Below are 1,136,307 nucleotides of genomic sequence, written 5' to 3'. Positions count from 1 at the left end.
GTGCAGGGGCTTTTAAATTGATCAAAAGCAAAATAACTCTTTTCTTAGTATTGAGGGTGGCTGCTTTTCTAATGGATTTCTAAATGAAATATCAATGATAGCGAGGGTGAGTGATGACAAAGACGTTGAAATGCCTTGGTGGCATACCATCTCTGTGGAAGCACTGACTTCAGTGAAGATCCTCGAGACTAGTTTTTTAGCAAGCAAACTACTTACTAAGGTTGTTCTCCCCTGCCTACTTATGCTAGGACATCTGAAAGCGTGCTGTCAGCTAGCTCTCCTACCACCATAGGGGTGTTAACTTCAACTAGCACAAACATTACCAGGTGAAAAGAGCTGAGTGCACGCGCTTTACTTGGGTGAGGGAATTGGATCATCTTACCTTGTAATCGGACAAGGACCAGAGTCAGCAACTGTAGAGGAGAGCGCAGCCAGCCCTCCTTTCTCCTGGTGGCAGCAGGCTGCCAGCTCGGCTGTGTAACAATACATAACCTGAGGGAGAGGTTACACAAGAGGTGAAGGTGTCATCTCCTCTTCTTCCCTCCCTACCCAACACTACACTGGGTGTTAGCTCTGATGGGTAATCAACCTGCCAGGCCCATTAGTCACCTGACTAGCCCAGCACCATGGGTGAGACAGACTACCCCGGCCAGCCGTTTGTGGTTCTTTTTCCACATGCATGGCTGTGTTGTACTGCTGTCTCTGTACCGTCTTTCCCCCCGGCAATAAAAATCACTAATGGACAACAGTTTGAGTGTTACACCTGGAATAGTCTGTGCTGTTTCTAGTCACTTTCCTCAAATTACTTGCACCCTGATCGTACTAACTTAATTTGCAAAATTGTGCCAATTTACGTTGGGCATGAGCGTGCTAAGTGCTTTAGTTGCCATAGAGATGGTCATTCTTCAGCTTTTGGATGGGGTGTGTTGTTTGAGGGTTGTTTTTTTTTTGGTGCGGCCTGTACTGAACTTTCCGAAGCAAACCCTTGCTTGAGCAGTTGCCTTGCAAAGAAGTACTAAGACACAGCAGCCAGCGGTAAGTGTGGTGCTGTGATCAGCAGAAGAACCCTGCAAAATCTGTCATGTCTGCAAGGACTTTATAGGGTTGTCCTAAGGGCCGAAGTGCTGTGAATCAGCCTTTTTCGCTGGAAGTTCTTCACAGAGCTTTTGCTATGAAATGAAAATACTTTTCCTTGGTTCAGCATTCCGGCTGTTACGTTAATGCAGTAGCCTGAGCATTTCTTCAGCCAGAAATCGCTCTTGCAGCACTTGGTTTTTAAAATTGGACCAAAAAAAAGCATTCCAACAAATTCTTAAATAAAAAGTGTTTTTATCTTCATAAAAACTACCACATAGAGTGGTTACTGAAATTTATTTGCATTTTTTTTAAATTGAGTTGGAATACCTGTAATGAAAAACTAATTTTTAAGTACCTGCAGTGGAACAAGGACCTGGGATTAGATTATGTCCTAATTAACAGTTACCTGCTTAACAGTATAAGTTCTTTAAAGATATCAGCAAGGAGCCATTTAGACTTAGCAGAGGGAAGCGCTTGAGGGCAGGACTTGTTTTCCATCCTACGCTGCTTCAGGTAGAGGTGAGAGGCACCTGGTGTCCAGCCTTTATAACATCATTTCACTTCCAAAAAAAGCCAACCCCAAACCCAAAAAAAGCCCGTTGTGTAAAAATGAGGGGAAACCCAGTTGTGCATCGGCCAGCCACAGTTCAAAGGTTAAAGTACCTATCCAGGACCCTGGCGGTACGGTTTGAACGTCCTCTGCCTGCGGAGAGCTGTAAAAAGAGAACTGAAGGCCTAGGAGAGGCTGCGATCTCAGCTTCTTGGGGAGGGCATTAAGGCACTCCCTCTTTTTGATGCCTTTCTTTTTGAAAGCTATTAAAAAGTAATTCATACCCAAAGAAAAATCGTGGCTGTTCCCTCGCTAGAGTGGGCATTTGAACCTTTTCTCGCAGCCCCAGTGATTTCTTTAGCAATGCAACTCAATTGTGACATAGTGTCCAGAAGGAAATCTTGAGCCATGTTTTAAAATAAAACCAGCGGTGCCCGTTGCACTGTATTTGTCATACGCGTTTCCAGCGCACACGTCCCTCTTCAAAACTTCCAAAAGCTTACACATGAGAATGCTCAATTTCCGGGCTCTGACAAAAATAAGGTGTAAAGGTTGTTTGAACAATCAAGACTTGTTTCAAGGTACGTACAAGAGAACTTTGAAGTTTCATAGAGGGTTGGGTTTTTTTTTAAAAGAACAAACTAACAAAAAAAACCAACGAACCACAAACCCTGAATTTCCTGCAGAGCTCAAGCACCTCGAGAATGGGGTTGCAGTCCCAGTTCCCAATTCCCAATTCCCTATTCCATTTCAGATCGAAGTGGGTGCGTTCAAAGCTCCCCAGGGTTGCTGTGCAATGGCTACTTGAGCGAGAGGGACCTGAAGCCACCAAGCCCATTTTGGGTAGGTGAGGTCCCCTACCACTGAACCATCTGCTGTGGTGCTTTTGCAGAAGCATCTTAGGTCTCGGCAGGTCTCTTCTTACTCATCGAAGCCTCACCAGGCTGCACAAAGCCAGCGTTCCAGCCAGGATCCCGAAGCATCCCTGTTCACTCAAGGCAGGATACGCACCCTGCAGGTCAGAACAGTCACCTGGGTTACAAGGAATTTAATCCCCTCTCTAGTCAAAGAAAGGGATAAAAACTTTTCCCTTACTTCTTTGATGAATTCTTTAACCACCATCTGGAGATCTGTAGGAAGAGACAATTTTTATTTCCCCTTTTTTCGATTTTTTCAATTTGTTTCCTTAAATAACTGCAACAAGAGTTGGACCGCAGCAAGGCTGCAGCTGCCTCTAGAGCTTTGGGGTTCTGCCTCGGGAGTCTTGTAGCGGCCTTAGGCGCATCCTGATCTTTCTTCCGTACGGGAATGACGATGGCTGTGAAACATCAGTTCAATGACTGGGAGCTGGGAGCTTTCTGCAGGACTTTTACTGCCTGAAGAGAATGCCCTGAATGTAAAGACCTGAGACTTGGAGAAGACAAATTTGTTGTTCCGCATGGAAGGTAAAATTCAAAACTTCTTGAAGAAGGAATTAAGATGTATCGGTGAAACAGCTTTTCTCTCTCTCTCCCCTCCCAATGACAGCTGTCATCACCAGTAGGAGGATATCTCGATAGGAAAACCGTACAGCAAACAAGTTGCCAAAAGCTCCACAGATTCTTGGGAATATCAAGCATCAAGCTCAAGGTTTTTCAAGGACAGAGCTTTTCACAGCAAAGAACAGGTCGCCTTCCACAGGGACTTCGAGCCTCCGGGCTAACCGGGATTTCATCCTTCAGGGCGATGAGCAGATCTGATAGACCAGCACGGGGAAGAGGATGGGCTGGGGCAGCCCCAGCAAGTAGCCCTCAGTCAGAGCTAAGTAAAGTCTGACAGAATAGGAAAGGATAAAAAAACAAAAACAAAAACAAACCAAAAAAAAAAAAAAAGAGGAAAAAAAAAAGAACAAAAGGAAAAAAAGAAACCCCCAAAACAACCCCCACCACCTTCCAGCCCGCTTTGCCGAGCACCTCATACAGCTCTTGGTGCTGATAAATGCATTCCTAGCTGACAGAGCAGAAAGCACAAATAGATGATATAATGGAGTAGTTTAAGATGCCAAGCTCCCGAGAATTTCTATTTGGATTGGAAAGTGACTGTATTTGTCTTAATATAGCACAGCTCCCTGTCCCCCGTTTCCCATGACATCATTTCCCTCCTCTGACACACAAACATCCAGTAAATGCCCGGCTTCCGAGCTAGTACAGGTTCATACACAGCCCGCTTTAAAAGTTATTTCCAGTATCGGACACTCTTCCGTCTCATTTACCAAACAAAATAAAACCCCTCAACCAGAAGTATAAAGAGTTCTTTACCAACTTTTTTCTCGCTAACGTTCAAAACGCTTTGTCCCAGAGAGCTCGCCACATCCCCAGGGGCGCTCCTGACGGCGTTTAAGCTACATGGCTTGGACTATCACCCCCGCAATCATGCCTTTAAAACCAAAATCCTGCTGTTGGCCTTTGCTTGTGAAAGCAGTTGCAGTCATTAGCAGCCAGGAAAGTGTAACTTCACCAAAATCAAGGCCCAAATCTTAACTGAACTCTTTATCTTCGACCGTCCCTTCCAACCCCCACCATTCTGTGATTTATTTTACTTTGTTTTGGTAAAGGCTTTAGAATAACTCACATACTAGCATCTGCAGCTTTTTGTTGTTGTAAAAAAGCACATAAATGAGGTGGTGATGGACACATTTCAGTAAGGTACAAAGCGGCAGAGACGCCGTAATCCTTAAACAGATCTCTCATGTCCCCTCACTAAGTGCAACAACCTTCCTGTTGGAAAAATCCAGCAGTAAACAGCCAGGTTTATCATAGAATGGTTCAGGTCAGAAGGGACCTTAAAGATCATCTAGTTCTAAGCCCCCGCCATGGCTGGGGGGGTGTTCAGTTCCTACAGCCTCGAGCAACATTTGAGTCTGGCCGAGGCTCTCGCGGGGTTCAGAGCAAACACCTCTCCCTACTGATGTTCTACCATCACTCCAAGTTCCACAGCCACCCCCACCAACATAATCTCACAACCATCTTTGCATATTGTCCTGCAAGAAACTCAGGACCAGTAAAAAGCCCACAGAGAGAAAATTTGCTAGAAAGAGCGCGATGAAGTTGGTATATTTCCCCACCAAAGCCTTTCCAAAAGAAAAATCCTGTTAGAAAGCTGCTTCTGAACCTGAAGGTCATTGGTTCTCACCCAGGGCATCAAGTCATTACAGGAAATGCTGTTGGTGAGAGTAATTAAGGTGAAGAGACTGGAGGTGAACATCAATCACAAATTAAGAACTTCAGCAAGACTTCTAGCCACAATTTGGCAAAACTGGGAATGATTCCTTGCCAGAAAGATTTGAAGAACGCACATCACTTCTGGGCAGATACTTCTCATTAAAGCGACTCCAGTTCCTCATGTTGAAGTTTATGACATTTCTCCTATTAACACACACATATATCCAATTTATTGTATCCCTGCTTACTGATCACTGATCTTTCGAGACACATCTACTTTTGTTCTCACATCAAGAACGTGTCCACGTCAGCCTGTCAGTTGTAGGATTCAACAGGGAAGGTGCAATCCCATAAATGAGGTGCCCCAGCGCTCACCTGGGGCAGGGGACGTCCTTACGTCGCGACAGAGAAATGAGAGGTTGACAATTTCCCTGACTGCTGCTCATCAGCAGATAAGACTTATCATTAATGGCGTTGTACCTTTCCCTTTTTCCCTTTCACTCAAGCCTAGATAACTTGCGTTCTGCTCAGGCTAAATTGCATCAATTGTTAACTTACGTTATTATAACGAAGTTGATCAAGCTTGGTCCTTAGCCTGTTGCTGTTTTATCATCCGAAATCTAAAGAACGCTTGTTGTGTGACATGGCGGGGGCAGGGGGGAAATAGTTTAAAAAAAAAAATAATCAAAAGAATAAGGCAGTACTCCCCGAACTGCAAAGGCTACGTACAAAGCCTAGCCTCTTGGCGGTATTTTACTGCAAGGCCTATGCCAACATTCAGGCGAGCTGCTGGTTCTGCCCCATTCTGCACAAAGCAACACAATCTGGCCCACAAAGCCACCACTTGAAAAAATTCCAACTTAAAAATCCTCTTTTAAAAAAAAAAAAAAAAAAAAAATCTTTCCTCCCCGTTCTTAATTTCCTGTCATTCCTAACAGCACCTGCCATCATCGTGTGTAAGTTACTGGAGAGCAGCGCCAACGATCACTCTTAACGCAGCATGTGCTCACCACAGGAACTTTTTGTTGCTGTTGTTGTTTAAGTGAAGTTTTCTTTTACATGGTTTACAATTCCAGAAGTAGAACTCACGTATGCACAGGACGGTGCAAGCCAACTGATGCTTTCTCATCTGCAGTTTTACGAAAAACTCATGGGAACATATAAAACCACCCAGAAGCCACATCTTCCAATAGACTAGGGAATACTCAATTTGAAAAATCAAAGCTCTTGGCAAGAAAACAAAAAAAAAAAAAGAAATTACCCACCAGAGTGTTTGGGTATTTCAAGCCTGGCTACAGGGACTTTTCGCTGACAAAAAGAAAATAAACAATAAAATCCTGTCAGCTGTATTCTTACTCTTAAGAAGATCTTGGTGATACAGTGTCCTCAAACCAGGACACACAAAGATTAAGTTTCTAAGGTTGTAACGCACTGATGTGGAGAACCAGGGGATCCCCTTTCTTCTTCTATTACGCAAATAAAGCTTTCCAAATATTAATCCAGGACTTTATTCACACAATAAAGGGGAAATTTCCCCTAGATAGATGCCCGCATTAAAAACCATCCAGCAGACTTTGGGGTGCCTGCAATATCTCAAGCCTTAAACTCCAGAAGAAAACAAGGCCAGAGCGCGCAATGAGCGAGTCAGTGAAACGAACAAGTGTTCTGCAAGAACAGTTTCCCACAACTTTAACTGAAGTTTTGTGAAATGCAAGCTTCATACCTGAAACTACCTTAATTTAAAGTAGATACAAAAGCAGGACACCAGCAAAAAAACTTGTCTGACCAATAATCAGTCTGAAACAGTTACTGCAGGAGAAGCAGATAAAGTACATACCGGTTACCTCCTGAAGTGCCCACAACCTTGCTGTAGGTTAAACGGTTGCTTCTGGCTTTACTTAAGATCCCAGAATAGAAGCGCAGGGAAAATGAAAGTGATTTTTAGTTTCCGATAAAGTTAAAAATATTACAAACTTTTAGCTTTTATTGAAAATTAAATATATTAGCAAAAGCAAGATTTAAGAAATATTTTACAAATGATTTACATACAAGAAAGCCAGTATCAGACATATTCACAAATATGCAAACCTTTAATTACAAAAAGTACCTAATTGGCAGCATGACGCTAACCTTGCCACTGCAGTGTGCTCTACTATTGATATGAATAAGGCATAGAACTCACATTTGCACCAACTCAAAAAAAGTTCAAATAAAACTTTAAGCTTTTAAATCCTGGATGCACAATCCCCAATACACACACGCACGCTCTAAGATTTCTTCTTCTAAGCTCTACAAACTAAGTGTGTGCCCTGGAAGAACAGCCAGCCTGAAAAGCCCAGGAGAAATGTAACTGGTACTAGCATTTAGTTTTCAGTTTCCTCTTTAACATGTACAGGCCTAGGTATGTAAACCATATTCACAGTTTAAGTATTTTTAGACAGAAGTACCTTTTTTTTTTTTTTTTTGCATTTGTTCCTTAAGATTGGCTCTCAGTTCAGCATACAGTTCATAATGTCACCTGTTTCGTGATGCACACATTTACAAGATAACTTAAAAACCTGTGCCGTATTCATGGTCAAGATAATTCAACAAGAGTAGTAATATCCAACAGTGACATTCAATACTATAATTTCAAATATTTGTGCAAACAGCAAAAGAACAGTTGTATGAGGCAAACGTTTGCAAAACCTTTAACACCTCCTCAGTGTTGTAAACTTGGACTGTCAGCCTTAAGTCCTGCACTTCCCACAGCTTTAAAAAGTCAGTGGCTAAAGTTATCAAGTCTTAAAAGTGTTCTCTTCTACATAGTGCAAATTGTAATGTAGATAATGTGAAAAACATATCCAGCTGGATTGACTCTGTGCAATCGTCAGTGGTCTTCTCTCATCGTCGAGGAAAATGTGCATTCAAAGAACCAGGCGGTTCAGGAAGTCGGGAGGGTGGGGAGGAGAGAGAAAAAGCAGTTCCATTACACTTCTCAAACCAGCGCTAGATGTGCAAAGGCAGCAAAAATTCCAGCTGCTACTACAACCAGAACAGAGTAACTTTTCAGGAAGACCCAGGCGGTTAGTCACTTGGACTGGTCTCTAGAAAAATACGTGAGTATATGTTGGATTTTTATCAGACGGTCTTTTAAAGACATCATGGAGAGAACCGACAGCTGATATCTGGGGTCTACTGGGAGAACAGCCAGAAGCCACCAACACCAAGCAGGACCATTGGGCATTGCCTAAAAATAAAAGATAAGTCGGTTACTCACAACCAGTTCAGTACAGTTGACTAACACGAAGACACTGAAAGACAAAGTTGTCAGTGACAACAGCTAGTTTAAAGTTTGATACTAACTACAGAATTCCACATCCATGAGATCAGAAGGGTTATGAAAGGAAGTATTCTGATCCCTCCCCAACTGAGAAGTAAAAGTAAACTTACACTAAGCTTGATAAAGGAATTATTTTTAAGACAAAGCAAGCTCATAGCTTCTTTGGTAAAAGCTGGCTAAGTATAGGACAATCGCCTAATAACAAGCCTCCCTGATAAAAACTAAATCCAACACCTGTCATGCTGTTCTTGAGGCCTGAATATTCGTGAAGCCTAGTGTTTTCACTACAATTGTCTTTGTTATATTTGAAGGACTCCAACATCATCTCCCAGTTTCACTCCCTTCTCTCATTACCTCCTCGACAGAGCCAGACTACTTAATCAGTATCTTCTAAGCTGATAGAACGTACTACGTAATTTTCCCGTCCTTTATTCAATTCTCTACACCAAGCCTTAGATGTCATGCCCAGAACTGGACAGAATACCCATCAGTAGAGGCCGTATCGTTGCAGAGAAAATTCATTACCTCTACTGACTTGCAAAAATATTACTGGCAGTGGTACAGTCCAGGATGATATTTCCTCCCTTGCATCTGTATCACACAGCTGACACAGCTGTGTTCCATTATAAATCTCAGGTACATACCCACAGTATCGCTGTCCTGCTAGTTAGCCAGGTTTTGCACACTTATTCCTCTTTCCTAGTATATTGTTTTATTATTTTTTTAATTAAGTTGTTCTAAAATAACTTCTGAATTCATGCACTGGCCTCCACAGCATTTATAGTCCTCCCAGATCGGTTAATATAGTTTCACAAAAGTACATAGTGGATGGGTGAGGAACAGGCTTTCGTAAAATCCCACTTTGTATATAGAATCATAGCATGGTTCGGGTTGGAAGGGACCTTAAAGATCACCTAGATCCAACCCCCTGCCCTGGGCAGGGACACCTCCCACTAGACCAGGCTGCTCAAAGCCCCATCCAGCCTGGCCTTGAACACCTCCAGGGATGGGGCAGCCACAGCTTCTCTGGGCAACCCCTTCCAGTGTCTCACCGCCCTCACAGTAAAGAATTTCTTCCTAATATCCCATCTAAATCTACCGTCCTTCAGTGTGAAACCGTTACCCCTTGTCCTATCACTACACTCCCTGAGAAAAAGTCCCTCCCCATCTTTCCTGTAGCCCCCTTCAGGTATCGTAAGGCTGCTGTAAGGTCTCCCCGGAGCTTTCTCTTTTCTTCCACTTCGAAAGCCAGACTTTATGTACTTTTGAATATTGCTTTTCTCCAGCCTCCACTCTCTCAGGATCTCACCAACTTTTACTAATTGTTTACAATAACCATTAGAATAGATTGCTGCAGCTAGTTTCTTAAGAAAGTTGTCAAATCCTAGCAGCTGCAGCAGTTTATGGCACTAGCTCAGGAAAGAGGAAAGTGTTATTGGTGATTACCTCTTTGCCAAAGATTACTGCCTGTACGTGTCTCAGGGAAGAAAATACAGGGTTTTTTTCCATCTGAATTCTAACAGCTTTACACAAGCTAACAGTTCAAAACACTACTGGAACCTAGTGTTCTCAGTGTACTAGTTTTATCTCCACAAGAGTGTATTACCCTTTCCTGCAAAAACTGTTGAACAGTGACAGAATTGCCTTTTGTTGCTCACCATAAGAGAAACAAGATGCAAGCCTTAATGCCTTCAAAGTTGGGAAAAAAGTCTTTTTTTTTTTTTTTCCTTTTAATGCTTAGCAGTTGTTAACAGCGATTTCATTTTTAGAAATAAGCACCTAGTAATTCGTATTAAATGATGTCTCACCTGTATATTTTCCTCCCTGTCAGGCATTGGCCCAAAGTGCTGAAGAATCTGAGTGCGAAATTTGTTTCTTAAGTTTTGGAACCAACTGCAGGCCTGACTGTAAACAAAATTGTGAAGTTCTCTCAGTTTCTTTAGTTCTTCTTCATCAGCAACCTATAGGAGGAATGTTATGAAAATATCATTAGAGATAAAGAAACAATTAAGGTGTTTAAGCTGAAATCAAAACTCATTCAATTTGAACTATATTCAGATACATTTCTTGCATCCTCCTAAACCTTGATTGCTAATGACTGAATAGTAAAGTAAGTAAAGAAGTCCTGTGATATTTTAGAAAGTTATAGCTTCAAACAATTGTTCAAATAAAAACCACAATATTTTTTTTTGCTTTATAATAATAAAAAATTAAGCTAGCTTCCATTTCTTCCACGTGCTGGCACTGAGTCTTCCAGTAGTCTAGGGACCTAAAAATTTGAAACAGCTCTCAAGAACAAATCAAGGAAAAATCTTGACATATTAACACTATTAAGTATTTAGACAGCATTGCGAATACCTTAACATCTTCCAAATATTCGATGTCTGCAGTGCAATAACCATCTTTCATCCCTCTCCGTAAAACTCTAAATCTCTTTCCACCAACTGTATCAACAACAGACCGTCCATCAGGTAAAAAATGAACGTTCCTGATTTGCAGCATGCATCCATAATCTGCAAAACTAGGAAAGAGACCTTGTCAGTAATGCAATTACACACTTCTGAAAGGACACTTTTTATAATTAAAAGACATAAGTGACGAGGAGCTTACAATTAGGAAGCAAACCTACCCATTTTGAGAATCACTTATACACATCCCGAACTGTTTAGTCCCAGTTTCCATACTTCTGCGAATCATTAGTCGGTATCTTGGCTCAAACACGTGTAGAGGGCAAGGCACAGTAGGATATGCCATAGTGCAAACAAACATTGGAACATTCTTGGTCAAGCTTTGAGAGAACATCAAAAGAAATTGGTGGCTTAAAAATCTCATCACTGAACTTTGCCAAGACAATACGCTTTTTCAGTATGTTTGCTATATTTGAGGTCATAAAGCAAAGTTTTTCAAAGTTTAATAATAAGCAGATTGTAATAACTTTCCTAAACAATAAAAACACTAAAAACACAGGGACTGAATACCTATGTACTGATTTGAATACATACTGCACAGTAAGCTTCACAGTTATCTAGTTAGTGAGTATCTAGTCAGTAAAGGAAGCGCTTTGTTACAGGGAAAGAAGTGTTGGTTATTTTTTTTCTTTTTTTTTTGTTTTAGTTTGAGCCATAAAAGTCATTATGCCCTCAGAGTCACAGGTTTCCTGCAACTAAAAAGATGTAGCAGTAACCGCAAGGTAGCTAGGTCACCATTTAGATTATTTTCAATGATGGACTCCAGATCACAAGATGCAATCCAGGGTGTAATTTTTACCTTGCAATATGCCTCAGCAGGCCTAATTGAAAAACAAAGTATTTTTTTCATGCTGTTTTATCAAGCATGTACAGTTGATACAAACAAGTTAGCATTAAAACATTACCTGAAGCATGGATCAGACTATAAAACGTACTTCTAACGTATGGATTCTGTTATGTAAGTTGCGTGGGCTACAGTTTTAAACAGCTTTCCAACATTCATACCTACAATACATGATGCTTTATATAGCTAAAGAACTCTACTAGAGATAAACATCAAGACTACCAAAAACTTCCAACAATTTCTTTTAATCAAATCTATCAATACAACTAATGTCTATCATCAAATGTTTTGAAAGAAATCTGCAGCCAACTCAAGAGGACAATTCCATTAACAGCAGCAAAGCTAAAACTGAAGCTCCACGACGGTGGACGCAGAAGAGAAACAGAAGGCCAAATGTATATCATGGAGGACTTAACAGCCTCACATTGCTACTATCAAAGTGTGATTTTTATTTTTTTTATTTCCACAGTAGTTAAAAGACTGTTAATTTTCTGACATACCCATTTAAGACACCAAATTAACACGTCTTTATACTCTCCTTGCATCCATAACACGCCATTATTAACAATCACAAAAATGATAACAAATTTCTAAAAAGGACTTCCATACTAATCTCTCAAGTTTTCCAGATAAAAGGCACCAAGCTTACTTTGAGTGTTCAGCGGTTTCTTCAGCATGAATTCTTTTTCTCTCATATAATTCATCAGACAAATATTTCATTATTAATTCCTCCAGCAGTTCTGTGATGCTGTATTTTCTGCTTGCAAGGTACTGTAAGCAATTTAAAAAAATACATTAATATTTCTTTTCATATATATTAAAAAAGACTCAAGAAAATGCAATTTTTATTTAAAACCATGATACAGGAAACGTGTCATAAATTAGATTGAAACCCATTAAAACTTACAGCTCTGAAGTTCTTATATGTCATTATTTAACGCTTAATGTTACTCTAATATTTGAAAATTAGATTCTCTATTTTAGTTCTTAGTGTCTGACAACTCAATTGTCTAACTCAGGTTGTATTGCTATGCTTACCAAAGACAGAATTAATTTCCCAGGTTATAGAGCCATACAAATAGCGAAAGCAAACAGAAATCCCACAGAGGTTTTACTGAGCAGTTACCAAAGTTTACAAACAGTATTTAATTACACCAATAAAGTAGCTGGTCACAGAAACAGAAAACTTGAAGACCCTGAGGCAAACCTAAGCAACTTGTATGGACAAAGTTCATCTGAAGTTTTTCCCCTTTCTAGCAGCAATCCACAGCCCAAGTGAAATGAAGTTTTTGGGTTTAAGTGAAACAGCCTTCAAAAATGATACAATATCTGTATTTGTGAGTTCTACTGAGAAACAGTACCTCTTTCAAACTCTCCTTGCAGAGCGGACACTGAGGAGCATGGTCTAAACACCGTTCCAAGCAACCTTTGCAAAAAGTATGTCCACAAGGGGTTGTCACTGGCTCAAAGAATAGCCTGAAACAAAGTTGTTAGAAGTTAGATACCATGGCAAGGGTGTGTTCTGCTAAGAAAAGTCAGTGATCAACCTCTTTAATTTTTAAGACCATAAGAAAGCAATTAATCCCATATCTCCTTATTCTACCTTTTCCCCTATCCTGCAGTTTGTTACCATTTACCACCACACTACACATTTTTTTGTTTTCTGATGAATCTGAACACGTTTCACAACACTGTAATATCTAAACATTTATCCCAATGTACAAAGATTTTGGTCTTACTACATAGAGATTCAGAATACACAAAATTAAGTGATTCTTTGAGGAGCTAAGTTGTTTTAATAGCAGTATTACTTACTGGTAACATCACTATGGACAGTTTAGTATACACCATATGTTTTAAGGTATTTATTCTGAAAACCAAGATGACCCAATAAGAACTTTCAAATACAACAGCTACACTTAGGTAGCCTAATAGTATGAAGTATCTACATTTCCTAGACAAATATAAGGTTCACAGGCAATACTTCCAAGCGTTATCCTTCCCAAAATAATAAGTTAAATAGTTCTATTGACCGAAAAAGACCCTAACATTTAACAACAAAAGATCCGGTCCTTTTTAGGTTATCAGTTAACAATGCCAAGTTTAATTTAAAAGGGAGCTTGATTAAAATAATGCTGAATTATATAGCAAATGACACATTTAAATAAGCATTTAACTGCAAGGATTGAGGAAGGCTGAAAATTATTGCCTGATAACAGAACTCATCACTCATCACTCAGTTTATATGTGGAACAGGTATGTGGCTAAGATTCTGTAACGGAAATACTGAATTAAGGAGGAAATCTTACCTCATACATAGAGAGCACTCGAAATCTGATACATCAATCAAATCCCCTGGAATTGTTCCAAAAGGCAGTGTCATGTCCCTTTTTGTACTTTCTAAGGAAAAGCAAGACAAAATACTCAGAGGAAGGCACAAAACAGTAGACACTTTGAACTTCAAAGTAAATGACTGTTTACCTCCTTGCTTTTTGTGTTTGTTTCTTCCATCTTCACATACAACTGTATCCTGTTCTGAAAAGGAAAGCTTTCTTTTCAACAAAGCACCTTTTTCTTGGCCAGAGAGAAGGGGTTCGGAAGACACTCTCTTTAAGCCATCTTCCTTGGCAAGGTCTTTTGTTGAGTTAAGAGCATGGGCAGACCGTGCACGATTCAAGCTTCCACTGACAGGCTCTGGTACCTCTGACCCTCCTAAACTCTGTAATAGTAAGATGAACTGAGCTGTACTTAAAGAGTAACACAAATCTTAGTATGTAAGACGTGAACATGCAAAGATATATAAGCCAAACTGATACCCACGGCTAGTTGATCAGTTAACGAGAGGAATTTGATAAGACAGTACTCCAATTTCCTTAGCATTAACAATTTAAAAATCTTCACCTGCTTCAAAGAGAAGGGAAAACTGTATTTCTTTTACTTTGGAGTCACTAATATCAAATCTCAGTATCTTCTAATAAGTAGTTCTAACACTCCAAATAAAAACACATCACTCCCAAATCACAATTCTATTCTTCCAATTTAGCCAATTACAGAAAGTCAGCATTTAGGCTGGAAAGTAAGTATGACAAAGATATCAGAATGTCTGATGCTTGCGTATCAGCCAAAAAGAAAAGCTATCCTATAGGTTTTGTTACCTGCTCAGGACAAAGCTGTAAATTGCAGTCAGACTCAGTCACCTCAGAACCAAGTATAAAAGGTTTATTTCGAGTATGTGGTGAATTCCATGCAGGTTCCTTCAGAAGACTCTCTCCTAACTTCTCTGGTGACAGCACATCGCACAATGTCTAGAAAACAAACAGCTAAATGTTTGTAATAATGAAAAAGGATCTAGACACAGCTTTATTATAAAACTACATACCAAAAATAAGAATTTAAACTATACAAAGTTATCCTCATAAATAGAGCTTTATTTAAGCAGTAACTGGGAAAGAACAGTTGAGAACAAGCTGAAACCTACGTACCTACATTACTAAAAAGAAATTTATACAGAAATCTTCTACAAGTGAGTTCTTCACACAGAGTTAAGACATCATCAATTCAGTATCATGCGGCTTTTTCAATGTAAACTTTTATTATCGAAGAAAAACTGTTGTGCTCTGGGCACAACAAAAGAGTTCAGCTTACAATATTTAACTTGCTGCGTGTTTTCTGGTTTTCTAGATTTCCATTTAATAACTTCAAAAGCACTCTGAAATGTGTACTTAACACTTGTACATTAGGACTATCTCTTCAACATAGCGTGATGTATCTTGAAAGGAACTAGTATGTCACCTGAACCTTCTCTATACGTATCAAGATTTTTAGATGCTCAAAGTCTACCACAATGGGAGCTTAATAAAGGAATCAAGTCAGAGACAGTAATACAGTTTCATAAATAAAATTACCCTTTCTACTTCTAGCTTGGCTGGAAGAAAGTCCTCATCAAGGGCTAAGCACTGTAGAAACAGTTGTAAGGCATCACCTACAAAGCCAGAGTCTTGCAGCACTTTTCCTTTCTGGAAGTAGACCTGAAAAACAGATACCACAGACATTTCTAGAGAGTATGTAGAACTGCAGTACTCATCTTACAGGCATTACAACAGAATTAGAACCCTCTATGACAAAAAGAGTGTAGCTCTTCAATAAACTCCAGCTATGCACAGGGTGGATGATCCGTATGCCCGGTCTAACATACATCCCCTACAGTGTTTGAAAAAGAGTCACAGGATAGGCTGCTGTTAATCTCCTGCCAGTAATTTGTTTTGGCTTACATGAAGGGTTAAAAACCTGACCAGCGCTGAATTCACAAAAGGCCTTAATTTCCCCCTTCAGTGAGCCTTTGGAGGGGAAGAAGAGGGGGACACAATGCAAATCAATACATAACCTCATACAAACAGCTTACAGGATACTCTTTTTGTCCTCTGTTTCATTAAAAGCCTGCAGGAGAAGGGTAACTACAAACAAAACCATCCACACAACCATGCATCCCTTACATGCATATGTAATCTGTATGTATATACATATGTAATCTATATTCTTAACACAAAACAATGCACTTTTGGAATTGCTTCCTCCAACTATATTTATTCTTGAACACTAGACAGCAGCTAGGGGAAAAAAAAAAAATCGGTTTACTATTTTCTCTAAAAGAAAAAAAAGGGAGAAAAGACTATTGCATTTTGCTGAACCTACCTATATGACACTGCAACTACGTCATCCCTTATCCAACTTATCTCAATTTTCAAAAGTTGCATTTGCAGTAATATAAATACAAGATGGATAAAAACAACAGTTATCTAACAAAAGTTAGATAAAACAACATCTAGTTGTATATGAGATTTCGGGTAACGGGCCAGAAAACAGAATTTAAAAAAAAAAAAAAAGAAACCCCTCAAACCCCTTCCCCCCCCCCAATGTAGTTTCTACAGAATGACTGCCAGTATTAACAGTAAAGTCTGTTAAACAAGGCTGTCAGATGAGGGCATGCATCATCCTTGATGGATTTGGGCAGTTTCATTAAGATGTGTCCTGAAGAAGGAAAGTATGCTAATCTTCCTCTTACAGACAGTTTCTTTTCCTACAGAGATAATAACTGTTAGAGAAATCCATCAAACCAATCTCAGTTAAGTGAGGAGAGGTTTCTTTCCAAACACATAGAAAAAAAAAAGTAGACAGTACTACCAACGCTGAGAAGCAAAAAGTGGGATGCTCTCTGAGTTTGCAGTAGCCACGGAATTGCTGAACACAGGAGGGACCAAGGCAGCAGCAGTTACCTCCCCTTGTGCGGCATGGTCGTGACGCTCCTGCTGTGCTCAGGGTTTAGACATGGCTGCAAAATGCAGGATCTCACAGTTCTGAAGGCCAGTGACTCCCCAGCTGCCTGCACTATTGGCAAAGCTCAGTTCCCACTGAGTTTTTGAAGAAAAGCTTTCCAAGCTAAACCAGCAAAGTGTCCTTCTCTTAATAAAAATTAACAAATAAAACAAACCCCAAGTCCCAGCTGTTACAGGTTACATCATCATAAACTATTCCAACTCCAAGTATTGGAGCCACTAAAAAGGGCCCCAAAACATGCTTACGTTTTTTTTACCCAATACTATTGCAAAAGAATTTATTGCTTTTGCTAAATATTTTTTGACTCTTTGGTAGCATTTGGAAAAGAAAACTGTGTTGTCCTATTTATACAGCAAACTATTTTACCAATAAAACTCAAAAAATATGAGAGAAATGTTGACTTAACACAGAGCCAAGAATCCTAGTCCTGACTGGCAACAGCGATCGCTCATCTCGTGATATTCTCAAGAACAGATAATGCTTAAAATTCTCTGACTTTGGGAAACAGAATCAAAGTGTAAACACGCAGAGCTTTAAAAGGACTAACTTGTACATAGCATAAGAAATTTTAAAACTCAATTACATCAACCTACAGAACGTTCAGGCCTCAGAAGTTCTGCTTTCAATCAATTAAAGCTGGCTGCACGATTTCAGCCAACCATCCATTCACATAGCATTAAGCTGAAGTTAAGTTTGTAAATATTTAAAACCTTCTTTTAAAGAACATAAAAAAGTGTTCTTATAAAGAAATAAAATAATCGATAACAAGTAACTACAGACATCAAAAAAGTACTTCATAATACTGCCCAAGAAGTCAGTTCTACTGCACTTAACCCTTCGTCCAAAGACACCATCTCACGTTGGGATATGAAATAAAAATACCCGAAGTTTCTGATGAAGGCTAAATTAACAGTTCCAAGTAGATTCGTCAATCAACTCTAACCTGCCATACTCATCAGTAGCCTGTCTCATATAAGTAACTATTTTAAGATACCTTTTAGCATTTTGCATGTCTTCAAGATAAAGTTTAAAGTAGATGACGTAAGTTCTTGATGCAAGTAAAATTTAGAATTCATTGATTTTAAAGATAAAAACAGATTTTGAAAAAAAAAAAAAAAGAAGAGTTCATATCAACTTACCTCTGGCCAATTTGGCATTTTAGAAATAACAAAATTTAGATCTTCTATGGCTGTTTTATATTCTTGGAGGCCAACATATGACTCAGCTCTGTAAATTCTTAGCATCAAGTCACTGGAATCTGAAGACAAAAATAAAGTAACATTTTTAATAATCCAAAAATTTGTAATTTTTAATTAGATATCCTTTCATAGTGATATGTCAGAACCACACTTTTTCGTACCGTATTTTCAAAATTACTGGAGTACATTCTCCCCCGCCCCCCCCCAGTGCCTGGACAGTAAAAGTGGCAGTAATTCCAGGCTCCTGTCTTTCAAGCTAAAGATCAAATTTTGGATCCTCTAATGTACGTTGCAGCAAGAAAAAAATATATTTTAAAAGATCTAACATTGAGAGTGACAGAATACAAGTATACCTCAGTACTGCCGTGTCAACAAAAGTTGAGGACTAAGTAGACTTTAGCTTTACAGTCCACCCATTCAAAAATCACAGAAATCTGGGAATTCACCACATTTGTATTACAAAGCCTAAGTATTACACAGTTTGCTTTCAAGTGTTCAAGTTTTTCTTTAAACTGTCATTTGTTTGTGTAATGCCCAAGCCCTTGCAACTATGGCTGGAGATAGAGATGTCACTTTCACAATGATACCCACTTGGTAAGTACCAGCAATAGACTTTATCTCCATGAGGTTTGAAAAGAGATAGCCAGTATCAGACAGCCTTTAACACCAGCCAGCAGCCCTGTTGTAAGGAGTTGCACTGGAGGAACTTCTGTGATGCAAAAACATTACTATGTGTTCAGTAAAGACAAGTTCCCATGTCCAATATACAGCATTTTGTACTTTTAGTAAAGCACCCTCGAAACGGGAAGCACGCCCGTCTCCATGTCACTAAAACTATGGGTTTCATAACACAACTAACTGTAGTTGTTGCTTGGAAAAAATGCCAGCACACTGCTTTGTTCTTGGCTATTTATTTTTTTTACTACACCTGTGGTTTTCATTGAATGAGGTAAGTCACACATTGGTCTACTGTAAATAATACTAAATTAAATAGTTCTTTAAGTTTCTTTCAAGAATATTTTCTTGAGAGGGGATGATTTAAATTCGATATTCTACCTTAGTCTATTCTAAATGTCTAGTTTAAATTTTCATAATTTCCAACATTAGCTTGTTTTACATTTAAAAGCCAGACTGGTCAATGTTCCCATATATTCCAACACATTGCTTTGTATTTAGATCCACAATGCTACATGTAAAAAGACCTTAATGGAAAAGAAAGGGTTAAGAAAAATCAAAACTGACACAAGATTTCACAGCTGAAACTGAAGTGTCTTTCTGATTTGTTTTTCTTTTGAGTTGACAGTTTCCCTTCAAATACAAATATTCCCAAACCTGGTTTGTTTTTTATTTAGTTTTAGACATAATAAAATGTTTGTATTAACAGAAGTTTGGGAAATTGTCTAACTTAAACAGGCAATTCTGCAGGCAGAACTCTGAAGCCTGCTTTCCTGGGGCTTTGTGTTTTGTGACTGTTACAGCCCAGTAAGGCAGGAGCTTAGATCAAACTCTTCAGACCCTTTTTTCTGTTGTATTTGACTCTTTGCTGTCCAGCAGACCTAGTATCAAACCAAATTCTTTTCTTCAGAGGTAGCAGTAAGTGCGGGTCTTTGATAAGGTACCTATTTGCACATAGTCAGAGGGAGCTCATGTTCTTCAAACTTTCAAGTGTAGAAGATTTAATTTCTAGGCTTTGTAATTGTGAAAACACCAGTTTTGCAATGTTTCAGCACACATGTTAATGTTTGCCACCTAAAGGGAGGATGCAAAACTAATTCAAACTCTTAGACCAAAGATTAGCAGAGCAGAAACACAACTTGTGCTTGCATTTTCAATTTCAGCAACCCAATCTATTGTAAATACAGAAATCACTCACTTCTAGCATACCCAAAGACAAAGGACTTTAATAAAAAAGCCACCAAGTACTTTCAGTGCAGAACTGTGTGTACCTACCAGCTGTTGTTGCATTAATAGGAAAGTATACAAAGGTGTACACAGAAAAACCCACTCAAGGGGTTTTTTTTATACCACTTCCAAAGCATCTGCTCCTGGCTACTGTCAGCGTAAGCATACCAATAAATGGACCATCTCTGGTCTGATCCTGCATGCTTTTTATATGGTTCTTAAAAACATACCAAATTCTTCAAAATAAAAGACATGCACATCACAGCCACTATATGGAAAAGCTTTAGGACACAGTATTTATTAGTACAGTACTACAGGGTCACCCCAACGGTCAGGGGTTGGAACATGCAACTCATGAGAAGAGGCTGAGAGAACCAGGCTCATTTAATGGAAAACAATTCCTGAAAGCCTTGGGAGAACCCAGCAGCCTTCCAGAATCCAAAAGGATGCTACCTAGAAGACTCTTCACTGAAGCGCGTGGTGCAAAAACAAGAGACAACAGTTATAAACTGAAACAAGGGCAGTTCTGACTTGAAATAAGGAGAAAATTTCTCACTATGAAGACAATTAACGTTTGAGCGGGTTGCCCGGAGAGGCTGCGGAATCTTCACCCTTGTAGGTTTTCATGATCCAGATGGACAAAACCTTAAGTAAACTGCTCTGAACTCAGTGTTTATTCTGCTTTGAACAGGAGATTGATTGGGCAACACACCTTCTTGAGGGCCACTCCAGCGGGAACAGGTCTGTGATTCAGACCAAACCCAAGCCTATTAGCTGTGTGTTTCAGGATACTTGATTAAAGACAAGCTGCGCTTGGATTTTAATCCAATAGATTTCCTTTAAATAAACCATTTCATTTCAACTCCTGCAAGGGATATATTAACCATATGAATGTTAACATTCCTCATATTTTTCAAAAGTCACTTTTGCACCATGACAAATATTTCTCTTTCAGATGTTTCAAGAAACATAAGTAAGTTACGAAAAGATGCCATTTGAGTAAAGGTTTAGCGCCAATGCCTTACTTAGGACATCAGATTTATGTTTATCACAATTTTTTAACTCTCCACCTGCATTAAAAATAAACAAAGATGAACTAGCAGTCGGGAAACACTGAAACTGAATGTGAATTATTTTAAACATGAATCAATTTCTTATGCAACGTCTTTTCCACCTCTAAGGGTTTTCAAGAACTCATGTTCTGGAGGAAGATAGAAAGTGTAACGGCTCCTATTAATTAGCTCTCTATTGGCCTGAAATCACCTTCAATTTGCAGCTGTGAGCCCAGAGCTCTAAACTGACATTTAATGTACGTTTGCATTCTGATTCATGAAGTTCTTTAGTAGCTTCGCCAGAATGCTTGCAGTACACTTGGAATATTGAGAGTTCTCAGGACTGGAAACACAGGAATCACTTCTACAAAGGCTTGTAAACTGACCTTCTAGCACTTAATTCTAGCACATGTACTAAATTTGTATTATAAAACTGGGGATAAGCTTCCCAGCTGATAACTATTCCCAAATTTTAAAGCAAAAATTTAGGATGTAACTTCACAATAAAAGGAATCAAAATTCTTTCCCCACAGATATCTAAATGGTATTGCTAAATCCATAAAAGAAAGATTAACTAGAGCCTGTAGAATTAGTTTTGTCTGTTACTCTTTAAAAACAATCTTGAAACACGAAATGAGATCCCCGTAAACCTTTGTGATCAATAACGGAGTCATCACTTTGCACCCTGAAAGCCACTGAGTTTTGACTCCATTTCTTTGTGACTTCTACGAATCAACGCTGCTGTTCAGAACACATAAAGGAAAAAAAAAAAGAACCAACAGTCTGCTTCTTACAGTTCTAAGATTGAAAATAGATCAGATGCTTTCTCAGGTCACATCTATACCATATCCTACACTTTGGAAACACCTTAGCAAATAAGGTAGAACTGAAAGCCACAACTGAACCTCTTCAAATTAGATTGCCAAACAGCGCAGAAAAATATATGGGAGATTTAATCCCACCTACACTGAAAACAGTTTATTCTGGAACTAGATCTAACGTATCTCCCCAGAACAGATTGGAAGGATTAGACTTATGCAAGCTTTTGGGGCTGTTTTTCATTCCGCTGCAGACAACTGTACAAACGTAATCTGTAAAAATTTCTTGAATTTCTGAAGAGAAATAAAGCAGCACAAATGACGAGGGAACTCCACCCCCGCCCCAGGTGTTAAAACCCACGGCGGAGTAAAAACACTACAGGAATCCCTGAGTGGAGCCATCTGGGTGCACCGATCACACCGGCCCGGGACCCCGGCTCTACCTCCCGCCCCACCATTAGAACTCCCCGGCCACACCCACCCGTGACGCCACCGCCATTACACAACCTGTCCCCCTCCGTGCCTCCCGCTTATGCAACCGGGCCCGGCCTGCGGCGAACTTGTCTCAGTGACACTTAAAAAAAGACGGTGAAAATAGGTCTCTGGCGGGAAACAGGGCTAAACGCGGCCGCAGAAGTTCTCCCGCCCGCGGCCGAACACCGAGCACAACAAGCCCCACCAACTCCTCTGTAGACGATCCTATGAAAGCATAGGGAGGGTGAAAAAAAACCAAAACAAAACAAACAACAAAAAAAGACGTGAATAAGACCCGTGTCGGCCGCTCTGGAGCGCGCCCCGCTGCCAGGCTTGACGCTCGCTGAGGTGCGCGTCCCGCCTCCGCTCCACCGGCCCCTCTCGGCAAACTCCAGGAAACTTCTTTACATTCTGTATGGGCCCGCTCCCACCCCGGACAGCCTCAACGGGGCCGAAGGGCGGGAAGGAGACGCACCTCACCACCCCTCCAGCCCCCCGAGCCCGGCTACCAGGCGGGACGAGGGTGGGCAGCGAGGCGGCCCTCAGGCCCTCTCCACCCCACACACCAGCCTCACCTGCTCGCAGCGCCTGGCTGGCGGCAGCTAGAGCCTCTCGGAAGCGTCCCTGGGCCAGCAGCTCCTCCAGCCGGCTCCCGGTCCTCGCCTTCTCGCACTCGCCCGGGAACCACTTCTCCGCCAGCTGGTTGAGGACGACGCTGGTCCGCAGCGGGGGCAGCGGCCGGGCTGGTGCCCCCCGCCGGCAGCAGCCGGTCCCGGCAGCGGCGGCAGCGGGCCCGCAGCTCCCTGCGGAGGCAGCGGCGGCAGTAGGTGTGCCCGCACGGGACGGTGACCGGCTCGCCCAGGAACCGGCCGCAGCCGCAGCAGCGCAGCGGGCCCTGGGTCTCGGCCCCACCGTCCCGGCTCCAGCCTAGCCCCTGCCGCAAGCGGTAGTTCAGCACCAGGCAATCCACCAGCGTCCCGAGGCGCTGGGGGCCGGCGAGGGGCCCGAGGCACAGAGAGGCCAGCGAGGCGCCCACCACTTCCTTCAGGCGGCTGCCGGGCACCAGCCCCTCGCCCGGCCGCGGTGGCGGCGGTAGCTCCCGCTCTCCATCCGCCTCTTCGCCGGGGCTGCCGCTCGGCTCCGGCGACACCTCCGAGCCCACGGGCGAGAACGCCATCAGCTTCACGGCTACCAGGAGGAGGAGGGGGCTGTGGGGGGGTGTGGCAGGCTCCCCGCTCCGGCCGCCGGGCTGGGGCTCGTCGCAGGACGCTGAGGCACTGGCGGGGCAGGAGGGAGGAGGGAGCAAGATGGAAGGAGGTTACAAAACACCGCTCCACGCCGAGCGCCGTCACGGGGCGGGAGGCGGGGACGGCGCCGGGGAGTGAGTCAGTCAGGCCGGGGCGGGGGGGGGACGACAATGGCGGGCGTCATTCCCTCAGCGCCCCTCACAGCCCGCACGGGGCTGAGAGGGAGTGCGGGGCGGCGGGGAGGGCGTCCGCCCTCCCCGCCGCCCCGCACTCCCTCTCAGCCCCGCTGGTTTGCCGGGGAAGAGGGGACAGGCCTGCGGGTTCCTGAGGGAGCGGCCGCTGTGGTGAGGGCGGCGGTGCCGTTGGGGCTGGGTGGCGGCGCGGGGGGAAGCCGGGGAGGGCGAAGGGATGAAGCCCGACCGGGCTGGGAGAGGGGACTCCAGCCGGTCTCCGAGCCCCTCAGGTAGGGGGACTGGGGTCGGTAGGTGCCATGGCCTCGAAAGCTTCACCTGGTGGGTGCGCTCCCCGTGGGTGATGCTCAACACTCCCATCAGTTTGGGTTGGCCCCTTTTCCTTCCGATAGGAAAAAGTGACAAAATTAAGAAAAAATCTCTTTGTCGTTAGGATTTATGTATTTCTCCCTCTTTTCTTGAATGTTTCCAGCGCTAACATGCCCATAAGGATGGAGTCCAGTGCTTTCGTTCGTTAGACTTGCTATGCATGTGCTGCAGCAGCCGGCTGGTGCAGGAAGCTTTATGTTTTTCACGAATGGAAAATAGTAAGTCAAGCGCTTTTGGGGAAGTACCAGATCCGCTTTACCTAAGTAGTAGTCACAGTGCATTTTTGTGAGGAGATACTTAGAGCATCCAGGTGTATGTCAGCCTCTAATGGAAGCTTAAAGTCTATTGATGATGAAAGATGATCAAAGGACCGGGAAGCCTGCCATACGAGAACAGGCTGACAGAAAAGAAGTCCGGCCTTGAGAAAAGAAGGCTTAGGGGAGACCTTATCCCCGCATTCCAGTATTTAAAGGGTGGCCACAAAGAAGATGGAGACTCCTTTTTTACAACAAGTCACATGGGAGAGGCAAAGGGTAATGTGTACATTACTCCTGGGTAAATTCCAGTTGGACACAAGAGGAAAAATTTTCACAATGAGCAAAATTAGTCATTGGAATAATCTCTGCAGGGAAGTGGTGGATTCCCCATCGTTGGACACTGTTAAGATTCAGCTGTACAGGGTGCTGGGCCATCTTGTCTAGACCATGCTTTTGCTAAGAAAGGTTGGGCCGGATGATCCGTAAGGTCCCTTCCAGCCTGGTTGGTATTCTGTGATTTGTTTTCAGCTGTATTTCACATGTGACAGGCTGGAGGATGATCCTGAAGGTTGTTAAGAGGGCTGTAGCAAAGATGCCACGACTGGAAATAACCAGACACATCTGGACTTACATCCCGATGTTTTGTCTGAACTCATCCACCTTTCGCCTTTACGGTGTCTTTCAAGTTCCTAAAGTTAAAGTAAAAAGATGTTATGGTAATTGAAATATGGGGAAGAACATGGGTATGTTTTAAACATGAAGAGCTAGGAAAGATAGTCTTTTAGGGTAATTAATTAAAAAATGGCATGAGTTAGGAAGTGACAGTCAAAGTAAAGATCAAAGTAAAAGAGATGCCTGTAGTGTGAACTTGAATGGTGGTGGGATGAAGTAAAATGCTTTGAATTATGGATGGTTTGAATGGGTTATGGATTCTGTTTTAGACATGTCAAGTGTGAGCTGACCCTTCACAAAGTATCAAGGAGATAAGCAGAGAATTTGGACAGAAGTAAAACTCTGTAAGAAGTGCTATGGGCCATCATTAAAGAGAACAGTAGTTTATTTTGTATTTCAGATTAGATCACCTATGGAAATGGAGAAGAAAAATAAAACAGGACAAAGTTCAGGGGTTTGTGGAACTTCCTTAAAAAGCTGGAGTTTGGATAGTTAGCTTGTCCTCTGCAGGAACAATTAAAAACAAGTAGAAATGAAAACCTGTTTCTTTGCACCATTGCTGTTCCTAATGATTCTTATAAAAGTTCTTATGTTAGCATTCGTACTGATGATTCAAGCAGTTAGCCACAATCAGCTATTTTTCATAATTCCCAATGTACAGAAACAAAATACTTGTGGAGTCTTGGAGCAGAAGAGTTGAGGTTTTTCCCATCATCCTTCACTTCAAAACAATTAAAAACTGCGGAAGAAGGGAGTTGGGCTAGCATGGATGCATAGATGGGATAGGGAGCCTGCCATTTTACACTGCTTCCACCAGTTTTAGAAATCTATCTTTAATTAGTACTTTTCTTCAGAGCTTGCTCCGTCTGCTAGCGATGCTTACTGTCACTGTAACCCCTTACTGTCTCCTAATGTTGGTGACCCGTGCTATTCTCTACATACAGTTGCCCTTATTTTCTTAAGTTTCTCTTGGGAACTTCCATGCGTCAAAGGGAAAAAAATTGTCTAGGTTCATATAGACAAAAGATTGATTTTTGCTTAAGTTGGTTCTGTGTGGTTGTAGAAAAAAGTTGAAGCAGTTCATTAGATTAAAGATACAGACTTCAAATTTGTTCTTAAATACATGCCAGCAGTATGCTGCAAGAATACGGGGATTCCTCTGGATATCGAGTGGTTTTTGGAGCCTGGCATACTATGGTTAGGTTCAAGACGAGTTTAGAGAAGTTCATAGAAAAGAATCCTTTACGTAAAAGTAATCACTTTTGTATCAGGAAATCCCTAACACACAGATCTCTAGAATATGGGAGATGATTTTGGGGGAAATCTGACTGTGTATTCACCTCATCCTTATTCTCTAGACGTTCACCTTTGATCACTGTTGTAAATGGGATACTGAGCCTAGTTGGACCTTAGTGTGTTCATTCTTACATCTTTAAGGTATGGTTTGGGTTTTGGTGCATTATTTCAACTTTGGCATATATAACTAAAGAAAAACACTCAAATTTTCTAATCTCTCTCTGTCTTACCATCAGAGTATGATAGTTATGTAAGAAAGGGGGGAAAAAAAAAAGACATGCAGCTTTTTACTAGATTAGATAATGCACACAGCTCCTTCACCACTCCATTAAAAATAGCACACACACAAAAATCTGGTTTTTTTTCCTCTTGTAGGGTCAGATAAATGATACTTTAAAAAAACCAAAATAAACCCATGCCATTGCACAGTTCACGTGGGCCATTCTAAGAAAGATTCCAGGGATTGTCTTTTCCCTTCCAACTGTAGAGCAGTGTTTTACAACTGCTTATGTAAGTCTTCGTTGTCCTTGTTTGGAAAGGGACCTACGAAGTATTATGCCTTCAGTACAGTGAGGTATAAGCACATTCCTTTCTCATGCCGTTTAAGCCATTGATTGGACGTTTCTATAAGCAATTCCTTGTACAAATAGTGTGTGCAACCCAATTAAACATAAGATGATAATAAAATAGTGTTTTAAATTTGATTTGACCCCACGTTAGATAAATGATACACAATTATTGTGATTTAAGATCTTCAGAAATCAACAGCAGTATAAACAAAATGAAGCAAAACGAACCCAGGCTAAGGGAACAGGCAGTGGCAGGCAGTGGACCTAACAATTAATACCTGCATACTGGAGACGTGGAGCTGAGCCCCATTTTTACAATCTCTCTTGGCATATCTCCCAAGAAAAAGTAGTTAACCCAAAGAAGGTAGTTATATTCTAAAAGAAATGTGGTAATGCCTTTCTGGCTGTTTCCCCCTCTGTTTCTTTAAAGGTAGCTAGCTAGCTATCCAGCTGGTGTAGCTTTTTGCCAAGATATGTGTAGCAACGGCAAAATAAAACTAATTAGAGAAAGATTAGGCAAATTAAGAGTCATACTCTTTAAAAAAAAAAAAAAGAAAAAAGAAACATAATGTTCCTGAGAATTAATTGTTCTACCAGGAAACTATTACCACCTTTTCTTCTAGGAAAAACAACTAAACATAAAACCAAAAATCTCAAACCATATTTTGAAAAAGCAATTTTTGAATGGCGTAGCTTTTGAAGACCTTAGCCAGTGATGTTCGAGTCATTTCAGCTGTGGCTAAGGAATAATGAATCCTCAGAACCAACTAGGTTTTGTTTTGTTTCAGTTTGTTGCTTAGTAGGCTATTGGGGCTTTAGTGACATAGTTCCGGCAGGCGGACTTTTAAATGGAAAAAATGCTCAGCATCGCTGCAGTAAAACAAATGCTAACCTTTGTGCAACACAATGTTGGGCAGAAGTTGGCTTTGAGTAAATTTTTTTAGATACGAGAGTCTACAAAAAGCCGCGTTTGCAGCTGGGGCTCAGAAGTTAAAAGTGAGCTGAACAGGGCTAGGCTACTACCACTGTCTCTGGCATTTCTGTACAGAATGAGTTTTCCAAGGGATCTTAATTCCCTTTGAGAAAATCGGTGCTGTGGGTTCTCAGTACTTCTGAAATAAGGCCCTTAGTAAATTATTTAATTACACTTAGTAATTACGTATGCACTAGTGAGTATAAAAAAAATCATCTACACATAGGATAAGCAGTTAACTACATGTTAGAATGATAAGGAGCTCATTAAAAATAAAAGGGGAGGCAAAACATAATAGGATCTAAAATACTTAACCAGGTAGAGTAAAGACAGAGAGAGAGAGAGTTTATTGGCTAGATTCAATAAAGGACTTCAGTACCTAAAGCAGGATTTAGGGAGAATTCAGGTGCCTAAGTCCAAAAATGCAATCTGAGAAATCTCACGCAGCTGCTGCCTAACCCAGGAGATGCCTGAAATCAGAAGGCTCTTCATTGATTTTAATTTCTGTCTCTGCTGTGCACATTCGGTGTGCGGCAGCTAGAGCGGTTTAGCACCTGTTTCCCATTCAGCCATTTACAATCCTCAGCTTCAGTGTCCCGGGGCTCTATTTTGTCAGTATTCTCAGGCCACAGCAAGCGCACATTCATATTAAGAGCCTCTTGGTTTGGTGCAGCTGCTTGCTTTAACACGAAGGATGGGGAGATTGAATAACGTTGTATTTAACAACCTGTCTGCTAGATTACTGATCTAAGATTTGGAAGATTCGCTTTGGTTCTGTCGGAGAGTGTTCAAACTGTGTGCTGCGCAGTACTGCGTGCCACTCTGGAGTCCTCAGCACAAGAAGGACGTGGACCTGTTGGAGTGGGTCCAGCGGAGGGCCATGAAGATCATCAGAGGGCTGGAGCACCTCTGCCATGGGGACAGGCTGGGAGGGTTGGGGTTGTTCAGCCTGAAGAGAAGGCTCCGAGGAGACCTTATAGCGGCCTTCCTGTACCTAAAGGGGCTACAGGAAAGATGGTGAGGGACTTTTTACAGGGGCATGTAGTGATGGGATGAGGGGTAATGGCTTCAAACTGGAAGAGGGGAGATTTAGATTGGATATCAGGAAGAAATTCTTTACTGTGAGGGTGGTGAGGCACTGGAAGAGGTTGCCCAGAGAAGTTGTGGCTGCCCCATCCCTGGAGGTGTTCAAGGCCAGGCTGGATGGGGCTTTGATCAGCCTGGTCTAGTGGGAGGTGTCCCTGCCCATGGCAGGGGGCTGGAACTAGGTGATCTTTAAGGTCCCTTCCAACTCTAACCGTTCTATGATTCTGTGAAACCCGTCTCCTCCCTCCAGGTAATCTATCTTAAAGAGTGACTGCATGAACTGAAATTGTCTTGGGAGGATGAATTAGAGATGAGGATGTGTCACTCTCTGCTAAATGCCCTGTTCCTTGGGATAAATCTCACACATCATTTCTGTTCCTACAGACTACAGAATTCTTTACTTCACAATGGCACAGCTTTTAACAGGAATAGAGCAGAGTCATCTGTGTTTTCAATAGCCCTGTCTCTTGCTGGGTAGGATCACTTTTCTGCCGTATGGTGACTTGAATATTTTTGGTTAATGGGGATACACAGTAACAATAGGTTGTTATATGGGAGGCGTTTGTTTTCTCACTTCCTTCTGTTATCCTGGCTGTGATTTAACAGAATACAATAAGCCCTGCTCCATTTTTTTTTAACAGAATGGTTGGATCCTACAGTTAAGAGAGGACTTTAGGCTGTGAATTGTAAGCACACTAAGGTGCCTGTATCTCCATCTGAGCTAAGTTTCTAAGGAGTTGCAGTTAACGCTGCTGCATTTCTTGCAGACTAGCGTTAAACCGCTGTGATGCCTCAGGACTGTACCAGACTTCATCATACGTACTGTATAGCATACGCAGGTATTTCATCTGGAGTTCTAGATTCTTTGTTGGGAAAGGAAAAAGGGAAAACTGAAAAGCAGTTTGCAATCGCATAATTTTAAGCGTCCAGTTACCTCATTCCTTTGCTCATACCAGGACTGAATGTATCCCCTTCTCTAATGCTACGTAGTTCTCACTATTGGCATGTTTGGGTATATATGGATGTGCTTGTATGGGTATTCATGTCAACTGCCATTAATGAGTGGGGCTTGGTAACTCTGAACATTATACTTTGAAACTGTGGAAAAACATTGACTACCCTGGAAACACCAGTGAGTGGAGTCACTCATTTCCCTGTTCTCGTGTTCATTGTCTTTTTTCTTTTCTCCATATATGATGTTGTGCGTTTCAAGAGATATGAATGTTTCTACATGTGCAGGACAATAAACATAAAAATGTGATCAAGAAGGTTTTACTTTAAATTTCTCCAGTTTAAAAAAGTAATTTAACTCCTGATATGATATGAGTCATGTTTGTCTTTTCTTTAGGAAGAGAATCCTTGGACTGATTGGACTCCTTCCTTCTGCCATTGTTGTCCGGTAGGAGAGTCACATATAATCAAAATATTTATAAAATAGCTAAATATTAAGTGGAACATTTGCTCCTGTTAATGTATGTTGTAATTATTCAAATAGTAATGCACTTACAGCATGAATACTAAACTTAGAAAGATACAGAGCTCTGAGTAATCAGTTATTTATTCTTGAAGTTCAAGCTCTTAGTGCAGGACTGTGACTGAATAATGAACAAAAAGCAGAATAACAGCTAAGGAAGTACTAAAAAGACTTATTAAAGAAGGTGTTGTTTTTAATAAGAATTGCTCATTAAGGAAGTGTGCAAATAGCAAATAAGTCAGCATTTTTTCTGTTTATCAGGATGTTTTTCTTCATCTGAAAGTTGCTGGATGACAGTTCTGTTGCATGTACTAAAATATTTTTTCCGTGTGTTAATGGATTCACATTAAAGAAAAAGTACAAGCTGGTTATTTTTAAAAGAACGTGTATCAAAAGTAAAAGATAGTGATTGGGATATGTGTTCTGTGTTATAATTTGATATTTAAAGAACAATTTATTTTGGTATCTGTTTATATATTCACTAATATTTTCTAATATGCCCCCTGATATATATATATATTCTCTAATATATCACTTGCTGTCAAGTTGGATGTTTTGCATCTACTTGGGATCATCCTCTGAGATAAATTATATTCAGATATATTTAGTTTTGAATATATTTTGCCAAACAGGAGGGTTCTCTCTTAACTTCTAATAATTATTGCTGTTCGTTCTTATACAATTAAAAAAAAGGGGTAATAATTACAGTCATTACATTATATTTGCATTAAAAGTATGCCTGTATTGTAAAACTAAATCTTATGCCAAGGGAAAAGGAAGAAAGCTTATTATGCTTCATATCTAGCCTCTTGAGAAAAAAAAAATGCTCTTTTCTGGGTAGTAAATAATAAATGTCAGAAATTACTCTCTGAGGTGTTTGGTTTTTTTTTTTGGTACCAGGCTTACCTTGATAAAAATGGTGAGTGGAATACTCTGATGTTTACAGTACTACTGCCTGGGGGCTAACAGACTCTCAGAATTCTTGAGTTCTGCAACATCATTAACAAAATTAATAGCCAGGCCAGTAATTGATTCCAGGCTTAAATGCAGGTTACGCTGATTGTAGGGCTGATTCATATCTTAGGCAGGGTAGCTGAGTTAAGTAAACTGTTATGGTTAAATAAACAATAATACATCAGAATGAAAGGTTTCCAAGTAAGCTATATGCCAATAGATTACAGCATATCAGAGCCTGCGTGTCAAGAATGGTGAAATGTGAGCAAAGAAGGTGGCAGCCTGTATTCTAATTTATCCAGATGGCATTCTCATTGAAAAAAGGCTTACATTGTAAGAGAAATACCAGGTATTTGAAGAGGGGAAATTTAGGTAGAATAAATAATTGTTGGGAAGGAGGTGGAAGCAAAAGGAAAGGTAGTTCACTTATGTTTTTGAAAGACATACTGCAAATCTCTTTGATTATATTTACACTAGTGTGACTGAGCTGTCCCTCTCGTCACTGAAATCACCTCTTTCCAGAGGGCAGCAAGCTGGCAAGTCATGGATGTGGCTACTTTCTGACTTTCTGGTGTCACCTAGAGCAAAATACAGGTTGTGTTCAGATTGTACCATAGCTCAGATTTCCCTGTGTCCACAGCGTTTTGAGAGCACAGTGATATCTGGAAGAAACCTCTGATCTTTCCTTTACTGCCCCAAACAGAAGAATGTGAATGATAACATGCGCCAGTAAATCTGAAACAAGTCTTCGGTCTTGATACTACTTCACTTTAAGACGATGACTATCTTTCCATAGATCTCATTAGAAAGCCATAAAGCTTTTATAAATTCTTACTGCAAATAACAGTTTCTTCCCGGAATGATTGTTTTAAGATATCATTAAAATAATCATTTTTAAGGTGATTTATGTAAGAAATACAAAGTCTGCTGAATGATTGATCATTGTTTTTTAACATCTTAGATGTTCTAGTCAGTTGATTTTTTGGAAAATTTTGGGTTTCAGAGTACTGAGTTTTACCTTAGATTCTGTTATTGTTTCCACTGCATACTTCACTCCTACAATTCTCATGGCATTATCCTCACTATTAAAATATGTACATGCAATTAAATATATATACCTGTGAACAAAGTGTCTACGACCCTTTTAAAAACAGTTTGCATTAGCTTCTTCAAGTAAGGCTTGGTGTTTTCTGAAACAAAAATTAAGTACCGTTTCAAATGAAGAGAGTAACAAGTGCTATTAAATGTTAAAAAAAAATTTACTACTTTTGTCCTGGTTTATATTTCTGTTTGTAAAAGTGATAGTGTGCTTTTCTGCATTCCAGAAATTTCAGTAGTTTATCTTCTCTGTGATCAGCGTGCAAGAAAATGATCTTTTGAACTGTTTATAACATGTACGAGCTTCCCTCCAAAGAAATCCACATTTGTGTCATTAGTAAGCCTCAGCTGTGCGTGCCTGTATTCCTGCTTTAGCCCATATTACAAACTGCCAGGCACCACCCTACCAAAATGTACATTCTGCCTCAAGAAGCCACTTTTTCTCCAGCAGCAGAGACATTCTCCTGTAGTTCACTGCTTGGCTCTTGGAGTTAGGAGCAGGCCCTACGAAAACAGTCTCTGAAGATGCTCAAGAGCAATTAAAAATAAATTGTGATGGAAACGCATGATACTTATCAAAAATTCTATTGTTACTTATGGAAGGTGTTAGATAGTGCTGAATGAAATTAGGAAGGTGTGGGTTTTTTTCTAAAGCAGTGTCCTATTTTTTTTCTTTCATTCCAGATACAAGTTAATTTTTAATTTTTGCCCACTCAGTCAAGATACAGACAGACGCACAAATGTGCATCCCTAAAATGGGAATTTTTTTTATTTTTTAACAACTGACCTAAGATGCTTCATTTAATTTCATTTCATTTTCCATTTTTGGTCAGTATCACACAGGAATTTTAGAGGGGTTTGATGTGCCTGTTCTGCTGTAAAGGATAGATTCTCTGGCCAGAATGTACTTCTCACAATGCAGAAGAAATTTCACAGATCTCCATGAAGATGTTGTTTTCCTGCAGGCTTGGCCCTTAGAAGGAATGGAAGTTTGAATTCCTGCTTAACTTGGTAAATGTGCTGCATTGGAGATAGATTCAGTGTTTAATAAACTATTCGGGAACAAGTTTCAGATGAGATGGGGAAAACAAAATATCATAGTTTGAAATTTTCTTTAGTTTTCCCACTAGAAAATTGGCAGTTAACAATTGCATTATTTGTCAAAAAATCTTTCAAGCAAGAAACTGGAGTCAGCTCTATTTGCATGATGGTTTAAGAGTTTAAGCAATTTTCTGATTACTTGCTGTCATACATAATGCATCCCAGAAACAAAATATGTTTGGATGTAAAAGAACCGCGCTTTTAGGAAACCAAAGATAATGACAAAAATACAGATTGTTGCCAACCTTTCAAATAATTGCTTAGTATAATAAGTTCGATAGTGAACTTTTAAAAGCTACAGGTTTTTCTGAAGGAGATTTTTTTCAGCGGAATAGTGCAGTTATTGAAAACAACAAAAAGAATAAACTATTTTTTTAGTAACAGGGAACAACAGATTCTTTTTTAAGTGTTTTCATTCCATTGTGCATAACTGTTTCAATTAGGAAATTTAATAAATAACTGCAACTTTATATTTAATTCCTTTTGGTTTGTCGCCAAGAGTTTGAATTTCATGAGTACCACGGGACAGTTTCCATACTTGATCTTCATAATCCCCATGGAAGGCAGCTGAGTTCTGGGTTACCAAAGCTTCATTCGTATTAGAGATTGTGAGAGTTTCAGGCGTTAGGTGAGACTATGGAATCCCTTATGTTCACCCAGCCGAGTATTCCTGGGGTTGTACGTGCTTTTAAGCCACTGACTTGTCCTCACACCCTCCATCCTTTGGTGGCCTCCAGTTGTATTGCGTCAGAGCAGAGTGGGACGAGGTAGCACTAGGAGTCCCTGTGCCCTGTTTTGTTCCTTTTGCTCTCCCCTTACCTCAGCCGTTGTATCTACACCAGTGCTAGAACGATGAAATGCCTGGTGAAGCTGCAAACTACCAGTTGGTTTTGCACTAGAGAAATTCCCACGGAATGCTGGTTTTGGGCATAGGCACAGGAAGCACATGCCAAGGGTATTGGGCTGCTGGGAGCATTTGCTGCCTGTTTGATCTGTGCCAGAGCTGCAGCACTGTGGACAGACACCCTGTAGTCCCTTCCCCTTGCTGCTCTGCTGACTGTTGTGGTTTGAGAAACCCGTAACAATTTATTGTCGTTTAGACAATTATTCTATCACCCAGTGACCCCTCTCCACCCGGGAAAGGGGAAAAACAAAGAAACAAGAGTGTTGAAATATAAATAGATTTAATAGGATAAGACTATGAATAATTAGCATTAATAATACTAAAGAAGCAATACTGATCCCAATACCAATATAAAATATCCAAGGATTATACTCAGCCCATTCCATCAGCAGGAAGCCCTGCACTCCCAGCAGGGGACAGCAAATGTGGGACACTGGGAGCGCTGCGGCTTCGGGAGGAAGGGAATGGCTCAGGGCTCCAGCACCGGGGCAAGGAGTTCTCTGGACCGCAGCCATCGAGGGAAAGAGAGAGAGAACTACGCAGCAAACTTTCTAATTGATACTGAATGTGACGTTCATGGTATGAAATAATCCTGTTGGCAGCTTGGGTCAAGTGCCCAGGTCTTGCTCCTCCTCATCCCTGCACCTGGCAAGGCTCAAAAACACTGAGACCTTGATTCCCACATAGCCTAGCTGGCTATAACGTAAATATTTTCACCAATTCAGACACTAATGTCTTCTAAAAGTGCAGTTTTCCCAAGCAGTAGAAGAGAAATTAGTCCTGTGTTGCTCAAACCAGGACACTGACGTTAAGGTAGGAAAGTGTCGGAAAGCGCAGAATGGCTGTTGCAGCAGAGTCGTCAGTGGCTCTTCCCAGCCATTAATTTCATGCTCTCCTCCTTTTTCCTCCTACTTTATGGATCATGCTGCCACAGAAGTAAAACTTTTTTTATAAGAATTTGCTCTGACTTTCTAGGCACAGCTCATCTCTTCACCCACCCTCGTCCCCTTTTGTACGAAAAGCCCTTTCTGGTTTCTGCAGCCTCAAACAGTATAGAAGTGTCGTATGAAAAATCTGGCTTTTAGGGAAAAACTGCTTGCAGGAGTAATAGTAGGAAGTGCTTATGTAGGAGTATGGTGGGAATTTAAATTTGCTTTGACACACTAGTGATTGACAGTGAATGATGTTTTGAGTGGTCTTTTGTACAGCTGAAGTAGAGTTACGCTGGTGGTTTTGCAACAGTGGAGGTTTCCAAATAATCCCCCAATATACGTACATCTAACAAAGCGACACCACTGCAAAGAAGTGACAGGACAAGAGGCAGTGAGCACAAACTGAAATCCTTAAGAAAAATATTTTTTACTGTGAGGGTGGTCAAACTCTGGAACAGGTTGCCCAGAGAGCTTGTGGAGTTGCCATCCTTGGAAGTACTAAAAACTTGGGTGGACGTGGCCTGAACAACCTGATTTAGTTCACCCTCCTTTGAGCAGAGGGTGGACCAAAGACCTCCAGCAGTGCCTTCCAGTCTGAACCAGTCTGTTACTCTGTTGTTGTAAGAAAAGCCTGCAATAATCCTTTTCAAAACAAACTGGTAATTCCCTGGAGTATTGTTCTGGCTAACAACAGTTTGTGGTTCAGAGACTTCCTAATACGTTCTGTTGTCACTTTAGCAACCTTTAATTATTACAAAGGATGTAAGTGAAAATTACACATGCAAAAAACCAGACACCAAAATCATTGTTAATGAATAGCTCCAGTTGTGTAGTCATTAATTAGAAACATTTTGAGTAATAATGAGACAGATTTTGGTTTCTTTGAAGTCTGTAGTTAAAACTTTCATTGACTTCATGGGGCTAGGGATTTGACCCATTACATTTTGTATCTGACATAAAACATGAACTAAGGCAAAGCGAAGAGGTTAGTTATGTATTGAAACATTCAATAAAAGCAAAACCTGTGATAATAGGAAGTTCAAGTTACTTCTGCCTCCAACCATCAGGCAGCTCTCTCTGGTCCGGTCTTTGCACAGCCTCAGAATTGCTGTGCTCCAGGCTCTGTGCATTAACTGCTGGCATGATGATTTGTTTGGTAGGAAGGAAGAGCTGGGAGGCTTCACTGTTTCGTAGAAAGGCTTTTAAACATGTAGAAGCAGCCAGGGAGTGCACAGTTGAGGAATGGGCCTTTTTTATATGACAAGTCACGCTGTACGTTGCTGTGCAAAGAAAACTCTTGATTTCTGATGTTTGAGAGTGGAAAATTATCCTTCTGTTTGATAAATGAAACTGTTTGCCTCCAAAGCAAGCATATAAGTAATAGAATAAACATATTTGCTCACCAACGGGATAGTTTCAGGAAAAGAGGATTAAAATTCTTGGAAAATCAGCGAGGCAGCTACAAGTGTCAGGTGATTATATGGCCTTATGTAAGTGCAGTGTTTGGTGTCCAGCCAAGTATTTCTAAAACTTATAGGGCAACTTCTGTTCACATTCAGGCCAGCGTAAATCTGAAAGAGCTTCAAAAAAAATCGAAGAGCAGTGTTTGCTCTTACGTTAGAGCTTTTTTTGAAAAGAAAAAAGGTCTGTATCAAAAGAAACTTCTTTACTACAGGGAATTTCTAAAGGGAATGATGTGGTTAAAACAGAGGCTTGCAAGAATTGAATTTTATTCCTGCCTTTCTTGTAGATCTCCTGTACTGTACGGGGCAAGCTATCTTTGTGGCTTAATTTCTGTCTTAACCGTAGTAAATGTATTGTGTTTGTGTATATCTGATATTTAGATAATATAGTGGGGGGTGGGCTGGTAAGTACATTATCTATTTGTTGTATGGCAGTGTATTAAAATAATTTTGTTCATTATTGTTTCTGTTTCATGCAGAAAAACTCTAGTTGGAACTAACTGGGAGAAAACATTTTTAATTCTTTTTTTTTTATTTTACTCCCGTTTAGGCAGGTGGTCCAGGTGGTAATAAACTGCTTCTGAAGTGAACCCATTTTAAATAATCCATTTATTTGTATTGTTTGGTAGATTTTTTGAATGTGTAATAATCTTTCAAAGGCTGTTTTTTCCAAGATAGCATACGGAATGCAAATTGTGTTCCCTAATGTTATTTTTCTTGCACATCCACTCTTTTTTATCTCATGGTTAGTTTTTGTACCATTTGTATCACATTACTTTTTCGCTTCAGCTTTGAAATATCTTTAAACTTGGTGAGAGACATAATACCATTGAATAATTCTCTTTGAGTCATGCAAACCTTCAGGTATTTAGAATTAGGAAAGCGAGATCTTACATTGGTAGAACATTGCTTGAAGTGCTGAAGATGACTGGCTAAATCTGGTGAGTACTAATTAGGTAGCATTTGTCAGTCTGTCAATCAGTCAATCTTACAGATTTTCCTGATCACATACTGAACGTACACAAAGCAAGAGAACAGATACAGTGAGTTCAAGAATTGTCTTCGGAATGATCCTTTTTTCAAAAGAGATACATGAACTGATGTTCAAACAGAAGCATAAAATGTTTCCAGATGACAACAGAATGAAAGATGTCACAGACGTCTCAGGAAAGGAAGTCAGAAGAGGCAAGAATGTCTTTGGAAATGTGTTGGCTTTTACTGAAAGTGCGAATTTGGACATCAGAGAAGTACTGGAATGCCTGCCAGGCTGTATTCTCTGTCCCCACTAGGCTTTTAGCACTGTAGTTGCCCACCAGGCAGCATCAGATGAATCATCATGAAGACCAAAGAAGACAACTTTACTTGAGAGAGAGAATATGGAATACGAACCCTTGCTGAGACAATCCAATTGCCATCTGTATGTTTTTCTGATGAATGGCATTATCATATCTTTTTGTGCCAAATGAGTAAGCTATTTTCACCACACAAATATGATCTACTCCAGCACATATTACATGCTAACTACCAAGCACAAATTTCAGGATGATCTTTGCAATGTGAATTCACTCTGCCAGTTGGAAACCTATCCGATGAGTTCTGGTTAGAAAACTAATGCCAAAAGAAGTACAGGCCTGTGATTAATGGCTGGGTCATCAAAACCCCACAGCTTTCCAGGAGCTTATAAAATGCAACTGCATCCATCACTGCCAAGTTAGTGAGTAAGTACATATTAGCAACCAGTTGACTCAGTTAGAGAGATGTACGAGCTGAAAATGTATAACAAAGAAGAGAATGATGGCAAATAGGAAGATGGTATGCAGGAGCATTTCGGTGAAGAATTGGAAGAGAATAAGGAGAAGAATTGAGATGTTGAGGTATTCTCTAGTGCTTTACAGGAACCTTACAGTATATCTAACCTGGTTTCAATAAGAAAAATAACATTACTGGTTTACAATCAGTTTAAGTAATATGAATATGTATTCCATACTTGTAGTAAGAAGTCTTTTTAATCAATACCTAATCTTTATAAAACAAACATTTTTTTTCATAATAAAATAGTTACCATAGCTAAACTATCCCTCAGAGAAGGTTTTCATATTAGCAAAGCCTAGAGTCAGAAAGCATTCACTGGCTCAGATGTAGCAACTTTTAAGATCTTAAATTTTGCGTCATTGAGTGGTGTTTCTTTGTGCAGTCTGTCTTCTCATATAATAAAGCCTACTCACAGATTTCCCAAAGCTTCTGTGCAAATCCACAATTTCTGGCAGCTCACGTTTATACCAGGATAATGTGGTGTCAGCGCAATAACGTTAGTAACAGACCAATGGTTGCCTGAGCGAAGCTCTGTGGAAAGAGAAAAGTCACAGAAAAACTTCAAGTTTTCATATCAATTAGAGGAAACTAATTTACAGCAACAGCATATAAATACAGTCAGAGTTCACATTATAAGATGAGTATATAAGGGAAACAATGTGACGTGTTTGACAGGTGTCCTTCCTGGTCTTGGTGCTGTTCGGTGTTTCTTGTTCTGTCTTACACAGCACTGATTAGTATTTGATGCTTTCAAAAACAGAGGATATCAAATGCTGTTGGCACATTCCCTCTTCATAACACTGGTAAGTGTAGCATTGAAAAATGCTGCCATTACAGGGCAGTAAAAGTGAGATTTACCACGAAGAATACCTCCATTATACAGCTTTCAGCGGTAGTGCAAAAGGGCTTTCTGGAATTGTGTTGGTATGACCTCAGTCTTTGAAGAGACAGCTCGGATTTTGGGTACGCTTGTCACAGTACATACTGCAAACTGTTGACAAAAAGTTACACTTCTTTTTATTATTCCTTTGTTGAAGATGTGTATTTATCTTGCATTCTGTGTGTACCTTCATCTCAAGATGCATTTAGTAAATCATTTATGAAGCACTGGAGGTTTTTTGTCCCCACTTTTGAGTGGAACAAACTGCTGTACGTCAGCAGTACGGCTTGTGAGGACAAGAAATAAAGCCCAATGTCTAGTTGATATCGCAGTGCAAAGATGTGAGAAACAAAAAATACACCTTTACAGAAGATTCACCTCTTGACATCAGAATGGGCATCTCTGCTCTCCCAAAAACTCATTAAAACTTAAAAAAGTTGTTCTGAAGACCATCTGAAAAAACATCTGAAGAATGCTGCTTTCTGAAATACTATTTTAGTAGAAATACCACGCTCTGACACTGATCGAGTAGAGAATCAGAGATTACCTAATGAATTACGTATGTCATTTCCTGCCGCACCTTAGTTTTACACGCCAGCTCTTCAAGTTGGGTATGCGATCGACTGTTTAACTTTGAGAAAAATAAATAAGAAAACAAGAAGATTACACGATGTAAATTTAAAATGTACAAAAAGTTTGAACAACTTGGAATTTAATCAAATTTGGAATATTTCACCTTCATAACAAATAAAGCTAACACAAATAATTTTTTAGTATCTCAGACTCATAATGTGGTGATCTGGGGGGAGAGAGGCTTTTTTTTAAGCATTTCCTGATATTATCTGCCAAACTCTGTTAAATGATTTACTGAGTGGTTTCAGGGCTCAGTTATTGTACAGTTCTTCAGTGTTAATATATCACTCTTTCAACTGTAATGGAATTACCAAGAAAATTATTTCTCTTGATATTTTCTTGGAAGCAGTAATCGTTTTTTGTGTCTCATGATATTTGAATTCCATGATGATTATTTAAATGTGTTTAATTTTTTGAAGATCTTTAATCGTTTCCACATAATTTCTTTGTTTGTCTTTCACAAGAACCTCTAATATTACCAGTAGCTGTACTGTTTCTCTATGTCATTCTTTGCTCTATTAATTATTTGGCTCTTCCTTGCCATGGGGGAATCACATTTTTCTTTCAAATTGCCAATTTTTAAAAATAAAAGAACCAGTGGTTCTGTAACAGTTGATTCTGTTTCTGTGTTAAAGCTGGGAGATGAGTGGGAGCTCACATCCAGAAACTCTCTGCTATATAGTCGTGGAAGACAGAATGGGTCTTCTTCGAGCCCCACAGTCCCTGTCTCTGCCACACAAGGCTGCGCTCCTGTGCTCTCCATAGAGTTGGAGTTCAGCTTTTGAGCTTTAAATGCCCCAGAATGACAGTTTCAGTCAGTTTCCTTGAGAAACCCTCCCTTAGCAGAAGTCCAAACATGTGAGAAGCTTTTTCCTGTTTCTCAGACTAAGTATTATCTACCTTATTTTTATTGAATTCTTCTAGTTATTTTCCTGCCGACAATTCTAAACGGTATCTCTGCAAGCAGGTATGACCCTGCTAGTTGTTGCTTAGCCAGCTGCCTTCTGAGAGCATATTTGATGTCCAAAACAGTCAAAGGAAAGAGCATATTGCATTAGTTATTCTGGTTTTGCAAGTCATTTTCTGAAACAACTTTTGGTGAAAAATCTTTCAAAAGAGAAACTTTCTGTAAGGCGTAAAAGTCAGCAATAAGAATTCGTATTTTTAGTTTGTTGTAACTTCTCCAAAATGTCTACCCCGTTGTTGACTCAGAGAAGCTTTCAGAGTAGGAGAACTGGATCTCAGCCATCATACTTACATAAGAAAATTTTTTTTAAAATAAGCAATTTGTTGATCTTCAGTCCTCTGACTGCCCAGATTATCCTCATGATAACCTTTGTAACCTTTGATTAAAACGTGCTACACAGAAGAAATTCTACCTGTTAATGAAGCTTAGTTTACTTGTGCTGGAAATTAAAAATGTGGCTGATAATTTTTCAAACCAGCTTAGTGAATTGTGGTACAGCACTGAGAAGGTTGATACACAACAGTAAACCAAAGCAGGACAAATAGAGAATAAATAAGAAATTTCGAAACTCAGATTAAGTTATGATACATGGTAGCTTTGTTAATTCATCAGAAAAGAATGTTATTCTTTTTGAACTTAATGAGCACATGAGTCTGTTTATCACATGCCTCTATAAATAAGTGTCTTTGCAGATGTTTTCTCTTTGTTGAAAATACTTGTTTCTCCCCTCAGGGCATGCTGCACTATTAAATTATACTATGAATTTCCTTGCATATTACAGAGACGCTTAGAACACTGTGGCAGGCATAGCACTGGCATAACTTTTTAATATCAGTTTCAAAAACTATTTACAGATTATTTCAGTAGTATAGCACAGATATATTTTATCTGGCAAAACTTCGTAATATAAATTTTAAGAACCATTTACACATTGTGTCAGTAGTTCATTGATGCTGTGTAATCAAAAATGATTGGCTAATTTCATTGATGGTGATATCTCTTTTAATACAATAAGTACCATGAATTTCACTGACAGTTAAATGGTCTGGGTCACGTAGGATAATTTTCTTACCCTAATTAAGTAATAATTATTTGTCCACCATATCCATACTTCCTATATCTGCAACCCCCCATTCCTTTCATAGTGTGGTTCATATTTACAATTACTGTCTAATTTCAAATGTCGTGTTGTCAGCGTTACCTCAACAAACCCATCTGTTAATGACTGGACAGTTTCTTCAACAGACAGAATAAATGCAATCACAAAACTATTTCTGAAGAGACTTTATAAAACTCCAAAGAGGGAAAGATGAATGAAAAATCAGGAATTACTATGTAGTTTAGGAAAAAATGAATTCTAAATAACAATATACTTGGATGTGCTCCCATTTATTTTATATTTCAACTCGAGAGAATTCATTATTACTGTCTTTTACAGTGAAATACTGGGATTACTTGGAAATGTAATGGTAAAGAATAATCATAGCTTTCATTTGCATGCTCTGTTTAAATGTGGTACCAGATGACTTCTCAGCAGTGAAATTTTATTTTTTTAAGCGAAAGTGTTCAAGTCTGGGTCCGCTGACAGAGCTCATACCTGGAGAGTTAAATGCTACAAACCTAAAATGCCTTTGCTTTCCAGTCAAGGTTGGCCTGTACCGATGCTCACAAAGTTAAGCACTTGTCACATTCTTTAAATACAGCTGTCTTGACTGGGCATAAGAAACATTCAGCACAGTTTGCATTCACTGTAAATTACTTTGGGCTCTTTCTAAAGAAAAGTTCCTTGGCATAGTTTCTAAGACACGTTTCCCTCATTAGAAGAACAGTGTAGGGAAATTAGGTGCAAAAACACAAGGGGTGATAAAGAGCTGTAAAATTAGCTTTATATTTTGTGATAATGTCTGTGAAATCCTTCTTCTGGTGATACAGAGTGGACATGATGTGAAAATGCATTTTTAAAGGAGCTGAGGCTATACAGAACCATAACAGAAGTCCTGACAGGGCAGAGTTCTAGCACTTCATTGTACAGTGGCCAAGGATATAGACACCTTTTGCAAAAGCGTGCAATGTCGTCACGTAACATTCAGTGCCAGTAGATGGCCTTAGCCTGAATCAGCCACCAACAGAAGAAAAGGAAGGAATGTTGGGTATGTGTTTAGTTGTGATAAGTTATTAGTGTTCATTCAACACTAGCATCCATCAGGCACTCTGAAGGAATGGAATGCAGTGGTTCTGCTGTGAGGATGTGTTTATGTTGGATTAGCCTGTGCTAATGCCGACTGTGATTTTCACCATTTTAATCATGCCACCACAATATCCCTTGTGGCTGAGCCACTTTACAACCTTACTGCTGTGGGCTGTGACTCGAGCACTTCTCACATGTGGAAATGCTTTGCTTTCTGTGTATGTATAGTAACTAACTGCTGACATTTTCACTAAGTGCTGTGCATAGGCTGATGTATGACTGTTATTATTATCTGCTTTATAACTTATGCCAGAAGGCAATGTAGTATGTAGTACCTAAATTAGCTTGAAATAAAACAGTTCATGATCTGAAGTCCTCCAGCTGTGGCAGCGAAGATACTTATGAAGTTTAATTGGCCCTACCAGAAATAACCTTTAGTATGTATAGAGAGACCCTTGGACATTATAATTTAACTTTCTTGATCTGAGTACAGATAAACTACAGTGGCTGAGTCGGCTATAATGCCCCCAGCTCCCATCGTTTCCTTGACTGGTAGACATGCGTTTTAGTTGGTGATACAGTAGTGGGTAGGTGAATTTGTATTTTCTTCAAAACATTGCTTTTGATAAAATGTCTCATCTTATCACTGGTGTCTAGCTCTGCTGAAGTGTTTCTTTTCAACTCATAAACATTCCTTTGCACAAAGTGTAGTGGCAGTTCCACATGGTGAAGGATTACTCAATGACAGCGTCTTATCTTACCTTTGTGTGGAAGCCCAGAGGTTTTATGATTGGGAAATTCCATGTTGAACAGAGTTTCTTAATGATGAACCTAAAGAAATTAGTTTGAAAGCAAAGCTACAGGTAAAGAAATCATCTGGAAGCAAAATCATGACATGGTATTTCATGGGGCAATTAGTGATACGGCAATCAATATTACTTTGTTGATAACTTTGCACCTTTTCAAGTGAAAGTAATTATGAAGAAAACCTGCCTCCCCATGTTTCTTGTCACCTCTCTGTCACCATTTTACAACATGTATTTTTCCATTATAGCCTATTTCTTAGTAGGTAACGTGAGCATGGAGTAGCATGTTGCAGAGTACTCGGTGCATACATTAAGTTCCATCCTGTTTCTTCTAGCATGTGTTGTGTATGTAGAGAGCTGTCATGACCTAAAATGTGTTGTTGCCTTAGAAGCAGACAACGTGAGAAGACTCCTTGTATCCTGTGAATCTGAAGTCAAAGTGGAATTCACGTTACATCACTTTGTGAACGCTGTGGTTTTAAAACTGTGGTTGACAGCTTGTTCTGATATTGGCATTCCATAATAACATTAAATGAGTGTTTGAGAACAGGGCAGTATGTTCTCTGCCATGCTGAAAGTGAAAAATGTGGCTCCAGATAACTGGAAGTTCCTGCCAGACTACACAGTTTGTATTAATTTATCCAACCCTTATGTTGATACTTTGCTGCAATGGTCCTTTGCTCTGCTCTGCCCTTTGTAGAGATGTTTAACAAAGATTTGTCCTTGCAAGAGAAAGTAAGTAGGCTAAACACAGTCATGCTGATTTATTGCTGTAACATCAAGGCACTGTAAAATCTCCAAACAAAGCAGACGGGAGAGGAATCTACGGCTTTCCTAATCCATTTATATAATTTTCAGCTTTTCAGCTCCGTTTTAATGTAGCAAGAGAGCACCTCATCCACTTGTACATACAATCTCTTACCTTTCCCATGCACATCACTTTTGAAGTGTCAGGATTCCTTCACATCTCTAAATATATTAATTATGAAATCCCATTTGACTGGTTGAAATTAACCTCCTCCAGAATGTCCACAATTAATGATGGTTGTTGGCTGATTTTTTTCATCATTGTTGATAAAACAGCAAATGATGAATGATCAGACAAGTATTGCAATATTCGGCAGTAATTATTTGTTTACTTAAATTATAAGTGATAAACTAGGGTATGGGCTTATCATACATTAGCTGCGCTGCTGTAAAGACCGCCTGTCCTGGTAAGTCTCAGTTTGTAACACCTTACTGGGTGCAAAATTCCTTAAATTCTGTTCAATATGGGGTAAGAGTTGCATAACATGTAACAGCTGGCCTTTTATAAATTCATATTCTAGATTACACAGTGATAACGTTTTGGAGTTAAATATCACGCGTTTGTCTGGGTTTTTTCAGTCTTGCCAAAACCCACAGTATCAAAGTCATAGTTCTCAAAGGCTTGGAAAAGAAGTTGGGTATGATTTTAAACCCTGCTGCCTTGCTGACAAGGCATAAGCATAAAGCAAAGAGACAAGGTAATACCAATCAGCAAATTAGCAGCTCCTGGCTCCTCCCAAGTTTCAGCTGTGTTCCTACCAGACCTGTGAAGCAAGCTGTAAGAATTATCTTCCTCTAGGCGCTAGGCAGCAGTTTCCAAGTCAGCTTGCTCCACAATGCCTGCAGAAACTTGGTGGAAACAGCAGATTTTATCTTGCCTGGGGATTGCAGTCTGCTGCCTAAAAAGATGGTGGTGACAGTCTGTTGCCTATTAAAAATGCAGTAGTACAGTGTACAACTTACATAATCATCCACTATGAGGACTGTAATAGAACTCTCCAAAGCATGTCCTCACCAATCGCCTCTCCACATAAGCAACAACAATAGCCCTGGGGTTTATCTGAATACATCTGAAGAACAAATGCTGCTTTTAGGATATCCTTGGCTCATCAATTTTGCTTATTCATTCGCGTCCGTACCTCAAATATGCAGGTTGAAAAGTCTTTATTGTGGCAACCGATCCCTTTGTACTAGAGCCTGCATTGCCTTGCACTTGCAAAAAACTGTTTCTAGTCTTATTGGATATCAAGAGAATCACAGAAACATTTCATTTGGAAGGGAACTCTTGAGATCATCTAGAACAACCCCCATGCTCAGGCAGGGTCAGCTAGAACTGGTTACCCATGGCCATCAGATTTTGAGTATCTCCACAGATGGAGATTCCACAGCTTCTCTGGGCAACCTGTGACAGTGTTTTACTGCCTTCACAGTAAAAAAGTGTTATCTTGTGTTGAGATTGACTCTTCAGTGTTTTAATTTGTGCCCATTGCCTCTTGACCTATTGCTGAGCACTACTGGAAAGTCTGGCTCCCTCATCCTTGTTCCCTCCCATCAGGTATTTGTACCCATTGATGAAGTCCCCTCTGAGCCTTCTCTTCTCCAGGCTGAAGAGTCCCAGCTCTCTCAGCCTCTCCTCATATGATAGATGCTCCAGTCCCTTAATCAACTTTGTGCTGGACTCACTCCATTAAGTCCATGTCTCTGTTGTACTGGGGAGTCCAGACCTGGCCATGCAGTGTTCAGGTGTGGCCTCACCAGTGCTGAGTACAGGGGAAGGGTCACCTCCTTTGACCTGTGGGCAATACTCTTCATAGTACAGCCCAGAATGGCTTTGGCCTTCTTTGCTGTGAAGGTGCATTGCTGGGTCATGGTCAGCTTGTTGTCCACCAGGACCCCAAGGGCCTTCTCTGCAGAGCTGCTTTCCAGCAAGTGGGCCCCCAGTGTGTATGGTGCCTGAGTTTATTCCTCTTCAAAGTCCTCTTCAGGAGTTTGCATTTCCCCTTAATAAACTTAATGAGGTTCCTCTTCACCCAGTTCTCTACCTTATCAAGGTCCCACTGAATGGTAGCACAACCATGTGGTGTTTCAGCCATTCCTCCCAGTTTTGTATCATCTGTGAACTTGCTGAGGTGCACTATGTCACATCATCCAGGTCATTAATGAAGCTGTTAAACAGTATTAGCCCCAGTAATGACCCCTGGGTTACACCACTTGTGATATCCCTCCAATTGGACTTTGTGCTGCTGATCACCACCCTCCAAGCCTGGCTATTCAGTCAATTTTCAGTCTATCTCACTGTGTAATTATCTAGCCTTTAATTTGTCAGCTTGTTTATGAGGATGTTACAGAGTCAGCCTTACTAAAGTTGAGGTAAACAGCATCAGCTCTCCCCTCATCCAACAGGCTAGTCATTTCGTTGTAGAAGGCTATCAGATTGGGAAAGGCATGATTTCCCCTTTGCAAACCCATGCCGACTGCACACAATCACCTTCTTTCCCTCATGTGTTTGGAGATGGTTTGCAGGATGATTTTCTCCATCACCTTCCCATGGATAGAAATTTTGCTACGTTGTTTGGCTGTGGTTGCACAGGTTAGGTAATAGATTTTAGAAACTCCTAAATTCTGAAATCTTTAGGTCCTGGATTTTTCAAAATGTCTGTGAATTATCTCATGGAGATTAAACTGAACTTTATCTTGCAGCCAGTGAATGGGAGGAGGTGTGGAAGAGGAGTTAGTAGAAATCCCGTAGAGCACTGAAGACTGTAAGGCTTGGAGGGACTGAGGGGAGAGTTTGGGATGTGTGGACAAAACATTGTGCTTGCAATGAATGCAAGACTGCCTCGTTTTCCTGTTTTCATAGTCTTCTCCTGTTAGAGCAATGCTACATCACAATTGACTTGATTTTAAAAAAAGGTTTGGGTAGATTGCATAAAACTTTGTCCCTCAAAATTATTTACTTCTATTTTGGATTTTCAAGATTGTGGATAGACCACCAGGAATGCGTGAGGCCAGTTCTCTTCAGTTGGATATCGCCTCACCAGGAGTGGATCTGGAGGTCATACTGGTGGTTTTCTGTGGGCAGGTGAGACGTTGCCTACCAAGCTAATCGTGACAGAGTAAGGGAGAGAGAAATTGGAAATCTGTCTGAAGATGCCTCAAAGCAATTAATATTCTGATAGCTAATTTTCATTTGCTTGCTAACTAAGGAGGACAAACTCATTCCTGCTACTCAGACAGTGTTGTTTTTCTCTTTAGTCTTTCCATCAAATGTCAGTCTTCCTTCTCTTTTTAGATGTGGCAAAATCAGACAAGAATCTAGGTGGAAAGGCAGCCAGGCAAAATGAAAATACGAGGCTTTATAAATAATTCTGATTTGTTTTATTGTTTTTATCTACTGAATATACTCAGAGAAGTTGTGTGATTGGATGTGGCATATGTAAAATCAAAGGTCTAAGAGAAAAATTGAAGACTGGCAAAAGCTTTTTGCTCTTGTGATCGAAGAGTTGAAAAAAATGAGCTTCATTATCAGCACCTCATTATCAACAGTGTTGAAAGCTTGATTACTGCAGCAATTAAAAAAAATAATTATGAAAATTAGCTGTGCTAGCCAAATCGCTAGAAAATAAATTTTTACTTCTTATCGTGGCCTGTCTGAGTCCATGCTAGTAAGAATTCAAAAAGAGCAAAAACATCAAACCTCCTAATTCTTTTTTACTTTTTTTGGTATTTAGGTTCCTCCTTCCAGTTTAGAATTTGGTCAGTGAACTGACCCATGTATTTTCAAAACTGGTTCTGAAATTTCTTTATCCTATTCTGATCATTATTTCTGTCCTGCCTTTTTTGGCTCAGTATTCCATCTAGTCTTACCTTTTAATATTATTTTTTTTTGTAAGCATTTGTCTGTACTATGAAAATAATATAAGTAATGAATATATCATGTTTTCCTTTTCGGTTGCACCTCTGGCAGGGTGTCCGCGGTGACAGAGGTGGAGAATTTATCGTCCACGATGAGCTTCTTTTGAGACAAATAAACAACTGAGAGCTGAAAGCTCATCTGTTATCAAAATAGTTTATCTCATGTTATGAGTCACTTAGGATTTTGAATATGGAAGAGTGACTGGTAGTTCAAGGTCAATCCCTATATGAAATGCAGTGCCTGCCAGAAAACGCCTGAAACAGGCAAGTCTGGTTTAACTGCTTTTTCTATTTGTGCTCAGTGCTGCTCTGTTTTGAAGAGTGTTGTTAAGGCATACACTACTACACTAGAAAATATGCAAAGTTTGTAGTGTGAGGAATCTACTGAAATTGCACTGATGGATTCTTTCATTTTGTTCTAATAAATTCAGAACTGGTATAAAGTGCAGGCATTGCTTGATGTTTCTGAAAGCCTGGCTATCTTTGATTCAATACAGTCCTGAATCTTACAATTTGCTGTTGTGACTGCTACCGTGCTTGAATATCCTTAATTTAATTTACCTCTTAAGAAACTTAGTCTGTCTGTTTCCTGTGGATAGCTTCTGTTTTCATTCTAGCGGTAGAAGAAAGAAAAGAAAGAATTGTGGTGTTCTGATGACAGGACAAAAGGTGTTGCTTTAATTCTTCCTCTATTGTCCACAGACCTAAGGGTAATTTTGGAAATCTCCTCCTGGTTTAAGAGTTAGTCCACTGATTCTCCAATTTTGATTCTTTAATATCCGGGTAAAGCAGAGTATATATGGATCTCTTGGGATATAATGTTCTCTCCCAACGGTAGAATGTCCACATTTGTAATTTCAAACTTAATGGATACAGTCAGTTTCACTGTGTGCTTTAGCTTGGAAGAATTGGTGCTTTTATTTTCCTGTGGAAAGATTCTGATCTCACAGTTCTACAATCAATTTTGTTTTGGCATCTAGTTCCTATTTTCCCAAGAGATGTAGTTAGTTCTTGCTCATCACGCCTCATGGCTGAAGGAAAATGCAATGTACATTTTGAGACTTGTTCCTGAAAAGCAGCTTCTGTGGGGTGCTTACACAAGCAGACTGCAGCATACCCTATTTTTAAAAAGTATTTCTGGTATGGCGTGTCTTATGGTTTGAGAAACCCACAACAATTTGTCGTTTAGACAATTATTCTATCACCCAATAACCCCTCCACCACCCAGGAAGGGGGATCTGGGAAAAAAACAAAGAAACCCTGAGGGTTGAAATATAAATAGACTTAATAAAATAAGACTAGATAATTAACATTAATAACACTAAAGAACCAGTATTGATCCCAATACCAATATAAAATATCCAAGGATTATACTCAGCCCATTCCATCAGCAGGAAGCCCTGCACTCCCAGCAGGGGACAGCAAATGTGGGACACTGGGAGTGCTGCGGCTTCGGGAGGAAGGGAATGGCTCAGGGCTCCAGCACCGGGGCAAGGAGTTCTCTGGACCGCAGCCATCGAGGAAGAGAGAGAGAGAACTACGCAGCAAACTTTCTAATTGATACTGAATGTGACATTCATGGTATGAAATAATCCTGTTGGCAGCTTGGGTCAAGTGCCCGGGGTTTCGCATCTCCTCGTCCCCACACCTGGCAAGTCTCAAAAACATTGAGAACTTGAAACCCACATGGCCTAGCTGGATATGAAGTAAATATTTTCACAAATTGAGACACTAGTGTCCCTAAAAGTGCAGTTTTCCCAAGCGTTAGATGAGAAATTAGTCCTGCATTGCTCAAACCAGGACAGGGTGTCATTTGCTGGACAAAACCATTAGCTGTCACTGTTTGTAATAGTATTGGGATTTTGCTCTTCTATTTCTTTTCTTCATTCCATGTTACAGTCTCCTTTCTGGATCCCTTTGTGTTTGTACTGGTTTAGGGAGTGTCACGGTTTTGTTTGGGATGGGGTTGACTTTCTCACTAGCAGCTGGTGTAGTGCCGTGTTTTGGGTTTGGGATGGGAACACTGTTGGCAGCGCCCTGATGGTTTTGGTTGTTGCTGAGCACTCAAGGCCTGTTTTGCTCCTCACACCGCCCCACCAGCGAGTGGGCTGGGGGTGCACAAAAAGTTGGGAGGAGACACAGCTGTGACAGCTGACCCCAGCTGACCAAAGGGATATTCCATGCCATGTGACATCATGCTCAGTGTATAAAGCTGGGGGAAGATGAAGGAAGGGGGCGACGTTCGGACTCATGGCATTTGTCTTCCCAAGTAACTGTTATGTGTGATGGAGCCCTGCTGTCCTGGCGATGGCTGAACACCTGCCTGCCCATGGGAAGCAGTGAATCAATTCCTTGTTTTACTTTGCTTGTGTGTGCGCTTTTGCTTTACTTATTAAACTGTCTTTATCTCAACCCACGAGTTGTCTCACTTGTACTCTTCTGATTCTGATTCTCTGATCCTGCCATGGGGGGAGTGAGTGAGCAGCTGTGTGTCCTAGTTGCTGACTGGGGTTAAACAGTCCTTTTTGGAGATAAAGACAGTTTAATAGAACAATAATGGAAAAAGAAAATAACAATAATAATAATAACAATGGTATAAGAATATACAAGACACAATTCACTCTCACCACGCTGTGAATAGGTTGCCCATCCTGAGCCGAGATCACTGATCTCACCCCGGCCAACCTCCATTATATCGAGCATGACATCCATGGTGCAGAATATTCCATTGTCCATTCAATTGTTCTGTCTGTGCTCCTTCTTGGCTTCTATGGGAAGCTGAAAAAAAGACCTTGACTAGTATAAACATCACCTAGCAACAACTAAACCAATATGCATTATTGACAATCCTTTCATACCAAATCTGAAAACGCAGCAACCACTAGAAAGACAAAGAACTCTATCTTAGCTGAAACCAGGACAGGGAGATACTGTTTCTAGATATTCTGGAATATTTTTCCACTTGGATCTGGGCATCCTCAGAAGATGGTGTTTCTTTATATAGTGTTTTTGGAGAACCATGTTCCTAACTGTCTCTAGCATACTGGATCATTTAGGAATTTTTCTAATAATTGCTTATCTCTCAGCCCCATGTGCTCTCTTGTTTCTGTTAATACTTTTTTCATTTTCCCATAATGACAGTGCAGGATTAGACTGTACAGGGCTGGTTTGAAAGTATTTGCTGATTCACCTTTATTTTGCTGTGTGAGGGAGATTGTGCCTTCTCAAAAATCCCACTGTGGTGTGGCATGAAACTTTTTTTATTGAATAGTTTTATGTAAGCAGTTGTAAGCCTTCTGGAATGGATTATATCCTCTCATGCACACCCCATTAGATACACAAGAGTATTCCTTTGTCTCTTGTTGTTGATCTAAACCAGATGTAATCTGTAGGATCTGCTTATCCAGCATGATCATCACTGAAGAGAGAGGTTAGCTAACATGTGGCCATTTCTGTTGTTGCTGCCTTTGGCCAAATTGTTGCCACTCTTCAAGGAATCAGACTGATGCTTACTGCTGTCTGGCCTTAACAACATGCCTACGCTCACTGCTTGTTGCATGCTTGAGTCACTACAGTGCTTTTTCTTTGAGCTTTCTGTTTTTTTAGGCTTGTTGTGCTTCTATTACTGTGTAAGATCTAGGGCTATTGTAGCAAAGTTGGCGCTCTGTCTTGCCTGTTTTTTTCTCCTATTTCTTTTTGCTAGAAAGCCTTGTAGATCTTAGATCCTTATCTAATCTGATTTCTAACACCACATGAAGATTAGAGACTCAATTTATTGGAGTTAGAATGAATACAAGAGCATTTCCCCCTCATTAATGCTCTCTAATGTTCGCCCTGGACAGTGCAGTCTTCACAAGTGATGTATTTAATTTTTCTTTGGAAGTCTGATTGGTAAACAACTTGGATTAAAAACACATATGACAAAAAAGATTTTTTGTCTCTTTTAAAGCATGTGTACACAACTTATTCACAAGGACTCTGAAGGAACTAGGACCTTGCAAAGCCAACGTACAGACAGTGGAAAATGCGTCAATTTCATTGATTTCACACCCATGTTTGGAGGTTTCTTCCTCTCCTCTCTCCTTTTAATCTGCCTTTGAATCTGCCATGGCCACTGCTGTTGTTTTTTTGTGAAGGGAGCCCTGCCTTTGATATTGATAGAGTTATGATTTTATCCCAAGGATTTCAGAAAAACAAGCTCAGCAAGTGCACTTTGCCTTACCGTCAGATTATTTCTTTGAAAACCTTTCTATTTAAATGGAAAAACAGATGCATAATTTGTCCAGCTGCTCAACCTTGTCATCAGGGACATGCTCCAGGGATAAGCAGGATTTAGCAGAGGTTAAGGGGGAACATTTGTACAAGAGCTACTTGTTAATATATTAGTGACGTATCACAGGAAGATTCACTTTGGGCAGGAGCTAAGTGTGGGCTTGATTCAGCTGATCTCTGACGATAAGCTCCAATCCAAACTAGATCTCTCTCTCTTTCAAGGTTCGTCACTTTACAGAACAGTATTTACTGCTTTTGAAATGTTTGAGTAAATACTTATACTGATAAAGATTTAATGGAAGAAATCCAGTATTCATAGTCTTTTTTTTGACCTCAGGCAAGGCGTAGTTGAACTTGACAGCTTCTTCAGAAATATGCTTTCTTTGGCATAAGCACTTAACACATAACCTGTGTCGGTTATGTCTTGCATATTAACTGCTGACGCAGGATGTGATATAATGAAACCCAGAGCATATCTGAATTAAATTTGGCATTGCTGCAGGAAAGAGCCAGTTAATGTCCTTGTGTAATGCTTATGTAATAGATTAGATTCTCTGCCTGACTATTCTAGTTGTCTCTGGTGGTATATAAAAAGCTTGCCACCTTGCTAGTACTCAATTAGCTCATTCGCCACGAGTAAACTAGTTTTCTAGCTTATAGGAGGAAAGCACTTCCAATCCTCTAATTGGTTTATGCATATAATCTTTTCCACACACCAACAAGTGCAAAAGTTGACTAGCTAATAGAATCAGAGAATAAAGTGAGAAGGGGAAAAGAGATAAAGAAAGATCTAAACTCAAGCTATATGGACAACTTGTACAGTAATAGCACCACAATAACAAAATATGGACACTTGTACAGTAATAACTGAAGTCCCTTCAGTTCTTTTTTGTTACTGGAGACACCAGGTAAATCTTCATATAGATAAAAAGAGATCATAGTCACCTAATAGATAAAAATGATTGGGGTTTTTTTTTTTCAGATATACAGTTGCTGTCAAACTCTCAAACCAGATTTGTAGTGCATATATTATATTAATGTTCTAAATATTTTCTTTATAATGTTTTAAAAGCATGCAAATGGGCTTTAGTTGTTCCGTGTTATCAGTTTTTAATAGGAAGTTGTACATTTTATAAAACTTAGATTATAAATCTGGTAAAAAAGGGAATTCTATCTTCAGATAGCACATTTGGAGATGCCGTAACAATCGGTTCGGTTCGGGGTCGTTGAGAAATTATGCTGTGTAGCCTCTTTTATGGTGTGGAAGATGACCTTTTAGGGTTTTTATCTGGAAAAGATAATAATCTCAAGATGATATTTTTAGTGGTCCTGCTGAGCAGGGGCTCTTGAAACAGACTTTCTTCAAGCCTTTAATTGTGGTCATTATCAGGACAGAACCAAAAAAGTGCTGGGCCTTTGTTAGTTGCCGGGTTCCTCACAGGGCAGGAGCTGTGAATGTCAGAGGCAGAAGCACTGTGTCTGACAAGAAACGTTATCCTGAGATTGGAGATTGGATTCCAGGCCTCAGCTGCTTCTCCAGCCTTTCTTACAAGTTTATGACAGCAAAAAATATGCAGCAATGCTTCCTACAGAGTTAACCCAGACTATGGTGATGCTCCACTTTTTAAATTTTGTTATGCAGCCCCTTGCCTGACTTCCCACCCATTAAGAGTCCTACCATGAATAAAACTTCAGAAATTATTGCTCTAAAGTATTAACCCTTCATTACTAAGGAAAACACAGATGTATGGAAAGATGTCAGTAATATCTACTTCATGTTCTGCTTTATTTACTTTAAACAGTTCTTAAAACAGCATAATCTTCTTTGGAGATGGTGAGATGTTTTATAGATATTTTGCATCTAAATATACATTTTCTAGCCTGCTAATCTCATAACTGTTACATATTCAGAATCTATTTTACATATGAGCATAGCAAATCATATAGTTTTTAGTTTAAGAACCTATTTGAGAGTAAATATTAATTGAAAGCTTAATTCTTCTACCAGAGTTTAAGCAGCTCCTTGCCATATGCAGAAGAGCAAATAATTTCCCTGAATACTTTTGATGGTCTTTCTTCTTTTATAAGGTGCAATTGAAAACTGAAAATTTACCAAGGTGCAAATGAAAAGCTTTAGGTAAGAAATCAGGGGCATGGTTTCACTTGACCTACGATTTTAGCTCCTATTAAACTTCAAGAGAATAGCTCAGAAAATAGGTTGAATAATTAAAAAAAAATGCCTCATCAAAGAAAAGATGTAGTTGACTGGGTACACTTGCGTTCTGCCCTGTGCCAGTGAACCTCCTCTGTTCATTGGGCCATGTCTTTTCCACATGGGCAATTTATCTAACTGCTTCCCAAGACAGCCAGTGTAACTCTGTGAAAGAACAGCACCTCCTGAGTATTCTCAGGCTGGACACCTGGTTCTGCCTTTTACTTGGTAAGAATGAAATGTCTTATTGTTTGCCTGTTCCTCTGAACCTCTTTGGTCCCTTATAACCCCAGAAACATTTATCAGAGAAGCTGGATGTGTTGCTTCTCCCCAAGCACAGTGAGTCTCTGAGACAGAAAAGAATGGCACTCGTAGGGTCTCCTTCTCTGGAATCTCTGAGAGCTTCTATTTTCTCTCAAAATGTAGCTGTAGATACTATCTTTTCCACAGAATTAGATGGTGACTGAAAATGGTGACGACCTTAGTAGCAGTCTTCTGGCTATGCTCTGTTGCTGAGGCTCTTCCCCTGTGCTGTGACTCAGGGTGGGGATATTCCGCAGACGGGAGCAACAAGGCTGGTATGTGTAAGCATAGGGAAAGGGAGTGGGGCTGACCTATACTATACCAGAGAGTTGAGAAATTTGCAGTCTTCAAAAAAACCCAAACAACCCTAAAATAGCTGGCCAAAGTGGGTTTTCTAGGTATGGAAAGGATTTGAAGGTTGATTGGAAAAAGCATGTTGGATTCACAGTGGACTGCTATTGTAATTTTTCTTCAGTATGGTGTTACAGCCTCAGAAGAGCACTCGTCTATGGAGGTGGAAATACATTCCAAGTTGCAAAATGCTAAATCAGTGGTTTTGTACAAATATCTTACTTCACCAATACTTATTTGCAGTTCAAATCTCAGAGAAGTTGCCCATTGGGTTTCACTTCAGTCAAGAAAACACACATCCAATTTTCATATTTTATTTTGCTGTAGAAGAGCAACTTGGACATTTTACATATCATCCACCCAACTATAAACCCAGGCCACATAGCTGGACCTAGGTCTCTATAGAAAGTTGTCGTCCTACATAAATTTATGATTAGTTTGTCGTAGGGTCTCAATTAACATAAGTGTCAGAGAGCAGCAAGGGCCAGCAGTGGAAGGTGAGCCAGAAGCTGAGCATAGTTACAAGGTGTTACGGTTTGAGAAACCTGTAACAATTTATTGTCGTTTAGACAATTATTCTATCACCCGATGACCCCTCCCCACCTGGGAAGGGGAATCCGGGAAAAACAAAGAAACACAAGGATCGAAATATAAATAGATTTAATAGGATAAGACTATGAATAATTAGCATTAATAATACTAAAGAAGCAATACTGATCCCAATACCAATATAAAATATCCAAGGATTATACTCAGCCCATTCCATCAGCAGGAAGCCCTGCACTCCCAGCAGGGGACAGCAAATGTGGGACACTGGGAGCGCTGCGGCTTCGGGAGGAAGGGAATGGCTCAGGGCTCCAGCACCGGGGCAAGGAGTTCTCTGGACCGCAGCCATCGAGGGAGAGAGAGAGAGAACTACGCAGCAAACTTTCTAATTGATACTGAATGTGACGTTCATGGTATGAAATAATCCTGTTGGCAGCTTGGGTCAAGTGCCCAGGTCTTGCTCCTCCTCATCCCTGCACCTGGCAAGGCTCAAAAACACTGAGACCTTGATTCCCACATAGCCTAGCTGGCTATAACGTAAATATTTTCACCAATTCAGACACTAATGTCTTCTAAAAGTGCAGTTTTCCCAAGCAGTAGAAGAGAAATTAGTCCTGTGTTGCTCAAACCAGGATGCGAGGCCGGCAGAGGGAAGTGCCTGGTCCTACCCAGGACGCAGGACTGGGGTGCCCAGGCAAGGCGAGCAGGGCAGGTCTGGTCAGGCCACCCAGGGCAAGGCGCAGCCCAGCAGTCACCAGGCAAGTCCACAGGGACGAGGCAGGGCTGAGGCCAGGCCAGAAAGTCATCCTGCACGTCAGGGTGTGGGCATGAGTCAACAAGGCTGATGGCCAGGCCTGGGCATGGCTGACATGCAGCGGGATTCATAGCTCATGTGGGAGCAAGGGGTAGTGGCTCAGCTTAAAAGCAGTTTGCGTGGGAAAGCAGGGTCAGCCCTGGCAGAGGCCTCCCCGCCACGCTGTCTGGAGGGCTCTGTCCCAAGGTCTGCCGCAGAAGGGGGACCTCCCTCAACTGCACTATCTCTGAGCTGGCCCCAAGCCCACGCAGCCAAACCTCTGGGAAGGGGAATGCTCTCAGGACCCATACAGAAGGATATAAATGCATCTCTAGTAGGACATTTCCAGTAATGGATGTGTCTTTCTGTCCAGTGTCCAAACGTCATCTCTGTTTATCAGTTTCCAGCACTGATTCCATGCTCAGCTCATAAGCCTGCCAAAGGCTCAGGTAGCTTTCTGGCTGTGACAGAGTATGTCTGCCACTGTGGCAGAATGCTTAGGAGAAAAATAAACTCTTGGGTGATTAGGAGTTCGTTTCTGCTGATAGATATGGAAGAAGCTATTTGACAGACAGGTTCCGTTTTCTGCAACTGTTAGTTCAAAGCTGTCTGCAGAATCTGAAGTATTTGCAACTGAAGAGCTTGCTAGAAATGATCCACCATTATGCAGTCATTTATATCCAGTAGTATGGAAAGGTTAAATATTCTGCTACAGTGCAAAAGTGAATCATGAGGCTTGCTTTAAGGTCATGCATTACTTTATCTGATACTACTGCACAATATATTGGACACAGGATTGATCCTAAAACACATTCATCTTTCGTAATGCTTGTCATAAGGAAGAGGTCAGATGGATTTTATGAGCCTGTATTCTGCCGAGCATTGTGAAGATCCCTCAAAGTTGACAGAAGCTTTTTTGGACTGCCAGATCTTTTTGGAAGGTTCCACATCTTCTCGTATTGTCATAGTTAATCTCCATTTATCGTAGTTCAGCAGATACACTTTCAAGAATGCATGGTGTAGAATTTAACAAGAAAAAGTGTTAAAATACACTAAATTATATTTAAATATTCCATTTAAATCATTCCTAGCAAAAAATCAAAATAAGTTTGCAAGTTTATAATGCAGAGAATTCTGCGATGCTCTTATATGGTACAGAAAACAATGACAAGAGCTTTCTGGTTTTTGATCCTACATTATCATTACCGCTGTCATTTACAGACATTTGTTTGGGTGTAATTCTAAATAAAAAGACCGGGCTGTCCTTTGTTTAGTGTCTGTGCCCTGAAGAAAGGGGTCGGCATCTGTGAAATTTTTCAGAGACTCCTGAGAAGGAAAACCTTTTATGAAGAGAAGACGACATCTCTGGTTTGCTCAAGAGCAGAATAGTTGGGCCAGCAGCGTCCATTCCATTGCATCTGCATTTCCATTTCTTTGGGTGACATAAACTTGAGGGTAAAAGATGTGATCAACTTCCAGCCAAATCGTTTTCATCACACCTCCATTAAGAGGAGCTCATTACTATCAGTCATGAATTTCTGATTCTTTCCCCCCTTCTCTTTTGGTTGTTAGTGTTGAATTAGTTTACTAGTTGTTTAATTAGATATTTGTAGACCTGTAAGGCCCTCTGCAGTCTTGGTGTTCTGCAGCTAAAGGATCAAATCAAGTGGATTACTTTTCTAATGTAAATAGTTTAATTGATTTTCCCTTTAACACATATTTATGGTTTATCTTAATTAACAGAAAATCTGTAGACATACCAGTAGATTATAACTATGGCAACAAGTCCAGACAAGATGGAACAATTTCTTTTCAGGATGTAACAGGCAAATAAGTCTCGGGGTTGGTTTTTTTCCGCTACCAGTACTCTATTCACAAGTCAGAACTGTTAACGTGTGATATCTGCAACATGTGGCAGTTTCATCACTATGAAATTAATACAATGGGGAAGAAAATGATTAACAGTGGATGTTAGTCAAGTTTGTGATTTGAAGAAATAGCCTACAGAAGATTTGGTGAAATCGGTGTAATCACAGAGGACAGCTCCTTGTTGTGTGTGTGGTTGAGAAACAATGAAAACAAACAATTAAACTGGTGCCAGATTAAGCTTTTACAGCATGGAAGTAATTATATTTTTCATAGAAATTAGCAATGAAATATTCATGAATTCCAAGTTATTTTAATAATAATTATAACAATGTGTATACACTTTCCACTGCATCCAACAGAAAAGTCCATCTTCAAAAAAAATCAGTTTCTCATTGAATTGCTCTACTGAGGCTGATGAAGTTTCAAGCCCTTTATTTCTTCTCAAAATTAAAAACTGTGTCAATGACTGTTGTCACTATTTATGATGGTTGTGGTCTCCTCTTTTAGAGGCGTTTTTCCACCACTGAAATGTATGTTCTGTACGACCTGGGTCTCTCCCTCTCCGTGCCCTGCCCTCTGCCACACGCGTAGGTGCTCTGGAAGCTGTGCATGAGTTCTCCACTCCACCAGGAGAGCCTGGTTGCGAGGGTCCATTGGCAGTCCAGCGATGCCGGGTTCAATGAATCATCATGGAGGAGAAGGAACCCACAGTTCTGTCTGCTGGTCACAAACACTGGAAATGCTTTGGCATTTCAAGACAGTTTTGCTCTCACTGTCAAACGAAATACTTCTTCCATTTACTTCTCTGTGACAGTTATTTCTTTTTTCCCTTTTTTTATTACTGAGAAAACAAATGCCTCACTTTAGGGCCTGACAGCTCTTCTGTAGCTACTGCCCTTGGTGGTCTGTGTTGTGACTTCTTAGAAGAGTCATAAGGATCAGGCCAGGGTCCAGGTCAGTGGATTGAACACATCCTCCCACCAGAGGAGAGAAAGCCCAGTGTCTCACGTGGAGAGATTCCACTCTCTCGTAACTGCTGCCTCTGAGCACTCCCTGTGCGATCAGCCCTTGCCAGCTCAGAGCATGAGCCTGAGCTTACCCGAGGCTCAGGGAAAAGTAGGACCACTGAAGGTTTTCCATTCACAGCTGGTGCTATGCTGGAACAGCTCCTTCTCCCCAGTAACTTCTGCCAGCCAGCTAGCATTGCCACCAGGGCCGAGGGAGACAACTTTACTACAGGAAGCAGAGAAGGGCTGACCACCACCTTGTAGAAGCAGTAAGCTTAATTAATCAGCTGAGCAGTATCAAGGGTCAAGAATAGGTTTATGATGATTTGTCCTCACTCAGCTGAAGAGGATCATGGAAATCCTATGAGAAACTAACCCTTCTGAAAAGAGTAAATCACCTCTTTTTAGCAACTGAGCTTCTGTTCAGACCGTTCGTGGTGTTGGAGGCTAAGCCCATCATCATTGAGCATGCAGCAGTGGGACAGAAGGATGTTACCATCTCAACTGTGGAGTAGAGATGGAGGAGGCAAGGGGAGGCCTGCAGAAAGGCTTAGAGGCAAAAGATAATTTAACATCTCCTACAGAACTGGTAGTTGAGAAGAAGGTGGGGATGCAGGTCTCCCACAGGAGATCCAACAGTCACAAGCAGTAGCTTTTCTTTTTGCCACAAGTCTTGAGCCTGTTTGCAGCCTCTGATGTTAGGATTCCTGGGATGAACATGTGCAATCCCAACGTGGCATCCTGGGGAACAGAACCTATTTGCTTCAGGACACACACAGCGGTCAGGTGGAGGGCTGAGTATTTCTGCACTTGTTTCCAAACACAATGTGTCCGAAGGTGAGTTAAAGCAGGTAGACCTCTCTTTCTTCTCAGGCTGTTCCTCTGAATGATGAGTGCCATAAGGCCCAGAAACACGCTGGGCTCAACTTTTCTGTCCTCCTTATTTGAGTTTGTGTCTCAGTGCGTTCACCGAGGTCTGCTCTCCAACTCCTGCCTGGTCTGCCAACCCTGCCATGTTTAGTCAAGTCTTCATGTTCTTCCCAATAGTCCCGCTGTGTTTCACTACTGGAATTTAGGACCTTATCTGTGTTTAAACTCAGAAGCCTGCACCTAGCTAATGGTTTTGCCTGTTTGTTAGCCCTGTGGCCAGGGTGAGCATGTAAAGGACTGTAGCTTTCATACTTGTGGGTGAGCCCTATTTCTGTTTTAAGGACTTGGGTTAAGATCTGCTTTCTGGAGTACCTGTTGCCTCCTTTGACTGGGCAGGCTTGCTTACGAATTAGAGGAATGAGTAAAAACAGTGTTTGAGAAGAGGATCAATAGCTAAAACAGAGGGGGGATAAATGTGCCAGGTGTGATGGAGGGAGCTTGGCCTTCAGGCTTTTTTTTGTTTTGCTGAATTTTTCAGTAGGGCTCTTGGCTGCGCGTCCAGCATACATTCAAATAAATAACTTGCAAGTCAAGTTTTTTATATAATTGCTCAATTTTTAGTCTGATGCAATGAATTTGTGGTGCTTATATAATAAAATAGCTCTAATCACACATTGAAAAGAAATCAGGTTTAAATTCAGCAGTTCAGATATTTATAGAAGGGCCAGGACAGGTTTGCAGTGCAATAGAAGAGTTCCTCTTAAGGTGGTTTAGCTTGATAGTGATTAAAGGATTACAGATGCATAGAAATGTGTACAAATGACACGTGTTTCTTGTCTATTTCAAAATTATTCTAAATTAAAAATGTGTGTGTATTTATATATATAGGGGCTTCCTGGAATTTGAACAATTAATGTTTCATTTTGTGCTTTTTTATGTATCTATGCTGAAACAAGATCTGCTATGTATTTAACTGATACCATTACATTTAAAATAATGGCTACTGAGTGTGCTGAACCTCCTGAGAAATCCGTGTGTTGCTCCAGCTTTCCCGAAGCCTTCCCTCTCGGCAAATCTGGCTCCATTTCTTATGGAGAAGTCCTGACTTGTATCTTTTGTTTGCAGAGCGCGTAGCGACGCGATACCTCTCATGCAATTAGAAGACATTTTTTGGAGCCGTGTCCTTTTTCTCGGCAGATGTTGTCTTGTAATTGAAAACGTGACTTTGGTCGTGATACCCGGCGTAGTGATACTTTATGGTTGTGCCTGATCATTTCGAGGTTGGCGTTCTTAGCCGAGGAAAAAATTATTAAAGCTTGCAATTAATCAGTCTGCACACTCATGCATATTACGTGTTTCCCGTTGGGACTGCAGAAAGAGGATATAATCAAAGGGAAGGAGGGAGGCTTGTAATGAACCTTAATACGTGTTAATTATGGCAATTAGTCCAGAAGCGGGGTAAGGCTTGCCGTGCCGCCGGCCCTCCCGGCCCTGCGCTGGCTGGGAAGGAAGGTGCTGCCACCCGCTGGCGCCGGGACGGGGATGCCCACGGTCCCCGGGCGGGTCCCCGCTGTCCCCGGGCGGGTCCCCGGCCTCACCGGTCCCACGCCGGCACCAGCAAATCTCGTCAGGATGAAGCTCCGGTTTCCAATTCTGCTTTTGATTGACATGAAGAGGGGCGATAAGTGTTTTCCAGGCTTGAGGCAACGCGAAGCGGTTGAGATGCAGGGGGTTTTTCTGGAGTTGTGCAGGAAATCGGTATAATTTTTCTGAAGAACTCTGGGACTCTTTAACATCGATGGTCTTGTCTGACAACTGCCACATTAATACAGCTCTAAGAAGTGTTTAGATTGATATTTTCTTGTTAGTTTTTTGTTTCTTTTCTCTTTTCATATTTTTTTTTGTTCTTTTTGTTGTTGCAATGACTGCATTTTTGAGAGTGATATATATTAGGGCTAGTGATATTTCATTGGCAAAAGGCTTCTTTTTGGAATGTGCCCATTTTAGTTATGTACCAAATATAAAATACCACCTGTCTGTATAAAAAGACTATCAGGTAATACCTGTTTTAAACAGTAGCAAGAAGTTCACCCTAGAGAAAAAGAATACCCGTCAGACCTGAGAAGGTTATTTCCACTGTTACAGAGACCTTCGTCTCCCCTCCAATTCACCCAGATGCCTCAGTCCCTCTAAACTCCAGAGCGAACAGATGAGCCTGAAAGCATGTTGTGAAGGTCAACATGTTTTGAACCTCTCCGGTGAAAGTATTGCAAGAATAAGGCATGTTGGTATGGAGCATTCTGCCAGGATCTCCTCTTATTTGTAAACAGAGTAAAATACCGGCCTCATTGCAGCACAGTGTCACTTAAAAACATTTTAGGCCTTAATTGCTCTTTAGAATGCTCTTAATTAGGATGTCTATGGTCTAATACAAAGATGCACATCTCTCTAGCCTCAGCATGTGTGTGAGCTTTGTGTCCCTTTATTGCTTGTCACCCGTTTTAAGGGTAAGCTAGAATACAAACTACACAAATATGAAGTATATTAACAGCCAGGTTTTGATTAGCAACCTTAAGCTATCATCTACTTTATTGCATGAAATATTTCAGCTGTCTCAAATTTCTCAGTCTCGGTGTCTCTCTCAAATTTCACAGTCGCATCCCCTAGCCTGGGCATGGCCTTGGGTTACAAGCGTCCAGGAATCTGTCTTGTTATATGAGTTGTTATGGGAGGAGACAGGTATGAAGACGAACAGTAGATTTTTCTGGGAACTAGGAAGGAATATTTCCATACAGGTAAAGATTGGGAAATCTAATTACTTGCAGAGTGACTCTATTTTCTGTGAAGCTTTGATCTAGTAAAGAGTAAAACGACAGTAGAATGCAGCATAGATATCTTGGTGAGTGAATCATTTTCGTCTTTAAGTAGCTCACTGTAAGATTGAGGTTACTCTCCTTTATCTTCATTTCTGGAAGCTAACTAAAGCAAAGGTGAAGGGAAGCGGACAAATTGCTGAATTTTTCATTTAATGGAAATAATATTTTCCATTTCTACTGAAATGATCTTTTTGGCATCATTTCGGTTCGTCATAGGCAGGGAGAGTTTAAAATTCTCTCAGCATCTGAGTAGGAGAGTTCAGGATGGAACCGACGTGGGAGGTGACCTACTACTCTCCAAAATAAATAGATCAGGGTCTGGGTGTGGTAACCTGTTACATCTCGGTATAAAAGGTTTGATCTTCTGTACCCACACCGAGTGCTACTGCCATCAGCAGGACTTCTTACGCTGTTTTACAGCGTGTCCTGGGCTGACTGGTGTAGAGAGGTGATAGAAAGGGGTACTGGAGGGCTTTGCAGCCTCCCAGTCCTCGCATTATCACATCTGTGATGTCAAAAGAATACGGTTAAGAACTTACATAAGCGCTTTGTATAAAATTGTAATACAACTTTGACTGAATTTTAGCTGAACTCCTGAAATTAAAACCTAATTGGGCCTTTTGGACCTGGACTAGATGTAGAAACGACTGAACCTCATTGTGTCCTTCCACGTCCACCTGGACTAGGTGTAGAAACAATTAACCGAAACTTAGATCAAAGAAATTGAGTCGTTGAAGGATTACCACAGATATTACCTTTACATATCAATAGTTTGTTGAAGGCCAACAAGGCCCCCGGAAGGAGTATGCTCCTGGTCTCTGATCTCAGTATGGGGTGACAAGATGTATAGTCTTTGGAATGGAGCCTAGATATGAGTGTGTCCGAGAGGAGATTTAGGAGATCATAATACTAAAACACACACCTTCTTGTGAATAATGAGCATGCTAATTAAGCGGATCTCCTGAACTGTTTAAAACATTAACTTGAACGCACATGTATGAGGAGGGATGGTAAAGGAGCTGCGGCTCACCGTCAGCTGTATCTTGTCACTATAGATATTGGACTGTCAGAAATGGGTGCTGTGCTGGCTGTTGTTAAATGCCCAGCACCCGATTCTGCAGAATTGAAATAAAGACAAATATCTTGACTCAATGTGGTGATTAGTTTTTGCACGCTAGGTGAAGAACCCTTAATTAGGGACAACACGTGGGAGTCCATATCACACCAGGCTGTGCCAATGGAGGGGAAAAAGGCAACCAAGGTGCCCCTGCTGTGTTTGGGTATGGTTCTGGGGATGGTGGGTCTTGCAAACCCCACGGCGCGGGCAACAGATGCTGTGGTTGGAAGGCAGAGATTGGTAAGGAGGCTGTTTTGAACCAATATGTTTTGAATAAATGTAGTCTTTTCTTGTTGTTGTTGTTTAAAAAGCGGTGGAAGAAGCCACTCACAAGGAAATAATTAGGAAGGAGCCGTAAACGCTCGGAGGAACGACAAGCTAATAGTTTCGCGCTTGAGTTTGCCGGTGGAAAGATGCAATATTGCATTTCTGCCACGGCGTGGTGCTGAGGGAAGCTGCAGATCGGCAGGGGCCGGGGATGGCTGCGGCGTCCCTCCTGCCCTGCCGGGGGGGTGACTCTGCGACGGGTTTGCAAGAGCGTCGTCTCCCCCGGACCGAAGAGCAGGTCGATGTTTGTTGCTGTGATATCCTGGGAGAGGGAGGGAAGAGGCTTTGCAGCTTCTTTCTTTCTCTGTTTTTTGGCCTATTCATAGGCTGTATTATCAGACACGGAGGAAATGATTTGCTATAAATAGGATGAATGGATTAACTCTTCAATCATTCTTTCACTTGAGCTTTCCTTCTTGGTAGTAGATTATTCTATTACATTACGCATCCTTGGGAAAAGGACACTAGCGGCAACTAGGGCAAGACACTGGTGTGTTGGGTTTTTTTTTTATTGATAATATACATCAGTATAAGCAGTAAATCTAGACTCAAAGGAGTGACTTTTAAAAGTTGTGGGATACTGACTCGACTCCTTCTGACAATTTTGTCGCGTTACGATTTTGTTTTTCTGGTTTTCTTTTCTTCCGTTCAATGGCTGGTCTTTGTTGTTTGATTTCTTGTTTGGTTTCTGTCAGTTTAAGACTGTGGCTTCACAATTAATTTTAGTAGTGGCTGATCCGCATACCAACTCTGGTCCCCTCCCAACTATGCATGGTCACCTCCTTGTTGGCAGTTACCACCCCAACTGTTTATTCTGCTACAGTAGCCGTTTACTTGATTGTTCTATCTGCTAAAGTTTTGTAATAACAAAATTTCATTTTATGATGGGGATTTTAACCTACAGACCTCATGCTACTCTTCTATTTTTAAATTTAGGATAATTTCACAGGTTTGTTCAAGAGAGTGGTGAAACAAATATTAGTATTGGGCAGAACTGAGCTAAATGTAACTTCAGCAGCAGGTGGAAAGGTTAATTATGGGATAATAGGAGACAAATGTACATTTCTGTTCCCTGTATATGAACCTATATATTCCCTACGAGTGAAAGGGGTTTTTTGGTTTGTTTTTTTTTTGTCAATAACAGTACTATGTTCTAGTTCAAGGCCAAATTTTGGCAAAGACCTTACAGCCCTTTACAGGAATTTGCTCACTGTCAGAAATGGCATTTGTTCATTGTCAGAGCCTGCCGTCCACACGGGGGACACTGTGGTCTTGTCCCCATCTTTTAAGCCTTGTGGGCAAGATACTTGAATTGTTTTTGTGTCTGCAGACAGGAGACAGCCTTTCTAAGCATGTTGCACTTACACTGGTATTGTTTTACAGGAACAATGAGATATCATTACAAGTTTCACTGATTGAAACTCTGTGTTAGGGATTAGTATGAAATCAGATTTATGACAAATATATACGTGTATTGTCAGCATTAAGTACTTATCATGAGCAGTGAATAACAAGGTATTCTTATGGACTTTTTATCCAAATAACATTGACTATGGTTAGGATAAAGTAGGGTTGAAGCAAGATTTCAAATTATGCCTTTTACAGATATCTAAATCATCACTTTTTATTTTGGTTGTGCACCTGTGACACTTCCAAATTAGACCTGTTGATAATTAATTTTTCATAAAACTGGGGTTTTTCTTCAGCTCCAAATTAAGAAGACCATGCAATGATTCCTAGGGCAAACATATGAATGGAGATTATGTATATTTTCTCTGAATTGCTGACTACAGGAATCAGTTACATAATTTATTTTGTATTGGCTCTCATCAAATAGTAAAGAAATTTCTAAAATATGGAATGTGATGGATTTTTCCTTCTTTCAGTCTCAGTGTTCCTGAAATGGATTTGCTGCTTTCCTAAATCGTTTTTTTAGCATGAGCGAGCTCCATTCCAGATAGTGGAAAACATGGAGAGTCATTTCTATCTAATATTTTTCCAATGTTTTTCTTTCTTCTCAAAGTGCATAAGCTTTGAAGTTCATTTAATGAAATCTTAGTTGGGTTTTTTTATTGTTTGCTGGTATACTAGAGCTGTTTTATTAACAGAACTGAGCAAGGTGGAAGTTCTCCTGGTCTCTCCTTTAAAAATAAAGACAATAATTTGTATTCTAAACTGAAAGAATTAGTAAGAATGTACATGAATCTATATTGGTTAATTAAGATGCCGTACAGAAGTGCTGAAGCTAACACATCTTCATGTTGAAAGCAGGGCACTCTGGGTTTCTGTTCGTTAAATCCTTTTTTAAGAAAAAGAGATGAAATTAACGTGAAGCTGAAATTTCAGATACATGTGATTCCTGAAAACTGAATCTTAAGACAAGCTTCACGTTTCTCTGAATGTATCAAATATAATGATAATACCTACACAGCCCAATCTGTTGAAATCAGGGAATAAGCCGTTCCCTCATTCTGAAATGCATCTATCTGCTGTTTTACATTCTTCCTGTTATTTGGACAACACTGACAGGGACTACTATTTGCAGCTTTGTAAGGAATAATAATTTTTCCTTCCGTGCATGCAACAAACAGAATTTGAAGAGTGACTGCTGGTGTTTCATAATCAAAAGTTCTCTACTTCAGTGGGTGAAAATAAGCTTCCCAGAAGACATGGAAAAATAGACTACACCAAGAGCAGTTACGTGGCGCAGTACAATATTTGTTCCCTTCTCTGCACTGCACTTGTCTCTAATATCCTTTTTCCAATCTCATAAATTTTCTTGGAAATAGTAGTAGCAGTGCTAGTCCGCATAACGATTTATAACTTGTTTGTAGTCCTTTCTACCTACTTTCCAGATCTTGGCTCATGGATAACTGAAATGTTTGCCTCAGTTTACATTACATTCTCAGAGCATTACACCAATATTCTGAACGGACTCTAGAAACCTCTTTACATATCCAGATTAGTTTTTTTCGTTTGAGAGCATGCTTACTGCATGGACTATTGCTTCTGGGAATCCAAAAGAGTATTACAGAAAAAATTAAAATTAATTTAGAGGTCAATCCAAGTATGATTACTGGATCCTGTAAAACAGAAGTGCCTTTCTGGTAAAACTTGATTTATGAGATCTGTCTCATTGATTATCTTTCAGCCAGTAGACATTTCAATTTTATTGGTAGCATTACAATGGTCTAACTACATTGCAGGTTACAAGTGTACTTTATCCACAGTTATTTGTCTAAAATTATTTAGGAGCTTTGCCTTAGGCAGAAATATTACCAGGTTAACTATTTTCCAAGGATTTTATCTTTTTGTAAATTTATTTTTATCAGACTTACTTTCTGACTGATTTATACTTTTTTTTTTTTTTTTTAGCTATAAAAACATGCAGGTCTTCAAGATCGCATGAAAGTACTGACTCTTCTCTATCCTATCACTGACAAATGTATTACTGCCCAAAATAGCAAGCGCTTGTAGCTGCATCTGGTATTCAGCATAAACTTCAAAAGAACTCAACTATCAGAATACCACAGAACAGCAGTTGCCAATTTTTATTGCTTTCTACTGTTTTCCTTAAATCTCCTTTAAATATTTGACTTATGATCTCTGTTGTTCCAGAGCTCAGTACAGTTGCTGTAATGGGAATGGGTTAGCTCCTGATCTGGTTGCCGCTACAATATTTGGAAGTGGCTTGACCACTAAAGCAGTTTCAGAAATTTTCATGCTTCTTTGATGGTCACAGAGAATAACATTTTGCTTCATGCTTTGCCGTTCCCCAGCTTTTTCATATTAGTTCCAAAAAGCATCTAACCTGCTGTGGGCTTTTGTCATTTATTGTTTGCTTTTTGTTTTTTAAGTAAATGCATTTTTTAGTAAATTAGATTTTTCAGCCAACGAGGTCACATAGTGCATTGGATCTATACTTCTAGCTGATGCGTTAACAGGGGAGGCAAAATTGCTGCTGATCAAAAAGTAGAAATTCTGTAAATGCTTTGTGAGTTTAATAATAATCTGAAAGTAATTCCACTTGCTCTTTTGGCACTTGAGTTGCTTTGGAATCCAGCCAGCATTTCAGAGCTTCAATGACTGCGAGCGATTCAGTGCTGCAGGCCATTTTTAGAAGTTAGCAATTAGTGTGGGTGGCTGATCTTTGTGTGCATATTCAAGGGATATACCACGTCCCAAACGTTTTCCTTCAGGAACGTAAAGACTAGAAACATCAACAGCAACATTTTAACACTGATTAAATTAATGTGAATGGTCTAAGCAAAAGGTTTTCTCTGCTAGATTAGAACCACTACCAAAACATTCCTTGGTCAGTCTGTCTTTCTGCAGATGTATTTCCCATTAAAGATTATATTTCATCAGTAATTACCTTAATTTTTTTACCCACTGCTTGTGTTGTCCCCAAAATTTGATACCAGGTAGCTCTCCATCTTGAAGGCTCTTTGGAAGTACAAGTTGGATCAGGGCATGGCGAGTTTAAGCCAATCAACTAATTAAATATATCCAATGGGAAAGAGTAAGTGAGAAAGCAAACACATTTGTTTGTGGTAGATTGTGTTGGTCTTCCACTGAAATATAGAAACTCTTGTAACAGGAACACTGATGACATTGGTACATGATTGTTTCCTGTTTCAATTAAAACCAATTTCTGATGACAGGAAAAATCCCTTTTTCAATTGAACGCCTTTCTTGACATACCTTACTATTAATTTCCATTCAGCTCTTTCTAGGATATTTATACAAAGACTTATTAATGCTGGCATCATTAGGAATAAAATTGCTATTATATTTACCAAGCCCTTTCAGGAATCTGTGTAAAGGGGCACTAAAAGAAGGAGGAACCTTTTGGACTTCATTTACCTTCTCCTGGTTAGGCACCTGGCTGCTTACAGCCAAGTGAATAAATACACCGTGGCTGTGAATAATGGCTGTGTTGCACTTAGAACGGAGTCATATAATTTTTCCAGTTCTGGAGTTGCAAATACAGCTTCAGTTCAGATGTGTGCACTATGCTTCTATTTTTGGCATGGTTACATAGCACTGAACCAGCTCAGGAGCAGATATATATATATAAAATATAGAAAAAACAGAGCTGCTTCTATTATTCCCTTTGAAATTATCCATATAAGAAGTTTTTGTATTTGGTTTTTTTTTTTTTTATGTATAGCTTTACTGATTATGCTCTGCCTGAAGTTATTTTACAGAATATATTGAAAAAATAATCAATACAGCTATTCGTTAAAGGTGATGCAGAACTGCTTTTGCACTGGTGAAATGTTGAAGACCATCTCTCATAGCTAAAGTGCATTTAGGTATAGGTTCTAATTCATAAAACACACTATGCTGTGAGGCAAGAATTTAAAATAGCCAAAAAACCAAAACACAACCGTTTCCTTACTCGCAAGAAGATAAATTCATTTTTTAGGATTTCAAGAATTTCAGTCAATCCTTAAAGTAAAAAAAAAAATCCTATGAGATCCTGTGAGATCACAGTTTTACAGGATCATTGGTGGGAAAGCCCTTTCGAAGGTTCTTGCCCTTCTGCACAACTGCCCGCCCTCTCAGGTTGTGCGTTTTGAAGCCATGCTGTGTACGTAACAAAGATGCAGATAGGAATGAGCGGCTGGGGGCAGCAGAAACAAGGCAGGAATGCTTTTAGCATGGAATTACAGCCTGAATGCTTTTCTAACTGCATTTTGATGTTACCTTTCCTTTATACCCCTGGAGTTTTGTTCTTCTTTTTCTGTCTCCTCATTGAAACAATATCCAGAAAAGCCCACCTTATTTTAATGATGTTGAATGTAACCTACCTGTCTTCTTCTATACAAGACCTGTCCCTCTCACTTAATGTTAGAATTACTACCGCCTTTTGCAGGAAATGCCCTATTTCCCAGTAGGGACTACAGTCTTCCAGTAGCTGCTGTTCAAACTCTCATCTGCCAGAACAGAGTGTCTTTCATTCCCACCTGTACCTGCAAAATCACATTCTTTATAAGAGAGGAGGAAAATTCAGGTTTTGAATAGATAACGTGATGACAGATGAGTAAAGGTTGTTTCCTCTGGAAGGAATCACATGTCCTCCAACCTCAGACCAGTGAAGTTTATTGTTAATGGCTGTTTCCATCAGACAGGACTATCCACAACCACGTAGAATATTCACCCTGGATCTCACTGGCTGCATCTGGTATCCCCCTGGGGACATAAATTTTTAGCTCATGCTTTTTCTGCTGAAATGTCCGCAGTCATGTAAGAGTTGTGTCGTGGCTGCTAGAGTGGCGTTTTTGTAAGAGGATACCAGGGTTGTGTACTGCATGCGTGGAGCACGATATGCGAGGGTAGTAGAGACAGGTCTGAGAGTACTGGTCTATTGAAATAGTGTTGGGGGACTGTGTAAGGAGGAGAGAGCCAGCCCTGGTGTCATCTTGTCTGTACTACGCTTAGGTCGAAGTCCTCGGGGGGAAAAAATTACCTCTGGACTGCACCAAAGCTTTGTCTTAGAATAGAACCATAGAATTGTTTTGGTTGGAAGAGACCTTTAAGATCATCAAGGCCAACTGTTAACGTAGCACTGCCAAGTCACCACTAAACCATTTCCCTCAGCACTACATCTTTTAAATACCCCCAGGGATGGTGACTCAACCACTTCCCTGGGCAGCCTGTTCCGATGCTTCACAACCCTTTTTGTGAAGAAATTCCTAGAGGAACTACTCAGTTTGCTCCAAATGAGAGCCTAAGCAGAACTCAGAAGCATGCAGTATGTGTAATCAAGGGACCGAGATCTTGGAAAGAGCTGAGAGCTTGCATCATTTGATGATATAAATTAATTCCACGTACACCTCCGATTATCCATTATGCATATATTTCAGCCATGAGAAATGTCTCTAGTCTTTTCTTTATCTGTGGGTGCAAGGACTGATTAAAAAGAACATCCGACAAAGTAACAGAGGATATTCAAAGAAAAATGTATCTGGGGAATATTCAGAAAGATCAAAAGCTTGTTTTCTTCATAATGCTATTAGGCACTGGAAGTAAAACAATAAATTTTGCATCAAAGTACTACACTGTCTCATTGCAGCATGAATAAAAACCAGTCTGACTTACAGCAAGGTTACTGAACTGCTGGCCTGTGAACTGCCTGGCCTGAGGGGTGAATCTCTCTCAGGTCTGTGTAATTTTCATGCACTTACGCTGAGCACCTAGTTCTGCAAACTACTCTAGGAAATGATAAATTTGATGTTTGTAGGAGTCTTAAAACTCATACCAAGCCACAGTTCTTAAAATGCTCGGCAGCCCTGATTTAGAAAATAAGCTATTTCATTGTAAGAATGTAGCAACTGCTTTTTCTTTCAAATGAAAATAATATCAAAATGAAATACTGGACTATTTGGTATGTTATGATCTAATATGACAGCTTGACATAATATAAACCATATTATGCATTGACAACATCCAATAACATATAAAGTGTGTACCTGTAATAGAATAAGATAAAAATAAAAAATACAAGCATGAAACAAATCAGTTTTAACACAGCATTTTAATTGTATTTCATAGGAAATATTGAGAGTACTCAGATTTGTTCTGAATTGGAATGAGGTCAGACTTTGAAATGCCTTTGTTGCTCGTGAAGTGGAAATTTGAAGTGCTGATCAGCCCTATTTTTAGGGGAACTTTGTAACTGAGTAGACCTCAGACTAATTAGTAGATCTTGTTTTCAAAAATCCAGAAAAGGAAGCTTTGAGTTCCTGGAATTAGTTTCTGTATGTGTGGTGCAGTATGTACATCTCTGTAGTCAATCTACTTTAAAGTCAATCATCTGTATGCGTATGTAAATTTGTCTTTGTTGATATTCTTTTTTCCCCAATCATCAATAATAGATATATGAAACATTGCTTTCTTCGTTACTTTTCCACTTACCGTCTGTAGAGGAGAAACCATGCTAAAACTGGAGTTCTTAGGGAGGTCAGAATCCTGAACTATTAGGCTGTAGTTACACTGGATGTCAGTGTAATGTACAAGAGTCTACATGATTAACTGAAAATTATTCTGCTAAAACCTGTTCTGACTGATTTACCTGATTAGCCTGCACACGATTTTCAAGGTTTGACCTTTCAGCTTCAGCTTAGATAATTACATTGACAAAGATTGTTAGAGCTGCTACTCTGCAGTTCCTTATTATAGACAGTTGGGATTAGTTGAGATTCATGTTTATACGCTTTGAAATTCTGTTTAAATAAAATGTAAATCTCGAAACTTTCAATCAGTATTTCAAGTTATAATTTATCTTTACCTATAGCATGGCAATATAACAGCACCTCAAACTAGTAAAGCCCAGGCATGTCTTGTGGGCATTTTTGCATTAGTTCATCAGCACACCTCCGCTGATCGTTTTATTGCTATTACACTGGAAAAGAAACAACAGATCCCAAAGAGACTCTGCGTGAAATATAGCTAATGGAATTGGAACTTGGAAACACTTGCATGGTATTTTATAAAAAAATGCCAACGTGCTGAGGATTCATTAACTGCCACATGTTGCCAACAGAGGAATTGCACCTTTTCCACTCCTCCACGCACAAAGGCCACCCCTGTGTCTTCATGTGACGTGTCCAGGCTCTAAAATAATCTATGGTAACGTGTTTTACTTAACAAAGACAGCCTCATGAAAAATCCTGCCAGTTTTTCAATCTCAAGATCCACGCCGTATCTTCATCCTTTGAATTCTTGTAGAGAAACATAAAGAATGTGTCGGTTAGTTAACAATTTGGAAGTGCGTCAAGTACATCCATTTTTCATACAGAGCGAACTCTTGCCAGGAAAATTTAATAAAGTAATTTGCTGAAGCAGAAGAACGTTGATAATGTTGGATGCACTCAGCATATCTAGCCAGCATACTACAATACTGGCACCTAGTTCTTTTTCTAGATAAACAGAGAAACTTAGACCTGAATGTTTAAGTGATTCATATGTGCTTACATTTAAAAAAACCGACATGTAGGAGATCATCACCTGCTGATTAAAAAGAAACTGATCCCCATTGTATCTGACAAAGCATCTTAGACGATTTTCTGTTTGTATTCCCACCATTCCAGATTTTAATCCGCAACGGCAGAACTGTGTTACAGAAAATTCCTGTCAAATAGAATTCTGTGGCAAATGCTTTATCATTAGATAATATTAATTCATAAGAACCAAAGGCTTTTTCTGAAGAGGATGGTTCTGCCAAGTTGTTTTCTCAACTTGTTTAATTTTCAGTTTCCTTACAATATTGCTGTTTTGAAAAGTGATTTTATTTAAATTATAATGAAAAATGATCAAGACTCAGAAGACCTGATTAAATTCTCAGTTTAAAATTTTGGTTGAACTAATCCAATTGCCTATTTTGGAGGCTTGGAAAAAGAGGAAAGAGGGAGGGATTTCTAATTTGATTTTTGCTCTTTACTTTTAGATTTTTCATCCCATTGTAGTTTGGGGGTTTATTTTGGCATCAAAAATACCTTCAGGACTTGGTTGAGGTTTCCAAATGGTCTGACAGATCTAGCTATGTAGATTGCTGGCCATTGAAACTGTCAATGAAACTATTGCCGTTTTTCTGTGGTGGCCTTAGTTCTTGATCTCTGCAGTGGTGAGCCCATTGAGGAATGGCAAATGTGAACATTTTGCATGAAACCGTGTTGTGCTGGTCCAGTGGAATCATGGCAGTTAGGACACATAAGGGCCACGAACAATGAAGAGGCGTAAGTTTAGATCTACTGAACTTTCACAACTGATGTAAGGGCCAGATCTTCAGGTGATATTAATGAGGAGCTATGTTGACTTACTTGGAACTGTGTTTACGCTATAGGAAGATCTCAGAGGATAACGGTATTTTAAAATTCTATCATTGTTGCGACAAACAACTGATAAACAGCTTTTTGTGATTTAAAATCAGTTTACTAAGGAAGCAGCATCAAAACTGAGATAGTGATTTCAAATAATATTGGCATATGTCAGTATACTTATGGGCAGAATGGGAAATCAGGATAAAAAATTATATAGCTATACATGTATTGTGATTACAAAATAGGAATGTGCAAAAGTAGATAAATATGAGAGTTTTCAAGTATTTGTTTTTCCATCATATGTCTATGGGAGAAACCTATGCCAAAGGAAAAAAAAAGCATAAATGGTGATTTTATATTTTCCTTCTTGTGCTGGCATGCGTAAAGCCCAGACTAGAAGTCAGTTGTTATAAATTAGACTTAGCTGATGTAATAAATGGCAAATCAATATGCTGTATCCAGAATTTACTAATGTAATAATCTGTGTATTCTTAATGAGTATTTTCATATAGCTATTTGTTTTAAAAAGCTGTGGCAATCAAACTATTTTCTTAACCAACTTAACCCATGGTCTTTCAGGTAATTTGATGCATTTTTATGGCCCCCCTTTCTTTTTTTTCTTGTGGATTGTTCTCTTTCAAATGAATTTTGATATTATTACTGGAAGTTCTAATCCATTCAAGTTCATTTAATTTTTCATAGAATCATAGAATCGTTAGGGTTGGAAGGGACCTTAAAGATCATCTAGTTCCAACCCCCTGCCATGGGCAGGGACACCTCCCACTAGATCGGGTTGCTCAGAGCCCCATCCAGCCTGGCCTTGAACACCTCCAGGGATGGGGCTTCCACCACCTCTCTGGGCAACCTGTTCCAGTGTCTCACCACCCTCATGGTGAAGAACTTCTCCCTAACGTCCAGTCTGAATCAACCCATCTCTAGTTTTAATCCATTCCCTCTAGTCCTACCATTACCCGACATCCTAAAAAGTCCTTCACCAGCTTTCCTGTAGGCCCCCTTAAGATACTGGTAGGCCACTATAAGGTCTCCTCGGAGCCTTCTTTTCTGCAGACTGAACAACACCAAGTCTCTCAGTCTGTCCTCACAGGAGAGGTGCTCCAGCCCTCTGATCATCCTCGTGGCCCTTCTCTGGACACATTCGAGCACGTCCATATCTTTCTTGTAGTAGGGGCTCCGGAATTGGATGCAGTACTCCAGGTGGGGTCTCACAAGAGTGGAGTAGAGGGGGAGAATCACCTTCCACGACCTGCTGGCCACGCTTCTCCTGATGCAGCCCAGGATACGATTGGCTTTCTGGGCCGCTAGTGCACACTGATGGCTCATGTTGAGCCTCTCGTCCACCAGTGCCCCCAAGTCCTTTTCTTCAGGGCTTCTCTCAAGCCAGTCACTGCCCAGCCTACATCGGTGCTTGGGATTGCCCCGACCCAGATGGAGGACCTTGCACTTGGTCTTGTTGAACTTCATGAGGTTGGCATGGGCCCACCTCTCCAGCCTGTCGAGGTCCCTCTGGATGGCATCCCTTCCCTCCAGCGTGTCAGACGCCCCACGCAGCTTGGTGTCGTCAGCACCAAGCTTTTATTGTGACACCAATTTTCTTGTGCAATTTATCTATATAATAACGAGATGGTTTAAATTGTAATCCTTTACATGCTGGGACAGCAGGCCAACAAGTATAAATCTTTTCTAAGGCAGGAAGATGAGACAGATTTTTCCCCAGTCAAGGGAAACAAAGAGAAACAGCCTTAGGAAAAGCTCCCGGAGGGAAGCTGCTAAACTTCTGCTTTATTCGACTTTGTTCTCTCCTGCTTTGTCAGATTGTACGTACAGTAGACTTACAGGTATATGCCTAATTAAATTGTGTCAGACTAATTATCATAAAAGCCTTATCTTGGCATTTTAAATCTGTAATCTTCACCTATTTTAGATTGGATGGTAACTTGGTGAGATGCCTAGTAATTTGGCAGGTTAGTGGTTTAAGTGTTAACTTGGTAATATTCAGACTAATAAAATATTTCCTTTCCCATAATCAAATAACCTTGATAGATTTAAGTAACCTTTAAATAGCTTGTCAAGCTGGCAACTTTAATTGCTCAGCAAGTGGTTGGATAGATATGGAGGCACACTGTGCAAGTTTTCAGAAAAGGCTGATTTCATTGACATAATTTCTCACTCCTTCAGCTGCTGGGATCTGGTGCGCGCAGTGAGGTGAGCCCTTGTTTGAGCAGCTGCTGCCAATAATGTGGTTGTCTGAACGCTGTGCGAGCTGCTGGAAGTTCTGTAATCATATTACCACAGTGTGTGCTTTTCTTTGGAGGTGAGGAAGCTGTCAAGCCTTAAACCCTGGCTCAACTGGTATTCTACATGCCGTCGAGAACAGGCTTTGGCCAGGCTAAGTTCATTGTAGGAGTTGTTTAGAAAGGAGAACGTGGCATGGTATTTTCACCACATCCTTTCAGATCTGAAATAGGTTCAGAAATGGGTCTCAGCTCTGCGGTCATTGTCTATGCAAGAGAAATTCAGAGTTGCCTGTTGACATCACCCAAACTGTGAGTGACTCTAATCCACCATAAGGTGCTTAAATCTGGCTATTGCCTACTTCACTGTTCTGGAACATTAACACAATTTCTGGCTCAGACCTTTTGCCTAACCTTTTGCTCCTCTTTGGGAGACAAACTGTAACCAACTCCATGTGCAAAGTCCTCTGGAGCGAGGTTGGAGTCCTTTCCAGCCGCAGGAGCCCCAGTCTCACGCATGCTCTTTCAGAGTTCTTGTTCAACCCTCAGAAAGACAGTCTAGTAGTAAATAAAAATAACTCCTCAGCTACAGCTGCTTTCCTCTCTAAGGACAGGAAAATCTCAAAAGAAAAATAATTTCCGGTCTGATACTAGTCCTTTTGGATCGGTCTGCAGGTTTTTCATAGGCAGGATCATTTCCTAATGGCAATTACATACAGCTTAATTGGCTTGTTCAGTGGAAAAAACCCACACCGTAGATAACATATTCTCCCTCTTCTTACAGAAGTAGTGATAGTTTATGTGACAGCAAAAAGTTAGTCCAGGTGCAACCTTATGCTGCATCTAAGCTAGCTGGGTGTCTCTGCTCCAGTCTGCTCTGCGCGTGTATCCTGGAATGGATGTGGGAAAGCAAAGGCCCGTGAGGTTGACTGCAAACTGTGATACATCTAGAGTAAGAAAAAGAATTGCTGTTTCAGATTTCTTACTTATGTGGTCCTGTTGTTTCACAGGCTTGAAAGAGGAGAGGAAATGGTCAAACTCTTGGCATTTGATAAAAATTATTTTGTAGTTGTGCCAGTAGACTCTTAACTGAAACAAGAGCTATGCTGTCATAGGTGCTATGATAGCTCACCTCTACCTCTAAACTGTCTTAACATCCAGATAAGAAGATCTAACGGGGTTAGAAAGAAGCAGCTTTAGAGAGGTGAAATTACTTTCCTTAATTTGTAGATCGAGATTCTCCCACTGAATTAAACTCTTCTTTCAAGACAGTAGCTGTATCTGTTCTCTTTAATTTTTCCAGCCGTGTGTTCCTTGGGTAATTAAGACTAAGTGAAGTTTGGGGACGGAGTTTTTAGGTATCTCTGGGAAAGATATAAAGGCCTGATTATGCAAAACAGAAAAGAAGATTTTCCACTTTGCAAATGCCAGTTAGCTTTTTCAGTGGCTCAGTGTAGGAGTTCAGCGTGATTTCCATATTTTGAAAACAAGAATTGCTGAGAGATTAGAACCAACATGGATTACGAAAACCCAGGTATCATGTTCTAGAAGTTATTGTCTTCCCTTCACAGTTTTGAGTTAACACAATTTTGAGTTAACAGAGTGTATCAGAAATGGTGTTATATGAGTGTTTCATTAAAGAAAATAGAATTGCGAGTACAGCCTGCTTTTTTTCTCACTTGGAAAACTTGCTCATTTTTCAGTTTTGTTTTGATTGAAATATTTTTCTTCATGAGCATGTCAGATGGAAATGAACAAGTCAGCAGCGCTTTACTTTTCACTTAATTTCATGTCCACTATATCTCAAGTTAAACCCACCTTGCATTTTTTTACTATTCATTCGCAAAACCTGCTGCATTCATAATTTATGTTTCCCAAAGTGTAGCCAATGAAAGGAGGTTTTACAGCGTGAAATACTTCTACGCTGATGTGAAAACATGAGCTGAACTCAGAACTTCTGGCGTAGATTGAATTTAAATATAACTCAGCATGATTGAAAATCTTCTCAGTGTCCTAGATTCGCACTTTAGGTTTCAATTTATACTAGGCGTGAGTAAGTGTTGTTAGCTGCATGAATAATGCATCGTTTCCTTCAGCTCAGCTCATTCCCTTCACATGTTTATTCATTTGTGCTGTTTAAATGAACAGAAATGCTCGTTTCAGTATTCACTGGTGTTCTGACAAGCTGCAGGATAGATCAGTTTCCTTGGGCTTAAAAAAAGCACAGAACTACTTGCTGAAGAGACCATCTTTTCAAATGATCATTTGTATTTAGTTGTTATCTGCATTCAATGACAGAAGCGCCCTTTCGTGCTTTTATAACATTATCTTGACTCAAATGCTTGTAAATTTCTATATATCTTTCTAATGTATTTCTGGTGTCAGGAATATTAATTGAAGAAAACAGAAGTAGCTTTACAACAGAACCCAAATACACCCAGGGTTTGAGACCGGGGTGGGGTGTGTTTCCCTTAGACACATAATACCACCATCAATCCACACCTTTTCAGAGCTCAGGGAGTCCAGAAACAGGGATTGGATCAACAGGCGGAGGAAAACTGGGCTGCATTTGTCATGTTTCGTTGTTAGACGAGCTGCACGGGTCTGTTCCTGTCAGCTCTCAAAAAAGAACTTGGGCAGAAAAGCAGCTCTATAGACTAATATTATCTAGTTTCAGATTAATAGAGACTAATTTTATCACTTCATTGGCGATTTATGTTTTATCATTCTGTAGTCTAAATGTCAAAACCTTAGTTTGTATGTAATGTCATTCATTCAAACTTGCATAGGATACATAGTTTATTACTGTCTTTGTGCAGATAATTAGTATATTTCTTTTATATAATGATAGGTTTAGTAATATTTCTTATTGTGCTCCAAGCATAAATTTAATCTGCAAAAGCAGCTTTTTAAAGACATTAGTGATAGGTATGTGTCACACAGCCATCAGCCTCTACGGCTTTTTCCTCAACTTCTTACAGTCATTAATATATTTTCCTCATCCCAGTGCTTGTGTTGTTTGTTACGCACTAGGTACTAAGAAAGGTAAATAACTTGCACACAGTCACAGAAGAAAATCTGCGATAGAAAGGGAACTTAATTTGTATTACTTGAATCTAGTTATTGCCTGGGTTCTATTGCCTGGATACTACAGTACCACCCATCATTTTTATATAGTTGTGTCTTTGAAAATAATCTCTAAATTAAGACTTACTAGCTTTTGGAATTACTCGAATGAAAAAGATGAGATGAGTCTGCTTCTTACTTAATCTCACTCTCACTTCCCGCTTTCTGTAACTGGTATCCCACAAAGACTGATGTTTCTTTGGAAAAAAAAAAAAAAAAAAAAAAAAAAAGAAAAAGAATAAGAATTCAGCAAAATTGGTTTTATGTTTATTTGTGGTGCTGGGTAGAATTTAGAATCATAGAACGTGTTGGGTTGGAAGGGACCTCTAAAGGCCATCTAGTCCAACCCCCCTGCAATCAGCAGGGACACCTTCAACTAGATCAGGTTGCTCAGAGCCTCATCAAGCCTGGCCTTGAATGTCTCCAGGGATGGGGCCTCCACCACCTCTCTGGGCAGCCTGTGCCAGTGTCTCACCACCCTCAGTGTAAAGAACTTCTTCCCAATGTCTAATCTAAACCTGCCCTGCTCTAGTTTAAAGCCATTGCCTCTCGTCCTATCGCTACATGCCCTTGCAAACAGCCCCTCCCTCCTAAAATTTAGATTTTATGTATTATAGCAAATGTGGCAACTTTGCAAAATTTTGCCATGGTGAAGTGAGACAAACCTAGAAAGTTTTAAAATTTAATTCAGAATAAAAATAGGAATAATTCTTTCAGTTTCTGAAGCAGAATTTCTTCGAAATGACACAACTAACTTCTGATAACATGTGAAATTTTTTCCAAAGAAGAATTCCTGATTAGCTTCATATATTGTCTCTCCATCTTCCTGAGACCCATGTACCATTCTTTAATCAGTTATACAAACAAGCAGCTATTCCATATTTAAGAAATAGTAAGGCTACATGAAATAGTATGGCAGTGAGGTATTGGGAACTGTTACTGTCTGTCAGTTTAATAAGACTTTCTCAGAAATGAACAGATTTTCTACCAGTGCAGAATATAGATTTTTCCATCAGCCCAGTACAAATAGAAGTACAGGGAATTTTCAGAGTAAAATGTATTTAAAATACAAAATGAAATAATACAGTGGTCATTAAGGCTCATGTACAATTCAGTGAAATGACCTTAAAGAAAGATAGGTCCGGGAGCTAGAATCCCGTAAAACTTTCCCCTGTTTTTCACGTCTTAGCTCTCTTGTGTCAGTCAACTTAGACTTTAGAACACATTTCTGATGTTTTTCCTAGTTCTTCTCCGAGATGATCAAAAGGGGCCCGTTAGGCCAGTGTGGCAGCATTCTGCATGAATGGGATCCCAGCACTTTGGAGGTAACTCACCTCTACTCAGTGCCTTGCCGTATCTGGATTGTGGAAGAGCCATTGGGTGGCAATAACTTCTAGCTGCGCTTCGCCAGAGTTGGATCCGCACCAAATGTTTTTAGAAAAGTCTGCTTCACTAAGCTGCCTACATAAACTGTGCTATTCGTTAGTTTCATTAGCAGTCTCAGACGTCGGAAGTATTCCTTTGCTCCTTCCTCCACACACGTGCTGCCTTTTTATCAGCATTGGCACACGCTGCATAGAGTGTAGGAGAAAGCAGCTGCCTGAGATAACTGGCAGTATAATAAATGGGAATTAACTGACACTGAAATAGGAATGCTGGACAAGCAAATCCATGAAAATGAAGGGAGACAGGCCTTCATGAAATAGTAACAATGTGAAAATACGACTTCTATTTAGCAAAATGGTTCTCATTTTGCATCTGGAACAGGCTGCCCAGGGAGGTTGTGGAGTCCCCTTCTCTGGAGATTTTCAAGACCCGCCTGGATGCAGCCCTGAGGGATGTGCTTTAGGCAATCCTGCTCTAGCAGGGGAGTTGGACTAGATGATCTCTAGAGGTCCCTTCCAACTCTGAAGATTCCGTGATTCCGTGATTCATGGTTATTTGCCCTGATGGAAACTTACAGGAATGGAATTTATTTCTAGTAAACGAGGTGTGCAACTACCCTGTTCCTTAGGGATATAGCCCTGTCAGTGCTTTTAAGGCCAAGTTCCCCAGCTCTCCAAATTCATTAGTCACATGAACATCTTTAGTTTTTCCATAAGAGCGCCCACCTGATAGTCCTTCAAGTGTTTCTAGTCCTTAACGCGCCTTCTAGGGCCCGTATAGGTGTGGTACCGATGATCTGCATTCATAAATGCCTCCACCTAGAATGCCAAGTCTTCTAGCACCGATCTCTGTTGCCCATGAAACATAGCTGAAAACACCGTTACCTGCACCAGGGCCCTTATTCTCTCACCCACGGGATGCTTCTTTGTTACTGGGGAAGAACAGGAGCATGCGGCAGTGATATCCAGCAAGGAAAGAAACTGTGACTATGTGCTATATATATAATGATTTTTAACAGCTTATGTAGACTGTGATGCGTAAGTATGAGAACTCAAGCATGGCAGTAGCAGATACAATTATGTCTTAGCAATATTTAACTATGCGATACTTAAGGGAGAACAAATGAGATAATTGTGAGATTACTATGGTAGTGGCATTGGATAACTCTAACGATTTATGAAATAACTACGAAAATGGCAGTGGATAGCTGTAACAGATATTAGCAGCATTAGTCTTTGAGCCATGAGCAGCACAGTGTTACAGTTATGGCAGCAAATCCCTGAGTTGTTGCAATCCACTAAGGTTCTCAATACCTCTCTCTTGGCCCTCAGAGCCCACACTCCTGGCACAAGAGTCCCCGGGATGTCCCACCTCTTATGTTGAGAGAGCCTGGGTGGCTGTTCATCATCGTAACCGTTGATGGGATCTTCAACACTGATCCTTTTCTGCAAATCCTAACGTGATAGTCTTTGAGTTGTCTCTTTATGCCCTCAAGGTGCCACAACCTATGACCTTCTGTACTTCTCAGTGTGTACTTCTGTGCATCCTCAGAGAGATTATTCATTACTTCTGTTGAGTCAGTTCAATCTAAAGACAACTGGTCACTGCAGCTGTTTCTCTGCAGTGCTGATTCCATGAAACCATCCCTCTGCCCTCATTCTGCAGCTGTCTTAACTGCACCACTACTACAATATTTTCCTTTATTTTATTAATGGCCTACAATCAGCAATTGGTTAAATTGATTTATTTTAGTCCAGCATTTCCTCTGGTGGTTTTGTAGATATACTAAGGTCTCACACTTGTGACCAGCCATTTGGTTCGTCCTTGCCAGAAACCCCATGGCCTGGAACCTGCTGTTTGTGGCATAAATGAATATTTGTGGAGTTGGCCCTGGCTTGCACCCACACAGCCCCTCACTTCAACGCACACACACCCAGTCCAGGGAGAAAATGGAAAGGACAGAAGCAAGAAGACTTGTGGGTAGAAGTAAAGACAGGAAAATTGCTTACCAAGTACTATCATGGACAAAACAGACTTGACATGGGAAATTTAACTTAATTTGTTACCAGTTAACATAAATATTTAATTCCTGATTCAGGTATTAGGAAACAAAAACCAGGTCTCAACCAGGTGCCTATCTCCTGATCTCAAAGGTCCTTTCCAACCATGAAGATTCTATGATTCCTGAGCACACTTTTGACTTCTTCCCATTTCTAAATCACCATTGGACATCAGGCCAAGTCCGTGATCGGCCTTTATGTAACTGAGGATCATCATTTGGGATGATTAGCTATGATTCTATAAATTAATCCCAGACGATGCCAATGATGGCCAGGAGGCAGAGCGCAACTGAGAAAGGAAGGATCTGCAAGTGTTTTATTGCCCTCATCATGAATTATTTTTCCTGTATATCTAGCCACCAGTTCCCCCGCTGCAACTTGTGCCTACTGACTTTTGTCCTTTCACTGTGCATCTCTGGGAAAAGTCTGTCTCTGTCTTCTCTAAAACCCCCATTACGCAGTTGAGTACAGCAATGAGATCTCCCCTTAGTTGTCTCTCTGTCTCTCCTTGTACGTCATGTACTCCAGCCACCTAACTATTTTTGTTGGGCCCATTGCTGGGCTCCCTCCAGGTTGTCAATGTCTTTATTGTACCAGACATCCCAAATTAGATGCGTTACTTCAGGTGCAATCTTACAAGTGACAAATAGCAGAGAATAATTATTTCCCTTAACTTGCTGGCCACGCCATTATAGCACACTTATGTTATTAGCATTCCTTGCTGCAAGGGCATGCTGCTCATTTCTATTCAATGTCTTGTCCACCAGGATGCCCAGGTCTTTTTCTGCAAAGCTGCCTTCGAGCCAGCTGGCCCCTGGGCTGTATTTCTGCATGTGATACTTCTCTGCAGATGAGGAACTTTCCATTTGTCTTTGGTGAACTACATTAGGTATTGCCAGACCCTTTCTCCAACCTGTCAAGATCCCCCTGAAGAGCAGCCAAAATTTCCAGCATATTGACTGCTCTCCTCACTTTCTCTTTCCAAACTGCTGCTTTTTTTTTTTTTTTTTTTCCCATTTTGTCCATTTTCTTACAGTTTTGGAGGGTAGGAGACATTAGTAATAGAGGGTCATTCAGTGCCCGTTGGCCTTTATGTCAGGGAACAGTCAAGGGTAGCTTTAATTTACTAGTCCAGAGAACGGCAACAAAGCTGGTGAAGGGTCTAGAGAACGAGTCTTGTGAGGAGCGGCTGAGGGAGCTGGGGGTGTTCAGCCTGGAGAAAAGGAGGCTGAGGGGAGACCTTATCACTCTCTGCAACTGCCTGAATGGAGGCTGTAGCCAGGTGTGGATCGGTCTCTTCTTCCGAGTAACAGGCTATAGGACAAGAGGAAGCGGCCTCAAGTTGCACCAGGGGAGGTTTAGATTGGATATTAGGAAAGATTTCTTCACCAAAAGGGTTATCAAACAATGGAACAGGCTGCCCAGGGAAGTGGTTGAGTCACCATCCCTGGAGGTATTTAAAAGACGCGTAGATGTGGTGCTGAGGGACATGGTTTAGTGGTGGTTTTGGCAGTGTCAGGTTGATGGTTGGACTCGATGATCTAAAAGGTCCCTACCAACGTAGACAATTCTATGGTTCTATATGCCTCAGTTCTGGGGTGAAAGAGCAGCACAGCTAGATAGTGCTCAGAGCTGCAGTGCTAGATGGTAATGTGTGCTCTGGAAGAACATATGCGTGTGGTGTTGGATGTCACCTTCCATCATCAGAGCCGCAACCGCTGAGTCTGTGCTCCAGTGTTGGGTGCTGGCCTGTGGGCAAGCCCACCGGAGACCTGGGAGGGTGGCTTTGGAAGCACTTGGACAAGGAGCTCCTGTACTGTACTCCAGTGGTTAGTGAGGCCATGGGAAATAGCGGGAGCATTACTCTCTGTGATTACGATAACTGAAGCCCCCTTCCAGGGAACACCAGATTGGAAATGTATCTCCTTGATGATCTTGATATATTTAGGCAAATAATTTGGCCTGAAGGCTCTGATATTTGGGACCCCAGAGAAGGTGTACATACCCAGATGGTATATTACTTCCCACAGCTCCACTGCGATGATCCTGGCAGCGGATTTACTGACACAAAGCTGTTTGTACCGTGGATTCAGGTGGGAGGTGTAATATTTCCCGGCATCAAAAATATAAAGTGATTAATTATAAAATATCAATGTTGAATGGGTTATTATTACATATACACAGCATATGAATTATTTTAAGATGATGAAATCTTGAAGATCTTATTATTTTTAAATCAAATCATTGCAGGTTTGCTAATCAAGGAAAAATGCAAGTTTCTGGCTTTTTCCAGTGAGGAGAACAATCTTAAAAATAGTTTAGAAATCCCACTACCCTCCTTAGAGAACTAGCTTATTCATCGGAAGTTATTAAGAGATGCATTTCACCTTTTGAGAGCCTAAAAAAGTGAAAGTGATGTTTAAATAATCTAGAAACTGGACATTTATTGAAGAAGTAAATTCTTAATCTTGCAGCCAGCAAGAGTGAATACTGAGGAAGTGTTTAGGTACTGCAGTTGGTGTATTGTATATAATACAGATTCATAGATCTGTTGAAGAATGCAATTCATCTTAACGCTTATTTTATATAAAACAAGTGAGCTGACCAAAGTGAAAAATAACCCAACAAATAAAAAACCCCAAACCTTTAAAACCTGGATTAGTTCATTGATCTGATTTGTCACCTCAGCCCACAAATGGTTGTTCTGGTGTAGTGATTTGGGCAATGTGAGGTCACCCTAAGTCTGCGCTAATGGAAAGAAAGAGGTATATGGAACTAGCTGGCATTTATGGATTAATTTGTTGATTTATTGATATAATACAATTAAGATCCTGGTTCAGCAAAGCACTTAAGACACGTGTTTTACTTTTCACTAATGTCACAAAGTAGTCACTTTGGGTTCCTTGCACTTTTATGTATATAAATATCTTCCCAGTGTGCTCTCTCTGTTTTGATGAAAATATCTTAAATAAACTTATTATTCTGCTGTCATGCTTTACACAGAATAGCATTGCGCCAAAGCAAAAATGTGATTAAACTGTTTCTTTTTTGAAGAAAAAGAAACTAATATTACATAGGACAAAAAGCACATTCGGTTTTCAAATGGTTCTGTTTTAACAACTGATGGCAGCTAAAGGAGCAGATGTGAGTATTTTGCAATCTTTTAATGTACCAGTAATAATTTGTAAACATTGGGCTATACCTTCCTTTTGTCAACGCTCTTCAAGCATCTCTCATTTTTTAGCTTACACATGCCTCAGAACACGATGTGTTTGTTCTGTGCCCAGATCACAAAAGGGCTCTTGATCTTAATTGGGCCCTTTGGCTTCTATGGTAATTGGATCTATTAGGGAACAATAGCCTACAAGATTGTTAGGAGTATCAGCAAAGACGTTTAGAAATGCCATTAATGTCAGTTAATGTTCATGTATCATGTGAAAGGCCATTATTACTATGAAGTTAAAAACAGCAAGACGTTATTAAGCTTATAAAATTTACTTTGCCTTTGTGGTCTATGATTTTAATACCAGCAAGTTACTTGTTTACAGTCTGGATTCTTCTGATAATATATTGGATGGTGACTCGGTAGAAGTCTGTGGCCGTCTAATGTCACTTCTGTTTATCCTTTCCATCATCAGTGACCTGCAAACTCCAAACATACGATCCTTTAGGGGATTCACATTTCAGAATGAAATAATGCTTCCTATATGGAATCACAATGATGCTTTCTTAGACATTTCAGTGTTCTTTTGCTGTCATAGTGGTAAAATTTCTCAGGTTGAGAATGGTAATAGTCTGTCTGGTTCTTCTTGTGAAGAACAGAAAGTCATCAAAATTTGGTTTCCTTAATAATAACCAAATAAGAATTATTTTTTGTTACTACCTCCTCTTCCAGTTTAGAGACTTAATGTGGCTTTATATAAAAATCAATCTCGATATAAACAAAAAGTATGTAATCACAATTCTAAGAAGAATTGTAAGTTCAGAATGGCCGGGGTGATACGTGTAGCAGGAAACTGAACAATGAAATTGCTCGTGTGTTTTTAGCATCTTTTGCACCACATAATTTACTTTTTTTTTTGGTCCAGAGTAGAGTGGAAGGAAATACTATATTTGTGCAATTGTCAGATTGCTTACCAAGACTGACCTACGCAGATTCGGTAAGGTTTGCATGAGGTCCCTGCTTGCCTGCTATAGCCATTGTCCAGCCTTCAGCTGGCAGCTAAGGATGGAGTCAACCAACCTGGGGAGGCTTGATAGCAGGTGGAGTTTGAGCTGTCACCCATCTTCTGCTTTTTAAGGCTGTGTCTAGTGTTTTAGGAACTGCCATTCAGACAAAGGCAAAACGTTGTCCTTCCGCTGAGATGAGCAGCCAGATGCCATGCTGTTAGGGTCTCATCCTGTGTGCTCTGTTTCTTCTTCTTTAGTCACAGGAAATCTCTGAGATCGTAGGCATTGTGATGGAAAATTCAATTTGGGATGGGCAGCACAGCATTCATAAAGATCAGAAAAAGGAAGCAAATATATATTAATTAAAAGCTAATGATAATAAATAAGCAACAATGGTAAAAAGATTGTCTATAAATAACAGTTAATGAAATATCGTTGTATATGCATATGTCATTCTGTGTCCTTACTGTCGCAAGCTGTTGATTCTATGACTGTGTCCCTTTTTTAAGGTCTTGTCTACATTAAAACACTCTCAGTATTGTTTAAAAGACTCCAGCTGGGCTGTACAAAGCAGTTTGTTGGCTTAGGCTAATACACGCTCACCTTACCTAAAAATCTGTAAGTCTCCCAACAACCTTCTTGTTGTTTTTCTGGCCGGGTAAATAAGTTCTCATATTGCTGACTTAACTTGAGCACTGCAGTGCGAAACACCATGGGATGTCCCCATAGCGAAGAAACAGTGAGGCTACAATTATTTGTGCAGGGACTTAAAATGGGGAATCTGTTGCAGGCTGGGCAGATCCTGGGGCTTGGACGAAGCCGTGCTCTCCGGTGTAGATATAATCCCTACTCTCATCAGGGCAACCACATAGAACTGAATTTCCTCATAGCTGGGGGGCTTATTCCATCTCCTTTTTTAGTGATCTTGGCTTTGTATCTCCTGGTATGCTGTCTTTAATCCTTCAAAGAGTTTTCCTCCAACTTCCTTTCCAAGTTTTTCTCACGTCTCTTCACCCTCAAATCCCCCTTGAAGTGTCACTTGCCCGGGGATCGTATCTTCTTGTGAGAACTCACTTTGAGCTCTCACTTTCAGTAGCCAATATTCGTTTCTTTTTTAAAGCATTCTCTTTTTTTTTTCTTTTCCCCCCCCAACGTTGACTATTTTCTTTTGTAAGGAGAAAATGCAGTTAGTTGGAGAATACAATGTAAATATGTGATACTACAGACAGACCTGGATTTATGAGAAAATTCAGCTATTTGTGCGCACTTCTATGCGATGTGACAGCAGGTGATTGTGCAGCCCTCCATTTCCCCCCCTCTACTCCCTGTTTTACTTTCAAGGATATTGTGACTGTGCTCAGCGTCAGCATAACTGCTTTTCTGTGATGGTTGTAGCTTGTGAAGTTAGTGTGCCCATTCAATAGGAAGAAACTTCCAGACTCAGACCTGCTCAGTGACAGCAAACTAATACAATGAAGGCCAAATTTATGGCCAGGCACCCGTTCTCCAGTTTAAAAGGGGCACTGCCTTGTGCAATGTAGCTCATCTCAGTGCTTGATTTATTTCAACTGGCTTAATGAGGAATGTCCTGTGAAGAATAATGCCATACTTCTTGTCCTTGTTTTGTTAGATGCATCACCTGGAGGCATATTCAGAAGTCATGTAAATTTGATGACAAGGAATTGGCTGGGTTTTTTTCTCCTCGGTGCTCCAGATAAAACAGCTGTGAGCATAGCGTTGTTATTTCTAATGCACGAAATGAAGAATTTTGTCTTTAATGATAAGCTAGCCTAAAAGGAATGTAATATTATTTAACTAGAGGTTTAGGCAGAGCTCATAACTGTAGTATCTGAATATCTGTTTAACAATGAAGGCTGTCTTGAAAATGGATGATCCTCTTATAATGATTTACAGGGTAATAAATGAGTTGTTAAAATGAGACCCCAGCATTATAAGCCTGCACGTACCTGGGCACAGCAGGCTAGCTTGAACGTTGTGGTGCCCTTACATACACAGGTTGTGTTCCTGTTGGAATATTGACCTGGAGACTAAATAACAGAAAGTGTTAACTTACTTAAAATTACTTAAAATGCCGTTGCATGAGGTAGTTTCCACTGTTTAGCGTACTCCAAGGTAATCTACATGGAAAAGTTACAACAGAATGGCGAAGTGGGATCTGAAGGTTAACTCCCCAAGCAGATGGACCTTTAGGACACCCAACACATTCCCCACCCTTTCTACAGCAGTCTGAAATTAATGCAGTGACTTTCCTGATCTAATCAGCTTCCTCAAGATTTGTTCTTTAACATCAAATTTAAAGAATTGGATCATTAATTACCTTACTCCTCGAAATAGCTCTAACCTTTAGAAGTATTGATGTCATATCCTCAGATTTAGTTCATAAGAATATCTGGCACGATTTTCAGAAGGCTGTCAGTATGTCACTAAGATTTACTCAACATCATTTACAAACAAGGGGTCTATATCCTGAGAGAGAGGCATCATCCTATCAAGCTGACGTTTCAGGCATCACATTACTATGATTAATGATAAAAGACTAATTAATTTTATGTATATTAGGGAAATTGTAGTTGTTGCCTTCTTTTACGTAAATTCATGTCAACATGGTGCAGCTCGGGTAGCAGGAAAGAGAAACAAGCTCTGTCCAATCTATTAGAGCTCATCTCATCTGAACAACTAAAATTTTTTAAAGAAAAAAAGTATTCTTGCAGGTTCAGCTTTTGTTTTCATTCATAAAGAGATGGAAAACAGAAGAAGCTTTCAAAGCACTGTTTCTTGTCTTAAGGATACAAGTGACAGCCCGGCTTTTGCTATGATTATTTAGGGGGACTACAGGAGATATTTCCAAGCATTCAGTGGAAGGTCTTAAACTGGAGACCTGACATCAGTCATTGAATTTTTGACTCTGAAACAGAGAGCCAGTAACTGCCAGGTGAATGCAGTATTTCAGCTTACATGGGATGGTCCAAGTGTGGAAGGACATCGAGACTAAATGCCAGAATCTCCTTAACACATACTTTTCTCAGCTGGGTGTTGAGAGGAGCAATTACTGCATGATACTTGCCTAGAAGAGGGGAAGATGCCATATGCGCCAAGTTTGATGTTTCCCATAATTGGAATTTTCTTGTCAAAAATACTCCTTTAGCAGCTTTTGGTTTGGTTTACAGAAGTTAGTGTATTTCTCCTGTCTGTATTCTTCGAAAAAAAAAAAAAAAAGATGGAGTTCCTTTCCTTTGGGACTGATACTGGATGATGGGGTTTGTAGATCAAGTCTAGTGAGTTCTTTTGAGGCAGTGTAGCAACAAGCAAGGTCACAGGGATGCTGGATTGCGTCGTTGATTAGCAATGACAATTTTTAAGGCACAAAATGGCAGTGCTGTTCAAGACTAATAGAGCATCCTTACAGGAAAGAAATAAAGAGAAGAAACCCAGTATATTTTCAGCTGCCTGTAACAAACGCACTGAAGTCCCTAGAGACTGCTTTTTTTTCTCAGCAGAGTTCACACCAGCTGTCAATATGTCTGAGGAATGATTTTCTATTACGCACACTGAAGTCTGTGAACCAGAGGTGTCCTTTTAATATTTATACAGAAATGAGTTCATTGTTTCCAAGGCGATTTCCTCTAAATCTCTGTTCAGTCTTCAGGGCTATGCCCTGTAGGATGCTTGGAAAATCCTAAGAGCAAGTCTAATTTCTTGGTTCCACAAATTCTTTCTTGGGCAAAATCTGTCCTGCTTTAAGAAAAGATGTAATGCCATCTTTTAGGGGCATACAATGTAAAATAATAGTAATAATAAGATGTTTTGAGAATACAGAAGTTGTTCGTGGAAATTTCTCAAGATAGAGAGAAGCAATGGATTTTCACAGAATTAAATTAGAGAGGTGATGTATTTCTCTTGGAACAAAAACGAAGCATGCTGGCTGAGGGAATTGAGAGGTGAATTGGCAATAGTTACGCGCCTGCTGCAGGATAAATAAATAAATAAATAATGTATAAACATGCAATTAAAAAAATCCCTCCTGATTTGGGGCTAGTACTATATTGCTCTTGAAAAGCCAATAGAACAGCTGTCCTGGGAAGAGCCCCAAGAAAGAAAGGACTGGCGAGGAGCCAGCTGACTAACACATGTAATGTTTGTAGTGTTTGTGATGAAAGACAAACTCTCTTTTGGGCATAAATCCTAAAGCAGCTGTTACCTTGACAACTGCAGGTAATGGATGGCTGTAGTGTTCATCTCTCCAGATTCACTTTTAACTACTAATAAAAAATTAGAACAGCTTGTCTTTTAAATGGCTTCATGTGGCTCTCCAAAGATTTGGCGCTCAAGTGATTAATCTGTTTCTGTGAGTGGCAATTTTGCAAATAGAAGTGAATTTGGGGAACCTGACACATAGCAAAGACAAACGGTTTTATGCGAGGTCATCTAACTTTGTGGCTGCCTTAGGGGGAAAGTCTTCATATTAGGGAAATAAAGCACAAAGTTTCTATGCTGTATTTTAAATGCAGGTCCTCAGCCTGTGTCTGAGCTCCGGCTCACTTTCTGTCATATTATCTGAACACAGGAAAACTGCTGGTGAGCTCACCAGTATGGATGGGCTCGTATGTGCCTCTCTGTGGTACGGACGCAATCTGGCCGTGCCTCTCTGCTCAGGTATTTCATTGCATCCCTCATACTGCAGAGTGGTAACGTGCCATGGCCATGCTGGCTGGGGTCCCTGGTGGAAGAAGGCAAGCTCAGATAGCAGTGCAGCAGATTTATCTCACAGCATAGTCATGTTGCTGTCACTAAATGCTTGGAAATACCTCATGTAGTCCCCCTAAATGCACCAAGAAGTATGTCATATTTTACGTCGTCCTCAGCAGCCGAGCTCTCAATCACCTTCTTTTACTGGCTATTCTAGGTCAGCATGGTCTGGCTGGTGTACTGCTGCCTCTCCCTCCAAGGAGATAAAATCATAGAATGGTTTGGGTTGGAAGGGACCTTAAAGATCACCTAGTTCCAACCCTGTGCCATGGGCAGGGACACCTCCCACTAGACCAGGCTGCTCAAAGCCCCATCCAGCCTGGCCTTGGACACCTCCAGGGATGGGGCAGCCACAGCTTCTCTGGGCAACCTCTTCCAGTGTCTCACCACCCTCAGAGCAAAAAATTTCTTCCTAATTACCTAGTCTAAATCTCCCCTCTTCCAGTTTGAAGCCATTAGCCTTCATCCTATCGTTACATGCCCTTGTAAAAAGTCCCTCCCCGTCTTTCCTGTAGGCCCCCTTCAGATACTGGAAGGCCGCTATAAGGTCTTCCCGGAGTCTTCTCCAGGCTGAACAACCCCAACTTGGGAATGGCCATTTTGGCGTTTTATGCTACCCTAACAACTGACTGCCTCCTCCTGCTCCTGCTCGTAGCCCAGCAATTAGAATACAAGCCTGTGCGCGTTTCTGACCTGGCTTGTGTCGATGGATGTGCAGCCTCACCCAGACCTGGATAATGCCTTTCTGCACTGGGAAGGGAGTCTCTAAACTGGAATTCGGGCCATCCATATGATGTACTTAATCAAGTAACAATGGCTTTATCTTATAAATATTCTCAATTGTGCTTAATTATGATACTGTTAAAGTAAATATAATATTAAGGCTTCAAATTCTCTGTGTGCAAACTTATCCTTGAAGCTGTCCTCAGCGCTCCAGATTAGATTCCCGGGGAATTCATCAAGGTTAGCAAGACTACAATTCCCTACTCACTTTTCAAACTAATATTTTTAGGTATACTGAAGTTTATAGCCACTATGTAGGCCCCTAAAAAGAATTGGGTTTTCAAAGACACTCAGGATTTGTATGTGTTTTGTCAGTTCATTTGTTTACTGCGAAAGCAAAGGAAGCTCAGCAATAGCGACTGGGTTTTGATAATGAACTCGTGATGGCAAGTTATGCAAATATCCTTCTGGGCCTGTTAGAAGATTTTCCTTTATGGAAAATATTTGTTAAATCATATACTTAGTTCTGTCACACTCTGATATGTATTTTGATGTTTATCTTCTCTAGCACAGAGGCGTTATGTTTTCAGATGATGTACATCCAGTTACTTAGCAATAGAATTTAATGTCTTTTATATTAATAGCGTTGTTGGAAAGTGCGAACAGTCCTTTGACAGAGCTATTAAGTCAGCCCTGGGAGCTACTGCTATTTTTATACATGAAAGATAAACAGCGAAAAGTTTAATATTGATACTGAGGATTTTATTCTGATCCGTAACACCTTATCTCTGGCTGCTGTGATATATGGCACAGCCTCAGGGTATGAGCTCTACAGACCTGTTCTCAGAAAACTGTGTAACTGCTTGCTCAGTTCCGGTAATTCTGGCTTTTCTCCAGGGTATATTAACTTCTTTGTTTTTTGTGCATTTTGAGCATGTGCGTATGTGTGTGCATGTTTTAAATTTTTGCTGTAGAAGAACTTTGGCAATTCCCCTCTCTTTACCAACACAAGAAAAATATTCCAGGTGCAGCCCTGTGAGATTATTAAAAACCCACAAGTCTTATTCTTGGCAGTGAAACAAAATTATGTAACTAAACACTCCTGAGACATTCATCCGTTTGATTTGTTCTGTAAGATTTTGTAGAACAGCAGAAAGGCTTCGATATCCTTTGCCTATTTCATACTGCAGCTGTTACTGGTACAGGAGACGATGACACAGAGCGTTATCCAAAATGACCAACCAAAAATCCATCAATGTTTCGAAAGCACGCTCAAGAGAATCAGCAGGGAAGCTGCTTCTCTCTTTCTGCCCTCCTCCTCCTCTCCTGGGCCCATCTGCCTGCCGTCACCATCAGCTTTGTCTGGCCATCCAGGTCTACTAGAGATCTGATGTGCTTTCTTACCAATAGGTTGGAGATTCTCATCAGTTGGGTGGCATCGACATCTATGGGTACTGAATAAAGAAAACCCAGACATATATTGAATGCCAGTTTGAAGGCAAGTGGGATAGAAAACAGCAAGGCTTATCCTGTGCTGTAGCAGGTGTTGATAAGCTTGATACAGTTAGGAATATATGCAATTAGAGATATTACATCACATCATTTGATGCAGAGCCAGAGGAGGAAGAGATCTTCCTCTGTGTTACAATACAGTAGAAATTGTGTAACACTTTTAGCAGTTTCCTTTGCAAGGAAAAAATAATTGGGGAAGTAGTTACAGTATTTCCACTGGCCTTAATTCAAGATGGAAATAAAGAGAATTAGCATCACCTACTCTGTCAGGTCACTGCAGAAGGCTCTTTGGCACTCTAGCGAGAGCAGTTTGGTTGCCAGGAGACGATAAGTTAATTTTGGAAGGTAATGCCCTCCGAGCAAGTAATGCCATCGTTCTAGATCAGAGTAAAATCTAATGCTGTATAGTGACAAGCTTGCCTTTTAAAAGGATTTACCTCTCTACCTTACTGAGAATAAACAAAGTGTGCTGCTGCATTGTCTATTGCTGGCAGAATAAAATCCTGAAGAGTAAAATCTTAGGGTGCTGTTAAACAGTCAGCATAAAAATAATGCTCCAGCAGGCTCATCTAGGTTAGGCCATCTGCTAACTATGCTGGTACGTATGTCAAATGACAGATTGCCAAAACTATTTTTCATGACCTTAAAATAAGAGGGAGACCAATGAAATCTTAACAAGGACAAATTCAAGACAAGTCTTCAGCTGTGTGCCATTAATTTCACAGTATGAGAAATGGTAGCTGAGGGCTTTTGGGATACTAAACGTTTACTGATGCTGTTAAAGCCCATAAACGAAACTGTACAGACACCTGGGAACGCAAATGGCAGCAGAGCAATGTAAAAGTAGGAAACGCAAGAAGCTGTATTTCTGACCCCAGTGTCGACTGGTGCAATGCAGGAAGCATTTCTCTTCAGACTAGCTGCAAATCTGAATCCTTCCTATGTTCAAATTCAGAGTTGTCAGGGTTGCGGGGAACACACAGAAGACAAGGGTTTGAGACAGGAATCACTCACGAAATCGTCTGAGCTTTTCTGGGTGGAGAGGGGATACATAATCTTAGGGGTTGGTCTGAACTGAAAATCTGTCGATCACTGAAGAGCTTGGAAAAATGGGGAAACAGGCATATGGACTGTGGAGGTCAGCACACGGTCAGCTCTGACGTTGCATGGTTTTGACACATTCTGCTTAAAAAAAACCCAAAACTGCATAGAAAATATATTGTAGAATGTATGTACTTATTACTCGTTTTCTAAAGCAATTCTGTGCCTTCTTATCTGTTTCTAAGGATGAGTGGGAAAACGACAGGATTTTATGGCAGCCCTGAAAATGAACAAAATTGTTTGCTTGTGTGTGAATGTGTTTCTTTTCTTTAATCTACTCTTGCTTCATTCTGGACTGGTACGCAAATTGGTTGTAGAGGAAGGGAGATCTAGAGAATACATACGTTACTGCTTTTTTATAAATATGGTGCTTTTAATCTGAAAGTTCACCAAAGAGAGGAAGTACTCTCGTACAGATTTTACAGATGGGGAAACTGATGCACGGACCAGTTACTATGAGTTGACAAGTGACATAGCACACAAGTGGCCCGGTAATGCAGCTCCCCTTCCAGAGTATCAATCCAGTGTTCCCATTGATATTTTCCCCAGATGTAGAAGGATTTCTGAAGAAAAAAAATGCCCCCAGCCCTAAGAAAACCTCAGACTGTAGCACACAAGCAAGGAATTTAAAACAGTTTGAACTAAAGTAGTAGAGTCATGCAGCCTTCCATTCAGCATTTGGGATAACCTTGAAAAACTTTTTGCTGTGCTAAACCCCAGCTCTAAGCAAACAAAGACAATTACAAGAGTAAAAGTGCTTCAGAAAATGACTTTTGAAGAGACTTTGGGGAAAGGCGAAAGAAGGATGTAATCAGAAACTTGGATGATGGGCATCAGTGATTGGTTTTTACCGTTCTTGCAGTCGTCTTGCAATGTATCGCATACTCAAGCCTTGCCATGATCATGAGATGTATGGGAGAGGAAGGTCCCTGCTTGTGCTGCAGTGTAGGAGAAGAAGATGGAAGAAGGAAAGAATGTGAGGATAATGGGAGAAGAAGATGGTGGCAGAAAAAAAGGCAAAAGAGTGCTAAATAGAAACTGGAGAAGGACTTAAAGGGTAGAGATTAAGAGACAAGGAAAGTGGAGAGTAGTGGAACAGGGAAAAAGTATCTTTTGAAATGGAAGTACAAGTCCAAAATCATTACTTTCCTTAATTGCCTACGAGCTTTTCAGGAGAACAGAGACTAACGTCTCCTCCTGCTTATCTGCACTCCGTGTTTTCCATTTTGTGTATCAGTGCTCTTAGCGAAATAGAGAGCTTGTAATTCAGCCTTACCCCATTTTCTTAAAGTTTGCTAAAAGCCTAGGGCAAGAAAATCTAAAGGTAGTCTGCTTTTCGTGCTATTCCTGCTTTTATACAATGTGACAAAGCTGTATATTTTACAAAATACCTTTCAGAACATGTCTATTCAAAGCTATTTTGTCCAATCTTATTAGTCTATCCTCATACATCTTTTGTTCAAAAGAAAAGGTTTTTGGAATTCATTGGCAGTATATAATTTCGTACTGTCTTTTCAGCCTGATGTGTGGGGCAGAAATGGATCTGTTGTGACTTGTGAATCAAAACATTATCATCTGTGATGAGTTCATAAGTCCATAAATCAGTAGAATAGACTGAAATAAATTTTCATTGTTTGTTGGTGCGAAAAACATTTATTTTTTTTATTTTTAATTCTAGCCATTGCTATGTTCTCTGATGGGAAATTTTGTAGAGTTTCTGGCAAAACCCAAACAGGAGTGAGACCATTTTGACAGAAAAACAGTGACCTTGGAGGTCATTGCACTAAAAGGGAGTAAACTGGAAAAGCATCTTCATGACGTAAAACTCAAAATGCAGTGATAATTGTGTTAGCTATCATTTACAAATAGGAATTTTTAGGTTATTTGGCTAATGGCTAATCACATTATACAGGAAAACACAGTAAGGATGGGGGAAACGATGATGGGTGGAGGAACACTGCAACGCTGGTAAGTGGAAACAGAGCATCCTGCATCAGCTAACTCTGAAAAACCATCAAGGGAGAGCAATTTCCCATTGACCTCAGCCTGAAGCCCATGCAGAGGAATCAATCAAAAACTCTTTTCCTGAAAAGCAATGCAGGCTGAACAGAGCGATTGCTCAAGTATGGGACCTGCTGTGGGACAAAGGGGGAGAGAATTTAGGGACTAAGTAAGACGACTGCAGAAATGTGTCAAACTTCCTAAGGGTCGTTTAGAGGAAGGACCGAAGGCAGGAGAAGGGAGCGATCAAGGTGGCCTGGAGATGAAAAAATACAGGAAGATAGTGGGAAAATGAGATAAAAGGGTCCGGTCAAGTGGGCAGCTGCATGGTGGACTTACCTGACTGAGCCTTGGACCTGATCACCTCAGTCTGTCCTAACTTCTTATTAATCTTATTCCTGACTTTCTCCTGTGTGTGTGCACTCTCTGTTCTGAGCCTGTGTGTGTGGGCACTGGCGAGCTTCAGGTTGGACCAGCCGGTGAGTAGGAGGAAGGGTCTCACTGCCTCCGGGGTCTGTAGGTCCAGATGCCAACAGCTGGGGGCCCGAAGGCCAACACATGCACAGTCTGAGTGTCTGGGGCTGGTGTCTGAAGAGACCTGCACTGTGCGCGTATGTGAGTGCTGGTGAACTTGATGGAATCATAGAATCGACTTCAATCCTGATCAGCAGCAGGGAAATAACAGGACGAGGCCGCCGGTGCTGTTCAGGTCTAGGTGAACACCCTCTGTGCTTATGTGGGTGCTGGTGAGGGCACTGCTCTCTGTTGGTCCATGGGGTCGGTTGTGTGCCTGTAGTTTGTTTCTGCGTGTATATGTGCCTGCCGGGCATACCTGCTCAGCCTGGCCAGCAGCTGGACTTTGGGACACGGGACTGCAGCAGCATCCTCACATCTATTGGGCTGGGATAGGAGAAATCCCCTGAATCATGAAGCTCACTGGATTCAGCTACCTTTCACAGCAATCATTACTAAATGAGTTTTTTCCCATTGTGTTTCCTTAAGGGTAGGTAATAGACTACTCAATGTTATCACCAATGATCCAGAAATCAGTGCTGATGAACGTCGCAGATATTACAATAATTGATATAGAAGAGTCTGAATTATTTTCTCAAGTGGGCTATTCGAGAAAAATAAATGTTTAATACAAAAAAACCGCAAGATCTTATCTCCAGGTACAAATAGTACAGGCCTTCTCTAGAGTACGGCAGTGTGAAAAATAGTAAAACATAAAAAGATGTAGTAGATGAGCAATACAATGAATGCTCCGGTTCTGATGCTGTGAAAAAGACTAGTGGAAGTTTTGAAATAGTAAACTAGTAAGTAGGAATAGAAAGGTCACATATGACTTCTGTATGTGCCATTTATTACTTCCCACAGAAGGGAGGGCGATTCAAATTTTGTATAATGAGTCTTGGTCATGAATGCTTCTTGCTGAAGAGTACTCATAGCGAAGCACTTGTATCTAGCCTGTCTTCCACCTTCTTAATGTTGCTGACTTGTGTGTACTCCTAATATCCCTTTGCACTTGATCAACTGCATGTACATTTATTTTGTTTCTCTGCTACAAATTTTTGCTATTTCAGATTAGTTCAGGACAGTTTCGCAGTCAGGGGCTCATGCAGTACGTGAGAAAGTTCAAGTATGTAAAGTCAGCAAGTCTACCTGACTGGTAAAATGATTGTAAACTGACAATGGAATTATAGAGTTTAGACAGAAAAAAAATAGTGAAGCCCTAGAGAACTGCAACAATTATTTGAAAATTAGAGAAAATGTCTTATAATGGCGTAATTAAGGAGTATAAGATAACTGAAAGGTGACTTGATTATGGCACATAAGTTCCAGGAAAATATCATCAGGTAGTAATATTCTCTTTCAGTCCAAAAAAAAAACCAACATTAAAAAAGCAATATCTGGGAACAAAACCCAAGCAAACCTGTAATCAGATGTAAAATCGTGTTTTTACCATGTGGATGATAAACCATTGCCACAAACCGGATGTTTTATGAAGTATTAGATTTGGTGAAACACAGGGAAGGGGCTTGTTAGAGAAGGAGATAGAATTATTTAGCCTGGGATGTCCAGAAGGGTGTGATCAGATTACTTCTGGGGGTCTCTAAACACTGTGTCATCATAGATTTTTAAAGGTGTTTGTGCTGCTGTTGAGAAATGATAATGGTCCCCACATCCAGAAAGGATGAAAAGTGACAGGATGCTAAAGAAAGCCAAGTTTATGGTGATGTAATAAAAGATATTAAAAAAATGGGAAACTACAGTTGTGTCTATATATCATAATTTTAATATATAGTCTAAAATATCCATTTTAACTTCTAAATACTGAAGTCTGAATGTAGTAACTATATTTTCCCTCTTAAAAAATGATTAAAAATTAATAAATAATTGACAGGTTATGCTGCGTGGTGACTTTGGGCATTAAGTACTATGCCGTTATTTAAGCTTCTGTTCTGAGGTGTGTCTTGTGCTTCAAACAATAAAATAATTAAATTTCTATTTTTAATAGACTTGTGATTTTTCACCGTATGATTTTTGAACTAGTGTAACCATGGTGGTTATTCCTACATGAAAAAGAATAAATTTGTGATTCTTGTTATTAAAATGCCTTAGTCCAGCTGAGACTTTTCGCCTAGAAATTCCCAGTTCGAGGCAAAGATTGCTACAGCAGCAAAACTGACAGCTTTGATAGAACAGGTGGGGTTGGATAGATAACAATGAAGTTTTTGTAATGGGGTCATTAGGTCTGATGGATAAAATAGGACATAGGACTCTCCTGAATTATTTCCTGTTTGAACTGGTCTATATCCTTGGAGGGGCAGTTTGTATGTGTGAAATCCTGTTACGAAGGTGGACTACAACCTACGGTGAATATAAGTGATTACTATCCAGCAATTCTTTATGGTGTGAGGAATCTGAGCATAACCACTTTTGGGCCTAGACAGATGTGTTATTTTACCGCAACCATCCAACCACCATGTTACGGGGCGTACCAACAAAGCATTGCTTGGATGCTCTGTTTTAATCTTGAATGTACATTTTGTGTGACCGCTTACACAAGAGTTGGAAGCCCAGGAGGTTTTTAGGAGACACAAGGAGTCTAATAACCATTGCATTCCCAATCAAACCAAAACCAGTTTCCTTAACTTCAACTTCAGAGTCTTCCCACTGTGAAACTTAAGGGTAAATTGTTATTGAATAGACAAGCAATGTCTTTGTTCTTCCATAAGGAGAACTTATTTAGGTGAGCTGATAGAGGAAACTAAAATTCCATGAAACTCTTATGTTTGAACAAGAGTTGACTTACATGGACTTATAGGTCATTTGCAAAGGATTTTGTTTTGAAATTGAGCTTATCCCCTTTTTAGGCTTTTAAGTTCAGAAAAGGAAATCAGGCTGTGAATGGTGTTACAAATTATGCTCTTTTTGAACAATCTAATGTGAGGCTGCTGGTACAGTCTCTTGGCTAGCTCAGCCATCATCAACTCTCACACTTGAACAGAAGCCCAGGACTTACAATGCTATAACAAAATACCCATGATGTTCTGATGTTAAATGGATATTAGCTAACCACCACCCCCCCCCTCAGTTTTTCAGCTCTTTCCACGCTTGTGTCTTCATTATTTTTCCAACTGTTGTGGTTCTTACAGGCTGAATGTGTTTTGTAGTTGTAATGCCAAAGGCAAATCTCCCTGTGTGTTTTAGTACATTTTAGACCATTTCCTAATGTTAAATAAACCTAATAAGGCATAATTCCATCTTCACTTTGAAGTCACTTTAAGGCTTCTAAGTGTTAGATTTATTTGGTCTTGCCTTCCCTTTAGGGTGTTCCATCCATAATCATTTTGAGCCTGTTCCCTCTCTTTTTCTCACTCACTTCCTACAAACTGCTGCAGAACCAAAAATATTGTTGAACATTCAGCGCTAGTATTATTTATTATCTGTGATTATTTTAAATGATAAATTCATATATAAAAGCATATTAGTGAGACCAAATTGACTTTGAGTGTAAGTGTTCCCTAATGATTATTGGAGATAATATTTCTGTTCTCTAATTGTAGCGGAGAGGAATTACTTGCCATGTCCTCTGTGTTGAGCTAAAATCCGTCTCCTTTAAAGTCAAAAGAAGTTTACATTTTACTTCAGTGCAGGCAAGATCTCACTCATTAATTACTGAAAATTAAATATTTAAAAGTTACCTTTTCCTTAGGCATCTAGGACCCCTCAGAAACCTGCAATGGAAAATAGGTGACAGAATGAGACTGGAATATAAAACATGTTGTGGGTACTAAGATTTAGAAGTGCAAAATTCTCTCCTCCACTCTAATACTGCATGATAATCTAATCTAAAATAAAATAAGAAATTAGACTCTTCCTGTTAGCATGTGGGTTTCTAATGAAAAGTTATGTAAAATAACTAAAGATATATATATATAATCTTGAAAATTTGAAGCAACTTTATTAGTAGTACCTGAGTCACCCCAACATAGTATGGGGCATGAGAGTAGTTTTGCAATGGGATAGTTTCAGGAATTTTTGATTAGCCGAAGTTCCCGGTAGAACAGTCCTGAATACTTGTAGAAAGGATTATTTCATTATGATCTGCTAGATTTAAATTCTTTGATTTGTATGGATTTAAATTTCCACTTGATGGTAATTTAGTTCGAGTATTATCCAACATATTTAAATTAATGTAAAGAATTAGTTGCATCTCAGCCTGTCAGAAGAAAATAAATATCACTATCTGCAATACTTTAGGCAGCGAACCAAGTCTTCCTCAGCTAGAATGAAAGAATGTTAGTTTGTCATTGCTTGCTAATTTCTTTACATCCATGTGACATAAAAATTGCATATTAAACAAGAAGATGATAGATAATGTGCAATGACCTGTTAGCACTACATAGTATGTCTGCTACGGCTGATGTTTCAAGTAGCAATAATAAAATTAATGAGGAATTTTTTTCTCATATTAACGTACTTAAAGCCATTTCTCCTGCTGATCTACAGCCTTGTGCCAATCACAGTTCATCCGGGTAAAAGAATTCAGCCTTTGCAAAGTGCAAGTAGAAGATTTAAGAGACAAATCAGCTCGGCTTTGGCTTCCACAAAACGGTGCTTGCTGTGCCTCGTGCACAGTGCTGGGTACGGGCACGGGAGACACGCTTTGCGTTTGCCAGGTAATGCCAAGCCTCCAAGCTAAAATAATTTACAGTGCTTATTTATATTTGAAACAATTTCCAGCGCTGTTGTTCAAAACGCATTTAGAGACATTGTTGACGCCAGTGTCAGATTTGTGCAATCTGAGAGTAATTTGACCCAAATGTAAGCTGATGTAGAGAAATTGTGTGAGCCTGACAAGTGTTGGGAAAGTCCTGATCCCCAAATTCCAGCCTGGTCATGGAACAACTAGTTTTATGCCAGCCAAGGAGCTGCAATAGCAATGAGTGATTTAAACTGGCATTTGTTGCAGTGTTTGGAAGTATTCTGTTCATTAAACTCCTGTGAAGTCTCCTCAGAAGTCTATTGAAAATGAACCCGTTCTTTAACCTGTTTGCAAAAATTATACTTTACTCTGGGTCTTACCTGATGATTTCCATATTTATGGATTTCATCAATATTTTCATCACATACGTATGAAAAATAAAAATAGAGAAGCCTTGAGGGTTTCGAGGATTTGTTGTGATTATTGAAGATTCTTACGTACATCAATGAAAAGAACTGAATCATTTTGCCAGTAGAGGAACTGAAGACAATTAACGTGCTGTCAGCTGCACTATATAGAAACTGGCGTGCAAAGGATAACTCTCTTGATGTTTTTTTTTTTTTTGCCATGGAACTATGGATCTTTTAAAGTGGCAGCAGCTCAGCAACAGCAACATTTATTCAGCCACAGCTCAAGACGCGTGTTTGCGTAAATTGCGTTAGGTATTATGGCAAAGGCAAAACGCCTGCGGATCAGACACATAGTCTTTTTAATCGGAAGGTAAATTCTTAACCTCGCCGATGGGGCAGAAGCGGTGGAAGGTGATATTCTGGCCCCGCGGTTCTCAGTGCGGTTCTCTGGTTTACAGTGGGATAGGTAGGGATACAGGATCAACTCACGGGAACGTCAGACATTAGGCCTTATTTCTTCTCAGTATTTTGGGGCCTAAGGGAACCGTGTTGGTATAATGAGAACGAAGACCCTAGATAATTTTGAGGTGCTTGAATATCTGTATTCCAGAAGATTTATTTGTTTTTATTGAAGTCGATACAATATGCAATTTAGTTGATAATAACAGCATGGAGCCCTGAAATGAAGCAGCACAGCTAAGGGAGAGCTATGAGGCAAAACATTTTTTGTAAGTACAGACTTCAAAAAACCTCCTCTTCCCTTGAAATCTCTTAAAGATTGCCATCTAAAAGGGAATTTGGTATAACTAAGTAGAACACCGAGTATTTTCAAAACTTGTGTGGGAGAATCACACTCATGTAAGAACCAGTAACTTTAAGATTCTTACAGTTTTAATTATTCTGCAAGAATCACCTTTTTCCCCAGGAAGGCAGCAGTAATCACGATGCACTCTCAAGAAATATATCCAAGTGTCTCTCCGTGCGTATCACCTGCAACTCTAAGTCTAATGACTCATTTTCACAATGTTTTTACCATCTCCTTGTAATATCATTTCTGTTTTGCGGAACACCGAAGGCAACTCATGGAGGAATTGTCCTCCAATCACGCTAACAGCCATTCTCACAGCTGCTTAGAAGGATTTCAACAGGCGATGCTTATTCACTAGGATGTCTCACTGAATAAATTGTGATTCTGCAAAATGTACACACGTGAAAATCTTCATGCACGTGAGCTGCTTCACTGGGATGAAAGGAACTGTGAGTTGAACAGTGACTGTCATTCAACAGTTAGAGGGCGTAACTCGGAAACTTTTTAGTCCTTTAAAATCGACGGTTATTTCTTTAGCGTCGGTAGTTACGACTTCAAGGGATTTGAAGAGGAACAGAAAGTAAATCTCAACTTTCAAAGTTTAATTCTACTCCTTCCTTAATGCTTTCAGATACAAAAATTAGCAAAATTTTTGCTAATGTGTTGATTTTGGTGTGTTTTGACTTTGGAATACAGTCTTTTCCTCTTATCGCTAAGTGTGTCCCCGTGTCCACACTGTAGGACTGCAGAGCGTTTGTCAGGAGTGTAGCGTGACGTCTCAGAGAAGCAGCGGGGAGGAACCGGCTGCCTCCTGCCCACTTCTTCAATGAAGGCGTTCTGAAGCCTGATACAGTATTTCGTTTGAATTTGTGAGTTCCCTCACTTTGACTGGGAGGTTTTTCTTGGATCTGTGGGAGGAAACAGACATTTTGTGACATACACATTTCTGAGAGGCCAAGAGAGTCTACTGCTGACTGACTGACTGAAATGGGACCTGAATCCCGTAAGGTAGCCTGAGGCCAATTTTTTTTTTTAAAGCATGTATATGTCAGAAACACGTGACAATAGGGAGCTGGGATGAAGCGGTGCGTTACGGTTGCCTGTGTTATTCAGCGGCGGGTTGGCGTGCAGCGTGTCGGTGCGAGCGCTTTAGCTGAGACGACTGTCACGGGGTAGAGCTGCTCAGCTGCGAGGGACGGCTCATCGGCAGCAGAACAGATGCTTTGAGCTGGAGCAGAGCCTGAGCCGGGAGGCACAGCTGGATGCTGGCTGGCTCCTTGCCGGTCAAACATCTTCTCAAAGCCAGGTATACTGGGAGGCGCAACACAGCGACACCCAGATGTCTCTGAACGAGCTTAACGTGGCTCCAACTTGGAGTCTTAGCCAGAGTTCAGGGCTGGCCCTTGTAGACCTGCCAACAGTGCTCAGTAGTGACAGTCCTGAAGCTCAGAAGGGGACAAGAACAAAGTGGCGGTGGTTCCTGTACCCTTGGAGGGAAGGGAGATGACACTCTGTTTTTTCTATAGTTTGCTTTTTAGCTTAGACAGTTACGTGTTAACGCACAGAACAGGCTTGAAGCAGCGCTGTGGCCCCAGTTGGTGTGCTGGGAAATATAAAGCGGGGATGCCCGAGCGACCCTGCAGCACTGGCCTGGTGCGTTACTCATGCACATCTCTGCCACATCCTGAGCTGCTGAAACTACCCAGGCAATTTCCTATGTAGGTAAGAAATAAAAGATTATTAAAAAGGCACTAATAGTACAGCAACTGAGTTAAAGGGTTTGCTGGTTGTATTGGCTGCGGTCAGGATAGAAGATAAAAGTTTTTTAGTACTAAAATATTTTAGAATAAATGTGTTAATTTCCTTTTTAAGCACGGTGTGTTAAGTCTGAGAAGGCAAAGTTGGCTTCTGTGTAGAGGTTGTGTGGGCGATCTTTTCTTCTCATAGATCTAGCCACTGAAATCAATGGTATTGGATGCTGTTGAGACCCCATTAGCATTGGGTTTGCTTACATTTTTGGAGACTAGAGAAGGTGCAGATAAGGTACCAGATAAGCACTGAGGCTCTGTAATATGTAGCTGTTATATGTTTGCCTTGCTGCTTAGCTTCAGCACTGCCAAAGTTTCTTTCAGGACTTTCAGTAAACCCCCAGGATATGTTATAAAAAACTTTTATAAGAACCTGTTAGTAATTGCCATACGACATCCAATGAAAGAGAACCATAGGATTTCTTAAAATTAAAACAGTGCACAGAGAATAGGCTGAAATACTGTAAAAAGCACATTTGGAATACTGTCAAGAACTTTACGACGTAAACCACAGCCAAACCGACATCTTTCTTTCTTACTATGTCATATTTTCATGAATTTAATATAATATGTAAATTTGGTCCTTTATTGTACCTTTGAAGGGAAGGAGCCTGTTGTAGTCTGCACTGCTAGCAGGATTCCAGCAGATCCTCGGCTGCCAGAAAACAGGAACATATAGCTCATACCTGAGGTATGATATAGATATTGAGACCTACCTCCCTGTAGAGTTCAGTTTTCCACCAGTCAGCTGCAGCATGCTCGTTGCCTGCCGTATTTATAACCATTGCTCCTTTGCTCTCTAACTCTCTCAGGTCCAGAGGATTTTGGGGGTATAACCTGTTGAGGCCCTTTCCCTCAGTTTCAGAAACAACTGCTGCATATATCTAGCAATTGTCACATTTCTTGTCCAAAAGTTTTTGGGTGTCTCTAAAAAAGGCTATCCTGCTCATTGCTTATGTGCAAAGACCTCTTCACCGCTTCTCTCCTGTGAAAAATGCTGTGGATGCAGCAGAAGGGCTATCAAGGAAAATTAGTCAGATTAGCAATTCTGTCTGCTTGGGTTGAGACAGGGCAAAGAAATATTGGCTTGAATGGCCGATGATGTATAAGATATGATTTCTTCTTTTGTTTAAGGAAAAATAAATCTGAGTCCCATAAGTGCATCAGTTCCAGGCAAGTCTCATAAAAAGGTCCAAGGACTGTTCTGCAGCAAATTACATATTTATGTTGAAATCTATTGGACATTATAAAAACAAAATGATTTGTCAGGAATGTCAGTTTCTGCTCAAGACAACCTCGTCACAGTAGTTACAATTCTATCACTCTCCTGCATGCCAAATCAATCAGAAAAGCTTGAAAAAATAATCAGATACACATTTTAGAAAGATTATTCTTTGTTTGAATTAGCCCGCAAGATTCTTTAAATAGCAAACCCCACGTTAGGGTTTTTCTAAGCTTCTGTTCATGCCGCCCAATTACGTTAGATTTAAATAGGCTACATACAATAGCCTTTTATTCTTGTAAAGTACCATCAGACCAGTCAGAACCAGACAATATAATTAGCATTTCTTATTCCCTGGACAGTCCCAGCAAGGCTTACTAACTTTGATAACATCATGGAGAATGACTCAGACACACTGGTAGGTAATTTTCCATTGTAATTAGGTGCGGAATTTCTATGATGAAACAAGGCAGATTATTAATGCCTCATATTTTGTTTAAAATATTTAAATCTTATTAACCTTTTCAGATACTTTTACAGAAATGATAAAATGAGACTGAAGTGTAAAACTCTAATCGCTGGATATAAATTATAAAAAGATATATCTTTCACTAAGATGCTAAACTAAGTTTTAAAAGGAAGCATACGTAATGGGGCAGGACAGGAAATTTAGACTAATACCCTGGCAGAGCACAGTGTGAAACCAAGACAGAAGGCAATGCCCCTTAATAAAGGGACTTTGGCTAAGAATATAGAGGAGTTTCTTCTTTGAGGCAGATGTAGGTGTCATAGGGCTCATCGTTGAAAGCCCTGCTCTTCAGACGTTCATCTGTCCTATGGCACCAACAGTTTGGCATCTGCCAGAGCTCATCCATATGGTGAGATTTAAGCACATAAGGATGGCATTCATGGAAGAGCGCACATGAATCTTGTCCTCAGCTAGCTGCTAGAAGACGGGAATAATGGATTGTGTGGTTTTAGGAAAAAAATCTACCTTTCCCTAGGAGTTAGATTTCAAAATTTGAACTATTTGGCTCTTTATCCACAGATAATTTCCTGGAAAAGCCTAATCCCTTTACTTCAAAAATTCAGCCTCAGATTTAGGGATTCAATAAAGCTGATTTTCAATGCTCTCGTCTGTCACAGAGAGCCAAAACCAAAACACTGTGGCTGTGTCTGTAGTGCTGGCTGAGGTTCAGTGCGAAGTCCCCTAGACTAGGATTCAAGTGAGCTAGCTCAAGTGTTGAATGTGGTCTACCTATGAGTGTGGATCTCTTTGGTAGGTAAATTAAGCCCTGTGTGTTGAAATTCTGCTTGAGATGGTGAACAACGAGGTTAGATACTGATGTCAGAGCCAGTAGGGACTTGCAAATGTATTTGACAGGCAGACAACGCAAAAACAAATTACTTGGATCCCAAGAGCAAGGCCCATTCCTGAAAATGCAACCTTGCCCATTTGTGGTAGGAAGCATGGGTTGAAAAAAGCAGCCCAAGACTGTAGGAGAAGAGGTTGTCCCTCAGAAACCACCAGAGAAAAGGGAAGTTTTAACTTTTGACAGAACTGCATTTTTATAGGCATTTTTATCTGCAGCTACAATTGAAGTTGCTGCTCTTTCCAGAAACGTTGCTGAAAACTTCTACAGAAATGTGGGAACTTGCTAGAAGATGAGAAGACACACAGTTTCTCTTGTTTCTTTGTTTGCCACGGATGCCTTTATGCTTAGTGAACATAGCTGTCTGCAATGAAATTACTTATGCATCTGTAGATAGCCTTGTCGGTGACATCTTTCTGATTAAACGACTTTGAATGGTAATGACCAAAGAATGCGATATTTCCCTATGTTTCTGTTCTTCACAAACAGCAAAATTTGTTGGTCACATTTCCTTTTTCTTTCCAACAAAAGAATAGAGTAAACTTGCCACAGCAACAGTAATGCCAGCAAAGATCGCACCTTAGGTCAGGCAGCAGCATCCTTCTTATGGTCAAGGAAAATAGCCTCCTCTGTCTAGCCTTTACGGTTGTTATATTTTCTTTTGTGAGATGGTCCTTCCTAAGAAGTATATACATACCACTTCCCCTTTTTCCTTGGCTGCAAGTCTATGTAAGTTTTTCTTCCAGGGGAGAGCCAGCTCTTCTGGACCTCTAAAGAGGCGTATTTTACAAAGGCGTATATTTTAACTTATCTCAAAGTTCCGAAAGGATTTATTTTTTTTTACCTGAGGGATGAATCAGTCAGAGATGGCAAAGAGTGCCTTCATGCGTTATTGTACATGATTTATGACACCCAAGTTTTCATGGCATGTTAAAAATTCATGTGAAGATTAGATTGAAAATTTAAGTATCTGAACTAGCTGAAGCACTTCTTCAGGCTTGTAATCAGGCAGATACATAGCACTATACACAGCAAGGGAGACTTGGGACTCGTGTCCAGATCGTCAGATGTGATATGTCGCCAGCTCTCTCATTGACAAACAGTCTGAATTTCATCCTTGGATAAACGCCTTGGTCTCTCCCTTTAATCATCCAAAGACAGAACATGTCAGTAATATATGTTCACTCTTGAACAGCCGGATTTTGCTTAATTTAAGATTAATTTCTTTAGGCAGGTTTGGATTGGTAGCCAGGAACAACTTCTTCAACTAGAAAGTGATGATACTGAATGTGAGTGGTGACAGTGACATCTGACCTTGCATTTCCTCATTGATGTATTTCTGGGCTTGGAAGAGGTTTAAAACAGTAATCTTGCCCTTGATTGCCTTTTTTTAGTCAAATCACGTAGCTTTGTTGGGGCTATATTCCTCCTGCTTGAACATAGCCGTCTAAACATTAATCAAGTGCTGCAATTTAGTGGATAAATAAGAATAAAATAGGAATCTATAAGGTCCTACTTTTGTATAATAACAAAATATTGGCAAATAAACTACTAAGGAAAGAGTCTGCTAGTATTCTCTTAAATTCTTAACAAATTAAAATGATTGACAATGGAAGTAAACAGAATGCTCCATTCATCATTTAAAACTTTTACCAAGATGGCAAATCAAATATCTTTTGATTTGGGCTTATGGGATTTAATTTGCTAAAATCACTTCTCTGAAATTCCTGGAATGAGAAGGCTAATAAACTGAGATGCTTCAACGTTGCCAAATGGAACAGCTCTTTAAACATTAGGCTTGAGAATTTGTGTGGGATGGAGAAAAACTCATTGTCCTCATTGTATTTAAATTTGAAATTCTAGGGAGACAGTCTTCTGATATAGAGGTGTTATAGTTTTGAAAGAACTGAGCTAAAGGAGAATGAAAATATTTACAAATAAAGCCTTCTTACCTAAGAGAGAGAAAGCAATAACTGATATGTGTCATGGAAACGTTTCTATTTCAGATGTTCTCTGCCAGACTTTGTAAAAAATATCAAATATTCAAAGATATTTTAACTAATCATTTACCTGACTACGGATGGTATAGAGTTGCTTCCTGTAAGTATGTGCATAAGTGGAAAGGCATGCCTCCAGTTCTGTAATATAATTTTCTTGGCTTCGAGGCATCTCCTGCTAAGAAGGGGCTTCTTGTGTAAGAATAAACTGCAGAGAGATGGAAGTATCAGATATTGTACCTTGGCTCTCAGAGAAGGGGCTCTGGTTGTCACAGGAATGGCAGTTCTCCTCCTCTTGACTGATGATCTTGTGCTTTTTTGATGTTGTCTTCGTCTCCATGGAGCCTTGTTATCTCTGACAGGAAGCTCAGCTAGATATGAGAACTTGCACTTAAATTTCCTTTGTGGGAGCAAGGGTAATCAGTGGAGCAGCACAACAGTGGCATATTACTGACCAAACTGGGACCAGGTGGGTGAAACTTCCCAGCAGCTAGAATCAAAATTTGCTAGCTGTGGCTTCCTTTACGAAGAAGTCGATTAGAAGGGCCTCTCCATGGGTGAAAATCTTGTCCCTGTCTCTCCTTATCTTTCAATAAGCAGTGGCAGCCTTGGATTGAGAATGTACAGTCTGCTCTCTGGAGATCAGGGATCTCCTGTCAGGATGATGGTCACTAAGAGTGGAGAGTGTTGCATGAAGAACATGCCCACCTCCGTCCAACAAGTGGTTTGTGTTTCAGACCAATAATTTTTCTTTGAGTGAAGCAAGTTCTTTCAAAACTTGCCATCTCTCCTACTCAGAGCAGACAAACAGATGACCATTGCTGAAATATCGTTTTTTCTGCAGAGCTCTGAAAACCCTCAGAAGTAAAACAGAAATAAAATCTAACTTCTGGGGCTCAGAGGTGTAATGCAGGAACCTGTTTCTGTTTCCCTGCGTAGAGACACCTCAGGAATGTATGTTGCCTTCATTGGGACCAGCCAGCCAGTCAGTCATTTTTGATTTAGGGCTGCACATAGCAGAATGTACAATTTGCATCCACTTAGGGTGATCCTTTGATCTGGACAACTGAATGCATACCAGCACAAGTTCTGGAAGGGTTTGTTCACATGATCTTCCTCCACAAGAGAACCACTTTCTCGCAAGACTCCCGAATAAGGTCACCCACGCTCATGGAAAGTTTTTAGAGATTTTAGGATATGCTTAAAAGGTGTGACACACCATACCTTCCTGCCATAGTGCTGAATTCAGCTGCTACGTCCTGGTGTAGAGGGCCTTTTGGGCTGGGGTGTCCTCTGAACTCATCTCTACCTTCAGATAGTAAGTTGGGGTGCAAGGGCAGAGCTAAATAGGCATGGCAGAGTTGTGGGACTGCTGTGATGCTGTACCCTTCACGCTACTCATACGCTTGAAAAGTGATTCACATGCTTAGATGATGAGTAGAGGTTGAGTCTCTTTAGAACACGAAAATACAGCAAAACAAACAAGTGAGACACATATGCAAAGCAAAACCATTTTATTTGTAACAATACCAAACAGAAACTAGGCAAAATATTATGAGTCTTGGAGAAGAGCACTGAAAATTTCTGATGGATATTTGTTTCTATTATTATAATATGGTATACATATACATATGGTATAAAGCAAACTGTACAGTAATGCAAGAGAACTACTAATGTTGCAGGAAAGGTGGCTAAAATTGTATTAAAACCCAAGAAGTGACATGCTCCCACAAATATGTGAAGTTAATCTGTATGTAGTACACTGAAGAAGGCAAGTCAAGTTTCTAGTTGGGCTGCTTGTAAGCATTTATTAAAGCAGCGCAAGAATCAAAACGGGCACCTCACATTAGCAGCATGTGCAAATTTGGGGACAGAGTCTGGTCTTGTGATTCTTTCTCTGAATCAGCCAAAAAGAACATATATTTTTGGAAAGGTTAGGACTCATAAATCCAAGCATCCCTATGTTTTGCCATCTGATCTGCTCTCCGAACTCCAGCTGAATAGGTCTGAGTAGATCTCATATTGCCTAAAGGGATCTTAGATACTCACTCAAATGAAGATACTGGGGCTTCGTTCAGTGGTCTAAGTATAGACTTCAGTGTCATTTTTGATGACCTAGGGGATCCTGCCAGGCCTCCACAAACTGCTACAGAAGGGCGTAGGTCTTGTACAGCTCCTGCATGGTATTTTTCAGCCTTGTGTGGCTATTTCAGGTCCACAGACCCCTCTCTGCAGCCATCTGAACTGAGTCATCTTCATCTATGAGGAAACGCTCAGATTCTGAAGATACCTAACTGAAGATATCTTCAAACAGATGGCTCAGCAGCACTCATTTGTTTGATTTAGGGAGAATTGTGTACGTTGCTGGAGTATAAGTGTCAGGATGTCCTTATCAGGCTCTAAGAATCTTCACTGTGGATGCAGAACTAGCGCACGGCTACGTGACAAGTGTGATCGGTAGTGGTTAAACTGGTAGACCCAAAACAACTTACTATGTAGGCATATCCAGAGAAGGTAAAGGCTGCATTATGGTATGAAGATAGTCATGAGATACCTGTAAGGATCGTGAATGATACGCGATCATAATGCTAGAGAAGCAGAAACACATTTTCTGTCTGTAGAAAATAGGAAAATAGAGCTGGAACGTTCATCTTGCCACACTGTTCTTTTAGGCACACAGCAATAGCTTTAATCCACCACCATTTCCTCCTCCTGGTTTTCATCTAACTCATTGCTTTCCACGAGCGGGCAGCTTTCAGAGCTTGTCATCCCTTGTTAAGGCCATGAGCAATTTGCCTGAGTGGCATCTGGAAAGAAAAACCTGTTTTACGGCATGTCTTACACGGCTTTTTTTTGTGAGGGGTGGGCACGCCTGAGCTGAAGCCGAATCAAAGGAGCCACTGCCCATGATAGAAGGGCATAGGACTCCTGTCAGGTAAAGAGGACCTAGGTCTGCATCTATACTGGCAAGGATTAATAAAACCCATTAGGGTCTTGGGCTCAACCACTGTGCTCCAGCTGTCCAAACTGTTTAGCTGTTAGCATGCTTCCTGCAGTATTTTGGCAGCTGCCAGTTGGGATTTCTCCAGACAGTTCCTGAGCTTGTCCCAGAAGATGGCAGAGGGCGGGGATTTTTCCTAAAAGGCAGTCCCCCACTGCCCGTCCCATGCAATAGCGCTCAGCATCATGGTCGGGGCATAGGGGGACCGTGGCCTGTTTGGTTCATCGGTTTGAATGTGGCGTAGAATACCTCAGTCCTGGTACAGATCAGCCACTTCCCTTCAGATCTTTGGAGATGGGAACCTAATGTCTACTAATGCTCAAGAAGGACATTTTGCACATCTTTTTGATTTAAAGGTGGGGTTTTTTTTGGGGGGGGGGCTACATTTTAACCACATCTTTCTGCTCCTCATGTCAGGTGCTTTTCCTGCCAGTGGTCACTCTCTCAAGGCCTCAAAGCTCCAAGTGAGATCAACAGAGAAACATGTTAACTTCTCCTCCCCACCGGTGGCATTGAGTATAACAGCTGGCTTCCAAAGCAGAAATCTGAAAGTCCTGGGAAAGTGAGCTGTGTGGGTAAGTCTAAAATGGTTACCCATTTCAAAGTCTATGTGACGGTTCTGTTAGGCATTTTGGGTGATCTCACGGGTATTAGGATCTCGCTTCAGACACACAAGAAAAGTGAACCTACAGCTTTAGTAAATTAAAGGAAGTGCGTTTTCAAGATGAGAAGTGACATTCAGGAAGAGGATTTGTTCTAAAAAAAGAAAACAAAAATGTTTTCAACAAGTGGAAACCTCTAGTAAAGACCCAGCTGGACATTACAGGCAATTGCCTTCAAAATCCAGTTAGTTCCATAAGTCCCCCTCCCAGTACTAAACCCACCACCCGAGAAAGGTGTAGCCACCAGGAAGGCAACTCAGTGCTTACTTGTCCCTGCGACTGCAGTGAGTCCCCCCGTTTGACACGGGTTTTCTCAGGAAGGAAGGCTGTGAGGGAGCTGCTGCCTCGAATGAAGAAATTTCTGAGCGAGGTTGTGTTCTTTTCTTCCTAAACCTGCAAGGGGCTGGAGTAGCAGTTCAGCAGTTTGTTAGGATTTTCCCCAAGATTTTTCTCCTTCCTGGACAGCATATTGAAAAGTTTCAGATATGGAAAGAGAATAAGATTCCTGGGACCTAATAACTGACTGAATTCCTATCAAGAGCACAGCCTGGGGCTGCCTTCATACACCTGCACGTCTGCAATTCTATGGGCTGGGGAGGAGGCACAGGGCAGGAGGGACAGGGATTTACGAGAGTAGATTTTGGGTAGAACATGATACACTGTCTGTTCTTCTACCCCTCCAAAGCTCTAAAAGGCAATATCCCTAGTCTAGGAAAACTAGTAGAATCAGTAGTTACACAATTTTTGAAGGCTCTCTGATCTCTTAGTCAGACAACTATCACAGCACTGGCTGGAGACCCTCTTTTGTGAACAAAATATTATTTGAAGGTAGAGATGGCCTTCAAGCGTCACAACGTTGTTCTTCAACGCTCACTTCCATTTGCACTTGCATTGCTGGATCTCAGTTTCCTCTTGTTTATAGGAAGGTTCAGGAAGGTAGATTCTGGAATGAAGTGGTCAAGGGAGAAGTTTTTGGTGAGACGGTGATATACATGGGTAGAGATTTGCCCATCCCGTCTCCCTGTTGGGGGGCCTGTAACAACAATAGGACTTTTTTCCCAGATCTTAAGAAGCTCCTACTTAATTTTAGGTTAATTGTTATGGGGGTAAGAAAAAGGCACGTTTTTGAGTAAGTCTCTTGTTCCAGACTGAGAGGACTTTTAAAGACCTGCTCTTTGCTTGGATTTATTTTTAGTAAGGTTCTCTTCATTTCTTTGTTCATTTTTTTTTCCAAATATCTTCTCATAAAACTCAATTAAACTTTCAAATAAGGGAGAGAAAAGAAGAAGAAACCCCTGCTATACACGTATGCAGCCAACACAAGACTCTTTTCCTAACTTTGATGCTGTTTGGACAGGAGGGTCTAACTGGAGTGCATGGCATATATTTTCTCCTCCTTGGTGATCAGAAGGAATTAAATTAGACTAAGCTTCCTGCCACCCCCTAACCCCTAAGAAATGTGTTGATGGGTGAGAAAACAGCCCTGTGCGCTGGCTCGAGATGAGTGCTTTTGTTTATTTGGTCCTGACAGTTATAGGATGTGGGTCCATACGGGAACAATAGGTGCCCCAGGGACAAAGGAGAAAAGACAGAGGACTCTACAGCCCCAGGACAATGGTTTCTGATGGGAGCTCAGGGCACCAGAATTCAGACATATTCCTATTCATAGTTCAGCAGAGAAAGACAATATTTAAGGCTCAACGTATTCTGAACTCATCTGCCATCTGAATAAAGAAAAAGATGAAGATGATGCACTTGGTCTTCTTGTGATGGATCTTGGTCCGCTGTGAACATGGGGAGGCTGTGGACCCACGTGGGTACTGCCAGCGCGACACACATGCACTGCCTTTTAGTGGTGGTGCGTGATCCATTGCATGGAGGGATGATGGGATGCTCGCTTACTACATTTCTTTCTGTCCTCTACACCAGCTACTGGTTGTAAGTAACATTCAGAAACATTTGTTGATGGTTCCGTTTTTACAGTGTTTTGGTCTTGCTCAATATACTAAAATCACAGGAAAACTGAGCCACATACACTTATTTCCAAACTGCGTGTGTCATGGTCTGCGCGGTACATGAAATTGATAGCAGTCATTGTATCTTTCAAGCGCAATAACTCAGCCATCACAAGACTCAGACGTATCTTTTTTTCAAATTCTAACTAGATTTGTAATGCACCTGGTAAATATCTGCCCTTTCAGAAACACAATTTCCCTTCTGCCAAAATAAGCATTAAGAACACTAATGCAGGTCAAGTAGTTTACTGTTCGTATGAGCAACAGCACAAGTAACCCATAATTTGAATCTAAAATGAATAATGAGTAGCTGCCATTGTATGATTTAAGACTCTCTAAACGAAACAGAAGGCAGTAAGGAAATCCAAGAAAAAGGTTCCTGAAAAGACAAAAGAAAAGAACACTACAGCTAAGTTGCTTTTCTTGCTTTAGCTGCGACACCGAGGTGGGAGAGCAACTGCGGAGGTGAGTGGAGGTTCAGATAAAGGATTGGAAAACCTATAAAACCTGACGAGAACAAAGAAGCCCTGAATCTCTGCATGAACAGAGCTGAAGGAGCTGAGTCTGAATGAAGCATACTCCTCCAGTTTCCCACATCTCCTGGGACAGCTGGTGAAAAGACTGGTAAGACCCTGTTAACAAAGTGCATAGAGTCACATTTGCCATCATGTGTAGGCAAATCTTTCCTCTGAACAACGTACACCGCGCTGTTCTGGTCTATTTTAAGCTGTTTCTAAGTGGAATGGCTACAGCAGTCTGGGGCAGGGATCAGTGTCTAGAAAGCTGAGCTCTGGCTTTTTCACGGACTCTATGTGTGTTTTGGGACAAATAATTTGACACAATGATTGTTAGTAATGGAGGAAGTAAAGTTGACGCTTTCCAAAGAGAATTAGCAGCATTAGAGGCCTGCAGCTTCCTTGACCCAGGAAAGGACAAGGATCTGTGTTTACTGTACAAGTGCACTATTGAGTCTTGTCTCTCAACCTGAATTTCATTTCATGCTGGAGACATTCAGCGAAGTGCATTTTTATTATATGCTTCAATTCAGATCAAAATGTCAAAACACTATAGGAAAGTAATCTTTATTCTTAGCCACCAAGAAGAAATGCATATACTTGAAAAGTACATCCTTGCATATCCTTGTGAAATGTCTGCAGCACCTTCGCGGAGGCAAGAACTTTAAGTACTATGTGCTTTGTCCTGCAAAGAGACTGCCATTGAATAATAATTAGTCCTTGTAAGGTAAATAAATCCAACTCTCCTTCCCTGCATGGCAAATAGGGTCTTAACGGCCTCAGGATGCTGGGATGCCGCTCAGGGTCTGACAAGGTGCTGCCCTGACATCTATGGTGCGTGCATGTCAGCAGTCCTGAAACGCTTGTGTTCCTCTCTCTCCAACATAGTTAGGCACAAAATTATGTCATGGTGTTTCTGTTCGGCATTGTTACGGTTCTGTCCTTCTGCTACCACAAAACCCCCCAACAACTACTTCTGCTGCTGAAAACTGACGTTACGAAACAAAGGAGAGGAAGGTTGGTACCAAAATGAAACTCAACGAAGAAACTGTATCCAGTTCTCAGTCTGATTGATAAAGACAACGGTCTCGCTGCGTTAATCTTTCTTCCAAAATTTTGACTTAAATGATTTTTAATTGATTTTAAGTCAAAACTAAAATTGGTATGAAGTACAACTTAGAAGTGTACAGATTTTACCCATCCTTACTGTGACTTGGCAACATTTTCAGCTGATATAATTGATGTATTTGGTCCACCTATGGATTTGGGGTTTGGAGTTGTACTCCATGGAGGATAGTCAGTGGATCTACTTGCGTGTAATAGGACAGAGATTAAGTAAGGATGGCAGAACTGGCACCTTAAGGATCATTTCATTGTTATGTGAATTTCTTGGATCTACTATTGTGCTTCAGAATAATTATTTTTCAAATAAATCTTCTGCAACACTATTACAGTTGTATCTCACTTTAGCCTCTAGTAGTGGAACAAGAAAAGCATTTCACTCTCCTCTGGTCCGTTCTGCTTGCTTTACCTCTTGCAACAACCGTATTGAAACCACAGACTGGTACTAGTGAGGTGAACATGATTTGTCCTGTAAAGCTTGGTTTATAATACTTAAGTATTAAATAATAGTGCTTAGCACTTACGCAACTTAATGCCTTATAATCTTCAAAGCACTTTACAAATCTTAACTGGTTAATCCCCACAGCAGCTCTGCGTGGTAGGTTATGAAGGCCACACATTAAAAATCTCCCACAAGATGAGCCTGCCTGCCTGCCTGCCTGCACATAGGCGTACTGAGCCTGTGTGAAAAAATATCTGCACAGTTATGGCCCTGCAGTCATGGGTGTTGAATTTTACTGGACTGCATCATGCCTTGCCTTCAATAAATCAGTTCTGCTTTCTTATCCCATTCAAGGTAAATCCGTTATACCCTGCAGCAGGGCTCAGCACACGGTATTATCACAATTTTGAGGATGTCTTTTATTATTAAAACTCCTCGAAGCAAATAAGAAGCAGAGACTCTTAATTTGATTTAAGAAATCAAGTTTCCAGTGCAAATGATTGGGAAGAAAGTGTATGGGAAAGGGTCAGAAAGTCTCTAAATTTAGACTGAAGCACTCAGGAGAGTAACTAACATTTTTAGACACTTCTTTTGAAAATGTGAGTTTTGTGATATTGAGATGGACTGGCAAACAAAATATGCCTATACTCAGTTTCACTGGGGAACTCAAGTCTTCAGAGACCTCACTTCATTTAGGAAATAGTATGCTTTTCTAGCTCAATTTTTTTTTTAAATTTTCATGTTCCAGAAAAACAGAATATTGAATCATTATTGCTTTAGCATGTTTCAGGTCTAAAATGTCCCATGAAGTGGAAATAGTGCTTTTAGTCCACTGCAATAACGCCAACTTACTGCTAATGTCGCAAACACCACTGGTTCCAGTTTTTGTTAGTTCTGCTGGAAAACTTTTTAAAACAACATTACAGTTTGAAGGTAACATTAAAATTCTCTGTGAAGACCAGATTCACCAACCAAAGATGTAAATTAGCTCATGGTTATATCTCAAGCATCTCCATAGAAAATAATCCTCTGAAAAGTATTTTTTTTTTGTAATACCTAGAATAGAGAGGATACAACAGCTTTGACTGGTGAGGCCTTCTTCCAAGAGAAGCAAGTAAAAGGTAGATATTTTTGTCACAAATTAAAAAAAAAAAATCATAATTTTTCCAGAATATCTACTGAGATAGCACAGCATTATTTATAAATACAGTATGATCCTTCCCCTCCAAGACATCAGGCAACTTAATGCCTGCCTTCTGCTTTCATCTACAACTGCCTCTCTCTGTAAAGCTTGTAATTTGAGAGCTGATCCTTTGGATGTGATATCATGAAGACTGACCTCAATTCCTTATTTCCCTTCTGCTTCAACCTGGAAACTTTTGTTTCCTTGTTTTTCTTCCCGACTTTGTTTTCCTTCCTTTTCTTTTCATTTTTTCCTCACCTTTGGAGAAAAACTGCCAATGACCTTTAAGGAGTAATTGGCCATCTCTGTGACCCTATGGTAAAAACCTTTACCTGATTCACTACTAAAAGGACTTTCAGACAGACCAGGGAAAGAGAAATTTCCACATGAGAGGTGACAGGGGACGAGCAGAAAAGAGACCCTAGAAAGTAAAGGAATAAATGGATGGGAACACAGGAGGAAACATAATTAGCCACTCTCACACGCTTGCCACTACATAATTTCACATGTTCCAAATGGAGCCTGGTGTTCTGCAGAACAAGCTCATAATTAAGTACAGGATTGCAATGCACATGCACAAGAGGTCTGAATTAAGGTTTCATGGGTAGCCTTCTGGCTTTCCCAACCTTCAGTCACTTAATTTAGTGACCTAAATCCTTTTTAATATGGAGAAAAAATTGATTTTGATGAGGTCTTTTAATTGTTTAGGGAGGAGGGGTTGTTAAGGACTGCAATTCGTTATGTAATTGTAGATGCATAGTACTTCAAAGGAAAAAGTATTCTATTTTTATTCTGTATAAATTTGTATACCATGCTAAGACCTTAATACCAGTGGTTTTTTCCCTAAAGTGCATTAAGCTACGTGACTAACATCTATTTTAAATGCATCAGAAGCAGGAAGTCTGCCAGAGAACCTATAGGGCCGGTAGATAATCATGGTTTTAAAGAGCATCCAGAAAAGATGAGGTTGTAAGGTTGAAAGGCTGCGTGAACTCACCACGGGGGAGTTTTAAGAGTCTACATCAGAATCCTTTTCCAAGAAATCTCAATTTGAGGCAGTTGTTTCAAACTGAAGAGCTTTTAAAACAGGTCAATAATTATGTCAACAAACCACGTGGACCAGATGGTGTCCACACTTAAGAAATATTTAGGAAACTCAGGTACAAAGTCACTGCAGATGCCGAACTATGAAATGTTATATGTAGCCTTTTGCTGAAATCAGCTTGGGACCTGGAGGCAGAATGGGGCAAATACGATGGCATCTGAGGTCTCTGGGAGAATCTGGGAATGGCAGACCCTAATTCCTCTGCACCAGTCAGTTTGGCTGACGCTGCATTCCAGAGTGAAATTAGCAGACGTACGTGGAAGTACGGAGTAGCAGGGACAAGCCAACACAGTGTTTGTAAAGGACAGTTATGTCTTACAGTTACTCCATGCCTTTGGTACTTTTAATAGGATATTAGGTTCATATGTCTTCAGTGCAGTTTTTTCTCTGCTTGTTTTTATAATCCTCCTGTGTCACTGTTGGCTTTTTGTTGTTTGGTTTTTGTTTTTTTTTTTAGTTCAGGTGAGATTTTCAAAATAAAAGGAATGCATGTTCCTCAGTCATTCAGGCAGTTTTGAAAATCCCAGCAATACACAGTCATGTTCCCACTATTTTCCCATAATCCTGTCTCCAGGTACCTTCAAATCTGATTTAAGCAAAAGGCTAGGCTTAGCAGTACATAGTTCAGTACCTTCTGTACTTTGTGCAATGCTGTGCTGAGTTCCCTGCCTGTCATACTGGCTCGTATTGATTCATCGCATTCTTCTCCATCTGTAATCTCTTATATGTTATGTATAAGGTCTTGCGACAGGACTATCTCTTTAGCTCATGTTTATGTAGTGCTAATACGATCGGGGTCCTCCTGGCGCATGGCTGGAGTTCTGTGTACTTGTCTAATAAACACTTGTAAATATCATGGAATCATAGGATAGTTTGGGTTGGAAGGGACCTTTAAAGGCCATCTAGTCCCACCCCCCTGCAATGAGCAGGGACATCTTCAACTAGATCAGGTTGCTCAGAGCCCCGTCCAATGTGACCTGGAATGTTTCCAGGGATGGGGCATCTACCACCTCTCTGGGCAACCTGGGCCAGTGTTTCGCCACCATCTTCATAAAGAATTTCTTCCTTATACCTAGTCTGAATCTACCCTCTTTTAGTTTAAAACCATTACCCCTTGTCCCATCACAACAGGCCCTCCTAAAAAAAATATATGAAAGTATAGAAACAATCTGCCATTTTTAGACTGCTTTAATAGGAATCGATGCTGGAGGGGGGGGTGGTGTGTGTTGAATATTCACCCCCAGCCCCCTGGGGATGGGAAGCCTGGCGGACAGGACTGAGTCACAAAGGTTAGCTTTGAGCTTAACCTTTAAATGAGCAAAGGCTAATCTTAACCTTTAAATGAGCAAAGGCTAATCCTCCTTGGCCACTTTTATGACCAGCAGAGACAGGACGGCTCGGTTTAGGGGAGCTCGGGGACCCTGCTGCTCCTCCCCACCTTGAGGGAGCATCCCACCACCATCTCCACCAGCATCACCCTGGCAGAAGATGCCCATGGGACGAGACAAGGGTTAACCGGGGGAATTGATAACCCGGCCTTTTTTTTTTTTCTTTCTTTTTTTTTTTTTTTTTTCTTTTTTTCCCCGCCTCCTCCTCCTCCTCCTCCTGCCGGCGGGGAAGGACGGGCTGGTGGTGGTGGTGGTGGTGGTGGTGGTGGTGGGGACCGGGACCCACCGATCGGGGGTGTTCCCCGGCGGGGAGGGCTCCGCCGGCCCCCCCCCCGCGGCCCGGCCCGGGGCGGCGCGGCCGAAGCACCGCCTCCGCGGCGGGATGCAGCCGCCGCCGCCCCGCGGGTGCAGGTAAGGAGCGGGGAAAGGATGGGGGGGGGGGGGCGGGGCGGGGGGAGAGATGCTGAGGCCACCCCCCTACCCCCCTTCACCTCGAGCTCGCCTTAGGGGGGGGAAAAAGGTGGGGAGGAAATGTAGAAAGAAATGTTAAAAAACCTTAAACCAGCCCCAAAAAGCGCCTGGCGGCGGGGGATATTTTTTTTTTTTTTTTCTTTTTTTTTTGGCAAATTGAGATGATCCTCTGCAAAACGCCGAACCGGGAGTAGCCCCTCGGGCGCCGACCCACCCCGGGACGGAAGGATTTCGAGATTTAACTAATATTTGACATTCCCCCCCCGCCTTCCCCTCCACCCCGTTGCAATGGGCTGGAGCGGCGGCTGGCAGCCCCCGGAGGCGGCGGGGATGCTGGCGCGGGATTTGGCGTTAGCAGTTGGGAACGGTAGTTTTTTAAGAGACGTGTATGTGTGTGTGTGTGTGGGGGGGGGGTGGGGTGGGGGTGGGGTGGGGTGTGGGAGGGTGGAATTTGCAACAGAAATAATAAGTTTTTCCGTGGTCGCCTGGTTAATTGAAAAGGAAGCACGCGCTGTGCCTTGGCACAGCCCTAGGCAATGATCTGGAGCAATCCTGCGCCGTTAAGAGTTAATAACGGTTTGTCTGGGTTTTGGTTTTTTTTTTTTTTTTTTAAATCCTTTCCTAGAAAAATTCGAAATACCCAAGTATTGCCTTCGTAAATCGACATAGAGCCCCCCCCCCCCCCCCGCCCCGCGCTGCAGAGCGTTCGCTTAATGAATGTTTGCAGAGGGATTTTTCGCTCCCGCTGGGTGCCGGGGGAGCAGCCGGCGCTGGGGCGGGCAGGTCACCCGCTCCCCGGCTTCTGCAAAGGCGAGAAGGGGCAGCATCGCTTCAGCCGCGCCGCCGTGCCGGTGGGGTGCGCGGCGTGGCGTTCCCTGCCCATAGAGTTGTTCAGGTGAAGCCTGCTTCTGGAGTTCACGATTTGAGGCGTGAAACTCGAGAAACGGATAAAAAGGAAAAAAAAAAAAAAACCACCTCCGTGCGGCAGTCTCTCCACGAACAACAGAAAAAGTCCTCTCGGGACTTTTAAATGCCCCATAATGGACCCCAGGGGGGGGCTGGGTTTCATTTTTGTAACTTGTTTTCAGTCCAGTATATCAATACGTTTGTTTCAGTTATATATGATATTTATAGAGCGTGTCTTCGAACCAGTGCATTTTTATTTACTGATTTCCTTCTCACATTGTGTGTTTGTAATGGATTGCATGCTGAGATAGTTCAGTGATGCTGCTATTGTTTAATTTACGGAGATGTGCATTTTGGGCGAATTAAATACACGTAGGTAACTGTGGCTGTGCATCTTAATACCGCCTCTGGCGAGATCTTCAAAGGCATAAAATGTTTTCAGACGTATATAAAATGCTAAACTGAACTTGGTTGAGAAGAAAAAATACAAGTGACTCTTCCTCATTTTCTGCACTTTCTAAGGTAAAACAGTCATAAATCCACAACTGAAGTTACAAAGCAAATTCAGAGTTTGAAATCAGCCCTGCGTCAGGGGATAAACACTTGCTATGCAAACGCTGGGATTTGCAGGTCTTCTGCCATCCGTTCTGGATGGAGGAATCAGAATATGGGATGGTACAAACAGCATAAGGCTCCGTCCTGAAAAAAGTTATGTGCAAATTCCTGCCTTTAGTTAGTATTAATAGGCCACCTGAGATGAGTGAGATGATTTACAGTGCATAAAGTTAAGCAGATGTCCAGGTCTTTGCAGTACCAGGGTTTACATGGTCGTGTTTATAAGTGATAATAGATACGGAATAATCCTGTGTGGCAGAAAACCACGGTTTGAGGGCTGCGCGTGTCTTTAATTTATAAAGAATACAGAGATCGAAAAAATACTTTGGACTTTTATAAACTTATGAAATAATTTAAAAATCACTTTAAAATTAAATATTAACTGCTTTTGTTTATAAGTGCTTAACAGTAAAGACGCTGGTCCTTCAAAAGTTATGTATGTACCTTCATAAATGGAAATAGAAGTATCAACTGAATTACTGGGAGAGAAAAAGTCTAACTATTGAAAAATAAAATAAATATTTGTGTCTTAGCCAGGCTTTATATACTTGACTGCAACTCATGTGACACAGTCTCCTGACTGATTTTTTTTTTCCTGAGAAAAGTTTAGACATAACACAGTTGGACCAAAGGCACTGTATGTTTTGGTTTGTGTTTTGCTGTTAAAAAATCCATTTTGAAGAAAACTTTACATTCAGATCTACATGTTGTAGAGCAATCTCATCTGAGGCTCCGAGCAATCTGATCTAGTTGAAGATGTCCCTGCTTCCTGCAGGGGGGTTGGGCTGGATGGCCTTTAAAGGTCCCTTCCAACCCAACACGTTCTATGATTCTGTGATTTCAGAAAAATGAATTACTTGGGAGCCAAAGTTCTAAGAAGATATTTCTGTTGATGCTCCAGATACAGATTTTTGTAGCTATCAACTCTTGTTCCCCATGATACAATAATTTCCTGGACAATATTGATTTTAAGAAAAAAAAAAATTCCATCTAAAAAGGCCATGGTATTAAAATATTTTCCAAATGGAGAACTTCTGTGGTGTTTATATGAAATTTCAGCTCCCTCAGGGAGGTTTTCCTTTCCGTGCTGAATAATTGCTTCGTGTAAAGGCCTTTCCCTTAAAATAGAGAGCTTAGAAAGATCAAGTTATGTAAAAAAGCTATCACTTATACTATAAAGCATTTAAAATGAAACAGTCTTTTGATTGTTATTTATGGAAATGAAGGATCTTTTCTAGGGATTTGTACAGGGATGCTGAGCCTCCCCACTGCTCAGTCTGCTACAGCTGCGGCTGGAAGAACCCGTGTCTGTGACAGCAGCCAGAGACTTCATGGAGGGTTATACCTCGACCTTTGAGTAACAGCATAATGCAATTTTTCTGGGTCTAAGTCTAACTCTGAATCCTGATAGGATTACTGTTGTATCGTCAGCTGCCTTTCTCAGCTGCGTAAGCACCCAGTTACTACCAGACAGTTCTTAAGACAACCTTCTGTCTTTGACCACTAACCTCAAAGACACGAAGACACCTTTTCTGCTTCCATGACTAACAATTACAAAAAAATAAAAGCTAATCAGCCAGATTTTTGAGTTTTGTAGGGTGATAAGAATGTAGTACTGTCTTTGCTCTCCTTCTGATGGTCATCTGCTGAGGTTGACTTAATGCCTAGTGCTGTCTGCCACAAGAGCGGTTCTTTTGAAACTGTGTCTGGAGAGTATGCTGAACGCTGAATACGTTTGTATACTGGAAACAAATATGAATATTTTAAGATAGGAAATTATATATTCAGTTATAATAAACATGTTGTAATCAAGAGTAGTTTCTAAAAGGTATCAAGAGAATCCACTTAGTAGTTCTGTAATTACTGTAATGGATTGTATGATATTTTGTATTTAATCTTGGGATCAAAGGTAACCGTTGACAGCCTTAATTTGGGATCCTATTTAATGAGGTGCTGCTTATCTTTCTGCCACTAAGATATTAAGTTTCAGCAGAAGACGTATTTTCAAGTAATTGAATGTCTTACTTAAGTCGGTTTGTAAATTTTTTTAATTGGGGAGGCTTTGCATATAGCACCAAGTACAATGCAAGTACCAACAGTGATGAGCATTATGGGCGCAAAAAAAAAGGAGAATTATACTGCTTAAATTAAAACTAATCTGCCTGGAAATAGTATTCTAAATGCAATCCCAGAGTGTGGGGAAACAGAAGGAATTTAGCTATAAGTCCAGAATTGTAGGATGACACTGAGAAATCAAGTATTCCTGTGACTATAGCTTGGCAGGAAGAACGCAGACACATGGAGAGGATGCAGAGAATGACAACAGTACTTGTAAAAGACCACCTAGATCGATTCATCGGGGAGGAAGAGAAGTACTAAATATTTAATGCTTGGTGAACTGCTGGTAAATAAGGAGAGAAGACAAGATAACTGTTTGCAAGTATTGGAGGGATACAGCGATCAAGGAGGGAAAACAGCTACATTTAAAGCTGATGAGTAGCGTAGCATGGCCGGGGGGGTTGAGATGCTGGTGCGGGGCTCTTAGGAAACAAACCAACCTGCTGAAACTCAGGAGGAAATTAATTTAGCATCTGTACTAATTTAGCTGCAGAAACAACCCCTGTGTTAAAAAGTAATAAATATTGTGAAGCAACCTTTCAGCCTTTCGTTTTTCTACAGTGGGTCACTGAAATCTTTCTTATAACTTGAAAAATTGGAGTTTTATTCTTCATAGACACACAGAGTCACGAGGGTGGAGGTTGGGGCACCATCTCCCTCCCTAAAGCTGCATCAATTACATCAGTGTGTTTCCTGACAGGTGCTTAACTAACTTAAGTTTTTAGGACCCCAATGACGGAGGCTCCATGACCCACCTACTCCAGAATTGTTTCCAATGTTTTTCTGTCCTTCTTGTTTTTAAAATGCCTCACCTGTGTCTTCCTTGCTATAGTTTGACCCCACTATTTTTTGTTCTACCCTTCATTTTGGAGAACAGATTATTCCTTCCTTCTTTGCAACAGCCCTTCTTATATGAGAAGATGGTCCCCTCTTGTCCTGAGAGGACAAGATCCATCCAAGGAACTAACATCTTTCCCAGAGGTTTACTTGATTTCTTATGTCCTATGGATTTACAGTAATCTCTGATTGGTGTTGTTCTCTAATGTAATATTTGCAGTGGATCTACACAGTTCTTGCTTGAAATCAGACATATACTCAAACTGATACAGGGGGCCTACAAGAAAGCTGGTGAGGGACTTCTTAGGATGTCGGATAATGGTAGGACTAGAGGGAAAGGATTAAAACTAGAGATGGGTCGATGCAGACTGGACGTTAGGAAGAAATTCTTTACTGTGAGGGTGGTGAGGCACTGGAACAGGTTGCCCAGAGAAGCTGTGGCTGCCCCATCCCTGGAGGTGTTCAAGGCCAGGCTGGATGGGGCTCTGAGCAGCCTGGTCTAGTGGGAGGTGTCCCTGCCCAGGGCAGGGGGTTGGAACTAGGTGAGCTTTAAGGTCCCTTCCAACCCTAACAACTCTATGATTCTATGACTCTATGATATATCAGCAGTGCCGAATGTAGCAGAAGGACAGTTTTACGTAACTTGCAAGTATCTGCCCTATTTCTGTGTGCTGGTGTTTGTTTTTTTTGCAACAGTGTGTTGCAAAACCCACCATAACACCATAGCAGGTATGGTGTTAAATCTGTGAAGTGTTATAGATTCTGGAGAACTGCTGCCAGTCATCCCATCCCGCCTCCCTCAGCCTTGTGCAGTTGCTTATTCATATCTAAATTACTTGTGCAGTTGGTTATTCTTATCTGAATTAAATACTTTGCTTTTGTCTTCTTCAATCTGTCAAAACGCTTGAATTCAAATACCATCATCCAGCGCGTTTGAACCCTTGTCAGTTTGGTCCATCTGCAGATACAATGCTACTCTCTAAGCCATCTTGCAAAGAAATCTCTGAGAAGTGTCCAAAAAGACTCCTGAACAACTTTTCTCAAGGTGTCCTTCCAGCGTGACAGGGAATTGTTGATAATGACACTGAACATTCTCCTCCCAACAGTACCAACTTGTACTGCAATTTCATCTAAACCAACTGTCCCTAATTTGTTTATGAGAATATCATGAGTTTGGGGACCGTACCTGTTGCCCACAGCTTCTCAGATTTCGTTTCTCTTTAGTTTGTCTCTAATTTCTGGTGGATCTGAGACTGGCTAATCTGAGGCTGGTTCCTTACGTACTGTTTATTAGTCTGATTGTTTTGAAAACCCTGACCTTATTTAAAAAGCCCCAACCTACTCTTTCCCATTCCATCCGTTTTCTCTTTGTCACTGATGTATCGGCTGCCTGGTGACAATTAACATGAACAGCGGAAAAGAACAAGAAATTGAAAAAAAAATAGACACTTTGGTCTCTTCAGCACAACTTATTATTGGAGTTTTCTTTCTGCTCAGCAGCCCAAATTTTTCCTGGTTTCCCCTTCTTTTCTGATGTCTGTACAGAGTGTTTCTGGACAGGACCCGAAGACGCAGAGCCGTGCACATCCAGCAGCAGGGATTCTTGACGGTGTGGGACCCCAGTAGGAAGGGAGTTCGGAGTTTTGATGTGATAGTAAAGATGAACAGACAATTAAAGGCAATGTGCCACTTCGGCGTGAGTTCGCTCCTTTCTGTGGTTTTTAATGTCAAAAGGTCTGTGTTTGTGCCTTGTCATCTTAGCACAATGTTACCTATCTACAGAATGGAGTTCATGTACTTAGTGAAATAAATCTGTTTACAGTGCAGCCTTTCAGCCACGCAGACTGTGACCCGAAATGCAAAACAGCAAGGGGAATATTAAATGATGACCTGATCCAAGAATGTGCAGTGAATAGTACTAGGTTTTGCCTGGACTGGAAAATAGAGGTACCAAAATGAATGGGGTGGTGAATGGTTGTCATTTTGAGTAACTAGAGCTTGAACCATAAACTTGTTTAGTCCAAGACCTTGAAAGAACAGTCTCAGCGCTTTCAATCTTTCATTAGGGCAAGGTTCTCTCTGGTTTTTCAGTAAGAAAAAAATACAATAATAGTGACTTTATTTCAAACAGTGAAATTACTTTAAAATGCCAGGCTCACAGCGAGCGTTTCAGCTAACAGTGATTCTTGTCAAACGTGTCTCAGCTCTTTGTTTTTCACTTCAGAATTTCCCAGATTTTACTGGAGGAAGGGTCCTGAATCAGGACTTCAGCTCAGTAAGTTTGTAGATACGCTGCACAGAGGTCCCCTCGCTCCGATTCAGGCTGTGTGTTTTTTCATGGGATTATAACAGTTCATGCGTGGGTGAAATTAATTACCAGAGTTGTTAGCCTTATGTAAGCAAATCGTCTCATCTTGCTAAACTTTCATTGCAGCTAGTTTAAGTATTCACAGCAGGATTCTTATTATTTTGTTTCATTATCCTTTATTTACTAATAAAGCTGTTTTACGTAATGATTCATATCTGGAAGCAATTTAGTGTGTCATCATGCTCCTGTTTTGTTGCCCTCGTTAATGAAATGAGAAAACAGTGTCAATCAGAATGGAGGTTGTTACTATGATTTATAAACTCGGTCCCAAGGGTGAGCAAAGTTCTGATAAAGAAATCCTAGGTCTGTTTTTGAGAAGGGCTGCAATGAGGTTTTGCGGTTGGAGATTAATTGGATTTTTGTATTTGCTCGGAAGAAAGGACTCTGGCTTATAGATGATCATTAGGGCTTCCATGGCTGCTTCTGTTTGAGTGAAAAGACTGCTCAGTCTGAAGCAAGCTGGAAGTAACCTGGAAGTATAGCTCGCTGTACGGATCGTTCTCCCCGTTCTGTAGGTGAAAGGAGAGAATGCAAATTGGAGTACCGCCCGTTTTACCTCGCCCTCAGCATCAGCTACAGCTGCAGATGCTCCTGCTGGAGAGCAGGGTATGGTGGGACGTAGACCTGGCCCTTGTGGTTTATACTGTTCGATTGAAGGCCAGTGATTAATTAGGCTGTTGCATCCATAGCTGGAGTTGCATGCGTAACCAAGATTGATGTTGCTGTAGCAACCCGGAGAGACACAACTGTGCTGAATTTCCTAGGTCTTTGAAGCAGGAGTTCTCCTAATCCAAAATGGGATTGAGAATTCCCATCAGCGCGTGAGGAGAGTAACTAAGAGGGGCCCTCATTAACAGGCTGACATGTTGCATATCTGACTCATGAACTGAGTTGAGTAAATTCCTGCTGCTCTTCAAAAGGTTAGAGAAAACAGGCAGCTGCAAGAGGGAGGACAAGAGGAAAGCCTGTGGCTCAAATTAATGGAGAGCAATTGATTTGAAGACAAATAGGAGCAGTGCAGGATTTGATGACTACCGTGAAAATCACAGGGCGCTTCCAAGAGGCCATTGACAAAAAGTTTGGAATGTGCTCCAGGTATTGTGGCTGGCCTGGAAATAGAGGCAAGGAGGAACTGAACGTGAGCCCGGTCAAGACTTCGTGGTATTGTACGTCAAATTAAAACAGAGGTGGTGACAGAGCACGTGCAAAGGTAGATGGAGGAAGATGAGAAAATCTCGGGTGGATGGGAGGGATAACTCGAGGCGGATGAGGAGGGCTGCAAGGGACTCAGAAGAACTGCAGGAAGGTGTGGAAAGCTTTGGGTAAGCTGTGGTAGAGGCAGAGTTTTTGGACTGAACGCTGCCTCCTGCACCTCGATGGTAGGGCACCCCTTGCATTTGGGAGCCAGCAACTGTTCTGTAGATTTGAGGATCAAGTATTTAATACAGTTAGTCAAAATTGCAAGTCAGACGCTTTCAAAAATAAAACAAAACAAAACCCCTGGGTAAAAAATACATAATCCTGACTTTTTAAAGTATTGGGAACTGGGATTATTATTTTTTGGTTGTTGTCATTTCAAGGTCACATGTTTAAATGTATTTATTACTTCAGCAGCGATAGCAAATGTCCAAGCAACATGACTTTCCTTAAAGCAGTATCCTTGAAAAGTTAATTATCTAGAAGGCTTCAAAATGTTAATGGAAAAGGAAGAAATTAGATTGCCGTGGAGGGAGGGGACTTTTAGTGCGATGTGTGGCTGTGATAATATATGATATCACGTGTTCGTACAATTCCTTTTACCTCCTGGAAGGCTGTAATATTTTGGTTTATTTTTTATTTTGCCTTTTTTTTTTTTTTTTTTTTTTTAACAAAGCAGCAATGTAGGAAAGAGTCAATGGGCTATAACCTATTTACTTGATCGTGTTCCACAGTTAGCTGTGGTGGACTGGTGATCCATTGCCCTGCACGTTCCACAGAAATAACACTATGACTTTCGTCCTGTTTTCCCACTTTGTGGATCAGCTGCAACAAGGGCCTGTTTTAGTCTCATTAATGGACCTCGACGACCAGGAAGCACTGAAAGGGAAGAGGATCCCTTCATTTGCTCTTTCTTTGTCATCCAAAGTGCTTGTTTGCGGGACTCTCACCTTTCTTACGCCGCGTCCGCGTTTCGGGGACTTGCCAGGGCTTGCTGCAGAGCCGCCAAACAGCTGGGTGACAATTTACTGCGCGCTCCCTGTTCTGCGCCGAGTCTCTGCCTGAGCCCTTTGACAGGAGCACGAGCTGCCACGCGGGAAAAGGAGAATTGAGGATGGGGAGCGTATGTCCGTAATTACCACCTTCTGCTCTTCTCCTTGCTGGCTTACCGGACAGCTTCCAGGTGGCTTAAATGAGAAGTGGAGCAGATGCTGAAGCAGTGGGATTTCTGGACATCTTGGATTTTCATTACCTCCTTTGCAAAACATGCTTTGCAATTATCCTGCAAGTTACAATCCAGAAGTCGGATGAACTGAACATTTTCTGCAGTTCCCGCGCAACAGAGACACTGTCTGGTACTTTCAAGGCAAAAAAAAAAAAAAAAAAGTTGTAACGATTGTTTTTCTTTATGAAGAGAAATAGAAGTATTGAGTTTGGGTTGTAAAGTCTCTAAGTTTCTGATGTTTTTGGTGACATTAGACTTGCGTGGAACTGGTCCAGCTGCAGCCCAGGAGCCCAGGTCAGACGCTGTGGGTTTCTTGCCTTTCGTAAACATTGAAATGCAGAGGTTTATTGCTGGGACATCTCGCTGCCGTGCTGCAAAGTAAAACCTGGTAGCGTTAAGAATCTCGACTGGAAAGTCAAATTGGCAGGTCTAATTTCATCATGGGACTTAATTACCTACAAAATATAAACAATCAGCAGGAATGGAAATTGTGATGAAGTGGTAAATGAAATAATTTTCTTTTTTTAGTAGACTACTGTTATTCTAAGATTATAACCACATTATTATCTTGATAATGATTATTAAGCATATCTAAAAATAATAACCTCTAATGCAGTGTTGTAATACATGTAGTCTCTCGCGTGTCCTGCGTAGCAGAAGACTCAGTGTCAGTCCCAGTGAATGAGAAAGTTAGAGGAAAAACTTAATGGTCTTTTGAGTCAGTAGGAAACTAAGCCAAATCTCAGCCTACATTGGAGTTCAATAAAGACATTTCAGGAAAAGTATAATATAACATTGTATCAATGGGAGAATTCTTACCATCTTCTAAGTCAAGTCCAGGTCGGCTTTTGTGTTTATTTAAAATATTCAAATTAACCGTCAGTTCAGACAGCTACTTCCGTAGTTCACATAAACTGGAATTTCTGTAGCATTTGGAATTCTGTGTGAATGATTGAAAACATTCTCCTTTTTTTTTTTTTTTTTTTTTTTTTGCCTTAAGAGCTGCAAAGATTGAACAAAGAGCTTCAAGTGGAAAGATAAAGAACGCTTGGAAACACTGAACCGCGTAGTAACCAAACATGAAATATAAACTAGAGCAAGGAGCGTATCAGTTGGCAAAAGAAAATAAATGATTGTTAGCCTTTGGAATTTCTACTTCTAAATAGAGGATCTCTAGGCAATTGAACAACAAAATAGAGTGTGTTTTGAGGCAGAGAAGAAAGACAGCTGCAGACATGAAACATCCAGTTTGTTTTATTTAAGGGTCAAATAAGAAAAAAAAAAGAACGGGCTTTTGACTTCAAGGAATAGTTATTTGAAATTACTGTAACTAACCCATCTTATTTGACAACATAATTTGAAACGGCATTCTAAGAAAAGTTCTGATTGAGTAACTTCTGGCACATGTAACGTAATTTCAGGTCTGTGTTTCAGTACTGTCTGCTTCTGTTGTTCAGTCTCTTACAGTTGTCTGCTCTGCAAGATGACACTGAAAATGTGCCTACTGGGAATTTACTATACTGCGACTGAATTTATATATATATATATTTTTTATATATATATATTTATATATATTCAGCTACTAAAGGGTGACCTAATGCATCATAAAGGAAAATTGTGAATCATGCCAGAAAACAAGAAAGTAAGGATTGTGAAAGCAATGAAGTGGATCAAGTCTTACATACTATTCTTGTAGGCACTCACTCACGCTTAACTTGGAATACATTAGTTGTTTTTTTGTTTGCAGTCATTGGGATTAACTCCCGTTTTCTAAATTAAAAAGATTGTGCTTGTAGGACAGGTGTTTTGAAGAGCTCATACCATTATTTATTATTATATGCAATATTTTATTTTAAATCTTTCCTCATAATAGCGTATTTCAAGAGTAAAAGTGACAGAAAGAAATACTGCTTATTATGATTTGAAAATATGTATTATTTGAAAATCAAGGAAAACAAAAGAACTTGTGTGTTTAAAGTCTTTGCTTCTGACATTTTCAAATGCAGCCAAAGGAGTCACTTTTGTAATTTCATCTTGAGAATATATTGCTTAGTTTCTTGAAAGAAGTTTGGAAACAGGCTTTAATCTCTGCTGAGTACTTGGACAATTAAATAAGTTCTGTCTTAATAATGGAAAGGAGTATTTCCTGACTAAACAGGCAGTTTGAATTAGTTTGAAGAATGCCTTTACACTTCGAAAAGCAATCTCATCGGCCTCCATCAGGTATTAAAGTCTGACCCCGTTGGCACTTAGATGAGGGGAAATCTTAAGGAAGACGTAAGATTCTCCGTAAAGGGATTCAGTGTCCGCATCTACTTGGTGTTTTACAGGGGCTTAGGAGTAGTGTTAAAAGTCTAAGAAGATACCACTTTTCAAATGAATCATGAAACTGAAATACTTTGCTAAGAAATTAAGGTAACGGAGTGGGAGCAGGGAAATCATGGTTTTATTGCTGAAAAATTTCACCCAACTCATCCCATCCAGAGGGTAGATAAACCACAAATAATTTAGGTGTGATTTAGGGGCTTTAGTTTCAGGGTCCAGGCTATATTTCAAATAGCATACTAATAGTTTGCCTACCTACTCGCCTTAGCTGCAACTGGAAAGTCTATTCTTAGCTTCCTGTTCTTCATAATTTTGCATTCCGGCTGAATCCAGGCTCCGTTTTGCGCCTGATAAGCTTTTACTATATTGGGGAAGTTGTTTAGGAATATACATGTTATTGAATAGACCCCTGCAGTTATACAGCGCTCCTCAGGCAAGGTGATACATTCATGTTTCTTGACTTTTCGTGAAATAGAATCAGATCCTTTGAGTAAAGACCATTTTATAAATAGGATGACTGTTAGGTGGGTGCAATGATTTTATGAAGGCGAACGTAGACGGTCCTGAATGACGCACGTCTGTAGAATGTAAAGCCTCCGCTGTGTGGTGGTGTACGTGATCTTTCTTCATTACCTTTTCAGGATGGAACATGAGGCTGCCCAGCTAGAAAAGCAGCACGTGCATAGCGTGTATGAAAATACAGCTGCCTACTTTAATGATCTGCAGAGCAAAGCGTGGCCTCGTGTTCGGAACTTTCTGCTGGAGCAGAAGCCTGGCAGTCTCGTCGCTGACATAGGTGAGCCATTCCTTGGGGCGGTGGGAGAGATTGCCTGTAGGCTTTAGTACTTCGTATGTTAATCATCTGTATCCTTCAGAGCAATTGTTTTCAAAACTCATTTGAATTGGTTTTAAAGATTGTTTTAAAATTGTTTTTAACCTCATATGAGATGCCATGTACCGCTTGGTTTGTTTCCTTATCGGGTAACCAGTAAATGGGATTTTTGCCTTGTTTTGATTGAGCTAAGCCGTAACCTACCAGTTTCCCCACAGACTTGGTGGTCTGTCATTCCCCTGGAGCCCTTGTAAAAAGATGGTGTTAACGGCTCAATTATTTCCTATTTCAGTTTCTTTGCATCTCTTGGTGATCTGCAATTTAATGCTTTTCATTCGTTCTAAAACTCCTCCTATCAAGGCTTTAACATAAGAGAAATCTGATGCGATCACTGTTAAAAAAAAAAAATTGTGATCTGAGAATCTCCCTGTGATCGTTAATACAGGCACCAAAACCTCATTTTCCTGCTATGGCCTTGTCTTCCCTACACGTTGAATTTACATCTTGATTTTCTGTTGCATCTCCAGACGTTTTTAGGGGTTTCCAGATCCTGGTGTGTTTGCTTTGTGTTTGTGCTATGACTTCCGTGCTATACAGCACATCACTGCAAACAAGACGTGCCTTTGCACCACTGGATTTTCCTCACTGTTTAGACTGATACAGTGTTTTTACATAGTAAAGTGTAATAAAAGTACGCCATAGATTATGCATCTGCCTTATCCTATCAGAGAAAACCATTCTTTGAAGATCTTGTAGGCCACAGTCAAAAGACAATATACAATTCTCCAGCTGCTGTTGAGCAGTACCCCCAAAATACCTGAAGCTACCAAATGATGAGGGAAGTGGAACACCTCTCTTATGAAGAAAGGCTGAGGGATTTGGGTCTCTTCAGTCTGGAAAAAAGGCGGCTGAGGGGGGACCTTATCAACACTTATAAATACTTAAAGGGTGCGTGTCAGGAGGATGGGGCCAGGCTCTTTTCAGTGGTGCCCGGCGACAGGACAAGAGGTAACGGGCACAAACTTGAGCATAGGAAGTTCCACCTAAACATGAGGAGGAACTTCTTTACTTTGAGGGTGACAGAGCCCTGGCACAGGCTGCCCAGAGAGGTGGTGGAGTCTCCGTCTCTGGAGACATTCCAAACCCACCTGGACGCGTTCCTGTGCAACCTGCTCTGGGTGACCCTGCTCTGGCAGGGGGGTTGGACTAGATGATCTCCAGAGGTCCCTTCCAACCCTATGACTGATTCTATGATTCTATGAATATGTATTTTCTTTTACATGTCTGCACCGTTTGCACTAATAATTGCAGGAAACATCCTATGGCATACACTCATTCAACAGCCAGCTTCACGTGATATTTCTCAGCCAAAATTTTTTGTCACCTCAATAGAAGTCATTTGAAGCTCAGCTGAAATTCTTTGAGGGTTTATCAGCAGGCATCACACTGGTTGGCCAAAGCTTAAGATCACCCTGGTTTAGTAGCAGCTGAAGTAATTTAAATGCATGTGATACATCTGGAGAGGAGGTAGATGCTTACAGTTGCCCGTAAGAATATTCCCATCAAGGTACACAAGGTACCTCCTTTGATGAGATTTAGTAAGATTTACAAGAATCTGACTGTTGTGTTTATTTATGGTGTGTATTTTGGGAGGAGGGCTGCTTAGCGGCACCAAAATTTTCAAAATGAGATGTTCAATTGGTAATTTCCTTTTCTGTTTAATACGACCTTTTATTAAAATATTTTTGTTTGCTAGCTTTAAACGAAGCATGGCAATGGTAACAGAATACAGCATCATTTTGTCTAATTGCCTTATTATTGTTCATTCATCAAAATAAATGACAATGGCATGGCTATTGCTAACAGCTTCATGAAGGCATCCACCTCCTGATGACTCATTTAAAAGCGAATCTCCTGCAAGTGTAGATTTTTAGAGGCACTGAGAGTATTGCCATTATTTAGCTTCATTCCAGAGAGGACCCTATACTTCCAGAAACTCACTGTGATTAAAAAGCACTCCACCAAAAGCCATGTATTAAGTAGCCGAGTCATCTAAATTATTGTACGTTTGACTAAATGCGTTCTTTCTGCAAACACAGTAGCCAATAACACTTTATACTAATTTTAAAACCTACACTTTCTAGCGTGCAGAGCTTCAGCTTCGTGTTTTATTGCATACATTCCTTGAACTGTATTAACAATATTAATCTTTTCCACTTCTCTCAAGCGTTACTTCAAAGAATAGTGCTTGCTTTTTCCTTAGAAAAACGCTCTTTTTTTCCCCACTGAAGCGTCGTGCTGTTCTCCAGCAGTTCCTGTGCTGTCTCTCTAGATAATGGTGCACATTAACATCGACGGGAGCAGCAGCGCTGTAAGAAGCAGTGATGTTTCTAAAGATAACTCCAGGCCTTTAAATTGAATTACCAACACTGAGATGGTTCTCTTTGCCAAGCTGCTGCCCCGTTGCTTGGCTGTCAACTTTCAGAAATTATTCTTCACTACTGACCCATAACTGCAGTGAATGTTTCCTAATTTAATCTTGAAAAGTGCCTGTTACGCATACGGTCTTGAGGAACGCTCTGAAAGATTTCAATTTAGTACAGCAGAGTCCTTGAGAAGACATACTTTTAGGTGGGAGACATTCTGGAACGGTTCATTACATTTACATGCATTATAACGCGTTGGCACGAAGACAGAAGGAGGACGTGCCTGCGACATGGCAGGAACTTTTGTGGTTCACGGTTATTTCCGAGTCTGTATCTGAAGTTAAAATTGTCCCCTCTGACTTGTGTCAGTGACAGCTGTGGTTTAGGACTCGGGGAGAAATGGGGCGCACTGGAGAGGTTTAGCAAACGCTGGGGAAGTGTTTGGAAGAGAGATCTTTTGCAGGTCACTAAAAAGACTGAACACGCTGGCTTCAGGAAAACCCCTGAGCAGAAGGCAGTTGGGAGGGTGTTGAGGAAAAGGGCCATAATGCGTATCCGGTTTGGGGTGCCCGTTTATGCTCGTCGTTGGCAGGGGGACACCAGGCTATATAAAGGCTCAGTGTGAAGCAGCATGGTAGGTTTTTTGCTCGACAATACGCAATAGTGGCTGCAGAGGGCCCCTCCTTCCTCCTCCCACCCCCACTTACCCTTCTTCCCCCCCCAAAATACACATAACCTGCTATTACGCAGGGCAGCGTAATGAGTATTTTTGTTGGTGATGTTGGTACTGTTACACTCCTAATGGTGTGAACACGTAATTTCAAACAGTCCAAACAAACCCAGCAGCAGTTAGGCTAGCAGGAGCAACCCCTCTCATTTTGTTTTCCAGGAAACATTAGAATTAGGAAAGCCTTCCCATTTATTTTCACTGCTTCGGGAGGGATAGCGAGTATTTGCAGCATACAGCTTCTGATGTATTATTCTCTTCTTTAGGTTGTGGAACTGGAAAGTATCTCAGCGTCAACACTCAGGTGTATAATCTCGGCTGTGATTACTGTGGACCGTTGGTAGAGATTGCAAGGAAGAGAGACGATGAAGTTCTGGTATGTGACAACCTTAACCTTCCCTTCAGGGACCAGTGCTTCAATGCAGTCATTTCCATCGGAGGTAAGGCAACAAACATGCATTCTGGCCCACAGCAAGTATGAAGTTTTTTGGATCCTTTTCTTCCCACGTGTCTTCATTTCAGTTAAATTTGGTTTGAAACAATTCTCTGAGAATCGCAGCAGATATTACTGTAATTAATGTAGTAAACACAAAAAAAAAAAGTGACTTCCATTGCACAGAGGCACTGTTGACCAGGGAAGTATTTGGATCGTTTGTTTGTTTATACGTGGTGTTGTTTACCCTGTGCAGAAAAGATTGCCTTCCAGCATGCATTATAAACAAGTAAAAACTAATATAAACATGGCTGCTGGCAGTTTAAACAAATTAGGTGGTCAAGATAAACTCTGGGTTCCTCCTTAGGATCTGTTTTGACCAGCAAAATGCACTGAAATGAAAACTTGCTTTCTCTACAGCAGGACTTGAATCATGTTAACTATTACGTGTTACGAGTACAAATTTCTCTTAGAATGGTCATGAAATAAGAACTTGGAGCTGTACAAGTGCCTGTTGTCTAAAATGAGTGAAGCATCTCTGCATCTTAGGTCCTCTGACCTCTCCTTTTGGAAATATTACTCATAATTTGAGAAGTATAAACTGGAAGAGGGTAGATGAGGAACAGTTGGAGTACCCAGTTACACTCTACATTTTTAGCTCTACTCTTGCTTGAACTTATTTCAGGCTGTTTCTCTCTATCAGCAAAAATACAAACCATGATAATTATTATTGGTAGCAAGCAACAAACTAATTGAAATATGATAGAAATGTATTTTTAAATGATAACTATTATTGGTAGCAATCAACAAACTACTCGAACTATGATAGAAATGGATTTTAAAATGTGTTTTTCATATACGCAGGGTAAAAGAAAAGGTGACTAATACGCAGGCAGTATCTATATTATTTTGCTTTCATGTTGGCTATTTGACCAGTGAGTCCTATCCACATTTCAGGTCTTGTAGCATAATTTCAGTGCTATCAGATCAGCTGCCTTTGAAGGATAGCACACCTACTGTATATTGGTATAAACACCTGTTTATACCAGTTACAGGCCTGACAAGATTAAAAGTTGGTATTTCCATACATTTAACAATAATGGATTTTAATCTCTCTTGAATAGAGACGTGGTATGCCTGTGCTCTAAAGAAAGTGTTTTACGTCCCGTTCCAAAGGATAGCAAGTGTTTATGTACATAGTCAAATACTCTTCTTAGTTTGCTAATATGATCCAGTTTATAGGATTTATATTTCTTGCAGAACCACCAGAGCGATCATATAATTTTAATGATGAAGAATATTTAATCCATTAAATGAATTGCTTAGATAGAGCTTGCACAGATTCTGTTGGTTGATTGTCACTTCTTTCTGGTGAACTAAGCTGGAAGAGGGGAGATTTACATTAGAGATTAGGAAGAAATTCTTTACTGTGAGGGTGGTGAGGCACTGGAAGGGGTTGCCCAGTGAAGCTGTGGCTGCCCCATCCCTGGAGGTGTCCAAGGCCAGGCTGGATGGGGCTTTGAGCAGCCTGGTCTGGTGGGAGGTGTCCCTGCCCAGGGCAGGGTGGTGGAACTGGGTGATCATTAAGGTCCCTTCCAACCCAAACCATTCTGTGATGCTGTGAATCTCACACGCTTCTACTGTGTGTGTCAGTTTTGATATTACTTTACAGGAGGTTGTGTGATGATGTATGGCCTAACTCCAGGATGAGATAAAATATCAGTTCCTTTCTCCCCATCTTGTTAAAGAAATTGAAATAGTAATTTTATAATTTTTTTTTTTGCAAAGTTCATGAAAATATTGATAAGCGTTAGGAGTATTTGGAAATAAACACTGGCCATATAGACCAGGGGACTCTTCTCAGGGTTTGCTATCTTGTGTTCTCAGCTGCTTGTGAGGGCCTAGTTAATACCAATTGCCAAGAATGCTTTTCTTGGCTTGTGGTAAAAAAGCTACATTTTTTTCCCCTTGGTAATTGAATCATTGTTTTGAATGGAGTCGGTGCTAGTTGGACACGCTTGTCATAACTGCAGTGTTGAAATAACACTATTTCTACAAGTAGAATTGGCTACTGTCAAGTGGCACATATAAAGATAATCTTATTTGTCTGAAGGAATGGAGATGTCTTCAGCTAAGAACATATGCTATTACTGTATGTCGTTATATGGGGAGATTGAATGTTTTGCATGTAGAAGTGTCTGGCTCCAAGTCCACTTGAAAAAAATTATGGAATCAGTCCTCTTTACATCATTGATTTGAATCAGATCCAGTACTGATAATACATGTAGAACAACACGACCAACACAACCAACCTCAGTACAAGTTAGTGGTTTTGAGAGTTTAGGGAGCAAAAGCTGCCTTAACTATTCATTGTCTGTTAAAATTGGTTTCTTTGGGTGAGTAGGAAGATATAAACAGTGTGGAAATTTTGAAAAATAGCTTCATTTCACATTGCAGTGAAATTTCAAAATGGGGATATTATCCTGGAAAGAAAATTCAAATTTAGTGATCAATAGCCTTATTTTTCCTTTGTCTTTTTATTTTTTTAATACCATTATATAATGTAACAAAAAATCATCATTCGCAGACATGTGGGTGTAGACCGAGATACTTTTTTTTCATTTTTTTTTCCTCCAAAACAAACATCTATAAAGGCAACACCTTTCTACAAAATTAATGCAATGGAAAATATTTCTGTCTAAACTTTCTCACTAGCTCTTTTGAAAGTGCACTGCTATAAAAATGCAGAGAATCTTTTTCGTGATATTACTTTTTGCTGTATTTGTTACACGGTGAAAAGATTTTCTGTTTCCAGTAAGGTAAGTCTGAAATGTGGCCCAAATCGAAAATCAAACTTAATCTTACCTAATTCACCTAAAGGCCAGGCATCTCAGTGAAAGCCAGTCATGCTGTGATCTTTTATGGGTGATGTAGAGAAACAGAAACCTCCAGCTTATATGCCTGAGTTATTTTGAAATTAAATTCATTTCCTTCTTTGGGATGTGCCTGGTTTTGTCCGTTGAACAGAAATGTAAAAGAGAGCATTCTGGGATAAATTTGCACTGTCGTACCAGTACATTCAGCACTGGTGCTGACTTGCAGTGAGTGATATTTGTGATATGGCGACTAAAATGATCGGACACGTAGAACAGGTTGAAGACGGAAATGCCATGTCCTTAATAATATTCAATACATAATGCCTTTCCTTTTTCACAGTGATCCATCATTTCTCAACTAAACATAGAAGAATCAAAGCAATAAAGGAAATGGCAAGGGTATTGATACCCGGAGGGCAGATGATGATTTATGTTTGGGCTATGGAACAAAAGAACCGTCGCTTTGAGAAACAAGACGTATTTGTTCCTTGGAACAAGGCCTTGTGCTCACGGCATTTCTCAGAATCGAATCAGTCTGGAGATAAGGCTGAGTTTGTGCACGCTGTAAAAACCCGAGACGTAGACCCGGCCCAGCTAGTCATCTCTGATTGCAGCTACCAAACCAGTCTGCAGCCAGAAACCGATCCAAAACATGCCCGCAACACGGACCACTGCTTATCCAGAGCCTGCTGCATGAAAATTTCTGAAGAAGAAAACCGATTTTACACTGCTCTGGGAAGATCTTTCCGCTCATGGTTTTTCTCCAGGTCACTTGATGAATCAGCCCTGAGAAAGCAAACTGACAAAACGAAGCCCCCGAAGAATGTCGGAGAATGGGCTGACAGCACCCTGCCCATTCAGCACTCGCGCCACTGCAGTTTGGATTTGGGTCACCACGGGGCACTGCTAAAAGAACAAAGTTTAGATGACGATGACGTGTTCGTGGAAAGCCTGCCTCTCAAAAAACCACCGTGGTCACCAGCCGTAGATGCACTGAAGGATTTGAGTTTAAATGGAGGACACCAAAGCGTAGCTGGGGGCAAGAGTGAAGAAGCTTCATTTACGAACGGCCCGGTGGAAGACAGGGACTACAGCTGCGGTTGCAATAAAGATGGTGCTGGTAAGTCTAATGCCAGCAAGTTTCTCAAAAGAACTTCAACAGCTGACTCCACTGACTCCGCTCTGGATTCAGCAGTGTCTGTTGGGGACCAAACTGATGCCACGTTGGATGCAAAAGCCTTCATGCGTTATTACCATGTATTTCGGGAAGGGGAGCTGTGCTCCCTGGTAGAAGAGAACGTGCCTGAGCTTCGGATACTTTCTTCCTGCTACGACCATGGGAACTGGTGCATTATTGCAGAGAAAAGAGGAACGTAGCTGGGAAGAGAACAAAGCAGAGTTCAGTGACTGAGGATTTTGAGCTGCTCCTGGTGTTCCTGTGGTTGTGCGGTGTGACCTGGAGTTTGAATCTCATGTAGTCGTGTGCCATTCGTTTCTGAGTCATTATCTCCCTGCCTATTTAACTATCTAATGCAAGGTCTGTATATAGGAATCTAAGTGATAAACAATATTTATGTTTTGTTAAACTTTTATGAAGTTAAAACTGGAGAGTTTTATACTGCTTTTAGCAAATAATTGTGTTTTTAAATATACTTTTCTATTGAGAAATAAAACCTTTTTATAAGACAAGGATCAGGGCATCTTTTGTGAGAATATATCCTCTCGGTTGGAAGTTCAGGCTGTGTTCTTCAAACGCTGAAAACGTGCGACGTCGCTCCCCGTTCTTGAAGCCCTACAAATAGAGACGCAGGGACGTCGGAAAGTCGTACTTGCCTGTACGCTGCTGGAGCGCACGCTGCAGAACGGGGAGCAAGCGTGGTCCCCGCGCTGCGTCGTTTGGGGTAGGGTTGTTCATGGGCAACGTCTGTGGACAAAACCAAGCTCTGCATATTCTGTCATTTGAGGTTTGTATTTGGCAGCAAATGACAGAACGGATTTTGAGCAATATTTTGGACTTCTGTTTTAGAAAGAATCTAGCGTGTGTCTCAGGTGCAGGTTAAGTTTTCTACGTTAGCTCCCACAAATACTTTATCTTAATTTCCGCTGCTGTAGTTTTTCGTTGGTTACGTGTACAGGGAAGTCGGAGGGATTTGTGAGAGTATCAGTATTATGTAAAGGTTACAAAATATCAAATATTTGAGATACATATATCTTTTTTGATAAGTCCAGGAAGCTAAGATAAAATTAATAAAGTTCCAGTGCATATCTGGTCAGCTGGCATATTTGCTCTCCTCGTTCACTGACATGAGAATATATATTAAACGGTGTCTTAAATAACATAGATAGGAAGAGAATACAAGTCCAGTTTGTGTATAAAATACAAAATTCCTGTCTTCTGCAGTTTAAATGAATCTTTTGAGACCTAAATGATAATAGATTGCTTAATCAGCTTTCCCATAAGACGTAAGTTTTGCTGAACATGGTGCCCCATCATCATCCAGTTGTACTAGATCGTAGCAGTTACCCTCATATTGTTCTTTACACCCAAATACTCTCAGCCCTTTTGGTGGGAATCTTACAATGTGAAGCTGTATCTGCTGTGGATGAAATCCAGCTGGCTTTTGAAGATCAGTAGTGATACTGTAATTGTTACCAGCTGAAACAGGGCTGGGCTGGGCTAATTGCCTCGTTAGCACAAAGTTACTCCATTTTTAGGCTTTATTTACAGTCAGTGGTCTTCGTGCAGGGCACAGCTTCAGCTGGTGTTGATTTTGTGACCTTTAATGGAGCTGCACAGATTCACCCCAGAGATCAACCCTTTTGATACAGGGGTTTGAGAGACCCACGTAATTAAGGTGTCTGCCCTATCAGTGAGCAAATAACTTTGATTACAAAGCAACAGGAGTGAAATACCAAACTTTTACAGTCTATGCTGTGTAAGTAGATGGATTTGGGGTTGTTCAGTAGAAAGCCCTGATGGTGCTGAGTAATTTTTGGTGTAGCTGCCCAGGAGAACTCCCACGTGGCAATGTATTATAGATTTATCTATTGGAGCGATGCCTGTAGAACAATCATCTTTGTCTTCCTCATAGTCTGGGGTCCCTGGGGTGCAGTCAAGCAGGTTGATGAAATCTGGGGTAAACTGAGAAAGAAAAGGCTTCCGTTCTCTTCACAACAGAGGCTTACCGTCCCTGTAAGAGGCTGGATCTGTGTTTCAGGCTCTAGTAAAAACTTTCTGCTCTAGCAGCTGTATGAAAAGACCCGTCAGCTCAAAGCCACTGAGGTACTTTAAACTGTTTGTGTGTTTCTAGACGATCCTTGCATTGTTTGATTAGAGATTCTTGCCTGGAGATGCTTTTCAAAATTATTTATTTCTGTATTGGATTATCTGTTGTTTTGAGCTGATGCCGTTAAGTTGCGCCACATACAAATTTGAATTGTATTGTTATAAATTCCTGGGGGAAGGAAAAGGAAGGTTTGGTAAACTGCTTTCTTTTCAAATATTCAGCCTTCTGACTGACCGGGCGTCAGTCAGCTGGGGTCATGAACGTGAGGTCGTGCAGACCTCAATTCTTTATTCCCGTATCCAGTCTCCCATCTGTCTGTGGAGGCTGCCCAGGTCTGTAACAGCTTTATCATTTCATAAGAAGCCAGATGACCTCACTCGGAGCATGGCAAACGTCTCTCTTGATTGGTTTCTCTTTTGATGAGGCTCATCTTAGGCAGAATGTAATTTCCAGAAGAATCCATGTGATCCCAATCTTTAATAGCTTACAGGCATACTTAACGTGCTCAGAGAAGTGGGTATATCATTGAAAAATCTATAGTCTATATAAATAAATAAAACCCAGTTGTCCTCGCATGCTAAGACTCTCAGCAATATCCAGACCGCAAGATCTGACTGTTATAAAGCAAGAGGTAATTATGTCCTTGCGTTTATTGTCTGACAGATGGGCAATATTCTCACCCCTTATGCCAGTAACAAACCTGCTTCTGACTGCAGTGGGCTAGGATTGCTCCTGAGCTGCTCATCCAGCTTTAAGTGGCATGTGGAGAAGTCTTGGTTGCACGAGAAAAGATTTCCTGGGTTTTTTTTTTTACAGTTTAATTTACTGGTACCATCGTCAGTCTGAACTGGCTGAAGAAAAGCTGCCACCTTATTACTCTGACATCCAAATGGACAACTGCAGTAAAAAAGATACAGTTGAACACAGTTATTTTTGAAGGATTAATACAATTGCAATCTTTGATAAATGACATTTTGTCGTCTTTTTTTTTAATGCATGAAAATATTTATATTGGAAATGAAGAAATATAGGTTTGGGGGTTTTTTGTACTAATGGTGCCTAATTTACTTTCTTCCAGGCTTATGATGTAGGAATTTTAAAAGCACAGGTGAGGAACGAAACCTATAAATATTCTAGCAGATTTTTTTTCTGGTAGATGTTTATGTACAAGTTACTTATGTGCACGGTTTAAAATGCCGAGTGAAGAGCTGCGGGTGTTCCACCAGCAGAACGTTGTTACTGAACCTCCTGGGTAGGTTCTGAATAGAAATAATGGCTCTGATCCCGTGTCCTCCCTGCAATGTCGTGTCTCCATCAGATGCATTCATATCCCGGTTGGGTTGCGTTAGTATCGGCATTGTGCTGGATCTGCTGGTCTACCCGCTGTCTCGCTCAGCACTTTCACAGGGTTTGTGGCTACTTTAGTGCGCCAGGAAAATGAAGTGTGTCAGTGTTAAATATATACAACTGTATATCTCTTTCATGAATTCAGCATTTCTTATTCTTACAGTACATGAACTTTGGCAGCTGCCGTTGAGTTTATCTTCCAATCTTCTGGTTAAAACCATGCTTAGGTACTGCTCGTAGTCAATTCTTTGTCCATACCTGCAACTTATTCTCTAGTATTTGACAGAAGATGAATCCTACTTGGTTAAAATAGTATTTCCTACAGAAATCCTGTGCTTTCAGATTAGTTAATAAATACGTTGGCCACTGGAAACTCTGTGTCTGGGGACGTTCTTAATGAATTTTTAATTTGAGAAGACTCTGGTAGTGCTATTTGCTCCATCAGTTAGACCTCATGGACATGATACAGAGCAGATAAGCACAGTGATTTGCTGTGAAGCCAAGGAGTCTGTCTTTACTTTAGACAGCCATAGTCAACCTAGCTATAAACGTGATTATTTGAACTAGGTAAATAAAGGTGATGAAATGTGTTTTGTGACCATGTCAGTACTATACGTCCCATTGATGATCAAAAAGCTGGATGGCCAGCAGAATTAATTGCTACAGAGCTACATTTCCTGCTCCCTCTCATCTATTTACAGTCATCTGGGACTAAGCTTCGTGGTATAAGATAACATTGAAGTATTTCTTTGGGATTGTCAACGTTCTTTTTGCACCGATTTAAATCAGAGAAGAAAAAAAAGAATGTAATTAGAACTAGGCAATTGCCTGTTGAGGTTACAGTTATACTGTGTTGAAAGTGTTTTTACAGTTGCAATGATCATTTATTATGTTTGTACAATTACAGTGATCACTTATTCTACTGATATGTTATAGTAATGACTAAGGAATTAGTAGTAATTAAGCACTATCCAGATGAATATTAATACATGCCCAGTAGCACAGAGTGTGTAACCTAATAGTATTTAGATTATGGGAAAGTAGTATGAGCACAGGCTGGACATAGGGTGGTAAGAAATATAATTTCAGGGGGATATGGAAATGGTCTTCATGAAGAGGGAAGATACAGCGTTGAGAAAGGCTAAGGAAAAAGAGTAAAGATAGGAAGCATCCAGAGAAATGAAGGAGAATGGCGAAGATGGGAAATCGCAGCGGAGAAAGCACAGTTGGCACTGCTGGATATTCTTAGGATATGCAGAGGTCCCAGTTTTGGCTGCTCTTATTTTCTGGAGGATCCAGTTGAAATCTGCCAGCTGTCTTACTTCAACAGCTTGCGCAGAGGGAGGAACGCACCTTTTTCCCCCCACTTGGAGCTCAACACCAAGTGTTGAGTGTACAGTTCCTTACACTTCCAAGGCTAGGCATACGCAGAGGAAGATTGGTTAGGGATTACAATTTTTCCTTCCTTTATATCTCCATCACTTTGTGGCAGCACGTTCTGTTTTGATTCCTTTGATTCTTGCCGAGTGCTTCAGTTGGCCCGGGTTGGTTTGACGTTCCTCAGCCATGCCCACAATCTGGGGTTGCATTTGTTTGACCGAGTCACCTCTTCTACCAATCTAGTTGCACTGGTACAAGCTTTGCACGTAGAAAGGGTTGTAGGGACAGATTAAATGAGTATTAAGGCACAAAAAGGTGCATATTTTCAGGAGCTAATGGGTACCAGAGTAAAGAAAGGATTGCCTCTGTGACTTCGCCTTAACGCATTAGGTATGTAGATGCTGTAGAAGACTGTACCAGGCATATACCTGCATCTTTGATACTTGGAGAGTTTTCCAAGTTTCACTCACTGCCTTGAGTGAACTACTAGATATTTGGTTTCCTTCTATAGTTGTAAATATATTTAGCATTTTGCATTCAAACGAATGTGATTGCGCAGCCTCTCTTTGCTTGACTAATAACTGAGGGCTCCACTATTTCTATTTCGTTTCTATTTCTAATTTCATTTGGTTTCTTCTTTCTGCGTATTTCCTTCCAAAGAAGGAAGCCCGCTTTTTTTCTATTCAGAGAGATACATCCAAACAACAAATACAGCAGTAGCACCTCAGATAGCCACAAATAGGTATGCATTTCTCATTTTTACCTTTAAATCGTCACTTGTGATGATGCTTCCAGGCTGTTTTCATGCTTCTACCTCGGACAGCTGAAGATGAAAGTGGAAGAAAACCCACCTTAATACCTTAAAGCATCATAGCAAAACGATGACCAATTTAGGGGATTATGGGCACTTTAACTCTCTAATAGTGCAAAACGTAATGGTATCATCTATACATAATTCTCTTTTTCCTCCTTTTTTTTTTTTTCCTCCGCTGTTATTTATTCATCATTGTCTTCACTTGGGTACCTTTTGAGCTCTTTAAGCTATGCCTACATCGTCGCAGAGCTTGGGGTGCTTGAGGGCAGCAGATGCTTCTGTTGCTGTGGTGGCAATTCAGCACCTGCGCCGGCTGCTTTTCCCTAGAAAAGATGTCTAGTCCCTAGACTAGATGATCTCTAGAGGTCCCTTCCAACTCTGAAGATTCCGTGATTCCATGATTCCGTGCTCAACAGAGAAAAGTCCTCTTAAATAGAATCCAAATAACCTGATTTAAAAAAAAAACCCAAACAACTAACCAGCCTCCCCCAAACTAACAACAACAAAAATAACCCTAGTAGGAGGCGCTGCAGCAGTTGTGATCGTATCCAAACTGAAACGGAAGCACAGGAGAAGAAAGAAAATACGGATGTTATGAGTGGTGCTCTGAGCTTTGAAAAGATTCTTGGATATCAGTTCTCCATCCCCTTTGGCCCTGTTGACTCTGCTTTCATGAGGGGTATGTGTATGGGACAGTGGATGTAGGAACAGTGAGACGGTATTAGGTTGCCCTCTTCTGTTGGTTGATTTTTGCAGAAAATTAACTGCTTCTTGTTGCTGTTTGTACAGCATCTCAAATTCTCTTCCCTGAACGAAGAGAGGTTTGCTCCGCGGCTCTCAGTCATTTGGAACTGTCACAAGTAAAAGAGACAAAGATAAAGAAGGTGGGCGTAAACAAGCAGATCTTCACCCTGTAGCTGAAAATATCACCTCTTACCGATGTGCTAACAAAGAAGTCTGTGTGTGCGCAGTCAGATTGAAAGCTGATGTTTCCTCTTGCATGGGGTAAAAATAAAAGTCATTTGTGGGAGGCTTTTTGGTGAGGCAACATCATGTTCTTTTCCGTGTCTCTCTTCTGGCTCTTTATAGCAGAGGCTCTGCCACGTGTCAGAATTACTGAGAATAAATTGACCCTTGACAGATCCGCTTCCTTACCGCAGGACTGACAGGACGGTCAGAGTTAGTTCGGAACATTTGGAATGGGTAAAATAAAGTGTTTCCTGTGAAAGGTGGAATTCACCACTTGGACAGAACAAATGCTCTAGTGCAGAGAAAGCAGAGCCATTCAATACCAGGTTAAACCTTTCTACTTAAAAAGAGGGAAGACAGACTGTTTTGTGGCTCATGGGCCAAAGCCGCTTTCCAGTGTGTCCGAGAGAACGCCAGAGGTGAGACGGTGATGAAATAAATAGAGAGCAAGTCACACAGCCATCTCCAGGCTGCCTTAAATTGATGTTTTATTCAATGACGGAGCCTGGCGGAGGTCGTTGCCGGCACTGAGCAGCAGCGGCTCCCGTCAGCATCAGCAACGGTCAAGAGCAGCCACTGCCTCTTGGGACCTGGCCCTCTCCATTGTATGAAGGCTGGCCGTTCCGTCGTTGACCACTGGACCATTTAAAAAGGTTACTCTAACTCCTGTTTTAAATAACGAACAGACACGTATACATGTATATACGTTTTTGTTTGGTTTTCTTTTTTTTTTTTTTTTTTTCCTTCTGCACGTATTAAAGCTTTTACTTACATTACAATACAATGGTAACTCGAGCTTGGCGCAATTTCTGGAAGGTAAACAAACCGTTTGATAATGAGGAAGAAAGGACTAGGCCGTCGGTAGGAATGAGCTGCCAGCCAGGGCATGTTTGGAAGGAGGTGGTGGGGAAGGAAGGGAAGGGTGCCAGGAGAACCGCATTGTGAGAGGAAAAGAAAACTGCTCAAACCTGCAAAGTCTGACCTGATTTGGGGAGTAATTACATCAAAATCTGATTCAAAGTCATCCCTTGACTTCCCTCATCTTTGTATCGGTTGTTCTCAGAAATGCCTCTTTACCCCGGGATTTTCCTTTCTTTGATTCAGAGGAGAAACAAAGCGCCCTGGGCGGTTTATTTTATGCTTAAATATCCAGTGGACCACTCAGTTGAATAGTGGAACAAAGCTTTGACCACAGTTGCCCGGGAGTGTTTCCATAGTCCCTTGAGGAGTGAGCCACGGGCAGACCCAACCCCCTTCCTCTTTCCAGCCTTTACCTGAGATTCACGGGAAAATAAAAATAAAAATCCGAGCGTGAAGAGCAGACTGGGGCTGCGACAGGTCCTCACCTGCTCCTTAAGCTGGACATTCAAAGCACCAAAAGCTTGCATCTGCATTCTTGGCTACCGTGAAAAATCCCAAAGCCTCAGCCAGGTGATGCACCAAATTACGGAGTAAAAGGAAACTTTTCAAATTTACCTGTGCAAAAAATATGATTCGGTACCTGAATTTGCTTTGAGTTACACCCACTGACTTTGCCAGTGTTTGGATCAAGCTCCTAAATGGGAATTTTGGCACAGGGAGCGCATACCTGCTATCGGGATGCGGGCTTTTTTTGGGCCAGCGCAGGGAAATGTCTATGCGCAGGCCTGCGTGTCCCAAGATTCACCTCTGCCTTTCGCATAAAAGACTTTACAGGAAACATGAAGTGATTTAGTGCTGTGCAAAGAAGCCTTTCAAATGGGAGCTGAATTTGTAATTGACATCTCTATGAAATATTAAACAAACCATTAGCGTTTCTGAGCAGGTTGCCCACATGAGGCCTTCAGCCTGTGCTGGATCATGTCTCAGCGGCAACATATGAGGCTCTGGCTTATTGAGAGTAAAGAAGCATAAATGAGAACTCACTGGAGACGGAGTATCGAAAACCACGTTTAAGTGGATAAATACCAAAGAGAGATTTAATACAGCGTCTACATAAACAGTTTCAACGTTCTGACGTTGAAGTTTGAAATAAAGACAAAGTCTTGTGCAGCGACAGCCACTCGATGATAATAAATATGGAGACTTCAGGGATGATGGCATGGAAATGGACCGTTGGCAGATAAAGCAGAAGCAGGAAAAGTTTATATCTTTGTGCGCTTGGGTCAGAAGGGTTGTTGCCTATATGGAACAGGCTATAGGATGCCTGTGTGAAATTATGGAATGGAAGGAGGGTTGAACAAGGGGGAGATGAATGCACATTCCCAAACTTCTAAACTTGACCCACTGGATGTCACTGGAGAGATGCCCCTCTCGGTGAATGGTGCAGGTCTGAGACACTCATGGTCCCCCCCTCACACAGGAGTGACCTGTGAATGACGATGATGTTCAACCATTGGCGTGGCCCATATCTGAGCTGCATCCTTGTTGAGTGGTGTTTGGTAGGGTGAGCTTCTCCGAGATGTTAGTTCGCTAAAGGCCACGTTGGTTACATTGAGTCGACAGTATGAAAATTATTGCTGCAGCCTCTAATATCTGTAGACCCGTGTTCTTTCTTAAATGCCGGAGGTTCATAGAGAAAGGTAACGTACTCAAGGATCAGTTGACTAGATGATCTGAAAGGTCCCTTCCAACCTAGGCGGTTCTATGATTCCATAAATACCAGCGCAAGACCTGGGGCTGTGTTTCAGCTGGTTTGATCCCTGCACCTCGTATGTACCAAAGCTGGCTGTTCCTGGGTTGGTTGGGTGTGTGCGGAGAAAGACGTGAAGTGACATTTTCCTGCTGAGGCCAAGGTCATTGCTAACGACGTCATAACGGTCTCCTGCGTTCGTGTGCCAGCTTCCCCTCAGAACAAGTGCAGAGGTTTGAAGGAATAAGCCGGAAGGATTCAGAAATGGAAGAAAGACAGAGAAAGAGGATGGAAAAGCAGTAACTAGGATTATTCCTAACACTGCTGCAGAATGGCACAATTAAGAAAGACATATTAAAGTAGTTAAAAATATTAAGGAAATGGAACAAAAAATAGGAACATGAAATATAAAGCAGTGTTTTTCTCACATAAACTGGCCAAGAGTCTATACAAGGGACCGCAGGAAGTTTCTCAACTTTTTTTTTTTTTGTTTTTAATTGAGAACTAAAAGCTCAACAAATAAATGTAGTTTCACTGAAGTCTAGACTAAAGACACTACGCTGCCTGAGGGGATTAAGTGGATAATCAAAAACATTTTGTGGTTTCTGCTGTTCCCAGAGACCAAAAGCAGGGAGAGAGGAAAATGAGAGATGGTCAATGAGCCAAACTGAAAAAAACCCAAAACCCTGCAAAAAAAAAGATGATTTTTCCCATATCCTGCTAGAGGCCGACTGAAAGTAGCTAAGTGTTATGAAAGACAATACAAACACAGGATCTACAGCTGTGATCTAAAGTCTATTCCTTTGTAGGAATATAAATAGTCAGAGTTTAATGGTCATTTAAGCGACTATTAGATTTTTAACATTTGACTCAGTACGACTCTTTGAATTTATTAAAATTGCATATGACAAATCGGAATGAGAACACAGAGACTAACGGATTCTATAACGTAATGTGATTATTTAATTATTTTGGTAGGCAAAATTAGAAGTAAGACCTAGATCTCTGCATGGTTGGAGTGCAGGAGCTTTTATGGGGTCATTAGTCTGGGATTTTATGGAGGCAAATTAACTTTTGGGTAGCACCGCCTTAAACAGGCTTGGCTTGTGAATAGCTTCTCAGGACCTACTTATATATTAAAGTGACTATTCAGATCAAGTTGTGTAATTTTTTTGCGTTGCTTCCCTCTAGATCATCGTTGTCAAACCCAACATTCAGATCTCCGGGATTTGGGTGTGAGTGGCACTGCTGGTGGTATCAAGTTTTATTCTCAGCTGCTTACTATACGATCTAGTCTTCATCAAAAATTACGTATCAGATTACCTCTAGACACCCCCATCCCACCCTGTCGAGAGAGAGGAGCAAGGCAGAGGAATGTGGATTTTCAGAGTCAGGATCTGACAGTTTAGACAACTTATTTTTGCAGACTGAGGTACTGGGAAGGAACGGACGTGCTGCCCTGGGGGAGTGAATACAAAAGCTTCTCACTACCAGGGAATTGTGTTTAGAGATTTTTGTCTGCAAGAGAATCCCCTCTGTTTAATTCTTCTCCAGCTGGACCTTGTGAAGTGCTTTCTCAGCAAGGCTTGTAAAGCACAGCATCGCACCAGTATCATCGCGTCTATTAGTCACAAGCACATACGGGTGATGGTACCTACATCAGGCTGTGGGAACTCTGCAGCCAGCTAAGCTATGTTTGGCATTTGTCTCGCATTGCAAAATCCCTTCCCAGATGCTGAACATCAGGCGACTACTGAGACAAGCGTCTCAAGCATCTACAAATCCTCATGACAGAGCAAAATGTTCTTCGTATTCTTTAGTCAGACAAAGTGATACCATATGATGAACTTCTCCAAGGCCAATAAAAATTTAGGAGAAAATTTACTTTTCAGTTCTTAGATATTTATGCATAAGTCATTAATAAGGGGATCAATGATTCTGGTTCAGTAGAAACAATGACTCCAGAAGACTGTCAGTTTTCAGAAGAAATTTATGTATTTATTTACTTAATTAATTTATTAACACTTTAGGGTCTCCCAGGGCTATGCGTTTGCCCGATGTGAAGAAGGGATGAACTGTGATCTAATGCCAGACTTCTTCATTAACTAAAGAATCTGTGTATATTTAAAATGAATTGTTGTTGGTTGTCCTGGCTGTGATTATACTGGATATTTGTATACACTAACAAAATAGAGATTAAAATGCAGGCGATCTGGTAATAATATTGTTTTCTACAATAATGTTAATGTGTACTAAGTGGATTTAAATACTGCCTAAAACGTTCCACTGAGAAGAATGAGAGACAAAAAAGCTTCAGTTTTCCACTAGGTGTCAGTCGATCTATTTCTTTGGCTAAATAGAACCTATGCAGAAAATCGAGAGCAAAATGCAGATGCAGAGCTACTCTAAAAATAGTTATTTTCTGTGATTGCCAACCAGAGACCAAATGGATATTTTAATTGTGCCTCCATGTTTTCTTGTTTGCTTTCCCTTTAACAGCAGTCAAGAAAAACTTCAAGCCTGATACAGCTGATCCATGAACAAGCAATTCCGGGGAAAGCAGAAAGCGGGAAGCAAAGGAGGGGACAGGGTGGCCTTGCCTACGGACACACCACTTGGTTATTTCATGTCAGTCCTGAGCCAGCAGCAGCAGGATTTGACCCTTCCAAGGGGAGAGTGCCCCAGATACCTCTCCTTGCAATGGAAAGCAGAATCCAGCACTTTCCAAGGAAGCTCCAAAGCATTGAGCCTTTGAACTGCTATGGCATTAATAAAACCCAGCACCTTTCATGGTGCAAGGCATGGAAAGGACTTTGGGAAAGATCTTGAGAGTGCAAGAAGAGTGCAGAAACATAAACTGGGAAATCATAGAATAGAATCATCTAGGTTGGAAGAGACCTTTAAGATCATCGAGTTCAACCATCAACCTAACACTACCAAAATCTCCACTAAACCGTGTTGCTAAGCACCACGTCTACCCGTCTTTTAAACACCTCCAGGGATGGTGACTCAACCACTTCCCTGGGCAGCCTGTTCCAATGCCTGACAACCCTTTCAGTGAAGAAATGTTTCCTAATATCCAATCTAAACCTCCCCTGGTGCAACTTGAGGCTGTTTCCTCTTGTCCTGTCGCCTGTTACTTGGGAGAAAAGACCTACACCCACCTGGCTACAGCCTCCTTTCAGGCAGTTGTAGATTGATTGTCATTGTTGTTCATGATTGTCAGAGGGAGGAGAGAAGAAAAGCAGGTACGGAGGGAGGAGTGTGTCAATATGGATTTGAAAAAGGCAGCCAGACATAACTCTCCCTAGTGGTAGCCTTGGCCCCGTGTCACTGGCCATATGGCAATTGAAGGTGATTACTCCTTGCATCAGACTCGGCCAGACCAGAGCTGCCGTGGGGAGGGCAGCAGCCGAAGGGGCTATGGGAAAGGAAAGAAAAATGATGGTACACAGCACAACCCGCCGATTGGACAAAGTGAGCCAGAGGATGCTACAGAAAGCACAAGAGGAAAGAAAGCAAACAGAGCATTTTCAGCCTGGCTTCGTAAAAACTGAACAGCCCGTCTCTTGTGTGAGTCTGTCCCAGATACACCACTTCCAGCAACGTTTCACATGTGCAGCTGCTCTGAACAGGTCATTCTTACACGGGCTACAGCTTCTGACCTTGCCTACTGTGCCAGGTGGATGCATTAGCATATGTTAATCAAGACTGTTAATCCCTGGGGCTCTGTAAAACCATTGCTCTGGGAGCTGCAGGGTCCTTCTCCACCCCAGCTCAGTAAAGACTGGCAGGGTACCTATGGGAACAAGGATCTGAGGAAATCCGATCAAGGCCCATGATGCAAAAGTCAGAGGTACCTATCAAAAGAGAGCAGCATTTTGGTGATAACAGTTCAGTTCACCAGGAAAATGGTTAAAGACTAATTGTGCTCCGGCAAGATGAAGCCCTTGCTGGAGGAACTGGTGAGCAAAGCCCATGAAGGTGGCAGGGAGAGGGACTGGCTGCCCAAAGAGCTGTTTGTTTGGCCTTTTGCTTTTGGTCTGCAGCTGCTGGGCTGTGTGATCTGGCCAAGCAGAGACCCAAAAGGAACCACCAGTGTGGTATTTTATCCTACAGCCTGTATTTTCTACACGGGCATCAGCGTCAGTCTTGTCTTTGTGATCCCTGGCTCTGCTCCTCAGAGAGAGAACTTTTTTGCTTGCTGCTAACAACTTTTTCTGTAATCCACAGAGGTCTCTTGCCCCAGCAGGATCCAGGTGGCAGAAAATCCCTTCTTTGACATGCTCTTCAGTTCTGGTCTTCATTTACTGGTGTACTATTTGCCAGGTTACTACTCTTGTGTGCTGGGCTGACTCTCTCCAACTCTGTGCAGCTCTCCCATTCCCCTAGCTGTTGGGTCTCTCCCAGTGGTCATTACAGTGATGGGAATGTTATTAAAATAATCTGGTAGAGGAATTATAAAGACAGATTTTAACACAACCCCTTCCCCAATCTAAAGGTCAGGTTATGATATTTGTTATTGCTCTTCTTTGCTGTTTAAGTGTTGGTTTGGGGGGCTGGCCATGTACGGTGGAGAAAGAACAGAATATTTTTGTGGGTCTGTTTGTGCAGCTTTGCAAGATGCAGAGAACGGACAGAGTCAATGGCAGCTACAAAAATCCTGCGGGCTTCTTGGTTGCTCTTCTTCCCTCTGCAATATCCAGAGCCATATCTCATTTTAGGAAACAAAAGATGGATGTGCCAGAGGAGGGACAGTCATCGCTCCATGTTCTTGCCTGTCAGTGGTGGGGCTGGCGGAGGGGTCGGGCACAGCACGACCTGGAGCTGGAGGTCCTGGAAGCAGTGGCAAGGCTTTGCAAGAGGACCTGGAAGCCAGGAGTTCAGTGGCTGTGTGCTGTGCTTCAGCAACTCCCTTCACCCATCTTCACCCCGGGGAGACCTTATCGCGGCCTTCCAGTACTTAAAAGGGGTTTGTAAGAAAGATGGGGACAAACTTTTTAGCAGGGCCCATTGCGATAGGGCAAGGGGTAATGGCTTTAAACTAAAAGAGGGTAGATTCAGGCTAGGTAGAAGGAAGAAATTCTTTACAGTGAGGGTGGTGAGACACTGGCCCAGGTTGCCCAGAGAGGTGGTAGTTGCCCCATTCCTGGAAGCATTCCAGGTCAGGTTGGATGGGGCCCTGAGCAACCTGATCTAGTTGAAGATGTCCCTGCTCATTGCAGGGGGTTGGACTAGATGACCTTGAAAAGTCCCTTCCAACCCAAACTCTTCTATGATTCTATCTTCATTCATCTCAGCTTCCCTGCTTGTAAAATGAGAATAAAAGCAGCGTCTATCTTCATAGAGCGCTTTCAACCCCCAACACCAGGAGCCTTATAGTGTAACTTCAGGCAGTTGATAAAAAATGCTAAAATTGTCTCTTTTTGCCCATGGTAAACAGTGAGTTTCCCCACTGGATCAGACACGGGAAGATTCTTCCCAGAAACATGCTGATTTGGAAGGTGTTTTTCTTTGGTTGCCAAGGAACATGTTCAGGTACGGTTGTTAATAGCACACCTGCGCTAGCAATTTTTAAAGCCATTTATCTTGCAGAGACTGTGCTTTGGAGGTCACCAGGAGCTGGCTTCTGCCATCCTTCCACCAAGATGTGAGTCTCTGAATAGCTCAACTGCAAGCCAATAGGAGATTTATTTATTTTTTTTCCTGGCAAGGTAAATGTGGGAGGTTTGGGACCTTCGTGTCACATGTGTCTTGGGGAGACTCTTCTGTATGAGCTGGAGGCTCTAGTTCAGCACTACCTTCCCCTGTGTCCCTCAGTTATTTAGTTATTTAGCTGTTGTTTAGCTCTTGCATGCCTCTTCTTCAAGTCTTAGACTTTTCTTCCTTTAGTCCGATGTGTTTCAAATCAAGCCCATACAAATTTTTCAGCCGAAAGGTTCTTAGAGCTTATTTCTGTAGGGGTATTGGTTTGTGACAGTGCTGGAGGAAGGAGCTCTCAGGATGAGCCAGGAGTGCCCATGGCGGGGGGGGGGACACACTTGACCTATAACAAACCTACAGGAACCGAAACCCAACAAAATGAGCTGATGGTGTTAAAATTGCAATTCTGCTCGAGGCTGATGTCTTCAGTGCTGGGATGGGTGCTGCTCTTACGCTGCGCTCTCTCCCTGCTGTCCTCAAACATCCACGATTTCTTGCTCGGCTGTGTTTTCTTCCCAGTTGACAGAAACCTTGGCTGTGAAGTGTGGGAATAAAACTTGGGATCCGCCGCAGTCAAGTTTTGTTTCGCTGTTGAAATTCTCACCTCTTGTAAAACCATTCCAAAAAAAAAAAAAAAATGTTTTTATTTATGATGTTCTATTTATTTGCTATTTCTGTGACACGTACTTCAGAAATTTAAGAACCCTCCTTTGTTTTCCTGTGTGTTTCCAGCTCGTTCCCAAGAAACGGTGTGGCTGCATACTTGTGTGAGATGATGGAGGCGCGAGGGAAGCGCTGGCTCCCAGCGCCGGCCCCCACTTTAACAGATGGGAGCCGCGGCTTTCCGTGTGCGTCCGCGGAGCCATGTAAGTAAAACTGTTCCCTATAGAGGACTTCAGGGCAACCGCTTTCTCCTGCCGAGATGCCGAAATGGAAGCGCTTTGCTGGCTGCTTTCCTTTGAGGCTGGTGCTCTCTTGTCGTACGGCGCAGCTTTCTAATAGCTGACTCCCAGTGAGCCTCCGAAATGCTGAGCGGCTGAAAACCCATCGTGTGTCTCTCACTGTAGGGAATATTGGCCGCTGGACAGAATTACCCATCCTTAATTACTCTGTCAGTGCAGACACTGATCTGCCTGGAGCCATAGTCAGATATAAAGAGGCTCTGAAATAAATCTATAGACTGAGTTCTATATTTATGTGAAGCCCTGACAATTGAGAAGGCACGCCAGCACAAGTTATTAATGCCACCATATTTTTATCATGTGGATATGGCTGCGTAGTTAGCGATAGTCGGGGTTTCTGGACGCGGCATTGCAGCCGCACAAACAAGGAGTTGTTTCAGCTAGCCGGTTGCGTTTGGGAGCGAATTTCATACTTGCAATTCTGTGGTGAAAGGAACTCCCTCTACTTGAGGAGAAGGAGAAAGAAGCAGCTTTTCTCAGGTTCTTTTTGGAACCACTGCACTGATTTGGAGACTGTAATTCCCCGAGGAAGCCGTGTCTTGGCTATAAATGCCCTCTGAGCCAGCTCAGCAGGTTTATCTGGACTGGGATTAATTTATAGGTGTTGCGTTTGACTCTCCCAGGGGGCATAGTTCTTATTCTCTGTGGAGCACTGATGAGGAAAAATGAGCAAGGGAGAGTCTGGGATATCTTTTAATGACCAGCTTCCCCCAGTGCTATTCTGTACACCTCGGTGAGCCTCCCACCTCTCCCAGAGCGAACGGCTAGAGGACAGTCGGCCTCTGGAGGCAAAGCGTGTGTCTCCAGGGAGAGCAGAAGATGAAATAACAGCTAATAATGTTCCTTTGTCAGTGTATGTGCCTGGTTTTAAATAATAAATCTTTTTAGAAGTTAAGTCTAGAGTGAAGCTGCCCATGATCGCCAACCCCACCGTCCGTGCCATTGCAAAGTGGAAGGGGGCACCTGGTAGCAGTGGATCTGCTTTTAGCTGGAGCCAACTTATAGAATAGAAACCTCTATGTTTCCTACATCAGAAGAGAGCAGGGCAGTAGGGCAAAATATGGAATTGGCATGCGTACATACCAGTCTGATTAAAGAAAGTTAGAAATATCGCTGTGAGCGGCAGAAAACAAGTTAAACTTAATGTAAGGTTGGCTCTTGCAGAGTATTTCCCCAGAGGAGAGCAGCTGGCGCAGAATATCCTCTCCTGTGTTTCCCCTCTCATTTTAAAGGTGACAGGATTGAATCCTAAGATGCTGCGGTATTAGAACATGTGAGAAGGGTGTTACATTTAGCCATTGAAAAAGCCTGATGAGGGGATTGGTATTGATGCTGTTCTTCTGAGGCCACTGTTTTTGGCCTTGGGGAAATTGATAGGTGACTACAAAAACCACAGGATGAGTCAATTTGGAAAAGGGTGCCACATCCACACGTGTTCATGTTTGCTAAGAAAGAAAGTAGGTACTTTGCCCCCCATCATAGCAGCATTACGGGAAATACGACAGTCAAAAAGCTGACTCGGAAAGCCAAATTCATTTTTACCAGGCCCATAAATACCATAGTTTGGGTTCAAAGGGACCTTAAAGATCACCTAGTTCCAACCCCCTGCCATGGGCAGGGACACCTCCCACTAGGCCAGGCTGCTGAAAGCCCCATCCAGCCTGGCCTTGAACACCTCCAGGGATGGGGCAGCCACAACTTCTCTGGGCAACCTGTTCCTGTGTCTCACCACCCTCACAGTAAAGAATTTCTTCCTGATATCCACTCTAAATCTCCCCTCTTTCAGTTTAAAACCGTTACCCCTCATCCTATCACTCCACTCCCTGATCCAGAGTCCCTCCCCAGCTTTCCTTTAGGCCCCCTTTAGGTACTGGAAGGGGCTATAAGGTCTCCCCGGAGCCTTCTCTTCTCCAGGCTGAACCACCCCAACTCTCTCAGCCTGTCCTCACAGCAGAGGTGCTCCAGCCCTCTGATCATCTTTGTGGCCCTCCGCTGGACCCGCTCCAACAGATCCATGTCCTTGTGTTGAGAACTCCAGAGCTGCACGTCACATAATATAAATATTATAACGTAATAACCTTTTGATGATCCTGAGCTTGTGGGTGCCTTGTTTAGTAACTTAATTCTGTACTTGAAAATAGCTAGCAAGGCTTATTCATCTTTTCTGATCAAGTTCTGATCAAATTCTCCTCTTGTCCCAGCTGGGGAAACTTCTGGACCATCGTTCCTCTTGCATAGACGTCGCTCCTCATGCATTTTAGGGGAAAGGCTGGTTGTTCAGAACTCGAGCTCTCCAAGAGGGTGATGACAGGCCCCTCACCTCCAAGCGCTGCTAAACATGACGCAATCTATAGGCAAAATAGACCACCTCACCGGAGCTGTGGATGCGTCTGTGAAAGGTTTTGCATGAGATCAGGGCGGGCAAAGGGAGAAGGAAATGAGATAGCAAGGACCGAGCCTGACCTGGCTGCAGTGCTGGCTCTGGCAGGATGGAGCAACCATCGCGACTAGACAAAACACACAAGAAAGGGAGGACTGCCCCAAAAAGAGAGCTTGCAGGCTGTAACGGGAGGTTTGCAGAACAGAAAGAAGGGCTGCCATGGCCGGGAATGGTTTCAGGAGCTCTTGTTGCTCGTCCATGGCTGGCTGCTCCTGCAACGTTCTACAGAGAGCAACTGGAACACCTTAGCGGTGACTGGGAAGCATTTGCGGGGATTTTTGGTGCTTTTGCGAAATGAATTGTAAGCTGAAGGAAGTTTAAGGTAAAGAAGGAAAACAGTATTTTTAGTGGTGAGCCCTAAGGAGCAGCACCCTAGGAAACATTTCCTTACAAAGAGTGTCTTGCAGGCTCTTCTGTTTCATGGCTTGAAACAACTGCAGTAAATATGTATTTTTTTTATCCCATTTTTATGACCCCCTGGAGCATGATAATGGGTATGAAACAGTAATCTGATTTGTTTAAAAATATTAATCCAATTTTTTTGGTTAACGATACAAATCCGGGCACAACAGATAACAAGAACTTACAGGGTCTTATCTCTTTAAGGAGATAGCTAAATGTGATGCCATTCATCACGGTGATAGGTAGTTCCTCAGGCACAAATATGCACATATCGCAGTCCGTGCATGATGGCGACCAGATCCAGCTCTGCTTTCTGTCTGCTCTCCTGCGGGCCGCGATCGGCAAAGAGCGAAGAGCAAGGGCAAAGCAACGCTCTTGACAAATCCTTGGCAAGTGGTTGGGTCGCTCTCCTATGCGCTCCGCTGGCAGATTTTAAACAAAGTCTGGGAACCCGTGTCAGCCACAGAGGGCCAGTGCAGACTGCAAATAAGGCTGCTTTCTTGCAATCAGTCCAGCGTTTTGTTTGAAGTTGGATTTTCCCATCTTTTGGTTAGGCTAAAGCCGATGGCTAGGCAAAAGTGGTCCCAGGGTTCGATGGGTTGAGAAGAGCCGGGGCGAGCAGAGGACATCTGCAGCAGCCCGAGGGATGCGCGGGGGACGCGGTGCTTGTGCTGAGTCACGGTCCTATGGCAAAGCCACCTCTCTGTCACCCAGCGCTGACTTCTCAGTAACTTCTTTAAGGTAAGTATGAGGGTGGTGAGATACTGGCACAGGTTGCCCAGAGAGGTGGTGGAGGCCCCATCCCTAGAGACATTCAAGGCCAGGCTTGATGAGGCTCTGAGCAACCTGATCTAGTTGACGATGTCCCTGCTTACTGCAGGGGGCTTGGACTAGATGACCTTTAGAGGTCCCTTCCAACCCAACACATTTTATGATTCTATGAAATATCCTGAAGAGAGGTGGTAGATGCCCCGTCCCATCTGTAGTTTCATCAAGATGGGACTACTATAAATGGATGCCACCAGAGAAATGTGGAAATACTTTAAAAGTCATCCTCATAATCTTTTAAATTACTGTGTTTTCTTTCTTTTCCAGTTATCTAAGCATTCTTTCAACCAGGTTTATCAGCTCTGATATGTCAGAACTTGTTACTGTGGTTAGCCTACAACATTGCGGTTGATTTTTCGAATATTCTAGTTGCATCTCTAGGTCCAAAATTGTTTATGCTCTAGATCCCCATCATGAAATGGGGTTACTAGCACATCTGTTTCATCTCTCATCTATCAAAAGTTGTTTGATTTAGAAATTCTTTGGAGTTGTGTATAGCCAAGCAGCACCTCAAAGGTAAACTTGTTCTCAGCCTGGCCTCTAGGTGGTTTTGTTTCAGCTTTTTGCAAAACTCGCACTTCCAATTTATGATTACTGGAGCAGAAAAATCATATTTTTTTTCCCCTTGAAATTCTGGGGAAGTCTAACTAGGGAAACTGAGGCACAGAGGGCACGAGGTGGGAAACCAGACTGAGGGACGGGCTTAAGCCATGCAAAGAGCCTGGGCCGAGTTCCCATTTATGCCAAAGGTTTGGGATTATTCATTCATGTCAGAGGCTGGGGCAAAACCTGGCAGGGCGGTGGGGACAGAGGAGGTGGGGAACCGAGTCCTGCACGACCCGGGATACACTCTTGCCCCAACTACGGCTTCTGGGTCCGGTCCCTGTCAGAATTAGGCAGAAGACGAGGGCAGAGCAGAGCGAGCTTGTTTGTTTAGACACACAATGTTTGCCTTTATTTCCCTCTATCTTTTCTAAGGGCCGTGACGGCGCTTCCTTCCTAGTTCATTTGTGCAGCTGCCTGAAAGGGATATGTCTAAATAGGGGTCAGAGCGACTGCAGGGCAGTTTGCTTGTTTGTTAAACAATATGGGAAGAAAACAGAGGCCATGAAGAATACTTCCCTCCCCTCTGTGCCCCGGGGAACATTCTTTATAAAATTTGGCAGCAGCTCTTTCAGCAGAAACCAGCAAACCACTGCAGAGAGCGGCCGGCCCTGGAAACTTTTTTAGCCATTTAACAAGAGAGGAAGAGGAGGCACAGGAAAGAAGCTTTAAAAAAGAAAAAAAAAGAAAAAAAAGTTGTATAAAGTGTCATAGAAAATCTCTAACTCAGTTAAGACAGAGTGTTTAGAGAGTAAAAAAATATATGTGGTAGTTTTCAAGGAATTAAAAAAGAAAAGCGTGTTGGGCTCACCTTTCTGCACAGGGCACTGTCAACGGGAGCACGGTAAGTATCACGTCGTGTCCCCGATGGTGCTGCTGAGCCATTTAATGGAATGCTCTCTCTCTCTCTCCCTGACAGTGACCGTTATGAGGCTGTTCAGAAAAACAGCGCCAGAAACTTCCTGCAGGGTCTTGTGAAAAAAATACGTCCAGAGGTAAGCCCAGGTGGCTAGGGCAGAACTTGGAGCAGGAGAAAAAATAACAGGAACTTCTGTAAATATATTTGTCTCCAAGCTCTGCAAAAAAAACCCCACCTCTGAAGCCTAGCAGTGAATTCCAAATGTTACTGGTATACTGAAAATAATTACTGCTGTAACAGAGCTGATGGTGCCAGAAATCGGCTTGTTTCGCCTCCATTCCTCAGACAACTTGGTGCAATTTTGAACCGGTGATTCTGGGCTCTGTTTCTAGCAGTGAGCTTGGGGATATGGGTCTATCCAAGCCTAAAATTTTAGCCACTTAAACCTCTCCGAGGTCTGCCAGTTGCTTAGGTTTTTTGTTGTTTTTTTTTTTTTTTTATCAGATACATGCCTAACAGTCTGTTATCCATGACTGGCCTGCTAAAAACTCTGTGCTCCTCGGCGGCAGGGCCTCTGAGCTCCAGCACTGCTCCTGACGGGTCACTCATTCCCTCATCCATCTTGCCTTCTCCAGTAGGATGCTCGGGGCACAGCCTTTCCTCCTTCCCCAGTCCAGTAAGTCTGATGAATTGAACCTAGTTGGATAACTATTCTGCCTAATCTTGTTTGCAACCAGCGTCACAAGAGGAGTGGTTTACCTACGAGGTTATGTGCTATTTTTATTATACAGAAGCATTTATTCTTGTCGTAGTCTGGAAAGGGGAAGAAAGCAAATGTGAAAGTATTTTATTTTTTTTTTTTAGGCTATGGTTCAGGCATTAGCTAGAAAATCTCTACCTTTCTCCTTGCTCAAGGTCATTCTTAAAAGGCCTCCAAACACAATTTAATGTGTTTTCGGAGGCCTCCAAAGCCAAATCAGGGAGCTTGCAGACCAAGTGCTGTGCTGTGTTAGTGCTGCTGAGTGCACTGTTACGCTCCTGGACTTCACGAGTGGTTACGACCTCTTCTAGACATGGTTTGTTTCCACTTTAATAGAATACTTGCCCCACGTTATTATGAATACGGGCTTCTATGCTGCATGTACCATTTGATCCAAGGAGGAGCAGGGTGTGGAGATGGGGTGTCCTTGAGGGAAGAGAATCACCGTTAGCTCTCACCGCGTGAGACCCGGCATCCTCTGATTTCTGAGGATTTACAGGAGGCAGCACCAGAATTTCGCAGTTTCGGTATTCTCTATGCGCTTCTCCCAGTCTTAGATACCGGAGCATAGTGTCGATGTAGAGGGAGGTCAGGTGCTGTTTTCCAGACACATTACCTTAATGGACCTTCCTTTTTTTTCTTAAGAAGGTCTAGCAAGGCTTTCACAACTGCTTTTCTATGCATCACAAAGCAATTTTCGTTGTTACCTGCTGGTGAATGAAATTGTTCATGGGTAGTAAAGTCTTACCATTTTCTTGCTTTTACTTAAGTACTGACTTTTAGTGTATTTCTAGCTTTGTAGCCAAGTCACTGAGGTGGGATATTCAAAATCAACTTGGATTATTATTTGTATTATCCTTACTGAATGCTTTATTACTTGTTGTATGCTTTAGAAGCCCCAGTTGATAAATACTGTAGGTGACAAGGGCTTCAATAAGCATTTTTATCCTGTGGGCAGTGGTAGTAAGGACTGGACATTTTAGAAACGTTAAGGGCAAAGATTAAAAAATTCCCTAAGGCCTTTTTATGGTCCAACAACAACAACAAAAAAAAGGCATTCCTAAAGGCCAAGGAAAAGCCCCATGTGTGCTCTTCAGACGTGCTGCTGTGGTGCTGGCGGGTATTTAGAGAAATGAAAAGAGTATAGACTGCTGGGGCCCAAATGAGGGAGTTAAAACAAATATTTTGGTTCCTTTTCAAATGTTCAAATGGACTAGGTAAAACATGCTCTATTGTACAACTTTCCTCACTGGTAGGGGTAAAAAAAAGTGGCCTATAGGAACTGCGCTAACCATACCGTCAGTGTTTCTATGAACTTGAATTATAGCCTAGCTGAAGATTCCATGTTTAACCAGCTCCCAACAATGCCTTGACCAAAATTTGTTTTCTTTTAACTGTTTTTGAAACAAAGGAGAATTCTTACCAGATGACCCGTTTGTTTTGAATAGGTATTTCAGGCTGCTATGACACTAAACACGTCAGAAGTGTTTGGCCAACTGGGTCCTCTTCTTCCTTTTAGAAGAACCCTTCCTCTCTTACCCACACCTTGCACACCACCTTAGTCTGGGCTCTGTGATAACGTGATCTACTTCCGCTACTAGCTGGCTTATTTAAAAAAAAAAAAAAAAAGACAGTTCTCTAAAATGACACTCAAGTGATTTAATTGAGCGCACTCTTTCTTGAAATTCCCATTTCATTTGCTGGCAGTCTTCCAGCTTCTCTAATAAATGAGGCACAAACCCCCGCAAACCAGAGCCATCCCCACTGTACTGTCCCGCCTTTGTGCTTTTAACAGGCTTATCTCATCATATCATGGAAAACGCTATTTCGTTTCGCTCCCTGGAACACACACGTAAGTGCACTGGCACTTTTAACACTCTATCTTTTGAATGTTTGATTTTTGGAATAGTAATATTCTTTCCTTCACTGAGAATTCTGTTCCTAAGGGGCTTTTCTGTTTTTAGTGTTATAAAGCCTTAAGAACTGTCTGCGTGGGTCAGGAGCAGGTGTGACGGCAAGAACCACCACATCACCCTTTTATTACTTGAGCTAATGAAGTGACTAGTAGAAGGCTGGTACCTGGAGAAGTATACAAGCACACTCCTTCTAGGAGCAAAAGAAAAAAAAATTGAGCCTGTGGAAAAATGGATTTGATTCCCAGTATGACAGGGAAATTGTGCGTATCAGTTCTAGATCTTTCTGCGGTTTGAGTAAATGTTAGAAAAGCAGAAGACTCTCCCAGTTGTCTGGTAACCTCCCCGTGCTGATCTTCACGCTCTTGGCCCATAGCGGCGAGGCAGGCACAGCATCTTCCCATTTAAATGAATGTCCACTTCGACAAAACATAAGCAAACTGCACTCCACGACCCCCAATGTAATTCTTAGAGAAAGACTTGCTCATTAGCAACTTCCAAAATAATTGAGTTACTTAATTGTAACTTTATTTTTGGCACCATATTGTTTCTTACTCAGCAAGGCAGCATTACCTGACACTTACAGGTGAAAACTGGTGGCCTTTAAGTCCTGTAATAGTGTCAAATAATGAAAAGAGGATCTTTTTTAGGTTTCCATGATGCTTTATGGAAGCTAGTGCAGAAATGATTCCAGGGTTTGATCCTATGCAGTTTTAAATGACTGACCCTCTCGCTACTTCTCAGGGAGAGATTGTCCCACAGCCTCAAAGACCTCTTGCTGAGTGGAAAAATGCCTTTTCCTTTCCTTCTGCCTCAAGTTTTCCATTAACGAATTTTTATCCCGACTTGTACGCCCACTCAGCTAGTTTGAACTCTTCTCCTGTGTTTTTATGACCTTCCAGTGCTAGTAGACATTTACTGCAGCCCTCTTGTCTACTGGACAGATTATGTGTACTGAATCTTCCTGTATAAATGTACCCCTTCCAGTGCCTTAATCTCTTTTGATGGAATTTTTTTTTTTTCTTCTTTGAATTCTTTCCCATCCTTCTCTGCTCTTTACTGTCCCTGGACGCAGCTTGGAAATTCATTTCTTGCGAGCATTCTGGACGCCTCAGGCAGTACAGGAAAATATAATAGGATGGTGCAGAGGGGAGGGCAAAGTGAGCAAGCCTCAAGTGTCTGGGATAGCGCTCAGTGGGAAAGAAGCATGGATGCAAAAGTTGCATGTTAGCAGCAGTAATAAGAACAGTACTTCTTCACCTCCGGTGCTATGGTAGTCATCCTATTAGACGCTGATACCTTTCCTTGCTAGTGAAATAAAATAGCACCGGGTCGACAGATGAGAAATAGCTGAAAGTAGTTTTTCCGAAATGGTATAATGGGTGCAGTCAATGGCTGTATTGACAAGTTACGTTATAACATAGGCAAAGGAATTAGCATTTTGTCTTTATAAATTTAATGCATTCGTCTATTAAGGCAGTATCTTTATGTCATTCCTTATGATTGTAGGACCCTGCTTCCGGCACTTAGCAGAAGATCTGTGTATAACATTTAATTTTCATATGTCTTAAGTGGAAATACCTATCTTTTATTATGTAGCCCAAGCCATGGATGTTGTTTTCATACCAACTTCCTCCTGTCGCAGACTACTGTGGATACGCATGAAGTCCTGCTCTTTTCCAGGTCTTGTACCAGGCTGCAGAGGTACCGTCTTGCATCGTTTCAGGCTCATTTTCCCAGACTGTCCGTGTGTGTTCATGACGTTGCCTTCTGGCCTTTACAACGAAGGCCACTGATTATTTACAGCTTCATAAATTGCTAATTGTGGAGTGCATTACTTGAGGCATGACAGCAAAATGTTCCTTTTTCCATTTGTTGGAAAGCAGGCTGGACCCGTGCTGCACGGGGGATGCTGTGGAGGCAGTTGGCCATACCAGCACCCTGCCAGAACTGAAGGGGGGACCCAGTTTGTGCTCCTCTGCGGCAACCAAGGCTTAAAGCAAGAGGGCGTCCGAGCAAGAACCAGCGCCGCCGTGACGCCTGACAAGAAACACCGACATGGAAACTCGAATTCTGTTGTCCAACTGCAGCATGGACACCCGCAGATGAACGTGCCGAGAAAACAAACATTCAGGAGCTTGAGGCTCTTCTGAAGAGTCAAAATTAACTCATGTTTTAGAAATATTTAGGAAAACGCTGATTTGAAAGTAACCTAAATGCACTTTAAACAAAATGCAGAGTAAATACTTGAAGTGCCTGAAGAGTCTGTCATGTATTAGTGTGCTTAAAAATACAAACAAAACCATAATTAGAGAAAAATAAATTAGCTCTAACCCTGCTTGTTCCAAGGGCTCAAACCTGTTGTTTACTTTTTAAATTGTACAGTTGTTTTATTTTTAGTATTGACTCGGGAAGAAAAAAAGATGGTGTAAGAGCCAAACAAATGACAGTCCCTTATCAGAAAGTCTCTCTCTAAAAGACTCTGGTGTGTGAGAACGAATACCGCGACAGCAAGAGGTTTGCTTTTGCCAGGCTGTGTAGCACCATCCCTCCCTGCTCCCGGGGGAACACAGCGGGAAGCCATCGTGACCAGGACTCGGGGATGCTCAGGCGGAGAAAGAATACGAGGATGTTGGTAACCGAAAGGCAGCAGGCCTCCTTCCAGCTACTCTGTCAGACAAGCCTCACAAATCAAAATCCTCTTTCAGATGCCCAAATTATATTTCTGTTGGCCAAGACTTTAAAAACTTCTTGAAGTTGCTTGAATTAACAGCTGTCTTTGGCTTCATTTTTCACCTTAGTCAGTTGTTTGTATATCCTCCTGGCCTTCTCTTTGGCTTCATTTCACTACTGCGTGTGCTTTAACTTTCTCCAATTACTTTCACACTTGCATTTTTTAAAGCAAACCTGTGACTCCACAACTCATCACGCCCTCGTTCTCCCCACAGAAAATAGGAAAGCGGTGAATTATTTTCCAGCATTGCATACAGCTGCCTATCTGGTAGGAGTTTGCTTCGCTCCCTGTTAAATTCAAGAATACCTTTCCACAGGACAGCAGCAAAAAGAGAGGTTTCTTCTTACTTTTAAGAGAATTTCTGTATTTCTGTCCAGCTGTCTGCCATCATGAAGGCCTGTCTTCCAAAAATTTTGAAATTGCTTTGGTACCTGCCTTTAAAAATGCAAAAGATACCGGCCTGGGAGAGGGCAGGGGCGGCTACGCAGTTGGTAGTAGTATGTGAAGAACTGGTGGTAAGAAAAATGCTTCCACAGGTGTGGAAGGAAGAATGCAGAAGAAAAGAAAAACCATTATGCTTCTCCAATTTTAAACATTTAATAGTGCACTTATTGAGTATATTCTGTACAGACATCTATAGCAAGTTAAACATTTTCCTTTCTCTCATGTAGATCATAGTCATGTAAAGCACATTTACAATAGAAAACATACTTGAGGTACAAAAACCCAAAAAGAATATCTGAGGTATAAATACAGGTATATTTTAAATAATCTTTATCATGCTTTATCTATGTTCGACAGTACACTGTGGGCAAGTATACATGTTTACAATAGAATGGTATGTACAACATACAATTTTACAAATTCAAAAGTGTTTGATGTAGAATATACAAGGTTTTCCTACTCATGAGGAACATTGTTACTGGAAGTACTACATTATTTGCCATAATAAAAAAAATCTTCATCAAAAAGCTTAAAATAATACTGACAATGGTAACAAAGTCTCAGTCAAAATTCCATCTTGCAACTCATTCATACCCTAGCCACAAAATACATTTATCACTTAATACTGCACCTCGAAAGCAAATCTTTACCTTTACAGTAAAACCTACAGAAAGACACCTTTCCAGAGGACCTCAAGACTTCCTACAGTTCATACACGTTGATTCTCAAGGAGGGGAAAACGTCCCATAGGGTTTAAAATCCAACAAAACCCAAGACGAAACCTCACCCTCCTCTCTGCCCCCAAATATCACCCCTCCAAATTGCTCACATCCAGGTTCTGTTCATGTTAACATGCAGCTTTCGGGAAAACTGGCAAAGGAGGGACAGAAAGGGAGAGAGCTCGTGCAACTCCTCCAAGCCACCTCACCCAACCTGCTGCTGCAGGAGTCCTGCCACCTCCCGGCACCGCAACTCCAGTGTTGACTTTTTCCTCTTGAGCCGTTAGAATACAGTAAAATATATAAAAAAGCTCAGTAAAACACTTGTAGTTAACACAGGTAGGAGTAAAAGCAACATATATTTTTTGGCAAATTAACAATTGACATTACTGGCTCTCTTCACCGTTGCATAAACACTTCATTTCTAAGTTGCTATGTTGCTCAAAAATATATTTACTTAAAATTGCTATAGAATTGTTAATCACTCCTAAAAGATCACCTGGCTAAGGAGCGAACAGTAATTGGAGCAAGCCTCTTGTAACATCTGCTTAGGGTTTTTAACAAGCTTAGAGCTGAGGAAAATGCAGAACTGGCACACGGGAAGGATGGCTACTCCTGGTCCACAGGGGAGTCCCATTCTAGGTTGAACTGTATCCAGCATACTAAAATCCATTCTGGTTGCCTATCAGTGTACCAGACACATTTCAAGTTCGACTTCTGCTATCCTTTCAACCATTAACACACTCATTCACACTTTAATCTCTGTGCAAACCTTTCTCTGCTTGTCTCAGTGAGAACACATTGAAGAGTACCAACTATTCCAGTGGATACACCAGTTCCTCAACGCACTACAAATAAAATGACATGGGTATGTACATAAAGCTAAGTATTTCACATGGGAATGATGAGCCTTCACCATATTTCATAATATATTTTGCATTTAAAGAATTTTGCTTCTCAGAAGCAATTCAAACCATCTAATAGTACAATACTACTTTTTTTTTTTTTTTTTTTTTTTGCACAGTCCTCCAATGTATTCCAGTCGAGGCCTACACTATAGACCTTACACAGACAGGAAGCAGCTTTAAAGTGTATGGTATGGCCACAGTCCTATAGTAATGCTCGCGGTCAAGTTCTCATGCTGTCATCCCTTCACGACATGACTTGCAGATGGTACACTGGTCCGGTCTGCAGCGCACGAGCCTCAGTTTTGGATAATGTCTACGTTGCTGAGGTCTGGAGCGCATGGCTGTTCCTCTTCAGTAGTCACCTGGATTTTACTTCTTTGCTCTCAAGACTCTGGTGACTGAAAGAGTCTCGTATCTTAACGACTTCCGATGCACACAAGTGTCCAAAAGACTTGGTGTACCAGTCTGGCATGTGGCCCCTGATGCATGGAGAAAAAAGTAATGATGAAGTAGGTACCGGTAACTTCGCGTACGTTTTCTTAGAATCAAATACATATCTAGCTGGTCAAACGTGCGAGTAGGAAATCTCCTTATTACCACTTATTGCTCAGCTCAGCATTACTAATACACAGACTTGCTCAAAACCTAGTTTGCCACAGTGAGGAAAAGTTATGAGAAGTTTTGTGAGAACTTGGTCCTCTTTACTAACTTAATATTAAAATTAACATGTCCTTGCATCCAAATACATCTGTCAGAGGAAGGGGTGGGATTATATACCAATAGCTATGGTGGAGCCCGTACTGGAGGCTTCCAGTGCAACAAACCACACCTGCCGGTAGGTGTGCACTGTGGACAATTTTCATTGACATCTCAGAGACCTGTGTGCAAGCCTTTGAGACATACGTACTACTGGCCCAGCTAAAGCCTGTTGAACTGTCTAAATTTTGTGCTGACTACATGGAAACTATACAAGAAAAGTTACCACCCCAAGAGGACAAAGTGGAAATTCATACCTTAAATCAATTCTGCACATGTAGGTAAGTTTGGATTTTCCTGACCCGCAGGGCTCAATCAGATACCTAGACAGGAGCACATTGACTCTGACGCCTGCCACTGGAGCACGGTCATGGTCCACGGAGGTTGCTAAAAGCACGCAAGCTCCTTTGGGGAAGTTTGTCCTCCATGTTCTAAGAACAAAGAAGAAAAAAAAAAAGTCTTTGACAAAAAGTAATTCAAACATCTAATAAGACTTCAAGTAATACACAAGGAGATATTTACCTATATAACTTACATTCTATAGAAATTGTAGGCAAGGTTGCCATATGTGTAGGATATAAACACCATCGCGTATAGAAGTCTTACCTTAAGACTACGAAGTCCCTGGCCGGGTGAGGTGCCATGCTGTTCTGGACATACTGGTATATATCTGTCTGGCTATCCAAAGGTTCGATTACTTTTGAATCTATAAGATCTTCATCCCAAAGATGCTGCTCTTTAAGTAAACGATTTAGAACGTCCTCTGGCGTAGCTGGGATTTCAATGGTAGTTTTCCATAACCGGAGTGGGGGACCTTCGCACACCTGGGGAAAACCAGCACAGAGTCCTCAGTTTTACTCCTCACACTTTCTTTTCCTTTCTGTTTTAGTGTTGCTAAATACAGCAAATGAAATACATACACGTATATATGTATATATTGTACTAAGCTTGTAGCTCAGGTTAGGGTTGTTTTCCTAACAGCTAAAGGCATCTGCGCGCTGACTTCCAAATTATTTTTAAGCTACAGTTATCTCCTCCAGTATGGGCCACTGTTAAATTGTGATGCCACAGAAAAATATCCTAGTTTTCCAAGTTTATTTTTAAAATATTTTAAAATCTCGTTGAAACACTTCTCCCCGTGCTAGCTCCGAGCCATGCAAGATTGGAGCCGAGAAACTCCTTTCCTACTGCCTGCATAGTGACAGTGCTTGGAGGCTTCACTCGGCCTGTCAAGGCTTTGCACACGTAAGTGAAGGCGTGTAAATGCAGCACGGCGAACATTCCTGGGCTGGATAAACAGAAGAACACAAATCAGTGCATATAAGCTGACTGCTGCTGAAAGACATGTTGCTTTTAGACGTGTGCAACCATGTCAAAAGACTAAGGTGGTTTTTTTTCTTAAATCTATCTGCAAAGTAAAGTTGTGCACTGAACCTTCTGTAATATCCCATGTCAAAAACCTGCTTATATTAGAGAAGACGAGCTAAAAACCAGAGCCGTGGTGTGAGTGACGGGGTACATACCTTCTTGTAGGCCAGGTCTGCTTGCTCCGAGGTGGAGCAGCTGACCCAGCCTTTAAACTTCTCCTTCATCTCTTTGAGCAGGTCGTCCACGCAGTCCTGGAGGTAGCAGTGGTAGTCGGAGGGCTCGGTGGTGCTGCTGCCGCCCCGGAGCTCTTCCAGGCTGAGGGGACGCAGGTCCTGCTCCGTGTACGAGTTCCGGCCCCTGCTCATTTCTTCGGGTATCTGAGGGGCGACAAAAAGGTGAAATCGTCCTCTTGCAGCTCTCCCCCCGCCAAATCAGAGAGTATTAGTCTAGCAGCTTGACAGCCACAGAAAGATGGGTACAGTAGTTTTGTAACGTTTCAGGTCTTATGAAACACTTATGTTTCAGGTCAAGCACTCCATGTGAAGAAATGCCAAAATTAAGTTCGTAACTTTCATTTAACTCAAGTTAGTCTCTCATTTATGGGGTGTCTTATTTTTTCCGTGAAGCATCCCTCTTTGCTACACAACTCAGTACAGCACAGTTTATCCCACAGACTGAACAAAGGAGGGGTCAGTTGTCAGCCGCAAGAAGAGAGACAGGCATCTCTTCAGTTGTGGGCTCTGAAAAGATTCGATGACAGTGAGGAAAACCAGGACTCAAGACTTGCCTGGTTCTCCATCCCGGGCCCTAGAGGGAGTGTGCTTTAGTTCCTACAGACCCTTCAACCTACGGTCTGACGCTGTCATGTTGCAGGATGCTTTTGTGGCCTAGTCTTGCTAACTCTTGGGAATTTAAGTATAAAACAAGCACTGAAATTCCTGGAAATAGCTTCTTGCTTTGTAATTAGAGATGAAGTTCACTGATACTCATGGCTGTGCCGTAAAAGCTTGAAAACGTATTTCACATGCAGCTTGGATGTAACAAAAATGTCCCAAACCCCACAACTGCCTCACGGCTTTTGAGCGCCAGTGCCAATAAAGCAACTCTCTTTTCTTCTGGCACCACTTCTAATTCACATATTCACCCAGATCAGGATGCAAAGTGTTTTAAAAAGCTATTTATCATGTATTAAACTTCACTCTGAAATAAAGAAACATTCCTAGCTTTCCATTATACAGCACATCTAAGACATGTTGGCCAATATTCAACCCATCAGTTTTGCAAGCAGGTGTTTTACCTGGAAGAGCTTCTTGCATTCAGCAATCATATGAGCTAGTCCTTGGGTTGCAGCCAGATTTTCATTTAGGTCTTTCTGATCGGGTTTTCCCAGGCTTGGTTTTCTTTGCATCACCCTTCAGCGGGAAAAGAGCGCGCACACACACACACACACACACACACACACACACAAATCCAGTTATTTAATGCAGAGGAAGAGAGATGCTCGGTAAGAAAACAGTAGGATTCCCAAATCTGCTGGTGATTTAGAGCAGTGCTGCCTGGGACCAAATCTTGGCATGGTGTTACCAACTTTTCTCGCTACTCTCTCTAAACTTTTTCTTTGGAATCCCCCCCTGTTTCTTCCTTCTTATGAACTTGCTTATATTTTAAACAAGTCTCTAACAAAAGGTAGGATCCCATAACTGTTCTACACCAGGTGCCCTTGGAGGTGTCCGAGGTGATCACAACTGGTAGGGTCAAAGCTAGACATGCCCATTGCACATCACCGTTAGCTGTGGTACGGGACCAGCAGCAATGAGCCCAGCTCCCCAGACACCTACCTTGGGGAAGAATTCTCTCTTTTGAGAGTGTTTAAGTGGAAGAGGGAAGGTGCTAAGCAGACGGCCAGGTTTGTTGGTGTCATCTGGTTTTCCTTCACTGCAGCTGTGACATCACTCAGGAAATAGAGAAGAATCTGGAGGACCTCCCTGTTCTCATCGGGTAAAAGCATAATGGCAGCCTTGATAGCCTGGAGACGCTGATCCTTTGGCACATCTGCATAATATTAGTAATTCTCTCATCAGCCCATTGATTTTCCACACACACAGCATGAATACATCCCAAAGCAAACTCTGGCTTCAAATATTTGACTCGAGTTTGAAGTGATTTCCTTCAGGATGCATACCATTCGTAGGAAACATGAAGGAACTTTTTTTTAACCCACTAGTTTAACCACCCTCAGCTATTTCCTGCCTCCCAAGAAATGCAAGCAAGAAGAAGTTGTGCCTAGGCCAGAGTTAATTTTAGATTTAATTTCAACAGCTACATGCTCCCGCAGATGCACTAAAATGACAGAAGCCTGGAGTCGGGCAGTGAACAAGCAAACAGTCCAGCCAATTTAGAAATTCTTTGGCTTTCAAAGAAATTCAAAACATGAACGCATTTTAGAATAGGTGAATTAATTAAATAAATTGGCTGGCAAACCTTTTTGATGATGTCATAAAATATCCAGAAAGCGCTTTACCAAACACAGAGGGTTGCTTTATTGAGCAGATCATTCAAAGTCATGCGGTGGAAAAAGAAAGTCAACGCTGTGAAGCCCCATACCATTAAACAGCTCCTTGGTTACTAACAACAAACAGCCATTGGAAAAATTTGACGTGTGTGTCTTTACATAAGGCCCTCTCCTCCAAACTTGAAGGGAACGAAAAATGAAATAACCCAGACCAGATCTGCTTCTTATAAAGGGATTTCCAACGAGCCATCTCTCAAGACAACATCAGAGTCAGAGTCCTGGAGCACTTATATCATCATTAGCACCACACCACCCTCGCTGCGTGCCTCATAACACACGTGGTGCTAACCAGATATTTAACTGGTATTTGCTTTGGGCTTCAGCAACTTCGTAAGGCTAGCAGGTGAGTTTGGAAAGCAATTTTAAGCAAAAATCCACTGTTTTTCACACTCTCAAAGCACATTTAAGCCACGTGCGGACAATTCCAGTGCGCAGCCTGGTGCGTAACACCAAAGCAAAGGGAAATTTTGTCCTTTGCAGGGAAGCAAAATACACAGCTGCTTTAAGGCTCTTTGCTTTACACAGAGATAATACTTCCCAACCATGTCTGGGGATTCCTCAGACCTACCGCCTGCGAAAGGAAAGGAACAGATACTTCTGCAATGCTCTGTCAAACTTCTTCTGGCACTAAACCCACAAAGAGTTGCTGTTTAATATGCACAGAAGTTGACAATCTGATTAACGTTCTCCATAAACCTTCTTGGGAACCCAAACAGACACACAAAAAATGCATGCACCGAAGTAACGGTATGTGTGTTTATATTTTAAACTGTCACCTCCACCTACGGAACTCTGAAGGAAGTTCCTGTAACCTTTTTGTAACCAACATCATAAGGAAAGCACAAAATACAGCAAGGGCTCAAAGGTGGCGTTTTTGCAGTAAGTTCCGTTGTAGCCGTGCTACCACGGGAAGAATACATGGGGAGAAAGCTGGGGTGGTGTTAGGGAGAGAAACCACAGGATCAGCAAGGTGCCCAGAGCACATCCATCAGTTTGGACCCCCAGGAATATTTCAAAAACCTTTAGAGTTCTGGTCAGCAAACATTGATTCAACTTTGGCCACTGAGAGCATTTCCAATGAAACAATGTTGAAGAAAACTTTTAGAAGACAGTGTGTTGTTTGGAAAGATCCAGCACAAAATTACCATTTACAGAGAACTCAATTTATATAGCTCACAAAACGTCTCCCTTGCTGGAGCTGAACCTGCCATCTCAGAAAGATTAATTATTTCTTTACACGTGCATTGATAAACTCTATTTTTGATGTGATTTATTCTAAGTCCTTTCTGCTTATGGTACCTACCAGTAAACTAGCTACAAGTCAGTAACAGAAAAGCTTTCAACTTAAACATTGTTTTCAAAAGTTGTGGTGAAGGATAGAAGAATATGAATTATAAGAAAACAGAATTTTTTTGGCAGCCTTGCTCTTCCAAAAAAATCTCAGTAATTCAGTGGATTTCAATCCCCTCGAAAGCCCCAAACTCTGTTTGTGTAGTGTTTGCACGGCTCCTCTACCCAGCCACGTCAGACGTGGCTTATTTTCAAACCGTAATATCTAGTATGCTGAGAGAAAAGAGGAGACCTTATAGCAAGTGATGGAAGATTTATATTTGTTCCCATACTACAGGGAAAGGTGAAATGAAAAGAACCTGTACTATAAATTGTTATACAACTGGAATACCAAAAATCAGCTCCTTAGGAGGCAGCCTGAACTGTAAGGGCTGCTGAAGAAAGGCAAAGACCAACCCATGCCACACGTGTAGTGCCCAGAGGAGGAGCATTAGAAAGTTCCACCCTTGTTACACAAACGACCATTTGCCGCCTAGCTGTAGATATCTCAGTACTTACATTGGTATATCTGTAAGAAGGTCTCGGAGAGTTTGTTGGTCATGAGAGGCTCAGGGAGATCGCGGAAGAATTGCTTTAACATGTCTGCTACATCGTAAGCGGACTGGCCTTCGTAGTTGACGCTGTCTGCTGAACTCTCATTCATTTGACGCAAAGCCTGAATTCTTGATTTGACTCCAGATTTCCTAAACAGTCCAACCTAAATACATATGGAAAAGTAAATACGTTTAACAATGAGTCCAGAAAATTTGAAATGTAACTATGCTCTTTAGCTTCTTGTGTATGGGTTCTAATTTCATGGAAAGCTTTCCATGCATTAATTATCTATTTTGTCCTGTTTCGAGTCTACTTTTTCAGTCTGGCCCAGGAACGAGAAAAACTAGTGGAAGGCTGAGTTTTGGGTGCTGCAGATGTGTGGGAGGAGAGTACAGCAAACCCCACCTGATCCAGGCAGTGGTTGCGGAGGTAGCGCATGGCTTGCTGAATGCTCTGCGGAAGAGGCTGCCCCGTGCGCTGGACGTTGACTTGCAGCGGTACTCCAAACACGTTTCGGTCTTTATAGTCTGGCACCTTTATCCTCTTCATAAACTTTGGTACAGCCCTATTTAAGGCAAAAGGAATGAAAAAAATTAAATTAAACCTCTGTTGACCATTTATCTTACGTATTTGCAAGTAATTCAGAAAGTCAGTGAAAATAAGTGAAGCATTTTAGTAATATGAAAAGTAGCGACAGTATAAATTACCTAATCCCTTCAGGGCTGGGAAGGAGGAGAGGACAGAAAACAGAGTTTCTCTAAGAGAAAGGCTTGACATTCGGGGCAGTATGCTGCCTGCAAGTAGTAATGTGGTGCTACTCCATCAATATTAGTAGGACAAAAGCTACAGGGTAAAACTGCAGGGGCCAGATTGAATTGCAAAAGAGTCAAAATAAATCCTGCGGTCAGTGACCCCTTATAACACTGCTTCTTTAGGTTTTGGAAAAGATGGGCATTTGAACAATGAGCTTTTGTATGTCAACTACTTGTTCTGCAAAGTCTTCAAACTGGGTCCACCACCCACCAGTGTGCATAACAGCAGGAAACTGATGTAATACATTTGAGTTTGTCAGCTAAAAACTTCAGCTCTATAAACAACCCCTTTGAGGGACCCCCCTCCTTGTCAGCCAGTGACTGTTGTTGCCCCCACCTCCCACTCCAGTTTGAATGAGAGGCCTTTCCATCTGCTTATGACTCCAAGGAAAAAGTTACTAAACACAAAAGAATGATTTACCCCCAGGTCCCCAAGAGTATTGGTTTCATGAAGGGGGAAAAAAAAAAAAGCCATTAAAATGTGAAAATATTGAGATCATTTTCCTAAACAAGGAGAAAAGCTCATGTCCAGTGCAGCAACTAATAGGACACAGTAGCACTGGGAAACAGGGAGACCTATTTAACATTTCAATATACAGTGCAGCTATACAAACAGTGCAGTAGATTTACAGCTGACTAATCCGTTACAGAGTAAAACAGAACCAATTTGTATTGCCATACAGTTAAGTTTAGGACATTATTGATATATGTATGAATAATACTCGCTTTGTCAAAAAACATGCCAATGGAATGTGAAAAAACACATTGCGATCTCCACCGAGAATCTGAAGCATGCAGGGATAACTGGTCAATACTTATTTCTGTCTTTCAGAACAAACAACTTCTGTATTTAGAAAGGCTGACATAATAACAGCCTTTGAACAGGAGGTACTTTGATGCTGAAGCTAAATACTCTCCATGACTCCTGGGGAAGGGAGGAGGCTGGCCTGTGGTAGGGAGAAGAAAAATTTTACTGCGTCTTTTGCATCCTGAAGGTTACACAGGCCGCACTGCAGATACAATAATAAAAGAGCTTTCTATTTCATTCTTCCGACAAAAACCATTCAACTGGGTTACAAACACCTGGCCACAGCAGAAATTGCTGCCTACAAAAATCTCCCGCGGCCCTCCCCATCTTTCCTTTTTATCCCCCTCGTCTTTTTTTGCAAGTTAACTGGATTTACAGTGGTGGATTTATTGTGCTTTAAGGAGGTTTTGGCTAATGAGACACTAGAACTAAAAGGAATTTACATTACTTAATGACATCATTATATAGAGAAACTAAATAAATATTTAAGAATAACTGCAGAAAAGCAAGCCTCTTAAGATCTACTGAGGTTTGCGCCCCTGCTCACTAACTGCCTCGATAAACAACCAGTCCTTCTTTAGCTACGGATAGCGGACACCTTCCTGTGCAGAAAGCTCGCCTGTACTTCATTGCTTTTATTTCCTCACATGCCCCCTATAAACACGCTTCTCAAGCCTAATAAGATTACGCTTAAGTAAAGGGTTAGTGATTTTCAGCCCTGTCTTAGGAAACCACAAATCACTGTCAGCACAGGCCAGAGGAAGAAATGCAAATATGGAAAAAGAGGGACGGAGAGATTCATTGCATCTTTCCGAAAGTCGCTTAGGACGAGCGCAACTGTCGTGCTCGTACAGCTGGCCGGTCTACACGTGGCACGGTGCCCTTACCAGCTGAAACCGTGCTTGTTGGAAGGCGTGTACTTCTCCAGGAGAGCGGTCAGCTTCAGGAGGGAGTACTTCTGCAGCAGGTTCATCTGGGCCACCGACTGGCAGTTGATCTGCAGCGACGCCGAGCTGAGGCTGGGCCGGTGGGAGCTCTGGAAGCTGTGCCACCTCAGCCTGTGCCTGTGGAGAAAACAGGGGACAGAGCACGGACCCGTCACTGAAACATCTCTGCAAGACACACGCAGGAATTACCAAAAACAACCTACTGCTGAGCGCCCTGCCCTTGGCAGCCACTGTCTTTGGAGATTTCACACGCAGCACGTAGAGGTGCTTCAGATGGGAATGTGCATGCTGGGCTGACCCACAGCTCAGTGTTAGCTACATGGTTTCGCCCTATCAGATATCCTCCACCACCCTTTTCCATAGGATCACAGAATGGTTTGCGTTGGAATTAAAGATCACCTACTGCCAACCCTCTGCCCTGGGCAGGGACACCTCCCACTAGACCAGGCTGCTCAAAGCCCCATCCAGCCTGGCCTTGGACACCTCCAGGGATGGGGCAGCCACAGCTTCTCTGGGCAACCTGTTCCAGTGCCTCACCACCCTCACAGTAAAGAATTTCTTCCTAATATCTCATCTAAATCTCCCCTTTTTCAGTTTAAAACTGTTACCCCTCATCCTATCACTCCACTCCCTGATCAAGAGTCCCTCCCCAGCTTTCCTGTAGGCCCCCTTCAGGTACAGGAAGGCCGCTATAAGGTCTCCTCGAAGCCTTCTCGTCTCCAGGCTGAACAACCCCAACTCCCTCAGCCTGTCCTCACAGCAGAGGTGCTCCAGCCCTCTGATCATCTTTGTGGCCCTCCGCTGGACCCGCTCCAACAGGTCCATGTCCTTCTTGTGCCCTTTCAGTATTAAGGCAGTGCGAGTCAAAAAAACCTCCATTTAGAAAAAAGGGCCCAAATTTTTAAGACATGTCAAACGGGAACTAAGCATGTCTAGAAGTCCCACTAAGTTTCTACAATCAGCTGTAGGCGACTAAATGACAGCAGAAACCAGGCCCTAAATGATCTGCACTGCTTTTAAAGGAAAACTGGAAACAAAGCTAGAAGGAATTCAACTCCTTGCTCTACTCACACTACAAAAATACAGTCATCCATCCCATGGTAAAACTCCCAACAGAAACTGGGAGGCCACTGGAGCTCCCCCACTGCCCCACTGTGCTACAGTGATCAAGGGAAAGTAAACAAACCCCATTTTCCTCACAGATTTAATGCCCTAGCACACTCTTAAGAAACAGCCTGCTACTGAAAAGTGCAATTTTTTTGAAACGGTCTAAAAGTCAAGGCTTTTACTACACACTGACAAAAACCAGACCATACTTACACTACTTCTCCTAGCCAACTTAAAAAGTGAATAATCCTACTTGAGGTCCCTCTCCCTCCCACACGCCACTTCAGTTTGAAGAATCACCATCCCCCAAAACTGCCTTAACATGGCTCCTGACGCTGACTTGCTGAGAGGGCTGTTTTTCAATGACGACTGAGGCTGAACATACAAACATACAGCTACCAAGTGTGGGAATCGCTTGTCTAGAAGTCATGCACACATAATTTCTTCTCCTATAATTGTTTTGGGAGGTGATGGGAACAGCACGTGTGTGCTTGAACGGCCACAACTTCTGTTGCACCTTAACTGAGTGTGGTGCAGCTACTATCATAGAATGGTTTGGGTTGGAAGGGACCTTAAAGATCATCCAGTTCCACCCCCCTGCCATGGGCAGGGACACCTCCCACCAGACCAGGTTGCTCCAAGCCCTGTCCAACCTGGCCTTGAACCCCTCCAGGGATGGGGCAGCCACAGCTTCTCTGGGCAACCTGTTCCGGTGCCTCACCCCCCTCACAGTAAAGAATTTCTTCCTGATTTCCAATCTAAATCTCCCCTCTTTTAGTTCGAAGCCATTACCCCTCATCCTATCACTTGTAAAAGGGCATACTATAGATCCACTCGCGCCGGACCTCACTGGGGCTGCCCCAAGTCCCAGTGCTCATGATCTCACCTGCTGGACCGCGTCAGCGATGCGCCCACCCCAGAGTCCCTCCTGTCCTGCATCCCCGAGGGCTCTTCTGTTTCGTTCAGCGAATTCCCTGTACTGTCAAGGTCACTCGGTGTTGTTCGATCGTTATCTACATCGAGGTGGATCTGCTTTGGAGAGGAAGGACACGGGGAGATGGAGTCGAGTGCCGAGTCAGAGTCTCCTTCATCCGAGAACTTCTCTGACCACTGGTTTACTATTCTCTGCATCCCTTTGACATGGTACAGGATGTCGTCTAGTTCTGGGAATATGTCTTCATTTTCGAGGTCGGCCAGGTCGCTCGTACTGGAATACAGGATCGAGCCTGGCACGTTGTCGTAAATACTCAGGCGGCTGCTCACTGAGCTGGAGGAGTTGCGCCTTTTCCCCATGCCCAGCTCTTTGGAGCTGTCGCTGCTGTTTTCCCTCTGGAGGGCAAGATGGCCATGCCCATGGAAACTCCCTGTCCTCCAGTTCACAGAGGCGTTGCTTTCTGTCGGGGAGAAGTTGCCGTTGGAGAGTGCTTTGGGAAAAGTGCCGGGCTTATGATCTTCAGGGATAAAAAACACTGTGTCTTCTGCAAAGCTTCCCCGGTTCTTGAAGTTCTGCTCCATCACGTCGCTGAATGTTGACTGATTGAAGGGGTCAAAGCCTTCCAGGTACATGCCCACCCTTTTATTGTACGCACTGAGGCTGCGCGTTCGTGTGATGGGACTGGGCGTGCTGACGGCACTGCTCGTCTCAGACTGACTACTGCTGCTGCTGGTCTGGGTGGAATTGGAGACGCTCCTCTTTCGTACCATGGGGAGGCTGATGTGATTGCCGTTGAGGGCAGAAATCTCCACGCAGTTAAGCTGTTTCAGTTTATCTTCATCCATGCCCTCCTGCAGGATGGGCCCGCTAATAATAAGGCCAAGCTTTGAAGGGGCTTTGCTCTTGCCATGGTGAGAGCTCTTGATTTTCAGGCTCTCCATTCTCTTGAGCAGGCTCTTTGTTTTGGACTTGGCATTCTTCTCATTTGCTTTCGTGTTGAAGCTGAAGCTATTCAGCTCCCTGGGCGAGGGCAGGCTGCTGAATGAGTCATCATTTGCTACGAAATTGCTCGATGAACAAACGCTCACGACCGAGTTTGTCCTGGTGGTGGATGCCTCGCTCTGCAGGGTTGGTTGGTGGCTGCTGGTGCTGCTGATGCTCAGAATGGAAGCCACCTCCTGGCGTTCGCTGAGGTCTGTGAGCACACTCTCATGGCTCGCCGCGTTAGTGAGGTGAGGAGCTTCTGGGGAGGGGGTATTCAAGTCCGGTTTTGGAGGGAACACGTCAAACTCTTCAAGCCTCGACCACCTCTTGCTGTCCCTCTGAAAAGTCCATTTCCCACTTATTGCACAAGGTTCATCTTCGTCCGAATCTTCGCTCTGCAAGGAAGAAGAACCCTGAAAGTACTGCTTGCAAACCGACAGAAAGGCAAAGGCGGTTGCATTTAAATACAATGCCCACTAAACTGCTTTAAGCATGACCTTGTTCTCACTGAATTTAAAGTGAAAACAGTCTTTTACTTCAGGGAGAGGAAGATTAGGCCATAAAGCCCATCACAGGAAAAGATAACATGGGACAGGCAATATATTTTAACAGTTCTTAAACACAAAAGATATACACTTTGTAAAAAGAAACAAACAATACAATCTGCTTTAAATTGCTCTTTTCTAAAAACCCTAGTATCCGTAGACTTTTAATTAATTGGTCACAGTGGATAGACCTCAGATCAATGGAAATTCCTGGCATGCATAAAATTTTAAACTGGAGTCAGCCGGGGGTTGGGGTCCCCCTGGACTCTCTCCAAAGTTACACTCTGTTGATAGTGGCTGTGTGTTTATACTCCTCTTTGCAATTATGAGATGTTTCTCATACGTTCGGAACTGTAGCGGCTTCATTCCTTACCCATTGGGGAAGTCTGAAGGCTCTCCTCGCTGTGACTAATGAGACAGCAAAAGAAACTCTTGCACTGCAAGAGTGTGATGCCTCCAGGCTCTTACCTGGTCCACTCTTCCTCCCACAGGCTAGCAGCTAACATTTTAAGAATGTCCTGTGAAGTTTCTACTTCAGTCTCGCTCCAGGCAAACTTTAACACTCGTAGATAGCGAGCAGCAAGAGCTCACTGACAGTATAGCACGTAAGTAAATTGTAAATAACATCTCCACTGATGACGTTTGATGTATGAGCAATGCCCGAGGGCGCAATTACACCTACATCGCTTATGCCTGCAATCTTTTCATCTAAATACTGAGAGGGAATGATCCCGGGACTGACATATTTGGTCTTCCAAATATCTGGAAAATTTCACGTTGGAAGAATAAAACCAATGAAGATATTTTAATACGACACCATGAAGCCACAAAATAACCCTTGGTCTTCAGAGTAGGAAACACTAATTGCCACCCAGCTCTGTGAGTGTCACTTCATTTGTTTAGACTGCTTTAATTTAAAAACAAACACACATGCATGCCCCAAACTGTAACTATTTGTGTGCCAGCATTACAAACATTTACATTCTGAAAAACAAGTAAATTAGTCATATTTCAGGTATTTTATTTATGCATACTTTAGCTCCTGATCCTCTCCTATTTTTTTAATAGCACATTTCATCAGCTCAGCAAAATAAGTGAAACACCGTATTTATTTTCTATAACCAAATACACACGGGACACAGAACACGCATCATTTTCTTTGTTTCCCAGCTACTGCAAACTACTTTTGTCCAGGACTCAGATGAAAACCTAAGAGGACTGGCTTGCTTATTTAAAGTTTTCAGGAGGAGAAAAGTCATCTGAAACTGCCAATGGATAATAATGATGGTTTGGTGGTGAACGTGGTGTGACTGGGAAAAAAGGAGCAGTAAAGTGATCTTAATTTGCAAAGAGGTCAATGAAAACGTAAGGAAACATATGCTTCTGTCAGCACAATTTTTCCCTGGTATTAAAAAGCTTTAAAGGCTAAGTATTGATCCTAATGAAGTCAACAACAAAAGAGAATGGGATCCAAGTCTATCTGCCAGAACATGGGTGGTGAATGAAAATCAGGAAGGACTGAAACAAACGGTAACATCCAGACTCCAGAAGACCTGGAAGATCTGGGGTTTGGACTCAAAGTCAGGTCTGGTCTGACCTCTAATAGCAATATTGATCATTCCAGCGTTAACAAGGTTCAGGAACAAGGAGGAGGAATCTTCTGGTGGTCATAAACGGCAATCCAGCTGTCTACCCCTACTTAAAGAGTTCCTACATGTGCTGCCTCAGAGCGTTATCTTCTGGAGCTTGGATGCTGTTTCCAACATACCACAAACAGATAGGGAAAGAGGGGATTAATTCCTGGTAAACAACCTCAGAGCATTTGTATGCATTCTTGCTAAGGGTAGGGCAGCATCGTATTGCCTTAGCTCACTCGTCTTTATCTGCAGTTGTCATATCCCAGGGGACCGTATCAACTACTGATCCCTCCTAGGACACACACAGAGTTTTAAGAGAGCTATTGAATGGTACCTCACTAGCAAAACCCAGCAACTCGGCTTTCTGTCGGTGCTACCTTACTGAAGTTACAGTAGGCACTCTCTTATTTCTCACCACGCTCCACAGGGATCCTGAAGATTCAGGAAACAGTTTTAATTCCCGCTGAGCTCCCTACAAACATGCCAACTTTCTAAAAAGGTAGCCAATGTATTCTGTGAATATTTTGCTTTAATTTTGAGCTACGTAACTAAAAATCAAGGAAACAACGTGCCCAACCCTACAAAGGGTTGGCCCTTTCCTTTGCAGGCCAAGTCTAACTGATCCTGTCTACATCAGAATAAAATAATACAATTCTAACGTGATGGCAAAGAACCAGAACTGTGAATGAAGATGACGTCAAAGATGATGTTCTAACTTTCACCATGGCTGGTCAGGATCTCCTTCACCAAGCCTACTTTTTACTATCCTGCCCGAGGGCAGGTAATATGCTCCAACAGGGACAACCTCACTGGCAGGCAGGGAAGCCCAGTGCCTTTCAGACTGGGAGCAACATGCCGGGGAAGAGTCAGCTAGACGAATAGCCTTTACCTGCAGCCAAGCCCCGCAGTTTCCACCCAGTGAGAACACAAAATGAAACATAAGTGGAGTTTTGACTGCGTGTCCTTGCCAGGTTCTACTCAGGTGTTGTCCTAGACTGCAACCAAGCAATCCGCTAGATTTTCAATTTTATTAACGTACAATGCCGTAACGGAAGATGTGAAATGAACTTACCCTTTTCCTGTGGGGACTAATTTCTAGCTTCATCACCGCACATTTGTTTAAAGTATTTAAGCGCCTGCAAAGCAAAGGAAACCATATTAAGAGAAGACTCTTAATTTAGCCTGTTTTGACACAGGCTACTCCGGTTCAAAAGCTTTTGTGAAGGATGTCCCCAAAGTGCTTTGCATACAAATAGCCACAAGCAGAGTTTCAATTAGAGCCCTAATTATACTTAACCATTAACCCATTACATTCGGCTGTATTCTAACTTCAGAGGGAGGGACGGATGGATGACTATTTGTCACAATTACCTGAATCAAAGAGAAGTGAATGGAAACTTAGACTTAGTTGAGCAGTGCATTAATCCAATGAATTGTAATAACTAGATTTGTTTAAATAGCAGACATCCGAACCCCGAGACAATGAATCTCAATAGACTGAAATAAGGGAGAAGGCTTCTTATTTGACGCTGTGTACATGTGCACACGTGAAACAGCATGCTGCTTTAAAATGGTACTTTATAAGCTAAAATCTCCCAGAGGAAAACTTATTAACTTATTTTCCACTTATTATTAGGTGCCTATTTTGTTTATGAACAACGATTATCTTCAATACAGTCCTGGGATAAGACAACTCACCAGTTTAAAAAAAAAAACAACAACAACAACAAAAAAAGAACACAACCTGATTTTTCCTTCCTAAACTGAAAGTTTCTTTTATACATAAGAATATTGTTCTGAAGGACTAAAATTTAAACAAAAAAATAAATTGCTGCAGCAACAACAGTTAACGAGCCTTCTTGCGAAACATGTCAGCAGTCTGGATGCATATCTTGAAGTTCTGCATGAATGTATATAAGCATCCCTCTACTCCCTGGTGAGTTTATGATCCGGCAAGTATCCCTAAACCAAAAAAAAATTCTCTTCCCCCTCTCCCCCAGAAGCTCGGTGTGCAAACGGCTTAAAGCAGAGCAAAACTCGGTGTTACTAAACACAGCTCCGTGGCAGTTTAAGAAGAAGTAAGTGCTGTGGTCTTCTCCTGCCCTTTTTCCAGCCCTCGCCTCCCCAGAAACTGCTCCAGGGATACGGCTCAGCCAAAACCTGCGCTGGTAAAGCCTGGTTAGAGGAACGTCAGTGCCACGGCAAGGCCAAGGGCAGGCACAGGCTGGGGGTGATGCAGAAGGCGGAAAAGCTGAAGCAGCGGCTTCATGGAAGGGATGGTTTGGTCGCTTGTGTTAACACTTCCGCTTGCGAGGCTGCACTGCGGGCGGGATGGGGAGTCTCACCCCGCTGAAAACTCATTTTTTCAATACTTTGTTGGGTTGAATTTCTCCCGGCTCGTCTCCCCAAGCTGTGTGAAGGGTTGTGTGTGCAGGCAGATGGGGGCAGAGGAGCCGCGCCGCCCCTTCCCTTCTAGCCCAACCGCAGCCCAAATTCAACAGGCGCAAAACTGAGCTTTAAAAAGCCTAATTGATCCTGATTCGTTCTGAAGGAAGTTGTCTAATTTTCACACAATTCGGCTGAGCAAAGTGTAAAGAAGAGGCTGCATCAGCAGCTTTGAAAAACTGAAAAACAAAAAAAGAAATGCTGACTTGTCCTGTTGCTTCGGATGAGTCTTTTCAGATTCATAAAACTTGTAACTTGAATCTAGAAAATGTGTGCACAGGAAGAATTACTAGTTTCCTCTCTTTCCTCTCTCCTTTTATGCACAGGATTGGTTGCAGATGGTATTTACACAGGGCTTGATCCTGAGGCCATCAAAGAAAATGGAAAAGCTCCTACTGGTGCTTTTGCTGCAGTTGTGAAGTTAAAAAAAAAAAAAAAAAAAAAGGGCAGTTTGATCTATAATTAGACCCAGCCACAACACAGCAGAAAAGAGGAGAAACAGGAAGAATTGCCATGGGTCAGATAGTAGGGCAGTGGCAGGTTAGGAAAGTTATCCAGATCTCTCTATTTTCATCTTTGCTCTGACTTTAAAGGGCAGAAGGCTCAGTCCTCCTGGCTGCAGCGGATGGGTACATGCACCAGTCCAGCGAATTTCAGAGGAATTGTGTTTTATTTGCAGCACAAGCGAAGGGTGAGTGTCCCATCTACGCGCTACACAACAAAAAACGGGTATTTTGGTTTTTAAGGGGCCACACAGCAGCAGAAAGGCGCCTCCCGCTCTCTGCTATAAAAACATTCTCCTCTCAAACCCCTGGACCTCAAGACCAGGGAATATTAAACTGGTTTCAGTTCTATATTGTGTAATAATTTACAAATTTCACAGCGTGGCAACCTTTGACTTATGCAGAGAGAAGTTATCACCAAATGCCTGTATCAGGCTTTATCTAGCTCCAGCCTGTCTGACCGCTAATAAAGACCATCTCTGATTTCACAAAGATTACATCCCCAGACTTTTCTCCTACTCAACTTAAAACCTTGAAATAGGTGGAAAAGGGTAGAGCAAAGACCTGTGTTTCCACAGAGGGTGTTTTAAGGAAAAAAATCCCCTGGCACACACCTCACAAAAATGAGTATGAAGGCAAGATAAGGTAACCCCCAATGAGCGAGGTTAAATACAATAGCAGCGAGGCAAATAAAGGCTCTGTTACATATCTGACATGATTTCACCACAAAACCAGTTTCCCTTTTAAAACCTAAACGCTCTGCAGCAATTGCCTCAGGTCTGCAACTTTCATTATATACATCACACATCCTGCTTTAACTTCTGCTCGAGTTCAGCAGCGCCCGGTTCCTTGAGCCATAGGACACCAAAAACACTGTACAATATGCAAAATGGCCTTCCAAACACATCACTGAGGCTGCAAAGCTAAGCTTGCAAAGTTGAGGCTTTGCCAGGATGAGACTGGAAGGGGTTTTGAGCAACCTGGTCTAGTGGGAGATGTCCCTGCCCATGGCAGGGGGGTGGAACTAGGTGATCTTTAAGGTCCCTTCCAACCTAAACCATTCTACGATTCTATGAGTCTATACAACTTTTATTAACCTTCACTGCAATACTTTGCAATACTTTTCAAGCACATAAGCACACATTCATTTTCTACAGATCTTCTCATCAAATCTATCCTTGCTAATGAACTGCAATTTTCTCTTCTGGCTCTGGACCTTCTTCTGTGGCAATTCCATTCCCAGGTATAAATTCAACTTATCATTTCCCTACCGACAGTCAGCAGGTCTGCCTCATTCTTTAGCTCTGTCTTATTCTGCCCAAACCTGTCTCAGGGACACCTTTGTGAGGACAAGATGGGAGATGGTGGGATGGGGTAGGATTGCTGCCGACAGCACTTACAGCCACTTTGACTCTCTGGCTATCGCAGTCTTCATTTCTACAATGCCTCCTACCCCCGCCACGTTCTGGATGACAAGATAATATTCTTTCCCATCATTTAGATAAATGCCTTTGAGTCAGCCCTGTCTCTATACATCTTCACATCCAGATGGTATCTTACTCCTGTGGAGCATTACATCTCCAAGACGTCACTCTTCCTCACCCTCTATGTATTCCTAGCTAGGGTATCGTCCTTCTTCACCCCAGCTCTGCAAAACCCTTCTTTCTAAGGGTGGCCAATGCAACAGGACCCTCCCCTCACCCCCAGCCCCTGAGTCACAGAATCACAGAATGGTCATGGTTGGAAGGGACCTTTCGAGATCATCTAGTCCAACCTCCCTGCCAAAGCAGGGTCACCTAGAGCAGCTTGGATGGGATCACATTCAGGTGGGTTTTGAGTATCTCCACGGAAAGAGACTCCACAGCCTCTCTGGGCAGCCTGTTCCAGTGCTCTGCCACCCTCAAAGTAAAGAAATTTTTCCTCACGTTCAGATGGAATTTCCCATGTTCCCGTTTGTGCCTGTTGCCCCTTGTCCTGTCCCTGGGCACCACTGAAAAGAGTCTGGCCCCATCCTCTTGACACCTACCCTTTAGATATTGATAAGCATTGATGAGATCCCCCCTCAGTCTTCTCTTCTCCAGGCTAAATGGACCCAGGTCTCTCAGCCTTTCCTCATAAGAGAGGTGCTCCAGTCCCTTGATGACCTTTGGAGCCCTCCACTGGACTCTCCAGTAGTTCCTTGTCTTTCTTGAATTGGGGAGCCCAGAATTGGACACAGTACTCCACATGTGGCCTCACCAGGGCACACTAGAGGGGGAGGATGACCTCCCACCACCTGCTGGCCACAGTCTTTTTAATGCACCCCAGGAGACCATTGGCCTTCTTGGCCAAAAGGGCACATTGCTGGCTCATGGTCAACTTGTTGTCCACCAGGACTCTCTCTCTGCAGAGATGCTTTCCAGCTGCTCTCCTAACCTGTATGGGTGCATGGGGTTTTTCCTTCCCAGGTGCAGGATCCTACACTTGCCAGAGTTGAGACTGGCCTGTAACAGCCCTGAGCGGCAATTACATGGGGAGCCTGAACCTGCCGCACCCACAACAGGAGGCACCAGAGCTTCTCTCAGGAATGAGCAAACGATGCATTTTTCCTAGTCTTCTCCTCAGAAATGGCCAAACTAGTTTAGCCTGAGCTTCTTTTAAGAAAGGCAGCCCAAACAAGGCATTTGCTATCAAAAACTGCAGTGCAAACAGCTAACTTCAGCTAATTTATAAATTAAAATATGGGCTTATAATATGAAGTCTTTGTTAATCTAAATACCGGTCAGTTTTACGTTGGCTATAGCCCCAGGTAATTCATTCTGCCCTCATTAACAGGAGAAAATTCTCACCCTATGCATCCAAGAAGAGTGGTAGCAATGCAGAATATTAGACTTACTCATTTTAAACTACAATTTTCAATCAGAGTAACTGTATGATCTAGCTTTAAACTTTAAAGTATTTTCTTAACGGATTTAAATTCTTAATTCCTTCTTAGAGGGCAAATTCCAACTCCATTATACCTGTAACTAATTGATGATACAAGGGCTTTCTTGTCTCACCGCAGTGGACAGCCTCTCCGCTGGCTCCTGGGCTTTATCCGCAGGTTCCAACCTGCAAAGGCGGCCAGGTCTCTACAAACCAAATTCTATGAGCCGTGAACGCTGCTCATGCCAATCCACTACAATCGATTTCTTGGACGAGAAGGCCTAATGGTAAAAGATTTAAGCAACCTCTTGCGTAGATAGCGTGGCAGATTTCTAGCTATGTGTAAGGAGATTAAATGGGATTTCCATCGTGGTTTGCTATGTATTTTGTACTTAGCAACAACCTTTTGGATAAGCATGTTTCAGTACTTAGTTTCACCAGCGCATTACGCAGCCAGTTATCCTCTGGGGATAAATTCCCAGTCCTTAATCTACATAAAGCCTTATGAAACCAAGGCCAGCGGTACTTTGCGCAGTCACTACGTGAAGCATCCTAGCAAATGAGAGTCGTCGCTCTTACACTTTTAACCCTACGCTGCATGATAAGATCACTAAATGACATTTCTTAGCCATCAATCTTCTACTCTTACCAAGTGACATATGCTATCTCTGTAATTCAAGTCTCAACCCACTTTTCACTTAAAATTTTTCAGGAAAATCCTTAATGGGGCGGCTATTGATACCTTTTCCATTTAGAAAGGAATCTGGCAAAACACTTACTAATAAGCTTTTTAAAGATACATTAGTTTAGTTTTCCTGCTTCCATTAGTCAGATTATTAAACGATAAATTACAATACTGTTCAGATGTAAAATATCATTTTAAATGCCTCAGTCTTAAAAAAAGATCCCTGTCACTGCGATTTCTACAGTCTTTTTAAAAATAATTTCTTCACATGCAGTAATTAGAAGGTAATTAGAACGGCTGGCAGAACACTGGTTATTATACACAAAAGCAGATTCTCAGTGTTACCATCCACTGCATACAGTGTTTATTTAGCTCTGTGCTGAAAATGTAAGTAATTCCAAAAGTATTCTGATTTTCAGTCAAGAAACAGTGATAGACTTAAGGTTGTGAAGCAGCTTTAAGTCTTTTACTGAGTAAAACCCTTTACTGTTTACACACTGACCATGGCATGAGTCAAAATAAACCCAGGCTTCAGGCAGAAATGCAGCATTCCAAACAATGTGCCTTCTCCGTGTTTTTAATGAGCTTTAGAAAATTAAACAAGGAGATGTGGAAAAAAAGTAGAATATCTAAAGATGGAAATGTGATAACGTACTGCTTTTGTCTAACACATATGGTAAAGGGCCGAATTCAGACATCCGAGATGATTAACTGAATTACTTCAGTTTTATTCTGAGGTGGGATCTGAATGCTTCTGGAGGAACATTCGCTTCAGTTTTAAAGTTATCTTCTAAAAGATAACTCTGGTATATACACCACAGGCTTCAGAATGATATAGTTCAACCTTTAAAATCTTTGTCTCAAATTACAGTAAGACCCATGGATTCTTATGCATATTACACTGAAAACGATTCGAAGACGAAAGCGAAGAAGTTATTTTACAATTAGCAGACTTCTGAAAAACTTCCTAGTTTCACGAAATATCTATATACCCACTTCATTCTGGTGTGCTTACCTTTTCTGGAAGGCTTACAATATAAGCATCCGTTCTTAGGATACAGATGTTTTTACTGTCCTCCAGGTTCAGAGAAAGCGCTCACTGCTTTTATCGATCACACTAGCAGCAAATCTCAAAGAGACGTGGAGGGCGCACACCCTTACTCGCACCAGCGAGAAACAGTCTGCTACCTTTTTTTCCCCCCATATAAATAAATAATCCCAGGGTAAAAAGTATTCTCGCAGGCGAGCGCTAGGTCCAAAATATGCTGGCTTGACTGCATCTTGTTTTCCTGGCAAGGGAAGGCCATGCTTCTGGGAACCATTCTCATTGCTGTACTTTCTGCTCGATGACTTCACAAGTTCCAGAGCACACAAATAAGCACACCGGTGCATCCCATTTTAATATTGAATGGAAGAGGTGCCCTACACTCGAGCAGGGCAGATCTTGAGTGTGGTTTTAATGTTAATGAGATTTTCCCCCTCCCAATGATGGGACAACAAATGTGTTTTCGTAGTTTGAAAATCTTGTAAATATTTCTGAAGAACTTCACATTCCAGTCCCTCTCTTTCCCTTCCAAGTATGGCAGTGATGGCATGAGAACACTATAAACTTAAAGCCTTTCTTATAAGGGTTTTGTAATTCATTACTGACATTTAGAGTTGCAGACATCATGCATGCAGTATCCAAACCCATTCATTTTGCAGACAATTTGGAAAGCTGCCATAATGGAGGACAGAGGCAGAAAACTGCACTCGTTTCTGGGTCATAGGATATATGAAAAGTTCAGGCATTTTTTTGCCATTTAAGATTGTGGACGCACACTAGAGGAGGAAACCGATGGATGGGTCAGTGTCAGATGGGGCCACGGTAACTTCCCTAATGACAAAACTGGTAATGCTGAGGCTGTAGTTCTGTAAAAACACACCGCTGTACACCGGCAGGTCTTGCTCCTTCTTTTTCTCTCCCCATCCCTCCTCCTGCCCTGGCAGCTGGCTGTGGGGTCCTGCCCCATCCTTCACACCTATTCTGAACTTCATTATGCCTTTCCACGGGCTGATTTAATTTATTAACCCAGCGAGGAACTATCCGGACTCTTTTTGCGGGGTGGGTTGAACTGGTTTGGGGAAGGAGCTCCTAAACAACAAAGATAGGTACCGGGAGCCATGGCTGAGGGTCTGCCAGCCTTTGCAGTGGTGGTAGACTCTTCGCTTCGCTCCCATTACCCCTTACAGCCATACCCACGTTCACTATGGTGACCACGGTGCACACAGGGTGATGTGCTGAGGTCAGCATGAGAGTTCGGGAATTAGTAAGGAAAGCAAATTAAGAATAATAATAAAAAATATGCCTAGGAAATACTCATCACAAAGAGTCCCGCCACTTTGCTTCCAACTTTGTTTTAAATAAGATCCCCAAACATGACTTAGCCCAACATATTATTCTAATGAAAACCGCATACTGATGGTGGGTAATAAAAAGGTCTCATGCAAATAGTTATTTAACGGTACCTAATTCCATTGAGGTTATGCTTTCCCCAGGTCATACTTTCCATGACACAGGAAAACTTTTGTTTCAAAATGCAGTGTGATTTTTTTTTTCACCTACCTGCATAAGGCCTCGATAGCATCTCTGTCCAGAAAGTCATGCTCTCGCTTCACTAGGGCGATGTCAATCGGGAAAAGGAGATCTGTAGGAATAGAGACAGCTGAGGAATCAAAACGACTCTTATTCCCATAGGTGAGCTATTTCAAAACAACCATCTGCTTCGAGTTGAGCTCAGCAAGATGCCAGTGATTGGCACTTCTTGGGTAAACACACGTTCCCATCTCAAATGCCAGAAATGCTTCCTCTTCCTGTACAAGCTTTTGATAACTGAAAGTTCGTATGCAAAATGGGGGTAAAATGAGCAAAGCAGAGATGAAACAACGGGAGAAGGAAAGAGGCAAATGTGAACTCCCTATCCGACGTCAGAGGCTGAAACTGATTCAGGCTAGCTTTATTTTAAATAAATAGACATTCTCCATCAAAGTACTAATATCTCACATTAAAGAAGAAAGGTCAGTAAACCCCAAATCTCTGGAAAAGAATGAAAAACAGAATCTCCTTGGCTGTTAATCAGGCTATTTAAAAGTTTGACACTGTTGCAACATTAATGAGATATGGAGTGAAATGAAAGCAAGCCAAGCTGCGTGGAGCCCATGCTGCCTCCTTTCCTTAGGAGATTATTTAGATAAACAATTGGGAGAGTGAGGGGGAGGAAACAATGTTGGCAGAGAGCTGAAAATTTACTACAGCTCTGCAGCAGCAACCACATATATATTATTTACTGTCCTCCACAGATTCCTGACTGTCATACAGGTCCTGCTCCGGCATTCCTTGCGCAGCCACAACTCCCACCAAAGCCACTGGGTGTTCAGGGCACACAGCAATACAAGAACACGCTCCAAATGCACTGTTGCACTTGCATACATCATCCCTGGTCCAAGGGATTGTCTATAAAATATTTTAATCTCCAGAGACTAGGAAAGAGTGAGCCAAAATGATGAAAAGAATAGGACTGGTGTAAATTTGTGGAAAGGTAATTAATAGTCTGGCTTTTTTTTTTTTTAATACCAATGGATAAACTCTCAAATTAACTATTTGTCAAAAAAATTATGACACATTCTGTGAAATGCAAGAAATTCGCTTTTCTACAGAAAACTGCAGTTTTAGCAAAGCAACTGACAAAGGCTCACTGATTAATCTCCATTTTAAATGCGCACTGCGTGCAACCACTCCGTATCAGCGACTTCTCAGAACTCTTGTACTAGACCCAACTGATCCAGAGGTTCACTATTTTACGCCCAAGGTGCAAGTTAAAGGGTTTGGCACAGTCAAGTGGTATTTTTCAGCAGTAAGCTAATGTAAGTTTTTCCTCCGAGAAAGTCAGAACCTTAGAGTGCCCACAAGAGAACACATGGGAGAACTTAAGTGAGAGAGGTGACTTGGAAGAAGCTCATAGCCTGCACAACTCCTTTTTTTTTTTTTTTTTAATGCTTAATTTATGCTGCTGCTGTTTTCGTTGTTGCTGCTGCTGCCAGGGGGGCTTGCAAAGGACAATGGTATATTGTTTTCATATAAGGACAGCTGTCCTTTCAATGGGTACGGTTGGCCTTGCTCTCACCTCTGCGGTCCTTTTGATGCTAGGTAGGACATGGTCCTACATTAGAAACTTTATAGAAGTTTAGGGTCTTTAGGTAGGACAATGGTAACCATCAGGTAGGACATGTTTTCTGACTGCAAGTAATTTCTTAGGAGATTTACAGCTCAGCATAACACGAAACCCACAAGCCCACGTATTCAGATGGGAGTCTTGTCCCCCCTTTTAACAAAGAGTGGAAGTACAGTCCCAGCTCTGTCTGCATCCCAAGAAAATCCTGGCATCTCCATTGGCACAAAAAAAAAAAAAAAGGAAGAGAAATAATAAAAGGAAATTTAATTTCTGAACAGGCGAAGAAAAAGTTTCGCCAAGTGCTGCTTTTGAAAGCGCTATTATCATCTCATATTGCCAATGCAGCTGCAAATCAAAGCTCAACGAGATCATTTTTCAAGAAGGTCAGCTCAGCATTTGCTGTAATTTCCAACAGTTATTCACTGTAAATAATGGGCTTTCTATGCTCATTCTTGCAAGCAGCAGCTGGAGTTTGTTTTATAAAAGAGAAGAGGCAGATAAGAGCGCATAATAATTTCATGACAATGCAAGTAATTTTTAGTGGCAGTGGTGGGAAATTCTGAATGATAATACACCTATATAAAAAGGACCTCTAGGATGTCGCGCTTTAAAACAAACTTCCGTATGTTACTCTGCATCAGAGTGTAAGAACTGCATGCCAAAACTGCAAGTTCCTAGTAGGTTAGAGAGACAGGGTTGTCAAGCCTTGGAACAGGCTGCCCGGGGAAGTGGCGGAATCACCGTCCCTGGAGGTATTTAAAAGACGGGCAGACATGGTGCTGAGGGACATGGTTCAGTGGTGGACTTGGCAGTGTTAGGCTGGGTGGTTGGACTTGATGATCTTAAAGGTCCCTTCCAACCTAGATGATTCTATGATAGCTTCGCTTGAGCAAAACCTTTGTAAAAGCGGACACTCAGTGAATCCATCCCACAGAAGGACAAATAAGGTGAGTGCAGGAGTCAGCCGTCCCTTCGAGGAGCTGCACGTCTGTGCAACGATGGCTTCCATGTTCTTTTTTCCCTTCATAGTGAGCCTGTGTCTTACACCAACTCAAACTGTTCGGAAAAACCACGCAGGACTTGGGAATCACGAGGCGTGCAGAGGCATCCATGCTCACACAGAATTCCCTACCTCTGCTCCGTTAGCAGAGCTGGCTGTTGGAGCTGGACACAGCTTCTGTGTTTCTCTAAGACTGGGCTCGTAGCAGTGGATGATTACATTTACAAAAATACGATTCTTTTACGTTTTAACTACAGGGAATGTACCATGGTGATAACATATGATTTGTGCTATGAGGATATTTGGAAGATTCAGACTAAAACAGAAACCTGGAACAAATTTAAATACCCGGTGTATTTCAGAGCCTCATTGGGTTGGGTACATCCATGCATGTAGTAGGTAGCAGAAAGCAGCCCAGTCCCTAAAAGTCATCTTATGTGCTGGCACTTCAGTTGTGCCCCTGAACCTTATTTATCAGTGAATATTACATCTTATTGTCCCAAAATTGCCAGGGGACGATCGACTTGCAAGCTCATGTGCCTTACCTTCATAGAGCTGCGCGTACTGCGGGAACCCGGCAGCCCGCAGCCAGTCACAAGCTTCCTTGGCCTCGATTTCTGGAAGAGGACAGAAACAAGATACCCTCCGATTAGTGATCTGCAAAGCAAAAACTTCCTCTCCACCACTGCTACTACTCCAGTTACAAAATAAGCATGGAGATATTCAGCAACTTTGAAGTGAGACAGAGGTTTGCTTATCCCAGTTTGCTTTTCTTCTCATGATCAAACATATTTTAGATTCCGGAAGGTCACCGGCATTCATCCGCGATTTACCAACAGCTCATCATTTTAATAGTTAAAGAGAAACAAGCACAGATGAAAACTGCAGGAGTTACGGATTATTCCGTACAGGTTTTGTTAACACTAGAGAAACTACCACCGCAACCAACTTGAGTGGCATTTGTTCAACAAGTCTTATGATCCTCTTGGCACAACTATTTTGTCTTGACAGAAATTCCCAGCAGAGCTTGTAATACTGTGCGCTTTAACATCTCGTAGACAGTACTGACAGACCCAAGCCCAAGAACAACCGACACACTGTACTGCAGCTCACTCAAGCGCGTATTTACTACCCAACAAGGGCCTGGTTTCACTGGAGGTCTTCATGGCATTTATGAGTTACGTGGTATATTACAGGAAATTCAGCTAACTTTCCCTCACACAACCCAAAACAGCATCCCGCAAAATTAAATTCTTCACATACATATACCTGACACAGAAAGAAAGGAAACATTCTGAGCATGGGTTATATTGGTCTGTGAATAAATTATACATAAATTCATTTATTACCTAATGCAACCATAAATAAAGAAACTGTTATCTTATTAGCTCAAACTAAGAATAAAAGGTATTTAGGGTATTCTCCAAGTGTTCAGGAAACAGATTCGGTTAATTTTGTTCTAAACATTCACAAAAGTGCTACTGGGAATTTAGCTCCCTGCATAGAACTGATCAAACAGACAGTGAGCAATCAGAAACTCTTAAAGTTCATCTGGCTTTGATTATATTCACTCTTCTTGATGGACCAGAAAAGAAAAGCTTCATTATGTCCAACTCAGTAGGCAATTTTGCCACCTACTTGGAAAGGATACTATTGCTACCTGCTGCAGAAACCATGCGCAAAGGGTTTTTGCTCAGAATTGCTCCGAATACACATTACTGCATAAGGGCAGTGAAGAGCCAGGCATAACACAAGTAAAATAACTCAAGATTTTGGCACGTTATGAAATATTCCCACTGAGATATAGGTACACAGCTAAAACTGGAAGAACCGGCAAGCACGTTTTGGCATCTCCAAAATGACAGCAATCCCCCTCTAATTTTCCAAGTAGTTACAACAGGGTTAAAATATTTGTGCTTTGCCGGACTTCTTTGCTGAGATACATACCCAAACCAAGGGGTTAAGGTGAGCCAAAGCACAGCATTCCAGATAAATAAACAGCTAAAAATCCACTCTCCCCAAAGTCAGGACAAGCAGGCATTTGTGTAACTTGTGTTTGCTTCACCTTTGGGTTATGGGACCACATGAGAACAAGCACGTACTGACATATTGACTTAGCTACTCATTAAGAAAAAGCATTCTTCAATCCCAATTGCAAGCGATTGTGAAGCTTTGCTTAAAGTAGTATTTTAATTTCGGTATCCTAAGGAAATACACGGGAAAGCTAATAAAGAAGGAAAAAAAAGAATCTAAGATATATTTAAAACTTGTACTGCTAAAGCAAGAACAAACAACGTAATGTTACTGTCGCAGAAGCAATGAAAATACTAATGTAAAAAAATTTGCAATTAATTTTTAAGAGTACTTGAAATAAAATTAACTATCTTACAGGTCACATCCTGCAGAACTCTCTGGATTGAATGAGAATTTTACTTGATTTAAAACTTTTAAAAAAAAAGGATCCCTGATAACCAGTATTTACCTTAAAATGCAGGTAGATGCTTGTAGCGTAATTGAAAAAAGTGTCAGATTCCTTACTACTACAGTGGCCCTTAAATGTGTTTAAATATTTGTTCACAGATCCTTTACGGAGCACCCCAGGTGTAAAATATTTCTAGAGCTAGAAAATTAAGAATATGCATTTATCAGACTTTTTTTTTTAAAGGTTCTCTATAGAAGCTTTGTGTATCTTTTCTGCAAATACGTACGCAAGTTATGTGGAAGCCATATTTTCTGGGCACCCAGGCGTCAGGAGCTTTTGGGATTTTCACAGCATATTTGCTTTCAAAATACCTTTGAGAATCCCCCAAGAAGCCTATCTAGGCAACAGAACAACTGAGTTATTCCTGGTCGGCCACAAAAATTGCAGAGAATAATAAAAGACTGGTATACCTGTCCATGGACTGGGCTCGGCAAACACCTGGGGCTGGGCACCACATAGCACCAAGGGTTTAAAACCAGTATTTTCTCCATTCCCATCTCAAACATTTCGGGAAAGCCATAGCTCCAGGCTCTGGTTCCTCTTGCAAGTCCTAGGAAGTGCAAGGGGTTTGGAGAAGGGGCCAAGGAGTCCCCTTGTGGCCAGGGCTCTCTCTGTGTCACCTCCATCCACCCAACGCCTGCGTCAGAAAGGGATGTGGCAGGGATACGGGTGGCAGAGCAGAGGCAGGACCTAAAAAAGCAGCTCCTTTCGTTCAACTCCAGTTGGCCAAACCCAGGATTGCTCCTGGGCTGTACCGATGCGCTGTGACCAGCTGAAGGGGAAGGTTGTTTCCAGTCCAGTTTCCCCATCTCAACCCTGCTGGTTACCGAGGAGCCAGTGTAAGAACAAAACTCTGTATGTATGTGAAATTCAGGCAGATCAAAACACAGCCGGAGGGAGAATCCAGCCCGGGCTGCGCTGAATAGGCTGCACAGAAAGCTGAGTACACAGAACAAGCTTCCTCACATAAGAGACACAAACTTAAGCAGCTGAAAGTTTCTATAGGTAAAAAGTTCATTACCACAACTTAACTGGAAACTGCCTTTGAGAATAAAATACATTAGTTAAACCTGAGATTCTGGCCAAATAATTTAAACTACGCTAGAGGAGAAAGCTCATTCCCACGCTTTCCAAATACCAGCTCTTCTTTCAGCTCAGCAGCATCAGCCCTGGGACTCTTGGTTTGCCAGTGGCCACGGTTTCATACCCAGGTGGACATGGGAACACGTGCAAGTCTTTGTCATCTGGATCTATGGCAACTGGGATAACGAGGGACAAAAGAGAGAAGAGCAGAGCTTCCAAAATCAGATTTTCCCACTACTTCTAAGATGTTTTAGAAGGGACGGAGCACCCAGAAGCCTTCGTTCAGTCTCCCAGGGGACCTGGGTTACAGATCGTTACCTGAGCCACCAACTCACTGCTGAGCACAGCATCTGCTTGGCTGGGGCCAGCCGAGAGCCACAGGGAGGAGAGGGAGCTGGCAGAAGAACTCTACACCGCTTTCCAACCCATGTCAGGGAAACCCCACTTCAGTCCTAATTAATCTGCCATGATATGCAAAGCAATTTCCCGCCACGAGCATCTTTCCGACAAAGACCCCGGCAGCTGAGCTGACAGAAGCTGCTGCGGGCAAGGGACTGGTCTTACTCCCTCCTCCCCGCTCCATCCCTGCGGTGCCGCTTCCTTTTTTTGAACCAAACATCCTCGCCAGCTAAAACCTTTACAATAAACTACAATTCAGCACACATTCCAGGCAAGAAATGTATGTGCAGCTTTTCAGATGTGCGTCCTGCGCCCTCCCCCAGCAGCAGGAGGTTCTTGTACGCAAGAAAGAAATCACGCTATTATTTCTAAATGTCCTGATACACAAGAAATTCTCTTAGAAAGTAAAAAAAAAAAAAAAACCAAAACAAAAAAAGCCCAGAAAGGATTACAATGAAGTCTTTATTCTTGGTGTCGTGTAAGCAAACAGCAGGCAAATGTGTTAAAGAGGAAACAGGAAATTTTTATTGGAAGCAGCTTTATTTGTTAGTCCGTTTCACAAAGCAGGCCTCCATGCTCAAATCAAGGGTAGGAGTTCCTTTTGTGTATGGTTGGGAACCATTAGTCCTTATTTACCCACTTCCTGGGGGGTTAGGATGACCCAATTCTTCCCCAAACTGGTAAGTGAAAAGTAGAAACTTCTAACTTCCTTTTTGTTTAACTTTGGTTAATCTTGGTTCCTGGCCCTGCAAGTTTGCAGGTTTAAAACGTCATAGCGAAAATATCTCAATTCACACCTTGTTTGATCCTGCAACTGCAGGAGGGAGAACTCTAAGATGTCTATAGTCTTTCATTGGAGGATGTCTTCCTTCCTCTAGAAAATAAAACCCGCAGAGTTTGATGTTGCAGTTATGCCCTTTGAGAAAAAAAATAATCATAGCAGTCTAGCTAGGATCAGTAAGAGCTATTAAAAAGTTAGAAGGGTTTCTGTTTTCCTTTTCCTCTTCTTCCTTGCTTTTTGCTGCCATGTGACCATACAACTTAAGCACCCCTTCCCTCAGCGTCTTCAGGACAAGGTGCCAAGCAGATGTATCTTTGTACAGTCATGTGTTGGCTCCATTTTCACCTAAGTGCTAAACATCATACGAACAGTTCTTCCAAGCAGATGGTTTCCTCCTGCCTCAACTCAGCCACCTTTATAGCCATATTAGCACCTCCACACACCAGCTCCACTCATCTCACCTTTTGGCTCTGTTAAGAGATCAGATTGTAAAAATCTGTAGCGGGACTGGTCAAATCAACGCTGTTAAAATCACATTTCAGCAAAAATGGGCTTCGTTGCCGAAGGTCCACTCCAATGCCATACGTAATAACCATTTTGTTTAGGGTTCTTTTTGGTCTTAATTTTTGACCAGGTGATTTTAGTTTAGAAATTCACTATTTCCCTTTCTCAGAAGAAAGAAAGAAAGAAAAAAAAAAAAAAAAGAAGTAAAAATGGAATACAAAACAACCTTCCCGAATTAGCTTACAGGAGAGAGTCTCTCCCATGGGATGCAGAGTCTGATTTCTCACCACGACAGCTGCAGACGAACCCGACTGCTCCTTACTGCAATGCATAAAACTACCTGCCTGTCTTCTAAGGCATGGACGGAGCAACACAGACGATTCTTTCCCATCCAGGACCGATGCTCCAGTTTAATGGCTGCAAAAGGGCTTGCAATGCTCAGAAATTTGTCCTCTTTTTTTCTGCCTGTATCAGAAATTGCCTGTTGCCATATGCGTCCCTCTGAAATTTCTGCCGCTTGGCAAAATTTGTGTTCAACTGCAAAACACTGTCCTGAGCTATTAAGAAGCTTGAGATCATTTAGGATCATATTTTTTAAGACCAGCTGTGGTATATATGAGAAATATTCTTCTCTGGATAGAATTCCACTGCCGAAGTACAAGCAATCATTTTTCCAAGTGCTTGAATTACATCCCTGACATGTGAACTGTGGTCCCAACGCTAGACGTGATCCCGCTCTTCCAGCCCCTCCGTCTCTAGATACATGAACACGGATGTGAAATTTGAGACAATCTAGGGAAAGAAAAAAAAACCTGCACTATGGCAGCTGTCTACAAATGAGCAGGCCAGGCACCAAAAATGATAAATCAGTTCTGGGCAATGTCATATGCCTGCAGCCCTTTAAAGTTGGGGCAGTGTGACTTCCTAAGAGTTAGCCTGCTATGCGTCCGTGGCCTCAGATGGTTTTCCCTTTGAAGATATGTGGCTGCAGCTTGAAAATAATTAAATTCCTTTTCATAAGTCTGGTTTTTCTCAAACCTATATAGTAAAATATTCCTTAGGCAGTATCATTAACTTAGCGCTCCACACCTTTCAAGAAAGCGGCACGTAGCAAGAAAAAAAACGTAATTAATGAAGAACAGCATTTTATAAGGATAATGCCCTTAAAACAAACACAGGAACTTGGTGAGTTTGTCAATAAACATTCAACCACTAAAAGCTTGAGAATTCTGAAAATCCCATTAAAAGCTCTTGCCAAATTTCTAACACGGTTGGAATCTCTTTTTATTCTGAGAGAACAATCCAATCTTACACCGCTATCCTAAAATACCAGTTTGACACGTTCAGCCCACGAAGGATTCATTTCTGGATGAACCAGTGAGTCCGAGAGAATAACAGGCCTGACTTTTGAACTGATGGTGAGCTTGCAGGTTTTGAAGTGAAAGCCAAACACCTTCCTGAGAGGGTCCCTTTTCTCCTTTCACCTTTAAAGCGTAACGTACATTTTGCAACAGCAGCTGCCCATTGTGATGTGCTCCTGTATCTCACTGTGCTTCTAACTACCTTCCACAGTCAAACAATACACGTTATGATCTCCATGTAACGCTGCGTGCCTCAGCAGTCAATTCAAGTAGATACAGATGCACGCACAATTTTAAAAAAATATTTCTAACCAAGAACTCTCTGGGGGGCAAAAAAGACAAGTTCTTGAAAGAAACCATATATGACACCAAATATATATATTGTTTTCTAGTCATAAAAACCCTAGAAAGAGGTGGTGGTGCAGAATGGTACTCAAACATTTCTCAACTATGTGATGACGACCGAAGAAACACTCTCCTTGTGTTCCTGCTGGCTTTGGGTTAAACATGGGGATGGTTTTTTCAAGTTCTGGAGCCTTGCAGCAAGACAGTAACTATGCTGCTGGTGTTATGTATAAACCACAGGACACTGGGAGAAGAAGCAGAGTATGTTTGGAATTTGTGTGGGAACAGATGAAGAAGTAAGGAAACAGATGTTTAAGATCATATATTGATATTTTCTCTGAAGAAAATCAGGAAGCTTGAACACCATTTTTTTTTTTCCAGCAGAGCTTTTGGAAAGAGCAAATGGCTTACTTCCACTGAGGGGGTTTTAAGTTGGATTATCTCCTTAATCATGAAAGCCAAATTAAAATAATTATATATATTTCTATATATATATCTCTGACTGGTTTGCAAAACATCCACATAGGTGTATGTTGGCTGTATGTAATTTCCCTCCCTACTAACTGTACCAGGTTACACAATACAGCAGCTTTAATTGCTCACCAATCCTCTTGGCAAGCACAGGAAACACAATACCGCTTTTGTGAATCAAAATCTAATTACCTTGAATGTCCTTTTCATAGTCTTCAGCACATTGAAATCACTTCAAAAGTTTTTCAGCTCAAAAGTTAGCATGAGAGACAGCATTTGATGAAAACACTTAAAATGTTCAGTGACTGAGCCAACACTTGCTGAAATCAATGGGAGCCTCCATGAATTTCAGAGGAATAAAGCCCATCCCAACATGGATCCCATGAGTCTCTAAAATCCAACATGATTTTTTTAGGAATAAGGGCAATCAGTTTCACAGTTCTCCTCATTATTTTTACCCCCAAAAAATATTTAAAATGAGACTTATGCTTTCTCTAAGGCCAGTCATGCTGTGAGCCCCATCCCAAGCGCAGGGAGCATCCCTGGGGTTCATCAGAGCTCAAGGAAGGGCAGTGCCTGATGGCAGAGGGGCAGAGATGGCACAACCACCATGCCCAAGAGCATGGAGGTCCTCCCCTCCATCGAGAGGACCTGGAGCAACTGTTACACTCAGAAAAGCATCAAAGCAGCATAATTTCAGGATTTAATACAGGAATAAAGGATATTCCCAACATCTCTGTCAAGCACTTTCCCTATACATTCCATAACAGATTGCAGTTATTGCTTATTTTCACACTATTACGTATGTTTCTAATTGCCCAAAGTCAGCTGCGTTGCTTCCCAATTTGCTGAAGACTGTGGGAAAGCATGTTCTTGGACATAAAAGAACCATCACAACTTCTGGTTCACATTGTAAATCGTAATTTATTCCTAAATAGTTTTGGCATTTTGAGCATATACAGGAGGATTAAGAAAGAAATTTAGAAAACAACGCAATATAAAGTTAAAAACTAACTTTGTTTAAACAGAAAACCAAAGCTTCATATGGCAATTTTCCTGCCAAAGAACGGTTCTTTTTATAGATTAAAGATGGTCTTCTCCCATTTGTTTTTAAGAAGGTTCACAGATGAAGAGGAACAAGATGTCAAGCGACTTGAGAAAACCTTAAGAAATAATTGGGCACGTGGATTATTTATCTGGCCTGATTAACACAGGGTGGTCTTGGAGGAGGATTATTTGGGGCAGAGAAAGCAGTTAGTCAAATCCTCTGAAGGAGGTCATGTTGACAGATTCCAGAGTGAGAAACGAATCCTCCTCCAAAGACTGAGAAACAGAAGATGGCTTTAACCTTCTCTTCTCTCAGAAATGACTTGGTTAGAATGACCTTTGGGAACATACTGAAGGGCAAACATTAACCATTGCCACTCCCAAGCTCAGCCTAATATTCTTTCATTGCACCCTGCTTGCCAGCTAGTAAACTTGCACACTGTATGCAAAGCTCAAATCAAAGGCTCATTGAGCTCCAGAAGGAGGCCAAGGTGAATAGATCCAGCATGACAGATACTTTGTCTAAAAATGCCCAAAGTCTGGGCTACCTGTTCAGATCTAAGAAATAATAATGGTGTAAGAGCCGATATGAACTGCCTCAACAGTTTACACAGAGGAAAGCAGATTTTATACAGACAGTTACTTCTTCTAGCTCGTTAAGCCTGAACCTCAAAACCATCTGCACACGTTAAGAACCATATGGAAGCACTACCTTTGCATCGTAACCATTTAGTGCTTGCCTCACTGATGACCCAGTCCCCAGAGTGCACCCCGTGTGGATGATACAGCACGAGATACAAAATACCAGTGGCAGTGAAACAGCCCAGCATAAAGCTGGTGGTCTCCCAGCCTGTTGTCCCTACATCAAAACTAAGGATGCAAACGTGGATTTTCCCAAAGCAAATATTACTATGAACTTATCTCCAGATATTGCAGACAGTTGTATTCTGTCTGTGATCCTGCACACTTGCAAATGCTTTTCCCGGTACCTGACCTAATGGTCACACCTTTCAACTTTACCTTTGGGGATAAGGGAATGGTCTAGATACAGCAGAGCCATGGCAATGGTCCAGGCACTGCAAAGCCAACGCAACACTGCAAAAGAAAGCAGAGAGACTATGTATGGAAAGAAGAAGGGAAGTTAAAATAGTTCATGAAGCTTTACACTGGAAAGTTTCTTGTATCTTATAACGCACAGGAAATCTGTTACCAGAGGCACATCAGAGACATGTCTCTGCTACCAGAGGCAGAGGGAAGGGTGGTCAGCAGAGCATCCAGTTTTGCGAATCCACAGGGTCGCAGAAAGACCACCCCCAAAACGCAAGAATGTAGGGGGGTGTACTTTTCTTAATCCCAAATTTTCAGCAAATGGCAAGAATAGGTTGGGGAAGGTCAAACCATGTCCACCGCTGGCTTCAGCAAATGTCTTTCATGCATCTCCCCAGGAGGCGTTCTTTGCACAGACCGAGATGAGCATTTGAGTGGACGCTTTTAGATAAATATAAAATAAATATATTTAAGACCAAGCCTAAGGAATTCTGCACCATTTTTGGGCTTTAAAAAAAATGTCCCTGCCATAAGTGGGTCATCATATTGTGTCTTCATTAGAAGAGAGATCGGGTAATATTTTACCTGATCCAGTCTCATCTAACGCAGTCCTTCTCAAGGGAAACAAATCCTGGTCAATATTTGAAAGAACATTCATGCTAACAAATAACAATGCTTAGCATGCTCTTCTAAAGACAACCAAATACTTCAGAAAAGATGTGTAGTATTACCTGTGACTTTCAGGTAATGAAACTCAGTGAATTAAGTCATTCTTGACTTCATTTTACTTCTACCAGTTATGTCAATGGTATAGTATACCAAGAGGCCTGTGGCAGAATAAGTGCCCAGTGAAAAGAACCAGAAAGCTCCGATCACAGCCCAGTCCTGTGCCCCTTTCATGAGACTTGCTCATCCTTGTTGTAAGACAGACCTCTTTTTTTTTTTTCTCCTTAAAACAGGAGAAGGGGGGGAAATAGAACAGAAAATGAAAAGGAAAAAAGAAAAAAACTTGGAAAAAACTTCGGAAACCAAAAAACACGCAAGACAATCTTGATACCTGCACCAGTCAGAATTACTGATGGCATAGGTACAAGCAAGAAATATGCCTGGAATTGCTGAAATTACCAAAATTACTGGCTATCTACACTCATCACTAGAGAGCATATAGTGTTTTGTAGTTCATTGACCCAGGGAAATACCAAGGATGAAACTGTAAGCAGAACAATATAATACCCAATGAAGATATATAAATTTTATAGGGGCATCATCTCTTTACTCAGTGGAGATCAAACCAGCAAGTTTTCTGTGAACTGCAGATCACTTGATTGCTGTATTTCTATAATATGCACAGGAAGGAAGGGGAAACATCTGAAGTTATTTTTATTTCCCCAAGTCTTCTGGCTATACTGTATGAATGCGAGGGTGGGTCTGGCATTGTCTGAAATGTGTCAGGGTCCTTTTGCATAGCCTCATTTCCTTCTTCCTGTTGCTAGGAAGGATAGTTAAGCATGAAAAGCTCTTGTTTACAGTACAGGACCATCCTGTTAAGCACATGAGTTCTCTTCCTCCATCTCCTTTTAACCAGCCAAGGGTGCAGTTGTGTTTATGCTGAAGCCATCAGCAAAACTCCAATCAGAGGGGAACTGGAAGAGAAGTTTGAATCTCTAAAGAAGCCCAAACATAACATACTGTGGTATTCTCACCAGCAAAAAACTTTATCATGCAAACTGCATCTCTAAATATTTGCAGAACTCATAAATTCACATGGCTCAAACAAACCATTGCCTAGAATGTAATGAATTAGAAGAACCAGGAAAGTAAAACCAAGTCACCTCTCATCTCCTTCTAGGAATCCAAATATAAACATTCGAGATTAGTACAGAAGAACAATCGCAGTACCTTTTTCCTGCCCCCACCAGAGGCAAAATACAAGGGGTACTTGTGAGTTTCCACGACCAGCATCAGTCTTTCTCTCTGGCCCAGCAAGGGCAGCTGCAGAACTGGCTGGGAAGACCCTGGCTGAAGAATTAAAAATCCTGGACTGAATCTATACAACTGAGATTCAAAACCCAAATAAAACCATGACAAGATACATCCCTCCTTTTAACTACCACTTAGAAATTAAATTTAACAATAGCTCCCTGGTGTTTAAAACAATGTATCCGCACTTCCTTTTGATAAAAAAAACCTCTCAATTAACAAACCAAGTTATTTTAAAAGAAGATAAAGAGATCAGGAAGTCCTAGAGGTTACAAAAAGTAGCTCCAAATGCTTTGATTCCTATGAACTTGCAGATGAAAGGGATCTTCTTAAAACAATACCTACGTATACTGTTGCATATACATATATTCCATACTCGGAGAATCTCAGCCCTAATCAGGATCCCACAGGCAAACTGAAGGAGCAACCCAAAACCATTTGCTAGGGAGACATGGATCCCACTTCCTGGCCACCTCAGCCTTTCTCTTTTTTGTTGTTTCTACCGGGAGACGGGGATCAGGATGCCTACAGGACATCAATAAGGATACCTGGAAGACAAGATAGCAGGCTACAGCTGCGGAATCAACAGCAGCGCCTAATACCAACTGTGCGCGCTGTCGGCCAGCAGTAGCCTGGTTGCCAGACGGATGCTGAGTCCATCTGGCACCGAACTGTTGATAGATTCATACTCTGAGGCTCGTATGAAATCTGCTATCTATTAATCTTCCTGAAGTTCACTACAAAAAGCCTTAAAACTTAACCTGACTCAGAGCATTTTTACTGATTTGCTGCTGGGGATTTCTCAGTCAGGGCAGGGCAATTCAAACAGATCACACTAACTCCTGTAAAAAAAAAAAATAAAAGCATCTATAATTGATGTCTAAAATAAAATTACATTCCCCACTCTTTCAATTCACATGGTTAAGCACTATGACACATCAGGCAGAACCTTCTGGCTTAGTTAAATACTTCGTTTAAATGTAGTTATTTCTTCCAGTGAAAGAGAATTTTCCCAAAGAGAATGGGGGGGATGGTGGGGGGGGAATTGTTGTGCGAAAAGTGCCCTTGACTGGCAATAGTGCTCATTAGGCTAATGACAACACACCGCTCAACAACTTCACAGTTATGGTGGAAGAAAGTCATGGGTGGGTGTTTGTAGGAACGCGGAGGGTGAGAGGGGAGGTGAGACTGTCCGGCTGGAGAAGAGCATCGCTCTTCTGTTCTTCGGGAGAAGGGGGCGGCGGGGGGGTCGATCCCGGCTGGCAGGAGGTGCCGCTCCTCCACCGGGATCAAAGCCGCCGGGGTGACACCAGGGCTCGCCACCGCCGCACAGAGCGGGGGAGCCACCGGGCTAATTACGGAGCACTTCAAAAGAAACTCTACGTCTCCCGGCTCGCAAGGACTCCCGTAAAAAAAAAAAAAAAAAAAAAAAAAAAGGAAAAAAAGGAGAAAAAAAGGAAAAAAAAAACGAAACTCCAAAAAAGAGATGGCCAGGGTGCCATGAAAAAAAGGAAAAAAAAAGAAAAAAAAACCGAAACGCCAAGAAAAGAGATGGCCAGGGTGCCATGCACAGAAGTAGACCGCATCCTGCGCGCCGCTCCGCGCCCCCTCCGCGCTTTCTCTCCCGCGGGTATTAACCCTTTCGGCGCTCCCCCGCCGGCAAAAGCCCCCCAAGGCTCTCACCTGGGGCTCTGCACCCCCGCCAATACGGACGAGGGCGAAAGACCCGCGGCTGGGGACGCACCGCGCACCGCACCGCGGGACGCGCAGCCGCCACCGCCTTCTTCCCCCCCTCCACGGGTCAGAGCCCGAGCTTACGTGTGAGGATCATGGTGCCTCCGCGGGGCTGCCTTCCTCCCTGCCTTCCTCCTCGGAACTGGCCCCCGGCGCGGAGGAGCGGCCCGGCCCGGCCCAGCCCCCGCCCCCCGCCCCGCTCCGCCCGGCCCCCGCCCCGCTCTGCCCGCCCCGCTCCGCGCCGCTCCGCAACCCCCTGAGGCGCGGAGCGTTTTGGGGGGGGATGCTGAGCCGAAGGGAGCCGCGCAGGGTGGGCGGGGGCGGGGGGGGGGGGGAAGATGCCGGTGCGAAAAAGGGTGGCGAAAAGCGCTGTGAAACGGTTCAAATGCCCGCACATCATCAAAGGCTGGAGCTGGATGGAAACCAACAAGCGGTGTCCCTGTGGGGACCACAGCACCGCCACAGGCATGGCTTGGGGACAGGGAAGCAAAACCTGGCTTCATAGCTCTGCGCCTGGGAGTCACTCCCTACGCCGTTTTCTCCCCTGTATATTTCTGCCCTGTATATTCCCCGCTTACTGCAGGGGGGTTGGACTAGATGACCTTTAAAGGTCCCAACGCATTCTATGATTCTATGATTCTATTTCGTGGGGATTGTTCGAATGCTTATTTCTCGGTTGACGCTCGCATTCCAGGCTTTAAAAATGGCACAAAAAATACCAGCTGCCAAACTATCAGCAGGTAAAAAGAGTACTGCGAAATTTTGAAAATATCTGGGTCCCATCACAGATGATGATTGGTGCGTTTGCTTCCAAGCCAACATCATATATTTTATACTTGCTGGTGTTTTTCTAAGATTCAGTTGTCGTTTCTGCTCTGTGTTCTGTCAGATATAGAGTATATATGGTGTGGTGCCTGAGCAGGCAATTTGCTGAAGAATAAACATCTCCCCCTACTATAGGCTGCAAACTGTGGCCAGTTGGCTATTATAGTGTTGTTTCTGGAAACCCCTACACAGCTCTAGGTCATTAATTTACTTTAATAGCCCAGAAGAGGCTGGAACTGCGCTATATCTTCGAGCTTGACTTTACATATGTTACCTGCTTAATCAATTACCTCTTCGTGTCTAAACGCTCCAGGTCTTTTTGGCACAGCCACATTTACCTGCATTTTTGAATGCTTCTTGTAAGGCACCCACATATATGTTTACAAGGTAGGTCAGGCCCCTAAAATGCGAATTCTTAACTCTAACAGAGGGAAGACAGACATACGCTACACCCCAGCTGTTGAACAGACAAGGTAACCCCGGTCTAACTGGCTTTCTGTCTGTATTGGCTAGACTTTTTTTTTGCACTCGATAGACTAGGATGCGACAGAATAGTCATGACAGGAGATGGAGAACGCTGGTTATGCACCGTGTGTGATTTTCAGAGTCCGAATTCTAGAAAAGAGAGAAATTGTTTCTCCAATAAGCATCCTCAAAAGGAAGGGGGAAAAAAAAAATCCAGAGCACGTAGAAAAGCATGCTGGTACTAAGGCGTTTCCATCACAGTGATAATGCTGGAACCAGAAGACCACCACGCGTCAAGTTAATACCTTGTAAAAAGCAGGGTTTATTCCTGTAAACACGCACTGCCTGGGCTGTTTCCTGGACCAAGCCTGCATCTCTGTATGGGAAGCTTTTGTATAGGACCCACAGGGAGATTTTGAAGAGGGAGAGAACGGACTTTTACTCTGCAGAAAAAAAGTGGGAAGGGTTTGGAGGACCTGGCAGTGTGAAAGGGAGCTGAAAAAAACTAGGAACGAGAGGAGGAGACGTGTGTGGCAGTGAAGTAAAATACGAAGTGAAAAGGTTGTGTGATAGATGCAAACCAAGAATTTGAAGTCAGAGAGTTTTGTCTGAGGCTTCTGAAAGAGGTGACGAGATCAGTGAATACTCAACAAACGTGGCCCAGACACGGAAGATGGGAAGCTCTCGGTAGTTACATCAAGGGTTATCAGTCTCACCTCTACCACTTTGTAAAATAGCGAATGAATGATGATGCTGATGATAAAACACCATGTTTGTGCTTTAGTTCAGCTCTCCTATTCTGCTGGCAAAGCTAATCGGCTCCCACAGCAAAGGAGGAATCTCCATCCTCATTTAGTCTTTGTGGATTCCCTCAGCAATGTCCGAACCAGTGACTTTTGTGATGGAGCAGCCTGTCTGCTGGGATCATCGCTTTAATAGATGCCGGAGGATTATCACTGACCTGGATTAGATTCTTGCTGGCAATCTGAAAGAGAAAGGCTTTGATTCTAAGTTTGTTATCAACCCTAGAAGACACACAGTCTCTCTGGCTTGCATTTTAACTTGGAATTCTATAGGGCTGCTTAAGCGGGCATGTTCTTGGAGCTGAAAAGCAAGGCACCGGGTGTCGCGTTCGCTGTAAAACGTGCTCAGAGGAGCATTCCACCTGAGGCATGGGTGTTCAGCAGGCCGCAAGCCCCCTCATCGCTCACCCGCCTTTAAAGAGCGTTGTGAAATCGGTGGAGCCTTTAATATTTTTATTTCTTTATCTCTCTGGCTATTCAAAGAGCAGGGAGCTGCCTGCCCGCGACGCGGCAGGATTTTAGGAGCAGCCTGCCTAAGAGGATTGTTTCTGTGGAGTACTGTTATCCTTAATGCAATCAATGAGCTCTGGCTGGATGGTAAAGTAATTGTAAAGGACTGCCCGACAGGCACAATTATTCACTTTAAAAGGTGAATTCTCCTTCTGTTGTCACTGCATAAGGGAGTGATTCGCAGGACTGGCATCTAATAATAAGGACTTGATTGTCCTCTGTTTTCCCTCCCATGGGGGAGGGAAATGCCTTCATGGCCCAAATGCCTTCATGGTTAACTGTGCCCTTCTCATCCTTTTTCCTCGAAATAGTGCAGCACACAGAGAAGCCCTGGTTCGTAATTAGTCAACTGACCTGCTGGTACAAACCCAGGATTGTCAGACACACGATTGCAATGCTAAACGCCAGTATTAATATCCTCTTCGCCACCGCATGATAGATGATAGAGCCGTTTCGGCCCGAGTTTCCAGGCCTGTGGCTCTAGGCTCGGATTCCTTCTCCGCTGGGATATTTGTCTTCAGCATTTCCACAGTCCAAAGGACCTTCATGTTCCAACCATTGTCAGCGAAATAATTAAGTTTGCGTTTTCTAGCACTTGACTTTACTGAGAAGTAATTATTTTAAGGAGTCTGTAATTGTTCGGGCCTCTTGACAAGGAGTGTTTGCACTATCACTTCTCAGAGATAAGCGGCATTAACAGCCCATTGCTTTCAGAGAAGGAAAACTATTGTTTCACCTACTGGAGAATCACAGAATGAAGGAAAGCATCTTTCCAAAGTACTTTTTAACGAAATACATAGTAAAGTCATTATATTGCAGAAACACAGGCACTGATCTACTGCTTGTAATTGATGGTCTCTCTGCTCCAGAAGTCTTCCTTTAGAAATAAGCAGTATTAAGAATACTACTTGTATTCAATCCCAGGCAACATGTAGGTTGGTTTTTTTTTTCCTTTTCTTTCTTTTAACAGTAAATAATAAAGAAATCTAACTTTGCCTTATTCTTTGTGGTGCATATAACTGACTATTTTAAAAAGAGGGATAAGCGAGCTCTATACTTTTGTCTGCTTTTGAATGCCCTCAAACACCATGAGTTCAACAGTTCAGACTGAAAATGAAATGACCAGGTTCACACTGTACTTAAAGAAAGCTCTATTATATGGAAGCACAAAAGGAAGAGAAATAAAAACTGATTATATAAGTTGAGAAAGAGACAATTTGTTAAAATATAAATACAGATAAACTGAAATAGGAGGAGGAGAGAAAATAAATATTTTCATTCCATATTAAACAGAAGGTAAACTCCTTAGCTTACATGGGATACCATTGGTTTATAGGAATTGGTGGAGATGTAGAGTATCTTTTCCATATTGTGTTTAAGATGCTGTCACTGGTGGTGATTTATTTTTTGAAGGCTGCGGGATTTTCTACTGTTAATGGCTTTGCCTTCCCTTCAATTAAAAGCTATATTTTTACATTAAAAAAAGTGATTCAACTTTGGAAAAATAACCAATTGAATTTAACTTTCAAGAAAGTAGGGAAAGCGGATTTGGGTAAACTAACCCTTATTTAGAAGAAGTGCTAGAGGAGGGTAGTCAGACTTTCTAACCTGTGATGAAGGCTCAGAGATGACCCAGAGTAAATATATAGCTCGTGGCATGCAGAAAAATCCTCCTTCCTTTTACTCCAGAAATTCAGAATAACTGCTCATTTACTGATAAAGACTTGAAATAGATATTACAGAATGATCGAAAGATGAACACTTTGGTGACGGTGTATAATGGAGCAGGGTATATATCTCAGCATTGTGTTCCTTGGGAAAGAAGAGGTTTTTTTCAGACCAACGCTCTTGTTTTCATTCTGTGTTCATGTGGCCGCAGCCACAGGATATACATTACTAGATCAACCAGCTCTTCCCTCCTCTATTTTAAGCAAATGGATTTTACCTTCCACCTTTAAAACCACCAGTTTCCAAGGCATTCTAATGGTAAGATGCTTTTTTTTCTAAAAATCTCACTCTGTCTTCATGCATGACCTCCAGTCTGATGAAGGAAAAAAGGTCAGCTTTCACAGAGGGACAACAGTAACCTTCATTAAGACAAGATGTAAGATGCAAGTTGCCCACTAAAGGAGATGAAAACTGAAAGACTGGTGCCTTAAACATGTCAAAACAGTGGTTAAAAATTGGTTTGTGAAGCAGCTGTGTTGTTACAATATACATGAGATGCCAGACTTTTCAGCACGATACCCTGGGACAGACCATGTCAGCCATGCGCTGCCCGGCTGGGGTTAACAGGAGTAGAGGGGAAGGAGAGAAAGTTTTCTTTATTTTTATTATTATAGTAACTAAAAAAATTATGAACAATGAAAAATTTCCTTTCAAGAACAAAGTCTTTCTTACTTTTATCTTGTGTGATCCAAGGCTTTTTAGTTAAACGAACTCTATATTCATTAAACTTATTTCCTCTGGAGGAAATAGGCACATGCATCCACCTGGACCAGTTGACCCACTATGTGAAAGACTGCTGCTGTTTTAGCCTTGGGGAATCTCCAGGACTCAGGAAATAGTTTTAAACCCATGACTCAATAAAGCACGATAACTATGGCAACTAGAACACATACGCTGTGATGGCTAATTTCACCTCACCATTCATCGGGGGAGGTACTGCCTTGATACTATAGCCTGGAGAGGAGCTATTGTTAATGTAATGTGAAGGTACAGGGACAGGGAAGGAGGAAAACACATGTTAATAAGGCCAGTGAACAAAGCCAGGCCAGATTCATAATCCTTGTCGGTCCTGTTCTTGACAGAGCACTAGACTGACACTCGAAATATCTGCAGTCTTGTCCTGTTTAGACTTACTGGGCAGCCTTGGTCTATCTGTTTCCTTTCTCATACTTCATTTTTACCTAGATAAAACAGGGAGAATAATACGTGCCTCTTCTGAAAGCCCTTGACATGGACTGCAGAAAGTGCCGTATGAGATGATTACGCTGATACTGTGCCTAGTAAAAAACCTCTTGCAGGCTGCCAGTTTGATTGCGTCTTTTATTGTCCAAGCCCATGCTCTTGCTTATTGTAACTGAAAAACAGCTCACAGCAGCAATTACTTTGCGTTTTACTGGGAGGTGAGGTAGATGTCTACATGCAGACAGTTACTTAAGGGCACCTTAAGTAACTTGCTGGAGTGTCAACACCCATAATGATGTCTGAGGAAAGACGAGAGAAGTGGAGGGGGAAGCTAGCTGTCTTGCCAGCAAGAACAAACTGAGTCGGAGAAGATTTATTAGGTGTATATTACCCAGATAAATGTGATCCTGACTTGAATGAGAGCCAGCAATAGCAAGGGGAGAGGGTCAGGCAGAAAGAAGTGGCTGTTTGGCCTTCGTCAACAGATTCGAGACCTGACGGGGATTAGGAGGAGTAACAGAATTGTTGGGGTGTTCATTCGTCACTCTAAAATTTAGGATTATGGATTCTAAATGGATGGCCGGTTTAGCTGAAAAATGCTTCCTCCTCCTCCTCCCCCATGCTACATTTCTCTTTTTATGCCAGCACGTTGCAGAGAGTGAGAGTACTGTGTGGTATTATTTGTGGACATGATACCATACATAGAAGTGACTGACAGGTTAATAGGAGCTTGCATGTTTTAAAAACAAAGACACATATTCTGTTACATGACCACAAGAAAAAGAAACATGGAAAGCGGTTAGTTTGCTTTCATATTTCAACACTGTCACATTATGAAGGGCTACCTTTTTTCACTCTGCTTGTTTCTGAGGTTTTATTTTTGCCTTCATATCAGTTTACAAAGAGACACGGTAAATGAGTTTGCTCTTGAGAGAGCAAATCTCTTAAATCTAACCTTAGCCCAGAGCAGTTTTTAAATATCTAAATGTTGAATTAAAAAAATAAAAAAGAAAAAAGAGAGATTCTTTTACTATTCCTTATTACTGGGATAATATGAAAGAGCATTATTTTTACTAAAAAAAAATATAAAAAAATCAAGGTCCTCATATTCTGAAATGCCTTTTTGTTTTCATCAGACTTCAAAATGCAAGGAGAGGTAGCAGTGACTGGAGAATGCTTTTACTCTTTGTCCAGTACACCTGACAAACTGAGTCTACCTGGCTGTTATATTAAACTTTATAACAGTTCTGTCACTCAAGCAACAGAGCAAACTCTTCACTCACTTTCTAGTATTTTAAATCGAAAATGCAATGAAGCAGATTCTCTACTGGTGTAGATGGTGATTTTTGAAGCCTTTGGTTGCACAGTGATGTTCAAGAGCTAAGAAGCTGCCCGTGTTAACTCTGTTAAATACAATTTATTCTAGTGTAATGCAGATTTACCTTCCAGATAACAGGCTTACTTGTTCTACGTCAAACAATTCATATTTTTATACAACGCTATTAGTGTAGCAACAAATGCATCCTGAAGAACACCTTTCTTCCATCACCACCAAGTGTCCAGCTTTCCTGGGAATGTGATGTTCCCTGTGGGGATCTGACAAGTTGCATACACGGGACAGGTACAGCTCTGATGTTTTTAAAACCTTTTTGCTGTTGGATTCTTTGGGTCTTTTGTTTCTGATGGTTTTGCTGAAGACTTATTAACATATATGGTGGGTGGTACAAAACAATGAGCTTTAAATAGATGCGGAATCTAATTATTTCTTCATGGACCCCAGTTAAATGTATGAACAACATTATTTATAGGATGTGGTGCCAAGAAGGGTATGTATCATTTCTTGTCTTGTGCTTCTAAAATGAGAAGGATCTGTTCTGGGAAAAGCAACATGGGGGGGGGGGGGAGGGCGGGGGAAGGGGAGCCTGATCGAGTTAACCTGCTTTTTTGTTTGATCACAACTTCAGAGAGTTCCAGGCAGCCAGGGACATACCTGTGCTAGGATCAATGGGGCAAGTGATTAACAGCGATAGGACGCCCTGCACCTTTCATGCTCAAACCAGAGCCTTCTCTTCTTTGAAACAAGAGCCTTGACATCACTCAGTAGAATTCTATTTCTCATGAGCAGCGTTAGAGTACAGAAATAGCATCGTTTTTCTTTGCTGGGGAATCTTTATTTTTTTCAGATACAGAAAGTCTATTAAACCTCAAGATTAACAGTGTTCCTGGCATCTGGTTTTTAGTCAGGAAGTATAAACAATGACTTGAAAGGTGTATATGAAGAACTTCCCATCTGATTTACCAGTACCTCTTTAGAATCTGTCATGCATGTCATATTGACCTTACAAACTTAATTACCTAAGCTCTAAGAAACCACATGCTTGCCTCTCAGCTCCTTAATGTAAATCAGTGACAGCACTAAGAAAAAGCCCTAACATGAAACATCCTGAAACGTAACAAAAACTTAGATTCTAACAGGTCAGAATATGGAATTTCTCAGCTGATGACGAGAATCGAACTCTTTGGAAATAAAAGCCACATCCCACTTGGCCTAGGGTGCAAGAATCCCACGTATCAAAAAATTATGAGCCAGATACCCCGAAATCATAGATTGCCTTGAAAGCAGTAAGTTTTAAACATAACATTTTAGAAACTTTCTGGGTTTATGTCACAGACAAGACTTTTATGTGGTTGCCAATATGCAAAAACTGAGTTAAAGCCAAAAACTGGTGCTCACCTCTATGTTAGACAGGTATCTGAAGAGTTTGGCAGCTTATCTCCTATTGCGATTTCTGTTGCATTTCAGAAAGTTAGCTGACTTCATCATGAGATTTGGGCCAGGTGGGAAACTTCCTGGCGAGCGTACAGAATGAGACAGAGGACAAGTCGTCCTTAGCCTGGCCTCTGAAGGAGCTACCTACTGCCCGCCAAGGCAAGCTTTTACCTAACCTAGATTCTTGGGTGCTCCATCTGTTTCCAAGGGGCAGAATAGCTTCCTGCATTACCTTTTGATAACACCTTTTTCTTTCCCTAAGCCATGTAAGGAGCTCTGCACCTGGAATAAGAGTTTCTCGTCTTTATGTCTGTAGCACCTGTGCCGGGTATTTCTTTCACCTGCTGCCAGTTTCTTCACCTCTTTTCTTCCATTTCCTTTCCTTCCATTTCTCTCCTCCTCTTCTTTTCCCTCCTCATAGCTGCTACCAAAAGCGATTGTGAGGGGTAGAAGTGCCCTCCTTAGCTCTTTTCCTCATCTCCTGTTCCTTCGATGCAAGTGAAAAGCAGGCAGAACATTTAACGGTGTCCCCCAATGAGGGAAAAGGGAAAAGCATGCAAACTGAAAGAAAAATTTATCTAGTTCCCAGCAGAAATTGTGAATCTAGAACGCAAAATGAGAGACAGGGTCACTGCTAGACTGAGTGAACTGTGCCCAAGTGAACCGTACCTGCAATTGTACAGCTAATGCAAATCTAGCAATTAATTTAATGGTTCCATGGAGTCAGGGGATACCCAGTGCTCAGAACCCTTGTGTATGAACAAACGTAGTAAATGAAACAGGAAAGAGAACGCTCTCCAAGTATCCTGCTGAAATTCTGCTATAATGGCTTTACATAGCAGTTAGTTTTGTTAGATCATCAAATCAACAGAGCATCCACAGTATAAAGTAAAAAAAAAAATGGAGAGCTACCCACTGCTTTATAGCTGTTCTATAACATAAAGCAGAGCAAAATGGAAAGCTCAGACAATTAAGATGGGTTGGGCTACTTGTCTTGAAATAGTATTTCTCATCCTGCACGGTCTCCTTCCTTGATTAGAAAGGGCTTTGTTTATTTCAGGGTAAAAAGGAATTTAAAGCTCGTTCCTACAAATTCATGTCTAGAGCTCTATTTGGGTTGAAGGGGATACTGACATTTGAGCGCATAAATGCTTGCAGCATCGTGGCCTTAGTTTTTAGATGTTGGATTTTCAGGCTCTGTCACAGACCATTTTTGTGATCTCAACCACACTTCATTTGAAACTCGTATTCCATTAAGAGCAGCTTCTCTAGAATGAAAAGCTGATGCTTTATCCTCTGGCCACTTGCACCTACTATTTCTGATTTGGCTGATAATGCGAGAAATCAAAGTACAAATTCTCAGAACAGCAAGGCTTTTCATAATGGGCTCTCTGCATGAAAAGTCCATGTGTCAGCTAAGAAAATGAATTTCTAATAATACTTGGCACTGAATGAGTGGCTTGTCTCAAAGGCGTGCACCAAGCACCGTTTATCTGATCTCTGTAACACTGAAATAGGTTTCACCTATTTGAATGATCTTTGTCTTAGCCATCTTTATATCAAGAAGCTTATACTGGATATGATAACCTCAAAAGCAACACGGGGATTTCTTTTCTTTTAATAAGGGAATAAAAAACACACTAGGGCTATTTACATTGGTGTGCTCAATAGTGTTTATCTGTTGGAGAGGGAAATAAATTCTCTGTGCCTGTCTAAAATTCTGGAGAAGTTAATGCGACTTTTTTAAGTGAGGCAAATATTATGCAGCTTTCTCTATGCACAAGTTTAACATAACTTTTAAAGATGTTACCTGTGAGTGTGATATCCTTTTCATTCTATACGTAATTACTCAGTATCATTTTCAGAACACGCTACTATGCAAACCCCATGCAATGCCACAAACTTGTGAATGCGGCTCTGCAATTTGCAGTGTTAGCAAATCACTGCTCTTAGATTTCTTTGTAGTAGTTTGACATAGGCTGTGTACGCATATACAGTAAAAACCCAAATATACTCTCTAAGATCAATTTAGAAACGAATACCTCTTTTTTGCTTTAGATTTGAAACAGTAATCTAAAAGAATAAATGCATGCATTAAAAGGCTAATTAGTTATTCTTGGTTCATATAGCAGCAGTTTTAAAAGACAAGCATTCCTTCGCAGGCTAAAGATGAATCAAAGCCCTCCGATTCCTGTAAAAATATGTGTCTCTACAGTCATAGTTTGTTCTGGATCAATTCCAGCGCATTGTGACGATGGGAGCTAGAAAGGAAAACTCAAGAGGGTATTTTTAATCACTTTTACCTCTGTTAACAATGCGATGCTATTTCCATTGTTCCTGTTACAAAAATAAGTAGCTGACATGTTCCCCAGAATTGATGATTGTGTTTTAGTCCAACAAATCAGCCGTCAAGACGTTGCAGCCTATCAGGAAAGGGAGTGGAAAGGAGCAGACAGAGAAACCTCAAAGGAAAGGACAAGACACTGCGTCTTTTGTCCTTTGTTCCGAGATGGAAATAAACTGTCTCCACTTTTGATAAGCTCTTCTTTTGATCTTTGTTTGCAATAATTAGGGTTAGACACTAAGCTATTTTATGAATCCTTTTAGGTTTAGCCCCCTCTAAGTTAATATGAATATGAGTTATTTGTCCTCCGCAAACAACCACATTAATTAGCTTTTTATGATTTAATTGTATTTATGGAGATTTTGCCTAGTATGCAAGTGAACTAGATATTGACAGATTTGGGGAAGATGAAAAGTATTTTTTCTGTAGATTTAATTTCACTTCACATTTTACAAATATGTGAAAACGTAAAAATACATATAAAATATATAAAGATCTATTTTCTATCTGGCTGTATTATATAAATATCTTTCTATCTATCTATCTGTCTGCCTGTCTGTCTGTCTATCTATCTATCTTTTTGGAGGGAGTCAATTTAGGAGTACCTGTCACACTGTGCTCCCGTATACTTTACATGGTTTGGAAAATCTGCCCCCTACATAAGGCTATAGATTGGTGCCCCTCACTCGTGAGGTAAGTGTGATGTCAGATACCTCTGGCTGCAGAGAGAAGCAGGGTTGTTACTCTAATTCATGCTGAAGGACAAATTGGTTCCAGTCGCTAAAGGCAACCCCGGGAAATAAGAATTTGGGATTCAGCTGGACTACGTTAGAAGTATAACCGGAGCGTTAACCTGCTTCTAGTGCAAGCCTAAGAAGAAATTCAGGTGTTAGCTTAAGAAGAAATGTGTTTTTCTTTGTTTGCGAAGCCAGAATTTGTGCTAAACAAACAAAAAAACCCCACCCACAACCCCAAAAGAACTCCACAAGAAGGTACATCAAATTAATTGCAATTATCTAAGAAGTAAAAACATTGTAAAACTAGGCAGTTTTCACAGATATGACCAGGAGCCAGGGTACTACAGAGTAAACCAAATGTAATATTCAAAGAATGCAGGCAGCAAATGTGTTCATGTATAAACATATTTGTGTTATATCGGAAGTTGTAATTTCAGAAAATGGTCCAGAATTAAAAAGTGCATGTACATTTTTACATCACTGCTAATCCGTAGATTTTAAGGATCATTGCAACAACCTAAACTACAAATCTTGCTCAGGATCCCTGCTTGAAGTTGTATCTCTGGCATTTTATAATGCCTCCCTTAGGAATGCACCTTGATTTTAACATTTCAAGCGACAAACAACTTCAAAGTTTAGAACGTGACAGATTACTTCAGAGTTTAAAATGTGTGCCTCAATCCAAATTGTGATTCTGTTAGAATCAGTATCTAGTCTTTCGATCTCTTTCTGCCTTTGTCTGCCAGCCCTTGTTCTTCTTCAGTGTCCCGAGGATCACACTCCAGCTGTAGGATTGCAATACGAACTACAGGATGCAAAGCCATAACATGCCTCCTACTGTTAAGGACAAAAAAAAAAAAATAATTATCTGTGCTTTGCTGAAACACATCATTGTAATAGTGTACAGTTTCATGCTTGCAGATTTAAAAAATGTCATCGTTTTTTAGTAACTTCCTGAAGCATGTAGAGATATAGTAATTTACTGGAAAATACAGAACGCTCCTTAAGGGATCTAAATTGCTGAATCTTTGTATCTCCAGTGGAATATAGTCTACTCTTATCAGCTGAATAAGTGATACAGTCTAAACAAAGGGTAATAATGTTCAACTGGAATTCCAGGAAAGGAAGCTTAATGCGAACTTCCTGATTTAATCTTACAAAAATAGAAAGGTTGATAGGATAAATGAATCATTCAGAAGAGCAGATTTCGCTTCAGTTAATTAAAACAGGCCATAAAAATGTCAAAGTAACCCTTTGTAACATTTAACTGCAAAACTCGCATACAAAACTACGGAGAGTATCATTTTCATGCGTGAGACTGAGAAGAATCTCTTCAGTGAAACAACTCAATTTTCTGAAAATTTCTTCTCATTTTCCAGCCTGGAAGTCGTGGTGACAGATACATGGACATTTCTCATACAATTTCCTGTATCTTCTGCTTTTGGTGAGCCAGGAAAAGTCTTCACAGAAGTAAATTTGGAACTTCTGCTTCTGGAAGATATCAGCAAGTCAGAGATGCATGGAAATTAAAGCAAAACAAATGAACTATTTTGAGCCCTAAGAAAGGGTTTTGTTAGGTTCAATTTGAGTTCATTTTGACTTCCTGACAATGGTAGTCACTCAAGTGTGGAATAAACTCACAAAGAAAGCGGAAAGAAGACTTTTTGGACAAGATACCTGGTAAGTCGCTAGGAAATGAGCAAAAGAGATGGTCCTGCACTGCTGGAAGAATGGGAATGACTGTGTTGTAGGCCTTCTCCATCTCTAACTTCTGCAAATTTGTCACCCTTCAACACTTTAAAATACAGCCAATATGAAAAGCGTCTAAAATGCAAGTTAAGCAAGTGACAAGTGGCAATTACAACTTTCTTCTTTCCCCCTACCAAACCAGCAGGAAAACGTGTAAAAAATGTGTGTATACTACCATAACCCTCGTCAGAACAAGGAGCAGGATATCCATGGGACTGCCAGAGGCCATCCATATATCAGGAGAACGTGCTATCCATTTCCCGAGGTCTTGCATATCCTCCACCCATGATCAATCCTTGCCTTGGGTGGAAGGTGTTTATTTCACGCTTGGGCAGGAACATATCGTCTTAGAAATAGCTTTTTTTTTATTTTCAGCAGCCCAATAATTTTCATTTTTTAAACTCTTCCAGGATGGAGCTCTGTTTAATGGCAAGCTGGTAGATAGGAATCTTTTTGTTCTCTTAGGCAGAGCCTTGGCAGAGCTGTTGACATTTTTTTCCCTGATCAGGGTTCAATCCCAGGTTTTTGGTTTGTATGTTTGTTTGTTTGTTTGTTTGCTACCAGTTTTTATTGCCTTCCAACTTGTTACTTTCCTTTATTTTGTTTGTGGGGTTGTGGGTTTTTCAGCTCGTCCTTACAAGCATATGAAGTTGCTCAGAATGGGAGATCAGAGACGTCATGTGATAGGGCTGCTGTGCGCTTTTATGACTGAGATGAGGGCTGCCAGAAGAAAACAAGGAGAGGCAGACCTGGTGAAACATCACATCTGTGCATGTAAAAGGTCTTCTGAAACACGCTAAGGGTGGATATGGATGACTGATAGCATCTGCAGTTGGAAGAGGAGCAGCTCCAAGTTAATACTGAATTCTATTTTATTAGCTAAAAATGACCTCTTTTTTATTCATTCCTGATCCCTTGGACAATTCAAGGACAGGATTGACCAAGTTTATTATAACCACTGTGGGGTTTTTTGATGCCAAGAAGTGAAGAATAATGTAAGGAGTCACTTTTACAGATAAAAATACATGGGAAGAAGAAGGAAAAGGTGAAAGAGTGTCACAAAGGAATCCTAAACCACGTGGACCTTCTTCCCTTGCCTGGAGACTGATTCCATAGTGAAACTTAGAGATTATCTCCCACTAGAGATTTAAAAAGGGATAATCCTGAATAATGCTGGAAACCAGGTCAGTGTTTTGTGACGGTGGGAAATAAATATCAAAAAAAATGAGTTCATACTGGTCAGCAAACAATGCAATCTCCTCACTCCCAGTTGTGCCTGAGATATGTGGGTGTTTCAGACAGCTGTGAGTGATGAGGCACCCATCTGTGATGAGCTAAGGATGGGATGCGAGCCTTGGAGTCAAAATGGAATTGCCTACTTTTGACCAAAATGTACTTTACGGGCGGGTGTGCTTCCACTGCCAACTATCTGTTTTGTTTTGGCACTAGAAATAACGGTCTTGGATACCTCCCTTTGGAGGGTTAGCTGCAATTACAGATATGTTTCAGAAGATTCTTCCATTTCATAGAAAAAAATTGATGAAAATTAGAAGGAACATGCTCATCATTTGCCAGACTTGCAAGATATATTTTTCCTACATACTTAGTGGTTTGGGTAATTATTTTCTTAATGAGGAGACTTGTCAAAACACATTATGGTGACTGATTTCACATCACCACTGTTTTTCCTAGCACTTTCTGATTACTGATTATATGATACAGGAAAACATTCATTTTTAATTACTGCCAGTAATTTCTTAGAGATCAGTAACAGCCAAGCTGCTACAGCCTACCTAAGTATTTTACAGATACTTAGAAAACCAAAGATACAGATACAAGAAAGCCAAAAACCAAATAGCTTTTTTGGCTTAAGAGTTATAGTTGAGTTCAGAAAATGGAGTAGTTCTGTGTTCGATTGTACATTAGGAACTTAAAGGCCAAAGATGATGAAAAAGGCCATGTCTGTCTGTGCTTTTGCTGGACTAGGGAGTCTACAATACGGTTTGCAGAAACGTACTTGTTTGCATTACTGTGATACCTTTCAGCTGAGGTTCACATAGCACGCTGCAATCAATGTCATCAGTAATTTTAATATATTTAGTAATTTTAATGCATAATGTCTCATTTTACAGTTAGAGAGACTGAAGCACACGTAAGGGTATTTCTGAACTGTCTGAGAGAGTTGTGAACAAACCCTGTGAGTCTTTTCCCCTTTCCTGGGCTTTACCCTTAGGCACCACTCACAGGATCACATAATCCTCCCGGACTGAGCCAGCTTGTGCCTCGCTTTTGCACCATTGTAGTAAGCAGAAAAAGCTCAACTAATCCCAGCACAAGACCCAAAATTGCTGGAAGTGTCTGTCCTCAGCATGTATCTGACTACTTCTACCACACTTCCAGGTCTACCAGGGCCCAGGAAAGGGAACATCTCCTTTATCTCAGAGAAGGGAGCTCACCCGGCTGACTGCACATCGCTCCTAACGCAAGTCAGTGTCTTGAGGGTGCCATTAAATATAATGGTTATATCTAGGATGCCATGAAAGAAATGAAGTTCTGTGTTGTTTTAGTGAAGGAAGAGAAAATACAGATTGCATTTGATGTATGGGCTTGTATTCAGGTACACATCCCACGTAGTTTACTTTTACCTTATCACTAATATTCATAGTCTGCTTGTCTAGGAATAACCTAGACTGTTCTGTTAAGTGAAGCCCTTGGTGTAAGGCGTTATCTTCCCAGTGTAGCTATACCATTCTGTACCGCTTTACCAAAGTAATTTCAAGCATCCAAGGATATATATTTCTTGGTCATTTTAATACAACAGTTATCTGCAGCTCGCATTCTCTGCTAACAGATGTTTTGTTACTAGTGTCCAACATTATGCAATAAGACAGCAAGTCCCCAGAACTCCCTGTCAAGAACACAGAGTACTCTAAGATAGATCACTTTCATATTTTCTGGCATTCAGTGATGGGTAAATCTCCAAATGGTTTGTAGGTCCATTTAGTTTAAACTGAATATCCAGAGCTCAGATTCCTAGAGCTCAGTTTTCTCAGACTACAAAACCAGACTAGTTATCTAATGGGGGTAATGGTACTGGTAAGGGAAATGAGAGAGAAAAAAACTTTCTCATATTTTCTAGAACTGTCCCAGTTCAGCTTGAAATCAACAGAAAATTTCCCGTCTTTTTCCTTTTCTTTTTTCTTTTTTCCCTTCACCGAGTTTTTCACCTTCTGTATTTGCTGCTATTTACATATTCAGGATGAAGTTCTGTCTTAGCTACTTTCACGTGACCTTTTTGAGCTGCATCTTTCTTCTATACGTATATGCGTACTCCAGTGCCAAGGACTTGTTTGGAAATAAAATAAGGATTGTCTGAGACATACAGACTTCAAATTTACCTTCGTCATAGTACTTCTCAGGAAGACAATTGAACAGAATGGGCTTCGTTTGAGGTCTGGCTGAAGAGGTCTTTAAAGTGACAGAAACCTTCCTGTTTCCACCACTCTAAAGTGGTGGGAAGAGCACAGGCTGCAAAAGTAGATTTTTTAGTGGTATTAAATGTTAGGAAAATGGGAATAGTTCCATATTGCAGGAGTGCAAAACAATTTGATGTGTTTTGACTGATTTTATCTCCTTTGCACACACTGTATAGTACATTTTCTTGAATGATTGATAATAGATAAATCAGTTCTTCACAAGTTTCTGAATGTATAATTGACATTTTGACACTTTCACAGAAAAAAATTTCCTTACTGAGGCAATTACATTTGAGATGCTCTGTAGCAGACTTTTTTTTGTTCTAATGGAATATAATTAAACATAATTAAATTACAATTTCCTCATAATTTTGCAATGGTAACATTTTAAAGCCTGTGTCATTTGCTTTTTGCAGCTGTTATTTTGTTCAAGGAGTCAGCGTATGACTTGACTTTTTTGTAAGATTTCCAAGTAGAGCCGCTTTTACTTCCTTTAACCTTACAGTATTTGTCAGGGCCAGGCCAGTGAATAAAGGAGTGAAGAGACTGCATAAGGTTTAGTCAAAAAGCAAATAATTGAAATTGTACTAAAAGGCATCAAGCACCATGGGGTAACAAATGAAAGTAGCCGTTTACTACAGTTCCAAAATATAAATATGGTGATCAGGGCTGATACTGCAGAAACTCTGTAGGGTGGAAGAAAGGGTAAAAAATGATGGAGACAAGAGAGGGCGTTTTTGATGACAGATTAAAGGGCATGAGGAAGCACGCTGAAAGCGTTTCCTGTAGCACAAGCGGAGGAAAAGGCTTCCTATCACACTTGCATTTTCTGTGGAGACTCTGTCTGAGGGTCCCCCAGGAGAGCAGTCACGCACGTTGCCCGCACAACACTTTCTTGGGACAGCCACCTGCACCCAGCACACATAGGAGCACCCGGAAGAAGAGGCCAGTGGGGAGGTTACGAGGGTTTTGTGTTTTCTCCTCTCATTGCTATGCGTACTGTCAACACCCATGAAACACACCGTAGGGTGAGTTCAGGCAAACCAGAGTTTCTTTGCTAACCCTTTGCCTTCAAATTATGGAGGGAACAACAAGCTCTGCCTCCCTCGCCTCCACGATCTACCACGGACTTCAGATCCTGGCTTTCAATTTTCTCCAAACTCAAGTGCCCTCCCCTCCAGGCGCTGCCTCCCATGTTTGCTCTCCCCATCGAGCCCTCTTGCAGCCCAATTGCTGGAAAAATCTTCTCTCTTTCTGGACTTCTCCTTTGTCAGAGGGAAAGCGGCTTATATCATACCCTGCTTTGTTTTCCAAGCAGATTTTGTTGACAGCCTGCAATTCCCCCGGAGCCCTTGCGGGAGCCTGTAACATTGCGCGGGGTCTTGTGAGCCATGCCACTGGCCGAGAGGTCCAGGTACTACTTCAGCCAGAAGACTTGCGTGGAAAGGAGGGAGAGGTATTGCACAGCAGACTGATTTACTGGTCCTGGACCTTGGATTCGTACCTCCAGCCTTCGCTCTCCACCCTCCCAAAACTTGGACTGCAGGAGGAATGCCTTTCTCCCTTACTGTGTACGTCCTCAGGGTTATATTTGAAGCCATGCGATTTCCATGAAGTCATTTCATGGCACCTAGCTAAATACTTTTAAAAAAGTTGCCTCCTGTGTAAGGAGAGAACAAAATTAAGGACTCTCTGTTGGGGCTGGTGCACAGCTGGGTTTGCGTGGGAGCTGGTGCATGAAAATGGATGCAAATATGTCTTTTCTCCAACTGGATTTAGTATCATAGGACATAAACGTAGCGGAGTGGGAAAAGGCAGAATATAATACCTGTTCAGGGTAATGTGCTGGGTTCAACCCCTGAACTGTCTATTACACCCAAAGCCCAAACGCAATTTGGAATAAAAGGGAGATTTTTTTCAGTGCAAGGAAAGGTCATCAAACCCTTGTCAGAGGCCAAGAGATGGCCACAAGTTAGGAACTGGACAGTAACAGGTCAGGGAAGGAGAAGAAATCTCCTGTGGCCATTTCTGTTGCTGAATCACACTGATTCTTCTGAGGGCTACAGCAAAATGCACATGGGCTTACTAATAATTGTAATTTATCCTTATAAAGTCCCGAAGTGCGAGATGTAGTTATATTCCTTATTATACCCCACTGGCTTGGGGGAGGGTCTAGCTCATATGTTTTTCTCACCTCAGAAAGAGAGACCTGAACACATTTGCTGATAGAAAAGCTTGACCGTAATATTACTCTGTGACATATGGTCAGTTTTACTATTTTTGTAAGAGCAAACAGAAACGTTTAGCAGGAACAGACAAAGAAAGTATCTCTCCGGAATAAAGATCCCAGAAAAGCAAACAAGGAAACTGTTTTAACGAAAAACCTGAGATGGGAAATGCTTCCGCACGTATCGCTTTTCCACAGCTCTGTTCTCTTTTCTTACAAAACAGAGAGGTGCTGCAAAAAATGGACTAAAACTGAGTTACTGAAGAGTTGTGCCAGCCCATTCCTTGCTGATCTATCAGTAAGTGCTTTAAAGGAAGCAAAGCCTGATTCTCCTAGGTTTACATCCAAACGATTCCAGAAAAGCCAAGGACTCCCTCCTTTTATACATTGGAAAAAATAAGTAGGCCATGAGTATTTTCTCTGATGAGCTTTAGCCATGAACGGATATAATTTAGAGAGGCCGAAAACAGTATATTTGCAAACACATATGCAAGTTGTCAATATACCCTCTGGAAAATCTGCTACAGCTGGCTGATATTCTTACAATATTATTAAATGTGGGGTTATTATTTCACCATGTTTAGGTCACTTTTGGATGCAACATACAGGAGAGGGAAGCATTGGCCATATTATATTAAGCAATGAACTTTCCATATGTTGGAAATAGCGTCATGAAAAGAAACTGCCCAGAGAAAGAAAACTTGGTATTTATGAGAGGGAGTGCTCAGTACATCACCAATGATCCCATCCAGCAGAGATTCTCAGACTCTGCCTGTTACCATGCTGTCTGATCTCAAAAAGGGAGAGGGATGTTATTTCTCTTAAAGAAATAAAAAATAAAAATAGTTAGGCTATCCATCAACTAAACCCAAGACAAGTGTTTGGTTCTCACTGTTGAAATGGGATATTACTATTCCCGTGGGGATTAATAAGCCTAGCTGGAGGAGTCTGGCCCTTCGGGAGGTCAATAGAGGAATGCTTATGATTAATGTTTTGGTCCGTGGTCTATCTCTATGCTAAGTTAATAAAGCTACATCGTCTTTTACTACCCCTTATTAACACAACATTAAATTTCTATTAACATTGATGTTGCAGACTGGCCTTGGCTCTGTGAAGTAAAATAATACTTTGTGGAAAAGATTTTACTGTACAAATAAGCAGATTTAACATCCCAGTTCATTCCCAGCTCTCAGATGTCAGCATTGCCTGTAATTAGCTGTGAGCTGGAATGCGTGTTGCCATGCAATAACCACACCAAGCATCTTCCTTCACATCTTGATTTCCCATTTCAAATATCCCCGTCGAGTTTAGAAAATGACTTGTGGAAGGAAAAGAGAGCAAACGAGAGGAGACTGAGAACCAGCTTTTAAGGTGAACCTAGTGTAGAACCAGCCTGTTAAATAAATACTTTTTTTTAATTTACTTGGCTTCACAAAAAATACAAAACACCGTAGGAAAGCATTGCTTAAACAAAGAGATGCCTCAAATAAAGTAATCTCAGGTATTCAGCAGTTAAAAATATATTTCAAAGGACGGTTTCTATTCTGAAATTCAAAACTCTCAAAATGAATGACTAGAGATTACAGTGACATATTTCCAGGTGCTTTGATTTTTTATAATGAAGATTAAGGGTCTGTGAAAGGTGAATGCTTGCAAGCTCTGCACAGTCGGGTTTTCTCACCCAACAGGTCTGGGATGGCTATATAAGCCTCCCCAGAAAACCCAGTCCTCATCAGTCACTATCATGAAGCTGCTAGAGCAGATTCTCCTATTTAAAGCAAATTTAGTTTCAGGCTGCCGTCATTCCACAGAGGCGTTCCATCTTTGCACTGAAGCTTCAGAGCAGACCCAGCCTCCCTTGGGCATTTTGATACCAGCAACAAAAACCTCAGCTACCGCTATCGGTGACCATGAGAGACCTGTTGATTATTTCCCAGTTTTATTCTCCCACTTGCCAACAGCCTACACAAATAAATACAGCTGTTGCCTATAGAAAAATGTAGACAACATCGTGACGTGGGCTTTCCTTACTTCCTGACTGTATTTTCCAAATGGTCAAAAATACATGCCAAATAGGCAAAAGATATTCCATGAACTTCAGCTAGTCCAGAAAGCATCTCTCTGGTTCCCACCATACTTTGCTATGCAACTGGACACGCTCACTGAATTCTGGAGGTTTTAATTGCAGTGACACTGGATATTCCAAACACTAGCACTCCTGCCAGATGCAACACTTACTTTTTAAAATAATTAAGGCAGCAACACTAATAGCCATCGCATTTAATCATGTGGGAGCTGTAGGAAAAGAGCATTCCGTAAAGACGTCTTCTTTTCCTCAAACACTGTTCACTTTGAGGTATCTCTGCAAGGCCTATGAGTTCTTCCAAACTTTCAGTGAGAGATTTAAAGTAAAGGGGAAAGGGGACAGGAGGCAGATATATTCTCTGAATTCACTCTTGTATTGTACCAATCCGCTTCTTGGATTGCTAAAAACATATGTATTTATGAAAGAGAAATAAATTCGAAAGAAAAACGTTAATATCTCATCCTTGATACAGTGAGTTCTTTTAAATGAACTGGGGCCCCATCCCTGGAGGTGTTCAAGGCCAGGCTGGATGGGGCTTCGAGCAGCCTGGTCTGGTGGGAGGTGTCCCTGCCCATGGCAGGGGGGTGGAACTAGGTGATCTTTAAGGTCCCTTGCAACCCGAACCATTCTATGATTCTATGATTCTAAATATACTTCTATAAGTATCCTATAATACATACCATTTAGGGGAAAAAAAGTAACCAGAAAGCTGGATGAGATGAGATGAGATGAGATGAGATGAGATGAGATGACAAGACAAACACGGTGATGTTTGTGATACACCACTTAACAGAGGGAGTGCTAAATACTACAGCAACCATTGACAGCCTCCAATAAAAATGGCAATAATGTTCAAAATGTGTTGGAAAAGACATGTGTTTTCCAAACCCAGTTAGGAATCGCAGGCCAAGCATCCAGCAACTTTCTCAGGAAAATCGGTCACTGGAGGGGCTGCTGCTTTTGCAATCACAATAAACTTCCCAACACACAGGTGGGAGCGACGAGACTCGGGATGTAAAGGTGCGGCTGCGAATCGTCCCCCAGCCTTCGGACGGAGCGTTGCTAATCTCTCCGGAATATCATGTTAAAGCAATACTTTGCGTTTCCACGTGGATCGCTCAGCCTGACAGCGGTGGTTAGTCCCCAAGTAGCAATGGAGCTGGGTGAGCTCCGCGTTGTGGGGTTGGAGCCAGGCCAGCGTTTCTCCTCATGCTTCTCAGAGAATGAGTCAACACACCTGCTCCAAAAATCTGGATGGAGTCAGCAGCCAACGATGTCATCTTTGGCACAGGCACCAGAACTCCATCTGAATTATGTTCTTTAATTCAGGTTTTAACGCTTTTAATACAAGACGCTATTGGAATTTTTCACGACTGGGAGTTTTTCTTTTCCTAAAAGATGTGCAATAAGAAAGTAAAACCACTGTTTGCTTTAGCTAAAACTTTAATCTTTCTTGTGAAAACTATGATAAATGTTACTTTTAAAATACAAATAAATCCTTTTGTTTTTTTGGCAAGAAACGGTCTTTTTTTTTTTTTAAATTAGCAGTATTTTCTCAACAATAGTAAGACCGCATTCTGCAAACATGTATTCCTGTGAGTAATTCAATATAGTTAAGGAAGTAACTCATGTGAATAATGGCTTGCAGGGCTAGGCCCGTGCCTTTTTGCATGCTTTCTTAATATACACAAAGCAGAAAGAGAATTTTAACTGAGTTAAAGAAGAATTAAAAAGTCCACAAAATCGTGACGGTTTTCTGAACTTAAAATAAAGTGGCTGCCAATCGTTACAGAAGGATAATGATGCAGAGCATGGTGCAGGAACACCAGCTAAGTTAGAGTACAGGTAACGTAAACCCCACTGCAAACAATTTTGTTGGGGCGTGTAGGAATGGGCAGTGTTACGTACGTGCAAAGAAACACAGCCCATTCCACAGCTAAGATCTAGCTATTACCAGCAGAGAGTTCCGTTTGCAGGGTGGTTTGGAAATGCCGAGCTCCCTGTTCCTCCACAGACAACCATGAACAGAAGCAGCCACTAAACTTTGCTTTGTTTATCGGCACACGGTTGCCAAGTTTTTCCAACTTTCTCCTCGTGCAGTAGGAGAGGTTGCCAAATAAACTCTGCCCAATGCCTGAAGGAAGCTGCTCAAGTAACCTCTACATCTTCCCACTGTTGTATCCTCCCACTTAATTGGTCACACTGGGAACTAGACCAATATGCTGATGGAGCTCTCCATGTTTCAAAGCCAGTAGAGAATTTGGAGCCCTTCATGAATGTTACCTATTATCTAATGTTACAAAACAGAATTAATTAAAAACCAGAGCAAATGGATATCACAAGTGCATAAAGAAATCCCTACTTATCCAAAATAATACAATGCTGCTCCTTTAAAAATAAAAGTCCAACTTTGCTTTAGATTTGTAGACAAACCACAGCTTCTACGGGGTTTCCTCAGATGCAGTATTGGCCACGTTATTTCCTAAGAAACATTTAACCAGAGTGATAAAGACATCTAATTCTCTAAGACTACCACCCATCTGAAATGTTAACATACCAAAAGCAGAAAACTGCACTGTGAAAGATCCAAAGTACACTACCGGTTAGCCTTGAGTTCAGTATACTAGGAGGAATATGGAGTCCCTGGCACTCTAGAGATGTTTCTAGCTAGAATCATATTTAAATATATAGCATGTCAGCATAGATGGCTCTCTCCAGATAAGCTGAAACTGTAGTCACTACAGTAGCTGTGACTCGTGCAGGCAGTCCAGCAAGCGTTAATACGAGCTGTGTAGTAATGCAGCATCCGAGGAGAGCTGAAAATCTCTGAAGAGACGTCCTGTTCAGAGGGAGGCCAAAGATATTTTCTTTCCTTACTAGGCAGACACAGCCTAAGGGGAAGGGAAAGTGCGGAAGGGAGAAAAAATCTAGATAGGAGACTGAAAAAAGGTAGAAATTGGAGGGGGGAGGGAGAGAAAGAGCGAGGGAAAGTAAAAGAGAGCAGCGTGCAGAGCACCAGGAGGCTTGGCTTCTATTTCTGTCTCACCCCTGGAATAATGCATGACTTTGAGAGAGCAACGTCATTGCATTATTTCTCTTTTCCATTGTCTTGCCCAGTGTTAACTCTTTGGAACTGGAACCCTTTCTTAATGTTTGTAAATAACCTGCTAAAATGGGCTAGCATTTTCACTGGGGGCCACAACAAGGAGGAGGAGGCAAATGTAGAGAGAGGAGGTACATCTAAGAGTATAAGTCAAATACTGTATTCTCAAATATAGAGAATAATGGGTATGCAAAATGAATGTAAGCTGTGAGCTTAATATCCTACCGGTTAAAACAAAGTTGTAAACCCCCTAGTGACTGTGTCAAGATTTTTTCATTGTGTCTTGCTTAAAACCTTGTTTTCCCAACAGTAAAGATTCTCCAAGACCTTGCCCTCTCATTGGTTCATTACTGTGCACCAGACCCACATTGCTCCTTGCAGAACAGTTCACGTACTGTCAGGAAGCCTTTCATCCAAGTGCTGACCCTAAATCTAAGGATATCCCTGAACGAATGTGGATCGTATAAACAAACAGACAAGTCAGAGTTATCATGTGAACCTCAGAGTGGAAAATCTTCATCAGTGCTGCACCCAAACTGGCCAAGGAAGAGGCCCAGGATTCCTTATTCAGCCCAGTGTGCTTGTTTAGCCAAATTCCTGGTTTACGTCTTCTGACCCTCTAGGGAGAGAACTCTGAAGAAATAGTACGCACGTAGACTACAATACAGCAGGAGAGAAGGAAGGGATAGCACGTAAGGCAGGACCAGTTTCAGCAACTACATTTTCAAAGGGATATTTTATTTTCTTGTTTAATCTGGTCAGACTTGACACCAACGCTGAGGTACCTCCCTATCAGCACAAGCAAGACTTGTCCTTGCTTTAACAAATGCGTTTGGGCTACATTAATTGTTAGTAAATGGCAGTAGGTGTTTTCAGAGAACTATGTATTGTATGTCTGCTGCCACATCCCCACGCTCCCTCTCCTCCTCTGTTTACCTCAGTTCTCTCCCAGAGCTCCTCATAACCCTCTAGGGAACAGACGGCACCTACTCTGGCCCATTCTCAGCCTTGTGTGTGCTGACTGGCCGCATGCTAAGGCAAGAGGGCAGGATGATGCTTTAGTCACGCAACAGCGTTTTCCTTTGTGGGTGCTAGTCTGAGTTTCCTTCACCTAAAAACTGTTTTTCACAAGGCTCAAGAGCCTCCTCTAATATCTCAGAAATATCTGCCCCATAATCAAATTCATTTACAGTTGGAGGAATGGGTACAGATAGACAGCTGAAGGGTGAATATTGTCGCATAAGCACCATTTCTTTAGAAAGCTGTGTCGAAAAAGTATACTCTTAATATTTCCATTGGCAACCACAACCTTCTGTCCGAATGACAGGTTGATTGAATCTTAATGCTGCTGTTGCTGCTATGACATACTGGATAATTCATACTCATTTCTGTATTTGGCCAGACTAACTAGTTTCATTTGAGTGTATTTTGTATAAATAGCATGTAGAAAAAGCTTGAAAACATTTCATGATTGCTATTATTGGTTGAAAGGAATGTATTTAGTATTAAAATCCATGTAATTGAGAGAAAACCTTTTAAAATTTTATCTCAGACTTTTAAGCCACATAATAAACTAATAAATAAATTGAACATAAATCCCAACCACCTGTCTTTTCTTTATTTAACACAGATTAGCAGCTGGCTTGGGCTTTTGTCAAGACTGTGGGAATGAGTTAACATGTTTAAGACAAGCATTTCCACGGCTGACTTGCAGTGCAAGTTGTCTTCCATAATTCAACAGCCGCATCAACAAAACGAAGGCTAGCAAAACAGCAGTAGAAAATGCATTCCTCTCAAACTGCTGGAGCAGGGAGTCTTCAGGTCAAGGGTCCTAAGCGAAATGTGGGCCAACTTAACAGCGCTTCCAAGTGAATCATTTCACGAGCCACCTGCATGTTCATCACTGAAGAGAAAATCAAGGGTTTCTGTGAAAAAGCAAGCCTCACATACATTTTTTTTGTTGTTTCACAAAGAACTGTATCATCAGGTATCAATAGGAGTTAAATCAGAAAGAAAAAAATGTTAAAACCCCCCCCAAAAATGAGTGGGGTTGCTTAGAAATTTCAAGCTTTCCTCCACAGCTTCGAAGTTCAGTCACCTGCTCAGGTATCAAACCCTCCCTTTCCTTAAGTGTTTCTCAGTCATTTTAAGGCTTGCTGGTTTTGGCCAGGACACAACATGACTTTGGCATCTAGGAGTAGCACGGGGATCTCATGCGTTGTGCGCCGTCAGCAGCAGCTGACGCTAGCTGGGAGATTGGGTGAGGGTTATAGGAGATTATGGATGATTAGAATCAGGAAAAAGTACTCTTACACTGGGGCAAACTGGAGCGCAGAAAAGTTGACTCTGCTGCCAAGAGGCTTATGGAAATGTCAATGGGGCTATGAAAAAGACCTGAAATAGCCCAAAATAGCCAATGTGTTGTTAATTTGTGGTGTGTTCATCGCATATGAAGATGAACCAGGACTGATGCCAAATTTATGTTTTATTTTGCTTTCAATAGATTTCAGTTCCTTCAAAGAAAAAAAGAAACGCTTTACTCCCTTCCTCAGTCTGATTTTTTTAGTTCTGGGACTTTCAGATTTTACTCGTAGTTGAGTATACTATATAGGAGCCCAGCTTTTGCTAGAAAAAAATGCTCAAAACAAAGAATCAGTAATCTGTATTTATTTCTCATGTAAAGAAGCAGTCTTACAGTCCTTACTCAGTTGTGCCCCAATGCCGAGACCCTTCCTCCTCCACCCAGTTGCCCAATGCCTGCATGCTAATCCCAACTTGCTCTTTACCAGGGTAACTGCCCTTTTCAGTCTTGAGGGTTTCAGTCTTCCAGTCCTTACTGGACTTGGTAGCAAATCTACACCGAGTATCAAGAACAGCAGGGCTGGGACCAGGAAGGGTTTTGTATGGTTAAGACCGTCAGATTGGGTGCTCTTTTCTTTTCCCACTGTCTGTACCCCAATATTCAACATCAAAAGCTCACGGGGCTAGTCAATAGATCAGCAGGAGAAGCAGATGGACAATATTTCTAACATTCAGGCTTTAAGCAGCACATGATTTCAGCACGTCCGAATTCTGCAGCTTTGACTCATTTTCTGCGCTTCCCCTCTGTTTTTGTAATGCATAATTGTCATGAAAAAATTCCCTCGGAAACTAACACGATGCAGAGCTCATTGCTGAATGAGTGGTCTATTAATTAGACATCTTCAGAAAAAAGGCTGTTCCATGCTCAACAGATTAAACTGAGCCCTTGAGATATTTGAAGTTTGTTCTGTCACTATCAGATAAACACAACAGAACATGCCGACCTGCAGAGGTTCATGACTAAACTGTTTGCAAGGTTAAAAAGAAAGGGAGAGGAAAAGCCTTGTTAATCTTCTCCATTCCTAATTTTAATAAAAAGTAAATATTTTTGTAAAAACATTTCAAAGGCTTCCACTTTCAGCTACGTGGCAGGTCGAGATTAGGGAAAACCCAAGCACCTCCTAAGGTTAAACACACTATTTGTCTCTGTCTTTCAAACTACATCTGTGAGTATATTTTGCAGATAAGTTTAGATAGGGTAAAGCTCAAACTCCTTTCCTTTGACTTTTTACCTAGAAATACACAGCCAGGGATGCAGTAAGTTCAGAGCAGTATTTTCCTCTCATTACAGATATTCTACTCAGTTCTTAGAACTAATAAAAAATTTTATTACATGAAGGGTACAACGATTTGAAGCTCCTATTCCATTACGGATAGAGCACTTTACAAGTAAAAGAAAATTTCTGGAAAATGGCATTTTAGACAACTGGAAAGCTTTAAACGTGCTATTAGACATGCTTTGTTTACCACGTTCAATCATTCAGATTATTAACTCATTTATTAGCCTCATGGAAGAGTGGGATAGCTTAATTGACTTCTGGTAGATAATTTGCCTAGTGTACTTTTGTTTCGAGGTAGGCAAACTACTATGATGATTTGCATTATATTATGGAAATTCATATTTTTTTAGTTTTGATTTGGAACATTGAATTGGGGTGGGGGAAAAAAACATTTGTACAAAGACCAAAGAAAACTGTTTTCACTTCATTGAGTCTTGTGCTTGGAAGGTCCCCCTAATTTGGATGTGGTGGCAATGGAATTAAACTTAATTTTCATTAATAACATTACAGTTATCCATCAGGCAGGAAAATTCTATAACACAACATAGCAAAAATAGTATTTACAACTGTTACAGAGCAATCACTTCCAGCCAACACAGGACAAACTCCCTGCAACTCCTCTCTCAGGCCTGATTTTTAACATATTCAGACTCATTTTGTATTTTAAAATCTCAGCCTGGGAATAGACTGTGTAAACATTTGTATCTGTCTTGAGTAGTAGGCACAGATCTCAGCTGCTGTGAACTGTCAAAGTGCCAGCATAGTCCAAGAAAACACATTTATTTATAATGATTGACTTTCTGGGCCAATTGCATCCTGGGCTGCATCAAAAGAAGCGTGGCCAGCAGATCCAGAGAGGTGATTCTCCCCCTCTACTCTGCTCTCATGAGACCCCACCTGGAGTACTGTGTCCAGCTCTGGAGCCCTCAGCACAAGGACATGGACCTGTTGGAGCGGGTCCAGAGGAGGCCACAAAGATGATCAAAGGGCGTGAGCACCTCTGCTGTGAGGCCAGGCTGAGAGGGTTGGGGTTGTTCAGCCTGGAGAAGAGAGGACTCCAGGGAGACCTTAGAGCCCCTTCCAGTACCTGAAGGGGCTACAGGAAAGATGGGGAGGGGCAGTTTGCAAGGGCATGTAGTGATACGACGAGGGACAATGGCTTTAAACTAGAGCAGGGCAGGTTCAGATTAGACATTAGGAAGAAGTTCTTTACGATGAGGGTGGTGAGACACTGGCACAGGTTGCCCAGAGAGGTGGTGGAGGCCCCATCCCTGGAGACATTCAAGGCCAGGCTGGATGAGGCTCTGAGCAACCTGATCTAGCTGAAGATGTCCCTGCTTACTGCAGGGGGGTTGGACTAGATGGCCTTTAAAGGTCCCTTCCAACCCAACACATTCTATGATTCCATGATTCTAAATCTCTTTGATTTCCTTCACTGGCGAGAGAGACTGAAGTTCAGGTGAGGGTGGACTGGCAGGTGGGCAGATAGACAGATTTTCCTTATGGCAATACCAAGAGATTTGCTTGCAGGGGGGAGGATTAAAGCAAGGGCTTCTTCCGTGGAGAGTCACGGGACTGGTGCGCATCTGCCTCCTCTTGCTGTGCGTCCCGAAAGCCACCCAGCCAGGGACACTCCCAGCACGGTTACCCTAAAACCACATCAAAGTGGGGGTTATACCGCAAAAAGGAAAACAGCAGAAGCTACCAAAGGCAGTGTTTCCCTGTGGTGGGAAGGGTAGGAATGTCTCATCCCACCTCCCAGCTAGAGGAAGCCCAGCAGCAGCAGCTCTCCCTTCTTTTTTGCAAGGCACAGCCTGCTTGGGGACCTCGGGAGAGGATCTGTCCATAAAAACCCAGGAATGCGGGTAGCAGATGTCGGGGAGCCGAGGGGCCTACAGATGGCTCGCACATGGTTTTCACTTCCATGCCCCGGTGCCGTATTGTGGCTGTCTAGCCACTGCCTTGTCTCCGCAAATTCAAAGGGTAGGGGGTTAAAACGAGAAACAAAGAAGGAAATATGGCACTCTACAGGTGCAAACCCTACAGCAAGGGCAAGATTTGAGGGATTTCCACAGAAATCATGGCAGTTAGTTCAGGCAGGACATATATGCTTCCACGGAGACCATTTTCTGCAAGGCTTTTGACTGGTCCTGCAACCAATCCATGGCTTGAGAAAGTGACTCCTTCCCTTGAACATTCACCCAGTGAAATGCTCCTACTGACAGTATCTCAGCCTGGAGTTTCTTTGTGAAGAAAGCGTTTGATCGCTACTAGCTTCTGACTGAGACAGTTATGTCTTACTTCCAACCTTTGCGTAAATCTTTTTTCTTCCCTACTGTACCTCCAAAGGTATCTTTCTTTTTGCTTCGTGCTCATAGAAATGTCAGACAGGCTCAGAAGAGCAGTTAATCCCCACTGTAGGAGGAAGCAGACTCTGTGGTCTGTTTTTAGGAAAGCTGAATTTAGGAATAGCTTTTTTTCTGAAGCAGTCGGTAAAATGTTGTGTTCAGTTACCTACAGATACTGTATGGGCTTCTCAAGTCATAGGATGTAGTTAGTTCTATCCTGCCACAGTGTGGTCAGGAAAGATGCCTTTTCCTTTCATCCAGAAGTTTAAAATTAAAAGCTATTTGTCACCAACATGACAGCTGTGTTTCTTTCTGAATGGAAAATAAAAGTTGAGTGCGCATTTTTTAAAACTTCATATAAATCTATATGAACTCCTGGCAGGGAAAATAATCTTGTGTGTATGTCAGCATTCCACAGCAGGGTTTTAACAAAGATCACATGTTGCACATTGGAAAGCCAAAGCACAGAAACATTGCAGTTAAAACCAAAACCCCTGCATATCTGAGTAACACAGCCTAAAAAACTATTAATCTGAACAGCTGTCCTGTGCATGATAGGCAATAAAGGACAAGTTCACTCAAACAAAGCATAAAAAAGAAAACCTGCTACGAGAATATGCTTAACTAAACAGAATTTCATCCATTTTTTGCACAGCATACAGTGTTCTTTGATCACAGTAAACAGAGTCTTCCGTGACTTTTCCATTCTTGCTTTCTTGAGGTCTGACTGTAGGAAGAGTTTAATACAGTTCAATCCTAATGCTCAACTTCAGAATTAATTAGTTACAGAAAATGGGAAATGAAAAGCAAAATTAACAGTTGTAATTTTTCTATGCAGAATTTTAGCCTAGTCGTTACTTGATTCATATTCACAGAATACACTTTCCAGAGAATATAATCATGTGATATGCTCCTGTATTTTAACAGTGAGAAATTATATTGTTGATTCATGATCCTAAGGAAATTATTTTTGCAAAGATTGGACTATGCACTAGTGTGATGCACAGAGAGAACAGTAGTTAAAACATGCTTATTTTGTTTTTCTTATCAGTTGTGAAATTTATTGAGAGCTTTGGTATTTGAATTTCTGTATTTGTTGACAGGAGAAGGAAAGCAGGGGCAGTGACTCTGCGTGTTTGTTCAAAATGCCCTCCAAATAGCCTTCTACCCTGTTTTGATGGGCTTTGGCAGTAATTCAATTTACCGATCCATACCCTTCAGCCAATTAGTGCCTGTTGTAGCAATAGGCAGATGTTGTAGCGTGCGTACAACTGTTAGGACGGGATCTGACAGAGTGGATATTAAGAAAGAGCAAGTTCACAGCTATTATCTAAAAATAATTAATTCCATATTCCAGGTTTTCTTTACCACACATTTGCCCATAAAACACAAAAAGCTGAAAATGGTCAATATACTTATTCTCTGCCCTGCTCAGGATAAGAGATACAAGTCTGTTCATACACTGGATGGTCTGGCAAAACAAGTGACCCACATACTAGGATCTGGCACATTTATCCCTTGCAGCAGCAAATTTCAAGTTAGTCAAAAGCTCTTGGCTTCAATTTCACTGCTTTTAGGAGATCATTTATAGTTTGTGACTTCGCTGGTGCAATGCTGTATGAAAGTATAAGATTACAAAGCCTAATTTTAAAAAATGCAGTTATGTAAGGAGATGGTTAAATTCTGAAAGCTTTACTCATTGCTTAGCCTTGATTAATTAGGAGAGAGTTCTTACTGAATAAAATCTGTGTAAGGATTTGGGGATTTAGGTTCTGAGTATTTTCTCCCAAATTTCTCTGAATATCTTTTATTCATGTTTGGATACTTAGTGAACATCTGTGTTTGGAGGTTTGTTTTGGTCAAAAGAGGAGGATTTTTTTTTAAAGCGCAGTTAAACGTAAGTAGTTTAGAGATAAATAACATTCCTGCTCGGTTAAAATACTCTTCTATTGCTTCTGTACGTGACTTGGCCCAGGGCTGATTATTATTCTCCCTGCATCACAGAAGTGTGTAGCAGATATTTTATGGCTGCTTAGAACTGGCAAAAAAGGCAAAGGGTGGGGAAGAAAAGACAAAAACATCTTGTGGTGACTCGGCCCTTGAGGGTTTGTCTGGAGAATGAAGGAGACTTGGAAGTCCTTTGAGGGGATCCACACACTATGTTCATATGAAGAAACCCTTTGCTGGTTAATTATTTAGTTAGAGCTGCACTTAAGCCAAGAATAAAACTAATGCCGCTCAAAGGAGCAGAGGCTTTATAAACAGCTACCTTTGGGATGAAACTTGCTTTAAACGGATCGGGAGAAGGGGAATAAGCAAGTGAGTAGATGACCAAGCTCTGCTTAGAATTACACGTTAGATTTGCCTGGTTTTGAGCTACAAATCAAACCTACAGGTTGCTATTGCCTGACGCCCATTTTTGAAGGAAAAATAGTCAGCCTCAACCTAAGGTAGGAAAATCATGTCAGTCCCACATGGAATTCCATTGGTTAGTGAAATGGTATTATCATGCCAAGTAGGACGTCCATACTATAGCACGCTGTTCTGGGCACTGGTGAAGAAAAAAAAAAAAAAGGGGCAAATAATCAGTCAGAAGCCAGAGGAAGTACGTGCTCCTTACATATAGCCCCCAACAGCCAAATAAAATGGAGTGGCTACAGCTGCTCCAGATCCCTTGTAAGCCCAAGTCATAGCCCCTCTGACATTACTGATTTGAGAAAAAGAATAACCAGCTGTGTGTCAGTCCTCCACATCTCAAGAGAGGTATTTGATTGATTTTGTACAGGCGTGCATAATGGGAATGCAACCCAGCAGTCCTTGTCTGCACCCGTCTCCACCATTGAGATGAAGGTGGCCTCACTGTGTCTCGGTTTACTCACTTGTTCTCTCTCAGACACCTGAAGGGGCTGGGACCCACAGCTTTCAGGCTCAACACCAGTGAGCTTAGGCTTTCCCACTGCATGACTTACGTGATGATGAACCTGGCATAAAACACCTAAAAGCTTGCTGGCCCTGAAATATTGTCACCCATCTGTGCTCTACTCAGTGGGTTAGGAGTTCAAAGAAATGCAGCTGAGAAGCAGTGCAGAGGTGTGAGCAACGGTGTCCTGAGCTGCTATATCCACGTGGTGCAGTGCAAGAAGCTGTATCTATGTCTTAATGATCTTGGATAAATACCATAACTGCTGGGCTACTGACTAAAAGCACTCAGGGGTAATACCATTGCCCTCTCTTCTGTTTTCTTAGAATCATAGAATGATAGAGTACTTTGGGCTGGAAGGTACCATTAAAGGTCACCTAGTCCAACCCCCTGCAATGAGCAGGGACAGCTTCTACTAGATCAGGTTGCTCAGAGCCCCGTCCAACCTGACCTCGAACGTTTCCAGGGATGGGGCATCTACCACCTCTCTGGGCAACCTGCTCCAGTGTCTCACCACCCTCAGCATAAAAAATGTCTTCCTTCTACCTAGTCTAAATCTACCCTCTTATAGTTCAAAGCCATTAACCCACCCTTGTCCTATCTCAACAGGCCCTGATAAAAAGTTTGTCCCTGTCTTTCCAATAGGCCTTCTGTAAGTACTGAAAGGCTGCAATAAGGTCTCCCCGGAGCCTTCTCTTCTCCAGGCTGAACAACGCCAGCTCTCTCAGCCTGTCCTCACAGCAGAGGGGCTCCAGCCCTCGGATCATTTTTGTGGTCTCCTCTGGACTCGCTCCAACAGGTCCATGTATTTCCTGCGCTGAGGGCTCCAATCTTCTTGTGATCGATGATTAAAATGAAGCTTTCGTTAGCATGGTTAGAAACGTCTACAACAGAAACAAAACTGTTTGCTGATTCCAAGTAAGAAAAGTCTTTCTGTTTTAGCATAAAACAGACATTTCTCCCCAGACTGTTACTCCATTTTATTCAAAATCCATCCTCCTGCTGCTTTGCTTTGGTGGTTAAAAATCATACAAGTCTGCAAGGTTGTGGGAAACCCTGACAAACGTGGTGCGGGATGATTTTAGGCCAGGCATGAGAAGAGCAGTGCGAGGAGAAAGATTTCACAATGGTGTATGCCACTGTTTAGGAAGACTTAGCAGTTATTTGGGGGTAGAAAATAATACCGCAATGGATACAGGATGAGTTCCACATCGGTGTCACTCCCCTACTTGGAAGCAATGAATTTGAGAAATTTTGATTATCATATCTTTTCTACCCCTCTGAGTCAGAACTTAATTTCTAGCCAAAGCATGCAGCTGACATTCCCATCTGAAATCAATTTATACTCCTAAATGTTAGCTAGTAACCAGTGAGCAAAACCAAATGCTGACATTTCATAGTTTCAGGTAGTTCAGAACTCAGTGTAGCAGCACAGATGAAAACAGGATAATTGTTTAATTAAACTTCTCCTATTAAAAAAAACCACAAACAACAACAAAAAGGAAAAGCTTAAACATTTGTTATTCACCTCTTGTGGAAATAGATGGGCAACAGCTGAAGTTAGACTTTGCTAATAAAAAACGTGGTTCTGTTTTTATCCAACTTATTAAGTCTTAAAGGATAAAGGGACACGCTCTGCAAACTAAATGCAACTGAACAAGGGAATCCCTTTTCCTGAAATCTGCAGTGCGACGCAGTTGGCTTGGTTGTATCTTTTAGCCAAAAATATCTTGATATTTGGCTAATACCTGTTCATGAGGCAACAGGATTATGAACATGTATTCAAAATGCACACAAAACCAGAGACTGTCATTAATGAGTCTTTTATACTTCAGCCTCTGGAATAAATCCTGTTTCTTAGATTCAGGCTTTTCTTCACTGAGCTTTAAAGTGGGATATATTCTCTTTGAGTGAGATCCTAAGTCATCATCTTCATAGTCATTTTCTTTTTTCATGCCTGACTATTACTTCCTAGCCACACAGCAAGAACAGAAAATTTTGGGAAAAAAATTCTATCCTAGCTTCAAAGTATTCAACTATGGCTTTGAAGGCTACAAACCTGGCCAGAATTTTTTTTTTTCTTTTTTTTTTCCCAAACTTGGAGCTCAACTACATTTGCCTAAGATCTCTTCAGAGCGGGGAAACAAAGCAGCCATTCATGCCCCAGAAACCCTTTTGTCCAGGTCCCAGGAAGAGACAGACAAACCATAGAAACAAATGATGGAGGCAGGATTTGGGCTTGCGTGACAGCAGTAAAATAATCAAATTTTAGCAGGAAAACAGAAGCCTGCAGAAGAGAAATGGTTTGTACCAGTCTTAACAGTAATTAGTGGAAGCTCCTTACTACTCCCTTCTCCTGGATCTTCTGTGCCCACCTACAACGGGGAGCCAGCAGTTGTACAGAAGTTGCATTTGGCCACCAAAACCGAAGCCAGTGTTGCCAGGATGGGGCACACAAACACAAGAGGCTGTCTTTGGGCCTTTTGCTCCCTGGCATGGAAGGCAGCTCACAGCTTTCTCCAGACAGGACTTACTACCGCTTCCAGTCAGCCGACTGTTTATTAGCTGGATCTGCGGCACAGAAAACGCCTGTGGCACGTTCAGCTGCAGGAGCAGAGAAGAATAAACTGCTTCAGAGGGAGCCTCTGGGGTCTCGGTGGAGGGGCTGATAAACAAACCCCAGTTCCATTCAGCAGCGTGGGGTGCACACATACTTTGTGCATGCCTCGGGCTATGGGATGCATTGTTAATAATCACTTCAAAGTCCTCGATGGGCATTTAAAGTTGCTCTCTGTTTGCAGCCCTTTCTTTGGTCTTTTGGACACTTTTGAAGTTGTGGCCAGTGGCATGCCAGTGCTGCCAGCAGTACAAACTGCACTATTGTTGCGTGGCGCTGCCGCCGTGTCTCAAATACTCCAGGCCTCCTGTCCTGGCATATCAAGTGTGTTTGTGTGTGCCTGTTTATTAAAATTGAAGAGCCTTGTACTATTTGGTGCGCAAGGGAAGAACTTTGGCAATATTTTCTCTAATGTAAGCACAGGATGCTTGTGTAGCACACAGTTGATTAACAGCCATTTTTGGGGGGGTGGGGATTGGGATGCTGAGTATTTTATTTTGTATTTACTTACATCATCCTTTTCACTTGGCAAATTATCTTAACAATGGCTTATGTGGAGTCTCAAAGGGAAAGGAGTTATTTGGTTTGTTTATTTGATTAAGAACATTTTAAACCATAGATCATATCAAAAAAATCCTAGGCTCATATGACGGGGCTCATGATAGCTGCCTGGAAGCAGGTCACATATATTGCCTTACATCACAAAATCTGTCGTGAAGATCTTTGCAGCAGAGCTACCAACATGTACTTTGAATGTTTTAACTGCAAGGCAACGTATCTGGGGATCAGCTCATAGCATAGATTTTATCCTGTGTAATGAATGTGCTAAGTACTGGATATATATGGACAACATGAAGAATGTAGAGGATGACATGGGGTACAGGAGATCCCGATCCTCCATCGTAACACAAGCTGCTGCCGATCTTTTGGTAGCGGTGAGGCCAGGGATGGGAGGGGATACTTCATTTGGACTTCTGACCACATGTTGTAACATCTCAGCAATGCTCACACCCTGAACTTTTTTTTTTACCTGTGTAAAGGCGGATGTGATTTCATGGTCATTTAAAGCTGATATAAATGAGAGCTAGGACCAAAATGTTGCCTCCTTCCTCCGCTTTCCATCCCCACCTATGCACTCCCGTTCCTGCCTTTGTTCTGCCACAACAGTTCACAAGGCCACACAATGACCTGGATCAGGAACTGCCTGAAAATAACCTGACAGCAAACAAACAAACAAACAAAATGAATCGACCCCGCCTCCAAAACCCTGTCACTGATTTTTCAGCTAACTCAGTTTCCTGCTCCATCTCGGCACCTGACAATGCGAACACTCAGAGCAGCACCAAGGCAGGGACGGGAAGGACGCCGCCCTTCTTTTACCACCGTTACTGATCTTCCAGGTCAATGGACTCTGAAGAAGCTCAGCATGTCAAGTCTGGGGTGAGTTATAGGCCATTTCTTCGCTTTCCTGCTCCTCTGGCTAACACTAGCCAAGAAAGCATCTGAATTTGCAACACTGACAGTAAAACCACCCTGGATTATATTTATCAGTTAAAATCTTCTTTAACCACTTCAACACAGCTGTTAGCTGGTAATATAGACTTCCACCACTGTCTTAGACTTTACACTGTTTCAGAAACACATCTATCATTAAAGTTTCCTCGATGGACACAGGGGTGTAAAATCCTCCTTCCCCAAGCTGGAACGGCTAGCATCTCTTCTCTTTTTACTACAAAAACTGTCCCCGTGTCTCCTGCAATTGGACATTAGGATATACTAGGGTGTAATTCAAGAGATTATATCATTCTGCTCCTTTTTTGCTTCCTTAAAGATTCTTGATTACTATTTTTAATTCATTCACGTATCTGTTCCTGAGTCCTTAGTTTCTTCTACACCTTCCTATAGAAGTGGTCACTAAACTGTATCATTGTTATCTCATAACCCTGTAATTTTGTAATCTTCTAGGTTTGTCAAAAGAGCCGTGCTCAAATATAGCAGAGAGTAAAATATCTTACATTTCAGAAAGATGCCCACTGTTATGCCATTTATACCAACTGTTGTAGGTCTGATAAAATAAATGTCCGCTGGGCAGGTGAGAGCCAGTTTTATGTAATACATAAACACATGCCTCTTCATTTTACGTCAACATCTTGCAAGATTAAGTAGTCTGATTTCGTACCAGCTGCTTCCACTGGTATCTCCTCTCACCTGCAAATGGGGCCAGGAAGGATCTTGGCTGCGTTTCAGCCAGATGGTGGCTTTTCTTTGCAAAACCATATGTGCACCGATGTGCCATGTTCAGCTGCCAGTTCTGGCCTCATCATAACAGTTCGTTCAGCAGAAATAACGATGTCCAATCTGTAGGAAGCTATTCAGATACCCTGACAGGCTTTTAGAAAGAGGAGACTGAGGAAACACGAGGCAAGACTGGTCATTCTGACTAATGGGCTGAAGCAGTTGGTATTTATTAAAGGAAATGTATTTAAAGAAAAGTCAGAACCTGGTTATGTTAAACAAAACAAAAGCAGCAGAAATAATAGATAGGGGAAAATGACCTGTGAGAGACTGAGTCCGCTGGATTACGCTTTAGCACACGTTTGACAACCTGATGGAATTTTTTGGTAAACTTTAGGGTGAAATATTCTCATTCTTCCTGGCATTATGAGGTACGATTCAACAGACAATAATAGCATGATGGTACAATATAAAAGGAGATATTAAGAAAAGAGTTCTTTTCTTGAGACCAGAAATTATGCAGCACTGCTGAAAATATTTAAGCAAGACAAACACAGTTGTGATAGGAAAAGGTCTTGAAAAGGACAGCGGGAAGAGTAGATGGGTCTGAGAATGGGCATTTGGTAAATCAGAGGTGTTACCAGGATTAAAGAAATATTGGACTGGAACTTGTGAGCTCCTGTTCCTTCTGTTTGTGTTAAAATGATCAAGTTCAGTCAATGTGTAGGTGCACAGTTATGCCTTACCTCCAAAATCAGAAACAGTGTCTCTGAGTAATGTTGCAAAGAATTTTTTGAGGTTTCATATTTTTCCCCTTTTTCTCCCTACCACATTGGTACAGGAGCATCCTCCATTCTTTAAACACGGTATTAATCTATGCACAATTCGGTGTGAACGTTGCGTGCACGTGTGTGTATTTGATCAACCTTTGATTGATTATATTACTCAATTTCTTGCTAAAATGCAGAAAGGCTAAAAAAAAAAACAAACCCGACAGCACTATCTGCTGGTGCTTCACAAGCTGGTCAACGGGGCTGGGACGCGTGAGAAGGCAGCTGCTGACTGACACGCAAGTGACAGCAGGGAAGGTGTGCCGGGCAGTGTCAGCAAGACCGGAGGGAAACTGAGCGATGAAACGCAGAAAGACAAGGAAAGGTGATAGCTGATTGCTGGGTAAGCCTAACAGAGCGCTTTATATTGGGGTGGAAATGCCGCAGAAGAAAGCAGAGGGAGCGTCTTTTGGTTTTTCCTGTCCCGCTAATGCAGCATACTACCAGTAGAAGATATTTCAAAATGGGTTAAATGTTCAGCAGCCTGATTTTGGGGAACATTAAGAAGGTCCCTTGGGGTATGTAAAGAAGGTCCCTTAAAACAAAGATGCCTGGAAAGCCATTTATTCTTAGTATAAGGGTTTGTGAAAAAGGAAATTCCGTGTTCCGTGAGTGCCATGTTGATGCAGGGAGGGTCAGATGTGATCACAATGAGGGCGGTGGGAAGGGGACCTGCTTCATGCAGTCTCATCCGAGGAGTGTGCTGTCACTTCTTTCAAATTAAATTAACCTCTACTTAAGCTATGGAAAACAATGTAATTACAGCTAAACACATGGCCAGTATATGCTACGATCAGTCTCAGCTTGCGTTCAGAGAAATATGTGAAAAATTTTGGAAAATAATCTGATTTTCTAAACACTAATTTCAGGAAAATCACACACTAATCATCTCTTTTGCCTGTGAGTAAAAAACAAAAAAAAGAATTACTAGTCAGGGATTATAAAGGGACCCACCAGACAGCGTAGTTAGACCTTTTATAAAATGCAGACCAAAAACTTGCCCAATATCAGGCCTAACTTCCACTAACTTGTTTAGACAGAAGTTATGCACTCCCCTTAAAAGAGATGGTCCATGGCCATAGACAGCTTGGTCACATTAGTCACTGGGTATTCTGCAGACCCAAGATGAAAATCTGCATTGCATCCAAAAGGGGTTCTTCAGACTCATTTTTTCTTGAATTTTTTTGTTTAACAACTGGGATATCCATGATGCAGGTTTAAACATGGTTCTTACTCTCCTAATCAAAACTGGAGAACATTATACAGCCTGAATGCTTGACTCTTAGTTGAAATATTAAGAGGACGATGGAATAGGCTAAGTTTGATTTTGTGCTGTCCTTTATCACTGCATCATGCTCACGGTCCTCTGGATCATGTTCTCATTTGTATCTTGAATTCATATTTTATATTTTCTCTGATATTCTTATATGTGAGAGAAGAATAAGAAGTCTAGATTATAAATTCAGCATACTTGCTTTTGAATAAGGGAATATTCTCTTTCTTTGTTTCAGATACGAGCATCAGTTGGGACCATACACAGTTCTGTGAAAAAATTCTTGTTCAGTTTCAGCTGAAGTTGCACAGGTGTGCAGACATAGGACATAGCTCTGCCACTAGCTCAAGACTGTGGGTCAGTGGAAAGATGCTCAACGATTTTAGGAAGCCTTTCAACCAGACCTTACATGGTATGAAATTAAAGCTGGGATGTCATTGCATAACCGTTGAGTTTGTGAAGACATTGCAAGTTTTACCACTAAAACCCACAACCATTTGAAGACATAATAAGAAATACAATTTTGCCGAAATCAAGAACCTTCCCTGAGGAACTATTGAAACATTTACATTCAGTGATTCATTAAACATAGCAAAAGAAAAGGTACTAAATTAGAGTTTAGTTTATATGACTCAGAACTCCAGTTCCAAATACCTACATAAACTGGTACCTTGAGCATCCTTTCTGGTCTTTTAGAGCTGTTTGAAAGTGTTTAGTAAGCCATTATATAAAAATCTTGGTTTATTCTTTACATTAGAATCTAAAGTATTGAAAATGATGTAATATATTTGATAGTTTCAATATCAAATGACGATATGGAATATTTACTAAACGTTTGATCCTCAATATGCAGACTTTTTAAATATTTCTGATAATTTCAGACTATTTCAGACTACATCTGTTCTTTATTATATAGTCATAGCCTGTTCTTTATTATATAGTAAAATAGACAGAAAATGGAAATGTTTCCTATGAAATATTGAAACTGTCTGGAGAAACCAGCCCTACTAAGAAAGTGCTTTCATGCAGGATGATCAAGATGCAATTTTTGATTGTCTCTGTTTTACCTTAAATTTCCGTGATCTGATTAGGTACTTTTTTGGAAGAACTTCAGCCTCTGAGGGCTGTGAATTATTTGACACATGAAAACTACTTTATGTTACAAACATTTTGGGGACTGTGAAGTCAGACCATCCAAAGAGATCGAAGAAAAAATTACTTTCCAGAAATTAAGTCCACTAAAACATAATTCTTACATGAATATATTTTTATAGAGGAGAGATTGAAAAGCTAGAAGAGTTTTTGTGTTAGAAGACATGAAGCTAACTAAATAAATCAGTCTGTTTTGCTCCCTATGGTTTGGCTTTTGTGCCTATATCTCCTCCTTGTGTTCAGAAAAAACTGTCCATGAATCAGTCATTACAATCCCAAGTGTATGAAATACTTTTTCTTGTTGAGGAATGTGACATTCTTTGCAAAGTAGGACCAAATGGTGCAAATTCATCTGCTTAATGAGGACTGGCAATCTGAAGTGCGTTTGAGAATGCCTCAAATGCCAGCATATTTTAGAAATATATTTTTGGTGCAATCCGAGGCGTGCTTGCCCTGTTCTGCTGTGCAATATTGGTAACGCGATGGCAACAAGATGTGGTCTAGCTTAACGCTATACTTGGAATTTTTTTGGTTTGTTTTCCGCATTCCCTTTCTTCCTTCCTCAGTGAAGCTATTTCCTTCCAAACAGTGTTTAAATCGGTATAGGCTAGCCAGAGCACAGCCTGGGCTGGTTATCAGCAGGCCTCACAACTGGAACGAGTGTCTCTAGATTTCCTTATCCACCTCCCCAGCAGTTACTGTCATCAAAGCAACTGATCCTAGGACACAGATGAATAGCTGCTCTTAGAATAGAAATCTGCAGCAAGGTCAATGGTGTTCAAAACAATCTGACCAACAGCAGGAAATTCCCTCCAAGATTGCTAAATCTTGTTTACAAGAGATGTCTTTCTGCAGGATATACCCTACCCAACGCTGTGCTGGGAATGCCACGTGACATAGCGCATTTTCACGGGTAGTCTCAGAAAGCAGATAGGATGAAGTCCTGGCAAAATTCCCACTTCCTTCAGTGCAACAGGGTTTCAAGCGAAGTGTTTCATTAGAGAAAGGGCAGAAATTTTTGGCGTCTAAAATCAGTGTTGTCAGGTGGTATCTAGGCTGGCACGTGTGCCGAAGTAGAAGATGGCATATAGAGATTCCCTGGCTCAGAATGGGTTGTAGCTACATCACATGGAGAGATGCAAAATAACCAGACTTTCTTGGAATAATATTTCCTAGAGAAGGCTGAGTGAGGACTGGGACACTGGAACAGCCACATCCCACTACCAAATACTCTTGTTAGGAATACCAACAAAATGGTTAATCACTCATCCTTTGGTAGGAAAAAAAAATCAGTTTTTCACAAGATATGGGACAAACAAACTTGGTGAACGCTTCTGTCAAAGACCTTCAAGAAATACTTGTATTTGGTCATCCCTATTTACAAACAAAAACAAAGGCACAAGCCGACAAATGATTTGGCAGTTTATATATATATCCACTCTGTCCTAGATAATGGCAATAATTTTCTCAGCTGGGAAAAGTAACTGTGGTTAAAGAGGCAGTGACTAAAATAATTTTTATATACATTCAGAATGTACAATCATACTTTGTCTTTCAAACCCAATCTATAGTTCCAAGTTCCCACATCTCAAAGTCTCCCACGCATCTCAAAAGTCCTCTACAGCTTCTCAAAAGCTGTTGAAATGCCTAGCTGAAAGTATCAACATGCACATTTTCTTTATAACTATCAATGTACACTTTTGCAAGTTGTGAGTGCTTGTCACAATTTTCTCATTGCCCGAACTTTCAAAGTTCTGGCTGTTCACGTCCATTTAATGCAAGTATTAAGACTCTGGACATCAGTGTGACAGGGTGTAGACTAGGTGCCTTAATATCTGAAAGTGTATTAAATGAAACATAATCAAATCCTTCTTTTCCATAACGACCACAGATCCTCAATACTTGGTTTACGTCCTCAGCAAGAACCCGGAGGAGCCGATCCTAAGGGATACGTACTTTGAGGTTCACCAGATCAAGGGGAGAGAAGACCACAGGTAATACACTGGAAAACTGACACTTTTTCATGATCCCTTCTCAAAACATTCACAGAATCACCACATTCATAAGTACATGACTTAGGATCCCCCTCAGATTCTGTTCTTGTTTTTCAGTCCCTTTAAGATCACAAGAAAATAAGGAAATCTCCAAGACAGAAGTGCCCGAGCTGTGGCTCAAGTACCAATACTGGAATGCAAGCTACTTTATAGCAATATCCCAATGCTACCCCAAAAAAGCTGCGCGCCTCTTTTTGCACATCTGGCTCGGCAGTGCGGACCTAGAAACTTTACCAAAGTCATCTCAATGGCATTGATATTTAGGAGGTCTCACACTACCATAAGTGGAGTAGTGGAGTGGAGAGGTGGAGACCTCTTTTTATTTGGAATAGCAAGAGACATAAGCTAATATTTATAGATTACAGACTGCGTCTAACGAAGGTGTCACAAGTTGCCAAAGGTCAGCCAGACTTCACCTTTGCTTTCTCATGTGTGATTGTGTTGCTATCCAAGACAGACTGCTAATCTGTCACGCGGATTAGTAGCATAAATTGAGTGAAAACCGATGGCATCAAAAGCCTCATGAAAATAGTATCTTGCTATTTGTTAATCTGCTCTAAGGACAAAATATCCATTAGCACCATCATTTAGATTTAAGTGAGAATGATCAGTTCTGAAAAGAAAAAGTAGATTACAGAAATATTATGGGTTTAAAGTAATACTCATGATATAGCTGGAAAGAAATGACTCATTTTATTGGGTGATATATACTGTTAAATGGGTACTTTCGACACACAGATGAGCAGTTTACTTCCTCTTATACTTTCAGGTTCTGGCTTACTTCTGCTGACAAATTTGAATGCATTGTTTGTGAGTGGCCTTAGATGTGTAGGCTATGTTCAAATTTATTTGTAGGATAAGCTTTGTGTTTGCAAGACACTACCCTAAATTCTGTATTCAGACTCACACAGCCCAGCCCCTTCTGGACTCATTAAGAGACAAGCATGTAAAATTAAGTGCAGTTAAAATCACTGCTCGCAAAATTTAAGTTTGCATGCTTGTAACCTTCAATACTTGTTTCATATGGTGAAGAATAAATCTTGTAAGAGCTACAGTTTTCCATTAAGATGGTCTTTGGCTGTCATTTCCATCTTTGGGAGGAAAACTCAGCTTTATATACACGCGTTGTCTCCGCTATCTAAAGTTAGTATTTGTCAAACAACTGTACAGTTGTTTTTTTTTTTTAGACAAATAACAAATGCGTGAACAAAGGAAAGCTAAATAAACAAACAAATTTCCTTGAGCATTTTTATAATTGTTTATGCTATTTCTAGTTTGTACTTAGAGCACAGGTTATGCAGCATTTGCTATTGGTCTAAAGCCCTGGTTAACTTTTCTTCTTGCCTTTGTAACTAAATTGGATGACCTAACCTTCATAAATAAGAATGAATAAGGATATCACTCAAACAAGGATAGGGTGGAGAGCACTTTGGGGAGTGATATGGACAAGAGGAAACAGGGAGACCTATTTAAAGTCACTGCTTGTCCTCTTTAGCTGAAGAAATATGTTAGGTTACAAATAGAAACACTAGAATTGAAATTATCTGTTTTCCTTCCTGAGTAGAAAGAAGGGTTTCTTGACATGTTTTACATGAGAGATTTATTTTTCTCAAATTGTTCAGTTTTCTCCTGCATTCTCATAAGTAAATAGAAGTCTTTTTTTTTTGTGAGTACAGCAATCACTCATAAATAAAAACACTGCAAAGCTTGATCACGAAGACCTGGAGAGGACTTGACTCAGGGATTTGCAGTATTTCATCCTCCTATAAGTACTGTTTCACCTATCTGCCAAAGCAGGAGGAAGGAGTCAACTGGACTCAAATGGACGTTGGGTCATACCAACATCAGGCACTGAGGCTGTCTTTAATCACACACATGCAGGACTATGCAAAATAAAATACGTGGCATTTTTCATTTCATTTGATCAACTTCCTCAGCTCTGCATGCCAGATGGAAGGAGAGGGAACCATTTAAAGGGCTCCTGTTACTGTCCTCTCAGACAAAATTTCGCTAAGTGCATTACTGCATTAGCCTTTCTCTCCTTTTTTGTCACTGTTCATTATAATTACTGTTCGTCACAATCAGATTAGTGTCTTACAGTTTTGATGGGCTGCTTGGCCATGAGTACATAGCCACTTTCAGTACTAAGACATTTATCCACAAAGTAGCTTCTAGTACATTTTCTAATTACGTGTCTACTACTGCCTGACAGTCTGTGCTTATGGAATATGGGTAATTTTCTATAATAATGATCTACTGAAAATCTTTTGCAGTAAAATGTACAGAAAAGAGTAAGAATGGCGTTGGGTAGGCAGTGTTTTAATTTGATAGCGTAAAGTTTTCCCTATTTGATAAAAAGTAGAAAAAAAGCATTTCTATTAAAGAATATTATGCTTTGAAAACATTTCAGTATTTAAACTGGCCCTCTCAGATTCCAAAAGAAGGAAACCAATGAGATTTTTGCCAAGTAATACTTAGCTCTTCAGATTTGGTCCCAGCTAAATAAGATCTTATGAAATGATGATTTTATTTAGGTTTTCTTAAACTACACAAAGGTTATACCATTCTTTACGATTTCTGTTTCTTTTTCGAAAGCGAGAGCACACCTACTGTTATAATAGCAGATCCAGTCCCTGGGCTTGTTTGCAGCTGGATATAGTTGCAAAAAATAGCAGCTTTTGGTGTTATTTTGAAGGAAAGTTAACTCCAGCACAGCGCTGTCTAATCTTTTTATTTATGACTAGTACAGCGAGATGAGGAGCATCCCATCTCTCAACACTCTAGTTAAACTTGGACACAGCTCATATCGATCAGACCCAGTAACTTCATGTTAAAACGCTTAAATATTTTTAGAAAAAGACGGGTTGAAAACTGAAGTCAGCATATATTAGAAAAACAGTAACGGCAAAAAAAAAAGCTTTGTTGTTGTCGACCGGGCAAGCTTAACCACACAGTCGATATAACGAAAACAGATGTGCAGACACTACTGAAGGAAGTGGGGCACCTTTGATCTGCTGGCTTCTGCTGCTCCCTCACAAAGGACAGTTGCTCCCATTAATGAGGTTTTTCTAGTTTATTGGGTTCACTGATTTCGTGTGCCCAGAGCAGGAAGGGAAATTGCACTACTTTCCAGGAAACCACTTTGATATCTTGTAAATACAGAGCTATAAAGCACTCAACGTCACTTATGGCCATAAGTGGGACATCTTTGTAAACAGTTGGTATGATTGCTTGATGATATTTAAAGAGTGTGAATGGTGAGAAGGACAGAGGTAATGCGCTGTTAGACGAGCTGATATTTGCTTATCTGTAAGGAACGGACTCAGGTGAGAGAGGAAAGAAATCGTTCTTCCGAATGAGTCAGCATTCTTCAGAATCATTTTTGCAGAAAACTAACGTCTACCAAAGCGAATGTAATGTCTGGCATACTGAGAAATACTTAAACAAATCAGAACAGATGGCTAAATAAACTAATGATGTCTTATTTGCATAAATCAAGGGGGTCCTATTTACTCCTATTACACTTATCAGTAAAGTGTATTGCAGGTATTTAGCTCACCTATTTATTTATACGATTTGATGAGAGCTGTACTGACCACACACAGTGTCTGACATTCATGGCAGTCCTGATGTGCATACAAATTACATTCTGAAGACAGAGTGCCTAAATCCTGCTAATTTTAAAGTTCAGAATACTAAAGAGGCTTGCAGAGCTTTAAAGGTCCTTCTCTCACGAATGCTATTTACCGTAGCAGCTGTTAAGAATATGTGAACGGTCATGCCAAAGACAGGTAAAATAAGATTCATCCACATTGCTGTTTGTCTAGTTTACTAGCTGTTGCTGAAATACTGGATTATTTAGATTCTTAGTTTTATTGCTATTTCACAAGGCTTTACAGAAAGTAGTAAGTTAAACAGTGAGCTCCTTTCGTTCTCCTCCAGTGAATGTCAATGCTGCATCATTTTTGTTCGACTGGCTTGTGTTCTTGCGTATGCTATTTTGAGCTTCTCTCTTTAATTTCCCATTTTACCCTTAATTTACAAACCTGCTTGCTGAAGACATATGTTTTAGCACAGCATATTCTTTTCCTTTTTTACCTATAGTGACATTTCCATTTACTACAATTTATTTAACACTACAGTAATATTTAAAACATGCCTCCAGTTCAAACTAAGCTACAAGTGGCAAAGGGGCTATGTAACTCAGAAACCAGACCCCGATTCTGCTGGACGTTTAGTATGTTGTCACATAATGGAATTACATTTTGACCATAAAACTTGATTTTGAGCCCTGCTCTATTTTTTTTTTTTTTAACGCAAGACTATTTCCCAACCTTTAATTTCTCACACCCGGTGGAGTGTGGGTGCACTTGTGTCTGAGAAATTCAGCTGTAAACCCATCTGCTCACGCTGAGTTGGGGGAAAAAACAGAAACCCCACCTTCACATTCGCCTCCCTGTATGTCAAGAGACCAGAGTTTGGTTTGCCTGGCCCCACAGGGAGAGGAGAAAGGTAAGGCTGAAGCACGCTCGCTGCCAGCTGAGCATATCTGTAACCAGCTGCGGAGGTTCGGCACTTCTATTCTCCTCTTGCAAGGAGCCACCCTGCCCAAAATGCTGTGGCTACTGCTGCCGCTATGGTACAGTGCTCATCCTCACCTTGGGCAAAGAGAAGGACAGTTGCTAAAGCTGCATGGAGTTTCATGGCTGTTTGTACCATCACGTTGAATTTAAAGGGACTCCAAAGGAGCAGAATGTTAGCAAGGCACTGTTAAAAGGGCTCAAGTGTGAGCGAGAAGAATGTTTGAAGCCTTTTACTATCACTCACACCAATATATACATCACATCAAAAATGCTTCTGAAATAATTTGTGCTACTGCCAGTAACTACAGGACGGAGGTGTAGATAAGCATTAAGAGAATTTCCTCTACCCTCACCTGAGACGGTGAGCTCTCTGGGGCAGTGGCTGTACTCATAGCCTGCCCACCTCCACCAGGAGCTGACTGAGCTGGCATAATTTTTATGGGATGACGTTACTGTATATGCATGTTGCAGGGAAAGCATTAAGAAGTTAGGAAGAAGTTTAGGAAGAAGCTCTTTACAATGAGGGTGGTGAGACACTGGCACAGGCTGCCCAGAGAGGTGGTGGAGGCCCCATCCCTGGAGACATTCAAGGCCAGGCTTGATGAGGCTCTGAGCAACCTGATCTAGTTGACGATGTCCCTGCTGACTGCAGGGGGGTTGGACTAGATGGCCTTTAAAGGTCCCGTCCAACCCAACACATTCTATGACTCTATCATTCTATTTTAAGAAAGGAGATCCTGCATGAACAGCGTGGCATTTGCAAGTAACTTTTCTGGAAAGGGCATTCTTATGTTAGCTTTAGAAGGTCAAAACTGCTGGATGTGCAGGTTTTTCTTCTTTGCCTTTCCTTGGACAGCTGCATGTCAAAGTTGGAATTGTTATTTCTGTTGTACGCATGTAGAGTACTAGAACTGGCAGCAGAAGCACACACGGGGCTTCAGACATGAGAGGACTTTGCGTGTCGATTCTGAATGAGAGACCAGGGAAACTTGCTCATGTATTGTGGGCCTTTTCTAGTGTTATTATCACTATGCTAATGAATATTTGGTGCAATTCCATTAAAATTAATGATGCTTATTTCCTGCTTACCCTGATCCACCAGTTCCAAGCGCTAATTATCCTGTATCCAGAACATAAGTACTTTTATATAACGTACCAGGGCCTTTTAGCACAGCAGATTCATAAATGTTAAACAAATTTAACACCGGGGGGGTGGTGGTGGTGAGGGAGAGGAGTGTGAATGTTTTCTGGCTATAAGTTAGTTCCAGTATACTGCTTTATTTGTACTGGTCAGAAGCAGTGTTTTCAGGATGACAGAAACAAATTCCTCTGAGATTCGAGTTTTCTGGAGAGGTTGCAAACGCTTCATGAGAAATTTGTTGAAAAGTTTTAAGCAAATGCCAGAGTATGTCTCAGTCAGGCAGAGGAGATTCAGTCTCAGCATAGGAATTTTACTTCCATTTCCTCTTTTTCTAAGAGTTCTCAGTCTTCTGTTGTTCTGGCTTTCTTCAAAAAGCTGCTCGGGGGCACCCCTCTGCTAAAAGTACCGTATCTTTGCCACACCCCAGGAGGAGAGCCTGTTTTGATCTTGCCTTTAATTTAATTATATGTCAGCATTCACACAAGTGGGAAGAAGAGACAAATACACGTGGAGACTTTAGTTCTGTCGTTTAATGTACAGGAGAAGGTGTTCCCATTCCCCAGCTCTCTTGGTGATGTAGAAACATGACAAGAACTGAAACAAAAGATAAAAAGTCCCCACTTTCTGGGTATAAAATACAGTATGTATTTCAAGATCCGGAATAAATTGGTTTTGGTCCTATGAAACTATTTCTGGTTTTTATATTGTCCTCCTACATTTCTGAATAATATTTCATTATACTTCTCATGCTTTCTAGTAAGCGTTAATGGTAAAACAGGCAACTGTGCATTCTAACCTCATCTGCTCTGAGAATACAGGAAAATATCAATGGAAATTCTCGTGTATTCCTATACAGAGCCAAACATCTGTGTTGCCCCTCATTTCCACTCCAGCCCTTTTGATCCAGGGTATCGTGACCAGCGAAACAAACATCGACAAACTTATAGAGAAGTATAAGATGTACAGAACAAGAGATTTAGTAATATTTTAAATTTGCCACTGTATTCATAAAAAAAGTAATTACATGAATTTTTAAGCACTAAGAAACTCTGTTATCAAAATACGCTTGTAGTCATCTGTGGGGTTTTTTTTTTTTGCTATGCCCATAGTGGTACTGGAGTTGACAGCTTAACTGTACTGTCTTTAAAATACAGTCCTAGAGAAATAAAACACAGAAAAATCGTAATTTCTAACATTTTAATTTAACTAATTTGTTTAAATACTCTTTTTTTTTTTCAGATAATTTTTCCTGCTGGTCTAATTCTGATCCCTTTCTTGCAACACATGGTACAGTATAAAAGATTTGTGCTGTTCAGAAAAAACATTCAGTTTTGCTCATTGCTCTGAATCCGCTGTCCTCAAGCAAAACCTCATCTACAGCACTGTCTCTGCATGGAGAGATGTATTATTTAGGGGGTGCTCAGCACCTGTTCCAGGCACTGCATGAACACATGGTTGGTGTCTATCCTTGTCTTGAACAATTTTGTATCTAATATTGTGAACTGGCCCCTGGCAGAAAACTGAAATGATGGGAATGAAATGGTATGATGCACTGAAGACAAAGGAAGAACTGGAGTGAATGATCTTAAATAAAGGGGGCAGAGAAGAGTTAAATCCCTGTGGAGATTTCCCCAGGTGGTAGATACTGAAACCTCATGTTTGAAATTACATCTTGCTGTGGTAGCTCCAAAAAAATGAAACCAGATGTGCTCATCATTACCCATCAGGCCACCATGGCAAGCTAATTTTGCCAAATAGCCCAAATATACACAAAGCTGTAATGACCTTTAATTCCTAACAGCTTCAGTAGATCTTATTAAAAGCAGTGGTGGGCTCAGGGATCAGAAACTACTGGTTTCAACTTTCAAATGGGCTGTCTGGGGACGCTAACCCCAGTGACATTACAATATAAGATGTCTTATGAGCAAAAGAAGTATTATAAAAGCTACTAATTAAAATATGGAAGAAGAATATGGACTCATGAAAGAAGTAAAGCAAGTTTCTTGGCAAGCATTTTTACTTTTTGCAGTCTGAGAAAAAAGATAGAGAGGAGATTGCTGCTATTTCTGTTCTTAAACACATAGATCTGATGGGATGATAGTGAGAACAATACAGGAATTCAGATAGTGGGATACTGGGAAAGGAACTAGGTTTTATGGTCACCCATAAATGCTGCCGTGGCAGCTAAGTGCAAGGGTACAAGTTACAAGCTTTTCTACGTAGGCTTGCTGAATTATTTCTGCTTGTCATGGTAGTTGGAAAGATTGAGAAATGTGTACTATCTTTTTATTGATCTTTGAAATCTCATCAAAATACCTATCTTAACATGTTCATATTCTTCTGTTGGACTACATTCTTTCCTTAGTGAAGTTATTGTTTCTTTCACATCAGCAAAATTCCTTGCTCCTAGTAAGACATAAGCTATTTAAATTCTCTGCAATGAAAAAGTATTTCCATTTGAGATCATCTAACTTTATTGCTCCACATCCAACAGCCTATTACAAGATACTCACAAAACTTCCCAAGCCAAGTTCAAGTTAGCAATATCTACTATTCAATCAACAAATCAACCTGTTTCTTTTCTAACCTAATCTCTCTTTTTTTTTTTTTTTTCCATTTTCACCGAGTGTCCATTCTTTCAACTGTTCTGCGTATCTGTCCAGTTGAAGAAAAATTCTCCAGAGGATTATACCATAGATATACCCTGGTCAGCTTCAGTAAGGTTAAAATACCATGGAACATAACCACGAATATAGCTCACTGCACTTCTACATTTCTAACAGCTACAGAAGGAGGTTTCTTTTGCAACGATACAATGCGAACATATGTAATATTTTACTATCTCAGGTTGCGGGCCAAACCTTTAAAGCCTGTAGATGACAACATATGCCCAAAAGAAATGGAACAGATTTTACCAAGTACTTTCAAAGAACAGACTCAAATTGAAAAGTGGCTTCAAGTTCTCTTAAAAGCTGCCACGGCTGGGAAATAAGCCAAGGAGTCTGTGTTTCTATAATACTTGTGCTGATGCCAGCGATAAATATTTGTGAAGTCATTTTCCCTCCTGCTTGAAGTATCTGAGTGCTTTGCTTGAGGGTCCTACCAGACCACAGATAATTTTATCTTCCAGTGAACAAAAGACTCACAATCAAATTATGGAAGCTATTACTAGAGTTATGAAAATTCAAAAATAGATATCTGAACTCTTTAAATTAAAATGAAACATATAGCTTTCTCAAATAATGTGCAAGTTATTGTGTGACATTTTATGACATTTATAACGTAGAAGGTTAGAGCTGTTGATCATAATAGTCTTTTTGGCCTTAGAAAAGGACCTGTGGCTATTCCATGCAAAAATCTGAGCTCACAGTCCACCAACAAAGAGCTCTCAGGGGGCTCTGGACTGACCCCAAAATTAGACCTAAAGGTAAGGAAGAATCATTAGTAGAGAACCTTAAGAATTCTGACTACAGGGTTGTTTTTGCTTAAGAGTGCTTCCTATCTCATTCACTTCACCCTATTACAGAAATCCAAAAGGCCAATCAACATACCAACAAAAGTCATACATATACCTATGTATGTATGCACTGTACATACTAATAAATACTAGATTGAGAAAGTCACGTAGAAACATCATCTTCCTTTTCTTCGTTGATACAACTGTGAAAAAACTTCAAATTCTGGCTACAAGATTGAATGTCAGGATTTTATCAATAGTGTAAGTCTCATTAGGTTCTTAGGTTTCTAAAACATGCGGCGTGCAGAAGAATATGGTCAGCACTTTTGTATTAAAGAGCTGGAATTGTGAATATGTCCATTCAGCAAATTCTTACGGCAGAAAAACAAACAAATTCATCAACATAAATGTCTGATCACAATCCGGTTCCTCCTGGTTCTGCACAATGAGACATTTTTAGGCAGCACCTTCTCATGTCAGGAACAAGATTAGAGTTTTTCAGATTCATTACATGAATCTCTGTCACTGCATCATCGGTTAAAACCAGCGGGAGACAAAATCAGTGTTCTGCTTGACTTACACAACTTGACTGTCCTCAAAATCTCTATCCAAGGTTTCTTTGCCTTTTGAAACGAACCAAACTTTTGTTTTAATCTGATCTCTCTCTCTTCCAGCAAGATCACTTAAAACTTTTGGGGTTTATTTTGGTTTTGTTTTTCCAAATTACTGATTACTCATTAACAATCTAATTGAGAGTAAAGCAAACCTCTCCTTACCAGGCTGCTCAGGAAAGTTGTTTTCATTTGCATGGAAAGAATTTATGCTTTCTCATCACTTTAATACATGGTCGTGTACGGCAGTGCTCCTTGAAGTTCATGTCTGCGTAGGGTTCAACAAAACCTAGAACAGGTTGCCTAGAGAGGTGGTGGAGGCCCCATCCCTGGAGACATTCAAGGCCAGGCTTGATGAGGCTCTGAGCAACCTGATCTAGTTGAAGATGTCCCTGCTCACTGCAGGGGGGTTGGACTAGATGACCTTTAGAGGTCCCTTCCAACCCAACACGTTCTGTGATTCCATGATTCTACGAAATATTTGCTCAGCTACTGATCAGCAGGAACATCATGGCAGGTGCATCTCACATGCTTGAAGCTTTAATTTGCCATCTTTAAATGAAAGTGTTCAGGATGAACAGAAGTCGGCATGGTGAGAGCTAATATATCAAGGCAAACACACCACACCAGGAAGCTGCGTACCTGTCTGAGGGCAAAATAGAGATCACGGAATCACGGCATTTTTCAGAGTTGGAAGGCAAGTGACAGATACGGAGAGAAAACAAAAGATTGAGGCCAGGCTTCTTTCGCAGAAGCCTTCTGGGAACACTTCACAGCCGTGTCTCCGTCCCCTCAACTCAGAACACTGACTGCAAAGATGTGCAAATGACATTGCAAAGCACGAGCGTAGAGAAGACGAGGCGTTATACGAAAATCATGGCTGGAAGAAAGCTGCTTACTGCCTAGCCTTTAGAAGGGAAACTTTCTATTACATGTTTCAAGGATTCAGCTGCCTTGAAGAATATCAAATTAATGAACCAAGTAAAAGCTAACAGGAGCACCTTGTACATTTAATGTTATATAAAGTATACACCAGACAACACAAATTGGCATTTTTCTCAGTTCTTACGGATCAGAGCCAGCTTAATGCCTTGAGATTTTCTGCCGTGACTGGCAGCAACAGGCAAAGGCACGTGTCGAACCCTTCTTGTCTATGGCTCGCCAGGGCAGGCCAGTTGTTACTTCAGCTCGGGTGGCAGATACTTTGCTACTGTAGGACGGTTGCCAAAATAGAGCTTCATCATCCAGTAGCAAGAGTAACATGGCAGCAACTCTGAAAGGATGCTGTGAAGTCTGAACATGAGTTTCTCAGGATACTGACAGAGACTAAAAAGCCTTTTGGAGCATCAACAGAGAGAAAGAGATAATTAATCTAAAGCTGAACATAGTCTTGTGTTGGTTTTGTTTTGTCTCCCTGCCAAATGAAGTTGTATTCGTACAGAATGGAGACCTGAAAATTTGAAATTGAAAGCACAAGAGAAAAGCAGAATACAGATTTTCCTTTGTCCCTATGCCTTTTCAACAATTGGCTTTCTATTGAGCTAGTTCCCTTAGAGAAATGCAAACCTCTTATCCCTATTTGCCAGAAACTGCAAAACATAAACCACTCTAATTTATATCAGAGTATAATCCAAAAGCTGCAGTCGTGGATGGGCTCTATTCTATTAGCACATAAGAGAACATGAGAAATTACAGATGCAACTGAAGTCAAATCACGTGAGAGACGGGGAGCAAAGAAATAGGATGATGTCGCAAAATCATACCTTGCAACCCCTACGCACATCTGGTCACAACTTTTCAACATATTACATTGAAAATTCCGTCTCAGGTCTTACTACCTGCTTGTGCTACACTCGTATTTTATTCTGCTGTCCAAGTAACTGGCTAGCTGCTATCCATTTCTTCTTGTGTTCATTCTTTTTTGTATGTTTGATTTACCCCTTGGAAGTAGAATCTGCCTAAACATTCCTCTCCTATTATTTTTATTAGCTGCCTCTGTATGAGATTAACACAGATACGTGCACATTGAGCACCCTCAGGCAAACACATCCATAACTCCAAAAATAAACCATACTGCTAATTGACCTCGTACAGTCTGGAAATACGGATACCAACGAGCAACCTCTAGTCCAGTGAGATAGTTCCTGCACTGGGAGAATTTGGCCCAATTTTTCTCTCCCCTATTACTCCACCAAGCGGGAGGTGAGCTGAGCAACACCACTCAGTGGACTGGTAAATTCTCTGCCTGTGCTGGTCTGAGCGACTGCTGCATTTTTTTGGGGGTATGTAATAAACATATTCATATGGCTTCTGAATTTATCTCCTCCCGCTGAGCACTGACAGTGATTGTTTTACAGATTATCATCTCTTCGAAACAGGATTTTCTTTATCTCAGTTTCCTACACAGCGCTAAGGATCCTGCAACGTTTAGTGAACAGTAGTATCAATCGATCAATGCGCTCTGATGTTTCTCTCTCTCTCACCCCTCTCCCAAAACTTAACTGCGTAGCTACATAAAGTGCAAAATGCAAGTTTAGTCAGTTTTTGAAAATCCACTTCATCCTCTTAATGGGATGTGCAGGGCAATGGAAGCTGTTCCGCCAGCATTAATTCTATTTTCAGTGGGAAAAAGCTGAAGGCCTTTGGAAATGGTTGAACTTCTTGTGAGTGGAATTCTATCGCATATAATTAGCGAACACACAAACCATTTATTGCCACAGAGATACTATACAGCTGTTTGGATCTATATTTTTTTCCTCATACTCTGTTTATCGCCAACATCTTCCTTAAAAGAAGTATTCAGCTAGTTCCTAATGTGTAGGAATATAATATACAATATAACTGGACTCCCTCCCGTGTCTGCTGCAATAGTAGCATTCCCTCCGAGTAATAAATATTCGCTATACAGCAATTAGGTTTAGGCATGATTGTAAATGCAAAGTTCAGGAGGTCGCCGTTAATATTATCTTATGTTCCTGTTTCCTGTTGTCTTCGTAACTTAACATGTTTACTCTTAAATTAGAACATAATTAGCAAATCCTATAGCTCATTTTTTTACAGAAAATAGCAGCAAGGCGAAATGTTTCCTATCATCTGGGGCTGACCTTCCCACAGGCTGCGTATCCTGGAACAGCGCATTGTAATAGGAGAAATCAGCTATTCTGGATCGAGGCCAAACACTAATTTCATTTCTCTGGCTGCCTCCTCCCTCCCCCCCTCCTTTCCAGCTCTTCTCCCCAGTAACACTCATATATGTGAGTTGGAGTTAAGAAGTTGCAGTTGGTAAACAAAACAAAGGCAAAACTGCTAAGAAGTTAATGAAAACATCAGTAAGTCATAGCATCTGGATCTCATCATCCACCTCTGACGTAAGGAAGATGTCCAGATGTTAGCAGAACTGCAGCAGTTGAAATATTTTGCGAGCAAGGCTCCTTCCCAACAATCAGATGCAAAGCAGTTCAGCATTTTCAGCAGTTTTTAGGAATGTTGCGAATATATATAATGGTCTTTCAGATGCACGAAAGAATATACAGCCCGGGGAGCCGGGTCTGGGAATCGGGAGCCCCCGCCTTTGGGAAGGCCAGGCGGATGTTCAAAGAGCAGGAGAAGATGAGGCCTCCCGGCTGCCTGTCATAAGGAGAGCCTTCTAGCAGAGAGACAACGCTCATCTTGTGGTATCCAGCGTTTCAGACTAGAGTTTAACAGTATCTACAATGATGAATTATGAAACTGGGCCCGGAGAGAGCAGACCATAATTTTCATCTTTCTCACTCGTTTTTAATCCCCGTCTGACAACGTGTACCACATACAAGCCTTGCGTGCTGAAAAGTATATAAATGATGAGGCTGGTTTCCTAACAGGTGGTTGCCAGGTGTATTGTTTTGTTCCTTTCCCTCGTCTCCAAGCTGCCTGACGGAACGGGGATGTTTTTCCCGCCCGGGCGCTCATTCTGCGTTTGCGGAGCCACACGACCGCTCAGTTCCTCTCAGACACGTTTGGCGGGCTGCTCCGGGTGCGCTCCCTCCCTCCTTGGCCCATGCTCCTACAGAATCAGTTTGGAGTCCTCAAGAAAGCAGCAAAGTTATTTCTAAAAGTTGCTAATTGCTGAAGTCTCCTGGGACTGAAATCCTCTTATGCACATCCCAGGCAAAGGACGGGACATGGGGTTGTTGGCTGTTTGCTGCAGTCCCAGAGTTGGCTACGATGACTGTGGAAAAGGAGAATGCTGAAAAAAGGGTGCATTTCCATAATCCCCTCCAGCTGTTGTAACTTGAATGCATGAGGATTTTGTAGCAACCACTTTCACAATATGCTCAGCATACTGTGTGCTTCTTATTGTAAACTTGGACAAAATAGTGCCATTGTTGTAGCCTGATTACAGAAATGACGGTGGAGCTCCACGAAATAAATGTTTTAAATTTCACTAATGGAGGAAAATGTGAAAGTCATAAATAAAACTTTCCAATTGTCCAGTCGCCCACCAGCGTAATTTAGCTCTGCTGTATGAAAATATCCATTACAAATAGCCAAGGTGACAGAGTATGTGCGCTTTCTTTTCCCCATGGGTGCTCCAAACTGTGTTGGTATCAGACTTCAAATTAGAAGCACGAGGGTGTTGGAAACAAGACATTCCAGCAGCTGAAAATAAACAACAGCAGAATCTTGCTACAGGCAGCTACTATCTTCTGGCACTTCTCTACATTTTCATATGGAGAGTGAGAAATTAAAAAATAGAACATGGAATAAGAACCTAACGACGCATGTAATTCCAAACTCCATTTTGAATGAGGATTTTGACTGAAGGACTTTGCCTTAAATGAATTCCATTCATTCCACGACAAAACCACCAGTGCTAAAAAAGGCATATAATACTCTATATATCTTATTGGAAATTTAGGGTGGCGATATTTTAAAAAAATAGACAGGCATATGCTGTGTATGAAATGTAGTATTCCTGATTGCATTCGATTATCAGACAATTGTTGTTTACTGCCCAAATTGCTTACACAGCAAGCTTGTTTACTCATTATATGGATAACAACAAAGCTCTTCAGCACTCTCAAAGGGAGGAAACTTTAAGATGATAAAGATATTTAACCCTTCAACTGTAACAAATTATTACTACGTTCTGCACTGGATATGCTATACCTGCTTTATTATACAAATAGCTTCTTTTGTTATCAGGCAATTGTTGTTTACTGGTTTCCTGTTTCTTTTCCATAAATTACAGCCTATGTACAAGTACATATCAAATCAATGCCTGATCATTCTCTACCTCATGGCAAGTGGCTATTTTTAATATTTATATAATAGCCTGAGTGAAGCACCAAACCTACAGAAGTTTGTCCCCAGTCGGGGTCAGTAATTCCCTAAACATGCTGATATAGCCCAACAGTGCTATATCTGGAGCTATATATCAAGTAGTCTCCGGTTCTGCAACATATCCATTTTCTAAAACCTTATTTCACCTCCGCACACTGTAAATCTTTCTCCTCTCTCAGAACAGAGCAAACACTTAAAGCAGTAATTTCTCTCCTGCATGAGTATAAATTTTAGGGACAGGTGAAATGTAACGCAAAACACTTTACCTTAACCTGGGGCTTTAAAAATTTCCCAAGAGTGAAAATTCATTTCTTTACTTCCTTTACTTCCTATAGATAGCTATAAATGTGCCTGGAAGTATAAGCAATAGCTGGGAATTGTTTAAGAGTTAGTAAGTCCTATAGTCACAGATTTTGCAATCCATAAAAAGGACGGTTTAAGGCATCGGAGTTAAGGGGAAAGTAAAAGAGAAAACAGCAATTATAAACCCAATGGAAATATAAGGAAGCTGATAATGGAGAACAAAGTAGCCACCAGCAAGAGCAGATAGCATGTCACAGATGCGCCCAGTGATCCTAGACAAGTCATGCAAAGATCGATACGGCCAGTAGTAAGAAAAACTTAAATAATGATATAATTGTAGCTAATCATCATAAATTAAAAAAATAAAAGGTCTGCTCAAAGGGGCCTGCAAAGAAACTCTTCATAAGTAGACTCAAAATTAACCCAGCCTTTATTAAAAGCATGAAAACTAGATAAAAGCTGACTGATAGTCTTCTGAAATGAATCTAAATGGAAAAGAATTTTTTGATGGAAGTACTTTCTCTGCAGTCCCAGAGTTCTCTCTGTGGCTACAACTTCAGCAAAAACGTATTACAAGGACATATAGAACCTTTCCAGATGGTTCAAACACGAGCAAAGTCGGCATAATGAGAAGTGCTCTGTAACGGATCTTTGCAAATGAGTCATTTTTCATTTCTTTGGCAATTAACAGAAAACAAACCCCAGAAAAACAAGGGTAGTAAAAGCCCACTTTACATTTAGTGGGCCAAAAGGTTCAAAACTAATTTAATTCTGGGGTAAATGAAATACTGTGATGTTTAGTGAACTTTCACTAATAAAAAAATGACATAATTGAAAAAGATAAATGGTAAGTAGGTAAATAAATAATATAATTTTAAATAGAAAAGTCGAAGGTTTATTCTTAAAACACCAAATCAGTAATGTTTTCCCCCAAACTTTCAATGACTAAGCCACTGCAGCAAAAAACTGGAAGTAATTCACCAAACCTAGACTACCTACACATTCCTTTTTTTATCTATAATACCAGATATTGCAGGAGACAATTTAGCTTTTTCATCATTAAAAAAAAAAAATGATTTAAAAGAAGAGTAGTCAGTTGTACTCAGTGTCTGATCATGTTTTCTATAACATGCTGGTGAAAATGAGAAAGACAGGATTGTTCAGTCACGTCATATGATGGACATAACGGGTCTTAGTGCAAAGCAGATAAATGCTACGCTGGGTCATCTACGGTCCATCATGCAGATCATTCAGCCAACAGTGCAGGCACTAGAAGAAATCTGTCTACAGTGTTTTGAGGATATGTGTGTTTGATCCCAGAACGATGCTTGCATACTCTGGGGGAGCTCACTCTGCGCTGCTGCCCTTCTTGTGTGTAAAATCGTGGCCTCAACTGGGAGGTCTGTCCACTGAAAAAGCCAGAACGTGCTTCTCTTCCCAGACGAGGATCTGGCCTGACATCGGTAAGGGGGATAAAGCGGGAATTCCCAAGGAAGTGTTTCTATTTCTCATGAATGTAGTAACAGGAAAAGCTGCAATTTTTGTGTTGCCCATTTAAGGAATATGCCAACTTGAGTCTCATGCTGTCTCTTATTCTTTGCTGTTCATTCCATTGCCCCAAATTGTATCCCATCTCTACTGGGCATTTTTGATGTCCCAGCAATTGAAAATCCTTCCATTGTGTTTGGTGATTTATTTAGTGATTCATTTTCCACATTTTGAGATCACCAGACATGACTATAAACATGTGTCTAGATTTTCTTTGTCTGTGTAAACTAAGAAAGAGGGGAAAAGGCACCGGGTGGAAAACCATGAGCCGTGCTGCCATCAGAAGTAGTTTGACCATGATGTGACTACGCTGAGCTGCAACTCACTGCTCCTCAGGACAGGTGTTGTATAAATATATACCGTATTTATACAATATACCATATTTACACAATAATAATATGCCATAATCACAGAATCACAGGATGGTAGGGGTTGGAAGGGACCTCTGGAGATCATCTAGTCCAACCCCCATGGTATAACATTATATATATTATACCAAATTTATACAAGTGTGCTTGGCCCCAGCTGGCTGAGCCACAGGCCGTTCTGCCATGTGATGAGATGGCACGAGGAGTAACTCAACCCTGGTTCAAAAGCAATGTGAGGGTGCTGCTCTGTGGTACTCCATCGTGACCAAGGTAGGACAACACACAGAGGTGACCTGAGACGACATTCCGTATTCATTTGCATCCCTTTAGCGTCCCTGCTCAAAATCAAAGCATTTTCAGCAACAGCCTTTTCGTTCCGTGCAATTTTAATGGCATTTTAAATACTTTTGATACTTTTTGTCCAAGACTAACACCACCTCTCTTTTGTGTCATTAAGACTACATGATCTAATGGAAAAGACATTTTCCACGATATTTTCCCAGGGTATTTATAGGAGGTAGACAGTACCGCCTGTTTGATGATCATCTCAGATTATATTGCACGATTGGCTATTTCTGTGTGCAGGCTAGCAGGTTTTTTTAAAGGCAAAACATTTTTTGGATTACTTTTTCTTGAATACGCCACAAAGAATGCATATTTCACATTTTCTTCTTTCTTTTGCAAATATCGTGTGCTTTTTTAAAGGTGTGTCCTGATAACGCAAACTGCTGATCTAAGTGGATTTCTCATTTCAGTGTCATGACCCTTTTTCAGGCAGTCAGCAGTTTAAACTGCTGATATTCCGGAGAACAAACAGAACAGCAACACAACTTGTTGCTGTTTTGTTTCTCTTCCTGAATCTCTTGTTATTCAAGACGTATTTTCAGAAATACACCCTGATATCTCTACTCCATATTCCACTGCTTATTGGTGGTTCGGCCAGATGATTTTCTGACTTTCTGACTGACAGCAGCCCAAATACACTAGCCGACTGACAAGCCTACATCACCAGCACAGCCTGGAAAATGGAACTGTCACTGCTTTTAAGGGTCCTCTAACATCTAAGCCTTGTATTGATAAAAACTGTGACGGCTCATAACCATCTGCCAAGTAGAATAAAAACATGCCGACCCTTATCAGCGCAGCTAAAGAGGCTAAAGGGTTCACGTTCACTCCTCGTTTCTAAGAATGTGTCAGGGTCTCAAGAAATATAAGTAGCAGTTGTCTATCCCCCAAATATTTGACAATCATATGCAAGGTTAAATATATACGTTTATCAAGGCCTTTTCGTATCCTGATAAAACCTGCATATTTTCATATGTAGGTCACATACAGAAGGTATAAATTACATGCCATTATACACTTTCCTATGTGAACTGATGAGAGGAAAAGAGTTTTATAGAAGACAGTTGGTAGAAGTTGTCTGACGTGGACACAGGCCAGGGGTACTTGGAGCCTGTTGATGCAAATGCCATTCTGAACTTAACTATAAATTAGAAAGCTTACTTCAAGCATTCACATAAACATCTCTAGCAGGTGGAATGGAAACCAATGCCAGGGTAAACAAGTGTCCAGCTGACCAGGCAACACGCAGATTAAACAAAGGCTGACTTGGCCCCACCATCTTCCCTTTTATAGATTTGTGTAACGTCCTTGCTGTTTTACTCAGAATTTCTTTCCTCTCAGTGCTCCTTCCAGCAGAGTTTCAGCAAGGTCCCAAACATCAGGACCTGCGTTGTGACCACTGCTCCATGCCCTACAGTCTTAAAGCTACCAAAGAGGTTTGGTTTTCTAATGCACCTTGAAGAGATGAAATGGACTATCCGCCCAGTTCCGTTTGCTGTGGAGGAGAGGTTAATGTCCATCACTTCCACAGCACTGCCATGTTTGTGACTAACTGCTGAGCACTAGAGTGACTGTAATGTCCCCATCTCCTGTGACCATGGGGCCTTACTGTAAAACAGTGGTAAAGCTGAGGTCCTCTGCCCAGGAAACTCACTGTTCTCTGCCACCTATGGGAACAGGCACAGAATTTATCTGGCCACTAACAGGGGGCAGAACAAGGTTTTTACGAGTTGCTCTAATTTAAAGCAGGTTTCTGCCCCTGTGTTTCTTTATAGGCCATGGTCTCTCAGCGCCAGATTACCTGATGTAATCAGTTTCGGAATCAGCACGCCATCACAAATGTCTGTTACGCACTTAGCTGCTCTTATTTCTCCCAAACGCTAGTGCGGGAGAATGATGTAAAACTTCAGTTTACATTAGTAAGCCATGCGGTCTGCCTCTTGGTCATCTCATCCGTGATTTTATCATTATTCCCATTTCTCCTCCCTCCTTCCCTCCCCCCCCTCCCAGGACAACCGCCCCCACTGTAAGTATACAAACAAACCCAAGCGATGCCTCCGGCAGGTCACACCCATGGTGCGTTTCTGCTGCCTTGTCTGAAACCTCCAAACGCCGCAATAATAAAAGTAACAGCCCCAGCGCGGTGAGTGAGAAACATTCAATCTAACAGGGAGACAATAACAGAAGAGGAAAATAAAGCGAGCTAAATGATCTCCTCCTCCAGCCCTCTGTTATGGCTTGCCTCGGGTTTTTGAGTCTTTGCAAGTCAAAATAAAAGTGTGAACTGCAACCATATAGTTGGTTGGTAATTTATATGTCAGAAGCCTAGCTCTGGCATACCTGACGCTCACTTGGAGCTCACAGCACTGAAATCCTTGCCAGAGGAAATACCAGTAATCGCTCAGTGCACAGCCCAGCTATTCCAACTGACACACTCCTTGGCTGCAAAACACCCCGTAACGCAACTCACTGAAGCACATCACAGCAGTAAAGCTACAGGCTCTGACCTAACAGCAAAATAAAATGCTTCAGCACTCTTCAGGCTGAGGAGTTTGCAGCACCGTAATATCAGACCAAAATTCACGGCTCCTCCTCTCGTAGCTGATGTTTATCTCATCTCGTTAGAGGGGCACATACAGTCCCACCGTAGGCACGGCACCGAAGTATCACGACACGGAAACAAAAAAGCTGGGGAAATACTTAGAGGCGACATCGATACGTTATGCAAATGACACCACTAATTGCCATTATTAAGGTCCCTTACGAATCTTAAAATACGCTCACACAATGTCCTCCTCACCTGCCAATCGCCTGTCTCTCGTGTTTTTCCAGATAACATCCAAGGCTCTCGCGGTGGAGTCCCTGATGTGATCACTGAACGATCTCCTCAGAGGGGCTTTCGCTGGGTGATGCATAATGCAGATCGATCACACATCCAGAGTCGAACGGCTGCAGCCCAGCCCCAGGAAAAAGGGCATTCTTTGCCCCCGGGGATCCGCCTGAATTTCTCGTCGCCAGGCAGGCAGGTTGTTACTTTATATAATTTGTCGTCAGCCTTGTGGAGCTTTTCCTTGAAGAGTCAGGCATTGCAGTTCTCACTGCGGATGCAGGAAAGCTCAGACTGCAGCCAGCCTACTGGAAAGCTGCCAGAATCTTACATCTGGAACAGTTTACAAATGAGCTAACGATACAGTCATTTAGATTTGGGGCTTTATTTGTGGATATCTATAGGATTCTAGCTTCCTGTTTAATCAAATAACTTACCGGGCACATACTTGCGTGCTCATTTATTAGGATAATATTTCCCTGCTTAACTGATATTTCAGGTAATCTTTCATGTTTTGACATGGAAAAGGTAAGAAACAGAAAAGAGATAAAGTAAATTTAAGTATCTGCAGTTCAAGTATTATATTTCCTTACCATATTTTTCTTGCATATCACCCTATCTGTGGCACAGAATAGCGCCTGATTCTGAGTTCCCTGTACTTTATGCCAATGCAGTAATGCAAACTTGAAAGGAAAAGGGGAGAGGAGAAAAAAGGAGAGGGAGTTGGGCCTCCACATCTTTGCTGAATGGAAAGATAAGGTCCCATATGTAAAAAGTTTATGCATGTAACTGAGATTAATAGTCAGAGTAAATGAAGCCTTTTGACCTTGCTTATTTTGACCTTTTTAATTGATTACTGTGTCCCATGGCTTCCCTGAGGGAGGGAGGGAAGGAGGGAGGGAGGAACAAAGGGGCAGCTGAAACTCTCTTTCCCCTTCCTAATATTATGTATGGTAATGTGTGAAAAGGTGAGAGATCCCAGCCTAAAAACCTAATGCCCTTTGTTATCAGGGAAAGCGAGAACAGTTGAATAAAGTTGTCTTCATGTTAATTCAAGGTGGAGTCCTTCGTTTTTACAGCAACTACAACCGTTAAAGTCAGATACCATTGTATCTGACTTCAGAAGTATTATGTTATCATTAAAACTGATTGATTAACTTCTCACAAGGCTGGCACACACAGATCAAATTACAAAATCGCAAGTTTCAGCCTGTGGATTTCCACTCCCTTTGAATTCCTTCCTAAGAACAAAACAGTTTTTCTTTTCATGCTATACCAGATAATTTATTTCACGCTTTCTTATTTGTTTTAACTTTTTTCCAGTGCCTTCTAAGTTCCCTTCATTTTCTCTAGTCCTCATTTCCTATAGGGCAAATCATGATCTCATTCCGATAACGAAAAGAAATTTACGGGATTTGCAATACTGTAACTGAGAGAAGGATTGGCTCACCACCTATTTAATGCAGATCATAATTCCTTCCCATCTAGGCCTTTGTCTTTTATCTTTATAGAGCATCTGCAAACACTAATGTCCTGTGTATGTCTTTGAAGAAAAGCAACAGCAGCAAGGCATCTCTAGAGTTTGCAATTGCTTCCCTCATTACACCCCTCCTACTTTTTGAGGCCGGATGTAGAAAGAAGCAGCCAACTCTAGAGAAATTTAATATGATTACACACTCTTGAAATGCGTATTTGTTTTGTTGTTGTTTTTTTTTTTTAATTATTATTATTATGGCAAAATTTCCTTGTAGAGCAAGTGACAATGCTTATGTAGGCAAATGCTGACACGATGACTAGAGCGTAGTCTATCTACCTATTTTGAAACATGTACAGCCCGTTCAGGTGACATCTGCAGTTGTTTCTATTAGTGACCAGCTCAGAAGAGCACTAGCTCATTTTTAAATGACGATGCAGTAACCAATAGCTAAATCTGGAGCTGAATGCGTATACTTCCATATTTCAGCTGAGTACCACTGTAAGAGGAGAACAGAAGGCAATGAGAGAGAAGGCAGTCTCAAGCAGATTTCTACTACCAGCAGCTATGTCTACATTACCAACAACGTAATGCTAGAGTGGCAGAAAGAGTAGATTTATACAGCAAAATAAATGGTACCAAGGGTCTGACGCATCTCAGGGTGGGGTTACTTTGCACTAGGTCTGCCTGGGTCTCCTGAACCGAATGAATCCTCACCAGCCGCTGGACATCACTGCCAGGGCGCATCTTCTGGCTGGGTTTAATCTGAAAGCCATTCAGTTCACATGCTCCAAGACTGCTTGGAGATATCGACCAAAAGGTGGTGTTGGGAGATCCTTTTCAAAAGCGTATGCCAGGTCCAGGCTAACATGTCAGTAAAACCATGCCCACCATTATTCATTTTAACTTTTTAAAGTTTAAAAATGAAAAGAGCAATATATGTATTGCTGATCAGGCTTTAAGTCTTTGAGAGTTATTGTGGGGTTTGCTACGCATGTAGACATGTCACAGCTCAAAACATTTCAAGCAGTCAGTGCGACCAGTTGAACAAAATGGGCTGGAAAATGCCAGAATGACGCAACAAAGAGCAAAGGAGTAAAGATAAACTGTAACGTATCAGAGGAAGATGGCTAAGGGAGTCTGCTTGTCTGATGCTACTTCATGTATAAATGGATAATCTAAGCACGATTGTATAAAGAATTTAATTAAATGTCAGAAAATTCTTAATGGGCCATGGACAGAAAAACAATTAGGTATAGACTGGCTAGAAATATGGCTAGGAAATAAAAGGACATTAATTTTAGAAAAGCGTAGACTGAGAGATCTAGCGGGGAAGACAGTTAAAAGCAAATATATACAATCAAAGAAGGAAATCTGAGATGCACAACATTCACTATAGTCATAAAATGAGCTAAGAGTTTGCCATGCAATATGAAAGTATGAAATGATTTTTAAAATACGTTAAAAGGAGGCCTCAGAGTGGAGCTGTGTTTCAGTCTATAGCGTTGCATTATTTAAATAACACCTCTTGTGGAACAATGCACTCAGTTTTGGCCTGGACATCTCAATACCCAAAAGATGCTGAAAAGGTATCCACAAAACCCAATTTGCTGGGACACCAGCAGTGGCTCCTTGTTCTGTGCTGGGAAACACCCATGCGTTCAGGGGAAAGCTGCGAGATGCCATGGCCACGGTGATGTTATCTGATGCTCCTGTTGAGAGCCCTACACTGCATCTCAGGCAAGATCCTCCTGCTTTCCCAGACATGGCTCTGTGTTTGGAGAAATGTTATTGCAAGGCGATGAGGAGCTCAACACGAGCCAGCAATGTGTGCTCGGAGCCCAGAAAGCCAACCGCATCCTGGGCTGCATCAAAAGCAACGTTGCCAGCAGGGCGAGGGAGGGGATTCTGCCACTCTGCTGTGCTCTGGTGAGACCCCACCTGGAGTACTGCGCGCAGCTCTGGAGTCCTCATCACAGGAAGGACATGGACCTGTTGGAGCGGGTCCAGCGGAGGACCACGAAGATGATCAGAGGGCTGGAGCACCTCTGCTGTGAGGACAGGCTGAGGGAGTTGGGGTTGTTCAGCCTGGAGAAGAGAAGGCTCCAGGGAGACCTCATTGTGGCCTCCCAGTACCTAAAGGGGGTCTACAGAAAAGATGGGGAGGGGCTTTTTATCAGGGAGTGTAGTGATAGGACGAGGTGTTAACAGTTTTAAACTGAAAGAGGGGAGATTTAGATTGGATATCAGGAAGAAATTCTTTACTGTGAGGGCGGTGAGGCACTGGAACAGGTTGCCCAGTGAAGCTGTGGCTGCCCCATCCCTGGAGGTGTCCAAGGCCAGGCTGGATGGGGCTTTGAGCAGCCTGGTCTAGTGGGAGGTGTCCCTGCCCATGGCAGGGGGTTTGGGACTAGATGATCTTTAAAGTCCCTTCCAACTCTAACCATTCTGTGATCTGCCTGAATCACACACTTGCAGTTACCTTTAGATAGTTGGTATGGAAAAGCTTTCCCCATTACTCTGGTAAACTCATCGTCACAGTCTGAACTGGGAGAGGGTGCCACTGGTGCCAAGTACACTTGCACAGACCTCAGCTGGTGAATCTCTGATGTTGGTCAACACGAATGTAATAGATTAATTTCTGGGGAAAACTGTTAAACCAAACAGTTAAACTGGAGCACTGGGAATGAGATTAAAGGAAAAAGGTTTTAATGGTGAGATTTACGAACTGGCAAAGAAAATGTTTGCAAAGAAAATGGCAAAACATTTTACTGCTCTATTTGAAAATGTACTGGAAGATCTCCTGAAAACAAATATCTTCCCTTATCTGGGAAATGGCCTATGCATCCTTCCGTATGTTACATCTACAATTCAGTTAGCTGTATACAGGTACTACAGCAAAATGCATGCAAAAATAAGCAAAGTCCTGACCCCCCCAGCCAGCATCTAGGTAAAATGTATATGTCTCTGTGTCTTGGCTTCACTGTGTCTGGAAACTTAGGGAAGCAGACACGGGTTTTGTATTTGAATAGTACTCATGGTGATCACAGTCACAGCACAGTCAATATTCCAGCTATCTTCCGAATTTATTTTGTTTTATTCAGTATTTCCTGTTCAATGGCTGAGATGAAAAAAGCCCAAAGAAATAGTTATGGTCAAAAGGTAGACTGGATGGGTCAACAAAGATGCGTGCCGGACTAAAAATAATATGACAGGAATCTGAAGGAGAGGGGTCTGTTGCTGACAAGCGAGGAATGCAGCCGCCAGTGTTCGGGGAGAAAGGTGACAATATGCCCTCAGGAAAGAGGCGGCCGCGCACACGTGCGGAGCAGCATGCATGCCCAGGGAAAAGTCTGTGTGGAATTCCAGAGGCAAATATTTATAGGGGCCAGATCCCTACCTGCCCGCCCAGCTGGCTGGGCGCTGGGCTGAGCCCTGCCCTCCCCATGCTCCCACCAGCCACGACGGGCCCCACCGTCGCTGCTCCCGGGACGGCGTCCTCCCTGTTACCCAGCGCTCGCCTGCCTCCGGACCGCAGCCACTGACTTCTCCCACTTCTCCGTTCAGAAATATTTTTAGAAATGTCTTGTTAACACCAGTGAAGTTGTGCCTCTCCAATCTCCCTCTCCAGGCTGGATGTCCTTACTTGTAAAGTGCCGCTCAGCGTTCTTAAACACATCGTTCCTAAACCAGCCAAGGGCCGAAGGCAGAGGCTAATTCCCTATAACCTTACCACTCCTCAGCATTTCAAGCGGAAGGATCTAAGCTTGCCAAACATATCTGTTTTCTGTCTTTTAGTGGATCTGTCCATACTTCAGCCTGCAAAGATAACATTTAAGATCCTTTTTCCTCTTTAAGGCAAACAGCAGACAGAACGCGTCAGGTAGTAGGATGGACGGGAATGGTGATCTCATTTTTAGTTCTGGCCACATCCAGATCCTGGGAAGTAAACAGTCATGCAAGCCTCACTCTCTTCAGGCTTGCTCAAAAGGCATCAACTTCCCTTCTGAGTGTTTACAAACGTGCAGATTCTTGTGTTTATCTCTGGTACATCTATGTGATTCTGGCCCCTTGAGTCTGGAAGGATGTACGCATCCAAAATATGCATAGCCAGGCAGAGACAAATCATTTTTTAACCGTGCTGCCAGTTTGAGCTTTGCTGTGACTTCCGTCCAGGCTGCGACAAATAGCATGGCAAATTCAGACCCTCTCTGTTGGGTGGTCTATGCAGCTTGCCCGGTCTCATGCGTGCAACCATCTTTCCCCTTGTTACAGAAGCAGAATGGTAATGCCATAACTCTCCAAAAGTATCACAAAACAAAAGAGTGATTCAGAATGAAAATTTTAGGCCTTAATAAAAAAACGCCTGCTGGGCACATAGCATGTGTCATTGTTTCATCTCTCAGCAGATGTCTCCAAATGCTATCTAGGCAACCAGACTGGGAAAGGAGCCCTTTGAATTTTGACTTTGACATGTGTTGCTCTCCAAAAGAAAACCAAAAAACCTGTTACTGCAACATCTGCAATATCAGAGAGATCTGATGCTTATCAGATCTTTAGAAAAGAAGTAGCCTCCAATCAGAGCAGTCCTTAAGGATTTACAGAAATTCCTACAGGAAGACATGCAAATGTACTTTGTTGAAACAGAAAAGTTTCAATAGAAGCTTGACAAATCTCAACAAAATTCTCAATATGACAAAGCCACGTCTTTATTCAACTTGATTCAATTTTTAAAAAAATCTCCGTTCATCAATCAGATAGAGGTAAAAATACTCAGAAGTTTCATTCAGCACATAGGTGTCTGGGCAATTTTTCTGTCCCATGGACTACTTTCCAGCGCTCAGCTGTCCCCATGCCTCTTTAGGGAGCAGCCCAGGGAGCAGGCTGCAGGTGGAAAGACTTGACCTTACAGTGGCAGCCACTCTCTGTCATCATCATTGTCTCCTTCCCGTCATGGGAGGAAGGGGGATGGGTATATAACGCTCTGGTATTTCCAAAGAGACGCTTTAATGAAAAAATCCTTCCATGACGAGTTTTGCTTTTTTGTTCCAAATTGAGAATAAAAAGTTCAGAAGGACATTATTTTTCTAATTTCTTGCACTAGGAGCGAAAGTCAGCACGTTATGGAAGCCCAGCCCTCCAGACTCGGAAGGCAGGCAGGGTTGGGGTTATAGTGAGGAAGACTATTCTCTCTTCCCATGTTTCAGCCTCCTACTTACAGGGTACTGAGGGAGAATATTAGGATTATTTTTTGCGTCAAGTGTCATTGCGAGGTACAGACAAAAGGAGGTAAAAATGAGGGTCACTGAAGGAAGAAAGTGTGGAATAGGTTGGGAGTCTTCCAACCTGTTTCCATACGGGGAAAACCTGCTGTATTTTGCTCTCAGAAAAGTGCCCTGTGACACGCGTCAACACCCTGTAGAACCTTTGAACAGCCCAGGAGCTAAATGGATGCAATCTGGCAAGAGATAGTAGACCATGTAACAGACAGAGAAAGTTTTCTGAGCTCCTTCCATGGATGGGAAGAGTGCACTGTCTGCTTCTCCATGGTAGCAGAAGTGTAGGGAAGCCCCAAGGACAATCCTCCCCTCTCCAGGTGACAGCCATTGCCTCTCTGCACGCTGCTTTTGTAAGATGTACAGGCTTTATACCCTCATGCCATGGCCCAGACCTGGATTTTTGAACAAGAAACGTGTTTAAGTAGTTGGAAAGAAAATGCACAAAATCCACCTTTCCTAGCAGCTGTCCATGACGGAGACCACAACGACTGTTGTTGCTCTCATGGACTTTTCAATGCCTAAACATTGAAGACTTTTTTTTCGGTGAAACACTGAGAAGATCTCATCAAAATATCTACCTTAATTGCCTTTTGTCATGTGATAAATACATGCAAATGGGTTTATGTAAACCGAGTAGTCTTCTATTATATATTTATGAGTTTCAAATTAAACATGATCCCAAATAAACACTAACAACACTTAGCAAACTTCATGGTGTGATTATGGCCCTGCTTTGCAAACAGCCCCATAGCTTAATTGGAGTTCTGTGCGCTTCAAAGTGAAAGCTTATCTGGCTGTTTCTGAACTGCTGTCTCACTATCACTGTGTGCTCCAAAAATAATAAATAAACCATCAGAGGAAAGCAGAAAACATTTCTAATCACAGCCACAAATCCAAAATAATAAGTAGTAACTGTATAACATGAAAGAAGATCTATTTCCAGTTTCAGTTGTACATTCTAGATTAACCTGGTTTTTAATGTAACTGGTTACAAACTATCCTTACATTATTAGAAAATCCAGTCCTGCCCTGCTGCCAACTGTCTTCTGAAATGCTGCATGTTAATGAGAAAAAATGGGACATTAGTGAACGCTGGTGCCACAGTTAGAAATTCAAATGAGAAAGGAAGTGTTAACGCTTCATTCTGTTTAGCCGTATGTGAGGCACCTGCCTAGAGAAGTTTATGAAAGTATTAATCTATGGGGGTGTCCAAACACTTTCAAATAGCTAACCTGACCTGGAGCATTTTCTCAGTTATATCTCTTTCATACAGAATAGTTGATGGCAATAGGCTGTGAACTGGGATTAGTTTTTATCATTAGCCATCTGTTATGCTTAACCACGGCAAAATAGTATTAAACAGCACTGTTTCTTCTTCCTTCACAGTGACCTGACATGAAAATAGCCCATACTGAGATATCCTTTTGTCAGCTGAGTAATACATTACACCTTGAGTGGTCCTGTCAGTGGGATTAGGGCAGGATGAATAAAATGTCACCGAATAAGATACATCGCCTAAGGTACTTCTTTCATTCCGATGGAAATGCAAATGTGGCTCTATGCGAAACTGCAATAATAGAAAATTGCAGATCCCTCCGATATAAAAGAAGCCAAACAGCCCAACACTTCCCGAACAAACAGTCCCCTATCATTACCCCCTATTGAAACTCTGTCTCTACAATCTTGTTTCATAATTAACAAGTTTCCTTCCTTGTCTTTTGTTTTCTCTCTCTCCCACTCTCTCTTTCCCTCTCTCCCGTTCATGTCTACCCTCTCATACTAAGATGGGGAGTTCCTTGGGTTAAAGGTCATCCTCTTTAGACATCCCTTATACAAAAGGGCACATTATAAATATGACGTTAAAGCAACGAAGTCTTTGAGTTTGTCTGCAAAGACCGACATGGACATTCATTGTGAATAAAACTAATTTTCTTGTAAAACGTGAGTTTAAAATAACCTAGCAGGGGCTGGCTGGTGTTTGTGTACCGAGCAGTGAGCAGAACGGGAGTGCGGGGAGTGTGATGCGAGCCGGACTCACCTAAGTCAGAGGGTGAGCCGGGAGCTAATTCAGAGTACAGACTGAGATCATTCTGAACAGAGACATCAAAGAGCTGCAAGAAATCTTAAACCAAAGAAAAAGTCCCAGTGCTTACAGGGTAAAATGGCAAAAACTCATTCCTGAGAAGATTTCCTGAGGTTTAAGGGGCTCATGTAAATTGTCTTCATTAGTACTGCCCCGTGTAATGTGTGTTTTATTAAGTGATGTAAAGAGGCTGTGCCATCCTCCTCCCTTCTCATCCCTGCTGCTGCCATCGCGGCACTGTGAAACGCAATCCCTACAGAAGGTTTGTTTGTCATGGTGAAGACAAGTGGGATGTAGCCCTGCCTGAATCGCTGGTTTGTGGCAGAGAAAACAGGAGAAAAACTGGAATTTTCATAGGAAGCAATGACATAGGAAGTAGGATCCAAACAATCTAAACTTTTGGGATAGGTATTGGAACAGACCCTCTTACAATAGACTGAACAGATGTCAAGATTTCACTTACTTAAGGTACTGCTGGACACTTTGTGAATGGTAACTTATCCTTGCTCCATTTTTGTGCAAATGTTTATTTGCATAGTTAGATTGGGGATTTATTTTTAACAATGCCTAACTTCCTCAGACTCCTGGTTTCAGTTTCTGGTATCTGCCATCCTTTAACCATTTCCCCTGGAGCTGTCTGTGACATAACTTCTTTGAGGTGCTTTATTTCTGTGTTCATTTTAAATTCCAGCTCATTGAGGAAAATGAATGAAAGGATATGTTATTCTCCTCATGTTGAAAAATTCTAAGAAGTAGTTCTTAAGTACTCGGTTATGATTTGGTATGGGAATTTGCTCTTTTATAGACATATTCCTTTTTTCATCTTTCTACAAATCCATTTGCTGTAGCCACTGACAAGCCTCTGAGAAACTCTATTTTACAAGAGTTCAGCAGCGTGGGACGTTAGTGGCCAGCAGCCCAGAAGGCTGCATGAATAGGAGAACCCATCTCTCACCTGGGCTTTTCCTGATCCCGCTGCTTCATTTCACAAAAGGGTGGAAGGCGGTCGGTCCCTCATCAAACGTAGTAAGGAATGAGCAAGTTATGCTAAGGCTGGGAGGGAGGTTTGTATACACAGCTTTGTGAAGCAGAGGCAGGAACAGGGGGAGAGATGCAAGGAGAGGAGAGAGCAAGTCTATCTCTTATCTACTAGAGTTTTAATTGCACGCCTCCATCTGGCAACTAAAATTCAGCTATTACATAGCTAGTGAGAACTTTTCTCGGGTACTGCTCTGGTGGAATGGAATAAACATTGGAATGGAATAAACATCACGTTAAAGAATTATATTTGCTCTGAACAGAAAAGCATGCACTCTTGGGGTCTTTTCTGCTGCAGATTTACTTTTTTTTTTTTTTTTTTTTTTAATAAAAACTGTTACTCCATTAAGTGTTGCATGCTGTTTTGTAGGATGTCTTTCTTCTGGGGTTCTTTATTTGCACTGAAGTCTTGCAGTAACTGCTGATTACAAGTTCTAATGCCTAATCTTTCAGAGATAAAGAATCTAACGTTTCACTTCACCTTTTGTAAGCTTAACGCATCACAGATGCAAGTTAAAGCTTTGTAGGGAGTGTCAAACATAATTATCCTGAAGATTAAAGCAGTCGTCATATCAACTCAAAGATACATTTTGTTATCCATAATAAAGCCTTTGTGAATAACGAATGTACACAGCATACCTTAAAAACTTACAAACAAAATTTAAAACTCCAGCTAAAGTTACTATTAGATATTAATGTTTCATATTTACTCCATGAAGTTAGCAACACAATTAAATGAGGTTTTAATGAGACACTCTGGTTTGCTATTCTAGGAATCGGATTGCTTCATATCTTTACTTAATTTACTTCACAGCTAATCAGCCAAAATTGCCTCTGCATGCACTTTGTTGTTCCTGCTGGCATCTGATTTTTGACATGGCATATCTGCCCTCTGGAGCATCACTATGGCACGTGGAAAGTCTTCACTCAGAGTCAGGTTACGACCCTGGTACTGAGGGCTGGCTGGGGAAGAACCGTGAGCTTGGACGAGCTGGTTTTGGGACCAGGGGTCTGACAGAATACAGCAGTTACTTAGACCAACTTTTAGGTCTTGAGACCAGCTACTGGCTGGAAAGTTCCCCTAATTTATTTTAGGAGGACATTTCAGTATTATATGTTCAGCAAACTTTGCACTTCTCAAACTGGAGAGCAAAGTGAAAATGTGAACAGATTGTGTCTGTAGGGCTGAAACCCTGACCTGTGTTTTGCTATAGCTCTGTATCTGACCTAGTATCCTTTTACTGTCAAGTAAGTGTTTTGAAAAGTAAGAGATATATGGTGGTATTCCCAAATGAACCAGGTCTGAAATTAAGATTATCTGATTGTCTGCTCTGGTCTTCTTCAGTTTGAAAATACTGTAGTCATTTTTCGTTAAAAAGATTCTTAAATGATGAGGTGAGTTACATAGGAAAACATAAAATTCTGTTTATATTCTGTGAACTTAAAGTTTCCAGAGAAGTCATAGAATCTTCATGGTTGGAAAGGACCTTTGAGATCATCGAGTCCAACCATACACACACCAAAAAAAAACAAACCACCCCACCCCAAAAAACCCCAAAGCAAAAAAAAACCAACAAAAAATCCACAAACAAACAACCTACAATCTGTGCCACTAGAGCATGCCCTGAAGTGCCACATCTAGACGTTTCTTAAACACCTCCACAGATGGTGACTCAACCACCTCCCTGGGCAGGCTGTTCCAGTCCCTGACCACTCTTTCATTTAGTCATTACTATACTGAATTTATGGAGTTCTTAAAGAAAATAGGGAATATGGGTCTTGCACCCAGGTTCAATGCAAGATATTAATGGCTCTGGAATAATCAAAATTAAGCCTTGAAAAAAATGTGAATATCTAGAATAGCAGCAGCAACACATACATGGAAAAACTACTTACAAATCTTTATGTACGCTAGAAGCAAGTAAGTACAAGTGTTTCTTTAAGTGCTTCATAACAGAAAGGGTGAGGGAAACAATTAAAGAGCTGGTTAAAAAAACAGAGAAATTATTTCAAATTTATAAGTAGATGGTATAGAAATTCCTAGGAAAAATATGGTAGTTGGAAGAAGGGAATAAAACACTCCCCAAAGAAGTTGAGGAAGCAAACAAACAAGAAGACAAAGCTGACATCAGAGACTGATAGGTTAAAGTCATATTTTAAAGGTATTTTTATTAAAAATAAAGTATTGCAGTAATGGTGAAAGGGTATATGTCTCAAATGTTTGACTGAGAAGTGCGGTAAAATGTAGGGCAGTTTTTCTTTAGTGTTCCTGACATCTTAATCATAATAACTAATTTGCTCACCTATATAATAGAAAAAACAGCTATTATTTACATTCCCAATATCCCCATAAAGAACAACCACATATACTCTATTTGGCACAAATGAATCCCTTCTCAAATGCAGCATGTAGTTTTAGTCTCTCCAGTACCACGAAGATGTCAACAAGTTTTGAAGGAATTCAGATAACAGCAACATAAATGATTAAGGGGCTGGAGAGCTTGATTTACGAGGAAAGATTAAAACATGTTCTGCTTAGCCAAATGACAGCTAATAATGCAAGGGGAGAGTAATGATAACAGCCTACAAGTATTTAAAGCGCGAGCACACCAAGAAAAGAGTGGAAGTGTTTAAGGCGGTACAAGGTTTCAAAACACTGACCTGATATCTAAGACAGTGTCGTGTTTGTGTGTTTTTCCTCCAAACTAGGACTAATGAAGCTATGGAGCTTATGTAAGGACAAAATAAAATTCACGAGTACGAAATCAAGGGGAAAAAAAGTGCAAATGTAAAACAGCAGGATGCATATATCAGCAATGGCGCAAGTCCTCAATATAGTATATATTTAAACATAGAAGTTATCAAGATCAAAATTGACGTAGCAAGATTTAATATGACAAGTGAGCAGAAGATAATACTAGAGGAAACATATATCAGTATCATAGTTCATACCTGCTTTAGAAAGAACCGACCATGAAAGTAGGTTTGCTTTGCTCAGAAAGTTACGCAACCCCTTGATAACCTTCAGCCCCTTCCCGGTGAAAAAGGACCCGCTATTCAGACATAAAATTTGTCGTGTCAAAACTTCAGCCTTATAACTGAAACTTGGTCTTCTGATACACGAGCTATCAATACGATTCTGTATTCCTTTAGGTTGATTATTACATGCAGAAATATATCAGAAAAGGAGAAGACGAAGGAAATACCAGGGGAGGGGGGAGAGATGGGAGAGGCTGGAAGAAGCGTCAAATACACACGTACACTAGTGAGTGCCCCGAGTGCTCAACTCAGTAGATCTCAACTGAGAGGTTACAGACTGAATCTCATTCTTCCTGGAAGGTTTCCTGAATAGCTTATCTAGGATACATTCAACCTGATATAAGAGCTCTTGTCCAGGTGCCTGTGACTCTCACAACTGACAGTCCATCCACAGCATTCATGAGAGAGCTGCAAGGGCCTCCATCAAACTCCTTTGTCAAAAAGTCTCTTTCCCAAACTCAGGCCGCTCTGGTGCACACAAAAAACCTACTCTGATCATCTGCAAACTTTGGAAAAACAGCTTGTCATTTTTGCATTTCTGGTACCTTTTCATTGGTTATTCTCTGATTATTAGAATTCAGTGAGAGCAGTGAGTCTAAATCCCTTACAAATGTTGAAAATTCCACCTTAAATTAATGCCTCCAAGGCACCCTTGGCATGGAGGGTATTTCAGCAGGGCTGGGTTAGCTATGCCTGATGGACAGTGGCAGAAGCTTGGAGATGTCACAAATAAAGGGCTGAAATATAGTGGTTCTGCCATGCTAAAGACCGCTACTGTAAAATTTTCTGGGAAAGGGTAGGTCTCACATCTATTCTACACAAATTCATCACAAGCTTTAACAAATTGTTATATTTGCACAACTTCTACTTGCCACCTGCTGGTCCTCTCATCCCTGGGAACTGATAGAAAGGGGCTGGCCAGCCCTAGTTATGTCACTTCTTTCATACGATTGATATGACATTTGCAGAATAACAGTGGTCCTGATTTGCCTCACTTGTCTCTCCCAGGCTCAATCCAGAGCAGAAAGTCCACAAAGTTCATGTCATGAACATGGAATTCTTTAGATCAGTTCTCACCTTATTTTAAAAACTGGAAGAAGAAATGGAACATCACAAGACATGAAGACTGAAGACCATGAAATGAAAGCTACCAGCAGATGAAAGATGCTCAAGCATCATCATTGGACTTTTACCTCATCATTTTATGTTGGCAGACAAGGATATAATTTCTTTTTCTTCCTATGTGCCATATGTGGGGGGGAATTCCGGTGTTTCATGAAGACAGGGGAATCGGATATCCTCGGTAAATATATTGGCAAACTAATTCACCTATAAGGCCATACATGGCTCTCGATACACCTTATTTGCTCTGAAATAAGGGCAACGTACAGTCTAAAGCAGGGATGAAAACAGAGAGCATGCACATTTTCACGACTCTGAATCTTTTAAAGCCTAAATGATTCATGTCGCATCCACACATTATTTAAGTAATACTTAAAATGCAGAACATTCACACACGCGCTCCTATATACGCCCTCACGTGTCAGTCCATACCAAGGACCTAACCTCCCTTATCAGTCATTATTTGAACACAGAGTAGACACAGCTAGCTAGGGCACCCACTGTACTCAGTCTCAGTACTTGCATACCCAAGGTATTTACAGGCTAAACACAGGTATCGTTGCTTTTTGTACGCCACAAACCAAAGAAAGAAAAAGAAAACAGCAGACGCCTATTGGATGCTTTTTCATGGGCTAAATCATCTCAGCCCTGTTTGCTCATTTTGGCAGCTTTCCGAAGGCACTAGTATAGTGTGTCTTCAAGTGACATTTGAAGGAAAACCAGGAGATTTTTTCACATCAGTGATGCATTTTAATACTTTATGCACAAGGAACCATATTAAAGAGAAACATTAAAGTTCTTCAGAAGAGGATATGAAAGGATGGTATTTTTACAAGGATGTTGGTAAGGTTTTTTTTTTTTCAATCCAAACATACTACCCTTTAGTCAAGTACTAAAAAAGATTAAGTATGTGGACCAAAATAAAATACTTCTTTATGTTCAATGAAAACTTCCGCCATAAGGTATAGGACAAATAGTAGTACTCTTGAACGACAAGCATGTATACTCTTCTACTATTGTTGTATTCTTAAAAGACTGATTCTAGACTGACAGTTTGAAATTTGGAGTTGGTTGTGGAATGAGTAGCTGTCAGACTACTGATAACAAATTTAAGCTTGGCTAACCAGTCATAAAAGTCAGAAATAAAACAGAAATATATCTCAAAAGGTCAAAACTTAAATCTATATCGTATATGAAAATACATGAGGAAGTCCAAAGGGGCAATTAAAAAACAGTATTAAAGTATTAAAAAAGCCTTGAAAGATTCTGTCCCTACAAAGTCATGACAGCTCTGAGTTTCAATTAATAGGATTAGATTCAGTTACCTAATTGACCTCATTTCAACCATAATAACCTAGTTATTTGACGTTGAAAACCTCCTCCCCTACATAAAAACTTTAAGTGTTCAGCATCTGGAAAATCAAATTACTAAACAATAAATTCTGTCAGCTAGGATTAAGAATGATGTAGAATTTTGAATAAACTTTCAAAAAATCTCTCAGATATGTTCTTGACAGATATTGAAAATTAATTTAGATCAAAGATACATTACTTAGATCCTGGGTTTTGGACTTGCAAGATTAAAGATCTTTTATTAGTCTTTGCCTAGGGAAATCAAGCCCTTTTTAAAGCTTACCATGCCTTGGAGGTGAGGAGACTACAGAAGAATTGTTTTGACTAATTTCAAATTAAGATCTTTATATGCATCTATACACGTGCCCTTGCTACAATATATCAGTAAAGTACTACTGATCACCCTCCGAAACGTGGTCTATATATAGTTCTCATACCTACCTAGGAAACATTAAACATATACCTCTCCCAAACCCTCTGTAGGTTTTGATCCTCAGCAGTTATATTGTTTTCTCTGTAAGAGGCAATACAAAGTAAACTTAAATATATCCCAGATGAAATCTTTTCCATTTTACCAAGGAAGTCTAGGTTATCTCCAGTTTTCTGGATATTGTAATTTCTTAAAGTTGTTCCTTAAATGCCCTGCTCACTTGTCACATCTAACTTCACGCCTGTTTCAGAATTTCTTATTCTGGAGAAGGTTAGATGTTTCTGCACCATTTTATGTAAAAAGGGACTTTTTCTCCTTATGACTTTCACATTGTTGTGCATGGTGTGTAAAGACAAGAATGAATGCATAGAACGCAAAGAGGGTCATGCAAACATTTGAAATCACTATATTTAGTTTATCAGTGACAATCATCTCGTAAAGGAACTCTCTTGGAAAAATAATGGGAGACTGGCGGTTAACTCCTAACACCTATCCAGCAAGGAAGTTCAAAAAAAGTAAGGTAAGCATGAAGCTAAAACTTGAAACAAAGAACTGAACTCTGTGTGGATTTCAGTAAAAAGGCTGCCCTCAGAGAAGTGCGTGTAGGAAGGCAGCTGGAATCATGTATGTTCACGAAATCCGTTGCATTAGCAGCAAGCACACGCTGACCTTAGGTCCCTTCTGCTCCTCCTTGCCTGAGAACCAACGTGCTGGATTCCTGTTGGGCAAAAAATGCTGACTTGCTCTGAAACGGTGTCTAGTGTTACTGTAAACACACACTGCTTTTACAGTTCCCAGCAGAGCGCTCTCTGCACGGAGGTTACATGATCTTTTTTCTCCTGGCAGGAAATAAAAGATGTTAATGGTGGGGACCTCTGTAAAGAACAGTAGCCCTTAGCAAGAAGAGGAAGGACTAGAGCATGGTTACATATCAACAGTCTATGCAAAGACATGGTTCGCATTGTGAATGTGTGACATAATTTTGGAAATTATAAAGGATCCGCAGAACATTCAGGCCAGCAGGAACAGATAAGAGACTGAAGCAATGGTCACTGTACAGGTGGGAGAGTGCCAAAAGGCGGCAGAACTGAGGCAAGTCACAGGGGAGTCCAGATGAGGATGGCTACGTAGCTGATACACGTACCTCATGGCCATGCACAGCAAACACAAGGGTAGAAGGGGGGATGTTTAGTCTGCAAACGGAGAGCCTGTAACAGTCTCAAATCTCTGAAGGGAGTCCATAGTTGCTGTTAAATACCAGAAAATGTTTTAGTAGCTTTTGAATGGCTACGTGGCCACTTCAAGTCCTAATTTTAGGTCAGTTAGGATTGCATCTTAGTATTTAAGTACATTTTCTATGCCAAATTCTCTATGCCTGTCCTAAGGCACTAGCAGCAGAAAGCTGCTACAGGAAATATCTCATTCCTTTCTTCAGAGTTTTTTTTTTTTTTCCTCTGTGCCCCTTATTGCACCCAACCGTTCTCTCATTCCGTACTGGGGCAACTGTTTGCACAGCTTGCTGAAAACCAGCTCACTAAACCAACGTGGGTTAAAAAATAGATAGACTTCATGTGAACCATTTCAGTGATCCAGTTTACAGCAAATGCTTGAATTCCTGAACTTAGAAGGCAGTGAAATACAGTTGGGGAAGCAGCACTGTGACTCACCTTCAACACAAAGCTCTCTTTCAGGCAATTACAACTTTCATTCTCTCTGTGCAAAGGTGAATCACAAGCTGGCCCACAGAATACATGAAGAAGGATATATATTTTGCAAGCATAGCAGATTCATGCATAATGAAACCCAGGAATTATTGCCTGAACTGTAAGCCAGGCTATAAATCACGTTTAAAAATTGACAGCACGCATTTGAAGAGAAATCCACAGTGAGACCCACAGCTAAAAATTCCTATGACTTTTAGGAATTCACATCCCTCTCTCAACATTTCAGGTAGGTGGATTTCATACAGGTGGCTGAGTGTACTACAGCTGACCGCTGTAATGCCAAGGGAAGAAAAATGAAGTATAGACACAGTAAGAACGTGGTGAAAGTATTCAATTCCCATTGAAAGTCTGCTTTGTTCTGCAATTGGGTAGCTTTTCCTTATGAAATAGGAGATAATTAATCATGGTCACCTGGTTATATGTTGAATGAACACTTTAAAAGAACAATGAAATAATGCCTTAAAAGCACATAAGAAGGGAAGACAAGGGATACAATCGTTCTGAGCTAAGACATACGCTTTACAAGAAACAGTATAAGTGTTGGCTGGTATATACACAAACAGAGGAATGTGCACATGGCTTGTGAGTCCTTGTAGGTGCTACTAAATAAGGAAGTTTCATTCCAGGCTCTGGTTCAGACTCCAACTTTGCTTTTTGGACAGCTCTTATGGTGTAGATAATTGGTGACAAACAGCACTGGGGCAACTAGATTTCTATTCGTGAGGAAAAGGCTTGAAGGGATGGAAACTTATCAAAGAGGAACTGTGAAGGAAATGAATTGTTGAATAGGTGTCAAGAAAGCTTTAGCAGAAGATGGTAGAGATGAACTTAGTTTGACAGTTTATCATAGACCGAGTCATCCCTTTCTGTTAATTGCACTAGTGAATAGAGAAACGCTCCAGAAAATGAGCTGGAAAGACTCCCCCATTCAAGTGACATAACGTGACCTACAGTAAGATCCTAAGCTATTCAAGATGACCAGACTTAAGCTAGAAGTATACACCACAAAAGCAAGGAAACTGATGCAAGAAAAAGAATGCTGAATTTGTTATTTTTGTGTTTGCTGTGTCATCAAGCAAAAGAGAATATTATTAAAAAAATACCCCACATACTGTGCAAAACTGGTTGGTTTACTTAAAAACTTTAGGTGCTTTAGAAGAATTAAACTGTCGCTTAGAACGAAGTCATAAGTTCATGTCCAGAGGTCTGGCAAGCTAGTTGGGGTCAACTCTGGACCTGGAGGCCTGAAGCTCTACAGTTCTTCTTTGGGAAAGCCCAGTAAACACACTCAGGAGACGTTTGGCGTAGGGCAGTGAAGGCAGAAGGGCTTGGAGGGAAGCACAGAGTTGGAGGGCACGGTGGAGTGGAATCCAGCTCAGCCCTCGTAAATGCTGTTGAAATTGGGAATGGATTCCCTATTTTTAATGGAACTCACATAGGTATTAAATCCAGAAAGTTCTATAATGTTCAGTAAAAATTAGAAGGGTGCACAGGAAACTTAACGGAGCGTCATTAAAAATGAATCGGTGACCTGTAAGGTTTGGTACACTTCTTCGTGAGTTTACGCTGCTCTCAACATGAAGCACTGCAGTCTAAGCTACAAGAGTAGTGTGTGTCCTCTCAAGGTTAGATGTGAAGTGATTTACTGACTTCAGTCTGCAAGTCAGGCAGTGTCTCTCTCAAGAGATCCAGCGCAGGCAATGAAGGAAAGGAAAAAAAAAAATAATAATGCATTGCACCTTCAAAATCAGTTAACTGTAATTAGGTATTATAGATATAATAATGGTTTAGTCATAATGGTATATTGATTTTATAACATTACTGGAGAGCATGATTATGCCTCTTTGGTTTTCTTACCTTAATCTATTTGATATTCTTTAAGAATAATCCTTAATTTAAATTTTGGCAGCTTGTAAAATTTTGATTTGATGATAACTGCTCATCGGAAGTGTGTTTTATCCCTCAGTTACAGATACGTAGGGTCGGTTGATGCATGTTTTCCACTTAAATGTAGGGATGTTTTTGTGTCTGTGAATATAAATTAGCCTTTTCTTGCTCAAGGAACGTCATCTTTTAGTTGATGAAACATGAAGGCCATTAACACCTCATCAATTAAATTACACTGCACCTGAATTCCTACTATGATTTACAACAGTTGTTTGCTCCAATAATTAGAGATTCAGTAGTAAACACCAATATTTAACAAATCAGGCTGTTTAGCACAATTACCAGGACATCTCTTGCTACAGACTATGTAATTCCTTAGAATGTTGAAAACGGAAATACTTTAAAAATTGTTAAGGGAGGAGTATATAAAGAAAGAGGATATCCTAGTTCTATGATAAAACCATACCCCAAATTTTGAGCTATTTACAGCATAAACCAGAATTACTCAGAGCATAGCACACTTACCTTATTTCTTTAAGGCCTGTTTTATTAATGGATAAGAGTCTAATTGCTGCAGGCTCAGGAAAGTATTATACCTTTGAGTTCCCTTGACTGTCACTTGACTAAATCGATGAAATCTGCTGCTCCTTATCGGCGAAATCTGCTGTTCAAAGGTCCATTAGGAATAAAAGCAAATCCTGACTCCTGCTGTGCGAGGATGTGTGTAAGGGCAATGCTTGCTCAGTGCCGATAGGGCTGGGATGTTGAACAGGGCTGGTTTTCTCCCAAATTAACGTGGAGCCCTGCCCCTGAGCTTCTTTATCCTCTATCACCCAGATGTGAAATTTTGTCTGGTTTCATCCATTTGTAGTTAGGTTGCTGACAGAGTGAGCACTCATGCAGATAATAATTTGGTATTCAGGCTATAATTACGGCTACAGTGACTTCCACTTAACCCTACTAACAACTCTGCATGCTATCCAAAACACGATTGGTACTGACACGTGAGCAGCAAGCGCTGAGCGTGTCTTGGCATAACTGCCCATTCCAAAGGCTTGTCCCAGAGGAGGGGGAGCTCTGGGGCAGCAACCTCTGGTGCAGAGAGCTGCTCTCCATGGAGGAGAAGCTGGGGCAGTCATTACTGCCTGCCAGGGCACTGCCACACCTCTTCTCTACAGTTATGCCAGGGATTACCTGGCCCTGCAATTCAAGGAAGCATAAAGGCAGCTGAAAGTCATTTGCGTCCCACTCCCCAGGTATGCGGAACAGAGCAGCAGGACAGCTAATTTTGTGGCTCACTGTTTTTTTCCTTTTTCCCCCTCCTGAACTAATTGCTGTTGGGTGGTAGCTAAAAAAATTAAAAGGCAGAAGTGCAGAATCACCAGGCCCATTTACCTGTAACCAAAAGAATTAGTTTCCATAATCTCCTCTTCAGTAAAACCTTGAAGATAGTTTGTCAGGAGTGAAAGCAGAGGGAAGAGTTAGGTGAAAGCAGTAGTTCAAATCCTTATGCTAGACTCTCACTGCGGCATATTTTCCATGGGCTACAAGAGGTATTTCCCCCTTCCCAAACCTTATCTGGGAAGCAAGAGGTGTTTCCACTGAGAAAGCAACTTGCTCACAAATTCATATTTGAATCGTCTAAGCAAGGACTAAACCCAAAGTTGGTGTTAGAAAAAGGAAGCCAGAAATGAATTCATCCGATTGATCTTTTTGATCAAGACCTCACAATGGGAATAAACATAAATCTCCTACTACTGCTGGTTTCAAACAGTCCCTGGCCCATGCTGTCTTCCAAAGCGTTCATGGGGCTTGTCTAGAAAAGTGACAGATGGCATGGGCCAAAACTACAGCAGGAAGCATGACGATAATTAAACAAGAAGGACAACTGCATGTCAGTACTTGAGCCCATGTCCTGCCTAGTTTACTTGTACAGATGCTGCTCTGGGACTGAGCCCTTGAATGAGGGCCCTTGGTGACAGCTGCTGGATGCGCGCACTCCAAGTACGATTGTCACTTAGCCATTACCTCCCTCTGACAGTGCAAATGAAAGAAACCTATGTGACTCAGCCCAGAGCTCTTTCAAGAGTGGAAATTCCCGCTTTTGGGAGGTACTTTGGTATTGGTACTTTTTTTTTTTGGTCATGACTGGATTTCTAAATCTATCTCCTAGATTTCTAAATGGAGAAGGGAAGAGCACTTGTAAGCAAACATATAGGAAACAACCATAAGGGACTATAGGAGCCAGCTCTTCTGGTTGTCTGCGCTGTATGGGTTTGGCCAGTACAATTCAGGTTTTAAGCAGTGCTGCTACTGCATGGAACGTGGCAGACAGGGAGTTTTGCTGCTGGGGTGTGTCTCACCGGGTAGCTTTGTGCTTGCTAAACGCAGCTGGAACTCTACACCACCACCACATTTACTTGTCTGTTATCTTTGACAATTAAAATTCTCCATCTCACTTCTGTCTATTAAAATGATTGTCCATACTGCAGAATACTACAAAGACACTTTGTCTTTTTTTTTGTTGTTGTCGTTGCTTGATTTTTAAGGGTTTATTTTGCTTTATTTAAGGAAAACAGGTAAGGAAGCTTAAATAACAGATCTCAGGAAATGAGATGATCACTACATCTTTAGTTGAACTGGAATGCACTTAAGAAAATAAGAGAGGGGCTTAAATTAGAGTCATGGGAACTGGTGAACAAAGCACCAAAAAGCATGAAACCCCGACACAGATGTAGCAAAGATTTTCCAGATGTGGAATTCTTTCTATGGATCAGTAGAGTTAGCTTAACTTACTTAAGCTATAATGATTATTCTGGGGAGGGGAAAAAAAAAAAAAGTATGGCTCATTTCTTATCTCTCAGTCTTTTAATATAACTAACTGCAATTTACTTTGCTGAAGATTTTTATCTAAATTTGCTTTATGAAAAGATGTCTGTTTTTTATTCCTCTTAGTTTGTCTAATGTGGCATACATTGCCTTGTTGGAAATGCCTTTGAAAAGTACTGCAAAAGTTAATATTTGTAGCAACTCCTTAGGTTGGAATCTTTCTTGATTAGTTTTTCAGTGTCCAAGGCCTCATTAAAAACAAACTGATGCTAAATTTTGGTTACAACTGAAACATATGTGTATTTATATCTTTACAGTTTTTAGTAGGGTCCTTGGTCAAGTTTGTGTCTTTATATTCTTATGAGATACGCTCATACTTTTTTTTTTTCTTTGCTCTTTATTCAGCTGAAGAATTGCCTTGGCTTTCTGTATTCTGATCATTGATTGACTTCTGCAAATTTTAAGATCCCTCTAATTTTTGCCAGAAAGTTCCCTGACACGTGGAGGACTTTTGCTGTTGCAAAAGGACTTTTGCTGTTGTAAGCTATATAGTATTCTTAATTTGATGATGGGTAGTTCATACTGTTTCCTGGAGGAAATACATGTCTCTTACAAAACATAAGAAGCACTCGTGATAAAATTGTATTCAGTGTACATAGTAGGGCATTTTTACTACAAAACACCATCTCTGACACATTAAAAACTAATTCAGTATTTGGGTAGTGACTTATCCACTGGAAATATTGCAACACCAATTTGACATCTTAGGCAAGTTTCAAATTGGTACATTGGGTTACTATTTGGGTAAATCTTACGAAAATCAGTGATGGGACTTCCATTAATTTCATTGAGGGAAGGCTTGTACGAATCAATTTCACTGTCATTAGTTTGTCTAGAATTTTTCTAAACCTGTATAAAACTTTAGCATCTGCAATATACTGAGAGAAGGAGCCTCATAGTTCAGTTCTAGATTGTGTGGAGACATGCCTCCCTCTGCCACCTTTATTTGATGTCCTCTCATTCTTTTACAGGAACAGACAAGTAATTACACATAAACGTCAAATGGTTATCAACACAGAGTAATCAAACATGGACAACTATTGTACTGGGAGACAAAAAAAAAAAAAAAAAAGAGATAAGGGTGCAAAAACTTTTACTGTTGGAAGGAATGGCAGGTATTAAATCCCTGACTGAAAAAGCCAGTACTGCTTCCAAGCTAGCAGTGAATCCTACTCTAACTTGTGTGCCAGAAACACCGTATTTGTATTGTCTGATCCTGCTAATAGCTAATTGAACGGCTGCTAAAAGGCATTTTTCTGACAAATGCTAGTCTGAGATCTTCCTCTAAAAAGAACAAAAGAAATTTTAGGAAAACTAGAGATTATTTCCATGAATATCTTTCAACTTTGCAATCATTTTCCAGCCACAAATGCCCTGACAATGATGAAATTATACCTGATGAAATTTATTAACCTGATATGCACTTTAAAATTTTGCCAGAGCAGGTATATCGGTTATGAACATGAAATAGATCCCTGCCAAAGACGCACTTGTGCTGACACAAAAAATGTTACTCCACTCCAAGAGTCCGCAAGAGCTACACCACGAAAATACGTACTTGGCACTCTCCAGACATTTTGGAGTTTCATCCCTGCTTTGAGAGCCTCCCATGGTAACTACAAGAGCAAAATCTTTCTAGTGGAGGCATGGGCTTTGTTCTGTAAACAGCGCTCCGTGTAAGTCAATTGACAGATAACAAATTCTTGCAAAAGTCTCAGTCTTTCCTTTTCTTCCCTGCAAAATGGAGAAACCTTGATTCCAGAATGACACTGTAAATTAGACAGCCTGCCTGGGAGGAAGCAGTGGCTTGTTTTATTAATTTTCTTCCTTGCCTTTTAACAGCTATTTAGATTGCCCTTCTCTAATTTCAAGCCTGTGTTTTGGAATGTATTAAAATCCCTGGTTACTTTCTCTTTGCCTTTCACTTCTGCTTATAGGCAGCTACTGACATGTGACGTACCTGGCTGCCACTCTGAAGTTAGTTACCAAATATCTCTTCTTTTAGGCCAAAGTACAGCAGCAGGTGGCATTGAATCCACTGTAGATTGGGCTTTAAATTAATACCTACCAATTGTACTAAAGAGGCTATTCACTCACAGGAACTTTCAGGGAAACCATTTTAGACTTGGATTTAGCAAACTTCTAAGCTTCTAAACTTAGTCCAAACTCACATGACTGGAATAATTACCTGCAGGAATAACTCCTGGCAGACTTATAGTTTATAGGCATTTGGCAGTTGTGTCTATCAATAAACTTCATTTTCAGTTCTTTCTTTATTTGTAATACTTACGAATTGAGCAACAATGTCATGCAGTCATCTGATTCTTTCCGAAAATGTCACTAATAGCCAAAATCAACACAAAGGTAGATTGAAATCAGTAATAAAGCAATCGCATGAGGCAACTGACTGACTTTGCATATAATAATCGTACACTGGTGCATTTTAAAGACGAATGGCATCCACTATATGCTAGAGAATCAGCATTTGATTTGATTGCCACTTCCCAATACGTGCAAAAGCAATCTAGTTTTACGAGAGTATTTGGAGAGGCGATTTGCAACAATGGCTAAACTTGATGACTAGATACCACAAGGTATTTAAAAATCTTCAAGATAATGAAAAACACCTTTCGTCAGATATGGTTAGTATCTTTGAGTTTATAGACAATAAAAGATCTAGTCGCTCAGGCTGAACATACTAAAAGCAGAAACACCAATTCTCTCAAGTATCACTTGCTGTACCAGAAGGCATTCAGAGCACTAGCCAACAACTCTATAACAAGAGGAAAAAACCCAACAGTCTGAGCAACCTGTGACGCTGCGGTTACACACAGCCCTATCATTGTGCTGCCGAGGACGGTTCCACATGAGGAAGACACTTTGCCTCCAGGTGTGCCTAATCCAGGGTGTGCTTTTGGGTATCTCACCTGAGTTTTCAGCATGTCCTTAGAGGAATGTAAATAAGCATGACTTCTCATCAAACATCAAAGAGCTCTTTCTTTTCCCTAAGAATTTGTGGAAAGGAGCTTCTTATTCCAATAAGACAGGAGTTTAAAGTGTGCATGTTAAGTACCTAAAATATATAAAAAACAATCCCCTGTGCTGGCTTTCTGGAGTAAAGCCCATGTCCCAGGTGCTCTGTGACTGAAACCATTTCTTACCCTTCTGTTTTAACAGATGCAAAAAGAGAAAAGTTATCTTGCCACACTTTAATATGAAAAGCTTAGAGCACTTAGAGATGATTTAAAATTGTTGAGCTCTTTGGTTCATCTTCAACAACTCTGAAACAACTTCGCAGTCCAAGTCCTATTTTCGAATGTGAACACAGGAATATAATATGATCTTACAGATGTTTTGAATGTTGTCTAGGAACCCAAAGAAATAAAGAAGAGCTTATTAAATTTTTCAGAAATGACTAGGTACCTTCGTAATTCTGTGCCATGTGCAGATTTTACTGCCCAAAGGTAACCTCTATTGGGAATCGGTGTACAATTAGCAGGTGTCGCAACAGAGACGATGTTTTTCATCTTCAGGTACATAAATAGCTATGATAATGTAGCCAACATTTAATTTTAAAATTTGGCTCTGGCCACCTCGGCTTTCCAGAAGCTGACTCTATTTCTGGACACTGAAAAAGAAAGCCCATCACCTGATTTCCAAATCAACAGTCACATCACTACTTTGGAAACCATGGCTTAATGATTACATGTCAGTATCAATTAGGACCAAGCAATCTAGTTTATATTTCATCTGAATCAACACAAGTCTTTGCCATGAACTCGGTCTGAACAAAATTAAGCTAGAAATAACTTGATTAACTGGTTATCACCATTCTCTGTTATTCTTGTTACACCCAAATAAGGCAAGAAAGAACAACTTGTTCATGTTCACTTTGATTTAAAAGCTATTTTTGGTCAGGGACTACCCCTTTCAGAATGTTTCTGGTGTCCAGTACCATAACAGATCACAATTTGGGTTGGGAAATATAAGTGCTACCGAACCACCTTGTAACTGATAACTAACTTCAAACTGAAAAGCAACTTGATTAAGATTAAATATATGATATAAACTAGAATATACAGAGTACCAGTTTACAGTCTGTATTGTGGTGTTCTAAAATGTGAGTACATTATAATTAGTTCAAATGTAATACTAAATTGAATTTGCTGAAAGTAACAAATTCATAAACCTTCTGCTGTATTTTCAGCTTTGGCAATGAAGAGCTCAACCATGAAACACTGTTTCCCACAATATTTTTGTTTGCAAGTTGGGATTTTGCAGTCTGGAAGGGTGGATAAATAAATGATAAAAAACTGGCTGGAGAGCAGCTCTATGGAAAAGGCCCTGGGGTCTTGGCAGACAGCGAGCTGAGCGTGAGCCAGCGGTGTGCCCTGGCAGCAAAGAGAGCTGGCAGCATCCTGGGATGTATCAATAAAAGCATGGCCTGTAGATGGGGGGGGAGGGATTATCCCCCTCTATTCAGTACTTGTTAGACCGCATCTGCAATCCTGACTCCAGTTTCAGGGTCCTCCCAGTACAAGAAAGACATCGATAACAGGAAACAAGTCCAGGGGAGGGCCACCAAGTGGTCAGGGTCTGGATGGCTTGGCCTGTGAGCTGACGCTGCAGCCTTGTTCAGCCTGAGGACATGGCTTTTGCGGTCCTACCAGCAGCTCCCCAGGACCTCGTGGAAGGGCAACAAGAAGGTGGTGCTGAGCTCTTCCCATTGTGTATGTGAGGATGACAAGAGACAACAGGCATAAACTGAAACCAGAAAGGATTATACTGGATATAAGGAGAACCATCTCCCCCATGGAGACAGTACAGCAGTGGAGCAGGTAGCCTAAGGAGGTTGCACAGGCTCCATCCTTGGAGGTTTTCAAGACCAGACTGGATAAAGTCCAATTTTGTCTGACCTCAGGGCTGGGTCCTGCTTGAGCAGGAGGTTGGAGAAAGGACCTCCAAAGGACCCTTTCAAAAGGGTTATCCTGAGTTATCCTCATGGATAACCATGGCAATGGTTTTAAACTAGAGCAGGGCAGGTTTAGATTAGACATTGGGAAGAAGTTCTTTACAATGAGGGTGGTGAGACACTGGCCCAGGTTGCCCAGAGAGGTGGTGGAGGCCCCATCCCTGGAGACATTCAAGGCCAGGCTTGATGAGGCTCTGAGCAACCTGATCTAGTTGAAGATGTCCCTGGTCACTGCAGGGGGTTGGACTAGAGGACCTTTAAAGGTCCTTTCCAACCCAACACATTCTATGATTTTATGATCCTTTGTTTAACTGTATTTCACCAATAGGTGATGAAGTCTGTTATGAGAGACATTCTTACAACTTATCAATCTGTGGTGAAAATTATATTATTAATGTCAAAATACGTTTAAACGACTTCAGTGCTAATGCTTGTTTCTTTTCTAATCACATAGTTTCTGGGATAGAAATAACTTGCCTTAACAAAGAAAGTATATATTGCCTTAAAACCACATTGGATTGGACAGAAAAGGGACAGCCGAAAGATTTAGCATGATGGCTGGCAGCAGTAATCACTCAGCTGGCGCTACATACATCTTTATTCCTGGCAGGGAAATGTCTTGATTATAATAAGGTAATTCTACTACAGAACTTAAGAAAAGACAGCAAAACAGCCAAAAAAAAAAAAAAAAAATCAAAATCCAATTGCTGACCACGGGAATACAAGGCACTGAGGCACTGCTTGTTTTCTCTAAAGTGAATATCCACATTTGAATAGTTGTTGAGGAAATATTTAAAGTTGTTTCCACAGTTAACACAATCAAAGACTCTAGAAAAATATCATAGATAAAAAAGCATTATAGTGTATGATATGGACCAATGCAACGTAAAAATAATGGCTTATCTTATTAGTGGCCTAAAATAATTCAGTTAAGCTTGTTTTCCTCTAAGTATTTTAAAGATAAAAATAAATGAGACTATATTAAAGAAAGGAAGAAAATTAAAAGCCTTTGAAGACAACAGCAGCATATTTTGATTTAAAAACCTCTTCCAAAGAAGTATGAAAACAGGTCCATACTGACGACCCATACTAATGCAGGTAGAATAAGAAAACAGAAGCTGGCTAAACGTTTAAGAATTCAACGCGTAAGAGGTTCTGTTTGTTCTCAGGTACTTCAGATGTACTTTATTATTATGCAATGATTTCATGGAATTTGTTTTAGCCTTCCAGAAAACACCTGTTTTCCTGTTCAGGCATAGGACCTAAACGTTTGTGTCCTCCTTCCATGGTATACACCACCCTTCTGGACTGCTGGCTCCCCCCTCAGAGCACATTCACACTACCTGTCCCTACCCTCCACTTTTTAAGACTTGAGAAAGTAATATACAACAGATAATTATGAGGAGTTTTAGGGGCCATCCTGCTTCCAGTGCATTTAACATGGTTTTCAGTGCACTTTCAGAAGAAAGCTGCAGTCCCAGGATCTACTGTTTCCCCCAAAACCTAAGGAAAATGGTCACGGCACCTTGAGATTAATGAGTCTGGCTTCGCACAGTGCCAAGTGTATTTTAAAGCTTATGTGTTTATATCCACACGCATACAGTGAATATGGTGTGACTTTTGAAAGTGAAGTAATCTAATCAGAACAACGACGGTAGTGTGCAGTTAATAAGCCAATAAAAATCAAATACCCCAAATCATGACATCAGCTATTTTACTGCATTTAGGAAAAAAAAAAAAGAAAACCCAACAACTAAACATCATCAGGAATCTTTGCATGAAATGTCAGCTTTCGGTATCTATTGGCATCACAAGCCTCTTTTCTAGTAATTAAGTAAATGGAAGAAAAATATATCTATTAGCATCTATTAGTGTTTGGCAGATACCCAGGAATATTCTGGCGGAGTCTCTGTAACTGTTTTTTCTAGTATGACCGATTGAAGTGCGCACGCTCACCTGACATTTTTATTTAGAGAGCCAACACTCAGCTAAAACAAATTTTATAACTGTTGCAACACCAGTAGTAAAAGAAAGACTACTTAGCCAGGAACTGGTACTTCATACTAAGGTCTCACAAAAACACTAATAAGATTGTTCTACTAAAACCAGGTACAATACTTACAAAAAAAGAAAAATTAATAATTCGTTTTGCCCAATTTATTCTGGAACACTGGGTAGAGATATTGTAAAGCAGCCAGAAAACGAGTAACTATGCCCATTAACTTGTACTTCTCTCCAGTTTACGTGGAAGCTGATTTCCTGTAGCCAGTCAGATTCGGTTTTTTAGTGTTCTCTCTAGGTTCAAAATAAGTTATGTACGGATGAACCTTTAAAGACTTTATGAAAACAGAGCATCCAGTGGGTGCTGCTCATAGAAAGAACTGATTTCTCTGGATCTAGAACATGTTTGTAAGATCTAGTGGAGATTATTTTTTTCCCCTTTTGATTAGAGCTGCAGTTAAATTAAATGAAATTAAAAGACCTTTACCTAGTATGCCAAGCAGTTGGTCTTTTATGTGCCGTGTTTAATGACAGTGAACCTGTCGCTACTGGGTTTTCAAGGTCCTCCTGCTGCGAGTTCTCACAGACGGTCCTGACCCGCCTTGTCATCACTCCATCGCCTCCTGTTCTGCAGCTCATCTCACCATGGGGCCGAGCACCAAGTGTCCTCTGCTGCCTGACACCGACAATTGGAGTCTGTGAGAGGAAATACCCTGCCGCTAAGGTCCCTTTAATCGTCTGCGTATTTGTCTTCCTTGCGAATCAAAGGCAACCAGGGGAATTAACACCAAAGGACATTGAGCCTGTACTTCAATAAATAGTATCTTTACTGGAAATCTAGAGGGGGGAAAAAAAAAAAAAAAAAAAAAAAAAAAAAGAGAGACTTGTTCACCGCTAGGCCCATAGTGTAATGCTAACACCGGGGAGCTTTCAAACACTTTACATTGGCCAGAGATCCAATGAGGCTGCTGTCTTTGACTGCACTTAATACTTTATCCTCTTGCTTGCTCATCACCAAAACCTAGATGAGAAGTGGGCTATCAAATCTGTTCTACTCCATGTCAAAGACTGGCACTTTTATTTGTGCTAAAGTAGATCTCTCTAATCTATTAGAGAGAGTACTGAGATTTACCCAAAGAGGTTATGCACTTTTTCCATAGTATGTTTTTAAAGCAAGAGGGAATATTTTTTGGTAGAATCATGAAAACTCTTAAAAGTATGTTCACTTGCTATTCTACTAGAGAAATTTTACTGCCACGGATGAGTAATGTCACTTGCTTTTTTATATCATCACGTGTTCTGTATCTTTTAATTGATTGAAGTTTCTACTTAATAATTAAAATGTAGTACTCAATGACTTAAACCTTATTTTATTTTTAGAGCAGCAACTTTTCTAAGTGTGTGTTCAAGCAAAATACCACAGGGAAAAATTTATTTATTATAATGCTGAACATCACAGACCAATGGTGCTAATATTTATTTGGGGCTAGACTAAACCTTCTGCCCTGTTTATGTGATAGCACATAGTTTCATCACTTCAAGAGAAATAAGCTGTGCTGGTCCCTGACCAGATGTGGATATTCACTCTGCCTCTCCCGCTGGCTCTGTTGTAGCAATGTTTCTAAGTGACAAACAGAGTTCACTATTACCTACAAATATTTGAGGTTAAATTGGGAAATCATGAAGTAGGTCCACAAAGAGACTTAGGCAATACTCCTAATATTGACTTTCACCTTTGTTTGGAAGGTGTCATGTTGATCTTGATTTTGATCTTGTTTGCTCCGGGAACTGAAGTTAGCCCTGAATTAGGAACCTCACGGTGGACTCATAACACTGAATGTTGGTATCTATGTTAGGAGACGTCTTGACTCTACAGTTAGTGGAGAGTTAACCAATACCATTCATCAAGTACCATGTGTGATTGACATCACTAAACCAAATGCTGACATATAGACAGATGAACTATAGAAGGGTTCATATGTTGATCATTTTTAGACTATAAGCAAAGCCAATACTATTAAATCTGACAGACACCTTCATTATTGTCAAGCAAGATGAACCCTCCATCCCTCAAATTTCTTCATAGTTCGTAGACAGAGTTTGAGGATAAAAATCACAGTAGTCAGCAAGGTAAGTAAAGGCTTGGTAATAACTAAATTACTCAAAATAAAGACAGATGCATCTGAAAAAGTCTTTTGCTGGCTTGCTTTCCTGATTTAGGTGCCGATAGTCCCAGTCCTGAGTCATCTCTTGGCTCAAGCCATCATTTTCCCTGACCGTGCATGTTGCTTGATCTTAACTTCTACCTTAAAAAAGTTCTTTTGAAAGACTTCTTTTTATCACCATTGCCAGAAATATTGAGACCTCTAAAAAAACGCATTTCTCAGAAATAGCTGATGCTACAACACACCATTTGCAATGCCCTAATTCACACAACTTGAAGCAATAGCGTACACAGTTAGGCATGAAGGATGTTCTGCTCAGCACACTGATCATTTATAGATTGTTGCCACAAGGACTCTGCAATCACAGGTTTTACTGCACTTTCCACTGTAAAAAATGGTTATGCAACTCTTGAGTTATTAATTGACAAAAGTAGCAATGTTTCCAGATTATGTTTGGCTTTGATCTAAACCTAAAAATAGCGGGGTTTTTTTGGTTTTGTTTTCTTTTTCAGTACACCATCTGAACGTTTGTATTTGATGTAGTCAAAATTTACTGCATGTTGTAAACTATATAAAATTGAGAAAATATTTAATTTCAAGGATTAAAAACTGCTATAATCATAATCAGTAATGTGTGAATTTCTAAGCTGCTTAAGCAGCTCAGTCCATTTAAGGATCTGAAAGTTTGGTTACCTATAGGAAAAGCACTTGAAAGTATCAAAGTATCTGGAGTCTACAGAATAGAAAGTCTTGTAAAAACAGGTTTTTATCTGTGTATATAGAATTTCTGAACCAGAAATATTGAAATAACAACCTTACTGCTTTCTTGTGTTTCTCATTCCAGTCATAAATGAAACTAAATAGTATGAAGTAGGAAAGAGGGAGCTACAAGAAATTATTATTTTAAATTCTCAAAAGAAGAAAAGATGTTTGAATAGACATTTTGAGTGCATTTTAATCCAATTTTAATACAATGCTATCGAATCTCTTTTTCTATTGTGTTATCAGTAAAATAAACAGCTGCTTCTTTTTGTTCTGTGATGTTTTGTAATATATTTTAGTTTGTAATAATATAAATTAGAAAGAGTTTAATCGTTGGTTCAAATATCAAAATTAGTATTTGTTTTGTTCTCTTAAAGCAGACATGCAAATATGCTAATTTTTTTTGAAGGCTTTCACAACTTACTTATGGCTTTGTCATTCATGAGTCTTATACAATGTCATTTATCTGGTCAACTGTAAGCAGCAATGATCAAACAAATGCTAATTAAATTGCAAAACACGAGACCTGAATGTCTGAACCAAGATCCAATGGCATTTGAAAACTTAACTACCTCTAGAACCAAGTGACTTCAGACAATAGGCCTGATTTAAATAATCATCTTCCCAACACATGCTTAATTATTTCCAAAAAAACATCATAAGCTTGTGAGCTCCTGAGCCGCAAAGAGTTAAATAAAAGCCAAAACTGATTAAAAGGCAACCACATTTCCAATCATAGCCTAGCTTGTGCTCACCTACATGGAAACGTCAGCAAAGTGACTCCACATGGCATGAAGTTTCACCTAATATTTGTAATATCAAATATAATGCTGTCCACACAAACCATAACACTGAAGTCTGGGCAGGAAGGAGGAAGACAGAGACAGATTCATATCCACATGTACAGGTTATAAAGTGTATGTCAAAAATACATTTATTTCATACCATCATCAACACTGACGTGATAGGTAGTTCTGACAATGAAGAAGTAAACACGGAGCTTTATTTCTGATTTTACAAGCTGTTACCTATGGCAAACACTTCTTGCAGCTCTATTCCTCTAGTATAGAACTGGGATCATTATATCTCTATGCCCTGAGGATTTTTTAATGACTTTCAGATAGCTTTTAGTCCTGTATGGTACACAATTGCTAAAGACGTACAAAACCCTATAATGTTGCATGACTGCTTGACAAGGAATTTGAAATTAGCTGCAAATATGCCAGTTATGATCAGTTTGCACGTTTGGACATAATTTAAAGGATGTGGACAAATACGAGCTGCCTCCGAAAAAGGAATACCAAATAATACCACCTGTGAAACCTATAAAGAAAATGCTTATAAACTATGGGTCACAGTTTTGGAATTATTTGTGAACTTCAAGAGCTAAGATAGGAACTTCCTGACCAGACAGCTCCATAACTTCTACAGTACTGATTCACGCTGTGGCATTTCTCTCAAAAACTATTTTTAACCTATTCCTCTTCCCTAATAAGCAAAAGGAAAGAAATAATCCAAACCAGGATAACGCAAGGAAATATCACCAACAGAAAATCAGACATAAATCAGAAGGCCAGGTGGCATTTGGATATTTTGAGGTATTTTTCAACCTATATTTGAAGTACAGTAGCAAAATACCAATTAAAATAAATTACGAAGAAACCAACAGATTCTAGAGATCTATACTGCCAGGAGTGGAGTGTCCCCTAGTGCTTATCACGACAATGCACCCATTTGACAGTGTCTAGCAGACAATCACTAATAGATTTCATATACCAATACCGAAGAACATCTAGTGTTCAGAGAATACCTATAACAGAAAAGAATTAAAAAAAACCCAACCTTTCAATATTCTGAAAGTACTTAGCCAAAAGAAAAAGTTATTATCTCCAGTGAAATACTCCAGCTAACTGAAATTTCCTGCCATACTTAAAGACAGACGGTAAAGTTCACACTGAGTCATCAAATTCCACTGACTTCAACAAACCCATTGGCATCCTTGTCTGTTAATCAAGACATCAAATAAATCAAAATAGATTTTAGCACCAAGTAACAAGCAAGTACCTAGAGGAAGACTGACATGTAAGGGGCAGCCGTGATCCAACTGGGTACTTTGTAGGATAGTTTCAAACATCTTTATCAGTATCACACAGAAAGCTGGACTTCTTTTCAGAAAGAGAAAATATCCTATTCAGGAAACAATGAATAACCTTTACATAGGCATTTGTCAGGTCTGTGACCCTGCTCACTTGAAACCCCACAGCTGAAACCCATCTTTTGTCACCTAGTTAAGTAACACTGTGTTCCACAAAACAAATACAAGGAAATGAGAAAACATGTAAATATTTACTCACCAGCCTTCTCCTTCTCTGAAATAACTGGCATAGCCTGAAAGAAAAAAACAAAAAAAACAACAAAAGATACCACTGTTAAAAATAATAAGAATATTAGGGAAATATTATAAAATCTTAAGGTAGATTATATGAGTATCCAGAAGGCCTGGAAAGAAACAAGTTAAGCACTCTGGAGATAAACATACAGTTCCCATTTAAGTGGCTTAATTATGCCACTGAAACATACAGTTCCCATTTAAGTGGCTAATTATGAAACCAATTACTGTTAAAAAAAAAAAAAAGGACTATGAGAGAAGGGAGGAGATGGAGTTAATAAAATATTCCAAAGATTACGTTTTGGAATAATCATCCTAGAATACATGCCCACAAAATTCCACTGGGAAATTACTAAAAAATTCTGAAGGAGTGATGACAAAAACTGTGTGGCTGAAGATGAGACTGAAATGATGAAATGACAAGTCTTTCTTCTGCAGAACTGAAGCAGAGTTCTGCCATTGACTCCATATAGTTATGACTCAGGCTCAAATGTATGTTGTCCTGTAACATACCGATTTCTTACTTTCTATATAACTTTTTAAAGACAAATAACAGAAGTGTTTTCATATTGGCTGTAATTGGTTTTGGACTTGGAAAATTGTTTTGGTTTGTTTGGTATTTTTTTGCAACAGATGTAAAAATCTTTCATACTATGCTTTTCTTTCAGACTTCTCAGAACTCCTCTCTCAGTGCATTTTTCCTAAAGTAAGTTATAGATTGAATGAACAGTAAAATGGAATTTATATGGCGCACACATAAACAGAATCAAAGAATGTGCAGATATGATAAAGGTAAGAAAGGCTGGAGGAGGAATTGGATTGGGTATGCAATGTATGCAGAACTGCCATGTAAGTTAAGGTATCAATGATGGGGACAGGTTCTTATCACATTTTAATGTTAGGCTTTATTAGCTATAAAAAAACAAACCCAAACCAACCAAAGAAGGTGTGTCGGCTTCCTTTCAGAAAAGCTTAGAAAACAACATTGAGCTAACTGTAGGTGTGGCAACAAACAGCGTCAGCACCGTCATAAGCTGTGTCATGGAAAAGAGACATCAGTTTGGCGGGGACAGCTTTTGTGAGGTCTAAAATGTGAGGTCAAGATGAACAGTGAACAGCTGTGATGCAGTGGACTGGGGGTGAGCAGTTACAGGACCCGATGGGGATATCAAGAGTGACAAGTACAGAAGACAATTTCTCTGGTGGCTTTATGGCAGACTTAAATGGACTGTAATCACATTGCCTATAACCGCAATGTGAGTCACTGGTAGTGCCTTTGGCCTGAATGGACACTTCTGAATCAGTGCCCATCATTCATATCAGCAGGCATTTTTTTTTTTTTCCCCCAGCATATCAGATTTTAAAACATTGTTAATCTTGCCATTTGTCGCTTCAAGTTATTTCCTGGAAATATACAGTATTTCTAATTCATGATCACTAAAACACGTTGATTTGTAACCAAAGATAAATTTTTAGTAAATTTGTTAGATGCTAGCCCTAAAGGTTGTTAGAGTTGTTTAGCGGCTTTAGCCCAGGTAAAAAGCTGTAGCTGGAAATACAAAGAACTATAATGCCTCAGGACAGATATGCAAGTCACAAAATTAGTACTTTTGTTAACTAGCATGAAGAAGCACTCTAAGTTCCAGACAACTTAAAGGTAGAGTGAGGTTTGGAAATAAAAGTACTTCCTATGTTCCTACAGCATTCTTGCAGCAACTCATTGAGATGGTTGCTAGAGAGACCACTGTGGATTATACAATCTACCGAGAGCAAGAATTCTAAAATCAAGTGAGATGCATGGAAAAAAGCATGCTACTAGAGTATTCAGATAGAGAAATACATTCAAAATGATAGCACGACAAAGTATGTAAGTTTTCCTAGAATAATTAGGAGAAGGACCTCATACAGTGGTGACTACCTATCACCATCATTTTTCAGTACTCCAGGTCCTCTGTAGTGCATTATATAAATACAGAGATTTCTTCTTAATGCCTCACTTTTCTTCCTGATATCAGACTTAGCCTCCTTTTTTAGCAAAACGTGGTTTGGTTTCCTTCATGTGCTTTTATAATTAGAAGAACTAGTTTGCTCTGATTTGGTCTTATTGATTAATTGCACAAGAAAAAAGTATGATATTTTCCAAGAACAAAATATTTTCTCAAATTCATGTGAATCAAAGTAAAACAATTTATCTCTAAAAAAAGCCCTTATTGTAACATCAAATTAATGAAGTAAAATCTTTAGAACAGAATAGGAAGCATATTTTTTCCAAAGAATATCAATATTCTTCTCAGTGTAAAGACTACAAATAACACGATCGTTTGATTCAGAACACGGTGCTATGGCATACTTAAAAATTCTGAATCCATTATAACAGTTACGAAAAAATAATGTATATAAACAAGCAGGTCTTACTAATTAATTCTTTAAGATTTAAGGAGAACTCATATATATATATTATATTTTTAGTTAAAGGTTTAGATTTGCTTAGTCTACAGAAAAATTGCAAAATATCCCTATTTTATTAAAATATAAATGTAAATATATTTTTTTAATATAATTAAATATAATGTAAAGTCCCTGATTAAAAAAAATAACCTAAAAAACCACACCCAAAACCTACCCTCTGTAACCACAAAGTACAAAGACATTTTGGATGATACTTTCAAATATGTCTGCTTTTTAAATAGAGTGTAATTCTGCTGAATCAGGATGTAAAGCGAACTAAAAATTCTGTCAGAATGCCCTATCGCTGCTTGAAAGCTGAGGGGAAAAAAAAAAAATCCTAAACGAAGATAGCATTTCTTGAAAATGTAAAATAAAGTAAACCACGAGCGAATCTTGTTCGACACAATCTCAGACAGTCCTACTATTGGTTTAGTTTTTTGTTAATACAGCTACCCATACTGCTTACATGCTGCCCAGTGGGAAAACATGATCGTTTCTTATGAGAAATGCTCTCATCTCCAGTACAGTTTTGAATTCACTGGAGACCTCCTTCCAATGAGTTCCATATGTTCCAAATGAATTGCATTCCCAGGAAGTGATTTAACATTTCTGGCAATGGAGCAATTAAACTGGATTTTCCTGCTTGGCCAGATGGGTTCAGTGTAACTTCACATTATTTCTCACTCTCCTCACAGAACTAAACAACTGGACTCACAGTTTCCACAGGGTTGGGTCACGTGTTATAAAAAAGCAGGCACACGTCCTTTTTACACCCCCTCCAAAGATTTCAACAAATAGCCCCTCGCCGCCAAATTCGGGCCCATCTGTGTATTTTTAATAGTACGTGCTCTTAGCAGCACCAAGAAAGAAAGAAAGAAAACAAACAACAAACCACCAAACCAAAAGGAAATGCTTCCAGACAGGTAAGATGGTATGACTCGCCTATCAGATCATTGCTGAAATATACTCAGAATTTTCTTTTAAACTAGAGAATGTGATTTTTAACCTATGAAAATCTTACTTGAAATGTCATATTGAAGTTTTTTGTTTGCATCCTTACTGTGTTGCAACTGATTCCCTGTAAAAACTTTATGTCCGTAAATATGACTGTAAATATGCATGTAAAATACCATAGGGGACATTTTTCTTTGAATTTGCAGTTGCCTTGCTCAGGTAGAAAAGATTAACAGTAACACCGGGTTAAATAACCACTTCCTTTGAATTTCATTAGGAGTTAGGTGGAAAAGTTGTCTTCTAGCAAGAAAGAAAATGGTAGAAAACTCTGATAAATCACAACTGAATGTGAAACTTTTGCACAAATGAAGTTTTGTTTGACAAAGTGAAAATATCTACTTTTTTTCTGAGCTTTTAAGAATATTTTGACAGGAAAGAGAAATAAATATGTAAAAAAAGCCCATAATTTTGAACAGCAACCATTCATGTTGGGCACATGTAGTTCTTCACTATGAAGAGAGGAAAGAAAGAATCCCTCCCCACTCCTCAAATTAGCTTCCTTCCATTACAGACTCAAAAACCACAGATTTCATTCTCTGAGCTGGGCTAAAAAATTAGCACCGTAGCTTTCCCAATTAGAAGTGGTAGAGTCAGTAGACGTGTGCAGTGCCTTGGTGGTGAAAGGTGGGGGCATTATCTGCAAAGACGACGGAATGCATGTGGGAGCAGCAGTGAGGGGATGCTGAGCTGCAGGATGGCCATTGGAAGATGCTGAGGCACATCAAGGCTGACCTGAGCACAGCTTGGCTCTCCCCTAACTGCAGTACAAAGCTGGGGTTTTTTTGTTTGGTTGGGTTTTTTTGTTTGGGGTTTTTTTTGTGTTTTTGTTTGGGTTTTTTTGGTTTTTTTTGTTTGGGGTTTTTTTTTTTTAATACTGATTCCAAACTTGCAGACAAAGCCATTATGAATAGAAATAAACTAGCTATCTTTTTGTTTCCTTGCACTCACAAAACATGTAGAGCTCTGTCACAGAGTGGTCAGGGTTGGAAGGGACCTCTGGAGATCATCTAGTCCAACCCCCCAGCCAAAAGTAGCCTCACCTAGAGCGGGTTGCACAGGAACTCATCCAGGCGGGTTTGGAATATCTCCGGAGACGGAGACTCCACAACCTCTCTGGGCAGCCTGTGCCAGGGCTCTGGCACTCAAAGTAAAGATATTTTTCCTCATGTTGAGGTGGAATTTCCTGTGTCACAATTTGCGCCCATTGCCTCTGGTCCTGTCACCGGGCTCCACTGAGAAAAGCCTGACACCATCCTCTTGACACCTGCCCTTTAGATATTGATAAGCATTGATGAGAGCCCCCCTCAGTCTTCTCTTCTCCAGGCTAAACAGCCCCAGGTCTCTCAGCCGTTCCTCTTACACAACTGACTCATCTGCAAAGGGCTACAACAGAAGGCAGAGGTTTGTATAAACCAGCAAAGTTGGTACTGTAGAGGAGCACGTAACATACAGTTTCTGCAATAAGGATCTGCTGACATCTGTTTATTTTTGTTGTATTTGATAAACCAATTGGAGCGAGTCTTTATTTCAATTTTGCAAACAAGATACAGCATTGTTATGTTATTGCCATGAAATCCATACTTTTTCCCCAGAATAATACCTCTGTGTGGGGGTTTGGATTTTGGTTTTTATTCTGTTTGTTTGAGGTTTTTTATGTTTTGTTTTTTTTTTTCCTTTATTACAGAAATAAAGTGGATTTGGCATTACCTGAATGACGTTTTCAATGCTACCACATGATGGATATTCTACAAAGCCCTTCCGTCACAGAAGGCTGTTAGCTATCCAGCCTTTTCTCAGGTATGTATTTGAATAGACATACGGGGAAATTTCCTTGCTCGTGATCTGATACATCTTGATTTGCAAGCATTTCTCTACAATTTTGCCTGTGGAGATAACATCTTCTACTGCCCAGAGTGAAGGAAAAATTCCAGGACAAGCATTAGCATACTGGGATTTGACTAGAAAAGGAAAATCCAGCCTTCATAATAATTGTGAGCAAGTTACTCAATTGCTGAGCTCAAGCTGTAATAAACCCCCTATCTTGTTTTTGGAAGTGCTTGTATGGTAATCACCTTTATTCCTGCAATTAAAAATCACGGTATAAATTCTCACCTTAGTGGATACTTCTTTTATGCAGAACAGTGTTTAGTAAGATTTGTGCTTTTCATTGAAATGATTTGCTTCAAGACCAAATCCATGTTCCCATTCTAAAAAACTGGAAGCTTTATATCACATTTGGAGCGGTAAAGAGACTAACCTCCAAAGCTTGCAAACATAAAAATGAATGCTAAATTTAGTTTTTAAAGAGGATCATTGATTTTAAGACCAGAAACAACTATGTCAATTGAAATATCTGCCATCTTCTTTCTACTCAAACGATCGAAACACAGAAAAATCTAAAATCCTCTAAAGACGAGCAATCTACTGAGCTTCTGACAAGAAAGGAAGGAGATAATATCAACACAATATACAATTACCGAGGAAGGACTAATGAACTGAGTGACAGAGAACTCTCTATTCCACTAAACAAGAGCAATCTTGTACCTGAAAACTGAGGTCAACAACGCTCCGACAGAAAACAAACTTTAAGCATCATGTAATTTCTCATCAGTGTGTGTTCTGTATCGTCTGGAATCCTTAAATAGACATTTTATTTTATTTAGAAGGTATGCTCCAGTTTTCTTAATTTGGATAAGTGGTAGTTAAAATAGCCCAGTAGTTAACTGGCTTCTTTTACAGAAGAAAAAAAATCCACTATCATTGAGATGGTTTGAAATGAGGGAAACATCGCAATACATAACTAGAAATTTCCTCAGTTATATCCCCGTTACAACACTACAATATTGAATAAATATCCCTATAAGAAAATTTGCATTTTTTTGAAACCAAAGCCTTTTGTGTCAATGAAACAGATTAAGAGAACAGGCATGTAGAAAACTCTTTTGGAAATACTAATGAATTTAAAGTAGCATAATCTTTTGGTATTTGCTTTGAACTAAAATAATAGCAATAATGTAGAAGAAAAACAAAGAATTATTAGTTTATAATTCAGAATTGTTTACAAAACATTATTTATTAAACTTGTAAATGTTTAAAGTAAGTTTTCAATTAATGACAATTTTTACAATTTTTTTTTGTTTGTTTTTTTTCCAATGGATAAGGAAAGAGGAAAAACAAAACCATCACTTTCAGGACAGACCAGCTTTAGAAGGGGGATTTAGCAAGGTCTTTCTTCTTTGAGGTCTTTCATTATACTAAACATTGCAATTACTAGAAGTAGAGCAGAAGGCAATTAAAACCCACCCAACAACAAAGCTCCATCAATTAACTCAATTTTAAAAAGGAATTAATGTCACATTCATAGGTCTCTGACTAAATTTGTGGGAATGCTACGCATTTAGTTCTAGAGGAAGTACAAAGCTGTATGCTTGCCTGCATATGTTCTCCTCCAGTCAGTTGTGTGCCTCTCCCCAACTACTTTCTTTTCTGACTAGATATTTCTGTTCGCTCGAGCCTCTTTATGCCACTGAGGTCATGCACAGAGACCCTTTCTAGTTAGTGCTGGGTGGTTGGCAGTTCTCCTTCCACGAGGCACTTGCCAAGAGCCTGCACTTGGGGTGGTCTGGTAACTTCATGCGTCTTCATCATTCAGCTGGCAGAGTGTGACTCTTGCTGGATTGGAAGTGCAAAACAATGCAGATGCAGGACAGTTGTCTTGTGCTCTGTTTGGTGTTATTGCAGACTTTCCATAGATCAGGCTAAGCTCCCAGTGCTCTGAAATCTGTCAGGACCACATACAGATGGTTTATATGACAGATAAGACAACAGCCTGTCCACGGCTTGTCCAGACCATTAAGTAGAATTTGGCCATAACGTCGAATTAATTCCTTTCTCTTCAGGGATGCTAAAGTCTTCAGAGCAGCAGCTGCAAGTTCCTAAGCGCCCTGAGAGTTACCATCACACATCTTGTGAAACATACTTATGACTTTTTTTTTTTTTTAAATTACCAGTTGTTAGACCTCAGCTTATTTGCATATCAGGACTCAACTTGGAATAAAAGCAGATGTGTAAAATAAACTTGGTTTTGATACTTCCCAGGAGTTCCTCAGATAAGGAACTGTGTTTCCACTTGAACTGCTCTTTAATTACTGCAGTGGACATACAGCACTTGAAAGAGAGGTCAGTTAAATTTTAGTTTAATGTTAAGGAACATTTATATAGCTCTTGATAATAACAAAACTTGTGCTTCCTCCAGTTCCACCAAACATATGTATCTCTTCTCTAAAGAAAACATAGCTTTAATGTTAACACCAAAGCTGAGATGTGACACGCTACCTCTAGAACTGGAGCAGCCCCAAGAGTGCTCATGCTTTTCATCAATCACCAGAGGTTCTATTAGGGTTCATTTACACATAGAGAGCTTTTTCCCAAGCTCAGAAGTCATTTGTTTAGCTAATGTTTATCTTATAAAACCTTTTACAATAACAAACACATCAATAAACCCTGAAACATTGGCAAAGCTGAACTACTTGGGAACCAGAGGGCACCTAGCTCTATAAGGCAGCAGTAAAAGATAATTAAAGTCTCATGTTTCCCATTTGTTTCAACATCATGTAATGTCTACAAATGTGATTTTGCCTTAAAGCCCTTAAATCTGGAGAGTGCTTCTACACAGCTGACAGGAATCCCAGGTGATTTCAGTCTTTTCTCATCTCTTTATATATAAAACTTACAACCTTAGAATAAGTTCATGTTTCACATAAATAAAAAATTATTTCAATCATGTGATGATAGAAAGTAAAATTTGTTACACGATGACTCTAAGTTACCAAATCCCTTTGAGCACTTACTTGGAGAGTAACAGGGGAAATTAAAAACCATAAGATCATACCATTCCTGTCTTTCCCTGGCCACCTCAAAGAAAACAAAGGAGCTCTTTGCCCTTCATCCCAAGAAAATCAAATCACTCTTACTAATTTTGAAGGATGCAGACGTGAAAATCAGGAAGCTCACCTCATTGCTGCAAGTGCCAGAGTCTATCATAACGCAGAAGGTGCGTGTTCATGAGCTAACTGAGAAAAGGTTAGCAACATAAATCATCAGATATGTAAATGAGCAATCTGATTCTAATGATCTTTCTGGTGAGTCAGCCCAAAACCAATGGTTAATTGCTATCTGCAGTTTTCAATTCCACTAATGTTAGTCTCCTGGATTCAGATCTCACAGAGGTTAGCAGCAATAAAATAATATTTGGGTTTCTTGAATATCATGTATATAAAGGATTGGCTTTTATGCTGATTGAGGAAGACCTCTGTTCAGCTTTATGTTCTGAAAAAGAAAATTGGGTGTGGAGCTTTGCAGCAACCTATTGACACCTACTGGGAGGGCAGCAACTACTGACAGCTACTCACACTCTCATCCTGTGTGAGTTTGCTCTCTCGAATCTCTGCCGGTAACCCTGGCTGGCTGCTCTGCCCATTGTCAGCAGCAGCAGCCTGCTGCAACTGTTCAGAGTTCTCTCTCAAAATGCAAAAAGCAAATCCCAAGAAACTTAATTTGTAAAACACTATATGTATGTTTTGGCACAAATCTTTATGCCCACAGTCTCACATGAATTCAGTCACTGTGATTCTTACGTTTGTTGGACCAGGTGGGAAAGGATCAAAAGCAGATTCCCCAGGGTGGCTCTTGATCTGGAGCTTTATCCAGGCATAGAAGAATAATAAATTGCTACAACAGCTACATCTCTTCTATGATCATGAAAACTTTATTTTCTGCAGAATATCTTAGAACAGCATAGAAGATGAAGAGTCATATAATATGCTAATCATGAGATGATGGAGAGACGAGGGAAGTAGCATGCCAGATAGAGTCAGTGATAGGTTTAGGAGAGTCAGTGAGGTGTTTTATTGTGGAAAAAAAGTGCCTGTAACTTTGGAAGGTAGCAGGGGTGATCATAGGAGATTAAGTGCCAAATTTCAGTAAGTCAGCTAGATGTGATAATTGTCATGTTTCTTCTTGGTTTACTAAAACATAACGAAAATAGATTAACATAAATCACCCTATTTGCTTTCACAATAGGAGTCGAAGCACACAGCAAGACAGTGGCTTTGTCTTGGGTAGGAGGAGGAGCTAGAAAGGAAGGGAATAAACAACTAAAATACGCTATCTGGATCCAATATGCTTATTTGACCAAATTCTTGGAATCTCAGTTTGTTCGAGCTCCAACATATACGTGTAGGGAGCGTGAGCTTAAAAATGACCAAACACCAGTACTGTGACCTTAGTAAATCAGTATTTCTCCTGGTCATCCAAAAGATAGAGAGCTGAAATGCAATGGGTTCTTTTGAGTGCTCTGTGCATGCGTAGTGTCCTAACCTTTAAGCACTTGTCAAGGTTGTGGGTGACATACAGGGGCAGTAAAACAAAAAGATGTCTTTTGTGTGAAAAAGTAAGAACGCTTGCTTTTCAGTTCACTGAAGAACTTCTGTTTCTTTCAAGATAATTGATTTTAAAAAAAGTAGGAAAGATATTACGTATATGAAAACAAATCCTTTTTTTCCCAAAGACAGAAAAAAGAAGTAAAAATATGTAACAAGTAAAAATGAGAAGTTTCTTTATCACTGGGAGAAGAAACGGGGGCTTTATCTCCTAAGAGGGCCAAAGGAAATGATGCAAAGTAGGTTTTTTAATCCAAATATAACAACGAAAGTTCTAAAAAATACCCCAAGCCCTTGAAAAACCTCTTCAGGAACCAAAACATTCATCTGCACAGCTGTTTTATGCTAAAATGCTTATAACCAAATCCCCCTTTTTTGTTCAAGAAAACCCCCCCGACTGTAACCATTTCTATTTTAATATCTAAACTCTGGTCAAACTGAGTATCAGATTTCCTTTGCTCATATAAGTAAAAGCTTGGTTTCTCTGGTACAGTTAATAAACCAGAGAAATACATATTTCATATGCCATATAGTTTGCTCAGCTGGAAGTATTACCAGTAAGAGCACAACTCCAGGTCTGTGATACTACCAATTCCTATTACATTTCTTTAGGGTCTTGTAACACCTTGTTTAACTCAGTGATGCCTTTGCTAACATTTCATAGTATGTACCTACATGGACAGGCATAGACAACAGACAGCCTACACCTCTTCCATCTCTTGGCCAGCAATCCCATTTTATTGCCAGGTAATATCTGTCATGCAAGGATCTTTGATACCATAAAAATCCAGAAACCAATAGAAGTACTCATACATCTGGGAAGTTTCACTCATATTTTAAAAGCCTGGGAGGAAGGAGGGGTGTTTTGCAATTGACTGCAGGTGATTCTGAATTCCATTCACCACCTTAATGCTCATCCATAAATGTTGCAGGTTAAAGTTAGGACAACCTTACTGCATGGTTAAGATCACACACAGAATCACACAGAATGGTTTGGGTTGGAAGGGACCTTGAAGATCACCTAGTTCTAACCCCCCTGCCCTGGGCAGGGACACCTCCCACTAGGCCAGGCTGCTCAAAGCCCCATCCAGCCTGGCCTTGAACACCTCCAGGGATGGGGCAGCCACAGCTTCTCTGGGCAACCTGTTCCAGCGTCTCACCACCCTCACAGTAAAGAATTTCTTCCTGATTTCCAATCTAAATCTCCCCTCTTTCAGTTTGAAGCCGTTACCCCGTGTCCCATCATTACACACCCTGGTAAAGATGACAGGCTAGTTATTACTTTTCTTAGAGTTAGACCACTGGGGATAGTCATGGTCTGGTATTAGAACAAGAATACTATTTGGACAGTCTTTGCACCAGTTCCAAACACTAGATTTTTCTCATCTTTAAAATATAAATAATAATGCTTTACCATGGCATGTCTGGGGGCTTTCAAGTGCCCAGAAAAAAAATTCTGCAAAGTATTCTGATTGTTCTCTGATAGACTTTTCTACTCATTACAGCTAAAAGTGTAGTATGTTACAAGATTAACACGTAACAAATCTTAACTTTTGAATATATACACACTTTTTTCTTGCAATTGCTAAGTTTTTTTTACTGTAAATCATCTAGCATGCTGTGTATTTCTGTAGCTTGCATTCTGATACAAAAATATTTTCCAGTAAGAAGTTCCATACATTAGTCCATTTGTTTCTAAAATTTTGAATGTTAGAATCAGTGGGTGTTAAAGTAGACACAGCTCCTTACATCATAAAAATGGTACTGCATTTTTTATCTTAATTAAAAGGTATAATAATTTTCTATTCAAACAATGGCTAACCATAGCTGGTGAAGGATATGCTCTGTCTGAAAAAGCTTTATTTTATAAACTCCTTTTATAGAACAATTAAATCAATATTGCCATTCATTTATCTAACATAAGTTCCATTATTATTTTCTCTAGATGATATATTTCTAATTCATGGAAAAAAGAAATTTACTGATACAGAGCACGGTTCTGCTAAAGTTAGTAGGAACTTTGCCAACGGCTCCAGTAAGAGAAAGCTCAAGTGGACGCTGCTTGACTCAAAATCTCCCTGTCTATGTTGTGTCCATTCTCTTATTAAAGACACAGTTCTGTGTGTGCCTATATGGATATGCATAAAAGATAATAAAATCCACTATTAAAAGCCAGGATTTATATCAAACCTTTTAGTAATTGCTACATTTACTATGAAGATAGCCCTTTTAAGATTGTTCCTTTTCCAGAAGTTCTAAAATTGGTCTTCTTTCGGGATCACTTTATTTATTTATTTTGTTCGGAATTTTATTTTTGGTTTCTGCAGGCACTAAGCAAAGAAGTATCTCATTGACGTCTGTGTTCCCACGCTATTCCCACGAAAATCTCACTCAGGCTTGCAGACAGACGCAGCACAGATCCTGAGAGCAGTAAGTGGGTCCAATTCTGTGAAGTGCTGGACATTTTCTGTGTTTCCCCACGATCATGCTCTAATAGTACAGTTTCTTTCTGAATTGTTCCAACTTTCCCAAACTTTGTGTGGCATATTACAAAAAAGTAGTTCACAGTTTCTAAGCTTTCAAAACTTTCCAGAGGGAAACAGCACACAAGAGTCCAAGTACACTCTTGGCTTTCATACCAATACCAGTCCCCTGAGGAGAGTTTGAATTATTCCATATTTTTGTTAAGAAGGACTATTACAAGTACGAAACATTTTCTGCAAAAAAACTTTTGACTGAGTCTTATGTTCACACTCAGCCCTCCTAGAACCAATATTTCACTAGCATTTGAAAATACTCCTGATCATTAACGATGGTGCAAAGAACTCCAGAAAGCCACAAATCCCATTTCACCACATGAAGAGTAGGTGTTTTTTGAAAGCAGATAGTCTGTGGACGGCAGAGTCGATTTCTGACAGAATAGCTGTATTTCATATGAAAAAGATTTTGTGAAAAGAATTATGTGAGTAGATAAACATAAAATTTTAAATCCACCCACATTAGTCCCTACTTTTATATGTAAATTTAAATTACAGTTTTTGCCACAGGAAGGGTAGATGGCTTTTTTTTTTTAAAAAAAGGATTTCTTCTTTCTTGTGTCTTGGCAGCAAATAAGCAGAAATATGGCTTAGTGAAAATAAAACACCCAACCAACAAACAAAACAACAAGACTGTACCAATCCTATTACCACTGCCTGTTTTTCATTGGGAAGAACAGAAGAACGCAGTACCCTTGACCACCCATGTACTTTAGACCTTCCAAGCTCAGTGTCTGCCTGCTGAACTCAATGAAGAAGGAATAGTCTGTGTATGAAGCAAGTTGCAAAATCTTGCTACGTCTCTCAAGACAGAAGTATAGCATGCAAGTTCCACTTTACATTTGCCTGTGTTTCAATTTAAGAATAAACATGGTGATAGCAGCGGAGGGTATTCATCACTTTGCAGCTGCTGAAAGAAAAAAACCTTTAGTAGTTAGTATGAAGGAGAGTGAGAGAAAGAAACAAGCCACCCTACAGGTAAATTAGATCAATCTTTTTCAGTACGCTTTTTCCTTATGCTCATTTCTCCGTTATTTTGTACTTCTAGTCTAGTCAGAACCTAGACCATTCTGATTCACTTTTCATTGGCAGATCCCACTCCCTGACATCTGGGCTTAGTATGATTTAGAAATAGAGGAACAGCCAGAAGGGAGGACCCAACAGGCTAGGGACTATTTAGAGAAGCTGGATGTATTCCAACCTGTGAGGCTTAATGAAGTTTGCCCAAGCGTGCTAAAAGAGATGGCTGATGTGATTGCAAGGCCAACTAACATCTGTGAAAAATCATGACAACTGTGGGGTGTCCCTGATGGCTGGAGAAAGACACCCATCTTCATAAGAGGCAAAGAGGCAATGATCTCTAAGCTTGTCAGCTCACCTCAGTCCAGGGAAAGATCATGGAAAGATCAGGGAAAGATCTCTAGTGGCAGAGATTGTAGGTTGTTTGGTTGGACTCGATGATCTCAAAGGTCCTTTCCAACCATGAAGATTCTATGATTCTATGATTCTTTTCAGTGATGCCAGTGATGGGACAAGAGCTAATGGGCACAAACTTGAACATAGGAAGTTCCACCTAAACATGAGGAGGAACTTCTTTACTTTGAGGGTGGCAGAGCCCTGGCACAGGCTGCCCAGAGAGGTGGTGGAGTCTCCGTCTCTGGAGACATTCCAAACCCGCCCGGACGCATTCCTGTGCAACCTGCTCTGGGTGACCCTGCTCTGGCAGGGGGTTGGACTAGATGATCTCCAGAGGTCCCTTCCAACCCTGACCATTCTGTGATTCTGTGATTCTGAGTACACCTTGGAATCCATTTCCAAAGACATGAGCGACAGGAAGGCAATCAGGAGCAATCATCATCAATGTATCATCCTTGACCCACCTGATTTGCCTTCCAAGATGTAATCACTGGCTATGTGGACAAGAAGAGAGCAGTGAATATAACATACGTTAACTGTAGTGAGACTTTATACACTGTCTCCCAAAGTAGTGTCGTTTGGAAGCTGAGAAAGTAGGAGCTGGAGGAGCAGACAGTGAGATGGGTTGAAAACTGGCTGGAATGACACCATTCAAAACTGTCAAACCATTAAAACTGACATCTTCAGCTAAAATATATAGTTCAAAAGCAGCTTATCTCTAGAATTTTTTTGTTCTGAGTTCCTAATGGGCATCTGGATGCAACTTTAAGATGCAGGACGAAATGGTTGAGAAGATAATGCCACATACTGCTGAAGACAGAAGAGCAGCTCCACAAACAGTCTGAGGAAAAGATGAAATTCTGTGAAAACCAGAATCAGTGAGATTTCAGGGAGTCCCCAGAATAACAAAAGATTGGGACGGTGGCACACAGGGAACTTGTGGAAGCCGAAATAGCTCCTGCTATGTGTACTGAGCTTGGTTTATAGAACTACAAAGTGTAAGAATTTCTTGTCAAGGCATCAAAGAAAGGCATAAATTCGAACTTGAAATCCAAGCAGGAAAAAGATGTTGACTTCAAGCATACCCTTACAGATGCTGCAGATACATGACAGATTGTCCTGAAGTACTAAGTACTTTCCACGGACATCAAGAAAACAAATAATGGCAGCAGACAGAGACGGTGTTGCCATAAGTTGTAAGAAGAAATTTTCATGGCTTTCCAAGTGGCCTGAGCAAACTCGATCGATGTTTGTGAGAATGTGACAGCAGTACATAGCTTCAGAGATACATGTGAACGGGACTAAATAATCCAAACTTTCAGCTTAATAAACACCACAGAAAATACCATGTATTTTGGCACTCGTTCTTCTGCTTGCTATATATCTTATGAAACCTGAACATTCCTAATTGACTCACGGTAACCCCATGCAGTCCTGAAATACTGGCACTAGAAACATCCATTTATCTGGGTCTAGAGAAAACCAAAACTTGTTTGTGTATACATAGGAACATGCCTGGCATACGAACAAATACACCGCAGCAAGGTTCCTGATTTTTTTTTTTTTTCCTATGCTGAACATTCCACAAATAAGTTCTTAGGAAGGTGAGGCTAAGGAAAATATGTAGCAAGAGATTGCTTCAGTACTTCATCACTATAAAGGGCACTTGTGGATAGCCTCTGTCCTCAAGAACTCTTCTCTCATATGAAACTATATAAAAGATGCTGCAGCTACAGGTTTCTGGCTGCTGTTGAAAACCTCAGTGTTCTGACAGCAGTTGAATTCTGTTAATACCATCACTAATTACAAAGTACTGAAAATTTTTACTCACTCTTATTCCTATTTCCTTTGCAAGTTGTTTAACATACTTAAGTATTCTAGGAGTTAAATAATTTCAATAACGGAGCTATCTTTTCTCCTAGGTTTTCTTTTTTTGATCCTGTCCTTTGTTTTTTTTTTATGGGACAGCTCGAATTTTCCATCTGAGTATTTTCAGCTTTTATGAGCCTGGATCCAATATCACAGAAATTGCATGAAAAAAAGTAGAACAGAGCAGCTAGTCTGATCTCTGTGTCTTACAGGCAATTATCTACCATTCAGTTCAAGTAAGTAATCTTCAGGAGACTAAAATGTTCAGGAGAGATTCAGGCTGTAGATCATTGAGTGTTTGGCAGTAAATTAATTTAGTAAATTAACTTATACAAGCCAGGTAGGAAAAAAGGCATATTTTGTTTAGGACATTATGATGAAGGAAAAAAAAAATAAAATCAATATTTCTACCAGATGTGCCCGGAAGTTTTGCTCTTGAATATTGGCTTAGTACGGAGCGTATACACTAAACAGGAGAGAAGAGTCTCCATAACATCACTGGTCCTTTCTGCTCTGTATCCTATCTCCATTTGTCATGAATACTTCAGAGAAAAATAGAACTGGTCCTTTGTCCCCTTACTACCCCTAACCAGCCAGGGATAATCATCCTGTTCTGATGCCTAGACGTGATGAAATCAAGCGTGAAGTTTTATTTTAGTTCTTATTTTGCTGAAAAACTAAAGCCAGAAAGTTGCAGGCACACCGATTCAGGACAAATCTTCATCTTCCCATAATCTAGGAAAGAAATGATTGTGCATGGGAACTACTGGAGCAAGAGAGACCTCTGCAACCATGTCACACCTTTCCAGAGACAAGCAGGAAGGATAGATCCAACCTTGTTACATAGGCATTAACCTAATTTGTTTTAAAGACTTAAAACGGTTCAAATCTGTGACCTTTTCTAATAAGCTATATCAACAGTTAACTACCCTTTTACTATGAAAGTGAATGTTATTGCAAGGTTGAACTTCAATTGCATTCTGTAGCAAATGAATCTTCTTACGCCTTTGCTGGCAAGACTTAAAAGCCATCCACTTTTAGCTATCTTTTCCACATTCCTACATACAGTTATCAAACCACTCATTATCCTTTGGGCTGATTCCTCAGTGCTTACCAGGAACTGAAGATATGATATGCTATAAAAGTATTCACTTCTCTTGAACTGACAAAATTAACCCCAATTCCATGTGTGAGTACTTATTTAATTTGAATTGCCTGTGGATAGATGAACTTTTCCAGGAGTAATCACTGAGCGTGATCCCATGAAAAACCCTGAACGCTGTTACAGCTCTACCACAGGAATTTTGGTAATTAAACTTAAAAGAAATCAATGGGAAGCCTTCCTTGACTTTGTCAAGCACTGAATTGTGTCCTAGATCACTAAAGACTATCTTTTTCCCTTCTTTTCTGACTTCAAACACTAGGGTAATTGATATTGCTTTGGTCAATTCAGTCTCACCTTCATGAGATGCTTTACTTGCCCAGTCAGTTTTACAAACTGCTACTGAAATAGAATTTGAGAGAGTTGGTACCTGGGAACCAATGGAATGTACCCCTTTAAATAAGGGTCATGTCATGCCTGTGCCATGTTGTATCTCCTGGGGAAGGAGGTGGAACTGTTGAGCTGCCTCATGCTCAGAGAGCCTTCTGTCACCTAGCTCACAAATCCAACAATAAGACAAACCCCGCGTCCTGCTGCCAGCTACAGAAAGCAGTCAGAAAACAATTATACTCTGCTCCTCCCTGAGTAATAAGAGTAGATCAGAAGGGTATAAAAATTTTGATTTATGCTGTAGTGTTTAGCGAGAGGAGCCACGTAAAAAAGATCCTTGAAGTTCTATTTAAAATGTCTCCTAACATGATGCAGCCTATGATAACCAAAGTATTTGTTATTCAACTCAGTACTGTAATGCTTGACAATAATTTTCTCAAAGTAACTTAAGAACTTATTACGTGCAATTGTTTAATCTGTGTTATACAGACTTTGTGATGAACAGCTTACTACCTATACATGAAATTACCAAAATCTTTAAAAATTATTTTATTCCAAAATAAAATAGGCAGTACAGCAGGAATACTAGAATTAAATGCAGTGTTAGTGTCTCCCATTTGGATGAATTCGTCCTGTAGGTGAAGAACACCGCTCTCTAACACAGTGGGATTGGTACAGTTTTAATGAACAGCTGACTGGGCCAAGACTTGGAAGAGTCACAGACAGAACTGGTAGAATTCTCCTCACGTACTGCCTTTTAATCGAAGGACATCTGCACCATTTGGGAAAATACTTGCTCAGCTGAGTGAGAGTCCGTTCCAGAGTCTCCAGAATCTGACCGTCAGAGCAGATCTGTTTGATGCAGCAGCAGAAACAGAAATGCTCAGGAAAACACCAGAGCTCCCAGGGCTGAACTTTACAGCTGACCCGCACTGATGCTTGCAAAAATGGGAACTTCATCCATGCACATCCACAGCCCATGAGAGAAAAACATAGTAACAGCATAATTACTAGTTTGAGGAGCTGAGCTACTAGAAACTCCAGTGAAAACAACAAAGAGAGGTTTAATAGCTCGTGTTGCTTCTGTGGGAACTTCAGATGACCACACAGAACTCAATGGGAATTAGGAAAGAATTTCCCATGCATTTTATGGAACAAGTTGCATACTCCATGTGGATCCACACAGGATGGTGATTTACTGGTTGGAAGAACTGAGTCCATTTCTCATTTTGGAAGGTGATAGTCATGGTGTTTTTTTGGGTAGAATTGGCTAATAATACTGACAGACCACAACACAGCAGGGAATGCAAAAACATGCCAGGTTTTTTCCAGTAAATCTTAAATATTATCTGCTAGTAGATGACAATGATGTGTGGTTTTTGGAGAAGATAAAAGTATAATTTATTCACACAGATTAATGATAACTAGCTAGGAGAGAGAGAATCTTTAAAAAGAAAAATCAAACTAGACAAAAATACGTGCAGACTTTTTTTTTTTAATTCCTCAGTCTATTTTATAGCAATAAAAATAGTCTTGTATTTAAACTTCCTACTTAATTCTTCATTTACACTTTCCATCATACTTATGTATTGCATGTATTCGTAGAATGATGCTTTTACTGTGCAACTTCCATATTTCAAAACACAAATTACTCATTGCATTTGCTGTCTGAAACTGTTTTCATCTTCATCTTCATTTGTATAGCCAAGACCCACCAATTTTGGATGGAAATTGTCAGTCATCATCTTCATATTTTACCTAATAGAGTCCAAACCGATATTTTCATTGCTATTCTTTTGTTCCCTGCTTCTCATCTTTACTCTGACAGAGATTTTGACCCCACTGATTTGTTTCTTTCTTCTAGTATGCCTTCTTTCCTGGATGCAAATAGATGGCTTGTCCACTGGCTTATTCATGTCTTCATCTATTGGTATAGAATGAATTTTCAATCCCAGTTTACCAAGTATGGTCAATCATTGATTTCTCTCAACTATTATTTCCCCAAAGACTTATAAGCATCCCTTCCCATGTCAAATGCTGTCCCCAGCCCATTGTTATTTGAAGAGAAGATAATGAGAAAATGTTTTAGAAAATGTGTTACTCGCTAATATTGTGTAATTTTTTTTTGTCTGTCTCCTAGAGTGAACTGTCTTACCTTCGTCTTTAGACTGAAAACTTCTTGAAGTTAGACTGTTACTGAAATTAAACAACATACTTGCAGCAATTTAAGAAATAAGAATAATGCTACTATTGGTAGCCTACTAGTATTTTTGCCTTCATTCTCATCAAGATCAGACTTGCTTACACTTCACAAACCTATTTTTAAGTGGTGACAACATTATTTGTATTACTGAAGCACTCAAAAGCCACAGACTTGGACCACAACTTCGTTGTGCAAGATCCTGTACAAACAGGGCAGAAGAATTACCCATGCACCAGAAGGAATGTAACCAGTATAAAGCAAGAATCCTCATGCAGACTGATGTGGGAGTAGAAGGAAAACGATCATTTGTGTCATATAAATAATGTTTTAAATAGTCTGGGAACACTGGGATCTTGACTGATAGCAAACTTTTTCAGATATCCCAGCAAAAGAGTACACTACAGAAAGCATTAGGAACAGCCGACGAGATAGCTTTGCTGATGTATGTGGAGAGGGTCCTTATGAGGAAAAACGCGAAGGAATCCAGTCTCCCATATTCCAGGTTTACCTGCAATTGTGAATGTTACCCTATACGTATTTTTCTGAAGCATCTGGGATCTCATAATCCTAAACATACACAGAATCTAAAATATTTTTGATCTAGAATATATTTTTCTTTTAAAAATACAGTAGTGCTTACAGATTCTTTCCAAATGAATGCTTATTTTCTTTTTTTTTGATATTGCTAAAAGTCATAGCAATGACCAGGTTATTCTTTTCATTAACTGTTTCGTCTTTACATTTGTAGTGAAACATGATCTGCAATTATCCTTTCATTTTCCCCTACTTCCAGTTTCCTCTTAAAGAGGATCATCTCGTTCTGAAGATTCCCAAACACTCAGTCCCTGCGGCACACAGCTGCTTCAGAGCCCAATATGCCCTTATGCCTCCTCTCTCTTTCGCCTCTTTCATATATAAGAGGATTATGAAAAGCACTGACAATTCTGGAGCTTTTGAAGACAGTGGAAGAATTTTCAAAACATTTTTACGTATTCCATGTGGTGGGTGGGCTATACTCAAATGCCTCTTTAGCTTGTAGGAATGAGATATTTTCTAAAGTTCCATCATAGCCATGAAGATGACTTTTGTCAAAACTTGTGAGCTGCCCAAACGTATGATAGAGCCCATAAAAATATGCAATAAAGATTTTATTATACCATGAATGGCATCATCGTTAAATTAGTTAATATTCCTTAGTAGCTGCTACTCCGTATACGAGTCACGAATCACAAGACTGAAGCATATTTTTTCCATGCGTGCTGAATTTGTTGCAAGATTAGGGTCTGAAATGCCACGTATTTCCCTACAGCAACCTTGCCCACTACTACTTTACAGCCGTCTGGCATACTCACTGCAACGCAGTCATTAAAGGTGATACTAATAGTCAAAGGAGACTTAACAGGAAAAGGGCATTTCTTGACAATGTTATCACTGTGACTTAACAAAACATGATTTAAAACTTAAACTGTGTAAGTACGTGCTTACAGTAGTATCAATTAATGCCAAAACACAGTACTGAAAGCATAAAAGGCATGCTAACTGGAAGGGATCTTCTGCCTGTACTGTGATTAACTCCACCTACAGCATTTGCAAGAGATTAAGGAAGTTTAGAATGCGAAAACACATGCGTTACACAAGGATGGTAGTCCAAAAGAGCACGTTGACAGGCAGACGCCCATGAAATGCTGCCTTGGAATTCGTATATCCCAGCTTTCCCTCCTCCTGGTAGCCTGGACAGCAGCAGCGGGAGATCTGATCGGACTCACGTTCTGCAGGGCCCTGCAGCAGAACTGCTGATGACCCCGAGTGATTAAGGGTCAACAAACTCCAGCCTGAAGCAACCGTTCTATGAACTTTGGCACATTCTGAGTCGGCTCCTGCTGGTTTGTTGCCTTTGGCCCTTATCTTGCAGTTTAGCAAGGATTGTGAAATTCTGAATAAAGTTACAAGACAGATCGGGTCTGTCTCAGTGACTCAAGGCCTTGCTCTTCAAATGTTCTCAGTCTTCAAAATTCCTTTGGCAAATAATCTCATCTATCAGCTAAACATTTTCCAATAGGTGTGTCAAAGGACCCACAAAAAAAAAAAAAAAGAAAAAAGAAAATATTTCTGTAAATATCATGCGGGGCAAGGAAAACATTAAAACATTATCAGAGATTCTCTATGGTGGTAGCACTTTGGAAAAACTACCTGCATTCCATGTGTGCACAAACTTCAGCCCATAATTGAGAAAACTCTGCTTTGAATCTAGTACTGTGTGTTGTTTACAGATGGATGAAGGGAACAACTACTTCAGAAAAGCACAAATATCTTTGGAACATGAAAAGAAAAAGAGGAAAACAGGAGCCGCACATTTTCAGAAGTAGTTACGAGTCTAACCTCATTGACTCCCAAATGTCCAAGTTGCCTACAAAAAAGGACTTCTAATATAAAGTCAATTAGACTTCTGAAAATGTGTGTATTTTAACATCCATTCTCCTTTCCCTCTCTCCCTACCTTTTTTTTTTTTTTTTTTCTGAGCAACAGTTCCAATAAAATAATCATAGGAAGAATTTCATTCCTCTGCCTTCCTGCTTCCTTAGCTGGAGCAGTTCCTGGAGAGTTTCTCATCCTAGCTAGGAGTTTTGGAAGAGCACTCAGGTTAAGGTTTTCAGTGTCTACAATCAGATTACTGAATACATAGGCAAGACATTACCAAGCCATTTTCGAAAGTAATTCAGAAGCATTAAACTTAGCGAAAACTGTTCAGCTACAGAGATAACACAAGTAGATAAAGCAACAGGGTTTTCCTTCCTGGAAATCGTTTTAGTCCTGGAGGTCACAGCAGATGCAATTCACAACATTCAGTGGCAGGTTGTTCCCTTGTATTGGTTCAGCTCAGCAGTTGTCTACTTCTGCCTTTAAACATCTAAATGGCTTTTAACAAAATCTGTCTTTCTAGTAATTTTCAGAAATTATTAGTCAGTGGCTCAATTAAGAAAACAATTTTGGACAATTACACGTTCTTCTGAAGTCCAGGATGGCTTCTACGTACCCAGAATGTCTACATTTTGTAAAATAAATCTTAAATACCTTTTTTTTTTAACATAGAGTCTATGTGCTCCGATTTTCCCTTCTTAGAATTTCTGTATTTCCAAGAGATTATCCACGGGATGTTCTAAACAATGTGAGAAACTCATTAAAGATTTTTTTCCTCTTAAGAATACAGAGGTCTCAAAACACTCTGAAATCCCTAAGCATGTTGAAACATCTCTCAGTGATGGCAACAGCAAAACTGGATCTTTCTTGAACTGCTTTTGTATTGGCAAAGCAGCAAAACAAGAATTAGAAAAATTGCATGTGACTCTGTAACAAAGCTCCACGATGAGCCGACATAGTTCAGTTTTAACGGTTTGGAAGCTGGATGTAAAATTGGCTGTATTACTCTCTGGCACGTTTTTGCTATCTGTCTTATGCCTGTCACCCCACTAATTCTCCAAGGAGATACTGAATTGCTGAACTTTTTGTTCATTCAACATCTCAACCATGTGAGTTTATTGTGAAAATAAACTCATTGCTCCTGTTCAGATGTAAGGTCTATACTTAATTTCACTTTTTCTAGACAAACCCACCAATTGCAGCTAGTGCTGAATTTTAAACATTGTTATCTTAAAGTTCCTTCAGGCGTTCAAGCAGATGTGTCTTGGCCAATCATTTAAGATGCTTTGAAACTCATCACATTTTAAAGAAACAGTATATTTAATCTCACATTTATCTAATCTCGCAGTTATTTGTCAATACTCATAAGATGTGTTGAACGCTCCTAAGGCCATACTACTGCAATATAAAATATGCTGGACTGAGTGTTACAGCTCTGTAAAGAGCGTGCTAGCATTCTGCAGGATCATGGGCAATTGAGAGATTAATTCTGTCATCTACTCCTCTCCCTTCTCTGAAATGAAATCTTACTTTGTTTTCACATTGCAGTCTTCAGTTTCAATGGCCTCTCATGTGAGGTTTTTGTTCACCAAACAAACTACTATGGAAGAATAAACTTTCCCAGCCTAGTGCCATTTACATACAGACAACGTTGTCTTCTCAGAGTGGGAACTCAAAACTTCAGAATGACTTCAGAATAAACCCAAGCAAACTAAACACTTTGCTAATCTCTGTTAGAACACAGAAAGCTTCAAAGTATGGTAGTTAATCTGAAGAAAATAAAAAGTGGCGATGCACTGGAATGTACGGTTTCTATTTATAGAAAGCCCAACAAACTTGAAGCCCATGCCGTTCAGTTAACAATTTACAACACCTTCATTGTATAGTGCAGTGCAGAAAGTGGAAGGCTGTTTCATTTCTGTATTTCCAGACGCGTGTCATTTCCAACCCCATATTTAATAGTGTGTAACTGCCTGAAGGGGAGAGATCAGAATGTGTGGCATGTCTCACTGAGAGGAATTTTGTGCATTAAAAAACCCCAAACCAAGCTCTTTCAACTATTAAACAGAGAGCTAACCAGATCCCTTGCTCCCACTCTGGCTTTGAAGACCAAAAAAAAAAATTAAAAGGAAGAAAAAAAGAGAAAGAAAGCACAAAGTGAGACATAGCAGAGAGCAAGAGACAGAGAGGGCAAGAGACGGGGAGAAAGAGAGCACAGGAGCAAGAGAATTCCTTACGAGAGGGTCGTATGTAAAGGACAAGAAGAAATGGTTTTCCATGATGTCACTCACAGCATGTCTGTGTCTGGAAAAGCGCTTGAAAAGGCAGACATGGATTTCTTCCATTCCGGGAATGCAAAATATTCATGCCACGTTTTCAAACATTGTTCCAGGAGTAACGAATACCATGTAGAAAGCATGAAAGAAGATAATCTACATATTTACTCACTACCAACAGGCTGATTTGACCAAGCTGATAATTTAGGTCTTGTCATTTCCTCTTTACCCTTTGGAATCCAGTTTTTCCAATTTCCTCCTGCTTTGCTATCTGTCCGTTGTTTGTCCTCCCCCCTTGCTTTTTTCTTCTTTCATCTCTCATCCCCTTCAAGAAGCTGATGCAAGGATTTTTCCTTCCTTCTTCATCATGTGCGTGCTTCTACTTTCCTATGCTCTCCATCTACTGGTAAAGAGATTAAACTGTTGTCGCTACTTTTCTAATTCAAATTCTGTGTCTTCCTCCCCTTGTTCTGCACTCCCTTACTTGTCTTGGATTCAAGCTTGACATTCTTTCTTAGATAAAACACAGGAAATTCTCACCAAAAGACATACTTACATATTACATTGTTTCTTTCCCCTTTAATACAGCTTTTCTTTCTTGAGGTTTTGCATATTCCTTCTTCAGCTAAAAGCACATTACTTCAGACATCACAAATCCCCCCAAAATCAATTAGCTGATAGCACACTTATTATTAACCACAGCTGCAAGTGGAGGCATGGATTCATGGAGGTTGAATTCAGTACTAACACGACTGACAGCATGAACTACAATCATTATTGATGCGCTTGTCCCCCAGAGGCACTGGCCTTCAGTTCACGGCCTGGAAAACATCTAATACCTATGTTTGCTAGGTACCAATGTTTGAGGTACCTATGTTTGCTAGGTCCAGCCATGGACCATGGAGAGAGAAAGTGTACTTTGGAGCAGAGTGGGTACAATTTGGTGTTAATAACTCTCCTGCCTATAATGCAAGATGCGAATCCAGAATAAAAGTCAGGAAGGTGAAAAAGTCCAAGAAAACAGAAGAAAAAGAGGAGAAAATTGGGGGGGGGGGGGTGGTGCGGGGGGGGGGGAGGGGAGAAAGAGAAAAAGGAAAGAAGAAACAAGAAAGAAAAAAGGAAAAGGACAAAAAAAAGGAGTAAAGAAAAAAATAAGAAGAAACAGAAAAGACCACCACTTTAAAAATTCAGGAGCGTAGCTAAGCTGAAATAAAGCATCATTTTACAATCGTTCTGCTCTTTCCTGTTTTTATATACACAACTCTTCCAAAAGGCATTCAAATTTCATAACATCTCAACATGGGCCAAAGTCCCATCACGCACCAAACTTCTGGATATGAATATTAGGAGATTAGTTTAAAACAGTTTTACAGTAAGTGACACTATAATAAATAGAAGCATTCCAATCTTGTCAGGACAACATCTTAATTTCAGTTTTAATGGTCACTAATAGTTATTATCACTTTGAAGATTAGCACAGCAGATGCTCAAAGCAGTAGGTCTCTCGGTAGTTTTTAAGTGGCTCAAATGTGATCGCTATACCTGCAATCATAGTGCGTCTCGCCTGCTCTGCGTGACAGTACTATCACGGGACAGCAGAGTGATCTGAATGCCCTCCTTGTGCGTGTTGTGGTTTGGGTGTGAATGTCACACAAAGGAGGAGGAAGAAAGCAGTATTGCCTGGGACGCAACCTCGCCCCTAAAACACCAGCATTACCTTACAAATGAACTCCTGTGATGATACTGTTTGCTCCATCTTGAAGCCACCCTGAGCTTTCCCTTCTCTGGAATTGCTGAGGGATAAGGTAAGGGTCTTGTGGCTCTCAGTCACAAGATGATATTCAATCTGTGCTATTTGGTTTGACTGCTTCCCTCCCTGCCATCTAATTCCTAGCAAGACGTAATAAGCGCTCACAGAGTCCGATAGAGAAACAATGGATTTCTTCATAGAGCTATCCAAAGCCAAAACTGAAGTTGCCCTTTGGCAAATTACAAGTTAACCAACAATTCAGTATCTAACAACAGTTTATCCTAGCTGAAAGTCTTGTGCAACACTGTTGGACTGAATGAAGTTGCAGCCTTTTGACACCTATTGGTCTACTGGCAAAAAGTTCAAGTTTTTTTCACAGCTTTAAAGCCCCTTAACCCCAGTTCCCAGAAAATCTGTGACCTAGCTTTCTGCAGTGAGTCTCCAAGTAGCTCTCTCCCTTTCCACTCCTTCATACTGTCGAGCAAGGGGCCATGCTGACCTTTTCTGGAGCCCTCTTTCCTTTGTTCTGGAGATTTTGAGATATCTTGTCTAGTTATTACTGAACAAGGTGGAACCAGTAGAAAAATCTATGAATATTTCTATTTCCGTGGTGTTTATTAAAGGCTTTAACGCAGAATATATTCTGCTAATTTCAACAGGGTAAAATGCTCTTCAACACTATTTTAAGGACTTGCATCATTAAAAATCCTTATGCTAGTCTTCTGCATGTGGTGAAATTTATCCCACACCATATCTTCCAATTATTTCCTTTCAAAGAGACAGAATTCTAAAAATGGTGAGTTGTACAGATGTAATAACTGATGCAATATGTCTCAGTACAATTTTAACAGCAGATTTCAGATTCCTTCTTTTCAACAGAGTTCCCCAGTAATGTTTGGCATTTATTACTTGCTCTAAAATGCTTTATCAGGCATGAAACAGAGAAGGCGTGTGTCACTAGGACAAGTTATATCAAGATAAAGTTCTATGCAACAGAAATAACTTCCACGTGAGAGAAATAGCCCATCTAAGGGCTTCCATGCACAGCTGCCTATGGTTCAGAGGATGTCTATGGCTGTATTGGATCAATCTAGACTATTTTCCTCTCCTCGAGACCCTGCAGTAGATTAGAGGATGTGTATAAAAACATGGCGATCCCAAGGGCGGCTACAGGGCGTGCGCGTACTGCAAAGGACAGGCCCAACAGAAGAGTTGGCAAACTGCGGCTCTTGAGTCAAATGCAACTCCTGCGTTAGGATTCCATCACATGACTGACGCTAAGACTGTAATGATAATGAGCTGAAGCTTCTATCTGCTGTTTTGATGGGTTATAAACTTTTTCCCCCCCAAAAATGTCTAAGCACTTTTTGTGACCAATTTATTTTTACCTTACATAATATCAGTAAGTTCCACAGATTTAACCTTTTAAAACATTGTCCCTTGTTTTTAAGTAAGTGATTACTTCCTGCATACCTCGCCTATACCAATCACCATCTCCTGCGGTGATCTCTTGCAAGTGTTAGCTCATACCCAAACTAATGCGACTCCATTCAGATGTATAACTTCTGCTTTTTAGCAATTTAAACAACGACAACAAATTCTATTAATAAAACCATTTAGTGCTTAGTGGACTTTGTTCTTCTTCAGGGAATATAAATTCTTTACACCATAGACATTATGAATGAGTTTACATCTTTTTCAGCAATTTTCCACTCACAGGCTTCTAATTGACAGTGATTTAAGAATTTTGCCCATCTTTGCTCATGCGTGCAACAATAATTCTGAGCTGGATTATGGGATTCAAGGTCTTTAATGCAGAGATGCACTATATGGATCATGTGCTGACAGAGAAAATTTGCAAAGTATTTTTTTTTAAAAAAAACCCACAATGATATAAATGCCATGTAAGCTCTCCTTGGCAGGTGCTGAAAAAGAGTTAAAATTTCATACTGATACGCAGTTAAACAGATTTAAGTAACTTCAAGAAAAAAAAGGGAAACTTGGTAAGGATTCAACTCAGTCCATATGGAAGAGCACATAAGAGAGACTTGCACTAAACTTATCAGGCAATAAAATTGGAGAACAAATGGGAACATTTCACGTAGTGTCTGACATTCCGAACATATTGTCATGGAAAGCAAAGCTCAGCAAGCTCTCAAAAAGTCAGACTCAACTAGCTTCATATCAGAGTTGTTTAAGTTAAAAAAGACATTGATATCCCGTCAGTCTGTCAAACCTACCATTTCTGAATGGCTAGAGAAACCGAGCCTTGTCCTACTGATTTCATATGAGAGAAAGATTTATTAATGAACAACATTTTCTTTAACATCTTTTTTTTAAGTGTAAATACACTGGATTTTGCACAAAGTGTAATTCTGCTTGCTTCCTTCACCTAAAAAGGTTTGTGTCTAATAAAGCAGGCTGGATGCCCTGGCTTCAACACAGCTAGTCTGCAAAATCCGCCTATGGCTGATGAAACATAACATTCAACATAGTGTTGATGCAAGGCCATCTAAAATTTGCTATTTGCTACGTTTTGAAAGTTCTTTAGGCTCTTTATCTTAAACTAAGGGAATGTCAATGTCCACCCACTGTTTCCATCACCATATTTAAGCTAATCCTTTAACCTAACGGTTACAAATAGCTTTTAGAAGAAGTCAGTCATTTATTTATAATTTTCACTCCGAAGGTGCTAGCAAATGAGACAGTATAACCATACCCACAAACCACCAGAGGAAGACAAGGTACCTGGCAGTAAGTGTGTCATCATGAGAGACCACTATTTCATTGAAAGAGGTCCAAATAGCTAAACAGGTTACTTTTTTCCATGGATAGTAGATAAACCAACTTTTTTCCTACTTGCAAATTGATGTCTACATATTTCTTTCCCTTCAAAATATAAGCAACACTTTAAGAACAACACGGTAGTCAATAGGGGACTGACAAAAGTTCGCTTACACTTATTTTCAGTCAAAGAATCTGGTAATCAAAGTCACAATGTGTTCTTTCTAAATATAGACTGAAAAATAGACTATCAACTAATTAAAACTGAGTTATTTATGCATAGCGATCTTTTTGTTAGGTATTATATAGAACAGTCATTCCTCCAAAACCCAAGTCAGTAATCTGTCATGTGAATCTTCATTAATACCAGTTTCCAAATAGCAAGGACTGAACTATGTTATTCAGAATAAGGACCTAGGTCACAAAAGCTTTTTGCAATACTTAAGCCATATTATTTATTTAATTTTGCATCAAAAGGTATATTTCTCGTGAAAAATAGTGGTAAATTTGTCTAAGAGTAATATTCAAACTTTCCAATTTTTCCTAAAAGTTTCGCGAATACCTAGCTTGTTCCTAGAACAAGCCTCAGCTGTTCCCTAGACAATCCTGGGATGCACAGCAAGTAAATCAGAGAGAGAATCGTAAGTTGGTGAGATGGGGGTCTTTGGTTATCATAATTATTGGTTTTGAAAAAGTACTGAAATCCAAAAGAAATGTTCAGAGTAATTAATTCTTTATTACTTGTATATTTTTCCAGAACTTCTCTATTCATAGCTAAATAGAAAATGTCTTTTTTTCCCCCAACTTCACAGTAATTTGTCATACCAGCCTGAACTCTTGTATTTCACATCCCAGCTATTATGATATTCCTGTATTCCAGACACCTTCTTTGCTAAAATTCAGCTTATCATCCTTTTTCTGCAGAAGCTCGACACATTTTTTTAGACCGCTGTACTTGGCAGGACTGAAGTCACAAGGTTATCTTACGGGTACGTTGTGGCAGTTGAATAATTGACACATAGAACTGACTGTCTTGGCTTTTGCAATTTGGGGCACTAGCAATTCTTCGAGGCATCACACATTCGTTTGGAACTGGAGGATGCGTGACTCTCATTTATATCATGAGCCCGAATGCAGACTCAGGCTGCCCTGTGGCGAGTATCAACATCGCCATTACTTATTAATCAACGGAGCATAAGTCAACTCTTTGAACATAGTCACAGCAGACATGAACAAAGCTTCCTGATGCTTGGGAAAGGTCGCTTATGGTTTTTCTGCATTTTTTAAGATACCAGGCACATGGCATTGGGAGGAGTATTCTGTGTACTTATGGTAATTCATTCTGATCATTAAACCTTTTAGCTGGGATACGAGGACTTAATTCTGCAACAAACATATTCACACTTGGGACAAGATATTCATTTAAACAGATATAGTCCTGTGAGAAAATGCATTTAACTGTTTGCAGAATGAGGTTTAAAGAAACAAACTAAACTGAGGCTGAAATTTTAAATTGCATGACTTCGTATGATTCATGTACATATGATTTGTTCTTGGAGAACCTGGAAAGCTCTCTTTCTCTGCATCTGCTCGTGATCGTTTAACAACAACATAGATGATTTCCTCCTAATAAGCCTTGAGTATTTAAATTTGAGCTACATAGAAGGATACTGGTCTTGAGAGCATCACAATAAAATTCCTCCTATCAGAGATTTCAGTTTCCATTTCTCAAACGTAGATACGGCAGTGCTAATAAACCCAATGCTGATGTGCAAGAACATAACAGATTTGATTCCAAGTGTCAGTAAGTCTGACCTGCAGTGAAGAAATAGTAGTGCCCAGGACCAAGTGCAAATGGGATGTCAGGGAGCCCACACTGCACTTTTTAGATTCCCTACAACAGTAGCATTCCCGTAAGTGACCAGAAATAGTAATTCCTTCAGGTTTTTTTGCTCATGCAGAAAAGACGCAAGATACATTCACAGGTCTGAGCTAATCTTAAAGAATTTTGACCTCTTAGCCCGCTAGGTTATAGGCAGACATAACCATAACACATTAGATTGTAACACAGTTAAGCCTGATACCTTTAAATGTAAATACCTGCTTGCTCACACTTTTCTACTCAACTACTTGAATATTGGCAACTTCAGGTATGATGATTAGCTTATTGGGATTTTTTCTTACAGAGAAGAAGTTTCCTGTTCTCAAACACAAGAAGCTTGAATAGAATAGAATCGTTTAGGCTGGAAGGGACCTTTCAGATCATCCAGTCCAACAACTAACCTAGCACTGCCAAGTCCACCACTAACTAAACGATGTCCCTAAGTGCCACATCTACCCGTCTTTTAAATATCTCCAGGGATGGTGATTCCACAGCTTCCCTGGGCAGCCTGTTCCAATGCTTGAAAACCCTTTCAGTGAAGAAAGTTTTCCTAATATCCATCCTAAACATCAAATGGTGCAACCTGAGGCCATTTCCTCTTGTCTTATTGCCTGTTACTTGGGAGAAGAGGCCAACTCCCACCACTCTACAACCTCCTTTCAGGTTGTAGAAAACGAATGAGAAGAATGAAAACCACTCTAGATTTTGGAAAACCAAAGAGACTATCTTCCAGGGAGGCTGTGCAACGTTCAGTATTTTTTCCTCCCGGTTGGGTTCACTTGAAGGAATAAGCAACATGCCAAGAGGAACCACTCCAGTATAACAGACTTAATGCTGTTGGACTCACATGCCTCCTATGGTGGTACACATGCAGTTGTGATGTTATGTTGTGTCAGTAATTATGTAGTTGGCTGAAAATGGGATATGACTTTTTTGAATGCCAGCATTTAACGTACAAATAAATTATGGCATGTCTGAATATAAAATGAGGAATTCCTAGCGTGAAACTTACAGTTCAAGGGATTAATCTAAAAATCTTCCAAACATCTTAAATCCATTAAGAGCTGAATCTTTCCTCCGTTATTGTAAAATAAATTCTTTTTAGGACTAAGTGGACTTTTTTTAATATTCTAAAAGTATCCCCAATATCCCGTAATTTCCATGAAAACTTCATTCTCACAGAAAAATGGCAACCTTTAGTCTATCATGTCTTATAGGTATTTAGAATACACCTGTATAAGATGAAAAGCTTTTTCCGTTTTTTTTTTCTTTTTATTGTGAAGATGAAAAGTCTGTATGTTCAATTATGAAATGATCTTATCGGCACGACTGCCTGACATGATGTAAGTGTCTGATGTCCCCTGCCCAGTGCCTTTCATTTACAAGAGCGAGGCAGCAGATGGCAGCATACAGTGAAAAAATGTACTTAACATTAGAAATAGTACAATTAGTAATGCTACTGCTGAAGAAGTCATAAACTTTTGCTTCAGTTTATAAAAAGAGATTATCGTACATAATCAGACTGATACAGCGTCGAAGAGTGTCAGCAACTCTACAGAAAGGAGGAAAACATGAGAAAACCCCCTGTATAAAAGCATAGTTGCTATAAATGAGTTGCGAGAAGAGACAGAAACGTAAACGTACAACTCAACATCTTGGAAAGACTCAGAAGTCTCCATGCTTAGCGCAGCGCAAGCTGGCTGTTTATTTAGATTCTCAATATTGTGTTGGGATTGAATTTGGAAACAAAAGTGGACAGCCTCATACATGTATTTCCTGGGTCATACTGCAGCTATATGAAATGGCAAACCTTCCGTTGCACTGTGAATTTCCGTACACTTTGGTCACTCAGGAATCAATACTGAGGGACAGAAAGAGAGAGGGAGAGACGGTCCCTGACCACAGCAGCACTGTCAAAGATCTCATAACTGGATTCGGTGGTTTTGGTTCAAATTCCAGGATTAGCTTACTTTTATTACAAAGTGCTCACCTATAAGATTTATGGTGCTTAAAAAACTTAAGAGAACAAAAAGCACCTCTGCTATTTGCAGTTTGCTGCTTCTTTCATTTCCAAAAAAACAAAACGCACTTGGGGTTGACACAGAAAGTTATACTTAAAACAGAATACAGATTCCTTCGGGGAACAGGCCAGAGTAAAAAGAAAAACTTTGAGAGGTTCATGTAAGAAACGCAGCACAATCCTGCTGTGATCTACATGACTGGCAAATGTAGCTTTATGGTAATTTACGTGTTGAAAAAAACTTTTTTGTAGGGTGAAATAACAGGCTGTTAGAATTCAAATGAAAATGGGATTGTGTTAAAATTTGCTTTCATAATTGTCTTACCTTGTCTTCTAAAATAGTTTTTTTAAAACATAGATATGAAAGGCAATACTAACTTAATCAAAATGGTCAGATCCTGAAGTCTTTTCTTATTTTTAATTTGTAGAAATTCTTAAGTTTCAAAGAAACAATATTTTAATTAACGTTGCATAGTGGGAGTCTTTCTCCCTAATGCTCAGCAGAAAAACTTCCGGTTATAAGAATTCAAGGAACACCCTAATATCAGCAAAATCTAGAAAAGTGGTATGAGGACTTTAATAAATAAGTAAATATAAAATAAGGGTATGATTCAGTGACAAAAATCTATCACCTATCAAGTGGCATGACTCACTGTGAAAAATTTGTCTGCATAAATTCATTGACATATTCTGCGTGTGTTTGCACACCTCATAGTTCATTGAATTTACTATAAAAAATAATGCAGTGGGAAATTCAAAAATTTCAAACAGTTGCTGCCCTGACAGTTCTTCCTTATGAATATTTAATTCTGAAATCAAGGTTTCCTTGTACTTACCAAAAATTCTAGCTTCTTTCATAAATTAAAAAAACAGTGTAGTAAAGGAGCAAGAAAATTGAACTCTATTTCTTACTCTACAAATCTATAAATTATTCTTCACAGAATGACTTGGCTTTCTCTAAATGGCTGAGATTTTAAAATATAATACGAATCAAAAGTATATGTGAAAGGCTAAATCATTTTAGTGCATATAAGTGAACAGTTTGCAAAACTGTCATCTAAATAATACAACTTTTTGTCCCAATCCAGTAACAAGAAAGTGGGCTCCTGAGCACATCCAGGGCTTCACTGAAGTCAGTAGCTGCACCTGAATCCTGAATTCTAGTGTGCATCCAGACTGGGTCATTTTGTACTTGCAGGCATAACTGGTGCCTAAAATCACTTTGAGAAATGAATGCATTTTAAATGAGTCATTACAGCTAATCTGAACAACAATCTTCTCCTAGATACCAGCTATTCTGGTGATAATAGATTTCTGATTACCTTTGCACGGCGTGATTAAGGCTAAGTTGGACACTGTTGAAGCAAGAGGGATAAGACTGCCAAGAAAAGCAGTAGAAAATAATCGCGGCTGGTTTTTTTCACCTGAACAGAAAATAGATAGGCTTTGCAGAGCAGATGTTCAACGACAAAAATTTGGCCACAACTTTTAGGCCTTACTTGCTATTGTCCTTTAGCCAATTTTATATATTTTGGGGGGGGAAAAAAAAAAAAAAGACAACGATAATGGTTCCAGCTTTCCTTAACTAGTTAGCTTTTAACTGGGTGCTGGAGAAGGCTATTAACTTACCTTTTGTTATTAAAATACATTTTTAAATTCTGTAGCCACATTTTGTTTTTATAATAATCAGGCCAAATTTAAAAATAAGTCATTTCTGGTCTTTAGTGTTGAACAATGTTATAAGTGTCCAGATGGGTGGCATTAGTTTGTAGAAGGTAACGACATGTAGGATATTTACATTTCTTGCTCTGTAAATCCAGACCAGGCACTCCCACTTTCCAGCGTTTCTCATGATCATTGGGGCAAAAGCCCGTCGGTTTCATATTTTTTTAAACTGATTTCAAACCTCGTGTGATTAATGCTTGCCAAGTGTATATCCTCGAGCGTTAATATTCAAAAAACATTGTCTGTTTTGGAGACTGGTGAATAAAAACCCAGAACATAGAGATGTGCTAATTATAGAAGCCTGAACATTCTTTACTCTGTAATCATAAGTAATGTAAAGATGCCAAAGACATTTCTTACTATCCAATCCTAAATTATGTGGGAAATGTACCTATTCAATCATATGAATCCTTGTTTCACAAGGATTGTCCATTTGTGCACCTTTCCAAACATGCACATTTTGAGTTATTTGTTATACGTTGCACCAAACACGCTATTGGTCACGTTCTGCTGTTTTACCCTGACCATGAAATATAATGGTGACATCCTAAATTTGGGATGAAAGTTATTCAACTGTATACTCATAAGCCCAAAACACCATGTACATATGCATATCAAAGGCTTTCGTGCTGCACCCTGCAGAATTATAGAAAAACCTTTCTATAGAAACACTTTTCTGTGATGCTGTGGGGAGAATCCTGTTCTTCCTTGCTATGCCTGCGTTCGGTAAGGCGTACTCCCTGTGCGTGTGCACGCATGTGTACGCTTTTATAGATGTGTACCGTACACAGGCATTCACCCTGACAAGAACAGATTTGACTATCCGTAAATGAATATTTATGAAATGTTAAATAACTTGTGTATGTAAACACACCCCGTCCCCCCCCAATTTTCTTTAAAAGAATATCTACTATCCTTTTGCAAAGAAAACTATAATTGATACTGAATTTTAAATATAATTCGGAATACCTCTGCTACTGGAAATCTTGCTTAACATTTCATAAAATCTGGTCATGAAAATTTAAAATATCCTACGTTTGCATAAATCAATGAGTGAATCGATTCCACTAGGATTATAAAACCAAATTCTGCCTATGGATATTCCAGCACATTGTGATATTGTTAGAAATGTTTTGTTTTAAATCCATAGAAAGCTGAATTAACATGAATGGAGAGAGTTTGTCTATACACAAATTTCCTATCTTTATGGTAAGATCTTGTGTGGTTAATATCTTTTACAAGTTCTTTACCAGGGACTTGATTTGAACCCGTGTCTCCCTGCCTTATTATTCCCACTCCCCCAAGTCTGCCCATGATGTTGTGTTTTAATTGTACGGTCTGATTTTGATGCAGTCAACAGTTTGCTATAGTTTGTTTAAAAATACCACATATCATTCCATAATGTAACTAATTGCAGTTGTACTCCTGTTTACATATCATTAATAAACACAACAAAATAAGTTGTCCTTGGAGACTAAGCATCTGGAATCCTTGAAGATCTGCAGTTGCAAACACCAAAAAGGAAGTAAAATCTTTGAAACAGCCTATTACCATCAAAAAGGAGCTTGCTGAGTTTTCAGTGCAGATTAAACTCATTCCTACACCAGCTACTCTGACAACAACAAAGTAAAGAAACTACGAGAACACTCTCCCTTACAGATAGAACACCACACTTCGAGGATCTTCACAGGAGATCTTTACATGCAAATCATCTGTAGAGAGACATCTCTGATGTCTCCTCCGGGCAGTGTTTCAAGGAGATGCCCTTCAGTATACCATTTTTAAAAATTCATGCCGAGTAGAGCCCAACAGTAAACGTTACAAGAAGAACATGTGAACTTCTTTTCTACTCGTAGGGGTTTGCAGACAAGCACCTAGCAGCAGACTATCTAGCCACGCAGACCAGATGAACAACGGGGGTCAAGACACGTGGGGGTGAGAATGAAGGGTTATTTTCTCCTAGTGTGTTCCAAGAACACCTATGCCTTCAAATAAAGTTTGACTGCAGGTAGGGAGGCAGCTGAAGTTTTGAACAGTTGAAGCCACAGCACACATTAGTACTCAGTTTGCTGGATCAGAAGGGTACACAGTCAAAATCACCCGAAAGCCCAAAGACAAAAGGAATAAAAAAAAAATAAAATCTGAGAGAATCTTGTTTTTCCCAATTTGCAGGAGATCTACACTCAAGCAAAAGTGGTCCACATTTTTGTACTTATCAGACCTACTATGATAAAAATCAAAACGTGGTCTTTGTCTGAACATAGTTATAAAAGGAGTCCATCCCCAAATCCCACTATAGAGTGTGATGAGTTGCAGCCTGAAAAACTTTAGGAAAGAGAGTTGATTTTGGAGAAAATTTGGCTTCACTTATAAAAAAAAATTTAAAAAGGGGACTCTGTATTGTACCCCTACAACCCACACATCAGCAGACATTTTTTGAATATTCACAGTTACTCTACAAAGTAAAAAAAGAGGACCTCTCTAAAATCATATACATTACAAATTATGTAATAAAGCAATATTTACAGATATGTTCAGCATGATATACTCATCACAGCAAAAGTCGAATAAATACTTATTAAAGGTGAATTAACACCAGTATCTAACTCCAAAGGAAGCGACCCACTTCTGCAAAGCCAGGCGTTAAGAGTTCCCCAAATATTAGTAGAGAAACTTAAATTCAAAAGGGATGTTTAATACCTTAGAGAGTATCTGTGCTCTTCTCAGGATCTGGCAAAATGGGGTGTCGCCTTCTAGCATAACATATGTACTTATTTGAGAATTTGTGCTGCATTCTACGCAATGACAGAGTGCAGAGCTCTCTATTTGCTATAGTTATGCACTGATGATAAATTGCAAGTGAATTTATTTTTGTACAAGTGAACAATCCTAAATGTAAATGTTTATTAGAACTTTTGTTGCTGCCTTAATCGAAGGCATTAGTTAACTTGCTATTATTGCAGTGCAGTAAGTGACAGTTGGCCTCTATTTTACTTTTTATAAACTTGTTATAAACATATATATTTATGCTAACCGCACTTTATATTTTAATATTTTATCCCAGATTTTCTGCTGGCTTGGTTAGCAGCAGCGGTTGAATTTGTGAACAGATGGAGCAGGAGTTATGCCTAGGCAAAATTTAGTAGAGTCTAGATTTCTCTTTCATGAGGGAGTGCAAGAGGGAACAGAAAGCATGGCAGGAGTTTCAAGGACATCCGAGCTTTTCTGCACATGCTGATGGCTGAGGCGTTAAGAAGAATGATTCTTGAGTAGATGGACAACGGAGAAAGAGAGGACTGTGTTCCTAATAGCTATATGTATCTATGCATGGATACAGTAGGAGGCTCCTTGCCATATCTGAGCTCCCAGGTCTGCCCTTCCTCACCACCTGCAGCAAAGGGTCTGCCTGCTCCAAGGCTGCCCTCCCGTCCTCAGCCTGTGGAACCACTTGCCAAATTTAGCCTTAGAATGACATTCTCCCTTCAGTAGGGTAATACCTCTGCCTGCAGTACCCAAGAGTTTAGCCTCTCAGGAGGACTAGGGTGACTGGGCTTGGGCATCACAAATCAGGCTACATGATTCCAGCAGGAAAAATGGGGAGGGACTCTTGATCAGGGAGTGTAGCAATAGGATGAGGGGTAACGGTTTTAAACTGAAAGAGGGGAGATTTAGATTAGATATCAGGAAGAAAATTTTCACTACAAGGTTGGTGAGGCACTGGAACAGGTTGCCCAGTGAAGCTGTGGCTGCCCCATCCCTGGAGGGGTTCAAGGCCAGGCTGGATGGGGCTTTGAGCAGCCTGGTCTGGTGGGAGGTGTCCCTGCCCAGGGCAGGGGGTTGGATCTAGATGATCTTTAAGGTCCCTTCCAACCCAAACCATTCTATGATTCCATGATTCAACCATCTTTTTCTCTGTCTGCATTCTCCATGAGATTTAGGAAACGTTCCAAGTGATACCACTTCAGGAAACCTTATCTGTCTGAGTAAAATGGAATAGCTCCTTTCGTTTATTTTCTCACATAAAAACTCAGCTTACTATAATCATCCTCTGATAACAATGTGTTTCTAAATGTAAAACTTCTAGGATTGTTTGTGACACCTTGAGACAACCTGCATTATTAGTCCTTTTTTTTTTTTTCAGTGTCACGCACATAATGCGGTACAATCTCTTTGTGGTACAATATCTTTATTTCACTTCCAACCTGATGTCATGAGTGAAGTTAAGAAAATATAATCTTTGTACTCACCCCAGCCTTTGGTTTGGCTCCAGAGCTGGCCACCGAACAGGGAGATGCTATGTCGGGAGCATGGGTGTTAGGAGACAAGTTTGTTTGTGAGTGACTTACTGAAGCAACATCCACACCGCTTTCAGAACCAGATTCAACATCCTGTAAAGAAAAGTTGCAAGTCTCTTTAGGAAATGTGAATGTGAAATAAAAATATAGTTCTTCTAAATAATGGAAGTATTTAGACAGACTCACTCAAATATATATGCTTAATTCTCTGTGTAAAAGTAATTCCCCTTACTCTTTTCCATCACCTACGCATTTACTTGCTGTCCTTTTCAATGTGGTGGTTTGCATTAGCTGCTGTTCTGAAATTATAAATCACCACCAACATCAAAGCTCCGATTCCCCTAAACGCTAGAATGCAAGGTAAGAAAAATCAGTTCGGGGCTGCAGAAGTCTGACATTTTTCTCTGATGTTCAGTATTTCCTGTGTGCTCCCACCTTCTGTCTCTGGCAGCGTTGCAGGCTCCGCCAACATCTGTAAACCATTACACAGCTGAAATGACATCACCATCCAGCAGTTTACACAATTCAGCGGTACAGCTCCCTCGATTTTTGGAATCAGCACTTATCAGCCAAATGCTATTTCTGGTTAAAATGCCCTTACTTTTAATGACACTGATTACGTTCCTTTTTTTTTTTTTTTTTTTTTTTTTTGAGAATAAAAAGAAGAAATGTAGTATGTTTTATTGTTGAGGAAGTAAAAATATAGCACTTGCTTGATTTACTGCGTAGAGTGAAGGCAGGGGATTATACTGCTTGCAGATAAATTGTGACACGTGTCTGGCAAAGAGCTGGCTATGTGTAGAAGCAGCCGTATACTGTCAGGATTATTCGGCGAGATGCAGCCTGTGTGAATACAGCTCCACAGTACCTAGAAAAATTCTGAACTATTAACCCCAGCCAAGTCTGTGCAGAGAAAGCCCCGGTTTCCTAATACCAAGTTCCTAGAATAGTTGAAATATGGGGCAGAGACATCTCAGGGGTTTTGCTCCTGAACTGGAAAGAAACGGCAGCCCTTTGATTCATTAATTCTGGTTAAGTCTCTGGTCTGCCAGTTAGACAGGTGCCTCTACGCCAAGTAGGCAAGTGTGCTGTTTTCTAAAAAGGGTTAGAAATTAGAGACAAAGCTGCACTCTAGGTAGGACCATTTGAGTCCGATGTTTCCTGCCAGGGAGTCCTCTGCAACGTGAAGCATTGGGAAATGCAGGGGAGCCATGGAAATGCCCCTGTAGAAGTCAGCTTGGGTATGGCTGCTCTTAGAACCTTCTGAGCAGAGCCATGCTGCCCCAGTGCAGAACCAGGCCCCCTGCCCTATTACCCACGTTTTTGCACCGCGTTCAAATGCTTCATTACTACAAAATCAATGCAAGACTGAACACAATGCATAAATGTCCTGAAAACCAAAGCTTTTGATCCTCAATTTCCAAAATCCGAATCCAAACCATAATACTCAAAGGTTCAAAAATTCCTAGAAAATCAGTGTGTATAAATAGCATATATAACATGTTGGATGCCAGCTGTCTTTCTGGAGGGCTGCTTTGCAGCATGGGAACAGGTACCACCTCTGATTATCATGCAGGCTTATTTATGAAGATTGCCTCAACTCCCTTTATTGCTGTAAGAAATTAGCTAAAATGCTGGCATGGATTGGGGAGATACAGAGAACAGATGTTAATCTCGTATTTCAGCTTTCCTGTGCCATCACTGCTCAAGGAGATGCTGTGAGAACATCGATATCCAGGGGGTAAATGTGGAACTATTAGAAGTGTAATTATGTTACGTCCTTTCAAAAGGAGATATATATAGATATATATAGTATATCCATAGATATATATAGTATATCTATCTATCTATCTATAATCTTCAACTGACCAAACCCACCGCAACTTAAATACAGATTTTCTCACCTATAGACTCCTCACTTGGCTATATAGCAATAATGAAGTCTGGTTTTAATAGCAAACCCCCCTCATTATTTAAAAGAAAATACCACTACCAAAACGAAATGACCTGAATGTTAGCCTAGAGATCTTGGGGCAGTATTTCTCAGGTTTCTCAAATTGAAAACCAGCTGCGGCACACGTGGGTGAAATTAAGAGGAAGCCTGCACAAGAACACCTTGGGCCAGCCATTTCATGTTCTTCATAGTTACACGTGTAAACATTTTTCAGAAAAAAAGAACACATCACTCATGTCCGCGAGCTGTCCGGTTGCCCTTTGCACTACTCTCAGCAAGGAATTCTTGCATTTAAGTAAATAAAATAATTAAAGAAATTTAAATAATTGAAGTGCACAGTCCTGCACAGAATCTTATTTGGAATGACAGAGGATTTCATACGTGTGTGTCCGCCAAAAATTACACAGACCCTCCCGCTAGCAGAAAAACAAGGCCTGTAGCTCAGACTTACTTTTGGTTCTAACTATTTAACGTCAAATGATGTACACATATGCTCTGAGGCTGGTGTGATCCTGACTCTGAGCTGACTCTGCATTTAGAGTAAGTGTTAATTAGAGACCCAGACATCTGCTGAATCTTGTTGATCTCCCTTTCTTTCATCTGGGAGCTCTGAAGCCCTCGTTTATGAAGTGATGCCAAAAGGCAATACTGGATTCCAATATTCCTGCCTTCAAAACGTACGGGCATACATACAAACAAAAATACAAGATAAATTCTTTACAAAAAGAGCTCTAGTTCTAAAATCAAGGAGCTGATAAATGTGAGGACTGAAAGAAAGAAAAGGTGAAGTAAAACCAGGTTCTACTTAGAATAATAAGAGAGATTAAGCAAACTGGCTTACAGGTATGTGTCTCCTCTTGTACGTCGGGGTGCTGGATGGGGAAGAGCCTGCACTGAGAGCATTTTCAATATCCTGGTCAAGCTGGTCCAGTTTCATAATTAACAGCACCATTGAATCCAGTCGTGATCGATCCCGATCTTCTGTTATTTCCTAAGGAACAGAACAAAAAAATTGCTAAATCTGAAATGGCATTACTTGGAAAGAATAAACTTAAATTAAGAAAGCTCCGTTTCTTTATTTTGGCATGAATGTACGTTGAATAATAAGCAGAAAAATCTATTTTTTGCAAAAAATACTGTTTTGTGTAGTCAATTCACTGAGCATTGACATACTGCTGGGAAAACTTTTTATATTAATATTTAATATACATCCATTATAGCAATTAAATTTACAAAAACCCTACAATTGTTTAGTACAAATGCATCATTACCACTTCCTTGATACACACACTCTTTAAAGAGCTACTGATTCTAACACTCCTCCAAATATTCATCCCCAGTTAATTAATTTGATTGTATGAATGCAAATGATGAAGGTTAACGTATGATCGAAAAGGGAGAGAAGGAAGTTCAAAGAAGGCGTTTTACAGCTGAGGGTAACCACAACTGCTTTTCCTTGCACAACTCATCAGCGTAACTATGTTTTCTCAATTCTTAGCAGAGATTTCTGTCTTGGTTGGAAATTCTTGATATACGTGACATAACGTTAACATTATAGTAAACACTGCACTGTAGATGCACTGATGGGAAAGAGAGAAGGATGATGGGTATTCACATCACAGCCTTAAAGATCTAGTTTATGCAGCTTATTTCCCTATACTCCATTTGTGGCAAATGGAGACGGAGAAGATCCCCAAAAGAGCAACCCAAAGCAAGATCTTCAGGTAGGAAGACTAAATCATGCCCTCAAGGAGTTCCTCTCTCTCTTTCCCCTTTATATGGAGAGTTAACACAAAAGTTGGCCAACTAGCCTGCCTCAAAATTCAGGACTATGAAAACCCCCCGTGGTTCCTGTATGGATTTTCATAATAGGAAGTTAGAAAATAGGAAGTTCCATTAACTCACTTAAAATAGTATTTTTATAAATCCTTCTCAAGAAATGGAAACAAAGATGTTATAATTACTTCTTTGCGTCCGAGAAGTAGGTAACATAAATGACCAAATCAGCCTTTTTTGATAGTCATTAAACTGTTTTTCAGGCTACACAGAGAATTCTCCAGGTAGTTAGGATTCTATCAGTGAAGTTTTTATAGACTGCTTCAAATACGTCGCAGAACATGAATTAAAGTAACTGTATAGATAAAATAGTCATATAAAACACGGTCTACATGGTCTTTTTGTGAAGACAGAGGTGACGAAGATTAGTTAACTAAATCTCAGAAAAGCAGAAATACAGATCTGTCAGGCCATAGCAGAGTTACGAACAACGTTCATAGCAAAGGCCAAACCCAGGGAGAGTGTGCATTTCATTTTTTATTACAACATGATATTTTGGATTGGGTTGCTGAAAAAGCTGATGAATTTTCAGGACCTCCCGATGAACCTGAACTAAGTTTAGAATGACCCTGAGAGAATATTACCTCAAAACAACATAGCAATCACTGAAACGGGTTAAGTTTCCGTTTCAAACCGAAAACACAATGTCCCAAATGATTCATTGAAACTCCATGCATCTTCACTTTAACTGATGTGAAATTGATGTCTGAAAATGTCAGAAAAGTTATTTCTTCTAATCTGCATGGGTGCAAAAAGCCCGATGGAGCAAATAAAGGTCTGCTAACACAGGAGACGTGACCTCCTTTGTGGCATGGGGTGGCGTTTGCCATGGTGGGTGAGATTGTAGCCAGTTTACCCACCCAGAACGAGGCAGTGTTGCTACCAAAACTAGCCTCCTACACGGTATTTATTTCTGTTAGTTTTGCTTGGAAATATACCACCGGAAAGGCTAATCAACCTAAAATTTACACTTGACTTAAAACCCAAAAGTTAACTGCCACACCACAACAAAATGAGTGGAGGCGACTGTGTGGGGTTTCTACTTTGTTTTGTGGGGTTTTTTTTTCAGACTAGGAGATAACAGGCTTTTTACATGAAGACCAAAAAAAAAAAAAAAAAGAAAAATCTGGAATTTTCCCCAAGCAAAGTGTTTGACTTATCCTGCCAAAAAAATACAAACTTTCTCTGCATGTAGCAGATTGAGAATGCTGGAGAAGAACCTGCTGAAATGAAGAGGTGGTAAAATATTGCTCAAAGTGATATTCAGGCTTGACACAACTGGCTGGCTTTGCAGGCAAACACCGCTTTCAGAAAACAATAATAATATCCGTATGGACTTTAGCTATTCTGTTCAGAAGTCCTAGCAATGGTTTGTGGTTCTGACTGCTGTTGACATCAACCTTGTCATGAGAAGTTTTAACATTTTAACTATAGTTTCTATTTATTACAATTTACCGAATAACACAATAATCACCTTCTCTTTGGCTGGGGCACTATTAAGTTGTATCTGTGAAAACCTAAGCATTATCTAAAAAATTTAACATATACAAATAAAAAAACTTGACTTGGCAATTCAGTACAACACACTAAATAAATATTATTATAAGATTAATTTACGTTTAGACAGTTTTAGCCTGGATGTTATCCAATAAATTTCCAAGAGCTTTATAGCCTATTTGTCTTTTTTGCATCTCCCTTGTGTGTATATTCTGAGATTTTATTACTGAAGTGTGATATGATCTAAAGCCAGCAAGATATTAGCAATTCATTTGTTTTCTTTTGAAAACGCTGCATTTCCTTTGCATCCAGTCTTTCACATTTTCCCCCACTGATAGGTAGTTACCTTCTAAATTAGAACACAAAAATACAAATTACGTTTATAGAATTATACAGAAATCCTGCCTTTATCATTTTGAACTCAAAACTCAGGCATTGGAAGGTGCCTGGTCAAAGACTGCCCTTACAACCTTAATTTCTGCCTTTGCAGACTTGTGTATTGGTCAATTGAGAAATGTATCACAAACATATACAGTAGGTCAAACTTGAGATGTTATTTGTCTGGAGATTTTATTTTTAACATGTCTCCACACAAAGAGGAAATACTTTAGGTCATGAACTGGAAAAAACAATATTTCTTTTAATTTGTATCCTCACTGGTGTGATAAAGGAGCTAGTTAAATTCCAATACAGTCATATGTTTAGAACAGAAAGCATTGTAAGTGTTCCCAGAATGAAGGATGCCTGAATTACTCCTAAATTAAGTATTAAAACCCCAAAGTTAAGGTCATATGAAAAGAAATCCAAACATTTTTACAAGGAAAACAGTTCACAAGCCCTGTTGCTAGCATCAGCAAACAACGCTAACAAAATGAAAACATTTTTGAGAACAGGCTTGCAGATGAGATTCAGCCACTTTTTTAGACACTTTTGTCATTTTGGAGCTTATATTGTTATTGAAAAAAATAACACTGTTTTTTTTCCTTAGGTACTCCTACGTCTTCAAGTGCTTGTTTGCCTTTATGTTACTGAGCTGCTTTGCGCTTCCATTTACAAACCGAGGTTGTTTATTAACATGATGTCCCTATAGCGCTCCGCATGGAGAACACCTGGCAATTCTGAATATAATGTTATTTGTGCACAACGTTATATTTTTATTTTGAACATTTGATGGATAAACAACAAACACTGACAGCATTAATCAGAGTATTTCTAAAACTTACCCCCCCTTTTTTTTTTAAAGTTGCAACAGTTTTGTGCCCGTATTATCAGTACGTTACAATGATTTTAACCTACTCAAACAAAAGAAACCAGTTAAGGACTACAACACTAGTTAAGTTTGGATTTAATACATCCATTTTGTCTTATCGGGGTATGGCAAAACAACTGAAGCCGATACTCTTTACTTCCTTCCTCTCTTAAACCCTGTATGTCTCAAAGTGTATTTTTCCCCTTCTCCTGTAGCCACTGTTTTACATCACACACACACGCGCCACATTTCTTCCTACTGTAGCCCCTTTTCCCACAGACCTCTTTCAGCTGAATAGAGCCGAAGTAAAGGGTACCTTTTGAAAAGAAATATGTACTGTTAAGAGCAAAACATATTTTAATTTTCACAGCAAAAAAGTAGTTAGTATAGCACTACAGTAGTTAGTACACAAAACTAACTTTGTTCTCTCTCTTAATACCCACAGGGGGACTGAATCACTCCCACCTTCCCTGTAAGTGCTTCCTTTCAAAGGATCTGCTGGTTTCCAGACCAGAGCAAACCCCCGTTAGTGCCCGTGGGGTCCCCTGTGGTTAAGGAGGAGAGAGGATGTCCCACTCCAAGCTACCTCATGGTAGGGCCATCAGGACACCACCAGCCTCCTTCCTCCCTGACACTTTTGTGTCAAGAACATCATCATTTCTTTGAAAAGGAGACCTTTATTTTTAGAGGTAAGCCTAACGCACAACTGACGAGGCGAGCTTGATTACCCACAAAAGAAAGGCATCTTTTATGGAAAAAGCTGGCTGAGTTTTGTCTGCTATTGGTGATCTGCAGCCAACTGGACAGACGTAAAGTCTTGTATTAATGCTGTGTATTTTAGATGGCATTAAATTAGTCGCTCTTGTCTTTCCTTGCTAAAAATTCCCCTTTTTGAGAAATAAAAAGTTATTAAATCACTGATTTTTAGTACTGCGAAGGTTTTCATCTGAACTGAAAACAAGCAAAGAAAACTGAAAAATATGCTATTTTGGAATTGTCTGTTGATTTTTCCTAGCAGGTGTATAAATTGATGTGTAATTTTCATCCTTCTACATTCCAGTGTACAGTTCACAAACTTTGAAAAATACATAAGAGTTTAATCTTTCTCTAAATTTTATACTCTACAGTACTATATTAGAGTCCTATTCTTCATTATATTGGAGGGATTGCAGGTGGAGAACATTAAAACACAATGAAAAAGTTAAAGCACTCCATTCATTTTTGACATAAGACACAAGGCTTGGACACCAGCAAAAATCACAGTAAGATTACTATTATAAATTATATTTTGAGATAATATTTAAAATAGACGGAAAATGAAACAAATAACATGAGCATACACTGGCCTACACATGCACAGGTGAGGAGACATGCTCATGCACACAGCTGTCCCTACCCATTCACGCAAGGTTTTGGGAAGGTATTTTTTCTTCTCATTTTTCTTACAAGAACTTTAGATAGCTGACTTAATTTTCCAAATATAAAGTATTCAATAGCACTGGTTTACATGCACTTTTTAATTCCTGTTAAACCCACAAATAAGTCGTGCTGGCAAAAGAGAAGCTTCAGAGGCACTTGATTGCCATATAATGTAGCAATTATGATTTTTCACTACCGTGTCCTTAAAAGAAATGTAATAAATGCAATTACATCAGAAAGTCAATCTCTGAATAACACATGCTCTTAACAAAACAGGTGCTTTTTATACTTCCTTCTGTGGAGCATAGTGCTTACAGGAATAGCGCTGCACTCCCTGGGGAACAGAGGAAAATGTGTTGGAATATGACAGGGAACATAAAATCCAAATATACCCGAGCTGGTAAATTCCAGGAACTGGAAGATTTCAGGACTAGAAGTGAGGTGAAGCTTCTCCATTTCCCTAACTTTTCACAAGATCTTTCAAACTCATGTGCTACTTACAGATAAGGTCTGAATTTAACCTGATTTCCACTGCAGAAACTTGACATCTTTCACATTCAAAACTAATTTAATCTAAACAAAAGCATTCCTCTTTAGTAACTTCACACAGAATCACAAAATCACAGAATGGTAGGGGTTGGAAGGGACCTCTGGAGATCATCCAGTCCAACCCCCTGCCAAAGCAGGGTCACCCAGAGCAGGTTGCACAGGAACGCGTCCAGGTGGGTTTGGAATGTCTCCAGAGATGGAGACTTCACCACCTCTCTGGGCAGCCAGTCTGGTCTAGTGGGAGGTGTCCCTGCCCGTGGCAGGGGGTTGAAAGGAGACAATCTTTAAGGTCTCCTTCCAACCCAAACCATTCTATGATTCTAAGTGGTCACTCTTGAAACACAACAGCTCTGTAGTACGGTCAGTCAATCACGGTCACGTTCTAGCTAATGTCATATTACCATGGGTAGACGTTAATGGAAAACATAGACTTCTCAGACTGTCGTGACTGCATTAACATTATACCAATTCTCCTGCAATACCAATGCAAATAATAATTGGTGGCACTAATTCAGGTAACCAACAGAACGTAAAATTAACAACTCTAAATGGTATACCTTGTCCAGTGTAGAAGATAATTATCTTATACTTACAATACAACATTATAAACTATAGATGATGGGTGAAATCCAGCTTTCTGTCTTTGGAGTTACACTTGTTCACAGTAGCTGGTCTGATGACACCCAACTCCCAGTGATCATTCCTGATTTAGGATCGTGTCAGGATTATGACTATGAAAATTTGCCAAAATCAAATCATGCACAGAGCACAACAAGAACATAATCTGTCTTCATTGGGTGGAAAATGAAAAAATAGAGTTAAACATAAAATCATTAATCATGCTCTTTCCAGCACGAAGAATATTCAATTACTTTCCAATTTCCTTCTTCTCCTTCATATTTCCTAAATTAGCATTATAGTCACCTTTTATGACTACACTCTTATGGCTATGACTTACCAAGTAAGCAAAAAGCAAGTTTTTACCTTCACTGGACCCCATTTCTGTTTGCTATGAGGGGAAAGACTTCTGTTTTGTGGAGAATATTATGAGAGTAATCTAAGCACTAATTATCAGACTGGAAAAATACTGTGATTAAATAGAACTGTGATTAATTGGAATGTGAGTGATAGACGACTGATGCTACATTTTTTATATTATTGCAAAACTACCTCAGATCTAGTAATTTTGTGCAAAATTAAGAAGAAAAAACTTCAGCGAACTTTTTATTGCTTTCCTATTACGCCATAAATCAGAGACTCAGCAAGGCAAAGTAGTGACTTTATTTTAATCATCAAAATTAAATCAGCATCAATGATATTATGAAGTTTAGCTTTGATATGCGTCTGTTGGCATGTGTTTTACAACTACACAAATAAGCAATTATATTTGTGTACTTATATATGCCTACTTTATAGATTGGTGGAAAGGGAGCTGTTTTGCTTTGATTTGTTTTAGTTTTGCAGTTATATCAGAGGGAGGGTTTGCCCTTCAGGAGTTCCGTTCTGGTCTCTGTGATTTTCTTTAAGCCTGATTTTCTGGCTTTTTGATTCATCAAACTAAATGTTCAAAGAAAATCAAGGGACAAGAACTGATGCCAATGACTGCTTACAAGGGTCATCATATCTATTGAAATCAAATGAATTAAGAATAATTTCTGTGGGAACTCCAAACTCCAAATTGTATCATCGGAATGAAACAGCATGTGAGAAAATGTAAGTAAATTGATCACAAATCATTGAGTATCTTTGAATTTATCTATTATTATCTTTTGTATTTTATAATATTTAAAAATGTAATATCACAATTTTACTATCTGTATAACACAGTTAAAAATGCAAAGACTTTCTGAGGACTTCAGTTTCCATAATATTAGAGATCACTTTCTTCAGGCAATAAAACTTATCATTTGGAAATCAATATTTGAACTGTGACAAGTTTTTTGGACTCCAACTATTCACATTTATCCAATTTGGAAATGCTTGAGAGTGAGTTACAGGTTTCTGGATGCCTGATGCTGCACAAACACTTAGGACACCTCATTCTTAAAAGAAAATTTGGGCTTGGGAAATATAACTGATATATGACAAACACAAAAGATTTCACATATTTGGCCCATTAGTATACTTCATAAGTTGTGATTTGTTCATCCTTAAGACATGAGACCCTCCTGGAAACAAAAAGGTGAGGATAGTTATAAGCCAGCAATGTAACCTCACGGCAAATAAGGACCAACATTATCTGGGCTGCACTAGGAAGAACGTTGCCAGCAGGACAAGGAGGGGATCCTTCCCCTCCATTCAGCCCTGGTAAGACATATCTGGGTTCAGTCTTGGACGCCCCAGTACAAGAGAGACATAGACATACTGGAACAAGTCCAGTGAAGAGGATTAAGGGCTTGGAGAGTCCTTCATACAAGGAGAGGCTGAGAAAGCTGGAACTGTTTGGCCTGGAGAAGAGAAGGCTCAGGAGGGATCGACCTGATGAGCGAGTAAGAAGATAGAACCAGACACTTACTGGTAACCAGAGACAGGACAAGAGGCAATGGGAACAAACCAAGATACAAGAAATTCCATTAAGACCTAAGAAAAAAAAAATACTGTGAGGGTGACTGAGCAGTGGAATAGGTTTTCCAGAGAGGTTATAGAGTCTCCATCATGGAGATATTAAAAATCTGACTGGACGCAGTCCGAGGAAACCTGCTCTGACTCTGCTTGGAATAGACAATCTGAAGAGGAGCCCTCCAAATGCACTATTTGGTGATTCTGTGATAGTTTTTAACACTTGCAATATGCTTTTTAAAGACAACACAAATGATGTGAGAACCTGTGTGGCATTTAGGACACTTTGCTTAAACCACTCTCTCCACCTACGATCCCCTCACCTCAATTTCTTCACCTTTTGTCAGTCTTAAGATTTGAAAGAGACAAAGAATAGGTACACGGACAGCAAAAAATAAGGCTTATCACAGGTTAATTTGTTGGATAGGACTTTGGAGGTCTCTAGACAAACCTTCTCCTCAAGTAGGGCCAGTTGTGACAGCAGACCAAGGCTTGATCCAGTCAGGTTATGGAAACCCCCATGGATAGAGAATACCCAAACTCTCTGGTAACCTGCTCTCATCCTTGACTGCCTTTGTGGGAAAAAAGCTTTTCTCTGAAGAGATCATCTAATGCATTTCAAACCTGGGAGGAAGGAATTGTTTACAAATGGAAAGCAAACCCAATATTTTCAGCTTTACACTGCAGGGAAGATAGTGCAAAGAGGATGGGGGAAGAGGAGTGAATATAAAACCTAGTTTGTCCTCCAGTTTACTACTGAAAACATAGAAACCGGATGATGGCTACTACTTACGTGAAGTCTATTAGTGACACTCTACCTGACAATCTTCCCATGATTGCAATGAACTTTGAATCAGGCCTAAGACAAACATGAGAATTAAACCCCACAAACAACTGTACACTCTAACTTCTCCCAGGTGAGAAATAGAAGTGCTTGTCTTAAACGGTTATCATGCTACCCTAGTAAATGAGGAGTTTTAAGAATAGAGGTTGCGCTATCAAATCAATCTTTTTAGATAAGGTATCCATTCATTAATCTGATTGTGATGTCAATAAATGAAAAAAACAGCCTATTAAGAAACCCACAACAAAATTCCCTCGCTAATAATAGCTTAATCAATTTCCCTGTTATTTGTGTGCATGGAGGGGGGAGTCTCCACCGAGTGTTTCAAGTCTAGATAACTTAAAAGGTTGCAGAGAATTTGCTGTATTTGCTTTTCTTTGCAACCAAAACGTTTCTGCAAAGCTAGGAGGCATTATGGAAGAAATGTGCTGTTATACAAAAATTATAACAAATCCTCATATAAGGGGAGCTGGTTTAGCTGGTTACTTAACCTTGTAAATCCTGCCACGAGGGCTTGGCTTGAAGACATCCAAGTTATCATTCATGTGGGTTTTTTTTTGGTAAAAATATAAATATTTAACTGCTTCTGCCTTTTACTTTAGTTTTATATTACTCTTTTGAGTCCTGTGGGTTTATTTATATTTCTAGGTATTTACAAGTCAGATAAACACGCACACATGCACGCATGCACTCTGATTTGTGCAGCAGAGAGACTTTGTACATTGATGATAGGTTTAAATATGTCAGAAGTAGATATTGCAAGTTTACCTGGAGACGCTAATTAAAAAAAAATAGATTGGGTTGGCTCATTACCAGGAATTGGCTGAGAATTTTTATATATTGAATGACAAAATGTAGGAATACAAAACTCGTTGAAATCAGCCCAGTGCTTTACGGTGTCTGAGAAACTGGTCATTTATTTAGATATCTAGCTAGAGACAGAAGAAGCTGCATTTATTGTTCTGGTTTTGGTATTATTGCTCGAGTTAGCAGTTTACATGAGAGATTCTCTACACTTGTCTGCCAAACACAGTTTCCAATCCCTCTCATGTCTGGAGGAGGCTGTTAGAAGAGAAAGGGAATAGAGGAAAGCCGAGATAGGATGCATTCAGCAAAGAGTATTTTCTTCCCCTGTTCCCTGAAGCATGACTAGATTATAGACACCTCTATAAAGAGGCAACAAAGAAAATATGGAACTTCAGAGCTGATGGTGGAAAGAAGGAAGCAGGGGATTCAATGTGGAGAGAAGAGCTCAAGTTCTTGTACAGAAAGTTATATGATACAGACAGGTATATATCAACCAGACTGAATCTCAGGGATCCAAGCAACCCCGTGTCTGAAAGGATACCCAGGATCAAGGCTCAAAAAGTGTGAAACCAGATGCATAAGGCCTACTTTAAACAAGTCACATGTTAATCTGCTCTACTGCAGAATGGACCTACTTCGTTTGTGCAGTGAGGAAAGTATCAGAGCATCACATGAGAATCAAAACCCATAAACCACTCTCCAACTTCTTCCAGGTGAGAAACAGAAATTACTTAGATGGTTAAAATGCTAACCTATTAAATTAAGAGTTAAATTAAGAATGCAGGTTGAAAGAGGTGAGGTGATGTGATGTGGGGTGCTCTACGTGTGATATGATCCAGTTACAAGTCCTATTGGCAAGATGGGCAAAATGGAAGATGCAATTTGGGGTGGTTTTGTTTGGTTTTTTGGTTTTTTTTTTTTCTTTCCTTTGTTGTGCTATTCAGCAACACTAAAGTGCAACACTGTGGATCACATAACAAGGCTTGCAGAAAAATGAAGGAACAAATAAGTAGCACTAGGATGAAAATGGTATGAAAAAGATAAGGCAATGACTAGCAGAGTGGGAAATATCAGTGCTAATCCAAACAGGACACTTGTGGTACAGAAAACAACAAAAATGCAGAAGTAATTTTCTGTAAATGTAGAAGGGCAAACTTCACAGAAGTCTGGCAATATACAAAACTTGCCTGCACTGTTAATATTCTGTCCCTGCATAGACCACCCTTCCATGCAAAGCTATTTGGAAATCTCTTTTAAATATTTTGGTGTTACTTCTGGTTCATTTAATCAGAAAAAAATGAACTAACCGAAGATTTTTGAAGCCATGCAAGTGACCTGAGAGAACTGTTTAAAGATTACTTTAGGATTACTGTTGTGGCAGATGTAGCCATGCATGATGAAGGTTGTTGCAAACTTCCAGAAGTTATAGCAGAGTCATGTTTTTCTTGTGCAGACATTTCGTGACAAATAGAGGAGGGAAGCTGAGAATTTAAACTCTTCTCTAATAAGACTGAATTTGTTTAGAAACAGTGGACTTCAAAATAGCACTGTTTCTTTCAGAGGCAGAATGTTCTCTGCAACAAAAACACTGGAACAGATTCTCAGAATGCTGCTTATGTTTGCATGTGACTTGAATGACGTGATTGATTTAGTCGCCAGTGTATAGAGAAAAACATTTGTAAAACCGAACAACCTTTTTACTGCAGAGCTTAATCAACGTAACCTCCCCCCCGTATCATTATAACAGTGGTGGCAATTATAGCACGTGCATCTCCAAGAACAGTGCATCTCCCCCTTAAATAGGGAGACCAATGTCTCTTCCGACAATTAAGGACGATGTTCAGAAAAAGTTGTGGTCAAACGTTATTTGAAAGTCCCAAAGCTCAAAGATCTACTTGCTTGCCTCCCAGTTTTGCCCACTGTACTGCTGCAAGACTGGTGCTTTGCTGTAAATACAAATATTCTGCGTAGCTTCTCTATACTTAGGATCTGAAGTCTGATTGTTAGCTATATAAGTGTACTTGATCTCACCTCTAGCAATGAGCTGAGCTTTTTGATTATACCTGTCCATGGATTGTGTAAACTGCTCATTTCTTTCTTGCAAAGATGCCTTTCAATACCAAGACGAACTCTAATGGATGTTTACTACTGTATAATAAATCCACTACTAAACCTTACAGTGGCCAATGATTTAAAATATACTTTCAGCTTATATGGTATTAATAACAGTTTAGTATTTCAAGATTCAAGCATGATCAGAACTCAATTGTTTAGTAACTATGTGCTTGTAGTAGTATTCGGAACTTAGTTTTAAAAAACAGATATCTAAATCATGATCTGTTAGAGGTCATGGTTTCATGGTTACTTTAATTGTCCCAAAATTCACAGTTCTATGACAAGTTGCTGTTCCCTCATCTACTCTCCCAGGCCACCCCTTACCACCCCTTGTGCCAGCACCGGTTTCCAGTTGTGAGCCAGTGGGATCCGGCTGAACACGGTCCCTGGGAAAGGGGCAGTACTGAGCAGGGTCAGTTCCCTACTCTGGTTCTCCCTGCAGTCATGAAATGCCAGGGCTGGCCAAGGAGCCAAATGAAGGCAGGACAAAAAGCTGTACTGATTTTTCTTTCTTTCTTTTTTTTTTTTGTCTTTTTTTGCAGGACCCTGGATTTATGTTGGTGCAAAGTGACCACATAACTGTAACCTTGCTTTTACAGATGAGGTTATGCTGATTTTACAGACATTGAGACATTGCAGGGTCTGCGGGCTTCTCAAATGTTTTTCTTCAAGACACCACCACAAGGAACTTAAGGGAGTCTGCACATTTGTAACTTAGTTGGTGAGGGTTTGAGAGAGGTGTATTGTCGAAAAAGAACAGTCAATTGCTGTCCCTTGCCCCGCAATTCACCCATGTATCCTTCTTTAGCTTTGCCAATCTATGCAGCTGATGAAACGCCAGAGATATTTTTTTATGTCACAAGTTTGTAGGAGAACATGATAGCATGAGAAAATCCATTGCTAATTTTTTATATTCAGTGAAAGGAGTTTAAGAGACTTGTTTTCTTCAAAAAGAGCTCATTCTTTCCCATGTGAAAATTAGATTGTCCCAGTGACAATTACTTTCTTATTAAATTACTTCTGCACAGTAAGATTTAAACGAAGGGTAGTTTTGTATCACAATCCATGGCACATTGTTATTTATGAGAACTGGTATCAGTGACTGAGGAGGTGGTGGCAAAAATCTTGATCTTGAATTAGGATAAAGTTTGCATTTGTGAATAAGACTGAACAAAAGTTAGAGTTCATTTTTGTGTTAAGACCCAACACCCTGAATATTCAGAACTCATTTTAGCAAGTGTTTCAACAGAAAGGTAACAAAACCAGATGTTCATAGATGACTTCTTAGCTTGACTATATGGAAGCCTCGTCACAGGCAAATTGAGATCCCCAAACTGAGAGTGGGATTAAATATGTGTGTGGGGGGTGGAAACGTTGATCAAGGCAACTGCTATTCCTTTTCAGCCACACAAATAAAGATTCTAGATAGGTGAAAAAGTCTTCACAGAACACGCTCTCTCTTCAAATTCTTAGTACGTAGTAACAAATGGCAATCAGAGCTTTTGAGAAATTTCAGAATCAAAGGAAGCTGGATTACACCATATTTTACAGGAAGCTGGCACACACCACATTTTACAGCTGTTTCCTGGATTAAACAGCCAAGATGCTGCCGTCGTGTCATCTTCTCCGAAATTCTACACCAATTGTGAGATGTCTTCTGAAGCACTGATAATGGCCCAAACTGGGTAAAAACTACCAAAAAACCCCTTCTTTACCTCAGACACCCCTTAATAGCATCTGTCTTCTGTATATTGTTGTCTGAAATTCATCAAAGCTAAGTGTCTGACCATGTGGTAAGTGGTTGACTGGAATTTTGTAAAAGTCTGTGGTTCAGACGAGGAATTCCGCTTTTCTGTATAATATATTCAGCTATTTCATGTATGCCTTTGAAATATGTTTATGCGCACTGGAATTATTCTAGCTATTAAATGTTACTTAATGGGATTGATCTGCGCACAGTGCACAGCATTGAGGGCTTGCTCAGACACGCGCACTGGCCTGTAAACTAGCCTTTAGGGTTGACTATCCCTTCACATCAAAGGATGTAACCCATGTAACACACAACCGAAAGACAAAGTTACTCTGAGAGCCTCATTCTTCTGCAGCTACCTTTTTGAATCCTTCAGTTCACTCCCCCTAGAAAGCGTGCTGCTTAGATTTTTCTGTCGTTCACTTTAAATACTCATTTTCCTTTAGCATTTCTATCCTAAATCCTTAGAAGCAGGCTCAAAGTTGCACCACTACTAAAGCAATTTTCCATAAACATTTAAATGAATACAATTTGTATACTCGTTTTCAGGCATTCACTGCTTTTTCAACAGCAAGTTCAGCTTCTCAAGTCTAGTGACTATTTTAATCTGAAACCATCAACACTGACTGCTTTAAATATTAAAATATTACACATTTATATACACTATTAATGAGCTAACAATAGAAAGTCATAGAATCATAAAAAATACAACTGTAAGAGATCTTGAAATATCATGTCATCTGTCTCCCTCTCAATGACAGGACTGGCACACTTGATGGATGGTTCTCCAGCTCCTCTTACAAACATCCAAAACTGCCCCAAGCAAACAAAGTTTTATTCCAGTTCTACCTTCCTTAGCACTAAAAACCTATTTTTAACGCAGAATCTCAACCTGTCTAGCTTGAACTCATTAAGTCTTATTTTTTGCCAATTTTTGGTTTGCATTACAGACAGTTCTTGTCCTTGGAGATGGTGTTATGTTCACCCCTAGTCTCTTGTTCAGGCTCATTCCTTCCCCTCTACACTGCAATGGCAGGAACTGGTTTCTTCTATCTCTGGCCATTCTCAAATAAATTCTTGAGTTTCTCCTGGGCTCTCCTCCTGAAGAGCAACTTGCAAAACCCTCTGCCTTCACTACAGGGGGAACTGATGTAAAAAGTGCATCTCTAGGAATGGGAAAGCATGTTTTGCTCAATGATTTACCTCTTTCCAGTATTCCACTTAGTGTTTGTACTGTTGTTGGATAGGTATTGCTGCTTTTGTATACAGCCTTACCCATACCAGGTACACTTGCCACTCATACCCTGGAGCTATGCCCACCGTCAAACGCATTACACTGCATTATATGATAACAAATCCTCTTCAGGAAGTAAGACAAATAATTTCAAAACTAAATATTAGTGTATACTCTTTTTAAAAGTACTCATAATCTATTGCAACTAAAGTGAAAATTCAGTACCAATAGCATTCCATGGGGATATCGCCATATAATTTGCTTTCACATCATTTCATAACTCAGCCATGGTGAGTATTGTGTGATCTGTACCAGGACCGTCTGAGGAATTTTGGTTCTTCTATCAGCAATAGCAAAAATATATTATTCCAAATTGTATTCACAGCTAGTAGATAGAAAAACAGATTTAGATTTTATTCTTCCCCACTGCTTATTTTTCTACTTCCAGATTTTTTTTTTACAAAGAAGAAGATGTAAAAGTCTCAGACAGTGATGGAATAAGCTGCTCAAAAAACTTAAGTCTTTCTTACTATAAAGTCTGAAGACATCTCATATGGATATACCGAGGGGAAGAAGAAATATTAAGGGAAACAAAACACTTTAGAAATATTGTTGTGACAGATTATTGTGTATCATACCTGAATTCTTAACACATTTATCTAAAAAACACAGGCTGTGTTTACACCGTCAGTCAAGACAATAATAAGGAGTAAATAAGCAGTAAATGACAGCCTGAGCTGGAACCTGAGCCTCTACCTCCAGGGAGAAGCTAACTAGCAAAGCCCTAGCAGGACTCGAGACTGGACTGTGGCCACAGCCTTTTCCTTTTCCTTTTTGTTCCCGAGATTTTCAGCTAGGCTGCAGCAGGCAATGGCACTAACGCTCGGCTCTGACAGCCAGGACCAGGAGAAGTGCCCGTCTCTCAGAAAGGACACGCTGCTCAAACCAAGGTCAGTCGGTCAGCCTGCGTCACTGCGTCTGTCCACAAAGGACCCAGTAGCCTACACCTTGAACGGGAGGTGACGTTGGTTACAAGTCCTAGTTTTGACTAATACCCAGCGTATCTACATTGTAAATATGACCATAGCTATGCAGGAGATACACAGATATACAAACATAATTTTACATATATATAAAACCATATTTTTTTTTATATATATATATACACATATATACATATATAAGAGGGGAGAAAATGAATACAGAAGTTAATGTTAGTTCTAAGTGTGGCTTTACCAAATCAGAGGTGTGAGTTCAAGAGTTATCTCAAAGAGGAGATGATAGAATGAAAAAGACAAACATTTCAGGGCCAGGATGCAATCAGATATTTTAACTGATGTTCAACAAACCTGGATTCCATTCCAAACTCTTCCCCAAAACAGTATTTGGGGTGAATACGATTTCATTCTTACAAAACAATTTGAAAAGATTTTAATTATTTAACTGCAATACAGTTTTAATTATTTTCAATTTTTTTTTCCCCACCTGAATCTGTATTTCTTGCTGGAAGTCAAGATTTCAGTAACTAGAGAACTCCAGTAATTATGGCTAGAAATATCACTAAAACTCAGAACATGCTGCAAAAAAAATTGGAAAATAAACATAATATTTTGAAAGGTACTAGATTTGTAGTAAGATTTTATTTTGAAAAGACTAATTTTGAATGAAAATGTAAAAATAAACTCTGGCCATAGAATGAGGGCTGAAAAAAAAAAAACCCCACAGGAAAAGAGAACTCCTTGTGAGTTAGAAAAGAGAAAGATATGAAAGGAAAGAATAGGAAACTCAAAGTTGCTCCAGCATGAACAAGAGAACAGTATTGTCAGTCAGCACCTTGCTATGATCTTGGCACTGCACTTCTGGTGGTTTTTAACTGGACAAACAGGCAACTACAAACACTCGAGCAGGATGTTGCTAACAATGAACAAGCTGCACTGTAAAAAAGCAGATGGAATAAAACTCGTATATGCCAAGAAGATAGGATACAAAGGGCCTTGGAGAAAGTAGCATTCAAGACAGGGAGAAAAAAAAAATATAGGAAATTCATTATTTTGGGGTTTTCTCTTATTCTTCACAAGTAGCCTGAAGTTTCATGTGCTCAATGAAGTGTAAAAAAGTTCAGATATGAAGAGCAAATAGTGAGGGATATTTTAAAAGTATTGAACATTACCATTTTGAGAAGCCGTACCATTCAATATGGCTGTTAGCGTGGATATGTTGCAGGGAAAATTTATTCATCCGGATCTAATGGCACCTGTTTGGGAGACTTAGCATGGTGTGATTTCCATTTCTTAATGGCAGGGAAGCCATATCAACAGTTCAGGTTCAAGAGAAATAAATAAAACAAATTACATAATTTGTTCAAGCATTTTCAGAAATGCTGGTTTGCCCGCTGCCAAATTCATCCTGCTTCAGGACAGTGGAAAAATCTTAACCAAGCTCTACTGAAAGATGCCTACCTGACATAAACGCCTTCTGTTAATTCTACTGGCCTTAGATCACTAAATGGATCATTAATGATCCACGTGATCTTGGCGAAGGGCCAGTTGGGCTAGGAGTAACATAGATTTCAAGAAGCTCTAGGATTAAGAGGCAATGATCACAAATCACGGATCTCTAATTAAACTTTCCTACACTCAAGTGAATTCCATGACAGTGTTCTCTTTAAGGAAGAGATGACAGATGTGAGGACTGAGGATTGCACAATGAAGTTTCCTTTCAGTTCCTCAGCTTGAAATATTAAAGCGAGTTTCTCCAAAATAAACATTTCTCATGAAGTATATCATTCTCTCTCAACTTTTCGAGAGCATGGTTTTCAAGAGTGCTGCAGGAAAATCTTGTTTCTAAGTCTTTTTTTGACTTTGTCTCCCTGACTCAGTGAGTTATATGGTGTGTTAGTCTGCATTATGTCATTGAAAATATGAGTCTGACATTTGTGGTTTATTAATGGTTGAGCTAAGAGAAAAAAATCAGTAGCAAAATCAGAGATGCAATGACCAACATGCATATATTGTAATAGGGGAACAGCTGTGGGGCACGTTAAGCCTGGCTTTGCATCTTTGATCCAAAAAAGAGCACAAGCATAGACACAAGAAAACAACAAATACAATTAAAGCTGCAAAAACTTCAATAACCAAGTTGTATTGAGCACCTGGTTATAACCACTATGCCACAGTAAGAACTAAGTCACTGTCCGCTGTGACACATCTGTGGCTGCCAATGGAACACAGTTTGTGAAATAACCAGAAATGATTGCCTGAACTGGTAAACGTGTCTTTTTTTGATGATGCCACCCCACTTTGAGGTAGAATTTCTGCAAAGAAAGAAAACAAAAATAAGCCAAACATCCCAAGATTCCCAGGTCAGGGAGGACAAGGGGTAATTTAGTCTCTGGATAATAGGAAAGTCTTGAATTGCTCTTGAACAGTCCTCAGAGGCTAGTTTATGAAGCTGTGCAAGCAGGATAACATGTAATCCATGCTCAATACTACTGGGTGAAGGCTAATAGGAGAGTCTGGAGAACGTGTCTGATTAATGACTCATGCTAATGAACCGCGTCTTCCTGTTCGATTGCATACTAACGCAAGGATGCAGAGGAGGCGTAGAGAAGTTGTAATGAAACAGTAGAGGCAAACTAAAACAATGAGATGAATAAGTCACATTCAGATCATCATTTAGGCAATGGCAGTAGTTGTCTAATAACACTGAGCCTGAGACCAAAGGTGGCCTTGCAGTCTCAAGCTCCAAGGAGAAAGGAACGTGCGAGACTGACCTAATAACCGAGTCATAGCTCTCACGGTCTGAAAGTTAGTGTCTCATTTAAGCCTCAGCTGATTAAAGCCTGAGTGGGAAATTGGTGAGTAAAGCTGGGTGGGAAGGAGTATGGTACAGTTAGGCCAGTGACCAGGATATTTAGCGAGAGACTCATAGACTGCTGCAGTATTACTTAAGTTTCAAATAATGCAAAAGATACTGTAATCTATAGCTACAAAAGGATGGGACAGATTATAGCAGATGCTAGAACTAATACAATTAAAAGATGTAAAGATATTTTCTCTACTGTTAATGAGCACCATGGGAAGGCCACTGCCAGGTCTTTGAAATCCAAATATAAGCTCCAAGGATTCGTAACGTTACATTTTTGGATCAGTTAGAGCATGTTAGTGGGCCTATGCAGTGTTACCATTAAATAACAATGATGGTGCTATAGAAATTTAATGCATTTAGAGACTAGTGCTAAGTGAAAGCGGTGAAACTATTGTAATTATTGGGTTTACCAATAATATTAAGGATTGTGCCTCCTGGACCCTTAATTATTTAAGTCAACAGTATGATACCCTAATTGACCTTATAAGATTAAAGTGTAAGAAAAAGCAGAACATAAGGATGAAGGATTTTTTTCTGTAACTGTGAAGTTAGATTCAAAAGCCCAGCAATTAACCTGACCTGATTTTCACAAATCCTCAGCTTCTGTTTGCACTGCATTTTCAGTAGTTCAGCCCTTCAAGTTGACAAAATAAAACAAGTTGCGTGCCACAATTAGCGTTACTTAAATAAATGAGTCTCCAAATATGATTCAGTGAATTAAATTCAGATTGGTGTAATCTAGCTATTAACAATGGGGACAGTATCAGGATCAGATACATATAACAACAATTTGTAGAACTGAAAAAAAAATTAAAAAGGGAAAATATCAAGATTCAGTGAGTGCTGATAAACTGAGTTACCAATGAATAATGAAGAATTACCATGGGGTAAGAAGAAGACTGTATACATTAGTGTTTCCCATCTGCATATTCCAGCTTAGCTGGAGTGCAGTAAAGTGCACTGTAATTGTGAAATCTTTTAAGCAAACTGTTACGCTTATATAAATCCGTAAATCTCAAATCCTGGATAATCTTTTGCACTTATATTTGTATGGAAATGTCCGATCATTCTAAGCTTTTCAATCTCTTAAATTGAACAAGCACATGCCATTTTAATTATTAAGCTTTTGTTTAAAGAAAAAAAAAAAAAAAAAAAAAGAAGTTTGCAGACTTCTATTTCAGCTGGGCTGGCTTGTTTTCCAGGTGACTCATTCCGCTTTGCAGCTATGCAATAGGCAGCCTACGGTATGTCACTAAGAAGTGTCTGCTTACATATATAGAAAAGAAGTTTAATGAATCATGAAGCCATGATGCAGTAACGATAGCATGTGCTCAAGCAAAAGGTCTAAAACTGCCACAGAATGGAGCAGAAACATTTGTTTCAAAACTTGCCCTAAGTGGACACATTTATATATTTTTTACCTTATTTTCCTTTGTCATAAAATAAGGTTTTGTTGATAACAAGCTGAAACGCCACTCTTCATTTTCAACTTGATCCTTTGCTTTTCAGGATTAAAAATCTGACTGGGTTTGCTATGATTCACGCTTCAGAAACGTGAATCTTAGAAGACTCTCCCAGTGCAACACAGTGACTTTTAGTAATGGGATATTTCTTGAGCAGATCTTTTCTTCAAACATATATGCATGTACACCCCGTACCCCATATTTGAAAGTGTTGCCTTGCTTTCACACAAATCCAATTTGAGCGGTACGACCTCTTAGTTGGAAATGCAACTACAAAATTGCTAAAGCCCAGCTTGCTTACCCTTGCAAATGCATGTTAAGTAAACACACTAAACAAAAATAGCGCTGAACATTTCTGAGTATATAATCTTTGGGAAAAGAATGTCTATTGGTTTTATCTTCGGAAGTTGTATAAGACAGTAGGGCAACACTATTTCTATACCTATTATTTCTAGATGCGTCCATAAGATAAACAATCACCATCATCTCCAGTTAATGAGTAAATGTGGTGAGGAATTAAAGGAATGGATACATTCTCGATTGAAACTTTGCTAGCTTCTTTAAAAACAATAGTTCTGCATGATGAAACAGTAACATTACTCTGTCTTAAAACTTTCCCTATATTCCTATAATAACCATAAAGCTGTAAGAAATAACAGGAAGTTTTGCTACACTTTTAAAAAACATTTTAGGTGCAGGGTTTCCTGATATTAAACGAAATAAACATTGTCACCACATCTTGTGACAAAAACGTAAAACATCTTTGAAGGTCGGCATAGCTTTTGCGTGAAATATGTCTACAGAGAAAAAAAAAAGTTGCTTGAGAAGGGAGAATGAGACTTTTGGAATAGCTAAGTACAGAGCAGCTGGCACAGATTAGCCTATGTCCTCATACAATCAAAATGTTTCTATTAGAGAACTTGAGATAACTAGCTTGAGAGGCATTTAAGTGTACTCCAGTATTTTTTTTCCCAATTTAATCAAGCATTATCTCATGAGATATGACTGCATTATCCCAGTAGAATTCAAGAATTACCAACCCTACACTATTTTTTTATATATATATACATATATATATGTATTTAATATCAGGTTATTGGGCTTGATTTTTATCTGAGGTGCATGCCAACTTTTATTGGCTTAACACAAGACACACCACGACTAAACCGGCTCAGGGGAAGAAAGAAACATTGCATGAAAGCTCTGGCTACCGATTCACAAGTGAGGCCAAAAAGAGTGAAACTACAGTCTGAGAAACGCATAGCAGAAATACACGTCTGGGGAAAGAACCTGACTCAGGCTGCAGCCAGCGCCAAGGCAAGCTGTGGTGATTTACAGCCACCCCCAGCTGGCCTCCCCAGGGAAGAACAGCACCAAGACCACAACAGACTTCAAGTGCATTCAAGGCACCTTATAGCGACGGGTGCTGGACCGGTGATTGCCCCATTTGAATAATAGGACATCTGGAATCCAAAAGTATTCCTTACTGTCCAGAAATTTAGTATTAAAATAAATGTTAATATTATCAATCCTGTCCTTTTACGTGTGGGAAAAGGATAAATGCATAATTGGTCTAGAATTACCAATAAAATATTTACAAACTGCAGTTCCATCATTATTTGAGTTAAATCCTGCTTCCTCTGACTCGTATCAACGTGACACATAAATGCCAATATACCTGTTTCACCAAGTCAGTGTGTTTATTAACATGAGAAAAATACCATTTGTCTCTTCTGCATTTAAAAAATTAGATAATAGATCTGATTCTTAGGCCCAGATTACTAGATGACCATGGGTCAAATCTGAGGCCCTTTGAAGTAACTGAGAGCTTGCCAGCAACAAAATTGGGATTTCTCCAAACTGATTTGTATCCTTCTGCTATGTGTCTCATCCAGGGCAACCATGCCTGGGAGAAGCCTTTTAATTCTGAGAGTTTATTTTTCTCTTGTCCAAGGCTCAGTTGCTCAGCAGATGTTTACGCTTAGGAAGATAAATATCTCTAAATATACAATTAAGTTCGATAGTCATATTGATACTTACATACCTTCAAAAAAGGCTGAACTTTTATGCTATTCTTGAAAAGAAGAGAGATGAGTAGAGAGCTGAAAGGAAAACTTGCTTACGGAGAAGAATGACAGAAAAGGGCATTGGGGTAAGTGTCCCATAATTTCCTGAAATTACTGTATGGAAACCTCAGAGAGACAGAAAGCACATGCGAATGAGTGAGAGCACACCTACAAGTTATTTCGCGTTTAATTTCATCTAAACCTAATTTTAAAGCACGGGTGCTGCAAAAATGGGAGACTGGTCCTCACTAGCAACAAACTGTGAGTTTTAATACGGCATGGGAGGGAGTGTAATGAGCAGGAACAATATTGCAGCTCTGAAAGATGGTTTTTAAGGCTCCTGAGGAACCTATGGTATCTCAGGCGATTGCATAGATCCTAATAATACAACACTTCATTGCATCTTTAATACAGTTAACCCACATTACACGTAACAAGGGAAAATGATATTAACTCCATTTTAAGGATGGGACAATCATAGGCAGGATAAGTGTTTTTCTCAAGGCTAAAGCAAGACTTGACCTAAGCAACAGTGCTGGCCACTGGGCTAAGTTCCCCTCTGTTTTCAGTCTTGCTTCTCTGATCCACCCCTGGAGTGGCAACGTTTAGAAGTGGTTAGTGGGGTAACGACTGTGTGTTGCTATGATCGTGCCTGTTGGGGGATGTTTCATTCCTGGTTCTCATGTTTCAGGCTCAGTTCTGACAATGTAATCAAACTGGAAAAAATGTAAATCAGCGTTTTCTTGATATCATTGAATGCGTGTACTGTCTTTCTACATTTAACAAGAGGATTATTTTTTTTTAATGTTCTTCCCCTGCTCCCTTCATCTCTAGAGATTTCCAAAGCAGCTCTGTGTAGCTTTATGTTTATCAGATTTTTTTCTCCTTTTCCTCTCTGAGACAGGAAGCGGAGGGTTTTGACCTTCATCTGGACCTTTCCCAGTGTCAGGAGGTGGTCTGTTCAAAAAGATTCCATGACACTGATCTCTTCCTGATTTATCAGATAGCTACGTCAATAAATAAGGTCTCTACTGTTTTTTCCACAGCTGTAAAATAACCAATGGACTCTTCTGAGAGCTAATTATCAAATCTTTTGAGTTTTTCTTTCAAGGAACAAGCATTATCTTTCTGGTTAGTAAATTCCACTGCAGTGTAAGTTAGCAGACTGCCTAATTGTAGGAGCTCTGGCTCACACGGAACAGTTAATTTAAGTAAAATATTAGCGCTGGAGACCTGTTTCTTCTTTGTAAATTTTTCTCTGTCCTCCTATCAGTATATTTTGTCATAGTCACAAAACTCTTTTACTGTTTATTAGAAGACTACAGAGCAATTGTCACATCCAACGAATCCACCAAGTGACAAGAACGGTATTCTTCTTGTATGACTTATGCGGATTATGTGGATATGTTGACTTATGTGGACTACAGCGAGGGTACAGCGGTGAGTGATAAATGGGCACCGTCCAGATTTGTCATTTCTCTGTCTGCATCCTCCTCGCCCATACACCCAGCCTTCGTGCTGCTGCCGCCTCCCCATACGACTGGCCATATCCTGTCCCCGGTGAGGCGGTTCGTTTGACATTAGATACAACCCGTCAGAAATATCTCCAGCACTAGTTAAAAAGCATCTTTTCTGACGCTCGGCGAAACCAAGGAAATGTGGAAGGCTCCAGCGACTGCCAAGACAACTCTCTTTAAATGCCCGGCAGAAGTAGAAGCAATCAGAGCACTCCTAAAAGATCATATAGTCCAACCTGAACTGATCGACTCCTATTTTATTCCTTTAATTGAAAAGTCATAATTAAATGGATATTTATTAACAGATTTCACTGACGGTTCAAAATTCCTGGCTACCAAAGGTCAGTCAATAGGCTTAAGCTCGCAAAAATCCCCAGAACACAGCCAAACTCCTTTTCTACTGTCTGTCTTTCTCTTTGTTTCTGTACGTTATATTATTTCAACTGGGATATTCCTTTTATAAGTTACATAATTAATACGATTTTATTGGCTATTTAATAAAATGCTCATTTTGCCTGCATGCTATACCCTCAAGATTTAACAAAGTACTGGAATTCAAGGAAATCCCAAATCCTAACACAAGCTCTGCCTTTGATTGAGAATAAATAAGATGACTTCTCTGTTTTGATTTATTCATGCTTGCACTGATGTTATTATCAGTAACTCTTCTCCCAGGCGGCTACATTTTGGTTAGATTCTCTAAACAACAACTCAAAAAAGTAGGGTGTTTACTGGAGATCATGTGATAAATATTGTATACTGTTTTTAACAAAAAGCTTCTACAATAAGTATTTCTAGAAATTCTCATACTACCTTTTAAAACACAAATAATACACAGATGGAGGTCATTTCTACAGGACAGAATGAACTAGAACAAATGAATGCTTATCTTATTTCCCTACAGAACATGTGAAGTGATATAATCACAACGCAACTGTTCCACACACTGCCAAAAACGAGCAAACCCACTGCCACGTAATACATATGCATAGAGCATGGGGACTCCCAGAGAAAGGTAGAAGATTTTATGCCTTGGTCATGGGTAGAGAAGACAAATCTCACTATTTGTCATGGGGTAATGGGAACCACTCGGGCAGAGAATGACCAACAATGTAATCAAATAGATGCCATAGATTCCTCTCGACACGGAGCCTCCTCGCGCATTACTGGGTTAAGTCACAGCCCACACTTGCTGTGCCTGCTGGAATTGTGGCCTGGGTGTAAATCTCAGACGGGGTTAAATATGAGAGAGCATCCAAATTAGACAGATGGCCCAAATCCAAAATACCCGCTATAAACTATACTTACCACTACACAATGCTATGCACAACAGAGATTTTTCCCTGTACAGAATTACATTTCAAATTTTATCCAGCACTGTACACCATGCAATCAAATGTTAGGCTTCACAATAAACAAAGAAAGAGTCTTAAAATAAACTGTAGACAAATATTTTCTTTGCATTTTTTATTTACCCCTCCCCCTCAGCTGCCTTGGGATAATCAGGAGAGAGCAACGATTTCTAGCTGCTGAATTTCTCCTTTGTCTTGAAGAATCTAGGGTAATACCAGGGGTAAAACCGTCCCTATTTTCAGCTCTCTTAACACTTGGCGTTTAATAATCCCACGAGCCATTTTTGGTGAAAAATGTGTTGCAAGAGGGGACAAATCAGCTATTTCTATTTTAGTCTGCTCATACACTTTCTGTTCCCCCTGTAGAGTCGAACCTTACCTTTGAGGCTCACAATTCTGTCCTTAACAAAGACCGAAGCTAATATTAGTGGGCTAATACTGAAGGGCCTACAGAAGGGAACCGAAGCGTTCCCTTCTACTACAGCCAGTAATTAAGAAAAGTGAAAGAAAGCTAATTGTGTCAGAGACAAAAAAATCTCTATTATAAAAGAGGGAGTCGCTCTCTATTTCAAACACACATTAAGAGCAGTTTAGTGCTTATACCGTATAATATTTGTTATTTACTCATTCGTCACTTATTCAGACTGAGTTTGATTATGCTTGCATCGCTTTCCCTGTCTGCATCCCCAGTGGTATATAGTTTTGTTTTCAAAAAAGTTTTATGTTGAAGTGGAATAGGACACTGACTTGTGAAACGCTGGGAAAAGCACATCAGGAGGATGCATTCATGGAGAGCTGAACAGCTGGCCAACAGAATGAACGCATTACCACAAGACTACTGGGAATTAGTGAGAGAACTAGAAAGCACAACTACAGGGGAAAAAAGTGTTCTTCACTAGTTTTACATTGGATCTGATATATTTCAGACAGCTGAAACAAAAACTGTAAAAATCTCAAGAGACTGTGTAGTTTGTTTAGGGGCTAAATTGTAACCTCAAGTCAGAAACTCATATTCTTCTACCAGGGAATATTTATCAAATTCACCTAAAAGGAAACTATAATGTACTGATCTCTTCTAAAAATCTGTCTTCAGAAGGTTTGTTGGTAATTAACATTGTCCAGTCATAACAATTACATATCTTGCACCCAGTTTGGTTGAGGTAGGGGACAGAGTTGGATGTCTTCACATTGCAAGTCATGGGGGTGTAGAATACGGTGACTACATCTGATAACTAGTCTTTCAATTCATACCTCTTGCACTGTGCAGATACGAATCTGCTACCCACTGACATCCTTTTTTTCTTCCTAATATCTGAAAAAAATTTCCCTGGCTATTTACAATCCTAAAATACAGTTTTTCTTTCTGAAGCATCTATCAAATCAGCCACGCAGCTATCAAATCAGGCAATCCACACTGCATCTCACTCTCTCACATCTTTCACCATGTCGCTTATCATGCTTTATACCACATCAATCAGCAAACTCACTTCAAAAGCATGCTCCTGGCCCAAACTAAAACATATGGGTAAGGCACGTATATGCCTTAACCCATTAGCACAAAGCTAACTAAAAACAATGCGAAAAACTTCTGCTTCTTTGGGAACTGCAACTCCCATTTTAAAACATGGGTTGTTGAATAACACATGCAGCTGTATGCTGAGAATATAAATTCTAATTTCCTCATTTTAGGATTGCAGATGATTTAGCAGCAATGGGAAAGAATACAGAATGGCTTAAGATTCACACCTGTTCATTTTCACAATTACATGATTTTGCTCAAATATAAAATAGCTTGCCTTACCTTACGCAGTAAAAGAGAAAAGCTATAAAAACTTAAAAAAAAAAATAATCAGACAGTATGCAGTTTAAAGTACGGATCAAAATTGCCAGATTAAAGAGTTTAGCAATTCTTCTAGTTAAAATAACATCACATCTCATACAATTTTACTAGTTCAAAGTCTCAGAATAACGAAAGCAAAAGCATCTGTGATTAATTTCTCAAGTGACTATTTTTTGATTAGAAGTCAGTACTGTAACTGTAATTAAAACAACTGTTAACAACAATTAAAACAAGCGTATATGTTCAGCTACTGGGTCTGCGAGCTCCCCTTCCCTCCCCAAATGACATACTTTAGCAACAGTAAAGTGACATCATTAAAGGTTGCAACCAGAACTTCAGAGTTTGACAGATGGGCTATCATTGAGCCACCCCCCTTTGGCAAACACAAAAATTTCATAAGTTTTTACAACAGCACTCTCTTAAAGCAGCGGACGGCGTAAAGCATAGGGACGGAAAATCTGTTTCTATTTCAGTTGTGTATCTGGTAAGATGGAAAATTTTTCAAGTCTACACAGATGGTAAATAAATTTCTGCTACATGAGGCAGTTCCTGGAATAAAGAAATTTTCTCAAATAACAAGTGCCAAATTTTTTTTCAGCAAGACCTATTTTTAACTTTCCCAGGGACTTGTTGAGAGAGCTGGAGAAGTGTCCTTTCACCTTCAGAATCCTGGTCTAACTCCAGAAATAGCCTCTAATGTCGTTCTCAGCACAGACGAGTTTTCTTTACGCTTTAAAAGACATTTCAAAGCAAAGATCAAAGCTCCGCAATTATACTTTGCTGCTGGTAAACGCTCCCTCTGAACATAGTGTCTAGAAAACAAGGAATTTCTATTTAAGCCCTAAGACAATCAACAGTGACTAACAGCGCTGACATTTAAACTGTCATTATTATGCTTTGTGAGGCAATGCTGTCGACACAAGAGAGCTTGTCCTCCGTGAACGAAGCGTAATGGAAAGGACGGAGAAAGGAAGCCCAGAATCAGGGCCCAAGTCACTGCCGACCATGCCTGCTAAGGAAGCTGCGAAAAAACCCACGGAGCAGTTAGGTTTTTGTCACATAGTCTTACAAATGGATTTGAGCAGAGACTTTGTGCAGCTGTAGAAACGAGCGCTGGGCAAGGGGACCGGGAACTACTATCACCACTACAGAACTAGCTCTTGAGGGCGTTTGGGACAGCTCTACCCCTCATACCAAAGTGGAGTCAGAGTTATAGAAGCCGCTGACCCTTTTCTCCAACAGTATTCCCATCCTAGTCTGTTCGGCTCTGCTAGGCTGCTGCCTTGAGCCTGAAATCAACCCCTGTGAAATGATGATCACAGAATCACAGAATGGTCAGGGTTGGAAGGGACCTCTGGAGATCATCTAGTCCAGCCCCCCTGCCAGAGCAGGGTCACCCAGAGCAGGTTGCACAGGAACGCGTCCAGGCGGGTTTGGAATGTCTCCAGCGACGGAGACTCCACCACCTCTCTGGGCAGCCTGTGCCAGGGCTCTGCCACCCTCAGAGTAAAGAAGTTCCTCCTCGTGTTGAGACAGAACTTCCTATGTTCAGGTCTGTGCCCATTACCTCTTGTCCTGGCGCCTGGCCCCATCCTCCTGACACCCACCCTTTAAGTATTTATAAGCATTGATGCTTACAGGGAGGAAAATACACAGTATTTTCATGTCTCTGAGTGATCTTTCCTTTATATATGCATAAGCTCCAAAAGGCTAAAAAGTTTAATACTGACACACTGAGCTTAGTATGTGAAATGAGGAAGACAAAAAAAAAATCGAAGCATTTCTGAGAGGTAGGAGTGAGGGGGAAGAATCAGTGATCTCAACATGCTGTCTAGAAGAGCATGGGTAGGATGAAGAAGGATTTTTTTTTTGTCTGACAGAGTGTGGATAACCTAGAAAAAAATTAAATTGACATTCTAATCTGAGGCTTCTGTTACTATTCTCAAGAGAGCAAAATTCAGGAATATATGTGTTTCTTCTGAATCTGATTAAAGTTGATTTCCCCACAGTCATAACTATTCATAGGCTTCAGTCTGCAAAAACACAATTGATTGATTTAAAACATATACTGCAAAAGAACCTGCAGTAAGATTTACAACATGACTTTTGTAAAAGCTTAATAAAACGTTGGTGAATTGTGCTAAATTACAAGTCCTGCAGACTATTTACCCACAAGAATATTAATCAAGGTACAGATATGGAGGAATTTCTTCCCAAATTGCCTTTGACTGTTACTGGCAGTACTGATGAAAGCTGGGAGACAGACAAACTGATCAACTGGGAGTTGTTTTTGTGAGCTGAGTTTGTGCAATTAAGAGTTGTCATCACTTTACATGGAAAAATCAATTAATTTTCACCTACTTATTTTCCAGTCTTATCCCACCTATAAGACAGTCTCTCAAGATCTTTTTTTCTCAATGTCTTTTTTGTCCTATTTCAATGAATATCTTTTTTTTCTCAGTGTCTTTTTTGTCCTATTCTCTTATTCACTCTCTGGCTATTTTACTTCCCGTATAAGTGTAAAGAATAAACAGGATACTGCTCGTCTGCCCCATCATCTTGTCATCATCTATCAAGCAGTAGAGAATATTTGTAAACAGGTGGGTTTACCACGTTGGAATAAGTTAAGCAGATGTAGTGAGGTGTGATGTACACATACAGTCAGCTACTAAATTTGTGTGAGAGAAATACAGCTTGGCATTTATTAGAAGTGTAGTGTTTCAGAAAATCTGTACGTAGGAAAGGACTTTAGTTTACATTCCCAAAAATTTTGCTCGTGGCCATGCTTTTTCATTTTCAATGCAGTAAAGATGTCAGCTTTTAAAATATTTTGAAGCTAAAATTACATGCAGCACAAGCCACGAGCTTCAGCACTGCTGAATTTTTTCATGTATTTCATGCCTCCATATCAAACAGCCGTGAATCACATATGAATGACTATTAGTGCATGCAAATAATCATTTTTAAGAAGGTTGAGGATACCACCCAAGAGATTAAAACATGTAGTACAAGAACAGAATCGACTCCTTGAAGATTTTTTTTTTGAATGGGTATATTAGGTGATCCATTTTATGTTAAAGTAAAACTATCCAAATGAATAGGACATTCAGGATATCCAACTAGGAGCCTTTCTTTAATTGAATCGGCTGTGTGCAGAAATGTTTGGGAAGGAGGCATCTTACTGGAAAGGACAAATAAACTTCCACTTAACATAAATATTTTACATATTGCATTTTCATTCTAACCCTCGTGTAAGGTGAGACTGCAAAAACAATGTGAAACTTAAGATATGAAAGTTATTGCTGTAATACGGCACATTACTGAAGGACATCCTCATGTTACAGTGAGCCAATTTTTCATTAACGCAGCGGGCATAAGCCAAGTTCCTTATGTTCCATTGTTGTAAAAGCATTAGACGTCAGCTGTGACAGAGTTATGAAGGAGAGCGAGGATCTGGTTTACATTTGCCATACATTTACCCCAGCGTGCACAGACACTCACGCATACATATAGAGAGACGCTGTATTGCTGCCTGGATTTTTTTCATAGGAGGAAGAATATCCCTCTAAATTTGAATTCATGACCATTTTAGGCCATATCCTCTTGAGCCTGGAAACAGTTTTTGGCAGCAGAAACAGTATTGTTTCGTTTTGTAAGGCCTTATTCAATACACCCTGTGTATCTGCGACATAGTCCCCCTTGTCTTTATCAACCTCCTATGTTGCCATTAAGAGAGAACAGTAAAAGGACATAAGAAACACACTTTTAGGTGTTTCAATCATATGCATGACCATGATTGGGAAGCAAGGAAAAAAAACCAAAACACCTCAAAAAGAAAAAAAAGAAAAAAGAGAGAAAAGAGAAAAAAGTAAAGAAAAGTAAAAAAAAAAGTAAAGAAAAGTAAAAAAAAAGTAAAAAAAAAGTAAAAAAAAGTAAAAAAAAGTAAAAAAAAGTAAAAAAAAGTAAAAAAAAGTAAAAAAAAGTAAAAAAAAGTAAAAAAAAGTAAAAAAAAGTAAAAAAAAAGTAAAAAAAAGTAAAAAAAAGTAAAAAAAGTAAAAAAAAGTAAAAAAAAGTAAAAAAAAGTAAAAAAAAGTAAAAAAAAGTAAAAAAAAGTAAAAAAAAGTAAAAAAAAGTAAAAAAAAAGTAAAAAAAAAGTAAAAAAAAGTAAAAAAAAGTAAAAAAAAGTAAAAAAAAGTAAAAAAAGAAAAAGGGTAGAGATATGGTTTAGGGATGGTTTTTGTCAAGAGTTAGGTTGATGGTTGGACTAGGTGATCTGAAAGATCCCTTCCAACCTAGGCAATTCTATGATTCTATTAAAAAAAACCCCAAAAATATGGAAAACACTTTGCAGATGGCTCCCACCCTGCTGCAGTTCAGCCAGTGGTGGGGTTCTCTTTGCTCGTTTGCTTTTAAATACTGCATGGGAATTAGTGAGATGCCCGTGGACTTACCCAACCCCCATACCACCACGGCCAAATACTCCTTGACGGCAGTGGCAAAGGCCTCGCTGCTGTAAAGCCTCAAGCCCCAGAGCTGGCCAGGGTGGGCTGCTCTTCTGTGCCTCCTCCTCCGGCTCAGCACCACAAACAGAAAAGCTTTTGCTTTCAGCACAGCTCGTGTCTGCAGTAGAAGGTTGTGCTGAAAAAGCTGCTCTGCCACAGCTATGGCTTCAAAGGCTCTTTAATACAAGCGGGGGTGCTCTAATAACGTCCCAGGTTATGGCTGTATTTTCTGGGGTTTGATGGCAGCTGTGTCTCTGTGTGCCTCTCACATCTCTCTGTTTTCACTTGATTGTTAATTCAAAGTGAACGTTATGCTTGTGAAAGTGCCAGGTGAACAGTTCTAGGAAGCAAAGTCCTTTTTTTTTTTTTTTTTAAAATTCTTCTTTAGCCAGTGGAAAAGTTTATTTGGATAGTGATGTCATGTAACCCAGAAGGTTTTGCCCAAGTGTTTTAATTCCACTTCCCATTTGCTAAACTGTTAAATTTGGTTTTTTGCGTACTATGTCCATTCATTTCTTCCAAGGCAGCTTCCCTCAAAAATGTGGTGTTCATTACAATCTGTTGTCATTTTAGGAAGATCATTGGTCCATTTAACATGACCTACAACTGAGAGTTTATAGACTACAAACAGCAAATAATCGGCCCTTACCAATCAGAACTTTTTAAAGACACTATTTAAAAACAAACAAACAAAAAATGTTTTAAAAGTTTTCTTCCAGCCAATTATTGCAAACCGGGACAAAATTAGGAATTTCTGAGTGTAAACTGCATGAGACGAGAGCTCCCTACATTGATTCCCGGAAGCGTGTAATATCACTTTGGTGGAGTGATAGTGCGTGACTATGAACCGCGCATAAATACAAATACTTTCATGACCATTTTAGGTAGCTAAACTCCAACTAATGCATAACTTGATGCGCAACAGTCTCTTGGTTTGCAGTCTAGACAACGCTGGCAGCCTTTAAAATTTATTGCTGAACACTGTCACAAAAATGTGTCAAAATAAAATTTGCATAAAGGTTATACTGTAATGGCCTGGCAATCATCCCATCCTGTTCTGAGCTTGTTTTAAATACTTTTCAGATTGTTTGAAATACATCATACTTCAGTCCAAACACAAAGGAAGTCTGTGGGAAAGCATTCTTCAGCTTCCCAGATGGAGATAATATTTATGATACATATTTTTGTGAGAGCACCAGAGAAAATTCATGGTCATCTAATCATAATAATAGGAGTGCTTTATGACCACCGCTTTCTATTAATTACCATAGATAATATGCATAATTTTTTAAAAAATGAGATCCAACTGGTTTAGTCCATTTATAATTTTGAACCACATCTTCATTATTAGATGTTAAATTTAGGAAGCAACTTTTCAATCCAGAAGAGAGAATCAAATCCTCACGACAGCCAAGAAGGTTTCAGGCTTCTTTTTTTAAGAAATCATACTATTTGTTTTGCTTTACTCGCAGCTCTTGCCAGATTCTTCCCAATGCCTTCAAAATTATGACCATTTAATAGCAATGTGCAAATGCAGCAAATTCTTTGTGGTGAAGCAACTGTGGATCTCAGTAATAGTTGCCCACTGTACTATTACTACAGACTGTAGCTCTGAGACATGTGGGTAGCAACTAACCTTTGAGAAAGCTGCTGTGGCTTAGGATCCCTCATCAGTTTTTGACGGTGTTCATATTCACGTTATGAGTTTGGGAAAACAGACCCATGCTCTTTCCTAAAACCTTTAGAAAGCTTGAAAAACCTTTGAAAAACCTTTAGAAAGTCTGAAAATGACAAGAGATGCAGAAATGGAACTAAAGCAAATCCAAATTTCATACGTGATAAAATAGATTTCCACTGTTTGAATGATCATCTTTAAAAAGCAATTATCAGATTTCCAATATTTGCATTTACCGTTGTCCTTCAGAAAACTACGGAAAAACATTCCCTAGATGCCAATATTGTATAATTCATCTCCATATGTGAAAAATAAGCTATTCTGGCATCAGTGCAGGTCTGAGTTGTACAGGAAATATAGATAACCATATGATTTGAAAGTCATTTTTCTGTGATAGTGCTTCTGTAGTAACTACCTTCTGTAGTCTCCAAGGTTACTAATCATTATAACACCAAAGTTCAGCAAGGCACTTAAACGTACTCTAAGAATACAGTAGTTTCACTGGCATCCATTAATGCTTTTTTAATGTCTAGACTTAAGCAGTGAAGCCTTGGTCTCCCATGACCATACTGAAGCAGCGAAACCTTTGTCTCCTACAGCCACCCAAGCAACATTCATTGTTCTCCATATTTTCAGAATTTCTAATGATCATTATAATCTGAGAATGCAGATTTATTTCCTGGTCATTGGATCGCTTCCCTAGAATATTTGCAAGATGATTATCTTTAAAAGATACTCAATGGGAAAACATAAACGGTGGGAAATAAATGCATTTATACATCATATTTTGCAAAGGTGCAATTGAAGATGATTGACTTTGAAAATCACCAACTTTTAGAGCTGTCATTTTCCCCTGACTGACACACATCTGCAGACTGAATCTCAGAAAAGGGTAAATTCAATTCCCTATGACAAAATCAGGATACAGCAAAGTGCACCTTTCCATTTTTAATTAAGATTTCCTGTACATTCCTGTTGCTTTTATTCGTACTTTTATCTTCTTTGGTTGTTTTTCCCGTGCTGACCTGAGTTATTGTTACAGCACAACATTAACAAGTGTGCACCATTGACAAGCCTACATATTACTACTTATGTAGATCCCTACTAAACCAGCTTCTATAAAAAAAAAACCCAATGCTTTAAAAGTCTTAAAAGCTAATATAAAAATTGGTAGGAAAAAAGAATTCATCATTAAGTTACCCCCATTCAACAAAGACAGAACTGAGGTAAAGGGAGATTAAGACTTCAGAAAGACATAGTTGTGAAAGGGCTGGAAACTCAGTCTCTGGTATTTTAACAGCAATAAAATAAGATCTAAAATGTTGGATACTATTGTTCACAACAAGCTCACATTACTTTTTAAATAAGAATCTAATGCTGACAAGCGAGTGCTCCGTTGAAAAGGATTATGCAATGTGAACAGCAGAGATGGCAGGGAATAAATTGTAAGGAAACTGTTTCAGTAAAGTAGGTAGCTCTTATAATTTTTTGGAAGATTTCCTACTACCTCTCCCAGGTACATTACTGGGAGGACTAAGCCAACAGGCAAGGCTCCATAGGCTTCCTGTGGAGTCAATTTACAGGGTGATACAAGCAGAAGCTCCTGGAAGAACCTAACTTTCTAACTGGCCATAAAAAGCATAGTTTTAGCCTTGTAAAACAGAATTTATTACACATCGTAACGGAAGAGAGTCAGCTTCCACATCTCACGGACAAGCATGATACTCAAGTGGCAAATAGGGATGGAAATCCAACTAAGCAATTTTTTTTGTTTTCTCGCATTAGTATAGTTATAATTGATGAAATAATGAAACAAACTTTATTGTAACAGTAAAGAAAAGTCAAGGTCCTGTGTCACCCCGGGTAACCGCCTACCCGGGTTTCTTCCAACATTTACTGCCATCCTTCAGATAATCTTTTTTTGAAATTATTTTGCATCTCCTTGATGCTGGGTGCTGCTGTCACGCTGACATTATCTGTGTCCTTAAGTATCCTTTGCAAACCACACAGCGTTTAATCTAGAAATCTGGATTAAAATAGTAGCCATAATAGCAAGCGTTAGAAATAGCCCTGACCGTTATACTCTCTAGTCTTGTAGGAATGACTTTGAGATAACATCGACTGTTTGAACCTGGAAAGTTTCTAAGCGGGCCCACCATGAAGAACTGCAAGTAGTAAATATTAAAAGCAAAAGCCTCATAGAAGAGAGATGAGGAATTCGTACACCGAAACATTTGTTTACTTCATTCCTTTCTCACTGACAGATGAGCAAAATGTTTTAATGAGACTGAAATGAGGTCTGAGATTATCAGTGAAGGGAAACTGTTACAAATTCGTCACATATACTCCAGTCAGTTTGATACCCCAATTACCCCTTCCTGTAGCAGTATTCTAGGCTATACCTTTTCTCGGAAGAAACACAGCTGACATAAACTTCAAATCACGGGGCACAATACATCAATTACATTTCCTGCAACCAATCATTACGTATCGACTTCTTATTTCATCACACTGTGCAGTAAATTTGCCACTACTTTATCATCTCTAACTTACAGATTTTATTAACACTTTTAATCTAAAATCTCTGCAGCAAGCTAGAAGTTTCACGTTAGAAGAGAACCCCAAAACTTTCAGAATTAATACCTAATTTAGATAAGCAACCAGAACTTCAAAAGATGATCCACAGTTTGTCTGAACTATTTTGAACTTAATTTCTAAGTCCAAGAGAGTTCATTTTTGGAAGATTTACTCCAAAGCTCTTTCTATGGACCTCTCAAAAAATTACTGTGACAAGTGCCTCTCTCTAGGGACTGAGCACTTCTAGAACCTGTTTCTTCCACAGGTTAATGAAAATAACAAAAAATATTAAGCATTGCAAAGAAATATTCCTTTGAGATGCCTGAGAACAGGCTGCTTTCAGAGATTTCAGAATTACTTTTTTTTTTCTTAAATCATTGCAATCTGGAACATACAACATAGACAATCGAAAAGTATTTCATTATTGCAATGAATAACAGATTTTCAGTAAACTGTGTTTCACTGCAAGTGTAAAGGAATGAAAATGTATATATCTTATCCAAACCAAGAAAACAATTGAACAAGTAACTAACAATTTTGACACGTTCATTTGTAGATGTTAATTCAATTCTTTTTCTTCCAATATTCAGATATTAAACTGCATTATAACAAAGCAGCCCAAACACATGTGAAGAACGTTTCCTGCATTTACTCTGGATCAAATCAGAATATACTTCTTAAATGCGTGTGTATATTCAGTGAAAAATCTGTTTATCTTTTCACAGATTTATTTTCCCCTCAATCTTCTGGTACTATCTTGCTAAGCTAGTCTGTGGATTGAATTTTGTTTTTAAATATTAACTGCGACTTCCCGAGTTTTATTAAAAAGCCTATTAATAGTAATTCTATCTTCTTGCATGCAGAATGCTTTTCAATACCCCATCTCCTCTTCTCTTACACGTGAGCTGTTGGGATTCCCCAAGGATGACAGCTTGCTTGTTAGTTCCAAAGATTATTTCAATCTTTGGAAATTCAGAATGTACAATTCTGAAGTTAAGTGACTATTTTAAAATCTAAAATTTATTTAACCCAGGAAAGCATACAGGAGGGTCTAGTTGGTGTAGCCACATATAGTTAATCCATTTATGCTTTTGCTACTCTGAACCATTAATAACCATCAATGTCATGTTGTGGGTAAACTGAATTGATTATCAATCAACAAAAAAACAGGAAAGCTTGATTACTGTGGAATCTTTCAATTAGACCCAACATCATTAACTTATCACAATTAAATTCAGGTACTTCCTACTTCCGAGCCTTAGGAAGTCTTCCTGGGAAGCCAAAGGAGAAGGTGCTGTGCATCAACCATCTGAACCCTGGTGATTTGAGGGAGCAAAGAATGCTGTAACAGCTGGACCTGTTTGCAAAAAGCATCTTCGGTGTCAGCACATCCATCATGACTAAAGCAATTTGCTGAAATGGAGCTAGTGCTGGTCAAAGATGCTAAACTTTAAGCCCTTAAACCCGCATTTGTCTGCAGAGCAAGCACAACAGATCCACACTGTCTCACCTCAACTTCGGTTTGAAGGCAGCAGATCTAAAGATAACAGGGAAGGTCACGCTCTGTTGCCACAATTAAAAGCAGTTTAAAATATGTTAACGAGGAACAGGTTTTCGGAAGAATTTAGTACCAGCAAGAGCAGAATGATGTCTCCTCAAAGGTCCTAAGATCTTAACTGTCATGGCAGTAGCTGAGGTTCAGCACCTTTCCATCATCCCCCAAGGTGCCGCCTCAAGGCTTGGGTCCCCAAATACCTTTAGCAATTTATCTCCATGTGCCTTTTCCCATATTCCGACCTCTCTGAGCACGCATTTATGTGCAACTATAATTGACACTGAGCATTAATCAGACAGTGGAGTGTTTTAGGCCTCAACTGCACTGTTTGAACTGCTGACCTTGAGAGAAAAGGTTTTATATACCATTCCCAATCCCTTAAGTCTTCCTGTCACTGCAAAGCAAATACTTGACTTTTATGGATGGATTCAGTTTCAAGTCTGGTGTTTTTCTAATGTTTTGTTAAAATTACAAAAGTGGCTTTCAGGGAAAGTTTGTAAACATAGGCACATTTTTCATTACAGATTATTACCAACACAGACAGGCTTTTGTGAAACAGTGCACGATTAGAGATAAGTGATAAAATCCTGCACACAGGAACATTGTCTGTAGAAGTGTCCGGCGAATTTAGAGATAAATAATACCAGAAGCAAAAGCAGATCATATCTTTTCCCTTTTGCCAAACATTTTACTGTTGTTGGTAAAGACTTCTTTAACCAAAGTGGTACGAGGTCACTCCTCCAGATCTACGGACTCCCTCCCCTTTTACAGTGCACGCAGCTTCGCAGTTGCTGCAGCCACATAACTCTCAACCACCCTTAAAGCAACTCCTTGTATTTTGCTCCTTTATATGATCATGTTCTTAGCTTTTCTCACCATTAGTCTCACTGGAATGTTTATATTCCATCCTTTTAAGTATTTAACGGCACAAACACAGATCACAAATGTATTCTCAAATATAATTCTCGTGAGTGTACAGTTAACAGGTGAGTGTGCGAACTCAAAACAAGATGCAAGGAGCTACATGGAAACTAGCAACATCGAAGCTGTTAAAAAAATATAGGACAGTACACTGAAAGCTAATGTGAGCAGCCACAGCACAGTGACCGCATATGTACATAATAAAAAGAAGTTTTATCTGTATTTTCAGATAGTAATGATAGGACTTTGAAATTGCATTATAAAAATTAATCTTGCTAATCTTAACCTAGTATGAAATGCACGCATCAATAGGAACAACTACGCTTAGTAAAAACGAATACGAGGTGCTAAAGTACAGCAGCTGAGCATACGGTTATAATAGTCAACTTAGTTCTCAAATGTGATGTTAATTCAATTCGGTTAAGTTTTTCCTTTTAAGCTTGAGCTGCATTGTACAGATGGGTCATTTTAACATTTCTGGTACTGCTAGTCAGGTTTTGCCTTCTTAATTGTAACTCAGAGCCACGCTTACTGCAAGATCAGTGGAATAGTTACCATGTTAACTGTGATTGCGTGAACTACCAAAGGAAGACTGGCTTGGAGGCCTTCGGAAACCTTCTGCAAGACTTGCATACAGCTTCCAACCTTATCAATTGTGCGTTAATACTAACGAGGGTTTTACACAAGGAAGCAAGGGCCAGCAGCTCAGGATGCTGTGTTGGCATACAGCACTTTAGAGATATGAATTTGTGCTTTAGTGAAACAGCTGCTGAGGCGCTACAGCTGATGGAAAAAAACCCAACCAACCACACAATTAATAGACAACATTAAAAAAAAAAAAACAAAAACCCAAACCAAAAAAAAAACCAGACCAAAGAAGCTGAATGATGTCAAATGAAAAAAGGCAGAGAGAAGTAAACAATTACAAATTGGTTATTAGCAAGAATAAGCAGCATAGCTGGGAAAGCCAGACTTTGAGATGAATTCTGCAGTGCCACAGCCAGCGGATCTCCCCCTGTGAAAGCCAATGGGAATGTTATTGCCAGGGAATCTGTCCATTAAAGTTTTGTAATGTTACTCTTCCTTGCTCTGTGTAGACAGTGAAACTCTCTGCTTGCTTTAAAATCACAAAACATTGTTTCAAACTCAGCAATACTTCTTTTCGCAAGAACGTATGCTCATGGGGCTGAGCTGAAAACCGAAGAACTACTGCAAAATATTTCCACTTCTTTTTTCCCTTTGAAAGTTTTGTTGCACTTTTTTCCTGTTCTCTTTTTTCAATAAAGCTTCCAAACCTCTACATGCAATCTATTTCCTAAGAGGGCTAATGATACCTGATAAGAGCAGAAAACCAAAAATAAAACTAAACCCACAGAAGATACTTACTTATTTAGCCTTGAACAACATATAAAAAGTATATAGAATTATATATATACAAAATAAAGTGAATATAAGGCACCTTCCAAATTCACAGCTTAGACATTTTCAGACCTCAAAAAGAGCTCAGAAAACTCAGTTGTTGTATAGACACATTAGTCTCAAAACTGTCTGAAGAAAAATCTGACAAGTTCTTGAAACAAGGCTGAAAAATATATTTTATCTCTAATCAATTAGTCATGGAACCACCTTCACAAGAAATTGGGGGAAAACACCAGAAAAAAAAATCTCTGCAGCTTATGAGCATCCTACCTTTCTTTTGCGCAGTTTCACTTGACTGTCTGAATGTCCTTGTGTGGTCAAAGGATCCTTTACATGTAAACACTGAATGTCTTCTGCTGAACTGACATTTGAAAGGCATTTGTTTTCAGGGGCCACTTGAGGTTCTGTGAAACCACTTCCACCCAGACCATTTTCCACTGCCGGGATGAGAGAGCATGGAGAAGATTGCATAAGGCAGTCGCTGGATTCCGCCGCTGAACAGAGTTGTCTATCACCGCTGGTGCATGATTCAGAAGAAATCCCACTCTCTACCACATTACACTCAGACTTTCCAAGCCCGTCTTTAAAAGCATCAGATTTCCGGCGCTGTTGTGCAATTACAGCAGTATGAAGCAGCTGCTTCCCAGGCATAATAATTTCTTTCACATTTGGAGAATTAGAAAGATTTTCTCTCTCTACATCTACTACTTCATTTAAGCCTTCATAATTACAAAGCTCCAGGCTTTGGCCAATACTGCCACAAACGTCATCTTCTTTCATCTCCTCTTTAGGAACCGTGTCACAGCCAGGTCCCTTACTTATATCTCCAATTATTCCAGATGCTTCAGCTGCCTTGTTACTCTCTGTTATTGGTACCATCTGTGTTAAGGAGCCTGCTCCATTTAAATTCTTCTCTTCATCTCTTGGTTCGCTTCCTACAGCAGCGATGTGGTAATTAACACTATCCAGGTTGAGTGCTGAATAGTCATCATCGTCATCAGACACGTGGACTAGAGTTTCTGTGCTGGCCTCCAGAAAATGCTCCTCATCCTCATGGTTATCGTTTTCATCCACCTCCTTTGAAACGTTTCCCAGCTGCTTTGCAGGGAAGCCAATCAGCTCTCCACTATAACAGCACTCTGGAAACGAAGCACATTTTTCTTTCCGGTCCGCGCTCAAAACCTCATCTTTTTCCATACTTGTCTGCAAGTTATCAGCTACCAGTCCGTGACGACATGCTGTATTATACTCCACAGACTCCAAAGCCAATCCCATCCATTGGGTCACATGCTCTTCCCAGCTTTTCTTTCTGATTGCTAGAGACATGTCATAACAGTTCAGCAGCGGGCTGCAAGGTACCTTCCACGCAGGACCAGAGGAGATGTCATGGCTGCTGAGCACTGCTCCAGAGGGAGACAGGGTTTCATCATTTTAACATCTGCAAGAAATAAAAAAAAAAAAAAAAAAAAAAAGACCAGATTATTGAATCAACTCCAACTAAAAAAGAAAAAAAAGGAAGGAAGAGTTTAAACAAAAGTGTAAAAGCAAGATAAGACTGCAGGACCAGAAGGACAGGAATTTAGGAGACTGTTTTGTTTAAAGTTTTAATACTTTTCATACAAAACTTGACAGCACCCATAATTCATTATAACTTTTTTTCTGATTACTCTCCAATAGCAAGTAAACAAAAATGGTATAAACAGTCACATGGACAGGCAAGTGGCTCTGGAGCCAAATTTTGACAATAAGTCTCTCTTCACTATGTCTGTCATAAGATATGAGTTTCCGTGGGTATAAATGGCATTATGTCTTATGATTGCTTTGAACACAAAGATAAATTGTATTTCTTCCTCATCCAGAGATACCGTGAAGTGCAGAATTCTGGCTGTTTCCCAAAGAGGTAGAGCAAAACTTGAGGGTTATTCCAAATTTACCAATGTTACAAACCACTTGTCTTATGAGCAGCTTTGGCCCATTCAGTGGCCCTCATTTTTATTGTTATTGTTTCACTCTCTTCAGGACAAGTTGTAATTACAAGTGTTACATGAAACTTCAGGGGAAATAAGCCATTGTGTGGTAATAAAAAATACAACCCAAGGAAAACAAATTGAAGTTTTTGGCAGATTCCTTACCGTAAATATGTCATAAAACCTGAAAAAAAACCAACCAACCCTTGGTGATTTTATATTTGGGATCTACTACTGTAAGGAAGGTTGGAAATCGTTGTTTAGGATGGGCCTCTCCAGAAGGCTGGCTTGTGTGGCCAGCCCTGACTGTGACGTTTCCCTGGAGTGTCGGGCTCCACCAGAGCCCACTGTCCCCGTTCCATCTTCTGGTGGGTATTTGTCACTGGGTGCTGTATCAGGCCTTCTGGATGATGGCGTTTGAGATTATCAATCTCATGATGTTGCATGTATGAATTAGCACAAAGAAAATACCTCATGTAAATTTATGCTTTATGAAACAAAATTAACAAGTTCTTTGTCAAATAACAAAACAAAGCTTCTGGCCCAGAAAACATTAGAGGTTGAAGGAGCAGGTGCTTCTACTTTTCTCTCCCTACGTAAGAACTGTCAGCACTTAGCATGGATCTGCTTATCAATTTTAGCAATAAAGAAGATTAAGCACTGAGTTTGTTCTGGGCCGTTTCAGTCCACTAAGGCAAATTCTGATTGCCCACAAGTCCACAAAGATGCCTTGAGAAATCACATGCCTGAAGGCATAAAGTATTCATCTTGAAAGAAATGCAGAATGAGGCCTGTGCAACTGAACCTCTGTAAATTATGTCTCGACAAACTGACTTTCAGGATAGAGTTGTACATGCTCCTAGATCTTTAACCTTCTTTGAGGATGGCAGGCTTCATTTCACATTCACATTTTCCACCTCTGTGGGGACTGTGCTTAAAAAGAAAATATATTCATAGGGTAAGAGAATTCCATGCACAAGTCATTAGCGTGTGGGAGGCTGAGGAAAGCGGAAAATAACACACAAAGCCAGGCCAAAGAAAATTATCTGCTTTCAGAGGCAAAATTTGGTAGTAAGAAGTTAATACAACTTTAAGATTCTTTTTTCTTTCCTGGTTGAATATGAGAGCAAGCCTAAATATCAAGATGTAAAGTCAAATTATTGTATAGATTTGCAGTGTGTTTGCATTCTTATGCTGACTTCATTTCATATTTTTATTCTCCTACTATTTCTTAGTGTCTGTGGTCCAAAATTATCACAGGGTGCAAATCGGTATTACTGTCAACTTTTACTACACCTTTTCCTGATGGACCCTAAAGCTCTTCAGAAGCAATTAAATTAGCTTTACAGCACTTTGTTTTGACCTCTGAAAAGGTGCAGGTTTACTATAAGTGACTCTATGATTTCTGCTGCCCTCCATTAGCACTGCTTGGAGTGGCACCTGGATGCAACTCATTTGTAGTTTACCTCTCTCTTCCCCTACTAGAACAGGAGCTCCATCTACTTTACAGAAAATTAAACGCGGTTGCTACAGCCATATAGGGGAATTTCTCACAAAAAAAAAATCAAGAAAAGACACCAGTAATATTAAGTGTAAAAGGTAAAAAATGCATCTTCCTAATGACATTCACACATTATGAGGACAGGCTGAGAGAGTTGGGGCTGTTCAGCCTGGAGAAGAGAAGGCTCCAGGGAGACCTTAGAGCACATTCCAGTGCCTGAAGGGGGCTACAGGAAAGATGGGGAGGGACTCTATCAGGGAGTGGAGTGATAGGACAAGGGGTAACGGCCTCAAACTGAAAGAGGGGAGATTTAGATTGAATATCAGGAAGAAATTCTTTACTGTGAGGGTGGTGAGACACTGGAACAGGTTGCCCAGGGAGGTTGTGGCTGCCCCATCCCTGGAGGTGTTCAAGGCCAGGCTGGATGGGGCTTTGAGCAGCCTGGTCTAGTGGGAGGTGTCCCTGCCCATGGCAGGGGGTTGGAACTGGATGATCTTTAAGGTCCTTTCCAACCCAAACCATTCTGTGATTCTGTGATCCATCTCCCTAAGATTTAGGCTGCACTTAATGTGCAGAAGGCAGGCATGCAAGGAGTTAATGGGTGTGTGTTAATCTTGCTGCTGCTAAATGGAGTTACACGTGTGCAGAAGGGGGAGAACAGATCCCTTACTGTTTTTCATTTTTTGGATGTGGAGCGTTATATTTCATGGGGGATGAAAAACAAATAAATTTTACTTTAGGAACCCTTCTGTTTTACTTGCACTATCACTAGTTTTGGCTGCCTCATAGACTGCAGAAAAAATGATTAAACAGGAGAATATCAAATACTTTGCTGGAAATGCAAGGCAAATAAATATACGACAAGGGTACTTCCATTGTTCTCTAAAATATGAGCTTACGTTAGCAGTGAGTATGAAAAATTTACCTTACATACGCCCCTTCTCCAGGCAGCTTCAGCTACCAGTCCCTGAAATCCCCTCAATTCCCATGGCACATGGAGGAGCCCATAGTTTGATGGAAGCTTATTTTTTTCCTGTTCCCCCTCCGCTCCTCAAAGTCTGCTTTATCTGCCACAATTCAGCTTAGAAATTCTTTTCCTGCTATAATTGCTTGACAGTTATGGGCCAACAAGGAACTTTTTTCTCTCTTCTGCCTCCGTATTCAGAATAACCTACTTCCTTTGCACTCACACGCAGGCACATAAGCCGTGCCTTGGAGGATTCACCACTTCAGACTTCGGAATGAGATTCATAACTGCGCTCCTTTCTCTGCCAAAGGACAAAGTGCACTGCCACTTTGCAGAAGAAAGGGCTCCTGCCTCGATCACTGCTTTTCTGCTATTGCTGCTCACTTTTTTCTTTACATGCAGCATCTTTTGTCTGCTGGGAAGTCCCCCTCTCAAGTCCCCTTTGTGTTGTTCACCAAGGGAAGAGGCACCCCTCTTTCTCTCTTTCCATCAATTACCATCCCACAACTAGAAACCTTTACAGCCGATTTTTCCAGAATTCTAAGATGGGCAGATGAACTTTTAGCAATCTGTTGAAATGTTTTGCAGAGTGAAAAGACCTTTTCTTCCGGTCAAAGCATCTGTCAGTATGATACAGTCCACCCAGCTGCTCCCATAATTCAGACGCATATTTTGCCTTTACTTTTCAATAGCACTAAGTTGGATACTGCTTAGAACTATTAAGTTTCTGAAGAATAAAGTTTGAATTGAAATATGAATGATGGGCAAAAAAAATCTGGATCCTGGGTGTGACCTTAAGGAGTATTAGCATTATTGACGCAGCAGGCAATTCTTGACCAAAGGAAGGGGAAGCGAGCAGCGGGCAATCACGCTGTAGCAGAATCCCCTTCAAGCACCCCCTGTGATGCTTCACAATGTTTACAAAACAAGATGTCATTTCAGATTGATTTTGTAATAATTTACTCCCTCTCTCTTTTCACTGCAAAATATAATGGAAATGAAAAATAGGGCAAGCTTTTATGCTTGTTTATTTTTGGAAGTTGTGTATCAAGTCTCACGGAACCGATAGTTACGCTGCAGCAGATAAAGCACAGAGTGAAGTGATGTATAAGATGAACTGGTAGGCTCTCCTGTAATTACATTGTCTAGCATTTTCCTTCAAGGAGAATTCCCGTGATATTTTTCTGAGAACCTCAAATTAATCTGTTTCCATCAGGCTTTTGAAATTCAGACAGAAAAGCGTCCTTTCTTTATCTCATGAAATTCCATTCAGGTTTGGCTGTGCCGTGCATTTTTCAAGACGCGCTTTACCTTATCTCGCTTCCCTCTTTGAGAAACGTGATGTCCTACAAGAAATACCTTTAAACAAAACAGCCCCAATACCTACGACTGACACACCACAGAAGCCACGCAAGCTGCAGCAGGAAGACCTAGGAGATGGAGCTAGAGTGAGAAAGGAGAGGGGAGGAAGGAGATTCACTCGAACGTCTGTATCTGTGCTGCTCAGACCTGTCAGAGACCCTTCTGGGGCCCAGGATGGGAAATGAAAACCTCCCTGTTACAAGAGTGGGGAGGCAGGGGCACACAACCAAGGCGCTCTGGTCCTCCACCTCCTCCTCAGCCTTCCAGGACACAGGAGCAGAGCCTGCCCTGGTTTTCCCAGGGTGGAAGAAAGGGGTAAGGAGACAAACATAGAACCATTCAGCAGCAACAGCCACCCCATGAGACAGGCCAGCACACCCCACGTTGCCATTAGGACGGGAGGACTATGGCAAGAGCAGGTCCTCCCTGCTCCGCCGCCATTCAGGAGGACACCTCGGAGGCATCTCCGGTGGGCCAAGGGCAAGGGCAGCCACTGACACAGGACTGACATCCCCGCTGCCCCCACCAGATCTCCCATACTGGCAATTCATTGCACCACGCACAATCCCCTCCATGTTACAAGAAACAGAAAGGTTTTGGAAGGGAGAAAGTCGCAAAGAACAGGGGAGAGTTGACTAAGTATAAGTGATGGGAGAGCTTCAGAGAGGGCAGCCCAGGCACTACAGCCCCTGCCGTCCTGCCAGGGGAATTCAGTTTTTGCTAATGGTTTACATTCGATGCAAATCTTTTCTGTGAAAAAATAAGGCAAAGCATTAGCTTACGAACTTACACAGAGATGAAAGACTGTTTCATTACATTTTTTACATAGCAGGCATATGTAAGCAACGGAGATCAAGCAGAAATATTTATTTTGTTATCATTATTTTATCTTCGTAGGTCTGTGACCCCAGTCAGCAAACTTTGTTTAAGGAAGTCTGAATGAACAGGGTCTGTTTCCTATAAACTCATCTCACATCTTCCTGGTCTGGCTTACATTCAGCTCGTTCAGTAACTCCATACCAAGCTCTGAGATAGAATGTTGTTTACAAATAATTTGAGATAAAACATAAGCCTCTCGGTCTTCACTCAGCTAGTTATTTTAAAATATCTCCTGTTTTAGAATTTACAGTCCTTCCTTCTCTTATTTCCTGGACATATACCACCCTTTGAATTTTACTGAAGCGGAAGCTCACCTTGTCTGCAGTTTCTATATAAAGAGCTTTTGTAGTGCATAGGTACAGACCATGCTAAACCCTGATGCCCTACAATAGAAATATAAGGATTATTTGTCGTAGGGTAACAATCTAGTGAATACCAGGTTAATTTTCCCTAAGTTCTTTTATATATAAAAGATAATCATGTAGGATCAAATATTAAAAACCGTTTGAACGAATAACTATTTTGAAAACATTTACAACTTTATTCTAAAAATCAGAAAAGGCATAGTACTTTTAAGACAAGTAGGTCTTCCGAATGAAATCATAAAACACTTGAAATCTTTCCTATAAATTTTAAGGGTAAGGTTTGCATGTATATGGATGTGATGCACTTACATGTTATAAATGTGAACACAGGCCCGTAATTTAGCTGTTGCTGATTTTTGCACAGATAAACACAAACATAGCCCAAGAGTGTCTTTTCACATGGTAGTTGTCCTTTTCTTTGAGAAGATACCTTACTGTTTGTTTTCAGCCATGAATTACTGGACAGAAATAGAAGTACAGTCTTTGGGTAGCAGCGAAAGGTGGTGAGTAATTAATACTCGACTGAAATCCATAGCCTAAGTCCCCTTGGCTCCAACAGAAGAGTTTGGGCTTCCGTGAAAGTATGTGACGCTGCTGCTGTCGATAATCTTGTTTTTCAAGAAAAGCTAAGGCAGTCCTGCCTACACCAAGAGAAACAGGTATATTAAAACCGACTCAGGTACATTCTATATATGGTTCTGCTTTAAAAATTATTTTTTAAGGACTCAAATCAATGCAATCCCTAGAACTACAGAGACAGTACGGCTTACGAGACCCTGCTCAACTAAAACTTTTCTCTTCTGCTTCCTTCTGCCGCCCTTTCAAGACAATAAGTAATAAAAGTGAAGTGAATGACAAAAAATTAAAATCCTAACTCCTCTCTTTCCTTACACTTTGTTGATGGATTTTCATTCTGAGAAAGTAATACTAGCAGCAATTTTGGATACATAACACTTAGGATCATAGCTTGTCTCTTAACAGAAGTTGCTTGTTAGTTACCTGGGAGATAATTAATATAAATATTACTAACAGTTTGACTCAGCTATAACTATCCAAATTGAAATTTTTGACTTAATGCTCTAGTCACACAAAGCCAGACAGACAGAAAGAGTTTCTGATTTATAATTCAGTCTCAGGTGCATAAGAACTGAATGATACATTACATTATTTAGGATTACTAAAAGCCGTAGGCTAAGTTTTTGGTAATACCTAATACAACAAGTGCCAATCCCAAAAGTTTTCTAAAATAAGGAGAATAAATACCAGCTATGGACAAAATATAGCCATTTTATTTTACAGAAAATGATATTTCTTTTTTTTTTTTAATTGAAATATTTCTATGCAACATGAGTGTGGCTTTCTACGATATGAACCACAATAAAGCGCTTTCTGGAATTATTCTTGGTCCTCGTTATCTGCTAAAATACTTCAAAATAATAGGCAATATTAAAAAAAAACACTTATGAAATACTCTCGAACACTAATATCAGAATGATCTTGCACTCCAATATACACCAGAAAGATGCACTACATTGGACAGTGTGGCTTTGGTATCAGTATTTATTACAGAGGTACAGCCTTTCTAGGGTAAGAAAGAGACTTTTTCCACTTTTTTCTTTCTGATCATGAGAAGGAAGAGGAAGCAGGGGGACTTCTGGACCACAAAACCCCTCTTCTTCCTAAGCCTCTACGGGTGGTATCTCTGCACAACGAGAAGGCTGGAGGAACAGGGGGAATGACCCTGCACGCTCAGCCTTGGGGTGCTGCAAGCAATGGTGGCACGCACCGAAAGCTGCTTTTACAATCGAATCAAACAAAGACCACTTGGTCCTGAATATACTTGCAAGTTTGATCTCCACGTGCAGCAAACTGACTGGAAATCTAATGGAGAATGAAAATTAAAAAAAAAAAAAAAAAAAAAAGGAAAAAAAGAAAACAGAAAAACAAAAGTGAGATTATATGATTTTTTTTTTTTTGTAAGGTAGTAGAACCTGTGCTTTTTAGGTTATTCAGAAGGAGAAAAGAAGTGAAATGACAAAATTTGTTAATGATACAGAGGGACCCGACTGGAGTAGACAGCTAGGAGATTAAATTGCATATGAAATTCCCTGTCAATAAATATAATGGTATGCACTTATAAAAAAAATAATTCTTACTATAAATGCACAACAAAAACCTCTATGATATCTGCTACCAATCAGGAAAAAAACCCCAAACCCAAGAATCGCTGTGATTGGTAATCTGGAACTGAATTTCAAGCTCAGTGAAAATTAGAAAGTAGGTAGTAGAGTAGGCAAAAGAGAGACTGAGCATTCAGTGGCATAATAATGTTTTCTAGGTTCTCATTATGCCATGAACTGAAAACTGTATGCAGTTATGACAATTTCATCTCAGAAAGAGAAACGGCGCGGGAAAAGGTATCACAAAAAACAATAAAGAGAATGAAAAGTATGGTGTCGCTTCTGTCTGAGGAGCCATGAAATAGGCTAAGATTTCATGCCTGGGAAAGACAGGATTTAAAGCCGTATAAAAATGAATGGTATTACAAAGGAGAACGTTTATTCATTGTGCCTCATACTACAGGATCTTGAAGATGACCAAAGCAGAAATAGAAAACAGAAAGATGAAAACAGAAATAAGTTTGTGGGCTTTTTTTGCTTTTGCATGTAAAGACATAGAAGTTACAATGTATAGTAAATATAAATTATACACTGCAAAAAGTTCATGACTTATGATAGCAGAAAACCCGCACAAGAAGTTAATCAAGCCATGTATCTGAAGTCATTCTTGTGACTTGATAAGGATTTCCTCTTTCCTGTGGGGATCAGTTTCATTATCCCTTTAGCGTGCTATTTTCTTTTCTCCTTCATAGATTCTGACATACGTCAGATACACTCATCATAGTTTACTGTCAATGCAAACATGTAATACTGTTAAGGTTGTTAACATCCCTTCTTTAAAAGACATTTAACGTGTTGCAAGCATTGTGATACTGTCCAGCAGTATGATAAGATCTCAATACGTTAGATGCCCCAAACTATAAAGGCAAGTTGACAAGTTTTTCATTCAGAGCCATCCAAAGTCCTGCTCGTTTCGTGAAAATATTATTAGTTCCTAAGGTATGAGCTCAAACTTTGTTAATATGGCTTAATTTATTGTTGGAAAACCTAAAGCAGCATTGAGTTGCTTTACTTTCTATTCCTCCTCAAAAAGCAACTGCCATTACCAGTGCTCATCGTCATACAAAGAAGGGCTTTTGCTTGTAGCCAACAAGTGATTACAGTGGGTTTTAGTTTGGTCGCATTTGTATTTGGTTCATTTCCAGCGCTGAGCCTCAGATCAGCTGAGCCTCTTCCTCAAGGATGAGAAAGGGGAAATGGCAGGATCCAAAATGATCCACAGTTATCCAGGCTTACTTAAGACCTATATTATTTACACCCAATTTAATTATCAAATCAAAGCCAATTTAAAAGATAATTTTAAATACTCAACTTTATATTTTTATACTATTTGGCATTGAATAGTCAATAAAACAGTATTTATAGTATAAAAGTATTAAAGTATTTATAGTATAATTATACTAATTTACTGTAATTTTGCTAATGGCATTTTAACATATTAATGATTAGCATTAAATTCTTATTAGCTGCTATGATAATCAATCACCTTCACCACAGCATGATTCCAGAGTGACAACAGCCATTGAATTTATAACTGTCCACTAGGAAGAAAAGGTTTTAAGCCAAAAAGCATTACTAGCACAGATTATTTTTTTTTAGAAGAAAATCAGAGCCGTGATATCTAGCAATTCTTATCTGTGAGTCTGCTGGTCTTCAAAACTTAGTAGTCTGAAAGACATACCATCTTGATTTCAATATAATAAAAATTACTTAATTCTTTGGAATGAAGAAAAATAACCTAAGAGGTAATGGTTTGTAATGGATCTTCTTTTTGCATAGGTTTTTCTTTCCCTAATGGATTTTTTTTTTACTTTTTTCCTTTTCCAAAATGAGGTCGTCTACATAGAAATTTCATTGCCCTTCCAATCCTCCCCCAAAATCGTTTCTGCTCTCCACCCCCAAGAGAATAGAAAAAATAACATATTTGGCAAATTCCTTACACCTCCTTTCCCCTCCCTCCCTTAGCTGGAAGTGCCTTGAAAAGATAACATGAAATGAGAAAAGCCCATCCCAGAGGATATGGCAACCCAGAAAACTGTGGCTGTTATTTCTGGTCCCAAATTAGGATAATTTTTTTCCTTAACCTCAATTTTTTTCAGAATAGAAGAAATTCCATTTTCTAGCCAACTCTAGTGAAAAAATCATTTTCTAGCTGCAGGAGGTCCTTTTGAAAACAATACAAAATAACCAGATTGTATTCCTGATGCCTTTTATATTTAAGGTTCTAATATAGTGTTTCCATTTAAAGAAAAGTTGCTGGTGCTCGTTATAGTCATGAGCTATGAAATCTGAGGCACTATGGACAATGACTTTTTGCAACCATTCTGCTTATTGAACAGTAGGGAGCATGTTTTCATTCCTGGCGTAGACAGAAATAAAAAAAAAAATATTTTTGACATTACTATGCATATACTTTGTACATAGAGAGTTGAAAATCATTTTGCCCTATGAATAAAAACAAATACTTTATCATCAAGAGTCTAGAGAGAATGACTACTGAGATGGCTGTGCTTTTTGGTGGGAATGAACCATTAACAGTATCATTTGGAATCCCATTTCACGCACCTGTGAAAAAGTACTGAAAAAAGTCTTCCTTGCCCATTACATGCCTGCGTCTTGCAGGAGAAAATTCATGAGGATAATAAACAGCTTCATATTTTGTGACGGTCTTAACAAAGATGCTAATAAGATAAAACTAAGGTTGTTGGATGCTCTTTGTTAACTGCTTTTGGCTAGGCAAATTTCTCACTGATTCATCTCGCCTCTTCCATTTTCTCTTCGCTCCCTTAGCAGAAGAACACTTTGCAACGATCCTCCATATTACTCTAGCTTTTCCTCACTTCTCAGTCTAATGAAAACGTCTTTTTAAATCTCACCACTGATTCCCCCTTAGTCACAGTGAAATTTTGGATCATGAGGCAAACCTTCCACAAGTACAGAACATTTATTTATTCTAGCATTAAAGATTATTTGTCATGGTTGAGATCTAGTGCAGCAGCTGTACAAAACTCTCCTGATAAGACATAGTACCTACCCTGGAACACCTAGAGCTGATAAAGAGTGAGCTAAAGGGTGTGAGAACAAATAGTGATTCAGAAGTAACCAAAGTTGTTTACAAATTTTCCTGAAGTTCAAGGGTATTTAAGCTAAACCTACTGGACTCGTACACAAGGTAGAGTAAAATAACTAACAGGAAATACCACGAATCAGAGTAAGAAAAAGAAGAGCCTAGAGAGAAGTGAAGGTTAGAAGTAAAGAGTATATTGTATGAGTTGAATTTGTCCTAATGTAGATACATACAGCCTAAGGCAAACCTCTGTATTTTTATTCAGTGGCTGATGTACAATGTGCCAGAGATGAAGCTCCAGGCATTTCTAATTTCAACATAAGCAATTTTCCTCATTCAAGATAAATAGGCAATTACGGTAATAGTGGATTTGAAATTCTCTACCAACAGACTATTCTTAAAATCATAGAATCACAGGATGGTTTGGGTTAGAAGGGAACTTATAGATCACCTAGTTCCAACCCCCTGCCATGGGCAGGGACACCTCCCACCAGACCAGGCTGCTCAAAGCCCCATCCAGCCTGGCCTTGAACCCCTCCGGGGATGGGGCAGCCACAGCTTCTCTGGGCAACCTGTTCCAGTGTCTCACCACCCTCACAGTGAAGAACTTCTTCCTAATATCTAATCTAAATCTACCCTCTTTCAGTTTAAAACCGTTACCCCTCATCCTATCGCTACACTCCCTGTCAAAGAGTCCCTCCCCAGCTTTCCTGTAGCCCCCTTTAGGTACCGGAAGGCCGCTATAAGTTCTCCCCGGAGCCTTCTCTTCTCCAGGCTGAACAACCCCAACTCTCTCAGCCTGTCCTCACAGCAGAGGGGCTCCAGCCCTCTGATCATCAAAATGAGTAGCTTCTAAAAGTATCAACAATAACAATGATGAAATATGAAACAGAAAAAAAACCCAAACCTTGAAGTGCTGTCAGCAGCCCAAAAACATATTCAAATTTAATATTGGTAATTATTTCCATTAAAATAATATTCACAATCCTGCTCTACATAGGATTTGCATGTGAAAATTCTAAATAAATTTTGTTTGTGGTATAATTTTTATACATACATATACACATACATATGTAAACATGTACATACACATATAGGTACACACATAGATAAAAAACACCTGCATATACAGCCAAGCTTGAAGTCCTTGCTAAGTATTCACACTGATCACCATATTTGGAGATATTCAAAACCCAAGTGGACAAGGCCTTGAGCAACCTAGCCCCGCTTTAGGTGAGGGGTTGGACCAGAGACTTCCAGAGGCTCTTTCCTATTAGGAAGGGAATCAAGATCTGGCTCTTCTGGATATTCTGTTTCAATTGCTCTTACCCTTGTGTTACTCCGTTTTCGTCTTTTTCCTTGTTCTTTTGTAAAAGGAACAGAATGCAAAGACCAACAGCCTTTTGATTTTTCTCCAGACAAACAAACAACAGAAAATGGAACCAGATGACTAAAAGAAAAAAGGAGAATACTCTAAGATGTATCTCCTTTGTGAGAAAAGAGAAGACTGGTTGCAAATTCTCTTCCTCCTTCTGCTACTGCCCTCCTCAGGGAAGCTTTAGATCGAAGATAGTTTTCAGCAGCAAAATTAATGTTAAGAACAATGGAAAAATATAACATAAAATTCAGCATAACACTTCTGACAATTAAAAGAAGAAAAATGAATTAACTTTTGAGACTTGTGAAAAAGTCAAAATGAGCATCCTTTTATTGTTTCATCACCTAAAGAATAATTTAAAAATTGATTTTACTATCAGCAATTTAAAAGAATTACTATAATTATTAAGAATTACTAAGAGTTACTATATTACCTTACATATTCAATAACTGCCTACCCAACCAGTTGTCTTTGCTTTTCCTTTTCTTTTGGGAGGAAATACATTTTGCTTTCTGTTACAGAGATCTTAATAAATTAGGCCCAAATATTCAAATTTATTTTGTTCAAGTGCTCGGATTATGGAATTTAACATGGTGATCAACAGGTATAAGGTCCAAAAGAAAATAAGTTTGCAGGCATATGAATTTATGGTGAAGGAAAGCTATTTGAATATTTTCTATTAAATGAATGTAACCACTTGTGTTTATTTTCCTCAAGGCTGCAGACATGAATTAATGTGCTTAAATGTTCAAAGGAGTCATCTTATATAACTATTTTGGCTATTTTCTTGTTTCAGATGAAAAACATCATGAACATTTCTGAAGGAACAGAGCAAGGTCAAAAACCTTAGATGCTCAGTGCTAGATTCTATACTTCTAATTTTCCATGTTCATTATTGCTATCTATCTATAAAATCATTTTCAGATTTTTTTTTTTAGGACAGTAAGGTTTCCATAAATCCTGTTTCTTGAACACTAAGAGGATAGCATAACGGAGAAGTTAGACCAAGTAGAACCAAGAATTGAATAGCAAGGGTAATTTGTCTTCAGGACTTTTAAATAAACCTTCTAAATCAAAAAAGGGGGTAACTCTCTCTGTTACATGTTCTTACAGTCTATAAGAAACTTCAGTGTTAAATGAGAACATACTTCGTGGGTTCTATTCTGTTGTCTACCCTATAGATCCACTGTCTCAGGTGTCAGGTATTTTCATCTGCAAGTGAGGTCAGACGAGGTCATTATATCCTTTAAAAACCAGGATACAGTGCTGCAGAAGGCGCCCCTTGATATGGGATAATTATTTTTATTATTTGGTATTTTCTCTTCTGTTTAACTAGAGTACTCGCTAATACTAACTGCGTACACACATACTTGCAGAAGCAAGTATGGGAATACAGGGCAGTAAAAGCCACTAACGCGAAATCCCTTGAGACATCAAAGTTCCAGCACAAATTTCATGGGAATGACGCAGAGACCGAGCTGTTCAGATTCCTCCCAGCTCCTCAGTCCCACCACCTACCTACCATAGCTCTCCCTCACAGTTCAGAAGAGGCTTGTCCATGAGCAAACGAGCAATTGTGACTTTTAAATTCACCCCAGGACAAACCCAGGGACAACTTGCTGTCTTATCAGCTGTTCCCTCTCCCCTTCAGACCCATGTCCTTCACCACCCAGGGCTGCTTCTGACCACCATGAACAACAACTGCCTTCCACCTGAATGTCAGTTAAAATGTACAATTCTTAATCTATTGCACAGGAGATATTTGACCCCATTCTGGAGTATTTACTGGTCCTTCCTGTCCTTTCACGCCACAAAATCTTTTCATTACTCACCAATCATTTTGAAAAAATATTCAGTAAAAAGACAGTTAAAAACTTACTGAAATATGTGAACAGAGGACTCCTGTTTGGTTACCAGTCTGGCCAATAACTATACGGACCCTTAATGATGCTCATAAGAAAGAAAGAATCTCTCATATTAGTTTTAAGCAACAACTGTCCTTTTAGATTTTCAGGAAGACAAAGGATACTTTATAGGTTGCCATGAAAAATGCTTCTGATGTCCGTAACAATTTAATAACTAAATCATGTCTGTATGTAAAATAGCAGCAGTTCCATTCAAGCATCAGTTAAAGATAATATCCCGAATTTTCCCCTAAACTCCTTAACAGCAGAATCTTGTTATTTTTAATAGTTAAACGATGAGCAGGTTAAGAAAGAGACTGAGTAAAGTCATATATCTTCACCGAAAATTATAGTCACATGACATTTACTGAATCTTGCTTTCCCTCTTCTAAATGCTAACAAGCACACCCCACACTGCGTATCTAATCGTAGGTTACTAAAAATAATCTAATTTAGCTAATGCCAAGAAATAAACCTGAGAATTTCAGATTTAGAGCGTAGACACTTAAGACTGGATTGTCAGCTATACCACAAACTTCATCTGGGACGGAGAAAAGGCTAGAGACCAAGCCCAGCAGAGGTATAACTGAGATATCTACCTAAAACACTCCTCATCATCATTACTGCCAGAGAGAAGGGAAGGGAAGGGAAGGGAAGGTGGGGGGAGAGAAAAAAACCATAGCCCTAAATGCCCTCCCTGCTGGCAAATGAGGTGAAAAAAGAAATCATTCACACGTCTAGCTTTGCTATTTAATGTCCATTAAAAAATGCAAGCAAGACCATGCAGCTCTACTTATATATGAATGCAAATAAACAAAGTTCAACATATCAAGCATATTTTAAAAGACGAAAAACGCACGGGAAGATTTTTTTATAGATCTGGCGCATCTTGATAAACAGAATTGGCACAGTCTACAATGAAATGTACATTTTTAATGATTATCATTTTTTTTACCTCCAGTTTTAGTGCTGAGATCCTGAACGCAGAAAGTTCCAGTGCTGGATACTGCTTGTTTCTTTGCTGATTTTTCTTTTCTTTCCCTTTTTTCCCTTTTAAATTTTATTTTTTGATAGTTCAAAGTACAGAAAGATTCCAAGACAGCCTTACCTAGATGAAGAGAATCTGGAGTTCGGACATGACCTCCCTAAAATCTTTGGTCAATAAAAGGAAAAAAAAAAACCAAAAAAACAACAAAACACCACGAAACTAAAAAACCAACCAAAAACCAAAACACAAAACGAAGGAGCAAATAAACAAACAAAAGAGCCCGGTCCCAGTTAGCTCCTGCTAGCATAAAAGTTCAGATTTCGCTACTGAGATCATTGCTCTATTCTAAGCGGTTTTGCTCAATGTGTGACTCTAACAAAAACACCCTCTTGCAGCTGGAGGGAGCCTTAAACTAAGCACGAGCCTGTCAAGCTTTTCCCAGTGACTTCTGTCTACTAAATTCAGACTGATGTTTTGTGAAAGGGGCCTCAACAACCAGGCCCAGATTGCCTGAAAAGTATTTCCTGCCTTTGAGAGAGAGGGAGAGGGAGCGAGGGAGCGAGCCTGCCTGCCTGCGCCAGGGAGAGCGCGCACGGGGAGGGGGGAAAGGGGAAAAAAAAAAAAAAAAGACAAAAAAAAAAAAAAAAAAAAAGACGGCAAGACCGAGCATTTCAAGACATTCGGCTGAATCCACTGCTGGGCTATTTCTATCAAACGGGGAAGGTCCGTGCCACAGCTCCGTAACGTAAACATGTTTCCCCACCCCTCCCCTCCTGGTTTGTTTTTCTTTGAAAAAAATATTTTATGCATCTCTTGTGTTCGTGCAAAGGTAACGGTTACCTCAGAACGACAGGAGAATGACTCTGAAACGCCTGGTCTTTGGCACCAGGTAGTGAGAAACAGGCAGAGAACAGCGTGGTCTAAACTCAATTAACACATGGCATCGACAAAGGGTCTAGCGCTATTCTGGCGAGCAAATAGGCAGAGTCAGAGAGATACCGTTTACACGCGCATGCTGAAATCATATTCCTACTCAAGAGAATAAGCTGGGTCTGAGAAAACGAAGACTACAGCTTAAAGGCAGTCATATTGCAGGCAGTGGTATATGTTGCTTTACCTCTACTGAGAATCCTCCAGAGTCACACAAATCCAGCTCTGCAAAAACACAAGGACAGACTCCATCTTGATCATATTAGTATTTTGCTGACATAAAACACTTGTAACTACTCCGTTCCAGTTTGACAGGGTGCCTGAATCACGTCTCCAGAGTAACCCACAGCATCTACATCCTTCGCCCTATACAAATTTAGCGAATATCATCTGTTTATCTTTTCTGCTTTCTTCTGCCTCCTCTGAATGACTTCCTCTTAGCCGTTCCAGCCTGAGAACTTGGATTACCATTTGGTTTTGATTAAAACCAGACGGACAGCTCTGTAGAAGTTTGAGGGTAAGCTAATGGAAATGACTAGTATGGCTTTAATTAGTGTATCTATTAATAATAAATATTAGCTCTTCATATACCAAATTCCATTAATAAACACATGCAAAAAACATCCTCGCTCACCGGTCTCATATTTAGGTGAAATAACTTACTCAATTTTTATTTCATTTGATTCAACGTGAATCATGAGGGTAATGACAACGTATGATTTCCAAACTACAGGGTGAAGCCAACTCTTTCCCCCCCCCGCCCCGCCCCGCCCTTTAAAGAAAGAAAGAAGTGTTGCTAAGTTTAATCGCCTTCCCAGGTGAGTCGGTGACACATCATCTACGTTTTGATGGCCCCTTCAGCGAGTGTAAACCTTCTTCATTAATTATTGCTCTGAGTAAATGATTTTACCGTTACTGATCAGGTTAGTGGTTGGACTCTTTGGCCTTTGGCTGGCCTTCAGAGGGAGCTACAGAGATGCGGAGGTAAGACACCACATACGCTACACAAAATAGTGCCTGGACATTTAGTGACCAGAAAGTCTCTGTGCAGCAGGCCTGCCTCAAGTGGGATAGGATATTTATTCCGAAAGGAGATAGCAAACCTTCATAATTACTCGCTGCTGATACATGAGCTTTCTACCAGCCTCCAACAACTGCCTTTTAACTGTTTATACAACGCCTTCATTAGCTCAAGCGAGTCGTCTTGAGGGCATTTCTTCAGTCAAAGAAAAGCCAGCCCTGTAGGGCTGCCTCCAGCTCCCACTACTATGGTCATATCTGGAGCTAATTTGTCAAGCTTTAGTTCCTCAGCATGTGGAACTTTGTGCTAAAGTCTGCTAAATTTGCCAAATGTGGTCTTCATTGTTGTACATGTAATTTTATATATGCATTTTTCAGCCTTAAAATTACGGTATTAACTTTAAAAGTTAGTTGCAAAATTATGCAGGCCCAAATGGAAGCGGCTTTGAAATTTTTCCCAGTAGCTTTCACGCACGTGGATAGTGGAGGTAGACACCCTTAAGTGGAATGACTTGCCAGCCTAACCTCTGCATCTTCAAAGACAGAGGTCTTTGAAGCCCATAAAAGGCAATGGCATATGTGGTGGTAAACTCTGAACAGACAGAAGGGCAGCCCCAGAGGTAAATAACTTTTCAGAATTATTTTTAACTATATTTGGCTAGCCCGAGAGCCGAACGCTTAACTTTTACGCTACTATAAAGTGTGATTTATGCTATTTTCCTGAAAGATTTCCAGATTTGGAATTCAGCAAATAAACAACAGGCTGCGAAGGGACACATTTTATTTGCAATTATGCGATTGCATAAATTGCACAATTTTGAAATTTATTTTTATGGGGATCAAAATAAAACAAAAAGCCTTTAGTGTCCTTACAGTTAAAATTTACTAAGAATGTTGTTTTTACAATACCAAAAAAGTGATGAAAAATTGAAACACACTCTTCCAAAAAAATATTTCAAGACAGAATTTTAATTAATTTTTTTTTTTCCTAATTATTTTTCTTCAGCTAAACTTCAATTCATTTGCCACCAGGAAGCTTTGATTTCAATAAAATAGGGTGGTGGGTTTTTTTTTTTTTTTGCAGAAGGTGGTCACAGGAATAAGACAGATCGAAAAATGTGTAAATGAGGACACATTTAAAAGTTATGAAATTATTAGGACATGGTCTGCTCTGTGAAGCAGTTTCACAAAGACAACTTTCACATGTTCTAAGCCTTGATGAATAGCTAAAAAAGAGAAAAGGAGGACATCGTAGACAATGTCTGTCCATTTCCTGTCTGTCTAGGAAAACTGGGGACAGACTGTCTGCTGTATATCTTTTCCTGCTATCGCATCTACAGAAAGGAGAATAACCAGAGTTTGAATACTTGTTCTAAGATGCTTTAATAAAACTTCACAGTGATACCAATAAAAAAGCATATAGCAGTATTTTATGGTGAAAAAAGAAAAGAGAGAACACACAGAATCAGATCATCTATGTCGGAAAATGTTAATAATTCTGTTGGGCCTTGGACAACCAGTAGAACTGAAAAAGTAAAGAGAGGAATGAAGGATTAATAAGAACCAAAAGGTAATTCCCTAATAAGACAAGTTAATAGCACTGCTGTGCTTTGTATGTGGTGATAAAATGCACTTCAGTTGCAGTCACACTGACTATACTAAAATGTTAGAATTTATCTCCTTGCTATTTCTGAACTTAAACGCTATTTTTTTGTTGTTGTTGTTGGTACCTCTGCAACTGAGAAAACCATATGGCTCAAAGCTAGGCCATATAAATCAGGTATTCAGACAACTCTAATTTCTGTTTAGGTAATGTTAGATGAACAGTTATAATATTCTATTATAACAACTATAATTTATTTCTAAAATAATTATAAAATGAGAATGATGAAGAAAAATATATCATATATATAATGTTATTTATCTACAAATATAAAATATTTTTGTCATACTAGTATAAGCTGAGTACACCCCATGACATAGTATGGAAAGAGAAACTAATAATATACTACTAACATGACCATGTGTAAAATGAACTACCAAAACAATTCAATATATAAATCAATGAGAATTTATCTGAATCGTGCAGCTGGTTTATAGAAAATCATTAACACACAATATAGCTATGTTTTATTGCATGCAAAATTCGAAATTCTTCAATGAAACAGAATCACAAGGTTTGTGGCCTGACCCAATCTGGCTTCATGCTTAAAAAGCAATGAGTGGTTTTTTGGTTTTTTTTTTTTTTTTTTTTAAAAAAAAAAGGAAAAAAAAAAAGAAGAGCACCTGAAATCTTACTGTCATTAGTCTTAAGCAATGTGCCTCGATATGCCTCATAGGAAAACATGAAAGATCTGTTGACATCTTCCTTTTTTATAACTTCTATTAATTTTATTTATTATTAACTATATATTTTATAGCTAAGAAGTATAGTTAAACCTGAGATATTTTCTCTAATGAATAAAGTATAAGGAAAAAAATTTATCTATTTTGATTAAATACACCTGGAAACTGCTGAAAGTACAGCAAAACAGAGGCAGACCACTATTTTTTTTAACAGTTTTCAAAGTTTCAATATCTGATTTTTCTTCACAATAGATTTAATGGATTTCATGAATTATTTAATACTCTCGCATTTCACACTATGAAATATATTATTTTGTTCATGCCAGGACATTTCATGAAGAAGTTTTGGATTTGATTAAATGATTATGGATAAAACACAAGAGGGAGCAAGAGAAAGAAAGGGAAAGAGAAGCATTCATCAGGCAAACACGGGGTGGCATAACAAGGGACTGGGGGCAGTGGGGAGCTATGAGAGAAACTCAGACTTCATGTACTTGTTCTCTTCAGGGCCATGAGCGCGTCCCCTATGTCCTTGCTAGGTCCTAATACAGGATAAATGCATTGCATGAAGAAGTCTAAAAAAGGCCTTCTACAATTTCCCAGTTCCGGTAAATTTACAAATAGTTATTTCAATAAAATGACACTCATTTGAGTCTGTTAAGGCTACATCTATAGGCAAAACTCTTCACTGCCAAGACTTTACGAAGAGGATACAATTGGAACTACTCAAGAAATGTCTGCAGCAACCTTTAGATAGCCACTTTTCAGGACTCAAACTCACTATGGTTGGACTCGATGATCTCAAAAGTCCTTTCCAACCATGAAGATTCTATGATTCTCACTAGGAGAAGCGACGGTATCTGTATGTATCACTGAGTAATAATTCGTAATTAAAAAACAACAACAACAACAACAACAACCCACAAATTAAAGTGGTCCCAAATATACTGTTCATTTGGAATTTGCTAATTACAATTCTGCGATTTGGAATATTGAATTCTAATTGTCAAAGAACCTAAACTTCTCAATAATTTAGACAGAAACATTTAGATCATTGTTTAAACACCTTTAGTTTTGCACATGCTTACATATCTTCCTGTTCGCAGTGACACAATTATCCTTAAGCCATCAAGGGGAAAGAAGAAAGTTAAGGACATTTTGGTTTTTATTCAAAGATCCTAATTTTTCCACAGAAGATAAGCTCCGAAATATGAAGCTGCTCCTGTGACGCACACAAGCGCCAAAATAATATGTCAAATGAGGATTAACATTGATTAAAAGAATGAAATGACTTTCAAAACGGGTAGATGGTAATCCTTATGCCTATTTTTATCCCTATTTTTAGCACTGTTTGATCTATTTCCTGTTTAGGAATTTTTGATCATTCAAATTCAGGTTTGAATGATCAAAAGAAGGATTTTGTTTATAATATATTAGGGTATTTAAAGTGTGTTTGTCAGAGTTGCTTACATTTTCCATGACATGGATTCTTAGCCATTGCTCCAAACAAATCTCACTTATTTACAAGCTTCGCATTTCTGTGTTAGTATTTTAAAAACTTTTCTTCATTAATTTTCATACAAAATCCTTTCAGGCTACTCTATTTCAGTAGGGCAAAGCCTTTTAGAAACACGAAAGGTGGATGCAATTGAGTGTCCTAAGGGCAATTAAACTTTCCTCAAATTATCTCTCAAGCGTACCCTGTTAGCAGGCATGCTGGTTGATGAACACACCTTTTCTTGTGTTGGCAAATTGATGACAAAACCTGAAAGAGTACAATTACTGCAGTCCCCATGGAAATAAAAACTGTCACAGTCCACAACTTCAGGTTTCTAGATAAGTAACACTAAAGTTCAGCAAGACACTGCAGAGCTATGTGGTCGATATTGTTACACAATGATGTAAACTGAGCTGTGGTTCCAGTCTTGGCCTTGCTTCTACCTTTTAGTAATCAATCAGCGTATCTGTCATAACTTGGCAAGAAGCTCAGGAAGTTGTGTATTGCTGAACTATATCTTACATTTCCTGTTGTGAAGACTCCGTATCTTCTGTTCTGGGGATATCTTTCAAGCAATTATTATTTTTTAAATGAAAACCCTGTGAAGACAATTTTTGTTTTAAGGATCACAAATTTCAAGCAAAAGGAAAGCACGCGGATGTAAGTAGCTGCACTCTGTTTTCAAGTACAGTACAAATGTATTGTGGTTACAGGATGAGTTAAAAACTATTGCATGGGTGCAGGTGGTACATTTTACTTCTGTAGAGATGACAGGCACTGATAAAGCAGGATGCGTGCTTACACGTGGTAGATATTAAGGACGTGCCATCAAATATTGGCTATGAGTGGACAATATGCAGTCAGGTTCTTCAACAGTCTTCAGCTCTCAGTGAAGACAATACTTTCCTTAAATCTCATTTATATGAATGTTCTTGGAAGGGCATTGCAGTACATTTGCATGAAAAGTCACGTTTTGTTGCTGTTATTGTTTTTGTGATAGGATTGAAATAGCTGCACTAAACTCAGGGGAGATATTCAGTTTATAGCAGTTAGGACGTGGTCCATTTATTCCAGACTTTCACAAGCTATTTCGATTCACCCTTCCTAATTGTTTTCAGATCTGTGAAACAACAGTCTCTCAATGGTTGTGTCTGTTCAGCATAATCTACATGAGACCTTTATACCTAGAATCATTCCAACCATTTAGATTGGAAAAGACATTTAAGATCATCTAGTCCAACCACAAACCTAACACTGCCAAATCCACCCATTAAGCCATGTACCTAAGGGCCACATCCACCCATCTTTTAAATACCTCCCGGGATGGTGACTCAACCACTTCCCTGGGCAGCCTGTTCCAATGCTTGACAGCCCTCTCAGTGAAGAAATTTTTCCTAATATCCAATCTAAACCTCCCCTGGCGCAACTTAAGGCCGTTCCCTCTCATTGTCTACTGATTTCTTGTTGTTGTTTATATTTAAATTTATACTTATATATTTATTTATATTTACTGTTAATTATTTTATTTTTGTCCACCTATTCAAAGTGGAGTCTAGGAACATAAAAGCTGTTGATCCGCTCCCTAAAGCCTCTTTCTGTGGTTGGATGCATAGGAGCATTCAATAACATTCAGGAGCTTATCATTCTCTCTCGTTGTAATAATAGGTAAGTTTGTAGTGTATGAATGGAGAGAAACAGAGTCTTCTGACCGACTTCTGGGAGTGCTTTCAGCAAGAAACTATGGCAGTGGACCTTCTTCCTAGGAATTAATCTAAAAAAATTACCTGAGTACCAAAAGCATTTAACGAGTACAGGAAACGTTCAGCGGAAAGTCTTATGAACCATTAGGTCAAATCCAGTTCAGACAGGTATATTTCAACAGTGCTATTCAGTTCCAGGAGACAAAACCCTACATTAGTAAAATTATTATCATGGCTATGTCTAAAGGGAATGGATAGGAAAATTGAACTCTTCAACCTGTAGACTATTTGCAAAAGAATAGATTATGAGCACACAAGTAAAACCACTGTATATTCAATTGTTGCTGCTGGTTTTTTCTTACTCACTATAGAGTATTCTTATGCTGCCACTGTTTGTAGTATTGTCTTCTGATGGTGCTAACCGTATCTTACGCAAAGTTTTCTACGTGCCTTATAAGGCTATTAAAGCCACACAGCTATTACCAGAAAGAAACGGGAATTTATGGACCATCACCTTTATGCATGACTGTGTCCCTTAATCTCATCGTTGTCAATGAATAATTGCTGAAAATACTGAAATTTTTTCTGTTTCCAGCTTCCCATGTGACTCTGAATGAAGTATCAAACATTGAGAAACACGGTTATAATTGTAATATATAACAAAGGCCATTTCTAGATGATTTAGTTACTGCATGCCTATCTATGAGTAAAGTTATTCATAAACATCTATAGAACATTTACATGATAACTAAATACACATTTAACAACGAAACAAGTATCATGGTGATCGTTATTAGCAAGAGACTAATACACTAACTAGTCATTATAGTCCGTTATTACTTTTCAGAGTTTAAAATAAGAAAATTAATAACAAAAAATGATTTAAAAAGTCATTTAGATTATGTATGTCAAGTCTCCTGCTTATAATGAGCCATTGGCAACCATCTACTGACTTTATGTGCTATAACTGCTCCAAACCACTTGACAGACTGAGGGACACAGAGCTGAGGAGAACCATGCAAATTAAGCTTAAGATGACTTCTGTCTATACCTTAACTCAAGGGATGTCCAGTTAGGTTAGATTATGTGGGGGATGGCCAGTAGACTCCATCTTGCAAAATACAAAATTCTTAAAATATTTATTGCTTCAGTACTGCTGTTATGGAGAACATTATACAACCCTATATACGTCTGGGGAAACGTACGCTTTGTTTGAATGTCTAGGGAGTACTTTTCACTTGTTAGAGTTGTGCCAAATATCCCATTAAAAAAAAATAATCCCATAAAAAAAACCCCACCAAAACTAATTTATCTGTGGCTTCAATAATGTTAACCTGCTTTCCAGATTAGTTCTTAATCCACTGAAGCTCACCATTTTAAGATGCACACCTAGCTGAATACGTGGTGCTATTGTCAATTTTCATCCTATACGGCATAACATGACAAGAGCCTGTTTGTTTTGCATTTGGATGTGTACACACTGTTTAACATTTCTACAGAATCTATAAAGTTTGTGCAAACTTTGCCTTTATTTTCTCTTTTGCAAAATACTCCAAAAATTTGCCCTTTCAGTGTCACAGTTCATTCCATTAGTAATCCGTTTCGTCTTCGTAGTCAACAAGAAAATACTCATAGTGGCACTGTGTTTGTTCTTAAAACAAACCAAGCCAGGCTGTTTGCCTGTTTCCTGAGAAAATACTTGGGAGACATAAATACAATTATCACTGTTTTTCTGTAGAAACCACCGATTACTCAGAATAAATTCAGACTTCCCAAACAATAGGGAATTATTGGATTACTTCAGACAGATTCCTTCCTGGTGTTTTTTTATTTAGTGTCATTAACTTAGCTGTGCTGTGCTGCCTTAATCATTAGAAGAAATATATTATTTGATAAGTGGTCATTTGTGTGACAATATAAATCGTCATGTATGATGGCAGAACAATCAATCTATACAAAACATAACATTCTTTCAGCTAAAAACTGTAAGTTTTGAATATAGCAAGAACCGCATGGGTACATCCAGTGAGAGATGCAGGCTTTCAAAAGGATAAACTTACATTCCAGAAATACTTTTAATTTGGGCCAAATACATTTATAGCTTTAATATATTTATAGCTTTTAATGCTGTCCTTATGGAATCAGATTTAGGAGTTACTGCCTCAAAGATGAAGATTCCTGTGTTTTTTAGAGAAAGACCAGGAAAAAAAAAAAAGAACGAACTATTTTTTGGCAGAGAAAGATCCTTCTGTAATTTGTATTATTACATAACAGGAATCTTACAACAGAATGGGTATGTAAAAGAATAATAATTAAGCACCAGACACATTCGGTTTAGGTAGGAAATGAGAATATGCTTATAACTTCAGAGTACAGGTAATATCGGTACAAAATTAACTATAAATTACATTTCTTATAGGATATTCAGTTATTTGCAGCAGCTAGATGTATTTAGGTATATTTGCATACTGAAGCATGTACTGAACACTACATTTATGAGTGGCAACTGCTAAATGCTAATAGACAAAGTAAGAAAGTCTAAGTTCACATTTTTCTTTCCATTGAAGAGAACAGTGCAAAGTGGAAGGGTCTTCAGAACAATTATGTACCTACAGTACTAAGCTTAGAATTTATAGAGAAAGTTGTCCCTCTACGGACATAAGCAGTTTTGTTTGACAAAGAGGGAGTCATTCTCATTTCTGTGAGCTACAAGCTCATATCAGTACTTTATTTTTCTAGTATCGTGTGGACAGTCTAACTCTTTCTGTCAAGAAAAAAAGCTTTGAAAAAGGCCAAGATGCCACACTTCCCTAAAAAATAGGTACTACAAAAGTATGCTTTCTGAACTTCCTGGCTTTTATGAAACATAGTATTCATTAATCAAAGGCAGCAGCTGCTCAACGAAACACCACAATATGAAAATCTCTGTTACATCAACATTACTAAAATTTAATCTGAGTTTGATAGAAAAGAACTGGAGTCTGTGAATGCCTGTACTTGTTACCGGGATTTTACACAACAGAAGGAACTGTGGTCTGCTTCTAGTGGTTTTGTCTGTAGCCGTGTAGGCTCTGAAAAGCGGTAAGATTGAAAAGGTCCTAAATCCACCCAATCTCAAGAACTTTCAAAGACATATATGGAACGCGCTGGTCCTTAGTCCTGGAGGAGAAAATGCATACATAAAATGCCTTTCAGATATTTTAGCTAAAATGGAAGTTTCTCAGAAAAATAAAAAATCAGTAATATGACAGCAACTAATCTAGAGGTACAGCCAGCATGCAAGTCACCTCACAGCATAATCCATCTAGACGTATGGTTATTAGCTAACTCAATTAAAAAGAAACTTCAAAAATCTCTACTAATTAAAGAAATAATTACTAAATTACCGGTCGAAAAATATGATGGCTATAAATAATTTGTAAACAAATTAAATATCCTTGTAATACCAAGAGCATTTGGCACTAAGTCATGGACCAGAACCTGCCTTTAAACTTGAGACAGCGGGGTATGTGGGATGTGGATGAAATTTGGCCAGGTACAGCAGTCAAATCTTGATGCCTTTCAGCCCATGGAGTTGAAAGGCACGCAAGTTAATTCTGGAGTTCAGAGCAAGGCCATCACTGTGTTACTGCAGGTGTGCGTAGCGTCGAGTGTTGTTTCAAATCGGTTTTCAGTTACGGAAAGGCTGATTGTCCACATCCTCACATCATATGGGGGGCACAACCCCCCAGCCACATGCCTCACTGAAGGCTTGTCATCTCACCCCGTCCTGGCCCCCTGGCCCACAGCTTCCTAGAGAGCTCTGAGAAAACAGCTCTGAGTTCTTCTGCGACTTGATTTGCTTTTGGAAAATTCAGTCTAGATCAGAATATAAAGGAATCCAGTCAGAGAGCTCAGTCTGCTAACAGCAGCAAACAAAAATAATTTAGACCTTTCAGACGTGAATCTGGTTAGTATTTTAAACTCTACAGTGCATGTGTTTTCTAAACTTTAAGGTACTCTCAGCTATGACTGTCTAGTTACCGTGCCTTCCCTTCCACTGCTGATTTTTGAAGTTTTTAATGTATGGTTTTTACTTACATAGAGAGGCAGAAAAAGAATTTGGTTTTAAAATTTGCTTTAACATGAAACTCTGTTAAGCTTACAAATATAGAAATTCCAGATGACACATACAATAGTCTCAGAAATGCCATTTAATTCCCTATTGATAACTTTTCTGTTTGTTTTTATGAATATTTTTACAGTATTCCAAAAATTACTACTTACGTTTTCCAAAAAAGAAAACCCAAATCAACAACCATATAAATCAGCACAGGTTTCGTTCCAAGAATTGCTTTTATTTATAGACTAGAGGCTCCCAGCTGTGTATAAAATTTCTGTTAGTACCATACTTAGTGTTGAGATCATACCAATTATAAAAGATGGAGAAAGACTGACATTCCACAAGACATTGGCTAGATTTCAGATAGGAAATGTGATCCGGGATGTGTCTGCTGAGAAAGAATCGCTGAAAAACTAAGTGTGGTGTAGATGTGTGTTTTTCATTTTTATTAGGAATTTTATAGGTGCAGATTTTAAAAATACATAGGAAATAATAACCATAAAGGAGATTTTGTGGGAGAGAACGACTTTAGTATAAAACAGTATTAATATTACAGATGTAAAAATCTTCCAGGGTGCAAAGTTAGGCATTTAAACATAATATAAATGTTCACACACAAATAGGTATGACATTGCATCTTGCTGCTCTTTAATCGTGCTATAATTTTATTCAGAATTCTGATAAATTAAGGAAGGTCCCAATTTATGATTCGCATTGTGTAAGGTAGCACACCAAGGACAACCTTTCCTCCATTTGTAATTAGGTGTATCAAGGGCTATTAATCAGACAGACAAACTTAGGCTTGAGTTTCTGAGCTAACCTGAAGACTTCTGAGGAAAATGGAGGGCTAAAGAGAACTACCAGGGGAACGCTCCTCATGAGGTGGTCCTGTTCTTGTATTGTATTCTTTCATGACTTGCCACTACTAGGAATCTGCTCCTGGCCGCTCTGAGACACAGGATAGTGGGCACTTTTGGTCTGACCCAGTCTTGCATTACAGTACCACCATTCTTATATCATGTTTTCCTATGACTACCTCCTCCTTCTACAGAATATACGATTGCAAATTCAAGGAAATCCGACATTTCTGACAACTCTTTGACTGTTTTTATTTCCCCCTTAGAGAGGTAAAAAGAAACAGCTGAAACAGACTATTTTTTAATGTTTTAGTTGAGCGTCGGTTTCGTCCACTTACTAACTTATTAAAAACTGAGAAGATTTAACTTTTTGTGTAAAAGAGCTTTTTTCCTAACTGATCTTTCCAAGAACTTGAATACAGTAAGGACTGGGTCTGCTGGAACCCAAAGAGGAGATGAGCTTCTTTGATTGACTGGGCAAAGGTGCACCCTGTGTAACGGGCTGTGGATGAGGTTTCAGAGGCAGGAATGTGTCCGTTGCTGTGCCCCAAATGAGATGGCTTGACACACCATGGATACCTGGTGAAGGTAACTCCTCCTGCCTCTTTCTGTAGAGGGGGGTAAAATTATTCACCCCTTCTAAAGAATTCATCACATTTTCCAGGGAAGAGTCCCTCCGGTCTCCCCTCCTGCATGAAGGCCAACATCCGATCCACAAAACAGAGAGCTAGATGATGCTGGGAGAAAAATACCTTGTTTTTTTCTTTCTCCCCTCACTCTCTTTCCCCCAATTCCAGCAAGTATTAAAGCTGCAGCTACCTACAGAAATACCTCCCATCTTAATTGTCTGCTAATACTGAACCCTCAGAATGACAGACATCGAAACCTGTTTGTTCTTTAGATCCCACTACCTCCCTACAGCACTGTTCGAGATAAGCTGTTATAAAGACAGCTAAGAGCAATCTCGAAACACATGCATGCACATATTAAGCCAAATGTACAGAAAGCAATGACGCAAATGTGAAAATATTTTCATCCTAGTCCTTCTAGTTGCCGGATGGTAATTAGAAGGATACTGTGATGAAAACAAGGAGGCCATCAATAGCTGCAGCAGGTTTTTCAAATGTGGCTTCCATCCAGAAATGGGATAGGACTCTATGGGGATAGTGCATCACTTCATGCAGATTTTGTTAGCGGATCAGGGCATACACTCACTTTTTGTTATAAATATGAGCAAAGACATATCTGCAACATGAACACCAAGTGGGTTGGGGTATCATAGCCGTACATTACATACCAGCGCAACCACATTGCATACATCAGCCTATGCGGAGCGATATATTTCTTAAGGTGTTTTTTTAAAGAAACAAAGTCCAACAAAACCCAAACCCCTCAAAACTTAAATTAAAAATGGAGGATTTGATGGTTTCCACATTAATCTGCCCCCAGAATCCATAATGAAAATAAAACGCAAGTAATGTCTCTCCGTGAGCTGAAATGAAATATCTGATATATAACTGTTGAAAAAAGAAAATGTTGATGATTAAGAGTTAAATTTATCATTTCTGCATAGCATTTAGCTATTTCACTATTTCACACAAATGGCAAGTTGCTCTGTGAACAGCAGGGATAATTAAGTCTGATTACTTGCAGTATTGTCTTTTACACTTAGATTCTCTATGCCTAAAAGGATTTGATCTCTTACAGAATACGCTCAGTAGCTTTCACTCTCCTTCAACTGCCTTTGAGCCTAGTATTCCTAAACTGGCAGCAAGCAGCCAATAGGTTCAAAAGTTAAAGGCACGACAGACATACTCAGAGTTGCATAGATGTCACTTATTTAAGAAATCAACCTTCAAAAGAAAGGAGTTTGAAGAAAGGGCTGGGCCTAAGCAATTTGTTTTTGAAAAATAAAGAAGATCGAACAACCGAAACGCATCAAGAGTTAGGAAAAACACAGGACAAATGGCTGAAAGACAAAATTTCATCCACATTTTTCTAAAATTAAAATTTTAAGTTCCTGTACTCCAAATAGATTTATTTTTAAAACGTCTTTCTTTATTACTTGTCTTTAACAGCTAATACTGTGAAAAACTAGAAGAGATGTGTTTTGATTCCGTTCATGTAAAATTTCGTGTCCAGAAAAGTCCCTCTTCCATTTTTTCGTAAATGCCAGTGAGCCAAGACTGCCAGCTATTCACAGAGCTTTACACACAGCACTTGCTGCACCAGTGTCTACATGATCTTGTGGTCTGTTTCGTCTGGTCGTGCACCACGGTGCTTATGTCTACATTGGTAAGTAGTGCTGACCAAGAAAAGTAAACCTGTAGAGGAAAATAGCTGAGGAAGTGAGATCGACATTATATGCATTTCAGAGGTTTTGTTTCTTTGAATATAGCGCTAGTTGGGTGCCCCAGGCTGGATGTATTAGGTGTGCTCCATGTGATGCGGTTTAATTCCATCCCCAAGGGACGATGCTCCTTGAGCCTGCTCTGTAATGCAATGCAAAACATAATAAATAGGGATGACTGGGAGGTTTGCCTCAAAATATGCTCCTGATTTGCACTAACCTGCTACTGGAGATGTATTAGGAGCCTGGAAAAAAAGAAGAAACCTCAGTAAGGGAGTTTCTGAAACAACCTGTCTCAAGGGAACTTTTCTTGGTTTGTTGGGGGGAGGAGGGAGCTTAGCTCTTGATTAGACATTGGGGTGATTTGCTAATCTGTCTTTAAAGATGCAATTTATTGAATTCATTATAATTACCATTATGAGATTTTTTTTTTCCCACTAAAAAGGCGTTGCTGATTTTTAGTAGAAAATGAGATCACATACAGCTTTCATCTTGAAGGTTTTCTGCTTCCCTTTTTGCAGAATAAATATTCTATTCATCCCTTGCTGATGCTGTCTTCCTCTTTCCATTCTTGATATTTTCATTGGCAATATTTGGGTCTTGCATGGTATTTTAAAATAGAGTACATTTCTCCAAATTTAGCTTAGTAAGACATTTTTTTGCTCTCTCTCTCAGATTTCCGACTTTTCTTAGTCTGACTACCATGATTGTTCAGGGCTTCCCAGCTGCTAGTCTTTCTAGAAATGGGAAAACTGACAATGATAAAGACTGTTTTCACAGCTTTTTTCAAGACCATATGTTTAACTTGAGCAAAACCAGGATAAGCACAACAGTAGGCTTTGAGTTTGTGTAATATTTGAGAAACGGTGATTGTTCCTCAGGGAGGACTGATCTCAAAGTACAAGGGACAAAATAAATAAAACATAGTGGAGTAAATAATGGCATTGTATCCAGTTTGTTTCTTATTATGACAATGAGAGTGTTCAAAGATTTGAAGGCAATAGAAACTTAAGATAAATAGAAATAAATTCTGTTTTATTCCCATACTTGATCATTTATAGGAGCAACTCCAATTAGTGTTTCTATGTAAACATAAATGTTTAAGTTGCAAGGAACCTCCCCGCTGAGCTAATTAGATAGCTGTGGAATTTGGTCTTTTGAACAGAAGTTTATACTGATAAAACAATCCAGATTCAGAACAAAATGAACATCGGCACACAGTGCAACTCAGCATTGCTTGTAAAATCCTATTTTATGTAGCTTATCGTTACCTGATTTACTAACTAGACTTCTCTAAAGGACAAAGGAGACAGGGAGACTCTAGAAAAGGAAAGGTATGAAAATGGGGAAAAAATAAAAAAAAAGGATATTTTATCAAGTGACTTGACAGGAGAAGATAATGAAAAGATACCTGAAAAATGGTGCCGAACTATACACACCAAATATTTTGGAGGAAGATCAAAAAGTAGTAACACATAAGGGAAAAAAACACAAGTTATATATTTTTAAAAATAAGCTAGAAATTGGTAAATTGTAAAGGAAGGAAAAAAGAGCATATGCTGTGTTAAGATCTGAGGACTACAGCAGGAGTTGTGGTCGCCTAAGACTGGTCTGAATCAGACCTGAAGTTTCAGCCGATGACATAGTCAAAGTAAAGGAAAGGAACCGTTTTTGCCCTGCCTCCCATGACAAACTGAGATTTAAAGGAAGAATCAGAGAAGTGAGATATGCTTTACCAAGAGGTTAAAGTTAACCAAAAGGAGAATTTTGGATAACAGTTTTTTTGTCATCCCGGTAGTGAAAGAATAATGCAAGATTATCAATGTTTGATAGGAGCCCAACTTCCACGGCCTTCACCTCAGACTAGATTTTAAGACTAGTTTACAAACAGGAGAAAGGAGAGATTAAAAACAGTATTTCTGAGAGAGATGTAGACATCTGGAATGTTTTCTGGACATCATACAAGTTTTTCAAACAAAACGTCTATTTGCTTGAAGTGATAAATATGGCAAAGGCATGTATTGTATGCTTTTGCATGAAACTTTTCTTGCAAGTTGTTTCCTCTATTCACATGTTTAGTCCGCACACACATAGAAACATATATCAAGGTAAGGTATATCAAATGGTTTCATATCCACTGCATTCCACAATGCTTTTTTTATTGTTGCTGTTGTCTTTAATAAATCAAATTTTGCATTAGAAAAGGCCAATGTTTGTATATGCGACATGAACTCTTTCTTGTCTGTCTAACCATGATCAATGGTTGAATTATTTGTCCTGGCTAGACTGATGGGCACTCTGACTTCAGTGAACTCACCCTTTCTATATTTATCAGCATGGTTTTAAAGAAGTCATTGCCATAAATTCTCAGTGACTCAGTTTCCTTTGCGTGTTAAGGAGAGATGCTATTTCTTTTCCTTCCTTACCATTCAAGATAGTAAGAAGTGATTCAGCACTGTTTGCCATAATTACCTAGAAGATACCTAAAAGCAAAAGTAAAGCACTTAACAGGGGTAGCGCAAAGTTGTTATGCTAATCTAAGGGAGGTTCAAAGCAGAGCATGAATGGAAACACTGAGATAAGTTTTTCTGCATATCTGGGTAACCCAGAGTCCATTAGGTATAATTTGCAAAAATCAAAGGGATTTTCTAAGTCCTTTTCACATCTTGCAGTTAGAAAAAAAAGGTATAGTTATTATTAGGCTTCTCACAAAAGTTCATCTTTTGGAGAGAAGGTGTTCTTGATACACAGTGACCCTCGTGATTAAAATAATTTGAGAAAACTCATGAAGACAGGTTCTTCATCAGTGTGCTCACTCTCTATAACACCACAAAAACAACAAACTTGAAGAAAGGAAAAGCAAAACCATCAAACTTGAAGGGAGGAAGGAAGCAAAAACAGAGGAAAACAAAAAAAAAAATTGCTGGATATATTGTCTGGGTGATCAGATTAACTGCAATCAGTACAATGAGCTAGAAATGCTAAAGACGTTTGTATACAATTGATATAATTCTTAAAGTGATTTATAAAGTAATTGGTCTTGTAAATGACATATTCATTTTATCAACCTGAAAGGGTGATAATAAAGAACTGTTCACTTTAGTCAGGGCTACCTTCTTGGGTATACTTCCTCTATTCCCATCCTTCCTAGCTGAACTTCAAGGAACAAGGGGAGAAAAATCTAATTCCAATGGACTGAAGGGAAGATATGCAAATCATTATAGCCAACTCAGACACAGAGGTTTATTACCGAAGCAGGGTACCTAATGGAGAACAACCAGAAAAAGTACTGAAGAGTGGCAAATGAAGGAAAGACAGACAAGTTCCTTTTGAAAGGAAGGCACGGTGATCCAAAATAAGGTCCACTCCAACTAACCTGGAACTATACCATTTGAAATATTGCAGTGTCTCAGTAACAGCCTTGTTGTTAAATGAAACATATGTTTAAAGTTTTACATTTCCCTTTGCCACTGGCTCCAATTTTATAACAGAAAGCTCAACTCCTTAAATCATTGGAATAAATGTGTTTGGTTTATTTTTTTATATAAGTTTTGGGCTGAGTAATTCAGAGAAAACTGACAAATCTGTAGTAATTTATTTTTTGAGAGATAAATATTCCAAGTAACACAAATCCTAAGATTTGTGATTCTTAGGACTTTAAACTATACTCCTCAGTAAGAGAGAAACCCTCTTAATAGGCAGCTTAGCAGCTGTCACCAAGGACCGCGATGCCTGGATGACTCTCCTCAGACAGGTGTAATTCCATTGTCATTTCTGAGGACGTGACGGGTAATATTAAAATCTAAGAAGAATGTAGTTTTATATTATACTGTAATTGATTTATGTCACAATTATAAATGAATGCAGTAAGTGATTTACAGTGACTACAACTCAAGAAAATAAGTTACAAAAACATATTTCTTTGTTAAGTAGACCTATTTGGTTAGCAACGTGCATAACTGAATTTCTCCTTCTACACTTAGTTACAGTTCAGAATTTAACCTCATAAACAGATGGAAGCAATCACATATCATATGTGGTCTGAGACAACTAGCAAAATGAGCTGGTCTGCAGGATGAAAAATCTTGAGAACCACTGATATGTTACATGCTCAGTGTTTGACTGCAAACAGTTTGTCAGCTCATGAGATTTTACTCACACGGCAGTAGAATTTTCCCATTCCAGCACAACTCAAAGTGGAATTCAGCATGTATAAAGCCTATTTAAAAAGGGAAACTTCTGGAAGATTTGGAGATTCATCCTGACATATAATGAACTAGATGAACTCCCAATACTTTCTCTTGAAAAATGGCAATTTTCTGGGAGGGCTTCCATCCTGAAAGGTTTCTTTTCTACCTTGATCTCTCTTTTCTTTGCAGGTTCCAGGTACCACTATTCACAATACAGATTTAGTCTCTGCGTCTTCAAAGAATTAGTTTATTAATTATTTTGGGAACTTGCTTCCTCTATCCAGCTCAAAGAACACCTTAAGCTCTCCTGCCTATCAAAAGGGTCACAGCCCGTTCTTAAAGGACCCTGTGTAGGTTGTCTATTCTTGCTGTCCAACCTGTATACACAGGCCATATGAAGTGTAAACTTGGGCCTAGGCTTTGGCTAAGACTCAAGGCCTAGTTCGGTGTAGTACAGCTGGCTCAGTTTTACTGAAGGAGTTATTGTTAGGGCGCAAGAAAGTACTTAAGGAGGAGCTGTGTAGAGGAACATGAGGTGTTCTCACCAGGAGCGTGACCACCACCATAGCCCCCTTAGCACCTACTATTATAGAAAAAAAATAAATCATTCACAGAATCACAGAATCTTCAGAGTTGGAAGGGACCTCTAGAGATCATCTAGTCCAACTCCCCTGCTAAAGCAGCATTGCCCAGAGCACATCCCTCAGGGCTGCATCCAGGCGAGTCTTGAAAATCTCCAGAGAAGGGGACTCCACAACCTCCCTGGGCAGCCTGTTCCAGTGCTCTGTCACCCTCACCGTAAAGAAGTTTCTCCGTGTATTTGAACGGAACTTCCTATGTTCTAGCTTGTGCCCATTGCCCCTTGTCCTGTCGCTGGGAACCAATGAAAAGAGTCTGGCAACTCTTTACACTCTAAATTCATGAATGTCCTCCTTCTCTCTCTTGTGCTTGTCAAAACACATTCTAAACTAGAGTGATTCTGTGACTTCGATCATAAATTGGCAGTGAGGGTTATGAATTTTTATGGTAATCATTTGCCAGATCGGCACATATATGTAGCAAAGAGGATGTGACCAGGCGACATTGGAGACGAATGAAATTACAGAATTTTCAAAAGGTGTTTAGTAAAAAGAAAACTATGCAACGATGGAAGTTTAATACATATTATGCACTTTAACACACAGCTTGCATGTGTCATATGCAAAAATATACTTTCACAACATTTTCACAAAGCCTTTGATATTGTTCAAAATGAAAGGTTAGGAATGTAAGTTAGTATAGAGTATAAGATACTGTTACGTTTGGGAGATAAACAAAATCTACAGAGTTCAGTGGTAGCACAATATTCAGGGTCATGTCTACCTTCATAGTTTTTTGTATTACTGGAGCTTTTAGAGAGGTAAGAACAATAAGCATGAAGCCTCCTATGCTATTAGCAGTGATTCAGACTTAATAAAATAATTTCAAAGGAAATTTTTTTCTATTATAAAGTTTAACTACATTGAAGATAAGCTACAGAAGCTTCATGCATTTTCTTTATTTAACTGAAATTGTCTGTGGACAATATGTTCCTGTGCCACTCAGGGATATAAAATAGTTATTAGCGAAATATGAAAGGGCATGTGTAGTCAAATTAACTCCAGATTTATGTGTCTTCACACACTTACCTCCACGACCTATTTCTTTTATTAGACAAAAGCAATATATATAGCAAATGGGAACAATATATGGAACAAGTTTCTGCATCTCTGCCTCCTGAGTTAGAGTTTAGTATTTGATGAGTTTCCTGGCACAGAAAGTAAGTTTTGCTGGCTAAGATCTGTGAGAGCAGGAGTCTGAGAGAATGATCCTGAGCGAACACTTGGAGAGTGTCAATAGATACTGCTGCATTTTAAGGGGGCATGAGAGTTTGACAAGGAAATTATTTGATGAGAGTGTGAGAAGAAACAATATAAGTCTGTGAGCAGAAACAATATAAGTCATCACAAGAATGAAAACTGTAAATGATGCAAAAACAAAACCCATTCAACTGTTGCTAGTAATGTTTGTTCTGAGGTGAAAACAAGACTTTCAGGAAAGACTGCTGGCTAAAAAAGGGTCTCTCTTACTAAATATAAGCTTGTCTTCTCTCTTGGATTCCCCTGTTAATCAGTGACACTTGACTGAAGAAATGGAAGCCAGAGACACAAATTGCAAAGCAACAGCCACATAACAAAGAAATACTTGGTTCCATCCTTTTTTCCTAACTGAAGCAGCCTCTGGGGCAACTCCAAATACAGATTATTAAGACTGGTACCAATTAGTACCAACTGGGTACCAGTAATGTAGGCTACTGGTAATCAATCCTGACATTTTTTTCAGATTTTTCATAACAATCCAATATGAATAATATTCACATTCAATATTTTTACAAATAATCACAGAACGGTGGTTTGTTTTGGGTTTCTTTTGTTTTGTTTGGGGGTTTTTTTGCATTAAGCTTATATGTTGAATAAGAAAATGTTTTGATGCAATGCCATCTTTAAAGCCACCTGAAGACTAGGATGCCATTTCATAATTTTGTGCATTGCAATTGAACATCTGAGTTGTGGTGTGTGACCGGTGATAAGAATTTAATGATGAAACGTACAGTTGCAGGAAAAAAAAAAAAAACAACCCAAAAACATACAAAACAAAAAAACACACAGAGAACTGCCACATACCCCCCCCATCCCTCCCCAAACACATCTATTCCAAGAAGAGCATAATGTTAAATATCCACCCTTTAACTATGCCAGTGTGGTTTTGTGGTTTAATATACTATAGTATGTGAAAGGTGAAATAGAGCTATAGCAAATATTTGTCTGTATGCTCACAAAAAGTTAAACATACCTAAATATAACTGCTTCAGTAAACCTTTCCAAAACCCGTCATCAAAAAATACTGGATGGTGAGCTCACTCACAAATGAACTTTATATATATCCCCCCCCTCTCCCCCTCCCCATTTAGACTACGGAAGTCTAAAAAGCTCATGTACAAGCGAAGTGTGGGCAGTGCCCACACTCACTATGAAGTAGCACATACATCTGTGACTAATATGCAGGTCATTCCATTTGTTGGACTCAAGACAATAAAAACGGTGGCTGAAGTTTAAAGAATTTTGTTGAGGATTTGTGGGTGGCCAGTCAGTATGACTAAGATACAGGCACTTTCTAGCTGCTCCAAATAGACTTCAGTCTGACTGGTCAGAGTCCCTTGTGGCCAGTATGGAAAAAGGGGAAACCACCAAAAAAAAAAAAAATATTGGATTTTAAGCATGTTCCTACATAGCTTTCTCTTGATAACTCTTCTTGTCAATGTCATACAGCCAAAAAAGTGGAAAGTGGAAGTATTTTAATGCATTGTTGTCCAAAAATTGCTAGTAAAGTAGGGGACATTCAGAGAAATGAAGGCAAAAATTGCAAAAGGAGACTGGAAACATTAAAAGATAATTAGAGATAAACATATATCCTTGCTACCAGACAAAAATCATGAGTAACGTAGTGATCTAAAAATATTAGCTAAAAAAGCATAACATAAGGGGATTATTCCAAAATGAATTTGGTATTGATAAGTCATCATTAATTTATTAAAGCGGCTGAGGAACTCAAAGACGGAGTCCTGGAATAGAAAGAGAGACACCTACAATATATAGTTAAAAAAAAAAAATAATCAAAATATTAAAAATCCGTCCTGAACCTATGTAGCCCACCGGTGTGACAGATCACAATCAGCAGTGTTGTAATGGTGCAGTTGGCATTTGAAGCTCAGTTTTCTTGAGAAGAGCAGAAAGCTCAAACTGATTCTCCGCAAGTACCGTGTAACACTGCAGCTGCTCTGCCACTACATCCTACAGACATATATGAAATCACACAGGAAAACCCATTGTAAATGCATTTTAATTATTTTAGATTTACACGAAGACAGAAATAGTCAGGCGTGTGCAACCCAGATGACTCTCGGTTCAGATACCACGCAGTTCTAATACCCCTTAACAGGTCTGTTCCGTGTCTGAAAGTAGAGGAAGCTCATAGCATATGAAATTCGTGGGTGGCACTCTTTGTGGATTGATCTATGCACAAGTGTAGTCTCTGCTCTTTGGGAATCATCATTGGATGCCACCTGATTCTCTACCTGTTGGTCTACAGCTAAAGACTAGACTACGAGGGTTACCTGCTCCAAAAGCAAACGTCAGGCTTCAGATTACTCTGCAACTGGACTTTGTAACCTTAACTGCAGATAAATTTCCACCCAGTCTAACAGTCAAATTCAGTAAGCTCCTGAAATGAAACAGAACCACCAGAATAGGTTTGAGAGAGCTGCTAAAAGGATGGGGTCATAACCAGGATATAATTTACTGCCAAATCAAAAGCAATGATTTGAACAAGGATGAGAATCTAGCCTTAAAAACGTTCACACAATCCACCCACGTTAAGAAGATTTTGCTGCGAGACACGCTGCAGGTTGAGGTTTGGGCAGATATTACCAATTTAGGCAAAGGAAGAAAAGATGAAGACAGCTTCTGCTGACTCTGAAAAGGAAAAATTGACTAAAGGCCAAGACTTCCCTGCTATGCAAGAGGCTGCACCATAAAGCCCAAAGTGACATGACTACCCACTTCCCTGGATGTGTCAGCTGGTAGCTATTTATCTTTTGATTTAATAGACTTTATTATAAGTAAGTGGTCTTCTGCTAAGTGAATGCCCCTCATTTATTTTTCCAGACTATACTCTGAAAACGACCACAGCAGATTCCATGTGGTAAAAATAGCAGCTAGATTGTAGGATTTATATAGAATCCTGTTTTCCCTGTGCACACCAAGAAGTTCTCTGCCTGAAACCAAGTAATAGCTTCACAAAGTGCTCTCATCTGTCCTTACCTGTTTTCCTGTCATTCCTTCTACAGCAACTCACTGCTGCTCTGCTGCTTTCTCAAACTGACCACCTTCACAATAATAACTTACTACCGCGTTAGACATCGTCCCCATCCTTTTCTCTTAATCATCAAGATCATCACCGTTGGTGCTATTTTTTTGTTGCAGCTAGTCAAACGTAAAAGGACAAGACTGTCTTTGAGCAGGGTGCAAATGAAATTTATGAAGTGAGGTTGGGGATTAACGTCTTATAATACATGAAAGGCATGGCATAGAATCTCTCTAAACACTATTTTCTCTGCATGTTTTACTTGCAACATTTCAGCTGTAAGATATTATATCCCCAAGTACAGAACTTGCAATTCATTGCTAATAAAACTCTGTTTGAGAAACCCGATTGCAACAGCAAGGGCTGATTACACTGAACTCCAAATAGCCCAAATAATGCAGTTCATTTATCACTCTCTGATTTCACTGTTGTAACTTCACACATTTCATGAGGGATATAAATTCAGATGCGTAGGTGCATAAAGTATAATGAAAATGTTATGGCCTGAAGTTTTCTTTAAATTATTCCATAATAGGGTATGATGCCCTCCCTAAAACCTAGAAAACCTCAGTAGGACCTGGAAAACATCAGCAGATCGTGGAACTCTGATCAGTCTTCCATATGTCTCAACAAATTCTCAAGTATCTTGTCATCATCCCTTGAAGTCTCTGTCTTCAAGTCATGTTGAACTAGTGGTATTCTTTTAACCTCAGTTTGCTTATCAGTGTTCAAAATCCAGTCCTTGTTTTCCCTTCCTCAAAATTCTTGCCAAGGAGCTATTAGGAGCTGCAGACAATCTGACCTGCACTAGATCGATAACCTACAAGAGGCAGTCAGAACTCAGCCGTCTAGGGGTTGTGTACATGATTTACTACATCAGAGATCAAAAAGCAACGTATTGCTTTTAGTCTCTTGTACCACTGGGAAATGGCTATGTGACATCCTAAGGATGAAGGGAAAACTAACTGAGAGTAATTCATGGCGATTATTTTCTTGCCTTACATAGGATCCACACCTAAGTAGTTCACCCTCTGTCATGGTTTATATCTTTATTTGGAGTAGTACAGTGGCTTCATATAGCCAGATCTTAGAGAAAGGGGTAGCCACCCATCATATCGACTACTGCATCCTGCACATAAAGAAGCAGAGAACTCCCTGACCATTTGACATTAGGAAACCCAATAGCTTCTGTGAGCCCTTCTGTTCAAGAGTATTACTCCATGGCATCCTAACTACTTGTATTCCCAAAAGGAAATAAAGAAGGGGCGGGGGGGCAGGGGAGGGAAGACAAAATCCCAAATAAACCCCCTGTACTGTGTCTCACTGGGATGGAGTTATGTTTCTTCATAGCATCCCGTATGGTGCTGTGTGTTAGATTTGTAACTGAAACGGTGTTGATAACACACCAATGTTTTGGCTGCGCCGAGCAGTGCTTGCACAGCACTGGGGTTTTCTCTTTTCACCCTGGCTCTGTTCCCGCCCCCAGCAAGCAGGCTGGAGGTTTGCAAGAAGTTGGGAAGGGACGGCTGACTCAAACTGGCCACAGGGATATTCCATACCGTATGACATCATGCTCTGAAATGAAGACTCAGGGAAAGGAGGAGGAAGGGGGGACATTCATGGTTATGGCATTTGCCTTCCAAAGTAATACATGCTGAAGCCCTGCCTTACAGGAAGTGGCTAAGCATCTGCCTGCTGATGACAAGTAGTGAATAAATTCCTTGGTTTTCTTTCGTGTTTTGTCCTGGAAGACTGTCTGCTCTCATCCTAAACAAGGAGGAATCGCAGTACTGTCTATGTTTCAGAACTTTTAACATCTTGGTTTTTTTCCTCTGCTAAAAGTAACACAGGTTACTAAAACTGGATTGAGGACTAATAAGTCATGTGATGGCAGTACCTTCTTGAAAGTAAGTCACATATCTACTGCCTCAGAAGATGTCTGCCTTAAAACTCTTGACACCGCTTGCCATCAGGTTGAGTGACCCTCCATACACTGAGCTATGTGTCCTTCTGAATTACCTGGGGAGATTTCACATTGCTCTGCAATTCCGAGGTGAAGTCTGTGCAGACCTTCAGCAAAGAACATTTTGTTACCCTGAATTTTTGCAGCTGCTGCTCATCACCTCAGCCATGGGGCACAGCAACTTCCTACCCATGTTTGTCTCATGAGCTCAGAAAAAAGGACTCTAAAACATTTTAGAAAAAAACCTCCCAAAGCCAGTAGCATCGGTCTCTTCTTCGGTGGTAGATTAATTGCCCACAATACTGACAAAACTGATGCGGCATTCCCTAGCAGGACTTTAGTTTTCAGAGCTGATGCCAGAGGGTAGTGAGCTGCCAAACACCTCTTCTCAAACAGTGTTTTACAGTCACCAAAGGCATATTCTTTCTTTATCCCACTGAAAACGATGCGTAGGCTTTCACAAAAGAGATGACTAACAGTACGGTGAGACAGGAACCATGGGAGCTGGAGTGTGGCTGCAGAGGCTGCAGTCAGGTCTGGCTAACTTTTGTGATATATCCCAAAGCGCAGCAACACCTGAGCCCTAGTCCTGCAATAGGACAAAGACGCACAAGATTGCTCAGATCACAGAATCATAGAATCGTCTAGCTTGGAAGGGATCTTTAAGATCGAGTGCAACCATTAATCTAACACTGCCAAAACCACCACTAAAACATGTCCCTCAGCACCACATCTACCCATCTTTTAAATACCTCCAGGGATGGTGATTTCACCACTTCCCTGGGCAGCCTGTTCCAATGTTTGATAACCTTTTCTGTGAAGAAAATTTTCCTAATATCCACCTTAAACCTCCTCCAGAGCAACTTGAGGCCATTTCCTCCTGTTCTATCTCCTCTTACTTGAGAGACCAACCCCCACCTCGCTACAACTTCATTTCAGGTAGTTGTAGAGAGCGATGAGGTCCTACAGATGATGATCTCATCAGGTGATGATGACCACTTCATATAGAGGACATTTCATGAAGACACAACCGCAAGTATATAGTAAAAAGTCATGACTGTGTGGACAATGTCTAACGTGCAGCCTTTAGCTCATTGCCGATTAGATCATCCCCCCCACTGTCATCTTGTATCTATCCATCTACATTGCATGCATACATCCATCTCTATTGGATGCCTTGTAGCATAGCAGATGTAGATGGTAGGAATACCTTTCAGCACACCAGGAACAGAAAGTAGGAATCCTCAGATCTGAGGGCAGGGAAAAGTAGGCTCTCAACCAGGTAAGTAATTCTTATCAGCTTTGGAAAATAAATTTAAAATTTAAAATACTTTTGATACAATCTGTTCAATGCTTTTGAGGGATCTTAGAAGGAGAGAAATTAAAACAGAAGATGCAAAATGTCTTTAAAAAAGAAATTCCTTGAATTTTCAGCTTGGCCTCTAAGTTATGTACAAATAGAAAAGCACTAATAGGGTAAGAAATGCATTCCTTACTTCAGCATATAACATGTGTTAATGCTTAAGTGACTCGGGTCAGCCACAGCTTCTCTCCCAGGACGGGTGCAGGTACATTCAGAACTACAGCACGTCAGATATTCCACAGAATAATGCAGCCCACGCACAAAAAGCACAGCAAAAATATGCATGGAACATTGTTTAAAAAGCTTTGCTTTCTCCTGCGTTATTTCCTCTGGCTTATTACACCAATCACCTGGAGCATAAATCTGTCATCTTCACCATCTGTTCTTTCTTCTAAAGCAGCTCCCCATTGCCCTTGACTGTTGCTCTTGTATACAATTCTTTATCAAACCTAATTGGAAACAGCATTGAAACCAACACTTACCATCTTCCCAGGCATGCTGCTTAACCCTTCTGCATCCAGAATGGCATTGAACATTGCACGTGAGGGTGCAATCCCTTGAAAGGCAAAGGATTTCCTCTCCAGTGCTGAACCAGACAAGCCCTCCTCACCATTTGGCCTACAGGGTTATTTAGATGTCCCATGGAGAAAACAAATTCAGAATTTCACAATTTCGAGGCTGCCAGTTATGAAGAGAGACAGAAACATCCTACTGTATGAGGTCTTACGGAGCTGACAAGAGAAAGCAGAATTTGGTCCCTTATACCCCTTGTATGTATCAAAGTCACCTAGTGAGATAGGTTTGGGAGTTATGGGCAGAATTACAGGTATACCTTAGGAATAAAATAGGTTCAGCCAGGAGGACTCACCTAGAAAGTCCAGCCCAGGCACAGAGTCGCTCCTCCCATTTTAATTCTAGCATCAGTTATGGCAGCGTTGCAGGGAAAACAGAGTGTGTTGTTGCTGTTTTTTAGTTTAAAAAAAATAAAAACATAATAAAACGATATATTTACAAAAAAAAAATATTAGTTTAATGCTTGGAAATTGAATCATTCACAGGGTGCACTGCAGGACACAGGGGAAGCACAAAGCTGTTCATTTCCAGCCACCACCAGTTTGCTTTCATTTGTGCTCCATGATTATATACCTAAATCTTTGAAAGCTTTAGATTTTGAACAGCTGAAGCATTAAATGTTGTATTTAGAGAAGCTTCACGTGCCTTTAAAGGAGATGTTTCATGGTAGAAGTAGAATAAGGTGGGTTTCCACGCAAAACACACTTGCATCTTTGTACGTGAAATAACACAAACCTTTAATGCCTTGATTGGTTTAAAGGTGTGACTGCATATCATCATTATGTCTTTACTTCATTTGGAGGGTATTTGACTATCAAATACACAGAAATTCAACCTTTCTCATTTTATAATTTCAAAATGAGATGTTTTGGGGCTACATTTTATATCATCATCTGTAATAGTAAATAACTTATTTACTAAAGAAAGCAGATAAATCAGTCAATAAAATTCAAATTCACTTTCATATGATTATGAAGTGCCTTAAAAGTGACTCATAGACACCAACTGGCTTTGCAAAGTCAACATCAGATGTATTTCTAAACCACAAGTGTGGATAAGTCTATGACAATATCCTCCAGCAATTTATAATTTCCCTCAACTCATGCATTACATCAGCTCTAAGATATTCCTATATGAGTTTAAAGTTTAACTAATGGCCAGAAAACTGTATTCACTTTCTCCAAATCACCACATATTTTCTCTCGAATCCCAAATGCCAGATATTCTGAATGGTAAAAGTATTTTTCAGTCAAAACGAATATATTAAAATTAGAGCTACTGCGGGTCCAGCTTCCCACAGTGCCTTCAGCTCAGACCCCTTCTTTATGTAGATTTGAACACTAAGAGTGTACAGATTGAGGTTAAATCTTCAGTATTGTCCCTGATCAACAGAATGAACAGTCATGTAACTTGTGGGAGAAAAAAAAAAAATAAATTAAGTATTGTGGGGTACTAATAGCTATAAATGTTCTATATATTTAACATTATTCTGCCTGAAATGAGAGAGAGAAGGGAGCATAACGCACATATCTGATTCCTTACTTTAGTGCTCTAATCATTAGGCTATTCTTTAATAAGAGTGACATTATACAATCACCAGTTACACATTAAACACAGCTTTGAATTAATTCCTTTCTCAAATGTTTAAATACCCCTTTCTCTAGATAGTTAACATAAGTCAACAGAACCCCAACCCAGATACCTGCAAGTTGCATCTTTTTGCGTGTCTACCTGTCTGCAAGTATTCATATGTATAGCCATGCCACTCATCTAAATATGACTAAATATTTACTCAAATTATTCTTGATAATAATATAATAACTCCTTTCACACACTCACACAGCTAGCTTGCTCCTAACTTGATATATAATGAATATTTGATGTAACATGTCCAGTGGTAATCCTGGTCACTTTTAGTTGAATACTCAAATAAATAGATCACTTTTCAATCACATACATGCAGGCAGCAATTTACTGCTCTTTAACTTAACCGACTGTGCCCAGGCTTCTACCCTGTTTTCAGAAGGTGACTGTCTCCTTCCCACAGCAGTTGTATGAGTTGTATGAAGTTCATAGGGGTGAAAGTCCTGCGCTTGTTTCCTTATGTTTTCATGGTTACTACATTGAGTTCTGAGTTTAAACAAGCTCCAAAACGCGTTGAACGCAGTTTTCATGGGATCTCTCCAAAATTAGAGACTGCCCTGATCCAGTGCCCTTGTAAAAGCTTGAATTCCCCCAAAGGATTCTGCATACCTCCGTTTCTTTACGAAGGGCATTTCCATTGGGTAAAAATAAAAGTTTTAAAAAATTATTTTTGCTATAAAAAGAATTCCAGGTGTATTATCAAAATTATTAATACTATTTAGCAAATAATAGCACAGACTAACTAATAGATCTGCATTAATGATTTGCATTCATCACTTAGAGGATTGGATTGTATTCTGCACATCAAACTATAGAAGCATCTATAAGAGCCCCTTCTGCACAAGAAACTATAGAAGTATCTATAAGAGCCCCTTTAACTGTTAGTTTCTTGATTCTGCTTCTGGCAGCAAAGATTCTCTTTGATATACTTTGAGGGTTTTTTGTCCAATTTTCCAAATTCAAGTCTATAGAAACTTAGTTCTATTATTAACACTGGAAGAAACATCTGGCTATACAGACAGGTAAAAAAAAGCAAGCAAGCAGCATGACACTAGTATCTGTAAAATTACCTTATTTTTAATAGCGTTTTTCATGTTTCTTCTTCAGTGTGTGAGCTGTTTAAGTTAAAGACACAACATCTTTCCTTGTTTCCTAGTTAAAACTTGCTATAACACTTTTTAAACTTGATAAATAATGCATAGCAAAGCAAGCTTATGGCGGGTGAATATTAATGGCAGGAATTAGAGCACAGAAACTAATCTACAGTCAGAGAACACTAAAGCACAGAGTACCAAGTGACATAAGTAGGCTAATTGGATGCTTCTTACAGGAACTGCTTTTCTGCAAACATTAGATTCACCTGACAGAGATTTACTTGATGACTCCTGGCATGAGAAAGAAAGAAAATGTTTCTGTTTTGAGTCAAAGTAACAGATCTGCATCTTGACATCAAGGGGGATAAAAAGAAAAAAAAAAAAAAAAAAAAAAGAAAAAGAAAAGGTGGACCCAGTACCTTAGTGGTATTTTCCGTCCTCATTTATTTCAAGAATCAAACCCATTCTTCTTTCTCTCCTCACAATCCTTTTCCCATCCTTGACAAAGACAACTCAGATTGTCAGAATAAGATAGCATTTAGGAAAATAACTATAGAAGTTTCTCCCAGCTATTTTGCTTTGCAGTATCTTGATCTATGTCTGCACATGTGTGCTTGCAGCCCAGAAGGCCAATCGCATCCTGGGCTGCATCAAAAGAAGCGCGACCAGCAGATCCAGAGAGGTGATTCTCCCCCTCTACTCTGCTCTCCGGAGACCCCACCTGGAGTACTGTGTCCAGCTCTGGAACCCTCAGCACAAGAAGGACATGGACCTGTTGGAGTGGGTCCAGAGGAGGCCACAAAGATGATCTGAGGGCTGGAGCACCTCTGCTGTGAGGACAGGCTGAGAGAGTTGGGGTTGTTCAGCCTGGAGAAGAGAAGGCTCTGGGGAGACCTTAGAGCCCCTTCCAGTACCTAAAGGGGGCCTACAGGAAAGCTGGGGAGGGGCTGTTTGCAAGGGCATGTAGTGATAGGACGAGGGGCAATGGTTTTAAACTAGAGCAGGGCAGGTTCAGATTAGACATTAGGAAGAAGTTCTTTACGATGAGGGTGGTGAGATGTTGGCCCAGGTTGCACAGAGAGGTGGTGGAGGCTCCACCCCTGGAGACATTCAAGGCCAGGCTGGATGAGGCTCTGAGCAAACTGATCTAGTTGAAAATGTCCCTGCTGACTGCAGGGGGGTTGGACTAGATGGCCTTTAGAGGTCCCTTCCAACCCAACACATTCTAGGATTCTATTCTATGTCCAAAGGATCACCCACTCAGCCTGATCAAAGTCCAGAACCAAAGTGAGTCAGCAGAAAAACTTTGAAGGAAGACTTAAATAATGAAAGGTCAACATACGGAAGTGCCAGGAGTAAGCCCATACTGCGCTACAGCTCTGTCAAACTTTAAATCCATTAATTGTATGTTTGATAGAACTCATAAATAACATGACTAGCAACTGCATGAAATCCAGCAAGTTATAGCATTATATTTAATAGCTCCAAACCACCAACTCTTAATCTTAGACATAACTATACCCTCTATAGCATTCAAGGGTGTTCTGTTGTCAACAGCTATTATAGAGGGAACGGAGAGCGTGTAAGTCATGTTTATGTTACTGGTGCTTGTGGAGGCTTTCCTTTTAAAAGCCCAAATTAAAATAGGAAAGCGAGGTTGAGGCAAAGAGCCACCCCAGACTAGATTTATGAACAAAGCAGCTGTGCTGGCGAGCGCGTTCATTTACTGAAAATCGCTGGATAACGGAGCTTGAGATTCAGTTACTTACACGTAAGGTTCTACTGCTCTTTTAGATGCCAAAAGGTCTCTGAAACTCTCTAGAGGATTACTTTTGTCCCTTCTGGAGCAACAGTCCTTCTGTTCAGGCAGGATACCCTTGGTACCTCCCAGCATATGCCTGAGATCAAGCTGTTTCCCTGGTATAAAGTCAAGGTGCAAACCCAGAGCAGCAGAGAGACGGCTGAAAAATATTACTCTAGTTTATACCAGTTTCTAGCAAGATACAGATAATTACACCTGCGTGACTTTTGCTGATTTCAGTAGAGCTCTCAATTAAGTGAATATAAGGCTAAACAAAGTTAGGTAACTTCCAGTAGCATTAAGGGAGTCTAAATAGAATTAACACTGTAGATAAATTATCCAGAGTGGTTCTGTAAAAGTGGTTGCTAAAACTGTTAGAAGACTTTTGACAGGACTTTACTACAGGGAAGCTATATGTAAAGTAAATGAAACCGGGGGTAAAACTATGAGTACATTAAATAAATGCATTATTACAGAGATAATGAATAGCTACCTCGTTGCTCCCACATGCGTCAATACAGATTGTGATACGTTGTCTTATCATCTTTTCAAAAGCACATCTTACTTAGGTGGTACAGAACCGTATTGCATTTCAAAGATATCTTTGCATTTCAAAAGACTAAAGAATGATTCTCACCTTGTACAAAGACCTGTATCAGAATTGTCATACGCATGACAAAAGTTGATTCCAGAGTTTTCCTTGGAAATATATGTACCAATATCTGAATTCATAGCTTCACACTCTGCTATGCTAATGTTTGCATGGTGAAATCTAGAAGTCTAAATATATCTGTATCTTTATGTATGGTTCAAATAGTACACAATTTGTTCTACATCTGACAAAACACACTGATTTATGCATCTGTATAATACACAACCATACATAAAGTTTGGGATGCAAAGACCTCGTTAGCTTACAGTTTATTAAGAAACAAGTTTTAAATCTTGTGAACTTGCACATTTGTTTGATTTTTGGTGAATATACATCCATATATAATCGAAAACTAAGTCTTTCCATCTCCATCCAAGAACAGATTTTCTTTGTTCGTAATTGTTAGACCTCAAGTAGCACGTACAGCCCTTTGATACATACGCGCATATTTGTACTATATCAATGGTTTTATCACACAGGAAGATTTACTTAAAAGGTAAATACTTCATTATTATGACTTCAAGTTAATCAATATGAAATTACCTTATGCCAGAACAAAGATAGTAGAGTGGACGGGGGTGCCTGCCACATAGACGGTAGGTATGAAGGAGGAAATTTGATTTCTTTCTGCTGCTTCCCTGTTATGGCTCTACATGCAGTATTCAACTACTGGAACATCTCACTTCTATTTTATTACAAATTTCTATTTTCAAAAGAAAAGGATTCTCCAAAATATGCTTTAGCTATATGCTACACTACTATTCCATACTCTTCTACATATTTACTAGCCTTTTGGCATTATGGGATGGTTTTCTATGCAAGAACAGGCATTGCATTTCAAAGGTTGCTTGTTTCAAACACTTAAGAGACAACCAGGCATGGGAAAAAAATACCACACACTGAAACAACAAGTAACAGGGTAAATACAGCTTATGCACTTCTACTTGCCATTAGCTACTGGATGGCTGGAGATTTCCAGACCAATCACTGCATTAACAAGTAACTTTGGCTCTAACATTTGCAATTGCGTTATTTTCTCCCTAAAGATGAATCAAGTGATGGGCAGAAATAAGATGGAACACAGCAAGGTGGAGCAAGGAGATGCTCCAAAAAGGTTTATTTCTACTATGCATCTTAATTTCTGTATGATTCACTCCTGGGAAAGGATCATACAGTGATTTTGGAAATATAAACTGAACTCAGAATATTCAGCATAACAGAGGGATTTTTTCCTGGTGGTCTGCAGTAAGCATCTATAAGGCCAAGTGTCAGCATGAGAATCCCCCCAGTCATTCGAAGGTGCCTTTATCAAAGCCAGCAACTTAAGAGCCTTATTAGCCATACTAGCCAGTTTGGTACGAGCAGGCATAGGTGGGTTATTAAGAAGATACTGTCAGTGTACTCTATGAAGAGTGCTTGCCCTCGAGGCTCTGCACACAAGTTACATTAAATTATCAATAAAATCTGTATTCCTATAAAGATTTTTTCCACTTTTCACCAGACCTCGGTAGAGACAGAAGTGGAGAAAAAAAAATATCACTCCGTCATGCTCCAAGCCTTGCCTGCGGGGCAATTTTACCACAGTCAGCATGGGCTTATTTGAGAAACCCAGCACACAGGACTTTTAAGAGCTCAAAGCTGAAAGAGTGGATGAGATGCTTAGGAAGACAATATTACCAACACCGTGTCAACATTTCTGCTATTAATTCTCCCCTTGCTTTCTGAAACATAGCTGAAAGAGGTTTTTACTGGACTCCGGATTAAAAAATAAAAAGGCAGAAAAAAACAACAACCAAACCAACCCTATCCATTCTCCCCTTCAAATTTGCATTCTGCAGTGCACATTTTTTTTATTATTATTATTTAGCATTAAGAGTGCTATAGAATGGATTGCTGAAGGTGATTTCATCATGGAGACATATATTGACAAATATACTCTTTTACCCCACTGTAAAACCTGTGGATTAGTGGCAGGATAGCATTTCACACTGGAGTAAACGAAAGTGGTAACAGAGGTTCTTTCCTTGCCAGGCATGGGAAGGGTGGAATGATTTCTCCCTCCCCCTACACGATATGTTTGCGTTTGGCATGCCTCCATGAATTTTTAAGGTATGGAACTTATCTTTTCACTATATAGTGAGATTGCACTTTGGCCAGAGTGAGAGATGGAGAAAGACGTAGAATTAAGCTTGTAGGAGATCCTTTTCTATGTAGCTTACCAATATAAAAAATGAAATATTAGTATGTGGGATAACTATTTGTGGATATATGTTTTAGACAGAAGAAGGCTCTTCCTTTGGTTTCCCCTCCCCCCCTTTCTTCCTCTTTTTGTTTCTCACTCTGGAAAGCCACTTTTAGTCCAAAGTGTGCAAAAGACCTTTGTGTTTTCTGCTTTGTTTCAAAGGCGGGGGGGGCGGGGAAGAGAATAAATCAAACAGAATCGTGGAATTTTTTAACACTTTTTTGGGTATGGATGACATTCAAGTGCAAAAAGCAAAGGACAAGTTATTGTTCGGTGTCAAGTTTCCAAGGAATCAGACTTTATTTCACTGCACGGTTCTGGGATACCATTCCCAAAGCTTTTTTCCAAGCTACAGGAATGGGAATGGAGGGAACCTGCCCAATTGACAGATGCGTTAACCACTGGAGTGCAGTGAAATGAGCTATAGGATCCATGGGGAAAAAACAGAGGTCCAAAGGCTATTGGAAAAATAAAATTATTTCGTCAACAGACAAAGCATGATTGGGGAATAAAGCCTGCGAAGGCTAGCAAGCAGTCCTGTCAGTGTCGAGTATGTCCAAACTCTATATAAATCAAGAAACAAAAGAACTACGTGCTTGCATGTACTCAGGTACAGCTTTGTTAGTGTGAGGTAGCGGCGGAGAGCACTGGTCGTGTTGCTGCATTGCACGGTACCTCCTGGAAACCGAGCAGCTGAAACGTAGTAAGGCCCTGCTCAAGAGCCCGGGAGGCAAAAGCTGGATCTGGCAATAGTAGAATCAAGTTGTTTATCTAAAATTCACATACCCCCAAAAACACGCTCAAAATTTGTGCGCCACTAGTGATGTTCTGAAATTAACTTGGGTGCTGAGAGAGAAACAGTTTCTAGTTCCTTATCAGCAATTTATTCCGTTTAAATTTTCACCTGGTAAAGCAAATTGTTTATTTTATCAAATAGCAATAGTATACCAAACTTTCAGTAGATGCAGTGATATAGATGAGCTATTGTTTTCTGGATTTAGCATAAGGGAGCCCCAAAAACCACAGGCAGCAAAGCCAATCTGCCTGTCACGCTATTTGGCACATATTCGTATGCCACTGCACATGCTGAACCACAGCGTGTTTAGGTCAATCCAGAAAAAGTCCTCGGTTTGAAGGGTGAAAGTAGGGCTGCCAAGCTGTCCAGTGGCAGTAATTTTTGCAGTACATGCTTGCCACCGAGACACCCTCCTCCCTCCCCAACTTTGAAGAGTCATTTAGATATCTCTGTACTAAAATTGTATGCCAGGTTTTGGGTATAGCTCCACCCCTATTCGTGATCACGACACCATCTACTTCATCAGTTCATCAGCCAGCCCTGAGGCATGGGCTGATGCTGTTATCTCATGCCAAACTCCTGTACAGCTTGTCGTAAGATGGACAGGTGGATGGAGCACTGGCAGCAGACGGTTCCTTGCTATCTCTCGCTGTTTTAATTTTGCATTTCACTGGGGTTCTGATTGTAACGCCATCTGTACATGACTTATTGACTACATTTACGCTTCTGCAGCTGAACAGCATTTTTTCTTAATCTTTGTTCAGCTCCTTTCCCCAGTCTTAGAAGATGTTAAAACAAGACTTTCAGGATGGCTGCTGTTGGAGGATCAATGAGAAGACATGGAATCATAAAATAGTTTGAGTTGGAAGGGACCTCCAAAGATTGCCTAGACCAACCCCCATGCAATGAGCAGGGACATCTTCAGCCAGATTGGGTTGCTCAGAGCCAGAACTGACTGACAGATATGGGATTCCACCAAACACGAGGGGGTGTGCAGGGTTAGCAGTCAAAAATTAAGGTAATTCTGATCCCTGTATCCCCCAGAGATGGAGCAGTTGGGGGAAGTGAAGGAAAAACAGCTGTCTCTCCTAATTTTTTTGAGACATGGATGATCACTTGAACATTAATAATTGTTATGACATTTCTGATGTCTGAATCCTAATAAGACGACTTACTAGGATTCAGACTACAACTCTAGTAAGAGTCTAGATCTTATTACATAGTCTTCTCGACCTAACTGTCACTGAAGTAATTTATGCTGTATGTAGCTGGTTATACAAATAAATAAAAATCTACTTCTCCAACAAAATTAAACTGTATTATATTTCCTCATACAGTAATGTGGAGAGCAAACAGTGTCTGAAACATGGAATAAATTTCATAAATTGAGATATTTCCCAGCACTCACTTATGCTTTTAGAATCTGAGAGTAGGGAAACATTTTAAGTGCAGGTTAAAATGATTTTGTCGCTTATAGTTACAAGTAGGTGCTCTATACATCATATTGACAACTTAAATCTCCAAAGTATAAATGTCAAAGACCCTTGCCCTGCCTAAAAGCAACTTGCTGGACAAAACCAGGGAATTTCAATTAAGGATGAATGTGCAATTACTTTAAGGAAGAATAAAACCAAGCTCTCCATTAGGAATATATGAGCAGCTGTTTAAAAAAAAAAAAAAAAAAATACTGTCCATTCAATTAACTCCTAACCTTGAAGGCCACAGATCATTTCATTTGTCACCACATCGATTAGTCAGCTCTACATTGAGAGTGCTTCTATGCCATTAGGTTATTAGATCCACCTAATTTGTTTTCCTAGAATTACATGAATACATTTGACACATTAGCTAATTAAGAAAGTTAGAGGATTTGTATCAAGCCCTTTCTATAAGTATAACAAATTACTATTACCAAAACACTGATTCAGAGATAAAATATGTATCTGTTTTTCAAGGTATAACATACAATGGACAATATTTTGAAACTAATATTGTCATTTCCTTGCTGCTATGAAATTGTAAGATACAAGGAAACAATGTTAAGCAACAAACGAATCCTAAATATCATCTCTCAAAATCATAACTAATTTAATCTATTAAGTACAAAAGCCCCCTCTTCACTATTTTTAAATGTTTTTGAACTATATTTCCTCTAAAGCAATCCTCACGTCTACTGTTTGTTAGAATGGGAATACTCCAGCACCAACAAGATATTTACAGAGCCAAGTTTAGAGTATTTTAAAGATCACTATTTTTTTTTTCCATGTAAATTAAACTGATGCTACAATATCTAAAGGAATTTTATTCACAGAAAATAAATTAGAAATGCTTCCTTATTTTGTCATGAGGTGCATAAAAGAGAGCATTCTCCTACCTTAGTCAGAGATGCTTGCTTCTGCCTGACTGGAACAATTTTACTTGCATCCTAGTAAACTCTTGAGCAGTAATCCTGTTATGTCTCTACTGCAGTTTCGTGGGGGTGGGACTTCCCTGTAATAATGAATTCACCAGGGAATCTTTCCTTTCAAAGAATGCTGCTGCAGACAAGGAAACCACTCTACATTTACTGTCACAAGCTTTTGGATGATTAGGTTTAGACGCAGGGAGTAAGTACACGTACATACATACGGTCACGCGGATTAAAATATTTCCTATATGCTAAAGCTTTGACAAATAGGCTGAAAACTGCAGTCTGCTTTACAGGGAAAGAGTATGTATGCATGTGTACAGATATACACTTTATGTATATCAAAAAGGAGAGTCACAAAAGTAAATATGAGAAAATTACTTATTTAGTCTATATGGGTGTGGCAAAACAGCGTGGCTGAATCTATTTGCGATTCTAACCATTTAATCTGAGAAGCAGAAACTCAAAGTCAAGCATGCCAATCCTTGCCTAAAAAAATTTATTTAAGTGTTTCTTAATCCTAAATGGTAAGCTGCATAAAAAGCAGATGCACATCCGCCCCACTGGCAATCACTCATTTCCCCCTGTATATTGGCAGCACAGATCTAATGAAGAATCTCTGTAATATGTTAACCCAATAACGTCAAAAATAGCTTCCTACAAGCTCTCTGACAAAGAGCGGTGATGTTTATAGTGATTATTATCAAGATTTATGAGCAAAAAAAAAACCCCAAAACCCTTAGAGAATGTGTGCGGTCACCTGAAATAATAGACAACAAACATGAGAGCAAATTGATATGTCGGCTGAAAAAGAGACAGATCTGGCAGGGTTATGGCAGTGAATATGACAAAGGGTGAAGAAGTGTCCTGGTATTCAACCAACCACTTTAGGGGAGCTGTAAGAAGGATGTTCATACAACTCCATTACTGGACTAAGCGAGTACATCATCCTTTATTAAATCATCCAGCACTTCCCTCACCTCATTTACAGATAAAAAGCAAAACAAAGCAAAATTTATGTCTGGATCTAAAAACAATGCAAACCCAACAAGTTAAAAATAAGACTTTAATACATTTTAGATACCCAAATGAAAAGCACCTCTCCTAAGCCTTAGCTAATGTCTAGACTCAGAAAACCTCTGAAGCAATCAACAAAACAAAAATGAAGTTCCCTACATACCTCTAGATTTGCTTCCATACGTATTCATGGGTGTTCAATCGATGGCAAGGTTGATAATTTTGCCAGCTAGCATTTTCAAAATGCAAAAGTAGACCAGAAAATACAGGTTTCTTTTCCAAAATCCTTCAAGTGACTCCATTTGTCTTGGCACTTATAGCTTTCTTGTTAGCTACCTCGCAACAGGTACAGTCATACCTTTCTTCTCTATAAATTCCAGCTTTCATCCAGGGTGCGGAAGACAAATTTGACTCCCTTCCCTTGAAATGCCACCTTTATTTCCCAACTCCGTGCAAGTGCCCTAACCAGCAAGTCACGAAGGGGTCTGCGTGCTTACCACACCTTCTTTTGAAACTGTCCCAGCAGGGATACAACACCCAAGAATCTGAGCTACTTAAAAGACAAACCAAAAGAATAAACATCATCCTAGAAAGTTCAAACATGAGCGCAACCTGAATAGCAGGTAATGACCTTATCTAGAGTAGAATTTTGAAGATTTTATTTCAAGAGAAATGAAAAGAATTTACAGTTGCTTAACTGAAAGGGCAGAAGGTGAAGGAAGACCATTGAGGGAAGAGTACGATAATATTTAACTATGTCAAAAGCAAGAACAGAGATGTTCCCCATCTTTATAGCAGATAGTGTAAGAACCAATGAGTTTAAATAGCAGGAAGAAAGATTTTCGTATGCCTAACATGGATCTACCAGTAAAGATGGAGACTCTGCAGTCTTCCATCTTGCCTGGCAGGCTTTAAGCAGAGGTTAAAAATAAAAAAAAAAAAAGTATCATAATCAACCCAGGGAGAGTTGATTTTGTATTGCCTTGGTGAGGTGATCTGTAAACGTCTACACAAGGTTTTCAGTGCAAGTTCTACTTATTGAACACATAGAAGGATGTAGCTGTCAGAAATATTTTTATCCAAAGCACAAGCACACAATTTTTTTTAACTTGTAAAAAAGTTCAAAAGAATTATTTTGATAGGAATTATTGGTGTCAATAGAAGTATGAATGTCATCTTGCTAATCAGAAGCTCGAAAGCAATATAACACTAATTTATCATTTCGATATCCTTTCAATTTTAAATAGGCGCTTGCTTCATTCATTCAAAAGCCTTTACCTTCACTTTAGAATGAATAAAAGAATACAGGCTATTTATCTAAATTAACCTTGTTGCTTTCTCAATTTGATACAGAAATTTGGAGCATTTAAGACTGCTTTTCAGAGCTGTAAGAACAAAACCTATGTGTCAGGTGTACTAGACTTCTCCAGGTACATTGGTTCTTATCTTTGTATGAAGTAATTGCACCCTGGTACAATCTTAGAACTTAATTACTCTGACCGAACAGACTAATTTTACTTAAGACTTTCTTTTATTGATCTACTATACAGATGAAATGCTATTTCACCTCCTGGCTTACACATTGCTTGTATTAAATTACTGTCTAACTTGTTTTCATCTACTTTAAAGATTACTTTGTTGAAAAGTGATGCCAGACAGCAAAGGTATTGCCTTTTGAGTAAATAAATTACATGCAGCCCCCTTTGCTACTGTTCGATACCCAAACCTGCAGTTGTGCTGTTGCTATTTGATAGCTGTTACTAGTCAGTAATGGATACAGGTCCTCTATACAGCTGTTCTTTAATCACATTAAACGGTAGCGCTTTGTAAGTGGAAAGTGTCCTTTGATAAAGGAAATTAAATTTCATAAAATGCCATCTTTCTGCAAACACTGATTTGATTTACTGGCATTGTGTTGGAGAACCACAACCAGGGTTTAGCAATACCTGCACATCATCAAACCCATGAATGCTTCTGTGAAAGATGCAAAGTGCTTTAGTTATTGGAGAGTGCATTTCATCTACAGGCTGTAAACAGACACTCCAGCTGTCAGAAACAAATCTGAGCAGAATCATAGTTCAGTGGCGTTTAACACAAATAAGATACAAATCTTTTAGCATCACTGTTTTCTATTCTTCCCCCCTTCCAGTCAGAATGGCTCAATATGCATCTCTGGAAAACATACAAGATCTGATAATTTTCCTTACTTCTCCGTGCTAAAGTACAGATCATGTGGACAATTTGCATCCTTCAAGGAGCTTCCACGGATTCTGTATTTCAATAAAATATTGATGATGTCTATCACTTTTTGCTCTGGTGATACATAGGCTTCTGCATGGAGTCAGTTCTTCTGATCAGTAGGAAAAGAACAGAGCTCTCACTGCCTCTCCAGGGTAAAAACTACCAACACCAGTATTCATCAGGAACCTACTTTAGATTTTCTTCTAACAAGGGCTGTCAAAAGAGAACCGAGGACAGTCCTCAGCAGAGCCACTTTGGTGTGTCTAACTAAAGAGACTGCAGAACCGTACTCAAAGATATTTTTGAAAGAGCCCATTAAAAAAAAATGCCATACTGTACCATAACATGAATACCTTGGAAAAGTATTTTCATTGCAGATGTTTGGCTGTACAGGATGCCTTAGCCCAACTAATAAAGTCTGCAGAGCCTGGATTAACACATTTACTGTAAATACAATTCCCATAAAAACAATAATTCCAGAGAGCAGTATAATTGTAGGAAAGAAGATAGTGGAAAAAGTACAAGATGGATCCATACAGTAAAAGTAGACTGGAAAACATCCAACAGTTAATGGAATACATCAAACTGCGAAACAGTTAATATATACCCACGTGCATATTCGCTCCATTAAGTGGTTGCACTCTTCTGATTTTTTTTTTTTTTAACTATACTCCTCTCTGCTGGTGTGATGAGCTTAATTTATGAAATAAAAGGCTGCAGTCAGAAAAAGTTCTATAAGCTGCTACAGAAAACACTAGCAAAAGCTTATGCATTTTCCAATTGACTCACACAACAAACTTTGAGTGTGAGTATTAGTTAATGCCAGCCTAAGGTTCTTAGAAACATCAAGGAAAAGACCCGTTTTGCCTTCTACAATTTTTCTGGAGGTGCATCACAGCACTAGCGTGCTACTTAGCACATCGAACAAACTGCTTTCCAAACTTTTACTAAGCACAAGTGTTTACACCAATACAATTCCTAATGCATTCCTGTTGCTAGGATAAGTTTGTTTACAGCTTGCGGGTGAAGTAATTCTCATACATTTTTCCGAGGATCCCCTGTTTTTTCAGTGACTAAACAGTTACATCTAACCTCCTTGCCCTTTATGCGTGGGCAGTGCTTCCTCTCTTCGGATCATGTGCGGTGCTTCGATGGCAGCGTCAGTTCTTGCCAGCACCAAGAGCATTGCGCTGCCGTCCTACTTATACTGCCAGCAAAAATAATTACTTCTCTTCTGAAAACTAGGCGCTGGAATGGAAGCAACTCAATACACTTTAACGCGACTTCTTCCTACAAAGGAGTTTAGCCTCCTATGTCATTTCAGAAAATTCAAAATACCTTTCTCTATGTTTAATTAAAAGGTGTAATATGGTTTAGCAGTTATTAAAATTAAAAGGACAGTTTTTCTTCTTTTGAGCATCAGTTGCCTTGGAAATTTTCCTTTCTTACCAACCCAAAGGAATGCATGTTAGGGGCCTCAGACTGGTAGAGAAATAAGGGGAACACTGCTGTATCTTAAGTACAACTAAGCAATAATGAATTAGATAAAATATTGAAGAGTGAAAGTGTCTTCACTTATTTATTCAGAACTCTGAATTTGGCTGGTTAAATTACCTATGTTATTTGCACAAAGGTGACATATAATTATACCATTATACGTTTCCTTTGATTATATAACTTAACATTTCAACAGAGAAGTGCATCGCTTCTCATGGCACTAAGGAGGACAAACATCACGCTCAAAATGCCGCTAAAGCAACTTGCAGGAAAGCATCCTCACTACCCTATTCTACAAAGTACATGCTGGAGAATAATGTAGAAAAGGAAAAAATATAAAGGAATTCCAAATATCTCATCTTGACCTACGCTATTTTTTTTTTCTTTTTTTTTTTTTTTTTCTTTTTATTTATTCATTAGGACATGAGCCAGAACCCATCTGAAAACTGCCAGGTTCAGATAAGAAATAATTTCTACGTATTAAATTATTTTACACAAAACCCCCAACGTTACTAGAAAGAAGAAACTGATTTCAGAACGTTTACAAGTCTGGATATTAAAATATTTAGTAGTGGGGACCCCAGTTCAAAAGATCTAGTTTGGATAGTTATCAGAACGCAGGTTTCTGGTTTTTCCCTCAACAGTGCTGACCAGCATAGGCATTAGGAATTTTTGCAGGCAATAGACACTGAATGTAGTAAAAGTGATCAATCATAACAAAAAATTGAGGTTTGGGAGGTTCAAGCTGGAATTTAGAAACAACTTGTTCCTTCAAGAGGCTGAAGAAACTCTGCAGCAAATTACCCAAGTACACTGCACAGTCTCCATCCTTGAAGTTTTCAAGACTCTGCTGGACAAAGCTCAGTTTCAAGCAGGGTGTTCAATTTTTTTTTAATTTTTTATTCTTTTGCTGTCTGATCTTATATATAGCTTCATTCTTCACTAAGAAGTTGAGAGAAGCACCTAAATCAAATGGGTTTAAGACGTACATTTCAAAGATTATCCCTGCCCAGATAGAGCTATAGAGTTGGTGCAGTTGTAGGACCACTTTTGTGGAGGAAACAAGTGATTGTCCCCAGGCTATTGTTTTCCCAGTTTACATTTCCTAGGTGACCATCCCTGGAAACCTAGGTAGAATGTCAAAGTTTTTACACACCCATCATGTTGCAGAATGCAGACTGAAGTCCAGGTCATCTGTTGAGAGCAAACCCCAGACAGAAGTAAGAAGAAAGAAACTTCTGACGTTTTATGGAGAGACAGACAGATGGATTAAACTCAGGAGAGCCCATCTTCCTTTCTGAAATCAAGCTCCATTTTTCATATGCCTACAGGCAGTTTAACTAAGGATGAAAAACTCTGTAATTATTGGATAAAACCACGACCCCATGATGCTGACGAGGGCTTTATCACTGATTTGAATAGGTCCAGGTTTTCAGCCATCATGCTGTGTTACAGAGTACTTGTTCTTAAAGAAACTCAAAAAACCCCACCAAAACCTGTAAGCAATCCCCACCAGCATACACACACCCCCCGCCCCTCCCCAAAAAACCCCAAACCTCCAACAAACAAAAGAACCCTGAGACAAAGGTAAATTGAATAACTATCTCATGGAATAAATCTAAACCCACGGCCATGTGGCAGAAGTAAGAACGGACTACATTTTTGCTATCTTGCTTCAAAAACACTGGAAAGTGTTCCTCATAACTCTTGATACCGCAGAAGTTATTGCATTTCTCATGAATAACTAAACAGATTATAAATATTTTCACTTTGATATTCATAGACTGATATCAAAATACTATAACATTCCCCGAGTTTCCTGTTTCCCATGACTTCCATCTCAAATCTTTCTTAGTGACCTTTGAGAAGGGGATTTTTTTTGCTCTCCTAGTTTCTGTGAAAATAAGTGTAGCCAAAACCAGAATTAAGACTATTAATTTAGAGACTATTTTGTTTTTTTTTTTCCATCTTTTTCCCCCCCTTTCTTCCCATGCTTATTTGGGAATTATCTTTCTTCTTCTGTTCACATTCTGATGAACTTTCTTGCCTTGCTTAGAAGTTCAGGTTTTACCATCTTTACGCAAAGCTCTTCAAATACTTGTAAATTATTATGACCTAGTTTACCTGGGTTTAGTTGTCATCTGTTCATCCATAATGCCGATAAGTTGTTTTGAGTGCATATACTTTTTTTAAAAAAAAACATATATTATCTTAAAAACATTCATTTCACAGTTTTTCTGAGGGCTGGGGGAACCATCTGAATTAAGCCATAGGAGGTTAACGCAGAACATTAAATGCTTAAAATTAGTTAAGCGATGCAATAAAATGAATTTTAATTAGTAAACCAATATTTTTTTCTAGTATGCTATGGCAATCTTCCAAACAGTAGTAAGATAAAAAGAAAATATAAAAGTTAACACAGTTATGCAGACAATGCAAAAAGACTGACGAAACTGTACGAGGGGGTGGTGAGTTTTGTTTTGCTGTTGTGGTTTGGTGGGGTTTTTTTTAGGTTTGGTTGTTGTTAGTTGTTTTTTTGTTTTATTTAAAACCAAACAAACACCAACCAACCAAAATCCAAAACCACACACTGTATACCTTATCTAAGAAATAACATGTAAAGAAGTGGACTAGAAAAAGAACCAGGGATCACAGAGTAACTGAACTCACTTGTTCAGTATAACGACTGTAGTGAAAGTAGACTTTTCAGAAGCATGACTTGCTGGCATGACACTCTGTAGAAACAAACTCACTTTTAGAGTTTATCTGCCTCTTGGAAATAGCCTGAGTAACTTGCACGAACAGGCAGCGGTTTGGATTAGTAGCTGCTCACAAGTGGCATGCACCGGAGATGGTACTGGGCTTAGAAGTGTTTTTATCATAAATCTATGCAGAAAATGTATTCTCATCAAGTTTAGTGTAAGGAGGTTGTTGATAGGCTGGAGGAGAGCAGAGTTGCTGCTTAGAGGAACACAGGTACACTGGAGAACCAGACCAACATCAACGTCATGAGATTCAAAGACAAATGAGAAGGCCGGCCCCTGGCAAGAAGCATCCCTGTTCACTGCAAAGTAAAGGCCAGGCACAGACCGATCAGGTATCCAAAGAGAACCTATGGGTCCTGGTGGAAAGCTGACCAAGAATCAGTAGTGAGCCTCTGCTGCAATGATGGCTGTGTGCTTACTGGGCTGCAAAGAAAGAGCGCTACCAGTGGGCCAAGGGAATGGGTTATTCCTCTCCCCCCGGCACTGGTGAGTCTGTCTGAAATATTCTCTGCTGGATTTTGGCCTGCCCATAGGAGAAATAGTTTGTCAGCTGAAATATTGGTGAACAGCGGGGTCCCTTGATGGGTTACTAACATGGGGGCTGAAGCACATGGTGTATGAGGAGAGCCTGAGGGAACTGAGCTTGTTTAGGCTAGAAAAGAGATGGCTAAGGAGAAACTGGTTGCAGTCTGACCATCTAAGAGGAGATTGCAAGACTCTGCTCAGACAAGTAAAGCAAAGGTCAAGGTGACAGTCACGAGTAGGAGCAAGAAAAATTATGTTAGATAGAAGGAAAAAACATCTAAATAACAAAAGCAGTTAAGCACTGAAGCAAGGGTCCAGAGAAGATTTGCAAGACAACTGGAAAAGCCCGATCTACCTTTAAAACTAACCTGTCTTCGAGAAGGAGCTCGTAGCTCCAGAAGTCACTTCCAACCTAACTTTTCCTAAGATTCCAAAGTCATGCTTCAGAACTGCTTTGCCACCACAGCATAGAGGACACTCTAGGGTTTCATCGAAGTGGAAAAGTTTCCTTCCCCCAGGTTACTAATATATAACTACAGAAAAGTCACCAAAAAATTGTGTCAGGTTTACCCCCTGATTTATTATCAAACATTATCTGTTTGTTAGACACAAAGTGCAACCTAAATACTGCGTCTGTACCAACGAACAACTCTCCTAGGTACACAGCCTACGTTGAGGAGGCCTGCCTCCACAACTTCCACCAGAGATTCAAAAGCTGCCTCACGGTTTTTGCCAAATGGGAGAGTACATAGTGAAAAACCTATCTACTACGTTAAGGGGTAGAAGGGGAGCCAAAACAACAGGAGTGAGTAGGTTGAAGTTTTTCAGAAATTGTCACTATCTTTATTTAAAATTTATCACAGATTAGGGAGAGTTATGAATCACTAGAAGATTGCTTCTGCAGAATATTTGTTAGAAGTATGTCAAGATAGTGTTCTTGACGGTACTTGATGCAATGGTACCTGGAAAAAAGCTATCCTGTTGATAGAAACCAGGGGGCACAGAAAAGCACCCTGAAGATGTAGGATTCACACCTATTTTGAAGTGGGTGTGGGAGAACAAAAAATTCCAGTAATTACTTAAAAATAAAGGTGAGGTTTAAGAAACAGCATGGTATTAGTTGACATAGGTAGATCACTTCCAGCAATTTCTGTGGTAAAAATGGAAAAACGCTCCCTTCCCCAGCAGGGAGGGATGACAGAAGAATGATTGAAATGGAGTTTGTGCAGAAGTTTTGAAGATGTAAAATAATATTTTGTTAAGCTATTTCTCACAACATAAAGTTTTCCTTTTAAGGTATTGACATCAAAGCCATACAGGGGTTCAAGGCTAGCATTGATATAACTATCAAACCTGTGGTAGGTAGAGATTACAATTTACCCTCACAAGAAGAGAACAAGACTGGGACCTAATTTATTTCCTGCATAGATTATAAGACTGAAGATCAAGCCTTAAAAGTTGTTCACACAACGCGCACTCTCACCAGTGAAATGGAACGTGTCAATGGATTTTCATCACATTTTATTTTAAAGTTAAAGCAAACAAATATTCCAGAAGGCAGTTACCTCAATAAGTAGTGAGAGACCGTATTACTCTGATAAAGACGAGACAAGCTATCACCTCTCTCTCCGATTTTGGGGGAGGGAAAAATGCAGAAGTTTATTAGGTCCAATCTCAGCAAAATTTTCTATTTATTTTTGAACTAAAATATCAACTTGGTCTTTCTGAGAAAAACCCACAGAAAAAGTGGGAGGGAGGGGAATACCCTCGCAAAGAGTTACACGATGTAAGCTTGCGTCTCAAACAACAAGAATTACGTTAAACTGAACATTCATTTATTGGTTTTGTTTTCCTCTATTCTCCCCTCCACCCCCACACTTCCTTGCAGGCATGGGAATTTTGGTTTTTTTAGTTATTGTTTTTCAAATTGTGTCCTGGACTTTTTTTTTTTTGGTGAAAGAGTTGACCTGAAATCAATGTTGCCTTTTTTTTGACACTAAAATAAACAAACAAAGAAAACAAATGAAGAAAAAAATTTAAGCACTAGGCTTACATTCGAGATCAGGTGTTTTGCTCTCATACTTCCTACCTTTTTTTCAACAAAGTACCGAAGTAGCTGCTTGTGTTGAGGTTTTGAGCTTGGGTAGGTGGGTTGGGTTTTTTTGCCTGTTTTTAAGAGGAGAAATCCTGAAGTCTCACAATTACGGGAGCACAACACTAAGCGGGAAATTAACGAACCCTGAAGTTCAAACCGCTGATCTACGTAAATCCACTGCCAGGGAAGCCGCGGCGAGAGGCCGAAGAGAGGCTTTGTGCCTCCCCACGGAGGGATATGAAAGATCCAGGCAGATTTGCTCCAGTGCCAGAGCTGCAAAGTGCACATAGGGCAGAACGTGCAGCAGCACCTCACAGAAAAGAAACGTCACAGGGCGTCTTCCTTTGATATTCACAACCCATTTCATCTACGGGAGGAAACAGAGTTATAACGTGGCGCCAAAGTGTGAGGCTGTGATCCCACATCAGCTACAGCTCATCACAAGTAGGTACCCACATAGGCTTCAGGTGTTATCGATATTATTCTCATTGTTGTTTAAATAGATAAGTAAGAATTTCAATTAAAAAAAAAAACCAAACAACCAAACAAAAAAACCCACCCAAAGTTTAGATTTCTTTCATGTGCTAAGAAACCAGGCTTGAGGCTAGAAACAGCAGGCCTGGTGTTTTCTCCCTCTCCCTCTTTCTCTCCTCCCTTATTATTTATTGACCCCAGAATTCAACCATTTGACACCAGTGCCCAGAAGAATAATTAACTATTTATTTTTCAAAAAGTATAATTTCAGGTGCCCTATGGTGAACCCCATGGTAACGTGACATCTCGTAACTTCAAAACTTGCAAGACCAAGACAATAGATGAGGCAAGCAAGATAGAGAACATAAGTGGATGCATAGAAAGAAAAGTGTTTTGTTTTTTTTTATTTAGTGACAAGGACTGTAATAAGTTTTATGCCACATGCATTTGGCCTGCATATTCTAATTATAATTTACTCAGAGATTTGCGTCTCAAATGCACATCTGGACTTTGTCCATTCGGCTGCACTGTTACTTGCTCTGCTGTTTATTCCAAATTTATTTTCACATAGCTCTGTACAGTGCTTCCTTTTCCCAAGGGAGTTGTTCCTACCAGATGGTGTTTACATGTCCACCTCATGCCTAGATCTCAGTAGTTTTTCCACAACTCTGTTTTCAAGTGTCATAAGCGAATTTTAAACATATCACCACATATAGTTATGTTCACATTACAGGATTCTGAAGCAGAAGGGGAAATACAAATTTGCTAAACTGTACTATGATTACATACTGGAATTGAGAAAAAATTTCTGTTTCATATGTCCCTCATTATGTCACCTTCAGGTCTTTTTATCTTCTATCCCAGGACATTTTATTCTATCTGTTCTTGCTAGAAAAGATCCTGCAGTCTAATCAGAATATACATTTTGTGATCCCAACACTAAAGAGATCATCAAGCATACGATATTTCTTTTGAGACTAAACACCTTGCCACATAGCCTGAAAGAATCTGTATTTTTCCAAAGCTTCAGAAAAGTCACAACAGATTAGAAGAATAGTAATTAATGCTGTTAACAAGTCTTAAAGTTTAGGTTCCTTGCCAGTAAGATTTAAGGTATAAATATATGTATATATATATATAGATTTAAGGTATAAATATATGTGTGTATATATATATATATATATATATATTTGTAAGGTAGCTATTCCGAGTCCTTCCATGTATACAGCTACAGCAAAAAGTGTAACCCTGGAGAAGGAGGAGCTTGTTCAGAAGTGCAATGCAAAAAAGCATTTTCAGCGATAATTTTTGAGAAGATTCAGCTGCTGGTATTTGTTTGGTTTTTATTAATCTAAAATCTTGTTATACACATCCTGCCAAATATCTATCTTGCATCACTTTCATGTAGCAATTCAGCGATGTAAATTTATAGCAACATTGGACATTAAAAACATGCATATTGGAGCGCAATTTAATAGAGCCCAGATCTTCAGGGTTTTAGTAAAAGAGAATATTCCAACAGAAAATGTTTTTATACCTTTTTTTGTTGTTGTTAGCACTTCTTTCATCCAGTCAGCTTCCTTCTCAAGTGTCAGTCATGCAACATACAAGAAATAGCCTGTTGTTTTACTCATATCTGTTAAATTCCAGTTGGATTTTTTTCACTATTTTCCAGTGGAGTTTTAAGTATTTATCTACCAGTGTCTTACGAGAAAGCAGTCAAAACATTAACCACTTTTATATTAAAGTTATTAAACAACTCAGAAAGCTACTTAAGAAAAAATGGATGGAAAAAAGTCATCTATACAAGCCATAACAACAACAACCCACTGGGACAGACTCCAGCAGCATTTAAAAAAAAAAAAAAGTTATGCTGAGACATTAAAATGCTCTCTTATAATGTTAAGACAAGGTTTAAGAATCAAACCAAGATGACTTTATCCTTATGCCCAGCCCTACCGTGGCTCCTTATCTGCATTTCCATAGAACAGCTTAAATCCTCCGGTCCTGCGTGTAATGGGAAACAAAAATGCTACCCAGTGCTTAGCCAGCACTCTGCAATCGCTGTTGGTTGTGTCAGGACACAAAGCGCATTTCCAAGACACCCACTGACACCTGACAGATAACAATAACTGGAGTAAATGTTAGACAGTACCTGACACTCCAGCGCCCAGAAATAGATCCCCACTGCTGTAACTCTTGTCTGAGCAGCGTGGCTTTTAATCACACAGTGGTCATTTTTACAACTTCCCTTTTTAAAGCCTGTATCTACAGCTATTGAAAACAATCACCATTGCAAAAGCTGTGGCAGCTTAGAACCTCTCATACATTAACAACACACAACAGGCTCTAATCCCGTTAGTCTTTCGATATTGGGTAGGCAGGTTTGTTATTTGAACACCAGTCTAACCATCCTTTGCCAGCCAACTACCTCCAGTTACATTCTACCAAAATCAGCAGTTCTGCAAGTGACCAAGAAGAGGTAAGCAAGCAATTACCACTGTTCTGGCAAAGTCTTTAGAAAAATACATATTTGATAAATTCTGAAGGAACCTCTAAACCACGTTCTCTTCACCTGCCCCACCTCTGCAAGCTTCTTTTTTCCGGCCAACACTGTAGAACAGCTAGTAGAAGTCAAAGCAGAGACGCGATTCTTCTTCGCTAGCTGAAGTACCATAAACACTAGGCGAGAAAGTCTTCTTTCATACAGTCACTGTATTATTGCATTCCATGAGTAGTGTTTTCATGGGAAGACAGCAGCTGCTAATCATACAGATGTAATCAGGGCCCAAATCCCCTTAAGAACTGCTCTACCTGCTGTTGCCACTAACTGAAGATCAAGTTAAAATGGGAATGTTTATAACCAAAGCCAAAGTACAGGTTTTTATTTTCCATCTACAGCAGAAACAAGAGAAGTAGCTCTTACCAAGAACAGATTCATAGTCTTTAGAGAGATGATAAAAGACAAAGGCGTGAATGACTTAAAATGGATTTTTTTTTCCTTCTAACAATGTGATACTTGTTTCTTGCCTTTCAATTGACATCCCTTCGTACTGTTGTGCTCTGCAGAACAATAGAGCCAGTTGTAGAAACTAAATGAGTCACAAAAAGCACGTGACTTGGGGCATGTAAGGCAGAACTGACTGTATCACTTTGTCTCAGCTGCCAAAGGGTGTAACAAAATCATGTTTGTTTACTGCTTGAATTCAAAATTTCGTTGTGGATCTGAACATACGTTTTCTTTTTAAAGTAAGACGCTATGCAAGATGCAAAGTTGCTCATAACTTATCAGTACTAACTTACAGTTTGGTCAGCCCTAACGCTGTCATGGTACAAGACGCTGCTCACGTATTGATTGATCATCTCATAATATGGAGGTGACAAATCTCCCTGCTAGAGCAGCAGGTACAGATTAGTTCCTCCATGTAAAACCAGGTTGGCTGTTTTGGCAAGACAGTCCTGTGATTCAAGATATACGAATATTAAACTGAAACTGATTTTCTCCTTCTCCCCTAGAGCTCTGATCATTACGTACCTACATAGGTGGGCAAGTAGCTGGAAACTCGGTTTTTATTGCATTTCCTTCCTTGCTGGCCTTCTTCCTACTCTTTCAGGAAGTCGCCCTGGAAATAAAAGTTGTAACTCAAGTAAACTATCACCTTCCAAATCTTTGTAGGTTCGCTCCCCTCAAGTGTCCGAGCACATGTCTATTATACACTGTCCATTACACAGTGGCAGCCCGAGGCTGCCTACTCTTATTAGGTACCGGATTAGAAAAAAACGACAAAACAAAAAAAATCCTATGAGAAATATTTTTGTCTAACTACTAAATTGGAAACTAAGTGCTCTAGATCAGGAAAAAAAAACAAAAAACAAAAAAAACCCCAAGAAAGCAGCTTGAGCAGAAATTAAATATCTACAGGGAAATTTGTGTGCCAAACCATGCCTATATGAAGCTTCCAGTGCTCTCAGAGCCAAGATTTCTATCCCGAGTTCAATAATCTGTGAGCAACAGTGCTGTTTCTCCCAGTACCATCTGATGCTTAAAATCTTAAATTCTTAAAACCCTTCTGAGATTGACTTTTAAAAGTTGAGGTTGAGTGCTGTTAAATGATCTACCAAATGCAGGTATTCTTTCTTCCCCAAGGAATTCTAGCACAGCACTTCTCCGGCAAAGTGGCAAAGCGCAGACGGTCCCACACCAAAGCTCTTGCAGAGCAGCTCTGTCAGTCAAGGTTCAGCTAAATTTTAAGTGATGTTTGTACACTTATTCCCCCAGCCCTAGTTAAAAAGAGATAATTGTGTTGAAAAGGTATTCTGGTGAAGTTGTACCAGAAGGTGTCTGGAAATCATCCGTTATCGTTGCCGTTTTACCGTGCTGACAATATGAGAAATCATCATTCTTGTTGCCCTCTCATCCTCAAATTAAACTTCTAACTTCATAAGCTCTCCTCAGTCAGAATAAATGTTTTTTTTTTTAAGTTATCAAAAGTCTCAAGGCTCAGATTTAACCACTGAATAATGCAGAAAAGGATTCTCAGGGATTCAGACGTGAACGCGCAACAGAATGCCTTTCAGTTCAAGCTGCACAAATTGCAATAGAAGGGAGGTAACCTTCTAAGCTCCAGTAACTAGTTACAAGCATTCTCTTTGCCACCTCCTGCTGTTAGATACAGCAGTAGGACACTAAGCTAATGTGTCACATTTCGCAGGCTGGGTGGTCTGGGAGCATCCAGAGTGAGTTACACAGCTCAGCTGGGAGGCACTTTCTAAGCTGCGTGAATGCTCTTCTGTAAGACTGTCTGACCACATCCAAGCTGTCAGAAAGAACATTGTTCCTTACGACAGCGATTATTTCAATTTCTATTTTTCATATTTTCCACCAGGCATGTAGGTCTTTTTACAAATAAGAAATATTTGCATTTATTACTACAAACCTCACCCTCAGGAAATTTCACGTGTAACTAAATTCCTAGAACGAAGCAGCTATACATAAATATGTATAGTCCAAGAGATCAATAAAAAGAATTATTTCTCCTGTTAGTCTGTTTCAACATTGCTTTCATCAGATACAGGTACAATCATATGATTTGCCTGTATTAGAAGGAAACAAATACTTCCAAGATGTTCCTGCATATCAGCGTTCATGGAACTTGCAGTTGAGATTCATTGGAGAAAGGCCTTAAAAAACATTTTCTTGCAAAACAGCATTTTGGTCACTAACTTAAAAAGCTTCAGAAGCAAAATAACGACTCCATTTAGTCTGGCAAATCACACCAGCATACGTCACACATTATTCTGATCAAATGACATTAAGTACATTTTATTCCACTAAGACCCTGGAAAATGAAAAACATCAGAAGAGTCAATATTTCTTGACTGACGAGAGTCTAGTCATTCATGAGACACAGAGTTGGACAGATATTGTCTTCATATCAGCTATGAAGATAATATCAACATAGAAAGTTACGAAGCTCTAGATTATGATTCCATAATGAAGGCTCAAGGCTCGTATTGAATTACTAGAGATAGCGTTGAAGTGTGAAAGCTTGGGGGGGAAAAAATAAAAATAATCAGCGGGGAGCTATTAGTCTTTTGCCCCCCACCCCCCTCCCCCCCCCAGTTTCTCTGCACAGTTCTTACCTCTAGATGAGATTGGGTTAATTAAATAGGCCAAACTCTAAGAGCCTATTTGTTTACAAGCACTGTTAAGTAAGAAATAGATGCTCAAATTTCATCAGAAGTAGAAATGCTCTAGTTACCAAGTCATGTTTGGTTTAATGCTTAAGCATTTGCTCTAACAGTACTCTGGTAAGTCACTTAAACTAGATTTAAAACCTCAGAAAGAGCAGAACACGTGCGCCAGTCTCACTTTCTCTGGCTGGCCGCAGTCAGCCGGTCAGTCACAGGCAAAAAGAGAAGAGATGAACTTCAGAAGGGAAACCTGTACTTTTGCTTGGGCGAGGAGCAGGGACAGAACTGTGTCATATCACAGGATGAATCAGCAACAGCTCCTGACTCTTCTCACGGGGAGGCAGGATGAAAAGGAAACCACTTTTCTCCCCCTTCCAAAGAGATTTACCTGTCCTCAACTTTCTTATATTTTACAGGTCACTTCAAAGTACCTGGTGTACCATTACTGGCATGGAAGCATTTTGAGAGCTGAGCTGAGGAGAGTGTTAAGAGCCTCAAACAAGAAAGTAGAACAAACAGTGACATCGAGTGGCAAGATTCCTGCAACACACTTCGGAACGTCCCTGTTAAGAAACTTCTTTGGCAGACCATTTTTAAGGCCTGTGAAACTTTTAATTCTAAACTCTAACCTATCAATATTTAAAGCAGGATGCGCAAAATGGAACCGCTACTTTTTGTCTTATTTGTGCTTGAACCTTCAGTGTTTCATTGGAAAGTAATCTTAAGTGAAGTTAAGAGGGGGGAAAAAAAAAAAAGAAAAAGAACATATAACCACAGTTCACACTAGGAATAGGCTTAATTAACAACTTTAAAAAGACCAAAACTTGAACCTAGGCAGTTTTTGAAGCATTTATAAAGCCTTCTTTTCTGAACGCACCATAGCATCTCTGAAATTGTAGAAAAGTCAGGTGCAGTGGTAAAAAATTGTATGTGTAAGGCATCTGTATATTCTACCAAATCTTCCCTCCCTCTTAGGAAGCTATCGATGAGTTGAAATTCAGGAGATTTTAATTATTCTATTTAATTATTCCATTTAATTATTCCCTTTCAGTCCTGGAGAGGAGTCATCTTTGAATGACACTTATATCACTATTAATAGAACTCTGAAGTTTGTGAATGATGTTTAGCACTGCTCTAAGCCTGGTTTTCTAACACACGCACACATGGAACTATTTTACAAAGACTGTCCTGTTTTTTTAAAGTTCTGTCTCTAAAATGAGATACAGGCTTACTGGTTTTAGACTTTTTTTTTCCCCCCCTAGGAAATATTCCATAGAGTTAACTACTTCTATTCTTCTGTCAGATATGTAGCCAGTGTGACAAGAGCCATATTCATGGCTTGAAATCTCCCAGGACATCATAATACTCAGATAATACCCAGGTGGGTAGTTAGTGACAGAAGAAAGATGGCTTATGCTTCCTAGGACTGCAGCATCATCCTGTGCCCAAGGAACAGTAATACATAGGGGACATCTAGTATGTGACAGCACAGGAGATGGAAGGTGTTTATTCATTATGTTCACAGGTCCTGGGCGAGGTATTTTCTGGGTAGTCCACAGCATGCACACAGCTGGATTTTGAGTGCTGAGAAAACCGTATTTGCTAGTGAGGAATCTTCTTTTCTCTCCCCCGTATCACCCTGCTTATTAGCTGCAAACTCTAAAATTTAATCAGTGGTTTCTGGAGGGCACATACACAAGCCATTTTAAGGAAAGAACAAAAAACGGGCTTAAAAAAAAATAAATAAAGGAGTGCTTCACTTATACCTTTCTGAACAGCAACCGGGATAGGGGAGAAAAGTGGAAGTTGAAATAGATTAACAAGAATGTGACATTAAGAGACACATGACACATCTTCGGCTTCCTGCTAGAAAGCTTATTTAATTCATTGCATTGTGGGCTGCCATGTCTTTGCTACTTGTCAGTGCAATCCAATACAAAGAATTACCTTTAGAGAATTCATATACAACATGAAACAAATAGAATATTCCTGTGTCCCAACCAGCTATACCCTGTGTGTGTATATATATATATGTAATATTGTTATTTCTTCTCTACAGTGCTTTTTTTCCTCCTAAGAATCAGAAAGCCATTTATTCCGTAGTCACCTGTGTTTCTCACATCCCTATGATTTTCCCTGGAAGCGCTAGTACTTCCTTTCCCTAGCTTGCCGCTGAGCAACGAGGGCTCCCAGGTCTGACACAACGACAAGCTTCATTTAATTTCCTAATTATTCTGTCAATTAATCAGAAGGCAAAGAAAGTAATCTTACTTCACCCTGCTTTGCCTAAGCTTCTGTAGCCAAAGAAACTTGCAGAAGAAATAAACTCAACCAATTCATGCAAACCAGCCTGTATTTTATTCTATCTTGTCATGCTAGAGAGCTGCCAAGCCAGATGCCACATGCAGAAGGGACAATACTCTTGTTCAGAAACAAAGACAGCCTTTGAGAACAAAATCTATTTTAACAACCTGTGGCTAAAATGAACTCAGTAAAGGAATATTTACTGCTTCTCAGCTCCAGAGGTATTTGTCTTTTGCACAAATAATAAACTTTGCATATAAATCCTTTGGCTTTCAAATTAGCGTCTACTTGAAGATCAGATGCTTGCGTTAGCAATGGTATTTTCAAAACAGTGGTTAAACAGATTGCTTTGCACAGTATTTCTAATAAAGAATTAAAAGAAACTAGCAATTCTAAGAAGTTACTATCTAAAATGAGCTAGATGTGCTCTGTATGCAAGAAGTTTAATCAGTCTTGTGTACATTAAGCAAATTATATCTTCAAACAAGAGGTAAAGAGACACTAAAGACTCTCTCAACATTTTTCATAGAAGTTTTTCCAAATAACAAGGTTAAAGCTTCCAGGATAACAGTTCTTCACAAAATCAATCAATCAATCTGTTTTTCTTAGGGTTAGGGTTTAGGTTTCAGTGCCTAAAGGTACAATTTGCTCATCTCCAAAATCCGTACCATAAAAACTTTGAGTATTGTGCTACTAAGAAATCAGCATCACAAGGCCTGTGCGCGGGATGGGACAATCACTTTACACTGACCTTTTTGGTCCATTAGCTTTCGCAAAGCAGATACCAAATGTTCGTTGTGCCATATGGGCCAGCTGTTTCCTATCTGTATTCCAATCTGTATTCCAATACGAAGCGTTGATGTGCGTGGAAAGACTTGTGTGTACTACGCATACAGTGTTCTATTTTGTCCCGAACCTCATCCTTCTTGGAACTTTTCTCACAGCAGCCTACACAGTGGGAAGCCAGCTGGAAGCAAACAGAATTAAGTTTGACCTTCCAGCCCCTTTACAGATTTCCCATGACTTTTCTGCTATACTAACGTTTTTTTTTTTTCCTTTACACAAAGCAGCATCACTCTTGGACAACTGTCAACAAGTCAGCACCGGAACACGGATCACAGATAGTCATTAACAAAGAGCTGATAGAAACATATTCAACATCGCACCTTCAGGAAGGGATAACCTCTTTCAGTTAGATATCTTTAAAACCTCCAATAGCAACTGAAATACTTAAAAAATTCTGATATCTACTTTTATATTAGCATTTATCTAGCGGCTTCCCTTATTTCTTACAACAGTCTGAAATAGTAGAGAGAGGTGGAAAGGAACTAGATGTAGTTCAGGACTGGGGCAGTTTGTTAGTCTGGCAAAATCCAAAGCTCAAGCAGAACTGAGCCCCAAACTACAGGCATTAAGATTCAATTTTGATGAACACGACTCCCTTTTAGTGAAGCGTTGCATAAAGAGAAGTGCATTTCACACATGGAATACTGTTATAGAACAGCAATATTATTTTGAATGTCATTTGTTTACATTAAGAACAACATGTTGTTCTCAAAAAGTAGGAAGACTGATATTGCAAATAAAAAAAACGAAACCCAAACATCTCCAATAACTAGTTAACTTTTTGTTTTGTCCTTTGACTAGGTTAAAAATATGACCAGAACATGGAGCAGAGGGATTGTATAACATGAGCTTATTTCTAGTCTTTCAGGCAATTGCCACACATTTTTGGTGAATTGCTTCCTTCATTCTGGGATTAGAGCCCTCCAACGGGAGTTGCTTCTGCCTACTCAGATTACTCATATCCCAATATCATGGCAGGAATTTATGTTATCAGCTGCTGCTTGTCACCTCAACAGCAGCCCTTCTCTCCTGGCTTCATCTCCTTCACAGCTGCCAAAAATTGGGTGCTGCTTTAGCCGAGTCCTTACTGCTTACTACCCAGTTGAGCGTCAGTTTGAGAGTGAGAGAGAAGGAAACGCATTTCTGCTCCTCCCCCCCACCCTGCCATGTAGGGTATTTACAGTCCCTCAAATTTCTTACAGGCTGATAATTTCACTAGTTTTCAGGAATAAAAACTGGTATTCCAAACTATTTGGTAGGCAGTGGAAGCAGGTGGCTGCCACCTTACCTATAAAGGTAACAGTTAAATTGTAGTTTGAACTTGTCTTAGCATTGCCCAGAAGATCGATAACTAAGGGGTGCCATGAAAGGAAGTATCCACAGAGCAGAACTCCTAGTCTTATTGCTGAAAGTATGGGGGACTGTATTTAAACAAGCACACTTCTCCAAAGGCACAAGATCATGGTCTGGGTTCATTATTTCGTCACCTCTGCACATTCATAGTGAATAAACGTCTCAGCAGCCTTCAGTATAATTCTTCTAATATTAAAAAAAAAAAGCCAACACACGTTGCAGTAATTTTAACAGCTAGCACATCTAGATTTGTGGAAAGACAACTCACCGTAAGGTATGTTGACACCAGAAATCCAAGCGTTTCCCTTAGCAGCCTCTCTTCAACAACAGCTTTCCGCCCCTTGAGCCATAGCTGACTTCCGACACTGTGGTCTTTCACACGTAGGAAGTCTGAAGTTTGACACCAGGTCTTTAACCTTGGATTTGGAGTTTAATAACTTCATTTCACTCTTCTCAGAGCCCTCAAAGAGACTTGAAGTAGTTTTCCCAGTATTTAACAGAGGGAAAATCCAGGTTTGTGTTTAAACTCAGAGGTGCTCTCACAGGCAGGATGTATCCTCCCATGGGCCTTATAGTTTGTCTGAACTACATCCAGGAGATACACCTGCTCAGAAACGCGCCTCTCTGCAATCTTATCGCTATCACAAACTTTATTAGCATTCCTGCAACCTACTGTAACATTATTGTTAATAGCAACAATAGAGATAGATAAATAACAAGCCCTCTCATCTTTCCTCAACACTTCTATCTTCTAAGTGGACTCAAAGCTTTGCTTACTCCCAAAGCCCTTTATTGGTGACTACTCACAGCTGGCACCCATCTTTAATTGGACCTGGCATCTCTCCAGGTGAAAGGAGCTCACTAATTGTTTAATTGTTTAATTGTTTTGGGGTCTGGTTAACTCTTCCAAGGTCAGGGATGTTTGCATCCTCCTCTCCCAGGGCTCCATAGCAAATTCTCTTGTGTTGCATTCAGCCTGGATAGATGAAAACTTTTGTGCAGAGAATGCATTTGCAACAATTCCACGGCATAACTACAGAAGCTTAAAACAGAAAGTATTAAGGACCAACTGTTTTGCAGAATATAAGGGGGGAGGAAAGTCCCCAAAGTTGTAATAGTAAATGTATTGAAAAAGAAAGACCAGTTTGTAATCTGTAACAATGTGTTCCAGAAATTCAAGCATGGTTCAAAATCCAAAACAAGCAAATAATAAAAAAATTTTGTGAAACTCTCTCTCTCTATATAATATATATGGAAATTATTTCAAATGATGGAGATTATTCCAGAGAATGTCACATTTTTAAGATACCATAAAATTATTACTTACGGGTTATTTACATGAAATATGTTGCCGTGTTTGTTAATATTTGCTTTGCTTTGCTTTGACTATTGGGTAACAACTTCTTTACGACCTGTTTTATACCGCATAATTTTGTAGATTTCAGAAGAGCTATTTTGTTTCTCTCTATTCTAAATGTGAGCAGAATCATGCTCTTTTCTTTCACTCAGTTTTACACGTGTCTTTTTAGGTTTTCTGGTCCTCAGCCCATTAGGTTTGACGTCTATTCTCACTCACAAAAAAGAAAAATATCTGTTCAGTGGTTGATTTTCTCACTGGCAGTTTAATAAGTGCTGTATCTGGTTCTTTCTTGATACAAGAAAGCAAATGGTTATTCTTTGCTGCTCACTTTTCTTTTGTATATTTTCTTTATTCATTGCTGAATTTTCAGTACTCCATTATTAATGCAATACTTTTTAAGTTACCAGGCCAAGCTAAATTGTGTGCCCTTGCTGTATTCTTTCTTTATCTTTTCTAGCTTTGGCTAATGATTTTATTAATGGTTAATTGCCTCAGTATCAGCTTTAGCATTATGGCTTATGTACAACCTAGATCCAGTAGAACTAGTAAAACGAAAGCTCTAGACACCTGCTCATAGGCACAGCGAAATAACTGAAAACATTTAATCTGTTCTGTCATTCATCATCATCATCCACCAGCCTGCCTGGAATATAACAAATAAGGCTGCTGCGTCTTGTATTGAGTTTTTTTTCCTAACTGCAGCATCTTTCTTCCTGTTGTGTATAGCAAAACCCGATAGAAGTCCTGCTGCACCTCATCTGACTTATATGAGGCTATAGTTCTTGATTCTCCTCAAAGGTACATTCAGAACGCTGTAACGCTTCTCTTCGCTTAGGCTAATGTGCTACATCTACATCGTCACTATTATCCTGAGCTCCACCATCCACTGTGTTAGCTCTGCAGCTTCACATGAACGGGAGTTTGTGTACTAGGGAGACCTTCCGTGTTCTTGTCAGGTACATTTATTACCTTCCAGCATACTGTTTCAGCAAACGTAGCCTGCAATGACAGGGACCATTAGGTCTGTGCTTAAACTTCGATGACATGAAAGAACGAAAACTCAACGCATTAGTCTTTTCACTGTACTGGGAAAGAATATAGGAGCAAAAAATAAAAAAAAAAGGGATGAGTTATTATCAATGAAGCCTAGACTTCAGATTCAGGAATCCTGAATTTCTGCATTGTTTTAAGGAATTCTGAAGTACTCCACGCAACCTGGAACTACGTCATGTTTGGGTCAGGGGACGGGATTCGTCTTGGGACTGGCTGTTCTTCAGAAGACTGTGGGAATAATTTCAGCCAGCTGTCTGCAGCAGCAGTTCTGCCTCTTGCGGGAAAAAATTTATTTCTCTTTCTCCTCAGGGAATCCTAAGAATTTCCCTGGATATTTACGACAGATGTTATAAATATTAATGACTCCTATATCAACAGAAAGAAAAAGAAGGCTACAAATATACATGAGTATCTACAGTACTGCAAACTAAAATCACTCAAGCATTCTCTTTCATAGAAAAACTTAAAGAAAATATCCTACGATTCACTTCGCTGAAATTCTTATTTATGGAAATAATAAAAAAAATATGTTGTAAGGCCTTATTTAGCTGTTCTTAAACATTCAGATTTAATATCTGAAAAAATCTGAAGCATCACGTAATTCTCTTCTAGATGAACTTGACTGTACTGTCTCTCTGAGAAATGCATGTTACTTCATACAAGTGCAAAAGATAAAAATGGCCACACCACATAGGTGACTGACATCTGAGTTACGCTCCCTAAGATATTGTTGCATTTCTGATTATGTGAGGAAATTGAATGTGGTTATCTGACTAATGGCACAGGCATTACTGGTCACACGACTAAAAGTGAAGACAAAGGAGTTTGGTGGCATTGAGGAGCTAGAGGAAGCGTCCAACTAGATAATAGAGCACTAATTTTGTACTTTTGAGCTCATTTCTATTGTCTTTTTGTTCCCCATAATTATCTCTTCTTCCTGTGAGGAAAAAGAAAAGATGTAAGCTGTGCAGTAAATCCTCCTGAAACAGAGCTGTTTGTGAGCAAGTTCCTTTATCACTGAGCTGTCTTAGACCCTTTTGGTCTCTCCTGGGTGTACTTCACAGGGGGTTACATTAGCTTCCGGGTGAAACTCTGTAGTTCAACAGCTGTAAGATATCAGAAATGTAGCTTCTTTTTGTTCTCATCCACATCCGCAGGATATTTGTACCTATCTGCCATCCATGTTAAGAAGGCTGTGATCAGGCTGTTGATTAAAATCACTCAAAAGAGACCTCTTTTAAATGGGTAGCAATCTGTTTCTATTCAAGACAAGCGTGCAAGTTTGTTCCCTCAGTGTCTCCCAAAGAGTCCTTCCGTGTTCTCTACCTGCTCAATACCTCATTTTCTTTCCACATCATCTTGTGAAAAATAAACCTTCTTGCTGGCAGAGTGACTTCTGTATGGGACGTTTCCAGTGTGGGGTCACCTGGTGATAACCTGTAGCCCGATGGCTCTTCCTCTTTCTCGAGAGTAGTATACTAGGTTTATATAGTTATATGGTTAATATACCACTATAGTGGTATATTAAGTTTGCTTCCCTCCAGTATTTAGGCTGTCATCTTTGGGAAGGATGAACCTTGCAAGCTTGAAGAGAGCAAGGGCTTGTCTACCCTTCCCGACTAATGGCACAGCCATCGTAACATTAATTCTTTTGAAGCGGTTTATCTGTCTTTGCTGCGTATCCGTCTTTACTCTGCATTTCTCTGGATGTTTGTTCTCCATTAGCTGCCACCTTTGACTCACATTCTGACAGCCATGTTCGTCTGTAGCAAACAGATAAACTGATGGGGAACATCACATTTATAAAAATGGGATCCATAACTGCTGCGTTCTTCAAGCTCTCCTACAAAATTGTTTCAGTAATTACAGCTCAAGCCTTCTCTGCCTTGTCATTTCTTTTACATGGCAATGTATACAATGATGTTCTTCGTTTTTGTGGCTCTATCAGTTGATGTTCCTTCCGCTGCCTTTATTTGTCAAACTCCTCATAATTTTGCTCTGCACAGAGTTGGAAATGTCTTTTTTTGTTTCCTGCAAATGCCTGAGGTTTCTGCAGTACTGTTTGTTATTCTACTGACTTCACTTGTTCTTTCAGGCTGTTATATTTAAGACTGATGAGGCATTCATTCTCAGTCAAGAAGCTTTTTAAAAGTACACCGAGTTGTATAGATAAATTAATTACTACAATTAAATGCTTGTATATGTTTAGGAATGATTGTTGACTTTCCCCCCTAAGCACATTGTCTTTAATCAAAGACTGCAGAGGTGAAAATAATCAATTACTTGCTGCCTACTTCTACTAAAAATATCCTCATTTCTCAGACGGGTTAGCTGACTGACTGCAAGATAATTTACTGTGCGCAAAACAGGTAAGTAGAGAAGAGCCACAAACCCACACTGGAAAAGGAGGTCTATGGTAATTTCAGATAATGTTTCCTCAAATATATAAAAAAAAGAGCTCATAAAGTAAGAAATCCATAGGATTAAAGTTTGTTTACACTCCTAGATTGCTAGCTGCTTTAATGCGTAGCAAGCACAGCTATGTCCCTGAATGTGACTACCACCACAACTCACAAGGCGCATCTCTCTGTAGCAGGCTTTTAAGTACAATTAGAATATCGGGGTATTTTAATAATAGCCTGAAAGGTAGAACTGTCTTAGGAGTTACTCTGTGCTACTGCTGCTAGGTTGCCTGAAACCACTGTAGGAATTTCTGCTCTAATCTGTAGTGTGGACACGCCTTTAGTACGGAAAATACCATCTGCAAAGAATGTCAAAGAAAAAAAAAAGTCTTTTTTATATAAATTTAGCACATAAATCACCCACTAAGTGGAGAACATAGATAATTAATGGCAGTTCTAATGAGACTGCTTGTGCCATTTTACATACGAGTTTTTCCCTGTAACTGATCTTTTTTTAAAAGGTCAGCAGTTTCATAGAGGAGTAAACTTTAAATTTCAATACAGGTGTATCGAACAAAGACAAAACCAACAAGTCGCAACCAAATGCGATAGGGGACATTTGCTTAAATATTATTACATCTGTAAATTCAATGATAAGATAAAATGTTGTGATACATCATTTATCTCTGAACTAAAGCTGTACCTGTACCCTCTGAGTGCAAAAAGAAGTTATAACAACTTCTAACTAAGCTGACAACTCCTACTGCTACCTCTTTTTTTCCTTCTTTTTTTTTTTTTTTTTTTTTTTTGTTAAGAATTACTTGGCAGCATAATACAACTCTGTTATGTGACATTCCACTAGGGAGATGTAGTTAATGTATGTCACCTTTGCCTAGCTGATAAAAATGTATCTCGGTGTGCATGACAAAGGCTATAGAGGAAGGCTGCTGAAGGGAGCTGATGTGGTGCTGTAGTACCCTTGGAAGGGGAGTCCTAGTAACATACTGCAAAGACTGATGTCTGAAGTGATGAATATTTACTTTGGTCCCAGAACTGCTGTTTCTGAAGAGAACGTCAGGAAAGAAGATAGATGGAGGGAGAGGAGGAAAGTGAAAAGAAGGACAGGAAGAGCTGGAACCACAGAGCAGAAAAAGTGCCCTTCTGCATGGCCCGCTCGCCTTGGCGAGTCGGGGAAGGAGCTGGCTCTCGGTAACCTGGTACGTCTGCACCGGGCAGGGAAGGAGGATGAGTTTGGATCGTGCAGGACAGCCTTGCTTCAGAGCTCGCACCGCGACAAGAGGACTCTCCTGCTTTCTGCCTCGACCACAGCTGTGCACTGCTGGTGAGGAGATTTCTGCCTGCTGGGTCGCTGCCTGCCCTCTTAGTTGCAAGACCTACCGGTAACACTCTCAGCACACCTCCTCAGTTACACAGGATAATGCTCTCCGTCTGCTCGTGGGGTAGGACACAGACTGATGTGCTCATCTGTTCACAGAGTATGTGCTAACAGCTTGAGGCTTGTTAGATTTGAACCAAACAGTAGGAGGGGCAATTAGTGTCTTCAAATCTAGGTTTTGCTCCAACACGAGCTGTCTAATGTTTGCTGTCCTTAATTCTGAACTGAACTGTTATATTGTAATGGTAGTGTAAGGAAATATTGCCTTTTTTTTGTCTTTTTTGTTTGTTTGTTTGTTTGTTTTTTAATATCAGTAAGACTAACTAGACTAACTTATTTCAACAGATTCACATCATTTGTTTTTGTACTCAGAAAACATTCTGCAGTGGTGGACTGTACTGGAGAAACGAAGCTTAAACACACAATTACTAGTTAAAATTATTACCTCAGTTTCACTGGAACAAATACATGATTCCACTAAGTTGTTTCATTGTTCCTGATAATACAATTAATCAGATTTTCACTGAATGTGTCACCCACAAGCCAAAATAATGCTTGATAATATCAAGCTTTGATATTATCTTTTGAGCCAAACCCACTCAGATAACTCCTGCTGCTAAGGAACTGGAAAAATCTCTTCTCGCTCTTTGTGTAAATCTAGTTAAAGGAGGTATGTAACAGTTGCATGCTAATTACTAGTTACAGCTTAACTATCAACATTACTTTAGAAGAACTTCTGTGTTTATTACATTTAATGAAAAGCAGTTCTAAATTGAAGAGTTCCTCTAGGTACTTGAACTTATCTTCTGGACGTATTGCCATTCCCAGGCAAGAAATGTAGAAAGGAGGATTAGATGAGACTTCTACATGGAGAGGTCTTCCCCTACAGTGGAGCCAGGCTGTTGCTGGAGTGAAGTCCTACACTTGGAAGCTCAGCTCAGGTTATCTAGGCACCTGGAAACCAGATTTTTACCTCTCTCTAAGAGTTTAAAGCACTTTTAAACTTTGTGATCTGGATGAGTTTGGATTAATCGAGAAAAAGGTAAGGTACATTACTTCTCAAGTTTCTCTTTCTCTTCATTGAGCAGATCATTAATTACTTTATCTGGGATTTCATTTTTGAGGGCTGTCTTCACATACTAAGAGCATTCACTGTGCCCTGTGGTTAACCCAAGCCTACAGTTTAAGAGCCTGATTCTCACCTCTCAGTCGAGGATGGCGTTCCATCGTCCTGTGAAGAGTTACTCAAAGAGATTGACAAACCCAGTTATCTGCAATCAACTTTATTACACGAAATGTAGTTTTTCTGGCAGCGAGGCTGGCACTGTGTCTATTATACACTGAAGACTGGAAGCAGCCAATGGTGGGATAGGGTTGAGTGAGTGGGATAGCTGGATTTAGCATTAAAAGCCAATAATAGTTAACAAAGATTTGGAAACGGTATAAGATTTCTGCTCCTCCTACTGTATAGCAGACTGCAAAAAGGGTCCCACAGGGGTAGAGCATGTTGGATCTCACAGTGGCATTGCAAAGTGCAGATATATTAGATAATTGGCTTCATAAAATAAAAAAAAATTTCTTTTTCTCAATAATTACGGCCGTGATACTGCCAGGTGCCAAGCATGTGATAGTTTCCCTGATGCTTCGGGTACCACTGTCGACAACACAGTAGCTCTTTGTAATACATAGCGTATCCTGTCTTCATTAACCGCTGGTAGATGCTCTTGGGTAAAGTTCTTGCAGTGACATTATAATGCAGAGCTTTTGTAGTTGTTAAAGTAAATTGTATTGAATAATAGATGACTTTATATATAGTTTCTTCATGCTGGTAAAAGGAAAGGAGAGTTTGGCTGTTTTGCATTGCCTAAGGGCGATGTTATTCAGTAGACTGAACTTTTTTTTTTTTTTCTGATTCAGCGAATAACAGCCCCACATGTGACAAGCAGCAGAGAGTAGTTTTCATTTCCCTTTAAACATATTTCACTAGGCAGGGACCTGTACTTTCTGTTTTCAAGTCAGTTATTCCTAAATTCCTACATTTAAGCACCCACAGCGTATATTACCGTCTTCATGAATTTATAACACAAACCCAACCTCCCCTAACCCCTCCAAACCGCCTTAAAAAAGAAAGAAGGGCAGACCTCCAGCAGGTGGCAGCCAACTCTAAAATATCTCGAAATTAGCCCTCTTCAGTGTATGAATAAAAAGACCTAGAGCACAGATGATGCAGAAATAAGCCAGCGGCGCTTTGAGAAGCAGTTTCACACACTTATTGTCCTACCTTTAGGTTCTGAATGTTATACCCTTTAGAATTTCTTCATAAAAGAGAGGGCAGCTTCCCTTGGCTTTAGGTGACAAAATTGCACTTCTTTAACCTATGACAGTCTAATATTGTTGCATTATCAGAAGAGCTATCATCTCTATTCTAAGGAAATAACAACTGGTATTTCCCCTGAAAAATGTTTAGGTTATAAGTTCAAAATAATGTTTTCCAACTTATTATTGTTCATTTAGATCAGATATGCACATTAATGCTTACTTCTCCACAACAGCACTAAAATAATCAAAAAACATTATTTTAAATACAAATATCCCCGAAAGCAATCGGACTTTATAAAAAGTAGTTGTGAAGCACGAGCAAGCATCCTTATACACATACAGAAGGAACACTTGTAGCAGGTCCAGTCTAAGCGAAGATGCTTTTTGCAGCGCATCCTGTAGTACAATGACTAATGAATGTTTTGCTGTTAATTTATTTGCGTTACTATAAAAAAAATATTTTTCAGTGGCGTTATCATAGGACGCAAAAATAAACTGGTTATTCAGTTCTGTAGTTAGTACTACATTATATCACATAAAAAGACAATCCATGTCAAAATATATTCATTTGGTGAATCCATTAATGAAAGTTAGGAAAAAGTTCTCTTTTGGTGGCCAAGATATGGCTGCTCTGTCATCAGAAGGGCTGAAATTTGCCCTCATACACGATGCTGATTGCCCAGTTCAGCCTACCAGGTAAAGGGCTGTTGTCATCGGCAAGAGAAGAGATTCCCAGTGGCTGAGGAAGAGCACATTCTCCAGCCTACTCTGGAAAGACTGCTGCTGGGTCTGGTCAAAAAGTAGCTTTCAACCTTCGCTGTTTCTTGCCCTTGTCCATATTCCAACTTCAGCCTGCTAGGCAGGGCACTCGGGGACAGACCGAGTCAAAAGACGGCACGTAATAAGAGCCAGTTATGCAAGACCATGATTTGGGTATACTCGATGAGTGAAAAACCATATGCTTGAGCAGGCTCTGATTGCAAAATTCTAATTGATTTCTTTAGGAGACTCGCTGTCCTCCAGCTAGAGTGATGTTGGCATATCAGGGTGTGAATGCCACCGCTTAGCTAGCAAGGTGCATTGCATTTAGCGGCTGTTATCAGCCTCCCCTGCAGTGCTTAACTCAGAGTTTGAAGATTCCCCAGTGCATAGTCATACCCAAATCTTTGGGCTTTATTCCCTTTCTAGTTCTTCAGCAACATTATTATATAAAACATAATTGAATCACTTCTCATTTTTCCCAAGGGGGGAGTTTCAAGAGGGGAGCATGTCAATCTCAGGTTTGCAAGCAGAATTAAATCTCGATGCCAGACTTAATCTGATTAATTTAATTTAACCCAGAATTAAATCTCAAAGTGGACCAAAGGTAGGAGCTGAAAGACTGTTATGGTTCTGGGTCTCCAGTGTGGTCAGCGTGAATGACTCCCAGCTTTGGGGCAGTACAGCCCGTGCATCTTGTAATGAATAAGAGCAACTCAGGCTGTCCGCGGGCACCGCATGTGAACAATCAGAATTTCTGTTCTGAAAGAAAATTTGGTTTAACTTTTTATCTTTTAGAATGTGATGATTTTACCAGGACTTAAAAAATTTTTTGTCACTGCGGTTTTGCTGAACCCTTGCACTTGCAGCGGTGCCTGAGGTATCTTACGTATCATCACCAGAATTTTTCAGTTTGCTCTATAATCACAACCACACTGAAAATCTTTCCATATCTTCCTGCAGTTCTTAGGACATACAAATCTGACTTCTTCAGAAGATGCTTTTGGAGATGGGGGGCTGGGGGGTGCCGTTACCGGATCTCAGATAGCAATGTATGCCACAGCAATTGCAATCTTCTTCGCCCAATCGGCCCAGCTTTTGCTTACTCGTACTTAAAATGTCAGAAGACTTTAGGGCAACACCGTAAGCGCAGCACATAAGAGCAAAGGACAAGGAATCTGTGAACTCTGTCCTCTCCTGATAAGGCACCAGACTTTCTTACATGAATGCTTAAAGATGACTTAAAAGACTTAAAAAAAATAAAATCTGAATAAATAAATGTGGGATTTATGTTAGCAATTAAAGATGATTTAGTATGCAATATTTTTACTGTTACTTTTCTTCTTATTTGCCAAGAACTTGTTAAAAGTTCTTTTTTATTTTTTCCCTTTAGTAATAGTTGACAATACTCCAGCATAAGACACTAGTTCCTGAGTAGACTACTGCCCCTAGGTAATCGTGAAGATGGAAGAAGCTACTGCACCTTTAAAACAAGCATCGTTTAAAAATTTTCCCATTTGGGATCCTACCATTCCTCAGCAGTGCAGCTCACCTTTAAAACTGAGAAGTATCAAAATATTTTAGTTCTCTTCAACTAATTGAAATAATTCAAAGTCCCATGAGCTTTATTAATGAGCTTGTCTTTCTGTACCTGTGAAGCTCCACAGTGTGCATCTTTTCTGTAATATAGTTGAATCAGTTTGGTTTTTTTTCCCTTTGAATAACAAACTAGTTATTTTTCTATGATTTAGGGCACTCAAGAGAAAGGTTAAAATTTTGAAGAAACTAATTTATCTTTTACTCAGTTTGCTTTTCACAAAACCACAAATGCATAGCTATGTGTGAGATATCTATCTGCTTCAGTGCATAGATATAATTGTGCAAACACTATAACATTGAACAGACTGTAAGAACATCAATTAATTTATTCTTTCCAATTGCCTGTGTGCATTGCATTATTTAGTCTAATTTTCTTTTTTTGACCCTCTTTTTTTTTTTTCTCACCCAGAATGCTTCTATGTGACTTCCAGTTCTCAAATTTAAGTGTGTCCAAAATCATTTACCCTTCGGAGCCGATATTTTTTCCCCACTATGCCACTGACATAGGCAAAAAAAAGCTTTATTAAAGGAAAGAAAAATTAAAAAGTGAAATGATATTCAGGTAAAAAACGATACAAAGTTATGAAATTGAAGGCAGAAGATTATAACTCTAAGGATCAGTGCCTCTGCTTAAATAAAATAGTTAGAAAAATATTTAAAAAATGAATAAATATTTCATTAAAAAGTTCCCCTTTCTGTGGGTAAAATACAATACCACAGTCTAATAGGAAATTTTCTAATTCAATGTTAGGTTGCAGCGTGCATCCAGATTTTTTGAAAAATGTGTAATTGATATCGGTGGACACATCCCTTAAAATACTGGTCATGGTATTGGTATTTCCAAATTAAAAGCACCACTGAAGGGAATCTCACATCAGAGGAAGAGGACTGTTGCAGTGAGAAAGCTTTCCTTAAAAATCTAAATAATTATTTAATATATGTTTTCCTTACTTTAAAATAAGGCTTCCGCCCTGCCCCGCCTTGTTTTGTCAGAGTTGGGTTGATGGTTGGACTAGATGATCAGAAAGGTCCCTTCCAACCTAGGCAATTCTGTGATTCTATAATTACCTCTCAGGACCAAGGAGAATAATAATTCATATCATTTTACAATATTTGAAGTTATCGCAATCATTTTACATATGGGAAGTCTTAAAACCCCATGTCCTTTCTTAGGATTCCCTTTTCTGTTGAAAAGAATCAATTGAGAGAATTGCTCTTGGTACTGAATCTGATCTTTGCTATTTTTTACAGAATTTGTTCATTTTGTCAAGATCTTTTTTTTGTTTTTTTGTTTTTTTTTGTTTTTTAATTTTATTCTGTCCTCCAAAGAGCTTGCAAATATTCCTACCTTGGTATCACCATTAAATTTTATAAGTGTACTCTCCATTCTGTGATCCAGGTTGTTAACACTCATCTTATGAACATGTCATGTGGAACAGTGTCAAAAGCCTTATTGATGTCAAGGTAGAACATAACCTCGGAGTCCCTTTTAGCCGCTAGGTCAGATGCCTTGTCAAAGAAAGAAATTAGAGTAGTTTGACATGATTCCTTCTTGATAGATCCACACTACTTTTTAACGTTGTCTCACTGTTTGCTAGATACTTACAAATGGGTGTTTTATGATCTCGTGTAGTGTTCCTCCAAAAATGAAGCTGGGCTGGCTGGAACAGATTTGTCCAGCTCATCCTCCTCTGACAACACCTGCTCTTTAGAGAAAGCTGCTGTATTTACATGCCTCCTTCCACATTTTTCTGTACTGCTAATGGTAAATGTCTTAAGCACAGCAGAGCTAAACAGTTGTAATGAGTTTCCCTGGTAATACCAGGTGAATCCATCAGACCTTCTGAAGTTAAGCATCCCTTATTTATCTAAATATTCTCCAACCTCCCGTTTCCTTTTCTTGATCCACACCTCTATTTTGAAACTTTCTGTTTTGAAAATCTATCATTTTAATAACGAATAATTTTTATGAAAAGAGGAAAAGATATTGACTATTTCACTCTTCTCTATTTCATAAACCCGTTATTTACACTTTTGTCTGCCTAAGCACAGGACTGATACATTTATTTTCTGATGCCTTTCCAACGTGCCAGGAATATTTCAAGAAGTTTTGGTCTGCTCTGTTCTACCACTCTGTGTAACTTTCAGAACAAATAACTATTATTACCATGTGAAACTCTCTGGAAGTTTTAGTTGCTTTCAAATACGCTCATCTACATTCCCCTTATAGGAGGCTGGACAGTAAATCCTTACTACGTTACCCTTTTCTCTTTTACTCTTTCATAGACACAACGGAATTTTCTTCCACTTATTCCTTCCCCTGAATTCCAGCCCAGACTCTAATTGTACACTGTGAATGGATTTCTATTAAACCAAATTATTGAATCAGAATGTGTATTCCACGAACGCAGCCACATTGCTCATAGGAAAAAGTTTATAAAGGATTATGTCTTGCTTATTCTAGGCTTTGAGAAGAGGCTAGATAACGTACCAAATGATATGAGGAGGAGTTAGTCAGACACGGTAAAGCAGGGAAGAGTCAAAAGAAAACACCGATCTCTCCGAGGCAGAGGAAGGAAGGATGGAAGGAAAAAAATCCATGTAAGAGAGTTAACATCACAGATCTGGGGTTTCTTAAACTGTATGATTATGAATATATAAATCAAGCTCCAAATATTATGGTAATTTATTTTACTACCGTTTGGTTACAATGACGGATATAATCAGCACATTACATATTTATCAGTCTTTTTGGCATGCAAATATTACTTGCACCAAAGAATCATGCCTTTATTATAATTTTTAAGAAGACTAAGAAATTTGGAAGTGGGAAAAAAACCCACAAAAACATATATTTGGTCAATACTACTCCAGTCTTCAAATTTAATTCTTGAAACATTGAAACATGTGCATGTTTTGCCTTTGATTTGTAGTAGGGACTTATATAGTGGTCCCATGGTATTATACCTCATGGAAAACATGTTTTTATATTAGAAAACAGCATGATACTCCTGTGATTTAGTTCTACACTGGCAAAGGGGGATTATTTACCATTTCTGAGTGACCTTTATCTATCTGCCAAGTTACAGCTGTGTGGTTGTAATAATCCCCACAAGAGTTTTTCCTCTCTGAAAGTTGTTAGCCATGCTGGGAGTCCAAACTTAATAGGACCTTCAAAGAATAGCTAACAAAAAGCTTTCCTATGCATCTTGCTAGAGTACAGTATGAGTCTGACCTGCAGTGGACCCTGGGTACTCCATAACTTCTTTGCGGAGACATAGGTGGACAATTTATACCTCTTTCCCTCCTATTTCTACATTTGGGGTTGACAACCAAGATGTATCTGACACTTGCTCCACGGACTCCTTCTCGCTCCATTCATTGGAGGGTTTGCCCTATCCCCACGTTCTTCTCACATTTTATATGGTCTCTTTGGTGGCTGCTTCCCTAACAAAGAATAGCCACACTGCGTCGTGAATGGAGTTGCAATTTTCTGAAAAAGCACCTCCAGAAAACAACTTCACAGTGCAACAGTATGAAACGTAAGATGTTCTTTTGTCATAGTAGTCTCCACAGACCAGGGTTAAATATCACAGCTCTGTTATGCAATATCTAAAGAGGTTCAGGGCATCAGAATGGTCTTAATACTGATCAAAAAATGCTTCAAGCAATTCAACAAAACAATATTAGCATCTTACAGCTCTGTTTTTGTGAAGACTACAGCCTGGATTTTGTGCTGAGGCTTCCAAGCTTAGCTATTGAAACACCAAAAATACCCAAAACTCATCCCTTTCCAGGTATTATGTTGGAGACACTAATCTTCACTTTATTTAAAGAACTAAAATATTCAGTGAAATTTCTAGATGATCTATATTTGAAGCTATTGTAAAGCTTTTGTACACTATTGTAACAGGAGCATTATTATATCTTTATGAAATGTGGAAATCACTCGTAACTGCTATGAATTTTTTAGGGACCTTCAAGCAGAACACTCTTCAATTCCTTTTTCGACAGTACTTTCACTCTTCTACAGGCCAGGGCAAAATGGAGAACAACCTAATGTTGTTGAGAGAATATGTCTACATTTATACTAGCATATAATGTAGCATGACTGGAGAAGACCACTAGATTGGAGCAGCTGGGCTTGGAAGCCTTGCAGCCAATCTGTATGCTGTTTGTGGACTTGGGATTAGCTTCAGTTGGGTCCCCTGAGCCAAATGTCCTCCCCATACACATGGTGCGAAGCTGATCGGTCACCAGTTCAACACTTCATGCAGTCCCTGGGGATCATATTTGGTGCATGCCCGTTGTGGAGCTAAGGTCTAGTTTCCTCAGAAAGGAGCCTAACTAGTGGGTACCAAAACCATTGTGTCAACACAGCCAGTGCACAGTAACTGAGGATGCCAAACCTGGACTACTCAGAACTGAAAAGATAAGATAGATACAGCTAAAGTTGACTGGAATAACAGTTCCAAAGTAACCTACTACTAGATTTTACTGGCATTTGAGAAGGCACGCCAGATCTGACAGTTCTAACAATGCTGGATGTTTAAAATCCATGCAAAACAAGGCTCCAAAAAATGATAGCATCAAAATATACTGACAAGGAATACCACTGCCTTACACAAATCAGAATTTCTGTATGAGGTCTGAAAATATTGTCGTAAGTTTTTGTCTTCCTCAGAGGCATGGCAAAAGGAATAGACAGAATCATATTGATCTGACAACATATTATTAACTACCTGCAACGAGCAATGTATGCTTTATATTTTATTTTATTGGTTATTTCCTATCAGAACCCCAACTATAAAAAACTTAATCAGGTTTTCTTTTTTTTCTGATTTTGAAATCAGATAGGGATATTTGCTTGTTTGAATGATTAAACCAAAAGAACAGATGTGCAAAGATAGATTCTAAGCAAAGGTGAGGGAAAGGCAAAGGAGGACTATGATCTTAATACTCACAGGCAGCCATGGAGGAGTCTAGCACTGGATCGTAAGGAACATTAAGCAGCCAGCTTTTGACAGGCTGTCTTAATGTACTGATCTAGTCTTACCAGACATGGGAGCATTTCAGTAAACCTCATGGTTAAGGCTAGGGGAAAACTGTCTGCTCAATCGCCGTTGCACAGTCACTGCATTTTGCAGAATTACAGGACATTCAAAGGACATAGGTTTCTATCTAATCTGTAGCTGATAAAGACAAAATTCCCCAGGCTTCTACAGATACACTACTCATCTAAGCTGGCAAAGCCAACTAGCAGTGCTTGTGAATGCACTATCGAAATCTTTGACAAAGACTTTCATTTTATTGGGAGTTTAGTTATGTGGTTTTGAAGAGGAATCTATAATAGATATTCTAACTGTAGCCGTTAGAGGGAGCTGATTTATGACACATTTAGAGTATATGAATGCATTAATATGAATACAATATTTAGGGGTAGCATAAACTACCTTCTTCTTTACAGCCCTTTGTAAGATAGTTAACTATCTGATCAAAAGTGTTAATGTTATTGTTTGAATTAGTATTACAATTAAAATTAAAGGTACTGAGATTTCTTTATCTAAAAAAAAAAAAAAAGGTTATTTTGGAAAATACACAAAAATGTCTTAAATGAAAGAACTTGAGAGAGCAAAAGAGTCCTTAAAGGCACAGCAAATGGGAGTTTTCAAATACGAGGTTGTGCACAATAAAAGCTGGGACAGACCAAATCGTATTTCATACTCATGAAATACGAGACTGATACTCAGCGGCAGCCACGTCTGCCTTCGAATTTGAAAAAGTCTTAGCAAAATAGGATGGCAAGTTTAATATGTTTGCCTTTTCTGATCCCCTGTCTATCATGGGAAATTTAAACAACTAAATAAAGAGATTAAGAATATTGTTGTCTAAGTGTGTGTAAAACCAATTTTAATAAATAGATAGGAGTTGTTAATTTCTGTATACAACAAGGAATTAAAAAAACATTGGAAATTAAAATGTCAGATTGTGTATACAGTAGCTATTATCCAGAAATGGAGATCAAGGACTAGTCAAGTTAATGGTGATATCTGACAAATATTGTATTAGAAGTTATCACAGATAGCGGTGGCTCAAGATTTTTTATTTTATTCGTTGAATAAAAAATGGAATGGAGTTATTATTACTGAGGTCCATTACGAATTACATTCTATTGCCTAGGTAATAATTCTTCATTGAATTCTAACGTATTGAATGCAAAAAATATAAAGGAAGTCCATTATCCCACTTCTGATATTTATTTTTTATATCTAGATTTTATGTATCTATAGCTTTATTATTTTATTTATAAATAGTATCTATAGTATATGCTATATGTATATGTACACTATATAAATAGAGAATTTATGCAAATTTTTAATATATAAATATTTAATATAGTGTATATTTAGGGGTGTCTATATACACACACACACACAGACACACCCATTATATATACTCCTGGCAGAAGAAATTGGAAGGAAACAATACTTGTAGGGCTGGGCTAGGCAGATATGTTCCTTTCTATTGGACCTACTTACAAATGATTTGGTTTGCAGATTTAAAATAAAGAAAACAAAAATAGAGAGCAAAATTTAAAGGAAAAGGAAATGAAGGCTAAGACAAGGTTTTAAGAATGGAAAACCAAGTGTTTTCCAAGGAAAATATGAAAACATTTACACACAAAAAGAGGCATTTCAAAAAATATGATTCAAAATAAACAAACAGATCAAGAAGCAGATTGAAAGAAAAGTGATTGATACTTATTGAGTCCTTCATCATGAGCTTAATGAAACACCTAGCTGTCATATGGAAAAGAATAAGTCACCCTTATAAAAGGGGAGAGGAATGTATCAAATTTTAAGAGACGGAACTGAAGGAAGGAACTTTGAAAATGAGAACTCTGCAAACAAGGTCAGAGGGAAAAGCAAGCAAAGCAGGAAGTGGAGAACTGTTGGGGACCTTTGCCCATGTGAGACAGTAAAACTGTAGTGGTGAATGGCAGAAAGAGGGAGCAAGGACCAAAAAAAAGAGGGAGTAATAGTGGGGAAACAGCTATTCTCCATCTCCTTCTTATGATGTTTCCCCAATTTCTATTTATATAATGTTTACAGTACATATACTCTTGGTGCTAAATTATTCATTTAAGGTTCTTGAAAAGGTTCCTGGTTGTAGAGTAATTTAACACCTTTTAATTGTTTACCAACAGAAATCTGGCGGTGTCCAACCAGCTGGATATTACTGTCTCTGAGGGGTTTTCATGTTCATGACATCATTTATGGAGCACCTGCACTCTCCACACGTACATACCCCAGAGCACCCAAGGTTTTAGAATCTCTTTCCCATTCAAGAGTAATAAGCGCAGATGCCTCTAGATGCTGCGGTGGAAGATTTGCTCATTTCATTGACCAGATGGAAACAGAAATTTTTGTTTGGAGTTGAGAGGAGAAAGACACTTTGCCATTTGTTCTCCTTTTGCTCGGATTGAAATGCTGAACTGCTCAGGTTTGTGGGATGAGGGTGAAGGAACCTCCAAGCAGCCAATAGCTACTTCTCTCAATGGGTGTGAGATCCTCAAGCTGAGATCAGGATCTGCCTCCCTGAACTTTCCTGGCAGCCAGCAGTCGCTCTTCCCATACGAAGACTTCACTAAGAGCACAGCTGAAGTAAGGTCCATCTGGATACCGAAGTGACAGGAAAGAGAGTCAAGAAAAGGAGAAAAAAAAAGTGTGTGATGGAGAATAGGTAACTCTGAAGACATCTGGTGTGGATAGGCAAACATACTAAAAGGCAAAATAGTGAGGTACAAGGAGCTACAGTGAACAGAAAAAGCAGATTCCTTAAAGTATATAGAAGTAACTAAAACAACAGCAAAAAATCCCATGTAATTTAATTTACTAATATGGAACCAAAACCTGATTCCCAATTAGTATGTGAAACAAATTCAGAGGGTTTTTTTCTAGTCTTCTGGAGCTCATTCAGTATTACGCACATTGAATGAATATGAATGGATGACTGGAAGGCAAAACTCACCTTTACTGAACCTGTCTTATCTACAAGTTGTAGAGATAATTTAGAAGTTTGTCTCTAGCTTGAAAATCACATAATTGCAGAACTTTTCAGAAGAATTTCCTCAAGAATAGTCTAATATTTTTAAACCTCCCTGTACCATCTCCAGTTTTGTTAGGAAGTTATTTACATTTCTGACTAAAAATAAAGGTCTGCAAGTTTTAGTCTTCAGGTATCCATGTTCAGATTTGTAAATTTAGATGGGGCTAGAGGGGGACAAAAGCTAAATATGGCCCAGATAGTATATGTTCACCTCACTTAAAAATTTGTTGTTCCTTTCAAATCAGTAGAAAGAATAACTAACTCATTTGTGTATGTTGTGCAACTTAGCAGGGCAGGCACAGGGAGGTTAAGAGACACAATGAAGATAAAGCAAGTACCGTCAGAAAAACACAGGAGAATAAGGACACAGTCATTCCTACATGTAGCCCAGGATCATGTCAGCAACAGTAGCTAGTTGTAAATGACTAAAAATGAATAAAAGTAGGACTAGCATACCAACAACATCCTTCCCTTTTATGCTATAACTGCTTAATTTCTTAGAACTCATCAGAAAGACACCACCTCAAAAGCCTTCATACATCTGATAGACTATAACATCAGTCCTTTATCCTGATAACACTCCTCCAAAGAACTCCAAGATGTTTGCAAGGCAGAACTTCACTAAAGCTGTTCTGAGACTTTCTAAGTATATCACATTCATCTGGCTGTCAGCTAATTCAACGTTTTAAGATGATTTTTACTCTTTAGCCTGGTGTGGATTGTAAAGCCTTAAGTTTTGTGGTCTCCAGGTCCCCCTTGAAACTCTTGTATTTGTGCCTTTCATACCATCTTTCAAGTTTCAGTTACCAAAAAGACTTTCAAAGTAGATGTTACAAACCCTTTATAGTAACTTTGCTATTTCATTCCTCAGTTCATTTACTTGAATGAATTCCATATCTTCCTGGCGATTTCTAATTCTTCATTATGTCAATAAATTCTATAATCTGTTTTACAGTCACTTCAATTTCAGATAAATCCTTCACCAAGTCCCTCATAAAAAATAGGTTTCAGCATTGGGATCTTCCTAGTTTTTGTTACTATGAGCAAACTACAAAGGTAGAGGGTAAGAGAAATTGAAACAGCCACACGGGATGTTATCAGATAATTTAGTTTCATCCATTTGAGAAGGTCACTATGTAGTTACCACATGAAAATGCAGATCAAGTGAAGCCATGCTCAGCTCAATGCAAAGTAAAATTCATCAGCTTAAGCCAAGGTTCAGTGGTCCCTGGCTCCTGAGGGCAATGTAATTGAAACACTTGCAAAGAAAAATATTTTTTGTGTATTTTTTTCTGTATTTGGTGATCACCTTGACCTAAATATTAAATATCTGTTATTTTCTTTCATGGAAATAAATCAGAATGTACTCTTTTTATTCTGGAATGCAAAAGTATATTTCGAGAATTTCCATCAGTAAGTAAATTTCGGCTCCTTAGCCAAATATTTTACTATCATTTTCTACCTCTTTTTCTAACTCTAACGTTATTTCAACTTTATATGCATGTTTTACGGCACACAGTTGTCTTTATCTTACTTTATGTCTCTACTTCAGTGAACAAACTGGTCATAATACTCAGGCTTGTTGCATAGTGCTTGTCCTCTCTATCCATCTCAAAATGTTTTCTTTCAGAAGTGCCATTTGTCTTTGGTTGAACTCCCTCTGATGACACCTTACTGCTGACCCTGTGGATTCCTCTTTGGTGTTGTGATGTATTTCAAACACTCTCAGAACCCAGGTATTATAAATTTACTCTTGTCAGTGCTACTTTCAATTCCTTTAAAGAAAAACATCTAGCATGTTTCTTAGGATACGGCATTTCTTTCAAAGTCATACAGAATATCTTTTATCTCTGCTTTGTCCGTGCTGTCTTCTTTTTGATTCATTGTCTTATTCCTCCCTTCCCACTTTTCTAGTTGGAAAGACGATAGCTCCCTCTTTGATGAGGTCAGGCCATGGTCATCCCTTTCTTGTCCTTGACTCGTTTCTCTTGATAAAAATCTTTGAACTTAAAGGTTTTTCTTCAGGGAAATCTCCCATTTTCCATGGGTCCCTGTGCTCACAGCCCGCTCCTGCCTCCAAACGGTGACAGCTGGTAGAGTCTCTGGGACCTCCTCCTTCTTCTGCTCTTCGGGTATGAGGTTTTTCCACACACGGGACAACTGCTAGGTGGTAATTCAAGCAGAAGCAGGAAAAGACTGCAGGATGTGCTGGGATTGAGGCTTGTATTGATGACTTAGAAATTAAGTGAAAATATCAGCACTTGTCGGAGTGTCATGAGACTTAGTATATTATCTTTAACATTTTTTTCCCCCTTCAGAATTCTTTTTCTCATATCATAACCATTTTGTAATAAATTTTTAATTGTTATAATTTTTTTTATTTTTATCTATTTTTAACCTGACTTAAAACCTAGAACATAATTACCTTTTCTATGGAAGACATGAGAACCTATGCAAACCTGCTGGTGGAAAAAAGTTACAATCCATATTCAATCTATGTACCTCTTAACATACTGTTCTTTTTTCTCTGTTTAATGCTACATGTATTTATATAGCCTGATTCTTTGATTTAACTTTACATTGATGGCTTACTTTTATTTGAAAAAGGGTGGGGAGTTCTGCTTTGCATTTTGGTTGTTTTGTTATTATTTTACCTTTCTATCTGCAATCAGTCAAGTGAAAGGACGAGACAAAAATGAAAACTGAAAATTAGCAAAGTTTTAAGAATGGTTTTAGCGTCCCACACCAAACTTTCTTTGACCTCAAGACCAATCCTAGTACAACAGAGAAAGGTATACATCATTTAGAATTTAGAAAAAATGAAGGAAACAGTTTTCATAGGCAGCAAGCTATTGAATTTAAGTCATGAAGTATAGAGAATTGGCTCTCAAATAAGGTCCATGGCTCAAAGACAGACGTATAAAGAGAGGAATGCGTTTAACTGCTGACAAGAGGACTGAAAGGAGATCTACTTACAGCATATCACTTCAGAGGAAAAAAGAACAGCCTAAACTAAGTACTCTCTGGCTTCTGTTTCTAAGGAACAAGAACAAATTGCTGAAATCTGAAGCTGGACAAATTCAGGGACTTTTTTTCAGCAAAAGGTAGGAATGTTTCTACTATTAGAACAAGCTTCCAATAAATTTGGTTTCTTCATCTCTTCTGCTTGGCTGCTCTTCTGAAAGATCATTTCGGTGAAGTACAAACAAATTCTTGGGCTCTAAAATATCTTGTGAAATTTAAACAGCCTAAGATACACAAATCCAGACTGGTTGATCTAATGAACACTTCCAGTCTTAATCTCTCTGCACCTGTGATTGTAATATTGGAACTAAAATGTGGCAGGCGAGAGGGAAAGATGTAAAACAGCCTGCCTTCCTACTTAGCTGGCCTTGAAGCTTAACCGTGGGGAAAATCCTGCTGGCTCCCTTTAGGCCACGGGCCCGTGTAAGAATGTAGTCAGGGCATGGTTGTGGGCACAGCATGAAAGGGAAACGATTTGGCGCAGGGGAGGTTGTGGAAAGTCTTGCCCACACCTCCCCTCTCCGTTACACAGCACCTGATCTTCTTCCCACCTCCTGGCATTGGATTCCCAGTTTTGGGGCTGACATCCTGCTTTCTAGTATAATTGCTTTGTTTCCCTGATGAATTTTAGAACTGCTTACACTTCAAGCAAGGTTTCCTTGTCTTAACGACTTTGTTCTTCCTTTGCCAAGTCAGCCCTGCTTGATAAGTCAAATGAGACAAAACAGGCTTTCCTTCTTCTCTTTCCCAGCAGATCGGTTTCTCTCCCTTTTCTTTCCTTCTTTTCCTGCATGTGGGATTAAACCACTTTTGGTGCAGAGCAGTGTGACACATGACACACAGCCTGTGAAAACTGCAACCATCCAGACACTCATGTGGTTGCAGTAGGAACTTCAGTTTAAGTCACCCAGGAATTATACGGGATCCAGCACAACTACTTTGCATAATAAAACCTACAAATGTGAATGTAAAATTGCCTACCAGCACAAAAGTAACTCTCAGGAGCTACTCCATTTCACAGCAGAAATTGAAAAGCATATTAAGCCGGCTGTACTGTACAAAATCTAAAGCAAGGGCTCTAACAGAAACTAGGGTACAAACAGCCTCTCACACTTAGTGCATTTGAAGGAAAAATAGGAATATTGCATGCTGAGCCCTAAAATGTGAGACGGTTCTCTGATATCACCACCTCAAAGTTTGTTGAACCACTCATGTTGAACCACTTTCGCTATTACTAAAAACCTTTTGAACTGATTCTTAGTTTTGCAATCTCATTTCATACAGAAAGCCTCTTTGTAGTAACATTCAAAAGCCATTGACAGAAGTTTCAGAAGAAATTTAGCAAGCATAAAAATTGTATTGCCTTTATTGTCATCTGAGACACGAGGTTAGTTTTTCATATGACTAGGTGAACCATAATAATTTTTAGTTTAAAATGTATTCCTTTTACTCATACATTGATTTTACCAAACATTTAGTGTAGCATAGCTTTTGGAGTTAGGTTTTTTTTTTTCTTCCAGTCCATCCCCTTTTTCAACTCCCTCTGCATAACAGAATTTCAAAGAAATTTTTTGAACCTTTTTACATACCATTTTTACATACCATAAAATCTGTTTCCATATTGATCATTTAATCCCCCTAGGAAACTGTTTGCTGCTTGCACCTGAGGTTAGACAGTCATGTGCTTTAGGCAACATGTGACAGACATGTGCTTTAGGCAATCCTGCTCTAGCAGGGGAGTTGGACTAGATGATCTCTAGAGGTCCCTTCCAACTCTGAAGATTCCATGATTCCGTGATTCCATGACTCCTTGTCATGACTGATGACTACAGATGACTCCTTGTCATCTGTAATTTTTAAAATGCCTATATTTCTCAATGGTTACACTTAATATCAGATATTATTTTATCTTGTTCAGTACGCCATAAATCTACTGAAAGGTTTCTCTTTGAATTAGAATCAGATTTTCTTATATATACACGTGAAAAGAAAGAATGGTATGGAAATAAAAGAATGAGAGGAAAATACCACACCATGGTATTTTTCAGATTGCTCTGACCTCGGTCCTCATGTGCATTCCACAAAATTCCATCTCTCGTTACAAATGAGACCTCTCTCATAGTGCAGGACAGCAGAAGGATGCAAAGCTTCCATAACAATCTTCGTAAAATTTCCTCTTGGAAGGCACTCCCAAATGTAGTGCAGAAGTTGTCACAGGTGTCCTGTGGGAATACAAAAGCCAGTTATGATGTGATTAGTCACGTAACCTTGCAAGCATGCACTCTGGTACACAGCAATGTGTGACCGCATGTTTGTATTGTATTCTGAGTATTGCCATGCAGCAGTCTTCACAAAGGGAAAATGATTCTACAGACTAAGGTATCTCTACCATACAGAGAAAACACTGTAGAAAATAAATCATTAAATGGACTTCATTGCTCTATGCACAAATGCAGTCCTCTTCCACATTTTTGTTTGGTTTGCAGATGGGTATGGATACCTGATACTCAAGTCTTGGATGTTTCTACGGCTGTTACAATGTGGGGATCTTGGTCATAAGGTGTTCGTCTTATTCGAAACATCTGATTTAATTGTCAACTGATATGTCATCTATTTGAATGATTAACATAGCTTGAGAGAAAGGGGAGCACTCTTACCTGTCTTATTTCATATCAGTTGTCACATAGAGCTTCACATGCGTCTGGCAGCAGGATGAAGTACCATCAGTAATAAACTGTTGGCTGATACAGTTCTTCAAAATGGCAGTGAGTGCTGATCGAGGCTTGAAGACCCTTGTTCCCTCTTATTAGTCTTTTCAGAGATGTAAGACCATTGCCAAGTTGCCTCTTGGTTTTATTTTAAGATTTAAGTTTGATTTAACAGCATGTGAATCAAATCACAATTTGACCTGATTTCACTTCCATATGATTTCTGGATATGTTTTTCAATTCTGAACTGACTAACAAGAGCTCCACAGATGAAGCAGACAGGCTGAAGTGAGGACTTCTCATCTCTTCAGAAGACTTAACTCCTAGTTTCCAAAATCTCAAAATAAGAGGCTTCCAGCATTTGGTTGCCTTTAAAAAACAAGATACCACCATTGTGAAATACAACTTTAAATCACTGTAATTTTTCTTGTAGCCTCAGCTTGTCAGATCTGCTGATAAATTTCTGTTACATTTCCTTTGGGACTCCAGCACTCTAAGTACATACTTGCAGAAGTGTTAAACGCTGCTGCTCTGACTAGGGAATATTCAGATCTGCAGATTTTTCTTGATAGAACCACGATTGTAGCCCTGTGTGAACTTGTACTATTTCAAATGTATGTCAGTATTTTTAAGACAGAAAATAAGTCCCAAACTTGCTGCCATATCTGTGTGGGGCCTCTCAGAAAAGGGCTGTTCTCCCCCAAGACATCTCCTTACTCACCCAGGCACAGTTCCTCCCTAGATCACATTTTATGTGCTATAATGAGCTCACATCTCCGTATTTGAGCATTGCCTTTAAACTATTCTTTCACAGGCTATTTTTAACAACAAATGGCTGCCGAGTGTGATTCTTCCCCACTTTGGCCGCCATTCATGGGGACCACTCTCCAGTGTTTAAAATTATGTATGAACTTTAAATGCAATACATTCTTTTTATTTTAAAATCACAGAATAAAATCATAGAATAGTTTGGTTTAGAAGGGGCCTTTAAAGTCCAACCTCCCCTGCAATAGGCAGGAACATCTTCAACTAGATCAAGTTGCTCAGAGCCCCGTCCAACCTGACTTTGAATATTTCCAGGGAAGGGGCACCTACCACCTCTCTGGGCAACCTGTTCCAATGTTTCAGCACCCTCATCGTAAAAAATTTGTGTGTCCCCAGAGCCTTCTCTTCTCCAGGCTGAACAACCCCAACTCTCAGCCTGTCCTCATAGGAGAGATGCTCCAGCCCTCTGACCACTTTTGTGGCCCTCGTCTACACCTGCTCCAACTGGTTCATGGCTTCCCTGTGCTGATGGGTCCAGAGTTGGACACAACGCTCCAAGCAGAATCTCGTGAGAGCAGAGTAGAGGGGCAGAATCCCCTCCCTTGACCTGCTGGCCACCCTGCTTTTGATGCAGCCCAAGATACAGTCGGCTTTCTGGGCTGTGAGCGCACATTGCTGGCTCACGTCCAGCTTTTTGCCCACCACTGCCCCCAAGTCCTTCTCAGCAGCGCTGCTCTCAATCCCTTCATCCCCCAGCCTGTGTTGATGCCAGGACCCTGCACTTGACCTTATTGAACCTCATGAGGTTCACACGGGCCCACTTCTCGAACCTGTCTAGGTCCCTCTGGATGGCATCCTGTCCCTCAAGTGTGTCACCTGCACCAGTCAGCTTAGTGTCATCCACAAACCTGCTGAGGCTGCACTCGATCCTGCTGTCTATGTCACTGATGAAGATAATGAACAGTACTGGTTCCAATACGGTCACCTGAGGGACACCACTTGTCACCGATCTCCATCTGGACATTAAGCCATTGACCACTACCCTCTGGATGCAACCATCCAACCAATTCCTCATCCACAGAACAGCCCACCCGTCAAATCCATATCCCTCCAGTTTCGAGAGAAGGATGTTGCGGGTGACCTTGTCAAAGGCCTTACAGAAGTCCAGATCGATGACATCTGGAGCTCCTCCCTTGTCCCCTGGTGCAATCACTCCATCATAGAATGGCCACAAGTTTAGTCAGGCAGGACTTGCCTTGGGAAAGCCATGCTAGCTGTCTCGAATCACTTCCCACTATGTGCCTTAGTACAAGGTCTAGGAGGATCTGTTCCATGACCTTGCCAGGCACAGAGGTGAGACTGACAGGTCTTCCTTTTATTTTTTTGCTCAAATACAGAGACGTTATTATTATTTTTTTAAGGATGCTCCCACAGTAGTAAAATAATTGTCACAATTCACAAATAAAAAATAATATCTGCAAAACTGACACTTTAATTTGGCATTTCCATATACCCATGGATGTTCTCTTAAAGATCCAAGAATGAAATATAGTGGTTGTTTCTGCTTTTTTCCAGATCATTAAGGAACAAGTTAAGTAAGATTTAAGCTAACAGTAGCAGTAAGAATGCTCTACAAGATTTACACCTCATCATAGCCATGAACGCTGGTATTTGTCTTTAATGCAGTCCAACAATTTGAAATTCCATATGTCTAAAAATGGGTACAGAATCCATCCTTGCTGCAAAGTAAAAGCTAAACTTTATAGTTAAAAATATCAGGTCTTTATAATGTTTTATTCGTTGATATAATTACTCCTACAATGTGGAAATCAGAATGCTGCTTTCAGCTCTGTATCTCTTTTTAGGACAAGGAAGAAAAGCCATTTAAAGCTTTAATTTTGTATAGATATGAAGTGAGAAAAGGAATTCGGAAGTCCTTTTTGTATAAAATATGCAGTTTAGTTTGGTATTCTGTGACTGAAATTGTAGTAACTTGAACATGTTTCTCTGATTTATATGCAAATGACTCAAATTCATGTTCTAAAGCCTTAACAGTAGTATGTCATTTAAACGTACCCATGGGATATACCACTGTCATTATATTGTCATTGCATAATACCATATTTTATGCAGTAGTCTGAATACTAAAAGGTAAGATGACCTCCATTAAAAATCTATTCTTGATTCTTGATCTATTTTTGATTGTAAGCAAACAGTTATTTAAATTTTTGATGCCACATTCCTTCCATAAAATATTCCTTTCCCCTTAAAGTCAGGATCTTGGCAATAGAGACATTAAAGATGCACCAAAGACAGAAAAACTTTCGAACATTTCAGTCTGATTTATCTAAAACCAGCATTTACCCCTGTCCCCAAAGTTCTTCAAAAGCTTATTGCACTTCCCGAGGGTTTTTTTAAAATTATTTTTATCTTCCCCAAGCAACGCTACAGGCTTGGGGAAGAGTGGCTGGAAAGCTGCCCGGCAGAAAAGGACCTGGGGGTGCTGGTGGACGGCCAGCTTAACATGAGCCAGCAGTGTGCCCAGGTGGCCAAGAAGGCCAACAGCATCCTGGCTTGTATCAGGAATAGCGTGGCCAGCAGGAGTAGGGAAGTGATGGTGCCTCTGTACTCGGCACTGGTGAGGCCTCACCTCGAGTGCTGTGTTCAGTTCTGGGCCCCTCTGTACAAGAGGGACATGGAAGTGCTGGAGCGTGACCAGAGGAGAGCTACCAGGCTGGTGAGGGGTCTGGAGACCAGGTCACATGAGGAGAGGCTGAGGGAGCTGGGCACGTTTAGCTTGGAGAAGAGGAGGCTGAGGGGAGACCTCATTGCCCTCTACAACTCCCTGAAAGGAGGTTGGAGAGAGGTTGATGTTGGCCCCTTCTCCCAGGTGAATAATGACAGGACCAGAGGAAATGGTCTGAAGTTGCAGCAGGGGAGGTTTAGATTAGATATTAGGAAGAATTACTTTACTGCAAGAGTGGTCAGGCACGGGAACAGCCTGCCCAGGGAGGTGGTTGAGTCACCATCCCTGGAGGTGTTTAAGAAACGTCTAGATGTGGCACTTCAGGGCATGCTCTAGTGGCACAGATTGTAGGTTGTTTGGTTGGACTCGATGATCTCAAAGGTCCTTTCCAACCATAAGGATTCTATGATTCTATGAGGGGAATTTCACTGTTCTTTTCCTTCCTTCCATATATACCTCTTGCGTTCGGTGCACTTCTGCTGAACACTTCTTTCCTTTGCAAATCTACACCACTACACATCACAAACTAATTAGTTACATTGCTGCAATCAGTCTATAGCACAGCTATTCCCTGTCATTATCTGTCAGTATTCTGCCTGCTGTCATTGACTTGGGATAAAAGTTTTTTTAAGAAATACAATTGTGTGTGAGTGTGTGTGCATGTGCGCATGAACATGTAGGAGGTTCTTTTGTCCATGAAACAAGGCTTACATTAAAGACAGAGTAATTTTAAGAAAAATCTTTCAGATAAAATGTTAAAATGTTCTGTACACCTAAAAATATTCAGTATTTTCCTTGGAGCTGCAACTACTACATTGAGTAGGTAGTTTGACTGTTGCAAACTCAGCTGAAGTGCAATGCTAGATTTGATGTGCTCTCACTTCTAGACAGCTTTGTTAAAATACAGTAACTTTTTTCCAACGAAGGAAAACCAAAAATATGGTGCTGTTGATTTTATGTGAATGTTCTTAATTTGCCTAATGAATGCAGCCTAATGAAGACTAACTGTTAGAATCTTTAGAATATTTTTACACACATTTTTCACTTCACCATTTAATGCAAATAAGCTTGTTAAATTGTCCTCCTAAGCTGACAAGGGAGGGTTCAAGTTATCATAAACAATTAGACAGAATAAAAGGATATTTAATTTTTTATTCTGTGTTGGACAGCAGTTGTTTATCTTCTTTAAAAAGAGACTGAGTCTCTCAACTTACCCATCCCTAGTCATGTTCCTAGATCAAGATAATATCCCAGTTTCCTACCTCTACAGATAGCTTCTCACTTTTCTTTTTTGTTCAAATAACCCCACTCAAAGCAACACCTGTGTTAGTAAGATTCAGTTTCCTGCATAACCTTGACTTAAAGGATTCTTATCCTTCTTTTTTAAAATAATCAGATAACAAAGTAAAGCATCCTAATTTCGCTTTGTTGTGCCCCCTATGTAGTCAAGCCTACTGCAAAGTGGATATAATGAATTGCTTTTCATGTCGGATAATGGACAAGCCAGAGTAAAGCTGTTCTCTCTTCTTGGGGATGTATAAAAAAAAAAAGATATCCCAACTTAGATTTGAAAATGTAAACTTCCCCAAATAGCACTGATTAAATTATTGAGCCTTCTTGCCTAATACCAATCTGTAAAATTTACATGCTGATAGCAGGCCTAAAGTGTACACTTAAATATTAGAATAATAGAATCATAGAATTGCCTAAGTTGGCAGGGACCTTTCAGATCATCTAGTCCAACCATCAACCTAACTCTGACAAAAACCATCACTATATTGCTTGAATAAGGGCTGCAGTCCTAATTTTGGGCTGCAAACACACTCAGACATTTTTAAATCCTGAGGCGTCTATCTGGACCAACCTGGTTTTAGCCTACAGGTTGGCCATCACTGCCTTTGGCAGACAGACCTGCCCTTGCTCCGTCTTCTCTTCCAGCTGGCCGGGCGCCCACCAGCTCCAATCCAAACCCACTGTGCTCCCAGCAGAGACGATGGCATTAGCTCAGGCACTCTGCCTTCAGATCAGTGCTGGCGGTTGTCCACTTACCGCAGAGACCAGGAGGAGCAAGCACGGGCCAGTCTCCGAAGACCACACGGACACACTGTAAGCTGCAAGAAGATGTAAGCATCTGCAAAGGGCCATACTCCCAGTCTGGAAGAGAAAGAGAAATTTGGAAGAGAAAACTTCTGAGGATAACAGTGCTCAGCTGAGACTGAGTACCTAGTGTCTGCCTTTGCCTATGCGTGGACACTCGTACATATTCTGCAACGGAACATGAACATTGAGTTTTGAAAGGAGTGCATCTTGTCCCTCTGGAATGTGAAACACTTAAATATTTTGCTTGTTTTATTGTCAAGCTGTCAGGCGTGATGTTTAGAAGTACCTGCTGCAACCTGTATTGTCGCACTTCACTAGTCAAGATGCATTCCTGAGGGGACCACCAAACTGTACTTAAGAAGTGTTATAAATAATGCTGTTTAGTAGATTTCATCAAGAACCTCTTTAAAAGCAACACCACAGCATCTGTTAAAATGCTTTCTGGGAATAGCTAAGACTTACAAGACTATTTTGCTATTTATACTAGTATTACACCTGTGAAACCCCACTGCTTTTATTTTCAATTAAGTTATAACTGCATAAAATCCAAGAAAGCCAGAGGTAAAATCTAGCCCTTGGTATTCAGGCAGGAAAGACCTTAACTTTTCACTCAACACATTGACTGGTGTATTCTGTCCTCAGCTACTGCTGAATAATTAAAACAAATACTTAATAGTGAATGCTTAGTATTTCCTTGCCAAAATGCTAGAGTATCTATCTTTAATAAAATGACACTAATAGTTGTGTCTCATCTGTTAAAGAAAAATGTCTTGTCTTTATTTTATAATAGTCATTAAGAAGAAAAAAAAACAAACCCAAAATAAAAACATACGGAAATGAAAAAAGGAAGCCGCATCCAAATTCTGTTCCACAATAGACTGAAATAAAAGGAAGACTTTATGATCGGTTTACAGTGCGGCATATTTGCTGGAATACAAACGCTGCATGGATGCAATGGTTATCTGTTTAAATTGTTTACTCCCTCCAACACTTTCAGATCATAACATGTATTGGGTTGGAAGGGACCTTTAAAGGCCATCTAGTCCAACCCCCCTGCAGTAAGCAGGGACATCTTCAACTAGATCAGGTTGCTCAGAGCCTCATCGAGCCTGGCCTTAAATGTCTCCAGGGATGGGGCCTCCACCACCTCTCTGGGCAACCAGATACAGGTAGTTGTATGACTCTTACATATGCTCATGCCTGAAGTAGAAACTAATCATCATTTTATTAATTATAAGCATCTGCAACAGTAAAAAAGCCAATCTAACTCTGATTTAAACAAAACTAGGGGGCATGTATTCTCTGTCCTCCCCTTTGTCCATATGAAGCTCATTAGGTGAAACCTCTGTCCTTAAAGGGATGACTTGTGGTATTAAGGGTAATAAAGGCGGGGCTCTGACACTACGAATAGGCGAGAGTATTGTGTGACACTTACAGAATTGAAAGTGAAAAAAGAAAGGGCTCCACAGAACCTGCTTTCACAGCTGTTTAGCATAACGACTGCGTAGTACAGCCCGCTACTCCCGAGCTACCCAGGAACAAGGTACTCTGCAAACCTTGAAGCACTGTAAGATACATTAGCTCCATGCTGTACTAACTAATTAGCTTTGCTTTTCAAAGTTTTTTCGGTAGGGCTAATTAGTCCCTACTCTTTTACCTCCAAAGCAAGCCAGTGTGGTTCTCTCAGGCCACAGGAGTGCGGATCTCCTGGGAAGGAACACCAGTTGGGTGACCTTGTCCCATCTGTCTCCGGTTGTAAAGAAGGCTTTACACCGTCAGAGAGACATTATGCTCAGCCTCTATTTATGCTTCGCTTGCGTGAAATTATTTGCAAATTACTCAACATAAAGAGGAATGTTAGGCAGTAAAGGAAAACCTTTGCAATTCGGAAAATATCAGTATTCTGACACCCGCATCCACTGCAGTTCTGCCTTATTGCATGCCTGTTCTGTGCACTGGAATAACATGGGTCACGTAAATGAAACAATGTCAAAACAGTGCTAATTCACAAATAATTTTCTAGCAACCCCTCACAGTCTATCAAACTGTTATGTAACTCCATTGTTGTTTTGTCGCCTTTTTTTTAGTTATTCTTTAAGTTTTTGGGGGGTGGTGGAGAAATGGGAGTTATGTCAAGGAAGTTGTCTATCTTTTTCCAATCAAAATTTCTGAAGATATTATTTTTGACTGAAGATCACATGTTGGATTGTACAAACATTTCTTCATTAAAAATAAGCACATATGCCCATGAAAGTAATACTCGATTTAGTGTTATCTCATGTAATGGAGCAGTTTAGCCAGTGAATTAAATCACAGAGCCAACCGATGGATTGGCACATTATTTCAATTTAAACAATTTGTCAAACCCTAGCATTATTTTTATTTTTCATATTTTCTTCCAATTCCTATCCTCTTCATATTTATTAGGTATTTAGTAGAGGTTGAAATTAAAGACAAAAATATGATTACTTACAGCATAATTTTTTGGTTTGGTAACATCTCCTTTACTGCCACTAACAGATCGTTGCATTATTTGGTTTTGAATGCGTTCTCTGTCATCTCTTATCTGCTTTAAGATTCTCTCTCATTGAGCCTGACCTTGGATGCAGTCAAGTGGTAAAAAATAAAATAAAGTGGAAAAAGCTAGTGGAAGCAAGGGGAATAGACAAGGAAGGAAATAAATAAGCAAATTTGTTTTTTTCTTCTCCTTTTAAAAAAATGCTGCACTGTAATTTACAGCATCTATAAATGATCTTCCTGTAATTATTTACATCTCACCACTGATCATTTAAATAATCTATAACCAAGGTCAGTTTTAACATGTAGCAAAACAATCTAAGGCTTTTAGTCATCAAATGTTTATTTTCCCCTTAAATAGAAATTGTATGTTGCACACTGGAAAAACACTTTACGTTTGTTTTTTTTTTCCTTTTTTACCTCAAGCTGTCCTTGTTTTATTTAGCAAAGTGGTGTGACTTTACTGGAGCTTTAGAAGGTTGGAAACAAAAGAAAAACAGGAACATTCAACCTACTGATACTTTAACTTTGGTCTTAATCTAATTACACATCTCATGTTATTTTTAGTGGCGTAAAAAGATAATGAAGCTTATTTCTGAAATAGGTGCAACAACACACTGGATAAAGGACTGAGGAGAAAGATGGAAACTGCAGGAAAAAAACCACTTAAAAAAACTAGATGTAAGGTAAAGAGACTTTGGCATCTGCCCTGTGGAAAAGAGGTGTCTGAGGTGAGTAGCCTCCCCAGGTGGCATGAAGGGCTGGCAGCCAGTACGTTAGCCCAGGGCAGAAGTGGACAAGTTAAACGGCAACTTACTCACTGAGAAAACACTGAACCGGCCGGGTCCATGAATTCTTCTTCCCTCCAAGAGCTGAGCACCTGGAATGGGTGTCAGGGAGGCATTTCCCACCCCGAGTAGAGGAACCACTGCTCTTGCCCCGTGCCAGGAGATAGCGCCAACAGCATATTGCCAATATAGCTATTGAACTACTGGAAACACCAGCCATACATCAGTCGTCGAATTAGAGCAATTCAGCTATCTGTAGGATTTTCGGTGGTTTTATGAAAGGCCCAGGGGAGTTTTATATTCACTATTAGTCCATAAAGCTTTCAGATACTTTACACATTTTACACATATGAAATGTATAGTCGCTTTTGTGATAAAGGAAAAGAATGCAAGTACCATTACAGAAAGCAAGCTCTTTCCTGTTTGTGGAATCATTTTATTATTTTTTTTATAAAGAATTTAAATCTAACCATGTTTTAAAAATGGACTTTCTTTTTAGAAAGAAGCAGTATATTCCTGAAATGCAGCTGTTTTTCCATTTCTGTATGCTCTTGTAGATAGCGCAATACTTCAGTTACCTCAAAACCAAACTGTACCTATCTACTTCACCGCAAAGAAGATCTGGAAGACTCTGACAGGTTATCCAGTACATAAGCAATGAAGCAACAGGTATAAAACCAGCTGTGCAAGAGTACAAAATTCTCACGTATAGCACTTGTAGTTGCATTAGGTACTATATGCAAGTGTTTAATTTAACATTACCTATTTCGAAAGCCAGGACACAGATTCATTTTCGCCATCCTGCTTTTTGGCAGTGTTTTATATTATTACCCTTCAAATCTCAAGGCAATCTACATGTGAAGCATTATATTCCTGACATGCAATTATTGTGCTATAACTATCAAAATAAGCTGTCTCTCTCACTGTTGTAAGAATAATATGGAACAAGACTCAGCGCTTCCCACTGATAAAATAAAAAAGATTGCCATTACTGCATTCTGTCATTGCCAGACAGAACAAGTGCTACGTTTTAGAAACTGCAGTTACTTGATGCTTTATACACCATGTTATCAGCTTTAGTAGAACTCAGTGTTTGAATGTAAGTGGTAAAATATTACTATTGCCACCTTAACACAAGAGCTCTGAGAAAATAAACTTCATTGCCAAAAATTTGTAACTTTGGACCTGAATTTACTCTCCTTAAGAAAAGAACAAAAACCTACATTTGATTCAACAATGAATTTGCCTGAGTGCACTTCCAGCATGTGAATTTAGTTCAGCAGGGAATATCAGTGCATAAAGTTCATTAACACATGATAAAAAAAATGCATATATATTTATAATTACGTATAATACCTGACATCCATCTGTGAGAAAGATGAGTGCACTCTAGAGCTATATGGAGAAGGATTAGTTACACAATATTGGAAATTAAATAAGCGGGGCCTATAACAGTGTCTTGTTTAACCTAGTAAAATTCAAAATAAGAGGGGAATTATAGGAGTAAGTCAAAAGAAATATTCATGCTTAGCCAGCAGCATGAGCAGAAAAGCAAATGGAAATAAAATAAAAATGAATAAAAGAAACTGGAAAATGGAAAAATGGTTTGGTGTCCGATGCAGCTATTCAGCAGAAATAATGAGAAAAACAAGCCAAAATAATGGCGTTTTTAAACAAAGATGTTAAGCTAACTTTGATTTTATAGTGAGAGGGGTGGTGTAACATTGCTACCTGTATGCCTGGGAGACTGGATTCTGCCACTGAGTTGTCCTTTTCAAGTTCTGTACCTATAATCTGAACTTCAACTTTGTGTTTGCAAATTTATTTGTGAATTTTACATATGGTGAAAGACAGTAACCTTTAGCCATAACCTATCTTGCTATAGTGGAGAGATTCACCTTTTCTGGTTATAAAAGTATACACTGAATCTCCAGATGTTTTCGGATGAAACACCTAGTCCTGCATAAATCCCTTGGTGAGTTGTAAGAGCATCCATTGTCTTCAGTCACGTAAGTTGTCTTGCCCCCTGTCTGTGATACTAAATTGTTTCTGTGACAACAGCAGCGATTGCTTACCGGGGAAGAAAAAAAGTCCTTAGCGCACATTCATATGAGTGGAATGCGGTGCAGTGAATTCAGTGCTCTGCACAGATGAACAGAGGAGGACCTCTGCTGCAGAACAGAACGGTGTGGCTTCTGATCGTCGATTATTTACCTGCATCCTGACACAATTCAGTTTTAAGCATAATGTAACTGAGATGCAAATTCAAAGAAAATATACAAACCAAAGTGCCCCAATTCTAAATTAAAAACTTACATTTCATATAAATAAATCTCCTTAAAAATGTTATGCAACCCTTTGACCTTTGGACATAAATGTTAGCTGCTTAATTCACTAAGTATATTGATACATGACCATATAGAAAATACCAACATCTATTTACAAGCTCACCTAGTGACATTGTAGCTTTTTTTTTTTTTTTAATTCAACATACAGACTGTAGATTGGAAGTGGAAGATATACATGAAGACAGCATTTTGCCATTTTTTACCCCATACAAACCGGCTTTGGCAAAATCCAGATTATCTAGAGTTGCAAAAAGCTGAATTTCAAAAGCTATTTTTAGTTGATTATATCCAGGTGTCTTGAACAGTTGTAGGTTTTGATTGAAATGGAATTTTGAGTGGCATTCTGAAAAATTAGGCTTCTTATTTAGATGCTCAAGTATGGATTTTCTTTACGAATGTCCGTCTACTTATTTGACATCTACCTACTAAATAGCTTTAAATATATGAGTAACATATCTTCTCATTTTCAGGATAATAAATTGAAGTTAAACCCACAAAATTTATTTTAGGCCTACATAGATCACTGTGCGAATCCACAGGCTTCCTCTAAAATTTAGGAAGCAAGTATTCTTAAATTGATAAACTAGTTTTCCAGGCACCCAGAAGATTAAAATAATTTCTAGAGCAAATTTTAAGATGTAAAGAAAAGCATATGCTATAGGAATTTTTCAGATGGGAAAAGCATTTGACCCTTGGACATCAAAGATTGCTCTCCTGAATCTTCAACTTTAAGATATTGTCTTTCCCCTTTCGCTTTAGTTTTCAGCTAAATATTCTCAGATTCTTCCTGTAGTTTTTTAAGTAGGTGGTTCTTCATGGCTACTATAACTTGATTCCATCCCAAAAGATATGAAATTCAATTATTATTATTATTATTGTCTAGCTACTCCAGTTTTGCATAAAATTTTAAAGAGTATCAGCACAAAGAAACACCCGTAAAAACCAAGGCATTAGCATTGAAAGAGGAAATACAAGACTGGAGGCAGTTTATTAGGGAAAGGTACTCAAGGGTCTAATTAGGGAACAAGCCACAATTTAATGGATGACTTCTAACAAAAAGGTCTGAACACCAAATCAGTGATATTGTGCTACCAGTGATAGCATAATATTTGGGAGTCATTATGATCACACGGGAGGAATAAAATATGCAGAGAACGCTGGATTGCTTTGAATAACAGAGAAATAGAAATAAGATAAAATTCAATAACTTTGAAATAATGTGCAAAGGAATTCCGCCAGCAGACACTGTCTCATCAGATGAAAATGGCAAAGGAGAGAGAGATACGTATATTAATTCTGTGACCCAATTTGAGCTGTGATATTTATTTGGTCTTTGGCTTTGGTTTCACTACAAAGCAACTGTGTACAGGCAAAGAACAGACAGTTTCAATGTTGTGACAGTAAAGTACAGAGGAACATTTGTTACCTACAGAAAGGTTTTGATTACCGGTGCTGTTTCAGAGGGGATCCAGCTCCAGTAATTTTCCTGTAGTACGAATTGAAGACTGCTGCGTCAGTCTTTTGTACCGTGACAAGTCTGAGATTATGATTTCCAGCTTTCAAATTTCTGGAGACTGGTCATCAAGAAAAGTGGATCTGCTTATGCATTATATTTAATACCACCAAGAGACTTCACACTTGGTTTTCCTCTAAGAAATTATGTATACTTCTTCCTTTTTCAGAGAATTTCTCTATCTGTATTTTCTAGTAATTTTTTGCAAATTTGACATAAATACATAAAATATATTTTGGGTGGATAGTACTATGATTGTAAGCTTAGGGCTGGAAGATGATTCCCAGCTCATTAGGAACAGCATTTTTAATATGATACAAAAAACGTGCGTGCTCCATTTAAAAATTATTCGAATTTCTTTGGTGATGTTACTCATATTCAGGGCTGTTTATTCAATCGCTCTGCTGTGATGGTTGCACATGTTTTGTTTCCACCTCATTTTCAGCCTTCTCGACCAGACTGATATTGTCAAGACCAAAACCAAAAAAAAAAAAAAAGTAGTAAAAAATGTCATTTATCCTCACAGCTTGTTTAGGATGTAAGCCTAAAGTGCAGACAAACATTTTCTAGCATTGTTCTTGAACATATGTAGGGAACTTGGCAAAATTGAGAATCCAGGCAAGGATTCAGACAAGTAATGCCACTTCACGAGTTACTTCTCATGATTTCACAGTAACGGATCAATTTATTGTGTAGTGCCTGTTGTATTTGGGCTTTGCTTTGCAGTGTCTGCAGAGTAGTCTCATGACTGCTAGAGTCTGGACATCTTCTGGAACGCAGAGTAGAAAATTAATGCACCAAAGCACCATGTCCTAAGGCAACACTTTGGTGCATGTGTGAGACATGTCATATGATGTTTATCAGGCAGAAGTTTTCAACTACATCATCATAGTGTGCTTGCACTTCATGTTTTCATCAACAGAAGGGTTTTTTTAATAATTTCGTGCCTATTGACTACGCGGTTCTTTAGCTTTCTGAATGTTTAGGAAAACATGATTTCATTAAAATACTAAAACTAAATATAAAACATCTAGGAGAAAACTATTACGGTTTAGATACTGAAAAAAAAACAATATTAGAATTATGGTAGGATTTAACTACCTAAGATAATCAGCCCAGACTAGTCTTTTACCTTTTGAATAACGAAAACAACAGAATCTTCATGTAGATGTATTGTTGCCAGGAAGATGATGCAACAATTCTGTTTCAGATCGAAGTTCTCTAACTCTTCGGCTAGCTACTAGTTTGGATGCCCGAGACCTTATTGTAATCGATGCATTCTGAATGTATCTAAAGAACTGAAATAACGGGACACATCAACAGCCGTAGATTCACTTAAAAAAAAACAAAAAAAAAAAACAAAAAAAAAAAAACCACAAAACAAAACCAAAAAAGAAAAACCACACCAAAAAACCCTAAACATGAAAATTTTAGTGTTATCAGCATGATGTTCCATTTTTGGTTTAAATTAAATCATTTTAGGGTTAATTTAAAAGTATTCCGGAACATGCAGATAAGAAGCATCCAGAACTTTTTTCTCTCATGAGTAAACACCCTAATCACTATAGAATTAATCTGTTGTCTCACTTATCAGCAGTAAGGAAATTTGATTTTTTTTTTTTTTTTGGGGGGGGGGCGCGGGGAATGAGAGATGTGGAGAGGTCTTAATTATTAAAACATTTAATCTCAGCTGTAAGTAGACTTTTATATCCCAAACTCCAGTATAATATGCAAATTCTGGAAGAGAAGAGAAAGAAATTGTTCATCTCGGCACCCACAAAACGAGGTGTTTTATGCATATAGAGCTTTGATGTAGGAGAAGGGGGTGGGTAAAATACAGTTCCTACCTCATATTATTTCTGATTACATTGTAACAATTCTTGCAGCTATCTTAGAGAATGAAACATTTCATTGCTATATATAAAATGATTATAACGAGCTTCTCATGTGTTGCATAAATCACCTGACTATGAGTTCTACGATATGTTAAAAATGAATAATCTTGCATTATTTTGCTTGAAACATATATATTTATTGTCATATATATATTCAGCACCATTATTTTCTTTGTGGATAGACACGTACTTTGTTATTTTGATTTAAGTTAAAGAAAGATCCATTTCAGAATTCAGCAATTATAGATGTAGACTGTTCTTTCCTATACTTACATATTTTCCAATACAAATAAGTCTAAGCAATAAATGCCTCCAAAACCATGACAGCTCCTGATGTAAATCAAGGTGCAAGATGAAAGTTATAAACCAAGTGAAATATGGAGTTGTCTGAGCTTTTTACTGTTAGGATGTTAATAACCTTTCATCTTTAGTGCCTTTTTGCTTGAAATATTTATCTTCCTGTTTTCACTTGATAATGTTTGCAGCCTTAAAGGTTGGTTTTGGTTTTTTTTTTTTTTTTTTTTTTTTTTTTTTTTACGATATGTTATCAGTGCAGAGAAGGGATTGTTTCTCTGCTGGCAAAGACATAAAAAATGAACTGTGAACATAGTATGATTTCACCTTATGGAGCTTACTGACACTGGGAAGCAAAATTTACCCTATTGCTATTTTATCCCTTTGCAAGAGGAAAATATATTCCAAAACTGGTAGCAACATAATTCACATATATGGTTTGATTAATGAAAAGATTTGACACAAAGCAGCTAGAGCGCTAATGAAATTAGAAAGAACTAGCTGCCAAGTTTTTATACAAATTGAAGCCACAGTTTCAAAGCGTGGGAACTGGATTAGTCTGGTTTTAAGTCAAGGATAGTAGAAAACCTGGAATAGTAATCGTAATGAAACATAGGTATTCCAAGTTAGGACTGCTCACTGTGAGAGCAAGAATGGTGAATTTTCATTGTGTGTTACTTACCTAAGGAAATAAGTATTAATATGAAGTCAGAAGTGCAGAAGTCAAGCACTCAGGGGCAACCAGAATTTCCACTGTGAATGGAGCTACTCCAACAGAAAGATAAAGAGAGATACGTGTACCTTAGTCAATCAAAGAGCACCTTTGAGACATTTACAGGAGCCAGATGAGAAAGACATAATTAGCTAAGGCGAAATAGAGTCATACAATAAAGCATACAGTTTCAGGTAGCAGAACTATGTGAAGCAGATTTGGAAAAAGACAAAAACCACATCTTTGGAATACATCTTCTGTCTCAGAAGACAAGGCTAAAATATACTTATTTTGTTTATTAAAATTAAGCAAAATTAAGATCAAGGGGGAAGATGACAATATAAAGATATTTCTTCTTTAAGAATATAATGTTAAGCACTAGAGTAGAGGAAATATTATTTAATTCAGAGATAATCTTAACATAGAAAAAATGGTTATGTTTTGTCAAAGAGTATATATGGAAAGAAGATATTAGCTGCCACAAAGCAGTCAGGAAATTTCTAAGACAGCTTTAAATATTCTAAATATTGTCAAACACCTGAACTGGACTGAGCTAAGGGTCATTATTTTCATTAAGTACTCACTTTATGCAGTCTAAGGGGACACAAAACTAGAACTGACTATTCAAGGGGTCCGTTTCAAGTCGTGAGAAACTCTTGGACCACTAGGCTTACCCCTTCTATTTGACAAGCACAAGACATGACTCAGTTCACGTGTTTATGAAGATCTGCGTTGAAACTGGGAATAAAGCTGTCAGAAACATGCAGAACCTCCTGGACTACCACTGCTTTTAGATTTAGTTCAAGGTTATGCTGATGACATCCACATAGGCGAATCTTTGGGGAAGAGGCAGTTCATGCCGATTATATCGCAGACGTCTTGGCTTGGGACTTAAAAATGGATCTGATGGGCCCCTCTTTTGCTGGTTCATACCCCGCCTCTACCAACAGCTACAAAGGCATATGAGCTGCTTTATAATCAAAACTACAGACTATGTGAATTGGTGATAACTGCCCAATTCCTGTAGTTACAGAAACTTCCATATTTAAGCATAAAGTAATTTCTCTATTTCCAGGGTAGAGAGAAAAGTGTTTACCCAGTGATCACAGGCATTGTAATACTTTTGCAGTTTAAAAGAACTACGCTGCCAAAATATTTTTTCAGTTTGCTGCTCCGTGAAGTTATTTCAATTTCTGAAAAATTCTAGAAACAGATTTTTGAAAAGAAATCTTTATATTAGAAAAATGATACACCTATGTTTTTCCAAAAGTATTTTCCTCGAAAAGACTGCATTTTGGGAAATTAACAAGAAAATTACTGTTGTCTACTCTGAAACAAATCTTTTCTTAAGCATCTACCTCAAGATGTTGTATAAAGTGCTTCATTACCACTATGGAAACAATCACAAGGATTTACTGGGTTGTTAGACTGCTGGGGGTTTTTTTCCTGTATATAGTGTGGTAAGTGTACACCTGATGTTTGGGAAAGAATTGTTTGGTAATATAATGAATAAATTATTGCAAACAGTGCCATATATTTACTCTTGCGGGTGTAGGAAAGGAAGACATTTCAGTATGAATTATTAAGCCTGTGCTTCCATATGCTTTTATTTAAAGTCTAAAAGCTTCTTTTTATGAACTGCTGTGCTTCACTTCGGGACAGCAAATCTACATTGTATGTTTTTGTTTTCGTCAACACAACACTTGGAGAAGCAGAGCTTAACAAAACCACTTTCAGTGCAATCCAGAGTCACAAGGTGAACTTACATCGTGTCAATCTCTTTTTTTGAAACAACCTTCAGTAGAGACGTAACCTACTTTCTAACAGAGAACAGCATTCAAGTCAACATTATGGAATAACGAGACTTGCTAAGCCCATTTATACACCTGTTGAAAGGAAGGAGAGGCGTAAACACATTGTAGGTGAGTTTTAAGGATGTGTCTGAACTTTTCCACATTTAATGCTTAATCAAGGAAAACTTTCATATTCTGGAACTCAGGAATACCAGCACGAGCTGTTTATATGAACAGACCTTAGCTAATCCCTTGGCAACTCTAGTTCCTGTTACTCCCTTCTTCCCTTTGATGTTGATATGCGAGTTTCAATTCTCTTACACTGGGATTATGACACAATCCAGTTTCTTACTATCCAAGATGCTCAATTTCAAATGGCAAAGCACTCGAGTGACAGCTCTAATCAGACCCAAGAATAAAGCTGGATTACCTAGCTTCCAGACAGAGTAATTTACACTTATGAAATGAAGACATTCAGTCTTTCACCTACTCACATACATTACCTGCTAGTGAGGGAGACTTATTCTATAACAATTTCAGTAATAAATTCTGCACGTACAAAATCAGTATTCTATCAGTATGAAGTAAAAATATAGAGAGACTATCACAGATAAAGTACGGAGTTAGTAACTAGAGGAAGGTCAAAATGGTAGAAGTGAGCATCATTTTACTGTTTATATCTGGTTCATCTTGCTTATCTTTTGTTACACTCCCCTCCAAATATGCTTGTACACTACACCGTTTAGTGTGTGTGTATATATATACACACACACACACATTCCCAAAATATAGATTGCATTGTATTTTCTGTCTAGTTTAAGAGATCGTAGGAAGCTTAACTTTATATGTGAAGGTATTTTTGTTGGGATTTTTTTTTTTGCTACTTTTTTTTTTTTTTTATGGTGCCTTTTTTTTTTTTTTAGCAGATAGTAGTTCCCCAAAGCTTAAGGGAAGTTCAACATTAACTGACAAGGAATTCTAGGAATGTCTTTTAATAACTTTTAGGAAAAAACCACTCCTATCCTATTCTTTCCTTCCATAATTTTTGTAGCTTCTTTGAAATTTTTGTCTGAATTTTCTACTTTTAATGTATGGTTTATGCATTAGTCTATTAAAGCATTTTTTTGGACCAAGCTCTTCCATCAAGAAACATCTTTCCACCAAAGTTTTCTATAGAACAGCACCAATTTCAATGAAATTCTGTTTTTTCAGATCAGGAATTTTCTTGTCTGTAGAAAGCTTCGTTCCAGTGGTGTCAATAAGATCAGTCATTTATTTAAATACAGCCAAAGGAGGAGCTTCAAAAGAATAATTTGCAGTCCTTTAGCTCTAACGTGGGAATGCATGTCCTCATCTGGGAAATGGAGACATGACTTACAGACTCTTGTCTAAACCAGACAGAGAAAGAACTTCATGTTCCTTCCATATTCCAGATGAATACCATAGCTTAGCGGCAGTAATTATATTCAATGGAGATACTTGTTTTCTGTTATCCACAGAATCAATGTAAAAGTCTTGGTCTTTGCTCTGATGCAGGGTGAAAATGCTTAAGTCTCCTTAGCTTTCCTTCCGAGCTCTATAGGCCCTAATTATCTCCTCACACAGCGCTGTGGCTTCTTTAGAAGGAACGCGAGAGCACAGAATGGTTACGGCTCCTTTGCCAAAAGCCCTCAGGAGGGAGGAACCTGTGCCACACCAGCAGTCCTTGCTCCGACAGTGCAGTAGCTTCATTTCCTTTCTAGCAAGCATTTTTTTCTCCTGACACAGTTTATGTGTCTACCTGACAGCTACAGTTAGGTCCATTAAACTAGTAGTGTTTTCCAGCTACATTTAACTTTTCAGAGGAATTTTTATACCTGTGGGAAAAGAAGTTTGTATACCCAAATAATAATTTACATTTGATGATACATGACGTATTCCATATTGCTGTAAAACAATAACAAAACAGGAATAAATGTAGGAGACAAGAGCTAAGGCTTGGTAACAATGACAGCTACTGTGACATTCAGAACCGGAATATTCACGCCTCACAATGATGAATATGAGGAATATTTATATCTCACAATAGACTGAGTAACTAAAATGATATCCACAGCCCACAAAACTGACTGTCTTCAGACCCTTTTTATTTTGTGGGTAACCACAGCTTCCTATGGTTTAATTTCAGTTTACATTTTAGCAGAAACCTACCCAAAATTCCTGAGCTGCTTGTTAGACCACTTGTCAGATCTCTAGCTGGATCATAAACTTTCATTCTCTTTTTTTTTTTTTTACATGGTTAGCAATTATTTTTCTAACTTCTTATGATTAATTCTTTGAAATCAATTCAGAAGCCTGCAGCAGGAGTTCAACAAATTGTAGGTGTATGTAATTTTTTATTGTAAGACAAGCGTCTCCTCAAGTAGTTTTCTCCCCAAGGGATTTGCAGTGTCTGCAAATTTCAGAGGGACTTGACAATTTTGCAGCAATTTGTAAAACTTCTCTCAGGAAAATATAAACAATAGTTTTAATTATACGTCATAGCAATCTGGTTGGAATTGTTTTAGTTGACTTTAATTAATTCAACAGTAACAACTACCCAAGAGAATTTGTTGGGTTCTGAGAAAGATAATGCTTAAGTTCTGCAATCCCACTCTTTTTGGAGGTTGGTACCCCTGCCCACAGCAGAGCTCTGCAGACACTTAGAGAACTTCAGAGCATTGAATTGTCATAAAGAAAATGTTTACGGAGTTCTTTTTAGTGTTATAACTTCCTAATCAGCCAAGTATTTGCCATATGAACTTGTAATCTTAAATCAGGGTACTCATCGGTTTTCAAAAAGTTTTCACAACATTCACCAGACCAGTCATCTCGACATTAAGGGTATCATGTTAGTCATGCATGATTTCCCCTTCATAAATTCCCTTCACTTGAGGAGGTTCTGGTGAAATGCACAGTTTTCTGGGGGAATAGGTTCATGCTCAAGAGAGAAGTTAACGACTCCTACTTTTGCTTCGCTTCTGCCTGTCTAAGTATGGCAACAAATAACATTGATTTGATTGAACAGCTGCACTAAAATAAATAACATCTCAGAACTTGACCAACTGTTGGTAAGGCTAGCACATGGACAACAGAGATATTCAAGCATCATTCACCATTATTTTGAAAATTTTAGTAGGCTGATGTATGGATGAGTCAAACTGACTCAAATCCTTATCTGGAATACCACTGTTCTTGTCTAGCCTGCTTTGAAAACATTTATCTGGGGAAAATCATAGTTCTATGAGTTATACTGTATTTTTTATTACTTCTTAATTATAACATAGTTTAAATTGCAATACAACAATTTGCTGGCAAAAACGTTATTTTCTTCTACACTGGCCCATTAACTTTTTTTCTGTTACCATCCCATTTATATCCACCCACTGTTCACTGCTCAAGTATATTTCCTGACAGCATGTACTTCAGCAAATACAATAAACACATTGTAATAATGTGGAATTAATATTAGTACTGTCAATCTCTTATATTTGTGAATTTCTGCAATGAAATTAAATTAAAAAGTGTCTTGTATACAGGTAAAAAGGACGCAAGTGAAGATTTCTTTAATTTTTCATCACAAGACTCATAGAAGCACTCTGGAAGATGGGATCATGATAGTACTTGATTCAAAAACACTGACAGACAAAAATTTTTAATATATCATGGTATGCAACTAAATATCAGTATTTCAAAAACTTATTTATAGGAATAGACATTAAACAGCAATAACGTAAAGCAAACTTCTGGATAATGGGTTTCCTATAAAACCAACAGGCAATGAGTAGCCTATGTCGCATTAAATGATCTGGCTTCTCCAAAGTGTCGATACTTCCCATGTAATTATACAAGAGGATTTAAAAGACGTTAGACCTATGAATAGTCTGTCTCGTAATCATTTTAAATATCTATTCTCTCCCCTTTATGAGCTTGATGAAGGACTGATGATCTGAACACAGCATTAATTTAAATTGGATGGAGGGAATGATGGAGCAAACTCTGAAAAGTTAATAGGTTTTTACATACTTTACTGAGAACAGAACTTGAAGGTAAGAGGTATAAACTAAGGGCACACCTCCCCAGAGAGCCTGAGCTGTCAGAAGGAAAAGAGAAAGCTAAATTATTCTCCTAGATTAACTTAATCTTCTAATTCACAAATTTGAAACTAGTCAGCAATACAATTATTAACGGTCCAATTTTGAACGAGGCTATTTTTTGAGTAGGACTGTACATCTGACATAGGATCAAGGTTAGAACGCAGGGCAGTTAAAAGGAGCTTATCACAAATAGCATGGAGGAAAATAGTGGTGTCCTATAGAGATCCAGTTATGAGAGTTTACGGACACAATGTCTAATAGCATATATGGCCAAACGACAGAACACACTCAAAAGGGCTGTGCACAGTGCAGATGATGCTCCTTCCAATCTTCTGTGCAGCCTATCTCAGGCATATGAGAAAGATATATAATGCAACCGATATTGCTCACAATAAATCCACATCACTGCAAATAGAACTCACAAAGAAACCTCTGCCCTTCTTACCCTTCCACCTGAATGGGCCAGCTTTTATCTGCTTTTTCATAGATTTAAACAGAATTTCTATAACATGAGAAATCCTATTTCTATGCTTCTTTTTCCGTTTTTTTTTTCCTAAACTATATTAACACAAAACATCCTTTAAGAACATAGAGACCGAGTTCAGAAGTGCTATCATACTTTTGATCTATTTTGAGACTCACATTCTTCCCCTTCATTTTTATTTTATATCGATTTTTAGGATTTCCAAGTCTTTCAGCCTTTCAACCCAAGACCTTTGATTATTCTCACTTCCTCCTAGAGCTTCTTCAGCTGGTTCATGTCTGCACTGGAAGTGCAGTGCCCTAGACAGAGTACGGTAGGAGAAGCCTCACAAGTGTTAAAGGAACAAAAAGGACTATTTGATATAGCTTGCAACAGCCAACGGCTCTGATCTGCTTTGTCTATTTTATCCCACTATGCCTGCTGATTGCAGGGCTTTTTTTTTTTTTTTTCCTGGTTGGGCCTTTCCCCCCCCCCGATATATAACTTCATGCAATCTTCTATTACTTTACCTCATTTTAATACAGATTTGGGGACAAACTCAAAAGTTAATAAAATCCACTCAATCTGTCTCAAAGCAAATTATTGAATCAAATTTTACCAAACTCTACAAAAATAGCACTTTATTGCAGGAAAAACGAAACAGGCCAGAAAAACCCAAGTATCGGAAGTTAATTTTCTATTCGTCTTTGTTTATTTATTTTTCCTTTCTTTAAAAATACATTTTCTAGAGTAACATAGAGCTGAATTTTATCCCTCAGTTGTGGAAGGATCTATTCTGTCCCTTCAGCTTAATGGTACTTTTTACTCTGCTATGCCTAGTAAGTCAGAATCAAATCCAATTAGATTTTAAAATTAATTAGTCACTTATTAAGGATATTCACAACGCAATAAAAAATTACATATAGATATTATGAAGTCTAGCTGATATTACATAAAGCTCTGCAAAGTTGCTGATTTTTGTAAAGCCGGTGTATCACACCACATCCTCTTCAGTAATTTTGGTGATATAGATGACAGCAGTTAATTTACAATATTGGCAAGAGCTAAGATCAAAGTGTTAATAACACTATTGGGAAAGAGGAAAAAGAAGAATATGTCTCTTTTGACAATATGTCTTTTGACCTACATTTTCAGTATTTTCTCTTTTAATATCAATATAGCTTTGCTCTTTAATGAAGGGTAGCACACAAAAATTCTTTCGGACTCAGTTTATTGTTTCTGCAAGTTATAAGAGGTAGAAGCAAGCCAACAGCAAAACCTTGCAAGATATTATGAAAATTAATGGCTTGTTGAAGAAAGGTGCCTTGGGAGCTGAAAGGAAAAACAAAAGTATAAAAAAGACAGCAGGATATTGTACCAATATGGAAGTTCCTGCAGTCCTACGATGCTGGCATTATTGCCATGTCAAAGAACAGTTAATGCAGAATCTCAGAGCCATCAAAATGGAGATTTTATTTGTTTCCCTGAAATCACCAGATATTTTAAGACCTTTACAGCATTTTGGAACTAAATTCAACTGCAGGCAATGTGTCTTGAATGTCTGCTTTCAACATGAAAAAGGAAAAAAAGCTTTGCTGGTCACCAAAACTGTCACTGCCTCAGTCTTGCCATCTGAGATACTGAGTTGAAGCATGTATGTCTTTCCAAAGCACTTAAAAATCTACTAAAGAAAAAGAAAACTTCATAAAAAAGCAACACTGCTATACAAATATTATCAACTAAAGACACATAGGTACATTTTTTTTCCTTCCCAAGAACAACCATCCAGCTCATTCAAGTACCGACGTTACTTGGGGATGTGTGTAAAGTTTGAATGTCTTTGTGTACCTCCAGTTTGCGGTAACTTTGCTTAGCCCCTATACTCTCTGCCAGGAACTTGAGGCTGCCCAATTGCTCAGTCCTTACAGGTGACTCCATCCAGGCCTCATATATTTTCTTTTCAAATAGTCTGAACGCCCTCAAAAGCAAATAGTACTCCTAAACACTGTGATCTGTTATGTTACAGGGTTGGGTTATTTGTAGAAGTCAGGAACCAAATAATTCAAAAAAACCCAAACAAACAAACAACAAAAAAAGGCTTCTAAAATTCCTATTTAAACCTCCAGGAGCTCTGAATGTATGCTTTGTTTTTTCAGCTTTCAGACTTTATCACTGACTGGCCTGTTGGGCGGAATAACCAGTACCTGCGTGAGTACCAACATTTACTGCTGTCCTTCAGATAAACCCTTAAACCAGATAAAACTACCAGCATACCGGTGTGTATGTGGGGAAATGCCTCACATCCCATAGTTCTGTCTAGCTATGGGGCTCTGCAGTCCCTGAGGTTTCTGTTTCTTCCTGTGGATTTCCCTGATGGACAAAGAGCTTCCCCCAAACACAACTATCTGATCTAGATACAGAGCACCCAATGACCTAACCAAGAGGGAAGATGGCTCTTCCCCCTTCCAAAGGGAAAAGTTGCTTTAATCCAGTCCATCCTCCAGGTGGACAAGGAATCACTAAAAGCCAGTTAAAGATTTTCTTTTTTTGTTTGTCTGGGGGGGTTGGTTTTTTGGAGGGTTTTTTGTTTTGTTTTGGGGGTATTTTTGTTTGGGGTTTTTTTTTGGTTTGTTTTTTTTTTTTTTTTGTTCGGTTGGTTGGGCTTTTTTCTTTGGTTTTGTTTTTGGGTTTGGGTGGGGTTTTTTTCCCTTTCTTTTTAATAGGAATACATGAAAGAGACTGTCTCACACCAGGTAAAAGCGTGAATTCTAATTCCAGTGAAGACAAGTAATGAATACATCTCTATTGGAGTAATGGTTCTGTAGCCACCCACCTCGTCTGTAAGCCATGTTTTACCCATTCTCAATCTGTGCACAAAACTTCATGAGTATGTCATACTTGTCTTTTTTGATAACGTTTTAAAAATGCATCTGAAGTGTATATAGAAATTTCATGTCAATAAAAGTCAGCATGTTGCCGTTAGCAGAGATCCCAGTTGTACGTGGTTAATAACTTGACTATATCTTGTCAGACCAACTTCAATGTAATGTTATTTAACTGTTGATGTATCCTATAATTGATCTTACATATACCTTGGAAAAGTATCCATAACTTGAATCATAACCAACAAAGCAATTTGACTTTCTTTTAAGAAACTAGTTTGTAGCTGTACATTTCCTTTTTTTTTTCCCCCCACTTTGAAGTTTAAAGGATATCAACAATGACATAAGAATATAAATTACACACAAAAGATCTTTTCTCCAATTTTAAACAGATGTTACTAGGATGAGCAAAAACGTAGTAGTGAATGTACATAATGCATGAGATTTCTTGTATACATAGTTTATAAGTCAATCTGTGTTATAATTCCCCTGATAGCAAGAAATGAAGAGATAAACAGTTCTAATCCAAGAAATTGAAATATTTCACTCACTCTACCATGACCTGATAATACAAAAACACCGATCACCCAGCCTTTAATGTGGAAGTCAGAAATAATTTCATTTCCATGAAATTTATCTCATTTTCATGTTCACCCACTTAGTGCTTGTGCTGCGTATGAATAAATGCTAAACACAGCCACAGTTAATTTTGTCTTGGAAAGGTAGATGAGAAAATGCAGTGTTTGTGTTTTGAATTTTCACAGCAGCATCATGCAAATTGTCTTACACCGAAATATACTTCAAAACTAGAAGCTTTACGGAAAAGTTTTGTTTGATGGCCTGGAAGCTTTTGGCTTTAGTCTCCTTAAATAAACCTTCGATATTTTATCCCAAAGACTGTGCAATATTTCAGTTTTTCAAAGATTACTTTTGACTCTCTCTTCAACAAAAATAGTCCTTGTACAAGTATATCCAACACTTCAGTTTTTGTTCTGACTAAATGACTCTTGGACTCTTAAGTAATTTGATGGGTAAAACAAGCATCTAAGAGTAACAACCTACAGAAGAAACAACTTAGCTGATCTCTGCGAGTAACCTAGGTCTCCCTTGTAAATAGGCAAGGGACAGAATCAACTTCAGAATGTTTAAATTTTCTTGCAAGGTTAAAAAAAAAAATCTAAAAATAAAGAGAGAACAGTAGAAAAATTACCATTAGACAAAATGTTTGCTAAGGAAGCTATTATCTGTCAAGCTACTGAAAGACAGATTTACTAGCTGTCAAAAAACCAAAACCCCACAACAACAACAACTACAAATAATCCCAAACCCCCACCGAAACCCAAACGGAAACCACGTTCTTACTGACAATGAAAGGAAGGGGAATTCTTGTAATTAAAAGCACAGCAATTAAGGATTTCAGTCTGGTAACTTCAGAATTATGGGAATTGATGCTACATCACTGTCTGAACTAGTCATGCCAACAACAAGGAAACTAAACGTTGTAAGAAACGTAAGGACAAGGTATAGCTAAATCACAGGATATTGAACACCACTGTAAATTTCTGCTGCCCGTGTATTATCGTGATGAGTCACAATAGGTGATGAGACTCACTTAGGTACCTAAAAGAAAATGGGTTTTTTCCTGTCTCCAGTAATATCATAGTGTCTGCACCTGTTATTAGTTCACTTTCTTTCATAAAGGTTTAAATCACGGAATCTTCAGAGTTGGAAGGGACCTCTAGAGATCATCTAGTCCAACTCCCCTGCTAGAGCAGGGTTGCCTAAAGCACATCCCTCAGGGCTGCATCCAGGCGGGTCTTGAAAATCTCCAGAGAAGGGGACTCCACAACCTCCCTGGGCAGCCTGCGCCAGTGCTCTGTCACCCTCACCGTAAAGAAGTTTTTCCGTGTATTTGAACGGAACTTCCTATGTTCTAGCTTGTGCCCATTGCCCCTTGTCCTGTCGCTGGGAACCATTGAAAAGAGCCTGGCTCCGTCTTCCTTAAACCCACCCTTTAGATACTTGTAAACATTAATCAGGTCCCCCCTCAACTTTCTCTTCTCCAGGCTAAAGAGTCCCAGCTCTTTCAGCCTTTCCTTGTAAGGGAGGTGCTCCAGTCCCATAATCATCTTGGTTGCCCTACGCTGGACTCGCTCCAGTAGTTCCCTGTCCTTCTTGAACTGGGGAGCCCAAAACTGGACACAGTACTCCAGTTGTGGCCTCACCAGTGCAGAGTAGAGGGGGAGAATGACCTCCCTCGACCTACTGGCCACAGTCTTCCCTATGCAGCCCAGGATGCCATTGGCCTTCTTGGCGACAAGGGCACACTGCTGGCTCATGGATAATTTGCTGTCTACCAGGACCCCCAGGTCCTTCTCCTCAGAGGTGCTTCCCAGCATGTCCGCCCCTAACATATACTGGTGTTTGGCATTCTTCCCTCCCAGGTGCAGGACCCTACACTTGCTTTTGTTGAACCTCATTAGGTTCTTCTCTGCCCAGCTCTCCAGCCTGTCCAGGTCACGCTGGATGGCAGCACGGCCCTCTGGAGTGTCGGCCACCCCTCCCAGCTTGGTATCATCAGCAAACTTGCTGAGGATACACTCTGTCCCCTCATCTAGGTCATTAATGAATATATTGAACAAAATTGGTCCAAGTATTGACCCCTGAGGGACACCACTCGTTACAGGCCTCCAACTGGACTCTGTGCCGCTGATCACAACCCTCTGGGTTCTGTCACTCAGCCAGCTCTCGATCCACCTCACTGTCACCTCGTCTAGCCCATACTTCCTCAGCTTCCTAATGAGGATGTTATGGGAGACAGTGTCAAAAGCCTTGCTAAGGTCAAGGTAGATGACATCTACGGCTCTCCCCTCATCCAGCCAACCCGTTATAACATCATAGAAAGCTATCAGATTGGTCAGGCATGATTTGCCCTTGGTAAATCCATGCTGACCACTTCCAATAACTTCCTGTTCCTCTATGTGTTTGGAGACGACATCCAGAATGAGTCGCTCCATTACCTTCCCAGGGACAGAGGTGAGACTAACCGGCCTGTAGTTCCCTGGGTCCTCCTTCTTGCCTTTTTTGAAGATTGGAGTGATGTTAGCCTTCCTCCAGTCCTCAGGCACCTCTCCTGTTTCCCATGACTTTTCAAAGACGATGGAGAGCGGTCTAGCGATAACATCTGCCAGCTCTCTCAGCACTCGCGGGTGCATCCCGTCAGGGCCCATGGATTTATGAATGTCCAGCTTGGCCAAGTGGTCTCTGACCCGGTCCTCCTCAACTAAGGGAAAATCTTCCTCTCTCCAGACCTTCCCCCTTGCCTCCAGGGTATGGGATGTGTGAGGGACGGCTTTATGAGTGAAGACCGAAGAAAAGAAGGCATTCAGTAACTCTGCCTTCTCTGTGTCTTAAATACACAGGTGGTATTTAATAATGACAATAATTTATTTAATTTTCAGAAGAAACAAGTTTCGCAATATTTGCTGCAATATTTGAAACAGGTATTGAAGTGCTATTTAAAAAAAAAGAAAAAAAGATTTGAAAAGAATAGTTCTCCTGTTTTAGAGCTATTTCTCAGATCCCTGTAGAGCAACATTCCTCAGTCTGAAAGGTCACAACTACAAATAAATCAAGACTGTCAACAGCTAGAGCATCATGCTGATAAAAGAAATAAAACAATTTATGGAGTTATACTTCTCACAACAAACCTTTGTCAGGCTGTCATCTATCTAACTTCAAACACTTCTTTGTAGAACATCATTTTACTTTTCTTCTATTGTGAAATTACCTTTAAGTGTCCATTATGAACTTTCCAGTTATTGAAAAAAATAAATCAAGTTTGGGGCATCTTTGATCGAGATAGTCTTTCAAGTTGGTTATCCAAGTATTTTACTGCCAGTTCAACACTAAAGGGCTAGGCAAAAAAAGCGTATTACTGCTTTAGTAACTGATACAGGTAGGCATAGTTGCTAGATGCTATAAAATATTTATAACTGAAATTTTGTTTCCAGTGATCCTCAGAGAGAGGCTGTCAGGAAAAAAAAATCAGGCTATGAACAGTGCCAATAAATCAAGAATTCTTACTGTTTTTCCACCATATGCATTAGCATAACGCAGATGTTCTTGGTTTCTCAGCTTTTAATACTTGTTTTCCTCCCACCTGTCTTTACTTCTAAGTATGAATTCAGGTTTTTCTATAAAATGAAATTTTATTACTAAAATTTTCTATTTATTACTAAGATGTCCACTCTATTTCCACAAATAAAAAGTGACAGTAATGCATGAGTTCTGTTTAACAAGATAATTACACACTGACTTCTGCAGCGTGGCTTTTCCTGTCGTTCATTATAAAAGCTGTGTTTTTAGCAGTGCTTCCTGTCCTGAAGACAGAATTTATTCTAAAGGTTTTCACTGAATATGATGCAGGTTTTTACAATAAATCACACTACATATTGTGGTATATTATCATTAAAGCAATTATTCAAGGAAGTCCACAAAGTCAGACACAACTTCAGTCCTGCTATTAGTAGATACAACTCTGTTAGTAAATTTTTACTTGTGTTGATAATAACTACAATTGCATTTGTTATGCTGAGATCTAATTATTTTCGTTGGAGTACAATTTTACTACATCTTAAGAGGTGATGTTATTAAGTCCTTCAGACAGGATAATTGGAAATCCATTAGAAAACCCTTCACATTATGCTCCAAATAATGTTTTTGTTTGTTTTTTTAATTTTATAGCAATGAGCATTTATGGAATGAAATGTTTTGCAAAATTTTAGATTAATTGGACTTCTAAATCTATACTATTGACAAGCAGTCTTTGTAAGTGTAATTAACTTCTAGAGAACATAGGTGAAATAAACACTTTTGAATCAAAGATTATTGGATTTAATTGTTTAAAAGAAGAACACTTTTTTTTACTACTGCCTTAGATGTCTATGCAACAAAGGAAACTATTTTATATTCCACAGTCCTTTTCTTTTAATAATTTGAAAAAAATATTTTTCAAAGTCGCCAAAGCTCGCCTAATATTTCATTCAAACTTACCTCAGTCTCAACCTTTATTTTGTACAGCTGTAATTGAAAATCAGTATATATTTTGGCTTATTCTTTAAGGACACAGAAATAGGATATATGGGGAATATCACTATTGATCTGCAATTCTGACTATGAAAGTTTGAGTTATTCAAGAGGGTTAATGTAATTTGGATTTGGGGACAAAGTTGTGACATCCACATAGACCTGGGGGGACAAGCAAAATATGTGTATCCATAAGGATCTCACAGGGATCAGACCTCTCACTGGATCCTGCAGACCAGCAAGGGTATGGGAATACCATAAGAGAAACGGAGAGCAAGCACCTGTTGTCCTACTTAGATGTTATCTGTCCAAGTGTGTGAGACTATTAAATCTGTCTTGACTAGATAAAGAGATAAATGCATTAATTCCATTTAGATGATTATATCAAATATATTTGTCAAAATAAGGCATAATATAGAAGATGAAACTCTGAATTTCACTTCACGCTGGTATAAATAATGCTGCTCACCAAGGCATAGGCAAGGGACAGAATCATCTGTTTTGCTGGAACGGAGGAGCTCTTTCTAAGCTAGTCAAATATTAAGCAGGTTTTTTCTCCTATCAGATGTTAGTGCCTGATAAAACCCGCAGCTCTAGAAGACAGCAATTTTTGACAGGAGAACTGTCAGAGGCATTTGCCAAGTAAGGTGTTGATAAGCTGGGACAGTGTGAAAAAAATTTCAATTTTAATGGAATCCCTGCAGGACTCCAGGAAATGGACTTGCTACAAATGCAGGAGCGGAGCCTGCCCCATGACTACAACCCGAGATGAGATACATTCAGACATCAGAAGCTCCAGTGAAGTGAACGATCCAAATGTCCACAGCACGTCGGATGAATATAGGGCAAGACATCTTTCGGATCTGATCTTGGGGAAAAGTAGGTAAGCACAGTTTTCTTTCTTTGTTAACTTCTTTGAAGATTTGTAACCGGGCTGTCTCACCCCGCTATTGCAAAAATTGAAGGTTATATATATTCTTACCCTGACTTGACCGAAGTACGATTTTACACAGACTAGTGCTGAGGCTTCCCATACCCAAAAGCAAGGTCAATCTAGGAACCTTGTTAAAGCACCCAGGAGTTCCAGGGACCTCTGCAGAAACTGTGTGTTCCTAGCTTGTGAGCTGGCATCACGAGGATTTGCAGAGAGAAAAATTTTGGTTTTGTGACTTGGGATAGCTAAGAAAACTCTGACACGCATAGGGCGTTCAGAAGCATGCCTGAACTCTGACAGCTTTGAGGGACTTTGACACGCAAGACAAAAAATACCGCAAAGAAATGTGAAAACTAGACCTCATAATATTTTGTTGACTCCAAAGTTTCTCACCAAATATTATTTAATTAACGCATGACAGCAGGAGACAGTTCCCATTGCAGAACAGCTAGATAATATCACTAAGAATCAAAGAAGGGCAAGTCTGAATGACCTGGCCCCATTAGATCGGAAGCTGCGCCACATCTGCCTGTTTTGTTGGCTTCACAAACACTTGTCTCAACAGACCTTAAGAAAGGTCCTTCACTTTAAAACTTTTCTGTGAAAGTACTTATCAAACACATTTGAATGCTTTTTTTTTTTTTCCCCTTCTATGGAATAATTTCAACTTATGCACTGAATAAGTTGCAGGGAATGCATTTTTGAAAATACACGGTATTTTTCTTTAGGTAAGTAAACAGTCATATTACCGATTGCTGAGTAAGCTTTATGTTTTGGGCAACCCTGATGAGTCCTGCTGAACTGTTATCTGGTGGCCTGCTGAGACAAAAGGAGACTTATGATCACTTGCCACCATTGCCTTTATTGAAAATGGATTCTAAGAGTGGAGGAAAAAATAATTCAACATGTTGGCTTACATCTGCGCATCTTGGTGTTGGAACTGGTATTTTCCAGCTTCCAGTTAAGCGCAGTATGGGAACGGATGTTCTGCAGTAACTTTTAGATGTTAAACAATCAAGAGAGCTACCATTTCATGGTAGAATTTGTAATTCTTCTGAAATCATTTACACTTTACATTAAAAAGCTCAGCTTCCGGACATTTCTTTTGAACACCTTTTATCAGAAATATTGGCGATGATGGTAAGGCATTAGGTTGTAGCCTCTGGCGTGATTTTGCTGAATACACTATAGGCTATATGGCTTTATAGGGTTATAACTCACTTTAGAGTATTCTTTCAGATGCAGTTAATGATTAACCAGGCCATTAACAACAGAGCTAGAATATCATTGAAAGAGAATGTAAAAAAAGAACGAACTTACTAAGAAGTATTAATTGTAAACGACTTTACCATGCATTCCTCTCATTTTTAAATTATAATAGCTTGATCAGGTTTCTAAGTAAAAAAAAAATAATATAGTAAGATATGGCATACATTTGTATATTTTGCTTTGTCTTTTTAATCTTTCTTTTTCTGTTATAAAGTAGTTAAGTTCATGGAATGCGTAATGTTAAAAGAGAATTTTACACTCTGTAGCCTGGTCAACCAGATATTAGTTTGTTCTGCAAGAGCTGTAAAAAACGTCCTATAAAGTATGGCTGAGTCCTACAACTTAAATTGAATTGCATTACTCTGAAAACTGCTGGTACTCACAATGTAGATTTTAATGCATATTTTAGAAACAGCAATCATTTTAGCAATTTTAGAGATATGATCTTGTTACTTTTTTTATTTGCTGAAACAACTATCAAGTTTGTAACCTCATACTGCAGAGCTTATGTAGTTTTATCAGTAATGAAAGTCATTATGATACTGTAGATAAAGATTTAATGTACTAATCTGAATTAAATAAGTAAAGCATTTTATGAGCAATTCATGGAACTTCTGTTAAGCCGAGATGTTTAATGGTAAGTGTTCAGAAATTGAACTCATTTTGACATGGGGATACTCAAAGCTTAAGAAGACATTAACAGTTACTGAAATTCACAACATAAGAGGGTTGATATGAATTACTATATTTATCCTCCTTTCCTTATTAATCTTTTGTGCATCCGAGTGGGAGATGCATTGCTTATAAAGTATTTCTGCCAATACACTACTAGTGCACCCACAATCTTCTCTAATATGTACATTTTAAATACGGACAGGATGATCTTACAACAACCACCTCACGTAAAAATGTTCATTTATCATGTCTTATGCAAATCTTCACATCTTTGAGGAATCACACACTTGAATTATAGATAAACATAATGGACTTCTGGTGCTCTTCTCTTGTCACGTAACACAACAAATATATTTATTTGAGACACATTTTAAGAAGAGATGTGAGACTATTTCTGGTTAAGGTACACAAATTCTATGCCCCTGTCTTTTCTGCTCCCTTTCTCCAGAACCCAAACTTTTCCTGACAAGTTTCTTCCAGTGAAAAGTAAGTTTTGGCTGTTAAAAAAATACAACAGTTTTCAAGTTTGCAGAATGCTTTTATCCCAATGCAAGATGATAATGAGTCCTAAGGAAAATTCACTGACACAGAAATGTCTGTACGGATGTTATAAACCTTCCTGGCTCATAATTTATTAAACCAGGTGGATTCATGTGAAATAGTTGGTATTTAGACAAAAACCCTAATTAAGCGGATAAGAAGTTCACGGTAATTCGTGTATCACCAGTCTATCACCCCACCTAACAGGGATAGGTATTACAGGAAGCTTTTTCTTAGAAAACCAGCAGATCTACATGATACATTTTAGCTTTGAAGATATGCAACAGTTTGTTTTTCAGATAAGAATATCTAATGAAAAAGTAAGACTAATAATGAAGAAACTAACTGGTTTAGCAAGAAAAATAGGAAATCAGAAGTGATGCAAATTTACTCTACACAGCAATACTTTCCTGTAAATTTTAGCAGAGAAAAAAAATGATTTCTGTTTTTCAGTAACTTCCTCTGAGATGGTCTCAGTTTAAAAGAAAGGTTTATGCGACTTCTCAGAGCAAGTATATATCTCTTCATACAATCCCTCTTCAGGGAAGAGCCAATAAAGTTTGGTGACAAATGGGAAGGTCCAAGGTCTCTTGCTTGTCTTCAGCTGGTGCATAACAATTTTGAATACTGTTTTGTTCATTTACCATAACTATTAAATTTGGACTGAGTAAGCATAATTGTTTTACCTTCCAGAATTTAAAATTTTTAGAGAATTTTAGCTTTTTCTACCGATACCTTTTAAAAAGATTTTCTACATTTAACTAGCGTATTTTCATTCTGATAGAGAAGCTTGAACACCTCAATAAAGAAATCAGCTTTTTTTTTTATCTCTATGTAGACAGTGTCTTACTTCCTGTGTCGCTAATGGCTGTGCAATTAAAGAAGCAAGCTGCAAACAAACCAGCAGTGCTCTGATATTACTGATATTAAGATAAATTCTGTGATATTTAAAAGAATAAGCACAATATTTGTATTCCCAATATTTGTATCTACGGATCAATGGGTATGCTAAAAACTACAAAAATTGAACTTGGGCTCCCGATTTCATGGAGCCCAGTGTGAAATTAGGGGTCTAGACTGCTAGAGTTGAGCTCTCCTGTGGTTAGATCGCTTAACCTCATCCAGTAGGACTCAAGTAATACATTTTTTTTTCTACAAATCAATGACCCCATCTGCCAGAAACTGCAAGTAAGAGAAACCTCAGAGTTCAGTTATAGCCAAAACCACACAACGGCTGGCTACTCTTACCTGAGTAAAAGCCAGTAGTAAACTAGCGGAATGAAATATTTAGAGCGCCCAAGAAAACCATCAGTTTTACAGTTTCTTAGTACTATTCCATGTCAGACACAGATTAAAATTATTTAATCTCACATTTGCCCGATTTTAGGTGAACACGAATTACTCTTCCTGCCAGACATTTGTTAACTGGCTTCACATTTGCAGTTTTGTCCACAAAAATCTGTCTAGCGGGGTGGCCTGGTACCAGCAAACCATCATTAAGAGAAAGCACCAAAACCTAAGAGTGATAGCGTATTTTAAAGTTTAAAGCACACTTTAAATAGTCCTCACAATCTCCGAGGAATACATTATCTTACCAGGTACACAATCACTTGCTTACAGTTTTATCAAGCGTGTACTAGCACTTACCATATCACCACTACTAAGTTACTATTGCAACACTGGCTTTGTATGTGACTTACTAATCAGAGAGACTAATTTAACCGAAGTACTGTATCTTTGTTTCCAGCCTAGTCAACAAATTAGACTACTAAATCTTTCTTGTACAATAAGCCTTTCAGTCCCCTTACTCAAAGCATGTGACATAGATGTTAAGTGAAAAGTTGTGTAGACTAGTGGATTTGGCTTTAAATTGGAATTCAAGGTACTTCGGTTAAATTCAGATTGCTTTTGCCATTTAACCTTTCCTCACAACCTTTCAAATTTTTGTTCAAACTAGCCAAGCAAATCGTACCTGATTTCAGTGGCAGGCTTTAAACCATACTATCATACGTGCAGAAGTATTTGCTTGCTGTACGACCATTGTAAAGTTCCATTTCAGTAAAGCTTCCTTCACAGGAAAATTAAAACTTACTTCTATGTTTCACTTACCTGCTGAAGGACAGAAGCAGTTAGTTGCAGTGGGGTCGTAGCTCAGCAAAATTAAGGATGAGCACAGCAAGAAAGGGCCAGTGTCGCCTAAATATGAGAAAACCTCTGCTTAATTTTTCCCCTCCCTTTTTGCCAGCTTTTGCTGGTAAGGACCCTCACATCTGATAGAGGAAAAGGACAAGCAATTGTTCCCTTTGCCAGCTTGATTTGCAAAAAGAGCTAAATGTGTCAGCTATTTCCTGCAAATTGGAAGCTATTGGGCCCCAAGCTAGGCCAGCTGTAGCTAATTTAAGGAGTCATGAGTGCACCAAAGCGGGAACTGCTGCTGTAAATGGTGGACATGTGGGATTCAAGTCTCAGGCACTGAAGTTGTTGGGCTACCAGATTTTGCTGCATAAGCAGGTGCACCTTCACTCATTTCAGAACCATTTTTGCTTTCTCCAGCAATGAATTTTTCCCAGACTGCCTCAGTGCATCTGAGCTTTGGGAAACCATAAACCATGTTTATTTTGATATGATATGTCGATAAATTGCTGTTTACGCCTCCTACCTCCTTATGTCCTGACTCATCCTTTTGCATGCCTACCTCAGTTGGTCGGTGACACATTATCAGCAAAACAACTTCCCAACAGCCTCATCGCATAAGAACAGATCGGCTTTCCAACTCAATGGCAACTTATGCTATATGAGCAATTCAACTTTGTGCTGTGCTTCAATATCAAACTTTAGCAGAACATAATATACTGGCAGGCTTTTGGGGGATTTTTTTTCCAGCGTTTGCAAGTCAAATGTACAAAGTTTGCCTTTGAAAAATATGAGACTACCTTTTTCTTTCTCACCTTGCATTGATCAGGCTGACCTCATCCAAATTCTTCAGCTTCCGCAATTTTTAAATAGCCTGTGATTTATAAAAAGGGCTTTCTGACCAATATTCTCTTTCTGTTGTAAAGTTTGTTCAGACTCATTGTAAATCACATCTAAGCTGTGTGAACCCTTTCTTTCCTTACAACCCTCAGTATAAAAAGTGTTGTTTTTTTTTTTTTATTTTTCACTTTGAAAGAAGCTTTCAGTCTGAATGACACCTTATTCTAGTCTCCTGACCTGCAGCAAGAAAGCCTTTCTTGTAGTTCTCAGAAGTCTGACATTTAATCCTTTCATTGCCTGGTTTCCGCTGCCAAGCTGCTAAATGCACACAACTATGACCCGGCCAAATAAAGCTAGCGTGACTGTAATGACACTAAGTCATAGAGCAGAAGGTCAGATACCATTCTGAATTTTAGTCATGAAATGACACTGACGAATTATTAACTACTCAAAAATGCATATCACTGAGATCCGTAAAGGAAACCCTGACTTCAAATGACATTGTTATCACTGTTCTGCTTTTGGACGCTGGCCTGAAAAACGTGATCCAATAAAACAATCCTTCATGTAATTACTAGAGTGCACCGATGGTTGAGCATATGCTAATTTACATTTACATCTTTGATTTCTGAAGTCATATATCTGGAGAAAACACATTCAACATTTTTCAGGAAAAAATAATAAATTTGAGCAGTCATGTAAAAGGAAACTACACATTTTTGTTGTCTTACAGCTTTTTCATAATATTACCCATGTTCAAATTTATTTCTGTAACAGACCAAAGTGCAAGCCATTGAATAATACATTGCAGTTAATTCAGTTGATATCTACTTGACTTTATAGGGCTGAAATAGTTATTATTGTTTATATATGCCTTGAACCTGCATAATGTAACCTGCAAAATCTCATACTGTCCGTGGTCAGAAATTTCATTTGAAGACTCCAGACTTTTGAGAGTCTCCAGGTGCACGTGAAGGTGGGTTTGACTAGTGCGGTATATACACAAGATGCAGCGCAATGACATGGAGAGATACTACCAGCATACTTCTTAAAGCACTGGTAAGGAGATGTACCCTGACTTGAAGGGGCTGCCTGCAGTACCATATTGGTGAAACTACCTTTTGGGTCCACAGCTGGAAAACAACCAGCTGTCTTGTATATCTCTCTGACAGGTTGTTCTGGACAGAGGCTAGCATCAGATTCCTGTGAAACAATTTTTCCATCTTGATCACCGCCTACCCTAAGTGACAAATTGGGTAATACCTGGGTGAGAGGTTGAAATTAATTCAAAAATAAGGAAACTGATTATAAAAAATGAAAAACAACCCATAATTTCTAGTAAGATGACATCTTCTGTTAATTGGATTCATAGGACTAAGCAAGTATATTTTTCTGAGGTCAACTACTACTTTCTCAGACAATTTCTGAACACGATTTAGGAATTAGCATAGAAACATAGAGTAGTTGGGGTCGGAAGGGACCTTTGAAGGCCATCGAGGCCAACCCCCCTGCAATGAGCAGGGACATCTTCAACTAGATCAGGTTGCTCAGAGTCCCGTCCAACCTGACATTGAATGTTTCCAGGGATGGGGCATCTACCACTTCTCTGGGCAACCTGGGCCAGTGTTTCACCACCCATATTGTAAAAAATGTCTTCCTTAAATCTAGTCTGAATGTACCCTCTCTTATTTTAAAACCATTACCACTTGTCCTATTGCAACAGGGTCTGCTAAAAAGTTTCTCCCCATCTTTCCTGCAGGCCCCCTTTAGGTACTGAAAGGGTGCAATAAGATCTCCCCGGAGCCTTCTCTTCTCCAGGCTGAACAGCCCCAACTCTCTCAGCCTGTCCTCATAGGAGAGGCGCTCCATGCCTCTGACCATTTTTGTGGCCCTCCTCTAGACCCACTCCAACAGGTCCATGTTTTTCCTGTGCTGAGGGCTCCAGAGCTGGATGCAGTACTGCAGGCGGGGTCTCACCAGCACAGAGTAGGGGGGCAGGATCACCTCCCTCGCCCTGCTGGCCACGCTGTTTTTGATGCAGCCCAGGGTACGGTTGGCTTTCTGGGCTGTGAGGCTCATGTCCATCTTTTCATTCACCAGTACCCCATGACCTTCTCCTCATCCATTGTTCCAGTTTTCAAGTCTTGCTCATCATTGAGCCTAGAGAAAAGGAGGCTGAGGGGAGACTTTATTGCTCTCTACAACTACCTAAAAGGAGGTTGTAGCCAGGTGGGGGTCGGTCTCTTCTCCCAAGTAACAGGCGATAGGACAGGAGGAAACAGCCTCAAGTTGCGCCAGGGGAGGTTTAGATTGGATATTAGGAAAAATTTTTACACCAAAAAAGTTACCAAGCATTGGACCAGGCTGCCCAGGGAAGTGGTAGCGTCACCATCCCTGGAGGTATTTAAAAGACAGGTAGATGTAGTGCTTAGCGATCTGGTTTAGTGATGGTTTTTGTCAGGATTAGGTTGATGGTTGGACTAGATGGTCTGAAAGGTCCCTTCCAACCTAAGCAATTCTACGATTCTATGATCAGCATTGTCCAGGGTGATCCCTCTCAACAATCAGTTTGGGAAGGTGAGAGAGTTGATTAGGATAGATGTGAAAAAATAGTGCCAGCTTGCCTCTGGTATAATAAAATGTTCCTGTTATACCCTAGCTTATATAAACACGGTTACTGTGTCCGGTGCAACAGCCATTTTCTTGTCAACCTTCTCCATTTACATGAAAGGAAATATAGCTAACAAATGCTTTGGAGCATATGGCTCTTCTAGCTGGTGCCTACATGCACATGAAGGTATTGGCTATTAATATAACCCTGTGCACAGCTGGTACCATGAGGTGCTCAGAGACTGCATCTATTCATACGAGTTACAAAAGCTATCTGATATCAGCCGAGATCTCATCTGAGGTCTCAGGGTTAATGTATATAAGAACCCTGTGATTTCATTGAGCCCTGTTCCTCAGCTCTGTAGCATATGAAAGGTATAGACTTTTTCTATGTCCAAGCGGGGCTAGAGGCTGCTTTGTGTTCAGCGGTTAGAATTGTTCAACTGATTTACTAGTTATTTTAATAAAATGAAAGTTCTTCCATAGGAAACAGCCTTCATAACTGTATGATCTAAATTTACCTGCTGTTACCTTCATCCCAATAAACTCATGTGACTCATCTTTCTGCTGAGAGACACTCTAATGCTTTAACAGAACTTTTCCATGGATGTCTCTCATTTAAATACCAAAAACGGTGAACTATTATTTCGTTCCTGTGTGCTCATGAACTCACAGGTCATGGTAATATAGCCACAGCAATTTAAGGTCTTACAAATCTAAAGGATTTCAATGTGCACATAATCCGCATTCTAGGGCCAAACGTTGCCCACGGGAGACTTTTAATCTGAGATAATGTAATATTATCTCTCATGTTCCTCCTCATGTAGTCAAATCCCAACATAAAGGACCTACACTTCTCTAATCTCCTAATCAATATCAGGGAAGTTATACGGGGTCAGTTTAGTAAAAAAAGCAGAGAGTAAGTACAAAGTTGATTTCATTTTTAGAACGGAGCTAAAAGAATTCTAGAAAATACTCTGCTGTAATCGGTTGGAAGTGGTAATATCAAAATCCTATGGAGAGCTTCTGTAGACACTTTTTTGCAATGTTTATGTAATCAAATACATACGTTGTAGTTCTTAATTGTGACAAAAGAGCTATTTTATTTCTATTTTGTAACTAGAACACAAACCTCTAATTCTGTCAACCTTATAAAATATCTTTAAAGAAGCAGAAGTTTGGGGAAGTGATAACCAGACAAAGCAGAGATACAGAACACCATCTGAAGCGATACAAATATTTGTATGTGGGATTTACCCAAAAACGGTTTGCTCGGGGTGATTGTCACAGTTTAGCAAGGGTATTCAGTGCATCCAAAAGAAAAAGGCAGACAGGCACCCACAAACAACGGTGATACAGTTCAGTAAGCTGAGATCCTACGTTAAACCTTTACTGGATGTGAGGTGCTATGATTGCTTGGTTTGGTCGTGGTTTATCGTATGTGGCTAAAAGTCGTGGTCTGTTTAAAAAGGACGTTTCTGATCAGTGGAGGAGAAAGTACCCTGCTTGCAGGCAAGGCAGGAAAAGGAGAGTCCGTGCCTGAAGGTTTTAGAAAGGCCCTTTTTAAAAGCTGGTCAGAGGGGCAGGGACGAGTGCAAGGCGACTGTGAGCGAGCGGGCAGTGTGCCTGTGGCACAGAACAGATCCCTAGCCCAGCAACAGCAGTGAGGACATTTTCCTGAGGACCCAGAGGGAACGAAACAGGAGTTCGCACCCAAGAATGCACTGAAACCGCCAGGGCACGCTGGGCAGAGGGAAAACATGTTTACAAACCGTCTGGCATTGCCTTGTCTTTTAGCAGATCTGTTTGTCCTTCTTTGTTTTCAGAGCTAATTTATTTTTGCTTGTTTCCAAGCTTAGCTTGGAACACTGGAAAGGTTTTGGTGTGCTCACTTTTAAAGAAGGTGGTGCGGTCTCTCCATAGCTCTGACCGACTTAAGGGTTTGTCAGACAAGCAACAAAGATTAAAAATCAAACCAGTGTCTAAAAAGGAGTTAGACGCTCTTAGTGACTGGTAGGAAGAATGTTAATTAAAATTTTCATTTGAACAACATCAGTAGGTTCAATCTGGTTTTTTATTTCGTTTTTTTGTTTGGTTGGTTGGTTGGTCTGCTGCAAATGATGTTGAGATGATATGTTTCTCCTGTTTGATGGATAACAAGAAGCCACTAACCTGGTAATCACTTCATAGAGAAAGAGATGTCCTGAATCTCTGTTCAGGTACTGTAGCTTAAGTTGAGATTAATTCTCAACTCTCAAAAATTGGACAATTGTAGGAAAACTAGTACTATTGGTATTGCTGTGGTTGCCATGCCTGCTGCCCTGGCTTTACATATGTTTGCTTTATAATGCTATCAAGTCTAACTGTCTTAATGAGTAACAGAAAAAGATAAAGCTATCATATGCAAATGTCAAGGAACAAGTGTCCCAGCCCTGTGGGAGCCCCGTCCCGCAGCAGTCTGAGACGCTGAGCAGCGATAACTACTGAAACCTTGCACTAAATGAATAACTCTGCCCATCACAGCTATCTTGTCTCAATCTGATTAAAGTCTACTATATGAAGATCAAAGGCCTTCTCATATCCTTAAAAAAAAAAACACAAAAAACCCACCAAAATCACCAGAGATATTTTTATCACTTAAACTGAATAAAATATTTAGAGTAACTGTTTCCAAAATATATTTTCATTTATCTAAGCAGGATTTTTGAACGCTGTCTGCAGACACTAAAAGAAAGGCTCATATTGAGTAGGTCGTGTGAGTAACTTTCCATGACACGTAAAGCCAGCACTACATTTTGATTCACTGGAGAATGTATTTGGAGGCAATGTCAGTCACCTGGTAAGGGGGAATTAAAAACTTTTAAAAAAATCCCAAAGCAACCAAACAATGCAAATAAAAAAAAGTTTGAAAACTTAAAAAAAACCCTGCTTATTTAGAGACCATCTCCCTACAGAACAAAGCATTCAGTATTTATTTCCCTATCTACTGATTTTAATTAGAGATCAGTAAAGATTGTACGGCTCTGCGTGCCTTGTCCAGAAGGCCAGCCACACGGCAGACGAAACCTGGGCTCCTCATCTCTTTCTGGTTACTTACGTGGAGAGAGAAGTCTCTTGTTCTTGTCCGCGATGGGAAGATCCTTCAGACCTAGCACTGATGTTGCTGGGATTGCTCCTGGTGTTTTCTCTCCTTGCTGCCTCCCGGGGGAAGAGACACTCTTGAGTATTGTTCTGGGAAAGAAAACAAAATAAATCAAATAAATCGATAAAGCTTTCTCGATCTTTCCTTCTCAGATAATTTTTTTTTTTTTCCAAGCACCGCCAATCTCACCGGTTGAGGAGGGAAGGGTACTTTTTCTCATTTCTGTGACAGACAGCTAGCCTAATCAGGCAGGTTGCAGCAGAGATGACTATAATTGAACACATATAAATTAATAAGGTGAATCTGTACCCTGGCATCAGCAATGAAGCTTAAATTGATAGCTGTACTGAGGAAGCAATAAAGAACCAATGTACCTCCAAAAACCAGCAGCTGTGAGGACAGCAGCCATGGCCAGTCGTGTTGTTTGTGTGCTGTATTTCTTCAGAGTGAATCTTGGAGACCTTCAGACCAAACACAATAATCTTTCTACTCATCTTTATGATATAGTGATGAGTGGCACCAAAAAGAGAGCTATGTAGTGCTAAAACACAGCATCAGAAGGATGCACAGCACCAGAAAGAACGAAAAATAAGTAACTGAAGCTCCCCAGAGAAATTTTAAGTTAAAGTAAGACCGAGGCAGGTGGGGTCACACTTCTACACCAGCAAAAAAGTGTACATTTATGTCCCATCTGAAAACCAATTACAGTAAAAACCTGTGTCTTGCCACATTCATGTCAGTGTAGTGGAGCTCTCCTGACAGGCTGAACTACATCTACCAAATCAGCAACGTGACTTCTTTAGGCAATATGGATTCTTTCTTGCAAGGCTAGTGTCTGACCCTGCTACCTGCACGAGCCGTACCCATAGCACACCTGAGGTAGCTGAGGCACCGGCCACTCGGTCACCTGTTGGAAAAAGAAATCAGTTATAGCAGAACAAAGCAAAATACCAAGATACATGAATGCCAGGAATACAAAAATGATCCGATTTCTAAATGGATACAGCATACATATACTTAAATAATGGTTTTGTGTAAATACCAGCACATTGTATTTCGCTGTATTTATATGTTGTGGAGGAAAAAGGGAAAAAAACACGCTTCAGAAGGGAGAAAAATCACTGCAATACAAAAGTAATATGCAGAATTCTTATGGGATTCTGAAAATATTTTATGCAAATGTATAGTCAAAATTCTTTCACTCTGCAACAAACAGCTCCGGTTTCATGCTGCTGTTTGTAGCGCGGTACCTCTGAACTACTGAAAACCTTACAGCCTGGAAAATAATATTTCGTTCTACTGACTGATTTTGATCATCACACATTTCTTGAACATTTCTAAGGCCAGGTTCTTTCTCTTTATATCTTACTCGGATTAGATGTTTCAGATCCCTTTCCTGAAAAGCGATATCATTAACATGGACAAGAAATAGTGAAGGCATAAGATGCGTTCTGGCCTGCGTTCAGAATGAGTACCACTCGTGCCTTTGTAAGTCTAAACATACTATTTGCAACCAGCTGTCTCAGAACAGAAAACTGCATCGCTACTGACTCACTAGAATAAAGGATTATAGAATTCCAGTGCCGCTGAGGTGCCTACCAACTTTCTTCATGACCTAGCTGCGACGCGATACACATTATAATGGGTGGAGGTCTAGCCCCAGAATACTGTGCCTTTAGCCCTTGCTGGTGCACCTTGCACAAGAGAATCCTTGGTTTGGACACAGCTGCATCATCTTCTGCCTTTTGTCAGAGGCATTCAAATTTCATTGACTGATCAAGTTAAAACTGCTTTCAAAATCTTTGTCACAGTTTTCAACAACTTCTGCAATGCAACAACTTTTCAATAACTTCTTCAACCAGAGAGGGGGCTGGAAAGTGAAGTGCAAAAGCTTTTTCCCCAAGAAGATGCTGCCTCCTGGCACAGCGCTTTAGAATCTGTCTGCTCTGTAAAACAGACAGTTTTTAAAATGTCCATTTGAAGCATGTCTTCCTTCCCCACCCCACGCAGGTCTTAGAAATGCCTGCCTCATCACAAAATGTCTATAAATCTATATAGTTTATCCCATACAGTATGCAGCCACACAGTGAAGAAGTTACTGTACAAAATGCATAATGTATAAATAATATTACTTCTGGATGAAAAAATGTCATTGTTACATGGAGAATTAGTGACCACCTTGAATTTCTGCAGTTGTGTGTGGTCGAGGATTTCCGTTTGATGTGGAATCTCGAAGACTTGTCTTTTTTCTTGTATCATGTCCGTGCACCTGCAGCATCTCGGGCAGAATCTTAGAGCTTTTATCCAGCTTTCATATTTGTACTCCTTTTTAACCTGACACCTTGAACCGTTAGCTGACTTCGGAGATCCACTGGGTTCCCACAGGCCCATTCACTGATGAGTAAAAAGCTGAACTTGGATGTGACCTCTAGGCCTCTTCTTCATTTTCCAGCTTGTTAGCAGATTGTTCGTGTGCAGTTTGATACCAGACAGAAGCTGTAGATCCATTTTGTGCTTTACTTTTCTCCCCATGTGGTACCATTTACCTATTATTTCTTTTCTTTTTGGAAAAAAAAAAAAAAAAGAAGAAATGGACACAAAGAGCTTGCCTAGAAATCTGTGTGCGAATTACACGTTTTATGGAGATGCTCGAAGAAATGATATTGCCAGATAATACTTGAGAGAGAGAGAAAAAGAGAGAAGGCAAGATTTTCTGAACAAGTAAACTAGTGCGATTCTGATTTTGATATTGGTTCTATCTATAAATATTTTTCTATTCACAGATAAGCATTGCGGATTCTTTTTTTAGATAAATATACATTAATAGAGACAAGCCTGGGATTTTTTTTTTTTTTTTTTTTTTGGTCTGTCTTTAGATAAAAATTCAAATGAAGCCAAAATGGATTTTGCCTTTGAGGGAGAAGGTAATATAGCTATATATTGCAGTTATTCCCTGGTGGCACATATACGGTGAGTAGCAGAGGTTTTTTCCCTCCCTGTCTTAAATTGAAAAGTTCCAAGAATCAGCAGCTAAAAATCCCAGCTCCTTATACGACAAGACTGCGCAGATAACTTTGCCCTGAAGAAATCTGTGAGACGGTCATAGCTCATATACTGCATATTGTTCCATGGTTTTTTCTTTTCCTTTTTTTCTGATGCAAAAGTCAACTCTGAAGGAATAAGCGTGATTGGATGAGAGTCACTCATGTTCTAAAATACAAGAGCTGTGGATTGAAGTCCCACTGTAACTCTTTCTGTTTTTTCAAGCTTTGCAATTTCTTTGACCTCATAGGCTACAAAGAAATAATTTGTGAAATCAGGTTTACTTCTTCTCATCTCAAATTTTGAATGGAAAGGCCTGAAAAATACCCGTGTCTTGAAATCTGCCCCAGAAGTACAACTTGTTTCATCACAGAAACGCAATCCTAACTTGATTCCACCTGCAGGCAGAATCAGATATTGAGTGTTGCGTAAGAACAGGGAGATTTTAGGAACTATTCCAAATTCGAAGTTACTTTTGAACTTGGTTCAGCAGGTAGACAACGCTTCAGGAAATGTTTGGGGTTTTTCATTTTAAATCCAGATCTGATCTTCTATATACGCAGTTATCTCCGATAACTGAAAGCTTCCTTTTAGTCAAATATCTGCACATGGAAATCATTGTTCTAAAGAAAGAAATGTCATCTCATTGGTGGCTTAGAAGGATGGAAGTCTGGCAAAACAGATAGTTAGGTAGACAGATAGGCAGGAAAGAAACCCACCCAACGCACACATGCACATGGCCTTTTTTGAATGCTAAAAATTTTGTCCAGATAAACCTCCCTTATCACCGATCCATTCCAAGAGAGTCGCAGCCATTAATTTTCAATAGTTTCTAACATTTTTATTTAAAATATCTTTTTTTAAAAAACACGTATAAAGTGTCCATGGACAAAACCATATAAACAAATCCATACAAATATAAGGTCTTTTTTTAAAACTTTGTATCTTTCAAAAATTTGAAGATACGATATATTCGTGGAGTTTTTAGCCTTTGCATTTGCCAGTCTGCTTTTTTTACAATATCAAAAATAAACATTTCTTAATAGGAGCTAATTTCTTTAACTTTATTTAAAAAAAAAAAAGCAAAAACCTTTAACTTATTTTCACTTTCATATCTAGGCATTTAAATTCTGACGAAATACACTAAGAAAAAGATTCAGTAACCTATCATCAAGAGATATTCTTCCCAACTTTCAAGCTGGTAAACTATCTTTTATTTTTTACTGGGAAATGAAGTTAAATCTGTGGATTGAATTTGGTTCTGGACCTTTGCCAAGGTTCCATAAGTACTCATATATGCCCTCTAATCATCAAGCAAAAGCAACTACAATCCCTCCCTTAGCAAACTCCTCACAAGAGTTAACTCCTCATAAGGTTAACTTATTTGGCCAGGAAAGATGGGAACCTGAGCAGCGAGAGAAGGAATCAAACATTTAATGAATTCCCTAAGCAGCATCCCATAAAGATCAAGCTCCCATAAAGCACAGATCATTATTTACAGCAACTCCACTCCTGCGAAATCCTCTAGGGAGAATGGAAACTATCCAAACCCCCTCAGGTTGTCTTGCTCCTGTATTTTCACTTCTATACACTAGCTGAAAAGTCTTAATGTAATCTTTTTGCCGTCATATGTCTCTGGAGGTCACAGTTTTTGTTTGTTTGTGTTGTTTTTTCAAATGTTCCAGGTGATTCTATGAAGGCTGCATTGGTCCCTTAAATACGTGGCTTTCATAAAGCTTGGTAGATCCCAGGGGCTCACGCAGCATCACTGTACTTTCTTACCTTGAAAGCTTCCAGGATTCTCTCCATTTTGATAATACTCCAAGAAATCTTGTCTATAATGTTTGCTTTTTTTCTAAATTTCCATAAAGAGGTCAATGCAAACTACATTTCACATTGTAGATGGAAAGATGTAGGGAACACTGACAGCATCAGATTTGTAAACACATATTTTAGAAGCCCATCATTACTCTATAGTTAGTGAAGAAGAACTAGCTCCTAAGTCAGGTTTTCATAATCACTTAAAACTACTGATTAAAACAGTCATTAAAACTACTGAGAATCTAATAGTAGGAAAAAAGCTAAAGAAAGAATGAAGGACTGAAGCAACGCAGTCAGTCTACTGAGAGAAAAGCTCAGTACTAAGCAATTTACTTCTTTCTTTCAGGGAATTTATAGGCAATGTAGTAGAGATTAGTCAGAATTTTAGCTTAGAACTATGACAAGAGTGAACATTGCAAACCAAAGCCAAACTAGTTTAAAACACACAAATAAAGATTTTTTGAAGTGAGGTAATCCTTAAAGGAAAAATACCTAAGCCTATAGTCACTTTTTTATCATTAGAACTCTTTAAATCAGGACTAAATATCATTTAAAAATTGAAATTATTAGCTGAAAGAACAAAGGTAATCATAATGGTCACTTTTAACCTCTAGTTCTATTCATAGATGTGAGACTTCCCTCTGAAAACATTGAAAACACTTGTTTCGGCTAAATTATTTTTTCTTTACATTAAAATTGAAAATGAAGAGTAACAGAGTGAGATGACAGAAACTGAGACAAAATGTTTCTACTTAATCACTTTCAAACCAACCCACCAAGCTTCACACAGCTTTAACAGTCTTAAAGAAAGTTTGTTTGGTTTCTTTCTTTGCACCTTTCTTTTCAGCTAGGCTGCCTGATGCAGCGGCACAAATCTCAGAGGAGATCATTCACCTGTCTTTCCTGTCAAATTACATTGTGGAGTCAACAGTAGCCAACAAAGTGTGATATTTCATGCTAGACTTTTAGTTCCCGATAAATCTGGTCAGCGGAGTATCTCCTGTGATTCCAAATGTTTTAGACAATTAAATATTTAAATGCTATAAAAAGAAGTTAAAAACGTGAACTTAATGTGATCATGGTCACACAAGATTGTTTATAAAATAAGCAAGAATATTTCAAGACTAGATTTTAAGAATAACTTAGGGGAAAGAAGCTGAGAGTTCATAAGTCTGGCAGACTTTCATCAGAAAAACAGAGGTGCTGTTCTCGATCCCATGACTCCTGAGATCCCATGACTCCTCTTGTTGATCTACTATTACTCCCATGAAATCTTTCATGCTACTGTATGCAAATTAGCTTTGACCACCCCAGACAAGATACACACTATCTTAGGTTTCTAACGGGTACCTGGGCAAGTCTGATGGTCAAAGACAGAAGACCATACCTATCCTTGTCCCCAGATACTGTTCCTCTCCAGAGTTACTGTGCTCCAAGCCTTCTGTAACTTCCCATCTAGTACGTACAGTTCCTTCACCCATCTGTTTAGTATCAAATAAAGTAGGTGACTCTCTTCCGAGAGGTACAGAGGCAGCCATTTGCCGACCTGATGCACTCCGTAGAGAGATGTGCTGCCTACCGGGGTCTCGTATCAGGGATATCACCAAGAGACTACCGAGCCTCCTGCAGTCCGCTGACTATTATCTGCTGCTGTTGTTTCACATGGGCACCAGTGATAACACCAGTAGCAGTCTGATGAGTATCAAGGAGGACTACAGAGCCCTGGGAGCAGTGGAAAATTACTCTGGAACACAGATAGCTTTTTCATCAATTCTCCTGGTCAAAGGCAAGGGGTTTGAGAGGGCCAGTTGTATCTGGCAACTCAACAAATGGTTACAGGACTGGTGCCACGACCAGGGCTTTGGCTACTTAGATCATGGGACTTGTTTTGAGAAACCTGGTCTACTGGGGCCTGATGGGGTCCGTCTGTCAGTGAAGGGGAAGAACATCTTCGGTCATAGGCTTGCCAAGCTGGTGAAGAGGGCTTTAAACTAAAGTTGCCAGAGGAAAGGAACCTCAATCCATCCCACTCCTACCAGTATGATGCCAGTGCCAGCAATAGATGCCCGGATCCTGGAGAAGGATCACAGGTCAGTGGGCGAGCACCTGGAATGCCGCACAAAGGAATTCCAGCCACTCCAACCAGTAAGTCAGCTCCATTGGAGGCCCAACTTAAATGCCTCCATACAAACACACCTGGCACAGGGAATAAGCAAGAGGACTTAAAGGCATGAGCACACCTGCAGGGCTATGATCTTATTGGCATCACAGAGACATGGTGGGGTGGCTCCTGTGACTGGAATGTTTAGCAACCCCCAGTATCAATGGAGGCTGGGGGATGGAGGGATTGAGAGCAGAGCTGCCAAGAAAGACTCAGGGGTACTGGTGGATGAAAAGCTGGATGTGAGCCTGCAATGTGCACTCACAGCCCAGAAAGCCAACTGTATCCTGGGCTGCATCTAAAGCAGGGTGGCCAGCAGGTCAAGGGAGAGGATTCTGCCCCTTTACTCCACTCTGGTGAGACCCCCACCTGGAGCACTGCATCTAGCTCTGGAGCCCCCAACATAAGGAGGACATGGACCTGTTGGAGCAGATCCAGAGGAGGGCCACAAAAATTATGAGAGGGCTGGAGCACCTCTCCTAAGAAGACAGGCTGAGACAGCTGGGGTTGTTCAGCCTGGAGAAGAGAAGTTGAGACCTTAGAGCAGCCTTCCAGTACCTGAAGGGGCTACAGGAAAGATGGGGAGGGACTCTTGATCAGGGAGTGTAGTGATAGGACAAGGGGTAATGGTTTTAAACTGAAAGAGGGGAGATTTAGAGTAGATATTAGGAAGAAATTCTTTACTGTGAGGGGGGTGAGACACTGGCCCAGGTTTCCCAGGGAAGCTGTGGCTGCCCCATCCCTGGAGGTGTTCAAGGCCAGGCTGGATGGGGCTTTGAGCAGCCTGGTCTAGTGGGAGGTGTCCCTGCCCAGGGCAGGGGGGTGGAACTAGATCATCTTTAAGGTCCCTTCCAACCCAAACTATTCTGATGTATAAAATCGATCCTTGATCAGTGCAATTGTCTATGCATTAGCTCTTTCCCCCCGCCTCAGACACTGGTCAGAGCTACATACAATTTCGTAAATACAGTAACATTAGTCAAGTTATTGCCTTTTGGACTTCCTATAATATGATCAAAGGACTTTGTAATGAGTCAAAACTGGCACTGTAGTTCTACATTGGGTGCGTTTGTTCTCTAGGTCTCACCAGTTGTAACAACATGTATTTCTATGCAAAGAAATTAGTCTCCCAAATTTGAATCATGAAACTCCTGACATTACTGGAAAATAACTCTGGAATACAGCCAGGAGAAGGTTGGGTTTTTGCATGCATACGCTGTGGATCAACAGATACTTGCATCCTGAACCCAGGAATGTTAACTGGTCAGCCGCGTATCTTTTGTTTGGTTGGTTTGTTGGTTTCTTTTCAAAGAATAAAAGCATATAAAACCCTGTAAATTTGTGCAACCTACATCCTCGGTTTTATACTGGAAGATGCTGCAATGGATCTTCCTAAAAATGTGATACTGTATTCATATTTATTTCCTTATATTAGAAAAGGGAATGGGTTGCACATCATTTGAAAAGAAATAAATGCGTTAATTTTTCTCAGATTAGTGGGGCTGTAACTGTTGTAAGATAACGTGGCAGTATTTCCTAGTATTTCAAGATTTTTCTTTCTGACTGAAAAAGAGCAGACGTGTTTAAAAGTTCTCTAGAAAGTTGGTACCTTTCATTAAGATTTTGCTTTGGAGGAAAAATTCAACCATCCCTATGAATAAATAATTACCAGACTGGAAGGAAAAATTTCAAAATGCATGGCAAAAACAATGATCTTGGAAATTAGGTAGTAAGAATTAGAATATGTCTCTCTACAAGCACAGAAAGGCCAAGAAATTGGAAATCCCTAGGGAACATCACAATGCCTTCAGATGACGTCTACATATATTACCCTAAATAGCAACCAAAAAACATCGTGAGACCAACTTTAAACAGATCAATTAACGCACATATTCAGGTGCACTAATAACTTCACTATTTATAATACTATAGTATAGCACGTCTGATCAGGGTCAGAACTAGAGTCATGGATAAGGTAATTTGATCTAAAATAGAACTAGAAGTTCAGGCACTTCATATCCGAAGAATGCTAATGATATTTATAAAATACATTTATTTTTTAAAAATTATTACGCTTGACAATTTGCTGTATAATGTTGCAAATCTATGTTAGCAATAAGTATAGTAGTTTGTGGTATTTGCACAGCTACAGGTAGGCTAATTTTCAAATACTTAATAACTATATCATTTAATTCTATAGAGCAATGTTTTTTTTTTTAATGATTATGTTGTAATTTGTGAACTGACAGCTGAGTTCTAAGGAGGCTGATCAGTCATCTTAATGGAAGCTTGCAGTAGCAGAAAATAAGAAGAAAATAATTCGATAGGTAGGGTATTTGAAAGAGTCTAGCCTTAAGCTAGTCCAATTAAACACACTGCAGCGCAAATAAATTCAAGATTGAATTCACTTACCCATGCTGACTTCAGAGGGTCCTGTGGGTTTCAAAAGTAACAGGTTTGACAGGTTCAGTCACTTCCTTTTTTAGGACTTAAATTTGAGATTCCAGAGTAGACTTCCCACGGTATGTGCGTGTACCCTAACTTGTCTGCTAATCTCTTCGTTTTGTCTCGGATTCTGAAGCGTGGAGGTAGCTTGCAATCAATAAAAGTGGGGCACACTACTGCATGAGAATATAGACAAGGCACCAAGGTGATTAACTACATCTTGCATTAAAGCTTCTATTTAGAATACACATACACGTTTTCTAATACCTCTTCTTTCAACACCTCAGCTTCTTGAAGAAAGAATTGTTTCATCTGTTCTCTTTGCAAAGTTCCTGGTTTGTGGAGAAGAGTGCCAGACACCAGTGAGCAAAGAGACGAAAGATATATTATCACTTAGAAAGGAATGGCAAACCTTACTAACCTGAAAATCTAAAGGATCAAAACATTCTGGGAGTCCTTCCAATTCACTTGCCAATAGCAGCAAGAAGAAAGAAACAGAAAGTAGAAGTCTGGGACAGGAAAACACGATTAACTCTGATTACTGACAATCCAGTTGGGGAAGAGCTCATCTGCCCGTGATTGTTCATTAGAGGATAGTTGAGTGGATTCAAACTAGCAGAATGCTCGCTTTTTAAAAGAGCTTCAGCAAGAGACTCCAGCTCTTTGTAGTTTAACTATATAGCAATTAGTAAATAGCTGTTTGTTAGCTGATATTTTCAGTCTTTTTTCCCCTACGTGGTACAGCGTAGCTTAAACTGCAGCTCCCCGTGAGTACAATTTGCAATATACAACATGGATTAGTATTAGATAATAAAGAATACAAGTGAATTGTAATACGTACCACACCACGCGCATATCTGTATGCACTTGAATGTTTGAAAAATGCTTTTTACTTATTTATTAACAAATGCTGAAATACCTTGCACAGTTTTTGTCAAAATGCCTGCAAGTGATACACAATGGTAGTATTACAGCCATAACAACTGCGGAAGAATTTAATGCAAAATCTACAGATTGGGAGCTCTACGGTGTAATAACTCTAATTCAGTGTGAAGGTATGTGTTAAAATTTGTAATTTTTAAAGATAAAGCCTCGACAAAATAAAGAAATAGACAGGAAAAAGGTTACGTTTCAGATGAAAGGTTTTCTAGGCATTAGAGCATGCTGTCCTGGTTAACGGCAGACTTTTACTAACCAGAAAGAAAAAGAAATATTATGCTATTGTGAGATGCTAGGTGAGGAAAGAACGCAAAATAACTTTCTAACTATGACAAAGATGTTCCAGGATAGAAAGCTGATGTTAAAAGCGAACAGAAACTCTTAGCAGCTTAGCTAATGTGAAAAGAAATTGAGTAACAAGAATAAATCATAGAATGGTTTAGCTTGGAAGGGACCTTTAAAGATCATCTAGCCCAACCCCAAATAATGCTGCATTTCTAAAACATAGAAACATACAGATGAAGAGAAGAGAGGGTTCACAGCAAAAGCTCTGAGTCACATTCAGTGGGGGAAAAAAAAATAAAAGTGTATTTCCATGCCAACAAGAAGGGATGATTACATTTACACAAAGCTGGTAAAATATTTAAAAATTCTTTTTCCTATTGCAATCTGTATACAGGATGTGAACAGACGCTTCATAATCATTTGACGTTATTTTATAAAGCGGGCATTTCAAAATAATTCATACCATCAGTCTGTAAATATCCAAGTTATGTTATTTATCATGCAACATTAAAAAAAAAAAATTAGCTTCTGCATGGCATGTCTTTGGATGGCTCAAAGGTGAGAATAAAAACAACGCGGGAAGTGGAAGTGTTTTATGCGAGCCTTTCTCTGTACAGCTGCGTAAGGACGGGCACTTCGTTTGAAAGGGTCCTGCTTTCAGTAACATCTGGCAGTTTGTTTCTACCTCAGCTGACTCATCCAGCCCCCTGGCAATAACGCTGCTCTTGAGCCAGGCTTGTGGGGCAGCGCTGAACTAAATCCGTGCCAACGCAGATTCCAGCGAGCAGCTGCCGCAGGTACGCCACACACGCGGAGCCAAGAGAAGGGGAGCTGCGGGGAGAGCAAGCAGGAGGAGCCGAAGAGAAAGGCGACATGGAACCACGTGCCATCGGAAGTGACAGGAGAACAGAGAGAGCTGTCGTCTCCCGCCAGCTCCATCCAAAGAGCTGCGGGGAATCCCAGACAGGAAAGAGTCCCTACCCCTGGAATAGCAGGAAGATTAATGGACACCGCGCTAGAGGCTGTTAAGAGAATATAGACTCACATTCAGCGGCAAGAGAGATTAGGAGAGAAGCCTATTTGACAAAATTTGAAACAACAAGTACGTTGACTGGGGTGGTCAAAAGCAAACGACGTACTTGACCTCCTCAGACAGCATGGGAAAGTGCTGTAACCACCACATAATGCAGGTTATGTCCCCTACTAGTCAAAGACAGGTGTGGATAAGTGATTTATATTAAGTTCATCTGTACCTATACGAACCTGAAGTTTCGAAAATTTAGTGTTAATTTTGGAGGGGGACAAAAGTCAGAAGGTCAAAAATGTAAATGACCTAAATCGACAATGTTTTTAGGCTCAGCACAGTGGAAAACTTTTTATATGAAGGATATAGAAATTTCATATTTTATTAGAAGCTTTGTTTATGAAGGCTACATACCCTGAATTTAAAAGGAAACTAGCTTTGAACACATTTATTTTACCCTAGAAAATGCTGACAAGTCTTACTTAAGCATGTTTGAAGTGGGAGAAACAGTTAAGGCAGAGAAATAAGCCAAAACTTACACTTTCGTGGAAAAATGCCTATTGTGATAACGTGGTGGTATTTTTGTGTTTGAATTAAAACTATCAAATCTATTCTGATGCCAAACAACAGACCTAGTGGGAGACAATTCATCTGATCCTGAAATGTTTTTTGAATTATAGAGGGAGAAATTAAATGGGGCAAATTATATTCCACTACTTTCTGAAGAAATAAAGGGACAAAGAAACAAGCACCGTTTCCAGGTAGTTTGGGTGTTTCTGCTGTACTGGAACTGGTGGAATTAATCACACCCAAAATTAGGAAAGGAAAATTTTTAGCAAAGGCTACCTGTAGTGAACTGGCTATCAGAGAGAGCTGTAGAGCTGCATTAGGTATGTATAAAACCTGGCGTGTCTGGCAGGTTCATGGGACATCAGAGGCAAAGCAGAGCGAAAAGGAAGAAAAAAGGCTAAGATTAAGGAAACATACCAGGTTTCAAACCTGAACATATTGTGGAATTTTGGAGGCAAAAGAGATAATTTTGTTAAGTGCTTTGGGAAAATAACCTGAATGGGCAAACTATGGTTGCCACAGTAACCACCGATATGCAAGGGATCCCACGGAAAACATTTATTGAAAAAGTCTAATGAATTTGGACTTGATTACAAAGGATGGTGCAGGCTTACTTCTCCAGGGGAAGAATTAAATTTGAAGGTTTTTTTATTGGTGCTAAATAATTGGGACTAAGATAAAGGTATCTTTTATGCCCATTTAATGTTTTTACCGTCTTACTTTTTGTCAGGCTTTGGCATAAGCATAGCAACAAGGACTTTGACAGTTTGTTACATACCAAAATTTGTGTGACAAAAACAAATATCTAGCTGGTGAAGGATAACAAAACAAGCGGATGAAGTGGAAGCACTGAAGATGGACAGAAAGATCCTGTAATTAAAATGATTTAATACCTGAGAATGGACAGTTCCTGGCTGTAATTACCATACCAAAGCAGCAGGTTGTACGGCCTGGAAAATTCCCATTTTCTTTCGAGTAGACTGTAAATTATGTTATTTCTATATTCAAAGACAGAAAATCTGACACATGCCTGATGTATGATGATGAGCACATATTACCTCTTCTCCAGTAAGGCAACATACAGTAAGGTCTCCCTCCCCAGGCCCAGAAAACTTAATCCATACAATATGTACTAGCTAACTGGAAGGATATTAGTGCCAGAAATGACGGCCCGTGAGGAACAATCATGCAGAAAAGTCGTCCAGTACACACGATGCTCTAGGTCTTAATTGATGAAATAGAGAATATGAGGAAAAATAGTAACGTTATGAATGGCCATGAGAGAACAATATATATTTTGTTGATTATGAGTTGGAATTTAACTCCTGAAAAAAGAAAGTGACCATCACATGAGCTGAGATGCATGACTGTGTCTGAGGATGAGAAGGACAGTCTTAGCTCCGCTTGTCTGACGTGCAAACATTAGGAATCAGAGAGATGGAGAAAGAGGAGGGGATAAATGGGTTCTTCCCATTCGTCACCTCCACCACTGACTGGAACAGCACCAGGGCGCTCTTCTGTGTCCTCTGCACTAATATTAGGGTAAAGATTCTTATTCAAACTATTATCTGCTCATATCCTCAATCAGCATTAGGTGCTTTGACAAGCATGGCGAGTTGAGCAACGCTCTGAAACACTCTAACTCATATGTCTGTGCTGTAATCTAAGGGACTGTCATTTCTCTGCCAGGCTTAGGTTTTGCTACTTGCTCTAACACATTCAATTTTTAAACAAATTCATCCTGCTTATATGGCAATTACAAGATCAGGATGTTTAAATGTTTCATATGGTAAATATCACATGCAGATGTTCTGCTCCAGAAATGGCAGTACTGCAACTCACTGTCAAATGATTTCAGATATTTAGAGTGCGTGTTGGAGCACGGATGGGTGCTCATCTTCCTGACTTTGCTGCTGAGGCAGAGATAAAAGAAGGAAAATCAGGAATTTCAGTGCTAGCGAGAAGTTGCCAACCCTTGGCAGCTTTCAGCTGAAGCACAGGAGAGACAAGTGCTCCAGCCCTGAGAGTTAATTGCCTTGGTGATGTGGCTGGTAGCACTCCGCCTGCTCAGCTTGTCTACTGGCATCATGCTGGGCCCCCCCGACAGCGCAGAAGGGGAGCAAGTTCATGAGAACTTCCCCAAAGGAAGCTCCGAGGATTAGACTGAAGGGAAGCTCGCCCAAGGTCCTGGCTATATAGTGGTAAACTGTAAACCAACACGGAGTCGCCTTCACTCTTGTGTGTGAGAAGCGTTAAGTAAACAGGGCTCTTTTATCACCATGAAACCAGGGAATTTGCATCGTCCCAGCTCAGTCTTCCCTTATGACTGTCACTCACTGCGTGCCCTACTTAATCTGTTATGGTTTCTTTTAAAATGAGCAGTCCTGGCAAAAAGAGTCTTCTGATTGTTCTGAGTAGCGTTGGCACTGACATCAAAACAGCCCGGTATGTGTTCCCACTTGTAATTTATATGAATAGCACCTGAGTATTAAATATTAGGACAGAGACAATCAGTTATTTCATGCAAATCAGATGCGCTTCTTATGGTCCTCATGAGGCAGGTGCCAGCCTGGCTCCTTCATTAGGTAAGAAGTGTTCCGACTTTGCTCACCGTATAATCAGGTGTCAGAAGTCAACCACAAATAAAGCTTATCAGCTAGAAAAAAAAAAAAAAAAAAGTCCTTTGAAACAAAATGGCAAAGGAAGTTCTGAGAAGCAGTGTGCAACTAGAAATCTCCCGCTACAATAATAATTAGAAGCAAATCCCCAAGGCAGGATCCTGTGAAACTATGCTGTGAGCGCGTGCTCCTTTTGCTGAAATAGGAAAGGGCTTAGGGAGGAAACAAAGCTGAGCAAATAGACGAACGCTACTACTAATGGCAAAAACGTAAGCAACATTTTCACCATAAAAAAAACATTTTCACCATAAAAAGCTATTGCACATCAGTACAGACAAAAACAAAGAAACAAACACACAAAAAACACAACGAACCAGAAAGTAAAAAAAATAAATATTTTCACCATAAAAAGTTATTGCACATCAGTACAGACAAAATAAAAACCAAACAAACACACAAAACTGACAATGAGCCAGAGAGTAAACAGCCAGACTGCCTTGTGAAGGCAGAAAAACTGACCCCTTTCCACCAAAAACAAATAAAAAAGAGGCTTGGTCAACACTCACACAAATAGTTTGAATAATTAATACACTTATAGGCCCCCTCCCCTCCGAAATCCTAAAAATGTTCGTTTAATTTAGGAGAAGACTGACGTTACTGGAGCTGAACTGAACCAAGGCAGTAACCCAGACTCTGAGAGGACTGAAGAAAAAAAAAAAAAAAAAAAAAAATCGGGTGATTGAATTTTGCAGTCCCGTCCTTATGACAACCTACCAAATCAGACTAAATAACGTGAGAACGAAGCTGCAATTTGTAAGACTCTTCTTCAGTCTCCTCTGACCTTCAACACTGGACTCATTCACAGGCAGGAGACACAAAACAAAATGTTTCTCCCTTTGAATAGGTTCTCTTTCTAAAATAAGACAATGTGATCTCTTAATACGAGGAGACTTTAATATCCTCTTCAAGCAATGGTTTTACAGAATGCAAAATACTAGTTATTCCCTATTCAAATTTCTGCATCTTCACAATATCTCTTAATTAAAGACACGATGCTGTCAGCCTCCAGGAGGCTTTTAACAAGTACGTATCCCAAATGAATCTTGAATTAAGCCGAAACACAGAGATTTCTCTCACAAGTTTCAGGGACGTCCGTACTGCACAGCTCATCTCACCGTAGGATTTGTAAAAACCTCTCCCCTACCGTCCACAGGAGTTTCCTCTGACATAGGAAGCAGAGGAAGCTGCTCCCACCAGAAACAGAGCAGAACAAGGATTAGTTGAGATAAAGGGAATGATAAAAGTCTATTATCCTATAAAGTACACTGCATATTTTGTGATTCACACCACTCGTTAATCCGACCAATCTTGAATAGCGCGGATCCAAGGAAGCCGGGATATATATTTAGGTTCTCAAAGGAGATTTCAAAAAGCCTAATGCCAATACTTACTGAGAGAAATTTTACTTTCTGTTCACAACCATATCAGGTGTATGGTAGACCAGCTAATTTTCCAGTCTCCAAAAGCTAGTCCAGCATAACTAATGAATTGACTGCATCAGTCACAGTTACAGATTACATACGGATTGACTTTAAAAGAAAGTGTTAGATAAAATAAAAGTTACCTCTCTACATAATTATGAAGATGAGGAGGCCACTGGATCATTAGGTAGTGCGCGTGTAAGAAAATTTGAACAAAGTTGCATTTTTCAATGTATACTGAATAAAACTGAAGAAGTCAGAATTATTTGGGAAAGAAAAAAACATAAATAAAGAGGCTACTCATAAGTAATATAGCTCATAAGTAATACAGCCTTCTAACTGTTTGTACCTGCAGATTAATATAAAAAGACGCACGCGTCAGTAGACTTGACACTAGAACTATGATGCGATATGCTACGTCTAAAATTCCCTTTTCTGAAAGATAAATCAGGCAAAACTTAAATAAAACTCAATGATTAAGGTTTGTCTTAAAATGTAGTCAACTCCTTCCACTGTTTGTTCATAAATTATTCATAATCTCTATGAAATTGAAAATCTCCCTCTGTGAAGTCTCAATAATTCTGCTTGAAAAAACAGAAAAGAGGTTTTCTACACATTTTTTGAGCATCATGTGGAATCATTTATTCCCTTAGATCATAAAAAAAAATAAATGTTCGCTACTTGCCAATAAAATAGTGTTGCATACCAAGAGCAAGGAGACTTTTAAGGAACCAACAGAGACCATTTCCCAGTGCTACATCAAGGTGGATTCATGGTGTAATGGCAGTTTGGGGTGGACTGCAAAGGGAGAGAAAAATGATTTATAGGACAATTCTTAAAAGATTGTACATTAGTTTATTTAACAGCGTGAAGGGCTAATTATTTGGATAAAGATACTTCCTGTAGGGAAGCTCCTGTCCCTCTCCTTATAAAGTTGTCAGTAGATAAGGACCTGTTGGACTGATGGGTATGGATGAGAGAGTGTCTTATATGCTTAAATAAAGAGCACAGTAAAAATTGTTCATTACTGGGTTTGTGCATGTTTTGTTCCAGTGAACTTTTCCAGCTCTGTTTAAATTGCAAGCTGTTCATAAATAGCACAACAGTGGGTGACTGTACAGCATAGCATGTTCTCTAGCTGCAACATTCAAGCTCTTATATCATTTGACCTGCTGCTGTGACTAACATGCTCTTTAAATAGACTAAAGAAATAAAATTCCAGGAGCTTTGCCTTTTTTTTTTTTTTTTTTTTTTTTTTTTTAAGTTCAACATTATGCAGAGTAAGAAAGGTGAAAAAGCTGGATGCTGCCAGCTGATATTATTGTCCTTGTGCTCCACTGAAAAATAAATTATTTCACTCTATGTTGTGAAACAAAACAACCAGACAAAATTTTTTCAGGCAAACTTAATGTGCTATACTGTCAAAGGCTAAGCCCTTTGGGCACTATACAAAACTGATTTTCAGCCTACTGGCTGCAGCGCAGTTTCTTTTCTACTTTCGTAGCAGTAGAAAAACCCCACACCTTGTTTGATCATTGTGCAGCACGGTGGAAGGTCGGAGCATGTGTTTTATTTGTATCGCATTGCTTCAGCATTAACAGTGGGCAAACTCGGATCAACAACAACAGGAAGGGTCAAACACTCAAAGAAAAGTGGTTGTAGCCTGCTGCACGAGTAAATTTATCCTCCCCACCACATGCCTTTTAAAGGAAATCTGTCACATACAAACAATTGCGTGCATCTAGATTACTTTGTCTTCTACTTTTCTTGCCTAGCTCCTTGTTAAGCAGTTCCAGTAATCAGGTTGACAATATAACCACCCAATCTATTTTCAGACTTAGCAACCTTTCTAACTGGATTTTCATAACGTCTAACCTATCCTTGCTGAATTTTTCCACAAAGCGCACAGAGAATATTCACCCGTCTCTTTTTAGATGCTTTTCATGGAGACCGTTATCTGCTCTCCCCTCATTCTGAGACAAAGACTTCTAGATTGAACAACCTTGTTTCTTTAAGTCTTTTCTTGTGGCTCATGTGTTCTAGAAATCTAATTGCCATAGTCCTATGTGAATTGCACTCCCCATTGTTGAATTACACCCATTTTTTTTACAACTCAAAGTTCTTTTCAGTTCTAGTTCTGTCCTCTTCTGTGATTCTAGTCCTCTTCTGCTTGGTATGTCTTGTAACTCTTTTTTCTCTCACCAAATATTGAATAATAATACTGGACTTTTTTTCCTTTTTTCTTTGGTGCCTTTCATCCATCAGAATCCCAGTGCTTTGCTGATCCTTGACTTACTATGGCTTTCACGGGGGGAAACAAAGCAGAAGAAATGCTACACAGCACACTACTATGAGACAAGACTCAATCAACGCTACTGTCAAGAAGGAATTCAGAGCAGTCCGAGAAATCTGCAAAGCAGAGTGTGCTGCCCAGTACCCGGCAAAGGAGGTAGATCTTCTTAGTGTCAACAGAAACTGCTGCCTACATTTGTTGTATTCCATTAGTAGCACCTCTAGCTTATAACATTGCCAAAGAGAGACAGGGAGAGACAGCTGTTTTGTTTCAGTGCTGTTGCAGTAAAATATTAAGTGGGACTTCAAACGATAACAGAGGCTATGAAATATTTAGAAATATTAATAGGGCTTTAGGAAACATGGAAAAGATGATATGGGATATCCTACACCCTTGTCTACTATTTAACATGCTAAAAATACATTATTTATCACAAACCTTGATTTGTACTGTGGAGAGACGCTGAATTGTATGGCAAACAAGGGCTTATTTGGCAATTTATGGGAGCAGGGAGTTATTCAGATAGGACTGTGGTGTCTGGCTCCTTTTGCCACCCTTCTATTCCCACCACTGCCTGATCAACTTTTATGAAACTGAAATTTCTCCCCCTCATTTTATTTTTTTTTTTTAATTATTAGAAGTTCTGAAACCTGTCCCAACAGATACATCAGATTCATTATGGGTTTTTTTTGTTTTGTTTTGGGTTGGTTTTTTTTTTTTTTTTTTTAAAAAGACATTTGATTCCTGGCTAGAAATTTCCCTCACTGAGATCTGCTTCTTTCCCCACACAAGCTGTTCTGTCAGACAATTTTCTGGTACAAAAAAGCTTAATCTGTGACCTGCTGCTCTGTTGTGGAATATACTACAATTCTTTCACCAAAAACCAAAGTCTTCCAGAAATTTTCCTAACATGAAGAAGAACTTGTCTTCTCCTTTACAGTTGTGCTTGATTGGTATTTGTGGTTTGGCTGCAACTTTTCTGATGTAGGCCAAAATTTACTTAAAGTGTTGCAGTTACATTTACTAAAGGTGCTCAAGAGCATCATCTAAATGCACTAGAAAAAGGTGAATGGCTCCCCTGTGCAGGTGCTTCTCATGCAGTGGTAGAAACCATCAGTAGGAGAAGTGAGGAAGTTCAGAGCCACTGGGGACTGTCAGCCGTAGCACTGACCATCCAGGGAGGGGGAAGTAAAATCTGGAACCAAAACAAGGCAGCTATTTGAGAATTAGAACAATAAGGATGATTACAATCCCAAACAAATTCTGCTGAGGATTTTGTTCTTGGTATTTTTGTTTTGTTTGTTTGTTTGTTTTGGTTTGTTTGTTGGTTTTGTTTTTTTTTTTTAAATTTAGAGACAATCTGGTATAATGAACTTGTCCAGTCAAGGTAGATTTTCAATTAACACCCGGTACTTCTACCTTTTTCAGTGCTTCTATTCTTTCATGTGCCCCTTCTGTAGTCTTAGCAATAGAGGAGGAAATGTAAAGAACTTCTAACGCCTGCTGTACTACAGAGCTTTGAGCTGAGAAATCCTCTGAACGCTAATTCTTCAGTAGCGCTAATTTATATAGGTACAGTATCTGCAAGATTAGAATACCTACAAATCATGATGGAAATGGTCAAAAGTACAATTGATCGATGGGCCATTTGTTACTAGCTAATAAAAGTAGTCTGTGCTGAGCGAAGTTCGAAATTCAAGAGGTCGGGGAAAGAAGTAAGGGGAAAGTAAAAGAAAAATGTGTTTACAATGACACTTTTTCTTGCCGCATCTCTTTCTTTCCAAATTTCCCTGGTTGCTTCTTCCTGTGTTGTTATAAACAACCTGCCTTCACACAGAAGGCACTAAGCTTTGCCCCTCATCTAATCTCCTACAAAGTATGGTGCTCTGGCAGAAGTTCTCTCTTTTAATTGTTTTTTTTATTTATTATTATATAGGCTTGCAACATATATTTCAAAAATAATCACATGGAAGACTCTCCAAAAATACGTGGCTTTGGAAACTCATAAAGTAAAATTAACTTCTCCCTGTGACTAATCAGTTGTCCTCAAATCCCTGTCTTCAGGCAGATTAAAAGCTAGTTTGTAGTTGTTTTCTAAGTTACTAAGAAACTAAGTCTTTTTTTTTTTTTTTCTTTTTTTTGTCTTAGCTATATTATATCATCTTCTTTCTGATTTTGGGGTTAGAGAACCTTTTACTTGACTTGCTTAACCAATGCACAGTACATCTATTCCACCCCAGTGGCCATAAGCATTTCCAGCACACATATATATATATATTTGCGTGTGTGTATCTATCTATCTATATCTCTATATATATCTATATCCACCTTTATGCTGGATATATAAGTACATATGTAGATAAAATCAGTGAGTTCAGGAGAAAACTAGTCCAAAGAAAACAAATTTGCTAAAGAAAAACCGAAAATCAAATGAACATTTTGTTAGGACAAGCACATCAATTTTGAGACAGAATAGCAGGTGCTTACTGATAAATTTGTGACTTTTTTTAGAAACCAACAAATTGAAGGTATATTGTTTAGTGTTGTACAGATATAAATTCTCATAGCATGGTAGAAAAAAAACAGCAATTGACTTTTTTGAGCAAGTATTTTGAGAGTTTGAGAAAAGTAATTGATGCAAGCTCCAATTTCAGGTAACATGGCAAGTGCAATCACATTGGTACGTGTCAAGATTTTAAGCAGTACATTTACTATTTGTTTGCATAAAACACATATATAACATATATTTGTCTCAGTGAGACACCCAACAGTTCTATTTGCTATGATGGTTGCAAATCTAAAATATTTCTACTGATGTTGACTATTTTACAATGTAAAGAAGTATTGTTTCTTTAACGTACCTGTTTTCCTCCAGTCTTGAGGATAACTAAGATTTTTATTTGACTTAGTCTGTACTGCGTTCCCTGATGATATTACAAAACACAGCCAAAATTTTCTCATAATAATTTTTGCTAAACATCATCTCTGAAACACAGTAACAAAGATATTCAAAACAGAGGTAGGTTGGGTCAATGATTAAGCTTTGTCAGTTTTCTTAGCCTTGTAGATCCATCTAGGGGAATGCAGAAAAACGTATAGAGAAATCTACTCAGTGTCCTTTGACAGGTTACAATATCTAGCTCTTCTTTTCACAAGAAAGAAATCGGTACTCAATTACTTTTTTATAAAAAAATAAGGTTGTTGGGTGTTTTTTTCAGGTTAACATACCTTATGACTGTGTGGATTAATTCTTCACTTTCAGCACAGCAAACCAGTGCAGTTTGAGGAATACGGCGTTATCTCGCAATGCAGGCGACTATATTTATGCTTTCATCAATATTCAAGAGAGCAGCAGTTATAACTCTGAATCGTTGCAGTTTGGTTGTATGGAAATCAATACCACCACCACCACCACGTCTGCTGGGACAAATAACCTGAGACCAATTTTCCATTATTTATAAAGTCTAGTTACTGTTGTCATTCTTAAACAGTTGTTTAGCTATTTAGTTTGTTGACAGAGAGATGAGTTAGTTATGAACATCTTTAATTACTTTTTCTGTCACTTGAAAAAACTGATTGTTATCAAGGGAAATTAGACTTTCAAAAGCAATAAAAGAAAGGAGGAATCAGCTATGTCAGAGGTCTCCCATACAACAAGAATAAGTGAAAGGACTTATCAGTTGGTATCTAATTGAGCCTGATGGGAATAAAAGATACAATACCGTTTAATAAAAGACGTGCACACTTCAATCATACCTCTTGTTGTTTTTCATCATCACATTTTGAGGCATTCATTTTAACCCATCACCCCCTAACTATGGGATGTAGGAATACCATTTCACTGAAATCATCTTCATTTTTTAATCCATTATGGTTCTGAAGTGAACAGGATACCACCACAAAGAAACAACGTCTTAAATTCAGTTTCAAAAACATTAGCTAGATCCAAAGTGATTAGGCTTCTTGCTCAGACTTCATGAAAAATATATTCATGAAAGTAAAATCACCATTGTTTCTTAGCAACAACTTCATGGCCAGCAGAGAAGAAATGCAGACTCTGCTTAGCAAGCTGTCTCCTCCCCGTTCACAACCAAAGAAGTAATTTTTCCATCAGGAATGAAGTATCTTTGCTGCGATCTTAAAATATGTACAGCTGACAGTTGAATAAACTCATCACAAATCTACCAAGGAACAAAATACTACAGAAGAATGAAACTTGTACACAGTTAGTTAACTGGGCCACACTTGTCTGCATCAAAATCTGTTTCAAGCCAGAATTAATTCAACCTTTGGTTTTTTCCCCTTTTTTTTTATTTTTGTTTTCGTTTGTCTGGTTTTGTTTACTGCGGGCAGCACTGTTTGTTGCACCATTTCTAAGAGGAGGGAGGGAGTGGGTGGGAGGAGGAGGAGAGAGCTGAATTCCAGAAAAAAAAAAAAAAAAGTATTGGATTGCTGAAAAATAAAAAAAAAAATCTTTTCTGAACCCATGCACCTTTATAATATACCTTTTTTTATTAGCAGTCATTTCTCAGGCCCGGGATGGAATTTATGCCTTTTCTACAAGTTCACACTAGTATTTTCTATGGGAAAACAAATTAACAAAGCTGTTCAAAAGAACAGATTCCAGATGCAGACACGGTGGATAACAATAGCAGGTTGCATGTCTTCATAAAACGGCAGTATGTAATATGCTGGCATTCCATTTGGAAAGAAAGAAGAGTTCTCAAAATATTATAATGATATCTCTAAACATTTACAGACCGGACTGTAATACTAGCTGTCTCTTAACTGCTTTGGGTCAAAAGGCCTGTAATGAAATGATTCTATGCCTACTGAGAGAATAATACAACAGCAAACTGAGCATATTTTTAAACAAATTAAAACCATCTACAAATTAATGGTTAAAAAAGTCACACAGCTGTGAACAATACTACGGCCTGGTAAAGCAGCATACAGTAGATTACAGAGCATATAAAAGCATTATGTGCAATATGAAAGGAAAGACTCAATAGAGTGATGCTTCCCAAATGATGATATATAAAGGAGTCAAGGTTCACTTCTCAGAAAACCGCTCAAAATGGTCTGCTGAAACTCTTGAGAAATGATAACAACTTAACTTAAAAAACTAAGATTATACAGCAAAGAGATATAACATTGTAGGAATGAAGCAACACAGTCAATATTTTGTCATGCCAAATAATGCTAACCAAAATTGTTAAATTTTAATGAATTATACCAATTGCACAGCAAAGGTGAATAGTTTTCGGTTGGCTAAAAAGAAAAACTTTGATTCTTCTATTATAAAAATTACAAAGTATAAATTTCTTCTAAAAATATTAGAGGTACATAACATGGATTGTGCTGGAATAATAAGGCCAAAATTGGTATTTCTTCTCTGTATTTATTACAACATGGACCAAAACTATTTCAGTATTCTTGCCCTCAGACTGGCTTTTATTATTCTGAGGTTTTTGATAGGCTTATACTTATATATAAGCATATTTCTTTTTGAGATTATTATAATTTATTGTTTAAAACGCTGTGGAAGTAGGTCATGAATGAGAGAGCTGGAGGAAAGACAGGATACAGAACATCAAGATATCTGTACTAGAACACCAAAATACATCATATCATAAATAAAGGGGAAAAAAAATTCAATCAATTTTCTCATCTAGGACTCTGAAACATTTTCCTTTAAAATGCATTTATCCAAAGATTGTGCAAAAAATTGTAATAGCTACTATAATAAATATTCAGTTCCTGTATTTATACCACACGTATATGGTACATATATACACCATACATACCTTATATGTTCTTCATCATCGTTTTAAGTACTGCCTGGTTTCAGCTGGGAAGGAGTTAATTTTCTTTCTAGTCATTGCTGTGAAAGGAATATCAATAATACCTATTGTTTTGAGTTGTTGCTAAGCGATGTTTACACTATTCAAGGACTTTTTTCAACTCCCCATAGAAGCATAGACAAAAGGATGGAATGGCCAGTGAAATATTCCATACCATAGACATCATGCTCAACATATAAATGAGTGTTAGCTTGGGGGCAGGAATCAGGAATCCGCAATCACTGCTCAGGACGGTACCAATTCACTGGGCAGTGAGAGTGATCCGTGTCATTATTATTATTGTTATTTTTCCTTTTCTGTTATTTTTTCTATTAAACTGTCTTTACCTCAACCCATGAAGTTTTTTTTCTCCCTTTCCCCTCCTTTTTTTCCTCTCTCCCCTCAACCCTTCTGGGGGGGTGAGCAAGCAGCTGCATGGTTCTAGTTGCCGGCTGGGGTTAAACCATGGCAAGCACTAATATTTTTCCGCTGGCAACAAGACAATTTATGTAAAACAGATTCTGTTAGGAAAAAAAAAAAAAAAGGGCAAGAAAAAATTAAGTAGGCCTTGACAAAGATAAAGCCTAAATTAGCAACTGGGGTTGCTTCTAACAGCAACATATATTACCTAATAACTGCATCTATATCGATATCAGTTCAATGTAGAAGTAAGTATTCTAAATGTTTTGAGCTAAGTCTGCTATTCCTTCAAAGAAAAAGCTGTCAATAATTTTTGGAAAAAGCTACACAGTGTTTAGTCCTAAAGAAACAGGTGTTCTTTCTTTCCCTAATTTTCCAGAAATAGTTCAGATTACACCTGTTTCAAAAACCAAATCTCATAGCCCCAGGATGCAGGTGCAAAGCAGAGTGGGAATTACTCTAATAGCAGAGATTTGCTTCTTTGTGGGATTTCTCAAAGGAACTCAGCAAGAAGAAGTCCCAGACTCCCAGTGAGTAGTCTTCCTAACTTTTCTTTTAGCTGCCTGCAAGCAGTGCAATTTGAGTGATCTTGGGCTAAACACAGCAAATACAACCCCACAAACTTGATTTTGCTGTTGACACAGTTTACAGGTCAACGTGATCATTGAAGTTGGTTTTGATCTGGGTGCGATTGGATCCCAGAGGTCCCTTCCAACCTAAATGATCACAGCGCAAACCTAGGAAGCACTGGTTTAAAATAAACAAAATCTCCTGTGTCCCCCCGACAGTGCCGTTCACTCATGGAAGTGCCGGAGAGTTATTCTTTGAATATTTGCGTATTCTTTGAATCCACCATGCTCCGTGTGCCACAGTGTCATTGTGTATAGGCTGTGGTATCATTACATGCTTTACTGCTAATTTGCCTATTTGAAAGATTTCGTAACAGGGGAAGAGTCTCCCAGATTCTCACCTAATCAAATGCCACTTCTTGGATGGGATCTTTCTTTGGGAAACTTATTCCATGCCAGAGGCAGCAGCTCAAGAAAGTGCTGGCTTCCGTGTTATGTTTCTCCGTCTTTTGATATCAAAACCCTGGCTGTCTACCTCCTCCTTCCACAATCTTACTTCTTAAACATTGTTCTGGCAGAGAAGAACTAGTAGAGAAAGATTTGGTTTGATATTAGAGTATCCACATTGAGCATACCTAAACTCCTGTCGTAGTCGAGGAAGCTGTAGTCAACACAGGCAATGGCAATATAAACGGTGCAACCAATGGAGTGCAATTCAATATTGGTCAGTTTTGCTCAGCAGCAAGTAGGCACATGTTTTAGGGAAACCTTAGCCACGAGTGCTCCAACCTCCATTGACTGCAGATTGCTATTGACAGTAGTGGGAGCCACCAAGATCCTGATTCATAGGCACAGCAGTTCAAGTGCTTTAATTAGGAGCTGAATCTCACCTCTACTGATTTAATAGGTGAGGCAGCTTATTCTGCACTTTGCAAACTAAGGGGAGGAAGGAAAAGTGATGTGTAGGCAGAGAGAAAGGGCTGCTCAGCCTGTCTTCACTCCCGAGCTGAGAAGCTGTGCAAGTAACACCACCCCAGCTCTCCAAAAGTGGGTACGGGAGGAGGGCAGGAAACTGGAGGAGGACATGGCCAGGGAAGGAACAAAGGCACAGGAGATCCTGGGCAGTACTGGGGAGCAACACAAAGCCAGACATAAGGACCCTGGTGACAATACTGACACCCAGTAAGTTCAATATCAACCTGCGCTTACAAGCACTGCATTATCATGGCATCACAACCTGCCCTTTAGTAATCGGAACGCACTAGGGCTTATGTTGATCTACTATATTTTTTGTCACATTTTGCTTTTGGCATCTTGTTTAGCTTTCTTAATATGATATAGAATAATATTTCATGTTCTGCTAAATCATCTTACTGATACCCTTTACACTGACAAAGTAGATACAGATCTTCTTTTATCTAAGGTGTTCTCTACTGATGCCTGTAAACTTAACTAGGATGTTCCTAATCTCTGAGCATTCTCCAAATGAAAACATCCACTTGCAGTGTTACAACCATATACTTAAATTCTTACTTCACAACACCAAAATTATCTTTCACATATAATTTTAACAACAAAACCTTTCTTACCTGATTCCATATAAAAACACTTTTTCAGAAGAGATCATTTTAATATGCAAAAGACATTGTTTGCTTCTTTTTATTTTAATATTGTACATCTCCCTCCCTATGCACCTCTGTAAAAAGGATAATTAGGCTGATGACATAATTTTTCAATGAGGTATTTATCAGTAGGCGGTGATTTGTCATAGGAATTTCAATTCTTTACTGATGAAAGTACAGTCAGCAGTAGATGTAGACACATAGCAATCCATTAAAAAAAATGCATTTTCCCTGTCTGAAATTACTGGTGCTTAGGCCTTTTAAGGCTACTTACATAGCAAGTCTTGGCCATAGTGTTGGTAATTGTATTTCTAATACTATGTAACTGCATATTCTACTACAAAGCAAATTAAAATAAAAAATGGGTATGTGCAGGCTGACTAAGACAATACAGAAATTGAGGGTGAGAGGTCCAGGCAACCTAGTGAAGTTCCGACTAAAAGTGGAATGAAAATTTGGAGGGGAAAAAAAATAAATAATAATAATAAAAAATCCATTTAATGCTTCTACATGCCGAACCTGGTTGAATAATTGTGACTTGACTTTAGAGTGCTTAAATATTTTTCTGTTCTCTTTGAGAGGATGTTGATAAAACCTCAAGAGCACTGAAATGGTGATGGCAAACAAGGAATTTTAGTTCGCAGTCAATTTCTGCTGGACCATTTGGAGGGTATAGTTTTAGCTACGTTTCCTTTCAAATCCAGGATTAACTCTCAGTTTCTTCAGCATTAATAGCAGAGTTCTATGCAAAGAAGGCAGCAATTACCTGCCTTGTAGTAGCTGCTGATGTAAAATAAAGCAAATTAAGGAAAGTCTTAGATATGCACCAGCTACCCCTTCCCCTTCCTATCGCATACTCAGTGATGAAGTACAATATAATCTCTTAAACTGGACTAGGAAAAGAATCCACTAGAAATATGGTAACAACCGTGTGCTGTCTGGGAGATAGACTGGGTAAATTGGCCTTCCATGACACTATGCTCATATATAAGGATAAATTAATGTTGGCACTGCTCTTGGCTGGCTGCGTTCACGCTCAGGAATGTAGAATTCATTTAACTGGATGAATTTCAAGTAATACTGGAAACTTCTGCCAATGACCAAATTGAATCTTCCCAGAATTAGAAAGACATGGACTATTCCTGCGGAGAAGAGCCGAGAGGTTTGACAGCCAATTGCTGACCTGTGCTAGAATGAATACACTTTTCAGATTGAAAGGCAGAGCTGCTCGATAGCTCAATTATATCAGATTTCTGTGTTTCCTTTTTTTTAAGTACATGTGCTTAATTAAAGAACTGTTTCCCTTATGATTTATACTACCAGGACTGGCATCCTAGAAATGTTTCTCTCCCAAAAGAAGGTTAAATTTAACCATGACAATAATTTTCTGCTAACAGTTATCTACTTTGTAGCTTTTTAGTTTATCTCAGTCATACTTCTTCAGAATAATCTTATCAGCAGCAAAAAGTGATACTCTGCAGTGATAGATTGGTTATGTGCACGGGCTTTTATGCTATTTACCACCATACTGGATTGAGACAATCTTTTATAAAATGAGTAATGAATTAGAGTATTTTTTAAAATCACCTGCTGATCAAATTAATCTCATCTAAATCAGATGAATTGGTGACATACACTATTAATAATAACACTAGAAGTAGTGTTATAACCTTCTTCGTCTTAATTTCTCAGCTGACAACACATTAGTCCAACATCCTTATTGGCTATCCTTGACACTTTCTTTCTCTTTTCAGTTCCCTTTTTTGTGTGTCAGGCTCTGTTTGTCCCTTCACGCTGTTGAGTGGCCAGGGAGATAAAATAAGATGAAATGCAAGCAGCCAGAACAACTTAGGAAATATACTGCTTCAAACACCTCACCTGGCAGATTCAGTCTGCTCTTGTCTGCAGGCAGGAAGGCAATGCATTATTTATAGTAATTTCCACACCATGATCATTCTTACCTAAATAAAACAAAGCAAAACAATATCAAAAAGCAATACAGAAAGAATATGTTCAGCAGGTGCTTACGCCTCTATTACCATGAAATTAAACTGACTTCTTTTATTATTTTTTTTTCCTTAATAAGAGTAGATCAAACTTCTGCAGATTAGGTCGAACACTGGACCTGTTTACGGTGCATTTAGTTGACATATTAGTAACGATAAGAGATTGCTGTAATGCTTCAAGGTCATGTCACATAACACTTGTTTACAGTGCAATGTTACCAAGAATGATCAACTGTTCTTTCGTCCTTCTGCCTTCTTCACCACATATTCCCAAGTTATTCTGAATTGTATTTGATTTGCTTTTGTCTATCGGTTGCAATGTTGATCGGAGCTCTACTTCACTCTAATTAGACAAGGAAAATTTAGAAGGACAGTTCTTGTCCCTAAGCTTTTTTACAACTACTTAGGTACACATTACCTGAAGAGCACTGAATATTGACTTACACATTTGAAAAAAATAGTGTACTTAACCATATTTGGCACAGCATTATGCTCTTTGAAATCAACAATATTGAATAGGGAATAAAGGTGAGCAGGTTGGCACGCTGCGTGTATGTCATAGGCAGCATCAAATTAAGATCATCTCAAGCTATTTATCTACTCTGTATCAACAGCAACAGACTTTTTTTATTTCCCGTTTGCACGCGTTTTTGTTGTGGTTGTTTATCTCCCACCGGAGTTCCATCTTCCTGCCATCTATCATCACCCTAACACGCTAATGTGGCTCTCATTTTTTTGTAGCTATTTCCTGTGAAATGAGAGTGTACAAAACAGCCAGATCAGCATGCCCTATTTTCTACCCCCGCTATAAAACCCGGTACTTACAGAACAGTCTTCCTTTACTTATTACAGGAGTAATCTGTCCTATGGACTTCTCAGGTTCAGAATAATTTTAGAGTTCAGGCATGTAGGCTGGAGAATTTAGGTCACTTGATGATCTCATTCACAGGGACAGGTGCATGAGTTTCTGTAAAGGTTTTTCTGTCTTTTCTTGCTAGCCTGACATTCGCCTTCAAGAGTTTAGACAGTGAAGGGAAGTGGAAATCCAATATCTATTCTCTCATACAAAAAGCTCTGGTGTATACTAGCTATGTGTATATGCACGTGTGTTTTAAAATTGCGTAGGTATGACCAAACTTTAGGAAGTATTGCTAAGTGTTATGTGTACACAGGAAAGCATCCAAGACAAGCTCTAAACCTAGGAAAGCCCGTATTTTCCAGTAAAGTGACAAAAAAGAGGAACAAAATTTCTTCTTCTTTTGCTAAAAATAAAAACCCAAACAACCCACTGCTCAGCAAGAAGTTAAAGATAGCTAGTTAATGAAAAAACACTGAAAGAACTGCATAGTTTCTCATTCAAATGGCCATTATCAATGAAAAGCACAGACTTGAGTTCTGTAAAGTGGGCAAAATTGTAGCTGTGCTCTGCTGATCCAGAACATGACATACAACGGTACGAAAAACACCTACCAGCATCCATATTGAGAACAATCATCTAGCTTTGTAAAGTAATCAATAATTTGCAAAACCAAAGCCAGATCAACAGCCTTTTGTGGAATTCATGTTCGCTTTTGCAGAGGTGAACCAAGACTGCTCAGGAAGGGACTGCGCTGTGAGCAGCGCCAAGAGGCACAGGATGCTCCCTGTCTTCGCTTGTTGAACAGAAAGAGAGGTGACGAAGGAGTTTTCATTAACCAGCAAAATAAGAGGAAGCACATGGGCTAGGGAAAGCCTGAAGAAAATATTTCCAGGGAGCTCACCTAATTTGTAATCACAGTAATACCTGTCAGATCAGGCCCGAGCTAATATTACTATGTATGAGGTAATTTAGCTGCAACTCTCTAACAAACCATTCCGACTCCATGCAAGAAATTATTTTTCAGAAGCATATCACTTGAATACCTATAGGTGTAAGGAAAACATACCTGAGCAACAGCAGGGCCACCTTAAACCAGTTCTGACCTTCCATTGCAATCCCATGAGGTGCTGCAGTGTCAGAGAAGGGTTAGTTCTCCATCGGCCAGAGAACTGATGCTTAGATAGGGAATCGAAATGGGGGAGACTTGAAAGTGTTACTGCACTTCAGATACTTTCTAGTAGAAGTCTCTACAGTCATAATGTAGCACTCGTGATTTCTGCTTTGAGACTTTCACTAGGAAGATTATAAACAATATTCCTTTGCTCATTAATTCTATATTTTCCCTACTGTTCAATGATATTTTCCCTTCAGTGTAATTCTACGGGAGAGTGTGAAATGACTAGTGATGCCTTCTGTTCCCGTCTCTCTCTACTGTCACAGAGGAAAGAGGTTTGGCTTTCTTCTTCCTTCTTTTGGCAGAAGCACTTACTAAAGTTTACTTACTTCTATTTTTTTTTTTTCATTAAAGGACTGCAGCTCTGCCTGAATAAAATAACTGGAGCCAAGAATTTCTTTTCGCTTTGTGTTTCTAAGTACCTTATTCATTCACATAGATTATAGCCTTCAGAATAAGGTTACTCAATTACTTCATTTGATAATTTATTTTTTTTTTAAGCCAGATAATTTTAAGCAAAATTCAGTAACCAAGCAGCGGTATTTAACTTCAGTGGTCCTGGGCCTACCAAATGTTATATGCTCCCTTCATTTCTGTAAGCTGTGGCAGACATATAAAAAAAAAAAACCCCAAAACAAACAAAAAAAAAAACACTAAAGGATTTCATGCAATATCACATTCGCTTAAAATAAAATTTACCATTTGACAACAATCTACTGTAGAAATACCCTTGCTCTAAAGAGTGCCAAGCCCGTACAAGAGTACCCTTTATTCACACAGCAGAGACAAAAAGCTGTCAGATACTGGCAACTTGTGTGTTTATATAGAAACGTCTCGAAAAAATAGGGCCCACACAGAGAATTTACTGTTGTCCAAAGTTGTAAGCCTTAGTCCAGACCTGGTTACTTCTGTGGAGCCAACTGGAAACGGAGAGAGGACAGGGCAGGGTAACTGGGAACCTGGTCCTCTTGGCAGATGATACTCACTTGTTTCAAAGGCCAAGGACTTCTGCTTATTTGTTTCTTGTTCACATTCGCAATCAATCTGAGCACTGGTTTATCAGGCAGCGCTACCAACCCGCAGTTTGACAGCTGAACAGCTGAGGAGGAGGAAAAGCTGGAGAAAGGCCAAGGGGCTGTGCAGTGACAGAGCATCGCTGGCTCTACGCGGGTAGATTAATGAGGTTATAGAGATAGGTATGGACAATCCCTATAGAGGATGCCACCTCAGGTTGAAGGCGAGGGCAAGGAAGCCTCAGTCAGCACATTACAGGTATTCCCTACTGAATCCTTATCGAGGAAAAACACCTGACCACAGGTCTGACCGTTAAAAAAAGTTGCAACATAATATTCTGTTGATATCTGGCCAATACTGGATAGTTGAGGATATAACATTTTTCCTTTATTTCTGGTAAGGTGATTAATAGCACCAGCTTCATAGTCTTACTGGAGGATGGACACTAAGACTGTCTTTGCCATACAGAAAATGATGTAGGGAGTCGAACAGTGTGGGGAAAGTTATGTTCTCGCCCAGCCACTCATTAGTTGCCCAGGGAAGTTGTGGCTGCCCCATCCCTGGAGGTGTTCAAGGCCAGGCTGGATGGGGCTTTGAGCAGCCTGGTCCAGTGGGAAGTGTCCCTGCCCATGAACAAGATGACCTTTAAGGCCCCTTCCAACCTAAACTATTCTATGATTTGTCCCTCCTGAGCAACTGAAATCACACCACAACAAATACAATGTGTTTTCAATCGTATGTGGTCAACACAGTTGACATGTCAAATATCATCTACGCTGGACACTTATATATGGACTAGCTTTTGTTCCCAAACAAATAAATATGGAAAAAGCCTCTTAAAAAAAGAATCTATAAAATTGCCTGTATCATTAAATCGTGTTAAAATCGGTTTAGTGCTCAAATTACTAATAAGTTTGGATGAGGACAGTCCTTAATACCGTAGTTTATATAAACTATTTTAATGGCATATACATACATGTATATTACATGGAAAATAATTGCCATGTTCTGAACACCCAGAAAATCTATTCACAGTGATCCTCTTCCTTGTGATGAGAACAGAAGATAGTTTGAACTCTATACAAAAAATTTCTGACTATGTTCCTTCTGGATGGTGAAAAGGAAAAAAAAAAAAAAAAAAGAATCCCACAGAGATATGAATCAGATATTACCAACTGTAATAGAATATAAAATATGCAGTAAATAAGAGCAATTCTATTGTTAAGGAGACTTTTAACTGCCTATTTGTATAAGCACAGATAAAGACATGACATTTCCCTAGGCAATGTTAAAGACAGAGCTATATTGAGCTTTGTACAAAAGTTCAAGTTCTCTTAAGTCCCTCTTGACTTTCTTGTAGGAGTTTATAAATTGATTGCATTCATCAATTACAGGTACAATGATGAAATGCAGAAACTGAAGATAATGATAAATACTGTTTTCAGTCTGTTTTATCTGTGAGAACATTCAAAGAAAAGAATGGAAGAGAAATATTGAAGAACATCTGAATAAAACTCAAGTCTTGCTGCTTCAGTTTATAATTCTTGGAGATTTGCTGAATTGAAGGACATTTTTGGACATTAAAGTACATATGGTCTTCCTTCTCAGGTGACTTTTTTCCCCTTATCCTTTAAGTAAAAGTTTTATAAATAAAATTCCATTTTAATATAGTATATTTTCACAAGTTATGATTAAAGTCAAAGCAAGTGAATATTAATTTTGATTGGATTTCATCCCAAATTATTAAAATTAACCTTTAGGGTTAAAATCAAAACCTTTTCTTGCCAAAGGCTTTTCCACAATCCTTTTTGTCTCAGATATTAATTTCCATACTGGTTCTTTTTGCAGAGAAGGCCTGTATCAGCAAGATTTTACATTTCCAAAGAAGTAGAGAGCCTGGAGGCAACTGACAAAAAAAAAAAAAAATATACCCAGAGGTACTCACCTCGTTTCTGCTATACTTACAAGATAGTACCTGTAAAACTAAGAGGTAATGCACATTTAAAATAAGTAGGATTACAGAATTTGTCTTTCGTCTTTGCAACAGTAACAGAGAGAAACAGCAATGTAAAAGCACCCCAGCTCCTGTAAGCAGCCAGTAACAGACTGCTCCAGTTGCTTTTAGAACCATCAGGATTTATTTTTTTTTTTCTTTTGTGTCCTCCACAGTGTCACCACCTTTTTATGGTTATCTAACAAATGCCCAAAAGATACCTGCAAGGGACTCAATGACAAAATTTGTTTAAATTAGATACAAAGGACTTGAGCATCCATTTTAATCCATGTAGAAAAAACAGACGTAATGAAGATGTGATTACTGTTATATTCTTAATGAAAAATGATTTTGAAATTTAGCAGGGAAGTTCAAGATAGACGAACTTATTATTCAATGTAAGAAACTAATGAAGATTTACCTGTTTCTAGCGTAGTCTTTTGGACCCTGGAGAAAAAGCAGGAAAACAAGTATCTAAGAAAAGCTGAAGGTATTTCTGTGTCACCTTTAATTTTAAAGCAGTTGATGAAACAGTGAATTAATTGGAACTGCTGAACCAACACAGACTTCCGCTCCCCCCCCCCGCCCCAAAGTTTTAATAACTTTAGTTTGCAAAAGAACAGTGCAAACAAAAAGACAGAGGCTTCTTATTTGGAATATTTTTTTTCATTAATCCAGAGGGACCAAAAGTATTATGGTAGGCTTCTAAAGGGGTAATGTACCTGAAAAGATGAACTGTCATATATTACTGTGCTTGGTTCACTGCACAGAGCTAAGCTATCTGTCTAATTTGGAAAAGCCTAGTAAAGCAAAACTTGCACACAAAAATCTACTTCCCTGAGGAGAGCTAACGTTCCCTGGATGCTTTACAGTTTTGTGGTGTTATTTTGTGCCATTTCCCCCCTCACTTTTAGTTTCTCTAAACTCCGTACAGAATTCTGTTAACAAACTTTATTATGATTTATTTGGGGTTTCTTTATTTTATGGTGTTCTGTTAACAATCTTTAACAACAACCTTTATTATGATTTGTCAGGAATAAATAACTGCTCAACTCTGCTAGGATTAGCCCTCAAGATTCTCTCTGAAGATATTACAATCAAGATCCAGTGTGGCTGACACACCAGAAGGCTGTGCCACCATCCAGAGAGACCTGGACAGGCTGGAGAGTTGGGCAAAGTGGAACCTTATGAAATTTAACAAGGGCAAGTGTAGGGTGCTGCACCTGGGGAGGAATAACCCCATGCACCAGTACAGGTTGGGGGTGACCTGCTGGAGAGCAGCTCAGGTGAAAGAGACCTGCGAGTCCTGGTGGACAACAGGATGGCCATGAGCCAGCAATGTGCCCTTGTGGCCTAGAAGGCCAATGGCATCCTGGGGTGCATCAAGAAGAGCGTGGCCAGCAGGTCGAGGGAGGGTCATCCTCCCCCCTCTACTCTGCCTTGGTGAGGCCGCACCTGGAGTACTGTGTCCAGTTCTGGGCTCCCCGGTTCAAGGGGACAGGGAACTCCTGGAGAGGGTACAGCAGAGGGCTACCAAGATGATTAGGGGACTGGAACACCTCTCTTATGAGGAAAGGCTGAGGGATTTGGGTCTCTTCAGTCTGGAAAAAAGACGGCTGAGGGGGGACCTTATCAACACTTATAAATACTTAAAGGGTGGGTGTCAGGAGGATGGGGTCAGGCTCTTTTCAGTGGTGCCCGGGGACAGGACATAGAGGTAACAGGCACAAACTTGAGCATAGGAAGTTCCACCTAAACATGAGGAGGAACTTCTTTACCCTGAGGGTGGCAGAGCCCTGGCACAGGCTGCCCAGAGAGGTGGTGGAGTCTCCGTCTCTGGAGACATTCCAAACCCGCCTGGACGCATTCCTGTGCAACCTGCTCTGGGTGACCCTGCTCTGGCAGGGGGCTGGACTAGACGATCTCCAGAGGTCCCTTCCAACCCTATGGTTTCTATAGATTCTATGGTTTCTATAGATTTATTTATTTATTTATTATATGGTTTCTATAGATTCTATGATCTATAGAAAAAGGACCAGATACAGTGTGATGAACAGAGTGTGTTTACATATGTATTAACATGAAAAAAATTAAAATACCAGAGACACTGATCTGAACATGCCCATAAAGGAGAGGTTGCAAGCAGTTTTGTTAAAGTCACTGGTCCCTAATCATTCTGCAAGATACACCCCGAAGCTGACCCCGATATATTTTGCATGCTAATACTTCCACATCATATTCTTTGCTTAGGAAGTTTGGAGCCATTACGCTTGCGCATACCAGCGAGGCCAAGACCAAGGGTTTGTATCCCAGAGCCTGGGGAGGGCAGGCAGCGAACCAAAAGCATTTACTCTCTTCCATTGTACTTTAGCTGCCGTCGCAGATCCTCAGCTGGGGCTGAGGAGAACAAGACAACTTGGAAGGTGTGTGTAAATGTCACCTTTCTTTTCCTTCATCCTCAGCATGCCAGTGCCCAGCCTCCTGACAGCTCCACACTGAGTCTGTGAAGTGCCACATCTTACATCCCGCCCGCCGTAACCCTTTGCATTACACTCCGTACGGTAGCAGCAGGAATGGAAGCCCTCCACGGGAGCTGCTCAGATGGCTTCATGCCTGTGAGTCTCCCCCATCCCTGCCTCAAAACTGGAACATTCTTCCAAGCGCTGATTAGATAGTGTAGTGCCATTTTCCTCCAGGAAACAAATCACCAGTGCTGGTAATAGCTCTCCAGACAAATACTCGCAAATTGGATGCCTAATGGCAAAGAATGCTGAACTGTTCTAACTGGATAAGGGAAAATTCACACGTAAGAGCTTGTCGAGGAGCCATTCCAAAGAATCACTTGTCTCTCTGAGGAACCTTTCAAGAATACTATTTATAGAACTTAAAAATGCCTGCTTTACTGCATATTTTTTAATCGGTAACTGTGAGAGCAATGACGTTTTAATTTTCTAACACTTTATACAGGATCATTGAACTGAAGAAGAACAAAAGAAGTTATCTGGTCTAACCCCTGGTCATTAAGTTGTTTTGAAACACCACCAGCCATGGAGACTCCATAACCTGCTCAGGTGACACACTTAAAAAGTTTCCATAATTTCTTCATAAAAGTGCTATATTGTACTTCTCTGCTCATTTTTGTTACAATCTTTTTGACTCGTTCTAAACGGATACTATTTTTTCTTTAAATGCAGCAGCCAAAACTGAACACAGAATCACAACTGATGCTTTGTCAGTGCTGAGTGTATGCATGAAAATGCCTCAACCAACAAATAAAGGGCAAGAAAGAATTGCAAAATATGTGAGCATTTGCAATTTAATTCACATGTGACCTGAACAATTACCATTCACAGACACTCAATACAGTTAATTGATTCTGAGGGTTAAAGAAGCAACTACCTCATGGATAGATTTAATATGTAATTAAAGTTTTTGATAACCACAGAGTATTGTCAAATTCTGTATTATAGTCCTATTTTGATAGTTTAAATTGTTTGTTTCTCCTTTATGAAACATATAGTTTAAGTTCTATTACAGGCTGCATACTAAACTCAGAGGTGCGCAAGCAAATCTGAAATGATTCTGCTGAAACTGAATTATCCCAGATATAGGTTGGTATGAATGAAATTAAGATCTGGTATCTTATTGTGCACTTTTACAAAGACAAATGTATTTAAACTGAAACCTCTAACCAAAAATTCACTGAATGTTTATAGTACTTGTAATTGTATGGAAACACTAAAATGATTGGATTTATTAACTGATTTATCTATTATTATTTAAATTATAATTATTTATTACCTGCAGTGAAGAATCTCCTCCACAACTTCAAGAAAATCTCCCAGGAGTGTGCAAAACGCAAAAATCTACCTCATTAAAAACAAATCTCAATGTAAGAGATTAAAAAAATAATTTGTAAGTTTACATGTTGTACAGATTTATCATGGGAAGTGAATGTTTTGGTGGCTGAGGCATTTGTTTGGCATTCAGATGAAACTTAAAGGTAGAAGTATGTTTGAGATCCACTGTTCTGATGCATTTTCCATAGTCAGGGTACAAAAGTTATTTGGCAAATGTTGAAATCAGAAAATTAAGTCCTATCAAGAAATATTGCTATTATTAATTAGTTACAGTTCTGCTGTACCTTTTTCATTATTTATTATCTCAGTCATAGAAGGAGCTCTGCAGTTGTTGACTCAAATGTCTCATAAAAGTTCCCTGTTTTGAGATTAAAAGAGGTTCCAGTCTCACTCAGGATTCTTAGCGAACCCTGCAAGTAATAAATAAATGAGGTACCCGAGCAAAACAATTACCGTTTTATCAGATCAACAGAAAGCAGAAGTCATTTGAATCTTGACTTATGATATGCAAGAAAATAAGCCCAGAAAAGCATCCTTGAAACCAGGAAGTTGCATGCCCCGAGAGCTCATGCACCAAACATACATCACATTCCTTATTTAAATTCAAGCTCTTCAGCCAGGTCCTTGGCAACCAGAGGTTTGGGCATCAAGCCCACCGGCTGGGTGGCCACCCACCTGCCTGGCTTCCTGGGTAGCCCCAGAGAAGTCGCCACTGATGGAGCCAGCAGTAGCTCCATCACCGACACCCTGGAAGGCAGGTCTGGGATCCCAGCAGCTGGAAAACCACCCTGAGCTTCTTCACACTACTGAGGGAGCCAGCCAGTGTCAGAGACGGCTGCCTGAGGAAACGGGCAACATGCAAGACCAGAGAGAGCTGAGAAGAGGGTAGCCCAACCTGCAGCCCGTCAGGTGGGCTGCACAGGGACCAGGTTACTTCCTTGGTCCAAACGGCTGATTATTCAACCATCCTACCAGCTGAGAAGCCGGGCAGCCCAGAGACACTCATTCAGGTTGATGATACCACCAGTGTCCACTTTGGAAGCTAGATGGGTAGGAACTCCCTCACATCAGTGGTCAACAGAGAAAAATTAATTTGGTTTTTTTTTGTAAATTGTTTGGCAAGGTCAAAAAAAAAAAAAGGAGGCCCCTGACCTACAAATATTACTGGAATTCTATGTAGCTAAAACATCAACAAAATGTGGATAGACCAAGGCAAGGGATATGAAACTGTTTGGAAGGCATAAGATTTGGCACTTCACGGCATGATCTAGTGGCAGAGATTGTAGGGGTTTGGGGGTTTTTTGTGTGTGTGTATGGTTGGACTCGATGATCTCAAAGGCCCTTTCCAACCATGAAGATTCTATGATTCTAGATTAAAACCTTAAAAATGGCAAAGCTCTACCAGGAAATACCCTGACAGCAAACTGCCCCAGAAGAGCTGTGCCAAGCATTCTGCATCGAATCTGCCTGTGCCTAAACAGTGCTCCTGACAATTTCAATGCGACGTGAGATACCATGGCCTCAGGCTCAGTGAGGGCCCTGTGGTCCGTCTGCACAGGTCAGTGCAGAGTGGTGACAACTCTTCTTTGACAGCAGAAATGGGGTGTCATATTCCTTTTCCTCCACCCCCATCTCTTGGGTTTCTTGGTGTCCCCAGCTTACTTTCGAAACAGCGGACTCTGGGGGGAAAAAAAAAATGGCTTCAGCGCTCCTCAGTGCGCTCAGAGAAAATACTTTGCATTTTGAAGGCCCACTCTAAAAGGAAGAGAAATATCTGGGGACAACGAGGAGCAGGATGACAGTGCGCAAAGATCAACAGCCCTTCCAATGATTTCCGAGAAACTCGTCGCAGTGAACCAGCAGCTTAGTGCCTGGCTATGTGCACAGATCCGTGATGTCAATCTGTGACACTCAGCCTTCACTTCACAACCTTAAAAAAAAAAGAAAAAAACCACGCGTTTTCCTGGAGTTGCGTGCTAAACTCCCCTCAGCTCCTCAGCAGGCACTCCCTGGGATGTAAGCTGCTCCGGCAGCAGAGAATTGGCTGGTTGAACAGCGTGTAGTAAACGCTCATGATCTCAGCAGGGCGAACACATTTTGTGGATGCTACTACATGCAACGGATTGCACAACGAAATCTCTGCTGAAAGGGATGTGCCGTTGCCTGGGTAAGAGGGATGGGGTGTTTTTGAATATCCTGCATAAAACTAGCGCAGGCAGCACACCACTAATGGAAGTTTTAAAAGTCACGGTTATGCAGCAAGCCATCTTCAATTAATAACTTCTGGGAAGAGGTGGTACTGCTCTGGCGATCTGCACTGCTGTTTTGCCTTATAATGAATACACTTTAAGTGCAGATTGCCAAGCAGAGTTAAGAACAGTAAAGAAATTCTTTGATGCGAATATATGAGCCCATGGTACATACTATTTAAAATTGAATCGAGTATTTCCAGGCAGAAGAATGGTTCTTTCTGCGGTGCTTCAATCCGTAATTTCTTGGTCTATTGTTTCAGATAGCCAAAACACACCCTGATCACTTCTTCCAACAAAATTCTTACTCATTTATTCTGTTCTGAGATCTGAAATCATAGCCACAAGCCTTCACATCAATTAATCTTGGGCTTCTGCATAAGTAAGTCTAACGTTTTTCTTTATAACACTTAAATAGGCTTCTATAAAGATTCTATTTCTATTACCAGTGTCGTTTCTTTGCCTCTACTCTGTAATAGCAGAGGCCACAAACTGTACCCTTTTTGTGCATGTGACAGAAGATGGTTCAAAGGAAGAATATTAAAATCTCTTCCCCCTTTTATGCCATCCATTTGCAGCATTCCCTTGTCCACCAACACATTGACTGTGTAGGTCTGTCCAGCTTTGCCTTTTTCACAGTTCACTGATACCAGTATCTCTATTCTCAGCGATGACCAGTTAAGAGTTTGCTCTATTTCCTCTTCGGTAAGCCTGCTGCAACCTTTTCTTTCTGCTTCACACAAGTCCTAGTCTTGCCAACCTCAGATCTTTCCTGATCTTTGTGATTATGTGATGCACATCTTCAGAGACTTCTCTGTTCTTCACACTTCAAAGAAAACTAGAACTTTCTCCCTGAAAAATACTACAGTTTGAGGTCTGTCTTTAGCTTGCTTGAGCATTGCTTGTACAGGTGAAAATGGAATTTTAAACCAGGCTGATTTCCAATTCTAGTGATCCCTGAGCTCCCACATACAGAAACCTGACCAAAGAAGTCACAAAGGGCTGCAGGGATGGTTGCATGCGGGGTTGGTGGTGAAGGCAGACATAGGATCACATGCACACAAGAACTTCAACAGACCATGTTGTTCAAAAAGCGAAAGTGCAGAAGCGTAGAATAAAAATGTCTGTAAGCACCGCTTGCTGTGGATTTTTGTTTTGTGTATAGAGTGTTGAGAAGCTCAAAGACTTCCATCTAGAAAAAATGCATGCATCAAATGCCAAAGGTTGTATTACAGTACTGTGCCTTCTCTTAAAAAAAAGTATCCAAAGTATTCAAATGACCTACTTGGCACGTTCTGTCAGTGCACGTTGTAGCTCTTCGACTTCAGCATTCCCAGAAGAGTTGAACGCAGCCCTCTTCATATTTCGATCAATCTGTCCTCGTCAAAAATCCTTCCCTGAACACTCGCCTTTATTTTGGTTTCCTTCAAAAGTTTTTTTTTTTTCCCATGTGTGTACTCTCCACAAAGGTTGCTAGAGCCAGACGTTTTCACACTTAACGAGGCATTCTGCCAATTGCTCTGTCCACCAAGCTGCTCTCTCACTTGTTGTCACCGTGCTGGGAAAGGCAAACATGGGGCAACAGACACTGATTATTTTCTTCCGAGCGTCCCAGTTTGCTGAAAGTGGACCTTTTGAATGCCCCAGTGAATTCTCCTGAAAATTTTCAAGAGACATTTTGCTGGTTTTCCCCTCCATGTTAGAGGGGATTGGCAGTTTAGTTAAAAAGCTTCCAGAAAATGAAGTTTGCCTGCTGCTGTAGAAAAGCCTTTTATTTCCTCTATATTTGCCCTTACAGCTGGGCATATCTCAAGCAAAGTGGAAAACATTACCCTGTGAACAAATAGTTTCAGGTAAGTCTTACACCCCTTTATTATTTATACAATATTAGAGGCAGGCATGAGGCTTTCACGATAAATTGAAAGATAATCTCTTGTCTTTGAAAGCATACATTCAAATTGGACATTAATTTTTATAAATATAGTAATACCTGTATGAAGGCTGGGTATGAAGATGGGAGGCTAGCTTAAGAAATGGACTAAGGGTAAAAAGTAACTTAATAATGATGGTTATTCAAAAGCGCGCCTATAGCCTGACCTGCTTATCTCAAAAGGATATCATGCTGGCAAGTGCATCTCCCTCAGATAAAACCTTTATCTTTCATGCTGTGACAGATCTGAGCGGCTCTGAATTGAGTTATGAATACCACATATTGGCAAATACTGTGGAATGCTTACAGTGCGAATACACTGAGATACCTCAGCTAAGATGTCTGGGGAACAGGTGGGATGCAAATAAAAAAAAAAATAATAAAATTTAAGAGCTATTAATGGACAAAGAACCATTGGCTGAGAGAAGTACGGCGGAGCCTCTTTATTATACCTGCCCAGGAGTGTAAACCAGAACAATCACAACTCTACAAAACAGGCTTGTAAGAGCTGTGGTTCCTATCTCAAGAGAAAGTTGTGTAAGAAACCAAGCGCACGTGTGGAGTGTGGTGTGCAGAGGCTACGAAAATACGATAAAAGAGACAATAAGTTAAGTATTTTCATAGGGTATAGATGATTTGTTTTTCTTTGTGATAATACAGTTTTAAGTCTTTCTTTCTGCTGCAAAGCAAATAAAGCAAAGGTATTTGCGGTATAAAATAAGAAGACCCACAAAGGAATGAGGAGGAATCGTTTGTCTTCAACAGCTATTCTGTGCAAGTGATTTTAAACTTCTCCCTTATGGCGACATGCCTAAGAACAGAAGAACAACAAATTTGTCTCTGCACCTATGATGGCACTGCTCTGTCATCCGAAGTTTCCTCTCAGACCTCAGGAGTCAATTACCCTGCCATCTGAATCATTCAGTAACTTGGAGCCAGGCAAACGCTACATTTGTTTTATACAGAAAGTGCAAAGTAATACCTTCAAGGCCAAGAAGGGGGAACTGAGTAGTGAATCTGAACAGGAGATGGACATTAGGATTTATAATCGTGAACAGTGAATATCCTTAGCTGTAAAAATCAGAGAAGTGCAAAATACAGCCAAAAACAGTGTCAAGAATCCAGGTTCATATACATCTCCTGAGGTCAGACCTGAAGCCATCCTAGACGTAGAAATGTCTCACCCATCCCGAATAAAACCCTGAAATCTTACATCACCATTTTAGTAGGTGACAGAACATCAACTTTCTGAAACTAAAAGTATGATAGAGGAGTCTGTAGAGAAGAAAGACAGGAATGAATACAGGACTGGTGGGGAAAATAAAAAAGTCTAAATGAACCTAGGCTGTTTGGACAAAAAGAGAAGGTGGAACAATGACTAACCACAATGAGACAACATATTTACTGAAAAAGAAAATTGATTAAAAAATGCTTTTTACTAGCAGTCAAGATTTAAACAAAAGTTATGGAACTAAAATTCAGAATAGAAATAAGGTACATAGAGTAGACATTCATTAAGCCCTGGTAAAGTTTGCTAGGCATTGTGATAGCAATGGAGATTTGAAATCAGGGTGGCTACTGGAACAGGAATCAACTTGGGCAAAACCTAGTCGGACAGCCTTCTGTAGGCAATGGCTAGTTCTTCTGCCTATGTAAGTGACAAATGTCAAATTTATCTTTTCCAACTGAAAAATCTAAAGGTCACATTATCTCTATATAGTATTTGGTAATAAGCATTCGGGACTAAGCATCAGAGAACATAAAAGTCAAAAATGCTTCCTAAAAGGCTCTGAAATATCATGAGGAATGCCAATTGCCAAATGAAAAAACATACGCACGTACTTATGCTCTCCTTGTTAATGTCCTCATTAAGCATTTAACTTTTTCCTTGAAAATTTAATTCCTAAATTCAGATTTAGGAAAGTAGTGCTGTGCGACCAAAACAGTGAGTACTGAAGAGAAACTTGAGAGAGCAAAGTTAAGCAGCATATAGTCCTTACACAGCGTTTCAGAATTGCATCTGAAATTTCCTTGGGAAAAGCAATCACAGAAGTAAATTACTAATCTCCAATGGCTGTGATTATCACCTTTGGGAATGCTCAAATATCACAATAGCAGGGACATTGTAGGATCTGAAGTGGAGAAAAATCCTAAAAAATTATTGGGAATGAGAAGGAGAAAGAGGAGACCAGTGCAGGGTGACCAAAAATGTTCATATCAGTGTCTGTAGAGCACGGAAAGGAAAAGGATGCAATGGAAAAAGGGACACTGAAAACAAAGTGGATTAAGAACTTTAAAAGCATTCGGGGTAATTAGGTAGTGTTAACGAAACAATCAGAAAGGTTTTGAAGAAGGCAAATATAGGAAAACAGAGCATTTAAAATACATCTGAGGAGATATAAATTAAGAGAAGGAGAGATATTTTTTCCCCCCGCTCCTTTTGAGACATCGAAGATTTAGCAGGAACCTAAACACTGGAAGAAAAAAAAATAAGACAGCTGTGCTTTTTTTTCTATGATGTACAAGTCTTGAAAGTCTTCACAGGTAGGCTGAAGAATAGTAATGCCAAATAATGGCAGGAAAAGAAAAATATTAAGGTGAACACTCAAAATAAGAACTTCTATTTCCCTAAATTTAGGTTACCAACTATAGATTAGCAAAGAGATGAATAGGCAAATGTTTTAACTCTATAAAGAAGGGAAAGGCTTGAGGCAAAGCTGGAGTTTGAGGAGTCACTAGTACAGGGTTATAATCAAAGCTTTTGCAGAAGATAATGTAAATAGTAGGGAAAAAACACCGGCCTATGAAAAAAAAGTTTATAGAGAGTTTCAGGGCTACTCATCATCAAGCAATGCCCATGATAGATTTGTATCATTAAAATGTGCATATTGATGCAGAGCTTAAAAACAGCACATTTGAATGCAGAGCTAATTCTTATTTGCACAGTGTATTTACACAGTATTGACTGTGGAGGAAAATCAAATACATCGTCATAAAGAGCGGGATCAAATCCTTCTCAGCCCCTGTGCTATCCACCGTGTCTCTCTACAGTTTGAGAGGCACCACTGGGATGCCTTTCTGCCAGTGCAAATGACATTGTGTAAGGCAGACAAACTTTGACCATGACTGGCATTGTATCTAGCACATTCTGACAGTAGTTGGGTCTGACATTAACAAAAAACTACTATCAAACAGATGATCCTGTTCAGAGTTATCCCTTCAGGCCTACATGTTAGGCCATTTCAGAAATGAAGGGCAGGCATCTTTACAAGGAGACATGTTGCCCAATGTACAGAACACAGAAATTAGGATTTTTCTTTTTTTTTTGTCTCTCTATAATATTAAAATCTTACTACAATAGTCTTGCCACCACATTTCTGCCACAACAGGAGACTAAGGCTATTACAAGATAATAGAGTTTTGTGAGTATACAGTCCCTAAATATGATAATTGAAGACACCCAGTCATGTCAGGTATCAGACAATCTTTTGCCTAACCCCAAGTGACAGCTTGATTTGATTGATATGGCTTGAATTCCCGCTACAGCTAAGAATGTCAAGTTGCAACCAGCTCTGTACACGGCTGATAGCTCTCTATTCAGCTCTGTTAAGATAAAACTGAAGTTTTGAGATTTCCTATCACATAATAATTAGTATGTAGAATCTGACTATTTCACACGCTTGTCATTGTTAAGATAACACACAATGAGAGCAAAGCAAACCGAGTGACTGGCAACAATGCAGTCCCATCTGACGGATTTCTGTGCATTCAGGAAGCTTATATTAAGCATAAAGAACAATCTGCAAAATTTCACTCAAGTTAGAAACAATGGTAAGAACAAGGTTAAGACAAGGAACTGATAATTTGCCTCTTTGACAACTTGGAATCTGATATCCCACTGTCAGATTCGTTGCATTATATATATATACACACACACGCGCGCATATATATATATATATTTTCCACATGTTGGTGCAGTGTCTTTACATTGTAATGTAAGCATGTATGTTTAGCACTCCTTTTACCCCACTATTAATTAATTCAGTATTTTGATGCTTATTATAATATGGGAAAATGTTGAAAAGTCAACATAATGTAATTCATCCTTACAGAGAAAATTCCGATTTGCATTGTTACAACTAAAATGAGGAATTCCCCTTAAATTACCAGGCAGAATTATTCCAGGATAAGAAACTCATCTTCTCTCAATGACGCTTCCACGGCCTTTCTCCTAGTCTTGTTAAAAATTGACATTCCTTGTAAAAAAAAAAAAAAAAAAAAAAGCCTTTTGCAACATTTTGAAAGTTTTTCATACCACCACAAGGCTGGACTACTGAAGTCTGAAGCACTGCACATACTAAGATTACATCACTAACCTCAACAAATGCAAAAGGGGTCTTTTTTGATCTTGCTCTGACTAATCAATCTTATTTGGGTCGAAGGTAGCCTTCCCTTACTAATTCTAACAAATCACCTTGGTATAACATACTGTCACGTGCTTTAGATGCCCACACACTCTCGATGCGGTATTATTACATCTGTTCTACAGAGGACTCCCTGCCCTTTATGACGAACAAGATGTAAAGACCTGTGACTTAATAAGACTTCAACTTCGTTAACAGATCATCTGAGAAGTCACACAGTGCAGGACATAATCCTATAACTAATCACAATCTCCATTTGTAAGAGTTCTATCAGTCTTCAGTAGCTTGCTTTCAAAAACCCACTGCTTTGTTACCTCTTCAGTAGCTGACATTGAAAGTCAAACCTCCGGCCCATATTTTTTTCATTTATTTTAAGGGAACGCCTTAATCTGCCTCTGGGAATCAGGAAACCAAACTCTGCATGGCATGAGATCTATCCTGGACACCTATCAGAAGCAGCTGCAAACAATTAACTTGCTCTTATCTACCATGTGTTCCAAAATCAATTTTCCCCAAATTACTCTGGTATCAAATAAGACCATTTAATTATTTCTTAATTCAGACTGTTTTAGCCTCATCAACTCAAAGTGATTTGATCTTTTTCCTTCTAAAAGTTCCACTGCAGTATTTTAGAGACAAAAAAATTGTCCCGGATCTATTTTTTTTTTCCTTCCACTTATTAAATCAATAGAACTAAATAAACCCATACAGTTTACACCTGGTGAAGAACAACAGTCTGTGATAGCACCTTCCCGGATGCTGAAAACTGTATTGCATAGTGTGAGAGTGGGTCATCTAACTTCCCAGTCCACTACTGGGATTTTGTTTGGCAGCAGCTTCCATGAATGGAACTTCTTCCTTATTAGGTTACTAGGGGCTAATATTATAGATCCTCTCTTTTAGATTGCTTTTAAAGGTGGAGTTCTGGCACAAAACCAAGAAGAAATCAAGAAAACCCAGACTGAGTAGCTATATGAACTATTTACGGTAATTAATAAAAGTGAAACCTGTGCTTTGAAAGAATAGACAAAGAGGAAGGAAGGGGTGGGGGAAGACAGACTAATGCTGGGTAGATCAGTATACGTTTTCTAATTATTCCTCCAGGAAGTGATGGGTGCTTAACTTTTCAGGAAAAATCAAGAATCTGGACCAAGCCATATAAGAAAAAGATATGAACTTCATAGGAATATACATTCTTACAAATCTCAAGGCTGTTAGCAATTATATTTTTTTCCATTCTATTCTTCCCAAGCCTCATTCAGACTCATCCTCTGCAAAACTTTGTATTCTAGTGCTCTTTACTCATTAATTAATGAGCATTAAGTCAATGCTTCATGTACCTTCTTAGGGTTTTTGTTTCCTTGGGCAAAAGATATACTTTTAAAGAAACAATGAAGTTAGACTTGATACTAAAAATATAGTTTTCCTTTTTTATTTTTTCCTTCTTCCCTCCCTTCCTCTCTCTGAACACTGCCATACAAAAGACCTGGGGACGAGTGCCTGTCAAACACGGTCATGCTGCAAAGAACTTTGTAGGAATGAGACCTTTCTATACAAACCCGCGCAGGTAGCGGCAGCACAGTTTCCTAGAACGATCACCTAATTACGTGCCAGCCCAATATTAGTGGAATTACCCATAAAGATTAGGAGATACTCCATTCTCTGTGTGAAGACTCCTTGCCAAGGCTGCTGTTCCCACCCACTGTAGTGTATTTTTGACATGTGGACACTAGTTCATTAAGGTCAATGATTCATTTTACATAGTCCAGTAAACAGCCATCTTAATGAAAATTTGGGGCTGATAGTCCATTATAGCTGGCATAATAAACAGCTGACTAAAGTATTCCAGTGTTCAGTGCACATTGATAAAAGTGTCTATTAAGGGTATGCAGCTATGCCAAATACAATCATATATAATCAGCTTCAGCAGAAAAGCCTGTCGACACACTGGAGAAGATCGTCAGTCAGATGATGCATCTGATACAAGTGGCAGCTGTTGTGCTCTGGAGTGTAGACAATTAGACATGAATATACTCCTCGGACTATTTGCAGCACTCAAGCATGGTATTAGCTGACACCTGTTAAGCTGTAATCCCTATATTTTTGATACCTACCCATCATAATTATTAAAAATACAATTTAAGATATCTAAAGACGTTAGATTTCATAAAGAATGGTGAGCATAACTGCAATACCGCGTGTATTTCTGAACTTTATTTTAAAAGAAGCTCTTTAAATAGTTCAGAAACGGTCAGCCTATACCAAATCATAAGCCTCTCAAAATTCATAAATGCCAAGTACCGAATGTATTCACATGTAATGTACTATATGCTACAGTGAAAATTTTACATCTAATTACTGAAGTAGGAATCAGTAATATCACAAATAAGGGCACATCCTTTTTGTGGAGAAGAAATATCAACGATGTGAACAGGAAAATCAGAGAAAAATCACTGCGTGTAAGGTTATGAAGAAATTGAGCATAAATCTTTGCCTTTGGCATAAATATTTATGCATGCGGTGAGCTTATTGGATTTTGCTTTATTTGACTAGCTCTGGTTTTGCTTCATATTGCTAGATCTGATAATGATTTTGATTGGATTATAACCCCCCTGACTTTCTCTGAGCAACAATTTTTTCTTGTAGTGCGGAAATAATCAAGAGGTTTATAAAATTATTTTATATATATAAGGAAAATGGACTACTGCAGACATCCTTTAAAAATACCAATAACAAGAAATTATTAAAAAAAGTCTTCTCTAATAAAGTCTTCCTCAATCTAGAAACATAACATGCCTAAACAAGCCAGGGTAAATTCTGAACGCATAGCTGAATGCTGGGGGTCTCCCATATTATACTCAAATTCTTAAGCTCTTGAAGTTTGTTCATCATTAATTGAAAACAGTGAATGCCAATGGTTCTCATATAAAATGCTGTCAGACATAGAAAAATCACATACACTTAAAAGGTAAATACTTGACTCTTAAGTTTCCAACCAGTTCCCCCCACTTTGATAATGATTCTTGCCAAGCATGAAAGAACCAGCCTTTGCATAAAATCTGTTTCATAGCATATTAAAAACACGGTTCCCAAGGTACTATAAACATGTAACGCCTAACTCCTCTAATTTAATAAGCGTAAGAGCTGTTAATTTGCTAATTGAAAATTTACTGTCCCTTGGTTTTCTATTTTTAAAGCACAATGGGAGGCAGCAGGTTGACACCACCAGAAAAACAACATGCTTCCCTTTAAAGCTTGTGATGCTTCGATCTTCTGAAGCTTTTTTTTTTTTAGTTTCATCTAATTTTCTTGAGTCTTTTAAAAGATAATTCAGACTAGCTCTTAAGACTGAACCTAAGGCATTAAAAAGAAAGGTGGTCTTAACCGCTGAGCATTATTTTAGTTCTCTGAATTAGGGTACAGCTCATGGCATAGGCAGTACAAAGCCATTTCCTGCTGTTGACACCGGTCACTTAGCTGTTAACCCTGTGAGCACTCTCATAAAACTTACTGAAGATTGTTGCCTACCAGCAGCCACAGGCCTACGTATTTCTTCATAAAACTGGAACCTTAGTAAAATGTTAAGAGAGGAAAAAGTACTTATGATGGTCCCCAACAACAGAAAAACAAACACTTGAAAGTGGCTTCATTTTTTTTTTTCCCCACGCAGGAAACACTAAACAACGTATTGCAATGATTTACGATGATTAGACTTTCAGCAGAAATTCAACTTTAAAAAAAAAAAACAAAAAACCAAGAAAACCATTTGATGAAAAAACGGTGAGAAGTTTTTTGGTTTTTTTTCTTAGCTAGAATACCTAACGCTGTAGACTGCTGCACACAGGTTTCATTCAGCTCTCCAGAGAGCCCTCGTCTGGAGAGGGCACCAGCCGCAGGACACCTGCTGGTAGACAATTCCCTTCACGCCAGTAGTACTTACCACACCGCTCCACACGTAACCCCGATAGCATGAAGCCCCCGCCTTGATGCGGAGCATGACAACCCCCTCAGAAGGCAGCAGCAAAAGCCAGCACAAGAGCTGGAACTGGGGGCTTGATGGGGAACCAGAGCCAAACCTAATCAGGAAGGCAGAAGCCTACCAGGAGGAAGAAGCCACCAGCTGCAGCAGCTCCAGGCATTGATCACCAAGCAAACACTCATTGGGACCTCCTGGAGTCTCACATATCCCTTTAAGCACCTTTTGACCTTTACAGGATTGATTGGCCAAGAAGACAGGCTGGACTGATAAGAGTTGGAAACCGTTGCTGGAGAGATATTGGGTTAGTCAGGGAGAGAAGCCTTCCAGGAGACTGATGGGGCTGGAAACCTCACTGGATCAACCAGAACATGAGTGCTTAGTCAGGCACTTGGAAAGTGAAAAACTCAGCAAGCTGCCCAAAATACAAAATTTCCTCTAATATTCTCTATGTGTCCCTCAATATTCTCTAAATGTAATGTGTTGGGTTTTTTTTAAAAAAAATCCCTTTTCCCCAACAGCAAAAAAAAATATCTTTTGTGTCTTAACTTGCTGAATATTCAGAGAGCAACATACTTTACATGCTAGCTGAATCCGTGACACATTTCATCGCAATAAACATTTTAGGAACATGAAGATAAGCAAACTAAACTAGAAAAACAATTACTAGGAAAGGAGGAGCTACGACCACGAGTTAGTTAAAGCCAGCTTTTGCTGAACTATAAAATGGTCAAACAAAACTAAAAATGCTGCTTCAGTGGTGTGGTTTTAATACAGGTTTGGAAAAGGAGAACAAAAGGTCCAACTAATGGTCTAAGACCATATTTTTCTTGCTTTCTAGCAAAACTTGATTCATGTGCTTTCAGAAGGGTGGTTACATGCATCTGTAGAACCTCTGGGACCTTGGAGCATGCACGACCCTTGTTGTCAGGAGAGATGAGCAATGCCAGAGGAACACGTGTACCTTTTGCAGCAACGCTTTGAGAGTAATAGATTTAAAAAACCCTCAGAGGTCCTATTAAGACTGTGCTTTAATCGAAATGGAGGCAGTCTGCTGGCACTGAAAATTAAAAAGGTTGTAGAGGAGTATTTATGTTAGGAGCTGGGTGGAAGCCAACAGGCACAGAAGAGCACCTGGTTCTGACTGATGTGACCCCTGAGAGGATGTGGTTAACATTCAGTGTGTCTCTGAAGGGCCAGGAGGGAATAAACATCACAATCACAATAAATAGAGTAGACAAACCAGACCGCTAGCCAGGCCGGCTGACTGGCGTGCGCAATGTCAAACAGTGGGGCAAGGGCAAAATTTACAAGTGCTTCTGTGCCAGGACTACAAACCTAACGCAGAGGATGGGGAAAGCAAGCTCTGCTGCTGACGGTACGGGGGATGTTCTCACAGAGGTCAGAGGGGCTAGATCACTGGAGAAATACGTGGAGAAGAAGTACTAGACCAAACAAATTAGGTGTTAGTGAGTGACCAGGACTGGATGGGCTTTATCTAAGAGTTCTGGAGAATGATAAGAAGAAACAGAAGAGAAGACTGTGGCTCCGGTTTGAAGAGCCTTTAGAAAAGGCTGAAGGGGATATGTTGAACATTTATAGTGGTGGATACTGCGGCTGCAGAGCTTTTATTCATCAAAGAGCTGCATCAGGGGCGGTTCAGACTTGACATTAAGAAACATTTCTTTACTGAGAAGTTAATCAAGCACTGGAAGAGACTTCCTAGAGAGGCAGTCGATGCCCCACGCCTGTCAGTGTTTAAGGGCATTTGGACAATGCCCTTAATAACACGCTTTAACTTTTGGTCAGCCCTGAAGTGGTCAGGCAGTTGGACTAGATGATTGTTGTAGGTCCTGTCCAACTGAAATATTCCATTCTGTTCTATTCTAAATTCCACAATATCAGAACTAGGGGCACCCGGTGAAATTCTTTGAAGGTCAATTTAAAAGAGATGAAAGTAAGCTCTGGCACTGCCAGAGATGGGACTGACCTAGACTTGGACATTGGTTGGTCTGAGTACATTGACTGGGTGTTTTCTCCAGGGTCCCCAGAAGTCCAACGGGAATGTTAACAAGAGCGATATCTAAGGTGTTTTATTCCAAGGGTGATTAAGATCATTTGCTTTAGAATTATGACAAGATCCTGAAACTTAGCGTATAAAATGAAGCATTACTTCCTCGTCTTATTTTATTAAACCTGAGGAGGTTAGACCATTAACCTGGAGAACTTTCACAATATTAGTATTTACTACAGACTCTTCCCGAAAGACTCCTAAGGAGTTAGAAGACTAATGGGTAGAAAAAGAGAAGGCACGAGCAGAGTAATCACTGTGATTGAAAACACGCAATTAAAAATTTTTTTTCCGGAAATTATTCTCCCCGGAGTACAGCTGACAGATAGAGCAGTCATTTCTTACCCAGCTGATAGCCACATCTTCCCATCCACAATCTTATACTACGGAGCTGACATTTTCATGGGGGCAAGACTGTGAAAGCTGTTATTTACTTCCTCTTCTCCCTTCCACCATACCGTGATTACTGATTATTGCAGGTGTGAAGAAAACCCCATTCTCCATTTGTCTGAGCCCTTCTGTGTCCCATGATAATAAATAGGGTAGTCATGCAGCTCACTAGCTTGTTACGATTTACAAACCAATTTCTTGTTTGTTTTTTAAATCCCTCTCCAAGACTCCAGTGTTATGGAACAGCTGGCAACATACAGTGGCCATCTGCACTACCTTCATCTTTTGAGAATTCAAATTGATTTTCTTCAGCCTAGCATGCGGAGTTAAGGGGTGCTCATCGCCTGATGATGTGCGTTCACACCGTCCAATGTCTCTCAAAGACAATTTTAGTGTGAGACCATCAGGACGAGCAAACTGCACGGAGGCAGATGAACTGTGGAGTCACGCTGCTCTCACCCCTTATGTGCAGGGTAAAGGTTTTATCCATGTCCCCAGGCTTCAAATACAGATCGTTTCTAGGGCTGTCTATGTGAAACATAGCCAAATGCCACCGATTTGCTCTGCTGATTGATGGCACTTATTCTCAAAGACACAATAAGGCCTGTTCATATAAAGTCAGCAGGGCTTTTTAGGACTTGCACAAAACACTTCCAACATAATAGATGCTGATATAATTCAAATCAGAAGCAAAAATGGGTATGATGCAGACAAACAGCGGTGCATAGAAGTCCCACACAGATGTAAAAAGGGAACTATTGATTAACGTATCTTCTCCAGAGTGGCTTTATTCACCTAAGCTGGGCAAAAGTGAAGCGCTCTGGAATATTCAGGACAGTATTTCACCTTCATTATTTTAAGGTAAGTAATTTTTAAACCTGCAGGGTGTTGCCTTACTTTGCTTGATTTATGAAGACTGATCCAGCAAAACATTTTGTCACGCTCCTAACTTCAAACTTCAGAAGTTCCGTTAAGTTTACTGGAATGACTCACGTATTATTGTTAAATATATATTCAGAGTTTTGAAGGAGCTTAACCTAAATGTTAAGTGTAGTGACAACACTGTGTTCAGGATAAATAAATCCAAAGGATATGCTGATACATGCATCAAGTAATAGAGCAAAAATACATGAACTCTGCACAAAAAAATGTTCCAAACATCAAAAAGTATATCCCACTCATACAAAGGATATGCAAGACAATGGAAAACAACACAAAATATGAAAAGGATTAGCGTGTAGCTTAACGTATGATCCAGATTAATTATGTTAATAGAAAAGTTCAATAAATTGAAGGTGCACATTTCACAGTTTATACTAAAGATTTTTATTTACATTTATTTAAAAATTGATATAACTTAACTTGTCGTACTTCACAACATGATAATACATTATATACTCCGAAAAGGGAATAATACACCATTTAGAAATTTTTCTTTGGAATGCAAATACTTTATCATCACAATAGTCTAACTGAAGTGACATTTGTTAGGCAAACTGTACAGTGTCAAATTTAATTACATGTTTGCTTGTTAGGTTTCCTAAAAATAGATAGGAAAATTGCCTAAATCAACTGAAATTATACTGTTCTGTAAAATGTGAGACAATGTGATTTAAATGTATTTTTCCCTTTCAGTTCTCAGAAACATATGGCCATTAATAAGGTTTTGTGGTTTAGATATATAATTCAAAATTCTTAAAAAGTACATAATGTACTGTAGTGAAACAAAACGATAAACCCCACATTCTATTAAAGCCATGCAAGATTTTGGAAACTGGAGGTAAATAAACAAATCATTTTAGGAAGCAGCTCCAGGAATCTGGTTAATCGTGTGGTGACCTGCCTCACAAATCTAGGCTAACATGCACGAGAGGAGACGTTTAGGATCACAGCGCTGTAGAGAGGACTGGTACGGCGTCCTGGACTTTCCCAAAGAAAAGTGGAAGTATCAATAGTTTAATATCGGAATTTTAGTAGGTCTACTGTAGTCCAGCAGTTTAGGCTAGGAAACATGAAGACGAGGTGGCAACAGTCACAGAGAATACCTTTATGTAAAGTTTGCACTGCGTATGACCTCATTCATAAGTAGAGAGATAAACTATTTCTTTACACTGTGACATAAGAAGAGGACTCACCTGGGCTCTAAAACTGTGAAATGTGATGTGGGTAGACATAAACGTATTATGTGTTTAAAAAAAACTCAAGGCAAAAAAAAGAAAAAAAGCTTTCACCAGTCCAGTTCTTTAGCTGGTGGATCTACCTTTCAGAACACAAGAAAGCTGCTGCTGTTTCTGAAACGCTTGTAAGTAGGCCTGCTTTCTTATATAGTTTTATATATGTATATACATTTCTTGAGTGTATGTGAGTTTCTACAATTCACAGCCGAAGTCAATGCTTGCTCCCAGATGCGATTCGGGGGAAAAAAAAAAATAAAATAGAGAGAGAAATAAGGAAATACCTGACAGTCCAGTCTCTTGCCCCAAAAAAACTCCTCAAAACAAAACAAAACAAACCCTCCAAACCAAAACCCCCACCAACCTGTAGACTATTCTCCATTTTGTAACTCTTGCTCCAGCTATTTTCTATGTACACTGCTGTAGGCTACGGTAAGCTTCCGTGACCCCCTCCTTCTTCCAGGACTGCCCTTTGTGCATACAAAAAGCAGTGGCAGTGGATTTTTTTTTTTTACCATTTCCTTTTGTGACTCATCTTGGACATCTCGTAATTAGTTAATTCAGTTTTGACAAATGAGGGAGGACTTGCACAATCATTTAGAGCTCTCCATGTGTGGGAGTCAAAGTGGCACCTGCAGCTGGAAGTGGGAACAATTTTGAGAGGGAAAATTATACTAATGTTAATAACGCATTTTAGAAATACAGCGTAAAAAGTCACGGACCATGATATATTTTTTGCACAAACTTTTAATGAACATTTAAAGCCTAATCCAAAGACAGAATTTGTCAGCATTTCCTATTGTCTTTGTCAGTGTTTGAATCCAGCCTCGTGTTCTGGACTATTTTCAGCTCTTTCTGCCATAAACAGAGATACACGTGCAAACAGAGAGTTCACTGTCATCTTCTACTTGAGAAGTACAAAATTTATACCTAGGTTACCGCTTTTCTCCTTTCCCATGATGTTGTTAAAAAGTCAGGAAAATAAAGGAAAAAAGAGAGTTCCATGGATATAAAGACATGATTCATCTCCACCTGACTTTCTGTCTGTTTTGCTGAGTTGTTATTATTATTATGCATAGGGACAAGTCTAGGGACTGTTTTTTTTCATTTTAAAAATCGAATCAAATCCAGCTTTCAACTTTATTTCTGTTGCGTGCTGTTGCAATATGGCTTATTAGGACTTGCTGCCTATGCACCACCGTCCCACCCGTTCCTCTGCAGATCAAAAACCCCGCTGCCTTTCCGTCTGTCCAAGGTTACTATAACACCATGTCTTCTTCATCCTGGGGAGCCCACACCCGGAAAGCATCCTGACTCTTTGTCTCCACAACACCAGACTGCTGCAGGAGACCCTCCCTCCTCATGTGAGTGGAAGCCCCCGCATCTTGTTCCACTGTAGCGTGGGAGATGCTGTCACGGCTGCTTCTTCTACCACTGCACAGATAACTGCATTTCTCTTATCAGCAGGGGCTCCCAATCTCCCAAAGATCACACAAAACTACGGGAAGGCATGCCATTGTAAAAACAATCAGATTCTTAATTTACCTAGGATGAATGGGAACGTCACCCATGAGCTATAGGAACAATATTCTGTTATTAGTAGGGTTTTTTAGCAGTTAGATTTATAGCATTTAATGGTTTAGGCCTTTTTTTTTTTTCTTTCAAATTGGTGAAAGTAAATAGTAGAGATGGACAAATAATGAGCTCGGTGATTACTTTTCTATTTTCAAAAATGAAAAATGTAACAGGATAGGACAGTTTGCATATTTATTTTACAGTATTTTAAATACATTCATTGAATGATAAAATTTAAGAGAAATTAAAAGTTATTAAGAATTTTATAGTCCAAAAACTTTCAATGTTCATTCTGGTTAAGTCAGACTAAGATTGATATTTACCTGTTTGTTTTCCTTCATATATAACTTCTGTTTTCACAAAGCAAATAATCTTCCTTTTTGGGAGAAGCTTCCCCTTTGATAGTGTTCCAGTAAGTTACGCAGGAAGGAGCCTGATAAAAAGACTTAGCTAAATCCTTCCCGTTCTCTATTCTTTTGTTATCTGGGGAGAAAGGAGGCAGCTAACGGGGAGAACTGAAGCTGAGCTGAAGAGGTGAGAGTGGGTGGGAGTGAAGGGGGAGGATTTTACTTCCACTAACTGCTGTAGAGTTTGGGTCAAGAAAAGTGAGTAAATATCATCCAGAAAGAAAACAAAGACACAGGTTTTTTTTTTCATAATAGTTCTGAAACACATCTCTCAGCGGTGAAGAATGACTCTGTGCAAGCTCCCAAACTACCATAAAGCATAGAAAAAATTTTCTTGCCTTCAGGAATGATTCTCTAATGCCTAAGTCTTATTCTTTAATGTGCTCCGGATGACGCTGGAAGCTGAACTTCTCCCTCACAGGTCTCACAAACAAGGAGGTATCCATGTCATTAAAAGGCACCTTTACTTCTCAGATCGAGTCATGCATTTAATGAACTTGATTAAGCCAAAGGCCAAGTTTTTTAATATAAATTACTCTCAGTGCTTCAACATGTAAGAATTTGAGACCCTGGAAGAGGTGGACACTCCTTAAAAGGGTCAACTACCCTTAAAGGTTTAAGTTTTCGCAAAACTGAAGGAAACTTTTGCATTTCAATTTATTTATTTTTTCTTAGGTAAGTAGGCTAGGCTTAATTGTGGTATATGTAAAATCGACTCTGATTAGACCAGACATACAATATATGCTTTTACCTTGACTCTTCTGAAACTTTTCTTGGTCCTGGCCTGTGTAAAAAATGTATTAGTTAAAGATCAAATGATACTTTTGAATTCAAACAATACAATCTGAAAGTCAGTTCAAAGTTTCAGAGACCCTATTTTACATAGAGACCTTGTATTAAGTTCTAGTCTCGGTACGGACTGCGTTGAATCAACACAACGTTTACGGTGGATTTTTTTTCACTATAACTTCTAATTATTTTTTAGTGTCATTAGGTTTTCCTGGGTTGGACTAAAATGGCTCAGAGTTTCTTGCCACACCAGCTACTGTGTTTCAGCCACTTGACACTTAGCAGGACTTAGATTACCGATAGTTCTATACAACTTCTGTTTGCTCTCGAACGGAAGTTGTGATTTTTTTGAGGCATTATGCAGCTGGCTACTGTCTGGCTACTGTGGATATTGCTGAAATCGTAGCGTGGCGTCCGGGAGGTTACTGCGAAGAAACCGCCCAAATGCTCATCTTGCTTTTTGCCAGAGCCCCGTGCAAGGCTGTAGTGGCCGTTCACAGAACGGACACTGCCCAACTTAAACTGGGTAGGATCAGAGAGGATTTGTTCACATTGACGACATCGCCACAAGACCTTTTACCTGACTGTGTAATGGTCAAGTGGCTTGTAAATTGGTGCAGTTTCAACATAAACATACAGTTTATGCTTGTTCTGGCAAGGTAAAAAGGAATATGAGTAGTGTAATATGCTTTTACAGCAGATGAGATGCAGCACTTTAATTTTAACTTTACCAATGCTGATGTAGAAATAAAACCTATACTTCTTTAAAATTGGATTTCCTTAACCTAAGCACTGCATTTAAATGCAGTGTCTGTCGCTTTCAAAAACATTTTTGAAATAAAACTCTATTATATTGTGTGTGAGGACAAAAAATTGAAAAACAAATTAAAGCTATTACCATACACGTAATGTACACAGAAGTAAGGAAACACGTGCTAACAAAAAAAATCTATTAAATAACAATACACAGAAAACCTAAAAATGTCTCATCAGTTATCCTCCATCTTCCCCTCATCCCTAGAAAGTTTCCCACTTGATTATTCTTGAAATAATTCTGATATTTTTCCTATTTTATGTATCACTTTTATTTATGGTTACATAGTAGCACCAGATGAAAACGCTAAGACCAAATGGAAGTAGTACAGGAGAGATTTCAGACCGACTGTGTTAATTACATGCTGTAAAAGTTCTAGCTTTCAAAGAAAAAGCAATTTCCAACTTCCAAAACCTTGCTATTGTTTTCATAAAACAAAAAATCCAAGGAAAATAAAATAAAAACCTTAACGTTTCAGTGTACTGCTTTCGAATAATGTTATCTACAGTTATAAGACGCACAGTCCATTAAATAGAAAAAAGATTTGTTTTACATAAAGCAAGAGAGTACAAAAGCACAGCTTTTGTAATTTTGGTAATATTGCCGTTTTACAAACATATTGCATAGTATGTGTAAGAAAATAGTTCCCATCTTTTTATATATTTATATATATTTATATACACAAGAAAATCATCAACATGAAGGTTACAAACCAAAAGTGGTTGGCAGACCTTACTGAGTACTGATTGAAACAATATGACACTCAAACTTTGATCCAACTTACATGTGCATTACAGTGAATCTGTTGATAACAATTCCATAGTCTAAGGTTTGGTTTGTTTGTTTGTTTGTTTTTTTATTTAGACAATGATTTAGAATCTGAAAAAAAAAAAATCATAAAAAAGAATACATGGTGTTAGCAACTAAATATCTTAAACATTCTTCTTTAAATCCTTCTAGATGTTTATGGCTGTATCTTCAACCCAGACTTAAAAGCCCTCTGCATCTAAAATGATTTAAAGTGACTTCTGTTATCCAGTCAAGCCACTGTTTCGCAAGCAAAACAGTATAACTTCAGCTGAAACAAGCAATGTCTTGGCACGTTTTGGAATACACGCTCTTTCATTTTCTAGGAACAGCAAAAGATCCTCATACGCATGAACAGTAATGTAGTCGCACCACACGGACAAAAAATTTAAACCCTGGAAAAAAGTGAACAAACTACAGCTCAAAAATGCTGCACAAATCTAAACTATGTTACAATTCATGTTGTAATTACAACTTGTCATCTCTTCATTCCAACAGAATTAGTAGAAGCAGCAGTGTCATAGCGTTAGATATAATAGAAGTGTCAGTCTTTGGTCTTATCACTTAACCAATGAATGAACTGCAATACAAAACCGTACAGCTAACAGTGCTCAGAGAGCTTGGCCGATGCTTTTATTTTTCTTTTTTTAAACAAGAAAGAGACAGTATCCTGTAATACCATGACACAGAGATTTTTACAGAAGATAAATCTATCGTATATATTAAATACATGTAGCTAATAAGGTCTTTTCATATAGTTCGTTGTTCTCATAAGGATAGCCCTGAAGAAGTCCAACAGCTGCAATACCATCTTAGTGGTTCCCATACAAACATTCTAGTACAAAAAGAAGCTTTATTTGATACATGTATTCATATACTCTAAAAAAACTCAGAGGAATATTTTAGACACTGATTATTTTTTTTTTAAATTGCGCTAATACTAATGCTTAAAAATATCCTAAGGTCTTCAATATTTGCCTACAATTGTCACAACAGAGTGAATTGTTAATGGGAAACTCTTGCCTTAACCAGATTTAGAAATGGCACCTCTTTTCTAAAAGACACAATCAAAATATTCAGTCAGATACTACCTAGAGAAATATTAGCCGGGGCTTAACCATCATCTGCACGTTAGATACTATAAATGGCCACAAAGACTGAAATAACTTGGGAGATGGGGCCAGGAATCTATAAGGAAGGTGAGAAAAAGAATCTGAAAGTTTCCTATGGCTTTGCACACAACGACCTCAGCATTATAAAACCAGCACTGAAATGGCACAGCTATGGCTCCATGTTTTAATATGATATTTGCGCTGCGATCTTCTGGTTTCCTTCCATCTGAAATGACTTTGTGGGATTATGCCATTTTTCTGATCTTTTTGGGGCGCACTATAAGCGGAAGAGCTCTACCGCTGAGGTTTTCACTATTGCCAGCTTCAAACATTTAAAACCACTGGGTCTGTTTCTCCGTCCACGCAGGAATGATGCTGCTGCTTACAGATTATTGGTGTTTTAATTTTTTAGTTCTCTAAATGTGTTGAAATCACTTTTCCAGTACTCTCTGAAATCTTGTGGGCTAGAAATATTCTGTAAAATGAAAACTGAGATTTCCCCCTTTTTACAGTTTTCAATGGATTTAAAGTAAAACATCAATATTATGAAGCTCACCAGAATATTAAGACATTATGAGAACTAGTTATGCTATTTTATAGGTTGCTCAAGCTCTTAAATACTCCCTACTTCAGACTGAAGGGGCTCCAAGCAAGAAAATCCCGACAGTGGAGAGCTACGTGGACCTATTTGAGTCCAATGTGCCATCCACACCTCTGTCATGAGTCTTCTTCATACACAGTGGTAAACTATTCCAACCTTGCTCTTAAAATGAATCTAGTAACAAAAGAGTTGGCTTGTTGTTGTTTTTTTTTTTCTTCTACCTGCCCATTCCAAATGAGTTTGTGTAAAATTTATAAAGGTTGGGTCTTTCCATCCCGTGGGCAGAAACCTTTTTCGTCCATATCACTGGTAAGTAAGCACATAAGGTGACGAGCAAAAAAATGAGAAAATCTCAATGGAAAAATCATGACAATGCATCTGCAAGCCGTTCTGTGGGTTTATTTGAGGAGACATAAAAAAAAAATCTCAGTCTACCTGTTTGCAATTTGTAAGAAGCCACAGTTTAATTCACCAAATATAGATGAGTCACTACAGTCTGTCTGCCCATCTTTTAAGCAACCAGTGTATGTAGGTGTGCACAGGTAATGAATACATATAGATGTGTCCTCATACAGATGTGTATACTTTTTCTCCTGAAATACTGTTTATCCACATGACTTCCACACTACCATTCTACTACTTGTGTGCATAAGACATCTATTTCCATACAGTTTTAAGGGTATATTGTATGGCTACACTTTCTATTGTTTTATTATCACCTTCTTTGTCATTTGTGTCTCTTTCTGTCCCTCTTACTAAAAATCCTCAGGCTTCTAATACATTTTCTTGCAATATTTTCTAATATATTTTCTTTCCAAGTAAAAGACTAAAATTCTCAAAGAAATAACAGATCGGCTGCTAACAGCTTTCTTTTGAAGAGATAAAATAATCGGTTTAAAACGTTCATTGAACTGGTAGGAACAGCAAATATAGAATTCTTGCTATGGGGTGAAATTCACACCTCTGGAGAGGGCCAATGGAACGGCAAGCACCAGTCAAGCCGTGGACACGTCTTATGCTGGTCTTCTGCATAGGAGTGAATTTCACCTGAAGCGAAAACAAAGTCAACCTTATTAGGTGGTAATAAAATAGAAAGGTAATCACAGTATTAGTTTGCTCATTTTCATTGTTTTTCTCTAAGAATAAAAAATATTGCGTAGAAATACCCACCTGCCCTGACTTTAGAGTTACCTTGCAAAAGCCACGATTATATATTCAGAAGCCACTAAAGCTACATGCTAGGCGATGTTATTTAAAGGACAGAATTAAAAGTCACACTTACCTCATATAATCAAGCCATCTTCCACAATAGGAAACATTTTTATACTGTTTTACATTCCTGGGTTCTGCAAGTTTCAAGATAGTCTTGTTAATCAATGGTGCCATAACTTCACGATCTCAATTACCAGTCAAGCCAAACAAGTATGAACATTGATACGAGAAAGAAATCCCACATCAAACTTGTCAAAAAAGGAAGTCAGTAGTGAGATCTGAGTGCAAACGGGGCTGCGTAATTTAAACCCAGGCCTGATAAAGTCCATGTAATACCAATGTACTTTTTAATATCGAATGTCATTTAATATGTGTTTTTATATATATATATTACTATTACTTTGAAAACCTTAGCAGCAGATGGTGAACAAAAGAGAATAATAAATGTGAATGTCATACCAGTTAGTGCATTGCTGCTCAGCATTACACATCACGTCAGTTCTAAAGTTTGTACTGCGTCCAAATGGCAGCAGATAGACACAGCTCGAAAGTGGACAGGATGCCCTTTAGAACATTTTTCTCTTGTTTTTGCATTTGCCAATTATAAATACCTCGTGGAGAGCAACACACCGATCAACAAACGTATCATCGGTATTTCCCTCTTTACCCTGTTCTTTCCCAGAAACCGTCTGTTCTACTTAAAGCAATCGCTTCGCGTGCAGTAGCCACGAAAATGCTACGTAAGGCCGTTCAGATCTGACAAACAAGAGCAGATGTCTTTTTAACTCAGAAAGGTAATATTGCTGAGCACTTCCAAAATTTACCTAGTGTACAAAACCCTAGACTTAGTAGACAAAGAGTAACAACACGCTTTGAAAGAAACCAAACTCAGGGAGGGATTCTGTCTCTTTTTGTGTTAAAAACCATTTACTGAATTTAATTGTTTAGTAAAGCAAGCATCACACAATGCTTCAAAATTTTAAAATTCCGGGATAAAAGTTTACATCCAAAAAGATGAATGGAAAATTGTGCTTTCAGACAGTAAAGTTATTTATCATACAGGGGGAACCAATTCGTCTCACCGTCAGATTCTGGGCAAATTTGTTTTTGTACTGTATATATATATATATATATATATGTGCAGTTCATATCCAGGTCCTGCAAAAATCTAAAACTATGTGCTTCACTTCATGTAGCAAAGGCACCTGTGTTATTCTCCCTTTTGGACAAAAGGTGATATTATGTTCCAGGTTTCCTGATGAAGAATACATTGATTTCTGAATATCTCACTCCCGTCTCTACGTTGGGTGGCAACACGAACCACAAGAGAAGGCAGCGCCGTATTCCTGCTTACACTGGAAGAAGTTGCTCTGCAGGCCGTTTGAAGCGTCGAACTTGTCACAAGGGAAACCGAGCAGAACTGTGAAGCAGAGGGATAGTAACAAAAGGCTATTCTGGTGTGAGGAGAAAACTGGAGTCATTCTAGCTCCACAAGCAGATGTTGCTACTGGATTGACATGTGGAGCCTGCTCCTGCTGGGGACAGGTAAAGTTTACCATTGGGACAGACGCAGAGCTCATAGATAGTCTGGCGAGGAGCTGAAGAGCTGGGAGCGGAGGAGGAGGAGGAGGAAGAGGAGGAGGAGGAGGAGGAAAAGGAACCCACTGGTAGATTTCCCAGACGGATCGTATCTGCGTTTAAAAATATCTACGAGGAAAAAAGAAAAAAAAAGGAAAAGGAGTAAGTAAATTTTCTTTCAGCATCGTGACATATTTTAAAGCCGTGTTTTGAGGCAGTCATGAGTTTTTTAGAAATACATATAAAAAAAAGGAAATCTTTTGTTAGAAGTATTAAAAAAGGCTTCTAGAAACATCAGAAATAGATATTAGAAATAATTATTTTTAGAAATAAAAAAACTGACATTTATTGTTTTTCAGCTCTGAGCAGCTGAATACCCATGAACGCTCATTACTACAGTATACGCAAACACTTCACCCAACACGTTTATTCAGACACAAGCAGCGTCATACAAAATCATTTTGACAATATTCTTGAATAGGCTGAATTTTCACTTGTATATTTTATGATTAAAATTTATTCATTCACGGCAGTAGCATATCCTTGCTCTGGAAGAATTTGTATTTAATAAGTGTGAAGTGATATTGAAGCACATTCCCCAGTGTGCTCCTGTAAGCAGCTGGAAATATGTGCTGAACTGTGCTAAATTATAGGGGCTTAACAATAGCTACATCCAGAGAATAATTAAATAAGGGTACAGAGTCATACGCACAAAATAAAGAGCTTATTTGACCTAAATTAAGAGGAGAAAATATTTCAGGTTAAAGTCTCATTAAGAAGGTCATCAAGCTATTCCCACTTGTTTCTGAACAATGAATATGATTAAAAAAATTCTTTTTTTAATCTCCTTCCATTGGAAATAACATAAGTCAGTATGAGACTGTAAATACCAGTAACATTCATGAATCTATACTGAGTTCTGCAGCATTTGCACTTATACGTTTTCAGGATGTTGAAAAACTACATCATGAAATCAGGTAACTAAAGCAGGAAAAACTCATGTCTTCCACTGGCACAAACAGATGAGCTTCCAGCTGCTTAGAGTTTATTTTTTATTCATGGAAGGAGTAAACGAGAACCAAAGTAAGATCAGTCATGGCCTCATGTGCAGACCATGAACTTCAAGAAAAGAGGTAACAAATCAAAATGGATTTAAGCTTTTCAGATAAGGCTTAGGAAAAGGTGATTTGCTTAAATACTTACTAGTGTTGTTATACAGTATTGAAAACCAACAAAGCCACCCTGACACCATTATATCACAACGTTGTCAGTACATGTAAAGAATCTGAGGAGATGTGGCAAGTATTGTTTTTTTCTACAGGAGACAAGTATTACTTTATGGTAAAATCGGCGCTGTATGGAAGAAAAGCAGTGCAGGAGCGCTCCTAAGGCCCTGCTGGGGAGAAGGGAAGGAGAGCAGGCGGGGACAAATTAGAGAAGACTGGATAAAATTCCATGCAAAGACTGATGCACGGTCACGTTACCATGCACAGCAGAAGCACTGGAAGTGACTGGGATCATCGAAGGAAATACAGGCTGGAAGCAGCCCCAAACGATATAACACACCCCACCTCACTGCGAGTTCTCCAGCTTCCAGAGTAAGGTACTGTCATCGCTGCGAATTTACACTAAAAGGGACGGCAAGAGAGAATCTCAGAGGCACAGGGGACAACTGCGTGGCACGATGCCGGTTTTAATTCACATCCTGACTGATAGAGGAACTGATTTCGAAACTAAAATGCAGCAAATTATTATCTTTGTTCTGTAATTTGGACGACAAAGGAACTATGTATTTATACACACATACACACGTTAAAAGTCCAGTATCATAGACCTGAAATAAGTAGGAGTCAAAAATCTCTGCAGAAATAAATTAGATGGAAGAAACGTGGATGGTGTTGGGAACAATTTAATAATGTTCTGCTAGAATTACAACCGAAGAAGAAGATTAAACACGTAAAAACATTCAGCTCAGCTAGGAGTAAATGTGAAAGTAACTACAGCAAGTGTAATAAGAAAAGAAAATAACAGATGGGACAAAAAAGGAACTTGATAGCAAACTAGAAGCTAGGAATTGGTAAAATGTAGGACGGAAACAAATGACATAATCATCCGTCAGTGGAGTGATGGCTAATAAAAAGTACTCTCTCACTTCTCACATGAAGAATAAATGTTAACAAGTCTGCTATTAACGCAGCAATGGTGGGGCTATCAACAGTACTGTGTAAAAACCCAGTAGCATTCAACAGCGCACGCTCTATCTAAGTATAAGCGTATCTTTTATGCTGAATAGTGCTCAGTACAGCTCTGTACTTGGAGAAAGAACAAGTACTGATGTCAGAACACGACTGTGATAAAATACTTTCAATTTCAACAGTAACTGAACAGGATATTAAACAGGAGCCAGCAATGTCATATACTTTTAATCAGCCGCTCTTGATAACTTTTAACAAATAGATCTCAAAAAAAAATCTGAGCAGCCTTTCGGACTTTTAATACTGATTTCAGTAAGCTGTGATATACTTGGAATATTGAAGGAGATAAGGAAAAGACTATTTCTACGCTTTTGTTTAAAAAAAATGGAAGCAGGAGATATTAGAATATTATATATGTGAGTATAAAAGGCACTTCAGTGTAGAAAACATACATGTAAGAAAATGCAACTACAATACAAGATTAGCTATTTGTACTTTTGACAGAGCCTGTGACTGGCCATTTTAACAGTTTAGCTGCAGTGGGGATGGGGAAGGATCATGAGAAATCTGTAAATGGGTTCTAAAAGACATGTCTTGATTCAAACAAGAATTAACACAGAAAAAATCAGAGGGCATATGTGTCAGAGATCAGGCTAGACTGAAATCTCTTTATTATCTTTTTTTCTAGGAGGTCAATACTTGTATGTGTTTGCTTACATTAGGACAGCTACGCTTCTGCAGCCCCTCATTGCAGATGTTCTCTAGTGTACTGCTCTAAGGCTTTAATCCAGTGGACCTTGCTCCAGTGTGCGTTATAATACGATGTAGCTCAGTTATTATTTTCCTCATTATATCAAACGATCTTTTTAAGCATAAATGTGCATGCTTTTCCACTGGTGCTTACAAATTTCACGATGTGATGTAGATCCGCCCAGCTTTTTTCCGGTGTCATCACCTTGAGCGGTAGCTATGGGGTCCTGTCGCAGCACACGTCCCAGAACATCTGGTGAGCAACGCGGATATTGGGGTACAGAGTCTGGTTTCTTGTGAGGGTGTATCTGCTGCGGTGAGTCTAACGAGCTCCGTGCCACGGCAGAAAGATGGGAAGGCTATGCAATTTAAACAGACTCCTACAGCTAATCCCTGGGGGTGCCCGAGATGAAGAGGACTAATATAGATGGCTAAAAGCCAGCATTAAAATCCACTCTATACATACGCTGTCAAGGTTATAAATAAAAGATTAAATTTAAAGATGCAACATTGCTACCTATTAGTCAAGCAGGGGTCCAAATATGTCATCATAATAGCCCAATATGTAAAGAATTTGAGAAGAACATAGTCCATGTTTGAGGATATATCCTCTCCGCTCCTATCTTCTGCTAAAAACTGAAATTCATGGCCAAAAAGTTCTCCAACATCAGTAAAACTTAAACTACTCACCGTTTTATGCCTGCTGTTATGAAGCATTTAAAGAGAAGGGAAGAAGTGGCAAGACAAAAACCTGAAGAGTATTAGATTCTCAGGGAACACTGTTGCTAGATGACAGTAGTTAATGTAGGCGCCTGTATACACCGTCTTTCTCTAATCTTTTGTGCTGTGAAAGGTGTGAGATAAGCCATTTAATACTTCATATGCATCTCTTTCCGAGAGTCTCACACCTCAGCAGATAAATAGGCCAGGATACAAACAAAACTTTTATCTGTTCTTGAAACATTGTAGGAGACTGACTGAGAGATTACAAAATGGAAAAGGCAGCCGTTACTCGGAGAAATGCAATTTCACATCAGAGAGCAGAGCATCCAGCAGCATCATTCCCTCTGAATACTTGAGGTTTAGGAATCCTAGATCGCTGCTATGTCTTGTGCATTTTAGTGCCGAAAAAAATATATTAGCCCTATAATATTTACAAGTAGACCCGATTTCTGACTAATTAAACTAGCAAACTGAATCAGCCTGTAGGGTGGGTGATAGGAATGGAAAAATTGTACTATTTTATATACATTTTTTGCTAACGGAGATCTGCAAGTCATCTGCTTATCAGACCGTGCTGTTAATCCGAACAGTGAGAGGGAAAAGGAGAGGAAGGCAAGCCAGAAAACAGATTATCTGCAAACCAAGGAACTAACTGGAAGGAGAGAACTTTCAGTGGGCAAGACACAGGCATGATGTAAAAAATCAAATATTTCTACAAGCTGTTTCATACAGAGATATGAACCTGCCATGTATAAAAGTGCTCCACTAGGCCCTTGACTAAGTCCCCTCAAGAGAGAGATGACAGGCAGAGCTGATCAAGCCAAATGAAAGTGTTAGGATTTATAAATATTGAAGAATTTTCTCTATTCATCTACAGTTTGAATAGACAGGTAATTCTACAGAGATGCATAGGCATATTTCAGGGCTAGCATAGGTAAGAAATGGCAGGAACCTGGAGGAAATGTGGAAGAAAAGAAGGAAAGCCGAAAGGTTGGTGTTCATCAACCAGTATGAGGAGACAGTATAATGACATCTCACTAAAACCTTTTGGGTTCCCTTAGGCTCTTCAGAACTAATCTGAATTATAACAATGCAAAATTTTGCCTAGTCTTTTTGCTCTTCTCCATATGCTATCAGAAGCATACATACAAACAGGATTATACAGATGGGTCACTACACTCAACTATATTATTTTCATATGCTGGTATGAAGACAGGATAAATTGCAGTAATTTCGTTCACATGGGCTATTTGTTCTAACACTTATCTGTGTTTTTGACATTCATTTTAAAACCAATCGCCTAAATTAGCTTTCATTAAATCTGAAAGATAGTTCTGAGGAAAAAAGAAATCATAATGGAAAATTAAAATATTAACTTGATAGCATATTTACTGTAAAATCTAAACACATGCTGGCACAATATCTGGAACCATATCTGTCATAATGATAAATAATATCGAGGAACAACTAGATCCAAAGATCTAGTACAACCTGCGTATTGAAAATGTCTTCTCTACAAGAGCAGGATGGATTCACCACAAAACAAATGAGACCTTTAGACCAAAGCGTAGTCTGGTGTGGTGAATGTTCTCTTTCTAAAGATTCTACCAGATACACCCGGACAGAGCCAACCTGGCAAGTTTCTTCTTTTCTTAACATTGCTCCTATTCCCACCTCCATGTTATGCCTGGAACTATTGACAACTGAAAGTGATTTGAAAACGAACACATATATGCATGAAACGTACCATTGTACATCAGTGAAATGTACAGCTCCTGCTTGAATGGAAGAATTTACGTTTTGACTCTTCGATAATGAGTTGGTGTTTATGAGAGTCGAGTTTTATTCTAAGTACACGTTTTTGTAAATTCATGTGAAATAAAGACAAGCATATATTGTAACTTCTGAGTTATAACTCCAGTGCAATTTATACGGGTGGCTACGGAAGCCAAAACTTCCTGCTGTACGTCTTCCTTCTGTTAAAGAAATCATTTTCAGGGATGATGTTTACGAGCTCCAGTGTTCGTGGAGTGCCAATGGTAGTCTCGTACACCAGAATTCCCAGAATCAAATTCTACATAATATTATATGTCTTTGCTAATTCATTAAATCAGGGGAAATATGTGACTTCTTTATGATTTATGTACCCAACCCAGAAAGTGAAATGTATTTGGAATATTTGTGCTTAGTCTACCAAGTACAAAAACTTATTAATTAATTACCATTCAAATCAGAACTAGATTAAAATGTGGTATTAACGGAAAAATGCTTTATTTATATAATAAATTATTCATTCTCATGTCTTTTTTTTCTTTCTAATAAAATGGCTTATGGTGTTGGTCTTCAAAATTTGCCCATGAACAAACAGTTCAAAGATGGGTGATATCAGTTAAAACGCTTTGCTTTTGTAGGTTGGGAACACTGTATTTTGGTTGTAGACTTCTACATAAAAGTCTTTTTATTGTAACTTAACTTATACATTAGAAACTGTTTTAAGCTGAAAATGAAAGTTGTTGTTTAAAAATAACACGGCATTTAATAATTTTAAATATCTGTCGAAACATCTTAATAGAATTTTTCAAATCAATAATTAAAAAAATACAGAAATCTTTTTTTCCTTTCCTTTCTTTCACTTTCCTTTCCTTTCCTTCATTTCCACTAATGTCTTTCCTCCCAGACAACAGTGACAAGTCAACTGGTTAATACCAAAAAACGCAGCATGTAATTGTTAGGCAATTTTTGGTGAATAAACTGGCTCTTTGAGCCCTACAGCCTGCCATCGCTTATTTTTCACTGAGCTCACTTCACCCATATCAAACATTTAATTTTTTTTTTTTTTTTGCAAACATTTAATCTCAGACAAACATAACTTGTCTGAATTGAACTAATCTAGGAAATGTTGTTGCCTCTGACAAGCCATTCCTCTGTAGCCATGGCAAGCACCTTGCAGAAGAAGGTAGTTCCATTTCAGTGTATTTAGATAATTTAAAAAATCCTTTTTTTTTTCTTTTTTTCTGTTTCAGAACATAAAAAACATCCATAACCCCCACCAAAACCCAAAGCTTTAAAATGGCACTGTTGGTTGGGTTTACAAGTGAAAATTACTCTAGTTTTATTACGTGTTAATCTCTGCGTTAAATACACCTCTTGAATTTAAGAGAGAACTGGATAGAACATGTCAAATGTTAGTAATTTATGCATTTGTTAGTCTCTACAAAATAATCTTGGGCGTATGCTTCATAAACTGTGTTGTGCTAAAATGGTAAACATAAACTTGGCCTCTTGTCTGCTACACTGATTTTGAGTAAACTTTGCCTGTTGAAGAGTATCGCTCCTTTTCAAAGTGACAGCTATAAGCCTCACTAAGGGATCAGCCTCATTACGCCAGAAGCAACCAAATGCAGTCTACAAACGATGCTATGAAGGAGGGTAATTTGACAAGGAAATCCAAGGGCATAAAGAAGTAAATAGGAAAAAGGTCACAGACAGGGTGACTAATATGAATATGTTTCTAAAAATGAGAAGCCTCTGCGCATCTTCTTCCTTTTACTTACCTGATCTTTGACAGTCAACGGGATACAATGGAAGCGCAGAGCCTAGCTTACGTAGAAGCTGCTTGCAAAAGTATGTAGCAGCTGCACAAGCCTCATAAAAGCTGAGGCGAGTTAGCAGCCGCCTGCTTCAAAGGGTGATGTATTGTCAAAACCATTAAAATTATTTGTTAGACCAAGGAGTGGACAACACCAAATAATCCTTTAAGCTTGTTACCATTATATGATAACGGGTTTCAGGTTCAATTCTAAGATATTTTTATGGCTAGCAAAATCTGGTATCAACAGAATTCAAAATTGATCTGTACTCTTGCATTGTGTTTATATGTAAAAGCAGCAGCAGTCAGCTAGCACTCCTTGTGCTGAATTTCCAAACGAGAAATGTTCTTTTTCCTCTTATGTGAACCAGTAGATTCGGCTAGAGCCTGGAGCTTCACATTTCATTTTCCTCGTAAATGATTGCTGCTTTAAACCATTGGTTATGGTTTATTTATAGAATAATACATAGTTCACAATTAAAGGCCAAGCTATAATTGAATCAAAGGGTTCTGCTGATGCCTCAGCTCACAAGGGTGCAGCTCAAGAGCTTTATAAAGGGCAGCAGAATCTGAGTCTAAATTACAGCCCCCAGTATTCAGCCTGGGATCACGCACTATAATGCGTAATAGGGCTAAAAGGATTATTATAATGCAGCAGTAAATAAAAAGAAAATGTATCAAACAGCAGAATTCAGAATGCTTGCAAAGGCTTTCCGTTTATGATGTAGGAGGCTAGAGATTATACTGCATGAGAAATAACGCTAGAGGAAAATTATTTCATAAACACATTTATGTTCTTAAAAATTATTCTGCAGTTATTCTTAAATAAAAGGAAAATATAGGTTTCATAGATTAACGCACAGTAAATTCATAATGTTCTGCTATATGGCTATAACTGGTTGATTCCAGATGCCACATGGCTATTTTCTGGCATAATAGGGCAATAATTATGCTATAGAAGGAACATGTTAATTCACATATCTTTGATGATTTTTTGAATAAGCTTACGAACATTGAAAAGTTAAATTTACTTAATCAGTGTGATAATTATAAAAAAAAAAACTTGTGTTTTTTTTCTAGTACAAATAATGTCTTATCACAAAAATGGTTCACAGCTCCAATTCACAAAGACAGCATTCTTTTATTCGAGAAAGAATCCTGACTGATGAAGCATACATTTTCAGGCTAAAATGAAGATTCTTTTTGACAAAGGTACTGTGTTTTGGTTTAGAATGCGTTTTATTAAAAATGAGTAATGATAAACCCTTTACATTTTTTTCCATACTGTCTGCGAATCTGTGGTGTATCTGTTGGGCTGTAAGCAAGGACACCAATGAGTATTTTGTTACATGGATACTTTATCCATCAGAGGTTTATCCTGGTTCCTCACACCAGGCTGTAATCAGTCCACCAATTCCCTAATGGCCCTAATGTGGTAATTTTGCACGACCGGTGATGCTGTGGGAGATCATCGTATGCCTTCCAAAGTGTTTCTGCATTTTCCTCTGACCTGCTCCAGTGTAAGAGAGAAAACAGTGGACTAGAAAGGCATTGGTCAGACCTCAGGACGGAATTTCTCTGTAGATTTAGGGTAGAGTTCTTTGCAGATCTTACTGGAATTGCAAGTATTCAGTAGATAATTAGACTCTTTGAACTTTGTTGGGTGTATGTTTACAGAACAGCTCCTTGGGAAAGGTTGGGGAAAGTTTGGTATCCTGTTTTCTGATATCTATCAACATAACATCTACTTGAGAGATCACAGATGTGCAAAATCTTACTTACCGTGTCGTGGAATATAATTTTTTTTAATATTAAGTTGAGCAAAATCTTCTTTATACTGACTTTTTTTTTTCCTACAAAGCATTTAATATTGAATAGAATTCAAATTCTGAATAATACATGATATAGTCATTATAACTTTTCTTGAGTTCGCATTCTCAAAGTTCAACTGAGGTCACAGGATGTTATTTCCAAAACTACCTCTTCGATAAGTTGCAGTAAATACTTAAGAAAAAATAGAAGTCACGCAACAAACTCACAGTGTTGATATAAGCAAAAATGCCTGATGAATCCACAGATTAAATACTTGTACAAAGCCCCACGGAGATGCACGATAGCAAACCAAGACATTATAGCTACAATCATTGCTTCAGGGCTCACGGGGGATCGAGGAAGGTAACAGTCTTTCTGCTGTTTTGGTTTTTTGGTTTGGTTTTTTTTTTCATTTTCAGTTGAGTATTACTTTTTCCCTCTGGCAATATCACGAATGGAAAGAACAAAGAAATACATTCTAGGTGAAAAAATTACGTTAATAAACACAGGAAACATACTAGATTGGGCCAGGTATGGATTTATGGACGAGTATCAGGAAAGGTTACAGAAAGCTGTAGCCCCTGCAATAAAAATACTCACAGAAAGCACAAGGGTGAGGGACGACAATGTTTACTACTAAAGGAGGATTAGACTGTCCTTACTGCTATCTCAGCAACTTTAGGCAACAGTAACAAAGACTTCATATTTAGAGAGGTGGTAAGTAAAGATGAAGAATTGTGGGAAGAGCTGGCTTTTGGAGAAAATCAGAACTAAGACGGGACATGTGGTATATAAATACTTGAGGTTCTGAATTAGGAAAACAGCGCGCTTTAATTATGCAGGACAGATACTTGCATCAATAGAAAAATGTTATCAAAGTAGGCCTTTGATGCAGTATATTGGCCAAAAATGTTCCTGTCCGCACTGTAATGCATACAGTGTGCATTGCAGGGGATTTTCTGTGACAGATGTGAATGCTGGTGGGGTTTGTTGTTCCTTATTTGGACAGTTTGTAAAGTATCTGGGAACACTTGGTAGAAAATACCAAATACAAACACAAAAGGCAAAAAATTTATAAAGAGCTCCATTCCTAATTACATATTTACATTAAGCAATCAGTTTTCCAAAAATGCTGTAACCTGGCAAGTCCCACTGAGAACAATTTTAAAATCTATCCGTTTCTCTGAAGTGCCTAATAGGAATCTGAGAGCCTTTGATACCCTCGCACAAGTTTTTTTTAATGTTATATCATTTTAAGGATTGAAGATGAAAGGACTCTCATACCAATAATCTTTCATGCATTTCTGCAATACATGGATGGCCAACCAAACCGGTGACCCAATTTAACATCATTTTCATTTGTTCGCACGGGTTTACACAGGAAGAATCGATTCCAAAATCTTTTTACGAGTTGATCACTGAAACAAGACACTGATGAAACAGTACAGTGAACATACCGTTGAAGTACTCTGCCTCTCTTACAGAGATAGTAACAGTTTGAGGAAATAAATCACATGTAGAGCAAATTTTTTAGACCTCTTCATCATGGTTTAATGAAGTATTAATCCAAATTAATTCACATGTCTCTCTCTAAGTTTGTCAGATTCATCCAATGTAATTTTTTACCACTATCACTTAGCTGTCTCTGTTCCAGGAATATGCTGAAGTACTGGATAGCTTTTCCCTTGACTCTTAGATTAAAAACAATTCTTATCTATATTCATTTAACTAACATTTTCTCAGTGTGAATGAAACTTAGTGATTCAAATATTTGCAAAATGCAAATAAGTATTAATAATTGTGCAAGCTAAACCAAAATCACTTTAATGTAGGCAAAGGCAGAACATTTCTTGTGCTGTTTATCTTGCTGCTGAATAAATTATTCTCACGTTGTTTGCATTATGCGAGGCAGAGCTGTAGAACATTTCTCTGCTGGTTGAACTTACCTCCCCTTCTGTGGACTGTAAGTGCAGTTCTTTCCTACAGGTAGCCTTTAAGTCTCCTGCAGCTGCATTGACTTGCACTCCCCTGGGTGCTTCCATCACCAAAGATCTTGTAGGGGATTCAAGTCTGAAAGACAAAAACAACCACTGAGAAAAAATCCACTGGATCAAACCACCAAAAAAGCACCCGGCCCCAAAATCCTCATTGCCTGTAGATGCAAATCTATTTTGAATTGTAAACGGATCCAGTGGAGGGCCATGAAGATGATCAGAGGGCTGGAGCCCCTCTCGTGCGAGGACAGGCTGAGAGAGTTGGGGTTGTTCAGCCTGGAGAAGAGAAGGCTCCGGGGAGACCTTATTGATGCATTCCAGTACCTGAAGGGGGCTACAGGAAGGATGGGGAGGGACTCTTGATCAGGGAGTGTAATGATAGGACACGGGGTAACGGCCTCAAACTGAAAGAGGGGAGATTTAGATTGGATATCATGAAGAAATTTTTTACTGTGAGGGTGGTGAGACACTGGCCCAGGTTGCTCAGAGAAGCTGTGGCTGCCCCATCCCTGGAGGTGTCCAAGGCCAGGCTGGATGGGGCTTTGAGCAGCCTGGTCTAGTGAGATGTGTCCCTGCCCAGGGCAGGGGGTTGGAACTAGATGAACTTTAAGGTCCCTTCCAATCCAAACCATTCTGTGATTCTGTGAAGTAAAAATTAGTTTTATGTGTGATTCTCACACTATTCTCTATGGCCTGCAGAAAGAAAAAAAAAAAAAAAGTATGCGTTTAAAGCTATGTCAATTTAAGACGGCATTTAAGCATATACTGCTATAAGCTCATCTGCTCGGTGATGCTTTCCAGCATCAGTACCTAATTTACTTGACTGTACTGAAACATGGGTACATAAGATTCCACAAGTCTCTGTGAGTGCTTCTATAATGACAGGTTGATAACTAAAGTCTGATTAGTGATTGACGATAAATGTTCATCTAAATAAAAAGAAAACAAACCACTTAAGTTTTAAACAATGATGTAAAACTGATGGGAATGACCTAGCCTTCATAGACTCATTTGAATTTCGGATAGGAGTAGCAGCAACATGTATGAAGAACAGAGGAAAAGAAAACCTGTTATGTCTCTAATATTGTGGAGTTTTGCGTGCTATTTTTCTGTTCTACAAAATACTCATAATGCTCTTTAACCCTGTTATAACAGGGTCAAGACGCTTATCCTTTGGGCTTGGCGTCTTTCCTCAAAGCAGCTTTTGTTGTTCTACTCCAGTTGGTCTTTCTCTTTCTCTCTATACTCCTCCATCAACCTTAACGCAGAACTACGATACTGTCTCAGTTATGTTATCTCAGTATTGTACAAGTTTCTCTGGAAAGGGAAGTACTAATGCCAGGATTTCATAGCAGTCATGCTCACATACTGAATGGGAAAGATTGTTGATGAAAACTGTATTGAACTAGGAAACAAAAATTTGGATTCCAGTCGTGTTCCGCTGTAGACTTATTGCATAGCCCCCGTCAAGAGCAAGACAAATCTTTTAATCTATTTATGTCCCAATAATATAATGACAGAACACAGTTCCACTTTACCTGAACAAAGGCTTTTTGTAAGAGGAAATATATTAATGATAGAAATGTCTAGAATGAGAAGGTTGAAGAAAACATCATCTTTCCCCCCTCAACAAATAGTATTTTGAGTGTTAGGTCACATCCATCCAAAAATATAGTGAAGTATTAGATGTATAAAGGAAAGAATAGTTTGAAAATGAATTTGCTACAGAAAAGCCAAATGAAAGATCCATCAAGCAATGGAACAAGAGAATTTCAGTGTATTTGAACTATTGAAATTTTTAAGTGTATATAATAGCGATGGATTATCATTTTGAAACCCAAATGCCACATTTGCATGCAAAGTAAGTCGCTGAGATGGTATCTGTGAAATATTTCTGTTTGTTACATGTCACTGACAGTCAATAGGGAAAGGAAAAAAAAAAAAGGAAAGCAATTATTTGGCAACACAGAATAAAACTATTAAAAGCAGGTACCCAGCTAGAGGAAAACCCTATTTGTAGCCACCTATATAAAAAAAAGCATACATGGGAGAAGTACAGATAGGAGCAGCAGAAAAATCCATGTTACTGTTAGTGCTAATCCATTTTCTTTAAATTTTTTTTTGACAATCTGTAGGGAGAGGTTAATAGAAGATTCTGAATTTCTTTGTACCAGGAAAGAATCTAAATATCATGAATTATTTAATCACGTACATCAGTGTTTTTCAGATGGGGGTTTGCGAACTTCTGATATCTGTAAGACAGCAGAAAAAGAGCTTCCAAAACCTTTTAGAAACCAAATAAACTACAAGGTTTAGAAATTAGGTTTTCGAAAGTACTCTGTTGCCTTAATGAGGTTTTACCTTGAATTTAAAAGGAATATGAATTATAGAAGTGTTAAATAATTGGATACTTCCATTGCATATTTTTAGCAGCATGTTTTTGTGATTTATAACCTACTTTCCAGGAATATGAACAATTCTCAGTGGTTTCAGCTGCCGTTTCACAAACATGAAGACAAAAATGCTCTTATCTACATTTATTGCATTGAATGGATGGTCATTAGCAAAGTCACAAATATTTCTGCTTTCATAACACCAAAACCACTCTCAGACCTGACTGAAATTTTTCAGCAGGTGGACAATAAAAATCTATTTAGGAATATCTTTCAAGAAACTATGATTTTGTTTGAAGAATAAACTTTTTGTTTTCCAAAACGCGTGACAGTGCATAGCTCAGAGTTGTTTTGTCTTGTTTCATCACTGTTTTTCATCAACTTCATTAACATAAGTGACTTCTGGTTTGTCTAAAATGAAGACAATCGGGCAATTAATTTCTGAACTTGAGAAGAAGTTGTTAATATCAGCCTTCTACACACTGCGGAGAAGAAATTTCTTTTTCAGACAACAGATATTTCTTTAGCAGTTTCCCGAAATCAAATAATGTGGTAGAAATGTCAATGAATGACTGATGATCAGCAGACTAATTTTTAAAACACCACCCATCTATTAGTAAAATTGAATGCCTAATCTGTTTTACAGTTGCTAGTTTACTTTTCTTATTATTATTCTTCGGATGATCTACATCTGAAAAATGACTTCGCTGTGCAATCTGCGGCATGCTCCTGGAAACGCAAATGTCTATACATCTAGAGAGACTATTTCCTCAATGTTTTGAGATAAATTATGTTTGATATGCAGCTGCTTTAGAATATTTTTTCTTTGTAATATTTCTGAAAGCTTTAATCGCTACTATAAACTTCTTGTAACTCTCCACATTGTAATACTCATCTCTCCAAGGAAAAGCGCAGTAGTACAATAGCGTATCAAGAACCTGCTTCCCTTTCACATTTACTGATGGGCTGTCACAGTGGCATTTACATCTATGAGTGAATCCTATTCATGTAATTTAATTTTTCTATCCCAAACAACAAACAGCTATGATGGAGAAGGTAACTACTGCTATTATTAGACAGAAAATACAGCACTGTAGGAAATACAAAGAGGCTTTTAAAAAAAGGTTTTTAAATAGTACAATCAGTCAATTTGCTATATGTGATACAGACAGATGATCTACCCGGAGGAGAGAAGGGCTTTTTTCTTTGTAATTATCAATGGTTAATTTGTGAAAAAAGATGAATTTCAGAGGATCAAAGCTATATGAATTTGAGTTGAATTAATTAAGGAATTACTGCTAAAAAAGGAAACTTTTCAAATATCTTGAATATGTTCCTTTGAAGGTAATAAAATATTTCTCATCAGAAATGTAGAAACATTTATTTTTCATTTGGTATTTTCTGTTTACAAGCTGACCTAGATTGCATTAGAGAAAAATAATTCCAAAAATATACCAAAAGATTTCATTTTGGGTTTTAAGAAATATTTTAGATTTACCTTGTTTATAACCCTCCTATTCACATGGGATATCATTTATCTATGTAAATTTTGTTCTGTTGGCTAGCAGAAGGTACTTCTTAAAAATAGAACGAAATAGAAGATTCCCCTGTGTAAATGTGAGTTATTTATTTGCTTCGTGTCTATTTAAGCAGTGGATCCAACCCATGCTACTTAGTAAAATGACTGATATGAACCTCTGCCAATTTGGAATTTGTATTCAAAACAGGGGATTAAAAAACATACTGTCAACTAGAGATCGCACATGTAAAGGAGGTACTCATTTCCCCTTTACTGGCATCTTTACCCCTGGGGTTCAAGGAACACTTCAATACTTCCAAGTATTTACCTTTTATATATGATGGTCTTGCCAACATACGTTGTTGTGTGCTTTTTTTTCAGTTAGCATAGGAATCCTGTTATTAAAAAAAAAGTTTTGCAAATATAAAACCAATGGAAAATCTACACATTGACTTGGTAACCTTTTTGTAGATTTCTATAGATTAAAACAATTGTGACATTTGTCTTTCTGCCTGTAGGTAGAGAGTTGTGGCAGACCGGGGCTGCAGAGACAAGACGCACAAAGAGAAGAAGGGAAGGCAAATGGATGTGCTAAGCGTCTCTCTATCCCTTTTCCTACTTCTTCCTTGTAAACGAGCACTCCCAACCCCGAGACCACATAGAACGCAGGGCTTCCTCTTCCACAAGTTGAACTATTTGGTTCCAAATCAGAATTAAGAATTAAAAAAAAAAATAATAAAAATTGAAAATGTCGTTTTCCATGAAGCTCAAACAATTTTAAATATATATTCTTTCCATTTTTATTACTATGAAAAGAACAGCTGGCTGCCCTAACGCTCAAGGAAACTGATTTCAAGAGTCCTCCAGTGAGACCAAGAGTCCTTAATGGAGTCCACTCAACACTGATGGCGATTCATACAATTAGAGTTTCCGTTCAGTCCATATCCTGGAAGTCAGGCTGCAAACTCCAGCAGTATCCATAAAGAATACTACTACCAGGGACTTTTATGATCATGATGACAAAAAATCTGGAAGCCCATTTTTAAGATACTGGAACTATTCAAACAGAGGATTCCTGATCAGCTGCATTTGACATCGCAGTGGGAATGCTATGAAAATAACATTACTATTCACTCATTTCAATCTCATTACTTAAACTATTTACAAGATTATACATGTACTTTTTAACATGGATATAAAAGTGACTAAAAATCTTTTTGATACATTTACATGTACCAAGTGTATATATTTACATGTATCAAAATGTGCATCTCTATGACATGCATATGAATCTTTGCTAGAATAGTTATTTTTCCTGAAGCTCATTGAATTCTGATGTTTTTTAACCAAAAGCTTGTATTTTCAGGATGAAATAACTGTTTTTATTGAAATGAAAGGGTAAATGTGCAGGCCTCATGCTTCATATTGTTCACCAGCCATCAGTTATCCTTTATCAAGAAGCAAAATTCTCACATGTTCATGGGAAGCTCTCTGATTTCTGTGGGAATCCAACTTTTACGGGCACAATTTGGCTCTCTATTTTGTGACTTCGCAACATGAGTCTTAAGTGAGAGAAAGTTAAAGAAATGTTTTATGCAATAGGTAATGGCCTAAACCATTAAATATCAACATGACTTTTTTTTTCCAATATCCAATTTTGCTACTTATGGACAATAAACTTGAATAAAGAGGAAACTTGTTGACTTAAATTAGATCAGTAGAATGGCATTCGGTATAGCATTTCACGTTATGTCCATGCTCTGCATGTCACTGACTTTGGCATGTGTCAGCATGCCCTTATTATAATTCCCGAAACTCTCATTAACCCAGAAATCACCTCACTGGACTCAAATCTGAGTTCTAATTGCCCTGTACACGCCACTGGTTTCAGTTCAGTGGGTCTGCATTATCATAGCGACACGTGAAACAACTGCCTGTTTTAATGTTATTTGACATAGATGATAAACCAGAAAGAAACAATTTCCCCGCATAGAGAAATAAAGGATCTCTTCCGAGAACATAAAATATATTAGTTGCTAAGGAGGAAAGGTAAGAAATAAAATGTCACTGAAGAGTGTTTCAATGATGTTATTAAAGGACAAGAAAAAGTGAAGAAGCATCAAGGAAAGGTGGGGAGTGCTGGAAAGAGCAAATGTTTAAAGCTAGAGCTTGACAAAATAAGCAGGTGATGTGAGAAAGGTTAAAGAGAATTTGATGCGTGGTTGTTTCTCGGAGGGAGTGAGGGCATAGCCAGAATAGTTAAAGACAGGGGAACTATCAAAATCAGAAATGATATTAAGAACAGATCAAATCAGAACCCTACATGCGATCTCTGGTAGTAAAAAGTCATGCATTCTAGAATGTAAAGTCCACTAAAACCCAAACCTTTGAAAATCAAGAATATTAGTAGAAAGGTAAGGTTTAGAATCTGAGCTTTCATTTCTTAGAGAAATATCACACCATGCTTGTGAGACAAAGATCTGCATGTGAGACAATCCAAAATAGTCCTTTAACAAAAGGTATGGGAAAAGGATTCCTCATAGCCCTGACATCTCAGAGCTACCCTTATTCCACGCAAAACATTCCCCTTGCCATAACCTTCCTTACTTATATTCTGACCTGAAACCCCTTCTACACATGCCCTGCCACTCTGCTAAGCATCCTTACATGAAGTTGAATTTCTTTCTAGAAATAGTTCCATTACCTGAGTTGCCTCTCGGAATATATTTTCTTAAAATAGAAATCTATCTTGTCAGAAAGAGATTGAAGCAACATGCCCACAGATAACGCTCAAGTGGCTGTCAAGAGTAAGATCTGAACATAAAGTGCCTGGGGGAGGCTGAAGAGCAGAACTGGGCTCTTTGAACAACTGGAAACACATGAGAACTGGTTGACATAAAATCTTCTCTGTTTTGAAAACCATTAGCTTCCCATGATTAGGAAATGACGGTCCAGACCACCTGTAATTTTCTAATGATATTTTCAATATTGTTTCCCCAAAGGGCCTTAAGCTGATATAAATGGATATATTTCAGCCGAGATAAACTGCGACATGGTTTTGATCCACATCTTGATGAAACTGCATCTCATGTGCAAAATTATTCTGCCAAAATTCCTTTGACAGGTCTGCGTCAACTGCTGCGGAATAAACATAGCAGAGAGCTTGGAATACACTCTCCAGTGGCTCGTACTTGGACGGTATCTAAACAGTCCAAGAAGAAAACATCCCGTCCAAAAAAAAAGTGAAAATCAGAAAATGTTTGGTGAGTTTACTTTCAGTCACATTTTTAGGGCAAGAACCGTTCTGGAAAGGACTAGAGATTTTTTACTTTCTGCAATACAAAATAGAGTGGGAGACTCTGAAGAAGCCAAGTAGCTTTTTTCTTTCTTTTTGGTAGAGAATTCTATCTTGATATACAACCAAGGGCAGAATGAATGATAATTGCAGAATAAGACATGTAAAATCATTCATTCTTCTCTACCGCTTAGGCTACCTCTGGAGTTCTCCGGATAATTATAGATAGAAGCAACAGGACCTGTTTGGCGAACCAGAGAACTAATATTTTTATAAACTCATCTACTCTCTCTAATTACTCACCACACAGCCCCCCATCCTCTGAACCTCCTTTTTCTTATACCCAACCTATGCTACGAATGCTGTAACTGGTTCCAACACAGTGCTAGGACAAGAACCCAAACCTTACCCTCTGCACCCACAACCACAACGTCCCTAGAAACTCCATGTCCCCCATGTACTATAACCATGTCCTGACCATGAAGTAGGATATATCAGAAGTTGAGGGTAGCCTGAAGCCACGCGTATACAAATGGGTAAACTGACAGCAGTAAATACTAATCATACCAGTTGATTTTCTTATTAAAGCACGTTAGCATCTCTAGTTAGGCAGTGGTTTGCAGAAAACACACAGAAACTTAAGGATCTTTTGCCTTTCTATCAAATACGGGTGACACTGCCCGTCTGCTTCACAAATTATCAGGGAGGTGAGGGGAGAGAATAGACAGACAGCAAAATTGAGTGGCCTTGTTTTGCTGGGAAAGTGGCTAAAGAGTAACATAAAAAATGTAGATACTCTTGGGAAGTGGAAAAAGAACAACTAGAGCAAGAAAAATTCTGGGGAGGAATTTAGTATAAGGAAAGAGTAAGGAAATTAAATATTGCTTAAAGAAAAAAAAATATATTTATCCCTTTATTATTGCAGTAGAAAGCTTATTCACTTAAAACCATAAGAAAGACAGGAAATGAAAATATTATGGCTGTTACAGCGGCATTAGTTGGCCTCAATGATGTACAGTACAAGTTTTATGGGCAAGAAGTAGTATATCAAATCACATTTAATCAGAAAAAACTGCAGCAAGAAGGAGTATGCAGGCACGGTGGAACAAGATTGTATTTGGTTTAGAGTCCAAAGCATTTCAGAAATGAGTTCTGGCATCACTAGCATCAGCCCCCAGGCACCGAGGAGTGTTGCTCAACTTCCATTAAAAAAAAAAATAGCCAAACGCATCGACCTGGAATATCTGTATAGTTGATCAAAGCCATGTACTTTCCTGTCTAGTCCTAGGCGGTAACTATGTATAACTATAATTTCCTGACCACGCAGCGGCACATTGGGTCTGGAAGCGGTGCAACAGCCCTGGGGCAACCTCAGATGCAATGAGCCGCATCTGAGCTGAGTCCCCTGAGCACCTCCCCGGGGACTCTGGGTGCCTCTGCTGGCCACAGCCACTGTTAGACCTGAGCGGGCTTCATGTAAAGATACTCAACTGCCTTTACGCTAACCTGCGGAGTGTAAAGTTGCCTTGTCTTTCATTAACTCAGCACTGTGCAAATGGCTTTCTATTGCTCCAAGCTTTATATGGGTTTTGAGATTCACAGGGTATTATATTTACACGCACAACCCTGTTAGCCCGAGGCCATCTGTGTGTTCCTGAAACCATGGCAGGGCCTAATCATAAAGCAAACATAATCTGGTCACTGATAATAAAGAATTTTAATTGTCCCTTTAATTTGAAAGGCTATTCCAGAACCTCGTGCATCTGAGAGGCAGAATGCTGATTTCTTTCTAATATTTCATCTAATATGCACCGTCACGCTATTGAGCTTTATTATGTTCTTATTCTAGTGCTCAAGATCTTCTGATTGCCAGTGCTTTCTAACCTGTGCACCTCCTTTTAGCACAAAGAGAGCTATTATAACCAGAAATAAGATCAGTCCTGAAGAAACTCTCCTTACAGTCTCCCTCCAGGCTGAAGGAGGGATTTGAACAATTCATGCCTATTACAGACCACTTGAAGTTTCTTTAAATACATTCTTCTCTGTTGTGCCTTTTTATTTCTCATTAGATATAGCTCTATATCAAATTCGGTACTTAAACTCCAGAGGGGAGAGCTGCCTATTTTTCATTTTCTAGAAGACCAGGTATCTTATCAAGTGAAAAATATTACTTTGGGTTGGCACAAACTACCCACCTTTTATTTCATCCCCATTTTTATTTATCTTCAAGATTTAACAATTCTTTTATTTAATAAATTTTTCAAAATAATATTGTAAAGCGTTGCATACTAGCGAGTTCAGACTAAAAGGTCTAACATAATAGATGACTCTCTTAACCCATTTTTTCCATCCATTTCACTAGAAATGCTACCCTTACCAACCCATCAGGCCACACTGTCTGTCTTCCAGTTTGAAAGCTTTATCATAAATTTTGCCTATTTGGCCTTATTTTCACCTTTAGTTCAGTCACAGATCAGGGACAGAGATCATCTAGCACCCTAAATTAGCCACACCAAACTCAATGAATTTTGCTATCTCTTGTGATAGCAGTACTTTCATCCTTCATATCCCAGTTCCCATGAGAGCCTTTTCCCTTCTCCAATGTCAAATATAATAATCGTCACTGAATACTAAAGCAAATTTTACTTTAAGAGCCATATCTTGTTACCTTTTGTTCATACTGCGTCCTGTTTGCATAGTAATTATAACCTTTTAATTACTGGCTTTCTTCTCTATATATCTCTATGTCTTTTGCTTTTTATTCTTTTTAATATAAGCATATATATAGGTCAAAGAAGAAGTGGCGATTTTTCAAATTTTTACTACACCCATCTCTATTTTTTCATGAACGTGTATGTGAAAAAAAATAAAATCAGCTAGGGATCGACTAAGCAAACAAGTTTCTGTCATTGCAGGCGCCGAAACAGTGAAATAACTATTTAAACACCAAACACAAATTCTGAAAACACAAGTAGTAAATATTTTCACTTTATTAAAAATGAATACTGAGAAATAACTAGAACCTGACATCATTAAGACAGCATAGGAAGGAAGCTGGCGTCCTTTCACTCTACTGTGTCTTCTCCCTTTTGATGAGGTTTGGTTGACTGTTTGATTTTTGGGTAAAATAGATGGACAGAGTCCCAGTGCTTTTGTTACTCTAAGCCTGTTCACGCGACTAGCAAGTTAATGTCAAAATTCCTTTCTGATGCCTTCCTTGGCTCCAGGCTTTTATAGAACAGATACGAGGAGTAAACTACCCCTTAAATGACACAGAAGATGGCTCTTACAAAGCATCAGGCAACTCTGAGCGAAACAGAACCCTTGTGCAAGATCTGCACATTTTGAATTCTTATCAGAGGTAAAGAGGGATCCCGCTCGCTTGGGTGGTTCCTTGCTGCTTGATCAATGTTCATCTCCTCATGCCCAGCATTAGCTCACAGGATTAGCTGATAGTCAATGGAACGCAAGGCTTGACACAGAAGAGAAAAAAAAACCTATTAAATTTGATCTTGCAGTTATCCCCAGAGAACGACAACAAAGTCATTTACCCCCTTATTAAGGAGGTTATTGAGGGCAAAGCTATCTGCATTTAACCACCGTCTGCCTCTTTTGTGCATGGATATTACCTATTAGTGCCCTATGTTTTAATGCACTATTAGCCTAAAACCAATATTTGGGGACCTATTATATTGGCAGTTTAGTTTTTGTAACTGTGTTCCTGTGAGAAAAAGTAGCGAGAGAAACACGAAGATTAAATTATTAAGATATAATTAATTTTCCTGATTCTGAGGCATGATTCTTTTATGCTGCTTATCCCAGCTAATGAAAATTGAATTTAATTAGGTTTTGGGATTTGACACAAAAGGGCTTACCAGCTTTCACAAAGAACTGTAGCAAAACATTTTCTGAAAGCAAGACCTCGCTAGCTGTTATTTGAAAATGTAAGACAGGAGAAAGATGTGACGAAAGTGGTCGGGCACAGAGGGAGGAATCCTTTTAAATCTCAACTGAATTTTATTTTTACACAACGCATCTTTAATAGCAAATATTACAGGTGTTTCTCTGTGTGAAGACCTCAAAATCTGGCTAGAACACAGCGTGACCGCGGCAAAGTTTGGATGTCAAGGTAATATAAATCTGACTTTTTCTTTTTGGCTCTCTCTCCAGAATAGATTGAGCTAAAATCCCAGGACTTTTGGGACAAACACTATGAGCCTTGTGGGTACCAAAGTCTTAGTCCAAATTTTATAGTTCAGTTTCATTCCCAGTTAGTCAAGGTGGTCAGAATTCCACTTTTTAAATTCAGTAGTGAATTGTTTTACATATCCGAGGTAAAGAACAGTTTTTCAGCGTCTTTTTTTTTGGGAAGAAAAAAAAAAAAGTTATTATTTAAATATACTGCTATCTTGATGTCTGAGGTTTTATTACTTGACCAAAAATACATAATCCGACATGACAAATAAGGGATCATTTATATTTCAGTTAACAATCTAATGTAAATTCTTTTCTCTTTCAGCCCTGTATACAAGTGTTTTCATAGCCTAATGTATTTTATTTATGCACTGCAACTTGCTATCAAACTGCAATCGCCTGTGTCCGCTAAAAAATGAACTTTAATGTCAACTCAGCAAACTCTCTACTGCCCCACGTCACTGTTAATTTCAGAAGTCCCAAGGCATTTGGAAAAACACTCTAGAGCATCTTAGGACTGCCAGTATGGTTTACTGGACACTCCGGCTAGGTTTATACGAAAACATTAAAAAGTGCTAGGATCCAGGCCAGGGCACTGGAACTCTTGAGCGTCTGAGTGTCTAACTGTATTCTGCTGTCAGAAAATATCACACAAACCCACAATTATTTACAGTTCTTTCAAATTACGAAGTTAAAAAGGGCCTGCAGGTTCCCTTCTAGGAAGATTCATACCAAAAGACAAGAAATCTCTGTCCTAATAGTAGCTGTCATAATTTTTAAAAGATTAAAATTACTTGAGAGTTTTAAAAAAGGAATATCACTGAATCCTAACTAATATATAGGAGCAGATAGGTACAAAAACTTGCAGAACACAGTATGGACTGAAGATACTAAGAATAAAATCACTTACACATAAGCTAATGCTGCTTGACAAGAAAGCAAGGGTTTCCATTTCACCATTTTTGTTTAATAAAACGTTAGGGTTAAGTTCCTTATTAATGAGAAAGTTGTCTGGAAAATTCAGTAGAATTCTCACTAATTAAGTCCACCTTGGAAAAATGAGCGGAAGGATGGTGGAGTCGGAAAACATTAAGCAACAATGGACATCATGGCAATGAATAAAGCAAAAAGACAGGAGGCAACACGAGGTGATTTTAACTGTAGTGAAATTAATCCTGAAGACACAGGACTATCTGTTTTACCACATGTTTGCACTCTGTTCTTATTATTTCTTAGAAATAAGTGGACAAAGCAGCGTTTCCACATTCTTTTGAGTGGGACAAATTCCCCTGTCTTACTCTAATTTTTGGGCCCTTGAAAAAACACAAGCTTGCTGTGTTTCCACTTTGATTTCTGCTGAACTCCCTTTGATTAAAGAGCACACCACCTTGGTGGGCGTCATTAATAAACGCCTTTACAACTACTTTCAACAAAGGATTGACAGGAGTCTTGGTAGAGGACAGGGACTTTTAAGATAGAAATCCAACAAGTAGGATCCTCTGGAAGACCCCAAACCATCACATTACCTTAAAATATTTAATGTAAATAATCAAACACAATCATTTACTTCCTACATCCCACATACAATGGTCAAACTTGTCCACACGGGCAGCTTCCTGCACATGATTTCTGCACCATCAGTACTGGCTGATGATCCTAAATGCCTTTGCAGACATAGGGGCTTTTCTGTAGCAACTCATCGTAAACACTGCTGGGCAGGTAGAGGGATAGATAGATATATAATATTTAGGAATCACAGCAGAATTGAAACAAAGTCTACACTGTTTCTCACCAGTTCTGCTGAGAGAAACACATGGAAGGACCTTTGATTTTCTGAGTGTGTCATATATTCTCATTAGCCATCCATATAAATTACAGATCAGTATTTAGCAATGCACATTGCAACACACCGAGAAAAAGCTTTCACTATAAACCTTTCTAAATTTTCTCTTTCTCACTCTATATATGCTTTAGTAATTTTTAGACTTGATCTTTTACTATTTCCTTATTTTTCCACTTTTGTGAATACGTACAGAAAACTTTGGATTTTTTACATGTACAAATTTAGCATCATCTGGTAATGAATTTTTGAAGATCGTGTGTGTAGCATTCAAAAAACCCAACAACCTGGAAACACCATTTCAAGAAAAAAATCTGGGACTGTTTACTTTAACTTCATTTACCTATTTTGTAATAGCTCATAAAAAACCCCAAAATATGGGTAGGATGCTATTAAACACTACTGAACTCAATTGACCTTAAAACCTCCTGAGTATTCCAATCTCTGGTGAAAGTATACTTTTCGAGGATTCTGCTATGGGAGGCAAATAATTTATAAAAAGTAATATATTTTACATTTTGTGTGATAAAAGTTTGCGGGTTTTTTTGACTAGTTAGAACAAACTGGAGTCTAGCAGTCTTTTGGATAGGTATGAGTCATTAAGTAGGCAGTATATATAACTATACAGATATTAGCTTTTAATCAAGACTTAATTATTTTTGTGAATACTTGAAACGACTTTTTGAACGACACCTACTTGAGATCTTGGGAAGGTTCTGCTCTGATATGGGGTGTCTCCACAGAGTGCCCAAACACTGCCCCTTCCGTGCCTAAAATACATAAATAAAATACAGTACAATTACTTTGGAAAATAAAAACACATTGAAATGTATGATCACAAATTGACATTTTTAGGACAAAATATCTGATTGAATCCTTTATTAATGACTACCAATGTTTCTTCATATTTATGTTTGTATTTCTATATCAAAATCTGGACCGACAACACATGAAACCTTAGACTTCTGCTTATCAGTAGACGAATTTCACATACAAATCTGAAGACATTTATAGGTCTAAACTTTTCAGCACTGACTTGCCTGAATGCTTATTTCAACACTTCAGAGATGGATCATTTTACGGATAAGGAAGCGTTTCCTTCCGTCAGACTTTTTTCATTGAAAACCTTTGTTCTCAAATAAATTAAAGACACTTATTTGGAATGTCCTTTGGTTTTAGTGTTGATAGTGGATATACCTATGTATCTCCTACTGGGCACTCAAAATCAAAGCAAAGAAAATGGGTACTCATTTCCTAAAACTGAACTGATTCTCTATTGAGTTTGAATTTCTATAACTAGGTCCAAGCTGCATATGATAATTCCACATTTTGAATTACATGTCCAAGGTTTTTCATTGAAAAACTCATTTTCAATGAAAAAAAATAGGGTTCTGATCAATGCTCACTGAATTTATTTGTAAAATGACAAATTTATTACACAATCCATTTTTAAAATGCAATTATTTTTTAAGGGGAATGAAAAAAAGACCAAAAAAATTAATATCTGAGTACAGCAAGTTCTTTGTTAAACTAATAGAAAACTCAAGAAACTGACATATAGTGAACAGCACTATAAAATCCATATTTCTCTTAACTCTCAAGACACAAATCTAATACGTAGCAATAGCCTACCCAGTTCATTAGGTATTCAAAAGTTTATGTCTACCTTTTTTCCTGAATCCTATCCTCATGACTATTTTTGTTTACTGATTTGTCCAATGCCATAATTTTCATCTTCCACATACAAACTAACTCTAGCTTTTTTGGTTTTAAACATAATCTGCGTGCCCGTAAGCTTTTACTTTCCTTCTGTGAAGATGGTGTACTGGGCAGACAGTAAAGAGGGAAGAACTGAACAAAACCACTTGCAAAAACAGGTAATGCATTTACCTTTTACTAGAAATAAGATCAAGGAAACTGTCTGGGTTAACGATAGCTGATTACTAAATATTCTGGGATTAATTGCCGTATTTCAACAGTAGAAATTTTCTTGTGTTCTGAGCCCTGAATTCTGAGTAAACTTAAAAATATACCAAGAATATCTCACAGTAGCTGTATGAGAAGTGCTCAACAAAACCACTTTAATTGTTACTTGATTTTAAACACAATAAAGTATTTTCAACAGAATTTTTGAAGTATTTTCAGCAGAAATTTTGGCTGTTATTGGAGATGGTTACTTAGATATTTTTGCAGTTAACCAATAAGATCTAGTAAACTGATCTTACCAGGATTTGGCAGCAGAATGAGGTTACAGAATATTTAGTTCGTAACAACATTTTAAAGTGTTAAAGAGAAAACGTCCTGAGCAAGAAGCCAAAAAAATCTAATTAAATGTTAAACCAAATTACTGGCAGGAAATCATAATTGTAAATCATCTTCTAAACTGCAGTTTCATTAAAAAAAAACCCAAAACACACACATCCCCTCCCTTTCATTGTGAAATACTCTACCGGTAAAGAGTATGCAAGAGAGGAATAGGGCATTTCTGAGAGTAATGAAGTCAAGTCCCAGGTTTTTACCTCCAGAAATCTATAAGCTTTACAAATATCTTGGCAAAGCATACTGAAAACAATTTCATTACAACTGCTGCGTTGAAGACCTCACAAGAAAACAGCCAAATCCACTTTCTCTGTAACTAAACTTTGCTGAGTGTTATGGAGAACCACCAAGGGAGAAAGCAGCGTATCTTTTTACCTAAAAATATCCACAGAGGTACTGTGCAGACTCTGATTTTTAAATCTGGCATCGCCTTGCAATTCTGCTACCTCTAAGAGAGAGGAATAGCAGGTCTCTATAGCCAGACTTCCTGTCACTCAAAATAAATCTCACCCCCATCTATAATGGTACACAAGAAATTCTACTGGAGCTGGATATCAGAAATCAAAGCGTGTGCTTCCAGATCCCGTTCACCTTTTTCATCAGCAAAATTAAATACTTTCAAGCCCGGGTTTTTTTTCCATTTTTGAAAGTGGCAGTGGGATGTGAAGATGTAAATAACTGAGCAGCAATGCAGAATTGTCAGGCTTTACTTATGAGGAGATGACAGCTGTAATGTTTGAAAGAGCAGAATTAATGCAAAGATGTATAAAACATTACTGTAGTACGGGTCAGACACTAAATCAATCAGAAATGCCAAAGATAATATCAGGCAAAGACTGGTAACCAAAGATAAATGCCAGCTGGTTCTAAGCCAGAGTTAGTATTTCCTCACTTTCAGCAGCATTTGTTTAAAAAATGAGAAGGTGTTTCTCCTCTAAAAAAATAGAAATTTGGAAAGAAAGACCAAGTTGTCCAAGCAGACTGAAAATCCAGGCAAGCAGGATTAAGGATAAACTGATGTAACTAAATAAAATATAATTAAAATTCAAACCAAACCAAACGTGTTCCTTTTTCTTTTTCAAGATATAATCCCACATATGGTAAGTATAACAGTTCTTACAGTAAATGCTTTATGCGCAAAAAATATGCTAACAAGTTCAAGAATATTTCACATCCTTTTTATTTTAAACTAGAAGAAAAACAGGCACTTACAATTATCTTGGTTTTAGTAAGAAAGGTGAAAAAGATCAACCAGCCAGAATTTACTGACGTGTATCCAGCGGTTAAAAACAGCAGGACCAAGAAAAATGGAAAGGGGTTGTAGAGCAAATAAAAGACAGGGATCAGCAATACTTAAAAATACAGATCAGAAGAAAAAGCTATAAGAAGGTATTTTTTATTTTTTAATGTAATATATGTAAATTTGTAGTGCTTTGATGGTGATGATGTTAGATCATGTAGTTCAGTACTGCTTAGGATACGGTGCTACAAACACTATGAATAATAAATACAACGATATAAATCAGGATTCAGAGTGAATAGCATGATTTTTTTTAATGAAAGAAATATACTTTAGGTATTTAATAATTTACAATGGTAAACCACTTATTTTTTACAGAAATAAGACAATGATCTTGTAATGGTATTCCCTGACTTACAGAAACGTACTCAAGACCTACTTTGAGATGAGTGAAATTCTAGAAAGAGATGAAGGAATTAAAAAAAAAAAAGAGTAAAAAGAAAAGACTTGAACCTTTAAGCCCTTTCAAGTACAGCTCAAAAGGAAGTAGTTAGGGAACTGAATTCAAAGGAACATGCGTTAGAAAGGATAGCTATAACAAGTGAACCTTTCAGAGGAAATAAAATAGCAAGGGCATGGAGTATGTGCAAAGGATGTAAAATCAAAACCGTCAGTGAAACCGAATAAAATTACTCCCAGCTCCAGCTTCCAGTGGAAGAGAATGAGTTAAGGAAGGACTTCGCTAAGGAAGAAGCATCTGTGAAGGCAAACTACTGGTCAAAGAGCACCAGTCGCTATAGATGTTGCTGCAGAAAACTTAGGAAGTAGCACAAGCAAAAAGTCCAGTCGGGTATTTATAGAGAAAGCTCTTTACACATAGATTTATAAACATCAGACCTTTAAAACATACTTTTTTGACACAGAGCAAATCAAAGTAACCCTTTCCCTACAAGCAAAACCAGTCACATGTTCCTGCTGAAACTGAATATTCAGAATTCAGAGACACAAGTGTAAAACTACTCATTTCTCCTCAATTTACTGGTTACTGAAACTCAGCCTTTGGGAAATGAGCAGTTTCATAAAAACAATGGAAGTACAACATTGACATTTGGTACTGGATTATTTTTGCTTATGTATGTGCATACTGAGGAAATTGTGTCATTTATTTAACCAGCAAATGATCCTTTCTTAATTTATGAGTTAGCTCATACAACAACACTGCTACCTTTCCGTGACTTAATAACCAACTAGCGTGAAAAGACCAGCACCTGAGCATATTGATTAGGAGAGCTAATTGGTTTTTGTAAAGAGAATACTGGCTGAAGAGTTGATGAGCCAAGAATCAAGAACTAATAAATTATTTTGCCATATGAGCCATATATTAGCATTGTCCCACTCCGTCACATCGTTCTTGTAAGCAAATCACCTCAAATGTACTGACAATGGAATTGTGTAGCATTTTGATGTGTACAAATTATATGGCACTGCAGCGTCCCGGGCACAGCTGAATCTTACTGCCTTGATCTTGCTCGAGGTTCTTCAGAAACGTCAAGTAACAATATGATGAAGCACTAAGATTATGCAAATGTTAGACTGTACTGCCAATTTGTCCGCTGAGTTAGAGAGTTTAAAGAAGAGTTTGTAAAATATTTATCATTTTTGAAGCTTGCAATTTTACTTGTTGCAAACTCATTATTAAGTTAAAGCCTCCACAGGTTTCACAGAGAAATATGAGTAATTAATCAAGATTGCTTTACCATTGAAGAGACCTTGAAAACATAGACTTTACGTTCTAAAAGTTTAATTGCAGGTAAAAAGCTCCAATTCTTAATTATTGTACCGCGTATACATAGATAAAATTTAAAAATGCCTTTGTGAGATTAGCTAGCTGTTGCTCAGCGCTAAGACATTGGAAGAGCTGATTGCCCCGAGACTGAAAAAAACCCAGAAATATTCAACTAATAATCTAAAAAGACCACAGAAAATGCTTGTGGCTTCTTTTTTAAAAGCCCAGTTATTATAATTTATCTCGGGCTGATTAGAAACCCAAAGGAGTCAGAATGCAGCTTCTGGACCACGTGTTGATTGTGCAGCTCTTCAAGACTTTCAATTTTAATAAACGGCTTGAAATGTAATTTAGCTAGGTACTTGTATTAAAAAAGCACGATGAAACTATGGAGAGGTACATTACTAAAATGAAAGTAAAGAGGTTATTTTATGAAAACACGATCGGCACGATTGCTGGGATTTCAATCTCGCGGAATCCCTCAGCAGCAAAACTGACTGATGTTAAATAGCGAAGGTTTCAGGTACGATACTGATGTGGCCATATTGCAGACGTATTATAAGTAGAAAGCTGTATTATGGCCTGACAAGATGCATCTGTTCACTTGTAAATGAAAGCATGAGCATCGATGTCTTCAGAGGTAAGCCATTATTACTAAGTAAATTCTAAAATGAATGATTTAGATTCATTACTCAAGGCCCTTGAACGTGACTAGTGTTTGATGTGTATTTTCTGCACGGCAACCTTACCAAAGCAAGACTTCCACTAAGCCTTTCATTTAGATAAGAAGAATGAGTTTCCCAATAAATTAAAATCCAGCATCTTCAGCGTGATAAGTGTTGATCAAAGCAAATCGCAACTCCAGGAAATACTTGCAAAATTGCAACAGTCGGTATTTACCGTCTTCAATATCCTCGTAACTTCTACTGAGTACAAACATTTGAAACATTGCTTCCTCATGGTGGGCAGTTAAGACACCCCTTGTCTTGCAATGCAAATGAAACTGGATTACGCCTCTGTGTTCAGTTGCTCATCCACATAATTGCTTGAAGGTTCCTATCCAAAATTTATGTTTGGCCACCACTCGGTTTACTGAAAAAGTGAATCTATTCAAATAACATCTGGACTGAGCGTAGTGACAGCGTAATTCAATTAATAATTGGAAATTAATTAATAATTGGCTATTCTAAATGCTAATTCTGGGATGAAAAAAGTCAATATATTTGTATGAAACTGCTGAGAAGTCAAATTAAAATTGAATATTTCCTTAAAACATGAATGAAATTGAAAAATATATAAGGGGTTTATGAGGAAAAAGTTTTAAAAACAATAATTTTCTGAACATCTTTTACTTTTTCTCCCCTATGATGTATGACGGATGGAGATACACATGACAATAAAAATGATTAACTACAACCATTTTCTGCTTGAATTGATGCAGTCTCCTTGAAAAGTTACAACAGCTAGATATATGAATACATTTAGATTTCACAGTAAATAATTCCTAACAACTAAAAAATCATCTTATTTTCCTCGATACATATGATAGTCTGGATTTGCATTTTTCTGAAAATGCTGTAAATAATTCTGTGTTCACAACAGTGGAACACAGAGCAAAAATTGTCCTTGTCTACATTCAAAAAAATGAATTTTAATGGGATTATTTTTGTATTTAATAGATCAAAAAGACTGCATTTTCACTTTGTTGTAGAAGATAACCCTAGGATTTGGAACACACAGGCTTATGCTCTAATGAATAGTTAATCAGTTACAAAACAGAATTGCTGTTTCCTTGATGAAAAATGAATGAATCAATGAATGTGAGGACTATCAAAGAATGGTCAATAGCTTCATAACCAGCAGATTCACCTGGGATGTAAAAGAATGGGACAGGAACTTGACTGTCCCGAGTACAAAATGAAGGCTTTAACTTCAAGGCTAATTAAATTACCTTATAATTTTATCTTGATTTTTACTAAAAGCAATATGTCATGCACGGGATACTATCGAAAAATGTTAGAATCTGAAGGGGGAAAAATGTGAGAATGATTGTTTCTCTCCTAGTTTCAAGAACAATCAGCAATAATTTCCCATTTTGAAGCTTTCTGAACATTCTATAATGTACCGCAGCCTACATACAAAACCTAGCCAGGAATGTTTCGAAAAGCTCTATAACAAAACAATTAATGATTAGCTTTTGATAAATGAAAAGGGTGTCTGCCCTTCAGTTAAGATATTCCATAAATAAATGGTTTGATTTTGAAAAGTCAAAAACTCAGAAGAATTTATCAGGAGTTTCTCCATTAAATCTAGACATCTCATTAGTTGCCTAAGTTAGGAGTACAGGTTGTTTATATTTTATCTATAGACAAAAACATTACAAGAATTTGGCATCTCTAGAGGTCAGTTAATTACTGATACTGGACGGAGACTAGAGCAACAATGCACGTAACCTAAGCACCTTGAAGTTTTTGCCTTCAACATCTAAAGCTACCAGGCTGGTGAGGGGTCTGGAGACAAGGTCATATGAGGAGAGGCTGAGGGAGCTGGGCATGTTTAGCTTGGAGAAGAGGAGGCTGAGGGGAGACCTCATTGCCCTCTACAACTCCCTGAAAGGAGGTTGGAGAGAGGTGGGTCTTGGTCTCTTCTCCCAAGTGAAGAGGGCCAGAGGAAATGGTCTGAAGTTGCAGCAGGGGAGGTTCAGATTAGATATTAGGAAGAATTACTTTACTGAAAGAGTGGTCAGGCACTGGAACAGCCTGCCCAGGGAGGTGGCTGAGTCACCATCCCTAGAGGTGTTTAAGAAACGTCTAGATGTGGCACTTCAGGGCATGCTCTAGTGGCAGAGATTGTAGGGGTTTGGTTGGACTCGATGATCTCAAAGGTCCTTTCCAACCACGAAGATTCTATGATTCTATGATCTGGTCAGCAGTTGACACATCTGAATTTTATCTAAATTGGGAAAGCTTCTTTGGAAATCTCACTTTAACTACAACAGAAGTCATCTAAGTTACCTTTAGCATTACAGCTGATTCATAGGGTGCCTTTTATAGGTTTTAGTGGCCAGTTCTTATGCCATATGTAAATGTGCATTTATTTCTGTTCTCTACTTTGCCGTTCCTGCAGCGTGCTGAAAAATTGTTGTGATTATGTGATAATTACTGCTGCATTCTTACAATTTAGCAAATTGTTTTATTTACGCAAAAGGAAGCAACAAAGCAGCAGGACTATTATCCAGATTTTTGAAATAGCTCTACTATAGCAATTTTACTGTATAGGAATTAACATGCCATTGATAAATTATAATAAGACATTTAGATAAGTGCATTTGTGCATCCTGTAGAGGGCACTAATACACATATAAAAAGTTCATCATAAGCAAGTTTATAGCATGTATTTAAAAAGTCACTGTAAAAATGTCTTAAAATATTATTGAACTCATGAAAAAATGAAAATGTGAGATGAATCCCCACATGTATTTTTACACTGCTGAAACAGAGATATGTTCATATAATGCGTTTGGGTGCCTATTAGACCAAAATGAAACCAAAATGTTCCTACCTCCAATTATCGAAAGTCGGGTTTTTTTTGCAGATCTGAGAAATAAATTTAAGCTATAATATCAGTTCCTCACAAGTTTTTAAAAAATTTTCTATTTGATATTACCACCAGATATCTTAATTATCACCTATTATGACTGTCTTTTTATTCCTGCTCTTTAATTTAAGTTCTGGTTTTCTCTCCACAAGTAAATTACGCAGATGAATACAGCATGTTCAAACCTGGCACTACCACAATGCAAAAGGGCAAATGACTTAACTTAGATAAGTCTTTACTGCAGTTCTGAATCGAAATTCTGCAGCTGTGAGAGAGAGGGTGAATGCGCAACAGTAATTTTGTCACTTAGTATTCTCACCTGCAAGTCCGCATAGCAGTCAAGTAAGCCTTTTAATTTAGCAACAAAATGGGAGCAGGTGTATTTCACATCAGTTAACTGCAATGACTGTAAACCACCAATGGTGATGTTAGCTAATATGTATTAATCACAGCAAAGACACCACATTTTCTGCAGTAAAGGAGGAGATACTAAAGCATACTGCAATATGCTAAAGTTGGCCAAAAATATGCATCTTTTGCCAAAGACTCAGATGTTCTTGCAAGCAAGAACCGCTAGAGAGTTGCCACCCACCTCACAGAGGCGGTGGGGAGAGGGTTTATGGCAGTAATTTACTGCTAGATCTACCGCTCCATTTTCAAGACAGGGCTGAGCTGGTCACACAGGCATCTTTTAGCGCCGGTCTCCACGCTCCCTTCTACGACACCAAGGAGCAGTATCAGGACTCAGATCACAGCCCCAGGTCAGATTACCTGGAAAGCTTTGTAACAGCCCAGCTCCGCTGTGAGTCTTGTGGCATAACCCTCATCTAATTTTTGCTCTTTTACTGTTTGCGAGTCAGGAGAGACTCAGAAATCACACTCTCGTCACTGCGGCAATACACCTCTCATAAATCCACTGTAAGACTTTTAAGGTTTAAGCACTTTTCATTGCCTTGCTACATACCAAGGCACCTCTGGCTAAAAGTAGCAAAGCAGGCTTTACTTCTGCATCAAAATTCGGTGCGGTCAGCTGCCAGAGAAACCTGTTGTTCACGTCCTCTTAGACATTACACTACATTATGTTCAGGCACTTTCAGAACAGACTACTGAACACCAGGCACCGGGGTCGTCATGTCTAGGGAACAGAACATCACACAATGACAGTCATCTTGAAATCAGTTCTTTCACTTTATCACTTTTAAGTTAAAATTACAGAAAGGATATATTTCCTACGTCCAGCTATCGACAAAAGACCTTACCAGGTTTAGAGACAGGTTAAGGGACAAAAAAGAAAACGCTTCTTATTTTGCCTTTTCTTCAGATCAACTCTGAGAGGTATTTCTCTATATTATCCAGTTAACAAGCCATCATGATACTTACCAATGCAGCCTTTCGGCTTTCCCTGAAGAGAACCTTATTCGGAAAGACCTCTATTCTTACATTCTTAAACCTTCCAAGGGAATTTATTTCTTTTAGATTCAGTCTTCCCTGTCCTTTAGTCTCCCTCTCCCCTACAGATCTCTTACCACTGTAAGTAACGTGTTCTGGTTTTTTCAGCAGGATACTCCCTCTGCTCCTTTCCTTGTTTTGTATTGAAAGTTCCTTTTAATATCCATACTAATTTTTCACATTAATGCTTTGCCAAAATGAAGTTGTTTTGAGTTACTGTTAGTTTTTCTGTCATGAAGAAGAAAAAAAAAAAAAAAAAAAGAGTATTTTCATTAAAACTTCAAATTCAGAAACTCTAATTGGTCTTTTGCTTTCATCCTAAATCTAAATATAAACCAGGGAAGCAAGGCCAAGAATGACAGTGAGAAGAAAAAAAAATTGCAACTATAAAAAGCCTGAAAACAGTCCTGACAGCCAAAACATGAAATAAACTTGTTGACAAATACTCTTTCTGCCCAGTATGCTTTATCTATTGCGTTTTCTCTGTTCCACACAGAGAGTGTAAAAACAGATTAAAGAAGTAGTCCGTCGTTTGGTAATGCTGCTAAGATAAAAATAGCAAAAATGATACAGCTGGTTTGCTTGATACGAAAATAAATATTTTGAAGAAGGTTATTTCCCTTTGATGTTTAATGAGAAAAGACTTTCAGATGTAACTACCAATGCCACCTCCTGCTTTTGACCATACATTGGGAAAGGAATTTTTCAAGTGAACCTAGCATTTGGCTACCGCCAGTATTTCGCTTTGTTGATCTCGGATACATCGTGTGTCTTAGTGTGATATCCAGGTACTTTGAAAGTTTTACGTGCTGCTGTATCTAGACCTTTGACCACCATAACATACTTGCTTCGCAGAGAGTGATGCAGAAAAAGGACATGAGAAAGCACTATTCCTAGCTGCACTGTAAGCGGTGTAACCTATGGTACTTGCTATCACTTCTATCACCCTTTATGTATCAGATTGGTTTAGAACGATGATGACTTCAGGGCAAAGTCTCCACTTGAGCTAAATGACATTCTGGCATTTGTAAAGGAAAAAGGCTGCCTGGAGGAACTGAAAGGCCCGTCTCTGTGTGTGTGTGTGTGTGCGTGCACGCGCTTAGATCTATGCTCTAGTAGTCTTTTTTTAGCATGCTTACAAACCACGTTTCAAATGTTTTACAAACGTGCTACCTAACAGCTTCGATGAAAACCAAGATGGTTGCTAAAGAACAGTTATCATAAAACTGAACTCTAACGCTTTCTAAGTAGGAACAGGTAGATAAATATATCCCACTACACCCGTTACGGATACTGGTGTTGACAGGATCCATACAAGTGTTCTTCATATTTCAAAACAGTAAAATTTACGGCATGCAAATTCACTCCAGTTTATCTCTGAATGTAATAAATACCATCAGGAAACACCGACATGTAGGTTTTAGTGTGGGCTACAAACTATGGTCTGATGATTTCTGAAAGGTGAGGTCTTCAGTAGCTTTACCTTGCTAAGCTCATTCATCCTATCCCTTCTTGTTGTGGTGAAATGTGCTTTTTCATGCAGCTTTCTTATCTTCCCTTTGCTGTACAGAATCGTACTTAGAAGTGAAGTCAAAAATACATACCAAAAGTAGCTAACTCCTAAAACAGAAGTACAGGAAATACACTACGCGAAGAGGAACTGTACACAGAAGGAAATAAAGAGCAAGAGAATTGTCCCTTTTTATGGCCAAAACCAAATTCTTTTCATCATCTCTCGAGAAAGATAAAAGGGTGTCTTCATAATGCTATTTTAGAATGTCACCACGGTTAACCACGGATGCTTTAGTTTGCCAAGTTATGATCAAAACCAGACACATTTGTTGTGTGTTCTTCCATTCTAATGCCATTTTGCGAATTAATCCTGTGAAACGACAGCTTTTTATAGTGTTTCGAAACACTGCAATTTGGCACTAACTTTGCTCAGCATCATACCTAGGAATGCCCACCTCATCGAAGCATATGGTTTGGACCAATATACTTGATTGTGACAGCATTTATTCAAATAGGAACCAAAAAATCTGCATTCCTAGATTAGCACTGATTTGGAATGGAATATCCCAAAACTCCGTACCTCAGTTCAAGTAAAACGAAAACAGTTAATATGACCAGACAAGAGACCACTCAAAGAAAAATATATAATATTAATTGCACACTGTTATGCACAATTGAACAGTATGAAATAATAATGTAAAAAAAGAATAAAGTTTTAGCCCTTTTGGAAAAAATAATAAAAATTAGAAATGACAGTCAATGAAACTAATGAGAGTGACTTTTAGAAATGTATCAGGCATAAAATATATGCTAGTGAAAGTAGATTAATTGAAAAGCAGAAAAGGGAAGTGAAAAGATAAATTTTCCCCAAGGAATTTAAATATGAAATAGGAAGAGGTCCTCGCTAAATTATTTATAAATTAATAAATGGGGATGCTAATTAATGCAGAAGAAAAACCAAGCAACTCAATCTCAGCAACAGTCCAAGATCCTAAGAACTATTTATTACTCCAGTCTTGCAAAGTTCCTCATTATATGCTTTATTTTCAGTGGACCAAAATTCAAGCACACTAAATGCTTTATAGGATTACTGCCAGAATGCCTAACTACTGGCCACGCAAATTCAAACCCAAAGGATGGGCAACGTAGTTCTGAAAAATGTGCTCAGACGAAGGAAGCAACTAAAATCACAAAACATGGGTGAGAAAAATGTATATTTTAACAACCTATATAATTCATAGTTGCTTTTAAAAAGCTTTGGTGAACTTAAGCATCAATTTAGTTTATTCATTCAAGGCTCATTGTTCCTCCTATACAATTAAAAGGCAATTCTTACACTGATTTCAAGGTCCAGGCTACTAGTCCCAGTTGATGGGGGCTGACAAGGATGGAGAAGAAGCATCATCTGTTTTATATTTGCTTTTGGTAAATTTTCTATAGAATGAATTTACCAGCAACTGTGTTTGCTATCACAATGTTTTGAAAATGAGTGTGGCAAAATAAACCTTGCAATTTTAACTACAAGTTTTGTGCAGGACAACTAAATTGCAAGGATTAAGCTTATCCAATAATGAAACAAACACACTTCTGATGTATGTCAAAAAAGTTTGGATTGCAAATCCTAACAAGTCACAAAAAAAGTAATCGTCATCAAATCACCATCACAACTTATTTACTGAAATTCAAACAATTAAATACAAGAGAGATACGATTTGTTCACAGATGTTTCACAACCTGAAAGCCACCCATTTCTACAATGGAACTGCTTAACACAACTTTTCAAAAATGTATTAGTTCTGTTCTTGGAAACTTGTCTTAGCCTGGTGATATTCATATGTTTAGAGAGGCCAGGCTGTCAGGGGCCCTTATATCAGTCCTGTGTCTATAAAATTACTGTCCCTGTTATGTTCAACTTATCCAGACCTAAATAACCAGGTGACACTCAAATTTAGGAATTAAAGTCTAAGAAAGAGGTAAGAAGAAGAAATAAATTAATTACTTAAAGAAAAAGACTAGGTGAGGTCTGAAGAAATTGAGAAGGATTCCCCAAGAAGGACGCTTGCTCTGATTCTTGCTTGCCCATTTGAAAAGCTTCAGGAATTTCTTACAAGCGAGGACAAAGTAGGAGAAGACATATAGAGTCTATGTTTTTAAGCCAGAAATGTCTGACCAGGCACAAACACAGTATCACATAGCCAAATAAAACCTAATAAATTCTGCTGGAAGTCAGGGCAAATTCAGTCAGAACAAGGTCTACATCAATGCAATTCCCAGTTTCAAGACCATTCACACTAAATTGGGTCTAGTTAGATTTCAAGTAAACGGAAAATTTTTTTGCATCCACATACAATGTACTGTTTAGTCTTACCTTGAGATTCTTGTCTGATGATGAGATCTCAGAAAAAGGTGGCTTCTCCCTGGAGAAGTGCCTGCTGGGAACAACTGGTTTGGCTGGTAGATGGAAGAAGTTTGAATAGGAGTGGTAGTACATAATGAAGTTCTACCCTATCTGAAAGACTTGTGCTCATCTTAATGACAGGTCTCCCAAGAAACAAAAGTACTCATGGGGTAAAGAAACAAAGCTGTTGACCAGTCACTGGTTGACAGAAATGGTCAACCAGTGACTGGTCAACAGCCATGTGGAAGGGATGAGAACTCTGAAGGACTTCCCTGGAACAAGCCAGAGCACAAGTATTAACTGTTTTCGAAGAAGTGCAGACAGTAGAGCTGGCAAATGGCTTGCCTGTCTCTGAAAGCAAATGCTGAAAGGCAGGAAAGAAAGCCAAGCAAGTGGGTGCTGGTTCTGTGGCTGTACATCACCACTTGCTGCACTTCGTTTGGGGGTGCATGACCTTCCTTCTATAACAGAGGGATATTCCACCTCTCTCATAATGCCCCATTGTGCTACGACTTGCTCAGAATTTACAGAGAGACTTCAGTGATCCTCTATTTAATGAAAAAGGAAATCTTGGAGAAAGGAATAAAATTATTTCCTATTGTTTTACTTTTACTTTGTAGAAGAGAAAAAAAGGAAGTTTACACTTAGCGTGAACAGAAACACTTTTATGCAAGTGTCAAAGTCAGAGTTTCGTAATTGATAGGTTTCATGAGAGATTAGTTAGAGATACAAATGGAGAGCTAGTTGCAAATGCATATACTCATCTCTTTCTTTGGTCACCCTGCCCACCTGTTTTTGCCTATTAAACACTGTATTATAGCTAAAAAAACCCTTAAAGAATATAAATAAAACTACAATGAAGAGGACTGTATCTATCACATGTCAGTAAGAATTATTCTGGTGTAAATCTCTGCCAGTGTTACATACAGAACAACAACAGTATATTGTTGTACTGGCACCTTCCAGACATTACTGAAACCTGACTGACCTTGTTAAATTGTCTGCCATCTCCACCTAGTCTTGCTAAGTGTTTTACATTAAACCCTCATATAATCTATAATTTCATGTTTTCTATAGAGACTTCGTAAATACTATGCACATTACATTTATCAACTTTAAATGATTCTCCCACAAAAATATTCTTGTTTTTTATGGAAAGAAACTTTTTATAATTTCTGGTATAAATTCAAGTGAGGTAGGGTTACTTTAGTGACTGTTTGTTCTGATAAATAAAAGCTCAAAAAAGCCCCAAATATTTGTTAGTAATAAAGTATTAAAATGCAATAAGAAATAAAATGAAGCATTTAAAATTAAAGCAGAAACTTATGAGAAGTGTGCCCGCCTATAATAGTGACAGCTGCAAAGAGTAGGACATTACTCTTGAGGTTAGAAAGAATAAATTGTATTGAATTTACATAAGTTGCCTTGTGACTAGAAATAAAAAGAAAATATCGGTCTCCTCTAAGGCACATTCCTTGCTGTGATCAGTAAGTTCAAAACCAAATCAGGATCAACCAGCTCATCTCCAACAGATGTTGGTATAATTTGTTCTGTAGAAGAAAATGAAGGGAATTCTACATTGTCTAAAGCCAAACTATTCCAGTGTTTCACTATTTATTCCACTAAAAAGTCTTTGTTTTGTCTTTTTCTTAACTGATAGAGAGCATCCCTTGTTTTTCAACAGGCAGTTTCTCAAGGCCTTCAGACTGATCCTATATTCCCTTTGATATTTTTTTCTTCAAGATCAACAGCACCATCTTTTTCTCTCTTCCCTCGGAGATCATGCTTCTGGACATGTAATAAATCTCTTGGCTCTGGATTCTATCCAGTTGTTAACTGAACAATGGTACACCAAACTGGACTAAGCACTTTGGGAGGACTTTGCCAGTCTTGAATAGAGCAGATCTGCAGGCTTTACTCCTATTTACACATTCTAACTTCGTATTTGACTTTCTTGCGTCACATGATGCTCTTCAGCTTGTGATCCAAAATCCTTCTTAACTCTTTTGCTGAGGACTTCTGTGAGCCTTGCTTATGAATTCTCTGAGGCTTTAAGATCGGCCTCTGGAAGTCAATTTGATTTTGTTTTGCTGTTATGTTTCCCTGTAACTTTCAAACAGGGCATGTTCTCATTACATGGTGGTTGCCCTCTCTCAGATTTTCTTCTACCTTCAGTTCCTCCCCACTGATCAGCAACACTCCTTACGTTACTTTTTCAACACTGTGTTATCCTTATAATCTATAAATCTTTTTGTACAGTCTGTGTCTTGATTTTTTTTTTTTTCCCAAAAGACGTCTATCTCTGTAGTTAAAAGAAACAAGAGGCCTCCAAACATTCCAAAATGCTGTCACCAGGCCTCGTGCATTAGATGATTCTTTTTTACATATAAAAAGCTTCATCTGTATAATCTTTTTGGTTTGGTGGTCAACAATACCACCTAGGTCCTCTGCCCTTTCATCAGTACCCGTGAAGCATAAATCTATTTGAATTTTGAATCTCCGAGCAATTATACATTCTTCAGATGCATCCATTTCTGCCTCAATATTGAGGGGTTTTGTTTCATTCTCTTTTTATAAGATTATTCTTACCACATATAATTTAATTCCTTTTATAGAATGTATGTTGATTTTTGCTCTTCCTTCTGTATTTTACATTACCCATTCTGAATTCTTATACATTTCTATCCACATTTAATCTTCGTACTTCCATACTTCCTGAACCTTGAGCAAAGCTATATTGTTATATACTTTTAATTCACATACAAAGGCCTATATACATTGCTGATATTTTTCTAGAGCCAAAGTGATGCCTTATTATGTTTGTGTCTTGGTGAGCTGAATTTAATGCTGTCAGACACTGTGAAATGTAAACTCGTCATTAGCCACAATGAGGATAGGAATTCAAATTCCCAATGTAGGCTGCAGGCCGTATTTTTGTGGGCGATATAATCTTTTTTCTGGAGTTGCTTCCTGTGGGTGAGATTATTCCTAGCTTATAGGAGTCTGCTATGAATAAGCTTTGAGATGTATTGCAGAGCAGAAATGATCTGAATCTATATTTTTCACAGCTTTGACTGCATACCTGCTTTATAAATAGATCTACGGATAACAGTGAAGACCGAGATGTTACTGGTGGTGGAAATCTGCTAACTTTTCCTCTGAGTAAAGCTCTGTCTCAAACTGTGACTGCCATGGACTCAAAGAGAAAACCTCCCTGTGAGGATTTCTGTATTTATTCTTTCTGCTACTTTCTACCTAAATTTAGAGTGAAGATCTTCCTGTTCATTCCCGTAAGTTTTGGAAGTATGATGTATGTCATTAAATATTCTTGTATAATGTCACCATGCAGTTTACAGCTACTAAATACCTTAGCCTGTACTAAAAGTTCAGTAAAAAATTTGCCTTAAGATTGGATAAAAATGAAAAAAGACGCTTTGTAGTGGTTTCAGAGGAAACAAAGTGCAGTTCTGACATGTATTACATGGCTCACAGAAAGCGCTACATCGGTATATTGTTTGGGAAAAGTCAAATGCCTGCAATATTTCCTAAAAATGTACTAGTATCACTCCTATTCTGAAGGCTTTACAAATTGAAATCCAAATGATCTCATCTTCTAGCATCTAATGAGAATACTGTTCCAGGACAAAAAGAAGATATTTTTGGCCTGTATTATCATCATTATAGGGCGAGTCTTTGGAGCCAAATACTCCTTTCATTGAACCACTGCAGCCTGACCCGTATCTCCAACAATAGAATTTTGTTTCCAGGCAGAAGTAAATCACAAGCAAGTATTTTAAGGCAAAAAAAAAAGAAAAAAAAAGGGAATGCTAGAGCTCCTTTATGATTCACCTTTCCCTCCTGTGAGTAGCTGTATCTTAAAAATAGAGATGCCTGAGGACATGTGAGCGTCAGGCATAGCTCAGGTTTTAACAGTTAGAATTTCACTACAAAATCTGAATCCAGTTCATATCCAGTTCCTGCATCAAAACCTTCTGAATGTTTAGTGTGTGTTTGTTTGGAAAACCGGTTTGGTTTGATTTAAGAGTTATCTCAGCTCACTCATCATGGGGCAATTTTCCACTGGGCTTTAACCCTTACACAGGCCATGTGGGTCGGCCTGGTAACATGCAATTCAGGCCCTTCAAAATTAGAACTAGTTTAAATTTCATCTGTGGACTCTGCACGGTCCTTAACAGGGAATGTGGAATATGATTGGCAGTAGGACGCAGACATGCCAAAAATATTCATTCTTACATGGGTCACAAATATCCAATAACTTAATTTTGCTGTCAAAAGAGTAACCTGAAAACCAGATTCAATCTGGAAGTTAGAATCAGTCTCTGGATCAATACTGCTCTGTACCAGACCACACCAAATAGTCTCTTCACTAAACTTTGGGAAGCTGCTGGCTGCGTTCTGCACAGGAACAGCTCAGGTAAGTACAGAATCACCTCAAAACCCTAAGCCCTATTTAACAGAATTAAAGAGATTACAGCCCAGAAGGAGAGGAAAGGATTAAAATCTGTCTTCTCTCATAACTGATGTTATCATCAAAAAAGGAAAAAAAAAAAATTAATATGGAAGGAGAGGTATTCAGAAAGCATGGATTATAGAAAGGTTGAGTCTCTAGGTAGAGGATGATTTTCTCCTACCTAAACATCAAAAGAGCGTCATTTTGCTGGGTTTTTTTTTCTTTCTTTTCCTTTCTCCTGCCTGCCTATATGCTGGTTCCTCCTATGTCTCTGTCTATAGAACAGCCTTGTTGAGTATTTATGTCTCTGTCTATAGAACAGCCTTGTTGAGTATTTTTCAGTAGAATGGCTGTGAGAAATCGAGCGTATTTTCCTGGGCTGGCTTGCACATTTATCTGCTTTTGGGTCTACTCCCTTTTCAGAAAAACTTTTTTTGTCGAGGCTTCTTTCTCTTTACATACATTCCCGAGACCAATCATTCTGTTCCTTGGCGTGTTTTTGTTCAAGTGCCAAAAATCAAAACCTTTCTTTTGCAAACAAACTGTTATTATCCTTAGGTCAATGGGGTCCTCCAACAACCTACACAGTCACCTGCAGGCTGACCTAAGTACATACTGCTTGTAACCTGAGCTGTCTGGATGCGTTCTATCCTTAACTAGAAGATATAAATTTACTTGTGCTATGTCCTGGGTAAGAAATTTATTTATTTAGTCTCACCACTTTTAGCCTGCCTATAAAACTTCCCGTTCATAGACAGCTTGGAGCTCACACCTATACGCTCGTAATCGGCTCTACGGTTGTACCTCAAGAGGAATGCTCTGACAGGTTGCTCTGTTGCCAAGTGGTTAGACTTCTGCAATAATATTATCTTTCAATCAGAGCTCTCATACAGACAAGTCTGGACGTTAAGTGCTTCCTTGAGATCTAAATAAGCTTATCGCAAACCTTGTTCATCCAGCACATTTTGGTGTACATATTCCTCAGTTGTCATTACCGAGGAAACACAGAAATTCTAGAAAAGTAATGCATTTTTCTTACTGACAGATGATGATGCAAGAATCCTCGTTCATTCAGTGTTCAGGGTACTGAGAGTCTGGCATATCTACTTAAAGGTTTAACTTTTCACTACAACATCAAATACAGCAGTTTTACTGTGGTCACATAATTTGGCTGCGTAAACCAGCTTAAAGTGATTAAGAGCTTCCCTTCATCTTGTGCCACTTCACTTGCCAAACTCCCTCTGTCCTGAACGACAATCCACCAACCGAACGTGGCAAATCCAAGATCTTCTTTCCCATTCATCCTGAAATTCCTATTCAGTCTCTGAAGGCACAAGATTTAAGCCTACTGTAATGACAACATACATCAAATAATCATTTATTTTTCTACATTTCAGTACTTGTTATAAATATTTTATTTCAACTCTTCCAACCTAATTTGCAATTCACATATATTTCCTCATATTTCTGTCATATTTCCTTTTTATAGCCATAAGCCATATTTCTACTTTATCATTTCATTTTAACTACTCTGGAAGACCTTCCTATATCTCAATTACCTGCAAACTCACAGTCCTACAGCACAATCTTAAAATCAAAACTGAGGTACTGCTGCACTCCTCTGCACGTTAATTCTGGATGTTATTAGAATATTATTAGAATATAAGTATGTAGGTACCTTCTGATGTTTCCGTGATAGATCAAGGCTCTCATCTTTCGTCCAGCATTGCTTTGAGCAAAGCCATACTGAACCCACTATAAACATATACTTTAGTGTAATGAAAAATATACTTGCAACCCTTCACAGATTTTTCCCTGACACTGTTCTGGTGTCAAAGTAGCTTTGGCCTACATCTGTCCCGCTATTAATCTGAGAAAATTTCTATTAAAATGGCAGTATGCTATCTCCTGTCCTTCTCTGACTTCCACCTTTCTACATAACTTTGCTATTTGACAAGGAAGAAGGCTCGTGGGAGGTCATAATGGTCTGCAAAGTTTTTATGCCTCTTCTTTTTGTTTCTCCTACAGATGGTAGGTACAAGCCTTATTACAACTGCAATTCCCACGACGAGATCTATTATTACCTTTGAAATATGGAAACAAAGTGATCTTCAGCTAATTGTATCAGCTCACACAATACAGACACGGAGCTCCATATATCTGAAAAGTTTTGTGTTTCAATAAATTATGGAAGCAGTTGAAATCTATAGAACCATTACTAAAATCTTGGGTTGAAGTTTTTAATTAGCTTCTTACTTATTTTTAGTGGGAAAATACTGCTGTTAACATATTAATTACCGTTACAACAAAATTCAGTTTTATACAGAAAGGACTTTAGGTCCTGCGCTAAACCAGATCACAACGCACAGACATTCAGCAGTAAGGGATGAAAGAAAAGCCAGCAGCTAAGAAAGTAATAGAAAACAAAATAAATTAGTTCTCCACAGAGGTGAGTAATATTTTCCAAACAATCTAGACTGGGTTATTTAGAAGAAGTGATACAGCTTATTTACAGCAACCTGGAAGACATAATTGGATTTGACTGCAGACCATAAATGGCTTCTGATGGAAGAACTACATGGTTTACTTTGCAAACCCATTTTTGCCTTGCCTTTTTTTAGACACAGTTAATAAAAAAGCCACATGTGCAAGTACAACTGATTTAGAAAAAAGGTACCTAAACCTGTAACAAATCAAGTTATGCTATTGTTTTTATGGATCTTGGAAGAAGAATCAGAGATAAAATCATGGTTAAACAAAGAACGCTTTAGCCAAGTCTGAATGAAGTATATAGATCAGAAGAACATGTAGGAGACAATATGAGAATTGAATTGCGGTCTCTTCTTCAAAAATCACAGAAAGAGAAACACTTTTTTCAAAAAAGCTAAATGTTTGTATAATTTGGATAAAACATTTTAAGTTCAATGAAAAGAAAAAAGTTTCTGATGATAAGCTTTTAGCCTTAACTGAGCAAACCACCTCCAAAGTCAGGAGGAGAAAATTTAGTTACGTTGTCCAAAAAAGTAGGCGTTTTGCTTAGAACATAACGAGATGACCTCCACTTTTTCTTAATGCCTTTTATACAGCTGCTAACTAAAAGTTTGGTTTAGGAAAAAAGAGGATGGCAAACTGTAGTAACACAGACATACAGTGAAAGTTTTCATAGAAAGAATTACAACCTTCTTTCATAGCAGTGTCTCAGAAAATGTGCATTGAGCTTGGCCTTCTCAATCTGTTTTCTCAGAGGTACTCTGGCAGGCATAAACCCGAGTCACGATATATGCCTGTACTCCCACCTACCAGTGTCACCAATACAGTGTTTTCAAGTTCTGCTACAAGAATGTCTTATAGAGATAGTATTGCATTTAAAAGAAATATGAAATAAAAGCAGAGGGCAGAAAACTTTGTATTCAGATTTAAGTAACAGACGTAAAAATCAAACAGATACCCTCGCTCTGTAACGGCAGAGGAGCGAAGAAGACTCCATGATGCTACAGACGGTGTCCACTCATGGGGCCAGGGTGACGAGGAGGGATGGAGAAAGGTTTAATGATGTGCAGAAAGGAACCTGTGAGTCCACCAGAAACTCAGCTGCTTATTCCTGCTTGTTTCCCAGCTCTTTGGCAATCTCTTTATTTCATCATGCCTTTCTCTTCCCTCCTTACAAAGCTCCATGATACATGTTGAGCTTGGTGGTAGGAGACATCCCTGCACAAAGGGGCATTAGCCAGCTGCACTTCTAACAGCTCTGTCTAACAAAGCAAAGGCTGAATCTTTTTCCTTCTCTCCTTGAATGATAAAGTAGAGAAGAGCTAACACAGGTAACAGAAAAAGCAAAAGTAACAGTGGAAGGAAGAATAAGAAGTCTAAATTAAATCAGCCAACTGCCTAATTCTAAAGTGAGAGAGTCTTTATCGGAAATATATAGCTGCAATATCTCTAAAACACAAAGTACTACTTCTGACTTCATTTTTTTCTCATCTAGGAAATAAATTAAAATCTGGATTACTAGCCTGTTTCTACTATACCTTTCTCCTTGGAATATGCTGCCTATAGAAAAATTTACAAATAAAAATGATACAAAAATAATCAATGAGAAGCTGTAAACTTAATCTTTCAAGTTTTTATTAATCAAGAATTTCTTACACTGCCTTATGATAGATTTCTTTTGAAAGCTGTGCATTACAAAAGCATTCTTCTGAATTGAGAAAAAAATATCATATAAAACAAATCCCACATTGCCACAGTGGTTTATAAATGTCCATGAAATGGGTATACTTTAGAAAATGTATTACCAAATGCATCACTTATTGGACCCATTTACAGTGAAGTGTTTCCAAAGAGAGACACAGTTAAGCAAGAAAATAGGAATAGGTTTTCATTGTAATACCACACTTAAATATCTACATGTGAGAGTTTCATCTACAAATAAGTACAGCTTATTTTTGCTTTTTGATATTCATTTTTTATTTTCCCTATTCTTCCATAACTCCTTTCCTATTTCACCCCAAGGCACCGCGATTATCAAAACACAGGCTCGAGAGAAGTACACTAAAAAAAATAATCTGGTTGATGTTTGACATTATGGTGCCTTGCCAGGTTTCATCAGTCATAGCATATCATACAGAGTTAACGCAGTCTGATTGACGCAACTCACAGGGGCTCATCACCTTTCACGTGTTTGCTGAAGAATTTAAAGGTATCGCACAATCTTTGGACGAAATTCAAAGAGCTAATATATGAAAGAAAGATTTTGTTATTTCATTCACCCATGAAGACAGAATTATTTTTTTTTTAACCTTTGGGAGATTATTTTAAAAAAATACTTTTCTTGAGATTGCATGGATCATACAACTTTCAGTCTCCGTTGGGAAATCAACATTAAATAATTTCAGCTTTAGACTGAAGTCAACGGTAAAGCATAGATGTCTCACTATAGCTTTATTACTTGGCTGCAGATTAGTACTTATGCTGCAAAAAGCCTTTTAGGGATACAGAAATTGAGACAGGAGGTTATTCTAAGCCTTTCATAAATGCTCATTAATTTAGAAATCTAATATTCTTCCCTTCATTCTGTGGGATAATATTTTTCTCCTCTAACAAGATGATGGAAGGGTTAACCTAAAGTGGGTCCGAGGGATTTAAAGCATAAAATTTTGAAACTAGCCTTTTATAGACTCATTATAAGATAGTTTACTAATGAAGCATTTTTCAAAAGAAGATGATTATCCAGAAATTAGAAAGAATGATCCCAACCTCATTAAATTACTTTTGAATAAACACAAGACAACAATTTTCAAGTGATATTTAAAAATAAATTACACTTTCAAATTACAATTACAAAACACCTTAACACATTTTTCTAAAGAAACAGCCCAAGATGTTGGACATTAGGCTATTTAATGGCATATAATTTGTATTCGACTTCATGACCTAAATGACAACATTCAGAACCCGATAAATCCTCCAATACGCATATTTTCTTTGTAATATTTAAATGCTGTCTAAACTTTTTTTTCTGCATGTGCAAGTAATTAAATTCACTGTTTTTATAGTTTTAACCCTAAAATATTTTTTCTAGTTCAATGAAAGAATGTCTTTGAAAATTCAATCAATCCTAACTGTTGTTTATTTTTCATTTTAGCCACAGAAGGAAAATCAATTACTTGTACAAACAACTCTAGTAGTGAGGTCCTGTGGTGGGACTCAACAAGTATACAGTAATCCCTGAAACTCAGATGAATATATCGAAGTAGCACTAATGTAGGTTTTCCTAAATTTTACTTTTTTTTTTAGTAATTTGTTTTAATTTGGGGTGGGGGGGAGCTTAATATAAATGCATGTATAGTCAGGTGTATTTCTACAACTAAGGAGAAAATCCTGTTCTTTTCTCAGGGAACAATTTTATACCCCATACTAAGCATCATTGAATAAATTTCCGTTAGTTGTTCTGCATTCTCTACCACTGATGCCAACAGGTGCTGTGGGAACTCAACCACTTTGAAGTTAAAGACAGTTGAGCAGTGCTTTGCTTTTGAAGTCTGATAAAAAAAAATTGCCATGACATCTACAACTTATGACTACATTTCTTAATGGCAGGAAATCTAATCCTCAGTGCCATTTCTGAGATGTTTTATGTTTTAACTTATGACAGATGCTTTGAAATCTCCTGTGTCAATTGTATATTTAAGATTAACTTTCTCAGTATTTAATATTCTCATCAAGTTTGAATTCTAGCAGGAGTCAGTACAATTCTCTTTTTCTTTCTTGTGTTAGCCCAGTTACTGTCTTGGGTTTTACTATGGTAAAATTCATAATTCATGTACGACTGCTATCTATGAAGACCCCTGCTGACTCAAAAAAACACTAATGTCTCCCTCTCCTAACTCCAAATTTGGAAAACCAATACAATTTAGTGTATTGTATTGGATACTGCAACACCACTAAACTGCCTGCTTGTAAAAGCCCTTTTTTTTTTTTTTTTTTTTTTGGCTAGAGAAGACAGACAAGGTCAGATGGGAATGAAAGAGGAAGAAAAGTTATCCCCCATATACTTGGAAGCAACAGTCTTGAGGCTCATGAAGAAAGTTCAGTCATAGCTTGACCTTGGACTTCCTGGATCTATTTTAATGCTATATCTGGCATTACATGGAAGTAGAACTACCTAATTATTTTTTTTAAAGGCTTAAAGTTGCTAGTAATGCATTTCTTAGTTTTAAAGACCAGAAGGGGATATCTTATCATAATCATCATAAACCAGAACCTTCTTATACTTTCTACACAATTGAACTTTCAAAATAGTAGGTTGATTTCAAACTCTGTAACTCAGGCATCCGGAGATGTAGACTAACCTAAAGCTAACCACCCCTGGCTGGTGAAGCAACTCAAGTTTTGTATCTTATTTTAGATTATGAGTGGGTAGCTCAAGTCCAGCCCAAGTCCAGATGAGATTTTATTAAGCAGTCACAGTTAAAGCATTTATCTAAAACAAACCTACGTAACTGATTATTTTTTTCATGAGCTGACGGTTTTCTAATATCAAATGAGTTACTAATAAACATATATATATGTATATATATAACAATGACAGTAAAATACCAATGAGAATTATTTTTCTTCTTCTATTGAACAAATGTTCAAGTCAAGACTAAGTTTCTACTTACTACACTTCAGCTGAGCCTCCTAAAGTGCAGCACTGTATATACTCTTAATTCACATGGAAGTGAGACTTCACACTTTGTATACGGAAAAAACAAAGGTATATAACAATAGTTTTTTCCATTGTGAAGGGGCATTATCTAAACAAATGGCATAGAAACAACAAAAAAACGCTTTACTAACAGTAACATATGAAAGTCAAATAACTGTGGTAAGGGTGATTTTTAACATAGTAGGTCCTGCAGAGCTTAAATTAAAATCTACCTTTAGATGAATCATTTTTAGATTACATGATATCTTTTGGTTGATCAAGCAATCCCTGATGACGCGAAGATGTTTTCCTTTCCCGTGGATGAAAATTTTTTAGAAGGCTGATAGACTAATTATGACTAAGGCTATTAAAAAGGAAAAAAGAAAGTTTACAGCCATTTAGAAACCTTATGATCACCATACCTGTGACTCTCAGTCTGTCGGCTCCAATGACAATCTCATCTTCATCCGCAGAAAACAACACTTTTCCACCTTCACTTGCCCTCACTTCAAATCTCTTACACTGGGCCTCTACAGCATCAGCTCCTGAAATCAAGGAAGTGAATGTTTCAACTAAGATATTTTGCAAGAATAGATGTAATCACCAGCTTACATGGAACACCGAAAACACATAGAGTACATGAGGCTTTTATAAAATAGTTGACTTTCTGTAAGGCTAGTAGGAAATTTATATTACAGAATATTGTTAAATGAATTTACAGACTATTTAACTATTGCACATCAGGACAGAATTGAAAATAACGATGAGAAATATCTATTTCAGTGTGATGTGTGGAAGTCAACACAAGCATTTAGAATGTACTTAAACCCTGAGATTTTGAAATGCCAATTCAGACAGAACTTTCTGGGGTTTGCTCAGTTGAAATTGGAGTTTCTTGCCAATGGAAAAAAAGATAACATGAGCTTATTCCATAAAGACCAAGAAATCAACACAGCAGAAACAGGTATTTTTCATTCAGTGCTACTACAAACCTGAAAAGCGAAATAAAAAAATTAAAAAGCCAAAAAAAAACAAACAAAAAAGATAAACTGAGATATCATGATTTAGATCATATTCTATGAAACAAAACTCCCGGTGTCTCCAAGCTCCAAAAGCCTAAAATAATTCTGAAATCAAACAGACCTATGGAATTGCATTAACAGTGCAATAAAAAAAAAGTTTGCAGACATCAAAACTCTCGTTAAATTTACTATGCTCTTCAATTTACAGGTCTTCTTCAGTGTTTTGTCTGCTAAGTTGTTTCTGAAAATTTATTTTATTAATCAGTGACAGCAAAACTTTACTTCTGAAAATGGTGTTGCAAAGCAATGAACGCCTATAATGCAACCAGCTGTAAGACAAATCACAAGATATATGACAATTTTTTCATTGATCCCTAATTAGATTTCTAATGTACATCTGGAATGACACATCAATCTGTATGGGTAAAAGTTATGGGGAAGACATTATGGACAAAGGAATACATGTATGTCATTTCAGCTTATCGATCTGGCTTATAGGTTTGTAAAAACGCCTGCTTCCATAATGTGGAAGTTTTCATTTTAATATGTAAATGCACATTACCAATTACATAATGAGAAATATAAAAGCTGTGATAATTAATTTTGGATGAGGAATTGCCATAGCAACCCTTGATTTGCAGAATCAGCTATAAAATCGATAAAACAATTCCTCTTACTTTCAGATCAACTTACATTTGTAAGGTGAAAAATTTCTGGTTGCTTTTAATTAATGAAAGTAAAAAGAAAATTATAAGATAAAAGGAATTATAAGAATACGTGTGATGCCCCGTTTTCTTGAAGTTAGACATGTTTATTCTTTTGTAAAAGTGTCAAATGGTACTTTCTCCCTCTCTCTGTACAATTGAACTTTATTTTAAATGTTATAATCAGGTTGTTGGCTTTGTTTTGAGAAAGTACCACATTTTTGTAAAGACGGACAGGAAGAGATTTTGGATAACCTAACGTTAGCCAAGGGATAAGGGCTATATCTCACAGACCTTTCCGGATGCTCACTAACAAAAGGTATGACAAAGTCTAAGTGTCCATCAGGTTAACTGTAATCACAACATACATTCACACACAGCTGAATTACTGAATTCAGCCATTACTCTTAAATACTTCCCAAAGGTCAGTGGTGGATTCCCTGACAGCGTTGTCCCAAGGCACATCTTAATTATTTGTTTATAATGCTAGCATTTAGCTAGCCATGCGTGCTAGCAATACTGTTGGGAGGGATACTCCTTCCTTCTGCACCGTCACAAGTTGAGATGTCTTCTTAAAAAGCTGTTAAATACCTATTTATATTTATTTGTTATACGAATGCTTATTTTATGACACCCAGTGAGATCTAGGCATTATCAGGCCTCTGGTGAGTTCAACAGACTGTTGTGTATCTGTCCAGTGGCAGAAACACAAGAAGAAATTAGGTCAATTTATCAATTTTTTCAATTTTAGTTCTTAGTTTGCAAATATGTTAAGCTTATATGTTGTTTTGCAAAACAATTCCATTGCAAAATAGATTATACTGTTCTTGACTATATTCAATTACTGTATGAAAATGGGATGACCGCATAAACTCAGATTACTGTAAGAACTGTAATAAACCAGATGACATTACTATTTCGTTCATTTAAAAGAGGGAAAAAATATAATAAATTGTAGACTGGTTTAAAATACTTGCAGAAATTATTGATTATTATTTATTGAGGACTTTTGAAGATTATATGATCCACTGATAATTTACGCACAGCTACAATTCAATGCTCAAAATGATATATGATAATCATGAGCAAACACTGCTCACAGTAGTAAAACCAAGGTGTAATCCTCTTCAGACAGCACTGCACAACAATGCTTATTTTAGGATGCTTCTCAAGGTTCAGAATAGGAAGACCTCTCGAGGTTAAAAGGATCCATGTTTTCTTCTTGAATACAACTACTTCCCGAAACCCTGTGGTCTGAAGGAAGATGTCTTGAGACTACATCGAAGTTGTTGCTGAAATTATTGATGACAAAATAAGTGGTAGCTTCATATTTGAAATAAGAATGCATGCTGCTGTTTAGCCATTTCATTATAGTTGGAAGTACAACTGTGCCCTCTCTGCGTGCCATTGATATTTTGCCCCTGTGTTCTCTGGAGGAAGAAAACCAACCCAGGCCTGTTACTAAGTTGCTTAGGTCGCCCTAATAAAATCGTACACTGAAAGGCTAAAAATCAAATAGCCTTACCATGGTAAACAGAGAAACCACTTAAATTTTACACAAGCCTTTTACAATGTCTAGCTTTTATTCATTGATATGTATTTTCTTACTGCTTCTGTTGAAATTTTTTTCAGAATTGGAAAAAATTCTGACACAATCAAAACATTCTATTTTGATACACTTTTGGAATAGTTGTTTGCTTTTGGCTTGGAGAAGTTTGTTCTTCATTGTGAAATATTTAAAAGATATGCAATTAGAAGGCATTAATTTAATGTAAAATTCACGAAAGCAGTATTAAAATTGACCTAAAATCTATTCCTTTGAGGAAAAATTGGAAGCAATCGTTTTTCCTGGTTTAGTCACAAGTTTGATTTCAAAATCTCACAATCTCCAAGCCCTTCTGGAATTGTATATTTGTTTTTCTGCACACGTCTAGTTTTGAATCATTCTGTAAATTTCATTCCATTCTAAGACAGGTCTTAGAATAGAATGAACTGCACTTCACGAGAGCTGGATTTGGAATCATTATGAGAAAGCACAGGTAGAGAATTCTGTTGTAAATTTCAGTAAACAAGAAATACGAATTGCGTTTTAAAACAAGAAGGTCATGGTTTCAGGTTGCTTAACAACTACCAGCATGTTCTCTGTGAAACTCTTGCGTACCTGAACACATTATCAAGCATAGCACTTGATAGCCTACCACAATAATCAAGGTAACATGCTTTAAAGTCTTTAACCACCACTGTATACGAAGCAAGGTATTCTTATCTCCCCCATTTTGCAGAAGGAAAAGATGCTGTACAAGACATAAGGGTACCACCAGTCCCTAAAATGCAGACAGTTCCTCCCGCTAACTACATTCATGGTACTCAGTATCTGATCCCCCTGCACGTGCCGGACTGGTGTGGCATCACCTGGACTGGTCTGGCGTCACCTGGACTGGTCTGGCGTCACCTGGACTGGTGTGGCTGCCGGGCACCCTGCCTGGGCGCTTGCCTTGCCTTTGGATGGAAACTGCAGTGAGGAGGAGGAGGAGGGAGGGCCCTCGAGTCTCGCTTCGACAGGCAGAGAGCGTATTCAGAGCCAAGTTTGGGGGGAAAAAAACCTGAGGACAAAAAGCTGAAAGTCCCTCCTACAACATCTAGCTAAAGGTCAGTCAGGATGTTTGTGCTATAACAGGTAATAAACCCGGGAAGACCGAGTACATTCTGCTTTACGTGAAGCATTGCCTGGAGGGCTGTTTGTAAAAATACGATGCTCATTTATGGAGACAGGTAATGAGAACATAACAAAGAAAAACAAAAAGCTCCACTCAACTGATTAGAAAAAAATTAATACAAGACAACAATGTTGTTGTTGTCATGTCAATAAACAACATGACAATGTTTATTGTCATGGCCCAGGAGATTTACTTTTCAGCCGTCATCTTCTGCAAAGCAAGGAGTCCACCGCAGCGTGCTGCCTGCCTGACAACAGCAGCAGCATCCCGCGGGGACAGGAGAGCACAGCTGGAAAAGGATGGGAGGTTAGACCTGTCACTGTCCTGCAACCATACTTACGAATCAGGAAACCAAAGGATAGTCACAAATAATTTAATACTAACTCGTTTTGTCTTTATTTAAAAGCTGATGATTGCTTAGCTGCCTAAAAGTAAGTGGCATTATAAGTACCGTGATGCTGTTAATTTACACACATGAAAGTTGTTAGTTCTCTAAAGAAAAGGAATTAACAGAGAACGCGAGAGAAATCAAAGAGAAAAAAGACCTGCCAAATTCTTACTCATTATATATCACTGCAAGTGACAGCCCGTGTTTCAAAAACTGCCTTTTAAAACTTGTGATGTATTCAGGATAATATAGCTTATCATGAAGAACAACTTACAGAACAACAATATGTAGCTTCAACATGGAAATGCATATATTTTAGTTGCATTTGTGCTTCTTCAGCATCACATTGCATAAAAGCACACCTAGAATTCCTCTAGTCCAAAACATCATTACAGGACATAACTCTACTTTTTTATGTTGAAAGAAACGGGCTTTACTACTATTGCACTCAGGGCTTCACAGTGCATCGCTTATCACTCACTCATTGCTGAAACAGCGGTTAGTGTATTCAAGCCACTTGAGAGCTTACTAACAAAACATAATACGTGTTAAGTTTGTCTGTTTGACGTAGAACCAGATGTGAACGTTATGAAAATGGCTTTGAAAAGTTAAACTGCCTACAGAGTAATCAATGCCATCAAAATGGAATTCTGTTTCATTACAATTTCATTTCCCAGTTGAAATAAGAGTAAGCAGTTGCATGTGCAATGTATTAGTGTATTGTCTTCTTAGCTGTAACGCAAAACGCTGTGTTCCGAAACCACTCTACAAACATACACGTCTCACAAAACGTCTGAATCTTTAATAGTGCTATGAAAAAAAATGATGAGAATTATCTCTTAGAATATCACGCATGAAGAAAGGAAATCTTTTGAAATTTTTAGCTCAAACTTGTAGAAAAATCACACTATCCACTATGCTTATTATCAACCAATGACGCTGCTTCAGTCCAGAGAAACATGCAAGAAAATCGATCTTCCAAATTCCGTTTGTAAAGGTAATTTCTAAAAAACACTTGGCTACCTGAAAAGCTTTCTAGCTGTGCTACTTCATACTATACCACCAACCTACTTCATACTAGAGATGCAGTCAGCTTCTTAATAGCTTTAAGCAGGATCAAGGCAAGTCCAAGGCAAACCCTCTTTTCAGCTTGTATCCAGGAAAACTATTTACTTGTAATTTCCGTTGTATAATAATGAATTAAATTATTAGGTTTCTGTGAAATTCCATTCATTTAAAGTATATAGATGAAACGTGTACATTTCACATTCCCCCATACATGGTATATAATGATGGTTTATAACAGATGCTTGTTGCACAGCAGTTGTGTAATCAAAGCTATCATTAAACCAGCTGCGCTAAACATGGTGCAAAGCATAAAATCATTCATTTTAGCTGCAGTGAAGGTGCGTTACATGAAAATGTTGGGCAGTACGTAAAATACGGATACAGAGAATTATAGTGCTGCAACCCAGATGAAACACTAATAGAGATTACATTTCAAGAAGGAACTGTGTCTATTTTGAATTTGTACAGTGTCTAGCTTGACTTAGTTATTAAGTAAAACCATAATTACAACAGTGAAGAATGCACACTTTCAACATTTTGCTTTTTAAAGTCAATGATGCCTTGTACTACTTTTATTATTATTCAGCCACCTGGCAGACAACAAATTCAGACATAGAAATGGGTAAGAAACCACCCACTCCAAATTAAATATAGGGACTAGAATTCAAAGGGAATGACCACAAATCTTTGATCTTTGTAAATGCAAAACATAATGAAATTCAACAGACTGTCTTCTGATTCTTCAATGAAAAATGGCTTATTCAAACATTTATTAAATGCAGGGTATTTTGGGATGACAAAGAAAGTTAGTTTTACGACAATGTGTTGATACTTCTGAGATTGGAGATAAAAGAGATAAGGCATTTTTAATAAAGGTTCAACCCCCAATCGGGTCTAAAATCAATATTGTTGAAATACACACCTAGATAAAATTTTGTTAATATTCATAGGAATGTAAAATACTATATTATTTTGACCACCAGAGATCTCAGAAATTTTTCAGTGAATGCAATTGCAATAATGCAAATGAAGGACTCATACCAGCTGAAGAGAAGCACTGAGGAATCTGAATAAAGAGAGCTTTCAGCTGAGGGCTGAAGACATCCACACAAGCAAACATTCATGGCAATCAGAACATGTTCTGTGTTCTGTTTGCTGAGAAAAGGAAGGGACCACCTTCTTTACATCAAAAAAGGGTGAAAGTGACAGTTAAAAAAAAAAACCCTAGCTGAGTCTTGTCAATAGTTGATGGCCATGATATGGAGGTGTAAGAAGGCGCCTGCTTTTAGGAGAGGTTGACCTTTGAAGTTTCCTGGTCCGAATGATTACCTACTCAGACAAGGGAAAGTGGAGCGAGTGCTAGGCCAGAAGCAGCAATGCACATCCTTGTTATATTTTTTAGCATCAAACTACAGCGAATAATACCAGCTGTCAACACAATTTATCACCATGGGGACAAGCCACACATTTATATAAAGAAATACATATGAACAAAGAAAATGAAGTAGCGTCATCTGAATCAGACAACAGGTATGGTGGTAGCATGGTTCTTCCTTCTCCATGATCTACAGACCCACCGCTATCTGTAAAAGACTAGTGATATTACAGGCTTAGGACTTGGTCAAATGGAAGCTCACAGGAAAATTCTGCCCTACCGGGCAGATTTTATTTCTAGGAACTTCATGACAAGACACACATGAAATATTGCCCGTCGCCACTGCAATGGATAGAATACATCCTTCCCTCAGTCTGCCTTCCCGGTGCATCTTGATGGTGGAACCCCGGGTATGAAAATGTATATGAATGTTGTATAAAAGCTGCAGCAGAAAGCACTCTCCATGCTACTTCTAAACGGGGCCACACCTGCACAAGTGCCAACCTGTGCTTTTCCTCCTCCTACCCCTTTCATGTGGTATTTTCTACTGGAGACTTTGAGAAATTGCATGGCCTTTGGTCTGCAGGCCTTTGGTCTGATCTGCTACAGCTGTCCATAGGTTTCACCAGCTATGAGCAATACACGCGGATGAGTGAAAGTAAAATCTGCTTCTTGAAGGGTGGTTGAGCTTTAAATCAACACATTTATTTTGCTTCAGTAATGGCTAAGGGCACGTGCATCGTCTGCTCCTGTGGCTCAGCTGACAGGCGGTAACTTTACAGTATCTTAATCACTTATACGGGTCCTTAAATAATAAAGCTAAACAAGCCAAAGGAAAATACGTTAGGCACCCTATAGTGTGTGTAAGACTTCAGACTGTATGTTCTCCTCTATTTATAATTTCATTAAGTTTAGTTTATTCAAAACATGAGCTAGATAGTTGAATTGAGGCTTGTGGCAAGTATAAGGAGTTTCCTGACTGACTGTTTTTTCTCATGATACTATACATATATTAGAAACATATATAAATAATATATATAATATAAATATACTTTAAATAAATAAAAACCCATAGAAATGGCTAATTTTTAATTTAATTGTTAAATGAAATATATTTCAGTATGAAGTCAATAATAAAGATATTAAATTATAAATAAATATATATTACTTTTTTACTACCATCCTTATTGCATTATCTTTCCTACGGATGTATCTTTCCTCTATTGTCCAAGAATCTTTCTTTATGACACCAGTAAATATCCATGCTATGTCAAATTCTTCTCGTGGCTGCCTTTATCAACTTAGCTTTCACAAGCTCAAACGTCCAGCTCATTGAAATGAATTAATTATAACTCTAATGTATTTTGGAGTACTCCAAAGTGTGAGTGGGAATAGCAAGTTTATCAGTTTTTCCTCCTCATGATGAATGCAACCTGAATAGGACTAAATCCTAAGAGAATTTTCCAAGTTTTCAGCATTATCCTCAACCTTGGAATGTTTTGCTTTCCGTGATGCGATTGATTTTAACAACCGAAATAATTTACAAAGCTTTCGGAAGCTGAGGCTTACCAAAGCTGTCTGTGCGTCACATTTCAGTTTCCATTGTCTTTGTTAGCTGAGTTAGGCTATAAGGTTACTGTTACGTTGTTTGGCCACCACAACTTTTACGGAAATCCAAAGCGGCCTACTAAGGCACTGAAGTATATTATTTACAGTGTATTCCCCTGAGAAGAAATGAGAATTAAAAAAAGACAGACCGATACATAGTATGAGATACCTGGCTACATGCTGTGCTTAACAAACAGCACGTTCAAATCAAATAGCAAGAGCAGGCACAAGACAGTAAGGGGAGTAGGAAATTTCTTCATCACATAGATGAAACTCAAAGACAAAACAGGAACGCTGCATTTCTCCTTGGGCAACGTAAGGTCTTGCGGATCATAAGGTCATTCATTCCTCTCTAAAAACTGTTTCTATTTACCATTATTTACTTCCTTTAGGTCAGACTTTTAGTCTGACTTTTTTATTGAATGTTCTAAAGTTTCGCAGAAATTCTACTGAAAATCACTTACCTGTAAATACAACCTTGTTTTTTTCTTTTCTTAAAAACAGATCTGCTATTTGACGTGTTTGCGGCCTTTGAGACCTTATCTCTTATCTGCATAGTCTCTAAAATAATTGCTCATGGTGCAAGTACCTTTCTGCTGCCCGCTTTATCATTCTGAGGTAAACTGTATTGGAACTGAAATTGAATTAAGTGAAATACATTCGTATCACCTAACCGTTCTTTAACTTTTCTCTTCCTGATTTTACCCTCTGACCTTTTCCAATAACTGTTATATATCTCGCTTTGTGAAGATTTAAAAAGGAATGCATTTCAGTTTTACCTCTCTTACTGGTGATATTCTCTTTAGACACAGTCATTCTGAAATTTGTTTCTACTCTGTAGAACATTTGAACATTTTTGGCAGTTTATTAATATAAATTAAAAGCTAACTTAAAATATTTTCACCTGTATTCTCTGTATACACTTAGTAATACAGGGGTTAGTTTTCAATCTTCCTTTTTTTTTTTTTTTCCTCCCCCTAGATTTTATTAAAAAGATGCAAGTTGTTTTTCCAGATGCTTTTGGCAGTTTTCCATGGACTTTAAATATAACCTGTTGTGACTAGAAAATATTGTATAATATTAATCCTTAGTAATTAGATCCTTAAAATCTTTCCAAATGCAAATTAAACTTTTTGAGATAAATAACTGAATTAATCAGATTTTGAGAGAAGACGACTGAAACAAAGAATATGAGCTACCAGAGTATTCGAAGCTTTCTTGGAAAAGGAATGTTAAAAAAAAAAAAAGTATTTTACGTTTTTACACAAAGAATTCAACACTGACAGCTATAACATAAGGAGGAATAGAAAATCTATTGTTTCTGAAGTGACTGTTTCTCAGATTATCTGCTTTAGCTATAGAGTACAAATACACTGAAGTTTTCTACGGGAAAGTTGTTAGCATTACATATAATCACGCTTTCTCTGAGAAAGGTTTAATGCAAGAACGTACAAAATATTAAAAGATACACAGGATTCATCTACAAAAAGGATACCACTGGGTGCTATTGGCTAGTAAAACAAGAGTAGAAAATTATAGCCTGATGACTAGAAAATGATAATTTAAAACCCTTCTGCTATTTGGTAGATCAGTGAATTGCATTTGCAGATTTCCAGACAACTAGCATCCGCTATGATGATAGCACAAGATGATGATGGCTTAGCCTAGCTCTCCGGATTTTGGTATTATCCATTTAGGAAATTACTTGTCTCCTTGCCCTTGACAGTGGGACAAGGGCCAGGAAAGCTGCTGAAACAGGATAAAAGGAGATTTGGGCTTTTAGCTTCTGGAGGTGTCTCTTCTGATTAAGGTTCTCAGTGGAGTTCATTGTTGATTTGTAACACAGAAGATGCAATTCAATTCACAGACGAAGACATCTAGCTCAGATTCCTACCCTGCTGACACTTAAATTCTGCATCTATATTGGCGATTTGAATCATTCCCAGATTGTCTGCCTTTCAAATACACCCCTTGAAAAGACTATATTGATACCGCTGGGAGTAGGATCTTATGGTAACAGAATAAGTTTAGTACCATGGGGAAATCTGAAGTGTCCTCAAAGGAACTTATAATTTTGTAGCTGGAAAGAAATCTAACCTAGATGCAGATGGATGTATAAATTCAGAGGCAAGACCTGCAGCACAGGTGGAATTTTTGTCTGGACTTGCTGAAAGCTTTTGCTTTGGCATTACGGCAAGCCAATTAGAATCGCTCAAATAGCTGCAGTAAATCAGCATCTGGCTTCATATATAAGTTCCACAGAGAAAAGAAATTAAAATAAATAAATAAATAAATAAACAACCACAAAACCCACCAAAAAAAACCCCGAACCCAAACCCAGTAAACGAAGACCTACCAAACTAGAGAGAAGATTAGAAATTTCCCTTTCCTTCTTAAAAGACAGGTGAGAGTCAGAACCATCCTGTCAGCCTTTTCCATGATAGAAAACCACCTTCTCCATTCCACACACGAAATGCGTAGGAAACTTCTAGTGTCTGACAACTTCAAGGTGGTAAAGAGTCCCCGTGCCTTGTTAATACATGGGACAGAAGAGCAACAAAACAGCTTTTCCAAACAAAACATCTGTCCAAAACATCGCAAAAGGAAAGTCATTAAGTTTTGGTACTCTAATGTTGGAATAACTTATTTTAAGGGCAATGTAGTCCTTAATTTTGATTTGGAGAAAATGCTCACTCTGTATTATTTTGATCTATAACTGATGTTAGTGATTCAGTGGGTGATAACTATTCCCAGTGACTAATTAATTTCAGATTTATGGAATGCTTTTCTTCGCAGGAGGAGATCTAGTAAAAATTTTAAAATATTCAGCTAATCATTAATTCAGTGTCATCTGTTCATAATTCAGCTGCAACTGCAATATTTATCACCCTAAGAATAACCTAAGGAAAAAGAAGGTATTTTCAGAGATGTATTTATGTATTATGGAAATTTTAAAAATCCATATTAAATATACCTTTAAATGTCCTGTACACGCCTGAGACAAATTACATCAAGACAGCTCCGCCCAACTACAAACGGCACAATTAAAAATCTCTAGTATTGGCATAGTATGGAATTTGAAACTGTTCTGAATGGAGGCAAAATAATTAAAAGGCAAATAAACATAATTGTCTTGATCAATAAGCACAACAAACCAGCTAAGTTCTAGTCATGGATATTAACGGGTATTTTTCAGTGAGCTATTAAAGTTTCAGTGTTATACATTAAAGTTGGTTTCGGAACTGCATATTTTTATAGGACTGAGACAAAGCCGTGCAATAATTAGAAGGTAAACTTCGACACTAGTGTTTTTAAAAACTATAATAATTGCAACATAACACCGAGATGCAATTTCTGAGAGCTGACAGACGCGTGAGAGCAAATTCTAGAAAACAGAAGGGGTTTTATTTATTTTTTAATACCAGTCATCTAATAGATATGAACTAGAACTTGTGATCTAAGAGGTTCATGATCTTGCATTGACAAATAATTCCATGGAGAAACAGACAAATGTTTCCAAGCCTGACTATCCACTTGCAAAAATCTCTTTCACATATAGAAACAGGCTAATTTCCTATAGCTGGCTCAGTTCTGATAGAACTGATAGGACCCAGACTTTTAAAGATAACTTAGCCAAATAAATACTCTAGGTCTAAAATCAAATTACTACTTAATCCACATTTTTGATAAATCTCTTTGCTGTCACTTCAACATCTTTAACAGCAGCAGGATGCTATTGAGTTTCTTCTTCCAAGTGTTCTCTGTAGCTCTGAAGTAAAGGAGAACATCAGAAAGATCTCACTGCTCTTCTCGTTCTCTTTTTTTTTTTTTTTAAAATTAAGGGGGTTTTTATTTAATTAAGTTAAAAAACGGCTTTTCATTTATTTGCCCTTATTTGTCCTTCACCTAAGCCACTCCTATTAGAATAACATATTCTTGCCAATATTAATGAGCTGTCTGAACGCCAGGGAAAAAAAGGGGGTAAAAATAAAATCTTAATGTCCTGTCAGGGACTTGCTGAAGGTCCAGATGCTGTAGGTAATTTAATAATGCTTAGCACCCAGCAGCAGCCTTATGAACGTCACAATGGATGCACAGCACCTGTTTTTGCAGTTAACTGAAATATTAGCAGTTGATAAAGCTAAAGACAAAGAATTAGAACCATCTTTTGATGATCTGTATGCTGTATCCCTCAAAACCTACTTAAATACCTCCAAATAAAATCTATTTCTTTGATTTTTGGGATCTCTCTCCTTCTCTTTCCCTGCCCTGAACATTTGGATAGTAGTTATGCTGTCTGTATTGGCCAACAGTGTGTGGGTAGGAACAGCAGGACAGATGGCAATGGATTAATGTTTAAACACTAACACTTTTGTACCACCGTGCAAACCATCAATGACCTCTTCCCACTCAGACTCTACTTCTACAATTAAATCCAACCACTGCTCGGAGTTCCACGGCCTCTGGTATGGTACAAAGGAAAAGATTACTGTATTTTAATATTGAGGATAAAATATTCGAGAATTGAAAAAGAACATCCTGTTTCCTAGTTTTCAGTGCCAACTTTCTAGAAACAGTGGAAACATCCGGACTCGCATTTAAAATAGAATGAGGTAAAATAAAAAGCCTATAAAGCAGAAAGGTAAGCAGAGGGCAGCTGTACCGCTGGCAAAATAGACATTGATAACTGAAATTCTTCTTCAGCATATGCCCAGTCTCCTTACAGATGCTCTGGAGTCGTAGTTAGCACTGGGATGAAACGCTAAGGCACCAGGCTGAAGCTCACTCCTAGCACACGGGACATCCCTCTGCACAGGGTCACCGCTGCGCTCTTGCTCCCCCCTCCACCATCACTGCCTGGAGATCACTGATTTAGTGTTCCCTTTCATCCTTTTCCCATCATCTCGAAAGTGACAGTGGGTACAGAACGTTAACTATTGCCCTCATATGAGGAAAGAGGACTGTGGTTGCCGCTTTTCCAAAGGTTATCCCATGGGAAGCCAGCACGCGGCCAGTCCTCTGTGTGCCTGGTTATTCCTGCCAGCACCAACTGTCAGCAGATGGGACCCAACACTTCACTCAAAGCCTGGCTTCCAGCAGGCTGCCTGAGGAAGACCTGCTTCTTGCCCCTCTTCCTCTCCTCCATGGATTTCTTCTGTACCCCTTGGAAAGAATCATAGAATCATATATCTTGAGCTGGAAGGGACCCATAAGGATCACCAAGTCCAACTCCCTGCTCCTTGCAGGACTACCTAAATCGTCCAGATGCTCCTTGAACTCTTACAGGCTTGGTGCGGTGACTGCTTCCCTCAGAAACCATGTTCCAGTGACCAACAACTCTCTCAGTGAAGCACCTTTTCCAAAAGACCAACCTGAACCACTTCTGACGCAGCCTCATACCTTTTCCACATGCAAAAGAAGAAATCACAGAATCATTTAGGTTGTAAAAGACCTTTAAGACTATTAAGTCCAACTGTTACCCTAACGCTGCCAGGTCCACCACCACACCACCTCCCCAAGTGCCACATCTACACATCCAATTCCAAATGTCCAATTTTATAACAGTAGCTCAACAAAAATTAAGATTTCTAGTGAGTGTATACAAGAAAAAGAAGAAAGCAAGCTGCTCAGTAGCTGCATGCGCTTTGGACAATTTCTAAAGTCCAAACTTAAGAACGCGTATTCTGGCTTTGAAAAGGTGTCTTTTCCTCCGCGTGCTTGTCCTTTTCAAACCAGGTCTAGATTATGGAAAGAAAAACACATCAAAAACCACCTACTGGCCCTCGAAATTCCTTCCAAACACAGAGGATGAATGAACTTAGAAAAAGAGAGAGAAAATAACCTGCATGTATTTTTTCTATGCTACAAATATTACAGAGAGAAGTATCAGACAAGTTATAAATGTACAAAGTATGTTTTTCTTTTTGTCTGTCAGTTACAGACAGCAAAAGGTGCTCTCCACATCCGATCAATACAACTTCAGATACGAACTAACATGAGCTGTACCTTGTGTCCTAGGTAGAAATAGTCTTCCTGAGCTCAGACTGAGGGAAAGGAAAACAAGAGAAGTTGAATCAACGCTCAAATGGGGAAAACTTTTAGAGCCTGAAGAAGGCGGAAAGAAGAAAAAAATACACTGAATGCAGAAATAAAAGGACGAGTTCTCAAGACCCCAGCTCTGGAAGTACTGATGTAGCGTTTAAATAATTTAACAAAAAGTGATTATTTTTAAGATTCAGAGAAAATTATGTAGAACACGTTAGTGAGGATGATAAAACTTAAAGCAAGGGATCTCATACACACAGCATTGACCTTCTTTGCTACAGCTGTTTAGAACCAGCAATGCACAAGCACTCTTGTCCCTGAAATAACCACACAGAAACTGCACAGAATTTAATTATTGTTCTACCGCTGCTTGCATTTGTGTTTATTCCGGGGGGAATTTTTAATTCTTGACGTAACAGCTGACACAATATGCTCTTGTATTCAGGAAGAAGGCTGCAGGTTAAACAATGCCATGGCTACTAGAAAGAATTACCGCTTGGTCCTAATAAGTGACAGAAGAAATAGCTTATTACTGTATTTTCGTAGCACGGGTTTCATGTGGCAATTCACAAGGGAGATGCCAGAGGTACTTTCCACCATAAGGTACTTCAAATATTAAGCAGCAATGTAGTGTTGTGTCTACACATAACACATAACAAGAGTATCATAACGACATGAGAAATATTGCTTAAAAACTGAAAATGTGCATAAATGATTAAAGGCAATCTGAAGTACTGTCTAAAGTATCTCTCTCATTCAAAGAGATCTTGTTACCCAAGCACAAGTGGATTCAAAACGCTTAATGATACCAGGTATATTTAACAGTTTTATGAGTTGTAAAGGATGTATAAAAAAAGTATTATTTTTCAATCCAGTTAATGCAAGGGCTAGTCACAAGAGACTAAGTTCACTGCTGAATGTCAAATGTGCACATGCAGATTAACACAGAGTGATGCAACTAATTTACAATTGAAATAGAAGTAAAAACGAGAGAAGAGTTGTTGGCAACTGTTTTTTTACTAGTGCATTAACTATTACTGCCTCTTGACGATGAATCAAAACAAACAAGTCAAGAGGCTTTCTATTATTGGAAGATGACTTAGAGAATTGCAGGAGAATCACAGAGTCACAGAATCTTCATAGCTGGAAACTTTGGATTGTTTCCAATCCATAGCTGGACCTTTGAGATTGTTGAGTCCAACCGTACGCACACACAAAAAACCCCCAAACCTACAATCTCTGCCACTAGAGCATGCCCTGAAGTGCCAAATATGGAGGAATTTCAAATAAATAACATGTTAATTTTTAAAAGGCTACTTTGGCAGACCCATCAAAGTGCTGGCAAAGAGTTTGAAGTTTTGACCAGTTTTCAGAGCTTCACATTTTCCTAATACTGCACTTCAAGGTAATTAATTAATGGGAGTAGACAGCTTAGCCAAAGTCATTAAGAGTATATCTGAATATATTTTATATGAGCTCTTCTTACAAAACCTGTTACAGCGCAGATGGTTCATAAAAAGACTTTTCCAGGGATTAGACAGACAGAAACAGCAACAACGTCACATTGCACTATAAATTACGAGAAGGGATGAGACTCAGATTCCAGCTGGACATTTCAACTGTTATGAGCAACACGGCTCGCTTTCTGACTGCCTCTTGGCTCATCTCGCCCGCTTTGCCAGGAGGAGACATAAAGCCATATGGCCTCTCAGGCACTGCTCCGTCCTACCTTCTGCAGTGATGCCTGAAGCCGAAAGAGATGCTTTAACTCTGCAGTTAAATACAAGGTAGCTAACCTGTGCTAGAAAAAGGGCGAATTATCTCACGTTAACCTCCATTTAAAAGACTTGACAACAGATTTGTACCACAGACTCGGAGATGAACTGTATTTTCACATCCTGATACACTGTTTATATTCCTATAGGTGGAAAGAGTGTTTAACTGGCTATGAAACTTTGGTAAGAAACATACTGCAAAATGTACATACTCATAATATATAATATTTTGTTTTGTAATTTATTTAAATATTCTCTGAATCGACTGGTAACCAACTTAAAACAAGGGAAAACATTAGACAGCAGAGTAATTTTCAACAGAAAATTCCGTTCGTGAGTTAATTACGTAATGCATGTACAAAAAAGTATTATTTTTCAGTACAGTTAATGCAAGGGCTAGTCACAGGACCCGGAGTTCACCACTGCTTGGTTCACCGCCAAGGTGCAAAATCATCTGAAAAAATGTAAACAATGCCAGTAATTTAGCACAGAAATTACAGATTCTCTGAAAATTCTCTTGGTTTAGAAAAGGAAAAGGGAGTGAATTAGTAAGTTAAAAACCTTTGCTTCAATGAGAAGAGTCTGATTAACGATAAAATCCCCCAAGGAAGATTTGAAGCTATGAAGTATTCAGTCTGAAGTTCAATATGAAATAGTCCTGTTTGTACACCACTGCAAAACCTGGACTACTAATTCATCCAGGTATGGCCGAAGTGAATTGCCTGCGTTTCTGATTTCCGCACATTACAGTAGTTTTAGGGGGGGATTCAGTCTGTATTTACTTAAGGAATACAAATTCAGAGAGTGCTCAGAAATGGACAATTTATCTGTCTAACTTTGGTTTTGCGATATGCCATCTTAACAATATTCACGATCCCACCGCACCGCAGTGGTTACAAGAACAATTGCTTTAATATGAAAATTAAACTAGCAGAATGCTTAATGTATTTTAGATTTTTCAAATTTCACCGTAGTTTGGGACTACATGTAGGCAAACCTCCTTGTAAAGGAAAGGAGAAAGGCTTTATTTTACATGTTGCTGACAAGTAAGTTCTGATCCTGATTTTCCCAGCTGAAGGGTAGAAGCAGCTAATGAGGGACTGCAGACAACATCATTCCTTCTCTCACCAGCACGCTACCATTGACAATATGAGAACAATCACACAGATGAGAAAGAGGAATTGAGTCCTTTTGTTCCCTTTTCCTACTGTGAGGAAAGGGTATATGTGTATGACCTCTTGGAAACTACCTTCTTCCTGCAAGCCGTAGGAGAAAAGACCTTACATTTGAAGCTCCTACGTATGCAAACCAGATTAAAAACTACAGAAGCATTTCTAGTCAATTGTTACTTAAGCATGTTTTTACTTCCATTGCCTTAATAGGCGCTTCATTCAAGTTCATAATAATCTTAAATAAGTAAATGTCTGACAATAGATATCAAAGATTTAGAGCAACATGTGCGCAAATATTACTACAAGTTCTACCACAAGTAATTCTAAAAGCAAGAATGCTTTAAATGTCTCTTGCTTCAGATCTTTGATGTCTAGATCAAACTACAGTAAAATAGATTGAGGTATTGGCAATGGGAACATCACAAGCAACGTTTAGGTAATGAGTTACCTTGCTCACCTCAGAAGTGAAGAGGTAGCAGCATGTGTTACCTGGTAAGGGATCAGTAGATACAGGCACAGGCGACTGGCGTATGTGATACAGTTAAGAATGACGAAGGGGACTATTTCCTCTTCCACAAGGTTACATGCCTGTGGTCCAATGTCCAATAATTTCTACACAATACTCCATGTACTCTCGGTGGAAGACAGCAAGTAAGCAAGAGCATTTTTAAGAAAAAAAAAATATATCATGCATACAACCCAAAATTTTGTGGTAAGTGGGTGGAAAGCGTCATCAAGTTTGACAAGTTATTTGAATAGCTATATCTTTTAGTATTGTTATCAGCCTTTACCAGTGCTGTAATTGAAAATTATACATCTGCCTGCTATTTTCAAAAAGCATTTGCAGAAGTGTGATACAACTTTCATTGGTATTCAAATCACTTTTCTCAATTTGCATGGCTGTAGAGATCTCAATGAGTAGAGCTTCAGGTTCGGGAGCTCTCTGAAGCTGTCACTTGTACAGTTCTGGACCTCTACGAGAGTTACGATTCTGCCTTAAAGAGCTCACAGCTTAGCAAAAATGAAGTGCACATTATCTGTACATCATATTCTAAAAAGGTTTCAGACATCCCCGGGGACCTTTATGAATGGAAAAAGGTCAAGCAATAGCAGAAATACCTGTCAGAAACAATTATTGCAGCAAGGAAAAAAAACCCAACCAACCAACCAAGACAAAACAAAAACCTCATGAAAAAATGAGAAAGTTGGAACATTGGCAAAGTAATAATCAGATCTGAAGATGATGGTATAGTAAGTAAATATGTGGTCTTCAAATGTCTCCTTTCAGACATATTTACTTTGTTCCCTTTAGCCCAACGTCCTCCACAAAAACAGGCCGAGCTATGTATGATCTGTGCCGACAGCACGGAGACAAGAGACTTCTGGCTTGAGGTGAGCAACTGTTGTGCATTTCTAAGATGGGCAGAAAATTAGTAGAACTTCTTCCATATGTCTTTAAACTATGCAGACATTGACGAAACAGAGAGAAAAGGTCGTGTCAAGGTAATTCATTAGAATGCCTAATGCAAAGGGTATTCCTAAGTAAGGATTGGGAGGGGAGAGACATGTTACTTTTCCTTATGTAGCTTAGATACAAAAATCAATGAATGATCTTCATCTTCACAGAATCACAGAATCTTTATTCTGTAGATATCCTTTATGCCTGTGCTACATCTGCTCTGTTGGTATAAAATGGCATGACTAAAAACTGAAGGTTGTGGAGTCCTTTTGGAGATCCAGATCCAAACTTAGCAGTTTCCTGACTATATGTCACAAATAGACCGAAGCACACAACATTTCTAGCCCAGTTGGTATAGAACCCAACAGAAAGCATTGCTACACCTGTGACCTTCTCTCCTTACAGTTTTTAGTGTCGATATAAACGCATTGTACTGTAATAATGGATGCACCCTTGGTATTGGAAGACCTGGAGCCATGATTTGGCTTTATACTATTGAAACATGTAACCGCTGAGTCATGCAGTATTCTTAGATATCTTTATTTTAATATACTTTTCCTTCACTCCTTCTACACTAAGATGTGCTCCAAGATGTCTTAATGATGCACTTTACAGAAATATTTTGTCTTCCACAGTGACTCACAGAACTGAGCACTTGTTATCAAGAGTTCCACTGGAGCTTTTCCCTCTCCCTGGGTGGCCATATAGTCTTCTCCCCCCACCCCCACCCTCTTTACACTAATCTATCTTCCATTAACAGTTTTAATTACATGTTCTTCTTAAGGCTGTCTTAGTCTTGCATGGCACCATTCCAAATAGCACAGAAAATATTTTCAGTTGTCCTAAAATTTCACATGACCAACGACAGCAATTTGAACCTCAAAGACAAGAGACCAGCCTATTTCTATGATTTATTGCCTTGTAACATCGCTTACGTCCAGTGAAATAGAGCTGAAATGCCAATGGTAGCACATGTACAGGAAGCGCATTATCATCCACCTGAATGCACAGGCATCCTTCTTTCTTTTCAGAATGCTGCTGTCATGCGCATAAATGTGTAGTCTATTATTATTATTACATTTTTAAAGAAGTTAACAGATAAGAACATTTTAAAGTTTTTAACTAGATCATTTTTTCCCCAAGGCATAATAATTTACTTTTTCTGTAGCTTAAAAATATTTCTCCTCGATGCTTCCTTCACTGTTTATTTTCATCCCCTTCCCTCTGCAGCCACAAATACAGCTGCTTCAGCACGAACTACCAGCGAAGGGACAAAGAGTATGTTTGAAGAAGGCAGGGACTTTCCAGAGCATATTTATAGCTACCAGGAAAAAATATTTTCTGATGTCAGCAAACCCGGTATACAAAAGTCCCCCTCCCTTCTCTCAGCAGAAGTTTCCATGCTTTTACCCACACAAAAATCAAGAATTTATCTTTATCTGCTCTACCTTACACAACAAAAGTTATTGGAAGGGAGGGCAGGAACAATACATTTTGAGTTTTAGGTACCTGTTAATTTCTTTGATTTCCAACAATAGAATGTTCAGGCTTTTACTGTTTCTGCTGGTAGTTATGAATACCTATACTAAGTAAGAAATACTAAATAAGAAAATAAAGAATATTTTAATATGCATTCAATACTGTCTGAGAAATTTCTAAAAAATAAAGAAGCAGATTTTCATATGAACATAGGAAAGAATAAAGGCCATACAGCCATTATGAAAAAGAAGAGGAAGACAGAGAGTAAGAAATAATGTAAATACAATATTGCAATTTAACAAACTTCCACTCTCCAGACACTGCACCAGCTGCAGACCAAGGAGCTCACAGGTGTTCTCTCTAATGACGATAACGTAAGAACACATGTTTTCTTCAGGCCTTCATGTTTTTAGAATACTATCCTCTAGTGTGATGCCTCTAAGTAGGGCAGTCTCCATACACTCACATACATTTTCAGTGCTGGATTCGCTTCACAGGAATGGTGTCAGCAATGAAAATATATCTATTTCAGCCAACGTGAATGTTTGCCATGGGCAACTCACCTTTTAGCAATTACCAGCTGAAGTGGAAGGTTTGGATAATACAGCTACTAGATGAAAGGGAACCGCGTTCCATAAGCACACCGGGTAAGTACAATATGGCTAGAACAGGTGTTAGCTTAATTCTCCTCATCTGTATCTGGTTACCTCTGCACACTCATTTGATGTGGTCATTCAGGGAAATCAGCACAGATGGTGTGTCACCGTGTAGGCGCTTGCCAAAGATTTTTTACAACTTGAAGCCACTGTCTCCAGCCAGGATGAAAGCTCAGTCTAGATCACAAGTAGAGCTTAATTTAAAGCTATTTGTGAGCATATCCTCAGCCCATGAGGACAAAGAGTGGACAAAACACAGCTTAATCCAGAAGTAAAGTGAAAAAAATGAAAAGATGCCGAGTCCAAGGGGTGTCTCCTCAAATTTATATATACATCAGTATCTTACATAGATATGTTTGCATATTTTTCATCCCATTCCCAGTCAAGATATACAGTTTTCTAATAGATCTAGAACACTACTTTGTACTGATTTTTTTGGTAATATTCTTAAAAAGCAATTAGTATCTTCACTACTCTTCTAGTACTGAAAAATATAAAAAAATATTGCTTCATATTTACTAAGACATTAGGTATGATTTGTGCTAAAAATGCAGTATAACATGGTAAACTTAATAAAAGCAGGGGAAAATAGGCGAAAAGTGGAACAGGTAAGTAGAGGATTTTTTCTTTCCATTTCATTTGGACTTTGATCCACTATATTTTATACTTTGCCAAATATCAAACACCATTGCAACGAATGACTGTCAGTATGATCACTTTCCATTTAAATTTTGTAGTGACTAGGAAAGCATTTGGATTTTTATTTCGTTCTGTATTTTTTACATTCTGTTACTCCAACTGTTTTCGATATATATTCTGATACAAACACATCACAAGCGTAATGGGGACAAACCAATTCCCACTGAAATAACAGAAGACTGACAGAACTTGTAAGAAAATGATGGTTATTTTCCCACTGAAATTATCGTTGAGATGTGTTTTTCTGAGGGTTTTTTTAGTTCATTTTTTTACAGCTGCCTCAAAAAAAAAAAAAATCACTTTTCATTAAGCTGTTTTAACTATTTTGAGGCATCTTTTCTACTTCCTCTCCCTTCAGCTCATGCTGAATCACGATGTTATGATCCATTGTATGCATCGGATTTTGTTCGAATATGGTGAGGAGATTTTTGTCTGACTATTCAGCAATATTTTAACTTCGGTGCTCATCAATGAAACCTGTTCATAAAGCTAAACTGATATACATAACAGTCAATAAAGAACACTCACCTACTGTCAGTTGTCCAGTTAACTGTCCCATGTGATTCCTTGCATTCACTGTTACATTTCTGTCAGACTGTAAGACCAGTGGGCTATCCTGGGAAACACGTATAAGACAATAAATGAGAGAACAAAAAAACTGATGTAGAATTAAGTTAGAACTAAATACAAACAGGCATGCTGAGAGGGGAGGTTGTGTCAAATATAATAGCCTTTTTAATAATTTCATAAAGTATTTTACAAGACAAATTTTTTATATAAAAGAGTAACAAGAATATTATTTTAAGCTTAAAACCTGTGCACAGCAGCCCTGCTTTAGAAATCAGAGTTGAAATTAATTTATACAAAATGGGATTTACTTCCTGAGAATATTACAAAGTTACAAATTCAAAAAGCCTTAACGCAAATCTATTTTGTCAGCCTTTTCCCTATATTGCCAACATATACTTTTCTAACTACCTAAGCAACACTATACTACATTCTTCTATTAATCTGTATAACCTGTAGTATCCGGACTGCACTTACCAAAATCTTACAAACACAGCTCTGCATTTTTTTGAAGATAAAAGGTATCATTATTCTCAAAAAGAAAAGGAAGAGAGGACTGGAAGGTGAGGTCGTATAACAAACAATCCTGACCCACTGCCAACAGTGCCTGACGGGCACTATTAGTGATCGAGCTGATGGAGCACAAATTCGAACACTGTATGATGTTAAGTACAGTCTGACGATTTTCAGAGTCAGTTTGCAGCATGACCACATTGCTATCAGCATCCTACGAGGCTCGAGCTTTGAGGAATGTTTACGTATATATGTCTAGGCATATCCTCTGTCTAAAGGCAGTTAAGGAATCTCAGAAATGAAGACAGAATTGAGTTTTGCTTTTTGAAGAACGAGGAGCCAGATCCACTCCTCCTGGGGAAGGACAGATGCATGAGAAAGGGGAAGAGCTTCAACAGAGAGCCAAGAGAAACCCCCACTAAGAAAAAAATAAAGAGCTTACTGATGATGCTTTCATTGAAGGGGGGGTGAGTGCATGAGAGGAGGGAAAATTAGGATGATGGCTGCTGCAGAGAGGCACTTCTCTCCCTGGAATCACCTGTTTCTTGGTTCTTCCCAAGAAGATATGTAATTTCAGTTCTTCCCTTGAAGCTTGCAGTGAGACCATGGGTACATTAATGCTTAGGTAAGTTTATCCAACACCAGTAAGACACCTGACGGATACATCTGGGGAAGCGCCTTTGGTAGGAATGGCGAAGGGCTATGAAAATATTGCTGAAAATTATTATACATGCTTTTTATTCCTAGGTTCTTCCTGGGCAACCATTATTGGTCATTCCTGGACTGAGCGTATTAGGTTAGATAGACTTCGTGTGTGTGTGTGTGTATGTGTGTCACTTAATATATTGGTTCTTCCTGCTGAAAGCTTTTTAAGAGAAGGAGTTAAGGAGCCATATATAAAGATTTATTTTTACCTGAATGATGCATTAGGTTTGAACTTAAATTTTCTATAACTTACAATCCTTTCCTTCGAATCCAGGGCTTTCCTCTGCAAGAACCACTCTTCCCAGTTGTTTTCACTAAGATTATTAACTTTAAATGATATTGAGTTCCCTGGGAAGTCTGAAATTATTCTGAGTTAATTTCTAAGAGTTCAGGTGTGTTTCATCTCTCACTGGACCATGCTATGACCTCTCTAACATCCTGCCAATTAGCTCTGCATCACAGAATCCGGCAGATGAAAGTCACTGTTTGCCTTGTCCATCTTTCTAGATAAAAAGCTATAATTATCAGCGAGACACTGTGTTCAATGTGACTGGTTTGAGCCTAACATGTGATGCAATCAAGGGAGCTTCTGGCAACAAAAGCAGCTGCTGAGGACCTTTTTCTCAACACTTGATTTGATTTCCACTTTCCTTATGGTCCTTTGAAAATCATTAGTCCAGGCAACTGCTGCTCTGGGAAAAGAGGTTGTCCTGACAGACAGCTGCATGGCCAAAGTATATTTTTAAGGAGCTCTTTTAACTTTTGCTTAGTCAGTAGTTGGAGAAAAGTCTTCTCACTTAGAATAATCTCACCCTTAGCAAGCAAGGCTACTACCACGCGTATTTTTGCCTTCTCAGCTAAAGGTTTGGCAACTTACACTTCCAAACACTGCTCATAGTCTGATCTGAAGGTTTCTTTCCTTTCACCTTAGGAAAATACTTAACAAGATTCTCAGGCTAAAATCTGCCTCTCAGGTTTCATATGCTCAGGCTCGAATTGTAAATGAAGACCTTGGGTATCAAATACTCAAATACAGGATATAATGAAAGATTAGGTGAGCCAACCCTTCTTTCTTCTCCTTTCCTTGTCTTATTTAAGAGATAAAAAGAGGGATGAAGAAGTTAAGAACTTAAATCTATATTCCTTAATTCCTGGATGTCAAATATAGAGCTGCAAGCTTAACTTCTGGACCAAAGAAAACCCAGTGGCGAAACTCCCATCAATTTAAATAGTCCAGCATTTTATCTACTCTGTTTACCTGCACTTCTGTTTTCCACTGGAAGTGCCTAAAGAGCGAGGTTCAAGGTATTCAGAGGTAGTCTATTTAGGGGAGCTAGCAACTCAATGATGACTTAGCTGCAATCAGTGGACTTATAGATCTGTAAGATGAGTATAAATGAGATGAATGTCAGTCATATGAATACAAATAGGTCTACAGCATAAAAATGCTGGATAATTTTCTCTCTGGATCACGAGATCTGTGACACTTTTAATGTGAACTTAAGCTTGCGATTTATTAGACTTGAAATCCACAAAAAACTACATTCAGTTATCAGAAGGGAGACAGAAGTATGCCATCACACATTTTCCCTGGAAATTAAAAAGAAAAAAAAGCATTTTGATGAATATATAAACACAAAGAATAGAAAAAAAAAATAGTTGGATGATTAAGCTCTCCAGATACCGTCGAAGTATTTGGGAGAAGATTTGTTCTGAAGTCAGACAAGCCTAGGAACAGGCTCAGTTACTTTCTGGATACAGTTTTCTAGGCTATAGTATAAAAACCCTCAGATTGGCATATTAGTAAATAATTTTTATACTTAATGAAAAAGGCTTTAGGTTATACCTGATAAGAAAACACCCATGAGAAAAGGGTCAAAGGTCTATTAGTTCTGTTGCTGAAATTACATATCTGTATATCAGATCTTCTATTTAGAGGTGAACATAAAGGACATTTTTCCTTACACGTATAAAGTAACGTAGTGTTATACAATGAATTCCATGTATTTCTGTAGCTCAGTGTCACGAATATCAGGAACAGACATGCTCCATGTTTAGAATATAATCATATACATGCTGCGTAAAAGTTATGATGAGCAACTCCAAGGAACTTCCTTGAAGTTCTTCAGCACGTAATATTATTTCTTGACACCGAGTTAGTCTGAATGCATGAGAAAAAGAAATAAAAAGACAGGTCTCTCTTGCCCGTCCCAAATTTTCTATCCCTGGAAAAGGCCATGCCATACTTGCAGCCCCACTCCCCTGGGTTCAGCAGCTGTTCTTGCTGCCTGAACTTGTGGTACAGGACACTGGAACAGGGAGTTTCCTGAGGTACAGGAACCTTAAACCACTTTTGGATTACCAGTATTATTCAGTCTTGGAGCAAAGTAGTCCCTGGAATTCAATACTACAATCTCAAATCTGTATTATAAAATCTTCCTCCATAAAAAGCACATGCAACAATTTGTAACCGGAGAATTGACCTTTTTCCTCCCCCTTTCTCTCATGGAAATTCAGATCTTGCTCTCCTGTTTCTTCATTTTGCATAGGATGCACACAACCATGGCTTCTTTCCCTCTCCTTATAATTCTAACTGGAACCACAGGAATGTGTGATGAATTAAGCAGCGTGGTAGTGCGCTACATAAATTTGCTCTGAGATTACCTGTGTTTGTTAAGCATTTACGGGAATAGTTTCATGCATACTGCAAAGCCAGTGAAAAATCTTTAAGTGAAAAAAAGTCATACTGGTTATGTGATGATTTGCAAGTATTCTTCATGCACACCAAAGTCAGCCAGCTCCTTAGTGGAAAGCTGCTTTCCTTCAGCTATGCTGCCCGTTTACAGGACAATGAGAAGCTTGCTTTGCAACCACGTGGAAAAACAAAAAGAAAAATTTCAGACAGTGAGATTATGTCAGTTTTATGTTTTCTGGAAATGACTTCTGAACTCATCTTAAGAGAGAACATTTTTCAGCTGTGCAAAATAAAATACTGAATCTCGTGTCTTCAAAAGGTCTATTTTATTTTTTTTTAAGCTACACCTTTAAAAAGAAAACATATGAGGCAAAAGATTTGATTTGGTGAACACAACTTTCTGTGGTTCTCCCCCGTCCTTAATGAATCACATGTATCAGAGTAAGAACTTTTCACCTGGTATTTTCACCTGTATACTTTCTCCTGATTTATATTCTGTACTGAAATATAATCCTTTGCATCTGATGCATGACACTGACACAGAAATGTCTTTGATGTTACTAATTCATTAACAATTTCTTTAAAAAACTCAGATATAATATTGTATGAAGCATATCAGGCTATATATCCACCTTCTCATTAACAGAGCACTTGAACTTTCTATTTCTGCATTGCATTGTAAATCTGGCCTTCAGAAAAGAGGTAGTAAATGATGTCATGCCGTTTCGAAAATTATACCATGGGTGACAAAAAGCGGCATAATAAGAACATTCTTACAGTTACATAGAGCTTTTAGTAATAACAATATGCGAATCGTAAAATCATAGAATCGCCTAGGTTGGAAGGAACCTTTCAGATCATTGAGTCCAAGCATCAACCCAACTCTGACAAAAACCATCACTAAACCATATCTCTAAGCACCACGTCTACCCGTCTTTTAAATACCTCCACAGATGGAGATTCCACCACTTCCCTGGGCAGCCTGTTCCAATGCTTGATAACCCTTTCGGCATAGAATTTTTTCCTCATATCCAGTCTAAACCTCCCCTGGCGCAACTTGAGGCTGTTTCCTCTTGTCCTATCACCTGTTACTTGGGAGAAGAGACAGACCCCCACCTGGCTACAGCCTCCTTTCAGGCAGTTGTAGAGAGCGAGAAGGTCTCCCCTCAGCCTCCTTCTCTCCAGGCTGAACAACCCCAGCTCCCTCAGCTGCTCCTCATAAAACTTGTTCTCTAGACCCTTCAACAGCTAATAACTATTGTAGAGGGACGCTCTCAGAGCCACGAGGGCACCAGCAGCCCTTTCTGGCCTTGCCCAACCTCCCCAGGGCCTTCCCCACGCCTGGGGGAGTGGGGGGTGCATTTTAGTCCATCCCCATTTGAACCCCTCCTGGCAGAGCCGTCCTGCTTGGCTCCCCCGCCCCCTGGGGAGCAGTCAGCCCTCACTGCTCCCTGATAGATATGAGGACCTCAAGAACCAGCTGATGCTCATGATACTGTATAAGGTGACTCCTGTTACGAGCCCCGAAAAGTTACAACTTCCAGATTTTTTCAGTAGTGTGTTAAAGGCGAACCAGATGAACGTGACGTCCCTATAGTCACTTCTTATTCTGAAACAGTTTTGCAGCTGGGATTCATCTAGGGAAAAATAAACAAATGAATTTAGGGGATATTTTTGAAAAGCTGTCTTCAATCTGAATGGACATTTTTGGGAAAAAAAAAAGGTTGTTTTGTGGTTTTTTTTGATTAAGGATCACAGTGCAGTACTAATAAATATCAACTTTTATTTTTAGAATTAGAGGAGCGGATTACTGTAAGTATATGAAAGGCCCATGGATTGCTTTATAAAGTCATTTTACTAAAAAATATTCTGCATGAGCAATCATAGCAAAACTTATTTTTTACAGATGGTTCAATTATTTTTAACCTATTTTGGACAAATTTCATGCCTTTTGTACACCATTCAAATAGGCAATCCCAGGTAATTAACTCAGTTTTAAAGAGTATTTCCAACATGCACCCTTTAAATTAGAAGCAGTTTAAATGGAGCAATTTAATTCCAGTTAGTTTAATACAACATTAGTTTACTCTAGATAAGATGGCACACTGTATAATTAACTATAATCTCAGACTTATGCTCAGAACACAGTTAATTATGATAACACCACCCACTTTGACACTCTTCGGAATTGTAGCGATATGTATACCATGGCTTAGCTCAAGCACTAGCTCTCTTATAATCATAGAATCATAGAATCTTCATGTTTGGAAAGGACCTTTGAGATCATCGAGTCCAACCACACAGACACACACAAAAAAATGTGATTCCTGTGCCTGGGCAAGGACACCACTTCAGGTTTCTGGACCTCCTCACAGTGTCATATAGATGTAAAGAGTCATGCAATAAGTAGTCAGGATTCCAGATCTGCCAACTCTGTTGGCAGTTTGTGAGAGGATTTAAGGTTATATATCCACTACTCTGTTATTTCATAGAATCGCCTAGGTTGGAAGGGACCTTTCAGATCATCGAGTCCAACCATCAACCTAACACTGCCAAGGCCGCCACTGAACCACGTCCCTCAGCACCCATCCCCAGCATAGGCAGCTAATACGGTTATGGCAGGACATTTCCTTACAGGGCAACGAACCTACCCTGATAGACTAGTGACTCAGAATGACCATTGTATTTCCAAAGTACTTTTGCATTATTAAAAAAAAATAATTAAAAAAATTAATAAATGAATAAAAAAAAAATCAGTGTTAGACTTCGGTTTGCTGAGAACGCGGCATTCCTCATTCCCAACCAGACAGTGGCTGTGCATCGCAAGACTTTAACAAAGAGCGGGAACGCGTTTCCCCACGGCTGCACAGCACCACAGTTTGTCTACTGCTTTAGAGGCTCATACAGTGAACAAGTTGATCAACGGCATCTGGTCAATGACCCAGACAGAAAGACCAAAAACGCATCCGTTATTTGACCACATCACAGCCACAAAAAGGGAACTGAAAGAAATAGAAAATACCCAGTCCTCTGGTCAGTCCAGCAGCCCAATGGAGTCAAAGAGCAACTTCGTAGTTTGGCAATGACATGGACAACTGCAGCTCAGTCAAATGAGAGATACAAGTGGGAAGACTACTTTGGAGGGATTAAGTGCAAAAAGTTTGGAAGGAGAATATGAAGGACAGACACAGGGTCAGTCAAGAAAGGTAGAAAGTAGAACAAAGAAGCTGTGAAGGGACGGAGAGAGCATTCCTTAGCTGTTTACCCACTGTCCAGAACCAGAACATCAGCAAGTTTCTCAGTAACCAAATGGGGAGGTAAAAATGGAGGTGGAAGAAAAAGCTAAAAGGGACTAAAAACCCACACACCTTAAGTCTCAGAGCCAAACTTTCTATCATTAACTTTATTATTGTCACTAAAGAAACATGAAGAAACTTGAATAAGGAAAGATTTGGAATAAACAGACCTACAAATGCCAGCAATTGCTGAGCTTTTGAGTACTCAAAAAGACTGAAGTCTCTGTTAAAACTGTTGGAAGTTTGTAAGAGCTTGGGACAGTCAAAACACAAATTAAAGAAAAATATCCTTAATTAGTTATTCCCAAGATATTCTTTCCACGAATATTTCTAATATTCTTATTTATCAATATTTACCAATACTCAGGTTTTCCAAGAATATTCTCAGGAATATTCCCAAGAATCTTCCCAAGGTGTCAGGACAGTAGGGTTCCCAACATAGGGGTACTTCCAATAGGGAGAAGTGAATAATTTATTGTCCAAGTTATTCCTCGACAATTCCAAGATGAGAAGATTTAATATAAGCATTGATCCGATTAAATTAGATACTTTACCTATTTTCTATGTTCCTGCATTCCCAAAATAAAAGTTTCACATTAGATTTTAGTGTTCTTTGTTCCTGCCCAATTGTCCTTTCTAACCTGAGAGTCACAATTTAATCTCTAATAATTACACTCAGAGTCAGAAACCTGATTGCAAAGTCACAATAAACTTCTTTGGACTTCTGCTTCAAGGAAACATTCCCAATATCTTAAAATCTTGACCAAATTTTATTAAAAAACAGTATTTTTTTTCCACAACAGTTTTGCACATTAGGGAGGTTTGGAAAGGTATTCAAGTAAACTATTAGGTCAATGCATTTCATTCCCCCATGACAAGACTGATTTACATATAATTATCAAATGCAAGCAGAAAAAAAAAGTAATTAATCAACGTTTTTATATAACACGCTGGTAAAATGAGTAGAAGATTTGACTTTATGTCAAAACTGATTAGGTAAAAAACTCCAAATATTGATGTAGAGCCACATGTTCAGTGAGATACAAACTCTATTTTTCCAAATCAAGGACGGAAATATATCTCGTTTAATTGACTCACCAAAGAAATGAAAAGCAAATGGTTTGAAAAAAAAACGCACCCCAGTTGATACTGAGGTATACATACTTGAGGGTATTGACAAGGTTCCAAGAAACATACTTTCTAGATAATTCGTGTTCATCAAAGGATGTTATCTCAGTTCCCAACCTTTGCTTTGTTTCCTGTCCGCCTTCTTAGATGCTAAAGGCAAGCACAGATATCATCCAGCTTCATGACACAGCAGATCTGAACCCAAACTCGGTTATACCTACCAAAGTAACAGAGGTGTAGCCAATGAGAATCGTACACAGCACTCCAGAGAGCCACAGGCACTGGTAAAGCTGCACAGTGATCATGGCTATAACCTCCAGATAGAAATAACCTCCTTGTTTTACTTCCTCATAAAACGCACCGTGAAATTTTTGAATTATGGCAGAATTCAGTCATGCATTGAAAAAATTTAGTGATAGAGCAGAAGCAGATATGTAAATAGCAGACAAAAGATGTGACTTTTCTGGAATTGATTTAAACATCAAACAAAATTTCAAATGGACTTTAGGTGCAAACATCCAAACTAGAAATAAAACAAGACTACAAATGTACTTGGAGGAAGCTTGTTAAACACCCAAAGCTCACTCCTTAGTCATTAAGCTTGTGACACGGCAAGTAAAATTTTATATTACTGAGCTGCAAAGTCCCCAGAAAACTTTGATTAGGACAAAGGTAGAAAACCACTGCAAGTCTAAAGCCAAAACATTAAGGGTGGAATCACTCACTGTACTTCACTCCTTTCAAACCATCATTTCTTGCTGTGTGGGTACATTAGTTATTGAATGGATTTTTGTCATTAAAGTTAAGCCCAACAGCATCCTAACAGTCCATTATGCTATTTTAAATCTTGGAAATCAGTCTTTCAGTTCCTGTTGGTGTGCAGGTGTCAACCACGATACACCATAACAGCGAAACAAGAGTGCGTTTCTCATGCCTTTTTAACTTAAAGTGCTAAAACTTGAAATATAGCAGCAATTACCTCCAGGAAGAGGTTGACGACATTACAGGAAAATTTATACAAATCAAAGTGTATTCACACATTTAAAACTAATTTCCCACCATTCTCTACTGAGGGAGCATTTCTCTACAGAATCTGAATTCCATTTTTTCTAGACTCCCTAACTGAGAGAAAAAAAAAACAACAACAAAAAAACATGCTGTAGTCGGTGATCTTATAACCTGGATACATGTAAATATTTTACCAGATTCCTAGTTCCTGAGATCTGTATGACAGAGAAAAGTGTGCCAATCTCTGCTCACTTGATGTACAACAGGAAATATACAGGAGTTTTACATGTCTATACAGGGAAAAATGATAAAATGAAAAAATAGCCAAAATAAACTTATTCCATTATATTTACCTAATCCTCTGGAAAATCTGACATAAAAGTTCTGAAAAATGTGAACTCTCTGGTATATCAATAGGTTCTGGGTTCCACTTTTGTTGCCCCTTGCAGACATCCAGCAAAGGACTAGATGGAAATAGTATTTCCATCATCAGCTTTTATTTCACTATGATTTCTATGACAGAACTATTCCAATTCTAAAGCTGAAGAAGGATAAACAAATTCTAAAGGAAGGTTAAGGTACAACAGGGAATTTCAAAAATACAAAAATTGTAGCAGAAATCTGGAATTAGTAGTATAGCCCCGACAAAGCAGCAAAGAAAGACTTGCTATTAATAAAAATATTAAATAGTCTAGTGCATATTAAAATTATCACGGTAAAGGAAAACATAAGACACAAACGTAAGGCAAGATTAGTCGTTAATTTTAAACGTGTTTAGTTAGAGTGTTTATTTTGAGTGAATATTAAACTTATTCTTTTATAGAAAGTTAAGGTGGTGGCAACCCATATGATTAAATGATGCCACTAATATTAGCAGCAGTTTCAATAGCAAAAGTCAGAAATGGTTATCTGTATTTTTTGTTTTTTTCCCGTAGCGATCTTAGTTCCTACAATGCTGATATTTCCTGATAAGCCTTCCTTCAAGAATAATCACTCACTGCTGGATCCTAATTACCTTGGCAATGCTTTCTGCATTGCTAGTTCTCTCAACTGTTCTTGTATTAAATAACCAGAAGCCCACATATTGCAAACGAACTCTGAAACACCCTATCGAAAAGAAGGGCTATTATTATTGTTACTTTACCGAGCCTTCCCCTACTTGCACCAGTTGCTTATTACATCAATTGTTAGATGTTTTCAGGCTTCATTATTGCACTTGGTTGACGCAAGCACTATCAATTCCATGGATGTTTAGCGTGAGGTATAATGAGGCTTTGATCAAGGCATCAAAAAGAATGAGAATAATAATGGTAATTACAGGAATTAAAGATAATCCACTGATTATTATCATGAGGTTCAACAAGGCCAAGTGCAGGGTCCTGCACCTGGGTCGGGGCAACCCCCAGTATCAATACAGGCTGGGGGATGAAGGGACTGAGAGCAGCCTTGCCGAGAAGGACTTGGAGGCACCGGCGGATGAAAAGCTGCACAGCCAACTGCATCCCGGGCTGTATCAAAAGCAGCGTGGCCAGCAGATCGAGAGAGGTGATTCTGCCCCTCTACTCTGGTCTGGTGAGACCCCACCTGCAGTACCATGTCCAACTTTGGAGCCCTCGGCGCAGGAAAGACATGGACCTGCTGGAGTAGGTCCAGAGGAGAGCCACAAAGATGATCAGAGGGCTGGAGCACCTGTCTCAGGAGGACAGGCTGAGAGAGTTGGGTTATTCAGCCTGAAGAAGAGAAGGCTTCAGGGAGAACTTATTGCAGCCTTTTAGTATTTAAAGGGGGCCTACAGAAAAGGTGGGGAGGCACTTTTTACCAGGGATTGTAGTGATAAGACAAGGGGTAATGGTTTTAAACTAAAAGAGGGAAGATCTTGACTAGATAGAAGGAAGAAATTCTTTACTGTGAGGGTGGTGAGACACAGGCACATGTTGCCCAGAGAGGTGGTAGATACCCCATCCCTGGAAACATTCCAGGTCAGGTTGGACGGGGCTCTGAGCAACCTGATCTAGTTGAAGATGTCCCTGCTCATTGCAGGGTGTTTGGACTAGATGGCTTTTAAAGGTCCCTTTCAACCCAAACCATTTTATGATTATCTTTAGTAATGCCTATTATGAAAAGCATACTTCTCTAAGTTTTCAGAAAACATCTTGATCATGATAGTCCAGGGCTGAGGACTTCAACATTTATGGCAAAGGTCTCACCATGTATTTTATCAGCTGCTAAGCACAGGAATTCAGTCCAAAAATATCCTTGCAGCATTTCTTTCATGAAAGTAACATCCATGGTGTTATTGAGAAAACTCAACTTTGGCTGTCTAGCTAGAAGAGTCAGATCATTTTCCACATACTCTGGCTTTAAGAGAGCAGGAGAAGCTAATTTTTAATTCTTCTGTTTTAATTATGGAACCACGATTTACACATTTCCATACTCCCTGCAGTCAGTCACAGTCTTCATTTCATGACCCAAAGTACGTGGGTTCAAGAAGTCTCCTATCTTCTCTTAAGAAAGAATCAGTCTCATTATTTCTTATCCTTTTCTCTTCTTGATCATTAGGCTTCCCTAGGTGATATTGCACCTGTAAAACGTCTTCTTCCTCCTTCTTCTACTACACATCATTACTGATTCTATGATTAGGGCTGCTCTGAATTTCCCAGAGATCTGGGATCTTGCCAGACATCTGCTGGCAACTTTTATTCCTACCTGAGGCAGGACAGTGTGCTCATCTCATATTGACAACAATAAAATCCTCTTTTAACAAAGACTGCTCACATAAAAAGGCATTAAGATGCCTCATACCTATTTGGTTGGTACAGTCTCCTCAATTTTTTAATAGGTATGTGAACAGCCAAGTAAGATAGAACAGTCTTTGCGTTCCGGTTCTCCAGGCAGAACCACTACAAGATCTTCCTCTGACTTACTATTTTTTAATAAAGTATATATCTTCTATCACCATAAGTTATGAAAAATCGATACAAAAACTACTTTATCTTGAATACAAAAGGTAGAAGAGAGTATTTCAAGATTAAAAAAACCAACCCCCCTACATATCATGCATTCACCTTTAATTCTGACACACCAACAGCTAGAAAGTGACCTTGAAGAGTATTACCTCGGGTTTTGCTGTTGTACACTCTTTAACCTTGCAAAACATCTAATAAGAAGCTTTGCCATTAGTATGACACAAACTTGGCCAGTATCTGAGCTCAGAATTTGTTTCACGTCTCCTCTAAAACTTGTCATCTGTGGAAAGGAGATATTCATCCCCGCCTTTATTGTAGGGCATGACTTGGTGGTTCAATAAATTGCCTTTCTGATAGAAAATTTGCTTTGAGACTTGCCAATCACAGACTAAAATAAGTCACCAGCCCTGTTCTGAAGGTCAAAAATTGAGAAAATAAAATTCTAGAGAGGATTATGGTTCAGGGAAAGAGACAGCACATCCTCCTTCAGGGAAGCATGTTATTTTTCAGTGGGAACAGCACTAGTGTCAAATTTGCAGTTGTAGATAATTGCCACCTTTTAATAACACAGATCTTTTCCAAAGGATATAATTAACAATTTGTCTTCCTTTTCTAGTCTCTAGCTATTCAGAATTTATTTCTGTTTCAAGTAGCTGGCTAACTTTTCCATAACAAACACTTTTCCACTGCAGGTATTAAAATATTGAAGAAAATTTGCCTCCACTGACAGAGACTACAACAAATATGGTTCCGTGACTTTGCAGTTTTCCACAGGTGACATTTAGATTAAAACAGCGTGAGAAATGCCAGGGACCTGGATCACTTGTGTAACCTGTGGAATTAATCAGTAAAGTTCTAAAGACTGAGTATCTTCTATGTTCAAGATCATACAACAATATAGGAAATTAAAAATTGTTGCATTTCCTCAACAACAGTATTAAACTGCGAAAAAGATCTCATTCAGGCTTGCGTTAGTGTTTGAGTACTTCTCATACCTCTGCGTAAGGAAAACAATGCACATGCAGGCATACCAAAAAATTTAGAATTCTTTCTGCATTTTTTTCTTTATTACTGGCACAGTAGTGGTTTTAATATTTTATGTTGTGTTTTGGGCAACTAGTCAAGCTCTACTAAATGTAAAGGGATGATCAGACAGTTCCAGGTAATCCTGTATCGAAATATTACAGTAATCGTCAGAAAAAAAATTCACTTAATTTTCCATTATAATCTTACCAATGTTCTTCTATAATTTTACTAAAATCTCTGTAAAATACTTAAAATACTAGTGAACCTTAGTTATTCAGTGAAACTTAAGACCCTAATTTTTTTTTCATTCATTTCACATTTATCTTAAAGAGCAGTGAAAAAAGTTCTGGTTTGTGTTTTGAGCTCTGACTTTTGAGCAAAGGTAAGTAACAAAATTTAGACTTGGTTCACGCTTGTCACGGAATGCATCCTCCAAAGAATAAAGTCTTTGGTTTAGAACTGTCCAAATGTTTGAATATATGAAAATTATGCCAAAGTTGTCCAAATGTACTCTAAAAGCTGTAGACGAAACATTATACGAGCTTTTTCCACTAAGTTCTTCAGGACCCTGAGAATTCTGTCTAATAACTTCTTCCTTGAGCCTTTTCAGCCCTTCCAGGATTCCGGAGCTTTATGCTGATTAAAAACCAATGTGACTTGAAACATTTTATCCTTACCAATCTTACCATTCAAATAAAATCACGAAAATTTGTCACAAGAACTTAGCTGATATTGAACTAAGCAAAGATATTGTTCAGTCTACTAATTCACATTTTAATAAATATCAAAATTCCTACTCTTAGTATTGCAATTACATCAATGCATCTTCCTATTTGATTCTAAAAGGCAATGAAAAGGATTTACTAGTTCGTCATATACTCAATTTTAATTTTTTAAGCTGCTTTTAACACTAAAAAACCAAACAACTAAAAAAAAAAAAAAAAAAAAAAAATCTATCAGCTGATCTACATTCTCAGAGCTAATTACACCAAGCCTCCTCAGACAAATCCTTTCCTCTCAGTAGCAGACTTTCATAGACTATTTGACGTAGGGAAGTGGCTCTGTGACTCTTTTTAACAAAGATTACCGATGGGGATGATAAGTCCCAAGAATTTTAAGGACAAAATAGACTCAAAGGAAGGTGCTATAGAGATAATAATAAAGATAGAAGTAGTCCTCAGAGGCTCACAGATAATTAAAAACATTAAAAAAAATGCACTAAAAATGTTTCAGAGGTATTTTTTATTTCTTCCACTTCAAAAATAAAAATAAGAAAGGAAATAAAACTAGAAATACATGGTCTCCGAACTGAAATAAAAGCCATACATTGAACATTTCCTAGCACTTGTTTCAGTGGTGTAAGACTGCATTATCAGCTTGTCCAAGCCCAAATAACAACAATGAAAGGAAGAGTGTTTTATCTTTTCTCAGACTGCATTTTGCGTTGCCTTTTCCTTCTCAGTAAAGAAAAAGCTTACATTCATTCTACCTCTAGCCTTCATCCCATCACTCGAATGATCTGATTTGCCAAAGAAAGAAACAGATAATAACATCAACAACAACAACAAAAAAGAGTTTAAATCGTTTACCTTGATAATTTTACTCTTTTCTAAAATGCAGCTCGACTAAAACCATAGAGCTGGTACAAGTAAGAGGGAAGTCCTTCAGTAGAGGATAGGGTTGACCAACTAGGGGTAGCAAAGAGTAGTGACTTCGAATCATAGAATCATAAAACAGTCTGGGTTAAAGGGACCTTTAAAGGTCATCTAGTCCAAACACCCTGCAATGAGCAGGGACATCTCCAACTAGATCAGGTTGCTCAGAGCCCCGTCCAACCTGACCTGGAATGTTTCCAGGGATGGGGCATCTACCACCTCTCTGGGCAACATGTGCCTGTGTTTTACCACCCCCACTGTAAAAAAATGTCTTCCTTCTATCTAGTCTAAATCTATCCTCTTTTAGTTTAAAACCATTACCCTTTGTCTTATCACTAAAAATTTGTCCCCATCTTTCCTATAAGCTGCCTTTACTGAAAGGACACAATAAGGTCTCCACGGAGCCTTCTCTTCTCCAGGCTGAACAACCACAACTCTCTCAGCCTGTCCTCATAGCAGAGGTGCTCCAGCCCTCTTACCCTTTTTGTGGCCTCCTCTGGACCCGCTCCAACAGGTCCATGTCTTTCCTCTGCTGAGAGCTCCAGAGCTGGATGCAGTATTCCAGGTGAGGTCTCACCAGAGCAGAGTAACTTCTTAAACTATGTTTGTGAATAGAGAAATACTTCTCTGCCAAAGGATATAACATGAGACCACTTTTATATCTTCCAATATTTGCATCACTTCTGTCCAAATTATTTATGGCAAAGTAGGAGAAACTAGACCAGAACCTTTCTTTGTTCAGAATGTGACTGTGCATTCGTCACATTCATTTAGGATTTAAACCAACTTCAGATAGTAAGCATTCAAAGTAGCAGAGATCAACAAGAATTGATTTAAAGGGTTCCAGTTTCCCTTCAGGTAACAGCATTAATTTAAACCAGTGATAATTCTGAGGTTTTATAACAGGGTGACATTTATAATTAAGTTCTTATAGACCGTATAAAATACAGTTTTGTGCAAAAAAAAAAATAAAATTAACTAGTGAAGGGAAAGACTTTTGGGCTAAACTGCAGCACAGCCTTTATAAGGCAACCTGTTCTGTCAGTCATACTCAGTCCTGTTGGACTCTAATATGTTTATAAATGCCTCCTAATTGGTAACCGGCTGCGCAATAATTCCTCCCCTGAAGAGCACATTTCTTTTGTTTTTACTTCATCCGTTTTGCCATGGGGGATTATGCAGATGGTTAGCACCCTGAGTACATGAGATTACCAGGCAATAAAGTGGAAAGCCATTTAAAGTCAAGTTTTGTAACTGATTCTCACTCTACAGTTAAATATTCTTTCTCGTAAGAAATGGTTTAGTAAGTTTTTACAAAACATTTCTTTGTAACAACTGGTTTGCCGTTACTGGCAAAGTTTATCTCTTTAAAGAGAACCGTAGCTAACTGACACGTACATAATATTTTAATTTCTTCCTTTAATCATCCTTGTTGTATTGTGTCTATGCCATGGGGCTAGGGGAGGAAGGTTAGTGCATTATTTCAAGAATAAAAGAAAATGTTCTCTAATTAAACGTCAATGTAAATTTCAGCTAATTGTAGCTGTATTTCTGCTAATCTATAACCTTTACATAAGAAAATCTGAATTGTTCAATTTTCATCCTCAGAAAATGCCATATTTGTATTATATCTTGAATTTATTAATCCTTTAACCAGGGTGATAATATTTCAGTGAGTGGTGGAAGATGTCCTGCTATACACAGATGATAGAATGGATTTATCAGCTTGCACCAGGAGAAATTTGAGTGAAAATGTGTACACAGTCATGCATGAAAATTATTGAATGTGTACATAATCATGCTTGAAAATTATGTTATGTACACATAAAACGTGTACATAATCACGCTTGAAAATTATTTTGATTCCTTTAATAGCCTGTCAATAAATCTACAAAATATACTCCAATATGATCTCGATACCTTGAAAAAAAATATGTTCTCTTCATATCTCTTACTCAATAACTTCAGTAACTGTGCTAAGAATTATGAAATGCAATACTTTTATCTATCTATAATCAAAAATTTAAAAAAATTTAGAACTATGCATCAGATGTGGGAAAATCACACCAGAATTAGTTTGGCTTCATCTGGCTAATATTAGCCAGTAGATTTTTTTTTTTTTTTTCCAACCAATACAATTAGAAAAGCCATTACAAATGAAACACAGTTGCATTTCCCAAATTCCTGAGCTTGAATTTCAGCTAATGTGTTTCCTGTACAGCCATCAGCAAACAGTCCTACCTCAGCCAAAGGCTTCGAATGCTAGTCATCTCAGTTTCTCTTTTGAGGGTCTAACCTAAAACTGTATTTCAACAGTGTGCTCTTGCTAGGCCAGCACTTCTGAAACGTCAACATCCTGAGGGAAAAGTAAGAATTCTAGTTGGGAACAGTTCCACCCGAGTCAGCCTTTGTGTAGCTTATTCTGAGAAAAGCTCAGGCAAATTCTTTTAAAATAGAATGCAAAAGGAAAGGAAAAACCTCACCCATGAGCTACATTATCATCCATATTTTCATGTCTCATAAATTATACAACATGAATTCTAGCAGTGGCAGTACAAGAAGTGCTGCTGAAGGGAGAGCGAGGAGGGACAGATGCAGTTCATCTGGCTTTTATGCCAGCGTGAAGTCAAGAACAGAGAAGACCAAAACCCAAGACCTAGGAAGCACTCCGAGCCCCCCAGTACATTTCTCTATCAGCTTTTTCTCCTGACAAGTTGAGCTGCAAGGTTGCACTGCAAATTTCAAGGGCAGGTTCCCAAATATGTTCCAAACCCTCATGGAACGTCTTCCCAATTTGACTCTAAAAGGAAGCATACGATTTATACAACTTGGCGCTTTTGCACAGGTGTGCTAAAAAAGGCGAAATGCATCAAATACTCTGTCCATTTTTACGCCCTTAATCATTCTTTCAGGCAACTAAGCTACCAGTTCCCACAAGGTGGATGAAGACCTTGCCAAGGGATTTCATTGTCAAAGTGAAGTCCTTCATGGTCATGGAAGTTCCCTTCTCCTTAGCCAAAAATGATGCATCGTTTAAGGTGATTTTCTCTCGTTCACTCGGAATTTAAATCAAAGTTTTCTACTGACAGCTCAGTATCAACACTTAGGAAATGCTATCCTAAAGAAACAAAAACCAAAGTCACGCTCCAGATGAAGTTCGCTGTGAGAGAGACAGAACAGAGTACTCAATCTCAAATGCTCCTCACAACATAAATATACTTCCCATATATTTCATTTTTTCTTCTTTTTTTCTTTACTTTTTTTTTTTTTAAAGGCACAAAAGATTGAAAGTTTTTGCTTCCCCATGCCTTACATATTTTGGATATCACTTTCATTTTTTTTTTCCCACTAAGGTACTTCACACAGAAAAGTTCCGTCGCAGTGTAGACAGGACCTAACACAGATCGTATTAGATATTAATGCATGAGGCTTAATCTGAAATGATTTAAAAACAGATTTCCACAGAAGCAGATTGAAATCTAACCTATGTAGACAGTTTAACTTCTTCTGCACAACTGTCTTGCATCAGCTGCTTCAGCCTTTGCTTTAACATTGTAAGAAGATGCCATAAATGCCACAGTCTCCTCCTCAGTTTGAAATATCTCTGTCTTTTATTGTCTCATATCTTCTTTTCCCTAATGTATTGTATAGTATGTCTACCAGTACTCTTTTATTAATGGAGATTTATTTGGAGTCATTCAGTTCTAGCATATTACCAATGATTCCTGATATCTGGAGGCTCTTCTAAAGCCGTTAAGTCAGAGGACTGGTTGAATTAGGGGTAAAATTTCTTCAAGTGTTGTAGTAGAATGACAAATAGGATGGAAATTTCCAGGTTCTGCGCAATGTGATGAATTTTGAGGTTCCCCTTCAGAAAATGTAAGTTATCGGTTACATAGTGTTAATTACAGTGGATTACTAAACTAAACTTTAATTTTCAATTTTAGATTGCTTGAGTGAGAAGTCCAGTCACCAAGTGATCGACTGCTAATAACTTACAATGTTTTCTTAAGTCCTTCATTCAGCTCCTTGACATAGATTAGGTCACAGTGTATTTTACCATCTATGAACGTGGAAAAAAAAGCACTAGCTTTGCTTAGCTGATGTTAGGGATAAAGGCACACGCATCAGTCAGTAGCCAATTTACTTACAAAAATCTCATGAAGATGTTTGGCTAACCAGAGGTTATTTTGTGCTCAAGTATTACACAGTAATTCTGAGGGGTGTAAACAGCTAATAACAATTGTAGAAAGACTGCTGCTAGAGATGACACAAGTGTCTTTATGATGTTTTACGTAAAGTGGTCTTGTGTGTACTCAGGGATCGCTATGCAGGGTATTTCTGATGGTCTCTACTTACTAAAAAATGGCCTTCCATTGCCTGTATGCAGCAATGATCTATCTGTACTGTCTACCCTTCACTGCCATCTAAATTGAGGAAATATTTCTGATATAAACCTGTAATTGCAAGACAGATGGTAAAATCTGAATCTTCTGAACTTTCAGGAACAAAGTAACGCAGAACAGAAAAAACAGCAGTATTTTTCTAACGAATCTTTTCCATTTTGTCCCTAGAGCACAAAAGAACCAAATCGACCTTCTCTGACACTGCTGATAACGAACTTGTCTGGTTGAGCTGGGTGCTGGATCTGTGTGGCTCCTCTTCTGTACCACTATTTGAAAAGGCTGGGATTTTCAACACAAATATGCGTTCTACACCTTTATTGCCTGAAAACCTTAAATTACCTTAAATTTCTTCATTCGCTAATTCAAAAGAGTGGCAGTATAATTTTTAGTTACATTACTGAGGTTAAAAAAACAGGTTTCTTTTAAATAATAACAAAGAATAAGAATGAGCAGGGAATACTAGTGCGGCATTAGGAAGCAATCTGTGAAACACTGATTTGGGTCAGAAGCCTGGATTCATACCCATTTTAAACCGCAAAAGAGTTAAAATGGCAACCAAATATTAACTCCGTAAATGACCAACAGTTTAGTAAATTAACAAATGACCATATTTTATCTCATTTAGAATTTTCAAGCAACAATAGGGAGAGAACAGATATTTGTGTTTAAAGCCACAGGCATCTTACAACTGAGAAAAAGGACAGGGTGGATAAGGCCGTAGGCACAGCTACATGGACTATAACAGGACAAATCCCAGAATTTCTGGTAACTTCTCCAATAGCTTTTTTGTCCAGATCTATGCTGCCTTTAAGAAACATTCCAATAGGACACAGGAAAGCGTCCAGCTATTCTGGCAGCGTTTCAGACTCTTACACTTCCCAGAGGCAGCGCAGTGCCCAGGGCACCTTTGGCTCTCTCTGAGGCAAGCCCTTCTTCCATTTCTCCAGCCACTGGCTAACCCAGGACACACATAAAACATAATGGTCAAGTATAAGGAACTCTGCCTCACACCTGGAGTACTGAAAATTGTTTAATTTTTTTTCAGTTTGCAAAGTGTCAGGGCTTGCAGAAACACGTCTGAATTATTAAAATAATTCCAGTACTGAAAGTGAGATAATAACGAATCGTATTTCAGACCAGTGTCCCCGAGCTGCCATTGCTTCAGCTGTTCTGTGTGCCCACTTGCACATGGATTTCAAAAGGTTAAGACAAAATTGTATGGCATAATGACAACTCATATTTATTCTAATTGCCACAATTTAGTAGAAAATAACTTTGGCCAATAAATCACTCCCAAGCATTCTTTCTCAAGACAAGGCCAGGCTTTATCACAAGGCCAGCTGTCAGGGATTGTTTGTTCTTTAAAGTTACAAACTTTGGATGTATAAAAGCCCAAATGTCATTGTCACTGTAAGAGTCTTTTAGAGGAGTAAGAAGAGTTGATCTGTCCAACAAAGAAAACACAAAAATAATACTGAATGCTTCAATTCCTATGACTCATATCTGTTTTCGCTTTCAAGAACTTGTTTCATTCTACACCTACTGAAATGAAACAACAGACATTTCACATCTGTAACACAGAGGATTGTCTAATTTGGGACTCAAATTTGATATTTTTACATCATGAAATATTACCAGAAACAACAGATTATGTGGCAATTCAATTTCTTTTATCAGCTAAAAAACTGAAGTAATTTTCTCTGTGGCTGGTCTGTTCAGAAATTTATTTTAAGTGTTGTCTCCTGATCCTCCTGCCTCACTTCTCTTCCCTTAACAAGACCATAAAACCCCTAAAGTAAACGAACTGTTACTTTCTGTTGCACTAACGAGTACGCTGCATCCACATTGGTTGTCCTGTCACTTAATTTTCAAATCACTGAGCTTATGAGTCATTATTGCCTAACACGTGAAAATCATTTCAAGGGGGTTTAATGCTCATGTATCTTGTATATACCATAATTTGAATGCCTCTCTGGGTTATGCAGTAAGTATATAAACTGAAGTGTTATGAAATCCTAATTTGTAGTCCACAAACTTTTTTTTTTTTTTTAAATCAGGTGTAAGACTGTTCCAGAGAGATTTAAAAAAATAAATCTGAAAAAAAATAATCTTATTTTCTTAAAGTTTCAGTCCCTGAAAAATCTTGTTCACTCTTCTTCTAGGGTTGTTCCTTTTTAAGAGGTATTCTTGGACTTGTGTTTGGTGCTCAAATCTCTAAAGTATAACTAGCTAAAGGTAGTTTTTTCACTTGCTCCTAGCTTATTATTTGAAGAACTCCTGTTAGGCCCAGACAAAACACTTTTGGCATTTATGATATTGTTGCTGAATTGAATTTCCTCTACAAGGTCCTGAAGCTGAAACCACAACAGCAGATTGCAGCTCCCCTTCCTGCAGCCCCTATTCTGGAGCCCCTACTACAAGAGAGATATGGACTTGCTGGAACGTGTCCAGAGGAGGGTCACGAGGATGATCAGAGGGCTGGAGCACCTCTCCTGTGAGGACAGACTGAGAGAGTTGGGGTTGTTCAATCTGCAGAAAATAAGGCTCTGAGGAGACCTTATAGTGGCCTACCAGTATCTTAAGGGGCCCTACAAGAAAGCTGGTGAGGGACTTTTTAGGATGTCGGGGAATGGTAGGACTAGAGGGAATGGATTAAAACTAGAGATAGGTCAGTTCAGACTGGACGTTAGGAAGAAGTTCTTCACCGTGAGGGTGGTGAGACACTGGAACAGGTTGCCCAGAGAGGTGGTGGAGGCCCCATCCCTGGAGGTGTCGAAGGCCAGGCTGGATGGGGCTCTGAGCAATCTGATCTAGTGGGAGGGGTCCCTGCCCATGGCAGGGGGTAGGAACTAGATGATCTTTAAGGTCCCTTCCAACCCTAACAATTCTATGATTCCTTTTATCCTCAAGGAACATGTTGCATTAATTTTAAATTGTTTACTCTCATCTTCTGAACACAATACATGGTATTGTTGCAAAAGTATGAAATCCTATATAATCTGGAGACGAAAATTAAATGTTACATAGTGTAATCTCTCTCCCTGTGTGTCACGACAACAGTACACATCACCAAGGACGTCTAAGAAGGACAGTGCATCTGTAAGTCAAAACTTATTAAAGGAGGGAAAGTAATTTCCCTCAACAGTCTGAGACATGCCTGAGTCCAATGACATTTATGAAATCAGTGTCTCGCCTCTTTGGCAAGAGACAAAAAGGTTAAATTGCTATATACATAGATTTTCAAATCAGAACAATTAATTAACTTGGCTTTCGGTATAATGTAGATCACAGAGCCTCACGCCAGTAACTGTTGCATTGGTTTCTCTCCTACATCCCTTAGGCAAACCACCATGTTCTTTCCAACTAACCAAAATTAATTGTATTTATTAAAATATCAATACAGGCCAAGAATTCTGAAAGAACTCGTTTCAAACGTAGGCAAGCAAAATACAGGTAGAGTTGAAAACCACAAGATTTCTTTATGAAGAGCAACTGTACTTAAATGAATAGCAATGTGTGACATTTTTGTACACCTTCTATAGATACTATACTTACGCTATTTGTAAATTAGTGATAAACTCTAAGAGGCTGTCAGGTGAGAGAATCTATGGCTGTTAAATTGAATACCTCTACCATAAACAGCTTGATGGTGAAATTCCCAAGTGAGGAAAACTTCCCCTTTCATTTAACAAGATTGCTGTATTCAGAAAAACTGCATGAGATCTCTATATCAGTTTTAGAGTTCAAATTAGTTCTTGATGTAACTTCAAGTTGCAATATACTAACTACAGGTACCACATATGCACATAATTTTCAATGTCTTTAGGAAGAGAAGCCATTTCAGGAAATACAGAAAGACTGAAAGTAGCAAATTCAGAGAAGAAAAACAATCTGTGTTTGGCATTTCAGAATATGCTTACTAAGAACGTTAAAAGTAAGTGCAGCAGCTGATATTGCCTTAGCTTACGGTCTACTGTACATATTAAAAGAGCTACCAAGTGCTAAGTATTACCATTATTATTATTTGATGAGGACAGGGCATAGACTGAATTTCACTGTTGAGGCATTTGCCTTCCCGGTTATTGTAGTCCCTTGAATTGGATAAAACCCTTCAGTCTGTTAAATGACTCCATTTTATATCACAGATTTGCCAGCCTCTACAAGGACAAGGTCTGGTTGTTTTCCAAACAAGCCTGAATATCCTTACAGAAAAACACATGGACAGATGGCCTTCTTCCCTGCTGATGTTACATCAGAATTGTGCTTGGAGGGAAATTCTGTCAACATCTCTTGAGTCATATTTTTGCCTTATTTATTTTGAAATATTATCTAATGTGGTAAAGTTCATTAATACATTCTATATGAGTGTTTGATGTAATCTTATTTGATTGATAAAGAATGTTCTACATTTCTTTTTATCTTTCTGTAGGGAAAACAAAGCATGCAACAATCTACCAAAGCAAAAACTTTAGAAGAACAGTATTTTTATAAACAGTTCTTAATCTTTTTTCTTTGATTTAGATCACCTGGAATACACAAACCCAAATACTTAGATGGTTTTGAAGGACTGCACTCTCAAAACAGTTCTAGCAACCCCAAGCTGATGAAGATGTTTGGGAGTAGTCAGCATGGGTCTGTGAAGAAATGTCTGTCCGAGATGACAGGCCTCTACAATGAAATGACAAACTTGATGGATGAGAAGAGAGCTGTCTCCCACGACATCCTCGTAGACAAACGGATGGCCTAAAATGACTATTAAGCGGACTAAAAACTGGCTACACAGCCGGGTTCAAAAAGTTGTGATCAGTGGCACAAAGCCCCATGGGAGGCCAGGGAATACCTTTGGGCTCTATACTGGGGATCGACAGTGTTTAATCCCATCATTAATGACCTGGACAACAGCACAGAGTGCGTCCTCAGAAACTTTGCATATGACACAAAACTGGGAGGAATGGCCGCTATACGGTGATTATGGGATCCTGTACATGTAAATGAGCATGGAGTAATAGTAAGCTTTGTTCCTTAGGTCCCCATATGACTCCCAATAAAGCTGAGAGTATTTTCTTTCCTCAGAAGTAAATTAATAAGTATGGGGGGGGGGGGGACAAATAAATAAAAAAATCAATCTGTATCAAGGAGAATACATGGATTTGTTCATGCATAAAGACCTGCCTTGACTTGAAATCTGCTATCTTACCATACCTCTGTGAGCAGCTCTTCAAAAGCACATCCCTTAGAACTTTATGTGATCCCCAGGTGGCAAAACATGGGAGACAAGTTTTCCTCCAGAACTGCATTAGAAACTCTCAGACAGAATTTATCAGTGTAAAAAAAGACATGGATTAGTCTGACACTTACAACTGCATCCAAAAAGAACATTGAGGTTGTTCTTAAACTTGATAACCTTCACAGAAACAGCCAGTATTTTATTTGGTCTAGTTACATGCGTATTTTACTTATAAAAGTCCTAGGGTAAAGAAGTACTCTGACAGAACTTAACTCTCCTTTTCTGAAGAATCCAACAGCCTGGTAATTTAAAATTGTATCACCTATATCATCATACTGTCATCTAAATCAATTTTGCCAAGAGTACATTATTTATTAATACTAATAAATTAACTAATATTAAAAATATTAATTTAGTGTTTTAAAGTAGTGTTCTAAAGTTTCTGGCTTTTAAATATCATTACCTTAGTGCTCAATCTGGCTCTTCTTGAAGAAATTGAAGTAGATTTCTTTACCAAAGACTCCTCTAAAATAACTAATACTCGTCTCTTGGCACCAGCAACAAATATTCAAAAGATATTCCCCGTTCAAGAACAGGGAAACAGTAAGACTAACCTGAAGCGTAAATCAACCTTTGTCTCTTAGTTCCTTTCATTCTGCAGGCTACATGAAAGTTTTTCAAGTCTTGCTTCAAATCCAATACGCTTTAGCTCTGCAGACTGACCGAGCGAGGAGATACGTCGCTGCGCTCACTGAGCGTGTCAGGAAGAGCACAGGAACGCTGCTACGAACGGTCGTCCAGTGGCACGGAAACGTTTACACACCGTGGCCACTGCCAAGTAATTTCTTGCTTTCAGTGTGGCATAAAAAGAGACACATTTTGGAAGTAAAAAAAAAAAAAAAAAACCATGGATAAATCCATGCCAAATGAGTCCTGGTAGGCTATCTGAACCAGAGTAACCTACAGCAAATTGCATAAAAAAGAGCATCTTTAAGTCAGCACTGAAAGACCAGCTCTCCACAGGTTGCTATCAAAGCCACTGGGTGCTAAGGTAGCTCCAGGACATATTTGTACCTACCATATGTTTTAAGTGCAGATAGGAGGCACAGAATTTTGTCTTATATATCTTTTTAAAACATTGACTAAAATACAAAAGTGCACTATTCTTATTTAAAAATACCCTCCTAATTGTAACATATGAAACCCAAGACATATCACGCAAACTTTGAGCCATTCTTGTAAAAAAAGATTATGCAGGTGTTTGATGCCATTATGTTTCCAGCAGTGAATCAGCAATGGAATGAGCTTATATAGGAGCTTTTACTCTTGCTGAGAAATCTCTCCAGTTTTTAGAGAAGAGAGAGGGAACAGAGGCAGAAAGACTGGAACAAAAACTGGTATCATGGAGGGTTTGAAAGACTGGCTATGTTCAGATTATTTTAATTATATATTTTTTTTTAAGACAAATCAACTATCCTACGTCTGGCAAGGAAATGTTTTGTTTGATTGCTTTTAATTAATTTATTCATATGCTGCTGATTTATAAGCAGTGACAAACCACCAGGAATTACCACGAATGCAAGAACTAAAAGAAATCGAGGGAAAAATCACTTATTCTAAAGGAGCCAAGTGTGGTTTCTATAGGAATGGTCAGGGAATAAGATACAGTTCTGTTCTCAAACTGGTACCAAACATATTAAAAAAATAACACACAATTCTTGACAATCTGTGTTCAAATTCAACTAAGGATTTGAAGGTGAGGTGCAAAGAAAGCACCAAAGTGTCTTACACGAAGGCTAATTTGAAATCAAACCTATCCCATAAAAATCTATTTAATCCAGTATGGTACCTCAGGTACCTTCAGTGTTTTCCTTTTTTAAAAGAAATTACTTAGGTGTTGAAAGTTTTGGTCTTGTCCATATACAAAAGGAACACCGTCATCTTGTTTGAACTGTCCTGACAAAAACAATTTGGGATTTGTTACTCATGATGATTCCTAAAATCAACTCACAAATAGAGCATTGAGACTAGATGCGTTGATTTCCTCACTACTGCCATCCAGTTTTTTTATAGTTGTTTAATAGGTAGAGCATTTGCCCAAGAAGTGGGAGATCTGGTCTAATTCCCTTTTTAGCCCGAGGGAATTCAGTTGTCTCTCTCTCACTTTCCCATCAGCTGTGCCAACCAGGCTATGTGCAAGAGGATAATGATGGTACCGCGCCACTCAAAAATAAAATAAAGTAACGCTTCATTGTGGGAGGACGGGAATCGCAATTGTATAACCTGACAATTAGTGATTTCTAAGTTCCATTGTGTCACATCCTCAGGCCTCCAGCTAGAAACATCTACGACAAGTCCAATACAACCTCATGAAGACACTGTGCAGACAAACCGTATTTAAGCACTCTACACTTCAGAAAACACCAAACTCCCCTCCCCATCCAAACCCAGCCCCGCTGTGCAGTACTGATGGCTTTCAGCTTCCACCAGAGACGTGGCTGCTGCACATGCTTAAAACGGGCTTTCTAAGCTCATGCAAAAAAAAAAACCAAAAACAACCTGAAACAAAATTGTAAAAGGTTCACTAATTTATTTAAAGATTTTCTTAATTCTTCTTAAATGATCACAGAGAATGAATGAAGGTTTACGTTTTTGTCATTTATTTAGTTAATTGATATATGCCTAACAATAACCACTTAGGGCCTGACATTCAGAGGAGTCCTTTCCTTCGTTGTTTACACCTAACCACCCTGATATTTATTTTGGATGTTCTGATGTGTGCATAAAAAATTACACTTATAATTAGCAATATCAATTACTATGCCCATTAACTGCAATGCTGATATTGATTCGACAATAGCAAAGACTGAAAAGTCTCCGAAAGTCATGGCCACATGCTGCCACCAACCACAAACTTGGTTTTCACCTTGATTTAAAGGTTGCTACTACAAACATCAATAGTGAAGTACTGCTTCAGGTTCTGCTCTCGGGTGGGGGGAGGAAAAAAAAGAGTTCAGACTATAAAATAATATAAAACAAAGATTCAGAGCATTTGGATTTCGACCCCATTACTTTGCCTGGCAACATTAAAGTATAAATACCTTTTAAAAAAATCTGATTTAGTTAAAGAAAAGGTTAACAAAACAAAACAAAAACCAGACCAATGGAAAAAACCATGGTTAGACTAGCGCAAATGAGTAAGCCCAGAAATCTCAACTACAGTCTTATAACATTCAGAATGGTGGATCACACAACCAGCAAATGAATTTATTAATGGAAATACAGGAAGTTTTAGGAATGCACAAGAATGTTCTCGGCCATTTCAATCCCTTTGCAACACAAAACTGAAAAAAAACCCCACTTATTTTGCTCCAGATTTATTCGATTTCTCTATGATTTAGTTATTTCTTACTATTATTTTTTTATTTAATACCACATTTCTACTATTTGGGAGAAATAATGAATCCACTTAACTGTTGTACTCACTAACCTTCTGTTGGAGAAAACTGGGAAGCGTTACTTTGGTAAAGGCCCTGGAAATGAAGCGATGTGGTCCACTAGGAGTTTACTGTCTGGCTGCATGGCAGAACCAGAGCAATCATGGACGGATGCTTTTAGGAAGAAACCAGGAGGCACTTTTATGACCGTGGACTGAATAAACTGCCTCCTTTAGAAAAAGCACTGCAGTCCTAAGTATGTGCTGGCACTGATACATAAGATAAAATAAACTTGCTCATACTACAAGTATCCAATAATCTTCAGACACCTTGGTGATCAGCACAGTACAGGCAAATTCCCTTTCTTATTTATTTAATCAAATAAATGTCCAAAAATGAAGGAAAGCACAGATGTTTTGGTTTCTTACCATCTATTCTTTCTTACCATCTCTTTGAAAAGAATTAATGTCCCATTGATGGTGTCTGTGGGTTTGATCTATGGCTTGGGATCTGGTCCAATGGATGAGCGCACTGACCTGGAGGGACAGTGTTTTGCAAAATATATTATTGTGATGCCTGTTCAGCCTTTATCTTTACTTCCAAGACAAGCTCAAGTAACCGCTATGACAGTGGTTAAAATATGATTAGGAATAATGTAGGATTGAAATACTGAAGAGTCCAATCCTTTAAGGGTTGGGATTCTCAGAAAAATTCCCTCGGAGGACTACCTCGGACTTCCCTAAAGACTTTTGCTATCTGCAGCCAGATGGAACGTGTCTATAGAATAAAGCAGGTCTCTTGAAAGCTGCTTAAGTGGTGAATGATGATGGAGCACCACAGGGTATAAAAGCTTTCCTCACAGAGGTCACTACAACTCCCCAAAAGAAGTCAGTTTAGTAGACTTCTAAGTCTCTACTTTGCAAGCACAGAAGAGAATGGGAAAAAGAAAACCAAAGAGAAAGAACTGAAATGAAGATCACTACGGACAAGTTTAGACCAACTTTTTTTTTTTTTTAATGTTTCCACTCTACTACAACAATTATTCACTACACGATTTTGTGCTTTTTCTCCTGTAGGTGTCATTCTAATGAAGTCTATGTGTGTGAAAACGTGCACTAGAAGACTGTTACGCTTAGGGTCCATGCTCAATTTCTTGGAATTGTTGGAAGGTACAAAGAATGATGGAGGTAACCAAACAAAGGTAAAAATACACTTAGAACTCTGGATTCACTATATGCATCTATCAGAGTTTTCTATTTGCATTTTGGAGTTAAGACTTAAACGATGTTTTTTGGACCTTTTCAATAATCCAGAGTTTTTATGTATTTTCCTCCTTTAGAATCACGCTTATATTGATACACCAGAAAAGTCTGTCTGGATTCTAAATATATTTGCCAAAAGAATGAGAAGTTTTTTTGTATCCAAGTATCTACATCCTCCTTTCTGCTCCCCCTCCCTTAAATAAAACCTGCCAGTTCCATTTCTATTTATTCACAGTCTTGATTTTGTTTAGTTAATATTTCAGCTGAAAACTCTGCGCTCTTCCTAACACGCTTGGAAATCTCTGGCTGCTCTGCAAAATTTTCGTCCTAAAGATAACAACCTGCTGATTATTTAAAGCCTGTTCACAATTTCTCAGCATAGTTCCTTTACCTCGCAGGACACCATACTGTGGCAGGACTTGACACAATCACAGTGCTACTCTGCTTGAGACAGACTGAGTCGTTGAGCGATATCAAGGGGAGGTACCATTTTCCTGTGGTAAGAATATCCCATTTGGGGGCTTCTATTCTGTTAGTCTGGGATTATGATTAGACCTACTTGCTTTTTATGAAAGACTGGGAACTGTACTTGATAGTTTCCATGTCAATGTAAGGGTTTATGTGAACTGTTAGAGAAAAAGGACAATTATTCCTTTAAGCCTTTTCCCACCCTATATTCTGCCTCCCTTCCCTCCACATTTTTTGGAAAAATGGGAAGATACCATCTGACTCAGCTAGAAAAACTACCGAATTCTATAGTCAGGAAGAGCAAACATAAACCAAATCCCTCTAGCCCAAAACACAGAAGCAGTTTGTGCTTAGTAGGAATTTCTGAGACAAGAGAGGATTAGCACCATTGTGGGGCAATGCTTTACACAAAGAGAGTACACCATGCAGATAAGAAAATGGAAATATTTTTCAATGGTGAGAGGAAGCACTTTTAATCATCTGGGAACTGTGTTTGGAGTGAAGATGAGTCATCCCTATACATCCTTCATGTTCCAGGGATTAAGAATCAAATTTTTATGAATGAAATTTATGGAAAGGCATTTGCTCTAATAAATTGATTTGGGCAAACTCACCTTAAGAAATTTTAAAGGTGGCTGAAAACATGTCAAAGTTCATGTTAAATCTACAAAATGGTACTTGGATCATGAACTGGAACTAAGGTGCCTCTCCTCCAGGTGAGTGCTCCAAACACTGGACATATTATCACATTAACAGGCTCTTAACCACCACTCCTCCTAATCCTTAGGAATACTTAATTATTTATATAAAATGAAACAGATCCAGTAAGAAATGAAAAAAAAAGAAAAAGAAGAAGAGAAAAAGAGAGAAAAACAGAATAAGAGAGGGGGGAAAGGAACAAATGAGAGAGAAAAGGAGAGAAAGAGAAAAGAGGGCATGAGAAAGAGTGAAAGAGAGAGAGGGGAACTGTGACAGAAAGCCACTGCAAAATGCTTCATAACTAATTAAATATCTTGTTATTCTGATTTCACTGTCACCCTCACAATCAGAAAGTTTGGAAATGCAAGCAAGGTGTCATTCACTCTTCATAACAAGGGCATTTTAACCAAAGAGAACCTGAGACAATTTCCAGTGTGAAGAAAAATGTGTTTCAACTATGAATTTTAGAAGAACTTCAAAACAAGTAAACAACTCAAAGATGAGATGTAGAGAGTCACCAAGCAACTAATTCTGTCACTCTCACTAATACTGTGTAATACCATAACCATCAAAGTTTCATTTGCTTTCATTTCTTTTCATTCGTTAAAATAAATATACAGGACAACTTTAAAAGAACAAGATTTATGGGGTAAGACTGCACTCAAAAGGAAAAACTGAGATATATCAGAAAATTACTACAGCAGTTCTACAAAACTACCACGTGTTCCAAACTAATTATTATATATAAAAGCCAGAAAAGAAAAATGTTGTTACATGAAGTATAAAATACACAGACTGCAATCATTATTGGTTATTGGACTGGTAAGACAGCAGCATTAGCGGATGGGTAAGAGAACAGAAGTGCCCACGTTGTACAGTCCTGTGTGTTGTTCACAGATACTAAAAGCTGAAAATACCTAAAAACGTAAGTTGAAGCTGAAATGTCAGAGAAGCTTTGCCTGACAAAAATATGCCTTAGAATACAAAAATCCAAACTCCATCGATGTCGGCCATATTAATAAAACGCTATAAAGACATTTACAAACTCTGGGAAGGGAACCAGAGGGACGTGCCTTCGTTACCTGCAGGTTAATGTTAATTGACTACAGTTTTCACAACAGAATTTGATGCTTTCCAATTGCATTTAAGCCAACCAGAGACAAGACTTTGACGATCAGCTAGTTATCTATTGAAAACACTATCTGTGCCACCTTTGAAATATCACAAAATATTTCAGAACATTTCTTCTGTGTCACCAAAAGACAAATTTACCCTCACTGCTGTTTTGATTGCCTCCCCTATCCTTCATAAATACAAATAAAAAATAACGGAAGAAGCATCTCTAAAGACTAGGTATGCAATGTGCACACTCTGCCGTGGAAATAGTGACTCTGAAGTTTGCTCACGCTATAATAAAATATATTTGCATAATTGCAGAGTAATTGAATAAGCTAACAGGGACAGTGGGCTTAAGTTATGCAAACCAGAGACAGGTTTGGACACATATTTCAACCATTCTCAAAATATTAGCTTAAATATATTTGAGATTAAACTTTCTCTGTGAGTTAAGTAAAGAGGATGCATAAATGGTTTCCCAACAAGATAAGAAGAAATAACTGAAAACTTAAACGTTGGTATTACTGTCTGTAGCCTTTAGAGTTAATAACTTGACTTCTGTTTTAGCTGCGCTGTGCGAAAGCTCTGATAAAAACACCTGGATTATCCAGGAATCCCATTTTAAAGGTTTTAAAATAATGATATTAACTAAAACCATTTTAAAATTAAACGAGTGATTTGAAAGTACCTATTTGTGACAGGAGCTAAACGAGACAGACTGTTGAGAGGTTTGTTGTTGATTTAAGTGGAAACAGAATCAAGACTATAATGCATAATATACTGAAAGAAAGTTAGGGCTCCTCTTTCACGTCTGTCCTAATACACTAACAAGACATAGCCAATAAAGCCCAATGTTAACAAATTTAAAGCTATTAAGTTTGGGCGGGGGGGGGGGGATGGGGTGTGTCTGGGGTGGGGGGGAGGTGTGAAGGTGGCTGGGGAGATGTTTGGGTTGTTTGTGGATGTTTTTTTTTTTTCTACAAAACAAATAATTGACCTAAGCGAATTACTAAGGATACCCAGCAGTCTACATAGTTTAAGAAAGGATTAGAGATTATCGCAAGGAAACAGAACACCTACTGCTACAATAGATAATGCATATCAAAAAAAAAAAAAAAAAAAAGAAAACAAGCTATCTAAGTCTTCATATTGTGGGCTTTGAATCGGTCATAAAGTGGCAGAAATGGGAAGACTGATGGAGCATAATAATTAAACATTACACATACTTCCGTGATTCACTCTCAAGGTTTCTGTATTGGACAATTCCAGAGAAAGAAAACTAGAACAGCATTAACTATAACGGTAATTGTTGTGCTCAAGGGCATTGCCAGTGAATTTTACAATAATTAACGATTTTTTAGCATCTTCCATCTGACATTTTAAGAAGTCGGAAAAAAATTAATTTACCCTGGTCTTACATCAACCTTACAACTATGGAAAATTAGTAATTTTCATTTACAAAGCAGGAAGCAATCCTAATCTTTTATGGAATTAGCTCAAAACCTCAGTACTGAACAGCAGTTGTATTTTGACCAAAATCTAAGCCTTATCCATCATTTCTTACTTTCTCCACAGAGGTCTTCATCTTCTAAAATCAATGAGAAATTACAGAGTTAGCAAATCTCCTGAAAAAGAATGATGTAGGTATATCCTACCACTTACCAAAAGCAAAAAAAATTACCCACAAGCAAACAAAAACCCCCACAAATTCTCCCAAATACCAGGGTTGCTTGCTTCCCCCCGCCCCCAATATTTTGCTATTTGTAGTTCCAAGCTCAAAACCAGATATGACTGAATAAAATTCTTAGAAGATAAACCCTAAATGAGAATTTTTTTTAATTCCTTACTAATTGAGCATGCACACATAAGCCTAGTTAACTTCTGCAAATCCTTAAAATCTAGCTGATCTTGCTAGCATCAAGACACATTTCCCAGCAACAAGTGTATTTCTCTGAAGTCTTAAACTGACAGTATTTAGATCTGTCAGGATTTGTATTAGGACTGAACAACACTGAAGCATTTTCACTTTATATATTTAAACTGAATCTTTAGTTTGTTCAAGTCAAGTCAAGCTCACAGAGATTTTGACAAAAGTACCATCAGCTATTTTATACTATCAATATGTAAAAAAGTAAAGTCTTTATTTGATAAGATCTTCAACGTATATTTATCTGCCACATTGACCAAACACCTCAGGATTGGTACACTTTTTCTAAATCACTACTATTTATATTTAGTCCATTTGCTGGGCTAGTTCAATTCAATTAATGGCTTTCAGCTGGTATAAAACTAACGGCTCATGGTTGCCACATGTTTTCCTTTTCTTTTAATTGTCTTTTCAGTGTGTCCTAATGGGGTAGGTAAGGGAGGAAATCATTATGAATGATGACTAGAGTTTCCTGTAAGACTAAAGGAAGGAGGCTCTGAGAGTAACATACAATTTCCACAAAAGGAGAGTAGGAGTGAGAGAGAACTGAAGTTTGAGAGATGACCACTCAGTCCTGTGGCTATTGAAAGAGATGAGACATGGGGCAAAAACAATTAATTTTTTTTTTTTTTGTGGAAAACCCCAAAACATTTCTTTTGTAATTAAATATCTCACCTGATCATATGAATGTTTTGGGGGAATTAATCTTTACAGATTTCTGTAAAGTAACCACTTACTTTCATAACCTGAACCACAGAAGTCACTCACAGATATATAAATACATTTAAATTGATCATTTTGTTTCACTTACACTGGTATCTGTACGCACACTGGGGAATCAGACTTAGGATACTTCTGGCACTGAATGAGCCTTCACATTTTAAAATATGAATTATATTGGATGTTTTTGTGTCCAACACTCTGTCTGCTTGAAATGGCATGGATGGAAATTTGCTGGACCCTGTATTCTTCCCTGGCTAAGGAATAATATGCATGCCTGCAGTACAAATTGGATCATTTTCAAAAAACATGAAAATTTTCCAGCAATTAAAAAAAAATTGCAATGGTGGTGGTCTACATTAAATGTGAAAGAGCCATATCTAAAACCGTAAACACAGATTGCTAGAGCCAGGAAAACACGGCCAACCTCAAGGTGAGTGTGGATCCAAAGGCCAGCCAACAACCAGCTCTAGCTTCCTCCAGTAAAGGGTGAGAGAAACAGAGATTAACTCACCTAACACAGTCCTTTATCTTTCAAACCAAGACTTGCACCTACATCAGAAAGCACTATTTGTCAACTTCAAGAATTCTGAAAGGCAAAATAAAACTCAAAAGAACAAATACTTTTTCACTGTATATAGCTTCCTCCTTAGCCTGGGACTGTGCATCTACTGCCAGGCAAACTGGTCAAAGTCCTAACACTTTGTGTCATCAGCATTTCTAAGCTGCCCATTCTCTCTTGGAAAGTGCCTTTCCTGTCTCGCCGTGCTTTAAAAGCATGAGAACCAGGCAGGACTTCCTCACTTATTGTGGAAATTCAAGAGATACCTAGAAATAAACTAGTTAGGAATTTTTACATAAAATCAGATGATAGAATTGTAGAATAGTTAGAGTTGGAAAGGACCTTAGAGATCATCTCGTTCCAACCCCCCTGCCCTGGGCAGGGACACCTCCCACTAGACCAGGCTGCTCAAAGCCCCATCCAGCCTGGCTTTGAACACCTCCAGAGATGGGGCAGCCACAGCTTCCCTGGGCAACCTGGGCCAGCGTCCCACCACCGTCACAGTAAAGAATTTCTTCCTAACATCTAATCTAAATTTCCCCTCTTTTAGTTTAAAACCATTACCCCTCATCCTATCGCTCCACTCCCTGATCCAGAGTCCCCCCCCAGCTTTCCTCTAGCCTCCCTCTGGGTACTGGAAGGGGCTCTAAGGTCTTCCCAGAGCCTTCTCCAGGCTGAACAACCCCAACTCTCTCAGCCTGTCCTCACAGGAGAGGTGCTCCAGCCCTCTGACCATCTTTGTGGCCCTCCTCTTGACCTGCTCCATGTCCTTCTTATGTTGGGGGCTCCAGAGCTGGATGTAGTACTCCAGGTGGGCTCTCACCAGAGCAGGGTAAAGGGGCAGATGAACTTTTGAAAGGGAATGAATTTTTTAAATCAAAACCAGAAAAAAATCCTTTCAAGAAAAAACATCGGGTTAGTCACCACAGTCCTCTTGACTTAAGCCATCTTGACTAAGATCAGAGACTTGAACTCCCACAGCTCTATGTCTGGGATGAGGATCACTTTCTCCCTCTTTTACACACACACAGAAGTACACGCACAGAGAGACAGAAAGTTTTACATTAATTCTTGCAGAGAATAAAAATTAATTCTCATGGAGGATAGAGAAGAAATAACATTTCATAGAGAGGGGAAGGCAATTCATACGTTGCCTGGCTCCAGCAAGTCAATGACACCTTCTGTTGCTCAGAACAGGGTACACTTTGCATAATGTCGTTATGATCAAACTTTATTCACTTCTAAAAAGGAGCAAGCAAAAGAAGCTGTAGGAAACATCAGGCATGTGAAAAAGTTATAGGATGTAATGTTGCATTTCTAATACATTTTTGTAAGAAATATGGTATTATGATGCTATAAATACATTTGCTGAGAGTCAGAGCTTACTGGCACTACTGTGGAAGGAAACATTTAAGACAAGGAGGATGAATTGAATCTTCCTATTTTTCTGTCTTACCTTGACAGAGCTGCTTGTTTATTTTCATGTGCTCTATTTCTAGTGTTAGTGCTCCTGCCCCCGAAGCATCTCAAAGGATGAAGACATTTGCTACATACAATTCATAATAAAACTGCTTATCCTTCTTTCTCTATCAGGAGCAAGATCATTACCAGCTTCATCTTTTAATGGGGACATTGTATTGGTAGCCTCATTAGCAAAACTGTTTAGTAAAGCAATAAAATAATGCCAGTCTCTACTCGTTATAGCTTCTGATTAGAAAAAGCATCACATCTCATGAGCAATTTATAGCTCATCAGTCTCAAAACACACAGGAAATAAATTATGAGAGAAGGATGAGCTTAGAATGATGCCTATAAGCTTGATCTTCAAGACAGGAAACAAAATAATAACTGTAAGAGTAACTGAGGGCACTGAACATTAATGGATGATCTCAGTATACTTGATATAGAACACTCTATAAAAATACAATACTTCTGTGCTTTTTGTTAATACCACCATGCCCTGATGTTGTTATTTGCTTACATTGTCTAACAGCACACACAATCTTTTAAAGTATCTAGCCGTATAACCTTCTGTGAGATAGGGAAGTGCTGTTATCCCTGTTTTGCAGACAAGAAATTGAGGCGCAGAGGCCATCTTGTCTGAAATCCTGGAATAAGCTATTGACATTTGGAAATAAAAAACAAACCCTGGTTCTGCTTCTCCTAACCTTTGTACCCATCGTAGCACAAAAACAGATGGCATAAAGATAATAAAACTCTAAATTCTAAGCATTCACATAACTCCTAGAAATGGAACCCTCTGGTCTCAAAAGCAGTAGGAAACATGAAGGCGCTGGAGGGCAAGATATTCTTTGAAGTGATCTTAGAACTTTAAAGGCTTATCTCAGTCTAAATAAGGCCAATTTGTTTGCTGTCAAAGTGTCTTACCAACCTTACCCTTCATTCTTGCCTTACGGTGAAAGACCAAAATATACAAAAGGTTAGGCAGATACCTGCTGAGTTTCCCATTTTGTACAATAATGATCTATTTCTTATTAACACATTTTTATTCACAATTTCTGAAAAAAAAAAAAAAACACAACAAAAAACCACATGCAGTTTAGAATGGCACTTCTGTTTGTTAAAAAAAAAAAAAAAAAAAAAGTAAAACATTGAATTACCAAAGATTCTTCCAAGATAGTGGAAGAAAATTGAATAAATCTTGCTAACCTTGAGGCCTAGCACACATACGTAAGTACACATAGCATACGTAAGGCCTACTGTTTAGGAAGTTCAAATAAAACTACATTGATTTTAAAAAGAGGATTCACCACCAAAAATTAAATTAACCAAAAGGGTTATCTCATGAGTACAGTGAAAATTAAAAAAAAAAAAAAAAAAAAAAATTCTCAAGACTTTAGGATCCTGAGACCTTCAAGTGATCTGTAAAATAAATTCTAAAACAAGTTTCTTAAACATACATTACATACCTGAAGATTCAAAAGAGACTGAATGAAAAAAGAAAACAAACAAACAAAAGGATTAAATCCTTTACCCAAGGGAACGCTGAGCTGCAAAGGAAAAGTATCTCTGTGAAAATTTGTCAAAAATTATACGCATACGGAGAACTGTGGTTTCCAATTCTATAGAGATTCTCCGCCCACTGAAACTTACTTAAAATAGATTCTTATTTGTACAGAAAAGCAAAACAGGATTAAAAGCAAGAAGAACAGGTATTCAAAGTCTGATATAATTAAGAGCTTTAAGAAACTAATGAACTTGTAGAGGTCAAAACTTTAAAAAAAAAAAAGCTTCTTGTTTATTCTTAGGATAATGATTTCTCAGTTACATTTCTAGTTTGGAAATTTCAGTCCGTAGAGATTTATCAGTTTTACTTTATTTTAATCAGAGAGATCTATCCAAAATGTCTGAGAGAGTGCATTTTCCAGATCACAGCTGAAGACGTTCATTAAGCCTTCTGCTTAAACCTCCAGGCAGGCTGACAAACTAGCAGTGCCCGTGGCTTCATTTTGGGGAAGGGAAGCAAAAGAAGAGGAATTGCTTGAATCGTTGAGAAACTGGTTATGCTTACAACATCGTCATCCAATTAAAACAGACTTTTACAATGAAACTTACGCTGCTGAGGACCTAACATTAATACTATTTGTGGTTTTTAGGTTATACTTCAGCATATTCCAGTTCCGTTTCGCAGAAAAGGAATCCGGCTTGCATGCTGCAAGACCATGCTATAACGTGTACCAAAGGACAGTATTTGGAGAGGGTCAGGAAAGGCACTTCAAAAGTACTGTCTTGATGAAAAACTAAAATGGTAAATGTGATGATATGGATCAGAGGAGATTCTGTCTTAAAGAGCTAGAGTCGCATTTGAAAAGGACTGCAAGATGAAGATGGAATTCTGAGAGACTACGCCCGGCTACTGGGAATGAGTCATTCACCTGCAATTCACCTTCAAGAACAAATGTTAAATTGGTCTATTAAAGAGAAATAATTAAAAAAATTGATTAAAATGTTTGTTTTAATTAAGATTATTATAAAATTACTGTAGCAAAACTGTTAAAAATCAAAAAACTGCAGAACATCAAAATAATGGCAAATGTACCTATTAACCTTTTTACAATTACGGGAAACATTCATACGCTTAATATTTTTAGTTATTTGATCTAAGAGTCATTTGCTTTAAGGGATAGGTGATGCAACAGCAAACCTTTTGTGCATGAAGTGGAATGTGACCCAAGTGTACAGTTAAATGTGTCTCATCATTTCACACAGAAATCCACATAGAAGGAATTGGAAATCTCAGATGGTCCGAATGTACATAGAGACGGTGTCTCTATGTACCTCATAAACGATAATTTCATTACTGTGTTAGGACAACTGAAGGGTTTTGGACTCTCTTGCCTGGGCATGAGGGCTAAAACTGAGGCATGCGTTCGATTCTGTCTTGGACTCATCCACAGTTAAGACTTGGTTATGTTTATTTACTCTACTTGCTACGTTCCAAGTTTGAACTCTTGGTTTATTCAATGGAAGGGAATTTAGCAGCAAGGCTATATTACGCTGCATGCATCTGCAATTCCTTTTCAGTTACGCAGCACACCTTGTGATCCTGGCCCAGCTGTCGCGCGTGACAGATACCTGCAGTCTGTATGTCCCTAGGTCGTTCCTACGGAGATACGGAGATACACAGCAGATAAGGAGGTGGTTGGTGCCCACCTGGTTCTTACTGCACTAAGAGATAAGGACATGTGCAAAAAGACTGAAAACCGGGCGGAGAGATTAAGTCATATGGATGTACATCTGCTGCATGCTAAACTCAAGGTCAAAAGCAGATTTGTGCCTGTTTGTTACATAAACGCGCACACGCAATAAAGCGTTCATGGTAGAATGCCTCATCAGATACTGATTTATACGACTTGAATTCACACATGAAGCATCTGTGCCATGCTCACCAGGTGCCGCTTCCAATATTTTGATTGGCAATTACACCAAATTGCTGAAATCCACAGGTGAAAGCCAGACCAATAAACAACTGCAAAACTTAGAAAGGCACAGAACAAATCCTAACACCAACTCTATTTGTAGTTCAGAACAGTTTTCTTACTGCTCCTCTGCCTCTCTCTGTGAAGAGAAATTGATAAATGCCTTAAAATGCTAAGACCAAAGTATGAAGTTAAGAAAAAAAAAAAAATGTAGGCTTCAACTGGGAGAATATAAACACGGCCTCTTGCACGCTCTCCCGACAATATTTCAGATATCCCTATCAATTTTCTGTGTTTTGTGTGTGAAAACTTTGGAAGCGTTTCAAGCTATTCGTTTTCAACCAATGGCAGAAAACCTTTGAGGAAATAAAAAGGAACTGTAAGTGCCACAGCTAAGTATAAACACTGGGGTTTCTTTCCCTTCAACATACCTGTCTTTTCCACACTCTTACCTGAATTTTCCCTAGTATTCAATCACCACCGTTTAATGTAAGATACAGAAGCACCACTCCATTCTTGCATCAGCTGCTTTCAGGTAATGCCAGCACCTTATCCATGCAGTATAGGAGTTCTAACAATACATACACTAACATATAATTTTCTTTACTTTCATAAGAACAAAATTAAATTGCCCTTCTTCATGCTGAAAAACCAATGAAACTACTTGAAAAATCAGTATACTCTTCAATATGAACCACTGCATGCTAGTGGAGTATATATTTTAAGAGAAGCAGCACCGGCATCTTAAAAGAACACGCTGCAGTGTCCCAGATCTCAATAGTCATAATGATATTTGTACTAAAATATTTAAAAAAAAAAAATTATCTCCTTGTAGAAAGTTCAGTATTTGCTCCTGGAAAAAGCTGATCCACTTTCTGCATTTTCTGTGCCAGCGTTTTGGCTCGGCTTGTAAGGAGAGTTAATTGACATTCCAAAGTGTCTACACTTTATTAAAATAACAACACTAGTACGACCACACATTTATAAGAAGATTCTGATCTGCTGGATACCAATGGAGAAACTCAGAGACAAAAATAAACTTTGCCTAAACCCTGTATTTATATATTGACATAGCAAGAGGAAAAAAAATATAATCTCTTTCTAGCCATTTTTAGTGTAAACTTCAGTTTTCCTTTCTACTCAAAATGATTGTGGCATCTTTCATGTAAATCACTATCGGAGTGCCAAGTTTTGTAACGCACAGGTTTCAGGTCTACCAATGAGAATTACTACAATAACTTTGTATTTTTAAAAATTACTTGGGCTCCAGACCAAAAGAAAATTCACCATCACCAACCCACACCCACGCTACTGCAATTACCGCTTACACTTGCAAAGACTGCCGCAAAGAATATATACGGTAGTAGCTGGTGCAGACTTGTGCATGACAGATTGCCACCCTCAATTAACAAACTTTGAGAACTGCAGTTACTTTCTTTGCGGAACAACTGATTTGAATTCAGCTAGAGACACAAATGAGCCGCTGGCTGAAGCCCAAGAGCCAACTTTACTGTAAATCCCCAGATGTTTGTTGGACAATCAATGCTGAAACCATAATTACCAATTCCGGTACAGAATGCTAACTTGTGCAGCTGCTCCAATTATAAGACTTCTGCTTTCCTTGCGAGTTTTCTTTATCCCAGTCCCACCCATGAATTCCAGTGTCTACAGTCTGAAGTTCTTGTTGATGTTTATTTCCAACTGAATTTCATTAACTAACCAAATAAATAAATATTATCTGACCCTTAGTTTGTGTCTATGAGACACAAATAACACATTGCACAGCAATGCACTACTTTACTGGTTTATGGTTTTCTTTTTTTTTTTGAGACCTTTATATAGCTTGGAGATTTATCCTTGAAAAACTTACACACTTGGTTACCACCTTAAAAAGTTTCTTAAAGTTTAATTCTAAGCTTTTTAAGGAAAATACCTCATAGCAAATCAGCAAATAGCAAATTGCTCCTGTATCTGAGTTTTAAAATGTAACACAGCCAACAGCTTATAAATACTTAAAGGGCGGGTGTCAGGAGGATGGGGCCAGGCTCTTTTCATTGGTGCCCAGCGACAGGACAAGAAGTTGTGGAATAATTACTGAATTGGCCAAGAATACAAAAATACAGCATTGTTCACACATTAAGGAAAGTCATAAAATCAAGAGGCTTCTGAGGCAGAATACAGCCGCAGGTAGCACACGAAGAATGCAACATCTGTGATTCCCTGTACAAGGTTGTTTGCAAAACTACACGAGGGATGGAACGGAACGCGCTTGTTCCGTGGCCTTCCCTTGTGATGAATAGCAGATATGGGGACGAGATGGTACTACGGAACAGATAAGCGGCCTACACGCTACCCGAGCCAACATTTCGTCAAATGTTGATGAAATGCTGTCCTTTGTGCGAACTTTGCTCACCACAATGTACCAAAACACACCTCCATCCCGGAGGCTATCCGCCCCCGAGGTGCGAACACTCCTCCTTGAGTACATTAATCATAATAAAAGTACGTATGACTAAAGTCACTCAAACTCCACTTTGAAGATAAAAAAATAGTATAAAAATAGCCCAAGAGAGAGGGGATGCCAGGGAAGACACCATCGTGAAGAATTCCACCGCTGATTTCCGGAATCAGTCGATGGGCTGAGCCCTTCTTCCGCCCAATAGGGACGCCTTTGGGTAAGACTTGGATTACACCGAGCGCTTTCTCGGGGACTTAGAAATTTCTCTAGAGAATCTCTACCCTACATTTATAGCCAGGCTGTATCGTTCATAATTTTGTCGCGCGTTTGTATACTTACCAATATCTTCATTTGCACGTGCTTTGCAGACAGTGTATTTATCACCGGCAATCCTAAAGAACCTGTATATCTGTTGTTTAAATAAACTGCACTGTTTAAGTAGCTAGTCGTTTCGCTTTCTCACTGAACGCGACCAAAGACTCGAGAGTGGCCGTGCTAGTTCAGGAGCACGACTAGACTGAAGGTGCAGTCCACTATTAGCGTATCCAAATCGTGATAGTTTAATACGTATTAAACGCGGTTGGACTGATAGTGCTGAATTGGGCATCACTCAGAATTTAAACCTAGCCGCACCTAGCCTCCCACCTCGGTGAGGAGTGTTAGAACGCAAGGGGGTTTATCTTCTGCCAAAACTGCTTGGCCCCTGTTCACGCAACAGAGTTAACGGGCACAAACTTGAACATAGGAAGTTCCATCTCTAACATCTCTACCTTCTTTACCCTGAGGGTGGCAGAGCCCTGTCACAGGCTGCCCAGAGAGGTGGTGGAGTCTCCATCTCTGGAGACATTCCAAACCCGCCTGGACACGTTCCTGTGCAACCTGCTCTGGGTGACCCTGCTCTGGCAGGGGGTTGGACGAGGTGATCTCCAGAGGTCCCTTCCAACCCCTGCCATTCTGTGATTCTGCGGACAGAGTAATGTAACAGAATAGTTACATTTCTAAAGCAAAAGTCGGCCCAACTCAAGATGTTAAGTAGATAACACTGCACAGCTGTAACAAAGAGGAGATACAAAACCACCACCAACAACAAAAAGATAAATCAACTTGTTCACTACTTAAAAAAAATTAGGAACTATTTTTTCAAGAAGACAGTGACAGTGGGTCTTTGATTCACTTGAAGAACTAATTTATGTCATGTATAAAGTTGGCAAGAGGATTTAACCTATAAAGATATTAACTGGAACTTAGTTGCACAGATTCCTACACAGAGGAAGTTCTGGAAACTTTCAAGCAGACCACAGAGGTTTTTTGAAACAGCTTTTGATAATATCTTATGATGAAACAAATGAGTAAAATGTAACTTTTTGGTCACCTGCAAATCACTGGAGTATGTTGATATCAAAAACCAGAAGTTTGAAAAGATAAAATTTTAGTGTCTTCCGTCAGTTTCTCATTTCCTTAACTTCACGTAAAGGGAGAAGATTCTTAATGGGGAAATAGTATTTCACATTCCATAGAAGTGCTCCATGTTCTACAAAACCCACAGGAAATTACAGTTGAGAAATGACAGCACAATTAGATATGAAGTTAGAAACAGGAAGAAAGCATAAAATACGTGAATTTCGTAGAACTCTGATCTATTTTTGATTTTATCTGTAGAATGCATGGTATCTCAGGTTACTTGTTACAGGCAAAAAGTTACAATTTTCAGGTAATTTTTTTTATTTGAAATTTTGATTTCTTTTAATAAAATGAGTTCAAAGAAAATCATTGATCATACACTTGGGTAATGAAGAGAATTTCCTTTTTTTTTTTTTTTCTTTGTGCATTTATTTAATGAGAATGCTTTTCAAGTCAGCGAGGTTTTCAACTAATGTTCCAGTTGCTTATCAGTCTTGGATGCAGGCCAGTGTCAAAACACGGTCCTTGTTATGGAATAATCAATGCTTCCATTTTGTTTCTTCAAATAATAACATTGAAACTGCTTTGGAGTAACAATGTTAGCAAAGATTCAAGAGCATAATCCATAACATAATGAACTGTTGTACTTAGTTATTTTGCATCTAAAAAGGAGAATGATGACTCCACCTGCCTTTTTCAAAGAGGGATTATTGCACCCGCATTGCTTCCTAAAACTGATGGAAGTTCAGCAGGTTTCTTGAGAAATTGATCTGGCAGCACAAAAAAATTGAAATTTTAAAGTCACTGAGGAAGGGACTTTAGAACTATATAAACAAGACTGAAGTTTAAGTCACAGTGCTAAATGGATGGAAAACTCCTTCAGGGAATAGTAAAAATAAACAAAAAATACTCTATAAAAGCATTTTCAAATCAGAAAATTTCATTGCTGGTGCGTTGTAGGTTACCCCAGCCAACAGCTAAGCATCACACAGCTGTGTTCTCACTCCCCCCGCTCCAGCAGAATGGGGGGAAGAGAATTGGAAGGGTAAAGTGGGTTGAGACAAGAACAGTTTAATAATTGAACTAAAATAATAATAAATTATAACGAAAAGGAATATAAAGCCCAAGAAATACAAGTGATGCAAATGAAAACAATTGCTCACCACCAAGTGACTGATGCCCAGACAATCCCTGAGCAGCCATTCCCCGGCCAACCTTCCCCTCGGCTTTTATTGCTGAGCTTGATGTCGCATGACATGGAATATCCCTTTGGTCAGTTGGGGTCAGCTGTCCCGGCTGTGTCCCCTCCCAACTTTTTGTGCCCCCCCAGCCCACTCACTGGTGGGGTGGCGTGAGGAGCAGAAAAGGCCCTGACTCTGTGTAAGCACTGCTCAGCAATAACTAAAATATTCCTGTATTATCAACACCTGTTTCCAGCACGAATCCAAAACACAGCCCTGTACTAGCTGCTATGAAGAAAATTAACTCCATCCCAGCCAAAACTAGCACATGGTGACAAGTTGTTTCTGAAACTAGAGGTTTATAGCATGATATATTTCTTATGACAGGAAAGGCTGTATAGTATAAACCCAAAAAGCATGCTTGCTACCTGGAATAAAAGGCTCCAATTCTTAAGACTGAGCAGTAATTTTAAAGTGTTGGGCACAAATATGCAAGTTATATATGTGTGTTCAAATGCAAAAAAAAATTAAAAAGGAATGAATGCCGTTGATTATGAAGCAGTAAAATCCAACTTCATTCTTACTGAATAGCAAAAAAATACAAACCTCATTTCAAACAGGCGATGGACAGCATTATAAATACAATCCTTACGAGATTTGCTTGTCATATTCAGCTATCAGAAGCGGCGAACGAACAAGCAATTTGTCCCTTTTAAAGAGGAATGGTGTCCTAATCAGGGACTATCAAAACAGATGTAATGATTACACTCTGTCTTATCCTGTGAATTTCACTCCAGGTAGTCAAGGTAATATTCATTCTTACTTTTTTCATCTTAGACTTACGAATATTCATTCATTTTCCCTATTATCATGTAAGACACCAAATTGTGTGCAGTGGCCCAAAAAATATGGTATTTCTCAACAACTGGAGGGCAATTTTCTTTCCTTGCTTCGGAATTTTTTCTTCCTGATAGAATATAGAAATGCTGACAAGAATAATAGGAAAAAAACCACAAACAAAACAAAAAAACAACGCATCACAAAAAACCAAATACAATACAGGTCTGAAATTACATAAACAGGTAGAAGAATTATTTTTTCTAAACTGTCTCATCAAACTCTGGAAGTAAGATTCTATAACTTTACCACAGGTGTTCTTAAAGCGAAAATTGCTTCAGAACTTCTATTTCATAGAATCATAGAATCTTCATGGTTGGAAAGGACCTTTGAGATCATCAAGTCCAACCATACACACACAGAAAAAAACAAAAAAAAAAACCCCAAAAAACACCAAAAAACCCCCCCCAACAACCTACAATCTCTGCTACTAGAGCATGCCCTGAAGTGCCACATCTAGACGTTTCTTAAACACCTCCAGGGATGGTGACTCAACCACCTCCCTGGGCAGGCTGTTCCAGTGCCTGACCACTCTTACAGTAAAGTAATTCTTCCTAATATCTAATCTAAACCTCCCCTGCTGCAACTTCAGACCATTTCCTCCTGTCATTATTCACCTGGGAGAAGAGGCCAACACCCACCTCTCTCCAACCTCCTTTCAGGGAGTTGTAGAGGGCAATGAGGTCTCCCCTCAGCCTCCTCTTCTCCAAGCTAACCGTGCCCAGCTCCCTCAGCCTCTCCTCATGTGACCTGGTCTCCAGACCCCCCACCAGCCTGGTAGCTCTGCTCTGGACACGCTCCAGCACTTCCATGTCCCTCTTGTACAGAGGGGCCCAAAACTGAACACAGCACTCGAGGTGAGGCCTCACCAGTGCCGAGTACAGAGGCACCATCACTTCCCTGCTCCTGCTGGCCACGCTATTCCTGATACAAGCCAGGATGCTGTTGGCCTTCTTGGCCACCTGGGCACACTGATGGCTCATGTTAAGCTGGCCGTCCACCAGCACCCCCAGGTCCTTTTCTGCCGGGCAGCTTTCCAGCCACTCTTCCCCAAGCCTGTAGCGTTGCTTGGGGTTGTTGTGACCGAAATGCAGGACCCGGCACTTGGCCTTATTAAACCTCATACAGTTGGCCTTGTAATTTGTGATGTGATTTGACTAATCACATCTCCTTTAGAATAACAAGCAGATTTTGAGTTTGAATTTTATTCGTATTTATTTTCGCAGATTATACATGGTTTATCTGCTTTATATAACTTGATTACAAACGTTTTTGAAAGCGAGAAGCATACTGAAAGCAAAGCTGACCAAGTAAAAGTGGACTGTAATAATTCTGTTTTGTTTCAAGGTATGAAATAGTTTTATCCATTAGACATAGAAAAATTTAATTCTGCAGGTCAGCTTGTACTTCTGGAAGTTACACATTCAAACTTTACAATGCCGATTCTGTTTCAGAATAAATACCTTGAAAAAAATCTTTCTTATATCCATTTTCAAAGTGTTATCTTTGAAGTTCTGATTTGATTATTACCCCTGATACTTTTGAGATTCAACTGATATGAAACAGGAAAAGAAAAAAGAGTGGTATTATTAATGAGCTGGAAAGAATTAAAACTCTGAACAGTTAAAAGAGCAACGCTTTCATTATTTTTCTTATTCTCTTTTGCTTCTAGAAATTACTTATTTGCACAATCCTCCTCCTGGTTTTGTATATCACACACAGACTTTGCTGAGGGTGCACTGTGCAGGTCCAGGTCATTAATGAAGAAATTAAGCAACGCTGGCCTCAGCGCTGACCCCATGGGTACACCACTAGCGACTGGCCTCCAGCTGAGCTTCATCCCACCGGCCACGACCCTTTGAGCCCAGCAGCGTAGCCAGTCTTTCAACCCACCTCACTGTCCTTTTAGGATGTACATCAGCAGTTTGTCTAAGAGTATATGATGGGAGACTGGGTCAAAAGCCTTGCTAAAAGCAAGATTAACAATATAAACTGTTCTCCGCTACCAAGCTAGACATTTTGTTGCAGAAGGCTGTCAGGTTGGTCAGGCGTGATCTCTCCTTCAGAAATCCATGCTGACAATCCCCAACAGCATTAGATGTGTACTTTTATTACGTTAATGTTCTTTGTTGTTCATACACCGAGTCTTTGGATACGGAGTAGATCTCCTCCTAAGTTAACGAACACACTGTTTACAATGGTTTGGGGGAAAATTTTTCTTTGCGTACCAAAGGCCTACAAATGATGGCATCGCACAGCCTGACTTATAAGGAATATATTTCAAGTGATCTCAGCAGCACCCAAACCAGGGCTAACAGACTAGCTTTATTTTAGGTAGATAAAGTTATGTTACATACTTTGTGCTTAATGGCTTACATGAATATTTCCCCCCGTCAACAACTCCCATTTTTTCCCCTTGTTCCATAGTTCTAAGGTTTCTACAGAGTAGCAAAAAGTAAGATCTACCTAAAGTACATAAAATGCGATGTAAAGGATAAATGTTTTTCTCCATGAAGAAAAATGAGCTAATTCCTGCGTAAAGAGATAAAGGAAGATATAGATTTTTCTCCTTTTCATCTCTCTTGCAAGTCATCTACTTTTATATTCCTGCTTTGGATCAGATTTTCTATGGAAATATTAACAACAATTTTTCTTCATTTAAAACATACCGCATTTCTTTAAATATTGCTTGGCCTCTGTAAATTTCAAATACGTTACTTCAAAGTTGTTCAGGGGAAAAAAAAAAAAAAAGTCATTCCTCAGCTTAATATGTCCATATAGTTTAAACTGTTCAAACCAAATACACTTTAAATGAGTATTAGGATCAGACAAAAGACATGATGAACATCAAACTGAAATATCATGTTGTTCCACTGAAATTTGCCCCAGTGGAATACAGATGTATTACATGAAGGAAATACTTGGAAAACTAAAAATGCAGTTGATACCGAAAACAAGAACAAACCTCAGAAAAACAGTTGCTACTTCATTAACTTTCACACATCCTTCTGAAGAAGTGCTCCCAAATCAAATTCAGTTCCTCAGGCTGGTATAAAATTGGGTGGATATAGGCTATTCATTACTTTATTCATGAGCTGTAGTCAACCAAAGTAAAAAGCTTGGGTAATATTAACTCAGAATTTTCGGTATAACAAGCAGAGATCCTCCTTGACTGAACAACAAGTCACAGTAATAATAAGAGGAGTACAGGTTGACAGGAAAAAACTCTTTGTTCAAAAGATAGAGTTGTACAATTGGATGACCCCCAGACAGGTTTCAGTGAAGTATAGCAAATCAAGGACAAAATCATGAATCATGAAAGTTCTTACCAGCTGTCAGTGAAGAGCGAGTACAGTCAACTCAATTTCAGAGTGGCAGTCCCTACAGAGACCACCTACAAATATAAGTGACTTGTCCCTTGGCAAAGCTTGTGATTAAGAAAACCTTATATCTTGTTCATAGCCAATAAACTGACACTGGGCTTTCAGTACATTGGAACTGCATCACGTTGAGAGCCAAAATGACTTAAGGAGTCCTTTATGCCGCAATAATGACTTTATTCTCAGTGACAGGTGAGTGATGCCAAGGGCAAGGCTGAAGAGTAGGTATCAGAAAAATGAACTGGGAAGCTTTTCAGATTTTATCGGAGAGGATTGTGACATGTAGCTGCAGAAACAAACATTGCACTTCAGAATGAGCAATAAAGGTGGCAGATTCTTAGGTGCCTTTGTGATTTTTTTAATAATACAAAAAAAGGTGAGCAATGACTTCTTGTAATTTGAGTTTCTCCAATACGACAGTAGTGGCAGGATTGCAGGAGTCTCAAACTAGTTTTACTGCATGGCAATGGGGTATCTTACAGAGCAGAAAGGAGAGTGGATATAGCAAACAACTTGGCCTTAGAAGAACATGTTTCAGGGAAGGGTGGGGTAACACGTTCCTCCTCCCCAATCCCAAAATCGACAAATACAACATACTTGAAGGACCTTACAAGAGATTATGAACATCCTGCAAGAAGGGAAGACTTTGGAAGCTACAGCTCAGTCAGTCTCACTTCAGTTCCTAGGAAGATTATGGAGGAGATCCCCCTGAAAATCACTTCAAAACGGATGAAGGAAAAGAAAGCAGTTGGGAAAAAAATGAGAATGGGTTTAGTAAGGACAAGCAGCACCTGATTTGATGATCTTGCATAGTGAGAAGACTGCCTCAATAGACAAGAATAGTACATGTCTTTCCTCAACTTCAGAAAGGCTTTTGATGTGATGTCCTATGCTGCTTCTTTATGACCCTATCAGGGAGAGAAGCTCAACATGGCAAAGCAATCCTCCCTAGTTTAAGGGACAACAAGCTACTTATTTTACCTGCAATGGAAACAATTTAACAAAGAGAAAACTTGATTTTCTTCAACCCTTAAGTACCCTACGTGCTAATGAAAAAGATCAATAAAGCCAAGGATACATTCTTAAGAAAACACCATGAACTTCTTTTATTGTTATATGACAAGCTAATAAAACTGTACTTGGATTGTTTCCATTCACAAATGCAGTAGTATGGATGCAGCAGTAAGATGATAAAGAAATTTAATTCAGAAGTGAAATATTGTAATAATTCAGGTTATTGCATTATGTGTTATTGGATTTCAAGCATCTCATTAATGACACACTACAAAGAACGTAGTTTGCATAGTTTCTTTGCATCATATCAACGCAAGTGATATAAACATGGAAAATATAACGTTGTCTAGATTAAACTTACTGGTTGCAGGCTAGTGTTCTATATTCAGACTAAAGGTATACGAATGGACCAACCATAGTCAAATTGAAATTCTCAGTAAAATTCAATTCATAGAGTACGTGTACCCTTGTTTCAGAGATATAAAGATGTCAATTCAGGATCCAACGAGCCCTTATCTGCTCAGGTTCTGGTGTATCAGTTCGAGTTCTGACATGCAGTTAAGTAATTCAATGAAAATACAGAAATATCTTTTTTGTGTAAACATAAGATTTTGGGCAGGAGTTCTGCAGACACCACTAACTGAAGAGAGTAGAAAGGACAAAGCAAGAGAAGCAAACTCAGGAAAACAGCACCATCTGAGCAGCCTTCTCATTTTTACAATTTCTACATACAAAACAGGAATTAATATTCAGTTTACCTAAGACCTGGATTTTTCATTACTACTTTTTATAGAAAATTGTACACTGGCAGGAGAAAAATATCACTAGAAGTTTTGTTTTGTTTCTAAGAATTCATGCATATTTGTTCTCCAACTGACTTAACTCAAAGTGTTTTAGCATTTACTGTTCATATTCAGGGTTTTAGTGAAGCAATCACAAGGTAAAAAGCAATTTGTCAACTTACACACAAAGCTCAATACATCTCTTATGATAAAGGCAGTTTAAGGACCGCATTAAAACCTGCCTACATGATCTTATTTGGGGATCCAGGTGTGCTGCAGGCAAAAGTGGTCATTTCAGCATCTGTAAGCATATGTGAACTTCACCCCAGCCACCCTTCACATTTAAATTGCAGCGGCGCAGAGCTCAGTTCAGCCCAGCTACTTGACAGACTGCCCAGGGCTCTCATCAGAAGTAGTTCACGATCAGAATCGGCGGTGAACCCCGCACTACCAATAAACACATTTTATCAGCTCAGATCTAGCTAACTAAAAGATAAGCTCCAGTACATGTGTAAGAACTCCACTCATATAATCATAGAATCATTTAGGTTGGAAAAGACCTTTGGGATCATCAAGTCCAACCATCACTTGTCTCTCTTAGCCATAATCATAGAATCATAGGATTGCCTAGGTTGGAAGAGACCTTTCGGATCATCTAGCCCAACCACCAACCCAACTCTGACAAAAAACACCACTAAACCTGGGGCTGTGCCCTGCTGCTAATGTCACTGGTCTTCCCCTATAACTCTGCTTTGTGCTGAGCAATGGGAAAGCAGCGATGCCTTGACCTGCAGGGCTGAGAGCCCCCACGGAGGTCTCCCAGAGGCCATTCTACAAACCATGACGCCAGCGGAGAGGAAATACACCCGGTCCACAAAGTTATTACTGAATATGTTACAAGTCGCCTCATGAGTTAATCAAATGACGTCACCGTAATGCCTGTGTTCTTTTAGAGAGGAATGATTAAACTTGCTTAAAGACCGAACTCTCTTTTCAGAAAATAAGTAAGCAACATATGCATGTAAAAGACTGCAAAGACATCAGCTTCAAATGAGTTTTTGATTCCATGGTATGTTTTAACTCCCGTATGCGTCAAACTTAGGTCATGACTGCTTCCATGGAAAAGGCAGGAAAAAGCATTCCCCTCTGTATCACCCTACGGAAGCACTAAGCGCCGGTGGCCAGGATAGCTCTTCAGAATCCACTGCCTGCATTGACTAGGTCTCTAGTGACTATGAGAGCTCAGAAAACCTGGCTGGCTCTTAGATTTCTACAGCACCAAGGTCAATTCTGTAAGCAATGAAACAGCTAATGTCACATGCAGATGCCACACGTCTGGGGAAATGCCATGCAGAGACATCACAAATCCCTACCCTAAAGCTTAACACAGCTACAGGGGGCGTTTTCATCATTCCCTCATGACATAAACCTTTGTATACACCTCAAGTTACTGAAACTTTAGCGCAACTTACTGAGCAGGTTGGCAAAAGACTGGAACGTGCACCTAGGTCACAAGACTGCAAGATGAGAACTAAGTCTATGTACATCCCACTTTTTTAACAAGTGTTTTAATGTTAATAGGTATAAGTAGACCTGAAACATCAAAAGTATTTTAGTTGAAATGCTTTGGCCACCTAATGATAAAGTCTCTCTTTTTTCTTCTGCTGGTTTGAGGGCACTTACTGACAGGTCTATCTGTTTTTCATGAGCCTCACAGGACTAGTGTGACATTGTGTTAGGCTACCAGTAGACATTGCATCCTGTTCCTTTACAGTATTTACATTTCTGTGCATTTTTTCTCAGTTGGTTAGCAGCTCTGAGTGGAATCAGGACCCTACTTAAAGCTCTTATTACTCTCACTTGAAACAAAAGTTTCCATGTTTACTTTAACAGAGCCAATGTTCTACAATACAAAGACCTGTGCAAGCAAATATCCCAAATCATAACTTTCACGTACAGTAATAGGACATGGAACAATCATAGACGCCTTCCACCTGCAGAAAGGAATCGGGAAAAACGCACAAACTATAACTAATGTTCTGCAACCTCTAAGAAAAAGTATGCTCCCTGAAAGGTTATACAGCCTGCAAGTTTTACACCAATGTCATAAAGTCCACAATATGCAAACTAAAGAGGTTCATGATTTAGGCATGATTTTAAAAGGATTTGTTGTACTAGATATTAAGGTCTAACATAACCCTTAAAATATTTTTTCTATTTAGATATAGATAAAAGGCAAATTATGCTAGTTAATTTAATGAATCCTGGAGTTTCAAAATTGTAAAGAAAATACTAGAGGATTACAGAATCTACTGTAGAGGTGCTCACACCCTTCCATGGCAAGGTGGTGTAGGAAAAAATAAACCCACAGCCAAAGTTCCTTTTTGTAGACGTCTTTCCAATTTTAAAAGGCAGAATCTGGTCTAATTGGATTTATTCTTGGTAGCAGTGTTTGGTACTTAAATGGTCATTTCTGTATTTATGCGTTAACTGTTCCGTTTTTCTTTCCTCCTCAAAATTCTGATCAATATGAAAGCTATGATATTTGCATTTATTTAGAAATAATTCATTACCAAATGTTTGATTATACATTTATCTTAGTTAGTTCTTCATATTTTTAGGTACCATTATAAAATAAAAATCACAAACAAGATTTTGTAACTAATTGTATGCGTGGTGAGTTGCAAAGTAAAATAATATCTGTTCAATAAAATGATCAAAATTCAACATTGCCGGGGAATATTCTGTTGCTTAAATATTGTAGAATTTTTCATTACCTAGGACAACATTGCTACTCTGTTAAACACTGGAAGATCTTAGTTTTACAGAAAGAGAGGACAAAGAGCCTACCTCACACATCTATTAACACAAAAGTATACTAATTAAGAGAAATGGGAAACTGTCATGACCTCATTTTTGAATGTACTTGAGAATTTTTCAATATACATAGAGGACAGATTGCAACCGACAGAATTTCCCACAAAGGCATTTAGGGTCATTCCTGCCAACTTTTGCAGTATGCACACTAAAATTCTCTGCAGATGTTTGACTGAAAACCATTGTAACATTCCTCTCTGATCATAGGTCATCACTTGCATGGTGAAAAGAACTTAAGAGATTTCCAGTATTTCAATTTTTTTTTTTTTAAATTCATTGAAAATGTTGATGTAAACAGCACGACTGACCACAGAATTTTGATTGTCTTTTTTCCTCTGTAACAACCTGCTGCTATATGACAAAGCCATAACATTTAGGCAACATTAAAAATGGTTTTCTTTGAAAAATTAAATCCTGGAGACGTGATGCAGTTTAGCAAAATCGCCTGTACTTGATGAAGGGGAAAAAAAAAAAAGGGAAGAAAGAAAAAAAAAAAAAGAAATCATACTAGCTAATACCAGAAAGAACTTAAGCATATACAAAACCATTCCTTCTTTCACTGTATTTTGCACATATCCCTAATCTTCTTTTTCTGGAGTTCACACTAAATGAAGAGTCAAAGGTTCCATTCCCAGTGCTGAGGTCACTTGAAGTATAAAATATACATGCTTTGAATCTCCTTTCTTTAAGATAAGACATTTCTTTTAAGAGGCAAGCAAGGTTTCAGGAAAAAAAAAAAATCATCTTTGACATGAAGGAAGTTTTCACTGTTAAGGTATTCTCAAAGCAAATCTCTACTGATTGCTAATTTAGGAGGTGTAAGAATTAAACTTTGTAGTTTGAGATTGAAGAGATTAATTTATATTAGCTGTAAATTAAGGAAAAAAAAAAGATGAAAAACACCTACCTTTCGGGAATGGATTTCTTTCACGTATAGTGGAAGTAGAAATTCAGATATTCCTTCGAGTCGTATTCCTTTTTTAGTGACTCTCAAATTTCCCATTCCATCCTACAATCAATAATATATATATATATTCACTTTAGGAAATAACCTTATCCAGAACAAGCTAAAAAGAACACAGTAGCTGGCCTAATACCTAAAAATAACGAGTGCTGTCCCACTGTCCCCAGCTCTCGTGATAATCTTGGACGGGAGCTAAATGCGGGGGGAATTTACAGGCAAAACTTCACCTAGGGCCGAGGTATTGAACTGTACAGCCTGGTGGTGAACTGCGTACGTTGTTCTTCGGCTGCACCTAGCGCAAGGTTACAAATGTAGATCGTAAGTATTCCTTTACTGTAGAGGTGAAGTCAGATACTGATTTACCACTGCTAAGCAAAACAATTAGTTAATTATCTCTCAAAATATATATAGCATTTGGTAAAGAAATCTACCATTTTTATGCAGCGAAACGTTAGAAAAAAATACTATGTCATTGTTACATCTTGACTCAACTGTTTTTGCTTTTCCCAGCTATTAAAATACTTAGGAAAATATAGGAAGAAATATAGGAAAGAAAATATCATTGTTATGTCTTGACTCAACTGTTTTTGCTTTTCCCAGCTATTAAAATACTTAGGAAAATATAGGAAGAAAGAAAAAGAGTTTTTTTACTAGTAAGTAGTCGCTCATCACTACTAAGAGCATGTTGCTGGTGAAAAGAACAACTTCAAAAATGCTGAGGGTTATTTTTGTTGGTTTGTTTTACTTTATCTGAATAGAAATAGGAAAGGGGCCATTGTAAACGTCTGGATGGAACAGGCAAACCAAATGGTTCAATGTTCAATAAAATATAAGCATAGAAAAGTGGCATAATAAGGCTTCAGCTGTTTTCTAACAGGAAAAACAATGAAACCTGCTCGATACTTAAGAGACAGGATCATTTTGCACACCGATAGAAATTCAAGACGTTTTATCCCTGGATGCTTGTTACTATATTCCTGACAGAAGAAAATTCTTTACTGTACAGCCGGTGGAATTCAACTTGATCCACTTAAGTGCAAAATTAGCAACTTTACCTAATTGCCGATTAAATGTTTTGAAGCCATTGCTGACTCTAGTGTAGCAGAACAGTAAGAACCTGCGTTTCTGCTCTGCTGGCTGAATTGTGAAACAAATAACCCCCACTTGCCGGGCAGCCATAAACAGCTGGATAACGGTGTCCCCAACCGCCATAGCTGAAGCTGGAAGAGGACACTGAATTAAACATTATACTTATCTAAAGATAACGTAGCCACTATCTCACTATAGCTATTGCCTTTCTAAAACAAACAACGATGCCAGCATGGCAGGTATCTGATCGACACCACCGCATCCACATCTGAAACATTACGAAAATGTGAATTCTTTAAGACAACAAAAATAATTACATTTTATACAATGTAATTCAGCTAGTAGTATTTCCCAAACACAACAAGGATACAGCGATAGGTAGCTTTCCACACTGCAACAGATTTGCAAAGAACATACTGTTGGGAATCATGCCTTCCCAGGTCAGTTACAGCACTAAAAGCCTAGATGCCTGTGACTACAAAACCAGAAACTACTAGAGTGAGAAAATAAGTATAACTCCTTTCCAAAGCAAAAAAACCATGGAATATCAAAAGCTACTAGTAAGGCTATCTATAATATAGAATATACTTGTTAAAGTAATATGGCACCAAGAGAAATTTACGGACTCTGTAATAGTCCATATAATGTTTAGCAAAACTTGTAACTGATTACGTAAAGCCAAGAACTGTCTTTTTGTTAGAAAAAGTGCTATTTGTATTCAAACTATTTGCTGTGGTTTCACCCTGGCTGGCAACTAAAGACCACGCAGCCACTCACTCATTTTCTCCCAGTGGGATGGGGGAGAGAATCGGAACGGTACAAGTGAGAAAACCCAGGGGCTGAGATAGAGACAGTTGAATACATAAAGCAAAAGCTGCACACGCAAGCAAAGCAGAACAAGGAATTCAATCCCTGCTTCCCACGGGCAGGCAGGTGTTCAGCCATCTCCAGGAAAGCCGGGCTCCATCACACGTAACGGTGACTTCGGAAGACAAATGCCAGCACTCTGAATGTGTCCCCCCCACTCCTTCTTCTTTCCCTGGCTTTATACGCTGAGCAGAACATCACAGGGCATGGAATATCCCTTTGGACAGTTGGAGTCAGCGCTCCCGGCTGTGTCACCTCCCAAATTTTGTGCCCCCGCCCCCAGCTCACTCGCTGGTGGGGTGGTGTGAGGAGCAGAAAGGGCCTTGACACTGTGTAAGCACTGCTCAGCAGGAACTAAAACACCCCTGTGTTATCAACACCGTTTTCAGCACAAATCCAAAACACAGCCCTGTACTAGCTACTATGAAGAAAATTAACTCTACCCCAGCCAAAACCAGTACGCTATGACAGCTGAATTATCAGATAATGCTTCGTAAGGAAGCGATGCTATATTTTTAAATAATTTTCTTAAATCAAGATACGAGATGTCTACACAAGCCATTTCACATACAAAACCTCAGGCATTTGTAGGCTTTCTAACAGAGTGCAATACGAGATGGTGGTGTCTATTTTTGAAAAGGAAGTAAGAAGAAGAAATTAGACTTTGCTTTTGGGTGTGCAAACCGCATTAATACCTGTTAATTGTAATTTTCAGCAATCCTGTTTTTCTAGATATGCCATAGTAATAGCATATAAAATCATAATAGGAAAGAATAAACCGAGAAAAGGCAACACCATGCTGTATTTTTGGCAATGAATAAATACTCAGCAAGAATTAGGTACCTAGGATACAAACACATTTTCTAACTGAAAAGGCAAATTCAATATGTTGTTTTATCTCCTTCTGGGGAATGTTTGTAACTGTCAGGCACAAAATAATATTCACAGTAGAACCGGGAAGGGGGGGGAGGTGAAAAAATACAAAGTGAAACTTCCAGAAAACTGGAAATGCTGAAATTAAGGTTGCCTAGGCAAATTCCGCCTGTTCCCTCTTGCTCGTGTATGTCTGATAAAGTCTATAATTCTACATAACATCTACCTGCTGAATCCCAGCGAATTCCACACGAGGCTGGCACTGCTCTTAATCAGCATCTCCTCACTATTTTGCTTTACCTCATTAATTTCTTTGCTCCGCGTTTATTGTACTCTGTCAAAACCCTGCTTTGAAGGCAGTACTGACAGTTTCCCTCTTGGCTGCTGTTCTCCTAAGTGTTTATTACTGAAGTTACACAGTTCTTCACAACTACTAATTAATTTTCAAAATACTTTCAGTGGCTTTATATTGAGTGATACTGTTTTTATGTTTTTACGTTCCTGATAGGGAAGCGAGGCACAGAAATTAATTTGTTCGCTAATTTTTGCTACTTATCATATTTCCTTTGTTTATTTTCAGCAGTGGGAAGCCAATTTGTATAGCAAATTTGAACTGTCAGAATCTCGGAAACAAACTAACGATAGAGCCTATGGTTTCCATAAAGGCTTCCCCTTTTCCGAGTGAGGTTTCTAAGCCCTCATTCTTTATTTCTTCAGCAGTGAGCTACCCACCTACCAGAGACCAACAGTCTGAATGCAGACAGACTCTGGATGTAGTTTCAGTAAAATTACGTTATTCAATACGAGGAGACAGACACTACAATCTGGACTGTAAGCCACAAATTGTGTTATAAGATATAAAACTGAAATAGGGTGACTGTGACCTTAATTGCTTGATCAATGCAATAATCTTCCAGAAAGTAACTTCCTGAAATGTGAAATGACTGATAGGAAGTCAGACTGAATAGTAAAATAAAGAAAATATTACGACGTGTACTACTACGTGCTTAATGAGGCTCCCCCCATTCAAAGAATCACTGCCTAGTACATTTTATTCAACAATAATTCCCCATCCAGTTTAAAGAGGGGTTGGAATAAGAAGAGGGGTTTTTTTCCATTGAGTTAGAACCATACTGTTATAGAGAAAAATTCAAGGGTTTTTGGAAATAACGTAACTCGGTCAAAAAGTTATTAGGATCGAAAAGATTAATCAGAGGAAAGTCCAGTCTTCTTGGCTCATTTAACGCACTTACAGCCATGAAGATCAGCTTAACTTTGAGGCTCCCCCAGAAAGCTGAAAATTAATATTAAAGAGCTTAAAAAAGAACCACAGAAGAATTTCGTCTTAAAACATACTTGCATCTTCCTGTACATACGATTTTAATGTAATATTATTAGTATAATTAATTAGAGGCATTTCTTCTGCTATTCTTCCAAATAAACTGCCTAAATTACTTTATGCTTTCCAGGCAATGAATACTCAGATTATCATTTTGGTGTGATCTTGATTTTATTGAAGTGCAAAAATGCACTTGAATGAATTATTCCAGTACTTTCTTACAGTAAGTAAATGCTAAGTTCACGTACCGGGGCGGGCTGAGATGGATTTGTTTTCTTCCTGGCAGCCTGTGTGGTGCTGTTTTGGATTTGTGGCTAAAACACTGCTTGTAACACACCAATGCTTTGGCTATTGCTGAACTGTGCTTGCACAGCACCCAGCCTTCTTCTTTTTTCCCCCTCTCTCTGCCCCCCAGCAAGTAGAGTGGGGATGGGCATGGAGTTGGGAGGGGACACGGCTAAGACAGCTGGCCTGAACTGGCCAAAGGGATATTCCATACCCGTAACATTATGCTCAGCAATAAGAAGTGGTGGTACAGGAAGAAGTTGAGGGGAAAATGGGATTGTCTTTCAATGCTGCTCTGCTCAGAGGCTCATCAGTCTGTGGTAGGTGGTGAGTGATTGTCTTATTTCATTTTTATGATTATTCAACATTTATGATTATTGTCAGATTGCTATTCCATCTATAACTTTGTTTTTCCCCATATAAGAAAATAAAACAAACCACCAGTGACCCTGCCTCACTTCTTTTGTTCTTTTCCCTACCTACAACATTAAGAAAAAACAACTCACTCATCGTTACATATATTATTAAGAATAGTAATAAAATCATCACTATCGATACTTTATAGCGTTCTTCGATTATATACAATTTCAGTTACGAACGCCAGAAATTCAAAAAGGCAACTGTTAAAAACTTAAAATAAGAAAACTAAACATTTATTTTATGCTGTTGCTTGTCTTATAACTGCATCAATCTAGGAATAGTTTTATTGAATTTGAACACTATGTTAAAGTCAATGAAATCCCAAACAATGTTTATTATAAACCTCTGATAAAGAGAGTGTAACTTTTGAATCAGAGCACATTAAAAGCAAAAATGCTGAGAGCCAAACAACGAATACTGACATTCAGAACTTTTTCAAGCTTTGACCTGTATATAAATGGGTAGAGATTAATGCTCTCAGATGGTCCTGTAAATGGTATATAAGAAAGTCTGAAGTTAATTCACACTGTCTTTAAATAGGGAATGATCTTTTAAAAGATTGTTTTTTCTTGACAATGTGCTGAAAATCCTACAAGGGAGTACTACTTACAGGGTAAGTGCTATTTCTGCCAAATAAACTATGAAAGCAGCATATTTTATGATAACTACAGATAGCAGAGGATATGACAGAACTATAAATACCTCTCAACAAGCCACGAGGTTGGCTAAAACTACAATCTATCCTAACTAGTCCTGTACCACACACATTGCTATAAATGAAATGTGCTGTGTTGTGCTTTCTTTTCTCTGTCCTTTTTTTTTATTATTTTTTTTTTTTATTTAAACACTAAGGCATTCTAAGGAACAGGTAGAAAAGGAATTCTATACAAATTGCTGACAAACAAGAAGCGTGCAAGAACAAGGTTAGCAATCTGCATGACGGCCAGCTGTCAGTGCCACACGAGAGAAGAACCGGGGACCCAGGGCAGGATTCTCAATGCTGGCTTCGAAGGTCTTTAAGCTACAGAAAGGGCAGGTTTGAAGCAAAGCTGTGAACTATTTAAATTGGAAATAACATTTCTTCTGGAGGACAGCAACTAAATCTTACAACTCACTCAGCCAGATGAAATAAAACCTCTATGCATGAAACCTGGATCAAACCCTTATCTTTAATGTTACGAAAGCCTGCAAATCTATGGGTAGTACTGCTACGTGAAAGATGTGAAACATCTACAATACCTACTTAAAAGCACAGAATTCAAAATTCCCCAGGCTGGAGAGAAGAAGTAGGAGCATGTGATACTGCAGTACAGAAATTAAAACTCTGAAGTGAGTTGAGAACAGAGTTCTGCCAGATCCTCCAATAATTCGTCACGTATCTCACAAAGTGGGCAGTCGGAAGGCAGTAAAGGAGCCTGTTAATTCAAATACAAGCTTTTTCCTTAGGATCGTATACTTGAACTTGCATCCACAAGCACAGCGAAAAGCAAATTAAAGTGTTGGTTAATCTGAACTGACTAAACCACGAATAAATAACATTTTGTATTTTAGTTTTGTATGATATTTTTCCTGTTTTCCTTAATAATAAAATGCATCAAATATCTGGTTCAGTACTTCACAGTAGGAACAACGAAGTAGTCGGTGGGCCAGGAAATACATCATTATCAAGAATATCCAAGCTTTTCAAAAGTTCTCCTGTTAGATGTGATATTCTGCTTGTTTTCTGAGTATATATTTAAATCCAAATTCTGTCTCCAAAAGCTCACAGTATGAAGAGGGGAGCACTGCACAAAACATGGATGAAGGGAGGAAAAAACCAAAGTAGCGTTTAAACAAAGTACCTAAACACAACGTCCTATAAATTAATAAGCATTCACTGCCTGCTGCCTCACAGGCATCATAGCAGAGGCTAAACAGGAACCTGGATGATGTGCCTGCAGCTCTATAAAGAGCACCGATGAAACATCTGTAAGTGTACAAAGATACTACGCAAAAGAAAAAAAAAAAAGAGAGTAATTTGTCAGAAGAAAGGTGGCTGAAGCAATGAAGCAGTAGTGAATTATACTGAAGTCGGAAAAAGAATACTGAGTTTCATATGGTGGCGCAAAAAGCAGATAACGCAGAAGGACAGTGATTGGGACGATTAGGAAGATGAAAGACATTAGGAGCTACGTTGTTGATAAAATGGAAGAGATACAAAAAAGGCTGGGGGAAGACGACAAGGGATATTATTTGTATTGTGTTCACATACACAAAAAGCTGGATTTCATAAACAGAGTTGGAGCATAACTCCAGCTGGAGAAAAATGGCCCTTGGACACGGTTATGGATGTACAATCGAAAGAAAAACCGTTGTCAGCTACAATCCTGCACAAAGAGAAAAAGGGTAGTGGTATCAGCAATGAAAACAGAGTGCATTTTCCAGGACTACCAGGACAGGGAACTGTGAATTTCAGTAGCCAAAAATAAAGGTAAAATGATAGAAAGATATCCAGGAAAACACACTGGGATGGCAAAAATCTGGATTGATGGAAACATTTGCCTTCATCCATCTGCTGGATGGATAGAAAAACTACTATAGTACAGTGCAACAACATTTAAAGGGATATAGACTAAGAGAAAAATAACCGGTGGAAATTCGGTATTGACAATGAGTTTTTAAGTGGAAAAAGCTGTTAAAAAGAAAAATTCAGACTTTCATCCAAACTAAAGAGAATTAGAATACCCTGAATATATTTTGTCCTTCAGAATGGTTTTTCAGTGCGTGGAACATGGCCTGGCTTCTTCAATTATAAAAGTAATCTTGAAATGAAAATAAAAGTCTATCTGTGCATATATTAATAGAAAATATACACCTATCCAGACCAGACAATAAAACTCAATGCATCTTTCATGCGTAAAAGTTTGATTTTATTCCCTGGTCTAGGTAGTTATGTTATTTTTGATTCATAGGTAGATGTGTCATTTGATGTCAAGGCAGAATTCTATGCGATCTGTTCTTATAAACTATTCCAGATAAAGGTACGATCTTCCTGGAACTCTAATATTTATTATTAATGGTTATGGGTTTTTTAAACAATAAATTATAATTTGTATGTTCTTAAAACAAACATAATTAATTAGGAAAAATAGAGAACCTAACTATGTAATCCTGCTCCCCCCCAATATCCGACATTCAGGAATTTAAACAATAACAAGATTTTCAGACCCACTGAACACCTGCAATTCATATAGAAACTATGTGGTGAGAAGGATATGAAGTCTAGACCAAAGAGTATTGAAATGAATAACCTTATATCTAACATCACTTAAACTTCTGGACATGAAACTAATTCTTTTCTTTATTTGGATACATGTTCTCTGCTCTACCATTTTATTCAACGTTCTGTTTAAATTAAAATTCTGTGATTCGGCTAATGTGTGGTCAGAACAACAGCAAACTATTTCTATCCCATTACAGCCTCTTAGAATCAATATTTAACGAGTCAGAACACTCGTCACAATTCCATACATCATGCAGGTGGAATGGAAGTAATGTAAATTTCCTTCTCTGTAATCGTCAGCAAAATTATTAAGTAAGAGCCAGTGAAGAGTTTCTGGTCTGTACAGAGTCAGTTACAGGACACCAGGAACCAGGTAACGGCAGGCAAACAGGCTGGAAACAGAAAACACAGAGAGATGAGGTGATGAGGCAAAGAAGGTCTGTCTCTCATCCGAAGGTAAACACCAAAAATTGGTAAATCCAGAAGTACGACTCCTTTATTCATCATCTTTCCTCCCTTTCTTTCCATATATGAAGACAAACCGATTCCAGAAGGTGGTAAAGCCATTTTTTCAATAGGCTTTCAGTCTGGAAAACAAATTTTAAATATAACTATTTCAGTATGAACTGAATATTTCACCACGTGGCTATAACATGGAATTTACTGAGTGCTGAAGGAAAAAAAAAAAGTAATTTTAAAAACTAATAAAAAAAATAATCAAGCCATCCAATTATGGCAGCAAACATAAAAATAACGGAAGAGGGACCCAAAAGCAAGGTGGAAGAATCCCCTACCATCAAGTCCATACTCTTCCTGGCAAAGCAGGATCATGACTCATCTTACCACGAAAGGGCGAACCCAACGCCACAGAAAGGACCGGACAGCAGAAGTCTGTGTACTGATTGTGCTTTTAATTCTATCATTATTGGGAGAAAGCTGTAATAACTGCATGTTTTGGATGATAATTGTTAGTATCACTGTAACTGGACTAATGACACTATTTTGGTAAGACTGCTAATTGTTTAATTAGACTAATAATTAATTATTGGGTGTGGGTGTTTTTATTTAGTCTACATAAATTGCACAGGTTATTTCATCTGCTTCCCTGCCTTTGAGGCTTGGTTGTAATTTCGACACAACATCTTGGAGATAATTTAGTCATGCTGAAAATTTAATCACACATTATCCTTGTGTATTATTTTTCAAATAAGTTGTTGCCTGACTTCAGAAAGAACAATGAAAAACTGCAGATTGCCAGCACACTGATATTGGAGGACAATAAAAAAATATGCTATATACAAAAGCAGTCAATCTTTGTTAATAAATCTGTGAGAAATATTTACCTACAAGAAACAATGAGAGATCTGCACAGGCCCACTGTTTGTTGTGTACGCATGAGGCTTAATTAAAATTTTAGAGCAGAGGCTCTGCTGTTTCTCTAGGAGTCTCTAGAAAAAATTTTTAGGACCTACCCTTCTCATGTATTCCAGTTCTTACACTGAAATAATGCTAGATTACCTAGCTTTTGAGAAGCGAAAACATGATTTGGACGGAGATGCCTCGTAATTCATTCAGTCACATACACAAAATAAATTGTGTTGGTGGGATTACGTGTTTGCACCGTGTCCTTTCAATGAGCCTGACACAACCTAAATTCCAACACAAACTCTGCTATATGCTCGTGCTGATTGCTACTTTAAAACACTTCAAAACTATTTTGGAAGAAACTAGCTGAACAGAAGGAGAGAATAATCATGTAAGACACCTAAACTTACACAATGACAGTTCCTCAAAATCCATATATTTTAGTTTATAACTAAAGTATAGTTTGCTACGGAAAACAAGATTTTTACTAAGCGTTTCAACCTTATTCTCCATTAAAAAAGCTGTGCTAAAACGTTCGCCCATCCCTAATACATATTTAACTCAAGTTTCATCTCACATTTCTACTGTGGTTTCCGAGCAATTCAGGACTGGGCATTACAAGACTGGAAACTCTGGGGCAACAAAAAGCAAGCACTAGACAAGCGTTAGTAACCTTTCCAGTAGCTTTTATTCCCATTCAGAAATGATAAAGCATGTCTCAAATTGAGTGGTGGGCTTAGTTGAGAGGTTCTGCAAAAGACTACTATTCTCTTGCACTACTGTAAAATCAGCTATACATTAGCTACGCCTGACATAATGGTTTGGTTTTCCTTAAAGGCAGATTCTCTACCTTCTTTAGGCAATTCATTGTATTGCCTAAACTATCTTTATGGTTAGAAGCATTTCTTAATACATAACCTGAACCTCCAATCCTACAATGCAATTGCTTTACTTCTGTTTGTCCTTCAGATACATTATTCTTTAGACTAAATAACCACAATTCATTCTCTTTCCTTGTATGCCATTTCCATCTTAATGCTTCCCATTGCTCCTAATCTGCCCTTAATTCATCCACATCCCTAAACAGAATAAAAAAAACCCCAAAACCAACAAATCAGAACAAGCACAGCTTTTGAACACTTACTGTAGCTAAGCAGAGAAAAATTACCTTACTTGTTTATTCCAGCATATCTGGGGGTTTTTGTTATATTGTTCTGCTATTGATTTATGACATGCTTCGAATCAGATGCTTGTTATCAGAACAAATTAATTTAAAGATTGGATTCCACAAACTGGATGGAAAATAGCTCCTCTTTGATGTACTCATTAGAGTACTTACACTGTATCTCATAGGGCCAAATTTTTTTCCTCCTTAGCCTGAGACAACTGGACTCTATTGACGACTGTTATAACGACATTACTCTCATTATTGTTCTCTTCTCAGTAACAATCCAGTTTGTATAAATAATTTAAATTTTATTGGAAAAAAATTAAGTCGTTTCCCATCAGTACCCTTAACACCAAGAGTCGTCGTCTCAAGAGATCTTCTAATATTACCAGAAAATCCATGCTGCTCCATCAGAAAAGACTGAGGACCATTTTAAGATAAACGTTGCAACTTAGGACCCTCATCTGCAGATTTCAGTCCTAGATTTAAAATATTCCCCAATTTAGATTGCAGAATTCAAAGAAACAGGATTCTGGAACAACAGGTGAATAAGAATAGCTAGGGAAGCCACTTAAAAGTTTTTTAAGATACAATTTATCAATTTTCTGTGGAATCCTTCATCTCAGGGTTGCTTATGATAACAACTAGGCAAAATGACCCAGGAAGTCCTTTCTTACCCTGTGTTTTCTTAATATTTTACACTCATGTATTAAGGCACATGTGCCTTCCTAAATAATTTCTTATCGCGTGACACTGTATTTGTTACAGAGGAAGGCTTAACTTACAATAACTTCACGTAGCCATACCACAGAGGTACTGAAGTACCTAGAGTCAATCACATCCTTCAGTAACTCCCTGGACTAGCACTTATATTCAGCAAAGTGTGCTTTTCTTGCAACAAAACAAATATCATTAACTAGGAGCTATTATACTGCTTCCTTGATCACACTGTAGCAAAACACATTAAAGAAATCAATTTTCAAGACAGTCTAAGGGACCAATTACTGTCAAAATCAAAAGTGAGTATTTTAACGTGAGGAAAAAGTGTCCTATCAAACCTGGTAGTTGCAGAATTTAGGTTTCAAGAAGTGTGACTGTCTAACATCACAGTCTATATAGTATCTAAGTTTATAGTTTATACACATTACTTAGTATTCCAGTACAAACACTGCATGTTTTTCAAAACAGCTACCACATCTTTCAATAAGCAACACCTTGCTCTATTGATACACTCAATAAAATAAATGGCACTAAGAGCAAAGTAGCTTGCTGCAGAGATCCATCTCTTGCTATCAGGGCAAAGGAAATGAAAGTGTAAGAAATGCCACAAAGTTGCCGGAAAATAACTCCTCTTTTATCTAACAGCATGCTCAATAGAACACTCATCTCCTAACCGATAGCTTCAAGTTCCTTCTCTGCAGTCCAAAGGACTAAAAATTATAACCTCCGCTTTTTTGAGGAGTGTTATAACCACAACGATCAAGGGACTTACCTAATCTCCTTGCAGATAGCTCAGCATGGCAAAAGACTTTGAGAAGTTATCAGTTATATTGGCAAACGGGAGAAGCCCTATGAAGGGGATAATTTCAAGAGAAATCCTAAAACCAAATTTACTGCATCGTTTTGAGGGATGATAGTTTGTTCTCACATACCACAAACTTCCTATAGTATCTCTAAACTCCTGGTGACTGAAGGACACCAAAAGCTATGTATTTGCCAATCAGCAGTTCAGTATCTCACGGACTTTTTTAACAGCGCAATTTGAGAGACTGACTGGAGAAGGGAGTTTTAGAAAGCAGAGTTTAGTATTACAATACAACCCTTTAAAAGCAGAGCATCGGGGTCATCTCTGTCATCAAATCTTTCTCGGTCTACAGTTCTGAGGGTGCAGGGTGGATACAGGGTGGTTACCTGCAGTTGTGTCCACGCAGGAACCCTAGAGGGGAATTCTTCAGGTTCTATGCTCAAACCGGTGAGCACAGCCCTGCACGCTTCTACAAGCAGAAACTGGGAATGAAAGAATCCCTGCAAACATTCCTTAGGAAACTGGTAGAAGACCCATGAACAGAGAAGCCCATATGATCCAAAAGGAGATCAATAACATCCTGGGTATGAGGACTTCCAGTGAAAAAGTCGACCGGCTGAAAAGGAATACAGGAGTACCACACGTGGAGGATGAATTGGACATGCTGCAGAGAAGCAGATGATTCGGGAAACAGCCAGTGGTCCAATCCCCAACAGCAAATGAAGAACCCATCCCAGTGCTAGCAAAAAAGAAGCTATACATCCTTAAGACCAAGAATCATGAGTCTGAGTAGATCTAAGACTCAACAAATCACTTATTACTTCAGGCAGCTCATTTGTAATTACAGTAATAATATAACAATCTAGGGAGAAAAGGAGATGGAAGAATTCAAATTCATGTAGTACATCTTGTTGAGGAAGAGCAGTAAGGGAGCATGGATGAGTACACTTCTTCCGAGGTTCAGGCCAAAGGGGAGAAAGAACCGCTAAGTGACTTCAAAGGACAGTTATAAATTCAAAACAGCATTGCCACTTTGGGATTTCCCTCCTGCACCAGAATGATGGAGTAGATGTTGTATTTGTGAAGAGTAAACCAGAGCACAGACCTCAGAGATAACGTAGGTTACGGACTAACATCCTTTGCGAATGCAGCGGGAGACAGGCTGAAAAGGAAGGTCCTGAAATGCTTTCATCAAAAGAGTAATGAGGGTAGGGGTTGCTCCACATTTGCCTCTAATTAACAGAGAAGAAACAGCCAAGAATATGAAGATTAAGTGGTAATGTAGTCGAGATTGGTCACAAAAGGACAGAATTCTCAAAAGTTAGATTAGAAGGAAAATACCTCAAACTAAACGCAATGTGTTACAAGAAGACAAAATTCAGTAAAAGGACTCTTAGAGAAGATTTCCTGGGAGACTTGCCTAAGGTGAAAAAGGAATTGTAGTGAAATGGTTGCTCCTTAATGAACCAATTTACCCAAAGAAGAAGAAAGGCTTCTAATAGATACTGAAGAATATTGACTTTTTTTTCTTTTTTTTTTTCTTTTTAAATTTCTTCTTTAGTCAAAAGGTCAATATAAATTGGTTCTCCATTTTAATTGGTGCACCAGTGATAAAGGATTAAGATCCTGCAGGGAAAGGATGAATGCACTTACAAATACTTGTATAAGCTAGGTATTTTCAAGCCAGCTGAGTAAAATGAACTTCACCCTGAGGTACCCAAAATCTGCAAGCCATCAATTATTAGCTAAAACGTGTCTATAACAGTGACATAGCTCAAAGCAGTAGAGCGCAGCAATCCCTCGTTTCCCCACTTACTCCATGTTGGCTCAGACTGTGGGGCAGTTTTTCTGCATGTGAAGGGGATTCCTTTTGGATGAAATTAAATCAGAAGATCTTTTCAAAGTGCAGCAACAGTCTCTAAAAGGAACAGAAAGGTCCCAGTCAATGTGTGATCTGCAGCACAAGCAAGTCCCACAGCAAGTATCAAGTGCACACGCACCGGCTCAAACCACAGAGACCTCACGGGTTCTTCTGCTTCTTGTGCCACATAAAAGGCTAAAGGTCTTGAGGTCAGTAACCAGCTCACACAGATGCCCCTACCTCCTACGTATTAGACTAAGTCCTCCTATGGTTAAATATCCTTTTTTTTTTTCCCCTTCAACTGCTGTATCCCTTTTCAGTGCTTTTCTGAAGTGCTTGTCTCACCTGACTTTTTTTTAATTAATAATGATTCTCCTTTTCCATCTTTCCTTCCCATTCAACTTCTTCGGCCTCACAGAAGATTCAATACATTGCAGTCACAGTGACACATCATGGTGAAGAGTTTTGGCTATGCCCCCTTGCATCTGTAAATTCTGCGTCTGCTGCCGGTCATCCCCAGGACTTTGCACTTCCACCTGTCCAAATTCTGCACATCCTCTCTCATTTACTCCACCTCTTCTTCACACAAATGAACGACTCAGAGGGTGGAAGTCATTACTTTTGTGGTGCCCACCTGATCATTTGCCCCTGCCACAAGATTTAAGACACCATTTCTTCCGTTCTGAGCCTCTGTCTAGACACTATCCAAAATTCAGTCAGGAAGCAGCAGGCACTATGTGCTACATGTAAGTGAACAAGAACAAAAATAAGACTTGCTTTCCTGAAAAATAGCATGAGAACACCCATGTGCTCCTGTAATCTCCACTTAATGGATGAAAGGATGCTCTGGCACTTGCTGAAGCAACATTGGGAAGCCTACACACCTGAAAGCAAGAGTTTGTAGGATAGCTTTCTTTTGGCTATCTTTGAGCAACAGGGATGGTTGGTCCAGGGGACCAGAATAATCATAAAGTAAATAAATATGCATACCTATAGTCATCCTTTGCGTCCTTGGTACAAATTGCTTTTTTCTACCGATCCATTCATATTGCACCTCATCAGTTTCTGCTGCGTGGCTCACAATTACACAGCCTATGAGCACAAAGTCTATGAAAGGCCATAAAGGATGGATGACAGCAAACTGTAAAGGTGAAAGCCAGAAAGGCAGGACTGGTCTTTATCTTTTACAAGGCAAAACAGGAGCGGTAAAGATCAACTTACCTTGAACTCTTTCAAAAATACCATGAGCTTTGTACCAGAATAGATAATCAAATAAGCTATTTGTAGGCAGCTGGAACATGCTCATGAGATCAATGAGATGCAAAGCAATGAAAAAGCCAATAACAGGATAAGAATGAAACAATGAGCAATGCAAATAAGCACTAAATAAGAATTTAAAAAACAGACCAACAGGGAAGGGTTAAACTTGATGACGTTGTTCAGACTGGAGAAGAGACATTAAGGAAGCACACAATGATAACCTCAAGGTATGAAAACACCTTCTTCATGCCCACTGATAATTAAACAACAAACAGTGAACTTAAAATGAAGAAACTGAGAATCGGGTGGGTACTGGTAGAACATTGTGACTCTAAGAACTGGACCAGAAAGATTTTGCATGGTTGTGCAATAATCATCCCAAAAGATTTTTTAAGAACTTTTTGGATATACATGTCTCAAGAATGATGTACAGTTTATGCTATGTTGCAGCAGAGGGTAAAAAGGTGGAGTTTGGAGTCTCTTCCGATCATTTTGTCTGTAATTATTCATAAAGTTCCATGCAGAAGCTGTCAAACACGGTATGTGTCTTCACAAGTTGCAGAATTGCATTTTTCTCTCATCTTTGTTGAGGAAGTCCTGGTACAAAGTGCACTTAAAGCTCTTTTAACGCACACTTTATAACACCGCAAATATCTAGGCCACACAATTAAAGAAGAATCAAAGGACAAAGCAGAATACGTTGGAATTTATACTATTTCTTATTATTTTTTGCAGAATATTTTTTTCCTATGTTTACTGGATTTTCTGTATTTTATTGAGTATGTTCCTATTCGAATGGAAATAAGAATGCTGTTTTCAAACAATACGTTACAGAGGTCCAAGTGCAGCGCATCTGCATAATTTCCCAGACAGCTTTTAATAAAAAAAAGATAAAATTAAAATAATGAGAAAGAAGGAAGATTTTAAGGAACGAAGAATGAAGTACACCTGAATTTTCAGTTATTGCCCTTTTAGCTGCCGTAAGCATCATAATTTGTCCTAGCATTACCCTTGAATCCAAATGGAATCATTATATTTATCATCTCAATTTCAACATTTATTGCCGATTTCATTCATCAGGAAAACGTATGTACATTCAGTAGGTTTAAGACCTATGCAAGCGTTTTGCCTTGGCTGTTTCAGGATTATGATAAAATTACTGTCTTGGTCAGCAGTAAACACCGACAAAGTTTTATTGGATTGCAAGAAAACAAAGTACCCGTTCCTAGTCTTAATAACTAACATAATCCACATGGGGGGGGGTAGGATTTTTGTGGCAGAAGCAGTAATGGAACAAGCATGATTTCTTATTGTGCAGGTAGCAAGGCAGTTTCTAGTGTACCTACGTAAGGCGTTCTGTATCGCAGTTAAGCATGCCGCACATTGTTCACATCAACACTTCCATACATTCATTTTCTCATATTCCTCATCAGCCACAGGAGAGGGGTGAGTGGGTCCTTGTTTAGATACAGGATGAAAGATATAAGAAAGAAGGTCCTGAAAACTGGGCTGACGACAGGTCACAGACTGAAAACAGTGAAGATGAGTTGGGATGCAGTGACAGGCTTTGACTGATGAATTTAGTTAAGCAGATGCAGCACGGTCTATCCGGAGAACACAGGTTCAGGGTAAGTGCCAGTTTTAGCAAGAAAATTGGGTTCAATAATGATAAAACCAAAAGAGTACAAAAATATGCCTATGAGCACAGACCCTTAGAGAGATCAAAGTAAGAAAACAGGAGAGATTTAAAGGAGGAGATTTTAGGGTAAACCCCTCCTGCTACACAGCCAGGACGTGCTTTGGCATCTGAAGAAGTAACATAGCGGGAGCATTTCTCTTTTCACCTTAAGAGACGAGTATCTCATTCCACATGCTGGAAGAGGCTCGGGAATGAAGAACGAGAAGGCCAGGGATGGGCAGGGGAAGAGAACAACTGACCAATTCCACTCTGTATTTCTCAGAGAAAAATGTTTTGGAAATTTTATTCTTTGCGTACTCTTTCCTCACTGTGAGCCCCCATACATTTCCTTTGTTCTATCAGCATCCTTCACTAGAATCACAGCTTAGTCACCTGTCTTGTCAATTATTTTTTTTATTTTATTTTGGTTTTAATGACTGTGAAACTCAGCTTTTTACAAGCAGGTCAGACTAAATGCCCTTTTTCTAACTTTATTTTCTGTGTACAGAGATTTTCTGAATGCAGAAAACAGGTATACAAAGAAAACCGAAGTTATGGAGGGAGAAAAAGGGGAAAAAAAATGCAATAAGGTAATCCCAAATCTTTGAAGTCTTAAATATGCGATCTTCACTATCTGCAACATGAAAGCATTTTGTTCTACTGAACAAAAGAAACTTAAAAAATTATTTTCCAGTGAATCTGGCACTTGTTGAAACTCTAAGTAAGTACTCTGTGTCTAATGATTCACTAAAGAAAAATACAAAGCAGAGAGAAATACACCTCAGGTCACTTCTGAAGTGTTTAAAACTCAGCCTTTCATACCTGTTTTTCAAGGCATATCATCTTAGGTAAACCTTAATTTAAAAGAAGCAGCACTCACGGGTATATTTTTTCAAGGCTGACTAGCTTAGTTCTTCTATCTTGGTTCAAAGAAAAAATACTTCTTCAGAATAGTGTGCACAGACTTAACCAGAAAGAAAAGATCCTTAACAGCCTATGATCTCTACAGCTTTGAAATGTTCAACAGATACTCATTCCCTGGGTTGTTTCCTTTCACTTAAAAGTGTCATTAAATTTCTGACTTTTGCTACTAGTAGCATTCCATATGATCACCAGTAAGAGAGACTCATCTGGAATTTAATAGCCACATTTCGGTAACGCAATTTTCACTGTATTTTTGGTAGGGAAGACAAATGCAGTATGAGAAAGACAAATAAAATAATCAATTAAAAAAATTAAAGGAAAAGGTTCTTCACGGTTACCTCCACCATGTTTAAGAACAGAACAAATGATAAATTATGATCAAACACATATCGTAAGCAGGAATTGTATCTGATGTCCTACAAAGTCAATTGGAATCCTTCTTTTGATTATATTTATACTTCAGAAGCTATTTGCATGTATGCAGAGGATCAAAAATTTCTGCTTTGAGTGAAGATGAAACAATACATCTGTTGGGACATGCAAGTTTTTCGACTTATGCATTTGCAATGCATATGAAAGTACACTTGCGTAATAGGTCATCAGCAAGACATCGATGGAAAAGGAAAAAGAGGGTGACAAAAAAAAAAAGCAAATTCCAATACAACCATTTTCTTTTGGTAGCACTACTTCCAAATTGAGTGCATTTATGGAGAGTCAGTTTTCCAGGAAGGTTAAATAACTAGCATTAAACACTTTCTCAAAATTAAGAGTCAGTAGAAAGCAGGAAAAAATAAATAAATTATGTGAGCCATCTGCATGCAAACGCCGTTCTGCCCTAACTGCATGTTATGTGCTTTGCACCAAAACCTCCATGTATGACTATAGCAAATAATTCGCTTTTTTCCCAAAAGTAAAAAAAAAGTAGTGCGAGTACAGAAATTTAAGATCTCTCCTGCTGTCCTGTAAGCAGTATAGACAATCTAATGGGTACTTCTGTTTCCCTCTGCTGTCTTATTTTCCCTACCTGGTGTTTTGAAAAACAGCACCAGTAGTTTCAGTCTTCACCGGTGATAAAATAACTCTCTCTCGCATCACTGTGGCACAGTGAGTACTGTCAGATTTGTTATTAAAGGAGTATAAGTATTCCTACAGAACAAGTCTAACCTAAATGACAAGTTATGATCCTTTAACTGAGGTCTAATTTAGATTGAAAGAGATCGTATTTTTTTAAAGCGTCATTTTAATTTAAACTCCAACTATGAAATTTTATTTCTAACCCAGCTTTATCTTATTTGTTTGAAATCCATCTTGAAATTGTATGCAAGAGGGCATCTGGGAATTTAGCTGCATAACAAATGTAATTCCATATACATCAGAACCAAGATGTTTATAACAATAAAAAAGTGCTGCTAGTGACATTACACCGCTTTGGCTAACAGCCCAGATGTTCGAATAAATGGCCTTGTCACGGACAAAAAGATGCTTCTGCAGAATGCTGGACAATTTGTGTACTACAATCATTTTCAAACAAGGTACCGAGTCTGAGCTGTCTCTTCTGCCCTCAAATGTTTTCATAATCAAAAAGCAGCATGCCTCTCTACTGCTAATCCTTCAAAATACTGGAGAAAAAACACACATAAAATTGCACAATTATGAGCCAATTCATTAATATCTAAAAAAAAAAAAAATTACTAATTTATTTATGCATATACCTACAGAGGCAGGAATTAATTACATATAAATGCCATATCAGCATTTGAGCAGTGTTTTCCTTGATGCTAAGTCTTTTTCCAGTTGTTTCATACAGAATCACGGTTTCTTCAAAGTTTATTTACATAAAAAGGATAAAAAAAAATATAACTTTTCTAATGGAGCATGTTAACTGCCTAAACACCAGTAAACTTCTACCTCAGGCAACATTCTTAAAAGAGTCTTTAAACTGATTTTAAAACTTACAGTAGTGATATTTGAGCTGTGTTGTTTTGAGATTTGTTGTTTCTGTCTTAGGCGTGAAGAACTTCAATTTCTGAAAGTTCTTCTGTTTTTCCAGCTATTTAAGTTGGTCTCATTGAAAAAAAAATACTCCTTCCTATAAAGTTGGCCATTTTTATAAATTATGGCAGTTTATATGATTGCACTGTTTCACAACTGACAAAGTGAGACAAGTGGGATTATGGCTAATCTTTTTGCACATCAGCAGAAGACTTATCCATGTTACTTGGAGAGTAGAGTCAGACTGCACAAAGGTTATCTCTGAAGAACTGGAAAACAGCATTTCTGCTCTAAATCTGGTCAGTGTAATTTAACGGAGCAACATTGTCTTATACCTACTGCTATGTTCATTGTTTTCTTACATAATAAAAAGCCTCATGATTTAATTTGGCAATTTGACAGCAAAGATTACATTCTTCGCTGATTCAGATAGAGTTTCTTAATTTTAAGCTATGGACCATCTAGCCAGAATTTTTACTCCAGGTAAATCTCAGATAGCATTGGTCATCCTTGTAGTCTTAAGAAACATACACTCTTTTAAAGAAGAAAATTAACTTACATTTTTAAGTACATACATGTAAACTAGAAGTCTACGCTAGCACTCACTTTTCTTTGTAGTTCCTTCATTCGTTCCATTCTTGCTAAGTAGAGCAGAGTAGAATAATTTCAGTTGGATGGGACCTACAATGATCGTCTAGACCAACTGCCTGATCGATTCAGAGGTGACCAAAAGCTAAAGCGTTTTATTAAGGGCACTGTCCAAACGCCTCTTAAACACTGACAGGGCCTGAGGCATCAACCACGAAGCCTGTTCCAGTGTTTGACCACCCTCTTGGTAAATAAATGCTTCCTAATGTCTAGTTTAAGTCTCCCTGGGTGCAGCTTTGAACCATTCCCATGTATCCTATCACTGGATACCAGGGAGAAGAGCTCAGCACCTCCCTCTCCACATCCCCTCCTCAGGAAGCTGTAGAGAGCAACGAGGTCACCCCTCAGCCTCCTTTTCTCCAAAACAGACAAACCCAAAGTCCTTAGCCCTTCCTCACAGGACACTCCTTCCAGCCCTTTCACCACCTCTGTCACCCTCCACTGGACACACTTAAGGACTTTCACATCCTTCTTCGATTGTGGTCCCCAGAACCGCACACAGCACTCAAGGCGAGGCTGCACCAATGCTGAAGACGGTGGGACAATCACCTTTTCGGACCGGCCGGTTATGCTGTGTTTGACGTGCCCCAGGGTGTGGTTTGCCCTTGTGGCTGCCAGGGCTCACTGCTGGCTCACACTGACCCTGCTGCCGACCAGCACCCCCAGATCCCTTTCTGCAGGGCTGCTCTCCAGCCACCCCTCCCCCAATCTATACTTGTGGCCGGCATTACTCTGTCCTCTGTGCAGGATCCGGCATTTGGACTTGTTAAATTTCATCTCTTTAATCATAGCCCAATGCTCCAATCTACCTAGATCCCTCTGTCAGCTGAGGTATTAGCGGAGGAAAATTGTACTTAGTAACACTTCATGCCTAGGCTTATAAAATTATCTTGAGCAGGTAGAAGACTGTATCTAGACGAACCTCAGCAACAGGATTTTTTTAAACCCCTGGAAGAACAGTGTTTCTTTAGTTTGCGAGCTGGGTGTCCAGCCCAACCTTTTTATAAACTGACTTTATCTGATGTCAGATGGAAATTAATTTTCGGATGTATAAACCCGAAGTTTTACAATCTGAGTGAATATAAGCCCATTCATAAACATGAGTTTCTGCCTTTCTGCAATCACATGTTCTCAAAACATACCAGACTGTACCAGTGTCATTAAATACAGGAATCTTTTTATAGTGGTATGCACTATATCGTTATCGTGAGGCTTCCTTGATCAACCTGTTTGATTACGTTCTTTTAACAGAAAACTTAAGCGAAACCCCAGAGAGCACAAATCCAGTTGTGGGTAGTCTAACATTGTATGCACTGCAAAACGAAGATACCTGCTGATGCACAAGTCTGTGTCAGATGGTGGACACGTACTGGGGTGATAAAAGTGTACTAAGATTATGCCATAGTCAGACATAATGCAGCTGTCAAATTACAGCAAGAATTACTCAAACGCAGGAAAGGGCACCAAGCTTTCAAAGACATAGAATCTTCATGGTTGGAAAGGACCTTTGAGATCATCGAGTCCAACCATACACACAAAAAAAACCCCAACACCAAACCAACAACCTACAGTCTCTGCCACTAGAGCATGCCCTGAAGTGCCACATTTAGACGTTTCTTAAACACCTCCAGGGATGGTGACTCAACCACCTCCCTGGGCAGGCTGTTCCAGTGCCTGACCACTCTTGCAGTAAAGTAATTCTTCCTAATATCTAACCTGAACCTCCCCTGCTGCAACTTCAGACCATTTCCTCTGGTCCTGTCATTATTCACCTGGGAGAAGAGGCCAACACCCACCTCTCTCCAACCTCCTTTCAGGGAGTTGTAGAGGGCAATGAGGTCTCCCCTCAGCCTCCTCTTCTCCAAGCTAAACAAGCCCAGCTCCCTCAGCCTCTCCTCATATGACCTTGTCTCCAGACCCCTCACCAGCCTGGTAGCTCTCCTCTGGACACGCTCCAGCACCTCAATGTCCCTGTTGTACAGCGGGGCCCAGAACTGAACACAGTACTCGAGGTGAGGCCTATATATCATGTATAACATTTCACCTGCCTGGTATGCAGACATATTAACTAGTCTCAGATACACCTGAAAATTAGGTCTAGAAAACATGGAAACTTAGAAGTGTATCTTGGGTTACAGAACACGTTTTCATGCAGTATCGGTAATGATGCATATATTTCTTGAGTCAATTAAGAAAACAATAGAAACACAGATTCATCGCGGTTGGATGGCACCCCTGGGGTTTGCCTAGTCCAGCCACCCAGGAGCTCAGAGCAGCATCAGTTAGAGCAGCTTACTCGGGGCACTGCCCAGTTGGGCTCTGACTGCCTCCAAGGATGGGGACTCCACAACCTCCTTGGGCAACCTCTTTCAGTGCCTTATCAACCTCAGAGGAAAAGAAGATTTTTTTTTTTTAGGTGTGTTTTACATAAATTTAAAAGCTAAGCTGTTTGTCACAATTTTTTACGTTAGAAAAAACAGTAAGAGAACAGAGCATATTTTCAAGGACTCAGAACCAAACCTGGAATATACAGAACTAATACGAAGTACGTACAAAGAAAAAGAGAGGCTCCTAGTACCTACAGTGAAGGAAATCCTGGGTCAGGTAAAGGCACTGAGATTTCTGCTAACATTTTTACTATAGTCAGTACTTATTTCAAATCTCATATTGATATAATAGAAGCCCAGGAGTTATCGTAATTCTCACACAGAAATGGAGGCCATAAAGCACCTGAGTTGATTCCTTCAGCAATTCAATTTTACTTAGTTATCCTTACACTGAGCTTGCCTGAAACTTTTTTTTTAATTTTTTTTAGATAGATATTGACTGTTGCTGCCAGGATACAAAGAAATAGATAAGTCATCATTTCTGTTGGTAATATCTTCCACTGCGTCATGGATTCTTCTTTCATGAGATTATCCATGCAAAGACAGTACACAGTACTTCTTAACTGGTCCAATAAATACTATATGCAGACTTAAAACCATCCTAACTCTACATTCCTAACCCTATCTTTATAAATCCAGTTTTCAAACATTCAGAACTATGTTAGTCCCTATCTTCAGCATAAACAATTTAGGTGATTAAGAGAGAAAGAGGTGAAAAATATGTTCTTGACTCCAAATCTCACAAGTCCAAGCTCCCAATTTTCAATGTCATAAAGAGCTTAACTCAGTTATATCAAGAACTTACACAATTTTAGAAGGGCAAATTCACCACTCACCATTTCCAGAATGTATTTCCAGATTTTAATTGCATTCTTCATTAACGAGCATACCTCTTAACAGATATAGTCACAGAATGCTGAGTATCTATAATACGCTCTAATACAGCACCCACTGTAGGAAGACAGACTGCATTAGCTGAAGCGTCCTTCATAACGAACAAGTTTGGGGGGGGGGGTTTTATCTAAGAATCCACAGTTTATTTCAAGAAGGTATTTAACAATTATGTCATGAACTAATGCTCCTAATGAACCATATTATAAGGAGAAAAAAAAAATTCAAACTGGCCAACAAAACAAATATTAACACGGAGGAAAAAAACCAAAACACTACATTAAAACAAGCAACAAGCCACCAGAATCCTGACTGTTCTTTTGCCTTTTAATCTCTAGCATGCACTCTGTTTTACCACGTTTCTCAAAAAAACCTTATGTAGTCCTACCTCTCCAGATTCTGAGATGAAGCGTATGCATTACCATTCTGAGATTAGAGTCTATGTTTACACGTGTAAGAAATGAGATCAAGGCAAGAGTAATAAAAAAGAATGTTAATAGATACACATTGTATGTCAAACATTTTTTTCTTCCACATTGGTATACCATACAGCTTCCAGCTTTAAATAATTAAAAACTGTTGGCAGGTCCATCTGTTTTATTATTCCCCTTAGCATAGGCTAAATTTATCACACAGGTCTGAAATAGATTATATGTTGTTTTATTAGATTAATTTAATTGTGTATTGGCATCAGTATATGTCAAAATTAATGGCTTTTTAATGACAGTACAAGCTAATGATGAACTAGAAATACGGAGGAGGGGTGAAGGCATGACTTTAGAAATGATTAATACAACAATTTTTTAAATATTACTATACATATAACACACACACACACACAAAAGGGAAGAACAAAAGGAGCTTTGTCTCCCTCTTCCTTCCTTCATGGGAACAAAGAGAGACCAGTAAAGCGTAGAAATAATATTTGATTATCAACTCTGTAAGTACTCTGCATAACCTCATGGTTCACAAAAATATATTTCACTGAAAATGAGACAAAAATCTTAAAAAAGAGTGAATCACTATGATATTATACCTACAAACATAACACATACACAAAAAAATTTTCATCTCAAATTTTATAACTCTGCTAAATTCTAGCTGCAAAGCAGAAAGAAGCACATGACATTCCCCCCACCCACATCCCAATTTCAAAAAAACCACAAAGAATATGAGTTTAAAAAAAAATTAAAAAGTAGTAAAAATATTTTCTTTTATTGTGGTTTTAAAATACTGCATAAAAAAAGGGAAGTCCTTAAGGTATTTGCATCAGAAGTTAAAAAAACTAATTTGACTGAAAATTTGATCAGATAAAAACATTTAGGGGACAAAAAGGTGATATTTTTTAAGATACTTGGAGTAGTGGGATTAAAAGGAGTTTTTCCCAAATCTCTGCCAATGCCTAAAATCAGTAATATATATTTTACTTATATACATATAGTTTATGTCACGTAGTCATGATGTTTAGTTTCATCAACTGAAGCACAATATTTCTTCATAGCCCTGTAACAGATGTGATTCTTTTTATAAAATAAAAACCCACATAACTCCTTATATCCTAGAAACTAGTCTAAAGGATGGATTTTGACACCTTAAGTCTCCATTTCTCACCCTTATTTACCTCTGCATCATTCTCTGCTGCTAGCGTATGCCCCCTCAATCTCGTCGTTTCACTCCTGGAACCCTCTTTCCATTGAGCTGCAATGTAGGAGACCCACTGCTCGTTACTGACCTGCTTTCCATTCTTCATTCCCATTTAGCAATGACCTCGATATAGATTAAACTTACTGGGTTTCGAAAACTCTGAGTGGATTGACTTTTGATGTATTCAAGGCCTCTTACATGTAAGGATCTCCATAAGGTTCTGGTAATCATGTTTGTCCTTAATATTTTGGATACAAGCAATGGGTGGGGTTTTTTTTTTTGTGAAACAGCCTTTATTTCTACCTATACCAGAAATGAGACTCACGTTACCTCCCTTTCACAAATAACAATTATAAATGCCTACACATTGCACAGTAGTTCTCTATTAATTCCATCATAACGTTTTCTTTTATGTTATTGCATATTTTGAAAATTTTGTTAGAGGTAGATTCTTTTTGATTGATGTTTAATAGCAGCATAAAATACAGAGCATTCTATAACAATTATATAACTTAGGGAGCATTCGATAACAATTAACGTGAATACCGAGCTATATTCAATTTCCAGCCTCCCTGGGAAAACACTTCAGTCACTTTATGCAGACAATAAGAGCAGGAAATAATTTCTGTGTGACTAATAATACTTCTGATTCATATACGCTTGAAGAAATGGCTCAGTTCATTCAACAGCCCGCATGTACAAAGTCCCCACACAAAGTCAGCGAGAGATTTCTGTATGGAAATGCGTAAGTTACAGAATAAGGCTTTGATCACACAGCCAATTTTTTGTTGCAGTACGCGCTGCCTCTAGCTCCAGAATTCAGCTTTCTTCAGATTTTTTTTTTCCCCCCACTGAGTTTCATCAATTTTGTTGTTAACTTTTTGAAATGCTTGTATAAAACATTAAATTCTATCATGCATATACTTACCATGGCCAAATAAGAGCCTGTTGACTTTATTTATCGAAAGTGAGAAATCACGTGCCCTTCTAAGGAAAAACTATTAATGTGCAGTCAAGACTGCCTTCAAAGCACGTCTCTAAAGCAACACATTCATCTACTTCATCGCTACTCGGACTATGGTAAAACTAACCCCGGCCTGACACTATTTAGAAAGCAAGAGTCTGACTTCAGGAAAACCAAAGATCTCTCCACTCAAACTGAATAGTTTGGCAATTAGGGCATCTGCTTTGATGGTAGGAGGGGAAAAAAAAACAAAAAACAAACCCACAAAACTGAAAAAATTCAATTTTATTTCTTTAAAAGTTGGAAAAGATGTGTCCAAACCTCTAAAACATTTTTCTTTGCTTTTTTTTTTTTTTTTTTTTTTTAATTGTAGCTTTACTTTCTTATAAGCATGAGTTCAGTTTCTTACCTGAGTAACTGACGCAGCATCATAGGACAGTCTGGATTGGAACGGACCTTTAAAGATCACCTAGTCCATGGGCAGGACATCCTTCCCTAGATCACACCTGCCACTGCCTGACCGAAGGTAGCTCCCAAGCTGTTACAGCCTGAGTTCAGCAGGAGCAATATGAAATATTTTTAATACAGGCGGATTCTAAATTAATTGCACATGTGAGAAAACATCTAAATAACCATTAATATGGGCAGACAATGACAACATTACTTTAGAAAAGGCTTTTGACACCACCTCCTGCCTTGCTCTACTGTAGAACCTGAGGAAGCGTGAACTGCAAGAACAAACTGCTATTTGGGCAGAAAAAGGCTGGGCCACTAGATATGTAGGGCAGTAGTCAACGGTTTGCTATACAGATGGTAGCCAGTTCCAAGCAGAGTGCCCCAGGCATCGCTAAGTCCCATGCCATTCAAAATTTTGTGCAAGACCTGGATGAGGAGACAGAACACGCCCAGAGCAAATCTGGAGGTGATGCTGAATGGAGGGGGATAATAAATAAGGAGCTGATGATGCTCATGAGCAGAGCTTCAGTCCTGAGGGACCTTCGGAAACGTGAGGACAGGGGCAACAAAGATCTCACGGTTTATACCGAGCCATGCGTAGTTACGCAGGTGAGAAGAATAAGAACATACATGCGTACAGGCTGGTAAACAACTAGCTGAGTACCAACCCTGCTAAAAAGCATCTGAAGGTTACAGCAGATGCCGGGCTGAATACGAGACAGCAGCACCCTCTCAGCGGAGCGAAAGCAAATTGCACTGGGTGTAGTAACAGGAAAAGGTGCACCAGCAGACTGAAGGAAATTTCTAGCTCCCTCTGACTTGGTCCTGATGAAGCCACACGTGGAATGCATAGTCAGTTCTGCACCCACCCCCACCCCAGCTCAAGAGCGATGTTTAAAACCAAAGAAACCTCCTGTGCAGCGCTGCTAAGACAGTCAGGATCCCAGAGCACCGGATTTACAAGATGATGTTGAAGGAGCTGGTGCTGTTTAGTATGGTGAAGAGGTGGCTGAGGGGAGATACACACAGGTTTTAACCACGAAGGGAGCAGTTACAAAGATGTGGAGGCTCAGTAATGGCAATAACAAAGATTCATTGCCACAAATCACAGCCTGCAAGCCTCAGCCTGAACATTAGGAAAATCTGTTTTCCTAGGAGGGGAGGACAGCGTGTAAGCACGATGCCGAGAAACTCCATCCTTGGAGGTTGTCCAGCCGCCAGCTGAACTTTCTCTGGTGCTTGTGACACTTCAGACAGGAGGCTGGAATAAAGGACTTCCACAGGTCCCTTCTACCAATATTCCATTGGGAGTATCTGTACATATTTACTGCTACAGAAGTGTTGCTTCCTGTAAGATAAAATAACGTAGAAATAAAACAAAAACGACTAAAGAAATGAAAGCCTTGCATATAAAAACCAAGGTTGAAAAAAGGAGACTGTTTAATTTAGAGATGGCATGAATAAGGTGGAACATGGCAGAAGGATAAAACACAGCTAGAAGTAGAGCAGAAAAAAAAAAAGTGAGTGCCACAAATAGCTGTCTTATGATACGAAAATGAAAGAGAGGAGAAAAAGTAAAATTAAAGCTTGAAAAAAAAAAAAAAAAGTCAATCTACACGATTAAATTGTAGAACTTCATGCCACAATTCCACATTAAATCCCTGTGCCTCCAAATATAAGCCCACCATTAAGTAACAGACATTTGGAGGGGGAAAAAAAGGCCAGTTAGGATTTCCGTCACTGAGCATTCACTGACAGACTTTCTGAAACACTTCCTAAGACCAGTACTGGCCACCGCCAGTAGGTAGGGCAGGGCAGTTCACTGGTGTACCCAGAGAAGGTTTTGAAGAGTGGAAGGGCTCACACACACAGAGAGGAGAGGTCTGAAGCAGCTTCTACCTTTTAAAAGGTTGACAGCACTGAAGTACCTACGTGACGAGAAACTGGAGTTTGATCTTTCATTTTTTCCATAATAATAAATCAAGTGACGATACAATTTATTCTACTATGCCTTTTGAAGTCCAGCTGTTAGAATTATGTGCTCTTAGCTCCAAAACAATACATTATTACTGCCAAGTGCTATTTATCATTTCAGATGTTAAATTCTTAGTGGTATTAATTATTTATAGGGTAAAGCCAACTCAACTCTTAAAATGTAAAATAAGGATACGAAGTCTCCTTTGATGTATATCCTTTGAAATTTAAAAATGTCATAAGTCTTCCAGTTGGGTATCTTTCCAGTTTAAACCCATCAAATTATATGAACTTACCAGAAATGCTTTGTGCTGTTCAGTTTAAGTAATCCACCTATTCACTAGGTAATTCAACGTGCCTTGCATCAAGATTAGATATTTGCGATTTACAGAGAGCATCTTCTATGAGCAACATTATAAATCTACTTTTGGAGTACAATTTACAGCAAATAGGAACAACCACCAACTGTGGCGGAGGCTTTTGCAGTGAACAACACACTATGCTTGCAAGTAGAGTCAAGACAAAATAATTATAAAAAAAAAAAAAAGTCTTTTCCATCAAGATGACAAGGCATCAAAATTCTCTTCATAGATATAGGAATGACATTACTTTAATTAAAAATGATTGGTTTCATAAGCTATTTGACATTCCAAACCATGATAGATTGAGACTGCAAAAAATGAAAATCAGTCTGGCTGGTACATTAGGCCAGGTGTCAGGTTAAAGTTTAAATCATTCTAGAGGATGTTCTCCTCTTTAAATAAGCAGAAGTATAATCAGGCAAAAAAATTTCTACCTAGTAATTAACATTTAGCTTTAGCAGCAATTATAATCTAGAATATCACATTTTTAAACAAGAAATCCTAGGGGGAAAAAAAAAGGAACACAAATTTATTCAAAGACTATTTAAATTATTACATTACTATCTTATATACCATCGCATTATACTTCTGTACGTATATGTGATTTTTATTTTTTTTTTAAATTAACTTCTAAATATCCTTTTATTTCCCGGTTAGAGATTACTATAGAGTCAAAAATATGCAGACAGACTCTGAATCAGGGGTGAATAAATACACCCAAGCATCCTACAAAATCTAATGGCAGCACCACATAATGTAACCCGGCAGGTTTTGTGGGAAGGGGGAAACAAATCAGAAATAAATTTATCATGAACTAGCTTTATGGGAACAGAACGCTATTGCAGAGATTTAGCGGGAGGCAGAAAGAGCAGTGAGGGGCCTCCAATCATAGAGTGATTACAACACAATGGCTGTACGTTCTCTTTATAGAACATGTCTGATTTTTCAGTATTTTCAGCATTTTAAGGAGTCATGTTATGTAAAGCAGCTGCTTAACTTCTATCACTTAACAGATGACACCAACAACGTATGGAGTTTGTAGCTATGATTTCAGCTGAACAGTGGCATCAGCAGCCGGGATTTGGAGAAATTTACTCCTTTCTACCTGAAGGCAAGGGATAATGTTTTCCCAGACTGACACTAGAGAGTTGTTGTTTTTTTTTTTTATAATGAGGCTACGGTCATTAGAAAATTGAGGCAATAAAAATCAATTCAAGACAATAAAGGTTTTCACAATAAAGGATTTCAACACAGTCTGAGAGCTCCGGGAATTCAAATTGTTAGTTTCTCTATTAAAAAGTAAAACTTTCGAGAATAGCATAGCCAGTATATTTATGGAAGTATAGGCAGGTTTTTTCCTTGTCGAAAGAACTCACGGCAGCCTTGCATAAAGACCTCTAGTAGCAATCATTTTCTTGATGAGATGGAGACTTATCTCAGAGCCTTTGATAAGTGAGATGTACATCTAAAGAACAAAGAAGTGTCCCCCTTGATATAAGGAATAAATTGAGCTCCTTAAATATTTCATTTTAAAGCTCATTTTCAAACCACTGCACACGTACGCAGTTATGCCTTAAACCCTCTTTTCAGCTTATTGTTCTTCTTTTGGGAGAGAAATGCAAGACATGCCCCAGTATTCCTCTTGGGGCATCAACCCCAAATTAAACTCAAAGTGAGTTTGTGTGTGTGAGGGGTGAAGTTTTATATTTGTTTTGGGGGTTTGTTATTGTTAGGGTTTGGGGGGGTTGAGGTGTTTCATTTGGTTTTTGGGTTTTTTTTGTTGGTGGTGGTGTTTTGGGTTTTTTTTTTAAAATTTCATTCATTTTTATTTAATGTGTTCCAGGATAGCAGAAAGTCTGTCAATCTGCTACATCAAGTTATACATTATGATTTTTAACTCTTCTTTAAAGGCTTTCCTTCAAGATAACATCCCTCAACCTCTTGCACAGTCAATGGCTTTTGACCCCAGCGCAATAACTTCCATTTAAGATTGGTTTGGTTTCTGGGTTTTGTTTGTTTTAACACAACATTTATATGAATGTTTGACCTATATTGTGTTATAACGTACTGTTAGCAATTTGTCATCCTCAATATTTGCCACACATCCAATGTTTGTATTGTGTCCTACGTGCAGCTCTCACCTCTCAATAATAAGCTCTGGCATCAATTCCGGGTCACCGATAAAATTATTGATTATGAAATCACCTGAGAGATTATGACGTCCATTTATGCTCCAGGACTGACAAGCCAGTTTTTAAACTTGTAAATGCATCTCTTACTATTTCATTTTATATTGAATAAGAAAGGGTAATATAAAATCTTGTCAAAAGCCTTAAAATGCATTAATCGCCACTACTACTTTATCAAACAGTATGTAATCTAATTGAAAAAGGTTGTAAGAAGGATGCACGTGTAAGTAAAATTTTGTCCCAAATACTAATTCCAGTTGAGAAAAAAAAAAAAAAAATATTCTTAGAACCTGCGGTCAGAAGGTAGCTTAGGTATGTGGATTCATCAAAGATGCATCATAAAGCTTTAAGGAGTATTTTCTTGCAGAAATGCCAGTGTCCAGGCATGTCTCTGTTATAAATGCTAAAAGCCTGGCCAGAGAGTAACTGCAGCCATGCCTTTGTCAAACGTCTTTTAGGTTTTCCTTACAGCACCAGACCCACCACAGACATGGAGCGGGACAAGATCCTATGCTTGACTGAGGGCAGGGATTGTTAGGGGGACCCGAACGAAAGAGAAGACAACAGCAAATTTCAAAGGCATATCAAAGTATGTACGTAGCACAGCTTTTATGCAAAATCAAAATAAAAGCCTCCCTTTCTATATTGAAGCTACTGCAAGAGACTCACGCAGCATTTCTCCTTGTATTCTGTCTTCTCTAAAGGAGAAGAAAAAAAAAATCAATCATATTTGCTAAAGTTTTCATTACAGGAAAAGTTTGAGGTATAAAAAGGATTTTTAATTAAAAATTTTGCAGTGTTCTTCCACTGCACTGGGAAAATTATATACGGTAAAACACTAGATAAATTATTTTTGCGCTGGAAAGTAATTACATTACGTTCTGTTTGTATTACATCACTGTAACTTGCCTGAAGCACGGAAAACATGACCACTGATCACTTACACTAGTTTCCAATGTTTCCGTTTTTATGTTAAATGCCTATGTTAATTCATAACAGAATGCAGAAGCAACAACTCCAAACAACAGTATGGTATACGTATATAGAAAAAGACATAAAATAGATATATAGAAAAAAGATGGACTGCAGCAAGGCATCCCTACCTAATGGAAATGTGACATTTTGCAATGTTCCCTTGTATTAATAAAATTTAAGAGCTTTTAAAGGTCCTTCCCAACATTTTGGCACTTTTTATTGTGATTATCAATGTTAGTTTTACTTTGTCATGCCAGGAACCGAAGTGAAAGATCACATCACTCAAATAGCTGATATTTCCGTATGCGAAGGGCTTATCGGCAATATGTGATGAGAGATACCCTGGGGGGTAGAATCCTGTTCTGACATTATCTCACACCCCAATAGATAAAAATAACGTGTCATAACAGCTAAACTAAAGATGTAGTCTCCGTGTGGTCCAGTGATCTCCGATACTTGCAGCTCAACAGCCCATACAGCTCGTTACAAGTAGAGAGAAGGGCTGAACACAAGGACTTCTCTGCCCATGTCACACGCAGTGCAGCGGGTTCAACATGAACGGGAGATCCCGTCCTTCCCTTGGAGGGACAAAGAGGTGCAAGTTGTAGAAACTGCCTGGACACTGTTTTCTGGCAAACCCCAGAAAACGTATACGTTAGGAGCAGACTAACGTGGCCAGAGTAATTCATTCAGCTCACCACTTCCTTCTGAAATGCCCGTGAAAAAGGTGGTGACGAGCAAGCACTGCGGGCTGGATGTATTGTTCCAATCAACTCTTTAAGATGTTATAGAATCAAAAAGCTGCGACCAGAAAAATTAAAATACACGCGCACAGAACCCGAAAGCTAGAAACATTTCTGAATAACAACAATATCAAAACTGACACATTCAGTTATGGGTGCGAGGGAGTTTTGCTTAAAAAAAAAAAAAAAAAAAAAGATTTATCAAAACAAAGTAAAAAATACCCTTCAAAAGCTCTGAAAGTGCTCTGAAAAATCCATTCCAGAATCGCAGCATTAGGATCATAATATTCTTATAATAAGTTTTAAGAACTCAAGAACTGCTGTGCTGAGTCAGGCGCAAGTCTGCCCAGCAGCACACCCTGTCCTGCCAGCTGTCTGTAGCATTTGAGTAGGAAAGGAATAAAACAGAACCAGTACAGAACGATACCTTCCTGTCTCTCAAGCCCGAGGTGAGACCTCGATCGCTGTGTTTAATGATCTCTGATGCGTATATCTTCTATTAGTTGGTCTAGGCTTTCTTTAATCTATTTATACATTTGCCCAGCTGTGATCTTCGCAGTTCAAATGTGTTTAAAAGCAATTTGAAGCAGCGTGTTTAATTTTTCCACTCCCAATTTTATAACTCTCTAGCTCTTCTTACAAGTTTGAGAGCCATTCTTCATAAGGAAGCTATTCCATGCTATGATCCATTTCTCCAATATTTTATTTGTAAGATGCAGTGAAAAGAGCTTCATGGCATATCTGCAGTGGGAATTTGGGTACAGATGGATGGAGTAGGATTATAGCGTTCACCAGGTTTTCCGGACTTCCCTAATAAATACTAAAACCATTGTTTCTTCCCTGACGAAGCACCGTCCTCTAGTTTTCAGAAGTTCAGAACGTGTAACTTGTTACAAATACAGACAGTACACTTGAAGAACACTACCATCACCAAAGTAACAGTGAGTAGAAAACAAAAGACCTTCAATTTTAGAGTAAAACTGGCTCGTTTTCGTTCTTAACAAGAATAACTTTACTCAGATAACGGAAGCAGTGTCTGGAGTAGTACTTTATTATTAACAGTAGTACTGTTAATTTCTGTGGTTAGTTAGACTATGCAAAACGTTAGGACATATAAAGAAGCCTTTGGATTTTTTCCCACCTTCTTCCTTTACTAAAGAAACATTTAAAGCTCTGAAGGACTTAAATTCCTTCCTCGCTTGCTTTTGTGCACGCATAGAGCGTGGGAATCTGTTATCCTTTATCTGATGTTGAAGAGTTCAGCAGGGTAACTTGCCCCTCACACAAGGAGGGAGCACATACAGGTTTGAAGCTTCAAGTGCACCCAGCTAAGCCCTCTCTCCTGTAAATAAGCATTCTCACCCCAGGAATACAGTGTTTAACTTTCAATTATATAATTATATATTTTTATATATATATAAATATATAATTATATAAGAGATCATTGGGTAGACTTCATAAAAACAGAAAAATGTTAAATTAAGGAATTAAAATAAATTTCGCCTCAATAAATGTGCTTATGATTACAAAACAAATTCACCCTACTCAGTTTAAATTTCTCGTTAAGTAACTTATTAAATATAATTTAAAACTATGCTTTCCTTAGTAGGTATCTGCAAACTACAGCTAAATTGTTTTTGTAGACAGTGACAGAGAACCATAGTCTTATTTAGTAAAATACTTCAAAGGGGAAATATTTTCTACTCTTGAGTTCACCTGATAATCTTCATAAAAGCATTAGTCACTGCGACACTGAAAGAGACAGGAAAATAATCTCAGTGCTTAGCTTTTTCATAATTAAATTTTATAAAGTTACGTTTTGCAGCCATCCCAAAATTCAGAGGGAGTGAATTACCCAGGACACCAAGAGGAGGGGAAGGAAAAAAAAGACACTGAGAAGAAAGCGCACGTTAGTACCGAACTCCTCCTTTTTACAGAGCCATGTATAATGCTACATTAAGTCTGATGAAGCTTGTAGACAACTAAATTAAAACTTATTGCACTCATTAAAAAAAAAAGTATGGCATATTTTGTTCTAACATGCTAGACCTAAATGAAGGATGATTACCGGATCACAGAATGATGGGGGTTGGAAGGGACCTCTGGAGATCATCTAGTCCAGCCCCCCTGCCAGAGCAGGGTCACCCAGAGCAGGTTGCACAGGAACGCGTCCAGGCGGGTTTGGAATGTCTCCAGAGACGGAGACTCCACCACCTCTCTGGGCAGCCTGTGCCAGGGCTCTGCCACCCTCAGAGTAAAGAAGTTCCTCCTCATGTTTAGGTGGAACTTCCTATGCTCAAGTTTGTGCCCATTACCTCTTGCCCTGTCCCCGGGCACCACTGAGAAGAGCCTGGCCCCATCCTCCGGACACCCACCCTTTACGTATTTATAGGCATTGATAAGATCCCCCCCTCAAGAAGAAACGTTGCAACAGTGTCTGCATGCTTTCAGAAAAAAAACCAAAACCAAAACAACAAAACACAAACCAATGTTGCTGACATCACCTATATTTTTTTAGAAAAGCAGCTCCCTATTAGTTTTTATGGATCATCTGCAATGCCCGTTCAGGCACAAACAGATCCAGTGTCACCCAATGTACAGAGGGCTCGAGGACAGACAGCGTCACAGATCAGCATCAGCTTTCCCAACGCAATCCTTCAAGGCGTCAGAAGATCAAGTTCTCACAGAAAAGTTATGTTAGGGTATCACAAAAGTTACTGGAAGTACTGCAAATAACTTTTCATCACTACAGTCTCACAATGATTTTGATGTGGGAAATCCATTTTAATTCTTAGTTCGTTATCTATTGTATTGGTTACATCTCAAACAACTTTGGCCCACAGGTTCTTTTTTTCTGTAACAGTTATAAAATTTCTGCTATATTTAAGTGTCACTCCTTTGCTGGGACATTTTAAGTTCTGTCTCCCACTGTAACAAGCTTTACACACCCTCTGTGTAACAGACTCACCCGCGACCACTAAGCACTGGTTTCTGGGCTGGGAAACCCAGTGAAAGCTTGAAATTATCACCACAGAACAAGCTACGCCACACGTATTTAATTGGGAACTTACCATCTGCTCTCTGTTTGTTTGGGTGTTTTTTTTCCCCTCCCAACATTTAAACATTACTGGGAAAGAAGAATGAGCCAGACCGTTGGAACATTAAAATGCCAGTGACAAGCGAAATGTTTGAGAAGCGAATATTCCGTGTGCCTGTGCTGCTACTCATCCCAGAGGAGGCACTCACGCTCCGGAAACAACCCCTAAACACTGGGCCTGAGGCAGAAGTCGAGGTTACTTAAATGTTCGCTGTAAGGGTCTGACCAGAGGAAACGCACAAATTTCCTGTTTTGAGGAAAACTGTGGGTTGTATATGTACGCATATAAAAAAAATGAAAAAAAGCGTGAATTCTTCAGGTGGTTGCTTACTATTGAGCAATGATCACGCTTAAAATAGGTTATCTCTGCTTTCTCGTTATTTAAAGTTTAACGATGTTGTTTAGCTGATTTGTTACGAAGTTTCAACAGATAGAGGAAATTACCTCAAAAAAACCTCGCTGAATACCACCTAATATCCTTGAACACCCCGATGTCACAAGTAGAGACGAGTCAGTCAGACGTAGTGACCGCCACCTTTGCCTTACCTTGGTTTCTTTCTCATCGTCCAAGACAACACTGGAAAACCCAACTGAAGCTTTGACCAAATGATGCTTAGCAAATATTTTCACATTCCCCGAACAGGAGAATAATTTGGCTGACCACTGGCGTGGTTAGGATGGCAGAGAGTGAAACAGCAGACACCAGATAATGGTACTTTCTGAGATACAGGAGATATTGTGCTGTTTAATGGTCCTGGACAGAGTTTACTTCTATGAATTTCTTGTCATTTTTTCAAATTTGTATCTGACATACCTGAGCTATTATGAAGTAAAATAAGTAAATAAAAAGAAGAAACAAACAAAAGACCACAAACCAACCACCAAACTAAATCCCACACGAGATCCCTGTCTACGTTGTCAGGTAAAATGCAGCACACTCCACGCTAGAGTTCATACAATTTATAGGCGGTTCTTGGCTCGGGAATCGTGAAATCCATCCCCACCAGAACTTTGCAACTCTCAGTACAACATTCCTGGGTGTGTGTTCTCTATTGCGCTGTGACCACTAAGGCAACTAAGGATTAGACTAGTCCTTGTAAAATAATAACTGATGAGGCAAGACAGTAAGGAGATTAAATCATGCAGAAATCATTCAAAAAAAGGAAAAGTTTAGAAAAAAAAAAATCCCTAGCTTCCCACTCGTGGCTCTGTGAAAATATTTTCCTTTCAAACACAAAGTAGGCGGTATAGTTTAATTATGCCTATGGATTATGAATACACTGATTTATTTGCGCTCTGCAGAGTACCCAACTGTTTCGTCTGGGTAGTTCTAAAAGGGCAGACCCCTAATCTTCTCAAAGGAGCCACTGAAGCTAAACTACACGTTCCAAATAAACTATCATTGTATTAGGTTTTGCCGTTCTTACTGAAATTATCTTTATTTCCCAAGAAAATGTTTAGAATTTGTGCCTGTAAAAATACATACATATATATATATAAAAATCTTTAAATACCCATTAAAATACTTTAAGTAATATTCTCAGTATTCTGAGAGTAGAAGAATATATGTCTAAGGACGGACTGTTAAAAACAGATTATTTGCATAAATGCTTCAACACTAATTTTATTTCTTCTGTGACTGTAAGTAATACACTACATTTGATTTTTTATTACTTGTGTTACAACAGTGTTTTAACAGTTTACCTGGTAAAAATCCAACTGTGCTCAGTGTTGTACAAAGGAAAAACGAAACCAACTGCTATCTGTAACATAAAACCCCAATCTCAGAAATCGCAGGCATTGAATAATGAATGTAACTGCAAGAAATGAGTAATGGAAGAATATGGAAGCATTAGTAAGAACTTGAATTTACATATACAGGAGAATTATTCATAGATAGGTATTTTAAGTACATTAATTTAAATACTTAAATAAGCAAATGTAGTTACGAGGCATACTTTCACAACAGTCCCTGAAGTTTCTGTGCTATTCGGCATCAACCGGTTGTTTTCTACACCCCGCAGCAGAAGTGGCCCCACCACAGGGTACGGGCTGTCCTTGCTGCTGAACCGCAGGACAGCTTTTGCAGGAAGAGAATCCCAGGGAAGAGGCCAGGAATACGCATAGACTGTTGTTAGTAGTGCTGAAAAAATTGGCAGATATTCGTCCACAACTTCATTTGAAGTGTGATAATGTTCCAAACACACTGTTAATTAATAACCTGAGAGCTAATACCACTGCTGCTGAAAGCAAGTTACCGCTATTTCTATGTTCACAGCCAGGCACGGTAACTGGAAGCAAGGTGATAACCTCATACCATTTTTACAAGAAGGACGACTTACGCAGGATTGCAAAGGGACTACAATTATGTGTTTGAGGAAAATAAGAAAGGATCCAACAACGTAAAAAAATCTGGTGGGGTGTCAGGATCACAGTAGTGGATCAGGAGCAGATTTCAATGGACATGAAGTCACAGAACATGTAGCTCCAATGAGACATGGCCCGATTCAGCATTTTACATGTGCCTTAGATGGCATAAATAATGAATTCCAGAAAATAGTGGGGAAACGCACAGCATTAACAGAAGCCATATAGAAACAGAGCACAATTTAAAGGAATGCCACAAATCTTTGGATAGAGAAGGAAAGAGACAAGATACAGAAACGCTGATTTTGCAGTCTTTTTTCCATCCCTTCTTACAGTCAGTGGAACTGTTACCTCTTTTTGGGAGAAAGCCTACGCACACTTTTCTTGCTCTGCACAATTATATGAAGGTCTATAAAATTCACACTTAATACATCAGGGAGATGGGTAAGAAAAGGAAAGAAGGAAGGAAGGAAGGAAGAGTCGGAGAAAAACAGAATTATTCCTACCATTGTAATCAGAGCTAACATCGGCTCTTCAGTAGAGGCAGGACTTTCCTCTTAACTATTTCTGCTCACTGCAAGCCCCTCTTGTATTAAGTTGCATGTTTATTTTTAACCTCTACGTACTTGCCCTCACAGAAGTGCACTATCTTCTTAGATAATAAATTATAATTTCAGTTTACTGTAGGCTACATTTCCAGTCTCACATACATCTGTACCTCCATCCATTATTCCTGCTACCTGGGAAGGGCTCATTATTACTTTTAAATCATGTATTAAACCTTTTCCTATTCCATCCACCTTCCTTATCACCTCAAACACTTCTCCTCACACGCCCAAACCCCTCAGTGAAGCACAGTCCTCTGAAACATTACTTTGACTTTCCCAGTGACTCAGCCACTTGATAATTAGCAAAGTCCCTACCAAGATTGATCACCTAGAGTCTAATTAAACACTCAGTGTGAACGTTTCCTGATTACATTCAACTGCATTATGCAAAACTAACACCAAGCCCATACACCTATTCTTCGCTTGGGCAATTCGTATCAGCAGTCCTCTCTTTTACAGCTTTGTTTCATCCCAGCTGCACTTCCCAAAGTCTGTTATTATAAAAAGATTATTATTATTATTATTCATAATTCTGATACTTAAAATATTCAAATGCAAACCCCCTCCTCCAAAATCAGCGAGCCTTAGGAGGATCACAAGCAGATTTCCCTCTTATTCAAAGGGTCACCGCTCTCTCGCTCCTCAGCTACTTGCAAAGCACAGGCCAGCGCATAAAATCAATACTCTACCCGATGGAATTCATATAAAATAAAACAAAATAAAACAAGCAAACAAAAAACAACAAACCACAACCCAAAGCCAACATACACTCGTTTTTCTATGCCTTCACAACATCGCTGCCCGTAGTGGCCATGAAGCCATAAAAGTACCACTAAATCCAGAACTCAAGAATTTAACTCTTTCCGAAAAGCCTAGTAAAATCAGATTTCTTCTTCAGAAAATAAAAACATTTGAAATTCAGAGACGCTGCCCCAGTGAACTTTCAACAACAATGTCCACATCAAAGCTGTAGATATGATGCTCTGAAAAACGAAAGGGTACTGTAGAGACAAAAGACCTAAAACCAGGAAGAAAGGTCTTGGCTGCATTATTTTTTCATCCTAGTGCTACTTCACCGAAATCTTAGATTCGTACAATGTAAGAAAGATCAAAATAAAGGGTAAAAAAAAGAGGTAATACAAACAATAGTTTACAAACAATAAAAATATACCACTATTATTGATATTAAAAGGTTTAAAATTGGAACTTCATCAAAATAGCCAGTTTGAAATTCTTATTTTGGAAATATTCCCTGGTATTGTCACTTCTAAAGAAAATTGCTTTGCTGACATTCAGCTGCACATGAAAAAAAAAACCCCAGCTATCTCTATTTCAATAAAAATGTTTACTTACAAATTAGTTTCAAAAGAAAAAAAAAATCCAGAACTATGAATTAAGAAATACTCACAACGAAAATACTCCTCCCCCAGAAACAAAGAAAAGGCACCCAGACTCTGCTGTTCTTATCTGCATTTCTTCTTTCAGATATGGTCGGTACAAGAGTTAAACCCTGGTTGCTCAGATGACCTACCAATATAAAATTAACCTATATTACATTGTGTGACAGAACAAAAAGCTTGTAATTCTTCCTCCCTCCTGGAAAAGCAGCAGGAGTAATCTGGTCCGTAGTTCCTTATCACAGCTCGTACAGAAGAGCCACAGAAATACTGGGAAAAGGACCCAGGCTGCTTTTTTTGTTAGAGTTAATTCTAAACAAATGAGATTACTGCAATATGGACTGTTTTAATAACATGGAATTATTTTGTGCAGATATTTCTCTTCTGATGATATTTTCTTGGACACCTTTTTCAGATTTTGGCTTTAAAGTCAGAGACCCTTATTTTAGGGCCTAGTGTGTAAGGCACTGCTTTCTCTAGAAGAATCAGGGTAGCTTCCTCCACCTTCACAATCATTCCTCCAAATCCAGTTCACTCCAGTCCTCCTAGAGCCACAAGGTGCTTACACGTGTAGAAATAAACATCACCTCCAACATAATTTTGTCACAAATTAAAAACTAATGCCTGAGTACTGCATAGTATCTAGATACCTGTATATTGAAAAGATAATCCTTTATAATTTGCGAACACTTGATCCAGTTTTGAATGAAAATAAAGTCTTGAAAGTTAAAAAAATAAGCAAAAAACCCCTCCAAAACAACAAAAAAAACCCCAAACAAAACCAAACAAAGCAAAAAAACCAAACCCAAACTCTTGTTGCTCTTAAGTCACCTATGCTTTAGCCACTCTTCTACCAAGGTAATGCAAGCAGGGCTGTATAATATATAGGAGAGTATAAGAGAAAGATACACCACATCTTTCTTGCAAGAAACATTCCAGTATAAGTACTCCATCAGACAGAAAATAAGAAAATTTAGAGAATAAGTGAGGAGCAGGTAAATGAGTTACCGTTGTAAATGCCCATCAAAGCATCAGACAGTATCTTTCATCAACACTATTAAATGGGCCTTCACAATACAACTTACAGTACAATAAAAGGTGAATTTGAATGGTATTTTCAATTTGGGAAACAAACAACTTTCACAGTTTGATCCCTAGATAAACTAGAACATACAAGGTTCACTGTCTATAAAAGCAGCTATGCCAAAACCTTCCTTAATGCTGATTTTGCAACACGATTATAATATTGCAAATATATCATTAAAAAGACTTGACTGGAAGTTGTATGCAATGGTAACTTCATGCTTAAAGCTCAACCGTTACAGAAAGATGGAGAAGTGAAAAGCAAAAAGTCATCACAAGATTTATAACGCAGTGAAACGTGGACATTAAAACCAGCAACGTCTACAATGCTAATGGTTTCAGGATTTTCTACTACCCAAAGCAGTTTCATTCTTTCTAACTTGAAGTTCTGTTGCTGTTCTTGAACTGTTCTTGCTTTTCTCTTTTACTACATATCAGGTAAAATAGCCTTTGCGTACATGTGAAAGTTAGCAAACACGTTATAAAAATAATTCTGAACAAAGAGATGTTTCATATCTGCCTATGATTACAAAAACAGTATTTTAAGAAAGTACTACTAAAAAAAAACAACCGTAATATCAAGACGATGAATTTACCTAATTTAAATAACAGTACATTCCCAGCAGCTCAGTGAAGGTGTTTCCAAGAATGCCTATCAGTGATTCCTGCACAGAATTTGATGCCCGTCAAGGAGAAACAAAACCTTTCAGCTACATTTATGCTTGCTTAGCTCCCAAGGGCATTTTTAGGCCTCCCTAATTAAGGCAATGCTTTACTAGTGCTCCTGCAGTTGCAGGTAATTGGCAATCACTAACAGCAGGGTTCTGATGAGGATTTACTTTGTTAAAGTAGAAAAAAAACACCATCCCCAAACAGAAACCTGTTTTCTTCTTTTATTTCTCTAAACCTAATCCTACAAACAATGGTAATGAATTCCAATTTAGCTTAGTTTCTACTAGGCGAGTTATTCTATCAGTCAGTTACATGAAAAATTCAAAGAAACCAGTCACCAAAACAGGGACTTCTCATCGCTGCAAAATACTGAATTTTAACAATAAATGTTAAATTTTAAAGAACAGATTTATGTCGTTTTACAAATACTGATAATGCAGAGACAAACAATCACAAGAGACAACTCATTTTACCTGGAGACATAAAGATATATTAAATGTTTCATATGAGATAATAATTGTTACATACAAGGTGATGTTGCAAAGTCCCTGTAAACATCAAGTAACTTTTACAAAGTCCCCCAGCTAGGTCTCCCAGGCCTCTCTGCTTAGAGAAACAGTCCATAGAGGAGAGGTACCAGCAGTGGATGAGGACTGAGGCAAGGGCTCATTGAGAGAACTCAACTCCTACAAGTCAACGGGACCCAACGGGCTGAATCTGAGAGTGCTGAGAGAACCGGCTGATGTACCTGCAAGGCTCTTCACTATCATCTTTGAAAAGTCATGGAGATCAGGCAAGGTCCCCAAACCTTGGAGAAAGAGGTCCAAACAGAATAGACGTTGCATCTATCTTCGAAAGAGGCCAAAAAGACAATCCAGGGAAATGGATGGGTGGGTAACTATGTGAGTAGAAGTGGGCTACATAATTAGACTCACAGGGTAGTGGTTAATGGTCATCCCCGATCTGGAGACTGGTGATAAGTGGAATACCACAGGGGCATCTTGTGTTTAAGATCTTTATCAGCGATATGGAGGGGGCAATAAAGATGGGCTATCAAGACATTTTACTGAGGTAAAAACAATCTGATCCAGTCTTAACGCCGGACAAGTTCTGAAATTCTGTGTCTATAACTTGTACGTGGATAAACACGTGTCACCTAAATACTAATGATTTCAAATTAATGTCTTTCATGTGATCCCTTACAGTAGCTACCTCAAGAACAAACTACCTAATGAAAAGTTTAATCGCGTTGAATTCAGCGACGATGAAACACCATTGGACTTCTAAACCTTCTGCTGAGGAGCTGGAAAACGTAAGAGAGTTCTTTTTCCTTCTATGTAACTCTTTAAAAAACCCTACAAAACTGTTAAACATCACACTTCGTTGTTACAAAAAAAAAAAAAAACAGTTAAAATCATTAAAAGGTATTTACTGAAGTCTTTTGTATAGAAGTTCTTGTACACTTCTGCAGGTCATAGATGAACACTGCTGTGTAGTACTCTTCCTTTCCATTTTTGTTGTCATGAATCATACCCTCTTCTACTCCTTCAAGCTTTACCTATGTTAACGGCAGGAACCCTTCACTCAGCGAGCAGAAATGTCTTATGTGGCCTTTTCTGGTTGGTCAGTACTAATAAATCCAGTTTTAATATCAGATGTAAATATTTCAATTAGTAGCTTATAAACAGGAAATATAAAAGGAATCTTACTTGCTCACACCTTTAACCACAGCATGCATTATTTTGAACAGCTACTTCTGTGTACTAGGTATACATTTCTATAGTCATTACAACATCTTGAACCTTAAATAGGCGCAATCCAAGATGAATGATACAGAACTAAAATACTTCTGAAAATGTATCCATTCATAATAATGAAGTAAAAAAAAAAAAGAGATATGATTACTAAATAAAGTGCTTTTCTGGAAATAATTCTCCTAGCTTCACTTTGTAAAAATATATATACTTTATACAAAATATGTACACTATCGGATGGGCACCTATGCTCTGTATCCACCTATAATTACCACCATTACTCTTTGAACAGCTCTGGTGAATTAGGCAGATTATCATCCTGCAATAAATAAGAGGTCAAGAAGTAAATAAAGAAGTCTACGATAGACGTAATTTTTGCAAACCCTTCCCCAGAAGCTGTTTGACAAAATCCTTTCCTATTGCAGCAGGTAAACAAATAACGTAGCTAAACCATTTCATTTTTAGGTTTTTATTTTTCTGTGACTCAAACTGCAACCACAAGAATAGGAATGAATTTACAGCATTTAGTTTATGACTTTTGTAAAGTTTGGTAACACAACTGATAACGAATCTACCTTTTCTTGTTTCTTTAGAATTGAAACATTAATTTATCAAAATAATCACTGCATGTTAGGCTTTCATTATTTTGATTACACCAAGCACTTTTTAGACTCAAATATTTTACCACGGGTTTCAAATTGAGAACATTTCACTGTTGAGGCATTGTTAGGGAAACAAAAGAAATTACAGAATTATTCATGATTGGTATTACTTCTGACAAAATATGTCTTTATAGTGAAGCAGAAATACTTTAAAGTGGGAAACTAGTTTCTGCAAAATGGTCATCTAAAAAATGAAAACTTTCTTCTGAATCTTCATGGTGGAACAGAGATAGGCACCCGCCAAGTTTTGGGAGCTAAAATATTGGGTCTTTCTTCTTTAGATGAAATTTAAAGTGTAAAGGTCAACAGAAACTCAAGAAGAAATACACTGATAAATTGAAGAGAAAGTTTAGAGAAGTGACAAATTAGTAAAGGACTAGGAAAAATACTGCAAAACCTCATCCTCTATTTTGAAAGACTCAAGGAGCTCCATCTTTAAGGTTACAGACAGGAGTCAAAGTTAAGGGGGTACAATCTGAAAGAAAACACCTATTATCTGGAAGAAAAATTCTACAACAATGCTGTTCCAGTACGTAGGAACTAAATATAAAAGCAAGGTAAAATACAGACAGAATGGAGGTACTTCCTTGGCGTGTACTACATCGGAAGTTAGACTAAATGACCACAGCGGGTCTTTTACCAGCTGTGTGATGAATTAATTCCCCCTCCTCCTTTTTTTTTTTTTTTTTTAAATACATTACTGCTTAGAGAAGCTAATCACGTGATTATGATAGCTGCTACACAGACATAAAAAACAACACTATTTTTGATGTTTGCAAATTAACGCAACAGGAAAGAAAGATTACAATGAGGTAGCAGTGAAACATCTCTTTACTGACTGGTTAAACAGAGATATCTTGGCTGACGGCCACTTCAGGGAGCTGAGAACAACCATACCTTTCTAAGAAATACACCCATTTTTGTGTCGGTTCATTTATGCGAAGAGTGCTATAAAATAGCCAAATCCAGAATGCTCACTGCATATCTTACCTTAAAGAATTACCGCATAATTCTTTAATCACTGGTTGGGTTTACAGATTGATCACAGTACATATGGGAAGAAATAGGAGGAAAATATGACGTTTCTACTATAAAACACAGATTTCTAATTAAACCCAACAAATCTATGTAACTCACAAAGTAAATGTGGCTAGGGAGTTAGCTGAAGGGCTGGACGACCAACCCTCCACACTGAATGACTGTTAGCACACCTCCTGGCACAGTTTTTGCCCAAGTTCTCCCCTCAAGCTCACAAGCAGGGTCACAGGGGAGAGCACACACCCGCCCCATGGACCATTGCTGAAGGCGGCACGTACAAGCCTGAATCAGGTTTGCATCCTCTTGTTATGCACCACGCTTCAGCAGTCAAGGAAACTCTGCACCCTCAAACTCAAAATGACTGAGTTATGTGTTAGGGTATGCAATTTTGACTCCCTTTCAATACACAAAATCAGGTTCAGTTAGCATAAAAAACAAACAAACTAACAAACAAAAAAAAAAACACCAAAAACTCAAAAACCCAAAAACTCTACCATGAAGAATCAGGGACAGTATGAAGCTATGATAGCAGTTCTTTTTTTCATTGTTTTTCCCAGACAACAAAAACTGTTCTCTGAGAACATTTATTAGAGACGCAAACAGTGCTGCAAAATGATAGCTTCAGTGTAGCTTTAGGAAATAGGTAGATTTACTCTCCTCTACGTTCAGGACATCTTGAAAAGGCACCACAGGAAATTTAACAAGCAGCACCTAAACTCGTAAAATGTAAGTTCAAAATATCCATCCAATATACATATGCTAATATTTTTTGTTATTTTACAAGTGACACTTTTGCAAATCACTGATATTGTATAAAACATGAGATACTCCGATCCCGTAATTGCAAATACAGAATCCCCCCTAAAAAGCACAGCTGATGTTCCTAACAGAAAAGCATATGTTGTCAGAAACCAGTGTGACAGCTTATTGTACTTGAATTTTTATGAAGATTAATTTAATTTAAGCAGTACTAGATGAATCCCATTGTAGTTAACAAAGACAAGTCCTTGGAAGGGATTTTTAAGTACCAGTGGCTGTGTCTACTCCTCTTAAATTGATTCGGTGAACGTTCATGGATTTTAGACAGCAGAACTCTGTTTAGAAATGCACTATTCACTATCCAAAAAAATTAATTAAAAAAAAAAAAGAGACTACAAACATAAATTGAAAAACAAAATCAATAGTAACATGGTACTTATGATAATCTACTCATTATCCAGAAAAATGAGGCACTAAACCCAAGCTCATGACTAATTGAGTTGTTGCACTGCTCAGTGCTTTTTGCCAAGTCTCCCCTTACCACAGTTAAACTGGGCAACGGGCATGCAAATTGAATGATCAGCTTACAAAAGCTGTACAAGGAAGCATCAAGCAAAGCAGATCAATATGGGTGAAATGAGAGAAAAGGACTTCATCTGTGCAGAGGAGCCTTCCTAAAGTAAAGGCCGAAGGTCACGGAGTGCAGAGTCACAGCCTGCTATTCCTTGCATTCTTCTGCAGCCCATCGAGTTTGTCCGCTCCCTATTGGTTGTCAAATCCTCGGAGTAAGTTAACATATTTGGATGCAGTTCTGATCTCCGCAGTTTAACCTCCATTCCTTTACGGCCAGGACAATGACAAGTACCTGCTCCACTAAAGGAATGGGATATGAATGGGATGAGAGCTGAAGTGGAAGTCTGTCTCCTTTGTCTTACAAGTGACAGAAGAGGCTCCTGTTTCCTTTGGATCAAGGGTTAAAATGAGCATTTTATTTCCATTCTTGATATTTTACTTGCTGTTTCTTTCTCCTTTTGTGAAATTGAGTTGAAATAAAACCAATGGAAGCCAATTTAAGTGTAGGCTGATGCTGGGTCTGGGGCATTTGTTCACCCTTGCTGTTGGCCAAGTGTACCTGCCCTCTTTGTTGTGCCAACGTTAGCACTTCTGCAGGTTGTGCCACTCTTAACTAGATTTGGGAACTAATCTGGTTCAAGTTAAAACATTCTTTCTGTGTGACCCCTGAGCCAGGAGTTTCAAGAAGTCTGTATATCATAGAGTCATAGAATGGTTTGGGTTGGAAGGGACCTTAAAGATCATCCAGTTCCACCCCCCTGGCATGGGCAGGGACACCTCCCACTAGACCAGGCTGCTCAAAGCCCCATCCAGCCTGGCCTTGAACACCTCCAGGGATGGGGCAGCCACAGCTTCTCTGGGCAACCTGGGCCAGTGTCTCACCATCCTCACAGGAAAGAATTTCTTCCTAATCTCTAATCTGAATCTCCCCTCTTTCAGTTTAAAACTGTTACCCCTCAACCTATCACTACGCTCCCTGATAGACTCCCTCTCCATCCTTCCTGTAGGCCCCCTTCAGGTACAGGAAGGCCGCTATAAGGTCTCCCTGGAGCCTTCTCTTCTCCAGGCTGAACAACCCCAACTCTCTCAGCCTGTCTTCATAGCAGAGGTGCTCCAGCCCTCTCTCTGATCATCTCCATGGCCTCCTCTGGACTTGTTCCAACAAGTCCACGTACTTCTGCTGGGGGCAGTAGAGCTGGAGGCAGTACTCCAGGTGGGATCTCACAGCAGAGGGGCAGAATCCCCCCCTCGCCCTGCTGGCCACGCTGCTTTTGATGCAGCCCAAGATGCAGTTGGCTTTCTGGGCTGTGAGCACACATTGCTGGCTCATGTTGAGCTTCTCATCCACCAACACCCCTAAGTCCGTCTCCTCAGGGCTGCTCTCAACCCATTTACCACCCAGCCTGTATTTGTGCTTGGGATTTCCCTCACCCATGTATATTACATAGCTTGATAGGTTTCAGACGGACAATAAAAAAGTATGAACCAGCATTAATCGGTGCAATCAAGTACACACAGATAGCTTGTGCAACCAGCTATTGGGGAAAATTATCAAGTAGAAAATGACTTTAACTGGGTTAATGCTGCCAGTTGGCTTGCACGTATCTTAGAATTATTCACAGAGGTTTCGTGGTGCTGCTGATAATTTCAGGTTCCCTTTGGGGAACGCTGAGGTTTCAGCTGATGAGGCAAATGAGTAACAGAGGACAAAGTCTCAACAGCTGTGCCTCATGCTGCCACTCTGAGATTGGGGAGCTCAAGATCTTCTTGTGCCTCATTTCATATGTAAAATGAGAAGACTAGTATTTTTTTTTATTTCCACTGTCATCTTCCCTTTGTTAGGAATCAGGTAATGTTTTTGAGAAAAAAGCCTAGCTCTCCAGGGACAGACATGGGGGGCTTCTCTACACTTCTGTGGTGCAACAATAAACACACAGCCTGTATTTCTTTATACGTATTATACCAAAAGTTCTGCTCTTGTTTGTAAACACCCTGCTTTTTTTTTTTTTTTCCTGTTGAAGAGGTACACAGTGAGGCATTTTCACACAGTATTTTTGTGCTAAACATGTCAATGTGTATTTACAATAAGTATGCTCATCTGTTTTATGCTGAAAAATCCTCTAAGGGCAAAACACGTGCAGTCATACAGACACAAACTCTCCTTTTAGCACCCCTGTCTTTCTTATCTTCTCTGTAGCCCAAGTATGGAAATCTATAAAGATTAAAAAGCATAGACATCGCTTCTGTGTTTCCTTATCAGATTCCCATTTTCCAGTCCTAAACTGGGCTATTTTATTGTAGCCAGTTTGTTTTCTTTAATTAGAATAGCAGGACTTATCCCCTTTGTATCAGTACATACAGGAGGTAAGTAAATGTCATGTCCCATTACAAACAGCATAGTGTAACATTATTTATTTTCTCTTTTCACTTTTTTCGTAGTTTCTAACAGCACCGTCCAACAGAACAAGCACGCAAATTGTGCATTATTCCCTTTTACACTGAAGAAATGCTGAAGAAGAACCAGAGAAACACGGAATGGTTTGGGTTGGAAGGGACTTTTAAAAACCATGTAGATCCAACCCCCCTGCCCTGGGCAGGGACACCTCCCACCAGACCAGGCTGCTCCAAGCCCCGTCCAACCTGGCCTTGAACCCCTCCAGGGATGGGGCAGCCACAGCTTCTCTGGGCAGCCTGGGCCAGTGTCTCACCACCCTCACAGTAAAGAATTTCTTCCTGATACCTAAATCTAGATCTACCCTCTTGCAGTTTAAAACCATTACCCCTCGTCCTATCACTACAGGCCCTAGCAAAAAGTCTCTCACCACCTTTCTTATATACCCCTATTAAGTACTGAAAAACATTAAGAAAACATTTAAGAATTTATGAATTAAATTAAGAAACAATGAAGAATTTAAGAAAACAATTGAAAAACATTAAGAAAAACTTTAAGACGGCATAGAGAGAGGGCTAGCCATGTCGCATGGTGAGAATGCGTTATTATAAACGTGGTCGTTTGGAGGAGAACAGTATCTTAAATAATCTTGCCTTCATTATTCACAACCATGAAGTTGTTACTATATAAACAGTTCTTTAATGCAAGTGAATATTTTAAATTACTAGTGGCCGTTAAGCACAATCTTTAGGGAATTGATTACTTTTAAATAACTGTAATTATATTCTGGGTTTCAGAGACTATGAAGTATTTAGTGTTATTTCAGCATCAATTTATGTAATCTGTATGTATTCATTTTCAATACATTTAGGGAAAGTACTAGTTCTCCACATCAGAGTGTAAAATATAGCCTCACAGAAAAATAAAAAAAAACTTTTTTGAAAAAAGAAATATTTGAGCCAATGCAGCATACAGCATAAGTGAGAGACAGATAAATGTACTGTGAAGTCAAGTACTTACATGAATTATTTTTTTATGGCTTCTGGGATGTACAATTACATAAACTTACAATAAGTAAACATTTGGATAAAACCAAGGCAATCTAGCACGTTTATGAACAGAAAAGGTTTATAGTTCTTCAGAGAGCCATTGTCAAAGGCAAGAATTTCAAACCAATCACACATAAAAAGTGAGAGATTTTAACTGACAAATCAAGCTGTAAAAGTTGTTATCCCTTGGTATTATAAATAATGACGTTTATGCTTGAACCTTTCCCATGAGTTACCATTAGAGTAGCATCTCAACTACCTACCCACACCGTTCTGTCTGCGGAACGGAGGCATGAGAAATCCTACTTTGAAGCTGAATTTGGGCTTCACCTTGGGAGTTCTAAAATTGGGATCTGAGTACCTTGATTTGTCAAGCTCCTTTTGTGACTTTTAACGGTCACGAAAAATCATCAGTAAAACTGTGGTTCCAGCAAAACTCTCATCTCATTCTATGATTCTATGATTTAAGAATTTCATCCCTGAACCTCAAGAGTAGATTATTGCTTAACTTGATAATAAGGTCTTGCTTTAATAAAGAAACAAAGTAGTTTGAATTCCCTGCTCGCATGACTTCTCTTTTGCCCACGACAATGTTTCAAAGCGTGGGTAAATCCAAGCTATTAGTGAAAGCGTTCAGGAGTGGAAGATACAGATTTTCATTGCCTCTTTGCACAGGTTTGCATCCACATCTATGTGCTGGACCACCCAGCTGCCAGGCTGTATCCCGCCTGTTCTCACATGAAAGTTATACATAAACAGCATCATTTACACAATTTGTCTTAGAAGAGATCTGATGCGGTGCACACATGACAACTGTAGGCAGCCTTTGCTTGGATGGACGCTAGTATGGATGCCCTTAGCATCTTCCAAGCAGCTTTACTGAAGTTCAAGGACTGACCAATATTGGTTTTTCATTCTTTTTGCCACTGTCAAACAACAACAAATAGATTCTGGTTTTTGCCTACAAAAAAAAGTAATGACAGATCTAGTTTTCACTCTGAGTGAAAAGATAACTAGTGTCAGAGCTTCATCATCTTATCACGGAAGAAGATGCTTTGTCTTCATCTAGATCAAGCTCTTGATACAGCAGGACGCATCAGTACATTTGATAAGTGTTCTTCAGCCTAAATTCCTGCACCTCAAATTTTACTGAAAAACAGTTGTGCTTTATTTTCCTTACCTAGCTTGATATTAGTTATTATGATATGATATTAGTTGATATTAGCAGGCCTACATAAGCCTTGGGAATAACTCTGGGTGTGAATTTAAATTTATAGTTTTAGTTCAGGTGTGAATCTGCTGCAGATTGTCTCCAGACCATTCCCACTTACACTGCTTAACTCTCAAAGCACACAAAAACCAAAGTCTTTTCTAGTGTAACTCTTAACATGCTCTAACCACTAATGGGCATTCAGACTCTGGGAAATATGATTCATGACCATAAATGCATGCTTCATATTTTACCAGTTCCACCCCCAAACTTTTAACTTTATGAAGGAGCGCAAAAGAGTTAATTGCTTTTCATTAACGAGAAAACGCAGCCTAAAAGGAGCCTCTCTCCCGAGCAGTTTGATATCTATGATGATATAAAACAAGAAAGTGAGCCCAGTAGGCTGAGCAGAAATCAACAAGAAACGCAGCCACATACCCAGATGCTACTGCTGCTGCAGGAAAGCAGATTTTTTTAGTTCACCATCTGGAGCCTACTGCTGCCAAGCACATCTTGTGAGTAGTCAACGGTACTGAATCCATTGCTGAGGCACATTACCTAAGATGGCAAAGGATTACACAAAGCCAATTCTCTAGTAACAGCAAGGAAGACTAACTGAAATTATCATATGTGTCAAACCCATCTGGAGAGCTTTCTGCATACAAAAGTGCAGCCTATGCTTTAAAGCTTGGGCTAAGCTTCTCAAAAATGCAATAATAATAATACTTGGATGAAAAACGGAATATTATTTTTAGCATTGTTTTATCATAGAATCACAGAATTGTTAGGGTTGGAAGGGACCTTAAAGATCATCTAGTTCCAACCCCCCTGCCCTGGGCAGGGACACCTCCCACGAGATCAGGTTGCTCAGAGCCCCATCCAGCCTGGCCTTCAACACCTCCAGGGATGGGGCTTCCACCACCTCTCTGGGCAACCTGTTCCAGTGTCTCACCACCCTCACGGTGAAGAACTTCTTCCTAACGTCCAGTCTGAATTGTCCCATCTCTAGTTTTAATCCATTCCCTCTAGTCCTACCATTCCCTGACAGCCTAAAAAGTCCCTCACCAGCTTTCTTGTAGGCCCCCTTAAGATACTGGTAGGCCACTATAAGGTCTCCTCAGAGCCTTCCTTTCTGCAGACTGAACAACACCAACTCTCTCAGTCTGTCCTCATGGGAGAGGTGCTCCAGTCCAGCCCTCTGATCATCCTCGTGGCCCTCCTCTGGACACGTTCCAGCACGTCTATATCTTTCTTGTAGTAGGGGCTCCAGAATTGGACACAGTACTCCAGGTGGGGTCTCAAGAGAGTGGAGTAGAGGGGGACGATCACCTCCGCCGAGGTGACTTTTGTATTTTTTTGTTTTCTGTTTTTGTTTTCTTTTCAAGTACGGCCTATTTACATTATCAATACGCGGCTTTGGTACGTGGTTACATACCAGATGCTAATGCTTTATACTACAACGGGATGCAAATAAAACAACAGAGACAAATTATACCATAGCGCCTATATTCCATTCTGTTTTCCTGTTTCATTTCTAGTTTACATGAGCACTAATCTGTATGAATTGAGTCAATCATCAAAAGCAACTCAAATATAATTCATGCAATCATCCGACTATTCCATTAGTCGTAATTATACTGAGCTCAAGGTCATATTCATAAAAATCTTAGATTTCTCAAGGATGATCAGTATGAAAATAATTTAGATGCCACAATCAGAGAGGACCGTAAAAGTCCGATTTTTAAGCCTTAAGACACATGCAAACAATAGGATTCTGTTTTCATCTTATTTTATTTTTCTTAAACTGAATACTTTTCTACTTGCTGAGACAGGAACATGAGTTGTGACTTAAAACAGGGTTATACGACTAGAAGAGATATCCCTACTCATAAAGTCCAGTCCCTTGGCTTTCACTGGACAGTAACATTATTCACTCAGCAAGATCTCTGATTTTATCATCCTTTCAATGCCAGGCGCCGGCTTTATTGTAGAACAGCCAGAAAAGTGTAAGATCATGAATATTCACACACATGCTGTGGGAATATTGACAGAAGGGCAATGTAGAAAATCACATCTACACTAGAGTGCAGTTAGCAAGTAAGTAAATAAATAAATAAAGTGTTCTTGGCAGCATAAAAAAGCTATTATTTTTCTAAATTGTAAATGACTACATCCTTGTCATAAGGGGCAGTGTGTGTTTACATCTTCCAAGGGCAGACAGACTTTGACTTTGACAGGAATTGATTACCAGTTTCTATTAAGAATCAAGATGACCTCTCCAGTGTAATCTTAGACTGCAATGCATGGTTTATGGTACGGAACAGGCACAACCTATTTGTACATCACACTGTACGTCGCAGTTGGTCCAGGTTCTGCTGGTCCTGGACACTTCTTGGTTGCATCACCACACCTTGTCTGGCATTATCAGTGGGTGAACGCCAAGACTCCACTCACCCTCTTCCCCCATTCCTGTCTTATCACACGAAAGAAACAGATACAGATAATCTTTTGAGTCTCCAGCCTCAGATTCCTGTATCACCTTGTCATGTAAGGCGATTTGTAGTTAAGCCCAAGCCAAAAAATTAAGTCTTTCAAACACTGCAGGTCTGTGCAGCAGTGCGATATCGCTAATGCCTTTAAATATTTATTTTCTGTAGTGGATTTTGATGTGTGAATGCAGCTAAATATGTCCAGAAAAAAAACATAGCAGTCCAGAATACACTCCGAAACAGTGACGTAAATTAACTACATCTCCATCACCAGAAGTTATTTGGATTTCAAATTGCTTTTTATTTTCTAGACTATGGAACCAAACATCACAACACCAACCACCTCCAAAATAGCAACACGCTCTTTAAATTTTCATTATCAGAGATGATTCATTCTTAAGTACAAGTTCTGAAAAGTAAGGCGGTGGTGGTAGTTGGGAAATGTGCCACTAAAAGGATTAAAATACATTTCCTGAGTTTTATATCTACTAAACCTGTATCAGACTTACATGATCACATCTAGTTTTGATAGCTTGTATAGCAAAGACCACATTCTGGAACGTATACATTATTTTTATATGTCCTGTCACAACGTACTGCTTTATCTGCCATAGCACAGCAAAAGGAGCTTATGTATGGTAACTGCTTGCCAGATTTCCGAGTTTCCTCTCCTTTTGATACTGCCACTAGTCTTTTATTTCTACATACATAATTTTGAGTTCCACTGCACTTGAATGTATAATTTGGGCTGCATTCATTTTCACAAGTAAATTCAAAACCCTTTCTTTTCGTTGATGAAAAAACCAATCTGAATATAGGGTGCCAGAAAGTCTGTCTTTTAACCTTAATTTAATATATTAGTACTACTACTATTTAGTCACTTCAAATATTTTTGTCTGTTATTTTATGTAGTACTGGAATAATTTGTGAAGTATTACTTCCAGATTGATAATCCGTGATTCTGGCTACCAATATTTTTTTGCCGTTCTAAAAGCAACGGTGGTTTTCATTTATAAGAAATCCATCACATTTCCTTCATTCTGATATTTGAATGTGATTTCTAACATTTCTCGAAGGCTTGAGATCTGTCCTTAGGCTAAAGCTCTGCAGATTCCCCCCCCCCCTTTTCTGATATATGTATCTGATCTAAAATACCTGATGGGGTTTATCCTTTAAGTAGGTCCCAGTTACGGACCTTCACTTAACTTTCCGTGCATATTCTTTCTGTAAATCATTAATGGAATAGCATAGTAAGTTGCAGAATGTTTTTAAGGAAATATTTCCCTCTATGCTGTAGCATTATTAATGTTATCCAACAAAGTAGTATAGGCCTTTGGAATTTAAAGATTAAAAAAAAAAAAACACTGAAAGAAACTTCTGTCTAAAACAAAACCCCATATAACTGTATTTTTCACTTTATGTGCTTGAAAAATAATAAGGTGGGGATAGGTTTGAAAAGTTTTCCAGAATTCCTAAAGATCAAATAAATTTATCAGCTATACATCAATGAAAAATAACATCAACCTTCATTTCTTGCATTCTGAATCTGAGAAAAGCTTTTTATTTCAGGTTATGATATCATTATTTTTTTCCAAATTCAGTGTGGAGATTTATCATCACTCCACAAATAATTCAGAATGTTACTGATGCTTTCATGATGCTATCATTGGATACCATATGATGCTACCGTAGGATATGGTGATGCTATCATCAATGCTTTATTGATGCTATCGTGAGGAGAGCAGGAGGGGTCAGCACCATCAGCAGCGGGCCTAGAGTGCGCTTCAGCTGAGAATAACTTGGTAAGATACGGTTACTGACGTAACCTACTAGAGAATTAACATATTATGCAAAACTTCCCATAGTGAATTTAGAAAACATAATCAACGCTTTTTTCTAAGGCTTTCTGTACTCCCGCAGTAAAAGAAAAGGTGTATTTCCATACTCTGCTATCATAACATCATTTTCAAAATAGGCTTAGAACATTCACATCCACCTACCTTTTTGCCAACGACAGCTTTACACTAGATTAACCTGCAACGCTTTGAACATGCTTCTTTATCTCAGTAACAATAGAGCCTGGGATTGGCATTGCTTTGTTGCAAATAAAGCTATGAAGTTAAATCTCATTAAGCTCCTCGATACACTTTGTCTGCGTTAGGAAGCATGGAGCTTAGTTTTCTTTCTTATAGGACTGTATCAATCACCAGCACCATTCAGGAAGGAAAGAACACAGCATTGTATGAAGGTTATTAGACTAGAGCCCGAGCAGGTTTTCTGCCATTTTCCAGACCTCTTAAAATAAGCATCATTATTCATGTCAAAGAATGTAAAAATGAGAGGTTTACTTCACCCAAAACAGATTTCTATCTAGCTGTAGGAACATTCATTATATTTCCTCATGAAAAGATCTTCTAATGAATGCCACAGAGCTCATCACAACACATCCGTACGCTGCAAGTTGGGGAAAAATTGATTTTTTGATAGTGCATTGTTTAGGCTGCTTTCTACTGACGTGACTTCTAGCAAGTTTTAGAAAGAAAATGTAGGAAAGTCCAACTGTATATGTGAATAGATGCTCTGAGTCACTGAATACCAGAATTTGCTGGGGTTGTGTGAGCACTCTACAAGAAGGCATAAAAAATTTTTAGTCTTCACAACTTCACAATTATGAGCACATTGATGGTAAGGATTTGGAAGAGGAAGAATTCAGAAAATGAGTCACAGGCTTTACTCTAAGATGCTCAGAAATTCTGTCTTCCAGGACATCTACTTTTTTTCATGATACATCATAGTTAATTCCCATTTAGGCGATAGCTGACAAATATTCTTGGTGGGAGGCAGGTTTCAACTCAATAGTTAACTGAAAGTATCTGATCTAGCCACAGAGCCAAGACACATTAATTTACACGCTGCCACCTTGCAGAACGACTTACCAGCCTGTTTCCAAAAGGGGTGGTTGTTGCCTGCGTTCTCTTGCAATGAGCTTAGAGATTTCGGGGCAAGCAATGGACATCTAAAACCAAATAGACTGCTCAGTTAACTATTGATTCTTTGTTTACATAGGCCCCTTTCTGAAGGGCCGTATACGGCCATAGGCAGGCACACACACTAGATTTGGCTTTCCTGTATTGATAAAATACAGGCCTGGTAGGAGTAGGGAGCAAGATCTCTGACGTAGTGTATTAAGGTGAGTTCACATTAAAGATTCACATTCAGCTAATATAAATATTTTGGGACCCCAACATAATTATATTAAGCCCAGCAACAGAACCTGAGCAACTTCCATTTCTTTACAGTAACAGAATAGGACTCAACATATCCATCCTTCGTATGTATCCTGTCGCGTATAATTTAAAAGACAGTAGATGCATTGGCTGATTCAGGTGGACTTCTGGGATGCCCTTATGGAGGAATGTGAGATACGACTGCAGCATAATTCTGTCCCTGTGAAACAGCTTGAAGTTTATATCACACGGTATAAAATTCACCACCACACTGCCAGACTCTTTAGGAAAAATAAAGAAAAAAAAAAAAAAGGTCTTGCAAACAAAAAAACCACAGTGGACTTCCACATCTTGGAAGTATGGTGTTCAGACTTCTCATAGGGCGAACATTACTAAATCCAGCTGTTTCAAGAGCTTTCATACCAGGAAGTGTTAAGAACGTGGCCAAGACCACGCAGCTGTGGGACCAAGAGTACATGAGGCAACTTCACTTCCACATGCAGACTGTGTGATTCCGTAACACATTATGTTTGAGATTTTGTTTCGGCAAGGAGCTGTGTGGCAGCAAATCCTGATCTAAGTTATTTTGGGATACATACTGCTATTTGTTGCCTTTGATATTGAAATGTTTCAAAGATTGCTTTTATGATAGACTTCCGTAGTCATTTGTATTGAGTTACCGTGCATCTATTCATGAAGTCCTCGCTATTTCACAGAAGGCACGGTACTAATAGGTGTCACCGTGTTTTCAAGATACCACGCCCCAACTTAATCATTCCCTTGCTGAGAGGTTATTAGTGAACTTCCCAGATTGGGACTTCCTGACTCAGACAAATTTTTCAATGGTTATTGAGCTTTTAAGTTACAGAACCTTTCCCTAATATCGGTAATCCATGTATGGAAATAGCCCAGACCATTTTCTTAAGCCTACAATAAGTTCCTTCATTAATACCTCAGACACAAATATAAAGTAGGTCCACACGACTAAATTTCTTCGATTTTATCTTCTTTTACTAAATGTAAGGCTGAAAAGAAGTTAAATTAAGGTCGAATTGGGAAGTGAACAAGAACACTGTTACTTAAATAACCTTTGGAAGGTTTGATTATATTTCTTTTAGTCATACCCTCCCTATTCCCACGGATATAGTACACGATGACACGCAAAGATCCTATATGACCAAACGGAGCAATATGAGACAGAAATACTGGCATTAACAAGTGCGCTATCACAGCGGTTTTACACTGTACATCTTCAATGCTGATCAGAAGAATCAAGAATCAATTTAGAATTAAATGTAGCGGAATGAACTAGGAACGTTAGTGAAAAACCCTCATACACTGCATGCTTTTTTATACTTCTCTACAGTTTTCTTCACTAATCACTGTGCAAGACGTGTGAGTTTTTATTTTTAAATGTATGTTAACGCAATCCAAGAGTAGTAATAATAAGATGAAATAAAATTATATTAACTTATAATTTGTTATATCCTTTAACACTGAAGTAAATGCTAAGGCTTTTGCTTTAAAAAATAAGTATTTTAAAATTATAATGATCTTTCTTTCCTACCTTTCTACATTGATTTTTTTTTTATTTTAAGTTCACCAAACATGTACGCAAACAATTTCCAACAACGACAGCAAGTACCAAAACCACTCACACATGCATACTGTAAGTTCTCTATATTTTCATAAGTAACAGAACACAGAGTTTCTAACCATTTAATTTCAGGGGCTGGAGAAAAAGAAATGAGAACTTGGGAAAGCAACAACAAAGAATTAACTAAAGCAAACGCAAAACAAATAAGATGGTTACAAATAAACACACTTGCTTCGGTCACATGTCTGAATTCTACCTAACTCTTGTGTAAACCAAGCGAATTTCAAAAAAACCACAGATCATTTCAAAACAGTGATTAAGAAGTGGCAAGGAATTGTAAAAGTATCAGATATCAGAAAACATACTAACACATGTAACATCTACTCACTGCTGCCGAATTCAAGTGCCGTTCCTTTGAAAACAGGAGTTAATCGGAGGAATACCAAATGAATTCATGTTGATATCTGTCAGTACTATCAACACCAGGAAAATTCATCCTAAGGTATTCTCATGACACGCACGCATTCATGAAAAATATGCTGGAAAATTACTCAGCCCAGAGATAACACCAAAACAAAGAGGGAGATGATCTAAGAAATACAAGGGAGGATTTCACAGAAAAGGTGTTTCTCTGAGCTGTGCTGAGTGCTCTCCGCGCCTGGATGACGGCAGCGTGGCCGGGGAACAACATGGAGAGCAGCACTGAGCTTAAAGATTTGGAATTCAAATCCCACCTATAGTTTACTGAGTCAGACTTTTTTGCCCTGTACTGTCTGATTTGAGGAGAAGGTGGTGCATTCTTTTAGCACTGTCATAGTTGGCTTTCTTGGCCTTCATTTTCATATAAGGAAGAAAAGGAAAGAAAGACTGAACTCCGCAATAAGATGATCTAAATGTAACTGACTGAAGCACGGCTGCAGGTTTTTAGTTTTCATGCTCCTATGTGTCCACTTATTAAAGCAGATAAGGCATTTTTCAGGAATAAACATGTTTTAGATTCTAGAACGAACACAACAAATTTATCTCTAAACTCGGTTATTTGCTCTGCAACATTTTCCATAACCCCATTAATTGTGCGCAGCAATTTTTCTTTCTCGTCTAAGATATACATGCAAAATCTGAGAAAACACAATTCCTCCGTGTCGTAAACTTAAAACAAGTCATGAAATCTGTGCTTAAAATCACTCAATTTTTGTCATACTCTAAATTCTTCTCCCTGCCATTATTACTATGATATTTATTGAAACAGAAACAGAAAACAGACAGATCAAGGTCAGTAGAAATGAACTTTACATTTCCCCTCTAAAATATTCTGACTTTGTTTGAAAAATTCATTTTCTTAAAAATTCAAATAATTTCTGGAAATGGAAGAAAAATTGTGTCTTTGAAAACTTCTTTGCCCTTAATTAAAATGTGATGCCTTTGGATTTAGAAATGACCAAAATCCCAGTGGTAGCTCTTTCAATAAGTCCTTCCTTTTGCCACAGTTGATGGATATTTCTACCTATCATATGAAGATAAAGTCTACAGGGACACAGATCATGAGTCTCTTTTTACTTCTCTACTGCACTAGGAGATGAAATGATTGATCCGTCAGATCTAGATCTGCGGCGTTATAGCTGACAGTGATATCTTTGAGACCTCTGGGAAAACAATATTTATAAATATGTTAGCCCATTTTATTTTGTCCACTATTTATTTTGTTACTAACATCTTACCTGGATCATTTTCAGGAATATAATTCAAGATGCACATTTTTCATGGGTTCAGCATTGTTTTACTATAGGCATTTAACGACAGAGGGAAACATAATCTGACAGCCAAAGGGGGCTATAAAGGATGAAAATACAATTGCCCTGCCGGCGGTAGCTCTCTGCAACCTACTTTTTTGGGTGGGACTCCATCCTATGTCACATTTCATAAAGTCTTAATAGATCTCCTTGCTGTCATGCAATAAAGTTCAAAGCAAAAAAATTCTTCCTACAATGAGGGAACTCCCATAAAACGAAGTGGAAGTCTCAGAAATATACAGATCCTACAGAATTATTTGAAAGGAACTGGACATATTTTTTCTTTTTTTCTTGTGTTCCCCTATTTTAATAGTGTCACTGCAAAGGTCAGGAATTCAAAAATAAATTTAAGATACTAAGTCCAGTAAGCATCCAAGTTTTTCAACAGCTACATAAACGGAAAGCAAGTAAACATAATTAAAATCAGCCAATTATGCTCTGAGATGATTAGTGCCAGAAATGGGAAAAAAAACAATCCAAGCAAAGAAATCTACTAAACTGAGGATTTAGGTATAGGAAACTTTGTGGGCTTTTTCTACTGTCTTTCCCTCCCAAGCCATTACCTGAAATAATTTCAAGTTACCTTGAAAGTATGCCCCCTTTAAAGATAATAGCCAGGGCTTAATGAAGTAAGATTTCTATTCACTTACTTAGCATACCAAATCTGACTGTGGAGTCTACAGAAAATGTTAATGACAAACGCAAGGACAATTTTGTGTTAATTCGTCCAGTGTAATCTTATCCTTGCAATTTATACACTAGGTTAAATATATCTTTCTTCCTAGGATTTATATGGTTCTATAGCATCAGTTCTGACGAGAAATATAGTATCAGTTATAAATAATTCCAGCATGCAGCGTATTTCCAATTCACAATATTAAAATGACCAAATAGGAAAAACTTGCACAAAATTAATTTTATTTCCAGCTCTATATGTAATAAACTACCAGAAACCGGTTGTGTGAACTTTATACACGAGAATAGAATTGAATGATCTACAGGTGATGTGAATCAGCCCAAATGGAAACCCAACTTTGACAAACCTTTTCTAGTCAACATTTAAAACGGAGATCCACAAGCAACAATCAACTTTGTTACAGACTTGGGTGAAATATACGTCAATTTTGTGCAAACAGATCTATAGATTTTCCAGGCGTCCTGTAAAAACTATTGAACTGCTCCATCTATACGCCACCAACAGAATCAGGAATCTCTGCACACCGCTTTTTGGCTAGATACCATGGTAACAATGCTGCTGGGGGGGGCGGCGCATAGACCCATGCTCCACACCCTATGTAAGAAAGCATTAGAACGATTGTCTAGCACATCCCCCCTGACTTCTCTGGCAGCTGCCCGAATGGGCACTTAGGACCATTTGATTCCAACTAGTTTGGAAATATAGAAATTTAGAAATTCAACATGACAAAACTGTCAGTACGCATTTCTTCAAAAACATTTTTCACGTACACACACACAAAAAAAAAAAGTGGAAAAAATCCTGATGAAATCTAGATTATAGGGAAAATTAATATTCTGAGAAGGTCTCATTCAAAATTTTTCAACCAGTCTAACACCACCGGTGTTGCCTTGAAATATTATAGAGAATTTCTGCTTAAAGCAACACTACAATGTATATTCCCCCTCAAGAATACTGAATAGTCAGCATGTAAAGAGAATTTCTAAGTAACTGATACGTTTACATGGCTTTCATGTCTAAAACCATCTAATTTAAGATATATTTCTTTTGTAACGATACAGCAAACATTCCTCCTACATCAATCTTTTGTGCAGTTCAAGTATGCATAGAGACTGAAATATTTATATTGCTTCCATTCATTTTTATAAAATACCATAGAACTAGTTTGTATCACAACTTGTATATACTGTTATAGAATCATAGAATTGCTGAGGTTGGAAGGGACCTTTAAGATCATCGAGTCCAACCTTTAACCTACCCTGACAAAAGCCACTTCTAAACCATGTCCCTAAGTGCCCCATCTACCCTTTTTTTAAACACCTCCAGGGGTGGTGAATCCACCACCTCCCTGGGCAGCCTATTCCAATGTTTAATAACCCTTTCAGTGAAAAAATGTTTCCTAATATCCAATCTAAGCCTCCCCTGACGTAACTTGAACCCGTTTCCTCTCGTCCTATCACTTGTCACCAGGGAGAAGAGGTCAGCCCCCATCTCTCTACAACCTCCTTTCAGGTAGTTGTAGAGGGTGATAAGGTCTCCCCTCAGCCTCCTCTTCTCCAAGCTAAACAACCCCAGCTCCCTCAGTCGTTCTTCATAAGGTTTGTCCTCCAGACCCCTCACCAGCTTTGTAGCCCTTCTCTGGACACGCTCCAACACCTCAATGTCCCTCTTGTAGTGAGGGGCCCAAAACTGAACGCAGTACTCGAGGTGGGGCCTCACCAGTGCCGAGTACAGGGGGATGATCACTTCCCTAGTCCGGCTCACCACACTATGCCTGATACAGGCTAGGATGCTGTTGGCCTTCTTGGCCGCCTGGGCACACTGCTGGCTCGTATTCAGCCGGCTGTCCACCAACACCCCCAGGTCCTTTTCTGCCGGGCTGCTTTCGAGCCACTCTGCCCCAATCCTGTAGCACTGCATGGGGTTGTTGTGACCCAAGTGCAGCACCCTGAGACCCTTATCTTCCTGAGTTTGTTCAGTTCAATGACTAATATCATGCAGGTACCAAATATTTTGTCTTATCTTTTTAGTAGCCACAAGAATCTCTGTAGAGTGATGCTGCAAATTGTTTGCTGTATTCAAGATTTGTTTGGTGGCAAAAAGAATTAAATCAGGGTCATCCAAAACTGCGTGGTTTTTTTTCTATTCATTTGTTCGCCTCTGCTCTGAGCAGAAGATGCTTTTATTCTACCTGAAAAACAAACCAGATCTTATTCTGCAATTTGTTTTTAATATTTCTCTTAGGTGCTTGATGTAGTAATTGCATCAGCCACTAATATAGTCTCCATTATAAAAACACAAACACAAAACCACTGTTTTTTTCTTTATTTTAACAAGTTATTTTGTGTTTATTTTGACAAGTGTGGTTTACCCAGGGGTAATGAGGTGGACTGCATTGGCATTTTACAGACAGCATCATATTACTGCAGTTAAACTAATGATAGAGACCGCAGAGCTGATAAAAACCTGGGCCATCTGTTTCATGCTGAAGCAACTTTAACAATACGAATATTTCCTTATCGTTCATGGATTTATTGCACAATCTCTACTCAATTCTTGGAGTGGTAAACTGGATGACAATAACCTACGCTACTACAGCCTAACCACTGTTTTATAATTCTGCAATTCCCATTTAACATATTTGTATATTTGATGTCATCTGAGTAACTATCGTAAAACTTCTATAATAGATTAAATGTTAAATTGGTTTCTAGTGGATTACACTTTCTGTCTTCTGGTCAGGGTGACTAGAATTAACTGCGTGATTGACTTGGCGTTAAAATAGCACTGCAGTTTAACTAATGAGTTTCACTTTTGAGATTAGTGAGAGAGAAACCTATAAGGAAGAGGAAAGGGTCTTATTTAGGACAGGATTTGATACTTTCAGATCCAGTTAGACTGCAAATGTCCTTTTTTTTTCCCCTCTAGCATTTGCACCACAATTGTGTGCCAGTGTAGCATCTGCCAAGGTAAAGAAGGGACAGGACGGCTTTTATATATTTATATAAAAATAAGGAAGAATCAAATATAATAATTTTTTATATATATTTATATTTACAATCATCAAATGTAATTCATTTCTAGCCCTTGCATTTTTTTTTTCTTTTTTTAATACTTTTACAGAGTGATGTTTTTTTCTTTTAACAATACTAACTGGAAATGCTACTTCATTTTCCAATTCTAATTGGAAAAGAAAGCCACGTACTAGAATTTTACTGATATAATTTATTATAATATATTTAGTGTTTTCCAATCACAGTCTTCCATTTTTACTTTTTTGGTACAAATAAGTTTCAATCTCGCGAGTATGTAATTTTATTTCTTTACTTCTTTTGGTCACAATTGAAACAGGCAATGATGTTTTTCACAACAATGAGTTGTGAAGCAAAGCCTGGGCTTGTTTCTCTTTTCCAGATGGAGCTCTGACCCAAAAACTTATAGATATGCGTGGTCTTGGTGGCTTTGTACAAGTTACTGAATATGAGGTATTTTTCTTTAAAGTCAGAAAATAATGAACTCATCGCTCTGAAAAAGATTGTTCCATTATAATAACCTTTTATGGCACAAAGTACAAGAGGAAGAATTACCTTAACATTTTAATAACCTTTAAAATACTTTAAATAATCCTTACTAACAATTCCCATTAGAAAATATAGTAAGGACTAAAGCAGTATCACCTTCACAGCTTTGAAATGCAGTTGTTATCAGAGAAAAGAAATACAGGAGTTACTCCAGGGTGGTGAAACAGATGGAGAAAAAACAGGAGTCTGTGGGGATTCAGGAACTGTGCGGCCTAGCAGGGGTTTTGGTGGGTGACGAGAGAAGTCTCCAAAGATGCTTGTGCTCTCCTGCTCAGCAGTTACACTTTGTTCCCTCTCCTTGTAGTCTGCCTTGTTCCCCTCAGACTGTTGCCCTCCAACATGGAGGGGAAAGAGGTAGGTTACTCATTCCAAGAAGGACAAAGTCCAGGAGAGACAAGGAGAGAGGGAGGTTGTCCCTAAGACTGACGGGAAGATCTAGGACAAGCCACTTCTGCTGCCGCTGGGTGAAAGAGGTTACCGCGAAGTTCGATCTCCTCCTAACACACACCTACCGACACGCAGGCATCCCTTCCACAGCCCAGCAGCAGGAGCGGTAAGGGAAAGTAGGGGAAAGAGGTGATTTACTGTGATGACAGAGACACCATGCTGATTAACAGGATGGCTTTTTTTGTATTTATGAGAAAATACCACCATAATGGTGTTTTCCATAGGGATAAGATTTACGATTTGGAGCATGTCTGGAGTCTACTCCAAATCTTTCTGCGAACTTTCTTCCTCTAGCCTAGGCACGAATTCATTCTGATATTTCCTCCCCTCCCCCCAGACTGTTCTAAATTATCCTACCACCACTTACATCCTATTTTTGAGATGTTTCTAACGAATGCCACAAGACACGCGCGAACGTAGACTAGTCTAAAAACAACCCACGGCAGACACAGGTGCACTCCCTGGGAAGGCGCGTGGAGCAGCAGCGTGCCGCGGCATGGCAGGTCTCCCAGCCGTGTCGCCCCGCGAGCGAGCCCTGCCTCTGGCACCGCTGGCAGAGCTTTAGCGATCCCTCCTCCCAGGGCATTTACCTCCGCGCTACTGCTGTCCCATACGCCCCGCTCTGTAAAGATAATGACTGCTACATAACTAAACCATGAAGGCATACGGCTAATAAGACACTTAAATAACACAGTGTGCGCTGCGTGTTTCTGAAATGTAGCCCATGAAATATAAATTGATTTCTCCAGCAGTTTTATTGAATGCGCCACTATCTTACCAGCCCACTGCACCTCTAGTAACAGAGTTCTGCATCGCTGTAAGAGTATCCTGAAACAGGATTATTATCTGCTGCAGTATTTTTTAAAGTATGTTAATATCTCAGCAGATAAGGATCAAATTTTAAAATACATTTGTAGCTTCATATAAGACAACTTTGGCTTATATCATCAAGCTTTCATGCTACACAAGCAGTTAAGCACAGGTGACTTCTTTTAAAACAAGAAGCGCTTTTTCTAATTTTGGTTTTAGGTGGCATCTCATTAAAATACTAGCAATGAACCAACACAGTTAATATTGTACCCAAACAAACCTTTGTCTGAAAAGACGACCGTCTGCAAAGAAACAGTTGCAGAAAGAAGGCACAGACAGTTCCTTACACCGCTCTCTGCGGGAGCCTAAGCTAGCTGAGGCACTTACAGGGACTAACATTCTAAAGATACAGAGGTATTTTATGTGGCGTGCCTTCTCTTATGATTAAGTCATATCTAACGTCCTGTATCTTTTAGGGCTAAATTTCACATCAAGAGATTATAAAAATAAGTGACGACAGGCTTAAATTTAAACTCATAATAAATGAGTAGTATATCAGTTGCATTTACTGTCCTTTTTTTTGACCTTTTGCCCGTAAAACAGTTGTTCTCCCAAATTTGTTTTATGTAAGTTTTATGTTCTTTTTGTATCTAAATGGACTCGATTAAAGAAAATAAATATTTTTTCATATTGTTGTCAGAAATCCTTACAACCAGAGTTGAAAAGCATTTTGCTTCATCATTAAGATTTAATATACGGCTATTGAAAAAAAAAAAAAGGCAGATAAGCATCTCTATTTTCTTAATGGAATGACCTCTCAGCAGATGTCTGTCTCTCACCGTAACCAGTATTGCTGATACTTTCAAAGTAAAAAGACAATGACCAGTCATTTATTTGAGGTTTTTTGGTGAATGGTTGACTAATCTTTAATTTATCCAAAGTACAACCATTCCAGAGAAATCCAAAGTGCTCTACAAATTATCACTGAAACGTTTCCAGAGGTAGAACGTTTTTAGACTGTAGCTCATTCTTCCTGTTTCAGAAGATCAGGAGACTTTCGTTTGCCTGAGTTTCTTTGTATCTCGAATACAAGATACGAATGCTTTGACTTCCTAGATACTTTTCTAGTATATGGAACGTATCATGTGATATGTAAATCACTTTGAAGTTTTATTGTATTTATTGCTTACAAAATAATAGAATCTCTAGAGGAAAATGTGGCTGTTCATCTACTATGTATCTGGTAATTCGTTTCAGTGCGGGTGCAGATGTTCAACAGTCCACTCAGCTATTCTCCCCAAACTCAGTTCAAATCTTAATACCAAGGGGCTTCCCTCAGGCGACTCTATTAATCTAATAATTACCAGGCAGCACAGGGGCATTAATAATTAACATATTACTTTACTTCTTATTTATTTGTAATCTATTCCTCCAATCCCAGCTCCCGTGGAGGGGAAATTTAAATGTATCTCATTAAAACGTCAAAAGCTAACAGTAAGCACAATTTATTCCCTTGCAAAGCAACCAGTGTTTTCTCTGTTGAAAGATATAACCTTAAATTTGAGGTTTAATATTCTAAATATATTATGTTAAACTTATTTCTAGCTGACATTATTTAATACTCCAACTAGAGGACAAAAAGGTGATTTTTGGCAAATGAGAACTGATCAAATTAACTGTTTCTCTAATCAAATGACTGGTTCTGTAGATGGAATGGAGAGGAGACGTCATTTATCTTGACCTTAGCAAAGCTTTTGGATACAGTCTCCCACTATATCCTGGTAGCCAAACAAAGGACATGTGGTCCGGATGAGTGAACTGTAAAATTGGCGGAAAATTGGCCAAAACACCAGTACCACAAGAATACTCAGGGAGAAAACTTCAGAGGAGCTACAGAGCGACACTGACAAGCAATGTCCTGTGACCAAGCGGGACATCGCTTCCCTCGGCACCAAAATCAACCAATCCCACGCCTTTTGCCTAGTAGCCATTACACTGAAAAAGAAACACACTGCTATCATTCACATAGACAGAATGATGGCTCAGAGTCCGGTAATAAACACTTGAGAGAGACATTTGAAGAGGTTCTGTACTCGCTCCTTCCTTAGCTCTCGACTGTGCTAATATACCTGGGGAGTTGTGCAGGGAGACTATTGATTCGGGCAGTATATTAAGCCTTCTACTTTATTACTTTAGGTATAAGTAAATAATTATTTGAGCGTATATATGCAGTGGCATATACAAAGAGATTTATAAATTGTCATATGCTTGTTTTTATGTGCAATTTATGGCCTGTAAATAATTTTTGATCTACTTAGTGGAGATTTAATTATTCAGAAAGGAAAATGAAAACAAAAATTGCCATTGGCAAAGAAGAGCTTTTTCAAAGCTACAGCAAAATAAAAACAATAGTTAGATTTTAATGGGATATGAGGCCATCTTGCCCTGTCGGATTCCACGTCCTGCTAAATTTTGATTAACATTCTTGAGTGCTTTGTGAACGTTGAGAAAAATTCATCAATAGTTCAAGGATGTTGACAAAGGAAGTCCAGAAGGAGCTCACACAGAGCTTAATGCCCTTGAAAAATTGCAATGGCCTGTAAATTACAGCAAAAACTTCCTACTTTTTAACTTTAACCCTTACTTTCCTGTTATGGTTTAAATGTAAGCGGACAAAGGGTCAAACAGAGTAAAGAAAAATGAGTAACACTCAAATACAAAGCATAAAGTCACTGAGCAAATGACATTTAATATTTTTGAATCAGCTGCTGTTTAGGAACAGCATATGACTAACTGAAAATTCTTTTCATTCATATAAGTTATTAAGTTTTAGGGATTTTAAGAGTACAGTTTTGAATGAATCATGGTAAACAGTTCTAGCTGGACACGGACATAGCCTGTCAAAAAGCACTGAAAATGTTAGATATTTCTGCATCCAAAGAAGTAACCACACAGCACTGTGAGAGAAAGGACTGTATTACTTCTCTGTAAGACACTTATTATTCTACCATGCCTTGCATCACTATTAATGACTGTTTAATTAGGAGTTAATTCTCCAATACTATTATTGATGCATAAATTGCATACGCTGAAAAACTGTTACAGCAAAATCATTAAAAAAAAAATGAAATTCTCGAAGCTTAGGGTATGCTAAGATACATCCTATTTCCTTATATCCAGGTATTCAAAAATTTTAGGATCAAATCTTACTATCCTTTTCACTGTTTACTGAAGCAAAGTTCCCACTGGACTTAAAAGAATTTCAAATAAAATATTTAGGTTAATGTCCCTTTCTTTTGATCTTCCAACTTTACTTCTGTTTAGAGCTTAGATATATTACTGAATTCTAATATCATAAAAGCTAAAAGATTCCATGAAAGACATTGGAGTAAATCATATGGTAATTGCATGGAGTAAATTGTATGGTAAATTGTACGGAGTAAACTTTCTGTGGTATTTACCACAGAATTTCAGAATGCATTCTTTAACCCAGTATAGATTTTTGCAAAGCTTCCAGAAAGCACAAAAGCACAGTTCATAAATCTACATGAAGATAACATCGCAGCACTCAAAGAAATACATCCTATTACCACCATGTATAAAGAAGTCACTAATCTCACATTGAAGATAACATTACAAATGTCTGTGGGGAAACATTTGGCATATGGAAATGCAATTTTATATATAAAAAAAAAAAACCTAAAGTAAATAATTTTCAACCCATGCTATATCACTGAATCGTTTTTAGCTTCTGAAGCAATTTCTGTTTGTGTTCTGGCTCTACCAATTATTGACTAAAACCCGCATGTTCCATTGCTTTGCACAGATTCCTGTTTCTTTTGCTACTGAACCCGTACAGGCTTTTGGATACAAGCATGTCCGTTTACACAAAGTTACGGATCCCACTTGAGAGATTCCACTTCAGGGTAGTGCCAAACTGAAGGAAGGCCTCTGAAAAGAGACCCATACCCACCCCACTCGCTCCCTCTGCAGACTCAGAATTCCTTGCTGTTCGGAGGGAAACAGAGCATCCTTTTTTTCTTTTTTTTTTTTTTTTTTTTCTTCCACAAAGGGTTAATTTCAAGTGAAATTAAGCGAGCATGCCTGGGTGAATAGAAGGATGTAGATGAGACTTCTTAACACGAAATCCCATAAAAAGAAATACTGCTTCTTACAAAGCAAAATAAGTGTCCCAAAAAGGTTTTCAGAGTTGCAAATGAGCAGTTTAATTTCACACAAAGGCCTGAAAAGGAAAACCGCACCGTAGTAACATGGTAGCTTTGAAACCTTGCTGCTAGCAGAGCACAACGAGCTATTTATTTTTCCCTTCGTGCTTTCTTACCTACCAAGTACCTGTGGCACAAGTAGCTAAGAGTTCAATACATCAGAATGTACTCTATTTCATTTTTAGATCCTGTGCGTTAAGTGATATGAATGTTCAGTCCATACATTAAATGTATTTTTTTCCTAGCAGCATAATTCATATATGCTTTTACAGAAATAATATTTGGAAAGCTAAGTTATACACCACCTACATGATATCTATTTAACTGCTGAAGGTTTTGGCACAATTAGAACCGACTTTGTTTTAGAAATTGTTTTAGCTATCACACTCAAACTACCATACTGTATCCCAGTAATAGTTTATGCTACTGATATTTTTCATCATTTGTAATTATCTTGTCACATGGGAATACCAAATAGATCTAATAATACATTACCATTTTTCAAAACATCTTAGCAGGCCTGTCCTACCTAGTTCCAACTGCAATGCGGTTATCTCAAGAGTTGTTTAAATCTCTACTACTTCAGATCTAAAGCAGATAATAAAAACAATATTATATTAAAGTCTCCTGATACCCAGAAGTGAGATAATGGGAGAAGTGGTACATTTGATTTTCCCTTATTTGTCTACAGTAAAGTTATCACTTCCTTGGCAAGCGTTCCTGAGTTCACAGCCGTGCTGCCAATGGGTTTCTGCGGCAGACTCCTGTGGGGATTCCATGTAAATGAGAACACCGTAACACACCGCAGGGAAGGCGAGATGCCTAATGAAATACATGGTGATAAATTCTGTCCTTCTAAATGTGCGCTCTTATCCTTATTAACCTGCAAATGATATAACTTAATACCTCTTACAGGAGATGTGAACTGGCTGTTCCGTATCACCAAAATGAAGATTCTGGGTTTTGTAAAACTGACACAGGGTATGAATAAAAGCTGAGGCTTTTCTGTAAAGCTTCTATCAAGCTTGAAATAGCTTATTTTACCCCCAACTTTTAAAATATATGTCCTCTGAACAAAGGCATAAATTGCCCACCATACAAGCACTGACTGCAATCATGAGATCTTTTCATGTAGGCGTGACGGCCACAGACAAACCCTGTCATCTATCCACAATTCCGTGTTATTACTTGAATCAAGGGAGCACCAAAAATACCCGTCAAGGTTTCTATCAGACTCTACAAAAATCACACGGGAGAGAGTGGAAGAGGAAGCACGACCGCCAGGAGATACCCGTGGTAGCAGACAGCCCGGGCAGTGGTCGCTGCTTGCAGCTCGGACTTACACTGGCCCCAGATGTGGTCTCACAACGTGAAATCTCCAGCAGCAGCAGCTGCTGGGCCAGTTCCTTCTATTTTTTCTCTCCCAGCCCTTTACCATGGGGAAAATGAACAAGCAGGAGAAAAAATAAAATTAAATATATATATATGAAAAATAATTTCTATGCATACAAAAATTACAAGATTTAATTTTCCTTATAGTTCGTTACATTTCCTGATTCTGTGCCCCAGTGCAAAAAAACCCACCTTATATTGACATCAGCAGAGCAACTAGTCTATTGTGTTGAAGGGACAGAAATATGTAGTGGGAGAGAGGCGAGAATATTTGAAAATGGTATTTGCTGCTGAGAATTTCCTGTCCTGGCACTGGGGTACAATGCAGAAGCTACTATATTCCGTGTTTTAAAAACAAGGGAACAACAGAGGTTTTACAAGTGTCTAAGAAGCCATGACTCCATCCAGCCTCGGGCTGCAGTCTTGAGAGAAACGTGGCTTGATACAATAACCCATGACAGCTGGAAGGGAGCGCCGACACCGCTTCCACATCCCAGCTGCCATGACAAGACCAAGGAACTCATTACGCTGGTAAGAGAACATGAGAGGAGAGCTGGAGTGGTCATTTTTGCAGGCCCGTGTTCACATATCCAAATGAACACTTCATAAGTAAATAATATTTATCAAGGCAGTTTCTTCACCTATATATGCCAGTTTAAATACGCTTAATTTTGGACATATGCCTTCCCAGTGAACAGACAAAGTATTTTAGCCTTGCCTGTAGTTCACTATTGCAAAAGAAAATGTGGTTTCGTTTGTTTCTTAAGATACGTTTGGGGACTGTCTTTTTGTTTGAGTGCATACAGCCATTAGCAGGTCATGAATTGAGAACCATTTCCACGACCAGAATAGACTACATATAGATAATTCACAAAGCAGCAACTAAAAAAAATTGTATTCTACATGCAGGATATCTCATTAAAACAAAAAATAATCAGAGATCATTTCAAAGCTGAGGATTCACTATGGGGAGCTTTTCTGTTGTTGAAACTAAAGAAAACAATGACAAATTCTCACAAAGAAAATTGTGAAATTGAATGCTATGTTCCACTGAGGTAATCCCAAGAAGTGCATCCCATTAACTCAGATACATTATTTGTCATTATTCGGGTAACTGCAAAATTTTCAAGCAATAATCTTTTCCAATGAAATTACTAATTCACAAGATACCTCCCCATGATTACTGGAAAATATATCAACTGTGCTGACTTCTAATTTAGAGCGATTTCTTTAGAAATACTGGAACGCATGGTCAAACACATTCAAGCTGCTATATTACCTCCTTTGAACATAGTCTCCTACATCCCATAATTGCATTCTCACTGCCAGACTACTGGATGGTTCTTAAAAATAATGAAAAGTTTATTTTTGTTTCGCTGGTGAGCAAGAAAAGTTTATAAAAAGCTCAAAATGTTTTAGTGTGTATTCCTCATTTATTGAAACCCATTTTTAACTGTCCAGACATTTATCAGTATTTCAAAAAGAAGTTTCACGTTGTGTTTCACGTCCTTCCCTGCTTGTAATCACTTCAGTGCACTGATTCTATGAGTACCCAGAAAACAGTTTCCATAGCAGCAGAGATGAGCCCACAGCTCGGTGAGGTTTCTGCTTAATACGATTATGTAGTAGATCTTTATTCCTGCATTCCTTGCAGACACCTTCTAAATGCCCTTCTAGTCTTCTGACAGCCTCCACTTTCCTTTCTTTTACTGCAATCTCATTAATCTTTGCGTTTTCTCGCTCTAAAATAAATGAAGTTGGAGAGTCTTGCTCACAAGGAATGAGAAAAGAGCACGTCAAGTTATGGTACAGCGTGAAAAACAATATACAGAAATAGAAAAATACAAAATCAAAGTTATTCATTTAACAATTATTTTTAATATAAGAAGACTGCAAATTAAACACCGTTTGTTTACATGCTGGAACATAAGGCCAATTTTTCATCGAGTGAGACAGAGCAGTAACAACATGCGGGGACTTCTGCACCTGTGACCAACTTAACGTGAAATCCAAAGAAAAAGCATAAATCTTCTTATAAAAGTGACGCTGCTTTTTACAGATCTGGTTTCCCTAGATCTTACTGTAAGTAATCCTCAGAGGACAACCAGTTTGTTGCAGTTCAGCAAGAACCAGGTTCAAAGCAGTACAGGCAGCCTGAAGTGGTGACTTCCCTGCTGTTCATCCGCACCCCTCAGCCACAGGTCACCTCTATCAGCCATGATGCCCAGCCAACTGCATCACTGGCCGGGGTGCCTTTTGCTTTTTAATGGGTTATTTCAGTCACCTATTGATACAAAAATTCAACTGCAATGGCTAAAAGGATGACGGCCACAAAGTTTGGACATGAGTTTCACAAGCCGGTATTGCTACCAAATCTTGTGGCACTCCCCGGTGTTCACGTACTGATAATTTGGCAGGATTAATGAAGATATACATAGACCATGTGCAAGTGTAGGTCATCTTCTCACCACCTTTCCCCCATGACATATGAAAAATATCAGAAGTAACCAGCTGGAAAGCAGAAGGCAAAGATGCAGGTAAAAGTAATATTAGACACTTCTTAGACCAACTGGTATAGTTAAAAAGGGGTAAACTCTCACACTGAAAACAGAAGCAAATACAAATTGAGTACAATTGCTTCGACTCTAACGTAATTATCTTAATCTGCTAGATAATGTGAGAGACAAGTATGGTTAGCACCCGTGGAGCGGAAGAGATATTAGCAAGGGAATAAGTCATTAGCTTTGGAGGAACAGCAAGAGAGAGAAAAGGTAGTTATTACCTATGAAAAATTAAGGGTGATCTGAGAGAGAGGTGTGAGGAAAATTATAGTGTGTCATAAACCCTGTATTTCCTCTGAAGTCATTCCTGCTGTATCTTTTGGTGCTGCTAGTTTTAGTTCCAAGATTTATTTGCTGAAGATATTTTGCAAGTTTCCCTTTAGAATTAGGGATCAGAAATGAGGTCAGAAATGGAACAGCTCTTTTGGGGACAAATGTTCTCCCACTGTTCACTAAGATTTTCTGTTATTTATTGTCTATATGAATCTATTTTGAAACATGGAGATTATCTGATCCGATTTGATAATCAAACCTTCCCTGTGATAACTGTACAATGTATTTTACATTCTCTAGTGCATGTGTAAGTGGCATTAATTATACAATATTCTCCCTGTACAATGGGAAAATATGTTTTCCTTACTTTTTGTTAAATGTATAAAGATATATTTGCAATGTATCTTCAGGCAACTGATAGCTGAAAGACAAGGTATCTCATAACACATAGTCTAAAAAATGAATTTGAGATTGAGACACCAAAAGTACCTGTTATTGTTTCACTTCAACACAAAGAAAGTGAAGTACATAAACAGCAAACACTGAGTGATCTGAATTAAGAACAGAACAGTTTTGCCTGATTAATAATATACTGCTTTTTTTTTTTTTAAACACGTTTGTATTGCTAAGTACAACTATTCCAAAAGAGGACGCTCTAGTAAATTTTAAAACCACCTGAGTAAACCTAATCTTTTCTACCAAGTAGATTACTTGCGTTCTTCTAGTGCGTGGGAATTTATTTGATCACAGTGTTAAAGGGCACTACAAGAACAGAGTGCCTCAAACCACCTGATTTCCAATGTCCTCAAATCCCAGACATAAAATAATCCCAGGCAAAAAAAGTAAGAAAAACAGCCTGTGCAACATGCATCCATTTTCCCGTTACTACAGAGGATTTTTTCATCACCATGCTCATGTATCCTCATAATAAGTTATTAAAGCATACAGTCAAAAGTGCCGAACTACTTCCGTTAACAAAAAGCTCTCCTAAGCTGTTAGAAACTTCACAAGGAGAAAGGCTATAGAAATCCTTCCTTGAGGATGCATACTCTTCCTAGTAAGATCATTGTGAAGTCTGGTGAAATGAATATTGCAGACTTTGTTCTTGCAGGTAGGAATCTGCCTATATATTTAGACTTGATTTTGGCCAGAGGCTTCCCAGGGGCAAGGACAGCAGAACTGGGTTAGGAAGAGACCAGGCTGTAATTACTTAGTAGTAATTTCAATGTTTCCTTGAAGGTGGCAATTACCTTCTTCTCCCATGCAGAAAGAGTCTATAAAGGGCAGAAGGGATCAATCGGGTCATGTTCTCTGGATATATCACAGGCTAAAAGGATTAGTCACATTCAAAGAGGAGAGACCTGCTGCCTCCCAAAGGGCTGCAGCAATGCATCACTCCCCGAGGAACACAACGCGCGCCAGCCAGACCAGACGGCAGAAGTCTCTAAAACCCGGCCCAGCGTCGATTGGGGTCAGACCAAATAACACCCCAAGGTCCCTTCCAACCTAAATTATTCCAAAGCTATGAGACTGCATGAATCTATGACTTCTTAGCGTGCAGCTCTTCTCCTGCTCGATTTCACAAAAGACGTAAATGAATTTGTCTTTATCATGTTGGTAGTAGTAATATAACAGTTTTATATATCAGATACGTCTTTTGCCAGCAACTAAGGCCTGCCAGCTCCTATGACTATAAAATCCTACTATATGAGGACTTTCTATTCCATTTCCAAGTGCCTCAACACCTGGAATCACTTGATTCCTTCAGTTTTCAGTACAATATAAAAATGTTACAGAAAGAATCTTGAAACTGCTTATACTAAAGACTCATAAAACAGAAAACGAATTAAAAAACCCAAGATGCTAAGGACAGGCATTTATCACTATGTAAAACGCTCAGGAATATACAAGACATCATAACTGATACACAGTAAGGGACCCGCAAGATATGTGTCACCTTCAAGAAATAAAAGGCCACCCAACAATCACCTAGACTATTATGGAACACCCAAGATATAAAAATCCACCAAGGTTAATCTAGAATGGCAAAATGGTACTCAACACCTAAAATGCCCTCCCCAGGTATATTGTTGTTACTAATACATAGGCCTTACTCATGATTCTTTTTCCTCATGTTTGCATTAAAGTTACAATTTTCACACAATTAGGTACCAGAGCAACGCCATGGTAATCTTTACTTGGCAAAATAAAGCTGTCAATGGAAGTATACAATACTGTAGCTCAACAGCTAAGGAGAGAAAATAGTTTCACCCTTTCTAGCAAATATTCAATGTACATCCAAACCAATAATACCGCATCACACTTTTGAAAATTATTATCATAAATAAAATCAGTCATATGTGATAAAAAATTAATACTAAACAGGAATTAGCCTTTCATATCATTCCATTATATTTACTATCTTGGATTTTATACAAAAAGTTTTGTTGTCCTGTGTGTATCCTTTTCTATTACCTAATTAGCTTTTTCATGTTTAGCAACTAATGTTTGTCACCACATCGAAGTTTTTTACCCTTTTTCAGACGGAGACTGACTCAATCTTTTGCGAAAGGTAAGAGTCACTTCCTAAATGTAAATTTTCTCCGTCCAAACCAAACTTTTTTGTTCCCCTCATGTCAGTTATTCCTATAGCTTGTTTCAAGAAAAGTAGTCAAATAATTGTATCAGATATATTTCAGATGGCATTAATATGTTGTATAATCTACTTATCTTTATTATTTGGTATATTTATATACTTACTTATATTGAAAATACATTCAGCAGACATGTTTATTGACTCAGCTGTAATATATTTTCAACAGATTATTTCTCAAAGAATCAAGGAAGACCCCGTTACCAAGTCTGAGTAGCTCTGTCAGTAGAACATATAGACAGACTCTCCAAAGTTAATTCTTTCCCATCTTTTAAAGTAAGACCTGTCAAGTAAAGCCTTCCCGTTACTTGAGATATTTATAGGGTCTCTTTTGTCTGTAGAGCTCCTTATTTTCACACAATCTTTAGGATCTTACTGGGTTTTGTGCATACTCCTTGGAGTTGGCCAACCAGTCCCACAGTTATAAACACAGAAATATATTCCCTATAATACACGATCAGTATCTTCGTTTCTTAGGAATCAGTACTGCAAATATGGACTTAACGAGCACACACTGTATGTGAAAAACCATCCGGTATTTCATTCACTTTATAGGTTTCAGGCTTTTACTATTATAGGGGCTTTCCTTGCTTGCTAAATATACGATTAGTTGAGAAAGTCTGAACAAAACATTGCCCACAGAAATAATATTGTTTTATTCTATTTACAAACAAAATAAAAGGTTATGAAAATGGGGAAATAAAATATATTTTTAATTTTATTTGTTGTTAGAAAGCTAATACCAATGACCTCACTCTTCATCTAGTTTGCTTAAGTTCACCTCCTTTGCTTATCAAGGGTTTCCATTCTCCTGGTGGCCTGTTTTCTGGCTCCGGTCTTCCATGAGAGGATGCTGCTCTGGATAACTGGACTGACAAACCAAGAGGTCTTTTCACCTAGCTCATGGGGTTAACTGGAATATCACAATACTAACAACAAACACAGTTTTGTAGACAACTCCTGCTGTTTCCTCTCTGTGCTGCTCTATAGCGTAATAAATACTGCATGTCCTTGAGTGCCAGAGAGCACTGTATGAATAAATTCCCTTTTTAAGGAAAGCCTAGGATCAAAGCAGTCATTCTGCAACACTGCAAATGCCTTCCCCAGTTTTATCATCGTGTGCCATCACACATAGGTTTTTCCTATAACAGTACCAGGAATATTCTGAAAGATAATAAATAATGAGATTTTCTATACGATTGTCCAGCAGTAGATGTTCATTACATTTGTTTCTTTTTGCCAATAAATGCTCAGGAAAATTGCTGTATTTGCTTATGTTTTTGATTATATCCTGTGCTATTTGATATGTTGTTCTAGTTTATATCTCTATTAGGTTTTGGTTACTTTTATTTTTTTTTTACTGCATTATAAAAGTTATAAAATTTTCTAGCTAGCTTTTTCAGGCAATGAATATTTCGATGGCATTTTAATGGCATCTACATGTAAAAGATTATCACTTCAGAAAATAACAGCAAGCTCTTTTAATCAATTGAAAGTGAATACATTCTAGAGTTTGCGGCAAAGGAATCGAAGAATAACAGGCTTCATAATGTGTCCTTGAGAATTAAAAATCTGTTGCATTCCATTGTTATTAGAAAGCAAAAATGCTACCCTAGAACACTGCCATCAAATGTAATCATATTATTCACATTCAGAAAGAAGGTGGCCCCAAAACAACAGATCTTTCCCATGAATACTTTGTTTCCTTTTATGAGTATGGTAGTCTGGGATGACCACCACCACCACCACCTTGAAGATCTCAGTCACAGTTTTAGAAAAACTGAAATGAAACGCAGTATCTTAGGCAACTGTTTCCTCTTTCCTTCAGATTCTCAATATCAAAAGTAGTTTTCTGATCCACATTCCGAGTTCAGTCCTGGTTCTAATAGAGCTGGATAAAGCCTTAATCTCATAACCTGTAATTTTATAAATGCAGGTGTAGTATGTTTTGGATTATTATTTGATTTGACTCTCTGAAAACACAAATTTTGATTCTCGTATTGATTATAATATTGTACCTCATGACAAAAAGTCGTGTGGTACTTTACAAAAGAAAGCCACAGTCATATCTATGAGCCAGCTGAAACCTTCACTGAAGCGTGAGCTTCGGTATTCATCTCCTACGTATAAATGAATTGTAACGTTATCTGGAGGGAGGAGTGAGTGAGAGGAGGAACACTGAGGGATGGTTTACCCTCTTGACATTCTTTGTCTGCCAGTACACAAATTGCACCACTTTTCAAGGCACGTTATTTTTCCCTTTCCTCCTCTATTTTTCCTGATAGTTCAGGATCCAAGAAAGCTAAATTTTGTGAAGAAAGGGATTAGAGCCAATTTTGTCTGTCTTCCATTCCACTGCGGGGGATGGTGTTAAACCTCTGTCGTTCTTCCCCAACTCCACCTACTGGCCCTTAGCACGATGCCATTGCCTAGGACTTGGAGTCTCTGAACCGTGAAGCTCTGACATGGGAGAGCACCGGGGAAGCACAACTATACACCTGCTCTGGTCTACAGTCCTTCCTGCACCTGCACTACTTGATGCTGCCAGGGATGATACTGAACTTGGGTCTGTCCCGTGACAAACATGTCATCAAGTAATCTATCCCAATAATGTTAGTTTTAGTAAAAGCCATGGAGAAACACAGGTTTTGAAGAGTTCTCTGCGGACTATCTTAAATCCCTGTCTCCGTAGCAGTAGCGAAAGTGCACGCGAGAAAGCAGCTGGAGACAAACGTCTCTGTTAACTGCTAGATCGTAAAACACACTGGATTTGGTCAAGTTACCAGTATTTAAATGTTAAAAATCAGCACGTAAACTATTGGGACAGAGAGAACAGTTATTTAAGTTTTAAATGAAAAACGGATCTTTATCTGGATGAATAATTAATTTTCCTATGCAATTAAACAAATACATTTATAGTGCTTCAGGTAATAAATGCAATGCTAGCTAACTCTAGCAATTTATTTCTGTATGTCCTCTCCTAAAATGTGTGTTACAAGTTGTTTTGTTGAAATTAATTTTCAATGGTAAGAGTAACTTGCAATAATGGTTCCTGCTCTGAATAATCAAACTAAGAGGGGAATAAATTACTACAGATTATACCACGCATCTATTATACGAAGCAAAGTTATACAACGACTACCATTTCAAGTGTTCTCTACTGAGCCTTAGATTTTATTTTAAGCCCACAATCATCAGACTCTTGCTGAAAGGCAGGACACACACCTGATCTGAGCCATCAACCTGCACGTCCACCGTTCCTGCCGACTGCAATGTCAGGAATCTGTTGACCTCGCCCAGAAAGCCAGGGGTCAGCTTGCACAAACACCATGGAATCAGATGTGCCATATTGTTCAACATCTGTTCCTAACTTCACACAAATGTTCCTTGGAAAGCACAGGGCCGTCAGCACCGATAATTCTATGCTAATCCATCAACCTTTACCTATGTTCTGTCTCAACCATTATTCTCCTTAGACCTTATTTAACTAGCTATACCTGGCTAATGAGCCTCAGATCAACTTAATTTGTACTGAAGAGATGATCTTTTCTCTCTCTTTTCTTCCTTTTCTGTCCTTTTCCTCCTTTTAAATCCCTCATTTTCAAGACTCAGCCTGTATTCTCCTCCTTTTTTTCTGCTTTGCTATCAGCCTGAAACCACTTCTTACTGAAGACCTTTCTCTCTCGGTACTGTAATTTTTATAGTATCATTATAGAGTTTAGAGACAGTTTTATCGTAAGTAATAAATATTTCTAAAATTGTTCAGGCATCCAGCAATTGTGTTTATTTTATGTCACCATCACATCATGAAAGATCATAATGGTTAGAGGCCAAATGCATTTCTAAATTAATATAAAATTTATAGCCCTTCATTAATTGGGCAAAGTAATAAAGGAACAACTAATGAATAGCTGCTAGATATTTCAAGCACTTTTAGCATACTTAAATATTTCAAGGTACATTTAGACCTATAAATCATATAAAACCGAATGTGCCATGTACTTCACGCTTCTCTGCTAACACATACACGCGGGCATCTATAGCAGCACTGTGAAAACTCACTCCCACATAAATAACAGATAACTGGTATTGCTAAATTACCGGTATTGCTAAATATCCTAGGATTTATCTTACCACTATGTGAAAGGTAATAACAACTAATAAGAATAGACTTGTATTTCCTCTAGGAGAGACTTCCGGAGAAAGCTGAACCAAGTGCCTATTGCAAATGAAAGACAATCAAGTACATTCAGTATAGTTCTGTGCGAACAAAATGCCACAACCATTTCAAGAACCCAGTTTTATGTATATTTCAGAGTACCTCTCAGTGCTAGTGAAACTTGGCATAGCCCTACCTTAGACCTTTTGAAAGAATAAGGAGTACAGTTATTGGTTTAGTCCTGCTTTTAATGTCTTCTTTTTCTCTCTTTTTTTCCTCCCTTTTCTATTGCTTGTTCTATTTTTTCTTTCCTTTCCAAAACTATATATTAAAAAAGAGCTTGTTTCCACAATTAAGTTGATTGCTATCAGAAAAGCTATTTTAATTACAATGTTTATTTATTTAGACAGCGTATGACTAAAGAGCGTGACAAAATCCATGAAATAAAACCAAGAATCAAGTACTTTTTGAAAGCCACCAAGGCTGCTTGTTACCAATATTCAAGTTAAGCACTTAATCATTCAAAAAACCACCTTCTTAATAAACAAAAATGCTTATTCTACCTCATCAAACCTCTTTTTACTCAAACAGCGTGAAAGAGCAAATAAAGACATGAGACGCATAAGAATTAAATGAACCTTCCCAGATTAAAACACACTCCATCGCTATATTGTAATCAAGCCACCTTGCATTTATTCCCTCTAACACTGAGAGGAACATACTAGCTGCCAAAGAAACACGGGTATTTTAATTGATCCATGGGGTCATATATTTCTTCAGTCGTAAAATTCTAGTAACTTATATATTGGTGTTGATTTCATTATCTAGTTTTTAAATATTCACATGGGGTTTCCAATAGCTTCCACTTTGAAGTAAGAAGTCATTAATATTCACAGCTAGGTAACAGCAGAGTGCGCTAAAAATCAAAATCTCATTTTCACAGTCCTTGTCCAGTGATTTACTCAGAAGACTAGAATACTTCTTTGCAGTATATCGCATCTGCTAGGGCTGTCACTGTTTTCATTTTAGTGGTCTAAAATGTCTTTGTTTTCATTTTGAAACGTCTTGTTGCCTGAGGCTATTACATGTATTAGCTAAAAACCTGTTTTTACATAAAACATAATTTACTTTTTTCTTTCTTTCAACTTTTCATCCTCATAATTCTTTTTCAATCTCATAATTTTTACCACATTAAGTTAGTCCTCTCTTCTCCCTTCCATTTCTTCTTCCCTCTCCAATACATACCTTTCCTGCACATCCTTTTTCATTTTGTAGCATGTAGGAACTCAAATGTACACAACAGATTCTGAAGTTCAGTTAAATGAATAGTTCCACTCCTATAAAATTAGAGTAAACTACTCTATTTCTTGAAGTTTCTGACCTCATGGTCAACTGCCGTCTCTTCTCTGTAGCTGATGTTCAACCTGCTTCTCCACTTATGGACACCTTCTCCTAACTGCCTTTTTTCCCTGGACTCCCCCTGGAATTAGTACTTATAATTGTTGCATTGTCACTAAATGAAGAGGAAGCTGGAAGATTTGTGTCACTCATGTACACCTTTAATGTAGAGTTACTGGATCTTCACTTCATCCTGCTGGGGCACAGAAACGATGTGTTTGCACGCTCTGCTACTCCACCTCCATGAGAATCAGTACTTTCAGCCTCCTCCTTTGAGGTTTCAGAGCCTGCAAAAGTCATCACATACTGCTCTTTGTCTCCCTTTATAATATTGCATTTGCTTATCCTACATCTGTTACTGGCCAGAGCCCACGCAGTACACTCTGCATATCACACACGAAAAATACTGTGAGGATCCTAAAGCTCAAAAGGAAATATTCAACATATAACAACTCCAGAAGGGTGTTTTTACAAGAGCGACAGGCAAAAGGCTGTGCAAGATGGTGTTTTTAAAACAATGTACCTATCATCAAGATTGACTTGCAATTACTTTTGAAAACCAAGCCGTTAACCCTTAAATTGAAACTGACTTTTTCGGATTGTGTGTATAAGAAGAATACCAAGTGTTATAGCATACAAAAATACCACACAGAAGTGTGAAAAAGTTTCTAGAAATATTTCTAATCACTTTCAACAGAGTACACTACAGGTAGCCAGAGGTTTTAACACCCAGCAAGCTACAAAGCTACGAAATAAGAATTTTGGATTTCTTTTCTGTAATACAGACAGATTATTTGGTGTGAAATTATTATTTAGGGATATCTTTTTTGCGTCAATAAATGACTTGTACAATGTGAGCTTATTAAATGTCAAAGCAATACTCTAATAAACAATTTCAGTTAACTAGGACAGGGTACTGTGAAATATTTATGACTGGTTTACTCAGATGGACTCCTTAGATCTTCTGTCAACGAATACTAGCAGCCTGCCAGAATACTGCAGCTGAGCTTATAGCTTTGAGAACCTGTGACTATACTGTATCCCATGGTATAATCTATACTTCTTTTCATTTTCATTGAAGCAAGGGTTTAAGAATGTTTTAAATTCTTAATACAGCTTCTCCTTTACAAGCTTATTCAATCAAAAATTCTCATCAGGTGTTTTGTCGTACTCTTGCTAAAGTGACTCGGGTTCCACCTGAGCCTTGGGGTATCTGAAGTCATTTTATTCACACACACCGTGAATCCAAAATCCATAAATATTTCCCTTCAGACTACAAAAATTTTTTTTTAATTTGTATAGTAATAAAAACCTTCATCTGCCATTGATTTTTATTTTCTTGAAAGTAAATGTTTAGTTAACCTTCAGTGAGCTTTATTAAATCTTAAAACAGGACTGTAACAGTCCTTTGACAGTTAGGCCAAAGCTCAGATAACAATTCATAACAGGATATTTATTTTTCCACAGTTCATATTAAAAACTAGAGATTAGAACACTCCTGTTAAAAATCAGAAGTGACTGAAGAGTTTATAGAAAGCATATTCCCCAAAACATTCCCATCTGCCACAGACTCTGTGTTGCCACGTTCTTTGCCCCTTTTTGCTGTCCAAGAGATCCTGCTTAGGGACCACAAAAGAGTGTGATCCTTTTCTAACTACGGCAAAGGCACTTCCCCAGTAGCATCCAGCAGATAGGTTTTCTTTAGCGAAAAGGGACTCTTCACTTCAAAGGACTATGGCAATGGTTTAAGTTGTGGGCAATTATAGAAAGAGCTCAACTCTGTTTACACAATTTATAATAGTTTACCCACTTCATCTGTTTCACTTAAATACCAAATTTGCTTACTTACATCATTAGTACCCAAAAAAACCCACCACCAAAAAACCCCCCAAAAGAACCAAACCAAACAAAAAACCTGAGCAGAGATTACTCGATTACTTGGATATGGATAGTTCTTCTATTCAGATCTTTCCTACAAGGGTCTTCCCTGATGGGACCAATGAAAAAAAAAAATAAAATTAAGAGGTTATCATAAATTATTTATCAAGAAGGAAAACAGTTCCAACCTACAAAAAGATCCAACTATATTGTTTTTAAGAGACTCTACAGAATCATTCTATCTCCTCTTATTAGGATTTTTCAGTATAGCCAGGAAAAAGGAAAAGACACTGTGGGGTTTTACGCTTTGCATGTTTCCACAGTATTATTACCTTTATGTCCAAATGCATTAAGAAAGGCTCAAGGTAACTAGCTTGATCTCTGCCCCAGTCTTTTCTTTTAAGCTTTAGTTCTTTCCATCTCCAGCCCCCATTGATCACTTTAACGGAGCCGTTTTACAAAATGGCAGAAATGGAAGCAGTTAATTTTAAATGTTCCAGAGTAGCAATGTGGTCTTCATCACTGAAATAATGGCAACATCCACTAAAATGTATTTTTACGTAACTCATCTTTCCGAGACACATACCAGTAATATGATCTCTGAGCCCAGTGACTGAAATGGAAATTAGCAAGGCAAGGGTTATCTGTCTTTCAGGTCTTTCCATTAAAACTTCAGAAGTGCCATAAAGATGTGGTTGCTAACTCAAACTAGATTCCAGCTTGAGTAATTCTATACCATCTTTTAATTTTAAAATGTTATGCCTCTGACTTTTATTAATAAATTTGTTTCTCTTTAAGCACTCTGATATATCCACATTAAAAATTTCACTCAAGATAATGATAATAATAAATAAAATAATTCTAAAGCTAATAGTGATTTAAGTCATAAAGTGATTAAATAACTTTGCAAATAAAATTTAAAACTGAGCGCAAGATAATGTAGAACTAAATATAAAAATCAACCCTCTCCCTTCATAATTAGCATTTTAATTATGGACGAGCCAAAATCAACATGAAACCATCAGGAAATTAAAACATAAACTGTTTACATCGCTCCGGAGAAAAAAATAAGGTCTGGATGTGTATTTACATATAGGTTTATATCAATCAGCCCTGAGAACAAATCTACAGGCAAATTTCTTTCTATTATTAACTGTTTGCATCATACATTTTTCTTTTAAATTAACTACTGTAAAAATGAATAAATTACTTAATAGTTATTATCATCATTTGGTGAATACATTCAAATGTTAGAGTGCCTTACCACAGAACGTGACAAAAATTATTTCAAACAGAAGTGCTTTTTGGATTGCATGTTCATTCAATAGAGCTAACGTAGATTTTTGTCTCCTCTCTACTTCTACAGAGCGTGCCCAGACCCAGAGTGGTGGCTTAAATGAGTTGTGTATTCCTGAAGACAAAGAAGGAAATGAGAAGAGCTCCATCTCTATAAAAAAAAATGTTATAAAAGCATGATTTGAAGAAGACCAAGTGTATTTTTTTTTCAATTTTTCTCTATCTATACATCTATCTTCACCTACCTTCAGTATTAAAATATCATCTCTACTCAAGAGAGAGCAGGACAGTAATTTTGATTTTAATTCTATGAAAAGAACTTTTCCTTTTTGATTTGTGCCATCGCAGTATACAAAAATAAAATGACTGATTAAAAGGGGGATTAGTCAATCAAAATTCCTATCTATTAATTCATACGGTATTTTAATTATACTTATTTCAACTAGGTTTTGTTGAAGTCGACAGAAATCTCTTACCCTCTTGCACATCCTTGCTTTTATAAACCTAAGCTTTGAAGATAATGTGAAAAGTAAACACAGTAACTAGAAATTTTTGCTTGGGAAATAATTTCTTGGTATTGCTCTGCTGTGTAGGCAGTTTTCAATGGATCAGAGCAAAGATAGATCTATAATTAAAAAGAATTCTGTGCACCATAAGCCAGCAGATTTCATTATTAGAAATGTTAAAATATGTATCTGAATTAATTTTTTATATTTTTTTGGTAAGATGCAATAGACTCCAAACTCTCAAGACCTTCCAGGAGGCCCTGCACAATTTGTTTTACTTTACTAAATGGCACAGTAAGAATATTTGCACTGAGTCTCTGAGGGTTGATGCCCAGCTGAATACATTATCGGCATGATGGACACTGCTGTGACAGAAAGGGTATGCACCGTGTTGAATGCAATAACGAATCATTAGACAGGCACTGTTGGACCAGCTGTTTTATAAGCAGCCAAATTTATATTACAACCAAGAGCTTTAGGATGGCGTAATAACGTTGACTTCTATTTTGTGGTGGTTCCGCTATTTCTCTGTTGCCTCTTGCAATATCATTTATATTCTGCTTTTATCGGATTTCTTCATTTTTATTCCTGGATTGTATCTAGCACTATAGTAAAATACAGCTTTCAGACATAAAGAAGATATCCCATCAGTGTTGCATCTTTTAGACAGAGGTCTTAAATGTTTTTTCTCCTCATCCTCTGCAGGCCACACAATTTTTGATTAAAAAAAGTTCTTGCTGCTGTATTATTTCTGCTTAAAAACATTTGATTTCATCATTCAATCCTGCCTGGGATTCCAACCACATATCTAATATCCTGACTTATAAGAAAGAGGAAGAAATGCTCTGCCACTTAAGATGCATATCCTTACATATTCTATCTTCCTATTTCTTTTTTATTATAATTTCTAGATGTACTAGGTCTAATTTAGGCTAGACTGACATGAGTACATTCTGCTCCTGTACACAGACTTGTATTGATTTCAAGAGGGAAGATTTATACAAATAAAAGCAAGATTCCAAGCACAGACTGTAATTTTTTATTGTACTCTATACCCACATAAATCGTCCCAACAACAGAAGAGAAAGAAGAAACCATGACACATTTCATTATTCATACAGATTGTTGGTGCCTTTAAGTAACCAAAGTTTGTTCAAGTGGTTTGTTATCTTTCTAATTACTGCTAAATAACATTACAAAACATTATTGCTTGGCCTGAACAACAAAATTAATTTGGTCTGCTTTAGTTGTCCTATTTGAGACAAACATCCTGATGCATTAGCCTTCTTTTCACTTAATGAATTTCTGTTGATAATTTTATTGAATCCAAATATACAAAATTCAGTTTTTTCTCATTTTTATTCCCCCCCCATTAAAAATGATTGCACATCAACAAATCTCTTCAAACCTTTGCTATTCACGCTAAGCAACTGGACTAATCTAAGTATAGGAAATGGCGTATTGGATAAACCTTCAAGAATTCAAAGTTATCTTTGTATGATATTCTTTTGAAAATCTCTCTTTCCGCAAACACTAATGTCGTGCTAGAATACACACGCAAAGGGAACGCAGCTAAAAGCCAACAATGGAAATTAAGTTAATTCAATTTCCAGGAAAGCAAATATTTGAAAAAAAATATTCTGAGATACTTGTTCCAGCCTATTTGCAGAGTGAATGATTAAGACTAAGCTGTCTAGTAAACATTGCTCACTCAGCTAAAACACATTATTATTATTTAATAGAAGGTAAACGTTCACAAACTGAAAATAAATATATATATTCATTGTCATCTAACCTATCACACAAACTGAGGTTGCCGTTTCCCTCTTCTATACCTTCTGTAGCCATATTCGGCACTCTTTTGGGCTGTTTAAACTCTTACAAGAGGTTACACGTGTCATAGTTTAAAGCATACCAGACCCACTGCAGTGAATGGCAGAAGACAGAGCCACCCACACTGTTTGTGAAGCACGGGGCGAGTGGCCTGCAGCGCGCTGGACTGCTGACATGGGATAAAGGTACAAGTTATGAATCTGTGCCCCTTAAGCTTATTCTAAATCGGCTCTCACCCTTCACAACACAAATTCAAGTGCTGGATACCACAGTACAATTTTCCAAAGCCATAAATGCAAGCTCAGGTTGAAATTGCTTAAACTACTGTATAACTAGATTTTTTTTTTCCTCTACAGTGAATGAAATCACATTTTTACAAGGTTAAGTAGGGTGCAAATTATTTATTCCCTTTTTCTGTAGCGAACTTTACTAGTATTCTGCCATTAAACATGCATGACCAAACAAATATAATAACGAGAATTTTAATCCATTTTTTTCTTCATCAGAGATAATCTGTAACAATAAACATCAAAGTGTACAGACAGACATCTCAGGAAGAAAACAAAATATTTAAAACCTGCATTCAGCCACCCAGAATCAGTAACACAACCTGCAATTAGTATTTGTTAAGAAGAGCTATTTAATAGCAGTGTTTCAAACAACACCTTCCTACATTTAAACAGGAAGATGCCTTCGCATGAGATGCCTAGGGCTATAAAACAGCTAACCAAATGTGTCTAACAGCGGCTTGACTGATTGGGCAAGCTCTTGCCAGGCAGATATGTAACAAATAGGAGATTGCACATTTTATTTCAGATTAGTTGCCTTTCCACTGTGACACAACAGACTTTGACTTTTCCCTTTCGCTGGAGAAAAAAAAAATAAAATAAAGGTGATAACAGAGATTTACAGAAATTAATTAGGATTGTGCACATTACTTACTATAGAGTCAAGCAAACCTACACCAGACTTGCACTGAAAGATTAAGAACGTTTTTTTTCCGTAGGAGTTAGAAAAAGAGGTATACAATACAGGAGGTACATATACAAAGTGAGATAAAAAGTGATTTAGAAGGATAGAACTTAAATACTTAAAAAGAGTTCTCTTCATAGTACTTAGGACAACAACTATGTGACACACTCAAAAGAGAGTAAGAAAAAACAGTTCCCTCCTACCCACTGCACTCCCAATGGAAGAGGACACAAGTTTACAAAATACCCTCCAGCTCCATAAAGTGTGCTTTTACACAAATGTTAACAAATGGGATACAAAAATACAAATAAAACTAACTCATAGTTAAGATTCTTTTGCTGGCATGCTTGAATCACGCATGGAGCTGACAGATTCATTCAAGAAGCTTAAGTTTCTGTTTCCCGGTGTGTGTGTGTGCGCGCGCATGTGTCTGTGTGTGTCTGCGTGTGTGTGTGTCTGTGTGCGCCCCTGCACACGTGTATGGTTTTCTAACTAATACCCATTTTAGGTGGCTGAAAATTTTCTAAACATTTTTTTCAAAGGAATTCTCAATCTGAGCAGAAAATATTCTTGAGGAACGCACAGCTATTTCATAGGAATTTTCAATAAAATTTGTTATAAGGATGATACCTAATGTTTGATACTAAAAGATAGAGGTCACGTATCCATTAAAAAGGAACATCAGAAATCAGAAGGACTAATAGCCTATGAGTAGGACACTTACCTGGGACATGATCTATATTGGAGACTGCATGAATTTGAACCTTGGTCTCCGATATCTTGACTAAGTCTCTTAATCATTAATAATTAATGACATTGCCTGCTCTGGACTGGATCTTTCTCACTACAAAAAACAAACAAAAAGGAAACAAAAGCTTTCTTGCATTCATCCCAAAATGGGACATCAGGTTCTTGAAAACTAAAATATTGAGGGATGTACAGAAATATTTTTCTATCTAGTTAAGAGATACCAAGTTTTGAAAATGAGATCATTTGCAGTTTAAAGTAAATTACAGACAATAAATGATTGCCATTGAAATAAATGAAATGTGCAGATGTGACAGAACATATTTATTAAATATTGAGCAACTGCTACTATTAAATCATAATAATATTTATTCAAAACCTAATAACAAACTGCTGCCTTTGTAAAATGAAAGAAGTTGTCTGTCTGCCAAAAAAAATCAAATTGGTTTTGAGTAGAGATAAGTACAGCCATTACAAAACTTCAGAAATTCGAAATGCCAATCTACTACGAGTTGGACATTTCTCAACAAAAAAAATAGCTAAAGAACGGAAAAGAGCTATTCCTTAGTTCTACTTGAAATTGCATTAATTGACGTGGGCAAATACTATCTTGATCACATAGATCAGCAGAACCAACTGAACTGATAACAGAACAAATACTGTTTTGAATATCAAATAAAGGGATCTGGATGGTCAAAGAATCTTAGAAACCTGACAGCTCATATCACTGTCATGCTTGTTGAGAAACGATAATGAGTATTACACTACAGTTTTGCAAAGAAATTATTTTCTTACTCTACAGTATGCCAAGACAGTTTGCTGTAAGTCTAGATAAAAGCATTGAACACAGCTGCTTTAGTTCTGTACCACTATAACCTTAAGTATCAAATTATACCTTCAACGGACAAATTGTACTTTTAAAGAAATGCTATAATTATTTTTCCATATTGGATATTAAGATCAGGAGCGTGTTTGTGCATATTCCAACAACATAGAAAGTTAAACCCATTCTTGCACAGCAACAAAACCCCAAGAAAATATACTTGTGTTTACTGGCGTCTATAAGTAATGTTAATAAAATACTGTAATTCAGACTCAGATTTTTGCAGATCTGAAAGATTCTAACTCTAAAAGCCAAACGCTTAAAGGAATATAGGGACAATCTATAAAGATGCAAAAAGCGAGGAGTTAACGGTTACGTATATCTGCGTTAATATATATGCTGGCCGATAAAAAGAAATCATGCTTGGCTGGCGCATGTATCTTCTGCCAGACACTCAACCACCTTGCAAACTACCTGCTGTCCGAACAACATGAAGTTGAAGCTCGGCAGCCAGCAACCGCAGTATGTTCAGTAGTGCGCATGAAATGTGAATTCCAGCCAGGAAATTCAAACTGCTGTTTATGCCCTCCTTGTGTCTGAAGCTAAACTAAAGTTCACGTTCCTTTGAGAAATAATTGTCACAACCAAGATGATAAAGTTGTCTCATTCCTGATCTTAAAAGTAATTCCCATGGCAAGGGGAGTTTAACATGCATCAATACAGAAAACATCATGCCATCAGCAGTAAAACCTGACTTCAACGCTGCAAATAACTACAGCAAAAGAAAAAATCCTCAATTGGGCAACTGTATTGTTAGAGGGGTAACAAAATAAGTCTTTCCATGCATTGACTCCTAATGGGAAAGCAGAATACGGAGACACATAGAACCAGATGTACAACCAAAACCAGTAAAAGAATTTGGTGCTAATAATTCCTAGGATATGTGGCTGAGTCACAGGCCAGCCCAAAAGAGATCCCGAGAACTAAAGGGGTTCACACTGGCATTCTTCCTACCATTACAAGTTTTTCAGCTTCATTAAACTCCAAAATTCAATGTAATGTAATAAGCAACAGAATAATGTAATATCAAGTAAATGCCAATATCAGTGTCAATCGTGTACTTGTTAGAAGATGTACAAATGCAGTGATATTAAACGACTCCCCCACCAAGAGGGGGACTTCGGTTTCTATGCTGATTGCCCCATGGCCACTTCACAATTTCACTTCACAGCAGTAAGAGGAATATTTTCAATTTCTTTTTTAAAACTGTAATTTGAAATAACCTGCAGAAAACTTCCAGTTGCATATTTCTACATTGGTGGGTTTTTAGTGACAAAAATGTAAGATAAATCTCTTCTACAAAGTAATCAGATTGACGGACTGTGAATATACTCAATTCATATAAATTACACAAAGAATAATTATACAAAATTATAGTTCCAATGAGGTTAGAAAAACTTAAAAACTATACAAGATAAAAAAAAAATATACCAGCGAATAATATACAAGTGATTAAATATTTGAAGAAACGTAAGCTAACTACCTGTGCTATGGACCATAAAATACATGACAAGAAGAACGCAGGCACAGTAAAAAATATTTCTTTCCTTGCTATCCCTTAAAATGCATATATATTACATAAGTGAAATGACCAGAATGTTATAAATACACAACATATCCATACTTTACTCTGTCATTATATCACCAAGTTATGACTTGAGTGTCCCCTCAACACCTAGTATACCAATCGCATAGACAGAAAAAAAGTAACTAAGAGCTTTGAGCTTCATTAGACAACACCTCTAACCTAGACTAAAGGAGAGGTAATCACATCCTGAGGGAAAGTGAAAGACGGACTTTTCCATGCGGTAGCCTGTGGACCATGGCAAGGTTAGGGCAAGGAAAGGAAATTATAAATGTTCCATATAACTCAAGTCTCCTAAGCCTATTATTTTGATATCGACAAAAGCTACAGATTTTAGTTCCTGGCTTTAGTTTTCCAAGATGTTTTGCATGTGCCCTTTGAAGATCAGGCCTAGGAGACATGAGGAAAGTTGAGTTAATCTTGAAGGCAGCAGTTGTTTTCTTTTCAGGAAAGCATTTAATACAATAGATGAAATATGAAGTTCAAGCATGTGATTCAGAGATTACAATGGTTCTGTTAGTGGGCAATATATCGGTAAAGGCTGTCAAATTATTTCAACATTACTACTCAGCACAGAGTAGATCCACTTGCTGCACGCAAAACAACGACGAGTTTTATCCCAATGACGAGTTCAGACCAGAGACTATTTCAGGGCTAAGTTATTTGCAGAGCATTTTGTTCAAGGTCAGATCTTCCTCTAATATAGCCTACTCCTGAATGACTACTTTCCATGCAAACCCAGGAGAGTACGGTGTGTTACAGCTACACGCATCTACCCGTGGAAATGTTTAAGGACTTCTTTGTCCAAAAGTTCTTACATGCCTTCACATGTATCCTTCTGAACTCAAGATGGAACAGTGAGTTAACAGATCACAGCTAGATGTTAAAGGACAGTAACACTAAGCTACCAGTGGGGGGAATATCTTTCAAAAAATGACTACGACAAAAAAAATTATGATCTCGAGTCCTTGGTCTAATATTCCTTTTGCTACACAGATACCAATTACCTTCAGTTTTGCTCCTCTAACTGATAGATATTATAACAGGGAAGTTATTTATAACTTGTATTTACCTTTCAAGTTTTTTTTCTTACATAATACACTGGAAGAAGAGATGATTTACCCAAAAGTTTCTCTAAGTTTCCCAGATAAATAACTTAATCTGACAAAAGGAGACTTGCAGAACTCGCCTGTCCTATGTTTTTACACAATTCCACATAAACCATGTTTCCTTTTTAACTACTTCTTTGATGAGCTATTCAACATCCATGCCTTAAGGCTAATTCACTTCAGTTGCCTGCCTTACTATGAGATGAATGGGAGATCCAATTTTCCTCTCTCTGCACAAAAAGGGCTTGGGATTACTAGCTCGGGTTCAGAATGCAACTTCTATATATGCAAGGTCGGTATATTCAGAAAACTTTTCCAACTGAAGAATACATAAACGGAACTCAAAGGCTTTTATTGCGCTGATTGGTCAGCGGTTGCAGCTGTACAGTTAAAAATAGAAAGTGAAGAGCTAATACAAATTAACATTGCTGAAATTGTCAACCAGCAATGACAAACCCATGCCCTGACTCTTCATGACCCCCTGAAGTGGTGCAATTACTATTGTTTTTATAAGATCAACATTGGCTTAGGCTAAAACAGCAAATAATTTAAAACAATGTCAAAATGTCAAAGCAGTTCAATTTCAAAAATTATTTTATCATGGCCAGATTCCCCTTTTGTGCAAAAACTCTTTAAACTAGTTTAACGAAAGTATTTTCTGTACTTCCGATTTCCTGTCACTGTCCAGATATACAATTTCTTAGTTTATATCTATTTAGATATAAACTAAACATTCCATATGCATATATACATGCACATGGAATAAATAGGTGTATATGTCAAAGCCATTGCGTTCTTGAAATACATGAAGCTTAGCTTCATATCCTAATTATTTCACTCTCAGATGTCTGTCGCTAAGAATGCGACTCCTTCAGACTTGAAATGCAAATTTCCCACTGGTGCTTAAAGGTTCATGTATAGACACAAGTGTGAAGATTTTACTGAACTTTTTATATGACAGTCTTCCAGCAAACCATTTTTGAACCCATCGAGAGACTCTACTGTGAATACTACCTAGTCCAAATAGAAGCCTACCATGCCATGAATCTGCAGAAGAAAACTGTTATTCTTCAGTGTATCTTTAAACAAAACGGATTAGAACATGAACCAAAGTACCAGTGCTTATAAAACCAGAAGCAAACACTGACAGACTTTTTTTAATTCCTTCAGCTTTAAGTTATATGATATGCCTACAGCTATTACATGTAGCTTTGTAATGCTAAATAACCTACTGTCTTGTCATTTAGCTACTATATTTTTTTAACAGTCTCTTTGTAAAACAAATGTGTGCACTTTAACATATAAAATTTCAGGTCGTAAACCACAGTTTTATGCCTATGGATTCTGTTTGCTGCAAGGGTTTAACCACGGATCATTCATAAATTTACAGAAGAGTTGGAAAACAAAACCAAATCAGTCCTGAAGCAGTATATTTCATTAAACAAAAGCATCAGATATTTTGCCATTTAAAGAATAAAAGTTAATAAATTTATGTCAACAGGGACATGCTACATATAAATTTGAGCAAGAACGATCTGGTGATGATATGATCATTAAACAAAATGCTTCCATTATACTTTTAAAGTACAAAATCCTTTGGAAACAGTAATTTTTCCATATTGTTCAAGGCAAAGTGTTAAGTAGGAATTTTCATTCCTGAGGTAGTTAAGGGGTATATGATATTCCAAAATGAATAGTGTTCCCCAAGCATATGCAATATTTTGGGAGGAGTTTCATATGAAAGAGGAGTGACATGTTCCACCTTTGTTTTCCAAATCACTTACTGGTATATATCACTATGGTAAATATGAATACACAAAATTAATTTTAATTCTGCAACAGGGGGGTTAAAGATTAACTCACACTAGTCGGTGGCATACCATTTGTCTGTATTTACAACAAATTCAGGATTATTAAAGATGCACATAAGCTTTGTGATTTCTGAACTGTAATAATGAAATAACAGGTTTGTAAATGAAGCGCATAACACTTCAAACACTATTTTTGTGAAATTTTTAAGGCAGCGTTTGCATAATTATTTCAGATACCTACATGTCTCAAGCTACTGCAGCAAGGTCTTGAATTCACGGTCTTGAATTCAATTTCAAGGTCTGGAAGTAGTAAACAGAACCACTGAAACAATCCAGTTGTTTCCTGCAGTAGATTCTTGCACTGATTTACTGCGTCACCATAAACGTTTAACTATCTACCAAAGCTTCGGCATACAGGAAAGAAAAATATTTCAAAATGTCTTTTTTGATTTTGTTTTAAAAAGATTGCATGTTCAAACTCTAAGAGTTTTAAACTGGATAGTGCTACAGTAGTTTATAGCGTGGAAGGTCAAACATTGCCCAGGTATGGAAGCAGTAGCTTCACATATTTTATTGGAATGCAATCTTCTGCACAGAAAAAAAATCATGCTTGTGAAGAAATGTTGTTAACCTATTTGAATGATTAACTGTCCTCTGGAATAACAGCAGACCATTTTACTGAAGTCAACAGGTATGCCTAAATATGCTTCTAAAACAAATAGCAATGCAGATGTCCTGTTTTGCAAGCAAGAAAAAAAAAAAACAAAACCACAGAAACATACAAAAAAAACCCACCAAAAAACCCAAAACAAAAAAACTCCTCAAACTTCTAACAAACTCTTCAGTACATGAATATTAAAGTCATACTGTTGTCAAAACGTGAATCCAACATATTCATCCACTAGTGGCAACTCAGAGTAGCAACGTATTTGCACAACACGTCCCACCAGGCAACAATCTCAGAGAACCCTATACATTACAAAGCATTAGCAGCTACAGTACAATTTAAGATGTATGTTTAGTGCTAGTTTTTCAGTTCCAATAAACTAATGGAGAATAGAAATGTTCTATGACCCCAGGTTCTATGACAATTAGGTATTACTAGCTACATCAAAATCTGGTTTATGAGGGTCAAAATCCAGAGAGAGACTACACTGATCCTAGCAGAAGCACTACTATTTTGAATTGTGGAGCATTCTATCCTTTCATTTGATGTAAAAAACAAGACTACTCCACTGCCAACTAGTGAGCGCTCCTACCACCTTTATCCAAACAAAGCTTTGGGAACAGCTGGGCAGATGACACACCTTCAACTAAACGCAGAATTTCTTTCAGGTGTACATCTGAAATACAGAAGTGGTAACACTCTGCTGCTATTAAAGATTCCAGATGGAGGCCGAGTCATAAAAGCCCATGGCTTTATACCCACCTACCCACTCCGACCAACATCAAACAGCTACTCTAAGTTTAGGTGAAAGAGAGTTCAAAAGGTCAGTAAACTCAAAAAAAAAAAAATACTAAGAACAACATAAACTAAAAAAGCCACCCTAAGTTGACCCAACCAACCCAGTTTCCTCCTAAGAGAGATACCTACAGAGAAGGCATAGGAAACTCTTACTGATTACTCAGTGGTGACAAGGAACCAGGAAATTCTTGGGGTAGTCACCATGATGCTTCTCATTGGGCAAACAAACAAAAAACATATCTAAGATCCAGATATATTTTCAGCAGATATGAGTAACCAAAAATCTCTGAATAGATAGGACACAGGTCACCTCACTGCAGAATATACACAAAAAGTATAAATATCTGAAGTAACACTCAAAGAAGGAGATACGATTTTTAATCCAAAATTATAAGATTTGTATATAACACGATAAAGGAAAGAGAACTAAAACTACAAGTTATTACTTCAAGAAACAGGGTACATAAGGTCACTGTGATACTTACCACTGTGAAATTCATAACCTTCAAAATCCATATTGTCATTGCTAAGTTAACAATCATGGTAACCAACAGCAGAAGGACAAAGAAGTATAAGCACCTCTTTCGCCATCCATAAATCCCTACTGGGTAGAACTGAGGATGTTCGGTCCTTGGAAGGCTGTTCTGTTGTGTTGCTAATATATACTGCTCTCGTGTCATCTGGAAAAGAAAGATGTAAGTATAAGTAAGCACGAGAGGTCTCTTTTTAACAGATCTCATTACACAAAGATTATCTGAGCATATATAGAAAAACAGTTTCTATGGACACAGAAGGAACGCATTCATTCAGGAAAAACCACATCAATGTTATTTTTACTGGGCATTTAGTAAGAATTTGGTCGTTTTCATGTATTTAAAGTAAACCTTTGGTTTGCTATTCCAAATTGGATTTGCATTTCAAATTTATCAGCAAGAAACTGTAAAAAAAAAATAATGTAATCCATGTATGTATCTTACATTCTATTTCTGAAGACTGTTTTATTGCCCTTTAAGAGGGTATTCAGGAAAATTTGTTTTTGGAGAAAAAAGTCTTGTAACCTTTTTCGTACTGGTTTTGGCGACAAGTTACTATGAAGAAAATTACCTTTATCTCAGCTAAAACCAGTACACTCTTCCACACAGAGAGAAGAAACATCTATTTTTCTAGAAATGCATCAGTCAAAAATGAAGTTATTACTCTTTTATTATACTGAGTAAATTAAATTATAATTTATGTCATTAAATATACACCCATATTTTACACAAAAGCATGACATTGTAACAAAAATAAACACGAAAGCCCTTCAAAGTTTCAATTTTGCCCTTTATGAGATATGGATACTACCATCATCTGTTGTTTTCCTGAACCAGTTTCAGTTTTTCTAGCATACAAACAAGCAGTAACTGTTTGCAAACCACTTAAAGAAGTTATCATTAATTCTTCCTTACAGCAGAAAGTGTTCATAGCATTTAAGAAGAAACCATTTAACATTTTTTACATCCGTAACTTTCTTTTACGGATATTTATATTCATATTCAGCCGTCAAACTGCCTTTAGACTGGAAGGCATTAACTTTTCTCCATGACTTAAAAATGAAATTAAAGCAATTTCATTCTTTTTATGTAAAAGTTCTTCCTAAAACACACCCGTTAAAAAGATTGGTTTAATAGGCTTTGTGCTCAGGAGGACCAAAACCCAAAACAAAGAAATACCCTAAGCAAACAAATAAAACAAATAAAACCCCAACAAACTTATAAACCACGTAGAATGATCAGGTTTATACTTAAAAGCTGCCTTTCTTTTCACTGAAATAAAGTAAAAAATGCACAAAAATGGCAATTTGATTCAATTAGAAATAAGAAACAGATTAAAACCATTAGAAGGATCAAACAAATGTTGATTTCATGAGATTTTTAAAAAAGAAAGCTCAAAAATGTTTACATAAACATCTGTATTGCTAGATATTTATCCAAATCAAAACTCCTGAGGTTTAACCATGCACTTGTTAGTGAACAAGGTATTCATGGAATAAATTAACTCACTGTGAATGATTACAGCCACAAGTCATACAATACACACCCATATTACAACACACATATAGCCGAAATAAGCCAAAACATAAATAATAAATTTTTAAAGCATGTTTTAAATAATCTAGTAAATAGGCATTTTGTCATTTTATTCTTTCCAATCAGAATTGCTTCTCTTTGCCCATAATTTCGATTAAACGTAACGTTTAGCATGTTATTTTATGTAGTGAATCTTTACAAACAGAACTTCCCTCAACAACATTTCTCACTCCTCCCCGAGCAAAGTGTCACCAGGCTTAAGCCCTTAAGATCTCAAGACCATCTGTTGCATCCTGCAGAATTCATCCCAGCTGTGCCTGAATTCTTTATGAATTCAGAAACTCAACGCACAAAAGGGTTATTCATCTTCCTCCTTATAACGAGTTTCTACACATTTATTTGGAACTGCTGTGAGATCTCTTCCAGAACACTAGAAGGACAAGTAAGTTACTAAAATATTTTTTTTTTTAAAGTGACTTGCGTGAGCCTTGCTAAACCATAAAATATGACAGAATATCTTTCAAAAAAACTGGTCCCACCTGAAATGATCTGGTTTTGCCCATAATTCTGATTGATACAGTGCACATGTACTTTATATACATATAAAAATCCACACGCGCAGGTATTTATGAATGAATACATGCAGATCATAGAAATATATACACACAAACTTTTGGTGACTGAAGTACTATTTCATCCTATTCAACTTTCAAAATGCATTATAAAAATATACATTCCAAACTAGGCAACCGACAGGTCTTATTGATGAGGAATTATTATTAAATGGACATTTAAAAAAAACTGACTGTGGTATAAGCTTAATGTGATTCCATTACTCAGGTCTTACAAAAATGAAATGACTGGTGACAGCGAGTCAAGATGAGACAAGAACTATGCTTTGAAAGTTTATCTAGGTTTCTGGCAGTAGGACGTTTGAGGGTCTCAAACCAAAAATAATTACATTACAGAAGTGCTCCATTAACTCTTTGACAGATTTCAACGCTGTCATCTTAAACTGGTAAACTCCACAATGCACACATGCACGTATACACTAAGCCAGAGAATCACAGAATGGTTCAGGTTAGAACGAACCTTAAAGATCATCTAGTCATAAGAACCCAGAGCCACAAGCTAAAGACATTAAAAATACCTCACGTGCTCTGATAATAAATGAGATTTCTAATTCAAATCCAAAGTAACATGGGACAAATTACTCAATAACTACAAAGAAATAAAAACATTTCTCACCCTGCACTGAACAAGTATCATAAACAATTGAACACTATTTTCCAAAACAACGGAAACTATTATAGCGCTGCAACCTAGTCACATCACAATTCTACCTGAATTATATTTTGCCATTTTTAATTTTCATTTTTGGCTACCTCTACGCTTTTTGAGCCTTTTCAGTACCATAACCCATATGATTGTGCATATTCACTGGGCACAGGTGAATGTGAGGAAGCACACAGCATAGAATCTAGATCACAATCAAACCAATGACCTCTAAACTATTGATATTTTAGGGCCTTAATGTACTATTAGAACAGATATCTTAGACTTACAATAGTAATTAAAGAATGAAGCAGATAAACGTTGAAAATAGAAAATGTATTTCAGTCTTTAGGAAAATCTCTTACAGAGGTAAATTTTCAAAGCAGAAAAGCAAAAGAGAAGACCATGAGCAAAGGAGCTAAAATCTAGAGGGTGAGATTGCTGGTATAATCCCTGAAGATAGGGAAGCAATCTACTTAAGTGTTAACAAAAACCATTTAGAACATGATTATGCCTTCCAAATAATTCTCTAGACAAATATAAATTTGTCTTAATGGCTAACGGCTCTTTTCTAAGTGCTACAAAAGAAGAATCAGATTCAAAACTAAAGAATGAAATAAAAGGATCGTTATTCTTATTTACAAATGGTTAGCCAAACAGGAAAAACAATCCAATGTTTGCTGTTAACATCTGGGCAGGCAATTTGACTTCCAGATTAGTGATTTTCTGAAAAGAAAATTAAATTATTTTGTGTATTTTGAAGACAAAATAGGAATTTTAGTTCTGGATCAACAGGTGGAAGGTTAAACCGGGTGCAATACCTTCGATCAAGGCACAAAATGCTTTAAAAAACATCTTTAAGAAGATGACCACAGAAGGGTACGGTTATACTTAACAGAAACAGAAGTTAAGAGAGGGCTTTTACACAGGTCGACGTAGCTTCTGTGTGTTGGAAAATCAGGCAGTCAAATAAAAAAATGGTATCTCAGTGGGGATGGGGGAAGGTAGGAGGGAAGAAAGAAACTTCATAAGTGATTTGCCAGGATAACTACAATTTTCAGATCTAAAACAAGCATTCTTCCTTTGTAATTAAGGGTGGAACTCCTGTGTTTTTCCTATCCCAAATCTAAGTCTCAAGAGAGCAAAGCTCTTTACAACAAACAAGATCTGTGTCAGCATCATCGTACATACGAGGAATGGAAGCTCAGGGAGAGAGGGAAAGAAACTTCTCCACAGACAACACGCAAACTGGTGAAAAAGCGACGAACTGAATCACTTAAGTGACTCCTTCCGCTGCCTTCCATTTGGCATTGTTTTCAGGGTCTTTTCTGTTCCAGAGGCAGTAGAAGTTTGAGGGCATTACAATGAGAACTGGTCAAAAGTTTTTCTAGTTCGTGTTCTCTCTCAATTTCTTTTTAGCTTTCTGAGAAGCTCAAGTTGAAGGTCTCAAGAGTTACACAATCCCTGCAGCAAATGCTGTAACTCAGATTGCTTAGAGACCCACAGCGCTCTCTAATCTTACCCAGATTTTCTGCTAGCTCCAGTTAATACCTTTCACTTGACAGTCCTTGCTATTAACCAAGCTTTCATACTCCTACCTTAGAGAAAAAAAAATAGTATTCCGTAACAGATCTATTTCTTAAAGTGTTTAATAAAGCCTGCCTGCATTCCCAAGGGTGTAGAAGAGAAAAACCAAACCGAGTACGTTTGAAACATCAATACAGTGATTAAAAGTGGTTTGAAATTTTCGATGAAGAGTGCTTTTATTGAAAGCATGTCAATTCATTGAAATTTATCCATTTGAAAAAAAACTCCCAATAAAGTGGAGATGGATAGCATCAGATATTCACCCACACCTTGGGGGGGGGGGGGGGGGGACAGAAAAACTTTAATTTTATTCTTTTTTAAGAACTTCCAACATTTTTTAGAATATTAGCTTCTAGAACTTCAACACAACTATTTTATTTGCTATATTTATGTATGAAACAAAAAATAAAAGCATTACTTCTTTCCATGACTGTTCTTTGGAGACTTCAATTTTTTGGTGATATTTCTTATTAACAAGAATTACCGACATAGGTATCAGGACCTACGTAAGAAAATAACCTTAATGGTAGTAGAAGTATACGTCTGGGAACAATTTGATAATTGTTATATTATAAATGGAAAATATTTACTTAAAGCTACAATCAATTTTCAAGTCTGACAAGGTATTATCACAGCAAATACTTAGTTATACTCAAAAAACCTAAGAAATCAACATCCAATTTGACAGATACAAATCAGAAACTGTTTTGTTTCAAACAAACTCACATCATGAAACAGATAAGCAAAAAACCCAATATGACTTTTGTTACCTCAGGTATCGTAAGCGTAGCTTGGCACAATACACGGCTTCTAGAAATTTTCATTACTGATTAATTCTCTGTACATTATTTTCTTAATTCATAGACAGAATGAAAAACATAAAGGAGTTTTAAAATACAAAAATATAGTATGACAGTGCTTAGCCCCAATCATAATTTAGGTTGGTCAGGAACATATTAGCAATCAGATGAGCTGCAGAGGTGAAGAAATAGAAGAAAAACTGTAGGTAACAAGGAAAATTCTTCACATTAGCATTTAGAGTAAAAAAAAAAAAAATCAAAATCAAAATGCCATCTGCTCATAACTAGCCATAGCTGAGGACATCATATAGATGATTTACCAGAAGCAGCTGGCTCTCTCCACTCGCCCTGACAGTAACACGATCTCTGGCCAGCAGCTCATGCTGTGGACACCTCTCTCTTTGGATGACATTACAGCAGATCACTCATTTTGCTTCCACTCTATGCAGCGTGTGACATCAATTAATCTTACATCTGAAATATTATTTTACTGTTTTCTTTATAGACTTCAGCTGGAAGTTTACCACACCTAGTGAAAAACGTATCACACAGAGCAGGAAGCACTCTAAGAACCATAACGTTTCTTATATGGCAAATAAACAAATAGGTAGTATATTACACCCCAATCTTGACACTAAAATCAAGAGTTGGGACGAAAAGAGTAGCTCATTACAACAATAAATGGGAAGATGGCAAGCGAGTGACTTGTATCTCTTGAAAAGGCCTTATGAATAAAAGGATGGCATTTTAGAATCTCTCTAAGAAAATCCAAAGAGCTATATACAAAGCTCTTGCTGTCAATCCCAGCACACGTTGAAGCAGCTAAATTGTTTCGTCTCTTCTGCAAGGGTTTGGTACTCTATAATCGATTTCTAAAAATAATAGAAAAAGATGGTGTCATATTGAGTTAGCTGGAATCATATTAACTACTGTGAACCGACTGACAAGACAGTAGGGCTACATTCTTAGAGAATTAAATATTGGAGGGAAAGAGTAGCTTCCTTCACAAACAGCTTTGTCTGGGCTACACATGAGACTTACAAAGTCTTCTCCTTATGGTATTAGCCACTCAAGCCTTTCCAAAGGCAGCCAAAAGCACGTCAGGACCTGACTGGTATACATGGTCATTGCGCCACAAATTGTTGGCCAGATATGATAAAAGCGTGTTCAGATCATGTCCGGATGGCTTTTGAATATCTCCAAGGATGGAGACTCCACAACCTCTCTGAGCAACCCGTGCCAGAGCTCAGTTCCCCTCACACTAAAAAAGTATTTCCTGATGTTCAGACGAACGTCCTGTGTTTCAGTTTGTGCTTATTGACTCCTGTGCTGTCATCAGGCACCGCTGAAAAGAGTCTATCTGCATCCTCTTTGCACCTTCCCTTCAGGTACCTGTACATAGAGATAAGATCCCCTGAACCTTCTCTCTCCAGGCTAAACAGTCCCAGCTCTCTCAGCCTTTCTTCACAGGAGAGGTGCTCCAGTCCCATAATCATTTTCACGGCCCTTCACTGGATTCTCTCCAGTATGGGCATGTCTGTCTTTGCCCAGAAGGGGACACAGCACTCCAGGTGTGGCCTCACCAGTGTTGACTAGAGGGGAAGGATCACATTCCTTAACTTGCTGGAAAAGCTCCTCCTGATGCAGCCCAGGATACCATTTGTCGTCTTTGTGGCAAGGGCACATTGCCAGCTCGTATCCTATCTTCTATTGAAATATACTTCCAGCCGGGGTACAGACACAATCACTTATTTTTAAAACGCACTTAATCTTAAAATTAATTTTTTCACGTACCAATTACTGAGTAGAAAGTACTTACGTTAAGCAGGCCCTCGGTCAAGCTTTAGGGACCAGTAATTTGGAAAAAAATTATGCTCCATATTTTATATTGGCTATGGCTAGGCCACATTACCACATGACAGTGAAATACGATTCAGGGGAGGCTCCACTCGTTCCGTCTTCAAGCTGCGCCTTGAAAAACTTACATCCAGATTGGCCACATAGGGAGACCCAAATCCTTCTGCCAGGAAGAGGTGTCAAATCTGAGGGACTTCAAGATTCGAAACTGAGGGTTTGATGCCTTTTTGGTTCAGCCATGGATTTTTGCCCTGGTCACTTTCAGACACAGAGGTGCAACTGTACTCAAAACTCCAAAATCATGTTTCTTAAGCAACACAACTGGAAACCCCTCTGCACCCCTGAAAAACTAAAGGAAAGATCACGCAAATAACTTCACCATCAAGCTGTACATAAAGTCAGTTGATTACATAATTTATGTGTTTTGAAGTTCAATAATTTAGAAGAATCACTTTTTTCTTCTTGACCACAAAGAACAGTTTTGACTCAGTGTCAACAAGGCTTAAGTCAGCATGTCTTTACTGACAATTTGCTTAGCTTTATGTTGTCAATTAGAATTCCATTTTTTTGCTAAGTCAATACAATTAGATTACTACAGAGACTTCATTACAGCCACAGGCAGGACAGCAGCTGAGGTACACAATTTTCTCCCTGTGATGCCAGTACTCACAAAATAGTTATCGGAACAATTGTCTATAAAAGGACAATAAATGTTTGCATCTTGAATATTGTTCTCCAATAAAATTATCACTTCACAAAAATGGCTACCAGTGAGCTGATACTATTACCATTATTACTTAGCGAGAACATTTATGGCTGTTCTGTGTTTAACATATTTAATTGTAACGTTCACTGCACAATGAAGTTCACAGCATGTTAACAAGAATAAATAATCATGTAATGAATAGAATCATATTTTTCCCACTAGTCTGTGACTTGAAGTGTGCTAAACTGAGTTCTTCAGGAAGCTGGATTCAAATATGTCCCAGGAGATGATTTTTCCCAGCAATATGCTTTTAAAGTTACATTTTCAAGAACCAGAACAATTCCAGTATACTTTCAGCGTATTTTTTTAAAGTAGCTTTAGTTTCAAAAGCTTACTCATGACTTCACTTTATTTAGCTTTATAATCATCTAAACTTGCATGCTGTGTTTTAGAATAACTTTTCAGGTGGTCTATCTAGCGACACTGACAACGTAGTATATGGTAAGAATAACCTTAATTAAGCTAGGTGGGATCGCAGAAGCAGCCCAGTAGCAGCAACACAAGGTTCAGTATAGCTAAGTTGCCTTAGAGAAAAGCAGATACCTGTGGAGATGAGTAGATGACGAGTAGACTGCTGAAAGATACAGCAGCGTACAGCCCTGGAACCTGTTACAGCTCTCTGGACTTTCTCTCAAACACCCCTACTACTAGATAAAACAGATCAGATTTGTCTTCCTGAAGAAATTCTGAAAGTCTATTAAAATAGCAACAAAATCAGGAAAACTATAGTAAATAATTAGATTTCAGTTTAAAACCCACCACTTTTAATCCTGGTGGGCCTTCATTCCTGTCGCTCTACATATCTCGATAAGGCGGGCATGCCCACAAGCACTGTCACCAGCGCGTCACAGCTTCTGCTCAGCTCCCTCTCTTAAGGTCACTGAGAAGAAAAGATGGAGAATTTCTTTGTTCAGGATATTCCATCAGGAGAAAACCTGGCAAGCCCATCAACAGAAGATGGCAGGACCAATATTTCAGTAGCTTCACACAAACTGGCACTAGCTTTCCTCTGTGAGCGATACATTTGGTTAACTCAGTTCTAGTGGATGGTGGCATCGAAAAGTGTAAACTTCAAGAGTGAAGAAAGAAGTTCTAGAGAGTAGCAGATTCAGCAAGGGAAGCAAACTACGCTGGACTGGAAGAAACAAGTGGAATGAACACTTGAATTATGAAAGCAAACGTCTTCTTTAACTAGTTCATTCCTACCTACAGGTTGAAGTCTAACATTCATGCGGTGGGGTAATCACGTAGTCCACAATGAAAGTGCAGGAAAGAGATGGGAAACGTGAACCAAATAATGGATTACTAGAAAGAGGAAGAACAAGCTTTTAAGTACTATTCCTTTTCCTCTTATTTGCATACGTGTAGTGCAATTCTGCTGTATGGCTGGGAAACAAATGCATGTAGATCTGAAAGCCACAAGGCTCTTCTGGCCTAAGATGTACATCTCTGTTAATTCAAATTAAAAATGCATGGACCAGATATTAAAGGGGAAAGAACGAGCCGCACTGATTAAGTGCTATGATATGAAGAACATGAGTATGCCTTAAAAAGACAATGATTACATTTTGAATTTGGCTTGTACTCGTTGAGCTGCTTCTGTGATGTAAACCGGCAACACCATGTCTCAAAGTGACAATGAGCTTTTAATTCAACAGTTTAAACTTAATGTGAATTTGATGTCCTCATATTCGATATGAATCAGATTCCCTCTCCTTACAGAAGATTTCTTAACCGATAGTAATTATAATGATATAAATATGCAAACAAAAGTCTTGGTCTTAGAACATAAGCATGGAGCAAATCTTACTGCTATCCACAGCTCTAAAAATATTAGCTGTATTTCACCCGCCTGCCTGATAAGAGTACAACCAGAAAATAGCAGAATTTATCTTAATAGAAGAAGATAGATCACATTGCCAGAATTAGGTTAAAAAAATACATATACAAAAAAAATTTTATAGCATCTACCAACATGGGGTCCTGCTCCAATCTAAAAGAACAAAATTTTAAAATTATAAAAACAGGTGCATTTTACCATGGGATAAATTTTAACAGTTTGATTACCACCATTGTGGCAAGATAATCCTCATCAACAACCCAACACTGAAAATTCTCAGAGAGTATTTTAATGAAATTGCATTGATGGAAATGGTTGGAGAAACAAACAGAAAACAAACAGGGATTTCAGTTATTAATCTATAATTTGATCATGTATTTCAGATGATACCATAACGCAGCAGAGAAGACCCGAGTTGTTTGTGCAGACATCAGGAATCTAAAATGAAATTACAGCTCCTTTGCTTAAGTTTACATGTTTTTAACTTAATATGCTATCTAGAAGCAAGTTCCTAATTTTTGTCTCCAGCATTTCCTCCTTTACGTTAAGCTCCCTCGTCTTCCTTGCTACTAATGGATTTCACTGTTCACTGTGATTAGCAGTCTCATAATTTATCAACGTGGTTTCACAGTGATGGCCTGTACCTGTGCCTGCCTCTGTATAAACAACAACTATGGTGTTCTAATACTGTAATAAAAGTCTTCTCATCTTTCCAGCACCAACATGACCAATGACATCTCACACAAAAAATCCCATACCAACAGATTCTGAACACGAAGTGCAAGTTGTAAACCTTTAAAATGAGAGTAACCTTCAGAATCATCTTCTTCAATGATCTGAAAAAAAACCCATTACAAATCCAACAGAGGAGTAAAGTCTGCTTTTTTCTGACATGACATTTGGAATTATTGTTTGCCACACTTTTAGAACTTTAATAAATAAACAATTCAGTTACATGTTTTAAAAAGCAAAAGAACTTTGACTTTCTTTTCAGATTTTAGTTGGTAATATGGAAAGAAACATAATAGGTATGTTTGAAAGCTCCTAAATGACTAAAGATCCCAGGGTGAAAAACATTTGGACAATATTTTCAAAACCTATTTTAAATGAGTTTGACGGTATTAAAGGCATAACATTCCTTTGCAAAAGGAGATCTAAACTCCTAAATCACCTTGGTAAAATTTTCACCTTGGAAATTTTTTTCCATCAAAACCAGAAGCCCATGCTTTATTTTGTTCTTAGAATTATCTCCACATTTTCACTTTCTCCATTCCATTTTTGTTTGCATTTTTTCCTTCTAGAAAGCGCATGCAGGAGCATATTCATTCCCTAACAGGCAACCTGTTCAGCTTTAGCAGGATACAAAGCACGGAAGATGTAAGCTCAACCACACAAGAGCTGTTTCTTTAATAAAGAGGGGTCCAAGAACTTGCTAATAATAACAACATGTAATATGTAATGATTAAATGTCACACTTCTGCCGGGCACGTTAAAACATTAACTAGCTAAGTTGGCAGTACTGAGCTAAGCTTTTTCCTTTTCTTTTTTTCTGGCAATCAAAAAGATGGTGCCAACATCATGTTGGCAGAAACAACAGAACTGCACTTAAATAATTTCCGGGGTAAAAATCTCCGACCCTTTCAAGCACTGTGGGAAATCTGGAGAGATTCAGGTGGTCATCTATATCTCATCTTTACTGCATAAAATCACCTTCAGTTCTTTACTGGAGGGAAACAGGCTAAAATCCTTTGATAGTCTAATGAAGGTGGAGGTTTTTCCTGACTTCCCTCAAATGAGTAATGAAAATTAAATGAGACTCACCCTACATATAATGTGTTCTCCTTGCTCTGAAAAGAAAAAAAAAATCAATATAGCTTGATGAAAAGAAAGAAATGCTTCTTTTTATACTAAGAAGAGATTGAAGGAAAACCCAGTGCCTACACCATTTTATCTTCTAAGATACTTGTAAGCACTGTTGAAGGAATGGAAGAAAAAATAACCGCTCTTCCCTGGAACTACACTGAGCCAGCTTTATGAATGGAGAGCGTGCAGCTGCCGGTCTCTGCAAGAAGCTAGGGTCAGCAACATGGAAAACTGACAAACATGGAGCACTTGATTTGTTGGATACTGTGTACTCAGATGTCAATACCCAGTATGATTCTTGTGAACAGGATATTCAAGGGAGATTGGGTAAAGCAAAGAGAGACAAACTCCTTAATGATCTGGACGAACAAAAAGACTGGAGAACAAAGATTTTGAAGATGCTAGTGTAGAGACAGCTAGAAAAAGACAGAACAATAAGCAGAAGTCCATTCTAGCCCTGCAAGTGATTTAGAATGAAATTTATAACTAATTAGATATCCATGGACAAGGGTGAAAAGCCTACTAAATGAGCTGTGAGGAAGACTGGCACGATCCAATCAGTATGCAAAGGAGGAATGTATGGCAAGAAAATAAGGGAAACACAGAAAAAATGAGAAGGGAGAGAACTACGGCTCAAGAAGCAACAAACTTTGCAGTAAACAAAGATCTGGGAGAGAATCCAAACATTCACTGTTAAAACTAGCAAAAGTAAGCTAATTCTCTGTGTATTTTGGGAAGGCAGCTAGCGCATCAGCAGAAAACACCTTTGCATAACCTAGAAACTGGCTGTGACTGTCAAAAAAGCAAGAAGCAACTCTTACTGAGCATAACGTAGGAAATTCATGAAACTTGCCGAGTCAGCAAAAATCCTGAGCAACACAACAACAAAAGAAAAAGGGGAGGGGGAGTTTATTGCATTTGTATTATCAATAAGCAAAAGCCTCCACAGTTTCCTTTAGATAAAGTCTGTCAGATTAATAAAGAATGCATGTTATTCTTCACAGTTAATTTGGCTAGCGTAAACTCACCAGTAATTAACAGTCATTCATGAAGACTCTCACCAGCATCTCAACATGAACGATAAACTTTGTAAGTGTAGCAGAGACAAGATTTTCAAAGTATGGCGGAACCAGAAAAGAATCTCCCATTTGATCAACTTCCTATGCTTCACTCACGTTTATATCAGTGAATCAAGCCTTCTGAACAGAAACTTTCAGAATAGTTCCTCTCTTACTTGCAGTGATTAATGATATATAAAGGCCAAGTTTCCAAAAATCCAATTCAGCATTTTAAAATTCTTTCTCTGTATTGTATTTCTGAAAAGGAATATTCTCTACAAAGTAGTCCTAGATTTTATATTTCTGATCAACAGACTTACTGATAGTTGGTATTAAAGTTTGAAAATAGAGCCTCTAACACTTAAGAAAATTCCTACTGCATGGATGCATTTTTCCTCAGCAACACTCATTTTTGGTGGATGCATCCTATTTCTCGGTCCATTACCTCCTCTTTATGACAGCTTCTGGTGATGCAGCCTTTGAAGACTTCCTGCTTCCAGACATTAACAACTTAGGATCTTGACCGAAGGCGCTAGGGCCATTCCACAGCAAACTCCAGTTCTATGGAAAGCTAATTCGTCGCTAACTTCAGCACTTTATTGAGGCAGTTATCGAGGCAGTTATCCCTTTATAGGAAATTACCTGATCATTGTCCTAACACTAGCCATCCCTTCCACTCCCAACATCCCTGTCAAGCTCTCCCCCTAAAGCAACAGGGAACCTAGCATTTTTAGGCTTCCAAAGCTCGCCATTCCTTTCAACAACGTAATACACAAACACAATGGAAATAACAAATGCTTGTAATTATTTTCTTGTCCCAGCTTCCTTAGTAATCTGAAATTTTTAGGGTGTCTGATCAGAGTCCTCTTAGAAATTAAATATCTCACTCCTTGTCCTGCCTCTCCAAAACTGTGACTTCGCCTTCAGAGCAAGGCATCTTTTTCTTTGGCATAGATTCAGTTCAAGAATTTTATAGGCAACACCAGTTGCAGATACCTAATTCCTCAAGCGAGCCACACATAAACAGCATTTTTCTACTGGAACAAGCAGTGGGTAATTATTTTACAGTGTGAATAAATGAATCTTTATGTCTTCCTAAGTCTGTATGTACCATGCGACAGACTACATCACACACTACGTGATATCCGCAGCACAGAGACTTAATAAAACAGACTGAGTCTCCACCGTACATTTGTTCAGATTAACCGAATAGGATGTTTGACAAGTGACAAATGCCACGCATCCAGCCCGCGTTTATCTGTGTCGTTAAGAGAACTGCCTTCTTGGAAACCTGAAAAGGTACTCGGGAGCTACAGAAATACAAAAATCTGTCTTCTTTATGAAGTCTGTAAAGTATCAGGGACTTAACGTGAGAAATCTCATTACAGTATTCGGTGACCCTATAATTTACTGTTGGATTATGACCGTCATTTCTAATTCATGGCCTGTGGTCTGAGTCCCATGCAACATGACTTAAAGCAGCATTGTTTCGGCAAACAATCTCCTCCTGCTTAATTTCTAAAATGGCTGCTGAAATTGCTTTCTTTTCTCAGCCTCCCATCTCTTCAAGTAACCCGTGATCACTCTTAAAAGCCGTTTTGGTCTTTATTTACTTCTTCTAGCATTCAGACTCAAAAGGACTAATTTGCTGGAGACATAATCAGCTTTTGTCAAGCAGGATTACATGCAACTAGAGAATCAGCATCCTCGCTATCTAATTGCAAAAACTACTGGAGGCTATCAACAAACCATACCACACTGCAAAACTTAAAAGTCACATCTCTTCAATTGTGGCTTTTCTAACACAATTAAAAAAAAAAAAGTATAATATTCAATAACAAACTTTAAGACATTCCATTATCTTGTAGAAAGACAGAAATAAAAAACTTGCCCCTAATAACGCATTACTGGAATGTACACTGATAACTATGAAAAACAGTCCAAAAATTTTAAATATGCACTATAGTGTTCTGTAATATCAAAGTTCTTAATAAACTAATTTAATTTCCCAACCTGAAGACAGCAGTTAACAAAGAGGAATCTGGAACATGCAGAAGCATTACTCTAATCGTACAACTTCGCTGATGCTGCGAAAATCGCCGTCCTTTGTACAATAGTTAACTACTAATACTTATCAGACATAGCTTTTACGCAGCAGGCAGACTGTGCTTTTAAAATTTAGAACTGATAATTTTAAGGGTTAGTACTATATAAATATAGAAAGAAGCTGGCAAGCGAAATCTCACTCACTAATCAATGAGAGAATATTTTCTTGAAGCCTTGATTTTATTTTGTTGTGATTTTTTTTGATGCGTGGCATAAATACATGGTTGGAGACAGGAATCTGTTTGGTGAACATCAGCCTATTGAGCAATCTCCCGCAACAGTAAGCCTCCAAAATGAGGAATTAACGCGGTACCACTATGATTCTGAATTCCTGATTTTGTTTTTGTTTCCAACTTGAAACCCAGGAGAGATCATGAAAAATAGTTCCTATTAAGTCAGGTTAAAGAACAGTTAGAGAGGCTGAATACGTACCAATCAAGCATAGGAAACATCCACGTCAGGGAATTATGGGAGTTAGCTAACATACATACAGAGCTTTTGATGAAGAACAGTGAAGCGGGCTTAGGAAAGTAGGCAGCAACAACTGAATCCTTGATTAATTTAGGGGAGGTTGCTTAGCAGAAACGTTGGTCAACAAATCAGGATCCTTCCAGAAAGTATTTATTAACCGAGGAAAAACAGGTAAAATGTAAACACTTCACGTATCTGTTTCAACTCTGTTTCAAAGAATAATTGACTTTCTAATGAAATGCAAAATGGAAAATAACAACCTAAAAATTAACATAGAACTAAGAACAATATGCAAACATGGTTTCATAAAACATTTACACTAGTGCTTATAAATGTTTTGCAAAATTAATTTCCAGTGGATTAGCTATGACATCATGTAAGGATATTTTGCTGGACTGATTAATGAATTACTTGATTGGATGCAGCAATTGGGAGTCTCTTTTTACTTAATATTTTCATTCAAAACTTTAGAGAATGGATACATAGCATCATTTATTCACACGAATGCCAGTGAAGATAAAGAAATTGTGTTCACAGAACTTTAAAAATCCTAGTATTATGAATGCTAAAATAATCATACGGCAATTTTTTATTTCAAAATGCAAGCTGGTTCTCAGAAATAAACTGAGAATAAAAAGTCAGTTGTTAAGTGGGAAAAACAATTTGAGAGATCATCAAAGGACCAGGAAAAGGGAGGCCGGTGGTAAACAGGAAAAAAGGTAAGAGGAGCCAAGAAAGTCTGGCACAGACAAGAACAGTAATCACTTTCAGAACTCGTATTCCAAAGTATGATATTGTAGAGGAGGGTAACACTATTTCTACACCTCAGAAGACAGAACTTCAAATACTACATTTCTGATACCTCACAAAGAAAAGGAAAAAAGAAGAAAAAAAAACTGGATTGACCAAAAAAAAAAAAAAAAAAAAAGATAGACGCGAATTATCTTTGGCTTCTAAAGTGAGTATTAAGAGTCAATCACTCAATTTCTGCACACAGATGCTACCTAACGGACATACAGTGATAACCATACCCTGTTTCTAAATTCTCTAGAAGGGCTGGGCTTCACCTTACGTGCTCAGCACTGGCAACTGCTACTGCAGTAGTGAAGCATCGCACAGCTACTTGCCAGGCTGTCTGATGAACCTCCTTTAGAGGATGTAAAGCTTGCTTTGAGCTTTGCCCAAAGACTGCAGACTTCTTCCCAGCTGAACCTCTACCCCTGTAACCAGGCACGAGCTCTTCAGCCAACTCCAGCCTCTTCCACGTTCCTGCACCAAGCCTGTGTTCAACTATCAGTGACTTCCTTCTTTGTCACTAAGCCATCTTGGGAAAACGTTAATAAAATACTGACAACAAGTACTACAAATGCACGCGTGGCAAAGAGAAATGTCAGATCCAAAGTATTGTTTTTCCCCCGAGCGTACAATGCCATTCATTATCAGAAAGGCAATATTGTGCTGTTCATGGGTAAACTTATAATACATAGAACGAGACTGGAAAATAATGCCCACCTCTTCAGGACGCTGTGACTAGGTAAGAGTTTTTATTTATTTATTCGAAACACTGGAAGAGAGTGGGTAATCATCCCTGTTTGGAATTATAAGGCCTTTTGGCAATTAATTTGCTTACAAGATCTAAAGATATCAAAAATTGATTTTTTTTTTTTTTTTTTTTTAAGTCCAGGGCGAGGCTTACTGCTTTGGTTTAGAACAATATGCCTAGCTTTTGCAGTCAGTTAATATTTCAACCCAAAATTGTAGTGATGTCATGGCCTGCTAAATTAAATAAAAATCTATGCGTACGATGTTACACTAGTCCCATTTCCATATATCTAGACTGAAATCAAACATTTATAGTGCATAAATCAATGTAGCAGACAAAAAAAAAAAAAAAAGCAGAGTAACCGCCATCATTCATAATACGTTTCCCTCAGAGAGCTTAGATTGATCATCTTGTTTATGTAAGAAGCATCTCATTTTATCATACAGGCTCTTAAATTTCAGACAGACCGAAAAAATGAAACTGCTAGGTTTTTCCCTGAGCCCTCTGTACAGGAAGATATTTCACTCAGTGAATACAAAGATTTTTCTTCTGGGCTCTTCATTGTCTGTATTATTATAGGAGAACGTGAAGTAGTGCAATTTAAGCTTATATCCATTTAATGATGAGCAGTATTGTTCCTGAGAAAGGCTAACTGGTCTGATTTAATACGGATAGAAGTTAAAAAGAAAAAAAAAGTTTTAAAATACCTATCCTTAAAGGAGACGTTCACTGCATTCTTTAATTACAATTAGCTTCAATTACCAAGTATCTATTGCCAAAAGAAAATGAAATAAAGTTCTACTTTACCTTATTAGAAAATACCACCAAAATACTCTACTTTCTGAAACACTGACAAAATTGGCTAGCAGGTAACTTTCACCCCTGCTTTGTGTCTCCTGCATTCAGGCTATAGGGAGCGAGTCGCTCTTCCCTCAAAAGTCAAGTTCCTGGGACATCACCTTATGAGATCTGTGGAAAATGTTTTCAAGGCAATCCGTCATGGATACAACCAGAAGTGAGGCCTCTGGCCCAGAGAGTGGATGAACTTAATACTGCGGTTTAAATTTCTAGGTCAGGTATAGCAGCACACTCCGATTATCTGACTCCTTGGAAACCCAGTTCTGTGTAAAGATAAAGACAACATATTCTTATCTAAGAAATTTCCTTTTTGAGCAGCAATTTTCCTTTCTACTCTCTTCACGATGAGGCAGATTATTCAATTACTATCTGCACAAATCTATTCATGTTTGCTTTAGTTTTGTCAGTGAAGTTTTCCTGCTGCAACTTTATTCACTGTACTGTTTGATCATTTGAATCATTTATCATATTATTCACTCAAGACCGGTGATAGAGGCTTGCAATGGAAAAGAACTGAAAGACACTAAAGGCTTCTGACGATTTGGAATAGACAGAGGAATCAAGTCCTCCAACGTATCATTATTTCAGCTAAACAAAGATCTTTATGTCCTGACTCCACCCTTTTCTAAAAAACTTATTTCAAAACCAGTGGAAAAAAAATAAAGATGTGCATGAGTATTGAGGATATATGTTTAAATATACACGCAAACTCAGTTAATACTGAAAGCAACAAGGCAATGTAGAGTCCTGCACAAAAGGCAGATTTCACTTAGTCATCCAAGTTGTGAATTCGGGCAACATGCAGCAGGAAGGACAATTAGGAGACCAAAATTAAATGGCCAGACATTGTACAAGGATGCAATCCTTTTACACTATTTATGCACTCCTTGCCAGTCCAAATGAGAGATGGAAAAAAAATAAGCGCTTCTTGTGTAGAAAAGAAACCATGACTTGCTTAGCCTATAGCATCACCCACAGAGAAACCCTCCGCTCTGTATTTTCCACACTCCGCAATATAAAAAAAGTAAAATACACTTTCGCTGTTTTCAATTACTGTGCCAGAAAACGAGTTATGTACGCTATAAAAGTAACAACACTGAAGAAAAAGAAAAAGAAAGGTGCGGGAGGAAAAAAAAAATAAAATAATAAAAGCAGCATACCAGGGAGCTTATTTATGACAATTAGGAAAAAAAAAATTAGGGTAAGAAAAGACAGCCGTTTCTTCTGCAAGAGTGACAGAGCATGCTTTTACTGACTGGTGAAGAGATGCCTGAACTTAAAATCAATATTCAATATTGTTCTATTATCATTCTCTACAATCAATAGTGTACTTTTAACACGCTGGCAATTGACTTTTGACCTGTTTGTGTGCTGTTTCAGTTTCTGTGCTAGACAGCGCATTTTAGTAAAATATAATTATATATACACGTGTGTTTGAAATATGTGGGAAGCACAATTATGATAAAATTTCGGAAGCCTCTAGTAGCAATGCTTCAACACAAAATAAAAGTTTTGTAGATATTCACAGTGTGTTCATGATTCAAGGGGATAATATTATGAATAGATGGATTCACAAGGGAGCTCTTTAGACCTATTGTGGTTTTAACCAGTATAAAACTCAGTTTTCGTATTTGATTAGTAGTTTTAAACAAAAAGCACATTCGAATCAATATTTCTGAGGTTAATTGGCTTATAACCTATGGATTTCAATCTTCTTCATATAAGTTCCAAACTGAGAGAAGTATCTCTCAAAGCATGACTATAATGGTGTTACTGTGGGTAACTCGCCATTCTACACTACTTAAAAAACTGTTCCTTGTAGGCATTTCTTTTGAGCTTATAACTAATGACTTGTTGCTTTTTGCAAACTACATACATTATCAAGTGTTAAAACACTTTACAAAATTTTCACAGTGTTGCAAAAGGTGTTTAGTTTTTTCTTTCAATACATACTATCTTAAACTAGAATTTTAAAAGTATGCTAGCTGAAAGTATAGCTTACATTTGCAAAAAAATGCAAGTCTCCACACTGTCCGAGTTTGATGCAAAAACCTCCAGGTAAGAGCAAAAATGTCTTTCTGATGCAGGGATATTTAGAATTCCCTAATAATTAAATAATAATATAATTAAGTTGGGCAAGCACAAGATCAGTCTCAATACATATTACTGGCAGGAGGATCCTTAAGCTCCTAAACACAGCTTGCCCACTCCATCCCTTCTCAGTCACATAATTGTTCTGATCACTGTTGTCATTTGGACAAAAACCTCCTACTTATTTCCAGAAAAACAAGAAAGCAATGAAGACAAGGAGGCAAGAAGAAGAATAGGAGGGAAAAATGTGCCCAAAAAAATCAATTAATCAGTTGTCACATTCGATTTAGGATACTTGTATCTCTAACAAGGTCTGCCAACCACAAATACAGTTTCAAATGGTCTGAAAGCGCAAATCTAATCTCCATCTGTAGCCCTATTTCAGAGACATCACCATCTCTGGTTTTTTAAAAAAAATACATCTTATTTTGCATGAAAGCTTCCCAATTCAGTGATCAGGCATCTCCAAAGTACATTTACATGTTTTAATAAATACTATTTATTTTACTGAAAACAACAACAACAACCAAAAATACAAACAAACAAAAAACCAAACACAAAGAAGCGTTTAAGAAATAAGTACAAGTAGTTAAATAAAACTGTTTCTTTTGTCATAAAGGAACATACACGCCAGAGAATACATTTACCTTCCTATGAGGAAATAAAACCTGACAAAATCTCTACTAAGCCAAACTGAATTAAAGAAATAGTAGAATTTTATTAAGAATAATTTTTGAAACTACCAGCTGTAGTATATATGATAAATTAGGTTCCATTATTAATTGATCTTTTTCTAAAATATGTCAAAATTGCCCTGCATTTTAAAAAAATGGCATAGTTACATTATGTTAATCTTCACTTCAAATTATCTGCTCTTCCACATTAAAAGATACACCACCAATCCATTGGAGAAAAAACTGGATAGAAACTTGAATAGCAGTGGATGAAGTTTTTAAAAAGCAATTCATTACACTGATCTTTGTTCATGTAGTAGTCTAGTCTACAGAGATTTTGATATCACCTTCCCGACAAGGGAACAAGAGTGCTTTACACTGAAATAAGTGAAGGGAAAAAAAAACAAAAAGGGAATTTGACCCTTCCTCAAAGGAGGAATCTGCAGACAGCTTTCCATTCTTTGGGTAAACCCTTCAGCAGCAGCACAGTATTCCCGATAAAGTTCAATGCAAGAGATTGTCCTATATTTTAAAAAAAGTTTTCTTCCTTCAGGAACATCCAGAAATACCATATTAAAAATGCACAGGCTAAATCAAGTACGTACAATTTTTCCACAAAAGGCAGTGATGAGACACTGTGAAGTGTTACTGGGCTCATTTTCTTCAATACATGGCTTTCAAATATTTGCATTTGAAGGTAAAAAGTTACACTTGTATAATAGGTTACCCGCAGAGACGTCACTGGGAGAAATTAATAAAGCCCCATTCTACCAGAAATTCAAAGCCCTGCTGCTTTCTCTTTTTTAAAGAGAAAGAAAATAATCTGTTTCTAGCGTACCATATGGCAAAACTGAAAATGAATAGGACTTCAGTTTGGAATTCCTTACAGGGATATCCAGAATCGTTGCGAGATGACATTTGCTTCAAGGCTTTAAGGTGAACGGGTTTGGTTTGGTTTCTGTTTATTTTGTAAGCATGCTAAAATCCACCTTTTTTTGAAAACATTCCTCTCTCTTCAATCAGTAGAGTGATTTTTTTTCCTGGAGCTAATTTATTCTCATGTATATTTCTAACCACATCTTAATGTTGTTATTTTCTTTGTGAGCTAAGGTCCTAGCTCTTTTGGAAGCCAATGTTAATTCCTGTCCCTTTTTATTTCTTGCAGGAAGACTCCAACATGGGACTCCAACTCTGCAAAAGAATGCAGAGTTACTCTAGCCGTACCATGATGGTATGCTATCATACCATGATGGGGTACGGGGAGGGGGGGGTGTGTGTGGTTTTTTTTGTTGTTTGTTTTCCATCTGGGTTTGTTTTTCTTTTTTTTTTTAAAATAATTACTATGAAACCTAATAAAGTCGATTAGAAAATAGCTCCTTATTTTCAACTGAAACATCCAGAATGGTGCTGCGTATCATGTGACGGTCTGATTAAGAGACTTCAGAATTTCAAGCAGGATTTTTAGGAAGGGCTGAATCTATTTTCCTCTTATGCGGTACTCAATCCCTTCCAAATGATTCTCCTTCCTGTCTGTCTTCTCAAGTTAACTTCAAAGGCAGACTTGAAAGGTAATGCATTTCTTTCTCGCCATATTAGTATTTGCTTGCTTGAATTATTGTGTTGTGTTGTATTTGACAGCCAAATTACCTCTTGTCATTAGTTATGACAAACTCTTTTAATTTATGTTCTATTTTCATTCTGCTAATATTTCAGACAGATGTACAAGATTTTAGGAAGCTATACACCAGGTACTGAATAAAGGAAAATGAAATATTTTATTATTTCCTTAATTTCATCTTTTGTAAAACTTGCAGCTTTAATTAGAAATATGAAATGGTATTTAAAAGTATTTTACCCCACTATGCCCTGTACTTACTTTCTCCCTAACATGATCACAATTTAAAAAAATAACCAGCACATGGCTACGGTTTTCCGCTTAGCAGACATCTGCTGTCCTACAAAACTGTATTCGTCAGTGGGAGCGTCTACCTAGTTAGTGCATATATCAACTTACTAAAGTTTGAAACAGGGACATATTTCTCCTCCTGGCAACACCAAAAGCTTGCCATGGCCAGAACCACAGCTCACGTGTGGGGGTAACTCCTTAGAGATAAGGCTTACATGATATTTTTTAAAATATCTGAAAGAACAGCATTTATCCAAAGACCTTGTGAAAGCTATCAAAGATTAGAATCCTCTTTATTAAACAACTATTAATTTTGGCATTATTAATTCCAGAATTAGCATTATTTAATTACTTATCACTAATCATAAAAAGTTTTGAAACTTAAAAACAATATAGAATTACAATGCATTAGTCACTACAAGGGAAAATCATGTTCTCTGCATTTTTTTCCTTCATTAAACAACTACTTTAAGAAAACAGTTTGAAATTGAACATCTGCAGTTCAACCTTCACCTAAAATCACTGAAGTTGCTTGGCCCTTTTACGAGCAAATCAGTCATTTCCTCATACTTTCCAAAATAACCAATACTTACTGAAATTCACTAGATGAATTGGAAAGACAATAGAAAAAAACTGAGGGAAATGTGTTAACGTACAAACCTTTCAGCTATGAAATAAAGGCAGGCAGGAAGCTACATGCAGACTGACACATTCAGCCAAGAGGAAAGTACATAACACAGCTCTATCTCCAACTTCAAAATGGGCAGTACGACAAAAAAAAATTTCCCTGAGCAGTAGTTCGCTTTGAAGCTAATCAGTACGGGAGTGCCACTCAGAATAACCTAATTCACCAAGCTAACCTAAGCTGTCCCTCTGACAAGGATGAGTTTAACTCTTAGAACTGTATATTTGAGCTTATTCGCCAATGACAGAACTTGGGTTTTTATTAAAATTATTCTTCTAGACTGTCTCTCACAAACGTGGCCACGTGAAATAGATGGGAAAAAAAAAAAAATCTGGCAGTGCTCCAAAAAGTGATTTGTGTCTTAACAGAAGCTCTGAAGGCGGGACATGCTGTTTGGAAGCCAGCTAAGCACAGGCACACCCAGAAACGGAGATCAAGATCATTAACATCCCTGGAAAGACAAACAAAACAAAAGCTGGATCTATACTTCAGAGCGTCACCTGTTAAGGTGGGTGCAAAGTAGAACCAGTCTGGAGAGATCAAAACTGAACGGAAACTGCCTGGCCAGCACGCTCCAGGCAACTGCCTTTTATCATGATCTGTCGAGGAATTACGATGGTATGGCAGGATTGTTTTCGAATCTAGATTCGTCAAGAAAGCTAAACAATGCAAAGACATTACATCCACTGCGAAGTGAATATGCGAGTCTGAAATCCAGAAACAATCTCTTACGAAGTTCATACGCACACACGCTCATACACCTCACAAAAAGTAAACTGTTTGCACAGCATTTTCTTACTTATGGTAAAATATCTGACACCGAAGAACTGCTTAATTAAAAATCCTAACTATATTCACAACTACACCTATGAGCACGATATTAAAAAAAATCCTGGAGATTATCAACTGCAACAAAAGAGAAAAGATATTTTTTTACCTGTTTATAAACATATTTAAACATATATATGTGGAGCAACTTTATCCTGATAAGCATTATATGATTCAAGAAACTAAGACTGGTTTTTAGGATCACCATGACTAGACGCCATCTGATGCTTTTCACAAATTATAGAGATTACAGATAATGGTAATAGCTAACGGATGCTGAAATCACTAATAAGGTAGAAACATCATTAACTAAAGGAGAATTCTTGGCTTATCATAAAACATTGGATAGAAAATGCAAGTCCAGCACGTTCAAAGCTGGTTAGTTTTTGTATCTCGGCAGAATGACACATATTATATCTTAACATGCCTCATATGGAATTGTTTTCAGATTAATGCTGCTTAATCAATGGCCTGGAAGATAACAAAGCACTACATATAGTCCTAACATTGAGGCACGTTTTGGTGGGGGGAAAAAAAGGAGATTCAAAGGACACTCTTTTATAAAAGTTTTCCCAATTCAGTTTATTATATTTTCTGCATCTTACATTTGATATATATTTAAGATTGGTTCTTGCATGTAACCGTTGCTAGCATTTTTCCTTTAACTATTCCACCTATTATACATATGAACCCACAGTGATATCCCTATATTTTGGTAATACTCACCAATAGCCTTAGGATAAGGTTATGTCTTCAAGTTTACCTAATTTTTCTTAATGACTCTTTGTGAAAACACCTAAGCGTGCAATTGGCATTTTAAGGAAAACAATCGGTAACTGATCACAGACGTTTAGCAAGCAAACAGAAAAAGTAAATACGGAAAACAGTGAAACAGGTTTCTATCACCTCATCCCCCCAGAAAAGGTATTTAACAGTCTAACAGTGTCCGTGCAGACTATTAGATCGATAGGTAAGTCAGATGTTAGTAAGTCACCTGGGCTGGCTTTCACCCCAGAGTACCAACTGGAAGCTGCAGAACTGCTGGCAAAGCTTTGCAATGTCCCTGGAAAAAGCTGAAGCAGCAGCGCAGAGGCAGGTCAGCAGTGCAACCTCCACCTGCAAAGCAGCGATTCGAGGAACTACAGACCACCAAGCCTGACTTCCATTCCTGGCAATCTCTTAAAACTCCGTAATACAGAATAATGTCACTGGGTACATCGATAAACATGGTCTGTTGGAAGGAGCCAGCACAATTTCTGCAGAGGGAAATCCCAGCTTGGAGACGCGCTGAATGGCTGGGAGGGTATAAGTAAGCACGCGGCCAAGGGAAACGAGCGGGCAAAAAACTATTCAGACTATTCAGAAAGGCACTAACAAGCTTCCACAGTGAAATGAGTTAGAAAAGCTAAGCAGCTGCTGGATGGAGGAAAAGCTTTTGGTTAGGACTGGTAGCAGTTTCATTAGCGCTTTGCAAAGGCAGTACGCTGTGCAGTCTGTATCTGCAGGTTATATTAAGATCTTCTGGGTAGTGGTGCAACTCCTGAAGACTTCACCAAATCAACCGAGCGGGCAACACGTTGGCAGATGATCTTCAGAGTTGATAATTGTAAGGTAATGTACCCAGGGAAATTAATCTAAGCCATGCCTACGTAACTGTGAACTCTGATCTAAGATCTAAAATGAATGAAAGGGATCTAGGGCTCATTAGCAATGTTTTCCTGAAATTACCAGCTCAATGTACAACAGCAGCCAAAATCAGCCAATAAATGCTGGGAATGCTTTAGGAAGGATATTGAGAAGGTGGTGTCATTTCGACCCTGTAGAAAACCTTCATTAATGTTTCTCTACAGCCTGCTGTTTACCTAGGATTTGCTACGTAAATACAAAACAGCCGCTGTTACAAAGTAGATCATGAGATACTTCTGCATTGAGTTCTTTAGGTTGACTCCACGGGTGGAACAGTAAGTTCAAAAAAACCTATCCATCACAGCAGTAAAACGAATGTAGATCTCAAACATTTAGCTATTCTGAAGAATCCATCTACTGCTTCCTTGAAGTAACTTTCTTCTTGTTACTGACACTATCCTGTTATACCTTTTTCACAAGTGGAAAAAAAAAAAAAAAAGGCAAATTGTCGGATATTTGATAATGGATAATTTAACTAATATAAAATAGCAAGAATTACAGTGTCAGATATCTTCAGAAGAAAATAACTGTAACATGATTTAACATGCCCAAAGAAATCATTTCCATTAGTAAAAAGATGAAACCAAATATCATAACTGCTATCCAATTTTCTGAAATACCTAAAAAGCCATTTAAAGGAACAGAACTACTGTGATAAGTGAGATGAGTGGTAATATTACAAGGACAGCAACCAAAGAAAGAGATAAAACCCCGTGCATATGGAATAAAAACCATCTAAAATAGTGGAAAAGTTATTGCCAGATGAAGCAAGTGAAAAAGGGACTCTCGCTAATAATCAATATAAGAATCATTAATATTCATTAATTTATGTTAGTCATCTTGTTACTGATTTACACAGATTTCTAGAGACAAACGTTCAAGATATTGTACAAAATTGATGATGGGGAGACAAATCTGAAGTGGAAGAAGTTATATATATACACACACACTTATATATCACATTAATAATGTAATGTTTCGTGAGAAACTACTTTAGATTGGTATACAGAAGTGAATCCCTCTTCCCCACAGAACTAAAAATTGCTTACATCATTTAATACAACCTCAAGCTGACACCAACTTTACTTTTACTGTATTCTGGCACCTGACTTAGGTAACAGTCCCATACTATTTAAAGAACACAACAGCATCTATATATACAGACTCCTGGAAAGATGTGTAAGCATGCTTATTTTACACACTTAAATTGCATTCATTTTCTGTACTTTAATATCAATACCTGTGTAGAGAATCAGGGAACAAATCAGCAGAATTATTTCAATTCTAAACTTTATCATTAATCTATTACATCCTTTGTTTTCCATTTGCTAAATGGGTCTTAATCTATATCAGGACCTTCCTTCTCATCCTATGGGTAATAATTTACTTCAGTTTCTCCGTCTGGCAAGTTATTGCTGCATGACCTTTGGCAATCCAGGTGGACTAAAAACTGCCAAGAAATTCTCCCCTCCCCACATTCCCAGAGAATTCTTCAAAAATTCTAATAGATTGTATCCATCAGCTCCTTTTACAAATGCTATACTTATTTTTTCCTGATTTCTTTTTTTCATTATGCCACTAATTCTATTTTTTTATTATAATTTCTACTGATGTATTTAAAGTTCTAAAGAAAACCATTTAAAATCTGTTACTCTAATAGTCACAGATTTCTATAAGCACATTCCGTAAAATTTGTTGTGTCCTACCTCACTTCTTGGTGGGCGTTAGCATTCTACGACCCTTTTTAAAAATCTGCATCATATTTGCCACTTTCTCGTCCCCTGATAGAAAGAAAGGCACCTTCAAGGAGGAGGCTGTATGTGATGGTTAGTAGCTCTGCTATCCCAGTGCTGCGTTGCGTAAGAATTCTTAAGGGAAGAGTAACTGGGTCGCTATAGTTGAGTTTCTTGATTTTATCTTCTATCAACAGTTTGATTGGAAACAGATTTGCTAGCATGCTGTGAATAAAGGTGGATCCACAGAGAAGATGAATGCAAAAATATCATTTAATCTTTCTTCCATGACCTTGCCTTTCAGAGGTTTTGCCTTCTTGATTGGTCATTGCTCCTACAACACCTGCGAGATTTTCTGTTTCTGATACCATCAGAAAAACAAAAGGATTTATTATGAGCTTTTATAATTTCTCATTTTAAAATACGTATCATCACCACCAATCCCTCTGCACTAAACTTTCCTATATATTCTGTACTTTTGCATTATGCTTCTCCCCAACCATCTTCCTTGCACCAAACTTGTGCTAGTTAGGTCATTATCCTCAGAAACAGATAATGCCCCTTCCTCTTCCCTCATTCATATTGTAAACACCTGCAACTGAAACAGCTTTATCTTTTTTCTTTTCTCTCTGTCGCCAGCCTGTTTAGGATTCTGACTCTTCCGGCTGTTCCTTGACATTTCACACTTTAATTTTGCCATTACCTATCGACTGGTTGAAGAAACAGAAATCATATATGAGTTCATTTCTAGAACACGTTATCCTCAACCTCTTGCTGTTGCACATGTATTATTTCCTACTGCTTTCATAAGAAGCCCTATAAATAGCCATTTAAATTAACTTGAATGTAATTTAGCTCAATTTACCTGCTTCCCTTTGGCTTTTGATGATGCTTCTCATCACTTCAGGAGCTCCCATAGCTTCAGAAATTACGACAGTGCCTGTTGTATGTGAACTGCTCTGCCCTGCACTGTTCTGACAGCCCCACACTAAGACTTTTCCCCTCCATCCAGTATTATGAATGTTTCCAGACAACCACCACCAAGGTCTGTCTTCATCCGCCTACCTCCTGTCCAAACTCTTCCTCTGGAACTGCTCTTCATCCTTTCCTGTGTCCAGACATTACACGGCCCTTCGATCCTCCCCATCATTTTGTGACAGGTTCCTTTACTTTTAAGAAATCTCAGGAAGTCTGCCACGAACGCAGTGTAAACAGTTGCATTTCTCTGAACTATTTAGTAAAGTCAAAATGATCAAAATAATGCTGTAAGTGTATTACAGTTTAGATTACCAATAAAATTACTATTTTAACCCAGTACAATATGTACAATGGATTTGTAAAGTCAACATTTACTAAAGTAACACCATAAAATAAAATGACAAACAAAAGACCTTGAAAGAACATATAATTTCAAAAGGTTTGTAAAGTCTCCCCAGAATTAACATAATTTTGGAACACCTTAGATTCCAGAAGTAACCCTTGGGACTGTTTCCTTTCCAAAAAGAACTTTTGTATTATTCATTTATTATTATCAGTAAGCCTCCAGAGCATTCTTCTTGCAGGCTTACCATATTCCAAATAATAAAATGCAAACCTCAAGGTGTAGGTAGAATCCCACCCAAATAAACATCTATTTTTGAGATAACACATCACTATGAAGATACTTGTAGTGGGATAGCAATATAACTCCCAGCTTCAACACAACTTTTCACAACTGCCTGAGATGAAATGGCCAGTGCAGCAATTTTTAAAAACTTTTATAGGATTAGATTGATGCATAGGCTGATCCTGGGCCTTCCTCCCGCACCAGCAGACGTTATATTCTGTATCAAACTTTTTTTTGACATTGTTAATTTTTAATTAATTCAATTAATTCAATCTTGGATTGAATGTAGACAGGTAAAAAAAGAACACATCTAGGCAATTCTACGATTCTATATAATGTATTTCAGACATGTTTGCTTTGCAAGAAGAAAAAGCCTGAAATACACATTTTTTTTCCTTAATTAAGAATATTCACTATTCTTCAAATCACAAAAAAAAAAATCATAAAAGAACCTATGCTTGCAGAAGGTTATTCAGTGTTAAGTTTTGCCTCAATGCACTTTCTATCTGGAGTTATTAACCCTTCAAAATTCAACCATGAAATGGAAAAAAAAAATAATTACATGATGTTTTATTATGTAAGTGCTACTGCAACAGTTAAGAACAAAAAGCAAATAATAAAGAAAAAAAACCCCAGTAATTTACATGAAATGTAACAAAAGAAATCTTCATGCATTTCACATCCACACATTTTATAAGTTGTTTAGCCATTTCAAAAGACAATACACAAAATAATACATAAATTTCTGAACTTTTCAAAACAGCACAACCACTTCAGGAAGTTATAGTCATGAATCAATCTTGGCTGACTAATTGGAGAAGGCAGGATTCAGCTATGACAGTACTGATTTTTTTGAGAGGTGACCAATTAGTTATAGAAGCGTAAGTGCTTATAAGTATAAAAAAACCCCAAATGTCCATGGTTTGTTGGGGGTTTTTTTGTTGTGTTTTTTTTTTTCTACACTAAAAAGTTAACAGATGCAGTACGTAAATATTTTGACTCAACTGAGTCAGTAACTGGCTTATATAATTTTAGAAATAGCAACATTTTCTAGAAAATTCAAGCTTTATTCAAATTACATGGTGCATGTTTCAAAAATATTAAAAAAAAAAAGGGGGGGGAAAGAAAATGGAGCACCAGCTTAACCATTACAAAGTTAAAGCTCCTCAAATACCTGGTGAAGAGCTGAATATGTAACTATAAAATAGGATGCTGGAAAGTTTCAGGAATGCACTAGCTATAAAGCAAGTAACTCCCCCACAATCATGAAATACAGCTCTACTCTGACAATGAATTTGAGAGAAATTCATCAGCGCTCCAAGGACACATTAATGAACCACGTATTTATTTCTGATGCTATAGTCATACTCCTTAGCATTATTTATAGTTTTGGATTATTCCAGGAGAAACATCAATTAAAGAGGAGGACTGCTTGTACTCTGAGGTCTAGGTCTTATTGAAGTATCAAGACACTTCAGGCTAGTTTCAGGAATTACTGAAAAAAACAACCAAACAAACATACAAACCAAAAACCCAACAAAACACACCCCCAAAAAACGCCACCCAACCATAGCAAAACTCATACGAGCTATTTAGATATTTCAAATTAAGGAATTATGCTCACTTATATCTGGAGCCGGTAACTAACGTGAGATTCTACCATACTGACAACTATCAGTCTTCTTACCAACCAACTGCAAAAACTAGCCCTGTAAGGAACAGTTAGCTTTACAGAAAAGAAAAAAGAAAAAGGAATTAGATAAAAGGCAGTTGTAACTTTTATTTTGCATATTTGAAAAAAATTCCCCTAAAGCCAAGCTGCATATGCATATTGACAGAAACGCTAAAGTTGTGATGATAAGATTATGCGTAATTGAAAGTCCTATGGGAAATGTGTTTTTCCAGGTTTTTTTTCTATGTGTAAGGTTTTTTTTATGTCATTCACTGATACTTTTAATTTGGGTTTTAGTCTTCGAGCTGAGGAGCTTCTAAAAATTACATATTTCTCTTCCTTTTCTTAAAAAGCATACACTTCTGATTAGATGAGAAATTAATGAATTCTAACTCAAGAGAGGCAAACAGAAACTGTTTAAACTATCTTAAACCACCCACAGCTTTGATAGGCAGCACACCAAGTATCCTGTAATAATAATAACCTTCATCAACTGGAAAATAATTATATTTCTTATATTCTACATAAAAAAGATGAGCTTGCCCTTTGAAGATAGGAACCTTTTTCCCTAGCACTATTAGCATTAATACCACTAACTATTCTAGTTTCCTATTTTAACTTCTCCCTTATAAAACGCACAATTTCTAGAAGCAGCATTTTCCATCCTTCCAAAGCCTTTCTAAATCGCAAGGAATGACCAAAGGCACTCATTGCCCAGTCTCTAAATGAGTACATCTCTCTAACTAGAAGCAAATGAAGCAGAAGAGACAGAATTATACCTACCCGCGGGCCTAAATTTCTTTCTAATGACTGAGCGTTATTTTCTCAGTTCAGCAGAGCAAATAACCATTGTTTTTTCATCCCTTTTCAGTATATATTTCTTTATCTTATTCATCAACAGGTAACAGACAGAATATATCAACGCTATGCCAGCCTTCCTCCAAATAGCTGCAGTGCCTCTGTTGCAAAAGCATAAGGAGCAAAAAGCATGCTGCTGCTGACTAACCTAACAGCAAGAACCATGTAAAATCTCGTAACATTTGCAGTGAATATGCCCTTATTGTTTTTTAAACCTAAATGCAGCAGAACTAATAGCACAATGAGTTTTTTCCAGCCTTGAACATTTCATTTCTTGGAACTTATGAGAATAAATGATAATGACAATCGAAGCTGAAATTGAAAATTTATCAGTGTTGGGGAGAGTGAAGAATGTTTATTTCTTCATGGATGCAAGAGCCAGCAGCATGGTAGATTCCTCTTTGCAATCACTAGGCTCGATTTCCTTGTCCAGAGTTACATGCAAGCATGACTTTGGCTATTGGATTGTGATGATGGCTGCATGTATAAATAATTGGGGACAGGTTTTAGAGCCCTCAAAAGAAAAGCAAACACAATCCCACAATTTCTGGTTTTGGACATGTCAAAAGGTGAACAAAATACCAAGCAGTTAAAATCTCCTGTAACGCATTACAATGAACTTGTTCAGTAAGTAGAACCTGATCATGGACAATATCCTGAACGACGGAGTGGTCACGTTTATTTCTATGCTAACAATAATTTCAGCAGAACCATTCCAAATTAATGGTTTGCTACCCCAATAAATCTTTCCTGTTCGGAACACTGTTTTGGTCTGCTTCCCTATCTTTTATTTCTCCCAAATATTAAATGTTTAATAATTCTTATGAGGAACAATTTTATATTATGTATGCATCAAGTAGAAACATATATCTGAATTCTAAGGCTCTTGGGGTGAGGAGGTTTTATTGGTGAGTGCTTACGGTGCTACAACCTCAGATTTATAGTAGCCATTACCATATGGCAGATTTAAAATAGCCATAGCAGGTGATGGCAAGGAAAAAAGAGAGCAAGACCAAGGTTACGACGATCATTTGAAAGAACAGTTTCTGTATGTAGCCCAACCATAAAATGAAACTGATCCCTGCAAAACTCGTGGGGACACCACGATCTCTCTTCTTTATTTGACTTGTGTAGCAACCAAACCTGCAATACTTTCAGTCTACTGTGGTAATAGTGAAAAAAACATGCTGCAAAAAACACTAGTTACAGAAAGGTAGTAATTGCACTTGAACTTATACAGAAATATAGCAAGGTGTATGAAAGAGCATAATAATTAAAAGGATAAAGCTCTGAAAAGATAAATTTTATGTATGGAGGAGATAAGGGAAATAAAGGGCAGGGAAACAAGACTAAAAGATTACTCTGAATAAGAAAGATTTATTAAGATAATAAAAGTAATGTAGAGAATCTTATCATTCTCCAAAGCAACAGAGTGCCTCAAAGGCCCGAGAAGAACATGCAATCAAATACAAACAAATGCTTCTACGGGTTAAACATTTTGGTGGTTTGCGGTCTCTTGTTCATGTTTTTCAAACAAAAGAGCAGTGCTCATAAACAACCCACGTAAGAATGAAATCTGTCTTACGATTTTGCATTGCGTAGAATATTTAACTAAAAAATAGACAAGCTACCCGAGAAGTTCAAAACCTTCTAAAAGTTGTGATATTTGGAACATTTTCACACCCCAACTCCCCCATTCAGAGCAAAGAACACAGATTGTGCTACACTTACTGTGAGAGTTCATCTGGTGAATCAAAATATATGGTTTCTTTTGTTGTGTTTCACTCACAGTATATGTTGGACACACTTCCACATAAGCTTTTAAGCAAATTCTCCTCCCTGTCTCGAGAAAGGGCTTGTTTGGATATCAGACTTGTTAATTTCTTGGAATCTTTACGTTTCTATAAAAATATTATCCCCCTTTTAACTCATTGTCCTCCCACTAGCATTTCAAATTTGACAATTAAAATTTCATATCCATGTTAATTGGAGATAAATCATTAACGTAACATAACTATCAGTTAAACTTTATAGCTGAACTCCATAGGAAATTACATACAAATCATTGCACTTTAGGAGAGTATTAAATTTGGAATCCTTGTTCAGCCATAATCTCATATTAAAAAATGACAAGAAAGAAAACAATATCAGCTAAGCTACTGGAATCTTATTTCATATCTAGGTTAATTTATTTACTTAAACTAAGCAGCTAGACTTCTTGGATGCTCAAGACATAAAAATAAAACCTTCTGAGGCAGGCCTGTCATGTAGCGCTTTCTGTCTCCTGTCATAAAGTGTCATTGACAAAAAAATACTCCAAAAGCAAAAGATATCAAAGGGTGATATTTTAATGACATCCTAGGGAACGTCGCCTTTCAGAAGTGACATTTCTAGATTTTGGGAGACCTCATCCAAAATGCCCATGGGCAACAGTCAGTTCTGTTCACATTCTGAATTTCAGGTTTCCCACCTCTAAAAATGCTAAAATTAAAAATACGTTTTTTCTTTTTCAAATAGCATTTCCATGCCACAGTCCCAGTTCTGCAGGAAGAAGAAAAAAAAAAAAAAAAAAAAAAAAGATTTACAAAATGTTAATACTATACAATGTTATGCAATGTTTCTTATCCATCCTCTTTGTGTATAATATAGATAAATCATTGAAATGTAAGAAATAGTATTTCTGGGCTTGGGTAGCTGGCAGATTACCTCCACTACTCGTCTATAGATGCCTGTTGTTCAGCGACGGGGCAGACATGTGCCCCTGTGTAGCGTTTTGTATAGCATAGTTTGCCTTTTTTACTTGGCAAGTCACGGGTTCTCTCTCACTCAGAAAAGGAAAGCTCAAATCAAGCCGGACAGTGACGGACAATACTCTCTCACCTAACTCCTTTCTCTTTCTCCGGTACAATCTCCTACGTACTTTATTCGTCATGTATCCCTCTGTCATAATGCTATTTTGCAATGCTTTTAATTCCTTCTTTTTTCGCAATGAATTTTTAAAAATATACTTCCTACTGCCTACCAGCATTACTGAAGCTCCGATACATTTTTAGGGTGATGTGAAGAGACTATAAATTAGCCTGCTCTTTCAGTACTCTTTACGCATTGAGCCAGTGCCAGAGCGCTAAGTGCTCTGCCAGCCAGAGCAGCATCAGGCTGTAGAATTCATGAGACAAAAAACAAACAAACAGAAAAAAAGAGGCACCCCAGGAATATAATCTAGGGTAATGCAAGTGCAGGAGACCACGACAAAATAGACCGCTTGGGAAAAGCCGTAGCTTAGATATCCAACTGGGCTTCACAACAGGAAGAGAACATAAAAACATACAGCTATAAAAAGTTAATAAAACATTTAATAAAAATATAATATAAACAAATCAGGAAATATAGGTAATTGTTCTTTCTTGAGTAATGTAGTACAATATAACGGGATCCCCTAGAAGAAGAATATTAGCAGTAATATTTCAGTTCTACTACCCTGACCCACTGCACATTACATACAGTCTCTTAAGACTACTGATACTTCTGCTCAATCTCATTAATTACAAAGATCTACAGAAAAGAGGTTATACAAATCCAGTTTCATTTGTTCTAAACACAATCGTGGAGATAGATTTGCCATTCTAAGCGCAAAAAGATTACTAAATAATTCTTCCGCAGTGGTGCTCATTTGCATAATTAAAAGCTGGCAACTCTTCATTCAGTGTTCATTTCCTTTACCTACTTGTAATATTATTCAGTTTTCTCAGCGTACATAATTAAAAGGCAAATTTACAACTTATAAATAAATAATACTAATCACACACTATCTACTTCAAAATATATCAATTACTACTGCATTTTCGGTTGTGTTGTATCGCACAGTTAGCTGCATCCCCATCAATACCGAAAAGCCAAGCTTACTTCCCAGGGGAATTGAAGAGGTGAAGGGTATATTTTTTCCTGTCGCCCAAGACAAGCACAAAGCTCTTCTGCTCCTGATTTGTGCTAATCAACAAGTAGTGTAAGTATAATAAACAATAGGTACAATATACAATAAGCAGGCAACCACATGATTACACAGACCTTTTCAAAATACCTCCTGGGGGAAAAAAAAAAAACCCACTTGACAAACAAACAAAAACCACCCCAGATCCACTCACACACACACACACCAACTGTACTTACATCTAACTCAGCAGCGCAATTCAGTCACTTAAATGAGTTCTCAAATTGGCAGCCTATTTTTCTAAAGCTTTCTTTATCATAGTAGCAAAAGATAAGCACCTTGACATGGTAATTCAGCTCTAAATTGGGATGAAATGCTTCAGAAAGTGTGACTCACTGTCCAGCAACAAAATATGAACCATCCAGAGAAACTAAGCTTCTCTCAGCACAGGCATCCTGTGACAAATGCCTGAAATTATACTAATGAATCTCAACACTGGAATAAACAAAAACAGCAGAAAATGACATTATTAGCCCTAATATACCTCAAAATATTTTCAGTAATGAGAGTTTCCAGAGCAGTGAAGGAACATACAAATATAATTTATATTAAAATATATATTAACGTATGAATATACCATATGCACAATATACTGTGCACGATAAATGTATAGCAACAGTATATAGAATACAGGAATAAATGAATAAGAAACACTGCAGCGTAGCTATGACTTTGGATTCTTGTTTAGAAACTTACCAGCTGCTTTTCATTTTAATCATATGTGAGATCTTCACATTTTCATCTGTCCTATTTCATCTGGTATAGAGTTCATTTTCTTTGCAGTGGCTTGTTATGTTTCAGATTTGGTATGATAGGAATGTCAATAACGCATATTGTTTGAGTTGTTGCTAGGTGATGTTTACATTAGTCAAGGACTTCTTCCAGTTTCCCACAGAAGCTGAGAAGGAGCACAGAGAGAACGATGGAATGGCCATTGGAATAGACCGTACCATAGACGCCATTCTTGGTATAGAAATGGGGGTTGGCTGGGGGCAGGAATCCGTGATCACTGCTCAGGATGGGCTGGGCAAACAATTCATCATGTGGTAAGAGTGACTTGTGTTGTATTACTTTATCTTGTACATTATTTTACCATTATTATTATAGTTATTGTTACTTTCCTTTTCTGCTCCTTTTCTGTTCTATTAAACTGTTTTATCTCAACCCATGAGGGCTGTGCAAGTAGCTGCATGGTCCTAGCTGATGTCTGGGGTTAAACCATGACATCATCTTCTACAAAACCTTTTATAGACTGATAAAATAACTTAAGGTCAAGTAAAAAGGGAGGGTTACTTTCCCACCTCTGTCCCATTTCCTTCTAGCCATCATAATACAGGTTGAGAGACTCAGCGAGAGCAACACCAGAACGGGTTCCCGTATGATCTTCCAAGTTTGGGTATTTTCTTGATCTATCCAAACCTATTTATTTTCACGCTTCTCTGGGAATCTCTAAAGAACAGGCTGTCACTGCTCTCTAAGACTTTATAAAACAGTCTTTCTCAGATCTTTGTAACTGACACCTTTCTACCGCAATTATGTTTTGTTTTCCCTTCAACTGTATTGTATTCAGAATATTCCACTTTCTGTATGTTTCATTTTCTCCACTCGACGCAAACTTTTCAACTCCTGCTTTAAGCTTCCATTTTTATTATTTGCAACTCTCACCGATTGAAGTTGTCTTGCAGTTACTCCTCATTCAAACATTTTTTGAAAGCACGCTCATTTGAATCACCTTTCAATCAAGCCAGTAATAATTCAACACTGAAACTGCATTGCAAGATGCAGAGATATGTATTTTTATATGAATCTGAACATACAGAATTCTATGGGACCTGACGAGGTGCACCCCAGAGTCCGGAGGGAATTGGCTGATGTAGTTGCCAAGCCACTCTCCGTGATGCTTGAAAAGTCATGGCAGTCGGGTGAAGCCCCCAGGGACTGGAAAAAGGGAAACATTGCACCCATTTTTAAAGAGGGTAGAAAGGAGGACCCTGGGAACTACCGACCTGTCAGCGTCACCTCTGTGCCTGGCAAGATCATGGAATAGATCCTCCTAGAAGCTATGCTAAGGCACATGGAGCAGCACAGGGAGGTGATTTGAGCCAGCCAGCACGGCCTCACCAAGGGCAAGTCCTGCCTGACCAACCTCGTGGCCTTCTGTGATCGACTACATCAGCGGACAAAGGAAGAGCTGTGGACGTTGTCTATCTTGACTTCTGTAAGGCCTCTGACAAGGGCCCCCACAACATCCTTCTCTCAAGACTGGCGAGAGATGGATTTGAGGGATGGACTGTTTGGTGGTTGAGGAACTGGTTGGATGGTTGCATCCAGAGAGTAGTGGTCAACAGCTCAATGTCCAGATGGAGACTGGTGACAAGTGGTCACGAGTGGTGACGAGTCTCTCAGGGGTACGTATTGGGACCAGTAGTGTTCAATATCTTGAGGTCAGAGGGATGGAACACCTCTGCTATGAGGACAAGCAGAGAGAGTTGGGGTTCTTCAGCCTGGAGAAGGAAAAAGCTCCAGGGAGACCTTATAACAGCCTTCCAGTACCTAAAGGGGGCCTACAGGAAAGATGGGAACAAACTTTTAGCAGGGTCTGTAGTGATAGGAGAAGGGATAATGGTTTTAAACTAAAAGAGAGTAGATTTAGACTACATAAGGAAGACAATGGGAGTGGTGAAACAGTGGCCCAGGTTGCCCAGAGAGGTGGTAGGTGCCCCATCCCTGAAACATTCAAGGTCAGGTTGGACGGGGCTCTGAGCAACCTGATCTAGTTGAAGATGTCCCTGCTCACTGCAGGGGGGTTGGACTAGATGACCTTTAAAGGTCCCTTCCAACCCAAACTATTCTATGATTCTACGAAATGCAGCACCGCAATTCACCAACAGAAATGGATGAAGGGATGAAACAAGGAAAGCCAAGGCCGCCCGGGAATTAAACCTGGCCAGGGATGTCAAGCTCAACAGGAAGGCCTTGTACAAGTATATTGGAAGCAAAAGGAAGACCAGAGAAGTTGTGGGCCCACTGTTGAATGAGACAGAAGCCATGGTGACGGAGGATGCGGCGAAGGCAGAGTTACTGAATGCCTTCTTTGCTTCTCTCTTTAACTGCTCGGCCCAGCCCTCAGGAGTCACAGGCTTTGGAGAAAGTAACAGGGAAAGAAGACTTCCCTTGGGTTGAGGAGGATCGAGTGAGGGATCAATTAGATCAATTCACTAGTCCATGGGCCCCGATGGGATGCACCCAAGAGTGCTGAGGGAGCTGGCGGAAGTCATTGCTGGGCTGCTCTCCATCATCTTTGAAAGGTCCTGGAGAACAGGTGAGGTGCCCGGGGACTGGAGGAAAGCCGATGTCACTCCAGTCTTCAAAAAGGGCAAAAAGGAGGAGCCGGGGAACTACAGGCTGGTCAGCCTCACCTCCATGCCTGGAAAGATGACGGAACAGCTTGTTCTGAGCATCATCTCAAGGCATGTGGAGGAAAAGAAAGCTATCAGAAGTACTCAACATGGATTCACCAAGGGGAAATCATGTCTGACTAACTGATAGCCTTCTATGATGGCATGACTGGATGGATAGATGAGGGGAGGGCGGTAGATGTGGTCTACCTTGACTTAAGCAAGGCGTTTGACACGGTCTCTCACGACATCCTCACAGGGAAGCTTAGGAAGAGTGGGTTAGATGAATGGACAGTAAGGCAGATAGATAACTTGTTGAAAGACAGAGCTCAGAGGGTAGTGATTAGGGGCACAGAGTCTAGTTGGAGGTCAGTGATGAGTGGTGTTCCCCAGGGGTCAGCACTGGGTCCAGTCCTGTTCAATATATTCATCAATGACCTGGATGAGGGGATAGAGTGCACCCTCAGCAAGTTTGCCGATGACACAAAGCTGGGGGGGGCGGCTGACACACCGGAAGGCTGTGCCACCATCCAGAGAGACCTGGACAGGCTGGAGAGTTGGGCAGAGAGGAACCTTATGAAATTCAATAAAGGCCAGTGTAGGGTGCTGCACCTGGGGAGGAATAACCCCATGCACCAGTACAGGTTGGGGGTGACCTGCTGGAGAGCAGCTCGGTGGAAAGAGACCTGGGAGTCTTGGTGGACAACAGGATGGCCATGAGCCAGCAATGGGCCCTTGTGGCCAAAAAGGCCAATGGGCATCACAGGGCCCATCAAGAAGAGCGTGGCCAGCAGGTCGAGGGAGGTCATCCTCCCCCTCTACTGTGCCTTGGTGAGGCCGCACCTGGAGTACTGTGTCCAGTTCTGGGCTCCCCGGTTCAAGAAGGACAGGGAACTCCTGGAGAGGGTACAGCAGAGGGCTACTAAGATGATTAGGGGACTGGAACACCTCTCTTATGAGGAAAGGCTGAGGGATTTGGGTCTCTTCAGTCTGGAAAAAAGACGGCTGAGGGGGGACCTTATCAACACTTATAAATACTTAAAGGGTGGGCGTCAGGAGGATGGGGCCAGGCTCTTTTCAGTGGTGCCCGGGGACAGGACAAGAGGTAACAGGCGCAAACTTGAGCGTAGGAAGTTCCACCTAAACATGAGGAAGAACTTCTTTACTTTGAGGGTGGCAGAGCCCTGGCACAGGCTGCCCAGAGAGGTGGTGGAGTCTCCGTCTCTGGAGACATTCCAAACCCACCTGTATGCGTTCCTGTGCAACCTGCTCTGGGTGACCCTGCTCTGGCAGGGGGGTCAGACTAGATGATCTCCAGAGGTCCCTTCCAACCCTGTGATTCTATGAAATGTGTCAACTGTTGCAGCTTAAGTGGGGGGGAGGGGGTGTGTAAAACACACCAATTCTAGGTGTAGCTTTTTACTGGTAAAAGATCCTAAAATGCACCAGCTGATGAAGCTATTAAAAACAGAAGCTTATCCAAAAGACTTTCTATTTACTTATGCAAGATTTTCATTAGACATTTGAATAGAAGTTAAAACACTGAGGTGATAAATACTTGGTTCCTAAATTTTGAGTAATGAGAACGAAATTATATTATTGCAATTGAAAAAAGCAGGGATGGGCTGTAATTTGTTACTCTGCTATTATGGAGTGTCCCTGTCACATCTTTGTAGAACTGAAGAATAGTGTCTGAACATAAGAAAACTAAATAGAAAACTAAATCAAAACCACATACCCGTCATTGTAAGCTACATGTATACTGTTCATCAAATAAAAGAATGAGAATCATAAAAATAAATATGATTCATAGGAGTCAGGCTGAATGTTGTTATAACATGTACTACATTTTCAGTTTCCTATAGGCATTTCAGGATTCTGCCCTCATGTACAAGATTTCATGACCCAGAACTGAATTCAGAATATGATGCATTTTACGGATTTTGTAACAATTTTATAATATCCTCCATCAGATAAAGGTGAACTGATCAATGAAATATAAACTGAAAGCTGCTTTCTAGGTGCAAGCAATCATGTTCTATATCCCTTGCTTAACACAAGTGAAAAGAAAATTGTAGTAGTCCAGGAAATTTATATGTAAGTTAATATAGACAGAATCACATACACACTCAATTTAAAAACCTTGATTTTGTAAGTCAAAATCTTTATGAACACGGCTCAAAAAAATTATAACTGTCTCGTCTGAAACTAGACTGGAAGCATAAAATCATTAATTACTATATAGAAGAGACAAAGTATTTAAGAAATAGTGGCATGATGTAACTATTAAAATTATAAAAGGATACGAATCTCAGGAGTTATTGCAAACGTGTTTAATCACTGTTAAGTGAAATTTAAAAGTTTTAATGGGCATTGATACTATTAATAAAACTGTAAGAAACACTTCAAAACATAATACGTATTCTGAAGATGTGATGCACACATGATATAATGCAGATGCGAAAGATTCGTGAATTCTGAAAGAAGTAGGGCAAAAAAGCCTGAAGTTTGCAAAAAAAAAAAAAAAAGGGGGGGGCAAACGAGATGAGCAGATTAGGTTGAAATTAATGAGATAAAATTGTTGGAAGGCACTATCAGAGTAATCATGTAATGAAGTGTTAATATACACATAATTTGTTACAACACACAGCTGATATTTTATTCTGATAAGATTTAATTCATCACATATAAATTGAACTAATGTTAAATATACTTAGGCTCTCCCACACCTACGCATTGAGCAGCAGGTCCAAAGGAAACCCTGCCCTTTCACAAGAACTTACAAGCGTAGCTTGTACAACCATCCCACGCCACGTTGAGTGCCGGGCCATGGACAGCCCCAGATCACCCCCTGCACGCGTCTGGGTTCCAGCCCGAGGGGTTTTCTTCTCCCTCTTACTCCAGGGGACGGAGCAGGTAAACCCTGGCTTGGATTTCCAGTGTCAATGGCCAAACTATTACCACGACAGCACCTATGGGAATTTTGTAGATCTAGCTCCTGGTCACACGTGACACTGTAACTAAAAGAAACTCCTTTCAGCTACATTTACAGACAGACAGACTGCTCTAGCAACCCCAGAAATAAACTGAGACCCACAGAAACAAATTACCTATTTGCTGTCTTAAAATACATTCCTCTGACTTATCAGTAAAGAATTTCCATGGGTAATGCAGAGAAGATATGACGTATCCTATTTCTGTGTAAGACTTATTCCCTTAATTTTCCATGTTTTGATGATAAATTTCTCCATTCAAACTACTGTAAGAGCACATTAGTAATAGCATTGACCCGCTTTCCCTGTTTATTATACATAGCCTTCCATCAAGAACACTAACTACTGAAGTGGTACTCGGCAACGTCATTTTATCTCCTTTATTCAGTCTGTGATTAGGCTGCCCTCCTCTATTAAATGGAAGGTCTTGTAAAGTACAGATAGGCAACACAGAAAAACCATGTTATAAACTATATTGGACGTTAGGAAATAAAAGCGGCAGACACTAGACTTTGGACTAGACTAACAAAACACTGAATTGTACAAAACTACTTGCTCTGAAGCCTCCTTCCAGATTAAAACTTTGAAGAAAAACTATATATAAACACATGGACAGAACTAGATGTCACAGCTGAAAGAAAAGCTTAAAATTCACTAAGTTGTATTACAAAAGATTTTTTTAACATTAATCATTAGTTACTGAGGCAAGTTTAAAGTATAATTAATAATATGATTACTAGAGATCTACTTCCATGCAAAACACACAATAGCCTGTATTAATCATATCCATGAATATGAGTGTTTGCATATTCTTCCTCCCTAACAAAACCACTTTTATATTTAAATATAAATTTAGGCTTTTAATAGGCTAAATAAAGTTTCAGGCTACCTCTGAAACTTAATCATAAAAAAGTAAAGCTACAAAACCTTAATTAAAGCAAAAGACTCTGCTCTGCTACCAGCCAGGAAGCATCATCTTATGATGAAAGATCAAAGCTGGCCAGACTTTCTGCTCCCTCACATCTGGTTTTGTCGCACGTCACGAACCCATCAGCTGTTTAAGAAACTGCTCAATATTAGAGCTTCTTCCAAACTTCTACAAGTGCCTCTAACATAGAGTGTTAAGCTTTTTAAAATGCTCAGTTACAGCATCTCTCAGATTTCATTACAGGCTGGCTTAAACCTCACAGCTATTAGCCCTAGTCCTTGAACACAGAAAAACTTTCTACCAGAAGACTACGCTACTTAAGCAGGGTCCAGTACAGCAAAGAGCTTCAGCTCAACCTCTGCAATAAGCGCATGGCAACACTTCTACTAAAAAAGCTTCTGAAGCCTACGATAACCCAGTACAGTTAAAAAAAAACCCTAACCAAACAAAAAACCCTAACCCATCCCCACCCCCTAAAAAAAACCCAAAAACCCACCCCAACACAAAAAACCTCCAGACAAATGCTGGTATTAGAGGAAAGCAGCCAGGTATAGTGTCAAATGTTCTGTGCGTGAGAGTACTGTATGCTAAACATCCAATAACATCTTCACAACCATTCAAGCAAATTTGCTTTGTTTTTGAGCCTTTGATAAATTCCATTTAAGACAACATTACTGCAACTGATGAAAATTGTGGAGAAACGAGTCCAACATCTTTCCACGACTCGGTAGAGGATGTATCTTTTGTTGGAGATAGCTCCTAACATGCAATCAACTGGAAAAGTAGAACACTTCCTATAATCAGTATTTATTCCTTACTCGATGTAAGTATTCCTCATTAGAGGATTCATCATCCCCGTCTTCCACCACGGATTTCTATATGGTTTTTTGCATTGCTAGCACCTTCTAGAGAAAGAGCCTGCGTATGTAAGCCACCCTGTGATATCTATGTATCTGACTCATGCAGATGGTACTAAGAGATAAATTTCTTCCACTGGCTTGAAATTGCAATATATGTCATTTGCTTTATCAATAGCGAATCAAATATTTCTTTGATTGAACTGTGCTATTGTCAATAGCAGCACATAGAAAACAGTCCCCCAGAAAAGTTTTCTAAAGCAATACATTTTTCTTGCGATACGTTTTTCAAGCCTACTACTTGGTTCTGATTTGCCTTGGAGTGCCAAAGTGAATCAGAACTCATATCCTGACTGCACAAAACCCTCAGGATTTCTCCTATCTTTTCTGTCATTTTTTTCCGAATGTGTTGATGTAGCCATCATCAGACAGGGCATGTTTTCCAATTTATATTAAGGCCTTATTAAAAGGAACCGTAAGTCACAGGCCAGACTAGATGTCAACTACACATTTCTCTTGAAAGATCCAGACCGGTTTATCATACCGGCAGAACAAGAAACAACCAGAGAAACAATCAACAATCCAACTGATGGCCAAGAGATTTGCAGAAGTCCTCTGCACAGATCGCATGGATCTAAGGTGTGATCTCTCTTTACATACGCTTCTGCCTCCACCACCGGGAGCACGGTTTAGATGGGAACTGAGTTGTTACCAGCTTTCAGCTGCCACCTTCCTCCCACTGCTCGCAGTATCTGCTAGAACTTCAGCAACGCAATGAAGATGGGCATTGAAAATATTAAACATTTGTCTAATAGTAACTCACCTAACCTGAACCGGATAAGTGAACAGAGTTTATATCGCCTAAAACCACATCCAGTCATTCACCTGGTTTACAGAGATCCTATATAAGCCAGATCCATACTGACACACTGAACTAGAAAACAGCTTTTAAACTAAATATAGTTTGCCTTGCGGTGTCGACATCTCTCAATCCAGACAAGTAAAATTCTGAAAATTTTACTGAAAAATTCAAGTTACATGAAAAAGGACCATTTTGACAAACTAGATCCCCACTGTGGGCACTGGCAAGGATAATTCTCCAAGTACCACACACCACATCAAAAACACAGACCAAAAGTGTTAAAAAACAAAACAAAACAAAAAAACCAACACTATAGCAAAGAGCAAGCCTGCGTTACACACATAGCAAGTTTCCTAAGCCTCTCTCCATGACTCTGTGTGGGTTGACAGAGGTCCATACATCAACAGCAAGTTGTATTCAGAGTTTACACAGAGGCCAAAACGCTTTGATCGCTTTAAAACACAATGCATAATAAATGCAACTCCAAAGTTGAGTTTGCATAGCTGGAGTTGACATTTCTTCAGGAAATACATTCATGATTTTTGTCACAATCTACAGCAAGAATTACTTGTGATGTTTATGCAGGTGTCCAGAAGACAGAGAATTGCCTGTCAATCATTTCCACATTCTTCCTTGTTGATGCAGAATTACTGATCATAGATGAACCAATTATCTTGCCTCAAATCCTTTCCATCATCGTCAACAACAAAGCACAACTATTTTGCTTGCTTGTTGAATTTCTGTTTCTTACGTGTATCAAAACACACTTGACAGTATGCATTCTATAGAAACAAAAATGAAAAAAAAAAAATCATCATTCCTGTCTAAGGGTCATAAGTGTTACTTTCAAAGCTTTCTGCAAATAGATCTGAATGGTATCAACTTCTACTTTAATGCTAAAAATGGGAATTTTTTTAATTTTAAATTGGTGAAATTAAGCACCATCTCAGTGCATTACAAGACTTCCAGGGACATTAGTTCTGTTTTGTTCAGTTAACATAAGCTTTGCATCCTTCCCAAAGTATACTTCAAAACTCTTAACAGTTCTCAGGTGAGAGTGCATACCTTTTCAAGATCTTAATTCTAATACGAAAATTAAATGCTCTCCTATTTTTGAAACTGAAGTAGCAATCTCTGTCAAGCTTTACTATTCTGAAAGCCAATACATGGAAATAAGAATAAGAAAAAACCTAGATAAATTATATAGAATTTACTAAGAGCACAGAAATACTTCCTTTACAAATTAATCAAAACCACATACCCAAACTACCATTTAAATAATCTGAAAAAGTTAATTAGTATTTTCTTTCATTGATAGTTTAAAAAGCCCTTATTCAACTACAGTTCATACCTTTTCCGAAAGCCCTACATACATTTAAAACAAGCACACAAAAAAGTAATTCTAACCTGTACCACAAAAACCTCACCACAATGACAGTTAAAGAAACTGCCATCCAAAAAACCACAGAATCAGTTTTATTTTAATTCAGAATATATTTTAAAAAATCCATTAGTTAAAGAGAGGTGCAATGACTGGTTAGAAAGGAGGGTGAGTGAAAAGAATAAAAATATATTATTAGATTCCATTCTGCCCAGAATTAGAGACATGGAACTAAACAAGTCAGTCTTTTTAATTCAGCAGAGATCAGAAAGAACTTTTACTTCCACGTTTTGGATTCAGTAAATAAAATATTTGCACAACTCTAAGACACTACAAGACAAATTATTTTTCCCTGCTCACCTATGTATGTGTGCCATAAAATGATACTAATATAAATACTCTCTCATTACAAAGAGAAAGTATTCATAAGTGTACACACGCCCTTACTATTCTAATAAATTGCCAACCTCAAATTTAGAAAAGAACTAGTAAAAATCACAAAAATGAGACTTTTCCTAAAAATAAATTGGAATTACCTGACTGGATCTTTAAAAAATAAAAAAATAATCAGGAAGACATTGTTTGCATCGCCTGACATACTCAGTTAATACCGAGTATTAGGTACTGACATACCTATTAATAAAATAATAGCAGAAATATTGTGATTATAACTGAATAATCAAATATTTCTGCTATTATTTTATTAAATAATTTATTTTGACTAGTCTAGTGTAAAACACATCTATGTGGGTGTTAAAAAAAAAGAAAAAAGAAAAAAAAAGAGCATGCTCTTACCCAGTAAGTTACAAATGCTCTAAAGATGTTAAAATTCTTGCTGTGATTTAGGAGAAATGGCAGTATTACCATACACTTGACATGACATAAATACATAAAATGAATTGAACACGTCTAAGCTACAGAAAATTAGGCAGTGATGTATTTGAGAAGTTAGCCTCATTACTACTCCTAATTTTTGAATGAATCATTCCACATATTTCAACAGGGCATTAACGCATAAGGCTTCTAATGATACTTTACGTATTACAGTGTAACGTATTTACTGGCCTAACTGATTGAGAAAATTAAGTCTCTTCCTCCAATTATTTTTTTAATAATGCATTTTTACCCAATTATAGAACAAGTGAAGGATTTAGCAGATGATAGTATCGTGTTGTAGCTTAATGTCAGCCAAACAGAAATCATTTACAGATATTAACTTCATACACATTTTATATACATTTCTTTATGTGTAGTTATAAACCAAAGTCCTTGAAATAGCTGGGATTTGCCTTCCCACGTGCTCTTAAGAAAGTTGTAAAAATATGAACCATAATGAGAAAAATAACTTCCAGCCTCTCAGCTATAATTTTGCTCCAGAAGTTCACTAGAAAAAAAAAACAAAACCAAATAATAAGGAAAACCTTAATCTAATGTATGGAGTTTTTTCCATTTCCCTGCCAATTTTTGGACGGCTCCTTCAGAAAGATAAGCAAGAAGGATGACATAACAAACACGCTATTTCTTCCACATCTTTTCCAGACTTTGAGTCCATATTTTTCCTTCTTACCACTGCAATTTCACAATCATAAGACTTCTCTGAAAACCCTGCACACTGTCCTTGCACGAAGTGGATGACATTTTCATTGCAAATTCTGGAATTTTCTTTTTAATTCCCCAAATCTTTAAGTTTTTCCTATTTGCTAAAAAAAGAAAATAAATAACACCCCAAACAACAAAAAAGCTTCACATTGGGATGTCTAATTCTTTATATTATTTCTCTCTTGTATTTAACTCTTCCCATATAGGTTGAATTTTTTTCTTTTATTATTAACATTTCCTTAATAAAAAATATATTTGGTCAACAAAAATGCTAAACATAAAAGTTTCAGAAATTTTAGAGCATCACAATGAACTATAAAAGTAAAAACTGAAAAAACTATTGTATTGCATAAGTGACAAAAAAGGAGAAACTGACAAAGTAAAAAAAACAGTTAAACTTTGTTTCTAAACATGAAATAGAAGAAACTCCAAATACATTCCAGATTTTTAGAGGTAAGTTATATCATTTAGATAAACTTGTTTTGGTGACAGAGTACTGATTGGGAAATGTCGCTCACAATTTTTAAGTTTTTTTGCAACGATGTAGTTATAACGTGATAGCTAAATAAAATAACCTTTGCCTAAAAAGATCTATTAATTCTACTTCCTGAAAAGAGAGAAAAGTTCGACATTTCCTTAGAGACTCCAAGTTACTAAGGGGGAAAAAAAAAAACCAACCAACAAACCTACAAGACACATTGCAGACATATCAGATGTAAAAATAAATCCTTGCCATTGTAGTCAAGTGAACGTTTAAATTTAGCAACAGGAACAGGTATCACCACCTACCGCTGGCTTTATTTGAGCTATAAAATCTGTGACTATTTAAATGAAAAGGTTATCAGAAGCTGCCAGATTGGCACTAATGAGCAAAAAGGTAGTAAGATAAGGTTATACAAATGAGCTTGAGGACACAAAACATGTTTGCACCTTTTTTCTTTTTCCTTTTGGGAAGTGCCTTTTTTTTTTTGGATATCCTTCCAGCTTCAGTCCTGCTCATGCAGAGACTTGCACAGTTGGAGAGCTGGGTCTTTATTCTGACAGGACTCAGTGTGAAAAATACTCCTTTTTCTGTGTTTCATTATATCACTAAACCATTTCAATAAAATAGCACTTGAAACACCTGGAAAACATCAGCTTTCTTCAACTTTACTGGCATTCTGAAAACCTCACCCTTTCCGCTGCTGAGCTGAATATTAATGCAAACCAATTGCTTAAGTACATTTTAGAAATTTTTCATTGAAGCACTAAAGTTATTACTTTTAATATTATTAAGAAGTCGTCCAACAAAATCTGTAACAATAAATAATATCTAATTGCAAGGTATTTTAAAAAGTCAGCATATATTTATGCAATTAAAAATGCATGCAAATATACAAAACTACTTGTGAATACACTTTCTGGATGTATTTGCAGTCCAGTTAATTGGATGTAGACAAAGGGGCTCTAAATTCCAGAGGTGAGCTGGTTAATCTTAAACATACCTTCACTGCAGTCTTTCCATTTTTCCACCCAGAAAATATTTACCTTCTTAATAAAACGCTAGACAATTTACCGAGAAACAGCTAGCTAGGATCTGCAGCGTTATTCACAGAATCAAACGTGTTTTCCTCCAGATGAAAGATGCCATCTTATAGTGATCCCATACCTGTTGCCATCAGCATTTGGAGTCATAAAATTGGATAAACGTATAACAAATTGTAATTATATAAGCCATAGAATCCTTTTATGCTGATTTTCAATGAATGACATAAAACGAATGCCATCTAAACATAGATAAATAATTTATACAGTAGCCTGCAAATATCAAACTGACAAAGTAATTAAAGTTTATATGGGTTTTTCATAGATTTCCATAAGGAAGCTACTGTTCAATGTAACTTTAGGAACAGAGACAAAATTTACAGCATTTACTTTCACCAACTGACTTGCATTCTGCCTACAGAAAGTATTCAAAAAAGCAAACTGCATTCAGTGAAACTATTGGAGTGAAAAACAGTAAATACGGCTATTAAATCAAAGAAGTGAAAAGCTGATTTTTTAATTTCCTTATAAATCGTCATTCTGCAATGCTCAGCAAAAATACGCAGGTTCATGTCCCCATATTACTAGTATGCCAACGTGGGGAGAGGGGGACACAACTCCACAAAAACCCTGCCAAACCCTCCCTCTACACTCCCAACCCAGGATTCTCAGGCCCTCTCATTGTCCGTTTGGTATTTGCCATCTGTGTGAATGGTACCACTCCGAACTATAAAATTTAAAGTTTGTTCCATTCGCACAGCGAATGGCTAAAACCTTGAAGTACATATTAAATAATGCTCCCACTTAGTACAGCCCTGGAATAACACACTGACTGATGGTCAAGGCACGTCTCCCACACATATATCTCCATCACTTACATGAAATGATATACATTGCTTATGAGACTTAAATTCTATTTCAAATTTATGAGCCTAGTTTAAGTTTATACCTTTGGTATTTCATTATATTTACAAAGTCCAACAAATACGTTTCACTCAGTGCATTGTTTAAAAATGAAGGCATTTTTACTCATATTTTCTACATCGTAGCTACTTCACACCTACTGTAATTTCAATGTTGGGAAACTCATTGCCTTAGGCAATGACAAAAATATTGTATTTTCTTCTTTCTCTCTAAGCAGGAACACACTTCTATCAAATTCAGATTTTTTCAGCGACCTGAGGGGGATTCATTGTGTAACAAGAGTTTAGTTCCTTGTTCCACAAAACCAGTAGGAATGGCAATAGGGTGAAGAAGCACTGTATTTTACCACTCACAAACTTGTGACTAGCACTGACAAAACACTTGCACTGGATGGCAATGTATCCAGCCATTACAGCACTGTAAAATGTAGTTACATGCAAATATACAAGAAAAATTAAAAAAAAAGAATAAATAGAAACATTTGCACAGAATTTCTTCCCTGGTCCACCAAAAAGCAATTACATACCTGTTCTACTTCATTATTTATATCGTCTTACCCACTGGAGCACCTTTACTTCCCCACTGAGTCAGCCTTAATTTTCCATCTACCCATTAAGGCAATTACTGGATTTTCAAAGCAGGAAACAGCTTTCCCTTCCACAGATCTCTAGGTCTTACACGTGTTCCCAACCATCTATTACTTCTCCCTGCTCTTTACAAGACCAAACTATTTCTAGTCTAATCTCAGTGGTAGAAAATTGACGTCCATTATTATCTTGACTGAAAGCACACTTAAAGCAGTATAAAACAAAATCTGTATATTCTGAAAAACTTGCAAACTGACGACAATAAAAAAGACACAATGTACCGGGACACACAAGGTATCTAATTACTTAGTATTATTATTTTTTCAGGTATTCTGGAGTGATTTTATCTTACAGCTTCTGAGCATACTGGACACAGAATAAATCTGTTGCTTCCTCTATAACCAACAAGTTTACATGGAAGTATTAATATCTTGGGGACCATTTTTGGCACATTATAAAAAGAGAGAACAAAAACAAAAGAAAAAAAAAAAGAGAGAGATCTCTAATTTTATGGTTCAACCCAATGATTTTAAGGGTCTTTCCCAACATAAATGATCCTACGACTCTACGTGAAAGCCTGGAACTTTAAAATAACTGTCTCAAAGCTTGCTTAAGCTTCTGCAAATCAACAGCAGGCTTGCAGGCCAATAAGAAGCTTGCTTGTATGTATGTAGCACCTTCTGCAGACCGTCCTCCTGCTTGCCAGTCACCACCCAAGACTGCCATCGGCTGAGGAGGGTGCGCAGCTCCCCCCAGCTGCAGGGGGTGCATGCCTCTGGCTATCAGAGTGGCCAGACCCTGCCTAGCCCGGGGGCCACCCCAGCCTGTGTTGTTAACTCCAAAATTGCTGAAACACAATGACTGTGCCAAGTGCTGCCCAAAGAGCAAGGGGGCAGGAAAAGCTCATACAGCAACCGTGTAAAATGACAATTAGCTCGGCAAAGGCCACCGTCACGCTGACTGGTCAAGCTACGGACCGACCTGGGCTACCTGGACTACAACTGGCACGGCGACCCACCACAATTTGGGAATCGGGACCGAGACCCCCACCCACCATCAACCACGGATCAACGGGACGCCGCTGAACTTCCGGAGGACCGCCAAGACGTCGTCGGACCTGTGGTGGTGACCATACTCTTGCTACGCTCCGTAATACTGCTTCTCTTTTCTGCCTTTGCTCTATCGCTTGTCTTAGTGACTTTTGCTGGGGAATAACAATAAACCTGCAAACCTGCAGTGAGCGGCATCTGACCTCATTTGCGTCTTAATTTCACACTTGGAATCGTATCGAACCTCTCCCGGCCCGATGTAGTTGGACCGGGATGTAACGCGCTCTGATCCAGCAATGCTAACTACAATTATACAGTCCGTGGCATATTCCTTACTGACTTCTGTGCTCTCATGATTTCACTAAGCTTCTTGTTCTGCTGCTGTAGAGATTCTGAACTACCGTACACCAAACATCAGCCACCTGAGTAACCACTGAGCTTGGGCTGATGTTTTGCTATCAAAGATCCATTTTCAAAAAGAAATTTGATGCAGACCTCACCCGCTTGCAGCAACCAGTACCCATGCTGTGGTATCATCAGTTTCTACCCCTAGCTTTCTTAGCAGTTATTACTTTGTATTTTCACTATACAGCTCTAGGCTGAGTTCAGATGTCTCCCTGATCAGTTATTTATATGAAATATACACATTCACATGTAAAATAAGCTCTTTTTTTATGAATATCCCAACTGTGACCCGACAAATCGGGCATTCCATCTTTATTATTATCTCACCATCACAGCTTATCAGATAATTCAACATAAAATTTTCCAAAATTTCATAAAATATGGTAATCTTTCCTAGCTGCTAGTTTTTGTAAAATAATGAACCAATACATTTATATATAAAAAGCCTCAAAGAATGCATTTCTCAGATAAATCAAATACTTGGTTTTTTACTGCTGTTTAGAAATCAGAAACCTAATAATTTATTCCCAAACATTTAGAAACCCACAAAGCTCAAAATACCCCAACATTTTAGAGGCTTTAAAATTTACGTATTTTGAATTTAACGTTTAATCTACTATATAATGCCCTTTTTTTATTACACCTTAAACAATCCATTCAGACTCCTGACCTAGTTATTTTTTTTTTTTTTAAATCCATCAGGATCATAAACTAACCTCTTGCTGAATAGGCAAATGTGAACTTGTGACCAAAACGTCAGGATGGGAGATCGGGAGTTCAGATGTTTGGACTGGAAGCGCAGGTTTAGACCCAAACTCAAAATATAACCTAGCCCTTCCCAAATGTAATAAATAGCATTTGGTATACCTGTTTTGAAATTAGCTTTTCAGATTTAGTCTAATCCAAGGAGCTCTGATTAAACTTGATGTTTACATTATTTTCCTCCCCACTCTAGAGCTCAGCAGGGAAGTATAAAAGTACAGTGATCCTCAGGAAACATGCTGTTTCATAAGCCACATTTAATGAATTCTTTAACTGGAGAGAGAACGTTCATGTGATGAGCCTTGAACTACAACAGTGTCACTTAAAATAACTGTATAGTTGTCAGTTCAGAAAAGATCTACTTTACCCTGGCCACAGCAATCCCAAAGGAAGAATTTTGTTTCCTGGACCTTACAAGAAAAATTTTAACAGTTTTGATTCCGAAACTCTAGATGCTGAAACCACAATACAACATGATGTTCAGGAGTTTGGATTTACACATAGCAAATCTCTCGTATTTTAATTGTTTAAACCAACATATTAAACTCAATTGAAGACTCCTGAGCAAAACAGTCAAAATAAGGAAAGCCACAGTTTTTCCACAGGAAAAATAATGAATTTAGCCTGGAAGATTAGGCTAATTACTAATTAGAAGCAGTGCATTTCAAAATTCCTAGTTTTCTTGGATAACAAGAATTGCTAATTAGCATGTTTTTAACTACTTAGGAAACCCTCCTATCATGTTTCCACTCTCTTGCTAAGATTTCATGCAGATCAAAAAATCAGCATTTCTTCGAATGCCCTGTACGCTGCAAACTATCTGAGTGTGTTTTACGATCACTTCACCAAATACTAAGAGTACTAAGTATGACAGTGAAGCTGACCATGCTGTTGTAGAATTGCCATTTACTGTAAAACCATGAAAAATGCAAATATAAATAAAAACAAAGTTAGTAATTTACTGAAAGAATAGCATTGTTATCATTACCTGTTGTGCAGTAGCAGGCTGGATCAATGGTAGTCAAAGTTGGGGACAACACATTGTTAGAGGATAATTTAGAAGATAATCAAAGCAAACAAAATGAAAATAGATTATTTGAAACAACAAAACAGTCTTGTATAACAGGAGATGAGATACTATATGAGATTGAGAAAGAGAATGTCTACATAGAAATTAACTCCGGTTTTCCTGAGTTTCTACTCCTCCAACAGTGTTGCCTTTAATACATACTTTTAAAGATATTAGTCTTCCAGGAATCAGCCTCAAATGAGCCACTATTTCCATTTCAGTGCAGCCAGAATTTCCTTCGGGAACTCTTCCTCCAAGGAACTGTGCTCACAAGTCTTGTGTACTATCATTTCATAAAACATGGTATTTCACAGTCCACTAGTAACTATTCTAATCTGCAGGTAATTCATAGTAGTGCCACGTCATGAAAATGTATTTGTTTTTCTAGCTTATTTGGAGGCAAGAGAAGCACCTTGCATTTGGTTCTCTCGCTCTTTTCAGCGGTCCTGCGTAGGCATACGACACCGCTGCTGCAACAACCACAGTCAGCTCTCCCCTAGTGATCCATGTAAACACAAATTCCCTTCACGTTCCAGTGTCTCCTCTAAGATTACAGCTCAATTTTCTTTGACATCTCCAACTACCAATTGCTGCATAAATCCTCTTTAAAATTGGCTTACAATAATTTTATTGGCAATTTACAATTTCAGACTGAAAGAAAAGTAAACGCATAGAGGACTAAACAACCACAACAGAAATTTTCACTACAATGCAAGTAAAGGCAGATCAATAAAGCACTGAGACACACTTTAGAAAGAAAGAAGAGAGAAAAATGAAAAAGAAAAAAAAAGGCATGTAAACAGCTTTCGTTTTACATATGTAGTTCCTCTTTCTTCAGCCAAACCCCAATATAGAGATCCAAAATTCTAGCAAAATAGATTTTGTCTTTTGTCCATAACAATGTTATGGATATCCATTTCTTCATTTGTACTCTGTTAATAGGTAGTAATCTCAGATAATTTGTCTGTCATCAGCACTCTACGACTGGGCTAGACTATAGATAAATCTAAAATAGTATCCTCGCTGTGCACCAAATACCTCAGATCAAAACAAACTGCACTGTTTTAGTCCTGCTTCTTGGGCAAGCTTATATTTTGGGCTACTATAGCTAGGCTTCTTTTTACGCATGAACAGACTAAAACAAGCCTTATGCACACATTGTAGCAGTGTGCTGTAATACTGTCAGCTCTTCTCCTTACTTCCATCCCTAAATATATATCCGAACACAGGCTCGTCTCATTGATCTTTTTCAGTTCTGTTTCCACGCAGAGATGAGCTACGTTTCTTCAAGATGTGTTATTCTGCAGAGAAAACAGTATCTTATTTTTGTGGTATATCACCATTACACAGAAAAAGGCCTCCAACTTACATTCTATCTAAACGAAACGTGCCTTTTGAATAGAAAGTATTGTTTCATCCACTGATAGTCATACCAGATAAAAAAAAAAAATAAAAATGATGCTTTCAGATAAAAGAGGTTTTATGCCATCTGCCAGTGTTTCAGTTGGGAAAAAGATACTTTCATAAAACATCAGATCTACTGAATTTTATATGCCACCTCTTCAGAGATCAGCCCTCTTTGTGATATCCCTGAAGTCACAAATGAAGATTCATTTTACTCTCTTTAGTGTTGGTAAAGAGCACTAACCATTCTGACAGTTTCACCCACAAGCGAAAGCAGGATTAATTATCACTTGATCTCATGCCACAGTCAAGTCTTTTATGTTTCAAGAGTTTTCAATATCCGTTCTTAGATTACTGCAGGTACTCAACCAGACACAGGTACCTTATTTACTCACCATTACTGGAAAAAAAAAAAAACCAAACCCACTATTTTGCACATCTTAACATTGACGAGATTAAAATTTGAATTTGATTTTAGCTTCTTTCCTGCCTTATTTATTAGTCTTTTGAGCTCATCAGGATATAAAAGATTATAATAGTATCTGGTAAAACCTGGCACTCAACTCCATTATGTTCTCAAGTAATGAACGTTCCCTGATAAGCACACAGATGTAGATCAGCATCTCAACACAGAGATAGACAGCAAGGAAGGGAGACAAAAGACCACAACCAACATAACATTTTATTGATTTTTCAATGCCAAATGTACTAGGAACTACCAATCTTTAAATAATATGGAAAAAATTAATCTCACTAGTAACGCGACTGCAGCATTCTTTAAGGTAAGGAGTATATTTTGATGTGTCTCTTTCTGCTGATTCATGGATCAATAAGATAGCAGCACACAGGAAAAATAAAATTATGGAAACATTTCTTCTGGTATCCCAGATTCTGATGGAAGTTCAACTGCAACAGAAGCAATAAAGGGTACGGGGCGGGGGGTTGGGGGGCAGCGCAGCACATACAACCTGAAAATGTGTTTACGTACATTGTGATGAAAAATAAACCTGTATACCCTACTGACAGTCCATCACTGGAATTTTGTAGGAGCATGGCCTGCTAATTAAGTTTCCCTATTCCTGAAGCAATCTCAGAGGAAAGCCTGAAAAATATTGATTGCATCCTAAACTTGATACATATTTGCGCTGTCATTATTGAAGTTATGCTACACTTCACAGTCCTTCCTATTGATTAGCGACTTCCAAAAAAGATCAGGTCAAACGCTACTCACATCGGACTCGCTTTTTTAATCTACAACATACACCTTTTACTAACCGTCTCTGCTTAATCTAATAAACTTTTTCAATGGGTGTTTTAATTAGAAGATAATTAAATAGCAAAGCTGGGAACTTCAAAGATGCACAAAAGATCACTTTATTAATAATAAAAAGATTCTCAGCTGGTTGAAGTCACTGGGAATACCAAGTTAAGGCAAAATTAATACTGCTTGATAACAAGCTGCACATCACTTCCCCCACCCCAAGAAATGAAAGTATACCTTACTCACACCTTAAATAACGAGGCTGCAAACAAAAGTCTGCTTTGGATTTGCATTGTGCAATGCACTGCATGAGATATCACCAATGTGCTTCTCTGAAAGTGAAATTTTGTTTTCACTGCTGCTTTTATTTGTTTTAGCTCATTACGATAATCAGGATACTTTCTAATTTTTAAAGGGATTTCTTCCTCTGTACCCCAAATTACTCATAAATTCAGTGCTCATATGCTAAGTACTAGAGACAAGCTCATCAAATAACCCCAGCCTGTCATCTAAAATGAGGATTCCATAAAGTGAGGTTCATGGAGCAAAGTGGCATTTTATAAGGACAAAGGTATAAAGTTTAATGACAAATTCACTTCTGTTTGTATAAGAAAATTAAAATTCTAAATTTCTTTTGGTTCCCTGTATGTATTTCCCTCAGAAGCGTGTATTAAACAGGACCTACATGACACACAAAATAACCACGATGAGACAGTAATGTATTCTAGGCCAAATGCATCCAGGAGAACACACTTAAAATGCAGACATATGCATGCATAAAGAAATATCCTTTAAATATTTTAGATCATAGTGAATAAGGAATAGTCCCTTTACCATGTTAAAAGTAAATCTGGAAAAATTAGAAACAGCATCAGACAGGAGAGTGAAAGAGCGCTAGGAACACATTCATTTTGACCTCACTCAATAATCGATGCACGCTGGCTTACCTCTGGAGCTTGATACCCCATGACCGAGACAGCAGCAATGATATCTGCTCTTGTGTTAGTCTTTCTTGTCTCCTGACCATCTGTGAAACTGTAACTGTGTGATTTCTCATCTCTCTATGTAGAATTACATACTCCCAAGACTTAAGTGTTCTATGGTTTTCTTTACGGATCTCTACTCAGTTTAGGTTTTACCTTTTCCTTCTTTTTCTTCGATTTAGCATTAAGGAAAATGTATGTCATTTATATAAAATATTTAGGTAAAACTTTGGTTTTGGATAATTAATAATGGTTTTAAGAACTTTGAGTGATACCAGAACGCTGTTACCTATTCTATTGTCATAGCACTTAGAAATCTTGGTCAGAGTACAAGGGTTGGCTACAGAAGGTGCAGAAGGAACATGGTAAACACAGGCTCAAATAGAGTTTGTGCAAGCATACGCCATAAAAAGGCTTCAGACAGAAGCTTGGAGAAATGAGCTCCCAAATAAGCATTTATATGCTTTTATTCAGATACCATATCTGTAGTCAATAAACTTTTGTCATTCTGAAGAAAAAACAGATTCTGCATTCTTCGTTAGTTACTCCTCTTGACAGATATTTTGTGGCTGTTTTCATTTGGCATTCTTACTTGCCATTCTGAATTGATCTGGAGCGAAATATATTACAATAGGCTTTGGTGAAAACCAAACCTATGTTTTTATATTTTAATCAGAAAAGGCTGAGTCCCAGCTGTTGGGTAAATTATATTCAAATTTATCTTCCATCATGTTCTAGGCCAAATTTCATCTCTAATGTAAGCAGGCAACACTCCAGCCCTCCACTGCACTTGTAACTCATCAGAATAGAGGATAAAATTTGGCCTTCAGAGTTCACTTCCAAGCCCATTAACAGTCCATATTTTCATTACAAATACTAAAAAAAAAAAAATTACAATTTACCATGGAGCCCAAAGAAGACAGAAGTGCTGACAGCCTTTCTTAGCACATTCTGCTTTCTTTTTGCAGGCATAGGAAATCAGACAGATAAAAATCAGTCTCTCCAAAGCATATTAAAAAAACCCCTAAAACAAAGACCTATAAGTAAGGTCTTCCAATGTCTCTTATAACCACTATGATATCTCTAATAAGTGTTAGGAACGGTTATATATGGACAGTTGGCACCACAAGTCCTATTTCATCTCTTAGAGAGACTGACACTTCACACAGTTCAAGGTAACAAGAGAATTCCCTTCATTTTGTGACAAACAGGATATATTTGGTTGTATATGCTCCTCTAAAGGAAATAAGCATTATTACTACCTTACCCAATTCCCCAATATTTATACGATACGTGTATCCTACTACCAGAATTTGCCCTCATGAATAAGAATGTGCGTTAACAAGCCCCTGCCCTCCCACCTGCACTGCCAGCAAACCGCAGCTGGGCAGTGGGGGGGGAGCCTCATGAGCATCCCTTGAGAGTAAGCAGCTGGAAGAAAAGAGAAGGTAACCTCCTTCTCTTGCAGCAACTGTCCCTTTTCTTCCTCCTATCACTGTGAAATAGTAACCTGTGAAGCACCAAAACACATTTATTCTCTCACACATACCTATTGGTACAAGGTTTCCTTCAAAATTATGTCTGTGCTTCCTCATAAAGAAATTTCATCAGAACAGGCTGAGTCCCTGGGTTTTCTTGAGTCATCTATTTGAAGAAAAGGAACACAAAACCTCCCCAATTTACTTTGACGCACTTACTGGATCGTGAGTGATAAATGAAGGGCTTTTTTTGGTTTGGGTTTTTTTTTTTTTTTCCTCACTTGCTATAAATTCATTGCTTGCATCACATTTTACAGAGCCGGGTGTTTTTTCCTAGTGCTTTTGTTCAGAATAAACAGAACAACTAGGAATACATAATGCCATTAAGAAAGCACCAGAATGAAACTTTCCAAGGATGGAATCAAAAGCATTGTGACCAGACCAAATAAGAAGTAAAGGACATAGGATAAATTACTTCACTAAGATCATAAGACTATTTAAAGCCTTTTATGAACCAAAAAAAAAAAAAAGAAAAAGAAAGGCTCACAGTGATTCTAGTCAATACTTCCGTCATTCCTACCATACACGACAGTGGTTCACAAATATATCTGGTGGGGGATTTTTGAATATAACGGCTGAAAAAGGGAATGGCTGATAACGAAAAGAAAGTTAGATCTAAAAACAGAAGTCTAATCTGCTTTTGAAAGGGAGAATGCCCCAACTACTGCATGAATAGAATAGAACAGAACAGAATAGAACAATTTCAGTTGTTTTCAACTGGATGGGACCTACAACAATCATCTAGTCCAACTGCCTGACCACTTCAGGGCTCACCAAAAATTAAAGCATGTTATTAAGGGCATTGTCCAAATGCCCTTAAACACTGACAGGCGTGGGGCATCGACTGCCACTCTAGGAAGTCTCTTCCAGTGTTTGACCACCCTCTCAGTAAAGAAATGCTTCCTAATGTCCAGTCTAAACCTCCCCTGAAACTAATCCAAAATTTAAGACTCTATCAGATTATGTCAAAATTCCACCTATTTAATTCAGCAAAAATCTATATTAGGAGCATATTTTACATTAACTATGAGGAAACAAATGTCACAATCTACTTCATCACCAGCAGCCTTTGAAGAATTAGTTTTCTATCAAAGTCACCACTCTTTGAAATGCAGTTGAAGACAAATTATTATTTACTTGTATTCTGGGATAGAGGTCTTGATTCCTCCAGAGGACATTCTAATATTCCTGAGTCATCTAGCATTTGATAGACTAGAGGTTTAATCTATTGATTAAAACAGGAAAGAACCTAGGATGGCCACACAGTTAAAAGTTATTGGAATTAAAAAAATAATCAAAACGAAACAAAAACAACCATCATCATAGCTACCTTTTCTTTGTCTAAAACCCAGCTTGTGCTAAAACCCTGCGCTGCTTCCCTAAGTTATCTGAAATCTCTTGAACTGAACAGCGTAAACAATCCTAAAATGACTGTAACCTAAAAATCATCCTTTTCTTGTGTCCTGACTATCAGCCCCAAAATCCAGTGGATTCTGGAGAGGCAAGGTAGCTGAAAACAATGAAGAGATTTTTATGCCTTTATCATTATAAGTCCACGCCTACGGCTCTCTTCGAACCCCACTTGTGTCCTGTTAATGAACTGTTATTGTTTTGAGGAAATAAAGGAGAGGTAGAACGATGAGGACTACCTGAACATAGTTAGGGCATAGGACTACATGGTGCAAATCATTTTTATGGTCTCTGCAACTTCGGTTTCACTGACAGAAGTAGCTCCTTCTAAAAGTGGTCTCAGTCACCCTACAGCTCAGATTCATTTTGTCTAAAACAGAGTAGTGCTCAATTCATAATCTTCCATAAATACCTGTGTGACAGACCACTTGTATACTAGGATCAACACACCTTCAATAGGGGATGAAACTGCAACTATATAAGGATGCTGACCACCTGGGAAAGGAGGTGATTCAGGGGTCAGCTGCTCTATTAGTAGCCATATATACTTTTAAGAAGTCTTATTACAAATTAGTTAGAATCCGTTATTATTGTATACAAACATTCATGTTAATACAGGTTTCAACTCACCCCTTAGCCACAGTTGAACTCACATTACAAAATTGTGTCAAATAACAAATGTCTCCTCAAAGGAGATGGCAGAGCAATGCTCTGAATTTTATGTAGCAGTCCACATTATGGAACAGCATCAATGAAGCACCTGGTTTTCACCTACTGACATTTTCTTCAACATAAAACTTAAAAAAATGCCCGCAATGTTAAAAAATGACACCGATGACACCGGGGACTTTCAGAAACATGACAAGACAGATGAGGCGAAATCAATCTGAGACCTGGGGAAGTGCTATTACTTCATGAAAATGATGCTCTGCCTCTCTGGAACTGAAAACAACAAAAGAGGAATGATGGCACAAGTAGGAAGCACGAAGAGAGTATGTCTGTCACCCCAAAAGAACATCTACCACCAGCCTATGATACACAAATCATATAAGCAGGAAAAAGCAAATAACTGTCAGTTGCTTTATTTTTAGATCTCATATCAGCAAAAATAGACTACAAATAGAAGAGCATTGCAAGCAGTAAGATATGACATACGAACTATTGGAATTGCTAACATGTAACACACAAAAAAAACACCAAACCAAACCAAAATCAAACCAAACCCACCCAAAGAGCATCTGCTCTTAGGACTTTCATTCATACAGGGCATTTATTACACCTGAGACAGAAGTTGCTATTTTACTTCCCTTTCTTTTCTCCCCAGAATCCCTGCAATGACATCTGATACCTCTTCAGAGGGAGGTGATTCTCCCCCTCTACTCCACTCTGGTGAGACCCCACCTGGACACCTCCAAAGCATCCAGCTTTGGAGTCCTCAGCACAAGAAGGACATGAACCTGTTGGAACAGGTCCCATGGGGACAGGCTGAGAGAGTTGGGGTTGTTCAGCCTGGAGAAGAGAAGGCTCTGGGGAGACCTTATAGCAGCTTTCCAGTTCTTAAAGAGGGCCTACAAGAAAGCTGGAGAGGGACCTTTTACAAGGGCATGTAGTGACAGGATGAGCGGTAATGGATTCAAACTGGAAGAGGTTAGATTTAGATTAGCTATCAGGAAGAAATTTTTCACTATGAGGGTGGTGACTGGAACTGGCACAGGTTGTCCAGAGAAGTTGTGGAGGCCCCATGCCTGGAAACATTCAAGAACAGGCTGGTTGGGGCTTTGAGCAACCTGGTCTAGTGGGATGTGTCCCTGCCCACGGCAGAGGGGCTGGAACTAGATGATCTTTAAGGTCCCTTCCAACCTAAATCGTTCTATGATTCAGGCCATCTGTCTCTCTTTGCCTGGTATAGTCCTAAAGAACAGCCATAGCTGGTCAATAAATTTAACAGCTGTCCTTGGCATAGAGATAGCACTATGGAATGATGTTGCTGGGGAAAAGTGCTATTAGAAGACACATTCAGAGTATTACAAGGTACCACAGGTCCTCCCTATCACGCTTCCAATATGCATGAGAGCACAGTGTAATAGACGCAAAAGCCTTTAATAAATAACAGAACCATTTAAAGAGCACATGGGATGGATATGTCTCATGCAGTTAGGTCTCAAAAAGCTTGTATTATGGGCATATGCTCAATACTGAAATGCTTTTATTTAATTGGCTTTTCAATTAAAAAAAAAAAAATGTTTTGCTCCTGCTAATATTTCCTGCTGATAGGAAATACTAAAGTGATTCCCCACCCCTCTCCAACATTGTCTCTTGCTAGGCTGCTGGAAGAGCTTTGTCTTTTAAAACACTCAAGAGTCAAGAACCTTATACTGTGATGCACAAAAACAAAACAAAGGTCAAGTCTTGTGTTTTAGGAGAACTACGGCTAAAGCGTCCAGTTAAGAAAGATGGATGTGACTCCTTCCTATGCTAAAGCAGTATCCAAACCTTCCAAGAAATAGCCCTGAGTTCAGACCGCAACTGGCCTGGAACAAGGGCATTCCTGGCCTCTCTTCAGGGAGCTAAAAATCACACACGTGTACACAGACAAAATCGACAGCTTTAGGGGCAGCAAACACATCCACCTCTATCAGCAGAATAAAGAGGAGAAGGAAAGGGAATTGTAGAAATCCTGAGAGCACAATCGCTACCTACTTCTCCCTTTACATAGGAAGTATGATCTTCAAAATGAGAGTGAGGAATACCCTTTGACCTAAAAAGCTTAAAGCATATTTGTAAAGAAGACATCTCTTGGCCTCGTGGCCACTCAGCTCAAAACCATCACTAACTTATATAAATGAATGCATGTCAACACGTGATGTCAAAAAAATGAAAAGAAAAAAATAATCACAGCATTTATTAAGGAATCTTGTGTATCGTCACAACAGAAGAGAAAATTAAAAGCAAAACAAGACTCAAATGTATAGTTATAACTTTCTATTTAATTACTTCGGGGCATACTGCTATGAAACATGCCAAGGAAACCTCCGTTTTTCTGCAATGAAAGATTACAAATCTAGACAACTCATTTTTAACTTTTGTACTTTCAAATACTATGAAGCAAAAAGGATAAAAGAAATGCCTATCTGAACAATCTACTGATGGATATCGCAGCCATTTTTGAAGTATTTGGCCCCTCATAGAGCATTCGACATTAAAAAAATGTCATAGCGTTCTATTGCTCTGCTGATTTAGGGCAATTCCCATATTTCTTTTTAAGGAGTGTAAAGTGAACTAAAGTAACTAACACGTTTTACCATTTCGGAAGCTGAAAAATATTATTGCCTATTCAGAGACAGACAGGCAGAATTCAATAGAATCTGACTGTAGTAATTGAGATGCAATTCCTATCTTCCTTTTCTCATCTGCCCAACTGTACTATACTTAATAAAAAAGGTCTCAAATTTGAATGCACAGCATAGAGTCCTCGTTCTTACCGTCTATTCAATCCCTTTGCTCAAAAGAAACTGTATGGTAATTTTAGCTGCATTAGCAGGTAGTTTAACTCCAAATTTTCCTTGTCTTCAAATAATATCATTCTTTCAATCTGAAAACAGTTCACACATGGCATGTCAAGTTTCTGTACCCTAAAGACATGAAGCATTCCCCTAAGTGTGAAGCATGAGGAACTCAGCCCTTTTTTTTTTCTTCTGGTTCTTAAAAAAACTTGGTCATATTTGCATGGTATTTTCAAGGGGATTTTCTCCTCATCTTTATAAAAAGAAAGCAGAAACAGAGGTGCGTTCTTAAGAATGCTGCTCAGAGGCTTTACAAAAAATATTTGTCATTAAAGTCATGGGTCACCTGGACAAAAGGAAAAAAGAAACACCAAGATGGTATTTATAGAGTTAGTCCTTCGTAGATTGAGATCCTTGCTTTTGGCTAAGTGAAAGCCTCACTACACCCAAAAGTCTGAACAGATTTGTACTACTTTTGAGTTTTGCTCTGGAAAGAGACTGTACAAGGAAGAAATGTGCAGTGGATTACAGTCATCTTTTATTTCTCTTTTTCCTGACCAAGTCTGCATAGCATCCTGTAAATAATCTTTTCTCAGTCTTAGGCTCAAGATTCATTTATATGGCAAGTATCTAGAATCAGGAAGAACAATTCATTGTAGCCACTTCCTCAAACAAATGAAAGGCAAAAAAAAAAAAAGTTAAACGCCATGTTCTTCAACATAGTTAAAACTAAAGACCACATAAAAATAGCTAACTGTTCTTCAGAGTATGGAAAGGCTGAGTATTATTAAGTAATACATTCAAGCACTCCAGAAGTTATCTTTCACTTTATAAAAAAGCTCACTACGATTCCTTCTTTCTTTTTTTTTTTTTTTTTTTTTTGGGAGGGGTGGGGGGTTTGGGGGCAGTGTCAGGATGAGCAGGCAGGCAGGAGGGGAAACAACAAGGAGGTGAAATATGAAACAACTCCTCCCTATGATCAAGGAACTGTTACACTGATAGGACTATAAAATTTCTCTAGCACAACAATGCTGTTGAGAAAGAAATGTTTTACAGGGTTTTTTATTTCCAGAAAAGTCGTATCAATGGGCATGGCTGTTATGGCAATAGTAAGGACAACTTCGTCACGTTCCAAGTTCAGCAGCTTCACTGAGTTCGCTAAGATGAGAATGAACAAAGCTCTGCAGAATCTGGTTCCACCTCTTCCCAGGAAGACCATCAGCATGGCTTTGCTAAACTCAGATAACCTTGAATGGTGTATAAGCTCATGTTCTAAGGGGAAACAGCACAGATACAGTTCCAAAACATGCTAAAAGAACTAATTCATAAGTGGACAAGTCAACCTAAGATTTAAACTAATGATTTCAGGAAGTCTCAGTGACCAACGTATTTATTTGCCATTCTTCTTTGCAGGCCCCCGGTTGCTCATTTTTACTAAGTAATTAACTAAGTACGATAGAATGGTTTCCAGCCTATTAAGTTATTTTCATGGGAATTTAAATAAATTAGTTCTAATTAGACCTAATGAAATCTTTAGGAGTGCTGGGTTCAACTGCAGAAATTATTCCATTGCCTGTGATTCCTATTTACTACAGTATCAGAATACATTCAAAACATCCGTTATATGCGAGCACTCAAATCAAAATCAAGATCTAAAAGAGAGTTCAATGCTTTTTTCCTCTTACCTTCCATTGTTCTCATATAGCATGAGAACATGAGTAACAAATAATCAAAACAAAATACAAAATAAAGAGACAAGAAGGATTGGAGGAAAGGAAAGAGGAATAGATTTTAAAAAGTATGATTTAACTTGGACTCTACGGAGACTGGAAAATTAAGTCAATAGAGATTTCTGTGACACTTCTAAGGGGTTCAGTACTAACACTATATACAAGAAATGTGGAAATAAATTTAAAACTTTGACTGCATTAACGCAAAGAAAAACAGAAGACAACCAGCATTTTAGACAAAGCGAACATCACCAAAAAGACAAAAGAGCAAGTCAACAAAATGATCAAATTTAAAATAAAACCTCCTTATTCTATTCCTGTCCCAAAAGATGTCACAAACCAAAAAGACTGAGTCTTAAAAAAAATTCTAAAGCTCCTAGAAAAATAACAAACCTCTTTGTAACTGCAGTTACTATTTATTGTAGTAATAACAAAATACAGGCACATAAGCACATAAAGTCTTTTTTTCCATTCTGCATTTTTTCATTCCTGACTTCCTTCCTTCTGTTTTCTTATCCCATTTACATGGGCTTTCTTCTTAGTTTTCATCATTGCCTGCCTTTTATTCTTTCTCCTTTTTTCCTCTTCTTTTTCTCACTTCACAGTTCTTTCTTTTCTTACCCTCCTTACCACACATACCCACAATTCTTTCTCCTTCTTAGATGCTCAAACAACAGAAGCCCAAGAAGTTCTGCCTCAGAATTCCTGGCATTCCAGGCAGTTTCCAGGTAAATCTAGCAGTCCATAAAGATTGCATTATTGATGGCTTATTAACTGTTCAGTCCCCACATTTAGCTGGAGAAAATTTAAAGGCAAATTTCAGTTTTGGACAAATTTCACTGTTATTATATTTCCTATCTGAGTAGGTACTGCACATCTTATCTCTGAATCCTGTCACTTTACCGTTTACGCTCCCTTATTATCACTACTGGTATACAGGGCCATGTGTTATTATCTCAGGTGAATATATCCACTGAACGATTAGCACAGTCCACTCTTAGGAAAAGGCAGTAAGCTTAAGTTCACTACTTTTTTTCCTCCTGGATAGACTACTTACTTTCTGGTGCTGTTTTAAGTATTACTAAAACAGTCTTTCTACTCGCATTCTCATCTCCATAGTGTCCCAAGCCTCCCCCACTGGAAAGGCTATTTAAATATATTCAAGGAGTCACTGCTTTTGGTATTACAGACAGACAAGCTCCTCAACTACCTTTATCACAAAAGTTTTCAGACCACTCAACACATTGAGGAGAATTGGCATACCTATGCTGAGTATTTTGAAAACTCTTTTGCTTATCAGAAATTTCATTTCATTATTTTATGCATGGCCAGGTGTTATCAACAGATCTCACCCATCCCATCACATTTCTTATATATGATTTGTAGCACTTAAAACAACCATTTTAATTTCCCAGAAATACCACAGCCTGTTTTCAGGTGTAAAATATACTAGGAAGAGTTGAAGGCAATTCTGTTGCAGGGAGGCAAGGTGATCACCCCAGTCAGCGTGTGGCATCCACTGGTGGGTCCTTTCATGGGTTGCAAACAGTAGGTGATTCAGAAGAGATGTTTATCTTCAACACTAGGAAGGATCTATTTTTCACTGATGAGAGAAAGAGCCTGGACAGACCAGGCTTAAAACAATTAAGAGGGACCATAATGTTAATGAAGAAGGACCATCTTTCTGTAGCTTCAAGACTAAGAAAGTGTTAAGTTAGAGAACAGTGGTTAGAAGTGAGCAGACCAAGAAGTTTTATTCTGTTTTTTTTTTTATATATTACGAAAATAATTTCTGCAGCACAATTGTGTAGGTTCTCTGTAGAATCACCAGTGTCTTCTAGTCAGAGCCTCTCTTTTATTTACAAAGATTATTTCCGAATTTGCTTAGCAGGTAGCACATGATTAAGAAAGGTAGCAGGAGGAAGAAAAAAAAAAATATCAAGAGTTGCCTTTAAAGGAAAAAAAAAAAAAAAAAGATAAACAGAGACTTGAAAATAAGCACAAAGAGTTCAGGAACATTAGGACCACTTTTTTTTCTTTCCTTAAATTGTTTTACATTCTTACTCAATGGTTCCACCTGCCTACTAAGTGATGGCTGGTTCAAAATGCCTACAGGTCTTTTTTTATGCAACATTTTTAAAGAGTATAAAAAGTCTAATCCGTAATTATGGCTCCTCTCCAGGATACCAGTCAGCACTAAAAAAGGCTTAATTAGATTAACCTAAGATTAATAATTATTTTGATCTAAATATTGTAGGCAAAACAACAACATGAGAAAAACATACAATGAAAAAGGAGAATTAAACAGCATCTTCACAAACTCCCAGATGCACTTAAGTTTCTTCAACTTAAAGTTATATTTTGGTTCCTCAATGATTTAATCACAAAATTAAATTTCCAAATTGTAATACAACCCTTTCAAAGCAAAAGGAGAAACTTCTAAGTTTGCCTGTGAAAGTAATTCTGGAAGAGAAGGAGCAAATACATACCTTGAGCGAAATGAGAAAAAAGAACCGTGGCATACAAAGCCCAGCAACCTGGCCGCCCCTACTTATGTTCAGAAATTACTAAAACTTCAGCTGGTATCTTAAGTGACCTGATAGCCTCCAATTTCACAATTTAGACCACCAAGGAAAAAAAATAAAATTAAAAATGCAAATAACTGTATGTATGACAAAGGTGTACTGAGTACCTGAAATTACCAATAGATCACCCAATTCATGTGATTTCTAAGTCTCTCTCGGAAGAGATCCAGTCTAATCAAATCTTATCTTTAATGTACTTGCTAGCACACATCATTTAGCAAAAGAGAATTAACAGAAAGAAAAAAGTATTCACATTTTGCAATCGTTTCTTTGTTACGTGACCTGACATTCACTCCCCTTTTCCCTGAAAGTTTTTGCCTGTATAAATTCAATGACAGACATTATATTTTACAACTGCTATGAAAAGGAGATCCTTCATAAACTGTCTTTCATCAGTGATAGAAAACAGTATCCTATGCCAGAACAGCGAGGTAACTACTCTAGAGAACATGTAGTAGATACACATTTTATATCCCATGAAATGATGCAAAACATCTTCAGAGAAATACCATAGTTTAACAGTCTGTAGAAAGCTCTAAGGGTTTCACAGTCACAAAAGCAAAAATTTCAAAGCAGCAGGGTTAAGTCACTCCTTTCATATGCAGAGAAGTGACATTAATGCTGGTAGCTAAAGGAAACATGGTAATTCCCAACTGCTGAAATTCTAAGAATGAAATCATTTCGTTAATTTTATAGTTGCATGTTTGGTTTCATCTACAATGAATTAAGACAGGACAAATAAGCCCCTCTCTAAATATTATGGCAGTTCATGCAGAAGGTCTTGCTTAAGAGCCGTGGTTTATGTTGTAGCCAACAAACCAGTCTAACTGAATGGCAGGAGACTGTTTTGGTTTCTGGCCCTCAAACCTTAGGAGAGTCACAGGACCCTTTTTATTTTCAGAACACCAACGTGGAGACATACAAACAAAGCCTCTGTAGAAGGATAATCAAGGTTTCCTAGCTATCAATAAGTTACATTACTATTAAAAAACCCACACCCTTTAAAATGTTACAAGTAGCTGTAATGAGCAATTGCAAAATCTAATTTCACAGAACACACAGTTAAAAACAGTGCTTGGACATGATCCCAGCCCAATGAAAATCATGACTGTCCAGTTAAAAAGCAGTAAGACAGATACCAAATCTTTCATCTCACATGATAATAATATAGTAAACAATCCAGTTAAAGAAATATCATCTAGATAAATTATTATTGTCTGCATGACAATTATGATGATTGTGTCTTTGTCTGAATTATGATATTGATTGAAGTCAATTTACATGGTCAGCCTTCAATACTGTGTAGGGTACGCTGAAATACTTCTTTTAATTCACCCCATCATCAATAGATTAAAAATGGCTTATCTTTGTAGTGCACCCACAAAAATAGGTAGGCGAGTCTTGCACAACAGCTCTTTGGATAACGACATGGACAAACAGAGCATTACAGCTCATTTCTTCTGTATTCTTCAGTGTTCTGTGCTTACCAAACTAAAGGTACAATCCATCTAACAAATAGTACAAAAATACACTCCTGTGTTAGGAAAAAAATGGTAAAATGCTTCCAAGAACACCAAATTGGAAAAATAATTGCTAGAAGCAACCTTTTTTAAAACAATAAGCCTAGTATATGGCTTGTGTAATGAGTATCTGTATTTCCAAATTGGGATTAATTTGCAAATACATTTATTAGGATATGGATTTGAAATGAAAGCTACATTTTAAAACAATAGATAAGTTAAAATCTATCAGTTCACAAACTAAACACTTCAACAGTTTCCATATCAGATAGAATGCTCTGCTTTCCAAACTATTTAAGCTAGAGCTGACTAGTTGGTATTTAAGAAGCATAACTAAGATAAAAATGATTCTCCTAGGTTCAACACTATGTTTTATTAAATAAAATAACCTGTAGCATTTCTAAAATTCATTGTCTTGAAACTGAGGCCTGTGAAAGACATCAATGAATTCAGGGTAGAGAATATTTCTTAAGGTATGGCAGGCCATCTCATTATCTTCTATAAGTTTTACCTAAAAGATACTTATTTAAATTGACCTATTCCCAAGCAATCCAATGGGCCTCAACCCTTCTCTAAATACATGCTAAGGAAACATTTTAATCTAAAAAATTTATAAATAACACATGAAGTCATTTGTGTAATTACAACAAAAATATGGTAAGGGGAAAGCAACTTCTGCAGAGGATTATTTTTGTTACATATTTTCTGTTATATATAGGACTGTACATGTACGAAAACGAATCAAAGAAAATTATGAACTCCATGTTCATGGACACATGAAAACCACTAACTAATTATCAGAAATAAGAACCAGTTATTGCTTCGAAAGGTTGAAATTCCACAGATTTCCATGTACACAATTCATTACAATTTTACTTAAACTATAATTTCAAAAAGCAATTAACAGCCTCCCCCTGTTACAGTTCATTATTAGATATCAAGTTCAAGGGTCTCGGACACATAGAATAGTTCTTGAAAAGTAACAGCCTTGCCTCTCAAGACAGGTGGTGCTTTAAGCTAAATAGATAACTTGTCTGACTCTCTCTCCAATAATGCAGGACATCTTTCCCTCGAAGGCATTTTTGCAATTCCTTAATCATCATAACTGGAAAATTCCTATATTAAATGTTTACCTTTATGCAAAGTTTATGTAGATCTAAGTCCAGATATAGCTTTCAATCACTCAGAAAAGCAACTGGAGTAGATTCATTCATTTCCAAGAATTAGGTCGCCTAACCCAAAGACAACAGAAATCAATGCAGTTTCTCATTGATCTCATATCCTACAATTCATAGATCTTATTCTGAAAGATTCTGAATATTTCTTATTCTGCAAATACAATCTAACTTAAAACACGACAGTCTATAAGCACTGACTGTATTTTACATACATAAAAGCAACCGGGCTTAATTAAATTTTTGCTTACTCTAAATACTAACATAGACCGCTTTGGTCTTTTGTTAGCTTCCAAAGAGTCTCCAAGTAAACAAACAAATAAATAAATAATAATAATAATTCTCACAGCTAAATTAGGCTTTGGTATACATAATTCCATAAATGAAAGAAAAATGGTTATGGCAGAACTCACATTTCACCAGCAGAAAAATAACCGGAATACACAAGGGCCACCGAAGTGGCTAGTATCAAAGCATGATACAAATGCTCATACTTCCATTATGTAAAAAAAAAAAATAAAAAAAAAATTACTACTTAAAATACTTCATTTCCTTTTGGTTTTGTAAATCAAACTGGTTTATCTTTTTTTCATAGCTTCACAGTAAAATGGAACTAAAAATCTACCTAACAAGGAGAACTGAATTCATTCAGTTACCTTCTTCCAAATGATGACATTTTATAAATTTATTTCACAATTTTAAAGACTTCTCTTATTGGTGTACTTTCTTTAAATCAGAAGCAAATAACTCTGAGATACTGAATATTTCTAATGCTTACCAAGAAGCTACAGATTCTCAGCACTTTCTCAAAATCAGTTGTACAGAGAAAATAAGTTTTAGGATACAGGTGGGCAGAACTTCACAGCCCAAACTCAAGCTAATATTTAACTATAATTTACCTGTTTCTCATATGAAATTACAGATTCAAGGTAGAATTTATGCCAAAGAAACCTTAATGGTTTTACGAATTTTGCAGCCTCAGAACAAGCAGAATTTTCTGGGTTTCACCCACCCAGTGCTCATTGGAAGACTGAAAGTTCAAACAATCCAGAACACAATTTGAAATGGGAATATATAAAAAATACTAAAGAAAAAAAGCATTAAGATTATGCTGTTCTGATTTCTACTATTAGGGCCAGAAATAAGGATTTTGCTTTTCTTGGCCATTTGGGGGTGGGGGTGGGTGGGGTGTAGAATCATAAAGTTGTTTGAGAGTAAAAGAAACACTGAATATGAACAATGGTAACTGTGAAACCACAGAAACAGACTCCGGAACAGAGATGCGATTGAGAAAATAGGTATTTCTGCATATTGATATTTGACTTTTGGTTATGTAAGACTGCCTCAATAGGGTATTAAAGATTTTTTTGCCTGATATGTATTCACTCTTGTTCCAACTGCAGGTTACCTGAAAATATAAAATAATGAGGAAATTTTGTTAATTATTATGTTTTAGCCGATTAGAATCTCTACCAATTTCCTTAAAAACCTTAAATATAGCCAGTAAAGTTGGTAGAATAAAGAGAATGAGAAGAATTGATACTACTTTGAACTTATTTCTGTCATAGTAAAAATTTACGTTTCAATTAATTCATACCTGTGTTGTAATCTATTCACAGCTTTTAAAACCACCGAGGCTTTTTTCCTTTTACATTTTGTATTGAAGTACCTTGATTAACTCAGAATTCCACAATTACTTTACAGAAAAGTCTTCACATTAGTACCGCATAAATGAAAGACTATCAAAATCAATACGATAACATCAGTGACAGAATATGTGCTTTTTATTTATACTTCAAAGCAGAGATTTTAATACATTAAATACGTGTCAGAATTCATAACAAAACTCTGCATCAACATGCTTGTATTTCCTCTTCCCTTTCTTTCTGCCTCCAAATGTATGCCTCTATCCATTCCTTGACTGACACATTTTTTTCATTCAAATGTTAATGTATTACATCGGAGTTGATAGCATAGGCATGGAAGAGAAAGATAAGTGATACATCTTAGTACCTTTTCCTGTGAAATTACATTAGCCTTCTGGGATACTGGATAGGATGAAGCTGCAGATTCAAAGATCATTACATTGCTTATTACCCTTTGTATTTATCTTCAGTGCTGCTAAAGCTTTACAAAAAATCTAATTTCTCTGAAGTTGCATTAATGTCAAAACCGCCACTTTTGGGCTGCCAGACTTCATTCCAACTGGCAGATAATGCACAAAAGGATCTAATACCAGTCACAGGGAATTATATAAAAGCTAAAGGTTTGGCATATTTGGCAAAGAATTCTACCAATGCTCTACTTCTAAATCACTGCAGATCTTTGCTCTGCTATTCAGTTCATGTTTTACTAAGTAGAAAGATGAAGTGTTGAGCAATGGAGTCAAGGTTGAGCTCAATCTTTCCTCATTCTATTATCGCTTGGGAGGTCTTTTATGACAGATATGGGTAACTTGTTCAACCTCAGCAATAGTCACTTTAGAGGAAATGGTATAGGGCATGTCTAAAGGAGGAAAAAATATCCAGCGTAAGCTCATTTTTGGAGACCAACTAGTGTTCCAGTCAAAACAAAGTAGAAAATAGATCCTTTCTCTCCCTTCCCACTCCACTTTTTTAAACAAGAACAAAACAAAAAAAGAAACACAATAGCATCAACAGCAAACCAATACCATCTTCTCATTGATATACATCAATGACTGGCTACTATTTTAATAATAAGCTTAATATTTCAAGTAAAAGCATTTCAAAATTACATATTTTTATTATATACAACTGACAAAGCCTGTCCGTGTCCTTTAGAATGGTTTCCACCTTTTCCACCACCTAGTTGCAATTAAAAAAATCCACTATGTGATGATTCATAAGACTTATAGAATCATAGGGTTGGAAGGGACCTCTGGAGATCATCTAGTCCAACCCCCCTCCCAGAGCAGGGTCACCTAGAGCAGGGTGCACAGGAACACGTCCAGGGAGGTTTTGAGTATCTCCAGAGTTGAAGACATTATATTTCAATCTCTTTCTGATGATGATAGCAGATAAACTCTGATCTTAAGATTCTCTTCTGCCTGGAGTAATACTGAAGTGATGAATTACATCCTGTGCCAAAAAGAGGGACTGCAGCTTTCAATCCAAGTAAGAGACCCTTAGGCATTACCAGCTGCCTCCAATAGAAAGACCACTACGAAGTGCAACATCGAATCATATAATGGTTTGGGTGGAATGGACCTTTAAAGCTCACCTAGTTCAACACATCCTACCATAGGTTGGGACATCTTTCATTAGATCAGGCTGACCCATTCAATCTAACCTTGAACACTTCCAATGATGGGGCACCTACAACTTCTCTGGGCAACCTGTTCCAGTGCCCCACCACCCTTACTGTAAAAAGTTTCTTCCTTATGTCCAATCTAAATCTACCCTCTTTTAGTTCAAAACCACTACCTCTTGCCCTGTCACTGGGGGCCTGGTAAAAAGTCTCTCTCCATCTTTCTTATAAGCCTTCTTTAGTACTGAAAAGCTGCAATAAGGTCTCCTTGGAACCTTCTCCAAGCTGAACAGCTCCAACTCTCCTGTCTAAGCAGCCTGTCTTCTTAGGAGAGGTGTTCGAACCCTCTGAACTCTTAATGTTTTTGACCTAAGTTTTATCCACCTTAAGCTGGCTATCATTCACATGATGATAACAGGAACCAGTCGTCTTGTTTTTTCTGTATAATGACACCTTCACCACAGAGTTTTAACTTCTATTATTAGTGCTTGAAGTCATTTTCCTACTAGTGAGAGAAGGTTTGACCTATCGTATAAACATGTACATCTGAGCTACTTTAAGCTAACCTTACAGCAAGTGAAAGAAAGTCAAGTTATTAAAGAGGACGAAGATTCCACCTCATCTATAGCAGATGTGTGAAACGGTTCAGATGAACCCTGTAGAAGTCTTTTAGTGGTGGATTTGGCAGTGCTAGGTTTACAGTTGGACTTGATGACCTTAAGGACCTTTTCCAACCTAAATGATTCTAATATTCTATGATTCTAGAATTTCCTGTTCCCTTTACTGAATTCAAGTGATCCTGGAGCTCAGCAGCTTAATTCTACATGTCTGTGTTTTAGACATTTAAAGTTAACTAAATAAATTCTACCCATCAGGTCTGTATTTCAAAGAATATTACAAATGCCTTCTTTATGTACATATGTATAACATCTACCACACCCCTTACATTACATCTGATTTTTAGTAGATACTCCGCTATTTCATTTGGACATACAGATGAAAAATGCCAGTCACTTAAGAGGAATTTTAAAGGCAAGCTGAAACAATCAAAGTCAGACATAAGGCACAACCACTGTGTGAAATGCAAAGCAGCAACTGCACAATAATTAGTGGTTTAGAGATCCTCTGATCCCAGTGTTTTGCCGCTATAATGGGCCAGATAAATCATTTCCCCTGGACCTTCCTAAATAGCAACGTTGGAACTGATTTGTGAGACAGTGACATTCCCAGTCCTTATCCTGCATTCAATTCATTAATTCACTCATTTATATTTTTCAGAAGTTTTATATATACGTGTGTATGAATAGAGAGACATAGACACTCCCCTTGTAAGTGTCTTTCTGATTCAGTCTTTTATTTATTTACCTGATTAAGTTATTTATTTATCTAAAATTTCCTTTGAAATGTATCACCAACCTGTCTCATCTTATTAAAGAGAACATTTCTATGTTAAAAAGGTCAGAGAAAATTAATTTAACATGTTTCCTTCAGGAAACATCTCCACTTCTGGGTCAATAGGTAAGTTAAGTGTTTCAAACATTTGTCTCATTGGCATAATAACTGATATTGTGAATGCTTGTAAAAATTAGCTTGATTTTATAAAATAGGAATGTTATATCTTGGGCTTTGTCTGTTAACATATGAAAGAAAATGTTAAAGATATGTTAACGTATTTTTTTCTCAAGGTGTTTTGTTAAAAGTTTGCTAATGCCCAGACATGTATTTAAAAGACTTTAAAAACAAGAGTAACAGAAATGTAAGTTGTTAACTAATAGGGATCAGCATGCGTGTCTGTTACACAGTAGGAGTTGTAAGTAAAATTTCAGAAGATAAACTATGAGGATTCACCTGAAATGCAGCAAAGAACTTGAAAGAAAGATATCTAGAAGTTTCAGAGATATTTCAAACATTAAAAAAAAGACTGAGGAAAGTGCTGCTCTAATCCCTTTCATAATTATAAATATTTGTTATAGAATCATAGAATGTGTTGGGTTGGAAGGGACCTCTAAAGGTCATCCAGTCCAACCCCCCTGCAGTGAGCAGGGACATCTCCAACTAGATCAGGCTGCTCAGAGCCCCGTCCAACCTGACCTCGAATGTCTCCAGGGATGGGGCTTCCACCACCTCTCTGGGCAACCTGGGCCAGTGTCTCACCACCCTCACTGTAAAACGTTTCTTCCTTCTATCTAGTCTAAATCTCCCCACTTTTAGTTTAAAGGCATTACCCCTTGTCCTGTCACTACAGGCCCTGCTAAAAAGTTTGTCCCCATCTTTCCCATAAGCCCCCTTTAAGTGCTTTATTTTAAATACTATGTTTCCTTTCAGCTGCATACTAGTATTGGGCGTACTTTATTCATATATTTTCTTTTCTTATGATGCTGTTCCCTGTCATAAGATTCTCCTTCCTTACCCAAAAGTTATAATATTCCTAAAGCAGTCACCCTCAAGCTAGTAGTAGTATTCCGCTACTACTAGTCTCTCAAAACACAGACACACATGTACAAAAATGTTTGAGCTTGCCAGAGCACTACTACAGTAATCCAACTTAAATAATTTACAAGTTGAACTATCCTGGGCTATGTATTTAGGAATGAACTGTACTACTCGCACCTTTCCAGTGACCTTTCCTACCACCAAATGATTATTCTGTACCTTTCTAAGTACATCATACTTGCCAGAAAGCAAAAAGAAAGAACAGCTAATAAAAAGCAAAACAAAGCAATAAAACAATAAAAAATACCTACTGTACCTTGCTGTTGTGCATGAAAGGACAGCAATATTTTTCATCATATTAAAAGGGATGTCAGATAACTTTTACAGACTTCTCCACCAGAGGTACACTGAAGGAGAAGACAGGTATTGTAAAGATAATGAGCTATCATAACTGGGGGAATCTTAGCCTGAGAAGTGTCATAATAAAGAATCATAGATAGACTGAAGTTGGTAGGGACTCCTCGAAGTCACATAGTCCAAGGCTGCTTAAAGCAGGATTACATTCCACCTTGGATCAGGTTCCTCAGACCTATGTCTGGCCCAGTCCTGTCAGTCCCCAGGTAACATGTTCCAATGACTAACACTCTCATAGTGAAGAATCTTCTCCTTATGTCCAGTTAAGGCTTCCCCTATTCTAGCTGGTGACTGCTTCCGCTTGCCCTTTCATTGTGTGTCTTTAAGGAAAGTGTGGCACTGTCTCCTCTCTAAATGCCTTTAAATGGAAAGGCAGCAACTACATGGCCAGCCTTCCTTTCTCCAGTCTGAACAACACCCTGATCCCTTGAGCTCTCCTCTTTCAGCACGCACTCCTGCCCTTATCCATCTTGACAGCCCTTCAGTGGCTTCTCCAGCATGTCAAAATCTCTTTCCTGCGTGACCCAAAAACAGATCTTGGTGGATAACAAGTTGAATTAGCAGTGCACCCTTGTGGCAAAGATGCTCAGCCACCCAATAGACTGTGTAGCAAGACTGTGGCCAGGACATGGAAGGATGTCCTTATTCCCCTCTGCTCAGCAGCTCTGAGACCACAGCTTGAGTACTGGCTGCAGCACTGGGCTCCCCAGTGCAAGGAAAACGTTGATGTACTGGAGCAAGTACCGTATGGTTAGATGCATGATGATTGAGGAAAGAATGAGAACTGTTTTACCCACCCTTAAGAACACAAGACTGGGAAAGACCTTACTGACCTCTTTAATGTGAGGAGATAGAGAAGACACAGCCAGACTCTCCTCAGAGGTTCATGGCGCAAAGACAAGGGACTAAAGATATAAAATGCAACACAGGAAATTCTGACTAGGTATAAGGAAAAAAAAATATTTTATGAGAGTGGTCAAATAGTGGAAGATTGCAGAATTTCAATCCTTAGAAATATTTGAAACTTGATGGAGCAAAACCTGCAGGGTCTGATCTAACTGGACCTTCTATGCACAAGAGGACCTCCCTCCCACCCTAAATATGTCTATGATTCAATGTGTGATGCAAATTACAGGAAAAGCTAGTGCAAACATAAGCTGGCAACATTTCTCAGAGGCCTGAATATACATCAAAGCAAAACTTCAAAACAAAGATCAAGGAGTATTAAGTAGTTCAGTAACTGTTTCTTTTCCAACGTCGGGTTAATTTTTTCCAAGTCAAATGACTCATGTATGACTGATATATATATGTCACGTCAACTATATCAAGCACTGAAAAAGCTCAAGTCTCTTCACTAGCCTACTTTTAGATAATTAATTTGAAAAATTCCATTAAAAATATATACACATAAAACCACATACTGAAAACTGAGAAATATACATTCAACTCCTTGGATGACCTGGTTACCTTAGTTACCACACAAGCAGTTTAAAACAGTTTCTGTACTGCAGCAAGTACTGAATTTTTTGTTACTTATACTTCTTTTACTTCTGCAATGCAGCAGAAGAAACAAACCAAAGTACCGTAATGAATCTACAATTAAAAACATTTGAGATGTCAGACACTAACACTGGGATCTTTCCGCAAACAAAACAAGGGAGATTTGAATTAGACTATTGGATCTAATGTGCCGAAAGGCTCAGAGCTTCTATCTGCAACTGAAGCCAAAGGAGCTGTGCTTGAACATACTGGGCTTACATACTGATACCCTTTTGTAAATATTCACTGTTCCAGGTGAAATGTTTAGCATTAGTGGATATTTCAGACTTAAAATCCCACCACTCATACTTCATCACTTACTATGACAGTAAGGATGAAAATGGGGATATCACCCTCCATGCTACTGTAAAAATAAATTAATTAAGGATTGTGAAGCTTTTAGGTACCATAAAGATAAGTGATATAGAAAAAAGGTAGGGCAAAATAAGAATTCTGTCTTCAGAGCATGACTTAATACTTACTAAGGAATGAGGAATGGGGTCATGCACGGAGTGATGAAAAGGAAAAAAAAAACAATTAGCACTTACTCTTTGAATTTTGTCCTTCCTATAAAATGAATGAGAAATAGTTTCCATGGAAACACTACACACATACAGAATTATACTTTATACATAAATGCAAGGGGATTAGATGTGATATAAGGTAATACAGTTAGTCTAATTTCTGATATTTCTTAACTGTCAAATCCTTAATTATATTATTTTGTTATCAGAGTAGTTAAGAAGGTTCCATTATTGTATTTTATTTCAGTAATACCAATTATCTTGCAAAATACCTTCCATAACATGACACTTCAGCAACAGCTACTTCGCTTAACTTTTAGCACCGACTCTATGCTATCTGGGACCTGATTTTATTGTGACAATAATTACAGTGCAGACAGTGGGCAGAACATACATTAATACTGCCTCATTTTCTCACAATTGCTGACTAATATTATCCTACTGCTTTTAAATCTTCTTCACAGCATGAAGTAATACTAATTAAAATCTGGCACATGCTTTATTCACAAATATTGAAGGACTTAGAACAAATGTTTTGAAATCTCACAGACGAAAAATTCAGTATTTCTCTGCAGTATCTTCTACAAACCCGCAATCAGTAGAATGGCTCTTTTACTATTTCCTGTACTGTTTTCTTATAAGTTAAATTATTTTAGGAGTAATCTAGAGGGGGCTCAATTATGCATTTAAAATTTCATTTACATGTTTAAAACATGAATTAACTTTCTAATTGAACTTGTTAAAACTTTTAGGTTAACCAAGATGTGGTGGGGTTTTTTTTGGTTGGTTGGGTTTTTTTTTTTTTTTTTTTTTTTTTTTTTTTTTTTTTTTTTTACTTTCTGTAAAATTATTTTAGATTCAAAGGAAATTTGAAAGGAAATGTCTGTAAACTAATTCTATAATCTATTTCTAATTCTAAACTAATGTCTATACGCTATTTCTATAACCTAATAACCATAGCCTGCATTAGAATACAAACTGTTTATACAACAAAATATATCCTTGGCTAATGCTTTAAAGAATGATGGTCCTAAAAATATATATTTATGACAGGCAGTTATAACTTAAAATAAATTCTCCATTATGAACAACTTCATTAATGAAAAAAAAATAAAGCATATTGCAGGCCTGGTATGTATTTTTTTTCTAAAGAAACAACAGTAGCTTGTCTGAGCAAAACAAGGTTGTGAGCCTCAAAAAAATCCCTACATTAGATATAGAAAACTAATAAAATATTTTACAGGAACTATCTGCCACAATAGGTAAGAGGTAAAAAAGGAAACAAAGATTTTTTTCAAAATCATTTTAATCTAATCTGTAGAAATACTGAAATACTACAACTGTTATTACAGTGCCGGTGAATAGTACTAAAAAAAGTAGAACTAAGGTTATTTGACTGTCTTAATGATGCCTTCATCTAAATATATTCAAATGTCACATTTAATCATAACATTTAGTTTTCCTTAATATTCAGCTTGACATCTCTCTAAAACCTCTTTATCCTCTATTACTAGTACAATATCAACCCATCTTTTATTTTCATACAGCTAACATTTTGAATATACGCAAAACCATGAATATTCAATCACAAATGTAAGCTTCAGATTAACAGTAAATTTACCAAAACACCAAAGGTTATTTTATGTAATCCAATTGTTTTCAGAGTTTTTCCCTTTTCAATTTTTAATTAATCTTTCCAAGGACTAGCAAAAACGATCTGAATTTTATTAATGTGAAACTATACTTCCACCACTCAAATCTTGGTTCCAAAACCCTGGGGTCGGGGGTGCAGGAAGAACAGGGAAAGAAATTGGGGAGAGAAAGAGAATATAGACCTTTACAGAAAAATAAATGGCCTAAACTTGTACTTGTTGTTACAAACCTGAAAGAACTGGTAGTCAAGCCCAGTAAAGTTTTGAAATCACCATTTTAAATTCTGAGGCTGAAAATTCTCTTGCAGTTCATACAATATCATGTGCAAAATAAATACAGTTTAAAATATGTTTATTCAACAAAGCATTAAATAATATCCAAAGTGCCATGAGGGGCTGGCTGGAAAATACTGCCTCTATATTGATATTTCAGAGGCTGTGAGGCATGAAACAGAAGTTCACGCATGATAACTAGTTATGTGTACGCTGCTGTAATAAGCCATCTGAATTCTCATACATGATCCCACTGTGGGCGTGTCAGACAGGGACTATACAGGTAAAACATTTGCCTGAAGACTACGTTTAGGTGTTATAAACTCACAGCAATTTTTAGAGAATTACATTTAGTTCACTGACAATAATCTAAAATAATTAATTCTAGAATCTGCACAGCTGCTCCAAACAATCACTTTAGTTTCCAATATTGAGGTTGCACAAAGATAGCCTTTTTGCCCAGCCTTGAGCAGGGAATGAAAATTACATTTCACAAGGAAGGCACAGATTTTAGAATTCAGCTTGATTCAAATTTGTAGATACCCTCTCCTCGGAGGTGTTTTTTCTTCTAAAAGATCTAAATCCTTTATTAAATTGACTAAATTCTTCCTAAAATATCAATTGTTTTGACAAAAGTACAAAGAACTCTATAAACCCAAAAGACAATTAATTTATTAGTTGATTTATTAACCACTGAATGAAATCTATGATTTCAGGTGCCTTAATAACATTTTCTGTTACTTAGATAGATCTTGCAGAATAGTATTTAGCATGCTTTATCTGAAGGAAGAGGCTATCACAGAGCTTCAAAATTAAAAGAAAATCTTGTCAAAAAACATTGAACTAGCTGCATTCCAATTCCTGTGCATGATAAAGCAGGTGCAATTTGCTGTTCATGACAACTTATTTTTAGATCAAATACAAAATCCTTAAAACAGAATCTACTTGTAAACAAATACAAAATCTACAACATATTCTCAGAATTCCTATTTGTGAACATGAAAAACCACCTTTAACTATTCTATCCGCTGAAGCATACATAACAACATTTCCTAAATTCACTCATGAAACAGGTTCCCACTTCCATATAGTGGGAAGATACAGTTATAATTTCTGAGTACATCAGTTCAGGAAAAATGGACAACAAAATGACCACAGTATTTTTTAAGATTTCTTGGCCAAGAAAGCTTTTGCTAAACAGTATTTTCAAGTCAGCCAAACAGAACTGTAATGAGGTAGCTGAGGAAGATAAATCTCTGCAGTACGTTACTAGTACTGCTTTTATCTTTCAGAATTAGTTTGCAAACCAAACATGTTGAAATAAAATAAGATGCAGCTTTAATTATTTTTCAGCACTGCTTAAATTTTCTGGCTCCATGTTCACACATGTGACTTTCAGGGTAATGCTGAAATAATTCAGTGATGTCTACTTCTGGACAGTATGATTTAGAATTGCAACAAGCTCATACAGATATGAGCAAACCCAACAATTTCTGTGACATTTATTATCTAAAAAGGAATACTTATTATACCATGAAACTTGTTGCTGCCAGCTGAACATGTCAATACACAACATGTTCAAGTAATTTTGAACTGGTCTCCCACTTAAAACTGGCCAAATTGTTTGGTTTTTTAAACCCCTTCAAAGAGTGTGTCCAATAACAAGAAGTTCTTGACTTTCATGAAAGACTGAGAGGCTGCTTCAAATTGTTAGGCCAACAGCAGTGACCGTCCATTAAAAGAACATGTAATTTTTAGTAATTCTGGTTGCGAAAATAAGTGCTTTGGCCATCAGCAAAAATTGGAAGGAAGGCATAAGGATTACTGTTCTTCAGAAACAAAACCAAATGAAAACAAAAAAGTGTCTTTTTAAGAATGCCTGTCACCCATGGAAAACAACAGAAAGGCTAAAACCAGCGATTAATTCTTTAGTTCCTGCTTCTGCAACCACAGTGCCATGATAGGTATAACTCTTTCTCAGATAAACTAAATTCTGAACAAATATTATACCATGCCAGATGGCCATCTTCCATAAAGTAAAGTACTGATCTAGCCTTTTTTTAATGTGGTATCAGTGTTCCATAGAAGGGTAACACAAAACATGAAAGACAGAAGCTTTACCACAACAAGTTACTCAAACTGTAAAAAGTTTTGGAAATAATTTTATCTGAAATCTAAGCAGTTCCAGAGTTCAGACGTAAGATCATTCCACTTTAATGTGTTTCTTTCAATAGAGGACAGCTCACATCTTCCGTCGGTGAAGGCCAAATGGAAATCACGAGACAGTAACATGCAGCTCACCTGCGTGTTTCTAACTATAAAGAGGAAAACAGAAATCTTCCAGCATGCACAGGCTCCGTTCAAAGTACTAGAGTTAATAATTATTAATGTTAAAAGTATAAATTAAACACTTGTTTACTCGAATTGCTCATTTTCCTAAAAGTGACCTAGGGAATCAAAATTGAATGCTTAGTTTAAGATTGTGCCTTCACTTTCAAGTAGTCATATTTGTCAGTTATCACAGAGCTGAAATATCAATTACCTATTCATAGAATCATTTAGGTTGGAAACGACTCTTGGGATCATCGAGTCCAACCATCAACTCCACTCTACAAAGTTCTCCCTTACACCATATCCCTTAACACCACATCTAAAACAGTGGTGTTTATATAATATAGGATATTATAGGATAATCCTTATCCTAGATTTAAATACGGGGGTTTTATGCAAGGTGGAAGAATAAACTAGAAAATTGCACAGATTAAGTTGCGAGATCGGTGGAAGAAGGGTGCAGAGAGGCTGAGGAACCACCAAGAAAAAAAACTTAATGGCAGCATCCTAATGCAGAACTACAGCCTGTCTGAAGAAGACTAATGCGTGAAAAGTGCCTTCAAAAACTGGTATAATCAGTAAAAGCCGGAGCAATGCTGAAAGCTCAAGGCAAACTAACATCAGCTGCTTTGCATATGATGCAAAGGTTCCTGCCAGGAACCTGAAGCAGAGATGCGTTTTAGTTACTCTTTACTTAGCAGAAAGGTGCACTAAGATTTTGTGCCTGTTCTTCCCTGTCCCAGAAAATAATAACTAGATCTCAGACCAGAAAAAAAAAATGCATTAACTGACACTCCAGAGTAACAGGATGAGTGCAGTTCCTGTCAAAATACAACTAACAAGGTTACTCATGGCTGACAAAGGTTAGGAGTATGACATATGGCTATATGCATCCGGAAACATAAGTGAAAGCAAGAAGCATGAACCTGAAACACCAAAAAGGAACGAAGCTGAAGCCTGCCAGTAATGCTAACTTAAGTTACATGTCATGATGCAAGAAGGTCCAAAAGCAGAGACAGACAAGCAAAGGTGCTTAGCAAAAAGAAACATTTAATTAACTACCAGCCAGTAATTAAATGCATAGGTTTTTGTTGAATTGAAAATTCCATTTCTAGATACTATGACTTTTTGTAGATGGCGTCTGGTCTTATCAATTTGTCCTTCCTTTTATTTTAACCAACATGTTTCATTTGAACTGGACCACAATCAAGACAACAGAGGTTCTGCCCTGTGTAATGGACCCTTTCAAGCTTTATCTACTGTTGTAGCAAAACCCATCTGGAAGGTCACACGACTTCTCTACAAAAACTGAAGAGGAACAGCTTTTGTGGACTCCAATCAGAGAAGTTACAGCTTCTGCCATGACCTAGTAGCGTGCATAAAAGACAGAGCTATACTCTTAAAAGCAATAAATCGCAATTATCTAAATCAATGTTATCACTTTGGCAGAACAGGCCCCTATGATTGTCTCGGACCTCCTCCTCCCAGGAGCAGGAAGCCATGCAATGATCAATAGGTCATTGTAGGTAGTAAAGGAGGTTTGAGCAGAATATCTTGATGTTTGGAGAGACAGGCAGAGTGCAGCTACCTGATACAAGTCCATGGAACACCTGGAAGTAGACAATACATTATAAAAAACAATTTATAAAAAGAGGTAAGTACTTTTCTGCTAAATAGGCTAGTTTAACATTGTTTTCCAAAGGCTTTCTTACAGATTATGTGCCATTTTTTTTCCTCCCATGCTTCCACTCTTATTCTGAGGAATCCTACTACTCCTCATCCAGCAGCAGTGTATTACTGAGCAATCGTTTCAGTTCTCAGCTAAAAGAACTTATGTGGGAGTATTCACAGCTTACTGGTTAGGTTTTACAATGGGAATTTAAACATGGTATGTTCCTTCATACAGATACATACGCACACCTGGGGATTGTGAACAGAGGTCCTCCCCTTACTCCTCCACATTACAGTATTGCTATCTGTCTATCGAGGCACAGGAGAGGTATGGGAGAGGGACAGATACTATGAGAGATACAGCGTAACTTATTCTAATATTAAAAAGTTAGGTTAAATTAAGTTTTTATTTTATAACTCATTAAATAAACCAAAAAGTTCAAAAGTAGAAAAACATCCTTCTGAAAAATAAGATTCAATGTGTTGAGACAGTTTCTTCTGTATAAAATGTACAAGTTCTTTACTGACTAGTATAAGTGAAGTCAAACACTGCCTAGGTTTTTACTGACTTATCATATGACCATTTTCAAACTGTCTAACCAGAACAGAACTCTAAACCTTTTTGTGATAGACAGCCTTTCAGGAAGTGAACCTTTAATCAAGGTAGCTACATTTATTTCAATCTAGAAAATAACTTGCATACAGCTACCATACACTGTTTTCTTCTAAGTGCTTACTCAAATTCATGATTTGCTAACAAAAAAAATAATAAAAAAATCTTCGCCTATCTCCCCTCCTTTCACACATGAATAGAACACATTATGCCTAATTGAAAACTGCAGTCAGAAAAGCAATCATACTGACATGGTTAATAAGAGGACCTTCTCCTAAAGCATCATTATAGACTAAATTGGAATTGCGTTTTTCCTAAATACGAAATTTACCATTGTTATTCCATGTGAGCTGTTTCTCAACTGGGTTTAAGAAAATTAAATAAAATTCAGCTTTTATGTGTTTTTTGCATGCATCTGCACACGTAGATACCACATCTAATGCATTGCTATAACTTTTACTTCCCTCATTAAATCATGAATACAAACCTGAGACAAAACAGTACTAAATGGGGTTCCTCTACTCTCTGGAAATGCATTTTCACTGAGGGACAGCTGATCGCAACCATTTTAATGAGTAGTTTGTATTGATATGAAGGTTAAATCACTTAGCCGAAGCTTCTTTATACAAGCATCGTGCAAAAAACTCACTTGCCCACAAAGATAAAAATTTTACTCAGTGATCATTTCTTATTCATCAAAAGATGAAAACAAGCTGAAATAGAGACATTACTATTTGCCATATTTAGGACAAGCCAACATCTCAGGATGAGATTACACATCTAAAATGTTACCTGACAATATTCTGTCACATATACTGTGAGTTTCCAATATTTCCTCCATCCCAGCACTTAAATCCAAACCAAAAGATTTCAGCATATTTCATTACCTTAAATTCTTGACTAAATTATACATAAAGCCAAGAAAAAATCCTGAAATATTATACACTAACACTTGGCTCTAACAGACTATTTATTTTCTTCCTACGTAACATTGTTTAGGCTAGAAATGTAACTATATAACTGATTTAACAACTAAGCCTGAATGTTTTGATGCTACACTCAATTTGGTATACTCCAATTTCAACACCAGTGCTGCTTTGTTTTCAGTGTCTGACACTCCAAGCATCAAAACGTGTCCTCTCGCTCCCTGCGGCTGCTCTGGAGAGGTTCAAGTTCCCTATACTGAAACACTCACAAATGAAACACGGGGCTTTGAACCCTACCATGGAGAGAAAAGAAGAAAATATTAGAGGTATTAAAAGCATTTGTGGAAGAGCGATGTTTCAAACGCAGTTTTCAACAACCACCTTATTATCATTGGTACTCTCCAAGCCTCGCTGGAGATAGAACAGGGCATTAGACTAAAGTATCTTATTGATATATCGTCCATTTTATCATTTTCAAGAGTTAAACAAAAAAGACAATTTTAGAAATAAGTGTCAAAAAAATCATAATAGTTCTGGAAAAGTGATTTAACTGTTTTCCCTCTTCTGCTGTTATAAGGCTGCCATCAGATACTGTTTTCTTCAGCCTTATTCAGGCTTTGGACTCTGGGCCAGGACAGCCTTGTGCTCTCTCTCTCCCCCCTCCACCATCCCCAGGAGAAAAACCGCGTATGCTTTAAGAAACCACCACACTAATGATGAAACAATATCAGGCTGGAAGAAAGTGGCTGAATTACAAAGGCACATGCAAAAACTATTGGATACTGACATCCTTGTCTAAACTGATGGGGATTTTTTCTACAGAAAGAATGGCATTTTTGGTAAAAACGTAATTTTATTCTATGTACAAAAGAAAATCAAAGTTATAGTGTAACTTTTCTATCAAAGTGATTATGCACGGTAATGGAATGACTTTTTTTTATTTTAATTTGGACTGGAATTACATTGTATAATTACTGTAAAACAAGTTATAATTAAAATCTGCACATGTGACCACACTGAACCTTATCACGTTAAGGTACTGATGTCCACTCTACACTAAGCTTTAAAATGAAGATTCTACAGTTCACAGTTCTCACTACCCCGATACTCGGGTGTCCTCAACGGCCTCTTCTTTCAGCAAGTCTTGTGTGGCTACTTCTGAAGCTATTTCCCCACAGGTTTTAAGAGTGAAAAACACAACTTAACTTATAAGTTTATTTTTTATTACGGTAATGAATATCTATTTATAGCCTTGCAAGCTAGAACATAAGTTCCCAATTTCACATAATTCTATATATTGAAATGATATGATAATATCATATATCATCATCATATATCATCATAATATGAAATGATAAAGCTGCTTCAAAATATTAAAAGAAAACAGAGACCTGAGTTTAGTACATCACCTCTTTGTTTACAAGCATTCTAATATGACTTTTTTTTCAAACACTTAGTTATCTGTTCAATGTCTTTTTTTATACTGCTCTTTCTTTTCAGCTGTGTTGAGTATCGACTTCTCCATGAAACCACATTTACTATTTGTTGCTAATGAAACCAGCAGCAAACAAATTAAGCTACAGAGAAATTAATCCAAATGGACAATTAGGTATCTGCACTAATTGTTTTTGTTATTTGTCAGCTTCTTTATTTAGACCATTGCAAGAAAAGAGTAACTTACCTGTCTGCCAAGAGCTAGAAAAGAACTTCACGACTGAATAAAAGACGGATGCATCTTATTACATTTTTGAAAGCATTTCCGCAAGAAAAATTTCAGATTTTCAGTAAGCTTTTATTTATAATATAGCTTTGGACCATTTTCAAATGCCATTGCTGCCAACTAGAAGCATTTAAATATTTTTTTCATATTGTCTATGGGTTTTACATTGAAATGGCAAATATTTTTGTCCTGGATTCTTTAATAATTACCATAAAAAAGTGTTTACCTCAATTATTAGGTCACAAAATCCATCAATTTCTCCTGTCATAATGACGTATTTCAAAGATGGGTAGACATAGTGCTTAGAGATATGTTTTAGTGATGGTTTTTGTCAGTGTTAGGTTGATGGTTGGACTGGATGATCTGAAAGGTCCCTTCCAACCTAGGCGATTCTGTGATTCCATGACAAAATTCAGTACTATCTCTGCCCTCTGCAAAGAACAGTAAATCAAAAAAACATAACTAGTTTGGCAAAAAAACCCAACCAAACAAAGAAAAAAACCCTTGGCACTTGCACTCTTTGCTAGCTGATTAACAAAAGCTTTCTTTGCAAAAATAATACTATTTTATACTATTAAACTTAACCACCCATACTACCAGACGGAGTCTATTAATATTGAAGAGGCCAGTTACATACGTTCCACTTATTTTTTTTCCAAAGTACTACTTTCCCTTTACCTGTGTACCTTAAAACCAATCTAGCCACCAGCTCAAGGTCAGCCATCAAGATTTCTGCCAAAATTACTTACACTGCTACAAGGATTTGTTTGGGTCCCTAAAATAATAAAATGTAGAGAAGTGAGATGGGCAAACAAACTGCCAGGTAAATATTCCCCACAGAAGTCTTGTGAGTTTAGTGGATCACAACACAAATAAAGATTCTAAATAGGAAAGTTCGTTAGTTTGTTATAGTCATCCTGTTAAACCCCCATTACGGTAGGGAACTGTATTTTCACAACAGAGGTAAGCATGCAAGCAAGCTCACTATTTAGAATGAAGTCTTGTAAATCCTAACAACAGAACACACAAGGTTTATTTCTTCGTTATCCAATTAACCAAAAATACGCCCATATGGCAAGTATGGATCATCCACATACTATTAGAACCACTGTCAGTTACCAAAGGCATAATCTTAAAATTGTTAAGCCTAATTTTTTTCTCTAACTTTAATAGAACTACAAGTATATTAATGTGTAAATAATACATTGGCATGCAGTATTATGGAAAATCAAAAGCCAGAGCAGTGCAAGAACCATTGAATTGGGAACAAATTCACCTAATATAGTAATAGTAGATAAAAAGGAAAACATTAGATGGCATTATATAGTAAATAATTAATGACCTATTGTCATTAAAGAACGCGATAGTGGAAGGATGGATGTCTGAAAGAGATGCACAGGATTTAAATATCCATTCTCCTAGATATTATTGTTAGCAACAATAAAAGACTCTCCTTTTCAAGCAAAGCATTATCTTTTATGGTTATTCTTTGAGCTAGAGAAGCATTTTCTATTGGCTGTCTTTCAAGCATTTTATCATTAAAAAACTCCGTAAAATATCATCACACACAAAATCTTTTATGCAAGACAGACTTCACACAAAGTGACAGATTATACGTACAGCACACATTGGAAAACATTACAACTTCAATACAAAGTTATCGAAGAAATGACTTCACAAATCTTTTAATCCTTCAGTAAATACAGTTGATAGATGCTTATTGTCTATAGAGAAGGTTTCCATTTCATAAATTTTTAAATTAAACTTTGTATTAGCAAGTGAGACCGGCACATAACAGATCATCATCCCTCATTTACACTCAGTTGTAAAAGACCTAATTTGTAAACTGAAGATGAAATAAGAAGCTGTTATTGAAGCCAAAACTGTAACAATTCAATGTAAGAATACATAGATGAGGCTAACAATACGGGAGCACTATGATCTCCTACAGCTCTTTCAAGTGGGTCATTTAACCTGCAATTTGAGGAAGAGTGACCCAGGAGCCAGAGTTCACAAGCCTCTTACTTGCTCAAGGTTCGTACTTGCCATCAGGAACCGTAAGAGAAATTTTCCTGCAGTTCTTCCTAATGGGGAGTATCACTGGGACAATCTTATGTATCTTTCTCGAGAGCATTTATGCCTCCCTGAATATTTCTATGACACCTCACATGCAGGTTTTTAAACAGAATGTTAGGTCTTCAAACTGAAGTACACAATGCCAAGAAAATGCAAAATAGAGCAATCAGGAGCCTTTCATCCCACAGCCTTATGTCTATATATTATCTTGTAAATTGTTGTGTTTTTTCCTCATCCTTAGATTATTGATAATTTTTGCACAACGGTTTGTGTCATTACATCTAATTACATAATCAGAGTGAATTTAAGTAGCCACTAAATGAGAATATTTAATTACCTATGATTTATTGAGCTGCAAAGCATGACAGACTCTAGATGAGAAACAGCTTCAGCAACGTGTCTGACAACATCCCTTTTCTGAAACTAGAAAGTCTGAAAATAAGGTAGTAGTGAAGTAGTAGTGCAGTAGCGAAGATGCAGAAAGGAACTGTATTTCTGCAATAGAACTAGAATAAAGTTAGGGAGATGTACAAGGCAGGAGACAAGGACACCTTTCTCTGGTCTGTCTTATAGAATTCTGTGAAATAAAGCACCTAAACAGATTAAAAAAAAATAAAATAGCTTCATAAAGTCCTAAATAAATTGAATGAGGAACAAGAACCCCATACATCTGAGGCATATTCCATTACAAACTTTATCATTGCTTTTTCATAATATTGGTTCCTCCCCACCCTTCCAAAAACAGTTTTCTGTCCACTTCAGTTTTTCATGCTCAGTCACAGCTGGGGAATCAACATAAGAAACGTGGATATAATTTTTAATGCCTTCTAAAAATATTTTAAAATATATGAGATTAAAAATTGCCATATAGCTCTTCTACATGAGAACACAGTATTTGGATAGTTTGAGAAGTCGTGTTTTCATCCAGTGAAATTAAGAACTGAAGGATATTGTTCTGTGGGTATGTGTTACTCACCGTGGGTTTTGAATCTCAAGAGAAATTTGAGCGCAGCAATCCCTAAAGACTCAGTCTTAAACACTTCTGAAGAATGAACTCATTAATATTTCTGAACATTAAGTCACAGTGCTTAATTTCTGTTATGTAGAGCCCTTCTAAAAGATAAAAAAAGCAGTGGAAGACCAGATTTCACACACATATATTTTGTTGCTGCTGCTTATCATACATGAACAACTCTTTGATTTAAGATTAGCTCATGTAAGGTTGACTAAATATGGTATGCTTGAAAAAAACGGATTTTTTTCAAGCCTTATAAAACAAGCCTTTTATGATAATTAGAATAGCCTAACTTGTGAAAGCATATAATATTTAAAATACTTTTTTTTAACCTTGGATAATACAAGATGGCAAATACAAAATTCTTTCCAATAATAAACTAGTATCTTACTGAAACTGAGAATTAAAGATCAAAATTCTTAGGTTTCTAACTACTGAGCAGAAGAGTTCCAGAGGAACTAAGGTATGTTTTACATTTTATAAAGCATTATCAAACTTACTTGTATTCACATGCAGCCACAGTTACCTTGCTTTGCGGTATTAATTCCTCCATTACATTTCTACGCAATCTATGTATATAATCAGGAAACAAACTTCCCTTTAATTTGAAAAGCTTTCAAAACAATAGCACAGCCAGCTACTTTGCTTGCTAGATTCAAAATAAATCACATTTTTTCTTTTTAAACTTCTAACTATATCTCAATATTCTTTTTTTTCCTGCTTACACTGTTTTCAACTCCACTTAACACCTTCCCCTGTTCTCAATTTTGTGACTGTGTCAAAAATCAGCCATCAATTTGTAATACTTTTCAGTCAGTCCCGAATCAAGATAAATTCACAATAAGGATCTGGAGACAAACAGCTCCAGTTGTTCTTTTGTGTAACCCATTCTTCTCCAGAAGAACCAAAGAACTAATTTTGCTTACATTGTATCATTTAAGTGTACTTGTATGTACAGTCACCTACATTCTATGATACTGAACACAAGAAAGTAATATCGGGATGAATGGTACCGTTTCCTCGCATTTAAATTAATACTGAGTAGTTTTGCTTCACTAATATGATACAGTCATATTCCACTCTTTCAAACTGTTCATAATGAGATTATACATTGTCAGCCTGAATTTGAAGAAAGAATTGACATACAAAATTGCATGTTCATGGGAATAAATGAACAGCCATTATTATAGAGAAACCAAGTTTTCTTCTTAATTTAAGCATCAATTGACTATACCCAAATTTAGGTCCCTTACACCAAATAATTTGTTATTAATATATTCAGTCCAGTTCAACAAAAAGCTCTTGACAACACATTTTTCTGGTTATTATTAGCACCACAGTCAAAAACCTGAAAAATGCATCAGCCCAGGAGTTTAATAAAACATTAAAATATCAGGTTATGAAAAAACATCACAGTATTACACACAATAAGCAAATGGAGATTCTCTGCAAAATGTTTTAAAAAAAAAAAAAGTTGAAAAAAGTCACAAATACATTTTTTTCTGCTCTTTATAACTTCCACAAAAGCAGTTTGAGATCCCCTTTTCTGGGATGTCCTGCCTCACAAAAGCTGTTGGTTACTTCCTGGCCTTATCCTCATCTTGAGCTCACAATTCTACTTACTTTCCTACAGACCATCGCAGAACTTCCCAGTGCTGTAGACTACAACGTTGTAAGGGTAGAATTAGGATCCCACCCACTCACCACTCTCAACTCTATCACTTGACAAGTTTTTTTGCTTAGCATCTGATCCCTGCCCTTTCTTCTGCCTGCCGTCTTTCCTTTACACAGGGCCATGGAATGTTGCTGACTTGCGGAGTCTGGGCTCATTGGTCCTCCTCAGAAAAGCTCCATCCCAGCATTAACATGACTAACTAGAAACGACGTTTCTAGTCGTTTGAGTGGGTATTCCTACTCAAACAAAGCTACGATTGACTAATTAAATCCAGATTGTCGTAGCCCCCTCTGCTCCTCCCCCCTCTTCCCTCCCCCCCCCCCAAAAAAAAGAGTTGCTTATAATTCATGTTAAGCCTTATAAAGCACCCCTGAAGCTCTCCCATTTCTCTACAACTCCTGGAAATACTCACCGTTGTCATACAACTTCACACAATATTTCATTGTGATTTTTTTTAATAGTTTTTGATACATTCTTCTACTATTCACTTTCCTTATAAATCAAAAATGTATCCAGCTTTTTATACTCATATCTAGCTCCCAGAACCTTTCCATTTTTCCAGGTATTTATTCACTTTCCAAACACTACTTCATCTCCCAGAGTTGCTCATCGCAATTTTTCCTTATGTTTGCTGATGTCATTAGATACTGCAGTTGCTTTGGATTTTGTTTTAAACACATTTATATTCTGTCATTTCTCTTTACCTGGCAAGTTTACATGCCTAATTCGGGCACATAAATTCCTTCTGTGTCTTCAGTTAAAAAAAATTCAAATAGTCAATTCCAGTAAGTGATTCGGAGCATCCATGTTACCAGCTTCTTTCTTTCAGTTCACTTACTGCCATTTGAAACAAACTTCTTTCTAAGACGTCTCTAAGATTTCATAGTATACCACTGCAATTTTAGACTTTTTCACAAAATAATATTATCCTACCATGTAAGAAAGTTTCTAAAGAGCAGTAGATACATGGAATCAGCTGACACTGCCAACATGTTATGTTACATGACTATATATATTTGCAAGGTTTTGATTTAGAAATGAACAGTTACTATAAAATACTATATAAATCATATGATTTTTTCACATTAACCACTATAAAATTTCTATATGAAGCCTGCAATTGGGATAGATTTTTGCCACTTTTTAGAAAAGGTCTACTGCAAACCAACCTTTGTTGGCAACATTAAATGTAGTCCTGTTGATTTGCTCACTCTTCACAGGCTGGAAACAATTTAATACCACGTATGCTTGTTCCACCACTGACACCAAGTATGTAAAAAATTAAGAACTCCACATAAAAATTAAATTGTGCCCTAGCTTAAGGCATGCTGTTCAGTGCTATCCCTGGAATATACAATAATCCAATAGCGAAATTCGTAGTTTAAGTATCGGCATTATAGGTCAATGTATCTCACATTCAAACAGAGCTCAAAAGAAACTGCTTTCAGTCCCAGAATACAGGTCAATGCATGACCCTGATCAGATCTTCAGTAGAGCATTGAATTCCTCGTTGTACCATTTAGCAGCATCCCTGGACTGAGCTAATGAATTTGAAGTTGTTGTCAATATACTTGACAACCACGAAACTAACGTAACATTTTTGGAGAGTTGAACTGCATATGGTACATGTAGGTATTCAGTCCTGAACAAACATTTTCATTTTCTCTATGAAGAGAACAAGTGCTGTTTACTATGTCCATCACTAATCTGCAAATTGTATCAATAATTCTACCCTGTATATAAAGAGGAGTAAAGTGTTTTCTCCGACCCCACTACTTTAATCAAAGTACAATTAGCACAGAACTATTAGAAATGTATTAAAATGCATTCCATGTGTATATTTTTCCTTGTAACAAAAAACTGAAAACAGATAAAGCTAGATTATTAAAATTAGGCATATAATTCCATATTTAGTTATCTCCAATCCTATCAACTATTTTCTCATAGAAATTCTTTCAAATGTATTTCATACAGAAATGCATAGATGTATCTTCTATGTCTACATATAAAAATGCATTTCTGAAAATACATACAGAATCCTGTTACAGTGTTGAACATCCATTACTAATCTGAGAATTCCGATGTTCCTTCATATAAATGTGAACAGTACAAGACAATATGTTCTTGTTGAACTTCCACAGAATTTGACTAAACAGGAATAAAATTTTTTATCCCATCTCAGTAGCCACAATTCTTTATCTGGTTACCAAACCATGCAATGAATTTGAACCACTTACTTGTGCATTCCCTTGAATAAAAGATGGATATGATTTGGTAACGAGAAAAATAAAAGTCTTTTTCTATAAAGACGGTCAAGTTTATATTTCCTTCATATAATTATTGCATGTAATAAAGCCGTACTGTGAATTTCACAGCATCTGCAGTATCAGCTATCTATAGTAGCAGTTTAACTCTTCCGATGGACAGCCTGTAAAAAAAAAAATTTATCACTCGGAAAAAATGACTGATGTCTAGTAGCTAAAAATACTGGCTGCTGTGTGACAGGAGTTCAAGCATTAGCAAAAAAAAAAAAAAGGGGAAATCCAGACGCCACAATGAAACTTTGTAAGGAAAAAGAATATCACTGATAAATTTAAGGATATAATTGCTCAGAAATAAATACAATGTAATTGCTAATCCTAATGTTTCTATACCATTGTTTGTCAGATAAGATATAGTTCTGTTACTTAATACCTCATATATCAGCAACTATGAAACACATGCACATGTGACCTTATCTACCCTTTTAATTCTCTGAACACAGGTGGGAAGGTAAATCTGCTGATGAAAAGGAATCCCAATAAATTTACTAAGTATCTGACTGCGGGCATATCGATTTTATCAAAAAGGTCAAGTGACTATTCAATATTTTGGACATTGTTGATTTTTAATGAGAACCAAACAACTACAGGTGCGCAGAATTTTGTATTTTCTATTTGTTTCCTCACAGTTACTTCCTTAAGATAACTGCATCAGCTCTGCATATATTCCTAACATCAATCTGCCCTTCTCAATTATCTATTGGCCAAATCAACTGTAGCAAGAAACACCAAAATACAAGCACAGAATAATAAAGAGAAACATACTTTATAATTTCTTTTTCTAAGATGCAGGAAAAGTACTTCCTTTGTGTAGTACCACAATACGCATCTCATTAAATAGGTTGTATTCTACATTAAAAGGCCATGCCAAGATCACTTGGTCTAACCTTCTGCAAAACATATGCCATAGAAAATAATTTGCCTTAATTACTGCATCCCATATACAATATGTTCTTGCAAAATTCACTGTGATTCTAAAAGTAATGGAATCTCCCTCACACTTGCAGGCATGCTATTTTCAATTCAAAATAATCAGCTTATTTATAATTTGGATCAGTTTCTCCTAAGCTTTTGAATCTCAAATCTCTTTCTAACTTTTTATCCTAGATTCCAGAACCATATTCTGCCATATACCTTTCTCCCTAGAATCTTAAAGTAATCTTGTTTCATAAATCAAGACAACTTCCAAAGTCTCCTTATTAGACATACTTTCCTGAGTTCAAATCGTTGTTTGTAAGTGTTTTCCTGGGCTCTTCCCAGTATTCCAACATCTTTTAGACTTGCAGACTTGGAAACTAGTACCTTGAAATGACTTTGCTAATATAATGAGAAAAATAAAATAGCACAATCTCTGAACTTTCTTACGCTTCTAAGTTCTATAATCTAAAATACCATATCAGCTACAGCATCATAATCGAAATTCTCGTCTCAATTTGAGGGCTAGCTGCGTGTTTCAGTATCACTGATTCCTTCATCAGAAACGCAATCACGTCCTTACCTACCTTCCCAGGAAGGTTTTGCACTTGCACACAATAAACACGTATTTTAAGCCATGGATTATATTTCTTTGATTTAATGATGTCTTTTCATTGATGTTGTCAAATTATTTTCTAGCATTTTTGGGGTTCTACTACTATGTTCTTAGCATCTGTTTTGGACAGAAGATATTAGTCAAAATGAGTAAATTGACAATATTTTTGGCAGAGAAAACTGTTTCTGATTCGAAATAAATACGTGTATATGGCAAGCTATGTATTTTAAAAGTTTTAAAAAACCCTGCAAAGTGAAAAAGTCAGTCAGCAGCCAAAAGGGTGCTTACTGGACTGGTCGGCAGCCAAAAGAGTCCTTACTGCACTGTTCTTAACAATCTGAAAAACTTTGCTGCTTATAGATAATTACACCCAGAAAGCTATATCACAGTTGGGCTTACTATATACATGCAACAAGAAACAAACCATCTCAGCCTAACAAGATAAAAGTGATGATAACAGAGAGTCAATACATAAGCGAAAAGTTTGAATTTAATTCCTTTTACAAGAATAACAATATTGGCACACTGCATGTTGTAAGGTGAGACCGTACTCTGCAGATAGGAGAGTTTTTCACTATTCTAGTATCATTATACCACATCTAATATCGTATCAAATAACATTAACTTTTTTTCATTTTTTAGACTCAAGCTATTCACAACCAAATGAAATTAAACACTCTATCAATTGCCTTCAACATGGCATTAAACAGCTTTTGTCTTTTTATGTGTAGGCACATACACACACACATTTGGAGAGACAAAGAATTAAGACGCCCTGAATCTGAAATGCATGGATTTTGGCGTTTTTTGGAAATTGACTGTTTTACTTGATGAAATTAATTTTTAAAAATTTCACCATTATGGGAAAGTAACAGCAAAAGGCAGTCATAACCTGCATAAATTAATGAAATAATTCATAAATATTGAAATACACTTTTAGTAGGAATAAACCAAACAGACATGTTGTAAAGCCATATGCATTTTATTATGTTTACATGCCCAAACTGTAAAGTTCTGAGCAGGACTGTGGCATTGTGCTCCGTTCTATTCAATACATGTTGGAACAAAGATCCTTCCTTACATGCTTCTTAAAATTTCCTTACTTCTAAAAACTTCCTTAAGTTTTTAATCAATAAAAAGTCATATGTACATGCTGAACTACAAAATATTAGTTTTTTACCATGAAGTAAAATATGATTAAGGAGTATAGAAATTTAGCATGATTTTACAGAGTCGAGCAGTACAAATGAAAAGGCAGCGGTGAAGGGTATGAATGCACATATAAATACGTACAAATATGTATATCCATATATAATTAGAGTACACACACGTGTCTGTAAACTAGACAAACACATATAGCCAGACTTCTTGGTTTTCTCCAATAAATATGCAACTTTGCACATGTTAGTAGAAAACTGAGAAAGCATGAACAGCTGCGTTCACTCAGTTCTTATGGACATTGAAACAAAGTTAGAAAAAATTCTTTGAGGAGTAATACTAGGCATACATCTTTACCTTACTGGTGGAACTATGAAAGGAGAAACATGAGAAAACAAAACAGAGTTTGCATTCAACTCTGATGTACATTCGTCTGCAACAGTATTACGCGTCGGCTCTGCAGCCGAGGAAGGTACAAAGTGAAAAAAGTGCAGAGTCATGAAGGCTCACATGTAAATGCTTAAAGCTTCTTTTATGAAGCACAGAACGTTGCTCCAGATAAGATCCATTACAAGATACATAGGTTTTTCTACCATCTGTGGCAAAATTGTCTGTGCAAAATACCACTAACTTGCTATTATTTTTTTCATCTCTATTATTCACAGTTGCTCAGCCTTAGGATATTTTTCAGTTATCTTCCTTAGACAATAACAACTCATAATGGTAGTAAGTTACTGAAATTTTCACTTCAATATTAATAGTTGATAAAATATACACAAATCATTTACAAGAAACTAATGCTGGACATAAACTGGAATTTTTGGTGAACTAAATTCTAATCAAGAAGTATACAAATTCATCATGGATGGAATTCAAACTAAAGCAGAGACCACAGTCTAGTGTTACGAGATCCTAAATTCAAGAACTGAATATAAAAAAAAAAAAAAAAAGGTTGCACGTTTTTTTCCCCACACCTTTATTTCTGGCCTCCCTTTCACTTCTTTTTTTTAGTCATCTGCAATTTCACTGTGACTTCATCAGCTAGGGAGAAGTAAGTCTCTGTCAAAAGCCATTGCAAGTAACAAAGATAATGCTGGATATTGCATTTTAGAAATGAAACAGCATATACTATGTGTTAGTAAGAAAGGAATGTTGCCTGATAATCAAGGCCCCAGACTCAGATGTGAGAAATCCAGAGACTGACTACAGTCTTTCAAAACATACATCTACAATGTAAGGCTTATCTGTAGCATGAGTAACATTATTAACAGAAACGTCAGTGGGAAAGATACCATGGTGATATGGTCTTGAGCTGGCTACCTGGCCAAAAAATGTCCATTAGGATGTTGTGGCATATTTGGGTTGTCAGTGTGTTTTGAATTACATACCACTTTATCTCACTACTACTACTACCTGCTATAACGTATGACATACCGTTTGCTGGCTAGACCTACCCACAGACCTCATAATCTGTTTTTCCTAAATCTCAGTTCACAAGCAAAAATAATATTCTTCCTGGACTGGAAGAGGTATGGTGGAGATGAATAACACAAACCCAAGGAACTGATAAAACTGCTGAGGATTGAAGGAGAGAGATGAGATGGATGAAAGAAGAAGAGATAGGTCTTATAACTGAATAAAGAAGCTTAAAATTCTTACAACCACAAGGATTTTTCCATTTTTCAAGTGTGCTAATGGTTATAGAACACGCATGATAAACAATAAAACTGATTTGTCTTACTTAAAAGCTGTATTAAATGTCAGCCTTGTTTTCTCAAGGGATCAACATTGTTATGCTATTTTCTCTTTCCAATTAATCTCAATCTAATCATGCGCATTTAAAAACAGTGTCATGCTTAATGTTTAATTCATTAACATAATCCTAGAACTTTGATTTGCTGGTGTTTTGTGGGAGGGGGGATTAAGTAGTTTTCTTCTCCTTAGTACTGCAGTTTTATACTGGTATATAAGGATTGGACTGCGTTCCTCGTAAAACAGTAATATTATAAAAAAGCACTTTTCAGAATGGCAATTCTTGATATAAATATTGATAATTAGATTACCTGCCCAAAGCTTATTCCTAAGGTTTATGCAGCAATGTACAAATCCTCCCACTCACTCCAAATTCAAAGCGATATTTGATGGATCCATTCAATTGAAATCATAGCTTTATGCCCGCTTTTTATGTTTCCTCAATCCTGGTGCTCAGCAGCCAATCCCACTGTCATACGTAAATTTGAGCAATTGAGAATAAACACCAGAGGAACACCTGCTTTAATATAAAACCCCACGAGCTATCTCCTAAACACAGTTGTGGTGGCCACAGGTGTCCAAAACACAAAACATGTTCCAGCCATGCAAGCTAACAAGGTTCAAAAACAAATGCTAGCAAGCTATTCAAAGTTATTTAATCATGTGATTTTATTTAAGAGTTTTGTGATTTCTATGAGAAATAGTTTCAAATAGTCTTTAGGAAGCATAAAACATATCTGGCAAAATACTGCCTTGATACAGCTTGCTTGTTACATACAAACTACTAGAATTCAGCTCCCAGGTGGTAAGACTGTTTTGTTTTGTAACTTTCATAACGCAATTTCTCATAAAAACCTGAACTGGTAGTTAAAAAGCAGTTTGTATATTTAAGTATCCTTGAATTTATCCTGTGCCTCTATAAAAATGTTAATTAACATATACCAAGCCACTTCAACTTTTCCTAAATATATACTATGCTTTTTAGATAAGAGGAACAGGATTATTCTTTTAATGATGCTTAATGTTTTTATGGCAACTTCATGGCAAAGTGGCGTTTGTTTCTATATATCTCAGGCACTGCCTGACAACAGACATACTGAGCACAGATTTACCTGGCGCACCAGGGCATCTCACAGCACCAGTTCACTGCCTTCTCCGCTGTTCTCTGACTCTAAGAGCACCGGAGCACTTGGGTTTCAATGGAGCTGCAGCGCGTAAATACTGTCAGTGCTAGGACGTGGTGTTGGTAATAGGGGCAGACAATGGTCAGGACAGGGGATTTTAAAGCTTCTGTCTGAAAATGCAGCAGGCCAAGCCAGCTGGTTATACCCAACTCTGACTTGGTTTGTGCTCTTGGCCTAGAGAGAAGCATTTCATTCATAGGGACTGCCCTGGCACAACCTCATGCCCCGAGATTAGGATACCAACTAGTTAGTCCTTTACACAGAGTTGCAACACAATACATACATGAAGTCCCTGAGAAGTGGGGAAAAATTCAGCTGTTAACGGCAGTTCTCATTAAAAGCTGCTACAAAATTTTCAAACTACTTTTAGAGTTTTTCTTGACAAAACAAATGTAGAAGTGACATAAAGTGCCTTTCATATTATAACTTCTCCCTTTTAACATATGATACCGACAATCCTTAAACAGCTGAGGACAAACACACTAATTCTTATTAAAAGTCAACACACGCGGCACTACTTGCAGTTCACTGCAGCAGAATATTATGTATACTACCCACGTTGGTTTTGAGGTCCAACCTTTGCTAATCCCTGTGAAGCTGCAGTGATAAGTTCCAATGAACACTTCTGAACTACCAGAAAATTAGCTCTCTGGGATATTCTCTATCAAAATTAAGCAATAATGAATACAAAGACATGCTTTTCCTCTCAGTAATGCAAAAAGGTTGCCTAGCTCAGTGCTACCAACAGTATTACAATGCACAACACAACTTTGCACTCATTACTTTTTGAGAAAAAGAGAAAAACGAAAACATGTAAATAATGACATAATTTCAGTCTGTAAAAGGAAATGCTACTGTGTGCTTTGTGCTATAAGAGTGCAGTTGCCAATCAATAGAAAAGAAAGCTGTTCTGAGTGGGTAGATGGTTGTTCTACGTAGCTCCTGGGTTTGGATGAATAGTTTTGTCACTGCATTTAAAATGGGAGAGGAGGGAGAGGGAGACAGATAATTTATGTTTGCTGGGCAGCCAGGGCACAAAGAGATACGAAGCTGATTAACAAAAATCTGAGTCCCATACGTAAGTGAACAAAATGACAAAAAGTTATTTTATTCATAGAACAATCATTTTTCATATAAGGAATTATATTTAAAAGCAGCGCAAGTACTTAAAGACGTCATGACATTATACCTACTGTTAATTAATCATATTAAAAGAATTTAGGGGCCAAACACATTTCTAGTAATTAGAAAAGTGAATGGCTTACGAAATTCACAAATCAAAATGTTTAAAGTGACCACAGTCCACCTTCTCCTCATACATCGTACTACAGATTGTCAAAACAAATATAGTCTCATGGTCAAGCAGTAGGTGCCAGCTAGTCACCTGCTTCACACTCAGTTTCTCTTCCCTAACCACTAAGGAAGAACCCACCTGATGCTGGACCCTGGCTGCCTCAAGTCTATCTTCCTTCCAGTCTTTATAACGTAGACTTTCATCAAAGCAAGGACCCAGGTCATTCGTTTGACCCAAACCCATCACTGATGTAACGCTTAGGCTTTCACTGAAACGAGCAGCTGTTAAACCTTAGGTGAGAATCCTGAAGGGTATTCTCATTTTTTCCTCCAGTACCTGGAAAAACAACTTTTCTGTCTCTGGCCTGCAATCAGTCATGATTTTTCCTTCCTACTTTGCTGAAGCTGAGCACGGCTTCCTATATAACCGTACAGAGCAGATATGTTACAGGACAATAGCATGGCAATGGAAAAACTAGAGTCCCTCCCACCACACCATAAATCCTTCCCCGAAGGTCTGTCAGAAGAAATTATGAAATCACCTGAACCAAAATCTCATCCACAAAAGTAAATTTCTCCATCCAAACTCAGAAAATAGCATTAGAAATCCACGCTCGTCTTTCCTTGTCTCCTTTATTTCAATTTCACAGTCTGTTCTTGTCTTCATTTATGTTAGTTCTACACAGCTTACAAATAAAGCAAGTATATTTGAAAGCAAAACACCTGTATCTATAGATATCACCCAGGACAGCAAGTAAAATATATCCTTTCTGATTGTAACCCATATTCACTTGCCTTTGTCACACTCCACACAGTAGCAGTGCCATCAATGTCTCCAGGCAGATTTCTCCATCCTTTACCCAAAGCCACTATACTTTTTCAGGTCACAGTTTGATGGTTTGTTGTTTTGCTTTTGTTGTTTTGGGTTTTTTTTTTTTAATCATAGATTTGGCCTTAAAAATAGCTTCACTTAAAGCTTCTGAAGTAGCAAGCAGCTTTCTAAACAGCTATTTAAAAAAGGAAGCTGTACACTGTGCCAACCGGAAGCCTACCTAGAGAAACAACTGGAGAGTTCTTACAAACCTTTTTGGCCTGGTATGTTCTTCCATACCTTCTGCACAACAGCACATTCAGGAAAATGATTTTATGAAGTTATCCACTAATGCACAGAAATTTGATAATTTGTTTCAATTCTATATACATAATTGCATAATTGCATCTTAAGTCCTATTTCTCAAAATTTTGCTGGTAAGATCTCAAACACGAACCCACAGAAAATTAGTACTTCAAAAAGCAAGCTCATGTAAATAAGCAAGAATGTCTCTTACCATTGATGCTGGGTAACAAACATACATAGAACCATTTTTTATATTTTTGAAAACAACTTATTTTTGCAAAAGCTATCCTGATTTGGTAAAAAAAATAAAATACACTGCATAAGACAAAGGCCTTATTATAGTACATGGCATAGATAATTTTTCTTTAGGTCTGAAAATAAGGTATTCAATCCCTGCACCCCACTGCCAAGAACGCAAACATTCTCAGTTTGAAAGAATTATAACCTTATACTTTTCTAATAAACACACCATTATCGATACTTTCATTTAGTAAAAGCTGATTAAATTATTAGCTTATAAAGTTATTTTTAATTAATTAAAAAGCACCAAATCAAGTAATTTCTAAATCAAGGTCTCTTTAAGAGATACATACTAGTTTAACCAAACTATCTCTGAGAATTCTGCAGTCCTTTATACAAGAGATCAGATAACATGATCAAATGGATCCCTGGTAATATAGTTTTCTAATCCAAGAAAAACACCACTATAAAATGTAATAATAGTCCTCCTATGACTGGAATTTTTACACAGCAGTATTGCTCCCAAATCCAGGAGATACCAAAACTCACAAAACTAATTAAACCTCGTTGTAGGTAAAATCAAAAGGAATTAAATGCCACGAAATTCCTAAGCCACTATTCACGGAACGCAAATAAACTTCTTTTCAGAAGTTAGAGATATTACCCACCACACAAGTAAGCCAGGAAAATACCATGCAGATACTATGCAAAACACTGTTCATCAATGGGGTGTGGGGGTTTTAGCGTTGCAACGTAAATGTGCGTTTGTACTATGGGAAATGTAGAAATCAATATCCAGCATTATTACAAAACTTTCACACAGAATCTTACAACGTTTATCATTTGTATGAACCAAAATGTGACACAGCACATCCCTGCAACCCTAGGCGAATAAACCATACCTCATCTGAGCTAACCCCATTTGGGACGGGGAGTATTTATTCCCCAGACTCTATGAATGGTTTCTTTCTTCCTGAACTGTTCCACATGAGCATGAAAAAAGGCCCGATCGCCACGACGCAGTAACTTGGTGTCGCGGTTTGGCCTCAGACGGCAACAAAAAACAACGTGCTGCTCACTCGGGCCTTCCCAATACGGGAAGAATCAGAAGAAAAAGGCAAAACTCCTGGGCTGAGACAAAGGCAGTTTAACAGAACAGCAAAGGGAACAAGAAAAAACAACAACAATAACACGGACAGAGGAATATACAAACACGATGACGGAACTGACGCTCCCCGCCGCTCACCGACCGCACCCGGGACCCCCCAGCCCGCTCCAAGCGGCGGCTTCCCCGGCTTCCTGCCCCCTCCCCCGGCAGCCCTGGGTGGGCATGGCTCACACGGCATGGAATACCTCTCCTGGGGAGAATTAACCCTGTCCCCGCCGGAACCAGGACACTTGGCAATGGAGACTTACTTGTCTGTAAAGGCGCTGCAATGGGGCACTCCCCAGAAAAGCACCTGAAAGGAGATGATTTAACTCTGCGAGCTACTTCTCTCCAGAAAGGCAGAGAAGCCAGGGAAGTCCAGTCTAAAGAACAACGTGAACTTAATTTACTGCAAACTGCTTGGTAATTGCTCTTTTGCTTGCTCTTATTACGAGAAAGAAAAACACAACAAAGAACCTAAAACCTGCCACTTACTGAGTCTTGGACTCAGATGCTGCCCCCGTGCCCCTGTTGTCCTGTGCGGCCGACTGCCCCTTTCCACCTATGCACTGAAGCTCTAACCAGCTCCACCGCTGCCGGCAGATGGGCAGGAAGCACAGCAACTGGAAAAAATAAAGGCGGCATTACAGGAATACAAACAGGCCTAGGAGAGCAGGTGCCTCACCTGCCCTGGCAGCCATTTTGCAGCCCTGGCAGCCATTTTGGCAGCCGTTAGCCAGACCACACACTCCCTCGCTGGAAAAAGTATAGCACCCCCCAACCCCTTCACTTCCCTGACTCACCATCCTGCCACAGAAAGGCTCCATCCTGGTCCTCAGGGAGCAAGGGTGAGCAGCCAGAGTCATAGGAGAGGTTTTAAGTGAAGGAGACGGGGGGGGCGGGGGAGAGGAGGGCTGGCTGCGGCAGCTGCACCCCAGCCCGGAGGGAGCATGGAGCCCCTGGCCTGGTAGAACCTTCTAGTACCAGAGAGGCAGCAGGCCCTGAGGAACGGACAGAGGGCTGGCTTGTTTGCTGCAGGATGAGGTGTGGACACGCTGGGTCTCTCTGGGGGTGGATAGAAAGGTCTTTCCTCAGGAATTCTGCAGTTGGCGAGTGCTGAGGTGACTGGGAGGAAGCCCACAGAAAAGGACTCGCCCCTGCAAGGACGCAGTGAGCAAGGGAAAATGGGTTTGCAAACTTATTTATTTTTATCCCATCTTACCCAGCAGATCTGAGGTTTTCCTATTTTACAGGTCACCAAGGTCTAATACAAATCAGTTTTAAAGATTATAAAAGCTTTGGTGTTTTGGAAAGGGGTAGGGCTTGGTTATTGTGCCTGTGAGATGATCTCAAGCCCTACTTCCTATATCAGTTTACTTAGCAAAATGGATTTGGGCAGAAAATCAATAAGGCAGCAGCAACTTTCAAAATTACTCAGTCTGATCTGAAAAAGCATGGACTCCCAGAAGAGACAAACCCCAAAACATTATGTACAATGTATTGTTCTAGGGAATCAAAACAAGCATAGAAAAAAGAAAATCAATAGTCTTTCAGCCACGTGTAATTTCACAGTATCAAATATGTGCAAATATGTGTGGCAAACAGTATTGTTTTTGTAGCAGATGGGTCGGTTGGAAGTGTTTGGAGCTAGTGGATTAGAAAGTTTGCTGTTTATTGCTATAGGCTCTAGCCTTACTTTGCAGAGACTACCCAGCATGAATACAAACCGGGTTTGAATAGAGGAGTATGAGCCTTTTTCTCCCAAGTCCTGCACTGCCTCATACTGCCCAGATAACGTCAAGTCAGAGGGATAAACGCATCTTGTGGTGGAGCTGAAACGGGAAGAAGTGAAGGGAGAAGACACATTTCTGGCTGCTGGGCAGCACCTCGACTTCTCTCCAGCTTTGGAGGACTCAAGAGAAAATTTGTTGTGTATGCACTGGGCTGCTTACAGGAACAAGCAGAGCTGCGACAGGGAACCTCCTTGCTCTCCCTGGTGAACGTACAAAGATGGCAGGACTATTTTGCCGTTTTCCCCATTGTTCCCATGATGCAAGTCATCCATTAGCTGATGACAGTGAAAGATTTATTGCATGATTAACTGCAGCAGTGCAAGGCCAGGCATGTGGCCCTATCTGAGATGTGCCATAATCCTATCAGATTGCCACCTTTGGCACCTTTGGATATTCTGCATTCTTTCAAGAAGGTGAACAAAAATCATTATGATCTGCACTTTAGAATCATGAACAAACCATATGACTCCGTATGTTGTAGTAATCTTTCAAATTGTGTACAATAGTCAGGGTAAAACTGCAATTTAACATAACACTGTGTTTCTTAAGGTATTAAGTCTTGTTCAGCATTATCAGGTCTTGCTTTCAAGGCAATCAGTAATACAACGTAGAGATTACATTTGAAATCTTTAACTACTCTGTTTTCTGAATCTTTCACGGGAACCAGTTCAATACCCTAGTATTAACATTCTCAGCAATTAAGGAATGTCACAAATCTCCCAATTTGTTTGACGTAGAAGTGATTTTGTGGAGTGGAGGAGGGAAGAAGATGAACGCAAAATAAAATGTTAGAAAAATACACTGCAGGAGAAAGCACCTTGCTATGCACATAATTGTCTTTTTAGGGAAAGGATGAAAGAAAAAACAAGCAAAACACACCATTAGTCATACCACTGAATGCATGCTGCAAAGCCTTCACGCTGCCCAATGAGTCAGATACATGATCAGGTGGGATGCAGTTCTGCTGCTTGCAGAAACGTGGCCAGCAGGTTTGAGGCAGGTGCTTCTGCCCCTCTGCTCCATTCTGGTGAAACCCCACCTGGAGTGCTGCGTCCAGCTCTGTGGCCCCCAACATAAGGAGGGCATGGACCTGTTGGAGTGGGTTCAGAGCAGGGACATGAAGATGATCAGAGGGCTGGAGCACCTCTGCTGTGAGGACAGGCTGAGAGGGTTGGGGTTGTTCAGCCTGGAGAAGAGAAGGCTTTGGGGAGACCTTATAGCAGCCTTTCGGTACTTACAGGGGGCCTACAGGAAAGATGGGGAGGGACTCTTGATCAGGGTGTGTAGCAATAAGATGAGGGGTAATGGCTTCAACCTGGAAGAGGGTAGATTTAGATTAGATATTAGGAAGAATTCTTTACTCTGGAATAGGTTTGCCCTGAGAAGAGGTGGATGCCCCATCCCTGGAAGCGTTCAAAGCCAGCTTGGGGCTTTGAGCAACCTGGTCTAGTGGGAGGTGTCCCTGCCCATGGCAGGGGTGTTAGAACTAAATGGTCTTCCAACTCCAGCCATTCTATGATTCTCTGAATATGCTGCCTGCTAGCAGTCTCAGCTCTAATGGCTCTTTCTTCCTAGAGCTACGTTAAGAAGCAGGTGGGTTTTTGACAGCTCAGATGAGATGTACTCGTGTCTCTGTATGCGAATGTAAAACACCCAGAGGAGAGCAAGATGAGCCTTTGGGTAACGGTCCCAGAGTTATCATCACAGAGACCTCAACACTTTGTTCAAATCTCACTAATTCTGATTGTATCACTCCTTTTAGCATGCCTGAAAGGAGATGGGGATGGGATGAGAGAACACCATCAGAGAGGGTATAGAAAAATATTTTCAGAGGTTATAGATCTGTTAACAGAGACTGAACAGAATTTTTAAATGGATCATAGGCAAAGCAATAAAGAAAAAGATGATTTTTTAAAGAAAAAGATACTTCATGGATGAGATTACTTTTACAATGAAAAATGCAGCAAAGCCACCACATTCTACTAGGTGAAACAAAAAGCAAATTGACAGTAGGGAAGCCTCACAAGAGGGCTGTGGCCAGTGCAACTGCCAATATAATTTCAGGCCAGGAAGGGCTGAGAGAGGCAGGCCAAAATAAAATTATATTTCCCCTACAGGGATGGAACAGAGAAAGACAATTCTACTGAGTGAGAGAAAGACCACCTCGAGATGAAAGGAAAAATAATTCCAAGGGAAAATTTTGTGAATAAATGGTTTGTTAATATATGATAAAAATACTTTGAAATTTGGCACTGGGAATGCAAATGGAAGGAGCAGCCTCAACATTTTTCATCACAAAACAGTGTTAGCTCATGCAGCAGCAGTCCTCAAACACGCTTTTATCAGTTAACCCAGTATACACAATAGGCGTCCATCTTGTCTCATTTAATGCTCTATTGTTAACAGAAAGAACAGGCAGTGATTCATAGTAACATACTACATTTCCATCTGATGTTTTAGAGGCTTTTGCATGTAATCAAGTGTAATATACTAGCTGATCCCATGTTATCTAGTTAAACATGCTAGAGTTCATTCAAGTAAAAGCCTCAACAAACCTGAACTGCAAAAGAAATGAGACAACTCTCAAATATTTCTATTTCGCTAATCAAGTTACTTCCAGGCTTTCAGCCATTTCAGAACTCTGGTTTTATCAAAATATGAAGCATCAAGGTTTAAAGTCATAAAATTCAGTCTGTGAAACATCTAGAGGAACTGTTATCTAAGACATAAGTAATGGCTTGAGAAAGTAGCATGCAATTACTAAGCATTAATATCAGTGATTAGAATCAAAAATACAGAAACAGTGAACCTCTACTGCAGACTAAGACTTCTCAGGATTCATGGATTTAATGATTTAACTAAGCAGTAGCTTTTACCTTTAAACTAAAAAACAAGTCAGAGTTATTTAGTGTATTGAAGTTCCACAACGATTAGGCCTATTCGCTAAAACTGGAAAATAGTCTCACCTTAAATGCTGGAACTACTGTGAATACTTTCCATAAGACTACTGCTTCGTACTTAATTAAAAGAGTGCAAGATATATATTGCCATTATCCTCAGTAGTTTCAGACACAAACTAAATTATTCATAAGAGATATTGTGAAAACTGTTGTATAAACGGGATGATGACATGAGACCTTTTCATGGTACCGCATGCACTTGCATACAATCTAACAAATGAAAGCAAACGATAAAAACCATTAATAAAGGAATCAATGAAAGCAATGAGAAAGTGAAAACGTCCTAACCAAAAAGAAGTAGCCCCCCAAAAAAACCTGCAAATTCTAAATTGGAATAAATAAGACTAACAAACATGCAAATTTCATTTACAGCTGAAAATAAAATTTATTGTGAAGCCTATTTTCCCTCTATTTTAACAGTAAAATATTATTCATTTTGAAGCATCATTGTATCCTGACCTGAGTAAAATAAGAAAAGAGTTCCCTTCCTTGTCCTAATTACTGAGCTTATAGGATTGTCTTTTTTTAAAATAAAAAAAAATAAAAGTTATTTCCTCAGAATGTAACGCTCAGGAAGAGTTAAAAGTTGCACACCTTAAACAAGCTTACCTCAAATTTTCCTCGCTATGCTGCTTAAAACATACTAGCAATATAATGAGCATACATTCCAGCAGTCTTGAATTTAAATTTTGACTAACTGGCGGGGGAGGGGAAGGATGGTTTTTTGTAAGACTTGCATATTTTTTTTCCACCTGTTGGATGGAAAGTACTAATTTTCATGAAAATGGTATTTGGATATTTTAGCATTTTTTCATATAGATCATACATGGAACGTACATCCATTTGATTTTAATTTGAGACGAAGTTTATCTAATAGTGTTAATTGCTATATGTATCCCTGTTCTAGTTCTGCTAATGAAGCAGCTTACAGGTTGGACACAGAACCTTCAAAAAGTTAGTGGAAGAGACCTGTAGAAATGATTGGAGACTCCCTTCATTTCATATAGCCTGTCGTATCAACAGGTCAGAGAATAAAAGAGAAAACAACAAATAAACAAAAAACCCACTTTTATTTGGTTGGAGTCATGCATAAACCACCTTCTGGCTCCGCCAGGAGTCATCAAAATCCCTGAGCTTTGAAGAGTTCGGTGCCCATTCCCTTCCTTGTCTTCTGCACCAGCCAACCAGTTTAATTCCACAGCCAGGCCACATCTCCCGTTCCTCCTGGGAAGAACATCGGCTGCTCAGAAGTCAAGCTTGCTGCGCACGTAGTGACAGATGGTCACTGAATACATTCCGGACCTCCTTAAATCTCTATGAAATTATGTCTCTCAGAATTCATTTTTGGCACTGGCAAATGCTGAGAACTAGTGACATGTGACATACAATAGTATTTGAAAGCTCTACAAATGACAAAATGTGCTAATATTTTATGTTCAGCATAATTGAAAAGTGTACTTTAAAAAGTACACCCTCATACAGTGAGCAAAAAAAAAAGCTTATAAAGTGTGTAAGAAACAATTTACAAAAATTGTTACAATTACAAATTGTAACAATTGTTAAAAAACAATTTACTTAAATTGGAGCATAAGAACATAAATGAGGCAAACATTTTTTCCAAAGCATTGTTCTTCTCTAAAAAACACTGATCAACATCAGAACTATTCTTTCCCTTTCCGTGTTCAGAAATTAAGTATGTACGTCTGATCTTTCCAGATGAAACAACAGTCTATGTACTGTAAACAATAGGAAAAGAGCAGAAGCAAAGCAAAAATCTGTCATTAGCAAGGATGGTATCTCTACTGAACGAGTTCCGATATCAAAAATATACCACTAATACAAACTAACCTTGGGTACCAAGGCTATCCTATGACAAATAAAAGATAAATTGATGGGGGGAATCCTACAGACATACTCAGGCTAGCTCTGATTTCCTCACTCAGATCCTTCTAGCACCAAACGGTAATTCCAGCATGGGCTGTAAAACCTAAGGTGGTTCTCAGCACGCACAGGGCTCTGTCATTAGCATTGCATCAGATTGGTGGAATCTAAGCTAGGTAAGGGAGGTCTGCCCACGTACCCACATTCTTCAGAGTAAGTTTACAAAGAAATAAAAGTATCATTGCCACCTCAAGGCAGGTTTCACTTACTCAAATAAGCATGCATGGGTAATGTCTTGAACGCAAATGCTTTTGCAAATAAGGATTGAAGTCGAGATTTCCATTAATCACAATACACACTTTGTAATCTGTGTAAAGCACTGCAAATTCCTGTTTGATTTTGGAAGAGAAATTAAATCTGAGCACAAGTCAGTTCATCTCTCACTCACATTGGAAAAAATCTTACCAGGAATTTATCTGGACAAATGATAACAAATGCAGCTTCAGAAGCTCAAGATTACTCTCAGTTTTAATAAGAAGCTTTTGGGGGACCAAAAATCTGAGGTTAAAGTTCTGTCACAGCTTCCTTGGGTGAAGGCAATACTGATGAAATCCAAAGCAAAATTACGTGTTGTAATGAATAGTTCCCAGTTATTCTATTCTTCTATTACTTACAAGCTGCAAACGCTGTATGAGTAATTTTGTATAGATCAGTATCTACTTTTTAGCTTTCTTCATTTCTATGAAAGCAACGCACCTACCCATCTTTCTAGATACATATAAAGTACTTTCATCAAATAATAAAGTTTGTTTGCAACATCTTTTTGTGCCTTTCCTAGTTCTGCATTCGTTTAAATTTCTCTGAAGTTTCTTTTAAATATTTATATGACCAAGCAGAAGGTACTTCTCACAGACATAGATGCATCTAGGTCATCTGTTTATATTAGTGAGAAGGGGTTTTAAAACATAACATTAAGCAAATAAACAAAATACTTTTAATCAAATATTAACCTACATTTTAAGTGTCCTGAAAGCCATATGAGCTAAATTCCCCATGCCCATTAACCACGGTTTCAAACTGTTATTTTAACAAAATATTTCTCATCTTTGCAATAATACCTTAACTACTATTTATAATTACTTTATGGCAATTCTAAGACTTCATAATACCCGTAGAAATCCCCAAAGTTATAAAAATGTCATGTACTAATTAGAAAATTATTCAAAATCAAAACCATTGGTGTTTCTTTTAAACCTGTGTTGTCCAATTAACGACTTTGAAATCAGGTTGTTGTCATGTATTGCTTTTACTCTTATGTCCACATGCTGCTTCATGTGAAACAATCACTGACTTAAAAGTATGCATATTGAAGTTAGTGCTGTAAAACAAGTCAAATGTGTAAAATTATCTCTACGCTGCTATCAGACATACAGATTATGCACTGCTACTGTAGAATATGCAAACATAAATACAAATCAATATTAATTAGCAAGCGAAAACAGACGCAACAGAATGTAGAAACAGTAGAACTACTCTTCACTTGCACCGTGTTTTCAGGAATACCCGAACAGCTGTGGTATTTTCTGTTAAACAAAATGCTTCACAGCATTCATACCATGCATTGTAATGAACAACTCTTCCAAAATGCTCATCTAAAAAGAAATCGAGTGTTTAAGAATTTGTCTACTCACTACGTTTGGAGTTAGTGCGTGACAGTAGCTTGCCACTGTTAAAAAAAATACAGCATAGGTGCATAATCAAAGCGACGAGACACAGAATGCATGCATACTTAGGGCTACATTTTATTTTATTCAGACTTCTGAAGCCCTCTTATTACAGTTAATTGAAAATAATTCTCTTCCTGATACGGCTGTTGCTGCACACGTATGCTGTATTTTCTCCAAGAAATACCAGCGAAGAATTACTGATGAAAAAGTTGTCTTCAGTTTTTCCAACAGCTTGCTACTACTTACATTTAGAATGTACAAGGATGTTTCTTAGGTTGGTTTCCTAAGGAAGTGACAGTGATGTGCCAAGTCCTTTCCCTAGCTGCTTTCAAAAAAAATCCCAAAAAACACCACCCTAAAGTCATTGTCCAGCCTCAGCCAAATTTGACATTGGTAAGAAGCTCTAGACACAATCAAGTTCCACTGATTTCATTAAAACAGCAGTAACACAGATTAGAGAGACCCTCTTATTGAAGGAGCTGCTAAAGCATAAAGAATAATTCCTGGACACCAGATCATTCATGCAGAGAAGAGCCAATATGTTAACCGCAATGGGGTTCTCCAACACCTCATTTTTTAGTTTACTTTTTCAGAGGAAGCTCCATTTTCTCCAGAATGGCAGAGCTTCACAATATTGAGGTATGTAGTTTCGTCAAGTAAAATAGTTAAGCATTTGAACGTATCTATGATGTTACCGATGAACTGAAATCTTGGCATTTTGCAAGGTCCAAACTCACCCAGAGAATTTCCTTTTAATTCAATGGGTTCGGTACACAAAACTAAGTCAATAAAATTATTAGTTAAAATCACATCCTTGCCAAAGTAACTAATTGCTCATATGATTCATACTGCAGAAACTGGATTTGTTACATGCCCTCCATTTTAGATATAAAATAGATTTTTATTATTTTATGACATGTATAACTTCTGATCAGTATCTTTCTTTAGAAAGTTTGTTAAGTAGGTGAGATGAAATACCTTATTTTAAGGTTTTCCATTCCTTTTTTATTACCCCTTAAACAACTCAGGAAATTGTAAACATGAGAGAAACATTTTTGTTGCCCAGAAGAGAACAACCATTGAAGCCTACTTGAAAACCTATAACGGTATTGGACTAGATGACCTTCCAACCCAACACATTCTGTGATTCTATTTCACATAATAAACTCCTATTTCACAATATGTGCCGCATTCCCAAAGAAATGAAGTTTGCCAAACAGACTGTCCCTTCAGATTAGGACATTTCTCACACAGTTCTTGGTCTCCTGAGCTCACTCAAGCAAATGGAAAAGGTGAGGAACACGGGCTGGGGTCAGGGAAGAGAGAGGAAGAGAAAGAGCCTGCACATGCTACGCTTCAAAAATCACTGGGTTTTATCACTAGAAAGAAAGAGGAAGGAAACTGTAGCATCATTCATAGCATTAAATACAAGCTATTCTGGAATCTGGAAATGTGTGAGTGACTAAAATTTAGCTGGATTATGCTCTACTCATCAAGAATTAATTTTGGGAAGACGCTTTTTTTTTTTTGATACTGATAGTGTTTTTGCCAAAATAGCTATTTTATCAAGGTATCAAAAGATATTATACAAGTATTAAAGCTAAGAGTTTAACTGCATAATCTGGAGAGAGTTGGGAGGGCAAGTATGGCAAAGCATTTAATGCTAAAGAACTAGAATTTGGCCTGGTGCATGTTGTAGGTTATGGCTGGTTTGTATTCTAGACAGCAGCTCCAAGGCCCAGTGCTTGCTGTCATCCTTCCTGTTCAGCACTGCTGGCTGTCTTTTTAAAAATCGAACCCAAACTAATAGATTTTAGAATTTATAGTAGAATAAAGTTTCTCACTGGGCAGTGAACTCATTGTGAAATATCCAGAATGTCACTATATCATTTAAAGAATTACAGAATTATTTTTTTTTAAATTCCTTCCTTTATAAAGCATGCTGCTTTACTGCCACTTAATATTTGAGTTACAAATCTGCTTTACAAAAAAAAAAAGTTAATCAATTCACTAGGCAGTCCCAGAATTTGGTGAGAGATTTAATTAAGACTACCTTTTCTGAACAGCTGTTGGCTGATGATCCAGACAAAAATCTTACGGCTTAGGTAGGCCGTGTCATTTCATTATTTTATTTTATTATTTTTTTTTTTTAACCAATTCATCTCTTGTCTTGCTGCCCTCAGATACTCTTGAAGAAAAGAGTATATTTATCAATCACACCGAAGTAGCCATAATCTTTAGGATCTAATTACCGTCTGAAGCAAACATGGTATGTGTTCCTGTTCCACAGAAACTACAGTATTACTTTTCCAAAGCACTACATTCATTCTTAGTATTTCAAAGCATCCACATAATTCTTTATTTCTTTAAGGAAAGTTAAATAGGTACCAGCTCCACGAAAGTTCGCATGTGTTCACTTTTCAGGACAGACTTTAACATTACAATATTCCAGACTGAGCATGCCTTTGGTTTTAATTGCAAAAGTGATTACAGGTATAACTTCCAGAAAATAAAGAAATTAATTGCCTTTCCTAGTGCACAGTACAAGAAACACTTTCCATCACTGAGGCTGGCACTCTGTCACTCACCTGCATTGTCCTGATACTCTGCTCACAGATTCTTATGAAGAGATGTTACGACGAATGATATCAGCTTATGTGGCAAGGCAGTTTGTGATGTGGTGTCCAGAGGGAAGCGACAGCGTTCTCTTCCAGCTTTCAAACCGGAGCGCTTGAGGAGGACCAAGATCTTCAAGAAGTAAAAGGCTAGTACACTTGCTCTTTCTGACCAGGCAGTGCTGTGGCTGCTTAATATCTACTCAAAGCCACAATCACCTTCTGATCTGAGGAGCAGGTGACTTGGCGATTCTGTTCCATTCTGATTGCTATGCACAGACAGTCATGAAAAGGTAGAGTATAAAAGATTAAGTAGTATTCTAGTCACCCAGACAGTTTACTTTGCCCTTTTGAGAATTGGCCCAATGCATCATCATCTATCATAAATGGCTTGTAATATGACAGTGCTGGATCTTTAAGGTTATCTATGCTCCGGCGCTACATAAGAAAGATAAATCTGCAGGAAAGCTCAGAGTAATTTGGGTCAGCAGTAAAGGACTGGTTTACTTTCCTAGTAGGCATCCAAGCCTCAAAGTCCAAAAATTCAAATTAATCCTGTGCCTCGGAGTATGACGCAGCCAAGTTACCAAGAACAAACCAACAAAGAGATACTGTGCAAGTTTCTGTTTCAAATATATAGCCATTGCCTGCTGCTATAATAAAGATAACCGACCCAAATCCACATTTTGGTCAGTCATTTCAGCGTTTAAAACATTAAAAAAGTACAATCTAATATTTGCATACTTTTATTACAGCAACTTTTTCATTTTACAACATCCAATACGTTATAACATAAAGATTAAATTGAACCATACAGTTAGGATGTTTCTAATAACATTAGATTAAAATAGCAAAGCATTTCGCTAATGTTTATGTTCTAAAACACAAGATACTGGCTTACATATTCTTTAAAAAAAAAAAATAAATCTGTCATTAGAGAACGACTACCATACTTTGTTAAACATCTGCTACAAAAATCTTGAGATATTGAATAAATTGATTTGATTTTTGATAAAAGTCTACATCGTAAGATCACGTTCCAGATTTGATCAAACTAGAGAATAACCAGCTTCTTCTGAGACTTAATCATCACTAATAGTTAGTTCCTGTTGTTGTTGTTGGTCTTGTCTTTGGCTATTTTATTTTCTACCAGGACACTTTTTTCTTCCTCCAAGGAGTAAAAACATTTACGTGCCTCAGATTAAAGTAAACCCTCACAGGAAAGTTAAGTTATCTCCTGGCCGTTCAATCTCACGATAACCTTGGTAACTAAGAACCTTTTTTATCAGTGCAGACAAACTACCTGGTGCTGAAAAGTTATCAAAAATACTAAAAGCAAATGCGTGGTTGTGGTTGTAGTGGCATTCTCCTGGGGGGCTCCTGAGGCATCAGCTCAGAAACTTTTCTCCGCCTTTTGGGCTCTGAAAAGCAGTGTGTGTGTGTGTGTGTGTGTGCGCGTATACACACACCCCCTCAGTAATATAACACCAAATATGAAATTAAATAATCAGACAAAGAGGCTGTGAGTCACTGCCAAATTAAAAAAGTTCTTGATATGCATTACAAGGAGGCCAACTTCTCGGGGGCAGCGATTAGAAATGCAGAAATGGCATGCAATCAGGTGAAAAGTGTAACAGCAATACATCTCTCCGTATCAATTTAATGTGCTGGACAATTACCAAATATGAAAATAATCACTGTAACAGAGCATTGGTGGGAAAAGTGTCTCTAAAGTACTGTTAAGAGGCCTCAAAGTCTACTGAAAAAACCTACTGAAGAGTATTCAGATTTTACATAAAGTACAATTTGAAGTAGCAGCAAGCCGTCAAAACAAAGATGCAAAAAAGCTTGAAAAATATGCTAAAAATTCAAAATATCTCATTCTGTTTGTTGTTTTGGTTTTTTTTTTTTTTTAATATTAGGATTTTTTTACCTTTTGTTTTTGTTAAGCATATTTTTTAATTTTCCCCTTAAAATCTAGCATTCTTTTTTTCAGGTTGAATGATGAACTTCCATCTAAGGCAAGCCTTTGCTACATTACACGTGATACAACAATTCAAATGAGTAAGATGCAGTGCATGATATCACACGATGTCTTCACTGGGGCTGGGGGAAGACGAGCCACAGGTGACCATCTGTATCACGTAATCCACTGTTAATTTATGTATTACTAAATAAATATAACTGGCATCAGCAAAAAAGAAGAGAACTTGAATATAAATCTGATGGCAGTATTTCAGTACCACCGTTAGTGTGCTACTGCAATTAGAGGCACCTTTCTCGAGGCAAAATGCCCACTTACTCAACAGTAATTCGTCCAGATGCAAGCTGATAATGAATACAGAACTGGACACTTTGAATTTACACCACTTTTGTAGCATGTAACTTACATTTCTGCTGTGTTATACAGTGTTAAGTATTTGACTGGTCGTAACGTGCTGCTGTTTCAAAAAAAGTACACGGTTGCTGACACAAACTGTGTTGCGGTGCCTAAAAGTTAGCTGATGGAGATAACTACGTTCTAAGTCAGGCTCTTGACTTCACTGTTACCGGAAGGCAAACTCTAAGCTTCCAAGGGGAAGGCTTGCAGGAGCAGCACGCCGTGCACACCATTTGGGAATAACCACCACCGTTCCGGACATTCCCTCTGCCCAAGCTTAAGCCCCTTAAACTCCTTACCTAAGAGTAAGTTAGACACCTGTCATAAAATTTAATTAATTAATCATCTATACGTCTAACTGTATCTTAATTCCAGCCCAGCCAAATGTTACTTTTGAAGACAGAGTGAACAAAGAGGTCACTGCTACCTTTTGCATTGAAACCAAATGGTTAAATTATTCAGTAGGAGGAAGACCAGTTCACCCTGCTCTTCAGAAGGATCTCCAGTCTGCCCTTCTGTTACCTCAAAAAACCCTAATCATAGGGCTGTAGGCTACTTTGAGGAAAAAGAGAAGCTATCCTGTCTCTAAACAGGAAAGAAACGGGACTGCAGCCTATCTGTTAGCTCACTGTTTTGGGGAACAGGGAAACCAGGTTCTGGTTCTTTCCCCTGCTCTCTGGAATAGCCCCTCTCCCCAACACCTCTGACTCTTTGGAGGCTGCAGGTCATGAAAAGATCATAAATATCAATTGTTTCATTCTCTATAAAGGAAAGTGACCTTTAACAGAGAAACAAGAGAGCTTCAAATTTCTGTGCTTGGACGTGGAACATGGTCCTGCAGTTGTCTGATGTATCTAACAAAATTGCCACAGGGAGCAACCTGGTAAAAATGAGGAGACAGGAATTTGACTAAGCTTTCTGAAAGGTGATTGGCAGGTTGTTTAGTGTGAAAACTATCAAATTAGTTGAAATATGTAATCTGGCACTTCCAACTTTAAAGTTAATTTTCTTTAGTTACCGAGATCAGAGATTTCCATGGAATTTTTAATCAGATGCTGTAGAAACGCTTACACGTGCAGCTCTGCGCCCCCAGCTGTGAAGAGAGTCTCAGAGCAGTAACCTTGCTGCCGTATCTCATTGTTTAACTGAATGCCAAGATTTACTTAATCCTCTAAGTCTAGAAGCTACTGCACTGAATATATTTCGCCCTATAGCAGAAAGGTGTCATAAAAGTGCCTGTGGCCTTTTTCACACTCTTGTATGAGTTGGGGGGTTTAGTACAATTTCAATGAAGTAAGCTCATTTAATTTATAGACCAAAAATGGTGTTTAACAATTAGCAACAAGCGTGCATGTTCATGTTCTTCATTTTCTACCCCCAGTATCTTTGTCTTCCACTTATTAGAATTTATTTCTCCAAAGGACAGATCAATAATGAAATGATTGTATGCATTCAGCAAGAAAGGAAATACTCTCCAAGAGAGAGCGAAATTCAGGGAAAGAGATTAACAAAATTCTGATGAAGGAGATTCAGCGTCGCAGCTCGGCAATAGAGCACATTTAGCATGGTACGAGAGATGTTATTAATATTAATGTAAAAAAGTGGCTTTAGAACAACCTCATAGATCAGATTTGCAATAATCTCCCTTAAAAAAAAAAATCAAACTAAACCAAAAATCTCAAGATTAAAACCACCAATTTTCAATGAGAAGTTGATGCTATGCCCACATCAGTTCTAGGTGTAATTTGATACAGAAAGCCAAGACTAAGCCATTTGCTATTTAACTAGCTCGCCACTGAAGTGCAGTCTGTTAATTAGCTAACAGTTGCAGAAGTTTTGTCTTTCAATTTTACTAGTATTATACCATTTTCAAGTAATTCCTTGCTGAAAATGTGACTTTGTACCAACCCAAACAAAACAACAGATGATAATAAAGTTTCATTAGCACACATTTGCTAGACTAACACAATTTTGCATTGTAAAGTTAGTATTCCTACATTTAAGTAGAGTAGAACCAAAAAGAGCACAAACCCAAATTAAATGGCATACTTCACCTTATCCAGAACAAATTAATTCTCTCACACAAAAATAATAGGAAAAAACCCACAAAAAACAGTAACAAAAGTCTTTTTTATTTTAGTTAAAGTCAATATATAGGCACAACAGCAGCTGACTATTTAAGAAGTTTTAAGAAGTTATTTAAGAAGACTATTAAGACTATTTATGAAAACACCTGTAAATCTATCGAAGGATACTTTCATACAACTAGTAATTGATACCTCTATATTATCTATATGCATGTGTGCCTTTATAGTGATTTTTATATATGATAGGTTATGACTTCTAATAGAAAACCGGAGTCAGAGCACATGAATTTTATACAGGTAAAGATGGGATAGCCTTCAGATCTGATGTATCTAACTTACGAATAAACACAGTGCACAAAAACCATAAAGCACAAACCAAAATTTTTTCAAATTTGGCTATTCAGATTAATTCTAGCTCTCTACATGGCAATTCAGTAGCAGGATTTTCTCACTGCACGTCCTTGCTGCAGAAGGGTATGGAACTGGTGTAGCATGACTTTTATGACACTACGAAATGAAGGGCAAGACTTTTTAAAGCAAAGCTTTTTAAGGCATGAACAATTTAGCGTTTCATATTCTTGTTTATCATATATAGAGCAGCCTAATTCTCTTAAAATAAAGGTACTGAAATCACTGAAGAATTTGAATTAAAAAGGTTCTTGAAAAGCCATGGCAATTTAAAAGACAGAATATGTAAAAAAAAAAATAATATATATACACACACAATCCAGTACTTTTGTTCTTAGACCCAAAAGTGTGCATATGGAAACATATGCATATCAAAATAAACTAATGGTTATCAGCTCCCTTCAGAGAAAGAACATTTTCTTCAGACTAAAAGGTCAATAATGACACGGATACGTCTTGCCATCAACAGAAAATGGTCAAAAGTAACAAGAGATATCAGAGCAAATTTAGTAAAATTTCAAAGTGTCATTTTACTGTTGAGAAGGGTCTACAAAAATAATATTGTGACAGCCTGTAATTCTAATTATTTTAGCTTTGTTCATGAAAAAAAAAAAATTGTATTTCCTTATAATCCTAAAACTATTTGTGGATTCGATTTGCATGTATTAACTTGCAGGAAGTTTTTGAAAAGCTGGCCAGAATGATAAGGCAAATGTTCTTCCTGACCTTTTACCCAACACTTAACCCTTTAGGATGAAAAAGCCTGACTGACATTATCACTTTGAACCAGAAAGAAAGAGGACTCTAACGTAGGTCTTCCAGTTCTCCCACAAACATTTTGGCAAGGACTCTGGTGAATATTCCAGAAGTTATCTCCATCCTATCAATAAAGGGGGCCATAGCAGGCTGGTAGCTGATCATTGAGGATTAGATATCTGGCTACCAGTCCTTGAAACCTGTCAAATAAGAAGGTTTGCATTTTGGGGTTGGTTTTTTGGGTTGGTTGGTTGTTTTTTTTGTGTTTGTTTGGCTTGTTGGTTTTTTTTGTTTGTTTGTTTTTAAAATCACATGCCCATATAGGGAGCCAATATTCCTAGCTGGTTAAAACACACTGATAGGAGTTGAGAGAAGCAAGCTCATCCCAAAGAGAAGAAGGAAATAAACCCAAGTCTCATCCAACCTCTTACTAGATTTTTCTGTGATCGGTGGAATATCTGCTAAGAATTTCATTATAAATCATGTTTTTACATCAGTGCCTAAGTTTAGCATTTCATTTTATGCTTTTGGTTAGAAATACACAAGTTGGAAATGAAATATTTTATTGAAACTTGTCACTTAAAGCAAACCTTCATTTGCTTTGCTCTTTTGCCACAGTCCCCTTGGGTAGCTGCCGATGTACATATGCACAACGTCTGCATATGCAGAAAAAAAGCATTCTACATCACACAGACAGTCAAAATTCATTGTGCATGCAATGCCAATGCCCGTGACTTCCTCAATTCTTAAAACATTTATGAAGAAGGACTCTGGGATCTCTTTGCTGGCTGGCCGGGCAGGCCATAAAGGAGTAGTATCTGTCAAACTGTAGGACTCCTGGTTATCTGAGCTACCAAGGGCACAATTTGGAAAACGACGTGGAAATTAAAAATACTTGCTTGGGATTTACTAAAGTTTTGAAATGAGATCATTTCTGTAATCTTATAAAGATGTGAACTCCTGTTTATATGGACAGCCATACATAGATCCTTTAAAATGAAAGGAACCTCTGGAAAAAACATGCCATTCTTTTTATCTTTGGTGTTTCTCTAGTCTTCCTATGAACTTGCTGCTGAAAAGAAAATTCTGTTTTAAACTTCTTGCTCTCTCCTACATATAATACAGTAGAAAATATTTTCAGTATGCCCCTTCAATTCAGACATGGAATTAAACTTAATGTCACTTGAAATTAAGTGATGGCAGAAAACATAAGAAATTTCAGTCTTAGGTAAGAGAAGTGATGTGAACAACCTAGGCAAATCTTACGAGGCATGTAAAACATACAATAGCAAGCTTCTTGCTCACTTAGGTGAAGTGTACAAGGGAATCAAGAGATCAAATTTGTCTAGGTTTGCTTAGAGGAAAATCAGAAACAAAAGTAGAAAGAGAAAGAAGAGAGGAGACTCAAGTAGTAAGGAGTTCCTCTAGAGCGTGGTTGTCAGACTGCAAGCCCCATTCTGTCTACGCAAGAGAGAAAACTGTGTGATAATTCACAAACACAGCAATAGCTCATTTACAAAAACTGGCCTTTTCATTAAAAAAAATAGTCAAATCAGCTTGCCAAAATATGCTTTCTCTCTAAAATACTTCTACCAAAGCAGAATCCTATATAGGAAATCAGCACAACATGAGGGGTTAGGTACTAAACAAAATCACCAAAAATATTCAGATCATGCTTTTTAATTAAAAAGACACTGAGTAAAGCCATCGTTCAACTATTACATTTTCAAAAATACAGAACGAAGATAATTCCGGAGCTTTACCATTGTACCAACAGTACCAGATTTTCTGATCACGTGAGCATAAATGGAAAATTCTTTACAGCACGTCCAATCTCCTGTATGAACACGGAGTCACAAAGACGTTAGAGGGCTAATAAGATAATATTCTTGCAGCAGGTATGCTGCAAGATTTAGATTTACAAGTCTCTCCACCGTTTTTCCAGAATCACATAAGGTGTTAATGCCTATGACAGTACTTGACGGTACGGTATTTGTCAAGTACTTGAATGAATCCTTACACTGCAAACAGAGCGCAGAAATTCCAGACCTGATTTAATTACTCAAACTGCAATTATCTGATGTACATACCTCATAAATGGCCTACCTACTTAACATGCAATGACACTAATTATTATGCATGGGATACGAAACAGGATATGTACAGGATTACGCATTTTTCCGTCATGCTAGATGCCTCTCAAAGGCACATTACCTTGTATCTACCAAAATTGGGAAGAAACCTGTGCTTAGAGGCATTAACTGAGCTGAAATACCAGGCCTCTTTTGTTAGCTTTAGTCTGTGTCACAACTTAAACCCAGACGCAGTTCAGTCAAGTTTTTCTGTCTCAGGTGCACCACAGAGATACGGAACAACACTACAATTTTACAGCGAGCAAATGGAAGCGCATAGTTTTGCCCCTCAAGATTAAAGGGGAGGATAAGCTAGGTTGGTAGCAATTCATCTTGTTTTCCTTCTGCTTTGGGAAACAAGTGTCTATATTCAACCTTTTTTTTGTTTTTGTTCAGTGCATTGAACTATTACATACCATTCTACTATTCGTATTCCTAAACGCAGGTCAACTGATAGAAGGCAGCCCCCTTTCGCACTTCTTTTGACAGCAATGTACAATAGAGGGAGAGCTCCCACTCTTGCTGTTATTGCAGGAAGAGTAACTGGGGTGGGAACCGGCAGGGTTACATGGCCTGTCCTTCAGTGCTGCTAAGAAAAAATTGAGGTTCTTATTGACACAGAGCAGAAAGTAGTTACAAAATATTTTCAGGAACTTCCTAGAAATAATAATAATTGTACCTGATTTCTCTGTCATGTATCTAGTCTGTCAGATACTATTTTATTCTAAGTGAACATAACAGCCATGTTCTTGACTGTTCTATAGATAAGCGTAGTTTGTATGTTTATGTAAATTGCAAGCAGTGTTCTATATGTAAACACATAAACTAGATTAAACAGGCATACAAAGTATTATCCTCTTAATGTAACATGTAAATTTCAAAGTTTTCGGTGAGATAATACAACTACTTGATCTGGTGAAGCTCCTTCAACAGACAGCAAAACTACACAGAGCTCATAATATCATAAACTTGCTGGAAAAATTCAGAAGCGTTGGCATGGTTTAGTTTCATACACTATCACAATATAGATAAAGGCTTATTCCTTCCATATAAAATGGAAGAAGTTTTCCTTAACTTTCTAAACATTGTGTTCTGCCTTGTCCATTTGGACTGTCAGTACTTAAAGTCAAAATAGTCCCTGCATTTGAGGTGTATGGTACCTAACACTGTTGAGCTTCTGGTCCTGGAAAGAATAAATCATGAGAGACACAAAGAATTGGATATGTGAAATTTTGTGGTGTCACCTCCATAAGTAATTGGGGAAGAAAAGAAGATAAGTTTGAGCAGAAATGCTGAAAAGGACCTTTTCAGTGATTCTGTCTACATTTGGTCTCGTGTTTCTGCAATCTTTTTCTCTCCACTAGCAGCCTCCCAAATCATCGGTAAAACGGTATTCATAGGGGAACTTACCATCTGACATACCTTCTTTTCATCACTAATCCTTCTAGTAGATTATATGCATTAGAAGCAGGTTAGAGAAAAGAGCCATTACACTCTTGGGAGCAATAGTAAAAACATTTGAATATACTTAGTTTTCATCTAAATAAATTTTCTTAGTCTCTGCTATTTTTTCCTCCAGTTCCCAATATTTTCTCTACTCTCTCCAACAATACCTAATAAACAATCACACACATAAGTGCATACAGATTTAAATTGGTCCTGCGCAATGCTACAGCATAAGGATATTGTTATAGGGTCTTTTTGACTGCATATGTAGTGTCTCTTGTTGGGGATTTGGCTCACCAATACTATCTTTCCCTATGATTTGGAAAAAAAATAAGTGCTGGCATATAACAAGTTATGGTGGAAAATAATTATTCCTAAAGAAAAAAAAAAGTACTTATTACTGTTAGGAATGTATTTTGTCACAGTATATACAACTAGAGGTCTGGTTTCATCCCTAGCATGTTTAGCAAAAGTATTTCATACACTAAACATGTGATAAACCATCCAGACTTACAATACTGGTTATCTCCTGAGTAATCATAAACAATGCCCAGCTTATGTATCTGTCCATGACGGCAGGCCGCGTTATGTTAGTGGGCAGCATTGATATTTGATTTTGCGCCCCCCCACACACCCCCTTTCAGTCAATAACGCCGTTATATCTCTAAGGTGCTGTACCTGTGACAACTGTAACATCATGAGTGGCTCCATCAAAAACAAGGAGCAACAGCAGGCTTGGGACAAGTGTGGACCTCTGTGCATGAGGTAGAAATGAAAAGAATTTGGTTTTTTTTATTGTGTATATAATATTTTAGAAAAATAAATCTTTGCAATCAGGGTCAAGTAGGGAAACTAATAAAGTTAGGGAGAGACCAGCTTTTTTTTTTTTTTTTTAAAGAAAGTATTTTGAAAAGGAATGAAGTTCTCTTTGAGGTAGTGTACATACCCTAAATGAATAGAATCAAAGTAATTAGACGAAAGGAGTCATTCATGCTAACAAAAAGAAGATGTGAGAAATTCACACTGTTCATCATATACACATGATTTTGTTTCAGCCTTCTTCCTCTGTTCCTCAAAAAGTTCAGATATACTTCACTTTCAAAGGGAAGTAACTGCAGGAGTTTATTTATTAAAAATGTAGTGGCCACCTACAATGAAATTAATTCCTCTCATCACTTCCCTTAGACATCTTTTGAAACACACATTTAAGTACATGCATTCATTTTCTGAAAATTAATTCCTGTTCTTGAAAAGATAATTGACTGTCAATGCTATAGCCTCAAAGGAAGAGCCAGATTCTCATTTTTCATTACACAGAAAAAGACCAAATCTTTGTCCCTCTAGTTAGCTTCAGACAGAAGCGGGCAGTGATTTGCACTCACCGAGAGCCTCGGCGATGGAGAACCATCAGTGGAAGGGGGTGAAGAGATGAGTAGATTTGGAGAAAGATAAAGCAGAAGATCTGAGGTACTTCAGGGTTATCTAATCTTGAGCGCTGGTTGTGCACTGATATATTTACTGTTAATGTGGTTTAGGCTGTAGATGAAGTGCATAGTTTCTTGATTATTTATGTGTACGAGAAGATTAATGATAATCCAGTATTTTCAACCTAATGTACTCAGCAGAAGATGAAGTGTCGGGAGGAGTGCATAAATTTCTTCTCTGAAGTGCTTGCCATCACAAGGATCTGCCCCAAACTCAACTAATTCCTTCCCCTTCCAGGATTAGTTGAGGCCCATCACCTTATTTTGTACTCCCGTGGTTTTTAACCTTCTCAGAGCAAGATATAAATATATATATGAAGATGGTAGCAAGAGCTTATCGACAGATCTGAAAAGGACTCAGGTTTATAGAAAATGAAATACCTAACTTGTGACAGTTGATTAAACAGAATAAACTGACAGTCGAGTTCAGAACAGAATCATCTTGTGGCTCAATGCAAGGATTATGCCAAAAATACAGATTTTTTGGAAAAATATCTTGGAAAACAGTTTATTATTAGAGAATACCTCCACGCCCCACAGTCACCCCCCCAAGAACAAAAATGGTAAGAACATGCAAAGTTTATCCAATTGACTTCTATTTATTTTTTATTAAATTTTTTTGGAAACTTGCATATAATGCCTGACAAATATGAATGGGTAGATACTCCCTGGTAAAGATTTAGTTTGTTTTCTTTCTGCTTGATAGTATTTAGATGCTTATAGTGAATGTTTCAAAGTATATAACAGTTACATTGCTGTAGTTTGGAGCATAGCAAATCCATCTAATCACAACATCAAGTGGAAAGGCAAAGATGTTGGAAAAACAATAAAAAATACATTTAGCAACCTAAGACTTCCCTCTAGAAAGCCGTAGCGTTAGAGCAACCCATATATATACACGTAGCGTTAGATTTTCGAGAAGTAATCTGCAGGAAAGATGCCTATCTGCTAGATAACGAGAACAACTGGGTTTAAAACAGAATACTCTGAGCAAAAAATAACATAAAGCTATTTATTTCAGTATGTAATAATAGTAACTATACTTCTGTATAAAAGTGAGAATCAACTTTTAGTAAGTCATATTTTCCAAAAAAGGTTATTTTCCCTACCGGTAATCCTGTATAAAATCATTAGTAATTTCACTTGAACTGTATTACTTTATGTTTAGTAAGTACAGTCTCCATCAAAGAGATAATAGTTCTGCTTCACATTTACATAATAGAAAAGGTAAGAACTGAATCCCACCTTGGATGATAGCCCTGGTATTTCTTTCATTTCTCTTTGCAGCAAGAGCTACATAATTTGTTCCAGTCAAAAGGGAAATTTGTTGCATGGGAATAGAAGAGATATCACAGCTCCTGAACAAGAAGCCTCTACTCAGTTGCATTTCGAGAAGCTTGGGGGCTGTACCAACGCCCCCGGTGACAACACAGAAGGCAGTAATAGCATTTGGCTCTGTTTCGGCATTAGCACAGCTGCCCCCCCAGGCAGCCAAGCTCGCCCTCCTCCAGTCTCACGGCTGCAGGAGCCGCAGAGAGCCCAGGCGCAGGATAACCAGGGCACGAGTCTGCTTTCACCGCCACGAGCAAAGAGGACTCCTGAGAGCAGTGCTCTGCAGAAGCTGCTATGTCAGCAAACCTGGTGGAAAAGGACATCAGAGCAGCACTTTCCTCTTTTTTTTTTCCTTCATATCATTGTTTCCCTAATATATCACTCTTTTCAACAGCCCAACAGATTATCATGGCAGAGCAGAGAGGATACGACATAGAAAAAGAACGCAGTGTAGGAAACAGAGACAGAGGAAGCAGTATTCCCTTTTCATAGCACACAGGTCACCGGAAGCAGTAAATTGCAAATGCCACTGTGACCACCACTTGCCTGAAGTATCATTTTTACTTTCAACTACAGAGGTAGCAGCGCAATTTTTATTTAAGTAAATCAGAAGACAGAAGCGACCAGAATGCTGAAGACTAGGGGGACACCGAAGAGCATAACAAGGGCCTCCCAGGAAAAGGCTGAAACCACTGGGGGGAATTGCATCCTCGGGAGGCTTGTGACAGAGACACCTCGTTGTTCCTACAAACACGCATGTTGAGAACTGTTGCTAAGAAGTCAGACAGATTTAGGAAGAGCCATATTGTCCATTCTAAAGAATGACAAGTAGCATTTTTTCCTTCTTTATTTACTTTCAACTGATTAACCAAATGGTGGCTGCATTTGCAAGACATTTGCGTAGCAATTATCAGTATGCTTTTAGATAGCTAGCAAGGAACAGAAGAACCTGGTCAAATACGAGCCCATCTTTGTCACAGGTGTTATTTTTATGTTAACTACCCACTGAAATCCAACCGGTGTTCTGAAGCTGTGGCCTTTTCAAATAAGTGAATATTACTAAGTCAAATTACAAATGCACACAGAATTAGGTTTCCAGAAAAGTGCCAAGAATATAAAGTTTCTACCCATTTAAGACGAAAAAGGAGCCTTAAATTTGTATTCAAGCTCTGCAAAATACTAACTACAGATTAGAGAAAAGCCTATTACTAGGACAGCACAGAAAACTCTATAATTTTTCCCTTCAACCCCTCCTCCACTAAAGGCAAGCCTTTCCACCATGATACGAAGAACATATTTCCATGAAATTGGTAAATTCCCTCCTGGGGCAAATTCACAAATATTACTATTTCCAGACTCAGACCAGCGTACATAAGGGTGTTAATATCATTTTTATCTTGCAAAAGACTACGGGATTTGTGCTTGATGGAAAGCTACGAGTACTGTAGAAACATCAACACATGTTCTGTTATGATACGGTTATTTGCGATAACATTCCCATCAGATTGATTTATGCCAGGAACTTGAAGATATTTTTGTACCGTCTTAAAGCAGGACCACAGAGGATTTTGGAAATGTCTCTAGGTAACAATCTGAGAATCAGGCTGTAGAAGAAATGCACCGTAACAGCTCGCCGTCAGGTTGTAACTAACTCAGAACTTCTGTATAAACTTTTTGGTTCAATAAATATATGGAATAAAAGAAGTAGTTGATATTTAGGAGAGAAAGCAAGAGCCTTATCTTCATTTTTCACTCCATTGCTCTTTAAACTGACAGCAGAACTAATATATTTAACTCAGATGCTACCTAATAGGGCATTAGGAATACTATAATCGGATGCTGGAACAACAGTATATTAGCAGTTCCTTCTGTAGATTGTTATGGCTCACGGGGCTGTGCCACGTGGACAGGCACTAAGAGGAGAGTCCCCCTCTGAAGGGCTTGGAATTGAAGAGAAGTCTGATGAGGAACCACACAACGGTCTTCAAATACAGAGAAAGCTACAAGGAGGAACCAAATTAAACTCTTGTCAACATTCACATTCGACAGCAAAAGAAAGGGATCATACTTGAGCTTAGGTTCAGGTTAGACATTAGGAGAATATTTCTAAAGGAGAGGACAATGAAGTAAGGGAACAGATTGCACAGACTGATTGTGGAATCACTGTCACTGAGGGGTTTGTGTTGGGATTACTTACTTTTTTTTTTTTTTAAATAAAGGGTAGATATCTCTCAGAAAACACGAAGCCAGCCCTTACTCGGACAGGTATTCAACTAGAAAATATTAAATTCCTTATAGTCTTATTTTCAAGTGTTGAACATACACCACTAAATCCAGATATACAGTTACTGTGTCAATACAGCTTATTCAAAATATGTAGTAACAGCAAGAGAGCAAGCTTATAGTAAAAACTTAGTAACATTTCATTAAATTCTTTTCAACTAAAAAGTCCCAAGTGTAGGAAGTACTGTAAAAATAATTTTCAGTGTGTAATGGTATTGACTATTTTTCTGGACGCATATGGTATCATGCAACTCTATTTAATCGTCTTCTCTCTTTGAAAGAGGCCCTAAGATGAAGCTATGTTTGCTTTGTTCTGCAAAATCTCACAGAGAACAGAACTCCTGCCTTCAGTTGAATACAGACATAGAAGATAAATGTAATATAACTTTGCTTTTGCCAGTCTCCAGCAATAGCACCTCCTTTGCGTGTAAACAAAGGTGCTCTCACTTCAAAAGGGACCGTCAGCTTTTCACAGTCACTGTACTATCCGAGAGGAAAGTGCATCATCAGAATTCAGGCAAGGAAGGTTTCACAGCTGAGACCTGAGGGTCTTTGTTTCATCTGCAGAGACCATTATGCAACTCAACTCCCTTCGCTCTGTTCCAGTGAAAATTAGAAAACTGTACTGTTAGTGTACAGAATGTGCTTCCTCTTAGGCTTGACAAATCAGTGCAGCAAAGTAGTCTGAAAAGCAAAAGCTTATTTTTGCCTTGTATGGCTACAGATGCGAAACATCTACAGATGCAACTCAACACACGCCATGGACAGAAGCTCTGACGGGCTAGGATGCACTGGTTTTTTGAAGTGCAGAGCACTTTCAGAGCAGACACAATTCAAACAGGAGCTGTGAAGGACTGAACCTCATCTGCTAAATACAAACGTGGAATAGGAAGGCTCAAAGATTTTCTTGCCAAGAAGCCAGCAGAAATTTCTTAAGCTATTTGTTCCTGAATTCTTAGCCATGGAATATATTTTTCTCCCGGATAATTTTTTTTTTTTTAATGCTTTTTGCAATGCATGCAAACCCAAGTAATTTGTGTAGTAAATTCTCTGGAGCTCACAGAATGATGATAGATGAATGTAACTCATTACAATCTGGTCCTACTCTGCATAAGACTTCTGACTAGCTGTCTATCCAAATCTGATAAACACTGTTCTATGCTGTATTTGTTTAAACAGGCTATATATTTTTCACTAAATCATTATGGCCCTATTTCCAGCAGTACGAAACACCTTCAGCTTGTGCTGACTTTATTAGGATTACTGGATATCTTGTACCTTTGGAAACCATCCCGCTCTGAATCTAAATAAAGGGAAACAAATGAATCACTGTCTCCATAGATTTATTAAGTACATTTCTCTGTACTTAAACTAACTCAATTGGGGCAAAAGGAAGAGCTCCGATGTCAGTTACTGTGGCATGTTTTCATCTTTGTGACATATGGCTTCAGTTCAACATAAAATTAGATAATTTTAGAAATTTCTATTTTCTTAGCAATGCCCTTCAAATCCTGCTGAGCAAAAAGGGTTCTCTGCTTGAATATTTTTAATGGATGTAAGATGTCTCAGATAGGCAGCTCTGTTTCATATGGAGTTTCAGACTGCAACTTCCCAAACAGAAATCAGGACCACGCAGAGTGCCAGAAGAAATAAAAAAGCTAGAGTCAGCATGCATTTTCTTTTTGTAATCCAATTAATATTAAAAAAAAAATCCTGTTACCGTGTTGGGTAGCAGCTGCAGTAAGTGAAATTAATTTAATGCCTATTGCTATTGTTTCTTATTCAGATTCTTATCATTACTGTCTAGCTGTGGAGTAAACTCATACAAAATCTGCATTTGCCTGTGTACACAACTCCTTATTCTTCTGTTAGTCACCTTTGTCACAGTGTCAGTCTAACATTTCCTCCATTTCTGTGCAAGCAGTTCACACTGTACCATAATTAAACTCCTTTATTCTACCAGTGCAAATCCCATACAAAGATATATTTATCGAATGAACCTGTCACACTTATACTATAACGTAAAAAAGGTTTATAAACAGGCAAATAATAGATTGTTCAAAGAATATGTGCGTATTGCAGTTTCTGTTTGTATGCACAAATACAGAGAAGCCCCTCACAAAGCTACACATGGCCATCATTCTATTTTTGCATGCTGTTGTGCTTCCAGTGGAGAGAACGCAGAAAGCAAGCACCTCTTGGATTTTGCAGCACAAGCGTGAAGAGGCAAAAAACAGAACATAATACGGACTTCGAAAGGTCAGACTTGTAGGTGTTAAAACCCTTATGAGAATACCTGTCTCTAGCCTCAAAAGCAGTAATGCTAACGTATCGAGCTGGGTTGGAGAAGGAACCGCTAAGATCAGACTGAAGATTAATGTAAGTTAGACAGCAGAAGTCAACCAGTTGAAAAGGAAAGTGAGAAGAGAAAGGCAGCTATAGCTGTTGAAAGAAGCACGAGAAAGACAAAGGGGTGAGTGATAAAATGTACAATACCACTGAAGGTATCCAGCCTGACTGCTACAAGCCTTCACGTCCGAGCCACCATCCTCTAGAAGGAGTGCTACAAACCCGTAACAGCTCATTAACCTATATTTGGGAAAGAGACTTTTTTATTATTTATATTAAAATGAAGATTTATGGCCTGGCCAAGATTACATTGATGCAGGAGCATCCACAGATACTGCAGTACAAGCTGGTGGGTGAGTATCTTGAACTTCAATAAGCAGAAATATTTTAAACTTACTGAGTTTCTATATTATTTCACACAAGCTCGCAATGATTAGCTAGTTTTACTTTCAATCAAATAAAAAGCATTTTCTGTCAAGTTTAATATTTGAACCAGTATTTATGTAGTTAAATCCTGGATTCTTCTCAGCAGTTGATCTTTCTTGATTGGACTGTCAGAATCTCTATCAGATCCATTATTTAAGAGATGTGCTGGCTTATTCCAGGGAGACAGCAGAAAAATTTGGCCAATCAAGAATCCTACCAAGCCAATCTCACTTCTCCCGAATCATCATTCATCAGCTTCTTGGGAAGAGTAAAAAGATGTATAGGCAAACTAGAACACAAAATTAGCTATAAATTGTCTGTAATGTTATGTTAGTGTTTGCAAGTACTGGTTATCACCAACTTATGCAAGCTATCGACTTCTCCAATTTGATCTTCTATGCTGTTACTTGTATTTGTCACGAGAGTCTTAATTACAGTAACTTGCTGCTCTCTTCCCCCCCGCCTTTTTTTTTTTTTCCCTTCTTAATGGCCTGCCTTTATATCGCTATCAAGCAGGCAGTTCAGCATTCCCTTCATTAAATCAATACAGCTTTGAAACCAAACTTTTGCGTATGACAGTAGTGCAGTCTGGTGGTTTTTTTGTTGCGTACACAACACATGTGGTGGAAATAGCTACGTTGCTATGTGCCAACACTGAACTTTGGTCGTGGGAATTTCATCCCAACAAACATATCCTCTATTTTGATTTATGAGACAACTCTAGGACTACTTAGGATGACGTTTTTTGGACACTGAATTTGCACATCACTGCAAAACAAAACGTAATCACTGACACAATGTGTAACTGATAAGGGTCAATTAAACTTTCCTATCTCAAGAAGAAAATTTGAGGCCTAATCATTAAAGAAATTTTTTATAATTTCTTCCTCTGAAATTCATTAACTTTATCGCTAAGAGTACTGGAACCATTCTTTTACCTTTAATAGCTGACAGATTTACCGTCAATAGCGACGATTGGTGTCATGGACATAACTGATCTAGTAAAACCAGTTGTAACTGTTTCAATGTGATTACTTGTAAATAAAAACCATTATATCAGGGCAAGAGATGAAAAAAGAAAGGAGTATATATAGAAAGAACAACATGAAGAAATCATCTTTGAAGCAGGAAATAAATAAATAAGAACGTAGTTCTTCTGCACCAACACCCTCTCCACAGAATCACTGTTGTTTTTTTACCTTTCAAGCATGAAAGCAAGTAACTGACACTGGTTCCATTTCTTCAGTGATGATATCAGCGTTTAAAATGAGATTGACACATATCTCTAGGAACATTTTATGTTATTTTCTCATATGGGAGAGAATGTTGTTATATTCTCATTCATGAGAATATGTTACATTCTCATTCTGAACAGTGCTAACTAAATATATTATTAAGAGCACAAGTAGTCTTTTATCTAGGATTCCTCAGTGCATGAGTAGATTATTATTAAGAACTTAAAATACCAAGTTTGGCCTTGGTTGGACTGTCAAGAGGCTTATCCAGAAAACTGAATGTTATGATATGCTTTGCTTTCTAAACATACCTCTTTTTACTGGGTTCATTTTAAAGGAAGCTTTGCCTCCTACTATTTTAACTTGAAAACCAAAGCAAACAAATAAAAAACCCAGAAGTATCCATCCGATTTCCATGACAGATATACTCAAAACCAGTAAGCATATGGGTTCTCAGGATTAAGCAACAGGAATAGCAGCCAGTAAGCTACAGTTCTGCCTGAGCGTTCAGGGTGTGTTGGCCAGGCACTATTCTTTGTCACTAGAGACACGGGCGAGAGAGCCTGGGTGAGTGGTTGACTTGTAGGAACCTCCCTCACTACACACAATCCTTTCTACGCAGTTCTGCGAAGCTTACACAACAAACACAAAAATCAACTAGAGTCTTCAGCTTCCATAATCTAGTTATGTGAAGGAAAAAGCTCTTTTAGGCTTATAAATCTGGATTTTAAAAAAATAAAAATAAATCACTATACATTAAAATACAGCAGTCTCTGACAACCTGCTTTCCACACCAGTGCTTTCCCCAGACCCATCTCTCTTGAAATACACTCTGAGAAACAGCAAACCAGCCTGGAAGACAACATAAAATCAAAGGATATCTTGACAGCTACTTGGTTTGTTTCCTGAAATCAAAGTGCATCAAAAGGGAAAGGAATGGCTGAAGAGCAGCATTTGGGCTTCCTCAGTATGATGCACACCATGATCCTCTGGTAAGAAAACCAACAGCATACACTACAGTCAAAGACCGAAGACATTAAATGCAGATTAGCAACGAAGTAACGGCTTCACGTACCTTATTCTTCTGCTTTCCACAGCATCACCTTGGAGATAAATTTTCTCTCAGGTTAGAGAAGAAAGTATAATGTGCTTCATTTTCCAGCTATTAGCTTAGAATTGCAGCAAACACAACAGCCAAGAAATAAGAGGCCAGGCCGTGGCAGAGGGTTTTTATCCTCTGGAGCAATTCTTGCTGACAGGTGTCACTTCACTGAGATAAACGGGAAATAACAAACACCTTTTTTGTATTAGTAGTTAACGTCTTTCTCTCTGTCAGCCCCTTTACAGGTGGACACTGTCAGGTTATCAGTTTTCCTCACGGTCAGTAGGTGAAAGGCAGAGACAGGAGGTCTTGGTAGTTTAGAAGCAAGGTTAACGTACCGGCGAGCACCTTGAGAAAGCACAGAAAAGCAAGAGTAGGTAAGAACAGCTTCTGGTAGCTTGTGTTTGGAATTAAGCCTAAAATTAACCCTAGATACAATAACATTTCAGATCAAAACCAATTTCTTGAAAATAATCTTTGAAAATAATCTGTTACATTATAAACCATCACATCCCTGTCTTCGTAGCTAACATGATTAGAACTACGGTGATTTCAAGAAGTTTTTCAAGAAGGTGCTGGTAGCAAATTGGGAAATATCTGTGTTTGAACATGTAAGATAGAGCCATCTAATTTCCAAAATCTGATAAGCAATATTCCACACTTCTGGTTCTTTGGGTTCGTGTTCAGGATTAAACAACAGGGAGATAGCTTGAAAGATATAGTCTGCTTTTACAGTACACTCTTGTTTTATCTTTTTTCCTCTACAGAAACTGTTGTAGAGTTCAAGATTGGTATCTCAGAAAGTTAGCTTTTCTCCAGATTATTCATTTTCTTGTCAAGTAATGTTTTCTGTGCTCTCCCAAAGTACAAAAACTTGATCTGCAGAGATACATGAACGCTTTGGCAGTGGAAAGGTGGACAGTTCGTAACAGAGTTGTGTATATCCTGGATATAAAGGTCTTAGAAGATGCGGAAGATGAATCAGAGGTAAAAGTGGAAGAATCCAAACTCCCTGGGGTAAAGTGGACTCTCCCATCACCGAGTCCATCTGCCTTTCCAAAATGGTGTTTGTCCATTTGCCTTCTTTATGTCCTGCAAGGTCTTATTAGACTATTCCCTCCCGAACCAGGACGTTTGCATCACTCTTTACAAAGATGTATACCCAGACCTACAGAGTTTGCATGCTACAGGGTATAAATCCACCCAGTAACACCTCAGAAACACACATTTTGCTTAATGCTGCCAGTCAGTGTGACTTTCTGATGTTTACACTCAGATTTACAGAACTGTTGTTTGTACTTATCTATAGGCTTGTATTTTCTGATTCCTTTTACCAGCCAGCTTGTCATTGCAACATGAAAACAAGCTAAAAAAAAAAACCCCAACAGACTTCAGTCCTCTTAATCTCTCTTTTTCCAGCTTTCATCCAAATGGACCTTTGCTTGGCTTCAACCTTTTGGGGACTGGCTGAGCTACAGATAAGCAGATCCCCGCCAGGGAACACCATTGGAATTAAAAGGCTGCTGCTCCTTCGACACATTCCCCCTTAGCAGAATAAACTAAGACTGTTAATTTTGTATACGTAGTTCATAGGACATCCACTGATCCCACCTACTGTTACCATTAAAACAGATGTTTTTGTAAACTTTAAAAGCAATATTGTGCCTTAGAACCTAATTGACCTTCTCAGCTGAAAAAAAGTCATCCAAAATTGATGGCTTGCTGAGAACTAGCAAATGTGAAGATTTAATTTACAGGGCATTTCAGTAGTGATCCCTATATAAAGTTTAGGTGAGTGAATTGATCTGTCACGTACATTAGCAGACAGGACAGCCTGAGCAATCCGGTCTTTTTGCAAATTCAGCAATGGAAACTAGCCTAACAGGTCTATGCCATCCAGTAACTTACACTGAACACTAGATACTCGTTCTCTTCCTACCGTGAATTTGCTAAATTATTTTATTCAAATGCAAATATTATATGTTTACGAAATCAGAAGATATGCTGCACAATATCTGTGGAGCACTTGTAAATCTTAACTGTATACCTTTATAACGCAAGTCTTTGGCTAGGTGCAGCTGTTGGAATGAACACCCTGCCTATGTATCATAAAGATATATAGAATACTCTGGCATTTCTCAGAAGGCTACTTTTAGTCATACAGTTAATTATTATGGAGTTCTCAAAAGACATTTTTTGCTGTGCAGTACAATAATGTAAGACTGATAACGACTGGTTACAGTTTCACTTATCTAAAAAAAAAAAAAAAAAAAAAAAGAGTAGTATCTGTTCACAACCAAATAATTACATAGCGTGTTTGGCATTGTTTAATACCTTCCCTTTCCCAGCCCAGAGACACGAACTGCCAATGGAATTATTTACATGCATATAAGCATTTGCCATTATGCGCGTATACACATTTTCTTCACGCTCTGTCATTGCTGTTGTCTCTTGAGGAGCCTCCTTCCTGTCCTTCTTTTTTTTTTTTAAGTCTTCATTCACACAGTAGAACACAGTTTCATAGTCATATAGGCCCAGAATGGTAAAATTTGGACTTTTTATTCCTGGGATTCATATTCATTACAAAAAAGATTATATGGGGTTTATGGCTCAGTCCTCAAAAGGTGTATATATACTTACTGTACTTATTAACTAAATACCGTTCAGGCTCTAGACCTCGACCTGAGAGACGATAAATGTTACCACTTACTTGGTTACCATCACTCCCAAGAGGTCCAAGGACTGGTTTGCAGTAGTTGTGTGACTCCTTTTTTGAAACCAACATACACCATTCAAACTGAGGACAACTCCTGGAGGAGCTGGAGTCTGATCAATGCTTCAGATGTATGGCATCATTTTCTTTGCGCTACGGATATGACCAACACTAGAACTGGTTTTATATTTCCTTTAGTGTGGCTTAATCATGAATAGAAAGATGAATCGGGCTGCTTCCTGAGGCTTTTTCATTTCTGTTTTCTTTAACTCTCTAGTCATATGGACGTTAAACACTTCGACACGCATGCAATTTTTCTAACATCTTTTAATTTTTATTAGGAATCACAGCTATAGCTAGATTGTCATACACTCCATTAACTAGTCTAGCCATATATTTGACTCTGAAAAAATTTGAATTCGACGTTGTGATTCAGCTGCCTTTTTTCCAGCAGACGTTGCTGTTGTAATGTGGACACAAATTAAGTAATTGTGAAAACTATGTGACAGGATCACCATGAGAAGTAAGCTGAGCTATTTAAAAATTCTTGTAATTCCTCCAAATTTCTAAGAATAGAACAAAGGAAAAGTCTCTAGCAGCAGTGGGGTTTTGCTTTTTCTTTATTTTTTTCTTGCTACTATGATTCAACAAGCAAAGCCTCACAGGCTTGGACTGGCAGTTAGTTCAACATGCCAGCAGGAAACACGTACCGCAGCAGACCTTTTGCCTTTTATCAAGGATATGACACCTTCAAAAGTTCAATAACTTTATGGGGATTTCGACGGAACCCAGAAATTGCTGAAACAACTATGATATGGGTAACAGGCTCTGCAAGATTGGAGACTTTCTGAAGCCACAGAGCTTGTGTTTCGCTGGGCTCTGATTTAGCCTATAGCTAACTCTGGCTGTCACAGCCGGGCAGCAAAATGACAAGGCCATCATTAACTACAGCCCTTTTTCTGCATGGCTTGCAGAAAAAGAAGAAAAGTTTGGTGTGTAGCAAATACAGTACAGTAAAGTTGGTACCATACAGGCTTAGTCATAGAGAAGAAATTTCCTATTTCAGGCCAACTGTCATAAAGAGCAGAATTACATAGCCACCAAAGAAACAATACAAAAACATCAGGAAGAGCGCCATAGAGAGAGGACCAAATAGCAGCAGGGTGGTTACTACAATCAAGAAGGACTACGATATTCTGTCCCTTAAGGCAGAGGAAAATGCAATGACAATTTGTACAATTGAAAGCTAATGTACGTCTTGGTCATAATTCGAAGCATTTAAGAATTGTAACTGGTAAATTGATCCAAACCTTTTCCCAGGAGTATTCTTTACGCTGATTATAGCTAATACTAAAATATCCGCAGCTACATTTACGGGAGCAACTGTTTTCATACTGCTACTGTCGATAGTGAAAAGACTTCTCTCCCTCTCTTCTCCCTCTACTTTCCACCAGTACTGCACCTAGGGATTATCGGCAAATATCTCATAAACTTTGTCGTTTTCAGCTGTCAAGTCCATTAATTAGCAGCTTAATAAAGCCTTCACTTCAGACCTGTCTTCTATATTCCTAAGAATTCTGCATAAAATATATTCTTTGTCTTGAAGCCAGAAGTAGAGCGTGCCCAACAATACTAAATTAAACATGGTAAGATTTTGGACAAAGGCAAGTTCCTTAACACTATGCCACAGTGAAACATGCAGGAAGAGGAGATCTTTTTTAATGAAATTTCCATCTTAATGAAATTTCCATCTTAATTAGTCCCAGTTTATTTGCTTTTCCAAATGTCATATTGTACAATCACTTAATCTAGTTCACATTGCAGCAAATCCGTAAGACTCACTTCCAGTGCCCAGAAGCCCCTTCTCCTTTATCCGTCTTCTCAACTTTTTCAGTTGGGCCTGTCTGCGTATGCACGTATCACGGAGAAAACAGATTTGATGGAACAGAAGAAAACTGTTCAGCTTCTCATTGCCTGATACAACATTTCTTATACGCAGCTGAGCAGATGCTTGCATTAATCTTTAAATAAATGTTTTACACCAAAATCATAGTAGCACTACAGTAAACATTAACGAGAAAATAAACATTTGTTTCATTTTTATAACACGAAATAGATTTTTTTTCCCATTATGCAATTTAAGCTACATTAAGCAATCGCTGAGGACAGAGTCCTTAGGACTCCAGTGATTCTCAGTTCTGAATTCCCTATTCAGTACTGCTGCACAATTCTCACTTCATAAAGAGCTTCTCGCTAATTGCTGCAAAAAAAGGCCACCTTGTTGCAATATACTGTAGTCATCGGTTTCCCCTTTGATACAGTTAAGGATGCTTCCTGAATAATAAGTTGTACCTTCTCAAAGACATCTGCATTCAAACCAAAAGCGGGAACTGAGTCTTAAGGATGCATACAAACATGAAAATGCAATTATCTGCCAAATATATCTAGTTTTTGTCAGTACACTAAAACTACATGTGCCAGTAGATATCACATTAATTCATAAATGCGGAACAAAAAACCTCATGTGGAAAAATAAAATAAGATGTGCCTACTGCATAAAGACTGACATTTCTCATCCACACGTGTGTATGTACATGGTGTTTGTGGAGCATTTTTTAAAGAAATGTGACAGTTCTCAGTAAATTGGACCCACTTAACATTAATTAATGCTGTATGGTCTAGAAAAATGGCAAGGTCCTTGGTTGAAGCAACAGATTCTTAGCCTAAAATGTCATTCTTTTTATTTTTTCCCCTAGTATGACCAGATTTTTTAAATCATTTTAGAAGGAGATTTTTTTTAAATGGAACAACTGCCATGATGTAATTCTTGCACTTCAACAGCAAGAGCCCCTTCCAGCAGGATGCTTTTATGCCAAAGGCAACAAAACTTGTCCTAAATCAGCATTGCTATAAAGAATAAAAATTAAATAAAATGTTGTTGTAGGAAATATGAGAGGAATAAGACTAAAACTGTGCATTAGTTTAGAAACAAAATACGTAAGCCATAATAATAAAAAGCTTCTTGTCTTTTATCCAGGAAGTCTTGATATGTTTTGGTACTGCTTCTGAATATACAATACAAGTTTGAGATGAACAATACTAGTAAGAGATGGTATATTGACTGACATTGCAGATTAGAAAAAAAGTTTGAATTATTGCTGAACTGAAAATATTTCTTTGACTTTTCATTCTTCAAATATTAAATTCATAAGTCCTGAGAACAAACCAACCTTCTTAGATGCCTTACCTGAAACAATATATTTTCTCCTCTCATGTACATTTTCATGTCTTTTATTGGATTGACTATTCCTTATGGAACAGCTTGAAGAAGGTTTTCCTAAGAAGTATTTCACAGACTCATTGATATTAGTATTGATAAAAGTTTCCTGTAGATCTAAACTTTCCTTGAAAATCTTTTATTCCATTACTCCGAAGGTTTACTCATCAGAGAGGACACTCTCTTAACAAGCAGAAGCCAACAATCCGTCAGGTGCATCACTCTCTAAAACTTCTCCTCACTCTCCTACAGGTTTCCTTCAGCATCTAAAGAGTAGCTACCTTTAATTAATCAGTTAACATCCTGTTACAAATTGTATATAAAATAAAAATCTTGCTATATCAGTGCCTTCCTAAGCAGAAGTCAACAAGGACCTAAACTCATGGGCGCATTTACTGCAGTTCTTAGTGTAGCTTGCGAATCTTTATTTTCTTTTTTAGTTCTGGCATAATTCTGTCTATATAGATTCTTTTTCCTTTGGAACAAAGAGGCACTGATTTCGGAATGAATTTATGTTAAAGCATAATTACAAAGGAAAAATAATAAGAAAACCAGCATATTCAGTGTTTCTCCTATTCATTAAATATCAAAGATATTTTGTTTAACATATAAAACTGAAATGATTCAATACGTTATTACTCATTTTTATATTTCATGATTGATCTGTGATACAGCAGGCAGTCTTTCTCTTCTAGTTATTCCCTACTGGATATTTTAGAGGAATATTTTATTCATCTGAAAGCTTTGATAATGTTTCTCCTTTGTAATTGAATGAATGAATAAATCCACATGAGCAAACACACATTTAAAATTCGCTTGCACAAGTATTCACCGCAGAAGTTAACTTTGAAATCTCATTCCTAACCCTAACTCAGAGACAATTTTAAGTACTAGGACCAAAAAGTGTGTTTCATGTCTCAAAACACCTGTGCCAATGGAAACTCCTTATTGCTCAACTCACTGCAAACATTTCACGTGCAAATTTACTTTTGAGGGCAAATGACTGGGAAGCATTTTTCAGCATTTAGGTGGCAGGTGCGCCATAAAGTGTCATCAGAAAAGAATCCTTGTGGACTATTACCTTTCCAAGAAAAAGGAAGGTCAGTCCTTCTGGAAGAATTCAAAACTTTCGTTCTAGAATAAAGTTGGGAAGTCACAGAAATTCTTCCCATGTTTTTTTATATATTTATTACCTATCAGTCTGGGGCTGCTACCAGGGATCCCAAAGCATATCAGTTAAGGTTTGCCAGAGATCCTTGGGCTACTTGCATTATGTTTTATGGTGAAGAGAATGTCCAAAAGCATATTTAAACACAAGAGCCCTGTGATTTCCATGTAAGTCCATCTGTACCATGGGTTTTTGCTTAGGATCAAAGTGCTCACCCTGCCCAGAGAGTTCAGTATACGCTCTTCTGATGGACTACACTGCGTCACACTCCGAAATTCTGCATCTCTACCTTCCCCACTCCACCTGGCCCAAATGAATTGCTGGGAGTTTGGGTCTGGATTAATTCAACCTCCAGCCCAGGCTCCTGGGAATGCTCTGGAGTTTGACCTAAGCTGATTCTTGACCCGGGTACACGAATGGGGATGAAAGATCCAGCACCAGATTTTATAGCATCCTAGATGATGTAGAGAATCAGCACAAACTCACTGTCACTTCAGTAACGAGTGTGGCGTATTTACTCCAGGCAGAAGTCTAGATCAGATAGGTTTGTTGTGTACAGGTCGGCACAAAGCAGGAAGCTTAGCAGAGAAGGTAATTTATGGTGAAAGATGCGCTCTCAGACACTGCAAGGAGAGAAAAAAGAGCACCACCTCTCTTGAGCAAAACGGAGAGGGTTCAGTGGTTGGTCAGTGAGGTACCTGAGGTGACATGTGCCACCATAAGAGCCGAACAGCCAAGTGCACGGTGGCATCACGCCAGGGGGGAAGGAGGACGCGGCCCTGGGCAGCTGTCAAGGACAGAGTGGGAGCCGGCTGGCAGAGTGCAGACAGCAGCTCTGGGGCTCCGCTTGAAGATGTTTCAGGTGACACGTTTTGAGCTCTGCGAATCGGCGTCTACAGATGAAACGTTCGCCGGGACATTTCAAGCCAGCTGTAGTAATAGGATTTTTGCGGAGTCATTAATCATCATTATCGCACAGCCCTGCAGTAGCGCTGTGGACCCAACCAAGACTGCGATAGGGCCCTGAGGACAAACAGCGCTTATCTCCACAAGTTTACAGTCAGAGTAGATAATTCTGATTATGGATATAGGAAACAGACACAGAATGCAAAAACGGATGAATAACTTCCAAAGGCCCCAGGTATTTGCAGAGGGTTTGTTAGGAACGGTACAGACTAGCATGAGGCAAGAGCAATGAAAGCAACAAGATGGGGGACAGAACGGGCTAGTGGGGAAGGAAGGGGGCACAACACAGCACCTAGAAATCCATCAAAACTGCAAATCTGAGTGTCCCTGCAGGGATTTATTTCCCAAAAAGAAGAGCGGGATGGGGAAAAAGCATTCTCCTCTCTCTAAACTTCTTTTTTAGGAATATTCTCCAAGATGAAACTATCAAGCTCTTAGATAAAACTTAATATTTATATCTGTTGACATTAATTCTGTTACTTTCCTAATGATTCCTTTTACTTTTATGTCTTACAGCTATAGAAATAAACCATTCCATGCATTTTTAAATATTAACAATGCAATGATGTTTTACCTGAACTTATTGCAAGCATACAATGCTACTTAAGAGAAAAGGATATAATTTCCTCGTGATTACCCATCATATTTATGCAGATACCTATCTGACAGATCGGCTAAGGACTAGTTATTTGAGGGGAGGCCGTTTGATTAAAAGCATCAAAACAATCAACCACAGGCATGAGAATGGAGCAGAGCAAAAAGCTGTGAATAACTTAATAATTCTGTCTACAAAGTTTTAGCAAAATTTAAGTAATTCATCCATTTTGTTTTATAAGAAAATTTTGTGCTGGATGCTGCAAACTGACATCAAACCGCCAGTCACTAACTTACAGAGGTGTTGAATCAGGCCCTGGTTTGGCACAGACAGATTAGATAAACAAGAAAATAAGCTTTGCATCATTGCTATACTTGATCAGCTATTGTTGTTTGCTCTCCTTAAGTTCTTCCTCTTTTTCCCCTCACCCTGAGGTTGCAGTTATTAAACCTGAAATGCAGGTAATGGAGAAAAGAGCCTTCCAGAAAACAGAAAGAAATTACTTAATAATTATACTAAACAATGCTCTCCTGAACAAAGAAAAACAGAATAAAACAAAAACAGCATCTAACATCGATCTGTAGATCTCATATGATATTGTCAGAAATAACAGATGCAACTTGGGATACATCTTAAGCAAGTTTCTAGGAATATATCAGTGCTCAGCTAGACTAACGATAATTTTTATATTCTAGTATGCAGCTAAACTGTGTGCAGTAAGAGCTCCGAATGAAAACGGACTCACGTAATCCTGTTATATTCTCCCCCAAAGGGAAGCCTTGCCTCCTACCCTTCAGCCCACCTCTAGTATTACTACTATCCTGGGGTTTGGAATATTTACCAGTTCCAGTTTATTAATGCAGATGGATACATGTGAATAAAGTACAGGACATACCACATGTAATTTCCATTTGGCATTTAAAAAAAATTCAAATGGATAAAACTCTCCCAATTCTCTGCAGTAGTTAGACTTGGAGACTAAGGATGCCCAGAGGTCACTTCCAGCCAACAGCTTATGACTGCATGAAACCAGCACCTCTCTGGGAGGCTGTGAATGGATCCAACGCAGCTGGATAATGGCAAGGATGGAGGTAGGAACTCACAGCTGGAGCCTTTTAGCCACTTCTTAGGTCCAATCAAAGATTCCATCATCTGTACGCTTACAGCACTCACTTATCTCAGTATCGCTCTACAAATTGCCAAGTAAGCACACCGAAATCCATCTCTGGGCACAGAAAAGGTGAGGGAAGGGCGTCCAGGACGGAGGGGAAGCAGGAGGGAGGAAAGGAAGAGCACAAAAATGCCATGTCTGTGTAATAATGTAAACCTAGTCTTTGCTCCCTCCATGTACCCACTAAACTCAGACTCTAACAAAAATATTAAACTAGAAATTCTATTGAAATAGAATATTGTATATGTATTATACATATCATATATATGTAATAAAATATATATTATACATACAATATATAATAAAACCATAATAATCAAAAATATCAGCTACCACAAACTGAATAATGAAATGTCATAGACCAGGACTTTAAAAGTGAGGAAGCAGCTACATGCATATGTTTCAATAGGAAAGTTTAGGATCGAGTCCAGAATATGTAGCATACAGTAGCTGGCTTAATAGTAATATTTAAGCTGCCAAATTCAATATCTTGCAAGGAAGAAATCTATCAGACAGCAATGCTTTGGGAGATTAAAAAAGCAAGCGCACAAAAACTAAATAACTGAGCATATTAGTTTAGAGGCTCTAAAAACCTAGAGAGAATGAGTAAATCTTAAAATATTGTGAATTAAGAAATTTTCCCTGTGATCAAGTCATTCTATAATAATATCTGCGAGGTCCTTGTACTTCTTTTTGTACATTTTTCTACTGTCGGGAATTGCATATTGGACTCCACATATGACTGGGCTTGCTTCTCTGGTCAGCCCTTATCTGATCAGCACGAAATATAGATAATGAAAAAAAAAATAAATCAGCCATAATCACTGAAAGCTAAGAGAGAATAAAAATCTTCTCACTTTGTTGACCTACTCTTCAAGTAGAAAGGAATGTAAGGACAGAATTAGAAAATCAGTTAGAATATTTTAGCTATAACACTGCGCGGTGTGAAGATACATCACAGATCCTCACAAACATGTTCAATAAAAAAATGAACTTTTTAATGACAGTGAAAATCAGGACATCCCTTTGAGGTTTTAAATTAGTGTTTATATTCCTCCATCCTCTGTCTAATTAATTTACAGTGATTATTTCTAAAAATAGATGAGTTTTTTTCTTTTATTTAGTTTTTCCAGATGAAAGAAAAATTGACTACTAATGACTAATCTAGGTACAGTGCCATTTTTTGATATTAACCTGAAAGATATTTAAATTCAGTTACACGTCTAAGATCAATAACTATTAGTCTAAGCTATCAATTAATAAATTCAAATTAATTCCTAAATGCAGACACATATGTTATGACTGAGCTGTATTTTAAGACCAGTTTTTACATTGAGGTATTTTGTAATACCTCACTTGGAGAAGGAGCTGGAGCTTTTAAAAAGTAAACCTGAGTGTAGAGGAACAAGCTTTAAGGCCTTTGCTCTTTAAAGTAACGTAGAAAGAAAAATTCCCTTTCTGAACCCCTGCCCTAAATAAAATATTTCCTATTTAGAAAAAAGCCCAACAAAGTGGGGTTCGGGGCGCACCTGTCACCTGCAGCCCCCATTTTTGATCGCTGCAGGTCCCCAGGAGTGCCCAGTACCTCCACTTCCAGCTTCTCCCTTTCCAGCCATCCCCCAGCCAGGGAAGTCACCTCCCAGAAGAAAGAGGCAGCAGGCACACAGCATTAAATCAAGAGATAACTTCAGGTTTGTGTTATCCTGAGTGGTAACTAGTTCACCAGAATGACATGCATTGATTAAGAGAAGTACCATACATTTATAAAACAAAGCACTCCAAGAAAAACAGGATACCATGAGGCTTATTACCATCCATAATTTCTTTACCACAAGAGAGTCGTGATAAAGCTGAGCTCGTCTCAGATCTACAGTAAATTTTTTTCTGATAGCAAAACAGAGAAGAGGAGGGAGAACTGCGTTACATACGGGTGAGTAGTGGAGAGAAGGTGGCTGAGGACCAGTCATGGAAACCAGGCAACGATCCCAGTTAGTATCTGAAGAAAGAGGTGGCCACGTTCATCCACATTTTTCCTAGCACAAATCCCCTGTATGAAAGACATTTCCCACTTGCTCCCCAGCTGATGCAACAGCCACACCGAGCTCGCTGCTTGCTTCTCCCATGTGCCACCCAACTCCATCTCCCGTGGGATTTTCAAGAACCGGGACCTGGTCTCCACTTATGATAAAATCTTTCCATTAGCCCTCCAAAAACAAAGCAAGGAAAAACATAAATGACTGACTGAGAGGAAAAAGATGATGAATACGTGGAACACCTTCCTTGGACTACCTGGTAGTAATAACTATTTATTTTGGACAGAGAAATTAGTAAAAAAGGTTAGCAATTTCAGAATAACTTAAACTTGGCAAAACTTTTCAATCAAAACTAAGGAAAGATAACATTAAAATCAGGTAAATTAGGTATTTCTGAGTAGCAGTATTAACTGTAATAATACATGAAACTAATAATAATAACTTGGAAGTGATAGGTATTTGTTCTGCAGACGATTTTTGAAGAGTGAAATATCGACAACTAAATTCAGGCTTTATATTTGAGGACCTATTTTCCATCTAATTAAGGCTGTCCCATTTTGTTTGGAGTAGAGAAGTTGAATAGACTTTTTGTTTGTTTTCCTGGACATTTTATGTCCAACAAGAAAAATAATAAGTCTCCTTCCCCCACCTTCCATTAGTATCAAAAATGGCATTATTTACACAGCCTTAACTATGACAGTAATATATAGTGCCTGCCAATATATACCATTTGTCAGAAGAAAGACCTGCCACTGTGTACCATATCAACACTTCAAAATCCTTTTGAAACATTTGATGAAAATTATTATCGAAAGACTGCTTGATTTAAAAAAAAAAAAGAAAAAAAAAGTGTTTTCTCATCAGTTAGCAAAAAGGGAAATAAAATGAATAATCTTCACTACCAACAAATCTCCTGCCAGCTTTAACTCAAGGTGACATCTTTGAAATGACACGGTGTCTGGCAGAATCAGGAAGTTTGTATTTTATTTGTTTCTTCTGCAATAGAACAAAGTATATGAAATGTCACCCCCAAAAGTATTCTTGAAGTACTTGAAAACATCTAGCATGAAGTATAGGTGTGCAAAGGGATCATTTTACATCTTACTCTTTGCAAACATCCCTCAGAAATAAGGATTTTATTAAATCACAGAGCAACACACCTCATATTTAGATAATACTGCTATAATAACTATCAGTTACTGTCATCATGTCTGTACAGTTGCTGATTCCATATAAGAATCTCTCAAAAATTAAGGGAGAAGTGATGATGGAATGACAGTTTCCTTAGGAATTCAATTTATCCCTGTTGGTAAAGGTATCAGTGCTCACTCCATTTTTTTTATATAATTTTCAAACTCATTCAACACATCTCAAAATAGATGCAAGATAATTCTCAAGCTGACCCAACACTTACACGGTTTATGAATTCCTTCTGCACCAAAATCAATACATTTACAGGATATATGTGGAGCTGCGGATATTTTGCTCAGTAATCTCAGTTTTGCAGAATGAAAGAGGCAGCAACGCGCTTGCAACTAATACAAGATGATGACTTGGATACTGGTTCATCCACAGGAAAATCTTTCGACTACGAATTCCTTTACATTACTTTGAAGAATAATGTGAGAACTACTTGCGTTGTCTAAGTAGGCATGATTAACTTATTTCTGTCAATCCACAACTAATGAAGGGTGAAGAAGATCCACGAAGGTTTTTTAATCCTTGTTTCTAATCATTCTAGTTAGCAAAATGACAAGGAAATACAAGAAGTTAATAATAACAACTCTGATATCTTCACAAACTTAGTAAGTTGTTTAGGTATTATGATCTGGATTACTTTACTCGCTAAGTGCTTGTCCACAAAGCATGTATCCCTAATACCTTGCTTAGAAATCAAAGTTAGAATTGGAGCAATTAGGTGGATTGTTTGCATTTCTCTTGAAGTGGAATGAAGATTAGTCATTCAGCTGATTACAATAATAGCAATCATTTGAAAACAAACGAAAGGCATCAAACACCTAGATTTCTATATTGTCTAAGACCTGAGAAGTCTGACAAAACAAATGCGTTGGAAAATTGTCGTTAGTAAAAGAACTGCTGCTTTGCAAATCTAAAGAGGACAATGTTGAACAAACAGACATGAACAAGGAAGAAAACAGTAATTGAGAAGAGTCAGTGAATATGAAATTTCATCTCTTCATCACAGAAATGACATCTAAGTTTATACTTGAAAGTGACATAAGGAAGAGACTGAACTGGAAAATAAAAAGATGACAGGTAATAAAAACGTTACCTTTTCTTCAAAACTCTCTAACGTGCAATCCAAAATAAGTCAAACCAAGAGTTTACATTTGCCATTTATTTATATTACCAAGAGACTAATAATCGCTATCAGAAGATCACGTTCCCAAAGAAAATAGTTTTCTGATATCACTAAATGTGAAACAATCTCAGATTGTTACGGAAAAGAGACAAGATGTAAAATAACCCACGTTCATAAAGAAGCAAACAGCTCTGAAGCGCCTGCTGTAGCTGTCTGACACCTATCGTATTTGTATAGCGATCTGAAAAATTATTGAATGTTTGCATCATCTTACAGGGAAGGAACACATGAGGAGGAGAAAGGTTTAAGTATACGGGAGAAATAAAACTAACGGCACTAGGACTAGAAGCAAGAAAAGGCCTTTGGAATTAACACAGGACAATAAACTGAAGCGGTAAGGCATCACCCAAAGATTATGACAAAGACGAAAGCAAATAGGAGCTTCGGACATTTGGTTTGATCTTTGGCAGAAAAATAAGAATTGATGAATTCCACTTGCACAGTTGTAGGCTGAAATAATGTTTACATAGTAAAGGTAGAGATACTGGCTGGTGGCAGAAACTCAGTGGTTTTTACCGAATATGAAACCTAAGGTGTATAGCGATTACGGCCTCCTCTTGATTATGTTTCCAACCAGAGAAATCAACACGCTGTTCTTCATTAAGGAAAATTCTCAGGCTGGGAACATAAAGAATGTCGATGTGACAGAGATGGAAGCTAAGAAGTTTGCTGAGAATCTGAATTTGTGATTCCTGTGGCATATGCTATCCAAGTTGCTTTCTTTGCTACCAAAGTACACAGGTCTCCAAGAAATGGAGCAGAATGAACTCTTAGAACCCTAAACCAGGACAGAAGGACCCTAAAACAGGACCCTAAACCAGGAGAGAAGCTTGTTCGGCAGTGTAAGAGTGAAAGATACTGAATCGTGGCAAAGAGAAAATATAGTTGTGTAATGGCAATCGAAAGGAAAAAAAATTATTGACCAACAGAAACAGATTAGTATGACAGATAACACATCTCTGAAAATAAATCAGGCAGCATTTCAAACGCTTAGGCTGAGACCAGATATTAAAGCTGGTGTGCAAATTCAGGAATTTTAATTTTTTTTTGTCAGAATCTGTGTTAATTTCCATCAAATATCAGCCATTATTGAAAAATCTACGTTCTAGACTGACTTTGTTTTGCAAATACAGCCATTTATCTGTGAAATTAAACCACACTGACATTCTCAAATGAGTTGTATAATACCTGCCGGCCTCAGAAGAGACCCAGGGTGCTTTGTGGTGGAGATCAGAAGGCAACACAAGGAGATCAGGATTGGTCATTGGAGGGACAAGAGAAAGGTGCTTGGAAAGTAGGGTATATTTTAAGGAACAAAAAACCCCACAAATAAATGAAAAGCCAGGGTACAGAGACAGGGTTTAAGTTTTGTCAGCTTTCATTACTGGTATTCCTACTATTGACAGGGAGAAGGGGAAACATCAGGGCTGTCAGTGATGCCTCCTCGCCCTCTTTGCTTTACCTAACTTACTGAGTGCATGACTGATGTGATCCAGGACAGGACATCAAGACAGAGAATGGGCCAACGAGAGCTTCTTCAAGTTCAAAGACAGAAAGACCTTCACCTGCGATAGCACTGGCTGGTTTGCTAGTGCCTCTGCAAAAAACCAACCCAACTTGACCCCAAGTCAATAGTGGCAATGTGGTCTGGAGATGTATGCTGGTCTGTTTGCCAGGTTTCTGGTCCCCCCTGCACCGAAACACACTGATCAGAGCTTGCTACAGCAGCTAATCATCCGCCAAAATTGTGGTAAGAGTTTGCATGCTGGGGACATATCCCAGGCTCACATTAGGACCCACAATGCAATTCCCAAATTCAGACTTAGGATACATTGGGCACGGTCAAGCAAAGGTAGGTTTTTAGGGCTGTAAGGTTTTCTGGGGGTATTCTGGTAAACATTTACTGCTTAGAGTGACGGAGTTCTTACTGATAATACTAGGAGAACATTATAAAAAAAATCATCTTTCACATAAAAGAAAGGGAGAGTGATTGTAAACTTTGGTAAGTAAACGCTACGTGAGCAACTCATTATCTCTTCTCACCTGCTGAAGCATTGCTGCTGTTGCTAGCAACAGTAAGATGCAGAACAAGGTATATATGATTTTCCTCTGCATTAACTTTCCCACATACATTTACTGTCAGATCCCAACGTGAGGAGCGTCAAAACCTTAGAAAAATCAGGTCAACACTCTTCTTCTATATCTAGAAAACTTCCTATCTAGAAGCCTGTACTAAGCTGATAAACGTCAAGAAAAAAGACTATTCTGTAGAATGGCCTTGAGAAGTATTTATTAGGTTTCTCACAAGACGATACTACATTCCATTACTATATTCCATTCCAGATCTACTTATAGCTCTTTAATGAGTTGCTTGTCCTTAATGGGAAAATCTTTTACATACCTCTTTGATCTTCAAGCAATTTCAGGTAAAACACATGAATGCCATTTCATATAAATCCTGTTAGCAAATGAAGATTGCAATAATCTTAAAACTTTAAGCATCCATCTTCTAATAAGACTCTATCTAGTTCAAGGGTCTGTGCAAACTTTATATGAAAAAATTTACATACTGTTTCTTCAACTTCTGTCAAAATCATTGCATATTTTGACAGAAATACATTTTACTAGGTATAAAAACATATCATGGCTCCTTAGAATGGGAAATGTATTTGAAAATTCTATGTTTAAGAGATTAATGTCCAGTTTGGTACTTGATTTTGAATAATTTAAACCTTAGTGCTTTATTGCTATATTTTCAGTTGAAAAGGAAAATGTCTTGTAAATCTGCCAAGCTGTAAAATGGATTAACAATTTGTGTGTGTCCCTTTTTTCTGCTTAGAACAGCAGCTTCCTTAGAAACATCTCTTCCTTCTCTCAGGCATCATTTTTATACTCTGCATAGTTTGATAGGAGGCAATTTTACTTTCCTTTTTGCAGTACCTAATACGGTAGGGATTCCATAGAACATTATGGAATACTAAAAGCGGCCACTTTTGCCTGCATCAAGTAGTTCAGAAGGTGATTTTTCAAAAGCCTGGAAAAAACCTTAAATTTAGCAATGGTGGTGAATTCATTTTCATATACAGACTGAACTGAGAGAGGTACTTGAGTTAAAGAATATATATGCTAACTTTTATCAGTCCCTCCTCATAAATGGCAAGAAAATGCAGGACAGTAAAGATGGACGGTAACCTTTTTGGTTGTGAACCGGACTTCCCAAGCAGGGAGGCACAGGGCATGCTCCTTCAGGGGTGGAAGGCAGTAGCTTGAGCTGGACAATACCTTCCTTGGGAGGGCTCGAATACCCTGTTCCAAGATCCTAGATGTTGGGAAACAGGTACCTGACATTTTAAGTATCGCCAGGTGCCTACCTCCCACATTGGAAGGGTACAGGTATCTGGTATGTCATATCTTGAATTCCACAAGGATATCTCACACATTGCAGGGACCTAAAATAGCATCAGACACCTAAGGTACATCAGTTTTGTCCAGAGTGTTAAGATTAAGGCTTTGAGACAGAAGTTCTTTTACACAAAATACATGGTACTTGTTTTCATATAGGAATTCAATGAGGTCTAGAGTGAGAAGAACACACTTCACAGAGAACAGAGAAGAATTTGAGTAACATGATGAACAATACACTTTGCATCATTGTCTTGTCTTCCCCTCCTTTTGCTGCTGGATGACCATAAACAGAAGGAAAAGATCATGCTAAATGGATTTCCTCCCCCTGTGAGGCCTGCCCAGAGAAGTTAGCTACTCCAGGGTTATCGCAGCTAAAAGATCTGCGTGATCTAAAGCGCAAGTATTAAATTGTAAGTGACTCAGAGCTGCAACCCAGAATTGCCAGAAGACTGATTTGTCCCAACTGTTGGTGACCTTCTCCAGAAGAGAGTCATGCTGCCAAATAAAAACATCATTGCACCAGAGTGTTCACAGAAACAAATATAATAAAAAAAATAATGAATGCATATATGCTGCGTGAGAAGGATGTGATAAGAAAGAGAAAAAATTGCCAATACTTCCCCTGTGATAAATAATTTCATCTTGTCTGCACTAAAAGTAAAGACAGTAGAAACTCAAATACAGCGACGCAAGCATTTTCTCCTAGAAGAAATAGCATATTAATGAAAACAAGGAAAACCTCTAATGATTAGAATACTCATTAAAGGCACTATCAACATTTAAACTGAAAACAGCTACAAGGCTTGTAGTTTCTTGTGAAGTTTTTTTCCTCCCCCTTCTGGATCAACAACAAAAGACGCTTGTTATTCATTCATGTTATGCTGGTTTTAAGTTTAGAAGTTAACAAGCTATGAGGGTCTTTATTTGTTCTTCACTCATTCCTGCATGAAATAAGAAGCTAGCTTTCAAAAAGGAAAAGGTGAAATTATATATCTCTTTCTTAGGACAGTGCACTATTTTTATTTCCTTGTTTTAATGGTGATGGTATCTGATTCTTTTAAGAGTGAGGTGGAGGTATATGGTTTTTTGCATTACAGCTGTAGGAATGACTATTAGCATCTTATCCAACGCTTACTAATAAGTAAGAATGAATACGTTTGCCTATTCTCCCATGGGAGAAAAGAGTATTTTCAGTTATAGAGGATAACCATAATTCCAGCATTTCCTTTCAGCAAACACAAGAATTTAAAGCCTAGTTTGTCATTTCCCCCATTTTTCTGAGGTTACTTATATAAACAAAGTATGATCAAATGAGAATGGTTGTGTCCAAGACCCACCTTTGATTACTTCGAATACTTATGCACAAGGTCTGGATAATGATAAAGCAGGTCTTCGAATGCAGTAGCATCAAAATTAGGCACATGCAGTACAGTTTAATATGACACCTTGTTTCTTCTTTGAAGAATCTCTGGAGCTAGTGTAAGATACCGCTTGTCAAAGTACAGACATGCAGAAATTTCGGAAATAATGCAGCGTTCACATCCCCATGCCCATGAGGGCACTCTGACTCATACCAGAAGGACTCCGTACACACCCGTTGGTCCTTGTCACTCTCACCCCAGACACAGGCTTTCATTTCGCAGCCATAAAACACTTCAAAATGCAATTATCCCTTGCTCCCTTCTCCCCTCTTCCATTAGCAGCAGGACTTTGAAGTTTTCTTCTGTCACAACACTGCATTGTCTAATGGTTTTAGGCAGGAAAAAAAGGACTTCATGGTAAGGCAGCAATTAATTGCCCCATATTCCTTCTAGGAAACATTGCTTATAACCAACCGGCTGATTAACAAAGTTGTAGCCATGAGGCAATTGCAGAGCTCATTCCACTAGTTTGATTCCTTTTCATTTTATTTGTTGCCAAATGCAAATTCTTTTAATTTTTATTTGTTACAAAGATTAAAAGTTACAGGTTTGGAAGTTCTAAGAATCCCACTACATAGGAACCATAAGCAAATTTTCCAGGCTTCCGAAAAATTTTCTTCTTCTACAATAGAGTCTATTTTTCAAATACAAATGTGTTTGATGGCTACTTGCTTATTTAGCAAATTAATACATAGCTTGAGTTGTGAAACAGTCTTATCAGGAGATTACAAGTTACTGGTACCCTACAGCATGAAGAAAGTGAAAAAGCTAATGCTATTCAAAGTCTCTGACAAATAACTCTTGAGTAGTCAGCCCATTTTTCCCTGTCCCCCCCACCCAGGATTAGCCAGCAGCGGTAGCAAATCCTGTTCATTCCTACTGCAGTGATGCGAAGGAGCCCAGCAGAGGTCAGCTTCCACCAGTAGCTACGTACATTGACGAACATCAATCTCCAAACAACCTGCTCCAAGCAAACGTTCACAAGTTTCTTTGAGATTTAGTTCACCAGATCTCTCCTCTCCAGGTGAACATCTTTAGACAACCATCAGGGATACCTGACTGATCCCAGGTGCTGTCTTGTGTTCTGCGCTGGTTGTTGAAGACAGAACTTGTCTCCAAGCCCAAGAGAGAGAGGTGCACCAGAGAACCACCCTGGCAAAGAGTTTCAAAATCAGCCTTTCTCAAAAGGCAGGTTACAGGAGGTCCAATTCTTTCAAGTTTGGACATAGAAAGGGAGAAATCCAATGCAGTTTTTTGGCTCAAGTGGTTGTTGAAAATATTTGTGTATCCCCTTCTTGCTTACAAAAAGTGATTATATTTCACAGACACATGACAGTTTGAGTGCCTTTTTTATTAAAAGTTGAGCCCCCGTTCAAATGTGGGTCCCATAAACTCAACAAATCATACAGCAAACTACTATCTTTTTTTACCAGGCTGCAAAATGTTTCTGATCTTGTCTGAAGCTTCTTAATATAATGACATTGCTCATGTCTGGACCCTGCAGTATTCTCCACTACAGATACATTATAGTTTTATATATTACATTAATAAATGGTCTGATTAGCACATGATTATTTCAGCATGTTTTAAAAATAATTTTCTTATATGCAGGCAAGATATTTAACAAATTCTTTTTATTATGGAATTTATTTTCTTTTTAGAACTCCTGTGCACATTCTGTCTTGAGAAATGATGGTTCCCCTTTAGCGGTTCACTGATTTCCCTGTTTCCCATAGCTATACTGCCTGTTTATATGCAGTACTTCAGGTACAAATATTAAGGAACCGTTAACTCTCAAATCAGTACTGTGATTTATCCTTTAGCAGGTTCACTACCTTCATATTTCGCCCATCCCTTTTAGTGTAGTTCTCTTGTACAACAATCCTTGATGTCAGCCATAGTAGAAAACTCTTGCTAAAGCATTGTAAAACAGTAGAATTGCCTCCTCTCAGAATTACTTAAAAGGAGCTGTACCCAGACAAGATGACTATGAATGCAGCCAGGAGTCCTTTTCATTTTTCCAGTCTAAGGACAGCACATCATGTGTCCTGCTTCAATAGAAATCTTAAGGGCTTTCACAGCACCAGACATTTTATTACACCCTGTTTTCCTTTGCAGCTCTGTCAACACAGCTACATCAGGTTACCCTGCCTGCAAAACAACTCTAGAGACCAGGGAAGGGGGGAGCACAAAGAGGAGCCTTTTAAGATTTCCTTTGTTACTTAGACCAGAGCGTTGATGTGGTAACAGAGTGCACAGGCTTTTTGTCTTAAGAGAAAGCCCAGTGAATATTTGGCTAACATGGCTGATGTGTAGATCCATAACTAGATCAGACAAGAACAGTGAAAAATGCTGGTGGGTCAGAGTTCTCCGTCTTCCAAGGTGCTGGCCAATATTAAGTGCACCTCATGCGTGAAAGCGTACTATTCCATCTAAGAAGCCATGAATCTCAAGAGGATGATTTATCATTTATTTTCAGGAAGGTGACACAGAAATATGATGTTCTGTATACTTCTTAACTATAAAGATAGTGTCTATGCTCACACTAAAGGATTCAATTACACTTACATGCCACTTCCCTTACAACGAGTTCCATCAATAATTCCTCAATTGGTTTGTTGTTGGTGTTCATGCTATCAGAATGGCTTTTCTTTTGCTCCTATAAATATGCTAACGTAATTATGCTCACCATCTGATAATTTAGCAGGCACCGAGGCTTTCTGAGAAAAATATATGCTATACTTTCCATCAAAGAAGTAAAAAAACAAGTAAGATAAGCTGAACAACAGTCCAGGTTAAAATCATTTTGCTTAGATATGCTGATTCAGATCCAAGCATCTCCACCTGCAAAATTTCTGTATGCCGCTATACCTACATTAGAACTATTTGAATAATAAATTTGAGTGGATTTTGAGTAACGTGCTGATTCACAGCCACTTGCAGTACTCATTTCTCTTTGTATCTGCCCAGCAACATCTGCCTCTGAATAGCTTGGGTTATGGAGCTCTGTTTTGGATAAGCTACATGTAGCTATGAATTCAGTCATCTGTGGTACTGGGTGTTTGTATGGCAGCTTCTCCCAGTTTAGGTTGCCTTGTATGACATGTTCCCCAGCAGCACAGAAAGAAGACTTCAAGTGATACAGAAATACTCAAACAGAATGTACTACTGAGCCAACAAACCATCCTGAAATGAATACTACAGTATGCTAGCAGTTCTGTTTGCTAGGCAGAAAAATGTCTGTAGCATTCTAGGCATGGTGGGGCAAAAGCTATTGGCTCATTTAAGTTTCTTATAGCACCAACATTTCATGGAAGCTTGACTTAATATGCAGAAACACTCCAAAGTCACATTCTGAGCCGCCAAACCACTGTCTCATATGTATGGAAACAAGCTGAAGAGTGTTACTAAAACATTTTCCTGGAGGACTTCACAGGAATGCTATTTTGTTTTATAGGCTAGGAGAAATGAGGCTCTGAGTGATCAGCTGAAAGGTCATGCAGGGATTCAGTGTGGAATTACAAGTAAAATGGAGTGATTTTTCTTATCTTCTAACTTCAGGTGAAAATATTCTACTTCAAGAAAAAAAAAACCAAAAATGCTTCAGGAGTCCTACCAGCTGCTTATCTCTTTGCAGAAACTAAGCATATTTCTTGATATTTATCTCAATTAGCTACTATTTAAACACTGAAGATATTGAACTTAGTGGAAGAAAAGCTGTTTTATGAGTGGCATCATTTTCTAATCAGCTTTGTACACTGCAGTATCTTATTCTTGATCTTATTTATCTTCAGTATATTAAATCTTTTGGGAACTTACAGGCAAGAGACATGAAAGCAAGAAGTAATTGTCCCTCATGAACTTCTACATTCTAATTAAACAATTTCATGTTGTACCACCACAATGACCAAAGAGTATCAAACAACTCAGTGGTGTGCTTTGACTTACATTAAAAATGTTCTTAGGTGCCAAGTTTCTCAGGTGCAAACTATACCAATGTCTTTGGATTGTTAAAAACAAGGTCACAGAAAGAGGAACATTGTTGTAACTGCTCTGAGACCAGGACACAACAGGAAAACACGTTCAAAAATCCACTCAGCTTCAACAGAAGCGGAATTTGGTCCCTTAACGTCAGCAAGCAATTTTCTTGTGCACTTAGCCAAGTCATCCCTCATCCTCCCAGCACTACAAATGGACATAGCCCAAGTCCTAGCACGGCTACCTCAGCAGAGGACAAGGAGCCCTATCAGGGACAGTCTCACACACACCCCAGACGATTGGCACAGCCCACAGATAATTGCAGATAATACAGGAAGTCAATATGCTCAAGTTCAGATTCTTTGTGAGGTAAAGCACATGGCAACACCAGTGGTATTTCCATCATTCCTTTCTTAATCCACGTTTACCAGCTGTTGGCCAGCCATACAAATGAACAGACTTCTGTCTGCTGCTATCAAAGGCAAAAGTTAATTTAAAGGCTAACAGTCACTTAACGATGATGCACAAGGCAGTTACAGCCACTACATGTACTTAGATAGAAATGTTGCTTGGCGACTAAAGCGACAGTGAGAATTTGAGTCTTCCCAGTGTGATCCATTTGGCATACCTTTTGTCATATCACGCTACATAAATGTAGAGTAGGGTATGGGTTTTTTTGCAGGCAAAGTTATCCTGTTGGTATTTTACTTAGAAGGCAACAGGTTTTCATATTCATTTGACAGAGATTCGATGATTTCAGCATCTCCCAGCTGGGTCATATGACAAAAGGTCTTGATTTCCAGAAATCTGGTCACTAATTTTTGCTTCTGAAAACTTCATCAATGTGGCAGGAAGAGTATTAAACAAGGACTCTCAGGAGAACACTCACCTGCAAATGAAAATCCATTAATTAAACTAAAATTTGTGCTTTGACAAAAAGCTTGCGAAATGGTAATTGCGTAGTTTTCAGTTAACATTATTTCACACACACACACATGTACCTGCGTGTGCTTCAATACAGAGTTGCTTGCAGTATGTGGACAGTGTTCTCATGAGCTTCCTATGGTCAGGCAGCGTAATACGAAGGTAGTAATCCAGCACAGTGACCTCCAGTTGCTAAGTCACTTCCCAGATGTTTTTGGACAAGATCATAATAAGTTCAGAAAGCACAGAAATAATATTTTAAAGTATAGTTTTACAAATTGTACATTATTTAATTTACAAAACAATTGATAGGGAAAGCAATTATCTTTCAGAATGATATATGGCAGCCGAAACATGACAGAATATAAATTCATTCCATTTTAAACAAATTTTTCATACTGCCTTTTGAACCTAAGAGGAAAACCTGGCTCACAATTATTAACATATGTGATCTCAAGGCTCGAATACATCTTTAACTAACAAAAGGTTTTGTTGTACATGCCTATTGAGTCACCTTGATTGCTTCACCTGAAGTAACTCTTTCTATAACATTAAAAATATCTTCAATTTTCTGAAGCCCACAACTGGAAAAGAATAATAATACCAGCTTCTTTCAGAACACAGAAAATTTCAGACGTGCAATTTTTTGGGGTCCTAACAGACCTATTCATCTGTCAGCAGTTTGATTATTTGACATATTTTACCCCTTTTGCTGAATATTCCTTTGATTAAGTATTAATTGGCTACCTTTAGACTTTATTCACGTATCTTTACTATCTACTTGAACTCTTCAGTAACAGACGTTAAACATAATTAAAAAATAATGACCAGAGACAAGGAAAGATAATGTCTTAGACTGGTTCATTATGCCAGTCCTCCAGTGGACTAAAAGATAGTCATGGATATGAGTGTCACATTCTCTATCGTAAGTTTGATAGCAAATCTGTAGAAAAATCTTAGTGAATAGGCATTCATCATTCTAATGGTTTTCCAGGAGAATGCACAGTGTCCAGTGAAGATCCTACTGAAGAAGGTTGCTTCTTTTCATCGTAGATTTCTGCTTAAATTCATATCCCTCTGCAGCCATATGGTCTACACTGTGGGAATCATAGACGAGTCATATTTGTGCCTAAATCATCCCACATCACCTTCATCCCTTCTTAATGTTCCAGTAATATGGAGCACACTCGTCTTTGCACTTCTATAGTGACCGAATTCCACAAAGTCATAAGCGGACATTCAGCAAAGATCGCCTATTATTATAAAACTTTCACAGCATATGTGAGACTGAGTCAAAGTCCTTGACCTCAAAAAAAAAAAAAAAAAAAGGAAAGCTTTTTTTAGCTTTTTTTTTTCCTCCTTGCTCTTGGTGTGTGTCAACTGTCACAGAGATATGGACCAAAATGCAGTCTAAGGTGTTTTATGTGCAATAGATTCAAAGGGCTTCACATCAGAATGCACCTAAAGTTTTACAAACCTCAAAAAAATTAAGGGATGGGGAAGCTGCTACTTGTCTAGACCTACTATAGGAAGGTACAGCTCCCTCTGTACCTCTCCCACTCTGAGCAGAAGTTAGTTACTATTCATACCAAGTGACACCAGTGCACATAAGGTCATTGGTGTTTAGAAAAAACATTTGCATCTATCTCCTGTTTTCTATTTTTGCAGTTCAAGTGCCCAGAATGCACTTTCTTTCATCTTTTGACAAGCTTTCACCAGTCCCATTCACCTCATCCTCTCAAACATCCTTCAATTTCTTTAGGTTTTTTTTGTGGTTGATTATTTTTTTAATGTGCTGTGATTGGATTTGCATTTCGAAGCTTTCTATTCAGTGTTATATATGGAACATGTCAAAGCTTTGATTTCCACTTACCACCAAATAGAGATAAAAGTAAACACACAAGCAGTAAACGAGCTCCTTTTTAGTGGAAGTACACTGCAGATGGAATGTAGAATTGATGAGTACACAGTATCAGCACTGAAAAATTCTATTTCATGTTTAGCACAACAAAACTGAGAAAGATCTTTTATCTAACCACTGTTCTCACTGACACCTGCAATATAATTGTATAGATATCAGTTGTTCCTATTTTGCTTTGCATTTACATTCCTCCTACCCTTCACTCTTCCTGCTGCTCTGCTTTGTTTTGTTGTTTGGTGTTTGGGGTTTTTTTTAAAATATCTATAAGTAACACACAAATGATAATGCGCAAGTTCACCATTTCTTCAGTTTCCCTTCTCACCCCCTCCCAGCGTTATTTTTCACTTTAACACAACAGTAACTATGCAGTCTAGAAATAGAATCAAATCAAATAGTCCTCCCAATCCTGGTAGGAGTCAAAGTCAAAATTAAACTAAAAATGTCTACTATTTCAATAGCTTGATTACAGCACTGGTCTCTTTCTGTTCCGATAACCACTAAATGACAACATGGAAGAAACACTCTGTACATCAAACTCTAGCTTTCAAATAATAGTTGTTCCCTCAACCCACTAGCTCCTAAAGATCATATCTTAAGTCAACATGGTCTTCATATTTCTAAGTTTCTTCATAAGCCTCATTTAGAAGTTGTCTTTTTCACCAGTTTTCAGTTTCTAGAGTCAATGTGGGTCTCTCATTCAGACAACGTTGCAGAGATCAGCTCCTTGCCTTGACAATTTCCTTGCACTAAGATTCAGCTGGCTGGCTTTCCAGCTACCACGGATCTCTTTTCTACTCAGCTCCTCACACAGCACGAGTTGTTTCCAATCCACCTGATTCTGAAAACAGCCATTTTTAAAGATTTTTTACTTGCAGATGGCAAGAATACCAAACATACAGCCATGATATGGTATAACAGGTATTTTCCTACAATTGCCTATGACTATTTTTTCCCCTCTACGGAGTTAAGAGCATACAAACAGCGGGTCTGGTTCAATTATATCTGTCGCATCCAGAACTGAGATGTCCCTTTTTAATTACAAGAAGGGAATAATGTTCGTAGCAAATAAAATTTTTTGGGTGCGCCCATCAAAAAGGGTATACTTATTGAGAAGATGTTTTTGGAGCATCACAGAAGTATGCACAGAGAGGCTTGTTTAGATGTGAAAGCCTCGGGAAAATCCAGCCTGTGCTAACGCGTTACACACAACGCACTTTGGAGAAACAAAGGTTGAAGAAGTCCATCACCCATCGTTAATATGCCTGCTGAAAGCTTAGCAGGTCTTTATTACTTGATTGCAACCAGGATTTAGATAAAGATCCGACTTCATTCCAGTTTAAGTATTTTGCATTCTCTAAAATGGTAATGAATGCTGACAAAGATTTATGCGCTATTGTTTGAATGCTTTATTGGCTGCCTGTGTGTAACCGTATTTAAACGGCCACAGGAGGAAAAGTTTGCAGAGAGGTTCCAATGAAAACTAGTTATAAAAACATGTCACAGAAGAGTGGCTTCCCAATAGACTACATTGACACCTACAAGTCAAACAAGTTCAAATGCTGTAGAGGATAGAATACTTCATACTTGGAATATTCATGAGTTCATTCACATAAATCCATCATCTTGATATTTACAAAAAATCCTTGAAAATTAATTGGAAAAATTACTTAGGGTTTCTTTTTTTAAAAAAAAAAACAAACAAACAAAACCCAAAAACCCACAAATATATACATGTGTCAATTCAACAGAAAAGACACCAACAGAATTTATAAACAGTAGAATATTTTAAGTTTAAAACACTGAGTACAAGACTTACACTTAACGTAATCAATAGACTAATAGGTTTTTGTTTATTTGTTTTAAAAGCTTGGGTTGTTTTTTGTTCAGTTGGGTTTTTGTTGTTGTTGTTGTTATTTTGGGGTGGGTTTGGGTTTTTCTATGTTACAGGTGGAATTCATCCAGTTAAATCCTGTAAAGACTTTTTGACAAAAATCAGGAGGGTCATATTCGATGCTTGTCCCAGAACAGAATTCAAATCTGCTGCTCCTCACCTCAACCCTTTTTTATTATTTCTCAAATAAGAGTAAAAGAGGATAGCAATATTTAGGATATGAATCGCCCAGTCTCTCTTCTTCTACAGCCCGCTACCAGCCCCTATATAGTTGTGCAAACTTGGACAACACAGCACCCTATAATATAGCACCCTAGGGGATAATGTGTTTTTTAAATAAATCAGAATTAGCTTTGTTGTATGCATAGTATTCATAACAGAACACTACAGAAAATCAGAGAGCAGTGTGTGAGGAGGCGGTGGTGGAAATCAGTCATTTAGGCTTGTGCAACCAGAGTCAAACACGCGTGAGGTACAAAAAATAGTAAAGATGCTGCTGTTTCCACTGAGAAGCAGATCTACACTTCCCAATTTATTTTGCCTAACACTTATTCCAGAAAGTATTCAAAGCAAGTGGTTCGACCTTTCTGTAATGGTAATATTTCTCATTCACTCTGAACCTGGGAGACATAAACAGTCTTTGCATAAAGCTTACATTAGAAAGGAGAACTCTCGCCACGGGATGGATATTATTCAGTAAGATCTTTCCTTTCCATAGCTCCATGTTGAGGCTCCAGGCAGTAAGTGTGTAAACAACAGTTGCTATTTACATTCCGCAGGGAGATGTCGAAACTGTTTTTGTTATTTATAGTATTTGTGAAATTAAAGCAATGAGTTCAGAGTGTACGTACAATTGCCTGTAGTAAATTGATTCTCTAGCACTTCCACTTTAAAAAGTGGCACCTGCTATCTTTCCTTTCTGCTCATTAGTTCTCTTTCAATTATAAGCACTGAAAACATTTTTACTCCTCAATTTGCACAAGATTTATGAACATGGAGATAGAGTTCAATGTGTCCATTGATTAAATTAGAGTACTCTACTTGATGTGTACAACTCGCAGTCTAAAGGAATCACAGATGAAATATCGTGGCAGCTACTAATGAAACTGATTGGTGCTTCCATTATACGCTGTAAGTATTTCAGCTAACTTGGTATTTTTCAAGCCTGTAGAACATCCTGGGTTTGAGATTACTGTATGACAATTTTAGGAAATAAATTACGTGATGAGAGACAAATAAAGCTATAGCAAGACTACTGATACTAATAACACCAGTTTATGCATAAACCCACAATTCCAATCCTAACATATCCGATTTTATAAGTACTTCTAATGAGTAAGAATTAGTCATTTTTTTCTTTTTTTCTTTTTTCAATTTAAGATGACTGGAGAGCAAAAGGAAGATTTCTGTTACATTTTACGGCATTAGCAGAACTCAAGTTCCCCCTATGCCACACTTTCATGCAAAGCCACAGGAAATAAATAATTTTCCAGCAAGAGTACCAATCAGCATAACTACTTTATTTTACAGAAACTCATTATATGGGGAGAAGAGCATAATGGATTCTTTTATTTTGTTTAGTAAATCAAACTCAGTCATGTCTCCATAAAAATATACCAGTTGAGAAGCCACTTCACTGACAAAATCAGCAATTTCATTAACCTCAGCTGATCATTTAACCTTAAGGTTGTTAACAAGCCTGGCAAAAAGTGTCTCAATATTTGCTGCAGCGATCACTTCAGAATAACGCGTAATCAGAGACCTTATGTGAAAAAAAAATCTTGAAAGCATGACATATTTTAAATAATCTGTTTTTTAAAAAAATACACTTGAGAAATAGTTCATAGAAATTTCTTTGATATCAAATGTATTACTGAACACTACTATATGGTAAATATTTTTCTGTATCTAAGCATGTCCAGTTATTCTATGTTAATGTTCCATGTGGTGCACAGAAACTAAAAAAAGTTAGAGAAATGTATGTGGATGTGAAATTCAGACAGAATTAGTAAAACTAAGTGTGCAGATGTATATAAATAAATACTTCCCCTACATTGTTTTATAGTATCGATATTGACTATGATCTTGAGAGCTTTCCTCTGCCCTTTGCACACAAAACTCCTGGTGCTACCCACTAGCGGTTACCCAGTTGTATGTATGCCTGTGTAACTGCCTCTGCATTATCAATAGTTTTAGGATGAACGTTATCAAAGTGCTCTTTTTGAGCGCGCCTAAATGTATCTCCTGGTGCCTCAGCTTCTTATACTTGTCCTTTGAAATTTCCAAGTGAAACACAGTGAAGGGGAGGATGTTGCAGTAAATTAAGATATCAATGAACCCAGAATACCCATGGATTATTTTGTCAAATAGCCTATGTTCATAGATAATGATGAAAGAAAATATTAATTTTGATTCCCCATTACATTTTTGTATTGAGAATTAGATTTACTTCACTTGCAGAGAATCTCAATTTAATTAAATTAAATGGATTATTAAAGCACTGAGATATCAGGTAAAATAAATTAAGTATAGAGTGCGGATTAACACTTTTATAAAATGTGGATAGTGCTATAGTACTTTCCCATTTGTCTTTAGAAGTGGCTTGTTAAGAATCAGCTACATCTCAAGGAGAATTTACACTTGATAAAGCCAGCGCAACTGAAAAATTACTACAGTTACTACAGTTATATCCCTTACCCCTACATAGTTATCTCACAGTAGTCAGGACTTCAGGAATGCAAATGTGGTGTTGTGGGATTTCAATAATCAATTTTATGAAATGTATTTTGGCTGCAGTTTTGTGGATCAAGGCAGACATACAAGATGGCATCAGGATGCTGCAGCAATGGCTGGAATCTGTTGTATGACGAAAGTGCTAACGAGGACTGATCCTGTAAGAAAGTATTCTGAAAACAGATGTTTTAGCCTGAAGTTACTGTCATGTTTCTACCTAAAGAAGCAGCTTACTTCCAGATTCTGAGGTCCAAACTGTGATGGGACTGGAGAAACACAGGGGCAGCAACGACGAAAGAGGAATCAGCAAACCTAGTATTGAAAAACAATTACTGTGCAAAATGAGGATGAAAATATCAACCCTTGCCATGACAGCAAAATATGAAGAAGCCCTCAGAAGTCAACATTGTTGAAGCGTATGACCAGTGGTCTCTTCTAGGAATACTCTGAAGTCCATGACACTGATAAGTACAGAGCTGTAGGAAGCTATCTTACCATTTAATTAGAGCTTTGTAATCTAATGTGTTGTTAGAAATACTAATAGTCACCATTCTAATCGAGAATTGAACCAAGCACCACCTCAACTAAGAGGACATCTGCATCTCTTGAAATACAAGCCTCTAAAGGAATATTTACTTCTCCCAGCTACTACTGAGGGTCTAATAACATACCGCTTCTACCAACCAACCTTGTCTTGCCTCCACCTGTAGGTCATAACCGCCCCGCTACCATTCATAGGTAGGTTCTCGGCATGGTTCGTTTAAACCTACAGCTCCATGTTTAGACCACATCGGCTTCCTCAAGTTTCCAGTAGTGAAGACAATACTCACAGCTGAGCCTGGCTAACACCGTATTTGTCACCCAGCGGACTATTGTGAGTGAACTAGCCTCCAGTTAAACAACAAATTTAGGGGGAGGGTTCCCCCTCAAGGGCGCTGGCTCCTTGATACAGCTCCAAACAGCAAAACTAATCCTAATGTATATTAAGAAAACAGTAGTGCCGGTTCCCACCTAACCCTCAAGCAAACCTGCTACACAGCAAAGGCAAAAAAATGCATGAAACAGTATTTGAATATTTATGCTACAAAAGAGCAGCAATGGCTGGCTGAGTAGCTACTGAATGTTAAACAACTATTGTGGCAGACAGCCAATGTATTCCCTCCCCTTTCTTTTTCATCTACTGCATAGATAAAGGAAAATCTGGGTATTTACTGTAGTTTAGAGCAGAATTTGGAGCTGAAAAGACAATGCCTCTGGCAAGGGGGGATGGCAGGTTCTCTGGCATAGCCACAAGTATAAAACCTACAACATATTTTTGTGTTCAAATATTAATTAAACTTTCAGTTAATAAATACCTTGTACATGAATTTAAGAATAAAGAATCTGTAAAGTCACTTTTAAAGCCCAGTCCGTAGGCATTGAAGATTATTTTAGTAATCTACCACCTCTAACAATTTTCAGAGCATGTACTCAATTACAGATTGCTCATGCTTCGTATATCATCGTAATTTCAGATTTCTAATGACATCTGACTATAGCATAAATTGCTGAGTCACAAATTTATTCCAAGGCTACAAAATATTTAACTTTCATCTGCAAATATTTTCACATGCTGTTTACTGTATAGGCATTTTATATTCAAAAAGACAGTTTACATATATACTGGTACACTACTTCTAATTAAAAAAACGTATCAACAGCAACAAGTTTAGCTACTCAGGTTTAGTGAAACCTGCAGTTAACTTTAATAATGATGTTTCACCAATACTTTCTAAAAATACGACTTAGACCAGATGAGAAACACTGGAGCAGAAATAAAGTTTGGGACAAATAAATTAAATCAGTATTGCAGTTTATAGTTTTATTATTAAAGTGTCTGAGATGTGTTGTATAATTTCTAGCTGTTTTTATTTCCTCAGAATATTTCTGTAGGATGACCTTTTTTCTCCCCATGCCCTTTCTATCTAACCCTTATTCTTTTGCCATTTTTGTCTTCTAATCTATGCTTCTCTTCATCTTTAAAACGTTGCTTACAAGAACTTTATTACCATGTTATTATATCAAAACAGCACTGTGCTACAATGACTAATCTGACCAGCTTTATAACCTAGGGGGGCGGAATTTAAAAAAATCACAATAACAAAAAAAATGTCCTAAAATATTCCATCAACAGCACAGTCCTGCTCTTGCCAGCGTAAGGTTTTCCATTTTTCCCTAGAAGAAGGTTCTGCTAAACTCTATAACTTGTTAAGCACTCGTGAAATTATATTTATAGAAGAAAATGGGATTACCTGCACCAAGACAAATGAATGCCAGTTCCAAACCCTCCATTTTTAACATACCAAGAAGCTTTTGGGTGGAGTTTGACAGATTGTCTCACTACACACTGTGCTACCGCTTGTCTGTAGCAGTTTCTATTACGACTGCAATTCACCAATACTCAGAGAGCACATTCACCCGTACAGTGTCCCAGTTAGCTCATAAGACACAGCATCTAGCAGAAACATCTTCACAACATATTACAAAAACCACAAAAACATCACATACAAGATTGTTTATGGCTCTCATGTACCAAGGAGTGGGAAACAGAAATCATACTCCATCATTATTGTTTTCTAAATCTGCAGCTTAACTCCTAGAACAGCTGAGTTGTGCTGCTAAAATTAGTGTTTTACAACAAGAGACTGCTAAATAAGAGACAGAATATGATGGGTCATTAAGATGAGGCTGCTATAGAAATTCAGAAATTCCAGATTATTCAGTCTTGTTTTCAGCACATTTAGATTCAATGCAAGATTAAAGGAAGAACAAAACCCTTCCTACTTTAGATATTTTGAACATTGCTGTGGACCGCACCAACATTTAGCCTCAAAGTATTCCAGCACTCCAGACCTCCAGCTATTTTACTGCTAAAACATCCATTAACATGGCTTGCATCACGTTAGCAGTATATTATAGAAAATGAGCACTGCGTCTCAGCCAACGTGCTACTGCTAACAAAGTGAAGGCCACATTAAGATGCAGGCCCTGTTCTACAGCGCAGACATTTATACAGAGGTTACAGAAGCCAGTTGAAAGATTCCCAGTTAAAATTACTCCCGTCGTTAATAGAGAACCTCTAGTCAGCAACATCAGCCCCATGTTATTTTCTCAGCTACAGAGATACTATACTAGGTACAACAATGATCTCACTAATGTCTTTTGAAAGAGGGTTCTAAACTTACATTTGTGCTCTAGTTTTTTTGTTAGATCAACTTAAAACTACAGTCCTTTGTCAAATGAGTGAACTGCAGCAATCATACAATATACAGATCAGGAGAATGTCAAACATGCACATTAGTGTGCCATAAAGCTGATTTATGCTTCTTGAAAACAGTATTGTAGCTCTCGAGCAAAATAACGATGGGTCAGTGAGACTATTCTCACATGCAAAATGGATTAAGTTACACAAAACCAACAAGAATAATTTCAAATTTTATATCATCTATAACATGGGATAGCTATAAACTTAAGAGAAATTAAGGCAGCTTTTACTTTATCAAATCTAAGAAGAGACCTTACATTTCCACCAAAGATCATAATATCTAGACCCAGGTCCGTATTGAGTAATATTCACTAGAAAATGGTCGTCTTTTAGATTTGCTGTGCTTTCAAGCAAGAAGAGTGAAAAAGAACCAGAGTTCATAGTGGAGGGTAAGGGGGACCCAAAAATAGTTCTAGTTGCAGACTTGCCCTTATATAGTTTTTATTTTCTTCCTTTTGACTCATTTTGTAGGTTTTCAGGGGCTCTAACGTAGCATATCAATGCTGATTCAGTGTTGTCCTTGAACACGCAGAGTTCAGTACACAGACAGAACACTGAAAGAAGCAATTTAGGTTCTTCCCCCCGCGCAGTTTCTTAGGATGAATGCTGAGAAATCTCACAGGAGAAAACTGCTGGTTTTGAAGAGAAGAGATACTGAACACATACTTTACCTGTTCAAGAACTTACTACTCTCTACAACATTGGTGAATGAACATCTCTATCCACCCCAAAACTGTTTTCCCCTTTCTTGAACTTGCCACAAACACTTTACTGCTAAAATTGAACCACAGAATGTGGTATATGCAAATTTCAGATACGTGGAACTGTTTGTTCATAAATTTAACCTTTGTAACAACTGGAAGCTTTCTTTCTCCTTTGTTTCTTCCAAGATTTACAAGTCATTGTTTTCCTGAAACAATGCACAAGTCTGAAGGACAGCCAGCATTCCCCGGAGTTCTTGTTTTGGTAGAATTGCTTTTAGCTTAAGCCTACTGATATGTGCTGCTGTATAAAAGCATTTGCTGGCCTATTATCTCTAGGTAAAAATGTGACAGCAGAGATCTGTAACTGGGGTCTTTTACATGAAGCAGCCAAAGTGATCCCTCATTGCAGAAACAAATAGTTATCTCCTAGCAACTAGATAGCATTCACTTTCCATAGCTAATTTTAAGGAAATTGTCCTTGAATGTCTATTCCTGCTTGGGGAAAACGAAAAGAAAAGTGGGGACTGAACAAGCTTGGCACAATAAAATAAGAGAAAGGCACAGGGAAGTCTCAATGACTGAGTCTAATCTCCTTTGTCATTTTCAGCTTTTGTTTTTCTGGCTAATACCTTATGACTAATGTATCGGAACAAGTTTTAATGATAATTGTGGGTTAGTTTAAATTCACTTCCTCTTTGATCTGAAGCTATATTAAAACCCCAGTCGTGATTTGGATATGTTTTCCTACCCAAGTCAAATCTTACACTCAGAAGAAGAAATCACCTCTGTGCTGAAGTACAGCAATATCTTAAGATCCTGGGCCGGACCATGGTTGTTTCTCAGTTGTGAGACAGTCCAGGGTATGGCACAGGCTCTCTTATGAAGACAAGCTAAGAGAGTTGGGGTTGTTCAGCCTGGAGAAGAGAAGGCTCCGGGGAGACCTTATAGCGGCCTTCCAGTACCTGAAGGGGGCCCACAAGAAAGCTGGGGAGGGGCTGTTTGCAAGGGCATGGAGCGATAGGATGAGGAGCAATGGCTTTAAACTAGAGCAGGGAAGATTTAGATTAGACATTGGGAAGAAGTTCTTTACAACGAGGGTGGTGAGACACTGGCACAGGTTGCCCAGAGAGGTGGTGGAGGCCCCATCCCTGGAGACATTCAAGGCCAGGCTTGATGAGGCTCTGAGCAACCTGATCTAGTTGAAGATGTCCCTGCTTATTGCAGGGGGGTTGGACTAGATGGCCTTTAAAGGTCCCTTCCAACCCAACACGTTCTATGATGCTATAGAATCATAGAATTATATAGAACAGACATTTTTAGCGTGCAAGAGATTATTCGGCAGCAGAAGATATAATAGAAAAGTAGTAAGGGGACATACTCAAAATGGGTAGAAATGCTTAAATACTGAATTTGGGCTACCCTACCAGCTAGCACCCATAAGACTGTGTGAAAGGCGTTTAAGAAAGTGCATGAAGAGGAGCGGTACACTGGAACCCCAGTTATATGGCTAGGCTGCCCTATCAAGTGTTACCCATACAAACAGTTGAGTCATGCTCCTGAGACCACGCTGAGAAATAAGCTGAAAGAGATAACTGCAAGGCATGAAAACGCGTAACTGCAAGGAAAAAAAAAAAGCCTCCCAAAACCCCAGAGTCTCACACAGCAGAAAACACCCCTCTTCTACCAGGTGAACAGCTGCTGCACACTTCCTTGCGATTTAAAAGCACAGCTATTAACTGAACGCAATTTGGCAGAGGCATCCACTGAGGCTCCCACCAGTTTGCACATGCTGAGACACTCAAACTGTTTATGTTCCATTAGATGGCTTTTAAGCTGGTTTTGGCATTCACGCGGAGTTACAGTCACAGCAACCCTGTTCTGGACAGTAGGGACAGCTTGTGAAAGGTCAGTAGCAGGTTTTCAGCATGAACGGCAGTGGGGCTGGCATCCTGAAACAGTACATTCGTAACAGAAAGGCTCTCTAGAAGCTCAGAGGAGGACAAGAATGCCAGATAAACAATATACGTTTATATGTCATTATTTGGTACCCTCAGGTTTGTTCCAAAACTACTGACACCCACAAAAAAAGGTTTGTTGAAGTAAATGTGTATCCTAGCAGACCCCTTCATTCAACCACTGCTGCAGAAGGGTTTTTCAGCCACTGAAAGATTCACGCAAATGACAGTATGTAATTATATGTGCAACTATCAAGACAAGCTGGTCCTCATCCTCTCTTTCACCTTCACATCACTTGGATGTGCAAAAGCTATCCCCCACAAAAAAATAAAAAGGAAAAACACTAAAGAAAAATTGCTTGTTCTTTATTGATAAATCACAGAATCACAGAATCTTAGCGGTTGGAAGGGACCTCTGAGAAAATCGATCCTACTTAGAAAAGTTCTTTTGTTTATGTCACTTAACTCCATATTGATGAACTGCCTATAGATGAGTTGGATCAAGATGACTTAATGGGCCATTACTGATTTGAGATGGAACAGTACCTACAGCGCCTGACAATAATGAGTTACCTCCATGAAAAAAAGGATTCATGAACCAGATGTTCAGGAAACACTACTTGTATTATAAGGTCTTAAACAAGGAATTTTAAAGCTGCCTTCTTTACACAACCCCTTACAGCTTGCTTTTTAAGAGTTACAAGGTTTCATTTCTGTTTTACAACTTAGGAAAGAAAAAACGTTTCCTTGTTTCCCTTGCTAATTATTTTGTGATGCCACAGACTATATGAATCAGAGCAAAGCCAATAGTACAGGAACATTTAATGACATCCATGACTTCTGAATGCACATGGTCCTTTAAGTCAGTGGCGTGGCATAAAAGGTACTTATTAATAAGACCCAAAATCCCGAAGTAGACAGAGTACCTGTCGTAATTCTACTGGAAATACAAAGAAGGGTTTGCATTCGCTTTCAATCAACATCTGTTGTAAAAGATGCTTCATCTGAAAGATAGTAAAAAAATAGGGGAAGGTATTCTTAGTTACACAAAACAAGGTTTCCCTTAGTGGGAAAAACACAGAGGAAACAAGTTTGAAAAAATTTTCTTCAAACAATTTTGAATAAAAGTCTTTAGTTTAATCACTTACTTAAATGACAAGCTATTCAATGAGTGCACACGTTATGGCAAACATCTACATTGCAGATATTTCCTTCCTTTCTAAAAGGATTCAAACCTCCTCAGCTAACCTCTCAGGATATAGGGGGGATATCCCAGGGGGTGGGGGGAAAGGAGGACTGGGGGACAGAGGACTTCCTTAGAAGTGATCCAGAACTGCAACTAGAGGTGAAGCCAATCTTTCTATGACCATGTGACCCGCCTTCTGGATGAGGGGAAGGCTGTGGACGTTGTCTATCTGGACTTTGGTAAGGCCTTTGACACCGTCCCCCACAGCATTCTCCTGGAGAAGCTGGCGAATCATGGCATAGACAAGTGTACTCTTTGCTGGGTTAAAAACTGGCTGGATGGCCATGCCCAGAGAGTCGTGATTAATGGGGTGAAATCCTCTTGGTGGCAGGTCACCAGTGGTGTCCCTCAGGGCTCAGTTTTGGGGCCAGTTTTGTTTAATATCTTTATCAATGATCTGGATGAGGGGATTGAGTGCACCCTCAGTAAGTTTGCAGACGACACCAAACTGGGTGGGAGTGTTGATCTGCTTGAGGGTAGGAAGGCTCTACACAGGGACCTGGACAGGCTGGATCGATGGGCCAAGGCCAACTGTATGAGGTTTAATAAGGCCAAGTGCTGGGCCCTGCATTTCGGTCACAACAACCCCAAGCAACGCTACAGGCTTGGGGAAGAGTGGCTGGAAAGCTGCCCGGCAGAAAAGGACCTGGGGGTGCTGGTGGACGGCCAGCTTAACATGAGCCAGCAGTGTGCCCAGGTGGCCAAGAAGGCCAACAGCATTCTGGCTTGTATCAGGAATAGCATGGCCAGCAGGAGCAGGGAAGTGATCGTGCCTCTGTACTCGGCACTGGTGAGGCCTCACCTCGAGTACTGTGCTCAGTTCTGGGCCCCTCTGTACGAGGGGGACATTGAGGTGCTGGAGCGTGTCCAGAGGAGAGCTACCAGGCTGGTGAGGGGTCTGGAGACCAGGTCATATGAGGAGAGGCTGAGGGAGCTGGGCATGTTTAGCTTGGAGAAGAGGAGGCTGAGGGGAGACCTCATTGCCCTCTACAACTCCCTGAAAGGAGGTTGGAGAGAGGTGGGTGTTGGCCCCTTCTCCCAGGTGAATAATGACAGGACCAGAGGAAATGGTCTGAAGTTGCAGCAGGGGAGGTTTAGATTAGATATTAGGAGGAATTACTTTACTGCAAGAGTGGTCAGGCACTGGAACGGCCTGCCCAGGGAGGTGGTTGAGTCACCATCCCTGGGGGTGTTTAAGAAACGTCTAGATGTGGCACTTCAGGGCATGCTCTAGTGGCAGAGATTGTAGGTTGTTTGGTTGGACTGGATGATCTCAAAGGTCCTTTCCAACCATGAAGATTCTATGAATTATTGTTTGATATCAAACAACAGCTAATTTTTTAGTAACTAATTAAAGAGAAGACATTATTATTGTGTGCCTCATTTAGGGAAGCACTTCTTCACATCTTCCTTATAAGGCTACTACATAGTGACAATAAATATTACAAGGAAAAGAAATCAAAATAAGAACAGAAAAATAAAGATTAAAGAAAAACAAGGTTTTAAGTTAAAAATATAAACCGACTTTGAGTGTATGAACATTAAATGGCTTTCAAATTGTAAAATGTACATTTCAAAATTCAGTGCAAAATAAGTTATGTTTTCTTTCTGAATGAAGGAAACAGTAGAAGGAGCATAATGAAAGAGGAGCAGACAAATAGCACAACAACTAGCTGTGTTTACTAGTATGTGCTTGAAAACACGCAGGTTATTGGAGATCAATAACAAGCATAGACTGAGCATTAGTGCTAGATACAATATACGGATATTGAATCCATGTACATACTACTTTGTTTAGGGATGGCATTTTGTGTTTTCCGAACCAGAATTTTGAATGTCAAAGCACTGAAAAATAAATAAATCACCCATCTGAAAGAAGCACAGTACTATCAGCCCCAGCTTTCATTGCTAAGACGACTGTCAGCTTTACGAGATTCTCCTTTACTCCTTTCTCTATTCCTAAAAAAGCAGAAGCCTTTGTATTAATTATGTTAGTTATGACGTAAGTTAATTATGGCAATTAACATGAGGATACATTTGACCGTGAAGTCACTGTAGCCTCCAGTCTCTGACAGAAACTAGCATCTGTTCCAATAACCTGCTGTAAATTACATCCTTAGAAAAAACAGCAGGTTAGCATCTTCATCATAAACAGCCCCCTCCTTTTTTCAATCACTAGTGGAATATTTCCATATAGATGTGCATATGTATAGACATAAATATATACATAGATAAATATGTATGTATATACACATTTACATATATACACACGTGCATATTTATGTATCGTGACCAAGGATAAAGTGTCCTTTCACTTGTAGAGGATGCAAAAACGTGGAGGCCTCTAACTTACTAGTTTTATTTTATTTCGACTGCAATACCTGCATGATGACATTCAAGAATGACCCATCCTGTGGATCAGCAGCAGCAACGCTTTGTAGACGCTTCGCAGAGAGTCAGCGCAAGCTCACAACCGTACGCCAGCTGAGAATCTGGCTCCTTATTTTCACAACAGACAATGAAATCGGGCAAATCTTTTTTGATAGGTGGAACGTAACACTCTCCTACACATTATTTTGCAATATTGACAGCTCCTGTCTAAAATGCTGGTTTTAGTGCACTCAATAAGATGTTTACTTTCCAATAAAAAATTAGATTCTTGATAAAAAAACTGTATTCTAAACCAGAGTGCCTAAAAGTATTTCTTCTCTATTCTCTATCTGTTCCTAGAAGAAGAATATAGCGATACTTCAAAGATTATATTAATAGATCCATTATCACATTATTTTTAACAAAACTACAGTTTTGAAAGCCTTTTCATCTACTTTTCAGAGGCTGCTAATATAGATTTCTCCTTGGTAATAAAGTCACCCTCAATTGCTTGTATGAAATGTCAGTGCACAGCTTCGATACATCACGAAATAACATATTTCCAAATGTGTTGTCTGTGAGCTGCGTATGCTCGGTTTTTTTAGCTAAGGTTGAGTTTCAGGAGCCTGGGACAACGAACTTTCCATTTCCATGACACCGCATGATGCTCTACCACATGTAATTAGGGGATTCTTTCTGATGAGGCTCTAGGGCACCAAAGCAATCATTAATAACTTCAAAGATTTCCTAATGTTATTATAGAATTATAGTATGTAACAAGGATAGGTACAAGCAATTTCCAGGTGGTTGCTGGGATGAGACTGTTCTTTTCTGGTTCTGAAAGCAGTTTGCATTAGAGATCTAGAGCTGGATGCCAGGTGGATGTTTTGACCCGCACGCACTGCCATACATGGAGGCCTTATGTTTTGTTAAAGCAAAAACTATGCTGCAACACGCATTTTATGCCTCGTGTGCATGCTGCCCATTTGTCCATTGCAAAGGCAAGACCTCCATTGGTTCAATACCACTTTACCAGAGTCCCATAGCAAGCATCTTCAACAACTGTTTTCTATATATTAAGTCATATTTCACTGGTGGCGTAAGATGCTTTCTCTGAGAAGAAAGTCAAGTGAAACCATGGGCCAAAGTGAATCACGGTGGGTTAAAACCAGGAATATAGCTAAGTGAATGAAGCCACTGGAGCAAAACAGATCTGGTTTCATTATAACCTTCATATTTATACCACTGCACAAAGCGGGTCTAGAGTAGATAGCAGCGTAACAGCAGTATTCCCTTCTATATGCAATGCGTAGCACTATGCACAACTAAGATTTCCCTCACTGTAGGTTCACTTGAGTCTGACAGCAATATAACTTTAAAATCCTTGGTTTATATTGTGTATGTGTTGTGTAATGTATGCGTAGGTATATAAAAGCATATTAAAGCTTATACTGTGATGCAAAATATTTATGAGAGCATTTTGGGCTCAGTCTTTCCTTGATGAGTCTGATATGAAGGTATTTCATGATTAGATCATCTGGAACCTTTGTTCGCAACTTTAATTTGCCTATTTACTAGCAAAACAAAATTTGGAGCAGTTTGGTAGTATTTTTCAAGTACCTTCTGAAAATTCCGCTGAGAAGTTTCTTCCTGGAAGCAAACGGTTTATTTGCTTAAGTGGGCAATGAAACTAGTAGCTGTAGGACAAAAGAGTTCAGCCCTGTTGGCAAAAAGATGCTGTTTTAATGACTTTAAAAAAAAGGCTACTGCTATAAAATGGCCTCATCCATAAAATAGGGAAGTAGAATAGGTATGCCTTTTCTCCATTAACATGTAAACTAACACTGCATAAAAATTATGTTTGAGGCTTGCAATGAGATAGCTGGGATTTAAATAAGATTGTACGATTAAGAATAAATTTTACAATAGTATTAATAGAACAGCAAATGAATAGCTACAAATCAACTACAAGAACCACTCCCCACCCTCCAACAAAGACAAAATTAACTACAGCAGGGAGGAGCCCATGAGAAGGGAGCCTTGATTATCCAAGCACACACTAGCCATCTGATCTTGGATGCTGGCAATAAGTAGGGTAATCATTTGGATAATTATAGTATTGGTTGCCCAGCGCTCCCATATGTTCCATTAAACAAACCTTTGGCATTATAAATAGGCTGTAGGCAGATCTGTCAGAACTGAAACCGAGATACCTGAACTCCTAAAAGGGGTGGCAAAGCTTAATGAAAGAGAGTTAATGGCAACACGTGATCCTAAATACCAGCTAAACCAGGCAGGCCCTTGGTGGCTTAGCCTCGGAACAACACAAGGTGATTTTAAACTAATGCAGGCAATTCAGGAAAGTGGCATCTTTGCAAATTCAGCATTGGACCTAACTTTTTTTAAAGATCAGGTGGCATAACATTAAAGTAATAAAACAACATTCCTTGTTATGGAGCCTTTCAGAGGAAGTGAAAGTTAAACGAACATTTAGAGTCGTGCCTGTTGTCTCAGATACTGAGTTAGTGAACTAAGTATCTCAGATATGAAGGGTTTAAGTAAAATTCTCAGCAGAATGAGCTGCACATGCTGTCTTCACTCAACTTTATATAGCGTTGGTGGTAATTGTTGATTCAACTAAGCAGAGAAGAAATTACTTCAGTGACAGTATGTGTATGTCTCACTGGGTTTTTTTTCCTTTACTGAAGTACCATTTACACATTCTGGTAAACAGACCTACCCAGCAGGGATTTAGTTTAAAAATTTTTTTGAATTAATTTTTTTCCTAACTACCATCTTATAGAAGGACCATGCTGTGTTTGTGGTCCTTAGGTATCCAGACCACAAAAAGCATATCTGATTTTGCAACTTTATGCATGCTTTACGTAAACGTTTTGTACCTGGATTAAAGCATTCATTTGCCCCTTCCCTTCACCTCTGGAAACAGCGAATAAGTTAAAATAGTAGGACCTATCTGATTTAATCAGTGTCTGAATTCTGGATCAGTATTGCCTTGTTTCCATGGACAGCACAACCTCTTTATCCCCCAAATATGTTCCCTAAGTTTGGGTACACAGAGGTTCTTCTCTGGACCTACCACCAGCAAAAGGTTATTCTGGAGTATGGTTTTCATGTTAAATTCTTCAGAATATTTTTGCTATACTAATCCGCTCTCTTCAAGACACTATTCCTACAATAAATTAATCTTATCTGCAATTATGTTAAAAAAAAAGAAGAAAAAATAATAAATTCCAGAAGCGATTAAAGAAATTACCAAATTGGTGCCTAGATAGATATTTTTATACCAATGCCAATAAGTGTAATACATGTGTAGAAGTACTCTCTTGTAGATAATCAGAAAGCAGCCTTCAAATGAGCCAGGATTTTTTTCAGAGGAGTGCAAATCTTACCAAAATAAAAACCATAGTCCATCTGATTTGGCTGAATGGATTGACAATTTTTATAAAATTGAAAGAAATACAGCACATACTTTGTGTTGGTAAATGTAGACCAATTTGAAAGTTTACACACTGAAGACACTTAGGGACATCACTTCCACATGCTTACACACTTTGTCATGACAACCTGAAATATTTTGACATCTTTATCTCATGGTGCTCAAATTGCTTCATCATCAGATGAGGTACAGCTGCAAATTCAGAGGGGTCTACCACTGTAACAGCCATTATGGACTCCAGCCACATGCTCATATGCCAAATTGGTAGTCAAACACTCCCTACTGGCTAGATATGACAGTTACTACTTGATCCAAATGATCTTTAACTGTCATGTCACAGCACACTGATCATGCAAAACTTGGTAGAGTGCTCTAACTTCTCCTTGTGTTTGGCATAAAGCACTGCCATTATAGTTTGTTACTATTCAAACATGTTATCGGGTGTCATTTTTATTTTCTTCCAAACAGCTGATGATCCTGGGCACCAAAGCTAGCAGCATGCCCTGCTGCAAGGACCATTCAGCATCTGCTGCCATCCCAGTGTCCTATGGCACAGAGGATTTCCACAAGTTAATCCTTCCTGCGAACCTTTGCTCTCCTTAGGATTTCAATAAAGACCTGCTAAAGACCTTACTGTCAAGGTCCCATGTCATCACTGTGACAAAGTAAACGAGTAACTACCTATTTTTATGAATCAACTGAATGCTTGCTTGAAATTGTCTTCCTGTGCCTAACTGGGGGAATATATCAGATAAGTAGCCAAAGAGCCAATCCTTAAGACTCCCTTGTTACCTCGCCATTACAGGTAGGATTGCCCTGGTGCACCAGACTTTGTCACTTCTGTCTAGTTCTTCTGGGTTTAATGATGAATACCACAGAATTTAGCAGCTTTTCATCAAGTTATCACTGTGGAAAGAACAGTTAAATAGTTCTAATACTTCACGTTACAATTACCAGCATGTTGTGAAATCTCATTCTCATAAAACCCACTGTGGGGTTGGATTTTTTTTAACTATAACGGTTCATGAACAGCTCTTTGAAAAGTGACTAGCCAATCTACTAATTTTTCCTATTAGTAGACGGAACATGAGACGGCTCACAAAGGTTATAGCAAAACGTTACAAGTTTTTGAGTTAATTATCAGACCAGCCGTTCTGCATTCTAATGCCTCTCTTGATGCCTTCCTCATTCCTACCACTTGGCAATAAGCAATTAAGTATTTTATTATTTCAAAACCAAGTACTCCACTCTTCAGAAAGTTGCAGTCTTGCACCGTGTATGAAAAAGAGCTTTCCTTAGAAAGACACTATTTGGATTAGTATTTCAAAATGAGTTCCTAATGTTTCATTATTAGTATTTCAGATAAGGGTGTCTAAAAAGCATGAAGTCAGAAGGCCAGGAGTCAAGTACTGCTGGTGGCTAGATTCAGAAAACACGCTCTAAATATAGCACTTCGATTTCATTTAGTGCCTCCTGTCATGTCAACAGCCCTTTATGTTGCAAATTACTATACTATGGAAGAAAGTTAGACAAATAATCACTTCCATTTATTTTTTTTATAGCCCCTGTTATTACTTCACACAAAATCCAACATTTTTCCTTTCAAGATCACACATTTAGTTACAATTTGCCAAATTCTAAAGGGAATTTAACCTTAAAAGAACATTAAATAAGAATCCACTTGTTTTTGTCACAACATTGCTGAATGAATGGCAAGTGCCTTCAGCTCTTTAGGTTTAGGGCTATTTTATCGTGACCGCTAAGGTGCCATTTGTGCTTCCTTCTCCTCTTTTCCTCCACACCAACCCCCCTTCCCCTTTCTGTTGATATCTTTTCCAGGAGAGCCCTTTCAGTCAGAGCCATGGCAGTCCTGTGGGCAAAGAAAATGAGAGTAAAGGCTCATGATCTGAGTGAGAACAAAGCTGTCCCTTGCCTTAAATATGCTCTAGCATCAGCTGTCTTCTGCTGATTTATCCTCTTCTTTCTGATCCAAGGCTTAAAAATAAACAGCATATTTTCAACAACTGGAGTAACAAGACTGCGTTAAGGACTATCTGCACTGTTTTACAGCAAGTCAAAGTAAGAGTGAAACACCCATGGTCACAGTGAAATGGAGGGGATGCTCAATGAGTGAAGGCACTTTCTCTTGAGCAGCAGAATAAAAACAAAATCTGATTTGACAGTTATGTCAGCTTTTCAGAGACATGCTACAACACCCTGAAGATAAAGACAGACTTCTAATGGAATGACCGCTTGCACTTAGGGCCACTTAAGTAAAATGTTAAACAAACCAACCACACCTCCCACACACACTCCATATCCAACAACAACAGGAAGAAAACCCATTCAAAGTTTAGACCCCATTGACTGCTGTAATTCCCATATAACTTCACCTAGGTAGTGCTTTTTTTTTTTTTTTTAAAGTCATTGAATAAACCCAGAAGCGGGCAGGAAGCATCAGAGGAAACCAACTTTGTTTTTTCAATACCTCAACTTAAATAAGAAGGCAGTTTATCAGGTTAAACAGTTTTTTTTCCAACGTCCTGATCTCGATGACTCAGGAAGGAGGCAAAATGGTTGTGCTTTTTGTATAACAACTACCTGAATAATCTTACAACAGGGGACAAATACCTCCATCAACAGCAGTGAGCAACCACTCTAGACCGCCCAGGATTTCAGAGAGATCATTCCAGCAGGCAAGAACTGCAAGTTAGAAATGGTACTCACCTCTTGTGAGAGTTGCAGTGAGATCTTGCTGATAAGCCAGGTCGTACTTTTCTTTAAATATGCACGTTTAAATAAAAAGACCAACAGCTAGAACTGTGCAATTCCCTTGGGTTATTCAAGGCACTTTGATATACTGATTTTTTCCCCTAAAAATTAAGACCTAAATGCAAAAGTAACTAAATGCTGCTAATGTAAAATAGCACAAAATGTTTCAGAGTGACACAGAAAAGTCAGTCTCAGAGAAATGAAACAACTAAAACGACTGAGAAAACCCAAACCTCCTCCACTAGAAGTAAAAATTGGCATTTTCTTTACTATCAAGTGCTGACACAACTGCGGAAAAGCCAAAACTTGAGCAAGTGAAGGTTAAGAGGGAGTTTTGGTTTGCTTGAAGACCAGTAGCTGACTGCTTACCAAATACAGCCTGTACACAGCAGATGCTGTTATAGAAGCTTGTGCATTTTAGTATTGACAGCAAACAACCACCTTATGTTCCCCTGCACAGGCTAAAGCTCTACCTTTAGGCAGGTTCAAACGCTGTTAAAATACCAGAAGCCTCAAATGCTCCATTAGTCTTTCACAGCTGTCTATCAAAGCCTAATGCCTGTATCTTACCCAGCTGTTTAATCCTTAGAAGTCCGAAGGCAGCTGTAAGGCACAGTCGGAGACTCTGAGGATGACTAGAGGGAAAGCTCTATCTACCACTGCAGCCGCTTTGGGCAGGAGTCTAAAGCAGACGTGCTTCTGGCAATGGTAATGTAAATTAATTTTCGGACACTTGCACCCTTGTGCTGGAGAGTCCTGCGTAAACAGGCATCATTCATCTGCATAATCACCACAACGTCACTATTTCAGCTCAATCACATGTGGGCAGTGATTCTGAGAAAGACTGAGCTACAGCATCTGCGTGGCTCAATTACAGGAGCACGGTGCAGACAGCAGCTCCGGGAGCGCTGCTTTCGTGTCAGAGGGACCCAAGGACCACAGAGGTGGCTGGGGAAGGGGGCACACGGACACGTATTACTGGGGAAAAAAGAGAATCTCAAATACAAACCCCAGAGGTATGTCAGCAAATGAACCCTTTCAGTTGGGGGACATGTCTACAGCGCAAATTTAGATTAAGAAGGATAGGTTACTCAGTCGTCCTTCTTGTTACTTAACATAATGAGACCTCCGCTACAGATTAAAAGTACTTTAACTTGCTCTCCAGAAGCTTGTATTTCATAGTTTGAGGAACTGTTGACAGACAAAGTTAGTCCTTGATCTTCCTTCCTTGTACTTCCCCTCTCCTCCACCCTAATTTGGGGCTTAAATTACAAGGTATTTGGACATACCCCTCAGGTTACTTTCAACACAGTAACTTCAGCTCACCTACTAAATTAGCTCCTTGCCTTGCTCTCCAGTACTCTTCAGGAACCTCTGTCCCCTAAGCAGCTTTTAAATAACACACCAACTCACCCTTTCCCCTGCATTTAGAGTTGGTGAGATTAATTAGAATTAAGGAGGTTAATTAGAATCAGGTGCTTAAATTTCCACTTTGGGCTGGCTTCAGTCATCACAGGAATGTAAGAGTGAAGTTATATATTTGAAAGAAAATTTGGTCCCTTCAATAACTCCTCTAATGTTTTCCTCTCGCCATATCCAACTAAACTGTGGAAGCAGCTTGAAAGAAAAGGCCATGGTGGATAACAAGTTGGCCATGAACAACGTGCCTCTCTGGCAAAGGTGGCCGACAGCCTCCTGGGCTGTGGAGCATTGCCAGCAGGTAAAAGTGGGGCTCCTTACCCTCTACTCAGCCCTGGTAAGACACACCTGGAGTGCTGGGTCCAGTGCTGGGCTCCCTGACATAAGAATTAATTGGACATACTGGAATAAATCCAATAAAGGGCCACAAAGATGATTAAGGTACTGGAGCACCTCTCATACAAGGCCCAAGGTGAGAGAATTTGGACTGTTTAGCCTGGAGAAGAGGAGGCTCAGGGGGATCTCATCAATGTATATTGGAAAAGGCTGCTCAGGGAAGCAGTGGGAACACCATCCCTGGAGATACTTAAAATATGGGTGCTGAGGGACATGGTTTAGTGGTGGTTTTGGCAGGGTTAGGTTGATGGTTGGACTCAATGATCTTAAGGGTCCCTTCCAACCTAGACAATTTTATGATTCTATATAAAAATCTGATGGGGAGAGGTAGATGGAGCCAGACCCTTTTCAGTGGCACCCTGTGACAGAACAAGAGGCAACGGGCACAAACTGAAATACAGGAAATTCTGTTTAAATGTAATAAAGCATTTCTCTTGTGAGGGTGATCAAATACCAGCACAGGTTGCCCAGAGAGGTTGTGGAGTCTCTATCCTGGCAGATGTTTAAAACCTAACTAGACACGGTCCTGACCTACTGTAGCTGAGCATGCTTGGAGCAGGGGACTGGATTAGATGATCTCCAGAGGTCCTGGCCAACCTCATTTGTTCTGTGATAACTGTAATGTGGTACGGTAATTTTGAAAAAACTCCTTCTGCAAAAATATAACAAATGTGAAATATTCCAAATATAACAAATCTCCATAGCTGCCAGAAAAAAATGTTTCTGCATAAAGAGAACTACTCTTTCAAGTATTTTTGTACCTTTTAAGATAGAGAAGTCAAACAAGCATGATTTTAAGGGAAATGACATGAAAATGTCTATTTTTAAGCTTGTAAGAGAATATTAAATTAGCAGTCATATAATGAAACAAAGCTGTTCAGCTAATAATCATCTCTCCCGAGTCTTGCAAACCAAGTTCGCTCTTTCATGAAATTCAACTCTGCAAGGATTATTCAGTGTGAAAATGCATTTGAACTTGCAATTCAAATATTCCCAAATATTCCCCTGAAGGGTTCTCTCTTAAGGCATTTCTGTGATTGGGTTCCATTATCTCTCCTGTATCATAACCCAATTCTACTAATTGCAGAGAATGTAAAATAGCAGCCGGTTGCATGCTTAACCAAAGAAGCAGGAAAGACTAAGAAATGAACGCATCCAACATTACAGCAAGGTTGTAAGATTACAGGATGTGATTGAAGTTATTCTGGTTTTCGCTTGATGATGTCCATTAAAAAAAGAGGCATCTTGGGAAGTTCTATCTTTTAGGAAATCTGTAAATAATTCCGTCTGTACTACTAACACTATAGAATAACAGCAGGTGAAAAAATTAGTTTACTTTATGAGAGAGTTATTCATAGTATCCAGGTCCCTAAGTAAGTAGCCCAGCCTAGTTAAGTTTTCTCATTGAAGGTCCAGCCCCTGACCATTTGAAAGTAGACTCTAAAATTAGAAGAAAAGGATGAAACTACCTATTCATAAACTGAAAGCTTTTTGTGTTTGGATAGTAGAGAATAAATGACTTATTCCTGTCCCTATTGAAGTTACTGGCAAATTTCCCGTTATCTTTAGGGGGGAGGGGGACGTGACATCCCTCTCTGAGGATGAGAGTTATCCATTACAATAAAGGAATGTGGCTCATCGTGGAAAAAGACCAAAGGGTCAAGAGCACACAGTGAGACACTTTGGTGCTCATTTCTCTGCGAAACCCCTGTGCTGTGCACCGTTGCTTTTCTGTAGGAGTCAGTCCTCCTCAAAGCCTGACTGCCAGAACGGTACCTCACAGGAAAATAATCCAAGATTCAGATATTTTAATGGGCGTCTGAGCCTCAGCTCCTTGCAATCCTGGTTGTAATCCTGTACAAGGCAGTGCACCTTGTTCCTTTGGAAAGATGTGAACCTTTGTCTATGTCCCACTAACATTCGCTTCTATCCATGCTTCCTTTTAATGCCTCTAGTCCAACAGTTTCAGAGACTCCAGGAGCCTGATACAACGCCAGCATCATAGACCTCTGGAAGTCATTTATAAGAGAAGCGGACACACATCCGCTGGAGTTTTTCTCTGCTTTCCACAGCAGTCGTTTATGTTGCGCTGCCAATGTCTGTTCAGGCTGCACATACTGCCTCCTGAAAGTACCCTGGTAAATACTTACGCTCACCGTTTAAAGGAGGATATAAACTCAAAATGCATTAACTGGAAACATTTCTCTTCGCCTGTTTGATTTGAGAGAATAACGTATAATTTCAAGTAGTTACTCTCCCTGAAGATAATTTAAGGTTATTTTAAGATTTAAATTAGTAGAGGATAAACAAAATTCAGACTGTGCTATTTATTTCCTTTTTTTTTTCTTTTATGTAGAGTTTAAATATGGAGGGCCAATCTAAAAATTTTAAAATTCCACACAAATAGCGGGTTCTTTTGTGTGTTATACATCGCATGAGAAACCCAATTTACTCATGAGCTCTCCCGTTGCCTTTCAAAAATGTTATTCTGTGAAGGTTTTATTTTTGAAAGCTTTTTAAAGGGTATTCAGTGAGGCGAAAAAAAGGGATGACCACAAGGAAGAGCAAACGCCAGGAGATCCATGCTGATGCCCTCGGGACAAGCAGGGGGCTGTACCCGAGCAAGGCAGGCGAGACTCAGAGCACTCTCTGCCAGGGCAGGACTCCAGCTGATTCCCATCAGCGCCGTAAAAGAGGACATCATCTTCATCACCCACCCCGATGAAGAAACACTTCACCTTTTCCTCAGGGCTGCTTCTCTACTGGCATGCAGAGAGCAACTGCGCCAGTAAGACTGAAGGCGGCTGCTGTGCAAAAACTATTTTGGAGCTTGGAGAGGAATATTTAGACCTACCATCATTTAGAAAGTATCTTCACTGAGGAAACGCTTAGTAGCAATTCGGATATTACTGCAAGAGAAATAAAGAGTTCCATTTGTTTCACTACGACATTCCGTAATTAGCTTTTAAATCTTTCAAGGCTAAAATTTCCTTACTGTAATGTGATTGCTATAGTTGCTACATTACCCTCATTATAATGGAATTTCATTTACAATATCATCTGCAGCAGAAATGGTTTTACCACTTAAAGGTCAGTTACTTCCAAATTTTCCTGTTCCATATAAAAATTAATCAGAATATAATAATTTGAGACCTGTTGTTAAAATATCTTAAGGTTCTGTAAAACTTACTTAACAAATAATTCATTATTTTCTTTGGGTAGATATCCTGAGCTTGAGTAAAAGACAGTTATTTTAACAGGAAACAGTCTATTTGTGTTTACTAGAGTTTATATTTGGCCTGTTTGCAAGCATGGTTTATACTTGGTGGATGACAGCGCTAGGCCAGAAATTTTACAGGTATATTTATACAATTAATATTATTTGACATTAAATAGATATAGTAACTATATCTGTTCATGCAAAAACTGAATGCGAAGAAGTTTGGGGTTTTTTGTTTGGGCTTTTTTTCCCCCCCCAGCTACCTTATTTTTGGATTTTTTTCAGTCCTGAAGTTAAAAAATCCAAGCTAAATTTTAAGGCAAGCTTCCAGCACTAAATAATAAGAGGTCAATTTTTCAAAAAGCTTTTTCCTTATGCTGAAGTGGGCTAAATATTTTTCTTCTTGCTCAACTACTGGCTTGCATAATAAAATGGCATTTACAACACTGTATCAGGAGACTTGGGGCCACATTTTCAAAGCAAGGGATATAATAGTGCAGGAATGAAATAACGCACATACATATCAGATGCTGTGATATGATTTGTCCACAATTGGTCCTTTAAGGCACAACCAGAAATATCACATTTCTTGCTCTCTGGCAGCAGTAGTTCCTGATCCTTAGAGACCCAGCATGTCTTTAGCAATTCAAAACACCGAAGAGGTGAACTGAGCAGTTCTAAGCAGATGAGTTACAGGTATTTACAGTCTGCGTTTGGTTTCATACACTGTGAATCATTATCAATAGTGTTGTTTGACCGAAATTATGACGTGGAGGAACTGTAGATTTTAGATAAGTAGGACCAGGTTAATGCTGAAGAAATTAATGATAAATATTTAGAACGTAGATTCTAAATGAAATGTTTTTCTAAACTGAAGCACGTTTCTGACAAATTCTCTGTCTCTGAATATTCAGACGGCCAAAATACCGTAAAGACTAAATAATCATATGGCAATGGGCATGTAAGAAATGCAGGTGTACCTTAGAAGCTAAATAGTCTTGGTACTTGCTAAGTATTATCTGAAAACTTCTTATCTTTAGTTCATAGCGATCCAATGTGCAGATCCACAACAAAGCAGTTTGGGCACGATACCTAACCACGGTGGATAAACACACTGGACGGGTTAAGGAAGACCCATCAAAAGTATAGCACTACTGTTACATATAGACGTTTGCTGGGAAAACAAGAATGCCTTTTCTGCTAGATAACCTACTTCCCTCCTTTATCACTAAATGGCTTCAGGGAAGATTAGGATGTCTAGAGAAAGACTGTGGCATCGCTTAAGTTTCCTTCCTAGTCATACAGCTCTTGCAGCTACAAAGAAGATAGGGAAGGACAGAAGTTGTCTGACAATTGGCAGGCATAAGCTCTCCCCTTTTTTAAACCCTGCTCATCAGGAAGAGAGAAATCTGCATTTAGGGATAAGTATACAAAATCTAATGGCTCCTTCATCCAGAAAGGATATCAAAAGTCCAGTAACACCCTCTGAGGACTGTAGAATTCCTACAGTTTATAGAAGAATTTGGTTTCAATCAAATTCAGAATACTTGATTTTCAGATATTACCTTGTTATTAGACATAGAATTCTTAGGGTTGGAAGGGACCTTGAAGATCATCTAGTTCCAACCCCCTGCCATGGGCAGGGACACCTCCCACTAGACCAGATTGCTCCAAGCCCCATCCAGCCTGGCCTTGGACACCTCCAGGGATGGGGCAGCCACAGCTTCTCTGGGCAACCTGTTCCAGTGTCTCACCACCCTCACAGTAAAGAATTTCTTCATGATATCCAATCTAACTGACTTAGTCCTACCAAGCAGTCCATCCAGTACAGCAGTGACAGAGGTTCTCACCATACACAAAGAAGTTCATATATTTGTTTTAAGACTTTGAATGACAGCTCCAAAGCTGGTGTTTTGTTGTTTGGGTTTTTTTAATTATTTTTTTTTTAAAATCATGCTGTGAATCTGTGGCAAGATACCATTTTCTGAGTTTTAATTTCTTTCTTTTTCTTTCCCCCGTCTTTGTTTCATTCCTCCTTTTAGCAACTTCTATTTTATCTTCGGCAGATGCTTATGACAGACTGAAGCTCATGCAGGCGACTCTCAGAAGATTAAAAGGCAAAAATATTCAATTCAAGCTTTCAGAACTTTTTGTTGTTGTTGTTAGATTCCTTGTAATTTATGAAATTTAGCTTCATTCCAAACAATTTATCAGCATACTGAAGTGTAAAAGAATATATGTTAAATTAAAATGCCAAATACGCCTTTAATCACTATCTGCTGAAGTATTAGAAATGTAATTAATTTCACAGAGATACACAGGACTACATTATGCTACCTTAATGGCTTACGGGGGCCTTTAGAAACATATTTTAAACCATTGTTGACTAAAAGATACAAGAATACAGTCACCGTATTTTGGAAATACAGTATTTGTTTATAGAAAGATAATAAAAGTCTGTTACACATCTGAAGGTAGGGAATACGCTAAGATGCTTCCAATTTAATTTTGCATAATTTTAAGCTGTAATAAACTAGCAAATATTAACCTTCTAGCATGAGACTGTCATTTACTGAATGCCTCAGTAGTTTTAATCTGTTTAAGAATCACTGTGTAATAGCATATACTGAACATTCACCACCTAGATTCTTCCTTTCCCATGTTGGGCAAAGCTTAATGAACTTATCTGTGGCTAACAAGGAGGAAAAACATCCAAGGGACACAGATGTAGTAACTGAGCAATGAATAAGGTATAAGCAAACGTGGAAACTAACCTTCAGAAAACTACCCATTGAACGGTTTAAAATATGCTTAGACACAACATCATGCACCAAATTACTGCTCTGCTTTAGTGTCTAGGAATGCTATAAAAATGTTAATTTACTACTGCCGTAAAAGGAAGCCATGCATTAGTCTGATCTGTGCTGACCTGGCTTGTCCTGTGCTGCCCTACTGTGATACATCTGTTGAGGCTGATGAAAATCTGTGCCAGTCGGAAAAGACACGAATTGCAGCTGCAGTATGTGACAGTTTTTCCTCCTACAGTATAAAGCACCTGATTGTGGGTGGGTTGGTTTTTTTTGTATGTTTGTTTGTTTAAATACTACTATTTGAAGGGCAGGTAAGTGTTTTGAGTCTTTTTAGCAACTTTTTTTTCCTGTCTAAGAACAACCAGCATTCAGGTATACCAAATTGCTGGAAAGGTGGGATTCTCCATTCAAAGATACTGAAGAGTTACATGCTAGATGGTTAGAAAGAAATTCTGCTGTGTGGGTGGGGCCATTAAGCAAATTTTAGTCAATAGCTACAAAGAATTTGAATTATTTGTGCTTGCTTTGACGGGCACAAGGCTTTTAAGACTAACATGCTCTAGAAGTCTTAAATCAGAGCACTTGAACGTTATTTTTTTTTTTTTTTAAATCCAATGCATGAATGCATTGATTTGAAAGTTTAACTTCAGAAAATTAATTTTAACCACATATTAATTCAGGTTGGAGAGACTGAAACATGTTCTGAGTTCATCTCACTCTCTGAGTGTGATAACTTAAGTCATCTCTAGACGCACAGAAAGAATAATTGTAGCGACCTATACCCGATTTCCACTATAGCTGCATTGGCCACAGGTGATACACGTGAGGGTTTTGTGCATTTCAACAAAATAAGGGGGTTTGTTAAGACCTTTTTCTAATCTAATAAAATTCCTCTTATGATCATTTGGGAATGTATTTATATCAAGTAAACCCCACATAAGAAACACAAAGCAGAAGTACAATGAATAAAGAATAAACAGCAACCATATTGGGAGGTTATTTCATGGATATTTCATTGAATATTTCATGAAGTTTATTAAATTAGATGGAATTGCTATTAGAAGGTAAATTCTTTGCAAAGAGGGACAATAATATTGTATCTCAAACACAGATGACCACAATGCTGCTGTTTTACAACTACACACACAAGCCTGCATTAAAAGCAGATTTTAAAAAACATAATTCAGAGGTTAAAAACAAATGAAAAAAACCCTAAAGTTATCTGTAGAATTCTAGGAGACATTTTGTATACATTTGTAAATTCAGTTTTTCATTACCTTTTCCCCCCTCTCCAATCTTCTCGTTATTTAACTCACAGGGTACAAATCCTGATACTTTATAGAAAAACATTCTATCATCAAACTGTTAACTGATATGAACTTGAAAAAGTGAAAAATTAACTGAAAGTAAACGAATGTTCTTTGAAAAGGCAAAAACCACTAAGTACTGACTGATGAAAAATTCAGGCCAGAAGGTTGGTGGCTAACAGGATTAATAAAGTTATTCACGCCTTTTCCTAATATAGCTGACCTCCTTCAATCTGAGTCCATTAGCGTACAAAAGTTATAACTGTCTTGTTACTCTTTGCAACCCATATGGAATGAAGTGATTCCAAATCCACGTGTATGTGCTTTACTGCACTGAGAGTATTCAATTAGCAAAAATACTCAGTCCAAGATTAACAGTCTTTTTAATCACTCAGCAGCCCTTTGCACATCACTCAAGTGCTCTGTTTCTCTAATAATTAATCTCTTAGTTATATTAGGAGACATTAACCTAGAGGTTATTGAATGAACCTCTAGGTTCATTCAATGTCTGTTACTATTGAGAGTGATAATCATTTCTGTTATATTTGTCTACGGCCTGATTAGCTTGATAAAGGACAATAATTAACAACATTCAGCAACGCCATATTGGAATACTGGAACTGGAGGTGGGGGTTATCAGGTTATTTAGAAGTGATGCTTCAATTTAAAAACAAAATAAATAATAGCTAGAATCATCTCACACCAGCAACATTTTTTGGTCAGTTTTTCTTAGTTTGATTTTTTTTTCCTGCCTGTCTGCTTCAGTGTGCACTTGAAGGCACCAGAACATGTTTCCACCAGTCGGTAATCTCAGGTGTGGAACTCCTCTCTCCACATCAAGCAGTTGTCACTGGGGGCTCGTGCTCCTGCAACTCTAAAATCAGACCTTCGAGCACATACAAGTCATCTTGAGACAACCTGAGCTAAATTTCTGTGCTCTTAGAGAGGCATATCATGATCTGCACCAGGAGAAAGGAGACTAAACAATCAGTCCCTGCATATTTTTAGATAAATTGTTTACCTAAAGAGGGGAGCTAAGAGCTGTGCACAGGTAGATGTCTATTGGAATTAGTTGACTGCACTTCCCAAATACAAAGGATTCAACTCTACCATTCACCTTAGCTGCCCACCTAAAACACTTAATCCAGACAATGTCTCAGGTACAGAAGCCCCCTTTCCAAAGTATACTGGTGCCCGGGGACATATGCTGCTCTGTCATCGGAGTACTGTAAGTACAGTAGCCATAGTCTAAAAGCTTCCAGCGTCTCAAGAAAACTTTCCAAAACTCTAAGAACAACCAAAGAATCCAATGAAAGTGCTGAAAGCTTTCTATTCGGATAAAGCATTCAACATTACTCATTCAAAATTCTTACTTTGTTCTGTTCAGAGACAGATTTTTCAGTCCATCCTGAAAATCTGAAAAAAATCAATCATTAAGTTGGGCCACAAATACTCCAAAAAAGCTGAAATACTTGGTTTCATTTTGCCCCTTAAAAATGCTCGTATGAAAAAACAAACAGACTTTCCAAACAAAGGAAATTTTTGAGACATCTAAAAGCCAAAATATTTTGTTCCTGAAGTTCTGGAGGAGTCTCTTTGGAAGTAAGCAACTTATTGAAACAGACATGAATTTGCTAAATATTTTGAGTTAATAAATATTCTTTTTGCCAAAAAAAATTGTCAGTGTTGTACAAATATAGTTCTGCTTGTTAGTTCCATTCAGCATAATGATTTGTAGGAAGTTATCTGCTCGGCAATTTTATTTGAAGCAGTAAGGAAAAACATAGCGCTTTCCTTCCAACAATTTAAGTAAATGTAGACATAACACCTTTATTCATTTGGCTACTCCGGCTGAATTATGTTTGATTACTCTTTGTCTGTGAGCAAAAGTTATCATAAAGGCCAGTTTCAGAAATTGGCAAACTAAAAATAGCATTACATGTAGCCCAATGTTTTCTAATTATCAGGAAACTGAACCATTACTGAAGACTATTTCATTATTCTTCCTCACTCAGCATAGTTCTTCACTTTGAGGGCAGCCTTTGAAATTAATTTAATAAAATTGAATAAAAATTATATGCTCAAAAATAATTAATAAAATTGCACATTATTTCCAAAAAGCCACTTGTATGGGTATGCAGATATGACATCATAATATATGCCATTTCTCCATTGATTTCTGTAAGAGAAATCAGTTACTTAGTATGACAGATGACGAGTGGTCACATGATATTGCTATTATTGTTGTTATCGTGAAAACAGCAAAAATAATTTTAACAGAAGTAGATATACCACTCATAGTATCAACAATATCAACATCATTGCTTTTTTATAGACTATCCTAAAATACATACAGGGCAACTTTGAATAAAGACTGTAAGGGGAGACCTTATCGCTCTCTACAACTCCCTGAAAGGAGGCTGTAGCCAGGTGGGGGTCGGTCTCTTCTCCCAAGTAACAGGCGATAGGACAAGAGGAAACGGCCTCAGGTTGTGCCAGGGGAGGTTTAGACTGGATATGAGGAAAAAAGTTCTACGCCGAAAGGGTTATCAAGCATTGGAACAGGCTGCCCAAGGAAGTGGTTGAGTCACCATTCCTGGAGGTATTTAAAAGATGGGTAGACATAGTGCTTAGAGATACGGTTTAGAGATGGTTTTTGTCAGAGTTGGGTTGATGGCTGGACTCAATGATCTGAAAGGTTCCTTTGAACCTAGGTGAAGATTCTATGACATTTCTGCAGCCCAGATTATATTTCTGTGTTGGTTTTTATCTAAATAACGGGCTATAGCTAAGACCTGTTTTCTGTTAACAACCACATTATTGTTAAAGGGGGAAGAAATAAGGAGGATGCAAGGTAGAGAGGTTTGCAGGGTCCTCCAAGACAGGAATTCCTACTCTTCTGCATTAGAGAGACATGCAAGCTGTAGGGAGATCTGCAGAGAGTCCAGCAAGAGCAATGGAGCCAAAACCTGGTCTCCCTTGCTGAACATTCCCTATATAAACATGAGATTTTTACTCTGTCCTTGTCCCGCCACTGTAATTGAAGAACATATTTGCTCCATAACCTCCAAGACTTTATTACATATTGGCAATACCTTTACCTATTACTTTAGATCCCTTTCTGTTACAACTGAAATAACTCAAATCCTTTGAGTGCATTAATGTACAAACCCACTGAATTTCACCACATCATTTTTAGAAGTTTTATACCATACTTTGAAACCCTATTTATGCTTTGATGGAATCAATTTCTTTATAAAAATGCTTAGACTATTACCTGGATCCTTCCAAAGCTTTCAACACCATTCCTAGGATTGTCTTGAAATTATGGCACAGTAGAGAAACAGATGGTAACAGTCAGCCCAGGTTTTAGAAACAGAATTGGGACTCTTTAGGAGTATGAAACTGCAATGAGAATAAATATAAGCTCTGCATTGATGAAGTCTTTTGTTTCTCTGGAGAAGGTGGGGAGAGCCTGGAGAGGCTGTGGCACTGCTCTGCAAACACCTAAAGGCTCACTGCAGAGACAGCAACTTGAGGGATGGAAGGATGTTCATAGAATCAAATCATAGAATGTGTTGGGTTGGAAGGGACCTCTAAAGGCCATCTAGTCCAACCCCCCTGCAGTCAGCAGGGACATCTTCAACTAGATCAAGTTGCTCAGAGCCTCATCAAATCCTGGCCTTGAATTTCTCCAGGGATGGGGCCTCCGCCACCTCTCTGGGCAACCTGTGCCAGTGTCTCACCACCCTCATCGTAAAGAGCTTCTTCCTAATGTCTAATCTAAACCTGCCCTGCTCTAGTTTAAAACCATTGCCCCTCGTCCTATCACTACTCCTTCATTCAGTATGTGTTCGTTTCGGCACATAAGCCAGGGTGAGCAGAAAGTTCATTGTAACTACTCAGACAAAACCTTCTGGGCTCTGAATGGGTGCCAGTGGCAGGCAGTGGGTCAGAGCAGAGGGTACGTGCATCATGCATGCACAGAGACATAACCATACAGAATTTATCAAAAGCCCCACATGTCCCCAAAGTGGAAAGAAAAATATCCTCTGGTCATCAGCAGTCCTCCACCCCACACAGAAAACTTGCTCGATGTGACTTGTTACGTGGCGAAATGCAGCAAGTACTGCTTCTTTCCTCGCTTCTTCACTGAAACAACCCTTAGATATAAAAGCCAAAAAGGGTTTAGGACCCAGTTTAAGAGCGCATGCTTTTCCTAGGGCTTGCAGTTTCAAATAAAGTTCAGCAAAATTAAATCAACTGCTTACAGCCTGGTCTGACCAGAAACTTGCACACTTTAAAGTATCAGCTTTAATTGCAGAGGCCAATATTAATTATGCACCAGCTGCTGTCTGTGCGATATTTTTCAAATAAGTGATAAAGCCCTAAGCACTCCTCGTGCTACTGAATGAAATGCGGGAGGGTCATAACTGTAAATTCACTCAGGACATTAACAAAGTTGCATTCTACAAAGAAGTTATTGTAATGCACATTAAACGGAAGTTAAATACATGATAAAAATAAACTGTCATATTCACATTCTTAACTGCAACATAATGCAATATAAAGTGAGTTCCAAAATCTACATATAGCCACATTTTCCGTTATATTTGTATGCAATTAAAATAAAACATTGTGGTTCAGGTTTTGTTCTCATTTACATTGTTGAAATCCAGATTAATTTAAGCAGAGTCAGACTGATGAAAAAAGAAAAATGGGACATTAAAAAGAATTGGATCCTGTCTGTGTGACTTTTTATTATAAAACACCCTTTTAAAATAAGTTTTCTCAACTCTTCTTTAAAAAGCCACAAGCTCTCTCTTTTGGCAATATAACAAAATTAAATGGATAAAATTCCAGTTAAATTATTTCAGCTCATAATTGTTTAGTTCTTTCATTGTTTATTAAGCTTTATTTCAAGACCGAAAGTAGAAGGAGAATAGGAATAGAAAGTGCTTCTAAAATCTTGATCAGTACTTATTCACAAAATTAAAGTTTTTTATCTACCAGTTCACTTGTGGTTCTGTAATTTGAGATAAGCAACCATTTACCAGAAGTAATTCTTATTTCATATTCAAATACACCAACAATGACTCTTTCCTACAATGTATTTCAAAGTACACTATGACAAGGCTATTGTACTTTAAAAACTTGAATGGTAGTCATAACTATGTATCATACTTTCTGAAAAATAAACATAGCTTTCAAGATATAACTTCAGGTTACCTTCCTTTTAAAACTGAGCCTTCTGCTTTAGGAATCACCTACTTTTTTGCTACCAAAAAGTATGTAATCATGGAGGCATATTATTTATTATATGTGTTACATGGAATTGTACAGCTATCACTAAATAACGCACTTGGCACTTAAGTATTAGCACAATAATTTTTGCTTTTTAGAAGGTATGACCTGATTTGTGTAATTCCTGCTGTCTTTTCAATAATATTCTATAGTCTCTATGGTTTCTACTAGCTGTACATGTTATTTCTCTTGACACTAGGGACAATTATTTTATGCCAAGCGCAGCTGACTTTTTATGGTTTTCTTTGTTTTATTGCTTTCATCATATAACATGATCATTGCCATCTATCCTAGTTTAAATGCACAGATCCATTTTTGGTCTACACAAGGAAACAATATGCAAGTTTTCAAGTGCCAACATGTGTAAATGATCACCACAGAAATTTAAGAGATTATTTTTGCTAGAGGAATGCATGCTCCTTTCATTTTTTATTCTCTTTCATCCTACTAGCTTTTGCTTTGAAAATCCATGTTTCCAGGCAATAACAAGGCCATAAAGTTATTTTCTGCAAATTGTGCAGTTCTAGCAATCTTTGCTTCTCTTAAGTATCTCTGCTGAAGTGGTCGTATGAGCATTTTCTGATTACACATCAAAGTGTTAAGTAGTTCTAATGCATGCAAAGGCCACAATGTTGTGCTAGGTCTTCTCCATCAGATTCTTACTTGTCATACACCCTGTTAACACTGTTAGAAGAGCAGCAAGAAGCCCCATAACAGTAAACAGGGAGGTACAAAATAGAGGAGAAAAACACTACCAAAAAAATGGAAGGGGAAGCATTTTAGTTTTTAAATAAGAGTTATAGCTGTTTATAGCAAGCCCACAGTTCTGCTCTGTGTTCAGTACGGCTCTTACAGCTGTTGACCTAAAAAGGCTACATTTGTCTCCCTCTTCTTCCTTCAAGTAGGCTTCCCACAATTCTCCTGAGCCTCAATGCCCAAAAAAAGATGGGACCTCCACGTAAAAGGAATTCTACTCTTTTTGAACACCCCCCCCCCTCACTTCCTTCTGTAGCCTCTATTTCTCCTGTTCTTAAAGACAATTTTGCGATTCAGTAAGACCTACAGGATGAATCGTTTAACACTTTTGGGATGAGTTTCCTCCTCAGTCTGATCAAAGAGGGACACAAGCTGGGTCTGGGTCAGGTTGACCTGTGACCAAAGAAATTCCTTCAGAGGCAGTTTCTGGAGCTGCTTAGAAGTGACTGGTAAAAGAAGAGGCAGCAGCTTCAGCTGCGCCCCAGGAACCACCTCACAACTTCACACGCAGAATAAGATTTCACCTTTTACCTGTTTGGTGCAGCACGTACGGGTGGAAAGCCTGGTGTCTTCACAGCACAGCTCCTGAATTTGGATTATAACTTTATAACTAAGTGCACCGTGCTCCAAAAGGGCAGCTGCAGACAGATTGCATGTTAAAATATGGTTATGACCTGAGTACAATCAACATAACAGATCAGTACGCAGAATATTCTCCTCTCCCACTGTATTTATTTAGCAAATGGGAAAGTTTTGTGAGAAAAATCCGATAAAACATCTGTCGGATTACACAACCTTAAGCAACTGCCGGAATCAGCTTTTTAGAAACTACTGCTCTTAATCTACAATTTCTTTCTCTTTTTCTGCGGAGTAAAAATGAATAGTTTGAGTTGTAGAAATATGAGACTGATGCCTTTCTTTTCACCCTTTAAATTCTTATCTATAACTCTAGATAATGTTTAACTAGAGCACTCTAACTTTCCACTTGTAAGCTCGCCTTTCATGTCCTTGGAAAAACGCTCGTTAACTCTCTCAGCTTACAAGAAAGCATGCGGAAGCACCTGACAACCAGACTGATTTCCTTGCTGAACTGATAAGCTTGTCACTGTTACTAGATACTTCAGAATTCACGGCACAGATTTCATCCTCATAAATTAAGGTTTCAAAAATACATTTGTATATATTTTCATATCAGCTGGATGACCTTCCACATTGTTTCTCTTCAGTACACATTTGTCCCATTGCAGGGAAGGTCGAGGAAAGCTGTTAAATTGATGTTGTCGTTCTAGCCTGATTTTAAGTTCTACATCACAACAAAATTCATAACTACGGAAGAGATTTGCAGAGTGAATAAGAGAGCAACCATAAGCAGGAACCAAGAAAAGGAAAAGAATAAGGCAGCAGAAGCTGAAAGTAATGGGGAGCAAGTCTGCCAAAAAAAAGGTAGATATGGGAAATGGTATTTCCCAGCACACAGACAAGATGAACAGAGCAGAAACGGAAGGCAGAAAGTGACTTTCAGGCCAACAAGAAGAACAAGGTCCTGAGCTCATACTGTTTTGTGAGAACTAGAGTAGCTCATCAGTATAATTTTGCAGACTTAAATTTCTCAGGGTCTGGGAAATAAGACACTCACCATCACCTGACGCATAATGCAAATTTTTCCTCCCATGTATCCACATTAGATGTATCTCCTTGCTTTTAAAATAAAAGGCCTTTTTTTTTCATTTCATTTGAAATATAATTTAATAGATAAAATAAAATTGTTATAACTTTGGGTTTGCCATGGATATATAACTGATGTGCATTTCTACATCATTCCCAGAGATACAATAACATGAAGCTGAAATAAATAATTTCACCTGAAAAGCGCAGTATGTTTTATGAATGCTACATGAATACTGAATAATACTTTCTGATTGTTTAATACTTTACATCTGTTTTTACTGTGTATTACACAAAACTAGGAGCTATAGAGAACTAATGTTATAGGAGATCCCAAATAGAAAACGGAACATAGGTGGAAGAGATCTAATATCAAGTATCACTTTGACTCTGATTTTACTCCTTCCTCTATTAGTTGTTTGCTTTCTCCTTTCCTCTTGACATCTACATTTTCAGTATAATCCTTCTTTCTTTTCTCTTTCTTGAGATCTCTTTCCTCCCTCAGTCTTTTCTCTTATTTCTTGCTGCCTCTATTCTTTCCTACTATTTTTAGTTACTCTGTTCCTGTGCCTTTTTCAACGAACATTTGTGCTCAGCAAGAGCACAAAACCAACTCACACTGGGAAAGAGCTGAAAGGAAAAGAACAATTTTTTTTTTTTCCTTAGTGTCCCCAAGTGAATTATTTGCTTAAATTCACTAGCTTAACTTGCGTCTATCTGCTACTTCAGCAGTAATGTGCTTCAGAAATAGTTCAGTCAGTGCAATTCTGGTGGCCACACTGGCAAGAGTGTTATTCAAACTGTAACTTATGGCAAACTGCTATCTGTGTTTATATCTAGTACATGGAGAGTATCTGTGGCTTGGGTTTATTCTTTCTTGGGTGCATATTCTTACTGCTGGTTAAACGTACAAGTTCCAAAGAACATAAACATAGATGCAAAAAGCTAGTAAATTCTTCTTGGTCACCACTTACATCTATTACAGTTGCATCTTGGACTAAACCAGTGACAAAATGTGGTAGAAATATTAGCTACAAAAGAGTAGGACAAAGTTTCAAGAGCTACTTGATGTTAGCATTAATTTATTATATGCCCTGATTTTTATGTAGTACACAGTTTAAAACTGAAACATTTTCTTCCAGAAAAAGCTTTCCTAGGCCAATTTCACCTCAAAGGGTAGGTTCAGGATGTTACAGGTACAGAAGTGTCATTCCAGTTTGCATGATGTTAAAGAAAACAAGTGAGCAGTCCCTTTATCCCGACCAAAACTGTACGTTGAACAGAAGCTTTCAGCTCGGTAAGGAAAAGTAATTATGAGAAAGTCAGGTACCAATTATTTTGAAAATACTCAAAATTTTGGGTTACTAAATTTAATTTTAATAATTGCATTGGTCTTAATACCCAGCAGTTTTGAAGAGTGCTGGAATCCCTTTTGCACATGTACTGCATTAGCAGACAGAAAAGAGTTTCTGACCTCAATGGAGGATAGAGCAGATACATGAAAAAAATAAAAACACTAGATGGGAAATAAAGTGAGAAGTACAATATCTTTAGCCTATCCTAATTTAGCAATTTGTAACCATCTCCAAGCAACAATCACATTTCAGTTCCCAAGTGTTCAAAACACATGTAGTCTTTATTAATAATTTTTCTAATTATTTTCAGATTATGCGCTATATTTAGTATAAGCTCATACTTCTGAGAAATGTAAAATCATGTATTATTTTACACAGGATTGTTCTTCCTTGCCCTGGAAATATTGGAGAGAATCATATTTACAAGAAGGATATGAATATTTACACACTTTAACATGGCAAGATGATCGTAATTTTAAGATGTTCTTGATGCTGGTATCTCAGCATTTACAATAAGGTGTATGGGAAAGTTGTGGAATAACCATTTTACATTTAAACTTTCTGTTCTATTCCACAGAAGAAGCTATTTGAACCTTAAGATACTTATAAAATAATCCATTTCCATTTTTATCTGTAGATATTTCTGAGCTAAGTGGTATGGTTGGCACGCCTGAGGGAGATGATGCCATCCAGAGGGACCTGGACAAGCATGAGAAGTGGGGCCCTGTGAACCTCATGAGGTTCAACAAGGCCAAGTGCAGGGTCCTGCAGCTGGGTCACAGCAACCCCCGGCATCAATACAGGCTGGGGGATGAAGGGACTGAGAGCAGCATCTGGGGGTTGAAAAACTGAGTATGACCCAGCTATGTGCACTCACAGCCCAGAAGGCAAACTGTATCCTGGGCTGCATCAGAAGCAGCGTGGCCAGCAGGGTGAGGGAGGTGATTCTGCCTCTCTACCCTGCTCTGGTGAGACCCCACCTGCAGTACTGCCTCCACCTCTAGAGCCCTCAGCACAAGAAAGACACAGACCTGTTGGAGTGGGTCCAGAGGAGGCCACAAAGATGATCAGAGGGCTGGAGCACCTCTGCTGTGAGGACAGGCTGAGAGGGTTGGGTTTGTTCAGCCTGGAGAAGAGAAGGCTCCAGGGAGAATTTGTTACAGCCTTTCAGTACCTAAAGGCGGCCTACAGGAAAGATAGGGACAAACTTTTTAGCAGGGTCTGTAGTGACAGGACAAGGGGTAAAGGTTTTAAACTAAAAGGAGGAAGATTTAGACTAGGTAGAAGGAAGAATTTTTTTCACAATGAGGGTGGTGAAACATTGGAATAGGTTTGCGCAGAGATGTGGTATATGCCCCATCCCTGGAGGTGTTCAAGGCCAGGGTGGACAGGGCTACCTGAGCAACCTGATCTAGTTGAAGATGTCCCTGCTCATTGCAGGGGGGTTGGACTAGATGACCTTTAACTGTCCCTTCCAACCCAAACTCTTCTATGATTTTAATAAGCCAACTCAAACAGATTGCCTAAATGACCACATTGTTTACAAAGAAATACATTTAAATGAATTTTACAAAAGGACAAGACAACTAAAATACTTCAAATTGACCTGCTTGGAGCTTTTTTTGTTATAGTACCTGCTACAAAAGCAAAGAGCTTTAGCATGTACAATGTCTTTTACAGATAGCTTGCAAATTGCTAGCTGTCATGTATGACAAATACATACCTTTGGTGTTACATTTCCCATGCCTTTGATAAAACTTCTCTCAGAAAGACATGATCATTATTACAGTAAAAGCACAAAATCCAATGTGATATTACTTCTCCTAGTAACAGATCAACATTATCTTTTGTGTTACTAAACCTCCTTCCCCCACCTTTCCCACAAAAACGTACCACCATTTCTAGGTTTCTCAGAATCATAACCCAGTGCGTTTCAGTAGAAAGTTAATGAAATAATTTTAATTGTGAAATATATGGTATATTTCTGAGTATTAGGTAACTCATACGTACATGTTCTACTTCTCTCAATAAACAAGTCCAAGCATCTCTCTTGCTGGCTTGCTTCACTACTTGAGGATGAAGGACCACACTACCAGTTAAGTTAGATGGGCGATCTGAATCCCAAGATATTGAATCCCAAGATATTTTCAGGATATTAAAAATAAATAGCCAAAATGCTAGGAAGCTAAAAATTTCTGAAAATGTCTGTTTTGATTGTCTAAATATGATGAAAAGCATAGGTCTGCTTAAAGTCCTAATGTGCAAGACAGTCTCCAGGCATTTTTTGCTTTTATTATCTGTGGAGTAGTCATTACAGTACATGATAGTCTAAGCCCAGAAGATCAGATTTCATAAAATAACTTTGAAGTCCTAAAATAAGCTCACATAAACATATGTCCAACAAGCAGTTCAGAGCATTTGCTAAAGTTAAACAAATATATTTGCATGTTACCATAACTGTCCTTCTTAATGTAGATTACAAAAATTTGAGCTTCCTATTTTACTTTTTTCCTCACAATCACCACTTTTCCAGCTTTATTTTCTCCAAGTAAATTCTAGCTAAGACCCGAGTTTATTTTTTATGTAGCTAATTCTGTAAGTATCACATGGATTATCTTGAATGCTCTCAACTACAGAAGAATGGCCTTTGCCATTTACGTTGAGCATTGGTTTTGCCGTGAACGAGCTGCAGTTGCAATCAGGATAGAAAATTTTAAGCAAGCTCAACTCTTTCTCTATCGCATAAGCTGTAGTCCTGCTAAAGCTGGTCGCTAACACAGGAGACAGCACACACTTTTATATGTATACCTCTGACAAGGATAACAGTGGTAGCACCAGCATTTCTTCAAACATGGAAGGACTATGCAGTTGTGATTTGGCATGCATGTTTTCCCCAACATGTGAGGCTGATCAGCTTCAATAAAATGATTATAGAGAATGCAATTAGAAATAATTGCCTAGTCTGCCAGCCTTTCCTTCGGCAATCATGGTATTTTCTTTCGATTCTACTATTTTGACATCATCTGGGTGTTTCAGTGCGGCCCCTTCTCAGACCTCCGTGCAGGTAGGCTATGACCAGCAGCCACATCACTAACAATTGTTTTACCTCTCTTTGACCAGAACTCATAGCAACACTCACTCAGAGAGTAATAAGCAGACTGGTATGTGATCTAAAACTATAGGGCATTTCTCCTTAAGAAATTAGGATTATGCCCCTAAGGATAAAAAAAAAAAAAAAACAAACTCAACACAAAACAGGAAAGCAAAATTCAGACCTTACACTACTGGGAACTTGCCTCTGACTTCAATCCCATCAATATTTGTCCCATAAAAACAGAATTTCATCTTTAACCTCCATAAAGCATCTATTGTGCAAGTTTAATTACAGAAAAGAAAGACCCAATGGGTTGCTGAAGCCATATAGAAGTGTTAATCAAATATTTCTCTTTTGACATATATAATGCTGGCTTCTCAAAAAAATAATCTTTCACTCTGACGTACACACATTGGAGGGGAGCTTTTCCAGTTTATTTATAGATGGAAATTGTATTTTCATTATTTGAGGCTTACAGAGAAAGGAATATTACTCCAACAAAACGCAAGTTGTGTAGAAATAACAACAATGGATTAAGCAGAAGCTGAAAATCTAGAGTTGTTGCCATACTGTCAGGCTGGTCACTGCAAAAGCAGAGAATGTGTTTCTTTGCTTACTTGTAACTAATTATTGAATTAAAGCACCACAGTACCTTCTTGCTTTATCTGTTTATTTTCCTTATTCAAATAAGAGTTGCCAGTTTTAGTGGTGTACTGCATCTTGAGCTTAATCTGAGCACTACTTATTTGTCAAAGACTCTTCCCTGTTGACAGTGCTGTGAAAAATGCAATTATACAAAGCTGATAGATTTTTTTTCTTAAGAAGAGAAACTGTCATGTTTATTCACCCTGCATGTAGAAACCTGCATGCAATTATGTCAAAACGTGCAGATATTATGAACAGGCATTGGCAGAAATATTTTCAGGTCTTTAGTGTGTCCAGATTATGCGTAGATCACCAATATAGCTTAGAAAGCATGAAAAATGAATGTATTCAAGTAGACTAGATTAACATCTTTACTCAAAAAGGACTGTAATGAAGTTTTCCTCTTTACCTGATTGATGTTACCTTTAAGTGACAAGGAGGTCATTCATCTTAAGCAGTAACTGTGGGAAATAAAGTCAGTGTTATCTTTATAGTTTCATCTCTCCCTTCCCTCAGCAAAAATGACGCAAATACATACACCAAGAGGACTAAAAAGAAAAAGAGTGGGGGGGAACACCCACATAAATAGCTACTGAAGTTGATAAGAGCTCAAGTCTAAAATTTCCTTTTTTTTTTTTTGTTTCTTTTCCACTTCTACTAGCTGCAACACAAAGGAGAGATCACGACCTTCACAAACCAGGTGACCTCATAACTGCTAAAGCTCTTCAAAAAGATACAACCTCTCTCCCATAATGAATGTGTCTAACAGAAAGATGAATGACACTTTCTTTTCTACTCACAGGACAGAGCAGGGCTTCTTTCCAGCCACCAGAGTAAACTGAATTCCAGTCTATGGGGTTGGAAACTTGGACCTGAAAACAGGAACCAACAGTCTCATACTGTCCCAGGAGGAACCCAAGAATACAATTTCTTCTGCTACTATGTGGATCTCTCCTAATTGATCTCAAAAACTAGCTTCTATGCAATTAAAAGCTAAAGAAAACACCCTTATAATTTAATATAAAAGAAGATGCTGTAATGATGGAGTCTATTATAACTTCATCTATACATGCATATATACAGAGAGAATAGATCTGAATGTAAACTAAAAAGTTGACATTTAAGATGGAAACTAAAACATACAGATCATTTTGTCTGCAGTTAAAGCCATGCTAAACTGCTGAAAAAAGTCTTAAACAAAATAAGCTCTCATGATTCTGTATCTTCTTTAAACATTTTAAGATTAGGTTATATCTGCAGCCTGCAGTGTGGGAATCAAGGTTTGCTTGTTTTGTCTCCAGAACTAAATAAAGTTGGTAGCTTGTGACTAATTTTGTATTTGGCTTTCATTTTCATCAAAACAAACAAAAAAATAAGACAAAAAGAGTTCAAAAGCAGAACTGCAAAAACCTGAAAACTTGAGACCTAAAACTGAAAATTTTTGCAGAGCTGTTAGTGTAACGTGCTGGCTAATATCCATCACTGATATCAGTTAGAGAGAAAAGCAGATACACTTAGCATGTGGTTAATAGAAAGTCTTTAATTGCTGTCATAGAGAGGTCCCTAGGAAACAGAAAATTCTATGTTTTCCTCTTTTGATGGCTAAAAAGTTTCAATGGTTGCAGAATTATTACAGGTGGGGATCATCTAGAACTCTATTAAGTAGTTGTTTCTCAAATAGTTAGAGGGGTTAATGTCTAATGTGGAGACATGCTAGCCAGATCCATGCACAGAAGCGTTCCTACAGAGCCAGAGGCCTCATGTGGAAGATAGTGACAAATCCCTATTGATTTCAGCAGCAGCAGAAAAACCCTTTTATCTCTAGCACTGTAGCCCAAACCAAATATAATGCGATTGCTTTCCCCACCTCCTCCATCAGTACTACTCCCCAGCCACCGGCTGAAGCGTGGTCCCAACAGTGGGCGTTCAGCCTTCACCATCAAAAACCAGCAGCCTTAGCACTCGGCAGCTGCTGTTGCCCGTTGGTGGTAGAAGTGGTGTCTCAACCATTTAGCATCACTAATGACTAACTCCTAATGCCATGGCAGTATTATTTACTGAGCTACCAGATTAAAATATTGTCATACTGGTGAGAGCCTGTGGCAATGAACAAAGTCAAACGCTGAAGTTACTGTGCCTAAAGAACTTTGGATTTTTATTTTTTTTTTTTTTATCTATTGCTGTTATTTGAAAGGCACCAAACTTTTGAAGCTGCATGAGAACCCAAATGAAATTCCAGCAAACTTTAATTAAGCAGTGGAATCTGGAGGTATTCAGACAACCCAACCAAGAAAAATTGTTTTGCATGTTCATTGTATACTGACATAGGCCGCCCTTCGGAAAAGGGTAAGGCTGCAAAGCCAGCTGCTCAAGATGTGAAAGATGCCGTAAATCAACACCGTCAGGGCAAAGCTTGCCCCATTTGCAATTTAGAAACTAAAGTCATGTTCCACCTAGAGCATTTTTAAGATATCTGCAGAGCTTGGCACCAGAACTGAAGCATTAAAATCTATTTCAGAGCTGTCGCATGAGCATAGGGAGGATTCTCTAGCAATGGCAAGATACCACCATGGGCTAGCACAGGAGGTGGAACAAGCAACAGTCATACATAGGCTTCAAAGACATACATAGGCCTGCAAACAGCAAGAAAGCATTGGCTCCCATACCACATATTGGTGGTCAGAATCAGTCTCCCCATTTCATTCTTGTTTTCCCCAGGCTGTGCTCCAGACCTCCCCACAGCTCTCTCACTGTACTCTACCTCCTTTAAAGCAAGGCTGCCACCATTTCTCTATCTCACCTCACCTCTGTCTCCAGTTCTATCAAAATCTTCTTTCTGGCTGTCATCCAAGTTTGTCCCACAAGACTTTTCTTTTCCCTTGCCTGCCTTGACTCCCTGAGGAAGTAGAATATCTAAGTCCACACTATGCACATTTTATAGATATATGCTTCACTACTGAAGCAAGTATATGACCCCAAATCATAGGATTGCCTAGGTTGGAAGGGACCTTTCAGATCATCGAGTCCAACCATCAACCCAACTCTGACAAAAACCATCACTAAGCCATATCTCTAAGCACCCTGTCTACCCATCTTTTAAATACCTCCAGGGATGGTGCCTCAACAACTTCCCTTTTCAGTGTAAAAATTCTTCCTAATATCCAGTCTAAACCTTCCCTGGTGCAACTTGAGGCCGTTTCTTCTTGTCTTATCACCTGTTACCTGGGAGAAGAGATCAATCCCAGGTTGGTCATAAAATAAAGTCATGTACTTCCTGATGTGAAATCTGTATCTTCTCCTCACTTGGGTTTTTTATAATATGAAGCAGTCATTTACCATGATGTGCTTTTTACTAGAAAGCACACCACCAGGCAAGTTACACTGAAATAAATTATGTCCCAATGCATCTTTTAGAAACGCATTTTACTATTTATCCTTTAGTTTGTTTGCTTTATTAAAAGCACAGCAAGATATTTGCTACTCCCAAAGTTGACAACTGCCTGGGAAAAACACCAGCTTTGATTTTATTTTATGTTTTTATGTGGGTAACAGGTCTAAGGTGACAAATGGTTTTTTTAAAAAAAGTAAAAGTGTTTTGTTTTTTTTAAAGTGTCATACAGGGAAAATGTCATTTTATTTTCTAATAGAATATTTACATGCATGGAAAAGTAGGTCAGTATTAGCTTATGATTCCAGCTCAATTTCATTTTTAAATATGTCTGTCATTGGTAATGTGTCTCCTTTGTGTCCCTGTCAGATCTTTTCCATTACAGCCTTATCAGAAAAAAAATCCCTCTTTTCCCCACTTCAGTTTAATCGTTTTTGCCTCACTGTCTACTCCCATCTTCTTGCTCACTCTCTAGTAGCCTTCATATTTCCACAGCAACCCTGCTCTTTCATTTCCCATGCAAGTTCCCCAACAAAAGATTACAAAGGAAAATAGATGCGTTACAGATTAAGGAGGTCACCACTGCTATCTGTGACTGCTGCATTTAAGAGAATTTATACTAAAGAAAGTTGAAATCTCACCTCCCTGCATCATGAGGGAGATTCACATGTGAAGTCTTGAGAAAGTCTAGGTTAGAATTTTCATATATCACATTATGTGTGTATAATTTTAAGCTTGATATACTCAAATAGCTGTAAGGCTTTACTTTTTTATATTCTAAATAGCAATATTGATCATTCAAGAGGTTTTGATTTCTAAGCCTAATAAAAGTGAAATAAGATTGATGCTGAATTATTTTTTTTATTTTACTAAATATACATTTTTCTCTTGAAAAATCAACACATCTGCAGATCTATATGGATGCACAAACATATCTGTATGGACTGTCCATCACACCTTAAGGCACACAGTGGTTATATACTTGTGTTACATTACTCCAAAATCATTGTGTTTTCAAGTAGAAAATCTGAAAATACTACTCATTTTCTCCAACACACGTGGCTTTTTTCCTACTTTTTTATGCCTGTGTAATTAAATAAATCATGCGCTACACTGCAATATTTATTGCCAGGAAGCTGGAAGTTTGGAAGAGATGCCAACTTGCAACACCTATATGGCAGATGAGGCCCTTCCATTATGTGTTGCATAAATATAATTTTCAGTTAATAGTTCTGCTGATTTTCAAGGAAAATCATTAGAAACATAGTTTATTTGCACATTTTGTAAAGGCTAGCACGTTTATTTTTGGATTTTCCAGAGGATACAAAATATCCATGTCCTATTGTGACACTTGGGCAACCTGTCAATACCACTTCAACAATATTTTTGATAACCAAGTAAAATGAGTTCAAATTGGAAAAAAATTAAATGGAGTCATCTAAACATTGCTCAGCCCATTCTCCTACTACAGACTGCTGAGGAAAGGTGAAAAGAACTTTTGATGAGAGCTTTCCAGAGCTTGAAACTCACACCTTTCTCTAATTAAATTTCAACAGCGATGAGAGACTTACCACTCAGAATTCCAGAAGACTTTGACTGTGGTTTAGTTTTATAGTTCTTGGCTCTGTCATCACTTCTCTTCCAGTTCACTAGAGGCATATAAATAATAACCCACTTCTAAATCTGTTTTAAATTGTTTTACGTGAAAATTAAGATTTTTTCTTTTACATTTAATTAATAGATTAAGAAAATGGAGAGATTGACCGTTTGCCAAGGAACTCCAGGTCACCAGTGATATCCAAGTAACCTAAAGGAAGTGGGTGGGAAAAACAGAAAAAATAAAGATTCCTGCTCTTTCACAGATGATAATCCTATATAAATTGACTATGATGAATGTTGGTTATGAAATGAGTGAGATTTTAATGCTACCTTCAGCAATTAAACCAAAAAGAGTTAAATAGCAGTTCTAAAGTTACTGAAGCATAACTCAAGTAATTAGGTAAGACATAAAAATGCTACTTCAAATTTATGTTAGACACAGCTCACATCTATAGGAATATTCTTTTGGGATCCTTTTTTCCAATTCTGTTTCTTGGACAAGGATGAGCATAAGAACAATTAATTATTGTTTGCTTCTTTGTTCTGCAGTGATAAGCCAGACCAACAATTGCTTATTGCACCACTTTTTCAGAATGTGGAATCTGCAAGATTTTTTGGGTCCTAACCCTGCTAAAGCTGCCCTTTACTTCTATCTCGTCCGCTGCAGAAGTGCATGTAGATAGCTTTCTGTTAATATTTTAAAAGACCATTTTTAGAAGGTACGTCATTTTAACAACTTTTTTATGGGTTAAGTTTTCTCCTACTCATCTGCATCTCATCTTTTTGCATCTCATGATGTATGTTGAAGTATCTTTGACACCATCAGGTTAGAAATGCTGACTATTTAAGCCTATATTTTGTATAGGGAAAAAGAGGCATGGTCTACTGAAACCAAAATGCTTTACAGAAGTCCAGTATTTTTCAGCTTTGATACTGACTTAATCAGCAACATGATTTCCCTTGTTTTCCAAAGGAGAATACAGAAGCACATAACGGGAAGCATACAGCAAGGCTCAGGCCATAGCATGACATACTAACATACATTTACTGATATGAACATCACGGTAAACACATCAAAAGCATTTATCTACTGACAAGTTTTATGCAACTGCGGCAGTTACTGCCTGCAGCAATGCCGACATGGTATCTCAGCAGATCTGGCACGTTAAATGGGGACACTCAAAGTAAATTGGAAGATCTCCAAAGCCCAGGGTTTGACCTGAAGGAGATTTATTAAGCGTATTTATTTGGCCTGAAGGTGATTTATTAAGATTTGTTATTTCATCTGGGGCAACACAAAACTAAATTTAAGTACTGACAGAGGTGGTATCTTCAAACTTATTCTTTATAAAGAACTCAGCGGTCTTTAGCAATTCCATGGATACTTCCTAGAGGTGAAGGGTGCTTACATGCAAGGGAATCAACTCAAAAACAAAACTGGTGAAAACACAAGCTACTACATCAACTTTAAAAAAGGTATATAAAACACAAGCATTCATAAGAAAGAGGAAATCACATTTCTTAAGCTTCAGAAGAGGCAGAGCACATTTTATCGGGAGCAAAAAGGGAAAAAAAGACTCTCAGAACTGGGAGGCAGCAGGAAACACTGGACCTTCAGGCTACTTTGAGCTAATAGTGTCACAGTCTAGGAGCATCAGGCATATCATTTTGCTTAGCTTTCAAGGCCAAAACTATCTTTGAAATTCTTGGAAGAAAAGCACCAAGATGAAAATGAATTGTTATTAAATATAATTTGGAATTGTTACACTGCTTCATGATACTTTTCAGTGACCATGTTTCACACGTCTAATCAAAGACTTTCTTTTATTTTGTTAGATACTTGTATTCTAACTTTACTCTTATCTAGTTTTAAAAGCCAGTCCAGATGAAGCTATAAAGGATAGAGGGTTTTGTTGTTAGTTTGTTTTTGGTTTTAAGTTGTTGCAAATCCCAATAAACCGCGTGTACACAAACTTAAGACAAATTTGAAAGAACAAGGTATTGGGGTAAACCTTTTTTTGAACCACAGATGTCAGCATCAAGTGACAGATTTTGAGGAAAAGCCCTTCCTATCTGGCAGGCGCAGACCATCAACTCTCTGGCAAGGAGCAGATGGCAGAAATACAGCTGAATGCTCTGAACATTCCCCAAGATCATCATTCTAATCAAAAAGGGAAGCACAGAATAGCCAAATGAAAGCACAGAAGTTACTCTATTAATGCTCAAATCTGCTACAAGATATAAATCAAGCAAAACCGAAGTGGGAAGAACCACTCTCTCTTCACAAATTGCTTCCAAAATTATCTTGCTTCTCTCACAGGTTTGCCTGTTCTAGCAAGTGCTTGGCAACTATCAAAAATGAACTCTCACTTCTTAGCTCTATCCTCAGGACAGGTGGGATTAATCACTCAGTCTTTGAAAACAATCCAATCAGAGAGAAAGACTAAGTAGGATTGAGAGATATTGGAAAGACAGCAATTAATCCGAATGAAATTTCTAGCTTTGTTGTCTTTTGAGTTTAAAAGTCATAAACTAACACCATTTCAGACTGAAGGAAGGAGATACCCTGGCCCATATACTTTGTCTGTCCAAGCAGGCTATCTTTGCCCTTTAACATTTCTAAACTGCAAAGGTATACAGATCTGCCCTGTGGAAACCCCAGATTAGAGCTTACTTTTCATTTCTGAAGGCTTGATTTAAAGATGCATCTATAGGAAACAGCTTAAAGAAGCATCTATAGGAAACAGCATCTTAGTCATACAGCAATAATAATGCAAAGACAATATCCATCTATTCACCCAGGGTTATACAATTGCGAGCTGCACATTAGTAGTTATAACAGGACTTGGAGCTATCAAATCCCACTATGAATGGCTGCAGTTGTAGACTGCATGTTATTTTAGTTATGATTGGTTAATTTGTAGACAATTTTATCAGCTATGATAAAATGCTGTCATATTCAATCACACAGTGGTCTCCCATATTCCTCTGGGTTCTCGATTTTACTCTTACTCTGAGAGGTACTTTGGTACTAAACCAATATTGACTTCAAGAGTTGCCTGTAATACGCATCTAGAAATTGGAGAAGTTGTGCTTCAAGATTTGAAAATGCAGCTGTCATGTTTTCCCTTTGGTGTCAATGAAAACAATTGCTGAATGCCCAACACAATACACATACAGAGAAAGATGAACAACATTGAAATTATTCCTATTATATCACTACTGTATGTGCCAAAAACTAGATTGAGTTGTTATCCATTAGACAATACAATCAGAAAAGTTTTATGTTATTTTTCCTTTAACTTTGTAATTATGGGCTTAGTTGAAGTTTTTCATATGTAAAATTTTTTCTAAAATGAAGAATAATTTTTATCCAGTTTCTCAGACAAATGTAGTCCTAAGAAAAGTTACATTCTGAAATTTCTAGAATGACAAACTTCAGTTCAAGTATAAAGTGAAGCATATCAGACTCCAAGTAGAAGACCTCTGGACAATAGCAGAGAGCAAACTCTCAGCAACAATACCAAATCCTTAGAGGAAAAAAACCAACACAGAATGGCCAGACACTGGGACAGGTTGCTCAAGGCAGTTGTACAATTTGTGTCCTTGGATGTATTCAAAACTCAGCTGAACAAACTGAGATGACTGGACCAGCTCTGAGCAGGGTGTGGGAATAAAAGGGCTTCAGAGGCCCCTTGCAACATAAAATATTCTGCACTTGTATGATTCTATTTTCACTAACTCCATGCAAGTAATTTTCTCCAAATTACTCTATTAAGAGAAGAAAGACAAAATAATTGGAGAACTGAGCAGAGAAGCACAGAAGTGAACTGGTTGCTCAGAGGTAATTGCTTAATTATTATCAGAACCAAAACCACCAGATAAGAAGTGTTGACAGTAAAGACAGTAAATTAGGCTGTTTATTCAGTAGCATTTCTAGTGAGAATTTACTACTATGCTCTTGGTAGAATTAAGTCTAAAGCCAGATTGAAAGGCAAAGAATGAAATTCACAGAAGCAAAGCAAGAAGCACTGAAGGAGGGAGGGAGAGACATACAGAGTAATTAAGATTCTAAATTCTTCTCAGATTGTATGAAATCGTGATGTGTTTTGTATTAGAGACAAGCAGTGGGAACAAAGCTAGTGGAAGGAGACAGAAGTCAAATTAGTAAGACAGAAACAAGTACGGCACAAGAGTGAACCGGTGGAAGAAGGAAACATACAGCCGGTGCCTGGGGCACATATGTGATGGAAGAATACGTTTATTGGAGATGGCAGTGACTAGTGGCAGACTGCAAAAGAGATTAAACCAACAAAGACCTCCTTATGCATATCAGCTTTGCTGCTGAAGTAGATCATATTCATTGAATCAATATGCCAAAGCGATACTAAAGAATAAATGAAATCCAGTAGCGTTGAGAGGCTACAATTTGCATCAGTTAAGAAAATGTTTACTTAACACAATAGGTTATAGTACATTATTACAACTGTATAATAAATTGTTACATTCCATATTGCAGCACCTTGATATCTTGTTTTGCATATGAAAGGGGTTTTGCATACTTTAAAGATAGCGACCCAAATGGCTACAAAAACTCTTCTAGACATCCCATACCTTCCAGCACCCTCTAGTAGAATTAAATAACTACTCATTGACATGAGAATTGGAAAAAGTTTTAGAGAATGAGGCAGGTCATTAGACAAAAATAATAAATTATATTTTTGAGTAACTGACAATGATCTATGCAATATGTCAGTCTGTTTCATCTCTATGCCTGGCAAGATCATGGAGCAGATCGTCCTGGAAACTATGCTAAGGCACAAGGAAAATAAGATGACTGGTGACAACCAACATGGCTTCACCAAGGACAACTCATGTCTGACAGATTTGGTAGCCTTCTGTGAGGGGGTTACAGCGTTGCTGGATACAGGAAGAGCAACTGACATCATCTACCTGGACTTGTGCAAAATATTTGCAACTGTCCCACATGACATCCTTGTCTCTAAATTGGAGAGATATGGATTTGACAGATGGTCACACTTAAAGAGTTGTGGTCAACCGCTCAATGTCCAAGTGGAGACCAGTGACAAGCGGTGCTCCTCAGGGATCAGTACTGGGACCAGTGCTGTTTAACATATCTTTGTCAGTGACACAGACAGTGGGACTGAGTGCACCCTCAGCAAGTTTGCCAACACCACCAAGCTGTGTCAACACACTGGAGGGAAGGGATGCCATCCAGAGGGACCTTGACAGGCTTGAGAAGTAGGCCCATGTGAACCTCATGAAGTTCAATAATACCAAGTGTAGGGTCCTGCACTTGGGTCAGGGCAATCCCAAGCAGAAATACAGGCTGGGCAGAGAATGGATTGAGAGCAGCCCTGAGAAGGACTTGGGGGGTGGGGGGTGTCTTAGTTAATGACAAGCTCAACATAAGCCATCAGTGTGCACTTGCAGCCCAGAAAGCCAACCATATCCTGGGCTGCATCAAAAGAAGCATGGCCAGCAGGTCGAGGGAGGTGATTCTGCTCCGCTCCAGGTGGGAGTACTGCACCCAGCTCTGGAGCCCCCAACATAAGGGCATGAAACTGTTGGAGCAAGTCCAGAGGAGGCCACAAACATGATCAGAGGGCTGGTGCACCTCTGCTACAAAGGCAGGCTGAGAGAGTTGGGGTTGTTCAGCCTGGAGAAGGCTCCATGTAGACCTGATAGCCCTTTCCAGTACCTAAAGGCAGCCTACAGGAAAGACGGGGAGGGACTCTTTATCAGGGAGTGTAGTAATAGGACTAGGGGTAACAGTATTAAACTGAAACAGAGGAGATTTAGATCAGATATTAGGAACATCTCTCATGGCTCTCTCATCAGGCCTCTATAGCCTGAACTAGTTTTCTGAGTTCCTTACCAATACATGCGACTTTGAATGTCACATATTGCAGGTTTGACTTCCCCTAAGGTTTTTTCTGCTGTCTTTATCTTAATTTTAAAAATGCTTATCCAGAGCCTCAGAAAAAGAATTCAAATACTAATTTTGCTATCTTTAGTAAAAAACACAAATATCTGTGCTGAAGAAAATTCAGAGAACTTTCCAGCAGAAAAATGCTTCTAACAAGTTGAAGAAAATTGAGCTGTGGGATGTATTAATTAGTAACAGCTCTGTTCATCATATGCATTATAGACTAAGGGCAGAGATTCATAGTTATTCCAGATTCAGTCAGGAGTCTGCCACTAATGAATGTCTCTGAAAACATCAAGAAAAATAAATGGTACTTTGGTTAGAACCATGCTTTCTGAAAGGCCGGCAAGCACTCTCTATTTTTCATGTTGTCTTCCTTCTAATGACAGAAGGAATGGAAAAATTGATACCAGTTACAACAGTACACTTTGTATTTGCCATGTAGTGGAGCTATTTAACACCTTCCCAACTACACTAAGAAAGAATGCATAATCAATATTGTAACAGTCCTCTGACTGCTCTTCATAAAGTGCTCCTGGTCCTACAGACACTAATCATGAGCAATCCTGTTGGATGTAACACAAGAAAATTAACTAAATTCATGGTAACGGGCATCTGCCTGACACTTTTGAATGCACGGGATTATTATGGTTTTTTTTAAAAAAAAGTAGATACAAGACTGGACCTTCATGGGTTTTCACCACTGTGACACATTACTAATATGCACAGACATCCTCCCCACCCTGACTCCCCCAATTCATCATCCCTAGCATCTCATAGAAGATATGTACTCAAGATTTTCCATACAGCCTTTTTTACAACTTTGGTGAGTGCTCTTCAACACATAGAATTTGAATTTGGGAAAGACAAACCTCAGCTGATGTAATACAGTGCAGCTCTGCCCTCTCAAATGGGGCAGACATTTACATCAAATATCATCTAGGTCCTATTTCCTGAGGATACATACAGCTATTTTCTTTTATTACCTGTCTAAATTTAGAATCATCTCAGCCACAGGTACTCTACAGATATGTTAATAGAAATTGCCATTTTTCTTTTTGTCATGCCAGCCTGAACAGATAAGCAACACAGTCTTTGGAGGGAGAAAAATTAGGGGATTAGTTCTGTAATCCTTTGTGGAATATTGATGCTCAGCAGCTTCTTTGTGAATCAGGGAAGGTGACCCTGCTATCATGACAGCTCATCAAATTTCACTTAATGAGAACTCAAGAGGGCACTGGTGAGAAATATGGTATAGAAGGATAACTGGAATGAATTTGATGATACTACTTTACAAATTGTATCTAGTGTTAGTCAATTAGTTTGGTATGCTGAAATCTCAGAGGAAAAACTAAGCACGGCAAGATTTATAGGGAGAAGAGCTTATCTCTCAACTAATATTGTTTAATACACACAAGCGAGCTTTCAGGTCAGATGGACTACATCAGATAGCTTCTCCCTGTCCTCCAAACCGCACCAGCTGGTCTAGCAGTCTCTTCCCAAAAACTGATCCTTTTTCCTCATATATCACAATAGCCACAGCATCACTGCAGCAACTGAAAGGGACAGTTGCCAAAAATGTATATGATTGATTCATTCAGTAAGACTAATTCACAAAAATAGTTAGTAAAAAAAAAAGAGATGTCACTGCCACACACACCTCCCCCATAGAGAGAGACAGTGCACATACACACCTGGCCCTTATACCATCAGCAGAACGGAGAAGTTTTAACTGATGCAATTGTAAAAGACACCCATTGTTGGAAAATAAATGACATCAACAAGTGTTGAAATGGTTGTTTCCTACCTTGTCAAGATTTGTTTCTAGCCTCCTGCATACAGTAGCTACAAGACACACATTTTTCAGTTTTAAAAGTGTCTCCACTAAAATTTAACAAAGTATTTAAAACAAAAGTACATTTTTGGCATTGCAATTAGTTAAAAAAAAGTTTTACTCCAGCCCAGTAGAGCATTAGTCTTCACAGTGCTGTATGTGACACATGATACGAGTCCACAGATCTCAGAAGTCAGTCCTGTCAGTTCCAACAGAACAGTGAAGGGAAACATGGTTGGAAAGCTTCAGTGACCCTTGGAAAAGTGATTTACTAGAGGCATAAGGATTTTTTGCAGAGTAATACAGTGTCTCAGTTCAGCTCTAACTGACATAAGGACTTTCTTAATAAAAAAAAAAGATGTATTTGACTGGAAGTTACTTGTAAGAGTAATTTATTTTTGTCTACTGAATACTAAGATTATTTTGCAACATGGGCATTTTGAAAATATTTGTTCTACTACCAAACCAGCTTGTTTGAGGAAAGAGCTGAGATGAAGTTTTATTTCTCTAACCTCACACACATTAACACATCCCTCTCAAAAAAAGTTGTTGCATTTTACATTTCATCTGCTAGGCATAGAAGTTAAGAGTGTCTTAGGCTAGTCTCCCTAACTTGACTACAGACTCTTCGGAGAAAATTTGACTGCTGTGTTTATATACTAGAACATGGGTTTGATGCTACATGATCAACAAACAGCATCATGTCCGTCTACCATACTCAAAAACCTGCTTTGGTTTCACAGGCATAAAAAGCTGGAGACTAAAAACTAACAGTCAAATAAAATTGTTTCTATACGGAGTTATTTTATGAGGCCTCAAATACTGAATTATATTGCATTAAGTACAACATTCCATGATCTTTTTTTTTTCCACCAAGATACAAATTAAAACAAAGTTTCTTGCCTAAAGAAATCCAGTGTCACTGTCTAAGTATTTAGCAAACCTAATAGGTTAGACTGAGTTTTGAGCAGAAAATGCTTTTGGCCCTCCTGGCGCAAGGGGGGCTTTCTGCAGCCACCAGCTGCAGGTCTGAAAGCACTTGAAAGCTGTTGCTCTTTTTTGATAGTGTGATAAATATGCCAATTAATTGCAGGAACCTGCAAGCAAACCTTCAAACTGGTGCCACGCATAACCCATAATTGCTTAATACTACTTTGGCTCAATTCAGATAAGACTTTCTAAAGTCTTTTCCCCCAAGTCAGAAGAACTTTGCAGTACAGAGTGCTTTGGTTTGAACTGACTGACTGGAGGGCCACAAGTGCCCTCCTCTGGATATCTGTTGCTACTCCAGTTTATCCAAGGCACAGCACCGATGACTGACTCATGACCAGGTGTCTAAAACACCCTGTGCTGAAGTGTTTTGCATTATGCATCCCCTGTGTGAAAATGAAAATATTTATTGAATTGCAAGCTTGCCAGTGCAAGCTACACAGACTAAAGAGCATCAGCCAAATAATTTAATAAGAAAATACCTAGCTGTGTAATTTAGCAGAGCTTTAATGTCATTTATAGATAATTTCTTTGTGAATATGTTTCTTAACTAACTGAGCACAGAAAATTGATCTTTAATCCTATCATTTTCAAGCAGGATTTAGACTAAGAATACACCTCCTCCTTTTTCCTCCAAGTCTAAAAATTAGTTTTCCAGTTGTTTGTCCTATGGTATCCACAGGGATAATCTACACATGAAGGGAACCATTAGAATGTCAAGAAACAAACATTAGTATATCTTATACCTAGCTACCAATCCACCATGAGGTGGATAAAGGTTTCTGATTCCCGGCTGTACTAGAAGCATTCACAGTTCTGAAATGTATCAAAGCACATCTATAAACGACTATGTGCCCAAATATGGATTTAAGATGTTTAGGTAACTGCATTTGACATTCTGGGGATATACATTCACATACATTAGAGATTAAAATGAATGCTGTGCATAGCAGCACAATTTGCATGTTAATGATTACACAGCTATCCAAAGGAACACTGTAGACATGGCTTTATGCTATAGTCAGAAACATATGGAAAGTTATGCACAAAAATGGAAGCAAAATTGAGCAAGTTCTAACCTGAAGCATTGACTGTGTTCTACTTCAGCTGCCTAAGAAACAGTCAGCTTTCCATTCTCACAAATAAACTCAGAGCAACCAGGATGCTCACGTGAGCTCTGGCCAAGCTACCTCTCACAATCCATGTGGCTCGTGTCTTTTAGTAGGTGAAATGATATGGTGGAGCAAGTCAGGAGACCTGGGAATTCTGTATTTTATTTTTTTCAACATAAATACATATTATTCAGATCCAGCACAGTACACATGAAGTGCAGCAACCCTTCTGAGATCCACTCATATTAGGAAAACCTATCATCCATTTCCACCTTAGAGAGTAAGGCAGACTGTAACCTACTCTGCTCGAGAATGAAACATCCGAAATCAAAAAGCAGAGGATAGAAATCAAACTTGGAATTTGACAGTGTCCCAGGCAAGTGTGATTACTCTCATCAAGTGTGTTGCAGTTTTTCTTCAGCTGATATCGGCATGTCTTTTTTCAAGGTGATAGTCTGAGAGTAACACACAAACAGAAAGTGAAGCCACCCAGCTCTGCTGTGCTCTATCTCATAGTTCAGTGCCCTGAGACTCCAAGCATCGGGATTCCGTTGCACAGCAGGATAAACACTTTAAATCTTATGTAAAGTACACTTAAATATTTTTAGGTATCTCCACCTAGATTTTATTTTCTCACTTTCTGGAAAACAGAGCAGCTTCTGTAGCTCTCAGATCTACTGCTAGTCCAAGTCACTATTGGTTCATAGATAGGAAACTAAGTCAGGAGAAAAGGAAAGATCCAGTCACCTGAAAGGTAACTCAGCTCCAACTGTTACTTGTTCTAGAAAAATCTCGGACCCAGCAAAAAACATTGCATTAAGCAGTCACACCATGCAAAAAGTAAAAAAAAGTAGCAACAGAGGTGGCATGAAAAAAACCATACGGTAATTTGTTGCAGGCTGGTTTTGGAAAGAAACAGAATTGATCAAATATTAGAGCAAAACATTCAAAGCAGCATTCAGACTGTGAATTTGATTCAGACGCTGCCCAGGTGTGCATTTCAAATATTTTTTTTCTATGAAAATTTGCTGATAAATGAATTTCTGATTCACTCCTTAGCAAGTATTTCCTGTTTGAGCCTGAAAGTCCATGCAAATGGACTCAAATAACAGACCATTTTCTTTTCCTCTGCTTGCATTGGTTACACCACTTTATCTTCCTGTCTGTGGGTGGGTCAAAAATATGAAGTATATAGATGGTGCCAGAAAGCAAAGAAGCAGTAGCCATGGTAGACAGGATGGCAAGTGTGGAAATGCCAACCCACATTCATGTGCAAACGCGAGAGAGAACACCAAGGCACTCACCATCTTCCTCTTGCCTGGCACACAGACTGATTGCAGATGCATGGCACCTATTGATCAGCACTTGCACACAATGATTTTCTTGTCATCCCAACATTAGGTGTGCTTTTAATACAAGAAGTCCACAATTATCTATGCTTTAATGATTTTTTTTCACCACATATGCAAGTTTGTGGTCTCTCGGATCAAATAGCTTGCTCTTATTTTTAACCTCCCTAGATCTCTGAACTGATTTTATTGGTATATATTGCTGCTTAGTACATCTTTATCTGAGAAAACTGATTAACATGCCGGTTACATCATTTGCTAATCACTAATGAAAATGTTAAATTAGATCAGACATAAAATTGATCTCTGACACCCCACTACACACTTCTCACCCTTCACATCCCAGCTCAGTATGCTGTTGCTTATGGTTATTTTTTGTTTATAGTCTTTTGGACAGTTTTCAATCTCTGTGTTATTCAAGCCAATTTCCATCAATTTTTCAATGAGACTTCGCAAATCATTATTTTATTAATTCCTGCTATCACAAATACTTCATTAAATTCTACATACATTAAGCTTCCTGTATTCTTACATTCCCTTTGTCAGTTATTTATTGGATTATTTAGAAATTACGTGTGCCTGATAATCTTTGTTCTTTCCTTACTCTATTGCTCAGACAACTTTGAGCATTTGCAAAACAAGTGTTTGTTTCAGTATATTACTAAGTCTTAAAGTTAGGACTCTTGCACAGTGCTGTAATTTTCAGGATCAGGCTTTCCATCAGCAGCACATTTATCTTATCTCAGTGGCAGCTTCTCAGTTCCCCATGACTTTTCATAAATCACTACAGGTGGGGTGGTCACCATCTTTCAGATCCTGGGATGCAATGTGTTTAGAATAGCCAATCTGTTCCCCCATCCCCCGGAATATTTTCTTACCAGTTCTGATTTACTTCCTTTCTACACCCTTCCTTAGGGAAAAACCGGTTTTGGAAATAGCCTTTATTTATCCTGGAATGTAATAAGCCCTTTCATTTCTCTTTCTTGTCTTTCATTGGTTCTATGCTGCAGTTGATAGCAAGAGTAATACATTTCCTTCCTTCTAGAGAAACAAACAAAAAATTACCGGGTTTATATATGGTTGCTTAAACATCACTTAAAAATCCACTGATAGCACAAATAATGCAATACAACGCTGAGGAGAAAGCTTTTGTCTGGCACATTTTTAAACAAAGAGTAACTATGTTTTCAGATAAGCTTCTGAATTACTAGAGTTACTTTATAAATCCTTAAGAAACATTAATCAAAAATCTGAGGACATACATATTCCTTTTATTTAACTATATACTAAACATCAACTATATGCAACCAATACTTTGAATTTTGATACCAAGCTGAGTTTATTTGTTATTTTGGAATTGGCCACAGTGATTAATTTTTCAGTGTGCAGGAGAAGTCATTCTTGTGCAAAGACCATATATATCCTTAAATAAAAATTAACTGCAGCTAGATCTAATTTTATTTGTGACCTTTCCAGGACTAGTATTAAGTTCCCGACACTGTACAACCAATTCATTAGATAATACGCTAGAACTCAGGAAAGAGATATTATCTTGTATATATCAATGTATCCAGCGTATGCCATACCAAAAAGAACTTAAGTCAGTGGTTCTTTCTATGGATTATAATTACCATTTAGTAATTCATAAAATGCTACTAACTGTAGAATTTAGAACAGATCTGTACAAGAAAACACGCTGATGCTGTATGTTACAACTATACAAGACAAAAAACACAAACATATTTTGTTTCCTATATACAGCAAAAACCCCAAAACCAAGGAGAGGAAAAGCCTGAATCTAGAAAAATTCTTTTCAAAAGTCTTTTTTTTTTTTTTTACCCTGTGAATAAAATAACAATAATTTTGATTTTAGCTATCTAAAAATCTCTCTCTCTAGTCCAAGATGATAACTTGGCTAACTTCATGCTCGAGAGACAGTCCTTCTTAGCCAGCTGGGGTAGAGAATGATGGCAGGTGCCCAAATGCAAGCCTCTCATGCCATTTCAGCTCCCTGTACAGGGCTGTCAGATGTGACAGGAGACCACGGGAACGCCTGCACTCTTCTGGAGTGATAGATGGAGCCATACACGCAGTCCCAGGACATTAATGGCAATATGGCCATAGACCTTTATGTATCAAAAGCAGATACTAGAGGGCAAGCTCAAACTAGGTGACTTTGGTTTAGATGGCTACAGACAGGTGAACGCATTTTATTCCATGCGTGTCACTTCACATAAACAAAACAGAAGAGGAATCTAACACAACTTTGAAGACAGATGCAGAAACAGGCGGAATGGGATTTTGAACACGAAGGTGTGTGGAAACCTGCAGGAAGCATAGGGGATTGTTGCATGGAAGTCTTGGTTTAGGGTGCCTAGAAGTAGATTGAAAACTACCCTTTGGCAACATGCTTCATAAGTACTGAAATAGTGCAGACTCTCCTGGCTAAAACTCTAGTCTAATTCTGGAAGTTGCCTTCATTCTTTTGAGCCTGGCTTAGCTTTGAAACTTAGCTTGAATTTGGTGATCATTTTAAACTATTAAAAGGAAATTATGCATTTGAACAGGAGTTTTTAATTAAAGGACCTTTTCTCTTGAGGAAAACTTACACTTGAGTAGAGAATCTACCATTACATTAATAGAATGTAAATTTTATCTATTTACATTTCTGAACTCCTTTTTCTCACATTTTAATTAAATTCTTTTTCTCCACATTTTGCTTTCATTATGATCACAATTTGACATGCAGCTGGCAATAGCTGATTTTCATTTTAAGCTGTTTATAATCTCACCCCCAACTGTCATCTGTTACTTGCACTTCTTGTGATCTCCTTGGAGCAAGGAACAAGTATTCCTATCTTTATAGGCAGCATCAGGAGTATTGTGGGAGCTACCAAAGCACGCACTAATAGCAGCAAGAGTAATAACTTAATCTGAGCTATCTTCTCTTATCTGCTCTTCAGAATCAGTTCACCCATCTAACATTAGCACTTTTTACTAACATCCACCAGTGAGTTGCCAAAATATTTAACTTAAAAATTGACAAACATGTCTTGGCTGCGCACACTTAAGTATTAAAAATCTGGAAAGCAAACTGTACGCTGCCTATGTGCATTTTATATATACACAGACATGAAGCCTCATTATGTGCATTATCATCAGCCTAAAAGCATTTCTCACACTCAATAAAGTTTTGACTGGGAAAATCAGTACTGCATAAAAGCAGTCACCTGTATTCACAGGTATGAGACTTCAAATAAGAGACAGCATCAAAAGGCCTGAAATTTTCAACACAGTCAATAACAAGCAACATTAGGAAGAGGCAGAAATCTATGACCAAAAAAAACCCTAAATGATACTTTTTTGAATTAGCGGCCATAGAGCGCAAGAGAACAGTGTGAAACAATATAATTCTTGACTGTATAAAGCACTTGAATAAAGAAATGGAAAAAACTTAGACCCACACTAGAGACTCAGTGCCCAAGGAAATTTATTTTTCTTGGAAAAGTGCACTACAACAGCTTTTCAGGTTTTTTAGCCTTACCATTTACTACTACCAGTTGCATCTGCATACAGCGAAGGCCCAGTATAGTGAAGAATACATAATCATGAAATTAGAAACTTGTTTTGCTTACAAACTGAAGTGGCAGAGAACCACAACTGCAGTGTTCTGTCTTTTTGTGTGTTTGACACTAAAGCCTTAAACTCCCTACAGTAGAAGAACATTTTTAATGTGTTCAATAGAAATATACATGCATAAGAAGCCCACGTTGCTACACAAGCAATATAACATTCATTTCTTGTATTTGTTCCCAAAACTAAAGAGACTGCGACAGGGTACAGGAGAAGCCCATGGGTATGCTCACACCGAATCAGGAATCCATGCCTATTCCTACCATGGGGACTTCTCCCTCCCTCCAGGAAAAATATCTTTTAAACAGAAATTCCAGTTACAAATTCAGCCTGGCTGCACAACAGTGTAGTTGCCAGTAGCTAGCATCTTTGAGGCATGACAGTGAAAACATAAGTCAAGGTAGAATCCATAGTCCCAAAACTTTAGTAAAATTCCCAGGAAGCGATTGAGCCCTCTGCTATGTTAGGTGTTGTTTCACAATCATGCTAATCTGTTATGCAAATATCAACTTTTACCAAAGCCGCCTTCAGGTACCAATCCTTGGCAAAACAAAAAGTCTTCTGAAAAACAGAGTAAGACATCTCTATCTCTTCAACTTAACACATGGAGGGACCAGGTATGTTGAGAAAAAGTCAGCACAGCTACTGTAAAGAGAAGTCCTGCTTACAGACCTCCTGGGGATCTCATCAGGTATCAGTAAATAAATATTTAAGGTGCTCAAGGGGGGGAAAAAGAATTATGTGGATTTTTTTAAGAAGCCTCCGACAAGTTTTCACATCGGAGATCAGCAGAAAAACTAAGTTACCACTGGACTGAATACAGAGCTGAAGATATAAAATTGGTCAAAAAACAGGAAGGAACCAGCAGGACTTAATAGCCACTTTTCCACAGCCAAGGAGATGAGTCAGAAGGACAGCCCACCATGAATCACTGCCGGACTGGTTTTATTCAATATCAATGACTTGTAGGAGGTAGTTTACAGGGTGAGTGCACAGTAGGCAGATAATACTAATCTCTTCACATTGATATTAAGGAAATCTCCTCTAACTGAGCATGCAAAAGATAGCAGATAAGCTTCCAACTTCATAAATACATAGAAACAATAATCTAAACTATCACAAATCCAGAACTGAAAGCAACAACAGAGGAAACAGTTCCTAAAGTCATCACTGATGCTTCTCTGATGTCATCAACTCAACATAAAGCAGAACTCAACATGAAACAACTAAGTATTGGGTATCCCTCAGGAAGGGTATTAAGAATAAGGCAGAGGACACATTTATAAAAGCCTTCTCCAGAAAAGCTTAGCAAGCCCACATCCTGAGTAGCACATGCAACTCCACATCTCAGGAAGGACACAGTTGAGACTCCAAACAAAGGGAGGGAGGGGACTCCAATGAGTACAGACAAGGGCAACTAAAGTGATCAAATGCTTGCAGTAGCCTCACTGTAGTGAAAGATTAGGAAGATCTGGAGAGAACAACACAAAGGAAATAGGATTAAGCTTTAGAAACTTCTGAATGCAGTGAATAAGTAAGCGCAGAACTATTACTCACTAAAACGCATAGTACTAGAACTAAAACCACTTGATAAAGCTAGCAAGAAACTATTTTAAAATAGGTAAAATACAATACCATACAGAGACAACAGTACTCTAATTTGTTGCTACATCTCAAGGTTGTGGATGTAAACTGTACCAGTAAAGGAAAAAACCCACCTCACAGTCAACGGGTGCATACAGCGAAATTAAAAACCATAAGATCTTACCTGCTAACACCCCAAAAACAACAGTTCTGGGATACGGAGGAAGAAGGGGAAGAGCAGACTATAGGAAAGAGTGAAGCTCACATACTTTCCCTAAATACCACTTCTCATTGCCAGGCTCTCAGCTGCAGAGCACCAAGGTGGATGGCCCATTGCTCTGACTCAGCTGGGCCTTCTTATGCCCTAATGTTCTTAATTTGCCTCACCTTTTAACGTGAGAAATTTACTTCTTCTGTTGCAAGCATGAATGTGCAATAATTAATAAAAGCAAACACATGTTTATCAGGCACCTTGTTGATTCAGCTAAGGTAATATACAATTCTTAAAAAAAAAAAGGCAGAATTTACTTGAAATAAGGAAAAATTGCATTTAAATCAGGTAACCATACTAGGTTTGAATAGAAATCATTGTATGCATTTCTTCAGAAATACCCAGTTTTCATGAAGGCACTCATTTTTATCAACAGTTAATTAACATTATATACTTTAGCATCACTTTATGGGGTTATTGAGTTTTATACCCATGAGAAAGAGCAAATATAACAGAAAATACACCATCTCCCAAAGTGTTTTTCACTGAATAAACTGAAAGAAATGTAGGAACAAGTACAACATGTTGGTGACGGGACCATACTTCCATAAAAAATTCTGTCACAGCTATTTCTTGCTTTTACGGACATCATATTAAGGATTATGAAGTAACTAAAGTTAGCATGGTGTTTCTCTTGAAAGAATGAAATTAAATCTCTATACTTCTGATACTGCCCTGCAGCACTTTCTCAGAGATAAATATTTTCAAAGGGATAACAACTGCCTGCCTAGTGAAGAGCACAACACAAAAATTATATTCAGATAAAAACTCTGGTCTCTTATCTGGGTTAAAAAAATCAGAAACAATCAAATTTGGTCCAGATTAACAATATTTTCCAGTTTTTCAGGTCTTAAATATGTCCCTTCTTGTTTTCTGCACTGCATATTGCAGAAAAGTCTTCAACATGCATTTGCTCTACGTCTACAGTGATAGTATAAGGTACCACACACAAATGGTGTAAAAAGAGAACAGGGTTAGCTAAAACAAAACAGCAACCCCTGCAGTTCCAACCACAGAAAGGCCAACTGTTGCTCAGGACTATGGAAATTCTCCCAACACCAACCTCTTGCCAAACAATTGTCTTTCCAGTTCTTCCCTGATTAAAAAAAAATAAATACTAAAGAGTCAGATATTTGATGGTGAACTTTTGTCTTCTTAGATATGATGCATGATTTTTTTAAGTTTTTCTGCTTATAAACACCAGCTCAAATCCACTTCAGTACCAGTGGCTTATCACATCTTGAACTAGAGAGTACAGGACCACTGTTCAAACCCTTTTCTCCTAACTGTCTGCACCCAAAATTGTTAAAAGTGGGAAATAGTAAGCTCTGTGTCAGGAACTCATCCTACAGATTGCTAGTTGAAAGATGTCACAGTTTTGGCCAGGTTGGCCAATGACAAGACAACAGATGCTCTCCCCCACCTCTCACTCTAAGGAGAGGAAGACAAGAGAGAAAGAGATTTGTGAGTTTAGAAAAAACTAAACTACTTAAATGGAAAATTAATAATAAAATAGAAAAGGATATAATGAAATAGATACAACATATATAAATACACACAAAACTGTATCAAGATCCCAGGGAGATGCCACTGTCAGGCACTGGGAATGTTTCAGACTGGACTCAGTGACAAATGGGAACTGGAACACACTGACCGGGATCAAAAGGCAGATGAGACGACGGGGTCCTCCTCAGACATCAGTCATTGAAGACAGAGAGTCATTGAAGACAGAGAGCCACTGGAGAAGATCCAAAGAAGAAGAGCCCCTGGAGAAGAGTCCTTCAACAGGAGCCAACCTGCCCCCTTGGCTCCCTCAGCTTTCATACCGAGCATGGCCGACGGGCTGGAACACCCGATTGGTCGGTTTGGGTCACCTGACCTGTCCACAGGTGTGACCCTCCCACAGGGTGAACACCCAGGTCAGCTGACCCTGGTTGCCACGGCAACAAGCGTGCGCAGGGGCCTCTCCCACTGAGCAGGGGGTTGACCCTGCTTCACCCCAAACCAGGACATTAGAGTGCTCTATGTTACAAACAGTTTTATTCTCTTTTACTGGCTTCTACGCATCGTTAAACTCATTAAACTAATTTTTAGTTCTAAGTGCTAAATCTGGTAGAAGTTTCAGGTCCAGATCTCTGGTAGAATCATTCATGTTCCAGTGCTTCTCCAAAACTGGTGAAACTAGTCCTCTTGCAGTCAGGCTCTTGGCAAGTCAGAATACACAAAGAGGGAGCTTTAAAGTCAAAAAAGCCACCTGTCTTTCATCTTTCAAGAAGAAGCCTATGAAGCCTAAAAGCCCAAACGTTGAGGTTTGATTTGAAATTAAAGATAAGAAAGATCCATTAAATATTCATTAATTCATAGGTGAAGTTCGGACCTTGAATTGACTAATTCTGGTTGTGTTTACACAGGAGATTTTACTTCAATTGCTCAGATATACTGAGAACTTCTGTGGATCATGAATTCTAACATGCAGTAGTTGCACTATGTCAGAGACATAAAAACAGATGTTACGTACTAATTGAAATCAGGTCGGGTCAGAAAGTTTCTAGAAAAACAGGATCTATCACTGAGCTGAACACTGAAAATTGCAGTCTCTCACACTAGTACTTACTCCATGCTAAGGAAAATGTTCTTAGACGTCTTCATTTTGATTTAAATAAAATCCATACAGCATGAGATACAAAGAAAAACAGGTATTATACAATTTGATTCTGGCATTTCTAAATTTTCAAATAAAAAATTAAAAACACAGGCCATTTGAGAATACTTGCTTTTATGAACAAAGCGGTTTATTACAGTCCTATGCCACTGGTTAGCATTAGCCATTAAATCACAAGAAATCATTGAGCCAGCATATAATTAGGATGAAGAACGCAACTATGTGTAATGCCCATAATTAGGCCTATGAAAGCTGAAACAGGAAAAATCATTAAATCAGTCAGTGTTTAAATCAGATGGACACTGCACCTACTCACTAAGTTGTTTGCACATGGTGTTGAAGTCACACAGACAAATTGATGCTCATACACCCTGTGCAGGCATTTTGCAGGAAACCATGCTTAATTCGCTCCTACGCTGACTTAAGAATACCACTTACTGTGTTTAAAGTACTATGGCAATGCACTGCAAAAAGATAGCATCGCACAGTGAACGGGTGCCCTGGTTTCAGCTGGGATAGCATTAATTTTCCCTCTGGTGGTTGCTATGTTTTCAGATTTTGGTATGAAAGGAATGTCAATAATGCATATTGCTTTAATTGTTGCTAGGTGATGTTTATACTAGTCAAGGACTTTTTTCAGCTTCCCATAGAAGGCGAGAAGGAGCATAGACAGAACAGTGGAATGGCCAATGGAATATTCCATACCGTGGACGTCAATGGGGGTTGGCTGGCAGGGGGGAATCTGCGATATCTGCTCAGGTTGGGCCAGGCAACCCATTCACCAGGTGGTAAGACTGACTTGTGTCTTGTACATTTTTTTACCATTATTATTATTATTATTATTATTGTTACTATTGTTGTTGTTATTTTCCTTTTCTGTTATTGTTCTATTAAACTGTCTTTATCTCAGTCCACAAGGGTATTTTTTCCCTTTTCCCCTCCTTTTCTCCGTCGGGGAGGGCTTCATGGGGGCAAGGTGCGTGAGTGAGAGGCTGCATGGTCCTAGTTGCTGGCTGGGGTTAAACCACAACAACAGGCCAGTAGCCTTTTGAATAAAATACATAGTCCAAGTTTACAAAAATACAACCAATTAGTGCAAATTGTCTACTACATATTAATGTTTTTAATGTGCTGAGCTGTTTATTGTAATGAACTGTCTTTGTATATACTTAGTAACTACTAATTTTATTTCCAAGTTCCAGTTCCTTTTGTGTTTTGCTGCTTCAGTAATAATTTGTAAGTTCATTGACCAACACACTTCACCTCCGCAATCGCCCTTTCTGAACAAACACACACAACGCTGCCGCCAATGTAATTGGGGAATCTCTTTTAGAGCAGATGGGCAGATCTGTTTTTCTGTCTGAAGCTTCTCTACATGCAACACACAAGAAGGATTCCTTGAATGTATCAACATGTGTCAAAAACCACTTCCAAATCCTGGCAAAGCTTAAATAAAAAAAAAAGTTCTATACGACAGACTAAGGGCTTCACTTCTGCCATTTCGGCAACGGGAAATACGATTCCTCAGCTGACTTTTGTAATTTAAACACAAAGATTTGCAGAAGAGTGTCCTATATACTGGGGTCCCAGGACTCTGAATTCTGACACTAACTGTATATTTACTTACTTTTCCCTGGAAAGCAACATTTTTCTTACCTGAAAAAAATAATACATTATTAAGTATATGAACTGAGTAACACACACTGAGAAACAACCGACAAAAAACCAAACCAAAAACCCAAACCCCATCCAATGGGTATAACAAACCCCTTATTCACGGTGAGGACAGTCCAGCAGTGGAGCAGGTTTCTCAAGAGACCGCACAAAACCCGACTGCGTAAAGCCTCGAGCAACCTTGTCTGATCTCCTTTCATAAATTTGTGCTGCAGGCTTCCTGAGGTCCCTTCCAGCCTGAGTTAGCCTACTCTCTCTGATTCAGCAACAAACACACACACACACACACACACAAAAGGAGGAAAATACTGCTTTCCTGTTGAGGATCTTTTATACCCGTTGCATTTCCACCAAAATTTCAATACAAAGTTTGTATACTTATTTTTTCAGCGCACTTAAGAGTGAATGGAAACACTGCTTACAGCTCAGCTAGAGATACTAGCAGCAGGGTATGCAAGATGTTCTGTAGTTCCCGTATTTTACTCACAAAGTTAAAGCAATTTCTTTGGAGAAAATCTGTTTATCTGCTTTATGCCAAAAATCAGGAGGCAGACTGTAATATTGAAAGTAAACTAGCAGGAACACAGAGTCCTTCTGATAGTGGTAAGACTGGTAAAAAAGCACAGGAATTATGCCTGTGGCTATCAATCTGGTACTGAATTCTAAGCAATCTAAGTTGATCGGTCTTTCATAGTTTCTGTAAATCTACCTCTATGCCCGCCTAAACAAAAGCTTAATACATCACCCACTGGACGTGGAAAGACAGTACTTCATTAATCTCAATGTGTTTAATGCATTTTAGTATGTTAGCTCTACAGCACTGGTGCTCAACTAGGAAAGAGTCACTCAGTCAGTGCCTTACACATTTTCTTGGCTCATAAAGAGCTACACAGTACTGCAGGGAGCACACTCTACAGTTATTAAATGCTATTATGAGATATGTCATATTATTGCTGAAATCTGCACAAAGCAAGAAAACGACAAACCCACAATATTTGAACTTTAAAATTATACAGTATTTCACTAGCTAAATTTTCACTTCATAAATCCAAAAGGTCTTCGTAGCTAGAACCTACATATAATCACAGCCCAAGCTGAAAATATTACAGTAAATGTGACAAGATAGATGATAAATGTGGTGTTACGGTTCAAGGATTTACAGTCACGATGTGAATACATTATGTACAGTGGCAAGTTTCATAATTTATTCATCGTTGTAGGAATACTATGAAAAATATAGAGGCACTTTTCATGGCTTCAGCTGAGATGGAGTTAACTTTCTCACTAGTAGCTGGTGTGGGGCCATGTTTTGGGTTTGGGATGGGAACACTGTTGGTAGGCACTGATGCTTTTGGTTGTTGCTGAGCAGGCAAGGCCCTTTCTGTTCCTCACACCGCAACACCACAGAGTAGGCCTGTGGGGCACAAAAAGTTGGGAGGAGACACAGCTGGGACAGCTGACCCCAACTAACCAAAGGGATATTCCATGCCATGTGACGTCATGCTCAGCAATAAAGTGGGGGGAAGAAGAAGGAAAGGGGGGACGTTCGGAGTTACGGCGTTTGTCTTCCCAAGTAGCCGTTATGCGTGATGGAGCCCTGCTTTCCTGGAGATGGCTGAACACCTGCCTGCCCGTGGGAAACAGTGAATGAATTCCTTGTTCTGCTTTACTTGCATGCGCAGCTTTTGCTTTACTGCATTTATCTCAACCCATGAGTTTTTCTCACTTTTACTCTTCCAATTCTCTCCCCCATCCCAACTGGGGCGAGTGAGAGAGCGGGTACATGGTCCTGGTTGTTGGCTGTTGTTAAACCACAACAGCACTTTAAAAATCAGGTCGATGATAAGTGCATCGCTGAGTAGACAAAACACACGTTTATTGTGTGTTTTCATGTGCTTTCATGTATTATTTTACTGAGGGCCAGATTCCAAGATAGCAGCACTCAATTTTCCTACTGCTGAGGTTCACGCTTTTGTAATTTTATTGAAGCACTAGTAAAAGTTTGGGTTCTCTAAGATCTTTTGTGGCATCTGCCACTGGGTACCAGTGAATATTACTGCTACCCAGTAACATTCCACAAAGAGGGAGTTTACTGAAATTATAAATTAAGCAGCTCACTGTGGAAAAATAAACTGAAAAAAACATAGGTTTATAATAAGTATTGGAGAAGTTAAGTCATTGTTTCTTTCCATCTTGCTTGTTGTCAAGATTTGGGATCACACTAGAGGATGCCATGTCATTCTTCAGGTCTGCATGACGAAGGAAACAAATGCCGCACAGGGGGAACGGTGCACGCTGTACCACAGAGCTGCAGTATGTCACCGCAAGAGCTGAGATACTGCATACTACACTGTGTGAATTTGAGTAATACAAAATTCACATACATACCTAGCAACAAAGGTTACAAATTAAATACAGACTAAACAGAGAAAAGAATGGACTAGTGCTCTGGAAAGCACTGGCCGACAATGAAAAGATACTCATGAACCCAAGTCATCCATAAAATACCATCACGAAAAGGACTAAAATAACCTTTGCATACACACACAAACACACACGTATATAAATATATTTGCATATTAATATATACTCTGAGGTAGACCCTGCGGTGTATCTGACTCTTCTGATCATCAGAAAGATCTCAAAGGTTCTGGTGCTCCCTTCTCAAAACAGATGCTGAAGGATTGTGAACTATATTGAGAGAAAGCCACAAATAAAACTTGAATAACTGAGAACCTGTTTTACAATTACAGATTCGAAGAGCTCAAGCTGTTTCTTGTAACAAAAAGTATGAGGAACAATTTGATTACTCTGTGAAAGTATCTCCACAGAGAGAAAAAACTAGGTTAGCAAAGAGCTCTTTAATCTAGCTGAGAAAATGAAACAAGAAGCAAAGGTTAGAAGCTAAAGTGACACATATTAAAATTAGATATTAGGCACACATTTCTACCACAACCAATTAGCAAGTACATTTGTAAGTTCTTTTCCTATTGACGCCTTTTGAAGAGTTCTTTTTTAATCTGAAAAGACACAATTTTATGTGAACTTCTAATCACACTTCCTGCTGCTTCTCTTACAGATTAAAATGTAAGAACTGATTACATAAAATGAACGGCCATCTACTATAGAAGGGACAGGGAGGAGGAATGTCATTTTTTCCTCCCTGTGACAGAAGAACCAGCAACTTGGTAAAATGCCAAATTACAAAAGTTTCACTGGACATACCATAGTTCAAAGGAGGCGACCAATTTATCAGCAGTGTTCCCATAGAAAGAACTTCACTGAGAACAAGTTAGAGAGACTGAAGTTTTGAGCTGCTTAGGATTCGGGGTGTTGCAGTCTTAGAATTTTTAGCTCTAAGTGAGCATCCAACAGGTGTTTTGACTACTTTTTGACTCGGTTATTTGCAAAAACACGAGTGCAAACTCTTAGCGCCTTTTATAAAACACTTTTGCCATTTAATGTAAGTCATTTTCTGTTCTAAATCCAACAAAAGAAACCATAATGAAATGTCTCACCAGTGACTGAACAAACTGAAAAAAAATACAGTCAAGCTTTCAGTAACATTAGGCAGACAACAGATTATATTCTACATTGAAAATTGTAACAAGAATAATAATTGAAGTCAATTGCCAAATCCAAAGTAATGTAATACATGCAAACATTCTAGCTAAAAGGTTTCTAGTCATTTTGCAAGTACTCTTAGAGCCTTAAAATAAGTGGATGAACTAAAAGCACCTTCTTTAAAGAATAGGACAGTAGACAATTTTTTATTAACTGGCCATTTACTTTATTCTAAGCACAGAAAGATGGTTACTAAGGAATTCATGGTATTCTGCAGCTTCCTAATTTTATTTTATCATTGAGGAATCTAAACTAGAGCGAGTTGGCTGAATCGTTTTATTTATTGCAAAATCAATTTTTTCTTCACTAATTTTGGTGTGAGTATCATTGACTAAATTTGTCGTCCTGGTTAAGATAATCTTATTCTAGCACCAACGGTGGGAAAAACAGCCTTTTTCATCTCCCGCCGCAAGACACACATTATATACATATTCTAACCTATTTAGTTTCATCTCTTTTCTGCCTTCTTTTTTCTACAAATTATCCATAGGTGAATTAATATTTGACTATACAACAAAATAAAAGCTAAAATCTGTTGTTTCTGAATCAGGCAAAAGAAAATTTCTTCAACTGTAATTTGTAAAGTAATCTCTAGAAGATATTTTAACTCTGGAAGTTGTTTTAATTCTGCAATTTGCTGTCTTTTCACATTTATCTCAATAAATGTGAATTTATTGAGAACATTTTCACAAAGTTTTGGCTCTGTGGTTATTCAGCCATATATTCCACTGGCTTTCTTGAGTTATGCAGTCAATGAACTGTTTGACACAAAAGTCAAACTGTTCACTGTTGCTCAAGTGTTCCTGCCCTGCAGCTGCCTAGTTGTGTGGAGCTTCTGACGCTCCAGATATACCAATAAGCCAACAGTGAATGTCAGTCAATATCTGCCTTAGCAAAAAAATGCATTTATTCTTATACAAAGAACTGCAAAATTGTGGCTTTTTTGCTCTGTCTTCCTCAATGACCTACTTAAAGTCTAAAAATGGGGGGGAACTACACAAAACAGAAAATAGCTAGAGAAGCAAGGTGTACCATTTGTGAAATAATCTTTGTCACTGTCATTTGTCTAGTGTTAGCAAATTACATTAAAACAGTCAAGGAGAAACACAAAAATATTGTGAACTGTGAGAATAATTTCAAAAACTTTGACGTATAGGCATCATGAAAAACATGTGTGTTGTGGGGGGGGAATTGCAATTGGGTTTAAAAACCAGCAGTGGAAGAATGCAATGCACCTTAGCACTTTAGAGTTCCAGAAAGTGCAAGATAATCAAATACTCTGATTTGTAAATTGTTTCAATAAAAATTGTACCAAAATTATATCTTGAAAAATTCAGTTCTTTTCTAATCTACAACTAAATTAGGAAGACTGAATAGGGTGAAAGAAAAGATCTTAGTATCTCTTTAAGTGAGTAGTTCTATTGATTAGTACTATGGAATCAGTACTGATACCTCCATCAAACTCAAAAAATTCATGGTTTTGGGTCCAGAAGCCAGGGTGATGCTTTTGAGTCAGACAAGCTTGGAGATAAAATTACAGACAGCCCAAAACATCTAAGGAGATTACAAACTGAAGAGCAGTCGGTCCTTCTCCAGTGGAGGAGAAAAATATTTCTCACAGCCTAGGAATTGGGTATTTTTTGAACCTGGATACATGCCACAAAAGTCTAGTTTAATATCTGTGACTGTGGAAAGAAATATGCCAGTCTGTTCCAAAAAATAAAAAAAAAAAATTTTAAACAAATCAGTTTCTAGCAGATGACCAAGTTTTCAGCCACCTGGCAAATTACACTTAAGTAGCCAAAGGGGGCAGATTGCTTGTGATAATGGGCCTGCTGATCAGCTCCCCTTCAAAGAAATAACTTCTTGGTAAGCCAAGCCTGATGCTCTATCAGAGACATTCTCCAATCTCTCACAATTTCGGTATACCTGAAAAGGAAGTCTAATAGTTATCACCAGTTAAAGCAGGCTCCAAAGTCAAAGAAAGGTATCTCCATGCTGACATCATCTTCTGCTGTACTAGGGAAGAATATATATGGAACAAGCCTGACCCAATCTGCTGCTGATTACTGCTGTGGGATGAATAACCTCATGGATAGAGTAAGATATACCAAGTTTCCACAAAGAAATTTGCTCGAGGCTCATGACTCACAGCGATGGTACTTACAGCACCAGGTCTTCTGACTTCCTCACTTATAATTATCCACTTTCCATCCATCTGTGGGGAACAGAGGCCATGAATGAGAAATTGAGTCTTGTGGAGTGTTTTAATTCATGACTTCCATAAAAGAGGAACTGTGTTATAAAAGGTTCCTCTCCCTTTCTTTCCTTGATACTGTACTCCCACTGCCTCAGGAAGCAAAACGTATTTGGCTTCCTGCTGATGACAGCAAGAGAGTGTGATATAACACAGAAGTCCTACACTGCATCAGCAAATCGCGTGACCCATTTTTTTTCCTTACTCCTCTCCACTTTCCCCCCCTCCCCCAGAAGTGTGCTTCTAAAACTCATGTTCTCTATATAGGCTTACTGGACAAGCGTATTTTCTCTGCCTAGGGATTTATCGCAGCTGTGTGGAAGAAGATGTACCTGGGACAAAATATGTGAAGAGAAGAGCGATCACGGGAGATGCTGAGGTGCGTGGGAGCCAGTTACAAGGACTTAGTTCTAGGGACTCCTCTCCGGCCTCAGCACACGGGGACAGAGAGGATTTAGAAAATAGGGAAAATGTGATGTGGGTGTGCGGTGGGTGGCAGACATGGTACTGGGCTGCAGTTCTGGTTTCAGATATGTAGGGGTACAGCGTAAAGATAGAAGAGCTACAGTGAGCCTGGGAGAACAGAGTACAACAAAGAACCAGAGAGAGTTGTTTTAGATGTCAGTGCTGGATCTGAGAGATTGAAGAATAGAAATTCCCTTTGTTTGTTTCATTTCTGTAGAATTTTCGCAGTTGTAAATTATAGGCAACGTTAGATGTAAGCATCATTTGAGTACACTGCAGTAAAGTATATGAAAATGTAATTTCCCGAGGTAATCTTGCCAAAGAAACAGACTTCCTTCTAAAGTGGCAAAAAATCAAAGAAGGTTGAAAACATGTTCAAGGAAGAATAAAATGCTGAAGTAATACAGTCTGAAGGAAACTGTAAGATTAGAAAGGTTTTCCTATGTTCAGAGTTTCAATTTGTACTCCACTTTTTTTGAAGGCATTCAGCTCCATTTTCCGCTTTCAATACATTTTGACTAGAAACATAAATCAGGTGACAGAAACAAACTGAAGTAAGCTGAGACTTGGATTTTATAGCAATATTGATAAAAGCAGTGGGCATTTCTGTGGAACATTGGCATTTGGCCTGGGAGACAGTATTCTGAGAGATTTCTCATATTCTTCATACATCTAAAGACATATTGTTGTGCTGCAAGTAATAAATGCGGAAAGAGGAAAGAAAAAAAAAAGAAAGAAAAGGTTCTCCCCATGGAAACCACAAAATAACAATTTTTCTTACAATATTCCAAGGGTGTAACTTGCTGAAGACTGGGTATGCCTGAGAGCCATGATAAGTTTAAAGGAGAAATATATAAGGGAAGATAAAGTAATGCCTTTATAGATCTCTCTGGGCAGTTCCTATCATGCAGCAGGGGCTGTGTAGGAAAATCTTGCGGTGGCATTTATGTCAGTTTAACCGGCAAAGCGGAAGCTGAATTACATAGTACGAAGGGTGAAGTTATTCAAGGAAGGTCATAATTAAAAAAAAAAATAAAAATACTTAAACCAAAAAGCATGTTAAGTATTTTGAACTACTAGGTTTTGTTTGCTTCTTTTTAAGCTTATTCTCTTTCCTTTATGTCATCCAATGCTGGAATACCCGTATTTACTAACCATATAAAATAGAACTATCAGGAACAGATATTTCTTCCCCCTAAGTCGTTATCAACTGCACCAGAATCATCCTCACAGGCCTTTGTGTAGCCGATTCATAAAAAAACTCCAGTGATGAATATTCCACAACTGCTCTCTTCAGTCTGCCCCAGCTCTTAATCAGAAAATATTTCCTAATGTCTACAAATCCCTTGTTGCAACATTATCTCATTTCTTGTCATTGGATGAAGGTAGAGGATTATTTCCTTCCTCCTCAGGCCATGTCTTCTAGACCTCTGATCACTCTCTGTACTTTTCTCTACAGCCTCTTCAGCTGGTCAGTATTTTGTTTGAAATGCAATAACTCAAACCAGGATACCAGATGTTTGGATTTTTTTATTTTCCCCCTTTCCCCCCCCCCCCCGCCCCCCCAACAATATGAATTTGGCAACTCGTGTTCCCTTCAATAAAACATCCCACTTTTTTTCCGGCAACTTTTGCCTAGCTAGCCAGTTTCTATCTTTCATTGCTCAGCTGATTATTCTTACTGAAGTGCAGTAATTTGCATTTGTCCTGCTTGAACTGCATCCTGCTTTTCAGACCAAATCGCCAATTAACGAGATTGTTTTAGATCTTAAACCTCTCCTCCAAAGTGCTTGCAGATATGCCCCCATCCATTTTCACTTTATATAAAAGAATGCATCATCTTACACTATTCTGAGATGATTATCCCTGACTTCCTTTGGTTTAATAAGTATCGTGCAAGAATTTTTCACTTCACCACACTGAGGTATTAGTTTCCACCACAATTCTGCATTTTGGGGGGCTTAATGTAGATACAGTTGCAATTAACATATTTTGGCTGCTACTGTAAGGAATAACATTAAACCTTCAACCAATAACTTTTAGCTCTTCCACTGGAAAAATGCAAAATAGGTAGAGATTCAGATTTGAATGTAATACAAACTTGCTCAAAGTTTCCAGCCAGAAGAAAACTTGGTTTTTCCTAATACCATCTAGAACATACATCTGGATTTTCAAGAAGCAGAGTTACAGTGCAGAAAGGAAAAATATGAAAAACAAAATATACTGAATAATAAATCAGGTGTATATTGAAAGAGAAAGAGAACAAGAGCACAGCAAAGCCTTGTTTTAATTGTCTAATATAAACATTTACATTTTGCAGGATTAATGGATTAAGCTACTTCAGCATGAAGGAAAAAAATTGCTGTTTATGACCCAATGTTAGACAACAATACATGGATTAATCTGGTTTTCTCTGAAGGTAAAGCTGTATTTAGTAATGGATTTAAAGAGATATGTACAGAAGTTTCTTATTTAATTTTATTAGCACACGAACTCTAAAAAAATTTGGTACACATGTATGTGCATAACCTTTTATAAATGGCATTTCCACTCCAGTATTGCATGGTATTACTTTTTCTTTTTTTTTTTTTAAGAGAGAGGAAAAGTACCCTGTGCCAACAGAAAATGTGGTGAGATAATCTTCCTAATATTGTGCTTGAATGCAGTAACTGGATTCCTAATGGCAAAGTGATGATATGTGAACACCAATTAAGATGCGAATGAGCAAACTCATGCTGAGAAAACCCAAAACACTTATAGGCCATAACCCCATCCTGGGCTTCAGGCTATCTTCTCTCTGTATCTTACTGCTTCTTTGTGAGACAGCACTCAGCAAATAAAAAGGGCAATATAATTTCTGTGTTGGGTTTGATAGAAAATTTGGAAGTGCTGTGTAATACTCCAGATATATTCTGTGGTGTAAAAGGGAATTATTGAAGTGTAACAGCTCAGAATTTGAAGACAAATAAGCAAGTTTTGTCAACAGACTGGAACACTGAGTTTACCTTTGAGCTTTGTCTACATAATCCTTACATTTTATGCTGCATTTGTTGAATACAATGCCTTGCCACGACCCAAACAATTAGTCTGGAAGAATTAGTTTGGAACTTGTATTGGTTTCAGTTAGACAGAATCAAAATAAGAATGCTGCATAAACATCATTATAAATTTGGTTGTACTATAGAAATAATTAATTTTATTTTTTTAGGGTAGTGTAGGAGTAGCATACTGTAAAAACAACACTTGTAGCACAACAAAAACATAAAATAAAATGAATTGAGCAGAAAATTTAACAATACAAATAATGCTATTGTCCAAAAGAAAGAGATCTGAGAACACATACATACTTGATGTTTTATTTTAATTCTAGTAAAGCATAAAGAACTTCAGTATCTGGAAATCTACACAGGAAAAGTGATCACTCAGGTGTCACTGCACCATTGCTCAGTTCTAGGGTTCAGACTTTAGTTTTCCAAATGACTTGTACTGAATCTCAGATTTTTTACCATATACCAGCTTACTAAGAAACTAAAAAGGGACTGCATGTATGGACTACACAAAGAGATTTTTGTGTTCTTGATTTCAGGGTTTTGGAGAGCAGAGATAAAGAAGTTTTAGTAAAAAGATGTGTAGTGAAAAAGCCATGAAAATTCAAAAACATGATCTGGAAATTTGGCTTATTTTTTCCGGAAAATATAAGGCAGGTCTAATAAAATTTAGAAGAAATAAACCCTTGTGCTTTGTAATTTAGTGTTAATGAAATACAGGTAGGAACTGAATGCTCAGAAGAGCAAAAGCAGTAGTATTTTTACGCACAGATAAACAGCCCAAGATCTTTCATCGGACCACCTAGTACAATGGAAAAAGTGAAGAAATTTTTGGAAAGCACACAGTGGATTTTATATATTACATATTCTGAATTATATAGTATTCACCAGAACATTCTGCCATGTAGAAGAATCTGTTAATTTATGCCTTTGGGCCATCCACAGGGACTGAACTGGGGACCTGCAGACCCCAACCCGAGTCTACTGCTACAGTCTGAGCTTCAGAGCCAAGTCTCTGCAGCTTGAATCTGTAACAGCTTGACTCCGCTTGTCATTGACACGGACAAAAAACTTGTACCACACCTGAACCAAAAGTTTAGACTTGTAGACTTGGTGCAACGCAAAATAACTGTAGAACAACTGCTTTCTGGTTTTTAAGCTTTATGTTCTCCATTTTCTTTCAAATGATTTCAAATTATCTTTACTCTTACAGTTAAAAATCATAAGATTTTATACATTGTATTTATTTTGGTTCTCAATCTCCTATTTATTTACCTTTATGAAGTATTACCCATATAGCGCCAAAAAAAGGGTCATGAAAGTGATCCTGTGAGTTCCTTCAGACAAGGACTATAAACTGTATTTAGCCAAATTCTAACTATAATTGTATAGCAACGTATAGTAAGTCGTTATTTTTCAAAGGAAACAAAATTATTGTCCCTTTTACTGGAAACCAAATTATTTGTTTATAAAAATTAAAAGGGAACTTCTTCACTTGTGCCCCCGAGAATGCTGCTTTTCTTCAGATTAGTTCAATGGTTCAGATAATAAATGAATAATAAAATCACCACCGTGCATGATATTTTTAATTAGGGAATATATTACAACTCCTAAATTATATTTTCAGGCAGCAAATATAGTGCTCTGGATTTCTGCCTAGAATACTATTACCATTTGAAAATACTTTCTATTAGATTTTAGAAGGACAGGGGGGTTGATTTTCCAAATGAAACATGCAATGTCTTTTTGACAAAGGAATGTCCTACACATCTAATTTTTAAATCTTTGCGCAACTGAATTCTTTTGAAAAAGTCAGCAGGAAGTTGGGCTTCACAACAGATGCAATCAAATTCAAGCCACAGTTGCTATTTGTATACTATACGCATGCACCCGTGAAAGGTGCTATAGAACATTCAGCTGATTTTGGGACGGCTACACTACTTTCAGAAATGCAATATATCTCTTCCACAAAACCTTGGCCAAAATAATAAGGGAGAAAATTAATTACTCTGCTCGTACCTACTAAAAAATCTGCAACCCATTTGAAAATGCGCTTATGGCACTTGCAAACATTGCTTCATTTCGTTAATGTTTCAGTCAGAGACTTTGAGATCACTCCATTTTTCCAGATATTTAATGTCTTAGGGAACAATTGGATTATTCTCAATGTCACAGGTTTATTTCACCCATTTACCTTATTTACTCATATTAAGCTGGTAACATAAATGAGACTAAAGCATAATTTATGACTGCCTTAGGCATATCGTCTTGAAAGGCATTCAGTCTCAACCTGTAAACATCAAGGGAGTCACAATTCATCTCTTCCCTGGTAACTTTACACCAGCGGCTAATCACGCTCCCTTTTATAAATCCGTGTGCCTGGTGGGGATATGTCTGCGTTCATGCCCTGAGCACATATCGTGCCCTTCTCCGTTATACTGAACTCCTTTAATAAGCATAGTCCTTTATCCGTGTAGGAAGTTACTCTGCATTCTATCAAGTCAAGTCTCATTTTTTCGTTTGTTTGTTAAATTCAACAGGCCAAGCTCATTCAGACTTTCACTGGGGGGTATTTTTCAAGATGCTCCTCTTTCAAGATACTTGAGCTAGTGCAGGTGTTAGAAGCAGTGTTGTTCTGTTATTTAAGATCACAAAAACAGCCACAGCAGATCAGACAAAGAATGGGTCATCGTAGGAGGATGCTTGAGGACACCATATAAAGACAGTACAAGTATTTAAGGATAATTTCTTCAATTCGCCTTCCTGGAGAAGTGACACTGATTATATATGTCCTCTCTTTTATTCAGTTACTGTTCATGAGAGGATTTTTATGCTTAAAGGTTTTAAGAACCTTTGCTGAAGGACCTCATCAAAAGTGTTTCAAATGGGCCCATTAGAGACTTTTGAGAGCTGCCTCTGGTTGCCTTACCTAGCACTGCGCCTCACCAGAATTACAGACCTTGAACAGAAACCTCCCCCATGTTCTGGCTCTCCTCTGTCTTCCACCCCCCGTCTTCCAGCACCTTTCCGCAGATTCTGGGCCTTGGAACAGCATGTGGTGTCACGTCCACCCTACACCGACGTGAAATCGTCTAACCTATGCTTGGAGTTGATTGGGCTTGGGAAGCATTTCAAGTACAGTTAATTTCTCTTGAAATATATAGAAGGTGAAAACTGTGTGATAAATTACAATGGAATAAAAGATGAATTTGCACATGGTTAGAAATACTTCTGCAGGCTACTAATGATACTGCTGTCATCCAACAGTATGGCTATTACAGAGCTGTTCAAAAACTTTCATACAATATTCCAGCACAATTATTTGGACAAGGGTGCATTACAATGCATAAATGATCTTTTTACATGTGAATAAAGAGTTAGAGCTGGCTAGATTGTTTGGTTCCAATGTGGCTAAAATATAATTATTTCACTCACAGAAAGATTCCTATTGTGTTCCCCATAACTATGTGATACATTTTCAACGCTCAATGTGGCATCTGCGTGCAGAGCACTCCTAAACAGTAATTGTTGGTATAATTCTCACACATAGCCTGTATACGTATCACAAGCATGAGTGGATTCACTTGCTGAGGCAGAGCATTTCCTTTCCTTGCTGGAAACTGGAGGAAAAAGGAGATATAAAATCTCTGTTGAGTGTGCTACAGAATGCAAGTGGCTCAGTGCAACGCCAGAAAAGAATATTTTTGATGACATGGCTGCAAAAGCTCTAACACTGCCCCTTATTTTTATGACTAGCCTATGGGTGGCGTTCCTCAGGGGTCAGTATTGTGCCCAGTGCTGTTTAATATCTTTGTCGGAGACATGGACAGTGGCATCAAGTGCACCTTCAGCAAGTTTGCCGATGATGCCAAGCTGTGTGGAACAGTCAACACGCTGGAGGCAAGGAACACCATCCAGAGGGACCCGGACAGGCTTGAGAGGTGCACCAATGTGAACATTATGAAGTTCAACAAAACTAAGTGCAAGGTCCTTGTCCTAGTTTGACAGTCCTGCACACGGGTTGGGGCAATGCCAAGCACAAATACAGGCTGGACAGAGAATGGACTGAGAGAAGCCCTCAGGAGAAAGACTTGGGGGTGCTGGTGGATGAGAAGCTGGACATGACTGACAATGTGCACTTGCAGCCCAGCAAGCCAACTGCATCCTGGGCTGCATCAAAAGCAGCGTGGCCAGCAGGGCGAGGGAGGGGATCCTGCCCCTCTACGCCTCTCTGGTGAGACCCCACCTGGAGTACTGCCTCCAGCTCTGGAGCCCCCAACATAAGAAGGACATGGACCTGTTGGAGCGGGTCCAGAGGAGGCCACAAAAAATGATCAGAAGGCTGGAGCACCTCTGCTATAAGGACAGACTGAGAGAGTTGGGGTTGTTCAGCCTGGAGAAGACAAGGCTCCAGGGAGACCTTATAGCCCCTTCCAGTCCCTAAATGGGGCCTACAGGAAAGATGGGGAGGGACTTTTTACAAGGGAATGTGGTAATAGGATGAGAGGTAACAGTTTTAAACTGGAAGAGGAGAGATTTAGGTGAGATATTAGGAAGAAATTCTTTACTGTGAGGGTGGTGAGGCACTGGCCCAGGTTGCCCAGGGAAGTTGTGGCTGCCCCATCCCTGGAGGTGTTCAAGGCCAGGATGGATGGAGCTTTGAGCAGCCTGGTCTAGTGGGAGGTGTCCCTGCCCAGGGCAGGGGGGTTGGAACTAGATGATCTTTAAGGTCCCTTCCAACCCAAGCCATTCTCTGATTCTGTGATTTTCTTCCATCCACTCTAAGTACTGATAAGCTGTAAAATATATGCCTGTGCTTGATTTTCTGAGTTGAAGCTGAGTTGAAGCTTAATCTTCTGAGCTAAGCTAGCAGCAAGGGAGAATACGTCCTCCATATACGCCAATTCCCCATCACCTTGTTAAGGAAGACTGAGCCACCTTCAAGCAGAGAGGGAAGATAGTTCCAAGGACCCAAGCCAGAGAAAGCAGCAACAGGGACTGCCTTCCTTTACAGGTACCATAGAGGGAAAATAATATGACCTGAGACCTCGTTGTGTTTTTCAGCAGAGCTTTTACAATGTAGAAGGGAAGGGTCTCCACATCAGAGCCGGTTGAAGAGACATGGGCACCACACCACCGGGGGAGATTGCTGCGGCAGAGCCAGAGGTGCCCCCCAACACCTTCCCTGGGGCATGGGTTGCTTAGTCCCTGTCACTCCTGCTGAGCGGGTGCGAAACCAACCCCTCTGCCTCTTCAGGAAAACATTGGCCAAAGAAAGATTCAATTAGAAGATCCTTACCATGATTAATTGCTATGTCAGTTACTAGAAACTAAGGTGTCCTTGCCCATTATTGTTGAGACCTTTGAATTCTGATGCTTGTTGTCTTTGTTGTTACGCTCTTGGCTACAAAATGCCCATTATCACACACACACACACACACACACTGCTGCAGTAATTAGACCCACATGCTGCCCTGCTTCTATGTGTTGATTGAACTTCTGCTGCCATTAATGAGGGTTTGTGGTAAAGAAAGCCACTAGACAGCAACAAGGTCAATGAGCACAAATCTGGTACCTATCTCTCCAATCATGACATAGGAAAGATTTTCCCACCTGCTTCTGTGAATATTTCTTCTGTTGCAACCATGTCACAATACAAGCCTCATATTTTCAAGTCTTGAAAATGATTCATCTAAAAATTTCAGCCAAATTTTCCTCATTTGACTGAAATTAATGAGATTTTTCTGATGAGCGCTTATAGAATCTGATGCAAACCAACACAGACTAATTCTACAATAGCATACCTTTTAAAGCACTGTTGTCATAAAGAACTTTAAAAACAAAAAATAAGAAAAAAAAAGAAACATTATAGAGGCCTATAAAAGCTGTACACACATATGGCTCTACATGTACACAGATACACTTTTTAATGCACATACTACTTAGAAAATGGTTGAGGAATTATACTTAGAGGAACAGCTGAATTCAAAGAGAAAGATGGCTTTGGTTCAGCTAATACAGTACACTATATCAGCAAACTGGCCAGCAAAACACTTTTTCTTTGGGATGTTTTTCAGAAAACTACTGAAAGACCACAAAGCTAACTCAGAAGAGGCAAGGTAAAAAAGCAATGGAAAATACAAATAAAGAGAATCAAAGATCTTGTACTATCCTTATTATGTTCAGTTCTCTTTATCCATATCAGCTGTAAGCTATTGAAGGAAAGTCTTTTTTTCTGCTTGTGTATTTGTAAAACAGCACATGATCTTCCCTTCTAATTGTGCAGATAAAGCAGATGTCTTATGCAGATCTTGCCGTTTTTAGAGAAGACAGGAAACAAAAGTCTTTCCCAGAAGCAAATTTTAGATTTCCTAAAAATGTGATGCAATTTATTAGCTTTAACATCAATTTCTGTGCCAAAGAAGCCTCAGCGGTGGAGGCAGAAAGCAGGCAAGGCAGCCAATGACTTAGAGACGCATCTCTTTACCATAACCTCAGTCACAGCGGAGGCATGACCAACCTGATGGTCACTTCAGATGGGTCTGCTTCTTCCATATTGCTTCTATAAGCAGGCATGCATATATCCCACAGACGGAAGAACTGGAGGAAGACTCGGCACTGATACCTTGTGGATATGAACTGGCAATGTGCACTCACAGCCCAGAAGCTGTGGATCCTGGGTTGCATCAAAAGCAGCGTGGCCAGCAGGGTGAGGGAGGTGATTCTCGCCCTCTACTCCGGTCTCGTGAGACCCCACGTGCAGTGCTGCGCCCAGCTCTGGAGCCCTCGGCACAGGAAAGACACGGACCTACTGAAGCAGGTCCAGAGGAGGCCACAAAAATGATCAGAGGGCTGGAGCCCCTCTGCTGTGAGGACAGGCTGAGGGAGTTGGGGTTGTTCAGCCTGGGGAAGAGAAGGCTCCAGGGAGAATTTATTGCAGCCTTTCAGTACTTAAAAGGGGGCTTATAAGAAAGATGGGGACAAACATTTTAGCAGGGCCTGCTGCGATAGGACAAGGGGTAATGGCTTTAAACTAAAAGAACATAGATTCAGACTAGATTTAAGGAAGAAATTTTTTACAATGAGGGTGGTAAGACACTGGCCCATGTTGCCCAGAGAGGTGGTAGATGCCCCATCCCTGGAATCATTCAAGGTCAGGTTGGACGGGGCTCTGAGCAACCTGATCTAGTTGAAGATGTCCCTGCTCATTGCAGGGTGGTTTGGACTAGATGACCTTCAACGGTCCCTTGCAGCCCACACTATTCTATGATTATACGATATGGTATTTTGCCCCCAACTATTTTTTTTCACTGGTACTTTGCTGGAGTATTAATTATTGGACCTAGCTAGTGATAGTCTTTCATAATGACAGTTCAGAAAAGTTTCAAGACCAATGCTGTTGATAAAACCACAGTTTTCCTGAATTCATTATATTTTAAATCACACCTGAAATCAGGTTTTTTGTACTGCTTTCCAGGAGTCAATAGGTAATTATATTATCTTCCATAAATCTTATTCTTCCATGTGACTTGAAAGGTCCAGAGCTATTTTCTTTGTAAGGCTGATAGTCAAAGCAGATGTCTAGAAAATAATACTTTTCTTAATTTACCCTATGACCATGAACAGAAATATCTTCTCTACCAGCCTATGTGGATATTTGCTCACACAATAAATCTAATCATAGCATATTCAGCACAAAAACTGTAACAAAAAGCGTCAAGTGAAAGCGGGTTCCTCCCTTTATCATCGACACCAGATTCCATGAAACACAAATAAAAATACACTTGGAGCTCATAACAGGCGTTTTAATAATAATAATATTCCAAAAAAATTAAGTTCCATAGATTTATTCCTTCACACAGCCTTGCCAAAATTGTTGGCACTTGGTCAGAAACATCCATTTAGCCATGATCCCAAGAGCACTGAGACGGCTTCACTGTCATCTCCGTATTTTGCTTTCTGCTGTGCCCTTAGCCACTTTAAATGTTACAGGCCATCAGTTTCGATACGGCAAAGTGTAAAAATGGGAAAACGGGCCCACCTTCTAACCTCTCAGGCCATAGTCAATGTACGTTGGCTGAGCTGACATTTACATTTTCAACTCATCAGCATCACCGGACAAATAGCCCGGTGAAAGAGATGTTTTAACACTAGGACGGCAAGCGTAGAATTTTGAGTGGAAGACTCTTTCGCTGTGTCCTGTCTTTCCCCTAGAAACTCTCTTTCTCTACCCAGTGACCAGTAACAAGCAGACCTATACCCTACAAAAAAATACGCATGTGCCTAAGTTCCTGAATAAGTGAACAAAAGAATTCAAGATCTCACAGGTTAGAAAGAAACAACAAGGCTGTAATGTATGCAAACCACATCCCTCAATGCATATTTTTAGGTGTATACTGATTGACTTGTCTCAGTGTTTAAAATTAAGTTGCCTTTAGGCAGTCAGGTCTCTTTCCAGAGCTACTGATGATGATATTATTAACCTTTGGTATTGAAATTCTGTTAGTAGCACCTGATTTATCCCCGTAAACAGCACTGCCATCTCATTCTTAGCCTTGGCCTGTGAAAAATTTACAGCTTTGGGATTTTCATTTGTTTGTTTTTTCAGAAGAAGGTACCAATAAAAGCAAACTACCCATCAAACTGATCCTGATACAGACTGTATATGAGGGATGCATTATAATTTTGCCTCTCTTTTAAAAGGTACGTTTTTTTAAAGTTTTTTTTCTTTTTTTTTTAAAAAAAGCTATTTTAATTGGCCCTAGATTAAAATAGAATAAATTGAGCAGACAGGCAATTCTTCCTCCTCCAGTCTCCTCTTCCCCTGAAAGGTTCACAGAAATTATTTTTTAAATAAAAAACAGGGAATGTGTCTATCATTAGACTTAATTATGATACGACTTGTACTGATATAACGATTATTTTTATTGAAGTGTAATAACAATCACAAAGACATCCGTATTTATCCCAGTTCAACTTTCGGATACAGGCATCTCTCGGCTCCCTGTGAGATGAACAGCTGAATCCCATGTATTCTGACTGAGGCAGTTCAGAAAGTCAATAAGCAGGATTTCTTTGCCATATGGGAATATAGCATTTACTTCTCTTCGTTCAAATCACATTTTTGTAACTACTTCTGAGCAGGCGTTTAGGACACAAACCTTATTAATATTAAAATGAGGAGAGGCCTGGTTCTTGGAAGGTATGGTCCTGTTTACTTGCAGTTGACACGGTGTTTTACATGAACACATTTGACTTTTTACAAGTTTCCAACAGCAGTAAACTTCATTCCTGCTGACAGCAGAAGTAATTGCTGTGTGCAGAATAAAACTGATTGTTTTAAAAGTTTAACTCTGTTTTCTTGTTTCATGTTTTGAGCTCTAAGGTTACATTTAAATCTGTTTCAGGTAAATTCTTTCACAAAGAACAATTATTTCTATGTTACTGGGGTAAAAATACATATGAGTGAACACCAAACCATTGCAACGTAAGGGAAATTGGGCTTTTATCTGAAGTGGAAATAGGTATTTAACTTCCTCACGCAGTAAATATTCTTTTCATAGCTAAACTTGCACAATTTATTATTTTTTTTTAGTTTACACGACCAGAAGAAAAAAAAAACACTTAGGCAATTTTAGACCTCTTTATGTAAACCAGACATCTAATGATAATAATAAAAGAAGCAAGAAACAAAACTGCCATCATAACCTTCTGCAGCAAGCAGACAATTTGTGTAAAACGTGTACCAACCATCTGCCCTTATGCCACGATCCTTGGGCCAAATCCTGGAATAACGTGAACAGCAGCAACTCAGGGCATACATGCACTCTGAAAAATATTTTATGCAAAAGGAGCACTTAACACTGTGGTTCCACGCTTCTGTTTTGTGAGTGGTGATCCCATTTAAGACGCTCCAGCTACCAGCTGCCCACCGCCAGCCCTCCACCAGAGCTCCCTGCCTCTGCGCTGCGGTTGATTCAGCTCCGCTTTACTTTGGATCTTGGTTTAAAAGTGTTCGTGCCCCCTAAAATTAAAATTTGTCGCACTTTATCATTTAAGCACGCTCAATCGGAGCAACTTGCTGGCAGGTGAGGTAAGAGGGAGAGAAAAGCACAGAACTGTATTGAACTGACTTGGGTAAGAGAGTGGACGGCACCTACATTTGGCTCATGTTGTGCTACTGGCTTCTTCCAGTAGACTTGCATCTTGTCATCCTCTCCTGCTCCCTTCCTCTTCGTGTTACTGGTTTTATCTGGGGGCAGTCACGTGAAGATGCAGGAAGCATCTACATATCAATGTTATAGACTATTTTGGCATTGTGATAAATTATTTAAAAATCCATAATTTAAAATGTAAATGAGTCATCTTAGGCATATAGACAAAGATGTGATCATAGAGGCATAGAAATTGCAATTTAAGTAGACCTACTTAAGTAGTTTTAAAGAAAAATCACAGCAGCATCATAAGACAAATATAAGTCTACTTATTTTATTAGTTTTAAGAGCAGACTTACACTATCTTCTCCACAGAGGTAAACAATATTGATACCTGTAATTGCTAGTCTCTGCTATTATCGTTAGCTCTTTATTAAAGGGTGAGGTAGCAAAAAAATTATTTGGCATTATGAGAAACAGAAAAGTACACCTGTTCAACAGAAGAGGACAGGTTTTCCCTAAAATAATATCCAGTGAAAGCTAAGTGACATGGGTCCCAACCATAGATTTAGGGGAAATTTGCAGTCCCCAGAAGCGCAAGTTTTGATCCTACACTTAGATCAGAAAACTATAAAACACATCGTGTACCAATTCGGTGCTAACATCCCATTGGGACAGTAAGACAGTATCTGTCTTAACATCATCCAACTCATACTGACAACAGCAACATTAGCTGCTTTCATAGGTTCTCGGATCCTTCTGCTTCCATCCCCTCCTATGCAAGCCATGTCCACAGACACAGGCTTCCTACAAATTTTCTGAGTAGCCATTTGAGTTTTCTAGCACCTAGAGAAAGAAATTTCACCTTTTTTCTTTCCACGTGCATTTAAATGTTACACATGCCACACACACATTCATAGGATCATAGAATGGTTTGGGTTGGGAGGGACCTTAAAGACCATCTAGTTCCAACCCCCTGCCCTGGGCAGGGACACCTCCCACTAGACCAGGCTGCTCAAAGCCCCATCCAGCCTGGCCTTGAACACCTCCAGGGATGGGGCAGCCACAGCTTCTCTGGGCAACCTGGGCCAGTGCCTCACCACCCTCACAGTAAAGAATTTCTTCCTAATCTCTAATCTGAATCTCCCCTCTTCCAGTTTAAAACTGTCACCCCTCGTCCTATCACTCCACTCCCCGATCAAGAGTCCCTCCCCAGCTTTCCTGTAGGCCCCCTCTAGGTACTGGAACATTGTTTGTTGAACGGTAATATTAGCACAAAACAGCCGGTTATCCTATACTTTTTAAAAATTAGAAAACTTAGTGCTGAATCTGTGAACGATTAAGATATGTCAGTGAGGCATCAGCACGAGCAACAGTGCTGCAGCCACGCGGCCGTTCGACGCGGTTTGCCACCAGCTCAGCACATGACCGCTGCGCTGTCGTTTGGTGTTGCCCTGCTCAGCCTTCCCTTCCGACTTGAAATCTTTACGCTCCACTTTGGCCATTCTAAAACTGTGTTGGCAAGCTCCGGATGTCTATTGCAAAATAACAGCACTGTAATCTGATGCAGCAGCATATGCCCAAATGAATTTTACTCGATATAATCCATAATTCTTGACATACCAGGTGCTGGGCTTCAGCGCAGCCTTCCTAGGCGCTCCCTCCTTGCTCTGCTCATCATCCTGCAGTTTGCTGCCTACTAGATATATTCATTCATTGATCACGGCTTACAAAAGTCCAAGTTCAATAGGACAGACAGCCCCTTGGCAAAGGGTGCCTTCTGTTTTGTGCCTGCCAGCAGTATGATGGAAATTTTATCCCGAGACACAGAGACGCTACTCACATACCCGTAATTTTATTAAGCAATAGCGCAAGTGGTCTCGGTAGACTGGGTAGATGGCATATTTACACGAATAGTGAATATTATCTACCTCATCTAAATTAATACTGAACAAAATAGGGAGCTTAACTAGGTAGAGGTCTCTTCTGGGCAAATAGATCATTTTCCAATCACATACTCACTTGCACCTCATAATGAGTTGGGGGAGAACCGAAGGAAGGCAGGAGATCAATTCTAAAAATAGTATCTCGCTCCCCTGCAAACAAGATATACTTACAGAAATGTCAATGCCAGTATTGGGGAAACAGCACACGCTAACTAACTTGTTAGTCTCTGAAGAATGATATTCTTCTGCCAACTTTTTCAGGAAAATCTAATAAAACATTGATGAAATGGAATTATAATTTTCCCTGCATGAAGATGAAGTGGGAACAAGAGTCTACGCGATAGGCAGGTTTTGCATTCATCTCATGTCTGCTCAACTGCAGAAGTCCTTGGGAAATGGCATGTAGAATATTTCTAAACTGAAGTATATCTGAAATAGTAGATGTCAGCGTGAGTCCTACAGGAAGTGACAGTCAATACCAGCTCGTTGCTAGCTATTTTTGCAACCGCCTATAAAGTCTGACACAGCTAGGCAAGTCTTGTGTTAGGACTGAAACCTATTGCTTCATAAGAAACAAAAGGGAAGATAATTATTACCAATATTTACATAACTGGTACTGTATCTGAAGGCATAATTACGTACAAGCCTGTGTGCTGGGATCTGTCTGAGAGGAAACCGAGTTTCTGACAAAGAGTATAAGGCTGGAACTAAGGGGAGGTGCCTTAGGTGCCCCACAAACCGGAGTAACTCAGCTGAGTGATTTCTACAGAGTATTTGCCATCTGTTGGTGATGACTCAAGTGAAACAAAGCACAGATGGATCTCAGTCCCAATTTTTGTCTTTTTCTCTTTTTTTTTTTTTTTTTTTTTTTTTTTTTTTGCCTGAACTCTTTCTAAACTTCACAGAGGATTAGGATTTTGTGTTGTTTTGGAGGAGTGTATTTTTATAGTGAGTGGCTCCCGGTTTGTGCTTGTTCACAGCTAATTTTCAAACTACTGAAAGTAATAAATGATGCCACGAGTTTCAGCTTTAAGGCTAAGTAGTGTTCTTGGAAAAAAACTTCCAGGCTCTTTGTAATGCATTCTGAAATGCTCTCTGCCGTTTATTGAGGCATAGATCATTCAGCTTCATTCCTCACACATATATTACCCGGTGAACGGGATTTACAGCAGCCAGCCTGCTCAGCAGGGAGACTCCCGAATTAGCCAAGACAAATTACCACCAAAAAAAAAAAAAAAAAAAAAAAAAAAAAAAAAGATGCAGACTGGAATCTCACGTATCTCCTGAAGCCTTACAACCTTGATGGGAGTCTCTCTACTGGGCTGAGATTCACATTTCTTAAATGCTCTACTGGACTACGATGACCAAGCAATCACTTACGAGTACAGAAAATTGTCTCAATCTTTTCTTCAAAATAGAAACAACCCCTCCAAGTTGTGCTACAATCACCTTTTATTGTTAAAAATATACGTGGTTTAAGCAAATAGTAAAAAACCCCTTTCCCACTAAGGGGAAGACACAAGAATTTTTACCTTGTTTGGCCACTTATCAAGTGGGGCTACTATTGTGTGCTGAACTCATGCTTGCAAGGAATTCATCGTTTGAGCACCCACCTTGGATCGCCGTCCTCAGGAGAATTTGACCTATCTGGTAGACGAGTGTCAATGCCCCTAAGCAGGATAAATCCTAAGATACTCCACTCAGTCCAGATGGGAAATAGGCAAGCAAATGCGTCAGTCATTAGCACGATGTGCCTAAGCAGCAGTAATAAGGAAAAGCGAGGCACCTGCAGAGGCTCGGTGCCTGGTGGGAGAAGCGGGGTCCTTGCAGATTGCTTTCCAGGGCTCGGCCTCTCGCACTGTAGGCACCTTCCTTGTAGCAGCTCCTAAAGGCAATAATGAATGTTCCTGGAAAACACAGGACTTGGAGCTCTCATAATGAGCCTGTTAATGGCCTGACTACTTCCAAAGCTACTTACAGCCAAACCACATTTATGCCCCAGCCACAAGCAATCAGGAAAGACGGAGGGTGGAGAGGGGGCTACCCAGCCCTGACCCCACACAGCAGGCAGGCGGGGTGTGCCACGGCCAGGTGCCTTTCCGAGTTCAGATTTAACACCCTTTCCAATAAAAGCCATTAAATTGAACACAAGGTAAAATCCAGATGCCAAGGCTCAATTCAATTGGCTCTCCACCTCTTTATTATAGGTAACTCCTGAAATTTTAGATTGCCTTTCAACTTTTGTCATCTCTGTTGATCTATGTGCAGAAACGTACCGGCTTATAAAGCAGCAAAGGCTCTATTGATTTTTTACTTTTAGTTTTGATTATTTTATGTATGTTGGTGATTCATTAAACGCAACTTTAAGTTTAGCAAACATGAAACCTTCTTCTAACACAGTTAATGTACTTGCCTTCAACTAGTTAAGCAGCAGAGCCATTTATGGAGTGGTTTGTGCCATTACGGAGTGTATGTGGACTAGCTTTAACTAGAAAGAATGTAATTTAGTATGACTGAGTAACTTCACTTGGAAAGAATACTACCTGTAATTTCAGTGGCTTATGGCATTTTTTCCTCAGCTACACGTCCCTACACGCCACGACAGATCAACTATCAGTGTACCAATCAATCACGTAATTTTGCTATTTTAAAATAAATTGATTTTTCTATAAAGGTTTTCCTGCATTAAAATCTATACTGATTTTAAAGAGCTGTTGTGCCATGTACCTGCTGAACTGGGGGTATTGCATTCCTTGTATTCAATATGAAGTTAGCGAGTTCTTCCCCTTTCTTGAATCCAACTCAAAATACCTTATGAATGATTTTGAGTAGAAGACGACCCACATAACTGAGAAGTAAAAGTATCATCAACACTGATCTTGAAGAGCAAAAATAGCAATAACACCTGAGTGGATCTAGTTCAACAATCTGCTCTTTCCACCCTGGCACTGATGATCAAGCCTAAAACACTACGCAGACTCCATAATGCTGTAACAACAGTTTCCCTCAGGATCACGGTACAAAGAACAACGCATTTAGATGGCACAAATTCAAATTAACTGTGTTTTCAGTTTATGTGCTTTCATTAAATGTACCCAGTTACCTTCTTACGCACTGGAAAGGAAGTGATTTTTCAGTAGTGGTGGCCTCCGTTTACTAACATAATTTGTCTGTTCAAGAGTTGTAGGAGCAGGAAGGTGGAACCTATAAATCCCAGCCCGCACTGCCCAGGTGAACTGAAGAGGACTGATAAAACAGAGAAATATGGCTGAAGACCAGCTTTTTATGCCTGAGGCATGCTACTGCTTGTGGCACCGATTTTAGACATATCACTGAGGTACTTCTGCTGATGTGACTGCACCGATTTAACAAAGTACTGCTAATTTAAAATTGCAGAAAGATACTCTGACCTCATACAGTACTTTTCAAGCAGTGCAAATACACAGGAGTTAAATCACACAATCCTCCTTAAAGTGTTATCTAGAGGTATCAGAAGGGTGGTACAGACAGAACACTGTTCTTTCCTTAAAGTTGCTGAACACCACAAGCTTGCTTTGACTTTCTCGGTACCTCGGTAAATCTGGCCTTGTGCGATGAGCCGCAGAAATGCTGCTAACCAAGAACAAAGCCTCCCATTCCATGTCTCTCACTGCTGTGGCTTAGCCACCAGTCGTTCCTTCCTGCAACAAGGAACAAAACCCAGCGCTCGTGGATAGCGACCTCGCGACGTCTTCCTTCACAAAGAAGGGTCTTGTTGTGGAACAAAGAGTTAACGTGTGATATCTGAGAATTAGCAAAGGATCCGGTGGCTTAGTAGATAAATGTCGATCTTCATTCTTGGACTGTTAAGTAATTCTGGCTTTACAATGGCATTATATATGGCTGCAGCCAAAAGTGCAACAGGACGTTAAGTACGTTTCTATAAGCTCTTTAAATATATGGAGTATTTCATTCAAAATACACAATGGCATAACTTCTAAGCCATGTTCTCCAGGTTTCTTTTGAATGAAGAGAGAAGAAAACAAGAGTGTTTTCCCAATGGAGAGGCCCCTGGAACTTCCACGTCAAAGTGAGAAAAGAGTCTATTTGTAACTGAGTGTGCTTTTTTTTTTCTTTCTTTTTTTTTTTCTTTCTTTTTTTTTTGGTGTTTGAATCCTTATCTTTGTCCTTTGGAATGCTGGATCCTTGGAGGATGTAGAAACAGCTATGCTGGACATGAATTTACAGAATTTACATAAAATAGTAGCACAAAGCGAAATTATTTCCCAGGAAAAGTCTCCTGCGACATTTCTGCCATAACACCTTGCAAACAGTCCTGCTTGTGACCTAGTCAGGAACCTGGGAAGGCAATATCAGTCTCCAAGAGGTTAAGGGACACACTGAGAAAGCGTGACTGTTATTCCCAAGTATGTCTTCACACGAGACGATTTATCTTTGAAAGGCTCTAGCACGAGTTACACATTGTCTCCAAGTCTTACACTCAGACCTATGGAAACAACTCACAGCAGCACCACGCAACGACCTCTTCCATTTCGGGAAAAAAGAAACGTGTTGCCCACCTTTATGCAAATCTCTTACACCTATTTTTTTAAAGTACAGAATATGGTGGCAGAGGAAAACCCAACCATATTTATCCCCGAAGCCATGGAGAACAGGAAGATAAAGTGCTTTTTTCCCTTTAGCCAAGCCTTCAGATTTTGATGTATTTTCCATTAAAAGAGTGTAGAGCTTAGCAAAGCTGTAATGTACAATGTCAAAAAAGCTCGGCCACAGGTTAGTGCTGTTTCTTGGTAGTGATAGTACAGGAATGATTTCTAAAGTGTATACGGAGAGCACTGCCAGTGTCTTGACCTTTTTTCTGTGTCTGCTGAACAACTCTATCTTACGCATAGAATTCTCTCCAGCCTCACGGACTGTGTCTAGTCCTTATACAGATCAAGAGACGGAGAGGAAATCCCACAATAGGAACACAGAGAAAAGGAATTTGCTTGTACATTACTTTAAAACCGTTTCAGCCTGACCTTTCATGAAGAAAGGTTTAAAGGCTGAATTCTCTGACTGTGAAAGCAAAGGTTAATTGTCTTTATTGAGTATTGCTGATAGGGTCCCAGTAAACCATCACAGTTTCTTGGAGGGAAGTAGATATAGAAGGGTAGGAGAGAGCAGATTTTGGATTAAAAAGACAAATCCCTTAGTATCCACGCTAAGATGTCCACGTCCCCAGCAGAGACATGAATAAATGAAGTAGACTTTCATGAGAATATGTTGAGTGTTATTGAGTACTATACTTTTCATTATGGAATGACTAACTTAAAACAGAAATATAACCACCTACCTAGCCTCATCAAAAGTCCTCCCACACCACACCAACCACATGAGTTTCGCTGGCTCCTTCTTTAAAAAAAATAAATAAATTTTAAAAAAAAAATTACAGGATTCCTCTGGGTATTACTTCTCCTGTTAATTTAAACACTGGAGCGATTTACATGTTTAAGACCACAAAACTACTGAATCAACCTCTTGTTTAAACTCTTGTGGTTTCCTTGTTTGAATTTCTTTATCAAAGATTTTATAAACTACATATATCGCATTGGAGGACTATTATCACAAAACCTCATGTGTGACCAGTTTCATACGGATGTTAAGTAAGTAGTTTTATACCACCAGGAAATGTAAAACCGTAAAGAGACTGTAAGTATTTTCTCATTAACTGAATAAAGAAATTCAGCTAGCGTTTACAAGATGATTAAGAAATACTGTAGTGTTTAACATTTTTTGCATATTAATAGTTATGATTTCAAGACACTTAAACACACTATTAAAAATAACACTGGGGGATTCTAATGAAAAATTCTCACTGAGAAACAGCATCTTCAAGTAAATGGCAAATGGTTTCCAGGATGCTTTTAATTCCATCATGCTAATAATATCACTGTTTTCCTACGTTCAATTACAAACCAACTCTCCTCCAGAAAAGTACCAGTGTTTTTACAGACTACAAGGAATACTATCTCCCACTGTCTAAGACCATATACAAATTGTAGTAGCCAAACAAATATAAGAAAAGTGGTCGCGATCTATGTTCAAGGAACGGTATGCCAGTTGACTGGACAAATGCGAAGGACAAAATCTGTAACCACCTATCCAGCACCAATGAAAATCACAAGTCAACAGCAGTCCAGCAAACACAAAGACTCCGCCCGTCTTTGCAAACCAAACTCGGACCATTTCAAACGATTAAAACAAACGTATCAGCAGAAGTTTTGAATACGTTAAATGCAATGTTTGTAAGTCAGTGTGTCGTATTTTAGACACAGCCACAAATCACGAAGCCCTATAAAACCCATGGTACTCGTACAGCCATACAGTTTCACCTATGTTCAAAATGTAGGTATAAACAATCGCACCTACTTTAGGTAACAGCAAGTGCTTCACAACACTAAACCCAAGACTACAGTGCAACTATGACAGAATTACTAAGTCTGTGTTTTCAGTACTACTCTTTTAAAACAAAAGCCCCACAGGCTTGTGAATTAAAAAGTCAGAGGGAAGTTCATGTATGCGTCCCAGACAGAAGATGAGACAGATCAAAGGAAAACCAGAAGAGCTCAAAATCTCTGGAAGAGTAGTCTCTCTTTTCACTACTGATCTGTTCCATCAGGAATTCGTGCATGGACTAGTAAGGGGAAGCACACCTACCCTCATTAGCAGGTGTGGCACACATCATACCAGTTCGGTTTTTCACAAAATGACCTTTCAATATGTATATTCATTATACATCATTATAGATATAAATCAGAATTCATTACAATTGGTGCAATAAATAACACGCAGATTTCAAATTTATATTTAGTGCCTGATCTGAGATGTATAAAAGCTTTATATATCACATAGTATATATTTTCAATATCATTATTGCATATTATCACTAGAGAGGGCACATTTGACTTGTAGTATTAAGTAGGGAAGTTGTCGTCATTTTTTTTGACGCTCACTGGCACACAGCTGTCATAACAGAGGAAACCCAGTATCATGAAAGACGGCGTCCAGCCCGTTTCTTAAATTCCCGGCAAGTTCTGCTATGACACGCTGCTACTGTATTTCACATTCTTCACGCGAGCCCTTCGCGCGGTGCGATGTGGGACTGAGCTCACTCAACCCCTACGGACCCGCAGCTGCCTGCACACCCCGACTCCGTCCCTTTACCCCGGCAAGAGACTGCGTTGGCCCAAGGGAGAAGTTGCAGAGCACTGAAATGACTCCTGGCCTTTCAGAAACTCCTGAAAGCTTTTCACGACTCTTGGAGCTGCTCTTCATCGCGTCCAACCACAGCGATGGCACCGGGAACGGCTTTACCCCCCGCAGAGCTTTGCCCTCCCCCCCCCCTCCGCCTTGATACTCCTGACGGTGGGAAGGGGATGGAGGCTTGGCACTGCGGGGAAGCCCCGCAACGGCTGGTGGGAGCTGTTGAGCCGCCCGCCGGGGCCGTGGGGGCCCGGGGCGGGGCGGGGGCCCGCGGCCGGCGGGGACGCGGGGACAGGCGGAGGCGGGCGGGTCCGCAGCGCCCCCTGCCGGCGGCGGGGGGGAGCAGCCCCGCTGCGGGCCCCGCTCCCCGTCCCGCCATCCGACACCCGGGAGAGCCGGGAATAGCGATGCGCCCCAGCGGCTCGTCCCAGCGCGCCTGAGAGCAGCCACAGGAATCACCCTTCTCGAAGCTCTGCTCGTTCTTATGAGAAGAAAAGGGGAGATATATATATATATATATAAAAAAAAGAAAAAAAAAGGTTAAAGTGCTGGTGGTTGGGAGCAGTGCGACTCCTCAACGCTGCTGCTGTGCTCAAGGTCGCTCCGCCTGTCCACGCCGCAACATTAGCCTTAATTAACGAGATGAATGGGACCCTCTTCCCCTCCACACCAGCCCTGCGCTGGGTGCCCCGCTCAGGGCGGGACGTGCCTCTCGGGCTTTAAGGACAATCACTGCAAAGTGCTGTCCCCTTTTAGCATAAACATTATTAATTATTTTTTTTTTTTTTTTTAAAGACCCTTTAAAAAGAGTCCGTTGCCAGAAAAACACATCCCTGGAGGTGTTCCAGGCCAGGCTGGATGGGGCTGGGACCAACCTGGTCTAGTGGGAGATGTCCCTGCCCGTGGCAGGGGGGTTGGAACGAGATGATCTTGAAGGTCCCTTCCAACCCAAACCATCCTATGATTCTATGAAATAAAACTTTTTTTTTTTTCCTGCCTTAATCCGAAGCCTCGACTCCTGCTTTTCCCACACCAGCTGCCTCCCGTAAACCTTGGAAAGGCTGAGGCAGGAGGGAGAGGACTCCCCAGCTGAGGCAGTGGCGGTGCTTGAAGCGCTGGGAAGACCAGCGGTTCTCCAGCAAGCGCTTGTTTTATTACCTTCTCTGTCCTGCGCTCCCATCGCACCAAATCCCCGCGTTCTGCAGTGCCTTCCCTTACAGCAATTGCCAGCAAGACTGGAGGGGGGGTGGTGGTGGTGAATCTATTTATTCTATTTATTACAGACAAGTGGGCTGGAGTACTTTCAGATGGGGCTTGGCAGGGGAGGGAAGGAGCCCGCGGCAGCACTTCAGCGCCCACCGGAGTTTCCCTCCTCCTCGGCGGGGAAGCCGGCGCCCCGAGCGGGTGTCCCGGGGAAAGGCTGTGCCTGCGGCGGGGGGGAGGAAGGCTCTTCCTCCCCTTCCTCTCCCACCGTCTCCTCAGCCGTGCGGCCGTACCTCCGCCACCCCCGCGGCGAGGTGTGTGGTTCCCCCCCTCCCCCCCGGCTCCACAGATGGATACGTATATATATTATTACTATTATTTAAGCACAATTTCACTCGGGGCTCTTCGCCACCCAGGGCGGGCTCTCCATCTCCGCAAAGGAGCATGCTCAGCGCTCTCAGACATGCTCCTTCGGCGGGGAGGGAGACGGAACAGGGGCGGCGGAGGGGGGATCCTCACACTCGCCCCGTCCTAATGCAAAGTTTTATTGTTCCAACGGCCCCGCAGCCGGGGGCCGACCCGCCCCCTCCCCCCTTCCTCCCCCCGCACCCCGCCGCCGCTTCCTCGGCTCGGGGAGGGGACCCGGGGGCGGGTTCCCCCGCGTTCCTGGCGGCCAGAGGAGGAGGAGGAAGAAGAGGAGGAGATGCCCAGGCGAGGAAGGCTTCAGAGGCAACTTCTGCCGGGAAACCCGCAGGTCCGCTGCCGTCTCCTGCCAGCGCTGCGCCGGGCGCACACGGGCAGCACCACCTCCATCATCATCATCATTATTATTATTAATACCGTTATGATGATGCTCGCGGCCGCGCTCGGTTCTGGCAGCTGCCCCCCTCCCCCCCCCCGCCCCCCAGCGCTTCCCCCCACCGCGGGGCGGCTGCGCCCGGCTCCGCGCCCTCTGTCCCCGCAACCCCGGCCGCGGGAGCCCCGCGCACCGCACCGCGCCGCTCCGCGCAGGACAGCATCCAACCCGCATCCTAACGGCGGCACCCGGCGGGTCGCCTACCTTGAGCTCCTCCGTGTCCAGGTTTGCTGATCTGTCCATCGAGCGAAACTGAGCGGAGCGGAGGCGGGAGGGGGGGAAACTAGGGAAGTTGTGCCAAAAAAACCAAATTAAATAAATAAAAAATAAAGGGAAAAAGGAGGTAAGGGGGGGAATCTAGTCTCGCAGCTTCCAGCCTAAACTCAGCCGTGTCCTCCAAACCCTGGCAGCTCCCCTCAGTCTCATTCTCCGCGATCACGCCTCCACCGGTTAAAATAAATAAATAAATAAATAAATAAAATATTTCACTTTTTTTTTTTTTTAAAAAGAACTCCCTTAAGGATTAAAGCGACAGGTGATCCTTCTCTGGTGAAAGAGATTCGCGTCCTCTGGCAATGAAAAGAGGAGACAGCAAAAAAAAAAAATAAAAATCCACTCTGTTTAAAAATTATTTTTTCCTTCTGCAATAAGCTCAGAAACCGGCGAATCGCTGCATCCCGAGAAAAAATCCTGCTTCCCTGGACAGCGTCATGCAGCAAATTTCAAGCAAATGTGTTCAAACTGAAGAGAACAGTCTATGATAAAAGCCTTTCTCCGTCATGCCTACTCTGGCAGCTAATTTAGCACCCTGCGAGCGCAAGACATTAGCGATGAACAATTTCGCTGGCAAGATAACAAAATCCCCCAAGTCCTGCATAGACTCAAAAAATTTTTTGGCAGCTAAAGGTATGCTCTCAATAATAATAATAGTTTAAAAAAAAAAAAAAAGGGTGAGAAAGTCTGTAGGGGATGGTCTTCTTTGAAGGTTATGCTAAAAGAGTTGGGAGGAAAACAGGAGGTGGATCTCTTGCAGAAGAGAGAAGGGAGAGAGACCGAGATTTCCCCCTTCGTTCCTGTTTTACTGTCCTTCACCGCCAGGTGACTGACTTCCCTCCTCACGGCCCGAACGGGGGGGGGATTTCTCCAGCTCTTAAAAAAACCCCAACATTTCCTTTCCGAGCAGCGCAGCCCCCGGGTCTTAACGCCGCCCCCGCCGCGGTCCGCCCCCCTCCCCCCCCCGCGCATCCCGGCCCCCCCCACCCTCGCCAAACGGCTCCTCTCGCTAGCCCCACCTGCACGGAGTAATAGCCACGCTCACCCATTTAAGAAACCCTTACCACCTCATGTATCCCTCCCTATAAAATATAAATATATATATATATTTTAGGTAGATAAGGTAAATATATAGATAAAGATTAGGTAAACATATTTATACATATATTTATATCTGCAGGTGTGTCTAAATTAACAAGGTGATGTGAAACTTCTCCCTCTTTGGCTCGAGGTGCACAGGTTTTATGGAGCCGACCATTAACGGGCTGCAGCCTTGGTGGAGCAGCATTTCCGATGGCGCACGGATTAAGTCCGAGTGTCTCTCAGGGTGTTACTTCACTAAAGCTCCTTTTCCAAAGGATTCACTGCCTTGCGTCTCTCACATCACACCAAAGAGAAGCTAAATTAGATTTAAAAATTCAGGTTCCTCCCCACCGAGATCCTGATTTTATCACAGTCCTTTGTCGTAAATCTGTCACTTGCGGTTTTGGAGAAGGCGGCTGTGATTTTTGGTTTCCTGCTATCAGTCTTCTGTGGGCCTTATTTATCAACTCCATGAATGGCCAATTCAAAACTATCACTTTCTAGTACTATCACCTCCTTTCTACACTACTTTAAATAGAATTGGTATTCCTGATAATTCGACAAGAGCAGACAGATCTAATAGCTCAAAGTGCATACTCTGTTTCCAGTTCAGTATAGATTTCTTTGCAGCTTCCAACTCTTCAAGGTTAACGCAAGCTTAAGCCCTGGGTGATGGCCAGTGATAGCCATTTCTGAAGACTGAATATAGCCCTCATCTTCTGGAAAACTCTACAGATGCAAGGCAGACACAGGCAAATGACATTTCTCCTCTTAGCACAAATTGTACATGACTTCCAGGTTCATTGTGAATGCACTGTAAATATCATTATTACCATTAATCTAGAACTGCAATTTGTAAAGATTAAAGACTTGGTCTGGCCAACAGACTCATGTCCAAATAAAAGACTGCCAAAGTGGACACTAAATCAAGCTGCTGTAGGACCTACAGAAATTTAAAAGGGTGTTTTTCCCTGACAGCAAAATACCACCCACCCCCTAAATAAAAAAAAAAAAAAGGTGAGAATTCTGTAAGAGTCCACGCTGAAGGAAAACCTCACTCAGAAGGCACTTTTAAGCCTCCCCGAATGTGTCAATATTCAGTCCTGGGAAGAGGAGAAGACTGCCCCAGTGTGTGACACCAACCAGGGGACAGAGTATGAGAGCACCTTGGTGCCCTGGCCGGTGCCACTGGACAACCAGAAGACCCGCGAGCCTCTCTGTACATCCACACCTGTTTGCACAGCACTTTGCAGACCAATAAGTAGCTGCACAAAATGCAGCTTTACAAAACCCGTGACCTTCTGCTGTCTTGTTGCTGCCACACCGCAGACTTTCTTGGATGGGGCACTCCTCAGTTTGTTTTCATACTGGCACAAAATTTAGGGGGACGTGACACATTTGAGAATCCTCTGCTGAATTTGGTTGATATTGGTCAAGAGTTCAGGGAAGAGACAAGGAAAATTGACAGGGCAATCATATAAGCCTAATTTCCTTAGAAAACAAGGCAAAACGAATTGATTTTGTCAGTCGCTTGAATAATACTTTAAAATATATTTCACTCTTCATAGGTAATATACCCTAACAAGTGACTTTAAAAGTGGTTTTTGTTGCTAAGGCAGGCACTTCAAAGTTAATTAGTACCAAACTTCTAGTTGCTTCAAATACTTCAGTTTTTTATCTTGTGTATAATCTGTAAGACATCTCCTTTCCCACCGCAGGGCCCTCGTTCAGAAGACGGGGCTGACTTTTTCATCATTCATGTACGGCCCCGTGTCTTATTTGTTGCATACAGTGTGGAATCATTATTTTCCTTAAAGAGGGCTTTCCATTTCATCCGGCGCTGTTAACAACGGTATTCTGCAGAAGCGTCAACACAAAATTTCGCTATGAGCGTAAATCTTACCATTACCATTCATACAGGGGAAAAGTGAAACCAAGCCAAGAGGCTAGATCCAAAGAGGAACCAGCAAATCTTTAAGGAAATCAGAGTCTGAGCTCTGAAAATGAGCCCTGAGCCTGGTGCTTGCAAACGAGTGTCTGGAAATGAAGAACACGAAGCACGCAGCAGTCTGCAGAGTCACCAAGCAGTGACTTTGACCTTAGGTCCTTTGTTCAGCAGGTCAACATGTGGTGGACCAACAAAACAATGCTATTATTCTGCGTAAATCCAACTGCCTTAGCTACTATCCCACCTTTATTCATGTATTCATCCGCTTCATTCACCTGCTCGGCCTTCCAGCTTTTCCCCCCCCCCCCACTAACAAACCACTAAGCAAAAGTCATTCACTGCCTTGTCCTACGTCTTTCCCGTGCCCCGGTCTTCCTATGTCAGGCACTCTTGGTATGCATAATTAAGGATTATATATAGGATATAATTAAAGATTGTATTGTCAGGATATAATTAAAGGCCGTATGAGAGGAGAATCCTGGAAGAACAGGCATCCTTAAAAATTGAGTGTTTAACTTTGAAGTACTTGACTTAGGTTAAGGTTATTTTTTGGTATTCAGTCTTCTAGGATTTTTTTTTTTTTTCCTTTTATTAAGGCTAAAAAGACTTGCTTTCTGCAGATCCTTGCTGCACGTTTTCGAAGCGGAGTGGACTCTGAAGTACAAGGGCAGGGTAGGGAACACGTGCAGGACTTTGCGATGGCCACCCATGTCAGAGCAGAATTTTACCCAGTCTGGAGAAGTTGCCTCCTGGGCTTAAAAAAATCAAACTCTGCAGTCGCGTAAGACCGCAGGCAAACAACAGGGGAGCATATTTTCCTAAATAAAGTCTGCGAAAGCATTTTAATAAGCATAAGGTATGTTTATAACGTGGGGATTGTGGCCAACTCCCCCTGTGGTACATCCCAATAGTGAGCAAGTGGAGTTCAAACCTGTGGCGGGAGCAGTGAGAAGGTACGGCTTTGCAGCAACAATTCGTGCTTTTTAAACAGGCACAGTAGTTCTAGTGCTAGACAGCGATCACGATTTCTTTATCTTTCCAGACATGCAGAGTCTGTGTCCCAAACAACATGGCACAGGGTGCTTTGTCCTCTCGTCAGCACATTGATCTCATCTTTGAAAGAGACTTTTTCTCGGATTGAGGAGTTTCCAAGATAGGGCTGCCGAGGAGACCTTCTTGGGTGGGTTTCTCTTCTCTAGGCACAGATAATTTACTGGGTTGCTTTAGGCTCTCGGTATAGCCCGTGCAGGAAGACAAACACTTCCAAAGCTCTTCCATAAAGCTCTGAATCATCTCTGGAAGTGTCTGTTTCCTTCTGACTGTACAGGGAGTTCCTGAAGTTAGATGGCTGAATCCGAGACCACATGCTCAGTAACTTAACACAGATCCGATTGAACTCAAGCCAGAGTTACACATATGCATCTGAAAAAAGATGTCAATCATAATGAAACCATGGAAAATGAGGGAATCTTTCCCTCAAGTGAAGCCACAGGTGTTACGCTCTCTCGTTTCTCATCCTTTTAAAACACAGAGGACAACTTTCCTAACGTACTGTTAGTAAGAAGGGAAGAATAATTCAATAGCCAATACTGGTACAATACCTATGGTACATTTCATTCCCATTTTCCGTTCTAAAAAAAAAAACCCAAACCCGCAGACCCAACATTTAAGGCTAGGGATGCAGACTTCAGCATCAAACATGAGGACATATTAGTACTAATATACTTCTTAAACAGAACGACTGCATTTTTCACAAGTTGTAAGGGAAACCTGTATACCTGAAAATGTTTTTTATACTGCACCACAATGTGTAATTCATTTTTTTTAATAGGGAATGTCAGGCTAATATAGGTATATGTATGTTGCATTATAATTATCTCTTGGTGAGAGTATTCTGAGTAACATAAAATTGGAGACCTTTGGGCTGAAGTCAATAAAATACCAATCCGTCTTCTGTGCTTCAGAACCCATCACAAGCCAGGAAGAATAATTTTCCTTGGCCTAGCAAAGGCTTCTAAGGTGCAGAGGGGCCCACAAACCGTTGTGCCCTGGGGCTTATGAGAGCTAAGAATAAGGAAGAACCGTAACACTACAATAAGAAAAAACAGAGCAGAGAGCAAATAAATGTTTCCCATGAGCTGTTATGTTTAGCTTTATCACGTGAGCAAATAAATGTGTTGGCCGCAAAAATGTCTAAGACGTATCCCAATCATTCTTCTATTCACTGCAGAAGTACTTTTATATTGAATAAAAAATTGGGATATTTAAAGATGTGTGGTGGATGATGCTCTCAGTTTGCACTTGGAGTTATTATGGTCGCGAATACAAATGAATATAGTTGCAGCACTGTACTGCGTGTTGGTCTCTAACTGGTGGGTCATGTAATTTTTTCCAGGCCACCCTTCTATGTCATCCTAGAAAAGTCTACAGATCTTTGAAATGCATGAATGAAATCTGAAGACGAATAGGAAAGCTGGAGAAATAAAGGCAATACTTAGATTGAATTAATAATAAGGAAGTCTTAAGATACGAAGTAGTTTGACTTCGATTAGGCTTGGAAAGTTCAGGTGCTGCCTTCCCAAAACTTTTGGGCTTGCCTTTCTCATCCTTCCACCCAACCCAAAAAAACTCTTCCCCCTTTTCTCCATGTCTGTGCTGTTTCTTTCATATTTTCTGAAGATTCTACCACTAACTACGTGCACAGTTACATGTGAAGACTCCGATATAAGGCCTATTTGAAAGCTAATATAGGGGAAGGTCTTAACTTTCTAATACAACTATTTTAGATGGCGTTCACTCTTAGGAGCTGACATTCAAATACTGCCTATCAAACTTACAGTTCCCCCATGTGTTAGAAATTGTACAGTAAAAATAGAACAGGTTGGAAAAAATCATTATAATGCTTACTTTGCCAATTTAATTAATACACAGTAAGCAATATGATATTGAGAGAAAATGCAAGCTGCTGACAATAAGGAATTCATTTTTTTTACTAAGGGCAAAAATAAGGTAGTAGTCGTCATGAAAAGATGCATTTTCTACCAAATTGCTCCGAGAGATCAAATTTATGCGTAGACCAGTCCAACTGAGAGCTGACATAGTTAGGCATGCTGCTTTTGCTCTGCCCGTGACCTGCTCTCTGACCTTATGCAATTCAATAACGCACTTCCCTTATTGCTTCAGTTTCCACAACTGTCAGATGAAGCAAGTCAGACTTAAGATACCCGTGTAAGTTTATGAATGAAAGCGCCGTCCGCAAAGTATTACCGTATAGTAATCCAAATTGCGGCCTACCAGTTTGGATATTCAAAAAAGAAACACTGTTCACGCTTGCAGCTCAACAAAATACAGCACTGCTATAGCTCAAAGAATTTAAGGTATTCTAATAAGGCATAATCCATATGCATAATTCTTTTTAATGCATATGGATCCCTGAATAACTGAGCTTCCTAGCAAAATTATTTACTGATCTCCAGCAAGTAATGCGAGCGTTTTAATGAGTAAATATGCAAACAGATAATTAGGCTGAAAAAATCTGTAAACTTTTAGCTGTAATGAAAATAAATGTTATGAATCAGGGAAAAAAGTCCCACTTCAGGTGGGAAAAACATTCTTTTTCTAGTGGAAGCTGGTCATTTCCATAGGAAAGAAATCGTTTCAGAGTACATTCGGTTTCATCAGGAGGTAAATGCTTTTTACAACAATGGTATTTAGACTGTAAGCTCTTGAGGACAGAGACCTTTTCTTTTTAATATCTAGAAAGTGCCATGTAAAGATACATGTATACATTAATATTTAATACACAAATATTAATAATACCTCTGAGTGAGGAGCATACTTTCTCACAAAATCATGTTAGATTACAGCTTGGAATGTAAATATAACAGTCTTACGATTGCAACTAGAGCTATTCCAAAGTAATACCCGGGTCCTGTGTGTTTGCCGTCTGTACATATTTGTAAGTCAGATTTCTGAGAGGATGGGATTTGTGCGGTTTGAGATTGTGCGTGTTTATAGGTGGGGATGGACATCTCGCTGAGCCCCAGCAGGAACCTCTGAACCTCACCACCACCTTCAGCCTGCACTAGTAGAGGTCTTAAATAGATCCAACTATTTGTGAAAGTAAACAACTTTAAGCAGGAGAGAACAAAGACCATGCTAACACCATCACGAAAGGGACAACTGCAGGGTAAAGGCAGTGCAGGTATCCAAAAATCTAAAGGAAAACGGTAAGTTTAAAAAGCTTTAATTATAAATATGTATTTATCAGACACGAGAGCAGTCCCTACTCATTCAAGCTTAGTGCCTCTCCTGAGCCTCTCGTGTCCAGCAATGAACAGTCTTTGATAAAAAGCTTTTTTTTGCAGTTATGTTTATCTCCCCAGTGGATTCTCTGCCGTCTAATTAGGGGTGAGCTCATGTTGCAACCTTAGTATAATTCAGTTAAAATGTCAATCAACCATAAGACAAATCTAATGGAAACCAGGCTTTGTTAGGTGCAGTGCTCAGACAACTTCTTGCTACACAATTTTTATGTAATATTACTATACTTACTACATTTATATATTAAATTCCCATTATATAATCTTTATATACACATATATGCTATTATATCTATTTTAATACTCTCAACAGGCCTACTTGTAAACAATAGCAGGTCATCCGTATTAGAAAATACATGAAACCGGTTCTGTTTCTTATTAAAAAAAAAAAAAAGAAGAAAAAAAAGAAGAAAAAAAAAAAAGCAGCAGCTCTGTTGTGGACTGAACGCAGCTGGCCACATCCGGTGGTCCTGTCAAACGCCAAACACAGCCTGGAGTTCCCTTACATGTCTTTTGGGGCAATACGAAAAGCACACAGCTCATGTATTTTTGTGTATATTAGGTTACAGGTCTAAGTTGCTGTGGCTGTATATTCCAGCATACCGCTGGAATTTGGTTCTTGAACTTTGGGTTTGCCGGAATGGTGTCGTCACAGAACCACATCCAGAAATCTTGGGCATTCTCTGTTCCTTTATGTACACAATAAGGTACAGAACGACAACTGTTCTATACATCTCAGACAGCACTTCACAAAAATAATTAAGTGTAGGAACACAGCACTACTTCTGGTCAAACTTACCCTGCATTTGGGGAAATATTTAAGTGCAGAAGCACTGTGCGTTCACTGGCACAATGCACCACTTTTTGGAAGATGGTATCCCTAAGGAACAACAGTTCGTCATGGAGGCTGCTGCTAGCCCTTCCACTGCATAAATTATTCCTCTTTTCAGTGCTGTGCATATCTGAGGGCATAATCAAGTCTATAGTGCTGGAGGGAGATACTTTTTGTTCTGAGAAATGAAGTCTGGAAAGAAGCCATTTTGCTTAATCTCTGCGAGGCATTACTCTTAAGTCTCATAAGGAAACGCTCTGCAGTTTCACCGTTCCGCTCAGGTTCGTGCACACACCGAGAATTTCTTGAAGACCTCAAGAGAGACGAAGGTTCCCACACTCATCTCCATTTCCGACTAATGGTCACTAAACCTGCAACAAACAACCACTGGGTTGTTCTGAGGGTTTTAGTTCACTGCAGGCTCTCTTTCCACAGGCCACCAGCTCAAATCCAACCTAGTCCTAATAAGTGACTGTTAATGACTGTTTAGAGAGGTACGTGGCACACAACAACTACAAAACTCAGCATTACCACCTACTACTACCATGCATCTAACTGCACGGAAGAGGATGCTCTGCCAGGAAAGCGACGTACACACGTCATGACTGAGTAGCACGGTTCATTTCGGGCTTTCCCCCTTTTGTGCTCAAATGATATACAGTCTTAATGATCAAAAGGTCTGTCTTAAAGATAGACTAAAAGCAAATAAGATGCAGGGACGGTTCAGGAGCACTTAATATATAGCAACTCTAATAGCAGTCTGAAAATTGTTCACAGCATGTATCAGTTTCGGAGGGCCAGGGTTTGAATGGGTTGAACCGAGGCAGAAATAAAGGAATTTCAGGTGGCAGAAAGAGCAAAACTACAATGTCTTTGCACATGTTAAGAGTTTTCTCCATAATTATTAAGGCAGCACTTTCCATGAATGGAGATAGGCTTATTTTTTAGGCCATCTTTAATGCTTTTTGTGTGTTCTTTCCCATCCGATAAAAGGAAAAGCAGATAGTCAATACTGCTGATTATAAAAATAGGGGTTTTATGACTGAAGGTGAGACGTGACGAGTTAACCTTTTCAAGAAGGCCGTGTTTAAATAAATTATTAGCATCTGTTCTTTTATCTGCTTTTTATGAGCCATTCATTCAGGTGTTAATATATAGAGTGTGTGCACGGGGTTATCTCTGACAGCAAAGATTGATAGTAGTAGTCGTTCATTTTTTAAAGAAAACAGTACAAAGCTTGATAGGGAAAGTTAAATCCAGGAATGACGGAGTATTAACTGTGCTACTAACTTCTCTACTGCTGCTAATATTTTTCCATAATCCTAGCCTACTTTTTCTCACTTCTTTTCCAAAGGATTAATCCTGCCTCTTTATATGAGGAATGTTGGCAGGGGCTAGGATTTGCAGGAAACAAAATTGTGAGACATTTCCAAAGGAAGGTTTTGTCCTAAGGGACAAAACTTCACAAAAACAACAAACAACCAAACAAAACCCTTTTGCAATGCAAGATGTGCACTTGTCTAAACTATGGATCCAAATGACCTGTTTACAGATTTTTTTAAATCCTTCTTTACACTCTGGTGTTTTTTTTTCCAGCTACTTCTTTTCAGTCCGTCATATTTAAATTCAGTGCTGTAAATACAAGGAATACACTTTTCCATTTTTTTGAACAAATAAATAAAATAATAATAATAATAAATAATAAAACTAACAATAATAGTAGTAATACATCAGTGTTCTGAAATATTCTCTGACTTTATGCAAGTCTGCATACTGAAACGTGTGACACGCAACTGTGAAATGATCCTCTATGATACTTACACAACACACATAGACGGCACCTTCGGGAATTCCTCCACCTGTAGCACTAAAGGTGCTCACTGGAACTACTTTAAATAGTTCTACCGATGTCAGTGGTTCCAGCTATTTTGCTCTGAGATGCTTCTTCGCCCTGGTGGCTGGAAGAGCAGCATCCAGCCTGTCCTTCATCTGCGCCCCACCAGGTGGCCAACCAGCAGCGCCCGAGTGGCCCAATATCCTATTTGTCCTGTTTGCACCAGTAGAACGTGCCCACGTTCAACGAGTCCAGTTGAAGATAGATGTTAATCATCTAAAGATAACCCATATGAAGATAATTCGCTTATTTTTTTTTCATGTAACTGCAGATGGAGCGAAAATGTAGAAGGAAGTTATTTTTATGTATAATATGCATATGTCTTTTGGAGCAATGCCTATGCATATGCGATCTCACGCATAGGTAGGACTCCCAGGCACAAACCGGTGATGAAAACATGCTTGTATTTATTTCAGCTGGTGAGGAATGAATAAAGTACAGAGATGCCCACTAGGAACAAGAAAAAGTAATATTCTGCTAATTGTCACAGTTTAAGAAACAAAACCAGAAGCCAACAACTACTTTAGATATATGTTGATTGGCACCGAGACCACGAAGAGATCATTGCTCCTAACTTTTTTATGTCCACTTCCTACTGACTCTTAACATTGAAACAAAAGGCTAAAAGTATTAAGATTCTGATTACTATGAAAATTCATTTTTGCTCTTTGCAAAAGATATTATCTCTGTCAATAGGTTTAAATTGTAATTATGTGAGATGTAACTGAAATGTGAGAAAATGGTTCTTTTTCAGGGTGTCTTTTTCCATTTTAAGGTGGAAGTTAAAAAAAAAAAAAGGTTGTTTTAGATTGTTGCTATTTTTCAATGTTTGTGGCAGTACTTTTCTAACAATTGTCAGATACCAGAAGAAAATCAAAACACTCATCTCAGAAAAACACAAGAGCATTTTATTTATGTTCTGTTACACTTCATTCCTCTTCCCAGATTTCAATATTTTTGCAAATGTATCTCCGTGTTAGATGACTAAGCTATTAAGTTACTCATAACAATTCACAGTGAGTCAGCATATGTGATTTCCAACCTGTTCTATATTTTATAACCTGGAGTCTAGATTTAAGCTCACACAGGACAAAAAGGCAGAAGAACTGCAGTTTGAACTGCACAGTTCTTTTCTGAGATGGCAAATCCATTTGGCTGTTTTCACGATGGACAGGTAAGATAATTCCTCCTGGAGGGACACACAGGTCGCATGTGCCACCAGAACCTCCTTTACGCCGCTGCTACCCCATCTTTCAGTTATTTCTAGCTATTCTCACATCAGAAACCTGGCAGCGGACTTTTAGGGTAGAAGCCCAGCTTTGGAAAAAAGTGGAAGAAAAAGAAGCGTTCAGACTAGTATCTTGGTTTATTCTTGCTAAAAGCGGGAATGTTTCCAATTTCCAGGGTCCTTTCACGAGATGAAGGAAAGCGAGCGGCAGAGGCAGAGCGGTGCCTAAGGACAAAGAACTGGCTGTACGGGCGATCCCATCCTTCACTGAGAGGTTGTGCCATTTGCCCTTCCAGCCTACCCAGCACCGCCCCGCTCCCGGGGACTCACATTCCGAGTCCTCTTTTGGCAGGGCAGACGCAAACCAGTCCCAACCTCCGATATTCAGGGCATTCCAGGATCCAGGATCCAAAGCTGCCTCTCTTTTATGGAGCGTATGTTGGTTTTTTTTTTTATTTTCCACTGGGGGGGGGAAAAAAGAAAACAAACCAAAATGCAAAACAACCTTTCTGCTGGGTCACTGAAGGATTACGTGACCACGGCTGTCATCCCTAATGGATTACTCCATCATCTCCCATCACAGATACTTGTTCTTTAATGAGAATTTAGGCATCTTTACATGAAGTGGGTAAAGAGAGCTGCGCCTTGAAGGGGGTGGAGTGGAATGGCAGCGATGCCCTTATGGGGACACACAGAGCAATGCCAGCGTGCAATGCTTCTCTGAAGCAGCGTGGAAGGTTTTGTAATTACTCCCGATCAACAAACTTGCTTCATTTTGATCAGAGTAAACAACGATTAAAAGCCTGACCACACATTAAGAAAATAAGGATTTTTTTTTTTTTTAAGACCTCCACGTCTACTGCGTGTTGAATATTAAAGAGGTTTCTAAAGGAACGACGATGGGCAGCGCAATTGGATGTGGCTTTAAAATTACCAACTGCAAAAACTGAACGACTGTCAAAGGGACACCTTGTTATGCTTTTGTTGAATTAATCCGGGCGTCTGCTTGTGTCCAAGACGCTAACTGATTTAATTGCCTCCTCCGGACGCCCTCTCCCCTGCAGGAGACCCTCGCGAGGGAGGGAGACCATCTCCCAGGCCTCCAGCTGGGAGAGGGGTGTTGGCCCTCGCTCCTGCATTTTGGTATTCTGGGAAATGTAGTGTAGCAGGGAAGTGGCCATTTTGCATCTGCTCTGCTTGTTTGTAAATAACTGAATTTAAAGTGAGGGGTGTTCAGAATAAGGGCGATGCCTGCATTGCGTGTTAAGCCCAAGAGATGTGTTTTCATTAACGAACAGAGAGCCTTTAGATGAGATGCTCTAAGAAAGAGCCTTTTGTAAAATGGAGGGTGCTAGAAAGTGTGTGTCACTGCCACTATCACCTAACAGGTTACGCACTGATAGAGGGAACAAGGGAGCTGGCAGAAGCCTGTCTCTTGCTGTCAGTTCCAGGCTGCAGGCTTTTATGTTCATTTGTAATGCAATCAATAAGGAATAGCTTAAATTGGGCTCTGGAAGCTTGATTTTATAGTTTGCTAAATTTCTCTTTTAAATCTGTTTAAAATAAAAGAGAAGTTTCTATGGAAACCTTCCCTTTTATTCAAGGGGAAAAAAAAAAAAAAAACCACCAAAAAACCATCTCCGCGTCTCCCAGGCACTGCCTTGTGCCTCGCGCAACCAGGGGCTCCTGGGTCTGCGCCAAGAGCTGCTGCGCTGCCCCGTCACCTGCCACGCCGGCAGCCGCCTCCACCATGCCGTTCATGTAGCCTCTTCCATCACCCCCCATAGGCCAGGGAGGTCACAGTGCCCCCCCCCTTCCTACTCTTCCCGGTCCCAAAACAGTTGGCAGCGAAGGAAATTCCTGGTCTGGCCTGGGAAGCCCCAGGAGTGGCCACAGCGTGCGCTGGATGACTGAATTGCTTTGGTTTTAAGATATTGTCACCCATTATTGTCATTAGCATCAGCTGATAGATATGATTTCTTTGTTTCCCCAAACACAGGGAGCTTAAGGCAATTTGCCTGCTTTTGCCTGCTTAGAGTTTCAAAGTCTCCTTTCCAGAGGGCTCCTTCCCTAAGCCTCTCTGCCCTCTCAGCTTGTGATATTCTGAGATTACTTTTTTTTTGCCTATTGATGCAAACCCTACGCACTGCTGCTGCGTTTGAGATCCTCCCTCAGCCTCCACTCCCATTACTCTGCCTCTGACCAGCCTTGCACAGCGTTATAGAATCACAGAATGTGTTGGGTGGGAAGGGACCTCTAAAGGCCATCTAGTCCAACCCCCCAGCAATCAGCAGGGACATCTTCAACTCGATCAGGTTGCTCAGAGCCTCATCCAGTCTGGCCTTGAATGTCTCCAGGGATGGGGCCTCCACCACCTCTCTGGGCAACCTGGGCCAGCATCTCACCACCCTCATTGTAAAGAACTTCTTCCTAATGTCTAATCTGAACCTGCCCTGCTCTAGTTTAAAGCCATTGCCTCTCGTCCTATCGCTACATGCCCTTGCAAACAGCCCCTCCAAGCCAGGAACTGGGTTTGAGTTACCCAACAGAAATTAGGCTTGAACAATTTTCTTAATTAATCTTGAACTCACCATGATTAGTACACTCACCAACTTCACCCTTCATTCATTCAGTCTGAGCCATAACAGTTACACATAAAAAAAGCTACAAAATCTGTTGAGAAAGGATCTATACTAGTTGTTCCCTTAAAACTACAGTGGAATATTTGTAGAAAGATAACAAGATAACAATGAGATGTAAACCATGGCTTCTCATAACTTGGATAAAAATTTCTCAAAAGTAACAAGCTGTATAAATACATAAAATATTTTAGAACTGTGCGCACTCAATTCCATGTAATTTATTTTCAGCACAACACTTCATTACATGAGCTATTGAATAAAGAAAAGAATTCAGTTTTGTACCCTTTTTTTTTTTTTAAGTCAGAAGTAAGATGTGCTAGATTAGAAGCACGTATACAATTATCACATTTTTAAAATAAAAATATAAGCTTAAAAAAAAATGTAATGCAAACTTTCCTCATTTGGAATAAATTAATTTAGAAGAGATCCCGGTGATGAAAAGATAGGCATTAAAATCTTACTATTTTTCTAAACTTTATTGCCCTAGGAAGAACCGGGGTGCTGGTTTAATGTAACAGACCCTTTACCTACCCTGGCTGGTCATTCCTCACCTCTTCGGGGAATGCTGCCAAGAGAAAAGCTCCTGTGCGTGTTCTTCATCCACCCCTGTGCAAGTCAGATGCCCTAAATTAAAAAAAAAAAAAAAAGGAGGTATTTCTATCCATGTGGAAAGTATTTTTTTATTTATTTCCATTTTAGCTTTGTATGTAATAATGTTTGAATAAAAGATCTCAGAAAACCATCTGATTACCTTGGGGATTTTTTTCTTAACCCTTCCAATGACGGTTCAACTTTTTTGACAGCTACGGCCAGCTTTTATTATAGCGAGTTGCTCATGGACCAGAGCACAAACAAACTTTTTTAACGTGGTGAGTCATTTTTGGGGACAGTCTCAACGCAGGGGCCAGGAGTTGGACTGCAGCGCCGTAATACATTAAGGGCTCCATTAGACTGTAGAGATGCCGCGTGAGCAGCAGCTGGGAGTTGATGGATTTATTTATGCACTTAGCAAAAGATGTAGTAGTTCTTTCCACATAAACACAAACAAAATTAAGCAAACAATGGGCAAACATTAAATCATTATTACTAGCATATAGCCTGTTATTTTGACTGTAGTATTTGCGCGTGTTGTTCTCATGACTTTTTGATTAAAAGCTGCCTGAAATAATAATGTTCTTTAAGTTCATTGTCATCAAAAGTCATTCAAATTGTGGCTTTTTTTTTTTTTAAATTAAAGATCATTTTAATTCAGTATGAGAAAAAGAATCCCATTAGATAATGGTCAAAAGCAAAAAAGAAATTGTTATGCTTGTCAATCTCACATCAGAGGTGTGTTTAATTAGTTCTTGTCATTTGGAGTCCCTAGTTGAAAGATCAAAACAATCAATTTCGTAGTTCAAAGCCACGATACAGCTCTGGGATTTGCCAGGATAAGTCAACTGCTCGAGAATACATGTATGATGATACAGAGAGCTGGTTATTAACGGAAGACAGGACGTTTCAAAATACCCTTTATCTCATTCAAATACCCTTACGGCTTTATATTCACTCCGAACAATACAAATGCCTGAAGACTCGCTGGAATACTGTACCACAGGGCTTGTGAGAACTCCTGCGTTCCTCATGTACAACAGCACTTTTTCATTCATTCCTCACATCACTGAGCGAAGAAAAAGGAGGAGGAGGGAAACCTCCCCAGACCTCTTTTACTTCTGGTATGTGTCGAACTCATACAGAAATGCCGCAGCATCTTTGTGTAGGGAAAGTACACGTGAAACTTGGGTTCTTCTTCCTTGGCCTTTACCTTCAACCTCCTGCTTGGGATCTTCTGGCTGCTCATTCCTCTGTCACAGAAATGAAAAGAAAGTTCAACTTCTGCGTGCAAAAGGTTTGCATTTTTACTAAGCAATTTTGGATGTTGTAAAGAGCGAGTTTGATGGACTTGAAGAATTCTGAAAACGTAAAAAGAGAACGGATTTCCTTCATATCCAGGGAAAAGGCTTTCCTTTGCTCTCAGTTGTCCTTTTCCTCAGCAGGAAAGTGCTGAGAATGGCGCAGAGGAATGACAATACGCGGTCCCTATTGCAGGCAAAAGGCTGAAGCTGGACCCTCTCCTGTTACAGCTGCTCTTCTCTCAGTTTCCTCTTCAGGCTTTTTGACCGTACTTATGAGTCCTTTGCTCTGCCTTTGCCAACTCCTGCAGGTTTCCCTGCCCAGGGAAACCCTTTGGATCTTCCTACCAGATTTTACAGGCGTCTCCCCAGCACCCGACTCACCTTTTGTGCTTCAAAATCCTTTCTTTACTGCCCTTGTGGCCTTCGCAAATTGCTGTGTCTATTTGATTAGACAACACTTGTTATAGGAAATACCATCTCTCAGCTGTAGCCCCATTGTAAGGGCACTTTCTGAAAGAGATGTCTTTTTATGTGCATACAGTTAATGGATAATGGCCCATTATCAAGAAGCTGTGACTTTGTTCCTGGGTTTTCTTCCAGCAGTGAAAGTCGTTATTGTTGTTAACACACAAATTTCTGGAGCATTTACATAGAAGCAATTAAGGCCATACTCAGACAGGTTATTATTGTACCTAATGGGTACATAATAGGTACTTAATAGATATTTAGGCACCTATTATGCTTTCCGGTTCAAAAGAGCAACGGCTTTACACAAGCTAAACAGAGGAATTGTCATGATGGCCAGGACTAACAGACATCCTGATGTCCCATATCATGGTCTCAAATTCATTGTTCTGGTGAAGAGCACAGAGGATTTCTTCTGTGCTTCCTCTGGAATGGTTCTTCTTTCCAAAGCAGAGCTCTCGGATTTCGTGCAGCATCCTGGACTTGGTCCTTGTATGACAGGACCTGGTGCAAAGAGCAAGTGACTTTATCACTAAATGTCACAAGATTCTTTGAGCAGACTGAAAAGATAAAGGCCCTTCCCCTAAAATCACAGCAATCATTCACCTCATTTATTTTAAGACAGTCTATCGGAAGATTTTCTTCAGGGACATTATCTTGCGAAAAGTTCTTTAAAGACAAAGCCCAGACAGAAAATATATTCACTATTATTCTGATCGTAACCCAAATCAAGAGAAAGCCCTGGTTGCTCCTTGTGCAAAAGACACCACACTCCTATCCCTGCTACCCATTCCCTTCTCTCTGTGGTTGCTCTGTGAATCCCACCCGTGGCGTAAAATAACCAAGCCACCCTGAGAGATATTTAGTTTGAGCAGGGCAATTTTGAACAAATTCTTAACAGCACCTTATTATGTTTTAAAACATTTAGTTTCTTAATGTAAAATGACTATGCTGCTTCTACCTCCCATAGAATTCAGACAGAGAGTCCAAAGAAAACGTTCTTTCCTTTAATTTTCTTAAGTCTTGTACTAACTTATGAATGTCGTAATGACATACTAACTTATGAATGTCGTAATGACATACTAACTTATGAATGTTCCCCAGTATTGATATCTAAACACAACGTACAGGCTCTGTAGTTTAAACCAAGAACTCCTTTCTTCCATTTAAACTGTGAAACGCTATATGAAAACTATTTAAACACTTTTTTATTTTAAACTATGAGAAGAAAAATGTAAAAGCTGTTCAAGCAGACTTGTAAAACCTCTCTTTTCTTTAATATGCAAACTAGACCACAAGCAGTAACCGCTTTGGTAGCTTGCAGAAAAAAAGCACTTCTTGGTTTGTTGCAGAAATATATTACAAGATTAATTAGTCACATCCCCAATGCATAACATGCCTAAAACGTTTTAAAACTTGACTAGGTTTTACCTCTGGAAGGGCACATGGGGCTGTTCACCATTTCGCATCCTCTCAGCCTTCCTGGTCGGGCAGATTTCAGGCAGCTGCCAGGAGACAGGCTGCCCCCCGGCGAGCTACAGAGAAGCCGCTGCCTGGAGAGCAAATAAACCACAGGCCCCTGGCAATGGTCAAATAGCTTGAAGGAAGCATTTTCATTAGCAAAAAAAATACACCAAACCAACCTAAAACAAAACCGGCAAGCCCCCAACAGTCTCTTAAAGATGCAAAGTCAAAACAAAAGAGAATAAAGCCAGTGGCTTTGTAAAAAATCTAAATATCTCTCCTCCCACCCCCGACATCCCCCCCCCAGATTAATTATAATCAAGCTCAGGCAAGGAGTCAGCTACTTGTAGTTCACAGGTGGAGATCAGGGCTCTCGCTCTCCGTGCTTCCCCCGGCAGGTCCTTCCTGATGCCTGGGAGCAGCAGTGCCTGTGCTCTCACACTGCCTTAGCTGGAATTGGGAAACAGCTATGGTGGTTTTTGCTTGGAAAAAGGGCTGAATTAATCATGACTGTGGGATGAGTCTCGTGATGGACAGAATGGAGGTAACCTTTTGCTTAAACTACGGTTAAAACAACCTCTGTGTGGTTTTCAAGTGCATCATCCTACAGAAAACCATAGTTGTGGTTATAAAATATTTAAACCTGGCTCTCAGAGGCCTCTAATTCTTCCTGTGGATTCCCACAAAAGCTCTTCAGGCATTTCGGATATTCTGTTAAATCTCCACAGAACTAGTTTTTACTGTCTTTTTGTGGTGAAGCTCTACACCATCCTTTTGTGATGCAATCTGAATCCTGGCAGCAGAATGCATGATTTCAAACTCAAAGGTGAAGAAGAAAGTCTGCGTTACTAATGCTCTGCTAACAGCTCTGCTCTGGCAACTTGCAACCCAAATACTGCAAGTCAAGAGATAAACCAGATCAAAAGAGCCCAATGACCTAAACACACAGCAGGAACAACGCATCTCCAAAATTGCTTCTGGTTTTCTCTTCTGGCCTCTTCTTCCCAGAGAGGGGATGCACAAAATCACTCTGGTCAGATGAGTCCAGCCCCCAGGAGGGCCAGACGCTGCCCGCGGCTGCCACCCTTGAATCATAGGATAGTTTGGGTTGGAAGGCACCTTTAAAATTCACCTAGTCCAAACCCCTCCCTGCAATGATCAGGTTACTTAAAACCCCATCCAGCCTGGTCTTGAACACTTCCAGGGATGAGGCATCCACAACTTCCCTGGGCAACCTGGGCCAGTATCTCACCACCCTCACAGTAAAGAATTTCTTCCTGATATCTAATCTAAATCTCCCCTCTTTCAGTTTAAAACCATTACCCCTCATCCTATTGCTCCACTCTCTGATAAAGAGTCCCTCCCCAGCTTTCGTGTAGCCCCTTTAGGTACAGGAAGGCCGCTATAAGTTCTCCCCGGAGCCTTCTCTTCTCCAGGCTGAACAACCCCAACTCCCTCAGCCTGTCCTCACAGCAGAGGTGCTCCAGCCCTCTGATCGTTTTTGTGGCCTCCTCTGGCCCTGCTCCACCAGGTCCATGTCTTTCCTGTGCTGAGGGCTCCAGAGCTGGATGCAGTACTGCACACGGGGTCTCACCAGAGCAGAGTAGAGGGGGAGAAGCCTCCCTTGACCTGCTGGCCATGCTGCTTTGGATGCAGCCGTGGCTGTTTCCCGGGCTGCCTGGTGGGTGGCAGGGTAGAGATTTAAGAAAGCTCATTTTCAAAGCTGAAAATTTTGGAGCTTTTAACCCTTCCATCACTGCAGCAAGGAAAGCAACACTCATGAACTTTTGGATTTGAAGAAGTGCTTTTACACCATATTAAGGTATCAGAGAGTAACTCTTGAGTCTTAATCAATTGCACTGAAAGCCTAAGTTTAGATAGTTCCTAACTTCATAAGTCTTTAATTTTATTTGTTTCTGACTTCCAGTCACACCAGAATTATTTTAAAAAGTCAAAGGCATGCTGACATGGAAACTAAAAGGTAGAATTTGGATTTTATGGTTGGTAGATGAAAGCAGTTGTTTGTGTTACTCAGTTTGTCCAAGAAGTGGTGCTGTGGCATGGTCCCCAGGAAACATAACCTTGGAGAAAGATCTCTTAATCTAGTATTTTATTAATTTTTCACCTACTTTATACGTTCATTTATAAGCCTCTTGTAAACATTTAATGACAAGTGTTTAACCATACTGCATACATGCTTTGTTTTTGTGAAAATTGAGCAAATACGTTGCCTAATTAATTTAATGTAGTTAAATTTTTGCTACATGCAAATTTGAAATTCTAGCAAATGGCTCAGCATAATTGATAGAGGTATTGTGCCTTTTATTTTATAACTGTCAAACCAAGTTACTTGCCTGTAGTTTATAGAGACTTTTCTACGTATTAACTGCCTTTGAGTTACTCCCTTATATTAGTCAGAATTCACAGGCCTACATTTTTCCCTCTTCAGTTCCTCAAAATAGAATAGCTAGTATGACCAAAAGATTGAATGTCTCTAGCCTCAAAATCTGATGAGCTGACCTAGGCAGAACTGAAGAGCTTAAAAAGCAGTCCTCATTAGCGTAATCTTTCTGTCGTGTTCCTAATGACCCCATGATTGCAATAGTCAAAATAATCACATATTTTTGATGTTAATAAAAGGTATTTTAATAGGTCTTTCAGTGGCAATCCTATTAAACTATCCCCATGTACATGGTCATACACTTTCTGTTCACTACTGAGTAAATTGCAGTCTCAACTGAATATGCTACAATCACTCGATCAAACATCTTCCGTGTAATACTGATCATTTACCCAGGATTATGCAAATAAATAGAAATAAAATCCTACCAAATCATCCAGCTTTATTGCCTTAGTGGAAGCTTCAGAAGGTTCCTCTCGCTAATGGTTTTTGCAAAAATTGCTGTTCATAAAAAACAGTACCGTATGTCTGCTCACTATCTGCATCTGTAGTATTTGTTAATGAAAGGGCGTGGAAGTAGAAGCTGGTATCTGCAGAACTGAGGCACAGAGGAGGAGGCAGCACACGAGTTAAAAATCTACTTGACAAATACATGGGAAAAAAAAATCCATTGACAGGAGAAATACAAAGAGCTTTGTTCAGAAAATCCCAGATTTTCTCAAACTGCACGTTGTCCCCATTCTTTTGTTTTTTTCTCCATGCACGTAGTATTGGGCGATGCGGCAATCTGGAAACTAAAGGTATGTGAAGAAACAACTAGAAGGGTAAAATGGTAATGAAAGAATGAAGACTGCTTAAGACTATATATTATCCTGAACATTGCTTATCAAAATTCCTCTTAAAATTGAAGTAAGCAATCAAGCAAGGAACCTATTGTACTAAAACAGCCAAGTAAAAGAAGCGCTTAGAAGTAAGAAGAATTTTCACAAAAACTAAAGCCATGTTCTAGAAGAAGAAAAATATGAAATAACATAAAAACTTTAATCCGTTAATACATATTTATAAAACCCTAATAATAAGGGGCAAAAGAGATTTCAAGGAACAAGTTGTTAATTGCATAAAAGTTACTACGGCAAAACTTTTTTTCAAATGCATCAAAGCAGGAATCCAACCAGAAATAAAGTTTAATAGACAACTGAAATACGCTAACGGATCTTGAGAAAGACAAGGCCATAGTATAAAAATCAAATGAATTCTATTCACCGATACACAAAGAATGAGGAGGAGGAGGAGGGAGCAACTGTCTCGTATTGAAGTGTCAGATGTCAGAATAATTCAATAGAGTATGTTGTAGCGAACCATCAGTGCAATGCATTTGTTAACTAGGAGAACTAAGGAAATCCAAATATTAAATTGCTGAAATAGTGTCGACGGTAAGCAATCTGTAGGTCAAATCAGCCTCACTGAAGGTCAGCAAGAGGTAGCCAGATCCTCCTAGGCAAAATAGGTGCGTGACTTCAAAACTGAGACTATCAATAAATGCTACGAGAAAGTTCGACTTATTAGGTAGTGAAATAACTATACTACATTGGAAAAGGTCAGTGTGCTTTATGCGAAAGGAATGTGATTTGCAACATAATTTTTGCTTCACAGATCTGCTGGAGTCCTTTGATGGAGCCAGTGGTGTGGGTAAAAGATACGTTTAGAATAGTATGCTAAAATCCACAGCTGACTGTGAAGACCTGCAGGACTATCTTGTGATATTAACTCTGTAAATGGGAATGATATGGCAGATGAAATTCAATGTCAATGAATGCAAAATAATGCGTTTGGTGGGAAAACCACAATAACCCTGCTATAGATGCACAATAATGAGCTCTGAACGATCTTGTAGTCATTATGAGTAGATTTCTGAAAGCATCAGCTGAATGTTCAGAGGCAGTTAAAGTGGTAAATAGAACTTAGGAAATATTAGGAAAGTAATAAAGAACAGAAATTGGCATTATGACACTATATAATGTCTGGTGAGTCTCCGTCTTGACTTGTGGGTGTAATTCTGATCATCCCAGTTAAAATAATGCAGCAGAACTAGGGCAGTTTCAGAGGTGGAAGATAAGTCAGATCAGAAAATATGTAGATTAAAAATACTCTTTACTTTGGAAAAGAGATGACTGATACGAGGAGCGTATGATAGGATTATGTAAAATCTCAAGCAGCACAGATAACACAACCAAGGAAAGTTTACCCTTTATATCTCAGGCAAATTGTTAGGGACAGGCTTAAAACAAATTAAAGAGAAGGTCTTATTCATATTAAATAAATATAATAGTCAGAATTGCCAGGGAACGATAGAGGTCAGGAGGATGTCTAAAAGAAGAATTAAGAGATTCATGTAGGATAGGTCTACCAAGAATTAATAAAAGTGAAGGTCCAGAGGCAATCTCGAGGTCGAAAGTCCTTAAACTGCTGGTTGCCAACAACTGAGTGACTGTACCAGGAGAGGTGCAACGTGTTTACACTTGCACTGCTTTTAGCCTTTCTCTTGAATCATCCACTACGCATCACTCCTGAGACCTGCTGAGAGTTTTGCTGGGTTTGATACAAGAGTGATTCGTATGGACACCGTTATTCTCTTTTTCTGGCCTGTGTCCAAACCAACACTTTTTTGGTGGGTCCCCTCCTGTAAATAAATGCTACTCATCATATTAAAGATATGTCGATAGACAGGAATTTTCAAAAGGGCCATAGTAATTAACCACAAAGGTTCTCTCTGCCATAAGATTTCAGAATCATCAGCGTCTTTTCTATAACCAGTCACAATATTCTGAGATGCAAGTTTTCCTACTGTACAAAGCATCCAGTTTGGACTGCTTCTTTTTTTTTTTTTTTTTTTTTAAATAAACATTTAAGACAGAAAGCTTTGTAATTCGTTTAAATAGGGCTTTTGTGAAGCATCTGAAAGAGAATTTGTTTTGACAGATAATTTACTGATCACATTATCTAAAGCCTATCCTATTCCTCACTGAGTTTTGTTTCAGATATGGTGGGAAATGAGCCACTGAAAAAGCACAACCTTCATTTGTCCTATTGAACTTATTCAATAAATAAGAATACGTTGAAATAATATGAATTTAACTAACCTGGAAAGATTCTATCCATTAACAAAAATTTTTATTAGTGGTTATAAAGCAACGTTGTATCTTCATGAGAGGAAGGATTTTTTTGTACATGACTTTTTCCTCCCAGACCTTTTGTATTGTATTAGATTGAGTTACTAAATGGCCGTCATATTCTGCCTTAGAGATAGCTTTATTTTAGTGATGAGCAGGGAATTTTTGAGTTGGATCACGCCTTCCAAAGCACAGATGTATGACTGCACATTGGAAGAAAGGGAGGTTCTTATCAAATCTGTTCTCGTATCTCCATGTTTAAATTATCAATAATTTAAAAGAAACATAAAAATATGGCTAATGCAACTTAAAAGTCTCCCACAAAAATTGAGGAAAAATAAATTTCATCGATGATGACTAGAAATTGCTAAAAGTGACTTGATTATTTGTTAAGATGGGTACAAGCAAACAAAATGTATTTTAATCCCACCACGCGTGTGTTTGCATATCAAGGACAGAGGAGCAAAATAATTCTTTGCAGAGCAGTGACTGTATCCTAGGAAGCAGTGAAAGAAAAGATTTTGGGATATAACAAGAAGGAAGGGGGAATAAGGTTACTTACACATGAACTAACCATTCATGCTCCTGCTCCCTGAAAGGGTCAATGTAATCTTTGAATGTAGAAATGGGAGGGTTTCAAAACTAGAGAAATTTTTATACTAGTATAGCAATTATTTGAACCGTTCCGGGGTATATTTTAGTAACATCTTTAATGTTAAACAAAGGTCCACATTTTTTAATCTTCATGGAGAGAATTACTGAGACTGGATGGTGCAGGATTGTGCTGGCTCAGCCAGAAATACACGGGCAGGAATAATTGTCTCTTTTGTTAAAGTCATACTTTATGTATATCTATATATAAACTGTCCTTTTATGGAGATCATCGCATAGAACCTAAACAGGCTAGGTTGACATGGGTATTTATTCAGAATTTTAAAAATACATTTGTTTTTATAATATGTATTTCCTTTATAGATTGTTTCTATCATGTTATGGAATGGTAAAATATTAAAATAGAAAAATATACGTTTCTGGGGATGTGAATATTTAAAAAGTAAATTTATACTATTAAAAGGCTGTGTCAGGAATTCTTTATGACTCGAATAACATATGAAAACAATTTTTCCTAATTTTCAGTGTTCTGCTATTACACTGCCTCGTGTGTCTACACATTTTTTCTTCTCAACATCAGTCATCACTAGAACTTACTGGTATTGACGAAGTGAATACACTGCTGCAAACTTTCCCCTGGTGGAGTCCCGTCAGCGACAGCCATTGGTTCAGAAGTGCATGCCGTGACTACCCCAGCAGTATCACACAGCCGCCTTTCCTTTATTTTGCTTTTTCGCTTGGGCTCAGCTGCTCTTCAAACCAGCTTTCTTACCGCACCTGAAAAGATTTCAATTTTATCTGGAACAAAACTAGCAATTCAACCAATTTGACTGCAGTCTTCTGAACCAGCCTCATCTCCTCATTGCCTTTGGATAATGAAAGATTCCAGATGTAAAATGTCCAATTGTAAGCGAGAAAAAATGAACTCTTTAAGTTATTGGTATCACTGTAGACTCTTGAGTCTACAAAATGACAATATAATGTACAGTGTCTGAATTTAGCAACTGAATATCATAAATCACAGCTACTTAGAGTGCACCTGATCTGTGTGTTTGAGACTTTATTTGCTGAAGCTCTGAAGAGAGCTGATTCTGCAGAGCTAGATATTATACACAATAGAAAGATTCATAGGATAATCGTCTGTAGTGCAGGAAAATATCTGTTCATTACTGTCCTTACGTATATGTTCACAGTCACAAGCTCAACTGCTATTATATGAAATACATTCTTGGGTTGATCAAAATGAAGAGACGAAGAAATGGTAAAAGCACTTCAGCTCCAATTTGTATTACCGCGGTATTTACCAAAATAAAATCATGTTCATTTTTGCTTGCTGCTCCCACTAAGGCAGCAATGCTGAGTCCGCATCAGTAGAGTCGTCTTTCTTTTTACCAGACCTTTCTCTGGAGCCAGATAGGAGACTGAGTCTTACTCATGTTATTGTTCTTTAGGTCTTTGGAAAAGGTGATTTACCAGCAGCCGAGGTCTATATGCTGATCTGTATCTACCCAATAACTATTCTGTTCTCATTTATTCCCCTGTGCTCATTTTCGTGGCTTTTATTAATTAAAATGAAATTCCTGAATAAATAACATATCAGTAGACTACAAGTTTTTCTACGGCTATAAATTCATCATATTTCACTCATGATGTTGAATATATTTCCTTAAAATGTTTTTAAGTTCTAAGAACAAACTAAGATCTCGTTCTGAGACCTTCACTGTTTACTAATGTATATTTGCACTTTAAAGCTATAAGCATAGGAAAGTAGTTAAAGACAGACCCTTCGTGTCATGAAGTTTCCAGGGCTGGTTTTGAGGCTTTCCCTGATTAGATGAAAAAGTGAAGCTAATGAGTTTAGGGTTTTTTGTGGATCTCCACAACGGATTAAATCCACTCAGGATCAGAATAAATATATAAAAATAAATGTATTAATAATAATAATGGCAATGTTTGGATTATCTCTCCCTTTACAATTAAATTGGTTGGTAAAATAAGAACCATAAAAAACCTTTTAATTATAATTATGATGTCAGCAAGCAGTCAAAAAGTAAGAAGCTGGCTGAAGCTATAATGTTTCAATATAGCTATAGTAAGAAAATATTTGCATTGTGTATGTTGTATATTTCTCCAATGTTAAGTAGGAAAGATTAGATTTCTGGGTTGCCTGGATACACTGTGATTTTGCTCAGGGATGATGCAACAGGTTCCAGATTAGTATGAAAAAGAAAAATCAGCAAAGTATATGTTCCAGTTTTGAAATATTGGTCACACAAGCGTACCCTGGCTTGCCTTCATTAGTTCCAGGCTTAAAGCCAACACAAGATTTACTTCCCTTTCAGTGCCTTTTTTTTTTTTTTTTCCCCTAGCTTGTCTCTTTCTATTTACAGCCAGTAAAGCTTAGCCTGAAACGCTCTAGAAGTTCCCCCTACACACCTACCAATCAAGGTGGAGGTTTTGATGAAGCTATATGACAGATTCAACGCACACTCCTGATAAGTGACCTAATTCCAACCCACATTGAAACAGGTTAAGAAAATCATATTTTCAGAAAAAAACCCCGGATTCCCTTTCCCATTCGTTTTGGGGTGCGAATACACCGTATAAACAGCTGTGTGTCCACAGGTCAGGAGATGGTGCAGCACGTGCCATCTGCTCAGCCTGGTGATTTGCTAAAGGCCACAGGAAGAACCTGCCCACCAACTGGAAAACCCCCAAAGCCAATTTCACAGGAAATTTGCAGGGCATGATTCTCAGCATCTGATGACAAAACATATGCCTAAATCCCGTGAACAGCCAGATTTGGCAAGTATTCTCAAGTGGAAGCGTAACAGGCACCAAAAAGCACACAAAGTGGTGGTACAGTTGGCTTCATTGAGGTACACAGTAGGTTTTCTTTCAGAAAATGCTGATACTACCACTGCTTTATCTAATTATATCACTCACCCAAGCTGGGAAGGCCACATTTCATTCCCTTCACCTGTCAGGAGGGATTAAAATTCACACCTAATGCCTCCTCTGCAGGTGCTTCTTCATTAGTGTTTTATTTTGCATTGGTGGTGCGCTTCTGAAGAGCTCTTCCTCATGTCTCCATTTAGCGCCCTGTGGTTAGCATCGCCTTTCCAGTCGTCTCCGCTGAAAACCCTGAAGTGTGTTTTCTCGCGCACTTTTGGGTGGTGATAAACCAGAAAGCGTGTCCCTTTTGCCCTCCAACTACCGATGGGCACTCGGTCCTCAGGGTCAGGCTAGGGCTGCCCTGGAATACAGCCCTGAAGAAAGAGCACGTACCGTACGCCTTGGTCCTCAGCACTGTCTGCTCTGTTCACCTCCTACTTGGCTGTATTTCTTAGGGCAGCCATGGCCTGAGTGGTCGGCAGGCGCCTCCTTGCACGTGACCTGAAATTGTTTAATGCGACAGCGAAGAATTCAGAATTCATTTTACTGGAGACGCAGAAGCGCACGCATGTCAGGCTATAAGGTAGTGGTTAGTGGACGTCAAATAGAGCTGTGATCTGACCCATTCCTTTCTATGAGAATTGTCTCTCTATTTTTATAGTGTCAATTTAATTGCAAAGAGCGCTGGGTTAGCTTCTGAATACTTTCTCTTCCAGTAGGAACTGCCGTGCTCATGGACTTTCACATAGGCTGTTGTTCTGCACTGTCTAAGCTCCCTTTGTATCAGATAAACAGCATCAGCAGAACTAGTATCTCCAATCGTGCCTCTTTAAGTCAGATATAATTATTACACGAGATAAAGCACAAACCAGTGATAAGGGTATTGCAATGGTCTGAGGGGTGATCGTAAGAAGCATTTACAAACAAGTTTCAGGAACATGCAGAGATACTACTTCGCTTCCAACGCAGCAGGGTAGTTTGGGTTTCCTTGAAATTTCCTTTTCTTTGAAATCCAGAGTTTCCCTTTCTGAATGTAAAAAATAATTAGGAGAGCCAAAATATAAAATATGAATAAGACCTTTCTTCATATTGGGCTTTTAAGGAGGTAATAACTTCTCAGACCACTATCTACATCATGGGACTTATCTGCCCTGACCTATTTCACTGAATGATACTCAAATAAAATATGCAGTAAAAAGTAATTTAATAAAGGTTATAGATAATCATAAAGAGCAAATTGGGAAAAAAATGTGAGAGATAAGAAATAGGACAGAAACATGCATTGTCAATCTGCGAAACTGATTTGCTGTTCCAGTGTCCAAGAAATATGCCTATTCAGTGCTGGAAAAAGTAAAAACTTGACTTATAACGTCTTCCTACATTAAGAAAATACTACTACTCAGTATGGCTTTTTGATTTAATTACAGTCAGATTAGTGAAAAACAGACTGAAAAATCACAGGCATAGGTATAGAAGTTCTTTTGCTATGTTTACTCTCTGCAGTAGAGTTATTGCCTAGGATTAACTGACGACTAATTGATGAATCAATATTTCATCCAGACTGTTCTTGCATCTTTACAACAATAGGAATGATGAAGTTCTGAAACAGCAATTGGAACCTTTAATCGCTGTGCATTTCATGGTATTGGGTCAAATATTACTTGCATAGTCATACAAATACGGTAAGTGGGAGAGAGTAGTGGCTACTAATAACTAAAATATCATGTTAGACCGTTCTACTGACATTCCTGCAAGAGGCGGAGCATCAGCTGAGCCTGACTTGAGAAGAGTAACCCAGCTGAAGCTGGAATGGCGGGAACTCTGGAAACACTCTTCCTATTCGATGCCTTGCTTTCTGGAAGTAAACCGACATCGACTGATGTGATCTAAATGCAGCTTGTACGTAGGCTTCATGGTTGACCACTCCAACGTACTGTAAACTTCTGTGCTACAGTCTACTTCACAGAATAAAAGAGTCGCTTCTGGGATTGCTGTCTGACATGTGCAGAATCATTCTCAATACTGCAATCCCTTAGGAAAAAGCTTTTATCCCGTCAGAGACTTCAGTCCCAGCCTTAAAAATAGATATCTGTACATATGTATCTACGTCTGCTTATCACTAAAACAAGGCCTCTCATCTCCAGAATGTGCAAATATTCAAATTAAATGCATTATTAAAAAAATATTAAATTAACTCAGTTTAATTTCATGGTTATGTGTATTAAATTATTAAACATTTAATCTTCTTCATAAAAGTCAGTGAGAGGCATACTGGCACTTTCTCCAGTGAAGTAAACAATTGAAAATGTAAGACTTGCAATTGAATTTAGGATTTTCAAAGAAAAGCCAGCTTTTTAGATCATGGCAAAAAAACCAGTGATTGATCAAACGGTTCCACATGAAATTGTACAGTTCAGTGAAGATGCAGATGTACTGTAGATTATAGATACTAATTTTCCTTGTAGATGAACCCTCCCTGACGCCCCCTCCCCAACACCCACTAAGTTAAATGCCAGTTTAAAAAATGATGTGACAAGGCAGTAACATTTTCATTGGCTGTTCTAGTATTATGTTAATTGGAGCATGTAAAGGAGAGAAGTCAGAAGACACTATCATTTTATCTGTGTAACACCAAGGAACTCCAAGTGATGGAGACTTTCAAGATCTAGTAAGTTATTGTATCGTGTCTTAGATCCAGAAAAATCCTTCATTAACAGCATTAATGGAGTAAAGTGTAATATCCAATAGTTAGAAAATAGAAGAACTAAGGTTGACTCGTAAATCGTAGTCATACTGTTTTTCTGCATGTGCACCGATTTGATAATTACTCCACGCACTTGAGATAAGGGAGAATTTGAAATACATCAAATGTTTTAAACAAAAAAATGCAAATACTTCCCCCTTAAGAAGCTGTTTGACTTAAGTCTGTGGAGCTACTTAGAATGTAAGAGACGTTGGGCTACACATAACGGATGAAAAGTGATGGGGAGCCAAATTCATACCACGGAAATAAAGGCACACCCTCTAGATCACAAACAGTGGCCCAGGCCACAAGTGCTGAGAAGACGAGAGCACACCTGATTGCACATACCTAGTTGCTGCACGAGGTGCATTCCTCACGGTCTTCCTAAAGGTCACACTACCAATCGAACCGAAATCATGGACCCAGCGAAGGACCTGTCAGATGACATGGGTCTGTTTCGAACTGCAGATAAAGTAAATGGTTATAACGGTCACTTCTGGTCCTGAAACTCATGAATCTTTTGTCATGTCACGCTTAAAAAGAAAAGTGCAGTAATCCGTCTGTTTAGATTTCCTAGTTTGCCTGAAATTATTATTTCTGAACACCTTCTAATGTTTTGAAACGCGATTTAAACCACATAGCTGATAACGGGTTCTGTGTGATATTTCATGTTCTTTACTTCTCAGTGAAGATATTTTTAAGGAGCAGTGAGGTATCCTCTACCTTCCTCTCTTCCTTTCCTTTGCTTTCTTCTCTCAGTTTTCCCTTTGTCTCTTTTCTCTCCTCTGCCTTTTTCTCACCTTCATGTGGAGATGTGAGAGAGGGAGAGCTAAGCCAAGGAAGCAAGTTTTTCACTTTGCTCTGAAGCCGGGGAGATTTGTGGTCATCCTAATCTCCGCCGGTAATGAGTTCCCAAGCCCGGGTGCTGCTGGTGAGCAAGCCGTCTTCTGCTCTTATGGGCTTCGCTCTCGTGATTGACAGCTTCATCGCTCCTAAGGAAGGTGGCTGCCAGGGCATAGCTTTGTTGCAAAAAATACCAGCAACCCCCAAACCAACCAGACAAATAAAAATGTACTCTCCAGCATGTCTGAAGGTAATGGCTCGGATAGCTCTAAGTTAACGTATTCCGCAGAATACAAACCAGTGTGTGTTCTTTCAGCACATTTGTCCTGAAATATGTGTGATAGAAATAAATGGGAAGCTTTTTGTCTGACTTTTTTTTTTTTTTTTAATCCATGAAATACGCAGTTATGAGCTGGAAGAGATACCGACTTATATGGGCCAAATCCTTGACTAAGAAGATGCTATTTTTACATCCTCATTTCCTGAGTGCAGCTGCACCTCCAAGCCAAAAGCGGGAAGCCTGTGAAAATAAGTCTAGAGTTCAGTTCCTAAATCCATGTTTAAGAGCCTAATAAAGAGCCATTTTGGGGGGGAGGAGATTGTTTTAAACTATGAGTTGGTGGAAATGTTATACTTTTCTGACTCAGAATATTCCTTCAGGCACCCAGATTTGGGCCTAAAACCAAACACTGAGCATACTTCCTCAAAACCTTTATTTAGCTGTGAATTTATTTAGGTGGTTTTTGGGGTCTTTTAACTACACCATAGAAGTTGCTTCAATTTACCGTTGGAAGACTAAGTAAGATTTAGTATTTTTTAGATGCCTGTTGTTTACTGGCACATTACAGCCCAACAAATTAGGGACTGAACTGAGCAAACCCCCCCTCCCAACCTTTACTGCTGCAGAGAGCTAAAGAAAACCCTTGATGTGCTTCATTTTCCCTAACTTCTATTATTTCAAACAAATCACCACTTAGTGTTTTCAAGGCCGTTTGCCTTTGATTAAGCATTTTTGTTATGTTTTGTAACAGAAATTTTTAATGCTCCATTCCCAGTGCCACGTCCCTCCCCATTTCAAAGTATTATTTCAAGCCTTTGCATGGCAGTGGCGGGCCCCAGCTGCTCAGCTGTAGAAAACGTTTTCTCCGGCATCAGCAGCTGGCTGCTTGGCAGGCTGGGCAACCAGCTGCGGGGCCAGGGTTGCCAGCACCGCCGGGGCTGCGACGCGGCTGCAATGCTGATGGGCTCGGGGACCCCTCTAACTCTTCAGCAGAAGACACAGGACGCTTCCCTTTCCGTTCAAGAGGCTTCAAAACACCCTTAGAAGATTCTTTTTTTTTTTTTTTTTAATTGCCGCAATAAAAATGGGGTCACTGCCAGGCCATCATAACTTTGTTACGGAGTCCCAGCCTTAAAGACTCGCCTTCCTTGAATGTTAAACTTTAACTTTCTCTGCTCGGTAGGCAGGCAGGGGAGCAGGCTGTCTGCCAAGCCAAAAAACCTGTTGTTTTTGTGCACTCTCACACATGACCCATATATTTGTGACTAGGTTTTCAATGATGCCCGGAGGAGCCGCGGCGCCTGCGATTCGCTGCCACCTGGAGGAGTTCGGGTTATGCTGGAAGAGCCTCTCTACCTCCAGTGGCGTTTTAACGCTCCAGGATGGCTCTCAGATTTCATTTGGCACCCCTGACGGAGAAATTAGGCTGGCAGCTAGGTTTAAATATAAATAAAGGTGTACGTGTGCGTGCGTGTGTGTTTAAATCATGGTTTATTAAAGCAAAAGAGGATTGATATAAATAAAATATGAATTCTCCTCTCAGTAAAACATGTCCACGTTGCCTTATTACCCTTAATCATGTAGTGCAAACACAGCTGGAATTCTTTCTTTATTCCTTCACTTTCCTCATTTTAAAATGGGCCTATTCGTTTTATTATTACAAACAATATTCATGAGATAAGTAAAAGCTTTAACATTTTATCAACTGTGCTGTATTTCCATTTACTCAGTCATTTGCAAATTCAAGTAATTTTAGCAAGCGCTAAAGCTCTGTTTTGTCTTTAGGTTCTTCAATATTCAGATTTCAATATCAAACCTCTGACTACCTAATAATTGTGAAAAAGTCCATAGTATTTTCTAGGATGATGATAGATATTCCAATAAAAAACCTTTTCCTCAGGATTCCAGAGATATTGAGATTGGTGGGTCACATCTAATAAAGAAATCTCCTCCTATTTTCTCTGGTATTTTTCCAATTACATACAGTTTCCCTTCCGATTGTACAAGGCTGCATATACACTCCCAAAGTGGTTTTTAAAGAATATATTTACTTAGTAAATATTACTGAGTTCCAGGAGCAGTTTATAATTCAAATCATGGGCTGGTTGCACATCGATTCTTAGTTTTCAAGTAAGATTTTAAACATATACTGTTAATGATTTAGTTCTCTAGTCAACAAATACGTTACATGTGAAAGTGCAAATCCCTCCTGCAGAGCACCCTGGGAGACAGCTCAGATGAGCTGTGCAGTGATTTGGCCAAAATCCACCTCAGGCCTGCACACCTCTTTAAATAAACCTTTTAAATGGCACAGCGTAAAAAGTCTCTCTTTGACTGACCTCCCTTTTCACGCAAAAGGTGCTGATGGGAAGGGGGATGGAAATTAATTTTGATGCATGCCTATAGCCTACTATTTTGTCATTCTGACCAGGCTGCAGCAGGTTTGGTCTGCGGTCTCAGCCTGGGGCGTGCACCCGCATGTTGAACGCGCCTCCTCCAGAGGTTCTGCTGCAAGCATCTCCAGCCTCCTCCATCCATACGTCCGTGCCTCCGGCGCACATCCCGAGGTACACAAGATCTTTTGTAAAGAAAACTATTGTGGAGCTACACTACTTGTGGGATTAAACTGCAGCAGTCCCTAAGTCTGCAAAATTGAGCTCTGACTCATATAAGAGCAAATAGTCCCATCTACCAGACTTTCTTCCTTCTGGCTGCGTTAGATATAGCTGTTACAAGAACTAACGGCTCAAACTGGATGTCGCTTTTAGGCATTTTGTCCATAAACAGTCAGCAACTGTAGCAGTGAAGAAGAGATCTTTCAAGGCTAAAGAGAGGTTATTTGACCTAAGGCAGAAATTCAAAACATTCCTGATTTTCCAATTAAAAAAAATCCCTCTCTTGCAAACCAAAGTTTGCATAAAAGTCAGATAAATAACTGTTGCTGTTACATTTTGTATAGAATCAATCAGCATGACCTTCAAACCAAATATTAATATTTTATTTTAAATCCCTCAGGCCTAATCTAGATTAATATTTTATTATTTAGTTTTAGAGCTATATGGTCCGACAAATTTTCCTTTTGCCTATGAGAAGCAGAATTGCTTAAGCTTGACTATTATTATTGTGCTCTTCATGTCATCTAACTTCAGACTTGACTGGAAAGTTTGAAAAGGGTTGGTAGGCTCACCTAGAAAAAGATTTTTGAGATTCAGCTGACTAAAATGTTTTAAAGGATGTCTAAAACTTGGGTAATGAACTTTCAGTTTCAAAATTCTCTGCAAGCAACTAAAATTACAATCTAGATTTAAAAGTTGCTGAGCACCCTCTCAGTTCAGAGGAAAACTTATTAAAAATATACCCTGGCAAATTAAAGCAGCCCTTCATCCCTTAATTAGGGTTTCATCTCCTGCTATATTTTCCATTAAAATTTTAACAGACATAATTGAAATCTTTATGATTAACAGGACAATTATAATCTCTCCTCCACAGAAACAGGTTTTTCTCCTTGTTTGTTCACCGAAAATAATTTCTCTCAACATCTTTCCTTCTTTATTGATCAGCTATCACTCTGTGTATTTTTGTCACATTTTGGCAAGATTTTTCTTTTAGTTTCCCGTATTATGGGCTTCCTCTTCTTCTTTTCTTTCTGGAAAGGTTTCTGGGCTTTTTCTCCTCTGCTCTAGGCTTTTGGGTTTCTTGTTTGTTTGTTTGTTTCATACATTTTTAGTATCTGCTTGACTTTACGCCTCCACTCCTTTTCTTTTCCTGCAATTTTTCTATTTACTGTTTCCCTATATTCATCTTCCCCCTCATTCTTTGAAGCTGTCCTTACTTGTTATCTTTTTGGCTTTATCTTGGGGAACTATGAACACTTAAGATTTGTCCTTAGCTGGCGTGTCATGAGGGGAGAAGGTATTTAAGGTTAGTGGAATCACCTCTACCTAATGGTGGCGAGTAGACAGTGGAATGAGGGACTGTCCCTGCTCACCTGGAACTTGGGGGGCTGACCTTGCTCCCCTCCTGCCCCTGGGAACAATGGACTATTGCACGTTCTAAGGAGATATCCCCATCTTGAGTCACGACTGAAGAAAGCCATAGCACAAAGTGCCTTCACACAAAGTTAAATATATGGTGTGAAAGTTAAAATATATGCTCCAGTGAAGGAGCCTCCAATCACTTCCCTCCACTCACTTGCTAATAGAGAGACTGTGCAGCAGGCAACTGAAAAGATGAAGGGGCTGGGGAATTCCTCGAGGTCAGACTTTCTACCAGGAGGTGCGATAATGGTAGGAATGGAGGGGAGAAGAGGTGAGGCTTTTCTCTTCTTTTGCGGAGGAAAAAAAAATATTTGTATATTAAATGTTATTACCTATGTGGAATGTTGTTACTGAAAGCTAAATTTAGCAGAATACTAGACTTAGTTGCTTTTTGGAAAATTTCTAAGGAAGCTCAGATAACCACAGGCAGTTCTTCGGCTTACTAATTTTTCATCTTCGTGGGAAGACATTGTTAAAGTATGCAGGCAGGGGACCCTGGCCTGAGGTTTACCGAACAGAAAATGAGAAACTACTGAGCAGAAATTGCTGGACATAACAAATAACAAAATGAGAAGCTGACAAAAGTTACAGATAGCGCTGTGAGGAATGACCAGCTTTCACAGACTGTTAAGGGGGCGTTATGTGAGAAATGGCCAGCCTTTGCAGATAGTTAGAGGGGAGCGTTGAGGACCTTTGGGGGAGTACAGCCTTGCGTTGCCGGCAGTGAATCAGTAATACCAACCAGTATGATCAAGGTAACCATAGGAGTAATACCAGCAAGTCGTCCTATATAGGGCTGATATTACCTAGGGAACAGTACCAGAAATACCAAATTTTGGTACAAATGTAGCAAAGCCACTGGGGAAAAAAGTAAATATGGTTGGACTTCTAACTTGAATGGAGATAAGAACAGGGAAAGGGAGGGGGTCAAGGTGTTTGAGGGAAGAATAAGAATTGGAAAAAGGAAGAGAAGGCAGAACAAATGGCCTGGTCTAGTGTAACTGATCATAAGCATGCCTTTATAAACACTTGCTTGTGCCTAAGGCTATAATACACTCTACATGTGTGGTTTGTATTTATATCATATAAGCATAACGTTAACCTATCTCTGCTTTGCCTCAAAGTTTTGCCCTCAAAGGTAATATGGCAGCAGAGGAAGATGTTTTAAAACCTAGGAGGAGGAAACACGCGCCACAAAGTCTTGAGAAGGCAAAACGGGATTGTGTTTTATACGTGTGATAGAAAGTACGTCTCCTGATACAACAGTGCCTGTAGGACAGACAGTGATTTATAAACAGAAGAGTTAGAAACGCAAGTTTGCCAACCTGTTTGCGTTCAACCTGCATTAATAGTTGATATTAGGCACCACATCCTGGAGATAAGTTTCATATATTGCTTCAACTTTTTATTGACTCAATTTATATATTGTATAAGATTAATAACCTACCAGTGGAAAGGACATTTTTTTTGTCCTTACGTTAAGGATTGTTTCATTTTCTTTTAAACAAAGTACCTTACAGGAAGTTTTAACTCCTTTTTCTATTATATGCATTTCCTGATGTAGGCTTAAAATTGATATCTTTTAAAGCATCATCTAAATTTACATCTGTTGTTGTCATGAGAATTCTTAAAATACAAAACATTTTAAAAGTGATTTGAGAGCATGTAAGACTCTAAATATGGTTGTTGATATGAAGGAGAGGCAGGAGGTTATTTTTGTACTTTTACTCTATGGTGGTATTATTTTACTTAGACAAGTTGATTCCTGTAATCCTTAAGCCCCTAATGTTTGGAAGGAAGACTGTTTGCTGAAGTATCGTGAAATTTTAATCAGGTTTGAACACAGGTTAATCAAAATTCTCACCGTGTATCACGTATGCCTCAATTTTGGCTATATTTGAGAATCTTAGATAATTAAATTACAGTTCCACATTCTAATATATTCCACCTAGAACGCAGTGGAAAGGCTGAAGGCCTAGTTACCAGCTGTAAATTGGGGAATCCCTATCAGCTGCCTTCTCAGATTAAGCTTGATACAACACAGCTGGGCTCTCTTTTATATTTAATTCAGTGTTATAAATAATAAACTCCTCTTTACTCAGCAGGTTTCTTACTGCACTCTCAAATTCTGGTTAATTTGGGTTTCTTGAAAAATAATCACTTTCATTTTAAAGAAAGTAGCAAAAATTTAACTGCAGAGATGCCTGTAGTTCTCACGTATTGAAGTTTTCATAAACTAGAGCTTATGACATCAAAGATTCTCTGCTTGTGCTCAGAGAAATATCGTGGCAGAAAGTAAGATTTCCCAGCACGATAAATCTAACTTAAAATAGAGCCAGGTAGTATCAATAAGTTGATGAACTTCAGTATTTTTTATATATTATGAATATAGTCAAGTTTTAGAATTATTATTGGCTTTTTATAGTGAGTTAGGCAGTTTCAAAGCTGCTGATTAACAGCAGCTCGCTCTCGAGCAGAGCTCGGCTCCATGAACAGAGCTATTTCCAAGCCATTGTATCACTGGTGTTTCACCTAAGGCCTACCTGAGGTCGCACTAAAGTCAGCAGTAATGAAAGCTTCTCTGGTCCTAATGTAAGTAAACTCTGACTTGGAACATCTGTACAAATAAATTATCTGGTTTTCCAATTATTTCAACTATTCAGTCAGCTTGAAGAAACCAATCAGTTTCGACACAACATCTCTGCACCAGTCAGTGGATCCATCACTTACGACCATTTCTTTACCATAAATTCCATCATGTCCCATGTATAGCCATGCTATAGAAAGTTTGAAGCTTTTTTTTTTAATATGGATGCAAAAGTCAGAATGTTATCCGAAGAGCGTTTGTATTTCCTAAGCTTTTAACTAGCCTGACGTTACAGCATTGTCTTTTCCAGGGGAGGCCTTATCAAATAAAAATAAATTTGCAAATGTCTTCAATCTCATCTCATTATTTTAAATGCTCACTATGTCTTCAATAGAACAAAATGTACAGTTATTAAACCTATAAAAGATATCTGTGTATATCTAAATCTGAAGCAGAAGTAGATAGTGGCAAAACATATACAAGCTCATTTGCTGAACAGCTCTGTGTCTCTTATTAATTCAGTATTTCACCTTTGTAAAATGCGCATACCTACATGGACACGCACACATTCCTGCACATGCTAATACATATGCATATAAGAATACAGATGTTCTTGGGTTTGCACTAGTTATTGGATCAAGGTCAAATGATTCATGGGATGGCCCAACAGTAAAGCTTTTCAAACCTTTCATTGAATATGAGAAAGATCACAAACTTACAGAACCATCTCATGTTGTCATTGGAAACAGAGGATATTATTCCCGTTTCTCACAGAAGGTCTCTTTGAGACTTACTACTCTAGAGAAGCATCATCATACATAGGGCTTACCTAGCTACTTTCTTTTAACCTTTTCTCTGTGAATCATACTAACACAGGTTGTATTATTTAAGTTTTCCATTACTCATTTTCTTAACATGAGCTGAAATAACATTGTATCTATTTGAAGAATCTGTATTTGTAATATCTCTGTTAGTGCTTGACCTGATTGTCTTGGGTGTAAAGCACATAAAGCACCTTTCAGATTTGAGAGCTATGTTTCTGTCAGCCACACGTAGAAATACAGCCGGTGATCTCATTCAATTTCTATGTGATATTCTTTCCACAGTGAAGAACCATTACAAAATGTAGCACATTATTTACGACTGGCAGTCTCCAGTTAGAAGAGGCTCAGGGCTGGGATCAGAACAAGCGATGAAGGTCAGGGCTGAAATACATTCATTTTTAAGAATGCAATAGAAAGCTTGAACTTCATTTATTAAGGAGTATGGGTCACTGACTTTGCCCATTCCGGACACAGATAGCCAGTATGTGTCAATGAGATTGCAGGGCGAGGAATGCAAATAGAATCTGCTTCATATCCAAGGATAGCGCTCCTTCCTTTGCAAGAATGTTGAATTAATTCAAACAATGAGAACACACAGAATAAACAAGCACGCTTTTTAAATCTATTTCATTTTCTCTCAGAGCTATTCATATCAGCATCACCTAGGATACCCTGGGAAGATGCATCTGCTCATAGTTCTAATTCAGCCCAGGTGGGAAATCTTGCAGAAGTTTAGAGGCAGGGATTGTATTCTCTTCCACGTGAATAGCAGATGGGATATTTTTGGTTTTGTTTTGGTGGGGTTTTTTTGTTTGCTTGTTTTTTTAATGGTCATTTGCTTTTTTCACTCATCATTCGACCAGAGCACCAGATTTAAAGGAAGCAGGTGACAGCACATACTAAAGTAGTGCTCCATCAGTACAGTCACATGAGACTCCTCCATAAGGAAAGCACTGTATTTCAGAGAACTTAAGTAAATTCTGTGATATTCAATATATAGCATATGCTAAGAGTTGACTGTCATTCAAAATTTTTTTTTTTGGGAAAGACGTATTACAAAGTTAAATGCTAGGGAAGGTCTCTGACGTCTTTACCTTAGCATGGTAATAGTGTATGTTACTCTATAAGACTCTTGTCTTACTGCTTGCTTCAGTGAAGTGAACTTTTGCAGACAAATTATTGTAATCAGCAAAATACTTCTTTCTGCCTTACCTTCCCTAATTAGAGCAACAGGTGACATGGTTTTATGGAGGTGAGAATTCAAGATGTTGAGGTTTCTATTTGCCATTTGTGACCACCAGACTTCAAAGACGTGGATCACTATGTAAATAGTCCATATTTATAAAAAAATGTAACTTTCTTCAGTTTATATAGAAAAGGAAATACCCCAGTATTTTTCAGATGAGGAACATTTTTTTGTGTGTTTGTTTGTTTTTTAAATGAACAGTCTAGAATCCATTAAGTTTAAAACTTGGATTTGCTCCTAAGCTCTTGCTTTTTTAAACAACTTAAACAGAATGACATGATAATATAAAGTCCATTAGAAAACCAGAAATAATAAAAGAAATATGACAAAAAACATGGCTTTAAACCAAATTCAAACCAGCCAGATTAATAGATTAGTTCTGCAGTAATTCATCCAGAGCAGCACAGTCAACACAGAAGAGATCTAAGCATGTGGCAAATACCATTTTTGTCACAATTTTTCTTCCAAATACTCCTTTACTTTGATAATACGTCCTATGCTAATAACATGCCTATAGGCTCTCCTAATAAAAATCTTCTATGTCTTATAACCCTTATTTTGATATGAGCAAAGTATTTCTTTTGGTGCTTAACAACATTATCTTATTTCAGATTGAGCCAAAGGATAACCTGTGTTTTAAAATAAATTTCATATAAATCATAAAACTTCTAACTTCTGTTGCTTTCAATAACAGGTTGTGCTTACATATCAATTTAAAAATAATATGTCCCAGTGGTTATTGAGTCCTAATAGTTTTTTAAATAGCATCCTCGTTCTATCTCAAATAATGTTAAATCCTGACTAGGACAAACTTACAGCTTAAGAATTCACTGTTTCTAGGTTAGAAATATATTCTATATATGTTCAAATAGCAGCTTCACTTCCTCTGAAGTGACTAAGTAGAGCCTTTCATTCACTCTGCTCAGTGGTGAAGACTTGTTAAACTCCCGGGGAAGTAAATCCTGAGAGGGACAGGTTATTTTCTCTTGGTAGTGAGATTTTCGGGGGAGGCGGTGGTGCTTTTATTTTTTATGCGTCTTCATTAAGCATTTTGTCTCTACGCTCCTATGCTAATGCAATTACAAAAAATATAAAAATACACGGACAGAAAATACATAATCTAAGACAATGCAATGCAATGGTAAATTGCAAAACTTATAAACATAATCAAAACATCTCCTGTTCTTCTCATTTCTCAGTTACAAGCTTGGACTTTTTATCTGTGCAACAAATAAAGCCCTGGAAATATATATGCATGCAACTTTACTGAGGTAAGTAAACTAATCTACTGTGATGGAACTCACTAAAAGCGCAAAATTACTTGCACATATAAAATGGTACATTTGGGGATGTTTAGTCTTCTTACCCTTGTAAGAGACTGATTTTTCAGACTTTCACAGAGGTTAGAGGTTTTATGATCAGAATCTAAAGCAACAGTTCTGGCCATAACTGTGACAAACCGCTGGTCGATGAAGAAACACAGAGATAGGGAAGAAAAAGACGGAAAACCTTCAGGAGGAATTGCTTTTCACAAAGATCTCTAAAGAGAAAAGGTAGAGCTGTGTGTGAAAAATAGGATTCATCCCCCATAAAGTGTTTTTAGTCTTCAGAAAGACTTTATTTGTCTTGAAATATGACAATGCTGACATGCCAAAAGAATTATGCTAGAAGGAGTTTACTGAAGATAGCAAAATGTTTTGTTTATAAAAATTGATTCCAATAAAACATTTTCAAAATGTCACTGTGTTTATACTTCATAATACCATTTTGTTTTGAATTTTCACATAGAATATCAAAATGTTTAGCTGAAAAGTACATTCTTAACATTAAAAAAAAAATTAAGGGAAAGCACATATTTTAGTCAGAAAAAAATGATGAGGATAAAAAATTTCAAATAACTATAGAGAATTATCTGTACCTTGGAAAAATCCAAGAGCATTGTTGCATTCTGTGGAAGATAAAACTGCTCTAAATACTTCACATTCATCTTGGAGAGCCAAGTAAACAATACAGTGTGTTGAGACAGGCTGTGACAATCCAGTTGTGAGAACTGTACGTACTGGAGGTTTATGCATGTTAATAACCATGGTCTTCATGTCCTGCTGTTCTGCAATGAACAGTTACACCAAGATTTTTGAAAAATCATTTCCTAGAAATATATTTTGTATGCCAGCACTTGTAGCCGGAATGATGCTCTCCTGACTGAATCCGTATTGTGTGGTCAGTGGATGCCACCTGCTCTGAGTTTCCAACCATTGTTATTACACTGAGAGTAATTATGTGGGCATTGTTCCCGTGAAAGACAAAGAAAAATAATTTCTCAAGAATTGACACCTAGTATTAAGCACAGAGAAATTGCAGTGAGCTAGCTATCTGACACACAGGGAGCATCTAACCTTGTCTACCAGTAATGATCTTGTCATATGAGTAGATCCTTGTACATTAATTCAGAAACAGACACACCTCACTCTGTGACCCTGAGAGGAAAAGAAAGCAGGTTACCTGGGAGGAAATGATTATCTATATTTTTTTCTCTTTTCTCCTCCTTTTTCTTTCTGTTAAAATTGCTGAATTATTACTGGTGTGAAAGCACACTTGGATAGTGTAATAAATCCCCTCGTTATTTAGTGAGTTATTCAATTGAAGTGATATTTGGACAATGTTAAATGAACAAACATTAAGTGTAAGTGTTCATGGAACTGAACCCAAGTATAACATGCCAGGAGACAGGTCACATTAAAAAAACAAGCACAAGAATCCTTAAAGTTTGTGCTCTTTAATGTACTTTAAAAGGGGATAACACAAAAGCCTAGGTGACATTCCAAATTTAACTTTAATTTGATGCAATTCTTGTTTCTAGTAAGTGGATTGCATAGTTTCGTGTGCCACATTGGAAGAGAGAAGTGTGACAACCTACAGCTAAAAGCTTGCGGGAAGAAGTCTTTAAAAAAGAAGAGAATTTCTGAAATTGATCCATATGCTCAGATTTCTGAGGTTAAATGTGTTCTCTGAACCACAGAGACCACAGAGTAGGACGAAACTTCTAAGATCGATTTCTGACCAACTATGGTTTTAGTATTTACTTTAGTGTCATTTTAGTTTTCTGTAGCAAAGAAGGCAGTGCCTTCATGAGGCACCATCCAATATAGATTATTCCTTCTAGGAAGTTATGTTTGCCTTTAACAATGTGTAAATTAAATTATTTTTAAATCAATAAGATGGGTACAAGCTAGATTGTAATACCTTTATTACATTTCTGAAGAAATGTTTTCTGTATTTTCATTACAAAAATCTATATGATCTATAAGAAACCTTTTTCTTTTCACAAAGTGAAAGCATAATCCATCAGGTTCTCACTCATGTCAGTTCTCAGTAATCCTAATTAAATAATGCAGCACTATTCCCATGAGTTAGGTTTTGTCCTGTTGTCATACCACTGAATCTGTAGTTATATAAATATGTTGGACAAGAGGGATTTTTCCTCTAAAATGATTATACTATATATTCTGCATTTTGTTGTTTAAAAATACCTTCCATCAATAATTTTGTAATGGATTTTATACACATAGCTATGTATATTAATTTAAATACTGCTTGCAGCCACCTTCTGGCTAGATCCAATATCTCAGCCATTGGACATTGTACAGAAAATAACTAGATCATAGAAAAACAATGAAAAGTAAACTGCAGAGGTCAACAGAAAGCATTCTGCCTCAGATTTTACCTCTTCTTTCTTTTTTCCCTACTGAAATCAATTTTTAAGTGATTGGACCTGTTAATAATGTTTAAGTGAACTGCTGAAATATGGGAACTGAGAATGCTTCATTTATTCTATTTGTAACTGGCGGGATATTTAAAAAAAAAAAGCCATTTCCTACTAAGTATTACTTGGCTGCCTATTTATTGATATTATTCTTGGAAGAAAATGGAAATTCTCTTTTGCTAATGCAGCCAAAGCAAATCTGTTTTGATTTTCTATCAATCAGAGATATTTTAAAATTCCACATGTAAATTTTCAAATACAATACTCTTAAGATATTTTTTATTAGTTTATGAAAAAGGATTATAAGATGGTTATCCACCACAGAGGTTCAGTGACCCAGAAGACCCTCTTTGCCTTGAGCATCTTGATAAACATTCCAATCAGAGTCCAAAAATCCCGTTTCCATATACTTAAAATCTTACCATTTGAAGAAGTAAACACTCTTCATAGTGCTTATTAGTATTTTTTCTCAAACTTTTCAGTATGCAAACATTGAACTCCATCCTGCTGTTCTTATTCTCAGAAATAGGTTCTGTGGAATCAAGCACACAAAATGATCCCAGCCTAGCAATATGCCCTCAAGCGCCTAGCTTCATTTTTTGAGAAGCCCTATTGGTTTCAGTAAATGATTTGAATATATAAAATTACTCTCAAACTCAAGTACCTGTAGAAACTGTGATCTAGGGAAAGCAGCATAACTTAAGAACATTTCCTACATTGTCCCTGCAATTAAATTCTATACATAATTTATTATATTTGACTAGTACAGCCCATCTAGTCCAGTCTATTACTATATCTAACATATCTAGCATCAATATACATACAGATATACAGCTTAAATATATTTATATTATAGTATCATAAAATAACTCAGGTGGGAAGGGCCTTGTGAAGGTCTCTAGTCCTACAAAGGAAGCACGGCTCTCTGTGAGATCAGTCCAGGTTGCTCAGGTGGGTCTTGAAAACCTCCAAGAGTGGAGTCTGCCCAACCTCTCTGAGTGACCTGATGGACTTTCCTCATGGGGAAAACATTCCTCTTTACACCCAATCTGAACCTCTCATTTCAGTTTATACCCATTATCTCTCATCCATACACCACCAGGAAGGCCCTGGCTCCACCTTCTCGACGCCTTCCCTGAAAGTCCTGGGGGTGTGCTGTTAGGTGCCACACAGTAAAAACTTCTGGCTGTGCAGCCTCTGCTCAGATCTGGTCCCTACCAGCTTGGTCACTCTCCCTTGGACTTGTGTCTTTCTTGTATTGGGAGTCCCAAACCAGGGGCAATGTTCTGGATGTTGTCTGAATCCTGCATAGAAAGGGATAGTCCCTCCCCTTGATGGACCTGCCATGCCCCCGCTAATGCAGCCCAGGAGGCTGGTGGCCCTCTCTGCTGCCCTGGTGCTGCTGGCTGATGTTCAGCTCACTGCCCACCAGCACCCCCACCACCCCTTCCACAGAGCTGCCCCAGCCCCGCCGTCCCCAGCCTGTATCGTTGCAGGGGGATGTTTCTTTACAGGTGCGGGACTTGGCCTTCGCCCTCGCTGAATCTCATAAGGGTCCTGTTGGCCCATTTCCCCAGCCTGTCTGGGTCCCTGTGGATGGCAGCCCTGCACACGCACATACCAGCTGGTGTCCCCAGGGTGGTGTCGCCTCTGTATCTTGGGTGTGCACATATTTTTGTGTAGATGTGTATATAAATTAATATATTTATATAGTTACACACATTATAGTTTGTCCACCGGTCATAATATCCTTTACATAATACTTTAAAAAAATTGTGCGTGTTAGTTATAGAATTCTGATTACACTTTAGTTATGTCCTCTGAGTTTGCCATGAATGTTAGTTTGACTTTGACTTCAGTTTGATTTAGTTAGCCTCTGGGTTTTGTGCTTTAACAATAACTTACAAATGCATTTTCAAAACTATTTGGATACTATTTTTTTTTCCACAGGTCTGATTAAGATGCACTTAAACTCCTGTTGGAGTGTAGGGGTGCTAAATTAAACTAGAATGCAAAGTGAGTAAGAATCATGCTCTCAAAATTCACGTGCAAGTTCATCTTATTAATAGTCTTCTCTAAATGTTTCCTTTTTTCCTCCACATCTTGTATAGAAATTTGAAAAATGGTGGTTTTGTCAGAGTTGGTGGAATGATAATTAGTTCATCATTAAAGAGGGAAAAATTTAAAGCTATGAAACAACAAGGCACAGTTGGGTCTATCAGAGAAAAGCAGGAGGTCATTTATCTGCAGGAGTCTTGATAAGTTAATTGAAATTTTTCCAAGATATCCCTCTAGTTTTAACCCATGTGTGATCATTAAAGTTTAGTGGGTTACAGGTGTCCCACTAGGAGAGACCTTAACAGCACATTCCCAACTTGAATTTCTGTGGAGGATCCTGAAAGATGTACTGCCTTGTAGAAGGTAAATCAGAGGTGCAGGTTTTCGCTCTTCTTAGAAGATGTCTAGCTGTACAGTGAAAGAAGGCTCACTTTAAACAGCTGCCAGCAGAGTTGAACTTCCCATGCTTACAAATGCGTCCTGATTTAAAAGAAACATCCTTGCAATTTGTCCCCAAATGCTTTAGAAACTTCCAGGAGCCCTTAGTAAGTTCATTATATACAGGGTTTTAAAGTCATCCTATAGGCTTACTCATGTTAATAGGTACAATTGCACTTACCTATTTTATGTATCTTCTACAAGCATATTTTTTATATTTGATCGCCTTCTGAAGTCTCCTTGTCTCCTCCCTTTTTACTTTTTTTTTTAAGAAAGGAAAAGATTTCTGGTTAAATGCAGTAAATTTGGAATTCTAGCTAACTGCTGCAAAGTTGTCTGAAGGCTTTTTATCATCATCGGATGACCTGGATTTTCAGTGATTCTGCACAACATTTTCTGCCATCAAGGAACTGCTTGTTTTCTTTTCTTGGTATCCTTGAACAACCCTGAGTAGAAGACACAATGATATATTTATCTTCCTCATTCTCTTTCCCCTCAGCTAAACTGTCAAATCATGGCCCATGTCCTTTAGACGGCAGTTTTTGACTTTGTACAACCTAGAGGAAAGAAAGAGTAGGAAGGGACGGGGATTTTCTGGAGTTTGCAGGGTCATTACAATGAAACCAGACATTCAGTCAGACAGAGTTCAGAAGGAAGGTTATAAATATGGTCTTAAAAGACCACTACCTAGAACTAATAAACGAGCAAAGCGACATTTAGAGATTCGCCTGCTAATAGAGATGGGTCTGCCAACCTATACCACAAGCAAATAAGCAGCAGTCAGCTATTCACCGAAGGGATGTCCCGCCAGCTGGAGAGACCACAGTCTATTTACTGGCAAGTTCCTGAGCATTTTGGAAATGAATATGATGAAGTCATTCATTTCAAGCTCTGAAGGGTGCGGATAACATACAGCACATCTTGTGATCATGTTATGGAGACTTGCAAATCAGTCAGAAGACTCTGTGTATGTAAACTGTATACTTTATGTTCTGGTGGAAACTTACGTTTAATATAAAGAGCAACAAGGTAACACAGATCTTATGGAAAATGCCAGTTATCTACTAAGGGCTCCTGTTTAAAGAAGACTGAAAATAATATAAATAGTATGCATAATTTTTTTCCTGTTTTCTGGTATTACATTATTAGTGAGCAAAAAGAATACATGACGATCAGTCTTTGGAGAATATAGGAACCGTAAGCATCGGCATGTCAAATGCAGGGATAAAAAAATTCCAGAAAACAACCAATTCTGGCCTGTATTTCAGTAAAGAGTTAAACACTGCTGAAGAAGACAGAACTACAAAATTATAGTTGTTGTGTTTTTAGTCTCTCCATAGTGCATTTAAAATGTACATCCATCTGCTCCTGTTTTGACCACTTTCCCCTCATCTCTCTATTTACATCCCAAGCTCTTTATCATTTAACATAATTTTGTTCTTTTAATAAGTTTTCTTCATTTTTCCATGTACTTTCTGGATTTTTCCTCAAGCTTTTTTGTATCAAGTCGCAGTTTCTGGAAGACTTGATTTGCTTTAGCATTTTCCAAATTTTTTACTTTGTGTTTCAGTTCTTTCTTCATGACTTCACTCTTTGTGCCTAATCAGTCTATCAGATTTTCATAGGTATTTTTAGACAGCCGGTATCTAGGCACTCCATTACTATTAAAGATAATAGAAAGTGCTCAAAAATAATGCTATAAAAAGAAATATTCATTGGGAGGAGTTGTGCTGCAGAGATACAAGAAGTGCTGACAAAGGGCTGGTCATTCCAGCTCTCACGCGCTGCAGGAAAAGCAGCCCTACAATTAAATGAAGTAGAAAGAAATGATCAGGCATAATTCCATTTTTTATGTGATGCCACTTCTGGGTGAACAGAGGTAACAGGCATTTTACATCAGTGGGTCCACACAGGCACATATAGGTAACAGCCTGAGCAGATAACAGGGAAGTATATGGAGAATCTAATCATCCTACAGAACGGAGTCATGAAGTTGGTCAGTGAGGATAAGACACAGACTTATTTTCTCACCTGTGCCACTTCTGGTTTAGGAGAATCTTTTGCTGCATCCTGCTCACATGAGTAGCACAGTAAGACCCATTCCAGTTTGGAGAAATCCCAGTACAGCCTGAGGATCCACAATTATGTATACGCAGTGCTGTTGTGGCTCCAGAAGGGTAATACGTGGTATCGCACTATATGGAGAAGCTCTCATTCCCGTATCATCATTATTATCACCAGTTTTTCCATGCAAAATGGTAAAAAGTATTTATAATTTGTCATCAAAGAAACTGACTGCCTCCCACAAAATCAATCCTGATCCTTCCTTTCCTTTTGCTACCAGGACTCCAGCTGCAAAACTTCCTGGTAATCTTTCCCACTCTGCAGACTTCAGGAAGGATGGGATTTCTTAGTTCTTTTATTTTTTGCTACTTTTAAGTACTTCACAAGAATAGTACTACCCATCCTCCTGCTGCTGTAGTCTCTCAGATGAACTAAGAGCTCTCAGAAGCTCTTGGTGCTGGTGGTGCTGAAGCTGTGGTGTTGCTGGACAGATTTCTTTTCTAAATCTGAGGCAACTACTGCTTCTTGTCTCCACTTTTCCATCTTGTAAAAGAGATCAGATGGAAAAAGGCATCACGGTCTTGAGGTGATATCAGTGAATAATTGTTACCTGATAAAATAGCACTCAACAGCCTGCCAGTGCTGGTTGGAGGCCAAGAAAGAGATAGTCTGGCAGCCTTTTTTTGGCCAGGAAAGCCCTGCTGCTGCTGCTTCCTATACGTTTTTTTCATTAGAGATGCAGCCAAAGAGTTGCCATCCAAGTGTAAAATCAGACCCACAAACCCTCGGGTGAGCATGAGTTCAAGAGGCCCCGAATCACCTCAAAACACCATCGATCCATCCAGTGAAAAATCACAAGGAAGATAACATCAGACAGGAACAGGTTCCGAACACCATGTCAAATTATATTTGACCACAGGCATACACCAAAAAAATATAAAATTGATTCATATAATTTAAAGCAAATGTCACTGCTGGTTCCAAGGTTTCAGAAGTCTCTGAGATCTCACAACCACATACCTTATTATATTCTCAGATAGAAACAGAGAAAAAAGCTTTCCCTCCTTTTTCTGCTCTTATTTGATTTTCCAGCTTTGAATGAAGTTGTTATTGAACTGAATTAGTCGGAAACTGAACCAAAGAATATATTCTTCCTGTACCTGCAGAAGAAGAAACATCTGTCAAAAGATGCATTAGTACTCCAATAAAATAATTCCAAACATTAAGCTAATAGCTTCTTCTACTTCATTGTCATTAGCATTTAGAGCAAATACTTACCGATTATTTTTTTTTTTAATTTAAAGGACAGTTAAATTAATCTAAATTCATATTATTTAGAATTTTACCTGTCTCCCATTTTATTTTTAACATCTGTTGATTTTTACCTGTTTATATATTCATTAAAACTTCCCATATTCTGTGCAGAACGTTCCTATTCTACATGGGAGTATTTTTTACTGGTTTTTCACTGGTAGTTTGGTTTCTGTTTTGTTTTGGTTTTGTACCTCCATACCACTGTTTCCCAGTTTGTTGCACCCTGGAACACTGCTGGAGTTAATCTTGAAATTTATAAACTAATTTTGCTCTTTTGGGTCAGACACCATTGCCAGTTCTTGTGTGCAAGTGGTCTTGAGTGGCTAAATTAATGGTATATCAAACTGTTCCCTGTCCTTCCATAGGATCCATCTGGTGTCTACGTGTCCCTAAGGCAGACTTACTGTCTGTTGAGTCTGGGGTGGGTGTCAGTCCAGCGTGCCCAATGTGTGTGTGACAGCTGCGTTGCAGGACCACAGAGCAATGCTATGCCATAGCATTTTCTGGGGTGTAGTGGGAGGCTACACGGGAGACTTGAGGCTGCAGAGTCTGACGGGATACTACAGAAGACTCTGTAGTCTCAAAGGAAAAAAAAAACTGGTTCCACTTCACGTATAATTTCTTTTGGAAATTATTGTCTAGGAGTCGGGAAGCATGTTAACAACTAAACAGAGTGAAGAGCCAGTGGTCCCATGCTTTGGCTTGCTCTCTGACCTTGCTTTATTTAGCAGTATTAAATCTAACTGTCTTGAAACGAGGGCATGCTCTGAAATAATGCTTTTTAATAACAGTGATATGTAATCATGGCAGGAAAGACACTCAGTCATTTCTTGATTCCTGTCCCTCTTGCATAGGTAAGTGTGGATTGGCACTGACCGGTGTGTTCCCAGCACTGACATAACCTGCTTGACCCACCAGGCCTGGACTACCTGACGCTGCAAGTCTGTGGTGATGCTCGCTGTCAGCCCTTTGACATACATCTGCCCCATTCAGCAGGCAGAACATCTGCTTTCTTCCTGGGTTTGGTAGATACTTCCTAGATTTGGGATAGGCTATTAACATTAATGACTACTGTTGCACTGATGTAGAAAGTATCACCTCTCACCACGTCTGGCATACTGCATATAGCATTTCAAGTGCCCAGTACACAAGTTGAGAATTGGCTGTCTGGGAGTCAGGTTCAAGTGCTCAAATATGCACAAAGATCGTACAGTGCTCTCCTTGCTCAGATGTGGGATTTGGGCACTCCATGCCTTGTCAAATGCCTCATAGAAATTCTGATCTACTAATGCTTGTTCTCTAGAGTTCATTTAATTAACCCTGTCACCCATTGTGATTTCACAGTCTAAAACAATCCACATATTGTTGCTGCTGTTTTTAAGCTAATACAGAAATTGGTCTGTCTATCGCCTGGCAATTCTGTACTTGCCTAAAGGCAAATGTGGCAAATAATCCATATGCACACTTGTTTTTGTAGATGAGGTTACACTAAACATGCCTAAGACATGCCTAAACTGTCAACTCTACAGATCACTCTCATCCAACAGAAGTCACACAAACTTTTCTGCTTATATCACGGCCTGCTGCTTGCAAAAATAAAAACACTCTAGTTTTTGCTTCTTGACCCTTTCTAGTTTGCATTAAAGCGTATAAATGTTGGAAGTCTAAATCTAAAACTCTTCCCATCCAAAACAGTTGATCAGCTCGTTCTGTTCAATGGTTGGTTCTTATTCTGTTCAATGTTTGATCAACTTGTTCTGCAATGAAACAGATTATTTTACTCATCCACTGGGAAAGTCTGATCAGCATTTCAGGTTTCCATTTGTGCTCTTTCAATTACACTCCATTTTGTTTCCTCTTTTCTTGGCAAACTGAACTTTCAAATTAAGCCTATGTTAGCATGCTCTTCATCTAACTGGTGGTAATTAAATAAGTTTTAAAAATAGGCTCCTCCCTCTAAGCTTTTTTTTTCTGCCTGGTAGGGTTTTTGTGACCAATAAGTACTTTGCTCAATGAAATCCTTATCTATATCTCTACCTTTCTTCCAAACAAAGAACTAAGAAGGTTTAGACAGAAGCTACACAAGGCTTTTGGTGGGCATTGTTTGCAAAATGAGATGGGTTGGTGGAAGTGGGAGGGAGAAGAATCAGACTAGGTCCTGAAGGTCTAACCTTAAATTCAGAGGGTGCATCTTAGGGCACCCTCTTAAGGTGTAGGAGTAAAAGAGTGAGGACCAGTTTCTTTTACTTTCTTTTACACTTCTTTTACTTAGGAGTAAAAGAAAAGTGAGCTCTTCATAAAAACGCGGGTGGTTGTCCAGCTGGTTTAAGAAGTGTGTCTGTTGTACAGCCTTCTAAAAACATGTTTGCTCTAGATATCTTGCATCATGGCATTAACCAGAGAGAAACACTGAATTTCAAATGTGCTGAGTAAGTTTGTGACAGTTTTTCTCGTTATAAAGGAAATGAAGTTTGGGACTGTCAGAAAGTGTGAGTTCCCGCTTTGCTCCAGATGCTTTTTAGCTGAACTTCTGAGGTTGAAGGTTTTTATAAAGATAGTGAATGACTGCCGACTTGAATGCAATCTTAATGTTCAGTGTCTTCCAAGATATGTGCTAGGTGTTTGGTCAGTAAACGCTTTGCATGATTTTCCTCTTTCATGCACAGACCATAGCAGGGATTGCAGTTTCTTATTTTGAATGTTCATTTTCATCCATTTATATAATTCTGGTATTGCTGGAATATTTCCATCTTTCTAACGTTAAAAGCTGGATATAATATCCAAGCAAGGCAGATACCGATCTACATTGTAATTATTTTCTCATGGCTATATATTTCTGTTTAACCTTTTAAGAAACGTATTCATAACTTTATCTTGTATCATTGTTAATGTAGTTCCATTAAGTTTTGCATTTACTTGCTTCCTAAATCCTGTTAGAAGCTCTCTCTTTGCTCGTTTATGACATCAATGGGTCCAGCTGCTACACATTTGCATTTAAGAATAAAAGACTGCATTTTGGTGGTATGTATCATCCCACAGCGAATGAATCTGGATGCGTGCATCCATGCGTGAATGCATGCACATGCTTATTGCCTTGATTAAACAGGTACCCACTAGTGTCACAGGAACTTCAGCTTCAGAACCTCATGTGCCGAGTTGTTCAATACTGATGATGTGTATCCAGATTCACTACTAAAAGAGAATTCATAAATTTGAGTCAAGAGTTCATCTTCTAAGTTTAATTTAGAATAGCTTAAAATATGAATCGTTACATTTCCATTTCCTCTCTGATGTACTTAATGCACCAATTTTTCAAGCAAAAAGTTACATACATTTCATTAATGCTTCTGAATTATGCTTCTTTTCAAGAGGCCTATGAACTCTCAGAAATTGCTGGAAAATGGGTATAGAGCAACTTCAAAAAAAGCTCAAAAAACGGAATTAATTGCTGTCTGTTGTCTCTGTGCAAGTCCTGAGCAGGTGTGAGATGAGCTGTAGTTTACAGTTTTGCTGATTGTGTCTCTCCTGGAATACCATGAACAATGATAATGATGATAAAGTAAATCTTTAATAAAGGTAACAGTTAAAAAATTAACAGAAACAACAACTACCAGTAATACTGAAAAGTGTGGGAAAAAAAAAGGAGTCCCTATGACTGAGCACTCTAGTGAATTAAATATAATGGAAAACAAGTCATTAGTAAAAAATTAGTTTTAGATTCTTGCCTTATTACTCATAATCACAAAACTAGTTTCCTGGCTGTAACAGTCACCTACCAAGACAATGCTCTGGGATAGCTGTTATACCATTATCTTCCAACACCCACCTCTCCACCCCACCAAAGTTTTAATAATTTGAGAGAGCAACGAAAACCAGAGCCCCACGTGAATTACACTGCGTACCAACAGTCTCACCATTTCAATGCATTCACTGCATTTCAATGTGTTGCTGCGTGTTATCAACCGTCCCAGTGAAATTTCTGTGTGCATCCGCTATTCATAGATATACTTTCATTATTTATGTTACAATAGTGTCTAGTTGCCCTCTCTGAGACTAGAGTGCTATAAATTCCTTTAATTAAATGAGAAATAGCTTCTGCTCTTGGAAGGTTACTATCTAAACAGAATAGATGGGCAAACAGCAGAAGAAAGGAAGCATTGTTAACCGCATATTAGAGATGAGAAGCTGACGCACAGACTCAGGAGATGCGTGAA

At 38.9% G+C, this 1,136,307-nt stretch overlaps 4 protein-coding genes and 3 long non-coding RNA genes across 15 annotated transcripts; 4 read left to right on the top strand and 3 right to left on the bottom strand.

Moving 5' to 3' along the window:
- Nucleotides 1–6,801: 6,801 nt before the first annotated feature.
- On the bottom strand, nt 6,802–23,539 carry LONRF1 (LON peptidase N-terminal domain and ring finger 1). Its single transcript, XM_054203477.1, is given in 13 exon segments — nt 6,802–8,056; nt 9,958–10,110; nt 10,508–10,670; nt 10,779–10,937; nt 12,111–12,232; nt 12,823–12,937; nt 13,771–13,861; nt 13,943–14,180; nt 14,617–14,766; nt 15,367–15,489; nt 17,935–18,053; nt 22,816–22,972; nt 22,974–23,539. Coding segments are annotated over 13 exon segments (2,193 nt in total). The 5' UTR covers nt 23,418–23,539; the 3' UTR covers nt 6,802–7,897.
- A 528-nt stretch (nt 23,540–24,067) lies between these two features.
- Nucleotides 24,068–114,625, top strand: LOC128910259 (uncharacterized). The gene is made up of 3 exons (XR_008466664.1): nt 24,068–24,265; nt 30,249–30,299; nt 114,551–114,625. It is a non-coding gene; the product is annotated as an uncharacterized LOC128910259 (long non-coding RNA).
- Nucleotides 114,626–122,842: 8,217 nt separating this feature from the next.
- TRMT9B (tRNA methyltransferase 9B (putative)) lies at nt 122,843–143,968 on the top strand. Of its 2 annotated transcripts, XM_054202876.1 has the most exons (4): nt 122,843–122,976; nt 135,269–135,423; nt 138,879–139,052; nt 142,262–143,968. In XM_054202876.1, the coding sequence occupies exons 1-4, from the start codon at nt 122,948–122,950 to the stop codon at nt 143,296–143,298; spliced, it is 1,395 nt and encodes a 464-aa protein (XP_054058851.1). In that variant the 5' UTR covers nt 122,843–122,947; the 3' UTR covers nt 143,299–143,968. The 2 variants fall into 2 exon arrangements, with proteins under 2 accessions (XP_054058851.1, XP_054058852.1); XM_054202877.1 differs by lacking the exons at nt 122,843–122,976; nt 135,269–135,423 and adding an exon at nt 138,613–138,669.
- A 19,793-nt stretch (nt 143,969–163,761) lies between these two features.
- Nucleotides 163,762–169,142, top strand: LOC128909764 (uncharacterized). 2 transcript variants are annotated; one of them, XR_008466513.1, is made up of 5 exons: nt 163,762–164,111; nt 164,187–164,262; nt 164,631–164,802; nt 168,399–168,503; nt 168,686–169,142. It is a non-coding gene; the product is annotated as an uncharacterized LOC128909764 (long non-coding RNA). The 2 variants fall into 2 exon arrangements; XR_008466512.1 differs by having other exon boundaries at nt 168,399–169,142.
- A 963-nt stretch (nt 169,143–170,105) lies between these two features.
- On the bottom strand, nt 170,106–408,109 carry DLC1 (DLC1 Rho GTPase activating protein). Of its 5 annotated transcripts, none has more exons than XM_054201885.1 (18): nt 407,939–408,109; nt 390,534–391,701; nt 350,492–350,641; nt 347,649–347,789; nt 309,093–309,126; nt 198,252–198,323; nt 195,101–195,182; nt 187,031–187,094; nt 182,745–184,171; nt 180,692–180,868; nt 178,590–178,749; nt 178,149–178,347; nt 175,567–175,780; nt 175,026–175,140; nt 173,884–174,105; nt 172,967–173,184; nt 172,618–172,791; nt 170,106–172,083 (listed from the first exon to the last, which is right to left on the bottom strand). In XM_054201885.1, the coding sequence occupies exons 2-18, from the start codon at nt 391,587–391,589 to the stop codon at nt 171,963–171,965; spliced, it is 4,626 nt and encodes a 1,541-aa protein (XP_054057860.1). In that variant the 5' UTR covers nt 391,590–391,701; nt 407,939–408,109; the 3' UTR covers nt 170,106–171,962. The 5 variants fall into 5 exon arrangements, with proteins under 5 accessions (XP_054057860.1, XP_054057857.1, XP_054057858.1 ...); XM_054201882.1 differs by lacking the exon at nt 407,939–408,109 and adding an exon at nt 406,789–407,283; XM_054201883.1 differs by lacking the exon at nt 407,939–408,109 and adding an exon at nt 406,942–407,283.
- LOC128909763 (uncharacterized) lies at nt 312,349–322,393 on the top strand. Its single transcript, XR_008466511.1, has 4 exons — nt 312,349–312,498; nt 314,274–314,386; nt 321,357–321,459; nt 322,137–322,393. It is a non-coding gene; the product is annotated as an uncharacterized LOC128909763 (long non-coding RNA).
- Nucleotides 408,110–597,017: 188,908 nt separating the features above from the next.
- Nucleotides 597,018–1,083,135, bottom strand: SGCZ (sarcoglycan zeta). Of its 3 annotated transcripts, XM_054203217.1 has the most exons (9): nt 1,082,977–1,083,135; nt 1,057,767–1,057,817; nt 822,522–822,716; nt 724,793–724,894; nt 670,101–670,188; nt 647,828–647,950; nt 622,142–622,214; nt 608,156–608,279; nt 597,018–597,269 (listed from the first exon to the last, which is right to left on the bottom strand). In XM_054203217.1, the coding sequence occupies exons 1-9, from the start codon at nt 1,083,013–1,083,015 to the stop codon at nt 597,045–597,047; spliced, it is 1,020 nt and encodes a 339-aa protein (XP_054059192.1). In that variant the 5' UTR covers nt 1,083,016–1,083,135; the 3' UTR covers nt 597,018–597,044. The 3 variants fall into 3 exon arrangements, with proteins under 3 accessions (XP_054059192.1, XP_054059193.1, XP_054059194.1); XM_054203218.1 differs by lacking the exon at nt 1,057,767–1,057,817; XM_054203219.1 differs by lacking the exons at nt 1,057,767–1,057,817; nt 1,082,977–1,083,135 and adding an exon at nt 957,545–958,860.
- Nucleotides 1,083,136–1,136,307: the final 53,172 nt, after the last annotated feature.

Source organism: Rissa tridactyla, chromosome 5, assembly GCF_028500815.1.
Source record: "Rissa tridactyla isolate bRisTri1 chromosome 5, bRisTri1.patW.cur.20221130, whole genome shotgun sequence".
Lineage (NCBI taxonomy): Eukaryota > Metazoa > Chordata > Aves > Charadriiformes > Laridae > Rissa > Rissa tridactyla.
This window is presented reverse-complemented; position numbering and strand designations above follow the sequence as displayed.

Bases quoted from the DNA above. Each gene is read 5' to 3' on its own strand.
- TRMT9B (XM_054202876.1), top strand. From the start codon at position 122,948: ATGCAGCCGCCGCCGCCCCGCGGGTGCAG. The intron at 122,977-135,268 runs GTAAGGAGCGGG...TTACCTTTTCAG, and splicing joins CCGCCGCCCCGCGGGTGCAG to GATGGAACATGAGGCTGCCC. The intron at 135,424-138,878 runs GTGAGCCATTCC...TCTCTTCTTTAG, and splicing joins CAGTCTCGTCGCTGACATAG to GTTGTGGAACTGGAAAGTAT.
- DLC1 (XM_054201885.1), bottom strand. From the start codon at position 391,589: ATGTCTCTAGCAATCAGAAAGAAAAGCTGGGAAGAGCATGTGACCCAA. The intron at 198,324-309,092 runs GTGAGTAAATAT...GTCCTCTTCCAG, and splicing joins TTCAGAGAAGGAGAAGGCTG to AAATCGAGGCCAAGGAAGCT. The intron at 172,084-172,617 runs GTATGAATTTCC...TCCATGCATCAG, and splicing joins ATGTGCAGAATTGATTTAAG to GGGCCACATGCCAGACTGGT.
- SGCZ (XM_054203217.1), bottom strand. From the start codon at position 1,083,015: ATGGACAGATCAGCAAACCTGGACACGGAGGAGCTCAAG. The intron at 1,057,818-1,082,976 runs GTAGGCGACCCG...TGTTCCCCACAG, and splicing joins TGGACACGGAGGAGCTCAAG to ATGGATGGAAAGTGGATAAT. The intron at 670,189-724,792 runs GTAGGTGTTTTT...CGTGTTTCCCAG, and splicing joins AAGAAATCCATTCCCGAAAG to GATAGCCCACTGGTCTTACA.